Source organism: Patagioenas fasciata, chromosome 4 (assembly GCF_037038585.1).
Source record: "Patagioenas fasciata isolate bPatFas1 chromosome 4, bPatFas1.hap1, whole genome shotgun sequence".
Taxonomy (NCBI): Eukaryota; Metazoa; Chordata; class Aves; order Columbiformes; family Columbidae; genus Patagioenas; species Patagioenas fasciata.
In genome coordinates this window covers 3,512,970-4,550,029 of record NC_092523.1, presented here as the reverse complement: position 1 = coordinate 4,550,029, position 1,037,060 = coordinate 3,512,970, and the positions used below count along the sequence as shown (strand labels likewise).

Genomic DNA, 1,037,060 nt, shown 5'->3' with positions numbered 1-1,037,060 from the left:
AGCTCGACTGGTGCCCGTCTTTTGATACCGGACTAAGCACACTATCCCACACCCCGGCTTGGCTCCGTTTTTATGAACGCTGCTTACCGCAGTAATTTCGATCCGGAGCGATATGCTTTGCTAACGATCCATCTTTCTGCTACCATATGTAGATCCGAAGCGTGATGCTCTGCTAACGAACCATCCTCTGCTACCAAATGTGGCGGTAGCAAATTCGACGAATCCAGACGCCGGCATAAGCTCTTTGATCGAACGGGCGGGCCGGGCGAGAGTAAGGAGTCTAATTCAATGTGAATTTACCATCCGTACTCTTTAATGAACTCTTAAACAACACTGAATATCAATGTCCCCGAGACCACGTTTTTCCAAGCCTTATATACTCTATACCAAAAGGCCATGCGGCAAGTGCAGGCTACAATTGGTTACACTCACAGTCACTCATCCCCCCCACTATGGTGATTGGCTGCAGGGCACTGTTCACAGACTGTTCATGCGCAGCGGCAACGCCCCTCCTGCAGCCTGGGTCGAGAGCAGAGCGGCTTCTGTTTACATTCCTTTTGTCTCTGGTGTCTCAGGGAAATCCTTCCGTGTAGCACAGCTGGATCAAGCCCTGGCTTGTTCACAGCACACAGCCAGAGACTCTCCACAGTGGCCCCTCAGTTCCAGAAGGACAGGGAACTGCTGGAGAGAGTCCAGCGCAGCCACCAAGATGCTGAAGGGAGTGGAGCATCTCCCGTGTGAGGAAAGGCTGAGGGAGCTGGGGCTCTGGAGCTGGAGAAGAGGAGACTGAGAGGTGACCTCATTCATGGGGATCAATATGGAAAGGGTGAGTGTCAGGAGGATGGAGCCAGGCTCTTCTGGGTGACAACCAGCGGTAGGACAAGGGATAATGGGTTCAAACTGGAACACAAGAGGTTCCACTTAAATTTGAGAAGAAACTTCTTCATGGTGAGGGTGTCAGAGCCTGGCCCAGGCTGCCCAGGGAGGTTGTGGAGTCTCCTTCTGTGCAGACATTCAAACCCGCCTGGACACCTTCCTGTGGAACCTCAGCTGGGTGTTCCTGCTCCATGGGGGGATTGCACTGGATGAGCTTTTGAGGTCCCTTCCAACCCCTGACATTCTGGAATTCTGTGATTGTGTGAAAGTGGTTAAGCTCTTGAACTGAATTTTTGTAGGAATATGGTGTGCATGTAAATTATAAATACATCTCAAAAATTTACATCCATCACTTCGGCTTTTAGGTACAGTCTAGCCCATTCCCATTTGCGACATAGGAGATGGGAAGCAACTTTTCAATTCAGGTGTTTCTGTTACCTATTTTAATGTTATCCCCACCTAGAAAATTTCATAAGCTCTCATTTAAACACAGTGTCATTTTTTTCTGAATCCTTTCTATTTCCAGTTGGTTAATTACTTCTGAAGGGCAGTAACCACAATTGGTCATGATGTTCAAAGTGGCTGCACACCATTGACTTAGACCATGGCGTTATAACGCTTCCAGCCTTAAACCCTCACCGTCTCATCATACATCTTGACATCTTGTTTGCTTCTCAGTCACTGTAGATATTTTCATGAAGTTGTCTACACTGACAGGAAGACCTTTTTCCTGAGTGATTACAGCTAATTTATAAGTCAGCTACGCGTCTGAGCAGTTGAATTGTCCTTTCCAGCACGTATCACCTTGAATTCATCTGCAGTGAATTTTCTCTGTCATGAATGTTGTGCAGACAGTTTAGTGTGGCCATCTAGAATTCTCCAAAGTCTTATTTAGTCTTGGCTGATTTAAATTATGGCACAGAACATACATTTTTCCACGCCAAAAATGTTTTGCTGCTAAAGGCCTTCTTCCAGTTGTTAACAATATTTATTGCTATTTGTCTCTGCTACTGCATGGACTGTGCAAGATATTTTCCAAGTCTAAAAGAAACCAAGAGTGATCCTCAAAGGAGTTCTCCTATTAAACACAGTGTTGAAGCAAGAGATCCACAATGCAACCGGAATATTCAGGGGAATCATTAGCTACACTTTGTTAAAAAAGAAAATAAAATGAAACAACAACAAAACAGAAACAAAACAAAAAAGAAACCCCAAACTATAATTTTAATAACTTTTGCAAAATAAAAACCCCAACTGTTCTCAGATATTTTTCAGACTACTCAGTGTACAGAGCTGGTATCCCTGTAGGCAACATTGTGGATTTTCATGCCTGTTGTGGATTCCTGTGACAATTGTCTTCCTGTGATGAAATGCAACTATCAAGTCTGACCCTTTTTTATCTTTTTACCAGTTTTTAACCCCAGGCAGAACTTTACCCCATGATAGATTCGTTTTTTAAGCAGCTTTTTGTAAAGAATGCTGTTAAAAGCTTTTTAATAAATAATGTTAACTGCATCTCGTCTAACCACTATTTTAACAACATCCTCAGGCTCAGATTTAGCAGTCAATCCATATTTAGCAGAACACTTCATCACAAGAAAAAAGCTAAACACAAGCCACATTACTTTGTTGAAGAGAGTTGGACTTAAGCATGTTTTTGGTTTTGCTGAAGAGGGGACTTACTGAGTAGATTAAACAGAAGCTGAGCAGAGGCTTTCACATTCAATATATTATTTATATAGTTATCTGAGCCTTCATATTTTTATTATTATTATTAATATTATTATTATTTTCTATCACAGCCACACGGTATGTATGTAATACATTGATTATAAACCTCATGGGACATTGACTACTTTGACATCTAGCTCAAGAAAATACCATCCCCACTTGGGTTTTCTAGATGACACATAGAAATCTATAATACTACTGCTAGTAGCCTAGAAGCCAGTAGCTTTTCCAGTAATTCAGAAAGACACAGAACCCAGCTGTGTACTTTATTTGTATTTGTAACTGTAATACCATCATGGAATTGAGATTGCCACATTCCATCCTTGTATAGCCTCGGTGGAGCTGTGACTATCTATTTTGCCTGAAAGCAAGATGAAAAGTGTTTGTTCTTCTGTAGCTAATTCCCAAAGAGGGAAAGTTTCACTATGTCTAATAGTCATGGTAGCCCACAGACCACCCAAACAGCTTTCAGCTGTAGTTCTGTTTCCTCCTTCTTCCCCCAGTTTACGCCATATCAATATTCTGCAAATTTTTTCAATGTCTGGCAACACAGAAGATGAATGTAGATCAGGGTTCTCAATTTCCCCCATCATCAACTTGGCAACGATAACCAAACAGAAGAGCATTTACAGCACTGAATGAAGAATAAATCTATAAAAATTTAATTAACCTCTGCAAAGCTTATTGAATCCTAAGTGAGTTTGATCACAGTTTTTGTAAGTAAGGAAATGTTTGTCATATTTTTACTTTTGCACAATAGTTTGAATTGACTATATATACAAATCAAATTTATTAAATGAAATTAATAGATTCTGTTATTAGGATCTACCGGCATAAGTATGGCCAGCTACATGTACAAGCAAACCCCCATTTCTGCTATAAATACAGCTTTCATTTCTTCTCCTAAAATACAGCAAACTAAGAATCAAAAGGGAAACAAAACAGTAACATACATTATTTTCTACTGACTGAACTTAACATGACTTGTGTTCTTTTGGTCCCATAGATGTCATCTTGAGTTATGTCACTTCATACTGAGAGAGAGGATTAAAATCAGCTGGTATGGATTGATCCATTCCCCTGTTTCAAGAGGATTAAAATAAAACTTCTACTCCAGAACTAAAGACCTATTAAAGTTACCTTTGTCATTTGTAGGTTTTTTCTGGCTGTCACATCCCCATCTCAAGGTTGAAAGAAGTTCTTAGACCTGCTTTTCTTCCTTTACAATTAAATCCTTGTCCAAATGCTTTTCTCCTTTGACTAGAATTTTAAAAATCAAATAATGATATATGAAAGCTGTCATTTCCCCTCCATTTTAACCATTAAAAACACAACACTTTCTGTCTTTCTAAATGAACTCAGCTTTTTGACTTAGATTAATAATAAATCTTCTATTTGTCTAAAGAAAAATAAGACGTATTTGTTTTCCATCGATGAACTTACTTCTTAGCTTCAAGACCTAGGATGTAGGTTCAAAACGTCTAAAAGATGATGTAAATCTCCAGAGTAAATATCACGACAAGAGAATTCATTTCTTTCCCATACTATGACTTTCTTCAATATAGTGAAAGGTCAGGTATGCAGTAAATTCACTGAGGCTAAGAAATCTGTAAATCTGATCATCTTCATGTCAAAGAGCCAGATACTTGCTGGTTTTTTTTTTTCCTATTTTCTATTTTTTCAGACCTCTGTAAAAATAGATCAATTTACCAGAAGATACACAATCTCCATGTATCCTAATTAATGACATTCCAAAAAATAAAACCAAAAACCAACCCTGCAACCCTTTGAAAGAAAGATATGTCGCTGCACATGATTGTCTTGCTACAGAGACAGAAGAACAACAAATGTGACTAATAATATCATGTTATCCAATGTGGTATTTGAAAGACATTATAAAGGTAACGTCAGCATCTATTCAAAATACTCTAAAAATGGAAGAAAAGTTATTTTTGGGCTAGTCCCAAGATTTCAAGTGTACTCATGAAACTCAGATAACATTTTGCCCCATTCTAACTTAAAAATACTTATTTCAAGAGCTGCTGTTAACATCATGCAGTGACTATCTTTTCTGCCTAATAGGAAATAGAAGATTTTTCAATGCTGAAATACCTTATTTCAGATAATCAGCTGGCAAGAATCAGCCAATCTCCATTATATACCTATTTGCACCAGCTGAAGTTCTGACCACAGATGTTTTCCAGCCAGTGAGCAGAAACGAGCATTCATGGGAAGCAATAAGAATGAACTAAAAGGTAGAGAACCCTCTATAAACTATTTATGATCAGAAGAAAAGGAATGCTATATGTTTCTATTTTCAGAAGTTCTTAACTTTTGGGCAACTCTATAACAGGGGGAAGAGGGAAGCAGGACCATCCACATTACAGAATGAATATGGCTCAGAGGTTTTTGTGACTCATTTTTCATTCCATATGTGCAGCCATGTATTTAGTTACTGTTAGTCCAGCCAGGAAGGATGAAGAGACAGGAGAAATCTAAGCTAATGTTTGAAAACCCTTTAATGTAGAATAAACTAAAACATTGTTTTCTGTAATTGGAGGGCAACATCCTTTATATCATAGTTTGGGACCTAGGAGCAAATGCTGAACTTGTTGTGGAGCTGGAGGTCTTCATTTTGCAATGGCAAAATTCATCTACTTGCTTATAGACTGTGTGTTATAAAAGCCTTTATTTTCAACTTGCACAGAAACTCTATTGTTCTTTCTGCACCCAAGTGAGAGCACTCTAATCTCAGGCAAGAAAAATTCGACCTTTGGGCAAAATGGATAAAAAGCCCCAGAAGATTTACATGGTTATGTTTGAAATAATATAGTGGCTGCTTGAAGCCATTCAGAGATGTTGGAGAGAACTCAGAGAGAGAAATAGACTGAAGGGTACAGTGCAGGTGAGGAAGGCATAAAAATGCAATTTATCACCTGCTTATGAAGGTTGTTACGTGAATATCAATACCAGGTGGGTTTTAAAATGAGACATATGTATATTCCTCAGCCTTTCCAGCAAACCATCATCAGCCTTCACAGTAGTCTGGTGCTGGATGCAAGTGCATTAGAATACAAGATACCAGCACATCTCAGTATATCAAATATATATGCTCACATTTTGCAGTAATGGTCGTTACCATGGGCTATAGGACAAATAGGTTTCAATGGATCTTCTAAAATTCCATTTTAAATGTTGCCAGGAAATGACGAATGTGCTATCTAGTTGCAAGGGGAGCTTGGGAAAGGAAAATGTATTATCTAAATGTGTATTTAGCTCTGTAAAGGGCACTGAATACTCTTAACGTTTGTGAGCAATATGATGAGATTAGCTCACTACAGGCTGCAAAGCACTTGTCAATATATAATGTTTAATTATATATGTCTTATGTTATAATTACACCTCATTAGTAGCTTTGGTTGTTCTGTTGTCAAGGCATTTTAATGATTGTCAGTTCCAAATAAACCATAACCAAATAAAAATCACCTATTAAGATTATTATCTTTGCTAGTAGAAAACAATTTAGCCCAAATTCTTTTTAAAGGGCCACTAATTATTCTTTTCAGGTTGCTTTACCCAGTTTTTTTTCTGCTGAGAGTAAATGTGTTTTCTGTCCTGGCTCTTAGCCAAAGAAAGGAAAAAACCGGAGGGTAAAAGGAGAAAGAACCTTGATCGTCAATCTGTAGCCTTCGTGGACATAAAGGCATAACAGTTATCTATCGCTTTGTTCTGCACTGCCCAGGTAGGAGAAATGGCCATTAGGAAGAACAGGGGTTGCCATACCTGATCATACATATCCAGTATAACCATCGCTGTCAGTTGGCTCTCATTACTAAGAAAAAGAATCCTTTCCAAGCCAAATTTAATTCCACTTTTTTTTGTATGTTGGAACATTTCCCAATTTCCTCTTGTTACTCAAAGCACCATAACTTGGGCTTCATGGGTTACCTTCTATTGCTTCTTAGCCATTTTTTATGGAGAAAGGCACTTTTACTATTAGACGCTTTATTTAGGAATCAAGTGTTTAATCTTCATTCCACAAGTAAGTGATGGAGAGAGGCAGATACTTAGCTCAGATGCTCTGTCCTTTAGAGTCCCCATGGGCCATAAACTATGCATTAGTACTGAAGTTAAGAGGAGTAAATTTCTCTTGTATAAGGGCTTATCAAAAAGTTCCATTTAAGATCTGTCTTGCTAAACCATAGTGTGGTACAAACACACAGGAAGAGTTGAGCCTTGCTTACCCAAAGAATAAACAGAGCTACAGAAACCTAAAATGGCATTGTTAGTTTCTGACAAAACCTTTCATTTGGATCTTAAGACTGTCGTGGCTATTCTTTACAAGTCATTGTAGGGAAAACAAGAATAGAGTTGATAACCATACCCACTGGTACCAAGATGAGACTCCAAATCCCGCTCTGTGACTGCTAGAAACAAATTATCTTAGTTGAAAAGGAAAATCAAATCTTCCTTAGAAAAGTAGGATGTTATTAATCAGCACTCTTCGTTTATATTGTGGTCGTCCTTTAGATGTATTCAGCCCCATGCGAACACATAGAGACTCAGGTCCTTGGATAGTGGAAATTATCATAGCTTGCAGTGGTTCTTGGGTTTATTTAGCATTAGGTAAAATATAATGGGGTGTGATAGAGCAGGATAAGCCCTCAGAAAGCTGGAGACCAGCAGAGAATAGCGGGATAAAACTGGGCTCTGCTTTGCCAACAAGCAGCCACGACTTATGATACAGTCTTCTATTAAATAATGATGACTCACTCTCCAGACAGTAATTTATTTATATGCCTTCTTTAATATTTTGCAAATCACTGCTTTAAAAAAAAAAAATGCCCAGCTGGAAGACAGGAAGGCTTGGGAGACAGAGAATCAGCTTGATAGAGAATCAGATTAAATAAAAATGGCACGGAATTTGACAGCAAGTGCACATGGCTGGAAATAAAAACCATAACCATCCCCCAAGCAGAAATGCAGCCTCATTGCTGGGACTGGTTGCTGTAGTTTGAGAGATCAAGTTTTTACTGTACCTAGTGAAACAAAAAATTGAAAAATAGATGAAGAGGATAAGAGACATTGTCTTATATTTAGCGACAGCATTTCTTCCAGTCTGAAACACCAATGAGCTTACATTTTTTCAAGCCAGAAGGGACTACTTTGACATCATAGTCTGAATTTTGAAAAGTATGGCTATGTCTTGTAAGGACAGACCAGTGGAATCAGGAAGAAACTAAATAAACTTCCAAAGTGTAATTAACGTCACAGAAATGCGTATAGCTTAAGGATGTAAAACTATCGTTTGGATCACAGGGGAGGCCTCAGTGTATGTTGTAGCAGGTGTGACAGTCTGGGTTTGGTATCTGGATTGGAAACAAGGCAAGGACAAGTGAATGAGATGAGGCTGAAATTCCTATTTGATTTCTACTTCTGCCAGTGAGGATTTCCCATGCCTGTGTGCCTCGATTCTCATAAGAGCACATGGAGGGTAATGCCTTCCTTTGTAAAGTGCATTCAGATACATAGCTATAAAGTGCTTTATAAAGGGATAAAGGATTTCTATGGGACTGACTCTGTTTCAAACACAGTGGAGCTGAGCATCAACTGTACAATTAGTACTTCTGAAAATCTCCCCTAATTGCAATTAATATTAGAGCACTTCAGCTGATGTCCTCAGTCACTGCCCCAGGCAGGTCCCCTGGTCCCTTCATGCCCATGACTTGCTGGAAATTACTCCAGTTATTCCAGCAGCTCAGACTCCCTTTGCATTTTGCTTTGTTATTATTATTAACTTTAATATGTCCCGCTTTTGTTGACACTATTTCCATATCTATTCCACCTGCCTTTCTCTGTGCCTGGATGCAGAACCCACAGTCTGAGCTGATCTTGCTGTTCAGAGCTTAAAACCCTGAAAGGGATTTTATTGTTTGCTGGACAGCAAGAACTTGGCCAACTGCATTCACTCTCTTTATAGCTAAATTACAGTTGCTCTGACAACGTGGTGAAACAACAGAGCTGTCTATTATCACTCTTTGAAAAGGGTCAGATGCTTCACTACAGATTTAAATTCAACCAAGGTCATGCCTGCACGGGTGGTGCAGACAATCCCAGCCTCCTCTGGCCAAGCTCTTAGCTGGATGGGTATCACAGAATCCCAGAATGTGAGGTGTTGGAAGGGACCTGGAAAGCTCATCCAGTGCAATCCCCCCATGGAGCAGGAACACCCAGCTGAGGTTCCACAGGAAGGTGTCCAGGCGGGTTTGAATGTCTGCAGAGAAGGAGACTCCACAACCTCCCTGGGCAGCCTGGGCCAGGCTCTGACACCCTCACCATGAAGAAGTTTCTTCTTAAATTTAAGTGGAACCTCTTGTGTTCCAGTTTGAACCCATTATCTCTTGTCCTTGTCACCAAGAAGAGCCTGGCTCCATCCTCCTGACACTCCCGCTTTCCATATTGATCACCATGAACGAGTCACCCCTCAGTCTCCTCCAAGCTCCAGAGCCCCAGCTCCCTCAGCCTTTCCTCACACGGGAGATGCTCCACTCCCTTCAGCATCTTTGTTGCCCTGCGCTGGACTCTCTCCAGCAGTTCCCTGTCCTTCTGGAACTGAGCGGCCACAACTGGACACAATATTCCAAGTGTGATCTCCCCAGGGCAGAGCAGAGGGGCAGGAGAACCTCTCTGACCTACTGACCACCCCCTTCTAATCCACCCCAGGTACCATTGGCCTTCCTGGCCACAAGGGCCCAGTGCTGGCTCATGGTCACCCTGCTGTCCCCAGGACCCCCAGGTCCCTTTCCCCTACACTGCTATATGAGCCAGCTCCTGTCAGGAAACCATAAAGCTCATAAGTCTTCTCTGGTTAGTCTTTTCCAGAAGTACTAATGTGCTAATGTAGTTATGCAATTTCTGGATGGGAGTGCAATGAGAGAAACTCAGGTCTTGGTGCATGTTGATACAGTAATGCTTTCTCCTTAAATGTCTATGTACTGATGCTTCACTTAGTTTGTGCTTTTCAGAGAGCTACTGAGAAAGTCCAAATCCCTATATTTTATCTCCCTTCCTAGCCAGTGATGTATTGAGATCCCTGTTGCCTTGGTTCATGTCCTCTGTGCATATTTTAAAGGAGCTCATTTGAAGATTCAGATTTCCTTTGGTTGGAGGCCAAATGGAAGTAGAAAGAATAACTCATTATCTTTATAGTTGTCTTAATTCCAGGATATTTAAGAGGCATAGCCTACTGTGTTTTCATGTTAAATTAATATTTTTCATGTTATTTTAGTTGTCAGGAGGGCACAGTAACAAATCAGTTAAGAAACACTTTTGGATAAATCCAGAGATGCAAAATCAAATGACTTTAGATTTTGTCCAGCATTGATAATATTAGCTATTGGGCATAGACTTGACATGGGTCTCTGATTTGCCACTTGAATTCAGGCTTTTTTTTACTGTTGTTTATTTAAACACTTTTGTTTATTTAAACACTGTTGTTTGAAAAGTAAATTAACAGCATATTAACCAAAGTAAATTAGGAAGAAAACACACACTAGTCAATGATCTTCTCACATCAGTTCTTTGCTCCTGCGACTCTAAGATTGTTGTTATTTGTGCTGAGCTTTTGCTGTGAGCTTTGTTGATGGAGAAGTATTCACTGTGGTAACTGCTGCATAGAACTTGTAGCTCCTATTATGCACTGGGATAAAGTGAGACCTCTGCCAGGTCTGTGCTTTCTGCACACAGTGATCTATCCCAGACCGCAATATAATCCATTTAGTGCTGCATTTCTGTTTAATGTGTCCACCAGCAATTCACATCAATGCCATCAGTCAGTTGCAAAGTGCTCACCAATAAATCCTAGACTACTGGCTACTTTAAAAAGGAGAAGAACATCTGGATTTGGGGATCAGTTGTGTATTTAAGCCATCGCCTATGGAAGGCAAGGCACCATAAAGGCTGCATGTGCTGGGTCTCATGGTGAGACTCCCCAGGATAACGGATAACGGAGGTGACAGCATCCTTGGGACCTACAAGCACGGATAGAGATGTGGGCTATGGAGGGGGTGGTCCTACCATCTGACTCTTTATACAGATACCCACATCAAGGACCCACCTGAGATCCAAGTAAATGCGACCTTTCAAGGTGCAACTCAATTGCTCTCATTATGATTATTGAATCGGGTGTTGTTATCCTCAATTTGTCTGCTTTTTGCTTGTTACTATCTTTTTATTCTTTCCCCGCTGTTCTTTGCTTTGGCTAGATAGCTGTTGAGAGCATTCAGTTCCACTTAGTTTTGATTTCAGCGAAATACTTTTTGACTTACAGGAAAAGCTAGGTTGGGCATTTTATTCTCTGTCCTTTTTCTGAGCTAGGTGCATTTGCTGGTATACTACTGTGTGAACTATATACAGGCTTTGCTCCTCAAGGGAGAGGGAAGAATGATGTTTTTATCACCAGACACTTTACAACAACATAATCTCTTTGTGCAACACATTCAGAATTTAACAGTAAGAAAAATTAAGATATATGTAGGATGGACTACACACCACAACAGCAAGTCCTTGTAACTTTCCATCTATAATGTGACCTTCAGTATGACTTAATTTTTATTTTTCTTTTCCCTTCCCTTTGCTTTGGAAGTCATATCAGCATTGCGGCACTGTTCAATTCCTGCTTGCTGAGCCTGCTTTCATTTGGACCTGGAGACGGGATCCTGAATTTAGTGGAATTATCCCTGTGTAACACCACAATGAAGAGAGAATTGCAGCTCTTCAGCCTTCTTTTATTTTTCCTAAGCTCCCCTCTGGATGTTTTCTCAAGAAATGTAAACTCAAGGACTCTGGTGGATATCTGCTAATATGCTTATTCTTTGCACAAAATATAATGTAGATGAAAAAAACCCCAATGTAGGAACTTTTTAATAAATTAGCTGGTCTCTGGTGTCTTACCATTGGAATGAGCTGTTTGTAAAAAGGCAAAAATCACAATGTGGAACCTGTTGCAATAGAACATGGTCAACAAAAGACCTGAGTTATAAAAAGCACAGAATATCAGCTCAGACTACTCCTGTTGAAACAGTGTTCTTGACCTCATATCTGTAATTACTGCAACAATCAGTAGCAGCTTACCTTCCCTCATCTCCCTCCAAGCAAATAAAAAGTATTATCTCCATCTACACCTATGCAAGGGCATTTTATTGTTTTCCTTCTTACTTTGATAGAAACGTTTTCTGTTCGCTGGTCTTGGCCCTATTTAAATGAAATCTAATAAAACCCAGAATGGCACAGTAGATTCTTCTTTAATTTATCAAAATGCCATCTCACAAGCTTTAGGTCAGGTCACTTATTTGCTTTCAGTTCCTGCCTTAATCTCCAGCTTCCTCATTATTTACCTGGAGTCTTCTGTGTATAAAACTTGATTTTAAAAATATGCAACTCCAGCTGCAACTATGATGCCACTTTTATCAGCTGTTCTATCAGTCCAACCCTCATTTTGAGCACAGTGACACCACCAGCAACTTAGGACAGGTCATTTTCCTGATCTTTTTGTATACTCAGTTATCATTTACCCAGGAAGAACAGAAAACACTTTGGGAAAATGGAAAGGAAACCAGGAAATAAGACACAAGTCTTAGTGGGGTATGTCATTTTGATAACCTGGTGCTATTCAGAATTGTGGGATGTCTCTCCTTTAGCCCACCAATATGTTTTTGGCAAATGGCACATCAGTTGACACTCCATCAAGTTAATTATTCTCTCTTTGTGGTGTGACTGGTCCCACAAAGGGTCTTGCAGACTATCTGGAAGCATATTCCAGATCATTGTGTTCCCAGCATGTGCCGTGTTGCAAACCCAATGGTTTTTGGTGGTGAATCAGGTTCACTTGAACCTGTTGCTGCTGAGGAAAGAAAAAGTTCCTGCTTGTCATAATGACCTGAGCCGTCTCTTAACATCAGTTGAGCTTAGAGAAAAAAAACCCCACATTTTATTCTAAGAACACAAAGTTAGTTGTTTTTTATTTTATTTATTTGTTTTTTTTCCCATTAGAATATTGGTTGCATATGTAACATTTATAACAATGTTAAAGAAGGAAGCACCAATGAAGTTCAGTTTTAGATAATGTTTTCTTAGCTGCTCTAGTACATCAGAAATTCAAGGCCTGGTTGCCTGCTTCCCTCTAGTCCCAGTCTTCTTTAGTCTCATACTATATCATGATGCAAAGTGGAATCTCTCTTTATGTCTTGCATCTCATTGTAATTTCCTTCTTCTACCAAACAAGAATGTAATATTAAATGTTTAATATACTTATTGGTAAGGAGTGGCCAGAACTGTATGCACAGCTCCAGATGGGAAAAGGCTGTTGTTTTTGAAAGCGTAACTAATACTTCCTTGTGTCTATTTGGACTATTCAACCTGGTACCTCCTAGATCAACATTTGTCTTTTCTATGGCCCTACTATGTTGGTGGCTTACAGCCATATTCTGATTGACTAATATACGATGTTATTTTCCTATTAGCTGTTTGTACTCTAAAACTTGAAGCTTTACTAGATGATTTGTTTCCAGTCTCCCGGTGTGCGACCTTATAACTTCAAAGTGTTAAATCTCATCCAATTTCTGTTAATTCATTTGCCATTCAATTATTTCACTCCTCTGTGTCAGCGATGTCTCCCAGTTTTTGTCATCAGTTTAATTAACATACTCCTAATTTGTCCAAGTTTATTAGTGAAAGCATATAATGGGACTATTGCCAGCACCCAATACTTGAATGTTTCCTCAGAAAACATCTTTTCTTCTGCTTTGGTCCACTGACATCCTCTAACTGCTTCTCATCCTCTTCCTTACCTTGTAGCTACTGTTTTTCCCTTGTTCTTCCACCGAACCAAACACTTCCTTTGGAACATCTTATTAAAACATTCATTTATATTTAAATGAGCTAACCTAACATCTAACTCAGAAGTTTCCAGGGGATGAGTGCATGTGACAACAAAGAACGCTTTTCCATATCAGTGACAAAGGAGAAAATGCTTTTCCCTTTACAATATCAGAGTTCATAACTAATGACATATGCCATGTAGTGCTCTATCCCCTTGGAAAGATGACATATGCTTTGAGTATGAGGTTGGGCGACGTAAATCCCAGAGGTTCCCTTCAAAAGGAACTGTTTCTGTGATAGAAAAATCAGACTTGAGAAACAAGGAAAGGAGGATAACTCTACTGCTTGGCCATGAGAACAGGCTTCCCAGATGGGCTGCACAGTCTCCAGCCTTTCTCCAGGCTGGACAAAGCCACATGTATCTTTTTTTGACCTCAGACCTCGTCCTGCTTTTAATAGAGAATCATGATTATCCTTCCAACCTGAATTTTCCTGTGATCCTGTGAATCCACATGTTACTTTACTTCATCTATGCAAAAATGATATACTGAGGCTCCAGGCTGCCCACTTCATGGACAGAAAGATGTTTCTCCAAACGCAAGGCTAACTACATATACATTCTCAGCTGGAATGAATTGTCTATCACTCTTCACTAAGTCCATAGAGGAAGCTTATAAGAGCACAGCTTAAATGAGCTGTGACTTTACATGGTTAAAGTGGGTCAAATGAATCCTGCCTAAGTGTAGTTCACTGTACCATACATTTCACAAGATGCCAAGTTAAACATGATGCAAAAGACTGAATTTGGGTTATAGTTACGTCCATGTAAACATTCACTAAGGTGCCTTGATAGGTTTTTCTTTGGATGGATATTTGCTTTTACTTCCAGACCCAAGAATGTGAACAAAGGGAAAAGTCTCTGAATATCTTCTATTGTTTTTTTTTTTTTTTGGGGGTGTAGCTTGGTGGATTTTCCTCTTTTTGTTCCCCAATATAATTTGACATGAGTAACTCTTTCACCAGGCTGTCTAGAATTGTTATGAAAAAGCTTTCCACATGTACATGTTCAGAGAACACAAAATAAAGCTGCCTGAATTGATACGAACAAACCTCATGTTCCTCACATACACAGAAACCAAGCCACTATGTGCATATAACATACCACACTGTCTGCACTCCCAGCCTATAAATAATGACTGTAGAAGGAAAATGTGCTAAAATATGGCCTAGGGACAGAGGGTTACTGCGACTATGATGCAATGCCTGGAGCTAAAAGATGAAATTTCTTCATGTAACGCTGCAGCAGCTTTTTGTGTGTGTGTCCTGGGGGCAATATTTCACTCTACAGTTCCTCAAAACAAAAGGCCAAAGAAATATTATGACTACTCCCCTCTGTGACTTTTTTTGCCACACAAACATGTATAGCCCACATGGTTTTATTCCATTTCCTTTTAAACCCCAGCTACTAATGAATAATGTGGAGGTTGAATGTGTTTCATATATGTAATAGAAAATAACCAGAGGAACAAAAACCTCAGGCTATAAAGTCAAATAAATAAAATTCAGGAAATGCCGCAGTTAAGGTTGTTCATGCAACTTGACCTTGACTCTGTGGTGGCTTTGCCCCAGGTTATAGTCACTGCACGTTTTTTTCTAAAGGCACATGTTGCAATTATGCTATTTCAATTTGCTTCTTTGTACCCCCACTGAAAACTATCACATTTCCAAAAAGCTCTTACTCCACAGCGTGCTTATTTTCACTTTGAGTTTTCAAGTCTTCCACTCCTTTTGTCCTCTACTTCTGCCCTTCCCAAAAAATAGTATAAAACTAAATAACTGAATAACCAACCAATGAAAGTAGGACTAACATGTGCCTTGCAAAATTTGTTATGATGAAATTAGGAGAGTGAGGGGTGTCGCTTACTTTGTCATTAGTTTAGTCCTTGTGTGAGAAAACTCTGTTTAAAATTAAGTGGGAGGCGGCAGTAGAAATCTTTACACACTTCCACAGGTCCCGTTGAAAAGAGCAGTGTTTTCCATTGGAGTACTGGGGGCTGGATTGCTTTGAGATATTCAGAGCTCCAGTAATGAGTGTTGTTTCTATAGCCTATAGAAAAGTAACTCCCAAGGTTACAAAGAGTGCTAGAGATAGGAAAGGAACAAGGCATTGAATCACAGCTTAATCGCAGGATCATTCTGCCAATTTTCCCATCCTCTTTTCCTCCTTAATTCCTACATCAAACATGAGGATTACCCTAGGGATGAGCATGGCACAAATGCCCTGAAAAACATCTCACACTACTCGTAAGATAGTTCATGAATCTCTCGTGAAACTACCTCTCATAGATTTTTGAAAACTACATTTCTCTCTCTGTTAGTTTTCTTTCTTAGCCCTGTAAACACATATGGAGTGAATTAATTTTACACAGTTCTTGTCTGTCAGTTATTGCTTTATGTGTCATGAGGTTTATTTGGGAAAGAAAATTAGGGTGCTGCTCCTTCAAGCATTAAGCAGATGTTCCGTGCTAGCAGTGAAGGCGGCCCCCCTGAAATCAATTAAATTATTTGTATGTGGGAGGGTAAACAAACCTGCCTGCATTCACAGGAATGAGGACCTCTTAGCTAAAAATAATGTGTGTATTGGGTAAATGTCCAAGATTTCCAGTTAAGGCAGCTGGTGCAGCACTAGTCATAGAGATACTAGTGGTTTGGTTTTTTTTCCCCCCACTGTTCTCCTTAGTCAAGGAATACTGGAAAAAAGGCAGCAGATAGACCTAGACACAGAAATAGCAATGCTTTATCATATTTTTCTCTATATTTTCAGATATCACCAGCATATGGTGGCTCCCTCTTCACAGCCAACCTTTTCCTCCCCCATTCTAATTAAAATTGACTGAGAAGCGAGCTATGGATCTTCCTCTCTTTTCTTTTCTTTTCTTTTCTTTTCTTTTCTTTTCTTTTCTTTTCTTTTCTTTTCTTTTCTTTTCTTTTCTTTTCTTTTCTTTTCTTTTCTTTTCTTTTCTTTTCTTTTCTTTTCTTTTCTTTTCTTTTCTTTTCTTTTCTTTTCTTTTCTTTTCTCTTCTTTTCTCTTCTTTTCTCTTCTTTTCTCTTCTTTTCTCTTCTTTTCTCTTCTTTTCTCTTCTTTTCTTTTCTCTTCTTTTCTCTTCTTTTCTTCTTTTCTTTTTTCTCTTCTCTTCTCTTCTCTTCTCTTCTCTTCTCTTCTCTTCTCTTCTCTTCTCTTCTCTTCTCTTCTCTTCTCTTCTCTTCTCTTCTCTTCTCTTCTCTTCTCTTCTCTTCTCCTCTTCACTTCTCTTCTCTTCTCCTCTTTTCTCCTCTTTTCTCCTCTTTTCTCCTCTTTTCTCCTCTTTTCTCCTCTTTTCTTCTCCCCCTCCCCTCCCCTCCCCTCCCCTCCCCTCCCCTCCCCTCCCCTCCCCTCCCCTGCCCTTTCCCTTTCCCTTTCCCTTTCCCTTTCCCTTTCCCTTTCCCTTTCCCTTTCCCTTTCCTTTTCCTCCCCTTCCCCTTCTTTTTCCCCTTTCCCTTTCCCTTCTTCTTTTCCTTCTTTTTCTTCTTCTTCTTCTTCTTCTTCTTCTTCTTCTTCTTCTTCTTCTTCTTCTTCTTCTTCTTCTTTAGTGTCACATATTAAAAGGTGACAGATCTATTACACAACAGCATTGAACCTTTACCTAATGCCTGAGTCAGAGACACTTCTCTAGGCAGAGGGCCTTGTTATTATACTTCTACTTTGAACACATGACCACGTTGTTGCTGTAATATATTTAGGAATTTCTGCTTCCTGTACTTTTTTTTTTTTCAATGCAATTTTAGAGCTATTTCTGTGTTTAGTTCCATAGAATGAACCGTAGAACCATTTCACATGTTCATATTAATGCTTACCAGTAATTTTCAAATACCTAAAACATATAAATATTTACATTTATTTTTTCAGTAATTCTTGAAATAACAACAGAAAGAAAATTTATGCTGTTTTAAAATAACATATTTGATTCACTATTCTTTTAAGTTACATTTAATATAGCCTTTATTTTCTTTCTTATAGGAAACAGAGATGGAGTTGGAGCAGACTCCAAATTTCATCATGTGATGGGAAGTGGACCACATTATTTGCCACAAAAAGGAGAAAGAAAGACCATTGTTTTTTTCATGCATGTTTATAGACCTCTACCCAAGATAAAAAAACTACAGCGTAAGTGAATATTCTTAAATAGAGCAGAGTTTTCCTTAGGTGTTCATTTGCATGAGAATGCAGTATGAAACTGATGGTACAATTTGGCTCTTTAGGTTAAATTGTGTTTAATGCCTTTAAAACAAAGGAGATAGAGAAAGAAGGATTTTGGAAAGGAAGGGGTGAGAAAACAATGGAACAAAACCTGATTAATATGGTTGTGAATAAATAGCTTCCTTCAGGGGACAACAAACTGGGTTGATGTACTGTGAATACCAGAAGCTGAAAAGATTTGTGGAGCTTGGGAATTCTTTTGCTGCTTTTTCTAGAGTTATTTTAATTTCCTTCCTCTCTTCCACCCCTAGTCAGGAAAACAAGCTAGTCCAGGGGTTTGGAAACTGAGATGCTACGTGGTGAAGTAATTCCTGCAGCAATACGTGTTCAATTTTTGATGTGGAGGAAAAACATCTCACCTTCAATACCAAGCACATCTCTGCATATTTGCATTTATCTTAATCTGTTTCTTCACAGCTAGTCTACCAAAAATCAGAGGCCTGATTCTGTACAACATACAAACCAAGAAAATATGCGAGGTATTGCAAATTATGTGTCAAGGACTAAATATGAGGTTCAGTCGGTAGATGATCCTCCTTTGGAGACATCTGAACTCCTTCTTCAGAGATCTCAGTGTTCAAGCTCACACAGAAACAGGCCCAGTGAGCTGAATTAAAATGTTAAGGATAGGATAGCACCTTCAGTTTCTCTGGCTTCTTGGCCGTGTTGTCTCATTTCTTCCTTAACATATTGTAATTAGCTTTTATTAAGCGGCCCAGGCAATATCAGACCAGACTTCTTCCTTCTCTGCAATGACAAAACTCATGGCACTGAAAAAATGAATCATTTTCCTGCTTATACTCTTTTCCTTTTTCTCTTTTCGTATTTCCTTCTAAGTGACAAAGAGTGAAACTTCGAAATGAAACCAACTTCCTCCAAGCTAGGACACTGTAGAAACTGATGTACATCCTTAAGCAGATTAATGAACCACTGGGTCAAACTTTAAGCCTACTCTATGGTGTGGTGACCTCTCCAGATCCTCCACCTTGCAGTGTCTCATCCCAGACACGTCCTCCTCATACTTAAGGACTTTTATTCAAACCATTAGCCATTAAAGGTAAAAATAAAAAGGAAAAATCAAAGTGAAAAGGAAATGAAATATTTGGTCTTGTGAAGAGGCTAATATGATTAACTTTATTGTAAAGAGGTGGTGAAGCTGCATTTTTGATCTCTCTGTAGCTTGGGAGCTGTAGCTGTGTTGCACAGCAGGCTTTAAGATCTCAGTGCTGTGGGCAAGGGGACCAGCACTTTTAAGTGCCTCTTCCTTTTCTTTCTTTCTTTCTTTCTTTCTTTCTTTCTTTCTTTCTTTCTTTCTTTCTTTCTTTCTTTCTTTCTTTCTTTCTTTCTTTCTTTCTTTCTTCCTTCCTTCCTTCCTTCCTTCCTTCCTTCCTTCCTTTCTTTCTTCCGTCCTTCCTTTTCTTTCCGTCCTTCTTTCTTTCCGTCCTTCTTTCCTTCTTCCGTCCTTCCTTCTTTCTTTCCTTCTTCCGTCCTTCCTTCTTTCTTTCCTTCTTCCGTCCTTCTTTCCTTCTTCTGTCCTTCTTTCTTTCCTTCTTCCGTCCTTCCTTCTTTCTTCCTTCTTCCGTCCTTCTTTCCTTCTTCCGTCCTTCCTTCTTTCTTTCCTTCTTCCATCCTTCCTTTCTCTCTTTCTCTCTTTCTCTCTTTCTCTCTCTCTTTCTCTCTTTTCCTTCTTCTCCCTCATTTTTTTCTAGGCAGGACAGGAAAACTACAGAATAGATATTTTCACAGTCTGTAGCTGATCTCTGGATAGGGATATTCCTCGCGGTTTGCGCTGTGACCACAGCAATCAGGACTGTTTGTTTTGAGCTGTTGACTTTGCACTGTATATAGTGATAATAGTTCCTTAAGTTCCAAGACGTTTTATCAAGCTAAAAGGACAAGCCTTGTTTCACAAATGGGGTATTTGAGATACAGGGAATTTAAGAGACCTCTTCATTTACCGCGGCAAGTCAGTAATGGAGCCAGGAATATTCACCACGTCTCCAGGCTCCACTTATTTTGGAAAAGAATTACAAAAGTAGAAATACAGAAAGAAAACAATAGAATCATAAAATAGCCCCACCACCCCTATCACCAATATGTTAAGCAAAGTGCAAGTTTTCTTTAGGAGCTGGAGCAACTTCCACTGATCCTATTCTGTACAGAATAAAAACATTTTTTTTCATAGTGTTCCCTGGGGTGCTGTTCATCATCAATGTTGCTGAACTTTTCTCTCTGTTTCGCTCAGTGTAATCACAGTGGTTGCTGCTTTAAACTGGATTTGAAGGTCTAAAGTCTGCGCTTTGCCAGGAGGTTTGTGCATACGGCTTGAAGTCAGAAAAATTCTTGCAAAGAAATTTGATAAATTCAGCTTGTTATTAACTACTCAGTCAAGACTTCAGTTATTAGTAAGGTAATCTGTCTTCACCAAGGGCAGTGCAGGATGAAGTCTTACCATAATGTCCTTCTGCTCATGTACTGCCATTTAAACGACCAACTCAGATGTGGACACTATTACCTAAAGTAAAAAACTAGAATGAAAGTGAATGCCAGCAAAAATTACTTTACCTACACAACTTTTTTCTTAACTCTGTTTCTTGTCAGAAATATTGGGTTTTGCTGAAGTTTATGTAAATTCTATAGAGTCACCATCCCTGGAGGAGTTTAAAAGACATAGAGATGAGGCTCTTAGGGAAATAATTTAGTGTTAGATTTAGGTTGTGGTTGGACTTGATGATCTTAAAGGTCTCTTCCAAGCAAAATTGTTCAATGATTCTGTTCTATAGAATTGAATAGAGAAATAATTACAAGAAAACAAAGGCTGAGGAGCAGAAATGTATGCGCTGAGAAATCAGTGGATGGAATTTCCCAAGGAGTGAGAAGCTCTGGACACTAGTATGATCTGCAAGAGCTGCTAAATTCAGGAAACAAGAGGACTCTGATAAAACTGGAAAGCTACTTAGATGCAAAAATAAGCATATTCAGGTACGTGACTTATAGGAGACCACACCACTTGAAGGGACATGAAGGTGTTTGGACGGCTGGTGGGGAATGGTGCAGAATGCTGAATAGATCAGATGGATAATCCATGGGTGATGTGACATGGTGTACCTGCGCCCTTGACCTCTGCAAGGCAGAATGCCAGAGGCCATGAGATAATGGACCTCACCTTTAACTCAAATCATATTTTGAGGTAAAAGCTCTCAAGCGTTGTGTGAACTGTTGACAAGGAAATCAATAAGGCAGCATTACACGGTAGACCTGCTGTTTACAAACTTTTAATATTATTAACTCTCAAGAAAAAAATGATCGATGCAACTCAGTGATTACTAATTCTTCGTAAGACTGTTATCTCCTGTAGATCCTACACAGTGTTCACAGGGACAGGCCCTATCCACACTGACCGTAAGAAAGTCTGTACCTTGAAGACCTTATTCAACGTTATGCTAGAATGAGAAATGAGTGCAGAAACCACTTGGCCAACAGAAGACTAGAAACTGTCCTTCCACGCAAACAGTTTAATGACCTTTTTGCTGTTTGTTACTGTAAATGAGTTCCCACTGTTGAAGATAAGAGCTTGCTTCCTTGTGTATGCTTTATTTTGCTAACATGGTTTTCTCCTTGCATGTAACAAATGGCAAAATAGTCATAATTTTATAAGTTTCATGCAGTGTTTCAGCACTAAGATACAAGGAAAATATACCTTACAGAACCTCTCTGCAGATTAAAAGTTAAAAATAAGGCTATAACAGGGTAGGCTATTGGCATCTGCAGCTTGCAATTTCCACCATTATCCTCACTGTTTTATAGGATTTATAAATCAGCTTTGAAAATTTTCTCCAGGCTAAATTTTGGCATAGAAGGTCACAGCCAAGACTTGGTTTCAGTAAAACTCATTAAAAATGGTTTGATGTTTTAAATTACACTGAAGCAAGAGAGGAAAAATTCTATTTCTGTGGCTTTCAGCATTTCTTCCCCCGCAGTCCCATCCAATTTGAATTAAAATACATCTGAATAACTGTGTTGTGGTACCACTTTCTTTTTTTGTGGTGTTGCCATCCAGTCTTTCTGTGGGTAAGACAACCCCTTTCTAATCTCCAGAATGTGCAGCTCAGCTGTTGAACACGGTTGGAAAACATTTCTATTTCGGGAGTGGTTTTCCGCTTTGAAAATGTTGTAAAATCTATGGCAACATTATAACATCTGAGTTCAACCGAAAGCCTGTCTAATTCTCTCTGCTGATCTCTGTGGACATTGAAAGAAGCAGGGTAAAAACCAAATGTGACTCCTTTGGATATGTTTTTAGTTTAAGTTATGATATGGGTGGCTGCAAGAGGGAATGGCAGATGAAATTAAACATTGCTAAGCACAAAGTAATCCAAGTGGAAAGAAGCAACCATAAATATCCATTCCCAGTGAAAGGCTCTGCATTAATTATTGCCACTCAGAACAGGGATCTTGGAGACTCTACAGATTGGTACGGCCCTTAGAAGTTGTTTAGAGGCAGAAAGGATCTTAGAAATTGTTAGGATGGGAATTGAGACCCAAACCACCACCACGATTCGGTGTAAATCCACACCTGTAGTGTCTCCTGAGAATTACGTTTTCTCAGCATGGCTAATTCGCCTCAGAAGCAGGAGGAAAAAACACACAAAGATAGCAAATATGACCAAAGGTGTGTAACAATTTCTGCAATAAGAAAGAACTCTATAAAATAGTCTCTTTAGCTTGGAAATGACTGGGGTGGACATGATCAGTGAAGGACATGGAAAAAGTGAGCAGTTACTAGTTTTTCTTCCTTCCTTGAAATACACGGATTAGGGGACACACAATTCAATTATCAGACAACTGGTTCAAAACAAACAAAGTGAACTACTTTTTCATATGGAACGTAAGTAAATTGCCTTAGGAATTTGTGGGAATTTGAATGAATGTGCTCAAAAACTGACTTGACTTCTTCAATGAGAATATATCAAGCTAGGAGCTGTTAACTGCAGCGAGTCCTTACACCTCTTGTGGGATTTTCCAGGCGAAAGATTTCACTGTAAATGTCTTCTTAGTTATATTATCCAGTTTCCCTAAGGATCTGCCACTGGCCAGTATCAGAGGTAAGGAAGCAGCCTTGATAAATTTTGTATCTGGTTCTCTACAGCTGTTTTTAAGCTCTTTTCTTATTTTTATTTTGGGTTTTATAAATTCCAGCACTGGAAAAAATGTGTTTGGTTAATAAAGGTTTATAGCCCATGGGAAGGAAAGTCTGTTCTGAAGGGCTTAAAAACACACATTAAACTACCAAGGAATGTTCAGCTTGGAGAGACCATAGAGATGGGGAGGGTCAGTTTTGAGGAATAAATGTAATTGGATGAATCTAGTTATTTCTTCACTGAGCGAACATTTTGCATCAGTACAGGCAGCTTCTACATCCACACTGACATCTACAACCGTCCTTGCCATTAGATTGTTGGGATAATGAATATGAACAGATGGTGTATTCCTGTTACAAGCAATGCATACATTTAGGTCAACTTTGGAAGCAGGATGGGACCCAGGGTCACACATTTCATAACCAATTATTGCTCCTGAAAAAACATAACCAGTTTATTTATCAGGTATGACGAAGTACTAAATTGGCTTTGCCAGCTTTTGAGACGTTATCATTCTTCATGCTGCATCTCCAAAAGTCACGTCATTATGGGGAAAACTCAGTTTGCACTTCAGAAATGTACGGGTGAGACTGTGTGACTACACAGCTTATTATTGTTCTATGATGTAAACATTAATTTTAGTCAACCCAAAGCTGAAATGATGACAGGTAAACAGAATTAATGGTTTGTGAAAGTTTGCCCAGTTTTCACAATGTGTTAACATGAGATTCTTGTCCCATCACATGGGTTGTTCGATAGTTTCTTTATTGAAGCAAAAGCCTTACTGAGACCAGGTTATGAGTTATTTGTTGGGGTCCATTGTACCATTTACAACATCAGGTTATTGTTTTTTCTTAGAGCATCAAATTGTGGAATGTAATGAAGTTTTTGAAGTATCTCTGCTTTTGCCTAGAAAGGAACTGCTCTTCTCATAGTAGCTGGAGAAAAGCCTGAAGAGATAAGCCCGCAATAATATGAATGCTCAGGAAATAAATGAAAATAATATCAAACTTATCAGTTTTAGAAACTTCATGCTCTAGGGGCCATGTTTGGGTTAGTAATGACTTCAGAAACTTTATCTTTCTAAGCATCCATTCCTCGTTTATTCTTTTAAAAACTTTTAAGAGTTATGGTAGATAACGACAACTTCTGAAGATTTGGATGAAGTGTGGAGTCAAGTAAAGGAACATCAAAATCCTTACTGTGATTCAGGAGGTCTGACTGTTAAAATAATGTTTAAACCATCTATAATGCTTGAGAAGACCAAAGTAGATGTACTATACCAATACAGTATTATATCTGTGAAGAGTTAGCACTTGATTAACTAATGTACTGAGAGTAGCAAGCAGAGTTAATAAAGTTATTCTCCAAAGATAGTGAATTTTCATTCTGAAGATTATGCTTTTTCTTAAAATGAAGAATTTCTTCAAGAATAATTTTCTTGGTAATGATTTTTTTTTAAAACAATTTTCTTTGAGGAGAAATAGACACAAAATCTCCTTTGAGATCCTCAATGAAAATGTATCATAATTTGAAACTGGTCACCTGAATCCAAATCAGTGGCTGAATATAATTTTAAAACAAAAAATGGAGACTATTAACCCATCTGAAATGTTATGGTTTTCTTATCAATTGTATTTTAATTTAGGTGCCTTTTTTTTTTTTTTTTTTTGTTCTGATAAAAAAGCAGACAGTATGTATAAAACTCAAGAAACCTGTTTTTCATCAGAAATCCTCATTAGTTCAAAATTGGTTTAGATCAGTTCTAAGAAACATGTTCAAAAGATGAACACTTGTACAAGCTTGTTGCCATGGACTTGATTTCTTATTTAAGAGCACAAACTGATGTTGGTCTTGGAAAAAAAAAAGGAGCTTTTCAGCACATCAGCATTTCTAAACCTCTCTGTGAGAGTTTTAGGTAGACATTGTCAAAAATTATGCTGGTTAAATTTATTCTTAACATAGTGAAGAGATTTTGCATGGTGGTGACAACACTGGTTTAAGTCTATTTGCTTTTGTTCTAAGTAGTACTGGGATTTTTTGCCCTAAACCATAGCAAAGTCAAAGTAATGAATCGCTAGACATGAGCATTTTATGTCCTTTTGTTATTGCAGAGGAGAAAAATAATCAAAACAAAACCCAAAACTGTGTGTAATATGTTTAATAGTTGCTGTGCACCCAACCAATAATTATTAAAAGATGCAGACAAACACCAGTATGACCTGAAATACCTCGTGCATCTTGCTACACTACCTGGAGCTTTATAAACCACTTTCAGGAGGGTTTAAGTACTGAACCCAAGTAATGTTTGTGTGAGAGTGTTCTCCAGGGAAAACACAGACACTGCGGTGAGTGATGTTATCAGCTAGTTAGCAGCACTATTGATCACACCTGGTCAGGATAAACCACTCTTGTTACACAAAGTGTTGCCGCCTTGAAATTATTCTGGAAGCAGAGGGAATGACTAAGATTATGACTGGATGAATGAAGAGCTTGTCATATAAGAGCAAACTAAAAAAGCTTCATATGCCCAGAATGATTACATAGCGCTCTACTGCTTCATAGACACCTACATGTTTCCCAGTTGTGAATCCTGTGAAATTAATACATATCTATTGAGTCTTTGCAGACCAAAAGGCCTCTAGAAATTCTCTGTAGACTACCTAGTGTCTGCAGATCATGCGTTGAAAATGACATTTAAATACCAAACTTGGATAAATTCAGGATGGAAATCAAAACGAAGTTTATAACTGCAAGAAGACTGTGGTTGTGTGCCCAAGCCTTCCAAGAGAAGAAATGGCAGCATGCATCCTAATTGGCTTCCAAGCTTGACTGATTTATGGACAAGATGATAAAAGACCTAAGAATTTAATTTTAGGACTATTTTATAACCGTGTATTCTTGTACACGCCCTCAAAATCTTACTAGAAAAAAAAAACCTTTTTAAAATTTAGCTGGAATTTTTGAACATTTAGCAGTCCTAGAAATTATTTTAAGGCTGCTGAGCATTTTGCTGAGGGGCATTTTATATAAAACTAGAGAATATGTGCATTGTCACACATCTAGAGCTGCTTTATAGTTAAGATCTGTGGATAGATGACAGCAAGCTGGAGCTCCTATATACCTCCATGCTGAACATTTGAGCATACGCAATAATTCTGATTATTTTGGAAAACATCAGTCACTGCACACATTCTGCATGCTTATATGGACCTACCATGAACGAGTTGCTCAGTTTTTTCCATAGAGGCCTTCGCTATATCCAACACCACAGTAGCATTTACTAGTTTTATACCCTAAGATATATTAATATAGACCTCAGTTGATCTGGCTTAAATTATAAACTACTGACTTGAACAAAAGCAAGATATGTTTGGAAGATTAAGAGCAACAGAAGTAATGTTAATTGAGAAATCCCAACCTACTCAATGAAACAGAGTAGCTGAACATGGTCTGATTTTAGTATCATTTATATTTTGAGGTAAAACCAGTTTATCTTAAGTAATCCTCTGTGTGATTTACCTAACCCATTTTATCATACAAGTAAAGTGACTTGCGTATGGCTTGGCCATGTCACAACTATAACTTCCTCTAGATCCATTAAGAAAAAATGGAAATATGTTCTGATAGATTTGCAGTATGTTTTCGACACATTAATTGTTGAAACAACTGTTGAAGGACAATTTAGGTAGAGAAGCACATTTTTAAAACATGTAATCCACTCTTTCAGGCCATCCTTCTGTTGACTCGAACCCTGATGCATTTTTAAATTCCGGGAATGAGGCTTTTTGCCTGAATCCTTCATTTATTGAAGGCAACGGCAGAAGTCCACAGACTTCTGGGAGAAAAAGGTCTGGCACTAGTGAAGAAGCTTGAATAAAGTATGTTTGACTGAAAATTACTTGCCTGGGTTGTAATCCCTATTTTGCAGACAGTTTGGGTCACCTCTCAAGGATCTGTCTGCTTAGGTTCAACGCCCAAACTTCATATTTTTATGAGGCTAAATTGCTGATTATGACAGTTAAGTTAAGCTGTTGTTTTACAGACCTAACTTATTCTCTTCTTGTCTTATTCAATAGACTAAGATGGAGTTGAGGGACACAGAAATGTCACTGAAGGCCTGAGTGCCTGGAAAACATTTGGTACCTTTGAGACAGATTGGTGCAATGCGGTGCCTTGATTCACTTTAATATTGAGCCAGAAAGGGAGACTCATGTTTTTTTTAAATATCATATGCTCCTGTTTGGCCTCTAGGATAAATCCCTGCTTCACCATGGTCGGGTAATTCAGACAACTGTTTCTTCTTCTCTTCCTCCTCCTGTACTAAGCAGTAAGCAAAAAGGTTTTTCTTTAGATCAAAGGATCTCCCTTCTTCCTCGTGGTATTAACACTAAGAGGAAGGGGGAACTCGCATCCCTGCAAAATATCCTATAAACTGGTGCTTAAAGCCTGGCTGTGGAAACACACAGCTTTTTATTTCCTTGGACTGAGGTGGAAATTAAAGTTATGCTAGCTATCTCATGGGGTATCGATCGAAACACTGCTGCCGTTTGAAGGCTGCTGATGTGCACTTTTTGCATAGATGACCTTAGTGATAAATGTACTCAACCAGAGCCCCCTTGCAGCCAGCAAGACTTGCTTGATTCCCATGGACAGGAGCTGTGACTTTGTAGCCTGCTGGCAGGGGCATTTATGTAGGCATAAGGAAAGCAGGTTTGTTTTCTTTGATCTCTTTCTGCTCTTCTTGCTGCTTCTATAACCCAATAATTATCTAAGATAAAGTATGGACAGTTGTTGGAGAAAATAGGACTTCAGGAACTGAAACATTTTCCTTCTCTTTAGGTCTAAATTGCAATAATGCACAGCTCTTTAGGTGCAGCTGTCAGATATGTCCTCAGCCATGCAAGAGACAAGCTAAAATGCAGACAAAACACCTCTTGTTGAGATTCCTTCTTGGCTTAACATGTTGATGCCATCACTCTCAACCAGGATGACAATGGTGTCCCAGAGCTCACGCAGAAGCATAGGTGTTTTCCGCTGTGGTGTGATATGGTTATCTACCTTTAAACAGTAGCTGGTGCTGATGTTTGCAGTGCCAAATTCCTCTTGTAATTCAATGTCTACTGTCTAATAAGGGGAGGTATTTTTCTGTTCTCATGATATCTCACGAGGGACTGGCCAAATTAGATCATGTTGCTCAGGGCTTTATCCTGTTGAATTTTGAGTACCTTCAAGTAAATTACTCCACCTTTCTGGGCCCCCATGCTAATGCTTGTCAACCTTCATCATGGGAAAAGTTTCCTTTCAATTGGTTAAAAACTTGTGTCTGTTGTCTTTTGCCCTTGCACTGTGCACCCTTGAGAAGCATCTGTCTCTTTCTTGCTTAAATCCTCCCACTATGCAGTTGTGGACAATAACAACATCTGCTTCAAGACTTTTCTTCCAAAACCTGAGCAAATCCCTCATTCTCTCCTTGACAATCATATATGATAGATGCCCACCTGACTATGGGATACCGCATAAATACAGAAAAAGATTTGGTGTTCTAAAGGGCTCTAAACAGGAGGGATTTCCCCTGACCAGGACAACTATTTCTATAGCATTTCTGACACATTTAATCTGCTTTATGATAAAAAATAGCCCTGAAATGGCAGTTTAACTGTCTCTGTAAATGCTAGAGTACCATGATCACTCTTGGTCTCAGCCTCCTCTTCCTTTAGCTTAAGAATTCAGTCAACAACTCACTCCCAGTTCTCCTTTCTGGGTTCCCTCCAGCTGGACCATATTTTCCTTCAGCTATGGTATCCATAACTGGACACAGTGTTCACTGGAGCAGAAAGGCCTGTTTATGCCTCCCAGAGGGTGTTTGTCTCTGCAAGCGCCTTTCTCATTTCTAAGTCTTTCACCAATCCTGGGGCTCCAGCCAAGAGGAAAAGTGTTTGCTTAGGAAACACCAGGGTGCAATTGTGCAGCAAATCCTTGCTTTGGATAAAGGAAAATACGTGTCTTCAGGTTTTGAAGTTTTTTGGTGAATTGGAATGTCCAGGACAACTATATTGAGGGGTTAGTTAAGCTGGGATCACAGAATCCCGGAATGTCAGGGATTGGAAGGGACCTGGAAAGCTCATCCAGTGCAATCCCCCCGCTGGACAGGAACACCCAGCTGAGGTTCCACAGGAAGGTGTCCAGGCGGGTTTGAATGTCTGCAGAGAAGGAGACTCCACAACCTCCCTGGGCAGCCTGGGCCAGGCTCTGACACCCTCACTGAGAAGAAGTTTTTTCTCAAGTGGAATCTCCTGTGTACCAGTTCTCACCCATTACCCCTTGTCCTACATTGGTTGTCACTGAGAAGAGTCTGGCTCCATCCTCCTGACACTCCCCCTTTCCATATTGATCACCATGAATGAGGTCGCCCCTCAGTCTCCTCTTCTCCAGCTCCAGAGCCCCAGCTCCCTCAGCCTTTCCTCACATGGGAGATGCTCCACTCCCTTCAGCATCTTGGTGGCTGCGCTGGACTCTCTCCAGCAGTTCCCTGTCCTTCTGGAACTGAGGGGCCACAACTGGACACAAGATTCCAGGTGTGGTCTCCCCAGGGCAGAGCAGAGGGGCAGGAGAACCTCTCTGACCTACTGACCTTCTAATCCACCCCAGGTACCATTGGCCTTCCTGGCCACAAGGGCCCAGTGCTGGCTCATGCTCACCCTGCTGTCCCCAGGACCCCCAGGTCGCTTTCCCCTATGCTGCTTTCTAATAGGTCATTCCCCAGCTTATATTGGAACCTGGGGTTGTTCCTACCCAAATGCAAGACTCTACATTTGCCCTTGTTATATTTCATTAAATTTTTCCCAACCCAGCTCTCCAGCCTGTCCAGGTCTCACTGGATGAATCAGACTAGACTCCCATATCAACTCAGCCACTGCAAACTCGTCTCCATCTCTGTGTTCCTTCTCCTGGTAGGTACCAGGATGTGTTACCCACCCTTGATGTAAGGAGCTTTAACATCCTGAGGTGTGAAATGCGAGGCTGCCACTCAGAGATGGGCTCATCGCGTCGGAAGATCATAAGGTTGTATTTGTACTAATAACTTTAGAGGCCATTGGAGGATCTCATTGGAACAGTCCCTCACAGCAGCTCAACAACAGCCTGACAGAGGTTTACAGGTGTTTCTCTATCCATCCTCAACCCTTTTTTTTTTACTTTATTGCTTATTTATTATTTATAGTAGTAAAGTTTTATTTAAATCATAAGCTCTGACCAGAATTCAGCCTTACTTGCTACAAAAAAATACTATATTTAGTCAGAATTTTGAGACTTAATGCCTAAATAGAGGAAAAAATAGATTAAAATAATAAATCAAAAAAGAGAATTTTAGAGAGAAATTAATAGTCTTTTGTGGGGTTTTCCTTGAATTTTCCTGCAATATTTGAAATACAGTCTCTTTGTGATAGACACCTTGCATCTCTAATGTGTATAGTAGGCTGCAGGTTCTAAGCTGAATCATGTCTAAGAGTTTCAATTTCTGTACAGAATATGTGTGCTCACAACTGATGTAATCAATAACAGTTCATAGGACGCAAATGCTTGTTCACAGATAAAACTTTTTAACTTTGCATGAACAAGATTTTGTATTCTCGGAGCTTCCAGTGAGGCAATTTTTTTCAAGCATTTAAGGAAATGTCCTTGGTTTCAAGAACAATGGGGACTGCTTTTCTAGAAATGTTCTACAAACAAATGCTCTTTTTCTAGAAATGCTCTACAAACCCCTTGCTAATGAGTTATGGATTTGTGGGGAGTTAATATCAGGTAGATAAATATGAATAAGTTGTCTAAAATTATTTTTTTTGTTGTTTGAAAACTGGGGCTGATTTTACTTAAACCTTAAATTTAAACCTAGATTTGGTAAGACTGTCTTATGAGATACACACACATCCAGATCAGTTGACTGTATCTTGAAAAAGGACAGTTTCTTATCAAGGGAATTATTTAAAAGTCCTAGATCAGGAAAGCTTATGAGTTAGAATCATATTTTGAGAAGGTTGCCAAAGCTGTAACGCAAGCCTGACTTTTTAAAATCTCACTGAATTGCATTATTAACCCTGGAATAAAAAGAAATATAGGACCATTTACAAATCTTATTTTGATAATTAACATGCACAAGTGATAGAAAGCAAACAGCAACCTTCCCCTGGACACCTATTCCTCATTTGCAAATGCTAATTACTTACATTTCCATACATATATGAAAACACAGCGCTTTCCCCATTAGGACTGATCATGTTCCTCATTAAGTAAATAGCCCGAAATACAGACACAGTTGTAGCTAAATTTAACATTATTTTCTGTAGACTAACAATCAATGCATTCTTCAGGTATTTTGGCTACGCTGGATAGCAACTTTAACCTTAAACCCTGTTTAGCCCTTGCATCACTTCCAAATCAGCATGGACCCAACAAACCCCTCTGTTCTAAACATCAAGAGAGTTTGGAGAGGAGGGTGAGAATAAAGCTGTTCTGACTGGAAGTTAAGATGGACTTTGCATTATTACAGGTACTAGTTTGTGGGTGGGATTTTGGTGGGTCTGGTTAAGGAGCATGGAGATCTATTTTTAAAAAGTGTGATGTAGTGATTCAGGCTTCCCATCAAACCTCTCACCGATACAGAAATTCAGCTCAGGAGATCATGGATGAATAGCTCATCACACCAGGATGAGTATTTATCTTAAACCAACAGTTTACATTAAAAGGGTAATATCTGAGTATATTATATACTCTGAAAATAGCTCAGTTCTGGTATATTCTGAGTTTTCCAAAGATACAGGCTCTTCAGCAATCTTGTTGTTCTCTTACCCTGACTCAAGCCAGCCAGCTGAGCTGGGTTTACATCGGCACCAGGGCAATGCAAAGCAGTCACAGAAAATCAACATATCTGTCCTGATCTGTGAATGCGTTGCCGCTCCCAGGTATAGTTGGGCAAGCAGAATTGTTGACATCAAGATGGCAATTTGATAAAACTCTTCCGTATTTCATTGAGGAGTTAGGACGAGTTCATTTTTCCTCACGGTATGAAGCTGTCGATGGGGAAGCTGAAAGGTGCGCCTCCAAATAGGGTGGTGTTTAAAGAATGCTTTAATAATCTACAAGAGACACTGAGCAGGGAAAGAAGGGAATTTGCAGGAAACAGCTACTACGGTTTTCAAGGAAGGAGAAATCTAGGCAGAAGGGGCTTTACAAATTGTATAAGCAGCAGAGGAAATTCAGTGTTGAAATGCAAAAAATAATAGATGGTATTTTGAAATATATGTTCATTTTGTACAGCTGGCTGTGCAAATTCTACATTAACAGTTTCAGCTCCAGTAGGAGATCTGTGAATCATTATAAATGCCTTAATGAAAATATTTATTGTGAAGGGGAGGTCAATTGAACAATATAGCTAGTGTGCATGAAGACCATAACGGAGAGTAATAAAATGATATAAACCTGTATAAATCAAAATAACCTCTCACCTCGAATGCCATGTGCATTGGGCACAATAGAAATGAAAATGACTTGGTAATTTGTAGCAACAACTATTAAAAAGTTATACCGTTCACCTTAGAGAGGAAAAAAAATAGCCAGACTATGATAAATGTATATAAATATATAAGATATATGTATCTTATATATATCTTATATATATCTTATCAAGAAGCTGGAAAACTCTGCTTAGCCCTTTCTTAAAATGTTAGAACAAACAGTATTTCCTGAAAAACAAAGTCAGCAAATTTTGAACTGGAAAGCAAACCATTTTTTGCGGTAAGAACACAATTAGCCTTTGGAATGCATTTCTACATGAGATTGTGTTGATCATAAAGTTAGTAAGCTTAAAGATATTATTTAATGGAGGTAACTAACCTGGGTTTCCTACAGATGTGTATCGTAAATCACTTCTCTTTACTTGTCTCATTACCACCTCTACCACCTGTCGGATTAAGAAATTTGCCCGAGTGCTGGGCAGGATAGACATACTCATTACTTAATAGATATTTCTTCGAGAGATGACATTAACATGTTAACAAAACCTTCCCTCTCTCTTCTTTCTTTCTAAAAGGCTGGTGCAACTTGACAGTTCGGAGTCTGCTCTGGTTGAAACTGAGTAAGATGTTCAAAAGAGAAACAGGTTATGAGATGGAGAGAAAAGAGAATAAAAGAGTCCTGCTTGTCCCTAGAGAAATCTAATTTTCTGTAGGCTGCAGGTCAGTTTTCATCCTGCAGTATCTTCTAAGGTGACTGATCCCAGAATACCACCAGTTCTGGGATGTCACAAAAGATTTTGTGAACATTTCCAGTGTTGATTGAGGATTGAAGTAAGAGAATGCTCCAGAATTGGCTGGACAGGGAGCCAGGAAGATGACAGCGATGAGGATGACTCTCCTCTTGCCCCCTGCCCAGCTTCCAAGCCATCTGGAGGGGCACAGAATCACAGAATCCCAGAATGTCAGTGGTTGGAAGGGACCTGGAAAGCTCATCCAGTGCAATCCCCCCATGGAGCAGGAACACCCAGCTGAGGTTCCACAGGAAGGTGTCCAGGCGGGTTTGAATGTCTGCAGAGAAGGAGACTCCACAGCCTCCCTGGGCAGCCTGGTTCAGGCTCTGGCACCCTCACCATGAACAAGTTTCTTCTCAAATTCAAGTGGAACCTCCTGTGTTCCAGTTTGCACCCATTGCCCCTTGTCCTAGCATTGGTTGTCACCAAGAAGAGCCTGGCGAGGCTCAATGAGAGATGGAGAAATGGAGAGCCTTGCCTGATTGAATGCAGAGGCGGAGGATCAGTAGGTTTGCTGGGAGAAAGACAGGGCTGCAGCCCAAATTTGACATATGAGAACTTGAAAAATTTGCAGAGCAGCTAGATTATGAAATTCTGCCAATGTATTTCCGTTTGTTTGAAAGATCATGTTATCAAGCTAAGTTCGCTACTCCTTCCTAATTGCAAGAGTTATAATTCTCTAGTAGTTGTGGATATTTACTTTATATTCAGATACATCTTTTATTTCTCTCCCCATTTCTCTGGGAAATAAGGATGTTTTGTTTCTGATACCCTATTTTCAACTTGCAATACCGAAAGTGAACATGCTGTTTCAAAGGAGTGAAGAGTGTGTAGTTTCAGTCCAACATCGCTTACTCAGGATCATATAAAGCTATATGCAAGAAAAAGATGTCTCCAGGAGACATTTTGTTGCCTCTATACATCTCTTCTGTACAAACATGGAGCAGTTTGGAAAATAAAATGTCTTCTACCACCACATGTATAGGTTGAGATTCTTCAAAATCAGGAAATGCAATAAAGAGCAAAATTTTCTGAGCTGTGGAACATCTTGTGCAAATAACCTGGTTTTTGTCTTCACTCTGCTATTTCTTCCAGAGATAAATGTTGGAAGATATAAGTGGTGTGTTTTGATCTGGAGTACTCGAGTTTGCACAGAAAACATTTCCACTAGTGCTCCTTAAGCACATTGTGAAACAACTGTAGGAGCTGAGTCTGCAAGCCGTGTTGTATCTTCTTGATCTGCCTTTACTGTAGGGAGCCACTGATCGATTGAGTACTGTAATAAATTTTGAAAAGCAAGCATCGTGGAGATCCAGTGAGAACAGATTTCCATGAAAAAGTCTCATTTGTTACCATTGAAAAAAATCGGTGTTTTATAAATTTAAAGGTATCTGTACTCTTACTGGGTATCTGTAAACTTACTGAGACAGCCCTTTTGTGGGAATTACATGGGAAAAAACCATAGAAATGAATGAGTTTTACATAGAGGTCAGGCACATTTTTTGCAGCTTATTCAAGGGAGATTAAGTAGCAAGTCTTTGAAGTGGGAGGTGTAGAAATGCATCCCTGAAATTCTCATTTTTCTGTCATTTTAGGAAATGTATGTGTGTGCCAAAGTATCTCGTCGTGCTTCTGATGTTTTTATCAGATCCATGTGAAATGTGGTTGGTTCCAGCCTTGAAATGTAAATTTGTCTTACACCGCTCTTGTTGCCAGTAGGACGACTAAAAATACATATGTAATGATGTTCCTGGAACGCTTGCAAATGCCTTTAGATGATGATTCCAGGTTTTTTGCCACTATCCAAAATAGTGTTAAATTTACAGGCTCGCTTTGGCCAAAATGTATAGAGTTGTATTTAAATTAAAAATTCCTCTGAGGATAAAATGACTGAACTATTAGAAGAACTTTGCCAAGTAGGTAGGTCACCAAAAAGGAGCCTGACAAAAAATGAGGAGAATTATGTTTTGCCAATTTGTTCTGCTTACATCTGGTTTCATGATTTTCTTGTTACTTTAAACATTCTTTGCAGTATTACAATCCGAAAACAGCCCACAAGCCTGGTAATTCAGGAAGGCTTATAATTGAGGCAGATCTATCTAATTTTGTTGAAAAGAGAAAAATGAGAAAAGTAACAAAAAAGTTAGAAAAATAAGCATAATCCTCATAACCAAAGGCAGGCAGTTGTTACAAAGCCTTCTGACTAATACTAACAGGGATTTTGCAAGTGGGGACATTTTAAGTCTGGTGCCTAAAAACACGGATTTAGGAAAACATACAAAACCAACTATGTAATACTTGGAGTCAAAAATCTTTTTCTGCTAAAATGATATTTAAAAACTGGCGTGAGTGGAGGAAGAACTAGATTGATTTGAAGAGCCAAGAGACTGTTTTTCAAGAAGACTGTATGTCCCTGCATTTATTTTGGTGGGAACCAGGAGCACTCAGGCCTTCTGAAAAAGTAATTTTAAAGGTTTTGATCGCATAAACCTAGAAGGGCAAGACAGGACATATTTGGGTTGGACTCCATGTCATGGTTATTAATACAGTTGTCATTATGGAATTAATCTTGCTCAACTTCAAACACACAATGTGGATGTTTCTGTTAGACTTGGTTGTCCACTTTGCCTTCAGTGAATGGAAAGCAGGAGCGTGATAGAGAATGAACCATCTCATTCTTTCGTAGGTATCTAAAACTGGTGATATGAATCTTCCCCTACAAGGGCGTATTTCACTCCAAGCCACTCAAAGGAGCGCAAGATACGTGTCAACACCACAAATGTCTGAAATTTGAAGAGGTACATCTTGTCCTGGATACTAAAATCCAAGCACTAAGCAGTGAATATTTTACTTCTTTCTTTATTCTCACTTTCACCGCTTTCAATGTATGATATGATGATACCCCTTTAATGATTTCTTTTCCATGGTGTGGGAGAGATTTATGTTACTTGGTAAATTTAACTTCATACTTGGTGCAGTAAAGAAAGGGAAAGTGCACTTAAGAGTTATAAAAATCTTGGCTCTCAAACCATAAAATTTCTGCAGTGTGGGTATTTCAGGTGTTTTATTGCTGAAAGTGCTTAAACTAGTCTAAATGTTCATTGATAGGAAATCAGCATCAGTAGTATAGCAGTGAGAGGTTAAATACCATAAGCAATGATATCAGCTAATGGCACATACAGAGTTTTGAGAAATACCACTTACAAAGCTCTGGAGAAAGAGGCTTTAAGGTAAAGCAATGAAACAGATAATGTGCTTAACCTGGAGTGATTCAAGATGAAATTCAATTCCCAGAAAATTCTTGGTCCATTGGCAAGAGTACACTTTGCTATTGTAACTACAGTTTCTCAAAATACATCACTCGGACTGAAAACTAAAGATAGTTTGATAATTAGCTGCAGAAAAAGATTTGAAATTATATACAGTATCAACAACGAAAATAAGTAACTGAAATGTTTAACAAAATTATAGTTTTTTAATAAGAATCAACTTAGCTTCATTTCAAATTTCTGTAGACTGAAGGTCATTTCAGTCATCAGACAGTCATGATTTATTCCCTAGAAACTAATAGGCACACTGAAAACCTAACAGAAATGAAGGATTTGCAGCATATTACAGTATTAGATATTGGCACTTAGGAAAAAAGCTTCTTGCACGAAGGCAAATGATTTTTATTTTAGCTGAAGCACAGTAATTATCTGAAGAACAACAAAAACCCAGTAAGCTATTTCTGAAATATAATGCACCAACACAATGAGAAATACAATCGAGCTGAGGACAGAATGAGATGGGAGGGAGAATTTATAGCCCTGTGCTAATTTCATAATCTCAGACCCTGAGCTGGATAGAAGAATGACAGAAAAGAACTTTATGTAATAGATGTGACAGAAGTGATGAGATTGAAAGATGATAATCTTCATCTTAACTATTAAAGATTCATATTCATAGAGTTAAATGTTAAACTTTCTCATAAAAGTGAAGTGTTTGAACATAATATATTTAGAAATTAGAGCCAGGAAGAGCTTCTCCTTCTGTGTCATCCTCTATAGCTTTTGTCATAAACTAAATGTCTTAAATATGCAAGGGAAATCAGGTAAATAGACGCTGAGATTGTTTGCTCGTTCACTCACATTAACAAATTTGAAGACTTGTAAATGTGTTTATGTAAGTTTTAGGCTTATGAATTTGCTGTGCTGCAGAATTATGCAAGTCACATAGTCTTACACATTTACTGTTGCAGTATTTTCAAACAAGAACAGACATGGCTTCTAAGGGGACGGGAGGCCCGGTGGCTGAAGAGATATCAAGGTCAATAGCTGGCAATCTGCCCTTTAAAACAGTAGGCAACAGGGAATTAATCAGCTTCACCAGTATTTAAAACTCAGCTTTTTACTTAATTGCATAAGTGTGATTTGGTGTAAGTTTTGTTCAAGCTTCTGAAAAACCCAAGCAAGCTTCTAGGATGCGTGCAGCATGGCTTTGGGATCTCTTTTTCCCTCAAATCTTTGACTCTCTCTCTCATTGTAAGGTCAACCTAGCCAGTAGCAGCTCATCTTCAATATTTCCTAGCTTGATCTGTTGTGCTGTCCATCTGAAAATTCCTAGTGGACTTAAAATCAGTATATTCACAAGCAAATTTTAATCCTTCCTCTGCCAAACATCCACTCCCCTGTTTCTTCAGCCATGGGGAACTTGCGTGTTCCCCTCTGTTTCTCTGCTGGGTAGGTTTGGCTTGATCCTGACTCATCTCTGAGCTCATCTCCCAGCACAGCCAGATCTAAGGTATACCATTTTGGGGGATGCAAAGTCTTCAGGATTGGGCTGGTCTACTGAGGAAATCTCTCGTTAGGGTCATTCTCATCTCATACTCTCGTTTCCTCCTCTTACCCCTGACAACCTCTTCTTCATACATTTACATCCATTTATAAAAGTGAAGTAAGTGTTCCTGTAATCCATCATTTAGAGGAATAAGGTACCTTGTCGCTGTTTTTCATTCCTTCACTGTCTGTCTTCTGCACAACATTCAGCATGAAGCACTGAGATCTCCGCAGCCTTACCCAACCCTGCTGATGTTCTCCTACACCGAGAACTAGCCATGCAAGAACAGTCTACAGACTTGTAAACTGTCTGTTAAAAATATCAACTACTTGTTTTCTTCCTTCTCCTCAGTCCCGTAACTAGAGAACAAGGAGTAGGCTAGACGACCTCAGCTTCTTTCCAATCCCATTTTCTGTAACTCTGTAGGTAAAGCCCACAATCTATTCACAGAGCAAATTCACTATTCACCTTCACATTTTGCTTGAAAACACTTTGTGGAGCTGCTGATGAGAAAGGAGCCAACGTTGGTAATGATCAGGCAGATATTTTAATGCGGCTGCTGCTTTTCAGGCTAATTGAACTGTTTGATGGTTCTCTCTGCATCTCCTACATTCTACAAAGTCTCGTACCCGAACTTTCTGTTGCAGCAACTCTATCTCGGTCATATATTTGCACAGTGCACTGATGCTCTGGCTCCTTCATGCTGCTGGGTAAAGATAATAGTTCTGAGTGGACACAGTTTGAGGCTTCACACCAATTATGAGTAACGTTAAAAGACTCTGTGCTTTCCAGCACTGAGAAGTTCTCACTTACTGAACTGTAGCTTTTGTGGTTTATAATGAGTCACTAACCCAATCAAAAAATGTGTGAGTGTTGCATACAGTAACAGAAATGACATTGGTTAACAAAATTAATTCGGGAACTAAATTTCACCTTCAAATACTGATAGTCAAGACTGCAGAAAAAAGTACCTACTACTGCTCTTAGTGATGTCTGTGGTGATTGATAAGCCCATCTAACATCAAAATATTTACCATAAATAAAGAAAACCCTGCTAGCAATGTCTGAATGTGAGAATTGAACATTAACGTGTTACTTTTGATAGGTCAAGACTTAAATATAACCACAAAAACCACAATCAGACACAAGTCTGGAATCTGGGCCTGATGCAACCCTTTTTGGGTTATTAGTGTTAATTCCTAACACCATGTCTGTCAGGGCACAAAGAACTTCAGGTCAGGACTGAGCATGAGACTTGAGAGCAGAATTCACCTTCCTGTTCTCTCTTGCACAAATATAAATGCTGAGATTGATTATACAATATCCAGACTCTCCTGGCTCATTTCTCTCCTGGTGAGGAATCACACTCTCCAGAATTTCATCTTATACTTCTCAGAATATGGGACAACACATTATCTAATGGAGACTGCATACCTTCCGCATGTCTGAAACCATGAATAAAATCAATTTAGCTGCCCAAGATGTGTGATTACTTCTGCATAACCATATTGCTTGAGGCATCCCGCTGTCTCTATTGCAAACCAATCATCACACTTCTATGGATATCACACATTTATTTTGCAATGTGAATGTGACCAAGTTTTTTTTTTTGTCTTTTTTTTCCTGATCCGGAAGCAAAAAAGTAACAAATAAGTGGCTGTTTTGCCTCTGGTTGGCTGATGCCATGGTGGTGAGCAAAGGTATGAAACTGAGAAAAAAATACGTTGGCTCCAGGTAAAGGTTCAGAGTTGTGCAACCTGTTTAGCCTTTGACTGGTTAGAAGAGAGAAATACAGAGACTCCTGGCAAGGCAATGAAGCAGATGGATATCTTTGCCCGAACTAGAACTTCTTCTTCACAAAGAGAGAAATGCTGGAGAATCTGCGACGAAGGAGATATAAATAAACCAGTAAGATTTGGGCTGCGTCTTTATCTGGTGCAAACTGGAAGTTAATGGAGCAGTGAATTGGGGATTAGACATACTGTGCTCTACCCTAATTTTTCTCTGAATGAAGTGGTTGAGAAAAAAGCGGTGTTGACCATGGCCAGGTCTGTGAATAGTAAAATATATGCATGGTTATCAGATAAGTCAGTGGCAGAGCAAAGAAAACTTATTCCGTGATACACGGAGCATATGTGGCAGGACAAATCGAGACACTACATTATACTTTGCAAATGTATTCCTAGCCTTAAATAAAACATTTCCTACTAAAAGATCCATTTTAAGAAGGTAATTCAGATCCAGACTGTGGCTGCAGATCAGGAAGATGATCACATAGCAGGGTTGCCCATTAGAAATGTTGGGGTTCAAATTCAGCCCTCATGGAAGCTGGGTAATTCTTTTGCACTCCTACACTGGGTGTGCAGCTGGCAGCCAACCTTTGCACTTCCAATGCATCCAGGGCACACAGAAATGTTGCTTCTTATGCTGTACAACACTTTATTGCTCATGGGCTGCTAAAGGATTATCGGTAATTCAGGTGGTTTGCAGAGAAGTTCAATAACAGGCTTTCACTGAGCCCTGTGCATGAGATAATGACAAAAATGCATTTCAAGCTGGAAATATACCTCCTATCTCTTACCCAGTCAAAAGCAATTCTACAGCAATGAGGTAGTGTACTTTGAGATGGATTTTAATCTCCTTTACACCGGTGGAAATTAGAGAGACTTCAGGTAGAATCAGGAGAGTTGCAGCAACATAAATCGATTCTTTTTTCAGCTGTACATATAGGGAGAGAGGCTTTTTTTCCAAATGAAGAAGGACTGAATGGCAGAATTCTCTCTCCTTATATCTTCTTCCCTGTATATACTGATGAATTTCAGGTAGAATGATTCAAGACGGGGTGAAGCACAAAGGAGATCAAGTAATGTTGACGAGAATAAGTTGGTGACAACAGCAGTTAATACCAAGGAGGCTGAGAGAGGATTTAGTGGTTATGGCACAAGCACACGGAAGGAGATAAGGCAGAGACAGTCAGCAAAGAAGCTGTGGGAACAGAGTCAGCAAAAGACAAAAGGAATGAAAGGAGCAGCTCAGTGATTAGGAGAGCAAAAACCACTTAGGGATATTTGTCCCCATCGTCGTACGTGCTCAGCTGCCATTGCAGCACAAGAGTACTGTGCCTTGACAGGAGAATTCAGCCCTTGTAGCAGGAGAGAGATTTATTGTGATCTATATGGTCCCCATCACCACCATTTTTGATGGCAAAAGCGTTGTTAAAATTCAAATTGCTGTATGCGGCTGAGGTTACTGATTTTTCACGGTGAGTCAACAGAAGGAAGGTTTCACCCCACGTCTCTGCAGTGGGCTGGAACAGGGGCAGGTGAGCTGAGAGCCTGGCCTCGCGGCTCTATCATTGTGTTTCTACTACTACTACTATCATACGTGAACTTTGTACTATAATTTACTACTCTAGCCTGTGTCAGAAGACTGTTCTTCATAAGGTCAGTGGCATTTTTCAAAGAGCAAAGCAGCAATTTTTGCAGGAAACAGTTGCCATATCCTAAACATGCATTTAGACACTATCCCCAGCCAAGCAACGGGGTGCTCAGAGCATTTCCATACCAACATAAAGGAGAAAAAAAACAACATAAAAGAATTTCTGTGCTTTTGAACTACTTGGAGCATTCCTTCAGCCAACAAATTCAAAGAATTGGATACAACATGCACAAAACTGTACTGAATAAGGATAAAAGAAGGACAGGTTCAATGCTTTCACCCTATTGAATACGTCTTGCTGCAGATTTCTGACCACTCGCTGGTGCTATCAGTTAGTGACTATATAAAAAAGGTCTCAAAGCTTTTGGCTGTGCTGACCGGCACACGCTTGCAGAGAGAACAAGCTGCCAGCCCCAAGCATGTGTTCAGCCCAGAGGACAGATAGCTATAATATCTCTCTCACAGCACCTGGATGCCATGACCATGGTTCAAGAATCCCCTGAGTTAGGTGTCGATCCACCCCAGAGAGTAAAATTTTAGTTTTAATAAGACAAATCAGGTGGAAGCTGGCAAATTGTGGCTATTATCTAGCAGAACATCTTTTTTTAGCACTTACGTGTTTGCTTAAATGTGAGCATTTCTAGAGAACCAGAGGAGAGGCACTCAGCCACATGTACTCAGCTGTGTTTTGGACAAGGAACAATTTGAAAGAATTCACCTTACAAGACCAAATCCTCACTTCCCGTACCCAAATGAGAGTCCTCTTTTCCTCCATAACAAATAAATAGTTATTGACATGGAGATTTCAAATGTGCAATACTGAGAGCAACACCAAAAGAGGTTAAAGTGTGGACAATACCCCAGTTTAGAGAAGAGAGGGAAAAATTGATTTTTGTTCCTTTTAGCTTATGCCAGCTGCCCCAAAATGTGTTCTGGCAGCTGCACACCAGCTGGCCAGATCTGGGCACATGTATTTCCAGCAAATCCCTTGATCCTCAGTCGCATCTCTCCTCCTGGTCAAGGTGATACCATTATTCTGGCCATGCAGATTTTTAGGATTGTGGCCACAGTCCTGCACCTCTACGCCATTTGAAAGCCGGAATCACTACTATCTTGTTACAAGTTTGCATAAAGCCCACAAAATCTTAATAATTTTGTAGTTTCGTGCGGCAGTGATGCCTAAAAGGGCGGTAAACGTTCTGATGTGCAGTTAACATTTAGCTGGTATTGATTTCGTTTATTTTGAAAGGAGTAGAGAACTGTTTTGATTGGAAGATATATTATTTATTGAGGATGGCTTTGAAGTTTTGTCCAGCTGATAGCAATAATAATGAATAATTATTGCAAGCTTAATCAATTAACCACGACATTTATAAACCTGAAAACTAGGCAGGCAGCAGCTCATTCTGGGTATTAAGAGTTCCATGGAGCATGAGTTCTCCAGTTTAGCACAATAATGTAGTTGGATTTGAATAGTAAGTGCGGTCTTGAAAAGGTCTCTGACCTTTCTTGAAAATTTATAGTGCATTCTTAGCCAAATAATTTTTTCTCTTGCTCATAAGCAAGCATGCAATTATTTTACCTTCTGCTGATAACAGTCCTCCTGTGATCACAGCGACCTCGGGGCTATTTTGTACAGGCAACATTCTGTGAAATTCCTACATCACAGCTGAGGATAAAAAGCCCATGGAGTTGGTCAGTGTGATGATTCACATTTGGTACGAGCATCACCCAGCTCCAAGCAAAGCTGTGCCAGAGCAGTGGTGAAAGCTGCGCTGCATTTAAATTAGAACTTGAAAAACATTTTGAGCGGTTCAGATGGTGAAGACATCTGCATCACTATCCTCAGTCCATGTTTCACAGCGGCACGTTTCTCTAAGCACCAGCGCACAATTTGAAATTCACAAATGGCATTCAAAAATTAAGACAATACAATCTTGGCCACCGATCTGTTGAATCTGTTACCAAAAAGAGCCAAAATAAAAAGCACCCTAAGAAACCATTCAGCACAGATGACTTCAATGAGACTCGCCTGGTCTCCTGCAGCCGGTTAATATCCCACAGAAAATAATTGATGGAGAATGACAGTAGCAGCTCTTGCGTGAGAAAGAGGCTGTCTCTGTATCTCGAAGCATATTTTTATGAGATTCTGGAATGGAGCTGGTCTGGGGTAATTGTTGCTGGAGACACTGAAAGGCACTGAAAGCACCAGCAGGCATTTTTGACTGAGCTCAAGAAATTCTTAAAATGTGAAACACAGTGTGAAAAAGGAAAAAAAAAAAAAAGAAATAAAAAAGGGAAGGAAAAAAAAAATCCACTAACCTCCCCTAACCCAAACCCTGCAGTTGTAAAGCGAAAGGAGCCCTCTGAAGACAGACAGTAAAGTCAACTCCCTGTAACTGAGAGTTCTTGCAATCAGAGAAGACACAAGTGTGAATTTTTCTTTCTTCCTGCCCTGGAAAAAAAGTCTTTGATATTCTGGAGGGAAATAGAAAAAAAGAAAATGAAAGTGAGTGAACTCCACTAACAACCTTCTCCCCTTCCCTGCCCCTTGGCAGAAGTGTTGGTATTAATTTATGCGGTTGCTATATAGAGCTGGTCAGATATTTTCTGCCAGAATCCTTTCCTATTTGAAAATACTGCTTTGCCTGATAGTAATTATTTTTTCTGGAAGTTTCTTGTCTGTTTTTTAAAGCCTGATTGGTCTCATTGATTCGTATCTCTTAATGTCCAGAGTTTCACCTAATAGGTACCACCCAGGTTAATTGTGCAGCTGTGGAAGGGGTCTAAAATTATGAGATGCTGGGGTGGGAACGCCAAAGCATGCAGAAGACCTGTAACCATCTTTTGAAAGCAACAGCAGAAATTCGTAACACACTTGCCTCAGTTGCTTCAGGTATTTTATTAAGTAGCTAGAAAACTCCAGAGTAGGTTAAAACCTGAATAATTCACTTGCGTGGTACAAAGTTCAGTCATTAGATGTTTTTACCTGCCTCCGATAGCTACCAATGTCCCTATCTTTGAAAGCCTTCTTATTATATGAAATACAAGTAGATTTTAAGCCTTTCCTTTACAGCACTTAGCAAATGAGTCGTATGTGCAGTGTTGGGATCACAGAAGCTCTTTTCCTATTTTGGATAATGGTATGGAATAACATACAGGGTTTTCTTTTTTATCTTTTTAGTTCTTCCTCTCATACAGTTACTTTTGAGGTCACCTTTCAACCCCTGGCAGGGCATAAGACACCTTGAGAGTGGGAACTTCACCATGGGATGTGAGCAGTTCCCCTGCATGGCTGGTTTTTGGATCACACATGGAAACAATTAAAACTGACATCAGCTGCAAAAACAGCTGCGTTTTCCCACTAGAAGTGATTGTTTTCGTCTCCATTAAAACCAGAGAAGTATAAAGGATTTTGCGTTTGTTTTTGCATCTTGAGTCTGTAGAGTTAAGGCTCTTTTATGCACCTGTCAGTAACATAACGTTGCCTCAAGAACGAGATTTCCTCTAAGCATCTGTTTCAGCTGATTGAATATTCTCTTACTGTAAAAGTCTAGCCTATTGTCTGATGAATACATGTTATTTAATTTTCGAACAACGTGCCAGGGACTCCTACAGCTTATGTATGCAAATTCTTCAGGGCTATAAAAGACCCATCGTTCTTGCATCTTGATGGATCACTTTTAAGGGATAAGGTAGATAATTAATTGATCATATATATATTTTTTAAAAATATAAAAGTGTGATTTAACAAAGAGAACAACTAAGTAGATGTGAAAAGTTTACAGAATTAAGAGCACTGGCACTGCAGATCGGGCTCACTCACAAAGAGCCTTTGTTGTGGACACATTGATATTCTAGATAAGTCCAGACACTTCTAGTTTTTTGTTGTGTTTTTTTACTCCTGGTTTGCTTTATTTATTTTTTTTTTTTTTGAGGTCGTCTGAGGTTTTACAGTAGCAATTCTGAGATTTACAAATTACAGTGCTAAACACAAACTGAAGTGGAAATGGGAAATTAGTGGACTGCACAATAAAGTTTGGCTGATAGATTACTGCAGTTCACTTTAAGCTTGTCTAAGCTTGTGATCTGGCTTTCCTTTTCACTTAGGAAAGAAAAGGGAAAAGAAAAAGAGACTTGTTCTTAACTTGAATTAACTTGACATCATTAATTTGAGATAAAATTCTTGCAAAGACAAGGCAGTTTGGCACTTTTGCCCAGGTTGCCAATTGAAATTCAAGCCTTCCTGAAGAGACGGTTCCAGCCTGGTATAAATCAGGAGCAGCCAGCCCAGGGGTTGGGAGAACAAACTCTGATCCAGATGGCAAATGTGACTCTCATGACTATAGAGCACCGGAGGTTGCTGTGGCTAGAGCATAATGTGTGACTCTTCCAGGACTTTTCCCACAAATCACCAATGTCCAGCACTGGCAAATTTAACAAATGTGCTTCAAGCTGACAAATAAATATGAATGACTGAGCAGGAAGTGTGATATTCAAAAAGCCCTAACAAGCCCAGTTTATCTCGGATGCAATCTGTTGGCCTGCCTACCATCCAATACTTTATTGGTGATGGAGTTGAAATGTGGGCTATGATAGCCCTGAAATGGCCAAAGGCATAATTTCTCCATCACGGGTGAGCAATTCACAGAGCGGATGCTCCGTCTACGGTAAATATGCAGTATTACTGTAAATCTGATACAACCCTGCCCTCAGTGAGCCCTTTCCCAACTGGATAAGTAATTGTCTCTGTCAAGGCTGTTTGATAATGTGTTAGACCTGTCCTGCATGTCTATGAGGTGACACATTTTCAGTGAGATTAAAGAATAACTCTGCAGTGAAAGCAGCTAATAACAGTCCCTTGGGGCCCTTCAAAGACAGATTTTCCTTTCTTTTTCATTTTTTTTTCTTTTTAAAGTCAGTATCAGCTTTCCTACATTGACCTCATGCAATGCAGAATAATGCAAATATTTTCTTTCTCTTACAAGATTTACATATTTTGCACAGGTTATGTATTTGTGTTTTATTATAACAACAGAAATAATACAGAAAATGCCCACATCTTCCTATTTGTTGTATGGAAATAGATATGTTTTGTAGTCATTAAAGGGAATGTCCATCCTGGTCCTTTCTGACTTGCTCATTGTAATGGTAAAAATTGTAGCAAGACTCTTTTTTTCTCATGACTTAATTAATTTATGTAAGGTGTAAGTTACTGCCTGGACACTGACAAACTCTGCACAAACTCATTATTCATCTGCCAGGTCAGTGGTTGTTCGGATGAACGTGATCCTGCTATGGGGAGAGTCACCTGCTACTGTGTCACTGCTGTGTGCCCCCAACCTCTCCAGGGCACATATGCCCTACATACATAGAGTCTCCTCCTTTCTGTGTGATCCCTGTTCATTTTTTTGAATGTCTGTTTCCCTTATTTGATGCTTAAATAAAAAATGTGTTGGGGTGATGCTATTGTTTGACAAGCTTATGTTGTGCCTATGTTCCTTTCACAGAATCCCAGCCTGGTTGGGGTTGAAGGGACCTCTGGAGATCATCCAGTCCAACCCACCTGCTCACGCAGGGTCACCAGAGCAGATCACACAGGGTCGTGTCCAGGCGGGTTTGAATGTCTCAGAGAAGGAGACTCCACAACCTCTCCGGGCAGCCTGGACCAGGCTCTGACACCTCACAGGAAAGAAGCTTCTCCTCATGTTCAGCTGGAACCTCACCCTATCATTGAGCACCACTGAAAAGAGGCTGGTCCCATCCTCTTGACACCCACCCTGGAGATATTTATCAGCATTGAAGAGATCCCTCGCAGCTTCTCTTCTCCAGGCTGAACAGCCCCCGCTGTCTCAGTGTCTCCTCATCAGAAAGATGCTCCAGATCCCTCATCATCTTTGTAGCCCACTGCTGGACTCCCTCCAGTAATTCCTTGTCCTTCTTAAACTGGGGAGCCCAGAACTGGACACAGAACTCAAGATGTGGCTTCACTAGGGCAGAGCAGAGGGGGAGGAACAACCTCCCTCCACCTGCTGGTCACACCCTGCACTTGCCCTTGTTGAACTTCATCGGGTTCTTCTCTGCCCAGTCCAGCCTACCCAGGTCTCTTGAATGCAATGCAGCCTTTGGTGTATCAGCCCTTCCTCCCAGTTTGGCATCATCAGCAAACTTGCTGAGGGTGCCCTCAATCTCTTCCTCTAGGTCATTGATAAAGAGGTTGAACAGGACTGGACCTGAACAGGACTGGACCTAACACTGACCCCTAGGGAACTCCACTAACCACAGGCCTCCAACTAAGCTCTGCACCACTGTTCATAACCCTCTGATCTCTGCCATCCAGCCAGTTCTCAATCCATATCACTGTGCATTCATCCAACCCACACTTCTTGAGTTTACCTATGAGGATGTTGTGAGAGATGGTGTCAAAAGCCTTGCTGAAGTCAAGGTAGACGACATCCACTGCTTTCCCCTTGTCTACCCAGTCAGTCATACCATCATAGAAGGCTATCACGTTTGTCAAAGATTATTTCCCCTTGATGAACCCATGCTGACTACTCCTTTCTACCATATCAATGACAACAACAGTGACACCAGCACAAAATACTACACCAAAAACATTATAGAGAAGAAATGGAATTAAGTGTGAAACCAATGCTATCTGGGATGACCCTGAGTATATGAGATACCCAGTAGGACTGGCAGATACATCTATGTCCTACAGACAGCTGGAAACCAAGTCCCTCTCTCCAGGGTGTCTAAAGTAGCACAAGACACCTATATGTCTTTAGGCAGCTGAATGTCAATGTGAGTGACCTACCTCCAGTCACAGATGATAACCAAGTTATCCAAACCTATCATTTTAACCACATGATCCATCTTTCATCTCACTCCCCCCCTTGATGGAGACAAAAGGGATGCTCAGGTCCTTGCTGCCAAGTTACGTCTTCTAGAAATATACGCTGCCTCTCACTTGTGGTGTTCTGGAAGGTTCCAACCAATCTCCTGGTAAATGTAGCTGGGAAAATGAAGTAATGGCAGCAGATTGTTCTCACAAGTGTAGCTTATCATTGGATTTGACAAGGAGAGAGCTAGCAGGGAGTGCGTATCCACACGGGAGGTGAGGTAATGCAAGCAGAAGCATTAAGCTTCTGTGGGTCACATTTTCATAGCTGACGGTACAAAATGCAATTAGAGAGGGAAAAAAAATGAATTTAGTGACTTGCCATCTATAAACACCTGCAGTCAAGCTGCATTTTACACCAGCTGAATACAAAGTAATAAGTAACTGTTCAATTTGAGAGACCAGCTCTTGAAGTCTTAGGCCAAGATAAGAAAGGCCAGTTATCTCAATGTGGAGATTAAAGATTAGACATCTCTTATAAAATATTCATAAAGCACTTGAAGCATTCTGTGGGTATCAATGCCAAAAAAATAAAGCCGAACAAACAGTTCAATAGTCCTTGGATAAGATTTCATTCTGAACTATAGACTCATTGAAGATTTTATATTCTGACTTGATCAGGACATGAGAGGGAGGATGGTTCTTCTATTGTAGTGTAGATAGACCTATTTCTGTGTGAATAAGATGTTTTGTTTTGTTTGGTTGGCTGGGTTTTTTTCTGCAAACTTGTTCGATCATCCACTTCCTCAAATGCATTAGGACCTGCTTAACCATTTAATGTCCAGTACTCAAGTAGCATCTGGCTTTATTCTTCAGTTTAAATAGGAAATAAATTTTCAAATTTCTTATGTTTCAGATTTTGAGGAGCTGGGGTCTCCAGGTTGGTAGAGTAGTTTGCAAAATGAGGTTCTAATTTCTGCTAGAGCTTCTAGGAGTTACAGTAATGCTCTCTTCCTGATAATTGAGGATAAAAAGGTTTATTTTAGTCTGAAATTGTGTTCAAGGAAAGGCTAATTGGGTTATACTGATGCAATATTTATTTTTAGATAGCTCTATTTTCAAGTATTAGCACCATCATAATTTTAAAAAAATTGAAAAAAAATTAGAACATAAATGTAAAAGCCCATTAATATTTTTGTTTGTTTGTTCTTTTATATAACAGAAGAAGATTCTGTCAATATTTCGTTGGTTCTCTTGTTGGCTGCCACTGAGAAATGAATTGATATAATTTATTTCTAATATGATTTCAGTTATGTCTAGAACAATAATTATGAGTGCATTTGCATTATCTGAAAGGGGTTTGCGTGGGGAGAGATTGCTTTAATCCTCACATTGAGGATTTCTCACTGAATTTAGCCATGTAAGAGTTAAGTGTTTGATTTAGGTTGGTTGTCTGTAAGAACAGTAAAGTGAAGGATATTTTTACAAGGCTATCCATCTTGCCTTGAGATAGATAACCAAACCAGCAGCCTGGATCCCATCAGGAGAATCTAACTCTTTCCAGCGAAGGAGCTACTTAATGAGGTATGACGTAATTAGTTTGTATTTGATGTCTGGCTGTTGGATAAATCCTACCAAAGTGAGCACAAATATTCACATAGACAGGAAGACATACATAAATCAGACCACTTCTGCTCCTTCACAAACATCATCACTCACAAACCATTTTCTATGTGTCTTATAAAAATTATTAATGGCTCAATTATAACTTATTTTTTCCTGTAGTACTTCAGACACCTAATGTGTGTAGGCATGCTCAGAAAATCCCAGAAAGTATCTGTTTGCACCTGTAGATCTATGAAAATCTGGTCCTAAGGGCATTTGAAAATGCTACCCTGTGCTTTAACATTTATTACCTGAAATTTTCTGCTGTCATGTTCATCCCTTACACTAATGAAATGTAATGTAGTAGAAAGAGTGTTTTTTTCCAAATATGTTTGAAAGCTACACAACAGCACTTACTGATTTCTTTAGGACTGGAATTATTCAAAGACAGTGATTTGTTAACTCCAGTAATATCTGTACACATCTGCTTTGTTAAAGATTAGCTTTGCCAAACAAATCACAGGTTTCAACAGCTTGTGGTAACCTACTCAGCACACGTGTGTTGCAGGGATGCTAAAGCACAGAGTACTTAAGCAACGAAAAAAGTATGCTGATAAATCCCATAACATTGCTTTTGTCTTTAAATAAAATACGGTGTGAATTCAACATAAAACCAGACATCAAGCATGCTGCCTGATAATTTGGCTTGGATTCCAATCAACAGCATGTTTACTCAAGTGAAACATGGTGATAAATACCCTGAATCAGAGGCACATTGTGATTCTCTGCAAAATCCTCAGTGTTAAATTGGCTTTTTTTTTTCTTTACCCTAATTGAAGCTTTTTCATTACTTGAACAGAGACAACAGAAAACAATTTCTTCAAGGAACCTTGTCAGTCAAACTCTGGATTTATCAAAGTCTAGCCAATAAACCTGAAGCTTCTGTAATATTAGTTGCATGAAGAATTATTTAAAGATGACTCACACTGAAAATACTGGGTTTTTTGTTTGTTATTTTGGTTTGTTGTTGTTGGGTTTTGTTGTTGTTGTTTGGTTGGCTTGGGTTTTAATTTTTTTTTTTCCCTTAAAAAAAATAAAATATTTGTCTTCAAAAACATCTCTTACTTGTAATTTTTCTTAATTTCATTTACATGGCTGAGAGTGAGGAATGACATGGAGAAGTATGAAGGAAAGAAGTCTTCATGTGAAAGTTGTTTAGATTTATTTTGATAGTTGCAATGAAGATATGGAAGACTTATTTCAGAGCTGTCCATTTTATTGCTAAGTCCTCCAGGTAATCCAGCCTTCCTTCTTCCTTCCTTCCTTGCTTCCTTCCTTCCTTTCCCTCCTTCCCTCCTTTCCAACTGACCCATTCCCTTTAAATCCTATAAATACCTAAGGAATGAACACTTCTTACAGCAAACAAGCGAAAATACAAATCCTACTGAACATCCTTCACCCAGTAAGCACAACCTTTCTAATCAGTCGAGGATGAGGAAGATGAGCCCCCAATGAAAGCACCCAGCAAGTCACTGGGGTTGCTGTTCTGCAAGTAATAAGCCACAAATTCAGAAGAACTTGACCCAGTTCTTCCTGTGACATTTATGACGAGATTATCCAGCTTAGTTCACTGCCTCATACCCAGTGTCCTGAGGAAAACTGAGCTTTAAAGCCATTGTTTTTGCATGACTTTCACTCAAGTCCATATGTTAGTGGTCTCTGAAAGGCCTAGAGCCAGCCCAAAGGACATACCAGGCTGAGGGATGAAGACAAAAGCTAAACCAGAGGAATGTGGGCTTATTTCACTTCCTAAATGGTAGCTGAGTTCTTTGGAAAGCCTTGTATTTGATCTCAATTCTCCACCCGTATGAGGCAAAGAACCTTTCTTCTACTGTTTATACATCCTGTTTGCTTAGAGTATAAACTCTTTAAGGCAAGAATGGTCTTTAGTGAAGCACAATGGGACATTGATCCCACTGAAGTTCCTAGATGCTGCAGTAATACAGATAGTGCAGAATCACCTCAGTTCCCACAAATGAGTGTCACGCATATAATATATTGATTTGTTTCCTCTTAGTGAGTTCCCCTTTTCTCCTTTTTCTTCTGATCTTTTTGATGGATAAAGAAGACAGAGGTTTACAAGGTCAGAGGACTAACAGAGAGAGAGCAATTTAACGGTGCAACAGTGAAAGAAATCTGAGCAAAATATCAATCTGTAAAGGAAAAAAAAAATATCAAAAGATAAATAAGAGCTGAAGAAAGACCAAAATTGAAAGAAAACTCCTCTCTAAAGGAGATGGAAGATGAAAGGCAGGTGGTTTTTAATATTAAAAAGAACTACCCAAACAGAAGTCCAACATGATTTTGTTCTGAAGTAGTAAAGGGGAGAAACAATTAAATAGATTTAATAAGAAAGATGGAGAGAAGGATAGAGGGAATTATAAGTCAACAGAAAACAGTGATAGGAAAGAGAAAAGTAGGGCAAATAGGAATTAACAGAAAAGGAAGAGCCTTAAGAAGCCCACACAGCAGGATATTCTTTTAAACAGACAAACGTCTGCTTCCTCAAAGCTTGAAGGAAAAACTTGATATGAAAGTCTCAGCTGTTTTCTGCAATATCTGCTCTGCAATTTTAACTGACAGCCCTTTTCCCAGCAAAATTTTGTCCCCCTGCAGCCTTATCTTATTTATCGGACAAGAATTTGGGATGAGTGAATATCCATTACCACTGCCTTGCGTCCATCGAGTGTCTGCTGATACCCACCTGCCTCCTGCAGTAAAATAAGGGTGCTTGTAGAAACAGTAAACTCCGAGAAATTGTAACTTTATTACACTTCTCATTTTGTCTCAGTTTCAGAAATAAAGCAGGGAACCCCCCACTCTGCAATGTTTATGGAAAGTGGACTAAAAATCTTTCGCTGGTCATACTTCAGAACAATGATGAAGTAGCTTACTACTGCAAGGTAAGGATGAACTTTCTGATGTTGTTTTTCCCTAGCTAAAAAGTGATAATTCCAGTTGTATTTTCCGTTACAATGTCAAACCCTATATATGTTGGACTCTGAAGAAATAACTTGAGTTTTGTTATAATGCCAGGGAAGGCTGACGTGTGCTTGAATTCATTACTGAACAGATGAAAACAGCCTCTTGGTCCATTTTTTACCAAAGGAAACCTAGACAGCAACATCTGTGTAGAAAATGCATTTTTATGGCAGAGTTCATGCTAGTGGCGACCCTATGTGTGAATAGGTGCTTGGTAATATGCTAAAATCCAGTTAAAAATGCCAACTTGAAACCTCAGACAAAGGGAAGCTGGCCATAAACTCCTGAAAATATAGGCCAGAGGTAGCCAGGCAATTTTACTTTTTAGAATTCAAAAAGAGCAATCGTACTGACCTTCTAAATTAAACCTGTGTATGGCGCAATGCATGCTGCAAAATAAATGTTTTGAAATCACCCTCCCCTACACGCACACAAATATAGGATTTTTTGTATACATATAATTCTAAGCAATTTTCAAGGCAATTTTTTATCTTTTCTATCATTTGGAGTACAAGTAAATGTCCCAGCAGTGGGTAAATAATAATTCTTAGCTTTCCATGGCAAAAAAAAAAAAAAAAAAAATTCCCATTTTCTTTTGTAAAACGTTTGCTAGAGACCTTGATTTATTCTCATATAGACATGGAAAGTGAGGACCTGTCTGTAACCTGTGAAGCGCAAGAAATGAATGTTAAAGAATGCATGATGGGTCCCAGTTAGCATAAAATATTAATAACGCAAGTAAGGCTGTGTGGATATTGCAAGTCTGCTGCCATCTAATTGGACCACATTGTCTCCTAGCAAAGTCATAATATGAAAGTTTCTTCTGCATATTCCCAAACTCTCTGCTCGTCACTCTCAAAATGCCTGTGTAAATTTAGCATCCTTTGTCATTGTTTTATTATTATTTGTAAAGAAAAATAAAATAAAGTAAAATAAAATAAAAATAAGTCCTTTTGTTATCTACAAGGAGATCACCCTGTCTGGGAATTCAAAACACATCCCTCAGAGAGTTTCTTCTTCTTTCTGCTATAACCTACGATAAATGAAAATAAGTCTTCAAATACAGAAGAAAAAGGGGGTGTTTGTTAGAATTAGTGTCTTTCTAAGCATCTTATTTATTGAAAGCAAAACCGCTGGACATGCTAGCATATAGGTTACCAGCAAATCTATCCCAGGAACTTAGTCCTGCAGGATGCTCTAAATGTCAGGAAAGAGTTTGGGATTTGGGCTGATGCTTTCTCAGGTTCAAAACCATCTCAAGTTTCACTTGACACAGACAAGTACTTCTCTCATGGCTATTTATTAGTATATTTAAATGATCATAACAATTTTAGATCTTTAGACACTTTTCCTCGAAAAGGAGATTTAAGATTGTCTTGTAGTAGTCCACACCGTTCAAGTACCTCTTGATGGATGGATAAACCACAATCAATGGGTAAACAAAGGTCAGATAGTCTTTGAACATTGCTTTTACATCCTTTATTCCTACTGATTAAAGGAAAAGTTGCTTGGTATAGCCTGGCCTGGTCTCATCACATTGAACTCTTGGTGCCTAAAGCAGGAGCTGAGGTTAGGAACACAGATCCTTCTAAAATCTGAACTGTCACCAGAAGGTGCCCACCGTCTAAATAGAAGATTTTTTGTTTTGTGAAATTCTCCATTATAAATAAAAAAGTTAGGTGGGGTCTATGGCCATTCTTTCCAAGCTAAAGAACTGAATGCTCTGAACTAAGCCCAGGGTATGGGAGCATCTATAAAAAGTGTTTGTGGAAAAGGGAAGGACCTAAGCACTTGAAATCAAAGCTCACGCTTTCAGTATTGACAACAATTGGAGTTTAAAAGTCATGATTCAACCTCAAAGATATAACAAACGTGGCTTATAAATAATCTATTAAAACTAGACATTTTGTTTCTAGCTCTGCTACTGTATTTGGGTTACATTTGCAAGCTTTCTTATCGTAGTATTTTCCTCTTTTCCTCAGTGTCACACTTAACATGCCTTGATTTAGCTGGCTGGTATCCTACTATAAAAAGTGTCAACACCTCAACAGTGTGATCCTACACAGGGCAGCACGGGAGCCAGGATGAGAAATGCTTTATCAATGTAAAATCATAATTAATGCAGTCAAAGGTTCATACACATCTGTCAGTACAAATCTTGTACCAGAATCTCTTCCATAAGGTCGTTTTCCTTTCACCACCTCACACGAGCATTTTGCACTACACTGCCTTCTTCTTCACGAGGTACAGCAGGGGACATTTCAGGTCTTGCCAGATGGCCACCTCTACAGAACTTGGAATCCTTAGATAAAAGGTTCTTAATTAATTCTGGTTTTATATCAGCTCTTTTCAAGCACCACAGTCAGTGACTTTCTCCCTCTCTGACAGTAGTGTTCCATTACTTTGAAACAACAGACTAGACTCTGGCTTCACTACAAAGTCTGAGGGTGTGTAATAATAAATCACAAGCTTATTTTTGTTTGCATCTTCTGTTTAAGGATTCCAAAGAATTTCACAAGAAATTTTGTGTTTGAAGCAAAGCTCATGAAAGTGTTAACTGGAAAAAAAAAAGCAACCTTAAAAAAAGAACCTGCTGGGAATTTGCCTATGATGAATGTAGGGCAAGATCAGCCATTGAGATTTTACAGTATTTCTCACATGGTCTATGAAATGAGGTTGTCACGTCCCATCTGACATGATCTCATTTCTAACTTAGATTTTGTCAGTAGTAGTTAGGGCTTTTCATGTGAGTGAAGACAGTCTCAGCCCCTGGCACTGATTGTACCTTCTAGGAAAGCACCCAGTGTTTGACTGAAGATCCTATGTGAATCACACACTACTCTCCTCTGAGAAGGATTTTGTTGTATGAATGAGCAAGAACGTCCTGTTAACAGACTCAGATTATTAGATTTCTTTCTTCTAAGTAATGAAACAAACCACAAATGATCACTTAAGATGTGTAGCATGAAGCACTGAGACCCCAGCCCTTTCCCAGAGTGTCCCAAACCTTTTTGCACTTCCATATAATGAAAATACCCAAATATCTGTTCGCAGTTTTCATTTCTTGTGATCAGAGACTGTCTGATTCCTATGGTGACAAGTAACAGTTCAGCTCACTTGTTATCCAGCCTGATCTGGGAACACGTTGCAGCAAAATGTGTGACTTCTCTCATTAGCATCCCAGTCATAAGAGTCATCTTTCTAATTATCATCCCCAAAAGGACATTTGAACAGGTGTCTTCTCTGGGGGAACATGATGAATCTCTGTCCCTTATAGATACAATATTCATTAGACATTTCTTTTTCATTCAGTATTGCATTTACCTTCTGTCATGGACCAGCAGTTTTTAATTCTTTGTTTCTTACAGATCTTTAGCTTCTTAGAATATGTCGACATCACACATTGTAGAGGAGTGCAGCTCTCCCTGATCAAGCAAAAGCTGCTCTATCTAGTGAACTGTAAGAAATAAGGCTAAATCAGAATTCAGCTGAAAAGTTATTGCAACCATGTACTAATTTTTTGTATTATTGGGAAGACCTAAGGTGGTGTTTCAGTTTGGTGCTGCATTATTTTGTACAAGATGAAACAAAGCTGTTTCTTTACTACCTCTGCTTTCAGCTCAGTTGTTTGTGCACAACACATAAAAAGCATCTTTCCTCTTCCTAGAGGTGTCAAAATAACTATAGATCTTGATAGTCTGCTGGGAATGTGAATTTTACTTAAGCTGCTTCAGAAGATGACCCATGTTTTTTGGCAGAAGTCCTTCTTTCTTCTGACTGTAGGTAATGAAGTTCTTAATGTGAACACTTTTACAAGTGTCCATAGCCAAATGGCCTGAGCTGTGGTTGCCAGGGCACCCACCTTGCCTACTTTGGGCTATTCTAACCATTCATCTTAAGTGTCGTGCAGGGCACCAAAGATCAGAGACTGAGTTCCCATATGTAAAAACCATGGTAGGGAAAGGTAAATCTTTCAATCTGTGTGTGACTCTGAGTTTCTAATGGTGAAACCCATCCAAACCTGTTAGAATGATATAGTGGTGGGTGTAGAAACTAATCTGATGTACCTGATCTCAATGTCCCAGTCCTGCTTTGTTCTAAGATATTATTCTACACCGAGGAGCAGATTAATGCTAGTAAGAAATTAAACACACTTTTTAAGTTCATAAATACTTTTAAAATACTGTGAATCTGAATAGACAGGCAAAATATGGGAGTGAGATGCCCAAGTTGTAGAAGAGATGTCTGAAGCACATTAGAGATCATGCAGGAAAGGAGCCTGGTCTGCTTTTTTTCTTCATCATTGTCTACTTTCAGCAGGCAGTAAGAAAGTTGAGGATACAGATTCACTTATGTCTCTTTTCCTTTCACTGCAGTCTCAGAAAAGTATGTGCTCCTTGACTCCCTTCTGTGTGTGTGTGTCCATTTAACACCAGGCTTTTTCCTTTCTTTTCCTTTTTTAAAATGTGTTTTTACCTATGAAGATGAAAAACCACAACCCCCGAGGACAGAGCCTCTTGCAGGGGCCAGTGTCACCAAGGTGGAAGAAGATTCACCTCAAGCACATCTTTCATGATTGAAAAAAGGAAAAAAAAAAGCTGAAATCGCTATGCCACGTGGGAGAAATAAACTTTAATAAGAGCATAGATTCAAGTCTGCCAGTTCCCTGCCTGAATATCTTTCAGTGCCAGCGAAGCACATTCGCGTTGAACTTTTTCAATTGCCGTGAGTTCAGTGCGAGATTAGTCTGGCACTAATCTTTGAAATTTATAATGGCCTTAACATTTACTGCTAGATGAACTCAGACACAAATATGGGAATCATTTGACTGTCATACAATTACCTCCACTCTTCTGCGTGGGTGCATACGTATAAGTAAATAAACAAGGCCCTACTTTTTGTGCTGTTAAAGAGTCTGTGAAAGCTTTTTCCAGCGCTGAGCTGACAAATTGACTGTTTACTTTCCTACAGAGGCAATCAAAGTTTGCCTGCTTTTAATTCCCCCTCCTCATTTTCAGCTTCCTCTCCCTCACTTCACATTTCACAGCTGTCATGTAATTACCTGAGGTGTTTACAATTGCCTCCAAGTAAACAACAGATTTCTGTCTTCTGCATTAGATTATGCATATGATGCGTGTTGAAGCAGGAGAATGTAAAATATGTGAAGACTGAACAAAGAATTCAGTAAGCCTTTCCAGTCTCAAACTAACCAACCACCGGTTAATCTGTATCACAACCATACTGAGACCTTGTGTTAGCCAACAAACCGGTTCCCAAAAATGGGCCATCTATTAATGCAGAAAAACTTCAATTAAAAAATGACCCTTATCCTGACCCTTTCAGCTCTAGCACTTCTAGGCCTTCTCTGAGGCGCTGCAAATATTTCAGGATGTCTGCATTGATCCCATGACAAATTCAATGCCTTTCCTTGTTAGGAATTCCTAACACCAGTATGCTATTGCATAGTTCCAAAAGTGTCAGGAATATATCTGGTAAGTCAAATAACTTGACAATCAGTCACAAACTCCTCTGAGCATGTAAGTATATGCTAAATTTTTACTTCTGCCACAAAGCATTTAATCATATGCCTAACTTGAAGTCCCATCAAAGACAATTACAGTAAGTGTGTGCTTGGATACTTGACTGAAGACTCATGACCTTAAGAAATTAAGCCTAAGTTTTCATTTAAGGTATTTTTTGCTTTTTTGGGGTGAGAAATGTTTTGTGATGTGTAAATTAATGTCAACCATCGTAAATTAATTAGCTACAGGTGAATAAAAATAATTCATACTGCAAAAGAAAGTGAACATTCATTGAATCAGCAGCTCCATCCCCTCTTTTTTAAGCATTTTTTGAGTGCTTGTAAGTGTAGGGTAGAGTGTAGTGTAGGTATCTGAGCTCCTATTTCTTAAAACTCCTTCGTGAAATTTCCTTTTGGCCAAGTAATCACACTGAAGGGTCAAATTTTGGTTTCGTAAAACATCAACAACATAACATCCTGTTTCACTCAGGGTTGAATCATGAATATTGTTGGAAATTGAGTGAATTTTAAAACACATACTAAGGAAAGAGAGATTGGGGGGCGGAGCAGGAGAGTGGGAAAGCACAGTACAGAAATGACAGTGACCTCTGCTTGTTCCCTTTAGATTTGATTGTGACAAAACAGATTTGCCAAAGACAACTCAGTATAATTACCCTGGAAACTGGAGGAAAAGAAAGGGATTAGCATTGTTCAGTATGGAGGGACACAGTCTCAACAGGTCTTCCAAATTTTCAGAGGAAAGAAACTCATCTAGGAATACATTTACCCATCACAGCTACATTTACTCTGACAGCATCCTGTCTTTTTGTCTGTCTAAGGGGCAAGACAACATAGCCTGTGGAGGATTTCTCTCTCTCTTTACCTACTGCTCATAGAACTTAGATCACGAGCTTAAACTAGATGCTGGGCATGTCCAAATATACCTAACACAGTTAAAACGAGAGAAGATGAATTCCAAGTGATGGCAATTTGAATGAGAATTTTACCTCAAAGTCATGGAAAGGCTCTGTTCTTTCTGTTGTGTTTACTTTAAGGTATGTTAAGATAACTCTTCCCCACCTCCAACCAAGATTCCTTGCCTAAAGGATGATACAAGCAGAAATGCTGTCTGAATCCATAAATGAGCGCAAGAATTGCTATAGAGAATGAAGAGAGCTCAAAGGGATCAAAGGAAAGTATTATAAGCTCAGTTCTAACCTTACTGAGCCTGAACTGGTACATAATCACACTAAGAGAATGTTAGTTTGCCTAGAGGGAGATTCTGGAGTAGAGAGATCAATCTGTGAACTTCCTGCTTAGGAATGGTGAATATTGGTGTGAGATTTACCTACAAGTGAGTGACAGATCAGGGTGGACCAAGGAAAACAGCCTTGGGAAATCCAGGAAATATTTAGCAGATGGAAGAAGGAGGAACGGTAGAAACTGGAGTCAGAATTCATTGTCTGATTCTGAGCTTGCCTGATGACACCATGGCTACAGCTGAATTTACTCTGGTGTAAGTTATTGTTGTCTTTGTAGAGCAGTTCAGATGTGCTGTGATGCAGCTTCCAGCAGACAGATGCTGGGGGGTCTTCCTGAGAATTCAGGTGATTTCCAAAGGTTATGAAAGGTTAATCTCTTACTTACGCATTGGAAATAGGAGAAGATAGTCTGATTACTGTTGAGGAAAGTGTTTGCTTTCCTTCTTGGAGGTTATGTCTCTATTGTTAAATTAAATGGGAAATAAGGAACTTTCTGCCAACCTGAAGCGCCTTCATGAGATGCACTACAAGGTCATGCAGGCATTATTTTTTTTTTACTATGCAAAGCCTGCTGGGGTGGCTTTAGAAAACTGTACAAGGTGGGAAGACAAAATTCACACCACGAGCTCCACTGTTTTATTTCTGGGAGAGAGTCCTGTTTCTGGGAGACCACAAAGAAAGATCTTTCCCAAAGAGCATGTTGGTAATCAAACAGCTTGGACAGCCATGGGTCAGTACTGTAGCCAGTGCCCTGTTGTATTTGGTGCCATATAGTTTGAGAAACAGGAGTACCAGAGCTACCTGGCTTTCTTTGCTGTGCTGAAGAAGTGCCAGGGGAGGCTTAGGTTGGACATGAGGAATAGTTTCTTCACCCAGAGGTGCTGGACACTGGAACAGGATCCCCAGGGAGGTGTCACAGCCCCAAGCCTGACAGTGTTCAAGACTGGACAACATCCTCAGACACACGGTGTGAACTGCAGGGTGTCCTGTGCAGGGACAGGAGTTGGACTCCATGATCCTTGTGGGTCCCTTCCAACTCAGAACATCTTATGACTCTATAACTTAGTGCTCCTATGTAGCCTAAACAGCAGGTTGTGGTCACTTTGGCCAGAGGTTGCATCCAGATATGCTCATTCTGCTGTGCTTTATGAAATGCCTCATTCTTAACTCATTGGTCTGCTTATAGCATGTTTTTGGTACAGTAAACACGAGGAACAGGAAAAGCAAAATGCTCTCATGTAGGAAACTTGAAAGAGAAATAAAAAAACCAACCAGAACTAGTGTACATCAAATTATTCAGAAAGAGTCACATCTTGGCTTTCATCCATCCTTTCCACTTAAAGACTGAGAGGACTATACTAAGACCTAAGTGATCTTAGGTTTCACCCACGGTCAGAAGGAGAAAGGAAAAGAAATTCACTATTTAAAAGGTTTAAACTCACCCTTCCAGAAGTGCCATTTCCATCAAGTATTTTGTGTATTTTTTAAGTGTTTAATCAAACTGTAATGCAGTATATCATATCAACAACTTTGTTGCTTATTTCATCAGCAATTACTACTTTCCAATTGTTAACCAACATCCATTACAAAATATGGATTGTCAAATGTCTGAAGAATTGGAATAAAGACTGCCATGAGCTAAAGCTTAATGGCTTTCAGAAGCAAGAAATACAAGTTGTTTTTAACATTCACAGCCACTGCTAACATCCAAAAAAAAAAAACCACTAAGGAAAGAGAATTTGTTTTACGTAGGAGGTGTAGGATAAATGCTGGGAAAGTGAGTAAATATCTTATGCAGAAAGAGTACAAAGTGTTCATTTAGTTGTGGGTCATGGGACAGGAGCAAAAGCTTAAATAATGGTAATAATACCACAGCTAATGCATTTGTAATAAAGTTTGAATCAATATTCGCAGAGTTTGTTTGCAGAGAAATAGAATTTTACTACTATGGAAAATATTAAGAAAAAAATCAAAATCAATAGAGAAAACAAATAGGAACACAAGTGAACAAGGAGAGAAAGGAACTACCTGCTAAGGTGATTAAACTGCTGTTTTGCTCTTGGAGGAACCACTACTACCATAACCAGGGGGAAGGGGGTGGTTTGCCTTCCACTGCCCAGAAGGGAAGACATCTTTTCCACACAGCAGCAAATGAAGTGCCATATATTGTCTCTTCTACATCATCATAAAGGTGGTTGTCTTTTACCTGCAGAAAAAAAACAAAAAAAACCAAACCACAAAACACCAACACACCCCAGCTTAGTCACCATCCCTCTATGTATTTACCCCAGACCCTGTCCCTACATCATCAGAATTAAACACAGCTGCTGACACCACTTGTGTCCATCCCACCAGTAGCAGAATGGGCTGGGAAGCTGTGGCAGCTACAGCTCATTACTCCTGATTAGTTAAGCAGTGTTAATCACTGACTGACTGACGGATGTGTTGAGGTTTCCACCAAGCAGCACCTCCAGGGAGGTCAGGATTAATACCAGGTTGCTGGCCGTCTACTTGGGAAATGTCACCTTGCAGCTCCTTTAAAAGTCTCCTAATGGGATCTTTCAAGCTTTTCCTTAAGGATTTTATACCCTTCAGTGCTATGTAGAGAAAATAAATTATTTCTAGATTTTTGTTCATGTGTACCTGGAAATGAGCATCCACAAACACATGTGCAAAGGAACTGGGGCACTTTAGGTCACTCTACATCAGGTTTGCTGTCATTCTGCCCTCAATCCCATTCTCTTCCACATGGTATCATTCCCTGACTTACATTAATCAGTACAGGGTAATGACACGGCTCAGGAATACGACCTGGCCAAAAAACTAGCCTGACTGGCTTCTAACTGCATCAGCTCCCTAATCTAGCTCATTGCATTATATTGCATAAAATATTAACCTGTGCAACAAATCTGCTAGTGCCAGCTCAAAGTTGAAGGTGGAAACATGAGGCTGGGGCTGAAGTGGGGAGAGCAACCTTGGTAGCTTTGGTTGAGATTAGCTAAAGCACAGTGGGATTGCACTCTTATAGTGTAGTTAGGATTGTACAGTGATTTATGGGCATCTTAATGCATGCACATGCTCAGGACCGTGTGTGATAATAAATGTGGCAGAAAAGCTTGGACAGAAAGAAAAAGTGTTGTTAAAAAAGCTTTAGGAATAATGGTAACTAGTCTGTCTGCAAAGTATCTAGCACACAACAGCAGTCAGAAAAATAAAATAAAAACATGATCTCTAGAACGGAGGAGGTTGGCAAGGGAAATGTTCCCAGCCTCAGAAAGCTCAAAGCCTCTCCGTGTGGATATGAAGTGTGAGCCCTGACATCAATTTGAACTGTAGCATAGTTGATTGAATGCAGTGAACGTGCTCACGTTGAGGCAGCAGAGACAGAACCAGATGATTCACAGCCACATGGTTTTCATCCTATTAAATGGAAACGAAGCATCCTCAGCTGAGGCACCAGCTCAGGGGAGGATTGTGGCCGTAATGTAGTAATGGATGAGTGATTTTCCAATTATTCAAACAACACTGAGAAGAACTGTCTACCCGCTCACAGGTGCCATGCATGCTGTGGCCACAATCACGCTTCCAGAAGAGTTATTTACAAACCTTTATAAGCTCCCTCAGTTCAGCGTACGTTTAATCTGGAACCTTAGGGTGATGGGACATATATAGAATCACAGAGTCCCAGAATGTGAGGGGTTGGAAGGGACCTTGAAAGCTCATCCAGTGCAATCCCCCCATGGAGCAGGAACACCCAGCTGAGGTTCCACAGGAAGGTGTCCAGGCGGGTTTGAATGTCTGCAGAGGAGACTCCACAACCTCCTGTGGATCCTCCTGTGTTCCAGCTTGAACCCATTGCCCCTTGTCCTACCATTGGTTGTCACTGAGAAGAGCCTGGCTCCATCCTCCTGACACTCACCCTTTATACATTTGTAAACACTGAGGTCACCTCTCAGTCTCCTCTTCTCCAGCTCCAGAGCCCCAGCTCCCTCAGCCTTTCCTCCCACGGGAGATGCTCCACTCCCTTCAGCATCTTGGTGGCTGCGCTGGACTCTCTGCAGCAGTTCCCTGTCCTTCTGGAACTGAGGGGCCACAACTGGACACAATATTCCAGGTGTGGTCTCACCAGGGCACAGTTAGAGGGGCAGGAGAACCTCTCTGACCTACTGACCACCCCCTTCTAACCCACCCCAGGTACCATTGGCCTTCCTGGCCACAAGGGCCCAGTGATGTCTCATGGTCATAGAGAGACAGCTGGATCCACAACAACATCTTCCCTTCCCAAAGAAAATGAGATTACACTAGGGGAAATGCAGGAATCATAGATCTACTTCTTCAGCAGCATCACCTTGCCAGGTGCAGGGCAGCGTTAAGTCAGTTTTCTATGAGTTTTGATGCCTCTTCCTCAGGAAGTTGCAGCCAAAGCACATGTACCTTTAATCAAAACCTTGTACTGAAAGAGGAAAGCTGAGCAAAATCAAATCAAATGAGATCAAAACTATACAGAAACAAAACACCTCCCACAAAGCTTGACCATCCTCAGCTCCAGATTCATTTATAAGCAGGAGAAATATTGTGACTTCTTTTTCACAGCTTGTTCTATCCTTCTGTCTAGGTGTGGCAAACATAACTGCTGCTGTTTCCTTCTATGTGTTTTTTCCCTACTTTACTGATTGGATGACACATCAGATTTTATTTATTTTAATTTTTTTTCCAAATGGAAATGTTTCAATTTGTCGAGCTGAAGGCTTCAATCAAAACCAACAGGAGGCATTCAATGGGTGAAAAGATTTTCAGCTTTTTCTTTAAAACCACCTTCACAGACTAGACCAACAGACTGCCTATTACCTATGAAGGTACTGCACAGATACTGAAATATATATACTGAAATAGTATTATTGCAGCTTTTTGGGTTACACATAACATCTGCAGTCAATGAGAGAGACAACATCGTACCTATTGAAAATAATAGCTAAGGATGGGATGAATTATATTTCTAGAAGTACCAAAATCCTTTTCCGTTGACTACTAAGAGAACCCAGACAACTACCTTAGATCGGTCACTGCAATTTTAAATGCATCTACATAAATGAATGGACTTTTCTTTAATTTCCACAGCTTTCTGTTGCTTTCACTAGTCAAAAGAAAGCTTCCACTTCTTCTGATGGTCTCTGCAGGATAACCTGTGAATCGAGCCACAAACTGCTTCACAGAGATAAAGCGATAATGTGATTTTCTTCTGCATTTCTGGAGCAGGAGGGGCTGTAAATTCTGTCCTCTTTGCTTTATTTTCCTTGAAGCTGTAGCCAGTAAGGCAGTGAGATCTTAGCAAAGAGGAGCTGAGGTTCGGGAACACTCAGTAGAATGTGTTTGTCCAGTCATGTCATGTAGGAGTGATGCAAAGTTAAACTCTCCCCTGCGGTGGAGATAAAAACTTGTCAAATTGCTGCATGGACGTACATCCCTTTTACCAAGGGCATAGTTTCCAAATAATGTGTAGCTCTAGGTCATCCTTAAATCACACTGGCTGTTGAAATGACTAGGATATATAATATGATCTGAGAGACTCACAGATATTCTTACCCACAGCAAGAATATTACTTTTTTCTTTTTTTCACCACTAGTGGCTGAAAAATAAGTTAGGATTGCACTACAAAAATGTGAACTATGAGTTGGATTCCTCTTCTGATTCTTTTATGCTTACCTGGAGCAGTGCCTAAAGTGTCAGAAGATCTGTATGATTTCCACAGTTCCCCTTAACATGGCTAAAACACAGACAAAACGTGCAAGCTCATCACAGAGAAAAAAAAGAGATTTGGTGTCCCACTGAAGTGAATAAAGTGGAGTCTTATCCACTGCTGTAGATGGTTGTGAGAAAGCCCTTGAGCACTTAAATTCAGCAGCAGTCAGATCCCTTCCAGGCTCCTGTGTGAAGAAGGAAATATTTTTGTAGCCCTGTTGGTTAGAAAAGTGGAGGAAAGATTCTTAATGTGTTTTCACTGAATACTCAAACTTGACTCAAATTTGCACAAATCGTATCTGAGACCCTCTGTCCAGCCAGTATATTTCTGTTTATTGTGATCCTCTGTCATATCTTGGTTTCCATTGCTGTGCATCAGTCTTTAAAACTGATAATAAATGTAACAGTGCAAATAATGTTGTATTAAAGCCCCAAAAAATTCTCATAATTGACCCCTTACAGCTAACTTGAAAAGCATAACGAAGCTCCTATGCTTGCCAACAGTTAGCTGTGCAAATCCAGCTGGGATCTAAAGACAACAGATCAGAACCTGTTACTGAAATTAGTGGCACAACACCGACAGCAAACAGGCTGACCTAATTTTTATAGGTCATTTTAAACAATATTGATGGCCTGATCCTTCACCCTGGTATGATTCCTTTGCACATAGGTTGTGTTGCAAGTATGCTGGATGTTAGCCATGTGTTTCTATCTGATATAAACCCTCTGCTAGCAGCTAACTGGCATAGTTGGATGATATACCTCCTTCAACTGCTGGATGTGGCAGAAAGATGCATGAAGACATGCGAGATAAGGTCACAGGCAGAGCTCACTGGATAAATGAATAGTTCCTTGAGGACCTTTGCTGTCTGGTACAAGTCAGTTGTTCCAAGGGAGAAAGAGCATTTACAAAAGCCACAAACATAAGTACCTCGAGAATCAAACATCACACATAAAGGTTTTGATATGAAAGTGTTTACATCCCATGATTGGAGTCTGGGTTTTTAATTTCCTGGGCTTGGTCAGGTCAAACAGAGCTACTGGAAGTCTGCGTGCTTGCCAAGAGTCTCCCAGCCTTCCCCCAAATACATCCAAACATACTTATTGTGGCTTTTATCTAATGGTACGAGCTCTGCTAGTGATACTTTGACAACAGCTAATAGTAAATGTACAGATAGTGGGTCATTTAAGTCCCTAGTTGCATCAAGACATCAGAAAAGTCAAAGTGCCTTTTATCTATTTGCAATTCATGGCAAAGAAAACAAGATTAAAACCAAAAGGCACAACTGGTAAATTTTTTGTGTGTGCTGAAGCAAAATACGCCATAGTAAGGCAAGTAAATGTTCTGCACTGTATGTATGTTGAAAATTGTGAAAGTAGAGAGGGGATTTGGGTTGATTTTTGTTTAGTTTTAAAAGCATTTCAGGAGTTTATTCTTTGTGATAAGGACTATACTCAAGAGCCAGATGTGAACATTACTGTAATTTCCTTCTTCTATGGTTTAGCTGTTGTCAAGACATCAAAAGCTGGTGGAATAAGGTAACCTACTATGAACTATATAACCCAAAATCTCCAAAATATTAAGAAAACAGGACATCTTGAAAAGTATGTAACTTCTTGTCAAATATAATCATGGCTTAGTGGAAAGATTTAATTCATTGCTAAAGTAATATTGGACATTCTTAGAGGACATTTTGGGAATGCACTTCAACAATCCATGGAATACATTTAGAAACACAGCTGCAGTGGAGGAATAAAGCACTGGTGGTTATACTGAGGCTTCAAAACATACAAACAGGGTATATTGTATTAATATATTTGGAAAAAAGTCTCCATTTTCATCAATTTATTCACCATGCACTGGCAAGATGTTTCGAAAATAAAGAGAAATTATTTAAATGAGTGTTAAGGTATGGATTTAGGCAACAGGAATGAGGTATCTTAAAGCATCTATCTAAACATTGCATGGATTTTGGTTATAATGAGCATATGCAGATCTAGAAACAGCACTAAATTTTAAGGATTTGTTCAACACCTTTGAAAGGTCATTTTAACTGTGTGCTAAATATAGGAATGAGTGCCTGGCTTTGTGCATGGCTGTTGACAAATTTGGCCTTGGGTCGTAATTGCTGCTATAAAGTGCAATCCAATATTAAATACACCAAAACCAATGGGGTTTAATGGTAAAGATAACTGACTGACTTGATCTATTTTCACAGACACTCATCATTTCTAAAATACACTGACTTGGACACTTAACTATGAAAGGAGGTGCAATTAGGTCTGCATATTTTAAAATTGTACTCTTAATGAATGTAGGATTCAATATATAACTCTGTCTACAAGTGAGGGGAAAAGAGGGCAACATTTTACAAGTATTAAGCGACAGTTTTCTCTCTACTTTTTGAGGCTAGAAGATGGTGATAGAAGTGGAAGCTAGAGTGGAATGAAAAGAGAAAATCACAAGGGTTTATTAAATAAAACCGTTAAAACGAACACATCTGGCTGGTCAGCCTCTGAAGCACAGGATGGAGTGTAGGACAGAGCTTGCTTTGAAAGACAAAACACATGCTAAGAATTATGTTAAACTTTACACTTGGATAACGTTATTTGACATCCAGAATCTGTGTTGCATTGCTCTGCCCTTCCTAGACATTGTCCTTTATGTTGTGGAGAGTCAAATCTGACTATGTCATCATAAGGATTTTTCCCCAACTGCAGCCAACGGAGGCTGTCTTGCAGTAACAAGCAAATAAAAAGAAGTCTGAATAAAAAGCAGAAAGAACCAGGGTGCAGTGTGGGAAGAACAGATGAAATGAAAAAGAAGAGAAGGACTGAGGTGAGGAGTGGCCTTTTCCATGTCCCCAGGACTGCAACACTGCAGCATCCAGATCCTAAATTCTTATCAAACTAACAGAGGGAGACCCAAATTCAGCTTTTCATACTTCACAAGGATTCCCAGAGGTAGGATCCCTCTATAATTGGTGGAGCCCATCCCACAACTTAAATAACATGGAGATACCTGTAGAAGAAGAGGTACTTCTCTTCCTTTTCTAGTTTTGGGAACAGAGGTGTATTCATGCCACAGAGTTCAGCACTCATTTTTGAGGTATGGATCATGACTTTTTGCATATGGGCAGTGGTCAATATTGAGACAACCTGAAAGGATTCAGGGACTTTCAAGGCAGGGTTGAGGTCTCTTTTCTCATTACCAACTTGTGCACTGAGGGCTAAGGTCTCACAAGTAGTTACCAGAAGGTGACAATCATCTTTTTGGTGAGAGAAGGAAGAATACTCTTAACCTACAATGACTAGCAGACTCATTCCAACTAATAAGTGTAAGACAAGGACAATCTGATAAAGACCTTAAGATCCACTGAGCTGGGAGGAGGAGGCACTTTCAGGTGATGATTCAGAACGGAGGAGGCTGCTGCATGCTGGAGATGTCTGTCTCGTTCTCTGGCAGGAGAGGGTCCCAGGGTGATTTGCTTTCAGAATGATGTGCCACACAAAGTTAGATGGGAGCAGTCTCATACGCACCCTGTGGGGTTGCATGGGATCAGCTCGTCACTGCTACAGAGGCACAGAAATACAGAAAAAATCCACTGAAGCAGTGTTTGAGGCAATACTTGCTGTAAGGTTAAATAATCTAAATAAATAATACAGACAAAGGGGCTTTTTACCTTTTAGCTGAACTCACCCCAAAGGAGCTTAAAGATGACAGAGAGATGCTCAGTGGGCAGCAGAGATTGAGTTCCATGTTGCCATGACTACGCTGCTACCCAGGGGAGATGTCTGTATCAACACAAGGTGGATTTTTACTGCTGGGCACAGTATGGACAGACTTCACAGTCTTACAAAAACCTACATCTGGGAATGAGCCAGCTTGGTAGAACTTACCTTCCCCAACATGTTCCCAAATTGAGATCCAAGGTGGTAACCATCCTAGTTGAGTTTTAAGAAACAGTTTTTGGAAACAACTCATTAAAGATCTGTAAATTTGCCCTACTACCCCAGATTGGCTGAGACACTTAGGGAAACATCTGATAGTTATATGGATAACATTAGTGCTAACGCAGAAAGAAAACACAGATCCTTGAGGGATCAGGAACACCAAGAGAAGAAATCCAAACAAGCTCACATTCCCACCCTGAGCCTCTACGAAATCCCAGATCTCTTTGGCAAGAACTTTGATATTCCACTGTTTCCAGTTATGATGTCTTGCGACAACCACCCCGTGTGCAATGACAAAATTGAAACAGAGCAAGATAAGAGAGAAAATAAAATTTCCTTGAAGGTCTGATTTGTTGCTGGTTGACACTATGAAGAGCGAGATACACAAATGGCAACTAGGAGGACCCACACTACAAAAAGATATTTAGAAACAGTCTGGGAAAAAAAATAGGCTTATTGTTTTTCCATTGTTTTTGTCATGCATTTAATAGTTTCGTAAACTGATAATGTACAGATATTACATTTTGATGTGCCTTCTATTTGAAGGGTGTGGGGGGCATAGAAATAAATCCAAGAAGTTCAGTTTAGACTTTGAAATCCAAGTTAATTTCATATAAGTTCCCAAGTGGATTTCTCTTTCTTACCGTCAGGAAATTATGACAAATTGTTCGAGAAGGTAACTTAATATCAGGACAAAATGTAGGCACTCATAAGTCTTTCAAAATTATAGTGAGATTTTTCATAAATCTTGGATAAAACTTTCTTCAGAGTACAGTGCTTAGGAGAAGAAAATTGTATTGTGTATCTTGAAAGGGTACAGCAGTGTGTAATTAGGCTTATCTGAAATAAAAGGGACATGTATAAAAAATGCCAGTAGTCAAACAAATATATTGTCTGGCAGCGCATTGTGTGAAGATTGAGTGGTTAATTCTATAGGAGAAATACAATTTTGATGCCAACATGGGAATTAGACAGATCTACCCTGTTGGAACTGATCACAGATCTGTCAGAGATGGTTTTCTTTGACTGGAAAATGGATGGTTTAAAGGGAAAGCAAACACACTCAAATCCTTATAAAGGGATCAGAGCGACATTTGCATTTCAGCTTGCATTTTAACCAAAATGTTCCATGTTTGGATGTTTTAAATATTTCTGTTCAGTAGAATTAACGCTTAAACCAAAACATAATATAGATTTTTTGAAATGACCTTTTACTCCTGGTCTCTATAAAAATCCAAACCAGACAATTGTAGTGCAACAGATAAATAAAACCCGATCAGCTGATAAAATAAATCTATGGGAATTTAAGATTCAGTCCTTGTCAGAGAGCACCAGGAATGCTGAGATTTTTGGAAGCCACTAATTATATTCAAAGCATAACACATTCTGAAATTCAGCCTTCTTGAGGTGTCTCAAGCTGAGCACCTAATACCTGAAGCACCTCAAATAATTAATTGCTTTTCCAAAACCTGGACTAGGACCCAGATCCCAGTATTTGCTCAAAATCAGGACAGCAATACCTGGTCCTTTAATGAGATTTCTTTCTCATGCATGAGATGCATGAAGGTGATGTAACATGCACTTTTTTACAGGTTTTTACTGAAATGTATGTGGAGTTTGGAAACCTTCCAGTAGTATTTTAGATGCTATCACAGTACAAACAAATCCAACGGTAACAAACCTTGTTTGCTATTAGATATATTTTTTAGAATAAATGTGGAGGAAAAATTGTCAGCAAATTGGACCATCTGAGGCTTTTTACTTTCCTCCTGATTTATAGCTGTAACACCCTTGCAAATTTTAAGCTAGTATCAAATCCCTGCAGAATCTTTATCCATCTTAAACCAAATAATTGTCTTTTGCAGTAATACCAATTTTCCTGTGCCTCTAGGCTTGCAGGCTTTGATAGAAAGTTCTTTTGGATGCTAATTTATTTGGTTATACTACAGTGAGATAAACGTGCTTGCAGCCAGTTTCTGGTAGGGCAAAGGAATATAAAACCACATCAGCAGCGTATGTTCCAAAAACATTATGAAAACTAGAAACAGAAGGAGGAAATTGCAGTAAAATGGTCCTCTTGAATATATGGGATCTCCCCAGGTAATAGGATTATTCAGTCTATATGGCCATGCTAAGGATGATAAAAGACAGCAAAGATGAAAGGGTAGGGGATCAGATTTATATTTGAACAGTTGCAGTTCTCCAAAAATCTGGCATCTTGCAAGGTGGTTATCTGGACTCCCAATATCTGATGTAGAGAAAGAAGCCTCTGGAGGATTTCTTTTACATGCTAAGGCAGAGGCCCGTGACAGGTAGATAATTTTTCTTCAGGAAAAGATCCAGCTGACATTGTCCTCATTTCTAGCCTGTTTGTTATTCAGCTTCAACTTACATGTATTTTAAATATTCCTTTCCATGAAGAAGATAACAATGGACCAAAAATGCACTCTTAGCTCAGCTCTCGTGACACTTGGACTGGAACCAGAAGGACACCAGCCCCCATTTGTTTCCAGACCTTCATCTTCCCCCTGGATCCTCAGGTCCCTCTGCAGCTTTCAATGTCCAAATAGCAGAAACATCCTTCTTTCTTTTCCTTTTCCAGTCTCTTGGAGAACCAGTTTCATTGGTGGGGCTATGAGTTTTACAGCTTCAGTTGGCTTCTTTATGTTTCTATGTATGGATGTAAAGTTATCTGCGCTTTGCAGAAGCATTGGAGGATCAGTGCAAAACTAGGATATTCATTATCATGTCTCTAATCTTCTTCCAACATTTGTTCATGGCTAATAAATTGCAGATTGATATAGACATCCTTACTTGCATTGATTAGTAAACTAGTTTTTTGAGCTCGGATATTTGCTCACAGATGTAGACAGTTCCTACTTTTAAAAACCCATCTTCAAGCAACCTTAGTTCCACTGACATAGGGACTTAAACTCCAAATTCCCACAGACCTGCTGACAAAGGACAACTGAACCCATAAGTGAATTTAGACCAGGACAGTGACACTGACATTCTTTTTCTTGCTTGAATGGAAAAGGTATTTATCTAACCTCAAAACCACCAAAAAAACCCCAATTATTCCCTTATTGCGAGACAGTTATATTAGTATAAGCAGTAAAATATCCATATCAAGATGACTTGGGAGGCAAATCTTTAAAAGTAAGTAGGTGCCTGACTCATAGTGCTCCATTAAGAGATTGGTTCTTTGTTCCCTTTGGAAAATAAACTTATATTTTACAACATGTAGATTAAAAATTAAAAAAAAAAAATCCATCTGGTATTTACGTACCTTGTTCTGAATAAACAAAGGAGGCCCCGACTGTAAATCTTCAATCTACTGAGTTTTTTGTGTTGTTCTTTTAAAAGCCTTTGGATATAATTGTGACAGCTTCATTGTTCACTTGTAGGCATTTTGGAGACAACTCATTGTTTCTGGAACTGTGCAGGCTGTGGGAAATCATATTTCTGAAACTGTATTGGTCTCAGGGAACCAATATTTCAAATTCTTTATTAACCATGGGTAGCTGATGCTCCAGTAACCCGATTGAGTTCTCCTTCTCTTTTGCTAAGCAACGAGACAATTAACTTGACCTATGTCTTTGTAATTTTAAGTCAGATCTTCAGCAGTTAATTACAGCAAAATGACAGCAACATTACACTTAAGGCTGTGCAGTTTTCCTTTCAGTAGGGGTGATGTTTTCTGAAAACCTGTATGCACGGAATTATCACATTAATTTGAAATGGTTATTGTAATCTGTGAAATGATTAAAGTTTCTAGGACAATTTGAAGGTAGAAGAGAAACCTCAGCTGTAGTAAAGAAGAAAAATATTTAAATGAATAGTGTAGTTGACAGACAGGCAAATAGATTCTGGGCTATATTCTGTGCTGATTTGCTTCCAGTTTCAGGGGAGATTTTCTCACCATAGCTCCAGTTATAAGCAGTGTCCTTTTGGATAAAATGTAACGTGACACTAAAGGCATATTGCTTAAAATTCTCTGGCATTTTAAATTTGAAAATCATGTGATTCCATAGGTTCTCCCTTTTATCGATAAGTCACAAAGCAGGTTTTTGTCTTCTAGGTTTTCCTCTTGATGCACATCAAACAGCGTGGAATTTGTTGCTATTCTGATTTTGCAGCATGTCTACTTGAAAAATCCCACATTGTCTGTGAACCGAAAGCAGGAAGATTTTTGTTTGTTCATTTTTTTTAATAAAACCAGTTCTCAGCTGAGAACTCCGGTATATGTTCTCACTCATTTAAAAAGGAAATCAATATTTTGGACTGGTGGCATATTTATATATTAATATATTGTATTCATATTATATAATATATATATTTAATAGATTTATATATTGCATAGTTGGCTTGCTTTAAACAAATATTAATAAAGTATGCAATGACTGTTTCTCCTTGGTAAGTGCCTGTAAACCAATCTATGTGGCGAAGCGCTGCTGCAGTTATAGACCACTATATGCTGAAGGAATTTCCTGCCTATTTATTGAAATAATCTTGGGGTTGTTACCATTTGAATGGCTACTAATGCAGTTCAGCTTTGTGTGTTTGAGTTTTAGCTGTCCTTGATCCTTCAGAGACACAAATTGTGCGCCACTGAAAATTTAGCTTTCAAACAAAAATGCAGCTACACCCATGTGTTTCATTGCAAGCCCTCATTACTCTGGGGTATCAGAGGGAAACCACTTGGGGGTATTCAAGGGAAACCACTTTCTCACTGCTGCAGCACACCTATATAATATAGGTTTATACTTATGCAGTGTAGATTCAAGGAACACAGTTACATCAGTGAAGAAACGCAGAGGAAAACCTCTTTACGCTTGGAAGTAATTTTTCCTGGGAGAAAGTGATGTTATAAAATCATATAAGGGTTTCTATGTCCTCTGTTACAGTCAGCGCTTATTAGAGTTTAAATCTTCTTGAAGCATCCCGGAATAGGAGTTACCATAAATACAGCTGATAACATTTCTAATTTCTTTCTCTTAAACCAGCAGATATCTTAACCATGCTTTCAATAACCATGTTATTGAGAGTGTTGGATCACAGAGCAGTTCCCGATGGTCACAAGTTCAGTGCCATTATTGCAGACAAAAGACTGCCCCCAATTTTATCCCTATTTCCCCTATAGGTATTGGTCAATACTTTCAGCCAACACCAGCCTTGCAAAACTAACATGTCCCTTTCCAGAGAGAATCTTTTATAGAGATGCTGGAACTAGTTTTCCATCCTTGCATATGGACTTACTATCATATCTCCTCTCAGCCTCCTCCCTACCAGTTTCACAAGGCTTCTTATGGTTTAGACTTGACTATACCAGCAAAATAACTTTGTCTCTAGCTGAATACTTTCTGCCTGTGATTTCTTGGGCAAACACAGCTGTGTGGTCTCTCCTCCGTCTAAATGAAGTGTTAGTGCTTCTAACAATGCTACTGTGATGCTTGTGAAACCAGAATGTGGGGAGAAAAGCTGGTGTTTCACAGAGGAGGGCAAGAGGGAAATGAATCCACAGCTCTTAAAGGAGGGTTCATAATAAACACTGGAGCTTTGCAGTGGCTGATGCATCCAGTATAGAACTCAAAAATAAATGAAGATACATGACTGCTTTGGCAGCTTAAAACTAAGGCAATCACAATTCCCAAATACTTACCTAGAAAAAAATAAATTAAAAAAAAAAATCTACCTACTGGCTTTTTGATCTGTTGCTCAGCAAGGATTCACTCTTCATTTTATTGTATTGATATACATACATATAAATCTAATATGAGTAAGTTTATCTACTGTCCCTGGCTGAGGGTCAATATCAATGTCCCTTTGCTTGAGAATACAAGCTAATATAATAGAAAGTGTGTTGTTTTATTTTCCTTTCTACATTTTCCCCTAACCCCCCCGAGCCTGGAGAATAGAAATAAACATCATTCCATTAACTTAATTCATTCCTTCTTCAGCCATGTTTGCTTTCATTATTAACTTCCTAAGAAGACATAGTTATTTGATCTTATGTTGACAAAAACCAACTCTCCTCCTGTTCCTCCCCCTCTACCTTCATGGCTTTTGAAACTCATTAGTCCCTCTCAGTCAAATTTGAAGTAGAGGGGGTAGGAGATTTGGAGAGAATTCAATATCCACAAAGGTGGTGAAATCTGTTGTTGGGTGGAAGTTGTTGGTGCTGTGAAGACACAAACCTAAGAAAAAAAGAGTTTTCATTAGTTCCTCTGCTCACAGAACGACTTCTTTCAGCCTCTCTTTGTTACTGATCCAGGAACTGCATTAATTTTAATCGAACAGAAGTTACTGAACTTACTTGTGAGAAATCAGGTGAAATTTGGGAAACTTAAATTAGATGACCCCCGTAAAACCTCTGGCTTTAAATCTTGTGAAGTTATTAAAAATATACAGATCAAAAGTGATGTCTAAACTGAACTCCAAAGTGACCTGTGCCAGCGGATGGTAGAAATTGACTGCTTGTCTGGTCATGGTCATCCAGGTGGTGCATTGAGGCCATGCAACTTCTACAGCCAGTCATAAATATGGATTATGCTTTAATACTCCTGCTCAGTCTATGGTATCAAATTTCAGAAAATGTAGGTGTGAAGTACAGCAAATTCATTGAATAAGTCAGTAATCAATAACTCATCTGGTCAAGTCTCATAGTTTCCTTTCTCATTATGCATGCGATGGACAATTACGGGATTTCAGATGTAAAGAATGAAGATTTTACAATAGGGAGCACCTGGTAGAAGCACATAAGACAAGGTAGCTGATACACAGTTGTGCTTTAGCTTTTCACCTCTGGAGGCTTGATTTCCAATCTCTTTTAGATCACAACTGGAAAAAGGAAAGAGAAGAAAAAGGGGAAAGCTGGAGGTTGCTGTTAGAGTCGTATGATATGCATCCCTTGAGTAGTATTAATATTTGCTCTATGCCACTACTTGCACTCAAAGATCCGTCCCATCGGACACTCTGTGCTCGATGTCCCTGTCTCTTCCCAATAGAAACATTAGCCCTAATTGTCACTGGTGTGGAAGCGAGGAGAATCAGATGCTCTCTGCACACAGTCCCTTGTGAGATGCCAACAGGGGACAGAGTGTATCAAACAGGATTGTATCTGACACAACTCTTTTAAAGAGTCGTTTAATTTTGCAGAGAAGCAGGAAGCTTGCCTAATCCATAATGACCCAAATCATTTTGCAATGCACTCTTTTAAGTGAGTTTGGCCATGTAGTTTCTCACTGACAAAATCCCTTGATTTTCTAAGGGTATGGAGAAAGATTAGTGCATAAAAGACCATCTGTCTCCTTGCTGCTGACAGGCTAAAAGATGGTCTTTTTCTTCTCTATGGAGCAGGTTGCAACCCTCCCAGTCTGGAGACAGCGAGCATTCGTTATCTCTGTGAAGCAGTCGCCAGCAACAAGGGTTTCTTTTTCCCGCAACTCACTGTCATGGGATAATCACTTGGCCGCTTGATGGGCCAATTGTGTGTGAGTTCCTGGAGTCCCTCACACCCTAGAGACACAGATTCATATATCAGGTATTGATGGTTTGGTTTCAAGACTGGATATAATCGTGTCTTTCCACTGGGTAGACATGCTGGCCTTCCATCGGGAAAGCTTTCCTTCCTGATTACTGATGAAGTCTTTTGGGAAAGAAGTGGGATTTTTCCACCTGTCAGAGGTAGCAAACTGAACATTATTTCTTCTATTGTGGCCATTTCTGCACAATGAGAAGTAAATAACTGTTTCACTTTTATTATTGCTTACACTAGTGTGGCATTTGGAGCCTAGGGCCCTTCCATGCTATGCGGTTTGCAAACTCAAAATAATAACCATTTCACATGCTGGAGGACTTAGTGTGAATAGGTAAGTCAGGCAAAAGAAATAAAGACTTATAGTCCTGTTTCAGGGATGGAAAAGAGGCACGAAGAGACTGAGCAATCTGCCCAGAATTACACGGGCATATAAGGTCAGAGGTGAATGACACATTCGGGTCTTTTCCCAGTCCCTTTACTACCCTATTTCTCTGCAACTTTCCAGTTGGGGTTGTTCACAGCCTTCCACTCCAGGCATGTACTTGCAGTTCTGTCAAGATAATATAAATACATTTGATAGTCTTTAGCATTTATGACAGGTACAGGAAGCATACTCCACAATTGTGGGTTACTCTATCCTTGCTTTTGGGTGTCTCATAAAACATATAAACACTGGCACCTTTACACATCATACATGCAGTGGGCTAGTATGATATCAACTTAATATTTAATAGTTACAAAACGGTATGCTACCCTCAGGGAAAGATGCTTTCTAAATTTAAAGTGCAATCTCTTGTTTGGTGGATTTGAGCTTTGCACATGTCACTGGATCAGCTGCTGCTACTACCAGATAGGCTTATCTAGATACTTACAGAGCTAAAAAATTGCATATGTGGATCATTTGGATTGTGGTCTGCATATCCTATCAGCCACATTCAATTGCTTATTTCTGGGGATCGTTTTTTTATTTTTCTTGAAAAAAGGACTTGGTTTCTTGCATTCTCCCCTCCCTGCATGATTTTTAGCCATCGTGGTTATCAACATGCTCATTTTCCCATCCATGAAGTATGGATAATAAGATAGGAATGTGTATAGCGTGAAACTGAAATCCCCAACTTAATCATGATATCAAAACACAAGCCACTGTAGCATTGACATTCTTAGTAGGCCAGACAAGCCAAGAGAGTGTTTGTAACTTTTGGTCCGTGTATTTTAAGAATGAGGACAGCTTCAGTCATAAATTGGAAACAGAGGGGAATTTTTTCATCAGCAAAAAGAAGGCGAGTGCAAGAGAGAAGTGGAAAGCCAGGAGAAATGTTCAGCTCCTTATCAGGTGGAGAAGGGAAAGAGGCTCCAGTTCTGGGCTTTTCATCTGGGGGTTCACACAGATCATAAGAATGTACACGTCATATGGTAAATCCTCTTTCTAGGAGAAGGCAGCTCTATATTTCACCAACCAGACCTTCCATGCTCTTCAAGAGAGAGGTTTAGTAGTTGTTTTTTTTTTGTTTCCATCATGCATGCGACTTAATTCCATATCAGAGCTCCCTACACAGCAGCTGCCACAGCTCGGGGCCATGACATGTCTCTGACTTGCTTGGGAAAGCAGCAGAGTCACAATGCTGTGATCTTGATGCTTCACCACTTTTTCCTACAGCTGCTCAAGCTCAACCTTAGTGTAGCATTTTTTCAGCTCTCTGGCTGGCTATTTCTGCACAGTTTGCCATTTATAGGGGACTCTGAGAATGACTGTGTTGTGTCAGACTAAAAATCCTCCTAGCCCAGCATCCTATTTCAGACAATAATCAACTCTGGATGTCCAGGAAGAACACAAGAGCAGGCATGGATGTCATTCTGCTTCCTCAGAGGACTTGTTCAGTCTCCATCAGCTTGCGGCTCAGAACTGTGCTGAGAGGTGGTGTCTTCAGCTGAACTCAACATAGGACATCTTTGCCTATAAATCTCTTCAGTTTCTTTATGCACTGACATAAATAAGGGTCAGCCCATTGCGTCCCCTGCTCACTGGGAACTTCAAAATTACTCTTTAAATGTTTAGTCAAAACCTATGGGAGAGACTTTCTGCTGTGAGGAGGAGATAGATGAAGAAAAAAGCTCAGTTTTATGCTTGGAAAGCCATACTGCTTTACAGAGAATATAATCTCAGATTTTGCAGCCAGCAAGAAGATGCTGAATTTTAAATGCCCACTGACAAGTCTGAAAAATGAAGAGGTTTGATTTATATTTGAATCATTTGTGTCCTTCATAACCTCTTTGGTATTATAGAAAGAGTTCAAGCCCATTTCAGATACTTTTGCTGCTCATTGTATATCTACAAGTTTCTTACACCATCATATACTCCCCTCGCCAAGGGCTGTCACCCCCACTTTTATTTTAAACAGTAAAATTTGTTATTATTGTGGAGTTGGCAGAAACAGAGTTATGTATGTGCAAACTTGTGTCTCTACATCCATCCGAGAGGAACAGCTGTAGCTCTAATATGGTCTTTCTTTCTTTGCCAGCAGATTAGAAAAGGATTATGGAAAATACGGATACCAAGGGGAAGCAGCATTCCATGTCTGCACCGAGGCAATACTTCAGCTGGCATAAGTCACTATTTACTCTGTGTTTTACATGTGGGATCAACAAGAGAGATGCAAAAAGAGAGGCCAGGAAAGCCTGGAAGTTGAAAGCATATTGTCTGGCTGTTTTCATTCTTTTATATTTAGTGCAGTGCCAGCCTGCAAGACAACTACATTACACACAGGAAGGATGGATTAAGGACTTGGGCACTAGCCAACATTCCTGTTTCTGTTCTGCCACAGACGCTCCATGTAGCCTTGGGCAAGGTATTCAGGGGCAGATCTGAAACAATATGGTGTGACCACACCAAGCAGAGAAGCACTATGAGAGGGACCGTTAGGTGGGTTGCGATGTTTCCACAGATAGTACAGAACCACGTAGAGACACAGTGTGGGACTGGGCAAAGGGAAAGCTACTGTAGACTTCTCAAAGTCGGTTACTTTTAGTTATCATGGAAAAAATACAGATAATTTCACATCAGACTCCAATGCAAGGTACAAGAAACACCAGACAGATAGAAAGGGCAGAGACCTTTATTTCTCTCTACAACTACCTGAAAGGGGGTTGTAGCATGGAGGGTGTTGGTCTCTTCTCCCAAGTAATAAGCAACAGGATGAGAGAAAACAGCCTCAAGTTGTGCCAGGGGAAGTTTAGATTGGATATTAGGAACAATTTCTTCCCCAAAAGGCTGTGGGGCATTGGAACAGGCTGCCCAGGGCAGTGGTGGAGTCACCATCCCTGGAGGGTTGAACAGATGGAGATGAGGTTCTCAGGGACATGGGGCAGTGTCAGAGTCGGGTTATGGTTGAACTTGATGACCCTGAGGGTCTCTTCCAACCTAAATGATTCTGTAATTCCATGATTCTATAAAGCAGGGAAAGCAGGTTCTTAAATCCTAAACTATGATCATGAAAATTTCTGTTCTTCAGATTCCTAAATTCTAAAGATTTTGAATTGGTTCTAACTTAAAAAATCCTTAGGCATTGAAAAGTTACAGCTTTGCATTTGTCCCCAGATAAACCTGTCCTTGCTAGGCTGAGAGGCATGACACCCATTCTGTGCCTAAGTCTGGCTGGTACAGAATCCATCTCTAAGTCTCACCTGGGGAATCATTCTCAGACTGTACCTAACACAGACCAGTGGGACTGGGTTGCCCAACAAATGTAGCTATGACAACGGTTTGTTTGGAAACATGATTTAAAAATAACAAGCCCATATTAATGCAGGATGGAGCACTCACATGGGTTCCATCCCATGGCCCAGATCTAGTGCCACTCAGTCTCCATGTGTCCCACGTATGTAACTGACATCCTCACAACTAGGCTGTTCCACCGCACCTCTGGAAACCATATCAGCATTCAGGAAGAAATTCAAGATCCACTGGGCAGAAGAAAAAGTGTGTGTGACTAAATACGCTGCGAAGTATAAGATCTATGGAACCAGGGACTTACGGGCTATGAAGTTTCACACACATGTGAGAAAATTCCCACTAAAGTCCCAACTTAGATATCTGAGCTCATTTATTTTTTTTTTCACCTTGAAGTCTGTTGAAATCCTTGAGACTCATGCGCTTGTAAAGGCACTTGCCAATTGCTGCAGGTTTGTACTGAAATTTCTTTCCAAGAAACACAAGTCTTTGTGGAAGGAATGCTGTTGTGCCAGATAGCAGCAAGTGGTATATTTTAAAACCACTACACTGGGCCTGTTGAAATCAGGGAACTTGTTTGAGGATTAGAGTGAAAGACTAGTTCCACTGAATATGTTCTTACTGAGAAAAATCTTCCAGATGTAAGATAGTGAGTCATCTCCTAGGACAGTGGAGAAGTTGGATGTATGTCCAAGCATGGCCAGTAAAGGGCCACAAAGTTGACTAAGAGATTGGAGCATTTCTCAATGATGAAAGGCTGAGAGAGCTGGAATTGTTTCCATTTCAGAGATCTTCCTTATGGCAGATCTTTTCAATGTGTATAAACACCTGATGGGAGAGTTGAAGTTTGGGAACTTGTTGAAGTCAGGGAACCTGTTGAAGTCAGGGAACTTGTTCGAGGGTTAGAGTGAAAGACTAGTTCCACCGAATATGTTCTTACTGGGAAAAATCTTTCAGATATAAGATAGTGAGTCATCTCCTAGGACAGCGGAGAAGTACAAAGTAGTGTAACTCTTAAAACTTGTGAGAGAGCAGGACACCTGCACCAAGGAAGGCAGTACGCAAATGGACGAGACATGAGTTATTAAGTCCTTTATTCCTCCATTTGAAATATCTGATCTGGAAGATAATATGTAAATATCAGGGCCACCTGCTGCTACCCAGTTATTCAGAAAGGATAGAGCCCAGGCTCTGCCACAGAGAAGCACTCAGACTTTCTCATCAAAATATGGCTCTCTGGCAAAGTGAATACTCTGGGCAGTCAAATGCATTACCTCTCAGTGCAGTATCTCTTCCAACAGCCTGAATGAGGGATTAACGAAGATGACTTGACATTTACCTAGATTTGTGTGCAGCTAATAGGGTTGATAAAAGTGCTCTATGAATAATTTATATTGGGTAATTCACAAATGGGAAGATTCATCATCTTCCCATAAGCGGAAGGTAAGGGGGAAGGTGGGACATCAGGTAGGAAAGATTGGTCTCTAGCTCCATTATACCCTTGTCAGTAGAAAGCGAGGTCAAGATTTCCTGGGTTAGTATCATGGTTACTTCCATCAAGGAAGTAATTCTAATTACACAGAAGGCTACAGCCTATCAGCCCATCCTCTAATATTTATTTTTTTTCCTCTTGGGTAGGGAGGGGTGGTCTTTGGAGTAATGGGCAAAATATATTGCAGCTAAGGTCCTCATTATTGGTCTTTGGAGGAGATGAGCACAGTATCACAGAATCACAGAATAGTTGAGCTCAAAAGGGACATCTGGAGATTGTTTTCTCCAATATCCACGGTCAGAGAAACACCAGCTACAGCAAGTTGTTCAGGAAAGTGTCCAGCTGGGTTTGAAAATCTCTAGAGATGGAGACTCCACAACCTCTCTAGGCATTTTGTTCCAATTCAATCATCCTCGTAGTAAAAATGTTTTTGCTTGTATATGAATGGATTTTTTTTTATTATTATTTTTTATTTTTTTGTATTTTGATTTGTGACCATTGCTTTTTGTCCTGTTACTGGGCACCACTGAAAGAGTCTGGCTCCATCTTCTTTACTCTCCCATTAGGTGTTTATACACATTGAAAAGATCTGCCACGAGGAAGATCTCTGAAATGGAAACAATTCCAGCTCTCTTAGCCTTTCTTCACTGAGAAACGCTACAATCTCTTAGTCAACTTTGTGGCCCTTTGCTGGCCATGCTTGGACATACATCCAAGACTCTTTTGGACTGGGGAGCCCAAAACTGGACCCAGCATTTCACAGGTGTCCCATCAGTGATGATTAAAGATCATTAGCAACGATCTTCCTAACACAGCCCAGGACAATGTTGCCTTTTTATCTGTTGCTGGCTCATGGTCAACTTGGTGTCCACTAGGATCTCCAAGTACTCTTCTGAAAAGCTGCTTTACATTTGGAGAATCCCCAGCACGTACTGATTCATGGGGTTATTTCTCTGAAGTGCAGGACTTTGCATTTCCCCTTGTTAAACTTGATGAGGTTCCTGTCAGCCCATTTCTCTTGCCTGTCAAGGTCCCTTTAGACAGCGACATATCCAGACCAAGCAGTTCAGTCAGTATTCAGTTCTCCTCACTGTTTGCTCATCCAGCCCATACCTCATCAGTTTCTTTATGATCTTATGGGAAACAATGTTGAAAGCCTTGCCGAAATATAGATAGATGGTGCCCGCTGCTCTCCTCACATCTATCAGGTTGGTCATTTCATTGTAGAAGTTTATTAGGTTGCTCAAGCATGGCTTCCCCTTTGTGAAACCATGCTGACTGCTCCTGATGATTTCATGTGCTTTCATGTACCTTACTCCTCCTGAAGCCCTTCATGTACCTGGAAATGTTTTCCAGTGGCAGCTGCTCCATCACCTTCCCAGGGATCGAGGTGAGATTGGCTGACCTTCTTGTGTTTTCCTGGGTCCTCCTTCCTACCCTTTTTGTAGATAGGAGTAACATTTGCTTTCCTCCAGTCCTCAGGCACATCTTCCAATCATCCTAATCACTCAGAGATTATTGAGAGTGTCCTTGCAGTGACTTCAGCCACCTCAGGGCCCATGGAATTACACATGTCCAGGTTTCTTGAGTATTTTTCAATCTGTTCTTCCTCTGATGGAAGAGGTCCGTTGGTCTTTATCTCCATACACTTGAAGTGGGGGTCCTTTGATCCTGTATTGTTGATTAAAAAGTCCAAATCACCCTGCACTCTCCATGCGAACCTTGTCCATCATTTCCTCACTTGATTGCTGGCTGTCATTTCGCAGAAGGGGAAGACTGAATAAAGACGGAAGATATGGTAACCTGATCAAGCCAATCATATGTTGTGGTGGTGTTTGTACCATGGATGCAGTGAGCCCTTGAGTTCACAGGGAAAGGTGACTAGAAGCCTTTAGGTGAACACTTTCATGCTCCAGATTCCAGTTAACAGGAGCAACCATCCACTCCTGCAGTTCATGGAAGAGATGGGAACTACCTATCACTGTGTATGTGGTGTTCACAATTCTCACAGCCACTTGTAAGGGAGGATTAGAGAAAAAATGGCTTGCCTGGAGCCAGCATTCATGTGTTCGATTCCTACTTGTGGCCGTAGCATTCTGATTTAGTTTGTAAAGCATTGCTTTATGGTTTTGTTCACTACCATGATGGGACTACAAATCAAGCATAACTTTCAGAAGTATGTGTCTAGATAATTTAGTAATATCCCCATGAAGACCATGGTGCCCTTTAAACTCACAAAGCTGTGTTTTGCACAGACTAGAGTAATTACTCTTTTAATGAGGACAACTCAAAGCAATTAAGTAAAACAGAGCAGCTCTTTCAGTCTTGAAACCTTCTTGAGAAGGTCAATCTAGTCCCAAAAGAACAACTTCCTATTCCTCTGAAGATTTTAATCTGACCCACTCACTTTTTAAAGGCATGTGGCCTATGTTACAACTTAAACCAGAAACTCTATGCCATAACTGATCAGCTGAAAATGCTCTGTCCCATTGATGAAATATGGTGGCAAGCTGAGTTCCACTGGTGATTAAAATTCTCCTTTCCCCATAGCTGGGTCGATCTGAACTCCAACTCAGTGTAAGTATTCCAGTGCAGTGTCCTCGAACCAAGTGGCTCCATGTCTCCACTCTTCTTTACCTTAGAGCCAGATTTTAGTCTGAAGGTGTGTTTAAATGAATGGCAAAATTCCTCTTGCTTTCAACAGAAGCAAATTTTCTTTGCTTGAGTTGAATTTCACTCGGTCAAGAATTCACACTTGTCTTGGTAAATAGGAAAAGACATGACCCAGCTGGTGTGAAGGATTCTGACCAAACTCCCTGAGGCTGCACAGAAGGGTTAAGTCCTCAGGGACATGAAGTCAGGACATCTGTCTCCACCACTATAGAGTCTACTTCTAACTCAAGGCTTGGTCATACCTTGACTTTAGTGGCACAAAACACACACAGCTCTCATCCACATGGGTGAGACTGGCCCTTCCCTGCCACCAACACGGGACCTCAAAGAACAATGATACAACTTTTAAGGATGAAGCTCTTAGAGGTCCATAAAAGAGGTCACCACACCATGGGTTGTCTCCACAGACTCATCCTGAGCAGATAGTGCCAATAATTCTAAGAAAGGGTGGAAGCACCATGGCACAGCAAACACTGGTATGTTCTGCACAAAAAGTTCTGAATTATGTGGCTTCTAAAGCTTAATTTTATTCAGGGACTGGGCTCCATTTCTAGGGCAAACTGTTGGCAGTACAGAACCCTTCATGTGATGCTTCGTACCACTTCAGTCGGGTGAATCTCTGACCCTTTGTATATTCAGAAACTGTACTATACTGCATCTGCCTGCATGTGTGACAGTCACTGGCAGCTGCATCTCCTCAGGGACACATTTGTGGAATACCAGCTATTTAGTGCCATGTTGTTCGGTCAGTTGGCAAAATAGAAATCACTATAGAACAAACCCAAAATGAGCCTTTCCTCCCCTGAAGGATCTGATGGTAATGCACCTCTTTTATCTTGCTAGACCACCAACACGAGTGAGATGAAATGACTCGCTGAATATCCTCAGGAGACTGAACTTTCCTGCGCTCTGTTGAATGTGTGATATCCCAGGCAAGGTTTCCACACTGCTCTGATGCTGCGTGCAAGGCAAGGATTATTGCTTTTCTGTAAATTATGGCTGAATTTTAACGAGAGATAACTTCTAGTTCAAGACTGAATTGCTTCTGAGTGCGTAGGACTGAAGGTAAAGTGACGTGAGTTTCAGCTACCAGAGTGGAGAAATGACAGTGATATGGAAGATAAATTAATCAGCTTGGTGAAAACCGAAATAAATGAGACAACAGGAACATGTTCACTTTATGCCAAGTGAAAGATCCTCTTGCTGAATAGAAAAATTAAATAGTTCTAATTTAGAACACCAGCAAGAAAAACAAATAAGAAATGAAGTACAATATTCCCTAACTGTAAAAGAGATGTTTCCTTTGCCCCAACTGTCACTGACCCTAGATGTAGGAGGCACAGATTTTACCCCTGCTTTTGCTCTGATGTGTGGGAAAACCACACATTCTTTAGTCCTTCTTCTGTCAGGTATATGGGGCATAGTTGTTTCTGTTACTACTTTGCCCACTTGCTAGTATATTCTGAGTATAGATTTAGGAGACAGGTATCTTGCTTCATGTGTGAGTGTCCGATCTTATGCCTGGATTCAGGGAATATTGAACACAAGATAGGATCCCTTTGACAGGAGAATTTGAGGGAGAAAAAAATGCTACAATACTCACCTGAGGCTGCAGTCTCTGAAACAAGCAGCACGTAGATGTGAAGATAAGAGTCCAGCCTCCAGGGAATAAAGATGTGCCCATGGAGGTATCGACAAGTCTGAGCTGGGGCTTACTAAATCATCATTTCATCTTCACTGAGACAAGGAAGAAGAACGAATTTAGCAGTCAGGATGATTAAAAGTCAAATCTTATGTCAGGTGAAAGTTTAATTAGCTATGCCAGATGGAACTGCATCAACAGGAGGCACTGAATGCTCCCTGTCCCTCAGAGGAATATCCCACATGGCAGCCGCAGGGCTACTTCTCTGGGGGAGAGGGGCTGAAATCTCTCCAAGCAGAAGATGGAACTGCATTTAGATTTTAATCTACGGGCTGATGCCATAAGCCCAGGACCATTGGTTAACTCCTGCTGTGGCTATTTTGTAAGTGTAACACTCCTCTCTCTCCCCTTTGTTTTTCATTTATGCTGCAGCTATTTAAGTAGTTGTCTAAAATCCTGAATAGTTCTGGGGAAAACCTATACAATATTCGCTGTTGGTAAAGTAACTTCTTGCCCTTCTCTTTCTTACCCTGTTCTCAAGTATCTTCCATGCAGGAAACACCCAAGGTGTTGTAAAAGGTTTTTGTTTTTTCCTTAAAGCAACTCTTCAGTAAATAAACTGCATCACTCCAGGCTGCTCACTTCCATATTGAGGAGGTGGAACTCATCTAATAATCATTACAATACAATACTTCCCCTCGAAGCATTCCCAGGAGGCTCTCTTTATCTTGGAAAGAGTAATGGAATATTCACACCTAATTACCATGACACAGAAATACAGTTCTTTAAAGGGGAAAATCAATTTCCCCTTAATATTTAAAATACTATCAATGTACTTAACCAGATCTAAGCAGTTAGATGAGATTATACGTTCGCTGATGATGATCAGGAGCGTAGTGTCTGAAAGGGAAGTGAGCAGGAGATGTACTCTGAGGTTCAGTAATAAAAATGGTTTGCAATTAAAAAGTATTAAAAAAATAAAAGAGAAAATTAAAAAAAAGAGAGAAAAAATGAAAATAAAAAGAAGAAGAAAAAGAGGAAAAAGGAAGAGGAAGAGAAAGAGAAAGAGAAAGAGAAAGAGAAAGAAAGAGAAAGAGAAAGAGAAAGAGAAAGAGAAAGAGAAAGAGAAAGAGAAAGAGAAAGAGAAAGAGAAAGGGAAAGAGAAAGAAAAAGAAAAAAGAAAAAGAGAAAGAAAGAGAAAAAAGAGAAAGCGGAAAAGGAACAGATAAAGGAAGAGGAAGAAAAAAGAAAAAGAAAGAAAAAGAAAAAGAAAAAAAGAAGAAGAAAAAGAAAAAGAAAAAGAAAAAGAAAAAGAAAAAGAAAAAGAAAAAGAAAAAGAAAAAGAAAAAGAAAAAGAAAAAGAAAGAAAAAGAAAAAGAAAAAAAGAAAAAGAAAAAGAAAAAGAAAAAGAAAAAGAAAAAGAAAAAGAAAAAGAAAAAGAAAAAGAAAAAGAGAAAGAGAAAAAGAAAAAGAAAACAGGGAAAAGGATTAAAAAATAATAAAGAAAAAGAAAATAGTAAGATAATTCTGTCCTCAGTTCAGTTCCAGGCATATTTTCAATTTAAATTTTTTTCTCCCTTACCAGTGCAAAAACCCAAGAGTGTTGATCCTTCAGGTTAAAGGTCTGTTTTTCCATCATTTCTGACATTAACGGGGCTTTTATCAACCGGCGGTATCTGCTTGGATCTGTGACACACAGACAACTTCTCAGTGCTCACCTGGGATTCTGGTCTCTTTTTGCTTCGCCGTACCCCCACTGTTACTTTGTTTTGTGAGTCATGGCGGTGGCAGCAATTCTGTCCCTTGAGATCGTATTAGGGACTTCCACAGAAATCTATGTGATAGAAAAATGGATCGTCAGCTAAATGTTGTTTTTTTAATTAAAAGAATTTCTTTATGTCTGGAATTCAGAGTGTTTGTTTAAAAAAAACAAAACAAACAAACAAGCAAACAAAAGCAAAAAACAACCAAAAAAACCAAACCAAACCAACCAACCAACAAACAAACAAACAAAACCCCCGAAACCTGAACAAATTTCCATCTCAAATCTTTCATTTTCTTATGCGATGAAAATCTATAGGGTCTGTTTGATTGTTTCTTTGTCTGTCTGTTTAAGAAAAAAATCCATTATCCTAGTAAACAAGTCTATATATAGGGGATAGCTAAACAAATCCAACCCAGTTCTTCTGTGCAACATCATTGTCTCCTGAGAATTTCAGTTATGTCCCATTTGTTCCTGCAGTCACACCACAGTGCTTCCTTTCTTCATTTCTTTCTGTTTCTTCTTCTTCCTTCCTCTCACCCTCCTTTTTCAAGGTCAGTCTAAAAAATTCAGCCCTGGGGAAACATGGAAAAATCTAGCATTTAATATTATTGCAATCTTGGGCAGAAATAACATGAAGTTTAGTGATTCTGTGGATGCATACATGCAATAAGTATGTTTTATTGGATGTGTCAGGGATGCATTTTGTCTTTAAATGTCAAAAACATGAGGTGTAACTTGACGACTTCTTAAAAGAATATCTCACTACCTAAGAAGAGCGGTGCCATAAAATACTTAAACACACAACAGTTTTTGGAGAGGGTCTTTTCAGAACAATATCCCAGCGTACAATTTAATGGAAGGAAATAATTATTCACAGATTGTTAGTTTTGCTTTTTTGCAAGCAATGAGTACAATTAATATTGTCATATCACTTGCTTGTGTTTACAAGCTTCAATCAGTCCTTTAAAACAACCCAACCTTCCCAGGGCACATGGATAGAAAAGACATCATTTTAATGGGCTTGTAGCTAATTAAAAAGTGTGACATTCAGAATGTGGCTGGAACATGGCATAAAAAAGTAATTACAGAACAATACATCATGTCACAGACAAGGGGTGAAATGTGTGTCCTGGCAAATATTATGTAGGAAAATCCAGCTCAGACTAAACTCTTGTAGTCAGCCAGGACCCTGCATATCTCAACTGGACATGAGTGTTGGATGTGTTTTTGTTACAGATAAGATGCAAGACCTGTTTTGCAATCTCTGCCAGGTCCTGCCTTTGAGACTGTGGTGCAGATCGATCCCTGTCCTAGCACTGGGCAGACCTATGGCGAGCATGGCATGGCAAATACCTCCTGATTCCCAAGGGCAGCATTTTGTGCAGTGAGCAGCAGAGATTTTTCTTCTTTTCCTGATGTTCTGCATTACAGGCTGCTTGGCGTCCTTCATTGCACCTAATAACTAGATAAATACATTAGGTTTAACTAGTCTCCATTTGTGTAGGCTATGCAAAATGTGCTTTCCTGAGCTAACTAAGGGCTGCTGGGCACCACCAATGAGTATTTGGCCCCAAGGAACACCAGGTGCCTTTGCATAAGGCTTTTCGTGTAGAAGAGCAGTTTCAAACAGCAGCCTGGGTTTCAGCAGGGAGATCACCCACAAAAACCATTTTTTTCTGAAAGAGAAAGGCTACTGAGAAAGATCCGGAAATGATAATACCTTCCAGGATAAGGCCCTATGTATCATAGAATCATAGAATAATAGAATAATAGAATAATAGAATAATAGAATAATAGAATAATAGAATAATAGAATAATAGAATAATAGAATCATAGAATCATAAAATCAAAGAATCATAGAATAATAGACTAATAGAATCATAGAATCATTTCAGTTGGAAGAGACCCTCAGGATCATCGAGTCTAACCATAAGTTAACCTAACTCTAGCACTAAACCATGTCCCTAAGAACATCATCTAAACACCTTTAAAACACGTCCAGGGATGATGACTCCACCACTTCCCTGGCCAGCCTGTTCATGCTTTCCTATGGGAGTATCTGCAATCCAATAATTATGCTAATTTTGACCCATGCTCTCTCACCTGAGCTATCTGTATCATTATAGCTGTATACAGCTATTTATGTAGATCACTCTAACTATTTTTTACTTCACCATAACTCTGAGCCCGGAGACGGAGCAGAAATGTGGTACCTAGAGCTGGTGGCAAAGCTTACTGCAGAAAGAGGGAAGGTCAATGAAAGAACAACTTAGCTTGTTGGAAAGGAGACAGAACAAGGTTAGTTTTGTTTATTTCATTTCTAATGAATGCAACAAAAAAGAAGGATTTGAAGGAGGGATTTGTGGAAAAAGCTAGTAGTCAGGTGTGGATCATCATAATTGAGATCTCTAAATAGGTGATGAAAGGAAATATTGCTGTATGGGCTGATTAAGTTAAATATATTTGTGTGCTGACCTTCTTCTCTCCTGCTTTTTACACTGTTTCTATTTATTGCAGAGAATTAAATCTTTTTCTTTCTTAACTATGGATATTGGCTCACAACACCAGAAAGATTAAAGGGTTTTTGCTATTTCCATTTAAAATCTTGTTAGAATTAACCCCAGATTCATAACTTAGCTGTCAAAAAGGACTCCATGCTGAACTTAGCAATTCATTTTTTTAGAAAAAGAAAATTAAAGATATCTATTTGGCTGCTTTTCAAGGAGAGTAACGCAAGGAAAAAAAAGAAATAAAGAAAGAAAACAAAATGTACCAGTACTGTTAAATTTATTGCTTTTATTATAATTTCTTTGGCTTATGTTAATTTAAATGAAATTTTTCAGACCATTAATCCACAATATAGACCATAGTCCTCTTTGTACTTAATTAAAAATGGATAGATTGATACAAGAAGGATGAGATTTTTCGGAAGAACTCAATGCTGGCTGAACTCTGCTTTGACTGAAGTCAGTAGTGAAACTCCCCCAGAATTCATTAAGAAGGGAGAAAAGCTTGGCTGAGCGTTTCTGAGAATCCTACCCAAAAGGAGTGTGGTAAGGGATCACTTTCAAAACATTGTGAGGTGTTTAACACTGTGGTTTCAATCAAGGTCAGTTTATTTTTTTGTTCTTTAAAATACACATCATGGATAGGTGTTGTGTACTTTGAAGGATTCTCTTGAACTGTTGTGGCTGAATTGAAAAATTCGGTCTGGCTAGCAGCAGGTGGCATTAAAAGTGTACACAAAGAAACTGAGAGACATAGAAATAGTGATGTTTGAAGGCTGAAATGAGACAAATACCCAAGAATGGGTTTAGAAATTTTTAATGGATTTACTACTTACAACTGACACGAGTTTTTAAGGCCAGTAACCGCTTCCTCACCTATGACCACTTAAAATCCAGCGTGAAAACCAGAAACCATGGATGGACCAAGCATGACAGATGAGTCCTAGTGGAGAGCTGGGAGAGGGGAACTACATCACAGCAACAGAAAGCACAATCCAGCTGAAATTTTAAAAGCTCATAAAATTTACTGTGATTCACATGGTGTGAACTGTGGGATTGTCATATGCAGAGACAGGAGCTGGACTTGATGATCCTTGTGGGTCTCTTCCAACTCAGGATATTCTATGATTCAAAACATCAGGGCTGGTGGATCAAAATTTAAAGCCAAGCTGTGCTTTCTACTATAGGGGCTCCTTTCACAGAATCACAGAGTGTCCAGGCGGGTTTGAATGTCTGCAGAGAAGGAGACTCCACAACCTCCCTGGGCAGCCTGGGCCAGGCTCTGGCACCCTCACCAGGAACAAGTTTCTTCTCAAATTTAAGTGGAACCTCCTGTGTTCCAGTTTGTATCCATTGTCCCTTGTCCTACCGTTGGTTGTCACCGAGAAGAGCCTGGCTCCATCCTCCTGACACTCACCCTTTCTATATTTGTAAACATTAGTAAGGTCACCCCTCAATCTCCTCTTCTCCAAACTAAAGAGCCCCAGCTCCCTCAGCCTTTCCTCACACGGGAGATGCTCCACTCCCTTCAGCATCTTGGTGGCTGCGCTGGACTCTCTCCAGCAGTTCCCTGTCCTTCTGGAACTGAGGGGCCACAACTGGACACAATATTCCAGATGTGGTCTCCCCAGGGCAGAGCAGAGGGGCAGGAGAACCTCTCTGACCTACTGACCACCCCCTTCTAACCCACCCCAGGTACCATTGGCCTTCCTGGCCACAAGGGCCCAGTGCTGGCTCATGGTCACCCTGCTGTCCCCAGGACCCCCAGGTCCCTTTCCCCTACATTGCTCTCCAATAGGTCATTCCCCAACTTACACTGGAACCTGGGGTTGTTTCTGCCCAGATTCAAGACTCTGCACTTGCCCTTGTTCTATTTCATTAAATTTCTCCCCGCCCAACTCTCCAGCCTGTCCATGTCTCTGATGGCAGCACAGCTTCCAGTGTCAGCCACTCCTCCCAGCTTGGTGTCATCAGCAAACTTGCTGACAGTCACTCTATTCCCTCGTCCAAGTCATTGATGAATATATTGAACAATAACGGCCCCAGTACTGACCCCTGAGGCACTGCACTAGATACAGGCCTCCAACTGGACTCTGCCCCATTGACCACAACTCTCTGGCTTCTTTCTGTTAATCTGGTTTATATTTATCATTGGGGAAGACATATTATGTTACAGAGGATTCATTCGTAAGAGATCATGTTGAGAAGATATAAAGTAAAACAACTGACCTGGCAGTTGTATCCCTAACAGACCAAATGTCTGTGAAAACATATGGTCCCTTTGCCACCACAGAGGCCGTAGAAGAGACAGTTTAACGGGCTTCTGCACAGAAATTTTAGATCCTTTCATATCACACATACAAATGATACATTTCATCTTTATGCCACCCTTCTAAATCACAAAAAAAAGTAAATCCAGTTAATGCTGAAAGGCAGAAGCGCTGAGATGCTTCTGTGCTTTGCTATTTATAGTGCCAGGCCCAGCTCTAGCTTAATCATCCAGGTGTAGTTCAATATCTTTCTGACCCAACCAGGTAGAACAGATGCCTTGGCTACATTTCCAAGCTCTCAGAGGTTTTAAGACAATCCCACAACTTTCACTGGAAGTATTTTTCGCAGTATACTGATAAATAATCTCAGGGACAGTGTAATTGTCCATAAGAAAACATCAGCGGAGGAGCAGAAAAAAATTATAAAAATTATAAAAGGGATTAATTGACTTCATTTTTTCCGGCAGATGCCTTTGCTGAAGTCCCTCCCTTCCCTGGCTCCATTTCATCCATGTTAATTGTCATAACTATCCACTATAGTTCCTTGGTAGGAGAATTGTAACAATTAGCCCGTGACTTTACACCAGCTGTCTTGGCATGGACGAGACAATGTGCTTTGGACTCCAGACACCTGCAAACCCAGTACATGGTGGATGCTTGGATGCTGCACCCAACAGCTGTTGCGTTTCAGGCTCATTCTCTTGGAGAGGGTAAGGATGGGGGAGGAAGAGGGAAAAATGTCTATATGCCTGAATTTCATCATTTCTTCTTTTTGAGGTTTATTCTCTACCTTTCCTTCCAGCATGCTGTGCCCTAGCAGTTGTCTGGAGGTTATACAATCTGTAGGGTTCCATATGTTACAAGTCTTTGTGAGTAGCTCTGAATAGCTAAATATAGCTGGGGAGAGGGGTGGAGAAGCAACCCCGCATTTATTTTGATTTATTTCCAGTTACTCCCTTTTCAGAGCCCTTAAAGGACAGTTCAATTTGGTTTGTACACTTCTCGATTAGTGTAATCTGGAAGCTGGCAGTTACCACTTTGGCAGTTTTACCCCAGTGAGTTTAATAACCAAACGAGAATTGCCGAGAACAGCGGCATCAAATTCACAGAAAGAACCATGAATGCATTTCTTTTCCCCAGTAACTGTTCAGTGGGATTATTCAAGAGATTTAAATGTGGGTGGCATCAATTTGAAATGCAGATGGTGTATCTTATTAAACACCATTTTAGCTATTTGTAGTGCTCAGAACAGTATTTGCCCCGAATTTAAATAATGATGTACAGTATTTGTTAAAAAACATGCTTGGGCATGTTTTGTTTAATTAGTGGCTTGAAATTTCCTAGCATATGGCTTGTCATTTGGTAAAAAGATATGCAATTATCAACCTCCTTGAAGTTTTACTATTTTAATGCAAAATTAACTTACTATGTTCAGCAGTTAATGGCAGACCATTAAATAAAGTATTTACTAAACAAAAAAAATATAGGAGCAACTCAGTACGCCTATGCTATCTGTACCTGTAACACCATACATCTTTTGGTTCATAGGAAGTGGACTGGACCCAGTCCACTCCCATGGTTCATTACCGGAGTTTTTTGCACATCAGTGCAAACAGCATCGTGTCTGTTTATTATCTTTAAAGGCCTGGATGCTGCTTTAGAAACATCAATTTAATTTTTATTCTTCGGGAAAGCAAGCAAACCATCTGTTTAGATTTCCAGAACTTTTTGAAGTGCTGCAGGCTTTTTTTCCTTGTCAGATTTTGGATGGACTTTGAAAGTTCTTTGGAACTTTTAGTTGCTCGCCTGTTCATTTTTCATTAGGAAATGGAAATGAGAGTCTGGAAGACTGAAGGATGATGCGTATATTTTTTCCCATGACTTACCTGCTTAGTTTCTACTCATCATGACAGATGACTAATTCAGCACCTGACTCCCTTCCAGCAGCTAAAGCCATTTCCTCCATCCACCACCTTCATCACAGCCCAGTCCCAGCAGAGCTGACGAACAGACTTGCCTCAGGCCCCTCAGCCAAACGTCACCGCAAGCAATATTATACACCGAAATGACTCACAAATTGGAAGATTCTCCTTTTATACTCTTGAGAACGACTTATCTCAGAAAGCAAAGAGAGAAGCAATGAAGCCTGATGAAGTGGTGTGAAAGGAATGACCCCCAACCCGACACATTCATTTCCTTCACAAGTCTTATTTCATGGCTCTGTCACACACTGTACTTCTGACAGACAGCAGGATTCAGCTTAGTGTATTATAGACACATACATATGATCCAAGCCCGCCTAGGCTTAGTGTTTATTTATAGGAAAGAAATAGGCTTTTTCAGGGTTTTACCTCTTCTATACATTTCCCTCTGGAAGACATGAATGGCAGCCCTGAAATGCCTATTTCTCTTAATTAACTATGAAGAGAGGGTAGGATGTACACGTCTGCTCTTGGAAATACAGACTCCAAGGGTAAAGTTCACAAATCATTGCTGAAATCCTGGCTGCTGACATGAGAGACAAATTCCTATGGATTATGACAAAGTCATGTTTTCACTTTATTTGCTTTCTTATCGTGACTATATCTTGGTTAAGTAAAAGCAAGATGCTCGGCACCATCAGAGGAACAACCAAAGCCATAACCCTTTCCAGGATGAACCATCAGATGTTCATCATCATCATCATCATCATCTGAACATCATGAATCATCCCACCATCTCACTGACCTGCTTCACTCCTCCTTAACTGTGACTTCTTCAGATTTCTTTTTGTGATTTACATAGATGTGACCCCTTCCTTCTGTTCATTTTTCAGTTTGTTTGCTTTATTCCTTGTCCATAGAATCACAGAATCATAGAATCATTTTGTCTGGAAAAGAGCCTCAAAATCATCAAGTCCAACCATTAACCCAACTCTGGCACTAACCCATATCCCAAAGAACCTCATCTCCACATCTTTTAAACCCCTCCAGGGATGGTGACTCCACCACTTCCCTGGGCGGCCTGTGCCAATGCACAATAACCCTTTCCATGAAGAGATTTTTCCTCTTATCCAAATTTCTGAGAATTCTGTTGTTTTTCTGCACTGCCTCTGTTTCATGTTGTTTTTTTACATGACTCTGGTTTGAACTCCCTGTCTTACGAACAACTTCCTTGTCTCACAGCTTTCTGTTGATGAAGATGAAAGAAATAAGACATGTTTTGATTGTCCATTAAACAGTTGTGACTGGGAACAGGTATCACTGGGAATAGCCCACCTCAGGGAATATTTTTCAGAATCTAAATATTGTTATTAAAATATAGGAATAATTCACTGAACTTTGGAGAATATTTATGTTAGGTATTAATACAATATCATTGTAAATTTTGTGCTTCTTTTTTACTTATTTTGCCCTACAGAATACTTTGTTTTGTATTCAAACGTGATGAGTATTAAAATACCATTAAAATACCATTTTATTCCCTGTTCATATGCTCTTTGCTGGACAAAGGTCCACTTTTTTCTACAGACAAGAAATCAAAAGGAAGAAATCAAAAATGCATCAGGTCATACATGCCTTGTGGCTTTAAACCATCATTCCAGTAGCAAAATAAACCCATCTACATCAGAAGAAACCAATGAGGTTTGACAGCAAAACAACAGAGGCAGGGTGGAGGGACCAAATAATTCAAACTTAAAAAAACAGAAACACATTCTAAAAAAAATGGAAAATGTGACTTTTCATCCTTATCCTCCCACATCCAAATGGGATCCAAAGTGCTGCATTTTTGACCCAAAATCTAAGCAGTATTTATGTATCCACTCAAAAAATACAACCACTGTTAAAAAGAAATGGTTCCAATGATTCACCCTGGGAAGCTCTTTCCTCTGAGTTGTCGTGAAGTGATACTCAAGTGGGAAGTTGGGGTCACTGTGTTTCTGGACGTAATTTCTTAAAATGGAGACATAGAAGACACCTTGGCAAGTTGTCATTAAAGATTTCATGGCAATATCTGTAAGAGTAGGGATGCCTGCTCTGTTGCTGTGGCAAAATTCACATTTGGATGATTACATCTTGTCTACTTACACTCAGCCTGCATTTTCAATTCCATATGTCATTCTTCTTGTCTTCTCATCTTAAATTGCTATATAGTGCTGCTGTGCATTATTAAATAGTTGCCACTTCTCACCCCAGTGGATCTTGCATTTAAATGATGGATTTACAAAGCCTATACTGCTTTCTTAAGTTTGCTGGTACCGTTGGTTGACTTTTTCCAAGGAAAAAGTTTTTATTCAGAAACAGACTCGAAAAAATATTGGTTTTCATTAAAAGTTGTCAAAATCCTTGTATTTTTCTTTTTTCCCCGAAATTTCCATCTTTCTGAATTGAAAATGAAATTGAATTGATTTATATAAAAGAAAAAGTGTTAAAATCAATGTTATTCTTAACAAAAAATAAAAAGTTTTTCCAATTAAATACTGAAAATTATTCTAAAAGCATTTTAGACATCTGTTTTTTGGATTTTGCCATGATCTAAAAAAGAAAAAATAAAATAACAAGCCATTTCAAATAATTGAGAAAAAACAATGCCAGAACTGCAAATATCACAGCAAAAATCTTTCCATTATTTTCTAGCAAGTTATTTTTATGTGTCATCTTTTGAAAATTGCAAAGTATTATACCACTCGTAAAAAAACCCTGTCTGTAATTCTGTTTCTCAGTAGATGTATGCATAAAATGAAACCCAAGTGTAATTTGTTTTTTAGATCGGAAACTCAATGAGATGGGGATCACTGCTCCATAAAATTAAGCACATTGTACGTAGGCTAGAGAAGCGTTCTTAAAAAGATGAAGTATTAGAATCTGTCCCAAGGAGGATACAGCAGCTGTCTGGGGGGTTTGAAAAAATGGAGAACTCAGTTTTGGGCAATGAAATAAAAAATAGATCTGTTAGGGAGGTGGTTGAAATGAGATACTGATGAGAGGTATTACCTGGTGGTATCTGTTGTGCTTCAGCTCCTGCTCAGTCGTGGCAAATGAAGAGCTTTGATTAATTGGCCTACTCATGGAAACCTCACGGTGTGGGTGCGTTGTGTTATCTCAGGTATACAAGAATCCCCAAATGCAAAACTAGAGCAGCCAGTACCCTCCAAACAGAACTCTAGACTATTTAAAGACACATGGAAAGGTCCCTTAGGACACAGGTTCCCTAAAGGACTTTAAAAAGCTTTAAAGCTTCTCCTTTTATCTATAGACAGTTTTATAAAGTTGACTGTTAAAATGTGTTAAAATAGTCTGTGCTGTAAAGCCCTTTTAGAAACAATAGATTGCTCAGGATCAGGCTTCTAACCAGGGCTGAACATCTGCCTCAAAGATTAATACCCTCTATGGCTTGAAGTATTGACTGCAGAGGGAACCCAAGGCAGATGCTAGAGTAGAAAGAATGTAGGTAATTTGGCAAAACAAGAGGAAAACCAGTAAATATCATGCCTTTAAAGGATGTTGCTGTGTCCTACTTTGGAAAAAAAAAAGTTCCCTTTGTGAGACCATAGTCTCCTTGTCTTACCATAAATATTTCCCTTTAGGTCTGAGAATACACAGGATTCTGCCTTCTGGATTTCACGTAGGTTTGTTCTGCCTGTTAGTAAGATGTCAGGAACTGATGTTGATGCAGAATTGAGAGGTCTCCCATCACCATCTGTGGTGCATCCAACCTGTGCTCTAAAGGAAAGCTGAAATTGCCATCAAATAATCTGATTTAACGAGCTGGGGCTCCAAACAAAACATCTGGGACAAAATCAGGAGCGAACACATTGAAGTTGGAAGAAAGCATCACCCTACATCATACTTACAACACTGTGTAACTGGTCCATCAAATGACCCAAAAGAGAAATAAAGTTTTACCAATGACAGTGATTTCAGAAGGCAGGGCAGTCCCTGAAACATTCGTTCAAGTGAGGCACAAATAGTGGCTTGGGAATATGCTCTAAACTGCTTTTTTTTCATATCAAACTGGATTAAGAGAAGTTGTCTCACAAATGAAGGGCAGTCTCATAGATCAGGATGGCCAAGCAGCACATAGAAGGCTTCTGGATGGCTTTTGAGGGACTGATGCTTTTTGCATCCAAGTTCAGCATCAAGGCACTATCTGCACAAGCTACATCTTCAATGATTTTAAAGAACAGACATGCACAACAGTTTTGACTATGTTAGAGGTCACTAATGTGTGACTAAATGAGGCAAAATTCTAACTGTACAAGAATTGTATGGGTGAATTCCAACTATGTAGAATGTTTTATTTTCAAATCATTCCATCAACATTAACTAATGAATCTTAAAAACACCTTGGAGCAGAGAGCACAGAGGAGGGTTAAGTAGATGTGTCAGTAAATATTTAATTTATTCACTTTTTTATGGGCTGTTTTCATGGAGTAATTCCACAGATGGACTCATTGATACCAGCCCATTAAAAGAGGGAACAACTGTGACATGATAGATAAGGCATATTTTAATAAGAAAATCCTACAGGTGATGTAATGTTGCAAGCAGAAATCACTTATTTCAGTGGGACATTGCAAAGAACAAATGAAACCGAAATACACAGTGACACAGATGCTCAGGGGACTTGCTTCTGAGAATCCTGCTTTATCTTTAACTACAAAGGCAAGATTGTCCCTTATGTTCAGCAAAGATGTGCCAGGGGAGGGTTGCCATGGCAGAGGAAAACCACATTAAGCCTCCCAATCCCCAGAATGTCTGCTCTTACTTCCACCCACTCACCCATCTGGCCTGGTTGCAGTGAAGGTGCGATGCATCTGGACACGGCATAGAAACCCACCAGGGAATTCCTGTCTGGGCAATTTGTGGCTGGATTGCAACATTTCTCATCACCACCTGTGTTAAGACGTCCAGGCACACTCTGTGAATCCAGCCCAATAGATTTTCTACCCTGAATTATGCCCTGGCCGTGTTCCAGCTATGCCATTTGGAACTATGGTTTTGTTAAAGCTGATTCCCTTGGGTCAGGATTGATCAACACTGGACTTTCTTTTTTGGCAGCACAAAGGAATGTGTTATTTGGCCAAATCCTCTACCTACAAAAGATGAGAGTAAATCTCCTTTTTCCTTTGTAAAGGTCAGCTTTTCAAATTACCCTCGTACGTATATGGCATCAGAACATGTGAAAAGTTGATGAACACACTTATCACATTGCAAATAGGAAGTGTCATGGTTTAACCTGACCTAGCAATACAACCACGATAGTTGCTCACTCACCCCCTTTCCAACTTCACCCTCAAATAGGAGAGAGAATCAAAAGGGAACAGAGAAACTTGGATTGAGATAAACACAGTTTAATAAAATAATAAAATACTAATACACTGCTAATAAATACATATATAAACCAGAAATAGAATATGAAATAAAAGATAGTCAATGCAAATCCTCATGGACTGCATCCACACCAAGCAGCCAGTCCCAGGAAGCAGCACCTGGTCCCAAACAGCTGATCCCGAAGAGAGAAAAAAAGGAAAAAGAGGCAGAAAGGCTCTAAGGCCTCTGCAAAATGGCAAAAAGCCTAATTAAACCTCCCGAACAGAACTCCCCCGGCTCTGACAAAAAGAGCGAAGAAGAACGTGCACAAGAGAGAGAGACCAGAAGATCCCAACTATCCTTAAATATGAAGGATGACGCTAATGGGCTGGAATACTCTTATTGACTTGTCTGGATCAGCTCTGCCCCATGCATGCCCCCGTTCCTTGGTGCCTCACAGCTGGTCCTTGGCTCTCAGACCAGAGCAATTAAAAACATTAACTCTGTGCTGGGGTGTTATCTCTTGTTCTCAAACTAAGTGCAAATAATGGTCGTGCTAGCTATGAAAAAGAAAGGTTTCTAACCGCATGAAGAAAATTAACTAATTTTCAGTCAAACCAGCACAGGGAGGGATAGAGTTAACTAAGCACCTTTCAGGAGCAGTGCTTCGGGGCCATTTTATTTCACTTGATTGGGGGCTGAATCCACATCCTTCACTTCATGCTAGAAGGAATGTTGCCTATTTCTGGTGGCTTTGCTTCAGAAGAAATGTAAAACCAATCTGCTGGCTAAATTTCAGTTTGGATAACTACAGTTTTGAAGAGGGGAAATTACTCTCTGCTTACTCTTCTGAAGCAACTTGGAAGCGTTAGTAGGAGAGATGAAACAGGCCAACCCACCAGAGAGGTGGTTGGATTTTAAGGAGAGGTGAGATTCCCCCTCTGCAGTACATATTTTGTGCAGGAAACTTCGATCCACATCCAGCCTATGTGAAAGATGGAGGGCTATTAACATCTTTCTAAAACCTCACAGCCCTCAGCCTGTGATATATCTCCCTCAACCCTACTCTTATCTATTAGACTGTCTCTCTGACAGCTCTTCTGAGGTAGGTTAATAAAGACCTATTCCAGACTTCTCATTTTCCCAGTCTGCTGGTTTCCCCCTTTATTTCCTCCATCAGCAGCCTCCTTCCTTCAAGACCCACTGTGTCACCTGGGCACTTTTCTTCTGTTATCATTCATTCTCTGACATTCAGGCTATCTGCGGGACTGCTTGGCTCTTTATCCGTCTCATCTCAAGGAGCCAGGCTTTGGCAGAAAAGCTAAACCTCTTGTCGTTGACCTCGACACCCAGTTCTGCAAGCCAGTGTAGCACCATCCATCCTTGTCTCTGCTCACAGCAAACTGGAGTTCCCAAATTACTCCCTTCCTCTTTAAATGATCCTTCTAGAACCTGGCTGTGGAAATTATGCTTTTAGCTATCTTCATCCTTACATCTTTCTGATGTAAGCTGATTTTTCCCCTCTGTTCCCAATCCAGCTTTCTTACATTTTATCTTAGGCATCAAATCCATCACAAGTTCCCTTTTTCTTATTTGTTCTTGACCTTCTTAAATTTCTGCAGTGATCTCATCTATCACATCACTCATTCCAGCCCTGATATTTCCATTGCCATCACTTTGTGTGACATTCTCATGCCTAGAGTGTCCTAATTTTTCACACCCATTGAGTCTGCAACCCAAAATGACATTCTTCCTGAATCAGGGAATCAGATATATTATCTTCATGATTATTCATTAAACAGAACTTTTAGAACAGCTAATGCATATGCATAAACTTATTGTTCACAAAGTCTGATTGTTCATTCATTCTGTGAATTCATTACCACAAGATGAAATTCCTTCGGTGTATGAGGAACAGACCAAAAGACATGCATGCAGGATGGAAACATTTTGAAGAGCAATGCGCAAGATTTTCATGCAAAACACATGATATTTGAAGGCAAAGAGTATGTTTCTAAATGGTAGCACATGACCTTCTTTCCCAGCTGCTTCTTGCAGGGAAGCACGACAGGTGACACTGTGGTGGACTAGATGGATTATCCCAGAAATCTTGACATCCCTTCTCTTTCCCCTAACCTCCCTTGTGTCATTTGTTGAGTTTGTTCATTTGGTCAGATCTGACATTTATGTTCATCTGATTTCAACATTCACACAGTCACAGAATCACATAGAACGGGACTTCTGGAGATCACCCAGTCCAACACACCTGCTAAAGCAGGTTGACCTACAGTAGATTGCACAGGATTGTGTCCAGACAGGTTTGAATGTCTCCAGAGAAGGAGACTCCACAACCTCTCTGGGCAGCCTGGGCCAGGCTCTGGCATCTCAAAGGAAAGAAGTTTCTCCTCATATTCAGATGGAACCTCCTGTGCTTCAGTCTGTGCCCGTTGCCCCTCATCCTGTCATTGGGCACCACCGAAATGTTTATAAATATATAAAGGGTGAGTGCCACGAGGATGGAGTCAGGCTCTTCTCAGTGGCAAACAATGATAGGACAAGGGGCAATGGGATCAAGCTGGAACACAAGAGGTTCCACTTAAATTTGAGAAAGAACTTCTTCTCAGTGAGGGTAACAGAGCACTGGAACAGGCTACCCAGGGAGGTTGTGGAGTCTCCTTCCCTGGAGACATTCAAAGCCCGCCTGGACACCTTCCTGTGCGACCTCACCTAGGCGTTCCTGCTCCAGCAGGGGGATTGGACTGGATGATCTTTTGAGGTCCCTTCCAATCCCAAACATACTGTGATACTGTGATACTGTGAAAGGAGTCTGGTCCATCCTCTTGAAACCCATCCTGGAGATATTTATAACCACTCCTTGCCGTGTTTAAACTGGGGAGCCCAGACATGGATGCAGTGCTCCAGATGGTGCCAATAGTCTCACTGATGATGACTGATACTTGCAAGAGTACAGTGTTCATCTAAATCATCACATAGGCTAGACTGTCTTTCAGCAAGAATTGTAGGTAATTCTACTCACCAGCTGTGGATTGATCTTGTCTTAGGAGTCTAAAAAGATTATTTTATTGTTTTTAATCTTAGATGTTGCAAAGCAATCAGCATATTACTAGATGTTATAGCAGTTTTAATGGATCTGAGGGTTCTGACCTTCCACTGTAATTCATAGAGATGAACAGCCCAATGCTGAAGAAAAGCACAAATATATTCCCTGAATTTCCTTTTAAAGAAGAGAAAGAAATCAGTGAAACATTGTATAAAAATTCGCATAAAAATTTCCTGGGAAAAAAATGTTTTATTATGTCATTAAGTTAATTTTGAAAGTTGTGGATGTATTTCAGACAGTAAAAGATCTTTCTCACGAGTCACTGTTTTTATTAGCTACTAATGCACACAGCACCTGCTGTGTTCTTCTTTTGAATACTGCCATATCATTAATATTTTTTAATTCACTTTGTGCATCTTTTCTCCCCCAGTCCTCCCATGGGCTTAAGTGTTTTATTTGCAGATTTATGTAATATATGATTTGATGAAACACCAGGATGTACCATGGATGATGGACAGCCTACAAACAGAAATTCAAGACTTCTGCCATAAAATACAGCAGTGCTTTGGGCTGCTGTACTCCAAGAGAGCTTTGTTAAGGTCATCTATGTGTCATGCCATAGGCAAGAGCTACCTGGAAAATTCAAGTTCCATAGACAATTTTGAAGCCTTGGAAAATTTTAAATCTTAAATCAATGGCAAAAGAGAATGCACCTCTTCGTTTTTCCTCACTGCATTTTTTGTTCTCCAGAACTCAAATATGCCAACTTTTTATTCCAATTCCACCAAGGTAGTCTGATCACACCAAGACTATTCCTGTTTCTCCAAAATCAAAATGTGCTTCCCACTGTCCCCGCCTTTTTATTGGGAATTCACAGTCTTCTCTGTGGAAAAATGGTTGGACAGACGACCAGGGAACTGGGAGCTTGGAAACTGTCAAGGTTTGCTGCCAAATGCCTGATGGGTTGGGCAATTTCATTTTTTAATCAAAGAACTTGAAGTTCTGTGTAGCTCTCCTGTGAAAAGAGACCTTTTGAGACCTCACGACCCCAGAAAGCTTGGAAACATTTATCTTAAATTACCCACACTCAGAGTTTCTTGAAAATCTACGAGACGGTCAAGAAGCCCAAGTTCACTACTATTTGTACGCACAATTTTCACAGTCTTCACTGAAAATAGATCCTCTAACTGAAGCTTCAGCTCTGCACTTTCTAATGGAAAGGCATTCACTCTGAAAACTCCTAATTGTAGTTACAAAGAGTATCTCCAGAGATTTAGGGATATATTCCAAGTCACAATCTTTACTGGACTTTCAGAGAAGCAAGGTAAATATTAATGGCTTCAGCCACATTTTTTTGCACTAGGAAATTTCCCTTTTATAGATCACTGAGATCAAACTCATCACACTCTCAGAGCACAAGAGAAATGATTTCTTCCCTCCAAAAACTGCATTAAAGTCCTATAGCTTCTTATTAGAGTAAAAGCATATTTTGATATTACCTTTGCAGTGTCGTGATTCATATTTTAAGGAATATTACTTTGCCATCAGCTCATATCTGAGGAAATGCCAGATGAATATTGGAAGGCAGTGAAAAGGAGGGTGCCAAAGCATGGATGGAGGCTGATGAGATGACAGATGTTCAGAAGGACACTGAAGATGCTAACGTCTTTTAAGCAGCAGATATAAGCTCAGGTGTGGTAGAGAAAAGCGATGGGATGTGACAGTGTTACAGAGAATGTCAAGGCCAGATATCTGAGAAAATACAGCTAGCCAATGTGCCAGCAATGATTAGTCTTCATGTGACTTTTAGTATTGTCCTTGAACTAGAAGTTCTTAAATTACCTGCATTGCATAACAGCACTGTCAGTTATTAAGTGCGCCTTGTAATTGGTTAGAAAGTCATTAATGATAACTTGTTTCAAAACCAAACAGCTGGTTCTGTGAACTTCTAGGTGACAACAAATGTGAGAACAGAAGGAACACTAATAATTTAAATCCTCAATATATCCAGTTGCTGTCCTAGTTCCTAAGGAATTATTTTTTTATATATATTCCAATAATAAACTAATCTTGATGACACTTTTTCTGTTTAAAGTATACAGAAATTGAGTCTTCAAAAGGTGTGGTTTGTTTTAATTTTAGTTTATCAATGCAAAGCTGCTTTAATTTGATGTTTGAAATTACATAGCTCTCATTTGTGTCTTTTTAGTAAAACCTTTCAGAACATTTTGTGTTCTTAACAACTTCGTTATCATAGATCAGAGTAGCTTCACTGACTTCAGAAATTCTGCCATGATTTATATCAGTTGTAGCTCTGTGACTCCATTCTTTGATGCTGGGTGCCAGCACAACAGTTCTCTGCAGTTTGCTAGAATGTTTCTGATCAATATGAAAACAATCAAAACCTCCCAGTATCTTTTTTTGTTATGAGAATTTCTACTACTTTTTTAAGAGTCTGACCCTGCAACACACTTGATCCTTCATTTCCTGCTATTTGCAAAGGCCTCTCATTGAGTTCGGTGGGAAACTGGGGCTCTTGACCCTCTTCATGACAGGACCCTACAAGTTGGAAGGAAATTGCCTTGCATCTTGTAAAACGTGCTAATGTACTTGTGCATTCATGCACAGCAATTGATCTTACAAGCTTCTGAATGTTCACTGGACTTGCCATTATACCATGAATATTTTATAGCAGCAGCACTATAATAACAGTAATTACATTTGCCCTTTTACAGAACCTTTTATCTAAGGATTTCAAGGTGCTTTATAGATGTTAATTAAGCCCCACGGTCTTCTTGTGGAGTAAGAATTATTATAACTATTCTGCAAATAGGGAAGCTGAAGTACAGAAAATCTGAACTTGATCTTGCCCAAGGTCATATCGCAAATCCCTGCCAGGACTAGCAGATGAATTCAAGGGTCCAGATTCACTGTAGTTTTTTTACGTGATTTGGACGATACTGACAGCTGAACAAAAGTGTTTGAAGTTGAAACTTTGGCTATTTTCCTATTATTTGGAATATTGTGCAATTTTACTTCTCTGAAGAGTCACTATGCCCCTCAACATACTCATAAAATAATCTATTTGTCAGAAGACACACACTGAAATGAATCTGAGGTGTTACACCCAGAGGACCTGATCCTCTACCATAGATGCCAGTAGGGGCATTTTACTAAGTATTAGCCCAGTCTTGCAGGTACCAATACAAAACTATTAATGACATGATGAGCCATCAGTGAGCTTTAAACAAAGTCATACAATCATAGAATCACAGAATCGTTTGGGTTGGAAGGGACCTTAAAGATCATGTAGTTCCAATCCCCTGCCATGATCGGGGACACCTTCCACTAGACCTGGTTGCTCAAAGACATTTCCAACCTGGTGTTGAACACTGCCAGGGATGGGGCATCCACACCTCTCTGGACAACCTGTTCCAGTGCCTCACCACCCTCACAGTGAAGAATTTAAATCTAATTTAAATCTATCCTCTTTCTCTCAATCTCTTCACTAATAGTGAAAAGATGTCCCAAGGTGTATTCTATGTCAGCGCCTGTCATTTAGATGAATGAAAATGACTCACTGTGATTGCTCCTTTGATAAACTTGTTTACTATAAGAGTGCTAGCCCTTGATTGCTTTGTAAAAAAAAAAAAAAAAGTAAGTAATTATTATACAATGATTATACAGTTAGGTTTGTGTCTGAAATGACAAGAAAAACACTTATTCATTCAGAGAAAATGGGCACTTTTCCTGAGTGGAAATGTACCTTAATGAACCTTAATCCACATGCAGAGCAGAAACAAGCAGCAGTGTTTTTATCTCAGTCACAGCACTGAGGGAACTTGGAATGTCTCTGCATATCTGACTCCAGACTTAATGTGACCAAAACCACATGTGGGTTGTCCCTGCAGCTGGGGAACAGATGTATGCCAGGTTATGCAATGTGGAAAGTGAGCACAGTGGCCCCGTTCTCCCATCTGCTGCTCCCCATGGCACTCAGCTGGTTTGGGATAACAGAACCCACAGAAATATGTTTTTAAATATAAAACGCTCTCCACTTCTTAAAGTGGACAAAATCCTCACTTCACAAAAGTAACTGGGAAATCATCACTCGCTTGTGATAATGATGCAGGACGTCCTTCAGGGAGTTCAGAGATACCTTTACCAGTCAGGAAGACACTGTAATTACTGTAAATGATGAAAAATCCTTTAAGCTATAAGAGACTTGGCTGATCTAATCAATATCTTGCAATAACAAGGTTTTGCCTGGTAAGAACTACTGTGCAGTAATGACATTGTTTATGATTTATTCTGCTTATCTTCCAAGATTTTAGTCCAACCAAAACAGCAAAACAGTATCACAGTGCTAGTGGGTAGAGTCATTCGGATATTACTCCAAAAAAACAATATGCTCCTGGCTTGAGTGGAGGTTGAATGGGGATGAGTGGGGTGCCAGAACATCCAAGGTGAGCAGGAATAAAGCAAGACCACCCCTGCCATGGAGAAACGCCTGGTGCAGACAGCACACTTGTGAAAGGAGTTATTCTCTTACCACAAGCTTATTTTTGTTGGTTTTTGTTTTTTTGGGGGGGTTTGTTTTGCTTTGGTTTTTATTTCATTTCTTTCCTTTCCTTTTTTTCTTTTTTTTTTCTTCCTTGTGGGCTATGTGTATGGATCCCATCCTAAAAAGGGATGGAGTTTTCTGTCCATAGGAGGAATGTATGAGCAGCTTTCCCTTTCTTAATTGTAAGAAAGAGGATCGTTTATGAGAAAAACAATGAACGAAAACTCCTCGCTGTATTTTTGACTATAGCTACTCATCTGAAATAAAACATTGGACATAGCGACATAGTACGGAGTAATGTTCCACAGATTGCAAACAGAAACTCTCTGAACCGTGTGCTGTGAACAGAATTATATTTTAAGTTCAGGATTTGATTTGCAAGCACCTTAGTATAACCTGACAATATCTCCGTTGCCTTTTACTTATTCATTTCAGCTCTTCCGCCTTACCACCTCTCAGCTTTGATGCACTGAGAACCATTAGTTAGTAAAGCACATTTAGTCTATGCTGTAAGAGTATATCTTTCTGAACAGAAGCAAAAACTCATACCAATTAATTATTTACTGAAATGGAGACTTCTAAAATCTATCTCAAGGAAGTTCACAGATTTATTAATTTTGGTTCATCTTATTTGGAGTTTTGTTAATGGGATTTTCAGCAGGTGAATAGCTGTTTTATTTTTATATGCATCATACTCAGTTTAAATGCCATTTCATTAAAAGCTGTTTATGAGCAAAACACTTGAAAATAAATGTGAATTGCCCAAGGCATTTTTCCTCATTGCCTGTACTTAGGTTGTTCCCTGAAATAAAAGATTTGATGGATTTTTGTTTTGTTTGCATTACAGGTTTTCATTCCATACACGTAACAAATGAAAAGCATGAATTGGAGTGACCATTGCATTTTGAAAATCACAAAGCACTTGATTTATTCAAATTATGTTTACATAGAATTGATTTTGCCCATCAGTGAAATGCTGCTGCCTCTGGTTTGGAAGACAGTCTTTAAAAAGAAACATTGCTAAGTCAAAAAAACTTCATCTAACATATAACTTGAGGAGAAATGTAGGCTTGCAGAATGTAATTACTCATTTGGATCCTAGCCCAGACACCAAAGCCATCACTCCCTCTTTAGCAAAAGTAACTTGGTATCTTAAGTGGTTGCAGATAATGAAAGCTTTGATTCTGCAACCTTTCTGGAAAATAAAAATAGTATTATTAGTATAAACCTTCCCAAAAAATGTAGATGTAATTGTATTTAACATTTAAACAGCACTTTAATCAAGAAACCTCCAAGTGCTCTTTAAAAGTAAAGGTGTGTTTGATTTTCAGGGCAGCTCTATTCACTATTTTTGGTTCTCCACGTTTCAAAGCCTGAAATAGGTTGCAAGGCAAATAATTGACTGTGTTCTGGCCTCTGATTCATGCAGAACATCTCAGTGTTTCTGACAGGGAAGTTTTCTGCACGGATCATTGGCAGACGTAGCTACAAGGATGTGGTCACACAATGGTGACTATGACAGCCAGTGCTGGTTTGAAGGATTGATTCTCCTTCCAGCCTATTGATTTTGGGTTTTGTAGCAGCGTATTTAGCACTGGTGTCAAAGTCACGGATGGCTTTGTGATAAAGCTTCTGTGGTGTTTTAAAAGCCACAAGAGTGATATTCCAGAGTGGGCAGGCACATCCATTTTCTGTATGACGTGCAACATCTATGCAATCATTTCTATCCACAGCCAAATGTAACCCATCAGTTGGTGAGCATGTCTCAGCAATGGAGATGTTATCTCTTTCCTTCTATATCCTTGACATTTCCATCAGTTTCCCTAAAGGATTCTCTGTCTTTCCTTCCCAGATTTTGAGCTGTTGCCAGACTGTCATCTGAAGAACTGTGTTATTTTACATTGTCTTGGGAAAATATCTGTCGCATAATTGGAGAAGGGAAATATTATCCAAATGGTACTAAAATTCACACTTTATGTACTACGGCACTTTCATAAAGCCCAATGGGAAGATAGGAAGAGAGACTTTATGGAGAAAGAAGAGTGAAAGGTTGCAAGGAATGACACATAAATGAAAATAATGAGGGTGTGAGCATTTATTATTTTTAAAATGAGGAGTCTAAATATCCTTTAAATTTTTTGACAGTCTTACCAAATGAGATGTTAGAGAGTCTCTTATGTGAACTCTCTGTAACAATAATAATAATAAAAAGTAGTTCCACACGGTTTAAAATGCATCAGGTTGTGTTTATTTTAGTTTTTGTTTATTTTTTTGTTTTTTGTTTGTTTGTGGTGGTTTTTTTCTGTTTTGTTTTGTTTTCTGTGAAACTCTAAAACATGCTGCAACTGGTCTCATGGGAATTAGAGATACTGGGGGCCACCCAGCCCAAAGCAGCTTGGCAGAGAAGGACCTGGTGGTCCTGGTGGACACCAAGTTGGCCATAAGCCAGCAGTGTGTCCTTGCTGCAAAGACAGACAGAATCATCTTGGGCTGCATTAGGAAGAGTTTTTTCAGTAGGTTGAGGCAGGTGATTCTTTGATTCTTCACCTCTACTGGTGAAGCCACACCTGGAGTACTGTGTCCAGTTCTGGGCTCTGTCTATAGACATAGAGACACTAGAATGATGACGGGACTGGAGCATCTCTGCTATGAGGAAAAGGTGAGAGAGATGTGACTGATTAACCTAGAGGAGGGACTCCCATCAATGTATATAAATACCTGGAAGGAAGGTGCAAGGAGCCAGGTTCTTATCATTGATGCTGTTGGACCAGAGGCTTGTGGGCACTAAGACACAGGATGGTCCCTCTGAACATCAGGAAACACTTTTAACTGTGAGGGTGACCAAGAATTGGCACAGGTTGCCCAGGGATGTTGTGGAATCTCCATCCTTGGAGATTAAAAAGTCATCAGGGCATGGACCTGGACAAGTGCTCTAAGTGGTCCTGCTTGAGCAGGGGTATTGGACAACGTGTCTCCAGAGGTCCTTTCCAACCTCAGCCATTCTGTGATTTTGTGATACAGTAATTCTGTGACTCTGAGCCTAAATATCTTTCAGCTTTATGAAACTGGAGACCTTCAAAACAAGATCAGAGGTGTAAAACCATCTATCTTTACAGATGCCTCCTTGTCTGTTAAAAGAACATGTTCTCCTAAGTCTACTAGGTCATCTAAAAATCTCCTTTTAAATGTATCATATGTTTTATCATCTGATTTAAAATATCTTAAACCAAAAGGCTTCTAATTATACAATGTCCCAGGAAAGAAAAATGGCAGTTTTCTTGTGTCCTGCTGTTGAATTTCAGCCTGACCATCAGAGTCAGGGGGAAGAGATAGAAACTGGTCAGCATGTGGTGAAGCAGAGAGCAACATGCAAGAAAGGACGATAGAGGAGTGTGAGAAATTGCTGGTAATTGTGGTCCAGCCCTTGAAAAATTTCTCTCAAGAGACAACACTAAACACATGTTAGTTTTCAGTGGTGTGTGAGCTTCCCATGATAATGAGAAAAGCTTTATTCTTTATTTTTCTTTCCTTTGATCTGTATGCATGTGTTTGTGGCCACATTGCAGAGGTAGGAGGGAGCTATTCATTTCCTTACAAAATGATATTTGAAATCTTCCTTTCCTTTTAACAAACTCATCCATCTTCAGAGGACCTTTGCTACTAGGCAATTTCTACAAATCAAGCTGAACATTCGATCTGTGTTGTTTTTAATGATCTTTCTTGCCAATATTTATAATGTGCCTTGAAAGCTGAGGCAGAACATGAATTAGATATTTAGTATTAATTAATGTGTCACTCCGCAGAACATGAACACGCTGAGGAATCTAGTAGCCACGTTTAATGCTACCAGAGAGGCTGGAGGCACTTGTAAATTGCTAATAAATTTAAAAGGTGTCCCTCCCTGCCCTTCTTTGCAGATTGATTTCATTTCTTCATGCTTTCCTCTCCCTTTTAATTGTTGCAATCTCACTTCTCCAGCCTGAATTTCACCTCCCTCTTGTGCAGACCCCCATTACCTCTGACATTGGCTATATTAGCACTCTTTTTAGCACACTTGCTAGAACTTTTCAAAATCTCTATCAGCAATGTTACAGTAACACCCAATGGGGCATGTAGGTTATGAAGAGAAGGCTCTGGAGAAAATACAAACACGTAGAGGACACAGATGTGACTGTCATATCAAAAAATGCATATGTTATTTCTACACTAGTATTAATACATAAATATAGTAATATATAATAGACAATATTAATAATATTATATTTTGCTACATTATATTATATATTATTACATCATAATCTGTAATAATTATAATTATATTGTGATGAATCATCCTATTAATTATTAATAATATATTGTTACACTAATATGTTATTATAGATTATTATATTAGAATTGCATTATATTATTATATTAGATGTTATTATGTTATTTATATTGATTATATTGAGATATGAGGCAAAATGTGCTCTCACTGTGCTCAGTGTCATTCCAGAAAGACCAAGAAGTGTTTTTCCATTGATATTTTTGAGTTAACATTAAGAGATAGAATGTACAGATATTAACAGACCAAAAGACAATGCAAAGGAATCCCAATGAGACAGATCTGGTCAGCCTGGTAAGGAAACTATCAGTACTATGGACCCAAAGATGACCAGAAAATCTACCTTCCCTTCCCTTTTCTATAACGTAACTGATAGTTGATTTTCAGCCTAATGAACTGTGTTCTTCTTCTCTTTGTGCAAGTTTGCCCTGGTCAGCGAGGGGCCCTATTTACCTTTCAGCTCTGCACCTGACAGAATCTGCAGTGGTCAGGTATAGCTCAAGAGGTTTTTAGTCTGCAGTCAGAGCAGCTCAAGCTGAAGCATGATGGATTTCATGCAATGATATCCCAGGAGACAAGAGACCAAAGCACACATCTTCCCTGCCTCCTGTGTTTATTTTCTGTTTTCCTTTTCCAAAGCAAAATTCATGGTGGATGTGTCTCAGTGGAAATCAAATAATTCAAACAGAAGACAGGCGAGGTAATTTTTACCCCTCTTTTCCCCTGTCCAGCAGGTTGAGTTTGTTGGAAGCATTGTTGGTTGGATTTGTTATACCCTTGAATTTTCTCAAGCTCAGTTCCTGTGATTTTCTATGAGAGCAAGTTGAAGAATGTAAAAATGACATATTGGAATTGTTGGTTTGTACATTGAATGTCACACAAAAACCATTAGTCTGAATTAAATTCCTAATTTGGATTGACTCTGTTAGCCTTTATCTTTTTCTAGTAGATCACTATCTCCATGCAGTCTTAGACATTTCCTAATACTCTTCTTTGGGCCACAAATATACTTTCCTATATTCCGTCTTCTCTCCAGCTGCCTTATTCCTTCTTTATTCCTTCTTTATTTCTTTCCTTATCCTCTCAATGAAACATTGGTGTATTTCTAAGGTCTAGTTTCCCCTTTCTGGATCAGTGTGGGATTTATATACCTAATCATAGTTGCTGTTGAGAATAACATGATGTCATTGATGGCATTAATAGAAAAGGAAGACATAATAATATGTTTTCAAAGTCTATCCATCTCTGCCCTAGAAAGTCTTTCAAATGGGCATGAACTGAATGCACTGGGTTTAAGACATATTAAAAAAATCTCAGTAAAACAAGCTAGATTTCACAGAGCTCTGCATTTCCTGAGCTCACTGTTAACTTACCTCCAGTGTATTGGTGAAACGCCAGCAGATTGATTTGCAAAATTTGTGTCTGTCTTTATAACACATTATAAAGTACTTTATAGGACCAAAGATAGATATATCCCTGTCTTACAGAGCTTCCAAATTACAGCTTAATGAAAACACTGTGAGACACAAAGGGAAGACAAGGGCACAGGATAGAAAAGGGGGATATATTCTTGCACAATGGGTTCCCATTACCCTAAACAGAAACATACCAGGGAACATATGTCTCTCAGCAAGATATCTTTCATGACACTGTAAATACAGCCAGTAAATGCTACAATATTCATTCTGTTGGACAGGGAGAAGTGAAGGTCAGTCAGAAAAGGAGAAGGGAGACTTTGAGGTTGTCGAGGTTTTGATTGCGGGGTGACAATAAAGCCCTGGCAGATGTATTGTTAACCTCCTCTCCCCCCCGCTTCCCCCTTCAGCCCCTCCCTCTCCCCCCTTCCCACTCAGGACAGGCGACCGGGAGGGAAAGAAGGACAGAGAGAAGAGAGTTGGAAAGATTAAAAATGTTTTACTACTGCTACTAGTAAGAATAGAGAAAATAATACAAAATATACAAAACCAATCTTGAAAGTCCCAGCAACTGCAGAGCCAGCACCCGAAGTCCTGGACTGGACTCTGCAGCCAACCGGAGCTGGATTCAGTCTGTCAATAGTCCTCAGTTCACAGGGATGACTCGCAAGGTCCTCTCCTAATGTTGGCCATAAGGAAAAAAGAGACAAGATCCTCATGATCTCCCACTTTTATATGAAGTATTCATATGAATGGGATGTTATACTCTGTTGGTCAGTTTCTTGGTCACCTGTTTCCCATTGCCCCTCTCGCGAGATGTGCATGAATTCGTTATCAATAGCCTCGCATTCCATTGCTGTGTTTGCCAAAACTTGTATCTGATTTTCCAGGAAAATGCAGCTAATATGAAAGCTTTAGCTGACAGGCAAATTCTCTAAAAGAGAAACTTGTTTTTAACAAAACCAGGACAGAGGTGTAAAACGGTCCATGGCACAGCATGACAACGAGCATCTTTGGGTAGATTTCTGGTAAAAGGGCAGCAGAGATTGGTGATGGGAGTCAGATTAAGGCAATGAAAAGACAAGGGAAGAAATCTCTTTTTTTGCCAGTGGAAGGACTGAATTAATCTCCACAGTGCTGTGAATTCTGCATCACCTTCAGAGTCTCACTGCCATGTGAAGCAGCTCATGGTGTTGCTTTAACTCCTGCTCTGTTTATCTTTCTTCAGGTTTGGGCACTGGTGCAAAACCTATTACACAAAAAGTACATAGGGTAGAGAGGAGGATGATAAGCCATGCGATAAAAGCGTGTTTATGTCATTACATTTTGAAAATGTGATATTGCTTTTATCAAGGGAGCGACAGCCAAACTAGAGGCCTCTTGGAATCAATAACAAAACACCCGCTTCATTCAGCCTGACCCTGAACACATGAAAGAGATAAGAAACCTTCCCAAAATATATAGAAAAGCAGTATCTGGATACTCTTTAGTGACTCAATTGTGTTTAGGTGAATCTAAACTGCCAATAAATATTAAAGTTGTTAGGTTCCCTTATTCAGAACTGCAATGCAGGAAGATGAATAGCCCTGTCTTAGTTCAGGATGTCTGGGTGCCAGGAGGAGGTAGAACAAATGACACCCAGAAACAAGCATGAGAAATTATTGATTGAGGTGAAGGGACTGGTTTAAAAAGAAGGGAAAGGTGAACCTAAAGTGATGTAAGACGGGTTGCTTTAGAGTTTCTTCCGCACTGGAAATGTGTGAAGCTGGGGTCCAGCCTTGCAGGTCTTCTCTGTAACATTTAGTTCCAGACTAATACCCCGTATTTAATCACCCACATATAAGGATAGTGTTTGGGGTCCTCATGATTGCATAAATTCATACATTACATACCAAATACGCATATAAATTGTATCCTTGAGTGGGAAGTATGGGGTACTGACATTGTTCGGGTTGATCAGTTGGGATTTTCTACCACGAAATCTTAGACAAGTGAAGCAATACAGTTCTTTCAGAAAGTTACATCACACAAAGTCATCCTGAACAACGTGGCTTGATGGTTTAATTCACAGACTCATAATAATAGCTGGGTTATTCTTAACCAAACTGAATTATGTAGAAAAACCACCACCCAAAGCAGTTCAAGCCAGCATGTTTTATTTTGCAACTGAGACAAACTGAGAATCCCACTGGTGGTTGTCAGGGATCTGCTATTGAGTGATAATTCAGTGCTTTCAGTCATGTGTGCACATTATTTGGAAAACCAATGCAAATAAAAGCCAAGGACTTTTTGCTGAATTTTATTGAACTAAAAATGGAAGTAAGAAATGAGGTTGAACAGGCAATAAGATGTACACACAGGAAATATTTGGCTTCAATATGAGGATAATTGCAAACTGCCGAAGTTTAACATTAGCCTATTAGTGCTGGTTATGCTTTAATATTAGAGATCTAGACCAGAAAAAATGAAAGGCTTACATCCTTGTTGTGGTACATGTTACATTGCAAGAAAAGAGAGAAAATACCTAGAGCAACACATAATTAGTTAATATCAGAAAATAGTCCTTCTATGTTAAAGTCATCAGCTGGTGCTGAGATCCATATATGACTGCCCCCTGGGCATTGTTCTTTTAGCACTAATAGTTGTAGTTGATGGTATTAATTGCATTCTGCATTAGTGTATCAAGTGTGGTAAGAGCTATATTGCAAACGCAATCTCTTTCTGTTCTTCATTTTCAGAAATAATGTTGTGGAAGACTGAGGAGAAAAGGCTCAGAGACATACCAGCCCTGTCTGAGGAAAAGTCTCAAAAATCTCCCCAAGGAAACTTGTGGTATTCCTGTTCACACTTTATAACAGTGATGGGGTTTAGTTTAATATTTTATGGATGGATTTTTTTAATTGGATCAGAATTCTGCCTTAAGTCTTCATTAAAAAGACACTTCTCTCCCCCCCGGCCCCATGCCTAATTCTCCCTGTGGAGCTGTAGATGCTGCTGATTGTGTCTTACGGATAATAAAGCATCAGATGTGCTCATGGACAGCACTCATTTCACATGTATCAAAATAGCAGCCTGTGTCACTGTGTGAATGATGCTACGTCCATCCTATACAGCACTTAGCAGGGGAGCACAAGTTCCCATATTCAACCCCAGATGTAGCTGCATTTGATGGCGTATGTTACAGCACTTACAATCTAGTGCTGTAAACCCAGCCCATGGCATAAAGTCTGTTACAGGGCTGCGGACTGTGCCCCTGAAATATATGTTTTTATAGCTCAGGAGTCTATAAATGCAAAAGCCAAGAAGTCCTAGTGCAATCATTTTCTGTTATCTTTTTTACAGCCTGGGGAAGAAAAAAAACATAATGATTTATCATGGATCCTATAAACACAGAACCTGCCAAGGATCTACCTGAGGTCCCAACTGTAGCCACTCTTGCAGAAGACACAGGAGGAACATCACATAAACGCCTAAAGAAAATTGCATAGGTCATTGCTCAAGCCCCTCACTGTTTTGCAACTTGTGCTGTCGTTTATAGATACACAGATTAAGTCTCAAATGGGTTCCATGTGGGACCAAACAGGATACCCTACAAAAACCCTGGTGCACCTGAGCACACAAGGGGGAGAGGCAGACCCAACTCCTCTGGTCTATCTTTCACTTGCACTTGTCAATGTAGGAATTTATCCATGCAGATAGACAGACAGACAACAGCAGAGCAGCAAGCAGAGTCTGCAAATGTAAAACTTGTGTTTATGAAAATTAAAATCTATTGACTATCTTCACTCGCCTTTGTACTGGGCTTTTTGCTCCCTGGGTGAAAAGAAAAACCAACAGAGTTTATTGCCAAAGTCAGAACAAAAATCAGTGATTTCCAAGACCTAATTGGAATAGCTCAACTAGAAAAAATGAATATGATCACCCACCTTCCAAAAATGAGGTTTCCTCATGATGCCAGCTTAGAAATGAAGAACTGAGGAATCCTTAGGGATGCTGAAAGATCTGGGCAAACATAACTGCATCTTTATAGTCACGGGCTTTATTCTCTTAAAAAGTTTAGAGTTATTATATGGTAATGCAACTTTAAAAACTCATTGTATTCTCTTGAGTTCACTTTTTTCCTTGCTTTTAAGATTGTTGGTGGTGTCTCTGCAGGAATCGAAGACCCCAGGGAGACAATGGGTTTTCGGTGGCAATTTCAGGCTAAAACTTCAGCTGAAACTGCCACAATGGGCAAGGGAAACAAACACAGAAAGTCCAAGTAGTTTATTCTCAGATCACATAGAAACAGAGATACTAAAAAACTGAGCTGCGATAATACAGATACTTATCCAACCGGCAGCACAACTTGGAAATTAAAAACCTTGTCTCTATTTGTTGGAGTACTGATCCAGCAAGTGTTTTCTGTAGAAGGCCTGACATGAAAAATAGTTTTAATATATACTAAAGAGATGTGTTTCAAGATGTTCTAAGTTAAATTCTAAGCTGTGATAACTTGGTATAGAGAGAGAAAGGAAAAAAAAGAGAGGGGAAAAAAGTCAAAGCCAGAGAAATACAGAAAGGGAAGGAAGGAAGGAAGGAAGGAAGGAAGGAAGGAAGGAAGGAAGGAAGGAAGGAAGGAAGGAAGGAAGGAAGGAAGGAAGGAAGGAAGGAAGGAAGGAAGGAAGGGAGGGAGGGAGGGAGGGAGGGAGGGAGGGAGGGAGGAAGGAAGGAAGGAAGGAAGGAAGGAAGGAAGGAAGGAAGGAAGGAAGGAAGGAAGACCAAGTCTGAAGCAATGGTGGATAGAAAGATAAACTCAGATGTAGACTGTTAAACTTATTTAGCAGCCAAAGATATCAACTCTCTCTTATCATTGTGAGCTGTGCTTCAGGCAAAATTTCCTTGGCGCATTATTGACCTTTAAAATTGCATTCTACTCCCAAATATTGCTCCATGCTGCTATCTTTTATTATACTTGGCTTTCTTGCAACAATTGTTTATCAGTCTGCTCTTCTCTGTTTACCTTGAGCCTTTCAGAAGCAATTACATAGACGGTGGACATAACCCAAAATAACAGGTATAGCACAAAGCAGAAGAGAGACGCACAAAGCGGAAGAGAGACGCACAAAGCAGAAGAGAGACTAACAAAGCTCAGGATGAGGGGAAAAATGGTGAAGGGAATAAAGCTGAAAGAAGGGAAAAGTAAAATAAATAATGTAGAAGAATCCTTTCACTTCTCATTTGCTCACAGGCGAGTTAGGAGTTGACACTACTGTAGCATGAAACATAGAAAAGACACAAAAATGACCATCTTTGATCAGACCAGATGTCAGATAACACGATCTGTGAGTAAAATAATGCTGAGAAATGTTAATTCCACAAGACCAGAAATAATCCTTTGCTAGACTAAGACCCCAGACACTACTCTGCTTTCCAGGGTGCTTTGCGCTGCCTCATGAGGTAGAAAATCACTGTAAAGTAATGAAATAAAATGAAGAAAATTTGAAAGGCTTCAGAAAAAGAAAAAATGTAAACCTGTCCTTGAATCTTCCTTGTCTTGATATGGCAGCTTGCTGATTTGTCAAGTCTGATTTTGCTGTCGCCTTGCAGAGGGATGACACACGCAAAATGCATTTTCAGCAGGCTCATGTCAGCCAGCGGCGGCACGCTGGGCACACGACAGAGAGCTCTTCCTTTATTCCTTGTTGCTTATTCTAGATGAATTTCAGAATTATGCAAAATGTCAGATTGACAGCTGAGCAAGCATTGAACAAAGTCACCCAGACAAATGGACCGTTTCTACATATGTTGTGGCCACCATGTCTCTGCCTGGAAAATCAGTCCCTGTGATTTTCCTTTAAGAAACTTGGTTATATCCTTGGTGACCACTGGTGAGCTCCACATAGCTCAGTAGATGACAAAACCCAAGGAAAAAGTTGTGATGGTACTTAAGGAGCATCTATGCCCCGTATAACTCCTGCATATTTTCTACTTTGTATTATACAGAACTCATAGTTTAATATGATGGTGTTTCTCTCTTGTGTACAGGAAGAATTAGGCACAAGTTACCAAAGACTTAGATGCTGCATGATTGAATGCAAGAGCCCTTTACAGAGTCATCCCTGGATCTGTGGGGACCTATTTACATGAGCTATCTTCTCCATCTGTAAAGCAGGATCAAACAGCCCATCACTCTCACAGAAGTGTTATGCAGATAAACATAATAAAGTTTAGAAGGTGACTGCAAACCAAGAAGCTCTAAGCATTATTAGCAGATTATGATGTAGGAGTTGCACTGAGACCACTGTGCTCATTTTCATGTAGACCTAACAGTTATTTGTCAACAGCTAATGATTTTTTACATTCACCTGCACAGACTAAATTCTAAGTTGTGGTGTAGGGCTCATTTGCCATCATATCACAGTCAGGTTGACTCAGCTCATGGGTTACTCCACACTTGGGATGCTGTTTTCCCAATACATGTGTTCAAAGAGGGCAGGTTCAGATGGTAGAAATAATCAGACAAGTTGCATTTTCTAGTTTCGGACTGAGAGACTTTGAACTGCAATATTTTCCATGTGATCTTTGCTTTTTAAGGTGACTTCTTCCACTACACTGCTCAGTACTGCTTATGACTAATCTAGCTTTGGAAGGGGGAATATCTTTTTTTTTGTGCTTTTGTAATCAGATTTGTTCATGAACAAACAGGAAGGGTACTGAGTAGAATAGGAACATTTATATAGACTTTGATAGGCTTTGCGTTGGATCCATAGCTTTGTGAGATAAAAAAGTAAATTACCACTCCTTCCTGCAATAATCCCACGCAGAGATTGCTTTACAAACATTACATTGCTTTACAAGGGTAAAATTAGCTGTTTGATCAAATTAACCCCCATGCTAAATTATTCTGTCAATTATTCTGCAATTTTTTTTCTCTACATGGTGACTAGCATCATAAACACCATTTCCATTTATTTTCAAATATCTGTGCAAAATGTCTGGATTATACCAATCCTCTTTATCACATGCGACCACAATGGAAAATGTGCATGTGTTGATGTTTGTGTCTTTGTCTACTAGGAATTTAACTCATTTTGCTCTGATATCATCATGTATGTGTGTTTTAGGACTCAGAGAACTACATTTTTCCATGGTTTCATTAATCATGTCAGACCTTCAGTTAAATTTAATTGCAAGTGTCAGTCTGAAGAAATTAATTTTGTGGCTATTATCATTAGGCAGAACGATTAGCAGTTAAATACTGCCCTGTAGAGGAAACCCACAGAGCAAAACATCAGAGCGGTAATAGCTATTGCTTTCTCATTTTCAAGAAGGAATTACTTATCAGCTGATTTTCCTGCTTTAAGCATGCAAGGGAATTATAAATTTGGGGAAAGTGTATCTGAATAATCCTTCACCCTGCAAAGAATTAGACACAGCTTTTTACCCTGAAGATAACAGTGAATATGGCAGCATGCTGGTAATATACTTTAGACCTGGGGACAGACTTTTGGCTTAGGCTTTGGCTTAAATGGTTCTTGAGCAGCCAGATGCACAGCAGATGTTTCGATTGCGGTCCAAGGCAGAAGGCAGCCTTGCTGTGTTAGACATCTTCTCCAGAAAAGCTCTTCTTTCTTCACACATGGCACAAATCCCATGCATGCTAAGCTCATATTCACCGTTTTGGCTGTGTCAAGGAGCTTTAAATTTAGTGTAGATGAAAATAATGCCCTTCAGGCCAGACCCCAACCCCCAAAAGAAAAAGAGGCAGGACAAGTATTTCTTTTAACTGCAATTAAGAGACATTTTTGGGAGTGCAGTGGAATTATTGCTTGTGTCTTCAAAATGTATGAAAACTTTTCTACAGAAAAGTGTGTGTTGGGAGAAAAAGTCTTAATGTTTTCCCATGAGTACTTTTTCATTCTACATTCGTTTTGCTCTTATAATGGCAATGAGAATTATTACTCCTTTTTCATCACTTACCCACTGCTTCACCTTGGACAATTACATAGCTATCAAGTTTATTTCTCGTGTTATTATATCTCAGTGTATCACTTACTGAAGGCTGGGAAGTGGAGGGTAAACAAATGAAGATCAGCTGACGTTGCTTTCTTTAATTTTTTCACACTAGCTTCTGTGCCAAAATATCCTCCTACTTCTGATCTCAGACCTGGTTTCCCTCCACATCCTTTCCCTCTACAGTTCACCCAGATGGTTTCATCCTGCCTTCAAGTAGAGGGGTTTGCTCACAGGCTTCCTCCAAGGACTGATCACCACACCACATCCTTTCCCACTCCTCAGTAGCCTTCTTTACTTGCTCACTCTCATTTTATTATTTTGCTAATAAGGACAAAGAAAGGATGCTATTGCTATGTACAATTATCATAATTACAATGTACACAAAACATTTGTCAGCAAGGAACCTGTTGTTGGCTTTCGCTTAATCTTTTGTCTTTTGCTAAAGTTCAGCAGAAAAAAATGTCTTATCTTATGGCTGTCATGCTTAGAATCATAGAATGGTTTGGGTTGGAAGGGACCTTAAAGATCATCTAATTCCAACCTCTCTGCCATGGGCAGGGACACCTTCCACTACAGCAGGTTGTTCAAAGACATTTCCAACCTGGTGTTGAACACTTCCAGGGATGGGGCATCCACACTTCTCTGGACAACCTGTTCCAGTGCCTCACCACCCTCACAGTAAAGAATATAAATCTAATTTAAATCTACCCTCTTTCAGTTTAAAACCATTACCCCACATCCTGTGGCTACCAGATATTGGTGCTGGACGGGGCTAATGAATACTCGTGGTATTATAAACTTTCTTTCAGATCTCAAATTGTTTTGTGAGAACAGTTTCCTCTGGACCACAGGGCAGTTCAGCATCAAAAAATAATTTTAAACTCTTATAAATTCCACCCTGATAATTTTGGGCTATTTACTCAATGAAGACAATGTTGAATGAGGAGAATTATAAACACGTCCTTCCTTACTCTGCTGTGTTTCTCCATTTATAGCCTGGTGGTTTGCTTGTATATTCTCATGAGACATGAAAGTTTGAATCACTTCGTGAAGAGAACAAAATCAAACCTGAAGAAGTGCTGTAACAACTCAGTTTTGGGTTCAGTGGGTTGATTTGTAGAGTTCCTTTGTTTCTCCAGTGTTTTGATCTCACATTCATGCCACAAGCCTGTTAGATTGAGCTCTGGTTTCCTTCTCAAGAACAACTCCCGGATCTGGACTCACCACGCACTTGTGGGTGTTTTGCGTAAATGACTGAAGCTGTCAGGCAATGTCAGAAGAAGAATGGTGACAAGTAATTTGGCGATTCATATGGGAATTAGCAATGAAATAGGTGCTGGCAACCATTCTCTTCCATTCCAGCAAAAATAATGTACTTATGAACACAAACAGAGAATTAGATATTTGGAAAATTTTCAGATTATAAAATCCTAAATGTCTGTGGATTTGGGGTGTCCAGTGTTGTGACAGCACATGAATGGGAGTTTGATTCTAGCCCCCTAAATCATACAGTCCTCGATTTAATTCACATCCCTGATTTTCTGTGTTATGGGCTCCGGAATGTTGTGAAAGGCTCAAAGGTGAATGGAAAGTGGCAAACTAATCACAAAACCTGTTATTTCTCCATCCTTACCTTAACAAAGAACCACTTTACAGTAATTCACAGGCCAAGTTTCAAACCTTGACTACGACCTTTAATAAAAAAAAAAAAAGCAGACAGAATTTCTTTTTGAAATGGAAACATAACAAATGAAGCAATGGGCAAACGTGCCTCAAATATTACAACTGGGGTGCAGTCAGAGATTGAAGTGAAAGGAAATGTCTTACAGAAAATATGAGAAGTCTGAAGACAGCAGTGTCCAATCTAAACAGCTTTTTCAAGTGCACACTATTCTGATTAACATGCTCTGGGACTCTGTTCCTCCCCTGTGCTAGGATTACAGAAGGGGGCTGAAAATTTGCTATTGCTTCTAGCAAATGGACTTAATTCCTCATCTAAAGCTCACTGAAGTCAATGAAAAAAAAAGACTCTTGTTGAGTTCAGTAGACCTTGGCTCAACCTTTTTTGGCATTTAGCTGAGGTAGCTGAAACTTTTCCCCCTTGAGCTATCCAGGTTTTGTTGAACTGAGCTTTCTCTCACAGTGTGCGGTATAATAGGCTGTAGTTGAACACACTAGTGAAAAGGAAAGCCAGAAATATTGCTTCCTTTTCAGCACTGCTATATAAGACTAGAAATCTGTTAAACTCTCTAGAAGACTTGAAAGTTAAAGTGACAAATTAGTGGAGAATACATAAACATGAAAGGCAACATGCAATTGAAAGTACTTTGTCTGTTTTCTTGGTGATAAAAAGAGGAAAAAACAAACATGTAAAGATTTGCTTCTCTGTTGCTGTGAACATCTTTTGCAGACAAATAACACAGATACAGAGCAAGAGTCACTGCAGGAGATCAGCACCTGGCCTGGCAGAGCATCAGCCAAGGCTCTGAAATGGCCATGTGGTTTACTATGTGTAATACATGCCAGAGCAAGGTGTTTCAGAAACGAATCCTTAAAAAAACAGCATCCTGAGCCAAAATCCATCATATTCAAGGTTCTCTGCAGGGAGGGAAAGGTAGGAGGCAACAGTTTACCTTAATTTTCCCCTCTTAATTTGTAGGGAAACCCCCTCTTATTTAGGGCTGATAAACATTAACCCTTCAGAAAGCAGGAAATGAAGTCCTTTCTTGGCAGAGCTTGACAGAGTGTTATCCCACTATTTCACTGTACAGCGGGTTATTTCCACTATATACTTACAAAATAGCTCTGTTATCAGAGCACCTGGGGGAAACAGAGCAGATCAGAGTGCTGGTCTCTTCCCATCAGCTGGATTAAAACCCTGTGTTCAAGGACAGTGTCATATGCTGCAAGGCAAAAGAACAGCTCCTCATACATTTTACTTCAAATTTCCATCGTATAGATATGATCTGAGTGTATATTATCCAGAAAAGGTGAAAAAGGGAGATACTGTGTTGTGAAACCATTAGGACGCTCCCTAAGAGCAGGTTAGGGTTTGAGTTTAGGTTAGGGACGAAGATCTTAACCTCCTCTTCAAGGACTAATTATAAATAAATTTGAAATTGTATAACCTGAGAAAAAAACTGCAAGAGCAAGGTTACCCACTTTTCACATGATAGGAGTAACTGCTGCATCAGGCGGTTTTGTTTTTCTCCCTCCCTGTGGTCCCACACATCTCTGAAGTCAAAAGCCAATGCTTCACATCTTTCTTCTCCTTTTCACCCAGCTTATGTGATTTGGGTTTGAGATCATACAAGATAGGACAAGACATTAAACCTTATTCTCCCAGGTTCTCTCTGAGTGCTTCTGACCAAGTACAGGAAGGGCAATTTTTGCTGGACTCAGATCTCTGTGTCAGACATTTCTTACTGAAGATTTCTGTAGGTCATCTTTCCTAATAGAGCTAAACAGCCACATCTTATGTTAAAGATTGTTTTCCTGCGTGAAGCTGAAGGAAGGCTGTTACTACTACCTACAGGGCTTCCCCTACCTTAACAGCAATCTTGCCCTAGATATTTCTAACTCAAAGGCCTCGACTTCTTAATTTTTGAACGATGAAATAGAAGAATGTAGTGTTAAGTCTGAAAGCCTAATTTTTGTTCTATCACCTCTAGTTAGGGCACATAACATCATCTTCACTTACATAACACAGCATGAACCAAACAGAGGGGCAGGAAGCATAACGGAGCTGGTGTGATGTTTTGCACAAACCTGGCAAACTGTCCCTATCAGCTGAACCACTGCAGAAGGTGTTATTTTCACACATCCAAACAACTCGCAATTTCTCCCCTCTATCCTTTTTGCACAGAAAGAGCAATTATAAAGGTGTCTATCCCAGAGCAGAAGCTAGTTGGGTGAAGCCTTACTAAAGAAAAGCATCATCACATTATCACTAACTTGCTTGTGAAACTCTAATCAGGTTGTTGAGACAGAGACATTATCTCAAAACGCTTTCACTCTTTTGTAATTTAACATTCTGGGTCTGTGTTACCAGTTTTCCCATAAGCACCATTGCTATAAACATAATTGATTGAGTTAATTCTGTGTTCTGATATTTTCCTGAGTGTCTGTAGATCTAGACAATGGAAAATAGAGAACATACATCTTGCAAGAACCAGCTAGCTTCTTTCCTGGATCACTTATGGGTGATCTTCTTATCTTAAGAAATCACAGGCTTAACATATCTGCTTTGACAGTTTCATGATCTTTTGGGATATATAGCAATAAAGAAATATAGGAGCAAACGACAACATATTTTTGTTTCGTTTTGTTTACAAAGCTCACAAGTGAAAAGAGAAAGGATATTGGGTGAGTAATATAATTTCCAAAGTCTTAGAATGTGTAAAGCTGAGTAATAGACTACAGGACTGAGTTATTACACATTGTTAGCTTATACAAAGGGGAAAGAATGTGAAAATTTAGGAGACAGAGACACAGGTAAGGAGGCACTGGAACAAAATGAAAGCCTAGAAAGAAGAGAAAACAACAAAAAAAGAAGATACCACTCTAACAAGGCATAGGGCATAGGTATCCAAAGAAAGCACACTTACCAAAGTGTGGAGTCCATCTCTCTTCAAGATTTGCTCCTGCAACACATTCAGCACACTCCATACTGCAGTACATGGTAAGAATATAATAGTAACCTTTTAAGCTGTTTATGAGCAAACACTTATTTATGTCCACAGCTGTACCAGGGTGATTTTGCTGAATCATTTTTTTTTTATTGCAAAGGGAGAAAGATACATAACACCTGCTGTATCTGATCTAATTTTAAGTATGTTGAGCTATGGGATTCCTATCAGTTTCCTTAGGAGGCTATTCCGCAGTCTAACAGACTTCACTGTGTTAGAACATCTTTCTTGATACCTACTTCCTTCTTTTCTAAGTTCATCCCATTGCTTGTGAAAATCTGCACAGACCTTTTCATCATGAGAACAACCATTCCCAGGATAAATTTTCGTGTTCTACTCCTGACCAAAATTAAACAGCTTTATCTGTGCAAAGGGGAATTTCAGAGTTATGGAATCAATGTTTTGTTTTAGACTAGCTGGTGCTATTTATAGTCCTTCCCCTTGTTCTCTGGCACTTTTCCTTAAAGGTTTCTTAAATCCTTCTTAGCCTGCTAGAGATTTACAAATTCACCTATCTCTTAACCTTAATTTCCTTATAAATTCAGACATCAAAAACCTAATGATATAAGGGGAAGTGGGCTGGAAAATAGTTATAGAAATCTTACTTGGTGGGTGTTGCAACTCCTGTTTCACTCTGACTTGACAATCTACTCTGCAAGTGTACCACTAACAGAAATTTGATATGAGTAGATCGGTGACAAATGGTAGTCAATTAAGAATGCCTGAGAAGTCTCTATTGACTAACAGCCCACAGTATTACATGTTCTTCCTTTCTTAGCTCGCAAGACATGATTAATTACTCTCAAATCTCTGTAGGTTCAAGATACAAGATATCTACTGTAAATCTGCAAACTAAGTATTCGTTAGAGAGAATAAGAAGAGGAACACTTCAGCTGTTCTATTGAAGCCACAATCACATGTAAGGCTATCTGGCTCAATTGCTTTCCCTGAGGATTAATTTAAACCTCCTCTCTTTTTCTTTTCCCCCTCTCTATTTGTCCACTACTTTTTGTATTGCCCTAGACTACTGCATAGCAGATCCGTTGAAAAAATTACCTTGCACCTTTCTTCCACTCCTCTATGCCCTCCCTGGAGCACAGGCTTGAAACAGTATGTCAAATTTAGATGTCTGCTATTTGCAAAGCATGAAGACAAGCTGAAAAGGATTTGGAAAAGAACTCTGAGAGAAAAATCTGATAAAAAGCCTAACTGGAGAAAATCAGATACATTTTCAAAACCTGTGTAGACTATTCAAGTGAAGAAAGTAGCAAGCATATACCCTGAATATTGCTGAGAACTAAGTGTTCTGCGGCGTGGAAACATTGAAAAAATCAAACTTTGTGTCTAGCAGGTGTGTTTTGAGAAGTAATGTGTATGTTAATATTTAATAACTAATACCTGGGACACTTAACTATTGATGAAAGTAGTTCCATTTAAATTGGAGCCTTTCAGTCACAGGTGGGTAGTTTTTGTAGAATATAGAGAGTAGCCTAACCTCAATAGACACTTACTGCTGTCTTTTCTATCTCTCTTAAAAAACATGATGGACGATCCTCTCTTTGCCTTATAACTGACATCTCTCCAGCATTCTTCAGTTATCTATAGGCAAGGAGGTCCTTGAAGCCTTGTGCCTGGGCACAACTTCTTTTATGATACTCATTGTTGACCTAGGAGCTGCACCTCGTTTGATATAACTTACCCTGGAGCTGGGGAACACAAGGGACCCAAGACTTGTTCTTCTACTGCCAATGGTAGACAACCTAGAGATTATATGAAATGAATTGAAATATAAGTTTGCACAAATCAGTAGCAGCTTGCAACCAAGAGTCTTTGCCAATAGGAGAATGAGTACATATTTTTAAGAAAAATGAAGATCAAAGAGCCAACAATTATGAAGTAAAGAAGATGAATACCTATGAATTTTGAACTGCTAATTCAGTATTTCTTGTTGCTTTTCATTGAATAGGTTTTGAACAGAAAGGAAGTGTCCATCCTCATGTCTACATAGACAAAAAAGAAATGACAAAAGTACCAAAAAAAGGATGTATTCAGGTCAAGGACCATCTTGCAATTAAAGGTAGACAATTTGAGGGAAAAACAAGATTGTGATTGCAGTGGTGCTGCAACAATTTAATTGTTGGCAAGGCATGGTAGAGAATTATGATTGGAGGCTGATTGCTTCATTCAGTGGGGGGACAGCTAAATAGGTGTAATTCACCCCTTTACCTTCAGTCCTAAAAGGTTATGAAGCAAGGAACACTTTTTAATTGTGATGAGGGAGACCTGCTTTACAAGTCTAGCAGGAAAGGCGTAGCTTCAGAAAATCCTCTTTCCAAAAAAAAAGATGAAAGCAGAAAACCAAATATTGACTATTTAAATACTGAAATAGTAGTGAAGATAACCAGCTGTTTTCCCTGTAGCATAAAACAGCTGGATGTCTGCAGAAGGTAAAGCAATACCTCTTTAGCGCAATGCCATCAAGAAGTTCTGCATGAAGAGAAGTGTCTTTGAATCCAGAATTCACAAAGCAGGCCAGCTGTTTCAACAAGAGAAACCAACCAGTGCCTGTGCTTATTCCTTCCTGAACAACCTATCCCATTGTTGAAAATTAAAAAATCGTCGGGATAGGTTCAAGCTACAGTTAATAGATGAAGAAATAACAATGGCACTTGGAGCTCATTGCAAAGTGTCACCGCAACACTGGAAAAACTGATTTGACAGGATTTGTGTCTATCAGATTTGCACTTGCATAAATAGCACGTTGGGGAACTCCATTTTGATCTGGAACAGGTGTGTTGGGTGGAAGTTTGTAGTTTTGGCTTTTCTTCATGCTTACTGTTTATTTTTTGAGGAAAGCAGGTGAAAATTAGCAACAGTAAATTATCCAAGTTACAGGATCAGGGGATAAAACTAGAAAATGGAAGGAACGGAAGAGGTGAAATAACAGTGAAGGATGTTAAAATGAAGACCAGAAACATCAGATAAATGTTAACATTTTATTCCTACTCTTAATTGGCTCTTATTCGTTTACTTTTTATTTAATATTACATAGCAATGGCAAAGCTTTGAGGTATGAGTTCTTTGTTGGCAATGTAAAGCATGTATGTGTACTACTCTATTCCTAAACAAAGGAATATTTTCTGATTCCTATTAGGAAGCAAACATTCTGCTGATATTACACAGAGCCAAAGCAATGGCAATTATTATTTCATTCCTGTTACTTGGGCAATGTCTTATTTCTCAGTAAGTATCGGCCAAATCTAGAAATGAGAAACTTTTGCCTCTGTATAAATGGAAAGTTATACATTATCTGGGCTGGTCATATTACAAAATATTAAATCCACATTATGTCAAAACAGAGGAGGCAGATTTGTAATCACACTGATGCATGACACACAATAAAGAATGTTTGTGAATTTGCATTTATGAATAAAATTCAGATTTAAATGGATATTCAACAGACACTAATGAGTTTTTAAGGACACAGCTAAGGTATGTTCATACAACATAAATCAGTGAAGCGTGTGAGCTGAACAAATGTGAGCATGGATAACACATTTCTTGATGAAAAAGCCAGAAAAATACTGGCAGGTTTAGCACTTTCATCATCAGCCTTTATGTGCTTTTTAAAGGATTAAATCCTGGCAGCAGGACATAGTGTTGGATCACCTTGAGGGACAGTAAATACTGCTCTGCTCAGATGAATTATGAAAATGTGTACACGTTTCTCATAACTCTTCCCATGCCTGGTTCTCCCCAGCATGCAATCCTTAGCCATCCCTCACTGTTTACCAAATCAATTTGCTTTGAAATTGTGGGTGAAGAAGGGTATTAGAGGACAGCTGACATATGAATGTGTTGGAAAATGGTGGTAGCTTTTTTCTTGCTCTTTCCTTCTTCTAATTTGGTGACCCTCTAGTGTTTTCCCTTGCAATATTTCATATAGACAGGTTTGGCTTTATTACAGCCTCAGGCATCCACACGCGCAGATGTTCATAAGTAAAGTCTGGAAGTACCAAGTGTGTGTATTAAGTTTTTGCCTTAGGCGAATTAATTTGATGAATATATGAATTGGACAAGAAGAGATATTTTATTGTGCACAGTCACGTAAAGTATTCAGAAACTATGGACTATTAAAAGGTGGTGGAACATATACAGGATGCATGCTTTTTCAATCTATGCCTACAAATGAGCTACCTATAATTTTTCTAGAAACAAAAGAATTGCTAAACAGACCTTTGCCAATTTGAAATGTGTTTCAAGGAGATTGGTAAAGCAAAGAAACCTGAGCCAAAAATGGTAATTGCAGGAAAAACAGCAAAACCCAGCTATCTATGAAAGGTAGCCATTGCCACTGGCTTGCAATTTAACATTGCATTCACTTATTTGCAGCTCCTGCTCAGGCACATATTGATAAATTGGAGGGAAATCCAAGAAGAAGAATGGTTTGCAGGAAGAAGGGACTGACTTTTGAGAGAAGATCAGAAGAACTAATTAAGCAGAGCTTGGTGAAAGCAGAGCTCAGGAAAAGGGCATAAATCTACCTACGTCTGTAAATGGAACACCACGTCAATACCGACTCCAGGATTGTTTAAGTAGGTTCACAGAAAATTGGGTGATCTGGGAGAGAAAGTGGGCAAAACAGTTCAGTCACTAGAAAATGAATGTTGAGAGTGGAAATTAAGATTCTCACTAATTTTGGTTGAATCTGATCTAAATTAGAACCCCTGCTCCAAACTGCTATATTTGAAACGTTTCAGTTCAGTGTTTTTAAACGTCATGTTGTGACTTTCTCACATTTCAAATGGTGCTTTAAGGTGGCATATAGTTAAACATCATTGTTTATAACAATTAGAAAAAAGAAAATGAACCAAAACACCTTAGTTTAAATGAAGAGAACTAATTTCTTTGACCTGAAAAATGCCAGGGAAGGGGGCTTTTCTGTAGTGAGAAAAAACAAATGTTTTTAATTTCCAATCAACCTTGAATAATTCCCCTCCCCACCCCAAGTTTGGCAACAAAACCAAAAAAAGCAAAAATCAGTTAATCACAGAGCTCTACTCCTGAGGGCATAATTAAGAATAATTGGAAGAAATTAAGCGAGAGAGAATGGAGGCTTCAATAGTAGGACTGGCTTTTCTCCTAGTGCGAAATACAGGCTTGGTCCTGCTAAACGCTGAATGTTGCTTGTGAGATGCTCAGTCTCGTTACAACATCCCTTAGGAGACACCAGAACCATTGAGACACTGTTAAATGTCCTGAGAGCATAGTTCAAAATTACTCTGGTCAGAACTGCTTGGAAATACTTGGAAATACTCTTCAGACATTACGATTCAGCTTCAGATTATCCAAAAATGAAGATGACAACCCAAAAACATCTCACTTTCTGTCTCTTGTACCACACTGTAGGGTAGCAGCTGGCTTAACGCTATCTGTAGGGTTCTGATTTCTTTTTTTAGAGGATCTTTGCTGTAACAAGTCAGGCAGAATTTCTGGAGTTCCCTGCTGGGTGTTAGAGAATATCTCTATTTGTGGTGTGTAAGGCTAGATATAGTGCAGAAGGGACCACAGGTCAGTTTATAATTAAACCATGTACTCTGACCTCCACACATCATGGTCCCTTATGTTTCACTCCTATAATCAGCAGAGCAATTTGTGTTTATATCAATGATTTCATATTTGTTTCCCAAAGATGTGATTTCCTCGTAGACAAAAACCTGTTGGGTGGCAGAGTGTAATGTAGTTGGAAAGTTGTGCAATATGAACACGAGTGCTTTAGGAAAGTCTGCTACATTTACCAGTTTGTTTCCCAGCCAAAATAGTAATCTCTTTAAAGAATGAAATTGTGTTTGTTTGACAAGGCCCATTTTCCGGAGACAGTTTTGATTGGCATTAATTATATTCAGAGTCTTTAGCATGTGAATCTCATATAAACTTTTCCATTACTTTGCTTGAGAGTGATAGTTGTCAGATCTCCATCTCAATCTGTGCCTTAGACAATATTATCTCACATACAGTCTTTCCACACTTTGGACTTTCAGTGGAATGAAAAGATTTATTAACGTTCACAGCAATACATCAACCATCTACTCTGCCAATTCTGTCAGAGTCTTCTGAAAGTTGTCTGAACTGACTGGTCATAAAAATAGGTGGTTTTGGTGGGTTTGGTTATTTATTTCTTGGTTTACTGAAACACTTACAAACTGAGCTGTCACCACAGAAAATATGTAATATCCTCTTATGATTTTTCAGAATGGAAGTGTTTAGGGAGCATTTCTTGATATTCTGCAATATGATTCATAATGGGTGCCCCTGTCTAAGGAAAGGCTTATGCTACTGATAGGAATTCTTTTGCTCTTAATGTATATTAAAATTTCCATAACACTGCCTGCAATGACTTTTGCCCTCATGTCATCAGCTTCTCTTATCAATTATCTTCCTCTCATAATTGATAGCAACTGGCACTTATTTTCATTTCTTATAGTTTCAGGTTTTGCTCATGTTTGTTTTGCTTCTGTTTTTTTCAATGCCTGCTTTTCTTATTAAGATAAGAGTATTATTTTGGTAAATAGTTTCTTCTTATTTGATCCTGACCTGGTGGACTTTTTTGACTTTGAATCTAATTGTTAAAAGAAAATCTTCCTTTTCTCTCCTCCTTTTTATTCCCACTTTCTTTGGTTCATAATTTTTCTCAGCTTTAGGAAATGGTCCTTTTGAAGCACTAAGTGAAAACAATATTGCTTAGGACTCTCTTCTGTTTATTCTGTATATAATCAGGTCATGACCACTGGTGCCTTAGCAACCACCATCTTCTTGTCCAGTGATTAATTTTTAGTCATCATACCCAGATCCAAAATTGAGTTATCTTGCATTCTGCACGCTACCTTTTCATTGAAAATTAAATCTATTCTGGTGGAAGCAGCCTGAGGGATATTATTCTAACAGCAAAGGTGAAGGCAATAAGAAAACTCAGTTTATAGTTAAATAAGCATTTCACAGAGAAAAATAAAAATGTGGGAAAACTGAGACTTCTGAAGTTCTTAGAGAGGGTGCTAAGAATGGCCAAGAAACACAGCACCAATACAGCAGAAAGAAATCAAATCGTCTTCTCAACTGGCCCACACATCAGGTTGGGAAGGTGCATGAAAATACTTCAGCAAGCGAGACCTGGGTCATAAAGATGATCACTAAGAATATGGAACGCGTTTTTATTTGAGGAAGCCGTTGTGAGGTGTATGTGTATTTATTTGGTCTGCCTCCAAATACTTTCAAAAAGCAAATGCTCAAAAGTCCATTTTAAGACAAAATCCATCTGTTTCTCCAACGGTTTTAAGAAACAGTTTATTTTATCTAAAATTAACTTGTCTGACACATTGTCATGCTTGGTTACCACAGTAACAGTGGCAATAGCTATGCCATGTGACCTTCATTTTATCTGAGTTTAGCTGTGTAAAATTTTACTTATAAATATGTACATGTATATATGTATGTGTACATAATTCAGTTCTGCACCAAGCTCTCAGCTGAAAAAAACCTTGTTTAGCTGACAAGCTTTAACAATAAATATCCAAAACAATATTTCTATCTTGAGATTTACTTTTTTTTGGGTCATGTTGACACAACCAGGAGTTTTTCTGGTTTTCCATAAGCAAAATACATGAGGCTCTTTCCTGCTGAACTTCCAGTTTCATACCTCGATCCTGATATCCCCAGAGCACTTTGAGCAAGAGCATGGGGCTGAGGAGGTGGGAAAGCATGTGCGTGTCCCCAAAATTGTGTAAGCAACACAGAATAAAAATAAGGACGTTTTTTGCTAGGGTTTTCCCAACATATTCACTTGAAAATTCCAAAATGAGGCTAGTTCTAATAGGGTCCTAAAGTCACCTGTTTATAATGGGACCTCAGAGACTTCATCCCTATAACATCACCATTGGAACAGTGCAGAGAAACTGTGGATTTTAATAATCTGCCTTAAAAATGTGTGACATCTTTTCTTGTTTTCTGTTCCCCCTGTAATCTCACCATCTGCCATCAACATCCACAGCAACATAAACACAGACTAATTGTCTTACCTGCCATTCTATAGGACTGGAGCTTTGAATGCAGGCAAAGCAGGAAACAAATCTAGTATCATTTGAGAAACCTTGAAAAGGTAAGATCTAAATTTCATTTAATATGACAGAGAAGAAAAGGGTACGTTTGGCTTGGGTCCTTTAAAGCTGTCAGTCTGTTGGATGGCCCTAGAAAACCTCAGCCTGCAAGAACTTGGAGCTAGAAGGAAAAAATCAATAAAAATAAATTACACAGACAGTATTGGAATGCGTAATTATTTGCAGGATCTCTTCCTTGCCCAGGAGAAGTGCAGACCAAAGGAAGAGAGGGATTTGGGCAACCTGCCCACCACAGAAGCAGTGAGAAAGTCTGGAAAAGCTCTTTAGATCCCACACGCCATCCATCAAAGCTTAGAAAGCCTTTCTGCTAAGTGCCAGGCAAAGTGACTGTGAATTTAATTCTTTGTGCATAAGTTACACAGTGATATTAAAGAAATGCTTTTATTGCTTGTGTAGTCTAATGCATTCCTAGCTTATTTTTTGTGACTTGAATCAGTTATATCAAGGGCCATTATCTTAATGGATGCTAACAAAAATTATTAAAAAAATTATGCTGATTTTCTCCAGTTGTGGATCAAACTCGTCTTCTACAACATTACCGATAATCTCCATCCACAAAAAGTGGCTTACTGTCTTCTCCAGTCATTTGTGAGGCCCAGGAGGAAGATTGGCATGAGATGCCAACTGGGACATCATCAAAACGTGGAACAAGTGTGGAGTTGAATAAATCATGCATTTGCAGTGAACAAACACAAGAGGGTGCAATAAGCACATCCAGAAACCCTTCAGCTGTCATGGAAACCTCTTCGGTTCGGAAACTACAGCTTTAATGTATATCCATCGATTTGTATCTGTTATTGAGAGGCTGTTTGCGTCAGAGACCGTGCTGAGTAATTCATCAGCATTGCAGGTAGAAGATGAGGCACTTTGAATCTGGATTCATGAAACACATGTAAAGTAGTCTTGTTCTGCAAAGAACGTGTGATGTCTGCGAGGGGACAAGAGAGCAAACCAAACAGCATGCTAATGAATAAGAAGGAAAATAACAACAGACAGGGTATTGCAGAAAGGATAGATCACATGTGGAAACTCACTGTCTTCCTTAAGTAGGGGCCAACTTGCCTCCAGTCATGGACTAGTTAGCCAGGATGCTCCCTAGCATGCTCACCTATCACAGAATGACAACTGGGGTGCTCTCTGTCATTGAAGCTGACAAAATCCACACTTTTTGCTCAATGGTATTAAGTCAGACTCCTACTGAAATCAGATTGGACCAAGACCAAGAGTTTTAATGTCCCCAGTCACCCAGCTAGCTGGTACTATAGTGAAATCTCCCAAGTGCCCATCCTCTGCTCTAGAAACCAAGGAGAACTTGCTTTTTATTAACGTCTGGCTCAGCTATGTCCCAGCTGTGCTGAGAGCCTTGGAGCCGGATTTTTGAAATGTTTCCTAGTTTTGCTTGAAATCATCGGGCCTTTAATGTTGTCCTCTGAAATCCCGGTGGTGCTCACAAGACTTTTCCTGTGATGCAAATGGCGGGTCCCTTAGGTCAGCAAACTAATTCTTGCATGTCCCAAAGGACACCACATTGCCACTGGAGAAAGAATCATCATCATGAATTGCATGGAACTTCTGCATAACAGATAAGGCAGATGTCCAGTGCTGTGGATAAAGTCTGTAGCCAGTGACGATTTCCTAAAAACACAGATTTTGGTTTTATCCATTTGACCGAAGGCTGACCCTCGGCTGGCATAAGTGAACGCCATCCCACTACCGTTAGCTGAACTGACCTGCCCTGTGCAGCCGAGAATCCAGTCCATTAACCTCTCCTACATATGAAATAAGGCGAACATTTAAAAATGCAGTTGTAATTTTCTACTGGAGAACTTTCTCCAGCTGGGCGCCTGGCTCAGTAGTTTCCTATTCTTGACTTCAGCAGTACAAGAAGTGCAAATCGATTTTAGCAGGATTTAATTAAATTTGTGCTGTGACCTGCAATGCAGTCTGATTCACACCAGTAAAATCTCTGATTGCAATGAGGCTGAGCGTGGACTTAAGGGTTTGTTATTTAGACCTTCCTGCAATCAATAGGGCCCAGCACAAGCCTTTCTAGTTTATCCAGTATAGTGCTGGGTGAATGTAAATTACTTGTCTAGCTGCTCTCTGTCCACTTCAGCCTGAGCATATGAGGCAGATTAAATAATATATGCAGAAACCCAGATCTACACCAACCTCAGACTGGGATTTCCCAAGGGAAGCTCTTCAGCAGCAGGACAAATATCAACACTGCCATTCCCCGCGGCTACATCTACTTCCCACGTGGACAACTCATTGAGAAATCAATGGACTATTGGCAAATCAACTATGTGAATCCTCTGGAACTGAGATTTTGATTTTGCAATGCATGTCATTGACTCCTGGCTGTACGCAATGGTAATTATTTAAATTACCACCACTGTAGCATTAAGAAAGTACTTTGAATGCCAAAACAGAATGCCTTCTTTTTCCTTTTTTTTTAGTCGAACTGTATGTTATGGCTGCACACAGACACAATAGGTATTCAGTACAATTCACCTGAATGTGAAAGCAGCAATAAGTCTGCATTCACATTCTCAGTTCACTGAATTCACGTTCTTAAACTGGTTTTTTTTCACTTCATTTTTGGAACTCAGCCCATTGCACAAATGTCTATGCTTTCTTTTGGAGCAAGCATCATTTCTAGGGGAAAATAAATTTTCTAATCACTGTGCTCATCCTGGAGTGCAGAGGATTTTTGCAAACACATGAGCCACTGAAGGCTTGAAAAGCAGGATTGGTGCCCTTGGGCTGGTTCAATATTCTGCGGAAAGCTGAATAAGAAAGCCAAGAGCAAGTGACACCAAGCCGGGAGGAATAGCTGACACTGGAAGCTGTGCTGCCATCCAGAGACCTGGACGGGCTGGAGAGTTGGGCATGCTTCACATTAATAGTATCAACCAGTTCATCCTTCCTTCTCAGCGGAAAGACTCCTCACACTCCTCTCCTACTTTGGCATGGGGTTCTTCCACAGGAGACAGTTTTCCTGAATCCTTCCGATGGGGTTCAGAGCCCTCCACAGACTGTAGGTATGCAGTCTGTTCAACCACGAACCTCCATGGGCTGCGGGTGGAGATCTGTTCCACCGTGAACCTCCATGGGCTGCGGGTGGAGATCTGCTCCACCATGAACCTCCATGGGCTGCGGGTGGAGATCTGCTCCACCGTGAACCTCCATGGGCTGCGGGTGGAGATCTGCTCCACCGTGAACCTCCATGGGCTGCGGGTGGAGATCTGCTCCATCGTGAACCTCCATGGGCTGCGGGTGGAGATCTGCTCCACCGTGAACCTCCATGGGCTGCGGGTGGAGATCTGCTCCACCGTGAACCTCCATGGGCTGCGGGTGGAGATCTGCTCCACCGTGAACCTCCATGGGCTGCGGGTGGAGATCTGCTCCATCGTGAACCTCCATGGGCTGCGGGTGGAGATCTGTTCCACCGTGAACCTCCATGGGCTGCGGGTGGAGATCTGCTCCACCGTGAACCTCCATGGGCTGCGGGTGGAGATCTGCTCCACCGTGAACCTCCATGGGCTGCGGGTGGAGATCTGCTCCACCGTGAACCTCCATGGGCTGCGGGTGGAGATCTGCTCCACCTTGAACCTCCATGGGCTGCGGGTGGAGATCTGCTCCACCTTGAACCTCCATGGGCTGCGGGTGGAGATCTGCTCCACCTTGAACCTCCATGGGCTGCGGGTGGAGATCTGTTCCACCATGAACCTCCATGGGCTGCAGAGGGACAGTTGGCCTCACCATAGTCTACACCATGGGCTGTAGGAGAACCTCTTCCCCAGCACCTGGACCACCTCCTCCCCCTCCTTCTTCACTGATCTTGGTGTCTGTAGAGTTTTTCTTCTCACATATTTTCACTCCTTTCTCTGGCTGCAGTTCCACAGTTGGACTATTTATTTTTCTCCTTCTTACCTATGTTATCCCAGAGGTGTTGCCACCATCACTGATGTCTCAGCTTTGGTCAGCAGCGGGTCCATCTTGGAGTCAGCTGGCGTTGGCTCTATCAGACACAGAGGAAGCTTCTAGCAGGTTCTCACAGAAGCCACCCCTGTAGCCTCCAGTTACCAAAACCTTGCCACACAAACCTAGTGCAAAATTATAAACACTACAGATGACCATTAATACCTCTCTTGACTGAGTTAATAAATCAATAATTTATTAATAGCCATAACTATTTCAGAAAAAAAAAAATAGTATACACTTTTTCTCACATAGGTCATTATAATTGTTTTCAGTTTAATGTTTACAAAGTGTTTGAAGTTTCCACAGCATTCAAAGTGAAATATATACTATTGGAAACTCTAAAGATATTTTACAGCAAAGCTTTTACTCTTAGTCACTGATAACCAAAGAGAACCTGAGTTGGAAGGATGTCTATAACTGGAAACTGGGAATCTGCTTTATACGGTACCTAACGCCAACATTTTTGAAGTTTAGTGCTAAATTATCTGCTTCAATATGGACTTCATTGATCAACTTCAGGCATTTCACTTTGAAGGCATTTTATGAAATCTGGAAAACCCAGTCCCAAGAACGGTTGATCCTGAACAAAAAATTCCACTGAATAATTCACAAGCACTTTACATACAGAATAAGGAAAAACAGATCCAAGTTAAAAAAAAAAAAATATATATATATATATATGTATACAAAAATCTTATGTGAGAAGTCAACAAAAAAACTCAATATTTACCCACAAGCATTTCATTTAATAGATTTTGTGATCAAGTGAAACTGTTCTATAATTTTATATTTAAAGGCACCCAGAAATCAGCATCTTGCTGGGACAAATACCTGATCCTAGGGTGGGGGCATTTGTCATCTAATTTCACTTGTCCCTAAACCTTGACTGGCATTTAATGTCTTTGTGTTTTAGTGTCTCTAGCTATAGAATGAAGGTAATAATGTTCCTGACTTAGAAATTGTGTCTGACTCCTGAAAGATAGCTCCATATCAATCCATACCCCACTGCTATCTGTTTGTGGTTTGCAGAAATTATTACTGCATTCCATATACATCCCAGCAAAATAGTATTCCAATTGTTGGGAATTACTGGTGTTACCGGTGTGTGCTGGAGAAAGGCATGAGCCTGAGCACCAGTAATCAGAGCTACTGGGGGAGGCCAACTCAGGAGTTTTCTCAGCTTTTTGTGACAATTTTTCAGCCAAAATCTGCTCAGAGACTCTGCATCTGTCACCTATGAGACTGATTCAATAAAATTCAGTCCCTCAATTATCAAGGCCAGGTATGTAAGTTCACTTTCAGGGAATACCTTCTTCCCATATCACGCATACTTTGGGCTGGAGTATTTGTTTATTTAGCAGATGAAGTGCTTGTGTTAAAGCTGCTCTTCACATTAACTGTGTACTGTGGGTGATGGAGTGCCATTACAATCTGCTTTTTCTCATTTATTCATTAAACAAGAGCTGCACCATATTGGCCATAATAGTTTTAAATTTATTAATACTCTCAATGGCATTAATCTGCTGAGAAAGTGGTTTAGACAGGTGAGATAATGAATGTTTTGTTCCCACATAATTTTAAATCAGTGTTTTCTGTGGTGATTGCCCTCTATTTGGCACTTGAGAGGCTGCTTCTGGAGTCCTGTGCCCAGTTTGGGGCTCTCCAGTGCAATGGAGACACCATCATACCAGAGTGAGATCAGAAAGGCCACTGGGATTAAATGGAGGTGATGGAGAATAGAAAGCACAAGGGCAGGCAGACACAATATGATTTATCTAGCTTTAAAAAGAGCAGCAAGGGATAGAGTCAGAGAATCATAGAATTGTTTAGGTTGGAAGGGACCTTTAAGATCATTGAGTCCAACTGTTAACCTAGGACTGAAAGATGGGCCACTTAACCCACAGAGGTCTCATTCAATTCAACCTATTCTGTGATTCTGTGATTTTATTCACCACAGAAAAAAAAAAAAAAAAAAAAAATAAAAAGCCTGGGTTTAACTTTATCAAATAGGCTATCAGCTACACATTTTCATATAACTCCAGCTTCCTATATGACAATAAACCAGCCCTTTGTATGTGCCAATTTCCACAAATATAGTTTTCAAGTGAACCAGTCTCTGTATTGGCATGCCTCAGTTGTCCTCTTCCACCTCATGTTTGCCGACTGACCACCAAAGAATCTGGAATTTGGAGAATTAATCAAAGCAGAATGAAGGAAAGTTTACATACATACATTGTTATTTGCACTATGCTATTTTTAAAATATACAAGCTGGCTTGGCCAGATATAACAGTCCAGCCTCTGGTTTGCAGAGAAGCTCCAAGCATCACCACACTTTCTGTATGTCTGGTCCTTTCCAGCCCCAATAGCCTCATCTCCAGGTTTCACCAGCCTTCCATTGCTTATTTACAGTTCTTATACACCTCAACCAATGACTTCTAATCCCTCTTTGGAAGGTGTGTGCCACCATTAACCTCCCTGGCTAGCAGTGGCACTCCAGAGAGGATTTTTGGTGGGTAACTGAGAGGTGAGAGGCAAGAAAATATAAGTGGAAGGATAGAGTAGGGAATTTCTCTGCCAGGATACAACCTCTTTCACACCTTTTACTTTGAGAGAGGTGAATAAAGAAATACCTAAGCAGTCTTCTTGTGTCAACTTGAGTTGCAGAAGCAAATCAGTTTGTAACACTACACTCAGCGTGAAAAGCTCATTAAGAGAAACCAAGTAAATTAGCTCAGGCAGACCCCCTCACTGGCACAGCCACGCTCCCACTATTCTCACATCTCTGTACTGGTTATTCTATAGTACATATATAACCTGGTGTACTCCATGGTAATTGTTCCATTTCAATCCAAAGATCCCAAGCCCAGCAGTATGACCTGATTTCAAGACATATTTTTCCTCCACATGTTGTTTTTAGCATTATAGTAGGTTTTCACAGAAAGGATTTTTTTCGGGAAACACAGGTTCTGAACAAGACATTTAAAAGAAGTGGACTGACACTGAGAATTCAGATCAATAACGAGCTCTATGGACAACAATGGATAGGAAAAGGAAATTTCTCTCTATTCTGCTGCAGGTCACAGATGTAAGGTATTGATTTTTGTTCTCAGCACGGTATGACCTAAGAGTGAATCGTATTAGGTTACAGAGCTCAGGGGGTTCAGACCTCATTTTGGATGGGGTGCATTTCCCAGCAGGTTATGGAAGATGAGTAGGAAACAGAGCAATGACATCAGAAAAAAAATAATTAAATAAAATATCAGCAATGTAAACATGTCTCATAACAAATGCTGCTTCTCCACAGTGTTGCTCCTCCATCTGAGCAACATCCTTTTCCAGAACTAGTCCTACAATTACATGAATATTTGTTAACAAGTGGATCAGATAATTCCTTGATCATTCAGCAAAGATAATGTCGAGCAACTTGGCCAAGTGCAATAATCTTCTGATAGATACATTCAGCAAACAGTAGGTTTCTGCATAGTGTTTACCACCACCCTCAAGGGTACCAGCTCTGCAGAGCTGAGGCTTCAGGCTGCATCATTAAAACAAAATAAACTCAGGTGTGGCTTCTTACATTCATCGTCTTCTTTAATGTTTAAATACTAAGAGGAGTAGATAAACTGCTAAGAGGTGCTGCTGCTTTGAAGTTCTTCTAATGCCAGGAGGCCCCAAAAGACTGCAGGAGAAAAGACTTGCAGGTGGGGAAAAAAGAAACAGGTAATTCAACCTGTAATGAGACAGATCACAAAGAAGGAGCTAACATGTAACAGCAGAAAAAAAAATACTTATCTATTGTAATAGATTCATTATTCTTGCAACATAAAAGAGAGAAATAATTCTTCACTTTTTTTTTTTCTACAAGACTCAGTTGTGCTATGATTTTGAAATATCATTCCCATTCCTCCCCAAGGTTTGTGGCACATGATTTCCATTTTCCATTGAAAAATTTGGAAAAAATTCTACCCAAATTGGATTGGTCTGCATTTCGAAAATGCCACTTAAAATGTCACCAACCATAAAATAGATGCAAAAACCTGTTGTGTGAAACAGAAAAGAAAAAAGTCATCTGTTCCTTTTGGTTTGTGGAAATCTCATGAGAAGATGGAGCAGTCTGTGTATGAAATAAATGGGTGACCATCCTCTCTTGGGTAAGACCAGCTAGCCAGAGTTTTAACATTACATTTCCTTGGTTTCTTTCTAGGTGTAGAGTTTTTTTGCTTCATTGTGATGAGGTTCAAGTAGAAAGGTTTTGTTTGATATGTCTTTTATTTGTTCTTTAAGACATCTCCTGAGAACCTGAGATCTCAAGGCAGAGACTGTTTCTTGTGTTTGAGACAATGTGATTTAGGGACTCTCCACCTCAAATATAATACATTTGGCCTCCATCAGCCAGCATGTCTGTGCTTGCTTTGAGATCTGTATACTTTTCCTGGGTTTTGCCTATTTTGAGATTGTGCTACTAGTATCTCCTATCATGGGCAGAGGGACAAACTGTGGTTTTAGAGGGCTCTTCCTTCTTGGGTATTTATATGTCACTACTCCTTAAGAGAGCTGATCTTTAAAATCCCCCTCAAATAGTTGTTGCAGCCAGCCATGGGTAATTATTTCTAATCAAGCAAGATTAGCACATAAAATGGGCTATTGAGATTTTATAAGGCACCCACTCTGTGTTAGTATATCAGAAATACTGATTGGATCTGCTTAGAAATGAAGTTAGAATTTTTGCAGAGTTGACTGAAAGGATCAGGAAGATCCTTATGTAGTCCTTGTCTCAAGGACAGTCTATATACAATTCTGATTGCATATTGGGAACCTACAATAGTATAGATCTGACATATGGTCCTAATTCCAACTACCTTCAGTGAGAATTACTGAGAAGGGAAGAAGAAAGTCCCCTTTCACTAACAGTTCCTAAAACAACTACCTCAACAAATATGGTGACATCCTACATTACTCGACCTGAAGCAAATTCAGAAAGTCAGTTGTCCCACAAAGAACACCTCAATCTAATGAACATTAGAAATGTTACAGCTAATTCCTATCCATCATGTGGAGTTCTGATATAAAGTTATAGTAACTCTCCTCTTTTTCTTTTTATAGATGCAAGCTCTAATCAATGTAGACACTTATAGACTTATTTCTTCAATTATATGGAGGGGAAGTTTACAGTTGTGAGATGTGAACATGATATTCCCCGTACACTAATAAGGAAATCAGTCCTGTGGATGTTCCCCATGTAAGAAACAGTACGAAGCCACCTTTTTTTTTCACACTTATTTATTTCTATCTGAATATATTTGAGACAATGTCTGAAATAATCATGCTTGGAGAGTCTCAAATACTTTGTGAACGTGGGAAAAAATGCGTTTCAGTTTTGTATTTGTGAATAAGTGCCCAGTTCATTCCCTGCAGAACTTAACTTATATCATTTCATTCCCTCCCTAAACTAGCTAAAATAACTAAATCCAAGGAATTCGCAACACATTGATTTCTTCTTCACTGAGCTCTGCAAAATAACTTTTATTTTATTTTTTTTTTTTTAGACCAATGAGCAGAAAATGTGATGTCTCTGAAAAGTTTGGCACAGAGACAGCAAACATGCCACTTGACGATAAATAGGCCTGCTGGGAAAAAAAAAATATGTGTTTTCAGATGGTGTTTATGTATGGAAGCCTCACCATTATTGTGGATATTTCTCAGCATTTCTTCTGCAGGACTTAATGACTTAAGCTGAAGGAGCGATAATTTGGATCTGTTGATCCAAAAAATGACAATTTCCCATCGTCTATGACTCAGGCATAGAAACTTACTTGGTCTTCAGTCGAGATCTGTTCTGGAGTTTTAAACTCAGTTTAATAGATTCAGCCACAAGAACCTCCTTTGGGTTCCAGGTGGATTAGACTCCAGTGGTCCTCAAATTCTAGTCAGAAAAAACAAGATGTGTCATATTAAAATGAGCAGGTGAACCATCTTTATGGCAAAAAGTCCATACTGCAGCTGAGCTTTTATATGCTGTTTGTCTTTTTCATTCCCCACCTGCAAAAATCTGTCAGGTGAGCTTGACCTCAAGTGCCAGTCATAGACACAACATGCGCATTGCTTTTTATAGCAGCTTATTTTAAAGTACTTGGGTATTAAATTCCTGTGGAAATCTGAGACATGCCTCATAAAATGTTATACCAAGGTGCCAGTTACTATCTAATTTTCTTAGATGACAACCTCTTCCCAAAGGTGTTGTACAAGGAAAAGATAAACATGGGGCAGAAAAAGGTTCTTTAACAAAAAAATGTGTCACTTAAATGCAACTGTTGTTATTAATGTCGTAGTTTCCTAACTTCTCCTGCACTAAGCCACTAGTGATTATATAGACATTTTAAGGCATCTTGGTAACTCTGTAACATTATTTACAGAAATGTTCATAATTTTGTTAACAAATATTTCTTTTTTTTGAATTTTTATGCCGCTTAGTAATAGTTTCCTTTTTAAACTTCTACATCTTGGTGACTTGTTCCAGGTCTCCATATAAATCGTATTACCCAGTTTTGGTTAAAAACTTGTGTTTCATCAGAAAATTATCCTGACTTTTAGTACACTCTTTCCAGCTTCTCTGTCTTAACAACATCAAAAATCTGAAACACTGTTTAATATAGGAATCAGTTCATTACCTTAACCTGTCTCGCATAGTTCTTTGGTTTTAAAGGTGCCCTCATATTTCTCTTCTCAGCCTTTAGTTACCAAAGGAATCTCAAGACAGGAGTTCGCAGCAGTTTCAAGTAGGTAGCTGGGACATCTGAGGAAAACATATGGAGGGATTAATGAGGTCTGGGAGCTGTACACATTTTATCACATTTAATTTCAGCCCTAAGACTGAAGTTTTATAGGTTCATCTGGGTCCTACTTTGTGTTCCAGAATTAGGCCAATATGGTCTTTCAGCAAGTCCTTCACATCAACCCTCACATTAATTCCCTTTTTTCATTCCTCCAGCTGAAGCTCAACATGAGTAAGACACGGCCTGAAATAGAAGAAAAGCATTTTGAAAGTCTCAGATCCTGCTTTGAGCTTGTTTGTCTGTGATTTCGCAGTGATAAACTGCTTCCAGAAGATGCACGAGCACCATGTGCTACCAATTTACTGCTACTGTCCCCACCTTTAAGGACCGATACAGCTGGATGTTTTGATCCAAACAACAATGATTAAGATCCTGAAGTTAATTACTTTTTTTTTTTTTTTCCATTCAACAGATGCTGTATCAGGTCTTGATTTTTCCTGAATGAAATGAAGAACATAATGAAAACAGCCTTGTGCAAAGATATTGGAGTGGGAGGAGAGGGAAGAAAGGGGAGGAAAACCACCTCTTATTTAGTATGGTTAAGATACGAACTTTTGAAATGTTCCTGACTTCTCTCAATTTTTGTCAGAATCCTTGAAGATATGTGGCTGAATATGTTGCAGCTGAAAAATACTATTGCTAGGCCCCATCAAGACCTCTGCTGAGTTCTTGTCATGTTTTATTCTTCGAAATGTCCTTAATAACAAGCCTGATAGTATTTGGGAATAATTGGGCTGCATGTCACTTCTTATTTTTTTTTCTTAAAGTCAGCCTAGTTTTCTTCTTAGTTCACTTTTTATCAGTGTTGATTTTTGCTGTCCTGAATCACAGTGGAAACTCTCTCTGATACTACCCTCATATGAAATGCTTTTGTCAATAAGAAACTAGTCTATGAAAGAATCATTGCAGTAACCATCGGAGAGGCACATCAAATGTTATCCTGCGCATCTTCAGTGTTAACCTTGTTCCTTGACTAAGTTCAGGCCATCAAGAGTTTTGTTTTTCACGTGTAAAAGTGTCGCTTTTGATTAGGGAAATACTAAGAAGCAAGGTCTGAAGAAAAATGCTCCATGCAAAAGTTCTTAGTGCTGTGGGTAATGCTGAATATTGGCATTCCCAGGACTGTTTTCACTAAAAGTCAAGACAAAGGTGGATAAAGTTGTAACTGATGGGACAACCCTATAAAGAAGTAATTTCTGTAGGGGCCTTCCACCCTCAGTAGCTCATTCCCCACACACCTGTTCCCCATCAGTGACACCAGCATCCAGCCAGGTTTTCCAAGGCACTGGCGTATCTGAAGCTGATAGATACATGCTTCCCAATATGAAGATGTTTACTTTTCTTATAACTACAACCAGCCCTGTGAAATAGTAGCCCATAGCTTAACCCTGATATCCTAAAAGCAAAAACCTTCATAGAGTTGAGTGGGATTTGAGCTGACGTTATTTCTCTTCACAAGTCAGCTCTCAGCTGTTGTAAATTACCAGTCCCAGCAGTGGAGAACACCAGACTGAGAAACCAGTCTTTAGTTTTCCTTATTTCTCAAGTTGTTCCAGCGGTGTTTTTGCAAATGTTACGGGGAATTGTTTTCTCTTATCATTTTTCAGCAGAAATGACAGGCTGGTCTTTTTCCACATCATTACTATCATTCTCACCCATGGCACTTTGCAAAGTGAAAATTTTGTTAGTCTGGAGTTGGAGGCCGTATGTTTTCTCACATTTTATCCAGCAGAAGTGAGGCTGGGTTTCATCCAAACCCATTTGTAATGTCCCATATTCTTTCTCACAATATGCCTTGGCTTCATGGATCCTTTTCCAACTGCAGTTATCACAGTTCTCCATCGCCAACATGTCCTGCATGACTGGATCTAATATTGACAGGGAGATTTCACTGTGAAATGGGAGAATGATACATATACTCAAAATAGGCTTCATATTCTGATTCTATTTATTTCACTTTGCATATGTCTTGAATAGTTTTGTGAGGGGTTTTTTGTACTGCGATTGGATCCACAATGTGTAGGTGAATCGGGGATTCCTCAGGCTTGCTAGCAATGCTGAATGTTATTTAAATCCTATTAGAATTATGTAGGTTCTTCATTCTAAAAAATCAAATACCTCGTTTTCATTCTGAACGATATAAAAATTGTTTATAGCAAAGTTCAAGGTCATTTTGAGTTGGAAAATTGACACGGTTCCTATTTAAGTAAAATTAAAAATTGTTTTGAAATCTGTACCTTAATTTTATTGTTTTACAGTGGATGCTTTATCTTAAACAGTGGCAAAATTAAAAAAAAATGCTATTGCTTTTTCATTTGTAAGCAAATTATTTAGTAGAGTTGCAATTGTCTTGGGCAATGTTTCTGTACAGCTAAAGCTGTACTCTTAATTAAAATCAGTTGCCTTCATAAGATACTTTTTTTTTCTATTCTGTTTTAAGGACCCTAATATGCTGCATTCTGAGAACTCATAAAGCACGGTACCATCCCTATCCTTGAACAACAATATTTAAACAGGAAGATTTATTGTCCCAGTGTTTTATTATTGGGAGACTGAAATGAAGAAATTAAGAAATTGTGCAATAAAAGTCTTAGATGCTGTAAGTTTGAGGCTGCTGCACATAAATTTCAGAAGCATTGTCTGCAAAATGGATCCCAGAAGGAAGGCATGTTAGGTACGCACAGTTCCCACAGCAGATGGGGAAAGTTAAATCCTTCAGAATGAGGCCCAAAACAAACAAGCTGATCAGTTCAGAGAAGCCTAAAATAAAAACAGATGATGAGCAAGATAAAGATGTCTCAGATCCCTCAGGCAATTGAATGAGCGCATCTAGTAGCTATCTGTTCACTTGGGGATGTCCTCCTTCAGCCTTGAGATGAAAGAGTTCATTGCTACACTGATAGTACCAAGACCTGAACAAGCGGTCTATAATCAGTTGTTATCTGAAATGTAGAAGCCACCACGCAATGAACCTGGGATGTCCTTTCTCTGGAGAATTCACAAGGGTTTGGTGCATGGACCAATCTGGGTTAGAGACCCAGAAGGACATGGAGGGACCTGAGCCCCAGCTAGGATGAATAGGGTAATCAGATTTTCCGTAAATGTGGTGAACATACATTTCAAGGGAAAGTGAAAATACCTTTATACTTCAAGAAACGCTGGGTTCTGCCGGTGCATTGGTCATGCTCCAAGACCACCTCTGTTTTGATTGCTGCTCCAAAGACTTTTGTGAAGAAATATCTAATTTTGGGGTGCTTGGTAGTAAGAAGAAGACCACTGAGAGCCTGAAATCCTTTATATGGCCCAGGTGTCTTTCCATTTCACCCCTTCCTTACTTTGTGTTCATTCTTTCTGTCTTTATTTATTTTTCTTCTGGCTCAAAACCTTCACAATTTATGCAAACTTAGTGCTACTCACTACAGAAATTCATTTCAGGTGACTTATTCTATGTGGCTGGTTGAGCTTGCCAAGGATTTCTGGTGAGCAGATTTGTGTGTGTCTCTGTGCATGTGAGGAAAAGGGGAGGGAGAGTTTTGCATTGCAATCAGGGTAAGTGGGACCAAGCCAGACATCTGACTTGCACAAAAAAAAACCCCACATCATTAAGGAAAGATCTGATCTTCTGAGTGCAAAAATATAGTGAAGGAAATGAAAGGAGTTTCCCCCATTGTAAATGTTGAAGGCTTGGGACTATGGAAGAGGCTGGACGCCTTTCCTGTGCTCTACAGCTCAGTGAACTTCTAATTTATATATGTTACAGGAGTAATAAGATGTTTAATTAATCATCTTGTAGTTTCTCTGAGTAATTTTTGTGAACTAAATGATTTTAAAGCATCATGCCAGTTAGGATTTCCCAAAAACTTTACAACATTTCCATAACAGTTGAGATTCATCCACAGTTTTGTAATGAATAATCTGAGGTCTAAATATGCCTGATAACTTCTGCTAGTAAGACTTGCAAGGTAGAAGCAGGTCAGGGAATAAAACCCGATGAATGCCATGGCCCATGGAATAACCAGTAATTAAGATGATCAAGAGGGATAAAACAAACACTTTATCTCAGTGCATGGGCCTGTCTGTGTGTGCGCTGTAAATATTTATATCCATATAATTCCCTTTCCGTCAGGATAGGTCTTATTTAACAAAAGGAAGATGTTAAGATTAATGTTTATTCCCACATTCAATGAAGTAGGCCTTCACCATCTGTGAAGTTAATGTAACAAAACGACGTTTTCACATGTCATCTACTTTTAATTTCTTTTCTGTTCTTAAAAAATGTAGTCTAATTAAAGAAGGAATTGTGAAGGAGAAGAGCAGGAGGTGAAGAAATATAAATGCAGAGCTTGAAAGCACCATGTTGTAATTTAGGATTAGAAAAGGAAGAGATGAATTTGTTTGATGATGCCTCTCATATTTATTCAGTTAGAGAAGTGTTTATTGAATGCTTTAGGCAGAGAATAATGATTACAGACATGCTCAGAATCGCAGCCACTCAAAATAACCAGCTAAAATATACAGTCTCTTCAAATGGAGGAGGTTCAAAAGTTATAGGTCCCCTAGTGCTTTTCACAGATCATATGCTAAAGATGTCCCAAGAAGCACCAAAATCTGTCTTATAATCCTTCAAATGTTTATTTTCCAAAAAAACTTTAACACATAACCTTAATTAAATGTATTGAAGTTAAAAATCAATTAGTAGGTGTTGCTAAACCAAGCTTTGGTTTCTAAAATTCAGCATGGAAGACTGAATCAGAAAAAGGAAATCTGAAAGGTTCATATATAATATAAGGGAAAACTAGCTAGAGTCACAAAAATGTGATCTTGCAAACTGTAAGGTTCATTAGTAGCAAGTGAAAAACCAAGGAAAGTATTCATCCTGCTTTCAACAGAAAGTGGGAGTTGTCAACAGATAATGACAAGGGGTCATGATGCTTAATGAGTTTTTTGCCTCAGCCTTCACTAAAATAATTAGCCTTGGCCAGACAGACTAATAAAAGTTGCACAGAGCAGAAAGGCCAACCCAGCTAATGCAAGAGGTAACTAGGACTAGAAATTGAAAACCGATAAATGGTGGTAGTGGATATTATAAGTTCCCATCTAACTTTATATTGCTTTGTTACATTCATATAGAGAATTGGATGAAATAACTTCGAAATATCTGGTGATTTTTCTGGAGAATGGATACCTGAGGTCCCTATAGGTGGAAAATTAAAAAACAAAACATCCAAAAACATATTGACAATATTTTTAAAAGAGCTAATCACGACACCAAGGAATTATCATCATCCACCTTAATGCCCAACTGCTAAAGAATCAAAGAAGCTATAACAGAATAAACAATTGGCAGACACCTAGGAAAATAGGAGACAACAAGAAGACACCCAGAAAAAAATGTTTCAGACTAATCTATTTTCCTTTCAGGATAAAATAATAGTCCATAGGGAAGAAAAAAAACCCACAACAGTTGATGTTCTATCTCAACTTTAATAAAGCTTTTTCTGTCATCCTATAAAACATCCTCAACGGTAAGATCTGAAAACATTCGCTGCGTGTAGACAGGGTGCTACTTACTACAAATAAGTGCAAGTTTCTACATTTAGGCAGCGATAATCCTCTTTAGTAATGCAGAATAAGGACAAGTGGTTAAACAGCAAATCCACTGTAAAGAGTTTTACTGAACTTCAAATTGACAATCATTAAAGAAAACTCACAGTAAACTCACGTGTGTGGAGAAGGACAAACTATACTGGGCTGTATAAACATGAGTGCTATCTGTAAGACACAAGAAATTTCCCTTCTCTCCCTTTATAAAGCCTAATCTGGGATACTCTGACCTTGATTTGAACACGACACCTCTGTGTCCAGAGGAAAACAAAGAGAAAGATGAGAAGCTTGGAAAACACACACCAAAAGGAAAAAAATGAAGGAGCTGCAGTGATTGAGCCCAAAGAAAAGAATGGTAGGTGAGACCATGACGAGGATCTTCAGACACATTAGATGAAACTGCAAAATATTGTTTTCAATATACACAGAGATAAGACAAAACCCATTAAGAATAATTTCCAGCTAAGCAGATCCCTGAGTATAGGAGTGTAAATTATCGCTCAGATCTCTTAATATTTTTATTTCTGCCTCCTAGAATGGGATAGATTTGGGGGTAGGGAGTTAAACATATATATTATTTTTTCCCATTTTGATGGCTTTGGGGACCATTCTTGATGGAAATCTTGGTAATGTACAACAATGAACCAGTGTACTCTTCCTTTAGGAGTCCACATCACTTCTTTCAAATGTGCAGGAAGTTATTTTAGTAACTCTTTTGGACCAAACTATTGGTCAGTTGTTTTGGAAATTCTTTCACTTGCCTACTTCTTAAGTCGTGGTGGATTTCTCCAGGCCTTGCAATAAATCCGTAAATGATAGCAATTTGACACTGGGATGCATTGTTAAAACAGCACGAAACCTGGGGCGGTTACACAACCAACAGAATTTGTTCCACAGGCATCATACGGCACAAATAATGGACATTTTATTCTTAGCCAGATTGCAGATGCTTTACTTGCAATTTTGAATGCTTACTCCCATGAGCCAAGTCATTTAGAAATCTGGCGCTTTCATGCTAGTATGATTTTTCTACCAGGCTCCTCAGGAAATCTGACATTATGTTTTGTGACATATCTTGCAGATATCATTTTCTTTTCAATTGCTCACCCAAATGTTCGCTGTCTGCTATACACAATACAATTTAACATTGCAAGCTGCTTCTATACCCTGCTGTTAAGATGTAATTTGTTGTTTGTAGTTCTTTCATAAAGGGCTGGTGATGTTCATTTCTAATGCTCAAATTAGAGAAGAAACTCAGAAATAAGATTCACAATTAGACTAGAAATTTTATAAATATCACATAATTAGAAGCAGCCACTTTTTAAAATCAAAGAGCAAAAGAAATTCTAAAATGTTTATGGGCTTGAACAACTATTCTTGCATTCACAGTGAATGCTCCTGAAATGATAAACAGGAGAAATATCTACACCTCAGAAGAGTCTCAGTTACAGGAAAAATAAATATAATAACTATGTTAAAAAATTTAATCATATGGCAAATATTGCCAAATATAATCACCATGACAAGAATGGAAAGAAATTAAGATACATCCACTTCAATTTAGAAAACCACACAAAAGTATTTTCACATCTGAAAGGGAGTGAGTGAATGAATATTCACGAGAAATCGAGATAAAAACCCAATAATTGTATCCTTCAATATTACTGTGAGTCAAGAGGAACAGTTCACATAGCTTAAACCAAAGAAGCCTTAATAAAATTTCCATATTTGGAATTGCTCTGCTACTTTTTGTTTTAGCCACAGCAAAGTGATCCCTCTGTGAATTCCCTACGCTTTGAACAATAGATGTGAAATGAGAAAGTAAATGCATGAAACAAAGATTTGCTTATCAGGTGACAAAACTGTGTCTTTCGATACCATGTCATTAAGTCCTTTGGGTTTGCAGAATATAATAAGAGAAGCTGAGCATGATACATTAATTTGTGATTTATTACTTGTCCAGGTTTTCGCTGACACTGTAAAAGAAGCTACAGAAGACCATTTGAAGTTGATGAAGTTTTAAGGATAATTAGTTGAAGCTCTGCTTCCCCTCTTTGTGCTCATCCCCTTTCTTCACATGCAGGCTTTCAAGGAAATGAAGCTACAACTCCAAATTTTCAGGAGGGAATTGTGCTGCTGCTCAATGCCTTTGTACTCAGACATTCCTGGCTGGGTAGGCAAGTTATGTGTGATTTTAAGAGAGACAAAAATGGACAATGAATTACTGCAGCATACAAATAGCAAACCCCTCATCTGGTGCGTGTTGCACATATCCTACCGTGGCACAGCACTAAGTGGAGCCCAGGGGATACATAACAATGATTCTGCTGAGTTACAAAAATATGTAACTGTTGTGGCAGAAAGGTCAAACCCAAATGTGAAGTTTTCTGAGGATAAGCACATATCTGCTAAGCCTGTGCCTTCTCTGCAAGGTGGTGGGAGGAAGGAAAAGAAAGATTTACTCTTTACTCATGTTTTGTGGGGGGGGAAAATGTCTGTTTCAGAACAAAGCCAGATGCTGAACTCAACATCCTCCTCTCCTATTCTAGCTGATACATGATATTTATTTTGTTGCACATTTTCTTTTGTTGCTTCAGAAAACAAAACAAAACAACAACAACAACCAAAACATCATCAAAACCAAAACAAACCTAGGCGTTCCTGCTCCAGCAGGGGGATTGGACTGGATGATCTTTTGAGGTCCCTTCCAATCCCAAACATACTGTGATACTGTGATACTGTGAAACCAACCAAAAAAAACCCACAAAACAATGGCAAAAAAACCCACAAACAACAAACTCTAGTGATCACAGTAAAAAGTCCTGAATGGCAATGAGGGAGCAAGAGGCAGGGAATGGTGATTGTGCTGCCACTTATTTCACCAACATCTCGATCTTTGCAGAGATTTCCCATCACATGGCTTGGCACATGGGAGATGACAGAAGTAGAGCTGGCTTTGATGAGAACGGGCTGGGCCACATTGGCCGTCCATCCTCTTCAGGATGTTGAGGGTTTTTATTGCAGGGTGACAATAAAAACATGGCAGATGTACTGTTAACCCCCTCTCCACCCATTTCCCCATTCACCACCTCCCTCTCCCCCCTTCCCACTCAGGACAGGTGATCAGGAGGGAAAGAAGGACAGAGAGAAGGGAGCTGGAAAAATTAAAAATGTTTTACTAATGCTACTAATAAGAATAGAGAAAATAATATAAAATATACAAAACCAATCTTGAAAGTCCCAGCAACTGCAGAGCTGGCACCTGAAGTCCTGGACTGGACTCTGCAGCCAACTGGAGCTGGATTCAGTCTGTCACTGGCCTCAGTTTGCAGGGATGACCAGCAAGGTCCTCTCCTAATGTCAGCCATAAGGAAAGGAAAAGAAGGAAAAGGGACGAGATCCTCGTGATCCCCCACTTTTATATGAAGTATTCACGTGAATGGGATGTTACATTCCCTTGGTCAGCTCCTTGGTCACCTGTTTCTCATTGCCCCTCTTGCGAGAGGTGCATGAATTGTTATCATAACTTCGCATTCCATTGCTGTGTTTACCAAAACATGTATCTGGTTTTCCAGCAAAATGCAGGTAATATGAAAGCTGCAGCTGACAGGCAAATTCATTAAAAGATAAACTTATTTTTTTAACAAAACCAGGACACCGACCAACTGGAGCCATGATGGGGACCCTCAGGCTCATGATTTCACAGAAAATAGTGCAGAGATGTGCAAAGAATCATATTTTGTTCTTGCACAGCCACATACCCCAGATAATTCATCTGTCATGGACAGGGGTTGTACCACAGGTAAAGCTTCGCACTGCCCTCAGCCTGCATCCCATGGAGGTTCCAGTCCAGCCTCACAGGTCAGAGGGAGTTGTGAATTTTTCCCTTCCATTGCATCAAACAGTTAATTAAAACTTCAACACGGGGATCTCAGTTTGGCTTGAAAAAGGAACATACCCCTAGGTGTCTCACATATTCCTAATAACATTAGCTATTTACTAGGCCAAATCGAGACTGAGATTTGCTCTGCATCTCAGCTACAGATATTTCTTCTAGGCAGCAGAAGACTCCAGCACGAGTCCCTTTTCAAACTCACATTTAATCAGTTCTTACTGCAAGAGAAAAGACCAAAAGATCCCCCTTCCACAGTAACACACAACTCACAGGCTCAGGCACAGACCCAGCAGGTAGGAGGCATCAGCACCTTTATTTTTTTAAGCTACAGGACTTGAAAATGAACACAGATTTGTGCTAGCTTTTCAATTTGAAGTGCTGCCTCTCCCTACAAAATCTGGCAAGATGACAGCCAGGGAAATTTTGCTGACTTTTTAACGCAATCCCATTGTAGCAGTTTGACACCTGTTGCCTTCAACCCCCAGTGCTTTGTAGAAAGCTCAGATCTGCTGAATCTATCAGATAACTGGAGGCAGCGCTGAGTTTAAGTCTTCTTTGTGGATCTTCCCTTGGGAGAGCTCAGGAGCTCTTGTTACCAGTGCTTGTAGCAGCAAAGACAAGTCTGCAGGTTTCCTTAAACAGGGAAATAATGGTGAGATTCTTCCTTACTGCCTCTTCTTTCCTGAGACCCCTTCACCCACTAACCTGAGGATTCTGCCGAGTACATTAACATTACAATAGTTCTTAGGGTTACAGCCTGAGACCCACTGTACAGAGATGTAGAATAAGCATCCTGTTTCAAAGGTTTTATATTCCCAATAGGAAAGAGACAAAGGTGGTGCAGTTATATGTACACCATAGACACACAGGAGCCTTACATACACTAGAAAAAAAGAAGGGGTGATACACACTAGTATATACAGATTTCTTAGCAAAAACAGATTTCATAGTATATAGTATATATATATATATATATATATACACACTAGTATATACAGATTTCATAGCAAAAACATGTATATGCTCAGAATATTGATATGAGTATATAGAACAGAGAATAAAGGCACCAGAACAACAAACCACATGAAGCGTTGTTTTTTTGGGTTTTGTTTTGGTTGGTTGGTTGGGTTTTTTGAAGATATCAAAGAAACATTTTTCCAAGATTGTTGATGTCCAGCAATCTGGATGAATAATTTCCTCCTTTCACAACAGGACATGTGATGCACAGAAGGAACAACCTGCAACTGGAAATAGGCAAGTTGGGAGATAAGAGGAGTGGAAGATGGGAAGTACAAGCTTTCCTATAGCAGCATGAAAGAGGTTTGCAAAACCACTTCAGTGCTTTGGTGGTGAAAATCTCTAGTGTTCATAGGTGTTTCTACAGCTTCCTTAAGAAGTCATTTTGCTAAAGAAGCCAATGGACAGAACCTGGAGAAAGCTTCCAACTGAACAGACAATAAGTCAACCAGTAAGATGAATGCTTAAGGTCTCTTCTTGCTAAAACACCACAGTATAACTCAATATTGGAAGTATGTGTGTCCTTCGGAGTACACAGAGACTCTGAACTTCAGTTCCTTTATTTAGTTTGTGAGGGTAAGGATACAGAGAGAAAATTAAAAAAGGAACAGCTGGATTTTATTCTCTATTTTTTTCCTTTTTTCAAGTTGTTTTTAACACATTTTCACAGCTGGTAGCACGAAGTGGTGATTTTGTAACTATTACAAAGGACTCACAGGCAGAGGAAAAGTACAGAATTTTGAAGTAAGATTGCAGCCTGGCCAGCAGAACATGTGATGAAACTTCATTTAAAAAAAAAAACCTATTAGCTGGTCAATTTATGAGTAAATACATTATTTTTTCCACAAAACAGTCCTGGTCAAGGTACACGACAAGTGTATTCAATTTACCTTTCAGAGTAAATATAGGCATTTCAACCAAACTCGGACTATTCTAGGGTCCTTTATAGTGCTTTTCAGTGCTTATTTCACTGGAATTCTAATCTTTCACACTGTTAAATATAAATGGACATCTGATAATGAGAGCAACATAGAAACTGTAGATATTTGGAGCTTGTCTAGAGTTCACGAACTTAAGAATGACAAGGATGGTTTCGGTCCCATTTGCAAATAAAACATGTTTTCCAGAATCCAAATGAACCGAGGTGACTCGCAGTGACCAAGGGCCCCATACCCTTCCTAAAACACAGGACTGAGTTTAGAAAATCTCATCAGGGATGAAACATTGATCATTTCTCTAGTGTCTCCAGGAGAAGGAACATGGTGCAAGTGCATTATGTGAGCTGCAAAGTGTATTTTGGATCAGAACGCAAGTGTTGGGATTCTAGAAAAAGTCCTTTGGTTGGATAGGGCTGGAATTTGGGGCCAGCACTTTACAGATGTGAAAGTCAGTATTTCATGTAGTTCTCAGAAGAAAATTAATGATGAGAATGATCTAACTGTTGGAAGATGCTTACTTTCTGACTGTCCTCGTTTGATAACATCCTTAAAAAGTGATATTTTATAAAGGAGCACTTGACTCTTGGGAAGTATTATCCAGTTATTAGATTCTTCGCTTACCCTAATGTTTGGGTTTGTCATTGAATCCATGCTCACACAACAGAAAAGCTGCCTGAAGGAGAGGCTTCTGTGAGAAACTGATGGTAGCCTGAAGTGTCCAAATATGTTGGTATCCATTCTGTAAACACAAAAGGCAACATGGAGAAATAATCACTTTTCTAAGCCACTTGTTCAGAAAAGAAAAGGGACTAGTAATTTAAATTCACTACCTCGACAAGAGATTTTTATTATTTCTCATCACTAAGCCATTTAGATCAAGTAAAATAGAAGTAACCTTTATCATCTGGATCATACCTGAATCTTAGTCCCACAAAAGTCAAGGCTCTGAGGTATATCAATGGGAAAAGCTTTTCTGATAGATTAATTGTTCAAGGATGGAATATACCAGGAATTTTGAATTTATGGGTCTATTCTCCCTGGGGAGTTTAAAACAAACAAACCAAATCAAACCAAAACAAACAAGATGAAAGAAATTGAGGGAAGGATTGAACTTGCACAATATATCTCCAGATTTCATATACCCAAGCATTTGTCAAGGACATGGTTTTGATTGGATTCCTCTGAGACTCCCTGAGAGATACACAGGTTTGGATTTTAAATATAGAACATAGAAGACTGCAAGACAGAAGAAACTCTTTGTGTCAGAATCCAGTTCTTGGCCATCATTAGCAAATATCAATTTCTTCTTGTAGAAACGAAGTTGATCAGAAACATCTTCCAGAGTCATAGAAATGGTCAAAGATTCTGGAAACTGATCTGTTTTAATTTATTTGGCTCATCTCTAGTGGGAGCAATGCAATATAGACAGCGTATCCTCCTCCTACTCATGAACACAACTGGTGTTATATCTGAGCCAAAAGAGAAAATAGGAACAGACTCTGCTATTGCAGTATTTTGGCAAAATTAAAAATCTTCATATGACTATGGGAGAAGGTGTTGCAGTGGAGATATTAGGAATTTTCACAAGTAGTACAGCCTGTGCCTGCACAAAGCTGGACTTGGTTGACTGTTCTCTGTGACCAAGTTGCAAGAAGACTGGTAGCACTCTGAGCTGAAAGGTTTGCCTTGAGATAGAGGTTTCTCTTTCTTCCCAAGGGTTCTTAATCTGAACGTGGCAGTGATGTGAGTATCAAAGCTTGCTAAGACTCCTCGAATGGCTTTTCCTCAGCTGGTATCTATGAGATCTCATCCCATTTAGACTGGAAGTAGAGGGCAGTATGTCCTGAGCAGAGGAAATAGCTGAAGAATCCTTGACTGACATTCAGCAAAAATCGGTGTATTGGATGGAAATGTCTTTGTGAAAACTAATAGGATGCAAATGTCTAGATTAAGAAGAATTCACTTAAAAGCAAGCCAAGTCCAACATAACTTGGCAGATCTAAGAACCTGTACAAGGTCCACTGAAGAGCAAAGACATTCTGTCCCATTGGTTAATGGTTTGATCATGGGTCAGTTTTAGGCATATGTGGAGGTATGATTTACCCATTCCACTCTTAAAATAGTCCAGTTCAGGTTACCACATAGAGGATCCTCACTACTCAATACTGGTGAAACCTCATCTCTGTGTCCAGTTCTGGGCTTCGCTACACAAGAGGAAGATGGACATACAGGAGCAAATCTAGTGAAGGGTACTGAAGACGATTAAGGGCTTGGAGCAGCTGTCACATGAGGAGATGCTGAGAGAGCTACGGTTGTTCAACCTCAAGAGAAGGCTTGGTGGGAGGTGGATCTTATCAACATGTACAACATGTATGAGTACCTGATGGTGGGAGTCAGACTTGTCTCAGTGGTGCCCATTAAACAGACAAGAAACAATGGGTATAATTTGAAATTACAATAAGTTCCATTTAAATGGCCTCAAGTTGTGCCAGGGCAGGTTTAGATTGGATATTAGGAAAAGATTCTTCATGGAAAGGGCTGTCAGGCATTGGAATGGGCTGCCCAGGGCAGTGGTGGAGTCACCATCCCCGGACGTGTTTAAAAGGCGTTTAGATGAGGTTCTCAGGGACATGGGTTAGTGCTAGAGTTAGGTTATGGTTGGACTCAATGATCCTGAGGGTCTCTTCTAACCGAAATGATTCAATGATTCTAAATAAAAGAAAAAGCTTTCCTACTGTGAGGGTAATCAAATACTGCAACAGGTTTACCCAGGAAGGTTGTGGAGTCTCCAGCCATGGAGATATTGAAATTCCAACTGCACATGGTTCTGAGCAATCTGCCTGAAATGGCTCTACTTTGATTAAGAGGGTTGGACAAGACAATCTTTAGGGGTCCCTACCAACATCAACACTTCTGACATTCTGTGATTTTGTGTCCCACTAATGGTGTAGCTATTGAATGCTCAATTTAAGCTTTTATGCCAGAAGTACCCAAGCAACAGATGTCAACAATGAAACAAGGAACAAGCACTGACAGACAGCTGCACCAAGGAGTGGAAGCAGGGGAGCGCTTTCGTCTCTTAGGACTTCTGACAAACGCATTAAAACATGAAAGGTGACTTTTAGCTTAAGATGCCATCTGCAGGTGAATGCAACATAATCGTAAACTCGGCCTGTGAGTGGAATACAGCAAAAGCAGAAACTCAGATGCAATTCAGTTGATAGCACAGGAAAGTAAAAAATAAAATCTGGTCTTTTTATCCCTTGTAGAGCTTTTCATGAAATTCTCCACACTAGGCATAGTACTTGCTTAGATGAGTCCTATGGTCCTTAATACGCACAATAATAGCAGAAAACACATCCAAAAATCATATTCCAGCTTTTTGCAAAACAGTCTAGCTCTACTGAAATCAGTGAGGATGTAGTTAAAGTATTATAACAGTTCTCGTAGTTAGCAGGGGGCACATGCAATATGGTGGTATGAGTGAGAATGGAGTAGGAGAATTCGGGAGCTGACTTTTACCATGTAGACACTAGGAAAGAGGCTGCAAGATTTTCATCAGCTATGCTGCTTCGTATGTGCCATGCATGTCATTTGCTTATTTTGGGAACAGCTTATTACTGTGTCTGGTCTACTGTAAATGTTAATGGATGTAAATGCTAATCAAGGTTCTTGTTCTGGTTTACCACCTCACCTAATTGGATTGCATTAGAGCTTGTTTGATAGTTTGCATTCAGAATCACAAATGGGATTGGATCACATCTCCCTTGTCTCAGCAGGGTGGCAGGTGTGCAGCAGAGAAAGAGTGGAAGATAGCAGCAGGGCAAGTATCTCAGTGAAGCCAAATACCTTTTTCATGCAAATAAATATCCTGCAGAGTTACTTGGAAATGGTCACACACTTCAGAGTGTCTAGCAAAAATAAGTAACTCTATTATTTTACAACAAACAATGTAGGATTTGGAGTGACCAGATGATTCAGTGAATTTGGGAAATGCAGGACTCTGTGTATCAAAACATAGTGTATTATAAATACTGTGACCAGACTTAAGAAGGGGAGTAGTATGAGCTTCTTCCTCCTGCTATGAGTTTGGCTTCGCTGGTATTGAAACGTGAGGAGCAAGCCCATTAAGTGTCACGTTGTTCTTAGAGTAATATTTGGATTTAATTAAAGTAACCACTCCTGAAAGAGAAGAAAACAACAATAAAGTTTACCATGTAGCTAAATGTCTCCAAGTTTTAATGTGCAAGCATTGCTCCAATGGAACAGTTCTGCAGATGCTAGGGCTGACACACTACTTACATTTATTCACTTTTTTTTGTGTTTGTTTTCCCACTGGCTAAAATCTATATCCACAGAAACTTTACTTGGATGACGAATTTAATATTTTCTGAAAAGAAAAGTGAAGTGACAAGGTCCATTCTAGAAAAGACGTGTTTTTCATCTTAAAGGATTTCACAAGCTTTCCACACATGAATGTGATTGGAAAGAAATACACATGAAAAATACTCAGATATATTTCTGCTCCCTAGCAACTTTTCAATAACAATTAAGACAATTTATATAATATATATTATATGTAATATTTCATTTATAAAACTGGTTAGAAATTACTTAAGACATTGTAACCAAAGGCGAAATATTTCCATCAAACCTATGTTGAAAAACTGCCAATTTCCCAGTTGAAACCTGAATTTCTGACAGCTCTTGTGAAGGTCTAATTGGGAGATTAGCACATTTATTTCTTCCAAACCTTAATTGCCCATGTTTACTTGGTTAACCCTGGTAAGAGCTGAAAACAAGACACATGTAACTGTGTGGATTTGAAGTCCTCATTTAATTTTTGTTCAACAACCTTCTCAGTGTTTTTCTCCCCTCCACAGAGAATTTGAAAACATCATTTTTTCAATTTCTAAACAGAAACTCTAAGTGATGAGTGGTTTGTGCTTTCTTATTTGACAGAAGTGGAAATAGGAACTCAGATGTACTAAGAAATATAGCCTGGAAAGCATTTAAGTGCTGCTAAAACACATGGGATTTAGGAGCCTAAACATCAGTTCAGATTTGGCTCTTGGATATAACACCATGTTCGCTGTTGTTCACCAAATACTTAGCTAGATACCACGAGGGAAACCTGACATTTTATGTATGTTAACATTACTAGCTGAGGTTCTTTGTAAAACTGTCTGAGACAAAATGTTTTAGAATATTTATAATTTTATTATCAATGGAGCTCAGTAATGAGAAAGTATGTGAGTGCCAGGTATGGCTATATACGTTTTTTCTTCTAACACTCCAACTTACTGACATTTTATACTGCTGTTATTTTAAAATTTTCTTTACATCTTGAACTAGGGATAGGAAAGAAGCCTCAAGAGGACAGCAGCCTCTCCTCACTCCAAATCTTCTCACATAGTAAGACAATGAGAACTCTTAGTGAGAAATGAACCTCAGGAATGTCTCCAAAGAGCCAGTTTGAATGCATTTGTGTGTTGTGCAGAGATTCCTAACACACCAAGCTGATTTGGCATTGAATGAAGAAGTCTTGGAGTGAACTAATTTCATGTTCTGTCTACTAGATTCTAAGAGAAGGGGGAGCATTAGTGACACATAAAAGAAAAGAGGTACTGAAGGGGAGTATTTTTGCAGGAAGATAAAAGTGTAAAAACCCCAGTATGATAACTGCCATAGTCCTGTTTGTTGGTTGTATCTTAGAATTTTAAGTTCAGAAACTGCACAACAGAATGTCCTCCAGCTGTCTTATAAACCATCTCCCCTGTTTATTATAAACACAAGCTGACTTGGGAGCTAGCAATGACCATGATGAAAGAATTAGCTTTGCTCCTCTGAGGAACTTGGCTGCCTTCACGTTGCTAATACTTTCTCTTTGCAACCTCTAACAGTTCAGTCCTATTTGCTGCCATATATATTGTGGATGCTGAATACTCAGTGTCTGTAATATCTTTGCAAACCTGACATTGAGTAATAGCCTCCTAAAAATGCCTTGAAGGAATGAGGCAAAATGGGCCGTAAGAAAACAGGTAAATGCAAAAACCTTGTGGGATTTGTATAAAAATCCATTGAAAAAAAGGAAGGAAATTAATTGCTGTTTATGTTCAGCTGTTGTGTTAAAGTACCTTTTGCTTCAACACTTTTCCTGGATACAATACTAAGATCATTTTTCCAAGAGGTGTAGCTTTTCTCACAAGAATGTCCATCACCTTGAGGATAAGACATTATTCAGTTCAAGAAACTCTCCAGAAAAGAGCATCGCATATGGGAACAGTTGCAGGTACTTTATTATTTTCCCAGACATTGAAGCGCCTTGTGGAAGATCCTTCCACGTGTCAATCATCTTTACAGACCCACATTCTGACTGAGAGATGTAATGAAATCTCTGGGAAAGGTGGTAAACAACAAAAAAGAGACAAGAAAATACCTTTTATTATTGCAAATATGCCTGTCTACATAAACCTAACTATAATGTGTACGTGCTAGATTATACATTAAATTTTTTCCCACACTGAAGAGTGCTTGGGGTTGGTAGCCAGCTAGAACAGACGAAAGAAATAATAGGTTCTTAAATAACTGTTTCCTCAGTAACCAGCTTCCTGGAACCAGAAAGAAACAACTAAGAAAGAATGCTTTTAGAATGCAAAAACTACTGTATAAACAGTTGCCAAAGACTTTGTCTTTAGATTACCATCTTTTTCTGTCTCCACTGGAACAGAAGCAAAGTTGATAAGCGTCACTGTGATAGGAGAAGGGGTGATGGCTTTAAACTAAAAGAGGGGATATTTAGGCTAGATATTGAAAGATGTTTTTTACAACGAGGGTGGTGAAACACTATCATGGATCACCCATACAGGTAGTAGATGCCTCATCCCTGGAGACATCCCAGGCCAGGCTGGATGGGCCTCTGAGCAACCTGAGCTGGTGAAGATGTCCCTGCTTATGGCAGCGGTGGCACTGGATGAACTTTAAATGTCCTTTCCAAGCCAAACTATTCTATGATTCATTGAGACATGTTTTATGTTTTCTTGTGACCATGACACACAATCTCTTCATGCTGTTCAAATGCTTTATCAAGGTTGAGCAGAGATAAAGATGCCACAGAAGTTCTTGCCATAGGTAAAGAATAGTATAGTACCAACATGTTATGGTAATGGAGCTGTGCATGCGATGAAGAAGCAGCAACTTGGCAGCACCTTTGTATGCAAATACATCCATGATCCCGATATATGCTGTAAGTCACTCATTGTAGAAGCTGGAATTACATTACTGGTGGAAGCTGTGGTGACACAGGTGACTACAGAGCACAGAATCACAGCATCCCAGAATATCAGGGGTTGGAAAGTACCTGGAAAGCTCATCCAGTGCAATCCCCCCATGGAGCAGGAACACCCAGCTGAGGTTCCACAGGAAGGTGTCCAGGCGGGTTTGAATGTCTGCAGAGAAGGAGACTCCACAACCTCCCTGGGCAGCCTGGGCCAGGCTCTGCCACCCTCACCGGGAAGAAGTTTCTTCTCATGTTTAAGTGGAACCTCTTGTGTTCCAGTTTGCACTCGTTGCCCCTTGTCCTATCATTGGTTGTCACCGAGAAGAGCCTGGCTCCATCCTCCTGACACTCCCCCTTTCCATATTGATAACCACCTCTCAGTCTCCTCTTCTCCAAGCTCCAGAGCCCCAGCTCCCTCAGCCTTTCCTCACACGAGAGATGCTCCACTCCCTTCAGCATCTTGGTGGCTGCGCTGGACTCTTTCCAGCAGTTCCCTGTCCTTCTGGAACTGAAGGGCCACAACTGGACACTATATTCCAGGTGTGGTCTCCCCAGGGCAGAGCAGAGGGGCAGGAGAACCTCTCTGACCTACTGACCACCCCCTTCTAACCCACCCCAGGTACTGTTGGCCTTCCTGGCCACAAGGGCCCAGTGCTGGCTCATGGTCACCCTGCTGTCCCCAGGACCCCCAGGTCCCTTTCCCCGACACTGCTCTCTAATAGGTCATTCCCCAACTTATACTGGTAAGCAACAGTTAACATTGAAAGAATCGTCCAACACTATATTCTCTATCAAAATCGTCCTTGAAGCTACCAGCAAGGGAGCTGCTCACTTACATCCACATTTCTGGAGCTCCTGTGACTTCTTCCTGGCTTTAGTCACCACCAGCCACCATGCAGTGCACATCAGACAAAGTCCCGTCTGTCACTGGTCAGAACTCACAGGTATGGGCCAGCCACAAAATATCGCTGTATTCTTGAACCAGGGAATAAAAAAAGACATGAGCATGGACCACTCTCCCTACCACAGCGAAGAGTGCTTTAGAAATGCTTTTAGCAAATAAAACAAGTACAGAAAGAAAATCTGACACTCAAACTGGCACCTTTCACTCAAGTGAAACGATTATTTCAATCAGCCATATACTTACTCCGTTTTTTTCTAAAGTATAGAGTGCGGGGTGTAGCCTGAGATGTCCAGATTTCATTTCATAACCATTCTGCTTTATATTTCATTTGGTTTAGCTTTATTATTTTTACACTCTACCAAATGCACTGTAAAGGTATAACAACCATCTTCAATGTCTTCTGTTTATCCTTGAGGCAGTTCCCTCCTGCCTGTTGATAAACTTCTTTGAGTAATACAGTTATTGAAAAAATAAATACATTTCCATGAAATGCATCTAAATGTGATCCTCTCTGAAATGCTATTTAAATTCTATGCTACACCCTTTGCTCAGAGGTTTGGGGATATTTCTTTAATCCCTCTCCTTCTCTAGTCTTTCAGTCACAAATGAGCTTTCCAGGAACAAACCTTTCAAGAGTCTTATACATGATACGATGAAATTCTACAGCAGAAATGACACAAACTTTTATCCAACTGCTGGAGTCTGATTATTTCAGGAAATATATTCTGCTCAAAGTACCAGTCATGCTCCTCTGCTGTATGTGGTTCTGAAGTAGTCGCGGCTTTCATCACTTGGCATTTAAGAAGTCTTATGCTATTTCTCTGTATGTTGCAGTACAAGCAGTGAGGACCTGTCAGCCTGAATCACTTTCATTCTCAGAGTCATTATAGGAAGGGACTAGAAGAAAGTATTGTTAAGAAATAACATCCTTTGCCTCCCCCAGTAACTACCTTTATTATACATTAAAAAACAAAAAATCTTTGAAGACATTTGCTTTGAGAGACTTTCTGAAATTAGCAAAAAAGGACAGAGAAAGCAGAAGAAAGATCTTCAGAGTTTTCCGACTGCATCTACTATATTTCATCACCAAAATCTCTATTGATTTCAACCAGGGACATTAAAAAATAAAACAAAAAACAAGCATTGCTCATGCAGAGGAAAGACAGTGTCCCAAGGTAAAGATTTCAGTTGGCTCACTGCCCCCTTTTCATTCTCTTCCTACAGCCACTCATTTTGCTGTGACCACAACCTCTGCACACCACAGTTCAAACACCCTTCTCTGCAACCACTTGTAGTAAGTTTGGCTTCTGCACTCCCATGTTTCTAACAGTTTGTGGTGTTGGTGGTGCTGCAATATCCGCAGCAAGAAGACCTTGCACTCACCCCATGGTCCTGGAGCAGTCCAGCCAGTGGACATCACAAGGAGATGGCTCTGGGCCAGAAGAAAGAGTCTGTAGCTCAGCACCATCCTGCAAATACAGCAATGGTCTTGGTTTGGGTAGAAAAAGGGTGACATGCAGCAATGAGAGGACAGAAAGACATTTCTGAGAAGCGAATGAATGTTTTAGGTGATCTAACTCAGTAGTTCCTCAGTTTTACAACTCTACACATATAGGAGCTAAAACTGTTATACAGTGGAGGAGCAATGAATTAATTTCCAATGTGTTTTTTACAAATTTTTTAAGCTGTGTTGGAGAAAGCATGCAGAGGCACCAGCAGACATTTCCCAGAGCTATAGCATAGATGTTCAGCTGCTGAGGAAGTTGATTTTACCTACTAGAGGAGGGAAGCTGCTGATAGAAAAATATGTGTCCACTAGCAGTTTGCATTTCTTCAGTAACTTTCTGGCAGTCATTCCACGGGAAACCTTTTCCACTGTGGGATACTATCTGACAGAAAAGTGTAGTTAGTGATGGAGAAAATTGTATGTGCCCAACCAGAAAGGATTTAACCGTCTGCTGCCCACTACTAATAAAAATCTGATTATAATGGAGGTCTAAAAATATTCCTAAATTTTCAATTAAACTTTCCACTGCACAAGATATTCTTGGGAATCCTACTCAACCTTTTTTATTTTTTTTTCTAAATGTAGAGAGACATTTATTTTTAAAGTTATTAGCTGCCAGAATAGAAATAAAAAAGCAGATCGGATTATCAGAGGAAAAAGTTCATCTGTAATCCAATTGCAAACAACTCTTAACCCCTTATGACAAGAATGGGGAAAAAAAAAAATACTAGAGAAAAAAGCCATGAGGTTAATGAGAATGTTAATGTGAAATTTCAGCTTGAGATGCTGCTCCAGTGTTTAGAGACGGGTGAGCTGTGAACAGATATTTCTTTTGGCCCACAGAGTTAGAGCAATCACAGAATGAGAATGATCCCAGATAATCCAGCACAGATTTTTAATTGGCTCTATGAATAGCTGGAACCAGGCTCTGGGAATTTAGTCATTTCTGTATGATTAATAAACAGCAAGTTAATGGCCAGAAGGGACCAATAGATCAATCAGTCTGACATCTTGCAAAATAAAACTTGTGAGGTTTCACCCACTTGTCCTGCATTGCTTCCAGAAACACATCTAGTCTTCATCTGCAGATAGCCAAAGATGGAAAATCTGCTGCCTCATTTAGGAGCCTGTTTCACTGTTAAAAATATATGTCCTGCTGGAAATTTGAGCACTTCTAGTTTCATTTTTTCCATCTGTTGCTTCTCACTGATATTTTCCTTCCTGAATTAAAGGACTCTTTTGTATTTGGGGTTTTCTCCCAACCAAGCTGAGCAATACTGATAATCAAGGTTATTTTCCTTAGATTTCTTATTGATGAGAGAGTCTATTAGTGTAAGGTACTTCTTACAGCCCTCAAAAAACTTTTTGCAGCTCACTTTTTATTTCTCCGGCGTTGTCCCAGGAGACTCTCCATAATACAGAGAACAGCCTGGTTATGCCCTAAATGTTTGTATTTAGGTAGACAAATTGATCTAGTCGAAGATGTCCCAACTCATGGCAGTGGAGTTGGACAAAGTCCCTTCCAACCCAAACTATTCTATGGTTCTATGAAATTTCAGCTTCTTGTTTGAAGGGTTTCTTTATTATCTCAAGATATAATGATGATCTTTTTGCACAGTCAGTGTTATAATGTGTTGCATTGCACACTTTACAATCTCTTATCTTTCTGCCTTCCTGTGTCTAAGAGCTATATATCTGGCATTCAAAAGCTTAATAAAATTAAACAAAACTACTGCATTATTTCAACTCAGCTAGTGATTTTAAAGATATAATGGGACACATTTACTAATTTGCATTGCATTTGTGATGTTATACCAGGTAATTATTCTCAAGAACTTCAATTCTGATTTGGACCTCTGCCTTCCACCTTGGCTATTCAACTTGAATTTTCTGATCACTTCATCTTCCTCAAAAATAAGAGGCTTAACAGAAGCTGTAATTTCTGATTTAGAGATGACTTCTGACACTTCAATCACAGTTCTCGCTGTAAGAAGCAAACTGTGGCTTGCAGTGACACTGATGGTGAACTGAATCATGTTACCTTTTGTGCATACTCACACCAGAGTTTAGACACTCCCTAGCTATGACAGTGATTGATAGTCTAACCATAGATATCCCACAAAACCTCTTTCTTGGTCTGTTCTGATCTTCCAGAAATGACCTCAAATGCCAGAAGAAAAGCATTGTTCCCGCTATTGAATTGTCATGGTCTGGATAACAATTATGGGTAACATTTTACACGAATGTATTTTATCTGCCTGTATTTTGTGGAAATTAGGCAATTGGAATCTGATTCTTTCCTTTCTGAGATTTAGTCATGGGGTTCATCAAATCCCATTGTCTCCTCACTGAAGAGGACAATTTTCTATTAAGCACTGTGAGTGCATGCCAAAAAGGTGAAGATCAGGAGAGGATCAGAAAAAGCAACAACTACAACTGTCTATAGCGAGGAAAAAAATGAACAGGAGAAGTTTTATTGTATGAGAGTGACAGTTTTTCTATAGAAAACCATCTTGGAGACTTAAGGTGAAACTATTGAAATGGGCAGCTGGTTATCACCTCCCAGCTCAGTGTTTTCTTGTGTTTTTGACCCCAGTCTCTAGTTTAGACGTCTACCTCTAACATGCCAAAATCTAAGGTGGTTTCCTTACTTTCCTTAAAATCAAAAAGAAGAGGTAAACAATTCCATGGCAACTCACGTTAAGGTTGTCTCAAGGACAGGTGGTTTACTTTTAGAAATATGTATCTCCCTCCAGTAATTAGAAAGGGAGTCAGGTTAACCAGAGTGTACAAAAACTGTCAGTTGCTTCCTTTGAGATGTTCACTCCCTATCCATCCAACTCATGCCACTCATGACTCTACTTATCTATATCATACTCCATTTTAGCTGTCCCTGTGGTCAGAAAATTCCTATCTTATTCAACTGCACCTCATATGGAGGTTTCCTTTATTCTGCACAGTTGCCATCAATTCAAGAGAATGTGAAATCTGTTGTCTCCTTTTTATTCCATATCATTCTGTCATGGACAACCCAACACCCCTCAGGTGACTCTTGTTTGCATGTGTTGCTTGAGATTTTCTGAGCAGGCAAATGCTCCTCTGAAAATTTATAATAAAGTCTTAACACTGTTACATGAGCTGTCCTGCTGATGTACCTATCCATAGAATCACCACATAAAATTTTGGAAATACTTTTTTATGAAGAGTGATGAAGTAAAACATATTTGTCAAATTATGCATTTTTCCTTAGTAAAGTCACTCACATGGTAATAATGAAAAAAATCTATAATGTTTTCCTTTTTTAAATCATGACGAGGGGGTGGTTCATAATAGATTTTTTTATTGAGACGTTTTATGGTAAGAATTTCAAAAGTCATTGTGTGCACCCAAATTCATTGTGCCCTGAAGTCAGCGGTAGCACCTGGTAGATCCAGTGAGAACACAATGTGCTCAGTGCAAAGCAGTTTCAATACTGAGCTTTACATATTTACTTCTTTCATCTCTATATACTTTATTTGTCTTCTTGTTTTCTCACACATTTTGACCTAAAACCACTCAAAAGTATCCATGACTCAAAGCATTACTTGCACTGCAGGCACATTCATGCACATGATACTGTATCATGTGTCTGTATTAGACTAAATTAAAGTTTTTGGCACCAAACCTCTGCCCACAAGAATTCCCTGTATCTGCAACTTGTTACAGGCTGCATCCCATCCAAATGGCATGCTCAGCTCACCATTTCACAATCCCCTTAAGTAAGCACAGTGGAAAATAGTTATTTTGCAGAAGTTTGCTGTAAATCTGGAGAAAATTTTGCCCTTGGAGGCTTATTGATCTTTGAATCATAGACGATTGGTCACCCACATGTATAAAATGCATATTGTTCACCCAGAACTGTCCTGTTGAAACCATCATATTTTTTACACATTGCTGGTTTTTTTAATATAAAAATAATGTGTTTTTTTAGGTTTTTTTAATTTTTTTTTTTTTAATGGCAGAAGCATTTTATAAAGCAGATGAAAGTCTTGGAACCAAAGAGTGAGGTGATTTGAAACAAAATCGAAATTCTCATTTGGTACTACCTCCTGGTTATTTCAAGATTTACAAGTTCATCTGACACCTACATAGATGAAATTGTCCTTGTGCATGGCTTAAATCCCTGGTGGGGCAAAGGCGACCTAGCTGGCTTTTGTATTTTATGTGTTCAAAGGGTCTTTGTTAAGTATCTCATAAGGAGCTAGCTGGTTAATGAGGTCAAACCAACACATTTATCACTTAAAAGTAACCTTCTTGTCAAAGCATCATTTGGCAACTCAGATAATGTAGCCTCAGGTCTGATTCTGTCTTTCTGTGACCACGCTATTTAAAGCAGATCTGTTGAATTAGTGAGGTGTCCTAGAAGTCCATATTTTTATTCACTTTACACATTACTTGGGCCAAGATTGGCTTTCACTGCAAATCTCAACATTGGGCTTTGAGACTCAAATGGATCTTCAAAGCCAGACTTCTTCCAAAGGCAGCTTTTGGACTAGAAATGAGGTGTGAAGGACAACCTTGAAACTTCACTGGAAGACCATCTCATATAGCAGGTGACCTGTGGCACAGGGTGTGGCACTTGCATATCCCCCTGAGATCTGGAGCCTTCAATGGGGCAGTTAACGCCTCTTTTAGCACCTTGATGGGACCTTGAGTCAGTTGACAGGGTTGTTACCAGAGGAGGAGCAGAAGCTGAGAAGCTTCTGCACCATGTTGTAATGTCCACAGCCAGATCCGACCAGACTATAAATGGGGCTCCCACCGAAGGCCCCCTTTGAAGTGGTCTTCTCAGAACAGCGGGTCTGTGAAGTGGAGTCCTCCCCTTAGACTGGGATGTCATCTAACGAGACTTCCTGAGATTGGGAGCACCTCACCTCCTCATTTCGATGAGTGATAATTTACTGGATATATCCTTGAATAAGCCCTTGCCTAACCAGGCGAGTGCGAGTCCTTGCCTAACCCAGGTGAGTGATTATTTCTTGTGGGTAACCTGGAGTCAGAGAGCTCTGGTTTGTTTCTTCTGATTGCATGCATGCACACTGTGGATCCTCATTATTCTCATTTTGCTGCACCCCAATAATCTCCACAACTGATATCCTAACCCGTATTTTATGTTGCCAGAGTGCAAACTAATTGTATAAGCCCTGTTTTGGTCAGTTTATTGGCTACACTTTTCCGGCCATAAGAAAGTCCGTTTTGGAACTCGTTGTCTGCCTAAAACTGAATTTGGGGTGCCTCTGTGACACAGGGTTTCAAAGGAGCCTGAAGAGGCTGGTCAGACTCCTAAAGCCACCCAGCATTGTGCAAAGATAGTTCAGTAGAGGAGATCAGGGAAATGGAATCAAGAAGGATGCCAGGCCACTTTCTCCACCTCCTTCATCTACTCTCTTGTTAACAAAACTTCAGCAAACACACTTTTTCAAACTTTTTTTACCCCGCATTTTTTTGTTTTTTGTTTTTTTAATCTCTACAAAAAGTTATCTTTGAGCATTGAAATGCCTTCACGAAACCTTGTGAGAGGGAATATTTGCAGCCATCACTTTTTTAGATTGTAAGGAAATCGTAAATACCAAACAATGTTTGTGGTTTGTGTGGCTTTTCTCTCTCTTCCAATTATTTAACTCTTTGCTGAAGGGTAACGTGAGCATTGTTTTTACAGGAGGAGTAGAAGTCTATCACTTGCCTTGGCAAAATGAATAAAAGGGTGTCCTTCTATTACAAGGTGCTTTGAAAGTTCTTATGAATCAAAAGACTAAAATTTAATAAAAAATTCTGCCAAGAGAACACACTTTGATTATCTGATGGTTTTCTGTTCAGTACAGGACACTACTGGCAGAGGTAGTAAATATCTGTCAACGGACATCTGAGGACAGAATGATTCATATTTTCCACAACAGCAACAAAAAAAATAAAATAAAAATGAAAGGTGGATGTAAAATGGAGAATAAGCAGAGTTTTCTCCCTGTTAGAGTTTTAAGCTTTTACCTGAGGAGGCTGTAGCGATGCTTTCACTCAGAAAGGAGAAATGACAAGGACATTCATTTTTCAGGAGTAAGAGGATGTTTAGAGTTGGGGTGCATTACTGTCAAATCTAATCTCATTCTCAGTTTCAAAATTGCATTATATCATCCTCGGGCTACCAACATCAACAAAATAGTTTAACTGGAATTTGGGGTGATCACAGAAAGGGTAAAGCACTGAAATAGATAAGCTGAAACAGAAGGAGCATCTTCAGCCTCAGGGGTTTCTAAGCGCAGACACTGTCTGGGTTTACGCAAAGCTGAGTCCATCTGAATCAGGAAGATGAACAAGATGATCTTTCAAAGTCCTTTCTAGCCCTAACCTCCAGGTTAATGTTTCTTGCATCTAACGTAGGAATAGATTCATTTAAATACACTTACGAGAGTGTTTGAGCCAGAAGCAGGGAATCACAGGTCTGCCAGGCTTGCTGCAAGCCTGTTTCCTTTTCCCGCACAGCATTTTGGAGTGAAAGGGTTTAATCTGGCCATTAAACAAGAAAATCTTTGCGTATGCCATGTATCAGCTCAATGGGAAATGTCATCTTTAAAGTCTGCAGAAACACACACCAAGGTTAAGGGTCAACTGGAGGCGCTTCTTCCACTCTATCTTAAGGGTTTGGGACAACGTGGGGAAAGGTGAATGAATCAGACAGCCTCATCACAGGGTGTGAAAATAACTGATCTAATCATCTTCTAGAATCTCATTTTTCTCCTTGCTTAAAAAAAGAAAAAATCTAATATAATGAAATTCAACTTTCAAGGTCACATCTGAAAACCCCAAATAGCTGGTTTCATCTGCAACACACATTCGTTCTCTTGGTGTCAATCTCTTTTCCAATTATTACCCTCTAAATCCTTTTGCAAACAAAAATCGGCGTGTGCAAGTGGCTGTGAGACTCCTTGGTAACAATGAATACAATGAGGTCTCGATGAAAAGGTCAGTCCAAATCCATACATGACATCTTTCTCTCGCTGTTCTTAAGCTGCTGTGAAGGAAATAAAAGTAAGAAAGACAAACTCAAGTGTGAAGTCTGACCCTTTCTTTGGGTGATATAGGATGACAGGTAAGGAAAGGGGAAGAAATTAAAACCTTAGCTGTTTTTACCGTAACTTCATAAAAATTTGTTTGAGAACAGAATAACCTCAGCAGATTAACAGAAATACATTTATAACATCGTTATCCAGACACTCCTCCTGGGAACCTGAGACCTTCAGGAGGATATTTGGAAAGAAAAAAACCCAAAGATTAAAAATTCCTGAGAAATGAAAAGACCACTTTCTCTGACAAAGAATCATTGACAATTTTACTCCATAGGCAACAAATATCTTCACCCAGGGAAGAACTGTTCTTGCTTTCAGGACTCATCCTTCTTATAACTCCTGGTTTTCTGCTTGAAAGACAAGGCAAAGATAACAGAATACATATGACCCTCATTCACCAGAATAAGTCAGTGAAAATTACGGTGATGATCTATGTTTTCAAGAATGGAATGTCTACATGTGAGCTTTTATACTCTTTGCTACTTTGTGCAGTAAAGATAGTTCAGGCGGGAAGGTAAGCAATGGTTTTCAGTCAGAGAAACCACCACATGGACTTCACAAATGGACTGGATTGAGTCTGGAGCCCCAGGGAAAAGAATGGGAATGTAAGGTGGTTAAAATGCAGAATCAAGCAAATAAAGGGAGGCCAAATGTACAGAAAAGCAGGTGAAACTTCATATCAGAGAGGCAGTGGTACATGGGAGAGCCCAGGCCCACCTAATTTTTGAAGGAAATGTTGAGCCTCTGGAAAACCATAACTCAGGCACCTTCACCTTTCTTTCTTGAATGTTATATTCCTTTTAGGACATAAAAATAGTACTGTGTTTCAAAGGGGCTGCTCTGAGTCACTACAACAGATTATCTGAGCCGGTACATCTTCCTTTGGGTCACAGCTGCCAGAGGAAGAAGCTTCTGTAGGCTTCAAAACCTGCTGGAGCTGCTCAGAAAACATGTCCTATAAACTAGAGCTAAGCATCACAACAACATGCCACGAGAGCAAGAAAAACACTGGATTTGGGCCTGATAGGAGAGGAATGTCAGGGCTCAGTCACCAGAGAGGGTGCATCTCAGCGACTCTGAGGAGCTGAGGATGTGCTGATGCAAGGTGATCACGGAGCTCAGTAAAATATAACGAAAGGTAAGATCTATTTTGGCTCAGCACTCGGAATTATCTTTCCACAGATTTGTTTCTGCAAAGGGTGTAGAGTGTGGAAATACATATAATGCAGCGCTTATCATAAAACAGACCCCATCGGTCTTGTCCCTTCACTATGGGTCCATTTGCTTGCAGATCTCATCTTATTATTAATTGATATCACATGATGTACTCATCTACACAATAAAGAAAGGCACAGTCACTGTTTAATGGAGCATACGATTGAACGCAGACAAAATGAGAGGTTGGAAGGCCTGTTGTTGATGGTTTAAGCTCAGTGATATGAATTTTGATGCTCCTGGCAACATTTTCCTTTCAATATAGGCATTGTTTGTACAATTGGGCTTTGTTATAATGTTTCACAGAAACATCTAAACGTAGACCAGCTGGATGTTTTTGATGAGATTTATCTGCTTTCATTTTATCTATCTCTTTTGCATAGAAACCCGAAGAGTTGTGGACCTGAGCATGACTAAACTAGCTGCATCAAGGTCTTATACAAAATGGGGAAAAGCAGAATCCAAGGCAGGGTTTAAGGAAAAATGTAAGAGCAATGTATTAAATTTTGTGAACATCATTGGGTGAAGACCAGGCATTTAAACCACTCTTGAAAAGCCAACAAGCTTCGAAACATGGTCTTTCTAGGTTGGAGTAGGAATGAGATATATTGATATATCTTCATATTGAGACAATCACACAGCACCTCCAGGATGGACCAGGGATCAGACCCAGCCAGCATGGGTTTAGGAGGGGCAGGTCCTGTCTGACCAACCTGATTTCCTTTTATGATCAGGTGACCCACCTAGTGGATGAGGGGAAAGCTGTAGATGTGATCTATCTAGACTTCAGCAAAGCCTTTGACACTGTCTCCCATAATATACTCCTTCAAAAGCTGATAGCCCATGGCTTGGACAAGTGCACTCTCTGCTGGGTTAAGAACTGGCTGGAGGGCCGGGCCCAGAGAGTGCTGGTAAATGGGGCTGCATCTAGCTGGCGGCCAGTCACTAGTGGTGTCCCCCAGGGGTCAGTGTTGGGTCCAGTCCTGTTTAACATCTTTATTGATGATTTAGATGAGGGGATTGAGACCACCATCAGCAAATTTGCTGATGACACCAAGTTGGGGGGCAGTGTTGACCTGCTGGAAGGCAGGAGGGCTCTGCAAAGAGATCTGGATAGACTGGAAAAATGGGCTGATTCCAATGGGATGAAGTTCAACAAGGCCAAGTGCCGGGTCCTGCACTTTGGCCACAACAACCCCCTTCAGCGCTACAGGCTGGGCACAGAGTGGCTGGAGAGCAGCCAGACAGAAAGGGACCTGGGGGTACTGATTGACAGCAAGCTCAACATGAGCCAACAGTGTGCCCAGGTGGCCAAGAAGGCCAATGGTATCCTGGCCTGTATCAAAAATAGTGTGGTCAGCAGGACAAGGGCAGTGATCCTTCCCCTGTACTCTGCATTGGTGAGGCCACACCTGGAGTATTGTGTTCAGTTCTGGGCCCCTCAGTTCAGGAGGGATATTGAGGTGCTGGAGCGGGTCCAGAGAAGAGCAACAAGACTGGTGAAGGGACTTGAGCACATGACCTATGGGGAGAGGCTGAGGGAGCTGGGGTTGTTCAGCCTGGAGAGGAGGAGGCTTAGAGGTGACCTCATTGCTCTCTATAACTACCTGAAGGGAAGTTATAGTCAGGTGGGAACTGGTCTCTTCTCCCAGGCAGTTAGCAATAGGACAAGGGGACATGGGCTTAAACTCTGCCAGGGGAAGTTTAGGCTGGATATTAGGAAGAAGTTCTTTACGGAAAGAGTGATCAGGCATTGGAATGGCCTGCCTAGGGAGGTGGTGGACTCACCGTCCCTGGAGGTTTTTAAACTGAGATTGGACATGGCTCTTAGTGCCATGATCTAGTAAATGGGCTGAAGTTGGACCAAGGGTTGGACTTGATGATCTCTGAGGTCTTTTCCAACCTAGCCAATTCTGTGATTCTGTGATTCTGTGATGTTAACATGGCCTTTTGCCACTACACGGTTTTTCAAAAGAGATGCTCACAATAAAAATCCAGCTCCTAGAGGGATTGTGAACCAACCCCATTATCCAAAGAAACTTGATCATTTCAAAACAGAAGACATCGCTATTGCAGAATTGTAGGCTCCTGTACACAGCTTACAGAGTAGGGAACTACATGAAAACCTTCATAGATTTTGCTCATGTTTTCCCGTATTTGTGGTTAGAGGTATTTGATCTAAAAACTCCTGTTTGCCACAGTTTACTAACAGTAAATTAGATTCCCACAATGCATGAAGTGACTACCACAAATCCGAAATAAAAGGGACAAATAAGGAATAATTATAAGCACGTGGCTGTATTTGCAGCCTGTTTGGGAGTGTAACATTTAAGCAAATACGTGTTTTTTCCTGGTCTTCAAGAAGACATGCACAGAAATAAAACAGAGTTAATGTTTAAAAAAATAATGTAATAGAAAAAAAAAGAAAAAGACTCAATGAAAAATATAGATAGAAACAATTAAGGTTAAAAAGTTAAAAAGCACTTGAGAGGCATGGAGTTTTTATCTAGTTTAGCAAGGGGACATGCTGTTTATTTGCAAAACAGCATTAAGTGCAAAACCAGAAATATCTAAATGGAGATTCAGAAAAAAATAATAAAAGCAGACTTGCACGATATATTAGTCAAATTTAATAAGATTTCAACGTTGACATTCTTTTCCAGCTACATTTGTACCAGTTTCCATAAACTGATCTGAAGGGGAGCAGAAATCCAGATTTGCATGCAGAATAGACGCGGTGCTGTGTAATTCAATGCTCAGCCACGTGCACCAAGTTAAAACGCTCTCAGACCTCCAGCTTGCTTAGCATTTGTCCAAGGAAAGAAAAAATGCAGCTGGGGTGTGAAACACGATGGTCTGGGGGACAGCGTGGGACCCAGCCATGAAGGATGAGGTAGTATTATGGAGATATGAGGTCAGATCAGATAATTTGTCTTACACTAGTCAAAAACCCTTACACCAGAGACCATCCTGGGCAGCTTCCTAGGCAGTAGATATATTAATGGCTGTGAATAGCTAATTTGGAGTAAACATAGCTCAAAATACATCTCATAATTCCAGGTAAAGTGCAAATAAACCATAGCTTATTCTGAAAAGAGCTGTTCCAAATCCTGCTGAAGCTCACACATGGGCCGACCACACTGAACATAGGATTAAGTCAGTGCTTTGCATTTTGACATGATTTTGTTTGTTTGCTTTTAAATCATATCGCCACAGCCAGGAACTAGCAGGAGGTGAGGATGTAGCTCACTTACCATTCAAGGACAGTGCCTAATGTCCTGCAGCTCGTTGTTCTCACTGTGTGAAGATCTATCATTGCAGCTCTTTCCATAGCAATCTTGGACACTCAACATATACTGAAGTGTGGCTACACACACTCTTGTGACCCAATTAACTGTATTTTTCCCCAGAGATCTATTCTGAAGCTCCTGGCAATGAGGAAAGCACTGCCAGTCCTCTCTATCTGTGTTTTTAATGGGGTGTTGACTCCACTCCCCAGTGATGCTAAAAGGGGCAGAGGGCAGAAGTCACCAGTTTCCCTGCTGAGCTCAGATCTTGAGGCATCTAGAAAAAAAGCTCCCAAGAGCTTAGCATGTCTGTTACTGAAGATTTATGATTTGCAGAAATGTAAATGCCGTTCAAGAATTGTGACTTGGCTCTGCCGGCTGCAGATATTTGTGAGCTTTGCTTGTGGAGGGGGAGGCTGTTGACCTAGAAAAGACTAACTGGGAGCATCAGGGGAAAGCTATCAGTCAGACTTTCTACAAATATTATATGGAAAACCTCTTGACCTGTGTTTACGTAAGGGCTTTAGCTGTGATTATCACTGAGCTCAGACCATTCTTGCATGAACTGAAGGATAGAATCTTACTAGTGGCAGCTGCGATAGATGCACATCCTTAATCCCTGGACAGAGAGATGGATGTGAGCTGTTCACTAAACAACCATCCACTCCTCTGAGAGTCCCTAAATGCTAAAATGACCACATGGGATTTTACCTCCTGCAAGAACAGTTTGGGTTACTGGCAGCTCAGGGAAGAAAAAATAAACAGCTTAAGGTCCCTTTTCCCATCTTTAGCATCTATTGCTTTTCTTTCTTTGCATTGCAAAGAGAACTATTAAACTGCAGGATCAAGTTTCTGAAATGTGTTTTCAGCAACATCAGAGCGGGCACAGCCAGGCAGGGCCAAGGTTACTGTGGGATGTTAATTAGATGCCTGCTTGACCCGTCTGCAACACAGGCTGAGTTTGTGTTTTTAATTTATTTCACACATGACTTGCTCTTACAATCCTTTTCCCACAACACCAATCAGACTATACAGTAACCTTGGGCTCTGCTTCTGGTGTTAACATCTCTGCAGTGCGCTGAGGTCGGGATAAGAAATATGTGAGTGTGTGCACATGCATGGTGGGTGGGGTGGGGAGCATCCTTTGTTTTAGTGAAACAGCTCACGTTTCTGAGGCAAATTGTGTCTGGTTTATGGATTAACAGGCAGGAACTTGTCTTGTTCTGAGTCTTCTGGGTCTATCCATTTACAAATGAGGCATAACCACCATTCTGAGAGGCTAAGAGGGGATTTAATCCATATTTATAAATATCCCAAAGATGGGTGTCAAGAGGATGGACCAGACTTTGTTCAGTGGTGCCCAATGACAGGATGAGGGGCAATGAGCACAGACTGAAACACAGGAGGTTCCATCTGAATATGAGGAGAAAGTTCTTTACTGTGAGCTGAATAAGAGGAAACTGAGGGGTGACCTCATTCATGTTTACAGATATATAAAGGGTGAGTGTCAGGAGGATGGAGCCAGGCTCTTCTCAGTGACAACCAATGACAGGACAAGGGATAATGGGTTCAAACTGTAACACAAAAGGTTCCACTTAAATTTGAGAAGAAACTTCTTCATGGTGAGGATGCCAGAGCCTGGCCCAGGCTGCCCAGAGAGGCTGTGGAGTCTCCTTCTCTGAGACATTCAAACCCACCTGGACACGACCCTGTGTGATCTGCTCTGGTGACCCTGCGTGAGCAGCTGGGTTGGACTGGATGATCTACAGAGGTCCCTTCAACCCCAACCAGTCTGCGATTCCCTCTGTTAACCTTCAATAAATGCTGGCAAAACTAGAGCCAGTACCACATGCAGCTTGAAAGTGGATGCACTGAGCATCTCCTTTAAATATGTAGGAGCCATGGGAAGCAACACTTAAGGACCTTATTGTACAAATGGCTTGTGCTGTTGAATGGGGAGGAAAGCAGCAATTAGGGGCCACACAACAACCAGACAAACAGCAGCACATCATGTGGTGCAAGAGTGGGCATTTTCCCTGCTGGGATGGAGAAGTTGAGTGTATTTCTTCTGATCCTTGCAGGAAAATCCACAAGCATTAAATATTAATGATACTGCCAAAACTTAACCACTGATGGGCGTTAAAATATCTTTGCTGAACTGCGATACACGTGCATCATGTTGAACTATCCAGGAGAGATAACTGAGCATCTCGCAAGTCTCATGAAGCTTTTCTGCCCCCATTCCCTTGCAAGAGAAGCAGGAGGTGAGTCTTTGACTTGGATTATTTTAGAGCTTTGTAGTTTGTGGCTGTAGGCATAGTCCCACTGTGCTGAGCTGTATAAATACAGAACAAAAATATAATATATTTTTTTTCCAATTTAAGTACACAGTAATCAACAATAGGCAGGTTAAGGAGGAGGAAGCACTACAACAGTATTACTCGGCATGTAAGGGAAGACAAATGGCTTGTTTCATATTACAGTAAAGGGTAATAGGTGCAAATCAGAAGTGACATGCTCAGATGTTCTTCCCCCAAATCTAGCAAAGTGTGGGAGGGGAAAACTGTGCAGATGTGACAACCTGCAACCTTCTCACTTCGTAACAGTCAAGACATGAAATTATGAGTTTTAGCTTTTTTGCAGCAATGACAGAGTGATTTAGAGATAGTCTACCAAAAGTACCAACCAGCATGTTTCAGAAATGACCTGGATTGAGATCAAAGTCTAGATAAAAGAACACAAGTTTTTTCGACTGTTACTCTGATTACAGCATTCCCATACAGTAAGAAACAGATGTAAAAGAGTTAAAGCAGCACAAGGCTCATCACAGACTAACTCCCAGGTTTTTTGCCTTCCTTTATCCAGTCTGACTGCTGCAGACAGCCAAGCCATCTCATTTAAAGGTAGTTTGGATACATCTGTTGTTGGCTCCATGCTGCACCCAGTGACTGCTGAGCAGAGATGCCCTCAGGTAACAAGTGGAAGTTTCCAAGGATTAAGGAAAAAATTGAGTGAAGGGCTCCAAGGAGATTAACCATTGTGTGTTAAACATGTTTAGCATGAACTAATGATTAGACATACACAAAGAAAGCCACAAGTAAGAGGTAATTAAATGAGGTTCTTACAGCATATTGGCTGCTTCTCAACTCTGTGTCAAACGAGGCACATTATACTTTTAACAGGCAGCTATTTTTCTTCTAGACATAGTAACTAAACCTATCATTAAATACAGAGTGAAGAGCACTCTGCAGTGTGGATTATTAAAAAAAAAAATACTAAAAAAGGAGCTTAGATTTTGAAACCGATGCTATAAATCAATTAGAAAAAAAAAAGCCTAACAAGCTTCAATGGAAGTAAACAAGCACAATGTTTGCTGTTGGAATTCGTTTACTTGGTGTCACATGTCTTTTAGGTCACCATGTCTGCATAGGTAATTACAGTGAACTGCTCTCGTTAGCGGGATGCATCTGATATATATTGCCACAGATTGCCACCACTCCACCATGGAAATCTGAACAGCAGAAGGCTGGTTGTGTGGGTTTTTATAAGGATGACTGTGGAATAAAGACATCCATAAGTGTCACTGGGTCATTCAGAAAATTATTTGGGTCACATTTATGGAAAAGGCTGGTTCCTAACTACTGGAAACTCATACTGGCTGGTTGATGGAGTGCAATAGTGTATGAACAAGAAACACTAATGGTTTTAACCCTTGGGAGTGACTGGGGACAAACAAGACATAAAGATCTGCCTCACTAAGCTCATTCAAAGCCTCCAAATTAAACAAGAAATAGCAAAGGGAATCAGTTCTAAGGCATATTCTGGAGTCACACATTCCCACTGCCATTTATGTCCTTGAAAAAACCTCTTCCCAAGCCTTTAATTGCATCTTTAATGTTGCAGGATACATCTTCTAAACAGATAAAAATTAATCACGCAGAATTATTCAGGAAGACATCACTCCCAGACAACTCTGCTTGTCTCCTAAGTGCTTTGCAAACATCAAATGATGGTGAAGGTTTAAGCCTGACCTCTCTGGTCTGGAAAGCTGCTTTAGGAAGGCACGGTGGTGGTTGCGGTTTCCTAGCAGATCTATTTGTGCACCAGGTGTCAGCACAATACAATATTTCATTTCTGCTGGAATCAAGTCTGAATAATATGACTCTGGCTACTCAGTTGCTAAATTGCTTCCTGATGTGTGTTTAATGCAGCCTCTAACTGCCCTTTTTCTCTGTAATTTCTTTCATTAGTGCTCAGTTGTGTTTTTCTCTGTTGAATTGATTCAATGCCTTATTAGGGTATGCAACTGCTTGATTATTTTTTCCATCATTTTTTCAGAAAAAAAATATTTAATGTTGTGGTAAGAACTGAGTCTGAAAAGGAATTAATGCTGCACTATATAACTCAGAGTGATAAATGTCTTAAAGACATTAGGAACACGTTCCAGGTCTTGCATGATGTTTTAGTTATTGGTGTTCTAGTCCTTACAGTTTCAGCGCCAGATATAAAGGCATTTAGGCAGCGGATCGCCAGCAAAATAAAAACAATGTTTATGTAGTACCTATCTTTGATTAAGACTTTCATCTGTGCGCTTTTAGGTGGTGTTGGATGCTAAAGTCAGTCTTACCTTTAGCTCTGCAAGCAGCCAGGCAGGGTGAGAGGCAAAGACACTACTTGGAAGGCAGAAAGCATGCTCTCAAACCTCTGCTCTGCTCAACCTGGAAGATGCTTTTGTAAATCCCAGAAAAGAACTATGAGTCTCACACCTTTCTGTAAAGACACGTCTTAAAATCTCTGCCTGAAGCTCTTCCATTTTGTGTAAATAAATGTGCCCGAGCTTGTGTCCCCCCCAAAACACCAGAAAAATACTCTAATGACCAGACAGTAATTCATTTTTTTGTCTTGTTTACTCTTAGGTGCATTGAATATCGAATTATTTATGCAGAATAGAGTAACTTCCTATAGCATTATTTTTTTCCAAACTGACCCAGCAGCCTCATGATTACAGCAACCGCTTCAACTGCAGGAAACCTATAGTTAGTTCTCTGCTTCGCGTCAAACAGCAAGGGGGAACAAAAACAGGTTTTACAAATCCCAGATGAGTCCTCTTACTACTGAACAGTGGGCAAAATCAAATAAGGTCCCTGTTGAATGACGTTATCCCAGATTTCTCTGTACATACAATGATCTCTCAGCAATATGTTTGGGAAACCCTGGAAGATAAGATCTTCACAGGGCTGTTGGGAAGTCATTGAAGTTTTAGAGCAGTTTATACAGTTAGGTGATGGTGCCTGCCCACTGGCAGAGAGCAGTACTTGAAAAACACTGTCAACAGCAAATCAGGTAGTACAGGAATATAAGTGGGATTTCCAGATCTTCACTGCACCTGGACATCAGGCTTCAGCATCTAAGACAGTTGTTGGATATCTCTCTCCCTTTCCTACACCCATTCAGATCAGGCGCTGCTTTTTGTTGTGCTTGTATCAGCACATTTTGTGTCTTAGACCAACTTGACACCAAAATATGTGTGATTCTGGGCCTGGTGATTCAAACTAGTTTTCTGCATTTTATCTGAACAGTTTGTTTGTTCATAGTCAGCCTTGCTGTTCCCATTGCAAGGAGAACTTGACGTTGCCTTGGGCTTTTCTTTTGTTGCAAGGCTGCTTATTTACAGCCCTGTTTCTCTCCACTAAGGAGCGATTTCCTCTTCTTTCCTGTTTCTGAAGACCCCATACCAGTACTCTTCTGACAAATCTCCAAATTGTCTCACTGATCCTTCTGAAAGTATTTTCTGCTAATCCACTGCTTTCTGCTGTGTTTTACATTCAGTTGTGGGCTGTTTCTAGTTCTGCCTCTGTCATCCCATCATCTCTATAATTGCACTGGTGTGTTCAGCAATATTCACCTGTGATTTTGGCTGACGACTCCTGTTGCTCAAGATATTCAGCTCTGAAAGAAGTTAGTGCTTACATTTGTGTTAAAGGAAGGGTAGACGTGGCCAACAGCTTCAGGCATTTGCTACCCAACATTCATCGTAACAGTATTTGAAATAAAAATGACACCAGGATAAAGACAAAACAGATGAGTCTGCACCTTTATCTTTCAGTGCTGCTTACCATCGTTATTTAAGACATCTAACTATCTTGTCACGGGCTGGAAAGACAGAAAAATGGAAAGAACTCCCTCTTTTGGAAGCATTTTCCAAGTTTTATCAGGAAGGAGCTAGAACCATTCTCTTTAGTATGCTCGTGGCTATATGGATGCATTAAAATATCTTTTTGGTCAGCTGGAAACACAGTCTGGAACTGACCAGACTCAAAATCTAGTGAGTCATAGGGGACATTTTTATAGTTGTCACTGGACTCTGGGTAAGAATTTGAGGACTCATGTAGAAAATCCAAGCATCTGTAACGAATATCATTGAAGGAAATTCTACCAATGAATGCCACAGCTGGAAATGCTGTAAGGCATTTATTTTGACCTAGATATACTTTTTTTGCAAACCTATCGCTCCATGAAGTCACAAAAGATTTGCCAATATTGCCGCAAGTTTTGAAGGGTTTTCTTCTTCTTAAAATGTTCTAGTAAATGCTGGTTGGAGTCTGGAACAGCATTAAAGGGAACTGGATGTTCCTTTTTTATATTTCTTCCTCTTAGAACACTGCACTTTTTTTTTTTTTTTTGTAACTAGAAGGCAATGCAACATTGCATCTCCTTTAGAGGTGTATTTTTTCTTTATTTTTTAAGATTGTTGTCTTTTTCAGACACAGTGAAGGCTACAATGGAATTCCATTTTTGCACTGTGTTGATCTAAGATCCTGTGTAATGGACTAGGAAATCATGCATTCTGTTTCCATTAGGATACTTTCAGATACTCCCACATATAATCCTAAATGTGCCTAAAGCAGCTGATGTGCTAGGGTAATATCCTGATATATTACTTTACTACAGATGTCACTGGCTCTTTGCTGGCACTTACAGTCCCTCTGAGCAACAACCTTTCTGATGACTCTTGTTACAAATCCACTTAGACTGCAGGATTGAAGTGGCAGGGGCTTTCTTTTTGTTATATATTTCTACAACACCCACTACAGAGGAACTTTGATCCATTTTTGAGGTTTCCAGGCTTCACTGAACCAAAATCATTATGAATACAAAAAGATGATAATATAATGAGCAAAAGAATGAGGATGCACATGAAAGCATGTGCAAATCAAGAGAAAGCTAGTAATGCAGACACAGAAAAGCCCAAATATGAAGAGCATATAAATGACAAATATTCTGGCTTCCTGTGGTCTATTTTCCAGTAATGCAGGCAGTCATATGATTTAGACTTACTCACAAACACATCGTGCAGCATCTTAAGACCAAACATTTATTGTGCCAGCATTTAAGTTTCTCAGCTTTAACAATGAAAAATGATTAAGGCTGTTTTGCTGTATTTCTATCAGGTTGTGCAGGCTTTTTCTGTACGTCAACAGTCTCAAGCATTTGAAAGTGTTATGTTAGACGTTGTGAGGTTCTTTTAAACACTGTGCTTTTGCACTGCTCTGGCATGACGGTGTGAAGACCTATTCAATTCTATAAATTAGAGTTCATACAGGTACAGAAATTGCGATCAGGTGTTCCTCAAAGAGAAACAGAGCAGGGATATGGCCAGCAGTGAAAGGAGTTGGATCTGGCTTAGAGCCTCCTTGGTCTCCCTCTTCTGGCTCAGCTTGAAGGAGCACGCTTCATCTGGGATGAGCTGCAGCTCAACATCATCGCTACAGCCAGGTGATGATGTGGGCATTTGTGAAGTGGACATGTCCAGAAAATATTTTCCAGCACATGGCTGCAAGTACCATCATGGAGCACAGAGCAGGGGGCATTTTCAGTCTAGTTCTCAAGCCCTCCTCCTGTTTTTTTATGTACTGGCTTGAAACTTTGCGAAAATCAACAGATATCTCTTTAAAACACACAGAGCTGGGGGAAAAAAGAAGGGATGAAAGAGATCTGGAAATATGAGTGGGTAAATATATACAGGTTGTGACCCTGATGTAGCTGTTAATGCTCAGCTCTGGATAACTTGCACGTTTTACACGTTTGCCAGCACTAAGAGCTTAGAAAGTCTAAAGCTCAGTTACTAAGTTACCAGTCATTAAAATATCCACAAAGACTTTTCTGCACATTCCAACAGCAAAATCAGATGTGAATTTGAGTTTCCTCTAAAAGGGCTTTGACGTGAAAAGCACTTTTTGGATTATTCCTCTTTACATTCAGCTTTCTGAATCTTTCACCAAGAAACCTCTAATCAGTTTTATTTCTTTAAAAACAATAGACAAAGCTACAGCTGTTAACTACTGGTTTTAAAAATATGCCCCACAGTACCAAGTTTTTTTGTGTGTTGAAGTCAGGCATGAAACTGTGAGAAACAACATCACCCATTTGAATGAGCTTCCTTTTCCCAACACCTGACTTAAAAATTCGTGACACTCGGAAGGGAATTTCACAATAGACACAAAAATATTGGGTGTTAATAGGGAGTGTAAGCTCTGAACTAGAAAAAGATAGACCACTGGGGAAATGGTTTATCTGTATTTTGGGTTTGCTGCCTATGAAAGACAGGGACACATCACCCACTGTTTGGCTGCGGCTTGCACAAGTCTTTCTTTTGTAAAAAGTGATGTCTTTGTGACTTTTTGCTTGAAACGGTTTGTGAAGAACATCTACCTATATATAGTAGTATCAGAAGCAGTATCAGCAGTATCAGAAAAGCTGGGCTTGTTTTTGCTGTGCTTCCTGTTACTGCTTTTAAATTTTCTTCATTGTGAGTGTCTGGTGATTTATTAATGAAAGAAGAACACCATTCTGAAGTTTGGGATGGAGCCTGTTAGGAGGATGTTGTGGTTTTATGTCTTTGCACTAATATGTGATTTGCAGAGCTGTATGGCACATATGCAAGAGTCCTTCAAAAACCTGTGTTTGACAGAAACCACAGTCCAACTCAATATTTGCTGAAGCAGTTAAATCTTTTTATGCCATTATCGGGATTTTAGAATCTAAAGAAAAAAAAATAAAATAATCAGGATAAATAAGGGAAGACTATTCTCAGGTTAAATCTGACAAGGTATGAGCCACAATTTCCTGTGTGCATCTGCACACTAGTACCTAAAAATCGATGCCCCTTAGAATCATAAAATGTCCAGAGTTCAAAGAGACCCACAAGGATCACCGAGTCTTCTGTCCTTGCACAGGACAACCCCAAAATTCACACGGTGTGTCTGAGGGTGTTGCCCAGTCTCTTCTTGAACACTGTCAGGCTTGGGGCCGTGACACCTCCCTGGGGAGCCTGTTCCAGTGTCCAGCACCCTCTGGGTGAAGAACCTTTTCCTGATGTCCAACCTAAACCTCCTCTGGTACATCTTCCTGCCATTTCCCGTTGTTGTTCAACAGATAGGAGATCAGCACCTGCCCCTTCTCCTCCCCTTGTGATGAAGTTGTAACCACCATTAGGTCTCCTTTCTATCTCCTCTTCTCCAGGCTGAACAAACCAAGTGACTTCAGATGCTCCTCATACAGCTTCCCCTACAAACCCTTCATCAATTTTGTAACCTCTTCTGGACACTCTCCAGTAGCTTAATATCTTTTTAATCCTGTGTCCCCAGCCCTGAACACAGGGAATGCTCCAGGTGAGGCCACCCCAGTGCAGAGCAGGGCGGGACAATCCCCTCCCTGCCCATCTGGCCATGCTGTGCTGGATGCACCAGGACACGGGTCGCTCTTGGCTGCCAGGGACACTGTTGGCTCAAGTTCAACTTGCCATCAACCAGAATCCCCAGATCCTTCTCCACGCAGCTTCTTTCCAGTATCTCATTCCCCAGTCTGTATGTACAGCCATAGTTGCTGTGTCCCAGGTTCTCAAGACCCTACCTGCCTCACCAGGACAGAGGGATTCTTTTTTGCTACAGCCCAGATAAAATTTGGTAGCAAGATTTGAAATTAGAAAATTAGGGAAAAAAAACCAAACCTGTAGCAAGATTAAAAATGGGTTTTGCTTTATTAAAAAAGAGGAAAGTTGGCTTTTAGACAAAAAAAAAATATCTCTTTAAATTGGTGATTTAGGAGCACAGGGATGTAAATTGTGCCTTTTGCAGAAGCAGATTTCTAAGTGATTTTATCTATAGACAGAAGTGTCCATGTCCAGCCAGCCACCTGTGATGTGACATAGTTTTTATGCTGTTTCTTGAATTCTCTGAGGTCTAGTTAGAGCAACATTGAGTACATGAACTAACCCTAGAGGGCTCCAACAACTCAGAAACAGACTGTTCATTGACAAGAAAGGAGACGAGAGACTTTACCTCAAGCTGTAAATTTTCACCTTTGAAAAGAAAACACCTGTTATTATTCTAGGTATATCTTTATACTTTTATATATATATTAGCAAGAGGTTTGGTGCAAAATTTCTTGATTTCAAGCATAACTAGGATTGTTTTGGGGTTGTTTTTGTTTTGTTTTGTTTTGTTTTGTTTTTTATCGAAGGGGTGAATTGCATGAAACAGTAAACAGGAGTTTTGAATACATTTGGGAAATCTGTTGAGAATTTAATAATAAATTACTAAATGTCATTTGATGATCTTCAATTGTTGGAGGCTTTTGGGAGAATTATGAAAATAAGTATGAATTGGAAAATACGAAAGTAATACAACTTTCCTTCATTTGGATAATCTTGATGTTTAAAAAGGCAAATACAAATATAAGATCTGTGATAAAATGAGGACTGCTGACTTTGAGAAATAGCACATGATGTACAAATTAGACATTAAATTCTCCAATGCAGAGCAGGTAAGTAAAATTATTTTAGAGTTTTTAACATACAAAAGCTGTATGACTCCAGCTCTAACAACAGAAATGATGTTTATCTGTATGGGTCATGTATTTAGTAGGAAGATTTTCAGTCAGCTTATTTTTGAGCCAGTTTAACAGCTGTTGCCATTAAGTGAAGCACAGCATGTCCTCATTGCAAGGGGTTGTCTCAGAATATGATGATGTCGCATCCCATGGCGAGGATCTCAGCATTTATAGGAGCAGATACATCACTGGAGCACAATCGCTCCAAAATTTTGCCAGGAACTGTCGGTCAGTCAAAGACCTTTCTCATTTGAGCAAGCAGCTTCATTCAAAGGACACAAGGGCTGTGTTTTGCTGGTTTGCACCAAACCATTCCAAAATACAACATGTTGACAGGACTTCGTAGTAAATATAAAGCTTAAAAACAGCATTAAGTTTATTGGTTAAAACCATGGTTTACCAAGTAGTTATAGTTGTCAAGGTCATGGCAAACGAGAAAAAGACAACATGTGACCAACAAGGGGGGTAAAAGTTAAGGTTTGTGCAGCACCTCTGACAGTCCAATAAAACTTGGTGTGCCCCTGCCAGATAGTTCTCAGCTTTTATCTCACTCATTAAAATAGAATCATAGAATCATTTTAGTTGGAAAAAACCTGTAATGCCATTGAGTTGAACGGTAAACCTAACACCGCTAAGTACCCCTCTAAACCATGTCCCTAAGTGCCACATTTACATATCTTTTTTAAATACCTCCAGGGGTGGTGACTCAACCACTTCCCTTCAAACACCTTTAAAGTACAAATGCTATTTAATACATCCGTTCCTTTGTACTTATGGGGCTAAGGATAGGTGTCATTAATCATATTTATCTAATTGATAACGTTATCTTAGTACCATTTGTTGTGTTGGGCAATTTTTCCGTATCTTCTGGCTGTGTCTGCAATTAAACCCTTGACCTTAAAAGTCTTCTGCTTAGGGAAATAGCTCTGTAGCATTAAGAACACTTTACATTAAATATTTTCAAGTCAGTATCTATACACTAGTGATTATAATCTTAATAAAGATGTTATGTTCTTCTCCTCCAGAAGAGAAAACCCTGATCTCAACACTAATTATATATGAGAACAAAAACAAAAAAACACTCCTGGCACCTCAGATGGAAATTCTGCTCGTTCTTTAAAAGAAAAGGATAGCAAGAAACTGTTTGCATCCAAGCCAGAAAATCCCACATTATTATTCAGGATTTTTGTTTGTTTGTTTTAGAAAAAGCAAGGAAGTATTAATGCCAGGCATATTACCTTGATTCAGCTATATCATCTGATCAGAAGACATATTAGTGATATGACTATGACATTGAAAATAGCTTTTCTTGGATACCAGTGTACTAAACCAAAAGTGTAAAATAAAAATTAAAAAATATTATTCATAATAACAAACCTATAAAATTAATCTACCAGATGATTAGTATTTTTTTCCAGAAAGACAATAAATTACTCAGGAATAAGAGGCGCCTTATATTTTAGGGTGTGGAGTATAATACTCATAACCACCTTGCGTTTTGAGGTGTTACTATTCTCAGGCATCAGTTGTTGTGTAGAACTAGCTAGGGCAAAGAGGAAAACTTTTCGTCTCTGTAGCAATTTTCTCTATTTAAATCAAACAGTATCACACAGAAAGCAGTAGGAAAAAGTAGGTATTACCATCTCAAACTTAGCTGAACCAGACGAGAATGATGCTGTTGCTGCTGGAGGTTAGTGAGTTGAATCTTACTGTGGTATATCAGGGGTATACTGGGGCATATCAGAACACAAAACCAGAATTCCTATTAAAGAGGTCATTCCTGTAAAACATAAGGATTTAATCTGAAATAACAGCTGGGATAAGAAAGAACATGCAATCAGATTTTGTTCTCCTGAAAAAGAGAATGGAAATATTCTGACAAGGGATATTGTTTCGCAGCTTTGGAAGGTCTGCTTGGCAAAAATAGTTATGGTTTGAATATGCACTTCTGAAAGCACCAGTGTCTGCAAATACCATGCAGTGGAAAAGAGGAACAAAAATTAAGCTAGAAAACTTGCAAGTTGCAATCTTCAAACTAACTGCTCTTAAACAACAGAAGAGGGTCTATGGGACAGACAGTGCTTGGCCATTTATATATTTATTTTTCTTCTATTCCACTATACATCACCTTCCAGCCTCCAATCCTGCCCATCTTCCTGCAAGACAAATACCATGTAAGTACCACCATCTTCTAGTTAAAGTTATAAACAAACAAACAAAAAAAGGCGATTTGCAATGCAAAGACTCTTTTCTGAATGGCTTAAGTTAAGCATATTGTGCAAGTTTTAATTCAGTCCTGAAGAATTACAGTATTACTGTATTAATTATATAATCTCAAATTCATTTTTAGTGTTTTGTCAGGCTGAAATCAAGCTGTAGAGAAAATCTTCCTTCCTCCTTGTAACTCCAATATATGTCTAGTAGGTCTGTGCTGTACATATAAAATAACATGCAGATACAGGATACTCAGTGCAGTTTGCTGTACGGCATTGATAAAGTCAAACATATCTCTGTTGAACAGGAAAGAAATTCAAAATTTCAAGTCTTTGCTTCAAAGGATGAGATCAGTGACAATAAAACGGCTGTGGCTTTGGTGTTGATTTTGATTTTTTTAAAATATTGTTTCAGGTTAGGAAACGTAACTTCTTCAATATTTCCTCCCGAAGCATATAGAACGCTTTTAGAGAAAATTAAGGGAAAGAAAGAATCAACTGTCCCTTCCTCTTCTTACCCTTTTTCTACCCCTAAGAAAGCAAAATAGAACAGATCAAGGCTGCTGGAAAATGCCAGGCTGGGAAACTTCAGTTCAAATTATAGTTCTTATATTAGCTGGCCATTAATTTTTTACAACATACTTTCTGCATCTCTGTGTACTGACTGTATCAATCTTGCTGTGTTAATATCTTCCTATCTACACTGATTCTACCATTATTGGGAACTGGTGGTACTGCAGAATATGAATTAAAAATCAACGGACTCCTCTTGTTCTCTCTAAAACCAATTGTTCTGTTAGAGGGCTCTACTCAGGTACTATAACACTTTTTTTTTGGTGTTTGTACTCATTGTTAGTGATTTTAGGCATTGTCAAATTTCAGCCACAGCTGCGATAAATGAGTTTCTAGAACCAGGGTCACTTTTCTGCTTTCCTGCGATGGTTTTCACTGGATATCCCTTAATTTCATGCAAGTGCTCCAAGGTGAGGCAGAGCATGGCTGGGATCCTTTATAAAACCGAGTATTTTGGCCTGGAAAACATGGTAGATAACATTGCAGGGAAGGGGAGTAACTTCAGTAACACTGAATAATAATAAAAAAAAATCAAGGGAAGTTTTAAATTATATTATATTTTTATTTCATGAAAAAAGTGTGTCTTTAAAAATATAGAACAAAAAACCCCTAATCCCTGTTTCGATGTGCCTCTGCTTTAGCTACATCAAAGCTGGTGGCTTTCTTGACCCAGTAGGTCCACAAACTGCAGCAGACCTGGAGGATTGTTTCTAGTTTGTATTTCAAGGTCATATTGAGAAACACCTAATGCACAGGTCCTGGAAAGACGAGCGGATTATTTCTGGTCTTAAAGGAAAAGTAGAGTTAAGATGTACTCACTTATGCTTAGGACACTGAACTAATGTACAGAAGACTTGGGTTTCCTGCCTTGATTTACACTGAGTGGCCTGTGAACACTGTTTAATTTGGGTTTCCAAAATATTACCATGCAAAAAAATGTCGAGATGTAGTGTAAAATGGCTTGGACAAGATGGAAGGCAGAGAAAGTCCTGCAAACTGCTCCTGAAGAGACAGCATAAAAGATTATGATTAGCTCTTTATACTATTTCTCATTTGAGGCAAAATAATATATTGAGAGCCTTTTTCTGGTCACCCCCATCAGTCCTAGTAATAAATGGGAACAAAATTCAAATTCACTTAGTAAATCAGCTAGGGAGAGACTGACTGTTCTCCATATCAGAATCCACACAAAGTCTTGGTCGTTTTACCTGAAACTTCACCACATTTCTAAAATGCAATGTTTGATAAGAAAAATCTTTAGCAAAAACCTCAGATCAATATCTTCTCCAATGACCCCATCACTGTCTTTGTCATTCCCCTTTTGAAGTGATTGCGTTTCCTTTATGTACAAATCTGTATTTTATGCTCGCCTTTTATTTCATTGCACATAGCAGTATAGATAAGAGTGAAAAAGAATGAGCAAATACATGATGTAACGTGAAGCAGTTACAAAACAGTAGTTCAGGTACCCTTGGAATGGAAATAGAAAATACGTATTAAATGAATCAGAAGTGGCTTTGGTCAACAAGAATGAAAAACAAGTTACGTGGAGTGTGTCAGAGGCAGCAAAAAGAGCTCACGTGAATCACAGAAGCCTTCATGCCTGCAGTGTGAGCCACGCCAGTCAACACCACCCAAATATTTGGCCCAATAATTATGTTTTCTGAGGACAAGTAATCACATTTCAAAGCACTCTTTGGAAATTAATTTATTTTGGTCCCTTGCAATGCAAAAGTGTGCAGGTTCCTTTTCTTTCTCTCTCTTTCAACACAACAACAACAATCCTTGCCTTTGGCGACCCATTTTAATTAACAGCATTCTCTGGTTGCACATCAAATAGTTGGAGAAAGAAAATTAGTTAAAACCTGAGCTTTTATACCCTAGTATTTTCTGCATCTCACTAAAATTACAGGAAATAAAAGCTGTTTATTTCTTTTCCTTTTGTCCATTAAATATTCCAGAAGAATTCAGCTCAATGTAGTTTCTTGCTTCAGACAGGTCATTAAGAACTATTTAAAAAGTGCTTAAGAAGGTCATCAAGTACAAACAACCTTTCCCTGGCTGTCTCCTGTCATTTTCCAGTAAGTCACAATTTCGGAATATCCAGGAATATCTGCATTTCTACAGCTGCTGAAAGCAGGAGTAGGAGGACAAAAAGACTCAGTTTAGTGTTTCTCTGTAGCACATGAGCCAAGATCTGGCAGCCATGACCCTCTCTGAAAAATTCATTTTGATTGCAGTAATTTTATTTCCACTTCTGTAGATTTGAGGCTTTTTTTTTTAATTAGGAATAAGAGGGTTAATTTTTCTTCAGAACATAACTATTTCCTGATTCTTCCTTCTCCCTTTCCCAGTCTTAGACCCTAGAAGCATCCACCTCAGCCACCTGCTTCTCCAGGTCTTTTTGAGGAATTCAGCATATTTTGAAGGTCATAGAGGTTCCCACTACTCTTCCTCTGGCAACCTGAGACAGGGCCATGGCCAACAATTTCCCTCCATGCATTCACTAGCAGAGGGACTGTAATATTCAGAAACCCAACTGGGGATATTTGACGAAATTTGACAACTAGATTTACTTTTTAATGTTATTGTCATGCTCCCCTTCAAGCAACTTAATGTCTTGAACATCTTTCTGTGTGTTCTCTGACAGAGGACTTCTCATGCTGTCACTGATTTTTAACATGCTAGCCCTTCAAAAGCTGGAGCTTAATGTTAATAACACATTATACAAACCCTATCTGTACTACTGAAAGTCTTAATTCATTCCTGGGCAGAAGGAACTTTACATGATTAGAAAGAAGAGAATAAGGAAAATCCCTCCTGGCCTCAAATTCTGTGAAAATCTGCATTTTCTGTGACCATTTCTTTTTAACTTACAAACAAGATTGTCAAAGAAAACATATCACTGCAGTTTATAAATAGCTTAAAGCATGCAGCAAACACAGCGCTGTTATCAAGGCACAGGGAGAAGTCATACCCATCAAAGTAATACTTTCAGGATATTTTTAAGTGGTCACACTTCTAATTTACACCCTACAGGCATGAATTCTGTGAAACTGTGAGGAATTAAAGCCTTGCTTTCTTTTTCATACTGTGCAATCAACTGAAGTTCCTTCAGCTAAAACTGAGAAACTGATGAACAGACTACCAGGGTCTTTTTCATGTCGTTCCAAGAATTCAAGAGCTCATTGCATCTCTGGATTTGTCCAGAAATCTCACAGTTAAACACCTTTTCTTGTACAGTACAAATGTTTAGATTTGGGCCATTCACAGCCTGAAAGGTCAGGACATCAACTCTTTAGGGACATTTAAAGCATCAAACCCTCCTGCAAATCAATTACTAGTTCACATGAGTTTAAAGTCTCCAGAGAAACCTTTGTGCAATCTTGCTCCCAGTGTGCTGCAAAATCCAATGGATAATCTTTGTGTTGTCTACACACAAGATATCTGGTCTGAAACATTCATATGAGCAATTAATTTGCCAAATCTTATCTACCTGTATGTGTACAGATAGATGTAGGCGCATGTGTTTTATACATCAACACACAGTCACACTTCCAAAAATTCTGTAGTAGCTGCAGGTTGGAAGGAGATTGTAGAATTGCTTTGGATTTTAATGTTCTCAGGGTCCAGGACTGAATGATAAAACTAACAAAACAGATGTTTGTCTTCTTTGTTCAAAAGAACAAGACTATTTATTACACTAATTGCTTGATACAGTTTGTGCTACTGAGTAGATTACAAATGTCCAACCATTCATGTGTTCTCCCCCAAAACATGAACAAGACATTTTGCAGTTAATCTGCACATCAGGAGAGTACCTGCACGAGTAACACTGATTGAGGTGGTTTCTATCAGGAACAAAAGATTCTCATTCCAAGATGATCTTTCTTCCTTTCCTTTCCTTTCCTTTCCTTTCCTTTCCTTTCCTTTCCTTTCCTTTCCTTTCCTTTCCTTTCCTTTCCTTTCCTTTCCTTTCCTTTCCTTTCCTTTCCTTTCCTTTCCTTTCCTTTCCTTTCCTTTCCTTTCCTTTCCTTTCCTTTCCTTTCCTTTCCTTTCCTTTCCTTTCCTTTCCTTTCCTTTCCTTTCCTTTCCTTTCCTTTCCTTTCCTTTCCTCCTTTCCTTTCCTTTCCTTCATTTTACCCAATGAAACAGGATCCCAGTGTTGGCATTTTAAGGTTCTAATAACTTGAAAGTCGTTGAGAATACATTCAATTTCTTGAAAAATGTTAACAAGCATGTGACTATTTCTGGTTTATCACTATGATGTCTCACAGTGACACATTGCCAAAGAAGAAATGATGGTTACATATAAGGAAACCATTACTCTCCTGAGTAGTGTAGAAGCTTGACTTCCATATTTCACTCTCTCTCCCTGTTTTTCAGTCCTTTACTATTCTGGACTTCAGTTTATAAGAGAATGGAGAATAAATCACAGCTGGTCCACTCATCATGGCTCTAGAATTGTTTGTATATATATTAGGACCATATATTTTCCCTCATACAGATTGCTAGGTAAATAAATCTGTGTCATGATCACATAGTGACCAGTCATAGGCTCTGTATCAGTTCAATATCTCAAACAGACATGCGTTCTGTAGAAGTAGTTATCCATCACAAGTCAGAATTTTCCTTTTCCTTAACATTTGGTTTGAATTGTATTCAATTTGAAAGAACAACTGAAATCTTATGCACTGCAGTGGAGATCAATTGTAGTATATGATAACGTGGTTTGTATGTTGATATTTTTGTAACTTTCTCATTTGTAATCCATAGACGATTGAATTTGTCATCAACTTATCAATTGTGCAAGCTTAATGCCTTGCGTGAGTGAAACATGGTATAAACCAATGCAGAATGTGATTCCCTGAGTGCTGTTCATTATAATTATCATGCCCCTAGCAGCTTTGACAATTCTTGCAGAAATATTTCATGTTCCATTTTAGAACTCCAGCAACTTCTGGCTATTTATTGAATGAGATTCTGGGGAGGGAAGGGAAAGAAAAAGGAAAATTTCCTAGCTTGAGAGTTTCCTTAAAATCTCACAGCTTCCTAAAGGTTGAAAAGGATCTTTGAGGACTTGCATCCTAGTGACAAGAAATTAATTAAGAATATATGCAGTTTTCTGAAAATGTACCAAAAAGCCAAGCAGAATCTGTAGAATATGGTATTTTCTAGAGAGAAACTTTTCCAACTAATGTGTTAGCTTTAGTCTAGCTCCTGTTGTTACATTGTTTTCTAATGTTAAATAATATTTATTTCAGGAATGTGTTGGCCCTCCTCTATATATTACTGATTTTTCATTGATTCCACCATTTCAACTTCTAAATGTATAATTCTGTATGCTTTGTCTTTAACACTTTACATGGGTGTTTTAGTTTTGTTTTTCACAGTATATAAAAAATTCCCTCTTTTAAAGGTTTCTAGCCTCATTCAATCAAAATGAATGTGGTAACCAGCCTATATCTGCACACTCCCATTTGATTGCTATAATTTTGCTTAAGAGCAAGTGTCCTTGGTTGTGACAAAGTACCTATTTATTTTAATGAATGGGTCAGGAGTGTTGAAAAGTGCATTCAAAAAAAACCTCAAGATTTTCTCATTAATCAGGAAGTCTTGAGGTCAAGTAAAGTGCAAGATGTTTCCAGAGTTTGTCCAGTAGTTCAGTTTTCACCTTGGTCTTCTGCTGTTGGAAATCAACCTATGAGAAAAAACTAAATTGTTGGTTAAATAAGTATGAAATAAGATTATTGTAACTCATGTCCTCTTTCTCACATTCACCTACTGTATACTGTGGTCTCATTCTTCTTTTAAGTACAAAGTCTTATTGTCACCTTATGATTTTAAGTTTCCCTTGAAGAACAGCACAACCTCCTTGGGATACAACCATGTTTTCAGTGTGTTGTTTGGTTGTGTTTTTGTTTTGTTTTGTTTTGTTTTTTTCCCATCTATTAGAAGGTAAAACAAAGTAAATGGAAATGAGGAATAAGATACAGGTTTCACTTCAAGGATGACAGCTAAGAACAGTAGTGACTTCCCAATACCTTTGTGGAAGGTAAACGTCAGCCAGAAGCAATTCTACAGAAGAATGGGTGAGATTATCCAGGTAATGCTGTACCAGGGGTCCAGCAGGATGAACAATTTATTCCCTTCTGTTTTCCCTCTGACTTGCATCTATGAATTCTGCAAGGCTTACACAATGGTAGCAATCACCATCTACATAATCTTTATCATGTGTTCTGAAATTTTTTTCATCAGCAGATGGTTTTGTTTCACTGCTTGTCTACAGAGTTCACATGCAAATGTGTCACTTCTAGTATTGTCTGTGTCATCTAAGGTCGTTGGAATGACATAAATAATCGGTTTGTTAAATCATTCATCATCTTGTGGAAGCCTGCAGGATCTTTGCCTGATGAGTCTTAAGTTATGTTGAAATCAGGCTTTGGGATAGGAACAGACATAACATAAAATACTAGAGGAAATTGCTGAGAAGTTGTCTGAAATTTCCAGGGGTGGCATGAAAGAAAACAGTCTAGACCTTCATTTCCATTACACCAGCTCTACTGTATGCTTTATCAAGGGCATAGTTCAACCTTTCCTTTTGGCAGCACTATAAAGTGGTCCTTGGAGAGCTGCATCTGAAAATACACAGCGTTTTATTCTGTGTGCGTAGCAGTGGAGAGCACTTGTCTGAGGGGTGGTACAACTAATTAAGCTAAAGGAAAATTATTTTAGATGTTTGCTTCATTGGTTTTCACTGCTGAAATGAAGGATAAAATCAGCTTCTTTATGCATTTGTTAGAAAAAGAAAAACCTTCTTTTTCCTTGTATTAAATTAAATTCCTACTCCAGCTGAATAATGAAGTGGGTTGCCTTCATATGCTCCTTTACTCCCACTCTTCAATACTTGCATACCAAGGAAAGGTGTTTCCAGACAGGAAAAAAATGAGGTAACCACCACAGTTATTTCCCCATAACAAATCTCTTTTTCCCATGTCACTGGTTTTCTTCAAGGGGCATATGCTCATTGAAAAATAAACATGAGGACATTGAATATATATTTGCCTGTAATTTGATTTTCTACTAAAATAGAAACTTTTCTGAGAGACATTCAAACAGAATTGAAAGGGTTACCAAAAGTGCAGAAAACCAGTAGAAAGAAGACATTCCTTTCCTGAGTTCAGATTTTTTTGGGTTAGAACTACCTGCCTCAGGTCTAGAAAATGCACTAGATTATCTCTCAGAGTCTCTCTTTCTGCTGACTTTTAAAGCTTATGTGATTTTATTGAAGTAGCACTGCGATATGGCTTGAGGAAGCAGACCTGCTGAAGATTACATGAGCATTTGATTAAATCTGAAATAATGGTGGTCAGAATAAGATCTTTAGATAGATGCATTTGTTTTCTATATCCAATATATTTATCATGAAGAAACTACATGTCACCCTCGACAATGATACCCATGAAGTTACATTTCGGGTCTGGATTGTCCTCCTCATTCTATTTTAAATATTACTGATCTGTTGAACACAATGGCACAGATTGATGTCATCAATTTTAGGCAAATATACCTAAATACAGAGTTAAATACAGGCAAATTGGGGTCTAGGTGCTCTGGTTTGTGTCCATAGTCAATGCAGAGAAGTGGCAGAGGAAATGCCACATCTTAAGTGGGCTGTATTGCCCTGTATCCATATATTAATACCAACTATAGAGGAAACCTGTGACAACTGGGCTTTAATGTAATTGTATCTGTTAACTGCATAATATTAAACAAACCTTCTGCCTTAGGTTTTGAGATGGTGTTTGGCTATGTAGATTTTTTTTGTTTGTCGTTTTTTGTTTAATTTTTGTTGTTGTTATTTGTTGAGAGGGGCGTCGTGGGGTATTTTTGTGGGTTTTGTTTGTTTGTTTGTTTTTTTGTTTTTCTCACACTTCTTAAGCTGCTTTCAAAGTAATTTCTCTGTATAGAATAGACCGTCTGCTACTTCCCTCCTTTGGATAAATGTTGATTTTTTTTTGATAACTTGTCTGAGATTAACACCTAATTTTAGTCAAGATATGTGAGAGCTTAGAGGTGAAAGACAAATACAGAGAAAATCCTGAGAATTTCTTCAGTGTCTTGGAAAAGCCTTTGCTTTCAGTCTACTGAGCTATTTGCATTTTTTATGAATTTGTGAACCAAATTTATGAGAAAAATAATCTTAAAAATCAGAAAATAAATCTTGTTACAATTTGTGTTATTACAAACCCAAGAGCTTTGTGCTTTAGATTTAAACTCCATGTCTGAAAAAAAGGCATTACTTAAATGACAGTATTTAGCTATTCAAATAAAGATGCATTACTCCTTCACCTTCCAAAGGTATGAAAATATTGGTGACATTATCTAATGAAATATGTATTTTTGAGCTTTGTTTATAGGGCAAAAGATGCAAATTTTGTTAGGTTGTTAACTGTTTCTTTGCTGTGAAGTTTTTGGGGTTTGCAGCTGATGGAATCAGATACTTTGCTGTCCCCAAGCAGCATCCAAGGACTAGTGCAAAAGGGCTTTGATGTGGATGTAAGATCAGATCATGTGTTTTATCTGGACCTGCTATTCAAGCTATCAGTTGTCCTCAAACAGAGTTGTACAACCCAGCCTTCTATCTCCTACAACGCTTCAACAAGCAATTTCGTTAACATTGAATAATTCATGTAGTGCAGTTTAAAAACACAAGCCAAGAAATGCTTCGCATTTCTACAGCACGGTCTATCTAAAGAGTTCCCTGTTTTTTCATCAAATAACATCCACTAATTTTAGATACTGTACTTAGTGGGCCAGACGTGCTGTCAATCTGGTTTAGCATCAGCAAACCAAAGTTAAAAAGCATCAGGTTGATCACCCAGACAGATCTTTTTATCATGCAGACCAAGAGACATTAATACTTAATGTTTGGAAACTAAATTTAAGAAAATTTAGACCTATAAATAAGTCCGAATGTTTTTTGCATTTACTTCCAATAACCATGGGAACATCTTCATAAGGACTGTATGAAATTCCCTGTCACTTGAAGTTTTAGCTGATGCTTGTGGCCCCAAGTAAATCATATAATGTGGGCTTGTTGAAGGGAGCCACAGGATAAAACATTCTAGTTTGCGTTATTTAAACATCATATGGGATGATCTAATTTTATAATCTGAGAAACACACAATCAAAAAATTAAAATATCATTTAATTAATCGGTCTAATAAATCAATAACGAAACCTTGCCAAAATGATGTGTCTTACACCCTTTAGCCTGAAAAAAACCCGGAGTGTGTAAAACATATATTCAGGGCACCACAGAGCTTAAAATTGAATGTGTGTCCTCATATCTTTAATGTCTAGGCTTTTCCACAAAACCCCTAATTCCTCACTGTGTAATTACTCTTAAAATTAATGGCAACTGCCATTTTCTCAACTAACACCACTACCCATGACACCAATCCCCCTGCCCTGACACTCCAAAAAAACACCCAAATCTCCAGTGATTCTACACCTGTTAAAATTTCTCCTAGTTATTTCTAAAATAGAAGAGCAGATTGCAGGGATCGGATTGTACCTCTTCTCAAGTCACTGCAAATACCTGAAACCAAGGACACCAATTAACTTCTACTGCCATTTATTGACTTCCAGTGTCATCAGTCACCCATAATTTGAAGGTTTATGGCCCTATAAACCTCTGCTCAACTTTGCTGATCATGCTTTCATAAGTTCAATCAGAAAGTAACTATGGCAATCCTTTTTACTCTATTTTTCATCCTACCCTGTCATAATTCAAAGATCTTCCTACTATATAATTTTCCTGACCATAGACAGACCACAGAACATTAGTTTCGTGTTAAAAAGAATTTATCAATGACCCAATTAATTGGTACTGTTTGATTCAAGTAGTTCAATAGGGACTATTACATTTGGTCTCTAAAAAATGCAAAGTAACAACATTAGGTCATTAAACTGTTAGAACAATTATTTGCTAAAAGTTAAAATATACTTTTGTACCAAAACCAATATATTACTTTTCCTGAAGAAGGTAAGTGGGAGATGGGATGGGGAAGAAAATGAGGAGTAATATAGTTGATCTTATCTCAGAAAGTGATTCATTATCAAACACAGTGAAGAACCCTTCATTTCATGCCAAGTAGCTACAAACAAGGGCACTGCACAAAGAACTCTTCTAAATTAATAAAGGTATATTAAGAAAAAACGTTTTTAATAGATCCTTTGAAATGTCAATTACCATCAATAGCACTTGGAAAGTTGAGAGGAAAAGAGGCTTTAGTAGCAACATACTCTGAAAGACACTTTGAGTAGAAGACTATTCGTGAGCGGTGCCTTGGGTCTCAGAGATGCCTCATAACATACACACAGTAACCACTGGAAAAAAAAAAAAAGAATAAAGTCACACACTTGTAGTCTGTGCTCTCTGTTTTTCATCCATCTCTTCCAGTTTTGTTCCACTAAATGTAGATCTTTCTCACTGCTAGAATAAAATCCCAGCTTTCTTGTAGGTTGTGCTCACAGCCACACTACGAGCACATTCCTTTTGAAGATGCAGCAGATCTACAGAAAATGGTCTTATGGACATGTTTTTCACTTTTTCTGACAGTCAAGATGAAGTGAGTATCATGGAGGCCTGGGGACATTTTCCCAGGGAGTTTCAGGAGCTGGTTTGAAGGGGTAAAACCATTCCAGGTATGTCTTGGTCAGCGTACCAGTAGCGTGGGTGAAGAGGAAGTCCAGAAATGGAGAAAACCCTACTGCCAGAATACCTTCCAACACTAGAAGCTTTGGTTTAGATTGCCAGAATTTAAGCTTTGAAAGACACTCTTGGGAGAGCAAGTTGAAGATGTTTCCTGCCTCACGTAATAAAAAGGAAACATTTGGCTTTTCTCCACTACCTCCTCAGGCTCCCTGACGCCCACAGGCCAACCTGTGTGATCCTCAGCAGTGTGGATGTCATGGAAACATCATGGACTCTTCAGTTGGAGGCACCCTACATTATTCTTCTATTTTTGACAGGTTATCTCTTCTCTCCAATTTGCACCAGGAAGTAACTTTACCCTGAAGTAAGTGAAGCTTTACACCACTCCAGACCTGGATATATCGATAAAGACAATACGTGTTGTGATGGTATCACAACTGGGTATCAGAACTGTAGAAGCCTTCACACAATGTTCAAGGCCTCCAGCCTTTCATGTGTCCCAAAGGGCTTCCTTTCTTCTGGTAAATTGCTTTGACTATTGCAGGAAAAAAGGTGGAATAAAAATTAAAGTGAAAAGAACTGACTGCTCATTCATCGCTGCCTGACTTGCAGATTTACTGTGCTGTAAGGCTTGTTTGATCAGTGTTAACATTTTATAGAAAGAAAAAAAAAAAAACAACCAGCAAAAAAGAGTATTTTAGTGAAATTAGAGCATCTGTTTCTCCGATACTTTGGAGACATGTGGATAACAAATATAAAATACAAACAGGCGTAGATGGGATATCCTGACCAGTTTCCTGTGATTTTTTTTTGGCTGAGTACTGCCTGGTCTGTTGAAGATGTAACAGTGCAACTGAAGATGATGACAGAAATAGAAACAGTGGAGAAGAACAAACTGTGCTTGCACTTAGTGCTCATTTGCTTGGCAAACCTGTGTGGTCATGTTCTGAGGATTTAATATCACAGCTTTGGCTTTGGTATCGTAATTTTTTTAAGTAAATGTCAGACAGAGGTGTGAGGAGAGAAAAAAAGACATATTCAGAGAGTCATTAAAAAGCGTTCAACGGCTGTCTCTCAAATCATCCCTGTCATTCCTTCACATATATATATATTTATGCATATATTTTTCCAGCTCATGGAGTCAATCTGAAAGCTACATTGACATTATGCAGCTGGAACATCCCTGGGGCATTCTAAAGACCAGATCTCCTATGTGTCCACCACCTTGTTTAACTCATGAAGCTTTTTTGGTAAGCCCACAACACCACCATTCTAGATGGAGCATTGCATTGCCTGTTTCTCACACAGCCTCTTGGATCATCTGGTTGCCCCTGCGCCAACAATTCCATCTGGAGCTCCTGGGCCCATCTACCCAAAACAGTCCTCATGCTCTTGTGTCATGTGTCATGCCCCAGCTCTGTCATGTAGGACTTGTCTCTTAAAACACTCTGGATCAAATTACTGCCTTACAGAAAGTATGTTCCCTACCTTAGAAATATCCACCCCTTCTCCAGACTCACCTGAGCCCCTGCTGCAGTGGTCCTCAGCTATCTTTAGCCTGACCGAAGTGTAGATGCACTCATGGTCGAGGAGACACCAACTCACCGCAGCATGACAAGACTGCAGCTTAGAGGGCTGCTGCAGTTAGAGGGCTTTTGCACGCTGTTGAGCCCTTCAACCATTCCTAGAATAGCGCAGAAAGTCTTGCAATATGGCACTGAGGTTCAGCCCTTCCGAGTCTCAGGGTGAGTTCGGTTTTCAGGGTAAATTTTCCAGAAACAGCCACTTATTTGGATGATGCTATCATATTTGAACCCCAAACCCAGCTGGTTAGCTTGAGCTGTGTTAGTATCTTCTACTAGGCTTGAGAGGCACCTGATTAGATTTTAACTGATGACAGAAGACAGTGATAGGTTTCTGAAGCTGCTCAGATCTCACTTAAAGATTAGAAGTCAGGATGGCAGGAGGTAGAAAAAGCATTTCCCTGAATATTGCATTCAGTAAGTTTATAGTTCCATGGGAATTTACATTCACTGAACAAAATCAGAATTTAAAATTGGTACAACCCAAAAACCTTCCATGGAGTATGCTTTGGTATGAAAATGAGTTGATTATAGTCTCACGTCTCACCCCAAAAAAAGTGCCTAAATGCTTAAATTTTTAATGCAATTCAAATGGAACATTTTGACTATGCAGGAAATAAACATTTCAATGTTTTGCTTTACACTGACTCATTTCAGAAAATTATTTTATATTCTGTTTTATCCAAACAGAGATGCACATGTGTTTTTATATAAATAGATATGCACACATGTATATTATATGTATTATATCTAGATATTTAATAATTTTGGTTTGTGACAACGTTTTAAAAAAGAGCATCTTCCCACTCAGAGCGAGCCAAAGCAAATTTAAAACATGGAATGTAGTCAGATAGAACCAGATATTTCTCAGTTAGATATAAAACGTTCTCCTGCACAGCAGCATGATCCAGTTTAAAGATAAAACCATTGTCTTCCTGAAAATAAAACCAATTCACATGCCTTGAACACCACCTACCCTTCTTCAGTACAATGATCAGCTTGTTGAGCCCATTCTCTGTCCTAGTAAATAGGATGGACTGAAACCAGTTGTGAACTTGCTGAAAGCAGTTTCTTCATATTTATGCTGCAAGCTGAAAGGAGAAGATCTGTGAAAACTGGCATGATTTGGACTGTCAAGAAATATTTCTGGAGTGTTTGCTCATGTGCTTCCAGCAGGAAAAACACCAAGGGATATTAGAGTTAGATGTTGGCAGTCTCGGAAAGAGAGCTTCTCTAATACAGTTGAGGACTCCTAAGTCTCTATTTTGCATTGATAGTTAGGCTAGGTTAAAATTCTCCTCTCCCCTTTGCTTGTTCCTATGACATCTATAGGTAAGAATGATCACCCATAGATGAGTGAATGCTTCCCCTATCACATGTTCAGAAGCCAGGAGCTTCATGGGAAAAGATGCCCTCTGTGTTTGTTAGGAAGGCACTTAAGGCTCAAAGAAAGATGAGAAAGGAAGATGTGGCAACCAGTATGTTATGCCCTAGAACTTAAGTTTTAGCCTCTGCCTTGCTTGTTAAATTACAACATAGTTCAGTGAGGGCTGGATGTATCTCCAGACTTCAAAACTCACAGTTTCCTTTGCATCTGCAGCATTTTACTCTCACTATATAATTACAATGGGGCGATCTAAGCTAAGTTCTTTCAAAACAGTGGTCAGGACTCCTCTTTGTCATACCTTGTGGTGCTGGCTCTACAAGTCTTCTCCAGAGGAGCCTTAAGTAGTCTTCCAAGAAATGTAAGCTTGTGGTCCAATGTCACCCATGATGTCCAGTGTCCTCCAGCTTTGTTGGGGCATGTTGTGACTCCCAAGCAAAGAGCAATGCTGGGTTTGGGGTTGCTGCTGTTTTGGGAGCCACCTAACAACACAGAGATGGTGACTCAGAGACATTACCCATCATTAGGGAATCACAGAATGTCCTCAGTTGGAAAGGACCCACAAGGATCATTGAGTTAAACTCCAGTCCCTGAATAGGACAACCGCAAAATTCATACCATGTGCTTGAAGGCATTGTCTAGACTCCAATAGGATGGGGAGGATGCTGGATCTTGACCCCTTCTGGGGGCCAGTCCTTGTTTCATGGACCGGTTTACGAATGAGTGATGTAATTATTAAGTTCATATATTAAATGATTACAGGCATTTTTACTAGGCCTACAACAACAGAGCTCCTTTTTCTCCTGCCATATCTCTTGCTGAAGCTGGTGCTTCAAGGCTACGCTATACTCAGGATCTTCTAACCTTTAGGATCTTACCCCAATTACCCTTCCTTTGCAGAAGATGCAGAAGCTTGTAATTTGGCAGGGCCAACTGATATAAAGCTCAGCTCCTTTTCTAAAAGCCACTGCTGTCAGTTTGTGCAGCACAGTGGCAAATGTGATATCCTGGGTGGCCAGAGACAGATGACAGTGGACGTGGAATATGTGTTTGCTAGATGGATTTTTGGATTTTACTGGAGTACTCTGAACTTCAAAATCCAGCATCATGTGTAATGTCACTGGCACAATCCCCAACTGAGCTATGTCCCCAAAAAATGCTGCAGTCACTTTCCCACTATTTTGACATGTGCTTACTCCCGTAACTCCATTTTGCTAATACTTGACGGAACTATGGTGGAATATTTGATTTTCTACCCCTAGGGTGTGTTTTGCTGAGGGATCCAAAGCTGACTGACTCATCTTCTATAACAAATATTTTCTTCGTCCTTATTTTTTTCAGGTTTAGGTCATTTGTAAAGTGCATGTGCACTGACAGCATGGGTACAGAATGTCTTTAAGTTTCACTCCATGTTCACCACTTTCACAGATTTCAGAAGATGTAGTACTCAATGCCCACACTTCGCCTATGTCATTTTGTTATTTCTTGTCCATATCAACATAGGCTGCAGTCATACCTGATGTCAAAGCCTCTGTATGGGAAGATTGTCAGCATGCTTTGCCGAGCCACATCCAGTTCCCACTGAATCTCATTTCATTAGGAGACTTTAAAGAACTTTATATTTTCTGGCTCCCACTTTTTGCCATGTAGCTTTAGGCAGATAGAAAGTCCTGCCTGATGCTCTGTCATGTGGAAGTTTTGATACCCTCAACTCTCATGTCATTGATCTTTGTCTCTCTCTTGCTATATTGTTGTCTTTACCTGATTTTGGTTTGGATTATTCCATTATCTTCTCAAGCCACAGGAATACGTAATTTAAGATCTGAGCTGTAATAACTGAAAGGCCAGAGGTACTGCCTTCTCCACCTTGATTGATAGATGCAGAAGGTCAGGCTTCTTGGATCTCTGCTCTGTGATACTTGGGAAAACGACAGGTCCAGGACCACCATCTGCAGGGAACATTCAGTCCTAAAGGCAACAACAATTCTCGCTGCCTTCACTGCCATAAAAAGACAAGCAGAAAACTGGACAGCATGTTAGATACAGGTCATCCTTCTTGTGGCCTCAGCTCCTGGGAACTCCAGAGTTTTGCTGGGCTGCACCACTTTCTTCTGAAGACCTTCAGGTCTATACCTTTGCGAGATGGGTTTGCAAGAAAATACAAAACTGTTCTCCCTCATCCATTTGGACCTCTCGCACTCACTCTGAAATAATTTAAAATAGTACCTTGAAAGTCATCACTGCCATATGAATGCAAAGCAAGTTGAAGAGGGGGAGAATTTTGCAGTTGTCAGTTGGAGTTGGCTTGGTGCATGATGCTGCATCTCCCAGAAGCTACCTGCTACATCTTAAACTCTGGTCATTGGAAATGCGAAAAACTGGCTCACAAATGCTTTGTAGTTTCTATGTGCAATGTGCATGTAGTCTTTGCTTCTCTTTCTGTAGTAGGCACGCCATATAGGTTATTTCTCACCAGTTTTGGGCTTACATGGTAGCTCTTTGGCTCAACAAATAACGCATCTCAGAAATATTGAGCTTCAGCATTGGTACTGAAGAGGATGAGAAAGTTTCAGCCACAATATTAGTACTTACTGGCATGTTGCACACACCTGTATCGTTTGGCCAGGCAGGTGAGCAGACTGTCTTTTTTATTTGGAGTACAACTGTCCTGATTCAGCTGCAAAGTGTGGAGATTCAATCTTCACAGGAATAAGTCCAGATATTTTGCAGTGCCGCTGCGGGAAGAAAGAGCCTGGCATAATTTTACATCTGGCAGCACTATCACACACTAGTTCAGCATCAATTTGTGCTGTAAATAACACTATGATTCTAATAGAAGTTTCCAGGCTCCCTGATTTGTGAACCAGTTAATCTGATCTGTTACTTGCTGAAACATCTTTAGAGTGAAGACACCTGGTTGTAAGATAATGAAAAAAATAAGAATATTTTTGAGGTCTGGGAGTGACAGAATTGCCGATCCATTTTACATAAGGTGAGACCAGAGTTATCAGCCTTCACTCAGTAGTGGCAGAACCAGTTTGCTGTTTCTTCTGATCCTTACACCTTATGTTGGTTTTTTGGTTTTGTTTTGGTTTGGTTTTTTTAAGCTTTATGCTGATTTATGTTTGGTTTTGGTTGGGTTTTTGTTGTTGTTGTGTTGTTTCGTATTTTCTTTTTTTTGTTTGTTTGCTTTTCAAAGCTGTTTCTGTCCAAAATTTATCCTGAGTTATGTAGGAGTTTGTCAGCTTTATCATCCTTATATACACTGCAGATTGCTGCTCCTCCCCATAGTGTTCTTCTAGATAAACATTTCTAATGGACCTTAATGACTTTGATCACCCTTAGCTGCAATGAAGCTACAGCTTGGGAAAAAATGTGTGTTGGAATGGGGTGGTGAAGATTAAGAAGTTATTTAAAGCTTGCTGCTTGAGGCAGACGCTCATGGATACCAAAGGCCTGAGACCACTTTCTGAGGACACCATGAATGAATAAAAACAAATCTCTCTGTCTAAGGGCTGCCCTGTTCCCTGCTGAGTAAAATGTCTGAAGAATCTCTCATTTAAAATAAAATGCAAGAGTCTGCCTGTAGTAGGTGCTGAATTAAAAGTTACTTGTCCATTGTGTGCTGGTGCTGGTCACATACATTGGTATCATGATCCCAAAAGAGAAAAAAAGAATTGCAGTAATTTAAGTTCTATTTTCAGAAAAAAAAAAAAAAAAGAAAGGTGGTGGTAGCACTTGATCACAGCACTACTGAAATTAAAATAACTTCCTAAATGAATGTTTGATCTTTCAGAGAATTTAATTTACATAGACTCAAGTGAGAATTGCTGAAGTGACCCTACTTCTGACTGCAAGCCACTGTCTAAATGAGGCAGCTGGTTTCCCTGAAACTAGGCTGGCCATGATGAACCATTTACACAGCTGTGTGCCTTTGATCCGAGAGTCTCGAATGCTTTGGAACACAGCCATGAGGTGGGAAATACTCTGAAGGTCAGTAGTGTTTACTCTGTTAGATAAAAAAGGAGTGTTAGTCCTGGCAATAAAGCAGTCATATTTTCACAAGTACGTGGGATAAATCAGGTTCATTTGGAAAATTATTTATCTTTTTTAAAGAATCTGAAAGATGTTTATAAAATCTCTACAACTTGCCCATTTTTTATATACTTAAGGGTAGAATCATGAACAGAATCATTATGTGTGGCCTCCAGCAATGAGCTCAGTCCACCATTCTGTCCGAAAGGAAGGATCAGGTGTAATTTCTGACCTTATCAGGTATTTTGCTCAACTTGCTTTCAAAGGACTCCAATGGCAGTGATTGAGCAATATCCCAGACAATTAATTTCAACACTTCACTATCACTTCCTTTAGAAAGCTCTTATTAATGTATTTTGTTGTTGTTGTTGTTGCAGTTTATGCTTCTCACTTCTTTTTCCATATGCCACAAAATACAGAAACAGATTTCTGCCTTTTCTTTACCGGAACACTTTCCATATATGAAAATTCACATCTCATGACAGAGTGTTGAATGACATGGGGATGTCCGCTGTGGATGATCTTTCTTCTGTGACCCATTGCAGAGAGCTCCTGGTGTCCTAGCAGGACTAAATGGCTCATAATTGCATTGTGCAGCACTAGGTGGAAATTACCAGGAATGGGTACCTGTGTATGTTGCCTACGGTGGTTATAGTGAGGGGTTTTATTGCAGTTATGTCCTTGTGAGTGCGGTTGAATGCGAAGCTGGACAAAGGTGATGAAAAGAAGATAACAAAAGCACACACAGTACCCACTGAGGTGCAAGAAGGGATAAAAAAAGTAGACACAGATGACATGTAAAACCTCATAGACAGCATCTTTATCCTCTTGTGCTCTGTGAGGACCCATCTCTTAATACATTTAACTAGTTTAAGGTCAAGGTCAGCAGTAACGGAGCTGCTGAATCTACAGAGAGATACAAGCTGTTGTAATAAGGTTTGTTCCTGTAAGGCAGGAAAAGCTCGTGGTATAGTAGGAATTGCTCTTAGTGCTCATTAGATGGCACCCTTCCTTTATGTTATGGATGCAAGTAACAACTTGGCTGGTTTTGAATTTACTGTGGTCTCTCTAGCAAGCATTATAAAATAAATAATAAAGAAGAAATCCCACTTCTTGTCATTGGCAAGTTTTTATATCAGTTGCTACGTTGACCCACCACCCACACCCGAATTCAGCTCACCCACCCAAACTTTCCCTGCGATAGCAATGCAAAACCATTCCCCCTTCCAGCTCAAGTATGACTCACAGTGATGCTGTGAAAAGAGAAAGGGGCGAATATTCCTCTCTCTGAAGACACCTTCAAATCAGTAGTTTTTGAAGCAATTCCTAGACAGTTATATATAGTGTGCTCTCTGGAGTATTTCCAATGCAAGACACTCAATCAATGCATAATAATATTATGTAATTTAGCAGAATAATATGCCATGACTGAGAAGGGCTTCAGCAGTGGGAGGGAGCCCTGAATGGCAGTGAAACATATAGTGTCAGCAGAGAGGGTCAGTGTCATGTTCACAGAGCATCAAAATCATCTTAGTGACCTTGGTTTGATGTTTTTGTCATTAGACATCAAACTCTGCCTTCAAACACTTTATGAATTTTTTACTTTGCATTAGATAAATGCCTTTAGGATGACGATACTGATGGTTTTTTTAATCCTTTTTTAGCAATAGGAAACGTTCCCTTTTAATTAGCTAAAGATTTAAGCTCTACAGTAAGCTCTTTTAATTGATTCTGGCATTCATCATTCCTTTAACTGACTGCTTAACCAGTTCGTGATTTTAATGCCAAGTCTTTTTTATTTTTTTTATGGGATGTCCCTTCTATTGTCTGACTTTGAAAGGCAAGTCATTAGCTTGCAAATCCACTTTATTATTCTATATCTAAGAGAACAAAACTTTGTTAATAGAAAGAAAGCTAAAACAAAACAAGCACTGCAAACTATTAACTGTTAACACTTTTTTTCAAGACACTTGGAAATTGCGTTATAAATTGCTATGAAACTGATTAGGATGGGAGCAATTCACAACTAAAATACATCTCTAACTTCATGGCACTCACAAATGAAGCAGAATTAATGGTTTCTGAGGTTAGCAGTCCATGCTCATTAGAAACCCAAATGATGTGCTTTGTAAATTGCTTGGCGCACCTGATACGATGTTAAAACCAATAAAGCAGCTGACATTTACTAGTTGAAAACATAATGAAATATGATCTTTCAGTACCTGCATTCTAGCAATTCTCAAATTGATGCTCCTACAGCTGTAAATTGCTATGAATCATTTAATTCCTCTGAACACCTGCTCTGCGGTTTATTCGCAGATATTTTGCCACGTGAAAGCAGAGCTCTCATTCATCTGCGTTCCCATTTGTACTGGTGTGAACCTTCCAGCTCACAAAGATAAAAGGAAAAGGGGATCTGGCTGACCCACTCACTCCTTTATTGGTATTACTGCTTTTATTGTGTTTGTACTTAAAGAGTTAGAGGTCCCTGTTGTGCTTGGCATTGCAATAAGAGGAGCGGACAGTGCTGCTTCTAAGGAGATTATAATCTAAGTAGACAGGTTACAGCCAGGATGGAAGGAGAGTTAGAACACACAAACAGTGTGACAGCAGCTTACTTTCTCTCATTCCTCCCTGTTGTTTTTTAGAGTGAAGGTATTTTTACTGTGTGTGTGGACATGCAGACACTGAGAAACAGGAGGAGGCTAAAGGACCAGGCAGAGAAAAAAGGGAAAAACGGTGAATTGCAAAGAGAAGAAATGACAGAGGGATCAAAGGAAGAATTAGGAAAAAGAAAGAGAAGAAAAATTCAGTTGCATGCTTTAAATGACTCCTTGGATCCAGAGGACTCAATGCAGATGGATTCCAACTAATTAGTAAGTTCCCCCAGGCACCTTATTTAGGGACCCTGTTGCCTTGCATTTGCTATCATTAATGGATGGAGATGGATACCAAAAATGTCAATCTCGCTTCAGAATTATTTCTCTCCCCATTGATGATGGACCAGTTCCAGAAGGACTGCAGTCTGCCTGATGCACCTGCCTCAGAGGGATATCTGAAGTTAGACTGGATCAATCCAGGCCTTGGTGTTCCCAAAGGGTGTGTGTCTTGGCTAGAGATCTCCCCAATGTCATCCCACACCAAGTGGGTTGTTGGGAAGAAGGTTGACCTTTGCTAATCACTTTTACAACCTTTTTTTCCACTGAGTCTTTGCTTTGCCTGCTGCTATTTCTGGCAGATGGAGAATTTGGGGGTTTCTTTCCCTAGTCCCTTTTAATCCCCCAAGGGCACATGGTGGAGTCTGCTGGGGATGGTACAGTATCCTGGTGTAGCATGGTTAACCTGTTCTTCCTCCAGCATCAGCTCCAATTCAAAAGGGGCAGTCAGTTCCCAGAGAAATGAAACAAATCTCCCCATTAATGTTATTTGTCAAAAGTCCTTAATATCATACTTACCTTTTAGTCTTACTCATCAAAGTCTAGAGGGAAAAAAAAGCCCCAACAGAATCAGGAAACCTTCTGATGAAATGAGATTTGACAGAACTTTCCACAAGAACAATGAATTTAAAAACAGCTAGAAAAATGCTTCTATAAAAATAGACCAAATCTATCTGTTGCCTTTGAAAAAAAAAAAATCAATCTTAAGGTGAAAGACAAAATTCTATTATTCCCCTTCCATCTTCTTATAATTATTTTTGAACTCTGGGTTTCACCAAGAAAGCCATTTCAGTAAGTCTTTTTAAAATGAGTTAGAGATTTTCTCCATTCTTTTCTTTTACTTTTCTTTCCTTTTCTTCCCTTTCCCTTTCCTTCCCTTTCCCTTCCTTTCCTTTCCTTTCCTTTCCTTTCCTTTCCTTTCCTTTCCTTTCCTTTCCTTTCCTTTCCTTTCCTTTCCTTTCCTTTCCTTTCCTTTCCTTTCCTCTCCTTTCCTCTCCTTTCCTTTCCTCTCCTCTCCTCTCCTCTCCTCTCCTCTCCTCTCCTCTCCTCTCCTCTCCTCTCCTCTCCTCTCCTCTCCTCTCCTCTCCTCTCCTCTCCTCTCCTCTCCTCTCCTCTCCTCTCCTCTCCTCTCCTCTCCTCTCCTCTCCTCTCCTCTCCTCTCCTCTCCTCTCCTCTCCTTTCCTTTCCTTTCCTTTCCTTTCCTTTCCTTTCCTTTCCCCTCCTTTCCCCTCCTTTCCCCTCCTTTCCCCTCCTTTCCCCTCCTTTCCCCTCCTTTCCCCTCCTTTCCCCTCCTTTCCCCTCCTTTCCCTTCCTTTCCCCTCCTTTCCTTTCCTTTCCTTTCCTTTCCTTTCCTTTCCTTTCCTTTCCTTTCCTTTCCTTTCCTTTCCTTTCCTTTCCTTTCCTTTCCTTTCCTTTCCTTTCCTTTCCTTTCCTCTCCTTTCCTCTCCTTTCCTCTCCTTTCCTCTCCTTTCCTCTCCTTTCCTCTCCTTTCCTCTCCTTTCCTCTCCTTCCCTCTCCTTCCCTCTCCTTCCCTCTCCTTCCCTCTCCTTTCCTCTCCTTTCCTCTCCTTCCCTCTCCTTCCCTCTCCTTCCCTCTCCTTCCCTTCCCTCCCCTTCCCTCCCCTTCCCTCCCCTTCCCTCCCCTTCCCTCCCCTTCCCTCCCCTTCCCTCCCCTTCCCTCCCCTTCCCTCCCCTTCCCTTCCCTTCCCTTCCCTTCCCTTCCCTTCCCTTCCCTTCCCTTCCCTTCCCTTCCCTTCCCTTCCCTTCCCTTCCCTTCCCTTCCCTTCCCTTCCCTTCCCTTCCCTTCCCTTCCCTTCCCTTCCCTTCCCTTCCCTTCCCTTCCCTTCCCTTCCCTTCCCTTCCCTTCCCTTCCCTTTTCCCCTGGTGCAGCAGCATGGTACTCAGCACTTTTCATGTCTGTGCTGAAATACAGTATGTGAATCAAAGTTTCAAGACCAAGAAATCGTCATAAGGAAGAACCTGAAATAAAGTGTATTCCCACTGCTGCCCAAAAAATTATTCAATTTGCTTTCATTTGTTTACATATTCATTTATTTTTTGATCTCCCGCTGTCTAAATAAAATCAAATTGTGTAAAATATGTAAAGAAATTTCAGTTGGCAATCACTTCCATGTGAATCTTGTTAAGATCAAGGTAGATACATATCTCACTGGAAGTCCAAGATACTCTTAACAAGATATATATATATACACACATATATGCATATAAAGGTGTGTGTATGTATATATATATTTATATATATATACAGACTTTTTAATAATGCCTGTTGCAATAGGACAAGGCATGCTGGTTTTAAGCTAAAAGAGGGGAGATTTAGACTAGATATAAGGAAGAAATTGTTGCTCCTGAGGATGGTGAGAGCCTGGCCCAGGTTGGCCAGAGAGGTGGCGGATGAACCATTCCTGGGGACATCCCAGACCAGACTGGACAGGGCTCTGAGCAACCTGAGCTGGTGAAGATGTCCCTGCTCATGGCAGGGGTGGCACTGGATGAGCTTTAAAGTTTCCTTCTATCCCAAACCATATCATGATTCCGCAATTCTATTATTCTATGATTCCATGAATCCTGATAAGCTCAAGGTAGATATTTACATAACTGCAAGTCAAAAATACCCTCAATATGTTTTATATATCTATATATATAGAGAAAGATATATTTTGCACACCCAAACATTGGACCTAATGTTCACTCCAGTCTATGGAAAGATGGTTGTTGATTGTAACGGCCTTTGAATAAGTTTCATAATTGCAAGCTACTGCCAAATGTATCTGCCATCTCCTAAAACAGGCAAAGGATGATAAAAGAGGTTTCTTAGTCCACAGAGGCAAGCTTACAGGGAAATACAAGCATTATCTGCAAAGCTTTTGCAGGAAGCACACTGGCATGCACCGGTAGAATGCTACTAGAATCTTATTATTGTGTCCCAGCTCATTAGTTGCTCAGAAAAGGAACTAATAATCACTTGGTACCAAAGAGCCTTGATGTCTGACATCAAGCTCATGAATAATGTGGCTTTGCCACATTCCCAAGCTCAGCATTAGTGGCTTGCTTGGGGACCTTTCTGAACTGAAGCCTTGATGAAGCGTTGCAAACCAGATTGCAAGACTGGCCCAGGCCATTCACTCATTTTGTCTTTCAGCCTCGCAAATGGTCAGTCTATCTGTTTCACAGGACACTGCAGGAGAAAAATTCAGAGCAGAATTTTGCATGAGAAAAACCCAGAATACAGAAAGCCTATTCCTAGCCACAGTAGATGGAAGTTACTTTAAATCCTGAGTCATTCTGGGGATTTTTTTTTTTTTTTGCTGGCATAGCTCTAATTATTTGTTACCTGACTTCTTCAATCAAATGAATTTTAAGATACGTTTTTTCGGCGTTTGTTTACCTTATTTGACAGACTATGTAATAAGACCTCTATCATTTCACAATGTAATTATTACATTCATCACCAGGTGAATATATTAATCATCAAACGATTGCATGACGTAGAAGCCTTCCAGACAACACAGAAGTGTGATTTTCCTGTCTTCTGTGCTACTACAAGTTCTCACAGTTTGGGTTAGGATTTCTTAGCCTTTAAGATAATTTTTAGGCTCTTCCTGATTCTTTTTCCTTTTCCTCTTTTCCCAGTTCCTTTCCCCAGCGTTTATTGGTATACACATTAAAATCCCATCCCTAGCAACTTTTTTCTATGTCTCAGGAAAATAACAGAACACTAAATAAATCCTGGCTTTGAAGATTTCTAATTAGCAGGTGAAATTTATAGAGGGATGCAAACTACTGCATGTTTGTTCATCAGTATCCTTCATTTACATAACATCTTCTGCCTGTGAAACATTTTATTACATTGGCCCCTTCTTTTGTCACTTTGAATGTATACAAATACGTTTTCTTGAACACTGTTGTAAAAGCGACAGCTTACCCTTGGCAATGTCCTTTTAAATTTGTTACTTATTTAGCAGACATGGATTTATCCTGTGAATAGAAAAAGCTAGGAAGAGAGATAAGGATTTTAAGGTGGCTGATGTGACAAATCCACACCTGTAATTACCTCTAGTACACAGCTCCTCCTCTAGTATGGTGAACTGGAAAAATTTCAGTGTAAAATCAATCATGATTTGATGAACATAAATTCAAGCCTCTTGTTGAGGCTTGATGTATGTATGAATAGACTTACAGAAAAGGCAATATCTTCAGCAACTGGTAAATGGACAGTGATATTGGTTACAGATGGGATTCTCCATCAGAGGAGCTGTGTCACCTCCTAGTACCGGTTTCGCTTCCTGGAATACATACGTTTTACAGGGGGAAAGTCCTTGTCCCCCTGAGCGTATTAGGTGGAACTGATTTGGAAAAAGACTGAATTTCTTACAAGGGCCAACATTCGGTAGAACTATAGAAACCATGTCATAGAAAAGAGAAAATTGAGTGGAAACTTCTGGCATTTGTATGTATACGTGTGTGTGTGTTTTCCCAATCTTTCAATTTATCTACATCCTCCCAGGCTATTATTTAGGATGATGAGTTTGTTGACCCTAGCAATAGAAATAAAGGGATAATGGAAGAATTTTGCTACAGAATAGGTATATTTTCTTGCGATAACTCAACCATTGCATCCCCTGACTAAAAACCAAAATTGTTTGGTCATTAAGAGTGAGCAGGTGTGAACTGATGGATTCAAAGCACACACAGATTTTGATTTCTAGATGCAATCAGCCAGTTCTTTATGCACTTTACAGGATTTAAAAATGCAAATACTGAAGCTAGCTGAGAGCAGCTCACATTGATCAGTAGTATGAAAGGAAAAGGATTTAGCAACATTAACACGGTAATCTTATCTCCTTTGTGCTTAATTTCTAAGGACTCTTCAGGTAACAGTTTTTCAGACAGTGATAGCATTAGTCTTCAAATTGCAGAGGAATAAAAAAAACCCCACAGACTTTGAATGCTAAAGACTTCAAACACTTTGGATGTTATCATTGAGGATAATAGTTCAAACACACAAATATAATTGGAAATACAACCACCACACATTAAAAAAAAAAAAAAGACAAAAATACTGTATTTGCCAGTAAGACTCCTGAAATCATTGGGAAGCTTGCGTCTAGACATAATTTTTGGAGAATCCTGTATTATTATTCCAGTTTCATTTCATTGGTAGCCTTTAGTTCATATCACTTTGCTTCTTATAATGTTTTCAGTCTCACACTTCAGCCAAGGGCACAAAAAGTCACCACACTCCTATGAGCTCTCAGGAACGTGGTTGTCTGCTCTCGTTGTTACTTTCAGAGTGAAAATAAAACATAAAAGGGAAATGGCAGAACATAAGTCTTGGCGTTAGCTTCTGGAAAGAGATGTTTGAGTTTTTTGTTTTCCTACTTTCATCAGAAGAATTAGACTTTTCCAAATCAAAATGACTGTGCTGTCATCTTTGTCATTTTTGATCATTGGCTGTAACTGTCTCACATCTTCACATTGTAGCATCTTCTCTTCAAAATCATCAAAGTCTGATCTCACCATGTCCATGCAGATATTCTCCAAGAATCAATTTTATCTGGCATTATACAAATGTAAAGGACATTTATCCTTGGGGAAGGAAAAAGAGGAAAGTGGAGGATGACTGTGACCTTATTATTCCAGCATCTTAAAAATTCATCTTAAACTTTATGCATTATTGAGATTTTAATGCAGATTTTTCCAAAGAAATAACACTGTTTTCACTCGGGCTATGTTCAGTAATAACAATGTTCAGAGATTATGATTCCTTCTTTGATGGGAAAAAAAGTTCATCAAACATGCAATACAAATTTTTATGAACCACATATTTAATTGTGTGTATATAGTCTTGTAATTGCAAAGTAATATCACAGTTCAACATAAATTTCCTCCATTCTAATATTTAAGCGCAATTTAAAAAAAAATCAGGCAGAGTTTATGATGAATATTTGAAATATAAATATCATTTTAACCAGATGTGTTTCTTGCCAGCTCTAGTAAACATGTCATCTCAGGTAATATTTTAAACTGACTTAAATTAATGCAACGTGCCCAGTGGAATGTGAAGTACTAAATGAACCAGAAAGCCTTTTGGGAAGTTAACTTTACAGAAAGAACACAGGGAGACATGAAGACATTTTGTGTTGATTAATATCTCCTCTAACTCCACACCTCTGAAAATGATATTTTGTGCCCATTTTGTTGGTATAACAGTTCTGCCACTGAATCACAGATACAGTAAGAGATGGGTTTCACAAAAACCCTCTAGGCATTCTGTGAACAAATATTACAGAGCTATTCTTTGTCTGGATGAAAGATTGAGCAGAGAACTAATTTCCCTGTTGAGAATAAAGCAGAAGTTGTATTGAGATAAATGCAAAAGGAGTCAAGACAGCCCACACAAAATATCAGAAAAAAAAAATTAAAACCAAAACATGTAGGCCATGCTTCAAAGTAATTAATAAAAAAAGATTGGATAATTGTCTTGTAAGTTAAAGAGCATTAATTCTCATGCAGCGCATGCTGCATGGATAATAAAGACAGGTTTGCAACAGTGAAAAGCCAAGCAAGCTACCTAGATATTAAAATGTAATCCCAGGGAATATCCTCTGGGTTAAATTTGTAAAGTATAAAAGCTTCTTTTTGATATGTTAGGAAAAATGTGAGCAAGAAGATTAAGACAAAACAAATAACAGTATCAACCTGTGATAAATACCGTTCAAGCACAAAGAGAACATTTGTAGTTCCTACTTTAAAAAGATCACATTAGATTTCCACGTCTTTGCTTTAACCAATATTGGAACTGCTGATCATTGTAAAAACAAACAGAGCAAGTCAAGAAAAGAAAAATAGTCTTGACTAACTTGAATTTCTTTCTGTCTGTTCACTTTATTTGGTCTTATTCAAGCATTTTCTCTATCAGAAGGAGACTGAAGCTCAGGTCTGGGTGTAAGTGGAATCAATATGGCACAAACACGTGTTAAACAGAAGTGCAGAATTAAGTGTTTGCTGAATCAGTGTGTGGGTTTATTTCACCTTCTGTTTGTGGAATCAACCTCACTTTAGTAACTTAAAATTTAGGAAAGGCAGTTTCGTTCGGCTGAAATGGTAGATAATGGACAGAGAGAGGCACCTCCATGGTATTGTGAAACATATGTTGACATTGCCATCTAGAGAGCTTTGGTATTACTAGGTGCTTTCATGCAAATAAATATTGACAGTGCAGTGCAGTGTTGTGGCTGTTTTGTTTACCCTACCTGTTCTGTAGATTTTCAGAAAATGATATTCTGTTTCTGTCAGTTATTCTGCTATTTTTCTCTTACATAACTCTAGCCCAATTTTTTTTCTGACTCGGTACTCACAAACTCCATTTAATTTCATTTTATTCTTTGATAGATAAGATTTTCCATTTATTATTTCTGGGAAACAAGTACAGTTTGTAGGGCAGAGAAAAAGACACTCAGATTAGCCAGTTTTGTAGCCTTGTTATTTGTTATGCTCTACTGGTATGTAAAGAAATGATCCAGCAAAATGCAAAGCACCTTCATTTATTTTTTTTTTAATGACTTTTAGGAACCTGTCATGTTAACATGTGAGCATATAGCAACAGTTTAAATGAACAGTTAAATTAAAATGGGAAATACAGACCTGGGCTTCTGTTCTGTGAAACATTCAGGATCCCAGTCTTTTTTTTCAAAATTCCAACTCCAAATGAATAGAGGTCAAATGCATCCAACTCTCAAAATGTGTAGACATGAAGTATTAACTATTCCCCAGAACTGTCACTGTAAAACAAGGAATATTAACTAGTCCACAGAAACATGATCGTGAATCCCAGCTGTAGCTGTAGTCCATCAGATGACACAGCTCCCTTGAGTTGGTAGGAAGAGAAGCATCCAAGGAGGTAGGAAAATGTTCACCTTCAAAATCTGCCTCGGAGAATTGACTTTCAGGCTTATTCCTTCAAGTTCCTTTTTTTGGTTCTCAGATCAGCCCAATGCAAGGAAGGAATGTTACCATTGAATAGAATGTTACCATTGAATAGAATTTTAAGCATGCTTCCCACACCTTGCACTAATTTGGCCATAATAAACTGTATAGGTTAAAAGAAGACCATGGCCCTTTACAGGTCAAATCTATCCAAGACAAATCCGCAATATAGATAAAAGGTATCTCCTAGTTTAAAAGATGGAGAACGATCAACTCAGTACTCTCCAAATTTGATTTATTTTCTTTCCTATCAATTCCCAGTCCTTATATTCATATTTAATCCTTTATTGTTCCCCAAACTTTGGCATCTTTGATCTTTTTTCCTAGGCTGGTGGAAGTTCTGTGCAGTTTCTTTACTTCTAAATCTAGTTATTGTAATTACAGTCGGCTCTAAGGAAAACGAGACTACTCTGGTTGTATCTGTAAAGCAGTTCTCTACCTTCTGCAATTCTGATGTGTAAGCCATGACAGGTATCATGCCAACCTGAAGGTTCTGCAACCTTAGTATTAGAGTTCCGTCAAACTCTGGATTGAATACCACTTGGCATTGGAGTTTAATTGCTCTCCATTTCCTGTTATTTGGTCAGAGGTATAGAAGAGTTTCATTGTTTCTCCTGTTCAGTTCAGTGAGAGTTTTACAGAAGAGCAAAGTACGTCTGGTAGGAACATCAGGGTTTTCCATATTTATTCCTGCTACTAGTTCAGATTAGATGCCCTCAGAATGAGAATGGCATGCCAAGAAACAGTGACCTGCCTTGATGAATGTCTGGTATATGCAACTAAGACACAGTTTTTCTTATTGCATTGAGTTCTTTGCAACCTCTATACACGTATCATGATCAGACCATAAGCTCTTTAGATCATGTTTCTGTCAGTTGTTTGAATAACCCCAGCACTGCGAGGCCATTCTCCATGGGTGATGTTGCAAAGGTGAAACTTCATAGAAAATCATGTTGCAGTAACTCACCCATTTCATAGAGAGGAACTAAACCACCAAAATCAACATGAGTGCTCAACCTTACTTCATAATTTGGAAAAGAACAACAGAAATTCCTAGTGCAGTATCACACAAAATGTGTATCATAGACTAGATAGGAAGCCAAATCCTCAAAATTTCTGTGCATTCTTGGCTGCTGGGTATTTCTCTTGTCTCCTTCTGAGCTTCCCACATTGCAGTCAGTGGGCAACACTGGATTATTCTCCTTGACTCGTATTTATTTTATAAGATATTTTAAGGTCGTCTATATTTAATATTGTTGGTTGCTCGTTTTCAATATGCACATCTATTTAAATTTATTCATACTCCCTCACCTTTCAGTATAGTGACTGTCAGCTGTGTCTGCAAAACCTGCCAATTATTGTAACTTTGAGCACATTAGCAGCCTAATTGATAGGCAGAGTAAATGGAGGAGCAATGAAGAGATCATCAATGCTGGTAAGCTAGTCAACAGCATACAAAGCAGCCATCAGCTATTCTACATCAAGGATTTCCAAGCATCTAATAGAAATTAATATTAAAATGCATAGAAAAGAGAGTGTGTGATCCTGCCTTCTTCACTAAAGCTGGGGCAGAGTGTAGAACTTAAAATTATACATGATTTTAGAGCATAATTCACTTTAATTTGAGCTACCCTAAATTTTATGAGGGAGGACTTTGCAGAGAAGGATCTCTCACAAAAGTTCACTCAAGATATGTTGCTCTGTATTACTGTCCAGGGCAAACAATGTGCAAACAAGCATCACAGTCCTTAGTCTTCATGTAAATATATCTCTTTTCAATGTTTTGAGCCTCATTTCTGCATTTCTATGTAGTAGAAATTCTGTACCCAAATACTCCAAGTTATAGAATTATTTCTCTTATTCTTACAAAAGGCATGACATAAAAGAAAAGGTAATTCCCCAAAATGGGTCTCAGATGGCATAATGGATCTTTTCTTGTCTTCTGGGTGGTGAGCAGTTGATTTCTCCTTTCAGCACCATTTGCCTCCTACATTCTTGCTGTGCTGATGGGTTGATTTCATGGGCTGCAAGAGGGAGATAAAGCCCTGAGTCACAAGTAAATTCTAAAATTTGGGACAAAAAAATATCCTCAAGACTTCTTTTGGGATGTTAGAGAATTGTGGACACTAGAGCTTCTGGACCTATATCAGTTTGTCTAGGATGTCTCAAAAGTGTTTCATGTTACCAAGTAATACGGTTATACACATGCTGTCATCTTGTTTACTTCAATTACAGTTTAGGATTTTTCTTTTCCTCTTTTTCTTTCTCTTTTTCCTTTTATTTTTTTTTTATTTTTTCTTTCTTTTTCTTCTTCTTCTTTTCTTCTTCTTCTTTTCCTCCTTCTTCTTCTCCTCCTCCTCCTCCTTCTTCTTCTTCTTCTTCTCCTCCTTCTCCTCCTTCTTCTTCTTCCTCTTCTTCTTCTTCTTCTTCCTCTTCTTCTTTCTTATCCTTTTCGTCTTTTTCTCAATAGAAAGCCTATTAGGAAGATTTTAGGAGAGTTAAAAATTACTTTGTTGGTTTATTAGACAAGTTTGTAGGAGCTGATATTTCTCATAGGAAGCTGTGCCTGTCTCTCCCCCATGATGAACTCTATTCCACAATATGTATAACTATATAAATAAAGGAAGACACACTTGTAATATACTCAGACACTCCATCACTGATTTCAGGCTGAACCTTCCTGCCAATTTCCTGCTGTAAGGCAGTGCTAAGAGTCAGAAGAAGATGGTTTTAGAAGCGGAACAGAGTTTTCTGGGAGAAAAAGAACATAAATCTCTACTTCTTTCATGCCAAAAGACAGAAATCAAAGCACCCTAGAAGACCAGGGATATGAATCCTTAAGGCTATACAGATGTTTGGTTTACTGTTCTTAGTTACTGAAGTTCATTACAGGGGAAACATCACTTTAGTTGTATCTACAATCTCATCTTGTGGACTCCTCTGTACTGGGAGATGTTGTGCACCCAGCTGTGGCACGTGGAAATTCACTTAAAAACTACTTTACACTTGGATTTTTTCCCAGAGCTTTATCCCAATCAACACCCAGATTGATGAGTGGGGAAGACATCACCATTGAAGGCCAATCTATGGGCACCTCCCTCAGCAGCAGAACCAAAGCCAACACTGATGTGGGTAAGGCTACTCCAAACCTCAAGAAAAATAAATATATCCACATTGGAGCAAGAAAAGAGAAGTACTGACAATGACAGGGAATGGAGAGAGACAACTACCTCTTAAGTGGTTGCACTGAATCACATAAAATCAACGTAATAGAAAACACCTTGGAGAGAGAGAATAAAAACACTATGGCTTTCAAAAGTCATTAGCAGCCTTTGAGAAGCTATAATCTTGATTGTTTTCTAATGATCTTGTCCAGTCATAAAACGAGGTAAAAAACACAAGGAAGTTCAGCAGGAAAAACTCTTAGTTTGAGATTAGAAAACATGGATACTAATATATCAGAAATTTGCAGGCTGAAATGACAATTTTAGTAGCCATTGGATGTGCTCAATCCATATAGAATAAGACTAATAATTCTAAAATAATAGGAATAACAGTAATCTAGATCATCTATTCCCTTTCATCAGAAAATCGCTAAGCACTTTACAAAGGAGCTCAACACTATTATCACTATTTTAGTTTCTATAAAGAACACCTGAAATAGGATTTTAAGTGAAAATCCCTCAGTTACCTACTCTTGGAATTTGCTCATGATGCTAATCTCTTTTGTCCATCAGCAGTATTTGCAAGTCTAAGAAGCCTAGCAAAATTATACCAGGTGATCTTTTTCCCTTTTTAATATGCAAGTGACAGTTCTTTTCCTTTACTGTGACTCATCAGAGGAAAAACGAGGAAAACAACTTTGCTTTCACACATTTCTAGAGAGAGACAACAAGGTGCTTTAAGATTTTTCTTGGAGGCTTTTTACTTATAGAATGACACCATCCTGAAGTGTTTCCAGCTAACTCAGAATCATTCCTGGACCTTGTATCAGCCCTCTGCCCATGGTTTATTTACCTAGAAAGAAGCTGGAGTGTGATCACCCTAAGACAATGGCATCTGCAATTAAAAAAATGAAACCATGATGATTTCCAATTAGTTCCTTGTGGTCATTTCGATATTTTAGCAACAAAACAAAGCAAGCTGCTTTGCATGTGTGTGTGTTTATTTATTTTTGTGGGGTTTGTTTGTTTGTCTGTTTATTTGTTGTTTGGTTTGGTTTGGTTCGGTTCGGTTTGGTTTGGTTTTGTTTGGTTCGGTTCGGTTCGGTTCGGTTTGCTTTTCTTCCTAGTGTTGGTTGAACAAAACCGGATTAATTTCTCCACTCATCAAATAATTCTTGATCTCTTTTTCCTTCATAGCTTGGCAGAGCACTTGAAAAGACTGAGGGCTGCTGATGTGCACTTCAAGACATTTTTGAAGTGAATTTTTGTAAATATTGTAAAATAAAAAAATAAATATTGTAAAATAAAAAAACATTTTTGTAAATATTGTAAATACAGCAAATTACGTTCTAATGAAGAATCTATTTTTCACTGGCTAAAAATATCCCAATGTACACTTCAGCGTACACTTCCCATGTGGCCCTACGTGCTTCTGGGCAGAGAAGGGGAAACACTGAGAACGAGGAATTCTTTTTATTCTCTGTCAGACCACAATTTCAGTCAAAACCACTAAACTGTGAAATTTTGTATACGGCTACATAAAGAGAGGGGTGTTATCCCACTTTTGATTCAATATTTTACTGTTCAACCCAATTTCAGATCAAAAAGGAACAACCACATTTCCAACATGCCTTAAATTATGAGGAAGTCCTAGTGCTCCACAATTAAACAACAAACAAACAGACCACCAGACTAAACCCTTATTAATCTAATTTTGATTACATTAGTGCCCTAAGCCTCAATGAAATTAGATCTATGACTTTAAAACCAGAATATTTTGGAAAGCCTGAAAAATATTGTGGAAGAGATTTGGGAGCAAATCATTTTTCAAAGAACTGAAAAGATTTATTGTATTTTTCCCAAATTTTCTCCACGTATTACAGCATAATACAATTATGATTTGAAATTCGACATTCAGTTTTTGTCTCATTGTCATAGTAAAACTTACTGGGTCTCTGTGCCCAGTTTTCTGTACACACAACTATGCGTATGCAAACAATGATGCACATAGTTGCTTTTAAAGGTTTCAGTTTAAATATCAAACCCTGAAAGTACTTAAAACTCAAAACTTAATTTAGCAGTTTACAAACATCATTGTTTATTTTTTAAAACTCTTCCAACTTTTGAGTGCTTCTTAAAAAAAAAAAAAAAGAAAGAAATAATAAAATGAAAAAGCAAATAGAAACCATTTCACTGCACTATTGCCACTCGGCCTCAGCAGAAAGAGTTTGTGAATTTTAAGAGTTTTCTCTCATACAAGAAAGCATTCCCAGGAGGACTTATAAAATAGTACGAAGAGTAGAATGAACCCTTAATAGAAGCTCAACAGAAATACACAGAGATAAAGAATCCAGTGAATAACTTACATGTGTCTTCATCATGCAAAATGCTGCAGAACACAGAAAGAGACAAGCTACATTTGGACTTGTTTATTCAGGTATCAGAAAAAAACCCAAAGCACAGCAACAAGGACATAAAACTGGGTAAATCCACCCCACAAATCCCACATCGTGAATGTGAGCTGCTGTACTTGCCAGCAAGGTCTGGGTTTACATATTCAGGAATCTGCTGACCCCGAAGTGATTTGAGACACTATCAGGCAGTCCCCATGATACCTGAAATTACCACCTGTTGTTTTCATCAAATAACAGTATTTTCTTAAAATGGTCGAACTCTGGATATTTACTACTCCCTCCAACCTGTTTTAATTAGGATCTGGTGGAGAGGAGTGTTGCACGTTTGGGAGCTGGACCAGGGTTTGTTGGAAAGTAGCTGAGGATCCTCTAAGAAAACAAGGACTGTAAGATGGTATTAAACTTCTGGTCCAGGTAAAAGGCTCTTTCCCTGGTGAGAAATAGCACTTCAACGTGACTGCTTTAACACACAGGAAGGTGGGGTCATTGCTGTCACTCTTACTGGGAGAAAATGGTCTCATTGTTTTGTGGTTTGGTAAAAACTACTCTGAACACAACTTTTTTGTATCAGTGTGTTTGCAAGACTTATTGGCCTCACTGGTAGGGGATATGAATAAACCCCAGGGCTGACCACAGCTGGGACAACACAGGAAGGTTTCTGGTCTGCCTGGAGTCTCCAGCACATTCCTATTCTGCAAATAAGAGTTGCGTCCCTTGACTGGGATTCCTTTAACACATTACTTATAAAAGAACTGTACCTTAGGAAAAAAAAATCTTCTTAAACCTCATATCTGTAGCATAAGACAAGGTTGTACTTGTAAAAACAAAAAGATAATACCTGGGAAGAAAGGAGGCAATAGCACCTGAAACAGCATGTGTCACAAAAATTTTGTATATTTAGACATCAATTTGGCCACCATCTCCCTTCCCTGCAACACACAGTGCACATAGCATTGCCATCTGACTCCTGAAAAGCTGGGATTTGCAAGGCTGAGCCTCGGGCATGCAGGTGTTCAGACCATATAAACCTCTTCAGGATACCCTGAGATGCCTCTGCCTGTCTCAGCTTCCACACCAGCTCCAAATTCCAATTGTTTTGCTTGTCCATTGAAAGCAGAGTGTGGCAGAGGGTTCTGAGCAGGTAGATACAATAGAGCACAAATAAAATTCCTTGGTGAAATCAAACTCTCATTTCTTCATCGTTCGCTGCAGAGGGTGCTGTCTGCCCACATTCCTGTTCCTCAGGAAACAGGTGGGGAAAAGCAAAACAAAACAAAACAACAAACGGTTGTGAACTGTTTAAAAGTTGAAAAGGCAGGTCATAGGGTATTATCAAAATGCACTTAACATTTGCACAGTTAAAGACATAACCTTACATTCCAGAGTCAGGAGAGTGGAACGAAGCCACTGTGATTGCCTGGTTCATAATCTAAAGAGTATGAGGAAGTTAGCTGCGATTTATAATGCAAAGAAATTAAGCTTCCCCTCTACCTTTAATGCAGTTTAAATCTTTCTGAGGTCATCCATTTAGGCAGAAGGTAAATAACAGCAATTGTTCCCTGGAAAAATCACCATGCTTTGGAGATGTGGTTTCATATTGAGTTTTCACTCCAACCTCAGAAACCAGTTGAAACATCAGAATTCTTTTATGCAATGAGATATGCAGAAAAGTTATTTTATCAGTGTAGCTACAGGGTTTGGATTCAATAAGAGTGGAGTTTCATTCAGAAAATAGCACCCAGTACCGAAAGAAATGCAGTCAGGCATGTCCTGTGCATGTTTGTGGGGACGTCAGGGAAGGTCTTGCTTTCAGCATAAATCACTTATCTGGTACCACCAGAAATTAGGATTTTGGTCTATGTATCCAGAAGTGATTATGTATTATGTTTCATTTCATCTATAACAGTCTTACTTAAAATACAACATTCTGATCTTTGGTATGCACAGAATATGTCTCATTTCCATCAAGTATGGAAATAAGCATCTTTTGTGGAAACTGAATCTTGGAAAAAGGTGACAAGGTGGACACCACTCCTTCCCAGAGAAAACTCTCTGAGAAGACTCTTCATTTGTTGTTTTTCCTTTTTAATTAGTTTTACCACTTTTGTTTTTCAAGTTGCAGCTAGACACCTTAAAAGTTTTGGCCATTCTACAGTAAATCTGTTAGAATGCTTTGGCACTTATTAATAAATACCTTTACATATCAGGTCCTTTGTGAACACTCACTGCAGCCAGTAGATTGTAGAATCCTAAAATCAAAGACACTTCCAGGGACGGGACACCTACGACTTCTCTGGGCAGCCTGTTCCAGGGCCTCACCTCCCTCATGGTGAAGAATTTCTTCCTCATACCTAATCAAAATCTCTCTTTCAGTTTAAAGCCATTAGCCCTTGTCCTGTCACTACATACCCTTGTAGAAAGTCCCTGTCCTGCTTTCTTTTAGGTCCCCTTTAGGTACTGGAGGCTGCTATGAGTTTTTCCCAAAGCCTTCTCTTCTCCAGGCTGAACAACTCCAACTCTCTTGGCTTTTTTCACAGGAGAGGTTCTCCAGCCCTCTGATCATCTTCGTGGCCTCCTCTGGATGTGCTGCCACAAGTCTATGTCCTTTTTATGTTGGGGGTCTCAGACCTAAATGTAGTACTCCAGGTGGGGCCTCACCAGAGTGGAGCTGAGGGATGGAATCACCTACCTTGACCTCCTTGTCACACTTGTTTTGATGAAGTGCAGGACATGTTTGGCTTTCTGGCCTGCAAGTGCATGTAGCCAAGTCATGTTGAGCTTCTCATCAACGAACACCACCAAGTCCTTGTTCTCAGGCAGAATGCTTACACTGACTTAGAGTCTGACAGTTGCCTATCCAGGAGCAGAGGGAATAAATAAATCTGAACTCCAAGAAATCCATCAAGAAAGTCTGACCTGCATCATTAGAAGATCCTTTTGGTTAACAATTTAAAAGAAAGATGTAACACAAGAATAAACTGGCTGTACATAACACAACAGCTACAAAGAAGAAAAATAAACCAGCAGCACTCATGGCTCTAAAAAAGAGTGACCACACGAGTATTAACCATGAAGAACCAACTTAATAACACTGTATCTTACCACGTCAGTTTTGGTGACTTTGAACTAGAAGCTGAAGTCCAGAGGTGCATGGGATGGAATAATGTGTCAGCCTTTGGAGTCTTTCTGAGAAGCAAAGAAGAAAATGCTAAATAGAATGCAAGAGATGGAAACACAATGGGAACGACACCTTGTCAACCCTCCTCTGAATCAGAAAGAAGCAGGAAGGTCAGGGAGACAACAGGACAGATTTCAAGACAGAGACAGGGTACAGTGGATTCCTGGGAGGACAGGAGCTGTACCTTCATTAATAATCAGTAAGTATGACTGTTATATGTGACATGGAAACTTTTGCATGATTTGTCATTGGCATTTGTCATGTCCAAGTGAGCAGAGCTGAAACAAGCCCTCTTTACGTGACCAAACCAGTCACTGGGGTTCAGCAAACATTCCTGTGCTTTGCCTAACAGACATCTGTTCACTTTCTTATTTCTGTATCTGTGTTGTTAGAGGAAGATGTGTTGTCATGAAATGTTCTATCTCTATCTGGAAAATATAGGGCTGGAAGAGTTTTATAAATGAGATCCTTTCCTGCTATTTGATAACAGTTATGCAGGTTGAGTCATGGTGTAATTGTTCTCCATCACGGAGATACATAAACTTTAATGAAAATTCAGATTCTTTGTTCCCAAGTATGCAGCATTTCAAAGCTCCATCCTGTTACCAAGGCTAAGTGCTGTTGAAGTGGTGGTTTCCCTGTGTGAGAGGAGAGCAGCAAACACAATGAAGGAGGGTAAGGTTTAAAATCGAGAACAGCCTTAACAATCATGACAGCTAAATTAAGGACAGGAGGGAAAATGAGTAATTCTGACTGTCATTGTCCCTGGTCTTTGAGTCTTTTCTTAAGAAATACTTGGATCCTACCTGCGTGAATCTAAGGACAGAAAAAATCAAAGCTTGACTGAGAAAAATATTAACTCCTTGAGCATAGTATTAAAGTCAGTTATTTAGCTCACCTTCCATGTAAGAAATTTCACTGCATAAGCAAAGCCCATGAATCTTGAGTTCAACCTGGTGAAGACTCTCTGGCCTCCATACCAATTCATTTTTCATTGCATTAGGCTAGTAAAAGTGAAATCACAAAGGTTTTGAACCCTTGCCAGTTCAAATGAATATAAGTTATATATTCAATAATCAGTGGCAGTTCACTGAATTGTTTAACAGCCTTGCCTCAACTGAACATAGGTATAAATCAAATTAAATGAATTAATCTTTAATAAATGCAAATAAAAACCTCACGAAAGTCCACAGTTTTATTAATTACATATAGGAAATATTCCCTATGGAAAGAGAACCAATAGTATTTCCTTGGGGATTTGTCTTTCCAAATCCTTGGTAGCAAGAAGTTATTGAGCAGAGTGGGCACTTTGCTTGAGCAAAATTTCCAGATTTGAGTCAGGATCAACCCCAGAGAACCAGTCAAGCAAAATGATGGTAAACAAGTCATCATCATTACATTATGAATGCAGTGGTGCTGGCTTTTCTTAACAGTGCATGTGCTGATACTCTGTCTCTCAAAGAGGACATCAGGATTTTGGGGTGCTGATTGACAACCGGCTGAACGTGAGCCAAGAGTGTGCCCAGGTGGCCAAAAAGGTCAACAGCATTCTGGCTTGTATCGGGAATAGTGTGGCCAGCAGGACTAGTGATTGTGTCACTGTACTGAGCACTGGTGAGGCTGCACCTGATGAGGAGCGGTTGAGGGAACTGGGGTTGTTTAACCTGGAGAACAAGAGCTCATGAGAGACCTTCTTGCTTCTGTAACTACCTGAAAGGAGGTTGTAGCATGGAGGGTGTTGGTCTCTTCTCCCAAGTAGCAAGTAATAGGACAAGGGGAATGGCCTCAAGTTGCACCAGGGGAGGTTTAGATTGGATATTAGGAAAAAATTATTCACAGAAAGGGTTATCAGGCATTTTAACAGGCTCCCCAGTCAGTGCTGGAGTCACCATCCCTGGAGGGGTTTAAAAGGCATTTAGATGAGGTTCTTAGGGACATGGGTTAGTGCTAGAGTTGTGTTATGGTTGGACTTGATGATCCCGAGGGTCTCTTCCAACTGAAACGATTCTATGATTCTATGATTCTATCATAGTCTTTTAATTAACCTTTTGTATACAAGTCATTATTTGGACTGTCCACAAGCATTCATTCTGGAAATGTATTTTATTTTTCTTTTTGCGAAGACCACCCTGTTCTTTTTCGTTGTGTGTAGATGCTTAAACAGTGAGTGACTGAATCCCCTTTATAGCCAAGAATATTATGGGTGAAGATACTGTGCAGTGGAGTCAGCTGGATGTAGGGTGCATGAACTGTGTTTGGACTGTCCAGAGAAAGACACTAAAACCATCAAGGACCTCAGGAGAACAGGACTACTGGTTAAAGGCTATCAGAAGATAGCAGGATGCTCCACACTGTTAGACAGAGCCCTGTTGTCCAGCAGCACATCTGTGTTTTACAGAAAACTTTTGCCTAAGGAAACATCTGCATTCTCTCAGTAACACACTGATTCTTACCAGTTCACCATGACTAGAAAACAGACTGAACTTGCACTGAATACATTTATGCCTTTGAAATATTAGGTTTTTTACGTATCTGGAGGTACCTCTCATAAACCCAGAGTCAAAGGGAATATTTCTGAATACATAAAGCTGACACACACCGGGCATGTCATGGATCTTCAGTCCCATTGCCTGCTGAGCAACATGTCTAAGTATCCCCCTGAGAGATGCATCCCAGTTCGCTTAGAAAAGCCGTCTCAGAAGCAGCTGTGGTTGTGCAAACATAGACATGCAAAGCCATTAGAGATGCACCAGGATACTTCAGACATCAACACAGGCAAGCAGGTGACTCACACAGCCAGACAAGATGCTCCAGGGTGTCTATGATTTTAAATTAAGCGTGTAAAAATAAGATAGAATCCAGACAATGCTAGTCTTTTCATGTAAGCTGTTCCAAAGGTCAATTAACCTCAAATTTAAAGGATGTGTAATAGAACATTCAGGAAGATAAACTCTTAGAAAGTGATAACTCCAGGGAAATTTCGAGAAAATATCATAGAAGGTACAGTGATAATCTCAACTTTGGAGAGTTAAAAAAGAAATACATGGAAAAACTTACATTTTAGTGACACTGCTTTTCAAAAAATACCTTTTTGTAGACACTACGCACTCTACAATAGACATATAGTAAGTCATCTTCCTTATCACAGATTTATACTGTCTTTAACTTTGGCCTAGCTAATTTCATCAGTATTTAATACTTCTTGGTACACCAATAATAGCAACTTCAGTACCCTCTTTTTTCTTTTTACTTTTTTTTTTTCTTTCTGTGGAGGACAGAAATATTCTTCACTGAACCATTATCAAACACCCTCCCTTTGCCTTTTCTACCAACAAGACTCACCAATCTTAACTTATCAACAAAGACTTATTTATAAAAGTACTAAACTCATCAAAGTATTGAGATGAGGTCACATCAAGAACACACTGAGCGTAGCAGAGTGCTATAAATTTGTTACTGTGCTTCATATAAAGAAATTCAAGGTAAGTAGGTAATACAATGAAACATTCCTTTTCCAGCATTACATTTGTACAATTAATTGTAGAAATCAAGTCTGACAAGATCCTGGAAGATTTTTCTGGTCACTGGCTCATGCACCAAGATTCAACCTTGCTGAACTTGGTTGATCTTTAGCAAGTGTAAAGAAAATAAGTGAAATGTGAGGGTGGTCAGGCACTGGAACAGGCTGCCCAGAGAACCAGGATACCCCATCTCTGGAATTGTTCAAGGCCAGGATGGATGGGGCTTTGAGCAACCTAGTCTAGTGGAAGCTGTCCCTGCACACGGTAGGGCGTTGGAACTAGATGATATTTGAAGTTACTTCTAACCCAAAGCAATATGATTCTATGACTCTGTATCTGTTGTGACTCTCAGACATGCAATAGTTATGCTGGGCATTAAACTACATTTCTAATTTTGAAATATGCTAGTAACTGGGAAAAGGAAAAATGCCTATTTAACACTTCAGCATTTGTGCAGAGATTACTGAATCACAGAGCAGAAATTCAGGATGAAATGGAAACAACAAAGCTCTTTTGACCTCTTCACTCACTACACTACTTAGCTTACTTATGAAACCAAGGTGACACAAGTATTTATGGATGTTATTAACTGGATGGTACCCCACCATCACTTTATACCATCATGAATTCCTTTGTATTATTATAGCATTATCAGTTGCTATTTTCTTCACTTATGACCTTGAGCTGAGGTTCATATAGATAGCAAAGATCAACTGTAGACGGAAGGTGAAAATTTTGGAACTACAAGCATGACTGTCCTTCAGGATAAATTATCATTTTTTTCTGCATAACAATGGCAAACATAACCCAAAAGTGTATTGGAGAGGTTGTTTTTTTTTTTTAATATGAACTATTGCTGGAAACACATACTCATTATGAGAGTAGAAGCTAGTGAATGCTTGTAGCGCCTCTATCCTCCAGTCCTGTGGTTTAGAATTCAATATTAATTAACTCCGTGTACACATTGGGTTATTTTTGTAAGCTTCAGACCTGCTTCTGCACAGAGCTGACCATATTCACATTTATTACTTGGCTTTCACGACATTTCTGAAATACCATAATAAGGCAGAAAATTAGTTTCTGAACCACTACAGTGTCAGATCCAGATTCTTTTGGAATAAATGGAAAAAAGGTCCTTAAGACTTTACCTTGTTCTGGAGAACTGCATTAAGTGTCTCTCCCACCTTACAGTTCTTTTTCTTGTTTGCTGCATCACTTCTCAACTTCTCACAACACCTGACTGTGTTCATTTAAACATATCCTTGTTATTGGTGTATAAATAGCTTTTAGTTTTACTTCCTGTCAGATTTAATTACAGGCTTCATGTTTCCTTTACTACACATGTCTTTGCTGATGTTTAACCAATCTTTTTTTTTGAGTGAGAAGTAGGGTTTGTACAAAAGCTCTGATTACGTTAGAGATAATTGCATCGCAATTTTTGGAAGATTATGCTGCCAGGCATCTATGCCTACGTGCTTACATTCACTGCCACGATCCCAAACTGACAGCCAAAACAATGTGAATGAGTAAATAACAGTAAATCACCAATAATCTGATCCTCCAAAATGCAAAATGACCTTTTAATCCCTCCATTGGACCTGTTGAACATATGGTCTAACATATGGTCTGATCAGTAGTTCTGAGTAGCTTATCAGAGATTTGTTGTATTCTGCTTAAACATGTATACAGGAAGCAAATATCCTTTCTAAGATAAATTCTTTCATTCTTTAACCAAACTACATTTTATATTTCCTTTGAAAGAACTGCAGTGGCACTTCTAAGATGTTTGCCATCTTTTTCCAGCACATTGGAACTGAGGATCTTACTGTGTCCCTACTGAGCTGAGAAAGAGGTAATTAAATAATGCTGCAGTGTTTTGATGCTGCAGACTTCAGCTAGGCTTCAGTGGCTAAAACTGGCTTGCAGGGTAAGAAGGAAGGAGTAGTATGATCTGGTGACTATTTATTTTCTAAAAATGTCACATTCCAGAACAATCTAGTACAGTTTCTTCCAGAAAAAGGGTCATTGCCAGGGAATGATAAGGGGTATTTGCAGCACACGAATTTAACACACTGCTTGAATACATTTAGAAGAAATATGATATATCTGTAATATATGTAATATTTACATATATGTGGGGTTTTTTCCTTCTGAAGTGAGTTTGGTACTTTGCTATCCCTACCTGCACCACTATATTTCAAGAATTCTCCCAGATTCAGAGCTGCTTTATTTGATTCTTAGCTTATTTCAGAAGGACAAACAAAATGATGTGTTTTATTTGTCTTTTCTAATTTCCGTTGCAGAATGTGGAAATGTTACTTCACTGTATAAGATGAAAAGGAAGAGCAAGACAGTTCAAAACAAACCCTCTGTGGTTTCAGATTTTCAGATTTAATCTTCAAGCATATTGACCACATTTGTGTGTAATATATTTCAGCCTTTTTTTTTTTGTTGTCACTGTGAGTTTAAAATCACCTGCATGTAATTAAACACTAAGTTAAGTTAAGAAATTAAAGGAAAATAATGTAATCATCCTCCCCAGAACTATGAAAAAATAATACTTATCACACTATGTTAAAGATTGTTCAGGACAAAATTTTCATTCAGGCAGATTCAATTCTATAACGCTATAATGATCTGAGTTCTTTCTTTTCAGCCTCACTTCTGTGGATTGAAGGGAACTGACAATAGCATACTCTTGAGGACAAAATTTAACAGTAAAAAATTAAAGGCTTTGAATTTACAGGTTGAATGGCAATGATTTTTTATGCAAAACTGGAATTTTTTGGTTGGAAGTGACTGAGAAGACCAGTGTACACTGATTGATCATGGGACAGTTGTGGCAATGACTTTTTAAGCCCTCTACTCATAGTCTTCATGTGTTTTTTAAAAGTTGAAGGACAAAATGTTCTGAGAAAACTTTCAGGGACCTTTTTCCATCAAATAGTGTTTTCCTTTATTGGAGCATTGTAACATGCAGGAAAGATTCAGCCTCTGACAAGCAAGGGACTCAGCTGTTCTTTTGTACATTAAATGTCTTCAAATGGCCTAGGCTAAATTAGCTTCACTCTAGGACACTTACAGAACTAAGAGACATTAGAAGTTATTTCTGACTGCTTGTGGATGATGATTGAGCTTTCAAAGATGGTAAAAGCTGCCATAAAACTGGAGAGAATCATCAATGCATGTAAAATAATACCTGTTTCTACAAGAAGTAGCTCCTCTTTTTTTTCTTTAAAAAAACCCAACAACTTGGATTTGACTAAACTAATATCCATAGCTGCTGTTGTTGCTGACATGTCACTTGCTGCAGCTCAGATGCAATAGTAAAATAGTAAATTAAGTATTTGATATTTAGTCTTTGAAGTACCTAATGTAGTTGACTGGCACCTGTGATGCCTGAGTGCATCTGGCCCTCAGGGTCTCACAAAGTGAATTGAGGCCTCTCAGAAGCAAGAAACGATAAAATAAATTTTAAAAAATAATAATAATAATAATAAAAAACCACACAACAAAACAACAACAACAAAACACTGAAATCTATAATAGCAAGTTTCAGCTATGGAGTTGCTGCAGCAGCAGCAACCAACCCTGAATGGATTAGAATCCTTGCATGTACTTGGATATGAGACTTTTATCTTGTATTTCCTGCTAGAAATGCACACCATTGCTGCTGAGTCCCCTGATGAAAAGTGGGGATCTGCTCATAATCTTACAAAACAGTTGGTACTGTCATGTTGTGAGAATGACGCAGGTATTCGGAAAGAATAGAGTTTCTTTTATTTGCTTGGGTATGTATTTGTTATCTTCATTTAGAAACTCGATATGGACATCCACATATAGGCTGTTGAAAAGTATTATGAAGTTCTTTACTGCATGGACCACAATAATAGGAAGTTATTTCCCAAAGTAGTTGCTTGCTCACACCGATAAAGATGGAGCACAGCACAACTTCAAAAGCAGATAAGCTGCAGATCCATCTCACTTAGGCCAGAACTCTTTTAAAAGACTATAATTCATCAATGAACAGAACAATTTCCATGTCTAAAGCTCTTTTTCATTGTCTCTCTAAGTACTGCGCAATCAGTGGAGAATTGTCATTTTCCAACCCACATTTGTCATGAGCTAAGTGACTAACCTATTCAAAGTGTTTAGTGTACAGCTTGGAAAACACAGACAAAAAGAGAAAATTAGCATCATGAGGAGTATGAGAAGATCATGTAAAGCTGAAAATTCAAATAATCTCCATTCTAGTCTTCTGATGAATACCCAAAGATCTATAAGCAAGGATTTTCACTGAATTCGTCATTGATGATATATCTGACACTGAGTTCCCTAAACACCAAGTTTTATCATGCTAGAAAAGTTGGCTTTTAGATTGTGTGAAATCTTGGAGGAATCTTTGGAGCATTGTATGTAAAGAGATAGAAACAAATTAAAAACAAGATAAAATGCAAGCTGAATGTATTGTGGGTAGATAATGTCAAAATAACTTGATATCTTTCTCTGGAAATATAAGAGATTTTCCAGAAAAAGTGTTAAGTTTAATGCAGTTGAGTGTGGGTATAACGTCTGATGCAATGCCATGAAGAAACTGCTGGAACTCTGTGGTGAGAACATACCAGGTAAAGAGCAGATGGCAGCAGACAGCAGGTAAAGAAGTCACAGGTGGAGTTCTACAAGAACTAAATCTCAAGGATTGCTTCTTTTAATGGTTTCTTTTATAAGCTGGCACAAAATGAAACTATGCTAATTCAGTTTCCCAATGACATGAAGCCAGAGGGCATCTTCTATACAGAGAAAAATCAGGACTTTTTATCCTTAAGAATGGATGACCTTGAAGACTGAAATTAAAAGAAAACTCAAAGGAATTTAATATTAATTTAATAAAATGCAAGATTGCATACTTAGAGACTGACCATAGGCATTTCTTTTGCAAGCTGTGTATTTACTCATTGGAAATGAGTGAGAATGGAGAACAGTGGTGTCATATAACTGTCAGCAGGGTGCCCATGAAATGTTGATGTGATGCCAGCAACAAGGAAGCTGAATGCAATAGCCAAGAACTAATTCCAGTAGATTCAGGAGAAAGTAATGCCTTGGCATAAGAAAACAAACAGATCTCCTTTGAAACGTGGTATTCAAATTTGGCTATTCATGGTCAAGAAAGACTGACTCTTGAAGAGGTGTAAGACTGTCTTGATCAGGGAGACTGAGAACCCTCTTGTGGGATGAAGGAGTGAAGGAAAACCAGTAAGAGGAAGGCCGTGAAGGGATGCAATTGTCCTCTATCATTACCTCAGTGGAACAAATTCCAGGGAGAGAGAAGATCTTCTGAAGTTAAAAAGCAATCTTGGAACAGGAACAATTTGATTTAGCTGTCAACAAGTACCTTTGGTCTGATAACAAAAAGATTTCATACTATGAGACTGGTGAAGTTTTGAAGTAGTATTTTAATAAGAGAGAAAGAAAGAAAGAAAGTGGTTTTGTAACAACTGCCGTGTGGGATCCAACTGTAATTGTCTTCTCTCACAAGGACACAAGAAGGTCTTTCTAAGCAAAGTACTATTATATATTTTTAGAAACATTTGGCTAAGTACTTACCTCCGAAACTGAAGGGCAATGCAACAATGATTTCTGTTTTGGCAGACAATAGCATGGAAAAGAATGGCACTTCTGCAACTTTTCTTTTAACCTCTTATAGTAGAGCATGATGAGAAAAGCCTCTTCTCTCATGAGCCAAGGAGATGGTTGCACATGCTGACAAGTTCCTATGTTGCTCACCCTGATTGATGCTCCCTGATTGAGATCTCTCTAAACTGCTCAAGAGGTTCAGATGTTTATACCATTGACCAGCAGTAGTAATTCAAAAGTCCTACTCTACTGTTAGGATATTTCAATTTCAGACAGTTTTTCATTAAAAAATTATACTGGCTACATATGCCCTCTTAGCCACTGGGAACAAAACTACATATTATTTCACTTATGTTCAGCTCCTAGTTGTTTCTGAGTGGAAGCAGAGTGATTCCACAGCCTAATATTGCAGCTGGGCTTTATTTGTAAAATACACTGTTTGTTCATTTGTTCTTTTTCTTTTTTTTTTTTTCATTTCATTTAATTGAATTGAAATTAAATTAATGGAAAAAGGGAAAAGGATTTCTCTTTAAGTTAATCGCCTTAAATTTCTTTAGATGTTGCTCATTGTCTCTTATAATGCTACTCCACCTGTGACTCCTGCCTCTTCTCTGTTTAAATGAATATTATCACTTAGGGTTTTAGTGTCCAGTACAGCAAGGTGATTTGTGGTGTGACCTTGAAGTTCCACTTATGACAAGGAACAAAACATGGTCTTTTCCACATTCATTTGGGACAAATATTGGAGATTCTCATGTGGACTATGTGGTTGCCTTCTCTTTACTACTTTGAACATATACAACAAAAAATACATAACTAATCTAGACTCTTTTTCTTCCCAGTTGGAGAGAAGTTTGTAAATCTAATGCATTTTGACAGCTGTTCACTCAAAAGCTACTTTGCATCTTTTGCACCTCCTCCATTTTCCCAAAGTTGCTCGTGTTTTGTTACCTCTTTTTTAAGACGACACTTAGCATTGCAAGTGCCTCTGGAAAGTACAATGTACCCTTAACAGAGGTTGCTGGAGTGCTCTTCTTAAACTTTATCTCCTCTTTTTTCCATCATGATTTCCTTAATCGAAAAGCTCATAGCCCTGATCCCATACCTGTATCTCCTGATGATCAGCAATTGGAAAAATCAGAATCTTTAGAGGCAAGTTGAGAAAGTAAAAAAACCTCACCAAACACTATCCCGTTTCCATCTTTCTCTCTATATTTGGAGGACCACCTGACATGATTACTAATTAACTTTAACAAAGCAAGAACCCTTTCTTGTCACTGTTATTCCAGGTGAGGCCAACTTTCAGCTTACAGCTTTGTTTTAGCAGGATGACACTGAGAAGAGTGTTGTTTATGATCAGAATAAAATATGCAGGATCTGATTCGGGGTAAAGCCAGAATGATGGGTCTTATTTCATTGTTTTGCTTTGAAGGAAAGCTCATTTGGACTCAGTTTCAAAGGCAAGTTTTAATTAAAAGCACATTGTGCAGATTTATAAAAAAAGTGGCTAACTGTTAGGTCAGCTATCTTGTAAGCAGCAAGTCATGGGAAAATTGTTCTATTATGGGTTACATAAGCATAACAAAGCTTTCATCTCTAATTACTATTTAATTTGTCCTTTTTTAATAGATTGCATAGCTCTGTTGGCCTGCAGGACTTTAGTTAACAACATGGGTTTTGACTTTTTGCTAGTGAAAGATACTTCCCAATCAGAAAAGAATGTAATGAGACCTGTTCCTTCACTTTCAGTGGGCAGAAGAGAGAACACAGTACAAAGGCAAAAGAACACAAAGATAGTTGGAGCACAAATCGTACCAGATGTAGGTCAACTGGGATTCCAGGACAGACCAAATTTAAGCCTGAAATTCTTCGTTCATTTACGAAACACAGAAGAAGGGCATGTCCTGCAATGACTCCTAATGAAATAGAACATCACTTGTCATCCACGAAGAGTAGACAGGTCTTGGGTAATATGTCATAATCAGATGGAGGAAAATTATTACTTATCATAGATTTTCCAGAAACTATACCAAGCAATTGATCCATCCTCAGTTTCAAATCTTGGAAGCCAGAGGAGCACCGCAAAGACCAGTTATCAGCTGCAGAGAACAAGATCGGCCAAGCAGAAGGCTATAGTCAGGAAGTTGAAGCTAACATCACCATATATCTCTAGGTATATATCGTTGGATATTTTGCAAAATAGAAGAAAGGGTTAAATGGACTTTTTGCTATAGTTATTTTAATGATGTATTGTTACAATCAAGAGTAAGAGAGCTCCTCTACATATACATGACTGTATCTTTGATGTCCTTCACTGAGACGTTTTTGCTTAGGTTCTTCTCAATTCATTCAACTGTTTAAATGTCCACTGAGTAACACCTAGTGTGATGTATGCTTGATCATTGAGCATTGATGCTGAAGCCCTTCTTATACACTGTTGTTAATCGTTTTTCCTTTTAAACTCCTATTTCTCAAACTGTCAAGTAGACTAGAGATTCAGAGTCAAGTGGTTGAAACACGTTAAATCTGAAACACTCGATATGACCCATCCAAAATGAACTAAAAGTGTAGAAATTACCCTGCTGACTGGACAAGAAAGATGCGATCTAAGCTTTATTTAAAATGAGTTGCATTCAATGAAAACATCATTAACTCAAGTGTAGCACTATGCAAAGCAGCTTCACTGACAGAATAGAGACTTCTGGAGCAAAATTATTTATTCAACGTTATTAGTAAGTCCAAATCTAATATGGTAAGCTTCTGGGTAATTATTTTTTTATGGGTTGTAATAAAGTTATATCTTTTATTTTGCAGAGCAAGAGATTGAGATATTACTGCTTGTAATTGTTTTGACCTAGGACTAAGAGTCCATTAATTCTTCCTATTTTACCAGTTAGGATAGTGCAGGTGGGACTGTAAGTTTTGAAGAAAATGTTGCCTGAAGAACAGGAAGTCTTCTAAATATTGTCATTGGTACACAACCAGACAACTGCAACGATTGGACTATTATGATGCTGTCTGGCCCATAGTTGTTCTCTAGAGAAGATCACAACCCTTACCCTAAAGACACACTCAGTTTCTTCCTCCTGTATATCCTCTTTCAGACACGATTATGGTAATTTCTGTAGATATTTATTTTTACTGTAAGCTTCTTTATTTCCTTGGATATTTTTTATCTCTTGCCACAGAGGACAAGACAAATTATTTTACATTTTTCTTTATTAAGTAACAGAGCTAAAAATCCGCTTATCATACTTATTACGTGAATTGCAAAATTTTTAAAGATACATTTTTTCCCCTTAAATGTTTAAGTAGATAACGTAGACTAAGACACATATAAGTTCCTTTTCTGAAGAGACGCAGATGTGTGCTTAACTTCACAGATAACTGCAAGGGGATCACGAGTACACATGTTTTTGCAAGCCTGGAAATTTGCTGTGCCATAAACGAATAGCTGAAATAGCTGCCTTTCAAGGAACAAAACATGGAAGTGTGTCTTCCCAACAGGTCTATTTTCCTTAATGACTACTGTCATTTGCTTTGAAGAGTAAGAAATGACTCCTTGAAAATGCATTTTCAGACTGAAAAATTAATGACTAGGTCATGTTCCATATGCTCTTTCATCATATGAAAACAGCAAGAAAATACTGTTTTGTGCATAAACATCTGGGGAAACATATGCTGTGTTTCTTTAGAACGGACTCATGTATAAACACCCTCTTCCTGAGTTTTTCTATCCCAATTTCTACTACTTGAGCAAACAGACACTTTGTGGTTGACTATCAAAGCATGACATTTCATGCATCTTTCCCAGAAGTATTTTTTCCCTCAGTTACTCTTGGTCTTTTTCCACATTACAGTTGCAGTGTATACCTTTACCTGCAACTCAGTACTGACTACTAACATGCATAGTCTATTTTTTCATATCTTTGTCTCTTCCAAATAATATAAATTTCTCTCCCTCTGTTTGGCTTTTGGCTTTGGAAGCTTCTCCAGTGATTATTGGAAATTTATGGCATTTGAATGAGATTCTATTTTTCTGTCAAGTAGTCCAACAACAGGATTTCCAAGACATGTATTGCAACAAGCTGATATAGGAACTGGAAAAGAGAGTATATGGATCTTCAGTGCTTCTAATAATTGACTGTATTTCTGCCTTTGCTTCTCACACTTACAATATGTCTCAGGAAAAGAAAAATAGATATTTGTTTGAAGAGTATATTTATAAAAAGAGTATACTTACATTTTTAAAAATCTTGATAATTCCTGTCTTTCAATAAAACCTATATGTATATAAAACATATTTCTTAATGATGAAACTTGAAAATTCAGGCTAAAGTTGTGAAGGAACATCGCTTATTTCACAAGATTAAATGGCATCTATGTCAGTGATACAAGATATGTTGTAAATCCAAACTAAATATGTCTTTCTGAGCAAGTTTTTTAGATCAACACTTAGGAGCAGAAAGCAGCAGTTAGAATGTCCCCTGGCTTTCATTCATAGGCTACTTTGCTACTTATAATGCATTGAAAACAAGTGAACTGACAGAATTGTCTACTCTCCAAATTTTATTGGAGATGTCTTTGTCTTATAAACCATGCCTCAACTCTAAAGATTTCTGGTATCTTACAAGAAATGTCAATTTTCAACTGTAGAATGTCTTAAAGTTGGGAAGAAAAGTTAGTAAAACTCAGAATGATAATATTAATCCAATCCAGTTTGTAATGATTTCTGAAGATTTGCAGTTGACTGGACCGGAAAGATTAAATAAAATTGGAATAACGTTGCTGCTTTATATCTGCTTAAAATAATCCAGGATGCAAGCTTCATCAGGGTTAGAATTTTAGATGGGGTGTGTGTGTGTATGTTTGAGGCAAAAGAAGATTCTGGAACAGCAGTACCAAAGCTGCTTTGAGAGTGCACCCCTACTTTGCTACTATGTACATCTGGATGCACTACATATACAAACAAAATTCAGCTTCCACCTCCATTTTGAAGGGTTTTGTTTTTCTATTTCCTCCTTCTCTTCAGCTGAATAGCAGTTTTAATTTGCAAGGGCCAGCTTCCAGCCCAGAAAGACCACTAACTATCGTGAAACACAGATTTCACACCGGGAAACTCATTGAGCCCGGGAGTTGAATCCATATGTTTTGGTTAATGTTTAGGGTTAGAAATCACAGCTACATTTTGGTCAAGGGAAGCAGAACTGACATTGCCCTTCAGATACATTTTCATCAGGAACTCATGGCCAAACTGCAAACAGAATAAAGTAAGAACCACAATTTGGCTTAGTACAACCGAATCATTGCAAAATATCAGTACAAGAGAGGTACTTCATCCAACCAAATGTATATCTTCTTAGTAACTCTGACTTGGATCAGACTTATTTATGGGAATAACAAGTATTAATAATGAAGATCATGAACATGGCCAAAACATGAAGGATTTCAAACGACACGTGTGTTTGTTGTTAACATGTTTACACAATGAGCATTTCAAAACAACCATTTGATCATCTAGAGGTAGGTCAGCTTTGCAGTACTGAAATTTTCCTCTGACCATGAGACATATAACACATATTTCAGAGAGCTGAGGGGAAGGAGAGTGACCAGTAACCAGCGGGACTGGATTTACATTTACATTTTCATGGCTCCTCCTGGATTTACTCCTTCTCTTAGAAAGCAATTAGCAAAAAGCCACTTGTAAACATCGACCCACACACTCCTGGCACAGGGTCTTTGCTTCAATCCACTTAAAAGCCTCATGAAACATCATGAGATACCCCTTGGTACATAAAAATATCCCCTGATTTTACCCTTTTCTTCTGTATTGCTCTTGATTAATATTTATCTTCCTGGAACACAGCCAGTCTTCATCTGAAGTTCATATAGCTACTGTTTCCCTGAGTAGACAGTTCCAGTTGCTGTTACAACAGATTCTGTAATTTTTATTTTGAATCTGTCTATAGTTCACTCTGCTTAGATTTTCTCTGGTTAGTTGAAAAAATATTTTATTCCTTTGTGTTATATTTCTATGTAGGTCCTTAACACTTTAACCAAATCAAGTCTCCATCTTCTCCTCTGATAAATTTAAAGATCTGATCTTTTCTCCCTTCTCACCATGAGACCTTTCAAATCACTTTTGTGTCTCTTTTCTGAATCATCTGCCGTATTTTTTCCGAGACTTTCTGTTGCAGGAAAGCCACATATCACTGAAATGTCAAAGGCAGTACCAGCAAGAACGTCAATTCAGTGTTTAGAGACAAATTAAGAAAGTTGAAGTTGTTTTTAAACGAGAATCTACAAGACAGACTTCTGTAAATACAATACAGAAGTCCTCTTACTCAAAACAGATTTAACTCTGGGAAAAGCTGTTGGTTTTGCTGACAGCCAAGAGATTCCAAGTGAAACAAAGGAAATTATTATTATTGTTAATAATAATAACAACAATATTGCAGTGCTCCAAGCAATTTTTTTTTTTTTGTTAATGAAACAGCCAATTTAGACATGTGAAGAAATAAAAACTACAGAAGAAATGTTACCCAACAGCTAATGGAATCAAAATCCGAAGTGAAAAGAAGAAGCAAAAATAGAGGATCTTAAGGTTGAAAGCTGGCTTCAAACTGAAGTTGAAACTTCAGTTCAAAGTGGAAAATGTGGATTTATAGAGGCCAGAGATTAAGACCTGACACCTGCCCTGAAGGTTTTACACTCAAACCAAACCACAATGAGAGTCTCTCTGGGAATTGCTTAGTGCCCCTAGAAGGAGCCTTATGATTATAAAAAAATGCCTTGGGGCATTTTGAGTGAAATCCCAGTTTAGAAATAAATGATCCAAACTCTTGTTTTCTGTTATGCTGCAATAAATCCATCGTTAACTCTTCAGATAAAAACTTGGCTCATGCGTCTTCACCATATCTAAAATGTTAAGAAACTGTGGTGGTGTCAGATTGTAACAAAAGTCATAGAAAAATCCTCTCCTGGCACAGTAAATCCAGCAAGATTAGCTAGTAACTATTTAAATCATTGGCCCAATGATTTTGATTTCTGGACAATAAAACAACAAAACACAGAAATACAGAAATTAAGCCAAAATTTCCAGTTGAATGAGGTGAATTTGTGAGCCCTCTTCTTTCTCCACACAACAAAAAATAAAGACAATTTGAAGGCTTCTTTCCTTCTTTCTTTCTTTCTACATTAATGATTGTATAGCTGTCCTGAAAAGTCCTATATTGACAGCCGTGAACACTATCTATTTGCAGAGCACTTTGATGACTGACACTCATTTGTTTTTCATGGCTCAGTTCACAAGATACATGTAAATTTTGGGCTACTACTCTCACAATAGTGATGACAATGAGAAGAAGGGAGGGAGAATGAGAGAGTGTAAAAAAATTACCAAAAATCAATGTGTGTTTGGTTTTTTTTTTCCCAGTAATTTTGTCCAACCCCAAAATTTGCTTAAAACAATCCTTGGATGTGTGATCAAATCCTAACAAAACAGAGAAGCAATGAACAGGAAGGATGGGTTTTGACTTAAAGACACAAATAGATGAGTCCCAGCCTCATAGCCAACTTAAAAGCACTGGCTGAGGCTGGGACCTACATGGGAAGTATTTCCTCCTGATCAGGAACTACAGAAGGGTCAGACCGTGGTTTGGGATCTTGCAGTGCCCAGCAAGTCCTGAGCTCAGAGAAGAAACCAGCTCAAGCCAAAAGGAAGGGTGTGTAGACAAGTAGTCCTACGTGGAGCACTGTGTGCTGTTCTGGGTGTCGCATTATGTCACGGTCCATTTGGTGATAGATTCGTGACGGTTCGTTTACCTTGAAGTGCAAAATTAAGGTAACCAAAATGCCAAGGGTTTACAATTCAATCAAACAGTGTTACTCTATTATTTTGCCCATAAAGCGGCATGCGATAGCGAGAGAGTAGAGAATAAGGGAAAGAAAAAAGAAAAGAAAAGCAGGAAATGAGGATTTGGTTACCACCAAATGAGTCCCAAATGTGTCCCTCTGGTCTTCAGTCACATAGAGTCCTGCCAGTCCTGCATCATGATTCGGGATCCTCTGGTGGGAAGATCTTAACAATGTCCAGTTAGCATCCATCTTTTATGCTTCTTCACCCTCTCTCGCTCCCATTGTTTGAGGCCAATCTCCACCTTTGTTTCACAATCCAGGCTTAACTGTGCTGGCCTGAAAAGTCCCCACTTTGCTTGCCAGGACCAGTCTGTGCCTGCGTGGCCTCACGTTCAGGGCTCTCTTTCTGGTCCATTGGGTGACCTTAGGACCTTTGGCGAGCTTCTGGGCATGCTCTTCTTCATTGGCCTTTGTTTCAGGGAGGAGGTGGGGGTAGGTGTGACTGAGGTAGCAGGTGAGAATCCATATTCTGGACGGCAGCTGTTGTCCCCGGATCAGAGAGACCTGTAAAACTATACCCAAGCTGTAAAACCATGTCTACATGTGGTCAGTTTCCCATGGTTCAGCTGGCATGCGGTTAACTTGGTCTTCACAAGGCAACACCTCAGGGTCCACAAGCATGAGTTTGAGCTCCCAGCCCCACTTCAAGCTTTCTTGAATGGTTCACTGGGCTTTCATTTCCTATTTGTAAGATGGGGATAGCAAGACTTCCTTTCTAAAAATTAGTTTCAAATTTGTATAAAGACTGTCCCCAGAACACCAGTGCTATTGGTGCCTTTTCCCATCTTTCCCAGGGTCCTGCTGCAAGGACTAATAGAAGCAAGGAATATATAACATCAAAACTATCTTTACATTAATGAAGCCTCACAGCAAAATGCAACTGCCAAAAGGAAAAACAGAAGGAACAAGAAATCATCATGAAATGAGAAAACAAGAACAACAACAAAACCCCAATTAATTAAAAGAAAAGTCATCAGCAAAAATATAACTTATTTCCATAAGCAGTGCTGTGGCAAACAGGCACCTGAGTTAGTGACTACAACAAAAAGCAAGTGGTCAGGCTGCAGGAGAAAAGTGTTTCCCTTGAGATCTTTCAAAAGAAAGCTTACAATGATCTAAAGACCCCAAGACCTCTCTGAGGGACAGAACTCCAGAGTATTTTTTGCAAAAAAAAATTTTTCTTCCCATTCAAGAGGGCATACATATGTTTTTGGTTTTGTTTTTGTTTTTAATTTGGGGGGGAGTTTTAATTGATTATGTGAGAAAGATACAGATACCCAATGTCAGCAGGTGGCTTAGTCATACAATAATCTCTGTGGTATTAAGCCTGCAGATTAGAAAACCCATTTCCTGAAGTCTTATTTTGCACACAAGATTATATGCACTAGAGTATCATTAATTTTTTGGCAGACTAAGATGAGAGGGATCGAAGCAACTGGCAGAGATGCTCAACTGGTGCAGATCCAGGAGATGCTGCCAGAGATGTTGCTGCCGGTCTCACCATGTCCTCATCACCTCTCCAGAGAGAAGGAGGTTATTAGCAGGGGAATATGTGTTGGGGAATGGCTCACAAGAGATAAGAATACCACATTACAGTTTCCATACAAATCAAGAGGGAAAGATTCCGTATTTCTCAGAGGGAGCATATTTTCCTGGTCTGACATTTGTTTGCTTTGATGAGTTGCAGGTGGAATGTTTCATACAGACTAAGCTCTCCTTGTCCATTGAAGTACTATGATATCTACGGTGAGGAGTTCTCAACATTAATTCCCTTTGAAGAAAATTAAGAACAAACTCAGCAAGTTTTCAATAGATATTTTTTGCTTTAATCTCATATCTTATCTTGGACAAATGAAGTCTGTGCACCACTTTCATTTCCAAAGGATGCCGCTGTTCAGTTCTCCTGAAGAGTTTTGAGATATACAGGATAGCACAGGACAGTCTAAACACATTGACCAAAGTTCTTACCTACCTGTTTGTTATAAAGTATAAATTAGGGTTGAAAAGTGCCTCTCTGTAGTGTACTTTTCAAAGCCTCCAATGAACATGGTAAATGATAGGAAAAGATGCTACTCTGCTGTCACACCAGCACAGGTGGGAAGGGATGTGTGGAGGAGGTATGGGATGATGAGCCAGACATGTGGGAGATGCCACTCCTTCCGAGTTGGGAGTGTTTGAGTAGGTGATCCAAATAAAGAACAAGTATACGAAACTGAAACAAGTACTTTTCACATCGGCAACTTACGAGAATAAACGAGTGGCAATTTGTGTCAGTTTAAATATAACTTCAAATTATAAGACTGAAAACCTTAAACGCTTTTAAAATGAAGCTTAATCACATTACACTAAGGGTATAACGAGGTTACCTGGGCTGGAAGGAAGGAAGGAAGGAGGGAGGGAAGGAGGGAGGGAGGGAGGGAGGGAGGGAGGGAGGGAGGGAGGGAGGGAGGGAGGGAAGGAAGGAAGGAAGGAAGGAAGGAAGGAAGGAAGGAAGGAAGGAAGGAAGGAAGGAAGGAAGGAAGGAAGGAAGGAAGGAAGGAAGGAAGGAAGGAAGAAAGGAAAAGAAAATCTGCAAATTTAAACTGAAAAGTTGATTGTGCCCTTTTAAAATAACACACTGTTGGGTCTTTGTGTGACATGGATTTCAATTGGTTTGCAGCAGGGAATATCTGCTAAACAAACCAACATCTTTTCTGAATGTATTTGGATAAGTAAATTACACAGTTATTATGACTATAGTACCTGGAGTGTGTCCTCACTGTAGGATTTCATCCAGAAAGGCTGCATACAAAGCACTGAGAAATAGCTGCAGCCAGGTGAGAGCAAAACAGCAAAAAATTAAGGCTGACAAAATTGCAAGATGAAAGCTTCATGGCAAGATGACTGCCATTCTTCTCCATGCCTGCTTGTCTTCAAAGCAAAATGAAAGCAGATGAAGCGGGGAGCAGACTCCTGCTCAGGACTGTGGATCGTGAACCACCTTTCAAGCGAGATGGGAGAGAATGGATCCATCAACCTCCTTCTTCCTGGAAAGGACTTTCTCTTCTTCTCCCCTCAAGGCATTCGAAGGATTGAGACACACAGGACCTCTCCATGCCCCACAAGGCAGGTTTTTATTCTATGGCTGAGAAACAAAAGCATGGGGACGTCTGTTGACTCCTGACAGCAACATCCTTGCTCCTACAGAATGTAACTCTCTCTTCCAGCACTCTAAGTTCTGGAAAGTTAACCAGGAAGGTATAAAATTAAATATTTAAAGGAAGCAAATACTACTAGAAGAAGGAAGGTGTTGCCATCCTCACCAAGCAAAGAAACAACCCCCGACACAATGGTGAACTGAAAGCTGCAAACTTGTTATTTTTTTAGACACTTTGGAGACAGTTAATCTTTCACCATTTCATGTTTATGATCGTTTTTCAAACTTTCAATTGGGTTCTGAAAACATCTCAGAGAAAACAGCTAGTTAGCTGTCACTTACGTGACAGTGTCTGTAGTTATTTCTCTTTTATTCCCCTGAGAATTATCCTATAATTTTTGAAGTTGTAGGTTGGTGTCAATGAGCTATTTGTTCAGGGTTTTTCTATTCTCTAAACTTCTCCTGTGTTGTCACATACTCAGAGACAAACAAGGGCTGAAGTGTCCAATTCCATAAATTGCTCAGCTACAGTATTTCAACACTTTGTCCTGGATAATTGGATATTAGTCACCTTATGTTACGTTTCTATTCCCTGGACTTCTTCATGGTAACAAAACACAGTGAGTAGTCAGTAATGGACAAAGACTTTTCTTGCTTCCAGCTAAATCAGTCCATCCACAGCTGAACAAGAGTGTTTGTATGAAAAACAATCGTTCCTTAACCCCTTGACTTTAAAAAAATGCATCTACACAAAGAATTATAACAACAGAATACTGAGAACAAGCAAGTTTGACCTGAGCAGCTGTTAAGAATTGAGGTAGCATTAATTTTGGGTATTTGCAACCAAGGCACACAAACTTCTCCTTTTTATTCCAGATCTTGTATGATTTTTAGTGTGATTCAGTAGGCTACTGAATTGCATAAATGTGTGTTTATTAACTATTCTGGAGCGTTTCAGATCCCAATATGTGTGTATAGTCAAACATTGGTTTCACTTCTCTTGGACTCTGGGAAACTTCCCTGCATCTTCATGTATAAACTCTAAGTTTTTTCCACAAGGTCAGTATATTTTTTTTCCTATTTTTTTTTTTACAGTGTTGGGCACCCCCAGCTTCTGAGTAGGCTGGTGAAGTCCTACAACACTACAAACAATTGTTACCATCAGTCCCATTCCTGATTCAAAGGGGACTTTTGCAGGGACATTCCTCTTTCATTTCAGTGTGATCAGTTTGGAGAAACTGGGGTAGAAAGGATTTTAGAAAGCACACCAGAATCATCATACATGTGACAAATCAAGGATGACAGCCAATGCTCAAACCAGAAACTGAACTTGATTGTGCTCTGAAAAGTAGGACACTAGGGGGAGTGTCTGTCCTTTTACTGCCAAAGGCCTCTACCAAGACTAAAGGGAAATAATTTCCTGCAAGCAACGAGTTAAATGCAATTCCTATTTAATCAAACAGAATCACTTGATCTACATAAAACCAACACTGAGTCATCACACTGATATATCACCATGACCTCTGGTCTGCTCTGCAGTAGCTTCTCCCACATCCAGTGTGTGGTTCTCTTTTTTCCCCTGTTTTCCATCCCCAGGTAGCACTGTAACCTGACTGAGCAGACCTGCCCTGTTTTCACTCTTCTGTGCTGTACCAAACTCTTCTTTCTGCCTTAAATAATCACAATAAGAAGCTGAGACTCTGGTATATTCATCTGGTTGGCCAGGTTAGCTGATAATTCAAAATAAGTCTTTAAATCAATAGAAGGTCATAAGCTAGTAGAGAAGTAAAGCTCATATCATCCCTGTTACAGAGGCCATGTAACAATATTGCACATATTAAGGAAAGATTATTGTAATGCCTTTATTTAGACATGTTTTATAGACATATGTTTCTAAATCATATATATATATATATATATATATATATATATGCATTAATACAGAAAGTATCCAAATGGTATTCAAAGAAAAACAAACTATATTAGGTAAGACTAAGGATATGTTTCAGTACATGTTGCCTTTCTTAACCTGATACATGGCTAAAAGTCAGGGTGAAGCAGGTATTTATGTCAAAGTATCTAGATGCCCACCATGCCGTATAGCTCTTTGACCTCCTCTTCATGATCTTGGTCTGCAAACAATGTTCAGAGGGGAGCCCATTAATAGCAAGGGAGAACAGCAGTGCATGGACCATAATTTGCAAGTTCACTCGACTATCAAAGGGACCACAAACTCAACAGCTATGTGCATAGGAACTGAAAGATAAGAGGAAATTTCTTAACAAGCACATGCCAGTAATTTGAGAGGTTAATTGGTGTAGGAAGCAACATTCTGAAAGTTCTTGGAGACATTACATGGAAATTAATTAAATTGATTTAAAACACTTGGGAAAATCAGCTGTCATAAGTGACAGTCTTGGGTTGGACCATAAAATAACAGATTAAGTGGAAATAAATGCAATTGGATTTGGATAACTAAATCATAGACATCCAAAAGAGGGTGGATTAGAAAGTGATTAGACTAATCTTGAAGGGCAAATGAAATGAGAACAACTTTCTAGTCCTTAAATACTGTTATTATCTTTTTAATGTGGACAGTATTTGGTTTTGAGAGAAGTGAGGCATGAGAAGGAGGTACACAAACAAATAAATTATTTAGTAAATGAAGACAAGACATTCCTGTATACAGCCTTTCTTACAACAAGGAAAAGGAAGGAAAGTAAAGTAATCAGAAGAAAACAGGTAAGTGGAAATGTTTCTTTAGAAGACTTCACAATACCTTTAGCTTCCAAATCTTTGCAGAATTCCAAGAAGGATTAGACAATCTTACAGATGCTTCAAGCAGGAAAAATACTGCTACTTGGGGAAAAAAAGGTGTTAGAGGGGCCCTTAAAGGTTAGATAATCCATTCTGCAAAGTCATGATCAACTACATCTATCTCATCCTTCTAAATTGCCTTATCTCAGAAACTGATCCCTAGTTTCTGTCCAACAAAGAAGATAAACATGTTTTTCTGTTCCATGTTACAGATTTCACCATCCTTGGAAGAAATAAAAACTGGGTGATGCAGCACATTGTCCCTTGTTCTGTCCTATCTAGTGGTTCCTAGATCCTGAGACCAGATACTCATTTTACACGTGTACAGAAATGGAGATAACTTTCCTTTGGATATATAAGCTAGAAATACACAAGGTGAACATATTCAGATCTTCTGACATTTAGACTAAAAGTGGATAATAATATCCATAAAAGGTTTACAGTCTTTTCAAATAGAGTATAAAGAAATATTAGGGAGAGTGCAAAACTTACTGCAATAATTCAACCTGACACCCCACAACAGCTTTTGGATTCCGCCTTTGAAAATACACAAGCTTTCACAATATGTCTTATTGCCTCTTCTTTCCCTGAGGTTTGTGACTGTACAAAGCCACTGCAAGAGAAAATGCAGTAACTCGAGTGTCATTTGAGAGCTATTATTCACGGACCTGAATAGTCAAACCCATGAGAGTACTACAGACTTCAAAAGCCAGGAATACAGAGGGGAAAATAAAATAGTAACTGAAACATGATGCTCTTTGAAAAGGCTTCAAACTCATTATAAGATATGACTTAGGGGCCACTAAGTGGCTTCAGTCAGTGCCAGGATCTTCCTGTGCTCAAGCAAAGTGCAAATAGGCACACAGAGCCTTCCCCAAAGCTGCAAAAAAACAAGATGACAAGTCAAGCACACAGCATGTGGGGTCACTTAGAAAGAAGCCTACATGAAGTAAGCAACAGTTACTCTTTTAGTGTAAATATGTGATCTGCAATCTTGGTCACCATCTCTGGACCCGCTGTTAACTCTTAAAATCTCACAGCTATGTAATGTAGAGAGATACGATGAAAGGATTGGCCAGTGCTTTGAACATCATGAAGGAAGATGAGCCATCCTTGAGTTGCAGACCTTAATAAACCCACTCAATTAAACATTCACCACCCTCCTTCTGACTCTGCATCTCAATGTGTTACTTTAGAGGGCCATAGGGTGCCAGTTCTTGCATCACCCCTCCAACCTAACTGCCAGAATACCACTATGTTGCTACACACCTATTTAAAATGTTGAATGAACAGCATACTTCCACCACTTCACATGATGAAGGATCCAACCCTGAGCAGCTGATACTTTTGGAAGCACCGTTGCCTATATCGATGCAAAGAGAAAGGGCAGAGTTCTACAAAAAGCTAGCTCAATACTTTTTTCTGTCATGTTTGCATCAGCAAGGTCTTCACTAGGAAAAGTAAAATGGTCTTCACTCTAGTATCTAAGTCTGACTTACCCAAAAGTAGGGATTTCTGGGGAAGTAAAAGGAAAAGGTTTTGGTGTGTCATCAAAATTGAGATTAGGGATTCTGGGGAAGAAACCAAATTCATAGATGATAAGAAGGGATATATGCTCCCTTCATTATTCAGTCTGTTTTGACCTCACTCTTAGTGTTTGGGGGCATAAAAATACATAAGATTCTGAAGGAATAAGCTACATGTTTTTTCGAAGATTAAAGAAAAATGGAAACAATATGTTAAACAGTGATTTGTAAGTCTGATATGATTTTAACTACAAAAACAGTAGAAAACAGTGCTGGCAGTGATTCAGAAGATCATCTCAATCACTACCTGAAAACTGCCAACCTCATATCTAGCTGATCCTGAGAAAAACACTTTCACACTGTTCCCAAGGCTGCTTTTTGTTGGAAGTGGTGCGATTTCCCACAACACAGCTTACTCTAGGGCTTAACTTTCCTTAGTCTAAGAAAAGTCTCCTGGGTAGCTAATACAAATCACCCTAACTGCGATTTAAACTGTTTCTCTTTTCCCACACAGAATGAACAAGAAGAGCGTGTTTCTACATCTACTGACTTAAACTTAGTGGAAGACTCTTACCACATCTCTCAATCTTCATTAATGATCACAGTTTTAGGGTAATTTTCTAGAAACTTGCATTGATTTTTAAAATGCTTGAGAGTTGTGCAGTCCAAATGTAGCTCACGTCGTTCAACTACACAATAGCATCTGTATTTCAGCTAGTTATTTTGACCTTTCTTTGTAGTCAGGAGAGACAAATAAACGTATCTGGAGTTCTCTATTGACTACAAAGACAGCCATGAGGCAATTGCTCAGGTTGAGGTGTCTGCATTGGAGACGAGTGATACAGCTGTCAAACAAGTGTTTGGTTCTACTCAACATGTTTCAGAGTATATTGGTCATCTGCATGGAGCTGGTAATGTTCACAGAATATGGAATTCCTGTGCCATTCCAGACAATTAGTAAAATTTTCTAAATTCTTTTCACCCTCTTTATCTTGATTCTTCAATAAATTCTAACTCCTTCCCCTATGTGCATCTCTACTGAAATACAGGTGCTTTGTCACCCTATTGTCTTATAGAAAGACTCTTTCAGAATCCCAGAAATTTAGGAGCTATGAGCAGCCTTCTAATTTCTTCCCAGCTTTATGTAAGATCAGTTAGGTAATGTAAATTGCTATAGCCTTTTGCATTTATGCAAGCATGTTCTTTAGCACAAATAGTTCCTTTTATCTTGTCTGTTGTTGGTTGTCCTGACAAGTGTAGAGAGAGTAATCATATCTTCTCTCAGACATTGTTCTCAGATAAATAATGTAAGTTCTTTTAGTTCCTTCTCAAAAAGTTTTCTGTATTCATAGTACTTCTAAGCACAAAACCTTACAAATTTCCGTTATACCAGTTCTTCATTCTTTGTCCTATTTTAATGTCCTTGCTTTTCTTAGTCATGCTGCCCACTTCTTGATAATACAACTATCACATTAAAATGACATGCCTCACATATGTGGAGCATGTCACATTTTCCTTCTACCTTTGTTATGCCATTTTCTGTACTGTCATTCCTACTATCCATCCTTTCATTCCCTTATGTGTTTTTTTTTTTCTTTTTGCAAACTAAGGCAGATTATTTATTTTGTCTTCTAGACATATTCAACATAATTTGTGGGTCTATCTGCATAGCAACCTTTTTTACTCCTTCCTCACTTTATTTATAGGACTGAAGAACCTTTCCTAATTGTTTCATAAACATTCACTTGACTTTTGGCAATTTACATTACAATCTTATCCTTCTTGCCCCAAGAGCTTATATTTCTTTGCTGATTAGTCTTTTTTTTCTATTCCTTTTAAGCTCCCTGTTCAGTTTTTTAGAGCTAATTTTTTGGAGATAGAAGTTTGGAATTCTTCCTTACTGTTCTTCTTTTCACTTAACATACAAATTCCTTATTATTTTTCTATCTTTGACTTAAAGAAACTCTAGAAAGCTTCTATATGCAAGTTTTCAAACTTTTCAATTGAGTTAACACCACTAGGCACTTCTTCCAGCTATTGACAGTTATGCTTTGGAATTTTAAATCTCATTTGCTGTCTATTTATATCCTTGCATAAGTGTCCCAATGCTATCTTAACATCATTTCTTTTTCTAAATTATTTTTGCTGAATCAGACAACTGTCTAGCTTTCTACTCCCATGCCTTTACCAACAGTTTTTGCTAGCAACATATGTTATCCCTGTAGCTTTTGTTGTAGGTCTTAACCTGCAATTTGTATTCTCTTTTTGCTGCCTTAGTTTTCTGCATACAGTTTTTTTGAAGTGACCATCCCAAATGACATAAGTGAATCAAAGACATAGCCACCATTCTCATTAAAAATTTTCCTCTCTAACCATCAATCAGTGATTGTCTTTAGTTGACTGTGGTATCATTTGCCTGATTTTTCTTCTCTGAACCTATAGCAAACTTCTCCCATCCTTTATTATTCTAAAATTCTTTATCAGTCAAGTTACTCTCTTCCCAAGAAACATGCTATTGTAGGGCTGTATATGAGTTGAGAATATCCCTGTTTCCAGTGGTTACTGTCCCCAAACCTTCCTGAGAGCACCAGCTTTTCAACCATCTGTTGACTGCCATCACTTTTTTCTCCTCTGTGAAGTGCAAGATTGCCACAATAATGCCCTGAAACTCCAAATACTAGTGTTTATCCCAGACATGTATTCTGAGCCATTACTTGAGAACCCAGCAGCATAATTTGTGCCAGATGATGACGAGATTCTTCTTCTTTTAGGGTCTTTTCTAGCCTCAGGTTTGTGCTATTCCTCCTGAGACACTGCACACTGTTATTTTGAATGCACTCAGATGCTGCAAAACTTTTTAATGAGTGCCTGGATACCAGATTTGCTTCTTTCTCAATTTGACATCATCATTGCAGTTTTTGTTTTACTTCTATTTGTAGTTACTTTATTGGTTTTGTGCCTCTGGTTCTTTATTGTGCTCTAATATCTGTTTATCTCTATTTTCTTCTTTGTGTGTGAAGGCATCTCCTCTTCTTTGGCAACACCACATCTATCTGTTTTTCCAATGCACCTTATTCATGAGTTCTTCTTTCTCAGCCTTTTGCTTCCTTTGGCCTCACAATCCTATATTTTCCTAGGACACTACTGTCAAGAGTTTTCTCTAACCCAGCAAAATGCTTCAGCACTTTTAATTCCCTGTGCGATTGCCAGATGGCACTTCAGACATATGTGGCTTCTAACAACACTTATTCTTTTGGGTGCAATTTTGCAAGCCCCAAAACTTCTGCATCCAGTCATATTTCAAGAAGGGAACCCCATACTACTTTCATATTCTCAAATGCCTTAATTGCTGTGTAAAAACAGCAACATCATTTCAATGTGAAAAGTACAATTGAAATAAATGCTCTCACTGCACCCTTTGCCCTAAAAATGCCATGTAGAAATAAACATATTTCTGTATGCATAAGATTGAATCATGAACTTGAGCACTGCACCATATTGTTGGAAAGGGATATAAGTCATGATGTTCTCCAGGCAGAGTGTGGTTGATCTGTACAATCCAGCCAACGGTTTACTATGCAGAACAAGGTGCTTACAACATATCACTCCTAGTTATTCTCCTTTTCCTTGCTTGCAGCAGAAGCAAGCACTATGGCAGGCTGGTGAGGGATCTACACAAGAAATTCCCTATTTTCTTCTGAAAAAAATAATACTAAAAATATCAAAGTGATGGCCTAAGAGGATAAACCACCTACTGCATCTTCTCTTTTGCCTTCCTCATCCGAACATAGTAGGTTTCAACACAACCCAGAGGAATGTTGCTTTTCCAACAGAAGAACAAACAAGAACAGATGGGAGATAAAATCAATAATTAGAAAACTGGAACAATAATATGGTTAGCATGTACCTGCTGGTTACTTCCCAGCTTCACCAGAATGTGCATGGAAAAAGCAATGAATCTGCCAGCCAGGAACAAGTTCACGGAGTTTCAACACTGTTTGTGTTTGCAAGCTCTCTTAAGCCCAGCATTGACTGTTTCCTGGAATTCTTTATTACGTGTAAAGTTAAACGACACACTCCAGGAAAGCTATCTCAACTGATTTTTCAACTAGATTGAATCAGAAGTGCTTTCATCATTAATTCATATGAAAACATATCCATGGTTGCTTGATCATTGCAGGATAAATGTAGAGAAATTCCTGGAGTTCTTGAGATGCGAGCTGTCCAGTGCTCACTCAGAGCCTTCTGGTGTGGTTTCACAGATGAGTCTGAAAAGCAGAAAACACAGCTGGAGCATCTGTGTGATGCATCCTCTCACCCAGCGTAAGATCAGGTGTAATTCTGTCATTCCTGGTCAATCTTTGTCCAACCTGTTTTTAGAAACATAAAGTGATAAACATGACACAAGCTTTCTATGCAAGAGTCAATTCGACAGGTTTCTTCAGACTTGTGCCTTGGTCCAAATTAACCACTGTGTTGCAGCACGTGTCACCTTGTAATTAATTAGTGCCAATCTTTCTTTATAACATCTGAAATAAATTTCTGTCATACCACACCATGGCTGCATGGCACAGCTTGTTTGTGCTTAGTTAATACAACCTTCCACTAATCATAAGCATCACTTATTTTGTTCCCCATGACTTTAAACCCACAAATAACTTGGGTACAATCTCTTTGCTTCCAGATAAGTTTTCATTTTCACCACAAGGGATTTACAGGGTCTTATAATCCTGTTTGTAACACTTGCTCAAAACCTGCTGATGCTGCCCAGCCAGAGTGATGTCAACAACACACTACTTGAAACATAATGTAAGTAGGCTTCATTGTGAATATTCTTTTCTTTAAAAGTTTTTGGGTTTATACTGAAAGAGAAAATAAGAAAACCTTTCAAAAATTGCGTGTGCAAAGGAAGTTTCATAGTCATCTACACTTATGCCCCAAAGAAACCTCATCATTTTGAGTGAAAACAGAACACCATTGTCTCACAAATGTTTTGGTAAACCATTCAATTCAAACAGTATTTTGCTGAGAAAAAAATCTCTGCTTCACAAGGAATTGATTATACAGAGGGATAAGAACTTGTAACTCAAGTCTAGACTTCGACTATTTGAGCCAACATGTTAATCTTTTTTTTTTTTAATATCAGAAATGTTAAGTTCTTAATCTGCATGTAAACCAGTTGCTAGACCAAGTTCACATTATTTTTCAGCAATATTTATCAGGTAAGTATAGTTGGTTTCATCATTTTTTGTGAAAATTCTTAATCTCACCATTCACTTCAATATTTAGTTCATTCTAGTAGATGAGTAAAAAGCCCTTGTACATACTATAAACCTCTGTGTCCATCATAAATCAAAGATGATGAGATTGTTTTTATTTTTTTATTTACTAATCTAAGCAATGCTAGGAAATGAAAATACTAAACCGCTTTTTATATAAGTATAGAATACAGTCACAGAACTGTCTTGGATCTATTTGCTGAAACCTTTTTCTTCTACTTAAACTCTTACAGTATTTAACAAAAATAATTCTCCCTCTAAATTCCGAATGCCTTGAGGGAATATTACCAAATGTAACTACTTCCCAGTGCAATTTTGAGTTCCATGACACTTGTCAAATTTAATTATTTCCCCTACATTAACTTTCCTCAGCTTAAAATTCTATTACCGAGATATAAATCAGTCATTTATACTCAAGATATTAATTAAAAAGAATAAAAGAAAACCTTTTTGCTTGAACTGACTGAAATTTTGAAGATAAATATACAAGTATTTTATTCTAATAGATTTTTTTTCTTACAGCTGTAGTTAGTTCTCACTAAAGGTATCAAAATGTTTTCTGCATATTTGGATACTTTGCGTATTTGCATACTTTGAAGCCTTCCTAGAAAACGTAAGTCAAGATGTATTGCAGAAGAAGAAATGAAGCAATGAATCAAAGAAAAATAATGAATGCTCTTAGAACACTGAACACTTCCTAGAAAAAATAGTGGGTATCTTTCACCACCTGAGGTGGAACTCAATGGAACTTGTGAAAATTCTTAATATCTCAGTGGAACTTGATGACACTAAGCAGAGTGGTCCAGTTGAAACGCCTGAGGGATGGGATGCAGTCTGGAGGGACCTGGACAAGCTGGAGAAGTGGGCTCATGCGAACCTCATGAGGTTCAACAAGGCCAAGTGCAAAGTCCTGCACCCAACTTGGGGCAACTCCCAGTATCAACACAGGCTGGGGATGGAGGGATTTGGAGCAGCCCCCAGCAGAAGGACTTGGGGGTGTTGGAGGTGAAAGATGGGACATGAGCCACAATGTACGCTTGCAGCCCAGAAGCCAAATCATATCCTGGGCTGCATCCCCAGCAGCGTGGGCAGCAGGTGGAGGGAGGGGATTCTGCCCCTCTGCTCCGCTCTGCTGAGACCCCCCTGCAGTGCTGGTCCAGTTCTGGGTCCTCAGCACAGGACACACATGGACCTGCTGGAGAGGGGCCAGAGGAGCCACAGAAATGACCCGAGGCTGGAACAGCTCTGCTGGGAGGACAGGCTGAGAGAGTTGGGGTGTTCAGCTGGAGAACAGAAGCTCTGGGGAGACCTTATTGCATCCTTTCAGTGCTCAAAAGGACACACTAAGAAGGATAGGGTAATGGCTTTAAACTAAAAGAGGGAACGTTCAGGACAGACATGAGGAAGAAATTGTTGCCCCTGAGGGTGGTGAGAGCCTGGCCCAGGCTGACCAGAGAGGTGGTGGAGACATCCCAGGCCAGGCTGGATGGAGCTCTGAGCAACCTGAGCTGGTGAAGATGTTCCTGCTCATGACAGGGAATTGAACTAGATAACCTTTAAAGGTCCTTTCCAAGCAAAACTATTCTATCATTCTGTGATTCTGCATCTCTCACACATGATCTTTGGTAATGTACTACCAGCACAAGTCTTCCCTACTGTTGTTTGTACTATTTACACTTCACTCCTCCCTTACTCCAAATTATTTTTTTCAAGGTAAAGATGGTGATGGCATTTTCACCCACATGACTACCTGGGAAATTGTCCTCTTTTTATTCCTTTTGTCCTCTCAGCAACTCAAAGGGTATGCGTATATTGAGGACTGAGACAAAGCTTGGACTGGGGATGCCAGGATGAACTCTGGATGAAGGTTGGTCTTGGATGAATGAATAACTGAAGTTCTCCAGCAACATTAAGTTGGACTAGTTTTTCTGTGCACTTATAGACAAATGTTTCCTTAACTTCTTGTCATAAAGGTAGTTGCTATGCAAAAAAATCAAACTGTTTTTTGAGACTGAAAGAGAATGGAAGAGGTTAGGAGATCATGCCTGAGAAATTTTGGCAGATGTCTGGGAACCGTTCATCTGAGCAGGATAACAATAAGTGGAGACTCTGAATCAGACAAGATACATCTGCCTCCAGAAGTCACAATAGACATTTATTTATATTTATTTGCTCCTACAAACATATACAGCAAAGGTTTAAAGCAGGGTCGTGATGAAGCAATTCTTGGTTTAAAAATCTCATCTTGTATTCTGTCACTCATAGTACTCAAGGAGAAAAATCACAAGAAGCACGGAGTAGAACAAGTAGAACAAATCTGCACCACAAGCTTGGTTAAACTTTACAAAACCTGAGAGGAACCTTTCACATAAACCAAGGCAATATTTTGCTGTGAGGAAACTGAGCAGTGAAGATCATGGTGTGGAACTCAGAGCTGTTTGGATTCATTGTAGTCTTCCAACATGTTGCGGCCAGCATAGAAATGTGGTGTGAAAAATAAGACACATTGAACTGGGCCATTACTAAACATTTCAAATTCACCCAGTCCCACCTCTGTTTGGGCTTCTTTTGTGCGATTCTTGAAACTATAACCCAAGCCAGGGTAAAACAAAGATATAAATTGTGAAAGACTTGGAAACACCAGTCACACTGCTCGGGATGCAGGCAAATGGTCATGGAGGGTATAATATTAAATTTTGATGTTATTTTATTCTTCTTTGTCATTTTTGAATATTCTATTTTGATGTTCAGATCCTCTGGACTGTGCTGATTGTGTACAGTTGAGCAATAGACCCATTTTTATTGACAGCTTGAGTGTGTACAACAACAGAGTGATATAGTAGAAGACAACCAGGCTATAAATAGGGTACATGGATGGCTGGATTCTGCCATTGTTGTACTGCCAATCAAACCCCAAATTATTATACAAAAATGAGATGTTGCATCCACAGAAATAGAACTTGCCTGTCAATCTAAAACATTATACGTATACACAGCCTCAGACCAAGGTCTAAAAATGGTTTGACTGACAACTGTACTCTGAAGTGGGAGCAGAATTCTCTCCTCCCAGTTTTAATTACATGTCTCTTGTAAATACATATATTGAAAAATATCAACTAAGATGCAGATGTGTTTAACTATGACTTTTTCCTAATCTTCCAGAGAGTTCTTTAGTATTTGTGCAGGACTTTGAAGAACTGCATGACATGGTAAGTATTATTGTTAAGCTGTCTGCCTCCCATGAAAATTACAACATAGCTAAAAGCAGCAAGAGTTTCCAACACAACCCATGGCTGTTATACGCTGAAAACTTTCAAAAAACAAAAGGTCTTTTAAATGCGGAACTTTTCCTGTCACTCTTCAAGTCAAGTAATTTGAAAGGAAAATATGATCCACTTTTTTCACTTGACATTTCTGTTTCAACTCATTCTCCAACTTCCTCTCGTCTCAGGTTGACTTAAACTAACTTTCACAGCCTTTGGTGCAGCTGTAATGTCCTGACTCCAAAAGCCTGTGTCCATACTGGTAATTCAAAGATGATTTTGGTAGACTGGGAAACAGAAGAATTTCTGCTAACTGTAGCGTATATTGTTCTGTATTAGCCAATGAGTTATATTTGAAGGCTATTTTAACAAGCATATTTTATGAGGTTAAAGGACTTTTATACTAAGCCAGAAATTAAATTTTCATGATAATTTGTATCAAGAAGATTAGCTACATTTTGTAAGAACTTTTGCAAAAAAAAATCTGAAATTTTTAGCAATTTTTAATGAGTTCTTTGCTTTGAACTTTTTACATTTCTGCTTTTACAATTGCCATATGGATAGCAGTTATGATGGAGTTTAGATGAATTCTGTAGAGCTATAAACAAGTGGATACGAACCAGAGTGCGTGAAAGAGTGTGCTAAGCTTGCTCCATTTTGTTTGTTCAACTGCAAGAAGTTTCGTAAGTTATATTGGCATCACTGATTGCCGAATAATATTAGAAGGAACATAGCCAACCTATTGAGGTGCATTGTGCAAAAAAGCATTTACAGATGCAGAAGAGCCTGCTCTATAGAGGTTGCCTGGCAGAAATTATAAACAGAAAGGAATATGTTAATAATTAGACAAGAAAGGACAGAGAAAGCAAGGAGGCTCCAATAAATTTGACAGATTAGCCAAATCAACTATGTCTTCAACCTACAGATCCTGGTTTTTTGTTAACATTTCTGATGTGTTCATTGTGAAGATATTGTAAGTGACCAAAATATTTTACCTCCTTCCATAAGGAGCGCATGAAGTAGCAACCAGATGGAGATACTGAAAAAAAGCAGTGTCCAGAAAGACCTGCCTCGGATCAGATATGAGCAGAGGACACTTTATGCTGTGTCATTGTTTCTCTTCACCATTGGGGTCAGGCAGGAGTTGGCAGAGATGTCTTTGCTTTCAAAAGGAAGATGACAGTCAAAAGGATGAAGTTCTGATGTTGATTACCCATATGAGGATGATCTCTTTGGTTATGCTAGACACCTAGATCCTCTCAAGAAAACAAACAACATCATAGGACACAACCAATCTGCAGTTGCAAAGGAAATTCATGTCATGCCTCAATTGTGGCTTATATACTTTCATATACTGAGAAATGTTTTGTAGTCTGTGGCATAAGAAATCAGTGCTCTATGGATGTTGTAGGGCTTAATGTATGTTACCCTGTGACCAGAACCTACCAGACAATGGAGCTAATGACTCAGGGTGATTCCCTGTGATTTTGTCCCTCCAAGGGCTAGATGGGAGTATAGAGGAAACTGAGCCATGATGGGCTTCCAGGTCACTTGATGCATTCCTTTACCCACAGAGGCGTGGGGGACTCCTCAAGTGCAGCACACAGTGTCCCTCCTTCCCTTGTAGTTAGGTGCTGGTTGCCAGCTGAGGATTATAACAACACTCTGTGGACTCAAGAATTTCATACCCCAGCACTTTCCCTTCTTTCCTGCTTATTCATATTGGGAGAGTGGCCATCCTACCATGTGTCTGTACAGCACGTGATACAGCAGATGTAGTCCCGGTCAGGGACCCCAGGCAGTTCAGCTACATATAAACAAATGGTTATTTCAAGTACTTAAAACTGTTGGTGTGACTTACATCATTACCCTTTATCAAGTACTTACTAAATGCCATAGCCTTTTAACACAATTTCTTGTGCTCTTGTGTCAATTTTTGGAGTGTTTTAGGGCACTGAGATTCATTATAGATATGCCTGCAGTGACATTTAGTTAAATTAATTTCTCTATTATGTTACAGCTTGAATGAGAAGTAATCAGATATTATTTTAAAAATGAGAGCACTATGCTTATTTCATACTTCGGAAGAATCTTCAATTTGCTTATGAAACAACCTTGGAAGTTAAATGCATAAAAGAAAAGTAATTCTCCACTCCTGACCAGCATTGTTGGTATTTTTTATTTCATTTTCCTTATGGCAGAAGATGGTGTAAAGTCATAGTGGTGTTAGTGGCAGGGCCTCCTTGTTCTTGTTTGGAAAAGCACCAGGTACAGTGGGATTCCTGTCTTAAAATGGGGCTTCCTTGGAATTGCTGCTAAAGAAATATTGACTAATAATTAACAAAGTGGGATATTGAGTTCAGCTTCTTAGATGAATGACTTATCACATTTTCAAATCCAGGGTAAATATGAAAGTAATACTGTCTAATCCTAGCAGCACCTAAATCCAGAGCTCTCTTTCTTTTGCCCCTACGTTTTCTACACCAATGCATGTGCAGAATTGCTCTGGTTCAATGACCTACCCAAGCTAGCAACATAATCCAACTGAAGATGTCCCTGCTCATTGCATCGAGGTGGACTCAATGACCTTTGAAGGTCCCTTTCAACCCAAACTATTCTATGATTCTAGATAAGTCCCAATAGCCACAGTGACAGAGTTATGGCTTCGACTAGGGGCTACAAAGGCCATTAGTGGAAACAAGCCAGTAGAAGAAGGTTTCCCATCATGGTTGTTACTCCATCCTGCCAGTGACACTACTTAAGCCAGCTATAGCAATTTCTGGGCAGCTTCTAGAGTGCTAAGGCATTACCCAAAAACACAGCTACACTACAGCAAAACCAGGCTTCTTGCAAAATATAGTGGTGGTCATTATTTTCTTTTTGGGCAGGCACTTAGCTCACTTTTTTAGGCAATATGTGAGAATGTAGAATATGCGCCTAGGAAATGGGAAGCCTTCTGTGGCAGAATGCAAAACTCCCCTCTCCCCCTCCTCCTTCAGTATGGAAGGAGTAGGCACATCTCCCTCTCTCTCTGCTACTTGAGGCTGACAGCTTCTTTTGTTTGGTCGGAGAGCACCCTGGCCAGGGCCATTAGGAGAAGGGAGTGCTGAGGCGCCAGTGAGCCGCTGGGCACCTGCGGCCTGTGTGGGGGATGTTTGGAGGCTTCAGGGACGCCCCACAGCCGGTGTGGGGTGCAGAGAAGCTTCTGGAATGCCTACAGTCAGGTCTGATCAGCCTATAAAAAGCGGGACTCTCGTTGAGACTCCACCCATTGTCGCGGGTCTCTCGGAGCACGAGCGAGATGCTACCACTGAGGGCCCCCCTCCCCGGGATGCAGACTCCGCTTGCCTTGCCACCACAGGTGTGAGTAAACTTCTCGCAGTATTGCGAGTATATTTATACTTTCCATGCACATTTGCACGTGTAACTTCCTGCGCTTAATACAAGCACGAGTAACTTTCCGTGTTTAATACAAGCATGAGTAACTTTCCACGCACATTTACACACATACTTTAAATTATTTCCTCACACAATCACAAGTGTATTTTCCTCCCGTGCTTCCATATAAGTACATGTAGTATTCCGTGCACATTTGCATGTGTAAGTAAATTAACCTTCTCAGAATTGCGAGTGTATTATAAATTTACCCTCGCAGCAATCGCGAGCGTACACTTTCCATACTCACTACGAGTACCTGTATCTCTTTAAGAACAATCCCGCACCGTGTTCAGGCAAGTGTGTACTCCTCCGGGACTCAGAGATGGTTCCGGCATTGTTTTGGGGAAGCCACGTGCATGCACTCCGTGGACTGCCTGTTGTATTAGTTGCTGCCCCTTAATAATTTTCCTCAACTGTTATCCGAACCTATATTTAAGTCACTTTTGGAGTGCTAAAACCCTGTTTCTCACCGGTTTAATAAAAGTTGTTTTGGACCCTGTTGTCCTTTAAACTAATCTCAGGGTGCTTCCATGACACCTTCCTTCACATCTTTCTGTTACTGAAAAATCTCTAACCTGCAGGTTGGACTCTGGAGAGTGATTCATCAACCTAGGTGTACAAAATACAAAAAATAAAAATAGAGATTTACTGAGTCAGAGACCTGAGGCTTGTAGACATATCTCTGTGTTGCAAACACTGAAACTGAGTGTCCCCCAGCTCTCAGAGGAAACTTAGATGATGCTCCCAACATCTGTTTTACATTTTACTCAGTGGCTTTTTAACACAGCAGTCCAAACAGCAGTATTTCTTTTTCCTTGCCATAGGTTGGTATATTCCTTCTCCACAGTGATTCGTTTGACAGCAAAAATTAGCAGGTAGATTCAAGTAGAAAAGTTTTAAATCATAACGATAAATGGCAAATATTGCTTGGACAGGAAGGAATTAAGACTGTGATGATACGTTTAGCTCAGGAGGTGGGGAAAACAGAAATAACACCTAGTATTTGCAGTCATTAAACACTGAAGTATTTTGCCAATTAAAATCCTACAATGAAAGCAAAGCATAAAGTACTTGCAAGATGATGACTCATTTCTTGCTCAGACAAGCCTACTAACGAAACATTTTCAATGCTTTCACAGCCTGATTTCTTCTCACCTGAGCCGCATGTAATATCAGATTTGGTTTATGCTGATTTAAAATACCCTGGGGAAATAAACAATCCAAAACCCTTTCAAGACCACCTTTACCTGGAAAACTTTTTCAGTTGTCAATGTTAAGTTACGTCATCCCCTAAGCTGTTGATGGGTATTTTTAGGTGCTACATGAGTAGGTTTTAGTGTGGTTCAGACCATTTTACACCAAGAAGTGAGCAACATGAGACTTGATTTGACTCAAGACTGACACATATCTTAATTTCAGATTTTTTGATGGCTGTAAACACCTTTTCACACAGGAAAATGTTTCCCTGACTTAAAACTACCTATCTCAAGTTTGCTAATATTTTTGGAGACTCCTAAAAAGGCTTGCCTTTATGGTTTGTTTTCCCCCGCCTATAATGAAATTTAGATGGGGTTCCTAAGCAGTAATGCAAAAGTGAGAAAGATAAGTGTAGTAATTTGTATTTTAGACCTCTATTTTATTTTATTAGGATTTTTGTATAGGGTATCTTCGCACAGGGATCTTTGCTGAGGTTTTACATACAGCTGAGTGGTGGCCTTGTGTCCAGTCCCGCTTACACATTATTCATTGTTATTGGTTATCTTAAAAATCTATGCAAAAAAACCCCTCTTCTAAATATCTTAACTCTGTAGAAAGGACTGTGCTACGTGGCCATTTCTGCAACTGAGTTGTTTACAAATGTCTTTTCTATGTCAAGACAGTCAACTGCCTATTGACCTTTTACTAATGTATTATCTGCTGGCATTGCAGTGTCCCAGCCAAAGGGTAAAAGTGCATCAATGCAACCAACTGATTACACTTACCTGATCATCACTGAAGGCCAAAAGACTAAATACAATATAAGTGCTCTACTACTTGTTACTATAAATGTCTATACTAAGGAAAAAGAAGCGTTTTAGCCTGCTGAGGTTCTGCAGTAGTTAAGCAAAATGAGTGTAACATCTTTCACTGTCCTTGTTTGCAACACAGTTTTAGAGACTTAACCATCTGCCCTCTGTTTATTTTAAAATGAGATATAAGAAACAAATATTCTGCTTTTATCTGTGGTTTTAAAATGTAGAGAGAAAAAGAGAAAACAGCAAAAAAAATTACAAAATGTCTTGTAATCAACAGATAATCTGAAAAATTCCCTTAAACAGATTTTTAAGATAATGTAGCAATCTAAAGGTTATGTAAACTTCAGCAAAGCCTCTTAACATAGGTATGTAAGCATTATGGAAATTTGATTTTCAATTCAGTGAAGTATAAAAAGACCTTTGTCCTAGCAAATATATGAGTTAGATTTGAATGCTAAGATGAGATTATTGGTGATTAAAGCCACTGTAAAGCACAGAAAAATTGGTAGCTAACATGAGTCACCCAAACTGAACACTTTGGGCACTTTTCAAAATATCCATAAAAAATAAATTCAAAGCAGATTAGCATGTTCCTGTAATCAAAATTCAGGTAATGTAGAGTGCCATGGAGAAGAAGATATTACTGATTCTTCTCTGACCTACAGGGTTTAATCTTTCTTTATTAAAAAAAAAAGTCAATATATCATAGCCTCCCTGCTACCCACCATACTGCAAAGTCTTTGTGCAAAATTTGCTTTAAATAACAACCCACTAATATACTGGAAGTAAATATATCTCTTTCTGATTTCAAAGGAAAGAGCACATTGTAACCTGTTAGCAACAATCTGGTCAGGAAGACTAGATTTTAATCTTTTAAGTTACTAATTAGCAGAAGAAGAGTTTGGTTTTTTCTCATCAGTAATCAGCTCTTTAGAGGTATTCTTAGAGTTCACAACGCAACCATTATATGTCTTTAAAAAATATAATTTAAAAAAAAAAAAATAAAGGAAGCCAAAGCAAACTTCTTTCATGAGAAAACTAAAGTATATCAGAAGATATGAGATAACAAGGTCACTGGTTACCGTGCTGCAAGGCGACGTGTGATTTACTTTGACCACCTACTTTCCAGTCCTGGTCCTCCAAAAAGTGACAGACAATGAGGAGCATCAGGAGCTGAGGACTAAACTTTGGCCTTCCTGTTTTCACACATCTTCCCAATGTAATTTTCCTATTTAATCTTATTTAGACTCCATTCTCAGAGGGATTAATTATCTATGATCATTGCCAAATGAAAGCACTTAAAGCTGTTAACACTGAAAATGTATTTATTAACCTTTACAGTCCTTCCCAAGAAGATTCCATTTTCTATAACAATTGACCTGTAGGGAAAATAATAATTTTTAAAAACAGGATCTTTAATTCTGCTCTTGGTTTCTTTGAACTCTGTAATGCTCCTATCATGGAGATTTATGTCATTTAAAAGACCATCTACTTACATAAAGAACCAGATTTCACTCTTTGCCAGTTTAATGTTGCTATAAATGCTATTTGTCCCTTTCTGCAGAAATACTGTCTTGTACAAGTTGGGTAAACAATACATTTAATTGTCTTTGTGGTGCCAAGTGGAGCATAAAGTTAGTGTGGGGTAGCATTTGTAGCTATCAAAACATCTCCCTGGAAAAATTTCTATGTTATTATATGGTATATATCTTTCTTCAAAAAGTCATTTGGCTTTATGGGAATCCTGAACTGTAATTTCAGAGTAATGAATAAAGGACATGACTCATGTCTATTTTTTCTTTTTCTTTTTTTTTTTTGGTGGGAGGAGTTAATACAGTTGCTTGAAATACAATGTGTTTGAGAGAAGTTCCCTTAGTCCAGCAGGGACCTGGGCAGTAAATCAGTGTTAATCAGGTAATACATCCAGGGTAAATTGGAACCATTGTCACATTTGACACACTTATTCATTACATTTATGAGCTCACTCAGTTAGTTAATTATTATAAAACTCCAAGTATGTCAGAGTGATACCCTCTAAGGATTTTTCTCCTGTCTATGTTGCATCTAAAATGTTTCCCATTTCATAGCAAGGGTACAAAAGTCATGCAACGATAGGTCAGTATCTACACAAGATACTATTTCAAATAGGTATCATGAGATGGGGTTGAGCCATACAAACAAGTTATTACAAAGAAACTAAGTATGAAGTTTTCACCTGTTATTTACCATACACTATTTGTTCTCATGCATAGTTTTTCACCAAAACAAATGTGCCATGATTTGGAGTAGGTTACTAAGTTCTACAGGATCAAGACAAATTTAGTTTAAGTTTGCCTAAACACTAGAATAAGTGCAAAGGGAGCTAAAGAGCTGTAAAACCACACCCTATAGAATATACTTTGTGGGGAAAAAAAAAAAGGTTCTGCTAGATAAAACAAGATGAAACTGCAAGTCCAAGCACAATTCTGCCTGTATTCTAGGAAAGTCTGGACCTGGGTCAAACACCTCTAAAACACCCTTCTAAAGGCTACAAAACTGCATCCAAATAAAACCTTTTTATTCACAATTTGCTTAGGTTCATATAAGCTTCTAAACAACAGCTTGAATGATATTATCACCAGAGGATATAAACTATTTTGTTGCATGAAGATGCAGGTTTTTCTGAGTACTTACACTGGTGGCTGAATTTGGAGGATGCACAGTTAACCAGAAAATCCTGTTTCCAGTGCAACCAACCAATTAATAGCTTTTTTCTTTTTTTTCTTTTTTTTTTTAATTTTTCTACATTCATCATCACTAATTGCTCTGGGCTTTTACTGTGAGCAGCAGAATTTATTGTCTTGCGGCAAGAAAGATAATAAAACCCACTAAGTCTTCATACAGCCAAAGAAGATGGAAATATTTTGTATGATCGATTCTGAGTTATGTTGGATAACAAAGATTAGGAGCTGAAAAAGCAAAGAAAGACCAAATAGATAACACAGAAGTAGGCTAAATTATAGTTAGTATATTCATCTTTGAAGAATCTGCTGATGGGCTTCTTTAGAAAACAGCTTTAAGAAGCAGAAAGCAGGTCAGTCCTGACATGAGTCACAAGGTTCTCTCCAAGAAGTCCAGTGCAGAGATATTGGGGTAAAAGAGCTGGGTTACTAGCATCCCAAATACCCTTCCCCTCTTACCCAAAGAGCTGAAAATGGGTTGCATCAGGTTCAAAGAGCTACATGATGCAAAAGATTATAACATTTAATGAGATGAAAAGAAGCTCAGGAATGTCACTGCCAGAGCTCATGCTTCCACGTGCCATCACCTTCACCTTTGCTTATGGAGTGAAAGACTTCCAAAACTGCAAAGGTAGCTTTAAAGCTGTAGCTTTACAGCTATTGCAAACTAAAGTACCTAAAATCAAACCAAAACAATAGATTTTTCAAAAGCGTCCAAAACCTTAGATCTTCTGACATGCTATTGAATTCATTTCCAGTTTTATCTATTATATCTTCAGTCCCTTCTTCCTAAAAAGAAACAATAGGCTCTCCATAGTATTCTGTGCAGGAAAATTGTACATTCTGAGTTTTCACATGGTTGCTGCTGTCACCTGTTTTTTAACTCAGATTCCACGACCTTCTCTTTCATTTTAGCTTTTCCATTTTTTTTTCTGGACAAACTAGTCCTCAGTCCTAACTTTCTTAGTGCATTGGTAGTGTATCTTGCTTTAATCTACTACTTCTTTGATTTGGGTAAATAGTTCAGGGGAAGTTGTCTACAATGATGTGAAATAAGTTTTGGAAACAGTTGCAGTATTTAGAACAATAATTTGATTGGCCAGAGATGAGTCATAAGTAACAAAATGCAAGGAATAAAAATTTGATGCTATCTTGTTTGGCTGAAACAGAATTCTACCCCTTCAGGCCAAAGAGAGTCAATAATCATGTCTTGTACCTCTATTTTTATGGAGTTTTTTGCTATTTGTTTAATGTAATGGGATTATGTATCATAATAAAAGGAAAACAAGGTTGTTATAAGCTTGCTGTAAAAACATAGCTATTTTTGGTTATGACCTCAGAATTATTATTTTTCAAGTCAAAGCCAATTCGTTTCCTGTTTAACATTGTTACATTAATACTACCCATAAGATTTGTGGAAAATAGCAAGTAATAAGTATGACTCTTCTGATATCAATCAACCTTCACAAGTCATAATATAAGAAACATATCTGATTTTTACGAATGCATGAGCCAAAATGAGAAGTTTCAAAACCCAACTTAAGTATATGCAAGATTAAATAAATGGAGGGATAATCCCCAGCTCTGTATTACACATATATAAACATCAGGGGCTCAGGTGAAGAGTAGGAAAGATGTTTAGACTGTAAATAGAAGAGAATCATAGATACATGGTCTATTTTAACAACTCCTTTCCAATCTGCTATGACCAATTTCCTAGCCAGCAGATAGGAGTTTGCCAGGCACCAGGATTCGTAGAGCAAGATTGAGCGTCATCGTTCCTCATGGTACATGCTACATCTAGGCAACCTTTGCAGAAAGGCAGGGCAGTCCAAAACTTGCATGATGAGTCAGAAGCCACCTCTCGGTGGTTCTCCCACCTTTGCTGACTCAGAGCCCTTGGGATGGTCCATCAACCAAAAGATGTCTGCAGCATCATATGTCTCTTCAGCAATGCCAGGAGAACATCTCTTTTCATTACACGAGGTGATTGCAATCACTTGTCATGTTAATTACAGACATGGTCTTTATGATAAAACTCCAGCTTGTTGAATGTTAACAGTTACAAGCTGCAGGTAAGTTCAGTATGCAGATCATATTCTTCAATAATGCATTTCCACATCCACAGCTCAGTGCTGCCTCACAGTCCTCTCCATAAATTAATTAACAGTGTGACATTTATTGGGTACAGCCAGCTCTGTGGTCCATAGCCGGACTGTCTGTGTCACTGCTCAGTGTTCTGCAAACACAGCAGCCTTTTATGCACAGCCAGCCTCACGTCCAGAGGTTTTCACATGTCTCATGCCCTGAGGCCTTCAGCGCTCCCAGGTCTAAGCTGCCAGGAAAGGAACATGCTGGGCTGTACCCATCACAGAGACACCCAGGGTGCTGGGGCTATTCGTTTCCAGCCCACAATTCACTAAACTTGTTAATGTGAGCTCAACACCAGCCCTACCACGGCACACATTAGAACAGGGGCAGCAGCCCTGGACAGGAGGAAGTCTTGGTGTTTTTCCCTCCTTCCTGCAAATGCCACTACCTGTTGGGGTGTAACATGGTAAGCTAGTCAAGCAAGGCATATCAACATCAAATAATTCAGAGAAGAATATGAAAACTACATATTCAAACTGTCCCGTTATTTTGTTCTTTTTTTTTTTTTTTCTTTTAACAAATAAGTTTATCCTACTTACACTCTATTCAAGGAAAAAAACTGTTAAAGCCAGAAAGATGTTGAAGGGAGTGGAGCATCTCCTGTGTGAGGAAAGGCTGAGGGAACTGGGTCTGTTTAACTTGGAGGAGACTGAGGCGTGACCTCATTAATGTTTATAAATATGTAAAAGGTGAGTGTCAGGAGGATGGAGCCAGGCTCTTCTCGGTGACAACCAACAGTAGGACAAGGTGTAATGGGTTCAAACTGGAACACAGGAGGTTCCACTTAAATATGAGAAGAAACTTCTTCATGGTGAGGGTGTCAGAGCCTGGCCCAGGCTGCCCAGGGAGGTTGTGGAGTCTCCTTCTCTGCAGACATTCAAACCCGCCTGGACACCTTCCTGTGGAACCTCAGCTGGGTGTTCCTGCTCCATGGGGGGATTGCACTGGATGAGCTTTCCAGGGCCCTTCAACCCCTGACATTCTGGGATTCTGTGATGTTGGTGCTATCAAAGATTCATGGCATTTTAAGGACTTTGACAATAACACTTTAATATTTATAAGGCTACATCTTCCATATTATTTAACAATGTGTACCTGCTGTGGATTTACATGATAGGAAGTTATAGTGCTTAATGAATTGTCAGGTCTCATTGTAATACCTAGACAGCGTTTAGTGGCTGGCTGTTCAGCCCAAGTCTCTCTTTTTACTACAATACTCGGGAGCACAACAGTGTGAAGACATAATGCAGGGTGCCACCAGGTCAATGCTGAGCTATTCCCAGTATGTTCTCATCTTAATCCTTTGCCCTCTCCTACATATTTTCATTGTGAATATTTTATGACCAAAGCCTGCAAGATTTAAGCTCCTTACCCTTTTCTGTAACAATTAAGCTGTGCCTTTGCTGAGCTGCGTATCTCAGAGACACTAATTCAGAACAGATATTTTTGCCAAAGTCTCTCAAGATGAAGCCCAACAGATGCAGCAGTGATTTATTTTTCCTTTTTTAAAGAATGAAATATTTTCTTTTTTTTTTTTTTTGGTGGATCTCAAAAAGCAAACAACAGAAAATAAAAACATAACATTTCCAGTTAATAACATTATGCAAAAAAAGGTAAATTCAAGGTTTCTGCAGTCACTGCTCTGTACTTAAAATTATACTGTAGGCTAAGCTGATCGCACACAGGAACTTCAATGTGCAACAGCAGAAAATCTGCACAACAGATGACGTCTTCCACCTTCAAGCCGAAAAGAGATTAAATTAGAAATAAAGGAAAACTTTGTTTTCCTCGTGATGGAAGCATGTATTTATGCAACTGAGAAAACAGGTTGAGGTTTCAGCTTCACATGTGATATGCAGAGGTTTCTATTGCATTTACGTCCCTTGCTTGCAGGACATATGTTTAGGTGCAAGCTGGAGCTGTTGCATTACCATGTCCTGCATGGTGATTTCCTGTTACACATGAGCTTGCATCATTTTACACTTTGTGAAATTTGTATAATTCTTGGAACTTTTTAAACTTCATAGCCCTGGAAAAAGGTTATTAGAGCAAAACACAGTGATAAGGAAAGACTTATAGAGAGTCAGTGCTATCCCTCCTTTTTTCTACCATTAGAGGCCAAATACGCATATTCCGCTCATAAGAACTAGCACTGCCATATAGGGTAATTTAAATAATCATACAGGGGTGGTCTAACTTAATTTCCTATTGGACTACTGTCTAAATTTGCAGTAATTTCCAAAACCCCATGGTATTAATACACATGGAATTGTAAGACCTCACTATAGGCTAATTGGTTGTCCCAGGTGAACTTAAGGAGCATTAGATTGATAAGAATCTGCCAAAAGGGGTTCATGGTTTCGTTAATATATAGACAAGTACCTACCTGTTCCAAGCATGAACATGCACACACACAGCCACATACACACTCTCTCTTCAGAACCAAAGCCCCACTCTACTGGATGCTTTGAAGACAGAGTGATTTCACCTATTTGCAACATTTTTGAGAGATATTGCCTGACAATAGAGAGTTAAACCCTGCACTTCTCAAGCTTAATGCACAGCTTCTCTGGAAACGAATAGACAAAATGATTTTGTGAAAACAGTTTAGGAGAAGATTTGTATTAAGCAATTCTGGGCATGTTCAAGTAGTTTACTACTTGTAACATCAATTACAATGAAATGATCGTATATTGAAAAGCTTGGAAAAGTTTCCACATTTAAAGCATTTTGCAGAATTATTGTATGGACAGACAATATTTGGTTTTTGTCTTCCAGGAGACTGCAAGAGGCTTCATTTATCCTAACTGAAAATGTCAAGATTTGAGCCTTAGATCTAGGCTTCCTTTCTAACCACTGGGAAAGACTTGTATTACTAAGTCTTACCTTGAGAAGAAATGAATTGTGCCCTGGAAGTGTCCATTTATCTCCATGTTTTCATGACAATCTAAGCTCAGACACATACATATATGTTACAGACAAAAGAATTTGATGAGATGGATCACACCCCACAGAAAATAAGTTACTACAGCAACACTCACCCAATTCATCTCTTTGTACTACTATGTCAATAAGTATTTACTGCTCCAATTACTATTAATATTATTTCTTTTGCTCTTAAATTATGTATTATTATATTATTAATTACAATTCGTATTGCTGTTGTTATTGTTAATGCTAATTATTAATGTTTATTAACTCAATAAATATTTACTATTTAAGTAACACAAAATACTTGTGTGGGAACAGACCCTAGATCATCTTAGTTTCTTATCTCCTGAAGTTTCTTGCTCCGTAACTCCTGGAGTTATGGTCCAGCAAAAGTTTTTGCTAGCTATTTTACAGTATTCTGAGATCATAGATTAATTGCCCTGTCTCAGAACTATCCACAGCAGGAGTCACAACTTTGGTAGGAGGCCCAATGCATAAGTTGGAGGGATGATGAAACCAAAATTGCAGTGTTGGAATCTGTCATTCCAAACAGGAAAGCCAGGTTGCATAAGCTTCACAAAGAAAAAAGGGAAAAGAAGAAATTAATTTCATCCAGTTATAACCCATAGAAACAACATTTGGAAAAAGCATGATACTGATGTCAGATGATAAGCTCTGTGATGTGAACATCAACCAATGTGAGGATGATTTAAAATAGATGAACATAATAATTTGACTGGCAGCAGAATATAAGGCAAACTAGTCCAGATAAAGTGTTATATACTGATCAACATGACACTATAATAGGTCATACATTCTCAATTCCAATGTTCAAGAGTTGCTAAATATATACTAAATATTCAAGAACCTACTATTGTACCTGGCCATCTGCAGTATTATAAACATTAACTCCCCTCATTTTGCTGAAACAAATTAAAAGAGATTAGAGTAATTGGAAAGACATTTTTTATAACTTGGATTCTGGCACACTGAATGTTATCAAGATAAATACTCTGTTCGGATTTAGTTCTCGCTATTCCATCCAGATTGCCTTGAGCGAAGAGAAAACATTACAAGATATCCAAGTGGTAATTGGCAAATTTATCCGGAGTTCAAAGGAGAAATCAACCCCCAGTCCTTCCACCCTTACTCTTCTCAGTCCTCCCACAAATATCAAAGTGCAAATGAACACGAATCAATGCTGCCTGGGTGGGAGTGCTGCAGCAAAGTGCCAAGTTACATTGATTCTTTATGGGGTTAAGTAAAGTTGAAGGAGTTCAATATCTCTTGGTATTAACACCTTCAAATGTGAAACAAAGACCTTTATTTCCAGTCAATATCTCCAATGTATCTATTTTCAGATCCATTCTCTTGATTTCTGCAAAGAATTGCTACAATTAAGTACACAAATTGAGAAACTGCAGACAAAGACAGTTTCAAGATCTCAGTTGTATTTATACTTACCATTAAGATTGACTCTTCTTAAAAATGGAGGAACAACAAGATTAAAGAAATGCACACTATTTAAAGAAAAATATAGAGTTCACGTGATGCTTGCAAGAAGAAAGGATGTTGTTAATGCTTGGAATTTAGTACATAATTTAAGACTCACCTTGGAAAACAATAATAGGGTTTGTCTCTTCTTCTCTGTATCTGAAAGGAATTAACAAGTCTGGAGTATTTCTGCAGGGGAAAAATGAAGCTGGGGGTTTTCAAGCAGAAAGGAAACCTTGAAGGGGACAGTCTTATATATCTTCAGCTGCAGATCCTCTCCTGAGAAACTTTCTGTTAGCAGAGGCACCCACTACCATTAATCAGCACATGGTGATTATCCCTGCATCAAAACTCCTGCTTTTGGTTTTACTGACGGAAAACTTAACCAAACAATGGCTGAGAAGTCATCTCTAAATGTGACCACAAGGACAAGAGTCAGCTGTCAGCGTTCTTCACAAATTCTGCAAGATAAAAAACACCAAGGTTCCATTAAGATTACAGGGGGAAAAAGTAAACAATTCCTCTGGAAATTTTTATGACTGTTGACATTCCCATTAGGGGTCAGGGTGGGCATGAAGAGAAGGATGTCTTGGATGGATTCCTTAGACTGTTGATATCTAGGACTGTAGAGATTCTCCTTAAGAAAAACGATACCTGAGACCACCTGGCTGGCTACTGTTCTTTCTAGTGGGTATCAGGAAAACAGAACCTCAAAAGAAGCAAGAGGTCCAAAAGCAAACCTCAGAAATCTAGAAAACTTCATCAAATGGTGTTTGAGGGCATGCACTGACAAATTCATTCCACAAGAAGCAGTCCAATAGAGCTGTCCCTCAGTGCTATCCCTTCAGTCATGCTTCAGATTACTCCAGAAACTAATGTAATTTTCTCTACCTGCACAAAAACTGGAAGACCTACGAGTAGTGGAGCAAGGTCTTTCTGTTGGTACAAGCATAGGAGACCTGGCTGAAGAGATCATTTTCTTTTGTTTAGGGACTGCTGGAAATAAACTTGGCTGTAATGTCTCTGATTAATATAATATAAAACCTGATCATTTTTGAAAAAAGTGTGCATATTAAGATATCCAGTTCTGGACACACAGAAAGCTATAAATATGGAGGTAATTCTGGATATACAGCAAGAAATAGTTTACTTAAAGTGAACTCTACCAACATGTTCCTTTCACTGGCCCTGCATCCATAACTTCTCCAGTTAGCAGCAAGGAAACACGATATGGACTTGGAAAATATCATGGAGAGGACCAGCTGTTTAGTTGCTAGCATTCTATCCTGAAGGCATCGAAATGATGTCAGAAATAACTATTTTCTCTGAGAAAAATAAAGTAAGAGCCAAGTCATACCAGTAGGGCAGGCAAATGCAAATTATTGGGGACAGAACTGAAAACTAAACATTCACTGTAGGCTATTTATGCTATAAATAGGAATCTTTAATTGCTTTAGTCAGCACCAAAAATAAATTGTTTAATGGCTCATTATACTTTTTTTTTTTTAGAACAGAGACATAAATATGACATGGCAGATTTGCTCTTAAAATTCTGTGTTTAGGTAAGAGTTTCCTCACTGACCCTGAAGTTAAGGTTTATAAAACTAGGAAATATCTTTTTCCAGCAAAGACTGTTATTAAATGGGGAAACTTGGATGGCTGTACAAGGTTTGTACAAACAAATTATCTTGTTATTTGGCTGGTGGAAAAAATGATCCAGACTTAGAAGCAGGGTGGTCTCTTGTAAAAGGGGAACCTGGGCGCCAGGGTGTCCTTCAGACCTCTGAGCTCTGTTCCAGCAATCTGGCAAGACTTGAAGCATTTGAGATGGACACATCAGTGGTGGATCTTTAAAAGATCTCTCTTGGAGGCCTTGCAAAATTCCCATCTCACCTCTTGATGGTTTTAAGATTAATTTAGGAGCATACTTCATCCTGCAGCAACTCAAGTATATGATATATTGAGGGAACGAGGACACCACCATCGTTCTAGCCATGGAGGTTGCTGTTTTCTGTCATTGAGCTCTTAAGGCATTTATGCAGGTTTGTGCTGAACTTTCATAGCCTGCAGCAAGCTGCTTGTTGGTCTACTATACCACTAGATCTCTCATAACTAATGTGAAAGGTAGCACAGGGAGAGATGTTACAGAATCATGAAGTCATATTGGTTGGAAGAAACCCTTAAGATAATTGAGTCCAACCATAACCAAACTCTGGCACTAAACCGTGTTCCTAAGAACCTCGTCTATATGTCTTTTAAACCCGTCCAGGGATGGTGACTCCACCACTGCCCTGGGTAGGCTGTTAAATGGAAGAAATTTTTCCCAGTGAAGAAATTTTTGCCAATATCAAATCTGAACTTCCTCTGGTGCAATTTAAGACCATTTCCTCTCATCCTATCACTTGCTACTTGGGAGAATAGACCAACACCCTCCATACTACAACCTTCTGTCAGATAGTTGTGGAGAGCTATAAGGTCTCCCCTGAGACTCCATTTCTCTAGTCCATTTAATATATTTTCTCCGGTCTACATTAATAGAGATGAAGTTGCATCTTAATTGTCAGGTAAGGATTTGAATTCACAGGTGCGAAGCTGAGCTCTCTAATCCCTTGTCAGTGTTGAATTACTGCTGGGCTTCAGTCTGGAATGAGCCAGCTGGATATTCAGGTGGACAAACCACACCAGGGCACGAGTAATAAAGTTAATACAGCTGCAGACTAATGCTCTCTTCAGATCCAGCTTCATAAGATTGTCTTCCTTCACCCCTATTAGCTCTCATTAGAGGACTTCAACCCTTTCTTCTTCCTTTCTTCAGGTGTCAAACTAGAGCATCCCCACAGTGTCACTGAGCCCCTCCTGCACAAGTCCCAGAAGTGCAACCCTCATTGCATATGAAGTCTACACATTGTCTGCCAGCATTTCTGCTCAGTATGGTACAATTCAGAAGCAGATAGCAAGGTAATGAAGCAGATATTAAACACAACCTCATTTTGCACTGGAAGAAGATGGGCAACCAATAGTTCCTCACAGACCAGATTGAGTAAGAGCAGATAATTAACAGGTCAGTCTGTTAGCAAGAAGCAGATAAAAGAACTGTGCTAACCACACATTTGGTTTTTTTAGGTCTTCGTTGTGATTAAAGTGGAGGTATATGTTTTACAGAAGAATGCACAGATAGAAATCTATATTGTTCACAAGAATACTGTTTAATACCAAGGAGGTGCTATCACCTTTGAGGAGCACATTGCCATGGTTAGAACACTGTATCCAGTCAGGCATTCATATTTTAACATTCAAGAAAGTCATACAAATGATTCCAGCATGTCCTGCCCTGAGAACATGTTTAGTCCAGTAATTCAGTTGGTGGAGAGGTTAAGAGGGAATTAATTCCCTTTAAGCAACAAGGTGCCTGATGATAGAAAGTTTCTGAGTAGTCACAAGGCTCAGAATTTGGAGGTAGAGCCAGGGAACTGAATATGACATCAACATGTAAATATTTTAGGAAATTAGCTAACCACTTAAATCATTCACCCCATTCATTTGTGATCTTCAAGCTGAGATTGAATTAGGAGTAAAGGTCACTTAAAGTAATTGTTTTACATTGTGTTTGTGACCCTTCCAGCACACATCTTGATTTAAACCTAACACTGCCCAATCAATATAGTTGAATCAAGGACTGAATAATCAGTTCAATTCGTATTTTTAAATTATTCTTGGCTATAAATTAAGTTCTTTGGACTAGAGACAGAACAAAATATGCCTGCATTGCCCTCAAAATGCTCAGGATACTTTCTGCTGAGCATTAAGATAATGACAATAATGAATATTCATGTTTCAGAATTTTGTGTCTCCTGGGTGAGCTGAGCAGGATTTAAATTTCCCTTGGCACAGAACTGGGCAGACATATTTGCGTATCTGTGATTTGTTTTGGCTTGGTTTCATAGTCTGCAGCTTGAGACAGGGCAGAGAACAACTCAGAGAAGCGGACAGAGAAAATATCTTCTTAGAGACTTTACTCTCACCTGTGTTCAAAATATGCATCAGTCTGTGATTCAGGAAAAAAAATCACAGGGATTGCTGCCATCCAGCCTTTGCACCTTTTTTCTTTACTCAGATCCCACAGGTATCCCCCCTACTCCTTTTCAGCAGCAACCCTGGCATTCCATGTGCCCCCAGCATGTTACAGGTAAACCTTTTGAGAAATGAAAAGCATCTCATTCCAAAGCTACTGGACCAATAGGATGCTCAGAATCATAGTATACAGCAGGCAGATGCAAACTTGCTTCTTTCGGACTTGCTGGACGTGAGCAAACCTTAATCCCAAATGCACATGGCTTCCGTACTAAAATTAGCATAGTCTAAGTACATTGCTACACAGTCTGTTGTGGAGCTGGCTTGTATCTTTCTAACTCAAAAAATGATTTTGCATCTGCCTGAAATCTGTTCTCTGTACACAGAGTTATCCAGGTAGGATTTCATAACCAGCCTTTTCACAAAGTTCCAGGCCAGGGCAGATCACAACATTTATTCTGACCTCCCTTATATTAAAAGCCCTAAATTGAGGATGCTAAATTAGTAGATACATTTGACTTTCCTCTTCCTGTGTTTCAGTTTCTCATCTGCAAAACAAACCCAGTAATAAGGGAGCCTGTGTTCAGCCCAGTTAGGCATTGTGAAAATTAAATGCATTCATATTCAGAAGGCAGAGCATTGTATCAATGAGACTCACAGTAAAATTCAGGAGAAAGTTGGTGGCTTTGAACCATGTGTTGTACATAATGCAGGAGCATCGATTATGGTGGGGGACGGAAGATAAATAATTAATAGTTTCTCCTTTAGGAAGTGCTGTCCAACCAAGGATGCAAATGCAAAAAAGAAAAGCAAGATATGATTCTCTAATTTCAAAACAGATAAATAATAGTTTCCAAAATTATCTGACCAGGGAATCCTCCTTTTGTCTTTTACTGGTTGCAAACACCTACAATGGTGTTCTTTGAAAAGTAAGAGAAGGAGGGTGCTGTGTGCTTGTGCTGTTATACAAAGACAATTGTTATTTAATCAGGTTTCTTCCTTTTTCCCACAACTCTTGTGGTTGTGATCATTACGGTCTTTTCTAGAATTGTTTTCAATCCTCTTTTGACTTTCAGGTCCACTTTCACATTTCTTTCCTGTGCATATATAGAGCCGCACAGATTCTTAGCCATAAAGACCAAAATCAGGGAACACGAGTTTAAGTTGCATGAAATACTTGTTACAGATTATATTGAGATCAACACCAGCTTTTAGTTAGATCAACATCAGTAACATCATTATTAGGTTTTGCAGCTACATAAATGATTTACCCAATAGAGCTCATACTATGCAAAATAACTATTTCTACTGAATTTCAGTTAGTTTTGGCAATTCCGTAATAAAGCAAGAAAAGCAAAGTCCACCCCTGTGATCACTTCCGTGGTGCCTAAACATTTCAGCCTAGTAATGAATTAGTGGTTTTGCATGATAGCATTTTCTTGTCATTTTGCCTGATCTCTGAGACACCACAGAAGGTCTCGGGCAGTGGTTCTGGTGCTTTTCCAGTTCTTCTTGTTGGGATTTTGGCAAAAAAAAACCAGAAGTAGAGTCAGTATCCCCAAGGACTTTGCTTTCCCTCCAAGACCCTTCCCTTGCCTGGCTGGAACATATGTTACTGAACTGTGAGTGGGTTGCTAAAATCACATGTCATTGTTCCTTTAATTTACGCATAGCCACAATGCAGATGATTTTTAGAAAATACACCTCCTTCTAGGCTACAGATTTGGTATTTAATGCCTAGGTGAGTTAACTAATGGGCTAAAAACATTGGATGTGTTTGCTTATTTATTAGTAAAGCATTTAGACCAGACTAGCTGCAATAGTCACACAGCTACCATATTTATTGTCTTTGTAATAAATTTTCAAATAATATTCTTTTCTGTGAAGAAAAATAAACAAGGAAGTGACAATTAACTCCAAAGTAAATTTTTAATTTAATTCTATCCTTAGTCACTAGAGAACTTGATACAGCTTTAAATCCGCTAATCATTCAGTATTTGAGGGTACAGCCTTGAACCCCTTCAGATCAATCAATTATCAGCACAGCTTTGCTTTTTTTGACATTTTAAAAAACCTAAAAACTTATAGACTAATGAGAATTTCACTGTTATTTAAGTGCAAAAGGTGATGCATAGCTACCGTGGAAGTGAAACACCCATTGCAACAGAAGATGAAGACAGGGTGTGAAGACAAATATGTATAAGATACATAAATATATACTGGCTATATATGTCGGTAGATGAAATGCACAGAGATTCAACTTTGGATTTCCAGGTTGCAGGAAAGAACATTCCTATTGTCATCAGTTCTTTAATGAACACAAGAAGAAAGATACTTTGATTTCCTGTCATTTCTGAATAATAGCACTTTGTCCCAAAGCAATAGACTTCAAGTCTTAATCAACCTTAGCACAAATGGACACACTGGAGGGCAGAAGCATTTCCTCTCTGATACACAGAAGAAAATGTTCTTGCCAGTAGGATGTTAATCCAGGACATGGGAATCCTGCATTTAATTCACTTTTCAATCACTATGTTCCTGTAAAGCATCTGACAAGTTACTAAGCACCAGTCTTATTACTCTCTTGAAACCAATACAGAAAAACAATGCACTTCTGTCTTCAGGAGCTGTTGCCATGATAAATGTTTTTAAAGTTACCTTGCACTTTTGTAATAGATATTCACTACAGTGACTTCAGACAGATCTGCCAACTATGGGGGTTGCAGGAGAACAATTTGTAATAAATATTCTTGCTCCGCCAGAGTTCACTTTAAAAATTCTGCCACAAAACCAAAAGTCATCACAACTTATCCCTGAAATTTGTCTTTATAAAGAGGATAGGAGACACTCTCATAGTTCTTCAGACAGCCAAAAAATATTTAGTCCAGAAAGTTTCTTCCTTTCTATAGACCGAACTAAATGCTCAGAGGTATTGTTAATCTATTTTCATCTCCTTTATTTTCAATGATGAGTCTGATGTAATAGATGCAAAACATTAAAAAGTATATAGGTCTTTTTTTCCCCGAGTGTGCTTCAACGCCAAATTCTCACTTTTCTAATAAAATGAACATTTTCTCTCAAGTGCTCTTCAAATTCTTCTATTAACCAGAAAGTTTTTTCTGACTATGTTTATTTCCAACACAAAATCAATTGGAATTTCTTCACTAACTCCAAAAGTGAGCTTCTACGTGATGGGTGGCTTTTTTCCAAAATATAGCAATTCAGAGGTAGAAAAGATTAGAGACTACTTAGTCTAGAAAGAGAAGATTGAAGGAAGTCAGAATAAGTCTTCAAAATAAGTTAACTGCTTACACAAAAAGAAAATATGATTTTTTTTCTTTTTAGCTACTGCAGCTAAAATGAGCATAAATAACAGCTTGCTTGGCACAACATATTTAAGTCAGATTAAGGAGGAGAGCACATTTCAGACAAATACCATGGAATTATACAGACCTCATGATTGTGATATCAAGGAACACGGTTATGCAAAGAATTGAGCCCTTCACATACCCCATCTATGTTCTTCATCCATCCAATGGTAGATTTTGGTCAACCTATTGGAAAAGCTGGTCCTACTGCCTGTGGAATCAGCTGCTGTCCCAAGAAACAGCCTCCTAAAAACCAACATGAACTGTTGGGTTAGGCCACCCTGTGCATCTTATCTGTGCCAGGACGTGCACCCATTTTCAACCTTCTCCTGCAGGACTTGAGCATTTTCCCCATGTTTCATTAACCATTTGCTAATGTGACCTATAATGGTCCAGTTTTGGCTACATGCTGCTGCCCCAACTCACAGATGCTGTGACAGTAGCAAAATATGAGGGATAGATCCAGCAAGCAGCAGAGGGTTCTAGTGATTTTACTTTACCATCTTCTGTTTGGCACTAGGAACCTGAAAAGTTATTTTAATACATCTTCAAACACACTTGAGATATTTTATTCTCTTATTTGTGAAGTTTCCAGTGGCAAGTTACTGTCTTCCCGCAGAACTCACACAAATGGTTGAACTGTCTGTGAGGAGAATAATTGCTGATTAGAGAAGACGCTTCTGGGCACTGCCAGTTTTTTCCTTAAAGCGTCTGAGAACAATGGTCAGGGTTTACACAACATGTTTACCATGGAATTGACTGAGTCCTAACCTGAAATCAAGGACTTGCTCTACAAGGAAAGAGTAGCAAGAAGATCTTTGAATTTTAATCCTTGTGTCATAACCTGTTTTACCTTTATTTTTCAAGATTTTTTAAATTTTGGAAGACTCTTAATTGTTTATTTCATGTTCTAATAAAAGTGGTTGGCTTTTTTTTTTTTTTTGCTCTGCAGTCTTACTGATATTTGGGTGGGTTCCTCACAGTGAAGGAAAATGCCCAAGCAAGTCCCATTGCCAGGAGTTAAATGGTGGGAATAGATGTTGCATGAGGAGATCCTGACATTGCCAAGACAGTGGTCAAACACTGCCACAGATACCCAGTGAACCTTCATCCTTGAAGGTGCTCAAAATACAACTGGGCAAGGGCCTGAGCAGCCAGCTGTAAGTTTGAAATTCACCCTGCTTTGAGCAGGTTGAACTAAATACCTCCAGATGTACCTTCCACCCAAAATCATGCAATAATTCAGTATGAAGCTGAGCACATCTGGCCTCCAAGACAAGAACTGCACCAGCTCCTCTCTGAGAAGGACCATAAATTGCCTGATGAGCTGTTTTGTGGCTGTTTGTAGTGTCAGCATGGCAGCGGAGCAGAAAGCAGAGAGTGATGGACGTTGGACGTGCACAGCCCAGATGTCAGGAAAGCTTTCCCGAAATGCTGTGGGGCAGGACAGTTGTCGCTTTTGCAGCATCTCTCCAGGCACGAGAGTGTGATAGGAAGTTTTTCTGCTGCAGGAGGGTCCAGAGAGCCAAAACACATTAATCAAACCTCTAGAAAGCACATTATCTAAGCACCTTGTCATCTTTGTTCTCCATTGCCCCAAGCCTGTTGTTAATGTCACCTCCAGAATCCCATTAAAAACAGACCTCTTCAGGGCCTGGGCTATGTCTCCTTAGAGCTATATGTAGCATCAGCCACCCTTTGAATGTTATATAAATATCCCTATCAGAGCCTGAATGAAAAGTTAATAAATTGAATACATTGTCCTCTGTGTAAGAGAAGGGGACTAAGTGCAGCATCCATTTAAAGCAAATCATGATGAGCGATCAGAAAATATGCAACATTAAGCGTAGTCATATTTTAAATAGCAAGACTCACTTTCAGAGGACTAGAGAGGTTATAAATATTTCGGCTTGTATTGCAGGAGCCCTTACAAAGCTTTGTTTTGAAATCTTTATATTAACCTGTAAAATCAGCTCAGAAAAAGACATTGTCTTGTCATTGTCCTTCCAATGGTGGCACCTACTTGTCTGCCTCCGTGTTTTGTTCTGTTTATAGTAAGAAGCAAAGGTCCCAGGTGCTTTCTATTTACTCATTTTGCTGGCAGTGATTGAGTGCAGACCTGTCAAATGGGAACAACAATAGGTTTAAAAAAAAGTAAAAAGCTCTTGAAAAGACAAAACAAAACAAAAAAAGAAGAAAAAAGAAAACAAATAAAAAATCCAAACTAAACCAAGAATTTACCTCCAACAAAGCAGCTCCTCACACTGTCCCCAGTTCCCTCTCATCTGTGATGCCTTGCCTTGAATTCCACAAGCGAAGGCTTTTCAAGCATGTTCAATGTCAGCAAATTCTTGATACCTGCATAAGGATTATTCAGTGACTCTGAGCTTGAACATCTTTGTTTTTCTGTTGTTTGGGGTTTTTTGTTTTTCTTTTTTTTTTTTTTCAGTTGGTGGGTTTTATGTTTGGTTTTGGTTGGTTTGGTTTGGCTTTGGTTTTGTTTTGTTACATTTTGCTTTTAAATCAAAGTGTGCTGACAAAAAGCAGTTGACACATAACTGTGAAGCTGGCTATTTGTGATTGCCGGCAATGTAATTTGCTCCTGGATTCTTAAAATTTTAACCAACTGCAGCCTTTACATCTTATATATATATACATGATTTTTAGTTGATTCATGTGTTTTGATGCCACCTTAGTAAATTTTAAAGCCAAGGTCAAAGCTATTTTATTACGATTATGTTCAGCGTCCAATATCTTCCAAGTGCTCGGAGTTCTCATGGGAGAAAAAAAGTTAAAACATTCTTTGAAAAAATTCATAAAATTGCTTAAGAAAACAAACAGATTCATTCTTCGTATCGCAAAATATTTATTTTTATCCATTAGTGTCCTGGAGGACAGGAAGAGATTCCTGTAGGAGCTGTTGTCCTCACTGGGCACAGCTTGTGGGAACCATTTCAACCTTGATATGTAGAAAATACCCAAATCCATTCTAGTCAAGGTCATAGGACACAAATCCACTTATTCTTCACTTTCTCCTCCACAGTGTTAAGCTTTAAAAATTACATTAGTTCTATTTTCTATGTAGGTTTGCATTCTGGAAATTTAAAAAATCTCAACTCCCTTTCACCTTTGTGTTTTACCTATTGTGTTAGTCTATTAGTTCATAACCAAAAGTGTCAGTCTAGTTGGAATTAGGGATTAATGCCCACGTCTCCAGTAAAGCTGACATCAAGCCCAAGGGAGGGTTTAATGATGACCCAGCTGGTGCAGATAAGGGGACATGTGGATGTTTTCTGCACTTGAATGAGGTCCCCAAGCTGGCAGCCCTGGGACAAGGATGCTGCCAGTGTCAGCATTTTCAAAGTGCCAGCCCTTGGAGCTCGCACATCAGGTTGATCAGGCAGATCTGCAGGGTCCCATATCAACAGAGAAATCCTCTGCAATAGCAATGGCAGAAATATCTCCCACTCAGCACTGAGCATTACACTGGCCAAGAGAAACTGCTCTTAAGGGCAAAAGGAAATCTGGCAAATTTTCTGATTAAAAAAACATACATGCAAATAATTCGGGTTTATTGATTTATGCCTGAAAACTCTTAGTTTTGAACGAACATCATTATAATCTTCTTTTTTACTTTTCTCTCTCTTTCTTTTTTTTAAGTTGAAGAACTTTATATCTGAACGAATTTAGATTTTGTAGATGACTTTAGGCCTGGGCACTGGATATTTACAGCATTTAAACCTCCGGTTCCAGCACATGCCAGGTTGATGGTCACAGGAACGTGGACCTTCCCCTTCCCAAACCAGTTTAGCTGGCAAGATATGGCACTGAGGAAAGATAACCCTTAAGCAAATGAATGTTTTCCTAGTAACAGTAAAAGTCACTGCTCAACACTAGAGAAAAGTGTAGCACTTTAATAGGATCTCACATTGATATCAGAGTTTCAAATGAAGCTGGGCTGAGCCTGGAAGGAAACAGACTAAGCAGATTAAGGGTGAACCAGGTGGATTACTTTGTGTACATCCCCAGAGCAGGGGTTCTGTTATTTCCAAGAAAATTTCCTGGAGAATTTCAAATATTCCTGGGTTTTATCGTATGCAAATTTCTTTTAGGAAAAATTTCTCACTAGAAACTCTGCCTTCAGCTCCTAATTCACATACACCCCCCATGAAAGGCTGTGCTGTTTTATTAAAAGAACATGGGTATCCTGCTCACATAGAAGGGGACATCAGCTCTCTGTCCCCAAGCCATTCACCTTGACTATCGTCATCTTTTGCAATATAATAAAGCTACAGGTTGTAGTTCAAAGTTTGCTACTCTGGTAGAATGAAACTTGTCTATAGAGATGTAGACCCTGAAGTGCAATGGGCAATTATTAATGCTATCTTGTTGGCCTGCACCACATCAGGGACATTCTTGTGAGGAAAGCGGACTACTTCACAGCCCAAGAGACTCTTCTCTTTCCCCTGTAATTTCTGCAGCATCATAAAGGTTGAAGATCATGAAGCTTTCTGACTTTTGGATGAGCAGATATGCAGGCAGGACACATCTGTTTAAGCTACTGAAAGCTCTTGGGCTTTGCTGAAGGTTGCACAGGAAAGATCAGAAAGTAAACAATAGTAGTAGCACATTAAAGGAAAACCTCTGGTTACTGAAATGCTAGCAGTGCATGACAGTTCCCCAAATCTACACAGAGATACCTCTCACTGATGGACACATGCTCCTGATGCACTCTGGGGAGGACTACAGTGCCATTTCTTTAGTTGTGTCTATACCCAGGATGATGGAAAATGTATTCAAGGGACAGAATGAAGCTTCTTTAATTATTATTTTTCCCATTTATTTATTTATTTATCTATTTATTTTAAGGCTGAAAGATTGTTGCAGGTTTTTGAGCCAGATTCACCCAATCCATGCAGACAGTCTCAACAAGTCTCCATGGTAGGACAGCAGGACAGTGTACCGAGAAAGGTCCAAAGTTTCTCGCTGACCTTTTCCAACCTTCTTCTTCCCCATCTTTTAATCTCAGATTCCAAGTATCTTCCCATCTTCCCGTTTCTCCCTTAGATACACACCTTCTTCTGTGCTTGAGTATTACAGACATACTTTTTCAATATTATCTTGCTTAGAGTAAAATGCTTTCTTTTTTTTTTTTTTTTTTCCAGGCTTTCCTCATTGGGCATGTTTTTCTAGGAACTACTTTCTATCTTATAAAAGTAATTTTCTCTAAGATAAGGGTCTCTGAATGTGTATTTTCTCTGTAGACACCTAAATAGCAACACAGAACATAACCTGTTAATACTTCCTTTCAGAAACTGTTCTGTATAATTAGTGGTTCACCAGAGACCTTCCTAAGTCAGACATCCATCTGAGGAAAAATTGATTATGATTGCTATAGTAAGAAATCTCAGAAAGACACAAGAACAAAGAACATTTCCTGGCTAATAATGTTTTCTCACGAGACCAAGCTTAGCTCTATTCTTTGAAACCATGGAAAAGGCATTAAATTAAGCCTGAAAACTGAAGGCAGTGTACCTGGAAGTGACTGGAGGAGGAAAGAAAAAAGGTAGTGCTGATGGGCTGGTCAATTGATGTTTTTATGAAGACTTAAATAACCTCTTAAATCACAGTATATGATCTACTTAAGCTTCACAGTTCTAGAGGTGTACTGAAATTTGTCATCTTTACGCATAGTTAGCTGAATGCTGAACATTATCTTGATGATGCTGACATGACTCCACTGGACATGATTTCCAAAGGAGTTTCATGACTCTACAAGGCATTTGTTCTGAAATACAGAGAAGATGCTAGAAAGACAACACTACTGCTTACTACTGTCTAGTTTTGCTTTACTGATTTTCCACTGTGTTCTTTTTCCAATTGGAAAGCGACTAATAAGTCTGTCTTTTTAATGAGTATTCTTTGTACTCAACTTAAGAAAAGAAATATTGTTAGCCATGGCTTATCAGCTTTTTCTCTCCTGTCTGCTTCTCAGACTTGCTCTTATTTATTATCTTTTAACCTTTAACCCTGAGATAGGTTATGAATAATGCTTGTTGATTTATTTGTTTACAGGACATGAAAGATTTTTGAACCTGGTTTTGTAATGTCTGTGGTGAAAAAAGAGATTAGTATTAGCGTCCTTATAAAAAATCAGGTGATCTTCACAAGAAGAAAATACTTAGATTAGCAGCATTTCTTTACAGTGTAGAAGTGTCAGACTGCTGACCCATCCAGAGACCTGACAATGAGTCACATTGTCTTAATGGGCAGAAGTCACAGAAAATGGTATTGATTGACTTTAGCCACAATACATAATGCATTAGTAAGAGCATCACTAACAAGCGTTGCTCCTGGACAGCACATCAGTTGCTGCAGCAAGTACTCATATAACCTTAGAATTTGTTTTTTAAGAGCCTGAATATAGTTTAAGCCGATATGTGTTCCTTCCCATTCACAACAGGGCTGAGGACGTGGCCACAAGCGTTTACTGTTGCACAGATGAGGACAAGTGATCCATTAAACGGAAGTAATTTGAACGCTTATGGCCATAAATCCATGAAGTTAGATTGGAAAAAAAAGCAACAGTTTTGAATTTTTGTATGTAGCACAAATTTACACTGGCTTGACAATGTAAACTTAAGTAGTTGCGGGGATGTCTATATACACATATAACTCTTTTTTGCACTAATTTCAGGGAAAGAGTAACACTCACATTTTGCTCCATTTTGTCAAGAGAGAGCATGTTTCTTTACTGAAGAAGCCTGTAAAAAAAGGAGTAATTTTTTACAACTGCAGCTCAAGTTTATGTACTCAACTGAGAGATGGATGAGTTTACTAGGTTTCTCCATGCAATCACTGGAAGAACTCTGGCATCTCCAGAGACTCGAATCTTAGAAGGTTTTAATCAGCCCAGATTCCAAATATAGACATTCAGGTTTGGATTTGGAAATATGAAGGTGGAAATGCGTAATTTTCCTTGTTGGTTGGCCAGAGTAATTCATCACTCTGTAATAAGTTTCATAAATCTCTGCAGAGCACTGAAGTAGTTAAAGCTGAGGGCAGCTGCATGAAGATAAAAGGTCTGAATGCTGGGAATAAAAGAGAATGGAGATCTCAAAGTTGGGTATGAATGAAGATATTCAGGTCTTAATTACCCTTAAAGTGAGAAGTGCAATTCATGAAAGTGATAAGAATCTTCTTGCTTAACACCACCCTTCTCGTTGACCTGATTTTCTCAGATTTTTCCCAAAAAGTGAGAAGAAGCAATCAGAGTTCTTCAAGACACAGCGCAGATGCAGGACACAACCTCCAGTTTCACCAGTTCTGTTCCAACACACAGCGTCAGAGTCACAATTACATGTAAAGAATATTTATTTTAACATTGCTAGAGAGACTTCAAGGAGACAGAGAACCAGTATTACCTACACAAATAAGCTCAGACCCATGCCTCGGAGACTTGGTATTTGTCATCACAAATACTTCATTTTCTTCTTTCAGATCTATACCAAACATTATTGTAATGAAGGTGGTAATATTTCACATTCCTGCTCAAAAAAATAGATTAAAAAACTGCAGCTTTCCAACCAACAAGAACCTTTTTCAATATGCAAGTAGTACATAATATATGAAAAACAGGATATACGGTTTTGTGCCACTTTTTATCAGTTCAGAGTCTATGTGTTAGAAAAATTTCAAGTTTTCCAGCAATTTCAATAGCCTGTATTTGCTCCAAATGCCCATTCATGAAGGCTGTGCTTTAAACAGGAAACAAGAGTAATGAAGTGACACTACTAAATTTTTGCTGTGCCATAGTAAGGAAAACCCTCATTTCACACAGTATTGTCGACTTAGCCCACAGTAGCAGCAAAAGTAAGTTAGAACAAGCTTATCCAAGTAGATCGGTAATTTGACTTTGTGATTCTGCCTAAATCGATGCTCTTAACACAAAAGACTGTGGAATTGGCCATGGTTTATGCTGTCATGAAGCAATGTGTTGGGGGGTCATTTTCAGGGATGAGTTGCTCTTATGGACTTAATAGTGAGGTTATGTGACAGACAAAATAGATGCTGGCAAATGACAGCATGAAATCTCTGAAGCCTGTCAGCAAATTATGTATTTTGCCAATCATTTCCTACTTTGAAGGATGTTCTGTGTGTCTGTCTAATTATAACAAAACTGTACCGATTGTGTCAAAACTGCCCACTATTATCCAAACTGTGCCAGCTACAGCTGACAAAACATGCACATCTTATTGTGAACAATTTAAAACTGACTAATTAAAATTAAGAAAAGTTCCCAGCATTCACTTTTCAACAACTTACTCTGAGAATTTTGTAGCAGGAGGAGAAAGAGCAAGAATATTTTAGATTTCTTCCCTAATTTCTTAACTGTATAAAGCACTAAAATAAGTTGCAACATGCAAACAATATGTCAGAAAGAAAGCTTTGGCTTGACAGGCTGCAGGGCGCGGGATAAAATAAAATTGTGTTGTTCTGAAGATCTGAAGTACAGAATGTAACATGTTTTAAATACTTTGTTATTCTAAAGATCTCCAAATGTTTGGACATTTTAGATGAAGCCTTAATTCATTCATCCATTTAAGTTAATGGCATGTTTCTCTCGTTGACCTCTTGCGTGAGTGAGCAGAATGCGCCTTTCCTAACAGCACAGGAGGACTTCTAGCTTGGCTTTTCAAACTTGCAGTTTGTGCTGGAAATAATATGAATATAGGGAGCAATTCCCATTGTCTTCCTTTTCTAAATAGTGCAGTTAATTTTCATTTTGTGGTAACAAATGTACTTTGCAAGGTAGGTACCTTTCCAAGCACTTGCAATTTTGTTTTCCATCTCTAGTTAAGAAGTCCTCCTTTCCAATCGGCTCTAATTTGATGATGATGAAGGACGAAATTCTGCTTCCAAGAAGGCTTCAACTCAATCCCAGGTTACTTATGAGTGTTCTAATTCTCCAGGGCCATGCCAAATTTCCAATCAAAGGTTTAGTTTTCAGTGCTGAAGGATATCTTACACTGAGAAGCTGAAGCAGTGAGGGGTTTGACAGAAGCCAGGGGTGTATCTGACCTGAGATGACAAGCAGCTGTCCAAAGCTATGCTCGTATTGGCCTAAGCCATAAGATCTGAACTGCTTTGTCAGCTGTCATACCAATTCACATTTACAAGGCAGGTTTTTAGCTCAGGGAGTTCATATTCAAGTGGCTTAATGACAGTTTGGATCATCCTTTTTCGTTATGTTCTCTTTCACCGTACCAATACTAACTGGGGGTGTCAATCACGGATAAGTGATCTCTCCTGCTTAAACTTCAGCTAGGTTGCTAGTGGTGAAAGGTTGCAAAGAAGGATTTAGAGCAGGCACCACCACATCGTGAAAATAGCGAGACATTAGCCGTTGTAAAAATGGTTGGATATTTCTGTGGTAGATTTCATATTTCTTTGGATCCTGTAAAACTGCAAAACTGAATTCAGAGTCTAAATATAGAAATTGAGTCCCTCGTTGAGAGTGTTTTTGGAATCACTGACTCACAAATACAGGTAGACACAAGTTCAAATTACAAGCGTAGGGCTTCTAAATATTGTTGAAAACTCTTAAACATGAAAATGCTCGGTTCCTAGTATTTCTGACAAAACCTCATTGTTCAGCATGCTAAACAGGCAGTCTCTATGGAGAATTAGTTTGCAACCCTGTTATTTAAATTTGCAATATACCCAAGTAAATGCTATTTAAAAGGGTAGCTTAAAGTATCAGAGGCAAGCATGACAAATATTTCAGAAGAGCATTCACAGACTCTTCTATGATCACAGGCAATTGCCAGTTTATAACCGGTTGCTAACACAGATCCCTATGATCGTAATTGCTGGTTTTCAAGATCTGAGAATCCCAAACATATCCTAATTTGCCTAGTGCCTGCTTCCTATAATTATATTAATAGAAATTCAACGTCATAATGAGAAGATGCAGACTACAGTGGCAGGTTTCTTCTGAAATGTAAGATGCGTTAAATGGTTTCATGTTAAAAAAAAAAGGTGTTGTGTTAAGTCTAGAGTATATACAGTGGAGACAGTTGACTGCTCTTTCTGCCCAGCAACATGGAGCACTCTTTTTTTTGTGATTAGTGATTGTAATCTACTAAAAGTCTCATAAATTATGATTTTTTCATTTATAAAGATATTTTTGCTTTTCCTTTTCAATTATTTTTGCCTCAGTTAAGTGAATGCCACTTTAAACATGCGTGTAAAAATGAGTTTGTCTCTAACCTGTTATCATCATACATTGATCATTATGAAGTTACTGCAGGCAGAGAAACAGCTCAGCATCACAAATCTCTACTTAAATAACAAGGAAAAAATAAAAGGGTGTTCACCAGATAGAATTAATCTCATCCAACGTTTAATTTTTTGCTTTCCAGACAGTCATACATGCGCTAGTCACCCGTGGCTCTCTTAAACGTTAAAGGATAGAACCAGGCAATTTTAAATCATGAATCATCAGACCTACCTTACACACCTGCATCACGAGCTGACTCATCCTCCACATTCATTTGAGTATTTTCACTTGATTCCCACCAGCTACTAAAGAATCCTACAGTGATTAGCTCTGATGTAGATGTTTGCATTGCACATGTTCCCATATAACTTGACCGTTGTGTATTTCCTCTAGCAGGAGACTGATTGCAAAGCTGAGATTCCCACCACCCAAGTTTTGGTGTTCTGTGGAAAGGGCTGAATAAAAAGTAGGAGGTAGTTGTGAGACTACTGAGGAGGGAAAGCGTGTTGTTGATATTTGACTCTTCTGGTTACTGGTAAAGAAAAGCTTTTTCTTCCTGAAATGAAGCAGAAGTTCCTCTACAGAAACGTTCCTCTCACTCATGTGGAACCAGAACATTCAATGGTAAATCACTGTATTGTCTGCTCACGACATTCCCAGTGAAAGTATGGATAGGATGTGCCTTTCTCCTGTTTCAACCCCTCGGTGGTCAACATGGGTAGAATAAAATTCCCCAACTCAGAGAGGAAGAAGTAGGTTGTTATCAGAATCTTCAGTCTGTGTTGTATTAGCTTCAAACAGCAGTAGAAGAGATCTCACTATCCACTAACAATTACTCTCCACTGATTTAGGTTTACTCCAAGATTATCAATCATCTAGCTCTGCTGTCTATCTAAACCAAGCTTGTCCCAAGTTGGCCAATCAAATCTGATTATAAGAAATCAATACCAAAGATGTATAATAAATTAATAGCAAAGAGTTTGGGGCTCCCCAGTTTAAGAAGGACAAGGAATTACTGGAGGGAGTCCGGTGGTGGCTACAAAGATGATGAGGGGTCTAGAACATCTTTCTTATGAGGAGAGTCTGAGAGAGCTGGGTCTGTTCAACCTGGAGAAGAGAAGATGAGAGGGGATCTCATCAATGTTTATAAATATTTTTAGGGTGGGTGTCAAGAGGATTGACCAGGCTCTTCAGTGGTGCTAAACAATGGGATGAGGGGCAATAGGCACAAACTGAAATACAGGAGGTTCCATCTGAATATGAGGAGGAACTGGAACAGGTTGCCCTGCTGTGGAGAGGTTGTGGAGTCTCCTTCTCTGAGACATTCAAACCTGCCTGGATGTGATTCTGTGCGATCTGCTCTGGTGACCCTGTGTTAGCAGGTGGGTTGGACTGGATGATCTCCAGAGGTCCCTTCAACCACAACCACTTGGTGATTTTGTCAGTACCCAACACATCGTGGAGCTACCAGTCTGGGATTCTGTGAACAAAGGCTGCTTTGCAGACCAAGTAGCATGTAGAGAAAGAATCAATAATGTTTTCTTATTTCTTGGCTCAAGCTTGAAGCAGAAGGTTCAGGAAACTGTCCAGACTTGGTCTACTCACCAGAGTATGAAGTTTCTTAAATTAAACCTGGGCTTCTATACCATTATCAGCAAAGTGGATCAAGTTAGATTCAAACATTTCCAGATGATCAATGGATACTTGGTCCTAGAGATTCCAGTGCTATCTCTAGAAGGTTTAGAACTGAAATTTCAGGTGCTTCAATACACTTACATGTTTCCTGAGTTTTAATGGTGGGTGTGAGCTCCACCTTCATGGAGAAAACACTAGAACACACAAGGAAAATTGGGATCTTTTTTTTGTGTTGGATGGACAGTTCAGATCATAAGAGTAGCAAAAAATACAGGCAAGTCTGCCTCAGAAGAATTAATTTACTTACAACTCAGTTAATAAAATGGTATAATGAACACAGCTTTAACAAAACTTTTTAATCAGTAGTTATCTCCTGAATCATCTGTACTGACATTGAAGAGTTTTTCTACACTGCGAACATGTAAGATAGTGTCATTTCTTATTTTACACAAGTTTCTTTAATAAATGACAGCAAGATAGGCAGTTCTATCAAAGCACTGATTAGGCACTTGGATGTCCGAGATGTGAGAACAAAAAGTCCTTGGCATTTGTGACCAGAAATTTGGTGTGATACCAGCATATTCACACATTTACTGCTGATCTCAATTTCAACTTTTCCAGACTAAAAAAGCATCATATAATCTTCTTGACTCACTGCTAAAATTGCTAAACTGCTAAAATATCTTTTCCAAAGACATACGATATCCCATCATCTGATCAAAATCCAAGCAGATATTGAAATTCCAAATAAATTAGTTTACCAACACTATTTTACATCTCTCCTTCAGTTTTTACTGAAAGAATAAAATAATAAAGCAAGTGTAAAACTAACTAGGAGTATATTGAGAGCAATAATTCCCTCCCTTAGGCAAAAGATGTATTAGCTGACTGCCTTTTAAGCGGAGTGAGACTGCAGTAATATTGCAGCAAAGCATAGAGTTTCCCATGAATATTTGTTTGGCTCATAAAGAAACTATAAGACAACTCGTTTTTCCTTTGAATCAAGGCAGAAGTTTGGAGCACTGTGTATATTCGTGAAAAAATCTCTGTTCTTGAAAATTCTAATTTGGTAAATTTCTAAGGTCATATTTGCTTGGTTAGTTTAGAATGCAATGTAATTATTGATTTTATTCACTAAGCACATACAACGGAATGTTTTTCAAAACAAACTGCAGGTTTACAAAATTATGAGCTTTCTTCCCCAAAAATTCCTCATCAGTCATGCACTTCCTGCTACAATCAAAAATATATTAAATTTCTTCTTCATTAAAGTAGAGCCCACATTGTGTCTTTCAGAAAGCCCCATCATGGTCAGGTCTTATTCTTCATCTAGCACTAATGACCATTCATGAGGAAACAAGCAATAAAGGAGAAGCTTGATTTAATCGTCTTTCAGGAGTGTGAATGTAAAGAATAACTCTGGGAATCCTAAGGAAATATCTTGATGAGAGATTTTTCTCACATCCTACATGAAGAAGTCACATGTATTGGAAAAGAAAATATTGGTGAGATTGATAGTTCCCTGTTAGCAGCAATATACCCTAAACTATCAAGTATATCAACTTGTCATTCCCTTCCTCCATGTCTAGGTTTGACTTCTTAAGCCCCTCATTGGAGGAGTGAACATCTACAGATGAAAAGAGATGAAGGTTCAGGTGCTGAGAAAAGCTTTTCTCCAAGAACTTGACTTGTTCTTCCTTAAAACTGAGTTTTAGAAGATCAATCAGCATGGGTGGACTCTAGGCAGGAGGCTATCTGTTGAGTATGGTTTGTATCTGGTAAAGATATGGAGATCCAGCCACCAACAGGTGCACTCAGCACCTTCTCCTATCCAAAGATCCATAGCAACTTCAAGCCAGCAGTAATGCAGTTTTCTTCCTCTTGTACTATGTGACTTTTCTTCCAACATTTCAGTTATGGTCACAGTTTTAAAGGACATGCAAACCCCCCTCAGTTTCTACCTAAAGAGTAATGGGAGTGCTTCAGGGAGGAGACAGCCTTCAAAACCCAAATAGCCAAATGGCGTGGGGAACATGGACTGACCCTACCCTGCCTGTATGGTCTGCAGACCCTGCAGTGCTAGCTCAAAATGCGTAAGCTGGACTTTTGAAGAGGAAAATAGAGAGCTTCAACAGGAAAAGGTGCTGGAAATGGCAGGTTGTAAGAAGATGTAAAATTTGGTAAGTGTCACACATCTGAGAAAAACAGGTTACTTGTCAGTGTGTTTCTTGCACTTGGAACATGTTTAATTTTCCACCACTGGACTGAATTGTAAAGGAATTGCTGAATTTGCCTGAGGAGAGTTGTGTGTATACAGGGAAAAAAAAAAGATTATGTTACTTTCTGATTAAATAGGTGTTTTTGTCTAAGCTGAAGAAACAGAAGTCTGAAATTACAGCATGAGATAGTCTAAAGCTTTGGAAATCAGATAAACTATTAAAATTATTAGGTAGAATTTCAAAAGTGATTTTGTAGAAAGTAGACAGGAAAAAAAAAAGGAAGCAAGTGGTCAGACTTGTTGGGTAAGAACAAACCAGTGACAAGTCTGTATCAGCCCTCACTTTTAGATCTGATGAACAGTTTATTAATAGCGATGCCAATAAACACTGAGTGGCTCAAGGGTCAGCAGAAAAGAATCTTCATTTGGGAGAAACGAAGTTTGGTGCTTGGATACCAGGGCTTTTTTTGAGGTGAAATGATGCCATTATACCTGAGGCTGTGCAGCTCTTGAATTTATTAATCTTCCTTTGCTATTTCTGTATACAAGCACTTAGGAGAATTAAAGGTGTTATTTCTTGTAATAACCTGTAAGCCTGTGGATATCTCTGACTTAATTGTACCTGCGTATTGCCTATGTGTTTCCTAGGATGTAGAGACTTTGAAAAGCCTTAATAAAAGAAGCCAAAGCCTCCAATGAGTCACAGCTGATTAGTCATAGGTGGGATTGGCTTCTAAGGGTTGGCTGCCCTCTCGCAGACCTGCTCTTCAAACTCCTCAGCAGTTGTCATCCTTTCTCCCACGCTGCCCTCAAGAGTGGGAAGAACTCAGTAAATATCCACATAGTCACCTTGCTAGCCTCTAAATTCAGCTCTCAAAATGCCTTGAGAAGAAGGAAAAAACTCTATGGGGTGAGTCTGTTGCTGCGTTATAATCGTTATATTTTATTACAACAAAAGCATAAGTTATCTTATACTGTTGCTGTTGATAATTTTGCAACATATTCTGTTCTGTCTTCTGTGAGCTTTCCAGGACAAAGACAGTCATACAAATGCAAGTTTATATATTGCCCAACAGAATGGTTTCTAAGGTCCATCTTAGACATAAATAGCACCAGGCAAAGCACCATAATAGCATGACACTGTTAAGTTGTGAGCATATGTGAGGAGTATATACTTTAATTAAATCTGGATTATATATGGGAGCTGTATCAAATCTTGCAGTACATGAAGAATAAACCTTTTCCCCCTGATAATGGTCCAGGCAGCTGTTTGGAATTGAGCAAAGAATTCTGAATTCAAATAATTGTTCAAAAGAACATAGTTAGTTCAAAAACCATCTGCACACAGTACAAGAAAGGTTTTGCCAGTGTTGTCAGCTGTGACCAGTCAGATTGGAATGGAGGCAGCTGGGCCACTGAGACAAATAAGCATTTTTCACAGTATCTTCAGATAAAACTCTTCCTTCTTAAATTTCCTTCTAAGTTTAAAATTAAGAATGTTTACCTCTACCAAAGTACCTAATCTTTGAGAGGGGTGGAGCTCCTTTCAGCTGCAGGATCAGGTAAATTACTTGGGCATAAGGACACATCTAGTTTGGTTAAACATATTAACATTCTTTTTAAGAAATGAGACTGCTCGCACAGAAATGGTGTCCTCAGTGCCTATAGAAAATGACTTATTAATACCAAAACCACATGGTCATATATACTTCCCGAATTATACTACTGCTGCACCTCCACCAAGGAGACCAAAGATTCCCTTAGTGGTACTCTCCAATAATAATCCAGCTTATCCAATCTACTGAGTCTTGTTGAGCTCTGCCTTGGCCATGCACTCAGAAAAAAAGCCACGGTACTGGAGGTGTCCACTAAGTGGGATAACTGATGCTCTGATGTCTGTTATGTGGGACAACTGATAAAAACCTTTATAACTTCCTCTGTTACATTCCCAAATGTAAGGAAAGATCATCAAAAGGAGTCAACTGGTAGTTACGTGTAACTATCCAAGCCAAATTCATCATGTTCATGCCAAATATTGGAAAGAGTTTTCCCAAAGGAGGGCATATGTAACAACGCAGAAAGAAGACGGCTATGGATTTCCCAATACTAGAAATCAAATAAAGAATTCAATATAAATGTTTCTGAAAGGCTCAACTATATATTTATAATAAAATCACACAAAAAGGCACTGAAATATTGTTTGCACACAAGTGTTCTGATGTTCAGCAACTACATCTTTAATCATAAACACATCTATTGACATCTGATCTGATTTCCTTCATGAAGTTATGCAGAAAAGAGTTGGAAAAAATTCAAAATTTTACTTTTACTTGTTGAGATGTAAACAAAAAACAATGGAGAAGGTATACAGCAAATGTCATTGCCTCGGAAAGAGGTTTCTTCAGTATCAGATGTATAAAATTATGAAATTAAATTAAAAATTAAAGAAAAACATAACATTTCAAGGACTAAAATTGTTTTGAAGTGGCAATGTAGCTGACAATAGAGGTATTAATCCATAATTACAGCAAATTATGGGAGAAATGAGTAAAAATTCATGACAGAGCCATCTTTAAAAAAAATCTGTGTTAAGAGGACCCTAAAGGCAGTGTTAACATACTTATTTAGTATATACTGATCACAGTCATGATTCCTAACAGCATTAAAGGGTGTTAATCCCCAAGACAAAGGGTTCTCAAAAATGAAAATGTATTAATAACTAAAGGCCAATCACTACCAGATAGTGCTGCAAACAGTTGCATAGATACTTTCTAGTAAATTGGCAAAGACATGCCCCATTAACTGTTGCAAAGAGGGATTATATTGCTCTCCAGCTGCTCAGAAAATAAAGATCTTGCAGCTCACTGTGCAACATGCCAAGAAAAAATCAAAAGCTGTTGGCTGTGTTGTTTTTGACTTATTAACTTATGAATGTCTCTCCTGGGTGTTAGAAAGGAAAGGTTTTGACCAATATATAATCAACATTGGTGAAAATGTCTATCAAAATGTTATAACTGATTGAGAATGGTGATGGGAGTGTCCACAGGTATTACATCTCAAAGCTGGGTTCAAACAGGGAGACCCAGTGTCACTGTTTTTCCATCTGGCAATTGATCTGCAATCTTTAACAAGAAAATGGTAACACTGCCTATCGGTAAGGAAATCTAATTATTTGATTTTATTGAGCAAATCACTTGAAGGTTTGAATGACATCATTACAACTGTTGAGTCTTCTTGCTACTTGACTGACCAAGACCCATGGTAAGAGAGCTACAGGTTAATAAGCCCATTCACAAGTGATTTTCAACCAATGACTCTGAAGCCTGGAAGGTAGGCACTGAAGACATGAATGTGAGAGAGCCAGGCAAGTATGGAAAATACTTCAGTATCTGTTTGATCTTGAGTTGAAATAAGCACACTTGGAAAAAAACTGAGACCAGTAAGGTACTTTTGAGGCTACTGGGGAAGCTCTTGCTGTTTCATATGTTCACAAGCTCAAGATTCATCTAGCTGATCATTCACATGCAAGGGACACTCCTCTCCATTCTCATCATCAGTATTTGAAAAGCAGTAAAGACACCATTTCCTTGCTTGAGTACAAAACAATCTTCCATATGCCAGTAGTAGAGATGGAGAGCTGAGCGTGACAAGACCTCCTAAATTTACTCTTAATGTGAAAGCTGCTTGTCACATGCTCCTGCCCACTCTGGTGACACTATGATCCACTAGACTTCTTAGGGGAGAAACAAGATTCCAGGAAGACATAGAAAAGCTATTTCTGACTGCTGGAGACATAGAGAAGGAGAAATGTGGTATTTCTGGACTCAATGCACTAGTAGAAACATCCAAACCATCACTGTGTGCTAGCAGTTCTTTTGATTTAAACCAGCTTTCCCAGTGCCTGAAAATAAACAAATAGTTCATTCAAACAACAACTTGAAGATAAGGCTGCAAATGGGACATTTTGAAAATTTTCCAATTAGCATTGACTGGACTCCTAATCACAGCAGGATGCCTAAGTTCAAACTGTTGATAGCTGTTGAATTTTAGGTAACTTATATCTCACCAGGGATTTTTGGAGTTGGAGCAAGGACAATGCTAAAGTGATTCATAGACAGTAACTTTCACACCTGGCATATTTTAGGCATCTGCCCAGCTGTGAAGGATGCCTGTATTAAAACGACAACAATCTGTTCACCAAAAACTCGAGAAATACACATGGGTAGACTATCAAAACCCTCATCTCAAGGGTGAACACAAAGAACTCAAAGTCTGTCTTGATATTTGCGAAGGAAAAACTAATTCACTTGATGAGCTTTGCTGTCTATTTTGAGAAAAAACCTACAGCAGTCAGGGATGCAGCTGGAGTTTGGAAACACAGTATTTTGAAAGAAAAAGTGACACTAAGCAAAGGCCATCAAGATCACCACCAAGGTCAAGTATTATTTGCTTTCCTATCACAGCTAGAAACAGTATGTAACTAACCACCAGTCATTAATGACACACAGAATTTCAGGAAAAAAAGAAAGTGAAGCTGGGTCTAGAATTTAAACAAACTTTTGGGGGAAAACTCAAAATTCCACTGGGCAAGGCTAAAAGCAAATCAATCTTACTTTGCAGCTATCTTTGATTTGTGCAAGAGAAAATACTTGCGTAAGGATGTCCAGAGGTTCTTTCCAATCTGATATTTTAATTGTATCTATGAAATGCAATGTCATGGGGAGGGAATATAGACATGAAAACAAAATTGCTTTAGTTTCACAGTTATTACCTGATTCCACTGCAAGTCACTTTTAAGACATTTTTTATCTTAATTTCTCATATTTCTAAGTGTATTCTTAGCTGAACTTTCCTGGTTTTATTTTGCTTAATTTTGGATTTTAGCACATCCTTATTATCTTTTTACTGTTTTCTTAATTGCTGTTTATACTTTTAGCCTTAGTGTCATCTCAATTTTGTTTTCTTTGAGACCTAATGAAATTTAGTGAGTTAATCTTGGGGTTTTTTTATGTTTCAAGGTAGTAAAAAAAGATTAGATCATTAGAAAACGTGATTGATTCTCTACACACCTAAAACGCAACTATGAAGAAGCAAACCCAGGAATACTGTCACAGCTGAAAGGAATGTTGGACTACATCTGGATGTTGACAACTAACTTTTTGGTAGAAATAAGCTGCTTTTGTTTTTAAGAAACAAAAGTAAAGGGTCAAGGAAAAAAAGCAAGACATGAACTTTTGCAGTGGATGGTTCCCTCTTGCTCAAGAGGGTTTTGCATCCATGTATTTTAATTTTTCAACTTTTATACAGATTTCCTTTATGTGAAGTGGCTCTTCTCTCCCCCAACAGTTTTCCCAGAAAGGAAGGACCCAGACCTATCAGGATTTTTTTCACAAATTTTCTTTGTGTCAGTTTAAAACAGGAGCTTTGTAAGACTGGATTTTACAGCTTTGCTTCCTTTAAACTGCTTTATTTTCTCTGAATGAGAGTTATGGTAAGAAAAGAAAAAAGAGAACCGAGAATTTATGTTCAAGAATAGCAAAGGAGACGTGAAGAGGATCCTTCAAATTCCTTTTAAACTGGCCTATGCCACAAGAGAATTAACCAGAGCTGGAAATACAAGCCATATATCTCCATATATGAGATCCAGCAGTCAGTTTCATTCTGTTTCTGTCTCTCATTTAAAATGCAAGCTCCAAAGACAGTTTACCTGAACAAAGGAAAAGATCAATAAATAACAGCACTGAGACTGGATGGATGTTCAAAGAAGCCTTGAAATCATTAGTATTTCTTTTCCATTACTTTGACTACGGACAACCTGGAGGGAACTTGCCTAGATCAATATCCATGAAAGTAATAGTAGTTTTGAGCTGTTGGAGTCTTGTTCGGGAATTGCCTCTTATTTCTTTCAATTACTGAAGTTTGTAAGCCCACACACATAGGAGGATCAAAGCGTGTGAGAGGTCTGAGTGGAAAACAAAAAAATCTAATTTACCAAAACAGTTGCTCGGGGTTATGGTTGGAGTATGGGAAGTAAATGGACCAGACTCATCAGCACTGAAGAAAATGAGGTATCTAAAAAGAGAGGAAGGACTTCCAAGTCCTGAAGGCTTCACACACCTGGTGAAGATCAGACTTAGATATTCTAGAAAGGATGTGTGCAGTTATATTTCAGTGTTGACTGTAACTGAAAACACAGGAAGAAGCTGCTGGATTTCAGCAGTTGCTCTCTCAAGATCAAGAAAAATCAAGTCAACCTGGAGAAGGCTTGTAGAAGGGCTGGGAGGAGGGAAACAGAATGGAAAACCCACCATGGGAAGAAGCCAAAACAGTTTTGTTTATTGAGTCCATTAAAATGCCAAACTGAAAGGAAGGTCTGATTGCTATCCATTAATTCACTGGCTAAAATTGAAATCACTAGTACAATTAAGACAGTGTAGGAAGAAGAACAAACATGACCAGTAATATATTTGGGTTGGAAATGAGAAAGTTTTTTACCATTTTAGAGTGATGAAGCTCTGGAACAGCATCCCTTTAGGACTTGCAAAAACAATTAGTTTGCAAAATGATAATAAGCTAGTAGGTCTCACAGATCCCACAAGAACCGTAGAAGATAGGAAATACATTCAGAATGATCTGAACAAATTAAAGATATGGTCTGAAATAAATAGGATGTAGTTCAATGCAGGAAGATACTACTTTTAACTGAAATAATCAGCTGCATGAAAACAAAATCAAAGTTCCTTGCTGCAAAGTTCTGTAGAAAACGCACATGGAAAATAAAGTGGATAAAAGAAAGTATGAGTCAGCTTTACCAGAAGAACACACAGTTCTTACTGGGATGCCCACAACATTGCTGTCACTGTAAGGTATGTGAAGAAAAGCATCCTGCTTTTCTCAAGCTCTGTGAATGTCCCAGTCACCAGTTCAGACACTGTGACTGCAGAGGTACATGAATAATTCAAAGTCTCAAAAAAGGCAATAAGAATAATGAAAATTTTAGGAAACAGAGCTTTTGAATAAAAATCCAGAAGAAATCAGTGCAGTTTAGTTTTAGGGAAAACAGCGTCGTTTCAAATATATGTAGTCAATGGAGGGTTGAAAAATGTGATTAATCATTTTTTCTATTATTATTTCTCTGAGTATTAAGATAGGCATCCATTAGTTTATTTGGCATTCACACCAAGAAAATATTTCAAAAATTCTCAAAACAAAAGAGTAACGTTTCTTAACCAAACTGCACACATAGTGGGAATATATTTTAGACTGTGCTTATGATGCAAGTAAGACACACTGAAAGAGTTGTATCTGGAGTAATACATCAAACTCGATACATATCAAAACTAGCAAAAATGAATAGCTGATAGATTCCCAGAACTGAATAGTCATCATCAATGAAACCATTAGTTAGTATTGGTTATGCAACAAAACAAAAATAAAATAATTCCCCGTTTCTCAGGCTGGTCTACAAATAGAAGTAGCCCTAGAGCTCTTGTGAACATTTCTATACAGCAACAAGCAGCTATCTAGCTTCCTCTGTCATTTCTAATTAATAATATCATGAAATGTACTTTAGAGGTTCAATGGCATGATGATTAATTACCACAAAGTAAAAAATCCATGTGTAACTGATCTCTAAGTTCCTATGTTAATTGCAAACCTGCCACTTGAGGGTGTTACAAATGTTGATTTCTACTGTTTCAGCTTTTCCATTTGGATATTTCAGCATTACTCACTATCGTGGTATTCAAGTATACAAGGACATAAACTTATTTGACAAGAAAAGTTATTATACCATTAGGAGGGGAATTAGGCACTGAAATAGCCATGAAATGGCCCAACAGAAAACAATGTTGTTGTTAAAGAATCTCTTTCCAGCAATGGAAAAGCCTGGAAGTTAGGAATATAACAACAAGAGTGCTATTTTTTCAGTGAATATGTGGATCTTTTCACTGTTGCTCTTTCTGCTTTAATTTGTCAAGCAAGCAGGTCACAGGGAAGAAAAAAAAATCAAGTATTGTGGCAGAATGCAAACCCCCCCTCTCTCTCCCCCCCCCCCCCCCCCCCCCCCCCCCCCGCCTCCTTCAGTATGGAGGGAGTAGGCACATCTCCCTCTCTCTGCTACTTGAGGCTGACAGCTTCTTTTGTTTGGCCCAGAGCACCCTGGCCAGGGCCATTAGGAGAAGGGATTGCCGAGGCGCCAGTGAGCCGCTGGGCACCTGTGACCGGTGTGGGGGATGTTTGGAGGCTTCAGGGGCACCCCACACACGGTGTGGGGGTGCAGAGAAGCTTCTGGAATGCCTACAGTCAGGTCTGATCAGCCAGTATAAAAACGGGACTCTCGTCGAGACTGGGCCCATTGTCGCCAGTCTCTCGGAGCACGAGGAAGATGCTGCTGCTGAGAACCCCACTCCCCGGGATGGAGACCCCGCTTGCCTTGCCGCCACGGGTCGCGAGTGTAACTTTATATTCCGTGCACATTTGCACGCGTACTTTAAATTATTTCCTCGCACAATCGCGAGTGTAACTTTATTTCCCCGCACAATTGCGAGTATATTATACATTTATCCTCGCAGAATCGCGAGTGTATTTTCCTCCTGTGCTTCCACATAAGCACGTGTAGTATTCCATGCACATTCGCACGTGTAAGTAAATTAACCCTCGCAGAATTGCGAGTGTATTATAAATTTACTCTCGTGGAATCGCGAGCGTACGCTTTACCTGTATCTCTTTAAGAATAATCCCGCACCGTGTTCAGGCAAGTGTGTACTCCTCTGGGACTCGGGGGTGGTTCCGGCATAGTTTTGGGTGAAGCCACGTGCATGCACTCTGTGGACCGCCTGTTGTACGAGTTGCTGCCTCTTAATAATTTTCCTCAACTGATACCCGAACCTATATTTAAGTCACTTTTGGAGTGCTAAAACCCTGTTTAATAGAAGTTGTTTTGGACTCTGTTGTCCCTTAAATTAGCCTCGGGGTGCCTCCGTGACAAGTATTATAGTAAAACAGAACAAGGATGAGATCACCCAATGTGCAGATGATGTCATACCTTGCATCTTCCCCGGTCACCGCTTTATATTCATAATATAAGCATAACCTCAGCTGTGCCGGGAAGAGATGTGGTGGCCTCGGGAGTAATTCTGTCCCTATGAAAAGCACAGCAATTTGTGTTACGGTTGGCATTAGGGAGTGCAGAGCACCAGGACTATTACGTTGCTCTGCTCAGTGTGAAAGAAAAGGTAATTTGAGTGGGAAAATAAAATAAAAAAAATCAGTTCAACCTCTGAGAGCTAAGTATGTATACAGAATACCAAGAGGATTGACAGATAATAGGATTAGAATGACTCAGAATGGTAGACCTTATCATAACTTCATATTCCACCCACATAAATGGGCCAAACAGCTTTTTTGCTGGAAGCCCAGAACACTTGTACCATTAGAGATCAAACACCTTTTTGGTGTGTCTTCCGCAAAACTTTCAGTACTTACATCAAGATGCTCAAAAAGATGAAGTTTTCAGGTTTGTCTCTTGGCTTTGCTTTATTTATTTCCTATGTGCTTTTTTGACCTCATGAAAATAGTCTTCACTAGCCTGTATGAATATGCTCAAAGATATAAGAAGGTGGATGAGAAGAGTCCTTCCCAGTTTGCATTTGAGTCTGGCAAAGGTGTAGTAATTCAGAATTAAGCTGTAAGGAATAGATACCAATGACAAGGACCATGTTAAGACCAGAAGTTACCTTTATGCAGCTTTATACGATCTACAAAACACAACCAGAAAAATTCATCTTTGCACACTAAGCCCTGTCGTATTTCCATTTCCATTTGTCGTATTTCCATATAAGTCTTCCATGTAAGACTAAGAAGTTTAGTCTTGAAATCCTCATTACCAAGACAATCCATCACAACCTGTCACATTTTTTTTCCAATCGTTGTTCAACATTTGGCATTCAAATGTCTGGGGCTGGTTTTGGAGCAGACAGAAAACTAGAATCTTCCTCATCACAGGAATGAACACATTTTAAAGCACTCGGTATTTCCAAAATTAGAATAAAAATTCAGGAATGGGTGGGCATTACAGATTTTACAGTCTGAAAAATTACAGATTAAATTGTATTTTTTTTAACAATAATAAGTCCATTGCTGCAATTTGTAGGTTCTTTTTCAGGTCCTCAAACTTTTGCAATAGGTTTCATCATGCAAGGTGCAAATGTAGACACAGCCCACCAGTGGAAAAGTGCCTCATCCTACATGCAGGTAAGTAAAGAGACCAGAGGAGAACTAGGAAATAAAAGAACATAGTGCTCCTGGAAAACAGGTCCTGAGAGGCAATGATTCCCAAGAGATTACTGACAAGTCTTCAGCTGCCTTGCAACAAAAATCAGTTGTTCATTTCAAACTGAAATATTTCCGTGTCAGTCATGTTGACCTGAAATACGGAGTTTTAGCACTCAGTTTAGAATTCTGGTTAGAAACATGAATTTTCAGCAAAATATAATTTTGATGATATGTCATTGGGAGGAAAGGAAAAAAAAAAAAGGAAATCCCTCATCAGGCCTTCACTTTTTGACATAAGAATTGACTAGAATGAACCTTCCATTATTGGTTCTCGTCAAACGTTTCTCCTGTTGTAACAGGACCAAATACAGCTGTGTGCACTCACCCCAAGGCTTCTCAGGAACGTCTGCCCTGTTTTCTGCTATTATGCAGAAAAGGAAGAGAAATGCCAGCTCACTTCAGGAGACATTTTTTATGCACTTTGTCTCTCACCTGCGAAAAAAAGTGTGGTTGGGATCTAAACAGCTGTATATACCTTGTCTGTTAGCTTGTTATATGGCATTGTAAGATACTTTTTCTCTTTTTATTTTAATTTTTTTAATTTTTTTTTTTTTAGGAGGGAACAGTTCATAGAACACAAAAAGAAAAAAAAAAAAAGAAGTTTTTAAGTGTATTGTGCTCAAAATACACAGTTCTTGTGTCTATAACATTTTCCTTGCTGAGGGCTATAAAGGCCTTTCAAACATATTTGGTGGGTCGTATAAACATACACTTCAGTGTTATTTATAATAAAGAGGAAAAGTTCACATGGCTTCAGGCTATAAGAAGTGAAGTCTTAGATTTATCTAGACTCCTCTTACATGTTGATTCATAGTTGAAGTCTCCTAAGAAGGACACTATGTTAACCACATTTCTGCATTAAAGATGTATTTTTAATGGGGATTTTATTGCACTATTTAATTGTATAAGACACTTCTATATAAAATAAATACATAAGTTGGAAACAAAGTAATTCCTTTACTTTTAGAACAGACTTTGGTTTCAGCTCAAGTGTTTAAGATTTTGGGATGAAGACTCTAGTGATACTGATGAGTGTCACTGACAAAATTAACTATGTTTCAAGTCTAGCAAGTGTTTTCAGAACAAATAACACAGGAGTTAAATAGAAAATGTACCAAAATATGACTGCTACATATTATTATTTGACCTTGTTATTTACAGTAAGGACATTTGTAATCTAATAATGCTGAAAATCTTTGATAGACTGTCACTGCATCCTTCCAACACCAGTTAGTCATGAGAGGCATGTGAACTGACTTTCTGGAATAAACTTCATTTCTCCTGTCTTTATTCATCCATGTTTATTTCATGGTGTATTGTAGAGCTTGCCCAAGAAAAAGAAATCACATGAGAAACATTAACTTCAGTGAAACACAACTCCAAAGCAGAGCAACAGCTATTGCCTATAGACAAGCACTGAACAGAGAAACAGATGAAGAAATACAGTGCAGGTAAAGGTACGTTTCGTAGCTTCATTTAATTGAGGTCTTATTTATAATCCAACCTAAAGTCTGGATTATAGAAAGAAGGAGCAACTCTAGTACGTAACGTGCTCCATAAGGACATTTTCAATGGGGAGTACACAGTGCTCATCAGTTTATAACTGGGTGTGTTAAAACAGCAGCAATATTAACAAAGGCAAAGAAAAGCATCCAACACCCAGTGGAGAAAAACGGCAGTCTGGTTTCCTAGTTTGCAAAACCCACTTTCAGAAGGTCGTGTGAGGCGATTAATAATTTTTAGGACTTTTCTCCTCTGTGAAAGGAATAACATTTCTCACCGGTTGCCTTTAAATTATTGCCAGAAGTGTTCTGAGATAAGGGAAAGAGATGCAATTACACAGCTTTATTATTATTTATACCTTTTTTATGCTCTTTAATTTCAGCTCAAACTTCTCATGCATTTTATCTTCAGAAGTCTGAGTCACTTCAGCAGCTCCCTCCAAGATTTATACCTTTCCTGACACTAACAGCCTAATTTTACCTCCATGAGAAAGAAGACTTACATAGAAACTGATCTCCAAAAGCATATCTCAGGATTTAGACATATCGAGCTTTCAGAATCTCTTCTCACCCTGCCTTCAAGACACCATTTTATACAGATACTTAAGAAATCTGAGTCAGTGAAAACTATCCTTAAAAACTCATGGTTCATAGGAGTGAGGAACAGATTCAAGAGAACAGAAAATATATCAGTATGCATTAAAAAAGGAATCAGAAGTACCTGAAATGCCCTCAGCCTCAGTTTCTGGAAATAGTGGAATCATTAAACATTTCATAAGCACTTACATCATAGTAAGGTGATAAAAATATGGTCAATGTGTAACTGTCAAGAACAAATTGTGTTAAAGCAACCTCATTTCCCTCTCTGACTGATATTTTAGCCTACATAAATGAAGAGAAAGAAGAAAGGGTAACAGGTCATAAAAGTTCTTCATACTGCCCTGGTTTGAACTTCTCAAACAAGTTAGGGAATATGGCCTATATTTTACATCTATTATTCAGAAAAATCACTGCTTAAAACCTTGGAGGAGAAGAAAAGGACATCATTTTGGTTTTCTGTAAATGAGAGGATGTTTCAGGTGGAGGTCCTTGAGGATCTGTTCTGAATCTGGTTTTATCTACTATTTCCATTGATGTCTCGACCATGGAAACACTAAGTAATCTGAAAACGTTTGCAGCTTGCAAGTTAGGAAAAAACAAAAAACAAAACAAAACTCTTGAGAACAGAACCAGAATTTTCAGCCACTTTGGTAAACTTGACAGGAGTTCAAAAAACCTCAGGGTGACAGGCAATTAAAAAAAACCCACACTTGTTGCAAAAGTCAAGCAAGGGGAATCATGAGAAATCATGTCTTTATAGGTGTCCCCTCCCCAGCAGACTGGGCCTGAACACAGGCAAAATAGAACCAGAATGGAAGTCGGTGAAAAAAGTAAAATTCCAGTCCAGACTATGTTGGTATAAGGTAATTATTGTTCTCTGTTTGTACAGTGGGGGCTGCAGCTGGAACACTGCCTTCAGATTTAGACACTGCAGTTGAAAATTTACTCACACTTGAGAGATTTCAGAGAAACTTCTTAAAAATTAGAAGAGGTTTAAGAGCATGATTTGTGGAGTAAGATCGGGTAGAACCAAGTTTGTTTAGTCTAGAAAAGAGAGGGTGAAGAGCAAAGTTTCAGCTTTTTGATAAATGAGGTATTGTTATATGAATGAGACTCTTCAACATTCCTAAGGAGAAAGGGGGTGAGAATGAATTGGTTTAATCTACAAAGGCTGAGGTGGTAAAAGTAGCAGAAAAACACAAATGCAATGATAGTGAAGCAACTTCAACAGTCTGAGGAGGGTCAAAGTATCTCCTTTAGTGGAGAGTTTAAAACAGACCTTGGCAAACATGTCAAAAGTAGATCCAGCTCTTCTTGCTTCTGCCTCAGAGTTGACAGCAGGCCTAGATGACCACCCAATGTTCCTTCAATCTTTATGTGTCTTTGGAAAAAAAAGATACATGGGAATACTAAATAATAGATGCTGAATGACCTAATCCAGCATGTCATGTACTCATTGGTATGATGGTATCAGAGAGTTGAGCTGGGATCTCAGAGCACAGTACAGCCAATAATCCATTGAACTGAAAACTTCCAGAGGTTTCTGTTATTCTGAAGTCATCTTTTCAGGAAGGCAGTTTTGAATTTTTAGCACTTGTCCAAGCTCTCCATTTATCAGTTTCTTGGAAAGCAGCACATGTTCTTCTGTGCTGTGGGACCAAGATACTGCATGGATGCAAATGTCAGCTGTAGGGTCCTACACACCAAAAACCTTTGCTGCTTTGAGGAAGGTGGGTCCAGGTGACTTTCCCCTCTCTGATGGTCAAGTTGTAGAGGTGTATGAGGGAACAGTGTGTGCCCTCCTGAGTCAGCGAGCTCTGCACCTCTGCACATTACAGAGAGTGAAAAGTCCACAAATGCCTGATCGTCTACAACACAAGCTGAACAAAATCTGCCTTCCAAGGCAAAACATCACTCAGGATCACCACGGTCAATGCAAACCTCATAGGCTTTTGAAAAGCCCTTTAGTAAGAGCTCAAATATCTAATGTCAGGCACATTAACACCTCCAGAAATTATGCTCTTTTTTTTTCCCTGAGATTGACTTGCTTGATATGGAGTGAAATATTTGATGTGAGTCAAACCATTCACTTTGTAGTTCCAGCTCTTGAAATATCATCTTTTCTTGTTGCATGTTCAGCACAAGCCCATGCTTTTTTCTTCCCTAAAACCTCTTAGGACAACCATTATATAATCATTTTAAGTATGTAATCAACACACAATTCATCAGTGCTTCAACAACCTTAAAATATATTTGTAAAAGCTTCATCTTGTTTTGTTTAAGGTAGTACTTATTTATGTAAGAAATCCTAAATTTAAGAAACGGGAAGTAACAGAAACGTAAACCAAACATTCAATGGAGGTTTTATTAGGAAGATTCTTCTGTAACAAAATCTTTGCTCAGATATCCATATTCTGTACAAAGTTGACTGCTTGTCTGAGGCAGCAAGAACTAAGGCATGTCAAAATCCTGAAATCACTGCAGACACCCAGGGCATAACCAACATGCTTTTACTTGATATTTCTGCAAACTCCCACTTGCACACTCTCTGTTGATGTCTAGTAGAGAAACAGAAAAAGAAAATTATCTAGACAGGAGCTAATCCATGTTTGGGATGGCACAGAAAAAAATATTCAAAATTATGCAAACATATTGATAATTCCCCACATTCAATTTGCTTCTTGAACCTGCTGCTGTAGGGCTCTACTGGGATTGTTCCTGACCTCCTTCACTTTTCTGGCTATGGAAGCAATTGCAGCATTTTATGGTTCACCCTCAGAGAATTTGCTGTCCCTGAATGCTCTGCAGATCCTTCTCATATTTGCTCTTGCCAGCTCAACCTCTACACTAAGCAGAAAATCGCCATCATTTTAGCAGCACTTTTGCAAGTTCTTGCTTTTCTTTCACTCTGTGGTTTTTCTCTGGAAGAGAAGCATGTTGCTGGCTAGCAGATCAAGGGCTTCTGGATTTGTAAACCACTCATGTAGGCTGTTACCAAACCGTTACCTAATGCTGGGGTCAGGAAAGTAAAACAGACATCGGAGGAGGTGGGTGTTGAAGCGTGGGAGTTGAGACACCTGTTTAAGATTCAGCAGGAGGAAAGAGATGCTGCACCGAAATATGATGCCAAAGATAAGCTGTTGAGTATCAAGAGGCATCTAAACTCTGAAATGTAATATCTCTTGACCTGATTGGATTTCTACCAGCAAATTTCTAATTTAGAAAGAAAACTACCATCTGATACATATGTTTGAAAGGCTGTCAAATCCTTTAGTGTCAGTGACTCTCCAGCATCCTGTCAGTCATAATGACCTTGAGTTTTAAACTGCTTGGAGTTTCTTTTCTAATAACAAGAACATTTTATCTGATTTTGCCATTTCAACATATGCAGAGGGGTCTGTTGTGAAGAAATATGAGTTCCTCTTGCCAAGGAACAGTTATGTTGTCACATTTTGCCAGGGAAACAGAAAAAGGAGATGGAAAACAACCCTGTATTTGTTTGTTTAGATCAAACTACATAAATGAAATTATTAGGATGTATTTTGCCGTTATTTTTTCATCCCACAGAAATAGTTAATGCGTAGCCCAATTTATTCAAAAGTTATGAGAGCTATGGAGATTGATCCCATTTTTTTTTTACAGTTTGGGCTCTGCAGTTGTGCACACGCTTTTTGCTGTTTGTTTTTAAAAAGGAAAGAAGAAAAAATAAAACACTGTTTTACCTCAGAAGTAGTTCTGCAAAGAAAGGTTGGGAGGGTCTAGGTGGATAAAAGGTGAAAATAAGTCCTGCAAGTGTAACCTTGTAGCTGTAAATGCCCAACTGCATCCTTGGTTGTATCAGTAAAAAGGCAGCCAGCAGGTCCAGAGAAGCCATCCTTTTCCTCTAGTCCTGCACTTGTGATAGTTTGTCCGATTTCAGACCTTCAGGTAGAAGACAGATGTTGACAGACAGGAATGTTTCTGTATAAATTGTCTTCTGCATTTAGGTAAGATTGCATTTTGCAGAAATTAAGGAACTTTTAGCTCAATTTTCCCTCAGAACAAAAAGAGAATTTAAGCCAACATGAAAATTCCAGGTTTTTTGAATTCGTCTCTTGGAAAATTGCCTGTTTCAGTACCATGAAATGCATCAGTACAAATCCTCCACTCTTACAGGGACAGGTGCACTTGCTCTTTTAGAGCAGCACACAACTAGATCAAGCCTTCCTGACTTCTGATAGTGGGGCATCACTAAGTCCTATCCCCGAAATGTCTGTATTTCCTCCAAAGGACAAATGCCTCCTCAATTCGCAGTAGCACAACCTCTCTTTTATTTTAACTGAAAGTCGTCTCCTGACTTCTTCACACAGCCTGGAAAAGGGTCATACTTCATGGGTCACAAACACAGCTGTCCCTTGAAACTGTGTAGACTTTTAAGGAGACAAAAAGCTGTTGATGTTGCCATCACCTCTTGAGCTATGCCTGCACAGTGGAAAAACTCCAGAAGAATATGCAAGAGCTCTGGGGAACTACAAAGAAAATCCAAATTAAAACAAGGTTTTGGATCCACAGGCAGTGGGGTTGAGCAACCCTATTCACTCAGCAAGGATGTTCTGCTGGTTGGTCCAAAAACCCAGAGATTGTAGTCGCAACGTATTTTGCAGAAGAACAGCACCTCAAGTAGAGTGTTGAGCTGTTCAAACATGCCACAAGAGGAATAAGAAAGAATTTCATTAATTAAGTTCAGCAAAACATGTTTTCTGCAAAAACTGGAGCTACACCGTGCTCTGGGCAGATAATCCTTGTGTCAAGAAACTCTGCTTCCTAAACATAAGTGGTCTTTTGAGGGATCATTCTGGTGGTATTCTCAACCTATAAGTAGTGGTGCAAACAGTACTCTTGATAAGAGTTATTAGTGTATCTGCAGCTACATGGCTTCCAACTGTCAGACTAATTCTGACTTCTCATTCCATATCTACTTGTGAAATATTATTTGTTCCAAGATCCAAACTATTCCATTTTTAAAAATACACTAATATCTGCAATTAGTCTCATAAAATGTCATTGCAATCCAAAAATTTGCAAGGAAGATAGAGAAAATAAACAGACTGCAGTATTTTTTCATACATTCAACTTATTTTTTAAATATAAAGTCATATTTTTCCCTCTTCGATTAGTTGTAGATCACAAATGTAGACATTTTACCAACATTTATTTAAACTCTGGTTCAAAAGAATAATCACAGAATGACTGAGATTGGAAAGGACCAAACTCTCTGCTCAACCAGGGCTGCCTAGACCCTATTTGCCCAGGACTACACCCAGACAGATTTTTAGTATCTCCAAGGATGGAGACACCTTCCTAAAGTGATATTTCAAATTTTATGTAATCAAAGTTCAATCCCAAAGAGACATGAGTTAAAATTAGTACAATCTGCAGTAATTTTTTTTTTCTCCACTTTTATTCTTTTATTTGATCAGTGTCATTCTGAACAACACTGATATTTTTATTCTCTGTTTTCACCTTATTTCTTACTGCACACACACCATAATACCTTTTTTTGGCTTCTCAAGGAATGACATTTCTTGTACTTTTATTATTCTTCTCCTTATGTTTGTAAGTTCTTCAAGTTTTACAAGCCACCATAATTATTTTTCAATAATTCTTCATTTATGGAATCTGATTTTTTTACTTCAAAATCCCTCCCATCATGCAATGTCTTCCATTTATTACTAAGTTCCACTGGTTTTTGATTTTTTTTTTTGAGATATATTACTGATATTTCCAGAAACATTCCCTTTAAATAATTTATACTATGACAGGTTATAAATTATGTCCTAGGATCACTGCCTTCCCAACACCCTAGCAATCTATCTGCATTTCTAATGCACTCAGCACAATATCCAAATGCCAGCAAGGCATTTAACCTTGTCATTTTATCTGAAATCAGGTATTCAAATATTTTCTCTTTGTTTTTTATTATTTTGATTTATTAGTGAGACCTTCTGGTTGCAAGTTGCCATTTCCAGGATTGGTTCTGAAGGTGTTTTAAAGGCACTGGAGATGGAAAAGAGAATTTTCTACCCCAATACAAGTTTGCTGGAGATTATCCATGTGCCAAATTAATCGCTATTTGGGCCAGACCTGATTTAAAAGGTTCACTTCATTATTTTAGAGGTCCATTAAAAAGTCCCTCATTCATTTAATTCATTTTATTGCTTTACGATAAAGATCCATGACAGGCTATCTAACCCCTTGGCTAGTTCCATAAAGAGATATAATCATCTGTTACCACCTACAAAATCCTGACAGGCACAGGTTGGCAGGCATTCAGAGAACCTGTGATGAGTGTCTGTTAATCAAAGCAATCACAAGTTCATGAGTGACATAAGTAACAAGGAAAGGTCTTTTTCCTTTTATTTTCCTTTTTTTTTTTTTTTTATTTTGTGATCTCATATGCAAAGTCCTCTATTACAAACAAGGAGATATTTTCCCTTGACAAACAAGAGATCTGTAGACATTCTTTGAAGGCCTTCATAGGATGCTATTAATAAGCAATTGACCATATACTTGAAATTGTCACATCAGCTCCACTTCCCCATTGGTTACCAGTCTTCTCTACATTTCCTTATTCATTGGTATACTGCAAATTTTTGTACACTGTTCCTCTCACAGAAGACATTTCATAAGCCTGTTACAAGAGCAAGTCTTCCATTTAAAGAGAACATTTAATCTTTGCCACTGAAGAAAAGTCTCAAGAGATTTCTGTCTTACAGTGTTACATAGCTCTTTACAGCCTAACAAGATGATTGGCATCCTTATATTGACTTGTTCTAGATTCCTTCTAACTTGAAAAGTACATTGGGTCATCCTGTCTAAACCTTGAGTATCATTTTATGAAGTTCTCTTACTTACAGGGAGTAGCAAGTTTTGCCTTGTTTTCATGAGACTCCAGTATCTCTGGTGAACAACTTGAGCTCTGAAGGAATATAATTTCTACTACAGAAGAAAAAATATGACTGAAGGCATACACATTTACATGTTGCAGTGAACCATCTAAGCGTTCTTCTCCCCAGCCTTGAAAGGTTTGCTAAACCGTTTCTGACAACTCACGAGAATCAGATCCTAATCTCACTGAAGTGACATGAAGCCTGGCATGATCAAAGACCAAGGCTTCTCACTTCTACTTGGGAGAACTGACAAGTTTGATATTTTTTTTTATGCTTTGCTTTTTTATGTCCCTCAACCCCATACCGTGTCTATGAAGGTGCTCTCAGGCAAGGCATAACTTACAGAGATTTGAGTGGGATTTCCAAAAGCATTCATGAGGCCTGACTCTGCCTTCTTGAGAAGGCACTAAGATACACCAAAAAGTAGAGTCACATTCTGATTATATGCAGCATCCTTACCAAAAATTAACCAGTAGGTTATTTTGCCAAAGTAGCATCATTTTAATGAGTGGTCAGTATGAGACACAGTACAACGAAACCTTTGTTTATTAGTAGCACTCAGACCTTGACACATGAATATGGAGGTGAAAACACAGCAAAAGTCTGTATTTAGATTTATTTTACCCTGTATACCTTTGTTTTCCTAGTGCAGCAAAAGTTACTGTCAAATAAAACCGGGAGATTTAGACAGTAACATCCAACTTGTGCATTTTATAAAAACCTGACAGCTTTAGTGATTTTGGTTTTTATAATTGAGCCAAAACCAAGTCTATAGCACAGTTTGAGGCTATATGAGCCACATGGGATAAGCAGGCTTTTAAAACCATTTAAAAAGCAGGAAAAGTATGCATCCTTACTCTATTGCTTTTCCCAAAATCCAAGTGTACATCTTACTTATTTTCAGGACTGCTACCATCCTCCTTTCAAAGGATGCTTTGGTCTTAAGCTTTTATATTCCCTGACTACATTTTAGATAGGCCGTCACAAAGCCTAAGAAGGAAAATTTTGTCTCTTCTTTCACCACTGTACACAGACTTCTGACTGTTGGCACCTAGTCCTAGAGTAAATATATCCCAAACTGAGTTTTTACTAGGCTGGGTAGAACAAGCTGATCTGTGTCTTTCTATCCATCTTGTGCCAAAACAAATGAGAACTTTGGTTGGGTCCTTCATAATAATCTCTTTCTGCTAATCCCCCATGTGTGCAAACAAACCTACAGCACAGAGAAGCCTGAGTCTGGAATATCTGGTTAACATTCCCGTCCTCAGCGTTATGTCCCCTCTCAGGGTGAGAATGAAAAGCTTCATGAGCCTTCATCATTTGTTTTCACGCAGCAGCAGTGGCACCAGGATTCCATCCAAAGAATTGCTGCTGGAAAAATCAGTGAGCTTCTCCAACAAGTGCAAGACTTTGCAGGAGGGTCAGAGCTGAGTTAGGTCAGCTTCTGGGCTCTGTAAAGCTTTACACTACACCCTGCCAATTCTTCTTTGCTCTCAGCACATCCCCACATATCATTGCTGTTTTAAGTCTCACTACTTAAAATACTAAGCAAACACTCTTCACCAGCCAGGCATTTTTTGTGCCATGTGAGGCCACTGGGCTTCATTCCTGTTTTTCTCTAGTTCCTCCCCATTCAATATACTTGGTTTTATTCAGGTTTTTTTTTGTGGTTTTGCTGTTGTTGTGTTTTTTGGTGGTGATTGGTTTTTTTCCCCGAACATGGAATAGAAAGGGATGTCTTAGTTTTGATTTGGGCATTATTACATCCATCTAACGTTTTCTGTAATCTCCACACAGGCTCATCCTCACAAGTACATGCATACATGTTGTACATATAATTTACCCAGAGTATTTTCTTCTACCGTCATTCACAAAAGTCAAAGACCCTCAGTTGAGAACTAAATGTAGGCAAAGGCTCTGCCACAGAGACACAGGAACACCAGAGATATTAGATTAAAGGAGGACAAAGTTAGTGAATCTAAAAAACATTTGAAAGCATGGGCAGGATAAGTTTGTGAATAAAAGAACGATATGTATAGCGAACAGCATGCTCAGGACATTAGTTCTTAGTCACATCTACAGCAACATTTGCCAAAAAAAAAACCCCAAAAAAATCATATTTCTTCAAACTTTTTATCCTTCTTTAAATCCCAGTCACACACACTCTTGCTGTGCACTAAGATTCATCATTCACTGCATTGTCAATGCCTGTTGTTCACTGAATTCTGACCTTTCCTTTTAATTCAAAGAAATTCCTGCTGCAGACTAGAAAAAAAGTCCCTGTTCTAGCAGATGACTCATTTATTTGCTGCCACATCAGCTTCCACAGCATATTTAACTGCAAAATATTACTGGAACAAAAGAGAAAAGAGGTGAATCAAAAGGTCATTAGTAACTAGTGTTCTAGGAACAGGTGAAAGTCGTGAGACTTTAGACAAAAAACTGACATAAAAATGCTCACTGATGAAAATCGAAAAGGTTAGAAAAAATTACTGGTCATCTTTAGGGGAGATCACAAATCAGATAAAGTAAACAGAAAATTAATGTGTTTAATGGAGAGAACTAGTGATGTGACCTGCAGTAACAATGTTCTCCCAAGTCCCTTTAGACAGGGCAGATCTAAGTGATACTCAGGAGGAAGATTAAGAAACTCAATCTGAAGCCTAACATGAAATGTATCAAGAGCAGTGAAAACATGGACATCAACACTAAGAACTCTTGTTATACAAAGCCTTTCTGATACATGAGGAAGAAGTTTCTCCTCCCATTTTTAGCTGTTGACTATCTGACCATTATGGATCTTCATAAGAGATTATGAACTTCTGGAAGCAAGGAAATTATACTGGGTGTTAGAGCACTGATTGGCACTGAAGTGGAGAAGTCATTTTTGGTTCCTTGAACTATAATTGTATTTCTTATTTCCAAGAATTTGTATGTGCAGAAAGGAAGAAGCTTGCTTGTTGGATGTAGCCTCTATCCTACAAAACACACAAAACCAGAAAATCATAGATCAAAATCACAATACTGTATAATCTTTGAGTTTAGCTCTCATGTGTTGCATTCAATTGTTACTTCTGTTTCTGTTGATCTCCTTCCATCTCTGCCTTGTAGACTTCCCAGTTTCTACTGTTTCAAAAGAGTTCTGCTTAATTAACTAATGTTTACAAAGGAGAGTTTGTGGTAAGTGCTATTATAACTCTTTGGCAAAAATGTCTGATTAAGATTCAAAGCACAGTCAGAACAGCTGCCAGAAAAACCTCTTGTACTGTCAACATCTTAACAATGCAGACAGTGCCACTGGATACAAATTCATCAGCAATTTGTTCTTCCTTGAGCTCACAAAATAAATTGTAAAAACCGTCTCAATAAAATAATTTTCTGCATCTATTTTTTGTCACCATATTAATTCACTAAAGGCTGGTGTACAGCTTCCTTATATAGTTTTCATCCATTCAGGGCAAGCAGTTAGACAAAGCAAATGTAATCAGATAATTAAATCATTTTAACAGCTACTTCCTGCTGTAAATACTTTCCTGTTAGAACAATCATTCTGGGGCAGGCTTTTTCATTGGTATATAAAGAATCAGCTGGGCCAAACACTCAAGTTGATATAAAATCTTTGCCTCCCCTTGAGTTCAGACTCATATTGACTGACACCAGCAGAAGAACTGGTCCTTTTTTTTCCTCCAGTACCAATTAAGAAACAGGAAAACTTGCCTCAGTTTCTCACATCATAAAAATGTCAACTGGTTTCCTTTTTTTGACTCAACTTAAAATTTTATTAATTTGGTACATGATTAACACCATTTCAAATTGTTGAGGTTTTTTCAGTTGGTTGGTAGTTTTTGCTTGGGTTTTATTGTTTCATCCTTTTTATTGTTGTTGGTTTTTGGTTTTTTTCTCTGCAACTGAAATCCCAAAGTTCAGAAGCTTTGCCTGACATATTTTTACTTTGGTTTATTTTTAAATTGTCATGAACAGAAGAACAGGAGAACACAACTTGAAGAATCTGAACTGATACATGAACAAAGAAATAATAACTATCATTTCAACCCTTAAGGAATTTTAAGAAAAATTAATCTTTACAAGATGCAACCATTCCTTGTAACCTTGAATTAAACTAGTCCTGTTCCCATGGGAAGGTTATTCTTTAGGCTCACTCATTCCTGGCTGCCTTTACATTTATTCACAATAGCACCTGGAGTTTTCAACCAAGTCATATTATGTGTTTAAGCACTGTCACACCATATAGTAAAGAACATAAATACTTGAGATGTTGCAAAATAATTTCAGGATAATGCATTTAAGAATAATCAGCGGATTTCTATAAAGACAAATAGCTTTTATGAAGGTTGCGTGTAGACACATATTTAGGTACCCAACCAACATCACTGATGGGGCTCACCTTTCTCTTTAAAATAATTTTCCGACATTGTAATCGCAGTGTATTTCTTACCCCTTGCCATGCACACTTGAACCAAGCTATTTCTCTTTTCATTTAATTCCACCAAACAGAAGTAAATTTAACCCTTTGAATAATTCAGGAGCAGTCTTCTCCACTATAGATACAGAGTTGGAGTCTTTTTTTCATACAGGAAGATCTGAGAGCCATGGATCTGAAAGAAATTGGGTCCTGAGATTTTTACAGTTGCTTTCCATGCCACTATATTTCTATATTTCTATTGCTGCTGCTACCTGCATGGCAAGATTTGTAGTTAACTCCCTCTGGGACATAATTATCTTCACTCACTTTTTAAATATTGTAGTGACTCCTCTCTGGTCTTGTCCCCTGTCAGAGGGAAATAGCATGTATATATGCAAGAGTGAATAAATCCATCTGCAAGATAAAGAACACTAAATAATTAGAGAAAGAACCATAAACATTTGCACAGAAGCTCTCAAACCTGAACTTTTTCCATTGAACCCCAGTGAAGACAAGAACATTTTTCATGTTAGATGAAGGAAGGCTCTGGGGGTGCTGCAACCGGGTATGAGAGGAGCAACCTACTTTTACTTCTAGACAGGGTGGAAATACCTTCTCAATGGAATCTTCTCAAATACTGAGTGAAGAAAACACTGGGGTTTTCAAAGGTGGCATTGGAAATTAGCTATATTCTCCCCAAACTTGGTTCTAAGTTTCCCCATCTTGAGGACTGATCAGATAAATAAAGAAATAATCATTAAATCTCCTGGCGAATTCTGCTGTACACATTATTAATATTGTTTTACACATGACAATTTTCATGAAGCCATTAGCACAAACGTTGAGTTTAACAAAAACAGGAGGTTTGAGACAGTTCTAGTCACAATTTAAAAAAATATGTTCAATAATAATCTACTATTTAAGAAAAGCACATCAGATATGCAAGTAGTTTGCACAGACAAATGCAAAGCAATAAAACTCAAAAAACTACTATAAACTCTGCTCTTGGACAGGTTTAATGTCTTTTTGATGCAACTGAAACCAATGTAATTTGTTCTGGGATCTGTTATTCCTTTTCAGTTCTCAGTCACACCTTCCTAGATTTCCCCCTTCCAAGACATTATTTGGAGGTTTAGGTCTCCTCACTTGTGGTAGCGCAAGGAGAAGTCAGCCTGATGACACTTTCCTGTGTTCTTCCTACAGTCAGGTTTTGCTCTCAATTTTTAGGAAACAAGTCTTTGCTCAAGATCATCTTGAAGAACTGATTGATTTGCTTTCTGAGAGTATGAGATGACATGCCAGATGAGCTAGAAACTACCTATAAGGATTAATTTGTGGAACAGAAAGACTGAGAGATTGAAAGCATCCAAATTTCTGTGAGTCTTTGTGGCTGGAGGAAAATAATATGCCGATCTCAGTATTGGATATAAAGCTCCCAGGGAAAGCCTGGGTTCTCTATAGGCATTTCGCTGATGAAAAGTCCTGGGAAGTTACTCAGCTCTAATTTTGTCATGCTGTTTTAATGCTCTAGAAAGTTGGCAGATTCAAAAGGATGCTTTCACTGAAGATAAAATCTGAGGTTTTATCAGATTTACCCATATGATCTGCAGATTGTTTAGAAATGTGTCAAAAATCTAATTCTTCATAAGAGACAAATGACAAGGTATTGGGTGAGTTACTTTCCTTTTGGTCAGCTTTCCCGCTAATAAAATAGCAATAATTGTCCTTCCCACTTTGGGTTTGACCATTGAGCTCTACAGAAGAAAAACCTAGTGTTAGTGTCACACTGAAGCTGACAGCAGTGATCAAAGAAAACTTCATCTCCATACTTTCAGATTGTTGCACCATTTATCTTTCAGACATAGAAATTCACTCTAAAGTGAATGAACTTGTAATATAGTCAGTGTGGATGCTCCGTGCTGTTTTACCACTGTTCCTTTATTTAAATTTTAAATGTTCCTCATCATGGTCATAAACCCGCTTTTGCACTTTCAATATCTAGAATCCATCTGATGTAATAACATTATGAGATCTGAAAGCAGGTCAGTTCCTAAAGACATGCGATTAAAATTGTATATATAGGATCAAGTGAAAAAAGTAGTCAACATTTCATATGGGTACCACCACTGAAGAAATATTGTATCAGATACAATTGAGAAAGAACAGGGCAGGGAATAGCTGACCACATCTAATGTTTTCAAATATGCTGTATGTGAAAAAAATCCTAAGATTTTGGGTTTACCAGAACAATCACAGTGGTTTTGTTGACTTTCTTGGGACTGCAGAGCAGATGGGAGAGATTTCTGAAGGTTGGGAAAGAACCCAATATTTTCCTACGTTAAAACCAGGGAGAAGGAGGAAATTGAATCACAGAATGAGCTTTATTGGCTCCATTTCCAGTAACATGCTAGAAAAAACAAAACAATTCTCTCTAAATATCTGCAAGACAAACTTTAGAAACTAATGAATTGTATTTTATGAAGGGAATGTCAAGGCTCATTTCTTTCTGTAATGGGTTAATGTAGAGATACATAAAGTAATGCAACATTTGTTTTTAATTTTTGAAAGATTGCTGTCAACACAGAACTTGTGTAGCTATTGAGAACATTGCAAGAGGGAATGTAAAAAACGGAAAATGGGAGATTTGGTCAGATAACAGGTAAAAGGTTCCAAGTGAAGGTATCTAAGCAGAGAAAGTGGGCAAGTTGTGCCTTTATCATTGGAAGATTTTAATACCAAGCATCTAGGAAGTCATCTTCTAGAAAGTGATGTAAACAGAAGTGATCAAGTCTTGGAGCAGGAAAGAGGATTAATGGTCCCTAATGGATGCTTTTAATTACAAATTCTGCATGGCGATACTTGAAATTAAATATAAAATAAATCTTCGGAATGCTGATATTAAATCAGGCTATATTGAATATCTCAGATGGTTTTCTCCCACTCTTACCTGTCAATAGTTAAACAACAACAGCTCCTACTCTCCATTCTGCTTTCCCGATAATATATTCACTAAATATTTTTAATCTTAAGCTAAGCATCTGAGGCAATTCCAGAGGGCAAATCTATACAACCTACTCTGAATATGACAACAACTTAGATGGAAATGTCTAACTTTAAGATATCAGCAACAGTTGACACAAATCCTATCTTCTATTTAGAAATATAGAAGAGTACGTGTAGGGAAAAAGAGGAGTAAAATGTCAAGAGTAGGTAGTGAAGACTGAAAATGCTTTGAGGCTAGAAGGCAGATTAAATACAAATCACAGTTAAAGATGTTGTTATTCTACTTCTCAAAAAATACAGAAGAACTTCCTGAAGTATATTACAGAATCACAAGGGATTCAGAAATTGGTTATGAAATAGATCACAGTCCTGGAATAAAAATTTCATTAAAAGAGATTGAAAGATAGTATGAATGTTTACAGAAGAGATGAATACAAGGGTTTATGATGAAAATATATTACATTTCATGAAGTTAGAGGAAAAGGTTCTTATTCTTCACTTTACTACATCCAAAAACTCAGAAATTTCCATAAAATTCTCCAGCAGATAAATGTCATTAATGAAAATGCTGCTTCTTGACATATATAAGGTAGTTACAGAACCCATTGCCAAAGTGTGGTATGGAGAATATCTGAAAATAAATATTTGCAAGCTATAGTAATTATAGTTACATTAATTGTTGATTTGTTTTATATCTGAAAAACATCTTTTTTTCAAAGAGATAAGCCTAATTTTGCATCTCTGTTTAAGAATACTCATCCCATTTACAGTGGATTTCATAGGTATCCTCACATACAAATAATGCCGGCTGTGTGCAGATAAGCATAACAGACAAATTAAAATGTAGCTTGGTTTTCGCTTTTCCCCTATCATTACCACTGCATGAAACAATCTTGGCCAAGTTGAGCATCAGTTTCAACTGGCACAAAACCCTGCTTGCCACTCAAAGCAATATCTTACTTTGTAACACATTTTATGCCTGCAGGTCTCTCACAGAGTAGGAAAATATAATTTCATCTATTCATATTCTTCCTCTGATCACAAAGTAACCAGACAAAATTTGTTCAGGTACCCAAAACAAAAGTGAACTAAAATAAGCAGCTCCATTTGTCTCCTCCATCTTTAATGGGATGAAGATCTTTCTGAAGCTGCCTGTTACTCCCACCAGCTACCAAAGGGTCCCAGTGCCTTGCCTCTTCTAGTTGTCTCATATTGGGACTGATGAGTTTAGGTAAGTAAAAACTCAAATTAGATTAATTGAGCATAGTAGTACTAGTAGCCATTTTCTAAATGTGTACCTTCATAATAGTAAATATAATGATGATATACTGATTTGTTTCCTAACACCTTGACAGTCAAACTATGGGTATTCCTATCATCAATAGCTTGTTCCTGGCCTCTGGTAAACTTATTTTAATTTTTAAGCTTCATTGAGCCATCAGGATAACATATTAGGCAATAAAACAGAATATTTTTTTCTTTTCCTTCAACTGCAGCCAGTTTTCCTTGGAAAGCTGAGATGCAGTGCTCATTAGGAGCGCAGGTTTATCTGCCACCCCTGTATCATGAGCATCAACACAAGCATCCAAGAGCACCAGTGAGGAATGAGGGTGGGATACAGGTTCTGATGAGATAGACATCCTGTTGATATCAAGAAGTTTGAGCACATAAGCAAAAAGGAAGACTTCTCCATGGTGATACAAATCAAGAGATATCTGCCTAGTGTCTGAAAAACAGAATGGTCATGGGAAGTGAACAGTACCTATATTTCTAAAACCAGAAATATTTTTTTTAAAAAGAGGAACTCTGCTGTATCTGAACAGCAGTATCCAAGCAGGTGGCCACCCAAATGAGATCCTGGGGTACCAGGTCATGCCTTGCCATCCTTGTTTGAATAAGACATGCATTAAGCAAGAGCAATAAGTGATGTAATTACACATTGACGGTGTGGATTCAAGCCCTACAGCTCTCAGTACTGATTTTTAGTACATTGATTAAATTACATTGATCTACATGATTATGGAATGATTAATAACATTATTCAGTAAGTGAAGGAATTTAATACTCAAGGAGGCTTGTAGATGAATTACTAGAAACATTAAATTGAGTAATTGATGACAAATAAGATGATCATTACAAAGACTTATGTAAAGTGACAATGCTGGAGTGCTTAGAATAATTTTCTTAAAAGATCCAGTTACAAAGCCACCGGAGTTGGACTAAAGCTCTAACTGAAATTCTAAGAGCATGAACCCAGTTTAGAAAGAGTGTTTTCCTTAAGAATCAAATTGGTGAGATTGGTAGTGGTGTTCATTTTGATTGAGGAGTTTCAAACTTTACTGCTGAAAGACTCAGGTATATCTCTAGGAAAGAACAAAAACTAATTCAGAACAATAAATACTTCAGAAGCCAGTTGCCATTTCACCCTGAGAAGCTACTTCATCACAGGAAATCTGCAATTCTCCAAATGCATATGAGATAGATTATTAGAGAAGGTTATCCTTTATGAACTGGTAGAACGTAAATACAGAATTAGAGCTGGATATATCGTCAAATGCCATAGCAGAAAAGAAACAATCCATGAAGATTATGAATTGCGCTAAAACAACCCTCCCGAATGGCAATTTTAGTTAACACACCTCAGGTCATCATTGTCACTATTCACAGTTTTACTGCAAGGCTCAAAGTCTGATATTTGTCTTCAGACTTCAGCCCTTGCAGTAATATACACATGAAAGAGTCTTTCAGACAGTGAAGAAAAATATAAAATGACAAAAATACTTATGACAAAAGCTTGATGAAATTTTAATAATCGACTGTGGGTACCTTAAAACTAGAGCTGGACATCTTGCACTGGGTTAAATTCACCCCAGGGTTTCAATGGCAGTAACACTAAAAAAATTCATTCGGAAACCTAAATATACAAGAGCGTTTATTCTTATCTCCAGCATTACAGAGATCTTACTGCTGCATTTATACAAGGACAATTCCCTGGATATTTTTTTTTCCAAATACAGCCTGAGATTATCCAGACCCACACTGCACCCTTTAGTACAAGCTCATAACCCAACACATGGAGGCCAGATACAGTAGTGAGGAATGGGATCTGAGCTCCCCCAACTGCAAAGTTTTAAGTCCTCATGCTGTGCTGCTGCCACATGGGTTTGCTTTGCTCAGTCCTGAAGCCCTAAATTTTACTTATACAGTCACAACATGCTCAAGCATTAGATTATTAGTGTCTTTGAAGCAAAGAAGGACTGGAAATTTCACAAGAGCTTGCATGCCAGTACCCTTAAAAGTAATAGTTAAAAAAAAAAAAAAAAGGAAACTATGATAAAAATACAGATTTGCAATGTACAGTATGCCTAATTACACTAATTACATTATGCAAATACAATTTGTGTAATACAAGTGTAAATAATAAAACTTTCTTTCCAGCAATGTAGCAATTACTTGTATGCATTTGCCTGTACTTTCAAGGGACTGACTTCTAGGAATGAGCAAACCTACTGAGCTTTGTGTTTTCTTCCAGTGTTGTAGATTTTTGCAAGGTCCTACAGTACTAGAACTCAAGCATCTTTCCTGGTCAGATTAAATAATTCTGATTTGAAATAATTCCAGGGATGTTGTAGTCAACAGGTTATGTCAGTATCTGAACACCAGGTCTAAAACAATTACACAGGAACGCAGGACAGTCAGTTCTTACAAATACCTGTTCAGAAGCAACTACACATGAAAAGCTGGTAGTAATCAGGCACCAAGCTCTACTAGTATTTGATAAAGAACTTCAGACAAACTATGAAAAAGTAATGCTAGTATTTAACAATAAAACACTTAAAGTATTTCTGATAGGTTAAAAAGTTATGCCATGCAAAGATGTATTTATTTGTATGCAATATCTCTTTGTTACCAGACAAATAAGAGAAATGCATATTTTTAGAGAAAATTATGGCCAAGTTAAAAACCCTACCTTGAAAAGGAATTGAAAATATGGTAAGAACAAACCAAATTTCAGCTGCTCCTTCTTGCTTCTACTTCTATCCATTCATAGCCCATCCCAAATGCACACAAAAAACTCAAACGTATTACACAAAATCAATGGGAAGAGAAGAACCAATTTATAAAATAAAGCCATGGTGGGAGGAGCTCCACTAATTGCCAATTAGGTCATCTTATTGGAGAAAGAGAGGGAACACCTGTAGCTGACTGTGTTTTGCTTTGGTGACGATCTTTCAGCAATTTACTAAAGAAGGTGTCTGGGGTAAGCAGAAAAGCATTGTTATAGCTTTGTTCAATATTTTCTTAGAACTAAATAGTGTTCCTAAAAAACAATCAAGTTTTAGTAATTATTAGATTGTTATTTTTTTAGGATTTTTCAGAAATATGTGTTTATCTCTTACTTTTTTTTTTCAGACTAATCAAGGATAGGAGAAATGGGATGGTATCTATGATACAAGTAACATATTAGGACAGTTAATACTACTGCTTTTCTGTTAGTATATTACTCCTAATTTTATTTTGTTGGTCAACCGCATTTCTTTACTATAGATTATCTGAATTCTGATCTTGCAGTAAACCATGCGGAATTAAATGACTTGTAATTTATTATCATTCTTCACAAATAACATCCTGTGGCTGAGTGCTCCGCTCTTTGGGTATTCAGTTTCTCAGTCCTGAATCTCAGAGCATGACAAGCTTTCTCTGTTTACCAATGTATGACAGAGTACAATACTTGTGTAGGACTCTTCCACCTGGTACAGAATTCTTTGGGGACTTCTAGGTTTTACATTTCATAAGACCACCTTGGAAAATCACCTCTGAGTTATTAGCTTTTTTTTCTGATATGTATAGCGTCTCTTGTTCACAATGTCCTTTTCTTTTTAGTAGACAAAAGAGTATCTGTTAGTATCACAGGTTCCTAGCCCAGAAATAATGATTTTTAGGTTGGGAAGGAAATACCTTGCTATGTCTTTTTTTCACCTCCTATTAACAAGGTGAAAGACAAGCTTTAAAGCAATTTGCCCTTATAAGCATAAGAGAAAACACTGAATCTCAGGTTGTTTCAACCAGAGTTAAATCAAAAAGGTTATTTTTCATCATGTTGACTGCAGGTCTCTCCAGTAGTCACTTCAAAAGGTGTGCTCCATCCTCGAACATCTTATCTCAGGGTGCACCTAAGCAAAATTACAGACAGATGCATTTTGTTAATTCGGATTTTGAAATTCTTTGAAGCTGCAGTCTTTGTCCAGCACAGTTATTCTTTTCTTCTTTAGGAGATAAGAAAGCTGATCAGACTTAAAAATTCTGAATTACTTTTTGTAAATGCCACTGAACGCTATGGCTAGACTTCTCTTCAAACCATCTCCCAGCGTGGTTTAAGACTCTTGTATGAATTTGCATGTGCATTGTGTTGTCTACCTGTTCTTCTAGATTCTGAGGAAATTCCCCCAACCATCAGACTGGGGAACAAATTGAGCAGACTTTGGAGAAATTTAGATTTTTTTTTTTTTTTTTCTTTCATGGTTCAATTGAACAGTGCTAAGCACACTGGTGGTAACAACTAAACTAGACATTATCCTAAAATTTAACTTGGTTCTTCAAATTCCACCCTTAACTGACTGCAAAAGGGAAATACAGGAGACAAATTGTGAAGTACTTGGTTAGTAACAAAGATTTATATGAAATTCAGAAGCCCAAGTCCAACTTCAGCCATTGTTTCCAAGTCCTTTGCATGAGTGTTTTTTCCAGTAATAGCTGGAAAAACATCTGACCTGTCTTCTACTCAGACATCTTATGTTCCAGGGTGTACTTTTTATTCATGTTTATATTCAGCTTAATACTCTCTTGGGAGTCGAATACAGAGGTTAGAGTAAGGTTATTTCTTACTAAGGTTTTAATTGGTCACTGATTCATCTGAACAAAGTGATATATTCCCTGTGGGTTAGTGACTTGTTGAACTGCAAGCAGAAGAACTTGTTTTCTTAAATCCTTCAAGGAAGTCTGTGTGCGGTGTTACTGATTAGATTGCAGACACAACTGGTCACCTTGTGCTCTGGGGTCTTGCTAATTGCTGCATCTCCACAATGGTTAGAAACCTTGTTTGTTTGTCTGTCAACACATCTCCCAAAACGAGATTCAGTTGGCTGCATGTTTTTAGGAGAGGGGTGACAGAAACAGACGGTTTGTAGAAAGAAGCTGTTACCACTTGGGATTAGACAGGAGACCTGAAGTGCTCCTTTGCTAAATGGTCTCCCTAGACCTGAGATTCATTAACAGATCATGTCCAATTTCCTCTGCAGTCCTTTAGGAGAGGCAGACTGGATTTATGCTAACAATGTTTTCTTTATAAATAAAATATTTGCCTAATGTTCTTGAAATTGTTGCATATCTTTGTCTTGAGTCAGGGAGGAAAGGAGTGGGATATTCCTCTTTCTGTGACTGTTTTGTTTTGATGCCTACGTTCCATTCTGTATTTGATTACTTCCAACTTAAGCACCTAGCCCACTAGACTGGAGGAGACTAAGAGGAGACCAAATCACAGCATACAGCTTCCTCACGTGGGGAGGAGGAAGGGTAGGTACCGAACCCTCCTCTACAGTGACCAATGACAGAACTCAAGGGAATGACAGGAATATGTGCCAGGGGAGGTTTAGGTTGGATATGAGGAAAAGGTTCTTCACCCAGAGGTGCTGGACACTGGAACAGGTTCCCCAGGGAGGTGTCACGGCCCCAACCTGACAGTGTTCAAGAAGAGACTGGGCAATGTCCTCAAACACATGGTGTGAATTTTGGGTTTGTCTTGTGCAGAGACAGGAGCTGGACTCGATAATCCTTGTGGGTCCCTTCCAAGTCAGGACATTCTATGATTCTATGATTCACGGTCATAACTCCATCTGAGCATCAACTCTCTTCTAAGAGATGACAAGCGAGCTGCTTTCCCACAAGATGGTGGTTTGCTGATGGAGGCAAAAGCTCCTGTCAAGGCATGTGATGCTTTATAAGTGTCAGAGATGTTAATGCCTCGAAAAAGAAATATCTTCTCATGAGCAGGGTTCTGCTATCACACCATCTGCAGATCTTTCTCTCCCTTCCTCCTTATGTAGAAACCACAGAGGAGAGATGCCAAGAAGAACGTACACCAGATTCACAGTCGCTGCAATGTAAACACTTGTCAAACAGCATTGGGAAGTGAAATACAGTCAAGGGTTTTGTGTTCTGATTATTTACTCTGAGGCCACATGCCAAGCAGTTCAATAGCACTGAGGAACCCAAACCATCAGCTATATAAACCCTGCATGACCTATTGAAGGAAAGCTTGCTGGGCTTGCTCTTCCAAAGGTAGAAACAAGTTAAATTCCTGAATTCGTCTAAACAAACATGTTTTCTCTAATTTTAACTGGTTTTCCCATGGGCCAGGTTTATTTTTCTGGTTCAAAAGGAATATAGGAACAGCGCTTGAAATCATAGAATTTTTTTTAAGAGAAAATTACATCAGTGAATTTACCAGACTAGTGATGAAGTGCCTGAATTTTATAGATGGTCAAAAATGGACTGTTTGTCAGACTTCCAGCTGTACTCCATTAAATAGCAGGTTTTCAAGGGAACATCCACTTCTCTGGTAGAACAAAATGATGTGACAGTAGTTAATTCCTGGGTGCAAAAGGCGTAGATTTTTTTCTCTTTGCCTGACAATACTTTAATCAAGTGTCAAATATGGACATACTAGTTAATCACGTCCTCTCCTTTGTCCGAATTGCAGAGAATTCAAAAAATGTGGTTGTTTTTGTGATCTTGTAAGTGTTGTGACATCTGGGGTGCAAGTCTTGGCTTCAGTGATGTGACTTCAGCTCTAATGTTGGGTTGTTCCAAAATTCCATAGTGTGCAGTTAGTAGTCTACAATTAAATTTATGAGAAATAAGATACAATGAGGAACCTCAGGGTCAGAGGACAAGAGAAAAGAATCCCACATTTTTATCCCTTAATATCCTGTCACTAAAACTGAGACACTTAAAAATGTCACTTGTTTTTAATAAGAAAAGCTGGCAATAGCTTATCCTTCCCTTTGTCCCAAATCTTCCTTCACATATATTTTGAGATATCTCTCCCTAAATGTGAAGATTTGACTGATTTTGTTTTATTTTATTTTTCCCTTGCACCCTCTGGTGTCTGTAAGTACATTGTGGTTGTTGGCAGCTTGACAAGATGGTCCTCTGATATAGCTGATATTATCAGATCGCTGCCTTCCTACCTATAAACTTACACACTCCAGGGAGCTTTTGAACTAGAGCTAGAGTCAAGCGGACTCATTCAAGACTACATCCGCAGGCTTAAATTCCTTATGGCCTCATCTCCTCTAGAAACAGCTTTGGGAAGCCTGTGAATCAAAAAGTCCTAAAACATACGCAAGGGGTATCTTCCCCTCTCCAGCTACAGATCAACTGTATGGAAAAGACTGGGAAGTGCTGGGGCTTCGACAGCTGAGTTTGGTTGCACAGTGTTTGCTAAGCAGGAACTTTTTTCTGACTCCAGTGGGATATCATTTTTTCTTTCCTCTTAGAAAGGAATGTAATCGATTTGCAGCTTTAAACAAACACCACGCAGACATGCCAAGTGTAATTCACTGGATGTGAATCTTAGCTGTCTGTTGCTCTGCCAATACTTCAACAATGAATAAATATATACATCTTTTATGTAATGTTTTTGTGAAATAGTTTTAGTTTATGGAAGTGGCAATATGTAGTGAGTCCGCACATCATACAGCACTTAAACTTTCAATAGAAAATATTGGGCTAGAGCTAGGTAAAGCCTGTAAGGGTTAAAAGTCAGCTCAGCAGGGCTTAAATTCATCTGTTATTCAGAAGGATTTTGTAACCCAGCCTGGACTCCACTGCAGCCAAGCAGTCTGGGAGCCTCAGCTATTTTTTCTGTCATCGGCATTTGCTGCCAGTTTTGCTAATTGCTCTCAAGGACTCTGCGTGCAGGTTTCCATCGTTGCACGCACCAAACCAGCACCACTTTGGCCTTGGGTTCTCCTCACCAGTTGTGAACCCTCCTCAGACAACACCAAGAGGGATGACAAATGGGGAGAGTCTACCCAGTTTGTGGTGGAATGTCTATTTGGTTATGCTTATTAAAGTGATCGAGAGCAGCTTTGAATTCCTCCATTAAACTGTTTGACTTCCCTTGCAAAGGCAGTTTGTACATCTGCCTTTCTTGTTCTCACTTTTAGTTTCTTCTGATGTTCCTAGTAGAACTCCTACCAGAAGAACAGACATCAGACCTTGTCGAGGGTTTTGATTGCGGGATGACAATCAAACCCTGGCAGATGTATTGTTAACCTCCTCTCCTCTCCACTTTCACCTTTTGCCCCTTCCTCTCCTCCCTTCCCACTCAGGACAGGCGATCAGGAGGAAAAGAAGGACAGAGAGAAGAGAGTTGGAAAAATGTTTTACTAATGCTACTAATAAGAATAGAGAAAATAATACAAAATATACAAAACCAATCTTGAAAGTCTCAGCAACTGCAGAGCCAGCACCCAAAGTCCTGGACTGGACTCTGCAGCCAACTGGAGCTGGATTCAGTCTCTCACTAGGCCTCAGTTCACAGGGACAACTAGCAAGGCCCTCTCCTAATGTCGGTCATAAGGAAAAAAGGGACGAGATCCTCATGATCTCTCACTTTTCTATGAAGTATTCACGTGAATGGGATATTATACTCCGTTGGTCAGTTTCTTGGTCACCTGTTTCTCATTGCCCCTCTCGTGAGTCATGCATCAATTCCCTATCAATAACCTCACATTTCATTGCTGTGTTTACCAAAACATGTATCTGGTTCTCCAGGAAAATGCAGCTAATATAAAGGCTTTAGCGGACAGGCAAATTCACTAAAAGAGAAACTTGTTTTTTAACAAAACCAGGACAGACCTCCTTTCGCTCAAAGTTGAGAAACGCTTTATTTGCTCCTGGATAAACATCTCAGAAATAGAAGGATCTATTGCCCTCATTAAGGGAACAGGCAAAGTTGAAAGTTAAAAACATATGGAGTTTCTGTGTTACTGCAATAAAAATGCAATGAGCTGTGAATTTCTTTTCGCATGCGTGGGGGGATTTCTACTGTTCAGTTTTCAGCTTTATTTTGCCAGAATAAAATATTCAGAATTTTCTTTCCCTAGGAAAATACGGACAATGTCAGAAGGAGAAATTTAGCCATTTTTCTCCTTTCAGAGAAGTAGCTATGTAAAATAGGTGCAATATGTATGTAGTAGTATATAACCTTAAACATAGAGTTTATTGTACAGTCATCAAATACTAAAGGAAATCAGACTTCTGAGTTCAGGCTAAGTGTAGAAAACTATGTGGTTTTATATATGTGTATTTTATTTTCGTATCATTCTGTAACTGGGAAATCCATAGAAATGCTCATGGATATATGAGCATATTTGCATCAATTAAATGGGCTTACAGTTGTGTGAATGTGAAAAGCATTAGTGAGCTAAATCTGGCACGTGATAGGACAGAGAGATTCCTCCTTGACTGGGCTAGTAAGATAAGAGGTTGCCTCTTCCTTTAAACACCGCATAACTTTTATACACCTCCAAAATTCTCCATTCCAACCCCAAATTCTCTGCATCCCAAGATAAGCCCTACACCCCTGTAGGCAAGAACACCTGTTAGTTTGTACAGCATTCTGGAGAAAGTCAATTCGTGGGAGTCGTCAATTCGGTGTGGTCTATTCTTCCCCACGTCAGTGGGTGCCCTGACCCAGCATCCTTCCTCTGATCCTTGTGGAGCCTTTGTTTAGTCTGACTCACCTCTACTCAGATAGTACACAAAATAGCCTATGAATAAATAGCTATTCATTCAAGGACACATTTGTTCTGTGTGAAAGTTGTAAACGTCTTTAAAAACAATTTCCTAATGTGTGTGCAGAGGAGGGTGGAATAAAGGTTCCCTCGACAAACCTTAATGTTTCTTATTATTGATATTCTTTTCTATAACACCAATTATACAATAAAATTTTCTCCTGATGCTTAAACACATTAGCATGTCATCCAGGGCTCCTTATTATTTTCTTTACCTGTTTCATAAATACAAGCAATCTTTCCTTATTTCAAAAGCTTTAGTTAGCTCTCAGGGAGGGGAGGGATGTTATTTTGTGAGGCAGGAAGGAAACTGAAAGCCTATTAAATGAGAGGTATTCAAAGGAATTATTTTTAAAAAGCGAATAATCTGATATGTGCCTGAATCTTAAAAACAGAATTAAATTGTAATTCAACACTAGTTTTTCATTAAGCTTTGGCAATATAGTTTAATTCTAAGAAAGAAAAAAGAAGTCATTCTTGTTGCATGCATGACTATATCACTGAACTGGCAGGGGCATTGTGAGCAGTGGAAGAAATGGGCAAAAGATACAGAAAATACCTGTAAGATTTAACAATGAAGAAATGAAGTTGACAGCCTATCTGACTTTCAGCAGATGTTCTGCATCACTTTTTTGTCAGAAGGGGTCTTGAACCTTCTTTACACAGAGCTCTGTTCATGTCCTGTTGCACAGAAACAAATTTTCCCATAATTTATTTGTCAAAAAAAAAGAAAAGAAAAAAAAATCACCTTTTTTTTCCCAGTGGCCAAAAAGCAAGCATTTCAACGAGCCATAGAATCAATAAAACCGTAAATAGTTTGGCAAAACTATGTCTTCTATTAGACCAGCTGGAACACCATTCAGCCTTCCCTATTTTTGTACTTGTTTCTTTTTGTTTTGCTCGAATTATTGTAGTTATTTTTCCTTGGCTTCCCGTAAAAGTGCCTATGTTCTGCCTCCAAGGAGACAATAAGTTCCTCAGCTCTCAGTGGTGGCAATCTTTTTAATACTATGTAATGTCCAGTTCATAAAGTGTTAAGAGGGACTCCTGGGCACACAACTCTGTAGCTGAGTATTTAACAGTTGTGAGCACAGAAATGATTTAGACTTCACACGTTGTGTCCTTTTCACACATAGTTATTTGTGAGACCTCCTGATTGGGAGGAACATGCCTAAACTTTTACCGTTTCTTAATATTTTTTTTTCGCTGTTTATAGAGTTGAGCAAGTGGAACTGGAGCAGACAACAGTTCACAAGCTAAACTTTTATTTTCAGTCATGATAAATAGGACATTCAACCTTTTAGCATAAATGTGCTTCACCCTGAACATCCTTCCTTGGAATAGAGCTTCTGGGGTTTTGTTTGTTTGTTTGTTTTTCAAGTTGATTGAGGAAACATCATGTTATACAGTAATTTTTACCCTCTTCAGAAAAGCTTACTTGTCTGATCTTGATGTCAGAGCAGAGACCACAGGATAACTCAAGTTGGGAGGGACTTTAGGATAACACTGATCCAACCTGCTGCTCAAAGGAGGGTTAACATTCAATTTGCACCAGCCTGTTCAGGACTTTGTCCAGTGCGGTCTTGAAAGTTTCTAAAGTTGGAGATTGTACAACCCCGCTGAGAAATGACTTTTTTTTCCATTAATTTATGATTGCAAATACCATACAATGGTTATTAGCATGTTATAAATAGCCCTAGGGTCATACAGGTACATGCTGTTTCAATGCCATCAACTTTTAAACCACTGAGTCAATGATAAAGATAAATATAAATGGTTGTTCCTTTACTTCCTAAATGTTTATTCATTAAATATTTAAATAGCACTAACTTCTCTGGATTCCTAAAAAAAGATTATTTGTTCCTTTTACTCAGCACTGTTTTAGTACATTTATTTCTCTTCCTCCGGCATTTGTGTGTGAAACTGCTTGGATCAAAATAAAGGTTTTCTCAATAAAAAATGAAGGGTGGTACCTGGACTAGCAAGTAAATATTTAATATTAAAGGTAGTAGAACAAGATTATATTCTTGAATTTTGGAAAATGAGAGGACTTTTCATTAATTTAATTTTACCTCCAACTAGGTTTATAAATAGAAAGCTCTTCAGACAAATAAGCTGGTATAGGAAGCTTTAGCTATATTGAAAAATATCAGTGTGAGATCCTTGATTAGATGGCAAAAGATTCATTAAGTACATTCACAGCATAATTCTGAAAAGGCTAATTACTGCCCTACAGGAATTCTTTTTGTGTGAGCCAAGGAGCTTATTCAATAACTCAAAAGGATTCTTTTTTGTTATTGTGGTGGTGGTTTTAATTGATTTTTTTTTTGCATGTGTTTACTGGATATTGCACAGCATTTGGGCTTATTTATCTCTGCTACTTATTTAGGCATTGAGTTGCTCATGTCGGTATTGCAGAGTCACTTTCTTTACCCTACTTTTCACAGAGGGCAGGAAACAAAAGGTTTTGATATAAAGCTGATAAAAACCTCCCAGGTTATTGAGCCCTATCATTAACTTCTCTGGCGAACCCACGACGTGTAACCATGTCCATAAATACAGCAAACTTCCTCCTGATCTATCAAAATAGTTAATGTGTGTGTCCAAACTGTAGTTTCTTTTTGGGGTTGTTTTTGGTTTTTTATTATTATTATTTGGAGTCTTACTCTTTCAGCTGGCACAAAAGCTTTTAATTTCTGGGCCAGTTCACTTAGAACAATCATCTGCTCTTGTACCAACTTTCCCTTTAACTTTGTTTCTTCATTGCTGATATTTATTTAGTCACTGCATATTTCACAGGCAGCAATATATGTCATGTACTTAAAATTAATGGTAAGACATTTTGGCTCTCAGTATGTAAATTTTAGAGATTCAAATGTAATCTGGAGAGTGCTTTTTAAATTGTGTGGGATGAATTCTCGCTGGAATTTAGATCATATTCTCTTATTCTCTTGGCTTTATTGATGACAGAGGAGGCTTATGTTGATCAGATAACTTCAAACTGGATGTAAACATATAAAGACAAGTGAGAGGATCCTTGACCTTAAACCATACTCTTTTGGCTGAATTCTCTCCTGAATGCAAAGAACATCAAATAGTGTTCAGTGCTTCAGACCACATCTCATCATGGTCCCGCAAGATCTACACTTCTCTGAGGGTATTTCTACTAATCCACATTTCTGCAGCAGTGTGACTTGTTCAAAATATGCACCAGTTCTTCATCCCTTAGACTACACTTATGGAAACACCTTTCAAGAGTTTGTGAGCCTTCCCATGCCACCTCCAGTACAGAAAGATATTCAGATGCTCAATGATGAGGAGATAACTCACTGAAAACTCTTGCTAAGATAGACCGTGTGTGAGGTTGCTATAAACAATACTTTCCAGTGGGGCCACTGTAGGTTCAAAGTTAAAAATTTTCACTGTCCCCTTTCCTTTATACCTGTAGAGGCTTCTGAGAACCTACAACCTTATTTATAAAATACGGAAGTCCACACTGGACCGCGGGGTGCACACAGTTGTTGGCCTTCATGCAGCTTGAGAAACCACAAAAAGTAAAGGCCTGGATATGCTTAAAGTATGCCTCATGTATTATTTGAACAAACTTAAAAGGAGCCAAGAAGAATGATGGGGACAGACTTTTTAGAAGTGCGTGTTAAAACAGGACAAGTGGTGATGGTTTTAAACTAAAGGGAGATTCAGGCTGGACACGAGGAATAAATTTTTGACCCTGTGGGTGGTGAGAGCCTGGCCCAGGTTGGCCAGAGAGGTGGTGGATGAACCATCCCTGGAGACATCCCAGGCCAGGCTGGCCGGGGCTCTGAGCAACCTGAGCTGGTGAAGATGTCCCTGCTCATGGCAGGGGTGGCACTGGGGGAGCTGGGAAGGTCCCTTCAACCCAAACTGTTCATTGATTCTATGATTTAAGATTGGCCTTAAAGACCTTGATAATGACTTTGCCACATGCGTATTTTTTCTTGTCCCACTGTCCAGTTTCTTGGGAAGGTCATGAGAAATCCCAAGCAATAAGCATATTAAAACAGATCATCCAACACCATTAAAGACTATTTCACAATTGAAGGCTTTCACTGCCTCTTTCTGTACTCTGAAGTTTTGTGACCGGTGTTGACTGCCCAAACACAATGTGGTCCCACCATTGCAACCTCATTTTCTCAATACGGACCCTCCAGGTCGTCATGAGCAAAGCAGTCGCAACAGTGAAGGTTCCCACAAAGTCATTTTTCTTTCTGCTTCTTCCAAAAGCAATCCCCAAAACCGAAAACCATCACCACACTGCAGAGTGGCAATGAATGACAAATAGGCACTTGGAGGACATTTTCCAACGTTAGAATAGCCCTTTTCTTAGGAAATACTAACATTTTTATTTAGACAAAGATGCTTATGCCTTCTTCCAGCTTTACTCAAAGGAGAAGTCAATGCAAGCTGGAAATTCTCCTCCTAATTATTCTACCTTTACAAGAAAGGTGTGAAAAAATGAAAATGCTGATGTAAATGCAAAGAAATAAGACATATTCAAAACAAGGACTTTGGGTGATACTTTTGTGTTGGTCAGCAACAGTGTTTTAAAAAAGAAGTTTACTCACTGGGCTAAACTTTCAAATGACAAGAACTAGTAGATCCTCTTAAGTAAATAGCTGGTTGTATAAAAGCTAGAGCTTCAGTTGGTGATAACTCATTCCTTTAATAGCTTCACTGCTCAGAAGACCTGTATTTATGCTGAATAAACTCAGGTCTATGTTCAAGTATATTGAATTCTTAATGCAATTGAGTATAGCAGTGAATAGGAATTCATATTGGTGTAAAGCAAAATAGGCCAATTCCCCTTCTGAGAAGAGTTGACTGCTTTTATTTTCCTCTCTTGTGCATTATTAGAGTTTGGAGATCACTATTCCATTTATAACAGGGCTTAGACTAGGAATGTGATGCCCCTGAATAGTTGTCCTCAGGGTGGGAGTGCTGGCCATCTCACGCATCAGAGATGAGGAAAGAAGAGAAAAGTATCAGGAAATGTGAAAAATATTGGGAAAAATAATGGCTGATCATGTTCAGGCACATGACCATGTTGAAGGTTGAATGTGTCCAGGTTAAAAACACAAGGAGAGATGTGGCGTGAAAACTTAGAATTACTTAGCACCTCCTTAGCTTTTAAAATACTCAGGCAAGATACATTATTGTTTCACCAAAAGATTTTAAAAAACCCCACAGTTAATATCTGGACTATTCCCCCATATGCGATCAAAGAAATTTTTTTCACAAAATTATGGGAAAGTTTTTGAGAAGACTATCTAATTCTTTTATCTCACCATAACTGCAGTAATAAAATAACCTTGATCTCTAAAATCACGTTCTTTGATTCTTGCTGTCAGTGTGCTCTAACCACTCAGTATCTGCCCAGAAGACTGGGATATGAGGAACAATATGCTGGCCTTCCAATAAATGCATCATACATTCAAGTTTTTTTTCCTCTTCCGTCATTCCAGCTGCATTGTAGTGACCTACTTCCAGGCTTATGAGAAAGACAGGGTTTTCTACTACTTAGCCACACTATTAGTCAAGGCAACACATTATCATCATCTCTTCCAGCTTAGTGAATTCAACAACTTTTTCATAATCCATTAATGTTTCATCTTAATGTTAACTCTCTGAAATTAAGTGGCATTTTCTCTAAATTAAACTTCTAGCAATGTTCTGCCTTCAGAAAAAAGTAGGAGCAGCCACCTCTGGAGTGTCAAAACTACTTGTTTTTGTTAGGGGAGATATAATATATTCTTCTCCTTCTCAAAATATTAATAACATATCACAAACTCATTTTCCCAAATACTAGTCTTCAGTTGTTGCTACCACTGCAACCTTCACGGGCTCTTACTCATGCAAATGAGAAAGTGCATGTTAGCAGTACAAGAAATTGTCTTTGGAAAAAATTGAGTTCTTCAAGATAAAAATAGGAGGGAAATGCAAAGGCTGGTCTGAAATGCATCCTCAAGAAAGAAGAGGAAACCTTAGGTGGACCTCATATACGCAGATGTATATGAGTGTAGAAATATACAATTATTTATAGGAAAACAGATCACACTCATGGATGACTCCCCTCTGAACCCAACATTTGCTCTAACAATGTTCTTAACGGGGAAAGAGTTTATTTACTGTAGGAATTCATCACTGGAGAGAAAGCTCTTCCTCTCTGTCAGCTTCACCCATATTCCAGACATAGTGAGGATTGTTATTTTAACCTTCTTGACAAGAACTTCTGTTAACACCAGTAGTTTCAAGAGATCTTGGCTTGCCAGGAACTATGGAGATGTTACACTGGATGGTCCTGGAGTTCCCCTACACCCCTGAGGGTAGAGCCCTTAAACACTCATTTGTTTATTTTTTATTTCACATATAGAGACAATTCAGGAAAAAAACACTGTTACCAGAAACCTGAATCGTTTATGTGATTCCACATGAAAAAGATGTCAATAAATTCTAACTGCGTCCGATTATAAATTGGTCAATAAGCTGCTGGAAAACTCATCAAAGAAAAAGTGGGAAAAATTATTTAACAACAGCCTAGGGTGTGTGGTATGGAATATAAGCATGCTAAAAATATTCTGTCCTGTTCTTGTACTGCTCTAACTCGATGGAAAACTGTCACTGATTTGTTTTCTTATTGATACAGAATGACAAACTTTCAAAACATCTGTCAACACCTTTTAAAGGGTTGTGTAATTGCAAAGCTATATCGTATCTGGCATGTTCCTCAGCTGGGGACAGTCAGAAATAGGATGGAAAATGATTCTTCCTTGCTGTGTGTTTTGATTTTCATTAATAAAAGTTATTCTGCATGTGGCATACAGAAAGGTTGACCATCAAGAATAAAATATCTGATATTACAGTAAACAAAAAAAAAATCATCTTTTTTTCAGTGTTGTTTTAGAAAACCAGTGTTTTTTCCAATAGCTTTCACTTCTTATTCTGTTCATTATGATACATGATACAAAATTTCACATAAACTTAATCAGGTAGATGTGACTAATCTGCTTCTGCTAACATCAAACTCCTGGATCTGGAGGCTGGACTGAGCCAATGTCCACCTGCCGGGATTATATATCATGAGCGAAGGCAGCATAGCACTGAAGTGTTTCTCTGCAGTTTATACCTTTCCAAATGTGGCTACAATAGGCTATAGAATAGCAAGAGATAGAAAACTAGGAGGTGGGGCAAGAAGGATTTGTCTGTAGACTGTTTTTTAAGACTGAGAGCTGCACTGTAAGTCATCCTGCTCAATAGAAAATATGGGAATAAAAGTGGGAAAAAAGTTGGGTTTTTTCTCTTCGTCTAAGTCAGCGGTTGTTGAAATTAAACTTACAGGTAGATTTGTTTTCACAGAAGCAATCTGACTCATCTCCTCCTATTGAGATGTCTCCTACTGTCATATAGTTGCCATTGCTACAGGGGTGGAGTCTGTCTAGATGATATATATAATTGTTGCCTGCTTCAGTGGGAAAGAGAATAATACTTTTTCCAAGCACCTGCTGTCTCATTATTCCTTTCTGCTACACAAAAATCATAGAAATAAAGTGCTGAAAGAGACATCAAGAGGACATATTGTATGAGCATACCTAAGTCAACTTCAGGGGATGATTTTATTTTTTTAAATTAATTGGAGCCCATGGGCTTGTAGTCACTTCCACAGGACATGTCGGCAAGTACTTGGATATCTGAGCATGGGAGCAATCATGTACAGATAGACCCTTCCTATGCTTTTGGGACACGGAGGTCCTGAGGCTGCTAATGGGTCAAATTCTACATTGATCAGAAGTGTATGGTCAAACTCTTAAGTGACTTGCATGAGCTTTCAGAGGGAAGCTTTGGACTCTCTCTGCTTCTAATGGCAGATAATGTCATGCCAATGTACCTAATACCCTGTCTTCTCTAGCCAGCATCACCATGAGGTGAGATTTAGTGGAAGCTCACTAATCCTAGGACATTTCTTGCTGCATCTTGATGCTGTTGAGTTCCAGAGGTAACCTGCAGACTGGCTGCCTATGGGGACAGCACAAGTGCACAAGGTTGGGTGCAGAAAGCATCCCAGGCATTCCGAAAATCTCTCCACATGACTGGTCTGAGGTAGCATGCGGCTTGTCTTTGAGTTACATGTTGCTGAGTCAGGCTTTGGATAAACTATTATGAAAGGAAACAGCAATAATTGTGTTACACTCGCCTCAGAGCAGATGGATAAGAGGTGTTGCGAGCAGTGTGTTTATTCGATTGTCTGAAGTAACAAAAATATCCTGCAGTAAAACCAAATGTCTGCTGTTCAGGCATCCAAAACACTCATTTTGCAAATGACTTTTCTAAACTGTTTTGGTTTTGTTTTGGTTTGTTTTTTTCCAGTGGCTCCCAAAGGAAAAGTACCCTGCATTGTCTTTATAAACTGTTCCCACACGCATAACAACTGGCCAATGATTTCCTTTGCAAAGGGTGTAAGTGACCCTTCCTGGGACGAGTTAACTGCTGTTGAAAAGGGTTCAGGGGAATGATTAAAAATGTTCAGTTGAGAGCTTGTTCAAGGGGTAAATGGCTGCCTTGACAGCTGGAATGTGCAGGAAATTTGGTTTACCAAAAGGCATGCAAGCCCTTAGTGACCCTCTGAGAATTCACCGATAGCTCATCCAAGCATAGCTGCATTATTAAAAGAGCTCCCTTCCCCTTGCTCAACCAACTGGCAAAACTTGGAATACCACACCAGGAAGACATGTCAATGGTGAATAGTAGCAGAGGGAATTAAAATAAGAGTCTCTGTAACCAGGAAAGCCATTTTTTATGAGAAAGGGTATGGCGGAATCAGTCTGAATCAGTCCTGAATCAGCCTGATTATAACAGTTTGATAGGATAGAATGTGTCACATCTTCTGGGATAGAATAAGTCGATTTTATATCAGGAGCAAAGAACTGATAGACACTGATTGCAAAGGGAACCCCCCTTCACAGCCACCATTTTAAGGAACAGGAGGCGTCTTAATTCAGCCTTGTCTATACCACTAGCTGTCATTAAGAATGAAGTAAGTTGTCCAGAGGAATTGAAGTTCATGCAGGCTGTTGCATGCCCCTCCAAAAGAAGATTATCCACAAGAAGGACTATAACGTGGGTCTGCGGAGGAGGTGGCCAAATGCCAGTGTATTACACATGATGTAAACACGTATTCTCCTTCTGTAGAATGGGGAATCCTTGTCTTGTACTCATTCAATAAAGCCAGGTGATGTGTCTGCTGCACTACCACCTGGGATAGTGGACATTCTTTAGTACTGACAGGTTTACGTGACTTCCAACAACTCATATATTTTGAGAACAAAAAGAATACTCTCTATATTCAGTTTCAGTCATAAAATTGCATGTGATGAATTTAGTATTTCTGGCTAAAGGGTAGTTACACCACTTAAATTAGTTCAACCACTTACATGAAATGTGAAATATTTCCAATGTACTAGCCACAAATACTGTGTTTGAATTTCACGGTATACAAATAAGCACAATGGGTATTCTAGACCTGTGTTTAAATAGAGAGCTATGGCTGAGATTAATTTAGTAAAGTACTCTGAGAAAAACTTGTCTGCCTTAACTGCTATTTCAACCTGCTCATCTGCGCTTCTTCAAGCCTAGTAGAGACATATGAATGGAGAAGTTGTCACCCAATAATGTGAGTTATCCCAAGAGCAGGTGATATAACAGTAAATATTTAGCATGCTGTGTATGTGACTACTGCCTATGGCACTGTAGTGAGAAACGTGTTTCCTCTTGCTCGTTGGAAAATTACTGCTGCTTTACTTCTTGTTTTGTTGTGATTTTGTGATTCAAGAGTAAAAGGACATTCCAAGAAAGTGTCCAATTTGATGAGGTCCCTTTTGGTTGTTTTTCTTTTATTCAGAAAATTTACAGGCAAAATCTCTCTTCAATTCTAGGTTATCCTCCTCAATTAAGTTTTTATATAACCATTTTTTTTTCAGATGAGGTGGTCAAAATTATACACGGTATTTTAGAGTGTTAGTGTAGAAATTGTTGTATAACAATTAATGCGTTCTCCAATGAGTTTGTCAGCTGTGTTTGGGTTTAGATACACACAAAAGCAGTTCTCTATTCCTCAGAGCATGTCTAAACAGATACATGTAGACCTGGTAGGAAAAGTAATCTATTTGTGACTCTGGCTGCTTTAGGTGTGGTCTTTATAGATGAACATTCTTTAATGTATGGTCAAAAGGCCAGCAAAACTCTCTCACTGCTCACAGCTGTAGCAAACAGGATTGATTTCTTTAGGCTGATGGGGAAGTCAAAGGATGATTTGCTTCCAGAACACTTCTTGCTCAGTATTACTGGGGGCTAGTGATGGCTGAGGAGGCACCATTCACATGGCTCAACTATATACAAGTTCTTTGAAATGAGTTTTTGCTCAGCATTTTAACATGTTTCGAGGTCCAAGCACAGGAATTCAGTAATTAATCCTGGTCAAAGTTTGGCTGAGAGTAGGAGCAGAAATTTCCCTATACCTAGTTTCTCTTACCCTGCTGTAACTTCCCTTAATATGTATAAAATTAGTTTTTATATATCTGATGTTCACAGAACAAGCACGTTAAGGACACCTTGCTAGGAGACTTGCAGTTATTCTCCATGAGAGGTGTCGTCTTTTCCCCATGCTAAAGCAGAATAACTTCCTTGTATTTCTCCAAGGTGTAACTTTACCACTAATCATAAAATCATGCTATGTGATTATATTTCCATCCACTCTTGGTTTCTGTGAGAAAATTATTTTGACTGTGATTGTTTCTTAAAATGAGCACTTTATTGTTCAAAATACCATAAGTGACCTTCAGGATTAGTCAAACAGAAGAATGAGATCTGCTGTGTAGATCTCCAAACAAATTCTGTTTTAATCAACAATTAATTTGTGCCCAGAAAGTATGGGGATAAGTTTGCAGAAAACTTCTCAGAAAGCCTTTAAGAAAATGGAAATTTGAAGAGGCAGTATATGAAAACACTGGGCCAGGTAACAATCCTAAGTGTGTGAATATAAATTTGAAGTAAATATCCTAAAATTGATAGAGGGAATCTGAAGTAATTCTATACAACTGCAGGAAGAATATGATGATCCTAACTGTTAAAGATTTCCTGTCTGAGAAGGCAGTTCTTTCTGTTAACTCATTGGATCATATTCAGTGTAATTTACCATTCATTTTCCAGAGCGTGTTATCAAAAATTCAGATGTATGTACTTCTTGCTACTGAACTAGTTATGAATGAAGATAGATAATGTGTATAGAATCTCACCTTTACTTGCAAGGCACTTTCCTACTTCGGAAGTACAGTAAAGACCCTGTAGTAAGATTTGACTGATGGGAAAAAATGAAGATACAAGCTTTCCAGAAAGACACTTGAATTAGAATACCTGAAGATGCAATGAAAATACGTGGAGTTGCACACTAAGAGACACGAAACACATCCTTTATCTCCTTTGTGTCTACAAGATAGGTATATATTCTAAAAAAATGATAATATGCAGATCTCCATACAATGCTTTTATAGGCAAAACAGGGCAAGACAAGAAAATGCAATTGATTTTGGGGTTGTTTGAGTTCATATACTAATATCTATTCTCTTAGAAGTGTTTCATGCTTTGAACTCTTGATTCTCACATTGAAAACCAGGCAATGCAGCAGTCTAAACTCCTTTCTTACTTCATAAATGTTTTGTGGTCTTTTTTAACATCACTTTGGAGCCTGGAGTTAGCAGATGGGTTGGAGCTTTTTTGAGTTCAATGCTGGAGAATTACAGAATCAAAAAGGAGCCCCAGAGCTATTAATTTGCCGTCTAAGAGCTGGATCACATCTAGCTTTGAGGTACAATCCTTTACAGCTTTCCCAGAAAGGTTCCTAATTAAATTACAAACCAGAAAAATCAATACAGTCTTGGCAAGGCATTTGAAGGTATGGCAGACTGGTGGCTTGGAAAGACAAAATTAGGCAGCTTTGGTTTAGACCTACAGGATACTGAGAGAGTAGTGGGTCATTTATGCCAAGATTAGTTCTGAAAGTCACATTTCTCTGCTCATCCTTAAGTTCATTCCAACCACCACACAGGACAGAGATCCTTAGAAACTCATTGTCCTGTTGGGACAGTTGTGATTTGCCTATATGGAAGGATGGAACTAGATTGGCACCTTGAAGCGATTAGTGTTGAAGTAACTCAGATCTCTGATGTACTTGTTTTGGGTGACTTGGAGTGATTTGAAAGTAAATACCAGCCCACCCTAGTGCATAAAAGAGTTTATACAGTGTCCATGCCCTTCCTGCATTGTGACGGGCCATGAACACCCCAGAGAGCCCTTCAATGGGTTCTCACTTGTAAAATACTTCAGCCCTGGATAACGTCCCTGCCCTCGCACACCTGCAGAACTTAAAGGTCAAGCTCTCTGCATGGTACAAATGGCATGGCACACTGCCTGTACTGAGAACAAAACAGTCAGTGAGCTGGCATATGAATCCCCGAGAAAACTGAAAAGCAGGAGGGAACTGGCTGCTATGTGCATTTTGAGCTAGGTATCACTGCTTGTGCAGAACTGGTGTCGTTTAACCCCAGCTGGCAACTAAGCAGCACACAGCCACTTGCTCACCCCCACCCAGTGGGATGGGAAAGAGAATTGGAAGGATAAAATTGAGAAAACTCATGGATTGAGAGAAAAAAATATTTAATAGGAAAAGCAAAACTCACACATGCAAGCAAAGCAAAACAAGGAATTCATTCACCACTTTCCATTGTCAGGCAGGTGTTGCCATCTCCGGGCTCCCCATAACAGCGACTTGGGAAGACAAAGTCCATCACTCCCAATGTCCCCCCCATCTTCCTTCTTTTTCTCCCAGCTTTAGATGCTGAGCATGACATTGTATGGTGTGGAATATCCCTTTGGTCATCTGTCCCAGCTGTGTCCCCTCCCAAGCTCTCATGCACCCCCAGCCCACTCACTGGTGGGTGGTGTGAAGAGCAGAAAAAGCCTTGACTCTGTGTGAGCACTGCTCAGCAATGACTAAAACATCCCTGTACTATCAGTTCTCTTTCCAGAAAAAAAAAACAAAACAAAACATAGCCCCATACTAGCTACTATGAACAAAATTAATCGTGTTCTACACTTCAGGTTTCCTACAGTTTTCTATAACAGTCGTGCACCTATCTCACCAAGCACAGATCTTTTTTTTCTTGTCTCTGCAAAGAAAGCCTTCACTGCCTTGATGCAGTTTTGCTGTAAATAGTCCTTACATACCAGCAGACAAAACACTAGCAACCTCCTGCCACTACTGGTGTGCATTCGTGTCCCTGGGACTGGAGACCTCCAGAATCTTCTTCCAATGAATATTTATGTGATTCCATGCACTAAAGGCATACAAAAAACCCTAATCTTCTCATTACTTACCAGTGCTTGAGGATTTAACTTTAAAAGCAATCATTTCTCCAATTTCTTTTCCCATCTACCTCTTATAAGAGTGTAATCAAGAAGTAAAATTCTTTTTCACGCTATCCAATGCCTTCAGCTACTGGGTACAAGCCCTGTAGAGTAGCATGGTTAATGCCCAGTGTGATATTCATTGTGGCAAGGGACGGAGTGAGGCAAGGATCTGAGAAGGAAAGAGGTAATGCAGACACCAAAGAGAGCCAATATTCTCTTTGCAGGTGAGCTATCATGTCGTAGAAGCTGGCAATATAAAATGCTTTCAGTAAGAGGGAATGGTCCCTGAGATCTCATAACAGTTCAATAATCTCACTCATTTTTTCCTGCCATTTCCTAGCAAGAGTGGGATCCGCAATTAATTGGGCCACTGACAAATGACCGAGGCAAAAACAAGTTGATTTGAGGCCAATTATCAACCATGGGGTGCTCATGACTTTGGGTCATTGTATGAGCTTTTTTTAAACTGACAACAAATTCACAGGCAGGATGCTTTAAATAAAATTATAGGAAACTGGAAGAAGATTTTTCTGAGGGCACTTGGGATCTTGCCAGTAGGGTTGGTTTGTGAACTGTGACCAAAAAATTTGTGTAATCAGGCATCATAGCTGGTGGCCTCTGATCCAAGTTTGGAGAGAAACTGCATAGTTTAATACACTGATAACAACAAACAGGAAATGTGATTTTTATACATGCTTCTCAACCTTTCTAGAATAAGGGGTTTTGGGAACTTTTAAAGTATGTTTTTAATGAAATAGAGAATCTAGTGGTGAAATTATGTTTAAGTGTGGACAGGAAATCTATGTCATTAACATTTGTCCATCGCCATTTGGCTGTTGTAAATCTATCACGTTTTTCACTGGGTCGTTGTTCACTAGGGCAGTCTCTGAGTTTACCAGAGGTTCCTCAGGGGGTAAAATCCAGACTAGAGCTTCAGTGTGTGTTTTTCATTTGGAAATCAGTGACTTAGAGAAGACCTTAATGCTGCTGGAAAGAGTTGTCACTACATGCATAAGACTGTTGAGAAAACGGCTGATGTGGTGATGTGCAAACTGCGTGGCAGAGAGGAGGAACTGGAGGTACAAAAATGACCAATCTTGATGCAAACTGGGGATAACTCACTTAGAATGTACTCTATGCAGTTTCATTGAAATGGCTCTGCATCAACTGGCTTAAAGATAAGTTCTTGTATGACACATTCAGATTATGTAGCAGATACACCTTTTAATGAGAGTAACCATATGTGAGGATATACATTCAACAATACTTCATTGTCCTCTAAATGGGATTGCTCAATTGTTTTTACCAGCATATTCTTAAACAATGAGTGTTTGAGGGGTCATTTTGATCCTCTACCATGGGTAAAGACAGGTATATATTGAACAGTACGCAAATATAAAACTAGCCATTATAAATACTGTCTTCTAATAAGCTGTCAATTATATGGAATTAGAGAACATAAAAATGTAAATTGTTCTTTTGCTTCTACAGAGCTCATGATAAAAGAGGTATCACTTTATACACTAAAGCAAATTTCTGCTAAAGAAATAGATTATAAACACAATTTTTCTGAAGATATTAATTTTTACTTCATTTTTTCTGTAAGCCAAAATTGTGTGCCCTGTCCAGAGTTAACAGGCTAAAGCAAATGGTACACAATGAACAGTGCACATCGATATTCAAAGTCATGCTTTGAGGCCTGATTTCAAATGAGTCCTTTCATAAACTTTGGCGATGGATTTGTCCATCATCATCATCAATGGGCACATTGTCATCCATTGGCAATGCGCACAAATGAAAATGCAGGAGGTTCCATCTGAACATAAGGAAACACTTATTGACTGTGAGGGTGACTGAGCAGTGGCACAGGTTGACTGAAGAGGTTGTAGAGTCTCCATCCTTGGAGGTACTAACAAAAGCAACTAGACATGCACTTGGACAACTGGCTCAAGGTGGTCGTGTTTGAGCAGAGGGTTGGACCAGATGATCTCTAGAGGTCCTTTCCAAGCTCAACCATTCAGTGATTTCACGATTTTTCTTGAACATGGGAAAGTGATCAATCCTCCTCAATATTCTTCCTTCTCAAATTAAACCTTAGTAACACTACACATAAATACCTTAAGGGTTTGCAGGGTGTGAAAAGTATTTTGTTTGAAAAGTTGTTGTAGGTATTTTGTTCGCTACCCCCAAATGCGCATAACTCTGAACTTCAGCCTAACTTACAAGGGCAACGCATCATCTGCCAAGAATGAGCAGTCAAGTGTATAATTGCACCAATCTGCAGCTCCTGCAAGCTGTCCCACTCCTTTTCTATAGATGAGTGGTTCTTGGAGACTTATGAAGTCTTCCATACCCTTGTAAATGTCAGGGGGTGCCCCCAGAAGGAAACTTCACCAAAAAAAATCCAAATTTAGTTATTGCTATCAGGAATGAAATTTACTATCAGGATGAATCCATTTTTCTATTAAAATACTTTGGAATGATATTGAAATGGCTTCTCTGTGTAAACAACTTTAAAATGTCATGAAAGGCTTTTGAGGTGACAATTCTATGATTTATTCCACTCTTGCTTTTGCATTAATAAACTGCTTCATTGTTCTCAAATCATAGGAGTAGCTTCAAGTGAGATTTGGGGGGATGAAACTAATGAGGGCAATCAGCAATTAGAAACTTCATTAACAACTGTACTATAAAAGCAAGGAAAAGAGTGGAGGGTTTTAGAGCAAACGTTGAAAAATCACAGCTTCCCTCTTGGTTTGCTTTTTTACTTTTTTGTATTCTAGTAAAGGGTAAGTCCAGACTTTAATTGAGCAACACATAGCTCCCAGAAACACATTAAACACCCATCACATAATTGGTTTTCACCCTGTCTCTTCTTACAAAGGTAAAATAAGGACTCGGTGTTTGAACACTGGGTAGTCTAAGATAGCGATAACAGTGCTGAAGGCAGAGATGTAAAGAAATCAGGAACATATAATACAACAGTTCCCTGATGGAGAGGAAAAGGACCTTTGATCAAGGGGTCTTGGAGATATGGCTGAATAATAAATGAATGATTCTCACAGCCAGTTGGAGAAATATTATCACCCTTCAAATCACATCATGGCTGAATGTGAAGCTGAGAATGTGCTTTCTTATCTCAGAGTCCCCAGGGACAATATATTCCAGGTGCCTGATAAAGAGAGTTTCCTCTGCTGGAGAACTTTTGAAAGGCTACCTCACAATGAATGAATTTTATCATTAAATAATAGCCTTGGCCTTTTTCTTCGTTATTTTTGGAGCATGAGCATAGTTTTTCCCAGTAAAGGGTGCAGATCCATTATTTTCATAAACATTAATGGCCACCTGATTTTAATGGTGCAATAAGAAAAGGGTTTGGGGAAGTTATTTGGACACCTACAGCTATTTGACCTTCTACTCTTTATTCTTTAGCAACAGGACTGTTGAGGGAAGGAGGGAGAGAAATTGGCTTCAGGGGGTTGATCTGCCTCTTCTGATGTCAGCAGTGCTTTTGACACAGAAATAAAAAACTCTACAGGATGCCTGTAATGAATGAAAACAACAACTCATTAATTGCAAAACAGGATTCCAGGGATTCTTGATGTTTCATTGTTTTGTTAGTATTTTGATTGGTCCTATCAAATTTGATTCATTATTAGTGTTTCGTGTCCTTGCCCACGTTTCTAAGATTAATCAGCTGTTTAAGAGAACTGCACCTGAATGCTGAAGCTTACACTCCAAACATGTGGATATAAGCTGGGGATATAGGCTGGTTCATCCGTGCTTATGCTGATTTCTGCCCTTTTCCTACATAATCCACTTAGAGCAGAGAAGGTGGGACAAATGGCATTGCTGTAAATTTGTGTACCTCTTTCAAGGCAATATATCAACTTATGCATCAAAAGGAAGATGAGTAATTAACTGAAATAGTCTACATTGATGTAAACTTGTGTATTCTAATAGACAAACTGAGAATTTTACATACAGGTGAAACACTCAGGTGCAGATGGTTGCTTCTTTATACTTCTAGCAATTATGACTGACAAGATTAATAAAATATATCAACCTTTGAGATACTATGTATGCATCCCTTATTTGAAGGAAATGTTTCTTATTGATGAGACTTAATTTTGTGGTTTTATGACATCTATCTAAAAAAAAAAAAAAATCTCAATCATGCTAGAAATGATCAGGCCTTATTGGTCATAATGGTGCCCACTATCTTCAACAAGTTTTGTATCCCCTCCTTGGTTCAGAGAAAGGTGAAAGTTAACATCCATGAATTGAAACAACCTGCTTATCTAAAATAAAAGTGTGTATTTTCCCAGTAATGTTGCTGCTATTCCCTACGGTAAATATCAAGAGTTGAAAAAAAAGAAACTACTCAAGTCATGCCCAGCTAGTGAAGAGATTTATTGTCTACACTCCACAAGCACAAGTGAATTATGAAGTAGATTCGTGGTAGAAGGATGAATGGCTGGTCACGGACTTTGAAAAGACATGCTGGTGCATTTCAAGTCAAATACATAGACCCAGTAATCTAAAGAAGGACCATCTAATGCCTTCCCTAGGTTCTGGGTCATACTGGAGTAAATCCTGGTACAACCTACTCATTGGTTTGGAAAGGATAGAAGAATAAGTACAAATGTTCTGTGGTCAAGATGGTCCTAGGAAAGGATAGAGTTCATATGAATTTTTGCACTGATTTGATAGAATCCTCATGGCACACTCCAAAGACGTTCCAAAGATGTAAAGAGGAAACAGGTTCCGAAAGCTGCACAGCTGCAGGTACTCAGCACCTTACTGCAGGCTGAAGTGCTTTCTTGTGATACCTGGACAGCCTGATCACATGTGAAGTCATGAACGTTGCCAACCACAGCTTCTTAAACACTGTGCAGAAACTCTGAAGCCACAGGACAGCCCAGAAAAGTCTATGGAAAATACTTTGCTCATGAAACTCACATGTTTAAGCCTCCTCTTTTTTCGGAATGCAGGTACAACCAAGAGTACATCTTCATTTGAGTCCCTACTGGCAATTAACATTATGGCTGTCAAAGCTTTCAATACAAGAAGAAAGTAATAGCAGCATCTATCCTCCTTTCCTCTGTTCAATTCCAGTAGACGATTCCATGGAGCAGAGCGCTTCTTCCCCCTTGATAGCAAATCTGTCCCCCAAAGGGATCTCATGAGCCATCCTACCCAACACAAGCTTTCCCTGTGTTTTAAAACCTTTACCTGAGATTCATGCACAGCTCATTTACTTCCCCTGAAATCTTACAGCAAACTCTGTGACTACAGTGTGTTGAAATAGTGCATGCTGAGAATTGAGAAGGAAAAGAGGGATTGCATGCGCCACTTGCATTGATCTTGTAGAAGTATTACTTTGAGTAATACCAAAGAGTAGTAATCCTAGGAACGTGAAAGCTTATAATGTACAAAAATCAATATTTACTCCAGGAGTCATAATGGGGCTTTCCACTTGAGTAGCTGCAGTATCTGTCATGCTATATGTAATGCAAAATTACTCAAGAATCTCTATTAAACTAGAGAAAATTTGCTAGAAGGGACAATAAAATTAAGGATGACAACAAATTGGAGAATGAGTGATTTGAGGAAGTGGAAAAGACCTTTTGCACGAATCAGCAGCTGCAAAGGAAAGACATCAAAGACAAATAGGACAATAAAGATAGTAGCTCTGAGGAATGCTTCTATATCCAGCTTTTTGCAAAAAATAAAAGCCATTACACCACAAAAAATAGCACTCCAGATTTAGGCAAGGAAGTGGGAAATATGGATGCTTATTAGACTAATGGACCAAGATGAATGTCTGAGTGCAAGTGATGGCAGCTGCTGAGCTGGAGCGGAAACAACCTCCATGCTGAATACAGTGAAGCCATAATCACTGTACATGGTGATCATATTGTCTTCTTCAATTAACACCTCTGGGTTTTGGGGAAGTGCCCAAGAATTTTTGTAAGTAATGACATTATTATTTTTTTTTTTCCCCTGACACTCAGTCTTCTGGCTGTGTTACCTATTAATTATGGCTGATTACTTCTTATTTATTTATTTATTTACTTATTAGGCAGAGCTTTGGTCTTCAGCTAAGGAAATGGTCTTGCAGAAGATCATTGTCCAATATGTCCTTAGGGGGAATGGTGTATATATATAAATATCTTTCATTCCCTTTCAATTTATACTGCCAATTACAAACCTGTTTGAGTTTTAGAAAGACATAGGAAAAAAAAAAAAACAACACACACACACACACACAAAATCCACAACACGCAAAAAAAAACCCCACCAAATCTCAACAAGAAAATATTGTTGAAGATATTTCGTTGGCTTGTTTCTTCTGAAGATGGCACTCGCTCAGTTTTTTAGCCCTGTTCTTTCTGTCCCTTCTGATAGAGATCAAAAGAAACAAGAGATATTTAGATTCCAAACAGTATGCAGCAAATGGTAGGACTGTCTTGTCTGAACAGATTTGTCGGTAATGTTTTGGTTTTAACATACGACTCCATAATAATATGGTCCTATGCTATTGATATTTTGTTCTTCAGCTGCATCCTTGATTCTGCTTCTATAACACCTGCAGTATGGTTATTCCAGAATTAGGACTTTCTTATGTTTTGACAGAGCATGATCATCAAAACTGTTCTCCTGTGTCTGCTTTTGTTTCCTGAAAGTGAAAATGTTGGATCTTGGCTTGAAATTCCTGCAAATACAAGAGGTACTATGAGACGTCCTTCTAGGTTCTGTAGTAAAAAGACAGTTCCTACCCTAAATATGAAGGTTATTATGGTAGGATGTTTTGGTAATTCTCCACAGATATCTACCTTCCTATTTCCATCTCACAGTTCAGGAAGATTGACAAAGGTGGTACCTATACGGTTTATGGATTTCTGCTGTGTATGCTCAGTAGATGGGAGCCTTGGGCCAGCCATTATTAATTGGAACAGCTCCATTGACTTTGGTTGAATGCCAACAAGAGGGAGCTCAATCTTTTTGATTTCCAGAGCTGTTAGTTGCTCATGCTGAAGCTAGACTAATGTCTTGATTTCCATGGGTGTGTGTTAATGTGCTGGCTGTGTTTAATGACCCTGACAGCTCCTGAACCCACACAAAGAATCCCAAAAAAGGAATTCACATTGTCACTTTCTGAGGAGGTCTGTACCTCCTCTAATGATTATATCCTAATTAGCTTTCATAATTATAACCAAAGTTTTGACACTCCTGTGATGTATAACAAATTTTAAGTTGAGCCAAAAGTACATGGTGTTCTTTACTTGAATTTGGGAGTATCTGCAGATGCATTATTGATGAGGATTTCTATAACAGTCCAGACTGATTCTCCTTAGGACAGTTTTATATTTCTATGAAAAACAAAAGCTGATCTTATGAATACTAACTTGTATTTTCTACATAATTGAGAAATGTGCATATAATTTGTTGACAGGACACTGAAATATCTGCATTATGAGCGGCTATGTTGTTAAAAAATAACTCAAGACCTTCAGAGTTCCCTTTCAATCAGCGTTGTTTTGACTGTTATTTTGTAAAATGAATATGGAAGTTGTGGAATGACTGTGTTTAGAAAAGCCCATAGTTACATTTGATTATTTGACTCACACCACCTGAATGAGTCAAGGCTAACTCCATCTTTTGAGTCTTATACATAATTAGTATAATGCCAAATATTAGTCAGATAACACAAAAATGCTCTGTATATTCTCCTTAATACTTTAGTCAATAGAATTTGTTGCTTTATGAACTGAAACAGAATGTAGCATTTCTTTGTAATCTCACACAGCTGCTGTATTCTCCTGAGCACTGGCTGTTTCACAAAGGTGGGTAAAATATCTTTATTGCCAAGCTCAGCTCTGTTTCATGTAGATGCAATACCTGTGAAATCTTTGCTGCTCAATCTCGGCTCTTAATTTCATCCCATCCCATCTGTTCACCTGCTTTTATGAAATGCTTTTAATCTCAGAAGAATATGCTGCCTATGGCAACCCATTCCTTTCTTGGTAATTACTGCCCTTCAGGTATTGTATGGCAATATCCAGATCTTCTAGTGTCTCTCAGAAGTAAGTACCTTGTCAGAGAGTTATTCCACTGTTGGGAATCACTTTGGGGATGACAGTGCTCCCTCTCAATCAGAGCTCTCTGTGGTTACTCCAGCTGCCCATAATAACAATGAGCTGGAGAATCAGGACTAGAGCCAGCCAATGGAGACACTGCCAACCCTCCGGGAGCTTATTGTGATATTCATTTTATACACTGCATCCAGACAATAACCAGCAGGAGGAGATTACGGATCAGACGTGCTATTTATCTCATCACTAAAGGACAGACTGCACGAGGGTTTGGCAGTTTCCTTGTGAAGACTTCAGCCTGCTTGGTACACAGAAATGTCCACGCAGAGAAAAAGCAAAAGCATCTGACTACAAACACATGGTTTGGATGGAGCAATAACAAGACATTCTACACTGTCTTTAACAAAGGGAGGACAGTCTTCATCAAATGCAATGTAAGGTGAAAAGATCAGAACCCTTGCACAGTTATGGCAATTCATCCTCAAGCGGAGATTCAGGACTGAAATTCCTCTGATACAAGAAAGAAATTCCTTTCCTTTGCAAGTGACTGGATCTGAATCCCATGTGGTGCCAGCTCCCACAGACCCAATGTAGCAGTCAGAAGAGACTGAGGGATCAAAACCTCCTGGCTGAATTGCCCATCTTCTGGTCCTTTTATTTGGACTAATTCCATTTGTAAATAATTACATCCTTTTGCACTAAAGATGCTTAATGAATGTAATATTTTCTATTTTAAGAATTTAAGAAGTTTAAGAATTTAAGAACCTGGGAGAGGTTCTATCAGTCCATCACAGAACAAAGTTCCGTATTGTGGAGCTTCAGCATTCAACCACTGCAGTTGGATGCAGGCACTGTATCCACCTCCACAGCAAAAATAAACCAACTATAGCTTACCAAAACAGAAGTGATTTGGGATCTGCTTGAACAGATCCTAGAAGAGAGGGTTTCTTCCAGAATGAGCAAGGCTTTGAAGTCAACCTGATTGTTGTAACACAAGCTTCAGAAACCTATATAGTCATGCCAGAACTATCATCTCATTACAGGATTTGCTTCAGGTCTAAGCATGGCTAGAACCGGCTTTAATTCTATGTATTTCTGACTTTTCATGGAAACGCTCCAAGAACAATTGCACTATCATGTGAATCAAACCAGAGCAAGGCCTTTAAAAGAACAGCTATAAATTTACTGCCAGATTTCTGCAGACTACCAAAACTGTAACCCATGATAATACTTCATTGATTTTGTAAATATAACTGTGTGAAAGACTCCATGTGATAAGTGTCGTAGAATTAATTCCTATTGACTTGCACATTATTCATCTGAGGGGACAGATTCAGATCTCCCTTCATAACAGGTTGATTCTTTCCAATCGAGCTTCATTTCCTAACAGAAGGGTTGCATGAGACTTTTTTGTGATAGTTTGTTGTCTGCTAACTCAGTTGCTTGTATGAGGCGTTTTCTCCTGTCTTACTGGTTTTGAAATTTTTAAAGGTTTCTGTAAATGGTCTCTTGGTTTACTTGCCTCTCCTGACAGCACAATTCTGTATATTGAAGACGGGAGACAATATACCTCTCAAATCAGAAAGTTCTGCCAGAAGACCTGAAATGCAAAACTACTTCAACAAAACTGTACTATTATCAAAAAGGTTTACTGCACTAAAACCCTATATAGTTTGATCTTTTCTGGTTCGATCACAGCCTCATTGTCAGTTAAGCCAGTTGCCAAGATTATCCCTGAAATCAGTGCTGAGAGAAATAGCTTTTAAGATATCCCTTTGATCCCAAAATTGATGGAGTGAAAGAACTTTTTTTTTCTGCAGACCACAGAGAGAGCTTAGAAATGAAATCTAGACTAACTTGATCCAAGAAGAATATTGGCCTGGACGTGCTTTGACAGTGTAGCTGGCTGGTCATTGCTATATTGGAGAAATTTCTCTGGATACATAGGTTGTTGGAGTAAGAAACTTTCAAGACACAGACTGAGGCAAGAGAAGAACATGGCAAAATCCACCTCTAAACCATGAACTCTTTCCTCCCAAAACTCACAAGAGAATTGGTTATTTAAAGATTTCCTCAGGAGTTTAGCAAATTTAGCAAGGATAAAACTTCTTTTTTCTACCCAGCAGAATACACAAGCTAATGAACTATTCTAAAGGGCAATGGAAGCCATTTCAAATGTTTTTGGGGATAGTTCTGCCTGAAGAGTGCCAGGATAGATGGTCTTGATGTGGTTAAAATATAGGAACTGAAGGGTAGGAAGCAATAAATGACTGGCTTTCATAATGGAGGGAAGTAACAAAAAAGAATTCTTAGAAAACACATTAATTAGTGGCTAGAAAAAGTCATAACAGTGAGGTTGACAAAAATTTGCTCCTGATATAAAGCTATTTCAAAACAATAAGGGCAAAGACCAATTGTGAAGAACTGGCAAAACACTTTACAGGATTGAGTGAGAAATAAAAGCACAGAATAGATTGACTGTGGATAAATGTGAAGTGAAGGGAGAGACGAATGTAAAGGTGGATGCCTGAAAACAAATCTGATGGACTCTCATTGAACCATTATGACTCAAGTGAGAGCTTGATATTATGGCAACACTTTCATGAAAACATCAACACAGAGCTCAACAGTAATCACAAAATGCTAAATCAAATGCGAAGAATTGTTAGGAAATAAATAAAAAGCAAAGGTCATTATGACAATGTATCAAATGATGGTTCTTTCAGAGTCTGAATAATATGAACTATGCTGCTACTCAGTACGCAAAAGTGATACAATACAAATAGAAAAGGTACTGAGGAATACAATGACAACAATTAATGACATGGAGTCGATGCCATCCAAAGTGCAATTGCAATGACTGGGTGTCTTTACCCTTCAAAAAAAGATTAATTCAGGGATTGGACAGAGATCTGCAGAATCATGAGTACCATGACAAAGAGGAGTAGGGAATGACTTGTAAATCTAACAGGTGCTAGGGCAAGAAAGGCAGTTTTCCTACAGTATGTGGTAGATCTGGGAACTCATTACCAAAGGGTGTCTTGGGTGATAAAAGTTTGGACTCAAGGAGGAACACATCTATCACGAATTATTAAATTAGCTTAGTGAACCACTACTTCCATGAAGATATGGATTGGGTGGGTCAGCTAGATTTGTCTCCGTACAACCTTCTTTCGTGGCTTAGGTATTGCTAAATTGCTTCTAGGTCCTATCAGTTCAAAATCTGTCACTCAGGGCAGAACTTCTTGGTTACCAGTGGAGCTGCTTGTTGAATTACAGTGCTCAGAAGCAGCCAAGGAATGTTGCTCCTGATCGCTGTGAGCCTGATGGGGCCCAGTAAGCACCATATCCAGCATCCAGAGAGAGGACATCAGTGTAAGAAAGAGCTTTTGTTCTTGCTCACATCTGCTTTCCATTCAAATGTGCAAGCAGGTGGTGGATTTCTTGATACAATTTTTATGCATTAGGAATAGAAGAATCCTTTTCTGTTCCTCTGTAATTCACTGCAGAGGGATTGGTTGCCAAGCTGTGTGCAAGGCACCTCTCCAGGTTCCGCCCTGTGCTTCAGAAAAAAACATACTGGTTACATTGGAAATTATTTCTTATTGGAAATCTCTAATCCAACCTCCAACACGAATGAGAGTATTGGCAGCATTGGATCGGGTCAGATGTGGATTTTTCTAGCTGAGTGTTTGACGGACTACAGGAGTCTCTACTACACAACTCTGGACATCCCATCCCAAACGAAGAGTTAGTTTTCTCTTTAGCTTAACGAAGTTTGAATAAGTACGAGACCTTCTTTGACTGTTTGATGGGGTTTTCCTGGAAAAGATGGAACATGGGAAATGAAAACTTCAAGTTTGTGGGTCAAGCTTGGTAAGAGGACAGAGGAAGAAAGGAATGGGATGCTAAAGTAAGTTTTAACAGGATACCTGTTTGAGGTTGCTCCACAAAGCAAAATAATTCAATGTCTATCTCAGCCCAGTAGTTAGAAAACAAATTTCCTTGTTACAATGAAAAGAAGATAGAGGTGTATCCCTGAAGTTTTACTTCCACCACATTAAACACTGAACAATAGCCACCATGGACAGCTTCAGCCCAAATCCCCCATAATGTCAGTTTACATATACACATCCTTGGAAGCACTGCGAAGGGCATGCTGACATCTGGAAGGACTTTCCACTTCTTCAGCCAAGCAATTAAATTCTCTCCTCATTCTTGGTCTGTCTTACAAATAGCATGGGTGACCATGACCTGATTTTGAACACCTAATGATCCCACTAGCTTCAAGACTCAAGAGGCAACCCTTCACCATGAGTACAGAGGTTATCTGAGTGCACCACGAAAAACAGCAAGGCTTTTCTCAGTTCTGTGTGAGAAGATCAGCAAAGGAATGCTGCTTGTAAGCTGAGAGCTGTTCCAGCTACACGATACATGTGTTGTTCAAGGTTTTACTGTAATGCAGTTGGAGCAGGTCCTGGGTGAAGGAATTCTGTTCCAGGTCAAGTTCCAGATCTTCACACCAAGTGAGAAACTCCATATATGCAGGGGAAATTTGAGCTCCGCTCACTCATCACTTTGGCCAGTTCAGAAAAATCCTTCGGATCGTTTGTGCTGAGCTGTGTCTGCCCAGCTGGCCCTCTTGCTGGAGGGCAGGTTCTCCGTATCGCTCCAAGCTCTGGCTTTGACTACTGTTGTCTCTGGTGATGGCTGCAGGTTTTTAAGATGCTCTCTCACATCATGTAATTGTTACAGTCTTCTGGTTGACAGTTGATTCCATACAAAGCCAGCTTTTTCGTTTATGCTCATTCCCATAAATTTAGGCTGATGCATTCTGCTGTGAGTGGGAGCAGCTCCTGCAGAGGGTCCCGTTGTTTTCTGCAGGCTCAGGAGCAAAGGTTGTGATCAACTCTTCATTAAAAATTTCCAACAGTGGCCTTGGGCAGACACTTAGAGAAATGTACAGAAACAAGATAAACTTGGTTCTTCTTCCAGGAATCCTACCCCAGCCTTTGGTGATTCATGAATTTCAAACAAAATCTTGGTCTTTTTATTTAATAATCCTCAAAGACTTTCCCTTCTACAGACTTTTCACATTGAGCAAGCAGCTCTGCAGGTTACATACATGCAGGTGGGAAGACCAGCATTCACCCTCCCATTTCATTCCTGTTTTGAAATCCTAGATTTATTATTCATCATTTCCACTTCTGTCATTTTTTTTAACTTGAAAGACAAACTTATCCAACTTATTTATTCTTTATACGAAAGATGTCCTGCAGATATCATCTCTGTTTTTTGCTCCTGGACCATAGAGAATATGAGTTTGTGAAAGCTGACTTGTCTTTAACGATAGAGAGCTTAATTAACTAAATATTGCATATCAGCTGATCTATGTAATATAAATGGCAGCATGCCCACATTTGGCCTAAGGCAAGTGCAAGGCAAATTATCTCACATAAGTTGTTTAGCTTTGTTTTTCCTTAATGTTTATGAAATAGTGGGTTTGTTTGTTTGTTTGTTTTCATAGAATCACAGAATGTCCTGAGTTGGAAGGGACCCACAAGATCATCAAGTTCAACTCCTATCCCTGCATATGACAACCCCATAGTTCACACCATATGTCTGAGTTTTAAATTTAGGCTTGGAACTAAAGTCCATTTTGAAACTGGATCTTAGACCTTACTTTCCAGCACTGTATGACATTCCTCATTTTTCTCCTGGAATGCTCTTTCACCATATCAGAGACTGAAAATAGGGTTGCAATACTTTTTCTTTTAATTCATAAACACAGCTTAACTGTATTTCCAAGGTTATTTTACTGTCTGTGTACATTTTAATATTTATTTGCATTTCAAGACTAACAAATGGTTAGAAAGTTATGGTGGGGAGGAAAGGAAAAACCACTGAACCCTGTGACTACAGAAACAGAAATCCCATGGGCAGTGATTAGAACTATTTAAAATGACAAAACCAGTATCCATCTCGCATAGAAATTCTCCATTAAATTACGACTCAGAAATTTTTTAAGGCACACATATACAATAATACTAAACAGATATTTCTTAGGTTGTTCTTATCTGTCCATTTGTTTTTGTGTGTATCTGAGAAGAGTCTGGAAATGTTTGATTTCGAGGACGCTAATTCCACGCTAGTATTAATAACATACCAAATTAATTATATGCTAGAGATTTTGACACACTGTTTTATCTTATCTTTATTGGTCTAGCAGGAGATTGTTCTGACAGCCTCCATAAATATACATGTTTGGTGGGATAAAGTTTTTCACTAATTCTTGAGAAACAAAAAAGCTTAATAACATGGAGCTTGAGCCTTACCTGTGTGTATATCTTCAGGACACAGTAGCTTTTATCTGAGCATCTGTAGGGACTGAAGATCTGATCTTGAACTACACAGAGGAGAAGAAAAAAAACCCACTTTTTTCTAGAAGGTGAAGTGACAACAGGAGAGTCCTAAAAGTATCTCAAACCAAGCAACAGAATCAGTGGATATACAAGAAAATTCGTAGCAAGCAAAGCTGCCAAAACCTATGAAGAAAATGAATAACCAAACAGGGAAAAAGTCTGGGGAACAGCATAAAATACAATGACTGAGACATGAGCATTTGACCTTTTCCCCCGGCCAACCTACTTGTAGCAGCAGTTTTCGTGCCCACAGTGGAAAAGGACAGTCAAAAGAGTTTCCTCCTCTTGAACCAGCCCTCCACGGAGCAGGAAATGCGATTTAAATGATCTTGCCTAGTCTATAACAGAACCTGCTCGTGCTGCTGCTCTTGAACCTTCTCTCTGTGTGGCCACGCCAGTTGTGGCACTTGGAGTGAAAACAGAAGCAGTGCTTGAATATGGAGTGGTTTTATAACTGGAGGAGATAACTATGAACTGTAAGAGGGGTTTTGTAAATGTGAAAGGACAGACAGATCACCTTAGGTTAGCTCAAAGGTGAGGTTTGGTTTATTTTCCTTAAAAAGTGTGATTTATATTTTTTTAAATCTTCTCAATATTAACAACATGCATCCATCTCTGACCTTTTGCTTTTTCTTTCTGGTGGAATTTAATCCAACAGAAGAGAGATAGCATGGAGAAGAAAGGTGGTGTGGGGAACTGAGGCACAGGTTTTGTCGATCTTTAAGAAACACTGAAAAACCCTTATTCAGAAAACCTTTTGTATCCTAAAAATGAAGTTCAAGCTCATGCCACATTCAAAGAGACAGAGCAGATGAATTGAATCCCTTCGTTTTCATGTTCCATCAGCACGATCACAGTGTTCATTGGTCACTTTGGTGTTGTTCTTGATCTCATATAGAAAACACTTTGATCATCTACAACTCTAACATGGTTACTGAAGAGGCTGGTTACAGTTTTCTCCAAGGTTCAATAAAACAGCCTTTATTTGGAATGATGGCATTTGTTTTCCCCAGTAACTGTTACATGTGATGGAGCCCAGGTATCCCAGAGATGGCTGAACACCTGCCTGCCCGTGGGAAGTGCTGAATGATTTCCTTGTTTTGCTTTGCTTTGCTTTGCATGGCTTTTGCATTACCTATTAAACTGGATTTTATCTCAATCCATGAGTTTTCTCAAATTTACTCTTCCAATTCTCTCTTCCATCCCACCAGGCAAGACTAAGCGAGTGGCTGTGTGGTGCTTAGTTGCTGGCTGAAGTTAAACCATGACTATAATCTTGTATAAAACCTGCAATGAGTCATAAGAATAGATGAAAAAAAGCACAAATGTCTTGCACAGAGATGGTAGTTTTACTATCTGAAAGGTTTTCCTTTTGTCATACAACTTTTATACCATCTCTATCACTTCCAGTCCAGGATTTCTCTCTTGACTTTTCCATTGCCAAGTGAAAACTTCCCCATTTATTTGAAACAATGAAAATCTGGAGAAGAGAGACTATGGAAATCATGCATTCCCAGTTCATATGTTTCTTGTAGGTTTATTTTTTAAGCACTTCTTCCTGGGATTTCCCTGAATTTCATTGTTGAGATTTCCTACTAATTCCCAGTTATGGTTGCAGTTATTGAATGGGATAAGTATGATCCTTAGTTGTCAGAAATTGTCGTAGTCCACAAAACTTCGAAAATGAGCGATGTTTTTGTCAGCTTCAGGGACAGAGCATCATATCAATTAGTCAGTACAGCTTCTAAGGCCTGAGTTACCCAGAAATCCCATTCACTAATCTTTTCAATAAGCCAAATAGCCATTGGGTTTACAGAGATCCATGGCCTTACTTATGTGCTTTGCAATGCAAGTATTGTATTTACCAACACAGGAATTAGAGAGCTCATGACCAATTTTCACATTTGGAGGGGGTTCTCCAAAGGGAAGAAGGAAGAGTATTGATAACCCACATATTGGGCCATTTTATTGTGGGTCATGGAGGTACAGTAAACATGGAGCTTCCCGTACTGTCCTAGGCCATGTCATATAATAATTTTTTATTTCTCTCAGCCTTAATAATCTATTAATAACTTGCAGAAGACATAACAAAGAATCTCATCACTGGAAATCGCTTCCTGGCAATGGTCTGTCACTGCAAACCCACACCTACTCACCGGCAGCCTCTCACACCTTCATATAGTTTGGATGATCCACTCTCCAGTACAAGGGATGGATTTGCACTTAAATGACCCCTTTCCTCCTGAGAAGTGTCATAAAGCAGTTACCAGTCAAATTCCTTGTCACTGCTTGGGCATAACTTGGCTTGGTTCCCATCTGCCTTGCCACAGCTGTGTCAGAGGATGTCAGTCTGCAATACACAATTGATTCTGGTCTCTTTTTCTCTGGGTTAAATACTGCAAATGCTCAGCTTTCCCCTTGCCTGACTTGAGGGAATGTATTTTAGAACAAGTTGGCACAATCTCTGTTTAGTGGAAAAGTGAGTGACAGCTCTTCCAAATTTTGGACTGAACTTAACACTCATTGTGATTTAGGAGACAACCCTAATAAGCCTCAGGGCAACCCAAGGGAGGACTCACTCCCACGATCAGTTCAGGAATCCTTATCATTGTAATGAGAGGGAACAGCTTCATCCCACCCTCCGGGTTGATGCTACCTTGTCAAGATGTCCCAATTCCTTCCCCACAAACCCCTCCACAATGTCAAATTTAATGTAGACTTAGTTCTACTTTCAGTACTTATATGGTCCCTGTTGCCGAGAGATGGGTTCGTTGTTCTGAATCTGATGGAAATTTTTAGTACTCTTAGAAATGGTGCCAGCTGGAATATTCAGTCTCTGTGTGTCCAGCAAGCAGCGTTTTCCATTTCCTCGGTAAAATCCTCTTGGCTACAGCGAGTGCTGCAGAAACCCACACACTCATGCAAATGAGGAATGACGCAGGTTGGAATCTTGCAGATGGGAGTTGCAGATTTGAGGACAAGGGACAAAACTGGAGGCTTTAGGAGATGAGATTCATCTCCTCCAGGTGTCAGTCAGGTCACCATCTCTCACCTTGGTGACGTTATACAGCAACAATATATGTGATCCGTGCAGGCAGGCTTTGCACACAACACTGTTGCTTGTATCAGACAGCAGCTTTTCTTGATGCAGACTCATGGATTTCCTAAAATATCTATAGAAACAATCTTATTTTGAAAAAACTTCCAGAGTAATAGATTTGAGGCTTTCTGAATATAATACCCAGCCAATTCTCTGTTGTTGATAGAAATAACTAATCGCATCATTTGCACATATTTCTAATTCATGGTTTGGCATTTCCTGTTTCTTATTTTAGAAAATCAAAACTCCCTGATTGAGGGCCAGATTCTCATCCTTTTTGTTACTGAAGATACACTGATTTCCACTAGTTAAGAACACAAAATGTAGATTTTCTTTGGTTTGGAGGAGTTTTTTGTGCTTCTGCGTTACTGAGTAAAATATATTTTGTCAAAGAACAGCCTAGGAGTGAGACATATCTTTACTGAGAGTCATACTTAGGAATAATACGCCATCCAGCATTCTGAGCTGTGCACTCCCTGTGCTCTTGCACATGAGTGTGAAGAACCTGGAAAATGCCCAGTATGTTGAAGTTTGGTATTCACTGGTGGAGATGATGACCCACATAGACAAAACTGGAATCCAGGGCAATGACACTAATAACCAAGCTATTTTTTCAGTATAGTCTAGTTTTGACTGAGATAGACACTCTTCTAGTTCTTCAGAATAGATGACACTACGAAGGTCTAGGTCTCAATTTTTTATCAAGCTTTGCAAGATCCACAAGATACTGGAGGTCAAAGACAGCTTGAGCAAGACACTATAAACTCATCTGGTTGTCATGCAGATATGAAGTTTCTCAATTATCAGCTGCTATTAGAGTTTTACACTAACAGCTCTGGAGTATCCAAGAATTTTGTTTATGCCTCCTGGTGGGTGTGTGTCCTTAGTCTACCTCAGCTTCCCAGATGCAAACTCATGATATTAGCACACCTCTACTGTGCAACGATACCTTAGGGATCCCTTCAGTAATGTAGGATGGTGTAAGATGCTTGGAAAGAAAGGTGCAAAGGAGCAGTGCAACTAACATCCACTCCTACAGACCAAGATGACTGAAGGGTATCTCACAAAACCCAGTGTGAGCAAGGAAAGTCTGCTTAGATACCTGCTTAGCCATGATTGTTTATCAGCTGGGTAGTAGCCCCTAAAATGATGTGGTAGATATAAACTCGTACTCCAAAAACTAGAGAGAGTAACTTGATGTGCAATCTTGTCTCTGTTAGCAGCACTGACTATGCTCTGAACGCCAGCAAGGATGGTTCTCCAGGGCAGTCTTCGCTAAAGAAACACTCAGAGTGCTATTAATTTGTCTCACATTCTAGCAAAACTTCAAAGCCAGGAGGTTTTTCGAAAAAGGTCTGGACCTGATTCCTACCTGGTGACAGCTGCTATAGAGAGAACTCTGTTCACTTTATCCTGGCAAAGACTCTGACTCATCTGCTTCCCCCATCTCAGTCAAAATCAGCTCCAGGAACAGTTTGCAAGGGAATATTTGACACAGCTTTAGTGTTCTTGAGTGTTTTTTTAAATATAGAATTATAGGATAGTTTGGGTTGGAAGGCATCTTTAAAGGTCATCTACTTCAACTTCAAGGGACATCTTCAACCAGATCAGGTTGCTCAGAGCCCCATCCAGCCTGGTCTGAGATGTCTCCAGGGATGGTTCATCCACCACCTCTCTGGCCAACCTGGGCCAGTGTTTCACTAGTCTCAGCATAAAAAAAATTCTTCCTTATGTCTAGTCTAAATCTCCCCTCTTTTAGTTTAAAACCACTACCCCTTGCCCTATCCCAACAGGCCCTGCTAAACAGTCTGTCCCCATCTTTCTTTTCAGTCTGTTTTCAGTCCACAAAGACTGCAATAAGGTCTCCCCGGAGCTTCTCTTCTCCAGCTGAACACCCCAACTCTCTCAGCCTGTCCTCCCAGCAGAGCTGTTCCAGCCTCGGGTCATTTCTGTGGCTCCTCTGGCCCCTCTCCAACAGCTTCTTGTCTGTCCTGTGCTGAATATGAGCATTAACATTGGTATCTAATTGAAAACCAACCCAGTGAAGCCCCAGTTGCAGATTATGATCTACAAAAAAGTCAGACAGTTCCCCATACTCTGCCTACATCTCCAGAGAGCTGCAGGGAGCCCTGTGCATATCCTGGGACTTCTATTGGTGAAAAGTACTGGTGAAGCACAAGGTATTATTGTATTCTGTAGATGCATTTTGCCGGGCCTTGACCTTTCAGATTGCTGCTGAATGTGTCCTCCTTGCAAGCAAGAAAAAAGAGTTAACATTTCACTCCTGCTTTTCAACCTCCACAGAATAATTTTTAACGGGGTGTGAAAAGAATAAGCCTTGTCCTTTCCTTCCTTTAACCTTTAAAGGGTGTTTTGTCTTTCCGTGAACTCTGTTTCTGCTTTGTAATTTGAACTCACTATTAGGAAACTGGCATTTTAAAACCGATTCGGGTTTCTGATCAAAGATGCTGATGGTTGAAAGGAGCTATGTCACTAAGCCCTCTCCCTGGCTCAGCTGGTGTTATTTGCTGAGGTCCCAACAGATTATGCCTTCCTGGTTTCCTCATTGATCTGTCTCACTCTTTATTTCAGTTCCTTTCTCATTCAACGGTATATATATCATCTCTCTCTTTATCCCATAGAAAAAAAATCCTCTGAGTCCATACGCTCTGTACTCATCTCAGACCATTATATTCTTCTCTCATTTTCCACTCTGCACTCACACCTTACTGTAAAGCACTTAGGATGAGAGATGACAAACTCTCTCAGGAACATGGGAACAATTCTGTTGTCCAGCTCCATGTTTTCTTGTGGTACTTAACAAATTCTTACAGCATATGCTGCTTTCCTTGAGCAGTACTGCATGATTAAGGAGCTTGGGGACTTTTGAAAAACTTTGCCATTTACATTTCTAGATACCTAAGCGCTTCAGAAAACCTGATCTTTGCTTACATGTGTCACGCACTAAGATACTGTGCTTTAGCGTGATTATAGAAAATTGAAGTCCCTAATTTTTTCTTTGATTTGACTCGACTCAGATTTCAAACTTATTCATTTACTGTTGTAGTATTCCTCCTGATTTACAGTCATGGAAGTGAAACTTGAATTAGCTCCTCAAATGGTAGGTTCTCCTTAGTAATTAGATGGATTAGTCTGAAGTCTTCTCTCAGATATGTCCTTGTAAATGTGAGTTCACTAGCCAGATCCAAGTGGAGTTCATTTGGGCTTAGTCTAAAGCAGTTTGGAGAAGAGCCTACAGAGCCCTCCTATATGAATCTACACACCTATGGATGTGATCAGTCAAATTCCCCTTTACTGAGGCAGTCCAATGAAATGTTTCAGGAAACAGCAGGGATCAACGTGATCCTCAATGATTATAAATTGAAACTTGTCACAGATTTCAGTAACATTGCACATATGTATACCAAAATGGATATCTGTGCTTATTAATGTCTTTCAAAGAAGTTGAAAACATCATCTATTTACCTATAGTTCTCTGGAACTACTTTCTTTGGTGCCAGAAGGCTAATACTGACATTTCATGGTCTTCAAAGATGCTCCTGTGTCAGTTGTACATGATGTGCAAGCTGGTAGGAAGGTGTAATTAACTTTCTTTTGCTGCTAGTCTATTATGGACAGGCGTTAAGACAACACCTGTAACTGCTAGAACTCCTCAGATCCTCCCTCCCCTCAGCCATCAGCCTTTCTAGAAGTGGCAGAAGACACAGTAAGAGAAGATAGTTGGTTGAATGCTAAATGTTCCCTGCAAAAGGATAACAGTTCTGCTCACCAGCAACTCCAGGAGACAGTGGAGAGGAACCAGAGGTGGAGTCAGGTCTCTTCTGTCTCCTGCTTAGATGTTGTCTGTGAAAGCACAGTCTGAAGCATGAAATCTTCAGTACAAAGACCATGTATTTGACAGACTGCAGGGTGGTGGCTCTCCTAAATGAGTGATAGTATTTGAATGGAAGACACAAGAATAACCCAATTAGGAAAAAGCAGAGATTTTGGTGATTAATAGAAATAGCTGGGAGAGATGGAGTGAGGTGCTGAGGGAGTGAAATCTGGCAGAATGGCAGAGCAGCTGTGATGTGACTCTCAGAGGCAAGAAAAACACATAGCGACATAGTTCTCACCCGCCTGTTCTTTTCTAGAAGTTTATTATATTGAACAGGCCCCTTCTCAGACCAAACTGCTTTGGGATTCTTGGAAATCTGACAAAAATATCTCCTGAGAACTGGCCTGTTTCCTCTCTTTCCAAACTGACCTTTTAACGAGGGCTCATTTTGCTTCCATAAGCTGAGAACAGAGCGTACGAGACCAGCACAAGATGTACATTGTCTTTCCAGGATTTCACATCTGGTTCATTCTCCTGCACATCTCCACTTTCTAGCGGTCAAATTCCAGAACAGTTGCCTGCTCTTCAGGGAGAGGTGGTGTTCTTCAAGGAACCAACAGAATGGATGTACTTACCCTTAAAACCACTGCTGTTCTCAGGTTGGTTTTTTTTACAAGACAAGACCTAATTGCAGCATTATTCTGAAGATGCATCAGCAGATACTAGAAGGGAAGACTAAATCAAAGGCTACCAGTCTATGGGTATTTAGTGTCATATTAGGAGTGGACAAGAGGGCTTGTATTTAGTCTGCGTCATCCCAGTTGTTATAGACACAGCAAAAATAAAGTAGCAAAGTCCCTGGTCCAAAAACTTGACATCATAAATGGGATTGGTTGGGACGGAAAGTTAGCTAGACTCCTTGATGAAAGGATTTGGGACTGTCTTTCCTTCTCTGAGGACTGTTTAATCATGTAAGGAGACTATGATTAAGTAGTAATGGCACAGTGTAGCTTTTCTGTCCAAGACCTGGATAGAGAAATGAGGAAAGTCACCTTATGGTCAACCTGACCTTCTAAGGAAGGGAGAGCAGTGAAAAGATCTATGCTCACTCTCTTATCTCCATCCTGAACATGTTGTGGCTACTAAAGCATCCACCAGAGCTAGGAACTTGGTAGCAGAAGGAAGATTTTATACCCTATATCAAGCTCCTGACCAGAGACCATGATGTCAAGGGGTCTGGAAAAACCATTCTTCCTGAGGCACTTGCAAGCTGATGCAGTTATTCTTCCTTGTCACATTGCACACAACGGAGATTACTACACAGTTACCCCATCTTGTATGTAAACTACTACAAGATCGAATAGCTGGGATGAGGGAGAAGAAACAAAGTCACATATTTCAATGATGGGGATAGTTAAGGCAAGCAGTAGGTTCTTCCATTGCTGAAATGCTTAATTATATTAATACTTTTTCAAAATGAGATGTTCCAGCTATACTGGCAATTGATGTAAAATTTACTGAGTGGCCTGCATAAGAGTGGAAGGGGATGGACTTCAAATTGATAGCATGGTCACAGGGACCTTATTCAGTAGATTAACCATGCTGGGGGCGCATGTAGCAAACATCTAACAGAGGATCACAGCACAGTGCTGTGCGCTGCTGTGCTACAGCTGAAAATTCAGTCCTTATGCTGCTGGATGTTTAATCAAAAAACTCAGAGCCAACATGTGTATATTTTCTAGCAGTTACTTGCAGCTTTGCTCAAAAAGACAAGGAGTAGCAAATAACTGCTTGATGGGGGACAGGGATTCATGCTGATGCTCATCATGATAAGTGATACAAAGTGAAGTATTCATACTCCTGATAATCATGATTAAGCAGAGCTGGGAGCTTGTGATATTCTAGAAAAAAATGTAATTGATAGTATTTCGTAGGTGTGCTCACACACATATAATCCTTGTTATAGGACCGTTTCTTAAACAGTGTTTTGGTCTGTAGATCTCAGCAACAACTTTAACTGAAATAAATGCATTCACCCGTGGAAGCAAATAAGAAGTTTGGTACAACATGATGATGGTGTGTGGTATTGCAAGCTGAGACAGCAGACAACTCATTATTTCTTCCTATAACTCCTCGCAGTTTCTACCATTATAAAAAGATGTAGATTCAGCCTGACAGATCAAAGGAGGCGGGACATGCTAACAAAATCTGCACTAGCCTGGTGTGTTCCTAGGTTTGAAAGAGATCTTTACTATATAGATGTCATATTTGTAAGAGCAAACCAGAAAATGTCTTGGACAGAAAGGCGATGATGTTTGGAAGTCATGAGGCAGCCACCAAAGGCAAGATTTTTAGGGCTGCTCAAGCCAGGGATGGGGCTGCCTGAGGCTTTCCAAAGGCAGCTGGCACGTCTCGCTAGTTGGAAGAGAAAACAGTCCCCAGACAAACCAACAGTTCAGCTCTGGACAAATACAACTCCTGGGGAACTCTGCAAACTAGATTCTAGTGTTGTCTCATGTCAACAGTTAATTATTGTTCTGTATAAAGTCCCTGAGATGGTAAAATATGAGGGACTGAGACTATCCATCTTCTGGTTGCTCCAGATAAGGATCACAGGCTTAACAGAGTGTGTACTGAGTTACTATATTTAGAGATGCAAAACCTTACTCACTAAAGATATTTCTTGTACATATATTTTATTACTTTCATTATGAGCTTAAAATATAATGTTTATGATCAGTGTTTTTCTGTGGAAGAAAGAATTAAATTGCGTTTATAATGACTTCACTCCATCTTCCATGAACCTCTTACATGTTATTTGCTACAGGAGCAAGAGAGACTCATTTGATTTTATAAAGTATGTTTTTATAGGCTTTAATTTTCCTCTTTGCTTTTCTTCCTTCTGATGAATAAATGTGGCAATTTACATACAGGAAAACACTACCTCTTTAGTTTCTTCCTTTTTCAGTTAAGGGTAATTGATTTTCTCTAGACAGCTGCTCTGGGAGCTGCAGAGAGATCAATATTGAAGAAAATGTGGGGCATCCATAACATCACCAACTTTATCCGTAAGAAATAATTCAGTATTAACTCAGGGTTTTTTTGCACTTCATTGACACAAATGGACATTTTTAAAAGAAGTATTATTATTTTCAAACATAGGTTAAAAAGAAGAGGTAAATACTCAAAAGTATACCATGTTAACAAGATGACAAAATAAATTAAAGCGATGGCCACTGGGATAGACCTGTAGCTGTGTAAAGGAAAACTCCATTCAATTCAATACTCAAAAGTTCCATTTCAATTAATTCTTTTTTAATTAAGAGCATGTCTGGGTAGGCTGCTGCTACAGCCGTGGACATCAGATTGCCATCATTTTGGAAGCTGTGTGAGGTTAGAGGGTTGACTTTCTCTGGAGCTCAACTGTGAGAAAATAAATACAGTGCTTTATCATGGTCAGGGTCAGAAACAGGAAGAGGTGGAAGCAAAATGTCTTTGACACTTGTTGGATGTCCAAATTTTCTGCACTGAATGCAGGGGGTCACTCTAGCATGAGGAGGCTGACACTGAACTGATGATTTTTGTGCATGGATGAGTGAAATGAAAAGGGCTGGGGAAACCAAAGAATAACAGATCCTGAGGTGTGACCCCATGCCCTCAAGATCTGTTTCTCCCTTCTTTGATTTGTCTAGAAATTGGTAATAAATATTTAGGACATGGACCAGGCAACTCACAAATTTCTATTAGTTACTGACAGAAAGAAATAGAGGCACTGATTTAATCATCATTGCAAGGTCTCTTGTGATTCCACCCATGTTCCACCCTGATTGTGAATTGTCTAACAATTAGAGCCATTGCCTAAATGGTATAAACACTCTTGGTTTGGTTGCTGCGAGTTCATGCCTTGTTTCCCTACAGCCAGTCTCCCACTGTGAAGATACTATCTTATTTTAAAAATTGTATCTGCTGTGAATTTGACATAAAAATAGCTGGAAAAAGCTGCCTGGTGCATTGTGAACACAACCACAGGGATTAGAATAACTTGTGTTAGTAGTAAATTAACAACAATGAAAGAACCTGCTATGTTTTCCAGGTTTGACAATCAAAGTACTGGGCCAGTAAATATGATTTGGCCAAGACATAAGACCACATTTTCCCCTGCCCTCCAACACTCAGCACAGAAGGCAGGATACTGCTTTTTAATTAACAGTGCTAAAGACATAAGGAGAAGCTTCCTGGGAGACAGCAGCAAAGATACAGGATTTTCAAATAATAATATTCAGAGGTTTATCGAGGAGAGGGTTTGGGAGGGCAAAACTCACTGTACCTTTTTGTTGGCTGGCTGGTTGGTTATTTTTTGGGGTTTTTAATTTATGATATGCACGAGTACTGCTGAAAGGATTGCTGAGAGTTTGCCTGCTATCGCTTCCTGCCAGGGAGTGGTAGCCCTTCTACAAATATCCCAACATACCTTGTACAACTTATATTTAGTGACCTCTAACGATAAAGACTTTCTAAAGCCAACTAGGCTTAATTTTGAAGTCAAGGATTTGGCTTCTAGAATCTGCTTTCTGGACTCTTAGACTTCAGCTGGCATGATCCAGTCATTCTTTCTCCCATGAAATATTGAATATGTTAGTTTGAAATCTGATATTTAAAGAATAATATATATATATTTGAGCTGCTTAAACATATTTCAAAGGTTACCTTACGGTTTATGTAATTAGTGACATTTCATTCCACTATAATGTTGATCAAAGATCGCAAATTTATGAAAGGAAGGGGTCAAGAAGAAGTTTAACCTAGCAGAAAGGAGAAAAAAAAAGGTAAATTTTAAAAATGCAATAATATTATTTATTTTAGACAGAAAATTTAATATCCAGCCTGAAGAAGACAGCATTTTGCTGTCCAGCTAAAATTGATGTGTGCCTCAACAGAAATGCCAGCTATTCCCTCTTGACCTCTTGCCTTTTCTGACATACGACTATTGACTTAGAGCAAAAGAAAGGGCTAAGACTGACTTGCATTTCCGAAAGTGCCGTGTTGATTAATGCACACAATAATGTATGCCTTGCCAAGATGAGATTTTTTTAAATTCTTTTTCTGAATCGTGCAAAGAAAGAATATTCTAGTTTAGCCATATGACTCTTGTCCTGAAATATAAAGGTTTTATCCTCACCACTTTCCACCTGTATGCCATGGCTACTTCAACAAAATCCACATTCTTAGCAGTTTACCGGGTCAAAATTCTTCCCTACAGATGGACTGTTCACAGTCAGTGCAGCTAAATTATCTATTCTGAGCCATTTGCCCAGCAGAAGACATGAATGCATAAATTATTGGCACCACCTATTGGCGAAAAAGGCAAATGATATAGGATTTGTGGGTTAGCTTAAATATTTTTAGTAAAGATGGCTTCAAACTTTCCTCCTCTTATGATTTATCTTAAGGATACAATCCAGTAAGGCCACTCAAGCTTTGCATTTCCCTGTGCCTGAGACAGCTTAGAGGTTGATCACCTGGCTGGGGACACATCTGCCACAACAGGGTCACACAACAGAGGGAGGGCATGAAGCTACATGAGAAGCATGTCTCACTCACCTGAGTTTCAGGTGCAATCCTCTACAGGATTTTTTTCACTCCGTCACCAAAACACCGGCTCCAGCTGGTCAATGAATCATGGATCAGAGTGTCCTTAAATGACTTTGACCATTGTGACCAGGAAAGAAACTCTGTGAGGCAGAACTTGCTGAGGCAGATGAAAATCTGGGAGACTCACAAGCAAAGCCCAAAATGGCCTGGTATCTTTGCAAAAGATAATGGTGTGAAAATAACTACAAAGATCAAAATGATGATTTGGAGGCAGAAGCACCTGCACTTTTGGTGTTGTGTGCTCATCCTGATTTTGTGTCTGTGTAGTTATTGAATACCTATATGTGTGGTTTCTTGACTGTGAAACACAGCTGAGTCAAGTTTTTTGTGATGAACTCCATAGAGCACAAAGTAGTGGGAGGGATTTAAAACTTTTCAGGTGTTTTGAATCATTTCCTACCAAATCCTGACTTGAATTATTCATATTAGGCTATAAGAAAAGTAATAAAAAACCTCAGGGACATGGGACATGCTACTTCTTTGTGGCTACTGGTGAACAGGCTTATTCAAATGATTTGCATTTTCAGTGAATAAAAAAAGAGGGGAAAAAAGAGATGGCATTTTGCTTCAGGCCACTTTTGCTCCATCCGTAACAGTCAAATCCCAAAGACTTGTTTTGTGATTATATAAGCCCTGAGTTATCTACTGAGGGAAATTTTTAGCCATTTTCATAAACGTCACATTCAAGCAAGAACATCGACTTTCGGCTCAGCATGGATTAACTGAAATGTGGAAGTGGTCTGCTGGATATTTGAGCGCTATTGCAACTTAGCCTCTAAAGTTTCCTTTAGTTTTATTTCTTTTTGTCTCCCTAGACTTGGAAAAACACTGCTATTGGTAAACCCTCCTACCTTCTCTCTAAAATCTTCCAGCTGGAGGATATCTAGCTCGGTATTCTGGTTCCCTTGATGTTGCACATGAGTTGATCGTCTTATATCAGCATAGACAAAAGTTGTCCTTTGCCATTATTAGCTTGCCCACCAGAATGGGCTTCTGTGCTCCAGTTCTCAGTAGGAATAATTGAGGACACTTGAGAGACACAGAAGTCAGGCAGACTTTCTGACATGTATAAATCAATGCTTGGTCTGTCTAAAGCTGTATCCATATGCTGCCATGACTTAAATCATTACAATATCTTAGTATTTATACTCTGTGGAGAAGAACTGATTGTGATACAGAGCAAATAGCCAAGCTTATATACTTTTTGGAAGAGAATATTGCTCTATACCTTCTGAGATGAATAGTGATTGTGGTCAATTTTAGCAAAACTAGCACATGCATGAGGCAGTGCTAATGGCAGAGCAATTTTCATTTGCCAGTTGATTGTACTTACCCGACAGAAAGAACATTAATAAAGATGTCCTATGGTGTCTGATCTTCTGCCTTGAATAAGTGAGAGGGCAACTTTAGCTTTTAGAAGATCAGTTTCCACTTGAAAAGACATCTTTCTCTACGGGCTTTTGCTGAAAATAAAACCAACAAACAACCAGATTATTTATTTATAGTGAATGTCTGTTGTCCTTAGACAAGTTGAAGATAAAATAGAAAAGCTTTGAGACTGAATTTAGAAAGTGCCAACTTTTATTATTGTTATTTAGGTTTATAAACCAGCCAGTAACCTACAGATTATCACCGATTTGTGAATCCTGTTTAGATGAACTTAGAAGAGGGAAGCAGGCGTTTAGCCTGTTTACCAAGCCCTTTTCCTGACATCTCCCATGCTTGGGGAGACTTAGGGCATCCTACATAGTTTGCTGCCATGCAGTATGTATGGACCAGGGGATGATCATATCATGTGATTAAACATCTGGAAAAAAAAAAAAAAAAGAAAAAAGAAAAAAAAAAAGGATAACTGTATAGAGGTAAAAATGTCACTGAAATCTATTTCTTTAACTTGTGCTGCCATTCAGTGAGACCTGGACAAGCTGGAGGACAGGGCAGACAAGAACCTGATGAAGTTCAGCAAGGGTAAGTGTAGGGTCCTGCATGTGGGAAGGAATAACCCCAGGCACCAGCACAGGTGAGGGGTGGACCTGCTGGAAATCAACACTGCAGAGAAGGACGTGGGAGTTCTGGTTGACAACAGGTCGACCATCAGTCAACAAAGTGCCCTTGTAGCCAAGAAGGCAAATGGTATCATGGGGAGCATTAAGAAGAGTGTGACCAGCAGGTAGAGGGAGGTTGTTCCTCCCCCTCTACTCTGCCCTGGTGAGGCCACATCTGGAGTACTGGATGCAGTTCTGGGCTCCCAAGCTTAAAAAGGACAAGGAATTACTGGAAGGAGTCCAGCGACAGGCTATGAAGATGGTGAGGGATCTGGCGCATCTTCCTTATGAAGAAAGACTGAGAGAGCTGGGGCTGTTCAGCCTGGAGAAGAGAAGCTGAGAGGGGACCTTATTTATGCTGATAAACATCTCCAGGGTAGGTGTCAAGAGGATGGACCAGACTCTACTCAGTGGTGCCCAATGACAGGATGAGGGGCAGCGGGCACAGGCTGAAGCACAGGAGATTCCATCTACATATGAGGAGAAACTTATTTACTTTGAAGTGCCAGAGCCTGGCCCAGGCTGCCCAGAGAGGGTGTGGAGTCTCCTTCTCTGGAGACATTCAAACCTGCCTGGACACAATCCTGTGTGATCTGCTCTGGTGACCCTGCGTGAGCAGGTGGGTTGAACTGGATGATCTCCAGAGGTCCCTTCCAACCCCAACCAGGCTGGGATTCTCTGATTCTGAGTCTGGTGTGCAATGTGGATGTTTAGGTATAGGTGTGGTATAGATTATGATCTGTCCATAGCCTGACATCCTCCATGGGGAGAGAATGGACCTGCCATGCAGAAAGCGTCAATTGTTTGGGAACATGACATATCTGGTTGGGAGTGGCAGGGTCCATCTCAAAGGATATTGACTGTGGGCAGCCAGTTCTGAATATTTCTGATCAGATGATGACAGAGAAGTTGTATGGATGGCCTTTCCCAGGAGTCTGCAGCTGTTTAAATAGCCACCCTGCGGGAGTCGCAGCACATTCTTATACCTCAGCAGGGACAGGGAGAGCCGTGGGGACAAGGAGTCCTTCCCGCTTCCTGGCTTCGATAGATTACTTTAATTGGTAAAACTATGCTCCTGTCACTGGAGAGGACATGTCATAAAACAAAACCCGGAGCCTAAGAATTCATTTGCCCTGAGGCTCAACAAAACCCTCTTGGGTAAATCTCTGTCTGTGGGGAGTCAGAGCACCAGCAGTGAGAGGAATCCCTTGGAAAGGGGACAACACACTTGTCACACCTCTCAAAGGGGGACATAGTAAACAATCTCTATGGTTGTCTGGCACACTTTTTTTTCCCTAGTGATTTTTGTCTTTTCCATCTGAACAAGTACATGCATCCTCAGTGCAGAGTCATTATCTTTTTAGGGTGAGAGAAAATTCAAACAGTTTCTGTGTGTGCATCTGTATATATATGAAAGTAGATGACATTATTCTAATAAGGTACCTCTTCACTGCTTTCACATTGAATTTGGTTATGACAAGCATGAATGCACTATTGAAAGTGCTAGTTGGCAGCTCATACTTTCAAAGACTTTCTTTTTCTAAAGCTAACTGATAATTTTTTATAGGAACAAATAATTCTGATTTGTGTCTGAACTTTAACAAGTGCTATTAAGCAGGCTCCTTTTCTCTAAATCCGTTTATGCAAGCCTATTTTATTTGTGCAAGGGATGGACATTATACACTTTACACAAGAACAGAGAGAACTAGAATTTGAAGATAAACTGTATTCTCCATATAGCAAGCTAACAGTCGCCTAGGTACTGTTGCATACAGCCAATATTAATCCTGTAATAGATGTGAGATAAAAATAATCTTCAGATTCTCAAAAGATAAAGTAATTGTAAGTACAGTCTTGATATTTCCCACAGCTGTTCTAGAAATATTATTTAAGCTTACTCTCCAGCATCACTACTCTACACTATTCTGTATAAAATCAGTAAAGAAATTCAAATATTTTTACGTTTAAATTTGCTGCTGAATGGTAACTACTGTTCTCCTGAGTCTACTTGCCTGATTCCAAACCAGTTAATTTTCCTATCAAAAGGGCCTTTACAGTGTGTGCTGAGTTCTCGTTCCTCGAGCTTCAACACAGCCTGGGCAGGTCCCCGTTCTTCAAGCTTCACACTGAGTAGGGTGAGAGGGTTTCTTCCGCTTCAGTTTCCTTTCACAGTGTCCGGCCATTTCCCTTGCTTAGCAAAAAGGGAAATAACTTATTTTTCTGGTTTCTCCAAGAGTCTCTGAGATTCTTTCCCAGTCTCCCAAAGGTCTCTGCCCAGGACAGTAGGACAGTAGGGTAGAGCTTCCCTCCATTTATACACGCTGCTGATCTTGTGTGGAAGTTTCCAAGGACCTCAGGCAAGAACTTCTAACCTGAAATCAGAAAAAGTTCAATAACCAGTATGTTTTAAAGCCTGGCTTTGAGCTTGCTACTCACTTAAAATTAGCAGGAAAGCACATGTGTTGCAAACGTTTTATACCTGTTAAATTGTTAATAAAAGTTTTCCAGAAGTTGTTTTGGTTTGTTTGGTTTTTTCCCAATAAACAGAGTCCCAGAGATGAAGAAATGACCATAATTTATATTTCTTTAAGATTTTTTTTTTTTTAGTTTAACTTTCCTTAAAAACTTTAGGTATCTTCAAGATTAGTTCATTTAAAGCAAATTTGATCAACAGTTGTTCTGTTCAGTGTTGTTCTGATAAATTTGCTTGATGGGTATCTAACTTTCCTTATTGTAATAAAAAGAAAAACAAAAGAAACAGAATGGTCTTTAACATAAGTGGCAAATGGTGTATCTGACAGCCTTCAGAGCGCAGATCCATGTCACAAAGGCATGGGAGATGTCATTTCAACATCTCCATGTCTCCAACTCTATAAGAATTCACTGTATAAGAAGTTCCCATGACCGGAAACCCAAGTTTCATTCCATACGGGTTTACTTTGGAAAGAAATTTGTTCCTGCAGCTTGTGTCTGTGTGATCTCTTCCAGCTTCTAAGTGCAACTTGGTTTTAGTCCAGAAAATTGTGCTAGATTGAAAATCCAAGAGTGAGAGATTTCCTGCCCCTCTATCACATAATTACAGTCGGATGGAGACAGAATTGGTCTTTGATCTCCAAGCTGGCTCCAACTTTTCCCTCTCCAGCACGGACTGGCTGATATCTTAGCTCCAACCTATTTGTGGAGCGTATGAAGGACACCATGTAATCATAATCAATTCTTTAAAAGTTACTAGATAAAAAAGGTATAAATAGCCCTTAGAACAGGAACTGGAAACAGGCCTCCGCATTTCAGGTGACGGCCCTGTTGCTTTGGCTAGCAGATGGCCTTCCTGCTACCCCTCTTTGATCCAGAGGAGATTTAATCCCAGATCTGCTGCATAAAGGCTCGGTTTCAGCGTGATAGGCAAAGAATGCTCCCTCCTGTCTCCCCAACACGTAGGCTGTCTGCTGACAAAGCCATTAGTGGAGCCTCCTGGGAGAGTTTGAACCTCCACAAACGACAGGGGCTGGAAGGCTTTCCACTTTCCAAATACCTTTGAAAGGGGGCAGCAGCTACCTCCTCTTTCTGCAGCACCTGAAGAGAGTGGAAAGAGCCTGTTTTATACTATTGAAACCAAAAAGGTACACATTAGTGCAAGAAGACATGGCCTAATTAGTAAGGGTCTCCTGGTGTGTAAGACCCACACTCCAAACGTATGGAAAAGGAAGGGTTTCAGACACTTTGGAGTTTATTCTGATGTCTACCACCCTCATTCTGTCAGTCATTAAATATCCCTTTTGGAATCATCTCTTTTTCAAGCATATTAGGGCTCTGAGGAAGAAGGAACCAGCTCAAGATCTGGGGAACTCCAAGTTAGATGTCGTGACTGTTTGGCATTCATTTCACCTATTTAGTTCCTTTCAAAGTTCACTTTCTGTCAAAGACTTTCATCTAACCTAAAGTTTGTGTAGGAAGATGCTCTTCCAGGGTACAACTGGTTGTATCCTAAGTTAGGTGATGCGCTATTGTTGTCTAGATGTTTCCCTCTCTCTCTCCCCCCTCAAAGACTACATCAGACGCAGTGTCTTACGTCAAGAAGTGAGATAAATCCTTGTAAGAGCACTTAACTTCTGTTGGATTTAACCCTTTCATTTGTTGAGTAAGGCTTTTATAAAAATTGAAGAAGTTATTGAGCTCACACAGATATTTTTTGTCTGTTTTCTCTTTTTCAATGGCAAATTTCCCATGGTAGAGTCGCCTTTTAGATTGTGTGTGTCTTACTTGCTGGCACAATGACATCTGAATCTTAGAAATGTGACAGGCTGCAAGTCTGCATTTGTCACTTATAACCTTATAACTTTTTTAAAAAAAAAGGTTTTGCTTTTAGGTTTCCTATAGCCTCAGTTTTTCTCTAAAGTGATACATCCATAGTCTTTTGCAGTAGGCACTTTAATAAAATAAACGATACGTTATCCAATGAGCAATGTTCCCAAGTCTCCTCCCTTTCCATTATCTATTGGTTTGCTTTTTATTAAAGTTCCTGTTACAACTGAAAACCACAGAGTTCTTGTGGGTGAATTTTAAATGGGTGTATCAGATAGAAAATATTGATTTGCAGTCATTTCATTTTCAAAAAAAAAAACCCCAACAACCCAGCACACATTTTACAATGGAAAAGTTCACACAGGACACAGGAAATAAAGAAAAATGTTTCCTTCCCACTTCAGTGCAGGAGCTACACAGCATGTTCCAACTCAGAGAACATGCAAAAAACCTCCAGTCTTCAGGCAAGGTCAGCAAAGCAGATGTGACTTTAAGTTTACCACTTGTATAGCGTGAGAACAATCCCCAGATAATGGGAAGACCTCATGGGGAAGCCATGGAGCTCGCTAAACATCTTGGCTAAATGCACCATATGATTCACTGTGTGCCATTTCCACATTGCTCAATGCTCTTGGGGCCACTGAAACAGCAAAGATTAATAATAAATAAATAAGTAAATAAATAAGTAAATAAATAAGTAAATAAGAAAAAAAAAATAAATGAATAAATACTTTGAAATAAATATCTCTAAAGACAGGGGGGAAGGGAGAAGACAACATTAAGAGTCCAGGACTAGCACTGTAGTCTTCCATCTCTCTCCTTCATCCTCTCACTTTGAAGGATGCCATGCTCTCCACGAATGAGTTGCAATACTAAAGATTTGTGAAGATCATCCTAGGGTAAAATGCATCCTAGTTAACTCCCAAATTTTCAGCCACTCTTGGCTCTTCCCTTGGCAGCTGTAAGCTGAGACCTTTAGCATAAAAACTAAATGTATACATGGCCTTTATTTAAGAGATTTTAGGTTCAACATTTAGTGTATTGGAGTCTTGATCCTTGACAGAGATTTCTACATTGTATTTCAAAGAGGACAAGGAAATGAAAACATGAATAAATGTTAGAGAAAAAAAAAAGCTGGACATTTTCCTTGGAAACTTCTCACAGACATTTCAAAAAGTGAGACCTGTCTAAATAAACATGCAATTCACTGACAGCAGAAGATTATCCATTTGTAGTTCATAACTGGTTTATCATAATAAAAACATTAAGGAGACAATATTCCCTTTCAAATTTTTTGAAGGGGGAAGAGCGATAACATTGTCAAGTGATGTATGTGACAGAGTAAGTTAACCTTTGTAACTCTGAATAAAGTCAGGTGATTGAGGTTGGAAGATAAATTTAAATCATCCTCTGTTGTGTGGGTGTTAGGATTTGTTTGCTCTGGATCTCACTAGTACATAGACATGAATCAAGCTGTAGTTTTCTGCTAATCTGATATCCTATAAAGTAATAATGAATTGGAAGCTGAAGCTAACGAAACTTTAATAAGATATCACCTAACTATTGTGTGGGTTTTTTTCTCTAAGAATACTTAATCATTAGCGAAAACACCCACCAAATGCAGTTACATCCTCCTTCATGCTGGCATCTCTGAACTGGTTGTCCACATTTTCTTGGAAAGAAAAATACATTAGGCAGAATTGAAGAATCACTGTCTATCACTTTAAGTCTGCTGCCAGTCTAACTGGTTTAATGGTATTTATTCTACAACCGAGGAAAGCGATTGATTTAAATTAATTTACACCCCTTAGTGAAATGTGTATCTGTGCAAATTAGTACAGAAAATTAACCAGCCATGACTTCTTATCCAAGATCTATTTCACACTTTGCAAATTTAACCTTAGCCCAGGTTCTGGAGCACAGATATCCACTTTATGAGATAAATTATGTCAAATAACCTTTCTGATAACTTACCTGTTTTTCTTGCCTGGTCTTGTGTTGTACTTACCTTCTACCCTGAGCTGATTTTCCCAAGATGGAACTCTCAAGTAAGCTGGTAAGGTAAGGTGGAAAACTTGCTAGTTTGTGCATTGCAGTCAACTGTTCTGTGGAAAAATAAGCAATTAAAGTCTTATGGGACTGAAGAGCTTTCAATTACTTTTCTTTCTTCAGATACACAAATTTTAACAGAGGGAGCGGTGCTCAGTTGCCTTGCTCCAGAACATGGACCCACAGCTGCAGTGACTGAAAACTTCTTAAGCGTTTTTAAAACTTTTGAGATCAAAAATATGATCTGTGATTAACTCATAGTATTTCAGACAATGCAAAGAAGACAGATTTTTTTTTTTTTAAATTAAGTCTTTCTTTTACCTCCACTCCATGCTGGAACAGAAACAAACAGAAATATAGAATTGTTGGCTTTTAGAATTCATTTAATTTTTGCACATCATTATGAGGGTTCTTTTGCATTTAAGGAGTGAGATCCATTTTGACTTCAAGTTCACCAACTCCTTCAAACTTGAACTCCTGAAAAAATGCATCATCATTTCCATTTTCCATTCCAGAGAGATCACAAGAGTAAAATTGGAAAACACAGAACACTGAAAAGACTTTGCCTTCAGAGCAGTCAGGTGAGTTCAGAATTAGCTTTCCCATGTGTGTACTCAACCAAAAAAAGACATACCAGAGCAGCTGTTCCTCCTCCTGCTATTCTCCTGTTTTGAAGAATATAGGAGGGGAGGGTGGATTTTGACACTAAGCAATTATTTGTATAGCAGCAATAGTAATGCCTGGTTTTACGATTCCATTTTCACTGTGGATTGCTATATTGCTCTTTGCCCTGAGCACAACCATGGCTGTACCAGCAGCTCTGCATTGCAGCACTTTCCTTAGCGGCCTTAATTTAGTTGGTGCTGAATTTGTTGGTGAAAAAATTCTTCCCAGAAAGGGTTGTAAGGTATTGGAACAGGCTGCCCAGGGCAGTGGTGGAGTCACCATCCTTGGAGGTATTTATAAGATGTTTAGACAAGGTTTTTAGGGACATCATTTAGTGCTAGAGTTAGGTTATGGTTGGACTCGATCCTGAGGGTCTCTTCCAACTGAAGTGATTCTATGAAAAATTACTTCTCTGCAATGCAGATGAGACCGGTGTATCAGTGGATAGGGAACTGGGGAATATTTAAAAGTACAAGTCGGTGGTGGTAAAAGATAAGACAGGGGACTTCTTGCACATTGATGATCTGTGGGGACTTGACAGACTAAGTTTTAACTTTCTAAAGATAAATGGAAGGCAATCACACCTCTAGTGCAATGACCAAGAAAATAGGTCCATATTTTTCTCTTGATTTTCCTGTTCTCAAGTGTCATCATACCAATATTGCACAGTGGAACTACCAAGAGTCTATGCAACCTCATAGGGACTGTGTGTGTCTCATTTCAAGGGATTTTAATGCCCAACTTGGAGATATGATTCCTTTATGCCTGTGCTGTATGTAAAATTTCCAGTAGGAGTGAAGGTACAGTTACAGATCACCTTTGGATGGTTAGGATGCTGGGGAAAAAAAACTGGAAATAGCAATCATTTGGGGAAAATAGTTATGGTGGAATTAATGTTCTAGATGAGTTTTAATGTGCTGCAATAGCTATTCTTTCTCTGCATTTTTCTAAATGTTCAAACGACATTCAAGTTCATGGATATGAGAGGGTATAGATATTCAATTTAATTTATCTGGAAGAAAGTTAGAAGCCCTCTTGATACCAAGTCTTTGGCCAAGCTGAGTAAAGATTTCTGATACAACTGCATGCTTTCATTTATCAGGAAGATTCACAACAAGATTGAATATCTGCCAGGAAAGCTGAACAAATTCAGACGGAAGATCAAGACTTTCATTTTTGCCTTCCAAAGTAACTAAATATTGTGTTAGTTTACCACAGGACATAACAAAGTCACTTTTTCTTAAGTCTTTAAATCAAGGCAGGTTAGTCTTCTAAAACAACATAACATAGCCCAACCTTTAGTTCTCTTAAAACTCAGTGAAAATCCCCCTCCTGCTTTTGTTCTGCAAGAGATCAGTCAGTCCAGGTGACTCCTGACCTTAAATATAAAAATCTTTGAACGTTACAGAGATTAAATGCAAAAGGGGCAGAATCATGACATTTAAAGCACACACATGTATTTGCTGAAAACACATGTGTAGCAGTCATCCACTTGGATGACTGCTTCTCTGCATTGTTCTGTTCTCAGATAGAATGATCTTTCTGCCTTGTTTATAAAGAAATATATTGCATGTGATGATTATTGTATTTAAAACATCTAGGAAGACAGGATCTTTATGCAGTAATAAAAGAATAAATGCTCCTTTCTTCAGAAAACTACGTATGGGTTTTTACAGTTGAGTGTAGCAGTATTGGCTATCAGGAGGACTTTCTGTTATCACAGTGTCCTCACAAAGAAAGAAAGAATATTTCTACTGAAGCATCACGAGCCTCACGGGTCATATTACTAAGGAACACAAGAACAGATATAATGAGTCTGATATCCACATTAATACATACTTTATCATCCAGGTCAAGCCTACCAAAAAGTCAACCCTTGTTCTACCTCAAAATTGGAAAAAGGCAACTGTCCATGTAGGATGGGAAATGCTGGTCCTGGAGGCAACTGTCTCACACTCAGTCTCTGTCCTTGCAGGCAGTGTGGATATCACACAGCCAGGACACTTTATGTCCACAGGTAAAAAACCCCTGGCAACAACTGTGGATGAGATTCACAAGGAACAGCCCTCACTTTGCCTGAGCTTTTTTCCTGTGATTGTGGACAAAGGGTGCCTTGGATGCTTATACTACTCAAACAAGCTCAAGAGAAGGATTTTCCACCTCAAATCCCAGAGACACATTGCTGCATTTTCCACGATGGTTATATTATGAAGATGTAAAGAGGTGACAAGGGACAGAAGACATGCCTTTCCTGCAAGCACCTGTGTCTAGGGGTGTCTCAGAACAAGGAGTGATGGACTGTTTTCCACTCTGCACTCTCCTGCCTGTAGAGATAAGATCTGTTCATCCCAGTTCTTACAGATATTAAAAAAACCAAAATGAACAGAGTATGATGGCAAGATTGAGTAAAACTGGGAAGAAATAAGGGAAAGAAAAGATGAAAGTTCAGGAGAAGACATCCTAGCTTCTCCCTGCATCTCTTCTTTCCTGAACATTCACTTTCCCCCACCCCTTTCAGTATTTCAGTATCCACATATGAACCCTATGCCACTTGCACCTTTATCATACCTTGGTATCACTATTCTTGAAGAAGTGAGGAAAATTTATATTCGCAGATCTTCTGATGGCTCTTCATTTATGGTCAAAAGTGCCTCTTTACAAAGGTTTCTTTGTTCCCTCGTGAGTAGATCTGTCTGCACACCCCCTTCCTTGTTTAAAATTCTCTTTGAGTTTATAATTACATAGTAAGTCTTTCAGACTCCTTTTCTCCTGCTGTGCTTCATAGAGAACACTTTTTTATCGGTTTTGTTTTAATCTTTTCTATTTCCTCAGCAGATTGATGGCACATTTTTACAGTTTTGGCATTTACACAGGAAAAATGATGTTCTCACTCTGTCCATTTCTATAGATAATACTGTCTCCTGATGATTTTGCACCAGAAATGTTTTTTCACAGTATTTTCCAGACAGTCATAGTGATGACCGATCATCGGTGGGGATGTTGTTATACCCAGATCCAACTCTGACCCTTCTCAGGTGTAGAAAGGACCACTCAGAGCATAAAAAACATGTTCTGAAAACCATCCAGTGGTTTGGGGAATATCTTTTAGACATTTAACTCAAGCTACCTGAGGAAAAGTTTGGCTTCATTGAGTTGTTTGTCTAACTCAGAAATTTAGCAATTGTGTGAAACATCTGAAAATTAAGAGATAATACGTTAATTTGGTTTTGGTTTCGTTTTAATGCTGCTTAATGCAACATCAAACTAAGAGAAAGGTATAGCTGTGTTAGGGAAAACAAGTGTTTCACCTGATCCTGCATATCTCTGGAATAAATACTTTGGAGCTGTCAATGCTTCACTCATTGACACTAGGAAAAGGCTTGTGGAAGCCCAATGTGTGTGAAACAACACCAACATGTGTTCACCTTTTAACATGTTACTCTTGAACCTACAAGCCAACTTCAATAAAATGTCATGGATGAAGAGTAGTCTCAGATATATTAGGACTTCTTATACTTTTTAAGTGTGTGACTAGACAGAAGAGTTAAATGGTGTTTAATGTCCTGTCTGAAAGTAGAAGCCACTCAAGTGCTCACAAAAATCCACACATCAGCAAACCAAGCTCCACCATTCCTTTGCTCATGAAGTGATCTCTGCATCTCTTTGTAGTCTTTTCCTAGAGATACAGATTTCCTGTCACTCAACCATGGCTTGTGCTGGAGAAAGCTACCTCCAGTCCTGGAACTGTGTTCTACTTCATTTAGAGACTCTACTACATGTTTTAAGTTATTTTCTTCTAAAACAAAAAATGTCATCAGCAGGCTAGAGGGGAAGAGATGAGGCTGAGTCTCTGTCAGAAACAGAGCACAACAAAACTAGAGTCAAAACAAAAAATAAAGGTCTGTCGTGATGCAGTGATGTTTTTGAATACTCATGATTTAGATGAAGCAGGCCTGGAATCACACCACAGGACTCTTAACACTTTGTGGCAGGTGTAATGCTAAAAGGTGCCAGGCATATAATTTTCTCCAATTAAAATAATTACATGATTGGTGATCAATTACTGTTCTTCTGAAAAATAACTGGGAATCCCTCATCCATGGATATTTGGACAATTTATTAAGACTTTCTGACAGATATTATAATCACTGCTCTGTATGGAGTATCATATCCACAAGCTCTCTCATGCTCAGTTGTCTTTTGGCACGTTGTTGCTAGCTGTATTAAAGTGGCCTCAAAAATGTGAACAAAATTCCCTTCTCATTTTCTAACTACTTTCAGAAATCTGATAAGATCATGAGATTTCCAAGATGTAGAAATGGTAAAATGGGATAAATCCTCCCTTCCATATTGTTATGGTTTAACCCTGGGCTGGCACATAAGCAGTAAAAAGTCACTCTCTTTTGCCTTTCCTTCACCAGGGGGAAGGAAGAAAAAAGGTGGAAAGACTCTTGGGTTGAAATAATAAAATCATAGAATATTTTGGGTTGGAAAGGACCTTCAAACCTCATTCAGTCGAAGCCATGCCATGAGCAGGGATATCTTCAACCAGTCCAGGTTGCTCAGAGCCCCATCCAAGACTGGTCTTGAATGTCTCCAGGGATGGGGCATCCACCACCTCTCTGGAAACAGATTTAATAGAACAATAATAGAAGAAGAGTGAATAATAATGTGAATATTATAAAATATACAAAACTATACAAACATGCAGGGCACTACTTAGCCACTGGAACGCATGTTCCCAGCGACAAATGCCAGAGGCGGACAATGTGAGCACAGCAAGTCCAGTAAAACATGGAGGCCACATTGGGTGTAGCAAAGTCACGAGAATCAGGCACTGGGAGCAAGAGGAGGAGCAGGACTCCTCATGGACCACGACCATCAAAGAAGAATGACAGTCCTCAGCAACTTGTCACTTATATATGGAGCATGACGTTTATGTTACAGAATACTTCGTTGATCAACCTGGATGTCAGTCCAGGTGCTGTCCCATTATGTTTCCTCCCAGATTGCTATCTTGCATCTGCAGCTGGACAGTTGGTAAAGTCCTTAGTCCCCTTGACAACAATCAAGGTATCAGCAAATTCTTATCTTCTTTTCATACCAAATCTCAAACACTGGAAAGCTACTGGAGGAACACTTTAACTCTGTCCCAGAGTACTGTCTCACTATTTTCACACTAAATCCAAAATGAAAGGCTGTGCTAGCTACTAAGAATAAAAGATTCTAACTGCATGGAAAATTACCTCAATTTCAGCTAACCCAGCACACCTGTCTGTACATGTCTTCAAATATTCGATATGCAACCCTGAAATCAAGCACCAAAAGGTAGTCTGAACTTTACCGTATGCTCAGCCACCAGTAAACCTCTCCTCTGTCACTGTACAGTGACTTGTTGGAAAAATTTCCTCGTAGTCTTTTAGAAGTAGAAGAGAACAGTAAGGACCTTTATCCTCTCAGAAGGAAAGAGAAACCTTGTACAAGCTGGTGAAGGAAAAGCAGATTATCTCTGTCACAGGATTCCACTGATTTGCTACAAACACATTGCTTAGCCAAAGTGAAGCTGTCTGGGTTCAAGAGCATCCTGGGGTGGCACAAAAACACGACTCTTGTTAAGTAGGAACATGAACTCCTGAGGAAACCACAAACCATCCAAGGGCTGGGAATTCATCAAGCAATTGCCTGGACTGTATCCATGGCAGCAAATAAGTCCACAATTCATGGCTCCCCAAAATAAGATGAATGCAAAAATGTTGTGGGGACATAAAAACAGCTTCTCCAGCAGAACAACCCTTCTGGACATGAGCCTGTGAGACCTTCAAGGAAGGAGACTGGTAGAAGGACAAGTATCTCCCAGAGGATGTCCATTCATCTCCTAATCCAACAAAAAACATGCACAAGCTCAAAGCCTGGCCTGGGACACCAACTGCTGTGCTTATCTCATTTTCAGTCAGGAATAGCTCACAGCCAGGGCAGATTTCTTTTTCGGTAGTTTCTGTTAGGAAGTGGAACTCAAGGGTTAAATGCCCTGTTCATGAATGCTGCCAAGATTTTGCAGTGTTTCAAATACGTGGGGGTATTTTTAGACAGAGAATTCTAAAATTAACTATTTGGTCTTCCTAAAAATACGTGCCACACTTCAATAGTTCCTATTGACGAGATATGAATATAAAATACATTTTAATTCCCTAAAACTAAACAGAAGAAAAAGAAAATGTTTCTCTCTCTAAACATGGGGAGAGAAGTATTTGCTTGAAGCATCAAGTCTCAGTCTCAACCCTGCCATCTCTAAAAGGCTGTTTGGTGAATCATCAAGTTTATGGGGGAAGGAGAAATAACCCTGAAGACCTCTGTGCTAGAGATTTCAGGAGGAAGGCACATGTTTTGTTATTAAAACAGCATCTCAACATCAGATATAAAAGAGAACATATATATAATACTGGTTTCATAAAGTGCTACAGTTTTTCATGATAAAATCTGGGTTTTGCCTAGCTTATCAGAAGTAAAATCCTGTCTCCATGGAAGTCAGAAATTCAGGTGGTTTTCTAAACATTCAGAATTTCATCCATAGTCTTGTCCTTTCTGTTTCTTCTCCAACCTTTAGATAAAGGGTGCTGTGTAATAACAAACAAAACCTTCAGCTGCCTCAACAAACAGGCAGAGACAGCAAAAGGGTTTTTTTCGGGTACTGTGTTATGTTTTCAGAGCTTGATACTAATTGCAACCACCTTCTGAGCTCAGGCAGTGGAACTACTGTTGTTGATACTTGGGTTGAAAAAGGCTGGGGAAGACAGTTCAAATACCTCCAATTATCAAGCACCTTCCCCACTCGGGTTTCAGGAAACAATCTTGCAGGACACTGAGACTACCCTTAACCATATCTATCAAATAGATAAACACCTTGTATTGGCTTCAAAATCCCATATTTTTTCCTCTGTGAGATCAATTATAAAACTCTTATATATTCCTTGAAGACACTATTCCATCTGAATTTTGGAAATCTAAAATATTTCACTGATGATCTCTCATCTTGCTGAACAGAATAATAATCACCATCAGTTCTGTTCACATCCATTCCCATAACTGAAATTCTCGAATAATTTAAAAGTAGGCTTCATTTTTCTTGAAGGAAAATGTCTTCTTGAATACCAAAAATCAGCTTCTCCCCCACGCTAACCACTTTCTGACCTCCTACAATTTTATGATAATCAGGGACTTGTAAACCAACTACTTGCTCTTTTTAAAAGTAAGTATCATTTTGATGGCCAAACAGAGCACTGTGTACTGCAGTGGGGGATAAACACCATATCTCCTAATTACTTCACATGTTCAAATCAATTTTGCCATCAGGATAAAAACTTTCTGAATAAAAAACTTTCAGATGACGATCGTTAGCCTCCTTGGGTTTCTGAAGAGTTCCAGCGAGATCAGGTATAGAACTATTTTTACAATCTCTTTGAGAATACTTTAAATGGAAATAAACTGACTTTTAAATCTCCATCTCAAGGATGTCTTCTGTGACTATCACTTGTTTGTGCATGCATGATCCTACGCACTGGCTGATGAGTGAGTCATCCTCTCCGCCACCTTATCGCCACAATACTGTGCAATCTGGAGAGTGCGGTCACATCAGATTTTACTTCTCCTGGCTGCCCAGGCTAAAAGCTGAAGCACAAAAATGAGACTTTTTACTTGTGTGTTATGAAAGTTCAATACATTTTTTTTAATTGATTAATTTGATTTACGGTTAAAAACTACCAGGAAATAAACCTTCATTTTCTCTGTGGCTCTTTTGCTCCTTCTTGTTTTAGAACCTCATTCCTAAATTATTCTGGTAATCAATGTTTCTTCTCTCCAAAATAAAAGCTGTCTTTACACATTTGAAAGACAATGCAAAGTGGGTTTAATATTCTTACTTATGCAAATAAAATCAAGGCCAGGTTCCCACATGCCCTCAAGGTGAGGCAAAAACGAGCAAAGTGCTCAAGCCATGCAAACATCTTTGTTACTTTGCACATTACTGTTCATGGAGCACATAGCGCAATTTCTGACTATGCAGTCCCCCCTGTTTTAAAAACCTTTTATCTTTAATCAAGCCAACACTACCTGACCCATACCAGAAAAAACAGGCAGGTGACAAAATGCTTATAGTTTGCCTTTGAGTGAATGTATATCTTTAAAAAAAAAAAAAAAATTCCCGTGTGATTTATAGAAAGCAGCTGATGAAGAACCATGAGCTGTTTAGGCAAGTTGTTCCAGCGATTAATTTCTCTCACTATTAAAATATTTGTTCATTATTTCTAGTCTGAATTTCTCCAGCAATTCACTCTAGCCTGACCTCCACCTATCACAGTGTCTTTTTCTCTTAAGTTAAAGAGCTGAACCTCTCAGGAAGGGTAATTCTGTAGAGATACTTGCAGAAATGAGATCAAGCCAACTCTTTACTCTCATTGTGAAGCTGAAGAAAACAAGCTTTTAAATCTCTTTATTAAAGTTGTAATTTAAAAACCGCTTGTTGCTGCTTTTTAAAAAAAAATACTTTTTTTTTTCAGTATTCTCATTGAAATATAAATGTTGGGCTTGAGTAAATACATCTGTAATTATCTGATTAAGGTTGCATTCAAGATAATACAACCTCTCTGATAATTGTCTATCAGTATGTCAAAGCATGGCATTGGCCATATTTGTAACAGCTTCACATTACTCAACTGTTTGTCCACCATGGACTTGTTGTAGCCCTCCACAGATGTTATTGATCCCTTTAGTGCTTCACTTTTAAATTCTGAAAGGGAAATGGCTCATACAACCAGATAGACTCAGGAAAATACCTGTATTTATGTCCTATGTTGATTGGAAAATACTGTTTCGCACAAGGGCAAAATAAAGTAATAAATGCAGAAAATATCAGTTCTCTGTGGAAATGTGTGGAAGGTAAATTGGAAGAAGGTGCAAGCTTGACCCTCCTGCTTCTGAGCTCTTGTTAAATTTAAGGTTGCAATGACACTGAATTTGTTGATCATAGAATTATAGAATAGTTTGGGTTGGAAGGGACTTTCAAAGGTCACCTAGTCCAATCCTCCTGCAACAATGATGTTACTGTTCTTGTCTTTCCTTGTTCAGTTAAAGGAAAGTGGCTGCTCTGAAGCTGCCTGGAAAGGTAATTTGGCCTGGCCACACAAAACCTACTTATATTGGAATGCCACATCCATCAGCCTGATGATAGGTCACTTCAGTTTCTTAAAATCTGAAATTCTTTAATTTATAGCAGCAGAGACATTGCAGTGTTATTTCTTCATTGTGCTCTTGGTGACATGGTACTACACTGAGATGACAGTTGGACTTGATGATCTTAATGGGCTTTTCCAACCACGATGATTCTGTGATGCCTGACGTGGGAATTTGGGCACAGAAGTAGTCAGCCAGCAGGCTGTTTCCCTTTACCTTTGCTATTGCATTAGTTTTGTGGGCCCCCTTTTATTTTATATGTAATCTCCCAGACTGTTTTACTTCAAGGAATGGAAACCTAACACATGAATGAACAGTGAACCATGTCCACTTTCCCTTCTGATAGCCTAGTTCAGTCTGAAAATGCCTCCGGATCAGTATGCTAAAGTCAGGACCCTGGTACAGTTAAAAACCTTTATCTCAATTCTCTATTACATTTCTGTCTAAATAGGATCTATTTATACTCGGCTGTAGCACCTAATTCAGACAAATACATTTGTTTTGGTAGAAGTCAAGTCATAAATGACACAGGCATTGCTTTCTCTGGTCTTTAAACCTGAGTTATCTTACTATGTATCGAGGTTTCTGCAAATGAGAAATTTCCAAGCCAAGACAGATGGTACACTAATAAGAGGTGATTTAAAGTCACACAGCCCATCCACTGCATGCAAGATCACAAAGAAAATCTGTTTTCAGTGTAATTAATCTGTGGAGGCTCTCAGAAACCTCCTTCTTGTCTCCCCTCCAGACTCCTACCACTGTTGTTAAGCTTCATTCTCTGCTATCTACTTCAAAGGAAGATAAAAACCTAAAACGAGTCACACCTACTTGTACTGTCCTGTATCACGAGATTAATTTATTTTCATACCCATGTGATGGGTTAGCAAAAGCCCAGGTTGTATATGTCTTAGTAAACTGTTGATAGTCTTTGTCCTGATAAAAGACCAATGCTTTCTTAGGGAGCAGCTACTAAAGCTATTTTCTAATACCTTACGATAGCAGCACCTCTAATCCTTTCATGGCAGCCCCTCCAAAATGCTGATCAGCCCTAAAGGACCTGGGAAGAGCAAATGCTCAGCTATTTCAATGTGGTACAGGATGATTTGGGTAAATTTTATGATGTATACTATCTGTGAACAGAAATTAGGGAAGGAGGTGTGCCGAGACACATCTACTAGCTCTAAGATGGGCTTGCTGGTGGTGTTCATGTTGCACTGTTGAATTGGACCAGAAGCTATTTCTATTTAATTGCACAGAAAATGTTTCCATAGGGTCTCTTCCCACCCCAAACATTCTGTGACACCGTGAACCATGAGAGATGTAATTTGGAGGGGGCTGCAGAACTTCTATTCTCCATGTTGCTAAAATACTCTTCCCAGTAAATGTAGAGGAGGTTTGCTAGCTAAAACTGTCCTGGGCTGTTGAAAGCAAGGCTAGTAACTCACAGGTAGGAACAGATTGAAAGGAGCTCCTATTTAGCACTCTGTATTCAGAAATCCTGGATATATTAACAAGTTGAGGCGTTTTTTTAATATTTTCACTCTCCCGACTGTTTTTCTCCTAAAGTTTCCCCATCCCTCCATCCTCACCAGAACTAGATGTTGAACAATGTCTGTGATAAGGTGCAGTTGTCAATGACTTGATGGAAAAACATATTCATTTTTTGTCAAAGGTGGCTCACTATGGTGTGCTGGTAAGACAGGAAGAGGTCTTGTTCCTGCAGCTTCTTTTTCTCTCCTCTTCAGTCTTCCATGGCTAGTGGCCCACTCTAATGGATAGAAAGGATGACAATGACATTCCAGCCTATTGCCATCTGCTGTCCTGCACACTGTTTTTGGAGATGAAGAGTAAAAGCTGAAGGTTAAGAACATTCCCAGACAGGGTTGTTGCAAGGATACATGACACCTAAGTTCTGGTCATACCCAGCATAGAATCATAGTCATAGAATCATTTTGGTTGGAAGACACCCTCAAGGTCATCAAGTCCAACCATAACCTAACTCTAGCACTAAACCATGTTCCTCAGAACGTCATCTATGCATCTTTTAAACACCTCCAGGGATGGTGAGTCAACCACTTCCATGGGCAGCTCGTTCCACTGCTTTAGAACCCTTTCAACGAAGAAATTTTTCCTAATATCCAATCTGAACCTTCCCTGGCACAACTTCAGGGTATTTCCTCTTGTCCTGTCACTTGTTATTTGGGAGAAGAGACCAATACCCTCCACGCTACAACTTCCTTTAAGGCAGCTGCAGAGAGTGATCAGGTCTCCCTTCAGGCTCCTTTTCTTCAGGACGAACCCCCCAGGTCCCTCAGCCATTCCTCGTAAGACTTGTTTTCCAGACCCTTCACCAGCTTTGTCACCCTCCTCTGAACTCACTCCAGCGCCTCAATGTCTTTCCTATGGTGAGGTGCCCAAAAGTGAACACAGGTATCGAGGTGCAGCCTCAGCAGTGCCAAGTACAATGGGATGGTCACAAGCCATGATACTGGTGGCCTTTTTGGTCACCTGGGTACACTGCTGGCTCATGTTCAGCCCCTGTTGTTCATCACCCTTTCATGGTTTAACCTGAGCTAGTAATACAACCATGACAGCCACTCACTCACCCCTCTCCCCACCCACCAAGTAGGGGAGAGAATGGAAAGGAAAGGGAGAAACTTGGATTGAGATAAACACAGTTTAATAAAATAATGAAATACTAATACACTACTAGTAAATATATATATATATATATGCATATATATATAAAAAATAGAAATAGAATATAAAATACAAGATACTCAATGCAATTTGTCACAAACTCCGTCCACACCAAGCAGCCAGTCCCAGGAAGCAGCACCTGGTTGCAACAACCGAACCCAAAGAGAGTAAAGAGGAAAAAGACAGAAAAGGCCCAGAAGCCTCTGCAAAATGGCAGGATGGCTTAAGGCTGAACTAACAAAAGTCCCAAACAGAACACCCCTGAACAGGTCTCTTAGAGCAAAGAGAAGAACCAGAGAGAGAGAGACCAGAAGATCCTGATTCTCCTTAATTATGAAGGATGACGCTCATGGGATGGAATAGTCTTATTGATCAGTCTGGATGTCAGTCAAGCTCTGCTCCATCCATGCCCCTGTTCATCAATGCCTCACACCTGTGGGCAGAGCTCAGAATGTCCTTGGCTTTCAGACCAGAACAATTAAAAACATTAACTCTGTTCTGGGGTATTCTTGTTCTCAGACTAAGTCCAAATACTGACCGTGCTAGCTATGAATACAAAAGTTTTCTAACTGCATGAAGAAAATTAACTAATTTTCGGTCAAACCAGCACACACCCCCAGATCCTTTTCCACCAGGCAGCTTTACAACCATTCTTCCCTGAGCCTGTAGTGTTGCATGGGGTTGTTGTGACCCAAGTGTAGGACGCAGCACTTGGCCTTGTTGAACTCCAGACAATTGGCCTCAGACCAACAATCCAGTCCATCATGAGGACCCTGTCGATGCCAAGGATGGGTGAATGCCTTTTGAAGCAAGCCCAGAGACATGAAAGAGCAAGTCTCACAAAGCATGTCTTCTGTTAAGTTTCTCTTTTGACAAACTTTCCATTTTGGGAAGACATGAGGATGCAAATTGAATTTCTTGTGTTAAGAAAAACCATGAAAATGATTCAACTTGAGGCATTTAAGCAACCACATCAAAAGGTTCAAATTTAGCTAGTGTCAAAGTTCATCTTTCTCATTTTTATGGGGAAAAAAAAAATAAAAATAAAAAGTACCAGGCAATATACCAACTTTGAGCCATTTTTTGCAATATATGATGAAAATCCTTGAAGCTGTAGAAGAAGAAGAAGAAAAAAATCAAGTTACGGAGTAAAGAACTCCTGTCCAGTCATACCCTTGCTTGCCTGCTTATGTCTCACTTGCTCCACAAAGTCATTACACAAAATTGGGCATTTCCCTCTCTTCAGGTGAAGGCTTCATGATGGGACAGGGCCTGGAAGACCTATTACATGAGCAGAGACTGTCAGGAGATGTTTTGTGCTTAGTGTGTGTGTGCTGGGGGGTACTTCACTGGATGCCCAGCAGTTGAACCTCACCCAGACTAAAGTTCATTATAAAACTATTGCAACTAGAAAGGCATTTTTACATGAGATTAGTGTGAGATCTTTTTTGGTTTTTTGCCTTTTTTCTTGTCTTATGACTGCTCTATGAGCTTCCAAAAATTATATAGCAATCCTTATTCTGGGGTTGAATGAAGCAGCTGGTTTCCTCACTTCCCACAAATAGTAGGGAGGAGAATATGAGGAGAATAAGGAGCTTGCAAAAGCACAAAACTTACTGTGTGCAGAAGTCCAATTTTTTTTAAGTATCTTTTGTTAACCACCCTTTCTCTACAGCCTCTAATCATTACCCATATTACAGCTGCTTAGTGAGAGTAAGGGACCTTCTAGATACATTTGAGGGCCTGAAAGTAACACTGTCCATGTGCTGAGGAGTTTGGAGATCGAGTTATAACCACAGTCACCACTGTGGAAAGATGCATAACATGCAAAGAAGAAGGTGTCATAGGACATTTGCTGAAGAGACTTCCAGCTGCCCAAGAGGACAGTTACTGCAGCAAGGGTATTGTTCTCGCCTTGAAAACACTCCTGTTCTTTTCCATTTTTTTTTTCTTCCTAAATATTTCACCCAGTTCCTACATCCAACTTGTTCTCGTTATCTGAAGGGCACGTTATGAGTGTCAGAAGGCTCTCCAAACCTCACCAGACCTCTTCAACCTGCTTTTTGGGGGTGGCAGCAATGTGACTGTTGATCTGTCTGGTGTTGTCCTATTGGAAGTGTACTTACAAGTCTAGCAAAGCGTAAGTGAAGAAGGGTTGTGCTGCTGCACAGCCCCTTTCTGTCCACCCTTGCAATGTCTCTTTCCAGCCCTTACATTCATACAGGGCCTTTTCTGCACTGGGTGCTGGTTTGGTTTGGTTAGTGCCATCATGATAAACATAATAAAAAAATATCATTATCCAAAGTGTGTTCCTGTGCAACTTGTGCAGCCCCATGAAATAGTTTGGAGACCCTCCAAGAGGACTTCCTCTGGGAGAGGGCTCTGCAGCCAAGCAGTTTTCACTGCTGTGGAACATTTCCTGAAACACTGTGTGTTTGTCCCCAAGGGGACACCCTCACCATTTCCTTTCCTTCTGGTATCTGCCCCCTTCACACGCTTCAGGTAGGTCCCTAGGCATCCTCAGACCTGGCCATTTGGTGACATGTTTATGCCATGCGCAGTTTTGGAAGGATGGGTCCTAAGTTCATTTTTAGTTCGTTAAACAAAAAAAACTTTTGCTTTGTGATGATGCTGTGATTAAAGTTCCTCCTGACAGATGCAGTCACATACCCTACCACTAAATTCTGCGTTTCTGAGCCATGTATTTTTCTTCTCACAGAAACGTTAAGAGTCCCATAGCCACATTTTTCCCTTCTGACGCAATACTATGAGAGACAGAGAAGGGAGGCAGAGTGGACCTATCAAAAAACATAGAATCATAGAATTGTTTTGGTTGGAAAAGACCTTTAAAATCATTGAGTCCAACCATTAACCCAACACTGTCACTAAGCCATGTCCCTAAGAACCTCATCTACACATCTCTTAAGTCCCCCCCAGAGATAGTGACTCCACCAGTGCCCTGGGCAGCCAGTTCCAGGGTTTGACAACCCTTTCCAGGAAGGAATTTTTCCCAAAATCCAATCTAAACCGTTCCTAGTGCAACGTGATATAAAATTCCTTATACATTCTCCACAACTCCATGCAGTCTGTACTGTTGCTGAAAAACAGGATTTGCTTTTAACAACAACAAGGGGATGAAGTGTGCAAGGGTGGTATCATGGGATATCATTTAAGGAGAAAGTTTTGCATGGTCAGAACATGATAAACCAGAGCAGCGATGTACCTGCCTTGCCCAAGGGGCTGATATCCAGAATCCTGGTGGTAACAAGCCATTGCTTCTCTTTCCCATCAGTGGCAGATAAGAGATGTCATAAATCCCAGTCCATAGCACAACACACTATATTGCCTTTGCACATAGAGTTCAGTGAGCTCTTGCCCTCAATACACTAAGATTAGCAGGCTCTTTTTTTCTCCATTGTTGTGGGTTTTTTGTTTTTGTTCTTCTTTTTTTGTTTTTTTTTTGTCTTTATACTTTGTATTGTCAAATCAAAACAGAAAAACACTGAGAAATGATGAGAGAATGTAATATCATTTAGGCTAAAAGGTTCTCTCTAATTATCTTAATTCCTTTGAAAAGACAGGGAGGGGGTAAACATCGCTGAGACAATGTTATTTCCTGAAGAAGAATAAGATATTTCAAGAAATAACCATAACAAAAAGTGTGAGAAAGACCTGTTGCCATGGTAACATGTATCAAACTGATGTCAAACATTCTGTGAAATAATCTTACCAAGTTGTAAAATGCGATGATGAAGGAGGCTACAAAATGAGTCTGTCAGTGTTTTATTTATACTATTTTTGTATACCTATTTACCTGCGTGGTACGCATATATCACACCCACACTACCACCCACAGCACTCAGCTGTCCCTCTGAACTGTCTTAGCTCTACTCCAGAAAGTCAGGAGATGATGTGGGAGGAAGAACACGGAGAAGAAAAAAAAAAAAAAAAAAGGAAAACTTTCAGATTTGGAAAGAAAAAAATAAAACTGTCTTTTTAGCACCAGGTGGGCATTAGTCGAATGGGCTAGATTCGATTCTCACCTCAGTTATTTTCTGTACAGGTTTCAGTGGTTGTGGCAGGATGAAAACCCCTCTCTCTCCCCCTCCCTCCTTGCGTATGGAAGGAGTAGGCACATCTCCCTGTCCCTCCGTTTGAGGCTGACAGCTTCTTTTATCTGGCTCCAGAACCCCCTGGCCAGGGCCATTAGGAGAAGGGAGTGCGGAGGCGCCAGTGAGCCGCTGGGCACCTGTGACCAGTGTGGGGGATGTTTGGAGGCTTCAGGGGCACCCACAGCCAGTGTGGGGGTGCAGAGAAGCTTCTGGAATGCCCACAGTCAGGTCTGATCAGCCAGTATAAAAACGGGATTCTCGTTGAGACTCTGCCCACTGTCGCGGGTCTCTCGGAGCATGAGTGAGATGCTGTCGCCGAGAGCCCCTCTCCCCAGGATGGAGACTCCGCTTGCCTTGCCGCCACGGGTGTGAGTAAAATTTCTCCTTGCAGGATTGCGAGTGTATTTATCCTTTCCGTGCACATATACACGTGTAACTTCCCGTGCTCAATATGAGCACGTGTAAAATTAATCCTCGCATAATTGAGGATGTATTTTCCTCCCATGCTTCCACATAAGCACGTGTAACTTTCCGTGCACATTTGCATGCATAACTTTCCGTGCTCAATACAAGCATGTGTATAAATTATTTCCTCGCACAATCACAAGTGTATTTTCCTTCCGTGCTTCCACATAAGCACGTGTAATATTCCATGCACATTTGCACGTTTATTAATCCTCGCAGGATTGTGAGTGTATTATAGATTTTCCGTCACAGAATCGCAAGTGTACACTTTCCGTACTCACTACGAGTACGTCTATCTCTTTAAAATAATTCCACACCCTCTCACGTGCCCTTTCCGTTTTTCTGAGGGCACTTCTTGGGTTCATTAATGCAAACCCTTGGCTCTGATGAATGGTGGTCTCACTGTCACAAGACTATTAACCTCTTTCTGCCATAACCTCTTGACTCACCTTTGCTGTGGTCCTAGACATGTTCTTCTTTGTTCATACATCCCTTCTGCTTCCTTTTCCCCCTACCATCAGACCTCATTCAATGGAGCCTGGTACACCTAACCAACTTTCCCAACTTCCGCAAGCTTGTTGTGGTCCTTCTTGTCCCACCCATGTCCTCGCATGGACTATTCCTCTTCTACAACCTATGCCAACCTCCATCTCACAGACTACTCCCTGGCTGCCAGACAATATCTCAGTTCACCTCAAAACACATCTTACTAAGAGGCCTCTGCAAAGGTCAGACACCCATATTACACCACAAAGACATGTAAAAAAAAGCATAGACGGATGACGATGTAAATCCGTAAAGATAAGGACAAAAAATAAGCGTAAGAGCTGAACTAAAACATTGTATAGAATCATTCAGATTGGTTGTTTATTGCTGAAGTTCTACACAAAACTGACTAGATTTTTGTTTTGATCCTTTATTCCACATTTCAGTTGATCAATCTTTACCAAGGACAACAATCCCACTGCATAAAAGTAAGATTATTTTGGATTTCTTTTCAGGAGTACACCAGTTTTGTGCAATCAAAACTATTTACAGGAAGCACCTGATTTCAGTGAATTGCCTGTTTTTAAAACGGAAAAATAGCAACAAAACAGGAGGAAAACTGTGTGATATTATGCATTCCATCTTTGACACTTCCATAAGAAAAACTGATGTTTTTTTCACACAGAGTAAACATTCATGATAAAACAGCTGCCACTTCATAAAAGTATCTACTTTTAAAGGTTGAAACAAGAATAAATAGAGCCATCTTTCCTCCTTTTTTGCAGCTCACGTATGATTTACGAAGTTGATTTACAGCTTTGAACTATATGCAGAGAGTTGCACCAGTAAACCCCTAGCAGACCCATTCAGCACCCACCTTTGCTAGCAACCTTAATCCGACATGAAAACAAAAGTCACCATACTATGCTATATTTTGTTCCTCCATCCTAAATTTTAGAATTTACCTGGATTGTGGGTTTTTTTGTCATTTTCTTCTCTGGAATTCATAGCCCTAGAGCAGCTGCATTTCTGCACTGTTTATAGCTTGTAAAACCATTCAACAACCTTCAGGGTAGAAAGCATGATGTTCAACTTCTTAGCCCATCTTGCCTCCCCTGTCTCTCTAGGTCCTTCATGCCATGCTCACCAGTGAAGGAAAAGATGCTGTTCGTGAAAAGGCAATGCTAATCCAACAGTAAAGCTGTGGTGGACTTGGGTGGCAGGGCTGTATAAGCACCTGATCCCGGCTGATGGTCGGAGCTCTGCAAGAACCAGGAGAATGAGGAGCTCGAGGGAGTTTTAACCTTCTGATGATGTGTTCCAGTGTGGAGAAGGGCAAGTGGTCTTATTCCCTTCCAGACACCTCAGAGATATCAGTTTAATGAGCTGAAAATGACCACCTTCCTGGAGCTTTATGCTGTGTTTTTATTATCTGCCTACTGAACTCCATCTGGAGCAAAGAGAGAACCCATTACACCTTATACATAAACTTACTGGGAATCATGGAAAAGCGAAGAGTATTGGTGTCTGCTGGGTATGTATCTGCTGTATTTTAACATCTGCTAGAAAGTCTGGAGAAGAAGCCAGCACTGAAAATTTCAATGCCTGAAATTACAGAGAGGATGGGTGGAGCATTCTTTTTTTTATTATTATTCTTTTTTTTTTTTTTCTTTTGAAACATGCTGAAGTGATGAGCTATTATTAGAGCTGGCCCTTTGCCAGGCTGTGATTTCAGAACTACAAACAGCCTGAGGATTAAGCTCAGTAGAGAGTAAATCTTGTGCTTACACGCTTACCTGCTTACCCCCAAACAAATGAATGCCACTGCTGTTGCTTGAGTTTCTGGCTTTGAGAGGGGGACATTTAAATTGGATTGCTCCACAGTTCCAATAGAGTCAGTAAGATCATGTTTAAGTGAAGACTTCCACTCCTTCCACTGCCATAGTTCATATACCACGGCTTCAGAAGCAACAATCTCAAGGAATAAGATGAGTTTGCATGATTTAGAGCTTTAAAAAAGAATTTTCAAGTGATTCCAAAGGGAAAAAAAGAATTTAAAAAAATGTCATAGGTTATTCTGAGATGCTAAACCCTCAGGTCATTTTGGTGAAGAGCCCATGAATGGCAGTAAGATAATCTAGGTGGAGTTTAAGCCCTTTGAACGTAATCCTCTCACTTTATCCAGTCTCCCTCTCCAAGCTCAAACCTGGCAACAACAGTGACAATAGCATATGGACAGCTCTACTGCCTAACAGGGCATGTTCCTTGCCCTTCATTCTGAGATTTGATGAAGTCAGATCATGGGGGGAAAGTCCCCCTGGATCTGACATGTAGCACTTACTACACCTGGTCCGATGAATTTGCAAGTTGGAATATGTTAAAAATTTGAGATTGAGGGAATTAAAAGCTGTACCGCAGATATCATCTGTGATTGTGGTCATATCACATAATGTCTGCTTTTCATCTCTTTATAAACATTTATTTATAGATTTACTGCAGAATATCAAGCATACTTTAGCCCACTGGCCAGCAGCTTTTCCTGTGGTTTCTATAGACATTCCTGCTCTGTTCCCATGCATTCCCTTTTCTTCAGGTCCATGCAGACAGTTTTTCTCCCTCTTGCTTGTCAGGACTCTCAGATTTGAGGGGCACAATAAGATATGATCACCTCTGTATCCTACAGATCTTCTCTGATAATAAAATAAGGTAATAAAACCATGTCTGGACATGTAAGATTGGTATTTCAAGGAGGTGATATGTTAGATGGAGTAATGCCTAGGAAAATTTCTTTGGAGTCCTCACTTTGACAAATGTATTTAATTAAACATTCTGGATACATAAAAAGATCATCAACTGGACTAAAAATACTCTGTGAACAAAGAGCTGTAGAAAATAATGGTGTTTGGTGTCTCCCTTTGTTTACACCGGAAGAAACTAGAGCTCCTCCATTTGTTTGGATTGGTATTATTGTCAACGAAAGGAGAGAACCACTAGTCTCAACTCATCAGTGGTTTCCATAGACCTCTCCGGTGGGTGTGGGAAAGATCCTTCCCCATTGTAAGGCAGTTCAAATTCATAACACAGATGCCTCTAACTCCACTTTTGTAATTTTACAGCTGTGCAAGCTGGGGAAGGTTGGCAATCACAAGGTCCAGATGCTCAGCTGATGGAAGTTGATAGTACTCCATTTATACGTCAGCAGACTTGGCTGCCTCTCCTTGGCTGTATCAGGAAAGATCTCATCATTTGCCTTTGTGTAGTTCTTTGTACTCACGGCTATTCAACATGTTTAATCAAGAAGCCACATCTGCCAGGTAGACAAGACTCTGCTGCAGACCTACAGTGCATCTAGGGTCAATGTTCCCTGAGCAATGGTCAATAAATCAGGTGGTAAAGTTGTCAGGCGTGATTCTCACAGTATCAGTGAAGTCCATAGATTTGTGTACCCTTCAGTGTTCATATATCCAAAAGGCTGAATACAAAAAGTGTGTGATGAAGCCAAATGCTATGCCATTTTTTTTTTTTTTGGACAAAAAGTGGGTGAGAAGGAAGCTGGAGGGTGCTTGAGGATTTCTCCCTTAGGCTATCCTGAAGAACAGACTGAACAAATGAACAACCCTGCTCTGAACCAGCCAGACTACAGCACCTCCAACACACTGCATCATTGCTTCTGCCACAGGGGTTTCTACAACAGAAAAGTGTGTTTTAGTCAATTATTTTTTTGTTAGAACTTTATTTTTCAAAAAAAAAAAAATATTTCTGGTGAATAAACCCCCTTCTTGGAGATATTCTGCAGAGCCCACTGTAGGCAGTTAATGAATGCAGATAGTGGGTCCTTTGTCCCTCTGAATGAAGAATTTGGGAGGTCACAGTGTCTGATTCATCTGTCCTGAATCACCACCTGCAGCCCTTCAAGGCCCCTCCAAAGGAAGTCAATCTCCTAATTATAAACCTCACATGAAGCAACCCACAGGTACTGGGGTGCCACAAAACAAAATATGATCTCCAACCCTGTGCACAACTGGCCTCATTCTCTAAAGTATGAAGCAATACAGAAGAAAAATTGTCAAAGTACAAGTTATAGAGGAAAGACAAGGTTACATCCCAAGTGGGTTGTAATTGGCTGAGCAATGCTCACCTTACCCACCTTACACTGGGTGAGGCCATAGCTAGTGGATCAGTTCCTGCATCAACATCACCTTGGTTCAGGTTGCATCATCCCAGTACCTGCTGACATCCAAATACCCTTTCTCACATCCTTTGGATTTGAGGGCAGGGACACATATCTCCAAAAAGGTCTTTGCAGTGCAAACAGTACGGCAGGCTTCTTGGGCTAAAACCTCACTGGAAGATTTGCTGCACAGAAAGCTCATGGACAGTCATCCTGGGGAGGAAACAGCTTGTGAAAGGGATGATGTCAAATCGGGTATTGTGTTTGGATGGGAGACTGTGAGTACCTTCCAGTCCTCCAGCCTGATACAGCAGGGACCCTGGACCCCACCCAAACTGGCTACGGTCCCCAGGAAGATGTAGGAATGACATAGGATAATTAGAGCTTTGGGACCTAGTTAAACCAAAAGGGTTGTCAAGCATTGGAACAGGCTGCCCAGGGAAGTGGTTGTGTCACCAACCCTGGAGATGTTTAAAGGACATATAGACATGACACTTAAGGACATGGTTTAGTGGTAGAATTTGCAGTGTTATGTCAATGGTTGGACTTGATGATCTTAAGCATCTTTTTCAACTTAGGTGATTCTGTGATTCTATGTTTCTGTGAAAAGATCCGTGAAGGCTGCTCCTCTCATAAACCTTCCCTCCTCACCAACTTGGGATTGTCCCATAAAGGAGATGGAGATCAGGCATGAAAGTCTCCAGCCCACCTCACAGACTCTCAGCAGACTAACTGAAGCCCAGCTTCTAGAGCAACTGCTCACCTTACCATTTGCCTGTCCCTGAGAAATGCTATTTGATGAGGATGGTGCCTCTGGTTCACCTCTGAATTTCTGTCTTACCTGTAGGTGAAGTTGCTGCTTATAGGTCAAACAATGACTATTCATGATTTATGCCATTTGTCCTTATCAGAGAATGAAAACACACCACAAAAACTGGATCAGAGCCAGAATTTGATGCTGGTTCTTTGTAAAGGGGATCATCATATTTATGCCCAGACAGAGCAGAAAGTACCATGCTGTCAGAAACACAGAGACATTGCAATACCTTTTAGACACAAAGCTTTGGTGCAGATTAGCAAAAGCTTTAATTTATGAGTGGGTAAAGTTGGTTAAGGCTGTTTCTGATTTGGTTTTGGCTTAAAGAATAATATCAAGCAGCACTGAGCCATAAGAGCCAGAGTTTAGTAAAGAAGGGCAGGGTAAATATCTCTGTGTCAAGGAAGGGAAGGGGCTACTGAAAACTCTTTGTGGGAGCAGAAAAAGGAAATCTCTCTGTCTCCCCGCTCTGTCACAAAAACCCTGAGTCACCCAACACAGAACCATCACTGTGATGAGTTTTGCTCTGCTGTAAGGGGAGCTAAGGGAAAAGGACATAAGGGTGGGAGCGAGCAAATTTCTTATCTTGTCCCAGTTCCTTCTTCTTCCAGCTCTGAGGAGGTCTTCATTATATATTCAGCCTCCAGCTTCTTGAAGTGCTTTGGTTCTTTCCTGGAGCCACACCAATGGAATGATACTACCAGAAAATGAGCCAAAATGTACAAAGATCTCATCCCACAACCTCTAGAAAGGGCAGGAAGGACTGTGCTTCAAAGACCTTGCAATCTACCTGGGCAGAAAAGAGCCTGGAAACCTGGGAGTACCAGTTAGAAGAGAAACCTCGATTTTCTCCCTGGCTGATGCACCATGTCCTAGGGAGCTCAACTGACAAAGCTGATCTTCTCTTACCAGGCTTGGACAACTTGTCCCTTGCTCCAACCTAGCAACTGGCGGGAATCATTACACTCATATGGTATGAGAGGAATAGTCTGGGTCTTTGATTTTCATTCCAAGCTGGTGTTGGCATATTAACATTGAAATCTGCACTCAGTTTTAATTACTGCTAATCGAGTTAGACCCTGTGCACTAATGTCAAGTCTACTTGCCAGATCCTTATGTAAGAGCAGGATTTATATGACCTCATGTATGCCAGTTGTTTTTCTGCAGTGTAGAAAAGAAAAAAATAATAAAATACTTCTCCATCTACCGAAAGTACATGTTTTGTCCACCTCTGTTGAAAGGATTAATGAGTCCTCTTGAACTTGGTTTACTGTAACTTGGATTTGTAAATTACAAACATTCCTTTTTTTTTCCCAAATAGACAACAAATTAAAAAAAAAAAAAAGTAGAATTTTTAGAAATAATAAAAGTAAACAGCATAAAAGAGGAAACCTGGCTGAAAGTGAAAATCAAACTCAAAAGTTAACTTCTTAATAATCAAGAGTTTTATTCCAAGTCTCTCCAGGTTAATCTGTATTTTGATGTTCTCAGCATTTCCATTTGAAACACGCAAAAGTAGGGAAGGCCTATGAAACATTTTTCCGGCTGGAAAGATAAAAGGGAAACTTGCGTATCGGTTCACTTTTCCAGACACACTATTCAAACACTGTGTTCAGAGCCTCAATCATCCATGCGTGGATTGCAGCACTTCTTTCATTTCAACTCTTTGCCACTGAAGCCTTTCCAGCAAATAGAAATGTCTCTACTGGGCTTGATGATGTCCCAAACCTGACTCAAGCTTGAAGAGCATTGCCCTGTGCTGTTAAATTGTCCTCAAGTTCCTCTTTGCAGTGACTCCCAGTAGACTTCATTTAGATGCAGATGGAGTGAGTGGGAACTATTGAGGAGTAGATGTTAGTTATTTAAATTTCCACATGATTTGTCATCTTTGCACCATGCAACCTCTGCCTATTTAGTTGTGTCATCTCTGTGCCTTCATTCACTTTATCTCCTCTCTTGAGCTGTTCTAACTGGAAAGAAGGTGCAAGGTGCCCATAGCAAGGATTAAATTGTCTCTGTTTTCAAATGATCCAGATCTAAATGCCAAGGCAGGGACCAAGCAAGCACAGCAGTATGGACATCTCCCATCCCTGTGTATGAACACAAAGGGACGTAAAGACTTCTGGCATGAAGTCCAAACTAGTGGAATAGAAAGATCTGGTGAGAATCAATGGTAACTTCAGAAAGACACACCAGGAGCTGGAGGAAGGTTGCAAACAGTTATTTAGAAATTGGCTGTGATTGCGACCACATCAGACAAAATCCATTCTTCATTTTGCTACATCTACCTGTTTGGGTCTTTTTCATGTTCTTATAAGAAATCACCCATGAGGTCACAAGTGTGATGTAGCCATTCAGAAGTCCCTGGCACAAGTACAACTACACCCTATGCTAAGGGGAGGAGTAAGAACCTCCATGTCTGCATCTGTCAAGCCAACACATCCCACCAAGCAGAAGACAGGAAACATAAGGGAAGCGTGTTCCTGTTTCTCCTTCCAAGGTGACTAAATCCCTGCAGTGAGCCAAGCGAGTGTTTTGTCAAAGCTAGCAGTTCCTAGGTTTTGATTTAACATGAGAAGCTGTGTCAAATCTCAAAGTACAGCAGAATAATATCAGGTGGAGCACCAGTAAAACCAATGTAACACCAAAAAGAGTGCTAGCGCAGTGTTGCACCGACAGAACACAGAACTGCTCAGCCATGTAATAGCAGGAATTTTGTGTCAAAATAAGCTCTGTTTGTTGCAGTTTGACACAACACTTGAGACTACACAAATCCTTATTTCTCCATAGATCCACCGTTGTGTTCAGTCTAGTTTCTATTAACAAGATAAAATATAGCCATTGACTTGAGTCAGCCTGGAGCAGAGCCTGTCTCAAACCATCAAGCAGGCTGCTAAGTGCTGAGATGAAGCTGAGCAATGTTGAAAAATAAAATTAGGATCTGGGGGCTCTTAGATCTGTTCCAGACTCAGCAAGTGAGTCTGGGTGAGAATCATCAGTTTACATAGTGCAAGTTTTAAATTGCTTTAGCAGCCGTGAAAGCTATATAGACAGGGTAGAGGGTGATGCGTCTCCTAAACAGGGTTATCATCAGTCTATCAGGTGAATTTTCCCCTGGAGGTGCCGGTTTCTCATTTTTCATGCTAATGGAAGGTCATAGTGACTAACTTAGAGTGAGACATCTCATTTTAGATTTGTAAGAGTTAAGGGAGATAAATACTGCCATGTAACCTCTTCTTAGTGCCTTATCTGTAAAATGAGAATAATGATTCTGTGCAACTCAGGGAAGATTCAGCAGTGAATCCTTGAAGGCACTAACAAAGTCTCATGGCAGAATGTGAAATTCTTGATAATGATATATGTCACCACACATTTCAATAAAACCAGGTAAACCTTGGTTCATGAGATTTGATCTTCATCAGTAGATTTGGAAAGCAAGATACTCAAGACTGCAGTGAGCAGGAGTGCTTGGCCAGAATAGCAGGACTGCTGAAAAATCATCCTGTCATGTATCATTCAGAGGGACAGAAACTGGTTGTCAGATGAATCAGGGAACTTGCAAAGCTGGTCTTCTCCATCCAGTCTCTACCTCTGCTGCCACTGCTCCCTGGAGCCTGTCTTGAAAGGAGTCTTCAAGTCCTTCTGTAATTGTGACCTTGATTCAGGAGATAACTCAGCACGCAGTCTGCCCTTGTAGGAACATCAGCCTCCAATCTTGAACTGGTGGAGGACAACCACAGAAGCCCACCTGCCCCTTCACTAGTCTGCTCACTTACTCCTGTTGTTTCTGCCCCTCAGTTAGAGAACATTGCATATGCTGTATTATTTGGTGCATTTTGCCTGGAAAGCAGAGTGGAGCTTGCAGGACCTACTGAAGCTCGGTTGAGTTGCAGTGGGACAAGGAGACAGTCGTGCTCTTGGCCGGACCTGCCTTGCTTCAACTCCTTTTGTCCTCAACAAGCTGAAAGATGACTTCACTAACCTTTAGAAGATGCAGCTGCAAGATTTCTGACTTTAGAGCCATTCTTGTTTACTCCGTTGTCAATGCAGAGAGGCAGGGATGGCGTGGATGAAGCCCAAGGGAAACCCTCTGTTCATGTCCTACCCTGAAGTGATGGGAAGGTCAGAGCTAGTTCCTCTGCATCTGCCAGAGTCACCCCCCTTTCCCATCCCTCCCCCTGCTCTGGGGACAGACAAACCACCCATACCAGAGACAAGCTAGTCCCAGTGTTCATCAAAATGTTGCTGAAAAACAGCTTTTCTGCTGCAAGAAGCCAGATTGCACAAACAGGCAGATGTTTGCAAGCAAATGTCCCAAGGATGATTAAAATCCCAAGAGACATGTTTTTTCGTAGCTCACATCTCAACTGCTGTCAGGATGCTCAGCTTGTTCACTGGAGACAAAATATGTAGAAATGGCCAGCTGAGACAATAAGAGGTGGAAGTTTCAAAATGATGCTTTCCTTCACGATGACAGATGAGGATCGTTCCTTTGTTGTTGCCTATAAACAAACCTCATCCATCAGGAGCACAGCAGTGCTCTGAAATCCCACTAGAGACTGAGGCCTCGATATCTATGAAGCAATGAAAGTCTTAACCTGAGAATAGGTGTATAAAATACTGTCAACCAGAAAAATAAAGGACCTTGCTGTAGTCCTGCATGTGATTTGTGGCAGACAATGAGGACAACGCACCTTTACCGTCCAAGATAGCTACAGCCAGTTGTGCCCTTTTTTGATAACCCTCTTTTACTTTTGTCATACACCCTTATTCAAGACAGCACCTCAGCTTTTCTTTGCTCAAAGGGCATTCTAGGACACATTTCAAAACATTTATATGAACCAGCTCTTCCTGGTAACCTCCAACCCAAATAATTATCTGTCGATAAATCTCTGTAACCCAGCAGGCTGAAACACCTTTGAAGTCTCCAAGGTTTAGTTTCAGATTGGGCTTTGCAGCATGTCCTCACATCCGGGAAATAAAGGCTGGAATAAGTGGCTAAGGGCTTCCAAAGACCTGTAAGATCTTCATAAAATTCATAGCTCTCCTCTACAATGAGCCACAAAAGTGGGATTACTTTTACAGACAGATGAACAGGTAAGGAGATGCAGATTTGTTCATCCCTCCCCTTCTCCCAGAAAATAGTTCAGGTTTGTGCATGCAACTAATATACAGCCATCCTCAAATCTTTACACACACTGTAAACCCAGCTTTTTTGTTATTTGCAGATACACATGTGCAGTTAGGTGACTTCCTCCAGTTCCTCTGTCCCAGGAGCAAGAGTAGATTTTCCCACCAGCTGCATGGGTTGTCTGTGCAAATGGGAGTGTAGTAGTGTCATACAGATGTAGACCACATCCCTCTCACAAACAGAGGATGTTCTTTTCCAACATGAGCATGAAAATACAACTGCACAGTCCCCTTTTATCCCTTCTTCCCCCCCCCCAAGTATATTTGGGACACAGGTCCTTGTTTAGGGCCAGATTGGAGTTCTGGAGTTCCCTGGCTCTAAGTAGTTCCACATTAGCTGTCATGCTGATGGATGTGAGTATCAAGAACTCCTGAACTTGGCACAGTTGCTTTTGATTCTTCTGTGACAACCTCAATCTATACCCACAGGAAAAGGGGAAGATATGTGTGATGGGTTGATCCTGGCCCACCAAAGCTGCTTTATCACTCCTCCACAGCTGGACAGGGGAGAGAAAGTATAAGGGGTTATCTCATGGGTTGAGATAAGGACATGGAGAGATTATTTAGCAAATACCATCATGGGTGAAATAGTCTCAGCTGGGGGAAATTAATTTAAATTATTACAAATCATATCAGAGTAGGATAATGAGAAATAAAAACTACATCTTAAAACACCTTTCCCTCCCAACTCCTCCCTTTTTCCTGGGCTTAACTTTACTCCCAATTTTCTCTGCCTCTTCCCTCCCAGCAGCAGAGAAGTATGGGGAATGGGGGTTGTGGTCAGTTCATCACACATTGTCTCCTCCTCAGCAGAAGACTCTTCACATTCTTCCCCTCCTCCAGCGTGGGGTTTCTCCCATGAGAGAGAGTTCTCCACAAGCTCCTTCAATGTGAGTCGTTCCCATGGGCTGCAGTTCTTCACCAACTGCTCCAGCATGGGTCCTTTCCACAGGGTGCAGTCCCTCAAGAACAGATTGTTCCAGCCTGGGCCCTCCACGAGGTCACAAGTCCTACCAGCAATCCTGCTCCATCCTGGGCTCCTCTCTTTATAGGGTCACAGGTCTTGCCAGGAGTCTACTCCAGTATGAACTTCACATGGGGTCACAGCCTCCTTCAGGCATCTACCTATTCAGTCATGAGGCCCTTTGTAGGCTGCAGGTAGATGTCTGCTCCACCATCAACCTCCATGAAGTGCAGGTGGGTATCTTCTCCAACATTAGGCTCCACAGACTGCAGGTGGAGATCCATTCCACCATTAGACTCCATGGGCTGCAGGTGATCTGCTCCACCATTAACCTCCATAGGTTGCAGGTGGGTATCTGCTCCACCACGAACCTCCATGGGCTACATGGGGTCAACCTGCCTCACCACGGTCTTCACAATGGACTACAACGGAATCTCTGCTCTGGTGCCTGGAACTCCTCCACTGACCTTGGTGTCTGCAGAACTGTTCCTCTCACATATTCTTACTCCTTTCTTCAGCTTTCCATACTTGCAGGTGCTACAAACATTTCTTCTGCAGAAGCTCTCCGCTTCTGTCCTTTCCACAGGTTTTGGTGTTCTTCAGCTTCTGTGGATTTCTTTTTTGCACCAGTTGTTCCCATCCCTCCAGAACTGCAAAAGTTTCCCATGGCTTCAGGCAGAAGAAATTACAAAAATTTTTTATTCAGCCTCTGAGGGGACTGGCGAAAATCGTGTCCAACAAAGATGGCTTCATAAACAGGGTCAGAGAACAGTTGTACCCAGCAAGCTGGCCTTGGCATAACTATTTGTTTCGGCACATATGAGCCTGTGATTCTAGTTATGTTGTCATTATGCAAAGGACTGTGTGAGACCTTGATGACTCACGCTCAGTACTTTCAATCACCCCACAAGCTAATCTCTTGATACCATGGCTAAACAAAACTAGTTTTCATTTCACTGAGCATAATGCAATTCATTTATGTCACTAGACTACACATTGGCTGAGGAAACAGCTCCCTCGTGTTTTGCAAGGGACTCTAGACTGCAGTCCTCTGCTTCTCTGTCTACCTGTTGTCTTTCCAAACAAGCCTGGGATAAGACAACCCAGCAAAGCAATCAAGTGCCCAGTTACTGGGGTGAGACTGCCTGGAGCCCTACATGAAATATGCTTGGGAGGAGTCAGAAGCTCAAAGCCAAGGCTGGTTAGGCAAAAAAACGGTCCTATTTTGGGTGCTCTTGCTGAACATTTCACTTGAAGGAATTTCCTTGTTTTAAGAAGGAACGTGAAATGGTCAGACACCATTAGAGTGACAATTTTATATTTTGATTTTGTGCGTGGTCTATTTATAAACGTAATTCTGCATGATGGGTCAGGTGGTGAGAAATGTTCCTAAGGACCACTCTTAACCGTATGATCCTTGTACATTTTCTTGCTGAAGAAAACAAGGTCTCACAACCTTGCTAGGCATGGATGGAACTTTAGGTTTTTATTTTCTGTACCTATTATAACAACTTTCTTAGAAGTTTTCAAAGAGTAGGAAAGAAGAAAAGAAAAAAGAAAAGAAAAGAAAAGAATTATGCATACTTCCAGTTCTCCAGGACAATAGCAGCTCCTACGGCTGCAGATCATTATCTTCCTGGGATCAGCAGGCTCTCCTGAAGTGCTAAACTATATGTGGCTTAGATTTCACACAGCTGCTTTCAGCAGCATCACACCAGAATAGCTGAGTGACCACAAGACCTTTGCAAAGCCCTTGGTATTTCACCTTTCATAATAAATAAGAGAAAAACTAGTCTGAAAACCTACTACCTCAAAACAGCTCAGGTTTATACTTTTCCCCAGTTTTATATAGAAGACTCCTTGTTGGCATAGGCTGAAGATGTGCAAGGAAGCATATTAAAAATCAGACAGTTTAGTCAATCATAGGCCGTGTCCTGGCTCCGTTCAGTTTATTACTGGAGATGCAGCCACAGGATGATGTGAGAGTTTCTGATTTTTTCTGTGCGCACTAAAAAAATCAGCTCTTTTTGTCACCAAGATGACTTGCAGAGAGCAGTTTCAGTTACAAACTCAGCCATCAGCTGGGGACAGATATTTTTCTTAATCCTTTGCCTTCCCAGTCCACATCAATAAAGTGAAGGCAATGGTACTTCTTTGGATGTCTCAGGCTTTTAACACCTCAAAGCAACATATATCACGTGAGGGCATCCCTCAGAGCATGGGGTAATTCTCTCTGCTACTAACAGTCTTACCTTCTCCCTTCTTGCACCCTTTTTTTGGATGTCTGTCTCCTGAGGATTAGGAGTGTTCATTTTTCCCATGTTTGCACTGTGCTAAACACAGGTATCTTGATGTGACCATGTGTCACTGGAATGTCAATAACAACATCATGCTGGGGTATGACATTCAGAAGTGTTTGCTGCATGGAAGGACCTGATGCACTGGGAGAATGTGTCATGAGACATTGCAGAGAACGGTAAGATGATACAAGCAGCACCACAGTCAGAAGTGCCGTGTCCTGCCAAATCTGTCCTATGCTACAGAAGTCAGGCTTGGGTTTATGGTACCTTTTAATTTACAGTTCACTTTAACAGTCCTTCCACATCTGTGGGATAATGATCTCTGGGATCACAATCATCTCAGACATCATCTCTGGAACGATCTCTGGGTGATCAGTAAAATCCCTGAGCTTTGCCTCTCTTTGGACTATTTCATCCTCTTTCACCAGCCTGCTTCCTCTTTGTGTTCACATTGGGCTTTGCTGAAACTTTTAGCCATATCATTCACCAAGTGTTGTCAACATTTGTGAAAACACCTTTTTTTTCCTCACTTTCTTGGCTGCCCAGCTGATCCACATCCTTACTCCTTTTCTTTTCTAATATGGAAGCAAAGAAACCCTCGTTTCTTGCTTCTGCATCCTCTGCAGGGTCTAATTCCCCATGCAGGGAGAACTTTTCCATATCTTTTTATAACTACCAACTCTGCAACTCAGCATCACATCTTAATGTGTTCAAAATTGCACCTTTTTTCCTTTATAGAAGAAAATGCCAAATGGTCAGATTCTGTTCTGTTCCCCACTTTGAATAAGAAATTTCTCCTTGAGCAGCCCCCTCTAAGGAATCAGGGCTGAAAATAAGAGGAACACTTCCTAAGGGTCTGTTCCATGTGGGAAAATTAAACTCCACACAGGAATACCTGGCCTATCTCACCAGTTTTTGGGGAGCAGGTTGAACTCTGGCAGCCACACAAGGTTACCAAATGCTTGCGGATGTAGAGAAGTGGCTTCAGAGCCACAGCTTCAGAGGCTGTTTTGCTTTGGGAATCCAGAGCTGATATCTCTCTGATGGAGCCAGGTGGGTTGGTGACCACTGAAGCAACATCACATCCACTGTCCTGTGCTGTGTGCAGATATCCAAGGTTTTGGCCTTGTTTCCCATGGATGTTGTGCAAACCTCCTCTAAACTGCTTGACATCCTGATGAACAATGTTACTTACTCCATAAATACTCTTACGGCAGTGCATATCTGTATGCCAAAGGTTGAAGGTTCTCCATAAACGCGGATGTCGACAATGTTGGATTAAGGAAAGAGATCACCACTTTCTCAGAGTTGTTTCAGGGCTGCTCTGGGATCCTGTAAGTCCTTTTTATTGTAGCAGAACTGCTCTTATTACATCTGAAATGCAGCCATTGGTGTTCAAACAGTGGGATTCCAATCCAGAGCCCAGCCCAAGGCTGAGTACAGAACCAGCAATCCTTTCCCCAGGATCACCAATAAAATACTGATCTGTAATATGACCAAGAGAATATAAGAGAATATAACACAGGCAACACGGAGAAGATTCAGCATGGGTGAAACAGAGAAATAGGAAATCAACACAGACAACATCCGTCTGGTTTCCCGGTTACTAATGGGTTGTTTAGATCTGAAAATTAGCACAAAATGAAGTAGTGTGAGTAAAAATAATTCCTCAATATGTCCACATGTACACATTTTCACTCTCAAGCGAGTATGGCCCACTTCTAACACACAGCTTTTGCAGACTGGTACCTATGTAGACAAACATGCAATGCTCAGGGGTTCCTACAGACACAGCAGGTTTGTAGCTGCTGTCACCAGAAACTGCAGTACCTTATTGATCTACTGAAGCATCCAAGAAAGCATCCCATTTTTTCTTATGTAAACTACCACTTATGAATGCTTTCACACTGTTCTAACTTGTTTAACACCACACTGCACTGTCATCTTCTCAACCTACAACTCTTGAAAAATTTAGCTTACAAAACACAAACCAAAACAAACCCTGGAAACAAACTAGTGATAACTCAGTGTATGGGATGTGAGGCTAGCAACAGTGTGATGATCTTTGCAGTTCCATTAACTTTGATGGTCATATTTATTGAATCCCAGGCAGTATTTGTGAACAAGGAGAGTTCAAGGGACACCCACCAAAATTATTAGGCTTCCACACTAAGAAATAAGATATTTCACAATACAAAAAGTAAATAAAATAACAATGTAATAAAACTATGACAGAGCCGATACATACACTATGCTGTCATGAAATGTGCATGGGCACAAAATAAAAGTGAAGATAAGATAAATACTTAAAATCAAAAGGAAAAGTATTTCTAAGGATACTTCTAGATAATTTAGATACCAAGGTAAAAAATCCTAGTTTTGGTGGTGACTTTTGCAGCTACTCGTGTCAGAAGCAAAATACATTGTGGATAGTTGATACAAACAGACAAGCAGGTGGAAAATTCTGCATGCAGATTTCTCACCCGTCACAGAGTGTGCACTCCTCTTGGGCACAGATGGATTGTGGCAGCTTGTATTCTCACCTACCCTCTTGTCTCAGGTACTTTGACCAGAAGAGATAGAGAATATTCAGGCACTATCATGTTCTTCAACAGAATTCACATTGCTGTGCAGCATTGTTGTAAATCCCCATACTCTGGAGATCTACAGGGAAGTGCTACTTGTGGTGGAGATACCATCCTGTACACACTCAGCTCCTCTGCCTTTGTCGTGCAATAATCACCATTTCTCTCTGCAGAATCCCCATAAAAACACCCATTACCATCCAACTGTTACAACATAGATTGAGACTTCATGTCATCCCTTCATTCTTATCTATTGTTGAAGATGTCCCTGCTCATAGCAGTGGTTGGACTAGATGAGCTTTGAAGATCCCTTTCAACCCAAGCCATTCTGTGATTCTATGATTCTGTGTGCTCTCTCCAGGAACAGGCAATGCACCCTCAGCATTTATTCATGAAGCTTTGGACTGATTCTTCCCACTTGCTTGTTGGGTACTACTCTGTCTCTGTAGTCTAAGCATCCCATTTAAAGGAGCATCTCTACTCATCAGCTCCATGTTGTTGGCTGGATCGTACATCGCAGGTGAAGGGTTTGGAGAGGAAGGCGTATGAAGAACAGCTAAAGTCACTTGGTTTGTTCAACCTGGAGGAGACTGAGAGGAGACCTCATCATGCTCTACAGCTTCTTCACAAGGAGAGGAGAAGGGCCGAGTGCTGATCCCTTGTCTTTGGTGATCAATGACAGAACCCAAGGGAATGGCAGGAAGGTGAGCCAGGGGAGGTTTAGGTTGGACATCAGGAAAAGGTTCTTCACCCAGAGGGTGGTGGAGCACTGGAACAGGCTCCCCAGGGAGATGTCACGGCCCCAAGCCTGACAGTGTTCAAGAACAGACTGGACAACGTCCTCAGACACACGGTGTGAACTGTGGGGTGTCCTGTGCAGGGACAGGAGTTGGACTCCATGATCCTGGTGGGTCCCTTCCAACTCAGAACATTCTATGATTCTGTGATTCTACGTGCCTGGGCCAGATGGGAGAGTGAGTATTGTTGGGCAGAGGACTGGTTTGTGGGAAGGCTATTCCTCACGTCCTCTCTCATTTTCAATGTCCCTTTGATTTTGGGTGAGTATTCTGACTGGTTTCGGAAGGGTGGAGCGGAAATCAGAGCTATTCCTTATCCCCGGGGGACAGCCACTGCAGGTATTAAGGCTGGTCTGGTCTTTGCCTTTAAATCCAGATGGCTCTAGGAATTAATTACTAAGTTGTTTGTTTGTGGATTGTGGGTTTTTTCTTCCTCCATCTGAAAACCAAATCTACACCAACAATACAAGGCATGCATAAAAAATTGAATTTATGCAGTTGTAGGATATAATCAGCAACACAAATAGAAGCGGTGACCAGGAAAACAAACAAAAAACAAAACAAGTGGTGACAAAGTTTTCTCTCCACAAAGAATGATAGCTGCTGTTAGCAGGATTACCCTTGGATGATCAGAGTTCACCATGGCCCCTCTTTTGGGAAAGGATTACAACAGGAACCCTTCTAGCTCAGGGAAAGGAAAGCAGCAGATAAAGTATGTCTTTTAGCAGACAGAAGTGACAGATTCTTGTGATTAGATGCACTGTTAGGGTAATGCCAGCTTGTATACAAGCTTGATTTCAACTCTAGGTTGAACCAATTCCTAATGATCACACAAAGGACATCCTGTGTAGAAAAATCTGACGAGTTTTAGTAGGAAATGACTCTTCATTTTATTTTGAAACGCTTGGCAAATGCACCCAAGGCTAGCATTTGAACACCTCTTGTATATATATTATTCTCTATAGGCAAGGCCCTTTGCTTTCTAAAACATCCCTCTTTCTTTGCCTCCCCTTACTAAAAGAGAAGACTTTCTGCTCTTGAGGCTGTAGGACATAATGGGAGATGCAGTCTGATTGTGATGGCCAGAAAACATCAAGGAATTCAGACAGGAGTTACCAAATAATGGGTCCTGGGAGGTACTGGAACAGTTTGGGTGGATACAGAAGACAGTGGAAGCCACCAGAACAAAATTATTCACTATGATATAAACCAAGCTGTTTTGATTCAGGATAGCTTGAAGACTGTAGTATCCCAGAAACAAGCAACCTCATGATGATACTCAGCTCCTCTTTTCTATTTGGCCTAAGCAGAGAAAACACAGAGATAGGAGATCAACAAAACAGCAAAGAAAATGGCAACAATTTTAGTCCATACACAAGCATCTTCCTTTGAAAAATAAAAGCTGCCTTGAAGTTTAAAGCTTAGAGTTCAAAGGGTCCAGGCCAAATTCAGATCACCAGAGATGAGTAAGGATTTCTGTGGAAATTGGAAACACCAGGCTGTTGACATTCTTGCTTGATCTCCCTCTGCAGTGTGTATTCAAGAAGAGCAGATGTAAGTGGTGGGAGAGATTACCTCTGGTGATATTGCACCCCAGGTAAAGCAAAAAAATGATCCCAGGAAACATAATCCTGGCCTTGTTCTGGGAATCACTACATATTTCTTGAAAAATTTACAAGAAATGAGTATTTTCCCCTCAGATTGGGAGAGACACGATCAGTGGACAAAGCAGCACTACATCTGCCTGTAATTGCAATAGGGTTTAGGGACTGGTGTCTTTTGGGGGGATTTTTTACTGCTGATTGTGCTGTTGTATGTTTTGGAACACATTGACTGGAAACAGATGTGGGCTTATCAATGATCCAGAAATGCTTTCTTCCATTTTGTCTCTCCTGAAAATCAAGCAGTTTTGTTCCTCTTTCAGGCGTAACAGACCAGTTTTCCTTTTCAGTTGGAAATCTTACAAGCAGAAGTTTATTCTGAGGTGACAGAGGGAGGTTTTGGATCATAGACAGAGTCCTCGGGACTCCTACACTATAAGGAAACCTGAGATTTGCTCACCCTAAACAAAACCCCCCTCTTTCTACAGCTGCCACCCCAAATATGAATGGAAGTGGTACCTATTGGAGAAAGCGAAGAGGGCTGATAAAACAGAAACACTGCCACTCCAGCTGTAGGGAAGCAGTGAGACATTTCATTGAAAATTCACCCCTGTGCGTTTTCTGATATAAACCCAAAAGTTTGCCTGCTTTGGCTTCGAGAAGACTCTTCAGATAGTCCTGTCTCCCATTCAACACTAATGCTGGTTTTCAAAGGGGTTGGCTTAGAAGTAGGGAGGCAAAGAGGAGTTTTTCTTGAAATTTGTTTCAGAGTCTAAATGGCAGATGCACTTTTCTGAAGATCTTGCTTTGATGGTAGGTGACAAGAAGGTGAGTATTTGGCTGAGAGCTTTAGAAAAATCAAGCCTGTGATGCTGAATAATAGAATATATAGATGGGAAAGAGCTGATCTCTTATTGATATTCCCCCTGCCCAGCACTGCAAAATTGCTCTCAGCAACACATTTTCCAGAATCCATTTCTATGTCAGACAAAGGCTCGTGGTTTCAGTCTGTGCGGAGAAAGACGAGACAAGAAACTGTATCCTGCTTCTTAGGCAAAAGGCGTCTTAATGAACATAGTCTGAAATACTACAAGGATGGGAAAAGTCCAAGCTGAGAGATTCGTATGCTGGGCACTGCTCAGTGGTCCACCATAGGGTGGTGGTGGTGATATATTTGGCAAAGTGATGATAGAAGTGCAGGCAACAGCCACAGGACACAGAAAAGGCAAGGTTTGTAGGTGTTGGCATGTTTTTAATTAGGTTATCTAGTGCTGCTGAGAAAGAAACAGAAAAATCCAGCCCTGTGTTTGTGGCCAATAGCCCATTTTCCAGGTCCTGAAAGCTTCTTTCTCATTAAACTCTCCACTAATAGCTGAGACCGGGGAAAGATGTTATCTCTTGCACAAGCCACAGCCTAAGGAAATAAGATTCTCTGACCTCCTTTCAACTACAGTCCCCTGTACCCTTCATTTATTAAATTCTGTTATGAAACTTAATTGGGACAGAAATCCCCAAGTAGATATATTGCTTTGCAATTAGTGAGACTGGCTGAAGATTGTACCGGTAGAGGCACTGATGACTGAAATCCTAGGAGCCAGACCCACCATGCTTGGCTCCTTCTGTAGTTGTGCTGTAGCTGTTTATGCTTGTGCCAGCAAAGCAGGGGATGGTGCTACATCTGGACCAGCTTCTGCTCACAGCCTCTTTGGAAAAGAGCAGAGTAATGTCAGACCCACAAATGCAGCTGTTTTGCAGTGGTGTAAATGAGATTAGGATTTGCTCCAGGTGCAAAGCACTGGAGAATCAGACTCAGAGGGCAGACCCAGGGACATACATCCCCTCTCTTCCTCCATATTCACTCCTCATTACTTTGGCACACAGAGGTCAGCGCTGATTTATGCCATAAGGCACAAAAACAAGAGTGTAGGAGAAAAAGCATGCACCAGGTGCTCCTGAGAGAACAGAGCTCCTTTGCGACAGAGCAAATTATTTGCTTCATTGCAGGGTCTGAGTAATTCACCCCCTGGATCTGAAAGTACTTCTTAGTCCGATGAGGTTCAAAGTGAGAACGTTCAATGTGTTCCTTCACATCTCTTAGCAGAGAGAAGACACTGACCTTACCCTTTAGCTCTCCGCAGATGCATAATTAGGTGTTGAAGTCAAAACAAGAGTTTTTGAATGAGGACTAAGGCTCGGTTTCTTTTTTATAAACGCAGGAGTTAACGACAAGCTTTTAAGGGCTACAGCAAATAGCCTCTTCATTCCTGAAGTCTTACTATCACATCCGAACGATGTGTCTGAAAATACTTTCTTAAGAAAACAAATGACTGGACTCAGTTCAAAAGCCAACAGAGGAAGTCCTCTCTCTGCTGTTAGCTAGAGGTTCAGCTGGACACGATGTTGCCCCTTGTGATTAAATACTGCAAAATTGCCTGTGATGTTTGGGGTGAACAGTCACATACTTGCTCTGCCACTAGCCCAGGCTGATCAGGAATGAATCATCTACCTTCCCCAAGCTGTTCAGCTGCACTGGCACGAAATGATGCTCGTGCTGCGATGCCCCATCCTCTGCAGAGACACATGAACAGCCTCAGAGTCCCATCAGCTTTATACAAGAATAGATGGCGGGGGGCAGGGGGAGCAATTTCCTCCCCCTAAGCACATATGCAGTATCATTAGGCTGTTAATAGGAACTCCAGGTTTCCAAAGTAACAGCGGATACTTTAATAAACTTATCGGTTGCCTTCAGGCTGTTGCCTACAAATCCCAGGAGGAAACGTAGTCTCCGGACTGCCTCTGAGCCCATGAAAAGTAATTAAGAAATCAAAACTATTGTCAGCAAGGTTAAGTTTGCTCTTCAGGGATCTACTACTCAGCAGAAAACACTGAGATACCTGCAAACCAAAAATATGTTGAGAACTTCTGCACTACGGAAAGTGCCAAATTTACAAAAATCAGCATTACCCTATGTTGAGGTGTCAATCAAATATCCTCACTTAACCAGAGTATTTCAGGGCATGGTACACTTCCTCCTCCTAGACCCCCACAAACTCCACAGGACAGCTGCACTCCTGCAACTCTTGCCATCGATGGACAAGCTCTGGCTTTTACCACTGTGACATTCTGTGAAAAACACTGAGCACTTTGTTTTTCCCTTGGTGGCATGAAAACTTCCCAGCAGAAATCATAGAGCCATTGAGTGTTTTTCAATGTCATTTACAGCCTGTGCTGATTTTCATGGGCCACCTGCTGTCAGACGTGTTTGCTTCTTGCTCTCCCTGTTACTGTTTTGTCTTTACGATGTAACTGAAATGTCACCCCCTTTCATGCAGAAATGGTTTTCTTGCTCCCTTGTGCATCAGCTGTTTTGCTGCTGGAACAGTGAATTTCCCTCCACTGCCACCTCCCATAGTTTTCTTTCACTTGTGCAGACTTGGGTGTCTGTATGATACTAAAATAATCCCCTTTTATAAAAAACAGATAGAAATCATCTGGGGACAGTAGACTGAGAAGTATAGAATCATTTTGGTTGGAAGAGATCCTCAAGATCATCGAGTCCAACCATTAAATGGACCTTCCCAAATGATGACCTTGGCAGTGTTGGGTTAACAGTTGGACTCAATGATCTTAAAGATCGTTTCCAGCCTAAATGATTCTATGATTCTATTCTATGATTCTGTGGCTGACAGCGCACAAGGGGCAGATGACATTCTATAGACAAAATGGAAAGATACACACGGTTCCCAGATACTGAGAAAACTGAGCATATAAGACTTGTTGTGTTCATCACACCAGTGACCCAGTCACTTACTGTGATGACTCCAGAAATGGTAAGGAGCAGAGCCTTAAAAGAAATGCTGAAAGCAATGCTGGGAGGTTGAAGGAATGGCATACTTGAAGTGATGTCTTGGAGACAAGGTATTGTGACAAAACTTTTGCAGCACTCTGTGAAGTCTCCAGACCTGTGGAAGGCCAGATGTTCAGTAATTATTACAATGTCTTGCAGACATATGAATCAGAATAGCTCCAGTGAGGGTATAATTCATTTTCCAAAGGAACAAATAAATTGAGCTTCATTTTAAGGATATTGATTTGTGGTAGCCAGGGAGTTTTTGTTTATTGCTCTAGAAAAGAATGGAAATCTTATAGCATCCCGTTACAGTAGAGAAACTGAGGAATAAAGTACTATGAGCCAGATCTCTCAGTTTTTAGCCTACTGTTCTAAGGAAATAAGGTTGCACAGCCACACTGTGTATGTTGTCTCTTTTCCTGTGTCAGCCCTAAAACAGTTTTAGCCCTTTTTACAGTGTTAACCAAATCTGACAAGCAGAGTAAAGTCTGAAAGATATTATGTCATACTGGAGATAAATTTTTCATAAAAGTACTAAGGTGGAAATGATCCCCAGTGCCTCTGTGCTGTGACTGAGCGAGTCCATATCTTGTTTTATATCAGATATTTTCCATTCAGAAGAGTCGGACAATATCTGAGCTCCCTCTTTATGTCTCTCTTCCATCTGAGCAAGATGCTCTCTAACTACGTGATCACTATTGTTCTTTAAGGAAAAAGAGCTTTTATTTTCTGCTGATCTTTTTTAGCCCAGAATGACAAAATGCTACACACTATAATGTGAGCTAAAGGCTAATAAAAATTAAAGCGTATGCAGGAGGAGAGTGCGGCTTTAATCTTTGCCTTGTTATTCATGCTACTGTCTTTCTCAGCACTTCTGTCCCACTTGTCTGGCAAATTAAAAACATAAGGAGATAAAATAAAAGGTTTCATTCCCAAAAGTTCCTTTTTTTATTGTAAATGGTTTTCAAGCTCTCTCTGTTCTGCTGTGGATGGGACTCCTACAGTCATGCTTTCTTCCAAGCATGAAAGGACTTCAAACATTCAAAAGCTGCGCTAAACATTTGCCACATGATGCAGAAAATCAATAATGCCATTTTGGAACATCCCCAAAGCAGAACAATCCTGCTAATGGCCAGGTCAGCATGCACAGTCCTTTCACCCTGTGATTGTCTCTGTTTTACTTCTGGGTAAACTGAGGTGCAGAATCAGTCTGTGATTTTTTTTGCAGAACAAACCAATGCTGTTATAATAGGAAATGGATCTGTAACTGCCCTGATGGCTGACCTACCCTTTTTCAGAGCTGAGCTGCAATGTTTCCTTCCCTTGTTCTGTGCTGTCCTGCACACCTCTGCTTGGAGATGCCATAGGGCTTTCCTGGGAGGCCCCTGCCAATGAGCCGTGCAATCAGATGAACGGCTGAGCACCCTCATAGCCACAGGTGCTAATTACTGCAGCAGTGGTAAAGAAGGAATAAACACAATTTTTACATATCGTTTCCATATTTTCAACATGTGCATTGGAAAGTAAAGGAGCCGGGTTCTGTTCACATGTTTTTCGTCTCCAGATAGGATTGCTTTTTCTATCCTGCCTTTTGGGAATGGTTCTTGGCAGATGTCATCCCCTGAAATTGTGCCAGCTGGGAAAGCACCAGCACAGAGTAAAATTCCACCAAGTTGTACAGGATGGTGAGCCAGGGCTATAGGCTGTGTCCTGGGATAGTTTAGGGTCTCAGACGCATATAAGAGTTGAGAGAAGGGAACAGAGCTGGTGAGGGGCTGGAGCACAAGTGTGATGGGAGCAGCTGAGGGACCTGGGGGGTTCAGCTGGAGAACAGGAGCTGAGGGGAGACCTTCTGATCTCTGAACTGCCTGAAAGGAGCTTGGAGCCAGGGGGGTCGGGCTCTGCTCCCCAGGAACAAGCGCCAGGAGCAGAGGAAACGGCCTCAAGTTGCGCCAGGGGAGGTTGAGGTTGGATCTGGGGAACAATTTCTTCCCCAAAGGGCTGTGGGGCATTGGAACAGGCTGCCCAGGGCAGTGCTGGAGTCACCATCCCTGGAGGGTTGGACAGACGGACATGAGGTTCTCAGGGACATGGGGTGGTGCCAGGGGTGGGTTAATGGTTTGACTCGATGATCTTGAGGGTTTCTTCCAACCAAAATTATTCTATGATTCTATGATAATCTGGTGCATGATTGCACTCCTCAACCAGCCCTTTGCACAGTGCAGGGATGCATGGGCATGGACAAGCTGTGTCCTGGCGGCTGGGACACATCCTCGCTGTCTGCAGTGATGCACAACAGTCTTCAGCCTGCACTGGTGATGGACTCTTCAACAAGGAGATTTTCATTAACTCCACATTTGACCCCAAAAACTCTGACATAAAAAGATGACCAGCTGAAAATCACAAAGGCTGCGTTTGCCATTTAGTATTAATGATACCTTGGCAGGGAGCAGAACTTGTCCTGGGAATTTTATACATCTCTTGTCTACCTCTAGAGGCTACTGAAGTAATGGAGAAAAAAGGCGAATCAAAAACACATAGTGTTTTTATTTTCTTGTCGTGCACAAGAGAGGGGGAATAATGCAAATCACCAGTAAACCAAATGTCTCTTCTGGGAGAAAATCTATTGCATTTGTAAGAAGCTGTTGACAGATAACTGGGAGCACTGAAAGTGTTGTTTTGTTTGAGCTGCCCCTCTCTATTTTTAACCATCGACAATGCGGGGAAGTTGGAGGCAGATTAAATGGGAAGCACAGAAGTGACAAATGGAGTTTTAAAGCAAACAAAAGTGTGTTTAAGAAAGGGATGTGTTGTTCCCCATGTTCAGCTTTAAATGCCCTTGAATGCTTCTGTGAAGTTAAGCAAAGTGACCTTCTGTGCCTAATTTAAGTTTGATTTTCTTTCCTGCATCCTCCACGGCAGCTAAGTTGGGCAAGCATTGCCACAGTATGCAACAAGCAGAAAAGCCCCCCTCAGGTATCTGTCAGCAGTAGATTACAAATAAAACAAAGTAGACAACTATAGTGTTATGCCATACAGCCAAAAAGTAGTTAGCATCCGAATGCCAAAATTATTCTTTGCCCTGTGTTGCAGAGGAGCTCGTGGGAGAAATGTGCACCAGCCGCTCACAATCTTTATGGTTCATGAAATATTCATCGTGGCTACTTTGAACAAGCAGTCATCTCCCCCAGGGTCTGTGCATATGTGCAAAAGAAAACCAAATTTCAAGGTACCTTACCCAAATTCTGCTATTTCCAGGGTTGCAACTCTCCTTGATGAGCACCTGCTCATGGGCAGAACCTGGCAGGAGATGGAGATCGTTGCACCATGATGACACAAAGGTTTTTTGGATGCGACTATGGGACTGCTAATCTCCAAGTGCCAGAAGAGACTTTACAGTCTGGCAAATGACCGTTTTTATGGCAATGTGTTACGGAGCATTTATTTATGAAATATTCTGGGGGAATATTTTTTGCTTTCTCACACAGTGGAACAGAGTGGGCAGTGCATTGCGCAAGAGATGCGGTTCTATTTCCAGCTCTGACAGTAGCACAAAATACATGACTGGAGGCAATTCACTTCACCTACTGTTAAATGAGGCAAGGAATCTTGCTTTACTTACTTTAAAAAATGTTTTGCGATCTACTGATTAAAAAAAAGGAAAAATAGATCAACATAAAATACCCAATAGTATTACTAACTCAAGCCGCTTTAAAGCACTCTGTGGATGAATGCTCCTCAGAGGCAGCAAGAAAGAGCAAAAGAGGCAGTGACAGCTTTAAAAAACACATAAATGCCATCTCTAGCTTTTCCCCTGCTTTTCTTACTCAGACCTCTCCTAAGCTTTTGCTTTTCCCACAGAAAATTCCCAAGTTGTGACTTTGCTCACAAGCACGTATATTTATTTGAAACTAGGGACTAGAATTGCTCTGACTTTTGGAAAAGAAAACACAAGACTTTTGAGGAGGATCAAACAATAAATACATGAAGAGTGATCTCTCTCCAATTTTCTACAAGATGAGAGATGTGCTCGAAACACAGCTTAGCAAGAGGTAGGACCCATGGTAGGACCTGTGGCTGCATCTTCAGGTGATGGTAGACTCGGGCTGGGCTGAATTTTGGCAATTCTGTCTGTATAGACTGTGATGGAGGGGGAAGGGGATGATGGGGAAGTGGGAGAGGGAGGTCAGGATGTTCTCATAGGAACTCCAGGCAGGAAGGGACCTCTGGGGTCACGGAGCCTCGTCCTGGGTTTCACATCCCACCACATCCTCTAGACTCCATAGTCAACCCAGTAAGCTCCACATCATGCTCAGTTACCTTAGCCTAGGGGGATATTATAATGCAGACATCAGAAATAATGTGCTGTGATAGTGCCACTTTCCTGCAAAAGAGTAGATATGGAAAAGCTGAGGTAATTAAGCTCCCGGACTTGATGTGTTGTTTTTTGGGTTTTTTCTCCTACTTTTTGTCCTTTAGAAATTGTGTGCACAATACGCAGGCACATCACAAGAAGAGCCAGAGGCCACGGATGCATTTGCAAAGAGCAAGTTTTATTTTAGTTACCTCTCTACTGGGGGATCTCCGAAGCCACACCTGAGCTCCCAGGCAGAGGTGACACAAACGGGGACGCAGGCGCTGGTCAGTTCAGCCCTGCTGGAAGATCGCTGGGCCTGCTGAGCTCGCCTGTATTTCAAGGCTTCAGGCAGGCGCAGCCTCCCGCTCTTTCTCACAACAAAGCAGGAATCTCAGACACAGTGATAAGGTGCCCAGAGTTTCTCCCAGGTCTGTGTTATCTAACACAGAGCTTCTACTCATCAAGCACACAAGGTCAGTAAGACAATTAGTGTGATGTGTGTGCTTTTTCTACAGACAGGTGCAAGTCACTTGAGCGTATTTACATTTAACTAACCTCCTCGCCAAATCTTCCGCTATATCCCCATACAGAAATCCACCCAGAAGGTTCTACACTAATGAACATCAGTAAGGAGGCTCTTACCCACCAGGAAACGTTGGACTTGAACTTGTGTGGGAACACTGGAGCCTGAAACTGTAGATCGCATCATGTGTACACATCCCAGAACGGACTTACACGAGCTCATTAGTTTCTTTCTCTAGAATGATGCAGCGCAGCTTTCAAATTGATTTCCTGCAGGTTTTGGCTTTTTCTTTTTCATTTCAGAGTCTTACCCAAATGGATAATAAGGGACTATTCTGAGTATGCTTAAATAAAATTTAATGCAACAACTTTCCAAGCCTGTGTTTAGTTCAGGTACCATTTGGGGGGAACTTTTGTTGCCTGTCCATTTTACTGTTTTCTGTGAAAGATTAAGCTGCTGAAAGGACAAGTCATGGTTGCTGGTTGGATGGCTGATGGAAGGGACAAAGAGCTTTGGATACACGTTAAAGCTTTCAGAGGACCAGCTGATCAAAACTACTTCAGGGGTAATTATTATCAACATATCTGAATAATTAGTCTCATTTTCCAGCAGATAGCAGCTGCTAACTACAGCTTGGTGCTTTGTGGCACATAGCCATTTCTCTAGCTGTTTAACGTAACCTGTCATTAACCCTTCAGGGGTCTGCTCAGAACTGTCTGCAGCCCAGATAATTGGATCAAATCTCACTGCTCTGGACTCCTCTCAAGTTCTACATGGGTGAACCCCTCTGAAACAGATTCCGATGTGAATACCATGTTCTGATGTCCAGCTGCTTTATGATGTTGAATGTGTAAAAAGTTTAAAACAACCAAGTGAGTGCTGTGTGCTGTGTTGGTTTGAAGTGTACTTTTGCTAGGACAACAGCATTTTCATTGACAGGGATGGAGCTCGAGACATTATCCTCCACAAATGTAGAGCACAAAGGGATTGCTCTCTCATACAATGCTTGAACTTGAAGATTTGACCTAATTCAGCCATAATTCAGCGTCATGGTCTCAGACAACTCAAGGGTGGTCCACATCCCAGGGAACCAATGTCTCTTTCTCTAGTTCGGAGTCTGGCAGTGTGTCTCAAGCTGAGTTTTACCCATGTGCCTGAAGTGCCAAGGACTTGTAAAGCACAGGAGAGTTGTCAGGGCCTTTCCAGGTTCCACACTGCTTCCATAAACAGTCAGGTCACCTGCAGCTAGGTAATTAGGAAGGTGAGACTCTTCACAGGAGAATTTGGTCACCATCTTTTATGTGTTTCTTGCCATATGTTAAATGATGAAACACAGGCTTTGAGGATTAAAAAGTGATGTACCCAGAAAGATGTGAATATTTATGAATTAAAACTAGATTTGTGAACTGATATTTTCACCAATACATTCATCCATTCATCCAAGAAATTACCTTCTGCTCCAAAGTCAGAAGGCTCCAACATTGACTCCAGAGCTTCTCAAAGACCAGGAACTGATTTACTCAAAGCTCATCTTCAGAATTGCTAATTATAATGGTTGCTAGACTTATTAGTAACAAGAAGATAACTCATGAACAGAGGAAAGCAAGTCTTAATCATGGTACTGTCTTTCATGGGTTCTACATGGAGAACATCAGATTTCTCCTTCTGCTACATGGGCTGGAAGCCCAGAAAGATCCTTGTTTCTCCCTGTCTACTCTGCAATGAGAGGACTCTCTCGTCACCCTAAGAGCCCATGAGAGATACTGGAAATCTTACCTGTGTTTTAACCACATGCACATAATTTCTCCAAACAGGTTGCTACACCTTCTACTGAACTCATTCTGTTGTGCATCCTTTAAAGGGCTGCTTGAAGAGTTGTTTGAGATGAACTTACAAGTCAACAACCCATCTCTTAGGCATGTGGCTTTTGCCACAAGCCCTTTGGGTCTTTTTAAACCTGAAAGACTTCTGAAGTGTTCAAGCAGGAGTCCTGTTGTAACGCTACTACTATTATGTTGGTTGGCAGCTTGCTGTGGCTCTGCATTGCTCATGTGTGCTTTTTCTTACAGTTTTTCTATCTCAATCTGATTAATAGATGATGCTTTTTCCATCTCAACCTTGACATTGAGCTAGGTGGTCTGCGACCTGACACCTTTCACAACTATCTTTAGTTTCACCTTGTATGTGTTGAGACTCTTACTAATATATATAAGATCTTTTTTTCCTTCAAATTGTTCCTGTGTGTTTGACTATTTAATAGTTACTGGCTGTACACTGAAGTGCCTTTATAAGTCCTCTACTGTTCTTGACTGGACTGTGACACTCTCCAGCTCATCAGTCACTGTGAAATGGCACTATTTTGTATTATGTTAATAGCCATAAATGCAGGGTTCAATATCAATGACACTCCAAATTTCAGAGCTGGGCTCCCTCTATCAGGTTATTAGTAAAAGGCACAGACAGCTTTGCAATGGATTAGACGTAGCACCCTCTTTGGAGGACAGAATTGTGAGGGTTATCTCAAATCTGCTCAGGAAAGGATGTTCAAAAAACAAACATGGTTATCCCTTTGGACTAACCTAAGCACGATGTCACAAGATTCCTAAAATACTTCAGCTTATACCCTTATCTCATTTGTCTTTGGGGGAACTTTACATATCTCAAAGTCGGCAAATAATATAGTTTACTTAGAATAATTACTCTTTGATATAACAAACGTCTTTTCAGTACTGGTAGAGTCATCCACTTGATGTCGCACTGAAGGTTGAGAAACTCTGTGTTTTCAGACAAGTTTAACATTAATTGAAAAACATTGCGTGGTTGCGGTTCACAGTCATTTGCTTTGTTTAAATACAATCTGCTAAGTAGACATTGGTTATCATTTCTTCCCCTCCCAACACTGTAACCTCAGTTACTCTATCACCTTGACATGCTTGCTGAATGGATATAAATGACAAATGCTAACAAATTCCTGTGCCTTTCATACGGGTCAAGAAAACAAGCAAACATAAGATTAATACAAGTTAATTGGATACTGTTTACAGAATAACTAAAGTCTTGAAACACAACCTCTCTCTGGTTTTAAAAATGAAGACTTGCAAATCACTGTCGCCACATGAAATCATTCAGCATCTTTTCTGCCTTATAAGTTTCAGCCTAATTTTAATAATGATTGCCTTTTCAGTCTAACAATGTTCTTTAGATTTAAAGTTACCAGCTTAACATGCACATAAAAAATAAGCACATCATCTCTAATGTCTCCCCAGTGGTCAGGTTTTACTTTGCATGACTGACTCATTATAGATAGCTGATATTGCCATAATTATAGTTCAGCAAATTAAACCACTTGCCCATGGAGTAAAACCAGAATCACAGGAAACTTCTTTGCAAATGAGACAGATATATAAAATCTTGGTGACTTGCTTCTACCTGCCACAGCCTGTGTGTTCTGGAAGGCTGTTCTCCCTCCAGGTCATGTAGTTTTGGTGAGGTTTAACAAATAAGTGGTGTTGACGTCCCTCCTGCTGATCTGTGCCAAAGCTACCACATCGGCACAGGAATTAATCCCTCTCTGGCAAGCAGCAGGCTGCCAGCAGAGCTCTTGTAGTGCCGGACACTGGGTGAAACCTCATCACCCTAGGTAGATGACAGAATCACAGAATCATTTAGGTTGGGTAAAAACCTTTAAGATCACTGAGTCCAACTGTTAACCAAAAACAGGCACTCAAACATGTTCCTGAGAAGCTCACCTAGATATCCGTTCAACCCCTTCAAGGATGGTGACTCCATCACTTCCCTGAGCAGCCTGTTCCAATGCCTGACAACCTTTTTGTGAAGAATTCTTTTCCCAATATCCAAGCTAAACCTCCCCTGGGGCAACTTGAGGCCATTTACCCTTGACCTATCACTTTTTCCTTGGGAGAAGAGACCAACACCCTCCATGTTACAACCTCCTTTCAGGTGGTTGTAGAGAGTGAGGAGGTCTCCCCTCAGCCTCCTGTTCTCCAGATGTCCTCTGCAGTGCTATTCTACTTAGAAAAAACACAAGTTAAATAAATTTAGTGTATAATTTCTCAGGGCAGTGGCAACAAAGTTCAGCGGCAATACAAGAAATAGCCACAGATTTGATTCTGAGCAAAAGCCTTTGCAGCAACCTGTGCCTCAGTTTACACTCTGACCTTACTGACCCCAATTTATGACCTGAAAGGATTTTTTTAACATAACCTCATGCATTGGCACTTCATAGAAATTTCTTCCATGTATGGTTTGATAGTTTCTGATGGTCACGTTCATAAAACACAGCTCCGGTGCTTCAGACCTTTTGTATCCTGACCATTGCACATCCAATTTCTACAGCTGTAAGGGATTATTCAAATGATATGTCTTCCTTTCCATCTCTCCCGGTTTTCAGTTACACATAATGATATCTGCAAAGATGATAATTTTATATATAACTCAGAAGGGACCCAACAGCATAAGGCAGACTACACTACAGAAAGAAGCTTGTTCTCTCCTTTTTATTCTCCATCCTTTTGTGCGATGCAGGATCAAACAAGTTTTTGCAGCTCTCTTGAATTTTCAAGACTTTAACTGCCCACAATTGTATTTCCTGACTGCATCATGCGACTTTTTTATAAAAAACTCAACTATAACTCCTTTTGCATGTCCACAGACATTTTTGTTCTCACATAAAACATCCTAATTTGTGCAAAAATGGGAGGCCAGGTATAAGAGAGAGACTCCGTGACTGCCTTCCACTTTTCCTTTCCTAGCAAACAAGAAGTTGGTCTCATCTCCTCCTTCCTCCCATCTCTTTAAGTTATACCAATGTAACCATAGAATTAAGTTCTCCTGTGTTTGTTTTTCATACCCTCTGCCCTTCCCTGACACTCCCTATGTAGACAAAGAGGTGCTAAGATTTTTTGATGTTTTGAGAGTTCCTTCTTTTAACTGCTCATGTTCTTAAAAGCCTTATTTCCAGTATAGAAATCTAGACTGTCGCCTTTTATTTTTCTCCTTGGCTTCAGCTTCTACACCACCATCCCACTTCCTGTTTTCAGCAGAAACAAAGACAATATCTTCTGCAACCAGCACTAAAAGTTGCCCCCATGGCCAGATAGGAGGCAACGCATGAAATCTTCATGGGAAGCTGTATTTCGCTTTCTTGTTTGCTCTGACTTTAATGCTGTAAAGTGTTTCAGCGTGACCCATGTCTGGAAGGCATTTTACCAAGCAGAAGCATTTTGCTGCAGTAACTCAATCAGCTGGTTATTCCTGGTGCTATTGGGACTTCTATCTATGTCAGATCAGTGTGGCTTGTATTGGGTGATTACGCAAATATAATCCATAATTACCAAATTGTAATCACAGTGCAAATACTATTAGCACCTGATTCATCGATCACTACCTTATTAACCACTCTGATTAGTATGAGTTGTGAGAAAACCCTCTGGGTACCAATGCATTGATCTACATCTAAATATAGCCGTAATTTTGGCAGTCCAATATTGAAACCACCCAATCCAAACAATTACTTTGGTAACTACAAGAAAAAGGCAGCATGTCATCTCCTGCAACATCAGCCAACTTAGAGATATATCACAAAGCAAATGGCCTAAGATACCTGTTTTTACCACTGTTATTTTGAAGGAAGCTTTCCACTTCTATCAGATATATCTGCTGCAACTGTAAGCTGGGCAACATGTCCCAGAAATGAGCTGCTCTTTGTCTTGGGAATCTTTATTGTTTCCAAAATGCAATGTGGATGCCACAGTTCTTGGCTACAGTGAATGCTTTTCTGCCTTTTTTGCCCAGTTTCACAAAAGAAATATTTTGCTTGATGCAATCTGTTGTAAATCAGTCCAAAGAAAAATATATTTTTGCAATGCATACATACATAAATATATGTAGGTATGTACATAAATCTTCCTTATATGCTTTACAGGGATTTTCAACATAGTGGTGAAGAGCAGGAATAGTTTTTATTGAATTCAGGTTCTGCCAAGTTATTGTGATACTTTCTGGATTTCTGGATTAGAAGTGGTTGTTTGTACACCATTCTTGACAAGTTCTTTCTGAACAGCTTTGACGTATTCCAGCCACAAAGTTTTTGATAACTATGGAAAAACATGTACAACAGCAAGGAAAAAAATGTATTTCAAATATCTTTAAATTGTTTGTGGATTGAAAAACATCTTAGGTGACTCAGGTTACTTCTTCTCTTTAAAAAGCCAGAGAGTTTTTATTCATTTACACATAACATTCCTTTTTCCCTGCTAGACAGCTGATGTATATGATTTGTGTATCCAGGCTAAGCTGGTTTATCTGAGAATTTTAGAGGGAATCAAAGGGCAAAATGTGTTCTGACGTTTAATTTCACAAGTACATTTGTTCTGCCAAATAATTAATTCTTTGAATTCTTTCAAATGGGAAATCGTGCTTTCTGGCCCATAAGCAGACTTGTTATTCCTCACCACGAAGTATGAAAAATAACAGCCTTTTTGTGCAGATATCAGTCTTTGTGGCACCTAGAATTTACAACGTTTGTAAATACAAATGGAATGAATGCCAGGTAAGGTTTCCAAAGGGCCTGGGAATCAGATATGCTTTTGAAAGAGTGTTGACCAAGGATCACAGACGAATCTGTTTAAGGGATGTGTCTGGCATGCTGTCTTGAAAACTTCTTCACCAAAGTAGTGCTGTTGAACTCGGCAGTTTAACACATTTGGGTCAGCATTGGCGGGATTCACCATCCCTTGAATTTCTACGTTTTTACAGAGCTGTCTGGACATTTAAGAATAAGCCTTGGCTTATTTACATTGTTCATGCCAATCAAAGTGTTAGAGTACTTGAGACATTAACACCCCGTTATCTCTTTGTCTGTACATATTTGTAATGCATATAAAAGAGGAACTAAGTCCTTCTATCTTCTCTCCCACACTTTTTCTTTTTTTTTTTGCTTAAATAATTTTACACTTGTAACTGATTATTTTCAGCATCTTCAGCTTGTAGTATTTAAATTTTGGCTTTCAGGATTATCATAGGATCGAAACTACCTTAATTTTCACCCCTTCGGTCCCTCTAAGAAACACTGAAAAACCAGAGGTAGAGGTGACAAGAGCAATCTTCTGTCTTTGAAGATGTTTCAGAGTCAACTGGGCACAGTCCTGAACAACCTGATCTAGCGAAAACTGGTTTGAGCTTCTTTGATCTAAATGACCTCTGGATGCCCCTTCCAACCTAAAATTTGGTGCTGCAGTTCTATGGAATTACAGCTAAACTACATTTCCCATGATGGCCAATATCAGTATACAGGCCAAACAACCTCATTCCCATTAGAATGACTGGGACCCAAGGAATGTATTCATGTGAATGTGGCACAGTACCTAAGTTTTCTTATAAATCCCTGTTCAGCTTGAGCTATAATATTTGTGGAAATATCCAGAATTCAGGAGACCAGCTGACATTACTGAACTAAAGACAGCCCGTGTATCACCCATTACTATCAAAAGTTCTATGTTATCTCCTTTCTGAATTAACAGTAGAGCTCAACACAAGTCACAAACTTTCTGTAGACCAAATTTACCGGGATTTCAGTGCCAAAATCAGTCTTAACTCATTAGACAACCTTCCCATTGTCTCTCTTGGATCCTTTTTTAGTCAATATCCAAATTAAGAGTGTAATAAGAAGTAAACAGAATCTTGAAAAAAATCTTATAATTGGTAAAAATTATATTAATTTCTTCTAAATTTACAGGTATATGATTCCATGCACTTCAGGAGCATTACGACTTATTAGAATGGTTTAAGTGAGAAAAAGAGTTGCTGTGAACTTGATTGATTTTTACTTACATATCACCTGGTGTATTCCCATCTCAGCAGAGCAGTTTCCTTTTCTATAGCAATGTGAATTCCTGAAAAATGTTCCTTGTGTGACTGCAGCGGCCCCAATTCTCTTCTGCTGGCTGCTGCCACTCATCCACTCTTCCGTATCACACAGCTGATTATTTCTTCTGAGGGCTAGAATTTTACATTTGGCCTTATTGAATTGGACTTTATTTTTCCAGACAAATTTTCTGATCTGTCAAGTCAATTTTGGATTTCAGTCTTGTCCTCTTGCTTGTTCACATGGATTGCAAATGCCATCAGTCTGTAGAATCTCAAAGTCATTAATAAAATAATGTTGACTGGTACCAGTCCTACTCAGACTTATGCTTTTGTCTCTTAAGCCATCATCTTGGTCTAAAAATTGTCAGAGAATTCAGAATGCTTTGCTATTTTCCAGTCAAATTCCAGTACAATGTGTAGTAGCATTCTCTAATACTTGTTTCCTAGAGTTGCTTAGGAGACTATGTAGTGAAACAATATCCATACCTTTAGTCACAATATTTGACACGTATGGTTTCTTTCCTATCCTCCAAGCTTATTGCTTTGTCAAAAAAATTTATAAGTTGTCATCTTTTCCTAAGACTTATCCATACGATCTCAGTCTGATCCAAGATTTCTTCTACCTTCATGTTCTCAATCTGCCCCTACCTATTCTATCAAAAGTCCTAATAGCTCTTTTTTTTTTTTAGTTGCATTTTTTTTTTCAGTTGTTCATCAAAAATTTATGCTTGTTAGTGTCCGGAGTTTTCTGGGTTCTTTATATACCCTGCTGTCTTCTTCTTTCCAAGACATGTCTGGGTCAAGGAATTCCTTTCTCACATCCCCCATTTGCTACCAATGGGTATCACTGTGACTAATTCTGTTAATTTTCCAGAAATGGATTCAAAGCTGTAAAGTGAATCTTTCACACTGAGAGCTGGAAGATGCTTGTGGCACACAACCAAGATATAATCCATGTTTAACAAAGGAGTGAATTGTTGCTACACAAGAGACTTTGGTATAAGTGTATCAGTTCTGGCATCTCTCAGAGCACTAAAACCAAATCAAAACTCAAACAAAGCCAACTGGTGCATACAGCAGGGGACCACTGATTGAGTGTTGAGGTCATTCTCATCCTAGATTGATAGGAAACCCAAAGACTGTTCCAACTGTGGGCATCAACTCTGATTGCGGTTCTGAGATACAGAGTTTTGTTTAGCTCCACCGAGATGAGCTTTTTCCCAGTTTATTGGTGGGATTCTTTATATTCCTTGTGGGGTTTTTTTGTCCGCTCCATTAGTGCTTGAATCTCTGCCATGTATTTCCTCTAGAAGCTGATTCTAGAGTATTTTAATATCCTCTAGGAAATATATTATAATGCTTCATTTAGAAGCTTTCTCACACTTAGCTTATTTTAATTTAGGGATTTGCATTCAACTGACAGAGGAACAATAAAAGGAAAATTGCTTGGATCCTGCTATTTTGATAGTTTTAAAAGGTGAACATTACCAATTGCATGGCTTATCTCTTTTATTTCTTCTTCTGTCCTGCATGGTCATCTATATAATGTACACTGCCATTGTGTCTGAGCATCTCTGGTAGTGCATTAAGCTATGTAACTGATGCCCATTATTTATATGGTCTTTGCTGTTCTTTCCCCTTCTATGATATGCATGGAGTCTTCTCCTGATGTTTTGGTACTTATTTACTAAATACACCATTTGTATGAGACATATTGCTATGGACTGATACTTAAAAAGTCAGGATCATGGAAAAGGAAGATGGTCCTTAGATCAACAGCCTCACTAGCAGATTTTTGCTATGAACAACAGGAGCTTTATCCAGTTCAAGGAAAGTTCATTGTATCAGAAGGGTGAAATCACTACCCAGAATTTTCATTTGATGGATATTGTTGATCTCCGACGTATTTCAGAACTAATCCCTCTTCATCTCAGAATCCAATCACTTATTACCCTTTTGTATGGTATTATTAACAATAAACATAAACCTCCTTTTGAAGTTTCCAGTTTACTTTCTGTTAGGAAAATTGTTGCTGCCTGTGAATTTTTCTAAAATCTTGCAGCTTTATGAGTGTGTTAGGTGAGCCATGCTCATTTCTTTTCCTTGATCTGAATGCATCTAGTGGAAAAAAGTAGTTCGAGTGGGGTGTCTATGGTGATTTGTGGTTGTGATTACCAAGAGTTCGAGGCAAGAAAACAATGCAAATGTATGGAATAAATCAGCAACTATTGGGCTGGTCAGCTTGTTCAACATCATTTGGATGTATGTCCCAGAAAGCTGAATATGTATTGCCCCCGCACAGGACTTTCTTGGCATGCCCTGTTTTGGCTACACATCTCAATTAAATGACCATCACTGTGATTTGCTACTGTGGAGCTGACCTAGTTTCTGGAGAGAAGCTCCAATTAAGCAAATGTCTCAGCTGTGTAGCTTTTCTTAATAGGAACATGTTGCTTTGAGTACATTGTTTTGAAGGATATAACATTGCTTTGGGAAAGTCACCGCTGTGAAGAATCTACTCAAGCTGTCCCACAGATACTTAGGAATTAAGTATATCATATGAGAAGGAAACAACACATTTTCTAATCTTTGCCAGCCACATGGAGATTCATCTCTCTTACATTTCATGTCCTGAGATGATAACCATGATAAGAATTGACTTCAATCCCACAGACCTTGTTTTTCCTCACAAATTGGCTTAAGCTCATCTCCTAATCAGGTAGTTGAACCATTTATGTTTCTTGACTGAATTCCAGTTCGGGTTCATCTCTTATGAAATTGTTCCAGTTCATTAACCAGTCTGATGATCCTGAATCAGTCATCATGGGAAAATACAACACTTACAACCAGAAAAAGGGAAAACGACCAAGGCAGATTTCAGATAAGATCTTTAGACTTCTTGTCTTGTGACAGATCTTGAAGGTCGCTTCCCAGCAGAGTGTCCCAGATCCTCCCCACATCCCTCAGTTTCTCACGTAGAGCTGAGCATCCACTGAACCTATCATGGGGTCATGAGAGATGTCGATATGATGACAGGTCCATCTCTCTTCCTGCTGGTGCTGGCACCCAAAGCCTCGGAAGATGAAGCCCAGGACTGCTCTTCAGCGTAGATCGGAGGATGGATGGGGCAGCACAGGTTGGTGAGACACATAAACCCAAACAGGGCACTGCTGAGGGTAACAACACAGTTCTCCACTGCAACAGAGAGACATCAAAGGTGTGCTTTTGGTTGGGAAGGATTCTCTGTTGGTCACATTCCTGGATCTAGCTTTAAAATTGCCAAAGTAGCCCATTTTCTCTGTCAGCCTTGCACAGAGTCAGGAAGAGTCAGAATATCTCACAAAAACATGACTCTTCCCTTGCACATCCCCCCTGTCTACCATTACTTCTAGCTCAGATTTCCTGAATCTGGTGCAGTTTTCTCATTTTGTCATCTACTTCTTCAAGTACTCATGCAAACTCTCCCAGTAACATAAATGACCACCTCCTCTTGCTTTTTTTCTGTTTGGTTTTGTTTTTTAATCTGACATGTACCAGTTTCATACAGTGGCTCCTAGTTCTTCCTTTGGGAGAGAACAGGAATTGTTGATTCTTCTCCACACCTTCATTCCCCTGGATTTTTGAACCTCACCTTTAAGAATCTCTTTCCCAGACTGAGGCATCCTTACCTACTTAATCAGATTTTGTAGAAAAATTGTTGCTAATAGTTACTTAGATTTGCTCCCCTCCTCAGTCATTCTCCTGTGAGATAAGGGTAGGAAACTTACACATGGTATTCAAGATGTGGGGAGATCCAAATATTAATGATTTATGTATGTCATAATGTTGTGTATTCTTTTCCACTGATAACTTTTGTGGTGTTTTTTGTTTTACTCTATTGAACTGTGGACTGTTTTATAGAAATTCTAGGTATTTACAGAAGTATCTATCTTAACCCCAAGACCTCACTGCATTTTCAGGTGACCAGTATAAAATGAGATAATTTCTCTACTCCCTGCAGCAGAGACCTGAAGACATTGCTTCAGCTGAAAGTATCACACTATTCTCACCACATTCAGCTTCAGCTCTTTCAGCATGCTGTAAGAAATCTCAAAATTAGTTTTCCCTCCATGAAGCCAAGGAGGTTTTCTTAATTTGAATCCAGTTAGTTACTTGGAAATATTCAAAGAACAGTTACATGGGCTATGAACATGAAGGGTTGGGGTTTTTTTACACTAAATTCTGCCATCAGCTCACTTCGTTATCAGTCTCATATGTTTTAAGTTTCACTTGATCAATATAATGAAAAGAAGATGAAGTCTGTTGGAAACTCAGGACACCAGAAGTCTAATCTGAGTGTTACCAGAGTCCTGTTGCTTTATCTGCAGCAAGTTGTTGCATCTCTTGTTTCTCTCCAACTATTTCTTGATTCTGTTTTCACGGGAAATCCTTGGGGGGAAGAGGATGGCATATCTTCTCATTCAGTAACCTCACTCCTTCTCTTTCCCCACTATGAACACAAAAAGTGGTCTTGCTGGGAGAAGAAAAAGATCTCAAGTCTTTTCTCTGAAAGGAGCAACATGCCTAAAAAGAGCATAACAGCAGAGCAGATAGGTACTAATACACCTATGGACTGTCTAGAGTATATAGGTGTATTAATCTTCCTCCAACCCGAGGCAGAGGTGCTACCTCTGTGTTTGATACCCTTAGCAGCCTTTTTTCCTTCCTCTAGCTCAATTCTTACAAACTCTGGCTGCATTTTCCTTTAACAGCTAATCTGCAGCCTAGAGGATATCTGTCCTCAGATACTCATGATTTGGCAGTTGTGCCACAGTCGTCACTGTCAAGATGTAGCAATTGTGCAGGAAAATCCAGGATTTCTCACTAGTATGGTATTTCAGAAATTCAGAAGTGCTCAGGGGTGAGTCACTGTTGTACAAAGGGATTTTCATATATCGTGCTGAAAATACAGGAATGGATGCTGAGAGCTCTCCTAGGCAATCTTTTCTAGCATTCAACAAGCTATGAGCATCCATGCTAATTTTTCTCATGTTCCCTCTCCCCTGACCCTCACTGCCATGCTAAGGTACACCCATTACATGGAATTATTATTCAGCTGAGTACAAGCCAACAGAGTGCCCAGGTGATCACAAAGGCCACCAGCATCCTGGCTGGTACCAGCACTGGTGTGGCCAGGAGACCCAGGGCAGTGACCGTCCCTGTGCTGGACCTGGGGAGGCCCAACCTCAAATCCTGGGGTCAGTTTTGGGCCCCTCACACCAAGAAAGGCCTTGAGGTACTGGAGTGAGTTGAGCCAGGGGGGGTCGGGCTCTGCTCCCCAGGAACAAGTGCCAGGAGCAGAGGAAACGGCCTCAAGTTGCGCCAGGGGAGGTTGAGGTTGGATCTGGGGAACAATTTCTTCCCCAAAGGGCTGTGGGGCATTGGAACAGGCTGCCCAGGGCAGTGCTGGAGTCACCATCCCTGGAGGGTTGGACAGACGGACATGAGGTTCTCAGGACATGGTTTAGAGGTGGACTTGGTAAAGCTAGGTTTACAGTTGAACTCAATGATCTTAAAGGTCTTTTCCAATCTAATTGATTCTATGATTCTATTTGGATTTAGGAGACACCCCTGGATGGTGAGGACCTGAGTTCTGGTCTTTGCTGGCTCTCGCAATTGACTGTTTTATTCGTCATAAACAAATGTAACCTAAGGCAAACAATTGCTTCTCACACTTTCTTTAACAAACACGGCTTTAACCATAGGGGACAAAAACAAACTGTAAACCGCCTCTCAACTTTTAATAACTTCTGTATTCAGTTTTCATGTTTTATTTTCCCTCATCCTGGAAGGAAAGCAGAGCAGTAGAACGCATTAATCTCTAACCACAGCAATTTCCTGAATGCCAGAGAACTGCTGTCAAAACCAAGGATTCACTCACTGTTGAAACATCTGTATTAGATTACTGTAGTTTACTTTTTGCTCCTGCATCACAGCCCACAATCAGCCGCTGCTCCAAACCAGAAGCTGGAAACAGCTGCAGACTCCAAAACCATTCCAGGCTTCCCCTATCTAACAGTGTTGCAATGTAACTTCTACAGCAGGGCGTCTTTTTTGGATTTTATGGATGCTACTTTACCCAAACACCGTACGGTGAACAGAAAATTCTGTTTCCTTCCTGGAATAGAACTGGAAAATATCTGTGTTGGGTTCCTACCATGTTTTAATATGGCCTTACTAATTTCTCTCTGCCTCACTTTCCAGACTGTGGTTTATAATCTGTACCATTTTCTCCCACTGACTGTCGAGTTGCTCGTAACACACATTTTTCTGGAAATGTATGTTGCTTCTTTTCCTTTCTCTATATTTATATTCGAGTCCCTACTAAAAATGATGACGGTAGTTTTAATAATGACTGATCTGCCTTGACCTGATTTAGCTCTTTAGCTAGCTGACGCAAGAAGATTATTCATTGTCTTCTACAAAGTAATTTCCCTGAGTCTTTGGGAGTCATGTCTTCTGTCTGATTGACTCATTAGATTTCAAGATCCCTAATAGCCAAGTTCAGAAAGATTGATTTGGATAGTACCTTCTGGGAGTTTTCTCCTGACTTGCATGTCAGACCTGGATTTCTCTTGAGATGTATTAATAGTAACTTTAACAGACTGTGCAGATTCATCACCAGAAGAAAGCAGGAGCCCACCAATTGCCCTGAGACATTTGTTTTGACACCTGGTGTGTTACTGGCCAATGTCTCCACCACAAGGACTCTCTGACTTCCAAGGAAATGCTCAAAAAGGAAAAAGGGGGCAGGTGCGTGGGATAACCCCAAGAAAAGACATTCTCTGGAAAATGTTTGCACATTGAACATTGACAAATCCTCAGACTGAAGTTCAACTCTCTCTCAGCTTTTGCAACCTGCAAACTTGTGGGCCAACTGAGCCCTGCTCACCAGGGACTGTAGTGATCCAGGAAATCCAACAGTGGAGACAGAAAATTTGGCTCCTTTCCCTGAAGGATCTTGGTTAATACCTTTGTTTCTTTGTCTTTAACTAGGGGATAATATGTAAAATATTTCTGAAATTTATCTCTAACCCCTTCCTTCCAATTGGGATGTGTAATTTGAAAGATACACTCAGTAAATGAGACTAGCCCTTTGCCAGTGGGAACAGAATCTGATCCCACATTTGGGGTTGGGATCTCCCACCCTGATAGATCAGGAAATAAGGTTTATGCTACAGTTACCAGGTGGTTTCTCGAAAAGTTTCAGCTTCACAAATACATTGGTAAAACATTCACCCAACAGTGTCATCCAAAGCACCTTGGAGCAGCACAGAGAAAGAGGAGATGACTACCTCCCCTTGCCTACAGCAGCCAGGTGCCACAGCCACCAGTAAGCTGCTGAACTTCTATGGACTTTGAGAATCCAAACCCCATGGAAGTTCATTTTCAAAAACAAGGCTTGTAACAAGATACAAAGTCACGAGTGAAGAAATCTGGCAACTGAAGCTCCATAACATCTCCCATCTGAAGAGCCATCTTTACAGTGGACAACCACGAAGTCTGATTCAAGGCATCTCATTTAAGCCTTGTAAGGGCATCATACATGCTACACCCTTGGATGAGCATTAACCTGGTAAACACATCTGCGTATTTTCACTGGCTCCCAAAGCAGCTGCTCTTTCAAGTTCTGGAGTCCCAGTTCATCTCTCACTACCCGTTCTCCTCCCTGGCTCTGCTTGCTCTTAATTACAGAAAGCCCTGTCCTGGGAAGCCAAGTTCATTGACTGCAATGACAAAGCAACACAGAATCGCTTGGGAACAGCTAATAAGAAACCGATGCTGCCATCCAAATAGCCCAGCTCTTGCAGTAAGGTCGTTCCTTTAGCAAAACCTGTCTTAATGGGGCTACCTGGACCTATTTCACCTCCAAACTGGAGAGCTATCAGCAATGTTTTCTCGCTTTTACTAGCCAAGATGAAGCTGATGTTCCCTTCTGGACTCTAAGTCAGAATGCAGTCATGCAGTCACCTTAGAGGCAGAGGGACGAGAACAAGCCTATCCTACATGTGTCATGCTAAAAGTGAACATCTGGCTAATGTTTTTACATGCCCATTGCTAAATTCATTAACATTTTTATGCCTGTTGCTAAATTCATTACCACTTTTAACTCCGTGGGTTGCATCAGGTTGCAATATTTGGACCAACAGCTAAAGATATTATAGTCCTTTTAACAACTTTAGATATTTATAAATGTGCAACCTCTTTATTGGAAACAATATTCCCAGGCTAGGGCACTGTCAGGTTAACATCACTCATGGAGACACTTTTTGTTGGTTTAATGGAGGGATTTGCAGACGCCAAGCTGAACCAGGTGAGGGTTGAAGCAAAAGGACCCAGAAATGCATTTCTGACCTTTCATGGGAAGGTCAGGGAAGGCTGAGCTGATCAACAAGATGTTGAAACAGGGGTAAGGAGATGTCCCCCTACTGCTCTCAGTGCTGTCAGCTGGGCAGCATCTTGGTATATTGTGCCAGACTTCTCCAAAGGTGTAAACCAAGATGGAGCCGTTATTTCTATGGGGGTAAAGGTGTCAGAATTTGTTCCCAGAGGGCTGGTAAACGTCCTTATTTGTACTGTGAGAGACTACAGGAACAAGCCTCCATCAGGCATTTGCACTTGCTGTTGGCATTAAAAGCAAGAAAAAGAATGATGCGTTGAATTTTTTATCCCCAAACCTCCTTTGCTTTGAAAACATTTCATGGAGAGAAGACACTCGTGCTTTTATCTAAATACAATCTCAACTTCCACTGTTTAAAATCTGGCATCAGTAATATGCACGGCACTCAACTGGAAAGGAAACAGAAAACAACACCAACAGCAAATAGGAGACAAACAAATCTGGTGTCTGAAGATGCTGATGCAAGAGGGATTTTCTTCCAGGTGATGTTGTCACAGTGAGCTGTACCTACACCATGTGTCCATGTCCCACGGACAGCCAGCTTCAAGCACGTATTATATTTTATTGACTCCTACCTCGAGGTGGTCATTAGGTGAGGAAGCCAGTCAGGGGGTGAACTTGCTTAATGCCACAGAAATAAATTTGCCCAACATTTATTCCTCATCCTCTAATTTTTTTGATTGCTTATAAAAAAATATATATAAAAAAAAATTCTCACACACATTGGAACCAGACCTTTTTAATCTGTCACAAGGTAACTGCTAAAGTAACTTTGCTTATTTCTAGCTGAAGGCAAAGCTGAGGTACAGCACAGAGTTTGCAGAGATTAATTTTAGTCTGAGCCTATGCTACTCACTTCATATTTCTATTTATTCATATTTACTTGTACTAAATTAGAGGGTGGAGGCCTGAGAACTCCCTCTCGTCACCTAAGAAAGCAAACAAGCTGCTGGGAGAAATGGCAATATAACTTGAATTTATAGAAACAGTGTAGATGTAAATATAAATGAATTTGTATTTATAGGTATATGCGTATGTACACTTACACATATATATATAGTTACATATATATGTATTTGTATTTATAAATCACGCAAAGTGAATTACCAAAAGGTTTTAGGCTATTGGGCTTTACTGGAAGCAAGATCATGACCTTGCTTTCAAAGCACACCCCTGGTCTGGACTAACACACATCGGTGAACTCATTCTTTTGCCTCAGCTCTGCCAACAGAGCAGCCCCATGACCACCCAGTACCACCCTCTGCGCCGCGTGCTTTTGTCCTTGTGGCAACATCACTTCCACCCTCTTCTTTCCCTGCCGTCCCCTTTTTCCACATCCTTGCCCTGGTGTCCAAGATGACACATGGACATAGAATAGAATCTTAGAACAATTTTGATTGGAAAAGTCCTTTAAGATCAAGTCCAACCATTAACCCAACACTGTCACTAAACCATGTCCCTAAGAACCTCATCTATGCATCTTTTAAACCCCTCCAGGGATGGTGACTCCACCATGTTCCTGGGCAGCCTGTTCCAATGCCCGACAGCCCTTTCCATGAAGAAGCAGTCTATGGCAGAGAGGTCTATACCAGGACCATGATTGGTGGTACCTTCACATGCATGCAGCATGCTGGACACCATGTGGTCTCCAAACCCAAAGACCCACATGACAAGTATCCCCTGATCCTGATTGACAAAGGGAAGCCCTCAAGCCAAACACCCAGGATCCTCTTTTCTAACCCTCCCCTCATCCTTGTGCTCTTGACATCTCCATTTCTCTACCCAGCACCTATATTCCCTGTTTATTTAAACAGCAGTTGTTGAGACAACGACTTTCTGAAGTTTTATGTTTATCTTACAGTTGCTGGGATGGAAAGACGTCATGACAACTTTTCTTTGTGGATCAAGTCCTATCATAGTTTGTCATCCTTTTCCAAAAGCTGTTTCTCAGGACTTTTATTTATGAGCCAAAGAGTCAACCTTGAAAGGCAGGCTTTCACAAATCAAAGGATCTTTGGTTCAGGTCTATAACCAGACCTGCCATTTGAGGCACTAATGGTAAATAAACGCTGACGTTTGGAGGAAGTGAAATTCCTCAAAGAAACAAAACAGCCAACAAAAATATTTTTCTGTGATAATGGAGAAGCCCTTCATTGCAGTTTTGACCTTTTGTAGCATTTTTATTTAAATATTTGTTCATGCTGTGATTTATCTTTTATGCTATTATTTATTTCACTCTATACATCAGTGACTGCTCTTTTTACATCATCGTTAGTAAATTTTCTGTTAATTGTTAATTCTGTTAGTAATTTCTGAAGTAATTTGCCTTATGTTTTGCTCATTCTTACCCAGAAAAGAAAAGTGTTTTGAAACATGGATGTAAATATGCCCCTTAACAGAGTAATAATAAAAAGAACATCTCTGAGGAATGCTTCATTTTGAACACATCAACATTCCCCCTGAAATAACAAATATGTCCAACCAGCCCTATAAACCACAATTACCTGCTTGTTCTATCTACCCATCCCAGCAGCCTCAGCTGCCCAGATGTCAGGATGGCACTCAGAGATGTTCCTCTTGCACATTAAAAGAAAAATAAGAATCTGGCCTCTTTCCTTGGCTCCTGCACACTGCATTGGGCTTTGTCTGAGATCTGGGGTAGAGATTTGCTCCTCCTGAAGTGCCTGTAGCCCACACATGTCAATGGGCACTGATTGCTTCGCCACCTCATTTTATGCCAACTCTTCTTTTGAGTTCCAAGAGGCTCCTCTTAGCTTCTGCCTTTCTCCCCCACATGCTGGGTCAGCTATTGCACCCAGGGAGCCAAAATAATTTCTACTTCTGAGAGTATTCACAGCCAGGCTTTGTTAGAGCATTTTTATTGCAGTAGGACAGTCAGAAATAAGGACTCACTGTGCTTGGTAACCCCTTTCCTTTCCTTTCCTTTCCTTTCCTTTCCTTTCCTTTCCTTTCCTTTCCTTTCCTTTCCTTTCCTTTCCTTTCCTTTCCTTTCCTTTCCTTTCCTTTCCTTTCCTTCCCTTCCCTTCCCTTCCCTTCCCTTCCCTTCCCTTCCCTTCCCTTCCCTTCCCTTCCCTTCCCTTCCCTTCCCTTCCCTTCCCTTCCCTTCCCTTCCCTTCCCTCCCCTCCCCTCCCCTCCCCTCCCCTCCCCTCCCCTCCCCTCCCCTCCCCTTCCCTCCCCTTCCCTTTCCCTTTCCCTTTCCCTTTCCCTTTCCCTTTCCCTTTCCCTCTCCCTCTCCCTCTCCCTCTCCCTCTCCCTCTCCCTCTCCCTCTCCCTTTCCCTTTCCCTTTCCCTTCCCTTCCCTTCCCTTTCTTTTTTTAATTTTTCCATTTATTTTACTTTTTTTGTAATTCAGTTGCCCCAAAATTAAATTAAAATCTGCAAGAGGAAAGTAATGCATTAATCTCTGCACCAGCTGGCAACAAGCCATGAAATAAAGCTTTTGGCTAGACCAGAGGAGACTTTCTATCCAGGAAGACAGAGAGGCATTGGCATCCACTGCAGGAGGAGAAAGCCACCATGAAGGGTGGGTTTGGAAGAGGAAACTTCATCTTCAGTAAAAGGGCTTGGACCAGATCATCGCTGTCCCCACCATGTGTGGTTTGGGGACCACCGGTTGGCCACCAGACCTGCAGCAGGGTAACGAACAGTCAAAAACCGAACGAAACTCAAAGCAGACACGGTCACACGCACAGGAGAAAATTAGCAAATAGAGCAAATGTAGCAATGGTCTTAATGTGGTAGTGGTTGGGATGGTTTGACAGGGTGGGAAGGCAAGGGGAAAGTGAAGATATAACACATGTAATTTTAGGTAGGTGTCACAAGAGGATTGTCTGATTTTCTTTTCCCCCTGCCTTTATCAATCAGCTGATACAAGTTATTTACTCTCCTTATACTTCTTGCCTCATTAATTAAGACATAAACATGCAAAGTATATCCTGATTTTTCCTAGTCTTCAAATAAAATTGCAGCAATACAGCAACAGAATTAAAATATACATTCATCACATAATCTTCACAAATTTCACATACATTAAAAAAAAATACCCATAATAAAAGTTAAAATAACATTATCGCAACATGGACAAATTCATGTACACTCAGTCCCTTAATCACGATTTAAAGAAAAATTCCCCACAATTGTAATGTTTTCTGGTAATATCCAGTTTGTGTTTTGCCTGTTACCTCTCCTGGTTGCCATCTTTATCTGGAATTTCTCCAGAGCCCCGTGCTGGGCACTGCAAAGGACAGCAGCACAGCTTTCAATCCTCTCTTGCGATCACTTCTGGCCCAATTTTAATATGTTTGAAGACCTGGGGTCAGCTGGACACAGGAGCCAGCAGAGCAGGAACGTGCAGCAGGGACCAATCCCAGTTTCCCAAAGGACTGTTGAATCGCCTGCCCGTGGTAAGGCAAGCCCATATTTATAATCACTTAAATATTATGGTCACAGAACTATTCTGCACTGAATGTGAGCAGGATCCACCTCTCCCAGCTCTGCACCCTGGAGATGCTGCAGGCAGCTGCATCACAAAGGTGAATCCAGACCATGAACCCAGGGTCTGGAGTACATGCAAATACTGATCAAAATACCTTAAGCCATGGTCTTTTGCACTGAAAAATTGCCTTTGCTTTTCAAGACTCAAGTATAACATGTAAGTGCAGTCTGACAAACACTGTTCATCAAGTGTATGTCTCTTCTTGTTTAAAAAACACGGTTCACACCACTATATGGCACCACCCAAGTCCTAGGACAAACTCTGCCCCAAAAGGGTAAAAAAGAGGGAGGAAAGAGATGTAACACATCAAGAAGGGAAGGAGCTGTACCTCCTTCCAGCTCAAGCCCAACAGATTGGCAACGTCCCAGGAGCTCGAAGATCTCCATGTGTGTTTATTTTGACTTCTTCCATGCAGACCTACCCGAACACTTTTATTTGGGTTTAAGTGCATTAGTAATAAACCTGTTCCTCATTACTTTAAATTATCTGTAATAGCCCTGGTCTAGGCTGAAACAAGGGGACAGATGGAAAGCAACGAGATAACTAGGTCTTAATGAGTTGATGTTCGCTAGCCGACCTGCAGTAACGGCACGGGACGTGTTCTCCCCCTGCCTGATTCGGGAGGGAAAAGGCATCAGTGCAACCCTAAAGGTTTTAATCACGGTTGGGGCAGGTCCATCAGAGCAGCACACAGGGTGGCAGCCCCATCCTTACCCCCAAAATGCGCACCTTCATCTCAGCATCCCTGCAATCCATTTGAACCCTGCGGTCCACACCGGCTCCAGCCTTCAACCCAATGGCATTTCCTATCATGTCATTTGGGAAAAGCCTTTATTTTCTGATCAAAAAGGTGGTTAAAATCCCACTGTACATGAGAAGCTCAGTCCGGCCTTCACTTTGGTGAAACGCACAGGTTTTCTTTATCTCTGTATGTCACTGGGTAGATTAGATGAGATATATTTATCTAGTCAGCAATCTGTGTAGTTGCAATGACACAGCTACAAAATTCCAAGGGCTGAGATCATCCCAAACTGAGTTGAGCATCCCAGTAAGAAACGATGCTTCATTTTGGTGGTTGACATGTTTTCATCAAAGCATAAGGAAAATTATTAATTTGGCCTCAAGTGTTGGGTGTTTGGGCTTTATGCTTTTAATTCACATTTTAAAAAATTAAAGGATTTGCTTAGTGGTATTTTTTTTAAGAAAAACCACCCTTTTGAATGCTTTCTTTGTACAGCATTTGTTCCTGCTTGTTTGTGTTTTCTGGTTGCTCTACTTTGCTTGTTCCCAGCAGAGTCAAAAACCCTAGGAAGGAGGGCAAAATCTTAAGAAAGAGGAAAGTGCATGAGCAAAATAAGGAAGACCAAAAATGTGTCATTTCCTGTAATCACTGTCAAGGAAAATAAGGGAATAAATATGCTACTATATTTTTGTCCACTCTCATATCCAGTGAACTGACAGATCTCCCGTGCTCTGAGAGACGAGCAGTTAAATCACCTCACTTGGACTGCCCTTTAGAGTCATCTTTTTAAGAAAGAAAAGTTGAAAAATTATGAATAAACACACTCCAAGGAAATATTTCCTGTGTACAGTAGAAAGGAGCCAAGGGAGAGCCCCTGTTTGACACGGGGGTCAATCCCCATCGCAACGTATGGAGTAGGGTCACTGGGAGGAAACCACTGTAAACAGGATCTGCTTTTATCAGTGGGAAATAAAAACAATCCTGTTTAAATTAGCCAGAAATATGTGCCTATATGTTTTAATCACAAGCTGCCGTTTCCAAGTCTTGCATCAGGGTTAAGTCGCAGACACGGAGCTGCTGATCACAGGCTGTCCCTGAATGCAAGACACTGATTGTCCCTTCTGATTTGGGAATGGAACTAGTGAGGGACAGCAGCCTGAGCAGGGCTCCTGGGATGGAGCTGAAAGGAGGAGGAGCAGGGTGAGCATGGGAAGGATGTTTGCTGGAAGCCCTGGGTGCGGCACAAGAAAGGAGACCTGACAGCTTTCCAGAGCTCAAAATCACAGAATCATAGAATGGTTTGGGTTGGAAGGGACCGTCAAAGCTCCCCCAGTACCACCCCTGCCATGAGCAGGGACATCTTCACCAGCTCAGGTTGCTCAGAGCCCCGTCCAGCCTGGCCTGGGATGTCTCCAGGGATGGTTCATCCACCACCTCTCTGCCCAACCTGGCACAGGCTCTCACCACCCTCAGGGACAACAATATCTTCCTCATGTCCAGCCTGAATTTCCCGTCCTTTAGTTTAAAACCATCACCTGTTGTCCTATCACAACAGGTCCTGCTAAAAAGTCTGTCCCTATCTTTCTTCTCAGCACTTTTGACGTACTGAAAGGCCCCCATAAGGTCTCCCTGCAGCCTTCTCTTCTCCAGGCTGAGGTGGGATATGGGCACTGGGAGGGGGGACACCCACCAGCCTCGAAGAGCATCCCTCCTGCTGCGGTGCAGTGATTGGGGGGGGGGACCCGCCAGACTTGCGGGCCAATTTCCTGGCGGGATGCAGGGGCTGGAAGGACCTGCCGGCCTTGCAGAGCATCCCTCCTGGTGGGATGTGGGGCCCAGTGTTCAGTGAAGAGGTGCAGCCCCCCACAAGCGCAGCGACAGGACCCCCCCCCGGGGGCGGGGGGGCGCGGAACGGGGCCTCCGGTCAAACCCTGAGCTCTGCTGCCCCCTGGCGGCAGCGGGAGGCGCGGCGGCGAGACGGCTGCACCCCCGGGGTACTCGCCACCCCTTCGGGGTGTCTGCACCCCACTGCTGCGTGCCCACCCCACCTGCATGACCCCGGGGTGCCTTCTCCCAGGAAGTGGGTGCCTACTCCCCAAGTGCGTGCCTGCCCCTTCCGTCTGCTCCTGAGCCCACCAGCGGTGCCTGCCCCCCGCCAGGGGGTCTCTGCCCCCCAAGTGCGCGCTTGTGTCCCCCTCCCATATCGTGTCGCCTCCCCATGCTGGGTCTCCAAGAGCACGGCGCTGCTGCCGCCTTCACCCTGCCCCGGGCTCGCCTCGTCCCGCAGAGCAGCGCTGCCGCCTCCTCCTCCTCCTTCGCCTCCTCCTCCTCCTCCTCCTCCTCCGGCCGGCACCTGACGCGCGGGGCTCCCGACATCCCCCCCCCGGCCCGGCCCTCCCCTCCCTCCCTCCCCTCGCCTCTCCCGGAGCTCTCCCGTGCGAGCGGGAAGACGCGCGGAGCTGCCGAGCGCTGCCGGCGCTGCCCAGCGCAGCCCCCCGGAGCATGCGAGGGCAGCGGGGGGGCACCGACCTCGCTGCCCCCCCGGGGCTGAGCGTCGGCGAGAGCCGGTGGTGGGGAGGGGGGCAGAAGGACCGGACAGTGTGAAGAGGGCTGGTGGGGGGGGACGAGGAGCAGCGCATCCTCCATCCCTCCATCCCGGCTGGGGGGACCGAACCGTTCCCCGGGGCGGTGGTGCGGGGGAAAACGAGGTGCTGAGCGAGTTTTGGAGGGGGCTGCGGGGATCATGCCGAGGGGGCTGTGCCTCGGCATCGCTTTCTCCTCGCCCTCCATGGAGCCCGGACCTTTTCTACAATGACTTTCCCTGAGCTGAGCAATGGCAGCTTGAGTGGGAACCGGACGGGACAGGGAAGCCAGAGCGCTGCCAATCGGTCCTGGGGGCTGCAAGGTGAGGAGACCCCCGAGGGCAATGGCACCACGCTGACTTTCGCCTTGGACGTGCAGGCAGTGGGCGTCGGGGTCTTCCTGGCCATCTTCATCCTCTCAGCCATCGTGGGGAACATCCTCGTCATCCTCTCGGTGGCTTGCAACCGGCACCTGCAGACAGTCACCAACTACTTCATCGTCAACCTGGCCATTGCCGACCTGCTGCTCAGCACCACCGTGCTGCCCTTCTCAGCCACTTTGGAGGTGCTGGGCTTCTGGGTGTTTGGGCGCATCTTCTGCAACATCTGGGCAGCTGTGGATGTGCTGTGCTGCTCTGCCTCCATCATGAGCCTCTGTATCATCTCTGTGGACAGGTACATCGGCGTCAAGTACTCCATCAAGTACCCCACAATCATGACTGAGAGGAAGGCGGGGGTCATCCTCGTGGTGGTCTGGCTCTCGTCTATGGTCATCTCCATCGGGCCACTGCTGGGATGGAAGGAACCACCACCACCAGATGAGAGCATCTGTAGCATCACAGAGGAACCAGGCTATGCCCTGTTCTCCTCCCTCTTCTCCTTCTACTTGCCCCTCATGGTGATCCTGGTGATGTACTTCAGGATCTACGTGGTGGCCAGGCGGACCACCCAGAGCTTGGAGGCAGGGGTCAAGAAGGAGAGGAATAAATCCATGGAAGTGGTACTGCGTATCCACTGCCGCAGTGTGCTAGAGGACCCACTCTCCAGCACCCGGAGCAAGGGACACAACTTCAGGAGCTCCCTCTCCGTGAGGCTCCTCAAGTTCTCCCGTGAGAAAAAAGCAGCCAAGACTCTCGCCATTGTTGTAGGTGTTTTCATCCTCTGCTGGTTCCCCTTCTTCTTCGTCCTACCTTTTGGTAAGTGACCTTGTACTCCATCCCAGCCCCACCGAGCCCCTGGGGAATTGCTCTTTGGGACAAACTTCCAAGGCACAACTCATGTATGGAGGTGAGGGACAGGTAACTGATAGGTGAATAAACAAGCAATGAATTAATTCAATTAATTAACACTTATTCAATATTTATTAACCAGAGTCATATAATCAAAGTAAATAGCAAATGAATAAAATAGCAGCATAATAATTGGTTTAATTAATTCATTCTGTGTTCAGCACTTTAATTACTGAAGTTCAGGCTGAGGAGGAAGCAGTTCTGTTTCAAACAGGCTGCAGTTATGGCACAGTGGTCCCCCAAAAGCTTTGCTGGCCCTGTTCCCAGCCTCCCTTCCTCCCAGTTTGGGTGAGGCTACGCGGATCTGCCTCTGTGTGCCCAGGGCTCCCACTCCTGCTGTGAACTGGTGATGACACTGGAGATGAGCGAGGTTTGATCCCTCCAAGGTTAGTGTCAGGGTCTGAAGCACAAGTCCCACCAACTTTCTGAGATGTCAGTGTTGTGCAGGGACCTGGAGCAGGAGCAGGTCTTACCTCCAAGGCTGATGGTCCTGGAGGATTGATCCACCTCCCATAGGAGTATTGCCCTCAACTCCTGGCCTTGCCGTGATGCCCATGTCACCAGGTCCTCATTCGTGGTTGTCTGATGGATTTTGCTGTAAAGTTTTGGCAAGTTGTCTGCCTGAGTGAAAAGGACACAGCTCCCTGCATGCAGAGGAGGCTGAGCGGGCACAGAGCCCACCAGGGAGGGGGGCACACGATGTCCAAAGCAACGTTCCCCTCCAGCACCAATGCTACCCATGACCCGTAAAGTGCAGGAAAGCCAGAGCTCTTTGTCTCCACCTCATCTAACAACAGGCACCCATTTCAGGGGACCAGATTAACCCTCTGGAGTGATGTAGCTAAACCCAGGGGAAAAATTGAAACAAAATAAAATAGAATAACTTCTGAATATTGATGATGGCCTTTGCACAGAGGTCAGCAAAGCAGAGAGGTCTCTCACTCCAGCTGCTGAGTAGGACCCATGTGTCCCAGAACCCAGCAGGGACTTGTCTCCAAGTAACCCTGCAGCCAGATAAACGTTATAGCTAGTTACATGCTTTTTCTCAAGATTTTTCAAATCCTCTTGCTGGAGGCTGCCTCTCAAGTCAATGGACACAGAGTATGGTGACTACAGGACTCATTTTGACCCTCTAAGGTTTTGATCTCCCCCCAGCATTGTGGCTGTCCCCTTGGACACTTTATTGAGGACACTCGGTCCCTCTGCCCTCCAGTGGGATAGTTCACCACGACCAGTGGTGCCTCAGGAGCTGAGGTGTCCCCAGGGTGATGGATCAGGGTTGCGGGTGCCTGGTCTCACCATGCTGCTCTCTTGTACCTCCCTGCTTCGGTTTCTCTCCCTGAGTGAGGGTGATATTTGTTGAGTTTATCTCTGTAGGTGAAATTGCTGCTGTGAAGAGTTTTCACCCTATGTGAGCATGAGGGTTCATGGTATAACTCAGGCAGGGAGGAGAAAGGTTGCAGTGAACTTCTCCCACTGCAACAACCAAGATGAATTATCCTGTCTATTCGTGCCTCAGTTGCCCTTTTATTGATTGGGTGCATTAGTGGATTTTTGTAGCCTGCAAATAAACAGTTTGGGAATTGTGGGGCTCAGGGAGATTCTAGTACTTGATGGCTGAGCGTTATGGGCAGCCCCGGTTTGACATTTGCCTCCTTGTCGATCAGAAGGGCAGGAACTATCTCCAAACATCTACACCCTAGAGCTAATGAACTGGAAATCAGCATCCTGTTCCTCTGAGTTATTCCCCGTACTTGGAAATAGAGAACAAACATCAGGCAAATACTTTTCAGTAGAAGAAATATTTTATTTTGTTTTACCATATCTGTCCACCCTCAAAACTCTTGAAGCAGCTTCTCACTGATGTAAATCACTACCATCACACTGAAGACAAAGGAGACACTGATTTACACCAACTAAAAATCAAGACTTCATTCCTTAATTACCCTCTGTGAACCCATTTGCTTCCTCCAAGCACACAACTTGCCAAGTTCTTTATAAACACAGTTTTGGTCTTTACTTCCTGCTGTATTATACATATAATCTAAACACAGCTAAAGTTCATTTAATTTATGACAGCAAAATATGCTGCCTTTGATTTCACCCCCCTTTTACTAATTGCAATTTCCTATTCAAACCTAAGAATCATTCAATGCTATCTAGAAGGAGAACAGAAACTTGTGCGAGGTCTAATCTCTGATTTCACAGCTCAGGAGGCAGATCTGAAACTCGGAGAAATCAGCAAAGTCCACTTTAAATGCACAAGCTGAAACACGCTGGAGGCAATTCCCTTGAAAAGAAGATTGTAAGTGGTTAAGTAGAATGGCTGTTTTATTTGCTTGTTAGACAAACTTACATGAAACAATTTGAGGCCAACTGGAAGTGATATTGATACATATTTTAAATGAATTGAAGTACTGCTGAGAAACAAAAAACACTTTCAATTGAAGTGAAACGTATTGTTTCAATTTAAGAAAAAAGGTGAATGGAAGTTTATTAAAAAATGAGTACTCAGATGCATTTCAACATGAACTGTCATATTAAAATGAAATGAATAAGCCATATATTTTCTTCTGAAAATTTTGAAATGTTTTGACTTTTTCTTTTATTTGACATGAATTCGCAAGAAGTTGTCATTGAGTGACTCACAGTGTTGACTGCTTTCTCATTATACTTTTAAGACGAGTAGATTTTTTTCAACTAAAAAAAAGACTTCCGTCTCTACTTAGCACAGATTTAGCAATAAGAAACTTCTCTGTCGCCTCTGTCACCATTGTCTGTGTGAGTCTGCACACATCTTTGCATCCTTCTGCAGAATAGTTTCCATGTTAGTTAAAAAGGAGTAATATTTATCCCATCAGTGTTGGACAGCTGAAACAACCAATAATTTTAAGTAACAGGATCTATGTATGTGCCAAACATTGTCAGACATTTCTCCACGCTTGAATAATCTACAAAGGTTCTGCTTTAAATTGTCTCAAACTCCCCAATAGTCTATTTACACAGTCTATTTATCAGCTAAGTAATTTAGCTCACCCTTGGGTTTGTGTCCCTGAGCACAGGATGCCATCACCACGAGTTTTAACACAATTAACAGTTTCCATGACTAACAAGGCTCTTTAGGCAGCTGTTTTTTTGACAAGAGATGAAACCATAATTACCCCCACAAGTCTTGTGTGGGTTGAATATTTTGCTGGGTGTGTAGTAGAGCTCTACTGAGCTGCTTTGTCTGGGCATCCTGGGTGGTAGTTGTGTGTTTTATGTCAGGGTCCTTCTTCCTTTAACAAAGACCTGTCAAGAGGACATAACTGGAGGCTCCTCAGAGATGTGGGCCAGTTTGTAGTGTAGGATTCATCTCCCTTGGTTGTCTGTCCTCAGGCGTCTTGTGCCTTCAACTCAGCTAGGCACAGCATCATGGAGATGCTAGTTGGAAGGGACTTCTCTTGGATATCCTGAATTTTCTGAGTCATGGTGGAAGTGGCAGAATTGGCATGGAAAAAGGAACGGGCAACTGCTTTGGAATAATTTGCTATGGCCCAGAGGATCAGATCAAACTGGAACAAGAGCAATTGAAATGAACTCTTCCATCTGCCACACGTCCCCCATTGATCCTTGTCCACAGGAACCATACATTCATTAAAAATGCCAGCAAAGACACACACAGCCTCAAAAGCTGCTATTTAGTAGTCTCTAGTTTGATTTATTGAGCATCATCGAGGCAAGAGGCAAGATTCTTCTTGTCTGCTTTGCACCACAGGATGTTTCCATCAAATGGGCTCATGCCAAATTAGCATATTTCATTAAATCATAGGGGACAGATGGGTCTTCCAGCCCATCTCCCTTTCTCCTGGACAGATCACTTGACCCCAAACCATTCCTGACCTGGTTTTAAAGACTATTCTTAAAGCATTACAGCAAGGGCAAATCCCTTGCTTTATTTGGCAAATCATATTGTTGCTTAAGCAGCCCTCAAATGTGATTTCTGCTTCTATTTTTCCTAGGGCATGGCAGGAGGGATGCATGTGGTGGGCATGGGACAGGGACACATGGGGGTGTACAGCCCACTGGGATGACACTGGAGGGATAGTCCAGGCACGGGGGACTTGGCTGGAAGTCCTCTGTGTCAGTTGTGTCTATCTAGAGATAATCATAGAACCATAGAACAGTTTGGGTTGAAAGGACCTTCCAGTCTCCCCCAGTGCCACCCCTGCCATGAGCAGGGACATCTTCACCAGCTCAGGTTGCTCAGAGCCCCGTCCAGCCTGGCCTGGGATGTCTCCAGGGATGCTTCATCCACCACCTCTCTGCCCAACCTGGGCCAAGCTCTCACCACCCTCAGGGCCAACAATTTCTTCCTCATGTCTGACCTGAAATAATACTGTGGAAAAGCAACCTGTGAGATGGGTTTCTCTCCAGGGAGAACACTTTGATATCCTGCAGAAGGGCACAGGAGAGAATTATAAGTAGGCACATGGATAACCAGTCTGCAAATAAAGTATTTAGCTAAATCATTTTACAGTGTTGATACACTCCTTATGTCCTCCTGCAGAAACCACTAGAGTGAAGAACAACAGGGAAACAGTGAACGTGTGTTTAGAAATATCCAGGAAAAAAATATATTATTTGGAACCCCAAATGAGTGCGTGTGGTTCCCTTCCTACCCATTCCACTGTGTAGAAGGCCAGAGATTGAGAGGTTTTAGTACAGTTTTTGCTGGTGCAAGAGATGAAGCATTTTGGGCCTCAAATAATGATTTGGGCACCCAAGCCTGAGCATATGTTTTGCCTCTGTCTGGCCAAAGTGATTCATTGAAGTGACTGGGAATAGGACCCAGATCTCTCATGACCTGTGTATGGGATTACTCTGCTTCCAGTCCACCCACCACACCACCAAATGAAACTACTTAAAGCCAAATGTCTGGTTTTATACCACAGTGTCATGACACATCTGGAGGCAGTTGCTTTAATGGATGTACCATAAACAGGAAAATAATCCATCCTGAAAAATTTAAACCTACTGTGATTCAGTGGACAAAATGTTATCAAATCTCTCAACAGGAGTTTTGGAACCAATACTAAAATCCACTATATAATATTAGATGCATCTATGTTAAGCTGGATCTGATGGTTTTATTACAATTGCACACACAAAACCTTGTCCTGGATATTCTGGGAAGGAGTTTGTAATTAGCTTGATCTGATAATCTGTTTAATGAGATGTAACAAAGATTGAGCAGAAGGGTGGGGATGCCCTTTGGTATGATCATGCAAGGTGGGCATTTAATCTCTTGTGACCAGCTTGTTTTTAAAGGGTTTTGCCACAACCAACAGCGTGAACTGGGTGCTAGCAACTCCCTTTAGTGTGTATATACAGCGCTTGTGCTCAAGGCTCTTCAGAAAATGAGTATATTTCCTTGGGAAAGCAACATGAATTGTTTTCCAATTGATCAATCAGGACTTCTACTGTGCTGTATTCTAGGTAGTCCTGGTAGTCCCTATTAAAATCATGGCACTCTTGTGGAATAAAGTCCTGGTTTCTGGTGTTGAACATTATCTGTTAGGTGAAGTTTTCCATTCCACGTCTTTGTAACAGGGTGAATTTGTTTTGCCAAGTGTCAGACAAAATGAGATAGTCATATCTGACAAAGATGACAGGAGAAAAACACAACTTTCACTTCCTATAAGAAGTTTTATGGTGACAGCCCTGGCTTTAAAAAGTTCTGGCAGTACCCTATGTTAGAGCAGAAACTGGACATTTTATTCCATCGGGCTTGGGGGGTGATTTATGTCAGGACAGGGCAGGAATTAGGCAAAGCTGGCCCAATATGGCCAACTTCTGTGAAACAAAAATGCGTGTTTCTGAGGTGTTGGCAAGGATGGGCAGCTTAGCAAAACTGGAGTTTGCTGAGGAACGACTTTCAAGATCAATGACCTGATGGTGTCTGATGAGCTCCTCTGCAGTCCCTTGTACTGCTCATTTCTACACTGTTCCCACCTGCTCCGATGTCAAGACAGTCCCTAGCATTAGATGTTAAGAGTATACCATCTTCAGCCAATTGCTCTTCAGCTTTCTATATAACCAACAATAAAAAATACGTGTTTTGAGGCTGCAGTTTATCTCATCCTGATATTGCTATTAAAATGGGTCATCTGAATCACACCCCAAAAGCACTGGTGGCTCCTCAGTGTCTCTGAGGGAGGCTGGAGATCCCAAGCTCCAAGGTCCACAGTACATATCTAAACCAGCTGAGATGAATCTCGCTGTAAAACCAAACATGGGACCAGTTTTGCCAAAGTCTGACATACTTCCAGCTGGAGCTGATAGACATTCTGCTTTAAGGATGTGAAGTGTCCATAACACCAAGGGCTCAGGAATCCACACTCAAAAATATAGACATATCTTGGCATTGCTGTGTACATGGGATGGTAAAATATTTCTAAAGCATCTTTTTCTCCTTGGAGAGCTGAGAAAAGCAACATGTAGATATTTGCAAAAGTTTGGCCATAACTGAACTAAGTGTCTTCAGATATCATAGAATACCAGCTTGGAAGGCACCGGAAGGACCATCTGGTCCAGCTGTCCTTGGCAAGCAAATAGTTCTGTCATCGGAGTGGAGGTGAACAGGAGGAGTTTGTGAAGTGTGGAGCCACATACTGGCCAGTGAGGAGCTCAGCCAAGCTATTATTTAATTGAGTACCCACCTTATCTTGCAACTTGTGTGGCAGGGACACTGCAGAGACAATAGAGCATGATATTGGAATTAAATTCTTTAAATGTAAGAAACCAAAGTTTTCCATATGTAATTTTTCAGTTTGATCTTGTCAACCTTTTGAGTCATTACCTTTGAATTTCCTTAGTGCTCATTTATCAGTTCTATTATTTAGAGTAGAGTATAACTTGTCTGCAAGCTATAGCTTTGTGTGTTCGGTAAAAAACAGTGTTCAACAGAGTGGTAAACAAGACAATTTTTAACACATAACCCAATTTCAAAGCAAAAATGTTATAATATCTTAAAATATTTGCTCCCTGTATAAGAAAAAACACCTTTACAACAGCCAAAGCCCAGAATCAGCGGCTGCGAAGGCTGTGGTTTACGCACTATATTTTCAGTAGTCACCTTTGTATGGACACTGTTGGGATTTTGAGTGATGCCTGCAGCAACGTCCACTTTTTAACATAAACTCCTAAATTCAGGTGGTTGATAAGGACAGGAGCTGAGAAATGAGAGTTTTTACTTGAAATTTCTCTTTCCACATAAATTCAATTCAGGAAGATACAGTTCTACCTCTGGACATTTCTATATGGTGCATGGCACCATTTGGTATATATTTTTCCTGTCTCTTACCCTTATCGCCCTTTACATGGTGATCCTCCTAACTGGTTTATTTTTTCCTAATAAACCTCACTGTCGCCCACTTATCTAAGATACAAGTGTTAGCCCATCTTGCATCATGGGTTATACCATCCTCCAGACAAGTAGCAAAGGGAGAGCAACTGAACTGCAACTCTCAGAAGAATGACATTGTCATTTACAATAGCAAATATTTCAGGGTTTGTTTGTTTGGTGTTTGGGCAACACAAGGCTGTAAAGAGCTTCTGGCATGAAACGTACTGAGCGAAAAATCCAGTTTTCCATTTAATTGATGTTTAGATTTTTTTTGCCAACCTAAGTTGTTCCATCTCCTTATTCTTTTTACATACAAAATTTTGAAGTCCTCCTAAGGTACCTAGCCTTGAGGGTACAAAGCAGGTTTTTTCATCTGTCGTTTCTGCAAGATAACTTGAATCTTCTTGTGTTGAGGGGATTCCTTGGAGGTTGTAAATCAGCTTTGTTCTGAGCAGACCTTTTCCCAGGAAAGCCTAGTACTAACTACACTTTGCAAATGTGGTTTTCTGCTCTATGTTGTGAACTAATTACCTCCTTTCCTTGTCATGTCAAAATGAGCCAAGGCTAAGTGTGGTCTCATAACCCTGAGATTGTCATTTGCTTTCTCTTGGATTGTTATCAAGGCAGATCAGTTGCATGCATCAACCCAAAATAGCTCTTCTGAAGACAGCCAGTGTTTTATTCCTCTGTGCATTGGATGTTAAATGGTAGTGTGGGCATTGGTGACTTCTCCTGCTGGGCCAGGTCCTAGATGAGTGTGGCTGCTGTAAAGTTCAAGGTGTTGTTTTTTCTTTCTTCACAACATATGTCACATCGTGATTGTCACTATGGCTATATCCACTAGATAAATACACCCATTCCAGGAAGCAAACCCCACACTTTCTCCAGAAAAGTAGTGCCGCATGACTCACATTCACATTACTGAGGGTTAGTCCTCCCTGGAGGAGACTTGCACATCTACAGGAACACAGGGTCTTCTCCAGATTTCACAAGGTATCTCAGTGTGTCTAAGACTTAATCAATATTTTGAGCCATTTTTAAAGCAAGAAATACCAGTTGTTGGCAACCTGTCAAAGAAGGATTTAGGTAATCCAAGTGCCTTATCATTCAGGAGGATCTCTACAAATGAGGTCCATTTAACCCTCTCTCCCATCAGGTTAACATGTAGCACCTGTTGGGTGGTAACTCCCTGTGGGCAAGGTCTTCTCTGTGGAGTACATGAGAGCACTCACCCCTTCCTCATAAGGACCTCCTGAGTGTGGCCATGAGTCAGCCAACCATGTGTAGCTATGGTGGAACTTCTCATCTATTGTGACTTGTTTCCATGCAACATCTGTGACAGGAGACAAGGATTTGGAGATCTGGAAGGCACAGTAGGAGATGAGGAGGAAGAGCAGGAGGCTTGGAGTGCGGTGAGTCTAGCAAGGTGCTGGGAAGACTGGGATGGGAGCCCTTCTTGTCCCTGGCAGCCCTGAGGTGATGGAGCTTTGAGGTTTGTTGAGATGACCCAACAACGGGTGGTTTGCTGAGCACTGCGCCAGAATTGTGCCCTCCCTCACCTAATATTGAAATTCAAAACAGTGTTTTGAAGGGCCAAACATGCCCCCCTGTACTTGGCACTGGTGAGGCTGCACTTCAAATCGTGGGGTCAGTTTTGGGCCCCTCACACCAAGAAAGGCATTGAGGTGCTGGAGTGAGTTGAGAGAAGGGAACGGAGCTGGTGAGGGGCTGGAGCACAAGTGTGATGGGAGCGGCTGAGGGACCTGGGGGGTTCAGTTGGAGAACAGGAGCTGAGGGGAGACCTTCTGATCTCTGAACTGCCTGAAAGGAGCTTGGAGCCAGGGGGGTCGGGCTCTGCTCCCCAGGAACAAGCGCCAGGAGCAGAGGAAACGGCCTCAAGTTGCACCAGGGGAGGTTGAGGTTGGATCGGGGGAACAATTTCTTCCCCCAAGGGCTGTGGGGCATTGGAACAGGCTGCCCAGGGCAGTGCTGGAGTCACCATCCCTGGAGGGTTGGACAGACGGAGATGAGGTTCTCAGGGACATGGGGCAGTGCCAGGGGTGGCGTAACGAGTAGACTCAATGATCTTGAGGGTCTCTTCCAACCAAAATGATTCTATGGTTATGTGTTTTATGGTCTTGTTTTTGTTTACCCACCTGCTCTTAATTTGGTTGTGGCTGAAAGATTTTGGGGATTTGAGAATGAGGATAATTCATGAGGAGTAGCTTCAGTATTAAAGTTCAGCAGCTGGCTCTTTTCACAGGAGAGCTGCCTTCTGATTTGGCAGTTAATTGCCATTCTTGTTAGCTGTAAATATTTCTTTTAGAATGTCATTAGGAACACTGAGTGATGAGATCTTTCTTCTGAGGACTTTGCCTTTACAAGCACTTTCCATCCAGCAATCTCTCAGCCCTTTGCACCTGCACACACAATCCCAAATGTCTTCATCCTCCTCCTTCCTCCAAAGCAAATTCCAGCCATTGCAACACAAAAGTGAAGTCTCTGGTGGGTATTTATTTGTTGCATTGACTATCTGCTGTCTGGTCTGGTGAGGAAACCTGCCAGAGTGGTAGAGGTGGCATTCACATAGAATCATAGAACAGTTTGGGTTGGAAGGGACCTTCGAAGCTCATCTAGTCCAACCCCCCTGTAATGAGCATCTTCCCACACAACGCGTGCTGGGGACAGACTTATCCCAGAGGTGCCATCCCCCTAGTTCAAAGGACTAAAGAGGAAAAAGGGGAACACATGTAAATGTCATTGGGAAGGGAGACAACCCACCTGTTTCAACACTATTCATCCTTATTTTTGCTGAAGGAAACTGAGGCACCATTACATACCTGTGGTTGCTTGGCTAATCTTCATTATTGCTAACACATCAGCTGTGCCTATCCTGCTTTCTCTGTTTCGCTGCTGTACAAAACTTTCACATGGAAACAGAAAACTGCATTTCTCCCGGCACCACAATTTATGAGTGCGATTAGCCCAAGGATGGATTTACTGGAGTGGCTGGAACAGGACATGGCTTTTTAGTTACTTCTAATGAATAGCCTTTCTCTAAGAGGGCTCCTTAGCTAATGCTTTTGGAGCAGAACCAGAGAACCACCAGGTCTGGTGGCACAAAACCAACTGCCAGCTTGCTAAAAGAGGGCATTTCCTCCTCCCAGGAAGTTTCCAACCTGAGGCAATTCACAATTCAGTCATTAAGGCTCATGAAATGCAACTTTTATTTTTGCCTCCTCCAGTAATGTAAAAAATAAAATAATAAAATAAAAATTGCAAGGGTTTTCTGCTGGAAGAAATCCCTGCCTGAGACAAGTCTGAGCTGCTTTCCCATTGCTCACAACTGACGGATACACTGATGGCACTCAGTAAATCAGGACTGGCAGGAGATGGCAAGCACTGGAAGGGCCCCAACCAGCTCTCTCCAACACAAATCTGCCCAAGAAGTGTGCCTGGAGCAATATGAACATGAGATGGTTGGTGCCACTTGAGTCCAGGACCTGGAATGAGACCTGCTCCTCTTCTGTTCACCAGTTTGTTTATTTATCGCAGTTAATGGGATCTACATTTCCCCCAGTGAGATAAAGGCCAAAGAGCAAATCACGGGGGTTTACTCCTGAATTAAAGAACTCCTGGCTGCATTCCACTGCAAGACTGTTGCAAGTGCTGAAAAGCCTAAGACAAGAGCCAGGCTGCAAATCCTCCAAAACATCGTAGAATCATTTTTGGTTAGAAGAGACCCTCAGGATCATAGAGTCCAACCATAACCTAACCTAACCCTAGCACTAAACCATGTTGCTAAAAATCTTGTCTAAATGCCTTTTAAGCCCTTCCAGGGATGGTGACTCCACCACTGCCCTGGGCAGCCTGTTCCAATGACCAACAATCCTTTCTGTTATTTTTTTTTTTCCTAATATCCAATCTGAACCTTGTCTGGTGCAACTTGAGTCCATTTCCTCTCATCCTATCACTTGCTACTTGGGAGAAGAGACCAACACCCTCTGTGCTACAACCTCTGTTCAGGTAGTTGTAGACAGAAATTAGATGTCCATGATGGGGGCAAAAAAAATATCTCTATATGGATAGATAGATATAAGGAAGCCCTGCAAGAGATCTCCCATGCAAGAATCAATCAGGCCAGATGTGAGGAAGAAAATTTTTAACACTGAGGGTGGTGGGACCCTGGCCCAGGTTGGGCAGAGAGGTGGTGGAGGAACCATCCCTGGAGACATCCCAGGCCAGGCTGGACGGGGCTCTGAGCAACCTGAGCTGGTGAAGATGTCCCTGCTCATGGCAGGGGTGGGACTGGGGGAGATGGGAAGGTCCCTTCCAACCCAGACTATTCTATGAGTCTATGATTTCCTCAGACCAGCCTCACAGATCACTGAGGAACAGCCTGTGGGTAACAATAGGGATTGTGGAGAGCACTGGCCCAAAAATCCAGGGGCTCAGAGCCACTCCTGAACCCCTATGTCACCAGATGAAGCTGGCAATGGTGTTATTTCTTGCCCTAGGTGAAAACCCCTTCACCTCAGTCGCAGGCAGGGGAGGTGAAATGTGTCTTCCCACCCCAGATGTGTTTTCAGAAATGCAATTTGGAAGGGCATGGGGGAACACATACATGGACAATAAACAGTGGAGACACCATCAGCTGCTCACTGACCTAGTTTGAGCACAGAGAGCAGAGAAAGTGGGTTCAAAGCCGCTGCCAGTTCTTGAACCTCTGCTTTTAAAACCAAGTTATCTCGGAGACACTTGTCAAACTGCACCAGAAAAGTTTTTCAGCCATGGGCTATTTCTGTTCCCAGGGTCCCTGCCATAGGAATTATCTGGAAAGCTGTGAGGATGTGTTGTGAAGTTGAGCTGGCAGCCAGCCACGGGCTTGTCTGCTTCCCTCAGTATTGCGCTCAGGCTTGGGATTTGGGGAAACAAAACACAACAAAACAAACTTCGCATCACAGGGTTTGCTTTCCTTGCTCAGAGACTAACATGTGGAGACAGAAGATGAAGAAGAAAAGTTCAGTTTTCCAAATATTACATCGCCCTCTTTACTCTGCCTTGCAAAAGCAGAGTTATTTGGGATCAATCACACGGTGCTTCATTTCCAGTGCCACCACACGGTTACAGCACTTCAGGCCTCTCTGCAGACTGATCTGAGATCCTTAATGATGCACAAGCCCATTAGTCGTGTGCTTCAGCCCCTTTTGGGTCAGGTGCTGTACAAGCAGTAATATTATTTCTAGCCCAGAGGAACTCAAAGTAGTGTATCCAGATGGAGGTGGGAGGCAGGAGAGCACCCGGTGGTGCAGGCAGACTGCAGTTTTGCCAGTATTCTGGTAAAGGAGCAGGAAATAGTGGTGTAGCTATCAGTAGATAGTTTCTGCTATCCTAGGAAAGCAACCGAGGAAAAGGGACCAATTCCCATTGCATCTGATCACCTCCTTGGCCACCACCCTCCATCCCTGGATCCTCTTCCCTGAGTTCGGCCATAATGGTGCTTCCCCTCTCACCCATAGAATCACAGAATCATTTAGGTTGGAGAAGACCTTTAAGACTATCTGGTCCAGCTGTTACCATAACACTGCCAAGGCCACCACTAAACTATGTCCATAAGCACCACGTCTACTTGTCTGAAAAAAAAAAAATCATTATCATTTAATTAATTATCATATTAATTATTATATTAATTTATTGTATTATTAAAGCACGGTTATTTAATTTCATTTCTTTGTGGTACAAAATTTACATCTGTGATTCACAGTTACTGTGTACGGAATATGATTTCACTAAAACCAGCAGCTGGGATTTGGTCTACAAGCTTGCTCACTAGAAACACCATGACCTTAAAAAGATTAACAACTAATTAACAATTAACTCTTGTCAGGATACACAAGAGAATAAACTCAGAGGTGGTATCAGTATTCATTATAATTATATAAACTGGGATCTATCCATTCCTCTGATTAACAAGGTACGTAATTCTGGTTTGCGGTAGACAAAGAGATCAGAGGTAGGACCAGACTCACAGGTGAAGGCTTCTCCATATAGTTGTCTATGGGCAGGTGTCTGCATGTGAGCTTGATGTCTCAGCTCCCATTATTGTCCATGTCTAGAGAGCTAGAGTGCTAACCAAATTTGGATTGTGACTTACTTCCCCCAAATATACCCAGTGCTGTCCAAGATCCCCTAAGGTAAATGAAACAACCATGTGGGGTTTTTGGTTGCAAGACAGGACCTAGACAAGGTTCATGCTCTTCCAGAGACCAGGAGGGACATCCCAGGCCATTTATCTCCAGTGGTATGAGACATGTAGGCAAGCTAAGTATCTACTTTAGGATGATTTGGATTGTGGCCTGTATTGATTTCCTAACAAATTAAAAAGAAAACCAGACACTCTTGTGTAAAATACTTCCCGTAACCTGCCTACATAAACTTTGCTTTCTCTGTCCCATAAACTGGAATGTAGGTTGTGCCTTGAAGCTCAGTATTTTGGTAGGTCAGTACCTTTCCCTCAGATGCACCCTTTCGTAGGTTACTTCTGAAGCTGTGTCCTGAAAATAAAAACAAAGCGGTCACTGCTTCTTTCTCAGATGGCCTATTTGGAAGTCAGTCTGGCTCCCTTTACATCACTGTCAAGCATTAAAACACACACTTACCACTTCAATGCAGGAATAGCAGGAAATACATAGGAAGGTTTTGGAAGGAAGGGCTTAATCTTTGCTGACTGGCAGAAATAGAGAAAAAAAACTCATCTAAGTGTCTTTACTGATCTGACTTGGCTGTTTGTTCTGTAGACTCCATTACTTGGTATGATTATCATAGATTCATAGACTCATTTTGGTGGGAAGAGACTCTCAAGATCACTGAGTCCAACCTAACTCGACTCTGGCACTAAACCATGTCCCTGAGAACCTCATCTACACAAATTTTAAACACCTCCAGGTGTCCACTTCCTTGGACCCATCTGGCCAAACAGATGAAAAACATGGAGCTACCTGCCAGTGGTGGGTTTGGTCTCTCTAGATTGCCCAGAGAGGTGGTGGATGAACCATCCCTGGAGACATCCCAGGCCAGGCTGGATGGGGCTCTGAGCAACCTGAGCTGGTGAAGATGCCCTTGCTCATGGCAGGGATGGCACTGGATGAGCTTTGAAGGTCCCTTCCAACCCAAACCATTCTGTGATTTAGGACATGCAGTGATAGTAAGCCTGTTGGAGAGGGTGCTGGTGCACACGAAGCTTGTCCCATCACAGCTTTAAGTCATTGCCCATCTACTTAAGCTGATATGTGTGAACCAGCTCAGAAATAAACAACATGACACATGTGATGCACAGACTCTTCCTGGGCTTCATTAGCATCCCTTGATGACCCCAGCGGGAACCGTGGCTGCTGCTTTCCTATAGGATGAATCCATGAACTTTTCCTGAAGGTCAGGGGAACCAGGACGTGGGCAGTTTCATTTTCCTGCTGCGATGACAGGGCAAGGGAAAGTATTTACATTCAGAACAGAACTTCTCCAGTGTCTGAGGCTGTTTGAGTCAAAAGTAGCAAGGGTAGGGGGCTGAGTGGAGATTTTTTACATTGAATGTGACCATCAGCCTGTCAGGATTTATTCCCACGTTCAGCTGGAAAAGGTCTGTTCCTTCTCTCTGGGTACTCTCGCTGCACACCCTTCAGCATGCACTTAGAGAAACCGCAGGTGATTAAATTAGTAGCCTAATGTATGGAACAAAAATAATTTGCTCCAAAAACAGGCATTTGTCGCTCATAGTAGAATTGGGTGACTCACAGCAGAGTTCAGACAAGCCTTTGGAGAGCAACATAACCAGAAATGTGATCACATCTGCCATCCACCAAGTGCATTAGCAATCTCTCAAATGCCTTCTTCCTTCATCACTCTTCCTTTTCTTCTCCCTGCTCCCCCACCTATTTGTACCCCTCGGTGGCTCTGGTGTACAAATAGCACAGGCATCTGTCACCATCTTGAGAAAGGCATGGCTGCCACTGCAGATCACCATGTTGCATGATCCCATTCAGAGCCACTTGAGCTTCATGTGTGTCCCAGTCCTTGACTGTCTGCTGCCTGTGCCTTTGGGGAGGCCATTCTGGATCTTATTGCATCCAACTCTTAGAAACTTTTTCATAGTGGGAACATACCCTTGCCTCGCTTGCAATCATTTAGTTTTGTATCCATATCATCTTCTTCCTTATGCAGTTATATTCTCTCTTTGGCTTTCACCCTTCTGGAAGATGGGTTGTCAGTTGTCTTCTTCCCCCACAGCCTCTTTTTGCTGCATTGAACAAGTGAAAATTCATCCCACCTGATTAATTCCTTTTGCCTTTATCATCCATATTCCTCCACTGGTTCGTCTGGATTTACTCCCCTTTAGGAGAAGATCACTGATGGTTTGGATGATTTGGGAGGACAACCTTGTACTTTGCACTCAAACTCTTGAAGATGCACCAGACAAGTGGATACCTGGGCAAGCGGTCTTGTAATCCTGGTGTCCCTATTAGCAATGGCAGTAGCAGGTAACACCTCCCACCTAGAGAAGAGACAGACAAGGCAACCACTTGCACAGTGTTGGTGGATGTCCTCTGTGATTGCCACCATACAACCCATGCAGCTTGGTGCTCTAGCTAGTAAGTCAGCACTGGGTTTGGACTTTTCGGAGTCATTCCACAGAGATTTCCAAGGAAGAGTGTCTAAAGAAATAAATAGATGCTCCTTGCCATGTCCCAGTGCGTGCTCAGGGTTGTGCCAGAGGGTTTATTTCATAAGCCCATCTTTTTCGCTGCTGTTTTGCTCCATAGAGGACTTTCCAAAGTACCCTCCTTCCAAACTCAGCGGGAAAAGCTCCCCAGGTCATTGGAGGGGGCACACCTTGAAGGCATGACGTCTCCATCAGCCAGTGCTGAAATGTGGATTAAGAAATGCTGCTCCATTGCCAGATATGAGTCATCCTGCCTCTTGAACACTTACTGATGGTCACCATGGTGACTGGGTCAAGCACCTAAGAAAAATGATCTGGGAAAATCCATTTTTCTTTCTCGCTATTTCTTTCTTGTCACTTCCAAGTGCTTGCCTCTCACCCTTCTCCTTCTCCAGCCCACAAGTGACCTGCATTTCAAGGATAAAGCAGCTCTCAGGGAACCAAGGAGACTTTATTTTATTCCAAACTGCAACCATGAATGTGGCAATTCTACCACACACATTTGAAAAAGGTGTCACAGTCCATGAGAAATCACTTTGCTTGTGAAGAGAGAGACAGATGGAGTGGGCCAACCATTGGTGGTATCAAGACCTGGTTCCACCACTCTTTTCTCATCAAATACTCCATCACCACTGGAGTAACCACAGCTGACACTGCACAGATCCTTGTACCCGGGGCCTGTCTCCTTCCTTCACAAGGTTGAATCCTTCCTCATTTAGTGGCTGTTGGTCTCCATCCCACTCTGAATACATTTTTTAACCAACTCTGCTGGTTACTCAGAAAAGTTTCAGCATTAGCAAGTCTTCTCTTGATTTCATCCTCTCCTGGGTTATCATTATTGCATGTTGCTCCACTGCATTGGAGCACAAGTCTTATGAGGAGTGGCTGAGGGACCTGGGAGTTCAGCCTGGAGAGCAGGAGCTGAGGGGAGACCTTCTGATCTCTGAACTGCCTGAAAGGAGCTTGGAGCCAGGGGGTGTCAGGCTCTTCTCCCAAGGAACAAGCGCCAGGAGCAGAAGAAATGGCCTCAAGTTGCGCCAGGGGAGGTTGAGGTTGGATCTGGGGAACAATTTCTTCCCCAAAGGGCTGTGGGGCATTGGAACAGGCTGCCCAGGGCAGTGCTGGAGTCACCATCCCTGGAGGGTTGGACAGATAGACATGAGGTTCTCAGGGACATGGGGTAGTGCCAGGGGTGGGTTAACAATCAGACTCAATGATCTTGAGGGTCTCTTCCAGCCAATGATTCTATGATTCTATGTCCTGAGTTGGAAGGGACCCACAAGGATCACCAAGTTCAACTCCTGTCCCTGCACAGGACAACTCCGCAGGTCACACCATGTGTCTGAGAGCATTGTCCGGTCTGTTCTTGAACACTGTCAGGCTTGGGGCTGTGACACCTCCCTGGGGAGCCTGTTCCAGTGCTCCACCTACACAAAACAGAAACACCATTGCAGGTTTGACAGATAAACTGAAGTCTGGATCCTGCAGTTTTTGGCAGAAACCATCAAGGCTGACATCAGTGCTAACCAGTAGCTGTGTCTCTGTTACCCCAAACAGAGGTAAGGAGCAAAAAACATCCCACTCGACAGATGTTTCCATTAAATTTGGGAATGCCTGCAAAACCATGCAGAAAAGGCCCACAAATGAAAAGCAAAGTGAACTGTTTGTTCCCCTTAGCAAGAGGAAGGAAAACAAACAAACAAAAAAACATGCACACACAGAGTGCAAGAATGGGATCATTTGGGAGCAATTCATTATTTGTTATTCCTTCTAATTAAATCTAGTCATACTGCAGTTACATCCAGGACTGTGTGTGTAGGAGCTGGGACTCCCATAGCAACATGGTAATTCCTCGCTCACTTTATTGTCTTGGTTTTGTGAGCTTAACTGTGCAAATTGTTGACCTCTGGCCGCCATTAGATTGTGGGACTATCACAAGGGGTCTACAGCAGATGCACAGACTATCAAGCATTAAAATGTGTATGTTTTCAGTGAAAAGTTGGATAATGAGGTTGTTGAATCACCCAAGGGAGATCCAGAAGGGTGATAATGGTCCTTTATCAGGACATTTAGGGTCTAGTGAAGGAAGAGATAGAGTCGCTGTTTTTGCAAATTCACCCATAGCATCCTATTTCTTTTTATGTTTTGATTAGATTTGGTTTAGTTTGTAAATTTAAATGTAAATAAATGTTAATACAAAGTACTTTGGCATATCTGTTCCTCCCTACTCCAAAGAAAAGTTTTGCTTAGAAAAGTTTCAATATTGTTTTTCAAATACTCTCCACCACATCTTCTTTGACCAAAATAACTTGACAAGTTAGGACTACATGAAAATCTGTCTTTGTCTCCTTTAATCTGTATACTTTTTAGTGAATGAAAGCAGCAACCAATATATTTTTCCTTGATACTATCAGATGTCTTTTCTTCTGGCAGGCTGCATGAGAATAGTGTCAGGAGAGATATCCTGGTACAGCCTGGAAAGCTCTTGGGAATCTGTGTATAAAATGATTAAGAAGGTTGGATAATAAGGCAGACACATATTAATGCTATGAACAGCCATGACGTTTCTTGTTTGCACCCATTTTTCAGTTCCCCTTTGCAGAACAAGTCCCAGACTGAAATGCACCTTTTTGCTCTGTATATCCCAAAAACCATTTTAGGGGAGAAAGTGACCTCTTTAAAATGAAAGTCTTGGAAAGGATGTCACCCAGCCCTCAAATCACCCTTAAGCTGTCCAAAATCCAGGCAAGAGGGGTCAGTTTGACATTGTTGGCCTGAAAGCTGCCAGTGGACTTGGCCGTGGGAGAAGCACCAAGGGCCAGGCACCAAATCGGACTCAGACATGGAGCCAAATTCTTCCCAGTGTTACCTCAAAATTTTCTTGGGGTCTCTGGGCACAGAAAATATCACCCATACCTCCTCGTATTGTCCACAACTGGGACACCTGGGCCACAGGAGGTGAAGAATAAGGGCAGATTTGTATCTATGGAGGTTACCAGGTGAAGTACCAAGGGAGCCCTGACAGTCTGCAGAGCCAGCTCATAAATTGGACTGTTTCCTCTCTCTCGAGGGGAGCACCCAGGGACTTCTCCATGCCAGGATGTCAAAGAGGAGATTAAAACCATGTATCTCATACAGCTAATTTATACCAGGGCTCTTTATTCCTCAGGGAGGTGTCTGAGGGAACAAAGCCAAGGGAGGTCAAAAGGAATGAGCAAAGGAGCATGAATGTCCCAGAGCGTGAGAAGGGCAGAGACCATCTTCACCCCAGGGTCTCCTTGGGGGAGCAATCTCCCAGCCAGTCCAAGACCCCACCTCTTCCCCAAAGACAGAGTCCATTAATGGAATCTGGATTGATTTGTCACCCAGCATCCAGGGGAATGTCTCATGTCACCCAAATTCTGTCTCTTCTCATTTAAACAGCCTACTGCAAGGGCAGGGGAGGATATCAGGACAGACAAGAGGATGAAGGGATTGAGCAGCGCTGCAGAGAAGGACTTGAGGGTGCTGGGGGATGAAGAACTGGACATGAGCCGACAATGTGTGCTTGTAGTCCAGAAAGCCAACCACATCCTGGGATGCATCCCCAGAAGTGTGGGCAGCAGGTGGAAGGAGGGGATTCTGCCCCTCTGCTCCGCTCTGCTGAGACCCCCCTGCAGTGATGGTCCAGCTCTGGGTCCTCAGCACAGGACACACATGGACCTGCTGGAGAGGGGCCAGAGGAGCCACAGGAATGACCCGAGGCTGGAACAGCTCTGCTGGGAGGACAGGCTGAGAGACTTGGGGTGTTCAGCTGGAGAAGAGAAGCTCTGGGAAGACCATAGTGTGACCTTTCCAGACTTAAAAGCAGCTGATAAGAAAGATGGGGACAGACTTCTTAGCAGGGTCTGTTTTGATAGGACAAGGGGTGATGGTTTTAAACCAGAAGAGGATAGGTTGATAGTGGACCTAAAGACAAAATATTTTACAATGAGGGTGGTGAGGCACTGGAGAAGGCTGCCCAGAGAAGCTGTGGATGCGCCATCGCTGGAAGTGTTCAAGGCCAGGTTGGATGAGGCTTTGAACAACATGGTCTAGTGGAAGGTGTCCCTGCTTATGGCAGGAGTTGGACTAGATGGCGTTTCAGGTCCCTTCCAACTCAAACCATTCTGTGATCCTGTGATTCTATGTCAACTCAGTGACCAGGAGTCATCTGGAGACTGTGGCTGCAGGGCAACCGTGTTCCCTTCCCTGTCTCCTCCGCATGCTTGTCTGTAGGATATTCTGCAACTCAGCAGAACACCTCTGTTTTTGATTTTGCAGAGAGGCAAAAGTTACCTTATTAGAGAGCTGAAATGGGAAATTCCCCCCAGGACAATCTGAAAGTCAGTGTCCATTTGTCACAGCATGTTTTGATCTTCTCCAATAACTGGAAGGACTTTCTTCAAAGAGAAAGTGAAATTGTCTGAGCGGAAGCTTTTTGTCCTCCCTTGTCATCAGTGATCAAAAGAGTAGGAGACCTCCATTTCTCATAGCTTACATCACTTCTGTACTTCCAAATTGTGCCAAATCCAGCATGGCTGGGGATGACAGTGTTGGCTTTTACAGCAGTCAAGTGTGCAGAGCTCGAATGTCTGATGGTAACCATGCTGCTGCAAAACACAAGCAATGTGGTGCAGACCTATATATTTGCATTTACAAACCTGAATATTATTATTCTAGATTTAAAAATGGCAGTTAAACTGCTTACAGGTGATTGATTGGCATCTTTTGCGTCAAAGTGGGAAAATGGTGTAGGACATGAGTGAGGAAGAAGGAGATAGAAAGAAGAAAAGAAACCATTAGGCAGAGGATGAAATGGGGATGGAGATAAGATCTGTCTCTGCAACATCTCTCTCCTTTAACCATGCCAGAAGTCCCTGTGCTCTCTGGTGTCAGTTCAGAGTTAGAAGCAAATCTAAATCAATCTCATTTGACCTCCTCATTGCAATATTTAGGGCATGGATTCAGTCTCATGAACATCTGCAAAGCACTTGTCATTTCTCCTGGGTGCAAAGTGAAACATTTAAGCAGATGCTGAACTCAGGAGATTCCCAAGTAGCAGGTCTGGACACTGGCCAGTGAAGGAGGATTTCATTGGAAAACGCCAACTGGAAAACCAAGAGGAAATGTCCCAGGTTTAACAACCTCTACTTCAATCACTACTCATAGCTCTGGGGCAGCCCATTCATGCCAAGTTTCCATGGCTCTCTTACCATGCAACAAGCAGAGTGAAAACCTTGGCAGCTCTGTGCTAACCCAGGGTTGACTCCTGCATCCAGCACAAGTAATCTGGAAGCCTTGAGCCCCCTGGCTCTAGAAAGCGTTTTCTCATGCTTCAAGGCTTCATGCTACAAGTATGTTAATTTGGAGGACTTTAAGACACTCCAGATTCCCAGATTCATAAATTTCAAGGATCTGATGTCTGGTCCTCTGTGTTACTCAGGCCAAGGAAAGCCCAGAGAATGTAGCTGGCCAAGGACTTTCCATCTTCTGTACCCTGAGGCTGGGCAGACTTGAGAAGGAGGAGAAAAGGGAGACATCCTCATGGTGCAGATCTGTCTAGTAATGGTTGACTGTTGGCATGGCTGTCCCTATGGATTAACAAGTGTTTCCACTTTAGCTGATAGTTGTCAGGTTTCCAGAGATACATCCCTGTTAGACAACAGTGTGCACAGGAGGTTCTCAGAATTTGTTTTTTTTAAATTTATAGTTCATCGGAAATTTTCATCATTTTTTTATTGCATTCTGGGTTTTTTTTGAAATAAAATAAATATCAAACACTGGAATTTCCCACAAACTAGGCATCTGGATTTCCACATAGCTCTGTTCCCAAGCACAGATTGACACACTCTGCAAAAACTGAATCTGAACAATCCCATATTGTCATATTAAAATCATTGGGATTTGTGCCACTGGCTTTGTAGAAAAAGAAATTGTTCAGGCTGGAAATTGTCTTAAGAGATGATCTGGTCCATCACTTGACCTCACATCAGAGAAACTGCATCTGACCTGTGTTATGAGTATGTAGTAAAGTCTTTACATTACATGGAATTACTGTTTGACTGCATGCTATGAAACTGGTTCCAGTGTGCAAGTCTGATTTTGCTATTTAATGTATTTTAAGCAGTAATCTGCATCTCTACAAGCCTGTTTTGTGTGGGTTAACATGGAGGAAAAAGCCCTACCATCCAACAGCAGTGCAAGTTATACTGTGTGACATAAATTTGCCCTAAATCCAACTCCTGATTAACAGCTTCAGCCTTTGCAATACTTGCTTCTTCTTTCCTCTATTAGCTCAGTCTCTCGAAACTGGTTTTCTTTACCCTAGGACTCCCCTACATACAACATATATACCTGCACCCGTTCCCTAAAGTTGAGCTGATTGTCTTATGGTATGAGTTGGCTGAGAGGATGGTTTACCAGAAGGTGTTTCCAAGCAGCAGAACTTTCAAAGAAGTGCGGATTATCTCATGTGGAGCATAAATGCATGAAAACATGGTATCTGATATTCAGAAGTAATTATCTCTAAAAGGGATTAAAGTTTGACTTAATAATATCTTTTATATATATATATATATACACAACTAGTGAATATCATGAACTTGTTAAAAATATACTATCCTTCATGTGATGCTCAGCCATGGCATCCTCCGCTGTGCCTTGGTTGATTTAGTGACTCAGAAAAATCTCAACATTTCTGACCAGAACCCAGTGGAAGAGATGGGCATCAACGCCATGCTCTTTGTTGCTTCTCCCTTCCAGCTCAAAGTATTTTATGATTCTATGAAATGGATTCAAGTTCAGTCTAGGCTTAACTCCACGGCTAGGAGGGAGCTCTTTCTTTTCTTCTCAGACATGGACTTAATGGTACTAGTAATTGCAGTGTATAAATGTTTTGTAGCTACTTCTAAGAGGTATTAAAGAGGTTATCAGACCAGAGCAAGCACAGCTGAGCTAATCTGAGTTTTCAAGCCTGAAGGACAGCAGGAAAAAACAAAATATGCTTGTAAAGGCTCAGCCCTCAAAATTAGATACTGGGCAGTCACGTGATTGCGTGCGGTTTTGGGACCAAATAAGCCCCCCTTTAGTGTAAAATCAACAGAGGAGTGGAGTGACTTGGGTCTTCCAAGTGTAATGGGAAGACGTAAAAATACTTAGGGATGCTAGGGAAGGCATCACCTCCAGATATTCAAGGTTGAAGGCAGAAGTGTCAAGTCTCATATATTCTCTGTGTTTTGGGCCACATCTACGGGAACAACAGCTCAAACACGTTTTTCTTCATGCCTACACCCCAAAACAAACACACACACACACAATCCAGGGTTTTAAGTAAGAGTTTGGTTCAGTTAAAAAAGAATTTTATATTTTTTTCTGAACAACAATGGAGTTGCCTGGCTGCAGACAGTAATTACTGCCCCATTTCCCACTATCTCGGGTCATGTACTCTGCAAACCAGATGCATATACTGAAAAGACCAGGGTGTTCAAGCGATGCTGTGTGGCCTGATGCATAATTAGGAGATAGCATCCATCGGCATATACATCATTGGAAGAGCTGCAATCAGGGGATTTATCGACTTTCCTCTAGAGACAAATGCCAGGAGGTCACTCTGCATGTCATCAGGCTTAGCCCAGCAGAGATCTCAGCATCCAAGGTACACTTGGAATAAACTGTATTTATTAAGGCACTCATCAGCAGTGATTGCTTGGCAGGCAGTAGAGACACAAAGCCAGGCCAAGCTCTGCAAAGCCTCTTAGAGCTGCAGCTGGATCCTCAGCACAACAGTCTGCTCCTCCCAAAAAAGGGGCACAGGGGTAAGAAAAAGAGATTTGAGGAGTGTTGAGACGTGGGTATGATTTTTATAGCCTCATGTACCACCCTTTCCAGCCATCTGGGACAAGTCCAGCACTGCAGCTTCAGCTGGAGATGTAACAGCGAGGAAAATGTGTTTGTTGGCCCACAGCGTTTTTCAAAATGTCACTGAAAAAAAGTTACCCTCTTCTCTCCCAGCTTTCTGTTGACATTCTTCCCAGGGACATAAGAGTCTCACGTTCCAGACCATGCCCTTCCACTTTCACATTCAGGCTTTCAGCCTGTCTCTTCTGCACCCCAAAAAGCATCGTGGGCAATCTATCAGATAATTTTAATTTTTAATATTTTTTAGTTTTTTTCTATATTTTGTTTTTTCGTTTGTTTGGGTTTCTTTTATTTTAAATTCTCTTGATTCTCATTTAATTTCAAAAAGTGGACCAGCTCTAGCTGCCCAGTCTGACCCAGGAGAGTTGTTGGGTTCTGAAAGGATCGTCTCTCAAGGATTTCCCCAGCATCCTGCAGCGAGTGATCCAGGTAACATTCACTGAAGAGAACAGCCCCATCTCCTCTGGGCCAGCAGGAGGGAAAGGGACCTCTCCAAGGGACAGCAGCAAGGTGGTGATTACTGAAGTGTCAGATCTCAAACTTGCAGGGAGGAGAAAATAATATCCCAGATGATGCTCCTGTGCTACAGTCGTGGAATTTGAGATCTTTTTATGGCAAAGCCCATATCTCCTAACTGGAGTCAAAGGGCTCAGCTAAAGCGAAAAAAGCCACAGTAACAACCTTTTATTTTTGTATGGATTTACATGGGGAGGCAGGCAAGGGACAGATGCATTCACCCTGGGAGACATCTGAGGACAGCTTCCTTGCTTTCTCTCTGACCTACCTTCATGTGGCTAAGACATTCTCACTGAGAGAAAAGTAGTATATTCCTGGAAAAAATAATATGAAAGCAGCTGTGGTGCCATCCCACCACTTGCTTTTGTCCCCGTGGCTTACCTGGGAGATCAGGCTGGTTTCTGGCATGGTTAACTCCATTTCTGTGGCTCTCAGAAGATGTTGACCTCGCTCCTTAAGGGTGGCAGGGCTATGGCAAAGGCCACATGCAGTCAGCACTCAACAGCATATAAGGTGATCTCCTTGACACCTTAGGGAGAGCAATCAGGCAGAGAAAATGAGAAAGAAGGCAATCACCTACCCATCACCAAGAGGAGCAGCGATGCAGGATGATGAGAGCACCAGGACACAAACCTCCCCAGTCCTGGCACTGATGCTGTGCAAGGACTCCAGTGCCACCGAGTAACTGGCGGAGTTTGCCAAGTGCTTGCGGGCAGGGCTGCCCTGGGTTTGTTTTTTCTCATTTGGGCATGGCCAAGAACGAGCGCGTGTCCCTTGGCACCAGTCCCTGCAACAGTGAGATGCAACCACAGAAAGGAAAGCATGGAAGACAGTCACTGCCTGAGGCTGTTTGTTTGCCCTGACAGGAAACAGGGGATATTTTGATGGAGGCCTTAGTGCTTTCTCCAGAGAGAAAGCACTAGGTATAGGAAGGGAAAGGGAAATATTTTTTTTAATAAGCTATTTTGGTTGGTTGAGATTTTTTTCTTCTCTTGAACTTGTTTATACATTTTCTGCAGGAGTAGTCAGGATAAAAGGGTATTATTAGGAAAGCTCTTTTTTATGGAGTTGTACATCAATACATCTGCTCTTCCAGCTCCTCTGGGAGTCCTCAGAACCACTCCTAGGTGGGCTGTGGGTCCCATAAATACAAGGCAGGGCAGGTGGTCAGGCACCAAACAGCACACACAAGGACACTGCAGGCTGCTCCCACCACCTGCCTTGAGTCCCCAGCACTGCAAAGCTGTATTACCATGCCACGCATTGATTTTTTCAGCAGTGCCAAAAAATGCATCTTTAATGCTGCTGGGATCTGAACAACTGCTCAAAGTTGCCTCAGGGCTCTACTTGTGGCATCCACAGGTCCATGTGGACCTTGCCAGAAGTTCCAGCAAGAGGTAGCAGCTCATGTTGAGAGGAAGGACCCAGAAAGTGCTCTGCGATGCTTATTTCCCCCCAGCTTTGTTTGCTCTAGGTAACTCCTAGCACACCAGATTATATTAGCTCTAGACGTGAACATGTGGAGAGGCTAACTGGTTTCAAATACCAACACTGTAGCTCATTGTAATTAATTAAAACTTGACATGATCTTCAACAAGCAAAACCTTCATTAGACTCAATTAAACCCCTTGACACAGACGCTTGACTCATTGTCAGTTCCTCTAATTAAGAGCCAATGCACAGAAATGTAGACATTGCAGCATACGTGTGTCAAACACGAGGAAAGATCTTCCAGCAGGGAACAAAGGTCCACTGCTATTCCCAATTATAGCAGTTTCTTGAACAGACTAGCTGTTTCTCAAACAGTTCTTGTACTTATCATGTCTGCAGATCCTCTGTAAGACGAAGACTTTTACAACTCTTCTATATTCAGGACCTACCACATTTTGGAATATAATTTGCTAATCATAGTCAGTTTGCACGGCTAGAAGGGATTACTCTGACTGTCTACTGTGATTTACCGACAACTGCAACCCTAAGTGCCTCGTTCAATAATTTCTCCGACTCCCTCATTACTCAAAAACAGTTTTTTTTCCTTTGAAAGACAGCATTAACTCATGACTGTAAATAATGGAGAACCCATGTCTCTAGTTGTGTTTTTTCCAGTTGCTTTATATCCTTGCTATTAAAAATGACTGCTTTCTTTCCAAGGTAAATTTATTTAGCTATAACTTCAAGCCATTAAATTTTTCTACCATTCTTGGCTAGATTAAAGATACGTTTGCTATCAGAAACACTTTCCCCTGTGTTTCACTGCAATGCATGAGCAAGTCGCTCCAATTTCTCTTGGATAATGCCAATAGATCAGGATCCTTTAATCTCATGGTCTAAGTCAAGTTTTCCAGACCATTGCGTTGTCTTATAAAGCTCCTCAGAACATTTTCCATCTCCTTGGCTTCTTTTCTGCACTGCGGGCACAGAAATGGAACATGATTTTCCATACGAGCAACCTCCATTTTTCAGTCTTCCTTGGTCTGGTTCATCTGTTACAGCTCTTCTTATGATCTGAGCTTGTGTTATTATTATTAAGGCTCTGTGAAATGCTACAACTACATGGCTCACACACATCTTTTCACCAACAACCTTGACAGTCTTTCTGTGAGAGGAGTAGCTGTAAGAGCAAGTCATCAGCTGTCACTGGAAGGAAAGACAGCCATACATGTATTTAGAAGATGTATAGATGTGGCATCTAGGATATGGTTTCATGGTGGACTTGGCAGTGCTAGGTTAACCGCTGGAGTTTATGATCTTAGGGGTCTTTTCCAACCTAAATGATTCTACGGTTCTATGATATTCCTCTAGAGCATCATTCCATCAAAATGTTCCCACGTGTGACTATTCAGGGTGGACATGAATACTGATCCAGAACGGACAGTATTGCTAAAGTATGCAATACTGGGATTGATACTGGGAACCCTAATGTCCAGAAGATACATTCATGGTTAATATACATGAGTTTAATGAGAGTTCAATGTGTAGCTATCTTTAAAATCTGTGCCATAACATTCATGTTAGGGATCATTAGATGGCTTAGCTTAACCCAATATTACAAGATGTTTAGGTGCAAGCAAGTTGATAGTTTTGAAGAAAGCATATCACTGGTGTTGTCTGAGACAGATGGTTTCACTTGCCAGGGAAACTGCTCCTTTTAACATGTTGAATATCTGGAGGAAATTTGTAGGGGATTTGCATTGTAGGGAAGCTGGTTTCTGTCTCACAACAAATGTAGACTCTCTTTATTCAGCCATAGATTCATTACACAAGACCGAACACCTCTGCTTGCAGACCAAGACGTCCTGGGGACCCACTGGGAGCCCCCATTGTACCCCCAGAGTCCTCACCTTTAGACAACACTGCTGGTGGAAGTGCACAAGCAAAGCAAGTTATACATGGCATGTATTTTGTTCTCTTGACATGAGGAACCATCAAAGTCTCCTAAGAGGGAAGTGGCAAGTCAGAAACTATTTGATGATGATGGAAGAGGAGATAATAAGTACCTGGGATAGCACAAGTCTTGACAAGGGCTGTTCACAAAAGCAGCACTTTCCTAAGAAGGGGTGGAAAGTCCACTTAGGGTCACTTCCCTGGAACAAGAAGTGAATATGCAAAATTAGCATATCCAAAAGTTAATGAGGAGTCAAGGCCACATCAAGACAGGGAGTGCACCCCAGATCCCATGGCTGTTACTTCTGAGCAGTGACTGAAGAGCACAGGAGGCAAAAAGGCTTGTTTATCTAATGAAAAGGCGAGAGACAGGCAGGCAGATATCTCCTGGGATGTACTCAAATTGCCATGAAAATTGAATGCAAATTTCCATCCTTTCCCTTCAGAATCAGAGATTAAAAAATAAATAGAGATAGGGCAGAGCTGGAGCAGGAAGCGTGTCAGTGGAGAATGAGCCTCATCACTGTAATGAGGCACTTTGAGACACTTTTCTCAGCACAGATCCCGTTGCCCTGTGCAGGCATTTAAACCAGGCAATGCAGCCAGTTTCTGGCATTCTGAAATGTGTCCTTAAAAATCCATGTGTCTGTAAACCTTAAACAAGCCACTGTGATATGATGGTTGGTCTGCTGCTGCATTCGTTGGTCCTTCCCAGCATGACTTCATGCCTGTCCCAAGTCAGCTCCTGTGGTTAAGACAACCAGGAAGAGGTTTTTTGCCTTTTCTGTCATTTTACTTTTCTATTCAGCCATGACGTTCAGGTGGATTGCTCAGGTAACGAAAAATACCAACAGTTTGGATTTTCTGGGTTTGTCACTCCTTCCCACTGACAGGTCCTGACACCATTGTACATGGTTATATCGTGTCACTGGCTCTGCTGGAGACTGCTCTGGTCCGGATATTGCAAGATATCTCCTCCCTTGACATGGTGCAAACCGTGCAGTCTCTCCCATCCACGCTGCCAGACATATTTGGGGACAGGCTTTTTAGAAGACTGTGTTATGGTAGAACAAGGGGTGATGGTTTTGAACTAAAGGAGGAGAGATTCAGGCTGGACATGAGGAAGAAATTGTTGTCCCTGAGGGTGGTGAGAGCCTGGCCCAGGTTGGGCAGAGAGGTGGTGGATGAACCATCCCTGGAGACATCCCAGGCCAGGCTGGACGGGGCTCTGAGCAACCTGAGCTGGTGAAGATGTCCCTGCTCATGGCAGGGGTGGCACTGGGGGAGCTTTGAAGGTTTCCAACCCAAACCCTTCTGTGATACTATGGTTCTAATTCTGGATCACAAATCCTGCGATACAAACCTTGTGTGTGCTGCAGGCGTACAGGAATCCCCTGCTCAGCATTGGGTATCAAACATCACATTTAGGGGCTGGTTTTCCACCACTCTGTGTTTGTACATCACTTAGCACAAAGTGTGGTCCCCCCATCACTTCAGCATTAGCAAATAAAAGGCAACAGGGTCAATTTGTTGGCCATGTGCTTGGCATTGCCCCAATTAAACCCTCCCAAGCAGGGATCTGCATGCAGGTACACCCATTGGCTCTGCTACCCACTGCACCATGTCCACGCTGAAGTAATGCCAGGGTCTGTGCTAACAGCCTGGCTACCCCTCAGTCTAAATTCGGTCCCTTATCCTGTCTGTGTTCGCTGTACCCGTAGAGATACAGCTTAAGTGCATCACTGTCAAATAACCAGATAAGAGATGTACAGCTGGTCACATCAGACAGATGTCATGACCCTTCCCGTGGAGATGGGGAAAGGACTGAGCCGGAGGGATCTTTAGCAGGCGATCGATGTGGCATTGAACAGAAGACTTTATCTCTTCGAGGTAAAGGCTTCAGGAACTGTCGGGAGTGATGAGGATGTTCTTATCTCACCGTTCCTGTTATATTTTTGGAACCTTGCTATGCTGAAGCATTGTTTTCTGAGAAAGGGTAAAAGTCTCTTTTTGAAGTGCAATGTTTTTAGAGCTTGATATCAGCTGAAAGTTGGCTCTCAGGGCTGGGGAGAGACAGAGAAACTCTTTCCTATCTATTCTGAATAATTCCAGGTTGGGGAAAAAGAAGGAAATATTTTTTTTTTTTTTTTTAAGTTTCCCTTTTTGCTGGGGAAAAAAAAAAAGAAAGAAAGAAAGAGTAGGTGAGTGATGAGAAACTGCAGATTTTTCTGTGCAAGCTAACACAAGAAGGGCTGTGCCTTGGAGCCGAGTGCGGAAACACGACAGGCGTTGGAGGATTTTCCCCTTCAAGCCTGAAAAGAAACAAGAAATTGGCTGGCTGGTCTTGAATAGCCCCTCCTGATCCTGCACGGCTAGTCCCGGTTTTTCATCAGAGCTGAAAATATCAACTCCCCCAGCGTTTCTTCCCCACCCTTTCCTCTTCAACGTCATGGTGCCCGGGTGCCGTGGTCCAGTGTTCTGGAGGATGCTGTTCAGCATCCTTCACAGCTGGAAATGCCAGGAGGGGGGTACAGCCTGCTGGTGCCAGGCTCCATGACCGATGACGTGCTGTCTGCCCAGTTCTGATATAAACAGAATGTCCTTGGGACCCAGCACGGTGGAAACGCGCTGAGGAAGCTCCCACACCTCCCTTCATAGCGTGTTTTCCAAACGCTGGCGTCCCGCCACTAGTAAGTTCTCCAGACTCGGGGCCACCAACATTGCCAACAATCAGCTTATGCAAACCTTCCACTGTAGCATCCTTCTAGATCAATGGTCTTATCTCTGTTTGAGTTCTCATGATACCTACCCACCCAAGGTGAGTTCTGCCCACTCCATGCTGTAAACTAAAGTCAGACATTTTGCCCTGGGGAGACTTTTTTCCTGGGTTGGGCCCAATGAAAAACTGCTTTTTCCTTTGCGCAGCTTAGATCTGGCCTCACTGTACATAAAATGCCATGTGTTCCCAGCAGGATTCAGCCCTTCCAAGGCCTACCCTGCAGCCAAATCTGATCTACATATTTACAAGCTCATAAACAGGACAGGGTGGGTGAGTTCACATTCTTAGAAAACCAAGTGCAGAGAAAAGAACTTCTGAGTTGGAAAAACAAAGAGTAGTCTTGGGTCCGACCCAGCAAACACAGTGGGTTTTCCAAAGCTTGGATGACTTGCTTGAGAATCTTTGCCCTCCGCTCCTTTTCTGCAGGATTTCCCAAGCTTGTTCTTTAGTTGGAAAAAATGCATGTTCTTAATGTTTCTGACCAGAGCAGAGGAGACACCTTGATAGAAAGGAAGATTTTATCATGGAGAGGACTTGAAGCCAGGCTTCTGTTTGCAGTAGCCACAGAGGAACAGCACTTACTTTCAAAGGGAGCTTTAAGGAAGGTATTAATTGGAGTTGCACAGAAAAAGCCAGCTGGAGTGCTCATCACAAAGTGCCTTTCTGTCTGCCAATAAATGCAAGAACCAGTAGTCTAGAACAGTGGTTCCCAAACTGTGGTCTCCAGATCTTGATGGTCCATGAAGGCTTAGTACACAGTTCATGGAAAACCAGTTTATAAGGGAGCCAGTCAGTCTGCCAAAAGGCATTGTGAGGATTAACAGGTTTAGGTTCAGAAAAGTTGGAGAATAGCTGGTCTAAATCTCTGTACCATGTCCATTTGCTGGAAGCGGAGAGCTCTTTGTTGCAAGGGGTGAAGAAACATTTTTACAATTTCCATGCAAAAAAACCCAGAAAAGTTTTGATGGCATTCCATGAAATATGCGTCAAAGGAGTTATCACAAGCCTAAGTCACAGTAGTACTTCCACTAACTTGCCCATCTTGCTGAGAAGTTTGTCATTGCTCCTCTCATTAAAATACCCAGAGTTTTCTCAAGAACATTGTTGTGGTGAAGTCTCAGTGACCTCCCAGAGTCCTTTCTGGCATCTTTTTTCCTTGGTTATTGGGGATTATTCTTAGTTCAGTATGTATTTAGTTAAGTTCTCTGCCCTCTGTATACAATATTTTCGTCTCTCTAAATAACAATGCTGATCATTATAAGCATCTTGTTGACATTTTAGAGTAGTCCATGAAAGAAACATTGTCTTAACAATGAAGGTCATGCAATATTTCCTAATATCCATTAGACATTATGTTAGTGTGAGGTCTGTTGGGAATCTCTCCAATATTTGTCCCTTCCACAGTCTACAACCTCCACCCAACTGAGAGCATCAATTCTTCCCTTTGTTTATCACAAGTTCTGAAAGTTAAACCCTGTAAGATGGTTTCAAGGTATATTAGGATAGTGTCTCAGCTGGTTCATCAGTCATTGAGGTGCCTGGGCAAAAGACTGAAGCATAGACCCATTGGATTGCCAATGGAAGATGGCTGGGACCTCAAAGAAGTAAAAATTTCCTCGTAAACCATGCACCACCTTTTACAGGGGGATTTGGACAAACAGAAACTTGAAGGTTATATTCTTAACCAACCCCATGTTGAATTTTGCCTCCACTCCTGAGAAATCCCATGTGAGAATTTACATTCCTGACTAATCCTACAGCTCGTCATGAAGGGAGCAGAAACCCACAACAGATATTGATCATAGTGATGCCCTGTGTTGCTGGATATCTTCTGATTATATCTCCTAAAAACAGATCACTTGAGGCAATTCTTCATGTCACAGAGAGAGGAGAGAAAGATTATTGGGTTGTGGCAGAGGTGACTTACTCCATTTCCAAACCTCTTTGCACAAGACTCCAAAGCAAGGAGTTAATGGTAGCCAACCTCTCTTGCTTCTCTGTGCACAAAAGCACCAGATTTAAGGTCTTTGTGGTCCCGACACTGACTTGACACAGCACAGGTTTGATTGGGAAATGGATAGGTCAAAGTCCAGGGTAGTTTGGCACCAGTTGTATGAGATTCATTTCACTGAGCTGGACTTGGTGCCTGATCAAAAGCCAGACATCTGGGCCTCAATTCAGTAGCCTAAACATCAGTCTCTAGTGCGACCTGAACTACCCCAGGGTCCCTGAGGCACCTGCACAGATCAGGCTGATGTGCGGCAATTTGCAGAGGACTCAAACCCTTTTCAAACATTAGCAGTAGACTGAGGTAGATTGGGGTGTCTAAATTGATTGTGTCCTCCTATGTTTAACCAACTGAGTCACACCAGTGAGACATCAGTGCAAGCATCAGGAAGCAAAGGACATCATAACCTCCTACTGCGAAGGGTTATGGTCCACTGAGAGAGAGCATTATGCAAGCCATTAGCTAAGGACAAAGTTGTCGGTGGCAGAGAACTTACACTGTTTGCCATCATACGGTTTGAGTCACGGGGCTTGAATAAGCAGCATCTTTGCTTATTATTATTTGCAACATATGCCTATAGTTGGATTTTCGCCTGTGAGATGTTCTACCTAAGGCTTACTCCTGCTGCAGATGGCAGTCAGTCACCTTGTCTGTAGATGCTTCCCTTTCCCAAGGGCTGGTCATACTCGCTGCGCCACCCAGAAGTGTCCTGGAGATGCAGAGAACAGATGCCCAGGCGCAGATGCAGCAAGACATCAATGCTCAGGACGCTCCCACGTTTGCAGAATGGAGAGCCCGGGGAGTGCTTCTCTCTGAATGACACGTTGTTTTCTGCATTGCCCCGGAGGGAACCTAGCAACCCCGCACGGCCGCTTGTTCATTCACATCCTCAGCCAGATGGAAATTTTCTTTTCAAAGGCTGCCCCAAGCGTGTTTCCTCTGTTTAACCATCTGGGCAAGAATCTCACTGTGGTCTCTGCTGAGCTCACTCTAACATCAGCACACAGATTCCAGTCTTCTTCCTGCTCAGACAGCAAGACAAGAGCTCTTGACATGTGACTCAGTTGCCCTGACTTTTTCCTTCTCTCTGGGGACATATTTTTTTTCCTTCATTTGCATCTGGCAAATAAGAACCTTCCTGATATTTCCCTTCGGATTTGCCAGATTGGCCAATCTTCCAGACTTCTTTTTTTTTTTCCTGATTTTATTTACATCTTTTTGCTGAGTCTCATGATTTTAAGTTTTGTTTTAAAGTCCCCTTTGGGGCTGAAGTCAGAAAATTAGCTGTGAATGGTTAAGGAAGTTGTACACACATATATCTTTCCCAAGCATAAGAAACACTGCAAAAAATTTTACCTTTAAGGGAGTCTGTACTAGAAGAGAGATGAAAAAAGCTTTCATCTTTGTCTTCTTTTTAATCTTGTGGCCCATTTTCAAAGTCCGTCTTCCTGCTGACCCTGCCATGTTCAACATTGTCTGTGTCCCTGAATCTGCTCCCCAGCCCTTCTTGGAGGATGAACCAAGGAGTTGAAAAGGCTTCTCCTGGGCAGGGCAATGTTGAGGTTGTGTTGAGAGACAGCTTGGTTTCAGGGCGTGGAGAGGACAATATCTAACATCAAGCTTGGGGTTACCCTCTGTACAGTCCCTTTTCAACACTGAACCATCCACACTCTTCACCCCAGAGCAAGCAAAGTACTCATGATGATGAGCTCACCAGGTGGATTGATGTCCTCAGATCCCAGGTCCTGGTTTCATCACAGGCATGAGAAAGCTGATGGGCCAACATTGCCTCCCACAACATGCAAAGGAGATAGTTGGTCCTGGTCTTCATTCCCTCATGAAAGGATTGCCTTAACCATTTTAAAAGCTTTTTTATAAAGTGAACTTGGCTTGCAGTGTCCAAGTCCAGGTGTGATTTCAAAATCTCTCTTCCTTTCCTCTGTCTAGTCTTTCCCAAGCAGGGTCTACAGAGCTTCCCTTAAAATCAGGAAGCAGGGAAAATCCTCAGTCCTCATCCTGCTGGCACGTATACTTCAAAAGGATGGTTTTGTCATCATGCCACAGAGCTACGGAACTGGAAAACAAGATAATCCCTTCTTGACCCTCCTACAGACCCAGAGCTCTATGCATCTTTAGATCAACCTCTGTGCAGTGGCAGGTCACAATCCCTAGGGATAAATCGATTTTGCTTATATTATCTTGGGCAATACTTTCTTCTTTATAAATCCATAGTGAAAGATAGAAAGCAGTTTATGCAATGCAGCTTTGTGCATCTTGTTACTGTGGTACATCTAGGACCTTGGAAGGAAAATGCAATAAATGTATTGGATTTCAGAGGGGGGTTTGTGCTGCTGCTTTCAGCTATGTGTCCCCAAATGAAGGGTCAGTGCCCTCCCAAATAACTTGGCACATTGAACTTTGTTTGGGCCCTGTCACACATATTCCCAGTAGTATCCAGCAAATCACAAGTTCAGCTAGAACTTGCTCAGGAGCCAAGCTAACTACTAGGGGTCACCTATACTGCTAATACACGCACACACACATATATATATATATATATTAATTATTATATTTTTTAGCCAGATTATGGTTTCAAGCCCCCAGAGCAAGGGTTGTAGAGCAGACTAGAGCACACTAAATACTTTATGGTACCTGGCCAAAAGCCCTCTTGGGCCCCATACAGTGCCCCAGTGGTCCTACAACATAATTACTCTCTGGTGGAAGTTGTGAATCTCTGGAAGAGCAGAGGGTGTTGTGTGGAAGCCCACCAGAGTTGATCTTCAGTCTGAACAGATGTGTGTCCTGTGATGTGGTATGAGGGCATATGGAGGTAATTAAGGGTGCAGAGCCTGCAGGGACAACGTTGGAGGACTGCACAGTGAAGTCCTTATGGCCTTTTGGGAACAGCCTCTGGAGTGAACTGTTCCCTGAACCAAATTTATCTGGAGAGGTCTAGCAGGACCACGTTAAGCAAATTTTAGCACTGTGCGCAAACTTGAAATTGTTTGTTAGCTTTCTGTTAGGTAGCAAAGTAGATGTACCCATGGGGCTCTTCACTGTGTCATGCTTCACCGCTGTGGAAGGCTCACTGGTGAAATTCTTCCAGTGATGGAAGTCCTGTCCTGCGCAGGAAAGAAATTGATGTATGGGAAGTTTGGGCAACACCTCCCAAGAGAGGAGAAGACCACCAGGTACTGATGACATTAAGGGTGAAATCCAACAGGAGTAACCTTGGATCTATATTGTGGACACCCATGAGACAGGAGTCTGGGTCCATATCTGAGAACTGGTGTGATCCATCTGCCCAGTACAACTTCATACTCTAGGACAAGAGGGATCACTCCCTCCTCTGCTCAGAGTCTACTGACTAAACCATTGACTGTAAGAGGAGCCTAGGGACCTGCTCAGGTACCTAAATTCAGTTAGATGACTCGTAGCAGATACCCGAAATTTTGGGGAAATTTGATGACTTGGAAACATCCTCATATTAATGATTCCCATCAGTGGTCCAGATCATGGGGTTGCTTTGACAAAAGCACCAATATGAGATTTGAAGGGAGCAGAGGGCAATTTCAGCCAAAGTCCTGTGATTTAGAGGAAATCTACAGAGATATCACAAGGACCATACTGCCTAGAGATTAGGAGACAGGTTTGGCCACTGTGAATTAAACAAATTGTCAGGACAAGGGCCTGCTGCATTATCCTTCTCTTGCTGACAGGCAAACCACGCTCAATGTTTAAATTTGAGATCGTGCTCGGGAGCATTCATGTTTTTCAGAGTTCTGAGACCCCCAAGCTGATCTCTCCTACTCTTGAAACCTCCCCACCACCCCCAGCCTACACCATGCTTCCCTGAGCCCCACCACACTGCAGGCTGCCCTCCCTTCCTATGAGGATACCATGTGTCAGATATGCACACCCCACCATGGCATGGCCAAAGGGTCTCCAAGAGGCTTTCTCCAGCCATCAACGTGGGACAAGGTTTGCCTAGAAGGTCAGAAATGGGTAGGGGAGCGGTGGCTTCTCCTGCTTTTCTTCTCAGCCAGATCAGGGTGCAGAAGTTGGAGCAAGCAGACATGCCTATGTGCAGAGAGACACGCAGGCAGCTCGTCGGGGCTTTCATTGGCGTGACGGAAGCTGTCGCTTATCTGTGACATCGTTTATGGGGTCAACTGGAAGGCTCACAGGCCTGAGGAATTCCACTTGATATCCCCATGCCATCATCCCCCTGGGAAAATGCTGGAGTCACTGTGAACATGTTGTCCTCCTCCGCACGCCAAGCAGCTCTTGGGTTTGTCCTAGGAGGGCAGTGAACTCCTCCATCACTCTAAGACACCACCAGCTGCAAGGAGGTGTTAACCCTCTAGGGACGCTGAAATGCCTACAGATGCCCAGCAGAAGTGGTAAATAGCAGATGGAGAAGGTTGAGAACGACTCATCAGAAGCTGAGGCTCCCAGTGTCATGCAAAAAGCAGAAATCCTTGCTGATATGTAGCTCATTCTCCCAGAGCTTGGCAACCACATCAGGGAGGTTTTCTATCATGAGAGCCCAAGAAGGAGCTGGCAAGGAAAGATGCAAGCTGGGTAATGAGTAGAAAATAGCAGCTCATTATTTTTTTAGTCCAGATTTAATTAATTTGCTTTGTGAGAGCCAATAGGAAAAAAAAAAAATAAATAAAGACTGTTTCTTTGGCCATGAGAACCCACAGTGAGATTCAGCTGTTATAGTACATCCTATGTCAGGGTTTCTTCTAAACCAGCAGACAATTTTCAACCTGGAGAAGAGAAGGCTCCAGGAATACCTTATTGCAGCCTTTCCATATTTAAAAGGGGCTGATAAGAAAGATGGGAACAGACTTTTCAGCAGGGTCTGTTGTGATAGGACAAGGGGTGATGGTTTTAAACTAAAGGAGGGAGATTTGGGCTGAACATGAGGAAGGAATTGTTGTCCCTGAGGGTGGTGAGAGCCTGGCCCAGGTTGGGCAGAGAGGTGGTGGATGAACCATCCCTGGAGACATCCCAGGCCAGGCTGGACGGGGCTCTGAGCAACCTGAGCTGGTGAAGATGTCCCTGCTCATGGCAGGGGTGGCACTGGGGGAGCTGGGAAGGTCCCTTTCAACCCAATGATCCAACTCAAGCCTAGGATTCTATGATTCTCTTGACTTTCTGCTCTGACACATCCCAAGGGACTCCTCAGAACCCTCCTGACCTGTGAGGTCACATTCAGGAGAAACTCTCATGACAGGGCCCATGTCCCCACCACAGACCTAATCCTGTATGTTGATTTCTGGAGTTTTCTAGCTCAGGAACAGAGTGGTTTGCACCTTGGTAGAATTCTTCTATTCCATGAGTTTGGCCAGTAATTTTTTAGCATACACAACCTCCTGCTCCAGGGACATCCACAGCTGAGCAACATGCTGTGAGGTGAACCATCTACTCCTCTTTGTTTTTAACCTACCACCCACCATTCTTCATCTCCAGTAATGCCCCTTGTTGTGGAAAAGGCAGTGAACAATAGCTCACTATTTAGCCTCCCCATGGCATTCCACGAACACCCGCAAAGTCCAATTCTTCATACACTATTTTGGTCCAGGATCATTCTTCTTACAAAGCTCACATCAAACAACTGCAAGGCTCCTTGTCAGTGTGAACAACCCTGCTGGTCCTCACATTTCCCATTCATGGTGGGGTGGCATTGGGGCACAACTTTGGCACTTCGTTTTTCCCACCTGCTATTACATCTGCAGCACTTTTTTGCCGTTGACTATTCAGGACATGCTGTAAAGCAGGGACCTTTTAAAACAAAGATGCCCTTGCCAAGTGCAGCAGAAAGCAAGCCTGCTCACAGATTCTGGCTGCATACTGGGAGCAGGGGCCAGAATTTAGGTTGGACTGGGTCCATTTTCATTTTTGCATTTGTCTTTTTTCTTGTTTTGCTTTATTTTTCTGAGCCCTGAGCGCTGGGACCAACAGCTCTCCAAACAATCCAGTGATATCACCTTCGAGTGAGTCATGGGGAGGGCAGGGTGGAGAAGTGCAGACAAGGAAAGATCATGAGATTGTGCTTAAACCATCTAAAACAAAATGGGATATGTGTTTGGATATGTAAAGGGAAGACTGCATCCACTATCGACCCAACACAGAATGTCACAGTATGTGTACTTAACTGGTTTTTCCCCAGATATAAGCAGGGTGATATTACCTAGGAAAAAATAGTCACACACACAGTATACAAACAAATATGTATGTGCTGCACACACAAATACTCACACACACACACATTCCTTAAGAACACCAAATAAATTACTCTTTTGCTTTTACTTCAGAGCACGTATCTTATTGTCTCAATGTTGCAACACCGGAAAAAAATGAAATTCAATCTTCAGATCATGTTTAGACCAAGTTCAGTCACTCTGCACGGTGGGGACAACTTTTCCTGATGTCACCTGCAGCTCTCTTAATTTCTTAATGATCCTGAAGATAATTCTCTATGATTAAAACAGGACTTGCAGTCCTTGATCTGACCAAGCTCTATCACTAGGATGTAGACTCTGCAAGATATAGAATGACCTTTTATAAAATGCTGAAAGGAATAAAGCCCCGAAAGGAATTTCAAGACCTTCAGCAGTATTATTATAAAATCTTTATTTATGAAGACAAGACAAAATCCTCAGCAGGATCTCTATAAGCCAACATAGATCCTTCTCAACAAGACAGTAGGAAATATGAAGGATGAGGCTCTGCATCCAACCCTACCTGGGACGACCCTACGCTGAGATACAACCAGGATCCATGGACAAGCCAAATCTCCTTTGTCTTCTCCCTGTGAGGGCTCTGAGGTCCCAGATGCTCCAGCACAATAGGGGGTTCTTGGATCCCAGGACACACACAGTGTCACTGCTTACCACATCAAGACCACCCTGTGAGTGAATGTCCCCAAGGTGGGTGACAGCACCTCCTCCTTTCGAAACTACAGCAAGCTTTGCCATGCTGTGTTGAGTTGAATGCCCAAGAGAGGTGTCCAACAGGTTGATTTTGAGTGAATAGGAACAGCTCTGCTTTGAAACATGACCAGGCTTCACAAACTTGCATTGTGATACAAGTACTGGAACATTTGGCCTCCTTGTTCTTTCCTTGATATTGTCCTGTTTTGGCTTTGGTGCTTTTGGGGGAAAATCATTATAAAGGGCTCTTACACTGAGATGTCAGGCTAAAGTGCTGGTGCATAATTCTTTGTTGTTTTACCGGATGTTTTACTCCCATTTTCTATTTCTGGACATTGAACATATCTGAGTATGTTTCCTGAGCTCTTCAAGTGTCCGTTACTTAGTAATGTCTTTCACACATCCTAACAACATCTATACTGCAGAATAGAATAGAATAGAATAGAATAGAATAGAATAGAATAGAATAGAATAGAATAGAACAGAACAGAACAGAACAGAACAGAACAGAACAGAATAGAATAGAATAGAATAGAATAGAATAGAATAGAATAGAATAGAATAGAATAGAATAGAATAGAATCATCGTATAGTTTGGGTTGGAAGGGACCTTCCCAGCTCCCCAGTGCCACCCCTGCCATGAGCAGGGACATCTTCACCAGCTCAGGTTGCTCAGAGCCCCGTCCAGCCTGGCCTGGGATGTCTCCAGGGATGGTTCATCCACCACCTCTCTGGACAACCTGGGCCAGGCTCTCACCACCATCAGGGACAACAATTTCTTCCTCATGTCCAGCCTGAATCTCTCCTCCTTCAGTTTAAAACCATCACCCCTTGTTCTATCACAACAGGCCCTGCTCAAAAGTCTCTCCCCATCTTTCTTACAGGCCCCTTTTAAGTACTGAAAGGACTATAGTAACAGCGTAGTAACTGTACAACAACTATATAGTAACAGTTAGAAAGCCTAGTGCAAAAAACCTCCCTCTCTCAAAATGTTGTTACATTTTCATGCATATGAAAGCAGGAGCTAATTTCTTCCATTCTTTACTCATTCCCTAAATAAGACCCTGCAGCTCTTCCTTATGTGCAGCCTCCCAGTGCCTATCAAGAGAATCTGATGCTCCAGTGTGTACAAAGTTACCAGCCAAGGACCTGTTCTGGGGACTCCCTGCCTAGTTCTGTTCACCCCAGTGCGATCAAATGAGGAAACTATGGGTGTACTCAGGACACGTCTCTTCCAAGGGGCACTCTTATTTGCATGGTAATGAGCCCCTTGTCTTCGGATATACACAAGGTTCTAGCGAGTGAAACACAGCCAAAGTTGAAATTCAGAGAATTCATAGCTTTTTTTTTTCATTTCAATTTGTATTTTTTATCTGGATGAAAAGGGCAAAGCACGTAGTACAGAAACTACGTTGTGCAATAAACTGCTAAACGCTAGATATAAGTTATTATTTTAACAGCCATCAGGCTGTTTAAGAAAGCGCCAGTCTCTTAAGTAGCGTGGCTCAAGCAGTAATTATCAGCCTCATTTCTAAAGAGACCCTTCTTTTATTTGCTTTGTTACCATAGTTTTTCGTTTTCTTTTCCTCTCAAAGTTAAAAAAATGCTACATAAAGCTCTTCTGAGAACCCATTGCGCATCGCAAACAGGGTTCACAGCAACGCTGTGAAAGAGTTTATGGTAATTGGCCTCTTTCTTCAGAGGGGAAACTGAGGCATGAAAATTCTCCCTGGCCAGGGAATGAGCAAGATTACATGTTTAATGAAGTCTTTCACCTGACATGGCCCCAAACACTCACACTAAGCTATGGCAGGGTCAAGCTGGGACAACGCAATGTCTTTGGGCTGAAAGCAGGGATCACCTTGCAGAGAGGACAGGGCTGTAGGTATAGGCTGGTCCATGGGCAGGATGGAGAGAGGGGGAGCCTGGGCAGGAACACAGACTCACCCCCTACTGCCAAAACCTCATACTGAGGAGAGAAATTGATGCTGGGCTTGGAAAGCCACCGCTGGTCCACATTGCCCAAAACTTCAGATGGTGTATGTAAGTCCAGGGTGGTGGGTTGGGGGCAGTGCGAAAAGGGGGAAGGCTCAAAGGCATCATTGTATGAAGAACAGAGGAGACGCTACATGCAATGCAAAGAGGGATGGCTCCCAGCACCACTGAGATGTTTAGAAGCTCCTGGCTAAACATTTGGGGGTGGTGTTTCTGCTGTGGTTAGAAATGGATGTGGTGATTCAAGCAGCCTATAAGCAACCTACGAAGTTCACCGCTGTCCCAGAAAGAATCACAGAATCATAGGATTACAGAATGGTTTGAGCTGACAGGGACTGTAAAGATCATCTAATTCCAACCCCCCATGCGATGGGCAGGGACATCTTCCACTAGATCAGGTTGCTCAAAGCCTCATCCAACCTGGCCTTGACCACTTCCAGGGATGAGGCATCCACAACTTCCCTGGGCATCCTGTTCAGTGCCTCACCCTTTTAATCAAAAACAACTAAGGAGAAGCCATTCCTTCTACAAAACCCAACCCCCGTGTTATTGCTCTGTTCAAAACCACAGGCTATGACACCAGCGGCTGCTCATTAAACTGCAAATACCACTCATTTCCATGAAAGGCCCAGGTCTTTCCAGCACGGAGACCTTACTGTCCCCATTCAATGCCTCCTTCAGCACGTGTTGACAGCCAGCGTGTACTCCAGCCCTAAGACTTGGGTTGGCCTTCGGCAGATATTTAAATTGCACAGCTGCATCTCTGCTTTCCCTCCCTAACCATCAGAAAATGCTGAGATCTGTCTCTTTTTCCCACATGCCAGTGATGGAGTAGCCCACATACCTAATGCTGAGTCTGGCTGTAACTTCTGCACTTTTTAGGGATGAGTGTAAGCAACTTTGCTGGAACCAGTGTTCTGGGTTTCCTGGTTGATGGTTTTTTCCTCCAGCAAACAGCTTGCAAAGCTTTTATGTATTGTCAGTCCCAAATTTCTGTCTCCTGGCACCTGTTTTACTGTTTTGACACCAGGCTTTTGAGCACAGGGAAAATAATAATGATATCCAGAGCTAATGTTATTTACTAAAATACAAATTAGCACTCAGTCACATGGCGGCAGGATTTGTCATCCAGAGCTAAAATTAAAAGAAATTAAGGCTGAGTCAGAAAGTTATTTCGGATCCGAGCCGGGAAGGAGAAGTGATAGGGCCATGTGGGTGCAACACTGACATCTTCTGGCTGAAAAAAAAAAATCTCCAGCTTTTTCACCAAGAAAAACACTGGGAATCTCCAGCACAAAAGCATAAATAGGGTTGGGGTGGACAAAAGAGCTTTTTCAAGCAGCAGATACAAGCTTGGAGTGGTGGATATTATCTGAGCCCACTTTAAGAGTCCACATTAGCATCACCGCAAAATCTGAACAGCGGGTGTGTAACACTGATAACACAAAATACATGAGCGTAGGAGGTGAAGGGGTGTTGCTCTTCCATCAGTGCAGGTGACAGGGTTGTATCCATCCTTTTACGTCTCAGTGGTGAACTGTGCAATGGACCACGTAGGAAGAGGTAGGCACCAAGAACCGATCCCTGCAGAACATCCAAGCAACAGTTTCCTCCATCTGATCTGGAATGGGACAGGACCTGGCTGCCTTGGCTGATAAACCAGGGAGGCATGGGGACCACTGAACCTGTTCCCCAAAATGATGCCCTCAACCCCGCTACAGGATCTCAGGAAGCAGACAGGTCCCCAGGTGTGGAAGATAACTCTTAGGTGCGAGTGTCCTGCATCAATTCAGAGCAGGGTGGTTGAAACCACAGTGAGCAAAACAGGTTTGGCCATGTGGCTGTTGGATCCTGCACCAGGATTTTCTCCTCTGAAGTGCATGCTGGACTTCAAGGGTTTAGATGGATGGTGGTCTGGAGACATGTGTGAGAAAAATCCTCCAACCCCCAAGCCCTCATGCTCATGTAGCAGCTACAAAAATTAACAGCCTCCCTCCAAGCTGTAAGGGCTTGACTTGATGGCTCACGGCTGTATTTGAGGGTTCTGGTAACCCTTTTGCAGTGGAGTATGAGGTTCCTGCCAAAGACACGGTATTATCCATCATTATCACTTTAGGGTTGATGCCTTGCAGTCCTGCAGTGGCCAGATCTTCACTCTGGTGGCAGTGACATTGCTAGCCGAGGACCTGATAACAGAATCACACCTTTCTGCAGGTATCACCTTTTTCAGACTGAGCCAACCATCACCCTTGCTACCCTGTGCTGCCGTACCCTTCCCCTTCCTCTAACCATATTTCTTTAAATCTCTTCCAAGGTTCTTTCTTCCCATCTCTGAAGCCCTCTGAAATGGTCTTCAAGGTCATCTTCTGGCTGGGATACTTCAACAGCTGCGTGAACCCCATCATCTACCCGTGCTCCAGCAAAGAGTTCAAGAGAGCTTTCATCAGGCTGCTCAAGTGCCAATGCCACCGGAGAAGACGGCCCATCTGGCGTGTCTACGACCACCACTGGCGAGGGGCCTCTGTGAACAGCTCGATGCAAGACTCTGAGACAGATCTGAGGCCCAGGATTAACACCCTGAACAGCTCGTTCATATTTAACTCCTCCTTGCAGGAGAGGGCCAGTAAGAGGCGAACACTCAGCTTCAAGGGCTGGAAAATGCTCACTCCTTTCCAGAAACCAGCATCCACCCAGCTGAAGGAGAAGATGAACAGCCTTTCTAATAAAATCCGGGGTGGTTCCAGCAAAGGGGGGGCAACAGCCACCTACAAAACAGAGGTGGAGTCTGTTTCTATCGGGATCCCTCATGACTTCGTGGAAACCATTGACTATCAAACCCATGACTTAACAGACTGCTGCGGGCTGCGAGAAACAGATATTTGAAGCCATTGGGACAGCTGTCAATGGTTTCTTTAGAGGTATCATCTAGCAGAAACATGAAGGGATACCATCTGTGGGTCTGTCAGGCAGACTGGAAGCAGCAATTGGGTATAAAATGCAGTTGTCCAAAGGTTATAGAAGCATCCTCCATGCAGAGGTCAGCCCCTTCTCCGGGATTATGGGTTCCTCAAAAAAGAGCCAATGGCGTATCCCATTTCAATGAGCTGCAGCAAGAGGGGAAGGTGTGGGGTGGATATATGGATGTGGCCCAGTGAAAAGAGTTGTTTCCTCCAGTGGATGGTTATCTTTGACTTTGGAAGAATCCGTGCAATTAAGGGAAACCAGCATGTCTCCTTTGCCTTAAAAACACTGCAAAATCTAACGGAAAGATCAAACCCCGAAAGATGCCAACCCTGCCTTAGTCCATGTGATCATGTTTCCATCCAGAGGCAGCACCCAGAAAGGATGTTGCTGAGTAGTAACTGGCAGCTTATCCTTCAGATAATGGGTAGGGAGCTTGTAGGTCCACAGGGCTGGACGGGACCTCCGGCCAAGGCCTTTGCTTTGGAGGGCGAGCAGACTGCGGTATTCCCAAGCAGGGTGGTGGGATCCTGGCTCTCAGCCACCGTGTCTGCAGTGACCACAGCTCTGGCCCTTCCATGTAACCCAGTTTCAGGCCAGAGAAGCAGTTCAGGTGTATACGCTGATGCCAATGGGTGTGCAGGTCTCTCTTCTTTAATTCCAACCTGTGATGCATTTCTCATTTCACTTTCCAGTGAAACACTCGCGACCCACCTTGCTCTAGTGTGCAACCCTCTACAATAGAGAAAACAGATCCTTTTGGTGTCAGTCATCCCCAGCCTTTTCTGTCCCATTCTTGTTGTCTCTCTCAAACAACATGGAATAAAGACGCATCCTAGGAGCTTTGCTCAGGTCCACAGTCAACTTCCGCTGTGGTTCAGGAAAGGTGGCCCATTTCTACTACCCACAGAGTCAAAGCTAAAACCAATGTGAGGTTCAGTTGGAACCCCTTCATGCAGATGGATCTGCTCCCCAGTCAGGGTCATGCCCAGAACTCTTCTCCCAGGTGGTTTTCCACACACCTGATACATCAAAATCTTTGGTAGCTATAAACAATTGTCCTTGGTTATGTCTGCTAGCATAGTAAAGCAATGACAATAAGGGGTTTTTTTCCCCTTCTCACCACCCCAGAATGTGAGCTCCCCTCAGGAGAGCACTGTGGCCTCCTCTGGGGACTGCAGGGAGGTTGGCCATGTTTTTCAGACACTGGTTTATCAAAGTTCAGACAGAGAATGAAACACAGAGTGATATCATTAGATCAGTCGCTGGGCAGATCCAGGACACATGTAAACGATAGAGGCAAAGTCTGGATCTGAGATGCAGTATCTCAAGCTGGGTGAGTGAAGAACAGGAACAAGAAATCGAGGGGTGGAGACGTGACACTGAATATGTGTTGGATGGAAACTCATCCACATCAGCACCGTCCCTCAAACCCATTAGGAGCCATTCATTAATGTACCTCCAGCACATCCAACTTGTCCTCTAAAGAGCTGCAATCAAAGGAGACTAAAGGCTCCTAGGCACAGCAAAGAAAATGTCACCTTTCTTTCTACTGTTCAGTTACTTGAAAGGAAATCAAAACAGAGAAGTTGTACTTACTTTTTACTTTTTTTGTACCGTGCATACTGAGACACGATTTGTGTCCCATCTCAACACCCCTAACACCCTTCTGTCTTTTACCCAATGCAAGACCCTGAACTGGATGAATTACTGCACAAAGACCTCCAGATTTTGTCCAAAGATTTTTCTCCCAGCAGCAAACCCCACCAAGGCACATGGGTAGCATTGTGCTTGCATTGAACCCAGTCTCATTACTGCCTGCAAAATCAGCCAGACATTGCCAGCCTTAGAAGTTCAACCCTACCAAAGCAAGAGTCCAATACCCCATGGGAATCTCTATGGGGAAATGCATCCTTTTTTTCCCTATTTCTTGGCCTTGAAGGGAAGTCAGACCCTACAATGATGATGGGGTGACACAATAAGTCATTTTAAGGACTGCAGCTGCCACTTGTTTCCTGGGTGGTTTTGTGATCCCGATGGGAGAGCACACTGATGGCACTGGGGACGTAGTAGAGAAGGCATCAGGGAGAGGGCAGTCACTGAAGAACTAAGGTGTCCAGAAGGTCAAGGTGAAAGTATTACTACTCCTTCATCCCACCCACCTCTCAGGATGCATGTACGCACGTGCCACTGGCAAAGGGTCTAAATGCACCCAGTTGTGCATTTTTGGCCCCTGTTATGGTGATGTTGCTTTGCAGGTCTAACACATGCAAGTGCATAATTTAAGCGATTAGGGGGCACAGTTTGGGATGAGCTTGTACACATCAAAAGTGAAAGTCTAGTCCAGGGGGGAGATGGACATGTGCCATTAATTGTTCGCTGGTGCTCAGGAGTAGATTTATCTCATAACTCTCCACAGGCAGAGGCCCATAACACATGGTAATGTGTGCATCCACGACCATGCAAATACAAATACACATTTTACTACATTTATCTATATAAATGTCATCTCCAAAATGGCAGACATTCTCCTATAAACAGAGACTTTGCAGGGGCTTTTAGCAATTACTGGCAAGCAGTTTATTTCCATGAATGAGCAGACATTATTGCTTACACTTTTCCCTGATCATAGAATGGTTTGGACTAGAAGGGGTCTTGAAGAACATTTAGTTCCAACTCTCTGCCATGGACAGGGACACCTTCCACTAGACCAGGTTTCTCAAAACCTTGTCCAACCTGGCCTTGAACACTTCCAGGGATGGGGCATCCAGAAATTCTTCAAGCAACCTGTTCCTGTGTCCCACCACCCTCATGATGAAGAGTTTCTTCCTTATACCTAAACTAAATCTATACATCTTCTTTTATTCCAATTTTGAAACATTTACAGCCTCCAGCCCCTTGAAAGGATCCAGAAGGGAAAAAAAGGTTAGTGTGCAGATTTACTGCCTCTCTATCTCAATTCTTTACAGACCTGTGGGGAGAAAGTTAGGATAAAGTCTATTTAAGCACACATATGCATACAGAGAAATTCCTGAATTCTGACTCATTTACTTTCCTCCATTGCAGCTGCACCTGTGATTCATCAGACCCTGAGAAATACCCTAGAAGGGGATGGAGGGAAGTCTTGAGCTCTGCTGTGCTGTATTCAGGCAAAATATTTGCTTCTCACCTAAGCGAGGGCCCCTCTTTCATTTAGCATCTTGTATCACAAGAGGCAATGCCAGTCCTGGTCTCTGAAGATCTACCTGTAGAGCATCATTTAGAGTGGACAGGGATGTGTTTGCTGTCAGGGGAGGAAGGATAATGTTGTATGAAATATAACCTGAGTGTCCAAAATTTTGCATTTCTCTTTGATGCCCTTAATCTCCAAGCTCTCCCAAGTCTGGAAAAATGAGCTCAAGACCTTCAGGAGATAAATTTGATCTGATCCAAATGACTTCTCTAGACCCACAATGGTGTGACCAGCCAAGGATATGGTCCCCTTTCTCCAAATTTGCCAATCAGACCATTCTCCAGAGCACACATACTTTGGTTAAGCAGCATCTCTCAGCTCTTTGCACTGACTTTGTTTCACTATTGCACCATCAGACTTTGCTGCTTCCAGTGCAGGATGGTGAACAGCAGCTTTGACATCAGTCAACTCTCACAAGTCCTAATTAAGAGAGAAGGAAGGTCTCTGTCAGCCTGAGCTGGATTGCAGTTGGGTTGCATTACTATTGTTTACAGTGTGTATATAAGTGTACATTTTCTTTAGCAGACATTGAAATTTTTTATGTATAGATGTTTATTTTTCATCCCCAGATGTATTTATTAGCCGGAGTATTTCTGTTTTGTGATTCGAGTTCTGTCGGATTGGTGTAAGCTCTATGAAACAGAATGCACATATTTTTGTTTGTTTGTACCAAATACATGCACAAACCTGTCTAAAACATCGCTATAAATTGTTGTGTGTGGTTTTAAAACAGGGAGTGTAAGGGATGAGGGAGGGAGGAAAAGACCCTGCAAATTATCCAGTTGTTTTCTTCCATATACTTTTTCATAATTTCACAAGGATAATTGCTCCCAAATGCAAGAATTTATGACAAAAAACAGTCTGAAGACAACTCCCTCAGCTTTGTGCCGTGCAAGGACAACAGGGTTGCATTAGCTGTGTCTTCTTCAAGATGCCCCCTGGAGCAAGAGCAATCTGAATGCAGCCATGATCCATGGAGGGCAGGGGAGGGAGGGATGTTGTGTAGTTGGTGGTTAGGAATAAGGTCTGGTGAAAGAATTTCCATCAGAGTAGGGATTTTTAACAAAAACTAAAATTTCAGCTTATTGAAAATTTCTCTAGAAAATTCTGATTTTTCTTCTAAAGTTAAAATTCCAGTGACACCCACAAAAACACTACCTGTAGTGAAGTGGAAATAGCATTTCTTATGCTCTCCTCTAACTTCAGGTATTCCATTTCGCAAAATGCAGCATGATGGCACCTCTAGATAGTGGGTACTGGTGTCTCAGGGCTGGGTGCCATGGGAAGGACTCTGAGCTGGAGACCCCAAAGAGGAAAACAACAAAAAAAGGACAAAATAGCTGTCCTACCTCCAGGATGATAAAGCAACATCACATAGCAGAGTCTGAAATGTGGTGATGGGACAAAGAGAGCCCTGAAATCATCCAACAAGTATTCCAGAAATATTTTTTTCCAGAAGAACAGGGTTTCTTCCAACCAAGATGATTCTATGATTTCTTTACAGTGCAAATGACTAAACACAGCCCAAGACCCTCTGTCCTTCCAGGATTGCTCCATGCAGAGACAAAGCGAGCAGCACCAAATGCAACTCAACAGCTTCAGGGGAGAACTGACGTGATTTCACGACTTCATGACTTCGCTGTACATCTTGCCGATGCTCGTGTGTGGTTGAGTCCGACTGATGATGAGGAAGGAGGATGGTTGCTGTGTCCCATGGTGAACCCACAGCAAAGGATGCTCTTGACTGAGAGTGCTCATATTTTATTTTCAAAGGGACTTGTTTCCCTTCTGTGTGACTGTCAAGCCAGGGTGCTGCCCTGCTCAGGCGCCAGGAGGAAAGTATTAAGTGCTTTGCTGTTGACTTTCTCCAAGGGTGTGATAAGGAAGACCCTTGCCATGGTCACAGGGACTGAATGAGCCTTCGGAACCACAAGGCAATGCTGGGCATGTTGCTTTTGTCATCCTTCATTGCCCCAAGTTTAACCCACTGAGAACCTTGTGTGGCCTGAGCTATGCAGACAGTGTCAGGGACCAGGGCTACACAGTCCTGGTATCTGTCAGAGCTGGGGGTGATGTTGGTCTGGCTCAACAATCTCATCTCACAGCAGATACATCTACTAATGCAGCCTCACAGGGATCATCGAATCATAGAATGTCCTGAGTTGGAAGGGACCCACAAGGATCATCGAGTCCAACTCATGTCCCTGCACAGGACAACCCCAAAATTCACACCATATGTCTGAGGAGATTGTGTGTGACCTGTACAACTCCCAGTGCTGTTTTGGTATCTAAAGAAGACAGCCCAGAGACAGCAAAAAGCCAACCACTCCTTTAGAAAGCAAAGGACGTTGGTAGCACCTGTATAAATTTGATTATTCTGTTTCTGTATCCCTATTTTGGGGGATGTTTGGAAATTCCTAGGCAGCTTCTGCTTTCTCATCTCATCATGTCACATCATGTCATGTCATGTTATCTCACTTCATCTCAGTCTCTCTTTGCTTTCTCCAGTTGCTTTCTTTGGACCTGGGTGACCTCACAGTCGACAAGTCATCTCTCCGTATAAAGCCAGTGCTTTCTTTTCTCTATCCTGCCCAGCTGTTTTACCTATTTAAGTCCTACAGCTCCATTGCCCTGACCCCATCTAGGAAGCATTCACCCCAGGGTTGCTACACTGATGGTCAAACCCAGGTGGTCCTGTCCCAACACCCCCTCATGGGGTTTTCTGCAAACCCCAAGAGTGACACATTGCAAGATGGGAACTTCACCTGGAAAACCTGCCAGGGACAGCACAGAACTTGCAAGAATTTAACAAAAATGCAGCTGAGACTTTGTGGAGGATCAGATGTCCAGATATGTGAGACATAAATACGTGATGGATACCTGAGACAGGAAAGGCAAAGGGAAAATCAAAAGGAGATATAATATGAAAGCATTGGATCAATACTTGACAGCAGTAACAGAAAAAAAACTGCATGATAGGGAATTTTGGAAAAGAGATGGAGAATAACCTTGAAAATGTCTTTGCATCTCTGAATAAATCTATGATGTACCTGCAATTTGACTGCTGTCGGCTTTTCTGATTAGCTCAGCTGAGAAAGGATAGAATAGACTTAGAAAGGGTTCCAAAGAGGTTGACAAAGATGACCGAAGATACAGGATGTTTTTCATCCAAAGAAAAATTAAATCAAAGGGCCCTTTCCTGGAAAATAGAGAAGACCAACAAAGAACATAATGGAGGCGTATAAAATACAGAGTGTCAGGGAGAAGACGAATAGTGGATGATTGTTCACTGCTTCTCATAATAGAAGAACTAAATGATATCAAACCAAATTATGAAAATGAACAAAGCGATGTCATTCTTCACGTGGCACATACATAAATGGTGGAGCTCATCACCGTGAGATATTGCATCTGCCAAAAGTCTATAGGGGTTAGAATAGCAATTAGGTGACTTCATGACAAAAAGGTCCATCAAGGGCTGTTGGAAATGTTTATATAATCTCTGAGCTAAGTCCCTGAGGCAAAGATTGTTGTCAGCTGGGAGAATATTTCAAAGGATATTTCACTGTAGGCTTTTTCCCTCTATCCCTCCCAAATTTTCCATGAACAGAAAGCTCAGCTAGAAGGACCCAGGCTCCAAACTGGTCCAGCCATTTGTATGTCTCCTTCAGCAAGATGCTGGGTATACCATCAGTGCCACAGTTATATCGTTCATTCCTCTGTCAGTGGACTAAATGAGAAAATATGCGGAAAGCTCAAGGTTGGTCACCAATGCACATTAGATCAACAAGGTCACACCATTTTGCTATTGCTGTGTGCCAGTTCCCAGAAGGAAGTTTCCATCACTGAACACTGCTCAGAAATTGAAAACCATCTCCTGAATAGGTTGACTTTTAAGATCTTTCCACAAAGGACAGGTTTGTAGCTGGGGTGGGGAGCTGCCTGGAGATTTCTCAAGAAACTTCAGCCATCTGGTGGAAAGGTTTAAGTTTCTTTTCTGCTTTCAGGTCTCCCAATGTCCCTCCATGGAGACACACATCCTGCATAGTGTCATTAAGGTCACTGACAAGCCGGCTGGCTTTTCCTAAGTACCTTCACTGGGATTCAGCTCACACATTAAGACATCTCCACTGCAATCAGGTGTCCATGTAGGAGTCAGATGTTTAAATCAGGTGTCTATGTATGACCCAGATGTTTAAACTCCATCATGGAGATCTAGAAAGTATTTTTGCCTGAATACAGGTGGTTTATGCCATTTGAGGCATCCTAGGCTATCCAAGATATCTGTACATGGCCAGTAAACAGGACATGAAGCCTGTTGTGCAAAATTGACTCAGGAACATGGCAGAGGACCTGATTGGTAAAGTGGGAGGAAAAGTAAATGTTGGGTAAAGAACAGGCAGAAATTGAAGTTCTGGTGCCCACTTTTTCCCCAGAGAACAGAGTAATTACCGTGGTTTAACATATCATCTAAAGTCAGATCAACACTTGATTTACAGGATGGACCTCACCACCCGGTCCCTATGGCATCTTGGGAGACAGTCCTGCCAAGGGCGTGGGGAGGACAAGTAGTCCGAGATGGTAACCTATCTTGAAGTCCCCTGAGGCCAGAAAAGACAGGTTTATAACAAAATGTTTAGTTCTGTTCAGTTCCATAAACCAAACTTAACTGACTTTACAGTTTTCCCATGTGCAATATTGGTGGATAAAAGATGTCTTGTGGTTTGAAGAGTAGGATGCAGACATCAAAAATATTTTTAATGCATTTTTTGGAAAGATTATTTTGCATTTATTATGCCCAGCTCTCCAATTTAATTTTCAAAAAAGCCTCAAGCAGGACATTTCACATAGTTCGGAAATTGCTGAACTTCCTGCACTTCTCTTCTTTACCTTCAAAAAGACTGAAGCAAGGCAGGAGCTCTGCCTATAATAGGTCCATCTGACCAGTGCTAACAATCTCACTTAGACCTTAGAGAATATATTTGGGTATTTCGCAAAAAATCAAGGCCCATTCCAGCTCCTCTTCTCTCTTCTACAACTGCTTTTTTCTGGGTGGGAAAAAAAAATCTACCTAAAGGCTATAGTTGATTTTGAAATCTCATTGAAATCTGACCACAATTAAGTAGCAGCAGCTCTACTCAGAGATACATCATTTCTTGTTCAAATCCCACTGCTTCTCCTAGCAGATCTGTGGTTGTTGTAAAGCCTGATAGAATAAAACATGGATCAGAAAACTGAGTTCTATTGTGGCAAAAGGGTGGTTTTGGAAAGAGAAGGTCCCAAAGACCAGCACTGCCTGTGACCAGAAGGCTTCAGGTGGCACAGTTAGAAGACAAAGTCACATTTATCAAGGAATAAAGAAAGCTGTAGGTACAAGGAGTCTCATGCCCACCTTTCCATAGCATGTGATTTGACTACAAGCCAACCACTTTATTCCATAAATATCAGATCCTGGGTGAGCCTTCTTGGAGCTCTCCTTGCATGGCTCCATAGAGGTGATCTCCACTTGAGTTGGGTCACCTCTCAAGGTTGCTCCTCGAGGCAGAGAGACCTTTTACCAACGGTAGATCTTTGGTAACCAACCAATATCACACCTTATAGTATGGTAACTTTGATTTTGCCCTGGTAAGTTTGATTGCATGCTGAATTGGTACTAATGAAACATTACCAATCCATGTAGTCACTCAGTATTAATTATTATAAATTTTGTCTAGATAATTCCATTAGTCATAAACCATTGACCAAGTCTGGGATTAAGTTTGGACCTAGCCACACCTATGTCTCTAAGGAGATTAGAAAGCAAAAACGTCCACTCTGAACCTTGTAACTCAGTGGGAGACCCTTCCTCACCCTTTTGCATCTCCAGTCTACGTGTGAATAATTCTGACTCAATTTTCCTTTGTATGCATCTTCCATGAAGTAAGTAATAAGCAGAACCTTGCCATCAAACTTACTGAACCTTAGTAAACACCTGTTAAGCTTTGTTAAAGCCCATCTAATTCATTGAGTTCGGTCAAATTATTATTTTACCATAATAAAACATATTGCTGCTTCTCTTTCGAGTGAGATTAATTCCATCCATCTGTGATGGTAACCCTGTTTTTATCACAGCAAGGTACTTTGTCTGGGTTTAAAAGGCTTGCTACTGACAGCCATAATGCTAATCTGTGGGCAAGCTGCCTTTGTTTTATGTATGTTTATTACTACAGTCTTTAAGCAGATGATTCAGAGTACAAATCCAATTTAACTTTGATTTCTGTGGCACTCTCATTTGTAACCTGTTTTAAGCTTTTGAGTTTAAAGGTTGCTTCTCAAAGCTTTAGAGTATGGGGGTTTTGCCAGTGTATAAATATGTTTTTTATATAGACATATATATTAATATATGTGTATAAAAAGACATGGCTGCACAGATAGGCAGAGATGCACATATAAATATGTATAGATATTATCCTTCAAATACTTTTTAAAATTCTTTTGGCAAAAGGACTTGTCTGTCTGTGGTCAACTTCATACCCAGACCCAGAGGTCATCACGTTGAGTGCAGCTCCTGGACCACCATGTGGGTGACACAGAAATCAATAATGAGTTTCCTAATATTCCATTACTGAAATCAGTTGCCCAGGAAGGATGTGAATTCTCCATCACTAGAGTTCAAACAAATATTTGTCTTAGGTAGCATTTTAGACAGAATGTGTCCTAATGCAGGTGATCGGGCAATCTAAGCCTTTTGGGGTTCTTATAAGCTATATTATTCCATATTCTATACTGTTCCATATGTTCTCCCCCATAATCTACCCTGGAGAAGTAGAAAAAAGGTGTTTTATCAAGTTTTGTCCATTGGCCACCTATTGCTGATCGCACTATTGGTATTAACCCCACCTCCAGCTTCTCAAACTGAGCAAGGCACCACGCTAACAAACAGCCTGTTAAAAGGAATAAACAGCCCCCTGCTGATTAATTTACCAGTAGAGCTGGTTTAGCTTTTCTTTCTAGTCACCACTTGCTTTTATTATCCTCTACATGATCATTCTTCCTCTGGCACGGCGTTAATCCTGAGAATCACGCATGCTTTAGCCTAGCTCCTCTCTTCAGACCACATCTCCAGCAGTGAGACCTTGGGATCTGGATAAGCAGGATGGTTTCATTCAACAGGCAGAAGACCAGTAAATCCACCAACAGGCAGCTGAGCTTAGGGAAATTAAGATTAAAAACATAGCAAGCACAGGGAGTAATTAACAACTGGAACAAATTTTCTCGAAGATGTGAGAGGTTCTTGGAAAGCAAAACTTGGGAGAGAAGAAAAGAGAAAATTATTCTATAATGCAGGCTCTGACTCAGGGAGAAGTAATGGGCTTGATGTAAAAAGTTGCTCTCCTGCCCTCCTTATACAGGAGGCCAAGCTAAATTACCAAAATATGCTGGCTGGCCTTAAAAATAAGTGGTTTTCTGCCTGAATTGGCAAGCCTTGCTGAGCTTAACATATTGCTCGAAGATTGAACCTGTTTTGCTGAAAGGAGAAAATACACCGTGCTGAGGCATCTGCTGCTGAACCAAAGGGATTTGGGTAAAAACTTCTCCTCTTCCTCAGTAACTTGTTTCTTTCTTACTTTATTTTTAGCATCTATTTTCTTTGCATTACATTTTTTTCATCCAGCGCCTATATTTAGCTGGTGGAAAATGGCCATGCAAGCTACTTTTTTCTTCACTGTTTTCATTTAGGTGTTTATTTTGTGGGGATTTCTTAGCAGACAAAGGAACCTGACTGACAGCCTGAGAGGACTCTGAATCCCTCTGCCCTCTCTTTAAGCCAAGGAATTGGTTTTTGACACCCAGGGCAAGTAAAGTGGTTGGTCACCAATGGACCACATCAGTGAATTTTTCTAAGCCCCTTTTTATCCCACGTCTACTTTCAACCTCCAGTCTACCCTGTGGCAACAACTTCTGCCTGTTGCAGATGATCTGCTCAGTGCTTTCTCCTTTTGAACTCTGACATGAGATAAATGTCCCCTCTCTGTTATCTGTAGATGGGTATAATTAATTCACAGTTTATAGACCACCATGTCCATCCTCACCATCTCCTTCCCAGTGAAGGAGTCCTATCCTATTTAACCTGCCTGAACATGAAGTTTTCCCAGACCTCTTAATTCCTCTCCTTCACTTGACTTTTTCTAGGTCTATTGTATCCTTTCTGTGAGTATGTGGCCAAAGTTAACCTGTTTCATTTGTGGTCCCACCAGGGATATAATTAACTGAATAACGCCATCATTCACATGGCATAATGATACTTTTCTTTATTCTCCATTATTACAAACATTTTATCAGCCTTTTCGCCACCGTTGAGCACAGAGCTGAGGTTCCCATTTCAGCTATTTGTAAAGATTCATCATCTCTTTCCTGAATGTTAATGACTACTTTTGAGTGCACGACCACCTATGCATAGTTCTTTCCTCATCTACATTATTTTCCATTCATCAGTATTAAATCCACCACCTGCTAATCCAACATCATGACATCTCTTCCACAAATATTCACATTTAGCATTAGCGTTGACTACCCTGAATAATGAAGGATTGTCAGCAAACTGTCACCAACCTATTTACATCTTGTCCCAGATATTTTTGGAATACAGGGAGTATTATCAGACCCAGAACCGCCTTAGGAAAATTTCTAATAGCCTTCTTCCACTGTGAGAAATGACTGTTAAATGACACTTTTTTGCTTCTTTTCTGTTCTGTCAGTTATTAACCCAGAACACTTTTTGATCTGTCCCCTGATAGCTTAGAGAGAGCTAGGAAGTGTTTCAGGATAGAAAGCTGAATATTACACACAAGACTGTAAACACTATGAAACCTTCATAAAAGGCAATATTGACTATATGGGAAGGAGGAGAGGAAGAGTAACGGGTGATATCGCTTCAGAGGAATTTGCAAAGGCTGCTAATGTATCAATACTGTGTACAGCATGTGCCACATGCCAAATACAACAGCAAAAGCCAATGTGGCAGGCAACTGCAAAGCAAAAGGGCCATGCATTTATCTTAAACAAGAAAATGGTGCTTGTGTCAATGTATACCTAAAAATACTGTTAGCAGTACAGAAAAAATGGGAAGGGAACAGATAGAGCTCAGGCTTCGCAAGAATTAGCTTATTCCCATTAATAATTTAGCTAAACATGAAAAAATAAAATCCATAATTGCAGTAGGTTAGAAATACCTAGCGTAGCTTAAAAATATTCCAACTCTTATGTCTCTTCAAGATGTAATACCTAACGGAGGGATCAGGTACAAAAATAACTGAGAAAGGAGTTGGAAATATCTTCAAATGAAACTGGAATCTCTCAGCTGAATGCAGAACAAAGGAGGAAAATGCTTCCTGCCTGCAGCTCACTATGAGAGAGGTTGAAACAGGAGCTGGATGCCTTGAGAGTTTTAGATCAAACAGAGCAGCCAGAATACCAGCACTAGTTGAAAAGAAAGGGAAGAAAAAGTTAAAAGAAAAAAAATTGACATTTGCATAGGCTATGAATAATTAATCAAGGAAAAGAAAAGTTAAACAAGTATTCTGCTTCCCCATCAAGAAGAGACATCAGAGCATTGTTCCTGACGCATCTGCAGATCTCTAGGTGATGCCCCTGGGATTCACAGGCTTGGGGATGGCTGTTGGTTCACTGGAAGGATGGGTTGCCATGCAAAGGGTACTGGACAAGTGAGTCCAGAGAGGGTCACAGCAGTGGTCAGGGGTTTGGAGCATATGCGCAAGGAGGTGTCAAGGGAGCTGGGTTCATACGGCCTAGAGAAAATAAGACTTTAGGTGGCCATCTGGTTGATGGCTGGAAGAGTTAAGATACTAGAGAGTGTCCTGAGGAGGCTATGAAGCTGGTGAAGGATTTGGAGGGGAAGCTGTATGAGAAGCAGTTGAAATCACTTGGTTTGTTCAGCCTGGAGAAGAGGTGACTAAGGGACCTCATCGCAGTTACGTCTTCCTCACAAGGCACTGAACTCTTCTCTTTAGTGACCAATGACAGAACCCAAGGGAATGGCAGGAAGATGTGCCAGGGGAGGTTTAGGTTGGACATTAGGAAAAGGTTCTTCACCCAGAGGTGCTGGACACTGGAACAGGCTCCCCAGGGAGGTGTCACAGCCTCAAGCCTGACAGTGTTCAAGAACAGACTGGACAACGTCCTCAGACACACGGTGTGACCTGTGGGGTGTCCTGTGCAGGGACAGGAGTTGGACTCGATGATCCTCGTGGGTCCCTTCCAACTCAGGGCACTTTGACTCTGTGGTTTAGGTGGGCATCTACTCTAATGAGGTTGCACAGAAGACAGAGCCAGGCTCCCCTCAGAGGTGATGACCTCAACATTTAACAAGGGAAACTCCTCTTAGATAGAAAGAAAAAAGTATTTCGTCCGAGTACAGTGCAGCCCTGGACCAGGCATCCAAGAAAGGCTGTGCAGCCTCCATCTTTGGAGATACTTGAAACTAGACTGAACAAGACTGAGCAACCTTGTGGTTGGCCCAATATTGAGTAAGGGGCTGAAACAGAGACCTACAGCCTTGTTTATTCCTCATGCCTACAGCCCTGTGGAAAACAGATCAGATGTGTAAGGCTTCCAGCTCACCCCTTTAGACATTATTTTGTAGGCTACCATTTGTGTTGGGCTGAATTCCTCTGAGGATCCAGTGAGAAACGCCATTCTTTTTTCTCCATGACATGCAAAGCACAGAGCTTTAGAGGGGTCATTTTGTTCTGGAGAGAAGCAACAGAAGGACATGGCTAGAGGCTCTGAATAGTTTTAGAAGAAACAGCTTCTTTCAGGCTGCAAAGTCATACGGACGGTCCTCAAACAGCCACGGAGTTGGCTGGGCACAGCTTTTTTAAAGACACTTCATTGAGAAACCTTGGCTGCTGTCCAGAATATTAAAAACATTAATAATAATAATAATAATAATAATAATAATAATAATAATAATAATAATAATAATAATGATGATGAATGTAATAATAAATGTTTTTCTTCCCTGCTGGTTTTGCTTTGTTTATATCAAGGGGAAAACACAGTCCCTGTTGTTTCATTTCAGATGTCCTCTTAAGGTCGGCACACCCTGCACCCCGGCGTTGCTCATAAATCATTAATGATCTAAGTTTTCATCACTCGGCTTTGTTCTGACTGGTTGTAGCTCTTCATTACATCTGTCCTGTCATCAGAAGGGTTGGCGACAAAAATAGCACCGAGGTCAAGCAATGTACTTCTAAGGGAGAGACCTTCCCACCCTGACACCCCAATATTTACTGTCTGAGCCTCATCAAGGTGGGTACCAGAGAGAGGAGAGGAGTCAGCGCTGCACAGCAGGAGCTGGTTGTGACCCATTTCTCCAGGACACCCCACACAGGTGACAACCAACATCTCCCAGAACTCGTATTTCCAAGCTCAACAGTGTCTGGGAGCCATTTTGGGGCACAAGTAGCGTTTGTCCAGATAATGGGGAAAGTTAACCAAAAATGCCAGTCTTTTTGGATTGTTCTCAACTCATTCTGAAACAAAAGGTGTGTAGATACCATCAGCTAGAAAAAAAAATTGCTTATGACTGAAAGTGAAATTTGTCATTAAAAGTGGAAAATAAATGGGATGCACTCAGAAGAATCTAGAAGCAGAGAGACTGAGTCACTTTTATGCTAATATGTCTTCATCAGACTTCCCCAGTGAATACGTAAAATGGTCTATTTATTGTAATTTAAGTTTGTGATAGAAGCGCTTTCATATTTTCTGTTTATGTACACAGCTAGTCAGAAAAATTTGTTTTTCTCTCTCTTTTTCATTCTCCATAGCTTCTCCCCATTCTTTTCTCTTTGGGAAGTGTTGCTTTCAAGCAAAGGAAGCAGAGATACCTGCTCAGCTGTACAAAGGCAGAGGTTGGCTCACTTGGGTACCTCACCTCCATCTTCTTCATCCCTGGTCACCTGCGACTGGTGTGACACTGATTGCCTCTGGCTACTGAGGTGCACAACTTCATTTCTCATGGCCTTCGCCTTCTCTCCATCCTCCCTCTAATGACTCTGAGCTAGCAAGAAGAAAATTGTTACAATTCCTGAAAGGCTGTTGCTCTAATCTAAAATAGTTGTAGTTCAATAAATGCCTGTAAGCATTCCCCTATTAAATTCCACAGATCTTGCAGTTGATCTCTCCTATTGATTTGCATCTCCCAATTGAGACTGGCTCAAATCTCTTTTAGCCAAGTGTGTTATGAACCACATCAGCATCTCTTCTATCCCTCTCTACCATCTTTAAATATCTTGATCACAATCAGAATACACTTCATTCATACAAGGATTGAGAAAACCTCCCATTCCCAGCCCCATCACCCCAGCAGGCAATTTAACCCTCACCTCCACCATAGCAAGGACATTTGCTCCAAGTCACCATTCCTTCATCATACCCACACTAATGACCTGGAATTCTTTAAGTTTTGCAAGATTTAGAGTCCCCTTGCACCACAGCCCAAGCAACAACCCATGGAAAACTAGGGTGAGCAAGCATGGAGACAACCACCCTATCAAATCACAAGAGGGGTATGTGACATCCTGGTGGGTGTCATCACACTGGGACTGGTGAGGCCAGTGAACCCTCCTGCCTAATCAGGGACTTTCATAACATAGGCATCGATCTTGATGATGTGATCCCCAGTCCTTGGTCCCCATCATTTCCACACTACATTTTTCTCCAGCTCAAGAGTGAAGGCGACAGAGCTCCTCTGGTCTCATCCTGGCACAGAGATGGGATGAGGCCAGAGGATAAAGCAGTGTCAGAATGTGGAAAGATGTCTTGTGTCTCTACTGAACAGGCGTGGTACCTGCTGAAGACCTAACGTGACATGGACAACACAAAAGTGCACCAGATTAAACCAGAGACACCCAGTGGGTTATCTGCCAAGCATGAGAGGGGTTTCAATATTTGATTGTACCCACATGGAACCATAAAATCACAGAATCATAGAGTATCTCAAGGTGAAAGGACCCACAATGATCATCAAGTTCAACTGCCTGGTCAAACTCATCAATGAAGAAAGTTAAATAATCATACATGAGGGTCCAAAATTGAGAGCAGATCCACCAGTAACTGCCCACATCAGAAAAAGAGCCAGCAATGTGTGGCTTTGCCCCTCCGTGAATGACTCAAAATATGAAGAGAAGCTGTCAATTTTTTCATATGCCTGTTGCTACCAGAGGTTTTGACTTTCTGGAAAACGGCCAGTGCTTATGATCAAGCATCTGAAAATTGCATTTGGTCAGAGCAGCAGCACTTCACAGAATCACAGAATCACAGAATCACAGAATCACAGAATCACAGAATCACAGAATCACAGAATCACAGAATGGACTGGGTTGGAAAAGCCCTCAGAGATCATCCAGTCCAATCCCCGGTCCAACTCCAGTCCATTGACCAGATCATGGTACTAAGTGCCATGGCCAAGCTCAGTTTAAAAACCTCCAGGGCCGGTGAGTCCAGCACCTCCCTGGGCAGCCATTCCAATGCTGACCACTCTCTCTGCACAGAATTGCTTTCTCATCTCCAGCCTCAATTTCCCCTGGCAGAGTTGAAGCCCATGCCCCCTTGTCCTATTGCTGACTGCCTGGGAGAAGAGCCCAATCCCCCCTGGCTAGAACTGCCCTTCAGGTCGTTCTAGAGAGTGCTGAGCTCACCTCTAAGCCTCCTCTTCTCCAGACTGAACAAGCCCAGCTCCCTCAGCCTCTCCCCATAGGGCTTGTGTTCAAGTCCCTTCACCAGTCTTGTCACTTCAATGGCTTTGCAGCTCTCAGAAGCAAACAGTCTGTACCAGAGAGACAAGGCTCTCCGGAGGGGTTGCCACCATCAATGGCCATTTTTAGATGACAGGTGCTGAGAGGAAACGATGTGATAATTAAAAAAAATACTTTTTTTAATACTTTTTGATAGTGGGAGCAAGTCCTGCCATGTCCCAGTGAGGTGTTGTATTGATGGTCCTTGTTGATGCTCATGAGCCTTCTCTGGAAGGACAACTGGCCAGATAACTGGCCAGGAGTTGTTTTCATTTTGGATCTGCAGGACAGCAAGTCCCAGCACACCTGTGGTTTTCTGCATCCCGTGACATCCAATTATTTCATGTATTCAATGTATTATTTCATACGGTTTTGCAAAATAACCTCCTTACTTGTGTTGCAAATAACGCAAATGTTTTCTAGTCTGTCCCAGGGACACAGGGACCAGTGACAATGCTCCTGGATCCCAGATTCCACCATCTGAGTGACTTTGCCACTATTTTTTTGAGGAAACGCATTGATTTTTATGTGAAAGCCCCACCAGTATTAGTCAGCACCTCTGTATTCATAAAACATACTGTTTTGTTTGCTTTCTTGACTGCAATTATAGAGTGAAAAGAGGTTTGTATTGAACTGTCTGTCCTGACACAAAGGTGTGACTCTCAACCAGGCACAGGTTACCTGAAAATCCTGTCCAGCTCAGGATTTGCTTCATTTATCCTCTCTTCTGTATTACTTTGCATTTTATTGGTGCTTAATTTCCTCTGCTACAGTGATGCTAATTACCTTAGCTTGTTTAGATGTCTCTGAAGTTCCTCCCTGCTTTTGACTACCTGAATTAGTTCTGTGTCATCAGTGGCTTCATCTGCCTCTATTTCCAAGCCATGTATCACATTAAGCAGCACGGCACGCCTGGGACTAAGCACCGAGCTGTGACCTTCTGCCATAATTGACCATCTAATCCTCCTCTTTGTTTTCTCCTAGGACACCTGCAGACCCACAACAGTAGTTTCCCACTTACCCTTTGACCCATGAGCTCCCTCAGCAGGGTCTTTATCCTGATCTTGTTAAAGACCTTCTGGGTACTCAAATGCATCGTGTCTACAAAGCCTACTTCATCCACCATTTCCATGACATTGTCATTGAGTTGCAATCCCTCTGTGAGACTTTTCTTCTCCTCAAGCTGCTGGGTCCATGCTCTCTCTTTACAAGTTATCATTATCCTGCTTTTAAATATCATTTCAAACATATTTCCCCAGGACACATCTAAGGAGGGATGACTTGTGATTCCCCCAATCTCACTTGAAGGCTTTTCAAACACAAATGTAACCTTCCCTACAGCCCAGTCCTTGCTTCTTTTCCTTAGTAAATCTATCAAGTACTATTTAAATTGCTTTAAAATTACAATCTGGACCCACGGGAAAGGCTTCCTGAGACAATCTGTGAGACATTTGAGGTTCACGGTTGGGTTTCTCTCTGATAAAAGGTCTATCAAGCAGAGAAACCCAAGTGTGAGCCAGCTTATCTCTGGAAATCATGCTGAAATATTAGTACAGGGTGATGCTTCGGCTAATAATGCCTCAAAAGGAGATCAAAACAGGACTGTGGGCACCATTTTGAGTCATCTTCCTTCTCAGTCTCCTCCCTCTCTACTGAAGCCCAGGGAGGGACAGAGGAATCACAGTCCCTGCTAGTTTGATACCTCCCCTACTTCCAGCACACAAAGTGTTCAAGAAGAGACTGGACAATGTCCTCAGACACCTGGTGTGAACTGTGGGATTGTCCTTTGCAGCAACAGCAGTTGGACTCAATGAACCTTGTGGGCCCCTTCCTACTCAGGATATTCTATGAACTAGCATGTGTGGCACTGCCTTCCAACCACCTGTCTCTTGGAGATCTCTATTCCAAACTCACATCCTTTCCCCTTTCCCTCTCTACTATCTTGTTAGAATCACAGAATCATAGAATAGTTTGGGTTGGAAGAGACCTTCAAAGGTCATCCGGTCCAACCCCCTGCCATGAACAGGGACATCTTCAACTAGATTTTTATTAGCTCTCTTTCTCCTTACCCACTAAGGGGCTTGTTTCTGTGTCCCTTGGAAGGACTGGTCAATGGATTGGCCACATCCATCCTGACCCAAGTCCTCCAGCAAAAGAAACCTACCCCAACCCAGGATTAACTTAGGTCAAGAAGAATGTGTTTCAGCTGTCCAAAGAACAGGGGTGAGTGGTGATGAGCCTCGCTTGGCTCATCAAAGCTCCTTCTCTCCCATTTTTGCACTTCCCAGTGGAAATATTTGTCTTGGAGCAACAGGCGTGGCCGCAGTGATGCTACTGCATAGCAAGGACATGACACTGTGCAGAGGCTGAAGGAACAGGGAGGAGGGTGGAGGGTGCAGGGCTGGAGTTGCTTTTGGGAGGGGATCCTACTGGAAAACAAGTTCGGAGTTCGTCTGATGAGTTCAGGGTCATGCAGATACTTTATGAAGTCCACGGTATGAGCGGTCTCCACTTAGTACAGCTCTGGGACTGAGGATCGTTGCAATTTTATACATAAATATATAAATATTAAAATATAGAAATATATTTTAAAATATATACATTTTTAATACACACATATATTTACCGAGCGTTTGCACTTCAAGCAGATAAAACCATGACTCAGCTGCAATGACAACCACATACAGTTCCTGATAATTTAAAGGGCATTTTATCCGAATTCACCCTTTTCACCCACCTCTGACCTGTTGCTATCTATTCTGGCTCTTTCCCTACCCTGCTGCTTCTCATTTGTGTGGAGATTTTCTGAGGGGACAAGTTATCTGACAACGGAGATACCTTAGCACTTCTTTTAATGAAGTGCGGCTTTATGCAATATTTCAAATACAGCTTTTCCATCTGAAAATGTGGTCCTACGATGTGCAGGACAGAAGTGGGCTTTGCCAGAAGAGCTGTCCCTTGCTAAGGACACATGCAATACATCAACTGCATCGTCTCCAGACCTGATTCAGGCAGTAGACGGTTCTGCCTAAAATTAATCCTTGTCTGAAAAGGCATTACAGTAAAAAGCTGTCGTTCCTCCATCCTGATTGTGCTGAAAGCCTGGCCCATTTAGAGCCGATTGTGTCAGCAGGCAGCTTGATATTCTTATTCTTTGAGGATAGGTAAGTTTTTTTTACTGTTTAAAAGTCATAGCAGAAAGGTTTCTGTGCTCTCAGAAATGGCTGTGGAAAATCATCCAGCCCTTCCCAGCAGTCCCATCAGAAAGCTGCTACATGGGAATTAAATTGGTGTTTTAATTGAAAGGGCAGCAGAAATTAGAGGATCGAACCTTAGTTTGATGCTGGGTGGGGGGAAATTGTTATGATCCAAAAGGGATGCTCTGCTTGGGACGTGGGGTCATTGTGCACCAAATGTTCCTGTTTGTGTGCAGATGAGTCCCAAAGTCCTCCCATAACAAAGATGATGGACAAACACAGGCTCAGCAGAGGAGCTGTTGCATTTTTCAGATAAAATGAGATTAAAAAGGGTGCAGCGGTAGGTTTCTTTTCAAAATACAACAGAGCTGAACCTTCCCAGCAGGTTTTCCCTAATCCTGATCAAAGAAGGAAGGTATCACGATCCAACAGAGACCCGATGTGTGATGGACCAGCACTATGCCCAGCCCCATATGCAGGAACCAACATGCATGAGCATGTGTCCAGCTTGTGACAATGACGGCCGCGTGTCACATGTAGGCAGGCGATGGGACATTTCTAAAAGACGACCTCAGTACCACTCCTGTAGGCTACAGCTCCTTCCCTCTATATACTGGAGGGTCCTCAGGAGAGATGGTGCCAGGGAATGAGGTGTGCACCAGGTAACTGCTCTGACAGGCCAAAATCAGCCTCTGGGGTGGCCACCCCAAAATGGGCATCCTCAGAACAGGGGCCTGGGTCCATCCTTAAACCAACAGGTCCAGTTCAGACTCTGTCTCTGCTTGCAGAACAACCCAAGGGTCCATAGACCATCTTGGGAATGCATCAATAGAAGTTCACTGCCAAGCAAAGAAACAAACTCCTGGACCACGGGCCCTCAGCAGAAACTCCACTGAGAGCAGAAGGTGACCCAGGACTAGAGATCCCGGGATGAAGTGGATTCTCCTGCTCAGTCATGAGTGGTGGCACCCAACAAACGGATGGAAACCAGCAATAAAGAAGGAGGTCTGTCCAAAACAAGGTCCTTGCTCAAGGTCCTTTTCCTGACTGCAAAGTGAATCAAGATCCACTGCAGCCATATCTCTGCTGTGAGGCCAAAATACCCCTTGTACGATCCTACATGACAGATGTGAGGGTCAGCTGCTGCATTCCCCTTGAGCTTTGCAGTGTCCGGAAACACAAGCAGGGCACCACAAGGTCACTGACTCAATTAGGAGATGTCCCTCTGTGACTGCTGAAAGGTTCATATAGGCTCAGCTTAGCAAGGAGCAGGCAGGTCCAGATCAGACAGGGAAGAGGCGTGGGCCTGGACAGGAGACAGATCAGAGGGCTGATCCCAGGGCTGGAACAGCTCTGCTGGGAGGACAGGCTGAGAGAGTTGGGGTGTTCAGCTGGAGAAGAGAAGCTCCAGGGAGACCTTAGTGTGGCCTTTCCAGACTTAAAAGGGGCCAATAAGAAAGATGGGGACAGACTTTTCAGCAGGGCCTGTAGCGATAGGACAAGGTGTGATGGTTTTAAACTAAAGGAGGGAGATTCAGGCTGGACATGAGGAAGAAATTGTTGTCCCTGAGGGCGGTGAGAGCCTGGCCCAGGTTGGGCAGAGAGGTGGTGGATGAACCATCCCTGGAGACATCCCAGGCCAGGCTGGACGGGGCTCTGAGCAACCTGAGCTGGTGAAGATGTCCCTGCTCATGGCAGGGGTGGCACTGGGGGAGCTGGGAAGGTCACTTCAGCCCAAACGATTCTATGATTCTATAATTGTCCTGGCTTGTGGAAGTCTCTTCTCTTCATATCACACAACAGATGAATAGCTGCCGTGACAAAAGTGGGTAAAAATTCAATCAATTCTTCCAGGAAACCCCAGTATGACCAGGAATAAGCAATAATTTCTGGGCATATTCATGAGCACAAACCATTTCAAGTGTTATCAAGATGGTCTGAACATCGCCAGGTCAGGGAGAAAGCACCAGTTTGGCCTTCGAATCTTGCTTACCTGTAAGCAGATAAATTTACAGTTTCCACCTTAATTTTAAAATAAGTGAATCAGGACAGGGAAGGTTTTGCACTGATGTCCCTGGACCAAAGTTTCCTGGAGATTCAAGGCCCTCAGGTGGTGAGTCTCAGCACAGCACCACTGCCGATATCTGCACACCCACGTTCCCATGGGCAGGATGGTTTTGTGCCCTCTGTCCTTGCTCTGCTGTCACCCCCTGCACCCAACCATGCCACCCGTGATGGCCACAAATCCTCCACTGAGCCTCCGCCAAACGCTCCCATGTTCCTGGCATCCCACCAGCTCAGCCCTCGCCCACTGCCCAGCCAAACACCACATATTTTGCGCTGCTAATTTACTTTTTAAAAATGTTTCCTATTATAAATTGACTTCTCCAGTCCCTGAATCACTGTCTGTGCTGTTGCCTTTCCATTAGGTGATGCTCATTTGCCAAACATCTTGCAAATTACCCTCTGGCAGACACACTGGTCAGGGCCACATTGCCCATGAGAAAACTGACGCTGTCACTTCTCCTCTGAACATAATTGCTCATTTTATTGCTGCTCTCACACTATCTTATCTTAGAGATACACAAAGTAAACCACCCTGTCATGAAGCCACCAGGGTAACGGGGGTTAGGAAATCACAGAATCACAGAACAGTTTGGGTTGAAGGGACCTTCCCAGCTCCCCCAGTGCCACCCCTGCCATGAGCAGGGACATCTTCACCAGCTCAGGTTGCTCAGAGCCCCGTCCAGCCTGGCCTGGGATGTCTCCAGGGATGGTTCAGCCACCACCTCTCTGCCCAACCTGGGCCAGGCTCTCACCACCCTCAGTGTCAACAATTTCTTCCTCATGTCCAGCCTGAATCTCCCTCCTTTAGTTTAAAACCGTCACCCCTTGTCCTATCACAACAGGCCCTGCTCAAAAGTCTGTCCCCATCTTTCTTATAGTCCCATTTTAAGTACAGAAAAGCCACAGTAAGACCCCAAACAGCCCAGGACATCTCAGGTTACTGAGCTCTACAACCCCATTGACTAGAAATAAAACCCACCAATAAACCACCAGCTCCCTGGACCGTGTCTGCACGCACCGATCTGAGCTCCCACCTCTTTTACATCACTCATACGTGTGTGTGTGTGTGTGCAGATTTCTTAGAGCACACAATATTTCTAGACAAGATGTTTTATGCCACAAGATGGCAGCACAAAATCACCATTCCCGGGTTTGTGTTGCTTTTGCACAAGGTTCCCCAGACCCTGTTACATGAAGAATTCAGCGGTCTCACCCCAAAGATGACCACAGGAGGACAAAATATCCAACCCCACCAAGTGCAGAGCCAGGATCCACATTTCCCATCACTTAACCATGCACAGTTCAGCATCCACTCGTTGCAAGCACTTTTGTTTTGCTGAGTTTGTTCATCTTTCAGACACTCATAACTCCGAGGTGACTCTAAGCCTGGTTTGGACACTTGGAGCCTCTTGGCTTCACCCAACAGCACTGACGTGTATTTTTCTTCTTTTTTGTTTCCCAGCTTTGCAGCTCCACACAAGAAAAAGCCAGGTAAGAGGGGATGTTTGGGCTGAGAACGAGGAGACGGAGGCTGCAGGGAGCTCTGAGCAGCAGTAAAATCAGAGGAATATGCACAAGTCCAGGCCATGACATTACAGGGGCAGACACAGAGGTACAGCGCAAACTGCTGCTGTTCCCTCCTGTCCCCTCGCCTAATTCCCCCTGTCCTTGCTGTCTCTCAGAGGATCACAGTCTTCTTTTCCACTTTTCCGTGTTCGCTATGGCAAATAAATCAGCTCCAGGGAAATTTCCTGGGCACCAAACCCCATCCTTTGCACCGGTGCATAATGAGCATCCCCTGGTAGAGCCTGGCTTGTGCCCACTAGTACAGATTAGAAACCAGTGCAGGTCCTGGACTGTTCCCACAGGGCAAGGGGGAAAGAGGTAAATGCTGCAAATATCCACAGACCTGTGCCAGAAAATCGTGCTTGGAGCACTAAACACAGAATCATAGAATAGTTTGGGTGGAAAGGAACCTTCCCAGCTCCCCCCAGTGCCACCCCTGCCATGAGCAGGGACATCTTCACCAGCTCAGGTTGCTCAGAGCCCCGTCCAGCCTGGCCTGGGATGTCTCCAGGGATGCTTCATCCACCACCTCTCTGCCCAACCTGGGCCAGGCTCTCACCACCCTCAGGGACAACAATTTCTTCCTCCTGTCCAGCCTCAATCTCCCTCCTTTAGTTTAAAACCATCACCCCTTGTCCTATCACAACAGATCCTGCTGAAAATTCTGTCCCCATCTTTCTCGTTGGCCCCTTTTAAGTCCAGAAAGGCCACACTAAGGTCTCTCCAGAGCTTCTTTTCTCCAGGCTGAACACCCCAACTCTCTCAGCCTGATGCCGTGCAGTCTGGATGGTCCCCTCTGTTTCTGGGTCATGCAGTGTCCACCTAGTGCCACCAGTTCAGGTTTAACCACAGGGTGACACTGAAGGGGTTCTCTACTCACCACAGGTCCATAAGGAGGGATGCGAAGCTAAAAGCTGGACCTGGCCTGCAATACCACCACACTTTTGGTGCCAGAGAAGCTTTCAGCACTCCCAGCTGCTCAAATCACCCAATTTTCAAAGCATTTCTTGCCACTGAGTTCACGAATCAGCCAGGAATGAGGCAGCCAGAGTCAGACGTGCATGGTGTCCCCATGGCACCATCACACACGGAGCTTTGGAGACCCGCCTGTGCCAGCACCCTGTCTTCCCCACCCACCGAATTCCCAACCCAGCCAGTCAGGAGATGCTCTAATTACTTCTGGGTAGTTGGGTGCCTCTTACCCTTACATCAGCCGTATCTGCTTTCTACCAACCTCCATGGCACCGATGAGTGCGCAGCGGACACAGCAGGAGCGAGGACACTGCAGGTTTCGGAGAAGGGAGAGCAGGGTTGGGGGGGTCACACAGGTGGTCACAGAGCTCCGTGGTGATGCCAGGGCCACCTCTCCTTATCACATGCTCAGGGTGGCCTTCACTGCTGTGGAGGCTGCTAATTTTAAGCACTTCTAAGTATACGATTGCTAAATTTAGTGCCTCTGAGAGCAACATGAGCCCTGTGTGAAAGGCTGAGTTGCTGGTGACAGACACAGAGGAGTGAAAGGGTGAGGTGGGATTGTCCTGAAAGGTTGTTCTGATGGGAGAGAAGTGAATTTGAAGCCCCCATAGGAAGGGAGCATGAGAACCACCACCAAGAAGCAAGTTGAGAGAAGGGAATGGAGCTGGTGAGGGGCTGGAGCACAAGTGTGATGGGAGCGGCTGAGGGACCTGGGGGGTTCAGCTGGAGAACAGGAGCTGAGGGGAGACCTTCTGATCTCTGAACTGCCTGAAAGGAGCTTGGAGCCAGGGGGGTCGGGCTCTGCTCCCCAGGAACAAGCGCCAGGAGCAGGGGAAACGGCCTCAAGTTGCGCCAGGGGAGGCTGAGGTTGGATCTGGGGAACAATTTCTTCCCCAAAGGGCTGTTGGGCATTGGAACAGGCTGCCCAGGGCAGTGCTGGAGTCACCATCCCTGGAGGGTTGGACAGACGGAGATGAGGTTCTCAGTACATGGGGCAGTGCCAGGGGTGGGGGAACAGTTGCACTCAATGGTCTTGAGGGTCTTTTCCAACCAAAGTGATTCTGTGATTCAGTCCATCTGTCATTGCTGCTCCTCACCTCTCCTCCTCCACCCACCAGCCCTTGCATAGGTTTGCAGTTCACAGGCAAAGCAAAACCCCAGCAAAAAGGGGAATCGTGCCCCAACTTGCAGCATGACCATCCCTTCCCATGCCTTCCCATGACCATCCCTTCCCATGCCTTGGAGGGTTCCCAAACTTCTGCCTGCACACTTCTCTTCATCAGGAGGTGCCTGTTTACATGTCCAGCTGTTTGTGTCCAGTCTTGGGCTGCACAAGGGACTGCAACACCACAGCATGTTGCGCTAGCAGGAGGAACACTTCGGGTTTTGCTGAGAAACGCTCAACCTCTCTAGGCAAAGGCAGGTCCTGGAACTGGGTGGTAAGAGCAAGGTGACATCTCTTTCTCGTGGGGTGAACACCAGGATCCAAGGCACACAGAGAAAGAAGCCATGGAGAGAAGACCTTTTACTAATAGCTGGGGTCCTGGGACATTCAATTCTGAATGTGTTAGTACTGACATAGGTCTCTATTTGGCAAAAGGGTGTGAGAGCCTGGCCCAGGTTGGGCAGAGAGGTGGTGGATGAACCATCCCTGGAGACATCCCAGGCCAGGCTGGACGGGGCTCTGAGCAACCTGAGCTGGTGAAGATGTCCCTGCTCATGGCAGGGGTGGCACTGGGGGAGCTGGGAAGGTCCCTTCAACCCAAACTGTTCTATGATTGTATGAAATGGACTAATTAATAAAAGGGTACGCTGTGTACAAGTCCTCACGGAAGCTGTCAACCCAGGGAAGAAAAAAGCCAAACATTACCCAGGCTAAACACTGACCCCAGCAGCGAGGACAGTCTGAAGTAGGCTCCAAAAGCAAAAAGCTGAGCTTCAGACCCTCATGCTACAAAGCCTCCCAGCAAGAAAATATCCCTGAGGATCCAAGTGAGAATCCTACCCCACGCAGATCCAGGGATCACAAACCCCGATGATCTGTGAAGTCTTCAAGTTTCCTGACTTTGCACCCAACTGCTCGTCAGGACACACTGGAAGTTGGCATTGCTGTCCTTGGGCTTATGGTTGATCCAAGAAACATATGTCCGAGTAAATACTTGCCTACATAAGCAGGTAATTCTCCAAAGGAAACAAAGCACACACACACACACAAACACACACACACACACATATGCTTCAGTGACACAAACTAGAATCTGTTTTAAAAATAAACAAGTTTTTTAGCAGGAAGACTCTTTGGGTTAACAGAGAATCCTCTCACTAAACGAAGGGGCAGCCTGAACACAGCACACAGATGGATCCTCACTTACAATCACAGAAGAGTTTGGGTTGGAAGGGACATCCAAAGCCCATCCAGTGCCACCCCTGCCATGAGCAGGGACATCTTCACCAGCTCAGGTTGCTCAGAGCCCCGTCCAGCCTGGCCTGGGATGTCTCCAGGGATGGTTCATCCACCACCTCTCTGCCCAACCTGGGCCAGGCTCTCACCACCCTCAGGGCCAAGGATTTCTTCCTCATGTCCAGCCTTGATGTCCCCTCCTTCAGTTTAAAACACCTTTTATGGGATGTATTTCTGACAGTGTGCTATCAGAACTCCTGATTTCCACACGGATATCTATAGGCGATTACCCCACAGCTCCACTGAGAACCAGTTTGTTTCTACCCAGAAGGAAAGTTTAATCTCGGACACCTGCCCAAAGGTTTGTGTGGTGCACAGCAGGACAAGCTTGTTGCATTATCTTTATCCATTCACCCCAAGTTGATTTCCAAAGTTTTTTCTTGTTAATTTCCCCTTTTTCACCATTTTAATTTGTATCCGTTATTTTTTTTCAAGCGCATTGGAATGAATTTCTGAGCAGTTCTGCCCCATCATTGCAAGAGGCGTCACTCTCAGCTTTCCTTACCCTTGGCACTGGTGTTTGGTCTTCTCCTGGTTCATGAGCATCGCCCTCTCTGCCCAAAAAGTGAAGGAAAAAAACACTCCCACTGCAGAAAAAGGAGGGACACCTATTCAATCCACCTTCAAACCCTGACTGGCAGTCCCTAAAACAGAGTCTTCTGCTTTACTGCAGAAATGGTTTAATGTAAGAGAGAATCTTGCTGATAAACCAAATACATTTATATACAACTGGGCAAAATCTGAACATGAAGGGACATGGGGATACTCACGGTGCATCAGAGGCTCTGAGGTGCCACCTCCTCTCAGACAAAGGAAACATCATTTTGGTGTAAGACGCAGCATCCCCGCAGGGAAAATTCAGTTTTCCAAGCTGTATCCTACAGTCTCGGCTCTTCAGAGATGACCCAGGGCTGCCCAACTTTTATTTGGACTAAGCATAAGTCTCGGATAATTGCATTTAACAAGTTCTAATTGAAGCCCATGTCAGGAACTATAATACACATAGACTCCACAGAAAATACCTTTTTAATCCAGATGTAATATGATTGAGCCAAGTTGGAGGGAATGGCCTTGGTCTCCCTGAGGAAACTTTTCAACATCCGTCTGTCATCCAGACTTTTGCACCTTTTTTTCGGGGTCAGGGGATGAAATCCTCACTTGTTTTGGATACTGATGTCCCACCAAAGACGGAGTTTCATCACAGAGTAGCTAAAAAATGCTGCTTCCCATCATTCTTGTTGCTTACATTCCTACATAAGTCTGCATGTTTTTTCCACTGGGACCAGCTGCCCCAGTTACAGCTGTAAACTCAAGCTCTATCTGCATTACCAAGGTAGATTGGGGGCTTTACTTTGCACTTTAGGCTGGTGCACAAGCATGAAAGCTCCTTCCACAGTGTTGTTCAAGAACTTTTGAAGGACAAGTGATAGGTTAAACTTTGATGTTCCCTATACATGCTGCACCATACCTGGGCAGCTCCTGGAGAAATGCTCCTGGTTTAATTTCCTTCAATAACTCCCCACGGGCTGGCCGAGTGAAGCCAGAGGGAAGATACAATTCCCCTGGGAAATTATAGGCAGATTTCCCGAAGCACAAAGACCCGCACAAGCTGAAAGAAAGGTGACAAATGGAGTGAAATATGTACGGATACAGTGTGATTTCTGTGCTCATCTGGGCCAGACTCTGCCTCCAAGCTGTAATTCTTTGAACAAACAGGTAAAATCAACTGGTACATTGAGTATCCAGATCTATCCCAAGATCCTCCTACTTCTGCAGGAAGGCAGAAAAACCTTATTTTTATAACAATGAATAAAAAAGTCACAAGACAACGAGTGAAGTGTTCAGGAAGTACCAAAGCACCCAAGTCTTTTTATTACAACATTTATTTCAGTATAGAAGGCACTTACAATGCAGAAAGACAAAAAAACTGATAGGCACCAAAAGTGAAGTTAGAATTAAAATGACAGAGAAACAGTTTACCAGACAAAAGGAGCACCCTTCCCTGTTAACAATACAGCACGTGGAAATGAAGCTATTCGTGACTAACTTTTTAAACAGTTAGGGCTCTTTTTTTTTTTTAATAGAAAAAAGATAAAGGCTGCTCTACTGCGAACTGAAGTTAAGAAAAGAAAAGAACCCCTCCACACACCTGCACAAGGATTTGGGAGTTGGTGGTGTTCACAAACATGGGGCTTTTCAGTTCCGGCACTGCAGGAGGTCCTGGTACATCTCAATGAGGTGAGCGGCCTCTCTCTGCCCGGAAAGCACAGCACCGTGGGTCGTGGAATAATATTTCCTGTGAGTGGCCTCCCCTGAAAACATCACCTGCATGGGCTGGGGAGGAGGAGAAGAGCAGAACAATTCAGCAGCACTTACCAGAAAGCAGATAAAACTGTCTGTGCTCTCCCGCATCCCATGAGGTGACACAGATGTTTGAGAGCTCTGGTTCTCAAAATCCAAACGTGGTGCAGCATGGGAACAGGCAAGCACACGGTTGTCACCGTCACAGAATCACAGAACAGTTTGGGTTGAAGGGACCTTCCCAGCTCCCCCAGTGCCACCCCTGCCATGAGCAGGGACATCTTCACCAGCTCAGGTTGCTCAGAGCCCCGTCCAGCCTGGCCTGGGATGTCTCCAGGGATGCTTCATCCACCACCTCTCTGCCCAACCTGGGCCAGGCTCTCACCACCCTCAAGGACAACAATTTCTCCCTCATATCCAGCCTGAATCTCCCTCCTTTACTTTAAAACCATCACCCCTTGTTCTATCTCAACCAGCAAATGTCAAGCTCATCCTCATTGCTGTGACTTCACAGAGCTGTTTGCAGGGCTGAGTCACCATCGCAGAGCCAGACACCAGCTCTGATAACCTCAAACAAATCTAGAGAAATCACTGAGCACCACGGTTCCACCAATTCCTCTTTTTGTTCCCTCATATTATACTTCAGCCTTTTGCACATTAAGGATTTGTTTTCTAGACAGCAATTTCAGAAGGAAAAATGTCTTATCTGTGACTGACCCCCTGTTCTGGGCACTGGGGAGGCCAAACCTCAAATCCTGGGGTCAGTTTTGGGCCCCTCACCCCAAGAAAGGCATTGAGGTGCTGGAGCGAGTTGAGAGAAGGGAACGGAGCTGGTGAGGGGCTGGAGCACAAGTGTGATGGGAGCGGCTGAGGGACCTGGGGGGTTCAGCTGGAGAACAGGAGCTGAGGGGAGACCTTCTGATCTCTGAACTGCCTGAAAGGAGCTTGGAGCCAGGGGAGTCGGGCTCTGCTCCCCAGGAACAAGCACCAGGAGCAGAGGAAACGGCCTCAAGTTGCACCAGGGGAGGTTGAGGTTGGATCTGGGAACAATTTCTTCCCCAAAGGGCTGTGGGGCATTGGAACAGGCTGCCCAGGGCAGTGCTGGAGTCACCATCCCTGGAGGGCTGGACAGACGGACATGAGGTTCTCAGGGACACGCGTTAGTGGTGGACTTGGCAGTGTTAAATTAACGGTTGGACCTGACAATCTTAAATGTCTTTTCCAAAATGATTCTATGATCCAAAACCCACAGGGTGAGACACGGTATCTTATCTCTTACATCAATAGTTAGACACTGAATGCCAACACAGAAAGATTTCCTAATACGCACCTCCGACACATGGACGAGGTGAAATCCCGGATATATTATTTGTCCGCATGGGGAAAGAATAAAAATGTGGAAAACACACTACTGGAGGTCCAACAAGAGATTGTCTCTTTCAACCTTCCCCCCAAAAAACCCTGCCCAGCATCATATTAGTTTTCTTGCCATAGAACCGATTTGGGCCGTACTTACCGCAGTTTTGGAGCTTTCAGCATAAGGCAGTGGTTTAGCAAGTTTCTCTACATCAGCCCCACTAGACCCGACTTGGGTGTACGAGTAGGATCCACGGAAATGGGGATTGCTGCCCCAGGAGGACCGCAGGATCCGGCAAGGTTTCGGAATGTTTGGATTCCCTGGGTGGAAAGAAGAAGAAGACAAAACATCTGGCAGTGTCCAAGAGAAGACACGGCAATGCCTGTCCAAGGTGTGGGTTGGCATGAATTCAACCTGATTTATTGAAAATACATCCTAGCAGAGCCCACAGGCTACAGGGAAGAGGCCCTAAACCAGATCTATTTTTTATCACTAAGTATCTATATAAAGAAATAGCATTCCTTTTAATCTCAGCTGCAGTCTTCCATTTTGGGAAAGATCATTAAAATGTTTATGTTCCTTAAAGACTGAGGAGCCTCAGGGAACCCTGGTCACCCTCTGGTTGAAAATACAGAGCATCTCCTGGCCTCATTTGCCCCAGGGAGCCTGGTGGTGATCAAGCATATGACTGATCTCACATAATTTTAGGTATTTAATTGGGTGCTCAGTCTAAATTGGATGTTTAGGTAGTCATGTGAGAGAGGTGTGGGTAAGGATCACAGTATCACAGTATCACAGTATGTTTGGGATTGGAAGGGACCTCAAAAGATCATCTAGTCCAATCCCCCTGCTGGAGCAGGAACGCCTAGGTGAGGTCGCACAGGAATGTGTCCAGGCGGGTTTGAATGTCTCCAGGGAAGGAGACTCCACAACCTCCCTGGGTAGCCTGTTCCAGTGCTCTGTTACCCTCACTGAGGAGAAGTTCTTTCTCAAATTTAAGTGGAACCTCTTGTGTTCCAGCTTGATCCCATTGCCCCTTGTCCTATCATTGTTTGCCACTGAGAAGAGCCTGACTCCATCCTCGTGGCACTCACCCTTTATATATTTATAAACATTAATAAGGTCACCCCTCAGTCTCCTCTTCTCCAAACTAAAGAGCCCCAGCTCCCTCAGCCTTTCTTCATAAGGGAGATGCTCCACTCCCTTAATCATCTTTGTTGCCCTACGCTGGACCCTCTCCAGCAGTTCCCTGTCCTTCTTGAACTGAGGGGCCCAGAACTGGACACAATATTCCAGATGGGGTCTCACCAGGGCGGAGTAGAGGGGAAGGAGGACCTCTCTCGATCTACTGACCACCCCCCTTGTAATACACCCAAGGATGCCATTAGCCTTCCTGGCCACAAGGGCCCAGTGCTGGCTCATGGTCATCCTGTTGTCCACCAGGACCCCCAGGTCCCTTTCCCCTACACTGCTCTCTAATAGGTCATGCCCCAACCTATACTGGAACTTGGGATTGTTCCTGCCCAGATGCAGGACTCTACACTTTCCCTTGTTAAATTCCATCAGGTTATCCCCCGCCCAACTCTCCAGCCTGTCCAGGTCCCGCTGGATGGCGGCACAGCCTTCTGGCGTGTCAGCCACTCCTCCCAGCTTAGTGTCATCAGCAAACTTGCTGATAGTACACTCAATTCCCTCGTCTAAATCATTAATGAATATATTGAATAATATTGGCCCCAGTACTGACCCCTGAGGCACTCCACTAGATACTGGCCTCCAACTGGACTCCGCACCATTGACCACCACTCTCTGGCTTCTCTCTTTAAGCCAGTTTGCAACCCACCTCACTACTCTATTGTCGAGACCACACCTCCTCAATTTAGCTGTGAGGATGCTGTGAGGGACTGTGTCAAAGGCTTTACTGAAGTCAAGGATGTCAGAAGGCAAACCCTAATTAAGTGGGGGCATAGGAAAACCTGTCAAAAGTTCTCAAAACCTGTATTACTTGGTCCAACTGTTGACCAGTTGCCCCCAAAACAAACCTAAAATCCAATGGACCCATTTTTTGTGATGCACATGGCATGGAAAGAAGGATTTTGAGGCCAGAAGTAGGATTTTTAGATTGCTGGAGGATTTCCACTGCTAAGAGAATGTAGGACCTAGAGGTGGGGGGCACTTGAGTGAACCAACGGGGCCATCATCAGCCACTGTCCCCATCCCCAAGAGTACAGGAGCACACGGGATCCAGGACTGTGGCCAAGGCAGCTGGTGGCACAAGAGCCTCAGGGAGAACTGAAATAGGGACGGTCATTCTTTGGAGACCCTCTCGCTAGGCTGGTTTGAGACCACCTCAGTGTCATTGACCGCGATTTTGTTTTCCTCCTGTGGTCATATCTGGCCAAGAGAGGAACGGGGAGATGGGACATGGAAAATTGCAATGAAGATAAATTGTCTCTGCAGCAAAGTCAAAACGCACCCTTGAGGAAACCTCACATATCCAGGCAACGTTCAGCTATCTGGGTTGAGTCTAAGTCTTCACTGAGAAGGTTACCAAGCACTGGAACAGGCTGCCCAGGGCAGTGGTGGAGTCACCATCCCTGGAGGGGTTTAGAAGATGTGTAGATGTGGTGCTTAGGGACATGGTTTAGTGGTGAACTGAGCCATGTGAGGTTTACGGTTCTATATGATGACCTTTAAGGTCTTCCTAAATAATTCTATGTTTCTAAGAGACCATCAGCACAAGAAGGAAGAGTAATTTAGACATGTTTGCATCTTGCACAGCTTCTGTACCTGTTTCAGACCCTGAAGCACTTGAGCACGCTTAGGCTGCTATGAAGATGATCCAAATTCCCACTTTCTTCATCAAAGCTTAGAGAGGGAGACATCCAACTGTAAAGACTAGTTAGGTATGACTTTATTTAGTTCTACTAAACAGTTATTTAGTCGTGCTTTTAATTCCTCAAAACCAGGAGCAGGTTACACCCCTGGTTCAGCTACCACTTTTAGGACTATCGTGTGTCAACCAGAACTATGAAATACGAGGCCGAAAGAGAGCAAAGGGCCCTGGATGGTTTGCCAGATCACACTTTCTAACAACTAACTCCCAGATCAAAATATAGCACGGACTAGAAAACTAATATACCCTGCAAACAAAATACAGCCTACGCCTCAGTGTTGTTTCAGGAGTAATGATTTAGCATAACAAAGCCTCTAAAAAAAGCTTCTGCAAGAATCTTCAAAGCAGGAATGCCTGGGATGGAAGTGAAAAGCCCAAGGGAGGCTGAGAACAAGGAGCTCTCAGATGCGTCAAGGAAATAAGTTATCGTGTTTTATTTTTAAGGGCTGTGGGAAGGCCCAGGAGAACACACCATGAAAGCTGTTAGACAACAGGGCCAAAGCAGTCATCCACCGCTTCGTGTTACACAAAAACAATCGCAAAATGAATTGTCAAACAACACGAGTCTCTGCAGTGGGGTGGTGGTGCCTCTTCTGTAGCTGGTGCATGTTCTCTTGGTCTACTGTCAAGATACGGAGAAGATTTTCAATACAGGGATCAAGTAAGGTGTTGATAAAAGGATGATTAACATCAGGAACATGCAGTGTTGCAAGGGATGAGATGAGGGCTTGCCAGCCTGCAGATAAGACTGAAATTTGTCAACAAAAGGGTTTGTGGAGTCATCAGCTCAATCAACAATTGCATAAATCCATCGATATTTAATAGAGCAATTATTCAGACTGGTAAAAGCACCGGTTTTGTCTCTCTCTAGTGTTTCCCATGGATGACCTTGCGCTGTATACACAAGCAGGTGAACAGCAACCTTCCCACCGGGGAATTCTTCTTCACATAGCAACTTCATCACAAGGGAAACTGTAGCATAGTGACATGAAGCGTGTGACCTCGGGCAGATGGCAGAGATTCACACAGAGATGCCCGAGCCAGCTGACAGCATGGAGCGGGGCAAAGGAGCCTGGGCATGTGGGTAGTAGGAAAGAATTCTTCCCCAAAGGGCTGTGGGGCATTGGAACAGGCTGCCCAGGGCAGTGCTGGAGTCACCATCCCTGGAGGGGTTGAACAGTCACAGAGGTGAGGTTCTCAGGGACATGGGGCAATGCCAAGGGTGGAGGAATGGTTGGATTTGATGATCTTGAGGGTCTCTTCCAACCAAAATGATTCTGTGAAAACACAGCTGTACAGCTCCCAGAACCAAAGCCAATCTCCTTCTCCAGCACCACGCTGTGTGGTGCAGAGCCACCAGCTCTTGTGAGCTCCTTTAAGGTTCTCCAGCACATCCGAGCATGTTGAAGCCCCCATCACAGGATCAATACTACTTGCCACCCTACCCCTAGATGGGTAAACATGTGTCTTTGACCACACATAAAAGTAACAATACAGATGTGGAAACTTCTAAGTATCTACTGTCCAAAAAGAGATAAAAAGGCTAAAAAAGGACCTTCGCCTTCACTGAAATAGGAGGGCATCTATCCTTATGTCACAGATTCCCATTTATGAAGCTATGTTTGTCATCCCTGGGGACATCCCAGGCCAGGCTGGACGGGGCTCTGAGCAACCTGAGCTGGTGAAGATGTCCCTGCTCATGGCAGGGGAGACTGGGGAAGCTGGGAAGGTCCCTTCCAAACCAAACCATCCTGTGATTCTGTGAACTCCATGTGCCTCAAACAACCCTGTTTTTATTCAGCTACTGCAGACTGATTGGTTATGGGGCTGACTGTGAGACACAGGATTATCATGAAATCAACGCACAGATCTAAATGAAGACACCCAAATCTAGTTGTCTATCTGAGAGTGGGGTATCTACTACACACTCTTTAGTGTCTGCAGCCACCAGGGAGATACTGGAGCATCCCAGACATCCACAGGAGCTGGTAGATACGACGCAGAACCTAAAAGAGATCCATTCCCCTGTAGAGAAATAGCTGGAGGATGGGGAAGACAACTCAAGGCATCTCCAGCTGCAGCTTGACACATCAGTGAGTCCTTCAGAAGGGAACAGGTCTGCAATTCCTGCCTTCTGGCTTCCAACACTCCGAGCTGAGCCAACAAAGAAAGCAGAGCAAGACTTCTAATTGTCCCAAAGCATCCCATTCAATGCGAACAGCAGCAGTTGTCAATGGTTCTTAGGTTAGAACAATCCTCAGAACTTTGTACAGCAAAGTCAGATAATCCACAACACCAACCTGCATGTGAAATTTAGGGTCAGAGACAGATCATCTCCATCAGAGAGAAATTCTCAGTGTGAAATAACACCGAGTCTAAAAGAACAGATTTAACATAGGACTGGCCTAAGACCCTCTGAAGCCAATGCAAAGGCTTCCATGAGCAACAGACTGGGAAAACGCAGCTGAAGATGGGAATCCACTTGGCTAATGCATTAATTCTTGAATACAAGAATAAGAAATAAGAACATGGGGGGCTTTATACTCAGAACATTAAAGCTACAAAAGGCAAAGTGAACATTAAAAGGCTCATACTACCTACTCTCATTACTGAATATAAGGCTCTCCCTACACTCAGTAGATAAAAGCTTCTACAGAAGGTGTCACAGAGCACCAGGTGAGCTGTGGAAGATCTGAACTGCCTTGTGGGAGTCTTTGCACTGAGCCTAGGAACTTCAGAAGACTAAATTTCCCAACTCAGTTAGTTGACTTACATGAAGTTGGGTGGTGGGAAACGCTTTAAAAGCTAGGTTAGGTCACACTAACTGGACCAGAGCAGACCAGTCTTTTTCAGAAATGATCACAGTTAGAGAGAAGGCTGCTTCATCCCCCCACAACCAGTCCTTAACTGGTCTATCCCACTCTCACACTCCCAAGAAACGGATTAGTGGAGAAGATGGTAGGCACATGGAGAGCTGAACATGCTTCTCTGTTTCAATCCAGATTAGGCTTAAGATCTTGCTTCTTCTGTGAACCTGCGAGGGAAAACAAGGAAGCAAGAGTAACAGGATGAACCCAGCTACCTTAGCGAGGCCACCCTGAAACAGCTGTGAAAAGTTTTTCTACAAATTGACAAGATTTTGGGGCAGAAAGTGCAACAGGTCACGTTGCATAATGTTTGCTCCAAGGACAAGTTTTCTTCTCGCAGTTTTGAGCAGATGCATAAAACGTTCCCTTCAAGGCAAGGTAAATTCAGTGTGAAGTTCTCCAGGGTTAGATAAGCCAGGATTAGCAGAGGGCTGAGCTAGAGCTCGCACTGCTGAAGGGTCTGATGGGCAGGGACCAGGTGCAGTATCAGCTGGAACACCAACTGCAGCACATACCAATGACCCAGCGCCAACATATTTCCACCCTGGGAGGAAGAGAGGAACATCCAACTCATGTAAACAATAACAACAGCGTAGGAGCCCACGAAAGAAGAGGGAGAGTGTTCTCCCATCTGCCAAACTAAGACAGATCCAAAGACCCAAATTCCTACTAAGTAATCACAGTGTTTTAGAAAAAAAGAGGTCTTGTTGCAACAAAGACGGTTGTTTATATGCTCTGGGAGACGTCGGCACTGAAACAACTTGGCCTCAAAGAGAAGAGCCGCCTGCTACGCCTGTGTAGGGCAGCAGTTGGCCTTTTGAGGTCAGGAAGAAAGAAGTTGTGTATGTACTGACGTTGTAACATAACGGAGGGATACCCAACACCGCTGAAAACAAACGGCTGGGGAGGGAGAAGCTGCCCGGAGTCGAGCATTCACCAATTCATCCCACTTCTCCGCGGGCTGCTGGGGAGCCACAGGTTCATCTTCCAACATCAACACAACAGGAACAAGCTGAAACGAGGCTTCAGTTTTGGTTGCTGCATTTGGGTTTTTGAATCCAGTGCCTACTCTATGACTTCTGAAGAGAGCAGTAAAACCTATTATAAAGCCTCTTTTGGCAGTAGCCTGTTATGCGGGCAGTCCTGAGCTTCACAGAATCCCAGACTGGTTGGGGTTGAAGGGACCTCTGGAGATCACCCAGTCCAACCCAGCTGCTCACGCAGGGTCACCAGAGCAGATCACACAGGGTCGTGTCCAGGCGGGTTTGAATGTCTCAGAGAAGGAGACTCCACAGCCTCTCTGGGCAGCCTGGGCCAGGCTCTGGCACCTCACAGGAAAGAAGTTTCTCCTCATGTTCAGATGGAACCTCCTGTGTTTCAATCTGTGCCCGTTGCCCCTCATCCTGTCATTGGGCACCACTGAACAGAGTCTGGTCCATCCTCTGACACCCACCCTGGAGATATTTATAAACATTTATGAGATCCCTCTCAGCTGCTCTTCTCCAGGCTGAACAGCCCCAGCTCTCTCAGTCTCTCCTCATAAGAAAGATGTTCCAGACCCTTTATCTTTATAACCTGCCGCTGGACTCCCTCCAGTAAACCCTTGTCCTTCTTAAAACCCTTTCTCTAGATCTCCATGTTGTTGGTAGAAAATAATCTGAAAGCACAAGGGAAAGCTACATTTCTGAAGGCAAATTTCTTCGGTTAATTGGAGGTTCACAGACAAGAGGTGAGGCTGGAAACCCACTGGGTCCTGAGATTTGGCTAACAAGCTATCAGATATAAATAGCTCAATCATGGGGCCTATCTCTAGAAGAGCATAAAATACATCTAATTTTGGAGGATGCTGCTCTTATAATTGCTTATAATTATGTATAAATCCAAAATCCTTATTTCAAGACTGTCAGTGAGTCAATCATTATTTCTTTTAGTGTCACTACCTGAGAGTTGCACAGGAGATCTCAAAGAACTCTGTAGATGCAAAAGGGGCTTTCCTTGGGAAGGTGTGCAGGCTCTAGAGAAGTGACTGCAGACAAACTAAGGCTCAATGTTCAAGTATTACTACTTTTGGTGATTCTATAGTGGATTTTCTCAGCAAAATACACGTAAGATCTGTCTTGCTATGACCCTTTAATGTGATGTGTGCTCAGTATATGTGAAATATATGAAGTCCAGGACAGTTTAGGTGAAGCACCCAGAAAATGGAAATTCTCAAGATCACTTGGAAATTCAAGCCAATGGAAATTTCCACATTGCCTCATGTTGAGTGGAAGTCAGGGATGAGATTCAACCACCCCATCTCAGCTGATCTAAACAAGTTCAACTCCCCTGGCTCTAAAAGAGCTTTCCACAGCTGAGATCAGTCCCTAGGAGCACTGAGCTCCAGCTGCTAAAGAGTTATTTGTGATTAAATAAAGCAGAGGATGTGGAATCCTCAAGCACTTCTACCCACCACTTCCTGAGCCGGTTATCAGTGTCTCTGTATAAATAGCTTTCAGGCACACCCAAGCAGGAGGTACAGGCACAGCCCGTTCAAAAGGACATAAAATGCCAAAGAACTAAAAATTACTGTAGTGCATTTCCTTCCTAACAGTTACTCCACACCCCAGCCCCGCTCTCCCTCTCTTCGCCACTCACCAAAGGAACCAGAGCATGGCTGACCTGTAAATTTACGTAGCATCTCAGTACAGGTTTCCGCCACAGTTTCATCATCGCACTTCTCCATAATCAAAGCCTCTTCTCCACAGATCCAGCCGCTCAGGACATGGCCGTACCTCTCCGGTGGGTAGAGCACGTCAAAACTGCAGATCTTCTTGTACCACAGCTCCTCGGGATAAGTCAAGCTCTCACTCTCTGCCTCATCTTCCCAGACAAACTGGATGCTGTTGCACTCGGAGCTCCAGAAAGGCTCTTCGAACTCCAGGAAAATCTTGTCAGTCGTATTGATCCCTAGTTTCTCAATGGCCATCACCTTGTCCTCGGGCAAGCGAGGATGAAACAGGGTCTCGTGGCGTTTCTTCAAGACTCCCAGGGACACTGTCACGATGACGTGGTCGGCTGGGATGAACTCACAGTCTTCGCACTCCACGAAGACATCGGAGCCCTTGTCCTCCTCGGGGAGGTCACTGTTGTGGTCAGCCACCCTCTCAATCTCCTTGCTGACCGACTGGTTCCAGTGGATGCACTTGACCGGCTTGCGAAGCTGGATGACAGACTCGGGAATGGAGCGGGCCAAAATCTCCACGATTTTAATGAAACCGCAAGGGATGATGTGATGAGCCCCAGGGATTTCGGTCCATTCCCCAAATTCACTGAGCGAGACTTCATCCATGCTGTGGGAGCTGCTCTCACAACTCTCTACCTAAGGAAAAGAAACACAAAAGCAATGTCGCCACAGAGCAACTCATTTTGCCACAGAACAACATTGCAAGGGTACAGAGGAGCTGCGCAAGCTGGGAATCCTGAATCCCACTCTTAAACCACATTATTTTTGCTAGTAAAGAAGCCTTTAGTCACAGGATCTAACAAAAATCAATCCTTGGCCTTCCTGCCAACCAGAGAAGCCACTATGTCATGGTAAAAAGCTGCATCAGCTTGGGTTGCTTTGGCCACGGTTGCATCATCCAGAGCTTAGAAATGATGTCTTTGCTTCTGTGTGACTCTGAGTCACAGTTCTGACAGTTTTCTGTCACTTAAAAGCCACTTCACTTGCCAGGGACTGGTTGCTCGGTGCTCCTGCAACAGAAGCTGGAGCTATGTTAATCAGATGCTCTTTCCAATGTTAATAGATGTTCCCATGAGGAGCCAGGAGAAACTTTTGGCAGCAGTTTCTGCCGCCTGGAGCTTACAACGTGCTGTCAAACAGTCAGCAATCAGCAAGCGAACAACCTGCCAGAGGTGAGAGGAACCTACGCAGAAGGAACTGGAGGAGACAGAAAAGGGAAATGCCAAGACTGCGTCTGATTCGCTTTATGTGATTATCAAAGCTTTAGATTCGAAACCTGCTGGTTAATGTTTGCAGGATTATCAGGTGTAACTGTAGCTTCCAGCAATCCTGGAACAAAGGCAGGATGTTCAGCCTTGTGATAAGTTTCTAATGATAATACTGATGTAGGGGACACAGTGATCTTAAAATCTTCAAATCACCAGAGTCACAATGATTCGCATGCTGTAATTCTTTAACCACTTTAGGCAAAGGGAACATTACAATTCCTTGCCTCACCCTTTTGGTCATTTTTCCAGCTCTTTACACGCTGTAATGAACACGTCTGGAAACCTGGCAAGCTTTGACCTCCCCTGTGGAGCATCCTGGTGCAGGGCAGTAATCTCTGTGCCAGGCTAAGATATCAAGCAAACAAGTCAAAGTTGCACTAAGTAGTTCACAAACAGGTGTTTGCTCCATCCTGGTCATTGCCCAGTGACTCCAGTGAAGACTGAGGACAGGGCCAGGTCACCAGCAGCTAGGTCTTGAAGAAGACCTGTCCTCTGAGTGTGCTGTGGTTCCACCCCATCCGATGGCTTCAACACCCACCCAGGGTCAGTTCTGCTGGCCCACGATACCAACTCTGCACCTACACTTTGCCTGAGACACCCGTTAATCCTCACTCTCTCAGCAACAACCCTGATCTAATAGTCTTAAGTATCAGAAGCTTTGTTGTTCTCAGGTATTTACACATGAGAAGGGATTTGCAAGGGCTGGGGAAAAGTCTCTGGCTGCAGCAACCTGCAGCAACCACAGAATCACAGAATGGACTGGGTTGGAAAAGACCTCAGAGATCATCCAGTCCAACCCTTGGTCCAACTCCAGCCCATTGACCAGATCATGGCACTAAGTGCCATGGCCAATCTCAGTTTACAAACCTCCAGGGCCGGTAAGTCCAGCACCTCCCTGGGCAGCCATTCCAATGCTGACCACTCTCTCTGCACAGAATTGCTTTCTAATCTCCAGCCTCAATTGCCCCTGGCAGAGTTGAAGCCCATGGCCCCTTGTCCTATTGCTGACTGCCTGGGAGAAGAGACCAATCCCCACCTGGCTAGAACTTCCCAAGAAAACCAGAAAACCAAGAAAACCAGAGGTATACCATACAACTAACGTTGTGTACATGGGTGATGTTACATGGTTAATGCAATAAATAACGAGTCTTTACGTGGCAGCTGTGGAGACACCCTGTGCTACAAACTCTTGGGTTAGGACATGGAGATATCAGAACAGCGCCCAGGATGGCTTAGTTCAAATCTCAGCTTTATCACAGATCTCCCGTGAGGCTCTCTGGGGTTTTATTTCTCTTTCTTTGAGCTTCCCACCTGTAACTACTGAATACCATGCACTTACCCACATCACAAAGCACTGCTTGCGTCCCCTGCTTCATTTCATAAGACTTTATAAGTCATTATAATTGAAATAGGAACGACTGTTACACTTTACTTGAGGAATGCTTGATGCAGCATCAAGTCCTCATCCCACAGAGATCTCATTTAGGCCAAGGCATCAAGGAGATAAAAAGGACTTAGGGGAGCCATAAGGAAAGACGATCAGGACATGGGTTTATACAATCTACCTCTGATTTTATTGCTTTACCTTCAAAACACTTTCCAGAGATTTCTTCAGCAAATTACTACTATCAAAGTTACATTTCTTCTGGTTTCTGAGATGTGGACAGAGGCAGAAGAGGGTAAAAGATACTCAGGTAGGACCACAGGATCCGAGGTCTAAGGCACAAGACAAGACACAACTAAAAGAAGCTGATGATAGAGTAGCTTCAGGTGGTTAGAAAATGTTAAAACACACCAGAAAATTTAACAGGGCCTAGGAAGCCCCCTTCTAATTAGAAACATGGAAGTTTAAGGTAAGGAGGGGAAAAAATAAAAGAGTAAAGGCATTATTTCTTGCAGCCCACTCTTCAGATATGCCCCACAAGGAACAGTTGGCTATATGAACACAAACTGCCCCAGCTGAAAGACACCACAGAAACCAATTCCCCAGCGATAGGCAAGGCTTAGCCAGGCCTCTGAGGTTCAAGATTTGTCTGTCCTTAGCCAAAACAAACAAACGACGATGTGGGCACACACCTTTAGGTACTGCTGGATCATGGCCAGTTTCAGCCTCTTGACGGTCTCTGTGTCATCCGGATCGGCCTTGACACGTTTGCGCACGACGTCCCGTGTGAAGACGCCCACACTGTTCTGGCTCTCAGCGTTGACTGGTTTACCTCGTTGGAAGAACTCCTGAGTCAGGTTATAGACCTGCAAGAGACAGGACAGAAAGACGGACGATGTGATTCACAGCTCAATCCCAAGCCTCAAGCAGGATGCTTTTTTCTCCATCCAAAACCAGCATATTTATCGTGCACTTTGCTCAACCCCTGAGGGTGGTGAGAGCCTGGCCCAGGTTGGCCAGAGAGGGGGTGGATGAACCATCCCTGGAGACATCCCAGGCCAGGCTGGACGGGGCTCTGAGCAACCTGAGCTGGTGAAGATGTCCCTGCTCATGGCTGGCGGTTGAACTAGGACCCCATTATTGTCCCATTCCCACCCAAACTACTCTCTGATTCTACGATTCTACTCACCTGGAACGGTCTAGTTACTATTAAGTCATTAAGTTACTATTAACTTATTTATTTAACTTGAGCATGTCCATTCTATCACTTGCAGAATACCAAGTGAGGCAGTCCTGCCATTTTCAGGAGCTACAGCCTGTTCAACCAGCTGTTGAGATATTACAGCTGGATCAGTAAGTGCAGAGCACAGAACATTTCTACACAACACGTTTGCTACGTGTAATTTCTGGCTCTGCTGAGCGGTGTCACAGCCTGACTCGGTCCCAGTCTCCATCCATAATGTACTGGGAGTGAACTCAAGAAGCAGAACCTATATGTTTCACGGCATCTGACAAGAAATCACGGGCTCTTCTCCCACCTTAGGGCACATACATTTGGCTGCTCTAACCCAGAACCAGCCCTTTCTCCCCCTCTGTTATTGAGCCCAGGAATCCACCAGGCTGGGATAATTCAGTTCCATATTTATTTTTTCTGTTGTCCCCTGAAAAACAGGGAGCAACCAACACAGGCTTAGCAAACATATTTTGTATGTGCATGTTTTACTTGCTCAGCATAAGACAGGTACAGAACCACAGGAAAATAAGACATCCCCAGTCACCCTCCAGTAGGACCCACAAGAAAAATCCCTTTCTAACAAATCGTTCTTCTTCAAATGAGATTGTCCTGACCTCATTTTTTAACCCCACTTTTCCAGTGTACAATATACTTGAAAGCAAGAAAACAACCATCCACCTTGGCCATCTGCTGGTGGCTGTCTGCAGAAATCAGTATTTCTGTCCGTAACAGTGCCAGGAGAGCCTGCAGTTAAACCATGGCCTTTCATTTCCATGGAAAAACTCAGAGGAATCTTTTAACACAGGAAAGCTTTTAAAAGATGCCTCCCAGAAATGCAGCTCATCCCATTCATGACTGGTTCGGCCAGAATGAGTCACCCTCTCATTTTTATCGTGCCACAGGGATGCTCAGTACCCTTAAAATTAGAGAGGCAAGATCCCTGCTTGGTGAGTTTTTTGGGTTAAAGATGGATTGATCACAATTTACGATCCTTTTTTGCAGACAGATTATTTGGACACACTGAGAAGTTCAACTCCAAAGTAAATGCTTGGTAGGAAGTGACACAACTGTGGCAGCCTCTCCTTCAAAGGCTCCTGCAGCTTCTCATTCTCTGCTGATATCACAGAACCACAGAATGTGAGGGGTTGGAAGGGCCCTGGAAAGCTCATCCAGTGCAATCCCCCCATGGAGCAGGAACACCCAGCTGAGGTTCCACAGGAAGGTGTCCAGGCGGGTTTGAATGTCTGCAGAGAAGGAGACTCCACAACCTCCCTGGGCAGCCTGGGCCAGGCTCTGACACCCTCACCATGAAGAAGTTTCTTCTCAAATTTAAGTGGAACCCTTTGTGTTCCAGTTTGAACCCATTGCCCCTTGTCCTATCATTGGTTGTCACCAAGAAGAGCCTGGCTCCATCCTCCTGACACTCACCCTTTAGATATCTGTAAACATGAATGAGGTCACCCCTCAGTCTCCTCTTCTCCAGCTCCAGAGCCCCAGCTCCCTCAGCCTTTCCTCACACGGGAGATGCTCCACTCCCTTCAGCATCTTGGTGGCTGCGCTGGACTCTCTCCAGCAGTTCCCTGTCCTTCTGGAACTGAGGGGCCACAACTGGACACAATATTCCAGGTGTGGTGTCCCCAGGGCAGAGCAGAGGGGCAGGAGAACCTCTCTGACCTACTGACCACCCCCTTCTAACCCACCCCAGGTACCATTGGCCTTCCTGGCCACAAAGGCCCAGTGCTGGCTCATGGTCACTCTGCTGTCGCCAGGACCCTTTCCCCTACACTGCTCTCCAATAGGTCATTCCCCAACCTATACTGGAACCTGGGGCTGTTCCTACCCTGATACAAGACTCTACACTTGCCCTTGTTATATTTCATTAAATTTTTCCCACAAAGGAAATCACGTCTCCTCTGTCCCCAATGCCAAAAGCCCTTTGGCAGGTTCAACATCCCACGGTTCTCGAGTCCACCGATTTCTGAGGCCCAAACCTCTTCCAGCAAGTCCAAGCTGCAGAGACCTTGCGTCAGCACAATGCAGCTCAGCTTTCATAAGCCGATTGCACGTTAGAAGCAGATAACGCGCTCACAAGACAAGCAAAGCTGCGTTAAAACCCAGCTACCATTTGGCCAAAGGGATGAGCGAGCCATGGGTGTGTTTTTATTAACCTTTACATTCTTCATTGCCCAACAGAGAAAAGAGAAGGTGCAGTGGTCTGTGCTGTAAACATCAAGGCTTTCCTATGTATGTCAATCTCATCAGACAGCAGGTCAGTATAACAGCATCAAGATTTGCTATTTTCCCAGAATCCCTGTTATTTCCTTGCTTTTCTCTTCTTGGGGGTGCTGATCCAGTCAATAAAAAACAGAAGGCAAAGCTGTTGTAGGCAAGAAGCAACAGCAAGCCCTGCATTAAGATGGTATCAAAAGAATCAAAAAGTCGCTCAAAATGTGTTCCTAAAGTTACACACAAAACAAACAAGAAAAAAAAATTATAAGAAACTATGGAAAAGATTCACTAGAAGTCCCATTTAAGGTACTTTTCTAATGAGGCAGGAGGAGAATTGTACTGTCTGGAGTTGGAGTTACTTTGGCTTGCTCCCTCAGGTGGGAAACTGCTCATAATAATAGAAAGCATCTTCGTCTCTATGTGACCACCTCTGAAATTACTGGGAAAAGGCGTTTTTGAGATTTAAAAACGCATTCTCCTTTGATCATTTCATCATGTGATGACAGAAGGGTTCTTCAGAGAGCTCAAGCGGGCTTAATTACTAAGAGCCTGGTGAAAAGCAGCATCAAGAACCACCTGAAAGATGCTACTCATTTTCCAGTTAACCCTACAAAATACCCTTGCATCCGAACTGAGAGCAGAAAGAGCTGCACCATAAGCAGTCTTTTCTACTCACATCCCAGAACAATCCCCTCCTTATTTCCCACTCTAAAGCCCCTCTGGGTTTGGGCAGAACAACGGGTCTGGGATCCCATATGCAAGAACTATCAGCAGAAGCAAAAGACACAGAACATCTCAAGCAACTGCGGATTTCCATCCTCATCTCTGAGCGTTTACATCCAGCCTTGCAGGGAAATGAGTCTGAAGGTCAGAAATTAAAAGGAGTTAATTGAATGGCCATAATCCTAAAATAATGGCTTCGCTTCGGCTTGTATCTTCTGTCTTGTTTCTGACCAGCATCCCACAACTGGGGTCTCTGCAGAGAACGTGGGTCCCACCAGGGACGTCCTCTCTGTCACCTACAGGTCACCTACACGTGTCCACGACATACGTGCTCCTCCACCACGGGAAGAGGCTGTTTCTTAGGAAGAACAAATCTAAATAAAGAAGTTTCTCAGCGTCGAAGGAGGTCAGGAAAGCACATCCCCATCCCCGCTCCTTCCTGTCAGCACCGCTGACAGCCCGTCGCATTGTCTTTTTTCTCACTTGGCTTAAAAACTGCGGTGACTTAATCCCCGGTCAGTAAAAAAACCCCTGATGGAGATATGTCCGTGCTGTTCCCAGGTCAGACATCTGTGGGTGCAATAGAGGGACAGGGAGGGAACGGTGACTCTTGGTGGCCCTTTGGTCCTGCTTTCTACGATAACTGGAGTTTTAATTGAGGATGGCGTGAAGCCCAGCACAGGGTGGGGGTGAGAAGGGTGGAAAAGTTGGACATTCTTCAGCTGCATCCCTCCCCAAGAAGCTGTGCAGAACACAGGAGAAAGCGGACAGATAACAAGGCCATTAATTAGCTGATTGTTAAAGGGAGGGTTCCTGCGAAGCAGGTCTTTAGGGACCACATCCTTACTGAAAAGCCTAAGTGGAAATAGGCACTTTTTCTAAATCAGGATAGCTGATGGACTGTGAAACTCTCAGATGGACTGTGAAATTCTTGGGTGGGATTTTTCACCTGCATTTAACTTGCCCAGCTCATCACCGCCCTCCCACCCTTCACAAAAACCTGAGAGTTGGCATTAAATACCTGTTTGGAGAGGAAAATGAGAACTTAGCAGGGACAGAAGAGCAACTCTGAGATGGGTTGTCCCTATTCACATCTTCCCAAAAGTCACTGATACTGCAGTCATTGCTCTCAGAGGTCACACTCCTATCCCTTGTCTTTGAGAGTCACACAGATGTGGTATAAGCAGAGGCCAAAATCCATCCCCAAGCCCCAGGATTCCCCCATAAATCATTCAATCATAGAATGGTTTGGGTTGAAGGGACCTTCCAACCTCACCCAGTCCAACCCCAACATCTTCACCAGCTCAGGTTGCTCAGAGCCCCGTCCAGCCTGGCCTGGGATGTCTCCAGGGATGGTTCATCCACCACCTCCCTGGCCAACCTGGGATGTCCTTGGAAGGTCCCTTCCAAACCCAAACTACTATATGATCCACTGATTCTACAGTCCTAGGAGTGGAGAGGAAGGTGAGAAGATCACGAATACATGGCATGGCCCTCACACCCTGCAGAACCTTCCAGTGCTGGTCCCCCTACCTTTGAGAGACTGACCAAATGGAGTGACAATGACCCTAAGCAGCCCCACACAGTACAAGGTCTAAGAAGAATAAGAACCAACAGTGGTTGGAGAGCTGTCCTACCCACAGCTCGATGCCCTTTCTCATGGTGCATCGCTTGGCAATCATAGAATGGTTGGGGTTGGAAGAGACCTCTGGAGATCATCTAGTCCAACCCATGTACTAAAGCAGGTTCACCTAGAGTAGGTGAACAATGCAGGCTTGGAAATCCAGGTAGCTATTCTGCAGGACTGAAGATCTTCCTTGCAGGCATTGGTCTTTCCTATTGCTCTCATGGAGAAGGAATAGGGTCACCTTGGTCACAAGCTCCTGATAGATCTTCACTGACTTGGATGGAGTGCAACAGCTTCTCAGTTAAAACAGCCTCTCCTAAGGACCTTTCTGCTACAGGAATGAAGAGCTGAGCACTCCTACTGATGGCTGTGTTGTAACCAAATAAAGGTTTCTGCAAGGCATCCCTACAGCGATTAAAAATTCAGGCTACTGCAAACAAAAAGAAGCAAAACTTGAAGTAGAAGAAGCCAGCCAAAAAATACTGGATAAGTGCCCGGAAAAAGCGTAAGGACTTTCCAAATGAGCTAACGAGGCAAAGTTCTGTAGGTACTGGGGTGCTTGGCCTTTCACATCAGAAAAATTCAGCTCGCCTTGCTAGGCTGCAGCTCTGAGACTCCACAGACCCAAGTGAAATGTCAGGGAGACCCTCTGCGCTTTGCTTCTACTCAAATGTGGTGTCCAGATGAGAAGGTAACTGGGGCTGGAGGATGGAAAAGCAGAGCTGAAGGCACATGCTGGAGCCCGAGCCCACGGCAGCAGCTGCAGCGATGCGAGGGCATGGGAAGCAAGCCATGAAACTGTGATGGATTTAGCCCCGTTCATTCAGGACATTTTCCACTGCTCATGCCAGTGATCCATCCCTGATCAGGCTTTGCATCCATCATCGCGGCTGCTGGTTGGGCTGGGCTTTTTGTTTTGTTCTTCAAGTCAGAACACGGTGCGTCACGGGCTTTACTATCTCAGCCTCTTCTAAAGTGGAAAATGCGGCCTGAGAGATGAGATGACATAGAATCATTGAATAGTCTGTGTTGGAAAGGACCTTCAAAGGTCATCTAGTCCATGCTGGTGGGATTGCTAACAGTGAGTTGCTCCAAGACCCTGAGAAGAATCTGGGAGCTGCAATGAGGCAAGTGAGGAACCTGAGCTCAGGTGATCTGTAAAATGGCTTTATAACCTGGACAACTACAAGATGTTCTTAACAAAACCTCTCAAAAAACCTGCCTCACCAAACAAACAAACCAACCAAAAAACGCCCACAAAGATGCAAAACTGAAGATCAAATTCCTACTGTTCCTCCTCAGCACCCATTTCATCACCAGTTAAAATAAGGACATATTGGACAGCCATGATAATAAAAAGATGGAATGGACTATAGTGAAAATAAGCGAACAAAACCCACACACTAAATGCACCAGGTTGACTCAGCACACATAAACAGAAACCTTTTCTGCACTTTATGCCAAAGGGAAAGGTCCCCAAAGCCACACAGCACATGCATTTCATCCAGTCTTTTTTATCTGGAGATTTTCAGATTGGGTAGTTCACCTTAATTCCTGTTTTTCCCAAGCAGCACAGGGAAGAACCCCCAGTCTGAAATCACTAAAGACTGCCTGACCAACACCCCAAAAGGCTGGGACAACAAAACCCTGAGCTGCCCTGGCAAGAAGAAGAGGGAGAAAGCAGCAATTAGAGGTTGGCTGACGTCCTCTTCTTGGCTTAAGCCGTCCCTTACATATTTGTTAATGGCAGGGAGTAGCTGGAGACACTTTTACAATCCATAAATGTGGAAGCCGCTTCTGTCTCCTAGCGATAAAGATATCCTGCAGCAACGATAAGCTAATTACATGTTGCGTAAAGGAGATTAACTTTCAATGTGGCGTCGTCTCATGTCGCTGGCTGCCCCACTTTCTCTTGCTTTGAAAGAAAGGGGACGTTTAGCAAATTAATCATCCCAAAACCACTGGCACCTTGTTATAGACTTTATCTTATCGGTTGTATCTCAAAGCTAAGTAGCTCTCATCTTTGTATTCTCATTTCAGAGCCTGCCTGAGATGCCCTCCCTTTGCTGGAGATTTTCCTGTCATCTTTGAGATAGGATGACCAGGGTTGGCAATGTTCCCTTTCCATCAATAAGGTTGCTTACTGCAGAATTTTCCCTTCCTCTGTCTTATCTTAATTTTGCTCCGCACACATCTCACCTGTATTTTTTCCTGGCCGGCTCTGGTTCCGTTTTCAAGTCACTAATATGAAATGGTTGTTCTGATGAACCAACTCCACCCGTGTTTGTCGCAGAAGAATTCCCTCCCTGCCACAGGTTGCTAAATTCCTTCCATAATGGGGTTTATCTGCAATTACTACCCCTCTCTAAAATGATTTTGTGCCATCCCATCACAGGTTCCAGTTCAGAGCCCATCACAGGTTCCAGGACAGTGTCAAAAGTCCTTCCAAGCAAATGCCTGGAATGCTCCGCATTCAGTTCTGGATAATTCACAGGCTACAGTGACTTTTGCCCCTGTGGCTTTCTATGTGCTCAGGGACATATTTTTAACCATAAAATATGCACGAGTAACCTGAATCTAGTGTGTGTTTAGCCAAGAGTCAAATCCTGGTGACGTTCGCTGTCAGATGAAAATCCGAAGGTTTCAGGCATGGTTAAAGCCCAATGAAAATTACGTTTGGCTCTGGCTTATACAACCCACTGAGAGGTCAAATTACCTGGAGGACTAATTATTCTGCGTTGACCCCCCCCCGTGAATGTATGTCATAAGCAACATACAAAAGAATATGAGGAATAATTATAATTAACTCTGGCAAATCTCCTTTCACTTCACTCTACCTAAGGCCAAATCTTCCTACTGAATGCCGACATAACTAATCCACATTTTTCACAGGTGTTCAATGGATAAATCAGTAAGAAACACTATTTTCCCTCTGGAATAAACACCAGGATGACAGCAGCAGCGCCAAGTTACATGAAGATAAACTTGGCCCTTTTTGTCTAAGAGTCTAACAATGCGTTATTGCTTCTCTAGCAGAGGTTCATCTTTCCACTAAACGTGCATTTTCATTTCCATCTTCCAGGCTTCTATTTAGTACTTTTAGGTTCTGCATCTGTAGTTCTTTAGTTCCTTGGGGGTTTTTGGTTTCTTTGGGTTCTTTTGTGTGGGTTTGGTTTGGTTTTTTGTTTGTTTGTTTGATTTGGTTGGTTGCATTTTGCTGGTTTGGTTTCTTTCCTCTTTGGTTCTTCTGTCACATACCAAGGTCCCCACCGACACTAAGTGAAGAGGACATCACTGACCACTGAACAAAAGCAGCTAAAATAAACTTAAACTGAAGTCTGTGCTGGTCTGAATCTACTAGAAAATATGTTTCTTTCCTTCTGATACAAGAAAACTTGCAATTCCTACGATGCTGCACCAACTTTTGCGCTCTACACAGCACACTAAGGTATTTATAACATCAATAAAATGTCACAGAGCTACAACATTTAGCTGGTTGTTGCTAAGGTTTTGCATTCTACTTTGTTTAGTAAACTGATCCCTCCTTTATTCTTTTAATTAAGTAGCAACTTTCTAAAGCAAATGACTGGGTCTCCTCAGCAATAGTTGCTGGCAGTGATTAAATTGATGACAAATGTGGAAAGATCGTTCTTCCTAACAACAGTGAGTTAATCCCACATCAGGGACAAATGTGAGCAGATAAGAGCAAACTAATCATTGATTTTGTGCAAAGAAATTACTGCTTTTCTACCTTTGTCCAGTATCTGGAATGTTACAACTGTCAAGGGGTCCCAATGTTCCAGGCAAACCTGAAAAAGCAGCTGAACACCCACCTCGTTGTATAAATCACTGAATTCTTCAACCACATCTTTCGGGATCCTTTGCCCGTTGTTGGTGAGGTGATAGGCCACCCCATTCTTGGAGTAAAGGCTGATGCGGCCAACACTTCTCTCGCCATCAGTGGTCTCTTCAAGTAAACCATTGTCTTCTGCTAGATGATAGACTGGGTTTCCATGTGAACCATGAATCCACGTAGCTCCCAGTTCAAAAGTGGCGTGCCCTGCAGGGGAGTAAACCCAGAAAACCAGTTATCCAAGCCCATTTTCCTGTAAGCTCCCCACACTCGGCCCTAAATAAAAGGTACATGTGTAAAAGGAAAACAATTGCTCAACGACAAGAAGAGAAGCTGCCAAATTCATGTATACTGTGATTAAGTTATAAAAGACATACTCATGGTTAACCAATTGACATGGTCAATGCTTTTAACCACCTGCAAAACGAGGGGGTATTTTTCAAGTTTTAGATCCTTCTGCATGACAAGAGGGACAGAAGATGAGTGACACATTGTTTAGAAGCAGAGTGCTTAGTTTATAGATTAATTAATAGATATATTGTAAGTCAGAGACTAAACAATTATAACTAACATCATCAATTATTTCTTAGTATAGATGTACGGCAAAATTTTCCAAAATTGTAATGTATATGTAATAATTATGTGAATATACGCAATGCAAGAGCATCCAGTCATTGGAGCACTTATGGAGGATGATCCCCAGTGTTCCCCAGCACTGGTAAAACAAAGAATGCTGCTTAACAGTATAATTGACTCTGCTTATTTCATCAATTAAGTGAGTTTTCCCTGTTAGACAAGGGCAACACCGCTGTTCTTCAAACCAGTCCTTCCGGATTCAAGTTGGAATAGTGCTGGAACGATGGGATGTTTCCAATAAAGTTACATCCCAGCAACACACCTCTGATACTTAAAGCAAAATTCCCAATATTTTAGGTTCCCAGTTCTTATGGTTGTTTCCAGCTGCTCTGTTCTTGCTACTTGGCTTTTCTAACGCATCTTCTCTAAGCCTGGACTCAAGAACACGACCAGAAAACAGAGGAGCCATGAAGAGAGCGTGGGAAGGAAAAGAGCTGTAAGAAGCCACAGGTACTATGGCAAAAAGGACATATAACGACACTTACATCAATATTAAAGATGTGGGGAGTAAATAGAGTACCTACAGACTCCAAATATCCACTGTATTTGAGAGGAGGGGATGGACACCCTGACATAAGAAGGAAAGCACCTCCAGCAGGCAAATACAGCAAAAATACATTGTCCTGGGATGGCAACATACAGAACCTTGTTCTGTGATTAAAAATACAGCTTATTTACAAATACACCTCAGATTAACTGCAATACAATGCACTTCCATTCCCCATATGAGTAAATAGGTTATATATAATGCACTTCCATTCCCCATATGAGTAAATAGGCTATATTTTATTATTGATGCCTTTGAAAATTATTTTAAAAGATGCCCTGTTAGGTTAAACACCAAATGTGTTTAGTTTCCACCTATACACCTGCAAAACAGCCCCACTGCCTCCCTTCTCTATAACTAACAGGGTTTGCAACAAGGCTCTGATCCCCAATAAACCAGTCATCATATACTGTTTAACATTTAAATATACGTTCAGATAGTGCAGCACTATAACACAGGCAAGTTTAATGGGTGAAAGCTCCAAGAAACGCTGTTCTCCAGCTGAGAAACCACCTCCAGGGGAAGCTCTGTGCACCTTGTTTTTCAAGCAACCCCCTTGTCATTAAGGAGCGTGCTGATTGTCCTTCAAAATATACATTACAGGACCCCAGAGCACTAAATGTGTACCTAAAAACAAAGCATGTGCAGCATCAGGCTACAAACGTGCGAATATTTAGGGCTCCACAAGTTCCAACACAGTCCCAGAGTACTCGGCCTGGCAGGAAGGATGGCTCATAAATATTGCGTGTGGCCATCACCTCGTTAATGCAATCACCTCGTTAACACGATCCTCCCATGCCAGACCAGCAGCAGGAATACACACACTAATAATCCTCCTCCATAGAGCTCTTATTTACAGGGCACCTGATCTTTGGTGCTCGGTAACAATTGTGATGTGTTCCAGGTTCTTCTGTTTTTAGAAACTGTGTGGAATATAATCAGATACCAACCGATTGAAAATAGTCATTCTTGCCTGTAATACTTAGAAACTCACTATCATCACTACCAAGCAGATGTCAGTTGTTACCTAGCGTAAGTTATATGATAAATTATTTAAACACGTAAAATCAAATGACATCTTTTTAAACAGAGATAACTAATTTACAAGATTTTAGTTTCACAAACACAACATCCAACACAACAAAAAAACAGGAATAAAAATCTGCTTGCCATTCTGTGAATATAATTCCTGAGACACAAGCACCAGGCAAAAGAGGCCTATACACAACAATATACCACACCAGCAATTTTCCAGAGGAGTGCACAGATTGTGCATCAAACCTTCTGAATACACACAGCAACTTTCCTTTGCAGCCCTGACTATTCCCTGGGCATCCTGTCCTGAAATATCTGCAGAGGACACGGATGTTCTAGATCGTGCACAAGAAACAACGCAACCCATAAGCACAAAACCTCTCTGCTGCACCTGTGCTAGAAATGATGAACCCAGCCTCTGAATATTAAATTATTAGTCAAGTGTGCAGACAGGGCAGCGGACAGAGAAGTTTAACATTTAGATGCCAAGCACAAGTGGCTGTGTATTTAAAAAACCCCAAAGAACCACTTCTGTAGTGGTTTTTTGCAAGCTTAGGCCAGTTCTAAGAAACGAGCAGGTCTTGCACGCCCCAGGTACAATCTTCACCGCTTCAGGGGCTGCAGAAGGGAAAAACACAGCCCAGGATCACGCTGCCCTTTTGCTTGAATACCAGGGAACACGGAGGCTCTGAGTGGGTGCTGCTCCTGCAGATTTCACCACCCAGAGCTCCAAAATTGTTTGGTTGAATGGTACGAAGGGGCCAGAACATAAACTCACCTTGGGAAAGAACCGCAGTCGGTAGCCACGCGGTGTAACCTTGACGGTTTGCAGAAGATAAGAAAAGGCAGTTGATGGTTTTAAGAAAGGTATTAAAAGATCCAGACTTTGAATTCCAGTCCCCTGCTCTGCAAGTAACAAACTACAAACTGCAAGATCTCCACCAGACTGAGCTCCCATCTCATGTTAGTTAAGAAGTGTTAATGAACAGGAGGAAGATTCCCAGCAAAGATATGAATAACCAGTGGTGTCCAAAGGTGAGAGAAGTGGTCTCAATAGTAGTACCACAAAAGCATTTCACAGGTGTACTGAAAACATTATCTATTGCTTTCTGAAGCTTCCAGGTCTTTAACGCTTCCCTCCTCTCGCAGACACGATCCAGGATATTTTTAATACAGCGTATTGCGAGCAAAGGACACGCTTCCCATTCTAACCTCTGTGCCAAGTCACAGCAGAATGCAAAGTGCCCTATTCAAACCCTGGAGATTAGATTTATCCGACTGCCTTTTCATTCATTTCCCTTCTGAAAGTTCATAGGGCGTTGCTGTTTATTTACTGTGGTGAATTTATCGAGTAATATACACTAAATGATGTCAGCACCTGACAAATAGAAAGAAAAGAGGGCAGCAAGAGGCCACAGTTAATAAGTAGAGAGTGGGATCAGAAAAGAGAACTAGGTAATTGAAATCAGGAAGGCAATTTGGTAAAATGAGGAGCTTTTTGCCTCCTGTGGAGGAGAGACATCCCTTCTCCATACCAGGGAGAGTTTGGTTGACTGCTGTGCTGCAAAAGGTAACATTTGTTCCACTCGTTTTTCATTTAGGGATTTTACAAACCCTGCCAATTGACACGGGATTAAAACACCCGGTGTCTGCACCTTTGTGACACACAGAGAAAAGAAGCCACGGAGGTGGGAAAACTGCAAATCAGGATGAAAGGAGACATTGAAGAGGATTTTTTCCAGCAGCCTGATTCATGGTGGGTAGTGCCCTACACAGTCAATCAGTTCTAGGGAAATGAATGAGGCCGTTTGTGAAATGGAATTGCATAGAGCTCACCCCTGTGCAAGCGATGTGAGTCACAGAGAAATGGCCGTTCACCAGCCAGGAGATTTACCGACTGCTCCTAGTCCAGAGTCAAGCTTGAAAGTGTCTCAATACAGTTATTTAATCACAGAATGCTTTGTTACACAGAGCTCTTCCTGGACGAGTGGAAACAGCCATTAAGGTATTCATTTTATAGAAACACAGGTTTGGAGCAGCCCTCCCTCAGAAGAGAGGCACAAAACAACTCAGATTCACCCACCCACCCTGAAACATGATGGCTGATGGTGATGTTCCTGACAACATCACACCACCAACAATTCGCACACGCGAATTGACCGCAAAAGCACATTTACAAGGTCAAATTAACCTAATCACAGTATCACAGTATGTTTGGGATTGGAAGGGACCTCAGAAGATCATCCAGTGCAATCCCCCCATGCAGCAGGAACACCCAGCTGAGGTTCCACAGGAAGGTGTCCAGGCGGGTTTGAATGTCTGCAGAGAAGGAGACTCCACAACCTCCCTGGGCAGCCTGGGCCAGGCTCTGACACCCTCACCCCAAACAAGTTGCTTCTCATATTTAAGAGAAACCTCTTGTGTTCCAGCTTGATCCCATTACCCCTTGTCCTATTATCGTTTACCACCGAGAAGAGCCTGGCTCCATCCTCCTAACACTCCCCCTTTCCATATTGATCCCCATGAATGAGTCCCCCCTCAGTCTCCTCTTCTCCAAACAGCTCCAGAGCCCCAGCTCCCTCAGCCTTTCCTCACACGGGAGATGCTCCACTCCCTTCAGCATCTTGGTGGCTGCGCTGGACTCTCTCCAGCAGTTCCCTGTCCTTCTAGAACTGAGGGTCCCAGAACTGGACACAATACTCCAGATGGGGTCTCACCAGGGTGGAGTAGAGGGGAAGGAGAACCTCTCTCCCGATCTACTAACCACCCCCCTTCTAATCCACCCCAGGATGCAGCACAAAGCCTCTCCAGCTGTATTTTACTCCCCGAAACGCCGTTTCTTACCGAGTTTCACGCTCTGCACGCGGCCTCCGATGCGGTCGGTCGCCTCAAGGACAGTTACATCCGTGAACCCGCTTTCCAAGAGCGCTTTCGCTGCCGACAGGCCCGCGAGCCCAGCACCGATCACCACTATTCGAGGCTGTCGTTTTCTCCGTAGGCCACTACTAAGAGGATCATCCGTGCTGTCTGCAGATATTTCACAACTTTGCATGCCGTCCAAGCTCTCTTTCTAAGGAACCTACGGAAAAAAGGCAAAGAAGAGCGTTCAGGGAACCCGGCTCAACTCTGCAGTTAGAAAGCCTAAAGGAAGGCTATAAAATTAAAAAGTCCAGAGGGGAAGAAAGAAAACTCGTGCGCTACACCCAGCCTTCAAAATGGGATGCATAGGAAGGAAAACTGAGGTCAAATTGGGATGCAACAACTTTTTGGTCTAGAGCACCAGTGCTGGAAACTCCAGAAATCTCCACCCTCTCGTACCATGCAGACTATTTCCAGCGAAGTCAAAGGATTTTCAACCCCCCATCTCTTTATATAACCTTCAAAAGTGGCAATTTTGTGGCAAAGACTTGAAAAAAGAAAAGAAAAAAGAAAACCACACGCCAAGCGCCGACAAGCTGCACAACACAGCAACGCGGATTCACTTTGCCTCTGTGGCAACCACAAAGCATAAGCTTGAGATTATATAACTACGGGAGTAGGTAAGGAGGATTTAGCTCGAAGATCAGATATCAAACCGATCATTACAGAAACAGTACGGACGGAACAACGGTTTCAGCGGATGAAAGCCAACAAGGGCCAGCTCAACATCCACAGCTACACGATGCAGAGCCAGCACTGTCCTGCCACATCGCGATCAGCCTCGCTCTTTGATGTGAGAGGTTTAAACCCACGCTAGTCCTGACTAATCCAATCCTACCTCCACCCACCCAAGGCATCCAGCCTCTCCTCCAAGCAGTATCCTACTTTTCTTCACAAACTCCTAGAAACCATCTTTTTAACTGTCTCTACCATTGGGTCCTATCCCCTTATTTCACTACGCGGCCAGAGTTGATGGTTAAAGTTTAACCTTAACCAGGGACCACCAGTGTAGATGTCCTCATAGACAAATGTCATTGTCCAGTCATCTGATTCTGGACAGGTTCACACTTGTCCCTCAAGAACAGGGGAAGGAACAGGGTACAGAGACCCACAGTTCACCAGGCTGAAGAAGACCTCAATCTCGATTTGCAATGGACAAACCCAGCCCAAGATTCACCAGCCATTGAATCAGCTGGTGCTCAGTGACTTGGACAAAGCCCACACACAATTCCCAGCCTTACTGTCCTCCCTACCCAACACTTACAGAACACAGAGAAATCCAAGGGACTCGGATGCTGGCTCTACCTGTTGCCAAGCTGCTGGATACTCCCGAGCTCCTCCCCAGTTCCCCCAACACTTGGTGAGTGTCAAAGACTCCCGCTTCCCTCTTGCATCACCACAAGAGTCAAACCTTTGCCCTTAAGACATCACTGGACTATTACAGTATATAGTAATTTGTACTAATGAAGTACAAAGTGGCCTTTCTGTATGTAAAAGGGGCCAATAAGAAAGATAGGGACAGAGTTTTCAGCAGGGCCTGTTGTGAGAGGACAAGGGGTGATGGTTTTAAACTAAAGGAGGGAGATTCAGGCTGGACATGAGGAAGAAATTGTTGGCCCTGAGGGTGGTGAGAGCCTGGCCCAGGTTAGGCAGAGAGGTGGTGGATGAACCATCCCTGGAGACATCCCAGGCCAGGCTGGACGGGGCTCTGAGCAACCTGAGCTGGTGAAGATGTCCCTGCTCATGGCAGGGGTGGCACTGGGGGAGCTGGGAAGGTCCCTTCCAACCCAAATTATTCTGTGCTTTATAGTTTCATTTAGAGAGGCTCTTTTTCTCCAGGATCTGAAAGCATTTGTTTATATTGACCAAACATCTCCTGCTCTCTGTAACAGAGCTGATACCACAATGCTATCTGTAGCAATTTAAGCAGTGGAATAAAAAGTGGTCCCACCCCAGCTCTTGAGAACTGTTTTGATAGTGTTTAGTTTCACAACTGGAACAACTTCAACTCAGTCCACCCTACCTGGGCTCACCTGCAAAAGCGATTAGCACAGAGGCTGTAACAAACTCTGCTGCACCGGTACAGCTCGTTCCAACTGTCACTGAACAACGGAACAGGTGACATTGAGCCAGCTCTGCTGCAGCCACTTCAAAACCTTCTACCTATCATCTCACTGTTTTCATCTCCTCACCAACAGATTTCAGCTAGTAGATAGCTGTCACAGAGACATCGGAGAGTTATTTCCAAGCTGACGTCAAACATATCAAGTATCTAATGCTTTCTAGTCCACGGGGAAAGAGTCAGCTAACACGGTCATTTGACAAGCAGAAAAGCCACGAGCAGCCAAAACCAAGCCCTGGACTTACTCCTGAGCAAGCTGGGTTCACCAGCAGTACAAGAGTTTGAAGAAGCAGCAGTGACTGATTTCTTCCCTGGTTACACAAGAAACTGTGAAGCTCTGGAGCAGGCGGGGAAGAGAAGCATGAAAAACTCCTTCCCTACAGCAGCTGGTGAGATGGGTCAGGTTTCCAGTTCTAGAACTTAGAGCTTGTCTTTACTTGGCTTCCTCCTGTGGTCTTTCCTGATGTGGGGCAGGACTGTGGACCTCTGGAGATCATCCAGTCCAACCCCCCCTGCTCACGCAGGGTCACCAGAGCAGATCACACAGGGTCGTGTCCAGGCGGGTTTGAATGTCTCAGAGAAGGAGACTCCACAGCCTCTCTGGGCAGCCTGGGCCAGGCTCTGGCACCTCACAGGAAAGAAGTTTCTCCTCATGTTCAGATGGAACCTCCTGTGTTTCAGTCTGTGCCCGTTGCCCCTCATCCTGTCATTGGGCACCACTGAACAGAGTCTGGTCCATCCTCTGACACCCATCCTGGAGATATTTATCAGTATAAACAAGATCCCTCTCAGCTTCTCTTCCCCAGATGAAAAGCCCCAGCTCTCTCAGTCTCTCCTCATCAGAAAGATGCTCCAGACCCCTCAGCATCTTTGTGTCCCTCGCTGGACTCAACCAGCAATTCCTTGTCCTTCTTAAACAGGGGAGCCCAGAACTGGAGATTATTAAATCTCTTCAATATCTTAAAGGATAAGAAAGTTAGTCAGGAACTGCTCCATGATGTGCAAGTTAAATTCTCACCAGTCAGAGGCTGGCAGGAAAAATGAGACCATGTCTCAAAAGACTCACACAAACACACCACAGAGATGAGGAGCAACATCCTAGTTACAAACTAAACCAAAAAGGAAGCATCGCTTTTCTCTATATACGAGTGCAGGACAATGGGAAGGAGCCAGGTTTCCTATAAATAAGTGTTTTTTCCACCATCATTTTTATCTTTTCTTGCAGTTGAGCCACTACTTTTCTTGGATCCTTCCAGACTGCACAAGGTGCAGTGGATCAGTCACTGGTCCTTTACGTCCCCTCTCACGTGTGTCAACTTATTGACTTTTAATCTAACAAGAAGTTGATTTCCTCTGGGTTCTTTTATGATTGTCAAGATGGGCCCTGACCTGTGTACTCAGAGCTTCGGGAAAGTCCACCACTGGGATATGAAGGGAAAAGCAGCACAGCTACTAAAGGAGACACAAGAACTGTCACAACAAGTCATGCTGACAAGTTTGGGGTTGGTCAATGATCCTCTTCTGGGATTACCAGCTTTCAGCAATAAATCCAGTAAGGACATTGTGAGGTAGAGAACATGTCCAGACCCCTGGGGACCTCTCCTCCTTGCAACTGCCAACTTATTTCTGAATCCCTACCTACTTCTGGCTTTTGCAACAATTTAGTGGTGAGGAGCTGCATAGTCTATTAACCTTATGCAAATATTAATGTCCCTTTTGTGGTTTCAAAACCACTACCCAACGAAAACCGAGGATATCCCCCAAAACTATAAGAAACATTGAGCAGCCATTCCCTGTTCACATCTCCTCGGTGCTAAAGAGCTTCATATATGATCCCAGTCATCTCCTCTTCAAGAAGAAATAAATCTTGATGATCTTAAAGGTCTTTTCCAACCAAAATGATTCTTTGATTTTACACGGTAAAGAAACATCTTTTCTGCCCTCTACATCCTATAGAAGTCGAACTGTTTCAGCTCAGTTCTTTAAGCATAACTTTCCTAATCCTGGCTTCAGTAAACTCATGTGGATTCTTTACTTGAAAACTTCAAAAAAAAATGTTTTCCCCTCCTGCTTTAACATTTTAATGTTAATACTGGATTCGGTGACCTGTCTAGACAGATTAGAAAATAACAGGGTATTTTGTGTGTACAGAATCCTGATTCAGAAATCACCCTTAATTAGCCAACAACCTCTACCATATGATCAGCAGGGGAAGGCAATTAAAATTCAGCAAGAGTTTGGGCTTTCCAACCAGGATATACGCTCTATTGTGAAATGAAGAGATGATATAAATATATGAATCCCCACTACACTTTATGTCAGTATTAATTACACACTTTGTTAGGCACATAAGCAAGACAAGCACATAAATCACGGTCTTTTATTTGTAATTCTGTACCTTCGGCACTTGCCAAGCCACCAGCCAGGGCCTGAGCCAGCGAATATTACTAGGTCCTCTGACACAAAGACAGTTTGGCTTTTTACTTTCTCTTGATTGCCAAAAAGGGTTGATTCTTCTATTTCTTTTTAAATCACAGGGTAAAAAGTGTGTGAGCTGTTGTACTGGGACTCTGAGGCTGTGATTTTGTGTCCCTCTAAGAGCAAGGGTAGTACTAAATCACAGCTTCACTATAAGTAAAATTCCACCTACTTTGTGTTGCTTATAGCTTTCCTGCGAGACAGCTATCAGACTATGGTCACCCACAATAAGTTAAAAAAGTCCAAATACACATTTTCCTTCTGTCTTAAAAATACAGCTTTGATCCTCTTACCTCTCATGCATCCAACTGTCTCACTCGTTACATTTTAATCACTTCTTCCAGACCTGCTCCCTTTTCTTAGTTTCTACCACCACTATGTCCTTGCCTTCCCACTACTCTTCCTTCATCCCTTCTCGCTACTGTCCAACTGCTCAACTGCTGTTTCCCAGCAGACAAATCTATGCAAAAATACAATTTCAAAGATGGGCATCATTCTACCAATCATGGGTTTTCCATTCCTGGCATTTGTACCCTTCAATCTGGGGACAGACTTTCCAGCAGGGCCTGTTGTGAGAGGACAAGGGGTGATGGTTTTAAACTGGAGGAGGGGAGATTTGGGGTGCATGAGGAATTGTTGGCCCTGAGGGTGGTGAGAGCCTGGCCCAGGTTGCCCAGAGAGGTGGTGGATGAACCATCCCTGGAGACATCCCAGGCCAGGCTGGACGGGGCTCTGAGCAACCTGAGCTGGTGAAGATGTCCCTGCTCATGGCAGGGGTGGCACTGGGGGAGCTGGGAAGGTCCCTTCCAACCCAATATGTTCTATGATCTCCTCATCCCTCCATCTCTGCTGATGTCAGTTATACACCCAGCAAACTGCTCCCAGGGAAATGACTCTTCATCTGCACAGAGGAGCCTTGGTAGCTTCCAGCAGGACTTCACACCAGACCTACCCTAGCAAAGACTTAGAAATAATATTTCACAGATTCTTGTGCTTCATCCTTTTAATCAAGATACATTCTTTACATATTCCCTTCAACGCAGAGTGCCTCCTACTTAAGTTACAATGGCCCTGCGGACAATGGCAACCTAGAAATAGCATGAATGCAGACACCACGCCAGCCTGCTCCACCTTTAATCCAGCAGCAATAGCAACAAAGTTCAGACACGTGTCTACTTCATGGAGTTTTGTTTGTTCTTTTTCCCATTTTGCCACTAAAACCTTGCAGGTCACTAAGATGAAGCCACACAATTAAGGCAACTCACAACTGCCCTCCTTATTACAACAATACCCTCCGATCAGGCTGTTCTTCTAGGACCCTTAAGAAAAAGGTCAACAAAGGCTTCGACAACTTAAAAATACAAAACCAAAATAAACACAAGCATTTCTCAAGGAAATCTGCTATTCTTAGCTCAGCCAAATGCTCTCCTGCTAGTGCTGTCTTAGCTGCGACGACACAAAGGCTTAGGCGAGGTTTACACAAAGCTCGCGTGTTTAAAGTCTTGTCTGGTGGTTCATTGGGTTTTTTGGTTTCTTTTCCCCACCAGGATTTGTTACTCTTAAAAAAAAGTGACCTTCCTCTCCTATCTAACTTCATATCACACAGCAGGTTGTCTTATAGCCCCGAGCCATAGCTGTGGGCTCCCAGCATGCCATAGACAACAAATGTGGTCATCTCAGGCGGGATTTGTCTCACCTCGTTTCATCACTTGGGTGTCCAACTTGCATCTGCTGTCTGCAGCCTTTCAGGTGATGGAGAGATGGAGCAATCACAGAATTACTGAATAGTTTGGGTTGGAAGGGACCTTCCAAGCTCATCCAGTGCCCTCCGTGCCATGAGCAGGGACATCTTCACCGGCTCAGGTTGCTCAGAGCCCCGTCCAACCTTCCCCGTGGTTTCCTTCATGCTGTGCAATGGAATCGAAGCAGCCAAACAGCTTAATTCCTTCAGGATGAACCCAAATTAGATGATGAAGCCCAGGAGAGCCCAAATGCATCCCAGACATTCAGGGGCATCCATGGGGCCAGATTACAGCAAGTCCAACATGAAGCCTCCAGGGACACACACTCATGGACATGGGGACCTCGACATGTCACCTCACATCACCTACTGATCTAGAAACAGCTAGAAATGCATCATCAGTACAAATAAATTCCCTGCGGACAACACAGACCAACATAAACAGACTAAAATTTACCAGAATCACTTTATTCCCTCGTCATTTTAATTTATGGGTATTACACATCACCCTTAATCATAAACTTAAAGAACCGCATTGTGTTTGTTTGAAAGGAATTCAGATCAAAGCAACAAGACTTCATTTCAGTTGAAAGACTAAATGGAAGCACAAGAAATAAACACGCTACTATTTTGTTATTATTTTAAGCGCAACTATTCAAGATACTATCAACACATGAAGGGGCGCTACATACACATGTGTTTATAATGCAGCTTTGTCATCGCAGTCTGAAAGCGTTTACAAACAGAGAATATTTGACACCAGAGAATTAAATCCATCTAAGCAGAGACAAAGCAAGATTGAGCAACCACGAGCAGCAGCTAAAAACAATCCACAACAGCAAGAACATGTCTATTTTTAACAGTGACACTAATCAGCTGTTGAAACGCTTTTCACTGAAGACAAAAGAGGATATTGCTTGAAGCTTTTAAATCAGGATCCGATCTCTCATCGACATTTACACTCCATTCCCACCAGGAGAAGGTTGTGCTGGGAATGCTGCTGCATTGATGGAGATGGGCAGGATGGATCACAGACAAAATTCTCTGCCCTTTGCAGCTCAGGAATGATGCAGAAATGTGTGTCTGTGAGCACATGAATTATTAACAAACTGTTTTGGGGATGGAAATTCGCACAGACCACCCAGCACAGGGCATCTCCTGCACCTCACAAAACAATTAAAAAAACCAGGCAAACTTCTTGAGGCAGAGTTTCAAAAGCCTTTTTCCAATAGATGTAATAATCCCTATTATTTCACCAACTGCACACAGCGGAGTGGTGATCTGAAAGCGCTATCGGCAGAGCCCACATGGAAAAGCTCCACAAGAAAAAGGCAATTTATTGAACAGATTTAAAGATGGTTTGTTGTTAACTCATTAAACTAATTGTACTGAGCAACCGCATGGCTGGAGTGAGTAACCTTTACCTAAGTCACTGCAACAGCAACGTTTTCAATTTTCATCTCTAATGCACTTCATTTCCCCTAAACTGAGGGAGAAGCACTTGCAAGGATTATAAGAATAGAAGGATATAGCTACAGCAATTTTATCTCTTTTAACACCTTTCCAGGCATCAGACTCAGGCTCTCCACTGAGCGTGGGTCAGGATGGAGTGCATTGAACTCCGAGCAGACACAACAATGAAGTGGAAGGGGATTTCTGCTCTGCCGCCAGTGCCTCCCACGGCTGTTTGCTGTGGTTCACCACGGCTCCTGGAACAACAACCAGCCTTTTGTAACTTCACCCTCTTTCCCCCTTTCATCAGCCTTCTCAGCAGCAAGGACATTAATCCTTACTGCCTGGTGTTTCAAGATGCTCTTTCCAAGCTCTCCAGGCTGTAAACATGTCAAGTGGGAAGATATGTCTATTTTTGCTCCTCCGCATACCCCCCGCACTCCTTTTTATTCCAGCCAAACTCACAATCCCTTTGAGAATCACCATTTATACCACCACGGGTTAAGCACGGACAGCCTTCCAACATAAGGCAGGAGCGTTATTAATTGAACTTAAGCCCTCCGCGTCAGTTGGATACGCGGGCAAAACACATCTGCTGTTATAAACTACCTTTGTACAGGAGTTGTGCAAACACCGACTCGGTACAACGGGAGGTTTATTTCATCAGAAGCAGACACACCTCAGCTGCTCAGCGACCTGGAGAGCTGCAGGAATGGGATAATGGTCCATAGCCACCTACGTACATACCAGGGACCTTCCCAAACTTGTAAACCTGTGTCACTGACAGCATATGCACCACTGAGATCAAGGTGAACTCTGCAAAGCCACCTCCAGCTAGGCTGAAACCACACGGAGAGCGGTGGTGTTGGAATATTGTGTCCAGTTGTGGCCCCTCAGTTCCAGAAGGACAGGGAACTGCTGGAGAGAGTCCAGCGCAGCCACCAAGATGCTGAAGGGAGTGGAGCATCTCCCGTGGGAGGAAAGGCTGAGGGAGCTGGGGCTCTGGAGCTGGAGAAGAGGAGACTGAGGGGTGACCTCATTAACGTTTACAGATATATAAAGGGGGAGTGTCAGGAGGATGGAGCCAGGCTCTTCCCAGTGACAACCAATGATAGGACAAGAGGTAACGGGTTCAAACTGGAACACAGGAGGTTCCACTTAGATTTGAGAAGAAACTTCTTCATGGTGAGGGTGTCAGAGCCTGGCCCAGGCTGCCCAGGGAGGTTGTGGAGTCTCCTTCTCTGCAGACATTCAAACCCGCCTGGACACCTTCCTGTGGAACCTCAGCTGGGTGTTCCTGCTCCATGGGGGGATTGCACTGGATGAGCTTTCCACGTCCCTTCCAACCCCTGACATTCTGGGATTCTGTGATCATCATCCCCATGCTCAGACTTTATCTAACTCAGTATTTGAGTCTGAACGGATGGATGTGAGCAGCTGGAAGAATTGATCAGCATTGATGAGACCCCTCTCAGGTTCTCCACACTGAACAGCCCCAGCTGCCTTCCAGATGCTGCACGCAGACACATGAACCTGGGGGAGCAATCACCCCTGGACTCCAGTTTTGGAGTGGAGCTTCTCCATCATCTCTGCAGCACCCTCCCCGCTGCGTCCCACAGCACCAACACAACCCATTTACCCCATGTGCCTCACCTTTGCCCACCACCCGGGGTGATGGAGAGCTGACTACGCTCATCTTTCTCCCCACACTGGTACAAGGAAACCAGAGAGCTTTGCACAAAAACAAGGCAGCACTGCTGACAGACGGGTGACCCGTGCCCAGCCTTACGCTTCGGCAGCAGGAGCAAAAACAAAGTGGCTCCACCTCCAGAGAGCTGCTGGATTTTTTAGGGGAAGCTGTGCAAGAAAAGTAAGTCTGAAATGAGGACAACTGCTACCATCCACTATAATTTCTCCACGTAAAAGCCCAGGCTCAAGGCACTTAAAAGGCTGCAGTTCAGTAGTATTGATCTTACATATCTACAAGTCCCATTTACAAATTACTGACCCACCCCGATGACTGACTCACGGTGAATGCGGAGCTGGATCAGACATCAAGTGAGGAATCACATTAGTAACACAGCCCCTGTGCTCTTTGACAGCAGCATCAACAAAATTATTCCCATTTTACCCACACGCCAAACCCACAACCTTGTGCCCAAAACCTCAGCATCATTTTTTGAAGGCAGCAGAGACCTCGAGGCTGACTCTGTGTTCTTCTTCCTCTGGACACATCCCAATAGAGACGGAGGAAAATCACCGAATTAACCTTTGCCTGTCCAAACTCAGGTCTTCTCCAGCCTGAGATGACCTTAGCTGGGCTTCCTGGTCCCTACTCTAGTAACAAATCATTGCCATCCCCATCTTCATTTCCAGAAATATCACCTCCCCACACCTCAGAAGAGACAGAGATGGGGCCACACTAAATATGGTTTTGTCTCCCAAGCTGGGAAGAAGTTGTGCTCCTTCAATACAGACAACAAACAATGGACTCCCACTCCCAACGTGACCACTGGTGGTCTGTGGGACCTCAGGGAAGCCATTGCGTCTCTCTGTGCCACACAAGGGTGACCATGTAGAGCCACCTCTGCCAAACAACTCTGCTAGTTATGAATGAGAAGCAGCCCAAAGCTTCTAGATCTTAAAGCTGAGGCCATCAGATCTTATGCAGGCTCCAACAACAGCACCACTATGTGGTCCTACACCACTGGCCTAGAAAAAAAAGCATAAATGTTTTTAAGGTCAACAACAACATCATCATCTTTGGAGAAACAATATTTTTCATAAGCACGATCCAAGCCAGCTGTCCCCTTTTGCCTTTTCCCACAACACCATCCTCCAGGAAAAACGTGGAGGGGACAGAGAGAATAATCAAATGTCATCAAATCTGACATGTTCTAATTATCTCTGAATCAGCAAAGATGGTGGAAAAAGCTCCATGATAAGATCTCCTGATACTTCAGAGGCACTGGGCACCTAATTGCTGCCTAATTATCTAAGCAGCTCATCTGAAGCTGTGTAGCAAGAAAAGATACAGCTACCTAGTGTCCAAATCTTGGAGTGATCAGAGCAGCAGCTCACAGAGAGTGGGACATGTGGACAAACCAGCACCTGTCATAATTCAGTCTCCAAGACAAGGAGGGCTGGGGAGAACCGAAATGAGCCAGCGGCTCGCAGACCCACCCCATGCGGAGCAGCCCCTGCAGAGGTGACTGTCAGAGCTGCTGGGAGCCGGGCAGGGGAATTCAGACAAGCCAGGAAAGATGGAGCAGGCAGGGAGCACAGCTCACTTGGGAAAGGGGTGGCGTAGTTCTGGCTCTACAGATGAACCTGTTGAGGGACACACAAGTGTCAACATGGGATTTATACACCAGTGAAGAATCCACTGCTGTGGCCAGTAAACCCTATTGAATCATTTTGGTTGGAAAAGACCCTCAAGATCATCAATCCAACCATTCCCCAGCCCTGCCACTGCCCCATGTCCCTGAGAACCTCATGTCCGTCTGTCCAACCCTCCAGGGATGGTGACTCCAGCACTGCCCTGGGCAGCCTGTTCCAATGCCCCACAGCCCTTTGGGGAAGAAAGTGTTCCCAGATCCAACCTCAACCTCCCCTGGTGCAACTTGAGGCCGTTTCCTCTGCTCCTGGCGCTTGTTCCTGGGGAGCAGAGCCCGACCCCCCTGGCTCCAAGCTCCTTTCAGGCAGTTCAGAGATCAGAAGGTCTCCCCTCAGCTCCTGTTCTCCAGCTGAACCCCCCAGGTCCCTCAGCCGCTCCCATCACACTTGTGCTCCAGCCCCTCACCAGCTCTGTTCCCTTCTCTCAACTCGCTCCAGCACCTCAAGGGTTTTCTTGGGGTGACAATACTGACTTCAGGCAAAGAAGTGTCAGGATATTTTGTCCTGTTACACCCCAAACTCCTGCACATTGACACTCAATCTGCATCACCTGCTTCAAGTGCTCCACAAACACATCAAGTGGCTCCCAGAAACACCTGCCCTAGTAAAGCCTCCTCCACTCACCAGGAAAATCTCTATATTCTTGAATGCTTAAAGGAGATTAAAACATACAAAGGTCACTGGATGGTGCTTTTGGTCAGGAAACCACTGCACATTTTCACCACTGCGCTCAACTTGTTTTCATGCCTGCAAGTATCCCTCGAGTCAAATGAACTTGTTCAAAGCTGATTCACACCAAGGCTACTTTTTAAATTGGGTAGTTGTTGACAAGTACAACATATTAAACAAGCCCCAAGCATCTTGGCATGTGGTATAAAGACTTCCTATTATGAGCTGGGGTTTGTTTGGTTTTTTTTGGATGTTTTTTTCAAGCTGACATAGGGGCAGGGCAGGTTGTGCCACAGGGCACTTCCATACAGTGCTTGGCATCAACAGACCTGCCAGGATATCCAGAAAATAAACCAAAGAACATCATGCCAAGAATATAGGGGATGAATCACACCATTGAAAACGCAGTGATATAATGCACCATTATGCGTTTGTCACATCTTTCTCATCTGAGGGAAAAGGAAATAAATGAACACAACTGGCTGGTCCATGGCTGATTGTCCAGTGTGGTCCTCTGGCTGAAGGGCATTGTGAGGATTCAGGAGCCTCAGCCAGATCCGAGATGCTGGGATGGGAGCAGAGTATCTTGAATTATTCTTCAAAAGCCCCTCTGACAGGCTGCTGGATCACACCTTGGCCAGTGGGGCGGCATCATAATTGACAGTACATGGATGAAATTAAGAACTAGATTTCCTCCGCCATCAGAATCATAGAACAGTTTGGGTTGAAGAGACCGTCCCAGCTCCCCCAGTGCCCCCCCTGCCATGAGCAGGGACATCTTCACCAGCTCAGGTTGCTCAGAGCCCCGTCCAGCCTGGCCTGGGATGTCTCCAGGGATGGTTCAGCCACCACCTCTCTGCCCAACCCGGGCCAGGCTCTCACCACCATCATGGGCAACAATTTCTTTCTTCCTCATGTCCAGCCTAGAAGGTTTCGTGGAAGGGCTGGGAGGTGGTCACCATCACCACGTGATTCTCAGAGAAATGGGCTGAAAATGAAGTCAAAGTTCTTCAGGAACACACAGCAAGGGCACCCTGTGATGGTAAGATGGGCCAGCTATGGTCAGGCTGGCTGAGCTTTTGGAACTGTCTCAGAGGCGCCTCTTCCTTCCCCTTTTTATTGGGGTTTTTCTGGTCGCACAAAGCTGGTGAGCTTGTCTGCAGCTGAGACAATGACTTCCCTGTGCCACGGAGCTTCTCCTGCCCACGCAGCTGGTAAGATCAGAACACTGCAATGCTGCGGCTCATGTGCCAAAGGCTACAACACTACACAGGTCACAGCTAAAAGGAGTTTCACAGCAGTGACAAAAAGCACAGCTTCAGCATGTTCCTTGCACAACAGAGGAACAAATCCAGTAAATCTGCTACTTTACAAATCCCCCAAAGAGAGAACAAGCATGTGCTGTAGCTTTTGCATCAGCATCCCTTTATTTTGGAAGGTTGCAGAGATAGCTACAAGGGTCTACCTACCGAGGAGGCATCTCACAACACCTACTCCATCACCAGGGACACCTTGCACTGCCACACCATTGTCCTGCACCAGGAGAAGCTGGAGAGAACAGGGACACCAGAGGGGTATTCAGTCTGATGCAGTGAATGGGATATTCCTATCGTGGTGGCAGAAATCGTGATCTAGCCACAAATTCTAACACCTTCTCTTTCCACGTCCTATAGACCATCAGGGACCCATCGATTCTGTCAGCTGGCCAGAAGTTCAACCAGCACAGCCAGATGCAGGTGAACAGCCCAGGAACAGAGCTGTTGATCTTACCAGAATAATAACAACCAGACCCAAACTGACCTGTCTTTTCCCATGTTTTGCAAGCTCGCCAAACCATGGTTGAGCCTATGGTGGGAATCTTCCCCTTATTTCCAGCTTCTTGATCACTTTCATTATTAAGAAATATCTGCCACTGCTAAGCTTCTCATGAAAGCAAAGCTCGCTGTTTCCCAACTGTAAAAGGAAGGAGAGACAGAAAACTACAGGAAAACAAGACATTACAAACTAAAAATATTGGTGTAATGGATCAGAACAATGCTGCAAACAAGTTTCCTGCACAACCTGTACTCTGTCCCATCTTATCTTCACTATTCTCCTTCTCCCTCCAATTGTTAGAGTATCTTAATTGATAAAAACCAGCCTTAATTAAATAGGAAACTTGCCCGTGTTTGCACAACTCGGAGCACAATGGGAATCCAGTCAAATAAGCACTAGTGCCCGTATTACATTTGGGAATTCTCTGTGGTTTGGGGTTTTAAATTCATCACAGCAAGTCTGGGAGCAGCGCTTCAAGGGGAATCTTTTCTCCTCCCATCCTGCGTAATAGGAGGGTGAGACAGGGATTGAATCCACACACAGAGAGGCTCAGAACTGCTTCCAACTCCATGTGTACATGCGGATCATTTCAGGACACACCATACGAGACACGCAAGCCCAAAAGCAATTATTACTTTTTCTTACCACTTCTCAGAACTCAGACCAACCGAACTGCCCTGAAATAGCACCACAACTCCCTAAATAGCATCATTTCTTCCCTCTTTGAAAGCAACACCCACCCTGAATCTTTGATTTTAAGCTATCCCCGAGCAGCTACCACATCTTTACCATTCAAGCCTCGTGGAAAATCATTAAACGCAACAGAAACAGTAGGGGATGAGAAGCAAAATTAGATGGGCTGAACACCACACAGATTTAGTCCCAGAGTAACTGGATCCACTTCAGCCTGGACCAGACTAGACGTGACTCCAGAAAATAGGACGCCTTTCCAGATATTGTGGGGATTTCTCCTGGGTTCCCGTTTTGCTGGAACTTTAAATACCAACAGAAGCAACTTCATTCTGCTCAGTGATTTTCCTCCTGAGTGCTGAAACAGAGCAGAAACAGCTCATGAAAGAAAAGCAAAAGAAGGGCAGGAAAGAGATGAAAACACGACAGTGACACCATCGGCTTTGTTTCCAAACTTCAAAACAAAGCCCAAGGATGAAGTTTTCTCTGGAGACTCCAACAGCAAACCAGTTGTTGTGTTCTGAGGTTACAAAGAGCCCCACAGGCTGGAGTGCCAGGGGATGCATGTTAATAATGGGTTATAACTCCTGCAAGGTGCCTTCAGTTCCTCCCGACACACCTGAGCTCAAACAAAGGGGAGTTCACCTTCACTGAAACAAAGGGGAGTTCACTTTGCATGGCTCCTCTTCGGGCAACCGTGTCTCAAATTGCTTCAATAGAATTAAAATAAAACATTGCTCAGAGAAATTAAATAGCACAGGATGAGGGAAAAATAAGATTTTTAGATCTACGGGATTTTGCACAGCGCAGGAAAACTTGTTGTGCGGTAAATAGGAAAAACCAGGACACTTGTGATTTATCTGTTCTTCCACAGCCTTGCTATGCAACTGAGGGTTAAAGAATGACAATCCTATCCATAAATTGCTAAAAATAGAGCACAATTTCAATGTGTTTGGATGGGAGCTCACTTTATTCAGCACATCACGCTTTATCCTTTTGGTAATTCAGCTTTGCCGTATGTTAAACAGCACGAGCACCTTGCTGTGCCAAAATAAAGCGTTCTCATTAATGCCCTCAAATAAAAAGGGTTCGGTGTGAAGTATTAGGAGCCCACCCACCAGGACTGAGCTATGTGGATGATAACAAGCCAGTAAACTTCAAATCGCTGTTTGCATCCATCCCACAGCAACACACTGAAATGCACAGAGCCTACAGACAGGCTGGCACGTTGGCAAGAAGAGATTGTCATTTCTAAATTTAGCAAACACTTCAATTATTGTGCGATGCTTCAAAAGCAAGAGAGATATAAAGTGGAGTTTGTAAGGCGATGATTTAAACTTCAATGAGATCTCTGCTCGCTGAGCAAAGACTTTTCTTAATCCCTTCCTGTTTGGACAATTTGATCCCTTTTATTCCACCGCAAGCACAAGGGTCTGTCCTGCACTGAATGGATGGGGTTTATTTTCTGGGATAACTTCCAGGTTAAAGAGAAAGGATTTACACTTGAATGAAACATAGGCTCTGTATTTGGAAAATTTGTTTTGAAAACTTGGGAAGGAAGCAAAGGCTCCTTCATTTCAAAAGGGCCTCAATTAACATTCTCCAACAAGTCTTCCTAGCGAAAGGACAGCGCTTGCTGGGGGACATGTGATTGGGAACTTGTCCTCCTGGCTCACAATGTCCCTTTCTGAAACACGGGCCACGGTTTCTGCGAGACACGAGGATCTTTGCACAGCCTCCCAAAGGACAAGGCCTGCACTCCGCACATAAGATGCTCTACGACTTAGGCTCAGACTTAAAATAAGGCTTAAAGACTGTCGAGGGTTTTGATGGCGGGGTGACAATCAAACCCTGGCAGATGTATCGTTAACCTCCTCTTCCTCACCTTCCCCCTTTTGCCTCTCCCTCTCCCCCCTTCCCACTAAGGACAGGGGATCAGGAGGAAAAGAAGGACAGAGAGAAGAGAGTTGGAAAAATGTTTTACTAATGCTACTAATAAGAATAGCGAAAATAATACAAAATATACAAAACCAATCTTGAAAGTCTCAGCAACTGCAGAGCCGGCATCCAAAGTCCTGGACTGGACTCTGCAGCCAACCGGAGCTGGATTCAGTCTCTCACTGGGCCTCAGTTCGCAGGGATGACCAGCAAGGTCCTCTCCTAATGTCGGCCACAAGCAGAAGGGAAAAGAAGGCAAAACGGACAAGATCCTCGTGATCTCCCACTTTTATCTGAAGTATTCACGTGAATGGGATGTTATACACAGTTGGTCAGTTTCTTGGTCACCTGTTCCTCATTGCCCCTCTCGTGAGATGTCCATCCATGCTTATCAATAACTTCACATTCCATTGCTATGTTCACCACAACATGTATCTGGTTCTCCAGGAAAATGCAGCTAATATGAAGCTTTAGCTGACAGGCAAATTCACTAAAAGATAAACTTGTTTTTTAACAAAACCAGGGCAAAGACCCTAATGAAGGCCTAGAGTGACACGTTCACACCATGGATCCCTCTACGGGGTCAGTTCAACCATCCTCAGCCACAACCGCAAGATGAATCTTTCCCAAGAACTCAAATCTCACAATTCTCACCACCCTGTCTTCTTGAAAACACTGCTCATCTGCTTTTAAAATATTTTGTAAAGACTCTAATATCCAACCAAGTGCTCTGCTTTTGAATCACAAGTTACTGGGTGTGGGTTTGATCAGGGAAAAGCAGCACAATAGTTATCTCGGCTTTGAAAAACAACCCTCAAAGTGCTGAGCATGTCTAGATCTTGCCCACGCAGGAGAAGGAAAACAATCTATGCCGTTATTTTTTTGCCAAATAAAGCTAAAGGGGAAAAAAAGGGGTCACTGACAATATAATATCCACTTTTATTTCTGAATTCCCTTATCAACTGAAGCGTTCTTCACCCTTTAATAAGTATCAGTCAAAGTCTGGCCCAACTCAAAGCTGGCGATGGATTGAATATGGGAGTTTATTTCAATCCACAGCAGAGTGGGAGGGGATATAAAAGTATTATTAGTGCAAACTGTTATAGAAACCTTGCAGCCTTTACCTCATTCAACACTTTGGGGAAAACATCTATAACACACCACTCTAATTAATTTCTTCTGCAATCAAAATCTGACCCAGACAAGGCAAGAAGGGACCATTTACCTGTAGCACTGTCAATACTTCAGTTTGGAAGATAAGAACACAGACTCTCTGCAGAGTCTGTCCCAGTAATTTAGATGTTGAGCTGTGAAAACATGGTAAAAAAGATATTATTTTCCCTACTGACCACACTTTCAGTGCAGGCACTAAATCAAGTATGGATAACTATGAAAAAATATTCTGCATACAACTGCTATTCTCTAGTTTATCCAAAATAAATCAGCGGTTTGGGGGGTTGTCTACACTGAAATGGATCAAAATAGTTACCTTGCAATATCTTCCCTTCATCCCAAATAAAAGTGATTTAGGGGTTTTGTTATTTAATAAGATTTTCCATGGGAAAGTCGGCATGCTTTAAATTTACACCCCACTTTACAGGGGAACAGCTTCCTCATGTGGACGTGCACCTAATTCTGAACCCTTGCTGGCCACAAAAACACAGATGCACCAGAGAATCCTCCAAATTCCCCAAATAAATGAACCACAAGGTACTTTGCACAGCTCGTAAATGAGCTGCTCGGTGATAAACACACTTAACAGAGTTTACATTTGCTTAAGACACTTGAAGATTAAGAGGTCTACTACTGCCTTTTCTGCCTACTACAGGCAGATGTTGGACACAATGACGAGCTGAAGATACTTTTTAGATGAGGTAAGCAGGCTATAAATGAAAAGCCCAAGGCACCTCACCCAAGATACGCGGCCAAAAGTTGGGCTGAGCTTGAGTTTTGTGTCACAACCCTCCATTGATTCCAGGGGAATCCACAAAATGTTTGGACAGGGTACGTTTCACAGTCACTCTCCCCTTACCTTGCGCTAAAGATCCCCTTGGTAGATACCTCATTTGTACCCAGAAACATCCCTTGCAGATACTTTCTCCTGAGAATATAATAGGTGGTGACAATTAATGAAATATGCTCATATCCACACATCTTTCAATACATAAGCTAGCTGAGAAAACTGGGAAAATATAAACACATACCCTCGACAAGACGTCCCTACAAGACAAGACGTCCCTACAAGACAAGACGTCCCTACAAGACAAGACGTCCCTACTTGGTTTTTGTTGCACCTTTGAAAAGAGGCAATCCACTCCAAAAGTGTTGAAATGGGTAAATACAGTTACTGCATTCTCTCAGGAAATAAAGGAAGAGTTATTTCCATAACCAAATAGCTTCTCTCTTCCATGTAAAGAACTGGTCATGCCAACCCCCACCCCAGCTTTCTGATCCTGTCCACTCTGCACCATCTTCACGTTCTAGAAACAAGCTTTAGGACTGGGAAACTGCTCCAAAATCCAGGTTGTGACACACAGATATAGGATGCATAGCTCTGTTGTATCACATTGGATTTAAAAGCGGGGATGAAGTTATCCTGGCACATTTTATTAAAAGACACCTGTGAAAGGGATTTAACCACTAGAAAAATAGTGCTTTTAAAGGTGAAATTGCATGGTTAACATGGACGAATCTGAAAGTGTTGCAAGTCTCCGCTCTGGGACTTAAATATTGATGTAAATGCTACAGCCACCCAGAGCCTCTGGAAACGAAGCGATGGGGACATGGGATGATATTTTCTCCGCTGCTTCTTGCACCCGTTTGTCACCAAGCGCATCCTCCCCTCCCTGCTCCAAAGCAGATTAAGCTTAATACACTCATGTAGTTGTGAAGCGTACTGCCTATTATCCAATTAAACAGCTAACGAGATCTGAGTAACAGCACGTAGGCACAGATAACCGTCGGTTGATATCTGGTCCAGATTAGACACGTTCCTTATTTTTCCAGCCCTTGCAGAAAAAGGGTTGGGATTCGTTCAAAGGCTGCTCTGGAGACTGGATGCAGGTAATTGTTTAATTTCGTTTGGGACCCATAAACACATCATGGTTGTTTCCTCTTGATCTCCTGGAGCTGTCATATGGCAACCGCCCCGTTACAGAAGTCACAATAAATCTGGTGTGGCTTGTATATTTAAACTTTGAGTGTGGATGGGGCAGATCTCATCACCTTTAAGGTCCCTTTTAGCTTCAAAAAAATCTATGGAACAATAAGGAACCTATGCATCTGCAGGAAAAATAATGTATGTCTATGCAAAGGTGATAAGGATACTCAGAAATGCAATCTTTATTAGGTCTGACACTGTTCCTCATGATAATCCCATAACATCCAGCTAAGAAAACATGAAGTAGATATAATCATCACAAAAGGGCTGCTTGACAACGTAATTCTCAGGGTATAACTAACAAGGCTTTGCTATCTAATTGGGAGGGCACTGGGAAGCGGGTCCAGTCAGGTGTAAGAGCTGTGCAATATTTTCATTACCGATTCAGATGATAGACTGGAATGTATGGCCATAAACCCAACAGGTGATTCAGCCGGGAGGATTTGCAAGCGTTTATGGTGTGCAGGTTTAGATTTCCAAATCATCTTGGCACACCAGTCCAACATCAACAAGAGGAAATGGTTAAGAAAGAGAAGCCACAGGTACAAATGCAAAAATAAAGAGCAACTTCCTACAAATCAAGACTCCAGAAAAGGCTCTGGCGTTATAGAGAGTCACAGTATTATAAAACTGTGACGTTCAGGAATGTCCCACAGCTGCATAAAGGCAAATCTCAGCCTGCAGCGATAATCCATGGAAAGCCCCTTCAAAGTTTTACCCTCAGCTGTTAATATACTTTTTATAAATGCAGACTGGAGAGGATCCCGTGGAGAGCAACCAAATTGCAACATGCCAGCTACGAGATTAAGCTGGATCCATTTAAGCCAGACATGTTCCTAAGAACAGACTAGTCCAGGCGAGCAGGCAGGCCACAGCCTGAAGGAATCCTCCTTCTTCCAACATCCAGCAGGAAAAACTCCGAGTTCAGCTTTTTCTGAGTTTAATACCCTGGATTTAATCTCTCTTTAAAAACAAGTTAATGGCCATCCATGTGGATGCAAAAAATCAGAGTCCAATGGCTTATCAACACAGAAAGAGACTAGAAAGTACTTTTTAGAATCCCATGTGCATTTACTTCACATCCCTCTTATTTTATGGTTGGACTCAATGATCTTGAGGGTCTCTTCCAACTGAAATGATTCTATGATGCTTCTCCCATGGACAAGCCCCACATAAGTCAGTCTGAACACAACTTTCATACTGTTTTGAAGCAACTCCCTCATTAGCAAATCCATCCTAGACACGCTTAACCCATCCCCACAAATGGGGAGATACACACTGGATGCGTGGAACGCAAGGTGGCTAAAATTTGGTTGGATTGTTGAGCTCAAAGAGTAGCAGCCAACAGATTGAAGTCCCAACTGGTAGCATGATATGAATGATGGTCCTCAATGAACAGCCAGTACTGATGCTGTTCAACATCTTAATTAATGCCCTGGATAATGGCATGAAGAGCTTGTAAGAGTCGGTCTGAAGATTTGTCTGAACATCGCCATTCAAGAACAGATGGACAATGGCTTGGAGAGAGGCCTGAGGAGCAGAATTGTGTTGCACAGGTCTTTCCAACCTGGGGGGGCTACCGGTAACAATGGCTGTATGGACTTCACCTGCTGCCTCAACCAAACTTGCCCCCACCTCCTAAAAGAAATTGTGTTATTCGAGTCTCTCCAACCTGGGGACAACAGCTGCTGTCCAGAAGATGGATTCTCACCTGCTGCTTCAGCCAAACCTGCCCCCAAATCCTCCCTCAAACAAAGGCCGACGAAGAAGAGCGTGCCCAGAAGCTCCTCAAGGATCCTGAGGTCACCCAATGGACAAGAAAGAGACCCCTTAACACGAGGCCATGCAGGCACAGATGGGTCCTGCCAAGCAAAGCGGGGACTTTTCAGGCCTGTGCAGTTAAGCCTGGATTGCAAAGCAAAGGCGGAGATTGGCCTCAAACAATGGGAGCGAAAGGGGGTGAAGAAGCATAAAAGATGACTCCCAACTGGACATCATTGAGATCTTCCCACCAGAGGATCCCAGATCACGACACAGGACCGGCAGGACTCTATGGGACTGGAGACCAGAGGGACACCTTTGGAACTTGGTGGTGACAATTAAATCCTCTTTCGCCCTTTTTCTTTTTCTTTCCCTTTTTCTCTACTCTCTCGCTACCGCGTGCCGCTTTACGGGCAAAATAATAAAGCAACACTGTTTGACTGAATTATAACCCCTCGGCATTTTGGTTGCCTTAATTTTGCGCTTTGAGATCAAGGTAAACGGACCATCACGAGTCCATCACCGAATGAACCGTGACAGGGCTCCCTCAACAAGCTGAGAGCCAACACCATGCTGGGGTGAGCGGTTGATACACTGGAGGGCTGGACTGCCCAGCAAGCTGGAAGAACAGGTTGAAGGAAACCTCATGGGGTTGAGAAATCCTGCACCCGAGACAAAAAAATACCCATTGTCAGCACAAACTGGGGACTGACCGGCTGGGGAGAAGCTCTTCAGTAAAGCACCTGGGGTCCTGGTGGGCAATAAAGTGAACAGGAATCAACAGTGTGCCCTGCAGCTAAAAAAAACAGCCACATACTGAGTTGTACTGGGAAGGACAATAACCAAGAGCTCAGGGAAATGCATCTTTTATTCTCTTTTAGCTGGACTTCCCAGAAAAGACATTGCCAAACTCGACAGAGTTCAGTGGCGGTCTGGTCACTGGAATACAAGATGTAAGAGGAGAGGATGAGGGAACAGGGTTTGTTTAACCTTGAGAAAAAATGGTGATTAACGGGGGATCTAATTTCTGCTTTCAACTACCCAGCCGTGGGGTTACAGAGAAGACAGAGCTAGATCCTTCTTGATGAGCGTGAACAAAATGATAAGAAACAACGCACGCAACCTGCAGCAAGGAAAATATTCCTCACCATGAGAGCGCTAAGCATGGCATCAACCTGCCATGTTTGACTGGAAGAGGCCTGAAACCTGATCCGAAAACGTTCACAAGAGACCCACCTTGGAGCAGAAGGTCAGATGAGAGAGCTCCAGACGTCCTGTGCAAACTAAGTCACTGTTCGGTTCTAGGAAATCATTATGATGAAACACTGAACAAGGGATTTTGTCCAGTAGCCTACAGCACTCTCCACCTGTTCAGTGATAACAAGTACTTCAGACTCAAAAGCTGTCAATAAAATACCTTCCACATGACTAAAGATCCCTGTATCTGTAATTAAGGGAGAAAAAAAATTGAGTAAGAACGGAAACGCTAGCGCTTTCATGGTTGTTTGACACAGAACAAGAGAGAGTGGAGACTCACGTCGCACAAGTTATCATAGAAAGGCTCTGCAAGAAATCTGTGAGGAATTCAAAGGTGTATGGATAATTCAAACAAACAAAAAGCACGACGGCTCCTCCCTACCTGCTCTTCCCACCGCAATGAAGAGGAGCTGACGCCAAGAGCTGTTTCAGACCTGTCCAGACCAGCCTTCCTTTTGGTGTTACCTTCTCCAGCTGGCTCTGTGTGCAGACAAACCTTTCAAACACACAATCTCCTTTCTCCCACTGAAAGATATAAGAGGTGTTAATACATCTAAATAAAACACCTGCAACAACACACACAACAAGGTGTTTTTGTTTTGTTTTTCCTTTCCCCAAAAATAAAGTGAAGCACTTTACTTGGATACGGTTAGAATGAAACTGCCTCCTTCCTCTGAGTATCCTGTAAAACAAACCGCCCGCAACCTGATAAAACACACACAACTATGGTGTACAAGACAGTCAATCAATGCAAACTACAGTGTTTTGTGTAATGTGGACATCTGTCCACCTGGAAGTAGCAAGAAGCAAATTCACATCAGCCAGGTGGACAAGCCACCCTCAAATATCTGTCTCTGACACAGAATAGCCGTTTGGAATAGTTTTCCTAAAAGTATAAAGATCAAATAATAATCACCTTCAAGCAAAGGGCTAATTGTCCCTTTAATGCTGGCTGGCATGTTACCCAGTTCACCTTATTAAATAATGGTTTTGGTGCTTCTCTGCTGCATTTTCTGTCACGTTTTATGTTTGAGTGCTAACTCTTCTCTCAGAATAACCCTCACGGCCGCATTTTACTCGTGTTAGAAATGCACAAATAACTGTATCTTTCACTGAAACAGATAGTACGTGCAAAATCAGATGCACAAAGCGTAATCACTGCGGGGAGGGAGGACAGAAGGTCACTCGTGAACTACAGCTGGGAGGTCAGGTCACGAAAAGCACAATTGCCCACATTGCAACTGAGTTGCTCATGGGGAAAACCTTGAGAGCAGCTGGAAAGGACCTTCACCTTACACTGTGTTGATAGTGGGGGAAAACAAGAAATGCACCCATCAGTTTTGGGTCCCTCACACCAAGAAAGGCCTTGAGGTGCTGGAGCGAGTTGAGAGAAGGGAACGGAGCTGGTGAGGGGCTGGAGCACAAGTGTGATGGGAGCGGCTGAGGGACCTGGGGGGTTCAGCTGGAGAACAGGAGCTGAGGGGAGACCTTCTGATCTCTGAACTGCCTGAAAGGAGCTTGGAGCCAGGGGGGTCGGGCTCTGCTCCCCAGGAACAAGCGCCAGGAGCAGAGGAAACGGCCTCAAGTTGCACCAGGGGAGGTTGAGGTTGGATGTGGGGAACAATTTCTTCCCCAAAGGGCTGTGGGGCATTGGAACAGGCTGCCCAGGGCAGTGCTGGAGTCACCATCCCTGGAGGGTTGGACAGACAGAGATGAGGTTCTCAGTACATGGGGCAGTGCCAGGAGTGGGGTAACAATTGGACTCGATGATCTTGAGGGTCTTTTCCAACCAAACGATTCTAAGACCATACCCCAAAGTCTACATAGGAGAGTCATAAAATGGTGTGTCAGCCCAGTACAGGTGGGTACCAGACTGAGCTCTGCAGGCAAGTTCTGGACCCTGCAGCTCAAGAGAGACATGGTCCAGATATTTCCAAATCCTGCCGCAGAGGATGGAACAGCTCGCTCTGCACAGTAACAAAAGGCCAAGGGGTCAGCAATGTTCAACTGCAGCCCAAGAAATCGGAGTCAGAAACTAGGAAAATCTTGGTAATGATAAGAACAATGAAGGGCTTTAAAGGATCACCCAGGGAGGATGGGGAAAGCCCAACACTGGAGGCATTTAACAACTATGTTGGACAAATATCTGCTGGGAAAGTTTAGATAGATCTGACCTAGAAGGTCAGATTAGACAATCTATTAAGGTCCCTTCCAGTCCTGCTCTTCATTGCTTATAACAGAAATATGACAACAGAACATATCAGCAGCAGCCCCAGAGCACACGAGCTCCCTGATATTTCCATAATTCGGCAGAAAAACGCTGTAAGATCCCGTGTGCAGCAGTCGCCTGTTCCCACTTGGTAACTTCTCCCTCTGTTTCTGGAGGAGCAATACAGAGGTAACGCCAAAAAAATCGGTCTTACTGAACAAGGAAGAACAGGAGCTCAGGACTGAACCCCTTTCATGTTTTGGTTAAGCCCTGAGCAAAACATCTGTGCTTCTAAGGACAAAAAAGCTCACAGATTGTCTGCTTGGCCTCACAGACTCCCACCTGTCCCTCTGCTCAGGTGGGAGCATGAGAAATCCCACCTGCATCAACCCTTCAGGCAGAAACTCCTAGTTAGGGCTGGCCTTTGTTCATCCCCAAAATCTGTGACCTTCAGGGCTTCCTACAGCTTGCCCGTGGGCATGGAGCCCACCACAACATCCTGGAGGCCACCGCACGGTCCTGGAGGCCACCCCGAGGGAATCAAAAGGACAGAAAGTGTAATGACCCAGCGCTTAACCCTAAAGCCTGTGGTCACATCCAGCCCTTTGTCAAGTTGTCTTCCAAGTCCGAATAGAGGCAGCAGATGCTATTGTATCACCAGAGCAATGGTGTGAGCTCCCCACGACTATAAAAGGGATGTTTTATTTAGTCTGCTACATTATTGGAAGCACTGTGCTTCTGTAAGCATTAATTAATGGCACATCGTGTTCTGGGAGATCAGAGCAGCCAAGCAGCAAAGTGTAAACTGCAGAACCCAAAGTACTGACCTTTCTCTCAGGGTTAGAGCTTGAGTTATCAACTTCAGCAGCAAAGGGTTGGTTTTTTTAGGAGTTCTTGCTTCCTTACGTGTCCCCCACAGCTCCTCCCAGCTCCTTCTTGTCAATGCTGCAACCCTGGGAAACTTCACCCTAATTTTGCACTGTCCTTAAGAAGCCCTGACAGCAGCAGCCATAGGACAGGCCAGGGATGGGATCCAACTGAAAAATAACCTCATCAAAATTAGTAATAACCTGCTCCCAGGTGTGTGATCCCTCACCCACAGTCACAGCAGAACAGGCCCATGAACAGGCACGAACCTTTCAGTAGAAGTAGCACCTTCAATTTGCGTAAATCACCCGTAAAACTAAACTCTGATGGAGGTGGAGAAGTTACGCAAGAGAAGAACAACCAGTCAGAGATAGGAGAGCACAGTGAAAATACCTTAGAGCAGTTTCCCTGCTGAAAACAAGGCCTTGCAAAATGATGCTCCTTCCAGCTACCCAGGCTTTCCAAAAGGGTCTGTGATTTTTAGGGGTTCGAGGGAAAGGATCATCAGACACCCTAAGGATGCACATTTTCCTGGCAGAGCCCTCTGGGATCACAATTTGTTCCAAAACAGAAAATTCTGCTAGAAGAAGATGGGAGAATCAAAGCAGGAGGTCACACCTACATCCTTGAACACGCAGACTACATGTCTGTCCATCCAACAGAAACGTGAGGTTTGCACACTTGAATGTTACACCTGTAAAATGTCTTTGGGAGAAAAACCATTCCCCACCTGCCCTGCTGAATGAATCAAACTGAAGAGAGCTTGCATAAAGGAAAATAAACTGCTGCTTTTCACAGAATGGACTGGGTTGGAAAAGACCTCAGAGATCATCAAGTCCAACCCTTGGTCCAACTCCAGTCCATTGACCAGATCATGGCACTAAGTGCCATGGCCAAGCTCAGTTTACAAACCTCCAGGGCCGGTGAGTCCAGCACCTCCCTGGGCAGCCATTCCAATGCCTGACCACTCTCTCCGTAAAGAACTTCTTCCTAATATCCAGCCTAAACTTCCCCTGGCAGAGTTTAAGCCCATGCCCCCTTGTCCTATTGCTGACTGCCTGGGAGAAGAGACCAGTTCCCACTTGGCTCTAACTTCCCTTCAGGTAGTTATAGAGAGCCATGAGGTCACCTCTAAGCCTCCTCTTCTCCAGACTAAACAAGCCCAGCTCCCTCAGCCTCTCCCCATAGGGCTTGTGTTCAAGTCCCTTCCCCAGCCTTGTTGCTCTATTTGTGGCTTAGCGATAGGCCAGGACTACCTGCTTACCTTAGAACAGGTATTTTCTGGATACATTAACAGCTTGGGTGGGTACTTCGCACCAGAAACGATCAAGAATAAAGTGTCTTTTTTTTCCTCTCCTCAAAGTGCACAAACACCATCGTGTCCTGTCCAATATTTCAGCCATTCCAAGCATGCCAGCAACCTACGCTGTTAAATGCCATTCGGCTACATCGAGAGGGCACACTTAAGAAAAATCTGGCATTATGCAGAAATATGAACAACGAAGAAATGAACAAACAACTATCCATTCTTCAGAAATTAGCTACTATCCATTTTGTTTTCTACTTTGTCAGCCAGGAAAACAAGTATTTTGTCTTGTCTTACAAGGTAGTTGCTGCCTTTGAATTCAGTAGGTGCCAAAAAAAAAGTATTTTAATGACATTTTTAAGCCAGTATAAAGACCCTGCAGCCCTTTCAAGACCTATTGGATAAAAGAAATGCAAGTGATGAAAACTGAAGATTCCCTAAACGTTGAAATTGTCTTTATTTACACCAGTTCAGCTCTCTGGGATCCCACAGCTGATAATCTGCCTCGCTTACTGTGACATGCTTTCTGTCACTGTCCCTCCATCCTCCTGCTCTTAGAACTGAGATAACGTCTCTGAGGATGATGTGGAAAACAGCTCCGAAGGAAGAAGACGCGACACCCAAAGCCCTGTGTAAATCACAACTCCGGGGCTGCAAAATCCGCTTCCCTCAGACCCTCAGCTCCCACCCACCATCATTTTGAGTTATCCCAGAGCACTAATGAACGCCGGCTTGTTATATCCGGGCTTAAAGGATGGTCTGGGAGCAGACACTGACCCTGAATTAGCTGTGGGATCAAACTCCAGCGTGAACAGCAGGGAAGGGCTTTTTGACCGCTCTTGCGTTGCATTCCTGCCGGTGAAGTTATCTCGGTAGCTTCAGAGCAACCCAGGACAAACCCCCGCTGCACCCATCCTGACAACATCACGTCCCCAGCATCAAGATATCACCAAAAAGCCAAAAATAAAACCTCCAGGGGCAATAAAAAAAGAAAAAAAAATACCACCAAAATTGCACTTAAAACCAAGGATGGGGAAACTTGATCTGGGTGAAAATGACCCCGCTCATGGCACAAGTTGGACTGGATGAGCTGCAAATGTCCCTTCCCACCCAAACTGTTTTATAATACTATGACACAATTAAAATTCACTGAAGCAACAGCACTTTTTAAAAATCCACTGCATTTCAAGCTCTCTAGAGGAAAATGTCACCAGTGTATAGAGCACGTCTTGCAAAGCAAAGGTCTGTGTCCCGCTGCTGTCAGGTTGTTCTAAAGCCCCACGTGGTGTGTTACCCACAGCCCGGGTGGGCAGCGTGGGGTGCAGGTTGAATCCCCATCACCTGCACTTTTCCTCCAGCCTGAAGCTCGATCCCTATCCCAGGGTCCCTCATGGATGCTGCCTTGGGTACCCAAAGCTTTTTCTTTCCCTACAATGAATAAAGAACATGTTGGTGACATGATGGACACACTCTGGTCAGGTTAAGGTAAAGATCAGGTTAAGGTAAAGGTCAGGTCAGTGCCATGGAAGATTCAGACTAGACATGAAGAAATTTTTCTACACTGAGGGTGGTGAGAGCCTGGCCCAGGTTGGGCAGAGAGGTGGTGGCTGAACCATCCCTGGAGACATCCCAGGCCAGGCTGGACGGGGCTCTGAGCAACCTGAGCTGGTGAAGATGTCCCTGCTCATGGCAGGGGTGGCACTGGGTGAACTGGAAATGTCCCTTCAACCCAAACTACTCTATGATTCCATGAAGTTCATGCACCCTACACAGCCAAAGAGCACAACCACTGAAACACCAACTGGTGACATCCTCCTAAGATAGTTGCATGTGTCAAGATGGACCTCAGGAAGCTTTATTACAGGTTGTAGTGGACTCTCAGTAGGTACAGGGAGGAGCTGAACCCCACAGGCTTCCCAAATATGTTCACAAGTGTACACAGATACAAACACAGAACCTCAGACTCAGGTTCTACAAAGCCAACCTCCAGAGCAGAGCCACACATCATGTGAAACAGCTGCACCACATCAACCTGCTCCTCAAGTGCCACAACACACACGGTGCTAATGGAATCACCATAAAGTTTTATTTTCCAAGTAGTTTGAATTCCCACCCACGGTATTTCTGGAGTCTTTTCTTAAAATAAAAAGAAACCACAGAAACAATATTTTTTCTTTAAAAATAAAGCAAGAGATTTGTAACCAATTTCCACGGCGACTGATATAAACTCAAGTGACATTACTGCGCACACACTCACGTACCCTCTACACAGAGCATGGGATACCTGGACACACCAGAGCCAACGCAGCAACGAGAGCTGATAAAAACAGCGGTTGAAAATTGTCATTCACTTCTGCACCCAAGCAGGACAAATCCTCAAGCCAGATGATTTAGACACTCTCTTCAAACCCATTCTCCACTCACTTAATTTCCAAGAGGTAATATTTATATCTCTTTAGTTTCTTGTTTACCACTCTGGCACAACTCCTGGCGTACCAACAGAGCTAAAGAAAAATCAGTTATTTAATTTCCATAGACTTGACTTCATTAACTTCTGGAGAGGACTAAAGTCTGTGGCCACTGAGAAAGGGCATTTCTACATTTTTCCATTTTCTGGTCTGTTTATTACAGTTACTGAAAGAGACAGCAGTTACATTTGTGAAATACAACAGGCTGTGTTCAAATACTCATCAAAGGCACCAAGAAAATAATTTCTATTTCTTTTCCATATAATCAAATCATACACAGACAGTAAATCCACGTACTTCGGGAATCAGCATCACCATTCTCCTCAGACCCGCATTTGGGTCGGTGGGAAATTAGCTGGAGAATCTATGATTGCATGGGAAGGGACCACGGTCACGGAAAACATGAAGTGATATAAATGGGGTTGAGAGGATGGGCAGTTCTACTTCTGCAGGAATTAATTCCAGGCAGCAATACCCCTCCCAGCTTCTGAGGCAGAGATGGGCAAGAATCCACCACCTTTTGCAGATGGAAGGTTGTGAAAAACCCAAACCTTTGGCTAAGGTGGAGACCACTAAAGGCACCATCACACCTTCAGACCAAAGGCTTCTGTAGGGACCCCATAAACCAGGGGTGTCAGATACATTTTCACATCAGCCTCACGCTTGCATTCAAAGGGTCGAATGCAATTTTAGGACTGTATAACCATAACTACTCCTACATCTATACAGTCCTAAAATTACATTTGGTCCTCTCAAGGCAACCACAAGGCCGATGTAGCCCCCAGTGAAAATGAGCTTGACATCCCTGCCATGAACAACAGGTTTATGCTTGTGAGGAATGTTAGCAGTTTCACAGGGCTTTCCAAACTCTACCTCAACCTCTCCAACCCCACCAAGTCAACTGAGATTCCCCCATCCCAGGAAAAGATTGTGTTAATTTGTGACAGCACTCAGACACATTTTGGTGGAAAAGACACAGACAAGAAAGCCCTTTCAATGAAACGCAGAGAGGGCTATCCAGGAGTGCTTGCAGCCACGCTGAAGATGAGGAAAGGGGCTCCTGTGTGGGGCGTCCATGGTGTTCCAGCCACACGCTCCATCATCTCAAAAAAGCACAAAGCAGTAGAATCAAGAGTAGCTGCTCCCACGAGCAAAAGGAGAAAAATAAAAGGACCACAGCGCCTAACATCAACCAGCATTTTCAGGACCTGCGTATCAACACCTCTGCACCTATTTCCACATACGATTTGGCCAAAACACCAGCTAGATGCTTCTCTAAACCCCAAGATGCCCAGGGAAACATTTCAGCAGCTATGTGACGATTTGGATCCAGACCTAAGACCATCATTTTTTTTTTACCAACTCAGCAGTCATCTGAACCTGTTTCCCAGTCCAGCTCCACAACTGGGGTACAATGGAAAGGTGATACTTGTCTTTTTTAGAGGCAAAGCCAGCTGGAACTACAGACCTTGCTACTCACTGAATAACACCATACATCTGTTCCACAGCAGCGCTGTAAAAGATTAGTAAGCACTGGGCTAACAATCCGGAAAGGGAAAAGGACTTGTGAGAGCAGAATGTTATCACTAAGTCAATAAAGCAACACTTGTAAAAGACTGAAAGAAATCCAGCGTTCTCACACAAGGCACAGAAATGCTCCTCGGCTGATTTCTCATCCACCACTAAACCTGTCTGGTAACTCCGGGAACGGGACCGTGTCGTACGGGCTGAGGGAAAAGCGGATCGAGGGGGTGAGCTGAGGACAGAGCTCCGGACTCGACCCCGTTTGTGCAGGATCACAGAGTGGACGTGCGTTAGCTGATACATATGGTTTCACTTTTATGTAAAGCTTGCGCTTATATCTAATGTATCAGGGCAATTACAGCGCTGGGTTTGAGACAGCGTGCTTATACATCACACAAAGGATTTTTAGGGGTGATAAAAGAGCAAGGGTCCAGCGGAGCAGTTGTTCTTTCTGGGGCTGAGGATGTAAATAGCTAAAAAGCTTTGTTTTGAGGTCAGGTTCGCTAAGCGACAATTGGCTTGGTGCGTTTTGCGTCCGGGATTAACCCCTCGCCCATCGCGGCGATTTAAAAGCCGGAGCAATTCTGCAGAAGTCAATGGGTTTGACTGAAAACACGAGACCGGTGGGAACTGCCAAGCCCCCGGTATTGTCCCAGCTTCGTGTAAACAAGAGATACTGAAACGCAAAGCGAACTGCAAGCCTTTACAGCTCGTAATTTACATCCCGCCTCAAAGCATCAGATGACGGCGACTTCCCTACTTAACCTTTATTCTTCGTGTCACCGCCTGAAATGCTGAGGCAGAGAAAGCGGAGGCGCGATACGCTGGCATAAACACATGGGGGAAATAACAATAATAATAATAAAAAAATAAGAATAATTAAAAAAACAACGTGACGGCAAACATCGGTGGTTTCTCTACCCTTGGCCAAGCCCCGTGCACCCACACTGAGGTGTTTCTTGGTCCCACATCCCTCTCCAAAAACACGGGTTGGGATCAGACACCCACCCGGGCTCGGTGCTGCACCAGCCAGGGGAATTTGGGGGGCTGAGGAACGAGGGGGGGCACGTTTATACGGCCGTTTAGTGACTCTGGGCGCCTGGGATGGGGTGCAGGGGTAGGTCGCCCCAGCAAACACCCCCCCAGCTCTGCCCCACGGGAATGCCCCTTGGCCGTGTTTTCAGAAGGAGGGAGCAGGGCTGGGGGGCTCCGGCCGCGCTGCCAGGGGGCCGAGGGACGGGCGGGAGCGCGGCAGGTGCTGCGGGGGGAACGACGAAAGGGACGACCCCCCTGGGAAGCGGGACCCCCGGTAAGCGGGGAAGAGCCTCCCCCGCCTCCCCCCGCTTCGTCCCGTACCTCTCTCTGCGGTGGCCGGAGGGACGGGGTCTGGCCGCCCGCCCGGCTCGCACGGCGCCTCGCTGCCCTCCCCGCGGCTGGCGGCTCCCGGCGCGGCTGCGGCGGCTGCTGGGGCACTGCGGGCCCGGAACCAGCGCCGGCCTGTTTTCCAGCCACCTCCCCCTTGGGCCCGCCCCGGCTCCGCCTCAAGGCTCCCCCGCCTCCTCCAGCTCCTCCCCTGCGAGCACCGGCCTGAGGCGCCTGCGGGGACGCGGAGCCTCAACCCGCCCAGACGGCAGAGCCCCGGGGTTAGTAAATCCTGGTCTCCTTCTCTAAGACAGGCCCGGGAGAGGACGGCTCTGGGGACCGCGGCATGAGCCCCCAGACACACTGGAATGGGATATAATAATAAAGTCATTTTTTTTGTTGGAAAATCTCCTCAAAATCAGAGTCCAACCGTTCCCCCCCACACCCCAGTACTACCCCGTGGCCCTGAGAACCTCATCTCCGCCAGACATGGCAACTTCTTTCCCTTGAGGTGCCAGAGCCTGGCCCAGGCTGCCCAGAGAGGTGGTGGAGTCTCCTTCTCCGGAGACGTTCAAACCACGGTGCTGGAGTGGGATACAATTATAGAGCCATTTTTTGGTTGGAAAAGCCCCTCAAGATCATCGAGTCCAACCATAACCCACCCCTGGCGCTGCCCCATGTCCCTGAGAACCTCATGTCCGTCTGTCCAAGCCTCCAGGGATGGTGACTCCAGCACTGCCCTGGGCAGCCTGTTCCAATATCTGACTAAACACCCTGGGCATTAAGCCTCTGCAATGCAGACCTCTCCCGCTGGTAAAGCAAAAAGAAAAACCTCATTTCAGTGTAACAAACTGGCATTCAGAGCCCTAAAGCAGAGGGAACAGGGCTCTCCCAGCATCTGAGTTTGATGCCTTCCATGCAGCTGCAGGGTAGAAGTCTTGTCTCCAAGCTGCAGCTCGGTAAACACCCCGTTTTATTAAATTATAGTGTCTTTCCAAAGTAAGTTTGTCACAAGGCACGAGCAACATATAAAGCACGGGATAAGGATCCACCAGTGCAGCTGAAACGCTCAGAAAACCTCCAGCCAGCCCATTAAATGCTGACTGAAATTGTTTGGGGTTATCTAGATAAAAAGTTTGGAGAAAAGCCTGCGCCTTGGATGGAAATAGTGGTGTCTGCAAGTTGCCTTCGAGCAGTTTACGTTATTATAAAACCCGCTTATCTGCCTGCCAGAGGTTCGCACCTGCACGACTGGGGTGAGGCTGCTGAGCCGGCTCAAACATCTGGAGAAAGCGGCAAGAATAACGTGGGGATCAGATTTCCCAGCTTCAACCAGATATTAAATAATAGCTGTGCAAAATTTTCCATTGCATGCATACAGCGTTTGCAGGCCATTTTCTGCCAGACCTTGTACTCTTCTGACTGCCCTCTACTGCTGTTGTCACAGCTGGAATCGATACCTGCAAAGCAGCTTGAAGTCCCCAGAGGCTGAAGCCAGCGCAGGACAGTGTGCACCTCTTGGCCATACACTCTTTACCAGTGTTGGAAACGTGGTTCCTGAGCCTGCAAGCTGTAAGGATGGGTGTCCCCGTCCAGCACAGGAGCCAGATGGGGCTACTGGGCCAGACTGGGCATGGTGGGATGCTAACAGAGAAGAGGCACCAGCTCTGTCCACGCACACATACCCCACAGCTCCAGCACAGGGTCTCCAACAGCCTACAGATGGAAGTGGAGCTTTGTAAATTAAAGGGCTTCAGAGAAATGAGCCGTAAACCAGTTTTAACCAGGCATATCCCTGTTTTAACCAGTTACTGTGTACAGTTCTGGACTCCCCTGTTTAAGAAGGACAAGGAATTACTGGAGAGACTCCAGACAAGGGCTATGAAGAAGATGAGGGGTTTGGAGCACCTTTTTGGTGAGGAAAGACTGAGAGAGATGGGGCTGTTCAGCCTGGAGAAGAGAAGCTGAGAGGGGATCTTATAAATGCTGATAAATATCTCCAGGGTGGGTGTCAAGAGAACGGACCAGACTCTGTTCAGTGGTGCCCAGTGACAGGATGAGGGGCAACGGGCACAGACTGAAACACAGGAGGTTCCATCTGAACATGAGGAGAAACTTCTTTCCTGTGAGGTGCCAGAGCCTGGCCCAGGCTGCCCAGAGAGGTTGTGGAGTCTCCTTCTCTGAGACATTCAAACCCGCCTGGACACGACCCTGTGTGATCTGCTCTGGTGACCCTGCATTAGCAGGTGGGTTGGACTGGATGATCTCCAGAGGTCCCTTCAACCACAACCAGTCTGTGATTCTGTGATGTCTGGAAAGAGGATTTGCAATGAGATTGATTATGTTGGCTGGAAAGAACAAGCCTTTCCCACTGGAGCGGACAAAGTCCTGGATGATGAGGAAATAGGGTCAGTTTGATGGTCCAGCTTGGAGTGACCTACCTGGAGGAGATGGAGAGAAAGCTGGGATTTCCTGCTCGTGGTCCTCAGCATCTCACAGAGCAATATCTGCCCCTGGAGCTGCTTCTAATCGAGGCTGCCTCTGTTAGCAGCCAAAGAGGAGCCGTGGTGAAGAACAGATTGGTTCTCCCTGTTCCCACAGAGAAGCTGACCTGTGAGATATGCTCGTCATCCAGCAGCTGGGAAAGCTTGGGAGCCAATTCCTACTGAATGGCACTTCTATTTCCTCCATAGCAAATAAACAACCGTGTTCCAGGGCTGCACTAGCTCTCAGCTCCACTTGGCTGCAGTTTGAAGGATTTGAACTAAATCTAGAAAACTCTGAGTAGCTGGGCTCCCCTGGGCTCTGCCCTCTTTCTCCAGTTTAAATTTGGCAGCAAGAGCCCAGCCAACTCCAAAGCCTTGGACATGCTTGCGAGAGGCTTTGAGGGTACATAGAAATGCAGTTACCTGTGGGAAATTACAGCTAAAATGCATTGCAAGCACAGGTTTAATACACTGCTTCATGCATTAAGAAAGAGGAATTGACAGATCTGGGTGCCATACTTGGTCAGTAGCTCCAAAGAAATTGGATGAAATCCTAAAATAATCACTTTTTGTGCCTCTGACATTTGTTTTCTTAGCTTATGGTCTGTGAACAGCTGGTTTTCAAGATAAATCAAGCGCCCTTCCTGGGAAGAACCCATGAACCACAGATTTGTGAATGAAATGCAAAGTGAGTGATAAAAGTCCAGAGGGTGTAACCCACAAGCTGGGAAGAAAGATCTGCTTGTGCAGCACACCTGAGGAGACTGCCAAGGGCTGCGAGCCACAGACATAATCAGCATAAATAAAGAAAAGGGTATTATTGCCTGGAAGTTCACTTTCTGGGAGGGTTGTGGGGTTTTGGCACTACAGAAAATGTCCCAAGGATGGAGAGAAATAGCTCAGGTCTCATGTCCTTCTACACAAACAAATTCAGTTGGGGAGGGGAGTCTTGCAAACTAATCAGGAGAGCTCATGGTGGGTATAAGGGAAAGTGACCTTGACACTATATTAAGCTGTACTTCTGGGTTTGGGGTGTCTGAAGTCTTGTCAATGGGGTCTTTGGATGGATTGATTCTTTTTTTGTGCCAAGAAAAATAATGATTTCATACGATTAAGTGATTGTCTTCTAGATACCTATTGACCAACATAATGTTCCATTCCTAGAACTGCCAGGCGAGATGAGGATCAAGCCTCACATGAAGGTCTTTTTTAGGAAAATAAAGATGCCTGGAAAAGAGAGCAGGAGAGGAGATGAAAAATAAGCAGCATTCAGTATCCCTCCATACTCCCAAAACACCACGTTCTTGGCATTCAGTATTAAAAGGCTTTGCCTTTTACCATTCTCACTCAACGTTTTTCATCCTCAGATTTAAAAACGCTGGTAAAAGTGCCATTATCCACTCGAAGTCAGCAATTTTCCAATGCAAAGCCATCTGATACAAGCCACAGTGCTGTGCTTCACAATTACAGAATCACAGAATGGACTGGGTTGGAAAAGACCTCAGAGATCATCCAGTCCAACCCTTGGTCCAACTCCAGTCCATTGACCAGATCATGGCACTAAGTGCCATGGCCAATCTCAGTTTACAAACCTCCAGGGCCGGTGAGTCCAGCACCTCCCTGGGCAGCCATTCCAATGCTGACCACTCTCTCTGCGAAGAATTGCTTTCTAATCTCCAGCCTCAATTGCCCCTGGCAGAGTTGAAGCCCACTCTTGCTAAAATTCGGAGCTGGCATTAGGAGCAAAAAGCCTGATTGCGTGTCCCAAGTTTGGCATGTGCTCGTATCCCTTGGGGAATCCATTCGCACACTTGACACCTAACAGGACCCTGATAAGTTAAAATATAACTTAAAAAGCAAACACAGAATAAGTAGCTTAGAAACAGGGGTTTTTCCTGGTTTTCTAACTCAATAATTGTTATCATTAAGACACCTGAGCACTGATTTTGGTTCCTGCTCTGGGTGACACGCGACAGCAGAGCCACTTATGTTCCCCTAAGCAGTAAATTAAGTACAGTTTGGAAATGCCTGTGTTAAATAATTACAACAGCCCAGCTGACTTTTCCATCCTCTACACTGTGTTTACTAGAGAGAGACGAATCCATTTGTTACCTGCAAAGCAGACAAGGTAAACTCACCGTGAAAGGCTCAGATATAACGCTCTATTATCTTTCCACCCGTACGTAATACGGAATTTCCATGATTCATTCACCCACTTGAGGAACACTTGAATAGTCAAACAAAAACATACATTCCCAGGAGAAAAAGCCAAACCACATCCGGCGCAGGAGAGAGAAAACATTCGAACATAAATACAAGATCCCGCTACAAGTTTTGTCCAAAGCAAGACTTGCTGAGCATAAACACGACGGGAAAGGGCAAAGATCAAACGGTATCGCTTCTCGTTGATGTTTTTTCCCCTTTTCCTCACAATCCCCTGACGATAAGTCAATAAAAGGTTTTACCAGACTACAAAGGGAATCTGAAAGCCCAGCAGCCTCCCTTTGAAAGTATATTCAGGCTCCAGGCAGCTTCAAAAGTCACTTTAGAGAGTCTGCCCTTTGCTAAAAAGCCTTGTGACCTCCCGGTCATTCCAGCGTAGCTGCAGTAATTCATACAAATGAGTAATATATGACGTTTGCTATTCAGTCATCATTTGACAAGTTAAGTGACAAGGGAGATCTATCACAACTGTTTCCCTTTGATGATAAACCATCCAGCTCACCTTTATGGTTAGAAATAAAATAAGACCAGGTGAGAACTACTGAAGGTGATTTCCAGAATGATGCAGCTCAAAGAATAGTTAATTTTAATATCCTTAGAGCTATAGCCTTGAACACTTTCCTACGTGGATTTCTGGAAGGGTATAGCTGCTGAGAAAAGGATCAAATCTCAACAATGGAAATAAAGAATCTATGCGTGGAAGATCCATAGCAATCCTGGACACTGAATAGGCTCCCAGGGAGGTGTCACAGCCCCAAACCTGATAGTGTTCAATAAGAGACTGGACAACGTCCTCAGACACACGGTGTGACCTGTGGGGTGTCCTGTGCAGGGACAGGAGTTGGACTCCATGATCCTCGTGGGTCCCTTCGCACTCAGGACATTCTACGATTCTGTGGTTCTATAAATTGTTGTAGTGAACGTGTGTACCCTGAATGACTGAAACATATTGTTATTTCTAGCTTGTATCTGCCAAGCTTCGAGTCCAAAATACGTATTCCTATCACAACATTCTGCTAAATTTAAAAAACGTTGTTCCATTTCTGTGATTTATCATAGCTGAGGTATCCCTTTGGTTTCACTTGCCTTAGGAAAACTGGAAATACTTTCCGTCATGCACACACAGACACATCTGCCAGGGGCTGTCCCGTCCTACAGCTGCGATATCTCCGAATGCCTCGTTGTCCACAACATCTGGCTCATTTGGGAAGGAGCTCTGACAACTTCTCTGCCTTACATCAGCCGTATAAGTGCTGCGAGACTCCCTGGGATAGATGGGGACAACAACCTGCGTCAATACAGCCATGGCTGCTGTCTGCCCATACTGGTGACAAATCCTTCCTGGACCTTCAGTCCCCACCATCGCCAGGTGAGCAAGGCTGGTAGTGCAAAGATCATGGCTTTTATTACACACTTTTTTTTCCCTTTGCACCCTGCTACATCGCTCAGAAATCCTGGAGAAAGTCATCTTCAGGGGACAACAGGGAGGACGGCAATAGCCCAGCCACACCACAAGGTGAATGCCTTTGAAAATAGGTGAAAAAATTCAAAAAGAGGCAGAAAAATGGGCCTGACAAAGAACATGAGAACAACTGTCTTGGGTAAGAACAAAGATCTTTCTAGGCCAGTGTGCTGCCTCCACAAGTGGAAGAAGAAGATTTACCCCCCCTCAGCTCCCAGTTATTTTCTGCTCAGGGACTTTGTGAGACAGACATGGCTTCTCTCTATTCAGTAACCTTCTTTGAGTTTTGTTTTCGTGAGCTTGCCTGTTCTCCCCGTGGAAATAGTGATGATCCCAGCACCCTGCAGCAAGGAGTTCCACCAAGGAAACATATCAGTGACACTTTCTTTGGTTTGCTTGGAGCTTGCTCCATTTCATCACAGATTCATCACAGAACATCCTGAGTTGGAAGGGACCCACAAGGATCATGGAGTCCAACTCCTGTCCCTGCACAGGACACCCCACAGGTCACACCATGTGTCTGAGGACATTGTCCAGTCTCTTCTTGAACACTGTGAGGCTTGGGGCTGTGACACCTCCCTGGGGAGCCTGTTCCAGCATCCACCACCCTCTGTGTGAAGAACCTTTTGTTAATGTCCAACCTTGATGGCCTATTTGATGCCCCCATGTTCTTATATTGGAAGAGAGAGAGTGAACAGCTGACTTGTCTGCAAGTATCTCACTATTTTGTACAGCTCTAACATACCCTCCTTCAGTTATCCCAGGCAAGTCCTGCCTCACCTTGTGTGCCCTCTTATGAAAGCAGTTACGGACCTTTACCCCGCTTTGTCGCCAGTTCAGCATAGGTTGCGTGAAAATGCAATCACTTAAACTATTATGAACACGAAGAATTCAGGAAATGAAAATCTGGCAGGTACAAAGGGACAGGATTGAATGTGGAAATCTGGGAGGAGGCTTCAGCGCGGCTCCTGCCTTATCTCCCAGCAGGTAACCGAGAAAGCACAAGCGATGGCAAATGTAGCGAGAACAGTGGAAAAACAAAAATGATGCCAAAACACAAACAAGTCCTAGGAGTCTCGTTTTCCATCCCTAGCGCTGGCCAGGTGACAGCAGTACTTCCAGCCAATATACCCCTGTCCCAGCCAATATACCCCTGTCCCAGCCAATATACCCCTGTCCCAGCCAATATCTCGCTGTTTCAGATGTTGCCCCTCAAAGTGAACAATCCTAAGGGTTCTCCTGCCCCTGCCACCGTTTCCATCCCCATCTGGGCAGCCCCTGCATCCCGCCCTGTGCCCACAGGTGTCTGCTCGCAGGCTGCAGCCATTCTCACTGACCAAAACAACCCTTTTGTTCCCGTCCGTCCCGCTGTCTGTCCGTGCCTGTCTCTCAGCCCCTGACGACGCTGAGTTCACCAGCCAGCCAGTACAGAGGCCGCCTTTGTGTTCTGCACGCCTGTACGCTGCCAAGTGCTCTGAGCCACCCTGGTACCGCGTCTCCTAAAAATAGATTGCCCCATAGATGGCCTGCAGTCTTTAAAAGCTGTGGGTCTTGAAGATAAGCCCCTCGTATAACCTGCGCAAAACAAGAAGCGAAGGCGCTCCTGGGGTGAAGAGTAAAGCTCTGAAGAAATAGGCCAAGTATAATAGAGAATACGGCCTTGCTACATCCACAAGCAGCAGAAGAAACCAGTGCCAAGGGGCCCAGGGAGAACGTATTATGTATAACCAGCACACAGATTTAATACGACAACTGCTGAGCCACAAGGTTTTGTTTCTTTGCAACCAGCCCCTGGGTTCTGTGCATGAAGATACAGCACTGCTAGCAAAAGTAATCCAAAGGAATAACTACCTAAATTATCTGAAAAAAACACTCAAATTTATCTCCTCCTTTACATAAGGATACGTATTTTGGATATGAAATACATTCATATAGCATTTCACCCATCCGCAACTTGCAACACACTCATTTACTCTTTCACATTTTGTTTTAATAACAGGGGAGTCAGGCAAGCTCGACTGACGGGCCAGTTCCCAGGGAAACCCGGGCAACTTATTTCTCTTAAACAGCAGGCACAAATGTTCCCCGTGTCAAAACACGCAGCCTGCTGTGACATTCACATCTCTAGGATTTCATCGGAGAAGGACAAAATGCTTTTATTTGGCTCTGAGGTGGGGAAGGAGAAAGGTAGCAGCACAATTCAGGCAACAGGCACAGCGGGAATCTGGCACCCAAATCGCTTTTGTGGAAACAGGTCCCTTGGCCTCATCCCCAAAGGAAGGGCAAAACAAGACTTTAATAATAAAATCTGGTAAAATTAGCCAGTGTTCCTGGGAGAGAAATGGAAGAAGGGAATTGGTAATAGCAAGCCGTCAAAATCTCAGTCAAAATGTTGGGCTGGCTGCCTGGTGTTTTGGGGACACATTAAGAACATAAGAAACAGCCACACAGCTCTCCCCAGGGTCTGTCCAGCTCAGCACGCTGCTTTGGTGGGTACAGATAAAAAGGGAAGGGTCTTGAAAAAGAGAATGGAAGATGAAGCTGAACGTCCTCATACAGTGCTCTCCGGTAGCACTTGAGGCATCTCAAGACCTGAGATTACCCCCTCAGACAGCTGTGAAGAACATGGAATCACAGAATAGTCTGGGTTGGAAGGGACCTTCCCAGCTCCCCCAGTGCCACCCCTGCCATGAGCAGGGACATCTTCACCAGCTCAGGTTGCTCAGAGCCCCGTCCAGCCTGGCCTGGGATGTCTCCAGGGATGGTTCATCCACCACCTCTCTGGCCAGCCTGGGCCAGGCTCTCACTGCCTTCAGAGGCAACAATTTCTTCCTCATGTCCAGCCTGAATCCCCCTTCTTTTAGTTTAAAACCATCACCCCTTGTCCTGTCACAACGGGTCCTGCTCAAAAGTCTGTCCCCATCTTTTATATCGGTCCCTTTAAAGTCCAGAAAGGGCACAATAAGGTGCCCCCGGAGCTTCTCTTCTCCAGCTGAACACCCCAACTCTCTCAGCCTGTCCTCCCAGCAGAGCTGTTCCAGCCTCGGGTCATTCCTGTGGCTCCTCTGGCCCCTCTCCAGCAGGTCCATGTGTGTCCTGTGCTGAGGACCCAGAGCTGGACCAGCACTGCAGGGGGGTCTCAGCAGAGCGGGGCAGAGGGGCAGAATCCCCTCCCTCCACCTGCTGCCCACGGGGCTGGGGATGCAGCCCAGGATACGATTTGGGCTGCAAGCGACGTGCTCCTGCTGCACGTGCCAAGGATGCTGTTCCCAACTCCGATCACACGCCATGAGGTGCAGTGGTTTTGGTGACTAAAGCTCATTCTGCTTCCTGCTTTTTCAATTAACCAGATGAAATAAATAGATAAAACCAGCGGCCATGAGCAAGCACTCAAGGATGGGTCAAACACATGTGATACTTCTCCCCAAAACTGTCCCTGCCTCCTTTATTTTCAGCTCAGGGGGTATCCTGAGCCTGATGAGATGTTTATGCTTATTAAATCCCAGCAGGTCTCTCATCCATGTACTTTCCCATTTACCTCTTGAACCTTCTTGTATCCACAATATCCTGCAGCAAGAAGTTTAAGGCTCAGCTACCCGTTGCATGAGGACCCGTCTCCATTGGTTTGTTTGGAACCTGTACCCCACTAATTTAATTTGCCGACTCCTCATCCTGGTTCTGACCGAGACACCGGACAGCCATTCCCTCACCACCCTGTCCCTGGCACACAGAATTTGCCACATCTCTCCAATGTGCTCCATTACCTAGGACCATATTCTGCTTTCACTTATCTCCTCTGAGCCAATATTCAAGCGGCTTTTAAGTGAGCAGGTAACGATTTGCCCTTGGAACAATTTTTCCACACACGCAATTTTCTTTTTTGTTAAAAAGAAAAAAGAATATTTAAACATATATTTCTTTTTCCCTCAGAGGCTTTAAGATTTGCATGCCAGAGTTTCCAGGTACCCGATGTCCTGTAACCGAGACACTGAGCAAACAGCAGCAAACACGATCCCCGGCCTTTGTTCTGCCAGCTGGAAACCGCAGGTCGCTCTGCACCCGGACACCACCACGGTCCAGAGCCTTGGAAGGAGATGATGTTCGACTGAGCAACACCCTCCTTTCATCAGATATATTGAAAAGGGGCCTTCTATTTTTATATATTTTTACTGAATTGGTGGGTTTTTTGTTCACCTTTTCTATGAAAAGGTCTCTGTCCATGCAAGTGACTCAGCTCAGCAAACAGCACTAGTGATTCATTACTCCTGAATGTGCCAGCGGTGGCTGGTGACCTGCGTGGTACTGAGTCTCATCCCCACCAGGAAACAACCTTAATAAATGACACCAGCAGTGTCATCGAAGTGGTGCCCAGCGTGGTGGAAACTGGGCTGTAACACAAACTCCAACAACAGAATTAAAACCGTTCCCCTGAACTTTCCGTGAATACACATAAAAATAAAAGGTTAGCGAAAGGAAATGAAATGGGCCAACCATCAAAGGTAAAAGATGATCCTTTGTGGAATTACTTGCTCGCACATCCCAGATCATCCATCTCAATTCAGCTCCAACTGGAAACATCTTATCAGGTCGTTAAAAGAAATCAAAATAGGATACAAGGCAGTTTTCTAATGTAGTCTGAGAAATGGTGACAGCATATGAAAAAATCATTGCCCTTCTCTGCGCTCAGACCAAATATCCAAGTACCCAGCAGCTCTCCAAGCCTCGATGTTTTGGGTTGGTCTGAAAATTGCAGATAATTTCCACATAAACAGAGAAAACTTGTCTCAAATAAAATAACTTTGATCCTACACAACTTAAATCATCAAAAGAATGCTTTTTTTGACGAAACAAGCATGTTAATCCCAGTTGTCCTCCCAGTTGCAATTACCACCATATTTCAACTCTACTGTGTTATCCCTGCTACAGAGACATTGTACAAACCACTCAACAGACCCAACATGGAAAGGTGCTTTATACATGTACAATATTTTCCCATTCCTGTCCAGATAATGAAATTAATCACGTTAGACTCCATCCCACAGCTACAGCCCAGCCTATGGACCAGAAGACCACAACCCAACACAATCCTATCCAAACACTGTCAGGTTTTGTTATCTCCCAGCATCCGCTTTCCCCCTCACTCATATCAGTGTTTTTGCAGTTGCACAAGGCGGGGTGATATACATGAGAAAAATGCCGTCTAAACGCAAAAGCAGATGTAACTTTAAGCTTTCTTCTAACGTCAAGACCCCCAAAAACCAGCAGAGGATCAGCTCCCTCTTGTGCATATTTCAGCCTACAAACCACAGGCCTGCTGGTCTTAGTTACCTTGTGCAGAAACTTGCTGGCCGAGTAGGTGGGTCGAAGCTGAAGGTCCCTTTAAATCCTTTGTTGTGCTTGTACAAGTGGAAAACAGCTCCTGTTAAAAAAAAATCTCCTCTGTTTGCCAAGCCGTGTGTAGAGATTATGAATCACTAAATAGCAGCCACGTGTCAGCAAAAGTAGCAGGAAGTGTCTTGCGTTTGACCTTTATTTATAGTAGCAGGAGCACTTTGTACATATAGTTACAATGATTTAATTATCCTCGCTCACCAAGAAAGATCAGATCAATCGCCTGTATAATATATTTTTTCCATTAAAAAAATATATATGATATCTGATTAATAGTTATCGGTCTGGAGGAACTGTGAGAAAGCTCATTCTGTATGTTTGGAAGGCAGAGGACTTCTTTGGAGGTTTTCCTCTGGGATCCTAATGGAATGGGGGACTCGACATCAAGACCGCTTGACAAGCCTGTTGACTGATTTTTCAGCACACCTCTCTTCTTCAATAGACACCCTTGTTTCACAGAACCGAGCTGTGATGGTTCCAAGTTTGGGAAGCAATAAAGTCCTGAACCCCCTCATGGCTGTACACAGGTAATTTGAAACATGTGCCTATTTTTTAGTAAATCACACACATTGGAGAGTGTTGCTGGATCAAGACAAAGCACCTCTGGGCTGCTATCCAGAGCCTGGAGATGTGTTTGAATTACACAAGGGTGTAAGCGCCGTGCCTGGTTTTTTCTTGCATGCAAAAGAGCATTTTGGTACCTTTTCAGATTAAGAACCAAGTGAGATAAATCAATGGCTCATTGCCCTTAGAAGGGGGTTCTTTATTTCCCCCTGTCCTCTTTGCCTCTGGTGTTCTGCCATGTCTCCAAAGGGTCTGCTGTGGTGGAGGGAGGAGACCTGCAAGGCCATAGGCAAGGGTGAAGGTGAGAAACAAGGCTGAGATGATCTCCACCCAAGGTCCACGCAGCCTAAGCACTGGCCATTTTTCTATAGCATGGGCATCTGAGAGCTGCACATTGGGTCCCACAACAGGGTAGACATGCGTGTTGGGACACATTAGGAGCACCCCAGAACCACCAGCCACATGACAGAAAAGGGATCTGTTGCCCAGAAGGGATCCCATGAGCACAGATCCCTGCTAATAACAGAGCCACAGTGCCACTGCCTCCTTCTCACTTTGGGTCTAGTGATCAAGGTGACCTCTCGTGTCTGGCATATAGAAGAGAGCAGGAGGGCAAGTAGGGTGATGTATGGGAAAGGAGGGTGATGTAGGGTCTTGAAGGATAATGGTTCATCCCTTAGGCTCCCCAGATCCCCACACTGATGAGAAGGGGCAGTGATCACCTTGTGCTTCTAGCCTGAGCCAACATAGAACCAAGACTGAGCCAGGCTTTGGCCCGCATAACCAACTGAGCGCTGCAACCAGGTCCCCACAGGTCCCAGCTAGCAGGACTTAGAAGAACCAAACCCAAGCCAAACTGCCCTTGTAAGCTCTGCCAGCCATGGCAATATGATGTGCTACCTCTCTACAGACCTGTCACTGAGGGATCCAGCAAGGAGATTGCAGAGGATGGTCTAACCACTCTATGGATCACCATGTGCTGGCTTTGCCATGCCCAGCACCCTCTACATCTGGAAGTTGAAACCTCCCAGGACTGTGCCAGTCTCTGCTGCTCCATGGTCGTTCTCTGTTCTCCACTGAGGTCCTCTTCACTAGCCCCAAGGCAGAGGTAAGCCAGCATCCCTCACCTGTCCAGAACCCACAGTCCATCCTGTGGACCCCACTAACCAGCTCAGTGACACCATGTTGGGTAACTCTGCTTCTTCATCAGCCTTTTTTTAATTAAAGATCTTCTAATCATATAGTGGTCTCCATTCTGCTTTGGACCTGGGTCAGGGATGCAAGAACACCCTGTTGCCTTCCCTCCACCATTCGCTCTCTCCGTCCGGTCAAACCAACCTGGCAAGAAACTGACTGCCCAGTGGTCAAATACCAGTGACACCTGGGTTAGTTGGTGGCCACTCCCAGAGGTGGCATGTGTCCACAGGACCAGGCCTTTAATCATACTGTCCTTCATGGATTCCCCTTGTCCCCCTCAAATTCCTTTGTAGCTCTTTCCTACACTTCTCACTCTACTCTGTTTGGTTTAAAATTGTGCTGATCTCTTACTCAGGCTGGACACGAGGAAGAAATTGTTGCCCTGAGGGTGGTGAGAGCCTGGCCCAGGCTGGGCAGAGAGGTGGCAGATGAACCATCCCTGGAGACATCCCAGGCCAGGCTGGACGGGGCTCTGAGCAACCTGAGCTGGTGAAGATGTCCCTGCTCATGGCAAGGGTGGCACTGGGGGACCTGGGAAGGTCCTTTCCAACCCAAATTGTTCCATGATTCTGTGATTCTATATTTTGTTCTCCAGGACAAGGCTGGGCTGTTGTAGAGATCCAGTCACTGCCCCACATGCTCAGCTCTCCTCTGGAAGTCCTTTCCCTGGAGGGAGTCAGCCCGTATGACAGGCACACTGACATCTGTCTCCAAACAGCCCCAGCACCATCTGGATCTCACCCAGCTCGTCCAAGCACTCCAGCTCTGACTCCGTGTCACCACAACTGCATTCTTGGAAAGGGTGCACACACCCTGACGTTGGGTTGTTACAGCAACCGCGCTTGACATCATCACCTTTCCCCGCGTCCACCGCTGTCATGCAAGAGGTTGCGAAAGCCTCTTTGGCAGTCAGGCAGCTGGGGAGAGGACTCCCGTTCAAAACCAGGAGCGCAAGGAGCAGATGTGTTGTGTCTCCAGAAGAGCAGGGTCAGAGGGCAGCACGATCTGTCTAGCACAGCATGGAACGCGGAGCCACAAAGCAAAACAAACAAGGAAATGAAAGTCGTAGTCCCACAGGGACGGAGTCTGCTGCCTCCAGCAGCAAAATGGAGCAGGTGCAGAGCTGGCTCTGCAGTACCTGGTTATTCCCCAATGATTTCTGCACAGGGGCTTGCTGCTCTGCTACAAAATCCTATTTTGCTGCAGGACCCCTGGGACACAGCTGGGAGCAGAGTCACCGTCCAGTCCACGAACTCCCAGCAGAGTGGAGCCACCATATGGTCTCCATCCTCAAGTGACTTTGGCATCCCTGTGGGAGATGAGTCCTGGAGCTTCTTTCAAACCTCCTGTGCAGTTGCAGGCAACACATGACTCTTAATTTTGGTGGTAACCGTGGCCATTTTATAACCAGGGCAGAATCTGGATGCCAGAATTCAAAGCTTTTTATCAGATGCCAGAAAACCTGTAATTTATGTGTTGATGCCTTTTATCCAGCTGAGATGTTTCTAGGACAAGGGACATTGCCAGCTCACACCTTGTCATCAGGAGTGTCCTGATCTTCAGCATCCTTCCTAAAGCCCATCCTTGCAGTTGCTCAATTAGAGGAAAAACACAGGTTTTATGATTTCACATGCACACCTGAATACCTTGAATTTTCCAGCCTCCAGCCCGGTGGAGTTTGAAGGACTGACTTATGACTTTCATATGTATGAGCTGGAGCGTCCCTGCAATCCCTCAAGCAGCACGTGAATTTTCAAGCAGGAATGTTTGTTGTTTCCATAGTGCTGGCTTCTGGCTAGCGAAGCCAGGAGTGCTTCATCAGCATAAAACATTAACATCTGTTCAGCCTGCAGAAGAGAGAATCTCATCAACATTTATAAATATACCCAGGATGGCCCAGACTCTGTTCAGTGGTGCCCAATGACAGGGTGAGGGGCAACAGGCACAGACTGAAACACAGGAGGTTCCATCTGAATATGAGGAGAAACTTCTTTCCTGTGAGGTGCCAGAGCCTGGCCCAGGCTGCCCAGAGAGGCTGTGGAGTCTCCTTCTCTGAGACATTCAAACCCACCTGGACACGACCCTGTGTGATCTGCTCTGGTGACCCTGCGTGAGCAGGTGGGTTGGGCTGGGTGATCTCCAGAGGTCCCTTCAACCACAACCAGGCTGGGATTCTGTGATCTTCTTCTTTTGTTAAGCAGCAGAATCTCAGAGGGTTTTGGAGGCCAAGGCAGGGTCTGGCGAGCAGCTTCATGGGTAGTTATCACCAGGTCTCTGCTCCACTGAGCAACAGCCAGAGGGGAAAAAGAAGGGACTCACCCTGACTCTCAGTTGGGAAAAGGTACTACAGACCCCACAGTGGAGGCAAAAGAGAAACAACCCTGCAGATTCCTCTTCCCACCACGGAAAAAGACTGTTGACCTTCCCTAGCCCCTTCAGACTCACCCTGCATGGACAGAAAGAGAAGAAGAGCAAGAACAAGTAGTTCGACATGCAACAGAGCTGACAATGCCCATGAGTCCATGTGGATTTTTGCCTTGAGGTCCCACACTTGTACAAGTTGATTGCAAACTTGTAAAAGCTTTCTATCTATGACTCCTCTGCCATAAAATCTGGTGGATGTTGGTCAAACACTTCAAACTAAGTTGGAGAAGGTCACAGCCTTTCACATGCAAAGGATTCTCACAGACGTTATGTTTTCTTATGAGACAAAGATAAAGTTATCCCCATGGCAGACCATCCATGGAAACAAGCTCAGTAGAGACAAGGGAGCTGGGAGCAGGGACAGAAAGCCAGAGGTTTTAGCCAAGAGTGACAGGTTATTCAGGTCTGGGATGAGGTTACACCCAAGAGATGGGATGGACAGTGTGACGCAGTCGTATTTCTCAACGCCACTCCACTCCCAGTCCTGCTTCACACCACACAGATCCAATCAAGCTGCTTGGGAATTTTCCAGACAAACATTATGTGGATTTGTGGAACACTGAACGTTTCACAGAAAACACATCGCATCCAGCGAACCTCTGATGGAACACAGGCAGGGAGATGTTTCCACCAGACAAGATAAATTTCCATCAGGAACCTGACTGCCAGTTCACGTGATGGCATGAGGAGCTCCTTACAAATCAACTTCTCCACACTTCTAGGGAGCCAGACTTGTAGATTTGCAATCAAGATCCCAGGTTGATGACCTGATGAGCTCAAATCTTCGATAAAAGTCTCTCTTGTAGCTCCTAGTCAAATATTGGGATAAGCTTGGCTGTTCCCAGCTCTGGGGCAGCTCACTACAGGTGCCATCCCAGCTCACATCATCTCCAGGCTGTTGGGCTGTCCTTTGGGGAGCCCAACCAGCCATCCAGTCAAATAACCTAAGCAGACCTAAATCTGTTTGGATTGCTTGAGATAATTGCTCCTTCTTTCACCCTCCAGTACATCAGAGTCTTTATTTTACCAGGGAGACCAAAACAGGACACAACAGCTGGATGTGTCCCACAAGCACTGAACAGAAGGAATTGTCACTTCCCTCAGCCTTCATTCTTGCTATTACAGTGTTATTTGTGGCTCATCACTGCATGAGGCTAATGTCCAGCTTGGTGTCCACCATGATCCTCAGGGCATTTTAGGCAAGGTTTGGTGTTTTATTTTTAGCTTCCATTGCTCCCGTTGCAAGACAACACACAGAAACCCCCAACCAAAGCCAGGTCAGGCCAGCAAATTACCTTGTTTAAACCTCTGGCTGCAAACGAGGGTCTTACAAGTCAACTATCCATATGACCGGTCACGTTTGTTGAGCATAAATACTTTCTCAAGTGCTCAGACCTTCCCATTTTCCTCTGTAAAATGAAGCTATGGACTTTCTTATTACAAAAGGTCAAATAGATTCTTCACACTCCTTGAACAAACTGCAAATGATCTAATTAACTTGGGCTATCTCCATCCTGCCAAAGTTACCCTCTCCAGGAAGCAATTTCTGGTCTCCAGGCTAAATGCTCTGGGCTCTTGTCTGCACTGTCTGCCTGGAACAGATTAACAAGTTCCTTTTGGGTCTCCTGGTCCTTTTGTGCATATTTTTTAATTATTTTTTTAATTATTATTTTTCAGTTCAAAGACCTCGTGAGGGCTGTGTCACAACCCACCAGAGTGGCGTCTGGGTACGTGTTGAGTGCCCTTGGCAAAACTGTGGGCATATGGACACTGCAGATGGTGCCGGACATGCTGGGATAGTCGTGGAGGAGACCTTGTAGGTTGGCCAGAGCCAGTTTATAACTTGAGTACTTTAAGTCATGATGCCCTATCGAGGCAACAAGGCATATGGAATGAATTCACAGGCTGCGTGCAGCCCTCAACCACAGGTTCCTCAGCACCAGCATGAGGAACGTGCCAAACATGGGTCAAGCACTTCTCCATGATCAGGTTATTCTCTCAGTGCCCATCATAAGCTGCAGCTCACAGCTGTCACCATGCTCAGTGTCTTGCTGGTCTCACTCCAAGGACCAGTTCTCTACCCCAGGACACCCTCAATAGCTACATTTACTGCTGGGAGGTCCACCCCCAGCCTGGCTGTCCCAGAGGTCCTGGCAATGCACACATAGCATCATTGAATCATTTTGGTTGGAACAGACCCTCAGGATTATGAAGTCCAACCACAACCTAACTCTGGCACTAAACCATGTCCCTAAGAACCTCATCTGTGCATCTTTTAAACCCCTCTAGAGATGGTGACTCCACCACTGCCCTGGGCAGCCTGTTCCAATGCCTGACAGCCCTTTCTGGGAAGAAGGTTTTCCTAATATCCAATCTAAGCCTCCCTGGTGCAACTTGAGGCCACGACTTCCACTGCTGTCGGCACCTTGGCACCAGAATGCAAGCAGACTCCATCTTCTAGGATCTTTAAAGTCCAGCTTTGCAAATCTAAAAACATGTGGCACATACATGTTCTACAGGGCGCCGACACACCATTACCTGTCCTGTCACCATATGGAGTGTAGATACACCTGGTCTTCTAGGCTGCTGGGCATCTGCCCCTCACCTCTTCTACAAGCCAAACCATTCCCTCACGCAGTTGCCTTCCTACCCCCAAACACGGCATTTACTCTTCTCTTCAAGTTGGCGAGCCTGTGTTGCTCAAGGCCAGGCTGTTTAAACTGTTTGACTTGATCTTTTTTGTCAAGGAGACAGTTCCATCACGTACAGCACTTCCTCTTCTGGTGCATTTGAGGACTGAGCCTGTGACCTTTGGGGGCTCTTTAGGTTCAGCAGCACAGGCAGCAGCCCCAGGGTTGGGTGGGTTGAAGGAGGAAAAGCCTTTTTGCTCCCCCTCCTACCTCTTTATGGATGAACTCACGCCAAAGCAAGAAGGCAGCTGTGGGTGCAACACATGGTTTGGATGCTGCAAGGAAGACCTTCTCCATGAAGCCCATGGCTGAAGCAGCAAAGCGACCCAGCGCTGGGGTGAAGCCTCAGCCCATCCTCCTAGCCTGGGCAACATTTAGATTCCATACCTGACTTCCATATGGCTGAAAGGGAAATGAATCCTAACGGAAAATCTTTGCATGTTAAGTATGAAATCAACCTACCACAAAGCACCATTTCTACCAAAGCTTTTAGGGTATTCATCTGCTGCTGAAGCTTTTCTGCTGCCTTCTCTAGTAGGAGTTGTTGAGCTTTATATCAGGACAGCATAAGCCCAAAGGTTCAGGAGAAGGCTGTAAAGATGAGGAGGGAAAGCCCCATGTTTGGACTGACTTTGGCTCATTGGATCAGTAGCTGGGGAGGTTGAACGCTCCCAAAGACTTTCTGGGTCAGCTGAAGGAGCAGAATACACAGCCTGACAGATGTGTCCCCTTCCAGCAGCCAGCCCACCATGGACAAGAGAGTCATCACACAATGTAGGGCAGTCTCCAGGAGGCTTTTCCTGGCAGGTATCATAAAATGAAGCAAGATTCTGTCCTTTTTCCCAAAGATGTTTCTAAGCTGCTGATGCAAACGGAAGTGCCAAGTAGCACCATCTGCCATGGCAGAGCCTGACGTGGTGCAGTCTGGTTTCTGGCTAAGATGTGAAAACAAATCTTTCTCTGGTCTTTTGAAAGAAAAAAAAAAAAGAGGAAATTACCATCTTGAGAAGCGCATCTGTCTTTCAGTTCCACCTCACTTCAGTTGAATTTGTGAGGAACTCAACATTTTTGCAACCCTGGCCAGACACGTGTCACATGCACAATCACACACAGACGTCCACATCATCCCAAGAGTTCAGACCTCACTTAGGAACCAGAGTCAGCACAGATTTTGAGCACAACATGTAGCAAAGGTGAGAACAGCAAAGCATGACAGCCTTTGGACCACATTTTCAGAGCACATCAGAGTCCTTCCCACTCTACACAGACCTCCGTTGACAATCTGGCTACTTATTTTGATACCTAATAAGAAAATGTGGCCCCAGCAGAGGAAGTGGATTTTTTCAAACAATCCCCCCATGGAGCAGGAACACCCAGCTGAGGTTCCACAGGAAGGTGTCCAGGCGGGTTTGAATGTCTGCAGAGAAGGAGACTCCACAACCTCCCTGGGCAGCCTGGGCCAGGCTCTGCCACCCTCACCATGAACAAGTTTCTTCTCTAGTTTAAGTGGAACCTTTTGTGTTCCAGTTTGAACCCATTACCCCTTGTCCTACCAGTGGTTGTCACCCAGAAGAGCCTGGCTCCATCCTCCTGACACTCACCCATTCCATATTGATCCCCATGAATGAGTCCCCCCTCAGTGTCCTCTTCTCCAGCTCCAGAGCCCCAGCTCCCTCAGCCTTTCCTCCCACGGGAGATGCTCCACTCCCTTCAGCATCTTGGTGGCTGCGCTGGACTCTCTCCAGCAGTTCCCTGTCCTTCTGGAACTGAGGGGCCACAACTGGACCCAATATTCCAGGTGTGGTGTCCCCAGGGCAGAGCAGAGGGGCAGGAGAACCTCTCTGACCTACTGACCACCCCCTTCTAACCCACCCCAGGTACCATTGGCCTTCCTGGCCACAAGGGCCCAGTGCTGGCTCATGGTCACCCTGTTGTCCCCAGGACCCCCAGGTCCCTTTCCCCTCTGCTACTCCCTAGCAAGTCATTCCCCAACTTATACTGGAACCTGGGGTTGTTCCTATTCATGATGTCCCTCTCCTGATAAAGCAGAAAAGTCTCAAATATGAGAGTATTTTATGCTACCTGGTGAAAGTTGCACTTGAGCACATAAAAACCCAAATTTCTGCACACTAGGTCAGTCCAAAAGGGTCCTGATATCTCAACTTTAAAATAAATTACATGCAACACTTCCAGTCTACAGCTATTCCAAATTCCTGTTATTAGTCAGCTCAGTATGTGGCCCATGAAGTTCATGCCTCTGAATCCAAATAATATCCTTTAGCTCATAACAGGCTAATTGACCCTGCATTTGCAGCGAGCAGCTCCCACGCTAGGCCTGCCCCAAAGCTTAATGGGTTAGAAACTTGCAGGGGTTTCTGATCTGAGCAGTGGAAGAGAGGTCTTAGAGTTTTGAGGGGAAATGTTTCCTTTCAGCTCTTGAGAATGTAAGTGTTTCCTGGTCAGCCCGAGGGACAAGAGATCTCCGCTGATCTGAAGCTGGTGTGTCATGGACCTGCTGGAGAGGGGCCAGAGGAGCCACAGAAATGATCCGAGGCTGGAACAGCTCTGCTGGGAGGACAGGCTGAGAGAGTTGGGGTGTTCAGCTGGAGAAGAGAAGCTCTGGGGTGACCTTAGTGTGGCCTTTCCAGACTTAAAAGGCGTCGATAAGAAAGATAGGGACAGACTTTTCAGCAGAGCCTGTTGTGATAGGACAAGGGGTGATGGTTTTAAACCAAAGGAGAGGAGATTCAGGCTGGACATGAGGAAGAAATTGTTGGCCCTGAGGGTGGTGAGAGCCTGGCCCAGGTTGGGCAGAGAGGTGGTGGATGAACCATCCCTGGAGACATCCCAGGCCAGGCTGGACGGGGCTCTGAGCAACCTGAGCTGGTGAAGATGTCCCTGCTCATGGCAGGGGTGGCACTGGGGGAGCTGGGAAGGTCCCTTCAACACAAACTGTTCTATGGTTCTGTGTCCCACTGGAGTACTTGACACTGGCCTCTACATGTAAGAAACACCTTCAGCGCTGATCAGTTGTGGCTCCCTGATGATGCTCGAAGGCAGCACAGGAAGTCACTGCCCACAATGTGATGATGTTGCCCAGAGTGTGGACACCAACAACTGAGAAAAATTATTCTTCCCCTCCACATTTCAGCCTGTCTTTTGTACCCTCACCTCCAGCCTTCAGCTGCAAATTAGCCATAGCTGCTACAAGGACAACTAGCCAACTTTGTATTTTACCTTGTGGACAAAGTCATCTTTCACATCTGGCTCTCAATACGACTGGAGCTGCCAGTCATGTGAACACCTTTAGCCTGTCCCAACCTATCTCTGCCACCGAATGTCCTCCTTGGCCCCGTGGAGGGAATCCAGACAGGCAAGCTGATGTTAATTTGCAGCTGCAGCAAAAAGAGACTTATCAACCGTCAAAACAGTGAGTGCCAGCATCGTGACTTCCCTCTTCCCTCGTGATCTGTGGGAAATGAGAGGAGACCCAGGCTCTGCATGGAGAGACTCAAGAGCCTGGAGGTTCCTGGGCACAGGGGCCTCTTTCTTTGCCTCGATAGGTCACCCATGGGTAGCTGAAGTGAAAGTGCTAAGCCTTTAAATGTCACCAAGTTGAGCTGGACTAGCATGGACCACAGACAGCAGTTCATGGCCCAGCTCGCTTTGGTCTCATCCTTAAAGTAGGGTGGCAGTTTCCATCCCTGCTGATTCCCCTGTATTCATAGAATCATTTCAGCTGGAAGAGACCCTCAAGATCATTGAGTCCAACCATAACCTAACTCTGGCACTAAACCATGTGCCTAAGAACCTCATCTACAAATCTGTTAAACCCTCCAGAGATGGTGACTCCACCACTTCCCTGGACAGCCTGTTCCAATGCCCAACTATTCCCCACTGAGAAGCCAGTTTTACAAGGAAATGGAAAACCTGCCTCAATCCCCTAATCTTCTTGACCAAAGCACAAGTCCTATTAAAGACACCTGAAGCCAGAGATCACAACAACCTGCCTTAAAAACCAGGAGCTTGCTAATGGCATTGTGCAAACACCAACATGTTTTGAGTGTGTGGCTTCACAACACCAAGTCTTTGCAGAAAAACCTGCTAAAGGTGTTGCTGCCTTCTTCATCCTTCCCCACCCATCAGCTCACACTACTACTGCCTTGTGCTCTCAGTGGCAACCAGCACAGCTTTCAAATCAACCACACTTGCAGTTGTTATTGTTATCTGCCTATTTTTAGGTGGATCAGCTCCCATAACTGCATCTCTGCCTGATCGTACAGTTGACAGAGAGGAGATGGCCTGGCCACAACTGGGGATTACTCCCAGGAAGGGAGTACATAATTCTGTTTTACTGGTACTGCCATATAGAGTGTTTTCCTACTTAATTACCCACAGGGGATTTTTCTTCCATGAATTTATCCATTTGCTTTATGAGCTCCCATCAGTTTTCAACATCCACAACATCCTGTTGCAAGGAGTTCCACAGCTTAATTATACATTGGGAGAACAATCACCTCCTCTTGTTTGTTTTGGACTTGCAATTTCTGGTTTCCTGTAACTCTTGTACAGGTGAACATACTCTCCCTGTCCACCCATTCCCATACCACTCAGTTATTTACAGTCCTCTTTCTCAAATGTCTCCCTTCCAGCCCGATGAGTCCTCATCTGCTTGGTGATGACCACAGAGTTTTGAGCATCTTGGTGTCCTGAGTCTTTTCCAGCTTCACTTTGTGTTCACATGCCTTTTGAGGCCAGGGAACCATCTTTCAGATGATCCCTAAAAGAGACAGTGAGCAGCTGAGGCCCCTTCTCATGAGGGTGTGTGGATCCCATACAGGCTCAAGACAAAGGGGTTGCCAAACAAATGAACGTGGAAGCCCATCAGGCCAAAGCAGCCCTAACAACTCTAGTACCACATTCCTTAGCCTTTCAGTACTTAAAAGGGGCCGATAAAAAAGATGGGGACAGACTTTTCAGCAGGACCTGTTGCAACAGGAGAAGGGGTGATGGTTTTAAACTAAAAGAGGGAGATTCAGGCTGGACATGAGGAAGAAATTGTTGGCCCTGAGGGTGGTGAGAGCCTGGCCCAGGTTGGGCAGAGAGGTGGTGGATGAACCATCCCTGGAGACATCCCAGGCCAGGCTGGACAGGGCTCTGAGCAACCTGAGCTGGTGAAGATGTCCCTGCTCATGGCAGGGGTGGCACTGGGGGAGCTGGGAAGGTCCCTTCAACCCAAACTATTCTATGATTCTTGCTTCTCTGAGGTAACACTAGCAGAGAAAATTTGAGTTTCTCCAGGGTAACTTCTCTGAATGAAAGCCCAGAGGATGGCTGACATGACAGTGGAGAGACCTCTGAGCCATAGTGTCCTCTGTCAACCTTTCCTTATTCTGTTTCTACGTTAGCACAGGTTCTGGGCAACCCATCTCCAGCACCCACACTGCTGAGAAAGCAATGGCTTCCCTGCTCAGAGCAGAGCAGATCTCACACAACGTCTTCCCTGCTCAGAGCAGATCTCACTCATGCTTCGCTGGGCAAACATTCCTGTCTGCAAAGTCAGCAGAGAGAGGAACCAGCCCCAAAGGGAAAGGCTCATTTTACAAACAGCAACACACGAGGAACCTCTAACAGCCAAGGCAAGAGGCCCCTGGGCAGCACTGTTGGTCCCAATCCAAAGCCTGGGAAGGTGGGAAATTTAGGAGCACTTTATCAAGTATTTTCTGTCTCTGATCACAGAAATCACAAACTTGCAGAGCTTCAACCATTTCATCCCTCTCTCTGCTCCTTTGTTATTATCAGAGCACCTAAGGAGGTGATTGGAGCACAGAACCACAACGTGTTCAGGGGTGTACAAACAGCAACAGCCCTTCCTGAGAACACAGCTAAGCCTTTAAGAGGCTCAAACCGAACGACAAAATCACCAGCAGATCCTGTTTGGGACCAGCTGGTGTTGGCTGGCAATAACAGCCTGCCTGCCGTGCAAACATCCATCTGTTTCCCCAGCACCTACGTGTCCTTTCCAGGCAGCGTCCCACAGCTTTGGCTGTCTGGGACACCCCAGGGAGACAGATTCATTTCTGTTGATATCACAAGTCCAGCAAAAGAGATGCTTAAATTGGAGACACTTCATAATTCTAGGTTCTTTCCAATTCCTGTTCATTTAAAACCCAGTAAGTCCAGGAGTCAAGTAAATATGGTCAGAGACCATCAGTAGACACCACATGTATGAAATCAGGTACAAAGAAGAAAAAGAATGCTGGGTCATCCCAAACCTTCCATTTTGTAGTCATCACAGCACCATGGTGTTTTCAGAAGATACTTGCATCTGAGTAGGAACAAACCCAGGTTCCAGTATAAGTTGGGGAATGACCTATTAGAGAGCAGTGTAGGGGAAAGAGTCCTGGGGACAGCAGGGTGACCATGAGCCAGCACTGGGCCCTTGTGGCCAGGAAGGCCAATGGTACCTGGGGTGGGTTAGAAGGGGGTGGTCAGTAGGTCAGAGAGGTTCTCCTGCCCCTCTGCTCTGCCCTGGGGAGACCACACCTGGAATCTTGTGTCCAGTTGTGGCCCCTCAGCTCCAGAAGGACAGGGAACTGCTGGAGAGAGTCCAGCGCAGCCACCAAGATGCTGAAGGGAGTGGAGCATCTCCCGTGTGAGGAAAGGCTGAGGGAGCTGGGGCTCTGGAGCTGGAGAAGAGGACACTGAGGGGTGACCTCACTAATGTTTACAGATATAGAAAGGGTGAGTGTCAGGAGGATGGAGTCAGGCTCTTCTCGGTGAAAACCAAAGATAGGACACGGGGTAATGGGTTCAAACTGGAACACAAAAGGTTCCACTTAAATTTGAGAAGAAACTTCTTCATGGTGAGGGTGTCAGAGCCTGGCCCAGGCTGCCCAGGGAGGTTGTGGAGTCTCCTTCTCTGCAGACATTCAAACCCGCCTGGACACCTTCCTGTGGAACCTCAGCTGGGTGTTCCTGCTCCATGGGGGGATTGCACTGGATGAGCTTTCCAGGGCCCTTCCAACCCCTCACATTCTGGGATTCTGGGATTGTAGGAGAGCAAGGATGTTTAACAGAATTTCTCCCCACCTGTGCTCGAATAGGCAGTGCAGAAGCAAGGGTCAGCCATTCAGTACAGAAAGGCAGTTGTCGATAACAGAACATCCATGTGGTGATGAAGGTTCCAGTTGCCAAGGGCCATGGATGAGACCCGTAGCTGTGCAGACACCGCACAGAAAGCATCAGCGGGATTTTGACAGAGCACACTTTTCAGGGGCTGGGAAAACATGCATGCAAGGGGAAGGGACAAATTCACTGTATCATCAGAAACAGTGGTCCTCAGTCTTCAAGACAAGACACCAAGGCAGCACAGGAGGAATAAATTAGCTATGCTGGGCACAACCCGAAATCCATGAGGTCTTGTCAGACACAGGCCAAGGTTTTAGCCAACACATGAGCTGGGTCTTGGCATAGTGCATACACAGAAGTGGCAATCGGATCAAGCTGGAGAGCAAATCAGAGCCAAGGGAGAGTTGTTTCAGATGGGAAAGATTAAAATGTGTTTGGGCTGTGAGGAGGAGAACCAGCAGCTGGTGGAAGGGTAAGCAAAGAGAGCCAAAGCAGAAGGGAGCATCAGGTGACAGAGAAAAGAGGATGGGGGAGACAGGTCTGGGGCTGCTAAAGGAAGAAATGTGCTTTTCTGCCAAAGTCATCTTAGACTAGAACAGAGAGCTCCTGTTCAGAGCCAAAAGAGGGGGGCGGATGAATGAGGAAATCAGCTTTACCATGAGATAACCCATAGCAAGAGAGCAGGGGACGAGAAGGGACACTGGAAGGAGACCATGGCTGGTGGGATGGCCTGGGGTGAGCTGCAGAGAGCCGGGTGCTGAGGACAGAATTCATTTCATCCCCTTTCAGCAATAGTCCATACCATGCCCTAGCCTGGGGCCACTTCCAACTGAGGAGCTCTGTCCTTCAGGTTGTGCAATGTATTCACAGGTAGCAATACAAGTCCTACCAGCGGTGCCTGCAATAACGTGAGGGGTGGAGGACTCATTTTCTGACAGTATCGTGGCTTTCAAGAAATAACCCAGAAAACAATGTTTATGTTGGCTTGGGTGTGAAGTCATGTCATGATGCAAGCGAATTTAAAAGAAAAAATGGAGCTTAGAAAATTGGCATTGTAGTTCTGAGCCGATGGAAGAGTTGCATGGGTAGCCCTGGCTTAAGAGGATCAGGACACTCGTGGTGAGTAGTTGTGTTACTCATGGCTCTGTCTGGACAATGACCCAACTCATACCTTTCCTTTTCTTCCTTCAGTACTTCAAGGAGCCGATGAGAAGGATGGGGACACACATTTTAGAAGGGCATGTTATGGCAGGACAAGGGGTGATGGTTTAAAATGAGAAGAGGGGAGATTCAGGTTAGACATGAGGAAGAAAATGTTGTCCCTGAAAGTGGTGAGAGCCTGGCCCAGGTTGGGCAGAGAGGTGGTGGCTGAACCATCCTTGGAGACATCCCAGGCCAGGCTGGACAGGGCTCTGAGCAACCTGAGCTGGTGAAGATGTCCCTGCTCATGGCAGGGGTGGCACTGGATGAGCTCTGAATGTCCCTTCAACCCAAACCATTCTGTGATTCTATGATTCCATATTCTTCACAGCTCATATTCTTCCCAGATGTTCAAACACCTCTGCTCCTTCTCTGACACATGATGTGAAAACTACTTGCCCGTCTAGGAGCCATCAGAGCGTACCAAACCTCGTTCAGATCAGAAATGTTGTACCTGGGCAGGTCACATACCCAAAATAAGATGTAATTTTACCCTGATGAGATTCCCAACCCAAAGAGGTGCCCCAGGAAGGAAGACACTGTCCCTAAGGCCAGCACCAACTATGACATGGTCACCCTCTAGTGGCCACCACTCCTCTCAGAGACTCCTCATCTACATGAACATCCATTGCTTACTCCTCTTTAGTGAGAGGTTAACTCATGCGCACAAAGAAACCATTGTGGAAAGTCTTGCTCCCCCCAACAACCATTTCCAGCAGCATTGAGTAGGCTCACAGTGCAAGGGTTCACCAGCTGTGCATTAAAAATGCAGAAGAAACCATAGAAATGAAGATGCCCACAACCATCACATCAGTTCCTCCTGATTGCAGCACAGCTGCCCCTATAGCAGTCAGCCCGTATAGCACCAGCATCAAAAAGAGACCAGGTAGAGATCAAATGCTATTAGTAGGGGAAAAAATACAAGTTTTGTTTGGGTGCGCTTTCTATTTGTTTGGTGGGGTTTTTTTTAATGGAATATCCTAATCCTCCAACATATATTTTTTCTGTACTCTACATAGGCCAACCCATCTATATGTATATGGTGTTGTGTCAAATGAGGTGGGAATGAACACCCAAGGGAGAGTTTGCTGGGGTGGAAGGCGCAACACAGCTACTCAAGGACAAGAGCTCATGTCCTTCACTTCCTCAAGACAGCAGCCAGATTAAACATTCCACCCCTGAGAACAACATTTCTCCCCCTGGGGTCTGTGTGGGCATCTTGGGCAGCCCATAAAACCATACCTGTGGTTGCTGTGTTCACTTAAAAGCTCCCCCCACAATGCACATTGTTCCCCAGGACACTGAAGGTTGCCCTGGTGGGATGCAGTTTCCGAACTGCTGGCTTGTGACCAAAACTGAAGCTGTACCAAATAAACCAGGAAAACAAGCGTAAATGTTTTTAAACAAAATAGCCTGTGGTGACACTAAAAAACAAACACATGCTGCTTCTGTTCAGGCAAAGGAGAGTTGGAACCAAACGGGAAGGCAAAAAGGAAGCCAGTAACCCAACGGGTGGCAAGTAACTCAGATTCCTTGCATCACGCAGGATCCAGTCCTGTTGCAAAACCCAGTTTGATCCTTGCCTCACCAGCCATGAGTCATTTCAGAGGGCAAGAAGAGACTCTGAATTCATTGAGTCCTGCTCCAAATTCATACTAGGGGAGATGACTGAGGAGGAATGACTTAAGGCAGCGTATGCAATGACAACCAAGTCTTCTCCAGCCATCCTTGAGGACAGCATCAGAGCTACATTTGCCACTGGGAAGCACATTTCTACACCTGGTGAATGTTGTAGGGGATGCCTGTTGGCCATCACACTCCAATAGCTTAATGAGTAACTGAAACACAATCAAAGTAAGCAAGGTGAAGGAATCTGCTCTGGGATTTCCTGAGACTAAAGCTTAATTTGATGACCCCTGGTTGCTGAGCTTTATGAGAAAGAGACCAGCTAGTCCTTGCTCACCCTCTCCAGACCACCCATGAGTTTCTAAACCACTCGTATGTCCTCCCACAGTCATCTCTTCCAACCCCAGAAGTACTTACCCAGCTATTCCTCGCAGGAGTATCACTCCGATGCTTTGCTCTCCTTGCTGCCCTTCTCTGGACCTTTCCCAACTCCAGCTCCTCTGGATGTTGGAGGCCGTATCCATGGCGCAGCACTATTGTGACATGTCCCCTGTGTTCTTTATTCCTACATGAGAGTTCCTGACACCTCACCCGTGCTGGAGACAGCGTCACTCAAGAGTTCATCTATCTGAGCAGGAAAGGTACAGAGAAAGGGACTCAGAAGCAGGGAACGTGCCTCTGATGAGGACGGGGATGGAGAGGCTTGAACTGAACTCCCTCCTGCCACCGTAACTTGCATGGGAAGGAGTCAACAAACATGGCTTACATCTCTGTTGCAATGAGACAGGCATAAAGCAAGATCTCAAGAAGGTGAGCCAGGAGCTGGGAGAGCTACTGACAATGCAGGGGAGGGCAGGACAGTGCTTGGGCTCACATGGAGGTGCCCAGGGACACATGTGTGACCCTCCGGTGCTCTCCCTGCTACATGAGCTGTGTTGAGCACCAGCGGGAGCTTAAATCAGCAAGAACAGGTGGCTTCTGACAACCAATAACAGGACATGGGGCAATGGATACAAACTGGAACGCAGGAGGTTGCACTTAAATTTGAGAAGAAACTTGTTCCTGGTGAGGGTGTCAGAGCCTGGCCCAGGCTGCCCAGGGAGGTTGTGGAGTCTCCTTCTCTGCAGACATTCAAACCCGCCTGGACACCTTCCTGTGGAACCTCAGCTGGGTGTTCCTGCTCCATGGGGGGATTGCACTGGATGAGCTTTCCAGGGCCCTTCCAACCCCTGACATTCTGGGATTCTGCCAGAGGAACAGAAGGGCAAGAGAGGTCAATTCCTGTGTCCTTCTTCCTCGGGAAAAACCCTCTGCATATCAGCTCCCTCTGCACTGAGGTTGTGGTGCCTCCAGCTGTGTCTGTCTCTCTGCCCAAGCCAATGCCACATTCATGGTGGCTCACAAGCCAGAGGTGACAACACCAGACCCTGAGCCAGTGAGGAGGACGGGGGCCAGCACTGCCCATGGCAGGAGATCGCTGGGGACCAGTCCGCATGGAGGCCAGACCTGCACTCCTCCGTGACACTGAACTCGGGACAATCACAACCACAGCCAGCCCTTGGCTCTGTCCTCGCCCCCCTGATGGGTACACAGGGATGGTTTTGTCCCCATGGTGACCAGCGCTGTTTCTCTCCTCCACCCCTCTACCAGGTGTTTTCTGCCCATCTCCTTCACTCAGATCCGTTTTGTCTTTCCCTCCCCACAAGGCTGGGCTAATGAAGCTGATTTGGGATCACGTGTTGCCTAGCAACACTTATTATCCCTGATAACACACAAGTTTATTCTGGGTGCCAAAGGGAACCGCAATGAAATGAACCTCCCCCACCTCTGTCACCAAGAGCTTTTAACTACATTTGCATTTATTGCTACCCTCTCTGCATGCACACACTACAAGAGCACCCAGGGGTGCTCATCTTTCTCCTCCATCACTGTCCAAAGCCCTTTTGTGGGAGTGTGTCCCTACTAAGGCAGGTCCCAAATCTCTATTCTGGTTCAGCAAAACTGACAGAGATGTTACCAACACCAAGCTCTGCCAGTGGGACAGAAGGCAGCATCTCCTTTCTGAGCTGTTTCCATTTTACATGCAGCTGTGGGATGTTTACAACCACTGACTCCAGCAACACATCATACATGAACACATCTCATAGGGAGGACATTACCTGACATACCTTCTGTTGCCACTTGTTGCAGGACAGCAACATTGCATTCAGGTGTTGGCATCTCCTGGGCTGACACAGGTTACCAAAGGGATGCAGCTTGTGAATCATAGAATCAATGAACAGTTTGTGTTGAAGGGACCTTCCCAGCTCCCCCAGTGCCACCCCTGCCATGAGCAGGGACATCTTCACCAGCTCAGGTTGCTCAGAGCCCCGTCCAGCCTGGCCTGGGATGTCTCCAGGGATGGTTCATCCACCACCTCTCTGCCCAACCTGGGCCAGGCTCTCCTCACCCTCAGGGCCAACAATTTCTTCCTCTTGGGGACATGGCATAGGCTCTACAAGGATGGAGATGTCGCTACTGAACCAGTGGATGGAGGAAGGGATGTGCCATGCAGGAGATCCTGAGTATCTAAACCAGCGCTGAAAATGTGTATTTAGGCAACTGAATCATTCTCTATGTGTCTCTTTGAGTCCAGAGGTGTGTCTACCCCACAGAGAGCACAAAACAATTGGACCATGAGAAGTCTGGGCTGTGCCAGCTCTGGGCTGAGAGCACATTGGCACCCAGGATGCCAATTCAGCAGGTTTCTGAAAACGCCGGCTTCCCTTGCGAAATAACAAGCTTCACCCACGAAGGAAAGGAACCATGACAGCTCTGTTCTCCAGCAGCTGCAAGAAACAAAAGCTGTGTCAGAGCCCCTTCCAGCAAGGAGGCACAGAGCTACAAATTGCCCAAGAAAATGCAAAGAATTTCCTGGCATAGCCAGCACCTCCAACATGATCCATGCTCACAAGCTAGAAATTTGAATCCTTGCATTGTTAGATAAGATGGGATTTAAATCACATATAAGCAGCACTGGCACCAATTAGCCATCCTAATAAGCAGTGCTATAAAGTGGTGATGCCTGGAAGAGGCAGCAGATCAGACAGAAACACCTTCAGAGGACATGCGGGGTTTTCCGAGGGAATTTCCTTGGGATGAGTCAGGGCAATGGAGAAGGGAAGATGCTAAAGTGGTGAATTTGGGCTACAAGGAGCTTGCTTTGTAGTAGAGAACAGAGCAAAAGCCACAGAGCTGGGAGAAACACTGCTTCGGATGATACTGTGTAAACGCATCTATGAGAACAGCCCAGGCCTCTAGGAAGGTAAAACGAGTGTTGTAACCTCTGTTTCATAACAGAAGGGAAAGCGCAGAGACTGCATGGACAAGGGAGAGGAGGAACACGGATTGCAACCTGATGCTTTCTCCTTGACCTAGCCATGAGAACAAGCTCTTTCTCTTGTTGATATTCCTCGGACTAAAAATCAAAGCATTCAAGAAGGTTTTCTGGAGGTGCATCCAGGACTTCTGAAGGTTGCCAGAAAACATGGAGAAGGGCCCAAATCTTCTCTTTCTGAGCAGCAAATAAAACGCAGGCAATGCCTGAAATCCCTTTCTTACATCTCTTATGGCCCCAGATGTCCCAGGGGATATCATCCCCTGGCTTCATCCCTGCAGGGGATGGAGATGAGCTGAAAACTTCATGTGGTTTTGGAGCACATCAGCACATTGTTGTTGAGCCTTTGTCGTCCTTCCAGACCCTTGGGGCTGCTGCGTCCTGCATCCGAGCCACACCAGCTAACGTCCACCTCCTGGTCCTCATGGTTTGCTGAACTGATCATAGAATCACAGAATAGTTTGGGTTGGAAAGGACCTTCCAAGCTCCCCCAGTGCCACCCCTGCCATGAGCAGGGACATCTTCACCAGCTCAGGTTGCTCAGAGCCCCGTCCAGCCTGGCCTGGGATGTCTCCAGGGATGGTTCAGCCACCACCTCTCTGCCCAACCTGGGCCAGGCTCTCACCACCCTCAGTGTAAATTTCTTCCTCATGCCTTGCCTGAATTCGACCCTTGGTTGCAATTTGGCACAGAGAAGCAGCCTGGGGTGCATTTACTGGGTGCACATAAGGAAGGGATGAATGCACTGAGCTCCCCAGCACTCAGCATCTCTCTGGACTAAGGTTTGGATCAGGGCACCAGATGCATCATAGGACAGGAAAGAACCTAACTTTAGAGTTTCCTCCACTGGATCAATTAATGAAATATGCAGAACCTTAGTGAGGGAGCAATAAGATTGAGAGGAAACTGAGGCACAGCTAAGCTGTGCACCCCAAAGAGAGGATCCCAATCCCATGCCCTCATCTAAAGCAGCCATGGTCCCTGGCAGATGGAGACAGTGCATGTTGCAGTGGGTAGTTTCCAAACCAACAGTTGGGCTCTGGATCTACTTTAGATGAGCCCCCAGCCCATGTCCTATGGCTCAGATAAAAGATTCAGATGCTGTCTCTGCTCTTGCTGGAGCCGAACAAAGCTTTGACCTGTGAACTGAGCCAAATCCCAACAAGAAATCACAGGAGGAAGCTGAGCAGACTCCAGGATGTCCTCTCATCCATTTTTCCCCATTTGCTGCAGTTAAATGTAAAAGGGATGAGAGGGTTGAGATGTGTCCTGATTACCCTGCTCTGGAAAACACTTTGTTCCACCACTGATGTTTCCTGCCCACCTACAACCAGTGGCCTCAGTGTTTGTGCTTTTGGCACAGGCTGATGAACCCGGGAGCTCAGAAAACATTCAGAGGGCTGGAATAAGTAGCAGCCCTGTGTTTGGGCTGAATAGCAAAAGGAGCTTGTGTGGGTTTCCCTTTCAGAGACAGCTGAGAAAAAGTTTTGTTGCGACTCTCTGTCAGGCCAGAAGCACCAGGGAGTCTTGAATTCTGATCTCTGTGCTTGTTTGTGTCTATTTAATGCCATTATTTGTTCTTTAACTGCTATAAGGCTTGAAGCAGCTCAGTGCTTGTGGAGAGGACTCCTTCTGTCCCAGAGAAGTGAGGTTGGGCTCTGTCATTTGGCTTGGAGACCCAAGGAGCCCCCTCTGAGACCCAAACCCCTTCCCACACAAGACATCATTGCTGTGGGATTGACCCTCTGTCCTGGCCCAGACCCTCACCTTGGCAGGGTTCTCAGAGGGTTGTCTTGTACTCCAGCTCTCTTTTCCAGTCCAAACACAGTGAGAGGAAGAGAGGCAGAAACAGGAGTGTGGATGGAGCTGTAGCTGCTGGAGACCTTCCCCTTGTCCAAGACCTCTGCCCTCGCACCACCACGTCATCCCACAGCTTCTATGTCCTCTTCAACTCTCCCAAGCAGCCCAGAAGCTGTGATGGGAAAGATGTGCTCCCTCCCAGCCAGCTCTGACCTTAATCTGGCACCTCATCATCTCAGCCTTGGACCTGCCTGTGGTTTCCCACAGATCAGAGATCTCCAGTCTCAATGGTTTTTAACTTGCTCTGTTGTGGAATGAATCATAGAATCACAGAACAGTTTGGGTGGAAGGGACCTTCAGAGCTCATCCAGTGCCACCCCTGCCATGAGCAGGGACATCTTCACCAGCTCAGGTTGCTCAGAGCCCCATCCAGCCTGGCCTGGGATGTCTCCAGGGATGGTTCATCCACCACCTCTCTGGACAACCTCTCACCACCCTCAGGGGAAACAATTTCTCATGTCTAGCCTGAAATTGTCCACCTTGGCTCTACATTCCCCTCTTTATCATACAATGGGCCCCACGTAGATAGTTATAACTCTTCTTGAGAGCTCTGGACCCTATCTGCAGACATTACACAGCACATGAACACAGACATATTGTGCCACCCAAAGCACCTCTGAGGTGTTCTCAGGGCCTCCGAGAACAGCTGGAGGCCAAGCCAACTCTGCCCCCATCAGTGCCACTGCACCACCAGCACTCAGTGAGAACCTCAGGCAGTTCTCAGAACCAGAGAATCACAACACATTGCCTGAAAACACACTCATATCATGAAAATTCATCTCCTTGGGGGACCAGATCCATGGGAAGCCATAGCTGCACCAGCCCAGTGCTGGGTCTGTCAGATGTCTCTTGGTGTCTTCTGCATGCTGGTCCTCTACAGCCACCACTCAATGGCATGAGGCACACATGAAAGAGGGATTATCCTTAGCCATGCATGGTCTTCTACAACCCTATAGTGTCAGCCATAAGCTGAACCTGCAAGGTGGCCATCCTGGCTTGGAAACTGCAGTAGTCATGGTCCCCACCAAGAGAACATGATTTTGGTTGAGCCACCTCTGAGCTCATTCCTGCTATGCATCCAATTCTGACCATGCATTCCTCCCCCAGACATAAACCAACTGGGACAGCACCTTGATTTCTGCTACTGAAGTATATCAGGTGCCTTGAAATAGAGATATCAAGTTATTCCATGTAAGCTGCAAAGCAAAGAGTTCCAGGAAGGCTCCAGGTGATGGAGATGAGGTGGCCTCATCTTAAACTACTGAAAGAGAAGCAGCACAAAGTAAGGTGGGGAGTGGAATGGAAGAGAATAAGGGTATTACTTAATGAGTTTTAATATTTAGTATCCAGAATCTGTCCTTGGTTAGTCTGTGAATTTAGATCTGAAAGGGCTTGGAGGGATTTTTGTGCCTCCTATTCTCATAGGTGCCAGTTCATTAGATAAGCCAGCCTGAGACGGAAGACACTCAAGATGAAGCTGAATAACCAAAACCAGTCTATATGGAGAGGAAAAATAGAAAGAAAATAAAAAGAATAATTCAGAATGAACACAGAAGTCCCAATTAAGGGAGGGAAAGTTCAACTTCGAAGTTGCAAATATGAATTATAACTGCTGAAGTGCGCAAGTTATAACTGCTGGGCATCCTCCCTCACAGCCTTGTGCCTACATTACATGATCTGCACCTAAGGGTTGTGTTTTATAGACAGAAACGTTGATGCAGCCACGTCAGTAGGAAGCCATCCATCCGCTGGCTGCCGCCACCGCACGCACAGCACATCGGGTGTCTCTGGGGACGTTATTCTTCCTGCCCCTGGAAATCCGACCTCGGCCATGCAAGGCTCCAGCCAAGGGAATGTCCTGGCACTCACTCTGCGATCACCCGGGCTGACATCAGGATAATCCCCCTGCAGTGCAGGGAGGGCCTCCCGCTCTGCACGTGCATAACCAGGAGGGACATGACCCCACCGTGATCCTGGTCCTGGACATCTCCTCGGAGAGGGCTCAGCATCTCCTGCGCCAGGATGAGATTTGCTCCCTGCAACGCCTCACGTCAGCTCCTTTTGCTGAGCACGAAGACATGGAGGGAGATGTTCCTTGCCCTGGCAGAGAGAGGTGGTCTTTTCTGCACATAGACCAGTTAACACTTTGCATTTCATCACCTACTGAGCCCTATTGAACATGGCACTTCAGCCCACACCTTTAAGGCCAGGTGTCCCACTGAGTCATTTCTCTGCATCATAAAACCTCCCTTAGAATCACAGAATAGTTTGGGTTGGAAGGGACCTTCAAAGCTGCCCCAGTGCCACCCCTGCCATGAGCAGGGACATCTTCACCAGCTCAGGTTGCTCAGAGCCCCGTCCAGCCTGGCCTGGGATGTCTCCAGGGATGGTTCATCCACCACCTCTCTGCCCAACCTGGGCCAGGCTCTCACCACCCTCAGGGACAACAATTTCTTCCTCATGTCCAGCCTCAATCTCCCTCCTCCAGTTTAAAACCATCACCCCTTGTCCTACCACAACAGGTCCTGCTCAAAAGTCTGTCCCCATCTTTCTTATCAGCCTCTTTTAAGTTCCAGAAATGTCACACTAAGGTCTCCCCAGAGCTTCTCTTCTCCAGCTGAACACCCCAACTCTCTCAGCCTGTCCCACAGCAGAGCTGTTCCAGTCTCGGATCATTTCTGTGGCTCCTCTGGCCCCTCTCCAGCAGCTCCATGTGTGTCCTGTGCTGAGGACCCAGAGCTGGACCAGCACTGCAGGGGGCGGGACAGAGCTGGAGGAACTAGAATGTGTCCCATCCATTAGGAGAGCTCTTCGCCTGCTCTCAATCCAAGGTCTGGCATTACCCCAAGGAGCATCTCTGACAGCTCTCCCAGTGCTCTCTGGAGCTCACATAACCCTGGTGAAGCACAGATACTTCAGACAATGCAGATGAAAAGATGGGGGCCACCAGGCTTGTTGCAGGAACCTCTGTTTCCCAGCCCGCTCCTCCCCTCACTGTGTGGTACACCTCTCCTCTGGATGCTAAGCATCCTTCTTCCCCAGGAATGGGGAACTTGGCATCACTGGAGAAGCCTTAGGGACCTTCTGGATGAAGCCCAGAGTGGGAAAGTTTTCACAGTGTCTCAGAGACATCCCTTTCCTGTCTGCCCTATAATCACAATTTGCAATGATAGCCAGTGTCATAACAGCCAGTGCTTCAAAAAGAGCCATCACTACAGCAAGGGGAGGATGTCCCTGCCTCCCAGTCCCCTCCACACAGCCCCATCAGGCAAAATCTCCACCTTCTAGAAGCCTTCTACTCACTGCCTTAAGAAACAAGAAGGGGGAAGGGAAGCAAATCTCAACCCCAGGCTCATGCATTTTCACCCATCAGAAAACAATCTTACATGATTACAGAGCTTTCTATTCTGGTCTGAAATTGCAAGTTTATTAGTTAAGAGCACACCAGTACCTCAGAATTGTGACTGCATTAGGAGAAGCACTCAAACCTCATCATCTTGTGAATGAGACACTTAAGGAAACATCCACAGCAGTTATAATCTCTGCCTGTGGCAGGACTTGATGTGCTCATGGTGGGAATAAGGACAGCAGGGAGCAAGCGATAAAGCTTCCAGAACAGAAAACCTCAGTATAGCAGCAAATCACACTCATCTTTACAGAGCAGGTTCACATGATACAGATCTGCTTTCATTGTTTAAAACCCAAAAAGGGAATAGAGTTTAAGCAAACAAAAAGCACTCTTAAATTGCAGAAATTGTGAAAGATACGCAAGAAATACAGCCCAGACAGGAGCTGGCTGGAGATTTCCATAAACAGACACAGCAACACAAAATCATAGCATCATTTTGGTTGAAAGACACCCCCAAGATAGTTGAGTGCAACTGTTCCTCCACCCCTGGCACTGCCCCATGTCCCTGAGAACCTCATGTCCGTCTGTCCAGCCCTCCAGGGATGGTGACTCCAGCACTGCCCTGGGCAGCCTGTTCCAATGCCCCACAGCCCTTCGGGGAAGAAATTGTTCCCCACATCCAACCTCAACCTCCCCTGGTGCAACTTGAGGCCGTTTCCCAAACCACACATCTCCTTCCCTGCAAGATGGGGTAGCAGGGGTTCATCATGGGACAGGGAATAGCAGCCACATCAGGGGATGTGACCAAGGGGACACCCTTCACACAATGCCTTGCTGCCTAAATGGGAGTTCCAGTGACTGCTGAACATCCCCAGCAGACATGGACAAATCCTCCTAACTACTCCATCTCCCAGTGGGCTCTTATCCTCACTTCACAGCAACAGGGAATTATTACAAGCAAAAGCAAAGCAACAACAGATTTAGACCCAAATCCTAAGGTGCCTAAATTCCCCCTGACCAAATGGCTATTTATTCAAAGGAAATAAACCTTAACAGACTCCCAGTGGTTGATGTATTTAAAATTTACTGAGATCACTCAGATTTACAGCAGAATCAGGGGACTGATTTTTTTTCTGAGCCACAAACACCTTCCTAAATTGTGGAGTAATCGTTCCACTCTGTAATTTAAAACAAGCGATTAAAGAAACAGAATATAAATTAAATCAAAGCAAATTTCAATGATGTGAAATTAAGATTATTGCCAACATCTGCCATCTGAAAAAGAGATAATCATGAGAAAGACTTTGTTTGTAAAGGAGTTTGAATGTTAGCTTGAATGCTTTTTCAAATGAAGTAGGGAAAAAAAAGCCCAATATAGAGGAGTTTGGGCAACTCCCTCCTTCAGCAGAGACAAAATGCAACTTGTCGGGAAACCCAGCAAATTCAGACCTGTGTTCCCAGAGGATGCTCTCCCTGCAGGATCACACCCCTTCCAGGGGGCCTAAAATGTTATTTCACCCAGAGCTGCAAAGCTAAATCAGGCAGAGACGAAATCACCTCCCATGCCAGATGTGCCGTTCCCTCTAATGAAGATTGCCCATCAGTGGGACCGATGTGAGATGGGATTTATTCACCAAGTACCAGCCATGCTGATGAACTTGTACTCACAGAGTAAAGCCCGTGTGCCCTTCACACAGCTCCCAGGTCAGACTCTGCAATCCCACCACCACCTCCCAGGTTTGTTTGCAAGGACAACAGATCATTCTCCTGGTCAGCACACAGGATCCAGCCCAGTGACAGCAGCAGGGTGCAATATTTCCAGGCCAACTCCTGCTCAGTAAAACAAGAACACCTTTTAAGCAATAATTCTCAACCATCTACCAGCCGACCAGCTCCCTCTGCTGCTGCTTATTCCAACTTGACCCAAACTATTTTCAGAGATGAGAAGCCTCCAGAAGCAGCTGATGAACTTAGCCAGCCTGGGGGCACAGGCTACATCTTGGGCTGAATTTGAAGACACTTCTCTTATGGGGAGAGGCTGAGGGAGTTGGGCTTGTTTAGTCTGGAGAAGAGGAGGCTTAGAGGTGAGCTCAGCACTCTCTAGAACGACCTGAAGGGCAGTTCTAGCCAGGGGGGATTGGGCTCTTCTCCCAGGCAGTCAGCAATAGGACAAGGGGGCATGGGCTTCAACTCTGCCAGGGGCAATTGAGGCTGGAGATGATAAAGCAATTCTGTGCAGAGAGAGTGGTCAGCATTGGAATGGCTGCCCAGGGAGGTGCTGGACTCACCGGCCCTGGAGGTTTGTAAACTGAGATTGGCCATGGCACTTAGTGCCATGATCTGGTCAATGGACTGGAGTTGGACCAAGGGTTGGACTGGATGATCTCCGAGGGCTTTTCCAACCCAGTCCATTCTGTGATTCTGTGAGAGAAGAGAGGGAGGAGGTGGGTAAGACAAGGCAGCAGAAGTTGTGTAGCTATTCTGAACAAGGTGAAGCAATTCAGAAGAAGAAAGGAGGATGCAAACCCTTTGCAGAGCAACCTCCCCCTGCTTGCTTTCCCTCTTGGCAAGCCCAGCAAACAGGCTGCGATGACAGGAGGGCCACATTCCTCTGCCGGTCCCCCAGGCAGATGAACATTTGCTCTGCTGCTCACAGAGCGATTAAAGCCTCAAACCCTGCCTGCCCAGGTCTGCAAGATCTGCTCTCCCTCCATTTAAGGGCCAAAATAAGGATTAAAATGGCAAACGCAAGTAACTGCCAGCTGCAGGCACTGCAGACATTGTGCCTTGTATGGATGAGATTCCAGCCCAACCATGACCTGTTCCCACCTGGACACTGAAGGGAGGGAATCAGCAGAACGGAGAGGAGGAGGAGAGCCAAAAGAGCGGGAAACGAGATGCAATGACCAGATGGATATTTCCAAGGGTTTGTCCAAGCCAGATCCTGCCAGGGGTTTTCTGCAGCCCCCACCTCCTCTCTTCCCCCAACCTGGACAACCACTCAGATCAGTGACAGTGGCACAAAGACCTGCTTCAGAGGGTATTCAAGCTCCTGGGGGAACTGTTTTTGCAGAGGAGATGAAAGAGGAAAGGAAGAATGCTTGGAGCAAGGGCAAAAACACCAGAGCCCTGCCTACAAGACAGATTCATGGTCCTGAATGGGGCAGAAGACGCAGAGGAGCAGCAAGATTCAGGAGGATAAAAGAAAACCAGAAAGAAAAGCAATGCCAGTTCCTTGCTCATCCACAGCTGCAGCTGGGAAAATTCATGCCAGGACTCTGATCACAGCATTTCCTTGTAAGGGGTGCAGAGCCTAATGTGAATTAAGATAAACGGTGAAAAAATTTAGCCTAGCACAGGTCTATCAGCCATCTCATCAAGTTATAGAATCATAGAGTAGATGAGTTGGAAGGGACCTTCCCAGCTCCCCCAGTGCCACCCCTGCCATGAGCAGGGACATCTTCACCAGCTCAGGTTGCTCAGAGCCCCGTCCAGCCTGGCCTGGGATGTCTCCAGGGATGGTTCATCCACCACCTCTCTGCCCAACCTGGGCCAGGCTCTCACCACCCTCAGGGCCAACAATTCCTTCCTCCTGTCCAGCCTGAATCTCCCTCTTCCGGTTTAAAACCATCACCCCTTGTCCTATCACAACAGGATCTGCTGAAAAGTCTGTTTCCATCTTTCTTATAGGCCCCTCGAAGTTCTGTTTGAGGGGACATTGAAATAGCATTGCCACAGGCACACTGAGAGCTGCTAATGAGTCCATCTCTGCCTCGGGTAACAAGATCTGCTCTCAAGAGCAACCAGAGGCCCATTATCAGGGATGAGGAAGAGCCAATTTTAGGATGTTCCCCTTTTTGCTCATAGCCAGAGGGCTGCCAGCTGCTGGATACATCTAATCTTATCGGCAATTTATCTCCTGGCTTCTTGTCTTTATCTTTGCTTCCACTGGAAACTTCTGATGGAACTTCATGATTGTGGTGCACAAATTCACACTCCAACACCAGAGCTTGGACCATCACCACAGCAGGAGGAAGATATGGGTGAGAAAACTCATCATCTGCATTTCACACCATTGATATTTCAGAAAATCCTGCCTGGAATGGTAGCAACTAGTCAGGATTGCTTATCTGCTGGCTTTGCCTGCTTTGAAGTGGAGCAATTTGATGATGTAATCCCAATAATTCTGGCAATAGCTTAAGAGGAGTCATAAATCATTGACAATAAGTTAATCACTTGAGCTAATAGCTAAGACAAGGAAGACATTGTTCTAAAATGAAGCAAAATTTGCCAGTGACAAAAACCCAACATATTCCTCCTGATTGCTTTCTGCTGTTGCTGTTGACAGGAGAGCAATCGCAAGAGATTTGCGATGAAATCTGTTCCCCCTCTGATCAGGCAGGGGGAATGCTAAAGCAGCTTTTAAGGTAATACCCAATTTAAGATCTTATGTCACCAGGGCATTTAGGAGGAAGATTTTGCAAAAGAAAAGTCCTCATTTATCACATTACTTAACAGCCTTGAGTCAAATTCCACCTGTGGATGTGACAATGTTGTAAATGCAGCAGGATGCTGAACCTCCCGCTGCCCCTTCTCTCCTGGAGGAGCGTGGAGTTACCCCCTCCTCAAAGAATACAATAGGATGATTCTTTTCCAAGTATGTACTCGTACAAAAAAGTTCAATGAATTAGCTGTGCCTTCCTCCGTCTGCTTTGAAACCTGACTGGGTTGACAAAGAATTTGCTTCCTGGAAATGTATTTGAGGGTGTTTTCGGAAATCACCAGGTGGAAAGCTGAGCCAGAGGGTTACTTTGCTCCTGCACCAGCACATTTAGTCCTCTTCAGCAACACAAAATGCACGGCCACAGCTCTGGTGGAGGTGTCTGAGAATCGCCCCAGATTCTGGCCAGAAATTCCTCTGAGAATTCACTTCTCAATGAACAAAGAGTCATTTGCTCCCACCTCTCCACATCACGCTCACTTTGATAGATTTACTCTATTTCCCCAGTTCTTTTCCAAGCTGAAAAGTCCTGGCCTGCCTAATGCTCCTCTTCCAGAAGTCCTGCCAGACCTTTGCCTTGTTCACAGGGCCATGAGGATGCAGGATATCTGACTGTGGAGCTGCAGGAGGCCCGTGTCCTTCTGGACCAGCAACCAGAGGACAGAGAGGATATTTTAACCCTGAGGGTGGTGAGAGCCTGGCCCAGGTTGGGCAGAGAGGTGGTGGATGAACCATCCCTGGAGACATCCCAGGCCAGGCTGGACGGGGTTCTGAGCAACCTGAGCTGGTGAAGATGTCCCTGCTCATGGCAGGGGTGGCACTGGATGAGCTTGGAATGTCCCTTCCAACCCAAACTGTTCTATGACTCTATCCCCAGTCACAACAAACAGCACTCAGCACTTACACTTCAGCAGCTGAAATGATCTGGGTGGGATGGGGACCATCAAGAGAAAACAGAGGGCAAGGAAAAGCTGGGAAGGTGGTGGGAGAGTTGATGGGATACCTGGTTGTCTTGCAGGTGCTGTGATTTTGCTCCCTAAGAGCACAGAGTATTGGGTTATTTACTGATAGATTTGTTCAGAAATCTAGGTGAATGCCTCACCATAGTTCACATCTTCTCCTGCAAATAGCCATTCTTTCAAAGCAAAAGAAAATCAAGAACCACCTGACTTGGTGTATCAGGGCAACTGTACCTCCCTGAAGCCAGCAACCTTGTAAATAGGCGATCAGAAGTAAGGCAGATGGAGAGGTCCTTGTCACTCCCACCTGCCTCCATAGCTGCTTGGGCCATGACCAAACACCAATTTGCAGAAAGACAAAGAAAACCCATCACTGGGAGGGGCGGAAGGACGCCTGTCCTCACCCTGAGCTGTTTGCAGTGAAAAAATGTAGGAAAAACTCACAGAGCCCTAATTAACCACAAATGAATGGACCTCCCGAGCTAAACATGCCTGAAGTCAGTACAGGAGAGGGACCAGCATTCCCTATTCCCAGCCCTCAGCCAGAACCAGAGCAGGGGGCAGTCAAAAATAAAAGGTTTCATCATGTGAACTTCCCAGAGGAAGCAAGTTTTCTCCTGGAAAGAACAGGAATTGTGTGGGGCAGGAGCAAGTGGCTCCTTGGGGGCTGCCTGGGCAGGAAGGAAGATGTTTTGATTTATTCTAGGTGTGAAACTCGGCCAGGGAAACTTGCCAGGTGTTTATATTGGCTCCACTTCATCACCAGGCTGTGCTTCCAGTGGGAACTTGGCTTCTCAAAGCTGGATATCTACAAATCCATAACCAGGAGAAGAGCGGACAGCCAGCAACAAGGTCTGGCTTACCCAGGGGTAAGGTTGGTGGAGGGGCTCAGGTTAGGCTTAACTCAGCCTCCACCAGCATCTGGCAAGGATCTCACATGCTCAGCCTCACCACCACCCATCCCTGCCAGCTCCATAGTGCTGCAGAGAAAACCAAGAACCCAACTTGCCATCAGCACTTTGGTGCAATGAATTTTCCCAGCAAGGCAGATCACAGCAAAGACCTACAAACCAGGGTGTGAGAATCATAGAATCAAAGAATAGTTTGGGTTGCAAGGGACCTTCCGAGCTCCCCCAGTGCCACCCCTGCCATGAGCAGGGACATCTTCACCAGCTCAGGTTGCTCAGAGCCCCATCCAGCCTGGCCTGGGATGTCTCCAGGGATGGTTCATCCACCACCTCTCTGCCCAACCTGGGCCAGGCTCTCACCACCCTCAGGGACAACAATTTCTTCCTCATGTCCAGCCTCAATCTCCCTCCTTGTGTTTAAAACCATCACCCCTTGTCCTACCACAACAGGTCCTGCTCAAAAGTCTGTCCCCATCTTTCTTATCGGCCCCTTTTAAGTCTGGAAAAGCTGCACTAATGTCTCCCCGGAGTTTCTCTTCTCCAGCTGAACACCCCAGCTCTCTCAGCCTGTCCTCCCAGCAGAGCTGTTCCAGCCTCGGATCATTCCTGTGGCTCCTCTGGCCCCTCTCCAGCAGCTCCATGTGTGTCCTGTGCTGAGGACCCAGAGCTGGACCAGCACTGCAGGGGGGTCTCAGCAGAGCGGAGCAGAACCCAGATCTGTGTCAGCTCGAGGCATTGGGGTGACCGGCCTTTGGTCAGACCCAGTTCAACAACTTCCCACAGACAGGGCTAATTCTGATCAAGCCTTTGTGCTTCTGGATGGCATGAAATTGGGTCAGAGGACAGCCAACAGCCTTCCCATTCTGCAGGAACTGGAAGGTCCCAAGATAACCTGGCACAAGCTGAAAGCAAATAAAAGGAAACGCTATTTCACACCACTCACAAAGATGATGCAACTTGTTGCCAACAAATCTCTCCATGTTAGATCCACTGTAAGTGATGGGAAATCAAGGAGATTGTGTTCTGACTCCCATCTGGCTCAACACTCACACTTCTCTGAATGTAAAGGGTTTCCTTCCCCTCCCAGCCTGCAAAGGCACCACTTGTGCAGTTTTAACTCTTCCCTTTCCCCATCTCTTTTTGCATGCTCCCACAGAGGTGGGACACGCAGTAATATCACCTCCTCCCTCAACTTGTGTTGCTGTCTCGCCATGTCTTCTCATATGTGTGTTTCAAAGGGGCATGTGCAGGAATCTAGGGCTGCAACCTGGGATTTGGAAGGCTAGAGGACTGCAGAGGGTGCACATGTCTAGATCTAGACCAATTTCACCCATGCAGGCTCAAGTGGATGAGAGGAGGGGGTTTCTTTTGCAAACAATACCAAGAATCATGCTCTGGATCCTCTCGTAGGGGACACTGATTTACACCAAAAGCAACACGGGATTCTGCATGTCTCCCACTGCTTGTCCTCCTGTCACTCCAGCACCTCCTTCACCAAGGATCCCCTCCACCATTAAGGGTGAGGACCAAGGACAACCCCACCTTAGACTCACCCCTATACACAGAAGTTGTCCAAGCTCTCCTTCCTGCCTCCCTTGTCACTTCAGGCATGGTCACCCTCTGCACATCACTTCAGCATCCACATCTCTTCACCACTACAAGAGGTGACAAGTCGACAGAGCAAACGACTCGACTTTGCTCCAGACCAAGCACAGCGCTTTCCTTGGGATGAGACCAAGTGTGCTGAGTGTACAAAAAACATCCTGTATTTCCCTGACACCTGTGTCTAGTGAGACCTTCAAGAGGCAATTTAAGTACAGTCCTCAGCTATGAATGTTCTTGGTTTCATGGCTCAATGTCAGACCTTTATTGTCATGAAAAGGATACTGTGAGTACTGTCACTTCCACACACTGTTGGGAAATAGACCTTGCCATGAACTAGCTCTCACTTTCCCTGGAGTATTAACCCATGTATTGCTTTTAAGGCATTTAGAATTATAGAACCATTTTGGTTGGAAAAGACCCTCAAGATCATCAAGTCCAACCATTAACCCACCCTCAGCACTGCCCCATGTCCCTGAGAACCTCCTGTCCGTCTGTCCAACCCTCCAGGGATGGTGACTCCAGCACTGCCCTGGGCAGCCTGTTCCAATGCCCCACAGCCCTTTGGGGAAGAAATCGCTCCCCAGATCCAGCCTCAACCTCCCCTGGCGCAACTTGAGGCCGTTTCCTCTGCTCCTGGCGCTTGTTCCTGGGGAGCAGAGCCCGACCCCCCTGGCTCCAAGCTCCTTTCAGGCAGTTCAGAGATCAGAAGGTCTCCCCTCAGCTCCTGTTCTCCAGCTGAACCCCCCAGGTCCCTCAGCCGCTCCCATCACACTTGTGCTCCAGCCCCTCACCAGCTTCGTTCCCTTCTCTGAGCAGTCCTGCTTCTAAGCCACTACCTAACATAGCACTACAAAGACACGTGCTTTGACAGAGACCCAGGCCACCAAATCCACCTGCTTGGGTCCTGATGCCTCCTTCCAAGGCACACACAAGAAACTGCATGAGCAAAATAGACTCCATGGCTGAGATCCACATGCAGCTGAGCCAACATAGCTGCAGAGGGGAAGAGCCTCAGCTAATTCATCCCTCCCTTCTTCTCCCCAGCCATGTGGTCCTATCCCCACCCAGCAGCCACTCACACCCTGACACAGCACCAAGCACAAAGACAACCCAGTTCTTGTCTGTGTCATTACAGATCCCATCTCCTGGGGACATGGGAGGATGTTTTGTAAGGCCATGTGATATTATGGCTTATTGCAGAAAGCCTTTCCCTTCTCAGGGAGCTCATTTGCTGAAACATCCAGCCACATTGCCACACATCCCAGCACAACCCCCTCATATAACACCTGTCAAGCACCAGGATTGTCACTTCTTATAGGACAACACAACCTCAGGTTTCATGCTGTTGAACATATATCTTGCACAACCAGGCTGCTTTGCCTTTTTGAAGAGCTTCTCTAATTTGAGAAAAACAAAACAAAACTAATTTCTAACCCAATTCTTGAACCCTCCTGAGTATATGGTGGCTTCAGCATCCTTGATTAGGACCTACAGCCTGGCTCCAGGAATTGTTCACTATCTTATGTCAGGGGACCACCAGCAGCACAGGGCAAACCGCACAGGAGAAGAACTGCTGAAGAACCCATCCCAAAGGACTCATCATCAGGACAGGCACCAACGAAGCCTCAGCTCCCCAGGAAAGCACCTGGCAGCCCTCTCCCTGGAGAGAGGGGAGATGAAAGCGCCCAGGTGCACAAGCAGGCAGCTGCAAGGAGCCCCAGAGCTTGTCCTCACACAACATGCTCTGTTCCCAGAGCAGGCTAAGGGTGGTGTAATCCACTCCAAAAGCACACAGTACATCCTTAGCTCGTTGGTTCAGTCATATCTTGTCTGTCTGCCAGGCTGCCATGAATCCTCACCACACTGACTTGCACAAGCAGGTATCTGATCTGTTTGAGGGTGTCCCTGCTCATTGCACAGGGAGTGGAATAAATGACCTTTGAAGGTCCCTTCCAACCCAAACCATCCTATGATTCTACACCAAGAAATAGAGAGAAGCAGGATGAGCTGGTTTTGGAAATCCCTCAGGTGGCACTTCCCTTCAAATCGAGAGGCTGCATTTTCCTGATGAGTTCTCAGGAAAATGAGGAGTCTCTCAAAATAAGACTCTCAGGAGTCTTATTTTGCAATAAGACATTTCACAGCAGACCTCCTCATGGGGATCCCATTAGCAAAGGGTGCATCTGAGGGTGGTAAAAAACTGGAACAGATTGGCCAGAGAGGTGGTGGATGAACCATCCCTGGAGACATCCCAGGCCAGGCTGGACGGGGCTCTGAGCAACCTGAGCTGGTGAAGATGTCCCTGCTCATGGCAGGGGTGGCACTGGGGGAGCTGGGAAGGCCCCTTCCCACCCAAACTATTCTATGATCTGCCCCATCAGCCCACACATCACCTGCTGGAGCCAGAGCTTCTCCCTGGTCACCAGGTAAATCTCCAGGTGAGGAGCTTCCTGTCCACCCAGCTCTTCATCCCACCTCATCACCAAACCCAAGCTCCTGACCAGGTGCTTGAGCTCTCGTTCCAACAGGACCTGTCTGAGCACACTTTGCACGTGGCTCAGGGTGATGGCTGGTGTTTTGTAGGAATTAATCTCAAACACAGGCACAAAGTTTGAAAGAAAAGAAAAATGCAAGATTAAATATCAAAGTTAAACCTGGTAAAAACAGAACCCTGAAGGGACAAAATCCCCAGCCTCAAAGCTGTTTACACATCTCAAGTTCCTGGCATTTTTTTGACAAACTTCAGCTCAATCCTGCCCAGCTTTCCTCCCAGACACAGTACTTCCAAACATGTTGCTTCCTCACTGTGAAAGCCTTGCTCCCACCTTTGCTTTCCTGCTGCATCTCTCAGTTCTACCAAACACGCTTTTCCCCTGGACCACCTTCCCCAACAGCTAATCTAACTACATCCCCACGGTGCATCTTCACCATCTTCCTTGATGTTGGTCCCCAATGATCTGAACCCTCCAGGGTCTCTCCTGTCTGAAGGACTCACCCCAGATCCAGTGGGCATCTCTTTTAGTTACCCAAAGCCCTGAGACAACCACCAGCTCACCCAAGCAGGAAATATCATCATTCTTTATCCAGTACACACACATCTAGACAAAAATAACACTCTTGTGCATTTCACAGGCTGGTTGGGGTTGAAGGGACCTCTGGAGATCATCCAGTCCAACCCACCTGCTCACGCAGGGTCACCAGAGCAGATCACACAGGGTCGTGTCCAGGCGGGTTTGAATGTCTCAGAGAAGGAGACTCCACAGCCTCTCTGGGCAGCCTGGGCCAGGCTCTGGCACCTCACAGGAAAGAAGTTTCTCCTCATGTTCAGATGGAACCTCCTGTGTTTCAGTCTGTGCTCGTTGCCCCTCATCCTGTCATTGGGCACCACTGAACAGAGTCTGGTCCATCCTCTTAACACCCACCCTTATGTTATTTACAAGCATGAATAAGATTCCTCCAGCTCACCATGCATTGAATATCTTGTGGTTTTAAGGCAGAGCTCCCATAAGGTCTCCAGGACCCCCCTTCCCTTCACACAGCTCCTCTGCCCTGGCATGGGCTGGGTGACCCTTGCTCTCCCCTCAGCCCCTGGCCTCTGCAATCTCCTTGTCAGAGGTGGGATTCAGCTGCCAGATTATGACTCCTCAACATGTGCATCTAGATGTTGGACATTGATGAGAAGCAATGGAGGAGTCTCAAATGCCACCAGGTGCCTGGGTGACAACTTTTGGAGGAGCCTCTTCTCCAGTCACACCTCGCAGGTTCTTCACCTGATCTGCTGCTCCAGCTTGGATCATGCACTAGAATTGGGTATGAGCTACATTTTCTGTTTACCCAAACTGTCTGGATAATGGCTTATCCAAGATTAACACTCCCCAGAAACAGCCCCTGCACCAGGGGCAGGAACATCTCCCATAACATCCAGGTGACTTCCCCATGTTGGCCTTGTAGAGAAAGCAAGTGCCCCATGTTTAACATGGAGTTTGCAGACTGGTGAAGGCAGGTAATGAACCCCCAGTATGGGACAGACCTCAGATGCCACACACGGATCATGCCACAGCTCAGACAGTCAACGGAGAGACTTCCATGCAGGAACTGTTCCCATCTTTACTCCCTTTAGAATTGATTATGGCATTATCCACATTTCCTCTGCAAAGAGCAGTTCCCATCCCAAACACACCTGTCAAGGCAGGTAAGGGCTGTTCATCCTACAAGATACTTTTTTTCCACTTACATGCACTATCTTATACAAACAACCCATTGCAGTCCCCCACACTACAATGGTGTCATGGGTACCAGAGAAAACAGCTACATCCCTTCAAAAATTTCAACCAGGAATTATTCAGTTAGGAATTATTTCAATAGAAAAAGTAGGGGACAGAGGAAGTTCACAGAAGACAGGAGACCCCCCAGGGATGGCGTGGTCGGCATGCTGGGCTCTGTCCTTGTCACAACATAAGAGCTTTTAGAACATAGCAATGCTCACGGTTTATAACCCACTTCCACAAGGCACAGTATCAGGACTCCAAGAGCTCAAGGACCACAACTAGAGTCAGGTTTTCCAAGGATCTCCTCCTCATGGGAAGTTCATAGGCCACCTTGTCAGTGCCAAAAGTCAGATGGAGCATGCTGAGCTTTTTTACCAGAGATCATTCACTCAGGACACAAAGGGGCAGATCCAGACCCTACACTCAACACCAAGATCTACTGTGGCCTTTGTAGTTATTTTATACTGCATCCAGCTCCAGGTCCTCAGCACAGGACACACATGGAGCTGCTGGAGAGGGACCAGAGGAGCCACAGGAATGACCCGAGGCTGGAACAGCTCTGCTGGGAGGACAGGCTGAGAGAGTTGGGGTGTTCAGCTGGAGAAGAGAAGCTCCGGGGAGACCTTAGCGTGGCCTTTCTGGACTTAAAAGGGGCTGATAAGAAAGATGGGGACAGACTTCTCAGCAGATCCTGTTGTGATAGGACAATGGGTGATGGTTTTAAACTGAAGGAGGGAGATTCAGGCTGGACATGAGGAAGAAATTGTTGGCCCTGAGGGTGGTGAGAGCCTGGTCCAGGTTGAGCAGAGAGGTGGTGGATGAAGCATCCCTGGAGACATCCCAGGCCAGGCTGGATGGGGCTCTGAGCAACCTGAGCTGGTGCATTTTCAGAAACAGTCTTCATAGAAAGGGCTGCGGGGCATTGGAACAGGCTGCCCAGGGCAGTGGTGGAGTCACCATCCCTGCAGGTGTTTAAAAGGCGTTTAGACGAGGTTCTTCACAACATGGTTTGGTGCTAGAGTTACATTAGGTTATGGTTGGACTCTGTGAACCTGACGGTCTCTTCTAACTGAAATGATTCTAAGAGGCCCCTGCTCATGGCAGGGGGTCAGACTGGGTGAGCTTTGAAGGTCCTTTACACCCCAAACTATTGCATTATTGTCTCCATCATAGCTACAAAAAACCCTACTTCCAGCAGAGAAAAACTTAAAACTACCAAATGCCTCCACTTACCTAAAAAAGGAGTTTGGTAAAGATACAAGAGATGCTGGTGTAGCATCCTCATGCTTTCCAGGCCCCTTCCAGGGCACGCAAGGACCCTGTTGAAGAGGACAGCAGTTAAATCCAAGTCTGTATCCCTGAGAAAACTGGTTTTTGCAGTGTCTGCTCAGGCCAGGATGTTCTGGAATTAAAGCCCCCCCATGCAGGTACCGTTCAGCACAGTCTTGCTTCATGCCCAAATACAAAGCATTTGTCCAAGTGCTGCCAGCACACCTCATCCAGAGGAAATCATTTGGGGATTAAGCTGGCACATGTGTAGCAGGACATGATGAAACAAGCACCAGAAAAGCCACAGCCAACAAGGAGAGCCTTGAAGAATCCTCCAGCCTGGCAAGGAAATACAAGTTCAGACATAGGCAATCAATAAGGGAAAAAATCTCTATTGTATTTTAGGAGTCCTAAAATAAAAATCCCAGCAGAAAAAATTTGTACATCACATTCCAAACCCCAACACTGCTTTTTGTGGGAGCAGAGAGACAGTTTCTCTGCCAAGGGGAATGAGCAGGGCTCTGCCAGAGGCAGCAGAGCTACCGTGAGAAATACAGTGGCCCCTGACTTCCACCTGGTGACTTTCTTTTCACATCACAGCGCATTTCCAGAGATTAAAAGATGACTGTGCTTTGTTTGGTAATTATCCTCTGCTAGCAACTTCCCTTCAGCTCTGCTTATTATTCTGACAAGTTTATTGTGCTCTTTTGATCTCCACCTTTGCAATGACGCTGTGGATAATAGTTTCCAACAAAGGATTAAATATTTTGATGTCTCCACAAGTAGCATCTGTTGCCAATGTGGCTTGGAGGCAGCTGCAGCACCTCATAGCCCTTATGCTTGGCTTGGGATGTCGCCAGGGATGGGGCATCCACCACCTCTCTGGCCAACCCGGGCCAGGCTCTCATCACCCTCAGGGTGGTGATCATGGAATCACAGAACCACTTAGGTTGGAAAAGCCCCCCAAAATCATCAAGTCCAAGCATGAACCCACCCTCAGAACTACCCCATGTTCCTGAGAACCTCATGTCTGTCTGTCCAACCCTCCAGGGATGGTGACTCCAGCACTGCCCTGGGCAGCCTGTTCCAATGCCCCACAGCCCTTTGGGGAAGAAATTGTTCCCCACATCCAACCTCAACCTCACCTGGTGCAACTTGAGGCCGTTTCCTCTGCTCCTGGCGCTTGTTCCTGGGGAGCAGAGCCCGATCCCCCTGGCTCCAAGCTCCTTTCAGGCAGTTCAGAGATCAGAAGGTCTCCCCTCAGCTCCTGTTCTCCAGCTGAATCCCCCAGGTCCCTCAGCGGCTCCCATCACACTGGTGCTCCAGACCACTCACCAGATGCTGCAGGCTCTTATGCTTCAATCCAAGCTTGCACATGTGCATTCAAGAGAGACAGAAACCAAGTCCCAGCACAGCTAACAAGAAGTTAATGGGCAAGCTAGAGACCACCACTCTTCTAAGACACCTCAACAAGAAGGCTAAATGGCCCCAGGTTGAGCTTAAATAGAGCTCCAAGGCCCGTGGGTGGGGTGGAGACCACAGGTGAGGCTGATCATGGTCATTAAGGCTGATTAGTGCCCTCAGAGCCCTGATACCAAGGATGTCTCTGATGGCACAAGACATCTGTGTGTGGCAGCTGAACGGAGCCTCATTCCTGGGGAATTACAACTATTCATGCAGCTGAACTTCACCTCAGAAATGCTCAAATATCTTGTTTTCCCATATTTTAAACACCACCCTTCATTTCTGCTGTTTATCTCACTTATTTCAGCAGTGGTTTGCTTCAGCATCACCCCCTTTCCAACTCCAGGGTTCACATAGTGTCCGCTCAGTGAAGCATTGGAGACCCTGGACCAAGTGGTGCCATGTTAGTCCAGAAGACGTCTGTGGACCACAAGCCTGCGTCATCTTTCCATCACCCTTTGAAGTGTGGAAATCATCTAATTAGTGGGTAATTCAACTGGAAGTTAAGGAGCTTAGAAATCCTGACATTTTATGCTCAAAAATGCCTGTTTTTTACTGCAGCCCAGCAGGGAAACTATTCTGCTCTGACGCCAACTGGTGGCTTTGGGAATATTGTCTCTTCTGAACATTAATAGCCATGAGCAAATGAAGGCACGTGGCTGAAGGGGAAATAGTACCACCCAAGGAAGGAAGGCAGCCTTCTTTTTATGCGTTTACACTAAAAACTGATTCTAAATTGAGCTTAAGGAAGGGTCAGTTCCCATGCAAGCATCAACATGATGCATCCCTGTCTGCAGGAAGGTTCGTGGGTTGTGACATTACTGCTAAGGGGCTGGTCAGTTCTTGGGAAGACCATGATCATATAAGACGGCAATTGAGACCTTACAGTGAGCAGAAAGCAAAGGTCACAAAGCAAATGCCATGGCAGGGTGAGCTGTCCCAGAAGTCTTCACGGCATCGAGATAAGTTGTGACTTCACACCCCAAGGACACTGGGAAGGGACAGAACCAAGCCTCAGCTCCCCATCACCTAACCCAAGTCCTCTTTTGACCCATAAGGTGACAAACAAATATCTTAGGGACCCTGTGAGGCTTTGAAACCCAGTGAATGACTCTGCAAGGAAAAAAACAGCGTGTGACCCATGGTACCAGTTCACTTCTGGCCAGGAAGAAATTGTTGGCCCTGAGGGTGGTGAGAGCCTGGCCCAGGCTGGCCAGAGAGGTGGTGGATGAACCATCCCTGGAGACATCCCAGGCCAGGCTGGACAGGGCTCTGAGCAACCTGAGCTGGTGAAGATGTCCCTGCTCATGGCAGGGGTGGCACTGGGGGAGCTGGGAAGGTCCCTTCAACCCAAACTGTTCTATGATTCTAGGCTGATATCTGCTACCCTCCCTTGGCCTTCATTGATAAGATGAGATAGTAAAGCAGCAGCATGACACCAGCAGCAGGATACTCCCTTCTGTGGAGCAACACTTTACTCCTCACTCTTGAAGACCCACATAGAGTCACCCCCAGATGTGCAGACCTGGCCTGAAGCCCACTGGAGCACAAGGTGCCTCTTGTTTTCACAGACAATTGATGCGATACAGAGGGAAGGAGGAACCAGATCCCTTTCGGAGATGTTGGTGGAGGAGATGGTACTCCAGGTGTTGTCTGCCAGCACATGCAAAGGATGGGAGTGGTGCCGAACTCTTCATGGACATAAACACCCCATCTGGGCCAGCCTGTAGGCATCTCCCACCATCCTGCAGACTGCACCCGTTTGACTGGCAGAGACACAAACGAACCCTCCCCTTCCCCACGGCTGCATCTAACAGCGATCAGGACGGGGAATCCCTCTCCCTTCAGATCCCCTGCCTGCCGTTACAAGCCCTGGGTGAAGCTGGCTCATTGTGGGTTGTGGAGCATCTGCCAGCGGCCATAACAAACAGAAACACCAGCACCAAGGACCTCAGCAGTTGGAGTTACCCTTGACTCTGCAGATCAGGCTGGAACCTGCTGAAGAACAGGGGGCAGGAAGACCTGCAGGGTTCCTGCTTGAAAGACTTTACTTATGGTGTGGGTTTGGGACAAATGTGGCTGTCTATCACCCTCTAGAAACCCAAATCTCTGCTTTGTCCCAGCCAGAGATCAGCAATACCCAAAAGGCAGTGAGAAACCATCTGCCCTAGGATCCTCCTCTTTTTCCCTGAGGATCTGCAGACCTTCTCCTAGGGACTGCCTCCTGCTCCCCCAAACTAGTGAAGCCGAGACAGGATCACAGAATCTCAGAGTGGCTGAGGTTGGAAGGGACCTCTGGACATATCTGGTCCATCATCTCTGCTCCATCAGGGCCACCCAGAGCTGTTTGCCCAGGACTTTGGCCATATGGCTTTTGAAGGTCTCCAAGGCTGGAGACTCCGCCATGTCCCTGGTCAACTTGTGCCAGACATAACTACCCAATGTGGACTACATGCAGTAACACCTCTCGTGTTTTCAGAAGGACACATCGATGATGGTGAGACACCAGATTTTACCTGAAGAAGCTCAAGATGTGGTTGTTGCTGGTGTTTCTCCAGGAGATTTTCACCTCTAGGAGGGATAAAAGACCTACCGGGACACAAATTTCTGCTGGCAATGCAGGTGTGGGAAGATCATGTTTGCCCACAGCTACATGTGGCCATATCACCCTCTGCAGTGCTTTGTCACCTCTTTGCACAACCTCCTTCAGACACCTCCTGGTGTCTTCCCAGCCTGAACCTCCAGAAATTTGGCTGCAGCTTCTCTCCCTCAGCTTCTGAGTCCAGCTCAAGCTTCTTGGCTGGCTAGAAGCCAATGGGTGGCTGCTGGGTCCTGGGTGTTTTTTCAGTGCCAGTGGCTCCAGCTGGTCTGTCTGTGCTGGGGTGAGCTGGTAGGGGTGGGAATAGGAAAATAACATTGGAAAAAGATGTGACTGCAGCTCTGTTTTGTAATCCACAGGAGTTCTGGTTTTAATCTGGCTTGGGAAAACCCTGAGGGATGTCTCTGCAAGGAAAATAAAGAGAGAGGGCACTGAGTTGTCAAGGTCAACTGGCTCCTTGTGTTTTGAGAAGGGGCAGGACTTGGGGCAGGGTTGAGCCACAGACGAGGCTCTGCTGGAGCTGCAAGGCGAAAGCAAGCTCGAGATGGACTCCTGCAGACAAAAAGCACAACTCACGCTATTTCCACCATGCTGTGGGTGAACCGAGGTCAGGACAGCCCCTGCATCAGCTGCATCAGCTTCAACCTCTGCCCTCCAGCCGGGAGGAGCAAGACCTTGGACACCATGAATGTACCAAGGTCTGGAGGACCCGAAGCTTGACCAAATTTTGGCCCAGTGACACATTTACATGCCAGCAAGGGGGAAGATGGCAGAGTGTGGGCTTGAGCAAGATCCTCTTAACTACCAGCACAGGCAGGTTGAGAGGTGCATCAATTTAATGTTATGGTTCCCTTCGTGAAGAAGGGAGCAGCTTACACCAGTGCAGCGCATCCCTACCTAGGCAAGACACATGGAATCACAGAATCGTTTTGGTTGGAAAATACCCTCGATATCATCAAGTCCAACTGTTAAGCCAGTACTGGCAAGTCCACCACTAAATCATGTCACCAAGAACCTCATCTACACATCTTTTCAACCCCTCCAGGGATGGTGACTCCAGCACTGCCCTGGGCAGCCTGTTCCAATGCCCCACAGCCCTTTGGGGAAGAAATTGTTCTACGTATCCAAACTAAACCTCCCCAAGTACAACTTGAGGCCATTTCCTCTCATCCTCATCATCATGCTTATAGCAACACAATGGTCCCACAAGGATAAGTCACATAAGGAACAGGTTTGAAGGCAGTAAAACCTTTGAAATCAATCTCTGTACAGAAATTAAGGGAACTCAGAGCCCACCCAAGTCCCAGCCATCTCACTCCATGTCCAGGTAAGATTCAGGGTCACATCACCCCTTTCCCCACCATGCCATGCTTGCCATGCAAGTAAAGCCCTCCAGGACTTAAAACCAACTCAGTCTCGTGTCAGGGGTTGTGACGCTTCTCCCTCACCCAAAGGGAGTTTTCAAGCCACCCAGGAGCTTTCATCCCACTTGGTTTTGTCCCTTCACCACCCCAGTCTAGCCACAAGCCAAGGACATAACTGCATGTGTACTCATGCCTCTGCAACTCTTCCCAGCACAGGGCTCTGCCCATCGCCTCCAGGCTTCAACCAGCAGGAATATTTGGATAGACCTGTCTTTTTTACCACGTAAAAAACCAAACAGAATGTATCTCGATGGGATGCATTGGCTTTCCCAGCTCAGGGGATTTGAGGAAGGTTTGATGTTCTGCAAATGTCCCGTTTTGCATCCTCCTAAAATGCAACATGATGGGGGGAGGATGTATTTTGATTCCATTTTGCTGTTTTATTTCAGATTTCAGTGATTCTTGTCACATTTGCAGTAGTCATCGTATCAACAGTTTGGGGTGTTTTGCCTCTCTGGGAGAAGGATTCAAAGCTTAACCTTTCCTTTAGGACACGCAGACCGTTTCCTTCCCAGATCAGGGGTATTTGCAGGACCACCTCCATATCCCCATATAAATCCTTGGCAATGGGTGGCCAGGTTTCCTCCTCGGTCCCACAATCATCCACCTTCTCTCCAGCAACAGCAGAGGCTGGAGGCAGCTCATCAGATGCTAGAGATGCTCTCCATAGAGAGCAGACCCTCTCAAAAATCATGTCCTGAGCCAATTTTTTTAAGTTCCGAGTGTCTTTTCCTCCACCTCACGGCTTCAAACAGAGACAGAGAGGAAGGCAAAGTGTTAAAGAATTGAAGCACAAGACCTCTGGGACCTCCCACCTGCAGCTTAGAAGGAGAAAGAATGAAGGGGCTGAAATCAGACACTGGATCTTTCCAGAATGAAACCGCCTGATGCTGCCAAGAAGGTTTTTTCCACTCTACAGCTACTGTAGGGTTGATGACAGGAAAGCTAATTATATCAACATCCTGCTTACCCGGCAGCGTGGAACAAGAGCCCAGATGTATTTTGGGATGTGAGGGTAATACTCTGATCCGGTTGCATGAAAGAAAAAAATCTCAGCCATGTGTCTGGGTCATTTTCTTCTGCAAGTGAAGTTCTATCACCTCCCACTGCCCCAAACCCATGTTGTCTTGCCCAAGGACATCCTGGAAAGCAACTCATGGAACCTCTACCTTGTGCAGTTCCTGCTGAGGACAGCTCGCAGAGCTGGGAAACTGCTTACACTGTTCTTGCTGGAGTACATGGGGTTTATTTAAATCCCTGTGGGTTCCTACCAACTCCACAGCAAGCCCCAGCCCAAAGCCAGGGAGGATTTTCCCTGGGAACACCCTGACGGAGCGATACTTTGCAGAAGAAGCAAAACACCCACTAAAAACCACCCAGCAAGTCAGGACACCCTGCCTCAGTTTCCCTGTCTGTCAGAGCTATATCCAACAGACCGGTGCCTTTTCCCCATCCCCTCCTTGCCCCACACCTTAAATTTCTGGCCAGCAGGCAGCTGGGTGTGCTGGCAGGGTCCTCTCCAGACGTGCTTTTGGCTTTTCTGCCTTTCCACCAGGTTGCTTCACATCAACCATGGCTTCTCTGCTCATCTGTTGCTGTCCTCTTTTTCCACATTTCCCATCATCTTATTTCTCTTGCTAAGCCTGAAAAATCATGGGACAGCCCAGGGACAGCAGGACTGGGGAAACCACGGAACAGTTTGGGTTGAAGGGACCTTCCCAGCTCATCCAGTGCCACCCCTGCCATGAGCAGGGACATCTTCACCAGCTCAGGTTGCTCAGAGCCCCATCCAGCCTGGTCTGGGATGTCCCCAGGGATGAGGAGGCCACCAGCAATGGGCCTTCCCCATCTCCCTCCACTCCCTACCATTTTGCCCCCACATCCTCCACCTAAAGACCTTGAGCTTATTATGGTTTATGGTGGCCACCCACTGTCAGCAGAGCCAGTGCCATTCTGTTGTGTTTTCCCCTTCAGAGCACCTGTTAAAGGAAAACCCAGAGAACCCAAATAATTTGTACAGGCCTGGGGAGGCCATTCAGGACCAGAAAGTGTTCGCTTATTCTGTCCCAGCTGCTGGTTTGGAAAACAGCTAGATGAAGTGTCTTCTCCTACCATCTCCCAGCCAACCAAGCCGGTGGTGTGACATGGTATAGAGAAAGAGCTGAAAGACACAAATTCCTGCAGTAGGACTAGAGCTGCCAGCGGGCAGGGGATTTGGCACCTGAATGTGGCCCAGGGAAAGTGCTCAGACCTGCCTCCAGATGTCAGAAGCTGCCAGCACATTCCTACCTGGGTATCAGAAATGAATAGAATAGAATAGAATAGAATAGAATAGAATAGAATAGAATAGAATAGAATAGAATAGAATAGAATAGAATAGAATAGAATATTTCATTTGGAAGGGACCTACAATGAGCACCTGGTCCAACTGCCATATCGTATTGAAGCCAAGAGAGAAAGAGACAGAGATCCACATCTGGGCCTGACTTTACTCAAAGCTCCAGAGGACTCAGCAGAGGTTGGGCCACCCTACTGAGAGCCCATAGGATGGGCCATGGTCTTTGTAGCTACCCTTTAACGCCTTCTATGACCATCACAATCATTATTTTCAAAAAATAAAAGGCAATACCCAAGATCCTCCTCTCAGCCGAGTTTGAGTCAAGTCAAGTATGTTCTAAGGACTTTGTTCCTCTTGTCAAGGGAAGACCCATTCCTAATTAATGTTAGGCCATGGCTAAGACTTTAGGAGACCACTCTTGTTGCCAGATCCTCTTCCTTCCTTAATGTCAACTGCAGAAAACTGAAATAACTATGTTTTTTTCCAGACCTTATTAAAAATTAGCAAGGCTACTCAAGTGTACTCATTATCCTCCAACACAGAGATATCCTTGTAAAACACCATGGGCCACCATTTCAACCTTCTCCCATGTCGAGGGTTAAGATTGCGGGGTGACAATCAAACCCTGGCAGATGTATTGTTAACCTCCTCTCCCCCCCACTTCCCCCTTTTGCCCCTCCCTCTCCCCCCTTCCCACTCAGGACAGGCAATCGGGAGGGAAAGAAGGACAGAGAGAAGAGAGTTGGAAAAATTAAAGATGTTTTACTAATGCTACTAATAGGAATAGAGAAAATAATACAAAATATACAAAACCAATCTTGAAAGTCTCAGCAACTGCAGAGCCAGCACCCAAAGTCCTGGATTAGACTCTGTAGCCAACCGGAGCTGGATTCAGTCTGTCACTGGCCTCAGTTCGCAGGGACGACCAGCAAGGTCCTCTCCTAATGTCAGCCATGAGGAAAAAAAAAAGGGAAAAAGGGCAAAGGGACGCGATCCTCGTGATCTCCCACTTTTATATGAAGTATTCACGTGAATGGAATGTTATACACAGTTGGTCAGTCTCTCGATCACCAGTTTCTCGTTGCCCCTCTCGCGAGATGTCCATCCGTGCTTATCAATAAGTTTGCATTCCATTGCTAGGTTTAACCAAAACATGTGTTGGGTTCTCCAGGAAAATGCAGCTAACATGAAGGCTTTAGCTGACAGGCAAATTCACTAAAAGAGAAACTTGTTTTTAACAAAACCAGGACATCCCAAGTCCTCTTTCATCAAGGGGGAGGTTGTTCCTCAGGCCCTGTGACATGTGTCATCTCAGGGGGTACCAAAATAGGTTGAATGAAGAACATTAATTGCAAAGCCTGTCAGTCCCAGCAGGCGCTGGGGTGGGATACAACTGCCCACCAGGGACACCTGGGCCATGGAGAAGCTCAGGTCACCAGCTACAAGGGGATGGCTGATGTGACAGAGGACCAAAGGGACATGCACACCCTTCCAGAGCATCATCTGGAGACCAAGAGATAAGACTGTGCCTGCATGAGTGTCCTGCATGAGCCACTGTACCCTAACGTGTCAGGACTTGGCTCAGATTGCCTTTTCCACTGAAATATGTGGATTTAGGTGGCCAGAAGAATTCACGAATTTGGTAAATTGCTCTGGCCATGTAAAAAAAAAAAAACAAGAAGAAAAAATAAACCAAAGTTGAAGGGTTGTTCAGAAAAGTCAACATCTGCCACAGCTTATTCACACCAGCAGCAATAAATCACTACATCAAAACAGAGTTCAAGCTGGAAAGAAAAGCAAAACAACTCTTTTTGTTTGGGTCAGATTTCCATTTCCCCCCACCCCCAGTCTCTGTTTTCAGTGGAAGGGGCTCCTCTGCTTATTTACTTTGTTTGAGTCAGCCCCAAAATTCCCTTTGATATTTCAGTGCAAGCCGAAGGCAAAGCTCCGTTATTTGCACAGCTGCCTGCACACCCCACCAAAGAGCACGAGCCCCTTGGGATGGAGGACATGGGGACAGCCACTTAGGGTCAGAAGTGCCACACGAGATGTCCTGTGACAGAGGAGCAGGAGGGATGGCCACAGCATGTCTGAGCCTTTCCCTTGTCCTCCAGCATCCCTGTGCAACACACAGCACCATGCAAAGACAGGAACACGGTGAATTCATAGAATCGTGGCATGGTTTGGGTTGGAAGGGACCTTCCCAGGTCCCCCAGTGCCACCCCTGCCATGAGCAGGGACATCTTCACCAGATCAGGTTGCTCAGAGCCCCGTCCAGCCTGGCCTGGGATGTCTCCAGGGATGGTTCATCCACCACCTCTTTGGACAACCTGGGCCAATGTTCTCTGCACCTTCTCCTACATTCCACAAAAGCCATCAGGAACAGCTCTTCAGCTAAAAGAAAAGGCAAGGTTCACATCTGCAGAAATAAGGAATGAAACTAAATTAAGAGTTTTGTGAGCTATGTAGCAGCAGGATCCTGGTTCCCTCTGGCTAAGGTCTGGGAAGGCACAAGCCCCATCTAAGCACATTGGTAGAGAATGAGCACAAACAGCCCCAAACCTCACATCTGAGTATGAAGAGAGAGGAACAATTCCAGCTTTTCCTCTTCCAGCTCTCCATACAAATGTGGTCCCATCCTGTGGATGAGAGCATGGTAAGGAAGAATCATCGTCCTGTGGCGAAGCAATATTAAAGTCAAGATTGACACAGACATCTCTTTAGGAGTCCCATCTGCCTCTCAGCTCATGGTGAAGGAAGAGAAGGGAGTGGAGGGCTTATTGGTGACATCTCTGGTTTGCAATTTCTACCCTATCTCCACAAAAATAGTGGTGGGGGATTTGGGGGGTTTATGTTTTGGGGGGCAGTTCCAGCAAAGGAAGATCATGCCTCATTAATCTCTTAAAACGTGCCGGCTGAGTTGATGCCATCTCTTGGGAGAAGCAAGCTGGGCAATCACATGGAGATGTTCCATATGTACCAGAGGTGCAACCACGTGGCTGAGCAGTCCCAGCATGAGAAGCAAAATGTTTTTATGGAGTAAAAGAGGAGATAAAATGAAGACCCAGGTGCTCTAGTGGGGGTTACAGGCTCTTTCCTCAACCTGGCACAGCACGACAGCCCCAGTGCTACCCCTACAGAGATGGATTAGGACACCAGGGCTTAGTTGAATTGGGTAGGGGTCCAGTTGAGTAGGATTGGGACTTGAATATCCCACCTGCCTCCAGATGCTGTTCCAGAAGAGCCCCAGTCTCTTGGAGGTCCTCTGCTAAACCATAGCCCCACAGGGATGTCCCAGGTGCCCCAGGGCATTTCCACAAGGACAAATTTGGATTGACCCTTAGAGAGGGAGGCAGCACCGTGTCCATAGAACACAGATGTTACAAACTTCTCTGGGCCTGAACAGGAATTTCAGGAAGGTGTAAAGAATCACAGAATCACAGAATCACAGAATTGGCTAGGTTGGAAAAGACCTCAGAGATCATCAAGTCCAACCCTTGGTCCAACTTCAGCCCATTTACTAGATCATGGCACTAAGTGCCATGGCCAATCTCAGTTTCAAAACCTCCAGGGACAGTGAGTCCAGCACCTCCCTGGGCAGCCATTCCAATGCCTGACCACTCTCTCCGTAAAGAACTTCTTCCTAATATCCAGCCTAAACTTCCCCTGGCAGAGTTTAAGCCCATGCCCCCTTGTCCTATTGCTGACTGCCTGGGAGAAGAGCCCAATCCCCCTGGCTAGAACTGCCCTTCAGGTCGTTCTAGAGAGTGCTGAGCTCACCTCTAAGCCTCCTCTTCTCCAGACTGAACAACCCCAGCTCCCTCAGCCTCTCCCCATAGGTCATGTGCTCAAGTCCCTTCCCCAGTCTTGTTGCTCCAGGACAGATGCGTACGGCCCTTTCTCACTTTTCCCTGACGGGGCATTGCAGGAAGGAGCAGCTTTGCACGCCAGGAGGAGGTTGCAACGGGCATGTGGCCAATGGAGGCGAGTTTGCTGCCAGCCAAGGACGAGATCTGCTCAAGGACAGAACCTCATCCTTGGTGAGCACTGCTGGTGCAGTGAACACAGGGACCTTCCCTTCCTCTGTCTTCCAAGGCCCCCTCTGATGCACAAGGAACTAAACAGCTGCAAAAATCAGCTGGAGGCTTCCCTCCCACCCAACAGAGGCAAAACATTTGTCGTCTTTTTATTTGGTTTTTTCCTCCTAATCTTGTTTTTTTTCAAAATGCTGAATTATTTTAGCTGGAATTTTCCAAAAACATTCCAGCCTTGAGGCAGCCAGCCAGCCTGGAGGAAAAGTCGAGTCTGGTAAGTTATCAGTAGTTAAAGGCAAAGTTTTAGAATGATAGGAAACAAGGAGCTAATGACAGATCCCAGGTCTCCCTTTAGACCTGCAGCACCTCATCAGGCACAGGAATCGAGCTGCCGGGGGCACCAGAAGGGAGTGAGGGATGGATGGATGGATGGATGGATGGATGGATGGATGGATTGTGGGGGACTGTGGTGCGTCCTTAGATACCCTGACAGAGGGCATGTCAACAGAAATTAGCCTTGAAGATATTAAGGCCTATCCATGAGAAAGAGTAAAGGAGTATCCGGAGATATTAAGGTGTACCCGTGAGAGAAGGGAGTAAAAGAGTAACATTGATGATAGCAAAAATAGCCAATGAAATGTTACTGCTGTAACTTGTAACCAATAGTGAAGAGACACATGAATTGGTAAAACTGTATAAAAATGCACTTGTGGCAATAAATGGCATCTACTGCTTTCATTCTGGAAGAACTTGGTCTATGTCGTTTGGCCGTCTCAACCGCAACAATGGATGGATGGAGAAAAGTGGTAGGAAAACAGAGAAGCCCATTCCCTGCTGAGAACAAAGGGCAGGGTGCTCTTCACACCCTCCAGATAAAGCCCTACAAGCAGAAGTACAGTCAGAGGAGATCCTCTCAGCCCCTTCTCCATGGGCATCAGAAACACTTCAGGCTGTCCTTCACAGCTGCCCCATGGCCCATGGTGCCATCAGTTGTCATCTCACTGGGAGAAGGGCTGGGGATGCAAACTCATTTCAGAGTTTTCCACCGATATCTGCAGGAATCCTTGGTCTTCTCCAGACCATGAGCAGCTCCTGGAGCAACAGGCTGCCCAGTGGTGATGCTTTCTCTGAGCTGCACCTGGAATCCCAGGGAAATCATGCATGGCAAATGCTTGGAGCATGGAAGTTGGCATCTTCAGCAGAAGACAAGTCTCTTCTTGAAGTAAGAGTGATGCTTTGGGATCTAGCAAGGCGATAGTACTACTAAATTAATTCCATGTGCACAAGCAAAGCTCTGCCTGGGTAGTTGCTATAAAAGCACAAAGTAGTCCTCTTTGCCCTTGGGTAAAGCAGGCTCATGACCCACAAGCACCCAACATTTGTTTAGACAACCAAAAGCCTTCACCAAGATGCAGTCCCAAATGGCACAGACTGACCTGGGGGTTCCAGCCAGCTCAGAATCAGAGAATCACAGAATGGCCAGGTTGGAAGTGACCTCTGGAGATCATCCAGCCCAACCCCCCTGCTCACGCAGGGTCACCAGAGCAGATCACACAGGGTCGTGTCCAGGTGGGTTTGAATGTCTCAGAGAAGGAGACTCCACAGCCTCTCTGGCAGCCTGGGCCAGGCTCTGGCACCTCAAACTGAAGAAGTTTCTCCTTATGTTTAGATGGAACCTCCTGTGTTTCAGTCTGTGCTCGTTGCACCCTCATCCTGTCATTTGGCACCACTGAACAGAGTCTGGTCCATCCTCTTGACACCCACCCTTCAGATATTTATCAGCATTGATGAGATCCCTCTCAGCTTCTCTTCTCCAGACTGAACAGCCCCAGCTCTCTCAGTCTCTCCTCATAAGATGTTCCAGATCCCTCATCATCCTCACAGCCCCCGCTGGACTCTCTCCAGTAATTCTTTGTCCCTCTTAAACTGAGGAGCCCAGAACTGGACCCAGAACTCCAGATGCAGCCTCACCAGGGCAGAGCAGAAGGGAAGGACAACCTGCAGGCTACAATGCAGCCAGAGACTGTAATCCAGCGACAGACAGCTGGAGGGTAGCAGATTTCCATCATAACCACAAAATGTCAGAATTGCAGATACAGCAAAAGCTGTGAACAATATGAAAATCTGCCTTGGCCAAGAACATCTCATTTGGGATCAGCAGGACGGACAGACCAGCACATTCAGACCTCAGGAATACTGACTCAGGAATTCTTGGATCATTAAAGTATCTCATCTGGGCTTTTTTTGGTCTGTCTTCTTGATTTAGAACAATTAGGTTCTATCTTTTCAGCCTCCTCCGTGCAGCTGAATGGACCAGACATTTTTCTTGCATGAATATCTCCTCACACAGTGTTCCTGTGAACACTCACACAAGTCAGGGCCCTAATAAAAAGCACCAGAAATACCAGTCAGCAGCCAACATCGTCTATATCTGCCTCACTAAGCAACTCCTTGTCCCTGGAGCAGCTCCCAACACACTTTCTCCTGCTGGAAAAGAGGAACAAAAAGTCTTTTCTGCCCTCCCCAACACTACACAACCTCCCCACAGCTGTAGGTCCAAGTAGTACGTTCAAGTCAACAACACTTTGAAGATGGGTCTGAAATAATGGGAGGAGATGCCATGATCACAACCTACCAATGGCAAATATTTCCTAAAGACGGGGATCTCATATTCATATCTAACAAGGCTTCTCATTCCAGATAGGTTGCAGGAATTTATCTGGATGAATTGAGTGAGTAGCTGATCCCCAAATCCACAACTCCTTGAAGAACCAGATCCAGGACATGGAGCCCATGGAGGAGCTTGGTGTCGGCTGCAGACATCAGTCTGGACACGAGGACTCATACATGGACCAGCCCGTAGCAAAGCCTGGGTTTGGGTCTCTCTCTAGAGTCTGTGCAGGTGATGATGGGGTAAATATACCGCAAAACTCAGCTGGGTAGCGTTGTTGCCTCCACACTTATCAGGTAACGCAACAACCCCATTTGTCCTGTTGACAAGGACCAGGGCAAAGCATCAGTCTCTGAGCGAAGCATCGCCAAAAAAGCAGAGATTTAAATACAGGTTTCCATAGCCTACTTGCAGCGGACAAGAAAAGCTGCCCTCGACCTTCACTGCCGATGGAGGAAGAGGAAAAGGGACTATCCATGGTGGTCCACCCAACCCCACATGCTCATCTTCCCAGAGGAGAGCCACACACATTGAAAGGCTTGTGCAGCTCCGGAGACACCTCCGTCCCACCGCTGTGCTTCTGGATACAGCCACTAGAGGATGGCAATGTCCTAGGCCACCGTCGCATGCTGGGACTCACCGATATACATCTCTGGAAACTGGCTGCACAGGGGATCCCATCAGTTCCCAGGCCACCAAAAACATCCATCCTGTGTCACTTGAGTCCAAATCACCACCTGAAGATCCCAAGCCCTCAGCTCCACCTCACATCCCAAGCAAGGGCAGCCCCTTCAGAGACGGCTGATTGAGATTTTTCTAGGGATCAGCCCACACATGCTCCCTGGTCCCCTCAGGACATGGGTAGGGGGGTGTTTAGCTGAGGTACGTGGTGCATTTCCAGGTGTTACCATCCCCACCTTTACTGTCTGTGGCCATAGAGATGGTCAAAGCCCCATCATCAGGTGGGTTATGACCCTGACTGGACACCAGGTACCCACCAAAGCCACCCGATCACTCCCCTCCTCAGCTGGACAAGGGGCAAAACAGATAACAAAAGCCTCGGGGGTTGGGATTAGGACAGGGGGAATCACTCAGCAGTTACCATCATGGGCAAAACTGACTTGACTTGCGGAAATTAGTTTAATTTATTGATAATTGAATCAGAGTAGAGTAAGGAGAAACAAACCCAAACCTTAAAATACCTTCCCCCAACCCCTCCCTTCTTCCTGGGCTCAACTTCACTCCAAATTTCTCCACCTCCTCCCCCCAAGCAGCACAGAGAGATGGGGAATGGGGGTTGTGATCAGTTCATCAGACCTTGCCTCTACTGCTCCATCCTCCTCAGGGACAGAACTCATCACATTCCTCCCCTGCTCCAGTGTAGGGTCCTCCATGGGCTGCGAGTGGAGATCTGCTCCACCATGAACCTCCATGGGTTGCGGGTGGAGATCTGCTCCACCGTGAACGTCCATGGGCTGCGGGTGGAGATCTGCTCCACCGTGAACCTCCATGGGCTGCGGGTGGAGATCTGCTCCACCGTGAACCTCCATGGGCTGCGGGTGGAGATCTGCTCCACCGTGAACCTCCATGGACTGCGGGTGGAGATCTGCTCCACCGTGAACCTCCATGGGCTGCAGGTGGAGATCTGCTCCACCGTGAACGTCCATGGGCTGCGGGTGGAGATCTGCTCCACCGTGAACCTCCATGGGCTGCGGGTGGAGATCTGCTCCACTGTGAACCTCCAAGGGCTGCAGGAGCACAGTTGGCCTCACCATGTTCTTCACCACAGTCTGCAGGAGAATTTCTGCTCCAACACCTGGAGAACCTGCTCCTCATTCACCAACTTTGGTGTCTGCAGAGTTGTTCTTCTCACATTTTCTCACTCCTCTCTCTGGCTGCTGTTCCACAGTCAGTTATTTTTTTCCCCTTCTTAAATATGTTGTCACAGAGGTGCTGCCACCATCACTGATGTCTCAGACTTGGCCAGTGGTGGGTCCATTTTGGAGCCGGCTGCCGTTGGCTCTATCAGACATGGGGGAAGCTTCTAGCAGCTTCTCACAGAAGCCACCCCTGTAGCCCCCAGCTACCAAAACCTTGTCACACAACCCCAACACACAGGTCTTCTCACATCCACCATCACATGTTTGGACCAGAGCAACATCCCCCTGGGCTCTCCATGGGGACGTGATCTCCAGTAGAAAGTAGGGAGCCTGGTGAGCTGAGGATATGGAGACAGCACAGCACCTCGACCCAAGCACCCCCCCAACACACTTTGCAGGAGACTTTAATGACAAATATCTAGAAACAATAAATATCAAAGGGGAGACTGGTTATGCCAAAAATGTCCTTTCTGAGCCACAGCTCTAAGAAATATTCCTCCTCACGAGGAAGTGTAAGAGCCGAGCTGCAGAATGAAATGAGCTGTAGCACCTTTGAACAAGGACTTGCTGGGGAGTAGAACATCATCAGTTCTTTCTAAATAAGATCATAGTTATGAGTGCGATCAATCTTGAGGCTGCGTGTGCCTCATTCATGGGTGTGCATGGCCCTGCTGTGGCCACGGAGCAGGTGGTCCTGAATGATTGACTGAGACCAATCTTCACTCCTTCCTGGGAGTGAAATTCTGCCCAACGTTGCAAGTGTTTTGCTTCAATCAGAGAAGAAAATATTCAGCTCCTGGTGGGTTTGAGTAAAGCCACCAGGATAACCCTCCTAAGACATTCTGCCCCCCTACGCTGCCCTGCTGAGACCCCCCTGTAGTGCTGGTCCAGCTCTGGGTCCTCAGCACAGGACACACATGGACCTGCTGAGAGGGGCCAGAGGAGCCACAGAAATGACCCGAGGCTGGAACAGCTCTGCTGGGAGGACAGGCTGAGAGAGTTGGGGTGTTCAGCTGGAGAAGAGAAGCTCTGGGGAGACCTTAGTGTGACATTTCTGGAACTTAAAAGAGGCTGATAAGAAAGATGGGGACAGACTTTTGAGCAGGACCTGTTGTGGTAGGACAAGGGGTGATGGTTTTAAACTGAAGGAGGGAGATTGAGGCTGGACATGAGGAAGGAATTTTTGACACTGAAACATTGGCCCAGGTTGGGCAGAGAGGTGGTGGATGAACCATCCCTGGAGACATCCCAGGCCAGGCTGGACGGGGCTCTGAGCAACCTGAGCTGGTGAAGATGTCCCTGCTCATGGCAGGGGTGGCACTGGGGGAGCTGGGAAGGTCCCTTCCGACTGTTCTACAGTTCTATGATTGGGAAGAATTAATTATCTCAATATGCAAATAGATTTCAGTATGCAGGTAGACAGAATTTGCTCAGGTCTATCTTAGAATGAACACTAGCAGTGATGATGACTTCTTCTCCCAGCTGAGGTTGGCTCTGGCTTTCCCCTTCCCTCCCACTGGGAAGAAAGACCCAGCTATGCGGGGGGTTGGACTGGATGCCCTTTGAAGGTCACTTCAAACCCACACTGTGATTCTATGCTGAGCACAGTGGATCTGCTGTGCTGGCCCCAGTACACCGAGTCCCTCTGGGGCGGAGGAGCCCAAAATGGGACGTGGTCTCAAAATATGGTCTTGTGGTGGTCCCAGGTTGTGCTCTGCAGGCATCCAGCCTGGCCCTGCAATGTGACATTTGCCTTTGCTGAACTTCACGGGAATCCAGCGGCACAGGATCCACCGACAGCATCCCCGAAAGACTTTGCCGCTGCTAATTAAAGCCTCTGGCGTCGGTGGTTTCATGCCAGGCAGTTACATAACACCAGGGGGTGTCCAGGGCTCCATCCTGCATCAAGGGCAGAGATGGTAATAGATCCCCCAAATTCCAGCTCCCCTTTCTCGTGGCTGTGCCAGTGGCCTCCAGCCTGGCACAGGCACAGGAGGGACAGAGGGAGCTGCTGGCCCTGGGGAAGAGGTTGTTTCCCTCCAAAAGAGGGGTAGGTGATAGCAGAACCACAGCTGGTCTCCCACCCGGTGGTGCCTTCAGAGGGGGGCCCTCAGTTCATTGTCCCCTGCCTCCCTGATCCAGATCATCTAACCAAGCACCCTTTTCTCTCCAGTGGGGATTTTCACGCCCTGTCTCAGCTTTCTCCACCCAAACAGAGTTATAAAAAGATACAGCAAGACCTGAGGTTCATCCAGCAAATTCCTTCCAGCAAGAAGAGCAGGTTTTCAAAAGGGACCAGGCTGAAGTTACAGAGCTGGGGCCAAGTCCAGCTGACTCAAAGCTCCCAACTGGTTTGCCAGCTGGATGTGATGCACCCCGGTTTTACGGGAAAGGCATCCAGCCAAGAGGCGTATGAAGCATTGCCCAGGTCAAGTGCTCCTCACCCGTGCACAGAAACAGGGCCCTGACTACGTGAATGGAGGCAGGTGCCTCCTCCATGGGACCAGCCTTCTCCATCGATCGTAAAGAATCCCAAAGATGCTCAGCTTAAAAACTCCAGATACCCCATGTGAAAGCCATTGGCTGGAAGAGGACTATGAGCTCTTCTGGCTTTCCCTGGGGCTGGTGGGACAGCTGGCGAAGAGCATTTCTGTGGCCCCCCAAGGTGGCTCTGCCACAGCACCCAGGATGGACTTTGGCCAAATGCTGTTACTCAGTGTGACTGCCCAACACCAGCAGCAAATGTCTGAGGACACATCCCAAATTTTCAGGGTCAACCCAGCAAAACCGGCCTCTCCCAAGGCCTCAGGACAACTTTGAGTTGAGCTGCAGGTCTCCCAGCCCTGCTCTGCAGAGGTAATATTCTTCAAGCCAAACCTCTGACTTTCAGTTCTCCAATCCTGGGAGAGCTGCACTGTGTTTTCTGGGATTTCCTACTCTCTCTTCTCCATGCGATCGTGTGCCACACATTTCCCATGGGAGATGCTGATCTTTTCCCCCTCTGTTCCCAAGGACAACATGAAAGACCCTCACTCAGCGCCCTGAGAAGGACAACACCACAAAGCTGCATATCTCCGGGGAGAACACATCAGCCCAGTGGGCCGTGCCTCAGTTTCCCCAGTTATCAAAAGAGGATTAGTTCATTTCCAGGATGTCGTGAGGCTCAAAAATAAACACCACCGGCGCAGGACCGAGCATCACGCAAGCGACAGTTTATCTGGGCTGCTCCCAGTGCCACCCAGGAAGAGAAGATCCGGTGAATCTTTGCCTCCCCAATTAGCCCGATGACGGGCAGGGACATCACGGGGGTGGACGTGTGGCACGCTCTGGGTTTCCCTCCACCCAGAAATTACTGCAATTGCGGAGCCCCGGTTCTTCCAGTCTGCCCATTTATCCGGAGGGTAAATACAGAGGGTTGATGGGGAGTTTCCCGGGGCCACACCTGCCCTATGAGACCTGCCACATGCAAGTCAAGGTGGGAGGAGATGTGAAGCCCTTTCCTGGCATGACTTCCACTTTGAGAAGGTGCTTTTGGGCTGGGATTTCTTCTGCTGAAGAGGTGTTTGCAGGAGGATTTCATAGCACAGTGGAGAAAAACACCTGAAGCATCGTCCACATCACTCTATCTATGAAGCCCCAAGGCCACCCAAGAGCAAGGAAACCTACCTCAAGGGCTTTCACCCACATTTTACGCCTGGGGAAACAGAGGCACGAGTATGCAGCTTGGCCAGAGAGCTCTCAGCTGGCATTTCTCTGCAAGCATTGGGTGATCTCACGGTGCACCTTCCCTCATTTTCTCAGCCCAGCTGGTGCAGAGCAAGAGATGCTGACCTCCCCATCTACTCCTCAGGCAACCACCTTAATTACGGCTTCAGCGGAGGATCCCCCCTCTCCCTCCTCACCCTGGGTCATTGCACACTGATTTACCACCGTGCCAGAAGCCTTAATCTGAGCTAACCTTCTCCTGTTACAGGGCTGGGGTGGCTCAGAGGAGATAGTTTGGGATCGTTTCCTACAGGGGGATGGGGTAACAAGGCGTCTGAGTTTCTCTCCCTGGGTTTGTGTTGCAAACCCAGCTCTGCCACTTCTCACTGACATATAATTATAGAATCATTTTGGTTGGAAAAGACCCTCAAGATCATTGTATCCAACCGTTAACCCACCCCTGGCTCTGTCCCATGTCCCTGAGAACCTCATCTCCATCTGTCCAACCCTCCAGGGATGGTGACTCCAGCACTGCCCTGGGCAGCCTGTTCCAATGCCCCACAGCCCTTTGGGGAAGAAATTGTTCCCCACATCCAACCTCAACCTCCCCTGGTGCAACTTGAGGCCGTTTCCTCTGCTCCTGGCGCTTGTTCCTGGGGAGCAGAGCCCGACCCCCCTGGCTCCAAGCTCCTTTCAGGCAGTTCAGAGATCAGAAGGTCTCCCCTCAGCTCCTGTTCTCCAGCTGAACCCCCCAGGTCCCTCAGCCGCTCCCATCACACTTGTGCTCCAGCCCCTCACCAGCTCCGTTCCCTTCTCTCAACTCGCTCCAGCACCTCAAGGCCTTTCTTGAGGTGAGGTGCCCAGAACTGGCCCCAGGATTCGTGGTTTGGCCTCCCCAGGTCCCAGCACAGGGACGGTCACTGCCCTGAGCCTGCTGGCCACACCAGTGCTGGTACAACCAGGATGCTGGTGGATTTTTTGGTCACCTGGGCCAAAAATCCTGTGCTCAGTCCCAAAAATTTCCCTATGTGACTGTGATGCCAACCTCCCCCCAAAACATCCATTCCCCTCCACAGCTGGCCAGCGCCAGGGAGGCTGTACTGGAGCTTCATAGCTGTTTTCTTGCAGATTGCATGGGATGTCCCTTGTCACCCTGGTTTGGTTCCAGGAGATGATGATGGTGCTGGGAGAGGCAAACTTCCCTCGGGATGTAAAGACAGAGCCAGAAGCTCAGCTCAGAAGATCAGGGTGACCATCTCATCACGCTGCTGCCAGCGTAACGCTGTGTTTTCTGGTTGCTTGGGCATCTAGGTCCAAGGAGGAGGTTCAGCAGGAATAAAACTAATTAGAAATGTCCCATTGGTAGGATTCACTGACCCAGCAAGTCCCCAGCTCCCTCCTTGCACAGCAGGTAGGGGAGCAGCCAGAGTTGGAGGGTGCTCAGGGCAGGGACTGAATCTTCCTATAAACAGAGGCAAAATTTCCCATAACCACGAGGCAGACAAGTCTGAGAAAAGCCAAGACCCACAACCCCCCCAAAAAACCCCTTGGAAGCGTGAGTGTTGGAGGGAAGGTTGGAGAAGAGCCATTTCAGGTGGCCTCTGATGATGATGCATTCAGCATTTCCTTCTCGCTGCTCCCCAGACCAGGCTTGGCCGGCTCCCAGTGTTTACTGGTGTGTGATGGTATCAGGAGTCACAGCTCTGCCTCTACTTGCAGGGGGTAAATCTGCATTTTGTACGAAGGGTGGGGACTTTCCTCCCTCCCGACTTAAAGGCAACTTCAGAGGAGCAGCATCTGCCTCTCATCGGCGCACAACAAGAGCAGGCGTTTGATGACCACTTCTCCAGATCTTTTCAGACATGGAAGAGGCAAGTTAATTACCCCCCTTGCTTCTTGCAGAGGCTCCGGAAGATTTATTTTACCCTCTTTTTTTCTTTTTTTTAAATTTCAAAGAATAGTTTGGGTTGAAGGGACCTTCCCAGCTCCCCCAGTGCCACCCCTGCCATGAGCAGGGACATCTTCACCAGCTCAGGTTGCTCAGAGCCCCGTCCAGCCTGGCCTGGGATGTCTCCAGGGATGGTTCATCCACCACCTCTCTGCCCAACCTGGGCCAGGCTCTCACCACCCTCAGGGACAACAATTTCTTCCTTATATCCAATCTAAATCCACCATCTTTGAGTTTAAAACCATTAAATCATCCCCTGTCCAAAGCTGTCCCCAACTTTACCCAGAACCTCTCCTTGAGGACACTACTGCAAGGAATTTCCCAGCCTAACTTTAAACTAATCCTAGCTGATGAAGTGTGCTCCCAAACTGAAGCATTGCCACAAAGATCTAAGGAAGGGACACTATTTAATGAAGACGCTCAGGGCTCTCTGCTCCTCTCCTCCTGCTTTGATTGCAAGATCCCTATTTCTGCCCCCCCAAAAAATTCCAAAAGGCAAATTGCCCTCAAAATCCCCGGGGTGGTGAATGAATTTTTGCCCATTGCTCCATGGTGCAGTTAAATTAACATGTTAGAAGAAAGCAGCCGCTCCTGGGAAGGTGGGAATCACCTTCTCCTTCCAACAAAGCTGCTCGGGGGGGTGTAATATCCCCCAAATTGCTGCATCTAGGGGGGATGCCGGCGAGACAGAGCAGACAGCAGATCACAGGAGCTGCGAATTCCAGCTCCTGCACAGTCTTGTGACTGAATGAACCCTAAAATGTCCCTGGGATGGATCCTGTCTGCAAACCCCAAATGCTCCTGGATGGGATGCACCTATTGCCAAATCCCAGCTGAAGCCGGGGACCGTCTGGGTCTGCAAAGGGCAGTTTGGACCCGTTCCTAGTTTGGAGCATTCCTGTCTCTTTGTGGCTGATGTTCTCCAGATGTTTTCTATTGCAGCCTCATGTGGAAACCCGGGGCTGAATCCTACCCAGCTTTTCACGTTACACCCGGCAGAGAGGAGGAGGAGGGTGATTACATCGCTGTATGCATGGCATTTATTATATTTAAAGCATATTTAAAGCAACCCCAGGGCTGAGCCATGGCTGCATGAAACCACCTACTCCAGCGCTCAGTCTTTCTTCTGAACATTTCCCCAAGTAAACACAGTGGATATGATCTCCCCCCCTCCATCGAGTGCTGTTACACAGCAAGATACGGATACAACCTCTGGCTCAGGAAGTCCCGAAGCAGCAAATTGCCGGAAACTGAGAAAAAATAATGTGGAAAGCATTACCCTGGCTTGGCTCTCGCCTCGCATTCCTCCGGAGCAGCTCCCCTTGGGCCCAGCTAGCAGATGGATTCGAGCAGGGACCATGGCTCTGAGCCAGGAGGAGCTCTCATCCCACCTTGCATGAGTGTCCCATGTCCATATTGTCCCTTTTCCACGGATTCTGTTGAATGAGCAGAGGCTGTAACCAAAGACCTAGTCACTTTTGTTCTTGGCCTGTGTCTTCTAAGGGTGGGATGATGCACTTGGTGCACTCCTAAGGGATAAGACATGGACCTGCTGGAGAGGGGCCAGAGGAGCCACAGGAATGGTCCGAGGCTGGAACAGCTCTGCTGGGAGGACAGGCTGAGAGAGTTGGGGTGTTCAGCTGGAGAAGAGAAGCTCTGGGGAGACCTTAGTGTGGACTTTTCAGACTGAAAGGGGCCCATAAGAAAGATGGGGACAGACTTTTCAGCAAATCCTGTTGTGATAGGACAAGGGGTGATGGTTTTAGACTGAAGCAGGGAGATTCAGGCTGGACATGAGGAAGAAATTGTTGTCCCTGAGGGTGGTGAGAGCCTGGCCCAGGTTGTCCAGAGAGGTGGTGGATGAACCATCCCTGGAGACATCCCAGGCCAGGCTGGACGGGGCTCTGAGCAACCTGAGCTGGTGAAGATGTCCCTGCTCATGGCAGGGGTGGCACTGGATGAGCTTTGAAGGTCCGTTCCAACCCAAATTATTCTGTGATTCCATGATTCAATGATAAGTGAATATTTGTTTCCCCCCCTTCAGCTCTCAGCTCTGCTTTGGTCTCAGCAGGCAATGAGTTTGGTAGTTCTCAGCTTTGTCCCCTTTGGCAAATGCCCCTTCCCAAACTGGGACATGGTGGGTCCCTGGCTATGGGACACGGCCCGCAGTGTCCCCAGCAGCACTGATGCAGTGGGGCATCACATTTTCCGTGCATTAGTCACCATGCAGCCCATGCACATGGTGTCTCGGACAAACTGGTTTGACCTGCATTTAAAGAACTTTCTCATTTATAATTTACAGATTATTTTTTTATCTTTCCAAAGACATCCCTCCCCCCCATCCCTCCCAGTCCTCACCCCTCCTCTGTGATCCATACACCTCTGAGGTTGAGGAGCTGCACCGGACGCCTGGTTCTGGAGAAATGTGGTTGCGAAGGCTTGGTGGGCTTTGCTTTGTCCATCTGTCCTTGCACTGGTGCCAGATCCTGCACAGGACAAGGACACTCAGACCCGATGAGGGTCTTTTTCCCAGGGCAGGAGGGTGGGCACACCCTGTGGTGTTAACAGGGTGAGGGAAGGTCTGACGGGAAATCCCAAGCGCTTCCTTGCACCTCAGGAAACCACCTGCATCCACCAGCAAATGGTCCCTGCTACAGAAAAAAAGGCACTTGAAAAGTTTTCCTGAGTTCAGCAGCAGGAAAACACCTGTGGCAATGGGCTCTTCATCCTGAGTGGGCTGAGCCAGACACCCCAAACTGCCAGGGCTGGGCACCCCCAGCAGGATCACAGAATCATAGAATAGTTTGGCTTGAAGGGACCTTCCCAGCTCCCCCAGTGCCCCCCCTGCCATGAGCAGGGACATCTTCACCAGCTCAGGTTGCTCAGAGCCCCGTCCAGCCTGGCCTGGGATGTCTCCAGGGATGGTTCATCCACCACCTCTCTGCCCAACCTGGGCCAGGCTCTCACCACCCTCAGGGCAACAATTTCTTCCTCATGTCCAGCCTGAATCTCCCTCCTCTAGTTTAAAACCATCACCCCTTGTCCTATCACAACAGGTCCTTCTGAAAAGTCTGTCCCCATCTTTCTTCTCGGCCCCTTTTAAGTCCAGAAAGGCTGCACTAAAGTTTTCCTGGGGCTTCTCTTCTCCAGCTGAACACCCCAACTCTCTCAGCCTGTCCTCATAGGATCAATCAATCCCTGCTTGCAGCTCTGAGCCCCACAACCAAAGCTTTCAGCATTGCCCAGCAATGTCCAGGTTGTTCATTTTTCCCAGGTGCGTTTCTGGAGCAGAGCAGGAGGATAAGGATGGACCCAGGAGGATGCAGGCTGAGCCCCACGGCACGCTGACGGAGAGGAAGAGCCCTGGGGTTTGTGTTACCACCCGCGAGCGATAGCTGCTCTGCTTGTTAAACTGGACATGATGCTCAGCATGAGATCCCCCTGGGTGGGTGCAAGGACTGAGGAGGTGAGTCATGAGGAGCTGGGTCACCCTCCGGCAAGCCCTGCACAAGCAGCATTATTCCTTGAGTCACAAAGTCATTCAGGAGCCAAAGCACCCAGTTAATCCTGGCTACAAGGAAGAGGAAGAGTTTGCCCCGCTCCACCCTGCTTCACATCAGTCTGACAAGGTCAAATCAAAGTCCTGGTGACGCCATGAAAGAGGTGGAGGAGAGGTCTGAAAGGGCAATCCTGCAGCCCAAGAGTGGAGCAACGCCCGTGCTACCGAACAAACAACATCAGCACAGCAGGGATGGAGGGAGGTTCCCCACATCCCGCTTCAGAGGTGGAGATGGGTTGGGCACACTCTGCACGTGTCTGATGTTCACCAACAAGCGTCCTTTGCTGGCCATGCTCACTCTTGGATCAGCCACTGAGGTCACCCAATAGGCCCCGAATGAGCACAGGGAGGCGAGGAATAGAGAGACCAAACAGTCATGGTGGATGAACAAGGAAAAAAAAGCAGCAAAGTGAGGGAGATTTGTTTCCAGCAAAGAAGTTAGAGGAGGACACTTGAACCAAGAAGGTGTTCAGGACCTGATAGCTATGTCATGGGTGCTGGGACAGGGAAGGGGATGGTCTGCAGGAGCCCATCTGTTCCTCTGCCCACCAGGTCTCCCATCCACAACCTCTGCATGATTGTTTTGGCCACACTGGTGAGGATGAAAGTCCCTGTGACCAGCGGAGACACGATATGGGAATAGATGGTCCCAGTAGGCTGTTTTAAGGTCCTCTCTACCACTGACACATGCCAAGATGACCAAAGCTCATTTCTATTTGAGCCCACACCACATCTTCTGCCACTGGCAGTTGGGACAAGGGCTGAGATTTTGGGAGTGTGACCTCTGCAAAAGCCTGAGGGAAACAGCCAGAGGGTCTCGGTGGTGAGAAGGGAACATCAAACAGCAGTTCTGCTGTGAGACCCCCTAACATCTTCTTCTGCCTCATCTCATTGGGTCCTCAGCCAAGGATCAGCCCTTGGTGAGCCCTGTGAAACCCCTGCTGTGGCTGGGAAGGGCTTTGGGGGGGGCACATGTCACCAGGCAGTGACAACACTATGGATCTACACCTCCTACCATCTCCTCCCACATCCAGTTTAACTGTGGGGCATCTCTCCCCACAGACACCTCATCATTTTTCATCCAAACAAGGAAAATCACCCCCAAGTCCTGCTGAGGTCCGTGTTGTCCTGCCTGCAGGACAAATTTGGGGTTTTCTGGTCAAGTGAGGGCCGTTGGGCAAGTGACAAGTTGGGTATCAGCATTTCCTTTCAGAGGGCTTGAAAGCAACAAAAGTGCAGGTACCTCATTGGGTTCATCCAGCTCACTCCTCTGCCGGGACCACACTGGGTCCACCAGCCCCATGGAGCAGACCATGGCTTTCTTTCCTTGGGCCGCATGGCTGGATGTAGGTCTAACTCACCATGGGGAACCCAAAACCCTGCCACCACCCGCAAACAAGGCTGAAATGCCACCAGAAAAGAGCTTGTCCTTGTCCCCCAGCCCAAGTCATGAACGACCCAAGGCAATCTCAGAGGAGCAGGAGACCTTCAGAGGCTGCAGGAGGTGGTGAGTCAGGGATGTTCCCCAGCTGCTGTCACCCCACCAGCCTCCATAGGGACACAAAGGTCCCAACCCTGTGCTTGCCACCCCATTTGTCTTGGGATGACAACAGGTCTGAGGTGGCATTTGACGTCCAGCACCACCTGAACTCAAGACTGGGCTGGGAAGAGAACTTTGCAGTTGGCTTGGTTCTCATGCCACAAGAGGAGCACCCCAAAGATGAGCTGCTTCTAGAACAAGTCCTTAAACCCCTCTGCTTTCTCCCCCAAATTAGGATAAAGACTTTGGGGTATCTCAACCGGCTGGATCAGTGCAGAAGAGCATCATGTGCATTCTAAGAGGAGCAGGGGATCCCTGCCCAGGAGAAGACAGCCTCTGTTCCATCTGCTTCATGCATTTTGTCAACAGGGTCTATGGCTGAGCAGCACAGCTTTGCAATGGGATGGAAGGAGGCGATGGAGGTCCATCAACCAGCCTGTGAGCCCTTCTACAACTAGGGATAGGTGATTGTCACAAAGCAAAAACATCTCGGAGAGGAATGAGAGGAGAAAGGAGACATTTTCCACAATCCCAACAACACAGACCCACCCTCCCTTATCACCCATCTCTCTGCCGTGAGGCCCGGGCATGCAGCCGTGCCGGATCTCAGGTGCCTTTGCTAATCAAGGAGGAAAAACTGGATCTTCTCATACACAGAGCGGGGTATTATTAGCAGGAGTGCAGGGAGAAAGTGAACGGTGTGGTTTCCTCCGCAGTCAGGGCAGTGAATCAGAGCTTGGAGACGCGGCCCTGCTCCCCAGGATGAGCCGGTTTGGGGTTCTCCCGCCCCAAAAACCTCACACCACCAGCCTGCAGGCAGGACACCGCTAATCCCACCCTTCTCCTTCCACCAGGTGGACTTTCTCAGCCACGTTCCCACAGAGGCACCAGCATGTCCCAAAGGGGAAACTGAGGCAGGGAGGAAGGTACCTCGCAGGGAGCCGTTCGCTATAACCGCAGCAGGTGTCCTCCAAAGACATGGTGTCCTGTGCATCCTTGGACTGCGGTGACAGCGAGCGGGACCGTGCGGTGCGGCTGGTCCAAATCTGGTGAAAACCCGTGCCCATGTACCATCCATCTGTAGCATCCAAACCCCGCTGGTGAATTTGGGCAGGACCATTTTTCCCTCTCCAGCTTCTCCTGTGAAGTCCAGTGAGGCACTGGAGCCAGCAAAGCTCCCCGCAGCTCTGAGCTGGCTCCAGCAACCAGCTCAAGAGTAATTATTTATTAATAAGGGACAAACGCTTCCTTGAATATGGATCACAGAGGGGGTGGTGGGCATTCTCACAGCCTGCCATGTCCTAACACCACCTCAGCCATCACTAGGGCTAGGAACGGGAGATGTTTCCACCCATTTATGTGCCCTACAACAAAGATCATCATAGAATAGAATCATAGAATAGAAACATAGAATAGAATCATGGAACAGTTTGGGTTGGAAGGGACATTCCCAGCTCCCCCAGTGCCACCCCTGCCATGAGCAGGGACATCTTCACCAGCTCAGGTTGCTCAGAGCCCCATCCAGCCTGGCCTGGGATGTCTCCAGGGATGGTTCATCCACCACCTCTCTGCCCAACCTGGGCCAGGCTCTCACCACCCTCAGGGCCAACAATTTCTTCCTCATGTCCAGCCTGAATCTCCCTCCTTGTGTTTAAAACCATCACCCCTTGTCCTATCACAACAGGTCCTGCTGAAAAGTCTGTCCCCATCTTTCTTATCGGCCCCTTTTAAGTCTGGAAAGGCCACACTAAGGTCTCCCCGGAGCTTCTCTTCTCCAGCTGAACACCCCAACTCTCTCAGCCTGTCCTCCCAGCAGAGCTGTTCCAGCCTTGGGTCATTTCTGTGGCTTCTCTGGCCCCTCTCCAGCAGCTCCATGTCTGTGCTGAGGACCTCACAGCTGGACTCAGCACTCCATGATGACTTTCCTTCCAGGATGTGCCAAGGACAACGGCTGCAGCTCTGGGCTTTGCCCCAGGATGCCAAGGGCTGGTCAGCGTGGGAGGAACAGCAGAACCTGATCTCCGGGTGCATTTGCTTCCCAAACTTATCCCGTCAGCTGCTGGTGGCCCCCGCGGGGCCCTGGCTCCGCAGTCTCTTTGCCGACACCAGGACTCCCAGCTAAAAGCATCTCCAGCATGTTCAGGCAAATCCCTGCCGCGCAGAGTGGGGATTCCCACCGCGGGAAGAAGGCTTCGCTCCATGAAAACACCCAGCAAACTGGCTCCTGTCTCATCGCTCAGGCATCCCGAGGTCAGGGCCACAGCGTCATCTTCAAAGATGCTGCGAGTCTTCCCACGATGCCTCGTTAGGGCATCTTCCTCCTTCCTCCGCTGGCGAGGGAGAGGAGGTCGCAGCAGAAAGGAGAACAGCATCGCTCCCCGCTGATGGAAGAGTTTCCCACCAGCTGGCCAAGCCCATCCGATTTCATCGGGACGCGGGTGCTGCAGCGGCACAGCCTGATGTGTGGGACCAAGGGATGGAAACACCGCAGACAAACTGTATTAATGAGTTTCTCATTACAGGCTCACAGCTAATTACAGCTCTGTCTCCTCTCCCTGGCTTGCCCACCGCTGACTCCGGCCTTGCCAGGCTTTGCCTGCCTGAATGGGGAAGGAGAATGAAAATAAAACTCTCCTTGCACATTAATAATGTCCTCCAGACGAGTCTGAGGGCCTCAGACCTTGAGAGGAGCTTGGAGAAGATGGAGATGGAACACAAGGGTGATGGGAGCAGCTGAGGGACCTGGGGGGTTCAGCTGGAGAACAGGAGCTGAGGGGAGACCTTCTGATCTCTGAACTGCCTGAAAGGAGCTTGGAGCCAGGGGGGTCGGGCTCTGCTCCCCAGGAACAAGCGCCAGGAGCAGAGGAAACGGCCTCAAGTTGCACCAGGGGTTGGATCTGGGGAACAATTTCTTCCCCAAAGGGTTGTGGGGCATTGGAACAGGCTGCCCAGGGCAGTGCTGGAGTCACCATCCCTGGAGGGATTGAACAGATGGAGATGAGGTTCTCAGGGAACAGGATTAGTGCCAGGGGTGAGGGAACGGTTGGACTCCATGATCTTAAGGGGCTTTTCCAACCTAAATGAGCTCCTGAGTCTATGATTCTATGAATCACTGATATACCCAAGATCCTGAGCTCAATCGGTCGCTCTGACAGTTGACATACATGGAGATGGGCAGTGTCACACCACCATCGCACTGAACACCACTCTGTCCCTGCTGCACTGGGTGCAGACCCCCTGCTGTGTCGGTGCAAGGGGGTCTCTCTCCTCCTGCCTGCCCAGTTTGTCTTCATAGGGTTGGAAAAGAAAACTTGTCCTAAGGATAAGGAGAGATTGTCCCAACAAGGTGGCACCAGCTGGCTGATATCCCAGCACTGGTGGGTGATGTAATTTCTCTCAGAAGTGATGTCAGGTCCCTGGAGATGGAGACAGGGATGCGGACAGGTCCTTCCCCTTCATCTTCCTTGTCACCACCACAACCCCCTCCCCTCTGCCGTGCCTTCCCCCCATTTCCACCCATTGCCACCACATCCCTGTCCCTACTGCTACCTCCCATCCCCACTGCCACCTCGTGTCTCCAGTGTCACCCCTTGTCCCTACAGTCATGTCATGTCCCCACACCACTCCTCTCTCCCCACTGCCACCCTGATCCCAGTGCCCTTCTATCATTAGTGTCACCTCACGTCCCCACTACATAATACCCTTGTCCTCTGTGCCACCCTGTCCTCAGTGTCACCTCATGTCCCCACACCATCTTCCTGTCTCCAGTCGCTTCCTGTCCCCACTATATAATCACAAAATCCCAGAATGCCAGGGGTTGGAAGGGACCTGGAAAGCTCATCCAGTGCAATCCCCCCATGGAGCAGGAACACCCAGCTGAGGTTCCACAGGAAGGTGTCCAGGCGGGTTTGAATGTCTGCAGAGAAGGAGACTCCACAACCTCCCTGGGCAGCCTGGGCCAGGCTCTGCCACCCTCACCAGGAACAAGTTTCTTCTCAAATTTAAGTGGAACCTCCTGTGTTTCAGTTTGCACCCGTTGCCCCTTGTCCTATCGTCGGTTGTCACCGAGAAGAGCCTGGCTCCATCCTCCTGACACTCTCCCTTTGCATATTGATCCCCACGAATGAGGTCACCCCTCAGTCTCCTCTTCTCCAAGCTCCAGAGCCCCAGCTCCCTCAGCCTTTCCTCCCACGGGAGATGCTCCACTACACGTCGCCCTGTCCCCTCCGCATTGCCCCCGCGTCCCCGTGTCACCTCGTGTCCCCAGCACCCCCCACAACGGCGGCTCAGCCTCCCCTCAGCCCCTCCCACCCTGGACGCAGCCCCGCACATGCGCAGTGCGGCCGGCGAGGCCGAGGGGCGGTGCCCGGCGCCGGGCGGTGGGCGGGGCCGTAGGCGGGGCCGCCTTCATCCGGGTCCCTCCCCGCCGCCGGGCAGTGCGGGCGGCGCGAGCCTCGGCGGGACAGTGGCGGGTGAGTGCGGGGTGGGCGCGGGGCGGCGGGAGCCCCCTGGGGGGCCGGAGGACCGGATACCCCCTCCTCATGCACCGTTCTGTTGGGCTGAGACCTCCTCCCTTTGCCTTATTCTGAGGGGAAGGGCCCTTCCCTCAGCACCCCTGTGGGGCAGGGCCCCCTCTCTGTGCCTTGTTTCGTGGGGCAGGGACACCCGCACCTCAGCATCACCTGGCGGGGGGACAGGCCGCCCTCCCTCTCAGCCACACTGTCCCCTGTGGGGCAGGGAGCACCCTAGGGAAATGGGGCTGCCAAGGCCTGTCGCTACTGCCCCCCACCCAGAGCCCTGTGGGGCCGGCGTTCCCCTTTTTGGGGTGGCTGGTGACCCTGTGGGGGGACCCATAAGGTCCCCGCTTGGGGGGTAGTGGAGGCCTGGGACCTCATCGCCATGGGGTGACAGAGGAAGGGACAGGGGACATGTCCCCAGCCTGTACCCACCCCATGGGGACCCCCTGTGTCACAGGGAGCTCGTGGGCCACCCCGTACCCTGTGGCCGCTGGCTTGGGATCAGGCACATCCCTTCTCTTTCCTGGGGCCGAGACAGGACGCTGCGGGTTTCTTCGGCTTAAAAAAATACCCAGAAATGGGAAAAGCTGCTTTTTGGAGTTCTCCAGCGCTGCTCTTCCTGCCGTACAGGCACGTACGGAGCCCTCCCAGCATCCGCCGCTTCGCCTGCCATTGGCAAGGGATTCGTGTGGGTCCCGCCGGACTGAGAACCGACGGGTAAAAATGCACCTCATGAGGATTTGGGGTTTTTTTTTGGTTCAGTTTAGCCTGTCTGTGTTGTAGCCCATCTTTGTTGTAGCCCAGACACGCAGAGAACAGCTCCATGGCTCCCACTGCCCTGTGCACCTCCAAGCGGTGCCGGATCCTTCGGATGTGCCAGCGTGTGTGTCTGGGGGTTATTTCCCCCCTCCCTCACGCACCTTTGGCAGGAGGTTTGGATGACATCTTGCTCTGGCACGCTCCTCTCCTTTGATCTCGAGTTTCCTGCCATGTCTAACGTGTTCAGCAACACGCGAACCCGGCTCCGTGGCTTCTGGGGAGGGTGATGTGGGTGTCTCCTCGCCCCGGTTTTCCCCGACCGGCTCCTACCGACAGCTCCTGCTTTTCCTTTGTCTCGGCTGCTTCCAGGACCGGCTCTCGAAGCCTGAGGATGCTCTGAACAGAGCAAAGACAAGCACAAAAACCTCCCCCATCCCTTTGTTCCCAGCCATTCGCAGGCTCAGCTGATTTTATGCAGCGTTTTGTCTGCTCGGGCAGATAAACCGACTACTCACTTTTTTTTTTTTTTTTAAGTTTTTTCTGGGTTATTTTAGTTGATTTAGCTTGCAGAGAACGTATCCCAGGTGCAGGCTGTGCCAGAGGGATGCGGCAGCTTCCTAGAAACAGGGTGAATTAGCCAGAAATGTAACTGGAACATCTCGTGGTTGTCCTCTTATGTCCTCATTGAGTCTCTTACAGTGAGCGGGGCCATGAGCTCTCAGCAGCACATGCTGAAATCTGGGTTCCCCAGCCCTTCTCCTTGCTTGTAGAAGGAGAAGTTTGGCCCTGGTTTGCACAACCCGTGGCTGACAGTGGTTTTGAGGCCAGCAAGGATGAAGGAAAGGGAACAAAACCCAGGTCTGGGCTGCCTTGATGACTGAAACAAGCGTTATTTTTCTGCTTGACTTGTGAGAAAGCAAAATACAAGTTGTAATATTATTATCATTTTTTAGATTCCTATCGTTGTTTCAGGTTCGATAGTGAGTATTCATATTAATGCTTCTCTTTTATGCCAGATGTAAATAGAGCCACCTTGAACGTGTCAAACAGCCCCTGATAAATCAGGTTATTTGCTCTATTACTTTATTCAGACAGGTTAGATCCTCCAGCTGATGGATCTAGAGAGCTGTGCCATCTGGAGCAAAAATTAAATACCAATTTGGCCCTCGGCCCGGAAAAATAACGAGCCTCCAGTAACTGGCAGTGGAAGAATACAGCCTCTGACAGTAGAAATGCTTGGGGGCAATATGAAAGGAACCCAAAATGCATTAGTTGAGGTATTTTAAAAAGGAAAAAGAAAGAGGAAAATTAAATCCTTCCAGCCCTGTGTGCCATAAGCAGCCAGGAGGGGTGGTGTGATCCAGTTACAAGTTGCGGGGCTGATGACCGCAGGTGAAGGGTCCTGGTCCTTAGTGGGTGGTGGAGCTGCTGGAGGCGAGGCTGGTGGTGACCTCCTGGGTTTCCCAGTCTTGCTGTTGAAGGGAGTCCCCTCCACAAGCTCCCAAAGCTCCACCTGACCACCTGCTCAGCTCAAGTTCTCTTATTTTGTCCCTGCTCAGCCTGGTAAAAGTTTATGCCAGGGTTTACCTGCTGGTCAGGACCTTCCTTCTTATCTCCAGCTAGGTTTGGACACTCCAGCTCTGCTCGTTGGGTCACTGGTGGTGGCGTTTAGTCTCAGAGCTGTGGGGACAAGCTGTGGAGGTGGGTGAGCTGTGGTGACACCTCATATTTATACAGCCTAGGCTCTGGTCTGCTTGTCTTCAAGCTCAGCTGGAGATACCTGTTGTGATGGACCAGCTGTGAAGGACACCTTGGTCAACGTGCTCTGGACATTGTGGGATCTATTCTACCTTCTAATAAGCAAGACTGTATGTACAAATGGGAGATGAGATGATGATCAGTGGTTGATATCACCATTTTTGGGCAGAGGGTGGTCTTGGCCGTGCCCTGGGGGAGAGGTGAGTGATGGAGAGGAGGAGGTTGAGGGTTACGTGGCGAGGAAGCAGCAGAGCTGCTCGTGTTGTGTCTCCAGACCATGAGACTGAACCAAACCTGGAGATTTTACCCAATAAGGACTAATTTCCAGCTGATCTCCCAGGGGCCTAAATGACATGTGGGACAATACGAAGACACCCAACTTTTGTTGGGAGGGCTTGCATGTTCATGGACTTTATCTCCACATGTTCCCTCTTGGGTCGTCCCTCCCAGTGACCCAGCCATCACCTCCACCTTGGTGGCAGAAGATGTGTTGCGAGCAATCAGCTCGGAGCCATGAAGCACCACCTGGATGTTGAAAACAGGGAGAGAGGCACAGGCTGGACACGCTCATCTCCTCCTACTCCCACCACTGCGACCCAAAACGCTTCTGTGGTGGGATGGCAGGACTTGGCACAGCTGAGACAAGGTCCTGTCCCACCAGCTCAAAATCCTGCTGTCTCACTTGAGTGCACAGTAAACCCGGGCAATCCCATCCTGAGTAGGAGGTGCAGATGCTTCTTTGGCCTTCAGTCACCTTGGAACCATTGTTATCAAAGCCTGGAGGGTGATTTGGGGAGTTTGAAGCTTCTCCTGGTCTTCAGGCTTGAGTTGCAGCTGTGATTGGTGTCGCTGAGCTGGTTTTGTTTTTGTTTCCTGCGATCAGTCATCACAAAGCTGCGTGTTGTTGATGTGAGATAACATCCACCTTGGATAAACTTCCCTCCTACCGTCCCTTCCTGGCGACGTTGACCTGACTCACCGACAGCGCTTTAGAATGACATCACTGATGGTGTGATATGGGGCTTATCTTCAGAAGAACTCGGCTGTCGCTTGACCCTGGTGATGCCTCTCGCTTGGTTGAGAGATGCAGGTGACCCTATGGAAAATGTGGATATAAATCTCCTGCGGTTTCACAGCGCTGGGCAGAGGTAAGCTGCGTTGTTTCGGGATGCTTTTCCCTCCCAAGGTGTCATTTTGCACATTTAATTTTCATCAAATTGGAAAAAAAAAAAAAGGAAACCTAAACAGTTCAAGCCACGTGTCGAGGGCTCTTGTGTCCCGTTAATGAGCTGATTACAGTGCCAGAGGGATGTAGAAACAGCAGCCGTCCAAGGCATCTCAAAAGGATGCCAGAAATAGCATCGGCGGTGAGGACGGAGCAGCTGTGAAGTCCCCAAGGTCGGGGATGAGCGGTGGCAGGAGAGGAGAAGACACTCTCGAGGAGGACGAACAACCTCGCTGCTCCGAGAGACGCAAAAAACCTCAACGCTGACATGGGGATGAGCGGCAGGAGCCGAGTGCCAGAGCCCGACGGACCAAATTAGCTGCGAGCAGCTGCCTCGGCAGAGCCGAAAGCTGCGAGTTCTCGGGTTGCTCCGACGCTGGAGCTAAAACTGGATCGGTCTTCGGAAAAAATGGGCGAGATGCCGAGGGGGAGGAGAGCGAGGGCAGGGAAGTCCTTCGGCCGCTTGCCTTTTCTGCTCCAGCTCTGGGGCTGTGGATGTGAGAAGCAAGCAGGAATAACATATCATGGTTTATTTATTTCTTTTTATCCCCGTGGAGGATTGATCTTGCTGCTGCTACAGCTTTTAACTCGCAAAGCGCCTTAGAGGAAACTGCGTGTTTGCAATAGAGAAACTGAAAGTGCTGAGCCCCTTACTGCGACCATTGGCTGGTTTGGGGCTGTTCTCGGTGTCCCTGCCTGGAAATAACGGGGGATTTCCCGGCTTCTTGGCTTGGAGAAGTATTTAGGGGAAAATACAAGAGCTTTGGGGCCGTGCGGATTCTCATCCTTGGAGTCCACGAGTGTGGAGGGCAGGAGGTTTGAGCCCTTTGGTCAGTCTGATTGAAGGCAGGAGGAGCAGCCCAGCAGGTAAGAGGATGGGTGAAGCCAAATTACCCCTCAAAATTGGGTGGGAGGGAGCGCAGTCTCTCACTTGATGGCTTCCAACTAAAATAAATCCATCCGAGTGTCATGCTTCCCCCCAGCCAGGCTCTTCTTGCTTCCAGCCTGCATGAAATTAAATTGCTAGCGTACCGTAAGGATCGAATTAAACTTCTCTCCACGCAGAGCTTTGTCACGAGCCGGCAAATATTTCGCGGTGCTTTAGAGACTCTCATTTTTCTATTGTTCTGCATAAAAAACCCGTCGCCAGGCTGGGCTTCCCCTGGGGTGATTTCCTGGCTCGTTGGTTATTAACACAGCTGCAGGGTTGGTTTTTTTCCATTCGGTTTTGAGCTGAGAAGCGCTGGATTAAGACCCGGCCTCTCGCTCTCTTGGCGGCTGAAATAAAAGACGAGGCTTTTGGAGACTCTGCGCTGGTGGTGGCCGCCCAAAGTGGGACGGGTTTGCGTGGCGCTGGGTGGTTTTGTGGCTGAATAAGTAGCGATCATCTTGCCCAAGAGGTGCTGGAGCCCGTCTGCTGGTGCTCACATCACTCACCAGTCTATCAACTGAACCATCCACCCCAGTCTCGCTTTGCATTTGCACCAAAAAAAGTCACAGTTGTGCTGAGCGTCGTTTTTGGGCGGCGCTTTGGGAGTAAAAGGAGGAAAAATGGATTGTTTCCTCAGCTGCGGCTTTGCCTGGGAGATGCTGAGGTGTCATGTGCTCCAGATTTGGGGTTTCCCTCTTGTATCTTCACCCCCCTTGCATCTCCCGCAGCATCTTCCACTGATGCAGCAGGATGAGCACGTCATGGAGGTGATGGCGAAGGGCTGGGATGTGTTTTCCTGGCACTGAATGGTTTTCTGCGCCTAAGGATGAGAAGAAAAATATGGTACCCTATTAAAATGGGCTGGATTCTGCTGCCATCCCATCTAGCATCTTCGAAAGGGCGATTTTAAGACAAGCTCTGATGAGATTGAGTCCTGGTTTAAGCTGAGGTTGAAACTTAGATCTCTTTTGGTTTCTTTTTAGGATGGAATTTAAAAGAGGAAAGAAATAAGCACTAGAAAAAAAGTTTACTTTCTTTGTTAGAAAGCTTCTGTTTTCTAACAAAAGTGACTTTTCCTCACCAAAGAATCGCCTGAATCCTTTTTGCCTGAAGCCTCTTTTAGGTTTTGATTTATTTCAGCTATTAACGCATCCCTTAAGAACCAGAACATCAGACTTAGGAGGGAACTGTGGTTGGTATCGCAAACCAGGTTACACGTTGCCTGCATCTTCTAAAGCAAATAATATATTCTGTAATTTTATAAATGATTAATCACAAGCACGGCAGCAGGTGTGGGGCTGTTCACATGAGGATGCAGTGTTATGTTTTTCCACCTTAATAACATGAGTTTTTGCTGCAAAGTTGCGCAAAGGCTGCTGCAGAGCTGAACAAAACTCAGGTTGTGTGTTAATTGTCTAAATCGCCGCTTAGAAGTTCGCCCTCTTTTTTTGTTACCATTAAAATAATGTGTTCCTTGGTCAGCGCAGAACAAGTTGGGGGTTTGGAGGTGGGGTTTATTTCATCGTTCCTATAGAAGCGGGACCCCAAAAATGGGTTGCGATGCTTGTCTGGGATGGGATCCTGCAGCCAGGATCTCCTCAAACAACCCGGGGATAGAAATCCCCCTTTTTCCACCCCAAAACCAGCCCTGGTGAGGATTTCTTGTTGTGTGGCCGCCGTCTCCGTGCGCTACTCTCCGCTTTTGTTTACATCTGCTTGAAAACTTCTTAAATTTACTGACGAGGGAGTAATTCTAATCCTTTTCAATGAGATCAACGGATTAGCATCTCAGATGCTTATAAAATTGTGAGGATTAGCCGAGACTTTTTTCCTCCCCCGCTTCTTTTCTCTCTATGCCGTGTAACATCATCGCTGCGTTTTAAAAGGGAATCTCAGTGCCGTTACCAAGAGCTGAACCAATTTATAGGAGCCCTTGCGAATCAAAGCGTTTGGAAACAATATCTCCATCCTCTCCCCAACACGCTCCGGCTTTTTGTGCAATATTAGGGTTGTTTTCTCTTTCTTTTTTGCAGCGTCCCCGGCAGCAAACCACAGTAGCCGTTCAGCAGATACATTGGGTTTGCGTGGCCTGGCTGCGTTGCGGCACCCGTGCGGGTAAGTAGGGAGCTGAACTGAAAGCTTTCCTCAATGGACACTTGCAGAATCACACCTTTTAATGAGCAGATCCTGAAAATGATGTTACTTCACGACGTTGCCTCTTATTGCAAATAATTTGGGCTTTTGTGGCCCATCCCCAGAGGGGAACGATGCTTTTGGGTCAACGGGATGCGATGGGAGCGGGATGAGAATCCATGCGCTCCGCGTTCCTGCGCCTTCTTAATTATAACCTGGTCTTTCATTAGGATGCGATCTGCTTGCTATCGCAACGTTGCCCTGCGGGGTCTTTTTAAAATGCCTTTTCTCCCGGGTCGGTGGCTGCGTGGCCGCTTGACCTGCGTGAGTGATACAATCCTGAACCGTCGAGTGGTGGCAGCGCCAAGCCAGGAATTTCTGGCCCCGACCCAATATACTTTCACAGGCAAGCTCTTAAATGCATACAAAGACAAGCTCGTAATTTCCACTATACTAATGAGGCCACGGCGTTTTCATTGAAATGTGCCAATAGTCGCCGCGGTGGTATTTTCGCAGCTTTGTACCGTGAATCCAAATGTGATTTGACACGGCAGCCCCCGCAGAGCGGAGGAAAACCGACTTCTCCCGCTGAATTTCAATGATGCTTCTTGACGGTGCCACCTGAAAATCCTCACAGTGTGGGACGTTTCCTTACGTTTCGTCTCAACGCGGATTTTCCCCTCAAACGCCGTCGGTTTGGTGAAGGTGGTGGAGGGTAGGAATGAGTTGAAAAAGGGATAATGTTATTTCAGGGCAAGGAAAGTTATGGGTTTAAAAACTGATTTTAAAAGATGTGCAAAGGCGGTGATTTAATAACCGGACTCTCTGTAAGTATCTTTAGCTCGTAGTAAAAACCCAACATGAGGGCTTTCAGGCATCATGTGCTCTCTTGACCTCTCAAAAGCTGCTCCAAGTAGCTGCCTGCTCGTTGCTACGCCAACTCCTTAGTGCCACTCATCTATTTTCCCTTCTTTAGGTGGTTCAGCGCCTGGAAATCCGTAAAGATCCAACAACAAACCATTACGGCCCTAAAAACTGCATGGGTGTTTTTGAGCTTTGCTGCCCAAGGAGGCCTCGGTAGCCTTAGAGTGGTCAGAAATATATTTAGCAGGTTTTGGTTGGTTGGCTAAAAGAAAAATGCAAACTTTAAGTAACCCTCTCAAAAGTTGTGTGTTCTTTCTTTTAAATGCATCAGCCACACAGCTGTAACTTGGGGTTTTACTTATTTAGGGCTCAATTTATGAGAAAGCCCTGTAAGCGGTAACATCCTTGAGCAGAGGAGGGGTGCGGGTAGGTCGTGCTGAATGTTCATGTGTGATTATCCGTTGTCTCCTGGTTGCAGACCCCTGGGGTCCAAGTAACCCTGAATTTCAAGGTCCTTTGACTCTCTCCATCCCACTAAGGTCTGGCGATGATTTCGGTAGGAACGATGTCCCATGTCATCGTCTTAGGCACAGAGACTGTGCCACAGAGGAAGAAAACATGTATATTTGGTTTATGCATCTTTATCTTCATCAGCCACCTCACTTGGCCATGCGAGTCTGGGAGTTGAAAAGTTCAATATGTTGTTTCCAGCTGAATTTTGAAGGTTTTGCCATCCTTACATCCACCTTTGCTTGTGCTGATCAAAGTGAAGCGGTTTGTGTCTTGTATTTGGATGGCTCCAGAGAGGGTTGTTGTTTTTTTTTTTCTGGAATCAAAAGCATTGCAAAAATCTTCCCGGGCTGTGTTAGCAGAGCAGAAAAAATGATATATATATAAAAAAAATACAGAATCCCAGAATGTCAGGGATTGGAAGGGACGTGGAAAGCTCATCCAGTACAATCCCCCCATGGAGCAGGAACACCCAGCTGAGGTTCCACAGGAAGGTGTCCAGGCGGGTTTGAATGTCTGCAGAGAAGGAGACTCCACAACCTCCCTGGGCAGCCTGGGCCAGGCTCTGACAACCTCACCAGGAACAAGTTTCTTCTCAAATTTAAGTGGAACCTCCTGTGTTCCAGATTGTACCCATTACCCCTTGTCCTATAATTGGTTGTCACCGAGAAGAGCCTGGCTCCATTCTCCTGACACTCACCCTTTAGATATCTGTAACCATGAATGAGGTCACCCCTCAGTCTCCTCTTCTCCAGCTCCAGAGCCCCAGCTCCCTCAACCTTTCCTCACACGGGAGATGCTCCACTCCCTTCAGCATCTTGGTGGCTGCGCTGGACTCTCTCCAGCAGTTCCCTGTCCTTCTGGAACTGAGGGGCCACAACTGGACACAATATTCCAGGTGTGGTCTCCCCAGGGCAGAGCAGAGGGGCAGGAGAACCTCTCTCGACCTCCTCCAAAATCGAGTGCTTTTGTTAAAACAAGAGGGAGGGCGGGCTGACTGCACAGCTCATTTTTTCTGTAAGTATCAGGAAAACTAGCAAATGGCAGTGACGTGGCGTTAGCGTAAATTCCCAGCAGGCTGAGGTTTGGGTTTATTTGGGTTTTTCTGCAGCCTTTTTTGAATGCTGTCACCATCTCAAAATCCAAACCTCGCAGTGTCCGTGTGGGCTTGAGGGGGTGGCTCCCCCGTACGATTTGTTTTAGTGACTTTTTTCCGGTGTCCGATAGCAGCTTTTTTGCTCTTCTGAGTACAACTACCTCTTCTCCTTAATTCTGACCACAAATATCAATGGTGCAATTAAAAGACTCTGTGGAGAACATTCCTCAGGACTGAAATCCAAGACCCGGGAGCAGACGGCAGCGGCATAAAGAGGAATTCTTCCCTCTCTGGCCTCACGCTGCTTTTCCACTGCAAGGCTTTCCAGCCATCTGGAACCCCTTTCAGATTATGTGTCGTGTGTTCCCCCCCCCAAAAAAAAAGTATAATCCATAACCTAGCAACCTTATTTAGTGTAAACGAGAGCTTAATACCTTCCTACATCCCAAATTGTGCTTGGCTTCTCTTACTGCTTTTATAGGATGGCTGCTGGCAGCTGCGATTCCCATTGCCAGCATGGGGTGCCTACCTCCAGGAGGATTTTCTGGGGATTATTGATCCCTGATTTTTGTTTTTCCCATTAAAAGAGCTTAGGAAACAGAAGGAAAAGGGTTTCGGGAGGTCATTTAGTCCATCTGCTTCTTGATATAAAAGAGAGGAGAAGGCTGGTCGCTCTTCTGCTTTTGTTCAGCCTGTAGCTGACTTGATCAAAGTAAGATGTTTTGTTTTCCATCCGTGATATTTCGGGAGCTCCCGTTGCTTCCCCCAGCTCTCGGTGTCATCACCCAGGAATCTGCGAATTCCCCAGAGTGTTTAATACCAACATCTCCAATCTGACCCTTGGGCAGCGTAGACTGAGCTTTTCTCATGAAGTTTCTGATCCTCTTTCCCCGAGGAACCTCTTAATTGGGGAAAACTGCAAACGAGGAGAAGCGACCGCAAATGAAGGGCGGAAGGTTATTTCCACCAAATTAAGCAATAGGGTCGGGGGGGAAGCTGCTCACCCTGACTTCAACCCTGGCTTTTGGTGCTGTGCTTGGTCTAAAATACTGGCTTTTTTAATAACGTGTGCGTTATTAAACTTTTCAGCACCTGAGCTTTTTAGCACCTTCCCCACCACGATTTTGGGAGGAGGTTTGCGTTCCCAGTGACGCTGGGTGAAAGGCCTTGCCTTGAAACTTGGCAATAGGAGCTGCAGCTGACCTATTTTCTGCACGTTTCTCTGCCAAATACAGTTTCTCATTTAAATATACTCTTCGATATTAAGGTCGTGGGATCATTTGTCTGTTAAACTGTCCAAAATCAAAAGCACTTGCTGAAAATTGCCATGGTACCGCTTGCACTACTGGGTATTTATTCCATTACAAAGACTTTTCTATATTTTTCCAGCAACCTATTGCTTCGTTGTGTTGTCACATCCCTCTGTCCACGTCCCCCTGCCCAAAGACAGTGGAGAGGGTTAAAATGTTGTGCTCGGTGCCAGACAGACAGGAAACAAAGCCAAGAAATTTCCTGATTCCAGGTCAAAAAAAGCATCAGATTCACTCCTGGGGAGAAGGGATCAAAGGTTCAAAGTGCTGCTTGGTTGGAGGTCAGTTTGATTTCACAACTGTCTGGGCACACAATAAAAATCCGCTGCCATTCCCCAAACCTACACGTAGCTAAAATGGGTAAAATAAACAGGTTTTGTTCTGTTTGGCACCCAAAAGTTTCCTTTTTATTCCCAACCGCGGCGCAGCATCGCTTTGCTGGAGCTCAATACGACTCTGCCCTGTAGTATAACTCATCATCAGGGATGTTTTGGAATATTTGCCATGAAAACACCCCAGGCTGTCCATTCCCAGTGCGCTTTGCTGCACAGTCATTAATCCCACTAATCAATAACACCACCGAGCTGCACGTTTGCTCCTTTTTCATTTTAGAATCAATCAGTCGTTTGGTTGGAAAAAGACCTTTAAGATCACGGAGTGCAACCAAATTTTGCAGTGAAGGAGGTGGGTCTGGTTGGATGCTCGGAGCCAGCGCTGGATGCGGCTCTGTAGCATCATTGAGGTTTATTTCTTTTTCCTCAATCTCCATGCTGTTGTCCCCTTGGCAAAGGGCATCGCTCCCCCAGCTCCATCCCAGGGGCAAGTCAGCACTGGGCCCTTGTGGCCAGGAAGGCCAATGGTACCTGGGGTGGGTTAGAAGGGGGTGGTCAGTAGGTCAGAGAGGTTCTCCTGCCCCTCTGCTCTGCCCTGGTGAGACCACACCTGGAATATTGTGTCCAGTTCTGGGCTCCTCAGTTCCAGAAGGACAGGGAACTGCTGGAGAGAGTCCAGCGCAGCCACCAAGATGCTGAAGGGAGTGGAGCATCTCCCGTGTGAGGAAAGGCTGAGGGAGCTGGGGCTCTGGAGCTGGAGAAGAGGAGACTGAGGGATGACTCGTTCATGGGGATCAATATGGAAAGGGGGAGTGTCAGGAGGATGGAGCCAGGCACTTCTCAGTGACAACCAGTGACAGGACAAGGGATAACGGGTACAAACACAAACACAGGAGGTTCCACTTAAATTTGAGAAGAAACTTGTTCATGGTGAGGGTGGCAGAGCCTGGCCCAGACTGCCCAGGGAGGTTGTGGAGTCTCCTTCTCTGCAGACATTCAAACCCGCCTGGACACCTTCCTGTGGAACCTCAGCTGGGTGTTCCTGCTCCGTGGGGGGATTGCACTGGATGTGTTTTCCAGGGCCCTTCCAACCCCTGACATTCTGGGATTCTGTGGTGCTGGCGGTGCCAGGTTTGGCTTCACAGCTGCTCAGGATTTTCCCACCGCGGATCCACCAGAGGTGGAGCCAGAGGAAATTCCTTCCAGCTGCTTGAGGTCAGGGCTTTGCTTTTCTTCTGGGGCTCACAAAGGGGTATATAATCTTTTTTGCCTGCAAGTTGAACACAAGCATCTCTCGCTGCTGCTTTTTAAACACCCGGAAAAATCTTTTATTTTAAATAATTTTTAATTTTTTTTATATTATCCCATTATGTTGTGGATTTATTGCATGGAAGAACACCTCATTTCACAGTACAACTTTCAGCTGCTCACGGTTTAACTTTCAACCGAGTTAACAACCGTTTTGGTTCAACCTGTATCAAACCCTTTGCGGACTTACATAACAACACCTTTGAAACTCAAGATGCCCCTTGCACCCGCTTGAAACCTTTCCCGTTGATAAAATATCCCGGCTTGGAGTTTTGCCACAGTTTAGAGTTTTCTTTTCCCTGGTTTGTACCGGGTGACGGGAACCTGTGCATGTCTGGATCTGTTGAGGTTTTAACGCGGGATCTCGGACCCGCAGCTCCATCCAGCTCTACAGTGGATGGTTCATGAGGTTCAGACCAGCCTGGTTGTGATTTGAATCTCCATGGAGGAAGTGATTTATCTCATAAACATAAATGCCTTTGAAAATGGGTTTTTATTTAAGAGCAGCAGAGGTAGAACCCACCCCTCTACCCAACATATGGGCTGAATTTAGGGATGATGCACGGTGCTCACTTGGCCCCTTGATCTGCTGGTCTTATAAATAATAAAAGAAGCTCCCTTTAATAAGTAAAACCCAGAGACACAGTCCAAATCCATGTGGCAAAGGAGCGGGGAAGAAAATATTTGTAGCTCTCAACTCGTGAATGCTGCTCGTGCTGTCACCAACAGTGTCCCTGGTGTCACCCCCCGGCCTTGGGGACCGCAACCCTCCTGCCTCAGTTTCTCTGCCTGTAAGGAGATAATTGTCTGTTTTTTTAATCCCTCTGAGATGTCCTCATGAAAGCTCTGGGTAAGAGGTTGTCCCCGCTTATTAAGCGCATTAAGCATTCGCCGTGATTATAATAGGGATTAATTGCGCTTGGTGGCTTCTTTAGGTTTGTCTTTAACAGCCCGACTTGTAATCAAAGCGCTGCGAAGCCGGCGGGTTAACACTGACCTGACTTCTCCATACGCCATTCACTGTAACTTGGCTTTTAATTAAAGCTTGGTTTTGTAGTCGTCGACGAAACGCGGATGGGCTCGGCCTGGTTCATTGGAGGGTTTAAGGAAGGAGGAGGTACAGAGCTCAGCTCGTTCTACTTCTTGGCATTACCATCCCGGTTCTCTCTGCATCCCCATGTTTGGCCTTGTGGCGAGGACGCTGCTGATCCTTTTTATTTTTGCAAGCTGTTGTATCATTAAATAAATACCCTCCAGTTCCCTCCACACTGCAAACTTATTTCTCCTGTCCCAGCCGATTCTCTTTCCTCCGGACAGGTTGTGCCCCCCATCCTGGGGACAGTGGGTGTCCCAGGAACAGCATCTTCCTCCACCGAAACATCTCGGCTGGGCAGAGAGCAACAGGGAGGCTTTTGTTCCACACCAGAAACTTTTCATCCCTCTTTATGGCTCCTTTTTTATTTCTTTTGGCTGTGCTCTCCCGAATCTGAAGCAGATTAAAATACAGTTCCTCCCCCTGCTGAAAATCATCAGATTTCAGTGAAGCCTTTTAAAGTTAACGGTTTCCTGGATCTTGTGCAGACTCACTTGTTTTTTCCCTCTAACCTCCGTGCTTTTTGCCGTAATGTTTCTCAGCTGTTGCCGCAGGCGGGAGGGAGGACCAGGGTAGCTCCGGCGTGGAGAAGGTCATTTCATGCAGGCGTTGGATGGATCTGATGTGGGACTCTTGGACCTTCGCAGTATGGCCAGGCTGCATCAGTGATGCCTTTTTTGGGGCAAAATCTTCAGGAAATGGTACTGTTGGGAGAAAAGAGTAGGATGTTGTAGGTGGGATAGAGCTCTGTTCATACCGATGGTTGTTTTGATGGTGGCTGTGGTGGTTTGTAGCTGTGGTTGTGGGGATGGGTGGAAGAGGCACACAGCTCCGGCTGGATACGACCGTGAAGAGTTTTCCTGGCTGGATGGGGTTGAGCACCCTGAATCCACCCTGAACTCTTCCCTACCTGTCATCTCTGCTTTTGTGCTGTGTCTTCTGCAGCATCTCCAGGTGGGCGAGCTGAACCAAAGGCCCCAGAGCATCACAAGTTCACAGAGCTGTAAAGGGAAGAAAAACAACCGTCCGGTGCTCGTTGGTTTTGTTACCCCTTCTCCAAGAGTGATCTCTCCTCCTTTGCAAAAAAAATGACCTGAAGCCATCCCAGATGGGAGATCTTTAATGTTTCTCTTGGGCGGTTGAGGAGCTGGACCTGGCCAACCTTGGCCAAGGCCAGTGACTCAACACAAGCCCGAGGGTGAGCGGAGACAGTCGGAGCTTCGTCCTTCAGCCAAAACATCCTCTGTCACATGAGTGTGAATGAGGGGAACTATCTAAAATCCCTTTGACCCAGCAGAGATATAAACCAAACCCAACCCTACGCCGCCAAGCCAGGAACAAAGGTTTAGGGGCCGGTTTGTGCTTTTTTTTTGGAATTTATTTGCAAAGCAAAACAGCTCGGCTGAGCGGAGGGAGCGTTGGTGGAGGAGTGTGAGCTGCCGTGTTATAAAATCCCATCCTCGCAGCGGGGGAGCGGCGGCTCCCTGAGCTCTTGTAGCATTTCCACGTCGGCCGGGAGAGTTTCTGAACATGCGTGTTGGTCTCTGGAGGCTTTAATCAAATCCAGGCTTTCCCAGAAATTGCCTCGAAACTTCCAGCGAGTCGAGGGAACCGAAAGCGACCGGAGCGAGATGCTGGTGGTGCTGGTGAGGTAGCCGGGATGAGCGGTGAGTCTGCACAACAACTGGCGAACAACATATATACGAGCAATGTATTATCAATAATATATATGATGGGAGGGTGGAGGAAAGCCCAGCAGGTTCAGCAAAGAGGGGGAAAGGAGGTACAGGAGTGAGGATGCTGCTTGGAGAAGGAGCAGGACGTTCAGAAACGCTTTGGAATTGTAGCAGCGTCACTCCCCAGCGTGTTTGGGTTCAAATCCCGCCGCACAAAAATTGGAGCCGTGCAATTAATGCACCGTTGAAAACTCCCCGCTCCGGGGGAGGGTTTTGTTATCCCTCGGTAATTTTATTTGGGAAACAAAGAGTTCAGGCTTCAGGTACTTTCCCTGCTTGTTGTGAAATTTAATTGCATGTCCAGCCCTCTCCCATGGGCAGAAAGGAAAACAAGGCGTATTTTAAACTTCTTTTTCTAAACTGGGGGTGGGTGAACTTTGTGCCTGGCCAGGGATGGTTGTGATCTTTCAAGGGTGAATTTCTCAGAGAATGATTGCAATAGAAAGGAATAATAATAAGAATTAATAAATATGTGCTTTCTGGTTAAGGGTTTTGAGTATTAACATGGCATTATGGCAGCGAGGGGGGTTTTACGGTGATACAGAGACACGGGGCTGGTGTTCCACCTGACTTCTGAAAAACACTCCGTGAGGATTGCTGTAAAATATTAGTGTCCCGTGCGATAAAACTCAAATCGTATGCTGAAGTCGTTATCCCAGGCAGCTGCTCGGGGTTTAATTGGGTCTCTCTGAGGGGAGGGAGGGTCCAAGACGTGGTCCATCGATGGCCAAAATTGTTGCGTCTTCCTCTTGGCCGCCGCTCATGTGTTCTTTGGGGTTTTGCTGAGGGGAAGCAGCGTGGGGTGATACTGAGGAATTAACCTGAAACCTGCAAAAATACCGTTAAAGCCTGTGGCGTGGATCTCACGTGATAAAAACAAACCAAGTCTCTCTTATGATCCCTATAATTTCTCATTGGCGTGGCTGTGTGACATGGGGACATTCTCATCCTTCCCATCCCGCCTGCGTGTTGAACCCGCGACGGTTCATGTGCACGGTGGTTTTGGAGGGGGGATTTCTACAGAGTGAGGAATCAGTCTCGGGAGCTGTAAAAGGAGAAGGAAAACCTGCCTTGCTATAAGACTTTCTGGCTACTTGCAGTATTTTGGGCTGATGAATGAGTGGTTTGGGGGGCTTCGGCTACAGCCAGATGCAAATCCCCGCCGTCCATTTGATGCAGCATTTAACTTAAAAGGTGACGTGTGTAAGGAAGAGGGGAAAAGAGCTGAAGGAGAAGCTCACAGTGGGAGGAGAAGAATCCCAGCCGATCCAACCCTGCTTTGTTTTCAGGGTTGCTGAGCTGGGGGCTCAGTTTTGGGCAAGGACGCGAGACAGCAGTGGTGCCAACTGCTTTTTTCCCCCCATCTGCCATTGGAGGGGCCCGTGGTCTCCTCTGAACACGCCGCAGTGCTGCCAAGGTAGCCTGACATCCCTATGTTTCCTCCCTGTCTCCACAGCCTACCCATGAGCTCGGACTTTCAGCATTACAGTTTCAGGATGCCGAACATCGGGTTCCAGAACCTGCCGCTCAACATATACATCGTGGTTTTCGGCACAGCCATCTTCGTCTTCATCCTCAGTTTGCTCTTCTGCTGCTACTTGATCAGGTAAGGATTTTTTTCCCGGCTGCTTTCAGACCGAGGCCATTATCGATCCCTCCATCTCAAACCACGGGTGTCATCACCTTGTCTTTCCACGATGTGTCTCACGCCAACCTGATGTGATCTTTGAAGAGGTTTAATTTTCCCTCTTTGCCAAAGAATTTGCTCAACCCAACGTTCATCCCTAATAGAACCAACAAACCCAACGCGTACCCTGTGTTGTTCTCTGGAGACATTCAGACCCCCCTGGACACGACCCTGTGTGATCTGCTCTGGTGACCCTGCGTTAGCAGGTGGGTTGGGCTGGATGATCTCCAGAGGTCCCTTCAACCATAACCACTCAGTGATTTTGTCAGTACCCAACACATCGTGGAGCTACCAGTCCCGTGAGGCAATTCCGTTAAAAACAGGAGATATATTTTTATATACGTTCAAATAGGTGTGAAAACATGGTTGGTTTCCCAAAAAGACTGCGAAGAGATGTTTTATGGTTACTGTTCCCTGCTTAATGTTCCAGAATTTTCCCTTTTAATGAGTAACTTGTGTACTATGTGCTTAAGAAATGTTTAATACCTGCTCTGTTCGTTATTGGACACAAATTGCTCATTGAACAGCGCGGTTTAGAGATTAGTGATGCAGAGTTGACTTGTTAATCTGAACAATGAGGAATGGGATGGGGGTTTAAAGGTTGTTCCAATTTGGGGCTTGTTTTAATTATTTTATGGGCCACTAATTGAGAGAAACTCTTCTTACTGGAGAGAAGGCAAGAGGCAGGTAGGGAAAAATTGCCTGGCAGTCGAGGTGGTGACGGGGGCAAGTTGTGCTGATAACCCAGGACGCTGCCTGTAGAACAGGGAAACAAGATTTCAGTACTGCCTTCTAAATATTTGATAATTTCCACCTGTTTTCAACTCCATACGAAGCAAAGCCTTGTTAAACTTGCAGGTGAGCCCAAACCCAGGCTTACCCAGGGGTGGTTTGAGCTGCCTGGGCACCAGATCTGCATTTTTGTGACAATTATGCACAAGAAGAAGTTGTTTGAAGGTACAAACACGTCTTTTCACCCTGGCAGATCACAGGGTCATCCCCGACCAGGCGATTTGTATCTCGATGTTAACACGGTCTGCGCTGGGGTATTGTGTCTGCATCCAGTGTTAACATTTTAACTGGGACACCAGTGGGAGGGGAAGCAAAACAAAATAGACAAGTGGTGTCCAGAAAGCTCAAGGACATGTTTTGCCCAGATTGAGCTTGAATCTATATGGCTCACTTGCAAAATGAAGATGTGTTTGGACCTTCAGAGTATTTTCCTGGGCACTGGGTCTTGCTGGGTGTGTTCTCCCCCAAAGAAGAAATAACAACTAGTAATGTCTGGAAGATCAGGCCAGAAAAGCTTTAAATTTAGAAATTGGACACATGTTGTAAGAGAGAGGGTGAGTAATCATTGCAATGAGCCAGCAAGGGAAGTGGCAAGTCCTCCGTGTCTTCGTGTCTTTAAATCAAGACAGCCTGTCTTTCTGGATGAGACGTTTTGGCTCCCGTTCCCCAGAGTAACGAAGTGCTATTTAATGACCTGTGATAGATGGGAGGTTGGATTAGATCATCCAATGATCCCTAAACTCTATGGAGATTCTGTGAATCATTCTTCAAACCACCGCCCCCTGCTCTATTCTTGGCAAAATGAAGCCAAACAAGAATCTTCTGGCCCTCGCTGTGGAGGGTTCCTCTGTGCCCCAGGAGCATCCACCTCAATGAGTTTGCCGTGTAATCTCAGTTTGTGTGGGTTATAAAAGCTTGAGCTTCCACGTGGTTTGGAAATCCTTGGAGATGGACAGTGGGACAAGGACCACGCGCCAAGCATCCCAAACCATTGCTCCGGGAAGGGTTTGCCGTGTCGCTCCGCTTTGGCATTGGTTAACACCGAAGCGTTGCTGTGTAGCAAGCACATACCTGTAGCCCTGTACCGGGAGGATTTGGTATACAAATTAAGATATCGAATTTAAATTCAATTTTTCCCTCTCCTGAACCAGTTGCTAAAGCCTCCTGGATTACCCCACACATTTCTGACCCCTTTGGCAATGAGAGTGTTGGTCTCTTCTCCCAAGGAACAAGCTCCAGGAGCAGAGGAAACGGCCTCAAGTTGCACCAGGGGAGGTTGAGGTCGGATTTAGGAACAATTTCTTCCCCAAAGGGCTGTGGGGCATTGGAACAGGCTGCCCAGGGCAGTGCTGGAGTCACCATCCCTGCAGGGGTTGAACAGAGAGAGATGAGGTTCTCAGGACATGGGGCAGTGCCAGGGGTGGGGTAATGGTTGGACTTGATGATCTTGAGGGGCTTTTCCAACCAAAATGATTCTATGAGATGCATGGCTTTAATACAGAATTACATCTGGAGGCTGTATAAAAGAGAGGTGTTAATTTAACGAGCAGATGCAGCATGGATCAAACTGTGTTGTCACAGAGAAACTCCTTCTCTGAGACATTCAAACCCACCTGGATCCTGTGTGATCTGCTCTGGTGACCCTGCGTTAGCAGGTGTGTTGGACTGGATGATCTCCAGAGGTCCCTTCAACCCAACCAGTCTGGGATTCAGGGCTCCACTGGCACCCATGGGGATTATTTATGCATAACAGCATCTCATGGCTTCCCCCAGGCCCTGTTTAGGTTCAGAGATGACACAGCCCGTCCTCTTCCTCTTCTCCTGGCTCACACATCTGCAGTTATTTGGCAAATAAGGAGCAGAGCTCATGACACCAACCTCCAGGCCCTGCTTTTCATCTCCAGCTCAGAGCATCCCATGCAGCCTCGCTCCACATCCCTGGCTGGGGAGACATCTGGAGCATGAAAAAGCCAATATCTGGTGTATTTACCCTGAATCGCAGAGCTGATGGCATTAAACAAAGGATGTGTACGTGGGCTGTGCTTCGCAACTGTGTCAATACAGAGTGCACTGCCCACTCCGACGGGAGGAAGAAGCGATGTTTTCAATCGGGTTGGCTCAAAACAGAATCCGATAGGAATTTCAGCCAAAAACAAAGCAAAGATCGTCGCTGGCTCTGCGCAGTTCAGTGAAACTCAAGCTCTTCTGCTGCTTCACACTGCTCCAGTGTAAGGCTCAGGTCCCACCTTCACGGCTGGTGTGTCTGCTTGGAAAAATTTAAAAGAAAATGGGGAAGAAAAAGGAAATTAAATTTTGCAGGCAGCTGATAATGAAGGTAACAACTTCACATTTCCTTTGGTCCCCTAAAACCCAGGTCAGAAGGATGCTGAGCAATGCTGTGATTTCCATGCTCGCCCTGGGCGAACGCTGCCACGTCCTCTCTCCTGGCTCTTTGCAAGGGGCTCGTTGCTGCCTCAGAGTTTGCGGCAAGCGCAGGGCACGTAGCCCTTAGAAAAACCCCTTTTCATAGGGCTCTGTCCTTCTGTGTTCAAACCTGCCAGGATCAACCACAGCAGCTGGGTTTGCAAAACCCAAGGAGCCCAGGAGAGTGATCTGGCGATGGGGCAAAGAGCCAGCGCCAGCATCTTTCTACTCTTAACGCATCGGATACACAGATCTTGGAGATAAACCTGAAAAAAAAAGTCACTTATTTTGAATTTTACTCCCCAGGTCGTTCACTTGCTGTAGAAGATTCAGTCACCCAGGAAGGGAAGGTGCTCCCTTTCCTTTGGGAGCTGTGGAAAGCCTGGGAAAAGATGACAAGATCTGTCTGAGGTGGTTATTAAAATTCAGAGACGGGTGACAGGCGTGGTCTACAGCCACGTGCTGCCTTTCAAGATGTTGTGTGGTCCCTTATCTAAATCACCCATCTACCAGAAATTCTTCTGGAGTCATAGAGTCACAGAACAGTTTGGGTTGAAGGGACCTTCCCAGCCCCCCCAGTGCCACCCCTGCCATGAGCAGGGACATGTTCACCAGCTCAGGTTGCTCAGAGCCCCGTCCAGCCTGGCCTGGGATGTCTCCAGGGATGGTTCATCCACCACCTCTCTGCCCAACCTGGGCCAGGCTCTCACCACCCTCAGGGCCAACAATTCCTTCCTCATGTCCAGCTGAGACATGAGAGTCATAGTTCTTGACAGGAGATGGATGAAGCCTGGAGTCCAATGGGGTTCTGAGATCTCATTGTGACAGTTACGCTGGGTCCAACTGGGATCCATCTGGCCCAGGAATCAACATTTGGAAGGAAAGTATGGAGGAGCAGACAGAGCTTGCACGCTTTGGGACCAGATCTGCTCATGCCCTCCAATATAACCCTTGGATATTAGGAAAAATCTGAATTAGGAAAGGTCTGATGGGAGCAGCTGAGGGACCTGGGGGGTTCAGCTGGAGAACAGGAGCTGAGGGGAGACCTTCTGATCTCTGAACTGCCTGAAAGGAGCTTGGAGCCAGGGGGGTCGGGCTCTGCTCCCCAGGAACAAGCGCCAGGAGCAGAGAGAACGGCCTCAAGTTGCACCAGGGGAGGTTGAGGTTGGACTCGATGATCTTGAGGGTCTTTTCCAACCAGAAAGATTCTCTGATTCTATGATTCTAACCTTTAGGGATGGTGCTTTTTTTGAGCAAAAGCTCAGCACCAGTCCGTGGCATCATAGCATCCATGCTCCGATAACACGGAGCTGCTGGGACCCATGGCTAGGTGGCCACTTCTTTCCCATCACTGGTCCAGTTGCCACCACAGATGCTTGGGCTTGTTCTGCAGACCATGTTCCCTGCGGTGGGTTTATCTTTGGTTCGTCGCAGGAGCCGTTAGACAGATGCTGGGAGGGTTTTTCCCCTCGCACGCCGTCTCCAGCCGCTCATCTTGCATTTCCCCATCTGTATTTCATAACCGTTTCCCAGCCGCTGGGGATCCCTGCGGATCAGGCTGGTTTCATCCTGTTTTCTCTATTGTTCCTCCATCTTCTGCTCGTGTTCCTGCTGGGGTCGGTGGTGCAGGGATGCGACCCCAACCTTCTCCCTCCCGCCTGCTGCAGTTTTATCTGCGGCTCTGCAGGCGGGATCCCTGCATCGCTAGACGGGGGAAGGTGATTCCGCACTAAATTTGAGGCTCAGGAGCTGATTTACTGCATCTCTCAGCTCTTTTTGCAACATTAAAATGCATTTTTACCCATTCCTTGACTTTTAAGATCCACAATATTTTGGAGGAAGATTGTTTTTGCGCAAAAACCAACAGGTGTATATATAATTTTGCATCCTGTTTGTATAACTCACCCACTTCAGCCTTGCAGGACCAGAAAGCCTCCGAGAGCTCAGGACGGAACAGCCGGGGTTTGAAACAACCCCCAGAATATTTCAGAGAAGTGAAATTACAGGCAAGGGGGTTTTCCCATCTGAAATCACACCCGAGCCCAGCTGGGGAAAATATTTTTACGGCTGCTCAACAGACACACACTGACATCATGGTCAGGTCCTTGGCCAACTCGTTGGCCTTGATGACTTCCCTCTTGAGTTTTCAGAGCGCTTCACTGAATGTTATGTCTCGTAATGAGAAGGAGTATTATTTTATTTTAAGAAAAAATGTATTTATTTTAGAAGCATAATTGGCTTCTCCGGCCAGCTGATGCCTGCAAAGCGCTCTGCTGGGCTGTGGAAAATGCGCTGCTGCTTCTTGTGCCGTGGAAAGATGCTTTGTTAATAAGAGTTTGAACTGAAAACTCAGGAGGGATGTGATGCGGATTTGTTTTTGCTGTTCTGCTGGGTCCCCAGGAGAGGGGAGGCTCAGAGGGACGGGATGGGACGGGCTCTTTGCTCCTGATCTCAAATTCCTGCTGCCACTGGCTGGCGCTTTTGGAATAGATTCATCCCTTCTGTCACCATCCCTTGATTTTCTTCAAGGTTGGATGCTTGTGTGGACAAAAAAACCCACCCAAAAAGCCCAAAATTATGCTGAGCATAGTGGTTTGAAAGGTAGGTGGAGGGAAACAGCTTTATAATCTCGTTCCCTGAGGTGGGCAGAGCCCTGGGTCAGGGGCTGTGGGGCATTGGAACAGGCTGCCCAGGGCAGTGCTGGAGTCACCATTCCTGGAGGGTTGGACAAACGGAGATGAGGTTCTCAGGACATGGAGCAGTGCCAGGGGTTGGTTAGTGGGTGGACTCGATGATCCTGAAGGGCTTTTCCAACTGAAGTGATTCTATGATTCTGTCGCATGGGCTCGTCACCCTGTGCTGGAACACAGCACAGCCCACCTGCTCTCCTGATAAAAAACCCCAAAATCCCAAGGTAAAGGTTCATTCTCTTGTGATTGTTGGCAGCTCATTATAGAATCATGGACTCATAGAATCATTTTGGTTGGAAAAGCCCCTCAAGATCATCAAGTCCAACCATGACCCACCCCTGGCACTGCCCCATGTCCTGAGAACCTCATGTCCGTCTGTCCAACCCTCCAGGGATGGTGACTCCAGCACTGCCCTGGGCAGCCTGTTCCAATGCCCCACAGCCCTTTGGGGAAGAAATTGTTCCTAAATCCAACCTCAACCTCCCCTGGCGCAACTTGAGGCCGTTTCCTCTGCTCCTGGTGCTTGTTCCTGGGGAGCAGAGCCCGATCCCCCTGGCTCCAAGCTCCTTTCAGGCAGTTCAGAGATCAGAAGGTCTCCCCTCAGCTCCTGTTCTCCAGACTAATTATCTCTGGTTATTAAATTGCCCCCTGTGATGGGTGTGAGAGGTGGAACACATCCCACTGCTTCTCATCCAAAGCTTTCTGCTCCAGTGTTGTCTTGGGATAAATCACCGTCCTCTGCTTGCTCGGCCCAGCAGATGACCTCTGTTTAAATACTTCTTACTGATTGTTTGGGAGGCAAAAGCAGCACGATTGATATTATAACTGAAAATAAAGCCGTGTTTGAGGAACCCAACGTTGCCCAAGTGATGGGGACTTTGCTGTGAAAGCTGAGGGGGGAAATCTCTGTCCCCATCCCCGCTCGAACAGGAACGGAGCTCTGCCCAGGGCTGAATACCCACCACTTGGAGAAAAGGTGGTGTGTGCAGGCTGAAAACTGGTGGAAACTGGAGGTATTTGTGGCGGTACCTGATTTACTCCACAGCTCTTGTTGGTGTGATGGCGCAGGGGATGTCTCTGTGTGAAATGAGACGTCAGGAGAATGGGAGGATGTTGTGTGTTTCTGGTTGGAGATGTTACCTCCCCAGCCGCAGGGAATGCTGGCTGCTGCTTAACTGCATCATTTTGTGTGGCAATTCTTCTTTCTGAAATGAAAAATTAAAAAACAAATCATATTTATTCTGGAAAGGAGGCAAATGAAGTGTTTGGGTATTACCCTGATTTTTTGCCGGTCTTCACGTTTCTCCCTTGTTTCGATTGCAGGCTCAGACATCAAGCACACAAAGAACTTTACGCCTACAAACAGGTGAGATACGATGCCCAGTAAGTTGTCGTCTTCTGCCCTTCATCTTACCTCTAAATCCACATTGGAGCAGTCACTCCTGCAGGTTTCCTCACGCTGTTCTTCTCCTTGGGAGGCTTTTGGTCTTCAAAGAGAAGTTTCAATGCCCGAGCGAACCTGTGTCCTTGCCAGTTTATTCTTTGTCTGCCAGCTGGGCCCCCAAGCAGCATCTCTCACCCATTAATCTGCAATAATCTCCATTTTCTGACGAGGTCCCTGAGCAGTGGGGACATATGGGCAACCTCTCCAAACCCTCCCCTGATTTCCCCGCTGGGGAGCAGGAACGTGGTCGCATCCCCAGCAATCAAACCATGTTTTCTGGGGTCCAAATCTGCTCCCCAGCTTAGACCCAAGTGCTCCGGGCCACCCGTGGCCACGGGGCTCTCGTAGGGACCTCTCAACCTCCACGTCCCCTTGGCCAACCCAGCACCCACATTAAAATAAACATGGCCAAGAGGTTGGTGTCAGGTTGCTGCTTCAATGTCTTTGTGTAATTTTTTCTGCCTCTGATGTGTCGTTGGAGCAGGAATCTGAGTGGAGTTGGCCTGATAGGATCTGGTAGCACGTGGTCATCCTGGATTTATAGCTCTCTGCAGGTGTTTAGCCAGGATGGAGTGAGAATCAAGTGGCAGCAGGAGTTTGTTGCAGAGTGTGGGAGTCATTTGGGAAGAAACCTCTTGGATTTGGTCCATGTGTTAGTGATTATAGCTGTGCCAGCCCTGCCTTCCTCCAGTTCCTGCACAGAGCTGAAGACCTGATGCTGTGCTGAGTTTACTGGGAATTTCCAGTTCTACTGGGATGCTAAACGGGGTCTTTTCTTCCTGGAGATTTTTGCGGTGAACACTGATGGTGCAGACTGTGTCCTGACCCCAGCGCTTTGTTTTACAGGTTATACTCAAGGAGAAGGTGAAGGAGCTGAACCTACACGAGGTGAGTACACACCGTGGTCCAAAACCCCTCACCCTCCTCTTCCTCCAGCTGGGGAGGGGACAGGCCAAGGCCGGCACAGGTAGGAGGGTGCGAAAACTCAAATTTAGCTCCTTCAGCAGCAAAATAAACCATGAACAGCGGGTTTTGCTCCGTAGCCTCCTACCCTCTTACAGAGAACATGGCAGGGGCAGGTTAATGGCTGCACCAGCACCTCCATCACTCCACGATGCTGCTTTTCTCTTGCAGAAAGTCTTAATTGCTCGTTAACGCAGCCGGTAAAAGCACATCTGCAAAATGGGTCTGGATTAAACCATCTCCCTCCTCCCCCTGGGTCCCCCTTTGTTTTTGCTGCATTATTGTTATATATTGCATTATTGTTATATATTGCATTCTTTTTATTTATTGCATTCTTTTTATTTACTGCATCACCATCATCATTATTATTTTCCACATTATTATTTTTATTATTTACTACATTATTATTATCACTACAATAAAAAGTAGTGGCGACAAGATGAGGCAGACGCTGTGTATAAACTGTCCCTTGAGGGTGACGTCCCCTCCAGCCCCGCTCAGCGTTGTCACCGTCAGATTGTGACAATATCCAGCACGTCTCTACCAGCCATGGTGCTCGGGCAGAATAAACCCTGCTGTGGGATTTGATAGAAATCAAAACTAAACTCTCTCCCCAGCCTATTGCTCCTCACACTCCCCATTTGCAGCTTTGCAAAGAGCTGGTAGGAAGAGGCAGGCAAAGGGGAGTCTGCTTGGGCATATTACGAATTAAAAACCCTTTTTCCGACCCCAAAACCATTGAGGTTTCTTCTCAGATGCAGGAGGAGGGCAGAGCCTGTGGCAGAGTTAACTCGCAGCGCCCATGACTTTAAATGGACATTTTCAGGGGGAATTAAACCAGTGCCCGCAGGTGCAGAAGCGGCTCCTCGCTGGGTCCCTCTGTGTTAACGAGTTAAGAGGAGGCAGAAGGGTGGCTCAGACTAACGACGTTACCCTGATCCCCTCTGCCTACTGCCCCTTGCCCTTTCAAACCCATTAGCTGTTCCCTGCAGGTTTCCAAGCTGTTTTGGGGCCGTGTCCCTATTTCCAGCCCAATTTTTTTCCACCAAAGTTGATTTCTGATAGATTTATTTCCCCTAATGACAACAAAAATGCCCACCTGCATCCCAAGTCCAGTCATCTATTAATTACCAGCTCTATTTGTTTATAAGCTGCTATTTTTTAATTCCTCAAGCAGAACAACAACCCATCCCACGTTTCACCCTCTGCAGCCAACGAGCTTAATCCAAAGGGTGATGGAGGGAGGTCCCTATTTCTGATCTGCTCACATTAAATTAACTTACAGTGGGATGTTTTGGAGACACACGGTTTTAAAAGCACTTCCCAGGGTGAGAAGCTCATTGCAGGGAGGATTTGGGAGTTTGACAGAGCCGGTAATGGCAGCGATAACCCTCATAACCCTCTGTTCTCCGTCACCGCTGTTCCCGTCTCTCCAGCCCAAACGGGGGGGGATAGAGCAGCTCAAGCTCTTCCCTGAAATCTGGGAAAAGCTGGAAGGGTTTTACTCCATCTCCCTCCAAAACATCCCTTTTTGGGCGTTTAGATTTTGATATTTACAGTAAGCACCATGGGGGGATTTTGCAACATCCCGGGGCGGCTGCCAGGGCTTGCGGGGAAAGTCCCCGCTGAGCTCTTCAGCCTCGTGATTTTGGGTTGGATTTTCGTCTCCCTGGCTTTCCCGGGGCTCCAGATGTGTGTGTTCCTCGGGGGCTGACACCACCAGCTCCGCCAGCTCAATAAAGAAGTCTCTGATGAGCTTTGGGTGGCCAGAAAGAATCGACGGACTGTTCGAGACTCCCAGGCTGGGGGGGTCAGGGAAAAAAACAGCCAGGAATATCCCAAATCCCTGAGGAGTATCCACAACGGGTCAGGAAAAACGTGGGGGAAGGAGATTTTGGCTGGATCTCTTGCCTGCGGGGTGAAGAGCGTGTTTGGCAACGTCTGGGAAGGATTTAGTGGGGATTTCACCCCTCTGGGATGCAGAAACCTCCCAAACGTTTCTTCTGCAGCACGGGGGGGGTGGAAAAAAAGCAGCTTCTTGGTCGAAACTTCTAAAACTGCCTGAAAGGAGCTTGGAGCCAGGGGGGGTCGGGCTCTGCTCCCCAGGAACAAGCGCCAGGAGCAGAGGAAACGGCCTCAAGTTGCGCCAGGGGAGGTTGAGGTTGGATTTAGGAACAATTTCTTCCCCAAAGGGCTGTGGGGTATTGGAACAGGCTGCCCAGGGCAGTCCTGGAGTCACCATCCCTGGAGGGTTGGACAGACGGACATGAGGTTCTCAGGGACATGGGGCAGTGCCAGGGGTGGGGAAACAGTTGGACTCAATCATCTTGAGGGTCTTTTCCAACCAAAATGATTCTGTAACTGTGAAAACAGGGTTTATAGCAAAAGAGTTTGCTGTCCCCACCCCCAGTGTATCCTCACCTGCATAAGAAGCCAGATTGCCCTTTTTTTCCCCCAACCAAAGGCAGGGGGAGGCGAGTGCTGGGGGGAAGCTGGCAGCTGGCTCAAATCATCACTTTGGGGAAGGTTTGGTTTTGTTTGGTTGTATTTTTGCTGACCGCCTCCTCCCTTGTCTTTCAGATCTGCGCCGTGTGCTTGGAGGAGTTCAAGCCCAAGGACGAGCTGGGGATCTGTCCTTGCAAACATGCCTTCCACAGAAAGTGAGTTTGGGGGACAGGGGACCCCATCCTGCCCCGGGTGGGGGATCTGCAGGTTCCCCTGCACCTCGCTGGGGTTCCCTTCCACCCCAATTCCAGGGAATTGCGGCAAAATCCCCTTTATCAAGTGAACTTAAGCAGCAAAGGTCCTGGCATGACCTTGGCAAAACCACCTTCATTTTGAGATATATAGGTTTATATAGTCCAAAATTCATCTGTACATTTGCGTATGTGTATAGGGATATATCTACATATATATTATTGATATATCTTTATAAAATACATAGAACCGCTGGAACAGGCTCCCCAGGGAAGCGCTCACAGCCCCAGTGCTGTTGATGTTCAATGTCGATGTTTGAGCGACGCTTTGGGAGACGCGGTTTGGCTTGCAGGTCGCCCCGTGGCGATGCATAAGTTGCCCTTGGAAAATGTATTTATGTATATTTTATTTGTATATATTTTATAGAAATGTAGAACACTTTAATATGCATGATATATACACATATAGCATGTGTATATATATATTTTGTAGGTTATATATTTATGAAATGCGTCTATTCATCTACACCTTTTTTGTGTGTGTATGTGTTTTATATATTTTGCTGTATGTGTAGACGTTTATTTATCTGTTTTATAAATATATCTAATATATATATATAATATATGTACACAAAAATCTGTCTATATGTACACATCCACCAAAAAAATGTCTTAAAATATAAAGGCACCTAAATGGGGAATTAAAAATTGCGCAGCATCAGCGCTCCAGGGGGGGTGACAAGGGCTCAGAGCTTGCAGATGGTCCCCAAAGGTGGGGTTTATCCCCCACAGGGTGTCCAGGAAACCAAACTAAGGTTATTTTTCTTGCAGCATCACTGCAATGACCCCCCCCCCGTGTCTGTTTTTGCCCCCCCAGGTGCCTCATCAAGTGGCTGGAGGTGCGGAAAGTCTGTCCCCTCTGCAACATGCCGGTGCTGCAGCTGGCACAGCTGCACAGCAAGCAGGACCCCGGGCCCCCCCAGGGCCCCCTTCCCGGTGCCGAAAACATCGTATAGCTCAACCGCCCCCCCGGACTGCCCCGCCACCCGCCCCGGGGACTCGGGGACAACCAAAGCACTACGGCACCAGCACGGGGGGACGGGCGAGGACACAGCACTTTAAGGGGGGGACACATCCCTGCTGGTTGAAGCAAAAGAGCCCCAAAATCCTGCCCCTGCGGAGCCGCACCGGGGCGTAGGGGCTGGGGGCTTGGAGGGGGCTCGGTGACAACACGACGTCCTTCTTGCAGCGCATCCTCAGCCGGGACACAGCGTGGGGCACAAAGGAGCCACCCGGCAGCACCCGACGCCTCCTGTGACACCGCGACGTCCCCCTGAACGCCCGGTACGCTCCCCAGCCCCACTGCTCCCCGCCGCCCTCCGCCACCGTCACAAATCGCTGCCCAAAATACGGGGGGGACCTGGAACATCACAGCTCTTTGCCATTATTTTAATGGCTTTACCTTTTCACAACCCCCACCTGGAGAACGAGGTGCCCCGTTGGCACCCACTGCTCCTCCAAAAGGGCTCACCGGGGCGGGGAAGCCACTGTTGCCCCCCAGGGGACATCACGGTGACCGTGGTGTGGGGTCCCTAGGGCTTGGTTACCCCAAACCCTCCCCGGGGGTGGCTGCCCCCATGGGCTACCTCAGCGGGGCCATCGGTGCCCGTGATGGGCACGATCCGGGTGTCGTCCCCCCCTCCTGTAAATACCCTGCGACTCCCGAGACCGTTTATGGAGCGTGGAGCCTCATAGACGTGTTTATACACTACGAATTCTGCAGCAGAATATTTTTTAAAACATTCGCTGGTTTTTTTTCTTCTTTTTTTTTTTTTTCGTTTGGTTGGTTTATTTTTTTTGTAAGCTATATTTTTGTATATTTAATTGCTATTTTAAAATCCTAATAATGCGTCTTTTTTGCTAATCACACTATTCTTAAGGAAAAAAACGAGGAAAGAGAAAAAAAACCACAACAGCACCAACACGGTTTGCATGTGATTTGACTTGAAATGTAAATAAAAGCAGGTTTTGGAAGTTGGGGGTGTGTTTGCGGAGGGCGGTTACACCATGGGGAAGAGGATTGTCCCTTGTTGCTCATCCCCATGTCACCCCGGAGTGTCCCCAGTGGGGTTAGGACCTCGGTGCTGCTCTGGCCTCTTTTTTGAGAGGGGGAGGTTGGAAAATGGGCTGATTTGGGGCTGCAGGAACGTAGGGTGGAGGAAGCAGAGCTGTCACCTTGCCCTGTCCCCCTGTCCCGCTGTCCCCTGTGTGCTCAGCGCTGGGGGCTGCTGCCCTCTAGTGCTGGGTGTCCCCAGGTCCCACCTGGAGATGTTCTTCAAAAGACAACTCAAGGAACCATCTTCTTGCTGCCCTTCCTGTCATCCACCATCGTCACGGTCGTGTCCCGCTGGTGAGACGGAGCAGCAGAAGGTCCGGCCCAGCGCAGTCTGGATTTAGCACCAAAGCACACAAAACACGATGATTTTTGTTGCTTCCACCCCACGGGTCCTGCTCCGGAGAGATGCGTCGCTTCCACCTCCAACCCAACCCACAGCATCCATACATTAAACATCAAGAGGCCTCCAAATCACCGATGAGCGCCTGCCGACCACGTCATCTTTTGTCAAACCCAAAAAGCTGGATTTTGCCCACGAATGACACAGAAACGCCCTGGCTGGACATCCCAATGCCAGATGATGATACAACCTGATCCTGTTGTGCACAAACCCACCTTCTCAGCAGTGCAGCCCCACACTCAGGTTTTAGTTAAGCCTGGTTTAAGTGACCTGCTTAATGTTACAGCTTTGGGGAGTTGAGCATCGAGGAGGGATCCTCACTACCAGCAACAGACAAATATTGATATTTTTACTATGTATTTTTTTATCTCCATTAACATGCTTTGCAATGTGATTTCCAAAGACCACAACGTGCAGGGAGTGAAAAGTAATTGAGGATTGCGGAGAGTTACTTGTAATAAGCTTCTAAAAAGCAATTGCAAGGACTCGTTCACCCCCCATTTCACGGCGTGTTCTTGGTGTCTCTTCAGATCATTCATCCCTTTGCTCTGTTGTAGAGAGAACACACGACGCAAATGCGAGTTTCGCGTATATAAAAATAACTAATATTTTATTACAAGAATTAAAAAAATTGCCAAAAAATACACACAATACAGCGGGGACTTTGGTGTTGGCCAGCAGACCATGCAGGATCTCCTCAAAATCCACAGGAAAAACGGTTCACCAACCCAACGTCATCTGCATAAAACCCCCGGGACTCATTAAACCTGATCAGCCCACAAGCGCTTAAGTATGGCATGAGGAGCTAAGCCAGGCCTGGGCACAAGGACATCATTAAAGCCAACGTGTGTTTTTCTGTTTGTGTTCCAGGAGTCCAACCAGGGCGAGTTTTGATGGAGGGTGGGAAACGCGGCTGGAACGGCAGCTGGTTATGTGCAGTGCGTTACATTTTATATGGTGGAGAAAGAGTTAAGTTTAGAAACCTACAATCAGTGATTGAGAAGTGGTGCTTTTAGTACCTACTTGGGGGATCTTTTGTGTGATTTCACGAGGAATGAATATTTGAGGTCTCGGATGCAACAGATCCCAAACAGGTTGCCCAGAGAGGTGGTGGGTGAACCATCCCTGGAGACATCCCAGGCCAGGCTGGACGGGGCTCTGAGCAACCTGAGCTGGTGAAGATGTCCCTGCTCATGGCAGGGGTGGCACTGGGGGAGCTTTGACGGTCCCTTCAACCCAAACCACCCCACGACTCTGTTATCCTGCTCAAACCCCTTCCCTCTAAAAGCACCACGATACACAACACTCACCCAGCAGCGCTGGAAGAGAAATATCCCACAGGATCTCATCCAGCCAGAGTACGCCTTCTGAACTCATGGTTTATTCCCTTTTTGGGCCCAAAAGAGAGGCACGTGCTACATGAGGAGCTGTGGGGAACCTTGCATGTGGGTGGGTAGAGACCGAAGCGATTTGCTGAGATGCAACAGCAAAAAAACCAAACTGGGACAACCCAGCGCTGCCATCAGGTGTAAAACCCACACTGGATCAGCGAGCTGAACAATCAGATTTAAACCGGGCCTAAAAAGCTGTGTTGGAGTGAGGGTGAGAGTCACTTTGATGGCTCCGTTCACGGGACCCAAGCCTGGGAGGGATTTCTGCAAGGAGCCACTCAAAGCAGAGACACGGGGAAGAAAAGTTCAGATTCCCAACCCATCCACAGCCTCAGGTCTTTTGAGGTTCCGAACCGCAGCAGCTTGGAGATGGCACACAGAGAAAACAGAGGACAGGATGCGTACGGGAAGGTTTCCCCCAAAAACTACCAGTTTAACAGCACACATAGAAATAAAACACTACAGAGATCCCAAGTGGAAAAAAACATCTCTTTGGTATAATTATATGCAGCCAAGTTTTACAACAGAGAAAAAGAACACAACAATCAGGAAAAGAAATACTATTTCATCTTCAAACTTGCTTGTAGATCAAAAGGGCAGAGGTTGACGGACACTGGGACACCACGGCAGCCCCAAAGCATCGTGTGGTTGAAATCAGAGCCAGCGTGGGATTTGGGCTTTACCTTTCATCCCTAATAATGCGAACGACGTAGCGAAGAAATAGCGCCGAGGGGAATAAAGCATCGCTGCCGGGGCGGGCAGCAGGTTGGCAGACGTTCTCTTCTTTGAACAAACCCGCGTTGGAATTGAAGATCGATTTGAAGTGGTTACAGACAGAAACGCCACAGGCCTTGCCCATTCTGATCGGGTCACCCGCAATTCAACAGCGAATGGATGGTTCGAAGCGAAACGTGGGTTTGGTGACCGGGGAAGCGCCCCAACTCCATACGTCCAACATACAGAATCTGTAGGGACTCAAGCTGAATCCAGGAGTTCCAGCAGAGCACCGACAGCACCAAAATAACCCTGAGGAGCAGAGAGGAATATATTAAATATTGAAATAAATGCACACAACTGAGAGGAAAACAAGAATATTACGCATACATTGTAGTTTTAACAACTTAGTGGGAGGAAATAACTATAAGTAGGTACATAACCAAACAGATTTTAACAAGTGTAAGGTGGGAAAGCAGAGCTGCACAGAATCACCTACACCCTCAAAAGTCTTTAAGTTTGGTAGGAAACAATTCTATTATTAATTACTGGAAAAATATACGTTTTTGTGACCCTATGTAATAATACAGTGACCCACTGTAGTAACCTGCTGTGTGTCAACAGCTACGGGCTCCAGGCGGCTGTTTCACAAAGGGTTTGAATCTCGACACGGGACATAATGAATTAAACATTTCACCTCGTGTTCCAAGAAAAGTGCTTTTAACTGCCCCTTCGACCAGTAGTCCAAAGCGTACGCCAGCAGCCTCATGGAGATCGTGTTGATCCGAAGGAAGTTGCCAACGAACACCACGCGATTAATGTTCTGCGAGTATTAAGGAAAAAGAACCAATGGAGCGTTAAGGCTGAATTCAATTCTCTGTTTGCACTGATGATCCTTGTACTGGATAGAAACACTGATCACCAAGTGCCATCTCCTCTCCCCACAACTCTGGCCTTTAATTCATCACTAAATAAGCTGCATAGTTATGTAAAAAGAATATTTAGGAACACATAACCAACACAATTCTGAAAAGACCAACCAAGTGGTGATATTTTTGATTTATATCAGACTTCCAGCCACACTCTTCAATCCCAAAATCGTTCTGAGCCAAGCGATGAGCTCTGAAGCTTTTGATCTCCAACAAGAAAATCATTTTGGTTCCTCCTCGTCCCACAGAGTCAGGATTAAGTCCTTTCTGCCCCTTCACTCGCGTCCTATGGATTTTCCTTCCATCCCCACGTTCGTTAACACTTTCCTCTAATTACTGAGCATCCTTTTTGCATTCAGCAAGGACTCAGCAGATGGATTGTGGGTAGGGCTGTTCAGAAGGCCTCGCCTAATTTCAGCAGTAAATTAAGGTAATTAGCGCACGTTGGCTTCACCCCGTGCGCCGATCCCAGCGGAAGAGGCTGCGGAGGGAGCGGAGCGCTCGTCTCTGCTCTTTCATAGCCCTGTACAATGCTGCTTGACATGAACGCAACAAGGCAGCACTGTAAAGAAGCTGAAAGCACAAAGATCACCAGGAACGGCCGTGGAAACGGTGGGACCTGAGCGAGAAATTCGTCAACCCAGCGCAGGAACCGTATGTGAAAGAGGTTTCCCCGTGATACCTCGTTGAGCGCGCACATCCGTGCTATGGAGCCGATGTTGTTGGTGATGGTGATCAAAGTGGCCTTGGCCAGGTCCTCTTTGCTGACAGAGTCCCGCTTCTCCTTGCTCATCATGTTCCCAAAGCTGGAAAAGACAATTTCGGAGTTAAAAGTCCATCAGAATCCCGGGAGAAAACAGGAATTGCTAATTTAACCAAAGTGTTGATTTCTAACTGCAAAATCATTGCTCTCGGTAATTCAGATCTATTCAAACACAACAACAGAAGCAGTTGCTCTCCCAAGATGTGTACATGTAGTTTTTCACCCTTGTGCGATCTCAAATGAAATTATAAATTCAAAAACTCGATCCTTACCTGGAGGCCACAGCCCAACCGGGCAACCCGAACCGCTCGTAGTCCCCCCCGTAAATGTCCCGCACCAGCTTGTCCACTTTGGTGCTGTCCCCGTGCGACGCCATCTCCAGCGCCTCCTCAAACGTGGAGCAGCCGGTCAGGAGGCAGCAGAGCCCAAAAAACGTTCCCCCTCCCAGGCTGCAACGTAAAGAGAAACCAAAGTCACCCGGTTTGCTTCTAAAGAGACAGAAAACAGCTCGATTTGGTGAAATCTCGGTGAGTTCGGGTTGCCCCATTCCTTCTCTTTTCGGCGAGGAAAATGTCGGATGAGCAGCAGTTTTCTTGAAATCTGTTTTCATATAAAGGCATCCCAGGCCCTCATAGCCTTCTGCAGAGAGCATTGTCCTAAATAACAAATTCATTTTCTATTTTTGCAATATCCACCTTCTTCCCAGCGCTTGGAGAAGTCAATCTTAAAATAAATATTAGTCCTGAGGGATACCTGATGTATTAAGGGGAAAAAATGATGTCCTGTTCACTTTACTGAGCACACACGCCAATAATGGCGTATATAGTAAGAGTAAGATATGTACTGTGGGGTTATTATTATTATATTATTACTATTATTATTGCTAAATTCACAGAATCACAGAATGGTCTGGGTTGGAAAAGACCTCAGAGCTCATCCAGTCCAAGCCTTGGTCCAACTCCAGTCCATTGACCAGATCATGGCACTAAGTGCCATGGCCAATCTCAGTTTACAAACCTCCAGGGCCGGTGAGTCCAGCACCTCCCTGGGCAGCCATTCCAATGCTGACCACTCTCTCTGCACAGAATTGCTTTCTCATCTCCAGCCTCAATTTCCCCTGGCAGAGTTGAAGCCCATGCCCCCTTGTCCTATTGCTGACTGCCTGGGAGAAGAGCCCAATCCCCCCTGGCTAGAACTGCCCTCCAGGTCGTTCTAGAGAGTGCTGAGCTCACCTCTAAGCCTCCTCTGCTCCAGACTGAACAAGCCCAGCTCCCTCAGCCTCTCCCCATAGGGCTTGTGCTCAAGGGAAGCTCAAAGCCACAGAGCTCTTCGGGTTTGCAATGCAACAAGAGTCATAGAATCATAGAATAATTCTGGTTGGAATTGACCCTCAGGATCATCCGAGTCCAACCATAAGACAGTTGGAAAATTACTGGAGAATCGCGTTCCTGCCACCAAAATAAGGGAAATTTCCAAAGTGCAGAGGCAAATCTTTTCTGCAAAGCCAACGCTTGTGAATGGAATCATTGTATTTGGGTCAATCTGAAATTACGGGAACTCTGATGGCAAATAAACCACTAATTCCTACAGCAGGGCAACTGAAAAATAACTTGTTAAAGAGACCAAAGGGTGAAATTCAGATTCTCTCTTGGCAGCGAAAAGGGAAGAGCAGGAGCTCTGTCATTCAACTCACCACCTTTACTGCAGCTTGCTCCCTGAAAACGTCACTTTTTACTTAAAAATAAACTCAGTTGGTGCCCTTGCAGCGCTCACCTGGTGCCCGTGACCCGCTTGTAGTTTTCTTTGGAATACACGGCCAGGATGCTGACCCCCGAGCCGATGTTCACCAGGAGGAGAGGATACGGGTTCTCCAGGTTGAACGGGAGCTTCCGACACCGTTCGGCGTCCGTCGGGTTCTCAAAATAGTAGCACTCCGAATGCCCATTGAATCCGACTGAATCAATGTACAGAACTCCTTTAATAAGGCAATCGAGTTCATCGAGCTTACAAAGCTCAAGGTCACTCATCTGGGAGGAAAAAACAAGAGGAATATTCAAGAAGTAGCAAAGGAGCTGAAGGGTTTATGCTCAGGGTTAGAGAAATGCATTTGCTGCTGGATAAATTCAGCTGTTGCTCCCTGTGATCGTGAGAGAGCTCCGGCTTTCTCCACATGGACATTTAGTGACCCCGGTCCAGTTGGGAAATGGGGGGAAATGAACAACTGGATCCACGAATGGACACCAAGAGAATCCCGTCAGCTTCCAAGGGCCTGGTCTGGGTCCTGGCTCTGAGCGTTAGCAAGAAAAGCAAAGAGAAATGAGAAGGGATTGAAGTGTTTGGAGAAAAAATATAAAAATAAAACCACACAGAACAAAACCAACTCTAAAAGAACAGGGGAAATGGTGATGATGAGGTTGAGGTTGGATCTGGGGAACCATTTCTTCCCCAAAGGGCTGTGGGGCATTGGAACAGGCTGCCCAGGGCAGTGCTGGAGTCACCATCCCTGGAGGGTTGGACAGACGGACATGAGGTTCTCAGGACACGGGGCAGTGCCAGGGCTGGGTTATGGTTGGACTCAATGACCTTAAGGATCTCCAACCAAAATAATCCCATAAAATTGTTTTCCCCTCCCGTCACTGCCACGACTGCACAAAACGCTTCTTCACTTGGTGCGGTTTTTCAAGCCCTGGTTAAACAAAGTCTTTGTCACACACGTTTTTCACCTACGAACAAGAACCAAACTTACAACAAAGCCACAGGATGATGTCAAATCCCAAACGCCAACCTCCTTTCAGTTAATTTACCACCAAAGCAGCTCACTCACCGGCGGTTTAGAAACAAAACCACACGAGCAAAGGAACAATAAAGCAAATATTAAGCGTGTGTAAGACACCAAAGGGAAAAAAGACTGACTGAAATCGGCATAATTGGAGATTAATTATACAAAGAAAGCCGTGTAAGATCACAAGCCATGGGAGTTAGTGAATAATTTTACAGTTAAAGGGATGTCACATGCATTTTCAGGGAAGAATTTCGAGATGTGAACTTGGCTCCCCATGCTCCCCAAACCCGGTTTAATTTGAGTTAGGTACACCCTTCCAAAGCCGAGATTTAGAGAAGGTTTAAGAGCCTGCAGAGAAAGTTTTATATATATCCCCAATGGTATAGAAGCCAAAAATTGCATACTGTGCGAAAGTCCTGCTCAAATTTGTACGCTCCACCTCCCGTGGCACATAAAGTAGTATGGAGGCTTGAAAAGTGTTTTTCGCTTCCCATTTGAATAAAAGCGGGCATGTCATGAGTAGGAAAGCGTATAAAGTGCAGATTGCCTTTACGTCCACACAGGGTAAGGTCCTTTAGCTCGAGGTGCACGTCCCGAATGCCTGTGGAGCCGTAGGCCACGTTGGACGTCAGGTACTTGCGGATGCTTTTGAGGTTTTCCACTTCTTCCTCCTCCTCTTCGGCGGTGATGTCCTTTGGTTCAAAATAAACCAGTTTGACCAAGGTCCCTCCGATGTCCAAGCCAAACCAGGGAAAGACTAAAGAAAAGAAAGAAATAGGGTATGCTACTGTCATATCACCAGCAAAATACTTATCAATTGAATTAATTCACGCAGTTCTCTAAGGACTCCAAAATACAGGCATGTTTGGTTTCTAAAGTGGAAAACTTAAAGGAAAAAACATCACAAGTGTGGTCTGTTTTTCACAAGCGTGGCTGAGACTCCTGTGCGTGGACTTGACTCCGGTTTTGCTGCTAAACTGAGGGAGTGTGGTCTGAATGACCAGGTAGTGAGGTGGACTGTGAACTGGCTGAAGGGAAGAAGCCAGAGGGTCGTGGTCAATGGGGCAGAGTCCAGTTGAGGCCTGGATCTCGTGCAGTGACTCAGGGGTCAGTGCTGGGGCCGGTATTATTCAATATATTCATCAATGATTTGGACGAGGGAATAGTGACTGTCAGCAAGTTTGCTGGTGACACCAAGCTGGGAGGAGTGGTGACACTGGAAGCTGTGCTGCCATCCAGAGACCTGGACAGGCTGGAGAGCTGGGCGGGGAAAAAATTAATGAAATAGAACAACGGTAAGTGTAGAGTCTTGAATCTGGGCAGGAACAACCCCAGGTTCCAGTATAAGTTGGGGAATGAGCTATTAGAGAGCAGTGTAGGGGAAAGGGACCTGGGGGTCCTGGGGACAGCAGGGTGATCATGAGCCAGCACTGGGCCCTTGTGGCCAGGAAGGCCAATGGTACCTGGGGTGGGTTAGAAGGGGGTGGTCAGTAGGTCAGAGAGGTTCTCCTGCCCCTCTGCTCTGCCCTGGGGAGACCACACCTGGAATATTGTGTCCAGTTGTGGCCCCTCAGTTCCAGAAGGACAGGGAACTGCTGGAGAGAGTCCAGCGCAGCCACCAAGATGCTGAAGGGAGTGGAGCATCTCCCGTGGGAGGAAAGGCTGAGGGAGCTGGGGCTCTGGAGCTGGAGAAGAGGACACTGAGGGGTAGGTGACTCATTCATGGGGATCAATATGGAAAGGGGGAGTGTCAGGAGGATGGAGCCAGGCTCTTCTCGGTGACAACCAATGGTAGGACAAGGGGTAATGGGTTCAAACTGGAACACAGGAGGTTCCACTTAAATTTGAGAAGAAACTTGTTCGAGGTGAGGGTGTCAGAGCCTGGCCCAGGCTGCCCAGGGAGGTTGTGGAGTCTCCTTCTGTGCAGACATTCAAACCCGCCTGGACACCTTCCTGTGGAACCTCAGCTGGGTGTTCCTGCTCCATGGGGGGATTGCACTGGATGAGCTTTCCAGGGCCCTTCCAACCCCTCACATTCTGGGATTTTGTGATACATCGTGTTCCGGAGCTCCCAACCTTTGATTTTCAGTCCTCAAAGCCCTCACAGCCCCAGGCAGCACCGAAGATACCCCAGGCGGGTCTGACAGCACCGTGACACCCGCTCCATCCCCTGCGCTTTAGTTCTTTTATAAAGTTCTGATCCAAAGGCAGAGCCGAGGACAAGGCCGGTGCTTTTACATCAAAGGGATGTACAAACGCTACCTAATTACAACGCATAACTGAGGTAGACGAGTAATCTGAGATGCCCCAGGGAGATGAAAACAAATGTCTAATTGGATTATTTTATTAGTCAAATTCCCCCATGGTACAAAATATGCATTAGTGTCAGGCCCAGCAACATTTACAGCTGTATTGGATAATGAGCTGCTTGGAAGAGATCAAGAGAAAACCCCGATCAGATGGAACCTGCGATTAGAGCTGAGAACTGGAACAGATTAATATTACTATTAATGAGCTACAGGATAGGCTTGAGCTAACGAGATCCGCAGGCTCCAGAGCAAAGAGAAACACACAACCACATGTTACGGCTTACGGCAGTGGGATTAAACCACTCACGAAGAAGAGAAATAAAGCTGAATGGCAGTCCAAGGGAGAAAGAAAGCAGGAGCGATTCAAGGAGTTTTTTCATGCCAATAAAAATCGTTTTCATGAAAATTCCTCATTCTGCACCCCAGAATTCAGAATAAGGTCCCTTCTGACCCAAACTGTTCTATGAATCTGTGACCCACCTGCTCATCCCAACACCTTGAACCTAAACATCCCATACACGGGCTCACCTGGTGCGATATTAAAACCGTCTCCAACAATGTATAGACATCTGTAAGTCAGCCGTTCCCGTGTTAATGGCAGAATAGGACCCCCCCTCAAAGTATTTTGTCTTTCTCTGAATCAAAGCCCTCGAGTTCTCAATTAATTACCGCAGAAAAACGCTTTGAACACGGATCATGCGCCGCTGTTAGAGAAGTGATAAAAACACCACCAAGCACAGGTGAACAAGCAGCCAAACCAGCGGCTCCTGCTGCTGCGACTGGAACGGGGAAACACCCTCTGTTTAAACACCAGCTTAAATACCAGTTTAACCACTAAAACCAGTTTCCCCACATGCACTGGGCTTTTTGATACTCAATAAACCGCTGAAAAACCAGCGAGCTCTGCACAAGGAAAGGAAGAACAAGCAGCTTCTCCGCGTTCCTCAGCCAATTCCCCTCCGGTGTCGCGGTCAGTGACACCTGGACAACCCTCTTCACCCATTTCTCCCTATTAAAAGCTGCATCATCTCTGCTCTGACTACGGAACCAGTTCCAGAAACCTTCTGCAACATCACTTTGTGAAGCTACATAAGGGCAGAAACAGGGAGAAAGCAGAGAGGGGGATCTTGGATATGTCTAGCATCAGCAGAAAAACATCCAAAAATTAAGCCACGGAGCTGAAAATGCCACACGAGCTGCTTCATCACAAGCTAAAGGGGCTTCTGCTCCGGAGGAGACACTTGGCTGGCAGCACAAGCATTTGCTCAGTAGGTAACACTGGTTCATGTTAAAGCTGGTTGTGAAGGTCACAGAGCAAATTCAGGGACACAAACCTTCCAGATTTTAGGGCATGAGAATCACCACCTTGGTCCTTGTCAGCACAAAAGAGAGCAGCTCCGCAGAACTTCATCCCAGCTCATTCCCTGTGCTGGGACCTGGGGAGGCCAAACCTCAAATCCTGGGGTCAGTTTTGGGCCCCTCACGCCAAGAAAGGCCTTGAGGTGCTGGAGCGAGTTGAGAGAAGGGAACGGAGCTGGTGAGGGGCTGGAGCACAAGTGTGATGGGAGCGGCTGAGGGACCTGGGGGGTTCAGCTGGAGAACAGGAGCTGAGGGGAGACCTTCTGATCTCTGAACTGCCTGAAAGGAGCTTGGAGCCAGGGGGGTCGGGCTCTGCTCCCCAGGAACAAGCGGAGGAAACGGCCTCAAGTTGCACCAGGGGAGGCTGAGGTTGGATTTAGGAACAATTTCTTCCCCAAAGGGCTGTGGGGCATTGGAACAGGCTGCCCAGGGCAGTGCTGGAGTCACCATCCCTGGAGGGTTGGACAGACGGACATGAGGTTCTCAGGGACATGGGGCAGTGCCAGGGGTGGGGAATGGTTGGACTGGATGATCCTGAGGGTCTTTTCCAACCAAAGTGATTCTCTGATTCTCAGTCCCATCAAGATCTTCAATTTTTTAATATCTATAAATTTACCTTTTATTCAGGTGTTGTTACAGCTGCCACTGAACTCACAGAACATCAGGCATGGGGTTGAACATACCAGGTACCCACTGGCTAATGAGGAAATGGCAACAACACCTGCAGAGCCTGGTGTGAACCGTACTCAGGTTAGGCTCAGGCTTTACTAGTTCTCACTCTCGTTTTTTACCGGCCCCACTAAGCCCCAGCTGGCCCTAAAAAGAGCATCCAGCCCCCAACAAGCCTCAGCCATCCCTGCGGGCCCAGAAAAGCTCCGCACAGAGCAGCATCGTTCTCCATCTGCCAGCAGCTTGGCTGTGCCTTCAGTCACCAGGGACAAATCCTAAAAGATCGCCCATTAAGGTAATTAACTTAAACCAGATGATTCTTAATTATGGATCTCTCAGTATATACATCTCAGGAACAGGTTAGGAATCCGAGGAAGCAGCATGCTAGTTCAATATTAAGTATTTCTTTACCATACTCTAAGGGATTTTCTATGCAGTAAAACCCGCACAGAACACTCCAATAATCTGGGGCGTGGACAAAACATCCCCTATAAACCCATTTCTGCAGGAAAGGGCTGTGGCACATGAACAATGTGGCAAAGAACGATGGGGAGAACAAGAACACAGGAGGAACATTGTGGGGTGAACCTGTGGGGTCTCCTCCTGCCCAGCATCCTCCAAGAAGAGTTTTGTGTCGCTCTGGTGGTTTGGACGTTTACCAAAAAGGCAAGAAATCCTCTTCTCAAAGCCACAGCTGCTTTCCACCTGAAACCTTCTACAGTCTTCCTTAAAGACACTCTATTTCTTTCTTAGCATGATGACAGCAGCTAACCCGACAAACGTTGTATAAAAAAGTCAAGAAGAAATAAATGCAATGGTATTCGGAGCGAAAAGAAGCAGGGGTACAAAGAGGGTGATCTGAGGAACTGGGAAGATTGTGGCACCGCTCAGCAGAATCCCAGAATGTCAGGGGTTGGAAGGGCCCTGGAAAGCTCATCCAGTGCAATCCCCCCATGGAGCAGGAACACCCAGCTGAGGTTCCACAGGAAGGTGTCCAGGCGGGTTTGAATGTCTGCAGAGAAGGAGACTCCACAACCTCCCTGGGCAGCCTGGGCCAGTGTTCTGATACCCTTACTGATAAGAAGTTTCTTCTCAAATTTAAGTGGAACCTCTTGTGTTCCAGTTTGTACCTATTGCCCCTTGTCCTATCATTGTCACTGAGAAAAGCCTGGCTCCATCCTCCTGACACTCTCCCTTTATATATCTGTAAACATGAATCAGGTCACCCCTCAGTCTTCTCCAAGCTAAAGAGCCCCAGCTCCCTCAGCCTTTCCTCACACGGGAGATGCTCCACTCCCTTCAGCATCTTGGTGGCTGCGCTGGACTCTCTCCAGCAGTTCCCTGTCCTTCTGGAACTGAGGGGCCACAACTGGACACAATATTCCAGGTGTGGTCTCCCCAGGGCAGAGCAGAGGGGCAGGAGAACCTCTCTGACCTACTGACCACCCCCTTCTAACCCACCCCAGGTACCATTGGCTTCCTGGCCACAAGGGCCCAGTGCTGGCTCATGGTCACCCTGCTGTCCCCAGGACACCCAGGTCCCTTTCTCCTACACTAACCGTAAGCCTTATTTTCAGAGTCACAGAATCGTTTTGGTTGGAAAAGACCTCCAGGATTGAGTCCAACCATTAACCCACCCCATGTTCCTGAGAACCTCATGTCCGTCTGTCCAACCCTCCAGGGATGGTGACTCCAGCACTGCCCTGGGCAGCCTGTTCCAATGCCCCACAGCCCTTTGGGGAAGAAATTGTTCCCCAGATCCAACCTCAACCTCCCCTGGCACAACCTGAGGCCGTTTCATTTTCTCCCCTAACACACCCGCTGCCGGAGCAGTTATAAAGCATCTGGAAAGGGAATTTTTCTCCAAGAAGAAAACTCTTCATCTTTTGGCCTAACCAAGGATTGTCTTCCCTTAACATCAACGCTTTCCAGAAGCAGCTCTACGCATACATTTTCACACACACAATTTACACACAGCCTTAAAAGTAAGCTTTCTTCTATGGATAAGCAACAACAAACACAAATGTTTCTGCAAACAAAGTTCAGGGTTTGGGGCTATCACTAAATCACCATCTTCAAATCCCCTTCAGGGTCAGACCGCAAGCTCTCTGGGGCAAGAAGATATAATGCCTGTATTTGTTATGTAAATCGCTTTATAAAACTGGATGCTATAGAAATAAAAAACCCCTCAACAGACTGATTTTGAAAGCCGGAAGCGTCAAGATGAAAGCGAAGATATAATTCAAAATCCCCATGGTGGATTTTTCTTCATATGACAAGCGGCTCAAGTCATTTTTCAGATTGATCCTTAAATTATGAGCCAATTATACCAGAAGCTAAAACAATTACATCGAGACTGATGATTTAGTTGAGCATTTCGCAGCATCTCTACACTTCCTCTAAAATATTAAACATTATATTTTCATAGCATTACACCACTATGGAAATTTTACAGCTGGGAAAGAACAAATATTAACCAGCGTTTAATATAAAGCGACACTAATTCTACACATCCTCCCATCTCTACAAATAGGCTTCGCTTGAAATTCACACTTCACACCCAATCCCAAAACATAAAAAGGTATTTAAAAATATAAAGCAAAGCTTGAATGTCGTACTGCAAAGGAGCTGCCCAAGCAGTGTTTTATTCGTACCTCTAATTGCATACGGTCTGTATTGATAATTTAAAGCGATTTGCACATTATGATTCTGATAGGAGATACTAAAACTTTAAAAAGAAAAGGTATCATTGAAAGGATTACAGAATAGATGGGGACATGGGGTTTTTTAAACCACACAAGTGTATATATTTAGAAACCATTCGCAGGATGCTCTTCTTGATATTTTAGCTACAGGCTAATTCCTTTTGGAATTCATGAGCACCCCACAATACAAATCCACTTCATGCAACCTCTCCCCTTTTTAAAGCAATAAAACACCCTGGACAATGTCTCGCAAAAGCATCAAAACCAGGGTTTTTTTCAAGGAAATAACCTGAACTCATCTCTGCCGAGGAAATAATGGGGAAGGAGCAGAGAGAGCAGAAGGGGATGAACTGGATCACTGACCTATTTCTCTTATCAGAAGGAAGATTAATTACAACGAAATATCCCCCTGGTCGTCAGGAGTTCTACGCCTGGCACTCAACCGAACCCGCAGTTCCGTCAGGATAACCATAACGTGAATACACTCTTTACTATTCCGGGGTATTTCCAGTCCGGTTTTGAAGTATAGATTTCAATAATAGTTCTGAAAATTCATTAGCAGGAAGGAATTCTTCTGTATTGTCTCTGAAAAAGCTTTTTCGGTATTACCGTTATTACTAATAATCCTGTTGAGCTCCCGTTCACACCCCACCAACATCATCCTCCAAAGCAGCTCGGGACTCCAACACATCTCCGCTCCACGACATTTTCAGGGACAATCCTCACATCCTCGCTTTCTCCTTTAACCGAAAACCTGCGATAAAGCTCTTTAATTCCTACAAAGCGGAATATTTAAGAGCCCGAGCCGCACCAAGGAGCGGAGCTTGCATCAAGTTATTGCAGATAAATCCTATTTAATTCCCCTTGGTCTCAGATCTCCCCTGCGTTACAGCTCCGGAGGAAGGGAGATCACAAGCTTCAAGGGCAGCCCACTGAAATCCTTTCGTTCCTAAGAAAACAAGGCTCATCTGCCAGGGCCTCAAGGTCACGGCGCTCGATTGAACCTCCCAGCAGCAGCCGAGCGGGAGCTCAATTAGGACGTTTTGGATCAGACGCTCATTAAGCGGGTTTGCTCTTCTTCAGGCTTGCTTGATTCTTAAGGTGGGATCGAGCGTTTTAACTTCAAGACGTTAATCTGCGCCGACATCAGACCTTGCCCCTGTTATTGGATGGACTCGCTCGAGCGCGTTTCCCTTCCAATTATCAGGAGGATCGTTAACAAAGCCAGGCTGGGATCCCAGCTGGATCCAAACCCAGCTCCGAAACCTCCAGAACACCTGTGTTCCCACCAGGATCCCATGCCAGTCTCTGCACTGGACTTCACCGCAGCAAACAGCGACCTCAACGCCCAATTTCAATCTCGATTTTCCACACGAGACACTGAAACTGCCCCCGAGCAAAGCGGAAAAGTATCATCACCCAATATACCCAATTCCACCCTAATTTTCATACCAGAGATTGCTGGCTGCAACCTATCAACATGCACGCCTCTAATTAACAACCCCACAGGTCCCACTGGTGGGTTTTGCTGTGATTTCCTTACCACGACGGCCACAAAAGTGGATTTTCACATCTAAAGTTGGTTTTGCTGCATCTAAATCGCTGCCAATGCCGTTACGCCCCTCTAATAAATTCTCCTTTTATCCTACTAAATCTTGGGTAAGCAGAAAACCCCACAATCACCTCAGTTATTTAAAATTAACTTTGCAATCGCCTCCTGGTGCAGGATCACTCCTGTAATTCAGCGCAAGAAGGAACCCAGGTCAGCACAGCCTGACGCTCTATTAGCACTTGCCTGAAACCAGTAACACAAGCAGCATCCAGTTCAAGTCTCTGAATGTCTTTTGATACATCATTCCAATTTTTCACGCTCAAGGCAAAAAGAAGCTTCCTTTTTCCCAGCAATCAATAAAAAGGGAAAGAACAGCATTTAAAACTTCACATTAATAGCATAACAATAACATCTTGCCATTGCAAACCAACAGATGGAGTCTTGCTACAACACGCAGGATGATTTTGATTCCTGGATTAATTTGCTGGCGTCCCTTTAATAGCCGTGCAGGTAACGGGGAACTACGTGGCCGCTATTCAGGATACGGCAAATTCCTCCCAAGAGGAAGGACCGTGGCACAAGGAACAACCGCGCAGCTCCACGTCCAACGTGGCCGAGGCGACGTCCCCAGCACCTGCACAGCAGCGCCCAAAATGAAGGCTGCCATCCATTTTGCACTTAATTCCACACACCATTTCTGATATGGCGTTTAAAACCAGGCTTAGGGGACGTTTTTTACTTTCCAAAGCTCGGTTCAGTCTGTGCCCTGTCCCTACCAAACCCATGGGATTCTCCCCTCCCCAAATTTACACCTTTCTCTTCGCTCTCTGGTGCTTTTCTTCCAGCCCGGTCACGCAGCCTTCACCCCCCCAGCCTCTCTGTCTGTCCTTCTGTCACCTTTTCCCCACACTCCATCCCCACCAGTGACCTTCCCAGTCCCCCTCCAGTCCCATGTCCCTGATTTGGGCACCTCAGCCCCAACCCCACCAGATGCCACCTCCATGTCCCAGAGCAGCTCAGCCCATCCCACCCTCCACCGAGCCCATGGCCCAGTGTCACCGTGTCCTTGTCCTACCATGTCCCTATCCCACTGTGTCCCTGTGTCCCAATCCCACGATGTCCCTGTGTTCCCATCTCACTGTGTCCCTACGTCCCCATCCCGTGTCCCTACGTCCCCATGTCACCATGTCCCTGTGTTCCCACCTCACCGTGTCCCTACGTCCCCACCCTGTGTCTCCATGTCCCCATCTCACCGTGTCCCTACATCCTCATGCAAACAAGCCCCTACGTCCCCACACCCCTCGCCCCATTGAGAAGCCCCTCTCCCCAAGCCCCGCCCAGCTCCTGGACACGCCCCTCCATCCGCAGCACCGCCCACTCATTACCATAAACCACGCCCCCATCCGTTAGGCCCCGTCCACATCGCCCAAGCCCCGCCCCCGCCGCAGCCCCCGCGCCCCCCCCCGCCGCACTCACGCGGGCGGTTCTTGCGGACCGAGTCCCGGCGCTGCCGGCTCACGGAGCCGCCCCGTTCGCGGGGCTGCGGCCCGGCCGCGCTGTCAATGCCCGCCGAGGAGGAGCAGCCGCCGCCACCGCCGCCTCCGCTGCTGCTGCTCCGCCGCCGCGGGGGCCCGGCGTCCGCCCCCCCCACGCCGCGCCGCCGCGACTTCTCCTCCGTGGCGCCGCCGTTGCGCAGCGGCTCCATCCGCAGCGCGGCCCGGCCCCATGGGCCGCCCGCCCCGCCGCGCCGCGCTCCTCACAGCAGCCGCCGCCGCCGCCGCATCAGCCGCCCCCAGCGCGCCTGCGCCACACGGCCCCCCGCGCGCGCCCCCGTCCCCGGCGGGAAGGTGGGATTAGGCGCCTCCAATCCGCGCCTTCCGCCGCACGGAGCGACAGGAGGGTTCGCCAATGGGAGGCGGAGATTGGACGGCAGCGGGACGCTAGGCCCGCCCTCACCGCTCGGCCGCGGGTAGTGACAAGGGCGGCTGCCCAATCAACGCGCCAGCTCGGGACGGGGCGGGGATTAAGGCGCCCGCGGGGGCGGGCCAATATGCGGCAGCGTCGGCCTATGGCTTTCCTTCAGCAAGAGAATGACACAGCAGCTGTCCAATGGTGTGAGGCGGCCGCCCGGTCGGGGCGGGCGAAGGCCGGCTGATTCACAGGGCGGGTAACCATGGCAACGCAGACAGGGGCTGCAGGAAGACCGCAGTAGGACTGGTTGGGCCGGGGCTGCTTTGCATGCCATTTGCATATGCAGATAGCGAGGCCTCCATCACCCCCTTGCTGTGGGGCAGTTCTGTGGCCCCCGGGCCCCCATCGTGTCAGCCCTGTGCCCTTGGGCCTGCACCACCACCCCCGTGGGAGCACAGGCTGGGCTGAGCCATTTAGGCCTCAGGCCTAAAACTCCTCGGGCCTAAACCTACATCCCCACCCACAGCTACCCCGTCATCCAGCTCCAGTCATCAGCCTGGGGAGCTCAACATCGCTGCTGGCGCTGTCAGCGAGGCCACCTGTTTGACAATCTCAGCTCTGGGCCACATTAGTGGCTCTGAGGAAAAGTACAACGTGTTTCTGAGCTCGGCATGTCCTGGAGGATAATTAGTGCAGCTCTGGCCTTGTTGGGGAGAGCTGAGGTTTCCGTCTTACAGAGGAAGAGCCAGAAACAAGTCCTGTTTCCCCTCACGAGGCCGTGGAGATCACGCTGGATCCGAACACCCGGCGAGGGCAGCCGGAAACGCTCCGGTTCTCCAGACATCTGCAAGTTCAGAGCAAAGGACCGGAGAAAATGAAATGGGAACGAAGACAAGAGATTTAGGAGAGACAAAGAAACAAGAGTCAATGATTCTGGATACATTCTGCCCCAATCCTTGATTCCCCTATATATCACAACATAATTTAAATGCAGATAAGCCCTATTCTTTAATCTCAGACCCTACATTTATCAATGCTGAGCTCCCAACTACAGCAGCAGCCACGCAGTCAACACAAAAAACGAGGTGTCCGTAAAGCATGACACAAGCAACCATCAACAGGGTGACATTCGAGGAGGAAAACACTCTCAGACTGTTTTACACCATAACAGATCCAGTCGTAACACGCTGGAGGTTCCCAAGTGGAATGTTCAGTGATGTCTCGCACACCCAAGCGTGGAACTGCAACCCAGTGACCCCCGGTGCTCTTTACCTGCATCTCGTTAATCCCAGTTCACCGCAATCCTCAGGCATTAACTTGATACCGAAGGGATAAGCGACCGGCGTTCAAAGCAGGTGTAATAATTTCGGTAAGAATTGGCTGAATTCTGGCTGCCGTGGTGAAAACGAAGCAAAGGGATGGGTCAAATTTAGTTTGTATAATTTTAATATCACATATAAATGGTGTTGGTGCCCATGTGAGATAAAGCACAACCCCTCTGAAGAAAAATGATGCTGCTTAATAAAAGCACTGACTTCATTTTGTTAAGGAATTAACTCACTGAGCTTTGTCACCTGAAATTCACGGTATTGTCAGTACCGAGCCCTAAACGTGTTTTGTTTACCTGGCTGTACGTCCAGAGCTCCAGCTGGGAAAGCAGAAAGCGAGTGAACATGTAGCAGAGCCCTTGGGAGCCTCTTTGGTAAAAGGCAGCGTGGAGAGGGCACGGAACGCTACAGAAAAAGGGCTGGTTTTGTCATGCTACTCAAAACCTTCCTGCTCGTCCCCAAAAAGCAAATGCCGCAGGGTGACTCACCCCGGGGTGGCCTGGCCAGCAAGGGGTGAGCGGAGCTGGGTGCAGTGGTGGGTTTGGGGACGTTGGTCTCTTTTCTGCAGGTCAGAGCAGCGCCTGGGGTGGGAAAGGTGGCCCAGCTGCCTTTGTTGTGCAGGATCCAATTAAAACAGAGAATACGGGAGAATCTGGATCATGAAGAAGTGTGAGCAGCACCCTGGGCTGTGCGTGGCAGCACTCTCATGGAGTCATAGAATAGGAGAATCATTTTGGTTGGAAAAGACCCTCAAGATGATCGAGTCCAACTGTTCTCTCACCCCTGGCACTACCCCATGTCCTGAGAACCTCATGTCCGTCTGTCCAACCCTCCAGGGATGGTGACTCCAGCACTGCCCTGGGCAGCCTGTTCCAATGCCCCACAGCCCTTTGGGGAAGAAATTGTTCCCAGATCCAACCTCAACCTCCCTGGTGACACCGAGTCCCTTCCCAGCCTGTCACCTCTCACCAACAGCTGCCTATGACCCTGTTTCTCTCAAACGCTCTTCTACCTTGCAACAATTTGCAGCTCAGATCTCTGCTTAAAAACCTTTGGTGCATTTTTCTGAGGAACTTGCCCAGTTCCTCTTTAGCAACCACAACATCCTGAGGATACGACTTGTGCTCAGCTGTTTGCTGCACCAAGAAACACCCTCCCCGTCTTCACCCCCAGCCTACTCTGAGGTCCTAGGAAGCCCAACCTCTAGACCAGGATCTGTGCTTGCTCCAAAATAAGCACAGAAAACTGTCCCCAAATCATGTCCCACCTCTTATTCCTGATGTGGACTGCTGGCCTCGGTCTCACCATGGCAACTTGTGAAGCTGTAAGTGCCCTTCAGAGCATTTCCTCTGGTTTCATAAACCTCCCGCTCCTTGAGATGCTGACACAGCTCCAGCCACCGCTGTGAGCAGCCAAAAGTGGTTTTACCTGCCCCTTGCACCAGATTTGGTGGCTCTGGGCATTGTCTGAACCGCCCCCCAAGCCCTGGGAGGTCACCTCTCGTCTCTGGGATGCTGGAACGGGAGGTGTCACCCCGGCGTGCGCAACACACAACCCAAAATATCGAAGTGAGGGTTCTACCAGAGCTGGCGGGCTGAGGAAGAGGAAGAGACGAGTGTAAGAGTCAGTCTGAAGATGGAACAGTATTTGCCTGAAACATCAACATCAGGGACTAGGAGAACTGAACCCTGACAGAAAGAACAGATGGATAACGGCTTAGACAGAGGCCTGAGGAGCAGAATTGTGTTGCATAGGTCTCTCGGACCCAGGGGGCTACCGGTAACAATGGCTGCTGTGTGGACTTCACCTGCTGCCTCAGCCAAACTTGCCCCCACCTCCTAAAGGGATTGTGTTATACAGGTCTCTCCGACAACAGTTGCCATCCAGAAGATGGATTCTCACCTGCTGCTTCAGCCCAATGCGTCCTCCACCTCCTCCCTGAAACAAAGGCCAACGAAGAAGAGCGTGCCCAGAAGCTCACCAAGGGTCCTGAGGTCACCCAATGGACCAGGAAGAGACCCCTGACCATGAGGCCACGCAGGCGCAGATGGGTCCTGGCAAGCAAAGCAGGGACTTTTCAGGCCTGCGCAGTTAAGCCTGGATTGCGAAATGAAGGTGGGGATTTGCCTCAAACAATGGGAGCGAGAGGGGGTGAAGAAGCATAAAAGATGACTCTCGACTGGACATCATTGAGATCTTCCCACCAGAGGATCCCAGATCACGACACAGGACCAGCAGAACTCTATGGGACTGGAGACCAGAGGAACACCTTTGGAACTCGTCTGGTGGTAATTAAATCCTCTTTTCTCCCCTTCTTTTTCTTTCCCTTTTTCTCTACTCTGCTTTATAGGCAAAAATAATAAAGTAACACTGTTTGATTGAATTATAACCCCTTGGCATTTTGGTTGCCTTAATTTTGCACTTTGAGATCAAGGTAAATGAACCATCACGAGTCCATCACTGAATGGACCGTGACAGCGAGGAAGCCGAATTCCCAGCACACACTCAGGTAAAGGTTCTCCAAGAAATCCAAACGCAGCTCCACGGTGAGGAGAACGTTCCAAATCCCACAGAGTGGCTTCAAATCACGTATGGCAGAAGCTGTACCAACACCTTTGTCTGAACGCACCTGTCTTCTTAAATAGAACAACAAATTGCTGCCACCCTCCCAAAAAAAAGCAGAGGATGGATGTTTGGATCCCTCTTTGTGGCCTCCACTCCGTGAGTGGGTAAGTCTGGGATTTAATTCTCCAGCCAACTTGTAGGTGGAAACTTCCCTTGCTCCACAGAGGCTTCAAAAGCTGAAATCCTCTCCATCTTAAACACATGCACAACAACCTCATGAGTTGAGTGTCAAGTGGCAAATGATTTTATTATACATATTAGTAAAAAGCTTTTCTTTTAAAAGATGTGCAGGGATAGTTCCCTGCAGGCTCACCTGGCGATTACACTTTCAAAGTGCTACGTTACAACTCCGAAAACGCCGGCACTTCACAGCAGAAAACCGAATGTCTGTTTTTATCGAGTCTGAAGTGGCGATCAACCAGCTGTTTCACAAGAGCAATTCAATGTGAAAAGGCAAAACACACAAACCATTGCTAAAACGTAGTGGGAAAATACGTGATTAATTTTGCAGGCAAGTAAAGCATCAGAGAAATGGGCCTTGGTACAGATGCTGCTGGTTTGGGATCTCATGGATCACACAGAAAGCGTGTGGAGAAGGCACACATCCCCGCTCCTCAATGAAGTTTTGGATGGATTCTGGTGTGTGGTTATGCAGGCTCGTGTACTCTGCTTTACAATGTGTATTCAGCTTTACAATGTGTATTCTGCTTCATTTCGGTGCAATATTCAGTAGTAAGCATCAGCCTCTTAACAAGGTGAAAGGATTTGGCGAGATTTCCTTACTGCAAATAATAAAGTGCAATTCTTAGTGCTGAAAATATGCAGTTTTCACAGGGAGCTGACAGGTCCCTACAAAGCCTGGCAAAATTATGAAAAGGGAAAAAAAATAAACAGTTTACTGGGGACAGGGAATCCTGGGTCCTTCACCCCACTTGTGGGCAGGTGTTGGACAAGTCACCTCGTCTTCAAATGGGGAGAACAGCCCCCGTGTTCCCTTTGCTGGCAGAGGAGCTCAAGCGTGGGGCCCTCAGGAGCTGGAGCATGTTCAGAGAATGGAACAGAGCTGGTGAGGGGCTGGAGCACAAGTGTGATGGGAGCGGCTGAGGGACCTGGGGTTTCAGCTGGAGAACAGGAGCTGAGGGGAGACCTTCTGATCTCTGAACTGCCTGAAAGGAGCTTGGAGCCAGGGGGGGTCGGGCTCTGCTCCCCAGGACCAAGCGCCAGGAGCAGAGGAAACGGCCTCAAGTTGCACCAGGGGAGGTTGAGGTTGGATCTGGGGAACAATTTCTTCCCCAAAGGGCTGTGGGGCATTGGAACAGGCTGCCCAGGGCAGTGCTGGAGTCACCATCCCTGGAGGGCTGGACAGATGGAGATGAGGTTCTCAGGGACATGGGGCAGTGCCGGGGTGGGTTAACAGTTGGACTCGATGATCTTGAGGGTCTTTTCCAACCAAAAGGATTCTACAATTCTTTAAAAGCTCCATCCCTCCCTCTGACAGATAAAACACCATCGCAGAGCAAGCACTGAACATCTCCGGTTCACCTGGAGAGCAGTCCTGTCAGATCAAAATCAACCCCTCGCTATCACAGACAATTTCTCATCCTCATCCTTTACACAACAGCTGCACTTTGGAGCCGGGTCTTAGGGAGCTTATCTCCAGCAGGCAGGTCATATTTTGGGAAGCTGTTACCGAACAGCAGCAATCCGGGAGGAATAAATTACTGGCTACAGTAAAGCAGGGAAGAAGCCTGGACATCAGCACCAGGCCACTGCCACGGTTTGAAGCCCACGGCATCCTTGGCACTTGCTGGATTCAAATCATGCCAGCCCATGGCACAAGTTCTGTGCAAATTCAGCTCCCCTGTTGCCCCCTCAGGATATCACAGGAGGGTGGGAACACCCAAAAGTCTGTGCTGGCATCTTTAGAGCTCAGAAAAGAAAATCCTCTCGCTACAACAAACCTCTAAATACATGAAAATAGTTTTGCTACTTCTGTACCCCTGTGATTTCGGGGGGGAGTAGATCAGAAACAACCTGCAGCTGCAGAAGTGGGCAGCGTGGCTGGTGATCGCTAAACTCCGCCTAGAGCTAGAACTGGGGCTGCTTCTGCCCCCGAACGCTGCCATGGGCAGGGGGAAGCTGGGGATATTTATTTAGGTTTGAGGATTTTATCTTCGAAATCTTGCAGCCCCATCCCCTCGCGTTCCAAGCTGAACGCTGGGGGACAGCAGAGAAATGACAGACTGCGATTTTAAACACAATTTTAAACCTTCAGGATAACCCAGAGCATCTCGACCACCAGCTGTGGCCTCCCTGCATTGTACAGAGTCAATCCTATTTGTGTTGCAGCCTGGACACAAGTTTCTCATATTCCTATCACATATTCCTACCCCATAGCACCAGGTAGCGGGAAAAGCAAGAACTACATCCACCCTCCCAGCCAGGTGCTAAAAATACAGCCTAAAGATCAAAGACGCCAAATAATCCTGTGTGGGAGCAAGTCCACTTAACGCTGGCTTTGTGTGAAACGTTCCTCTTAAAGCCATAATCCCCCTTTCCCTGGCCAGAGGGGGAGGAAAAATCACAGAATCCCAGAATGTCAGGAGTTGGAAGGGACCTGGAAAGCTCATCCAGTGCAATCCCCCCATGGAGCAGGAACACCCAGCTGAGGTTCCACAGGAAGGTGTCCAGGCGGGTTTGAATGTCTGCAGAGAAGGAGACTCCACAACCTCCCTGGGCATTGATGAATATATTGAATAATACCGGGCCCAGCACTGACCCCTGAGGCACTGCACTGCACTGCACTAGATCCAGGCCTCAACTGGACTCTGCCCCATTGACCACGACCCTCTGGCTTCTTCCCTTCAGCCAGTTCACAGTCCACCTCACTACCCGATCATCCAGACCGCACTCCCTCAGTTCAGCTGTGAGGATGCTGTGGCAGACTGTGTCAAATGCCTTACTCAAGTCAAGGTAGATCACGTCCACAGCTCTGCCATCATCCATCCACCTTGTTATGTCCTCATAAAAGTCAATGAGCTTGGTCAAGCAGGACTTCCCCTTGGTGAAGCCATGTTGACTGCCTCTAATGACCCTCTTATCCTTGATATGCCTTGAGGTGGCACCAAAGAGAAGTCATTCCATCAGTTTCCCAGGGATGATTGGTCTATAGTTACCTGGGTCCTCCTTCTTGCCCTTTCTGAAGCCTGCAGTGACATTTGCTTTCCTCCAGTCCTCAGGCACCTCTCCCGTTTCCCAGGACTTGGCGAAGAAGATGGAGAGCGGTCCAGCAATGACCTCAGCCAGCTCCCTCAGCACCTGCGGGTGCATCCCATCTGGACCCATGGATTTATGGCTGTCCAGATTGCCTAATTGCTCCCTAACCCAGTCCTCATCAACCGAGGCAAACTCCTCCATTGTCCTGCCTTCCTCTGGGGCCTCAGCGGTACGGGGCTCCTCAGGACAGCCCCCGGCAGAGTAGACAGAGACAAAGAAGCATTCAGTAACTCTGCCTTGTCTGTATCTTCTGTCACCAGGGCACCCACCTCGTTCATCAGTGGGCCTACATTGCCTCTGGTGTTAGTTTTATCTGCCACATATTTGAAAAAGCTCTTTCTATTGTCCTTGACCCCTCTCGCCAGGTTTAATTCTAAGGAGGCCTTAGCTTTCCTAGTTGCCTCCCTACACCCTCTGACAATGGCTTTATATTCTCCCCAAGTGGCCAGCCCCTCCTTCCATGATCTATGAACTCTCCTCTTGCACTTGAGCACACCCAGCAGTTCCCTGTTTAACCACGCAGGTCTCCTGGCTCCCTTCCTTGACTTCCTACGTGTCGGGATGCTCTGATCTTGTGCCTGGCAGAAGCAGTCCCTGAACACTAACCAACTGTCTTGGGCCCCTTTACCTTCAAGCAACCTTGCCCATGGGATTTCCCTTAGCAATTACCAGAAAAGGCCAAAGTTTGCCCTGTTGAAGTCCAGGGTTGCAATTCTGCTTGTTATTCTGTTCCTGCCACATGAGATCCTGAACTCACCATTTTGTGGTTGCTGCAACCAAGGCAGCCCTCAATCTTTACCGCTTCAACCAGACTCTCCTTGTTAGTGAGGATGAGATCCAGCAGTGCACCTCTCCTGGTTGGCTCCTCCACCCTTTGCATCAGAAAGTTATCATCAAGGCACTGGAGGAACCTCCCGGACTGTGGCTGGCTGGCCAAGTAGTCCTTCCAGCAAACATCAGGGGAGTTAAAATCCCCCACCACAACCAGGGCCTGTGATTGTGAGGCTGCTCTCAGCTGTCTGTAGAGGCCTCATCAGCTTCCTCAAAGTTGAAATGAGGTTGATCCTTGAGAAAGATGGAGAGATGTGGATCTTTCCTGCTCTTCAGCTTCATCCTCAGGGTGTCAGTGCCCATCCTTGACCCTCGGAAGTGGGGAGGATGCTCCGAAGCAAAGCACCAAAGCAGGATGATGGTTCTTGGGAGAGGGGCAGCTCATGTGTGCTCTGGCCTGGCACTTTTTCATCACAGGGGTGTCTCTTTGTCACAAATGAGCGTCACTTGCTGCACGGGGTCCTGCCCGCACATCCAGCACCATGAAAAAGCAGCAGTAAAAGCAGACAAAGGTCCCAGCCGCAAAGTCAGAGACACCAAGTAATACAAATTCAACGTGAGGTGAAGGCTCCTGCACAGACCCTCGGGCAGGTTTTCAAGCCGAGATGAGCAGAGCCAACAAAATCAGCTCCCCCTTTACAGATCTGCAAAACCTCTCCTGGCTGTGCTGCCTGCAGGGACCCGGACGGTCACCCTTTGGACAACCAGGACATGTTTCCCTGGGGCCTCCTGGGACCAAACAAGGAAAACGTGGAGAATTGCCATGAGAACTTTGTTTTTTGACTCAAGGGATTGCTCCCAGAGCGAGATCCTCTCTGTGGGTGTAAAAGGAGAAGGCTACAGACAAGATGACGGTTGGGAAACGGTGGGAGAACAGACCCAAACCCAACAGCATCACACAACCAAGGCCCCTTCCAGCAAAACCTTCCAGAAAGAGATTTAACACCACCCATACCATCCCTGCCGCTGCTCAAACGTTGGCCAAATCCCTGCTCCGAAGAGGAATCACCGAGGCTGAGCGACAGTCGTGGCATCCCCTCCAATCCAGCACTATTTCCGCAACCGAGTGTACACCAGGAACGCCAGAGCTGAAATCGCAGCAATGCCCATGAGGTGTGACAGGGACGGTCTGATGCTGTACACACAGGGGACTATGACCTCAGACGAGTCAAAAACCGGAGGGTTTCCGAGAGGATTTTCTCCATCTTGGAGGTCGTTGCCCGCCCTGAGCTGGGTGCTGGGGTAATGGTCCACACGGACCTCATGGGTGCCCAGGGAGGTGCTGGCCCAGCTTGAAGGTGGAGAAGAGTCTCCGCTTGCTCCAGGTTTCTCCTTTTCCCTGGTGTTTTCACGGGCTGCTGGAGCAGAACATCCCGAGGAGACTCTGGAGAGCGTTTCTCCCGTGCTGGAGCTATCCGTACTCATCAAGAGCGGGTCGCTGCTGAAGGTGAGGCTACCAGATGATCTGGAATGGTGGCCACTGGGTCCCCGAGAGCTTGGGCACCTGCCAGCCGCTTCTGGGCTCTCCCCAGGCGTGGACAGGAGGACACCCGGCTTGCTGGGCTCCACATGCCCCTCCACGCTGCTGCAAGGCACCCAGATGGCAGAGCTCACCCGGGACGTCGTCCTCCCAGACGTGACTTCAGAGCTTCCTGTTACTGTCGGAATCGGGACCGTCGAGGCTGGGAGCACCTTTAGGAGACAACGAGAGGGGAGCACCCGCATCACACCACAAACCCACGTCAGCACTCAAGAACCACGTCTGCAGCTGCTAATAGCAAGTTCAGGTCACAGGTAACTGCCAGGGCCGGGAAAAAGAGCAGGGCAGGGAGGTGTTTGGGCTCTGAGAAGATACAGGAAGGAGAAAAGGGGAGACAAGCTGCAAGGAGAGGGGTGGAAAGAGGCACCTGGAAGCCAAGAGACTGACTGGCAAGTCGAGGAGGGGAAATATGTAGTCAAAGCCTTACAGACCTTGGCTCCCTTCTCCCGTGCTACAAAATACAGGATCCGCACAGGGGCGTGAACACAGTGGGGAAAAAAGGCCTTGAATAAACGACCACCAGCTCAAAATCTTATCAGTGCCGCAGAAAATCTTCTAGATAGGGGGAGTCTGCAAGGACCTGAATGAAATGCAATGGGAAACATCACCTACTTTCTCCTCCGTGGGCACGGAGCGGGAGCCGCTGGCCGTCTCCCCCGCCGGCAGATATTGCTCTTGCACAGGAGGCTTCAGGGAGGTGTCACAGGATAGGGAAGCATCTCTGGGCACCAGGGTAGCAACCAGGGTAGTTGTTTCCGTCGAACTGTCTGTCAGGGAGAAAACAAAATGTATTGTGTTAATCACAAGACCTAAAAGGTGAGTTTTGCTTTTCCTCAAGGATGCTGCAACAGGATCCTCCCAGAGCTGAGGAGGGTGCGTGGGGAGCAGGGCCCAGCGTGACTGGGTGCTGCCTGCATGGCCCTGGTTCTGCCATGGCACTCGAGCTCTCCCGGTAGGTGCAGCTAAACCAGATGGCACCAGCAAAACCAGTACACCCAGTCTGTTCCTCCCTTCGAGAGCAGGGTGTCCCCAGGCTGCTGAAATGAGGGGTGCAGACATTTAATTGGGGTGTTTTACATCAGAAACGAGGCAAGTGCCTCTGCCAAGCCTTGCGCACAACGTTGAGCCAAAAATACAGTGAGCAACAACAACTGGAGGAAAAACTTGGGGAAAACAAGCAACTGAGCTGGATTTCTGCACAACCCAACCTCACGCCCCTCCTGGGGTAGGTCACTGTGCCCAGGGATGGGTGACAAGAGCAGAGAGTGACTCTCTGCATCACCAGGAGTGCTCATGGGCCACCAAGGCAGACACAACCTCAGGTTGTCCTGTACCAACAACTGCAGCTGCCACCGTTCTTTGGCAGGCCCCCCACGGCCTCCAGTGGGGCTCTACCCCACACCTGCACCTTCTCTGCCACTCTCCACCCTCATTATCAAGCAGGACGGGCACCGAGCAGCACCTACAACCCCGCTCCCCATCAGGACAGCAGATACACAGCTCTGTGGGGAGCAAACCCACCTCTGTCTGCTTCGTGCTCTTGCAGCATCTCAACCCGCTTCTGCTCCGCGTCGAACTGCTGCTTTATGAGCAGAGGGCTGCGCACATCCACGAAGCTGCTCGGGGGCCCGTCGCGCTCAGAACTGGGCACAGCCTGTTGTTTTGGCGGTGAGGCTGGGGGCTGTGCCCCCCTGCTGCGAGCAGATTCCTCCGGCCTCGAGGGCGACTCGGTGGACATATAGAAATTCTCTTCGGGCTCATTCCTGGGCTGCTGGGGGCTGCCAGCAGCACCCACAGGCCTGGGCAGCAGAGAGCTGCCCAGACCCAAGCCCAGTGCACCGCGGTGCAGGTGGTTGGCATTCCCAAAACACCCGTTATCCACACACACCGGGTGCTGCTGGCGGCTCAGCCAGTCCCGGCCCTGATCGGAGGTGGTGGCCGATGGCACAGCCATGGTGCCTGTCTTGAGGGGTCCTGCTGCCACCTGCACAGCCTCAGTGGGGTGCGGGAGATGCCCCTCTCCATCGTGCCCGTCACTCGATGCGTCATGGACTGTGCTCCCAGGTGGAGGTGGCTGGAGACTCTCTTGCTCCAGCTTTTTGGGGAGCTGGAAAGAAATTAGCTGCGTTAAATCACTTTAAATACTCTGCTCCGGTGAGAGACCCCTGCAGTGCTGGATCTACTCTGGGGACCTCAGCACAGGACACACATGGAGCTGCTGGAGAGGGGCCAGAGGAGCCACAGGAATGACCCGAGGCTGGAACAGCTCTGCTGGGGGACAGGCTGAGAGAGTTGAGGTGTTCAGCTGGAGAAGAGAAGCTCCGGGGAGACCTTAGTGCGGCCTTTCCGGACTTAAAAGGGGCTGATAAGAAAGATGGGGACAGACTTTTGAGCAGGGCCTGTTGGGATAGGACAAGGGGTGACGGTTTTAAACTAAAGGAGGGAGATTCAGGCTGGACATGAGGAAGGAATTGTTGGCCCTGAGGGTGGTGAGAGCCTGGCCCAGGTTGGGCAGAGAGGTGGTGGATGAACCATCCCTGGAGACATCCCAGGCCAGGCTGGATGGGGCTCTGAGCAACCTGAGCTGGTGAAGATGTCCCTGCTCATGGCAGGGGTGGCACTGGGGGAGCTGGGAAGGTCCCTTCCAACCCAAACTCTTCTGTGACTCTTCGATTTGATGAAATCGCTGTGCCAGGATAAGGTGATCTGGGATCTCTGGCGTGTCCCAAACCCCAAGCCAGTGCTACACATGAGTCTGGCGATGAGGGGTGCCTCCTTGGCCCAGCTCACAGGAGCTCCACATGGGATCAGGGAGCCCAGACTCACAGAGCAGACCCTCCACTCCCACCTGTGGAGGGGAAGCAGGAGAGGGGAGCAGCTATAGGGCCTTATGTACGCTATGGGTGACCAGATGCAGCAAACATGCAGCAGGGATCACCAGCAAAAGACTGCTTGGGGTGTCCCTCAACAGTTACCCTATCACAGGCTCCCCATGCACCAACCCAAAAGGGACCTTTGTGTTCCCATCTGACACATACCCCGCTCACCAATTCCTGCACCGGGGCCCTGGCATCCAGGTCTGTACTCGTGGTGGCGGTGGCATCGGGCAGGAGAGGCGAGTGGCCACTGACGGGCAAGTCTCGGCACGGCTGCTCCGCCAATAGGGCGCCCAGAAGGGGGTTTGGCCCTGGGGATGGCGTCTGGGCAGTGATGGAGAGAGCGGGACGGGCAGCACTGGCCGCAGGAGGGACGGAGGCAGTGGTGGGAGCTGCGGAGGCAGCGGCAGGAGCTGCGGGACCTGGAGGAGCCAAGGAGAGTTGTGAGTGGGTACACTGGGGAAAAAGCTGAGGAGGCAGAGGATGGGTGTGGGGCCAAGGCAGCCCCTCATGTGCCCTCACTCTGTCCCCACAGCAGCTTCCATTCATCCCACTGCCTGGGGCAGTGCCGGAGTCACCATCCCTGGAGGGGTTGAACAGATGCAGAGATGAGATTCTCAGGTAGTGCCTGGGGTGGGGTAATGCTTATGTTTCTAAATATTTTTTTTGTTCTTTTCAGATTAACAGTAGAGAGCTATTCAGCGTATTTAGTGATGAGTTAAAGGCTGGATTTGCGGGGAGAGAGAGGAGACAGCACTTGGTGATCAGTGTTTCTAGCCACCATAAGGACATCATAGCCAGAAATCAACAGTTCTAACCAAATTCCTAAGCTAGAAAGGCTGTAGTTACACCTGGGTAGTGTGGAAGAGTCTGAAAAAGAGCCCGTCCTAATGTGACCTGGCTGGTGCTGCTTTCTGACAGAACTGTGGGTGCTCCTAATGTTCTGCAGACCCTGCTTGCACACCTGCACCTGTCACTTAATTCACAGAATCATTTTGGTTGGAAAAGACCCTCAAGATGATTGTTTCTAACCATTAACCCACCCCTGGCACTACCCCGTGCCCCTGAGAACCTCATGTCCGTCTGTCCAACCCTCCAGGGATGGTGACTCCAGCACTGCCCTGGGCAGCCTGTTCCAATGCCCCACAGCCCTTTGGGGAAGAAATTGTTCCCCAGATCCAACCTCAGCCTCCCCTGATGCAACCTGAGGCCTTTTCCTCTCATCCTGAGAGTCTCTTCCACCCAAAATGATTCTATGATTTCATCATCTTTCTGTCTCCCCTCCAGGTGACAAACCAAACCGCCTACCAACAATGACCCCACCATCCCCAGGCCAGGGACACAGCCACAAACACCCCCAGGGTCATCAGGCCACCGTGGACACCACGTTTGTGTCCCCATCTCCACCAGCCCCCCAGGACAGCACCCGGTGACGCCAAAACCACCTACGGGGTTGCCAGGAGTCGTACACATGCTGCAGCTCATCGGCCAGATCCCCGGCGTTGTTGTGGCGCAGCGCGGCGATCAAGTCCTGCACCCAGCCCTGCCGGCACCGCAGGTATTGGTAGAACCTATAGGCGGTCGCTTGGCTCCCTCGCGTCTCCTCCCGTGTGTGAAGTTCGTCCTAAAAGAAAACACAGAGCGGGTCTAAGAGGTCTGGCTTAGAAATAAGGCTTAGCATACATAGGTTGCTTAAGATATAGATGATGGAAGGAGCGCGGCAGGGCTTGGGAAAGCGGGGGATTACTCTGTCGGCGTCAGTCAGGCAGCTGAGGGAATCGGCCAGCGAGGCCACACGGATGTTCTTGAAGCTCCCGAGGTTCTGGATAATGTATTTGTAGACTTTGTCCTCGGCAAAACCCATCTCGCTTCAGCACCTGCCGAGACTTGACGTGAGCAGCAACGCTGGGCTTTTCTTTAGGAGCTTGGGCTTTTCTACAGGAGCCTGGCCTTCTCTAGAGGGGGATTCCTGGGCGGAAACAGCGCAAATTAAAAACACTCGGGTTAAAGTTCAACCCGCGACTCTCCGCTTTCAGAAATCCAAATTTCCTTCCGCGATTGCGCCGGGGAACGCGCTGAGCCCGCCCCACGCTGCGCGTCGCCGCCGCTGATTGGTTGCTGCCTACGCCCGTCGCGGTGATAGACAGGTGTTGTGAGGGGGGGCGCTGCCCGCCTTCTCCTCCCCGTTACCTCATGGCGGCGGGACGGAGGCCGGGCCCTCCCCTCCAAAAGGGCTCCGCCGCAGGGGGCAGGCACGGAGGGGACGCCCCACTCCGGTACCGGCAGTGGGACAGGGAACAGAGCCCCCTCCGGTACCGGCAGGTGGCAGCACCGTAACGGCAACGTCCCCGTCCCGGGTACCTGGCGGAGGGATCCCGCTGTGGCCCCGCCCCTCGCCCCGCCCCTCGCCCCGCCCCCTGCCCCGCCCGCCCTGTCAGCGCAGCGCGCCCTGCATGCAGCCGCACCATGGCGGCGGCGGCGGGACCCGCGGGCGGGCGGCGGGGGCGCCGCTGAGGGCCGGCAGCCCCGCGGCGGGGTGCTGAGGGGCGGCGGTGCCTCCCGAGCCCCCTTCCCTCCCTTCCCCACCACCACCACCGCCTCCCACTCCCGACCCTTTCCATGGTCGCGGCCGCCCCGCCGCGCCGTCGTACCGGAGCCTTTAGGGCGGCGGCGGGAGCAGCGAGGGAGGAGCAGCGGGCCCGGCCCGGCCCCGCAGGTGAGCGAGCGGCCCCGCGAGGGGGAGGCGGCGGGGACGGGTCCGGGGTTGTTATGGCGACGCGGGGGCGCCTGAGGAGGGGGGGGAGCGCCGGGCGGGGCCTCTCCGGGCGGCGCCCACGCGTGTCCGCGGCCTCGCGTCCCTAAAGCGGCTCCTCGGCGGCTCTTGGCCTAGACCGGGAGTTTAAGGCTGGTTCTCGGGAGGGTGCGCCAGCCTCGGGGCTCATGGCCTGCGCTGACCCTTGGGAGGTGCCCCCACGCCGGAGCTGTGTCCCCTCCGTGGTGCCAGGGCTGTATCTCTTCCATATCCTCAGGGTTGTGTCGCCTCTGTATCCCCAGGGCTGTGTCCCTTCCGTGGTCCCAGGGCTGTGTCCCCTCTGTATCCCCAGGGCTGTGTCACCTCCTCAGCGGTGTCACCGACACCCCAACTGGGAACCCATGCACTCCCGTGCTCTCCCACACTGGGGAAGCCGCATCCTCCTCGCTTATTCCTGATCTTGGATGTCATCGAGGCTTGGAAAATGTGACAGGAAGGAAGGGAGGCTTTTTTCCCCCCCCACTTTTTGCTAAATATGGCCTGACGTTCAAATCCAAATACTGCCGTGAAAAAGGAATCCCGGCCTCTGTTTGTCAGAGGAGGGAAAAATGATGTTTTCTGGCTTTTGGGCTGCGAGGTTCCAGCTGGGAAGTTTCGCAAGGAGCAGCGGGGTCCTCGCCGAGAGCCTCAGGAATTTACTTTGCTTGTTCACAGGACGCTCCCCGCAGCATTTTATGCTAAAAAAAAATTAGTCATCCCTTCTCTGCTTGTCCGTAGCTGGAGCTTGGTGCGAACACGCGGGATGCTTTGAAAATATTTAGGGATTTTTCCTCTCCTGTGCAAGGAGAAACAAACGGGACGCAGGCAAATAGATCTGCATCCCCAGCAGGACTTTTTCACCTTTCTTTATTTTAATTCCTGTTGCTGCAGTGGCCGGGGGCAGGGAAGGAGGTGCCCGGGGTGGCTGCAGCCGATCCAGGGAGCTGCCGGGTGTGCAAGGAGGATTTATGGCTCTCCCTGTCAAGAATCGGATGCAAACTCATGCCATTATTCCCACTGTGAGGTTGGGAAAGCAGCTTAATGATGAGAAAAGGGACTCTGGGGACAGTCAGGGCGCTGCCAGCTGCCTCATTGACTTCTGCCGTGGCCAAGGTGGAGAGGCAGGAATTTTTAGGGGGGTGCAGACCACAGCTTTGAGAGCTGGGGGAGCTGTGTGGGAGAGACTTGGTGTCTGTGCTGGGCAGAAAATTGGCACTGGCACCTTCCCCATCTGTGCGTTGAAGAGGTTTTTGGGGAGTTTTCTCTAGGAAGCTTCAGGGCTTTTGCCTGATCTTTATAAAAACAGTTTGTTAAAGCCAGGAGTGGGAGGGGGGGATGCTGGGAGGTGCTGAAAATAGATGTTTCCCGTTTCCAGGAGCATTGCTGCCCTGGCGTTGGTGCGGCTGTATTGTTTGCGAGCTAATAGGACACATAGCTCTGCTTTGCTGAAATGTCACTCTTGAATAACTGATGCTTTGTGTGGAGCTGTGATACTGGTCCAACTCCAACATCAACATCCTTGTGGAAGAGCAGTTTGAATTCCCTCTCTCCCTGTCTCCTCCAGATGACGACTGACATCTATTTTCCTCAAATCCTCTGTGTTTGCGGCAGGATGGCAGATCCCGATCCGGCGGGAAGGGTGCAGGTTGCGTGACCTCTGCCGTAACCGCTTTGGGTAAGGCTGTGCTGAGCCACGGTTGCGTGGTCGTGGTCTGTGTGATGCCTCGAAACCCTGCACAGCATGGGGCGGGTGATTTCAGGTTGAACAGAGCGCCTGTATGCTCCTATAGCGTCAGGAGTAGTTTAGCAGACACACAAACTGCTGGCTGGTGCGTTACTCTTGGCGTTACACGGGAACAAGCTCAGCCCTCACGGCTGCTTTCTGGTTTCATTCACAAATTGCGTTTTCCTCTTGAAATAAACCAAATCCCCCAGCTTTCCTGTTGCGGTGAAAATCACTTGAACACAACCAGGTCTGCAGGCATCTCCTGCGGACAGGAAGAAACCCTAGAGCGGAGAGGTAGGAAATGTCCGTGTTTTATCGCAGTGGGCTGATTCATCTCTCTGCTCTTAACTCTTTCCCTCCTGCTTTTGGGGAGATCCAGTTGGTTTGCTTTCAGGCTCAGAGGTGGAGGCAAATATCACCAGCTCGTTCTCTAACTGGATTGCAAAGTGCTGCTGCTCCGTGCTGGGTTTTGTACGTTGTGTTGATGTGGTTTGGGGTGGAAAAGGACTGGGCTGTTAGGGGTGTGTGGTTATCTGAATCGGATAACCGGAACATCGGCACTCACATTAGGAAGGATTAATATTTAATATATGGGGTATGAACCATTGTGCATGATCACTATCTGAAGGGTTTAGGCAGAGATTTACCGATAAGCAAGCAATTCCCAAACTGTCCAGAATGATTTCTTGCGTCTTCCTTGAGAGCAGCTGGTCCTGGATATTGCTAGAAACTGGTCTGAGCCTGTTCTTCCTGTGTCTATCAGGTTTACAAGTGGGTAGAGTGGCTTTCATCACGAGTGCTTTCTTCTCATTAAACTTACAAAAAATGCTGGAAACACTTTTCTCAGATACAACTCACATGCATTTCCCATAAACAGTGCTTGAAACTTCTGTGTGCAGCCAAAGCTCGTGGGGAAACCTGTCTTGGGTTCGGTGGACGCTGTCACTGTCACATCTGCTCAGCCAGGAGTGTGAAGCTGGTTCATTCCCACCGTTCTCTGAGTACTGTCTTCAGGAGGCCTTGAATTCCACCTGTGTCCCCAGCCTGGCTCTGGAAACTCTTGTGACAGTGATGCTGCTCCCCACGTTGACCCACGTGTGGTTTTTTGCAGCGTAAGGTACGTGTTAATGTCCCCCTTCCCACTCTGCCGCGAGTCAAAACTCACCCAACTGAAAGCGTCAGCCGTGGCCATCAAACCCGCTTTTGCTGTGGTTATATTAATACATGTGGTACCATGGTGTTTATGGTGGCTGCAGGTTTGATGGTGGAAATCAAAACAACTGAGTGTGGGTTGAGTTTTGGCGCGTTGGTCACATGGGAAATTCTGGTGGCTACTGCGACAGGCGTGGAGGTTAGAAATCTTTTAAAAAATGGACTGAGAACTGCTTTTTTTTTTTTTCCCAAAATGCATGTGGGAGAACACCCTTTTTATTCCATGTGATCAAGATCACTTGCTTAGGCAGCGAGTCCTCTTTAGTCCAGAATAATTTGTTGTCCTAATTCCTTCCTGTTGAAGCAACTGCGTTTTGCATGGAATAATTAGTACTAATTTGGGCCTGGGATGGAAAACAAGAGTTCTCTGCCTTCAGAAGAGGAGGCGAGAGCATAACCTCTGCCTCTGCTGTGTGAGTCAGGTTGTGCTTTGCCATCCCTCCTCTAAAGTGAAATTAAAACCTGTCCATGAGATCAAAGGTCCCAGGTGGGTAGGAGGGAGCAGGAGATGTAGGTGTCACTGGTTTGAAGGGAACCGAGGACTTCTGCAGTGAGGGGGAACGGATCATCGTCCGAGGAACAAATCAACACGGATGTTCCCAACTACGCTGATGCGAAAAGCCGTTTTGGAGCCAGTCTGGTGTGTCGGTGGATTCCTGGTGCCCCAGCCAAGTACTTGAGACCTTTTTATTGCCGTAACGAGGACTTCCACATCCTGCCCCGCAGCCTTACTCGAGCTGTGGCTATTTTCTGGTCCTTCCGGGAAGACGTCCCTGTCCTCCCTTCCTTTGTGTAGCAAAGGGAAGCCGGTCAAATTCCTTCCCTCCCGCAAATCCCCGCGTGTTTGAAGCAGGGGAGGTGCAGGGATCCTTCCTGCCTTTACCTGGGAAGCACAAGCTGAATTACAACGTGAAGGTGCCCGTCTCACAGACGGTAGGTTCATCGTTTCTGCTGGCCGGGGTGGTGAGCACCAAGGCCTCGTTTTGCAGAGCGCTGCATGAACGTCTTTCCAGGCTGAGCCCTGGAGGTGGAGGAGACAGGGGATGTCTCTCCTGGAAATCCCAGGAGCCGCTGTGCGGGCGAGACGGGCTTCCCTGTGTCTGGATACTGCAGCTGACGGATGCTACAGGGTTAGATGGGGAGTTTTAAAACCTGCGTTCATAACCTAGGGGTCCAAAATACTGTTTGATGCTCCACGTTAGATGGATAAAAGCATGTTAGAGGTGCTGCAGCAGCGTACCGGTCTTAAAAACAGAGTTTGGCGTGTTCAAGCTTGTAGGTTTTGTGTATCCGAGTTAAGTAATAGGTGACAGGAAACCTTGGTTCAAGTATGAATCAATCAATGCTGGATTGCTCTGCGGTGGAACCAGCCCCCCTTGGGCCGACTGCCTGTTCCTGTCACGCCTGATGTTTCGAAATAACCCCTCCAAGTTCTGATTGTTCAGATGATCTAAAATCCAGGATTTAGCTTGCTTTGGTCTCCACCCTGTTGGTGGTGACCTTTCTCTGGGTTTGCAGAGAGCTGCAAACATTCTGGTTTAACTTCTGAAGGTGGGATGGTTACCAGGTCTGTGCTCAGGTACTCTCTCTCCTCCAAGAGGCTGGGGATCTTCTGACCAACCGGCAACTTGTGGAGCGTTCCCCAAAACTGATACCGAACCATCCTCGCTTGTCTTCTGCACATCCAACGCATCTTTTTCTGTATCTCTTGTTTTTAGTGCACGATCTGGTGGGCTCACAGAAGTTCTTCTTTAACTTTGGTCGACCAGGTGGTAGGAAGAGCAGTGAGCAGAGGTGATGGGAATGGGATAGACTAAGTAGCTCTGGGTTTTTTCTGGAGCGTTGCTGTTCCTGGGAACACTGATAATATCTGTAAGTAAGTGTTTTGGCCATAGTGGTGAAATTCGTGGTACTTGCAAACCAAGAGGCAGATCCTCCTTTAATCCCAGGCACTGTGTGGGGTCCATCCCTTGCTCGCGACCCCACGCTTTCAGAGTTGGTGTCTCAATTCATACCCTGGGGATTTCAAACACTTCATTCACAAACTGCGGCTGGCTAAGGCCCGATATTACTAATTTGTGTTAGCAAATTACGTCATGGTACATGTCAGAGATTGTTCCGCAGCCAGGGAATAAATCTGTTCTTGGCCTCAACGTGTGTTGCAACCAGCTTGTAGTTCTGCTGGCTCCCAGCTGGGCATCTCCTACTTCACCACGGACAGGAGGAGACTGGAGAAGGAGGAAGAACAACCTGCACAGACAATGGAATATGTTATTGAAAGAAAAGCCAGGAAGGCAACTGGGGTCTGGCTGCTGGTGGCCTGAGAGCCTCAGCTAAACACGGGGGCAGAAGGGACAGATTTTATGCTCATGATGCTGTTAAAAGCTTCTAAAAGGCAAAAGCCCTCAAATAAGTAAATCTTGCTGGGTAAGAGAAGAAATACGTACAACAGGATTTGCCTTTTTGTTTTATTTTGTTTTTAAAGGCATTTTAGTGGTTTATGAAGCTACCAGCAGCGCTCTGGGGAAGGGCAGCCTCTCATCCCACACTGCACAGGGCTATCCTGGCTCTCAGCCTGAAGGTTTTGAGGTACCATAACTTTTTATTGCAATAGGAACAGGACAGCACGCAAAACTTCCCTGCTGCTTAAAAATTCAAATAATGTATTTATCATGCCAGCAGATTATCACCTCACTTTTGTTCCGAAAGTGAAGCTTCTATGAATATCTTGGAGAAGCCTTAAAATAAGTATGTTCGCAAGTGTTTCCCAGTGTTGTTTAACACGTGGTAGATGTCAGGGCCTCTGGATTTCACTTTCTTGCAAAGTGGCCACTCTGGAGAATGAAGACTCAGAAGTATAACTTTAGGTACACTCTCAGCTGTATATATTTAGTTAGTCTCTAAGTGGAAATATAGACTTAGTCTGCCCTTGTCCCTCCGCATTGCTGGGTCGGAAGGTCAGTCTGTCTGTCTGTGGCAGCTCACGTCCGTCTCCTAGAAGACACTAATGTCATCTGTGCTAGACCTGAATGATGAATTAGAGATGAACGGAGATGAGTTAGAAATGAATAATAAATTGGAAAGCATGGATAATCCTCGAGGTTTTCTCCCGAGGAGACCTTAAACCTATTTGGCTACAGACAGAGAGATGTTTTTAATCCTGGTCGCCGTGTAGAATTTGCATTCTTATTCCAGTGGCAGGGTGAGAATGCCGGGGGGATCTTTGGGTGATTCAGTGGCAGTGGCTTGTTTTCAGACACTCAGCTGTAACTGGAAGACTGTGACTGGGATTAGAGAGGTTAAATTGTTTTCGAAGGTTATGTAGGAGTATAAGGGAAAGAAATGAGAAGACGATTTTCATGGCTAGTGTGGTTCTACTTTGCAGTTTCACAAATGAAGCTTTACTGCTTTTTGGTCTTTCAAAATCTTTCTACTGGGCAGTGGCCTCCAACAGCTTAATTTGTGGATCCCTATTCTTTTTTCCACCGTTTTAACCCTTGGAGTAACTCAGTGTATGCAGATTGCTGTGGGTTTGTGTTTCAGTCTTCGGTGAGCTCATCTGGAGCAGGATACAGGTATTTCCCGTGGCGCTATAGGAGAATCTGTTACGTAGCACTGCTTTTTAGAAAAAATATTTAGCCAACTCATCTGTCATATTTTTTTTATACCTATCTTGATTTGCAGTGGTTATGTATGAGTTATTTTTTTACTCCAGTAGATAGCTGGGGATAAAATGTGTGACCTGGCCATTGCAGCAGTGCCTGGGGCTGCACTTCAGCTTTTGCTGGGCTGAGCAGGCAGGAATCCAACATCCAAACCAAGAAAATGCACAACAGAGGTATTGTTACAAGGGGAAACTGAGGCATGGGCTAGCCGATGTGCAAAAGCAGCTTTGGAAGCACTGTTGATCTCTGCAGCCCAGTCTCTGAGCACCTCTGGCTTCTCTCCTCTAGCATGCAGAGGAATAGCAGATCTCCAGTGCCGCCTTTGGCTCCAGAGAGGCTCCCAAACACGGTGGCTGCTTGGGCTTTATCCACCCTGGGTCCATCAGCCTGTTAAGATGACTTGGAGCGTCACCAAAGCGTCTCCACCCCCCTGGGTTGCTGGTGAGAGGGTCCCTGTGGGAGATCATGTCCCCAGGTCAGGAGCTCAGGGAACAATTAGTGATACAGGTGCAAAACAGGAGCGTGTTCACAAAGGTGAGAAGTTCTGCAGACATCTGAGTATCTGATGTTGCTTCTTGTGTCCGTGTCTTATCCCCTGCATGCCAGAGGATTTATTTGTTAAACTCAGTGCAGTGCCTATGCAGAGGTAGTTGTTTGTTCTTTCTTTTTCCAGGATGCAGTGTATTCTGCGGGGGGTGTTTGAGTTTACATAACTTCCCATATGTTGCCCTGTTGATGTAGAAACTTGAAGATAAATTGTGAAATTCAAGAAGTTGCTTTAAAAGGATATACCCTCAGCTGGATCTTGGCTTATTTGTGACAAGAAAAGAGGAACCCGGAGAGCTCTCCGTCCTTATTTTGTCTCCTGTCCAGCTGAGTGAGCAGCGTGGGATGGAGCACCTGATGCTGCCTTGTTGCCCAATGCTGTGATGCTGCTTGTGGCAGAGGCTGTGGGGAGCTGTCGGCAGGCTCGTGCTGTTAGAATGGTGGTGGGTTCTCCATGGAGGTGCTGCAGCTCCAGCATTGTTCCCTGCAAACCCTCTCCCCATTTCCAAAGCCACTGCATTCCTGTGCCACTGCCCAGCACAGGTTGGTGTTTTCCACGGAGCCTTAAGCCAGCGTTAGTCGAACTAGTTGGCTGGACCTGATCTTGCCAGGTGCTGCTCGGTTTCTGTTCCCGTGTAGATGAAGTGAGGACACTTGGCATTGATCAGAAGAAGATCCTTTGGCACAAGCCCGGCAACTGGTAGAAGATTCATGGTTCTTGTTCACTGCAAACTTGAAAGAAGCTGTTCACCCATCTGCCTGGCTTGTTTCTCACAGAATGACAAAATGGCTGGGATTGGAAGGCACCTCTGGAGGTCATCCAGTCCAACCCACCGCCTAACGCAGGGTCACCAGAGCAGATCACACAGGGTCGTGTCCAGACGGGTTTGAATGTCTCAGAGAAGGAGACTCCACAACCTCTCTGGGCAGCCTGGGCCAGGCTCTGGCACCTCACAGGAAAGAAGTTTCTCCTCATATTCAGGTGGAACCTCCTGTGTTTCAGTCTGTACCCGTTGCCCCTCACCCTGGCGTTTGGCACCACTGAACTTGTCCATCCTCTCATGCCCACCCTGGAGTTATTTATCAGCATAAATAAGATCAATCTCAGCTTCTCTTCTCCAGGCTGAACAGCCTCAGCTCTCTCAGTCTCTCCTCATCAGAAAGATGCTCCAGACCACTCATCATCCTCATAGCCCACCGTTGGACTCCCTCCAGTAATTCCTTGTCCTTCTTAAACTGAGAAGCCCAGAACTGGACACAGAACTCCAGATGCAGCCTCACCAGGGCAGAGCAGAAGAGGAGAAACAACCTCCCTTGACCTGCTGGTCACACTTTTCCTAATGCACCCCAGGTACCGATGGCCTTCTTGGCCACAGGGCACGTTTTTGGTTCATGGTCAGCTTGTCAGCCAGAACTCCCAGGTCCTTCTCTGCAGTGCTGCTTTCCAGCAGGTCAGCCCCTGACCTGCTCATTATTTTTGAGAATGGCTCAGTCACAAGTGTAAGAGCACTTGTAGGTGTGATGCTGCGGGGGTTTGCAGCCTGCCTCTACTGAATAATTACTTCATATATAATGAGGGCATCTTAAAACATCCATATCTATTCCCTGTTCAGGCCCCCAGAGCGAAGCCAAGAAGCTCAACCCCCAAACAACCTCCCCTTTTGAACATTAAACTGAATTTTCACTTTGAAAACTCTGCTGCTTTGACTGGTGGATGGAGGATGAGGAAGCCTGCGCACAAGTGTATGAGAGAGGTGGAAAATCCTGGGGGGGAAAAAGTGCTTCAGAGCTCAGCCACGCAGGTCTGGTGATCGTTGGATGGAAACTCCGGCCGGGGCTCCTGGGCGGCGAAGCAGCCTCAGCGGTGCCGGGAAAGCTGAGCTCCCCAGCATCCAAGCCCAGGAATTGACCTATTTAATGTTTTTTTTCTTTCTTTTAAAGTTACTGCAAGATCATGAGTGTTTTTAGGAAGCCAAGGACTTTGCAGTTGCTCAATACTTGCTCAGCTGCTTTCGTGTGGATTAGTTGGAATGATCTGATTTTTGCGGGGTCAGATTTAGAGCTGTCAATGTGGGATCTTTGGAGATCGGTGTGTTTAGCTGCTGTGGGGTGGGGAGCAGCAGTGCCAGCCTGTCCTGGAGGTCCCAGCAAGGTGACGCCAAGCTTGGAGATCGTGGTTTCGTTCAAGGTGACTGATCCCTGGATATGGACTGAAAAACCAAACCTGTCTGTTTAAGCTGGTATTACTGCCCAAAGCAAGTTCCTGCCTGTCGCTGCCAGTGGTCTGAGATGCTCAGATGCAGAGGAGGGAGATCTCACCCGCTTACAGTTTGGGAAAGAGTCTTTAAAATTGCGTTTTGTGGCATTTAAGGGTTCCTTCCCTAATGGGACTCACGGTGCGGCTCCTTGTGCAGCTGTTAGTGCAGGGTGGGTGTTGCGGTGTGCATAGGGGGATTTAATTCTGTGCCCTTCGTTTGGGCTGAGAAATGTAACACAGTTTTAAGGGAATTTAGGTTCCTGGAGTCCTGTCTGCTGAAATACCATCCGCTTGTGTCAGAGAAGGTATTGCTGGCCACCTGAGATTGCTGCTTTATTTTCAGTGTCGGATTTTTCTTCTTCTGCTGGTTCATTAAGGTGATGTAGTTACAGAAATGTGAGTAATTAACTACCAAAGGCTGGTTGCTGTAGTAGTTACAGATCTTTTCAAGCACTGCTTGATCTTTCTCTTTGCTAACAGGACTGGCGTTCGCAGGAGGATTGTTTTGCTGTTTAGGTGCCGAATTGCAGCTCCTTTGAGATGCTTTGACTTGGCCATTGAAGAAATTTGCTTCTCGAGTGAGTGCCCAGCATCCAGAGCCCAGTTCTTCATATCCCTCCTGCAGTTTGAGACCAGGATAGGGCAGCTTAAAAGATTTTGGAAAATCCTCTATTCAGTTCTGCTGCAGCCCGGGACATTCCTGCTTCTTTATCTCTCTGTGCCAGCATTCCCAATGGGGAGAATCTGTGATGTGGTAAATCCTCTGGCACAGGGGAGATGAGCGTTAGGCTGTTGCAGTGTTAGAGGGTTTTTCTCCTGTCCTTTCATCCAAAGGACTGGCAGCAGTTTGCCCCTGGCATCTAGGTGCCAGTTACCAGCACGAGAAACAGCCTGCAGGGCTGTTTCACATGGGGAGAGGACACGTTTCCTCGAGATCTTGTTCGAGCGGTGCCATCGCTGCCTCTTCCCAAGGGCCAAGGACCTGCTCCCCATCCCAGCCCTCAGGAACACAGATGCTGGAGGGCTGGAGACCAGAGCAGACGCTGAGCTGTGCTTGTGGGTTTGCTTTCACCTGTAATTCTTCATCCTTGTGTTTCTGTGCAGCGTGGCAAGGAGCTGGAGAATTATTATTGTTTGGTTTTTTTAACGTGACAGTGCCAAACCTGCATCTTTCTGATGAGGAGAGACTGAGAGAGCTGGGGCTGTTCAGGCTGGAGAAGAGAAGCTGAGAGGGATCTCATCAATGCTGATAAATATCTCAGGGTGGGTGTCAGAGGATGGACCAGACTCTTTTCAGTGGTGCTGATAAATAACTCCAGAGTGGGCATGAGAGGATGGACAGGTTCAGTGGTGCCCAACGCCAGGGTGAGGGGCAACGGGCACAGATTGAAACACAGGAGGTTCCATCTGAATATGAGGAGAAACTTTTTTCCTGTGAGGTGCCAGAGCCTGGCCCAGGCTGCCCAGAGAGGCTGTGGAGTCTCCTTCTCTGAGACATTCAAACCCGTCTGGACACGACCCTGTGTGATCTGCTCTGGTGACCCTGCATTAGCAGGTGGGTTGGACTGGATGATCTCCAGAGGTCCCTTCAACCACAACCAGTCTTTGATTCTGGAATTTGTGAAGCCTGGTTTCCAGGGGCTGAGCAGATGCCCCATGAGCAGCAGGGACACAGACGTCCCTTCTGGTGCCCCGCCAAGATGCTGCAGCCTCTGGTCAGTAGGGAAACAAAGTTCAACTGCTGGGTTCTGTCAGTTTTCGTGGTGTTTTTTGGACGTTTTTGGAGAGCTAAGACTGCGTTGAGCCTTGGGAGGCAGCGTGGCCTCTGACACCTGCTGTGGCACGAACCCATCATTTGGACTTGGGCTACCAACTTCCATTTTTGGGCCAGCTCTCAGATAGCAGTGAATTTTGTAAAGGACGTGGAGGTGTTTTATGTCCCTATTGAATGAAGCTCTTCCAGTGACCCCTTTGTAGCCCTTCAGTGTTCTTCAGCCAGTTCTCAAGCATCTCTGACTGCCCCAGTTTATCTGTGGTCACTTGATGTGCAGTTACACAGTCAAACTGTAGCATCGGATGTTACGTTAGAATCAATTTTTTGCATTGCTGGTGGTTTTACTTCATATATTTTTGGAAGCTGGGACTGAATTTTGCTTTGAAGCAGTCAAACCATTTAATAAATCTCTCCAAAGTTTTCCCTTCAGATATTCTCAGAGTCATTTCCATCCAGCTCTGAGCTGTGCCCGGTTACAGAGACACTTGGATCTACCTCTGGGGAGAAGCGAGCGGCCTGAGGAGCATCAGTAAATGATGTTATGGGGGAAAGGAGCTGAATATTTATGTGGTGCTTAAATCTGTTCTTCCAAATAAGAGCCACTTGAATTTATTTCTGAGCTCGAGTTTGGTCCATCCTGTTCTGGACCTAAATTCATGGCTTGGTTTTTTGGATTGTCTCCTCCTTCCCTTCTGGCCCAGGTGCCAAACCCTCCTGTCTCCACTGTACCCTGGCACGCAGCATCGCGGCATCTCCAACTCCAGGACCGCAGATGTGCTGGCTGGAGACACTGAGCTTCTCTACAGGTAGAAATTTTGAAAGCAATGCAAAAATTATGACTTCAGAGCAGCCCAAAGCACGTGTGGAAGCAGAGCCCAGCGCAGGCGGTGGTGGGATGTCCACCCTGTCCTCCGTTTTGCCCGCAGCAACCGGCCAAGAGCTGTCGAGACCAGCAGTACCGGGTCACACCGAAATCTCACTGCAAACTCATCCTGCGCTACAGGAGGGAGACGCTTGAGAAGCCGTTTTCATCTCCCCACTGTGAACTGTTCTTGGATCCTGCGCCTCCATCTCTACGGCCAAGAGCCAAAAGACGATCTTGGAATAAGGTGCCCGCAGGCAGAAAGCCTGGCAGTACCCACGCTGCCCTTTTTTTCCCCCGTCCTCCTTTCCTTTTATGAACCTGTTCCATAAATTGCCTCTGTTGACAGCATCACACTTATGTCAAGCACTTGCCCACTTAATTCTTCCACTTGTAGTTTTTCTTTCCTCTGGGCAGGGTTATTTCTTAGCAGCTTCAAGTGCAAAGATGCCTATTTGTTCAATCTTTCCTGGCTTCCGAGTTGAAACTTTAATATTCCTGTCTGCTGTGAGCTCCATGAACTTTCCTTCGCTCGCCATCCTACTCTCATTTATTGTCACCTTGCTTGTGGGTTTTTGGGAGGAGGGAGGGAGTGGGATATTCCTGTTGTGTCACACTGGGCTGCCCGCTGTCACCAGGGAAAGGGAAGAGATGTGACATGAAAGGAGGAGCTGGTGCTTCAGTGTCCTTGAGAAACACCAGCTTTTGAAATAGTCTGAGCCTTAAGTCTCTTGCTTGGGGCATAGATACGTGTCTAACGATGACACCCACCGCCTGAGCCAAAAGGGCTTGTTCCCCGTAAAGTTGGGGCTCGTTCAGCTCACTTCAGGTAATGTGCAACTGAAAAAGCAACACTTTTGCTTTTCCCCGGCAGAAAACATCCTGCAGAGGATTCATTATTAATAATAAGCTGCTAAACCTTGTCATCATTGATATGCAGGCAGCTGAACTCGGTGGTTTAGTCCTGTCCTATAACCGTCCTTTAACCTCGGTGCAACCTGTGCCCATTTCACCTTTAATATTTGCTTGTAATATTCCCATTTGCTGCTTAATAAGTGGAGGTCAAGCCCTGTCTTGTCAAAATTAGGTGTTCACCGGGGCTTGGGCACAGCAGCGTTGCCTTGTTAGTACTTGGTTGAGCAGGGAGGGCTATCGCCCCGGTGGCAAAAGGAAATTAAGAGTTGATGAGCTGTTACATGGCTGAGGTGAGCTGATGTAAGATGTAGGAGAGTTTATTTTTCTGTTCCCGTCTCTTTGCACGTGTTGGCCCACGTCTGAGCACGGGTGAGGCAGCTCAGCTTGCTTACCTTGGCCTGAAAGCATCCCTGTCCCGGCTGACGTTTTGGCAGGGGAACCGGGGAGATTGGCTCGGTGCGGTTGCCGCAGAGCCTGGGAATGCCCAGGGTGGGGAGGAGCAGGACAAGGGACCTCTCGCCTGGTGGCAGTGGCCTTTGTGATCATCCAGCTTGGAAAGACCCATGATAACCCACCGCAGAACTTCTCCAGACGGTGCCTGACGCTGATCTTCGGATAGGCTGAAATGAAAATGTGGAAAACAGATGTGACCTGAAGATACTATCTTGTTTAACTATCTCTATCCAGATGTTTCCAGCTTGTAGTGCTAATTTCCACTTACAGTTGTCCAAGAACTGAATCCAAGATGCTCCCTGCCCTCACGTCTGGGAAGAGGGGTCAAACAAACCTTAACATTAGTCCTGCGATGGTGACTTTGCTCAGTCCTGCATCTTTTGCATCCAGGTGGGGCAAGACCATCCATACCCAAACTGCCACATGCATCCAAAAATCATCATCTTTGTTGTCAAGATTTTTCTTCTTGGATTGAAAAGCAAGAGGAATGAATATTTTGAAAATAGTATGTGTTTCAGGGTAAGTACTTTTCAAGGGCTTTTCATCACGTCCACTTTTGGAGACAGCGTGAGTAGCTTTCTCTAAGGGATGCTCTTCCCTCAGGACTGCCCATGTTTTTCTTCAATTTCATCGGTACGTGACCACGGAGCACTGAAGGATTCATATGAATTTTTATAACTACGTCTGAAAGGCAAGCTGTTCTTTCAAGCCTCTCACAGAATCTGTGTGACAGGAGATGCTGTAACCAGGCTGCAGCGATAATTGCGTTTGTAATGTGAAAGACAGAACAGAGTCGAAAATTCTCATCGTTGACTGGCTCTGTGGGGCCACAAGGTAGCTTAAAAAATAACCCACCACACACAAACCCAACCAACCCAACCATTGCTTTTGACATTTAAAATCGGTCTGGGCAAAACATTAGGAAACAACATACTCTAGGGGACGAGATGATCTAATACATCTGACTTTAAAGAAACATGCTCCCATGGAAACTCGTTTCTGTGCATATTCCAAAGCGCTGGCTGCTGCTCCAGTTTCCCCTGCCCCCCCAAACCATCTCGGCATAGTCAGCAAATTCCATTTAAACTTCGCTTCTGCCTTTTGTGCATGTACCTGAGTTATCTCCATTCCCAAGTAACCAGTTCCTTGTCAGAAGAAAGGCTTTCAGGATGCTATTGGACACATACTGTCTGTTTTTGGAGGAAAACTTCTTGATTTTAAGTATTTTGCTGGAGATCCTGACTGCTCTGCGTTGGGTGGCCTCCTTGGGACGAAGTTCCAGCCGCCCACGTGCACCGTCTGTGTTGAGCATTAGAGAGGGCAATCTGGAGAACCCATCTGTGCCGTAGGATTTCGCCATCGCTGTTCATTGTTCCTTTGACATTGCAGTTGTGATGTACGATGATCCTTGATGTAGCAACTCCGTTTTGCAAGCAGAAGCTCTCTGCTGTTTCGCGCTGTTGAATTTCGAGGGGTGTGGGGACTCTGCTTGGCTTAGGGATGCTTCTGTGGTCACAGAGCCTCCCCTGTCCTTCCTCCAGCCAACCCTGACTGCAGATCAGACCTTGCTGAAACCACCACTTAGTATGAAGATATCAAAAGGGATTTGACATCCCAGGTGGTTATGGGGTTGTTTACTCGAGGTTTTTCTTCAGTAAAGGTTTGGCATTCCCTGGCTTGAATACTAGGCTGATTTCTTTGTTGTATGTAATTGTAGGTGTGGTGGGGACTTTCTCAATAGGACGTTGCGTGTTCAGTCTCATTCCTTTTCCCTTGTACTACATAAAGGATATATTAGATTATCTTTTCAGGATCTGATTCTTGCAGGGTTGGTCAGGAGCAGGTGCCAACAGCCGCTCTGGGTGTATGTGAAGTAACAGCAGCAGCTTGTCTGGGACTGACCGTCACCTCCTCTCTGCTCAGGACGATTTCACCTCCCTGCAAGGTTTCCATTTTCAGGAAAACCGCCCATAGCAATGAAACTTGAAAAAAAAATCAGCCATCACATCCAGCAGATTGACCTGTGTTGGTGTTTGGGTTTTTAACCAGGGTGAATGAGTCAGCCTGTCCTCAATGGAGCGGTGGAGCAGGGAAAGCACCAGGACCATCAATACCGCTTGATGCCTCCCTCTTGCTGTATTTCCACCGTGCCTAAATTACGGAGAAAGAGGAAAAACCACTCTGTGCAGTTGCCTCGGTTTGAGGGGGGCAAGTTTTTTGCTTCTTCTGTTCTCAGCTGGTTGGCACCAGCTGCGAAGTCTCAAAACTTCTGACAGATTTAAAACCTTTGGAGAAATCCTCTTAAAAAGCAGATATGGAATAGAACCATCTTCCCATCTCCCGTGTCTCATCCTTGGCTTTGCAGAACGATGAAGGTGCTCCTGTTGATTTGGTTTTTACTCACCTTTTCCTTTCCTTGAAGATCTTAGGGCCAGGGTGCATGCTTGCGAGAGTGTCTGGATGTTTCTCATTACTGGGACTCCAAGGTACGTGTCTTCTCTGCTTGTTGTTCCCAAAAAGGGCACCAGAAACATGGAGAGACCGAGACCTTGTGTGAACCTGAACTTCTAGTATCACGACTCTAAGCAATGACCTTAGGGAGCTATATCAAGTCACTCCACAAATAAATCTCTATAAATCAGCATTTACACTGTAGAACTTCAGGCAAGTCGGCTGCAAATCACTTAAGGTGCAAGAGAATAAAATATGTAGCTGTTATGAGGTTAAGGCTGTAGAGGTAGATAAGTACTGATCTAGAGGCCGTGGAGGACTGGTGACTACCAAGTTATGGCAAACTTATACCAAATTCTTGTGTTTAGTCCTTGGGATATGGCCTTGGTGTCTTGGGACTGTCGTTTGCATGCTGGACACTTGTATTTTTTGCTGTTCATCCTTTCTTCCTAAGAGCAGAATGCAAAGGTGTGTGAGAGCTTATGTGCCCGAGTGCTGGGGTCACATCTTTCACCCATCAGCACACGGAAATATCTATAAGAAAACTGGTGCTGGTGGAGATGGGAACCATCCCGAGTGTAGTCAGGGCAGATGGGACACGCAGACTGAACCAGCCCATCTAGTTTAGGCTTTATTAATTAGACGTGTTATCGGAGTCATCTGTATTTTCTTTCCTTTTCTCTTTCCAAACCAGTTCTTCTGCTTCGTTACCCGCAGAAGAGCACAGTCTGAATCCTCAAGGCTCGCACGACAATGTTTGTTTCCCGTGATCTGTAGTAATGCTGTAATGTTGTAACAACTTTGAGAACTCAGTGGAGCTTTGTGAGATGTGGGTATCAGAATTTTTGGAGGTGCCAGTTCTGTCCAAGTGTCATTGTAATTTTGGGAGTTGATGGTACAACATGTCCACCCCAGCATGCTGTCGGTGTTTCTAAACACTTCCACCCCATGCATAATTCTTTGCTTGCTGTAGGATGGTTGAAAACTTAAATGGATTGGAAAGGAGACTGGATAAACTCGTGGGAGTGCAGTGCAAAGATCCCTGAACAGTCTGTGCTGGAGACTGGGAAGTGTTGTAGGGAAAAAATGATACGGGTGGTGCGGGTCTGCCCTTGCATCCCAGACCTGCTGCTGGTTGCTGTTGGAGGTGTTGAATTATATGTATATGAGATGTGGTGTGTCATGTCAAAGCCCTAGAGGTGCTGGAGCAAGCTGAGAGAGGGGAGCGGAGCTGGTGAGGGGCTGGAGCACAAGTGTGATGGGAGCGGCTGAGGGACCTGGGGGGTTCAGCTGGAGAACAGGAGCTGAGGGGAGACCTTCTGATCTCTGAACTGCCTGAAAGGAGCTTGGAGCCAGGGGGGTCGGGCTCTGCTCCCCAGGAACAAGCGCCAGGAGCAGAGGAAACGGCCTCAAGTTGCGCCAGGGGAGGTTGAGGTCGGATTTAGGAACAATTTCTTCCCCAAAGGGCTGTGGGGCATTGGAACAGGCTGCCCAGGGCAGTGCTGGAGTCACCATCCCTGGAGGGTTGGACAGACGGACATGAGGTTCTCAGGGACATGGGGCAGTGCAAGGGGTGAGTTAATGGTGTCTGTGCCCGTAGGGCGGAGGGCGAGATTGTAAAACCCTCCAAGTGTGATGTGCCCACATCTGATGTGAGAGACGGGGGTGCCTTGTCAGGTCCCCCTGTGCCTGCATATCCACATTTCAGCCCCGTGGGTCTGTTTTCCAGCCGCCGTTTGACGGGGTGAAGGGCAGCTTTGCGTGTTGGCTTCATGTGTAATGCTCTTCCAGGGAAAATCCTCATTCATGAAATGAGCCGCCGGATCATCCCTGCATAAATGGGGGGAAATGACTGTTAACGATGGATTTGTCAGCCGACTTGGATATTGCCCAGATCCCTTCCAGGACAAGATGATGACCGTACACACGCACAGCGTGTTATCCATGAAGTCCTTTTCCCAGGTGCGGAGCATCTTTGTGTATGCACAGCATCTGCCACGTTAATAGGCTGCTGCTGTCTTAAATTAGCCAATTAATTGGGATATTTCCTGCCCCTGCATCCCCTTTCTGAAGCTATGAATCTGCCGTGTTGCTGATGAAGATCCGCGATGTTGAGATATGTGGAGGTTAAATCGCAGATAAACCTTTGGGTCGCGGCGGGGGGATGCACACGCTGTGCTTCCTCCTCAACTTGTGTCCAGCTTGAACGATTTTGTAACACGATTTTGTATTGTGATTCCTCCTCCCGAACGCAAGCGGCCCCGTTGCTAGGGGAGGGGGGAAAAAACCTCAGGAACACTAATGTTCAGTGATCCAACACTGGAGATAACATTGACTCACTGCTGAAAGCCTCAAAGCGAAACAGATGTTCAGTTAATAGTGACTAAGTTAAAGGTACCAGATGAGCAAAGTTTTAACTAAACTATTTAATGTGCGGTTGCTAGCTCAGGCCGAGCGTGAGCAAACAAGGTGCAATGCAAAAATCGGCTTCTTTTCTGTCTTAAAGCTCCTGCATGTTTTTATTAAAACTTTTTTCCATTTTTTTCCCTTTTTTTAGATAGGTCTTTCCGGCTTGACTCATTCTGACTGTAATTGTAACCTTTAGTCCTGGGAAGGTAATTATTTCTTAAGGCATGAGAGCAGTAGGGTGATGGGCTTTTGTTGCTGCCTCTGTCACCTCATTGCCTGACAAGTCACTTCTCTAGGAGTGTCCTGTGTCTGTGAGCTTGGACTCGACGATCCTTGTGGGCCCCTCCAACTCAGGACATGCTGTGTAGTTGGGGATAATGACGCTTGCTCTCAAAACTAAGGAAAGTGGACTTCATGGTGCGTCTGCTTAGCCTTGTTTTTGCCTTTGTGAACGAGTAGAAAACTTTGAATCTGAATGTGACTGTCATACAGCTGTTAGGTTTTGAGTAGGAGACCGTTTTTGAAGATATTATGTTCTTAATAAATAAAATGAAGATCGGAACTGTGATTCCAGGAACTCTTTGAGCAGCCAACACTGGAAGGACCTCGAGATGCTTCTGGTGTAGGTATAAGATTCCTGTTCCTTTGATCATTGCTGAGAAACCTGCAGTATTTTCTGACTGTTGGGAGCACAAGTGCCACTCGAATTGGAGCACAGGATTTAATGCTCAAAAAACATCATTGCTCTCTATAACTACCTGAAGGGAAGTTATAGTCAGGTGGGAACTGGTCTCTTCTCCCAGGCAGTTAGCAATAGGACAAGGGGACATGGGCTTAAACTCTGCCAGGGGAAGTTTAGGCTGGATATTAGGAAGAAGTTCTTTACGGAAAGAGTGATCAGGCATTGGAATGGCCTGCCTAGGGAGGTGGTGGACTCACCGTCCCTGGAGGTTTTTAAACTGAGATTGGACATGGCTCTTAGTGCCATGATCTAGTAAATGGGCTGAAGTTGGACCAAGGGTTGGACTTGATGATCTCTGAGGTCTTTTCCAACCTAGCCAATTCTGTGATTCTGTGATTCTGTGAAGGAATTACGTCCCGGTCCCTCTTCTCAGCAGCACGTGCTGTGTGAGCAACTCTGGGCTTCTCAAGTCCAGTGAATATCTGATATGTCTGAAAAAGGACCATGGCCAGAACTTCCCTTCAGGCTAAGTCCCGTAATCGCTCCACTCTGTATTTTTGGGTGCAGTAACTCGTGTATTTGGCTGCTGAGCATCGTGGCATCATCAGCAAAGGACAGAGAAGCCCGTGGGCTGCCCAGGCTGCTCTCCCTGGTGCGCTGAGCCCAAGCAGGAGCTGAAGCCAGGGCTCCGTCTTTTTTCTTCTTGACAAGTTCTGGATGGTTTCTATTAAGGAAAAAAAAGCTTTTTGGATCTTGTCTGCGGGTGCCTCCCTTTGCAGGCTTTTTTTTCAAGAGCCTGGATGCTGAGCACTTAACCCTCCATCCTGCTTACGGGAAGAGGGACAGACAGCAAACCTTGTTGGCACCTTATTTCACTTAATTCCTGTGTTTAATCATGCTTTTGCTTTTAAGAGAGTCTCTGCCAAAATCAAGAAGCTAAGAATTAAGATCATTATTGTGGCAATGGAAACAGTCGTGTTCCCGGTCTATGTGCAGTGGAGGAAAGGAGCAGCCTGGGTTTGATGGGGTCTCTTGGGACACACTGGCCTCCAGGAGTTAATTTTGCCCCCGGCTTCTCTGTCCATGAGCAATCCATTTGTGCTGGAAGTAAATGGCAATTTCTTGCAGCGAGGATCAGCTTCACTGCTGGAGAAAGGGATGTATCTTTATCATCCATATAGCTGCTGCTCTCTGTGCCTTTTTTATTTGTTGTTCATCTAAACTAAACTCTTTGCTGATGACCTTGCCTGTATGATATCAGATTTCATGGGGACCTATGAGCGTTTTTCTTGCTTGCTTGTGCTATTTCCCTGCAATTTCCATCACTGCAGTAATCAAGCAGTAGCCATCGAGAGGGCTGAGTAGATAAATGTGCAGATTCTCCAGACAAAGCTGTAAGTACAGGAAGGAGATGGAGCAGCTCATCCCAGAAACCGTGTCCAGGCAGCTCATTGATGAGAAAATCATCAGGAGTGGTCAGTGAGGGCAAGTCCTGCCTGACCAACTGGAGAAACTTCTATGATGAAGTCACTGGGCTGGTAAACGGGAGGAGATCGGTGGACATTGTCCACCTGGGCTTCAGTAAGGCTTTAGACCTTGTCTTCCATGAGATCCTCATGGAGAAACTGTCGATGTATGGATTGGGTGAAGAGACAGTGATTTGGGTTGAAAACTGGTTGGATGGCTGGACCTGGAGGGTGGTGACCAGTGGCACAAAGTCTACTGGGAGGCCAGTGACTCACCATGTACCCCCCAGGTCAATACTGGGGCCAGTCCTGTGTAACATCTTCATTAAGGATCTGGATGATGGGGCTGAGAGCACCCTCAGCCAGCTTACTGGTGACACCAAACTGGTTTCAGACTGAGAAGAGCGGCTGATACTCTAGAGGGTTGTGCTGCCATCCAGTGGGACCTCAGCAGGCTGGAGAAATGGGCCAATAGGGACCTCCTGATGTTCAACAAGGAGAAGGTTGAAGTCCTGGCCCTGAGGAGGAACAACCCAGGCACCAGGACATGCTGGGGGCACCCAGCTGGAGAACAGCTTGGCAGGAAAGGACCTGGGGGTGCTGGTGGACACCGAGGTGACCAGGAGCCAGCAATGTGGCCTCGTCACAAAGAGGCACAGTGGTGTCCTGGGCTGCATTAGACAAAACGTCACCAGCAGGTTGAGGGAGGTTGATCCTTCCCTCTGCCCAGCACTGGTGAGGCCACACCTGGAGCACTGGGTCCAGTGCTGGGCTCCCCAGTACAGGAGAGACATGGACAGACTGGAGAGAGTCCAGCCAAGGGCCATGGAGATGATTCAGGGCCTGGAGCTTCTCTGCTGTGAGGAGAGGCTGAGAGAACTGGGACTGGTCAGCCTGGAGAAGGCTCAGGGGATCTCACCAACATTCATAAACACCTGACGGAAGGCTGCAGAGAGGACAAGGCCTCTTTCTAGTGGTGCCCAGTGACAGGACAAGGGGCAACGGGCACAAACTGAGACACGAGAGGGTCCTCATGAACATGAGGAAACACTTTTTGACTGTGAGGGTGACCAAGCACTGACGCAGGTTGACCCAAGAGGTTGTAGAGTCTCCATCCTTGGAGATCTTCAAAAGCCGTCTGGATGTGATCACGGGCAACAAGCTCTGGGTGGCCCTGGTTGATCAGGGGGTTGGACCCCATGATCTCCAAAGGTCCTGTCCCACCTCAACCACTCTGGGATTCTGAGCCAGGGAGGTTGAGGTTCTCAGGAGATCCAGGATGGGCTGAGCCCTCTGTAGGGCTCTGACTGTATATAAACACAGCTGGATTTTGGATCGTATAACACTGTAGGATCACATCTGCTTTACTATATAGATCTGAAATGGCTTAATAATTCTTCTCTTGCTGCCTTGGATTAATTTCTATCTTTATGCCGCGTGTTTTCTTTCACTTGCTTCCTCCTTTCACCTTCCCAGATGTCTCCTCAGAGCAAACTTCCGTGACTCTTATTGTTCTACTTGTTTTCATTCTCCTTCTTGGGTAAATGTATTATATTTTGGTTTAAGTGTGGTTCCCTAGAGCTCTACAAAATGCTCTTTCCCTGCTGCATTTTGAAGTATTAGTTGCAAAAGAAAGGGGAGGGAGTCCCAATTCAGGTGCATTTCTCTTCCTGTCTCTCTTTTGTCTTCTAAAAGCGACCAAAGCCACAAATAAATAACGCTAATTTTTGCAGCCATCTGTGATCGCAGGACCAAGCTGTTTCAGCTCTATCTGTTAAGGGGGGAAGAGAAAAAGCTCTTTGCATTAGCAGCAACCCCCCGTCTCCCACAAATCGCAGTCTGTGCTCCCATCTACCACGAAAACCCAAAGCAAACAAAGATCCGAGCAAAGGCAGGAAACGTTTTGGGTGTAATTGCCGGTAGATCTTTGCTTTCGTGATTACTGTTTTCACCCCAAAAGACAACCCAGCAGCGCTGTGGTTTGCTTGGGTGGATTTATTTATTATGAGCTCTCGCTGGGTGCTTAATTTGACCTTTTTGGCAGCTCCATGTGTTCTAAAACGTCCTGAATGAGCGTCTCCTGGATAAAAACAGCCCATGGAGGGAGGGAAGGGGCTGGTGCTGGTGTCAGAACCTGGGTTTGGAGCTATTTTGGGGGGCTGGAAAAACGAAACATCAAAATCAAACCTTGAATAATGGTCCAGAAAACTGTGATTTAGCATCAGCAGCTCGTCACGGCCACGTGTAGCAGCGGAATAAAACCATAACTGCTTATCTTTAATGTGTCCAAATTACCCACTTAAAATACCATATTGCTGATATGAGGGTCTAGAAGATAAATAGGACTTGTAGTATGGGGAGGGAATATTGAGTAATCGACCCACATCTGTATTGGGGGGGAAAGATCTTCCATTTCTGATCTGAGGAACTGGTTTTTCTACCCCATCTGTTGCATTTGTTGGTCTGTCAGAAATCAGGATTGATGTGAAACACTCGGATACTCAGCAATCTGTACATTCTGCAAGTTGTATTATATATAAATTGCTGAAATATTGATCCTGTTTCTGTAATGCTTTTTAAATTAAGCTGCTTAAAAAGCTTCAGCATTTCTGGTCTTGTAGGCTCCTATAGCATGAAGTGCGCAGGTATTTTTCCCCTGTACCCCAGTCTGTAAGTAAATGATACTTCTCTGAGCTTCCTTCACATATTCTCCAATTCTTACGTGTAATATTCCTGTTATAAATAACTCTTTTATTGAATCCTTGAGGCAGATGCCGCCTACATTTGTATATTATATCCAAGTTGAGGTCTGACAGCTTGGTGCACAGTCCTGCCCTTCTGGGAGCGAGAAATTGAGATGACAACAAGGAAAATATCCATGCCCCTATAGGTAACCCCCATTTCCCTATAGCTAATCCCCCTATAGCTAACCCATTTTCCCTATACCTAATCTCCTTTTCTGAATATAGAGCGACCGTGTGTGTCTCCTCGCGAGCTGCAGGAGGCCGGAGAAGTGGCAGACAGACGCGCAAAGGATTATTATATTTGATCAGGCTTTGAAATGGGCTGGAGATAAAGCCCTTGGTGTTTACTGGGCCATTAAACATTTATTAGCCTCTCTTGGTAACACTGTAAATAAGAGCTCTGATTAGAGGGGAGGGATTTAGCTGTTGATTTTTGCACTGATTTGTGGAGCTGGAGAAGCAGGTTGTGGAGTTTTTAAGAGATTGATTCGGGGGAACATCTGCCCAGCTGTTTTGGAGGGAGGGGGCAGAGTAGCTGGCCCAGCCTTGCTCGTCTTTATCGGGAGGAAATGCTGAAATCTTGGGAAGTGGGAGAATTCAAACAACAATGAAAAAACAAAAAGATTAGGGCATGACTTGGGAGTTAATCTATCCCTACCCTTCCGAACAAAAATCCTTCCTGCCCTCAGGTCAGAATGGCTTTTGGGTCTGGCTTTAATTAGATTTGAAAGAGGTTTCTTGCCTGTTCCCCCCCAATACCCCCGCACGCACGCCAGGCTCGCCGAGACTCTGTTTTTTCCTTCTTATTTCCTTTACACCCCCTCCCCAAACTTTAATGGGAGATGAACGGCATCACCACAAGGCTCAGGCTTTTCAGCGGGGTCTTGGCTGCAGCACCTGGTTTGCGATGGGGGTTTTGAAAGGCGGAATACGACGGGATTACTGCATCGCTGGGAGGCCGCAACCCGGCCATCCACACCGCAGGCAGTCCCTCTGAAGTCAATGAGATTGCAAAGCGTGTAAATCAGGCTGGAATTTGGCATTTTCCTCAAAAAGCGGGGGATATTTGTTTTACTTGCATATAAATGGCTTCTAATAAGACTCTCTAGACACGACCGATCCTTCTCATCACACCGTCGCTCCTTGCAGCCCCGAAGTTACTCTTGGCATCCTTTCATGGGGAATATCGGTGTTTGCTGCTGGGCTTGCTGGGAATGACTCAGGAGGGAGCGCGTCCCCGGGACCCGCGGTGTGAACAGAAAAAGGAGACGGGCTTGTTTTCACACTTGAGCCTCTGCCGTGTTCCTGTTCCACCGTTTCGACCTCGTCAGGCTGTGGGATAATTAGAAGGAGCCTGTTTGGCTACAAAGCTGGGTTGCCGCGAGCAAGCCCGGCTTATTTCTTGGGGAATGCAAAGCGATGGAGTGGGCGACCAAGGAGCGTTGCTGCACCACGGGGGAGAAGATGCTCTGCTGCTCCTTCCCCGTGTCTGCAGAATATATCTCATTTCTACAATGTAAAATAAATAGGATCTATTCTGCTACCTGGGTGGTTTGGGTGCTGTGCACAGTTTACTCCGCATGTGTGAGGGCTTGAGTGCTCTGATAAAGCATTATAATAAAGAAATTGGCTTTTCACTTGCTACAATTGAAGGGATTGTTAATTTTGGCTGCGCTGTTCTAACAGCATAGGTGGTTTTAGCTATTCCAGACTTGCTTTATGAAAATGCATCTTGCCCGTTTATGTGCTGTGCAGCATGTGGGGAGCGCAGCGAGCGTTGGTTGAAAATGGAATCCGAAAACTGGAAGGAGTCCTACAGAAAGTAACCGAGAAACTGAATATATTTAATTGAATAATTGAGAAAATAACCGGGTCCCATTGAGCTGGTTGCCAAGGCAGTAATTCACTCATCTCTCCCCTAGCCTGATGAAATAGTTATTGTTTTCCTCTCCTCTTTACCAACGTACCCACAGCTCCGGAAGAGCCGCTCTGCGCTCCCGCCAATGCTCCGACTGATCCGACCCTAATTCCAGCTCGGAGCCGTTTTTGGGAGGGGTACAGAGCTTTAGAAGCACCTTTCACTGGCTCAGGATGTAAAACCTGGCACAGCCAGAGAACTCTCCAGCTTTAGGCCAAGTTATAGATGTTCTTTGTTGTCCTCTCTGCAAAACGCAGCAGTTTAAGACTATTTTTCTTGTTTATTTTGTATTAGCAGACTGTGTAGCTTTGGATTACTCTTATGCTATGATCTTATCTCTTCTCAACCACCTCCATGCCTTCTGCAGGCTGCGGTACCTCCAGCTCTGCCTGGAATACCTTGATAAACTCATTTCATATACATTACCGGCTGGGATAATCTCAGTTATATGGGTCAGTCCAATTCATCCACAACAAAATTCAAGCAGCTGGAGCAATAAAATGTTTTACTTCATAGGGGTGATCTGTGAATAATGGCACAAGCCGTTAACTGGGTGGTTTTTATCTCTTACAGGGCGCATAGAGAATAATCGTCAGCCTTAATAAGGATTGATTGTGTGCTGCCCATCATCGTCCTGGTTTGGTATTAATCGGAAGAAGCTTCGACCATCACGTTGGGGAGGTGAAGAGTTGCATGAGCGGCCCTTTTAAGGTATAGTAGAAACATAAATTAGATCTTAATGAACATGGTCATCCTGGGCTGGAGGTTTGCCTTTGTTTTGGTGCAAACTTTCAGGAATCTACTGTTGTCTTTTTATTCACTTGAAAGAATCTTTTATTTTTGAAACTTGTGTTGCGAGACGTGTAGAGTTTGGGTATCAATATTTGCACTATTTTGAAGAGGGGTTTTACTAAGGCAGTTTTTTAATTAGTTGTACAAACCAGTGTTAGACTGAAATACACTGATCTCTGCTGTTACCTTGGCACAGATGGGCTTGTAACTCTGGTGTGAGTGATTTATTAAGAAGGAGGAAAGAAAAAACAGAGTCTTTTTGAGGAAAGGAAGGTCGCGGAGTGAGAATGAAGGTTATGGAGTAAGAAAGAACGTTACTGAGGATGTCAATGAATTAAAAACCAACATCCAGCAGGGAGTTTGTGGGATGTTGTTCTGGTCAAAGTTCTTCCCCTGGTCTGACTTGAGGAAAAGATTGTAAGATGTCTTGTTCTGTATTTCAAAGGAGTCATTCCAACCAAAATGCGTTTGGTGCTAGGGTGGTATTGCTAGAACAGCAAACTGAGACGTGTGCGTGAAACCTGGTGACTTTCACAAACGAGCTCTTCTTTTAAAGCACTTCTTGTGGCTGTGGCTTGCACAGGTTCCCTCTGCCTGGAGATGAAATTTGTGTGTGTGGTTTGCTCTTTCCCCCGAGCTCGCACGCAGGGTCCTGCTGACACTGCAGACGCTTCAGGCTGCACCAGTTTATGGTTTCCTGCAAAAACTCTTTGAACTCTTTGCAAACCCGGTGCGACACCTCCGTGCCAAACCGAAGCCGCTCGTAACTTTTACGGGTGGCTAAATGCTTCCCTTTGAATTGGTGAGATACTTAGCAGTGAGTTTCAGGTCTGTGCATGGGCTTAACTCAGTTTCACGTTGGGTTTTGCTGGATGAGTTATTTAGTCTGCTTGGCTCGCTTTTGGATTTGACCTCTTTTTGAGGACAAGAGCTGAATGAACCCCACTAATTCACTGAGAAGAGGCCAACTGTCCTAGAAGGACTTTGTCCTTGGTCCATGCTGATCTCAGGAAAGGTTTAAGTTCAATCAAGCAATAGTCGGAGATACAGAAGAAATTTCCCTATGATACACACTGTAAACATGAATAACATAAACTCTGTTTAATATTCAGGTTTTGCTGGTATAAGAAAAGCCATTTCAGAAATTGAATATATTCAAATATCTACCAAAATAACCCAAGTCCTATCGTAATCCAGTGTGTATGTAGGACAAAAATGCTACTGCACGCTGAGTAGCATTCAAAAAACACCTGTAGTCTGGATGCGCCTATCAAGGCTTCTTGGCAATTTGGGTTGGGAACTGTCAATTCAGCGGCCACTTGGGATCCTAAATCCGCTGGGATCCATGGGACGTGTGAACTCACGTGAACAGGAGCGGCCGCTGCGCAGTGTAAACGATCTCGACTAAATTACTTCTGTCCGAGTGGTTGGTTTTGCATGATGTAGCCAGATGTGGATGTGATGCTGACAGCTGGAGCAAAACAGCCCAACGATGCTTTCCTTCTGCAGCAAAATCCCTTTGGAATGAGACAGCCAGGTCCACAGCTGAGGTCATGGGACTTGTTTTGTCATAGAATAGTTTGGGTTGAAAGGACCTTCAAAGCTCATCCAGTCCAACCCCTGCAATGAACAGGGACATCTTCACCCAGATCAGGTGGCTTTTGTGGGCAACAGGAAAGGCGTTCTGGGCTGAGTGTGTTTTTCTCTCTAAAACTGTGGTTATGAAATAGCCAATGCAAGCTTGAGCACCCTTTGATGCTTTTATGGGTTTCTTGTTAAAGTGTTTCATTCTCCATCACCGATTGATTCATTTTAGAGCTCAAAAGCATTCAGATTTGGATTATGTGGGAGAAAATGAACGCGTGAAGTCTGTACAAAGCCACCCACTCAGCTGGATCACCAGATTGCTGGGCTTTGTTTTCTCTGGTCACATTCACTTGTCACAAGTTGCCGTCCCCTTTTTGTCAGCTGTTTCAGCAATGTCACACGTTTGTTCCAGCTCAGCCTTAGTAGGGGGTACGATGCCAGCAGACCAGGGAGCTGGTGTCTGCAGAACACAGGTAAGAAGACATCAAAGGTTAGATGTAAAACCCCAATTACTGCTGAAAAGGTTCTGTTTGTGTAACTGGAACCCTTGGGATCGCAGACATCGTAGCGCTCCCAGGTCTGGTGGCTCCTGTGAGAAGAAGTTGCAATGGTCAGAAATCAAACTGGCTGAACTGGAAACACAACACAGGGGAAAGAGGGTGAGAGGTAGAAAAAGCATAGAATGGTTTGGGATGGAAGGGACCGTCAAAGCTCCCCCAGTGCCACCCCTGCCTTGAGCAGGGACATCTTCACCAGCTCAGGTTGCTCAGAGCCCCGTCCAGCCTGGCCTGGGATGTCTCCAGGGATGGTTCATCCACCACCTCTCTGGACAACCTGGGCCAGGCTCTCACCACCCTCATGGCCAACAATTCCTTCCTCATGTCCAACCTGAATCTCCCTCTTTTAGTTTAAAACCATCACCTCTTGTCCTATCACAACAGGCCCTGCTGAAAAGTCTGTCCCTATCTTTCTATGGGTCCTGTTTAAGTCCGGAAAGGTCGCACTGAGGTCTCCCCGTAGCTTCTCTTCTCCAGCTGAACAGCCCAACTCTCTCAGCCTGTCCTCCCAGCAGAGGGGTCCCACAAAAGCTCCACTAACACCACTCACCGCCTCTCCCAAAGAGCAGGAGTGGAAATCCAGCCTGTCCTCCCCAGGGATGGTTGCACTGGCTCATTCCTGCCTGATCTTCCAGGGCTTTGGTGTCTGGCCCAGCTTCCCGTACCGGACAGGACAGTATCACCGACCCACGGTTGGGTCAGCCCAGGTTTTTCCACTGTCATTATTTTCACAATCCCAACCGGTTTACAGGAGGTGTAGTGGGGAAGTGTCCTCGTTGAGGTGCAAAGCTTGCAATGAGAACAAGGATGAGCTCTTTCTCCCCAAGCCTTAGGCCACCAGACCTGCCTTAGGCCAGGCATTAAGAACACCCTACTGTTTCAGCGCTATGCTAGCAGTGAAGGATGTGCCGTGAGGGCGGCTTCGTAGGAAATTCAGCTTTTTCAGATCTGCCGAGATCCGCCGCTGTGTGCAGCGGGTCGGAAGCTGCGCCGTCGGGATTCCTGCCAGGAGACGTTTCTTGGAAACTCTTCAGCATACAGTGCGAGCAGCAGGACGGGAGGTCTCGGTCTGAACTCGAGATGATCAAACCACGGAGGTTTTGGCAGGGCTGGATGTTAGGATGCCTTTGCTTGGCCTTTCTTGTGGGGGTGTAAAGGTGAAGCCCTGCCTGGGCTGGCTCAGAAACTTCCATCTGACTTTGTAGGAAGCTGAAGTTTCCGCTGAATAGGAAACTTTTTGGGGAGTGTAACAACTGTGTGTTATTGGATGGAATTCTCCAACCCTTTGGCTACACCCAGCCTATTTTTCTGAATCAAACTAATGCTGAAACAACCCTGCAGGGTCATTAATTCTTTTTAAAGCTGACTTTCTTCTTCCATGTTCGTCTTCCCTGACGTCTGGTCTTGCTGCTCACGTTACCTCTTGGTCTGTAAGAGGAAAGGGTAGTGGAGGTCATTTGTGACTCATTAAGACCCTTGATTGACTTCAGTAGGAATCCATATGCACTGCTGCAGTGGAAGTAACACCGATCTTTATTATTTGCTGTAAAATTCACCCAAAATACTCTCAGTTCTCCATCATGTAGGGATTTAGGGGCTCACAGCGCAGGACGAGACACAGAGGGAGGAGGGAGAACTCTCTCGCCGCAGTTCCTGGAGGCAAGATAAGTGCTCACATTTTGGGGTGTATGATCACACACATGGCAGAAATGTTGGGGTTTGGTTTCTGCTGCTCCAAGAGGTGGGGAGGAATTCCAGAATCATAGAATCACAAAATCATTTCAGTTGGAAGAGACCCTCAGGATCATCGAGTCCAACCATAACCCAACTCCAGCACTAACCCATGTCCATGAGAACCTCGTTTAAATGCCTTTTAAACCCCTCCAGGGATGGTGACTCCAGCACTGCCTGGGCAGCCTGTTCCAATGCCCCACAGCCCTTTCCAGGAAATAATTCCTTTCCTAATATCCAATCTAAACCTCCCGTGGTGCAACATGAGGCCGTTTCCTCTCATCCTATCACTTGGGAGAAGAGTCCAACCCCCTCCACACTCCAACCTCCTTTCAGGCAGTTGTAGACAGTGATAAGGTCTCCACTCACCCTCCTGTTCTGAAAGCTGAACAGCCCCAATAAATTGAAAATGAAGAATAAATGGAAAATGTCGGAGCTGTGACTGGAGCCTGGAATGGCCATTATTCTTTAACCCGGGTCAGATTTTCCTCAGTCTTTTCTGTATAGTTTCCCTAACAGAGCCAAGCTGAACTTGAATGCTCCCTTGCTTTAAGCTCATCTGTATCAGCAAGGTACGGTCGGAGCAGAAATCCTTTTATTGGTGATAAGGATAAGGAGAATTTCCCAAAACTCAGGCTTCCTCCCTGTGTTTTTTCTCCAAGGAGGCCCTGAGAAAAGCAGATAGGCTGGGAAGCTGGAAACTCCAGACAAGCCCATGCACGCAGGGGTGTGCGTACCAACATGCAGGTACACGGAGCGCTCTCCCAAGTAGCCCAAACCTGAGAAAACCGAGATAAAATCAAGAGACAATTGAAGTTAATTATACTTCCAGGGCAATTGGAGATGGGTTGGAATCTTGTGGGGTTTGTGAGCCCTCCCGCTGCAATTTGGGGCTGAGCATGGAGAGGGAGGTTTGGTTGCTGTGGTCACTGGGGGCTTGGTTGGGACTGTTTGCTGGTGTCAGACCGTGGTGGCTTTTGGGCTGTGGATGGCACAGATGTCACCACCCAAACCCAATTATCTTCTCATTGCAAATTCTTCTTTATGTCACTTGGCTCCTTTCACGGTGGAGGGAGCCGACCCTTGTTCTTCAAACTGCACAGCACAAGTTTGGATTCAACAGAAGTTTTGGCTGTGGATTAAAAAACAACAACAAAAAAAGCATTTTGACATGTGACTGAACTTGTTTGTTCTTTTTCCACCCACATAGTTTCGCTTTCTTTGCATCCTCACCAAACTCTGGCCTGAGTTTTGTGTTTCGGGCAATGGTGAGGTCGCTATCCTGGCTTTGAACTTCATGAGCTTCTCCAAAGAGCCTTCAAAAAAAGCCACATTCCAAGAAGTCTTGGATATCTCTGATTTACAAAGGAATTGGGATATGACTGAACTCTTAGAAATACCAGATACTGGACATTTGTGTGTTTATAGGTGAGCTGGTGTGGAGCAGCTGAATTACAAATCCATTGTGAGGGTTAAAAGCCTGAGAAACAAAAGGAAGAGCTTTGCTTTAGCTGTAGAAGAACCAAAGTCTTTAGGGATCAAGCAATGGGAGCTCACAAAATACACAAAACTGTGTGGAACGGTATTTCTTGCCATCCCGTTTTCCCCATCCTGTGAATTTAGGCCAAGAAGTGCTCCACTGACTTCAGAATTTTGCCTGGTGTAACCTTTGGGTCCACAAGCACATCGTAGCAAAGCACCATCAAGCACTTAATTATGGGACATGGCGCTTCGTTTTGTTTGGTACGTTCGCGTGTTTGTCCAGAATTGTTCTCCACCAGCAGAAGGACGTGGTACGGTTAACAAAATAACACATCCTTATTTTTATTCACTTAAGATGTAAGATCTTTCTTCAAAGAATCGTGCATAAAACAAGAGTAAGGAAATAAAGGAAATAATAATAATAATAATAATGATAATAATAATAATAATAAGTCATCTTTGGAATGGTCTTTCCCTCTGGCATCTTCACCCAGGTCAGTAATTCGAAGGAGGTTTTGTGGGAAGGGGAGATGAGATACAAGAGTTGTTATGACTCCCCCAAGGGTGAGAACTTCTAAAGCCAGGACCCGACCACTAATCTTTTTAATTCTGGCTCAGCACTTCACTGTGAGATCATTATTCTGTTTAATTAATCTGCGCGATGCCTCTGAAGCCTCCAAAGCCATAATGCTACATATGCCTTAAAAAATCCTGCTGCAAGTCCTCGTTTGAGTCTCTAGGAACCATTTGCTGTCCCCAACACCTTTTTGCTTGAACTTTGCCTATAAGGAACTATCCCCAAACCTTGGGTGGTCGTACTCTGATCTGGGTACACTGGTGTATCACTCATGTTCATTGGGGAATGTTGTTTTCAATAGAGTTCTTGGTGCAAAAATTGGCTAAAATGCTAATGTTTGGTAGGTATTGGTACAGCGGTAGCGTTGACAATGTCATTCATAGTTTTCATTTAACGGTGAGTAAAGCGTGTTCTTAAGTTTAATGTTCTAAAGACAGGAGGGCAGTGATAGGTCCCACTCTGCATTTATCAGCCCCTCCACCCCAAGAAACCTTTTGCACCAACTGAGCAATTTCAACCGCATTTGGGAAACTTCAGAGTCTCCAAATCTTGCAAATGCCGTGAAAACTGAGCAGCAAGGAGGTTGACTGGAGAGCTGATAAGACTTCCAGGCTTGATGAAAAGTCTCGCCGCGTAAATTTGCTTCTTAGCTAATCCGGATTTGATTTGTAGGGTGATGCCAACTCCCCAGTTGACGTCATGGTGTTACCAAAGCCTCGTGCGTGACAGTCGCTTCACCCCTCTGCCGCATTAACCTCTGTTTCACGTACGGGTGACTTCATCTCTCACGCCGCCTCTTTCACAGGCATTAGCAGATTTACCGGCAGCACCTCGCGCATCTGAACGCCGTCAGTGCCCGGAGACCGCGACTTATCTAACGCGTCACGTCGGAAACTGTGAAACTGGAGATTCAGCCCCGCTTTAAAGTGCCGTAAGCAGCAGAACTAGTGCAGCTCAGCATACTAATGAGGGAGGTGTTTATCGTTAAGTGTTGAGTCGTGTTCAGCTTCATCCTTGAAACTGAGCTTTGCAGGGTCCTTGGGAAACAACCAGCTGAAGGACAACTGGGAGCAGCAGGAGAAGAAAGCCCAACTCGCTGATTACCAGGGAAACGGCTCAGAAAATGAAATCCTCCGTATAATTTATAGAAGACCTTCAGTAAGGAAGGGGAAGGGATTGATATAGAAATGATTGTTCTGGGGAGAACTGGAAGATGAAACCTAAGAAGAGATGTAAGCCGGCAGGATACCATGAGGATAAAAGTGAGATGCTAACAGCTTACGGTATCGGTTGGGGACATCCAAAACCTTGGTATTTTCATTTTGGAGAACCCCTTCTCGCTGTCTGTTTGGGTCACTGTCATCTCTGAACTCAGGCTGGACATGAGGAAGAAATTATTGGCCCTGAGGGTGGTGAGAGCCTGGCCCAGGTTGGGCAGAGAGGTGGTGGATGAACCATCCCTGGAGACATCCCAGGCCAGGCTGGACGGGGCTCTGAGCAACCTGAGCTGGTGAAGATGTCCCTGCTCATGGCAGGGGTGGCACTGGGGGAGCTGGGAAGGTCCCTTCAACCCAAACCGTGCCACGATTGTATGAATTTTAACTGGAAAATATCAATATGAGTGACAGTGTCACTTTTAACCTTCTCTATGCTCAGTCAAAAAGCATTTAGAGCTAAAGCTGGTTTTGGTGTTACCTGGAGACATGGAATAGAGATTGAGATGAAAGGCTGTTTTGTAACGAAAGGGCTTCAAAAACCGGCGGGTTTCTGAGGTACCACATCATCAGGGGCTCATTGGAAGGGACGTATCACTTACTCCTCAAATTTGTAACCCGGCAAGTTTAAATTCTCTGCCTAGAATGGGCTGGGTCTCTTCAGCTTGGAGAAGAGGAGACTGAGGGGTGACCTCATTCATGTTTACAGATATCTAAAGGGTGAGTGTCAGGAGGATGGAGCCAGGCTCTTCTCGGTGACAACCAATGGTAGGACAAGGGGTAATGGGTGCAAACTGGAACACAAAAGGTTCCACTTAAATTTGAGAAGAAACTTCTTATCAGTAAGGGTATCAGAACACTGGCCCAGGCTGCCCAAGGAGGTTGTGGAGTCTCCTTCTCTGCAGACATTCAAACCCGCCTGGACACCTTCCTGTGGAACCTCAGCTGGGTGTTCCTGCTCCATGGGGGGATTGCACTGCATGAGCTTTCCAGGTCCCTTCCAACCGCTGGCATTCTGGGATTCTGTGAGGATGGATTGAACCAGGAGGGGAAAACGCCGCCCATCTAAGCGGGTGTGGTGGTTTCTGTGAATTTGAGTAATTTCACCCCAGCCCCTGGAGACTGACTGGGTTTGGATTGCAAACCTCCGAATTATGTGTGATGTAATAGCCGAATTACTTAAAACCAAAACGATCTCCTGAATATCTATCCTCTTGACTTGGATGGAAAACCTCCAAGAGCAAAGATGGTTTTAGTTTAGATGCCCCGAAATTCGCATCAAAAACCCCAAACGCGCAAATTCGACTCTAATTACTTGACATCTCCACATCTAAATTGCAATATCCCCGGGATGATCTCCATTTGTTTCCACCGCAAACGTGAAATTCCTGCTGAACCGCACGGTGCAGAACTGGTGTCAACTGGGAACCCCAAGAATTTTTAAAGGGAAATTACAGCAATCAAGGGAAACCAACTTCCAAATCTAAATCCTCTGCGAGCACAATACAATTATAGCAGCTTTCCCGGGTCAGGAAACAAACTCTGCGACTGCTGTATTCCTGTGTGTGATATTTCTGACACACAATGTTATCTCTGTAATTGTTACGCGTGCTTTTATGTAGCGCAATTAGGGTGGGGCTGGGGTTAATGGGGATGTTAATCGTTTTCACGTTCCTAATTTAGGCTCTGAATGCTGTCGTTTCGGTACAGAATGAGTAACAAAAATTATTCATGCTATTGTGCTGCTGTCACATCTGTGGCGTAGGGAGATGGCTTCTGCTCAGCCTAAATCAGCCAAGATCGCCCAGGCCTTGGATTTGCCCTATGAAAAGCTCAGTTGATTGAGCTTTGGTGTCTTCTCCTGCTTGTACCACGTTGCAAAGTCCTGCTGGAAGGCAGGAGGGCTCTGCAAAGGGATCTGGATAGACTGGAAAAATGGACTGATTCCAATGGGATGAAGTTCAACAAGGCCAAGTGGCAGGTCCTGCACTTTGGCCACAAGAACCCCCTGCAGCGCTCCAGGCTGGCACAGAGTGGCTGGAGAGCAGTCAGGGAGAAAGGGACCTGGGGGTGCTAATGGACAGGAAACTCAACATGAGCCAACAGTGTGCCCAGGTGACCAAGAAGGCCAATGGTGTCCTGTCCTGTATCCAAACCAGTGTGGTCAGCAGGACAAGGGCAGTGATCCTTCCCCTGTGCTCTGCACTGGGGAGGCCACACCTGGAGTGTTGTGTTCAGTTCTGGGCCCCTCAGGTCAGGAAAGAGATTGAAGTGCTGGAGCGGGTCCAGAGAAGAGCAACAAGACTGGGGAAGGGACTGGAACACAAACCCTATGGGGAGAGGCTGAGGGAGCTGGGCTTGTTCAGTCTGGAGCAGAGGAGGCTTAGAGGTGAGCTCAGCACTCTCTAGAACGACCTGAAGGGCAGTTCTAGCCAGGGGGGATTGGGCTCTTCTCCCAGGCAGTCAGCAATAGGACAAGGGGGCATGGGCTTCAACTCTGCCAGGGGAAATTGAGGCTGGAGATGAGAAAGCAATTCTGTGCAGAGAGAGTGGTCAGCATTGGAATGGCTGCCCAGGGAGGTGCTGGACTCACCGGCCCTGGGAGTTTTTAAACTGAGATTGGCCATGGCACTTAGTGCCGTGATCTGGTCAGTGGACTGGAGTTGGACCAAGGGTTGGACTTGATGATCTCTGTGGTCTTTTCCAACTCAGTCCATTCTGTGTGTGATTCTGTGTGAAGATCTTCATGGATGGAAAAACCAAACCCTGCTCTCCAAGAGCATCTGTTTGTATCGCCATCCACCCAGTCGAGCTTCTGCTGAGGCACAGGAACCGTTTACCACGTATTTGTTCAGAGAAGCTCGCCTCTGACATAATGACTTCAGTTCACCCCGAATTTCTCATTTCTCAAATGGATTCTGGAAATGCAGGTGTGCGGTTATAGGGCTTTTTTTCTTCCCCGCTAACTTCCACGAATTGCGATGCATCTACCTACAGGTTTTATACAAAGTACAGACCTCAAAATACGTTAAAAAGTAATAAAAAAATCCCACTATGACCCCCAAAACCCGTCAACTTGTTTTGTTTAGAGACAGCTCCTAAATTACTTTTGCTCACCAGAGCTGTGGAATAGGCTCCCCGTACATTCTGAGTATCGCTTGAGGGTTACAGCTGAGTGAAAGATGCAAAAAATAGAGGAGATTTGCTTTAAAAAAATAAAGTCTGCAGTGTCTAGTGAGAGGTGAGGAGAATTCCTGCATCTCCAGGGTCGGGTCCTGCTCTGTGCTGGATCCCATGGGACCTGTAACATATATCGGAGGGCACATTAAAATCCTGGGCTCCTCAGCTTCCTAACAGGTTGAAATGCACCAGTTTTAAATGAAAAAGATATTAAGTGCCGGTTTCTTTTTCTAGAAACTGCAATGTCGACACCATCCTCAGGTGGTTACAGAAGAAACACACGCAACCATTTTGCCAAGGAGCAAACTTCTTTTTTATTATGGTTTATTATCACAGTTCACAAATAAAAATCTTCTTTGCTAAAGCCCATTTGATTTTCACAGAATCCCAGAATGTCAGGGATTGGAAGGGACCTGGAAAGCTCATCCAGTGCAATCCCCCCATGGAGCAGGAACACCCAGCTGAGTTTCCACAAGAAGGTGTCCAGGCGGGTTTGAATGTCTGCAGAGAAGGAGACTCCACAACCTCCCTGGGCAGCCTGGGCCAGGCTCTGACACCCTCACCTCGAACAAGTTTCTTCTCAAATTTAAGTGAAACCTCTTGTGTTTCAGTTTGTACCCATTACCCCTTGTCCTGTCATTGGTTGTCACCGAGAAGAGCCTGGCTCCATCCTCCTGACACTCACCCTTTCCATATTGATCCCCATGAATGAGTCCCCCCTCAGTGTCCTCTTCTCCAGCTCCAGAACCCCAGCTCCCTCAGCCTTTCCTCCCACGGGAGATGCTCCACTCCCTTCAGCATCTTGGTGGCTGCGCTGGACTCTCTCCAGCAGTTCCCTGTCCTTCTGGAGCTGAGGGGCCACAACTGGACACAATATTCCAGGTGTGGTCTCCCCAGGGCAGAGCAGAGGGGCAGGAGAACCTCTCTGACCTACTGACCACCCCCTTCTAACCCACCCCAGGTACCATTGGCCTTCCTGGCCACAAGGGCCCAGTGCTGGCTCATGGTCACCCTGCTGTCCCCAGGACCCCCAGGTCCCTTTCCCCTACACTGCTCTCTTTTGCTGCAACGAGCCCAAAGGAAGCACAAGGCTGGCTTAATTTTATATGAAAAAGAACCTTCTGCGAGTGCTCATCGTGTTTTATTTCCTTAGTTCAGGACTCCAAGTCTTTCACAAAACTGAGAAGCATCCCATGGGGCCGCAGCCGTCCTGCGCTGCTGGATTGAATGACTTAAGTGTCTTTTTTTGGTCTGATTTGTGACTGTAGCTTGAATTTATTGCGTCCTCTGTAAACCACAGATATGTTTGTTATTCTCAATTACATGGTAGGAAAAAAAAAAAGGAGCTTTATTTGGATTTTTAAGTCATTCTTTCTCTTCGCCTCGGCGTTTATTACAAGGAAATCTTTTTGTGAGGATGCGCGATGGGCAGCGGGGCCGTAAGGCCAAGGAAATAAAAGAATTAAGTTTCGAGATATTTAGCAAGTGGTTTCTTGTGTTGGTTTCTCATCTGTCAACCTCTTAGAGAAGCAAAAAGCTCCGTGTTACCTGGGTGGTTTCCATAAGCTTCGATAAAAGGTTATTCCGTGTCCAAAAAGTCTCAGAGTTGTGAGTTTTTTTACCCAAGAAGCTTTGTTCTTGTAGAATTCTGTCCTGAAGATCTTAGCTAATGACCACAGCCTCGTTAATGTTTTCATGAATATTTTATCGCATTTAAATACATAGCCCCGTGGTTGTTTTCCTATAATACCTGCGTGAAAATAACATGTGCTGACATGAACCACAGTGGCAATGGGGAAGGCTTGAGTGGGAGAAAATGAACTTATCTCTTCATCAGTATTATATCAGCTCAATCACAATATTTTGATTAGGAAAATGATTGCACTGTGCTCCCAAAGAGCTGCCGTGCGCTTTCTGTGTTCCCGTCAGCTGGACTTGTTTGGGGAAGGGTGAACGCGGCATGGCTTGGAAATACAAAACCTTTAAGACTTCATGAGGAATGGATCATCTTTTAAAAACTTCGTCATCTGCTTTAAATCCTTTTTATTTCTCCAACCTGAGTGCCAGGGAGGAAGACGGGAGCTCTTTGCTTTGCAGTGGCACGGGGACCTGGGGCTTGTTCGGCCGCTTTTCCTGTAGGAGAGGACAAGTTGTAAGCAGGGTCCACGGGATCAGAAAGTCCAGGCTGGGATCATAGAATTGTAGAACAGTTTGGGTTGAAGGGACCGTCAAAGCTCCCCCAGTGCCACCCCTGCCATGAGCAGGGACATCTTCACCAGCTCAGGTTGTTCAGAGCCCCGTCCAGCCTGGCCTGGGATGTCTCCAGGGATGGTTCATCCACCACCTCTCTGGCCAACCTGGGCCAGGCTCTCACCACCCTCAGGGACAACAATTTCTTCCTCATGTCCAGCCTGCATCTCCCTCCTTTAGTTTAAAACCATCACCTCTTGTCCTATCACACCAGGCCCTGCTGAAAAGTCTGTCCCCATCTTTCTTATCAACCCTTTTAAGTCCAGAAAGGCCGCACTAAGGTCTCCCTGGAGCTTCTCTTCTCCAGCTGAACACCCCAACTCTCTCAGCCTGTCCTCCCAGCAGAGCTGTTCCAGCCTCGGGTCATTCCTGTGTCTCCTCTGGCCCCTCTCCAGCAGCTCCATGTGTGTCCTGTGCTGAGGACCCAGAGCTGGACCAGCACCACAGGGGATTCTCAGCAGAACGGGGCAGAGGGGCAGAATCCCCGTGGTCACACTTCTCATGGGGCTTCCCAGCCCTCCCTGTGTGTCCTCACTGCATCTTCTTCCTCATGGGAGCACCTGTCCAGCTCTGCTCTGAGCAGCACATGGTTGAAATTAGAGAAGAAGTTTCTCCAATCCCTGGAGATGGAGATGGTGACATCTGATGTGCACAGCGGATCATGGCACTGTTCCCCCGGCCTTGCTGGTGACCGCAGACAGGTCCGTCTCTGTGCTGATGCTGTTTAAAATCAAGTTTATTCTTGATTGAGCTGTCTGTACTCCCGATGCCCTTAGATGTTCTCGCCCTCTGAAGCCTGAAGGCTTTTGTGCAGTGTTTAGCGAAGGACTGATCAGCTGAAGGAAAAGAGAAACCCTTTGCTCATCAAATGAGTGGAAAAGGAATCGGGTTTTGCATAAATTGAGAGATTTATACAGTGGCGTGGTGGCGTCGTTGGGAAAATTCAAAGATAACGGGAAGAGGAGTGCTGAGAAGCAGCAGAAGGGTTGTATTGAAGAAAAACGTTGCCTTTTTTTGGGGATATTAGAGAAAATTGTGTGGGCAGAAGTAGTGGTGGAGTCTATGTGCCTGTATCCGGAAGGCTTCTAATAGGTTTCACCAAATATTTTCACAGCAGATCGAGATAGCAGGGCAGATAAAACAATAGAGCTCGCAAAATACCCGGAGGTTCCCTCGCAAAGGGCGATAAACTGGATTTCTGAGCAGCCGCGGGGGAGTTATCAGGGAGCCGAAGCGATAAATCCAGGATTAGTGCTCGGATGTTTGCCGATGGTGAACAGAGATGCGCAGCGGCAGCTGGAAAAGCTGCGAGCACCGTCGCTGGATACGGCGCAAATATCCATAAATTGCTTAAATAAATTAAGACAAACAAACCTTCGGCGCTTGAACTAGTTCTGCAGGCAGAAGAGGTGGAGATGCCAAAACTGGGAGGAGCTTTGATACCCGGCGATGAAAAGCTGTTTCCTGAGTCGGAGACTGGGAAGACGGATCGTGTAGGTCGGAGTGACCTGGGGCCGCTGGTGTTCCCGCTGCCAACCGCGTTCTCCCTTTTTGCTGGGTGATATTTATTGTTTCGCTGGGTCATAATTTCCTCGCAGGCACACAGGGGTGGGAGGGGGAAGGAAATGCCACTTGGTTTCTTCGCAGGACGTTCCGAAGATGTGCAGATGAAAAGCTCGGCTGTAAAAGGCCAGGTGTTACCGGAGATGGTAGAAATAGAGAAACAAAATCACCCTTGCAGGTAGGTGAGGCGCAGTAACCTGAAACCCGGCACTCGGGGTGCGGCACAGCAAGATTGCAACCCGGCCAGTTCTGCTTTGGAACGTAACACACGGTAAAAAAGGGCCTGTTAACGTGTTCTGCGCGCTCCCGAGCTCTGCGTGGTGTCGAAGGTAACTCCGCTTTGTTTGCACCGTTCCCTCCAGAGCCTTATTTCCCTTCACACAGTTGTAATCAGGCAGGAAACGGGGTGGTTTTTTGTCTGCCGAACCAGGCTGTGTTTCTCAGCGAAACCTCCCTCCTTGTTTTCTCCCCGGGCCCTGCTGGGAAGGTCTCCAGCTCCACTCCCCCCACACTTGCCCATAAAATTCCTCCGGAGCTCTATCGAGACGAAGCTTTTGATCACCGAGCATCACTTGGCTCACATGATGCTCCTTGGAGTTTTTCTACCTCACACCCCCCAAAAAACCAAGCGCCCTCGCCTGCTTTTTTTTCATATCATTGTACAAAATGTGGCTCGTCACACCCACCAGCTTCCTTTTAATTTTTACCAAGCGCTGGACTCTGGGTGCTTTGAATAAAGCATTTTCTGCCGGGCCGTGGCAGCGACAGCCTTTCCTCCTGGCATGACCGGACTCTCAATGTGACATTCAGAGCCGTAAAACCCTCCCTGACAATAGCTGGTGTTGTCCACATAGCAGCATAAATAACTGAGATTTCTTTTTTTTACAAGAAGAATAACATCTCCCCAGGCTGGCTGGGGAGGCAATGGGCTGTTTGTGGTGAGAGGGGAACCTCAGAAAAGGGGTGACATGAAAAGTAGGGGTTTTGGGTTGTTATCCAGAAGGCTTTCAACATCGTAGCACTAGGATGTCTCTTAAACGAGGTGTTGGGATGTCTGTTCTCTTGTATACCCATTTGTATACAGAATAAAATAATTCCATCATGCGTTTTTTGGTGTTTGTAGCACAACAGGTTGACCTTGTGACAGATGCTTTAAATGCTGATGGGATACCTGGGATACCTTGGAGAAGTGGAGACTGAGGGGTGACCTCATTAATGTTTACAGATATATAAAGGGTGAGTGTCAGGAGGATGGAGCCAGGCTCTTCTCAGTGACAACCAATGATTGGACAAGGGGTAATGGGTTCAAACTGGAACACAGGAGGTTCCACTCAAATATGAGAAGAAACTTGTTCCCGGTGAGGGTGTCAGAGCCTGGCCCAGGCTGCCCAGGGAGGTTGTGGAGTCTCCTTCTCTGCAGACATTCAAACCCGCCTGGACACCTTCCTGTGGAACCTCAGCTGGGTGTTCCTGCTCCATGGGGGGATTGCACTGGATGAGCTTTCCAGGTCCCTTCCAGCCCCTGACATTCTGGGATTCTGTGAAGACGAACTCATGGGGTGGTTTGAGTGTTGAGATGAGATCTCAGGAGGTCTCCAGTCCAACCTTCTGCTCCGAGCAGGGTCACCTGGGAGACTGGACCAGGCTCCTGAGGGCTTGATCACACAATCCCAGAATGTGAGGGGTTGGAAGGGACCTGGAAAGCTCATCCAGTGCAATCCCCCCATGGAGCAGGAACACCCAGCTGAGGTTCCACAGGAAGGTGTCCAGGCGGGTTTGAATGTCTGCAGAGAAGGAGACTCCACAACCTCCCTGGGCAGCCTGGGCCAGGCTCTGGCATCCTCACTGGGAAGAAGTTTCTTCTCAAATTTAAGTGGAACCTTTTGTGTTCCAGTTTGCACCCATTACCCCTTGTCCTACCATTGGTTGTCACCGAGAAGAGCCTGGCTCCATCCTCCTGACACTCCCCCTTTAGATATCTGTAAACATTAATGAGGTCCCCCCTCAGTGTCCTCTTCGCCAGCTCCGGAGCCCCAGCTCCCTCAGCCTTTCCTCACACGGGAGATGCTCCACTCCCTTCAGCATCTTTGAGGCTCTTTTGATCCACTTGGGTCTTGAAAAACCTCCAAGGATGAACATCACACAACCCCTCCTTGGTGGAAAACCTTCTCCCTACAGTTTATGTAATAGTTTGAACGTTTCTTTCATCTTCTGCCCACTGTCTCGTGTCCTCCTACTGTGTGGTCTTGTGGAGAACCTGGTTCTCTCTTCTGCCCGACCTCGGAGATGCTGGGAAGCTGCTGCGTCCCCTTTCTTGCCTGGTGCTGATAGCTGGATGTGTCCAGAGAGAAAAAGGGGCAAATATATCAGGATTTGTGCAGCTACCGCACACCTCAAGGTTTTCCTTGTCTTTTTGTGGGTCCGTCCCACCTCTGTTGTATTCACAGATCAGTATCAGGGAGGAGATAACTTTTCTGTCTTCATTTAATCTTTGGCTTTTGCTGCTTAGAAGCAGCTAAATTAGAAGTAAAAACAAAAATCTGGCAAGTTTATATTTCTTTAAGAAGCTCCCAAAACGCTGCAATAGCAATTCAGTGAAATTTGGTCCCATGTATCAATGTTTCTAAGACTTTATTATTTTACTTCCAGTCTTTACATTCATTGCTGCCAATACACCCAATAGGTGATGCGATACTGGCATTATTTTGGCAATTAGGTGGCTTTTCGGTGCTGTCACCCCAATATGGGGTAAAGCAACTGCTGATTTCATCCTTTTCAACCCATTTTTTCTATTCTTTCTTGTGGTTCTTTCAAAAAATCAGGAGTATCAGCAATAAAGCAGCTTCTTTCTTGGTAATTTCTCTAATGCTATGGAAATAAAGCATTGAAATAAATGTATTTTGCACAGTGAAAAAGCTTTTGTGCGTCCTTTAGGCTGAAGCCGACCCCGACCTCATCTATTAAAACTGCGGTTTTGTGAAAAATTATTTACATACGCTTATTTTAAAAACGAAAAATGTTCTAAGACTGGGCTTAAAGTGAAGAAAAGAATAAACCGCGGTGCTGTTGGCCGCGTACAAACTGTGCTGGGTGCGTGAGCTGGGTACGAATGAGCCCGCAGTGTTGTCCCTGGGCTGGATTAGCCGCAGTTGCCACTGGTTACTGCTCGTCGGGGCTGGGGGACCCAGGGGGGCAAGGACATTCCTTGAGACGGGATTTTGGGGTTCAGCCGAGGGGTTACTGCTCGTCGGCGCTGGGGAACCCAGGAGGGACAAGGATGTGCCTTGAGACGGGATTTTGGGGTTCAACCGAGGGGTTACTGCTCATCGGGGCTGGGGAACCCCGGGTAGGGGGGGCAAGGACGTGCCTTGAGACGGGATTTTGAGGTTCAGCCGAGGGATTACTGCTGGTCGGGGCTGGCAAACCCCAGCGTGGGGGGCAAGGACGTGCCTTGAGATGGGATTTTGGGGTTCAGCCGAGGGGGTTACTGCTCGTCGGGGCTGGGGAACCCTGGGAGGACAAGGACGTGCCTTGAGACAGGATTTTGGGGTTCAGCGAAGGGGCTACTGCTCATCGGGGTTGGGGAACCCGGGGGGACAAGGACATGCCTTGAGATGGGATTTTGGGGTTCAGCCGAGAGGTTACTGCTCGTTGGGGCTGGCGAACCCCGGGGGGGGGCAAGGACGTGCCTTGAGATGGGATTTTGGGGTTCAGCCAAGATCTCCCCAGCCCGCACCCATCCCTTAATGTCCCTTAATGTCACCCACTGACTTTGGAGACACTCACTAGTGCTCTGACCTCCAGCAGCATCCACGGGAGGCTGTTGCTTCTGGGATTTGCTTTGCGTTGATACGTTCTTACCTTTATTTTTGTTGTTGTTTTTAAGCCTCTTTACAGATCAAAATCCCCTCAAGTCTGGTTTTTAGCAACGCTGCAATTTGGTTTTCAGCGCCGCTGCTTGTATGGGTGGTTCTCAGCCCCGGAGCCGAGCGATGGCGGATTATTTTCTCTTTATTTGAGATGTTAAAACAAAAGCAGCTCCCGGTTGGTGTATTGCTGCTTTCAGCCTTGTTCCCAGCCCTCCATTCAACCAGCTCCTGTCAATCAATGATGCTTTTAAACCAACGCGTGGGATAAAGCTGCAGAATGGTTCCAGTGTCGGCTCCGGAGCGGTGACCGATGTGCAGATGTACCCACGCACCATCATTTTCACACAATTGTTTTGGTGTGGCGGTAGATGTGGCAAAATAAAAGCGCCAGTGACCGAGATATGGAATCATAGAGTCGTAGAATCACAGAATCATTTCAGTTGGAAGAGACCCTCAGAATCATTGAGTCCAACCATAACCCAACTCTAGCACTAAACCATGTCCCTAAGAACCTCGTCTAAACGCCTTTTAAACCCCTCCAGGGATGGTGACTCCTGGGCAGCCTGTTCCAATGCCATTCAGTCCCAGAATCCCAGAATGTCAGGGGTTGGAAGGGACCTGGAAAGCTCATCCAGTGCAATCCCCCCATGGAGCAGGAACACCCAGCTGAGGTTCCACAGGAAGGTGTCCAGGCGGGTTTGAATGTCTGCAGAGAAGGAGACTCCACAACCTCCCTGGGCAGCCTGGGCCAGGCTCTGCCACCCTCACCATGAAGAAGTTTCTTCTCAAGTTTAAGTGGAACCTCCTGTGTTCCAGTTTGAACCCATTGCCCCTTGTCCTGTCATTGGTTGTCACCGAGAAGAGCCTGGCTCCATCCTCCTGACACTCACCCTTTATATATTTGTAAACATTAATAAGGTCACCCCTCAGTCTCCTCTTCTCCAAACTTAAGAGACCCAGCTCCCTCATTCAATGATTCCATCAGTGACAGCGAAAGGCAGAACGGCGCCAGGCGTCTCACATCTCAGAGCTGGGATCTGCGGCAGCGCTCGGGTTTATTTTCATCAATCTGGGTGTTTCTGAATCCCATACACACTTTCTAGACTAAGTCGGATAAAACCAGCTTTAAAGCACAGCCGTGCTTCATGGAGATGGGACACAGTGGTGTGTCATCCCTTCCAGAAGTAATAACTGTGTATGGTGTGTTTAGATGTTCATCTAAGAAAATAGAAGGTGTCGAATCAGCAGCGATGATGGGAAGTGTTAGAGCAGCATGGGGGAAACACAAGGATACGGAAATAATAAGAGGTGGCTTTTGGACAGCAATGTGTTTCACAGAACACTCAGTGAACTGGGAACATGTTGATGAAATGAGACATTTGGAAGGAGTCCTTGAAGGTGAGTTGACCTTGTCATGGGCTGCATGGACACAAAATGTGGGGACAGCTTCTCGCCTCCGAGTCCACTCCTCGGATAAGGCCCAAAAGTAATGCCTGGGAAAGGATAATAAGGGTTTGGTCGTATGGACCGCAGAGCTGCTTGTGTTGTTCTCAGATATTTGCTGGTATTTATTTATCATCCAGTGCTGTACTTGAGCAAAACCTCCCATGACCTTGCACCAGGAGATGCCACCGCTCTGGGTACCGCTCAAGGCAGCTTTGCCACCAAAGCCCAGGCTCCTCTTCCTTCTCTGTTGCCGGTGAAACCTGTGATTCTATGTGATTCTGTGATTCTATGGGATCCTCAGCGATGACCTCCAGTTTATACCCATAGACCCGCAATTATTCCTCAAGCCGTGTTGTGCAACAGGGAATGCGATCTCACGTGTGTTCTCCAAAAGCAGAAGAGGATTTCGGGTGTCGCGCTGGAAAATCAAAGCCCTACTTGGGGGAGCTTGTGGTCTGACAATCCAGTTGGACAAGCTCAGCTTTCCCTGCAATTTAAATATACTCGCCCAGAATTTTAATCACGGCGGTCTCCATAAATACATTTTAACTCTTTAGCGTGCGGGGTTGCCCAGCCACCATCGCTCTCCTGTTTAAACAATTCAGCTTTAGAGGAAAAAACCAGGTTTGAATATGTGCGTGCATCACCTTCTTACTCCCATAGAAAGCTTTTACAGCTGCTGTGTGTCATTTGGGGTAATCCAGAATATCTCTGCACAACTCCAGGGGGATTTTCCCTCCCCACCTGCCTTCTCAGAGCTTCCCCGTCCTGTGTGGGAGTGAGAATGTCCATCTGAGCACCGTTTTTACCCTTATTCGGCCCAGAAATTCGCTGCATCTTTAAGGTTGGCTGTGTGGTATCTGTAACATCTTGGCATTCAGATTCTGTTTTCTTGTTCTCAGCTTTTGCTGGCACTTATGTGCCTGGAAGTACAGCGGTTTCCTAACTACATTCAACCAGAATAAACAGTGTATATAGAGAGAGCTGCCAGTTTGTTGCGTGTATCAACAGCTTTGGAGAAACACTTGTTCAGATCAAGGAAAAAGTCCCTGAAAATCATTCTCTCATTAGATAAAATAAATAATCTGCTAATGCTTCGAGTATTGAAGATAGAGGAGGGGTTATCTCGATTTTGTTGGGTTATGGTATTGCGAGAAGCGCTGGAACTGCAGCAAAACCTCCCCCCTGGAAATGCTGGACGCTTTGCTGTTGGTTTACATGGATGCGGAGTCAACCCCCCTGTGTGCACTTGCGTTTGAATAGCCAAGGTTTAGGATGGTGAGGGAAACAGAGGTTAGGGGAAAACAATTTGGTTTTGTTAACGCTGCAGGCCAGTGGTGGAAATAGAAAAAGAAAATGAATCTTTTTCCCAGATGTCTCACCTGCAGCACATCCCTTCCCCAAGAGGCAGTGGATGGATTTCTTTGTTCTTCCTTAGGCTGATGGAAAGTCTGGGATTTGGGAAAGAGCAACCACGTGTCCTGAGGGTTTGATCAACATGTTTCATTGTAGCCCGTCTTACTAATTCCTGTCGCAGCTGATGTTCCTGCTAGATTGGACCCATCACCACGCAGGGGGTCCTGACGCTGCCCTGGACCCTGTGCAGCCGGAGAAGTGTCGCGGCTCCAGAGTCTCCATCACACGTGGTGCTGGGACTGCACCGTGGCTGGGAGGCGAAGTCAAGTTCCTGCTCTTGCTTCTGCGGCCGAGCCTGGAAGATCAGCTCGGGCACCAAGGTGATCTGCAGAAACAGGTTTCACTTCCTTAGTGCTTAATGCAGCAAAGAGCGTGATCTGCGCTGCCCACACGCCCTCCCACCGTGGATTTGTCTGGCGGATGGGGCAGGAGCTGCTGAGTTGGCTTCCTACAGAAGGAACCACAGAGGAGACCAGCAAGGTGATCCGAGGCTGGAACAGCTCTGCTAGGAGACAGGCTGAGAGAGCTGGGGTGTTCAGCTGGAGAAGAGAAGCTCCGGGGAGACCTTAGTGTGGCCTTTCTGCACTTAAAAGGGTTGATAAGAAAGATGGGGACAGGGCCTGTTGTGATAGGACAAGCAGTGATGGTTTTAAACTAAAGGAGGGAGATTCAGGCTGGACATGAGGAAGAAATTGTTGGCCCTGAGGGTGGTGAGAGCCTGGCCCAGGTTGGGCAGAGAGGTGGTGGATGAACCATCCCTGGAGACATCCCAGGCCAGGCTGGACGGGGCTCTGAGCAACCTGAGCTGGTGAAGATGTCCCTGCTCACGGCAGGGGTGGCACTGGGGGAGCTTTGACGGTCCCTTCAACCCAAACCATTCTGTGATTCTGTGATCCCAGCCCGGCGGGTGCGATGCCAAGAGCTGCACCAGCTGCCTTAAGCCATAGCTGCTCCAGCACTTGATGGAGCAGCTGCAAATCTTCCAACTTAGACATCTCCAAATTTATCTGCACTGGGTTCCCGTGTCTGCAATATTAATGCTGAGGGGATTGGTAGGGGGCTGAGGACTTGGCACGTTCACTGCTAATCAATTTTTCTAAAGCTTTTAGTTAATGAATCGTATCAGACAAATCACAGTAGCTGAGGTGGGAAGGTGATATTGGCATGAGCGGCAGTCCTGGTTGGAGGCTTTTTTTTGTTTGGGTGAAGGACTTGAGCAAATTTGAACTGAAAATGTGTGGTTTTAAATACAAAAAAACCTCAGTCATTTAAAACAGCGTTTTGTATTTTTAAACAAAAAATAATGGTGGCACAGAGAGGACTTCCAGAGAACCAAACACCTTTTTTGACTGCTGGTGCAGGGTCTCCGCTAAGCAAAGAAACCAGAAAGACCTGAAGAAAGTCGAGTCCTCTCGCGTTCTGAAGACTCAGGAGATCACTGATAGATTGAAGTGAAACCGCACAGCTGCACGCAACATCTGGCGCCGTAGCTCGCTCCAAGCTTTTCCATCCATGAGGAGGTCTCGGCCGTGACTTTTGGCTCCAGTTTCCATCTCCGATATGTCCAAAGGTTACAAAATTCCCGTGGTAGGACTCCTCACAGGGACCCTGCCAGGAGCATGATGAGTCCCACGGGTTTGTCCTGCTGTCCGCTGTGTCCGTCCGACAGAAACATTCAAAAACTCTTGCAGAAAATAAAAACAGGTCCTGAGTCTTTGACTATTTGAGGAATTGGGGTGGTGTGGACCAGGAGGTGGCTCCCCCAGAGCTGCATCTCCAGGAATCTGCCCTATAACCCCTTTGCAATGTGATACCTCCCCTAACAAGATGCTTAATGCTTTCAGACCTGATGCACATGAAGATTTGTGCCCTAATGTTCCCAGTCCTTAGGTCCATTGAGTCCCCATGGACCTCAGTGAGGTTTGGGGGTGTTTCTGTCAAAACTCTGAATTTCATCCAGCCTGAAACTACAGGATTTTTTGGTGCAAAGTGTTTAACAATCCACAAGAAACCAAAGCTTCATTTTGCATCGTGCAAAGGGTTGGTCCTTTGCCGTTTCGGAGTTAGTGCTGGGACAGCCCCTGTCCTCCGTGGGGGTGTGTTGCTTCAAACCGTTTATAAATAGAATCATAGAATAATTTTGGTTGGAAGAGACACTCAGGATCATCAAGTCCAACCATAAGTTAATCTAACACTAAACCGTGTCCCTGAGAACCTCGTCTAAATGCCTTTTAAACCCCTCCAGGGATGGTGACTCCAGCACTGCCCTGAGCCTCCTGTTCCAATACCCCACAACCCTTTGGGGAAGAATTTTTTCCTAATATCCAAATAAATACAAGAAAAAGAAAAAAGTTGACGGTAATAATAAATCCACTCTGTGTAACTGAGTGGATTTATTCACAAACTTTGTTTTGACAGTGAATCTGAGCTCAGAGCCGGATGGCCAAACCTGAAGGCGAAACTCTTCCAGGACCGCACTGAAGTGATGTGGTGTCAGTGCCAGAAGTGAAAACCCTTTTTCCTTTGGTCTCTGCTGTTGTGGCTTATTTTGTTCCCCCATGTTCAGCCTTCACTTTTATTAAAAGCCCTATTCTGCTCTATTGGCCACCGAGGGTTCGGTTGACGTTCAGCTGGGATGGGTTGAGGTTCCTCAGAGGTGTGTAACAAGGTGTCCTGATGAGCACTGATAAAAGATCTTGAGATGCTGACAATCGACCCTCAGAAAGTAGCCAGGACTGTTGTATTATATTAACCATGAGCCCCAAAGAAAGATGCTGGGGAATCCAAGCGTTCATGATGGACATAACGATGTTGCTTTCTGAGCACCTTGACTTGCTGTAGCTCTCAACTTGTGACCCGGAGGAGAAAAGCACGATATCCTGGCTACAACAGTGTGATATTTCTATCTGAAACCCAGAAACTGATACATGTGGATGAATGGAGAACAATCCTATTGCTGTCCCGTGCTAGAACCATTTTTGAAATCCAGCTGGAGCTTCTTTCTTGGGTTGTTTCCCGATGGGACTCTTGGTGTCCCTGCCCCAGCTCCACCACCTGTGTGCACAGAAATCACACCGAAACTGCTGCCTGACCCCACTAAGCTGCATCCCGTGGATCTCCCATAAAAACAGCTCTTTGTTGCCTTGATCAGACATAGGAATTCGCAAATTTGAGGTCTGACAAGCGAACAGCATCATGGGGATGCGGGATTTTTCTCCAAAACCTTTGGGGAAGCACAAATACCACCTCGCTGCCTTCGTTCGCTCCCAAAACATACAGGATGCCCTGGGCTGCACAGGGGACGACCGAGTTGTGCGAATGGGGCTTTTTCCACCCTTCAGAAGTGTGTTTATTCACTAAGGAAATCAGAAGAGGAATAAAATGGATGCAAATGTTTTGCTGGGCTAGAAATGAAACCTCAGCGATTGGGCTGCGTGTTGTCCTGCGTCCGACGTGTTCGGCAGCTCTGCCATCCAGGAGGTGTCCAGGTAGGGTCACAGCTTGTTTATGCATCTCCTTATATCCATATCAACCCGCATACCAATATTTGACTATCAAATCATCGCTGATGAACACCTCTCGCGTAGCATTTTGCAACCACCGGCTTCCCAGGACGTGACTCTTGGAGTCAGTGACCACATTTACACACCTCTTTTCCCCAATAGCATCACTTTGGTTTGTAGGGGCCTCTTTTCAAACAGCTTCGCCCCATCTCTTTGCATCTCCCGGTGGTTTTAAGAACATTTTGCAAGCACAGGAGAAGATCAACAGGCGCCGTTGGGCGGAAAACGCGAGGGAACAATTTCCACGCAGCTACGGCAAGGAAAAGAACCCAGAAAAAATTGCCAAGGGGAATGGTCTCGTTGCACACGACGTGTTTTCTTTATGTATTTGTTTCCCCCCGCCGCTTTTAGGATGCAAAACGGGGTTTTGAAGATCTGGAGCCGGCTGGTTTATCTCTGGGTGCGACGTTGCCGTGGGCTCTTATCAGGTGTGCGTTGGCGAGCAAAACCCTTCAAACAAACCCTTTCACGTAAGTGTGTGTGCGTTAGGCTGGGCTCAGGTGATTAGGCAGGGTTTGGTGTCTGCACTGTTTTAATTCAGGGTGGAACAAGTCTAATTAATGCGGCTACAGGCAAACTGATTATTTTTTTGGTCTTTAATAAATTCTTTTGGGGGATGGAAACCCTAGGGTGGTTTAGTACAGATGAGGGAAGGTTAGATCTGTTAGTGAGAATGTATAGAACCACTAACACCAAAACTAAATTAGCTTCCTCTTAGAATCGTTTAGGTCGGAAAACACCTCTAAGATCATCAAGTCCCACCATAAAATTAGTTAGAAGCATAGGAAAGCTTTACCTGCTGAAAACTGCCGGCTTGTTCAGTTGTCAGGGCATCAACCGGATGCTTTTATTGCACTTAATTGCCCATTTAGCTCTGATGCGCTTTTAGCTGGGATGAAAAGAGAAACATCAACAGGCAGAACTGCGAGAGCTGTCGGCGTTCATTGCCTACACGGTGGGAACCGCCAGCAAGGTAAATAGGTAAAGTAAATAGGTAAAGTAAATAGGCTGGGGTTTTTAATTGTTATTTTTTTTTACAATAAAGGAGATAACGATGCTGTCCCGTTTTCAGACTGGGAATTGTTCACCGGGCTTGGATTACAGGAATTACTGTTCGAAGCGACGGTGCCGCCAGCTCCTGTTTTGTATTTTCCGTTGTTTTAACTAATTCATTGCGGAGAGTCTTCAGACAAACCTGGTTTTCGATATCTTTGGCTTAATTGCAATCCCAAACCAATCTGCTGGTGACAGACTTCAACTAATTATCACTGAAAGGTGGAGAGGTGGGTTTGTAAAACACCAGCTGTGCCAAGGGATTGGGTGTTCAGAAGAAATTGGGGATTCATGGGTGCTAAGGCACTGATGCTGCCCCTGCCAGTATCCGTCTGACTTCTTAGGGAGTGAGAGATGAGTTTCCTTTCACTGCTGAAATACTGATGGGGGGCTCTGCTTAAAGAAGGGGGGAAAACCCCACAACCCAGCCACCTGTGGGTTTTTTTGCTTTATGCTTTGCTAATTCCTTTGGCTCAGTTTTGCCGCCCATTCTTGCTCGTTATGGAGTATCCCCCAATTCCCACATTTCCATGCCACATTTCACCCTTTCACCCTCGTTTTCCCTTTTCCTGCGCTAACTCATTTGGATCCATTTCCTTTGCCGTGGGTTGAGTTTGGGGTGCTCACTGTCTATTTGGAAACGGGGTTTGTGGCTTTGATCCTCCAGGTACCTCCGCAGGATTGAGGAGTATTTTCAGGTCTATGGGATGTGATGTGACCCCAGCCGGGCAGCTTCTGGGTGCTACTGCAAAACCCATCTCTTTATATTTATAAGGTCAAAGCAGCAGAGAAATGCAAAAATTCAGGAACGCTGAGGTCGAACGCATTGAAAACTTTTCACTGGGACACCTGCGCCTGGGATGGTTTGGTATTTAAGCACCGCTATTCTAAGAAAGTTGATTATTTTGACTTTGCGCTGTACAGAGCGTCTTGTGTTTGCTCTCACCTGTGGCGCAGTGAGTGTTACCAGATGGTTTGCCCAAAGCTGATTTTTTCCTTTAACGCTTTTAGCGGTAGGTTAGCGCTTGGTGCTCTTCTGCTGTGTGTTTTGTAGGCAGGCAAAGTGCCAGCGCGTCTGTCAGAGGAAAAACTCCCGGCTGGTTCCTGGAGCTCAATTGAGCTCAAATTCCGTCTGATTTGAGACAGCTCTAGTCCCGAAGGTAGGATTTTTCATCATAATGATCCCATTTGGCAGCTAAATTAGGGACCAATTTTGGAAGGAAAGCAGGACTGGTCTATGGGCAACACAGCTGGTGAGGGGCTGGAGCACAAGTGTGATGGGAGCGGCTGAGGGACCTGAGGGGTTCAGCTGGAGAACAGGAGCTGAGGGGAGACCTTCTGATCTCTGAACTGCCTGAAAGGAGCTTGGAGCCAGGGGGGGTCGGGCTCTGCTCCCCAGGAACAAGCGCCAGGAGCAGAGGAAACGGCCTCAAGTTGCGCCAGGGGAGGTTGAGGTTGGATCTGGGAACAATTTCTTCCCCAAAGGGCTGTGGGGCATTGGAACAGGCTGCCCAGGGCAGTGCTGGAGTCACCATCCCTGGGGGGTTGGACAGACGGACATGAGGTTCTCAGGACATGGGGTGGTGCCAGGGTTGGGTTAATGGTTGGACTCCATGATCTTGATCTTCCAACCAAAATTATTCTTTGGTTCTGTTTACTGTGTCCAGTTCTGGGCTCCACAGTTTAAGAAGAACAAGGAATTACTGGAGGGAGTCCAGCGGTGGCTACAACGATGATGAGGGATCTGAAGCATCTTTCTTATCAGGAAAGGCTGAGAGAGCTGGGGCTGTTCAGGCTGGAGAAGAGAAGCTGAGAGGGATCTTATCAATGCTGATAAATATCTCCAGGGTGGGTGTCAGAGGATGGCCCAGACTCTGTTCAGTGGTGCCCAATGACAGGATGAGGGGCAACGGGCACAGACTGAAACACAGGAGGTTCCATCTGAACATGAGGAGAAACTTCTTTCCTGTGAGGTGCCAGAGCCTGGCCCAGGCTGCCCAGAGAGGCTGTGGAGTCTCCTTCTCTGAGACATTCAAACCCGCCTGGACACGACCCTGTGTGATCTGCTCTGGTGACACTGTGTGAGCAGAGAGGTTGGACTGGGTGATATCCAGAGGTCCCTTCAACCACAACCAGGCTGGGATTCTGGGATTGTATCCCGGTGAGCCTCCTGAACTCTGTTGCAAGTGAGGTGTAAATTGGAAGGGATAACGTGCAATGATGTTTAGGAAGGAGAGTTATTTTGGGGGATAGCAAAGAAAATAGACCAGCATTTCAGATGAAGCAAATCTCAGCCCTTCTCCTCCATTATTTGGATTTGGTTTGGGTCGCCGTGCAGCCGTACCTGCAGCAGCGGATGCCAGCGGAGCTCCAGCCTTTTCAGATGCAGCAGCTCAGACCCAGTGCTTTCCCAGAGGATTGTGGCAGATTGCAAACACGCTCAGCACAATCACACCATCCCAATCAGCATAATGACGCTGCCTGATTTATGTGCAAATTGCCCTAATTTATGTATGTTGATACAGAATCCCAGAGTGGCTGGAGTTGAAGGGACCTCTGGAGATCACCCAGTCCAACCCCCCTGCTCACGCAGGGTCACCAGAGCAGATCACACAGGGTCGTGTCCAGGCGGGTTTGAATGTCTCAGAGAAGGAGACTCCACAACCTCTCTGGGCAGCCTGGGCCAGGCTCTGGCACCTCACAGGGAAGAAGTTTCTCCTCATGTTCAGATGGAACCTCCTGTGTTTCAGTCTGTGCCCGTTGCCCCTCACCCTGTCACTGGGCACCACTGAACAGAGTCTGGTCCATCCTCTTGACACCCACCCTGGAGATATTTATCAGCATTGATAAGATCCCTCTCAGCTTCTCTTCTCCAGGCTGAACAGCCCCAGCTCTCTCAGTCTCTCCTCATAAGAAAGATTCTCCATATGTGGAACAGGCTTCAGTCTCAACGCAACCACAGAAACATAGACCTGCATCCACTCTCAAAATATGCGGAAAGTCCAAAATTTGTTCTCCACGTTACTAAAATATGGAGTTTTTGTGTTGTTTCCCCCCTGCGGCTCTGGCAGCCCCACAGGGTGCGGGACAGGACTGAACTCGCGGCAGGAGGGAAGAGAATAAAAGATTCCTGCGCCGAGATTTGCGTGGATTAAGGCGGCTTTAATTCGCCTTGATACACTCGGCTTTCAGGTGGATTACGCAGGCGGAGGGATTTGGGGCTGTCTAGCCAACTAATACCTGCCTTTCTTTCATTTTAATTATTTTAATGAGAGACGAAGGAGGCCTGTAACTGCAGGCCACATTTTCCAGCCCCAGATCTTGGACATTTTTGCATGTAGCGTTTTATACCATTAACATTCTTGACTAACAGACGCACTGATGTTGTCTGAAGTCCCACCTAGCGTGGTCATTCCCCAAGCACTTCTCAACACGTTTCTTCCAAAAACAGCCTCTTAGTTTTTGAGCGTGTATTCCTCATTTTTATAAAATAAATGTTGTTGCACCATAAAATTGTTCATAGGGAGCGGGATGATCCCGCTTAGAAATGTTTGACTTGAGTGAAGTTCTCGGCCTTGATGTCTGCAGGTCCACCATGCCCACCATGTCCACCACGATGTTCGTTCCCATGACTTTGGTGTGAATTTTTGCTTTGAAGCGAGGCACAAGCTGACTGCAAAGGTTTGGTGGGTAAAACATAGTACCAAGATTATGAAATTAGGTTTGGGCTCTACTACCTGTGTGGTCACCGACCTTCTGCTTGAGCTGTTCTGTGAGAGAAACACCAAGGAATGGGCCGTTTCTCCTGATCCCATCCATCATTCTGTTGGTGTGGTTTGCAAATGTAATGATATTTTCGGGAAGGGAACATCCTACAGTTCTTTATAGCTCATGGTAAGGCTCTGACCAAGGTGTCAGGACACCACTGAATTTATCGGAGCTCTTCACTCCCACCTCACCGCCCGCAGCATTTTCCAGTGAGATGATGAACCAGCAATCGAGGTGCGGTTTTGGGCTCCCGAGCTCTGTGAGATAAGCTGCTTCTGTTGTTTGTTGAGGCACGAGCGTGGTTGAGCTCTCTCCTGGGATGAACTTGCGCTCTGCCAGTTGCTGGATCATCCCTCAGACCAGTTTGTCTTCAGGAGATGGAGCTTGTGGTGAATTTGTGAGCATGCAGCTCTGAAAAAATCCACAAACACAACCGATTCACCTGACTTCTTACTGATAAAACTGCTTTATCTCATGAATCTTAAATACGAGAGCACATGGTAGACCTTCCCCTTCACCAGTTCTTGTGGTTTGCAAAGGAGTCTCTAATCTTTTAACACAACGTCGGACTGGAAGATGTTTGGCCATTGAGTCCCAAGGGCTCTTTCATAACTGGAGTTATGAACCAAAGTGCTTTTGTGTTACAATATTGTCCATAAGCTCCTGGATCAGGTCAGGGTTAGGTTTGGGCCCCTCACGCCAAGAAAGGCCTTGAGGTGCTGGAGCGAGTTGAGAGAAGGGAACGGAGCTGGTGAGGGGCTGGAGCACAAGTGTGATGGGAGCGGCTGAGGGACCTGGGGGGTTCAGCTGGAGAACAGGAGCTGAGGGGAGACCTTCTGATCTCTGAACTGCCTGAAAGGAGCTTGGAGCCAGGGGGGTCGGGCTCTGCTCCCCAGGAACAAGCGCCAGGAGCAGAGGAAACGGCCTCAAGTTGCGCCAGGGGAGGTTGAGGTTGGATGTGGGGAACAATTTCTTCCCCAAAGGGCTGTGGGGCATTGGAACAGGCTGCCCAGGGCAGTGCTGGAGTCACCATCCCTGGAGGGCTGGACAGATGGAGATGAGGTTCTCAGGGACATGGGGCAGTGCCAGGGGTGGGGGAACGCTTGAACTTGATGATCTTGAGGGGCTTTTCCAACCAAAGTGATTCTACGATTCTATTCCCAACACTGCTGGTCTTAGAAAACTGGATTTTGATTGCAGAGAATGGAAGCTCCGTCCTATAGCAAACACGCTTTCCTCACTGTTGATGTTCTATAGCAGTGTATGATATTTACCTGGTTAAATCACTTTAATCGAGACATATACAACTAACACATACAAATAGTAATTAGAAATAGTAATGATACTATTCCCATGTCCGGTGGGCTGCAGCCACCGCTTACCGCAGTCAGCTGCTGCACCGGGCCCTTGGGACCCCACATTTTTGGAGGATTATCTGGCAAGCGGATCACAGCGGTGTCACATTGGGGCCCGGCGTGGTCGGGACACGGCAGACGAGTGACCCAATGTGGCACACGCCACCTCCTTTCAGTTCTGTCACACGTTTGCCCTTTGGCGATCGGTTTCCTGTCCACGTGGGCTGTGTGACTGATTTCTAAGAACAGCTGTGGAGGTGAGATATCCCCGTAGGTATGTACGACATGAAGTGTTTCTGCTCTTACGTTCCCGAGCGACTCCGGTGCCTGCCTGCCCGCGCTCCCTACCTGTCATGAGGAATGAGCTTTGTGAGTCACCGCAAGTCATGCATCATGAATTACTCTCCTTTCCTGATCTGTTTTTACAACACAGCCTGCCTTAAAACCCATTCAAACGTGTTGCGTTGACTTTTATAAAAGCTTTCACAAGCTCTTTTGTTTTCATTCTGCCTTTGCATTTGCTTTCTTTCGTTATCTCCCAGCGTACTTCTTTTCCTTCAGCAAGACGCTGTCGTTGTCCTTGCACATGGTGCATTTGCCTTGCTCCGAGCTTTGTGAAAACTCAACCTCATTACTGATTCCCTTTTAACTCTCAAATGATGCTAATAAGGGTGGAAAAGGGGAGTTCTTTGTTCCATCAATGCCCTATAAAACCAGAGGCAAATGCAAAGTCTTCCACCTTCCCTTGAGCTTCTTGGCACTGTCTGAGGTTGCAGCTTGGTGAACAGAGAAATAAATTGCCCGTGAAAATATCAACGTGTTGGACTCGATGATCTTGAGGGTCTCTTCCAACCAAAACAATTCTATAATTCCATGATTCTTTGCTTACGCCAATTTGGTCCCGTAAAATTCCCCCGTTTATTTTAAACACATGTAGCTAACTGAAGGGTGAAGGGACCTCATCCCCATCGCATGGGGAGGAGGCTGAACTGCATTTCTGAAGCCCCGAGACTGCTCTGCCCCGGGCCAGCAGTGTTGCTGGGAAGTATTGGGTCATAAGAAAGAAAATGCAGGTGGATCTGGAATATTGTGTCCAGTTGTGGCCCCTCAGTTCCAGAAGGACAGGGAACTGCTGGGGAGAGTCCAGTGCAGCCACCAAGATGCTGAAGGGAGTGGAGCATCTCCCGTGGGAGGAAAGGCTGAGGGAGCTGGGGCTCTGGAGCTGGAGAAGAGGAGACTGAGGGGGGACTCATTCATGGGGATCAATATGGAAAGGGTGAGTGTCAGGAGGATGGAGCCAGGCTCTTCTCGGTGACAACCAATGGTAGGACAAGGGGCAATGGGTGCAAACTGGAACACAGGAGGTTCCACTTAAATTTGAGAAGAAACTTGTTCATGGTGAGGGTGTCAGAGCCTGGCCCAGGCTGCCCAGGGAGGTTGTGGAGTCTCCTTCTCTGCAGACATTCAAACCCGCCTGGACACCTTCCTGTGGAACCTCAGCTGGGTGTTCCTGCTCCATGGGGGGATTGCACTGGATGAGCTTTCCAGGGCCCTTCCAACCCCTCACATTCTGGGATTGTGTGACCAGCAGGTTCGGCACATCTATGGTTTGCTCCCTTTGAGCTAGAGACAAGAAAGATAAAGCAGACACCTCAACCCAGTTCTCTTTAAAAAGAAATATTGGAAAAGTAGCCCAGCTCTCCTCCTCCCACCACATCCAATGTCTTTTTAATCTGCTCTCTCTCAACTTCTCATAAAATGGAAGCTGAGGTGGGCTGCAGTGATTTCTGACGGACTTCAGAGCCGGCGCGATCTCCAGGTCTCGGTGCTTTGAAGCTCCTGCTTCTCTCACACTTGACTAAATGCGCCTTTTTCTTCTCCGTGGAGGTAAAAATCAGCCTCGCGCGCCCATCTGATTGAAGTGCCGAGACTTGTCTGATTGAACAAGCGCTCGAGTCAACACTTGAGTAGGATGAAAAGCAGCGAGCGGATCACCCGGGGATCACATCTGAGCTCCGCGGCCGCTTGGCAGATGGCTGGGTCGCATCCTGCCCACGACTCGGGAGAAGAGATGGCGAGAGGAAAGAAATATTAATTTGGTTAAATAGATTCCGTTCTACATCTAGAAGTGCCTTGGGTCTCTTAATTTCATCCTTTGGAGGAGATGGGGTTAGTGGAGGGAGGGGTTGGTTCTATGAGGAGCCGCTGCTGCCTCAGAGCTGATGGGGGTGAAAAATCCAGAGCGGGAGCGATTTGGCTTATTGTGTAAAAATGGGGATCAGCCAGGAACAATCTCAACTTTGTGAGTAAAGCGTGAGCCCCTGTGATGCGATTTTGCTGATGGAGTGAGGAACCCACATCTGAGAGCTGGTAGGGAGGAAGGTGTTTTGTGCAGAGGTGTGAGCACATCACAGATGTCACCGCGGGTCACCCGAACCCCAGGGACAAGCTTCAGCCCGGTCCCTTTAGGACTGAACTTATCTTACAGCCGGAATCTGCATCCAGAGAGATTTGGGCTTGGGGAAATCTGCTGGTGGCCGTCTCAGTGCTACGGGGACATCAGAAATCCTGGTGACCACCATGTGGCTTCCTGTCCCCTTCCCTTGGGCTGGAAAGAGTACAAATACGCTTTTTGCAGTGCCCCAATCACTTGTGTTGGGGTAAATACACATTTGGAGGAGCTCAAGGTGAATACGATGCCTTCACAGTAACTACTTCTGTGGACCCTCCTAAACTTTACTTTGCTTTACTTTAATTTTACTCTACTCTGACCTGCAGTGCCCGTATGGAGTGAACAGCAAGAGTCTCCTTCTCATCCGGACCCGCAATCACCTGCTGCCTCTGCCCCAAAGAGCAATTTTAACCTGGAAACTCCCATTATTTTGCCTCCTGCGCTTAAAACCTATTTCCATTTTTTCAAGCTTGTCTCTAGCTTGAGCAATAAGGAAAAGCTGCATTTTGCATACGGGTAAAACGAAGCAGAAAAGAAGTAAAAATACCGTTTTCCGAAGATGTTGCTGAATTTTCACTCTTTGGTTTTAAAGGCTTTTTTTGCTTGTTTGTTTGCAGGGGGCAGCACTGGAAGAACCTTTATGGGCTCCTAGTGACATGCAGGTGGACGATTCACTGATGATAATTAAGGTAGGAAGAAGCGTTTGTTAATTTTGGCATCTTGGCATTTGTCGTCTCCTTGAAATAAAACTGCGCTCGCTGGTGGCATTTGAGGGTTCGGTTCACAGCGACGGCCCAGGCATCGACTCGTTGTGTTCAAGTGTCCCTTTAAACACAGGGGGAAGGGAAATCTTATTTAAGAACTACCTGGGAACGTAACTAAGTGGAAAAATTCCGACTTCCTCCCCCAAAGGATAAAAAGGTCTCTGTTGGTGCGGAGGTGGAAGGGCCGTGACTCTTATTTGAGAGCACTCAAGCACAGGGATTTTTTTGTTCTGCTGAAACGTAGCGGTTGGGTTGGAATTCAGGTTCTAACTTGCCATCTCAAAAAAAAATACAACACCACCACACTAAAAATACGTTTGATTCGTTTATTTGAATCATCTGGAGTTTCTGTGGAAAACTGGGCTGTCTCCAAATGTGGCAAGACAGTGCTCAATTCTTGATTAATGGAGCGGAGGAAAATCCCTGATATTAAAAGCATTAAACTATTGGCCAAGCTTGGAAAAGAAAGTGCAATGTGTGTGGAGTTAAATGTATTTATAAGTAGTTTTTATGATACGTTAACATCTGGATTCTCGCCTTGCTGGGTTGTTTCTGCTACAATTATGCTCAGAAGCATCATTGGGATCACTGCTGGTCTCTGCCTCCTCTTGCTGGGGGAAAGATCTTCACCGTAGGCACCGTATTGACTCCTAAATGTGAATTGATCTTTCCCCTTGCAGTCAAAAAACCTTAAAAAGCCAACTTGACTTTACTCAGGCAAGAGCACCCTACACATTTCCATTCTACACACTCATAACATTCTGATTTACGAGCTGGAAAAGGTAGTAAAGCTGCCTCTGAGTTCCCACTGATACCCAAAATATTGTAAAGCTGGATGCTTTGGAACCTGGGGAGATGTTTGGTGAGAGCAACATTACCAACAGGATTTACTTCTTGCATTTATTCGGACTATAAAGGTGTATGAAATATCAGTGGTGAACGTGGGGTATGTTGTGTCTATCCTACTTTGCTTTGTATCGCAATTATTTACACTTCTTATTAGCACGTGTGGAATTAGGGCTTTGGTTGTTGTTTGGTGTCGGTGGATGGTTTATTGGCTGAGTCGTCGGAGGGAGAGGAGGAAATTCAAGCTGTAACAAGAGCAAATTCCTTCAACACAGGCTTACAGCTCTCAAATGTATTTGTACTTTTTGTCTGGCTTGCGATAAGATGCGCTACTGTGGAATTTGCTCGGAGCGAGGATTTGCATGAATTATTGTTTCTTACAAAATGAACAGCTGTGCAAACTCCCCCCGTGCTCCACGGAGCCGCAGCGCCCGCTAGAACCAGGATTTGTGTGCCTGGATGGGGCGGTCAGCAAAAGCCAAGCGCTTGGGGGAAGGAAAGGGAATAATGGGAACAAAACCGCTGAAATCAAGGGGGGAAACTCATTCTGGGCTGTGCGATGGTGTTAGGCTGTGTGTGCGTTCGTTTTATGTGCTGACTTCTTCCCTTCCCATCCCAGCGTGATTTTGTCAAAAGCAACATCACAGAATCCCAGAATGTCAGGGGTTGGAAGGGACCTGGAAAGCTCATCCAGTGCAATCCCCCCGTGGAGCAGGAACACCCAGCTGAGGTTCCACAGGAAGGTGTCCAGGCGGGTTTGAATGTCTGCAGAGAAGGAGACTCCACAACCCCCCTGGGCAGCCTGGGCCAGTGTTCTGATACCCTTACTGATAAGAAGTTTCTTCTCAAATTTAAGTGGAATCTCTTGTGTTCCAGTTTGTACCTATTGCCCCTTGTCCTATCATTGGTTGTCACTGAGAAGAGCCTGGCTCCATCCTCCTGACACTCACCCTTTATATATCTGTAAACATGAATCAGGTCACCCCTCAGTCTTCTCCAAGCTAAAGAGCCCCAGCTCCCTCAGCCTTTCCTCCCACGGGAGATGCTCCACTCCCTTCAGCATCTTGGTGGCTGCGCTGGACTCTCTCCAGCAGTTCCCTGTCCTTCTGGAACTGAGGGGCCACAACTGGACACAATATTCCAGGTGTGGTCTCCCCAGGGCAGAGCAGAGGGGCAGGAGAACCTCTCTGACCTACTGACCACCCCCTTCTAACCCACCCCAGGTACCATTGGCCTTCCTGGCCACAAGGGCCCAGTGCTGGCTCATGGTCACCCTGCTGTCCCCAGGACCCCCAGCTCCCTTTCCCCTACACTGCTCTCTACTAGGTCATTCCCCAACTTATACCAGAACCTGGGTTTTTTTCTACTCAGATGAAATACTCTACACTTTCCCGTGTTATATTTCATTAAATCATCCTCCCGTTATGGAAAACTCGGGACAGCTACACTTGCGGAGTTCAGTTTTGTATTTAGGGTCGATCACAGGAGCTGCTGATTGAAATAGTGTGGCCCAAAAAATGCATCAAAAATGTGAATAAACAATCATTACCGATGATCTGTTGATTCTGCACTTAAGGCGTTTCATTTGAAGGGTTTCCCGTTCTCATAGAGAGATCTTTCTGTAAATCACTAATTAAGCAAATTAGCTACAGTGTCATCAGTCTGCCTGCAAAAAGCAAGAAGCTGATGTTTGGAAGAAACCTTCCAGCTGCAGACTCAAAATTATCTAATACTTCAAATTATGGTCTCATAGGAATAGGAAGAGCGCTGATAGAATCGCTTGAAGTTTGGGTAACTTAAAGCCAGGTAGAAGGCAGGCTTTTGATTTTACTCAAAAATTCTACATGGATATTAAACCCGTCATCTTCACTTAAAATTTCACTAAATCTCATAACATTAAATAATTTGCTTGCAATCCTTTATTTTCTTTTCGTAAACAGTAGAAAAGGCCAAGGAAAATACATTGGGATGTTCATCTAAAATACTTTGTGTAATGTGCTTATTTTCTCAGAAGTTGGTTTTGATAGAGGAGGACGAGGAGAAGAAATTCTTTGTTTCCCGAAATAAATCCCCATGGCACAGAGAGGTGTAGGTGTGAGCACTGAGACTGGTGGGTCATTGCTGGTCCCACCATTCGTGTGAATGAATGGGAGAGCACTGGTTTGTGTTGAAGGCAACAGGAGCGAGACGTGTGATGTGGTGGAGACACGATATTGTGTCGAGACAACTGTGTTCATGGAGGCAAATCATCGCCAGATATGCTCATTAATAATTAACTGCCAGCTGATGCACATACTGGTTGGGCTGTGTGTGTCCTGGCACCAGTTGGCGTTGTGAGTGTTTTATGGTGTGTATGGTTGGGGGTAAGTGCCGGCTCACAGGGACGCACTGCAAGGGGCAGAAAGACCATCCCAGCCTGGAGGTGACGGTCGCATCAATACAGTGCTGAGCGGAGGGACATGTTTTGTTGAGAGGCTGAGTGCTAAAACCTCACATCTCAGAATCACAGAATCATAGGAGCAACCTGTGCCAGGCTCTCAGCACCCTCAGGGGCAACAATTTTCCTCCTTATCTTCCGAGTGGGGGCAAAAGCACCTCTTGGCGTGGTCACCATCTGATGCAAAAGCCACCAAGGTGAACCATTGCATGACTGGGATGGGTCATAACACGTCACCTCCTCTTCGCTTCTGCGGTTTCCTCACAACTACGTGTGCCCAGTGAGAAGACCAGACTATGGCACCAATGTAATTTGTTGAAGAGCAACCCTTAGGAGAGAGGGTGCAGGATCCACCCCCTGTGGCTCCTGGTGCCTCCGTGCAGCCTCCCCTGCCCGCTCCGCAGGGGACGGAGCCCCGCAGCGTTAGCAACACTCCAACGACAAATTAAACTGCAAGTTAATACGGGAACACATACCAGAGGAACAAGCCAACCACAATTACAGACTCTTATCTCGCAGGAAAGATCTTTCAGTTATTGTGGGTAGCGCTGAAAACATCAGCTCGGCGATCGGCACTGCTGGAACGGGTGAGAAGAAAACCACATGTGTCAAGCTCTTCTGCAAATCCACGTTGGCTTGGGTCCCACCTCCCAAAGGATGTTGGCAACGCAGCTGGAAAAGGCACAGGGAAGGACATGGATGGTTTGAAGGCAACAAATGGATTTGGGTGGGCTGCATCCGCAGCCCCGTGGGCAGCAGGTGGAGGGAGGGGATTCTGCCCCTCTGCTCCGCTCTGCTGAGTCCCCCCTGCAGTGCTGGTCCAGCTCTGGGTCCTCAGCACAGGACACACATGGAGCTGCTGGAGAGGGGCCAGAGGAGCCACAGGAATGACCCGAGGCTGGAACAGCTCTGCTGGGAGGACAGGCTGAGAGAGTTGGGGTGTTCAGCTGGAGAAGAGAAACTCCAGGAGACCTTATTGTGTCCTTTCTGGTCTTAAAAAGAGGCCGATAAGAAAGATGGGGACAGACTTTTGAGCAGGGCCTGTTGTGATAGGACAAGGGGTGATGGTTTTAAACTAAAGGAGGGAGATTCAGGCTGGACATGAGGAAGAAATTGTTGTCCCTGAGGGTGGTGAGAGCCTGGCCCAGGTTGGGCAGAGAGGTGGTGGATGAAGCATCCCTGGAGACATCCCAGGCCAGGCTGGACAGGGCTCTGAGCAACCTGAGCTGGTGAAGATGTCCCTGCTCATGGCAGGGGTGGCACTGGGGCGAGCTGGGAATTTCCCTTCCAACCCAAACTATTCTGTGATTTCCTCCTGTAGTTTTGGTCAAAGTCACCAACAGCTTTAGTCCTTCTCAGACCTTTTGCTGTCAGATTCTGCATTGTTGGTGTGCAGGCTGACCCTTGGAGAGCTTTTTGGAAATGCAGAAGTTGGGACCAGAAATCACAGATTACTGGTGCTCCTAAATCCCAGAGGCGCTTCTCCCCACCTCCCCCCTATGAACTTCAAACTCCTACATGGAATTTGACATCCCAGATGGGAGCTGACCTGGCTGGCCGCATGGTCCAAACACCCTGGGACTGGTATGAGCTGTTGCACCAGCCGTCGGTCCCAAGCACACGCTCCAGCGCTCGCTGTGGGCTGGGGATATGGAGACATCTGCTTCCAGAAACCACCCTGGGCCGCGTGTTGGGACCTGTAGCCCCGACCTGGAGCTGCTGTGTGTAAATACACACATCCACCCTCCGTCTTATTTCTTACAACTGCCTCCCTGAATAGTAATTCTGATATTTTTTCAGTTCTGCAAGCAGCTTTTCCTTTTGCAGGTGTGTAGGAAGACCTCAGGTTTGTGTTGATGCAGCAGAACTATCAGTGCACAGACAGCATCTGCTCTTGCGCCCGAGATGTGTGATTTTTAGTGAAATTCGGTCCTGAAAAACTGACACCAACAACCGGTGTATCTGTTACCTGAGTCACACAGGAAACTGCACCGGAGTGGTGGTTGCTTCAAAAACATGTTGTTGTGCAGGGTGGAGCAACCACAGCCTCAGCGTGCGGGACGGTGGCAGCTCCGCTCTGCTCCCAGCGTTCAGGATTTAATGCTGTTTGCTAGCTAAGGTGAAGGGCTTCCTCAGCATCAGGGCTCCGCTGAGATCAAGCGGTGCTAATTACAGCTAAACACAGTTACTGCTGATCCTGGTGGGCCTGAATCAATGGGAGCAAGTTTTTTCGTGTCGATGGCCTCAGACACATCTCTGCGTTGATTATATTTGGTCCCGTGAAAAGGTTGGATTGGTCCACATCTCGTTCAGTGAAACAGATCCTTCAAATCAGGGGGATCATAGAATCATTTTGGTTGGAAAAGACCTTTAAGATCATGGAGCTGAACTGTTCCCCCACCCCTGGCACTGCCCCATGTCCCTGAGAACCTCATGTCCGTCTGTCCAACCCTCCAGGGATGGTGACTCCAGCACTGCCCTGGGGAGCCTGTTCCAATGCCCCACAGCCCTTTGGGGAAGAAATTGTCCCCCAGATCCAGCCTCAACCTCCCCTGGCACAACTTGAGGCCATTTCCTCTCGTCCTAACATATTAGGTGATTTAAATGACTTATTTTTACAGCTCAGAATGGATCGTTTTCAGGGCAAGTCGTGTTTCCTAGCTCCAGCCAAGCCTGCTTTGCTCTGATTGATCAATATTCTCTAACAAGATGTGAAGGCAAGTTCCTCGTTGCTGGACAGTTTATCTGTTCCTGGTCAGAACAACCAGAGGTGACAAGTTGAAGTGAAGATGTGGAAGGGACGGTGTTCGTGCTCATTCATCAGGAGGTCCCTCTGAAGGATGGAGTGGCTCTGGGTTGCCTCTATTTTCAATCAGCGGTGCCCGTTCCTGATTTTTCAGGGTGTCCTTCATGCTGACGTTAGCTCCTCATCCCCCCCATCCTCACTGTTTTGGGAGAGTGTGTTAGCAGAGAAGATCCCTGCTAACTGATGGTGGAACATAATGAAGAGCAGATGAAGGGTCTTCTGCAACCCCAGCCTTGGGTGGCAGTGTTATAGTAGCACAGGAGGCTCCATCAGCAGTGGTTGCAGAGGTTGATCAGAACCTCGGGTGGAAATGCCCGTTAGTAAAATGAGAAGAGGAAATTCAATCAGCCGGGCTTTGGGTTTGTTGATAATGACACGAGCGCAATGGCTTTAGTGACAGGTTTGGGGTGCGTTTCAGATGATTTTTTTGTGGTACCGAATATAGAGGACACTTAGGCTGGTGGGGCTGGAGGAGAACATCCTATCCTAGTCAATATAAACCAAACCCCATGAAATTATGGAATTGCACCCAATAGATTTCCTGTGTGCCATAGACCACAGGTTTCAGGAATACGTTCGGTCAGCTGGATGCAGGTCAGCGATGGGATGGGACAGGTCAGCAATTAATAACACCATTAACTTCTTGTTTCTCCTTTCCCAGAACTCAGTTCTCACTGCGTTAAGTGTTTTGTAGTCCAAATACTTGAAGTTCCCTGCTGAAAGTTAAAACAAATATATCAATCCTATCAGTGTGGAAATCTCTTCCTCGGGCTGGCACCGTCACCGGTATTTTCCTCTCTCCTTTGACCAATAACTTTTCCTTTAATATTGCTGTCTAAATCTTCTGTGGCTTATACAGTGATTAAAAAGAAAGATATATATATATATATATATATATGCTACAGGATTTTGGCAAGCGTTACGTGGCCCTCTCGCAGTTCCAGTCGGTGGTTAGACGGATTTGTCACACTTATAGACGTTTATGATTTATTTGTGGTGAGGAACTGCCGGTGCTTGGTCAGGGACCTGTTCCCTTTTCACACGGAGCCGTTCAGAGGACAAGCAGATATTTGGGTTGCTATTTTTTGTCGGTGGGGATAAGACAGGCTGGAATAATGAATTATTTCCTGGGAGAGCGGAATGTTTGCGAGTGATGCTTTACCCGTGGTGCTCTAAGGTAGGTGCGTTTTAGGCGAAATAATATCTGGTAGCAGATAAAGTACCGCAGCTGGGGAGAGGCAGAGAAGCTTTTGATGCGTAAATCCTCCAGCTCTGAGACAAAAAGTCATTATTGAGCTTACAAGTTCAGCCGGTTGCTCTGAGCTTTGTCTAAATATAATAACACTTGGAGCAAGAGAGAAGACATTTGGTACCCACAGAGCCAAGGGATGCACTCGCGGGACAAGGAGGTAAATTATTTCTTGGGGAACATGGAAGGGTTATCTGGGCACAAAGATGAGGGACAGTAAATGAGGGGAAACTAGCTGGCAGTGAATTTAATTCCCAAACTAGCTTCTTAAAGCTGTTTTATTGCTACCCATCAAGTTCAATGTGTTTTCAAGACTAATGCCCGTCCTTGCTGTTGCCCTGGTGCCTCTGCCCAGGGCAGGAGTTGGCTCCGATGTAGGGCAGGATAAGGGTGGTTACTGGGAGAAGCAGAAGAAATTTGGGGAAACAAGTGCTGTATTACATGGGGTTTTGCTGCCGCAAAGAGCATTTGTGGGGATGGGGGCCGCGAGCAAACGCTGCAGCTCAGCTGGTTCTGCTCCCATTTGATGGGCCTTGGTGAGCGATTTGCCAAGGTCAAGGAGCTCTTCGAAGAGCTGGAGGGTGGGGAAAAGCTCTTCGGAGTAAAATACTTCGGTTTTTGATGGGTTTATGCTACAATGAAGCTGTGTGTTGCTTCTGTGTGGCTCTTTCCCCGCCGCGACATGGCCCCGCGTCCTGGCGCGACTGCGTCTCGCTCCACAGATGTTCTTGGCAACCTTGGCTCTTACCTTGGGTTGAGCTTTGAGGAAGCAGAAGGTCAAGCTGCGGTGGTTGTTGAGGAAGTTTGTAGGGTATAAATTCAGCTAGACCCGGGTCCTTAAAAAAAATTAAAAGAAAAGAAAGAATTTAATGTGGACTGTCTTGTACATGGGGTTGGAGAAGCCAACAAGATTGTGTGAACAAGACCAAGCTGCTAAGGAAACCATATACCCAAGTGCCTTAGCTTTTGAAAAAGAAAAGGGTTTATATTTGAGACAAGCCAGTTGTGAGGATTGATTGCTGCTGTGGAATGAGTGGGTATTACGGCATCTAAACTGACATCTGAGCTTCTGAGATACAGGTGTGCCTGAGCAGGAAGGTCCCTGCACCTGCAATCCATTTGGGTTTAATTATTACATCGCACTGCGTGCTGGATTCCTCCTCATAGAGAAGAGTTGAGGGCAAACTGCTCTGAAGATGAAGCAGCAGGAAGCTCAGAGAATCATAGAATCACAGAATGGTTTGTGTTGAAGGGACCATCAAAGCTCCCCCAGTGCCACCCCTGCCATGAGCAGGGACATCTTCACCAGCTCAGGTTGCTCAGAGCCCCGTCCAGCCTGGCCTGGGATGTCTCCAGGGATGGTTCATCCACCACCTCTAGAGTAACTGCTAAAGTTGGGTTGAGGTGTTTGGGAGAGAAGTTAATCAGGATCTACTTTGTGTTGGTGCATTTTAATCTCTGCAAGAAGACTGGGGAAGATGTGCTCGAGGTGCACGGAAGGAAGAAGCGATGGGTGTTGAGCAGGTGCTTGCTGGAGTGTCCAGCTTCTCGCTTCCTTCACCCCAGAGATGAACACTGAGTTATAGATTTGGTAGAGCACATGGTGGGGCTGCATAATCAAGACCAGTGTGAGCTTGAAGGGCAGTGGTGGAGTCACCATCGCTGGAGGGGTTGAACAGACGGACATGAGGTTCTCGGGACATGGGGTAATGCCAGAGTTAGGTTATGGTTGCACTCAGTGATCCTGAGGGTCTCTTCCAACCCAAATATGATCTGGAGGGAAAGAGTTAAATCTGAGCAAAACCCAAATTATCTAGCAGGGGTGGAGCTCTTCCATGCTTCCCAAAGCAAGAGGTGCAGGTTAGGAACCCCAGGAATGGCTCCTGCACCTGGGGGTCCCCATGGAGGGCTGTGTCGGGGCTGGTGGCATCGCCTGGGTGTTTTCTTCTGAGTCTGCATCTCCAAATGAACACACAGCCCGAGCCACCCAGGCAGGACGGGGACTTTGCTTGTGCACTCTCCTCCCACTGCTGAACCAGGTGTCACCTCAACGACACCAGTTACAGTCAAATAACAGTGTGAAACTCGAGTTGTGATGGTTCACCGCCTTCAGCTGCAGGGGCACTCGTGTACCACAGGACATTTGCTGCCTTGTCACCGTTTTTAAAACGCTGTTTAGAAAAGGCAGAGCCCGGCTCCTGCAGCACCCTGGGGTGCAAGGAGACCCCGACACCCACCCTGCGGGTGCTCCTGCCAGCGCTGCCATAAAACAGAGTAATAGAATCATTTCATTTGGAAAAGACCTTTAAGATTGTGGAGTCCAAGCGTTCCCCCACCCAGGCACTGACTCAGACTGATTGGGGTTGAAGGGACCTCTGGATATCACCCAGTGCAACCCATCTGCTAACACAGGGTCACCAGAGCAGATCACACAGGGTCGTGTCCAGGTGGGTTTGAATGTCTCAGAGAAGGAGACTCCACAGCCTCTCTGGGCAGCCTGGGCCAGGCTCCGGCACCTCACAGGAAAGAAGTTTCTCCTCATATTCAGATGGAACCTCCTGTGTTTCAGTCTGTGCCCGTTGCCCCTCATCCTGTCATTGGACACCACTGAACAGAGTCTGGTCCATCCTCTGACACCCACCCTGGAGATATTCATAAACATTGATGAGATCCCTCTCAGCTTCTCTTCTCCAGGCTGAACAGCCCCAGCTCTCTCAGTCTCTCCTCATCAGAAAGATGCTCCAGACTCCTCATCATCTTTGTAGCCACCGCTGGACTCCCTCCAGTAATTCCTTGTTCTTCTTAAACTGGGGAGCCCAGAACTGGACACAGTTAACAGAACCAAAGAATAATTTGGTTGGAAGATCAAGATCATGGAGTCCAACCATTAACCCACCCCTGGCACCACCCCATGTCCTGAGAACCTCATGTCCGTCTGTCCAACCCTCCAGGGATGGTGACTCCAGCACTGCCCTGGGCAGCCTGTTCCAATGCCCCACAGCCCTTTGGGGAAGAAATTGTTCCCCACATCCAACCTCAACCTCCCCTGGTGCAACTTGAGGCCGTTTCCTCTGCTCCTGGTGCTTGTTCCTGGGGAGCAGAGCCCGACCCCCCTGGCTCCAAGCTCCTTTCAGGCAGTTCAGAGATCAGAAGGTCTCCCCTCAGCTCCTGTTCTCCAGCTGAACCCCCAGCTCCCTCAGCCGCTCCCATCACACTTGTGCTCCAGCCCCTCACCAGCTCCGTTCCCTGCTATCACGGGGTCAGCTCTGCTGTCTCACAACCCTGACACACGTTGTGCATCATCAAGATTTGTTTCTTCAAGCGACTGATCGCAGGAAATGAATTTTCTACTCCTCCGCTGCCACCCCCGGCTCCCACTGCCGGGCTCGGGTTCCATCAGCAGCGCCGAAACCACCCTCGGCTCTTACAGTGGGGACACCAACAGGTATCCAAGGCACAGATGTGAACTGGGAAGCCCAGTTTACCACTGGTTTTGAGCTGGCTTCGCTGGAGAATGCTGCCGCCTTCTCTTGGTGGCTTCTTGATTATGCTGTTTTGCTTCAGACACAAATCTACTCAGTCCTTGTCCTGAGCACCAGCCAGAGGCTCAATTGAAACCTATTTAACAGCAATTCCTCTATTTTTACATGCTTTAGTAGGGCCTGGGATGTATCATTTGGGAAGATGCTTTATTGAGATGTTGGATGGCAACTCGCTTTCTCCTCTGCATTAACTGTTTTATAACATCGACTCCCTGGTTCGATTTTATTTGCCCTTTAATAAAAAAAGATAATATCTGCTAGAGACGAGTTTTTTCCTCCCTCGGGCAGGTGTTTAAGAGTTCTCATTGTTTTTAAAGCAGCTGTTTCTGTGCTTTTTGAGCGGCTGTCAGCTTGCTGAAGACGATGATTAATTATCAAGCACTTAATTGAAAACGCCGTTGAAGTGATGTGGTGCAGATCATCGCTGGGATGCTCTGGATCACTTTTGGTCCATGTACGGTGCTTGGAGCATCACTGCACAAAAGCATCCCTGTATTTTGAGCGTTAGCAGGGGGAGATGCTCTTCCTCAGTGGTTCATGTCTTGCTTGCAATGAAATGACTTTTCATGTGCATAATTTTAATCAACTTTTCTCAATCACAGAAAGGAAGAAATATCATGAACTTGCTGCTTCTCTTCACCATGAGCCAGGTTTAAAAGTACCTTTGAAATCCTGTCCTCTGCCTTTCAGCAGATTGAATTATATCCTCCGCACACCTCTTCTTATTAACAGATTGAGAAAGAAAACCAAGGCTTTTCCGTAGGCATCGCTACTTTCTTCGCTCCGAGCTCATCTCAAGTGCAAAATGCCTTCTGTGCAAACAACACAAAGCAAAAGTAACGAAGGCAAAAGCCTTTTTATGGGACAGAAAACAAATTGACTTTGGGAAAATGGGAATGTGGCGTTGGTTGGAGCGAGAGCGGTGGGGACGGCTCCATGTGGCCTCAATAGACATCTGCAGAACCCGACGTCAACGTGAATTCCCCTTTGCCGTGACTCTGCTTTTAATTAAGAAGTCAGGACTCTAGAGGACCCACTGGAGAGCTTTGGTCGATTTTATGCTGAAATGTTGGTAGTTCTGATTCCTTCCTTGTATCTGATTCTTTCATTCGCATGCTGAATGTGATTTACTCAAATCCAGGGACGCGCACGGGATGGGGGGATGAGTGGAAATGCCAGGCTCCCAGCAGGACAAATTTCAGACCTTCCCCACTGCTCATCTGCAAAAATATGGAAGAATTTTCTGTTATATAATTTTAAACATATATTTGGAGGGTCTCATACCACAAGTTTTAGGGTTTTGTTTTCTAATCAGGCTTTCATGTCTGTATTTGGTAAAATATGCTACTTTTTAAGCATTTATACTTGTGACTTTTATTTCGTGCCTGAACCAGTTCCGATGTGAATTTTCCGACTTCTGGTTTTGGGGAGGAGCAAAGTGATTTTTTCTCACCAGGATACACACCATTTAATCCAACTGGAGCACGGGGCTGCTTTTATACAGAAAACAACACTCTGTCTTTGACCAACTCTGCCCTGTGCGACTTGAGGAGTTCAAGCCGATTGCAGAGCTTGGCTCAGATCTCCTGACGGGGACTCCAGGGCTGTGAGCTAAAAGCTGTTTGTGCTCAAAGATGCTGCTTCTATTTTGGTAGGAAAGTGTCCATCATCTGCAAAGTGTTTCTTCCCACGAGCTGCACTCTCATCGCAGAGTGCGTCTTGATCATAAAATTATGGAATCACGGCATGGTTTGGGTTGAAGGGATGTTCACAGGTCACCCAGTGCCACCCCTGCCATGAGCAGGGACATCTTCACCAGCTCAGGTTGCTCAGAGCCCCGTCCAGCCTGGCCTGGGATGTCTCCAGGGATGCTTCATCCACCACCTCTCTGGCCAACCTGGGCCAGGCTCTCACCACCCTCAGGGACAACGATTTCTTCCTCATGTCCTGCCTGAATCTCCTTTCTTTAGTTTAAAACCATCACCCCTTGTCCTGTTGTAACACACCCTTCTAAAAAGTCTGTCCCCATCTTCCGTATTGACCCTTTTAAGTCCAGAAAGGCCACACTAAGGTCTCCCTGGAGCTTCTCTTCTCCAGCTGAACACCCCAACTCTCTCAGCCTGTCCCCCAGCAGAGCTGTTCCAGTCTCGGGTCATTCCTGTGGCTCCTCTGACCCCTCTCCGGCAGGTCCATGTGTGTCCTGTGCTGAGGACACAGCACTACAAGTATCTCATCAGTCAAAAAACGCCAGGGATGTATTTGTTTGATTTCAATAGGCTGGGGTGCAGTGAGGCCCCGCGTTAGCAGGGGCAGGGTGCTGCTGGTTAATTAACCATCAGACACGTGCGGATACGCGAGGGTGTCACTGGGAAAGCACCGAACACACAGCCAGGGATGTGCTCATGAACCGAAGTGCAGGAGTTCGTGGTGCTGTGAAGAATGAATCAATTTCTCCATTGAAAAATAATATAAAAGGAGTGGGGAGGTAGGCAGGGGCTGAAGAAACACCCGTACGGTTACGTTTCCATCACTGTCATTATCTTCCATCACTGTCATTATCTTCCATCACTGTCGTTATCTTCCTCACGCGGATCAAGATGAGTTGAGGGGGAAGGACAGAAACCCAGGTGGGTGGTTGGGTGACCCATCTCCACCAGCCGAGAACCTTGATGATCCTGTTTCCCTTATCTCAGCATCATACACACTGTCCCTACCGCTATTTCTAGGCGGATTTACGAAGCCACTGAAGTGCTTTAAGCAGCATTTGAATATTCCAGTGAGTATTTATCTGCAATTAAGATCTTTTGAAAACACGCTGAAACGTGAGCCATCGGCTGAGTCCTGCTTCCCTTTCTGACAGGCTGGCAAAAAAACATGGTTTCAAAGTCTTTTGTCCCTATGGATTAGGACCACGTCCATTTTCATTGCACAGGGGATGCACCAAAGCATCTGGGATGGTGCAAAAGCCATCGCAGCCCCGGACAAGCAGCAGCAAGTCCCATCTCTGCAAATTTCCAGCCTCTCCAGTGCCTTTTGTGAGATGGCACCAGCTTTAATACTTCAAAGAAAGATGTCAGAAATGCAAAAATGAGCAATTAAGGATTAATCTGCTTGTGGGGATGGGTATCTGCCTCCCCCTCCTGATTGCGCTCTAAATTAGTGCTTGACTGGAGCCCTGTCGTGTAGCTATTTATACCTCGAAGGTTTGAATTATAGCTCTGTAGATTGTATCGTCCCTTTGTTTAATCCCTTTTCCTTTCTTCAGTCACGCTTTTGACCTCGGTGATTTTCAAAGCCGTCAGATTCGCTTCCTATGGTTTTCTTGTGATGGTATTTGGATCCAGGAAAGGGGAGGAGAATTAAATGGCTTTTTCTGTACCATTTTCTTTTCCCTAGCGCTCTCCTTTACTCATTTCCTCATTTGACCGCCCAGCCCTTTTTTTTTAAACTTTTCAGAGGTTTTCATCTCCCAACCTTTCTAGGGCTTTATATTTTCCAGGGCTAGGGGTGAATATTGCCCATTATGGGCTTGAATTTTTCGCTAAAACCTCTCACCTTCCCACGCATTGGACCTGTGTTATCCCCCACCGAGGAACCAGCGATGCGAGGGAGGTATTGTTGCTGTTGGGTTTATTGGCTGCGATTTTGCAAATAAGCGCTTTATAATGACTTCCTCGCCGCTCCTCGTGGCCAAGAAAGGGGGACGCGCGGCCAAGGAAGGGCCGGTGCTCCGGCTTTCCCTTCGGGTTTGCGTTTCCTATTTCCCAGGCTCCTTTCTTTTAGACTTGTTGGAGGATGTAGGATATATATTTAGTCTTACAGATCTCTATAAGTCGCATTTTAAAGCAATAAAAAAGCCAGAATTGGCCCCAGAGTGGTGACTGCAGCCGTTCCTGGCTCTTTGCTCGATCGCCGCGATTTGGATGTTCCCGGACTTCCCGTCCAGGAGAAGCCGTCAGAAAAATAAAGGGCACAGGAGATGCGGACACGCTGAGGTCAGCTAAATATTTTAAACCATTAGGCGCTGCTGTACAAGGGTGGGAAATGAACTTTGCTGTGAATGCAAGCGGGTAGTCCCTCCGCACCTCGAGCTTCCCTCCCGTCCCTCTCGATGGGGATTCCTACCTTGAGCAGCCCTCCCACCAAAAACGCGCCCTTTGGCTTTCAGGCCCTTATATAGCAAGGGTTTTTATATTTGGCAAAGCACTGGAAGGAGTTTTGCACATGGTTAAATGTTTTAAACGAGAAGGAATGACGACAGCTCTTGAACACAAGCGTTGACCTTTGAAGCTTGAAGTTGAGCTGAGCTGGACATGGGCTACAATGAGGATGGAAGCAACAAGAACACCTGCTTGATGGGAAAAGCCTTTAATTATTTATCATTAATCAAGGCTGAATGCATAACCTCTAAAAGAGAGGCCATTGCTCGTTAACATCCAAACATTAGCACATCAAACCACGTCAAGTCGTGTAGGTGTACCCAAGAGAGCAATTCCAACCATTTGCCATCACCTTTCCCCGTCATTTTTTTTGATCTTTACCACAAAACACTTGTATTTAAGTTTAAGTTGATAATGAAGAGAAACCTTAAAAGTGTAAGCTGAGAAAGTATCGAGTCTTAATTGTGATACTCAATTACTAGTGTGTGTGATACTCATTAATAGCGTGGTCAGCAGGACAAGGGTGGTGATCCTTCCCCTGTGCTCTGTACTGCGGAGGCCACAGCTGGAGTATTGTGTTCAGTTCTGGACCCCTCAGGTCAGGAAAGAGATTGAAGTGCTGGAGCGGGTCCAGAGAAGAGCAACAAGACTGGGGAAGGGACTTGAGCACAAGCCCTATGGGGAGAGGCTGAGGGAGCTGGGCTTGTTCAGTCTGGAGAAGAGGAGGCTTAGAGGTGAGCTCAGCACTCTCTAGAACGACCTGAAGGGCAGTTCTAGCCAGGGGGGATTGGGCTCTTCTCCCAGGCAGTCAGCAATAGGACAAGGGGGCATGGGCTTCAACTCTGCCAGGGGAAATTGAGGCTGGAGATTAGAAAGCAATTCTGTGCAGAGAGAGTGGTCAGCATTGGAATGGCTGCCCAGGGAGGTGCTGGACTCACCGGCCCTGGAGGCTTTTAAACTGAGATTGGCCATGGCAGTTAGTGCCATGATCTGGTCAATGGACTGGAGTTGAACCAAGGGTTGGACTGGATGATCTCTGAGGGCTTTTCCAACCCAGTCCATTCTGTGGTACTGTGATTTACTTTCTGTTTGTGTTGGTTGGACAACTCAGAGGCAGGAGCCTAAAGTAGCGACACAGCTCTTAGATCCTGTGGGTAATTCTTTTACTAAAGTGTAAGAATTTCCATTAGGATTAAACCCCAAAATAACCAAACCAATGTAACATAGTTAGTGCCAAGAACAGGCCGTCAGACAGGTGTATCTGGGTGTCAAATCCTATATTGAAAATTATGGTGAAAAGGCACTGGCAGATTGGAGTTGATTTTTCCAATTAAGGCTTTAATTAGGATATTTTCAGTCAAAGCCATTGCATTTATTAGGCCCATTACTGGTATATACCATAACCATAACCTGGTGGATATTTGAGAGCTTGTTTGTCTCTTACAACTGTTCCAATTTTGGGGGAAAAAATCCTATTTTTATTGGAGCAGCATTTCAGACCCTGGTCCTTTTTCCAACCTGCTCCTGCAATTTTCACAGAGTTCAGCCTTTCTCTTTCTCGGTGTATATTCAGTGTATTTGTGGGAAGAAGTGTATTTGTGCCTGTTAGGATTTAAGGCAAGGCGGCAATAAACTGTGGCAAATGCTCCCTGTTATCCCCTTTACCTCCCACCACCCCTTCCTGCTGAGCGGAAAAATGATTGCAGAGATAAGAGGAAAGGAAGAGAGACTTAGACTTCAAGTTGGAGAGTTTTAAAGGGTTTTGCTAATGCTACTAATAAATAGAGAATATCTATACAAAATACACAAAGCCAATGTCAAGTGCTGGCTGTGGAGCTGGCGTCACTCAGCAGCAGAGCTGGGTGTGCGGAGCCGGCGGCTCCAGCAGCTGCAGCTCAGGGCCCGGGAGTCACGGGCGGGACTGCACAGCAACCGGAACCTGGGTGCAGGATGCAAGGCCTGAGGCCTGTGGGTCACAGACAGACAGACAGACAGGGGCCTCTCCAGATGGTCGAAGAGAGCGTGACCCTCGTGATCACCCTCTTATATAGGGGTGTGACGATTATGGGATCACCTGTTCCATCCACCCCTCCTCAAACACGCCCCCTCACAATGGAACGTGGGAAAACTTATCAGTCTTTCTTGGCTTCCATAGTAATAAATCTAAACACGAGGTTCTTCAGCATCCCGTTGGTCTCTGATCAGCACCGAGTGCAGCATCCGAGCAGAAATATGCAGCTAAAACTCAGAGAAGTGCAGCCACCTAGGAGAACTGAGCTGGAAGAAAAATCACTAAAAGAGAACCAGTCTTTTTTTTTAACAAAACCAGGACAGTGCCCGCTGCAGAAAAGCCAATTATTGGGTGAACCCCAATCCAGAGTTAAGAATACTCATCGAGCCAAGCTGATGTCGTAACCTGCGTTTTCATCCGCCAGCAATTATGCTGCTCTATGGGATGGGTCCCCCTATCCCACCCTTCCTCCTTTTTTTCTCTGCTTTCCTCCCCAAAAAAATGAGGGGGGGAAGGAAAGCAAAGTAACTTGTGCAGATAAAAGGGAGGTGTAATTATGAGCAGTGGGACCAATTTAAAAACGGAAGATTTCAGAGGGACTCAGCCTTTCTTTGACACGTTGGGCTTTTTTTTTTCATAGAGGAGAAAAGAAACATAATTTATTCCTAAATTGTAATGCCTTTTTGGTATGAATCTGTTTAATTAGTGTAGTTCATAAATGCACAGACGCAGGGGAGAAAGGGGGGGCTGCAAATTAAAATGGAGAAGGTTTCCAAAGGAACATCTTGCTGGCTGTGAGATGTTTTAGGCTGCGGGGAGATATAATATCCCAGGAGAAAAGGTGGAAACTCCAACGCTTTGGACTTTCATAAGAGTGGATGAAGGAATTTGGGACGTTTCTCATAGGGAAGAGGCTTTTTCAGCGTGGTGGGTAGGACACAATGATCTAATCGATCGCTCGCCTCTCCAGTTCATATGGTTTTCATTTCCTTCTGCCGAGAGGTGGGGATGGGGTGGGAGGTGGTATCAGAGATTGCTCATTTGTTGCAGAGTTAATATGTTTTTTCTGGGCTTTGATTGTGCTACTCCAAAATATTTTCAATGAGAAAGGACTTTTTAGCCGTTGCTCCGAGCATTTCGAGATGTAGAAGGGTGTAACCATCTGAGCGATTATTGCTCCTCAGCTTCCCTGAAACCACAATTGAGCCAAGTCCTGAAACTGTCTTGTATCAACAGGGTGGCAGCGCAGGAGCTTAGTAACCAAATACTCTTTCACTGAGATTTTAGTTGCTTTTTCGTTGCTTTCACATACAAGAAATCCTATTTCCTATGTGGTCTGTACTCCAGAGCTCTGAGAATGGGTCAGAAATCATAGAGTCACAGACTGGTTGGGGTTGAAGGGACCTCTGGAGATCACCCAGCCCAACCCATCTGCTCACGCAGGGTCACCAGAGCAGATCACACAGGGTCGTGTCCAGGGGGATTTGAATGTCTCAGAGAAGGAGACTCCACAGCCTCTCTGGGCAGCCTGGGCCAGGCTCTGGCACCTCACAGGAAAGAAGTTTCTCCTCATATTCAGATGGAACCTCCTGTGTTTCAGTCTGTGCCTGTTGCCCCTCACCCTGTCATTGGGCACCACTGAACAGAGTCTGGTCCATCCTCTTGACACCCCCCCTGGAGATATTTATAGACATTGATCAAGTTGAGTCAGAACATAGCTGGCCAAGAACACTTTATTCACCTTCTCTTCAAACCTTGGTTGTTCATGCAGGTTGGTGTTGAGAAAACCTTCTGAAGCTTGTTGGGATTTAACCTGCTCATAACGGTAAATTATGTGGTTAAAGCCTCTTGATGTGTTGCGGCTGAATCGTGGCTTGAAGGTCACAACTGTTCTACCACCAGCCTTATTTATCTACCGATGTGGTTGTTCTTCCTGTTAATGGGAAGAAAAACAAGAATATGTGATTGTGCGTGGATTTCCAAGGAAAAACTGAGAGATCTGAGGACAAGTTCTTTCCTTTGCCACCAAGACTGACATGTCATGGTGGAGGAGATGGTTGTAGGACCTGGGAGGAGGGAACAGGTGGGAGAGGAGGCTGTGTGCAGCTTTTGGGAAGAAGATGGATTAAAGTTTGGGTTGGTGATAAACGTCGAGGTTGTTCTTGGGGCAAAGATAGTTGGAGCAGGGAGGATGAGGACTGTAGGGCCTCAGATGAAGGAGAAACTAAATCTACAGTGTGGTCCAGCAGTAGGATGTTGGGTTGGGTGTTCAACCTAAGCCCAGCAGGGCTCGTGTGTAAAACCCATACAAGGAAACCTTTTGTTTTATCCCAAACAGAAGAGAAACTATTCATTACACCCCTGAAGAGGAGCAATATCTGTGTGCGGTTCATGGTTACGTTCGCCCTTGAGACATGGGTGCGTGTAAACACAGTTCCCACTATGTGTGTTTTTGAGGCCGTGTAACCATCATATCCATCTTTATTGGATTCTGTGCTACAGGGCTTGTATTCCCTCATTTCAAATGTGGGAACCACCGAGTGTTGACGCGACCACCTCTGGAGCAGGATGCACTCAGAGCATCTTCATCCCCTTCCATAGTGCAAGCTCAGGTTCCTCCTGGATCGTTTTTTTTTCCCTTGTATCAAATTTTGCTCCCGGTTTAAGATTTATATTAAAGATAACAACACCACCAGTGGAAATGCTGCTTCGGTGCTTTCCTCTTAAATTACTTATTCACTTACAGACCAGGAGCTGCAGCTTTGCCACCACTTGAGACCCAAAATGCAAATACAACTGAGATCCCATGGAAATCAGCCCATCTGCTTTCTGATCAATGTGCGGAGAAGGCGTACAAAGGGAAAACCATCATCAAATATACTGAAATATAAAACTTGGCAGAAAATAATGAAGCAGTTGCAGGCTGCTCTCACATTGATGGTTTGAGTGAGTCGGTGTGATTTCTTTGGTGCGTTGCTTCCATTTAGTTAACGCTTCTCAGCATAATGGTAATTTCTTTAAAGTTATATCAGTTAGTATCAAAACTCCAACACAATAAAGACAGATTTTTTCCCCTGATAACACTTTTCACCAAGGTTTCCTTTTATCCTGCAACTTTTAAATAACTGGCCCGCTGGTTCTTTGCTTTTATTGTACTTGAGATATCATAAACGTAGATTGTTTTGTAAACCGCTAATTTTAGACACATCTCCATGCTTATTGTTCCCTTTATTGCGTTTTATTTTAATACCATGGCAAAACCTCTGCAGGAGAAGCGGAAATCATCTGTGTCCTGAGGCTTTTACGTCGCCACTGGATGGAGGGCAAGAAGGAATCGCCCACCAGGATGGTTTAGAATCACTTTACTTTCCTATAGCAAAAATTCAGAACTCATTCCCTTGGCCATAATATGAAGTGGCAGAAATTGGACAAAAATCATAAATGTACCTATATTAAATGAGAAGCAGCTTTCCAAACCAGTAGGTATAGATAATAGCCGACGCGGGCATTACAGATACAATTGAGTTGCTAAGGCAGGGCTTTCCAATAGCGCCTTGTATAGCCCCGTATCGTCTAATTATTCCGCTTCGGTGTAAGTTAACAATGAAGAGAAGAGAAAAGCTTGGCAACCCGTTTGCTTAGAGGGGTCGATTTATCCCGGCTTTTTGTGGAACGGTGTAATTTCAGGCTTTTACAGGGCGGGTAACACCATCCCGCCCGCAGGAACGCATCCGAAAATAGGTCAGGAGGAGATGGAGCGTGGAGAACGGTGCCACAATCCTACCTTACTCAATGGGAATTCATTTTTTCTCGAAGGAAATAAGATGGTTTTGTCCTTATTCACCCAGTTTGTAATAAAAATAAGTGGGTCAGTCGGACAACAGCTCATGATAGCAGCGTGTTTCGGTGTGATGCGTTGGGGATGGGAAGGTTCACAGAGCCTGGGATTAGCGTTACTTCAGCAACAGCAAGGACTAATGTATTTTTTCCCCCAACAGAAGCTTCTGACAATTTATAGCAGGTTTTTCACCTCTCTGAAGATTATTTTGATATACTGGGCTTGTTTGGCGTGGATTATAAACCGCCTGTGGGGCTGTTTTTCGGCTCCAGCATTTCTGGGTGACCTTAGATCTCGTCTTTGGAAGCAGTTTAATCCCCGTAAGATCTAAAAAGAAGGATCTCAGTTTTCTTTCCTTCCGTATTTTCCAGTGAGGAACTTCAGCTGTGGGGCACGGTCAAGGGTTTGGCACCCAATAATGGGGTGAAATTGCTCGTTCCTCCTCTTCCCACCAACAGGCTACTAATTACCAATGTGAACATAGGAGGGCTCTGGAAGACGGAGCGTTGGCAATCAGGTGCCAAGGTAAATATAACCTTGGCCCTGCCTTTGTCTACCTCAAGGCCACCATCATTACATGAGGAGTCCTGCTTGAATAAGATTAGATGGCCCAAAGTTGAGAGATGTGTTCGAACACCCGTGAGCGAGCGATGCAAAACCTTGGTACAGGAGCAAACAGAACTGGGGACTGTCCTCCCAGAGCTGATAAAGAGTATTGAGGATCCAAAGGATCCCTAAAAAAGGAATAAAAATCCACTTCTCTGCCTTAACGTGTAGCTCCCAAAACCACATGGGAGATAGACGGACATGTGGGGAGGGTAAGGAGTTGCATTGGAAACCTTTAGTTTGCCTTCCACCCAAACCACAGACGTTGTTGATGGGCATGGGGACAGCCAAATGCCGGAGGTGCTTTTCATTTTGCAGACTTAGTGGGGAAAAGGAAGGGTAAAAGCGGCCGATTGTGTTAGTCGGGACTCGGCTCAGCGGGGACTTTGCTCCTCATGGTTGCTTCGCTTCCCCAGTAGAGTTTCTTTTCATCAAATGCAACCAAAGGGCTTCCAGGGTATGACCTGAAATCAAATTTTCCTCTTCCAGTAAAACATGAGGGTCAATTGAGGACGACTGGTGCAACAACTTGTAAGTAGAAGCGGGAGGAGCTCACACTTGCATTTTTCACCCAGTTCTTTCATTAATCCAAACTTAGGTCTTTTTATCTCTCTTTCCTCTGCCTCTCAGCATCTTCTGCCCTGGTGCTTGGGTCCCACGGCCAGAGGCTCCAGCGCAAAGGAGCGACCCCTCAATTTGCTCAGCCCCTGTACCTGTTAACACGTCTCTTTGCAGCCACCTCTCCGCTTGCTGCCCTTTCGCATCAGGCCCAGGAGCCTCCTTGATCCTTGTGCTGGTTTCCTCAATAAAACGGGGTGGAAAGACACTGAACAACTCTATGGGGTCAGGAGGGCGACGGTGGGTACACAGCAAGACACACATGAAAAAAAGTGGAAGCAATAGCTGAATCCAAAGCTTCCGTGCAGTGAGGAAGGATGGAGATGCCGGTTAAGACCCAAGGCTGGGACTCGGGACACCTCGCTGTCCTTGGCTGCCCAGCTTGTCACCGGCTTCCCAGCCAGCTCCCTGGTTCCCATCACAGTGCTGAGAAGCTCCTCCTGCTGCAGGGCTGGTTTGGGGAATACTTTGCCCTGGGGACTCGGTTGGTGTGAACAAGAGGAGCCAGATTTCCCTTCTCCTGCCCCTCCGAGTCCTCTGGTTGCCGTGGGGCTTGTGCAATTACATGGTTCCATGTGTTCCTGGACTTGTGTAACTCACCTCATTACCTGCCGAGCTGTGAACCCCACAATTTTGGTGCGCTGCGTCGCAGCTCTTGTAATATCTCAAGTCTTTTGAAATGGAAAAGAGGCAAAAAATGCCCCGCGTGCAGATGCTGTTGGACCATGAGGACCTTGTGTGACCCAGGGACGGTGCTGGGCGATGGGGACAGAGCCTGCTCCAGGTTGGGCTGTGGGGATTCTCCGAGGAGCTGGGGATCACACCGTGGTGGATGCCAGGAGCCAGCAGTGGGACCTCTTGACAAGCTGCTTAATGTTTCTGTCACTGAGTGTGGCATCTGTGTGGAATCATAGAATGGTTTGGGTTGAAGGGACCTTCCCAGCTCCCCCAGTGCCACCCCTGCCATGAGCAGGGACATCTTCACCAGCTCAGGTTGCTCAGAGCCCCGTCCAGCCTGGCCTGGGATGTCTCCAGGGATGGAAGATGGTGATGATTTGACGTACCTTCTCTACTTGGATTGTGGGTGCTGATCATTACCACACCTTCATCAGAGAGATCCAAAATAGCTGGAAATGGTGCCTGAGCCCACCAATGATTTTTGTTAGATCTACCTTCTGCTGCTCGACGTTGTAGCTAGTGAGGGTCATCTTGGAGGTACGACATGCCAGAAAGGCAGCATGGAGATATTGTGGTGCTAATTCACAGAATCACGGAGTGAAGGGACATCTGGAGATCATCTGGTCCAACCCCTCTTCTCAAGCAAAGCCACCAAGAGCCGGGGGCCCAGGACCATGTCCACATGTGTGCTGAAGATTTTCAAGGATGAAGACTCATTCCACAGCTTCTGTCCATGTTAAAAGTTCCCCAGCACCACAGTGAGACCTAAGTAGGGAAACTGAATGAGAAAAGAGAGAACAAAGATGCTGAGGGACATGAAATGACCCTGATGGTGGGGCGTTGGTTGCCCCTTTGTTTGGGGATCATACCAGAGGTTTAAACCATGTTCACTGATCATCTGGGAAGCTCCTCCTTGGTGGCTGAGCTGGTTCCACCCTCATGCCTGGACCTACCAAAGGAGCAGCGTGTGCAACCCTTTGATGTGATGGAGTACAAAACTTACCCAGGTCACACTGAGTCTGCCTGGGAGGTCTTCTTTTCATACACCTACAGAGCAGTAACCCGTGAGGACACTTGTGGCTTGAGGGGTTTCTCTGCTACTTTCTCAGAGTGTTTTCCATTGGTGTAACCAGTCATAGCTCGAAAAATGAAATTATCTCAGAGCACTAAGCCATTTCTTGTTGCATGGATCCATCCGTTTGCTCCACACTTTACTGGCACAACTAAAGGCTTTGGGCTCTTTATCCCTGGAGGGGTTTAAAGGACGTATAGATGAGGTTCTTATGGATATGGTTTAGTGCTAGAGCCAGGTTATGGTTGGACTCGATGATCTTGAAGGTCTCTTCCAACCAAAATGATTCTATGATTCTTTGCTGGAGATGACCTCTCTGTCTTCAGCCTTCCTACCGACCTTCCCAATGAGGAATCCAGCTCTCCAAGGCTGAGCAGGGAAGATCTGGTTGGGTTTGGATCCGATGTGGTTGAAGGATGACGGTTGATCCCAGGGCTGGCTGCTTGGGGGTGGGACCATCCGCCTGGTCCTCAAACCCAAGATCCCAAATCGGGTACTTCCCTGCGACGATGAGGCAGGAGGGGAAGATTCCCACTTCACGCTGTGGTTTTGGTAGCTTCTCTCTGACTTAATAGGAAAACACTGACTGCAGGAAACGTACATTATGTTTTTCTCTGCATTTTCCTGATACCTGTGGAGCCGCTTTGCCTGTAGAGGGAGGAGAGAAATGGGGGATGGGAGGAAGAAATAATGGTGTCTCTGTTCAATGAAATTCCCTTAACAGTTCATGTTGGTTTTTCTTCCCCCCTCCAAACACTTAGATCCGAGCTGAAAATCCAGGGCTTAAGAGCCCAGATGTTTAGTCCGACACACAACCGTGGCATCTTTCCAGCAAGTGAAGCAGCTTTGCCGCTGGTAGGTTCCAAGGAGCTAATCCGGGATGAGAGGAGTTAAAGCTGCTCAGCAACAGCTGCATCCTTGAACCAGGTCACCCCAAACTTCCCTTCCCTTCAGGTGAGGGATCTTTCCCTCTGTACCAAAGCAACTTTCAGAGATGTTGCTGCTTCTTCTGTCCCTCAAAGTGTCCTCTGGGGCATGGGGAGAAGCGATCAATGGTGGTGGCACCGTGTCGGATCGTTGCGAGCTGGTTTTTGTGGGGCTTGTCTCCATCCCCAAGTAGGTCAGGGGGAAAATAGTGTTGGATTAATTCAGTCTATACATAAATCTCATAGTCAGAGACTCATTGGGGTGCCGGTTGGGACGGCGAGCCATTTTTTTCAAACTCATTAATTTTAATTCCAGTCCCCGCCAGCAAGGATTACAAGTCACCCCACTGCTGATTTTCCTCGCTTGACTCTTAATAAGTATCTCAGCATCTGCCATTTATAACTGGTTCCTCCGGCTGGTTTAAGAGCATCCCACACCTGAAATGCCCTTCTGCTGTTGGGAAAGACCACATGGAGAGACCAAAGGCGGCTCCGATTCCATCTGCGCTTGCCCTTTCCAGAGCTTTTTATTGCAAATGCTGCAGAATCTTGCTTTTAGGGGTCGAGCTGTGGCCACTGTCCTCACCACCAGCGCTGGAGCTGAGAGGTGGTCACAGTGGTCACGAGGACACTGGCAGCCTCTGCAAGGTGATGGTGGTTGAAATGTGGGGGTTTTCCTTCAGCTCAACAACCAGCGGGCACTTCAAAGCTAAACTATTTCACCAAAGGACTGGACATGACGGGATTGGATTTGGTTTGGACTAAGAGAAACGGGGGGAATTTGGGGCAGGTTGGCCCCTGGTCTTCAGCAGGTGGTGTTCCATGGAGTCAGAACTGCTGCCACCAAGCTGAGCGCTGCAGGTGACACATCTGAGGGACAGGATTCATCTAGAAGGACCTGGACAAGCTCGAGAAGTGGGGCCATGAGAACCTCATGAGGTTCAACGAGGCCAAGTGCAAGGTCCTGCACCTGGGTCGGGACAACCCCCGGTATCAACACAGGCTGGGGATGGAGGGATTTGGAGCAACCCCCAGGAGAAGGACTTGGGGGTGCTGGGGGTGAAAGATGGGACATGAGCCACAACGTGCGCTTGCAGCCCAGAAGCCAAATCATATCCTGGGCTGCATCCCCAGCAGCGTGGGCAGCAGGTGGAGGGAGGGGATTCTGCCCCTCTGCTCCGCTCTGCTGAGACCCCCATGCAGTGCTGGTCCAGCTCTGGGTCCTCAGCACAGGACACACATGGAGCTGCTGGAGAGGGGCCAGAGGAGACACAGGAATGATCCGAGACTGGAACAGCTCTGCTGGGAGGACAGGCTGAGAGAGTTGGGGTGTTCAGCTGGAGAAGAGAAGCTCCGGGGAGTCCTTAGTGCAGCCTTTCTGGACTTAAAAGGGGCCGATAAGAAAGATGGGGACAGACTTTTGAGCAGGGCCTGTTGTGATAGGACAAGGGGTGATAGTTTTAAACTAAAGGAGGGAGATGCAGGCTGGACATGAGGAAGAAATTGTTGTCCCTGAGGGTGGTGAGAGCCTGGCCCAGGTTGGGCAGAGAGGTGGTGGATGAACCATCCCTGGAGACATCCCAGGCCAGGCTGGACGGGGCTCTGAGCAACCTGAGCTGGTGAAGATGTCCCTGCTCATGGCAGGGGTGGCACTGGATGAGCTTTAGAGATCCCTTCTAACCCAAACCATGCTATGATGCTATGAAAACAGGATGAATTTTTGAGGTTCGGCCACAGCGCCACCAAATACACGCTTGGTCTTCAGCAACAGACTTTGTCTTGTATCTGTGCAGCCTCGAGCTGCCACAGAAAGCTGTGTTGTGGCGTGCGAGCTCCTGTACCATTGAACGCCTGGTCAGGGGGTCTCTCATTTAACAGCGATACTGAGGAGCCTTCTGTGTATTATGCTCCTCGCCTGGACGGGATGGAAATGGCTGTTTTTGTGGGAATGCTGCTTTTCAAAGCCTTTTGAAAAGGCTGGGACAGCAACGACTTTGAAAGACGGGGACGTCGCCGTTGCTACCCAGCGCTTTGCTATTGAAATGAAAATAGCCAAGAAATGACACTTCACTGCTGCTTATGCGTGTGCAAAAATATTTATGGTCCTGGTGCAAATAACATCTCTGATTGTTTCAGAGAAGTCATTTCTTGTGGCCACCACTGCTGCTGCCTGGTCCCATTGGGCCTGATGGCAGCAGCTCTTCTAGGCTTCTGAGTGGTTTTTGGGCTGAGAACTGACCTGCCGAAGGAGGGGAAAATTGTTCTGGGGGGCTCTGTTCCTTGAGGATGATCTGGTGGGATGGGCATCCAGGGTGTTTTACTGCTGTATTGCGGGAGGGGATAATTAATCGGATGATTTGTTGTGTTTTACAACATTACTGTGGCAAACGTGTCTTTTCTAGCACCAAGCTGCAGGTCAGGAGATGCGTGGAGATCATGGAGATCACAGAAGAGTTTGGGTTGAAGGGACCTTCCCAGCTCCCCCAGTGCCACCCCTGCCATGAGCAGGGACATCTTCACCAGCTCAGGTTGCTCAGAGCCCCGTCCAGCCTGGCCTGGGATGTCTCCAGGTATGGTTCATCCACCACCTCTCTGGCCAACCTGGGCCAGGCTCTCACCACCCTCAGGGACAACAATTTCTTCCTCATGTCTCGTCTGAGATGATGGGGTGCGCCCACCTTTGCTTTTGGGAGAGACCTCAGGCTTCTGCTGGAGCTCCATCTAGAGGGGTGGACAACAGGCTGGTTATGGAGACTGGTGGCTTCTTTGGGCCACCGTGGCTCTGGTGTCCCCTTACCTGACCTTCTGCACTGTGGCACCTTGCTGGGGCTGTCACCATGGCTTTCCTGGTCCTGTGGTCACTCTTGACCGCTGTTCTGCTGGAAACCCTTGCTGCAAAGCCAACATCTGTGTTTAGCAAGGAGGACACCATGACCAAGCCCAGTTCTTTCCATATGACTACTGAGGAAGGGGATTTCTCCACCAAACCCCAAAAGCAAGTGCCGATCCCTTGGCTAAGGATGTAGAAATCATACCCAGCCCTGCAGTTGCTTTTGGGTTGATTTCACAAGAGAAATCTTTGCGATTTGGGCTGGGGCTTTCCTTGAGAGGACACCCCAGCTGAACGTTCCCAACATCTGCACCACAGCTGCATGGGCGAGGTGGCCAGCATCTCCATGGACCTCTTTCCTCTGGCAGAGCTTGCTCGTCCATCTTCTCCAGCTTTCCTCTTGCCGTGCTGAGAGCAGCACCATCCAGTCCTGTGCACGCATCATTCCCAGCAGCCGAGCTTGTGAACGTCTTCACCGTCAGCGCTGAGATAACCTGGAGGTTTCACCATGGAGGCCTTTGGTCACAGTTCACCTCCTGCCCTTGCTGGAGCAAGACGTCAAAATTCACTGCAGTTCAGTATCTTGACTTTACATGAGAGAACTGGTGACATCTTGAATAATTGATCCTAAGGAGCGCTTGTCTTGGTCTCCTCTACCATTTTAAAGTTCTTTGTGTAGGAAGCCATGCATATGATCCACTATGGTCTTCTACACCTAGAAAGAAAAGTCAGGGTTGATTTGTCCATCCAAATGAGACTTTGCAGCAGGGCCTGTTGTGACAGGACAAGGGGTGATGGTTTTAAACTAAAGGAGGGAGATTCAGTCTGGATATAAGGAAATTGTTGCTCCTGAGGGTGGTGAGAGCCTGGCCCAGGTTGGGCAGAGAGGTGGTGGATGAACCATCCCTGGAGACATCCCAGGCCAGGCTGGACGGGGCTCTGAGCAACCTGAGCTGGTGAAGATGTCCCTGCTCATGGCAGGGGTGGCACTGGGGGAGCTTTAAGGTCCCTTCAACCCAAATTATTCTATAATTGTGTGATCCCAGGACTGTAGAGGTTGGAGCATCACCTGCTGCAAACATGAGTGCGCTCCAGCTGTTGCCTTTGGTTTGAGGTCCCCTACATGATATTCAGATTAAAGTCCTCTATGTGATATTCAGATTTTAAATGCTACGCCTGTGGGAAAACCACACCAGGGCTGGGTGTCACATTATTTTCCTCTATACGAGTCCTAATTCTTCCCTGTTTTTTCGCATAGGGTGGCACCGGGGCTGTGTCCCCAAAAAAAGGGCTGATTTCAACCTTAGCAACAGGGTAGTTTTGTTTAGCCTGTATTTGTTCTCCTGTGAGAGTCATTGTTCTCTCCCGTGCCTTGACCATTTTGAAGGCTGGTGATAAAAGCCCTCGCTGACGATAATACGGTTGAGTTCAGCCTTTTGTTGGAGAGATTAAAATAGAGAATGAATAGTGAATAACATGGGAGGGCTAAAAGTTAATCATCCCAGGCTGTTCAGTCACTTTAAGGATAAGAAAATGCATTTTATTTTACTTTTTTTTTCAGAACTACTGAGCATTATTCTATATATTATATATATTCTATATATTCTATTAGGTTTTGTGTTGGTATATGGGGGAGCTGCAGGGGCTCATGCCCCCCCTGTTGTTTAAGACTGGGCTCAATTCAATTTGTGTAAAGTTGTGTCAGCAGGAAAATAGGTTTATTATGGTAACATTAGGTTTATGATAGCTTTTTAATAGCAATACTATATATAAAATATAATTGTTTCGTGATATTAGGTTTATAATAAGTTTATGGCTATACATATAATAATATATAAATGTATTTCACAAGTTTATAGCAATAGCAATGATAGGAGACGCCCTTCTTGTTGGTCTGACTCTCAGACTTGTGCCTACAGCATCACTTTGTCTTGAGTGGGGACACCCTTGTTGGAAAATAGGTGGAAATGGGTGGAAAATTCTAGATGGAAACCAAAGATGGAAAGTGGAAATCGAGCCACCAGAGGCACAATTGGATCCTTTTTCAGGAGAGTGGGAGGATGAGAAGAAATATTTGGGAGCCTGATCTGCTGGAAATGCCAAGAGCGTGAATGATAACGGGGATCACCCCAAAACCACTGGGATATTTATGGTCCTGGTGAAGTTCCCGCTCGCATCGGTGTCTTGAAAAGCTTCACATCCCTCCTCTCAGACAGTCTGTGCAGCGCTCGTACCTGCAGTCCCTGTAATTGGCAATAATTTTCCTTAATTGCTCACAAAAGCAGATGTTCTCTCTGTGGCTGCACCGAACCAGCTTATGCTGTACTACATACATGAGCACACGGCATTAAAGGACTAATTCCTGTAAATAAGCCTATTAAGAGGTTTGAATTAATGCCTCCAACTAAACCGTTGATGGCAGCTGCATCCCACTGGTTTTATTCATTTGCTATTTGTGACACGACAATCCCCGTCTGCTCGGGACTGTGATGCCCTCGCGCTCAGCCCGTTGATCTTGCATTGTGGTGGGTGGATGTCTTAGCGAACAAGATCAGCCCTTTGTGGTGTTTCCGCTTAATAAATCACATTAAAAAGGTAATTAACACTACACCTAACATATCGGGCTGTGCTTGGCTGGTGGGTGCTGGGGATGTCAAGGGACATGGAGGCAGGGAGAGCACGGCCCTACAGCGTGCACAGGCTTCTTATAGAGATAGAGATAGAGATAGAGGTAGAGGTAGAGGTAGAGGTAGAGGTAGAGGTAGAGGTAGAGGTAGAGGTAGAGGTAGAGGTAGACGTAGAGGTAGAGGTAGAGGTAGACATAGATAGACAGATAGATAGATAGATAGATAGATAGATAGATAGATAGAATTTTTTTCCTCTGGTTATTTTTACTAATTTAAGAAGTAGGGGCTGGGATACTTTCTATAAATTGGGATGGCCTAAGAGTGGTTGTTCCTTTGTTTTCTGGTAGGTCACATATGATTGTAGAATCATCTTGGTTGGAAAAGACCTTCAAGATCATGGAGTTCAACCATTCCCCCACCCCTGGCACTGCCCCATGTCCCTGAGAACCTCATGTCCGTCTGTCCAACCCTCCAGGGATGGTGACTCCAGCACTGCCCTGGGCAGCCTGTTCCAATGCCCCACAGCCCTTTGGGGAAGAAATTGTTCCCCAGATCCAACCTCAACCTCCCCTGGTGCAACTTGAGGCCGTTTCCTCTGCTCCTGGCGCTTGTTCCTGGGGAGCAGAGCCCGACCCCCCCTGGCTCCAAGCTCCTTTCAGTCAGTTCAGAGATCAGAAGGTCTCCCCTCAGCTCCTGTTCTCCAGTCTGAACATTTTACGTGCTGCTTTCAGGGGAGAGCTCTTCTCCCTCTTTTTGGACCAAGAGCTTTAGCTCGTTGTCCCGCAATCCCACGCACTGACACAAAGGGTTTAATGTCGCAACCCAGAAGTTCAGCTGTGGGTCTGGGTTGGGGCATCACAATCCAACTCCTGCCCTTCCCCAGGATGACCCTGAGGCCGTTCCTGAGCCCAGGGCACGGGTTTCACCAGCAATTTGGTTTGCACTGGGAATTTCAGCCTTTGCATCCCCTCGGGAGGTGGCAGCTCCTCATCCTCACCTGATGTCGCACAACTGGGCTGTGCCTTATGCAGTGGCCCTGGATGACGGACAAATGCAGAGTCTGCCAGTATATAATGAATATTATCAGCTATTAACTCAGTTTTGCTCCTTGACACCGCTTATTTCTCACCATTTTATCCTATCAATATATTCATTGTCAATGAGAATGGAATAATTAAGGCATTTGGATAATCTGACTCTTTAAAGCAGCATCACTCTGGGTCTGCAGCTCCAGAAGTACCTGTCAGACCATTTTCTTTTCGCCTGGAAATACGCTCCGGTATCTTATTTGTAGGTTATGTTGAAAAACATTTGTGTCTGGCAGCACAACTGCTCCCAGTCAGACTTTTCAGCACAAGACGTGCCTCAAAATGCTTTTGGCACTGGAATAACAGAATCAGAGAGGAAAACGCTTGCGACTCCAGTTCCCCTCATTTGCAAACCTGGTTTATAGACCCTCGTGGCCACTGGTTAAACTGGGCTTTTGGTTTCATTCTGGCAAACTGCAACAAAAACACAGTTAATGCGAGATGCAGGGGATGCATCTCCAGCCCCGTTTGGGGTAGCACCGTTTGTACATCGTCCTCAACCCTTTTTTTCCATTCTAATACATGCAAATATATGTAAAGAGTAAAGCCTGTTCCACCGAGTCTTGCACATTTGTTTAAAGAGAAGGAAAACAAGCTGAATTTACAGGGAATTTGCAAGCTGAATTTTAAAACCCATATCTCAAAAGACCCAAAGAGCGGCTGGTGGTTGCCAATGCTGACCGAGGTGATGGTTTTTGGCATCTTTATTTTCGCTCGCAATCATCATGTCGTTAATACGGAGCTTTTGGAGAACTGGAGTGTATCCTAATTAGCAGCCTCTGATTTATTTATTTAATTTTTTCCCCTAGTTTCATAATCAGTGATCTCGGCTACACCACAAGTGTTACTGTGGCAACAGGGCTGAACTGAGCAGAGGTGCAGATTTACCGCAGGTAAAGCGGGGATTTGACGGATCCGCGAGCCCCGGGGCTGCTCCGTGGGACGGGCTGGCTGCTCCCCACACCCCACGAGTGGCGCGGGTGGATTTCAGGGTAAGCACAACCAGCGATTCAAGCTGCATGACCGAACGCATGCCTTTTAATTGGAGCTTAGCCCCTGTAATGAGCTTTTAAGGCTGTCATGCTAATGATCCCCGCCGACACCTTTGTTTTAAGTAGGATGCTCTGAGCGCTCGCTGCCCCAACGCTCCGGCTCCTCGGCTCGGTCTCAGCTTAGAGCTGGGAGTTCAGCTCAGTCCTGCAGAAAAACTCAGCTTTATTTTTCTGTGGGTTTGTTTTGGTTCGCTCGCTCTCCAAAAAGCATCTCGTTAGGTAGGGATGTTGTTATGTTAAATAATGGCCATGCTTCATCCTGACTCCTCAATCACATGCAACCGGTCCTTTCTGTAGATGGTGTACGAACTGCACTCATGTTTTCTTTGTACATGTTACAAACGATGCTTGGGACAAAGAAGAATCGTTTTGGTTGCAAGAGACCCTTGAGATCATAGAGTCCAGCCATAAAATGGAATATTTAAAGAGATATATTCCTGTATGACTTCACTTTAAAAGAAAATACATATTAATTTGTTATTTTGAATAATGAGATGAAGCAGCTCACTCAAGCCTTTTGGGCGATCGCTCTCTGCTTCCCAGCACACGTCATAGCCGCGATGCCCAACCCGCAGGGGAACGCACCCCGGGATGGGTCAGAGAATCAGCCATAGAATCACAGAACACCAGGTTGGAAGGGACCACAAGGATCATTTTAGTTTTAGTTTCCTCAGGAAGAGGTTTCACCTCGCTCTCCCTTTGCAATGCAGCTCTGGCTGCCCCACCAACCCTCACCAGCCCCACTGCAGCAAAATGCTCCATTCCCAACATCTTCCTCATGGTCATGGCTCAAAGTCCATCCTTCGTCCTCATCCTCCCTTGGGCTTAGCTCACCGCTCTCCTTTTCCTTGGCACTTCACCTTCTCTTGGCTTTTGCTTGTCTCACCTTGATGCTCCTTTAGGAAACCTTCTCCAGCTGGTTGTTCTCCATCACTACAAATCAAAAAACCTCTTCATCCCTTTCTTTCTCATAGAATCATAGAATAATTTGAGTTGAAGGGACCTTAAAGCTCCGCCAGTGCCACCCCTGCCATGAGCAGGGACATCTTCACCAGCTCAGGTTGCTCAGAGCCCCGTCCAGCCTGGCCTGGGATGTCTCCAGGGATGGTTCATCCACCACCTCTCTGCCCAACCTGGACCAGGCTCTCACCACCCTCAGTGTCAATAATTAAACCCGTCCTAATTGTGAGGGTTATTAGCAAAATTATTATTAGGAAAATCATTGGACGTATTTGTAGCTCTTCCCCTCCAAGGCTCTTGGGTGGCTTCCAGATGGTGACTCTGCTCGCGGTGTGGCCAGGAGACCCTGTCCCTGCGGCTCGGTGGGCGAGGACTGGAGATCATCGCGTGTCTCATTCTTAGATGTGGCACCGATCTGCCCTCGGCATATCAGGGATGCAACCCGCGTCTCCTGGTATTCGTTATATACCCAGTAAGTTATTCTTAACTCTGGTCTTAAAGGTTCTTTTATATATTTCTGAATGAATTAAACCCGTAATTCACCTAGGGAGTAAACAAAACATTTTGGGAGCCTTTTTATGGTCGGTCAGGCTAAGGTGTGAGGATTTCCAGTGTTTGGCAGCAGAGGTAGGAAAGGAACACGGGGAACCTTCTTCCAAAGTCTGTCTGGGGAACACCTGATCCTCTCTACATCCCCTCGCAATGGTTTCACACACGTTACCGCTCCCAGTGTGTGACTGAGAGCCTGTGTGATTGGCATGGGATAGACTTACATCTCGCTAAAGTTGACCTCCGGGAGAGAGACTGATCCTGGTTCAGGATGGCAGATTTTCTCATCATCCTAACAGTGGTGCCTATTTCTGGACACCCAGAACAGCAGGTGGAGGTAGGGTCGGGTTCCTTCCATGCACGTACGATGATCTTGCTCTTTGAAAGGGGACCGTGCGTTCCTCTGTTGGACTGAGGGCCACGAAAATGATCCGAGGCTGGAACAGCTCTGCTGGGAGGACAGGCTGAGAGAGTTGGGGTGTTCAGCTGGAGAAGAGAAGCTCCGCAGAGACCTTATTGCGGCCTTTCCGGACTTAAAAGGGGCCGATAAGAAAGATGGGGACAGACTTTTGAACAGGGCCTGTAGTGATAGGACAAGGGGTGATGGTTTTAAACTAAAAGAGGGAGATTCAGGCTGGACATGAGGAGGGAATTGTTGTCCCTGAGGGTGGTGAGAGCCTGGCCCAGGTTGGGCAGAGAGGTGGTGGATGAACCATCCCTGGAGACATCCCAGGCCAGGCTGGACGGGGCTCTGAGCAACTTGAGCTGGTGAAGATGTCCCTGCTCATGGCAGGGGTGGCACTGGGGGAGCTTTGAGGCCCCTTCAAGCCAAACCATGCCGTGAGTAAATATCGAGGTGCAGGAAAACAGTGATTGGTTGAAGGTTGGGCAGATGGAGAGAGCAAAACCCTGAGCCCACAGGCTCGTCCTCCTCCTCGTGCTCCATTCGTTACCGCGGCTGCCACTTGTGCGGAAGCCGCCTGTTTATGTGAAAGAGACAAAAAAAATGAAGTGGATTTTCAGAAAGATTGAATGGTGGTTGTGATTCATCTTCTCTGTTGAAAGGTGGAAAAGCAGAGGGCGGGGTGGGGGGATAACATTCAGTGACACATCAAGGCCTCGTTTCAGCTTCGGAGACACATGCAAGGAATTAGTCACTGCAACACAACCCTTTTCCTTCCCTGAACTCAACGACTCCTCTCCCTGCGATGTCCAGAGACAACCTGCACCCAAATAGCCACCCCAACGCGATTCGGAGCCGAAGCAGCACCTTGCAGGGTGTTAATGAAGCGAATAAATGGCTCAGGAACCCACTGCATGACGCTTGATCCCCGGGGGATTTCCCATAGGGGACCAGGCTTTGCTTTTCATCCTCATCGTTACTTTTACATCCACACGAGCAAGGAGAACCCGGTGCCGGCAAAATAGTTGTGCCATGGGACGAGCTCCCCTCCACCACGGATCACAGCTCCAGTGAGAGGCTGGAATAACCACAAACGGGATTTAAAAGGAGCCGGGAGCGGGGAGAGGAGACGACAGGTTTGTTTTGCAGGGCGACCGAGCCATGCCGGTGGCTTGCTGCCACCCAAATTTAAAAAAAACAGACCTTTTTCCCCTTTCTTTATGCTCATGCACGCTCTCTTCCTACTGTGAGCTGCTTCAAAGCGCTAAGCGGTGCAAACACCAACCTTACTCCTATTTATGCCAAAAAACAAGAGGAAAACTGAACAATTTTCTATTATTCACTGCAGTTGGGGCCAGCACAAGGTAGTCGGGTGGTCTCGGTCGAGCTGCTGTGTTTTAGCATCCCTCTCAACAGCAGCAGCGCTTTCTGGGGTCCCAGAAAACCAGGTGGAATTAAGGTCGTGTCTCCCCCTTACACACAGAAAAGAGGTTGTCTCATTTTCCAGGAGTTAGGAGCATGTCGGATGTGGGGTAAATCCTGCTTCCGATTGTGGACGCCGGGTGAGATCAGGGCAGTTTGTGCAGCAATAACAATAATAATCATAATCATAATAATTGGTTGCTTTCTGGAAACACAGGGAGGTGGTCCCGCAGCCAAACCCCCCTCCAGCAGCACACACAAGGACCATTTTTAAGCCACTTATTATTTTATAAAGAGATTATTTCCTTCCCCCGCTCCTCCTCCAACAGCATTGATCATCTTGCCAAAATCCACTTATTTTAAAACATGCATCCCGGAGCCTAAAATCCAGCCTTTCCTATAGGAAGCTCCCGAGCAGCGTATGGGGTAGCTCAATGCATATATACCATGTATGTATAAATATCTATATCTATTATTCAGGTTTCTAACTCTGATTTTTGAAAAGGAAGGTTGAAAATGAAGATGCGATGCCGAGCGTCCCAACGCGCCGGGGCAGCGGTGCCGAATCCGGCTCCTTTTCTCGTCGGCGGAGCCGGCGCCGTGACGTCAGGCTGTTTTTCTGCAGAGCTCGCAGGATGTCGCAGCCGGCCAAGAGCTGTGTTTATGTTGATAACATTACAAGTATTTCCTCTCCGTTTCCGAAACCAGCGGGGCGAGAGCCGAGGGGGAAGGGAGACTCGGGTTTCTCCGGCTTCGGGGTAGGACTCTGGAGGCCTTTTTATGTTCAGAAGCGGGTAACGCCGGAGCGCTGGCATTTATTTATTCTGCGTTTGGGAATCGGGAGTGTTTAATAGCCGCGAGCTGAGGCTTTTGCGTTTGCTCTCTCTGCTCCGGATCTGGATTTTGAAAGGTGATAAAGCGGCGCTGGCAGCTGGTCACAGGAGCAGCTCCCGCGATGCTCTCGGGCCTGCCCGGCATCCTGGTGCTTTTGATATTCACAGTAATAAAGCCATAAAAACTAAGGATCTGCATAGAGCTCCTTCACCACGAAAACGGGGCAAGCCTTGGGGAAATTTGGTATTCTCTCCCCTTGCGATCCAGTCAAGGATCAATGAACTTATTAAACGTAATATCAAGGGGGTTTTAAGGGCAGGCAGCCACTGGTGTAATCCCTGCCGGCCCAGCGAAGGAGGGACCTGCACCCATAGTCGGACTCACCGGTCTTAAGGGTCTTTTCCAACCTAAATGATTCTACAATCATCCCACCATCCCAAAGGGGTTTTCCAGCTGATACCCATGGCCAGTCCAGGAATTGCCTTCAGCTCTCATCCATACGGTGGTCATGGTCGTGGAAATAAAACCAAGCTCGTTTATTATTGTACATGGGTTATTTCCCTGTAACAGAGGGTGGAAAGAAAGGGGATTCACAGTTTTTACTTATTTCCACCCACTGCTTTTGGTACCAAGGGAAAAATGTTTTGAGGATGAGGGACAAGACCTTTGGAGGCCAATGGGACATCCAGCTGTTGGACTTAGAGAGGGCGTGCGGAGTCAGTCTGTGTTAACCCATCTGTCTGTCCTTCCTTAACTTCTCAAAAGGGCTCCAGGGACCACAGATGGCAGAGGAACCGGGTCCCCTGGTTCTGTCCCCGCTTTGCTGAGTGACCATGAGCAAATTGTCGCTCCCCTGGGATCTGATGCAAGAGCAGGAGCAGCCAGCTCGGAAAGATCCTTCAAGGCATTAAGAAAGGCTTGGAAGAGATTAAGAGCTATGTGGTTCTAGTTTCTTAGGGACATCATTTAGAGGTGGACTTGGCAGTGGTAGCTTAATGGTTGGACTCAATCTTGAAGGTCTTTTCCAACCAAACCAATTCTGTGATTCTATGTGGTTTTCCAATGATCACTGAATTATGAGCCAGATGGTGAGGAGCAAGATCTCCAGGTGAGGAGCGAGTAGGATGTCAGTGTAGTGGGAGCATCCCAGTTAGCGACTGGTTTGTCTGCTCTGGGGGCAAACTGCTGCCGATTGAGTGGGATTCCGAATGAATGGGAATCCCAAATGAATGGGATCCCAGATGAACGTGATCCCAAATGAATGGGATCCCAAGTGAAAGGGAAACCCAAATCAATGGGATGCCAAATCGATGGGAGTCCCAAGTGAATGGGATCCCAAATGGACAGGATCACAAATAAATGAGGATCCCAAATGAACAGGTTGCCCAAGGAATAGGAACTCTTGTTTGGAGAAACGAGTTGGGAAAGAGGAAAGGAGCCACATCCAACCATGAGAATGGTGTTTCTGTGCAAATATTCATCAAAACACAGCGAACAGTCACTTTTTCTCCTAATAATGTTTGCAGAAGGGCCAGGTCTTGGTCTTGTTGTTATTCCCAGCGAGGGAAGCTGTTGTGATGTTGAGACCTTGGCAACTTCATCAGCCCTGTGAGATTTTAGGAGCAAATCAGTGCCGCCGTGACCTTCCTTGGACATCCAGCGTGGGCTTGGGGACCTTCTGCCTTTGCACGTGGGTCACATCGGAATGAGCACCCAACTCCTGTGGGTTTTTGCAGCGGGATGCTCGGACCATCTGTGCCTTGCAGTGAGGTGCTTTCATTCTCACCGGTGGTTCAGCTGCATGTACTTCCCAGTTGCAATTAAACATGGGGAGAACACGAGGTTCTGGTATAAGTTGGGGAACAACCTATTAGAGAGCAGTGTAGGGGAAAGGGACCTGGGGGTCCTGGGGACAGCAGGGTGAGCATGAGCCAGCACTGGGCCCTTGTGGCCAGGAAGGCCAATGGTACCTGGGGTGGGTTAGAAGGGGGTGGTCAGTAGGTCAGAGAGGTTCTCCTGCCCCTCTGCTCTGCCCTGGGGAGACCACACCTGGAATATTGTGTCCAGTTGTGGCCCCTCAGTTCCAGAAGGACAGGGAACTGCTGGAGAGAGTCCAGCGCAGCCACCAAGATGCTGAAGGGAGTGGAGCATCTCCCGTGTGAAGAAAGGCTGAGGGAGCTGGGGCTCTGGAGCTGGAGAAGAGGAGACTGAGGGGGGACTCATTAATGTTTACAGATATAGAAAGGGGGAGTGTCAGGAGGATGGAGCCAGGCTCTTCTCAGTGACAACCAATGATAGGACAAGGGGTAATGGGTTCAAACTGGAACACAGGAGGTTCCACTTAAATTGGAGAAGAAACTTGTTCATGGTGAGGGTGTCAGAGCCTGGCCCAGGCTGCCCAGGGAGGTTGTGGAGTCTCCTTCTCTGCAGACATTCAAACCCGCCTGGACACCTTCCTGTGGAACCTCAGCTGGGTGTTCCTGCTCCATGGGGGGATTGCACTGGATGAGCTTTCCAGGTCTCTTCCGACCCCTGACATTCTGGGATTCTGTGAGCTCCCTTTCTCATGCTGCGGTGGGGGGTGGAAAGCTCTTTGGATTAGGACCTTCTCAGGTCCTCAGCTTGGTGAGAGGCCTCAACAAGCTCCAGGAGTGGAGTGAGCCATCCAAACCCCACCAGTTACGGGATTCCCAGACATCCCACCCTGGAGCAGAGCCGCGGGGAGGCATCGTGGGACTAGGCCCCACTCTCACCAGCGATGGGAGTACTGAATTGGTTCAGATTCATCCAGACAGATGTTTTATTAGTAATCCACTGGAAAGTTGGCTGCTCACACCAGTGGAACCCCTTGGAGAAAGCCCTGCCCGACTCGTGGAAAGAACCAAGGGAAAGCTCTTATCTCTGGAGCTTGGTTTCCTTCTGGTTCAGGGTTTGTCTGACCTTTTGGACACTGAGTAGGTTCAATTTTTGCCAGGTTTTCTTTTGGAGAGGAGGAAAAACATGTAAGCGGGTGGTGCTGGTGGGAGGATACTCCTGGGTGGGGTGGGGAGGATCTTGTATTTCTGATACTGTTTGATGACTTCAGTACTGTCCTTCTGCCTGGAGTTTGGGATGGGTCTAGACTGAAGCAGATTTAAATAAAATAGAATGAGAACAAACAACACAAGATGTATGTAAGAGTGGGAGAGACTTAGACCGCGTAGCGGGGAATAAAACCCTTTCTTGGCAGCGTGACGAGTTGACTTGGTGGTGAGATCTCGCAGCCTCCTCCCAGGTGATGCTGAAGGTGCAGCTGGACGCGTGACAGAAGCCTGAAGGACAGGAGAGAGTCGGACGGCAGCTGCCGGCCGCTGGCACGGAGCGAAGCCGCCCCCGAGCCCTCTCTGGGCTCGTAGCAGATGCGAGATGCTGGCCCGACCTCAGGAGGCCCCGGGCGCTGGGACTTGGCAGCTTTGGGCTTTCTCTTGGCCAGGACGGTGACGTCTGACATCTCGCTGTCATTTGCCTCAGCCTCTGGACCGGTGTCTGTTTGGGAGGAGATAACTGCGCTCATTTCTCAGGAGCGTTTTTGAGGGCTACAGAGGAAAGAAATCACCATAAAAACTTGGTATTTAATAGGGCTGGGGCAGAAAGCCTGGGGGAGACAACTTCACTGAGGTCATTGGGCTGTAATTTTGTAGGATGTTTCCTGGGAGGAAGCGTACGGTACAACGCACGTGCAGCCTGCGCTTGCAGATGATCTCGGGTTATTATTCATGGGGATTTATGGCCATTTTGGATTAAGGCTCCTTGCCGTGGTCTTCACATCTTTTGCATTTCAGTTGGCTCAAAGTAGACTCATTTGCAGAGCGTTTTATGAACACGTTATTCATTTCCTTTAAGAAATTATCCTAATTAGTTAACTTCGGTTCTCAGCTTCATAGCTTGTTTCTCTCATGCTCTCTCACGGTTTGCTAATTCCCTGTTTCATTTCTGGTCACTTTGCTGCTCCACCAACCTGGGATCTCTTTGTGCACCCTCCACAGAATCACAGAACAGTTTGGGTTGAAGGGACCTTCCCAGCTCCCCCAGTGCCACCCCTGCCATGAGCAGGGACATCTTCACCAGCTCAGGTTGCTCAGAGCCCCGTCCAGCCTGGCCTGGGATGTCTCCAGGGATGGTTCATCCACCACCTCTCTGCCCAACCTGGGCCAGGCTCTCACCACCCTCCAGTCGGGAACACCTGGACATTTGTCCCCTGCAGGGACTCCAGCGCCACGTCCACTCCTCCCTTCCAGCTCCACACACCCCAGATGCGCAGCGGTGTCCCCGGTTTGTGATGACGTTGCATGAGGGTTTCAATAACTCTTCTCTGCTCTCTTCCCCAGGTCAACATGGATTTGTGGTTCTTTCTCCTTTTGCTCGGAAGTGGCCTGATAAGCATAGGTGCTAACAACGTGACGACAGGTAAACTATGCTCATTATCTCTTTTGTCCCTAAACCATTGTTAGGATCACAGGAGTAAGTGCTCACGTGCTCACTGGGTTATTGCTTCTGCCCTGTGCTTCATTGTAATAGAAAGTGTCAAAAAGAGAACGATGGGCTGGAGGTGCTTATAAATCAATCTAAACATTGTTCCTCTCTTACAGGGTCTTTAATCTTTGTAGCTCCTTGATATCATAATATATATTCAACCAACTGTTTTTATAAGGTGTGCAGCACCGTGCTGTGCAAAGCATTCCCAAAATTTCACATTTTTTGGCTGTTTTTAGTTACAGTTTCACGAATCTCCAGCATCTAAGCCCTCCAGTGCTGAAGGAAATTATCTCATGGAGGTTCCCTTGTGTTTTCTCCTCCTGCAGAGCCACCCAGGACAGCACCCACCTCCCCCAGGAGCCCCACCAAAGCTCCCACAGCACGTCCTGAGGATGGGACGGCAACCGCGAGCTCCAGCATCACCCTCAACATTAGCACCCCAGTGACTGTCGCTACCCTGGCACCAAAGCCACCCGCAACCACAGCCACCGGGATGTCCCCCAACGCCACCACCCTCAGCCTCAACACCTCCACCCTGGGGACAACTGTCTCCGTGCCACCAGCCACCTCCCCGCTCCCCAGCCTGACGTCCCCTGCTCCCCGCACCGCTCTCCCCAGCACGGAAGCGGAGACGACGGAGAGGAATTTCAGCGCGACGGTGACCACGCAGGAGACCTCGTCCGCTGCCCACAACGGTAGGCATCTCCTCCACCTTCTTCTTCTCCTGCCCATGGGTTTGTTTCTTTGCTCTTCTTTTGTTTTGTTGAACAAAAGGGAATGAGAAGACACTCGGGGGCAAATTCCACAGTGATAACGAAATAATATAACTCCCCAAAGAGACCAGATCAGAAGAGATTTATCCTGCTGAAGGTTTGGGCTTCTTGCCAAGACGCTGGGGCACCAGAAACCCTCGGATCTCCTTCCACTATTGTCACAGATGAATTTCATCGCTTTTTGTGGTTTCCGGAACATGAAACAGGGCTGGTGCTGTGCAGCTCTCAGGTGCTGGCTGAAAAGTTGATCTGTAACGGGTTTGTGCGGACAATAAATCACTTGGGATTGCCGCTCAGCTGCAGAGCTTGGCTTAGCCAGAGTGTTTCTGCATTTATTTGTATTTTGGTAGCCACTGTCGTGCTTTTTGGCACTGCACAAGCACATGCACACCAAGGCAGGCCCGGTCCCAAAGGATTTAAGGCTTAGACTAGAGCTGGCCAACCAAGGGGTGAGATCCAGCTCCTGGGAAAAGCTCCTAATTTGGTTCATTATCCAAAATTAGCCAAGCTGCGGATGAAGGACGATGTGGCAGGACAGTGCTGGCCCATATGGTGGGGTAATCTGTGCCCTCCAGATGATGGCTTCCAAACTGCCTGCAGACACAAGCTGCACGTGGTTTGATAACCATCTGAGGGTGCTTTCGCTCCACTGTGGTGAGCACCAAGAGCAACGTGGTGAGACCTTATTGAGCAGAGTATTCCATGCGCTGGATGTCTCGGTTTGGCATATACCGATGCATCTGGTGTTGGGATGGATGAACCATCCCTGGAGACATCCCAGGCCAGGCTGGACGGGGCTCTGAGCAACCTGAGCTGGTGAAGATGTCCCTGCTCATGGCAGGGGTGGCACTGGGGGAGCTGGGAAGGTCCCTTCAACCCAAACCATTCTGCAGCTCTATGCTCACATTATCAGTTTTTTCCCTGTTACTTGGGCTACTTTCATCTTTGAAAGATCTGGATGAACAGGAGTTACCTCCCTTGCCATCCTGCTCTCATTCCCTTCTTGGCACATCATAAAACTGCCCCTAAGGATGTAGTTTGGCTGCTCAGCATTGCTTAAGAGCAAAAATCAGACAAAAAGAAGCCAAGGTGACCAAAAATCCGAGCTGATCTGTGATTCTTCAGCCATGGTTCGCCCATTGCTGGTTGAGACCCAGATTTGGTGCTCTGTGCCTCTGAGTTGCAACAATTACATAGCAGTGCCTGCTAGAGGTCATAGAATCACAGAACAGTTTGGGTTGAAGGGACCTTCCCAGCTCCCCCAGTGCCACCCCTGCCATGAGCAGGGACATCTTCACCAGCTCAGGTTGCTCAGAGCCCCGTCCAGCCTGGTAGTGCAGGATTTAGTGGAAAAACCAGAATGGGAAACTTGGTGGTAGCGTAGAAAAGACTGAAAGAGGATAATACTGGAGTTAACACGGGGAGATGTCAAGTGTACCTTCCTTGAGAGCAAATTTCTAAGAGGCATTGGGTGCTGGGGGTCTCTTCGCTGGGCATGTTTGGAAACTGCAGCCCCTGAAGCTGCAGTGAAGTTGTTTTTACCATCAGCATAGGAAGGGATGTGGCCAAAGGAAGTTTGCAACCCAGCTTCCTTAGCATCCTGCCATCCCCGAGCTCATCCAGCTTCCCCTCAAACACAAACCCTCAAGGCTTTTGTGCAGAAAGAGTCCGGAGTAACCTCAGTAATGTGGTGCAAGTTTAGAATAAACATCACCTCCAGTGGGAGCGATGGAGGCAAAAGCCTTAATTACTGTGAAGATCTGGATTTTGTAATATGATGTCTGCTGGTAGGGGCCTGAATTCATCATTTTTGTGTCTTTCCTACTTCTTTTTGTGACTCGAGTCCCTGTTTTGGGTGAATCCCTTGGTGTGCGCTGTGACTCGTTGGCCATTGCACCATCGGGGCCAGATGTGGCTTCTCACTCAGTGTCAGTTCCAAGAACAAATGACCAAACCTGATTCTTTCTTTATTTCAAGTCATTTGTCAAGGAGCAAAATTAGTTTTAGGACTTCCCTTGCTGTTAATGGGAAATTTGGATCTCGGTCATGGAAGAATTAAGTGATGCTCAGGAGAGGGACAGAGGCAGAAGGCGCCGTATGAATTACACGTTGTACAAGCAGTTCCTGCTTCTCCAAACCTCCGAAGATTGTCTTCAACCCTGTTCTATAGCTCTTCACATGTAAAACAGCACATGGAGGCTCTCCTGGGATGCTCGTGGTCCCATCCCTCAACCCACCTGCTCTTAATTGAACTCTTGGCTCAGCCACTCTTTTAAAATCATGCACAAGTGTCACCTCTTAATATTTAAGTGCTAATGAATTACACCAGTGACTTGCTGGTTATAGGCTCAAACAGAGTGTGTGAGCAATTGAGAGCAATAGGTTTTGTTTCTTGATGTTATAACTCCCTGCTCTGCTGATAAAAAGTTGCTTTTTATTCGTTAACATCCTGGCTTTGTAGCTGGTGTTTTAAAGGGAAGATTTACATAAAGATGATGAGAGTTACTAAATTGGTTACTGTCTTGTTCTTTGATCCTCCCTGACTTATTAAAATGTATATTTCTTTGTTGCTAAGAGACTTTTGTTTTCTTTTTCTGCAGGTAACTCTGACAGAAGAGGTAAGAATTTTATGTTTCATTGCTCTTTGGTCAAGCCCTCAGTAAAGACATTTCCAGAAGTATTCTGCTATTAGATACCTCTCCTTATGACAATTCTAAACTTGCTTTTACAAAGCCAATCAGGCTCTTTAGAAGAGCTGGTGACACACTGATGTCTTAATTTGTGTTGGGCTCTACGTACTAATTCATACAGGTCCTATAAGATACAACAGGTTCCTGCTGAACGCTCTGAATATACCAGCATTACCACCCCTAGACTTGGATGACCAGAGTCTAAGAAGCCATTCAGGAAATGTCTTTCTTTTTTTGCTTATGAATTGTGTTTATTGACTGTGACCTACCCTGTTTGATCCGGACCCGTTCTGCAAATGATGTGAATAATTATTATTCTCCTTAATTCTGTTGGCAAACAGTAGCATAAGTCCATTTCTTGTCATATAAAACCACTTAGGTGCTTTTTTCCATCTCTTAGTTCTGAGAACTGACATTTCTACCAGAATATCTAAAATTACTCATTGCTTCAGCGGGGTGGGAACAGGGAGAGCGGAGCTGCAGCTGCTCTGGTTGCTACCTATAGAAATAAGCTTCCATTGTGTGTTCCCATCATCGCTCTCATGGGTGTTTCACCTTTGTAAACTCCACAGCAGTTGGCTTCCTGCTGCCCAGTGTACTGAACATGCACTGGAGAGTTATAGAATAGAATTGTGTCATGGTTTGGGTGGAAGGGGCCTTCCCAGCTCCCCCAGTGCCACCCCTGCCATGAGCAGGGACATCTTCACCAGCTCAGGTTGCTCAGAGCCCCGTCCAGCCTGGCCTGGGATGTCTCCAGGGATGGTTCATCCACCACCTCTCTGCCCAACCTGGGCCAGGCTCTCACCACCCTCAGGGCAAACAATTTCTTCCTCATGTCCAGCCTGAATCTCCCTCCTTTAGTTTAAAACCATCACCTCTTGTCCTATCACAACAGGCCCTGCTCAAAAGTCTGTCCCTATCTTTCTTATCAACTCTTTTAAGTCCAGAAAGGCTGCACTAAGGTCCCCCCGGAGCTTCTCCTCTCCAGCTGAACACCCCAACTCTCTCAGCCTGTCCTCCCAGCAGAGCTGTTCCAGCCTCGGGTCATTCCTGTGGCTCCTCTGCCCCCTCTCCAGCAGCTCCATGTGTGTCCTGTGCTGAGGACCCAGAGCTGGACCAGCACTGCAGGGGGGTCTCAGCAGAGCGGAGCAGAGGGGCAGAATCCCCTCCCTCCACCTGCTGCCCACGCTGCTGGGGATGCAGCCCAGGATACGATTTGGCTTCTGGGCTGCAAGCGCACGTTGTGGCTCATGTCCCATCTTTCACCCCCAGCACCCCCAAGTCCTTCTCCTGGGGGCTGCTCTGCATCCCTCCATCCCCAGCCTGTGTTGATACCGGGGGTTGTCCCGACCCAGGTGCAGGACCTTGCACTTGGCCCTGTTGAACCTCATGAGACTATAGTGGAGCTCTGGCCTTTTTCAAGCAAAATATGTACATGTGGGTGACACAGTCCTGAGGGAATGATTAAAGGAGTTTTGTGAACACGCTGGTGTATCCTGAGCTGCGGTGTCTGGGGTGTCTTCTTCTTCCACCTCCTGAACACAACTGGGAAGGAAATACAGCGGGGAAAAAAAGCAAGGATTAAATCAGGGATCTGCTTCTACGGGATCTTTGTGATGTTTGCAAGGAACGCAGCTGGCATGTGGTTTAAACCTCAGAGATTTAAGCTCTTGCTGCTACTCTGCTCTCCCTCTGCAACCATTTTCACAGAATCACAGAATGGACTGGGTTGGAAAAGCCCTCAGAGATCATCCAGTCCAACCCTTGGTCCAACTCCAGTCCATTGACCAGATCATGGCACTAAGTGCTGTGGCCAAGCTCAGTTTAAAAACCTCCAGGGCCGGTGAGTCCAGCACCTCCCTGGGCAGCCATTCCAATGCCTTACAGGATTTGCTTTGCCAGGAGCTCCATATCTCATATCCTGGGGGGTTTATTTAAGAAATACTGACCTTAAATCTTTCCTTCCATTCTTTTTGCCCCCATTTTTTTGCTTGTGGTCGCACAGTTTCTTGTCTGCTGGATTTGTGTCCTGTTTAGTGGGCAGGAGCTGACAGTGATGAGTGAGGAGGGCTCCTCAGCCCTGTCCCTCTGCCAGGTGGCTGCACCCAGGTCTGTGTAATGTATAGGAGACAGCCTATAGACTGCTATATAGCACCTCTACCTACAGTGGAGGCATATCTGGAGACCAGAAGGTGGTTTGCTGGCTCCTCAGAGGTGCCAAGATAAGATTTCAGCATCCTGATGCCTCCCAGGCTCTGGACCGTGGTGGATGCTCCCAGGGAAGCCAAGGGCTGAGTTCTTCTCCCTTTTCCAAGTGAATTACGTGTGTAAAACCCCCAGGGCCGATCTTGAGCAGGACGGGAGCTGGGCGGGGGTTGGCACCGCTCATCGGGGATGGAGGGACCGGCCAGGGACCCTCCAGCTTGTTTCCTGCCTGGGTTTAGCTGGGTGGGCCGGCAGCACGGCGGTTACTGCCCGCGGTGGAAAAGCTCTAACTCATCCCGCCACATGTGTCGAAAGAACGGCTGCAATAAAAAATAACAACCCCCCGGGCTCCCTGCATCCTGCTGCCAGAGGCACCCCTGCCAAAACCCTGCCCGTAAATCACATCTCGTGCCAACCGATGCTACCGCAGCGGCCCCAGCCCAGCTCAGCACCGGTTAGGCTGAGCTTAACTCCAGCCAAGGCAGGAAAAATGGTTCAGCAGTGCATAGTGGGGATATAGCGCCGTGGGCTTTGGCAAAGCAACTCTGCGTCCTCTCCTACAGCCAGAATGATGGTGATGGTTACGGTCGGAGGTGTCAATGAGAAGCACCTCAGAGGAGACACAAGGTTGAGCTAAGATGCTCCGTGGTCGCTTTGCCTTCCCTGTCTTGCTTTTGGGCCCCTCCGTTCCAGAAGGACAGGGAACTGCTGGAGAGAGTCCAGTGTAGGGCAACAAAGATGCTGAAGGGAGTGGAGCATCTCCCGTGTGAGGAAAGGCTGAGGGAGCTGGGGCTCTGGAGCTGGAGAAGAGGAGACTGAGGGGGGACTCATTAATGTTTACAGATATAGAAAGGGGGAGTGTCAGGAGGATGGAGCCAGGCTCTTCTCGGTGACAATCAGTGATAGGACAAGGGGTCATGGGTACAAACTGGAACACAAAAGGTTCCACTTAAATTGGAGAAGAAACTTGTTGGGGGTGAGGGTGTCAGAGCCTGGCCCAGGCTGCCCAGGGAGGTTGTGGAGTCTCCTTCTCTGCAGACATTCAAACCCGCCTGGACACCTTCCTGTGGAACCTCAGCTGGGTGTTCCTGCTCCATGGGGGGATTGCACTGGATGAGCTTTCCAGGGCCCTTCCGATCCCTGACATTCTGGGATTCTGTGATTCGTGGTGGGTGATACCAAAGCTCACGCAGTTACCAAGCATAGATGGAAAGAACTAAGACATGCAAGACCAGGAGGGTTTCATGTTTTTATTTGCCACAGCAGGTCCTTGCATTCAAATAATTTTTGCACCTTTTAGTACTTAAAAGGGGCTGATAAGAAAGATGGGGGCAGACTTCTCAGCAGGGCCTGTTGTGATAGGACAAGGGGTGATGGTTTTAACCTAAAGGAGGGAGATTCAGGCTGGACATGAGGAAGAAATTGTTGGCCCTGAGGGTGGTGAGAGCCTGGCCCAGGTTGGGCAGAGAGGTGGTGGATGAACCATCCCTGGAGACATCCCAGGCCAGGCTGGACAAAAATCTTATACTTGGGTCAGAAGAACATTTCTCGACCTCACAACCACAGAGGAACAAATGCGGAAACTCAACCAGAGTGTCTCTCGATAGCTCCATCATCAGAGATGGACAAGATTAAATCCCACCTAAGAAAATCTGCTGGCTGAGACGTGGAGTGGGGATCTGCCCTGGCAGGGAAATGGATGCGCAGAAGGTGGAAAGGGGGTCTTTCCCTATAGTCTGTGGGGGGCTGAGGCTTTTAGACACAGCACCATGGCCCAGACAGACTGCGCAAGCTGGACAATGGAAATACCCCCAGCTGGCCTCTCTGCGTCCTCATTTATCTGGAAAAAGTGCCCTTCAGGGTCGTTTTCTGATCTGGATAGCATTGCTTGGCTTCCAACCCCATCTGGATAATTTGCTTGCACCAAACACTGTTTCATTGACCTCCAGGGCAAGTTACAAATAGCTTATTAATATAATAGTTTCTTGTGGGTCTCAGAGTATGGGAACATCTCAGATGTGCCTAATCTAAGGGTGTTTGCAAGGGAGTTGTGCAGCACCTGCCCTTGAGAAGTGTCGCGATGGGTCCTCTGATGTCACCTCCTCCCGAACTCAATATTTCCAAGGGGAAAGAGCAGCAAAATCGGGACTATTTTTATAATGTAGGGTCTGTGGGATCTTCCAAGTGCCACAGTTCTCACCTCTTGTTACAAAAGGATCCTTATAGTGTTTGGCCAAACTCATGGACCTATTAGAAACTGCTCATGTGGATCCTTATGTCTCAGGCAGACACTTTGTAGATCCCCAGGTGACAGAGCAAACTTCTAATGGTGGCTGGTGAACCACCACTGGAGAAACAGAACCTTACTTAATACTATTAATAATATTAATATTAATAATATATTTTGCAAGCAGCAGTTGTAGAGCTCTGCCCTGTTAAATGTTGGCACTTGATTTTCGCTGTTGATAACCCCACTTCTCTTTTCCTATTGCAGATGAGACTCCGATTATAGCTGTGATGGTGGCCCTGTCTTCCCTTCTAGTCATAGTATTTATTATTATTGTGCTGTACATGTTAAGGTAAGAAATGCTTTAATGCCGACTTCCCTTAATTGGCAGTAATTAATTACCGAGTGAACAGGAATAAACCTTTTGTGCTGTTTCCTAAGCTAAATGCTGACACAGCTGGTGTTTGCGAAAGAAACCTGTAAGGATAATGAAAATTATGTTTGTGATTATTTAGTAAATGATGCTTATTCCTTTGTCTATAAAGCTGATCCTTGTGTGGGGTGATGCCTGTTCTGCTACTGAAAATGTCATGTTTGGTAGGATGGATTAAACCAAAGCCCCACAAGTGCTGTTAAAAAGCAGGTGCGGTCTCCTTGCAAGGCTGAGGGTGAACTGAAGTCCCTGAATCCAGGGACTTGAACATGGCACCAGAAAGTCCTTTGTGTGCTATTCTTGGATTCCCACCTGGATATTGAACGTGATCCAGCATCCAGAGCCGAGCTCTGCCTGAGGTACCAGACTTATGTACAACCAGAGCTTGTTGGGAGCATTAGCTGATGCTGTAGCAGGAATTATAACTAAAAAAATAGCCTTTTTAGGTCCATTTTCCAAAAAATCCAAACATCTGGGCTGTTCAAAATGTACTATTCCCTGATCCTGAGTGTGTATCTGCTCAGCTAAGAAAGCTCACCCACACTAAACATCTTAATTTACTCAACAATTTGCTGATTAAATAAGTAAGAACAAAATTAAAGAAAGAGATAAAACTCTCTGCTTAGCGATGGAAAAATTCCTCTCGTCTCCTGGCCTTGCAGGGGGAACCCGCTGAGAGTTTTGCCTCAGGATTTGGGCAGCAGCAGAATTCGAGTCCTCCCCACCTGGCTCCCAGCCCTTAATAAAGTAAAAAAATAAGCCTTTCTGTTCACAGCTGCCTACCCGGTGATTCAGCAAAACCCTGAATTTTGGGCAAACGGAGCATAAGCATCTGCTTCCCGTTAAAAGCACGTGGAGATGGGTTTTGCTGCAGGAGGACAGATCAGCCCGGGGTTTATTTGCTTTACTGAATCAGCCCGTGGAGCAGGAACTCCGTGGGGTGTCCCCTATAAAACACAGCCTTAAAGCTTCTCCACGTGGTTTTCACCTCGCTCTGGTCTCCTGCGGCCTTTCACTTAAAGTTTACACCCATGGGGGGGATTTTAGAGATCCCAGAACATCTCGGAGCTGGTTCCTCAAGCCATAAAGTGAGGAAAACCCTTCGTGGCTGCATCTCTTATCCAGAAGGTGCTTCTTGGTGGTATAGGGCAACAAAGATGCTGAAGGGAGTGGAGCATCTCCCGTGTGAGGAAAGGCTGAGGGAGCTGGGGCTCTGGAGCTGGAGAAGAGGAGACTGAGGATCACGGGGATCAATATGGAAAGGGGCAGTGTCAGGAGGATGGAGCCAGGCTCTTCTTGGTGACAACCAATGGTAGGACAAGGGGTCATGGGTTCACACTGGAACACAAAAGGTTCCACTTAAATTGGAGAAGAAAGTTCTTCATGGTGAGGGTGTCAGAGCCTGGCCCAGACTGCCCAGGGAGGTTGTGGAGTCTCCTTCTCTGCAGACATTCAAACCCGCCTGGACACCTTCCTGTGGAACCTCAGCTGGGTGTTCCTGCTCCATGGGGGGATTGCACTGGATGAGCTTTCCAGGTCCCTTCCGATCCCTGACATTCTGGGATTCTGGGATTCTGTGTATCTACTGATGTTCTCCATTCCCTTGTCGTTGGTAGGTTCAAGAAGTACAAGCAAGCAGGGAGTCACTCCAACTCCTTTCGCTTGACCAATGGCCGGACGGATGATGCAGGTGAGACCCACATGGGCGCGAAATGGGGAGTAAAAACCTCATCTTGTAGGAGGAATAAGCTTTGTTCGGATCGAAACGGGTCAACGCAAATGTTCTTCAGGGTAACAATGGAATATCTTCACCTTTTGTTTTTACCCTGCTTGGAACCAACTGAAATCACCTAGTGAAATAATGAGAAATTCTCCTAAAAACCGTTAAAAATTATGAAAATGACATAAAACCCTTGAAGTGGCAGAAGCGAGGTTGGTTTGTGCCCCTTCTGAGCTGCCCACACAGGGTCTTCCCCCTTCTGACACAGCAATAAGACACTTGTTGGGCATGTGGCCAACATCGTGACATCTTTTACTGGGCAGCTCAAATGGAACTGGGAACACACCGAGTACTGGTTTGCAGGAAATGTGCAAAAAGGAAAATAAAGATTGTGTTCCCCAAGTCTCATCTTGGGAAGGCATGTGAAGATTGTCCTGAATAAGTTAAATATAAATAAATTTAAAAATATATATAAATAGTCCGGAATAATATAAATACTATACACCAGAAGACTAGGAAAGCCTGTGGATGCAATGACAGCGCCTGGGGACTCAGTGAACTGGATGCCACAGCTTTGTCCTCCCACCTTATATTTTTATAGGAAAGTAGGGTTTTTTCATCTACGTTTTTATTTCTTTCTTGTTCTGAACTTGCCCCGTTTTCCATGATTTTGGGAAAACTTTTATAGCATGAAAATCCCGCTTCCCAGCTCATTTCAGAGACAAAATGTTTGCCCGCACGTGGTGAATATTAAGAGGGGTGATCACTTCCAACACCAAACTATTCACTGTTCCTCTTGAGTTTTCACAATATCTCTTTGCCCCAAGAAACTTTTTATTGAAAAATTACGTATTTGAGGAATAATTAAATATCCTTGTACCCTTTCAGATTAGGATTAAAACCCCCATGCAGATCTTCACGCTAACTGTAGGCACCAAACTAACATTTCTGAGAGAAAACAGGGAATACGTTGTTTTTTTCTTTATAAAAACCTTTTTGAACCTTCTTAAGATGTATAAATGCAATTGTAAAGCCTTGTGCAAGCTTGCTATAATGTAGGCACCAAAGTAAGAGCTGAACAAGATCCACCACCCCTTAGAAACAGTTCAGATCCTTCTCTTGAGCTCCCTCCACATAAACCAAACACCTTTGGAGCGAGCACTAACTGAAAATCAGCACCTTTTTCTAATGTTGGCAGCTAAAAGCTTCCCTACCTGTTTTACATTTTTGTGAGTAAAGGTGTGAACTTCATAAACTGTGGGGTGTGTTGGTGTAACCTGCCATGGGCTTTCTTGGCTTTGCTGAGGACCCACAAGCAGCAGCTGCCTTTGCTGTGTCTGCCTGGGAGTCACGTCAGGGTGATGGGGCCAAACCTTGCGTGTGAGTGAGGGTGGAATCTGAATTCACAGCAAGGGGATCTTCACCCCCCAGTGTTGACGACTTAGAATCATAGTTTTGGTTGGAAAAGACCCTCAAGATCATCAAGTCTGACCATAAACCACCCCTGGCACTACCCCATGTCCTGAGAACTTCATGTCCGTCTGTCCAGTCCTCCAGGGATGGTGACTCCAGCACTGCCCTGGGCAGCCTGTTCCAAAGCCCCACAGCCCTTTGGGGAAGAAATTGTTCCCAGATCCAACCTCAGCCTCCCCTGGCACAACTTGAGGCCGTTTCCTCTGCTCCTGGCGCTTGTTCCTGGGGAGCAGAGCCCGACCCCCCTGGCTCCAAGCTCCTTTCAGGCAGTTCAGAGATCAGAAGGTCTCCCCTCAGCTCCTGTTCTCCAGCTGAACCCCCCAGGTCCCTCAGCCGCTCCCATCACACTTGTGCTCCAGCCCCTCACCAGCTTCGTTCCCTTCTCTCAACTCGCTCCAGCACCTCAAGGCCTTTCTTGGTGTGAGGGGCCCAAAACTGACCCCAGGATTTGAGGTTTGGCCTCCCCAGATCCCAACACAGGGACGGTCACTGTTCTGGGCCTGCTGGCCACACCAGTGCTGGTACCAGCCAGGATGCTCGTGGTCTTTTTGGCCACCTGGGCACACACTGTCTCATGTTCAACCACTGTCACCAACACCCCCAGGGACTTTTCTGCCAGGTAGCTTTCAAACCGCTCTTCCCCAAGCCTGTAGCATTAAGTGGGGTTGTTAAACTTGATCCTCATTGTCCTGTCCTGCCTCTCCAACAGCATAATGCTCAGCCACAGTGTACTGAAAACTTTTCATTGTATTCTGTGCACTGTCCATGGGAAGAGCAAAAGACCAGGTGGTGTTCAACACCAGGCTGGACAAGGCTCTGAGCAACCTGAGCTGGTGAAGATGTCCCTGCTCATAGCAGTGGTGGCACTGGGGGAGCTGGGAAGGTCCCTTCAACCCAAACTGTTCTATGAAAATACAGGGCAGTGAGGATGCGAGCTGGCCCTAAAAGTGAACATTGTGGGGTGTGCGAGGTCCCTGTGCCCAGCCGGGTGTGGTGAGCTCTGGGCTGGGTGGGCAGCTCTGATGTTGGGGGTGTCATTGCAGAGCCGCAGAGCATGCCGCTGCTCGCCCGCTCCCCCAGCACCAACCGCAAGTACCCGCCTCTGCCCGTCGACAAGCTGGAGGAGGAGATCAACCGCCGCATGGCCGACGACAACAAGCTCTTTCGGGAGGAGTTCAACGTGAGTGCCTTCACTTCTCGCTCTTAAATCCCACAGGCTGCTCTCGGTGTCGGGCTTAAGATGGAGAACAGGGAAAATTCTGGTCTCGCTTCGTAGAGCAGGAACAGAATTTTGGATACATCAGAGCTGTGGTGCGCTGTGGTACCTGGCTTGGGAAACCGAATCGACCAAATAACAGTGCTGCTGCTGGATGCCGTGCTTCAAAAGAGCTTCTCTGAGAGCGTCACAGAGGGACTGATGGTCTGCTTGGTCCTCAGGGGTTTCTCAAAGGGCTGCGAGGTGGGAGGATTCTGTCCATGAATCTGCTGGGAGGGTGGAAAAGCCGCTACCCCTCACATGCGCTACAGAGAGCAGAGGTTTGTTAGCAAGCAGCACTATGAGGTTACACTTTTTGGGTTCAGGACGTGTCCTGGAGATGTTGGGATCATCCAGAGCTTCCCTGCTGGCTGCTTTCCTCCCAGGAGCTGCCTCCATCCTCCTGCTCCTCATGGCTACGAGGGAAACATCGCCAATGTGAATGGCCTGTCATCATCTTAAATCCACAAAGAACCAAAACAAGAGCTCTGACAGAGAAACAGAAATGACCCCATGTGTTTCAATGAGCTGTTAACCCTGAAGCAGAATGATGGCAATTTATCGGACAAGAGAGTGAGGAATAATTCAGGTATTGTGGTTATCCCACCATGCTGGAGCGTCTCTTCTGAGCCACAACCTCTTCCTGACGTTGCTGAGCTCTGCAACTTCTTGTGGCGATAAACCTGTTTCACCTTGGCGTGACAAAAGTAGGCAGGGGACAGAGTTAAATAACTGGTGTATCCCAGCACATAATGTAGGAGATGCTGAACTCCCTGAACTCTCCAGCAGCCTAATTAAAGCAAATCTGTTAATCCGGTTGTCTGCACTGCAGAGGTGTCATCTGCAAATACCTAAAACCTGAGGTCCAAGGTGTGATGTGACAATATGAGGATGATGAGAAGATCAAAACAGAAAAAGCCACTTGAGTTTCTCCAGCTGCTGCACAACTTGATACTGTTCCTGGCCACACTCCGATGAAACTAGATAGGTGGAATGAAACCCCGGGGAGATGAGGTTTTCAGGTTATAAATAATACCAATAAAGCCTCAAAGACTTCCGCTGCTGAAACACGTCTGTCCTGTCAGCTGGAAAGGATGGTGAATCCCTCCAATAACTTTTCATCCCCTTCTCTGTTCGAAGAGATCGTGGAATAACCATTCTGGGGAGGCACATCCTCTGCTCGAACCCAAAACGTGACCAACACAGCATCGCCCATGACCCCAGCACCCCCAACCTACCAGTTCCTGACGCTGCTGGATGGAAAATAACTCCCTGCATGGATGCTCCTTCCCATCACGGGGTGTGCTTGGGCCATGGGGGTACATCGCAGGGGTTTAATTAGTTTTAGCATTGTTGTTAATGGAGGAAATCTCAGCAGGAGCCTCTATGGGCAGAATCGAGCTCCTGCGTCCCTGTACTGGTAGGTTTGGTGTTGGAGGCTTTGCTGCCACCTTGTGTCAGTGGGTCCTGATGTTCCAGATGTCACATTTTTCGAAGCGATTTGCTCTCTCTGGTCCATCATGAATGGTCTCCTTGAGCGTGGTGGGAACAAGGAACTGTTGTTGGGGTGGAGGTAAGGGCTGTGGGTGGTGGGAACACGACTGAAGGGGATGCTGAGATACAGCATGCGCCGATGTGCCAGCTGTGTTGTGGATACTGCTGTGCCATGAGTACAAACATCACAGAAAAACCCCTTTTCTGCTGTTTCAGGCTCTCCCAGCGTGTCCTATCCAGGCCACGTGCGAAGCTGCTTCCAAGGAGGAGAACAAGGAGAAGAACAGATACGTCAACATTTTGCCCTGTAGGTAGCAGAGCTGGTTGGGCTGGGTTGAGGGGAACACATCTTGAGATCCCCATTCCTTTTTCTGGGATGGGTGAGGATGTAGTTGAGGTCATTTCCCATCCCAGATGCGTGGCTGCATCTCCTTTAGCTTTAGATATCTACAAGGAGGAGCTCCCTGGAGCCACCAGCAGCAGGAGGTTGTGGCAAACAAAGCGGTTGGGAAATGCTGAAATGGGTGGTGTGGGGCAGCAGGCTGGCTTGGGGCTTCCTCAAATGTGAGTGCTCTGCAGGTGAAGAACTTCTTGGGTGAGGTTTAGCACCTCTCCAGGCTTAAGGGAGAAGGATTTGGGGGCATAAAGGTGTTTGTGTCTGCCCAGGCCCCACTCCAACACCCGGCTTTCTCGTTACACCAGATACCGGCTGCGTGGAGGGAGTTGTTTTTAATGCAGAGTTTTAATTTGCTTCCAGATGATCATTCCAGGGTTCACCTGACTCCTGTTGAAGGAGTTCCTGACTCCGACTACATCAACGCCTCCTTCATTAACGTGAGTTTTGTCATTTGAAGGGGAAATCTCCACCAGCTGAGCCCCAGCCAACAATGCCTGGTACCCCCAGGATTGTGGAGCTTTTATGGGATGTGATTTGTGCTACCACCTACATTAACATCTCCCCAGCACCTCCAGAGCAATAAATTACACTGATTTTTGATCTCGTAACCTTTGTGTGGCCATGACAGAGCTCACTGTGCTCCACTTCATGTTGTAAACCCAGACAAAAGTGGTTGGAATAAGAGGCCGGGAGCTGGGACTCATAGATCCTGGCTGTATCTCTGCCATCGCTCGGTGGTTTTGCCACAGTCACATCTCTTCCCACCTCTCTTTTCCACACTTACACTCCTCAGAGTGCTGCAAAACCGAGCTGGTTGGTTTGGAAGGGGTTTGGAAACTCTTCCTGCAGGAATTGGGGATTTCTCATTACCGCTGATGAGTGGTGTGGCTGGTTAATCATCGGTACTTCCCAGCTCACAGGCCTGGACCTGGGAAGGGCATGAAAAAGAAATCAAGTGATGCAGCTGAAATCAAAGCAACATTGCCCTGCTCTGCTCCTAGGAGGAGATGAGTCCGATATGATTATCAACATATAGCTCAAATAAATCATACTTTGAGAGAGAAGGAGGCATGTGAAGAAAAGCAAGACCCAAAAGAGCTTTATCCTTTGCTCAGCAGTAAATAAATATCCATTAGGAAGTACACAAAATCAATTCTCAGGAGTTCAACAGCCCGATCTCCTTAAGATTAATCCTGATTTTCGTGGGATGCTCTGGATGCAGGGTCTGGTCCCAGTGGAAGGGCTGTTGGGCACTGCCGCATTAGTGCCCTGTGCCAAAAAATGGGGTGATTCCCCCATTACCTGAGCATGGGAAGCATTTCCTTGGGACAAGGACCCTTTGCACAGGGATTTTCCACTATTTCTGCCCCCCCATCAGTCCTGTTTCTCGCCTTGGAGGCTGCAGGGAGTGAGCAACAGAGCAGGCAATGGCTCAGTTTGTTAATGATGGAGATGCATTTCACGACTCATTAGAAAAATCCTTATATTTTCATTTGTCTCTCTTTTTCTCTACAGGGGTACCAAGAGAAAAACAAGTTCATTGCTGCACAAGGTAAATGCTCAGTTATTCCCACAGCTCTGGCTGGTGGAGGTTGGGCTGGGGTCCTTCTGCTCTGCAAAGTTGTGCTGGTTTAACCACAGCACAACACCCTGTGGGCTCCCCTGGTCCAAAGGAACATGGCTGGTTAAAGCACAAAGCTCAGGGACAGCGCTTCTGCGACGACGGACACAATTTCCCTGGGTGACCTTGGGCAAGTGGTTTCCATGCTCCATTTGTCTGATTTCCCCTTCTTGAGCTAAAAATTACATCATAAAACATACCCAAAAAGCTCAGCTCTTGTGTGATAGGATCGTTCCTTGGCTTAGTGGCCATTCCTGGACACCAAAACACCTCCTGTGCTGACATCTATTGGCCAAATTGTGTTGCATCATCCAACGACGTGTGACTTCGCACATTTGGGTTTCAGTCCCAACACTTGAAGGGTTGATCCCAAAGACAACATTTCTTTTTTTACCTCCCTCTTAGGACCAAAGGAAGAAACCGTGAATGATTTTTGGAGGATGATTTGGGAGCAAAACACAGCGACAATTGTCATGGTGACCAACCTGAAAGAGAGGAAAGAGGTAGGTGCCAGGAGGCTTCGTGGGCTGGTATCTAACCCAGCTTCATCCCAGCCTGGCACATCTCATGTCCATGGGCATGTCTTGGAGCCGATCCCAAGGGACCGGAGCTCACCTGCTCCTGTTTTCTCTCCCCGCAGTGTAAATGTGCTCAGTACTGGCCGGATCAGGGCTGCTGGACCTACGGGAACATCCGAGTGTCCGTGGAGGACGTGACGGTCCTGGTGGATTACACCGTGCGCAAGTTCTGCATCCAGCAGGTGCCAGGGCTCATGTCTCCTGTCCCATCCCACCCCACCCCATCCCATCCCTTCCCTCTCCACACTGGGCATCCAACAGCTTTTCCTCAACTCCTCTGAGGTGCCGTGAGAGCAGAGCTGGGATGAAATGACCCAAACACCCATTTTTAACCAGAACTATTAAGAATTTACTGACCTGGGAGCCCATTCCCAGCAGTTACTGTGTGGCTGTACTGAGAGCGGAGGTGCTGGAGTACCCAAGGGCTGAAATTCAGTCGACTTGCTGTTCATAGAATCACAGAACAGTTTGTGTTGAAGGGACCTTCCCAGCTCCCCCAGTACCACCCCTGCCATGAGCAGGGACATCTTCACCAGCTCAGGTTGCTCAGAGCCCCGTCCAGCTTGGCCTGGGATGTCTCCAGGGATGGTTCATCCACCACCTCTCTGGCCAACCTGGGCCAGGCTCTCACCACCCTCAGGGCCAACAATTTCTTCCTCATTACTGTTTTCTACCTCATTATTGTTACCAGTATCAGTTCCTCCTCTCCCCCACAGATACACAATGCCTGCAAATAATCAGATACAGAGACAAAATCCAGCACCGCATGCATTGGTTCTGATTGTTTTCCCATCTGTTGCTACATTTTCTCATCCTCTGAGGAGGCTCTGGGTGCTTTAGTCACTCTGTTTATTTTCTTGCTGATCTCAGAGGCCAGCAAGGAAGAGCTGGTGGTTGAAAACCCATGTGGACCCTGAGCGGGGTTCTCCTGAGCCTCACCCCTCTCTCTGATGGCCCAGACATGGGGTGGTTTCCTCCGCTGCCTTTAATTGAGGGCCTTGTGGACAGAGGAATGGGAAGGATGAAGCAGCAGCTTCTGTTTGAGCTCACTGAGAATGAAACAGCAGCTTCTGGCAGGTCGGAGCCACAGCCAAGGCCAGGATGGCACCTCTCACCCCCAGGAGGTGGGATGTGATGCCGGGTGATTAAAATGTCATGTTTTTGGAGATTAATTTGGGTCTGGAGCCTGGGTCTGTGCCCTTTCAGCTAGTTCTTCTTAAGCCATCCAGCTCTAGTCTTGGGACTGCAGCTCCCTGTCTACCCTCGCTTTTGGGGGAAAAAAGGAAAATCTGAGTATAGGCACATTTTCCCTTCAGGTTGGCGATGTCACGAACAAGAAGCCTCAGCGCCTGGTGACTCAGTTCCACTTCACCAGCTGGCCCGATTTTGGGGTCCCCTTCACCCCCATCGGGATGCTGAAGTTCTTGAAGAAGGTGAAGACGTGTAACCCCCAATATGCAGGAGCGATCGTCGTGCACTGCAGGTACGTCCTGCTCTTTTTTATTTAACTTTCCTGTGTTAAATGGGAATGCTCCACACAGGAACGTTAAAAAAATGCATATGAATTGAAGGAACTTGTTGGAATCACTGATGTGATGGTGTGAACAGCTCATGCTGGGTTTGGGTCAGATGGGTGCTGAGTGAGCCAAGCTTGACACCACAGCTGGACGTTGGTGGCATCTCCCTTGGATTTCCACTGCCCTGGGCATGTGAGGGCAACATCCCTTGTTGTGAGAACGCAGAACTCAGCTGACAGCGGGACTGAGAGCAGGGACTATGGTGTTTGACCTCCTGTGGGATGGGTTCAGGCACAGCAGCAAGGCTGGGGGAGCCACAGAGCCTCCTGTCCGTGTTTTGGTAAGGGAAAGCCCCACAGTTGAAGGCAGGGATGATCACAGAATCACAAGATCACAGACTGGTTTGGGTTGAAGGGACCTCTGGAGATCACCCAGTCCAACCCCCCTGCTCACGCAGGGTCACCAGAGCAGATCACACAGGGTCGTGTCCAGGTGGGTTTGAATGTCTCCAGAGAAGGAGACTCCACAGCCTCTCTGGGCAGCCTGGGCCAGGCTCTGGCACCTCACAGGAAAGAAGTTTCTCCTCATATTCAGACGGAACCTCCCGTGTTTCAGTCTGTACCCATTGTCCCTCACCCTGTCATTGGGCACCACTGAACAGAGTCTGGTCCATCCTCTGACACCCACCCTGGAGCTATATATCAGCATTGATAAGGTCCCTCTCTTTCTCTTCTCCAGAAGACCAAGCTCTCTCAGTCTTTTGTCATAAGAAAGAAGCTCCAGGCCCAAAGATGCTCCATCTTTGTAGCGTCTGGTGGAGTCCCGCCAGTAATTCCTTGTCCTTCTTAAACTGGAGAGCCCAGAACTGGTCCCAGATGCAGCCTCACCAGGCAGAGGAGAGGGGCAGGATAACCTACCTCGACCTGCTGGTCACACTCTTCCTAATCATAGAGTCACAGAATCATAGAATGGTTTGGGTTGAAGGGACCTTCCCAGCTCCCCCTGTGCCAGCCCTGCCATGAGCAGGGACATCTTCACCAGCTCAGGTTGCTCAGAGCCCCGTCCAGCCTGGCCTGGGATGTCTCCAGGGATGGTTCATCCACCACCTCTCTGCCCAACCTGGGCCAGGCTCTCACCACCCTCAGCGCCAACAATTCCTTCCTCATATCCAGCCTGAATCTCCCTCCTTTAAAACCATCACCCCTTGTCCTATCACAACAGACCCTGCTGAAAAGTCTGTCCCCACCTTTCTTATCGGCCCCTTTGAAGCACTGACAGGGGCTCACTCTGCTTGGTGTCCTCATGCACTCTGGCCACAGCGGTTGCTGGAGATTCTCTGTGCCTCTCTCTGCAAAACCCAGGCAACGCCGAACACCAGGCTGAGAACCCCTCTCGTCTCCGAAACAGATGTTGCTATTTACTCACTGCTGGGAAGCGTCTGGCTCACTCCCGGGCACTCCACAAGGGACCTCAACACCAACACTGCTGCACTGACCACTTGTCCCCTCTGCTCTTTCAGTGCCGGGGTGGGACGCACAGGCACTTTTATCGTCATCGATGCCATGCTGGACATGATGCACGCGGAGAGGAAGGTGGACGTTTATGGCTTCGTGAGCCGGATCCGGGCTCAGCGCTGCCAGATGGTACAGACAGATGTAAGTGAGCTGCTACCGCACTTTTATTTCGACTTCGGAGGTCTGCACTGTCAGTGCCGGCCTGCAGCGAAGCCCACGCGAGGGTTGAGTGTCATCCCTCGGTTTGGAAGGATGCAGCATGATGTGAGCCTTTTGCTGGATCCTGCTTTTTTTAATCCTCTTCATAGAATCACAGAATCATTTTGGTTGGAAAAAACCTTTAACATCAAGTCAAACCATAACCCACCCCTGGCACTGCCCCATGTCCTGAGAACCTCATCTCCATCTGTCCAACCCTCCAGGGATGGTGACTCCAGCACTGCCCTGGGCAGCCTGTTCCAATGCCCCACAGCCCTTTGGGGAAGAAATTGTTCCCCACATCCAACCTCAACCTCCCCTGGCACAACTTGAGGCTGTTTCCTCTACTCCTGGCGCTTGTTCCTGGGGAGCAGAGCCCGACCCCCCTGGCTCCAAGCTCCTTTCAGGCAGTTCAGAGATCAGAAGGTCTCCTCTCAGCTCCTGTTCTCCAGACTTGGAGAAAGTTTTGTGTCATGTCAGTTTTGTGTGATGTAGCAAATACGTTCCCACTCCCCATACAGCAGCAGAAAGGTTGTCACCCACTTTTCTGGGGTCTCAGGGGTGGCCACTTGCCCAGCGGACACAGGTGGACAGTGGGGAGGTGGGTTTGCAGCCAGCATGTGTGCAGAGACTCACGGCTTCTCCCTGCAACCCTTGCAGATGCAGTATGTATTCATATACCAAGCACTTCTGGAGCACTATCTCTACGGTGACACGGAGCTGGAGGTGACCTCGTTAGAGATTCACCTCCAGAAGATCTACAACAAAGTGCCAGGGACCAGCAGCAACGGGCTGGAAGAGGAGTTTAAGGTGAGCATGGCTGTTGTCCTTGTGGATCTGCTCAGATGGTGCTCCCAGAACCACCATGTCCTCGCCTGGTGCTGGGTGGCTCTGAAAGGTCCCTCTGCTTTCTCTCTCTCCTCTGCAGAAGCTCACTTCAATCAAAATTCAGAATGACAAGATGAGAACAGGCAACTTGCCAGCAAACATGAAGAAGAACAGAGTGCTTCAGATAATTCCATGTAAGATGTGTTCGTCTGCCTGGGGAAAGTGTTCCCGGTGGGTGTGGGGACCGTTTGGGTGGGTGTGGGGACAGGAGTCAGGCTGGAGAAATGGACCAACAGGGCCCTCCTGATGTTCAGCAAGGAGAAGGGCAAAGTCCTGGCCCTGGGGAGGAACAACCCAGGCACCAGTATGTGCTGGGGCCACCCAGCTGGAGAACAGCTTGGCAGGAAAGGACTTGGGGGTCCTGGTAGACACCAAGGTGACCAGGAGCCAGCAGTGTGGCTTTGTCACAAAGGGGGACAGTGGTGTCCTGGGCTGCATTAGACAAAGCCTCACCAGCAGGTTGAGGGAGGTTGATCCTTCCCTCTGCCCAGCACTGGTGAGGCCACACCTGGAGCACTGGGTCCAGTGCTGAGCTCCCCAGTGCAGGAGAGACACGGACAGACTGGAGAGAGTCCAGCCAAGGGCCATGGAGATGATTCAGGGCCCGGAGCTTCCCTGCCGTGAGGAGAGGCTGAGAGAACTGGGACTGTTCAACCTGGAGAGGGCTCAGGGGCTCTCACCAGCGTCCATAAACACCTGACGGGAGGGTGCAGAGAGGATGGGGCCTCTTTCCATTGGTGCCCAGTGACAGGACAAGGGGCAACGGGCACAAACTGAGACACGGGAGGGTCCACATGAACATGAGGAAACACTTTTTGACTGTGTGGGTGACCAAGCACTGATGCAGGTTGACCCAAGAGGTTGTGGAGTCTCCATCCTTGGAGATCTTCAAAAGCCGTCTGGACATGGTCATGGGCAACAAGCTCTGGGTGGCCCTGGTTGATCAGGGGATTGGACCCAATGATCTCCAAAGGTCCTGTCCCACCTCAACCACTCCTTGCTATGACTTTCTTCTCAGTAGGGTGATGCTGCCGAGGGTTTGTGTCTCAAGGGAGAAGGGAGTCCCTGTGCCGAGCAGGTCCTGGACTTCTCAGCGTCCCCTCCTCCCTTCGCAAACCAGGGCATGGCAGAAGCAGAACTAAAACTCCTTATCCCAAACGGGTGCTGTCAACACAGGACTCTCCTTCCCACATCTCTGTCCTCTCACCCAGGGCTTGGTGACTTCCCAGCTAAAGGCCACGTGTAGTTATCAAGGAATCCTGCTTTGAAGATGTTTCCCAAAACTCACATCATTTTGTTTCTGTTTCAGATGAGTTTAACCGGGTAATCATTCCAGTGAAGAGAGGGGAAGAGAACACAGACTACGTAAACGCGTCCTTCATTGACGTGAGTCTTCTTTAATCTTCTTTCTATCTTCTCCCAGTACAAACTCATCACCTCACTCTGCTTTCTGCAGAAAGGATTTGCCCCAAAGATCTCTGGATTTCACAAAGCTCTTTCCACTTGGCTTTGTGTTGTGTCACTGGGTGGTGCTGGTTTCTTCTCCAAGAAACCCCTGTTTATACACAGTTTCTTTGTGACCCACGGATGGTGGGAGTGAAGAGCTGGAGCTTGAGCAAAGCCTTCAAATTCTGATCTTACTTCTGCAACTCCAGGCTCTGATGTTGGCTTTGGAGAAGCAGCTGCATGTAGCCATGGAAATGCTTGTTCCACGGCACCGTTCATTTGGTCAGAAAATATCTGCTAGATTGGGTCACGGAGCGATACACAGATCCCAAACCCCTGGAGAAAAACCAGGTCAATCCCATTTCACCTGTCTGGGTGACAGCGGGTGGCGAGGCAGCGAGGTTAAGTGCTTTCCTCCTCCTGAGGAGGAGCCAAGTGATCGCACATTCTATTCTCATCAGAAACCATATTAACTTCAGGGACACGTTTCATACGAGTATTTGTTTTCGTGCAGTGATGCCAGTGCTGGAGAAGTGACAGAGCCCTGCTCTTTTCCAGTCCAATTTCTCTCTTCATCTCCTAATGGCACTTTTTTCCCCCCCACAAAGGGTGATTACTTCCATGGGTTGAACCAGTAAAACCAACTTGTTCCCAGTTACAACCTCCCAAATTAATTGCTCCCTGAAATCTCCTTTGCTGGGTCCCCACGGGTTCCTCTGCCTTGTTCTGCATTGAGATCAGAAAGCTTAAATGTCACATAAGCAATTTTTGGTGAGGATTCAATTTCCTGCCTCTGCTGAACTTTGCCTAAATGACAAACTCCAAATGACGAAGTGTCTTTAGTCACGGTCTGCAGCCAGGGCACAGGGCAACGTCAGAGGTTTTTCTGGAAACAGAAGCACTTTGTGGTTGTGGAAGAGCCAGAGCCACCCAGACTTATTACTGTTTTTCACAGAATGGGACCTGAAAGTTCATCTAGATACATCTAATTTTGCTTACTTCCTTCCAAAAATCCCTAGTAAAAATCATACCTAAAGTATTTGGAGCTTAAGCAAGGCTCTGCTACAACACTTGGACTTTGCGACATCTCGTAGGAGCACTGGAAACCCAAATCTTTCTTCACTAAGTGGATGAGGCTGTGAATATAGGGGATATGATCCTCCTCCAGCTGTTTTGCTTTAAAAACTAAGGTCTTACCCCGATAAAGCGCTGCCTGATGGCACCTTGGCTGCCAAGCAATGGTGCGGAGTGATGTAGCCCGCCATGAGAGCAGGTTTCTCTGCCCAGGCTGTGGTTATTCACACGGACAGCCATGGTGTTCCCAAAAATTCCCTGAGCTTGGTAACGAACCGTGTGTCCAGGAGCGTTTCTGCCTCCGCTCCCGGCACCGTTTCACTAACACTGGTTTTAAATCGCAGGGTTATCGCCAGAAGGATTCCTACATCGCCAGCCAAGGGCCGCTGCAGCACACGATAGAGGATTTCTGGAGGATGATCTGGGAGTGGAAATCGTGCTCCATAGTGATGCTGACGGAGCTGGAGGAGAGAGGCCAGGTGAGAACCTGGGGACTTTGCACTACTTCAAAGGGGTCGATGAGAAAGATGGGGACAGACTTTTCAGCAGGGCCTGTTGAGATAGGACAAGGGGTGATGGTTTTAAACTGAAAGAGGGGAGGTTCAGGCTGGACATGAGGAAGAAATTGTTGGCCCTGAGGGTGGTGAGAGCCTGGCCCAGGTTGGGCAGAGAGGTGGTGGATGAACCATCCCTGGAGACACCCCAGGCCAGACTGGATGGGGCTCTGAGCAACCTGAGCTGATGAAGATGTCCCTGCTCATGGCAGGGGCTGGAACTAGATGAGCTTTAAGGTCACATCCAACCCAACCCACTCTATGAGATCCCAGGTGGCTTTGGGCAGCCGCCAGCCCCAGCAGAAGACTCGTTCCATTCAAGCCCATGGGAAAAGTACAGGATCTTCACCCTGTCTCCTGTCCTGCTTTCTCAGGAGAAGTGTGCCCAGTACTGGCCGTCTGACGGCTCCGTGTCCTATGGAGACATCACTGTGGAGCTGAAAAAAGAGGAGGAGTGTGAGAGCTACACGGTGCGGGACCTGCTGGTAACCAACACCAGGGTAAGAGTCTGGAACTCCAGGTGTTTTTGGGTTTGGGCATCCTCAAGCCCCACTGGTATTTATGGTGCTTTGCGGTTCCTCTTGCAGGTGCTTTGGCATCTTCAGCTCCACCTTCTCTGTCATCCCAAAATAGTGTCTGTCCCCTTCTTCCCTACTGTTTAACTCCCACCTCAGGGGGTTCTTGTCCTTCTGATGGCTCTTCATGCATCCACCTGCCTTGTCCCTGTGCCCACCGCCAGCATCCCTCCTGCTCCCCATTCCCCACATCCTGCCCTGCTCCGTGCCACAGGAATGTCCCCCCTCCACAAGCAGCTTTCCTCAGTGGTTGGTTTCCCCAAAGCCTCGAGCTGGTGGGTTTCTTGATACAGATCTCAAGCCAACTTATTGACCTCAAACTCTCCTCTTCCACCAGGAAAACAAGAGCCGACAGATTCGGCAGTTTCATTTCCACGGTTGGCCAGAAGTTGGGATCCCCGGGGATGGGAAGGGAATGATCAACATCATCGCAGCTGTACAGAAGCAGCAGCAACAGTCTGGCAACCACCCCATCACTGTGCACTGCAGGTAAAGCCTGGTTTGGTCACCCCTCCAAGGCGATCTGCTCTGCAAGGAGCTTTTGGTCCTTCAGAAGACGTGGGCTGAGCAGGAGCAGCCTGGGCAAACGTGATATGAGGTTTTCCTGCTCAGCTAAGCAAGACTTCAGTCTTGTAGAGCGTGTCCTAGCTAAACTAGGAGAGACTTGGACAGGAACGTTGGTTCCTCCATTTCTCTGGTGGTTCCCGTATGGATTGTCCCCGGGACAAAGCCAACACGGTCAGGATGGATGGTTTCCTTTACCTTCTGGTTTCTCTTTGGCAGTGCCGGAGCAGGAAGAACAGGCACCTTCTGTGCGCTGAGCACTGTCCTGGAAAGGGTGAAGGCAGAAGGGATTCTCGACGTCTTTCAGACAGTGAAGAGTTTAAGACTACAGAGGCCACATATGGTGCAGACACTGGTAAGTGTAGCTGAGCTCCTCCTGCCACCCTGAACTTCAGCAGGAATGGGCTGGGGACTCAACACTGAGCAGAAACTTCCTCAGTTGAAGGTTTTATCTCTCCATGAAAGATTAAGGGTTGGAGGTGGGTCAGGAGATATCTCCTCTTCCTGCTACAAGGGCAACTGGAAGAGTGGAGCTTGGCTGGCTGAAGGCATCAAGCCCCTTTGGAGCATTGACACAAGCTGTAGGAACCTCCTTGGAGACAACTCAGCCACAGTCCATGTATCTATGGGCTCCAAGAGCCTTGAAACCTCTCCTGGGGTGGCTTTGGCATGGGCGTGGGTGGGCAGGGAGCGGAGGAGCAGGTGGGACTGGAGCACAAGTGTGGTGGGAGCGGCTGAGGGACCTGGGGGGTTCAGCTGGAGAACAGGAGCTGAGGGGAGACCTTCTGATCTCTGAACTGCCTGAAAGGAGCTTGGAGCCAGGGGGGTCGGGCTCTGCTCCCCAGGAACAAGCGCCAGGAGCAGAGGAAACGGCCTCAAGTTGCGCCAGGGGAGGTTGAGGTTGGATGTGGGGAACAATTTCTTCCCCAAAGGGCTGTGGGGCGTTGGAACAGGCTGCCCAGGGCAGTGCTGGAGTCACCATCCCTGGAGGGTTGGACAGACGGACGTGACGTTCTCAGGACATGGGGCAGTGCCAGGGGTGGGGGAATGCTTGGACTCCATGATCTTGAAGGTCTTCTCCAACCAAAATGATCTGTGGGTCTCTGACTAGATGAAATCTTGTGAGAGGGATTCGCAAGGATGCTCAGGGATTTTTTAGAAGGTCTTCTTGGGGTCAAACTAGGACCTCAGCGGGAAGGGCAAAGCAGTTTCCTTTGTTGGTGGCACCATCTGGTTCCTGCCCTCGCTCTGGGCTGAGGACACCAGACCACGGTGAGTCCCAGCAGGTACAGACCACAAAGCGTCTGATTATATCTCAGGTGTGAATTTTCTCCATCTAACGCCACGTTGTCCCCTGAATCCCGCAGGAACAGTACGAATTCTGCTACAAGGTGGTGCAGGAATATATCGACGCCTTCTCAGACTACGCCAACTTCAAGTGAAGAGAAACCAACACAAAACAAAAATCCACTCCGAGAAACAAATGACAGAAGAGTTGCCTTCTTTAATATTTTGTAATATTCTGTTTGTTAATATACCCCCCCCCCAAAAAAAAAATATGTGTATATATCTTAACTGTTTTAGAGGTTGGTACCATAAGCTTCGTATTAGCTGGAGATTTTATATGTAGCAAAGTGTTAGTGCAGATACTGTTGGCTCCTTTTTTTTTCCAATGTTTTATTGGGGAATTAAATAGCGTGATGTTTGGATTAATATTGTCCTACCATCTCTCTTCTGGAGAGTTGATACAGGCTGTTATTTTGTTTGTAAATCTTTTTATTTTGTTTTTTCTTGAGGGAGTAAAGCCTTTTAAAAAAAGAAAAGAAGAAGAAAATGATATCCTGGATCTTACCTGAAAACCAATACAACCCACAGCCCCACAAGCACAAGCGTTTCCGAACCTGCAGGGAAATGGTTTCACATTTTTCCGCTGGTCAGCTCTTTAACAAAAAAACAAGGAGAAAAAAAGAAAAGGCTTATTCTGTGTGTGTGTATATATATAAATATCCTCATTTTTATATAAAAAGCAAAAAAGGTTTCCTCCTTGAGGGTTTGGAAATTGTAGTGACCAGAGCAGCTACTGCAGGAATTTCACCCAAAAAACAAGAAACCAACAAAACAAACAGAATAACAAAAGGGTTTTTGCTCCCTGAAGGAAATGTCCATGTTTGGTGCCAGATTTCAGAGCCACCATGGAATGCACGGTTGTCACCACGGATGGTCGAAGTGGCCCCGTTGTCCCTCTGGTCCCTTCCAGGAGGGACCTGCAGCTTCTGCGGGGGGTTTGGGGGAGAACGTGGCTCCCCGTGGTCCCAGCTCCATCTTCTCACCACTTGTGTCTCCTCCCAAGTGCCACCCGGTCCCTTCCCTCCTCCTGGTCTGTACCAGCAGCAAACGAGAAGTTTTGGAGCCACCTCGGGCTGTGTCCGTTTTCCACCCTGTGACCTTGTGCCCACGTCCTCCTTCCCCAGCTCTAAAATGAAGCTGGGAGACCAACTTCCACCCAACCCACCAGGAGAAAAGCGTTGGAGAAACCCAGGAGATCTTCCAACAGCCAAGGTCCAGAGAACAAACCAGTTGGAGAAATTCTGTTCAATTTATTTTATTCTATTTTTTCTTCTCTGTACCCTCAGTACTCCTGGGAAGTGTGGCTGAAAGTGAGGGAGAAGAGCCCCGTGTCCCAGAGGAGACAACAGGCTTTCTCCAGCCGTAGCAATGAGGAGAAGGGACCTCTGGGCTCCACCACACACACCCAACCTCCTGCAGGTCTTTGCCTCCATCCTTGGACCAGGAGACCTCCAGCCCTAGATCCTGGAGGGGATTTTAGATCTGAGCAACCTGAGCTGGTGAAGATGTCCCTGCTCATGGCAGGGGTTGGTCTGGATGAGCTTTGAAGGTCACTTCTAACCCAAACTATTCTGTGATTCTATGATCATGTCTTCTACTATCTCCAGAGCTGCTGAAGTCTTTATGTGGGCACATTCAAAACTTCAAGCACCTTGATCCATCAGGGATTGGATTAGATGACCTTCAAAGGTCCCTTCCCACCTAAAGCATTCGATGATTCTATGATCTAACCTGGGTGTTGGTCCTGCCAACAATGTCTCCGTGTTTCTGCTTCTCAGGAAGGATGCGAATGGTCCTATACCTTGGAAGTGCAGGAGCAGAACTTGAACAACAGGCCAGAAATTCAGTGTCATCGAGGTGACTTCACACCCTTGGGTGGGTGACATTCCACAAAAGCAGCTGCAAATGCAAATCATAGAATTATGGAAAAGTCTGGGTTGAAGGGACCTTAAAGCTCCCCCAGTGCCACCCCTGCCATGAGCAGGGACATCTTCACCAGCTCAGGTTGCTCAGAGCCCCGTCCAGCCTGGCCTGGGATGTCTCCAGGGATGGTTCAGCCACCACCTCTCTGCCCAACCTGGGTCAGGGTCCCACCAACCTCAGGGCCAAAACAATTTAAGACCGTACAATCTTTTCACCCTCCAGACACGTTAAGGGGTTTTTTCTTCCCAATGGAGGCTCCATCACAGAGAAGAATTTGAATTATCAGAGAAAGGGGCAAAAAATACCTGCTGATTTTTATCATTCCCCACCCAAAAGAATCAAAACAGAAGGAAACCCTGATGCTGGTGATGGGCCGGGACACACGGAGAGTCCTAATGGCCAACAAAGACCTAAGGATGCAGAAGAGTCCTGAGGACCCAGGGGTGCAGCACCCTGTGTTTTAAAAACAGCTTTATTGTGGTTTATTTTCATATTGGTTTGGTCACAAAGAGGTGTCTGATCGAACACCCTCCTTGTTCCCCTGTGGCTGGGGTGACCGTGCCCTGGTTACTGGGGGAGCTCTGCAGGCACTGAGAGAACTGGGACTGGAGGTTTCACCCCCAGGATTCACCTGGGTCCCCCCCCGGGATCACTGCGGGAGGTGACAGCGCTTGGGGACAGTGAAACCCCCCCCAGCCAAGGGGGTACTGGGGGAACATGGGGCTGGAATCTCAGGAATCCTGGGAAAATCCACCCTGTGAGTTGAGTTACTGAGTTTTCCAGCAGGAATTTTCCAGCTGGGGGAATTTTCTGGTGGGGGAGGTGATATTGTGGGGACAAGGAGACACCCCCAGCAAGCCCAGAACACCCCCAAAAATGACTTCACTTCTGCCACCATCACCTGGCACCCAACATCACCATTAATAAATGTTAATTCTTGAATTGGGGATTTTGGCCAAAGCTCTAAATCACACTCAGAAATAAACCCTTCTGGAATGGGGGGGCTGCGCTTGGCCACTGTGGGGGCTCCCCCTAGGGACACGGACCCCCCAAGAACCTCTTGTGCCCCCCCACAACCAGGCACTGGCTGCTCAACTGGGAGCTGGCGCTGGGTGGGGAAACTGAGGCACGGAGAATTTACTCCCTCATTCAGCAAGAGCATCCCAGGGTAGAACACCCCCCCCAAAAAAGGGGGTGTCAGGGCACTGCCGAGGGGATTTGGGGGGGAAGGACGTGACGGGCACTGGCACCAGGACACCGATGCCACCGATGCCACCGGCGAGGTCACGGTCCCCCATGGGAGCGATGGCAGGGCCGACGTCACCATGTCCAGCCCTACAAATAGCGGAGCTGTTTGTCATCAGTGCCACTGTCACCACTGCCACTGTCACCGCTGTCACCCACCGGACAGGTGAGGCTGATGGGAGTGGGGGGCTGAGGGGGTGCTGGTGGCATGTGGGGACCCTGGGGTGGGGGGTCGTGCTCACCCCAAATCTGACCCAAATGGTGCTCTGGGGGGGCTGTCCAGGCTGGATACAAAGCCCAGCAGCACCCATGAGCGCTCATACCCTCCACATCTTCATGCCCACCCCAAAGAGCACCCATGGGTGCTGAGCCCCTCTGCATCTCCATCCCAAACCCACCCCAAATGGGACCTGTGGGTGCTGAGCCCCTCTACATCTCCATCCCAAACCCACCCCAGCAGCACCCATGGGTGCTGATCCCCTCTGCATCTCCATCCCCAGACCACCCCAAAGAGCACCCACAGGTGCTGAACCCCTCTGGATCTCCATCCCAAACCTGCTGCAGCACCACCCATGGGTGCTGATCCCCTCTGCATCTCCATCCCCAGACCACCCCAAATGGGGCCCATGGGTGCTCAGATCCTCTGCGTCTCCATCCCAACCCACCCCAGCAGCACCCATGGGTGCTCATCACCCCCACATCTCCATCCCCACCTCACCCCAAACAGGACCCCTGGGTGCCCATCTTTGCAGGACCCACCCCAAGCATCACCCATGGGTGCTCATCCTCCCCAGCATCTGCACCCCCAGCAGCCCCCCTGGGTGTCCCCTGGGTGGGTGCTGGTGTCACAGTGTCCCCCATGTCCCCACAGCCCCCCGGCCATGTCCCCACGCGGGTCCCTGGTGCTGCTGGCGCTGCTGCTGCTCCTGGCCGCCCCCTGCCCGGGCCAGCACTGGTCCCACGGCTGGTACCCGGGGGGCAAGCGGGACCTGGGGCCCCCCCCGGCCCGGCAGGTAGGGCCCTGCACCCCCGGGGTGACCCCCCCAGGGTAAAACCCCCCGATCCCGGCGTTATAACCCGTTTGGTTCATCCCCTTCCCTGGGTTATTATGTGTGTTTCCCCCGTGGTCATTTTACCCCCGAGTTTCACCCCCCGCGGATTTATACCCCTCCCGATCCCCACCCCCTCGGGTTACCCCCCCCCCCCATTATACTCCGTGGACTATCCCCCTCCCCACAATTAACCCCCGTTGTTATATTCCCCACTGAGTTCGCCCCCCCGGAGTTATAACCCCCCAAGAGTTTCCCACCCCCAAATTATCCCCCCCGCCGATTCACCCCCCCCAAGATTTATATCCCCCCAGATTACAACCCCCTCGCCGTGTTATCCTCCCCAGATTAACCCCCGGATTAAACCCTGGGTTTAAATCCCCCCCCCCCGGTGTTATGTGTCCCCCCCCGGGCTGCGTGTCCCCCCGTGGGCTCTGTGTGTGTCTCCGGGTTTAAATCCCCCCCCGCGGTGTTATGTGTGTCCGCCCCGGGCTGTGTGTCCCCCCGTGGGCTGTGTGTGTGTCCCCGGGTTTATATCCCCCCCACGGTGTTATGTTTCCCCCCCCCGGGCTGTGTGTCCCCCCGTGGGTTGTTTGTGTGTCCCCGGGTTTATATCCCCCACCCGGCTTTATGTGTCCCCAGCCCCGGGCTGTGTGTCCCCCCACCCGGAATTGCGTGTGTCCCCCCCCCCACGGCAGCCCCTGTCCCGCAGGTCTCGGTCCCGCTCTGGCGCTGCCGCCCCCACGCGTGTCCCCCGCGGCGGGAGGAGCCGCTGCCGGTGAGTGGGGACGGGAGGGGACACCGTGGCGAGGGGGGGTCGCGGCGGGTCCGGTCCCGGCCCCCACAACTCCGCTCCCCGCAGGGCGCTGCGCTGCGCTGACCGACCCCACGCGGGACCGACCCCACGCGGGACCGATTCAGGAGCGGCCGCGGGGCCCCGCGGGAAATAAAGGGGCTCGGGGGGAGCCTGTGCGGCTTGGTGGCAGCTGCCGGGGAGGGGGGTGTGTGTGTGTGTCCCGCGTGGGTGTGTGCGGGGGTGGCGTGTCCCGTGGGGGCTGTGCCGTAGGGGGACGTTTTTCACGGGGGGCTCCGTCCTCTGCTGGGCAGTGCCCGTGTCCCACGGGGGTCCGTGTCCCATGGGGGTTCCCGTGGGGCAGTGCCGTGTCCTGTGGGGTTCCGTGGAGGTTCTGTGTCCCGTGGGTTCCCGTGCCCATTGGGTCCCGTATCCCGTGGGGGGTTCTGTATCCCGTGGGGTCCCGTGGGGCAGTTCCGTGTCCTCCGGGGTTCTGCATCGCATGGAGGTTCCGTGTCCCCTTAACTCCGTGTCCTATGGCATTCTGTGCCCCGTGGGTTTCATGTCCCATGGGGTCCCGTGTCCCTTGGGGGTTCCCGTGTATCGTGGTTCCCCGTGTCCCGTGGTTTCCGTGTCCCGTGGTCCCGTGTGGTTCTGTCCCCTGTGGGGTCCCGTGTCCCGTGGGGGTTCCCGTGTCTCGTGCCCCCTGGTTCCCCTGTCCCCCGTGGGTCCCCATGCCCCTTGGTTCCCGAGTCCCGTGGGTCCATATCCCATGGTTCCATATCCCAAGGTTCCCGTGTTCCTTGGTTCCCATGTCAATTCCCATGTCCCGTGTCCCGTAGTTCCCGTGTCCCGTGGGGTTCCCGTATCAGTTCCCGTGTCCCGTGGGTCCACATCTCATGGTTCCCGTGTCCCGTGTGGTTCCCGTGTCAGTTCCCGTGTCCCGTGGGTCCACATCTCATGGTTCCCGTGTCCCGTGTGGTTCCCGTGTCAGTTCCCGTGTCCCGTGGGTCCACATCTCATGGTTCCCGTGTCCCGTGGGGTTCCCGTGTCAGTTCCCGTGTCCCGTGGGTCCACATCTCATGGTTCCCGTGTCCCCGTGGATTCCCGTGTCCCCGTGGATTCCCGTGTCCCTCACTCCATTTCCCATCAGACCCCTCTACCGCTCCCACTCTCCCCGCGGGCGGGTCGGCCATACGTCACTTCCGGCCGCCATGCTGCCGCTGCTGAGGCGGCTCCGGCCGGGCCCGTTGGCCGCGCTGGGGCCCCCGTTCCCCGGCCCCTGCCCCGCCTGGGGCCCGCGGCTGGTCCCGGCACGGAGCCGCAAAACGCGGTACGATCCCCCCGCCAAGTCCAAGGCGTCGCGGTTGAAGGTGCCACCGCCCGTGGACCCCGAGGAGCTGCTGGTGGTGCTGGAGCGGTACCGGCTGCACCGGCTGGTGCTCAGCGCCCTGCGGTACCGGCGGGGGCTGCGGGGTTGGGGGGCTGGTTGTGGTTCTAGTTATGGGGCAGGGGCTCTGCATATAGGGTTGTGGGGCTGCTGTGGGGCAGGGGAGGGTTGGGGGCTGGTTGTGGTTTTAGTTATGGGGCTGGGTGCTGGGTATAGGGCTGTGGGGTAGGATTGTGTTTGGGGGACTGGTTGTGGTTCTAGTTATGGGGCTGGGTGCTGCATATGGGGCTGTGAAGCAGATGTGGGGCAGTGGAGGGTTGGGAAGCTGGTTGTGGTTCTAGTTATGGGCAGGGGCTCTGCATATAGGGTTGTGGAGCTGCTGTGGGGTAGGGGATGGTTGGGGGGCTGGTTGTGGTTCTAGTTATGGGGCAGGGGCTCTGCATATAGGGTTGTGGGGCTGCTGTGGGGCAGGGGAGGGTTGGGGGGCTGATTGTGGTTCTAGTTATGGGGTTGGGTGCTGCATGTGGTGCTGTGGGGTTGCTGTGGGGTAGGGGTGGGTTTGGAGGGCTGGTTGTGGTTCTGGTTGTGGGGCTGGGTATAGGGCTGTGGGGTTACTATGGGGCAGGGAAGCGTTAACCTTGTGGTGCAGAACTGGTTTGGGGAGCTGATTGTGGGGCTCCTGTGGGGCAGGGGGCTGGCTATAGGGCAGGCGAGTGGCTGGGGGGCTGGGCGTGGGCCTGGTTATGGGGCACAGGGCTGGTTATGGGGCTATAGGGTTGCTGTGGGGTGGGGAGGGTTAGCTTGTGCAGAAGAGGGTTGGGGGGCTCGTTGTGGGTCTGCTGTGAGGGACAGGTCTGGCTATAGAACTGTGGGGCTGGGTAAAGGGCTGTGGGGTTACTGGTTGGGCTTGTGCAGAAGTGGGTTGTGGGGCTGACTGCGGTCTGTGGGGCTGCTGTGAGGGAGGAGGCTGGGTATGGAGCTGGGGGGCTGGATGTGGGACTGCTGTGGGGCAGGGGGCTGGTTATGGGGCAGGGGAGTGGCTATAGGGCTGTGGAGGTGCTGTGAGGCAGGAGAGGGTTTGCCTTGTGGAGAAGTGGGTTGGGGGGCTGTTTGTGGGGCTGGCTGTGGCTCTATGGGGCTTCTCTGAGAGACAGGGCTGGGTGTGGGACTGGATATGGGGCTGCTGTGGACAGGGGGCTGGTTATGGGGCAAGGGGCTGCATATAGGCTTATGGAGCTGCTATGGGGCAGGGCAGGGTTGGTTGTGCTCTGTGGGGCAGGGGGCTGAGTATAGGTCTGTGGGGCAGGAAAGGGGCAGGTGGGGTTGGTTGTGGTCTGGCTGGGGGCTGGGCAGAGGACCGTGGGGTTGCCGTGGGGCAGGGGAGGGTTTACCTTGTGGTCAGGACTGGGCTGGGGCTGCTGTGCAGGACAGAGCAGGTTTGTGAGAAGCCCCCGGGCTCCCAGCCCCAGGCAGGAGCTCACCGGCCCCGACCCCTCCCCGGCAGGGCCGAGTTCAAGGCTGAGGTTGTGCAGCGCAAGCGGGAGGCGACGCTGTGCGGGGAGGACTCGGCGGAGCAGGCGGAGGAGCACCAGAGGCTGATGGCCTGGAACGAGGAGGAGAACGCCCGGCAGCGGCTGCGCAGGTCAGCCCGGCCCCACAGCCAGCGGGGTCACTGCACAGGGTGATTTGGGTGGGAAAGGACCTCCCCCAGTGCCACCCCTGCCATGAGCAGGGACATCTTCACCAGCTCAGGTTGCTCAGAGCCCCGTCCAGCCTGGCCTGGGATGTCTCCAGGGATGGTTCATCCACCACCTCTCTGCCCAACCTGGCACAGGCTCTCACCACCCTCAGGGCAACAATTTCTTCCTCATGTCCAGCCTCAATCTCCCTCCTTTAGTTTAAAACCAGCTTTGATTTTAACTTGTGCACATCTAAATTCAACACTGTTCAGTTAGACCTGACACCTAGCCCATGTCCCTGAGAACCTCATGTCCACCTGTCCAACCCTCCAGGGATGGTGACTCCAGCACTGCCCTGGGCAGCCTGTTCCAATGCCCCACAGCCCTTTGGGGAAGAAATTGTTCCCAGATCCAACCTCAACCTCCCCTGGTGCAACTTGAGGCCGTTTCCTCTGCTCCTGGCGCTTGTTCCTGGGGAGCAGAGCCCGACCCCCCCTGGCTCCAAGCTCCTTTCAGGCAGTTCAGAGATCAGAAGGTCTCCCCTCAGCTCCTGTTCTCCAGCTGAACCCCCCAGGTCCCTCAGCCGCTCCCATCACACTTGTGCTCCAGCCCCTCACCAGCTCCGTTCCCTTCTCTCAACTCGCTCCAGCACCTCAATTTAGCACCTTTGCATCACAAGGGATTAGGGTGTCTCACTGAAGTGCATAAACATTAAGCAAAGCCTTTTCTTTTCTATATGGCAGGGAGGAAAGAATTAGGAAAGAACAGGAGGAACAGAAGAGGCAGAAGCTCCAGGCTGTGGAGAACCAGGCCAGGAAACTGGAGGCTTTCCTGAAAGAGAAGGAGCAGGAGGTTCTGCAGCTGCAGGTGAGAGCAGCTGGTGCCCCTGAGGGGTTTGATAGCCTGTGGGATCCGTGTGGAAGCCGTGGGCTTGTTTTCCAAGAGATTTTTATGTTGGTTGCTGGGAAGTTTTAGCACCTTCCAGGAGCATTGACAGCACGTGGGTGGGATGGAGGCGAAGTGAGAGCTCTGAAAACAGAGGGAGGAATAATCCCGAGGGAGAGAATCCAGGTCTCCTTGTTCTGGAATGATGCTGGTGGCATCTTGGGGTCTTGCAGAGATCTGTGAGCTCGGAGGGCACCAGCAGCTCATGCGTTACGAACTGGTCCTTGTCCTTCCTTCAGGAGGAAGCCAAGTCCTTCATCACCCCCGAGAACCTGGAGGCGCGGATCGAGGAGTGCCTGGACAACCCGCGCAACTACAACTTCGCCATCGACAAGGACGGGCGGATTGTCAAACGGACGGTGTTGTCTTAGGCCCAGCTTCTGCCTAGAGACTCCGTTTACAGAGCTTGTTTATTCCTTTTAATGTATAAATCGCCCACGGAATTGTTGGAAAAAGCCCACGGGGTCTGGCTGTGGTTCTTCTGAAGGGTGAATGCCTGCGGGAGGGAGGGAGAGGGAGAAATTGGGGGTTGAAGGGTTACAGGGAGCGGCAGAGGCTCCAGCGGTTCATCGGAGCTGCTGGCGTTTGTGTTCCCGTCGCTCCGACACCACGATTCCGCCCCCACGTCCCTGGATCCTGCTTTGGACTCCTCCCATGTCCACACTAAGCACGTGGGGTGAAGAGTGGAGCTGCCCAAGGCAGATCCTGATTCTGAGCTCCCCCCGTTTGCCTGGCGACCCCTCCAGATGCTTTTGGGAGGAAACAAGGTCAGAATGGCTTTGCAGGAACCACCACCCTCTGCTGTTTGTTGTTGGGGAGGGAAGAATTAATTCTGTGTCCTGTTTCTGCTGTGGTGGGCAGACGTGTCCTTCTGCTCATCCTTTCATCCCTCCTTTCCGCATCTGTTGGTGCAACTATGTGTAAAAATCCTGCAGAGGATGTCTCATTGATACCAGTTTTTACATATTTTCTCTTTCTCCCTCTTGAGCATTATTTTAGTCATCACCAGGGCGTTAAGTTACAAATAATATTGTAATTGCTCTGCGTCCTCTTTGGCAGTTTTATTGTGGTCTCTCAGACCACACCACGCTCACTTTGGTGCTCCCCAAGCTCACCAGAGGTCCAGTTTGCCCCCAAACCCCCGTTTTTTTGGGCTGACACCAGCCTGTGGTTCAGGTGGACTGACCGTGGGTCCCTGTGTTCTCCCTCACTTGCTTTTTATCTAAACTTTCCTAAAAATGGATATTTCCCTCCAGTTTGAATCTGCACCTAAACGAGGCAAACGCACAAAAAACACGGACCTTTTGTTTTCCTGTACAAGTTTTATTTCTAATCAAGCTCACAAGTTGCAGACCTTGGTTCGTCTGTTCTCAGCCTGGGCTGGCGCGACTATAGATCCGAGATCCTGCAGGTTCTTCCTCCCGTTCTCTACGCAAAGGGCGTTTCTTGGTCGCAGGATGAGTCGAGCACACAACCCTCTGCACGGGGAGAGAGGGGAGAGCGCGGTGAGGAGCCGAACGGCACAAACCAGCCTGCACGGGCACCCCAGCGCAGGTTTCAGTTGTATCGAGTGAGGTTGTGTCCTGTACCCTCCCAAATTACCCCTGGGATTTGTATGACAGCAGCGTCTCCGGTGGTGACTGACTTGGGGAGGAGGCTGGGATTTTGGGAATGGAAGGAGGATTCTTGGGAGATGGAAAGAGCATTCTTGGAAATGGAAGGAGGATTTTTTGGGAGGTAAAAGTAGGATATTTTTGGGAGATGGAAGGAGGATTTTTGGAAATGAAAGGGGGATTTTTTGGGAGAAGGAAGGAGGATTTTTTGGGAAGGGAAGGAGGATTTTTTGAGAGATGGAAAGAGCATTCTTGGAAGGAGGACTTCTTGGGAGATGAAAGGAGGATTTTTGGGGAGTGGAAGGAGGATTTTTGGAAATGGAGGATTTTTGGGGCATGGAAGGAGGATTTTTGGGCATGGAAGGAGGATTTTTTGGGGAATGAAAGGGGGATTTTTGGGGAGTGGAAGGAGGATTTTTGGAAATGAAGGATTTTTTGGGCATGGAAGGAGGATTTTTGGGAGATGGAAGGAGGGTTTTTTGGCAAATGAAAGGAGGATTTTTTGGAAATGGAGGATTATTTGGGAATGGAAGGAGGATTTTTTGGGAAGTAGAAGGATTTTTGGGAGAATGGAAGGAGGGTGTTTTTGGGAGAATGGAAGGAGGGTGTTTTTGGGAGAATGGAAGGAGGGTGTTTTTGGGAGAATGGAAGCAGGATTTTTGGCAATGAAAGCAGGACAAGGCACAGACCACCCTACTTGGCTCCTGCTGCTTGCTCAGCCCCCTAATTTGCTTCTTTTCCACTTTCCCCCCTTCCTCCAAACCTCTCAGGTTGTTATCACCTTCTCCAGCATCAGGATCGATCTGCCCTGTGCTAGGTGCTGCGGGACAGACGGACATGACAGACACCATCCCTTGGGCAGCGTCCCCTCTCCCACTTCCATACCACGACCCCAATCCCTTGGTGTCCCCTCACCGCTGCCGCAGCAGAGCCCGGGGGCGGCGCAGCTCCCCCCGCTGCCGCAGGGTTTGCGTCCGGACTCGCAGGGGGTGGGCAAGAAGTTCTCCTCCTGGCACCGCAGCGTCTCGGCCGTTCCCAGGTAGCAACCCAGCTCTTCCCCACAGCAGATGTTGGGACCGAAGCAGCGACCCTTGTTCCTGGGACCGCAGGGCAGGCACTGAGCGGGAACAGGGGAGAGAGATGGGGGGGTTATTTAGGAAAGCGCTGAGGGTTGGGGTAGTATGGGGTTGGGCTTTTCAGCAGTTGCTATAGGACAAGGGGTGATGGTTTGAAACTAAAGGAGGGAGATTCAGGCTGGACATGAGGAAGGAATTGTTGTCCCTGAGGGTGGTGAGAGCCTGGCCCAGGTTGGCCAGAGAGGTGGTGGATGAACCATCCCTGGAGACATCCCAGGCCAGGCTGGACAGGGCTCTGAGCAACCTGAGCTGGTGAAGATGTCCCTGCTCATGGCAGGGGTGGCACTGGGGGAGCTGGGAAGGTCCCTTCAACCCAAACTACTCCATGATTCTTTACCTCGGTCTTTTCCTCCCACCAGCACCTTGGGGCAGTTTGGGGAAGGGAAGGAGGGGTTCAGGGATCTCCCAGCCCCCCAGGACGTACCTTCCTGATGTCCATGTCCAGGACAGCGCGTTTGCCCCCGATGGGGCAGTTCTGGATGTAGCAAGCAGAGGACAGAGCCAGGAGCCCCAGCAGGCAGAGGGCCAGCGCTTTGCCAACCATGGCCACGGGCTTCGGGGAGCTTTTCGGCTTCTCATCCCAGCTGGTGGGTCGTGTTTATATAGCGCCAGCTCCTACTTACACATTCCAGCACCGGCGTCACCCGTTTTATCCTTAAAAACCACAAGGCATTGATCTCCACACCGAAGGACTCGACTAATAATGGAGGTCGAGGACGTGAGGTCAGGGCCAGGGTGCTGGTTTTTCTCTTCGGCGATGAGTCCAACAGCAGCGGGGGGGACGTGCGGGGGCTGGTTTTGGGTTTGTGTCCCTTCTGCGCTTGCCTGCTGCGCGTCCTGTCCCATAGCGATGAAATTGGGCATCTCCAGAGCCTGGTGGGACGTGTTACTCCAGGAGTGGGGTGAGCAGGGGCTTTGTGCACCCCTTGACTTCAAATTCCTTCTGGTATGGGGGAGATAAATCTGAATCTTCCTCTGGGGGCATCAGTGGAATCTGGGGTGGGAAATGTTTTGGTCCTTTCCACCCCTCCATGTATTTTTGGGGATGTCCTGCTCTGGGATGATGGTGACACCAAGCCCATCCCTGCCTGCATTCACCCTTTTTAGCTTAAAAACACCAAACCTCATCAGCAAAAGCCTAAAAACCCCCAAATCCCCATATTTTCTGCCTTGGGGCTTGGATGTGCTGCCCCAGCCCCACAACGTCAGCAGGTGAAGGACCTGGAGCACCGTCCCCGAAGGCTGATGCAATCACTGCGACCCCTCGCCTTCGTTACCGCAATTAAGAGCTTCCCGGCTTGAATAAATTCCTCCGCTGCGGACAAACCTCGTGTCTATCGAGACCGTGACCCCGGTCCCTCCCTGCGCCTGTTTAATTGGGAATTAGGCAGCTTGGAGAGTGAAAACCGTGACCTCTCATCGTCCCCTCTGCCTCGATTCCAAATGTGTCACTTAGAGCAGCCGGTGACGAGGTGAGTCCTGGTCCCTGGGGACACACCAGGCGCCAGGGTTTGTGTTAATGGTTTGGAAACGGGGCTCAGGACCTGCCTGTGACGCCCTGGCAGCTCAGCCAGTTTGGGGGTGTCCCCACCCCCGTGGGATGTGTTTTGGGGGGACAAATGAGGAAATAACCCACCCAATTATCAGCTCTGATGGTGTTTTTGGGGTGTTGACACCCTGATGCTGAGGCTCCTATAGGTCTGGAGCATCATCCTGCTCAGGGATGTGTCTGAGATGTTGGGGTTCACATCCTGCACCCCAGGATGGGCTGAATACCCATGCTGGCCTCAACACCCCCCGTTCTTCACCCAGCGCGGGGTCACCCACCCACATCAACGCTGCCCCTTTCCCAGTGATTTATTTGGGGTGATTTTGGGGTCCCTCCCCTCCCCAGGGCTGGGATGAGATGCTGGTGGTGGGGAGCAGGTGCTGGGTGGATCGGGAGGTGCTGAGGGCAGGATGGGTCCCACCAGCGTGACCGAGCTCCACCTCCACCGAGGTGCCACCTCCCGCGGGGATGATATAAAGGACGAATGTCCCTTGCGCCGCTGTCACATCCAAGCCCAGAGCCAGGACCCCGCCAGGGTAAGAGAGCTGGGGAGGACTGGGGTGGCAGTTCCCCAAATTTGGGGGGTGATGGTGGGATAACTGGGGGGGCCCATCCTGCCCATCGGTGTCTGGTGGGGACCAGATTGTGTGGCAATGGTGGGAAAGACCAGCCCAGCCCTTGGGGGGGTGTATGGAGCTGGGGACCTTAATCTTTCCACTTTTGGGGTTTCTTTAGGTGCTTTTCCTTATTTTTTATCATTTTTAGTAGATGTGGCTTGAAGGCTCCTGATGTGCTGGTTCCTGAAGGCAACGGGGCCCCGAGTCTGCCCCCAAAAGGGGTCTTGGATGGGAGGTAATGAGATGGTGGCGCATTTCAGCTATTCCTGGTCTTAGGGGACACCCAGCACCCATGGGTGCTGCCCTGGGGTGGGACTGGGTGGCTGGATCCTAAATCCTGAGCTTATATCTCTTTGTGCTGTAAGGATGGGACCAAATCCTGCACCCAAGCCCAGCAAAACCACCATGGGTGGGAGCTGAACTGCGTGGGGCTGGGTGGGGATTTGGGGAGGGGGGGGGATGTATAAAGACAAACCAACCTCCACCCCACCATCCCCAAGCCCCAAATGTGTCCCCAACAGCCCCCCATGACCCGTTCCCAGCGCCCTGCACGAAGCCACCACAGTGCACAAGGACTTTTATTGGGTCTCAAATTTACAAGTGCGGTTCGGGGGGCTCGGTGCCGGAGGGGGGGGACGCTCAGAGGAGGGGGTGCTTGCCCTGCTGCTGCCGGTTGGCCAAGTGCATCAGCCTGAGGAGCAAATCTCCAGCAGAACCGTCCAGCACCGTCAGGTTCTTCTCCGCCGTGTCCTGAGCCCCATCGCTGCCCTCGTCCAGGCAGCCGGCGTCCATCGCACAGGTTTCTTCAATAGAAAGCGAAACGTCGGGAGGGGAACGGGGTTATTTGGGACCCACGAGTGGTTTCTTTTCGGGTGGGGAAAGGGTTGGTGGCAGCCGGGGGTGTGCATGCAGCTTTGTCCCTCGTGTTAGCCGGGGAATGGGGTTGGACGGGGGTTTTTGGCACAATGGGAAGAAAATTTGTGCCTGGTTGGGAAATATCTCATGGTGGTGGCTTGGGAAAGAGCTCCCAGCCCAGCCATAGAATCATGGAGTAGTTTGGGTTGAAGGGACCGTCCCAGCTCCCCCAGTGCCACCCCTGCCATGAGCAGGGACATCTTCACCAGCTCAGGTTGCTCAGAGCCCCGTCCAGCCTGGCCTGGGATGTCTCCAGGGATGGTTCATCCACCACCTCTCTGCCCAACCTGGGCCAGGCTCTCACCACCCTCAGGGCCAACAATTCCTTCCTCATGTCCAGCCTGAATCTGACTATCCCAAAATCACCCCCATGCTCCATGCCTCAGTTTCCCCATCACAAGGAAGGAGTCCCCCACGCCATCCCTACTCCCCCATGGTCCCAAGACCCCCCCCAAACTCCCCTCTCCGGCGTCCCCCGCGTTACCGGCGCTGCAGCAGATGCCGGGAGCGGCGCAGCGGCCCCCGGAGCCGCAGGGCTGCCCGCCGGCCTGGCAGGGCGAAGGCAGGTAGTCTTCCTCGGTGCAGCGGCGCGTCTCGGCCGTGCCCAGGTAACAGCCCAGCTCGGGGCCGCAGCAGATGCCGGGGCCGAAGCAGTTGCCTCTGTTCCCGGGGCCACAGGGCATGCACTGCGGGGAGGAGCTGCTTGAGTCCCCCATACCCCCCCCAAAAAAAGGGGGGAGGGCACCCTGCTTGTAGCCCTTTGTATTTGAAAGTAGCCCCCCCCATTTCACCAGCCCGCGGGGTGTCACGCTGGTATGGGGTGGCTTGTCCCCACCATTAGCAGTGTGGCCCTGCTTTGGGGGGATCCCTGCTTTGGTGGCTCTCACTGCCCCCCATATCATAGGATAGAGTCATAGAATCATTTTGGTTGGAAAAGATCCTCAGGATCATGGGTCCAACCATAACCCAACTCCAGCACTAACCCATGTCCCTGAGAACCTCATCTAAGCGACTTTAAAACCCCTCCAGGGATGGTGACTCCAGCACGGCCCTGGGCAGCCTGTTCCAATGCCCCACAGCCCTAATCCCCAGTGTCCCCATCCCCACTGTCTGAGGGTGCCCTGTCCCTGCATAGGGATGCTCGGCTGCGGTCCCCTCCTTGAAGGTGACACCCGCATCTCAAGCTGCTCACTCCTCCGCCACTGCCCCACCACATGCCCTTGGGCATGTCCCCCAACCTCCCCCAAAAGTGATGCACCACACTGCCTGGAGGAGGGCAGCACAGTCAAGGGTGCCCATGGGTGGCAGGGACCCTCTGCACCCCACATGCCCCCCAAAAGCCCCATCCCGTCCCCCCAGACACCCGTACCTGTCGGAGGGCTGTGTCGGCCAGCGCCCGCTTCCCGCCGCGGGGACAGTTCTGGATGTAGCAGGCGGAGGACAGGGCGAGGAGGCAGAGGAAGGAGAGGGGCAGCGAAGGCTCTGCCATGGCGCAGGGTGCCCGCAGCCGTACCACGCGTGCCAGGGGAAGCTGCTGCTTCTGCATCTGGCCCTGGGCTGCACCGGCCGCTATTTATGCTGCTGTCACCCCTTCCCAGGGGAGGAGGAGGAGGAAGAAGAGGGCTGGGTTGGGGTTTTTTGTTGTTGTTGTGTGTTTTTTCTTTTCTTTTTTTTTTTTCTTTTCCCAAATCGCATCCAAGAGGCTGTAATTGAAGTGATTCAGTGCAAGCGGCAGCGCTCAGGGCTGGTGAATCCCCCCCTCCCCGAGCTGTGGCTGCTCTCAGGGACACCCCAGGGATCGGGGGGTGTGGGTTTGGGGTGGGGTGCTCAGGTAGAAGGTGCTGGTTCAGGGAGGGGTGTTGGTTTGGAGGATGCTGCTTTGGGAAGGGATGCAGGCTTGGGAGGGATGCTGGCTTAGAAGATGCTTCTTTGGGAAGGGATGCAGGCTTGGGAGGGATGCTGGTTTAGAAGATGCTGCTTTGGGAAGGGATGCAGGTTTGGGAGGGATGCAGGCTTAGAAGATACCACTTTGGGAAGGGATGCAGGTTTGGGAAGGGATACAGGTTTGGGAGGGATGTTGGCTTAGAAGATGCTGCTTTGGGAAGGGATGCAGGCTTGGGAGGGATGCTGGCTTAGAAGATGCTGCCTCGGGTAGGGATGCAGCTTTAGGAGGGATGCTGGCTTAGAAGATGCTGCTTTGGGGAGGGATGCTCAGAAGATGCTGGTTTAGGGAAGCTTTTTGGTTTGGAGGATGCTGGTTTGCGGAAGGGAGCTGGTTTGAGAGGGGTGGGAGTTCAGAAGGTGCTGGTCCAGGGGTGATGCTGGTTTGGGGAGGGATGCCCAGTCACATGATGCTGGTTCAGAGAAGGTTGTTGGTTTGGAGGGTGCTGGTTTGGGGAGGGATGCTGGCTTAGATGATGCTGGTCTGGGTTGGATGCTAGTTTAGAACATATTGGTTCAGGGAGGTGTACTGGTTTGTGGAGGGGAGCTGGTTTGAGAGGATGCTGGTTTAGAAGATGCTGGCCTGGGGTGATACTGGTTTGGGAAAGGATGCTCATTCAGAGGATGTTTTTTGGGGGATTGTTGGTTTGGAGGGTGCTGGTTTGGGAAGGGATGCGGGTTTGGGAGGGAAGCTGGTTTAGAACATGCTGGTTTGGGGTGGGATGCAGGTTTGGGGAGGGGAGCTGGTTTGAGAGGGATGCAGCTTTAGAAGATCCTGGTTTGGGGAGGGATGCTAATTCAGAAGATGCTGGTGTGGGAGGGATGCTGGTTTGGGAGGGTGTCGGCTGGGGAGGGTGCGGGTGTGAGGAGAGATGCTCAGTCAGAAATATTGGTTCAGAGAAGGCTGTTGATTCGGCAGATGCTGCTTTGGGGAGGGATGTGGCTTTGGGAGGGATGCGGGTTTAGAAGATGCTGGTTTGGGGAAGCTTCTTGGTTTGGAAGATGCTGTTTTGGGCTGGGGTGATGATTTGGGAGGGATGTGGGTTTACAAGATGCTGGTTTTGGGGGGATGCTCGGTCAGAAGATGCTGGTTTTGGGGGGATTGTTGGAGAATGTTGTTTTGGGGAGAGATGCAGGTTTGGGAGGGATGCTGGTTTAGAAGATGCTGGTTTGGGGTGGGATGCTCAGTTGGAAGATGCTGGTTCAGTGAAGCTTCTTGGTTTGGAGGATGTGGATTTAGAAGATGCTGATCTGGGGGTGATGCTGGTTAGGGGAGGGTTGCTCAGCCAGAAGATGCTGGTTTGGGGGAGTGATGGTTTAGAAGATGCTGATTTGGGGGTGATGCTGGTTTGGGGAGGGATGCTCAGTCAGAAGATGCTGTCAGAAGGTGCTGTTTTGGGGACCAGTGCCCACCTGGGAGGGATACTGGTTTGAACACTGCTGCTCGGGGGGGATGCTGTGGGGCAGTGATGGGGAGAACTCGGGTGCAGAGCAGGACCTGCCATCACCACGCACCGCTCACCCACCTTGGCCACCTCTTTTTCCTCCTAGAAACCAGGGGCAGAGGGAGAGAGACGGGAAAAATGCAGCTTTGGGGCCGGCACTGACCCTCCTGTTGGCAACAGTAAGTCCCAGCCAGGATGAGACCCGGCACACTCATGTCACCCGTGGGCTGTCGGAAACATCGATACGGGGCACATGGCAGCAAAAATCCCTCCACCAATATTCCTGCTGGTCCCAGATCCCCCTTGCAACAAAACTGAGCCCGACCTTGGCAATGACAATTTAATGTGCAGAGGGGAATCAGGTGCCTAATGAGCATCCCCTACCCCCGAGCACTCAGGGTGAATAACAGGGGCTCGTTTGGGGGTGCTGGGTGGGCAGTGGGGTTGGGGGGTGTCACCAGCTGTGATCCAGCCTCTGGGGTGGTTTCCTACCCCTCATCTTTGTCAAAGATGGGGAATTGAGGCAGAGAACTATCAAAAACATCAGCCTGGCTTTTCCCCACCCTCCTTAGCATCCCTCGTTTTCTCACCCTCATTTTCATCCCTTTTCTGCCTTTCTGGGCTTCGGAGGCCCCAGCGAGGGATGTTGGAAGGGGATGAAGCCCAGAGCATCGCTTTGCCACCAGGGGGAAACTGAGGCATGCAGGGGTAAGGCCAAACATCTATTTTTGGGTGATATTTGCGGTGCTGGGGGTCCCATCCTCCTTTGCTCTCCTTCCCTGGTTTTGGGGGGCCTCCTGGCTTTTTTAATGGGTAAAACAGCACTGGGTGTAGGTAACCGCAGCCCCTGACTCAGGTCTCCCTAGGACCAGGGGAGCAGCGAGTTCCCAAATTCGCTCTGCACCCACCTCTAGAGACGCTGAATCACACACGGGGCAGCCGTGGGCAGCTTTAATGACCAACATCATTAGCACCGGCCACGTTTCCCCGTCCTAATTCATCCCTTCACAGCAGGAGCCGGAACCCACTTGCATTGCAAAGCCGGGGACGATGCAAAAGCCCTCGGCTGGGAAAACTTCTCTTTAAAAGAACCCCAAATGTCAGCGCTAAATTGGGCGTTAGGCGCTCGTGCTCCGTCTCTTCATTACTGTATCGTAAAATTACATTAGCCGGGAACGATCTGCATTCAAATGACTCTGTGTCTGGAATGATAACGCAGGAATATGAGATTAAAATGTAATTATGCTCTTTAAAGTCAAGGAAGGTTAATAAAATGTGGGGTTTTTTTTACAAGTTGCAGAGGCGACGCAGAATCACTTACAGAAATCAAGGGGAGGATGAGGTGGGAAGGGTGGAGGCAAAATAATGTGTGGAAAATGGAAAAAGGGGGAGGTTTGGGGGATGAAAATATTGGGGTCACCGAGGGGGTGATGTTGGGATGATGGGGTTCCGTGGCACTTGGGCACTGGTGCTCCCCGGTCCCTGTGGTGATGCCGGGACCCCAAACCCGCATCCCGCTGCTGCTCGATGCTTTGGGGCCACTCAATTCCCCCCCATCACACATGGGGGGTCCCTTCTGTGTGTCCCCAGCACCGGATTTGCTGTGCCATGTCCCTGCTCTTCCCCAGGCCCTAGAGGATCCTCCCTTCGTTAGCGCTGATCTCCTAACGACATGCGCGGCGGGCGAGCGGCGGCGGCGGCATTAATCGGCGGCGTTAGTGGTTTGCTCTCCATAACCCAGCTCGGCTGGCGTAGGAAAACCCCAAAGACCTGCCATGGGGTGGGGATGGGGGGGAACAGCATCAAATCCACCCCCCAGCCCCCCTGCTTGGCCAAAATCCGGCCCAGAGGTGCCCAAACACCTGCGGAGGGGCTGGTGGGAGGGTTGGATGGGGACATCAGTGCTTGTGCCCTTCCCAAAAACTGATCACGGCAGGGAATGAGGTGGGTGATGGAAACGTGGTAGAGATCCATGGAGGAGAGGAAACGGCCTCAAGTTGCACCAGGGGAGGTTGAGGTTGGATGTGGGGAACAATTTCTTCCCCAAAGGGCTGTGGGGCATTGGAACAGGCTGCCCAGGGCAGTGCTGGAGTCACCATCCCTGGAGGGTTGGACAGACGGACATGAGGTTCTCAGGACATGGGGCAGCGCCAGAGGTGGGTTAATGGTTGGACTCAATGATCTTGAGGGTCTTTTCCAACCTAAATGATTCCGTAATTCTATGCTCCTGCACATAAAACACCCTTTGGCTACACCCACAGCTTCAAAGCATCATCGGTGCACAGAAACTACAACCATTTTCCAGTCCTGGAGTGATCGCACCCTTGCACACAGTCAGTGCAAACCACACGTATTTACCGCCCATCCTTCATTAACAGCGGGAGCTTCGTTAGCAGTGATGTTTTTGCAAAGCCCCTCCAGAGGCCGGATTGAGGATGGAGGTCGCAGTACCTGATGCTGAGCTCAAAGAAACAAAGTTTAATCAGAATGAATTAATGGATGTTGGGTAATATGTGGAAAATTGGATTATTTTCCACCCATTTCTGCGTTTTTCTGCAGCGAGAGAAGGAAAAACTTCTTTAATTTAACTTGTGTTTTAACTTAGCAGGTCAGGCTGGCCAAGGAGAGCTCCCAGCTCCTGGTGGGTGAACTAATGCTCCTCAAATGGACTCGTCTGCGCAAAATATGGCAGCAGCCGCTTCTCCCCCCACCGGTCACCGCGACCTCAGGGCTTGATGGGGGATAATGGCCGGGGTTGACAGATCCTGCACCTCCCGGCTGAGCACAGCACCTTGTTTTTCGTGTCGTGGCTGAAGATGCTCCTCTGCTTCCATGAGATGATGGAAAAATAGCTCTGATGCTGCTTTAAAGCGCAGCCAACGTCAGGCTTTGCTGGGCGCCGCTTTTATGGCTCAACTGTCCAAATCCGTCCTGTGGGGACGCAGACGTCACATCGGGAGGTCACCAACCAACGAGGGATGGATTTGTCCTCCTAAAACGCACTTGGAGGAAAAAGCGTCAGAGGAAATTGCTCAGGCTTTCAATCAAAGGTTGTTGTGCGCAGCCCGAAGAGAACGACGGAGGAGATAAATCTACTGGTGGCATCTGAGACAAGAGCTGAAGGGGAACTGCTGTGCATCTGGACAGAATGGTCCATGGGAAGCCCTGGCTGTGCCAGTCAGCCCCCCCAAACCCAAATTTTTGGGGTCGCCGAGGCTCTCTGCTCCCCATGGGGGTCTCAGTGCCTGGCAATCAGGACTCAAACCCAGCTGGGGGTTGGATGGGATGAACTTCGAAGGTCCCAACCCAAACTCTTCTCCGATTCTGTGGTCCCTCCCTAAGTGATGAGAGGTGGGTACAGAGGGAAGTTCACCCCTCCGCCCTCCCTGTAGCAGCAGGAGGGGGCGCACGCCGTGAAACTTGCTGCCAAAAGGTCCTACCGGGTTAAGGAGGAGGAGCAGGGTGGATGAAGGCTCTGAGAAACCTGGTGTAACATGGAGAGGAGCAGGAGATCGCAGGAAACTTCTGGGCAGGAGATGCTTGGCTGAGCTGGCGGCTTCAGGTTTGGTCAGAGGCACCGGGGCTTTGTTAGCGGCAGAAAATAACGAGGAGGCTGCACATTTGGGGATCTCCTCCAGAGACATGGGACGGAGGAGGCACAAGAGCGGAACCATGTCGGGATGGGTCTCTGCAAACACAACCAGTGATAACAGGAGTTGGCTGCCTTTGAATTGTGGGATTTTTAGGATTTTTCTAACCGTTTATTATTTAAAGATGGGGGACTTCTTATTTTTTGCTATAAATGGATGAGAAACTCCCACTGACGCAGACAAAGATCAGTTGGTGGTGATAGAAGATGAGACCATTTCCCGTGACCAGAAAGCCACGAACATTCCGGGTTGCTCAGAAAGTAGGTGACTTTTGAAGAGAATAAAGGTATTTATTACACGCAAAGGTGAGTTGAGTCAGCTGGAAGCTCATTACCCCAGAGAAACCGGCACAGAACGTCTGCTCCGCGGAGAGAAATTACCAATTAAGTGGCAGCAGCAGGGGGTTACGGAGGTGACAAAACCCTCCGCTGTCACCTCACCCTCAGCACATCCAGGACACGCTGGAGATGGAGTGATTTGCCTTCTGGCTTTTTTTCCAAATAGCTCTTTGAAGATCAGAGCTCCTCTGGTTTAGGGAGCTGAGTCTCAACCCAGTGACATCCCCTGGGACACCCACGGGTCTGCCGAGCCTTTGTGCTGACTTTTCCCAGCTCATTCAGCCCTCTGCAAAGAGATTCACCCCACGGAATCATTAAGACGCACGCCAGCTAGGACTCAGAAAGAGAACCTGACTTTAAACATCATTTTATTAAGGCTTAAATGTTTTTATCAGCCAGACGGGAGCTGGTCCAGTCACACGACATAAAACCGAGAGAGTGACGTTCGGTGTGACACGATGGCTTTCCTAGCGGAGCTGGCACGAGTAGCATGAGGTCGCTGCTGGTTACTCACGTTCACCACGGGCTCTCTCGGTCCCTCGTCGCGGCGCGGGATGAACGGGACGTCCCGCAGCACCGCGAGGAAGGGGAGAAGTCAGGGAGCTTGTACGTTTGTCAAGCACAAGCACTTTCGCCTGGTTCCACGACCGAACGGCTGCTCGTCAAATACGTAAATGGTTTTTTAAACTGGGGGCTGGGGGGAAGCTAAACTCACAGTCCGAAAGGCACCTATGCTAAACCACGGGGCCACGGGGATGGCGGGAGAGGGCGGGCGTGAGAGGTGGAAATCAGTTCTGTATAAATACATATTCCTCGTTAAAGAAGCTATGGCTTTTATTATCCTCTGGTCGCTTGGCTCTAACCCCCCACTACTCGGGAAGCAGAAGAGCAAAGTCCTCTCCATCTCAAGCTCTCCAAGGCCTTTGTCCTCCTGCAGATCAAAACAGACACCGGGAACAGCGGCGGCTCCGTGTTCTCAGGGGTCAGAAGTGAACCCTCCGGACATCGTGCGTGGCCGCTGATCTTTTACAGCTCCCGCACAGGACGGACGAGAGGGATTTCTGCTTCTCAGCCAAGCAGGGGCGACACATGAGGTGACTGCAGGGGAGCTGGTAAATGGGCTCCGTTTTGAAATAAGAGGAGAAGGTTTTGCCGCAGGAAGCGCATCCTTGGGTCTGGCCGCTCCTGCCGTGCTCTGCAAAGGAGAGAGGAGAAGTGGTTCGGTCAAGAGGGGGGACAAGTCCACTCTGTGTCACCCCTTGTGTGCCCAAACCTGCCCAGGAGCCGAGGGACCCACTTTCTGGTGACATACAGCTCAGGACTGTGTCCTGTTTCCTTTGTCACCACCATAAGGAAAGGGAAGGGTCGGGCTTCTGGGGCAGTTTGTACTCAGACGGGGCTGGATCACGTCAGCATTTGCACCATCAGGCTTTTAATTGAGGACAGATGACTGTAAAGGGCTTTTCATTTATTTCTGAGACTAAATTTGCCTCCCTTCCGTTTTTCAAACCGATTAAAATCACCAGTTCCCCAGAGAAACGCTTTAGGTATCGCTTTGCATTCCCATCACACACTCCCCATCCAGGGCTACTCAGTCAACTCTTAAATAGCAGCAATTTGAAAGGGGGCAGGAAAAAGCTTAATAGCTTAATGTGGCTGCGAAACAGAACAAGCTATTCAGAGAGAGACACGGCCACTGGGAGCTGTGAACCCCCAGCCCTTTCTGAGGTCCTGCTGAACCTTTCTCTGCCACGAGCAGGCGCATCTGCGCTCGGGTGAAGAGCGAGGCAGCAGGAAGGACACGGGCTGGTGGAGGAGACAGGAAGGTTTAATGCTTCCCTGCACCATGAAGCATCAGAAAATCATTTTGGTTGGAAAAGTCCCTCAAGATCACAGAGTTCAACCACTAACCAACCCCTGGCACTGCCCCATGTCCTGAGAACCTCATGTCCGTCTGTCCAACCCTCCAGGGATGGTGACTCCAGCACTGCCCTGGGCAGCCTGTTCCAATGCCCCACAGCCCTTTGGGGAAGAAATTGTTCCTAAATCCAACCTCAACCTCCCCTGGCGCAACTTGAGGCCGTTTCCTCTGCTCCTGGCGCTTGTTCCTGGGGAGCAGAGCCCGACCCCCCCCCGGCTCCAAGCTCCTTTCAGGCAGTTCAGAGATCAGAAGGTCTCCCCTCAGCTCCTGTTCTCCAGCTGAACCCCCCAGGTCCCTCAGCCGCTCCCATCACACTTGTGCTCCAGCTCCTCACCAGCTCCGTTCCCTTCTCTCAACTCGCTCCAGCACCTCAAGGCCTTTCTTGGCCTGAGGGGCCCAAAACTGACCCCAGGATTTGAGGTTTGGTCACACCAGTGCTGGTACAACCAGGATGCTGGTGGCCTCTTGGCCACTTGGCCACATGCTGGCTAATGTTCAGCCACTGTCGACCAACACCCCCAGATCCTTTTCTGACAGGCAGCTTTCCAGCCACTCTTCCCCCAATAAATCACGTTGGGAACGCACACATAACTGGATCGGTGTGTCTAGCTAGCCAGTGCAGTGAAAACTGCAAGGACTCAACAGCCTGGGCTACAAATACTCAAACCCGATGGGATTCTGGACACACACTCAGGCAGTGATGTCGCTGCTGTTACTCATCCCTGGTATTTGCTGGATTTACCCCTCACCACTGCATCGCTGTGGGCAGGGAGGTCCATGCTCCAGTCTGCTCTCCATCCCTGGAGGGGTTGAACAGACGGAGACGAGGTTCTCAGCGACATGGGGCAGTGCCAGGGGGAGAAATGGTTGGACTCCGATGATCTTGAGGGGCTTTTCCAACCAAAATGATTCTTGGGACAACATATCTCACTTCCTGGGGGTCAACAAGGTCTAATCTGCCTTATTGGGAGAATAAAACATTGAATATATAACATTTTGGGGTTTGAAGGGGCACAAAAATATGCCGAGCAGCAGCACAATCCTCCCTGTTAACCCAGACCCAGTTCTCCTCTCTTCCCTCGCTCCCAAAAAGTGAACCAGAGGCGCTTGTCGCTTACCAAGGACGGTGCCTGCACCCCAGGAGCTGCTGCAGCCTCCCTCGCTCTGCGCCTGCTGCTGGCTTTTCATCAGCTTGGCCGTAAACGAGGGCATGGAGCTGAGCGCCGAGGTCAGGGCCGTGTCCAAGCTCTCCGAGAGTTTTTGTTCGTGAGAGACCAGATCTGCAAAGAGAAGCACAAGCTCATGAAGTGGATTTTGGGGAAAAAATACCAAAAAATGGTGTTGATGAGCAACAGAAACGTTGCTGCGCCTTGGAACCTTCCCAGGGGACAACATGGGGATTTTAGGAGCTCTGACACTTGTTCTCTTGAGAGGTCGCTTTTCCCCACCGAGATGAGGTTGCAGTGCCTCTCTAGAACAAGAGGAAACGGCCTCAAGTTGCGCCAGGGGAGGTTGAGGTTGGATCTGGGAACACTTTCTTCCCCAAAGGGCTGTGGGGCATTGGAACAGGCTGCCCAGGGCAGTGCTGGAGTCACCATCCCTGCAGGGTTGGACAGACAGACATGAGGTTCTCAGGACATTGGGCAGTGCCAGGGGTGGGTTAAAGGTTGGACTCAATCTTGAGGGGCTTTTCCCACCAAAATGATTCTATGGTCCCATCTCCTTTGGCTCCTACAGACAGAAAGCCCTAAGGATTTATGTCAGACATCCACATCATGCCCCAGTGCCAACAAACATTCAGCTGCTGCCTTATATCTGCAGGTCTGAATGAGGCCAAAATGCCAAATAATTCAGAAACCCAGGCAGCTCCCTCTGAGCTCCAAGGAGGCTCCCAGCAGCTCACTGGGAACGTGATTTAAGGCACTAACAAAATCTGGGGGACTTTTCCTCTCTGTCCCAGTTCTGAGTCAAGGGATGAAGCCGAGGGCACAGAGCTGGCCCCTTCCCTGCAGCGTTTTGTCCTGTGCTACGCCGAAGGCGTTAATGAAGACATTGCGTTTATGAGGATGGTGTCTGCATCACTAATTCTGTTAAATCCATCTCCCAGAGGAAGACCTTTGAATTAGGGCTGCACATTTGCTACAGCAATCAAGGCTGATGAAATACTGAAGCATGAGCTTGCTGGGTTTTTATGCTTTTACTTCATAGAATCATTTTGGTTGGAAGAGACCCTTAAGATCATCGAGTCCAACCATAACCTAAGTCTAGCACTAATCCATGTTCCTAAACCATGGGGACAGGGCTCCCCTGCTGAGACTGGGGCACATCCCCAGTGGCAGCTGTTACACACTTCTGTAGGGAAAAATAACTAATGCTTTCTCCTAAACCATGGGTTAAGCTCTAAACTGAGAGATCAGAGCAAAAACGTGCAGCCTGACTTCTTCCTACTCTTTCTGGTACCATCAAACATGGAGTATTTTTCTACCAAGTCTTTAAATAAGTTCTTTAAAATCAAAGAGCCACCAAAGCTTTTGTTGAAACATTTTTGGGTAATTTTGGGAAAAAGACAATGTGAGTGATGGGTACCAGCGGGCATTAACAGCAATCAGAAGCCATGGGCCAGCTTTCGAGGCGTTATAGACCTCTAGTTTGGAAAACACAAGGGAACTGGACTTACCTGCCCAGAAACAGCCGCTCCGTGAGCAGAGGACACGTGTGCACCGTGTATTTATATCACCCTGCTCCAACCAGAGCACTCGCAACACGCGGTCTCACAGACGCAGCTGCTCTCAAAGAACAGAATCGTTTTGGTTGGAAAAGCCCCTCAAGTTCATCAAGTCCAACTGTTAACCCACCTCTGGCACTGCCCCATGATGTCCTGAGAACCTCATGTCAGTCTGTCCAACCCTCCAGGGATGGTGACTCCAGCACTGCCCTGGGCAGCCTGTTCCAATGCCCCACAGCCCTTTGGGGAAGAAATTGTTCCCAGATCCAACCTCAACCTCCCCTGGCGCAACTTGAGGCCGTTTCCTCTGCTCCTGGTGCTGTTCCTGGGAAGCAGAGCCCAACATCCCCTCACTACAACCTTCTCCAACCTCTCTTCAAGCTCCTCTAAACCTGAGATCGCTAAAGACATCTCTCTCCCTCCTCTCAGCTTAAGTTCACCTTCCTCCTCCAGTAGGACCATTTCCCAAAGCAATAACTCAAGATACATAAGTGATATAAGTGTTGCTGTATGAAGCACGGTTATATCCACGTAACATTTACACTGATAGCAACTCCAATATGTTTCAGGAATTCCTGTGCCAACAAGGGAGGAAGCAAACACGGCAAAACTTATGTGGATCCAGGTGAAAGATCTTATGTGGAGTCGAGAGGAGCAACTCCCTTTGTCACCACGGACTGAAGGCTGAAGGTACTAAGTCATTAGAGAATAAATCACAAGAGCGAACAGATTTTGGGGAGAGAGGTGTGAATCTCCTTGGTGTATAAACCACGGATTTGCTTTCTAAGGACTGTTGCCTCCTCACCAGTCCAGTCCCTGCTCGGTGGGAGCTGCTGGACCTACACAGAGCATCTTCCACACCAGAGCTCAGGGGATCCCAGCTCAGTCTGGTGAGATGTTGTGCATGGCTGGGGACACAGCTGGGTGAAAGCGCTCGGCTTCACAGGGAATTTGTCTCAGGGTTGCAGATCTGGAGTGTTTTTTTGCCTCTCAGAGCTTACGCCCAGTGGTGCTGCTGGGAGATTGCTGAGAAAAGGAAGGCTGAAAGGAAACCAGAGCCCTTTTCCTTCCCCTGTGGACATGAATTGCACCCCTTGTCTTACATCTCTACCTGTTTTTTTGCTTTAATGAGCTAAAAACCCCAGGCAAGCCTTCCCAGCCTGTGCTGTCCTCTCCTCCCTTCCCTGAATCACAGAACAGTTTGGGTTGAAGGGACCTTCCCAGCTCCCCCAGTGCCGCCCCTGCCATGAGCAGGGACATCTTCACCAGCTCAGGTTGCTCAGAGCCCCGTCCAGCCTGGCCTGGGATGTCTCCAGGGATGGTTCATCCACCACCTCTCTGGACAACCTGGGCCAGGCTCTCACCACCCTCACTGTAAAACATTTCTTCCTTATGTCCAGCCTGAATCTCCCTCCTTTAGTTTAAAACCATCACCCCTTGTCCTGTCGCAGCAGGCCCTGCTGAAAAGTCTGTCCCCACAGAAGAGACACAATCTGTGTGATGACGCTGAGAGTGCAGGGAACAAGCTGCACCAAGAGCCTGGGCTGTCAGAGCCTGGGCAGGGAAATGCAGAAGCAGGATTAGTGCCCCATTCCTGCCTCCTCCCCTGCTCACTCCTCCTGAGAAGATCCACACCGAGGCAAGAAACAGCCTCAAGTTGCACCAGGGGAGGTTGAGGTTGGATCTGGGGAACAATTTCTTCCCCAAAGGGCTGTGGGGCATTGGAACAGGCTGCCCAGGGCAGTGCTGGAGTCACCATCCCTGGAGGGTTGGACAGACGGACATGAGGTTCTCAGGGACATGGGGAAGTGCCGGGGGGGGGGAAATGGCTGGACTTGGTGATCTTGAGGAGCTTTTCTAAGCAAAATGATTCTGTGATTCTATAACACATTGGATGTCTTAGATAATAAATCACCCATGCTAAAGAAACAACAAACTACCATGCTGTGAGAAAAATCTCATCTCCATGTGGCCAGCAACTTGAAAGCAAGGAGAACAGAAATACAAAATAAAATGAAGCACAGTGGTGTGAGTGGACAAGAGGAATGAGTAGCACAAGGAGAATGGTGAGCCTGGAGACAAGACAAAGTAACACAGAACGGGAATAAAACCACCCAGGGATGGCAAGTTGTGCTGAGGAGGTGGAGATGATGACCTGACATCCACAGCATCTATCAACGGCAAAATGCAACAGCCCTAAAGCTTTCTGGAGTATGATGGGAATCTCTACTGGAGCCTCCTGACTTGAAAACCTGGCCCCAGGCTGTGAAGACAAGAAACACAAGTGACGTAGGGAGCCACGATACCTGTTGAACAGTCCATGTGGATCAAATGCGAGTCATTGTCCGTTTTCATTTTTTTAGCACTGTTCTCTGAGGTAGACGTGACAAGCAAGTTTGTAGAAGAAAAATAAGGTGGCTGCATGGAGCTCTGATCCATACAGTCCATTTTCCTTTTCAGAGAAGACATCGTCACGGAAGAAGGTACGAGCATTTCGGAGGCGTGAGCCCTCCCGAGGAGGTTGGTGCCGGGGATGCTGTGCTGCAAGAGGAAATGGTCTATCCTGGCCTTGAGCGTGGGGTGAGGCAGGGGCTGCGAGTGCTGGCTGAAAGCCACCCCCGTGAAAGGATCGCTGGGTACCCTGCCCCAAGACGCTTCACTCCTGTTGCATTTTTCCAAGGTGGTTTGGTCAATCACCTTCCCGGAGGGCAGTAGCATGGGGAAAGTCATGATTTCCAGAGTGATGGGATCCAAAAATTCTTCGGGGATGTCTTGGACGACGTCCACCAGCTTGCGGAGGGTCTGCTGCTCGCTGTCGTTGGCGCTGAAGGGCACGCAGTCGCTCTCCATCGGCGTCCAGAGCTCCGGCTTGACGTTGCCCATGTCCTGGGTGAAGAACTGGGAGGCCACCTGATAAACACCCTCAATCACCTCCTGCGGGCACGACTTGGCGGGTTGTCCCCACACCTCCAGCCTCTTAATGCAGGGCAGGCCGCCTCCGGCCACGTGCGTGATGCAGATTTTTAAGTGCGACACGTTGCTCAGCGAAGCGGGTCCTTTGTTCCAGAGGTCTTGAGATACAGAGCCAGGGTAGGAGAAGACGTTTTCCATCTGATGGAAGGGAGGTCTCGGCTTGAAGCCCCTGTGGCCAAATGTCACTTTGCTTTGATTTTTTAAGACAGCTTTGCCCACCAGTGTGAAAGTGTCTTTGTCCGACACAGGTTGACCGGCCAGACCTGAGAACTGACCCTCAGGGCTTTTATTGCATGAGGTAGAGGTGTAGACTTCGAGCCCGGAGAAGGTTTGGTATCCCCCGGATGAGATGTCAATATTAATCCTGCAGATCTCAATGTTGAAGGGAAAAGAGATGGTGACGTGGACTGGAGGTTTGATGAAGTATTCGCTGCGGAAACCACGATTTCTCCTGGCAAGGTCTTCGGAAATCAGGTTCTCCACTTCGTAACCATCAGCAGAAATCTGTGTTTCAAGAGAAAACCGGATTTATTTTGAAGCAAGAAAACAAAACTCATTTCCAAGCACCCTCTGCTCTACTTCTGGACAGGCTGACTCGACCGATTCCCTTTCCTGGAAGCCTCGCGGCTCAAAAAGTCTCCAGCACTTGCTAAATGAATAGATAAAAGCAAGGAATATTCTATTTATTCCAGCTATGGTCACTCTGCACTGTCCTGATCACATAATACCAAGGCCAAGAAGCATGGCCAGGTCTCTCCGCTCACCACCTGTGCTGTTATTTTTACAGCACAATACTGAAAAACCCAAGGTTGTCTTGGATTTCGGTGTGTGAGCCGGTGGGGAGACTCATAATTAAAAACTGGCTTTGAATGGAAACTCTTCTTAGAGATTCTGATGACGCTGAGTGAAAAAGTAACTACTTGTAGAGTTACTTCAGCAAACCTGGTCAAGAGCCGCATATTCTACCATACAAAGCTGTAATATTGCAGGGAAAAGGGTATCTCAGGTCAAAGCAGGCGCACCTGCAAGTATATAACGTTGTCTTGTTATGAGATCCTACAAAATTAAGGATTTTCCCCTCAAAATGTAGCACGTGCCACATCAGAGCAGTCACATGAGCTCACAATGTTCTAACGCTACCTGAGAACGACCCAGCACAGACAGGACAACCCAAATTTTGAAGAGTAACTTGTGGAAGATCTCTCAGCATTGATTTTTCAAAGTATTGAGCCTTCAGCTCCACTTGATCTTCAGGTGAGCCGCAGATCCTGAGCACCCAGACACGGGTTCTCTTAGTGTTTGCACATCAGACACTCTCTCAAGATCAAAGGACAAATGGGGAAGGTGATCCAGGAGCCCAAATTCCCAACATCGGTTCGGAAAACCTCGCTGGGAATGATTGGGGAACTTGGAAAAAGAAGCCACTTCCATCTAACCCATCTATCCCTCCAGCTCCCCAAACGCCCCACATCGTTATTTTACCTTGTTGCAGTGAATTCTTGGCTTGAACTGCGGCAGACAGATGTTTATGACCATCTTGGCAGATGGAGTGAAGTCACTTTCTGAGCATCGGATTCAGCTGGTAAAAAAAGACGACAAAATAAAGTGAACATCAGTGAACAGCAAAAGGGTCTTGTGTTTTAGAGCCTGTAGGAATTACATGCTCAGTAGTTCCTAAAATGCAGCTCAGAACTGAGTCCAGGAGGTGAAGTCAATATAAACCCAAATGACTGTGGTGTTAATTAGCAAATCCCTGGAGAAACAAACAGAAAATGGCTACTTTAACTAAAAATGCCTTATCTATGGATAGACTCGCAATTAGATCTGAAAGTTTATCGAAGATACAGGTTTTGTAGGTACAGTAAAGCATCAGATTATCACGGGAGGTTGTCAAGGGGATCGGTGCGAGTTCCCAGCAGAAAGAGCCGGTGCCCATTCCCACCAGCTGGCCTGGAACTGGGTGATTTGCCCTGATTCCCAGTTCCCCCAGCACCATCCCGTCGATCCGCCGCCTCCAGCAGATGGAGACAGGACCTGCCCGTGCTCTCGGACAACACGAGGAGGGAAACACCAGCTGGCGCTGCCGCAGAGAAAAATGTTTCTCAAGGGCTTGGGGAGCCTCAGATGTAAGCTGAGATTAAAGACAAAATATTAATAATTGGTATTTAATAGCTCCGAGGGAGCAGAGGGCATTTAATAGCTCTGAGGGAGATGATCTGTGCTCTGAACACTGACCAAGCTGATTCTTTTGACAATGTTCATTAAATAAACTCAAGCGAACGCACCTTCTTTTCCATTGAAAAAAATGTGACTCGAATTGGTTATATCACATCCCTTTTCAGAAAGAAATTATCCGCGAGGTAAGAGCTTTAACCTTATGTTAACCTTAGTTTTAATATGTCACTGCCTGGGGCAACCTCGCAAATCAGAAACCCGCTGCTCCCTTCAAGAACAAGCAGCCCTTTAATGATTTTCAACTGCAGCCGGTAGTTCAGCCAAAAATGAAACTGGTCTTCTGGGGGCAGGCGGGTCCGGCTGCTGGGACGCAGAGTGTTAATGAGCTGCTAGGAAGCACGTTCTGAATTTACGAATACTTTAAAAATACCAAACTGCATTACTGAAGTCATTACTTGTTGAAACAAACGGCTCAGAGATCACAGAGGACTCAAAGACTATGAAGTGCTGCCAGGAGATCAGACAACTGTCCCAACTCTCCTGGCGATTCACCTTCCGTGAGGTGAACAAAGATCTTTCAACTGAGGTGATGAAAGGCAGACCTGCAGGGTGGTACTCTGCCCTTTTCTACACCAGCAAGATACTCTGTGGTGTTGGGCAAGAGATTTAAAACCAGGATGTTTGGAGCTGGTCACCAAGTGTCTTCCTGGTGTTCTGCATATGATGGAGAGCTGCTGCAATAAGGAATATAGAATCACAAAACAGTTTGGGTTGAAGGGACCTTCCCAGCTCCCCCAGTGCCACCCCTGCCATGAGCAGGGACATCTTCACCAGCTCAGGTTGCTCAGAGCCCCGTCCAGCCTGGCCTGGGATGTCTCCAGGGATGGTTCATCCACCACCTCTCTGCCCAACCTGGGCCAGGCTCTCATCACCCTCAGGGCCAACAATTCCTTCCTCATGTCCAGCCTGAATCTCTCTCCTTTAGTTTAAAACCATCACCCCTTGTCCTATCACAACAGGCCCTGCTGAAAAGTCTGTCCCCATCTTTCTTATCAGCCCCTTTTAAGTCCAGAAAGGCCGCACTAAGTCTCCTGGAATGTGCACAGTGGTCACTGAAGGTGCTCTGTAACACTGAGAATTTGAGGGAGATGATAAACAAACCAGCCAAGGTATTTAAAAGCAGCAGCTAAAATGAGCTGGATCAGGCTTGGGACAGCAACCTGCTCACAGCCACGTCTCTCCCCGTCCTCCAGCTCAGAAAGCCTTGAAATGTCGCACGGCGAAACAGCCAGAACAGCTTGGATGGCTTTGCATTGGAAATGGAAGCGTCATCTGCTGTTCCATGTGAAATAACCCCTGCAGCTCCGGTCTGAGGCAGAGCCTGCCCTGTGCACCTCAGAAAACGCCCCTCCTCTCAGAGAAAAACACCAGCTGAAAGCTCAGGAAGATGCCAGCAGCCCTGTCCTCAGAACGGCGTGAAGGAATCAGACACCGGGCCACATCCTGAGCAAGAAAATAACACGATGAGCCACATGAGCACAAAATTACGGTCTCAGGGTCAGAGCAGCTCAACTCACAGCCCCAGGTTCCACCTCACCGCGCAGCTTTCACGCCCCGTCCTGCCCATGTGCAGCTCCCAAAGGAGAAACTCGGACTGCGTGCCCTCCAGCCACTGCTCAACAGTGGTGGAAACAGTAAGGAAATACAAATGCGTGTTTCCTGGAAAGCCAGGTCAGCTTCATGACTAAAAATCACCCCAATTCTGTCCCCATTATCACTGTTCTGCTCTCATAGAGTCACCAAATCCATCTACTTTCATTTAGGGCGGAGGAAAAAAGTAATCGTGGAGAAAAAAGAATGGGACAGTAGTTTTTATTTAGCATCTGAGGATCTATGTACAAAGGGAGAGCGTAGGACACACGACTGTCAGCAGAGCAGAATTGCATAATGTAGCAAGGCAGCCTGAGCACACAAAGCACCTGCCAAAAACTTAACAAACCCTCAGAGACTGTTCGTTTTAATCAGTAATTAAGAGAGATGCATCGGGGAGGCTGTGTCAGGCCCAACCAGCCCTGCGGAGCAGCGCCGGGTCGAACACTTTGTAATGGAGGTAGCTGAGCTTCTCCAGCCGCGTGCGTTTGAGGAGGGGGAACCATTCCCAGAAGGGAAGCTCCACCACCACGTAGCCCAGCTGCCGCAGCTGCCGCCGTTTCAGGCAGTGCAGCCCCAGGAGCCGCTTGGAGCCGTAGCAGTAGTGGTTGCGGTTGGACACCTGGATGGCCAGTTTCACCTCCCAAGGGTGATGACTCAAGGCGAGAGAAGGTGGGGGTTCAAGAGAGTGCCCTGATTTAGGCTCGACTCGCAACGTGGCATCTGTGTGAAGAGCCTGACCTAAAAGCGCAGCACTTGGTGCTCGTGCTTCTTCCCCCCTCATCCCAGCTTCGTTTTCCACTTCCGCAGGAGGCTGGATATTAGACCTCCCTTTTATAAGCTGAGTCATTAACTCATCTGTTAGGCTCACTCCGACGCCTTCTAATTTCTTATCTGCAACAGGCTGTTTTGAGTTGAAAGGGATGGGATGTCCATCCATGGCCAAGTGAACCTCCAGATCACTGGATCTCGTGTGAGGCAGGATCATGTGGTTCCTCACGTACTCGGGGCCACCCAACACGCTCTCGAGAAGAGAGGTGGCTTCCACGATTTCAGGCCTGACATAGATTTCCTGCTCCGCAAAATTCAAAATCATCTCGGTGATCTCCTGATCGAGCTGAGGTGGAAGGCGGCTGCCTCGGTAGCTCGGGCACTCGATTTCAACGCTCCTACTAAGGGTGAACAGGTCCTTTTTGAGCTCGTATTTACTATCTCTTGTTTTCTGGACAAACTCATCCCCCAAAGCGTAGTCTATGAGCTCCTCTGGGAAGCGTTTGACAAATGCCAGGCCAAGTAAACCAGTAAGGAGATGCTCTGGAAACTTCCTAAATTCATGGAGTTTTCTGTGCATCTGCTCTATCAGGCTGGAGTAAAACTCCTCCTCGTTCGGAGGTTCATAATCCAGGCACCCGAACGACCACAAGAACTTGGCAGCATCTTTGCTTCGGCAATAAGTCACCTTAGAAGGCAAAGACGCAGCTACAGCGGCCATAATGCCTTCGTCAAAGTAGTGTAGGGATGAACAGGTAAGACTGACGTGCATGACGCCCTGGATGTTTATAGTAGGAATCCGAGCGGGAATAACCTTCCCAAGTTCCTTCAAGAGGGGTAAGTGGTCTATGCGAGAGTAGCGGAGCATTTTGAGGACATTCACCAAAGCATAGGTGCTCATGTCTTCCATCTGCAGGGACACTCTGTCCGCAATTTTTCTCATGACATGGTCAGAGATGCCGCTGAGGGACTTGAAGAGCCCTAAGCAGATCGCACCCACCTCCTCCAACGTGAAAGCGTCCAAGTACTTCAAAATCGCGCTCTCCACCTTCTGTGCCAAGTCGGTGGGTGACCTCCGGCCTTCACCTATGATGTAAACGAGCTGAACAAACTGGGGCAAAGTGAGGTCTTTCCAGTGCATGTTGGTGTAGCTGAACAAAATGCTCAGGTAGGAAGGGACGCTGCGGTCCAGGCAGCGCCAGCAATCGGCCACCAGCAGCACCTGGTCCAGCTTCATGTCCCACACCCGCCGGCAGAATTCGTTCTCGCACGCGTTGAGCAGAGGGTGGGCGGGCGGAACGACCAAACGAACGCAAGACTTTAAAATATCGATGAGGTCTGAGGTACTGAACAACCTGATGTTTTTGGCAGTGCAGGAACACAGTGTATTAAACCGGGGTTCGGACATCAACGCCGCGTGTTGTTCCACCGGCAAACGACTCAGTTTGCGAAAATAATCTGCAAGAGTTGCTGGGCTCTGGTTGCCCTCGCATATGGCCACACTGTGCAAAATCGAGTCACCTTCTTCTAAAGGAAGGGTCTCCAGCGGCTCAGACTTGTCATAGCTGACAGATCTGTATTCAGGCCGCCCCTTCTGAAACATGCGGGGGTCCTCCTTGGAGTCGTGCGTCTCCATTTTTACCTTTTCTGCCTCTTCCTTGGTTTGTGCTGTGGAGAGACTCGCTGAGATGGTCTCCTCAAGGAGAGGTTTGGACTTGGGTTTTGGTAGGGCATTTCGGAGGGGTGGCAAAGCTTGAGATGAGGAGGTATCGAATGTATGGTGAACCTGTGAAGTGCCAGGGCTGGTGAAAGTGTCACCAAGAGCCTGGTCACCGCTCCCAGCAGCGTGCTGCTGGGACACAGCTCTGCTTTTGGCGTAGGCAGCTGGATTGTACAACACTCTGTAGTCCAGGGGATTCAGCAAGTGGATCGTGGCCGCAGATTTGGTGCTGGTGTTGGCTGCTTCTGGGATCTCTTCCTTATCCTGCTCACTTTCGCTGCTTCTGCTCTCGGCCTTGCGCTTGGCTGTGGTCGAAAATGTCGTCACCCTGCTCAGCCTTGGAAATCTTCGGCACAATAGCACTGTAGCCATGGATCACAATTTACTGGGGTCAGAATTGCTTCCAGGTACTGAAAAAAGGGCAGACGAAGAATGAGTGGTTTCCACCTAACATGATGTACTTTTTAATCTAGCCTTTATGCTACCGAAAGTGAGGCGATGCCGGTGTTTTCCCCGAGCTGGGGTGGCGATTTCCCTGCAAAGCCGTGAGGCAGCTGCTACTGAACGTCACTTCATGCAAAGGCAGCTCAGGACGAGCACCAAGACCTGACATACCCAAAATCGGGGAACAGGGCACTCAGGGATCATGTGCTACTCAGCAGCTACAGGTAACCTGGCAGACGCTGTGAGAGTTAAGAAAAAACCTCAAGACTTTTTCATTTTTAAGAGACCCAACCTGCTTTTCTTTCATTCTAAACAATAAAATCACATTTCTGCAGGAGAGCTGTAGATTCAAGAGACTTTATGAATTCAAACATTCTGCTACTTTGCTCGCCACAGTCTGAAACACGAACCACTATCCAAGAACTTGTTGGAATATCCACGGTGCCGCACGGCTCTTTGCACCTGGAGACAGTGGAGGTTGGGAGAAAAGCCTCCACAAAAATCAGTCCAGAGAGTGAAACCCACCCCGTAACCTGCAGATAAAGATGAGCAGAAAGGAGAAATGTGGTCCCAGAACAAAGCTGGGGAAAGGTATGGGAGAAGTAACACAAATCATGATGAGGTGTTACATTCTGAGTTGAGAACCAGAGGAAACAAGTGCTTCATGCTTCAGATTTGGGAGTGTTTCCCATAGTTTTAGGGGACAGAAGGCTTAAAAATGTCAAGTGCCTCCCTAAGTCCTGCCCAAAGCAGCTACAGCACAGAAGGTGAGGATGAGAAATTCGTCAGGAGTTAAGCTGTGTGCTGCCAGCCTGCACGAGCTGCCAAATGAGCCTGTTTATGATCATTTAGATGCTGATTAAAAAAAAAACAACCCACCGTGTCAGTGCCCTGTGTAATACACCCTCATCCCACCGGTGGCCAACCCCAAAGATGCATTAAATGGGGCGTTTTCAACTTTCAAATCACTTGGGCTCTCTCAGAGCAATCAGGAAAACCACAGCCCAGCAGAGATGCTGCAACAGCGAGATGCATCAGCTCCAAACAGGGAAATGAATCCTTTATGGGCATTGCTCTGAGCAATGCTTATACACACAGCTTCCCGATTAGGGCTGGATCAAGATGCTCAATCAGTGAAAACCTTGGGGGAAGAAGAGGGAAGAAAAGGTAGGGTGAACGCTGTAGCTTTGGGGTGTCTGAGTAGGACAGGGGATCATGTGCAGCTGTGGCTGAATATAAACTGGATTTTTTTGAGTACAAGAATCCTGTCATTTCCCAAAGAATCACAGAATCATTTTCGTTGGAAAAGCCCCTCAAGATCACTGAGTCCAACCGTTCCCTCACCTCTGGCACTGCCCCATGTCCCTGAGAACCTCATCTCCGTCTGTCCAGCCCTCCAGGGGCGGTGATTGCACCACTGCCCTGGGCAGCCTGTTCCAATGCCCCACAGCCCTTTGGGGAAGAATTTGTTCCCAAGATCCAATCTCAACCTCCCCTGGCGCAACTTGAAGTCATTTCCTCTCATCCTAAACAACCCATTAGATGATCTATTCCTGCATTGCAACGGCAAAGCATCAGCTTCTCCCAAGGAAGGGTGAGATGGGCAGGAAGGGTAAGGGGAGACAGTGGGAGGGAGGATGGGGGTGGGGACTCAAAGTGACCGTCTCTGCTCCCTCTTGGTGCCGTTTTTTCACCAGGCAGCTTCACCTCCACAATGACGGGGCTTGGGTTCTGTCTGAGAACAGGATCCCTGCACAGAATTGGCACAGGAGCACTCCCAGTCTACTCTAGTGCAACGTCAAGTGGCTCAGTTCAGACCTTGGGGATCAACTGGTGCTGAGGTAGCCGAGGAGACCTCCTGCCCTCTGCTGCACGGGCAGAAACCGCTGCTGAGGACAATCTGCTGCAGCTGTGACCATCTCAGCCACCCCAGCAGGAGAGGTGAAAGAAAACAACCAGAGTGGAGAACAGGGAGCTCTGGGGGGAAAAAAGAGGGACAGCAAGATAAAATGAAGATTTCTGGAGACAGACAAGCAGGGAGGAGGGTATAAGAGGCCAAAGCATTTTGAAAATGACTAATAAATGGCTGATAAATATTGTGAGATACTCATAAGCTTGCCAGGCACTTTGTATCTCAGAGGGCAGCCCCTGGTGTAGATCCGTGCTCCAGACTCCAGGCACAACTGAGCCTTATGCCTGTGCTAACCCCCAGCCAGGCAGCTGCAAGGCCAGAACCATCCCCTTCCCATGTGAGAAATCAAACTGTGCAGGTAGGAGAGACTCTGCCCCTTCCCTACCACTGACTGGTTGGCGAGCAAGGGAAAGGAAAAGTTCTCTCAGAACCTGGACAGCAACACCTGCACTGGGAGCTGTGATGCTGCGGCACAGCTCAGACTTGGCAAAGTTGTCAGCAGCAGTAGCAGGAGCTGGATCTTAAAGCTCTCCTGTTTTGCACAAAGAAATGTGTGATAAAAATACAGTTTCTGGCTTTACTGGCTGTGATCTAGAGCCTGAACTGGTTGCAAGCGGCAGCCATGAGGTGGGTAAAGCTCAGAGCTGGGGGAAGGAGACCCCACCCCCACCAGCATTGCAGAACCACAAAACAGTTTGGGTTGAAGGGACCTTCCCAGCTCCTCCAGTGCCACCCCTGCCATGAGCAGGGACATCTTCACCAGCTCAGGTTGCTCAGAGCCCCGTCCAGCCTGGCCTGGGATGTCTCCAGGGATGGTTCATCCACCACCTCTCTGCCCAACCTGGGCCAGGTTCTCACCACCCTCAGGGCCAACAATTTCTTCCTCATGTCCAGCCTGAATCTCCTTCCTTTAGTTTAAAATCATCACCCCATGTCCTATCACAACAGGCCCTGCTGAAAAGTCTGTCCCCATATTTCTTACGAGCCCCTTTTAAGCCCGGAAAGGCTGCAATAAGGTCTCCCCAGAGCTTCTCTTTTGTTGCTGTTGAATACTGACACTACCTACGACATCCAGCGCTCGCTGTTACCAGAAACACCCCTCTCTGCAACGACAGCCACACTTCACAGAGAATCCAAGTCACAGCATTCACACACTGCAGGCTCCAGAAGCAAATAACACGTGCTGCTAAGGATACCATAGTTCAGGGTTAAGCTGTGACGCATTTGGGAAGCAATTCAGTAAAGAGAATATTTCTCTCCTCCCTTGCTCCAAATCCAGCAAAAATAGAGAAGACCACACACAGGGGGACAAGGCCGGGTTGGGTCAAGATACTTCAAGCACCTTTGAAAGAAACAGCCTGGATCCCAGTGGCCTTTTGCCCAGGATTTTCATCCACCCCTACCCTAAATCTTTGTGATCTTTTCAGTTTCTACAGCATTTCTCTTTCAACTCAACTTACACCTCTCCTCAATTTTCCTCTCTTCCTCTTACCCTGAGAAATCAGCCTTCTTTCCACCTCCCACTGCACTTCTCTTCTTCATATACAGCCAAACTCCTTCCCACCTCTGGGCAAGTCTCTCCAGCAATTTCACTTCCACTGAGTCCAAGAAGACAGTTGGAAAAAAGCAAATTTTGGGAGTGGGGCCCTGCACGCTTCAAATAAACTCTGCGTAGGTTCTTTGGGATGGAAACATCTTTGTGTGTGTGTCTGTGTGTCACACTTACAGCTGAGATCTTGGCCAAAAGTGCAACTGCGCAGCTGAGTGTTACCTGAACACCGGAGAAAACAACATTCCTGCAGGGATCACAGAATAGTTTGGGTGGGAAAGGACCTTTAAAGCCCCCCCAAGTGCCACCCCTGCCATGAGCAGGGACATCTTCACCAGCTCAGGTTGCTCAGAGCCCCGTCCAGCCTGGCCTGGGATGTCTCCAGGGATGGTTCATCCACCACCTCTCTGCCCAACCTGGGCCAGGCTCTCACCACCCTCAGGGCTAACAATTTCTTCCTCATGTCCAGCCTGAATCTCCCTCCTTTACTTTAAAACCATCACCCCTTGTCCTATCACAACAGGTCCTGCTGAAAAGTCTGTCCCCGTCTTTCTTATCGGCCCCTTTTAAGTCTGGAAAGGCCGCACTAAGGACTCCCCGGAGCTTCTCTTCTCCAGTTGAACACCCCAACTCTCTCAGCCTGTCCTCCCCACAGAGCTATTCCAGCCTACAACACCACCCACCTCAGATTATCAGCTCTGTGCAAGGGGATACAGCTGCACCCTGGATTGCTGCTGGTGCTTTTCATCCATTTGAAACCCTCAATGGGACTTCCTGTAGCTCAGGGCCCCTCTATGAGCCCAATGTCTTGTCCCCTCCTCCTCCCTGCCCAGCCCCACAGGGCAGGTAGCACCTCTTCGGTTACACGGGAGGAACTTCAGCTCTTAGCAGTGAAATGCTGGGCTGAAACACCTCGTTTTGGCCAAGGGCCCACAGTCAACGCCTGGGCTGAAGAGAAAAATCACAGGAATTTTTTCCCCCCGCCACTAGATTATGACATCAGAGTGCAAAACCGTCACATTCTTTTTGTTTGTGCTTTTTTCCCCTGTCAATTTTAAGTCCCTGACAGCACTACAGGGCAGAAAGACAAAGGGTCACATTTAAGTGGAACCGCCTGTGTTCCATTTTATACCCATTGCCCCTTGTCCTACCACTGGTTGTCACCGAGAAGAGCCTGGCTACATCCTCCTGACACTCACCCTTTCTATATCTGTAAACATTAATGAGGTCACCCCTCAGTGTCCTCTCCCCCAGCTCCAGAGCCCCAGCTCCCTCAGCCTTTCCTCACACGGGAGATGCTCCACTCCCTTCAGCATCTTGGTGGCTGCGCTGGACCCTCTCCAGCAGTTCCCTGTCCTTCTGGAACTGAGGGGCCACAGCTGGACACAATATTCCAGATGTGGTCTCCCCAGGGCAGAGCAGAGGGGCAGGAAAACCTCTCTGACCTACTGACCACCCCCTTCTAACCCACCCCAGGTACCATTGGCTTCCTGGCCAGGCTCTGGCACCTCATAGGAGAGAAGTTTCTCCTCATATTTTGATGGAGCCTCCTGTGTTTCAGTCTGTGCCCGTTGCCCCTCACCCTGTCACTGGGCACCACTGGGAAGAGTCTGGTCCATCCTCTGACACCCACCCCTGAACCGCTGCAACCCGAGCCTCGCTACTTACCCATGTGCCTGTACCTACATATATATTATATATACATATATATACGCATATAGGGGCAGTGCAGGCCCCGGGCGGGGGGCGCTCGGTGCATTCCCGTGTGCCGCTCCCCGGACCCGCTGCGGGAGCGGCGCTGCCGAGGGGCCGGTCGGGGGTTGGGGGGGAGGGGAGGGGTCGTTGGCCGCGCTCCCGCCGCACTCACCGGGCCCGGCGCCTCCGCCGGCGCTGCCGCTGCCGCCCGACCCCTCCGCCCACCGCCGCTTCCGGCCACCTGACAATGACGCACTTCCGGGCGCTGAGCGTGGCCCCGCACATAGGGGCGGGAGGAGCGGCGGAGCGCGGCCGGCAGGTGGCGCCAGCGCCGCGCCGCCCGACACCACGTGATGCGGGAGAAGGGTCATGTGACACGGGGGTTGCCGTGCCAACGGGGCTTGTTATGGCGGCGCGGCCCGAAGGCTTCGGGTGCTCATTCGGTTCCTCGGTGCCTCTTACCTGCGACACACGGCTGCTGCAGGCCCGGTCAGTGCCCTGAGAGCGCCCCATGGCTGCCCCGGGGAGCTGGGCCGCAGCTACAGGAACCACCCCCAGTGTCACCACATAGGCCAAAAGACCTGACAGTGAGGCCTACTGGAAATTTAATATTAGACGAATAATAAATGAGATAAATAGATGAACCGCCCCCCAATGTCACCACATGGGCCAGAAGACCTGACAGTGAGGCCTACTGTAACTTTAATATTAGATGAATAGTAAATGAGATGTCTAGCGGCATTTAACTTCTGATTGTAGAACAAAACCTATCCTGGAATTTAGAAGTGAACCATAGAGAGCTGATTATCTAGTGATTATTGCCAAATATGGGGATATGCTTGACTTAAAGTAAACTTTCCTCGTTATAATATCATTTTAATACAGAAACACAACTTGCAAAATATATGCCTTAATGATGAGTACGTGTTAAAGTGATTGGACACCTTTGTTTTATTTCAATACATATTCCTTGAAACTTACGAAGAAGCTTCCAGGAGAAGGCCCCTAACTCACTCAGCGTGCGTAGTAACAATAGTGTTTTTATATAGAACTTGTATGCAAATATTGCCACCAGCCAGCCCTCCAGGTCTGCCCTGAGGGGGTGTGTGCAGTGATCAGACATCACAGACTGGTTGAGTTGAAGGGACCTCTGCAGATCACCCAATCCAACCCACCTGCTCACGCAGGGTCACCAGAGCAGATCACACAGGGTCGTGTCCAGGCGGGTTTGAATGTCTCAGAGAAGGAGACTCCACAACCTCTCTGGGCAGCCTGGGCCAGGCTCTGGCACCCTCAGAGTGAAGATCTTGTATAAATTATCAATACTACTATTGCTGGGATGCCAGTTCGATCAAGCATCCAGATTTGCACAACTCTGTAATAAAATCGATATCTCCTCTCTGTGTGCAGAATTTGGCTCGTTTTCATGTGTGCTGGGTAAAGAACGTGTTTAGGGACAACACCAGGAGCTGGTCCCTGTGCCCCTCCATAGAATCATAGAACAGTTTGGGTTGGAGGGACCTTCCAAAGTCATCTAATCCAACGCCTGCCATGAGCAGATCTAAACGCTGGCCCAGGTTGGCCAGAGAGGTGGTGGATGAACCATCCCTGGAGACATCCCAGGCCAGGCTGGACGGGGCTCCGAGCAACCTGAGCTGGTGAAGATGTCCCTGCTCATGGCAGGGGTGGCACTGGGGGAGCTGGGAAGGTTCCTTCAACCCAAACTCTTCTGCGACTCTGAGATTCTGGTGGTCTGAGCATAGCTTCTCTGCACCGGTGTGGACTTGGGTCGTGAACAGCGTGTAGTGGAGGCACATGTCACAGCTGACGCCCCTCACTGCAGCCTTACCCACAGAACCGGGGTGACTGAGGTGGGAAAGCACCTCCAGCGGTCATCTGCTGCAACCCCCTCCTCAAACAAGGCCACCAAAAGCCCATTGACCAGTGCCCTCTCAAGGCAGCTTTGGAATATCTCAAGTATTCACAGCTCCCCTGTGCCCAGACACCTTTCTTCTTTTCGCTGCATTGGCAAACTATGATTAGACAAAGTTTTGCACATGGAAATGCATTAAATGGGGCTTGGCATATAGACTGACTTAATATTTATATCCTTTCCTAATAGTTAGACCAGGTGAATTTCCTTTTCTCCTCTTAGTTCCCATCAGTCTTCTATCAGCTGGCAGGTGAGGAATTCACACATTTAAGAGACTAAATGTAGTTGGAGGAGAACCATGCTCGTAGTGGTGAACTGAAATAAAAATCTCTTGTCACTGATGTCACCTCAGACCTCAAACCTGGTCTGAGGAGAAGCATCGAATCCCTGACATGCTTGGCTTTGACCTGAGAGGCATCAGCTTTCTCATGGGAGGACAGGAAACCTCTCTGCCAAAGCTGGTGTTGGGAAAAGTGTTGGATTTGTTGCTTTTTTAAGAAAAATAACGTTGATATGACTGTTGTTTTAATGTAACACTGGCGAAGCAGGTGGGGTAGGATTCATTTGAGTAAAAGCCTGCAGTTTGGCAGGAGATTTTGGACATCATGAACTCCATGCTTGGGAGGGAAGGCAAAGTGGACCTTGCCCTGGGGTCAGCCTCCAAAACTCGCAACACTCTCCTCCCCACCCCAACCATCCGGGGATCCAACGTGAATTTGATGCTTTTTGACTGTGTTTTCTGCTCCTTTAGCCACATGAAGGGCTCGTGCAGAGGAAGCATCCCAGTTATCCCATCTAGCACCAGGATGGACTTCCCCAACCTCCCCGCCATGTTCCTTTCAGCCCAAACAACCGCTCCTCCAAACCATCTCCCTCCCTGGCCTCGCACCCTCAGCACAGCATGGGGTTCTCTGGGGGTGGCAGCCTCCAAGCCCCAGAGATGGGGAAACCCCACAGAGACGCTGCAGCGGGAGATGCGGCTGCTCTGAGCAAGCTCTTGGCATGGGAGGGTCAGGGAATTTGCTCATAGAATCACAGAATAGTTTGGGATGGACCTTCCCAGCTCCCCCAGTGCCACCCCTGCCATGAGCAGGGACATCTTCACCAGCTCAGGTTGCTCAGAGCCCCGTCCAGCCTGGCCTGGGATGTCTCCAGGGATGGTTCATCCACCACCTCTCTGCCCAACCTGGGCCAGGCTCTCACCACCCTCAGGGCCAACAATTTCTTCCTCATGTCTAACCTGAAGCTCTCGACTGGAGGATGCTGGTATGTCCAAGGCAAGATCTTCCCTGCAGCTCCCTCCCCAAATCCCCCATGGGTCTTGCCGCTTCTTCTACCCACAACACAACCAGACAAACCACACAGTCAGGTTTTTAAAACGGGGCCTTTCTCCATTTTATTTTGCCCAATAAAAATCCTTCACAGTTAGGCAGAGATAGGAGAGTGAGAGATACGTATACATATAGATCTTCATATATATTTATATATATACATACCTCTGTACAGATATATATATATTCACCGTAGAAAATCGCAAAGGCAGTAGCTCTTCACATCTTGGAAACATACAACAGACGAGCAGTAGATTGGGAAGTGTGGTATAGTTTTAACGAGAATTTCCGAAACATTACACCTTTGCTGTACAAAAAGATCCCAGAATGCTGCATTTTATCTCTTGTCTGTAAATACACTGACCAGAGGCAAAGTCAAGACAATGGTGTTTGGAAGTGACCGGTGAACAGGAGAGACACTCAACTTTATGGAGTTCTTTTTTAAATATTTTATTTTTTAAGTATATATATATATATATATAAGTCTTTAAATTTTTTGATTTTTTTTTTCAAACTCTCATTAAACGCAGTTCAGAGAACCAGCAACAGTCAACGCAGAAACAAAACAGTAACGGAGTCGAGTTCAGAACACTTCTGGTTTGAATTCACAGTAAGACCAGAGAGAGACCGAGGCATCAAGAACCGAACAAGAGGAGGGAAAGCACAAGGCCGGGACTGAATTTACAGTTGGGTATGTCCAAAATATTGGACGGAGGGTCTAATGCAAAAGTCCTACACACAGACACAGCTCACCCGGCGGTGGAGCACCACCGGGGAGCTCCAGCCGCTTCTCCACGGGGCTTTTATTGCTGGTGAAATCAGACAGCAGGTTTGCTGGGCCAACCTGATGTTCTCCCATCGGGGAGGTGTTTTTTTTGGGGGGTGAGGGACGGGACACATCTCTTGATCTGCTGGAGGACGAGACGCAGAAGACGGGGCGACTAAGCAACATGCATCGGTTTTAGGACGAGGAAACCCTCACAAGCGTACTGCCCAGTGCAAGGCAAAGACTGAGAGGGGATTCCTCTCGGCTCACAGCGTTTATTAGGTCCGAGTGAGTGCAAACAAAGACACCTTGGAGGAGCTCCAGCCCTGGGCTGGGCTCTGCGGGGACGCCGCTGTGTGGAAAGGGACTGCATAGACACATTGGCTGGTTGTGCAGCATTTGTTATTTTTTTGCACCGGTGATGGAGCTCTGCCCATGCACGGTTTGCTCCCTTCGGCCACTGGAAGGGAACCCATGTGCCAGCCATGAAGGAAACAGGACCTTCTCATCTGAGAGGGCTCCTAGGACAGCCTGACTCTCAGGGATGGCAAAGCCAGTGTTGTGGTGACCCACTGCTGTCTGGTTGTCACCAAACGTGACTCTGTGAGCTCAGATACCCCTGGAGACACAGTGACTCCCATGTGGGTGAGCTGATGGAGAAGACCTGCTGCAGGGACCCAGTAACAGCCATGAGATGGGCACCACAGGGGGATGGACCACACCTCCCAGGGACCGCAACTGGTGGCCTGCTGGATATGGGCAGCTTTGGGCTCTCCAGACCAGTGGGAACCACCAAACTTAAACCATTGGTGGCTTTTGGGACCCAGGCTGGACCCTGCATCCCTTTCCCAAGGAGGAGAGCCCAGGGCTGGAGCCGTGAAGGTATTCAAGGGAACACTGGCTTCCCTGCAGGTATCAGAGTTGGGAATAGTCAATAGTCTCTTTTAAATCTCTCTAGAAAAACCTATTGCTTTGTGACAGAAAGCTGAGACTTTCTGCCTGAGAAAACAGATCCATAAAAGAGCCGCAAAACCACAACCCTGCGTGTCAGAGGTTGTCCCAGGCTCCATATCTAATTGATCCCCTTCATTGGGAGAACCAGGCTTATCATGGAAATGCAGAAGCTCGTTTCTGGTGTTGCCAGCAGTGGCACTGCCGGCATGGAATACCCTATTGGGAAGCCAACATCTGCAAACAGCTGGATGTGATCCCAGCCCCTCGATACACTAGGGACTAGGTGGCATGGGAAGCCCCAGAGCTGGCTGGTTGAGGTGTTGCAATGGTGTGAAGCACCATGCAGCCATCTCAAGTGTCATGGGGATGTCTTCCAGCAAGAAGCAAGATTGCTTTTGGAGGTAAAGCAAGGCTGGTCCAGCTGAGGTGGGAATGATGGAGAGAAGAGGATCAGTAGTTTAAAAAGCTCCTCTGAGGGTAGGGTTGGACGTGCCACTCTCAGTGGGGGCTTTGGGCTTCAGCTCCGGCTTGTTTAGACATACCTGGGAGAGTACTGGGAGAGGCACTGGCTGCTCCTGGGACAGTGGGGATGGTGATGATCTAAAAAGAGACAGGGGAATCTGGAGGGCTGGGGCAGGGGAGTAGCAGGGCACAGGCAACATGATGAGCAGATCTTTAGCAATGGGTCTTGGTGAAAAGTGACTCTATAAAGTGGGCTTCAAGGTTTAGGCTGAAGGGTTGAGTTAGAATAGTGGCCAGCTGGACCTGCTCCCATCCAGGACAGAAGTGAGAGCTGTCACTGCACATCAGCAGGATTTCATGGTCTTGGTAGGAACGGAGCAGAGAAGGCTTAGCATGGCCATGGAGCAGAGATATGGTGAAGAGGCACGTGCCCGAGGCGCAGGGCCACTCAAGCACCTATTCACAGAAGCACAGGTCTCCCACTGGCCTACACTCCATGTGCCAAGGCTGGGAGCAGTACCAGGGACCTCCATGGGGTGATGATGGCCACAGATACCATCAGCACCCCAAGCAGGAAAAGCAACGACCATGGTGCCTTCACCTTGGAGGAAGGTTCCCTGGTAAGGAGGGTGCTAAGGATGTCCTGGGGTGAGCTGGAGAGATGACACGAAGGGGGCAACCAGCAGGACCACCAGCTCCCAGGATACACATTTTCCTGGCCAATACAACTGGACCCTGTAGCAATGTCTGCTGCTCAAGCAGAGGAGACCTGTGGTCATGGAGACAAGTGTAATGGCTTAGTATGCAGCCTCTCTTCTCTCCAAGGAAAAAGGGGCGTTGCACCCATGCATTCTACCTCCTGGAACAGCTCCTGGTCCACAATCTCCCTGGGCATTGCATCGAAGTAATTGGCACAACCACGGAGGATATTGGTGTAATCAACTGGGGACAATCAGCTCACCCAGGAACTCCTTTCTACCCAGTCCTGTCTAGCGCAGGAAAGGCCTCTTGTGGCCATGCAGATGTTCCCAGGTGGGACACAGAGAAACCCAAGCCCTCTCCTGTCCCCTGCCAGCTCTCATTCCCACTTCCGAGCCCCCACCAGCCTCATCCCTCCCCAGGAAAGTCAGGAGGCAGCTCCAAGTGTGCAGTCCAATGCCCTCCAGAGATCTTTGGTCATGTTGCTTGTGAGCTTGCTGTCTTGAGCAAGCTATAAAGTGCCACTGCGAGGGGCAGGAGTGGGGTGGGTTGGTCCTTTGCATGGGCAGAGCTCAGGGCTCCAGGAGGTCACTGCTGGGAGCCACTGTCTGCAAGGAGGTTTGGAGGGACAGGAGGTTGCCCTGATGAGGCCGCATCTGGAGTACTTGGTCCAGCTCTGGGCTTCCCAGTTTAAGAAGGACAAGGAATTACTGGGGGGAGTCCAGTGGTGGCTACGAAGATGATGAGGGGCCTAGAGCATCTTTCTTGTGAGGAAAGACAGAGAGCTGGGTCTGTTTAGCCTGGAGAAAAGAAGCTAAGAGGGGACCTTATTTATGCTGATAAATATTTCAAGGGTGGATGTCAAGAGGATGGACCAGACTCTTTTCAGTGGTGCCCAATGACAGGATGAGGGGCAACGGGCACAGACTGAAACACAGGAGGTTCCATCTGAACATGAGGAGAAACTTCTTTCCTGTGAGGTGCCAGAGCCTGGCCCAGGCTGCCCAGAGAGGCTGTGGAGTCTCCTTCTCTGAGACATTCAAACCCGCCTGGACACGACCCTGTGTGATCTGCTCTGGTGACCCTGCGTGAGCAGGTGGGTTGGGCTGGATGATCTCCAGAGGTCCCTTCAACCCAACCAGTCTGTGATGGGCAGAGGGGACTTCAGCCTTAACCAGGGGACGATTGCAAATCCTGGCTGAGGATGACAGCAAGCATTGAAGCAGGACAGTGTCACCAGGGAGTCCATCCCAAGTGGATTGCCTTCCTGAGAGGTGCTGAGACCCCATTTCCACTGCAACCAGCAGCAGCTCAGGGGGTGCTGAGCACCCTCCATGTAGCGCTCAGCGCTCGAACGCAGCCTTGGCTGCTGCTTTCGATCCCATTCACCGATATAGAAGCCACAGATCTTTCTTGTCTCTTCATTTAATCATTGTATATACAGAGCTGGGCTGTTATTTACATCCAAGTACACTTCTCTCCATATAACGTAGCAGTGTAAGAGCAACAATTCGATTCCTCTCTTGAGTGCGAAAACCCGGAGGTGATCTCCCACCGGCACGATGCCAGCGACAGCAGGAACAGTGCAGCCGGCTGCCACGAGACAGTGCAGAAGCTCAGTGGGACTGTGTGAAGCACAACAACGTGCGATGGTTGTGGCGTTCGCACCCAGGGTGAGACGGAAGTGTTGGCTGCACGAGGGGAACCAGCTCAGCTGGGTTGGCATCTTATAGCGACCTTGAAATGATGGTGGAGCAAAGCAACCCCACTCGCAGCAGGTGGGAAGAGGGGCCGCTTTGACCTTTGGTGGCACCAGGAGGGCCTGCTCAGCCCAAATCCTCATGGATGGAAACTGCTGGAGCTGATCAGTGCCCCTGTTTGTTCACATAACAGCCATGTGGGTATGCTTGGAGCATGATTCAGTTGCCCACGCGTGGGTGATGTGTCACTAGAGATGCTCCAGGTCTTCCACCACTGGCTTGGCTGTTGTATCATCTTGGCCAGCCCCGTGTATCAGGTGTCTCAGAGCGTCTTTAATGTGTCTGGACCCCATGTGTGGGCAGCTGACCTGAGACCCTCATGACCACGGATTTTGCTGATGGCCAACGACAAGTTAAATATGACCTGTTGTTTCAGTAGAGACACTGACCACATGCAAGATATTGATGGCAGAACTTGGAGAATTACACATGAGCAATTGCATCACACTGAATCCCATCAGCTCCAGAACTGGGTGTGCAAAGGTGGAGGTGGTAGATGGGTTATGATCAAGACTGAACTCTGAGTTGAATTTCATGGGACAGAAGCATTTTATCAGCCCTGCCTGAGCCTCCAAGAGACAATATGTCAGCCTCCTTGGCCGTTCCCAGAATATGTCATGAAAACACCAGTCTGGCACCCTGTACTATCTTGCTCCAAGGTTAAAACCCCAGGGCCTCAATGGAGACCAAGCTTATGATGGGAGACTTTGTCCAGTCAGTGGGTAAAAGTGTTAAGGTCTAGAAAGAGCTAGGTGAGCTCCCATCTGGGTCCAGATGGGCACAAACAACAGGAACCCAGGTGTCCCACCATCATTTTGATCCATCTCTGCTGAGCAAAGGACAGTCACCTCCAAGAGACACTGGTTACCAGCTTGTGGCCACAGTGGTAGCACATGGGAGAGGACGTGATGGGGAGCAGCATGTCCAGTTGTAGGGAGGATTCCTGAAGAGCAACAATTTTTCATAGCAGTTTGGCTGGGAGCACTTGCCAAAAATATGTATTTCATGTCACAGTAGCATAGCGGGGTGGTTTCTACAGGACAGCTGAGTGTTTGGGGATGCTGCGTGAATCCCAAGAGAGGGAAAACCACCATCAGCAGCACAGTGTCTTTAATAGGTGTCTGCAATGGTCTCATGTCATCCAGGGAATGTCCACAACCAAGGTTGCTCAGATCTGGGTGGAAACTCTAGATCGAAGTGATGCAGTGAAGAAAAAGGTGAAAGGAGTGTACTTTTCCTCCTCCAAGGTGGAAAATCTCACCTTGCTGTTCCTGCTCCATCCCAAGGAGCTCTGCAATCCCTGGTGGATGCACTGTGAGGCCGTCCAGAACCTGTGTGCCTCTAAGTTTCACTGGGTCCATCAAAATACACTCATTCCTGGCACCACTGCAAAAAAATACGTAGGAAAAAGATGATAGAGCAAACCTGGCATGCTGGAGGACTTGGCTGACTGCTGCTGACTGGAACCAGGAATTTGAGCAGGTCAGACAAGCTCCTCCTGCCTGTGGATTAGCAAGGAGCTCTGGTAGAAGCTGTCCCACATGGTGATGCCGATGTCCGTTCCTCCTGAGCGTTAACGCAGCGCGAAATTGTGGTGTACAACCTCCTCAACAGCAGCTACTCGAAACTCAGTCACTCTGGGTGTCCTTGATCTACCAACTGAAACGCTGTTTTCTGTGATGGTGAGCAGGAAACCAACCTCAACATCAGCAGAGCCAAGAGGAGCAAAGTTGGAGGTGACCCTCCAGGTTATTGGACCCATCTTGTGGTTAGGGTACTTGCCGTTTGGTTTGCTTTTCATGTGGTAGCTTCAAAAACACCATATGACCATCTGAGACTGAGCCTCTTGCAGTTTCTCAGTGCTTTTCCATTTTGCCCAAGGACTGCAAAGCCCTTCACAGACACAGGTGCCTCACAAGTCCTTTGGGAAGGAAGACAGTGTGGGTTTATCTGATGTGGAAAGAGAGGCAGAGAAAGCTGAGATGACACAAGGCACCAGGTCTCCAACCACAACATTGTGGGATGTTTGACTCCATCTTGAAGGCCCAGTGTATGAAGTGGAGAGAGCTTCAGATTTGCTTGGCCAAGTGTGAGTTTGCAGAGCACATGTAGATGTCTCCTTTGGCTTGGCAAAGTCTGACTGTTGGGTTGTGTCTTCCTCCAGTTCCAAAGACACAGGCAGAAGCAGTGAGAAAAGCCAGGTGCCTTCAACCAGCGCCTTGAAATGCCCTGGTCTCATCACATATCTCCATTTTCTATGGCTCCAGGGATCACTGCCAGCCATCAACAGCTTCTGCTCAGTAATATTGTCTGTTGACCTTGGCTGGAGATTGGTGGGAGTAACTGGAGTCTCCTCTCTCCTGCTCAGCCTCTTTGCTCAGTCTGGAGCTCACCAAACCATGTTTGATGCCAGCTTGAAGGTCAGACCTGGTGATGGGGAAGGAGAAGCTTTCTGGGAAGGGAATGTGGAAAATGAATAGCTTCAGGGATTTTGTTTGGAGAGTCTTCAGCCCCTCAACGCCCTGAGGTTCTTCCTTGGTATGCAGGTGAAATGTGATCTGATCAAACTCCATGGGCACACAGACATCCCATGACGTCCCAGGGCTGATTCTAGTTTTGTTCTTCTGGCTGCTCCCAAGGACAAAGAGCTGAAATTCCCACTTGCATTTGTCCTTTGGCCACTGTCCAGTCGGAGCCAACTCCACTTTGCAATATTTTTTACACTTTGCTGTGGGTCATGCTGAAAAAGTATCCACAAAAGGGAGAGCCAGACCCGCCTTGCCCACCTTTTAAAGCTGAATGCTGGTTTTTGGTGCCTGCACCCTTCTCAGTGACTGTGCCTATAGGATTTGATTATTATTCTGCCAGGGCATAAGCACTTGCATCACCTTAAGCATTTTCCCTTCTTACAACCGCTTTCCTGCTCAGAGTTAGTAGCTGAATATTTTCTTAAGCTAGGTCTGTATTATCTCTGTCCCTGGAATGTGTGATGCCAGATGGGATGGCTATGGGTGCTGTACTGAAGGTGATGTAGCGATAATGCTGATATGTGCTCACTGCAACTCCTGAGTGAGGCTCAGATGACAATTTTTAAGTAGAATGTGCCAAAGCATCACTCGTGTGGGAATGGGGTAGCACAGTTGCCCCTTGTTGAGGCAAATTGCTAAAGCTTCAGTTTGCATAAACATCCCGCAGTTTGGAGGCTTCTCCAAACCTTGATTCCATTAACTTTGGGAAGAAAAAGGGCTCTTGGGAAGGGACACTAGCTTGGATTTCCAAGTTTTTTCCTTGCTGTAGCCAACTTGAGTGTATGGTAAGAATAGGGGGCAAAGGCAGAGGTGGGAGGGTGTTTCTGCTCCCAGAGTTGGTCACAACCCAGGAGAGAAGTGGAACTGCAGAAGGAAATCACAACGGAATGAAAATGCAGCAGATGTCCAGTTCTGCTGAACCTCCGAAGAGGCTCCTGCTGGGTGATCATTCCTTGTTGGCTAATGTTACAGGCTCATCCAAGGATGTCCTAACCTCTTGCAACCACGGTAGCCATGGGCTGGCAAGAGGGAGTCGTCTGGTAGAGATATGTCTGGTTTCACTGAAATCAGTGGCCAACCTCCCACTGACTTCACTAAGACCACCGTCTAGACATGATACTTGATGCAGAGCAGTGAGTTTGCTCATGATCGCGAGAGCTTTACTCCATTAGCCAATGTGGCTAAAAATACCCTAAAAAAACAAAACAAAAACCAAACCAACCTGCCACTTCAAACTGTTTCGCTGCACATATAAATGCTTGGAAAACCAAAGAAACCAAATATAACCCTCCAAAACAACCAACCGAAGAGGGGTGAATTGTAGGAGAGGGGATGGCAGCCTCTAGCAAAGTAACAGTCACGGCAGATTACAAAAGAGCCAAGTGACCCTCACCAGCTGTACTAGGAAGAAGAAACCAAAAGAGATCTGGTATTATCGATAGAAAAACAACGCACATCCACAGTTATTTTACCTACAAAGCACAGAAGTATAGAGTAAGGGTGGTGGAGATCGGTGTGAGCAGGCTCACACAGGTCCTACAGTAGCGTATTATCCTTCGGAAGATCACTGGCTTGAGTAGTCGGTACATGCACAGCAATTAAAAAAAATATGTTGTATTGTCTTGGTCCCACCTCAGATCTCGGTGGATTCTATCCGCTCGAGTCTGGAGGGAGTCCATGGTTTCTTCTCCTCAGTGTGTGGGGGGCTGGTGGCCTTTGTGTTCATCTCATTCACCTTGTGCTCCAGGAGCTGGTTCTTCTGGTACATCTCCACGTAGTTCAGCTGTAGTTGCTTCTGGTACTTGATGACTTTCTCCTTCTCTTCCTGCCATGTGCGCCGTTCCTCCTCAAAGTCCATCACCTGCTGCTCCCGCTGCTGCCGCTCCAGCTTCAGCTCCGTCTGGAGCCTCTCCACTTCCTTCCTCAGCGTGTTGACGCTGTCCTCGCTCTGCCGCTGCATCTTGGCTTCGTCGCTCTCGCAAGCCAGCGGGTCCCGCAGCTTCTCGCCAAGGTCCCCACCAAAAGGCCCCGGAGGTCCCATGCTGGCAAGTGTCCGTTTGAGGCCGGAGACCTCCAGCTCACAGTGGTTCAGTTTTTCCCTCAGCACCTGGACCTCGCTCATTTTCCGCTGCAGCTCACCCTCGCAGATCTCCAGGTTGACGCTCTTGGAGCTGTAGGAGTCCTTCAGGGTGAGGATCTGCTCTTCCTTCTCCCGTAGGAAGTTCTTACCTTCCTTAAGCTGTGTCCGCAGTCCCACGATCTCATTCAGCTTCTGGGAGACATCTGCTTGGGAGTCCTTCAGCTGCTGCTTGAGCAGGGAGATCTCACCTGCCTTCTGGCACACCTGCAAGGAGATCACCCATGAGGCAGGAGGAAGGCAGTGATGACCCGCCACCGCTGCTTGTCCCCCATGCTGCCCATGAAACGTCTCCATGGCCTTGCATTGGCAGGAGGCTCAGGGAAGAGAGGGGACAGCCAAGGACAGTTCTCAAGGCCTGAGCTCCAGCCTTCACCAGGACACAGACCTAGAGGTTGTCCCCACATTTGTGGGGGACATTTGGTGTTTCTTCCTGGCTCTCAGGGAGCTGATGCTGTTCCCATCTGGTGTTGTGTCTTCCTCCAGTTCCAAAGACACAGGCAGAAGCAGTGAGAAAAGCCAGGTGCCCTCAACCAGCGCCTTGAAATGCCCTGGTCTCATCACATATCTCCATTTTCTATGGCTCCAGGGATCACTGCCAGCCATCAACAGCTTCTGCTCAGTAATATTGTCTGTTGACCTTGGCTGGAGATTGGTGGGACTAACTGGAGTCTCCTCTCTCCTGCTCAGCCTCTTTGCTCAGTCTGGAACTCATCACAACAGCTAAGTGTTGTGGTCCTCACCACTGGCGCTTTCCTCCCTGCATTCATGTTACTCACATAACCACAACCCCAAATCCTCTGCTCTCAGTAGGAGTTCTCCCACTGACCTCAGTGGGATCTGGACCTTGAACAAACCTGAAACAGGAACATCTCAGACCCAGAGACCACCCGGGCTCTCTTCAAGCACTGGGAATGTAGGACAGGGCACAGAGACAGTATATATTACTTACTTGTCTTATGACACTTCCCAAAGGCTCCTGAAGAACCCAGTTGACTAAATTTTAGGGTTCGCTTCACTGGGCACAGTCCAGGGACTGGTTACTATTTCATTCTTTTTGGGAAAGGGCATGAAAACTGACAGCCCCTGTGCCAAAGATCAAGGAGAGAGCTGCAACCTTTGTAGAAATGGGGCTATAATACGCTGTCTTTGGACACTGCAGTGTCAGGTTTTGTCATGCCTGGCTCAAGTCTCATCCATGTGGGAGGGTACACAAACCCAGTGGAAATTCCCTTGCTGTGATGGGTATTTGCTTTACATAGGTGTCACAATTCAATGTGACACTCCTCTGCATCTGCGTACTCCACGAAAGGTGATAGTTCCAACTGTGGGTGTAGGAAGTAAAGGGTAAAAATGACAAAAACCTTGTTTTCCCATGAACTCTGTGTTTTTCAGGGCAGATGTGATCTGTCTGCTGTGGACGACTGTAGAGACAAACGGTCCCTACCTGCTCCAAGGAGCCATCAGGGATCAGAGAGGATAGGCATAATGAAAAATAGACTTGGTAGCCACCTCCAGACCGGGGTGTCCTGTCCTCCTGAAGCTCCTGTCTCTTGTCACATGTGAAATGCTTGACCTTTCCTCCCTCCTGTGGTGCCTGCAAGATCCCTTGCTGCTCTGCTTCTGTTGGGTCAATGCTCCTCAAACTCTCCTCTCCACTGCCTTCATTGCAACCTCCACCTTTGCCCTGGAGGACTTGCCTGGTGCATAATGTTGAGTAAGATTTCAAAGCTCATCTATCAGGATAATCCAGTGGTCACTACAAATGGCTGAAGACCTGGGAGATGTACCCAGTCACTTCCTTCTGGTAGCAGCTTTCAATGAAGCTGGCAACTGTGGTGGTTCCCCATGCAGACCTAAATCTGTGACTACCCACATCCACACCAGCACTTGTCCGTAGCAGATGCAGAGCTGCGTCACACTGGTTTAGCTTTAGTTAGAGTGGAGTAATTACTACCTTAGCTAAAAAATTGCACAATTTGCTGAAAGTGCTCTCTCTGGGCTATTTTTCTCCCAAAAGGTGGAGAAATACATGACGAAGAACTGCTTGGATAGGAAAAGATCTAGGAAACACAGTCCATGGAACCTGGAGAGCAAGTCAACAAGTCAACCTGTGTAGGTGTCTACAAATTCTAGGTGTCTCGATCCATAAGCTGAATCCTTACATTGACATCGACATCCCTGGGTTAGCTGTTGCAGACAGAACTATAGAAGTGAAGCGAATAATCAAAAACCCATCTGCAGTTTTACTGGTGCAAAATCAGGGAATTTTCCAGACCTAACTTGTTGGAAGAAACAAAAGACCTGGGCAAGAGCAGCTGGCATCATGTGGGACAATGCAGCCGGCTTGGTCTGGGCTGTAACTTGCAGAGTATTTTACAGCGAGCCTCTAATGAGCTCTGCTGAACATCTGCAAATAGCACATTTCAGAGCCTAATTAATCCCAGCTTCATTGACTTTCCATCAGGATTAGCAGAATAGGGTCTTCTGGATTCTAGAGCTACGTGTCGCCTCTACACTCTTAATAAATTTAAAGTTTCTAGCCAGTCCATGGAAGGATTAAAATTCTTCACATGATCAAGCTGGAAAAAAAATGTTAGTACTGGCTATACAAACAGACTTTGATAAAATGTTCTAAAAATAGGAACAGTAGAAAAAGAATTGAAAGACTCAAAAGCAGAACTAGAAAGAGGAATTTGCCTTTCAGCCTTTTAAGAGAGATAAACTTATTAGCAACTGAAAACAGTGGGTTACAATGGAAAGCATGAGGTAGACTTGGCTATCAGTATTGTTCTTAGCTCACTTGCTTTATATCTTAAATAAAAAAGAAAACCAAATGTTTGAGAAGCAGTTTCAAGGTCTGCCCAAATGCAGATGTTAGAAGAATTTAATTAAAGTAGACTTAAACCAGTTTTGAGTAGACACAAATACCTGTATGGAAAGACCTGTGTTCACTGAAACTGGTTTCAAATGTCACACGTTGGCGTGACCTGACTGGGAAGCCTAATTATTAACCAGCACAGGGGGTTTACACAAAAAATTGTGCTCATTTTAGTTTAATTCAAAACTACAGGCTCGGGACCCAAAGAAATGAAAAGGTGACTGAAGTGTCATCTGTTACCTGGAGGCCACCAACCCATAGCCATTGCCTGTGGTGTCCACTTAGGGCAAGTAGGAGGTGTTTTGGCCTATCAGGGCCCTCAGTGAAAACCTCACTCAAGGTCTGTTACAACACGGCTCTTACCTCCCACTTGGTCTCTTCAATCTTTGGGAGAAACTCAGCCTGTTCCTTCTTGAAAGCCACAAATTTCTTCTCCAGCTCCTCTCGTTGCTGCAGGAGTTGTCCCATATCATCTTGGAGTTTTTTTTTCTCTTGCTGGAGCTTGAAGATCTGGAGCTGCAATGCTTGCTGAGCCCGCTGCGCCTTTTTGGAGACCTGTTGCAATTTGTTGGCGTAGTTTTGCCTCAGGTCCTCCATTTCCCTCTCCCAGATCTTCTGCTTCTCCTCAAACACTTGGAAGATGGCTGCCTCACTTTTGTCCAAGTTCCTTCGCATCTGGAGGACCTCCTGCTCCTTCTCCCACAACCGATCTTCCAGGTCTTGGATGATGTCGTCGGTTGAAGGCGAGTGGAAAGGCATCGTTTCGTTGAGATGGTTCAGTCTGTTGAATGAAGAGGTGCTCTTGCTCGAAGACCGCCCGCTGTCTGAGGTAGATATCCCGTTGTATCCCACCATGTTCTTGTCCACGTAGGTTGTACCGATGCGGTTGATGTGGCTGGTGGAGGCGCTCATTGGACCCACGTGCTGGCTGTAACCTGTCCCGTACGTGGGCAAGCTCGTTAACGAGTTACGGCCTGAATCTGAAAGGCCTCCGACCTGGTTTGTAGTCCTGTTAAGGCTGCTCTTGTCGAGTCCGCTTTTGGGCGCCGACGGGCTATTGCTGTTGGCATGGTTCAAGCTCTTTCTGTTCTCTGTCACCCCGTTGCTCTGCGGCGGGCAGAGGTTCTGCATGGAATGGAAGTTTTTAGGAACTACTGGTTTAAAGGCTGAGGGTCTAACTAAGGGCTCATTGCTCTGCAAAAAGGAAAAAGGACCACGCATCAAACATAGCAGGAAGCTTGGTAACAACACACAAAAGAGACACATCAGCAGAGGCTGGGGCTGGTGGAGCTAAGGCGTCTTGGGTGAGCTCCATGTTTCTCAGCTTTACTACACCCAGGACCGTTTGGGATTTAACATGAGGGATCTGTGGTCACTCATAGGGCAACACTTTGTCTTTCCCCACTGAAAAAAAAAAAAGAAATCTCAAGTCACCCCAAATCTGCGTGATTATTCCCTAAAATAATCCTTGGTTCCTGTTAGTGCTCTTTGCAAGAAGGAGGGCTGCCACCTGCCTACCAGACCTGATCAAAACAACTCTTTGATTTTGGCAGATTATAGAACCATAAAATCATTTTGGTTGGAAAGGACCCTCAAGGGCATTGAATCCGACCATAACCCACCCCTGGCACTACCCCGTGTCCCTGAGAACCTCATGTCCGTCTGTCCAACCCTCCAGGGATGGTGACTCTAGCACTGCCCTGGGCAGCCTGTTCCAGTGCCCCACAGCCCTTTTTGTGAAAAAAAAATTCCCAATATCCAATTTGACCTCCCCTGGTGCAATCTGAGGCCATTGCCTCTTGTCCTGTTGCTTCCTACTTAGGGGATACTATGAAGGACCTCTAGCACTGAGGGTGCGTTTCCTTTTTGCAAAAACTGAATTGAACCTTAGATTAGCAGCAATTCTGCCCCAGGGGTATCACATTTCCCTCCTGCTGGCACCAATTCCTTGCCCTGTGTAGGCATCATGTTCTGCTTATGCTTGGACGGGAATAGGTAGGAGCTGTGACCCCAGGAGCAACCCTGGGTGAGTAACATGCTGAACCTGCTCTTCATGTGAATGTTTGTGTTTTCTGCATCCATAAGCAATGCTGAAGGGAGAATGGACTGCAGCTGTAAAGGATTTACAAAGAATTTTAAAACCTTGCACATTCCTTGACCCGTGAATGCACCTAGAGAAACAAAATTTTCCTCAAAATGGGATTGAGTCTCCATTATCGTGGGTTGGGCTTCAGGTGAAAATTAACCCAGAGGAAACCACTTTGCATTAGCAAAGATGTTTTGAAAGTGCCTTTCAGGAGAAACAGAATGAGCCCTGGTGAGCAGGAGAGATTGGAGACTAAAAACCTGCTGCCTGGCATGTGGGACTGAGATGGACTACAGGGGCCGTTGGATTAATGACCCAGGAGACAAGGCCGCCAAATGCTGCAGAAATTATACTGCATAAGGCAGCGTCCCCAGGACACAAATTATGGGAGTCACTGAAGCAGAGCAGCAGGATGGATAAACACCTTTGGCTCCGGGACTTTGCTTCTCCAAGCCTGGGAGATGTTTGCTCCCCAAAGCCAATATGAGCCATAAGGACTGGACTTGGATGGGCTTACAGGGGTAGTTTTCCAGCCTTGTCCTTCACAAGGGGCACTGGGATTTTGAACAGATGCTCATAGCTGCTTTCAAGCAACAGCTTTTGGTTGCAGTGGGTTGTTGGAGATTGCCTGTAAATGGCACAAAATATAAGAGTGGGGCTCAGATGCTGGACCTACCAAAATGAGAACTGACTCCAGCTCCCTCTCCATCAAATGGGGAGGCAGGCACAGTCTTGGGTAGGCTGGAATAGCCAGTGACTTAAATACAGGCTCAAATGAGCTGGAAACTTTGTAGAATCATTGAATGGTTTGGGTTGGAAGGGACCTTCCAATCTCCCCCAGTGCCACCCCTGCCATGAGCAGGGACATCTTCACCAGCTCAGGTTGCTCAGAGCCCCGTCCAGCCTGGCCTGGGATGTCTCCAGGGATGGTTCATCCACCACCTCTCTGCCCAACCTGGGCCAGGTTCTCACCACCCTCAGTGTAAAAAACTTTTTCCTCATGTCCAGCCTGAATCTCCCTCCTTGAGTTTAAAACCATCACCCCTTGTCCTATCACAACAGGTCCTGCTGAAAAGTCTGTCCCCATCTTTCTTATCAGCCCCTTTTAAGTCTGAAAAGGCCACAATACGGTCTTCCCGGAGCTTTCTCTTCTCCAGGTTGAACACCCCAACTCTCTCAACCCTTCCACTTAGCTGTGGAAGACTTGTTATCACACTTTTGGGTTCCTCAAGAACTAACATTTTCCTTTGCTCAACCCCCTGAAAGCAATAGGAATTATATTATCTACATGTCAAAATGATGCCATCTACATAGTAAGAATTAGACTATCTGTCATGATTGCACCATTGCCCAAGGCTTCTTGTTTTTTTAGAGATGTGCTACGGTCATCACGCCGCTTCGGGAGGTGGGGGTTCTCACCTGGTCGAGTTTGCCGGAGATTGGCAATATCTTTGGTGGGTTACTGGGCTCTCGGTATTGGGGAGGAGGCGGCATGTTCTTCTCGTTGTTGGTGGTCACATTCCCACAGATGTCCATCTTTACCTTCTCACTCTTGCGCAGGTCACCGTTGATGTAAAGGGAATTGGAGACCTTCTCCGACTTGTACGTCTTCTCCTCGCCGGAGTAGCGGTTGGAGATCTCCCGCGTGGAGTACCCATTGCGAGAGCCCTCTGTTTGCCGGCCGGTGCTCTGCGTCCGCGTCCCCACGCTCTTCATGGCGAACTCTTGGTCGTTGGCAACCCCACTGCCCACGCTCCCCATGGTGCTCTGGCAGGTGGGTTGGGATCGCCGGGGAGCAAAACTGTGGAAGTTCTCCGGGCTGGGGTAGGTTGGGTCACTAAGAACGGGCAGGGTCTCTAGCGTGGCCATGGCAGCGCAGAGCTGAGATGGAGGCACAGGTCAGTGGCACTGGGAGAAGGAGGAGAAGGAAAAGACTGTTAAAGAGATGGGTTTTAGAATAATAGAATCATTTTGGTTGGAAGAGACTCTCAAGATCATAGAATCCAAATGTTAACCTAACGCTGTCACAAACCCACATCCCTGAGAACCTCATCTCTGTGTCTGTTCAATACTTCCCGGGATGGTGACTCCACCACTGCCCTGGGCAGCCTGTTCCAATGCCCGACAGCCCTTTGGGGAAGAAATTTTTCCTATTATCCAATCATGCAATGGGGAAGCTGCTCCATGTTCTACTGAGCTGGAGCAATGGAGATCTCCTTACAGAGGGTGACTGCATTCCCCACGGTTCCTATTCCCTCTACTTAGGAATTAACTCGATCCTCTGTAATGCAGTCAGCCCCACAAAGGTGTAAAATCTTATTTAAGGAAATAAAAAGACTCACAACAATTTTTTTTGGGTTGCCTCGTTGAAAAACGGAGAATTTGAACCCGTACCAGCTAAGGATCTTGTTACCTGAGGAAGGGAGAAGATGCATTGCAAAGTTTGGGTGACTGCAATGAATCCTGCTGTCTTTGTATTTGGGGGATATGTATTTGTATTTCCAAGGATAAATCATCCTGGCAGCATGTGGACTATAACAGGATTTAGGGGCAGTGGGAGGTGCAGGTTTCCCCCTGGATAAAAAAGGGATAATAACAGTGATACCCTTTGGAGAGAAGTGATCGTGGCTCAGGCAGGGCCAGCAGGTGGGGGAAACATGAAAAATCCTCATTTCAGTGAGATTTTCCCTCTCTTGGGACAGGGTTGTTAAACCATCCCTCCCCAAGTAAAACAAGAAAGCTGGGTTTATTTCCCTGGAGAGCCAGCTTAGGTCTAGAGCTCGGCTCTGATGTGGTGTCTCACAGAATCCTGCTATTTGCACTAATAATGGAGTGGAGAAGAAAAATTAAAAAGGTTAAAGCAGGGTCTGTGCCGCTCGACTTCACTTTTATTAAATTGTGTTTCTGGAGGCTTCTGCCAGGCGTGCTGCCTGTAGCATCCTCCCTTTTGCCAGGGTCCTGATCTTCTCATAGAAAACTGTCCTGTTCAAAATACGTCCTGAGTGTTGTGGAGACAGCAGACAGATGTGGCAAAATGCTGTTCCAGAGGGAGAGGACACAGAGCTGATACCTACAATGAGCTGAGAGAGCTCCTCTGGGGCAGAGCAGGGTATGGAGGTGGTCATAGAGCGCAAAAGTGGTTTAAGGAGGTGCTCTGGTGAGAGCCACCATCCCATTTGAACTCCTGTGGAGGTGTGAAGGAGCCTCTGTGATCTGAGACACACCAGATGTGCCCCATCATGGACGGGGGACAAGGAAGCTGTGGGGCAAAGGGGGACATGCCTGGTGGTGTAACCTTCTCCATCCTCTTGTACATCACCCCACCCAAGGTGAGTGCCCAGGGGACTCGCCCAGCTGAACGACCAGCAATTGAAGTGATAGGCATTGGGTGAATGTTTTATAGTCACAGAATCGCAGAATTGCAGAATGGTTGGGGTTGAAGGGACCTCTGGAGATCACCCAGTCCAACCCACCTGCTCACGCAGGGTCACCAGAGCAGATCACACAGGGTCGTGTCCAGGCGGGTTTGGATGTCTCAGAGAAGGAGACTCCACAGCCTCTCTGGGCAGCCTGGGCCAGGCTCTGGCAGCTCACAGGAAAGAAGTTTCTCCTCATGTTCAGACAGAACCTCCTGTGTTTCAGTCTGTGCCCGTTGCCCCTCACCCTGTCATTGGACACCACTGAACAGAGTCTGGTCCATCCTCTTGACATAGGTGCTTGAGATATTTATAAACATTGATGAGATCCCCCCTCAGCTTCTCTTCTCCAGGCTGAACAGCCCCAGCTCTCTCAGTCTCTCCTCATCAGAAAGATGCTCCAGAACCCTCATCATCTTTGTAGCCACCACTGGACTCTCTCCAGTAATTCCTTGTTCTTCTTAAACTGGGCAGCCCAGAAATGGACACAGTACTCCTAATGTCCTTCACTGCTAATGACCTTCCTGCAGCTTGCACCTTTGTCCCCTAACAGAGATGTTTCTGTGTCCATCACTGGTTGAGATCTAAAGATCAAGCAGCAAACGAATAGCACAAAAGCATCACACAGTGCAGCATGGGAACCCACTGTAATGAAAACCTGTAAATGTTTATCAGTCATAAGTAACAAAACCTCCACCAGCAGAGAGAAGTGTCCAGGTCTGGTCACACTTCAGTGTATGACATTTGGACGTCTCTTTCCAATGTACTGAGCAGGAATCAAAGGCTCATGACCCTATTGGACCCTAAAGGCACCTTCCAATGGACCCCACCATAGATAGTTAATGGGTGCATGGTGCCCAGGGATTAGTCTGTGTGTCTGTTGGGCACCTGGAGACTTGGTTGGGCTGTGGAGCACCGAGGAGGGATGGAGAACATCCATCTGAAGCCACACTCAACCCATGGTGCCTTTGGATTTCATTAGTCAAGGAAAGACTTTTCGTTCTCCTAATTTAGGAATAACCCTCCTTCCAGTGACTTTGAGATTTCCATAGGCCTTGTCTTTTTTATGGGACACTGACCACCATGGGAGGGATGTGCTGGAAGATCTCAGCTCCACACAAGGGAAAGGCAGCGGTGCTGTTGCCTCAGCACAGTCCTCTCTGGTCCTGTTCAACTGGTGGAGCAGAAATTCAAGTTACCTTCTCCTTTTCCTCACTGGGTAAATTCCACAGTGACATTTGCACAGCTATGTTGACTTGGAAAGTTTGATCCTTTCAAAAACCACGAAAAGTCAACACAACAACAAGCAGTATAGGCTTCAGAAGAAGGTGCCTGCCCAGCCCCATAGCATCCCCATCAGTGGTTGTCACCAGCAAAGTGTCACAGCCTTTCGCTGCCCTTGGGGACCCCATGGGGTCACGTCTCAAGCCCATTGGGACGTTGTTCCTATTCAATGACAGTGACCCAGAATCAGGGGGAACTTCAGGCTGCTTTCTTGGGGTGTGGGACCAAAGCTGCACCACAGGGACACAGTCTGAAAATGGACCTTTTTCCATTTTAACTAGAAAACATCCAAAAATATTTTGAAAAAAAAAATGGTTAACTTATGTTTACTGTAAACCTGGGATCTGATAAACAGGACATACGGAAAAACATTACAAATATGTTATTAAGGGGATTCCAGAAGTGCTAACAGATCCCTGACGGTACAACTTTATTTGCCAAAAAAAGGGCCATTTTTTTTGAGAACAATAGCTCTCGCTTTTGTATCTTCTGGCCAGCTCCAGTTCCCGGTCAGGTTTTACCGGGGTTGTTCCTTAGGTGCACTGTCAAATAGAGTTTTGAGCACACTGAGGTAAGGAACAACACTGCCAGGCTCCAGCATGGAGCTGGGTTTGTTTTTTCTCCTTCCAGGTTTAGAGGAATGCATGATTAAAAACTTCCCTAGGACATTTCTCCTCCTTAAATCTCATAACTGCCTCTCTCTCATGGGAACATGAACTAAAACTGGGTTTTCAGGTGATTCCCAATGAGAGAAACAAGGATGCTGAGCCTGAACCTGGCAGTCCATGAGCACAAGGAGGCTGAGGGAAATTAAACCAACTTGCCTTTACCAGCATGTCACTCCCCAGTCCATGCTTCAGAAGGAATGAGGAGTCACCTCTGAGCATGGCTGGGCTTGGAAGAGACCCCTGAGCCACAGCAGAGGGGTGAAAGTGGCTTCCCCTGCCCATGGTGCTGTGGAGAAGCTCCAGACAGGTGGAAAACCAAAGCAGGAGTTCTAAGCAACCTGCCAGTCACTGCCCTTCCCAGATGTTTTATATATCCAGGTGTTACATACTGTCTGCAGCCGGGAGGAGGCACCAGGACCACCTCACGCTTCATGCACACAAGTTTCTCAAGAAGAAACTGGGTCCATCCCACCTCCCAAGGAAGAGCACCTCTATCCAAATCGCTCCCAAGTGATGTCCGTCTGTCCATCCATCACAGCAGCCACCAGCTCCGAGAGCTGACAGCCAACCCTTGCTGAGCTCTTGCCCCAGAGCCCCGTGGTTCCTGCAGGAGCCTAAGCAAAGGGACTTTCTGCAGACACAAAGGAGGAGACGGGAACCCTTCCAGAACAAACGCTGAGCTCATTTCCCATTTCCCAGCATTACTGTGGTAATAAAAACTCAAAAGGGTTTCTGTGTCTGCCTGGATCAACTCAAAGCACCCTTCCTGGTAGGGTTCTCCACACCAGAACCTTACCTAGGAGAGTTATTATGTCTCATTGGTGCAGCCAGCCTCCTATCTGACTGGGGACACTGGGACTTCATAGAATCATTTTGGTTGGAAAAGACCCTCAATATCATTGAGTCCAACCATTAACCCACCCCCGGCACTAAACCATGTCCTGAGAACCTCATCTCCATCTGTCCAACCCTCCAGGGATGGTGACTCCAGCACTGCCCTGGGCAGCCTGTTCCAATGCCCCACAGCCCTTTGGGGAAGAAATTGTTCTTAATATCCAATCATGCAATGGTCCACCTCCCCAGTATCTCCATGGTGCATGACCTCCCTGGCCCATCCAACTGTGGTGGCCCTGGACCTTTCCCCCAGCAGCCCTGCCTTGGAGACAGCAGTGTTTTTATACCCAATGCAGAAAATCTAGGGGGGAGATCTTATTTTCCCCAGCTATGGTGGGTCAACTCTTCATGGCCACCTCCTACCAAGGTTTCCTGCAGCTCTGGGGGACCCCTGGATGCTGTTGTAAATATAATAATCTATAAAATAACTCCTGCGTCTTCACACTTGCTTTACCCAAATGAGTTAGCAAATGCCTTCCAGTTAGACGGAAGAAAAATTGCTTTCAGATAAGCAGCTGAATGGTTAACTAAGCTGAGATTATGAAGGCCTGGCTCTGTTTCTGCCTGAGTAGGTTAATTGTTAACACTCTAGTAACAAAGGCCTTTGGGAGACATACCTGGGCACTGTGCCATGCGAGAGGGAAATCAATCACTGGTCTTGGGCAGAGAAAGCTCCAGCAAACAGCCCGAAAACCAGGCAGTGCCTTGGCACACGCTCCATCCTGGGCATGTGGTTGGGCTAGGACGGGCAGCAAAAGCATCTGAAGGTCACAAATTCCACCCCCCGCCGCCGATTGCGGCAACAGGTGTGTCCATGACCTTCAATAATCGGGTTTGTTTGTGTCTGTTTTAATGAGCGTGCAATTACTGACACAATGAAAAAATGCAGGGTTTGGTTTTTTGGGGGGTAGAACGTACACCTGCACCGTATTTAGGGCTCTGGTTGCTCTCCAGTTTGTTGACAGCAGTGCCAGAGAGCTGGTATGGCTGGTGGAAAAAAGTCATCACCTCCTGGGGTGGTGGAGCTGGTTAGAAATGGTGTAAAAGAGGCAAAAAACAAGTTTTCTGTGATAATTTCAGCTTCTTACAGAAAGATAAATGGAAAGGGAAGGGAAAGCCTGTAACAGGGAGACCTTATTGCAGCCTTTCCATACTAAAAAGGGGCTGATAAGAAAGATGGGGACAGACTTTTGAGCAGGGCCTGTTGTGATAGGACAAGGGGTGATGGTTTTAAACTCAAGGAGAGAGATTCAGGCTGGACATGAGAAAGAAATTGTTGGCCCTGAGGGTGGTGAGAGCCTGGCCCAGGTTGGGCAGAGAGGTGGTGGATGAACCATCCCTGGAGACATCCCAGGCCAGGCTGGACGGGGCTCTGAGCAACCTGAGCTGGTGAAGATGTCCCTGCTCATGGCAGGGGTGGCACTGGGGAAGCTGGGAAGGTCACTTCAACCCAAACCATTCTGTGATTCCATGAACGGGTTAGCAACGAGGAGACAGCAGACCCTGTAGGGAGCAAAACCACCTGGGTCTGGAGCAGCATTAATAAGCCCTGGAGAAAAACCACCATTGAAACCTGCAATCAGGCTGGGGCAGCATATCCATGGGAGGTTGAGTTTGAGTCTCAGCAAAGCTACTGGCACCTCAGAGATTGTTGCTTGGGTTGGTGTGGACACTGTATTCCCATGAGATGGCTCCAGCAGCAATGGTGAGATGGGAACTCACCTCCTGCTCCCTGCCTGGGCTGGGGATGGCAATCGTTGGCACAGGGGATGCCCACTGCATTCTGGAGAGGGTGGAATGGACCTGCCTCACTTCTTAACACTCCCATCCTCCCCTGCAAAATGCACTGCTTGCCTTAGTTGTACCAGCATGCACCTCCAAGAAGGTTTTTCTCTTCCCACCGGGTAGTTGCAGACACATGTTGCAGTCACATCCCTCTTCTCCAGGCTGAGCAAACAGCCCTCAGCCTCTCCTTGCACATCAAGTCCTCCAGAAAGACCATTCAGCTACTGCTGTGTGTCCTGGGCCATCATGAGTTACCGCTTTTTGACCCAAACCTGGCTGAGATCACCTCCACTTGGGCTGATTCAACAGACCCTCCTCCCACACGGCTCCAGTGTGTCGGCACCTCCTTTTCTCCTGCACCCTTCTCAAGTTGCCGTGGTCTGAAGAGAGGAACGGAATGAGCTTTTCCTGTCTCTCACAGGCATTTTTTCCAGCCCTCAAGTAATTCTTGTGGCTCTGTTCTGCACCTCCTCCAACTTCTTTCCACCTCCCCGAGTCTGACATCCTGGCTTGGTGACTGCCAGGTTTTCCTCCACCACTGGAATATGGCACTAAAACACTTGAACCTGTCTGCAAAAACATGCACATCTCAGATCTTCAACCACAAGATTTTTCCACAACCAAAAGCCAGACAATGTCAGATGAATGGCTCCTTTTGCTTTCCCAGAACCTGGACCTCTCTTTTCCCATTTATCCATGCCAAAGGAAATGGGACCTTCGCAATGGGGAGTTCTTTCCTCTCATTGAGGGCCAAAGAGCAAATTTGGGAAGGCAGATTGGAGGGTCACAAACTCATGTAGTTATCTTCAGATATCTCTTTGGCCATGGGGTTGCTGCTTATCTGCACAACTTGCATGCACCTGTGGGGACCTTCATCCAGTGCCACCCCTGCCACGAGCAGGGACATCTTCACCAGCTCAGGTTGCTCAGAGCCCCGTCCAGCCTGGCCTGGGATGTCTCCAGGGATGGTTCATCCACCACCTCTCTGCCCAACCTGGGCCAGGCTCTCACCACCCTCAGGCCAACAATTCCTTCCTCATGTCCAGCCTGAATCTCCCTCCTTTAGTTTAAAACCATCACCCCTTGTCCTATCACAACAGGCCCTGCTGAAAATCTGTCCCCATCTTTTTTATCAACCCCTTTTAAGTCCGGAAAGGCTGCAAAGTCTCCCTTATCTATCCTGAAGTTCTGTGCTACAATCCTGTCTCAGAAGTTTTGCCGGGGAACATTCAATATGAGAAGATGGGGACCATCCTGTCAGTCTGTGACCTCCTGCTTTCCAACGACACCTCTTGTCCCAGCAGCTGAGAGCACTGGGAGATCGGCACAGGGACCTGCAGCATCCTCAGCATCACAGGGCCCAGTTAAAAGCTGTCAGCACCCCCAGTACAAGGCTGTTTCTGAGATGTGAGGACCAGGCTTTGCTTTTCTCTCCTGCAAATACAGCGCCATCAGGTCAGGGTGGCAGGATTCAGGGCAGGGACGTCCCCATTTTGGGAGGCTGCACTTTCTTGGGCTGTTGTGTGAAATAAAAGCAAGTGGCTTTGAAACGTTTCCTTTTCCTTTCTGCCTGCTAATGAGATAATTACAGCCTTTTGTATTCAGGGAAACTACTTTCTCATTACGGGGGTGCATCAGCTATTTACATAATAAGCCTGAAACAAAAGAGACGAGATGAAAAGACCCAGGCGGCTCTTTGGGAGAGCCCGTGTTGTGCTGCTGAAGAAGAGCACACGGAATGGTGCTTTTCTCCATCCCTGAGATCCCTCTGTTGGGGTCTGGAGTGCGTGACAGCACTCGATCCAGGATATCCGGAGCATGGGATGCTCCTTCTCTCAGTTGCAAGAATCCCCTGTGTACCCAGAACCAGCCTGACACACTCTCATAAACCATCTGCTGTGATTCCCATTGCCGAAGGATTTTGGAGCAGTGGCTGTGGAACGAGACCTGTATGTGGGTGTTGGGGAGAGCCGTGGCAGCTCTGTCCTGATGTGGTCAGCACTGTATGTCGGGTCACAGTGACACGATGGAACGAGTCCCACCACCTGAGGATGTGTTGGGTACCAAACTGGCCCATCCCCTGTCCCATGTCCTATGGCCCAGTATCCCCATCCCCCCAGCTGGCCATGGATTATGCTGGGTACCAGACTGTCCCACATCCCAGTTCCCCGTCCCTCCAGCTGGCCAAGGGACACATTGGGTACCAGACTGTTCCATTCCATGTCCCACATCCCAGTTTCCTTTTCCTGCAGCTGGCCAAGGGACACGCTGGGTACCAACCTGTCCCATCCCATGTTCCCTGTCCCATTTTCATGTCCCATTTCCATGTCCTCCCAGATGACCAAGTGACACATTAAGTACCAGTCTGTCCCATCCCACATCCCATGTCCCATTTCCATGTCCCTCCAGCTGACCAAGGGACACTCTGGGTACCACCCTGTCCCATTCCATGTCCTATTTCCATGTCCCCCCAGCTGACTAAGGGACACACTGGGTACCAACCTGTCCCATCCCATGTCCCAGTTCCCTACCCCTACATCTGGCTAAGGGACACCATGTACCAAACTGTCCCATCCCACATCTCGGTGCCCTGTCCCCAGAGCTGGCCAAGGGACACTCTGTGTACCAAATTGTCCCCGCCAGCCTGCCAGCCCGCCACCTCCCTTCCTCAATAAAGGCTCCATTGTTCAGCCCCGACAAAGCCTGAATAGTGCAGCCTGCTCCACCTACCCCCTGCTAATCCTCCTGCTTCGCTATCAGTTTTACTCCTTGTTCGGTGGCTGTGTTTAAGGGACATGCTCCACTGCCACCCCTCCCCTAGGAAGTGGCAGGAGGGGGAATCACAGCAAAACATGGCTGAAAACGGCACCGCTGAGCTCCTGGCCTTGGCCCTGTGCCCTCCTGCCTGTTCCCCTTCCCTCTCTGCTCCCCAGGGCTGATGATGGGGAGGATGATGAAGAGCAACAGAGATTTGTGCTGGGTCCATTCTTGTGGACCACGCTGCTGCCCCAGAGCATCTCTCTGCAAGCACAAGGCTCAGAGAGCCCAGCAGCTACTTGGAAACCCCTTATTGACAGGAAACAAAAAAATCAATAAATTAATCTGGGCATTACTATTGCTCCTCCAGAATGAGCTGCTCCACCTGTCTCAATCCCAATCCCACCACAGCTCGTTTCGGGGTGTTCCCAGGTTTACTCCACAGGATTTTCTGGGTGCAAAAGAACAAAGGTGTGGAATAAAATCATAGAATCATACGATCATTTCAGTTGGAAGAGACCCTCAGGATCGTTGAATCCAACCATAACATAACTCTAACACTAAACCATATCCCTAAGAACCTGGTCTAAACACCTTTTAAGCACCTCCAGGGATGGTGACTCCACCACTGCCCTGGGCAGCCTGTTCAGTGCCCCACAGCCCTTTCCATGAAGAATTCTTTCCTAAAAGCAAGAATTCCTAAAGGAAGAATTCCTAAAAGGAAGAATTTTTTCCTAAAAGGTCAGGCACCTGGTCTTGAGCTCCTCTGATAAGGAAAGAAACCAAAATTGCTTCAAAGGCTGTGGCAAGGTGGGCAAAACCCCAGAGAAACCTCAAGGGGTGACGTGGATGTGACACGGTCCTCTGTGATTTGTATGGCGACCCAAGGAGGTTTTGTAATCTCCATCTTTGGGGATTTTCAAGCCCTGAATGGACCTAGGCAGGTCTGACCTTGTAGATGAGCCTGACTCAAGCACCAAGATGGCCTGAAGACCCCTGAGGTTCCTTCCACCATGAATTGTCCTGCCATGGAGGATGGGGTTTTGGCAAGGTGTTGGCATTGCTATGGACCACATTGCTGGCACAGTTCTCATCCTCAGGAGCATTTTCCCCCTTTTCCTGGGCTGCTGTCAGACCTCAGACCCAGCATGGCATCCTCCAGGATTCACCCAGGGACAGACAGGAGGGATTTTCCATTACATGGCATGTCTGTCCCCGTTGTCCTCAGGAACAGAGAGTGCCAGTGGGACAGGATGGTTTCAAGCACAGCCCAAACTGCCAACCCACATCCCATGTGTCCCTCGGGAAGGGTTTGGACATGGTCTCATCCATGCCCACCTACCCTTGCGGCTGCCCCCAGAAGATGCTCAGCACCAGCTGTGGGCTGGTCATTGTCCCCAGTGCAGTCACAGTGACAACTGCTGCCAGGAAGATGCCAGGCTTGGTGGCACAAGGAAAACTCCTTGAATTCACTTGGTACAGGGAAAAAGGTGGTTTGATGGAGCAGCCTCAGCACTGGTTGGGGGTCTGGGATGCTCCACACTGCAGGCTGGGCCACTTGAAGTCATCCCAGCCCTCTGTGCCTCAGTTTCCCCTTATTAAGGACCTGCCTCCTCAGCAAGGTGGCTGGAGATGAGCTGCTGCTGGTTGAATCCGTGGTGCTCCCTGATGCAGATTATTGCAGCAGAGGGCACCAGGGACCTCCTGCCCATCTCAGTGTGCTGGTACAGTGCTGCTGTCCCCTGGAAGTCCCCAGACGGGGAGTTACATCCCTTGCCTGGCACCCCTGAGCATCTTCATCTGGCCCCACATCCCAAATCTTGGGGGGATCCCAATGTGATCCCATGCTACAAATGTGCTCCTTGTCCCCAAATGCCTCGTGGTGGGAGCTGGAGGACCCCATTCAGCACCAGACCTCCATCATGGATGATTTAGACCCCTACCCTGGCCTGTGTGTTGCCAGCGGGGGGGACGGGATGGATCCTGCCCTTGGGGATGAGCCATCACCACCGGAGAGGTACCAAGCAGCTGTCCCCATGGCTCCAGCCTGGCTCTGCCGTCCCCAGACCTTCCCCAAACCTCCATGTCGGCAGGAAGGACACCAAGGGGACACGCCACCAGCTCCCACCCGCTGCCCACGCCACCAGCCCGGATGCGATTTATCATTAACTCTCCCTGAGGAATTTCAAGGGCGCAGAGCCAGCCTGGGACGTGCTCGCTCCTCCCTGGACACCACGCTCCAAGCAAGTTCCTACGGTGGTGTTGCCCCTTGGTGGCTTTTCCCCATGGTGGCTTGTCCCCCACTACCAGGGTGATGCCCCAAAACCCACTGGGGTGCAAGGTGCTGCTGCTGGTGATGCCAACTGGATGCAGCGTGAGCTTGGTGGGGGTGGAAATAGCTCTCTTGGCCCTGAGCAACCCACCTCCATGCACCCCATCTCTGCTACGACCAGCGGGTACGTCCCCCCCCAAAATGCACCTGCAGCACGTCCCACAAAATCCACCAAAACCCCTCGTGTTCCCCTTCCTGGCCCCTTTCTGGGCTCAAACAAAGACACTCAGCGACAGGAGGGAAGGAGAGGAAAGGAAAGACCCCCCCCAAAAAAAGTCCAGCACCCATCGGGATTTACCTGGGGTGCATCCTCCAGCTCCCCGTCCTCCGTGGGTCTCGACGTTCATCGTCTCCCTGCTTGATACCCCGGGAAAAACCCGAAAATAATACCTGCAAGAGCAACCTGCGGCTGGGCTGGGGCCAAGGGCCGCGCTGGGCTCGGCCGGATTGGCCACCCACAGCCAACGTCTTAACTCATCTTAACTCTTTGTGCCCATTGGGGCAGGATGAGCCTCAAACGGGGACGCCGGGGTCCCACCGCTCGGTTTTGCTGAATTAAGGGACTTTGGAGGAGTCTGATGACTTGTTTTTTGCTCAAATAGGGATTTTGAGGTCTTATAAATAGGGTTCTTTTCGAAAGGGAGTTTTTGAGTACAACAGCTGTTTGGTTTTTGTTTGTTTGTTTGTTTTAAATAGGAGATTTGGGATCTGACTTGCTTGTGCTCAAACAGAGATTTTGGGGTCTGATGACTTGTTCTCTTTCAAAAGGGAATTTTGGGGTCTCTTGGCTTGTTTTTGCTCAGATGGGGATTTTGGGGTCCAGCAGCTGCGCTGGTGGGGGGGTTGTTTTTGTTTGTTTTTCTCCCAAATAGGAGTTTTTGGATCTTACAGCCTGTTTTTCTCAAATAGGGATTTTGAGGTCTGATGGCTTGTTGGTTTTATTTTTCTAAAGGGCATTTTGGGATCTGACTGCTTGGTTTTGGTCAAATAGGGATTTTGGGGTGGAATTAATCGGTTCTTCTCAAATAGAGATTTTCGGGTCTAATGGATTGGTTTTGCTAAATTGAGGATTTTGGGGTTCAATAATTTGTTGGGGTTTTTTTCCCAATGAGGATTTTGGGGTCTGACAGTTTATTTTTGCTCCAATGGGGATTTGGGGTTCCAACAGCTGGGTTTATTTCAAATAGGGATTTTGGAGTCTGATGACTTGGTTTTCCCAAAGAGGGATTTAGGGGCCCAACAGTTGGGTTTTGCTCAAACAGGGATTTTGGATTTGACTGCCCGTTTGCTTTCAAATTGAGATTTTGGGGTCTGACTGCTTGTTTTTGCTCAAATGCAGATTTTGGGGTCCAATGGCTTGGGGTTTTTTTTGTTTCCAATGAGCATTTTGAGATCAGTTTATTTTTGCTCAAATAGGGATTTTGAGGTCCAAAGTCTTTTGGGGTCTGACTGCCTGTTTGTTTTCAAATGAGGATTTTTGGGGTCCAATGGCTTGTTTTTGCTCAAACAGGGATTTAGGGGTCTAGTTATCTTTTTCAAATGGGGATTTTGGGAGATGACCGCTTGGTTTTGCTCACATGGTTATTTTGGGTTCTTCCCAGCACAGGACCCAGCTCCTCAACTTGGAACAGCCTCAGCTTTAGTTTCTTAAGTGATGTGGGTTAATTGATACCCTAAATCTCACCGGAGCGCACAAGAGATGCAGGCTGACACCTGGAAAGGCCACATCTATGCACCAACACTGAACCGTCTCAACCCCAAATTCTCTGATAAAGCCGTGCACGTATTAAACAACAACAAAATAAAGTTATGGATGGTTTTGATCTTGCTGTAGTGCCTTGGAAGGTTTCATCACAGAGAAAATGGAAAGAGGCATCAATTTTCTCCCCTGGTTATTGCAGATGAGGAAGCGAGTGTTAAATGGTCCATCTTTCCCCCTCTAACTTTGGCATTTTCTGTCCGGTTTCAGCCCATTTGGACAAATGATGCCCACCACCCCGCAGAAGCTGGACCTGGCTCCTGCCCTCTCTCCTTTACCATCACTATTTACCATCTGAACCCTGCTCTATCTTTCAGAGAAGGTTCTGGTGATACGGGGTGATCCAGAGCTCCTTCTCCTCCATCCCTGGCTGCCAGCGCTGCAGTGGGAGAGCAATCCAGCTTCCTATGGGGGCTGGCCGGCCTCAGCGCTTATATTGGCTCATTTGCAGTCATAAAGGGAATGCAATGGGGGAAATAAAGCTGCACAAAGCTGTCGCTAATTTAGACTTATTTGCTCAAGTGAATTTTCTATTGGCAGGATGTCTGCGTATCAAAGGAGTTGCTGTTCGCAGCCTCGCAAACACAGCATTGTCACCAGTGGGCTAAGAACGGCAAGAACAGTAAAACAGCAATAATGCGAACAATAATCAAGTATGGGTTATGCCCGCATTTAAACCACGGCAAAATGCACCACTGGGGTGCATGGGGAAGGTGCAAATTATACCAAAATGGATTCCTGCAGAGACTCAAGCTCTTAATTTTGCCCTTTGACTTCAGAAGCAAAGACTTCCAAGAAATGTAGGCTGGTTTATACATTGCAAGAAGAGATTCCCAGGAGCAGGATGCACAGTGTGCACCTTGGAAATAGCCATGTATATAGAAAACCCTTTCCACCCCAGGGAAATCTCTTGCAATAGCCAGAGCTAACCCACGAGCTTCATGGACCATTTCCACAAGGGGGATTTGGTGAAGCTGCTTGAGCAGAGGAGCCCATAGCCGCACAGTGTGGAGCTGCAGAATCCCCCTGGCTTGGAGATCTTGTAGGGGGAAGATGGTTTCCTGACGTTACAGCTGGTTAAGGTTGTGCTCGTTCTCTCTTTGGGAGTTGTGTTATGTCTAAGTGCTTCCCATAGATGAATAAATCATGATGGGAGAGGCTTTGGAGAATGCTAGAAACTCTGGGATAATCTATGCTCTGAGCGGTCTCAGGCAAATCATAAACTTTTGAACCCTGAACTCTCATTTCTTACCCAGGTCTCCAGTCCCTGAGACATAAAACTTTCTACCCACTGAGTTCACCTCCACCAAAGCCCCTACACCACCTCTGAGAGCCAACAGAGATCACCCGGCTTGCAGCCAGCACCCCATCATGGAATCATAGAATCATTTTGGTTGGAAGAGACCCTCAAGATCATCGAATCCAACCGTAATCATGCAGGGGCTCCTATGCAGTCAGTTTCATCCAGGTCCTCATGTTTCCCTGTCCCCAGGGGACAGAACCACCAAGACTTGTTCTCATCTCTTTGGAGTGTTTTATTCGTCTCTGTGCTTCTCTTTTTGGGCAGCTGTGCACCCAGATCTGACCACCTGCGGTCCCTCCAGGTGATGGTCCTCATTCCCCACCATGGCAGACTCTGGCTGGAGAACCACGAGTCGGATGACAGGTCCTTAATTGTCATTTAAATTAGACAAGATCATTGTTATCAACACAATTTGCAAGGGATTTTCTTTCCAAGACACATTCATCTTCATGGCTGGTGTTGAGGCAGTCCTGGGTAGCTGATGGGGAGTGATGCATCCATCAGACCATCTCTGACAGCTGGACTTTCAGCCTCATGAAAGGGCTGTCCAGATGAGGGGAGGGGACCTGGAAAATTTGGCTGAGAGCGTGAGGTCCAGCTCACTCATTTCGGGGAAGTCTGGGGGCTGGAGTTGTGTGTATGGAGCCACGAGTGGGAAGCAGAAACCAGTTGGAAGCTGGAGACAGAACTCAGCCTCAAATACAGCAAGCGTGCTATGGAGACACTCAAACACTACAACCTCCAGCCTTGTACTACAGGGTTTGGAGATACCGACCTAAAAAGTCATCCCTACCCAGCCACAACAGACTGGCCTCCTTCTGTGTGCGGAAAGAGGCTTTGAATATCCACAAAGGAGACCACAGAAATGACCGAGGCTGGACCAGCTCTGCTGTGGGACAGGCTGAGAGAGTTGGGGTGTTCACCTGGAGAAGAGAAGCTCCAAGGAGACCTTAGTGCAGCCTTTCCAGACTTAAAAGAGGCTGATAAGAAAGATGGGGACAGACTTTTTCAGCAGGGCCTGTTGTGATAGGACAAGGGGTGATGGTTTTAAACTAAAGGAGGGAGATTCAGGCTGAACATGAGGAAGGAATTGTTGTGCCTGAGGGTGGTGAGAGCCTGGCCCAGGTTGGGCAGAGAGGTGGTGGATGAACCATCCCTGGAGACATCCCAGGCCAGGCTGGACGGGGCTCTGAGCAACCTGAGCTGGTGAAGATGTCCCTGCTCATGGCAGGGGTGGCACTGGGGGAGCTGGGAAGGTCCCTTCCAACCCAAACCATTATGTGATTCTGTAATCCAGACAGACCCCAAACTACATCCATCAAAGAATCCTTGAAGCTGGTGACTTCCTTGCTCCTTTCTCCCTCAGTTCAGCAGCCGGGAAGGCTGTGGGTGCATATTGCTCATGTTGAGGGCCTGCATAGCACCCATCACTTCCAGCTCCCAGTTTAGTCCTTTTGGGTGAGAAATTCTGGCCATGGTCTTCACCATTCAGCCCTGGCAGGTGGCTGGGGATCAGACCTCTATCCAGTAAAATGTAGTGTGTCCCAATCCATTTTCACCCATGAGGCCACAGCAACAGTTCCAATTTTTGCCCTGAAACTGCCGAGAGAAACACAGCAGCCCCCAAGCAGCACCCCTAGATGTTGGAGGCTCCCCCGTGTCCAGGAGGATGGCACCAGCTCTCCCATTCCATCCACATCCCCTCCCTTGGTGGGGGGAAGGTCTACCCTGACTTCCCCAGCTCCAGCAGCTCCCACCGGGGCAGCAGCTCCTCTCCAAACCTCCCTTTCCCCACTAGGCTGAAGCTGTTCATAACCACCATGCCCATGACAAGCAAGTGATGGATGGATCTTCGAGCGCATGTCCTGAGGCTGAAAAGTGTTTAGCAACACAGAAGAGATTAAAGTTACAGTCTGCAGCTTCAGGTAGGAGCCACAACAAAATAAGACCTGGAGCTTAACAAAAACCCCAACAAACAAACAAACAACAAACCAAACAAAACCAAGCAAAAAGGAAAGAAGGAGATCCTTTTTCTCTACTCAATGGATCCCCTGGACTGGCTGCTGTCAAATGGGACCCCAGGGACGCCTGTTCAGTTTTTCTCTTCTGCAGAAAAATTCTCTTGGGAAATATTTCTGTAGAAATGCTCTTTTTTATTCCCCCTTTCCTTTTTGCTTTTGATTTTTTTTGGTTTGCTTGTTCTTCGGTGATTTTTTGTTCCTTCAATGCCCTCTCCTTCCCCTGAATAAAACAAAATTCAATTTTCAGAAAGAAAAATACTACCTTTTTTCCCCCCCTATTCCTTCCCCTCCCGCCCCTCAAGCTTTCTTCTTCTTCAAGAAAGGAAAAATAAACTTTACAAAAACACCCCCCCTTTGTTCCTGAGATCCTTTGTTTTCTTTTTCCTTTCTCTTTCAGAATTGGCTGCTCTGAGCAGCTCCCCTGGCAGGCTGATTTCACTCCTGTTGACTCTCTTTCATTTCAAGATCCCAAAGCTCTTTGAGGTCCCTGGGCTGCGGCTGCAGAAGTGGTTAAGTGTTTTCTGCACTGATCAGAGAAGGAGTGAAATGTCAGCTGCAGTGAGGCTGGAGGAACGTCACTGGCCCAGGACTTTCCCTGGGGAATGAATGGTGGGCAGAAACATCAAGACTCCTGTCTCACTGCATTGAGATTTCTTTTTTGAAAGCTCTGAGGAACAAATGCTGGGTGCAAAATACCCCGATCTGAGCAAGAGCCTTCCTTCTCCCTCCCCCTCAGACTCTTTTATTTATGGAGAAGATCATTTTCAAAGCCTTGAGGAACAGAGAAACCTTCCTCTGGCTTATAGCACATGCTTTCAGGTCATGAACGAGGTGGAGGTGCCTCAATCCTGGGATGCCTTCATGCCTTGGCTGGGCACTGCCAAGGCCAACCTGGTCTGGTGATGATGATAGTCTTACTTGGACTGTGGAGTTGGGCTGGAGAGCTCCAGAGCTTTCCAACCAGCATCACAACAACTTCAGACTTAGCTGTGAGCTGGTTGCACTTGTAATAAGTGCTTGGCATCTAGCAGGTTGCATGCTGTACCTCCAAATCAGCCTCTCTTTGAAGCTCTTTCCGGTATCGGTTATTGGAGCAGATGTTTCCAGCCCCGTCTTTGGAGGAAGGACCTGAGCCGGCTTTCTGTGATTGTCAATGGATGTTGAACATCCAAGGGTTTCCTTATGTTTCTGGAGAGATCCTGCTTTGTTTCATCATTCTGGGTGTCTTGCAGGGATCATAGGGACCACAGCCAAATGGGCACCATGCTACTGGTAGAGTGGTGTGGCCAGAAAAATTCATCCTTACTGGTAGGAAAGCTGATATAATCACTATTGCAGTCTATACATCCTGGGCAAGCTCTGTGGCTGAGCTCCCAGGAAAAAAATGTCACATGAACACCCAACATTTATTTACACAGGAAGAAACAGTTGATTGCTTATGTGGTGTAAAAGTCTCCTCTGTACCTGGAGGTTCACCTCTGCCAGAACTTGCTCAGTGAGATCCCACAATTGCCCTGGTCTGGAAGTTAAAATGCTGAGGGCAGTTGTTCCCGCTCGTTAAATGTAGTAATTTGAGCACATATGAGGAAAATTCATAGCCACACAAAGCAGTGGATGGGAAAGAATCTTCCCCAAGCTGCCGCAGGGGACTGGCGGGGGGTCCCAAGTCTGGGCTGGCACTGCGAAGCTGGGTTGGTGCCATCTGCTATGATGGGGGACATCTCCTATCTCCAATCCCTGCCAACATCTGCCTGCTCAGCTTGAGGCAACATGAACAAGCCAGAAGACTCTGGTTTATGTCATCCAGAGAGATGGTTTCCTATTCTGGCAAAACCATCCCTGCTGGTATAAGCTGTCTTCGCCTGTATTGACACAGGGCAGACAAGGCCTCTGCAGCGCTGGCAAGTCCCAACCTGCTGCATCACACAGGTCTTGTCGTAAATCAGGGGAAGCTCTTGCATTTCCAGCTGTGGGTGCTGAAAGCCCAGTATGTGTGCTGGGATGCTCTGGAGTGGTGGTTCGGCCATGCTACGTAGAATCACAGAATCATAGAATAGTTTGGGTTGGAAGGGACCTTCAAAGCTTGTCTAGTCCAAGCTCCTGCCATGAGCAGGGACATCTTCACCAGCTCAGGTTGCTCAGAGCCCTGTCCAGCCTGGCCTGGGATGTCTCCAGGGATGCTTCATCCACCACCTCTCTGCCCAACCTGGGCCAGGCTCTCACCACCCTCAGGGCCAACAATTTCTTCCTCATGTCCAGCCTGAATCTCCCTCCTTTAGTTTAAAACCATCACCCCTTGCCCCATCACAACAGGCCCTGCTGAAAAGTCTGTCCCCATCTTTCTTATGGGCCTCTTTTAAGTACAGAAAGGCCACACTAAGGTGTCCCCGGAGTTTCTCTTCTCCAGCTGAACACCCCAACTCTCTCAGCCTGTCCCCCAGCAGAGCTGTTCCAGCCTCGGATCATTCCTGTGGCTCCTCTGGCCCCTCTCCAGCAGCTCCATGTGTGTCCTGTGCTGAGGACCCAGAGCTGGATGCAGTAAGTAGGTCAGGTCTGAGCTGCATGGGGGAAACACATGATGCTCTCTAAAAGCTGGTGCTAACTGCTCTCTAAAAGCTGGTGCTAACCATGTGGCACTCCTGTCCTCTGCCTGCTCATCAGAACTAAAGAAATGCACATTAAATGACCACCTTCCCTCATGCAGGTAACAACAGGAATGCATAGAGTGGGCTTTTGTTCAGCAACTCTTGAAACCACACATCCTCCACAGTGGAGGAGGGAGTCTGTTTCGCTTGAAACGCATTAATGCTGGCTGAGACCTTCATCTAAAACTTATGAGCTGAAAAAAAAAGGGGAGGATGAGCAATGTTGTCCTTTCCCCCCCCCCCATCATACAGTCTTAGCATCCCCAGCCCCTCCTCTGCGTGCAGGTGCTCCTCCATGGCATGCTGGATGGAGCAGATGGTTGCCTGGTGTCCACTGACGTCCAAGCCACAGTAGATGCCAGGTCTGGGGGGAGACCTGGCTCCAACATGACCCCCTTGCAGTCCATCAGGTGGAAAGGTAGACAGAGGCTTTTTCCTGTCCTCACTGAAGCCAACGCAGCAGATGCAAAGCCAAAGCCATTAACTCCTTTTGCTCCTTCATTGATGATGTCGATGGGGAAACCCAGGAACGGGCTTTCTCTGAAACCGTTCTTCTGGTTACTGTCCATTTGACCTACTGACCTCACTCCATTGCCTTCTGAATAAATCATAGAGACGTTGGGGTGCAAAACAAAAATAAGGAGTTGAGGGGGAAGTAGGGGATTGGCCAGAGAGGGAAAATTTCCGTAACTGCACAGTAAAAGCTGATTACATAAGGGCATCTTGCGTCATCTGTGGCTGGCATCTCCGGAGAAGTAATTACATCTGCACCACACTTCTAAGGAAAATATTATCACGTTAGCTTCCAAATCCTATAATTAGCTCTTGTAAGATATGTGCCAGGGGCTTTATAATTTCGTATACATAGGCTATAGAGCTAGACACAGATATATATGTTTTTTATATTTGCCAGCTAGGAAAATATTTGGAGTTTAGTTGACTAAACGGCAGCTGACCCAGTTCCCCGTGATTCAGCCCCCATCACATGGGGAGAATCACAGAATCCCAGAATGTCAGGGGTTGGAAGGGACCTGGAAAGCTCATCCAGTGCAATCCCCCCATGGAGCAGGAACACCCAGCTGAGGTTCCACAGGAAGGGGTCCAGGCGGGTTTGAATGTCTGCAGAGAAGGAGACTCCACAACCTCCCTGGGCAGCCTGGGCCAGGCTCTGCCACCCTCACCATGAAGAAGTTTCTTCTCAAATTTAAGTGGAACCTCCCGTGTTCCAGTTTGTACCCATTGCCCCTTGTCCTATCGTTGGTTGTCACTGAGAAGAGCCTGGCTCCATCCTCCTGACACTCCCCCTTTCTATATCTGTAAACATTAATGAGTCCCCCCTCAGTCTCCTCTTCTCCAGCTCCAGAGCCCCAGCTCCCTCAGCCTTTCCTCCCACGGGAGATGCTCCACTCCCTTCAGCATCTTGGTGGCTGCGCTGGACTCTCTCCAGCAGTTCCCTGTCCTTCTGGAACTGAGGGGCCACAACTGGACACAATATTCCAGGTGTGGTCTCCCCAGGGCAGAGCAGAGGGGCAGGAGAACCTCTCTGACCTACTGACCACCCCCTTCTAACCCACCCCAGGTATCATTGGCCTTCCTGGCCACAAGGGCCCAGTGCTGGCTCATGGTCACCCTGCTGTCCCCAGGACCCCCAGGTCCCTTTCCCCTACACTGCTCTCTAATAGGTCATTTCCCAACTTACACTGGAACCTGGGGTTGTTCCTGCCCAGATTCAAGACTCTACACTTGCCCTTGTTCTATTTCATTAAATTTTTCCCTGCCCAACTCTCCAGCCTGTCCAGGTCTCACAGAATCACACAGAATCACAGTCTGGCATGTCAGCCACTCCTCTCAGTTTTGTATCATCAGCAAGACCATGGTGACCACCCCATCTCCCACCACCATGCTTTGTGCTGTTCATCCAACCCAACTCAATGCAGCATCTATGGCCCAAAGCCAGGCAAAGGTTCCAGGTGCTTGGTGCTGGTACGAGGCAAAGATGTGCGAAGGGAGAAGGCAGCTGCCTGGGGTTGAACCACCACCTGGTCTCACCACTCCTGTATTGTTTTGTGTTTCAGCTCTACCTTGAGCTCAGGACAGCAGGATGCCTCAGATGTGCGTGTAAAATGAAAAGCACTTGTGAAACAAGCTCCAGAGGAGTCTGGCACATGTTACCAGCTTGCACTTCGTGTATTTGGGGCAGAATTCATCCCGGCACAACATCCTTATTAATTTGTCTAGGCTGTGAGCAGTCCCACGCCGTTCGTCTCACCTGTGCTGCTGACAGGGACTGCCAAGGGATCTGCCTGTGCAATTACCAGGAGTATTTTCAGCAGATTTCCTCTGTAATTTTTAAAAAATGAATCCGTGCAGATGAATTCCTCAGACATCCCCAGGAGGCTTTACAAGAGCATTGGTGGCTTTGGGGCAACGCTTCAGACAGCTTGTAGTTCGGAACAGGACCACAGACATGGCCAAGTGACACACAGGTGTCAATCTCTGTCTTTTCAGCATGGAAAGGAGCAACACTCAACCAAAAACTGTCAGGAGGCAGGTAAAGGAAGAAATCAGGAAGAAAAAGAAGAAAAGGAAGAAACTCCCTCCTCACGCATGGGCAGCAGGGCTGGGGAGCTCCCTGCTGTGGGATGCAGCTGATGTTCAAGGGGAAACTCAACAAATTCGTGGACCAGAAATCCATCACAAGCCAGTGCAACATGCACAAAAGTTGAATTTGGGAGTGTATTGGGGGAACATAAAGCAGACTGTCAAACTGACTCCTTTTCCTTCCTTCCTTCCTTCCTTCCTTCCTTCCTTCCTTCCTTCCTTCCTTCCTTCCTTCCTTCCTTCCTTCCTTCCTTCCTTCCTCCCTCCCTCCCTCCCTCCCTCCCTCCCTCCCTCCCTCCCTCCCTCCCTCCCTTCCTTCCTTCCTTCCTTCCTTCCTCCCTCCCTCCCTCCCTCCCTCCCTCCCTCCCTCCTTCCCTTCCCTTCCCTTCCCTTCCCTTCCCTTCCCTTCCCTTCCCTTCCCTTCCCTTCCCTTCCCTTCCCTTCCCTTCCCTTCCCTTCCCTTCCCTTCCCTTCCCTTCCCTTCCCTTCCCTTCCCTTCCCTTCCCTTCCCTTCCCCATCGTTTGTATTTATTTTCCCTGCTGTTTGTCCCTAAAACACTAAGTGCCCCCACCACATCCCAGGAAGGCAACAGGTTGGAGAAAGATCTGGGAAAACCCAAATGATCATAATCCAGAGGGTCTTGTCTGCATGATACTAAACAAAACCAAAACCAAACCCAAACCATAGAACACCTTAATGTTTTACTGAAAAAAAATAAACCAGGAAATTTTCTAAACTGAGGATAGATTACCTGCCATGAAAGCAGCTAAATTTGTATCACTTGCCTGGCTTAATTGCTTACATGTTGAAAATGCAGAGTGCACTTTTCAGCAGGACCATCCTGCATGCAGGCTCCACAAAACTAATTTTCATTGCTGGGGAGACCTTAACTTTCTTGTTTCAGTCCCAGGCAGCCAGGGCTCATTGTGAGCAGGATGGGAAGAAGGGGACATAGCTTTGGAGAGGATCTGGGCAGACATGAGGACAAGATAGGATGAGAAACTCATCTCCAGCAGGAAGGTGGGATGGTGGGGAAGGGGAGATGGTCGTTGATGTTTTGGGCAGGCTGGGGGAAGGAAGAGCATCCTTGCGAAAATGCAGTTTGGCCCCTGAGGAGGAGTTAAGGACCCAGATCTTCTGGTAAGGACAGGTGCAACACTGTGGTGGATCACGGGCCACCCAAACCATGGTTGCCCTGGGGCAAGCACAAGGAGTGGTTTGGCTCAGAGACAACACTGTCCCGGAGTCCAGCTGGATGCTGGACAAGTCCCGTGATGCCACGTTAGCAGGTAGATAAGCTGGAGGAGTCAGCGGGCTGTGTTGTGTTGACTCCCAGGGAGGGGATGCCAAGAAATGCAGGACCTGGTGTCTCACCAGCACACAAACTGGGGAGTGACACCAGGTGGGACAGCACAGGTGACACAAAGACACTGAGCTTCAGAGGAAGACACAGCCATGTGAACATGGCTATGCTATGCCTTGATGGCAAATGGGTCCTAGTCACAGGAGAAAACTCTGGAGGAGCTCTCCATGACTTGGTGAGGAGCTTTTTAACTTGGTACAGGCAGATTCTTAGTAGGGAAATACCCTGGTGCAGATAGACCTCTGAGCACTAGAAGAAGATCTATTCCTGCCTCATCTCCATGGCTCCTAACAGCCTCTTGCCGGTCATCTTGATTCTGCATCCTTCATCTTCCCTTCCTGGCCACTCTGACCCTGAATCCTTCATCCTCTCTTCTCGGTCACCCCAACCCCTGCCTCCTCTTCCTAGGAGGCACCACTCTGTCAGATCGGTACCTGTTTGCTTTGGGAAGGGTCTATTTTTGCCTCCTAGTCTGGTGCTACCTCTGAAGAACCGTTTTGCTTATGTCAGCATTGATGGTGGATGTTGACCTATGCCTTTGACTTCACCCAGCATCTGAGGTGGCTGCACCACAAGCAAGGCACTGCTGAGATGCTGGCGGTGGGAGGAGGGAGAGGGGTTAAACACTCCCAAATGTCTTAAAAATAGCCGCATTTTTCCCCGCTCTTGTTGACTCACCCGTCACAGACCACAAATTCCTGAGACACGTCATGGGCTGTGGGGAAACGGCCTTTCTGCTCCAAACAGACCATGGGTTTGTCTCCAGAGTGACCCTTGGTCATCCTCCAAGCATCCAGGGGTGTTGGGATGGAAGATGATGCCACCAGGGGAGATGCGTCAGCATCCCAGCAGAGGTGGGCTGGAAGGGAGGGTGGGCTGAGAACCCTTACTTTCTTTTCCTTCTCCAGGCATTTGCTGGGGTCCCTTTTGGGGTTCACCTCTACCACTGCGGCTTCCTATGCCTGCAAGTACCCTCCTACACCACGATAAGACAGCCAGCAGAAAATAGAACTTTGTGTGTGTCCATTCCCATCAAACAAGGTTTCAGTTGTCTCTGGTTTCAATTCACTCTCCTCTAGCTTTAAGTCCTCCCCATCTCTTGCCAGGTGCCAGGGCTCTAACTCCACATGGGAATGGCTCTAAGGTCCCTTATCAAAAAGCCACACTTAGTGGTTCCAGCTAAAGAACAGAAAGGCAGGAGAGACATAACCCAGATTATTTTGGAGATGCAGGGCCCAGGGGTCTGTCCATCTGCCTCCAGCTGTCTCAGCTGGGATCACAGCCAGGGGCAACACAGCCTCCAAAAGCCACCAGGAGACACCAGGTCCTCACACAGCCGTGGGGTCCTTGTGACCAGAGAGGCGGTGGCCACAGGAGATGAGGTAGAGGAGATGGTCCATATGTTTAAGGATATTTAAACCAGATGCAAACAGCTTTGTGAGCTTTGGGGCCAACCAACCCCATTGTCCCTGCAGGAGCCCCTCCTCTCCTACTGAGCTCATCTCACTAAGAGATGTAGATCATGTAGATGAGGTTCTTAAGGACATGGCTTAGTGACAGTGTTAGTTTAATGGTTGGACTTGATGATCTTGAGGGTCTCTTCCAACAAAAATGATTCTATCATTCTATGTCCCCTCTCCAGCACCCAGATCCTCATGGTCCTAACCCAACCTGCCCGAAGCTCTGTGGTTGGATCACTGGAGCCTTCTCCCACCAAGAGAAAGGTGCAGAATGATGTGCTCACATCTTCTGCCCCGCTGGGTCCCACTGGTGTAGAGACGCCCAACCCACAGCTGCAGCTGGGCTTAAAGGAAAGGTTGTCATTGATATTTTGGGAGCCGCTTCCTTCCCCTCCTCTCCTTCAGAATAGCTTTTTGTCTTTGGGCTTGTTTTCTTTCTTGCGTTAAAAAGGTTTGACCCTGACGTGTTTTGAATGGATTCAAACGCGGCATTGAATGCCTCTTGGGAGGTGGCTTTTTCTGAGTAAGAGGGGGAGGAGGGAATTTAATTGTGTCCAACCTTGCAAACCTTCAGCAAAGAAAAGCAGTGGCTTCTCCTGCTGCTGTTGCTCTCTGCCTGGCTCTGTTTCTCTCTATTGAGTCCCACGTCCTCACCCAACTCCTCCCTTAGACCAAACGAGCCACCAACCCCTTGTGCATGTTGCTCATCCTTCGCAGGGCTGTTCAGTGACAGCCCCACCAGCAAAACCCCTCTGCAGTGGTAAAAATGGATTGTCCACCTCTTGGCCAGCTCCTACCTGGCTGGGTCTGATGCAGTCTGTTTATGAGCTGCTGGTCTTCAATCCTCTGCTGCAGCAAACACAAATCATCACAAAGCCCCAACATGCTCCTTGTGCTGCTCATGGATGGGTCCAGTGGCTTCTTAAGTGTTTGGAGACTCAACCACCAGGTAAATTGGAGCACAAGTGTGATGGGAGCAGCTGAGGGACCTGGGGGGTTCAGCTGGAGAACAGGAGCTGAGGGGAGACCTTCTGATCTCTGAACTGCCTGAAAGGAGCTTGGAGCCAGGGGGGGGTCGGGCTCTGCTCCCCAGGAACAAGCGCCAGGAGCAGAGGAAACGGCCTCAAGTTGCACCAGGGGAGGTTGAGGTTGGATCTGGGGAACAATTTCTTCCCCAAAGGGCTGTGGGGCATTGGAACAAACAGTACAAACCCAGGATTTCCCTTAGCACCCACTGCCCACTTCCTACCTTTGCCAGGTCCTCAGAAAGCATCAGAGATGGTGACAGAGCCTCAGGTAATGCTGACCTGCAAACCTGGCTGCAGACATGGGTTGCATCTGCTGTGACCATGACATTTGGCCCCGGGACCCCCCGTGGACCCACTGTGTGACTTCAGAGGAGGACAAGTGACTCACACAGATGGCGAGGTGACAACTCTCTGCAGCTGGGGCCACTGGCAGTGACTGATGGTATTACATGTGGTTGAGACCTGCTTATGGTGTTTATTCAGCCTGCGGATGCCCAGCTAATAATGACACCCTCTCAAAATAAAGAATAAAAGGTCTGGCTAACAATCTGGCCTTTTGGCAGCACTGGCAGAGAGTCAAAGGGTCTTGGGGCCCCCACTTCCATTTGAGCTGTTTTTTCTTCACCCGAAGTACAGAAGAACCAACACTGGCTACCAGAATAAGAGCCTGCTGATATTCTAGCTCAAGAAAGTTAGGTCATTTACTCTTCAATTAAGTTTGCAATGAATTAATCCCATTCCCAAGCATTGCTCATGTCAGATCTCTCCTGGAGGTTCATGGACAACCAGGAGGAAGCAGATTTTGTTTTGGTTTTGCTAAACGAAGAACAGTGAAATAACTGAGCTGCAGCAACGTTCCCTGTCCCCAGGCTGGAGATCAGAAAATTGCTGATAACAATGGAGAAAAGGCAGCAACGCTCAATAATTTCGCTTCTGGTTTTGGCAAAAGCAGGCTGATGTTCTCATATTGCACAGGGGTAACAAAGTGCTTTCTAGTCCATTAGTAACCTAGGAAGACACTAAATGGCATGGCCTAGGGATAAACATTTATAAACAGTGATCTCAGATTAATTTGCTCCCAAGAGTCCCTTAGAAGCAGGGCGAGGAGTGGTGTGTCCTGCTGCTCATCGCCTCTAAGAAGTCCAGGGATTTCTCTCTGATCCCAGAAGATTGGAAAGACGATAATTGCAGGGCAATATTCAAGAAAAGTGGGAAGAAGAAGAGCTGGGGTGATGCAGCTTAGCCTGGCAGAAAGTGATGCAGGACTGGAGGGATGGAGCGTGGGAAGCTGTCAATATAAATAGATGGCTCATGCAAAATAAGATTTTGAAGATTCATTCAGCTTCGTTTGGGGCAGGATGCATTAGATGGAAATATGCTCATATGAGGTGCTTTGGTTTGGAGTAACATGGTTATTCTGGTTAAAAAATGAGTGTGATTTATCATTCAAAGTATATGATGGGGAGTGATGAAGTGATGGGTCTTGACTGGATGCCAAGGGGTGGGAGAGGGGTGTTTCTCATTGGGTTCGATGGAGGTCCTCCCAGCCTCCATCCTCCCTGTGCAGCTGGTGCTTAGAGGAAAAAGGACTAGGAAGAGGAAAAACTCACTGATCCTTTCTCATATCTCCCCTGCCACAAAGGTTTTTGGGGATATCTCACAACCGAGGGTGCCTTTGGACCCCTCAAATGGTTCGATGCCATCAGAGGGTATCAGGACACTAACTGGTCCCTCCTCAGTCAACCCAATGCCGTTTTGTCCTCCTTGAATTTTTGGCAGTGAATTTTTGTGAGGGAATGATGGCCTCTGAGGAAAACTACCTCATTTGGTTTATTTTTAGCCCAATATTTGAATCATCTCCAGTTGCATTTTGAGGAAGAGCGAAGAGTCGCATCCACTCATCACTTCATGCCATAAACAGGTACTTCAATCCATTTGAGGCTTGACAGTAGTTATTTTGAATATGCTTGAAGTTCTGCTGCCTCTCGGGCACTCTGGGAATTAAAAATCACTGTACCAGGCTATGGTTCCCATCTCGTAATTTCTCTGCATCTGTACAAGTCCCAGGGGTACCTGTAAGAGGTGGCCCTGGAGCAGAAACCATCTCACTGCTGCCATTCCAACCTCTCACATGTGACACACCGGCCACTGCCGACCGCCGAGGAGGCAGAATCCCCAGGGTAATTCCTGCCAATTACTGCAATCAGCTAATTAGCAAACAAGATCGATTCAAATGACGGTAGTGGTGTCAACAGCTATTATGCAGGCTTGCCTGTGCTGGAGCAAAGCCATCCCGGGAGGGTCAGCGGTGGTCAAAAAGCCCTTGGGGATGGGAAATTTGAAGAGTTAGAGGGGATGTGGTGGGTGGAAGTGAAGCTAAGGGGAAAAAAAATCATTGAGACAAATTAAGGAGGAAAAGTGTAAAAAACTAAAGCAATCCAGGTACTTGCTTGCAAATAGGAAGGGGATGACAGCGAGGGATGATGTCAACCAGCCAGGTTGGGATGAGAGGGGGAAGTCAGCTCTTAATCTGCGAATCATAGAATAGTTTGGGTTGAAGGGACCTTCCCAGCTCCCCCAGTGCCACCCCTGCCCTGAGCAGGGACATCTTCACCAGCTCAGGTTGCTCAGAGCCCCGTCCAGCCTGGCCTGGGATGTCTCCAGGGATGGTTCATCCACCACCTCTCTGGACAACCTGGGCCAGGCTCTCACCACCATCAATGTGAAAAGGAGGGGAACAGGGGATTTCTCCCCACCCTGGGGTCAAACAGCCTAGGAAGAGCTTTCTCCTCCCCGGCCACAGGCAGGGTACAGGCAGAGGGCAGGAGATAATGCTCAGCCACATCCTCAACCCGCACCAGAACCAGCTCTGCAAATAATAATAATTGCCACTTTTGGAAGAAAATTGCCAGCCTGGGCTTGCTTGGGATGCAACAGTCTCCTGACAGGACTTAGAGCCAGCCAGACTTGCTCTGTTTTTGTCTGAAAATTATCTTCTTTGGGAAATGCAACCCTGAAGCTGGATGGGGTGACCAGGGTGGGATGCTGGACTCCAGGATCAGCTCCAAGCCAGAGTCAGAGGTTGATGTAAAGCCTGTAGAGGCTTTAAATCCTCCCCTAAGTCCTGCTGTGATGGATTTAAAGGGTGTTTGTATCACTCACCTCCAGGATCAAGATCCTTAGAGGATAAGTGTTTGAAGGAAATGAAGGGATTCTCCTTCCCATGGCATGAAATGGAGATGCGGCCCTCCCTGGGACATAGTGGGGAGCTGGTGTTCTCCCTAGGAGGAGAGGGATTCCTGCTGTCATCTTGCTCCGGACTTTCGGGCAGGGAGTTTTGCTGCCCAGCTCTGGAGCTGGCAGATGCCCTGTTTTTTTCACAGCAGCTGACCCAGAATCATAGAATCAGAGAATCATTTTGGTTGGAAATGACCCTCCAGATCATGGAGTCCAATTATTCCCCACCCCTGGCACTGCCCCATGTCCCTGAGAACCTCATGTCCGTCTGTCCAACCCTCCAGGGATGGGGACTCCAGCACTGCCCTGGGCAGCCTGTTCCAATGCCCCACAGCCCTTTGGGGAAGAAATTGTTCCCCACATCCAACCTCAACCTCCCCTGGTGCAACTTGAGGCCATTGAGAGAGAAAGACTATCCAGCAGCCCAAGTCTCTGCTTGCCTTTAAAACCCTGGAAGGATGCAAAATTGCTTTTCACCCCCCAGCCAAGGGTGGGGAGCTGAAGCAAAAGGGTTTTCCCTGGCTCCTGTCTTGGCTGAAGCCTGGGCTGGAGCTATAACCATGGTTGTCCTACCTCTCCTTGACTTCTCTGCTAAGGAGGAGGGGAAAAGGCATCAACAGATTGATGGGAAAGTTCATCAAAGAGGGAACAATTAATTTTTCCAGCTTTGAGGAATAACCTTCTGGTGGTGGATACATCTGCACAACTTGATGCTGAGAAAGCTGTGCAGGCTATGTGGGCATCCACAGCAGAGAGGCGACTTGGGTAACTTGTAGGACTTGTTTTTAAAATAAACATCTGAAACCCCACACCTCCAACAGGAGAAAATATATTTAAACAAGAAACGCCACCTTTGGAGCTTGAAGCTTTGCTCAGGGACCTTTTTCCAAAGCCACGTACCCACCTCCCATGATGCTGGGCACACCCCAGCCCTGCTTGGAGCCAGGGTGGCTGGTACCCAGCACATTGCTGGGAGAAGGAAATAATCCCTCCTTTCTTTTAGAGCTATCAGGAATGCACCACACCTGGTGCCTCTCCAGGAGTGTTTGCACTCCTGGGCTGGATTGTTTACCCAGGGATTTTTTTGGTGTGTGTATTATTATTATTAAAAGCTAATTTGGTCCCCTGAGAGCATGGAGGGGGAAAGACAAAGCCCTTGGCTGGCACTGAGGAATGTCAACAGGCCGTGGGTTGGTTTGGCTGGTGTTGCGCTGCCCTCCTGAGCCACAGGTCACAGGTGAGGTGAGTTTGGGCTTTGCTGGGAAACGGGTTGGTCATTGCATGCAGGGGATTACCCACCCCAAACATATGCAGGTCACACGTTCACCAATTTAGCCACGAGATCGGGTTTTAAAATATCTCACCATAGTCCCCATTTTAGTTCCACTCAGTCCATTGCTGCCCTGGGCTTGGGAGACTGCACTACATCCTATCAGAGGGAAATGGAGGTCTGCAGGTTAAGGAACATGACAAGGGGCACACAAAATGCCAGTAGCAGAGCACAAAACACAGAACAAATGTTCCACTTGGGATTCAACACCACTAAAACCAGTCCTGACTATTGCGTATGTCCTGATCCCCAAAGAGATCAACCCCTGGGGTCTGCAAATGCAGATGTGACTGCATCCCATATCAGAAAAACAGCGGGAGGGAGGAAGAGCGCGGCAGCTCGGAGGAAGAGTGCAGCAGCCCGCAGGTCGAAGGAAGGAGGAGAACAAACTCCGGCTGCTCAATGGCTGGCCAAGGACCAGCTCGGCAGCAGTGATTTATTATTTGCATTATAGGAGGAGCTGGAAGCCATGGAGGACATCAGTTCTCCCTGAGACCTGCAGGAGAGCCATGCTTTATGGGCTGCATTCAGCTTGCTCCTAGAGACGGGTATTTATGCCCATGTTGAGGTGAAATTAGGTGGAGTTGTGGCTTCTCCTAGAGGGCTTTTGAGAAATGTAATTGTTTGAGGAGGGAGAAATTTGAGCCAGGAACAGGCCCTGGTCCTTCCCAGAGCATCCCTGACGTGTGCTGGGAGAGCAGGACCCCGGTGTGCGGTGCAGGGGACATGGGGTGCAGCTCTGCCCACCTCAGCCCAGCATCCCAGATGGATTTTTACACTGAAGGCAGTAAAACACTGGACCAGGTTGACCAGAGAGGTGGTGCATGCCCCATCCCTGGAGACATCCCAGGCCAGGCTGGATGGAGCAACCTGAGTTGGTGAAGATGCCCCTGCTCATGGCATGGAGTTGGACTAGATGAGCTCTGAAGTTCCCTTCCGACCCAAATTATTCTATGATTCTATGTTTTTTGGGCTGTTTTAATGCTCTCCTTTCTCTCCTGGCCTCTCTGAGCTGCCCTGAGAAGCCATTACAGGGACAGCTCTCTTTGGCTTTCACTCCACTGCTGAGAGGAATCACCCTGTGGGTGGACAACACCAGGGCAAGATGCATGGTCTGGCCAAAACCAACAACATGCCCCTGTCCCCTTGCAGTTCCCTGTATTGCTGGAGGCAGAAGACCCTGCTGCAGGGAAATGTCTGAGGTGGGATGGCTGGTCCTGCCATCCCCAACATCTCAGGTGGGATGGCTCAGCTGTTACTCCAAGTGCTTGCCAAGGGCAGAGCTGGGGATGTGATGAAGGAATGGTCCATGGGGAGCGGAACGAGCTTGTACTAGATCAACTGATATAATTAGAAAGCAAGGACAAGGAGATGAGTTCCTGTGCCTGAAAGCTGCTCTGTTTCTTTTCCAGCTGGGCGAATAAAAACTCTGACCTCCCCTTGTGCAAAATGTCCAGCATATGTCTGCAGGGCTCTGCGATGGCTGTGAGCTTGGGCAGGAGCTCCCATCCTTGACTAGTTCTAGGCATGGAGCATCTGCAACCTTTCTGGGCAACATCCACCACCATTGCTTTGGCCGCTCTGTCTCCTCTTGCCCCCTTGCCCTGGGCAGGCCGAGGGTGGGCAGTGTCCATCCTGCCCAAAACCACACAGCTGGGGATGCTCACCCAGTTGACTTTGCCTACCAGTTTCATGCCCAGGGAGCCTCTGTTCATAGAATCATAGAATCATTTTGGTTGGAAAAGACCCTCAAGATCATCGAGTCCAACCATTCCCCCACCCCTGGCACTACCCCATGTCCCTGAGAACCTCATGTCCGTCTGTCCAACCCTCCAGGGATGGTGACTCCAGCACTGCCCTGGGCAGCCTGTTCCAATGCCCCACAGCCCTTTGGGAAGAAATTGTTCTGAATATCCAACCTCAACCTCCCCTGGTGCAACTTGAGGTGATCTCCTCTCATCCTATCCCTTGTTACTTGGGAGCATACTTTGGTTCAGGCAAGAGCCCCGAAGTGGCCCCAAAATGACAACCCTCTTACTAAACCCTCACCTATACTCTCCAGTGATGGTGGGGAAGAAATGATGGACTTCTAATGGGAACATCTCCACCAAATCCCACTCCCACAAGCCAGGGTTTCCCCATGGAAGGATGAACTGGGTAAGAGATCTCCATTCATCTGCAAACCCACCTCATCTCCAGCACTTACTCCCCAAATAACCTTCCAAAACTTGCAAACTGTCCTCACAGCAAGGATGTAGTGACAGGGAAACTGGAAAACCCTGATCATCTGGAGAACACAGATTGTGTCCGGGCAGGCTGCAGCAAGCAATAGTCCCACTGGACTTATGGGATGTAACCACCTGGTTTGGAGAGGAAGAGGTCCAGTGTGTCCTCCTGCTTGGCCCTGGGGCTGGATGGAAGTGATGGGCTGTTTTATGATATAGGATGGGCATAGGTGAAGAAAATGTGCAAAACCACTGAGTGATGTAGGGTCTGCAACAAGGTACCTTGAATACCTGAGCCTATAGAAGGAACAAGTTCACTCTGGGATTCACTCAGTCCTGGACACATGGTCAGAAATTGCTTATCAGAGGTATTTTTTCCTGGCTAGGATCATTATCATCATTTCTGGTGCTTTGCTTCCAGAGAAAAACATATCTTTGGGCCACGTACCAAGGGACTGGTTTAATTTGTCACCAACAGGCACACATATATTTATTTGAAAGTGCCTCTTGTTATGTTACTTGGCAACTTCCGAGCCCGCGTATTTCTCCAGCTGATAAATATTTGTGAGGTTGTTTGCGTGAAGAGCGGCATGTGTTAACAATATGATCTGCTTTCTTCTGAGCTTCCTACAAAAAGAACGGGCTCTGTGACATCTGTCTAAGCCTGGAGCATCTTGCTGGCTGGTGACCAGGATCTGGTCCCAGAGGAAGGAGAGAGTTGTGTGTCTTCATATTAGTGTGAGGATGAGGTGTGCGAGTTCATTTTGCACCCATCAATGCTGCAGTTCAGACTCCAGCAGCACCCACCAGGACCAGTCGAGGACCAAAAGGCTGGAGGTGACTGTTCGGTGGGTGATGGTAGTGGTGAGGATGCCAGAGGATGCTAAAGGGTACACAGGGGCTCAGAAAGCAACCAGAAAAAAATGATAGAGCAAAAGGGAAAGCTCAACTCATTGAATAAATCCCATAACTACCAACTGCTGGAGGCCAGAAGAGTTTCTCTGATGTCTGAGCCAGCCCAGGCTGCTGTGGGTGTAGCCAACCTGGCTCCTTCTGTTGAAGGATCTCCACTGAGATGAAGCAGGAGCTTCTGCAGTTCCTCCACCAGGTCAAGGGGACTTTCAGCTCCCTCTGCCAGGAGAGCTCTTGGCTCCAGCCAACCCTGGATTATAATTCATAAACGATCTCTCTCTTTCCTGATAGCTTCTTTAACATGTGTTTTATTTTCTTGCTGTTTAAGGAACTACATGAACCTTCTTGTTCCCCTGGGAAAATGAACCTCCTCCTGGCTGTGCTCCCCCTGTCTGGTCCCCTCTTGTTCTGGGACTGTGTGAGGGTCTCAGAAGAGATGACCTTCTCATCCACCACCCCAGCAAGATGCGTTCCCACAGGAATAGCTGGAAAAGGCAAAAGTCCATCCTCTGACTTCCAAAGAATAGGGGGTGTCAGAGTGGTCGTTTCCCTCCACAATGGTGCCTGGGGCCATGGGGCAATGTGAGAGCTGAGCTTTGGGTGCAGGTTGCTCCCTGCTGGCAACCACCCAGCTTATTATCATAGAATCATAGAATCATTTTGGTTGGAAGAGGCCCTCAGGGTCATTGAGTCCAACCATTAACCCACCCCTGGCACTGCCCCATGTCCTGAGAACCTCATGTCCATCTGTCCAGCCCTCCAGGGATGGTGACTCCAGCACTGCCCTGGGCAGCCTGTTCCAATGCCCCACAGCCCTTTGGGGAATAAATTGTTCCCCAGATCCAACCTCAACCTCCCCTGGCGCAACTTGAGGCCGTTTCCTCTGCTCCTGGCACTTGCTACTTGCAGAGTCTCAAAGCCCTTGGGCCACCACCACCAGGATGGACCATCGCAGCCTCCCTGTGGCTCCTGGTGTCACCGTGTCCTGCATGAAAAGGCTGTGGAAAACACAACCAGAGGAGGAATCCAGTGACACAACGTAGGGTATAAAGTCTTTACCCATGGAGGAAACATGTGGGTGAGCAGAGGGTTTGGGGGGTCCCTGGCTGCTCCCCCTGGCAAGATGGGCAGGGACGTCTGGGATCCTGGACATCTGCCTCCATTTCACTTTCAGATCCCTCAAATAATAACCGTGTTTGCCAGCTCCTGTGACAAGAATGACTAATGGGGAAAGATCCTCAGCGAAGGGAAACAAGAAATCTCCTCATTTCACCCTTTGTTTGCTGGATTGACGGCCCCGGGCACAGCCGGGCTTTCCTTGGTGTGCTCAACCCCTCTTCATGAGAAAGCAGATTTTAAGCCCTGTGACAGCTCTAGCAACACCCTCTTAACTCTTAAGCATCCCTGTTGAGACAGGACTCCCTTTAGAAACTTTTCACAGCCCCGTTTATCCAGGTTTCTGCTCCACACTGAGTTACCGTGCAGTGAACGCCTGTGACTGCTGATGCAACGTGATTTTCACTGTGCATTTGGAAATCAGCCTCCCCACTTGCCTTTGTTTTATGTTTTTGCTGTAAGTTAGGGGACTATCTTTCCTCCTCTAGGGAGGGATGGACGACCAAGAGATGCCCTCAACATGCACCGTGATGTGATGATACCCCTACGATGGATCCGGCAGTGGGTGCCTAGGGCTAAGGCTGCAGCCCCCATGGAGGCTGGGGCTGTCTCAGTCCCAACTCTGGTAGGACAAGCTGTCTGCCAAATATTCAGGATCCTGCAACCAGATGTTGGTCTTTCAGATGTTTTCTGCCTCCTCATTGAAAGTCTGGGGACTGGGGGTTAGTCCCTAAAACATCAGCCCGGTGACCCAGTACAGAAGAGTTCAAAGAGGAGGGAGTCTCGTTCCTTTATGGATCCCACACACACCCCTGCACCGCTTTTTAAATGCCCACCCCTGCAGTAGAGAGTGAACGGGGGGGAGATTTCAGCCCCTCCACACATTCCTCCTCTGCCCCATCGTTATCGCGAGGACAACGCTCAGGACAAGGCGCCCGGTTCCCTCGGGGGAGGCCGGACCCCGCGGACGGGGAATCACGCCACTCTGACATTTCCACGCCTGTTTTTCAGACCATTCGCCTCCCAACCTTTGCAGAAAATAAATTCCCCAGCCAGGCTGAACTCGGATGACAGCATCGCATGCTATATATAGCCACGGCAGATCGCCGCTCGAACCAGGGCCACACATAAACAAACCGCGCGGTTCCCTGCGTGGAGAGGGGACGGGCGAACGAACCGCACGTGATGGAGGAGCCTCCCACCCCTGGCTGCTCGAGACCAGGGGTGCTTTGCAATCCTGCACCCTCTTTTAACACCAGCACCTCCCTCAAGGGCTCAGCTGCTGGCATAATCCGCTGCCCAAGGGGGTTTGCAGAGGAAGGATGTGCTGGAGGGTGTTGAAAGCAGAGCATGGAAGAGCTAAGGGAGTTGCCAAAGGTTATCCCGTGGGGCGAGTTGGCATCCCCTGGCTTGAATTGCACCCGCTGATTCCCAGTGTGAATTAAAGAAGCTGTTGGTATCACTCAGGCCACGTACTGTGATGTGGGGCAGAAAATGCCAGCACAGCCCCACCACAGCATCTGCCCATCTCTGCTGCCTTCAGCCCATACCTCCCTACAGTCCCACTTGCATCTGCCCGCTCCTCTCCCTGACTGACCCTCTGACACGGTGCATGGGGCTGCACGGTGCTACAGGAGGCTGCGTGGGGCTGCACAGGGCTGCACGGAGCTGCATAGAGCTGCATGGGGCTGCACAGAACTGCATGGGACTGCATGGTGCTGCATGGGGTTGCATGGGGCTGCATGGGGTTGCATGGTGCTGCATGGGGTTGCATGGGACTGCACAGAGCTGCACGGGGCTACATGGAGCTGCATGGGCTTGCATGGGGCTGCACGGAGCTGCACAGGGCTACATGGAGCTGCATGGGGCTGCATGGGGTTGCATGGGGCTGCACGGAGCCGCACGGTGTGCGGAGCAGAGGGAGGCGATGTGCAGCGGGGACCACGCCTGGCTCAGCTGGCAGGCCTTGCCCTCCTTCCCCAGCTCCCCACACACATGAGGAAGAGACAGGGGATGCTCAGGGGGATGCTCAGGAGGCTGTGGAGCATCCATTCAACCGATGGTCTCCTCCGGAGCACAGAGACCAGCCAGCCTGGGGGGCCACTCACAGCCACAGGTCCCCAGGCTCTCGCCTTGGCTCTGAGGAGTGGCTGGGGGTGGCAAAGGGGGTCCCTGCCCTCCGCTCTGGGCAAACTGCATCCCCACATCTCTCTGCTGCAGTGCCGCAGCTCCAGCCCTGCTCTCTCCTGGGGAGCTAGCAGAGAGGATGCCTTCATCCTTCCATCATCACCCTCTCCGGCTGCTCCAAACCCGGGCCAGCGAGCAGGACGAGCCATCGGGAACAGCCTCAACTCTTTCCTCTCCTTGCACAGGGATGGAGCCCGTGGGCCTGGGCACCCAGGGGAGCTGAGGGCAGGGGGTGGGTTTGCACCCACACCCCTACTGGCGTGCACCCAAGACTCGGGAGTTGCGGTGGGTGTGGGGGGAACACGCGATGCCCGTGTCCTCGCAGAGCCAGGGCGAAGTCCCAAGCGGGGAGCCCCGTGTTGTGACGTGCCCCCCTCAGCGTCCTCCCTCCCTCCCCGCCGCTGTTGGGCGAGGGCCACCCAGCACCGAGGCAGATGACATAATTCCCAGCAACTGCACGTTAATCACTCGGCCGCCAGCAACCTCCTTCCCTCGAATCCAAGCCCCATCCCCAGCCACCGCTCCCCTCCCTGACATCGCGGCGCAAGAAATAAATAAATAAAAGAAGCTGAGGGAGGGGTGGGGGGAGGAATAACCTGATCCTGCTGGGCACTGGCAAACAGGTCTGCGCCCCCCCCCCCCCGCCCCTCCCTGCTTCTCACTCTATTTTTGGGTGCTGTCATCTCCGAACGGCCCCCCGGGGCCAAATCCAGGCAGCTGCGACTTTCCGCACAAACAAGCCACCCTCCCCTCCATCACACCCCAAATCGGCGCTGCCAGCCCATCCTCCACTCTCCCCCCCCTTCCCCAAAATCTTCCCCTCCTCCTTACCCCCCGCCCCAAATTATATTTGGGTGGGTGGTTTCAGCTCCAGCATCAGGTCCCCTACCCCCGCCTCTTCTTCTCTGTGCACCCCACATGTCTCCTTGTCACCTCCCCACACCCTGTCCCGTGCCCCCCCCACCTCCCAGTACCGCTCCCCAGTTCCTCCCAGTTTCTGCTCTTACTCTTGGCGGGGATGCTCGGGGCTCGGGCTGGTCCCCGGTGGGCAGCGCAGCGGGCAGGGAATCAAGCGGCGCTGGCTGCGCAGCCGGGTGGCCGCTCCCGTCCGAGGGGTCTCATCTCATTTTGTCATATGTCACCAACACACACACACACACTCGCAGCCACGTTTCCCCCCCCTTCTTGCGGCAAACGGCGGCCGGCCCCGACCCCACCCCCTGTCAAAGCAGCAGCCTAACAGCGAGGGAGGGAAGGATGGAGGGAGGATCTGCTGCCTTCCCTTTAACTCTTCCCTCGCCACCCCCCCGCCCAGGACAGGGCTCCCCCGGGCTGGGCATGGTGGGATGCTGACTGGACCCCCAACCCCCGGCATCTTCCCCACAGGGCTCTGGGATAGGGGATGTTGGGGTTTGAGCAACCCCTGTGGGGCACTGGCTCTGTCCCCCACAGCCTCACTGTGTCTTATCACCCCAAAAGCAAGACCCCCTCAGTAGAGCTCAGTCCCGACATAGGATCATAGAATAGTTTGGGTTGATGGGACCGTCCCAGCTCCCCCAGTGCCACCCCTGCCATGAGCAGGGACATCTTCACCAGCTCAGGTTGCTCAGAGCCCCGTCCAGCCTGGCCTGGGATGTCTCCAGGGATGGTTCATCCACCACCTCTCTGCCCAACCTGGGCCAGGCTCTCACCACCCTCAGGGACAACAATTTCTTCCTTATATCCAGTGTGACATAACCCCATTCAGTGGGTCAGGGGGGATGTGGGGTGTTTTGGGGCCATGGTTGGAGTTTGAGGGCGACAGGCAGTCTCATGCCATGTGGCTGGGGGTGGGAAATGTGTCTGTCTGCCTGTGTCCACTTTGAGACCATGAAAAATCCATCTGGGGCCTTGGCTTCTCCCAATCTCCAGGAGCAGAGCCCTTTGGGGTGACACAGCCTGAATAACAAAATCATAGAGTCACAGAATAGTCTGATTTGAAGGGACATTCCAAGCTCATCCAGTGCCACCCCTGCCATGAGCAGGGACGTCTTCACCAGCTCAGGTTGCTCAGAGCCCTGTCCACCCTGGCCTGGGATGTCTCCAGGGATGGGGCATCTGCACTGCAGTTGTTGCAGGAGAGTCAGGTCCTGCCATACACACTGTCAGGCTCCAGTTCTCCCCTTGGTCTCTCCCATGGATGTGCATACATTGTTGGTGGCAGAGCTCCAGGGGCTGTGTGTGATCCTCCTTGGATCGAAAGCGCAGCTGAGGCCCTCTGACTTACTTACAGTCATCTTTGTGGACCGGGACTAGAGCCTGGGACAAAGCCATCTCTTTGGTGAGTGGAACTGCACTGCTTCCCACCAGCACTGCCAAGCAACGGAGCAGTTCAGGTCCTGCATGGACAACTAGGGGCTCCTTCTGGCTGTTAAATCTAGCAAGGCAAAGGGAGAGAGCAGGACTGCCGATGAGGGATGGAGAAGGTCCAGTCAGACGTGTCTGCTGGGACTGTCCCACCAGAAATGAAGACATTCCCAGGAGCCAGCAGGATTACAACTGTCCATGCAATGCAGCCCCTGCTCACGGGCAGCCTGGTCTCCTCTGAGCATGGTGGTGCAGCCTCTTTTAGGGAATATGGAAGGACATGGGATGTCTCAGACATGAGCTGCCAGCCTCAGATGAACCCCTCTCTGATTGTGACCCAGCCACATGCCTCCAGGATCGAGCACCAACACTGAGACAGAAGCACCTGAAGGGAGATGGGCTGCAGCTCGCCTCTCCAACATTTTGAAGATCATTTGGGTGTTCCTGGACACCCTGAGGGGATGAAAGGGGAACCCATATGTGTCCTCTAGTCCCACACATGGCACACACTCATGCTGGGGCAGGGCCGGTTGCGTAGCTCAGGAGATGTTCTGATGATGCTGCAGCTCCACCAGCTCAGCCCAGCATCCCATGGCCAGCAGCAGTTGTGTGTACACTCCCAAGGAACACTCTCCACCCCAAACACTCTCCAACCATTTCAGTTCAGCAGGTTTCCTGCTGGTGAGGTCTCTACCAAGACACCCAAAAAGATAAAAGCCCCAATGGATGTATCCACTGTGGCCAGATCAGCAGCGTTTTCCAACTCTTCTTCCTCACTGCTGGAAACAAGAGGTATTTGCAGGGTCCAGACCTCCATGAGGGCTGAGATCCCTTCATGTGCTGTGTGTGTCCCCACTTTGTCCATCTTCACTGCAAAGGTGTTGCCTCCTTCAGCCTGGGTTGAAGGCCAGAGCCTGTAGGCACTATCCTCCTCTCTGCTTTCAATTGCCAAGTCTTTTTATAAGGATTATCCTGGGACTAGCACTGGGACAGCAGGTTTTCTGTTCTCCTCTCCTCTTCTGCACCATTCTTGATCCCTCTCCAAGAAGTTCTTGCAGATGTCGTCGTTTTCAGTGCCAGGCCAGGATGAGCGCTTTCTCCAGAGGACATTTCTCTGCTCCTTGTCCTCATTGCGGCCCCACTAACGTCTCGAGTGGACTTTGTTTTCCCTTATTTGCTGAGTGTTTTGTGCATCTTGATGTGGTTATCATGCTCCAGCCGTCAGATTGTAGCGAGTCCCAGGGAGAAGGTGCCAACTTTAACATATGCCTGAACAGTTCTTTTCAGACATATACAAACTGGAACAATGCCTCGCTGAGAATATGCTTGTTGATGCAATTTGCCAACTGTGGTTTCAGATCTGCTCTTTTCAGCAAGTACCAACTATTTGTAGACTATGCACAATCTTGCATAGCTGGGGATTGATGGGGTCTCTGGAAGTCTCTCTCTCCAGGCTTGGAGGAAACAGTGGGGAAGACAACCTCAGGCTGAGTAAAGACCTCCAGGAGTACCACAAATAATGTTCAGATCAAACACTTTGCCTCCCAGAACCCCGGTCCTTTCCCTCTTCACTTTAGGAAGCAGCCAGCAGTGAGCAATCACTGGTTTCTCTACCACACAAACGGTGAACATGTTCTCACCTTGTGTAAGCAGGACTTGGCTCCACTCCTCACATCTCCTGGGTTGAAAAATCTTGCAGTCCTTCCTCCATCAACGGTGCTCATCATTCAGGTAGGACATAATCAGGATGTGGCTTTAGTGTACCTGGACCTAAGGCTGCCCAGCACAGAGCCAGCGGGGGTGTCTTTACTCCAGCACGTCCTTGGAAACAAGACTGATAAACCTTGGATGGTAGGTGGACTCTCCTTCTTCCTATGGGTTTGCAGACAGCATGGCAACACTTTAAGGAAGGGTTGGAACATGATGACAAGGTGGGTTTTGCAGTTGTGTCTAAGGAATCATAGAATGTCCTGAGTTGGAAGTGATCCGCAAGGATCATCAAGTCCAACTTATGCCCCTGAATAGGACAACCCCAAAATTCAAGGAGATGGGCATGAGGTGTTTTCTCACCACCATCCATTAGGACGTGGCTCTGCCCTTCCCCACGTGTTTGCCTTCAGCTTGCAAACTCCCAGGGCAGGGCTCAGGTCCTGTTCTCTGCTGATGAAACACTCTGTCAGCTGGTGGCATTGGATGAGGAAATGTTGATGAGTTGGTCCAAGAGCAGGACGGTCAGCGCTTGAGCTGCCTGTTCTCCATGGAGGACTGCCAAAGGCATATGTGTTTAACACAGCGAATAATCAAGAGACCATTGTTCATAGCAACCTCGGTGGAAATATTTTTGTGTGTGTGTGTGTGTGTGTATGTGCTGGCATCCAATTTGGCAATGGTTACTCAGCACAAGTGGGCGGCCTGTCCCTTTCTCTCAGCTGGAGTCTCCTCCTCCTCACAGGACCCAGAAGAGGGATGAAACTAGAGCAGATGGTTTGTGGGGTGCTCAGAAATACCAATGCCAAGCGCTGTCTCATCACCCGATAGAGCTTCATGACATGATGAACATGCTCAAGACCAAAGAGGTCTCTTCAAGGAAAGGGGGACTTGGGGGGCTGCGAGAAACTCTTGGAGATATTGATGGTTTCTGCTTTTGGTTGGATTTTGAGAAGGAGCAGAAGCAGAGATCTTGGGATGTCATGCAAACTACGGGGTTCTGTGTCAAGTATTCCCTCCCCAAGTCCAAGGGAATTTGAAATACTGATGCTGAAGGCACACTGAGAGAGGCCATGCTGGTTTTGCCAGAAAAAGGTCCTAGGGCTTTCTCCAAGCGAGAACCCAAGGTTGCAACCCTGGAGACCTAACCAAGGCAGATGTGCTCCAGACTATCTCCTCTTCAGATGCCACATAAAATCTGCCACATTCCTCCAGCAAAGAAAGTCCAAGGCTCCCATTGAAAACTTTGCTGCTGCTCTCATCCCCTCAGAAGTGAATGGAGAGATTTGTCCTCACCTCCATCCCCCCGCGCAGCTCCCAGCACTTTGTTCTCTCTGAAGCAACACGCTGTTGCTCGAATCAGTTGAGATGAAACCGAGCTGGCTCCTACACACCTTGGGAGCTCAGGCAGGGTTGCTGCCCACACAGTGTCTTTCACCCAAATTAAACAGCTCTCAGCTGAGCTCTGCCATCCATCATGCCAGCCTCGCAGGCAGAGCTCAGTTTTGGCAGCTTTTGACACCCTTGGGTTCATGTTTTGCAGGGAAAGAGTGGGGACCTTTTTTTGTGTGTGTGAATACACTGCAAGGGGTGCACAGTCAAGGAGGCTACAGGGCCGTCCTTGAGATCATGCTGGAATTGGTAGGAGGCTGATAGTTGTTAAAAATAGTAAAGACCTGGGCACTGAGGGCTCTTTTCAGACTGCCTACTGCAGTGTTAGGTATCCAAAGGGGCAAGGATGGATGTGGACTCACTGCTTCCCAGGGCTGTGTCACTCCACGAGGAGGTATCACTGGGTTTCTGCAGTAAAAATAGCCTGTAGACCTTGATGGAGCATCAAAGGGAAAAACAGCTGATGTTACAAGGACTTTGCTGGCCTGGGACTGAGCTGCATGAGGACTCTCAGCTTCAGGTGACTCGCTCTTTGTCAGTGGTGTCTGGGTGTCATTCAGCTGCTCGGACCTTGGTGTCCACATCAACACCAGGTTATTGGCTCCTCAAGCTGCATTGCCTGTATTGATTTGAGCTCAGTTCAGCTACTCATGTCTAATAGCACTGCAGATGTCCCGGAGTATTTGAAGCACCGACACAGAGCAGGTAGAGGTGGCATAGGGTCTCTGTTAGCATCGCCAATGGAGAAGATCCTTGGTGGAGACCAAATACTGTTTGTTTTCTACTAAGGTATCAGACCCTGTGAGCTGGCAGCTGTGTTGGCAAGTGTCAGATCCACAGGTTCACATCCAGCTATTTGAGGTGGGAAACAGGGGAGCTTTGGCTATCTCAGCTCCCTGTGCTGGAGGCATCTGTACTGTGCAAGCCCATGTGTTGGTCTCTCCCCCAAGTAACAAGTGATAAGACAAGAGGAAACAGCCTCAAATTGTGACGGGGAGGTTTGGATTGGGTCTTGAGAACAGTTTCTTCCCCAAAGGGCTATGGGGCATTGGAACAGGCTGCCCAGGGCAGTGCTGGAGTCACCATCCCTGGAGGGTTGAACAGACGCAGATGAGGTTCTTAGGGACATGGGGCAGTGCCAGGGGTGGGTTATGGTTGGAGTCGATGATCTTGAGAGTCTCTTCCATGTGAAATTATTCTATGCTTCTATGTCCATAAATTTCAGATATCCGCAGCCAGCTTTTGTAATCAAACCTGGTCCACAGAAGACTGATTTCTGGGGTGATTTTATCTGCCCTTCTCCCACTCCACCAGGTCTCTGGGTGGCAAACAAACATCTTGCAGCTCTTCGTTGTGTAGCCTTCGCCCTGAGCTCACCATATCAGCCACTTCAGCAAGGTGGAAATCTCTGTCTCTTTGCCACTGAAAGGCTTTTGGAAGAAATCATCATTAACTCACTTTCTAACTTGCTTTTCAGATCCCCTTTCAGGAAGGGTAGCTTTGGCTAGCAGATCCTCCAGCCTCTCTCTGTTTACTTGCCGGAGAGCAGCCTGGGGCAATGACCTTAGACTCAAATTGCATTAAGACAGGTCCTCGTTAAACAAAGCTGTTCTCAGAGCCAGAGTTTACAGCCATCCTAGGCAACCGCCTTGGGCTTTTTCCAGTCCTCCAGGGAGAAGCACAGTCCCCAGAAATCAATAACTGAGTTCTTTTGAAAGTCGGCAGGACTTTGGCTTGATCTAAGCCACTCACTTCAGTGATTTCACTCTGCTGAAAGCAAATGAGGGTTCCTAAGTGAGATTCAAGGGTTCAGAAGAGGATCAGCCCTGACCCCTCTGTCCCATTGCAGGGGGCTGGGTTGCTTCATGCCCCCATCCTTCTGGCCAGCTTCCCCCTATACAGAGACAGGCAATGTTTTGACTGAAAATACTTGGTTTTTTAGGTGGAAATAGCACCCTGAGGCATCACTGAAGCAGGGAGAGCCAATCCTTCCTTCTCACATAGCGCTCAGCCCCCAAAACTCATTTAATCTTCAGATGTTCTCTCTCGTTCTCTTTAAACCCAGCATTTTGTTCCTGACTGCATCACCCCAAAGGCTTCAAATTTCACATGCACCCCAATAAACACCCTGCCCCCTCCCCTGTCTATCTTTTCCCTTCCCCAAAACACCCAAAATAGCGAACACAGATCGCTCTTATACTAATTCCTCTCCCAACAGACCTTGGTCTCTCTACATATCTGGACTACAAGTGCCAGACTCCCCTCAGGCTTAAATTAATGGACTTAGAAGGTCTTATTCACCCATCTCATCCCCCTCCTGCATCTCTCCCAAAGCAAGTTGCCATAAAACAGCATCTTTCCCAGCTCTTAGGGGAGACATCCTGCTATAATCCCTCCTCCCAGCTCAGCTCAGAGCTGGGTCATGTAAAACCCACCAAGGCTCACTTCTGAAGCTGGAGCACCACAGAGTCAAAGCAAGTCTGCTATGTGCTCCTCCCCATGGACAAGAGCTGGATTTTGAGCCCAGTTTAACAGAGAAGATGCTGAACACCCATTCATGTGATGAATTCATACATAATTCTCTACAACTACTTGAAAGGAGGTTGTAGCATGAAGGGTGTTGGTCTCTTCTCCCAGGAGTGACGAGATGAGAAGAAACAGCTTCAAGTTGCACCAGGGGAGGTTGAGGTTGGATGTGGGGAACAATTTCTTCCCCAAAGGGCTGTGGGGCATTGGAACAGGCTGCCCAGGGCAGTGCTGGAGTCACCATCCCTGGAGGGTTGGACAGATGGAGATGAGGTTCTCAGGGACATGGGGTGAGTGCTGGTGTGTTAACAGTTGGACTCGATGATCTTGAGGCCCCTTTCCAATCAAAATGATTCTATAACTCTATAATTGTATGTATATTATGCTTTATGAGGAAAGGTAACTGAGAGGCGGGGGGAAGCATCAGCCAAAGAGCTCCATGTCCCACCAAGGGTCAATCTTGCATCCTGATCGTGTGCCTGCGGTTCAAAGGGAACAAAGAAAAATTGAAGGAAGTTCAGGAAAGAACCACATTTATAATGGCCTGAGAAACCTGTTTCATGGCCAGAGATGTAAAGAGGTCAGCTGGGTTTGTGCAAGATGAGGCTAATAGGTGAGTGGGTGACAGACCGACACCATTTGGACTGTGAAGACCTTTCTGGGGGTTCATGGCTCACTAGGGTAGCTGGGAAAAGGCCCAGTGAAAAGCAATGATGGGAAGATGTAGCTGCCTGAATTCCCAAGTTCACCCATTTTTCAACAGTGAGGGTGTTTTACCAGCTGGACAACTTACAATTGGATCCTCTCCCAGTCTTTAAACTGAGCCCATCTGTGTTTTTAAGTACTAAGTTTAACCCCACAAATTATGATCCGTATAGAAAAAAATTAAGTCGTTAGCCACATTCTGGAAAGGTTCAGAGCAGATGCATCTAACGACCCCTTGGAAAACATAATGAACCTATGCACCTTTCAGAAACAAACTCCAGGATGTTTTAAAATATGTTTGTGCTACATCTAGCGTGATGTAGCAACAGCTGAAGGTCATAGGCACTGTATAAATAGAAAGGAGGTTTTTATTGTGACATGTCCATCCAGAGCCGTTGCTCTTGGCTATGCCATCTGGGATGGGAACAGGAGCCTGCGCATTCCTACTATAACAACGAAAAAGAGATCCTTGTCCTTGCGAGGAGCGTAAGGCGATACCATGTTGGGGGTTGGCGATGAGGTTGTAACTTTGCTCCTAATTTTACCGATTCTCAAGAAAAATCGGATGTGTGATGGTGACCTTCGGAGTGCAAATCCTCCTGTGGGGATTAAATCAGATGCCCAAGTAGAGAGAAGATTTTCACACATAAAGAGCATTTTCTACCTGCTGGAGTGTGGCTTATAATGATTGTGCTTCTAATTCAGGTACCTCAGTGTCTCCACCACTAGAGGCTCTTTGATGCCCTTTAGCTTGTGCTGATAGGATTTTATACTGGTGTCAACTTCTCTGTGCCATCCATTATCTCCCTGCACCCAGCCTTTTGTCTTCCTCATGTATTTGGGTGATTAAGTCTTCAGAGTCTGCAGCAGTGGATGCTGGATTCTTGGTCCATGCCAGAACAACAGCTTCAGGAGGCTGCCTGCAACAACTGGAGATGATCACTCCAGCAACAACCTGTGGATGTCCTGAAAGAAGCGGAGCACAGGGAGACATGGGGGAGGAAACACTGAAGTCATTTAGCAAAACCAGAGATGATGGAACACTGAGATGTCAGAGCTTGACCCAAGGAACCTGGCTGAAGAACGGATGGAGGGCTTTGCTGGTGCAGCGTGCTGCAGTTGCTGCTGCTCCTGAAGTGACGAGTCGAGGTAGCCACTGAGAGAAGACAAGACCTTCATGTTCATCACTTGGTGTCAAAGATAACTCATGGTGTTTAAATAAGGAAAGCAATTTGAGAGGGACACAGGCTGTAAATCTTCAGATGTCATTGCGGGACAAGAGCCAAAGAGTCTCTCAGCTCTGCCTGTGCAAGGTCCCAATTTATCTAATGGGCCACCTGCTTCATGGATGAAGGGAACAATGTCATGTCCTGTTCCATGATGGGGTGAACCCCAGAGAGACCCAGGACTGGGTAAGGGACCAGACAGCTTTGAGTGCTGGGTGAGGACCCTTGCTTTGGAGACCTGACCTTCACCTCGGAGCAGGTCTTCTGGTAGCTGCTCAACACTGCCTCCTCCTCCTCCTCCATGATCCCACGCTCAGCAGATGCATTTGCACCACAAATACAGATCAGAACAGCATCCTGTCTGCCCACCTCCCTTTTGCAAGACACAGGTTATCTGTACCTGTTTGGGCAGGAAAATGTGGATAACTCCCCAAATGACAATTGTCTGTGGTCTGGAAGGAACTTGCTGATCCAGGTGACATGCTAAGGAAGGCCTGGAGGTGAGGGATGCTGTAGCTACAGCAGGATAATCATAGAATCCCAGAATGTCAGGGATTGAAGGGACCTGGGAAGCTCATCCAGTGCAATCCCCCCATGGAGCAGGAACACCCAGCTGAGGTTCCACAGGAAGGTGTCCAGGCGGGTTTGAATGTCTGCAGAGAAGGAGACTCCACAACCTCCCTGGGCAGCCTGGGCCAGGCTCTGACACCCTCACCATGAAGAAGTTTCTTCTCATATTTAAATGGAACCTCTTGTGTTCCAGTTTATCCCCATTGCCCCTTGTCCTATCATTGGTTGTCACTGAGAAGAGCCTGGCTCCATCCTCCTGACACTCACCCTTTACATATTTATAAACATTAATGAGGTCACCCCTCAGTCTCAGTGGGGCATCCACCACCTCTCTGGGCAGCCTGTAATCAGGAGCTTCAGTAGCACAGGTAGTGCTAGATATGCTCCTGCTGGGTCTTGCTGCTTCTGTTTCATTACAGGCTTGCTGGGTTTATTTGTTATTTGTCCCTGGAGTTATTTTTAGCAGGTGACCAGGATGGGGTCTGTGAGACTCAGGCTGGACATGAGGAAGAAATTGTTGGTCCTGAGGGTGGTGAGAGCCTGGCCCAGGTTGGGCAGAGAGGTGGTGGATGAACCATCCCTGGAGACATCCCAGGCCAGGCTGGACGGGGCTCTGAGCAACCTGAGCTGGTGAAGATGTCCCTGCTCATGGCAGGGGTGCTACTGGGGGAGCTGGGAAGGTCCCTTCAACCCAGACTGTTCTGTGATTCTATGAAACACTGAAGCATGTAGCAGTGGCCTGTGAGAAACCCACAGGAATAAAAGGAGGAAGGTACCAGCACTTTTCTGCAGCATGGGGGAGCGACCCTTTCTTCCCCTCCTCAGAGGAGAGTTGGGTGCGCGGCATTATAACTGCAGAGAGGAAAGTCTTTGCTCTCCTGCTATCATTGCTGATATGGTATTGGTTTGTGCGATGGGTCACACCTATTGATCACAGCAGGCTAAAAAAGAAACAACCCATAAATAACTCCTGACATCCCCAGCTGTGCCAGAAACCCTGAACAAAGGACTCTTGGGAAAGCTGTTGTTGGTATTTCTCTGTCCTCCTCTGGAAAATGCTTGGGACAGGTTTGGTTTGGTTCAAGCTGGATAATTGGGGCTCACAAAATGTTTTTGCGGGTGTTTTCTTCAGAGGGCTGAGTTATCTGGAGGTGTTTAAAAGACGCGTAGATGAGGTTCTTAGTGATATGGTTTAGAGCCAGTGCTGGGTTAATAGTTGGACTAGATGATTTTCAGGTTCTCTTCCAAACAAAATGATTCTGTGCCTCTATGGCTCTACAATCTCATTCCTTAATCCAGCCCTTCCTGGAAGAGCATCAAATTGGGATGTGGCATTGCTACTGGTGTTGAGCCCTGTGCTGTTCCCATGTCTGAACTCGCTAACACTGAAACTTGTGCATGAGCAGATGGTTAATACAAGGAGGCAAAGATGACTCTCCTGTTCCTTCACTGAAGCTAGTCATTTCTTGTGCTGAATCTGGCCTTTGAATTTATGAAACTGCATGATTTTGGCAAAAAATAACTGTAATAAATGCATGCCAGGAAGGCTAAGGGAGGATAATTTCTTAGATTGTGTTTTCTTAAGGAAACTCAGCCGCAGATGGTGCCAGGGTGGAGGAGAAAAACATGGTCCCTGCAGAGCACCAGGGACCCATCCAGAGCTTCTGCCGGGAGGCAGCAATGGGAAGGGTCAAGAGTCTGTAAGAGATGCTGTGGGGAGCAGCGATGTGTGCGATGCTGCGGGGTGCACACTGCGGGAAAGGGACAGACAGACAGACAGACAGTCTCCTCCATAAAGCACTTACTGATACTCCACCGGATCCCATGTGCTCTCTGTGGACAGGAGAGAAGAGGAGACAGCCAGGCACCATGCCTCTCCTCCCCCCGCCGCTTTCTTTCTCTCTCCCTCCCCCTCTTTCCAGTTTTTACACTGCGGAAAAAAAAGAAGTGTGTTCCCCACATAATGATGATTCGGTCAACAGGTCAAGTCAAGCATGATAGATTTCATTTTCGAGCTGGGGTCAGGCAGTAAATTGCCTTAATGCTGCTGGCATGGAGATTCTTGTGCCGAGGGGCTCTTGCAAACGAGGTCCCCCGGCATTGCTCAGACCTTCCCTTTCTGCAAAAGCAAAGCCTTGGGGTGTTGAGGGGCTGGGGGGACCAGCCACAAGCAAAAGAGGCTTTGAGACCAGCTTGTAACACATGGCCTGGGGTCATTTCTCACTTTTTAAGGGGCCACAGCAACATGCTTGATTGATAAATGAGTTATCTCTGCTGCCAAAAGCTCTGCACCGTAACACAGGGCACACCAGGTCCTGCATTCCCATGGCAGGAGGGAGAAGGCAGCAAATGACTTTGCTAGAGCAAGAGAGGTCCAAAGGGAGCAAGGGGCTGTGGGTCTCATGCAGGGAGTGAATCTGGCGCTGAGAAAGCTCCAGGAGACACCCAGGCCCTGATACGAACCCAAGAAATAAATCCATCCCGCTGCAGAGAGCTGGAGAGTCAGCCAGGGAGGGGAAGGTTTATTTAGAGAAACAAGCGTGGGCTGTCTGCCCACATCAGGCTTTTAGCTGATGATCTGCACGTGCCGGATTTGGGGGTGGCTGGGGGAAGGAGACCACTATTCTCAGCCTCACAGCATCTCTACCGAAGCCCGGACCTGATCCAGCAGGATCCCACCTCTCGTGTCACCTCGTCTGACCTTGGCCAAATCAGAGACAACCCCGCGGGAGGTCGCTGATGGCAAACACCAGCAACTCCTGAGAAACTGGCTCCTTTAAGGAGTACTCAGTATTTCAAATGTGCCCAGAGAACCGCATATGCCGTGAGCATCCTCTGCCAGGGCAGGCAAGGAAAAGGTGGGAAAAGGGAAGGATGATCTGGAGAGGGTGGAGATCTGCAGATTGTCCCACTCCTGAGCAGGGTGCAGTCTGAAATATCAGTGATCCTTGGGACTATGGGTGATTCGGGCACTGAATCCATTCCCTTTATGCTTCTCACCCCTCCAGACATGGCCAGCACCTGACAGCGATATGAATCAGCACAGGATAATCCATCTCTTTCCTTCTCCATTTCTGCCTCAGTTAAACATCCCCTGCTCTGGGGAAGGCTCTGTCTGCAGTAATTAAGGTGGATAGATCTCCTGTAGCAAAGGGCACTTGCTGGCTCGTTAACACAGAGGAGGACTCAGCAAGGGCATCTCTTCCTTGCCTTGGGGAAGGAGGACATGGAGAAAATGGTACTGGCTATCCCAGGAGGTCCTGCTGCTGTGGGGTGCCAGGCATTCAAATGAATGGATGGAGACATCTGGCCAACATGCTTGGAGCCCTTGGGGTCCCAGGCTCAGCTGTGCTCTGGGGGTCAACCACATAGGAGCTGTGGGGAAGAGTTGGTGCAAACCTGTGCTTGCATGGGGAATGGATCTCTTTGTCCTCATCATTAGACCTTCCTCTGAGGGGTTATTTGGTCTGTCTAGTTGGAGCTCAAGTGTACTTTACCATCCCAGCTAGCTGCAGCTCTTCTCAGCATCCCATGGTCCTTGCTAGCTGGGCTGATAATCATTGCATCTTAGAATCACAGGAGCAAGATCATAGAATCATATAATGATTTGGGTTGGAATGGATCTTGAAGCTCATCTATTTCCAACTTCCCTGCCATGAAAAGGGGCACCTTCAACCAGATCAGGTTGCTCAAAGCCCTGCCCAACCTGGCCTTGAACACTTCCAGGGATGGGGCAGATGTGAGGGCTGAGCAGGGCCAGAAGTTGTGCTGCAGCAGGGTTGTGGAACACAGGGACCAGGAGCCCACCTGAGCGCACGAATGTCCCCTGGAAGACACCATTTTTGACACAGCTCGTTCTTGCCCATGTTCATCTCTCATATACCTGGCTTGTGCAGAAACAGGGACTCCTGCTGCTACAGGGAAGGGGCAGGTCCAGTGCTGTGGCTCAATGGCTGTGGGAGGTGCTTCTCCTTTCTCCTCTCAGCCTTGCAGCCCCAGGAGCTGGAGGAAGGATGCCGAAGGACCTGCCAGTCTCACTCCATGAGGCTCTCTTGAACCCAGCAAGAAAGCCTTAAAAATAGAATCACAGAATCATTTTGCTTGGAAGACACCCTCAAGATCACAGAATCCAACCGTTCCCCCACCCCTGGCACTGCCCCATGTCCTGAGAACCTCATGTCCATCTGTCCAACCCTCCAGGGATGGTGACTCCAGCACTGCCCTGGGCAGCCTGTTCCAATGCCCCACAGCCCTTTGGGGAAGAAATTGTTCCCCAGATCCAACCTCAACCTCCCCTGGCGCAACTTGAAGCCGTTTCCTCTGCTCCTGGCGCTTGTTCCTGGGGAGCAGAGCCCAACCCCCCTGGCTCCAAGCTCCTTTCAGGCAGTTCAGAGAGCAATAAGGAGCAATACATTAACTTCAAGGGCTCATTTGCTGCAGCCTCTTCATCTCATATGAGAGTAAAGATGCTTTTCCTCCCTGCAGCTTACCTGCAGGAGGTGGCAAAAAAAGAAAGAAACCCTTATTTTCAATGTTTTCCCTGAAAACATGTGCCCTGGTGCAAAGTCAGCTGCGGAGACATGCCCTGGGTAAACCTCCCAGGAACCAGCTGGGAGGCAGGGAGGGAGACCAGGGTCATTAGTGCAAAGAGCAATGAGTCCAAGAGGGTTTTCATGCCTCAGCATCTTAATTGAAATGGGTTTCCCATCCTGCCCGTGGCCACCAACTCGCTCAGGCTCCTTCAAGGACAACCGGCTAATGTATCTGCTGGCCCAGTGCTGTACACTCTGCATCCCCGATGAACCGCACACATCTCTTTAATTAAATGTCAAGATATGCAGGTTTGTTGTGTTTTTTTTTTTTTTTCTTTTCAAGAGCCTTGTACTCGGAAAGATTCATGGAGAGCTCAATTACCGTGTGGTGAGGAGGTGGGGAGGAGGGAAAGCTTCAGGTAGAAAAACTGCAGAGAAAATGGGGATTCCAGACACGTGGGATCAGGGCACTGCCTTCAATTTGCCTTGGCTGTGTCCAGACCTGAGCTGTGCTTCCCACCTCATTAGGCTGTGGTAACGGATTAATACCATGATGTTTCTTGGCTGCAGAAGAAAACCCATCTCTCATCTTATTCTTGCAATGAAATTATTAAGCCCTATAGATGAGATTGGAAATCAGCATGATTAAAACTCATAAGTGCTTACAGCCAGCCTGCGTCTGCTGGAAATACTTTGGGTTGTTTATTTGCAAAGATCAACTAAAACCGGCCACCTCCATGCTTGAGGTGCAGCTCCTTTGTCTCCAAAGTGATGACCAGCCCTGGGACATCACTCCCAGCGGAATCCAGACCCATCCTGCACCAGTGAGGGATGTCCTAAAGGACCAAAACCACTTTCATGCAGCAAAGGGCTGGCTGGCACAGCCCTTCAGAGATTTGGGTAGGTGCTACCAGCCTTTTTTCTTCTCAATACTGTCCTCTGAAGTCACCTCCTTCTCTGTGTGCTTCCCTATTAAAGATGCCCTGTAAAAGGCGCCGTGACCGATATGGAGAGATGCCAGATGAGCTTTCTTGCAGCTGATGGAAGGCTGGATACCGAGTGCTGGCACTCCCAAGGGAGGCATTTGGATGTTTCTGTACAATTTGTCCTTGCAAGGAGGCTTGGAGGTGAAGCAGGAGAGGACACAGCACAGGAGGAAGCAGCAGGCAGGATGGAGGCATGGAGCAGGACACATTCGTCACCTCCATCTTCCCGTGGCCCAGTGCCAACCATGAATGCACACAGCTCCTGCTCCAGGCCACCACCTTGGGTCAGCTTCGCCTGCTCTCTGGCTTGCTGTTCCAGCCTCAGACCTGGTCAGAGTCAGCGCTGCACCTGAGAAAAGGCTTTTTTAATCTTGATAAACTTTCAAATCTACAACGTAAATCTTGCAGTGATGGCAAGGGGAGCTTGGAGTTGCCCTGGTAGGATGGAATGCATTTTTGACAGTTTGTGGGGACCCCACAGCATGAGACAACTTGGAAGACAGGGAAATTTAGTGTTCCAAAATAACCATAATTTGTTCTGGAAAGCACTTAGCAGGATTTCTCAGATGGAAATATGAGCTGGCAACTGGGTCCAGCCTTGGACGCCCCTCCATCTCCCTGGGCTACAGCAGGTGCTGACACACTCCATGTGCACATAGACCAATATTCAGGTAAGGTGATCTCGACCAGATCCCACTCTGACCATCCCAGCACTCCAAGCATGGCCCAATGATCCTAGCATGAACCTGAGGATGGGAGATCATGGACTGTATGTTGTGTACAGCAATGGGCACATTCTATATAGAATCCCAGACTGGTTGGGGTTGAAGTGACCTCTGGAGATCATCCAGCCCAACCCAGCTGCTCACGCAGGGTCACCAGAGCAGACCACACAGGTGTGTCCAGGTGGGTTTGAATGTCTCAGAGAAGGAGACTCCACACCCTCTCTGGGCAGCCTGGGCCAGGCTCTGGCACCTCAGAGGAAAGAAGTTTCTCCTCATATTCTGATGGAACCTCCTGTGTTTCAGCCTGTGCCCGCTGCTTCTCATTCTGTCACTGGGCACCACTGAACAGAGTCTGGTCCATCCTCTGACACCCACCCTGGAGATATTCATCAGCATAAATAAGGTCCCCCCTCAGCTTCTCTTCTCCAGGCTGAACAGCCCCAGCTCTTTCAGCCTTTCCTGATAAGAAAGATGCTCCAGATCCCTCAGCATCTTTGTAGCCACTGCTGGACTCTCTCATGTTGGATCACAGCTCCAGGGTTGTGATGCTGGTGCTTCCCACCCTCCATCCCATTGCTCTGCAATGCAATTGTTTTTGTTTTGATGCCTGAAATGGAGTGAGGCAGGAGGCAGGAGAATGGTGGAGCAGTCAGTCCCTCCACTGAATGGACCTGAGGGAATGGCAGGAAGATGTGCCAGGGGAGGTTTAGGTTGGACATGAGGAAAAGGTTCTTCACCCAGAGAGTGCTGGAGCACTGGAGCAGGCTCCTCAGGGAGGTGTCACAGCCCCAACCTGACAGTGTTCAAGAACAGACTGGACAACATCCTCAGACACACGGTGTGAACTGTGGGGTGTCCTGTGCAGGGACAGGAGTTGGAGTCAATGATCCTTATGGGTCCCTTCCAACTCAGGACATTCTATGATTCTATGAATAAGGAGAACGGTGACTCTATCTCAACAGAAGGCCCATGGCACAGGGAAAGAAGCACATCAGAGCTTTGCCGAAACCCTTCAAAATTTCTCTGCTTTAAGATAAAACTTGCAGATTTTAGAAAACAGCTGGGTGGGATGCCAGAAGGACCTGGGAAGCTGACCAGACTCCTAACACCAGTGTGTTGATCTTACCTTGGTGGAAAGGCATGATCTCCCCATCTCAGTGGTTCTCCTCTTCACTCTCCCAGGGTACTCAGACTTGCGTGGCTTTGATGAAACTGCTCCTTCTCCTCAGTACATTTTGGGGGCCTTGACTGTCTGGGAGGCATCATGATATGGTTCCTCTGGTGGGATCTCATTATGTGATGAACTGAACATCTGGATTAAAATAGATCAAATAGTCACTAAATCCTAAATAAGCCTGAGAGCTCAGCAGCAGCCATATGCTTCCTACTGACAAGCTCAAAAAAATATCTGTCCTTGCCATTAGCTCACGCTGCACGCAGTGCTTTATCCTCCTCCAGCCCAGCTCTGAAAACAAACCCTCCTGCTCTTCATGCTTGGCTCATACAGGGCTTCAGATCGCAAAAATCCTGTAGCAACATGACAAATACTACTGGTTTCTTGCCTCTAGCATTTTGGGGCGAAGAGGAAGGTGGAGGCCTAATGGGCTCCAAGACCAGCTTCTTCTTGGTTGGGGAAGATGGAGGGTGGGATGGACCAGTCTCAGCCCCACGGCTGGGTTTAGCTGGCTCTGATGGTGCCACATGTGGGCACAAGCATCATAGAATCATAGAATAGCTTGTGTTGAAGGGACCTTCCCAGCTCCCCCAGTGCCACCCCTGCCATGAGCAGGGACATCTTCACCAGCTCAGGTTGCTCAGAGCCCCGTCCAGCCTGGCCTGGGATGTCTCCAGGGATGGTTCATCCACCATCTCTCTGCCCAACCTGGGCCAGGCTCTCACCACCCTCAGGGCCAACAATTTCTTCCTCATGTCCAGCCTGAATCTCCCTCCTTTGGTTTAAAACCATCACCCCTTGTCCTATCACAACAGGCCCTGCTGAAAAGTCTGTTTCCATCTTTCTTATCAGCCCCTTTTAAGTCCAGAAAGGCCACACTAAGGTCTCCCCAGAGCTTCTCTTCTCCAGCTGAACACCCCAGCTCTCTCAGCCTGTCCTCCCAGCAGAGCTGTTCCAGCCTTGGGTCATTTCTGTGGCTCCTCTGGCCCCTCTCCAGCAGCTCCATGTGTGTCCTGTGCTGAGGACCCAGAGCTGGACCAGCACTGCAGGGGGGTCTCACCAGAGGGATTCGACTTTTCAATGCTGCTTTCATGGCCTGGTAGTGCAGAAGATAAGCTGTGGCCATTGTCTGTAGGTCACGAGCCTTATTTAGCTTAGCAGGACAAGGGCTAAGGTCTTGTGAGGCCTTGGCGGACTTGTCTTGGTCGGAGCTGTTTTTAGCCGGTTTTAGCCGTAACAGCCTATTGCCCAACGGTCAGATGAGCGTTGCTGGCTGTGACAGCCAATCTGCCCCGTGGACAGGCGACAAGCATCGAGCTTTAGCTAAGCTTTTTTTTGCAATTGCGTGGTTTCACCCTAAAAACATTCAACCAGTCAGCGAAGGTCTAAACAAACAAAAATAAGGGATCCTTATATAACCCGATCTGCTGACTGGTAAGACAGAAACGCCGGCAGCAGGCTGCTCGGCAAGGTATGAAAATAGCACCATGTCCCCCAGGACCACACAGGGCACCCTCAGCACCTCCGGCAAAAAATTTGGGGTGCTGGTGACTTGCCATGATGACTCTGAGGAGGAATGAGCAGGACACTAAAGATGGTGGGAAGTCTGTGTATAAAAATCATATTATAATGCATTATTAATGGGAATTAACAGTAATTGGATGATCTGGACGGAGGCTCACAAAAATGACTTGATTTATTGTGATTCCATCATTAATGAGACTAACGATAAATTCCATGATCTGCGCACCAGGTCTTCTCCCTTTTTGCCTGCTGCTAAATTTCGAGCGTTAACACTTCAAAGATAATAATCTGGAAATGGCATCGGCTGCTGCACACAGAAAAATCAGGACAGCCCATGACCTACGTTGGCTGGAGAAATTCTCCCTCCTTCTCTGCCTCCTTCACCGTGCTGGAACCAGTTTGAGGGAGACGAGGATGGTGGTGGCTGAGCCATGATGGATCAACCCTTTATCATTTATTAATAATGTGACAAATGGGAGCACAGAGTGTCCCCCCCACTCCAGCACCCGTGGGCACAGAGGCCCCAGGACACAACTGAAGGTGAAGGATGCACATGGCTGCCCATGTGCAATAATTCACGGGGGCCAAATCCTGCTGGGGGAAGTCTGAAGACCCAATTCAAGTTCTTTGATGCCTCTCAGCAGAGGAAAGGACCAGATATTTGTAGAATCATAGAAGGTCCTGAGTTGGAAGGGATCCACAAGGATCTTTGAGTCCAGCTCCTGTCCCTGCACAGAACAACCCCACAGTTCACACCATGTGTCTGAGGCCGTTGTCCAAATGTTTCTTGAATATTATCACTTTTTAGGCTGTGACACCTCCCTGGGGAGCCTGTTCCAGTGCTTCACCACCTTCTGGGTGAAGAACCTTTTCCTAATGGCCAACCTAAACCCCTCCTGGCACATCTTGCTGCCATTTCCTTGAGTCTTGTTCACCTCAGGGATGCACAGCCTGAAGGAACCAGCTCTCTGTTTGCCGAGGTGTCTCTCCAGCCTGCCTTAGCTTCCCATTTTTTTTGCAGAAAAGCGTTTTTTTTTGCTGTGGAAGGGGCTGGTTGTGCTGTGATGACATGGGATTCACACACTCCTTTTTCCTTCTGGGTGAGATCTCATGATTTTGCAGGCTGATCTCCCAGTTCTTTCTGAAGGGAAACAAAAGGGCAAGAAGGAAATGACATACCCCAGGAGGGGAACTGCAAACCGAGGAGTCCCCCCAGGCTTTGTTTCAGCTGACAAATGCCTTCCTCCCCCCTGCCCTGTTAGCCTTTCTTTTTGCATCCTGGGAAAAGGTCTGAATTTCGGGCCAGGGAAAGCGCTGGGGGAAGGACGGGGGTGGTGGGGGAAGGGATGCTCTCCCTGCATCGCCTCTCCTGCCTCCGGTCCTGTCTGCTTGTGGCCGATCCCTTCGCTGCGCAGGGTGATGGTGATGTGGAGCGACACTGACTGTGCGGAGCGGGGACACGGCAGCCCCCCCGCCAGCCGCTCCCCCTCCCGCAGCGCCAGGACGAGCCGACATCGCCCGGGGAGCTGCTCTTGGGGTGATGATCAGCACCCCAAGCCCCATCTCCAGCCCTCCTGCTCGAGGTGAGGTGGTTCGAGGGGTCCCGGAAATCTGGGGTGTGATGGAAAAGGTGGTAAATGGGACTTGGTGTGGCGGGGCTAGAAAAAAGCCTGCAGCTACTTGCTGGTGAAGAATCATCTCTTGGATAACTCGGGAGTATTTCTGGGACAGGGACTCACGTGGCTTGCAAATTGGGGTGATGGGCTGGGGGTGATATACCCAAGAACTGAGGGTGAAAGTTGTCTGTTCAGCCTGGCTTCACCTCCGCAGGGCTCAAATACAAGCAAGGCTGTCCCTTCTCCATCCCCAACCTCCCATTCTCCATCCCCAACCTCCCATCATCCATCCCCATCATCCCCCTCTCCATCCCCAGTATCTTCTTCTCCATCTCCAGCCTCCTTTCCTCCATCCCCAGCTTCTCCTCCTCCATCCGCAGCCTCCCCGCTCCTTCTGCATAGGAAAGTCTTGCTGTTGGCTATGGGGCCATGGATTTGTCTTGGCTCCATAAAACCCAGCCCCAGATGATACCCAGCTCTGTGCTCTGGTGTTTCATTCAGGAGCAAACCTCTGCTTCAAAGCCTTGGAGCCAGGAGGAGAGAGATGGAAGCTTCCTTGTCAGCCCTTCATCATCAAGGTCAGGGCAAGAGGAACCTGAAAACAACATCTGTAGAAAATAGACCTGACTCGTCACCCCTGGACCAAGAAGGCACAGTGGAAGGGACAAGGCTTCAGGGAGAGCTTATTGTGGCCTTTCGGTAATAAAAAGGGGCCAATAACAAAGATGGGGACAGATTTTTCAGCAGGGCCTGTTGTGATAGGACAAGGGGTGATGGTTTTAAAGTAAAGGAGGGAGATTCAGGCTGGACATGAGGAAGAAATTGTTGGCCCTGAGGGTGATGAGAGCCTGGCCCAGGTTGGGCAGAGAGGTGGTGGATGAACCATCCCTGGAGACATCCCAGGCCAGGCTGGACGGGGCTCTGAGCAACCTGAGCTGGTGAAGATGTCCCTGCTCATGGCAGGGGTGGCACTGGGGGAGCTGGGAAGGTCCTTCCAACCCAAACTATTCTATGATTCTATGACCTAGTTTTGATGGCAGCATTTAATATTTCCCCTGTAAGGCGAGCCAGCCCAGCTTCCTCTCCCTCCCTCTCAGCCAAGCAGCCAGACTGGGCTTCAGCCTTGCCTCCCTGGAGCTTAAGAGCTCATCGGCATGGGACGGAGGGGAAAATGTGACTGTGCAGCCTCATCAGGCACCCAGATGTGCTGCTGATTCATCTGCTAGTTGCGTAAGCCCCGTCAGCGGGACGTGCTCACAGTCGGAGCTGCACGGGGAAGCAGCTGTTTCCTACTTGTGCACCAGCATGGGGGCTGCATGGGCGGACCAACCTCCATACTGGGGGGAGAAGGACCACCCATCGCTCAGGACACAACATGGACCAGGGCAGAGGGATCAGGATCATAGAATCGTAGAATAGTTTGGGTTGGAAGGGACCTTCAGAGCTCATCCAGTGCCACCCCTGCCATGAGCAGGGACATCTTCACCAGCTCAGGTTGCTCAGAGCCCCGTCCAGCCTGGCCTGGGATGTCTCCAGGGATGGTTCATCCACCACCTCTCTGCACAACCTGGGCCAGGCTCTCACCACCCTCAGGGCCAACAACAATTTCTTCCTCATGTCCAGCCTGAATGGGGTACAGCACCTAAAAACCACCACAGCAAGAGATGAAGGACCTGGAAAAGACAGAACCATCATGCTATGGCTGGTGGGAACCAGGTGAGCAGATCCAGAAGCACTCAAGAAAAGAAGCCACAGGTGACCAAACCAGTCCTCCCATCTCCGTGTTCAAAACCCAGAAGGGCATTTTGCCAGCTTGAGTGATCCAGTGGCCCTTGCAAAGGGACAAGGGACAAATCTCCATGGGATGCTTCATGCACTTGCTCATGTAATCGTGTGGATATAATTTGATTATTCCTTCCTAGATGTTTAGCGTCACGAAGGGAAAATCCACCTCCAAGCTGAGCCACTGCTCTGGGAATGGTCTGCGGGAGGAAGGGTCGGAAACTGGGCTGGAGAGGCTGCAGCACAGTTTATGGCATTAAAAATATCCTGTTTAATTGGAATTACCTGGATGTGAAATATTCTCCCAGCAGCAAACAGGCTGGGCCCTTCTGGAGCAGATACAAACCCAGATACTGCTTTTGCCCCAGGGCACATGGAAGTTCATTTACTTTCTAGTAAAGACACAGGCATCAACAAAGAAGACCAGGATAGTCTTCTGCCAGGGCTGAAAATTCATCTTGTGGAGTTAAGAGGTTTCAGTGAGACCCCAAAACTCCTGATCTGGTTTAGCAAGAGCAAATCATAAGCAAAAGCTGTGATTTTAGCAGGTCAGGCCAAATTTCAGCAGCAGATTTGGTAGTAGACATTCATGTGCATCTGTCGAGCCTGGAAGCACGAATGTAACACAATGGAGGGTTTAGAAGACAACACTGTACAAAGCAATATATTAGCAAGTAACACTAGCTAGATGAGTACATTTGGATGCTATACATTAGAAAACAGCTGTTAGTTTATAGAGGATTTTCTCCTGCACACCCATTTTCATGCTCAGTCTGAGCTGCCACATGCCTCTGTCTGCAAGCTGGGGCTTCTGGATTTTGCAGGCTGGTGTTCATGAGGATGAACATGACCATGGCCAACCCTTTGAGGAGGCCACTTGGCCATCTCATGGGCAGCAGGTCTCAAATTAGAGTTACCAGGCAGGGGAGAAGCTGCACAAATGTTGAATCTAGACCTAGCAAGAGGGGAAAAATAAACCTTCTGGGTTGGAGCTGGTGGATGCACATGCAGAGAAGGGGGTGATGGAGCCAGTTGTGTCCTTCTGGGCTGCTGGAGGGAGGGAAGAAGCTTTTTCTTGCGAAGGGAGTGAAGGAAACAGCTCAGTGGGTCATCCAGGATCCAGAGTGATGTTTGGCTAAGCCGAGGGTTTAGCACGATTATAAGCGGCTTTAAGAGCAGTGAATGCGTGAGTCATACACACAGGAAGAAGAAAAGGCAGGAATTAAAAACAAATAGTGTCAGTGGTTGTGTAAGGGATCAGGGAGTCGCCTGAGTGTCGCTGGCTGCCGTGTGCTCCCCAGGGTCTTCACCGCACTGGTTGCACACGGATGGTCTTTTGGTCCAGCCTTATCACATCTCATTTCACTAAGGATTTTGGGGAAAAATTCACAGAATCACAGAATCCCAGAATGTCAGGGATTGGAAGGGACCTGGAAAGCTCATCCAGTGCAATCCCCCCATGGAGCAGGAACACCCAGCTGAGGTTCCACAGGAAGGTGTCCAGGCGGGTTTGAATGTCTGCAGAGAAGGAGACTCCACAACCTCCCTGGGAAGCCTGGGCCAGGCTTTGCCACCCTCACCATGAAGAAGTTTCTTCTCATATTTAAATGGAACCTCCTGTGTTCCCGTTTGTACCCATTACCCCTTGTCCTACCATCGGTTGTCACCGAGAAGAGCCTGGCTCCATCCTCCTGACACTCACCCTTTAGATATCTGTAAACATTAATGAGTCCCCCCTCAGTGTCCTCTTCTCCAGCTCCAGAGCCCCAGCTCCCTCAGCCTTTCCTCCCACGGGAGATGCTCCACTCCCTTCAGCATCTTGGTGGCTGCGCTGGACTCTCTCCAGCAGTTCCCTGTCCTTCTGGAACTGAGGGGCCACAACTGGACACAATATTCCAGGTGTGGTCTCCCCAGGGCAGAGCAGAGGGGCAGGAGAACCTCTCTGACCTACTGACCACCCCCTTCTAACCCACCCCAGGTACCATTGGCCTTCCTGGCCACAAGGGCCCAGTGCTGGCTCATGGTCACCCTGCTGTCCCCAGGACCCCCAGGTCCCTTTCCCCTACACTGCTCTCTAATAGCTCATTCCCCAACTTATACTGGAACCTGGGGCTGTTCCTGCCCAGATTCCAGACTCTACACTTGCCCTTCTTCTATTTCATTAAATTTCTCCCCGCCCAGCTCTCCAGCCTGTCCAGGTCTCTGATGGCAGCACAGCTTCCAGTGTCACCACTCCTCCCAGCTTGGTGTCATCAGCAAACTTGCTGACAGTCACTCTATTCCCTCATCCAAGTCATTGATGAATATATTGAACAATACCGGCCCCAGCACTGACCCCTGAGGCACTGCACTGGATCCAGGCCTCAACTGGACTCTGCCCCATTGACCACGACTCGGAGAGGAGTGAAAGAAGGTTCAAAGATAAGTGAAGCTCCCATTAGAGAGACAACAGAGGAGGGTTTGAATGGAGCTGAAACATTAAGAGTGGCTGGAGAGGGAACAAGGGACAACTCTTCAGTGTCGCTTTTATCAGGACACCAGAGCTAGGGATACAATGAGCCACAAGACAGCAGTGTAAGGCAGGTTCAGACAGAAAAAGGAGTTAAACCAGGGGATAATTGCTGCAGGATGTTGAAAATACAAAAAGATTACATGGATCCCAAAACTTCAGCACGTAATTTCCAAAAAAAGGTTCTTCCACCCACAGATCCCACTGCTGCCTTAGGAAGTGTTGGAATTTCAAGTTGTTGGAGGCTGGGAGGGAATTGATCGATGATGGCTTGATTTTCTGTCTTGTTCTTCCCTGCTCTCGGATGTGGGATAGTGTACTAGATCAGCTGGATGGTCCAGTGGATGGATGGTCCATGGGATGGATGGTCTATAGAATGAATCAGCCATCAGTCAGCCCCAGTTTGACCACTCTTGTGTTGTAGGACACAGAGAGCACATGGTTACATATCTAGCTGTAGTATTAGAGATTTTAGACCTTTTTGGGGGGTAACGTTCCCCCAGGATCTTTCCCACTCCAGTGCCAAGAAGAGCTGCCCACCCGGCTGATCCTCTCCCGCTCCTCCCAGTCAAGAGTGGTACCTGTGGATCTGCTGGATCTGGAGAAGGAAAGGGGAGAGGACTGGATCAAGGTTATCCCGGAGACTGACCACTGGGCTTGGGGCAGCGCTGTCCTTATCAATGCACCCATGAGGAACCAGATCCTCAAGGCTGGAGCCTGCAGAGAAGGAACCAATCAACTTTTCAGCAGGGCCTGTTGCGATAGGACAAGGGGTGATGGTTTTAAACTGAAGGAGGGAGATTCAGGCTGGACATGAGGAAGAAATTGTTGTCCCTGAGGGTGGTGAGAGCCTGGCCCAGGTTGGGCAGAGAGGTGGTGGATGAACCATCCCTGGAGACATCCCAGGCCAGGCTGGACGGGGCTCTGAGCAACCTGAGCTGGTGAAGATGTCCCTGCTCATGGCAGGGGGTGCACTGGGGGAGCTGGGATGGTCCCTTAAACCCAAACTATTCTATAATTCTAACCCAAGCACATCCACAGCAAATACCGGTATGAGATGTCAGCAAAGTTCACTGAAAGGAGCCAGAACAACACGTCTCGCAGACACTCGCTCCAAGAAAGACGCCCTGAGCCTGCCCTCTGTGCTTACTGATTTTTTTTCCATATTTCTATTTAAAAGATTAATTCCTCTGGCTGGAAAGTTTGTGCAACCCTCAGCCGCGGCTGTTGCATCACACCGCTGTTGAATCTGGCCAGCACAGCAGAACAGCAACCAGCCTCCTGACTTCATCTGGATCGCTTGCCTCCCGGTGACTCCCATAAATAGGAGCAGGCTGGGGAGCGCTGGGGACATCTGTGTGGAAACCCAGCACAGCTGGGCCAGGAAACATCTCTGGCTTCCTTGTGCTGGGCTCAGCCCTGGGCTGCAAGTCCTGCCGCTTGTTCAGAGAGTGGTTAATTATAAACAGAGGTGATAAATAAGAGCTGAGGTATGTTGTTTTTTCCTTCTGCCCTCCAGCCCAGAAATCTTTCCTAAAAGGGAAACGCAGCTCCAGGAGGTTTGGCATCAAGAAATCGAGCAGCCAGCACCTTTTATAGGAGGTGGAGAACAGAGACTTGTCCTTGCATGGTCAGCAGAGAGCCTGCAGAGCCACAAGGATGGAAAATCAGTTGCAATGTTGTACATGTACCTTAATTTCCCCTTCGGGGCTGGCTCAGCACAGGGCGGGTTGTCCTGGGAAGGTCTCACCACCGTGTCAGTGTGTTTGTCGGATCTTTACAGGTTGTGCTCTGTGCCTCAGTTTCCCCTGCTCCGGAGTAGGGCAGAGACACACTGAGCCTGTGCTGAAAAACCTCCAAAACCAGCTTGGGTGGAAAGTGACGGAGTTTGCTCCACAGAATTAAAATAAATCCTTGGGAGGAGATGTTTGCATGGAGATTCAGCTTTTCGTCAAAGCAGAACCACAAAAAGCCTCTTTCAGACGAGGCCATGAAGAGAGGTTTCCACTTCTCCAGCTAAACATGAAGGTTTGTGTCCTTAAGCTTCCAAAATTCTCCCATAACTGCTGATGGTGTCTGTGGAGGAGAGGGCACCTCTGACCATCCCACCACCCACCCCATCATCCACTCCCAGGGGCTCCTCCAGGAGGTCAGGGACGACCTTGTCTGAACAGGAACCAGCAGAACAAATTGTCCCTTAACAATGGGACAAATACAATAACACGACAATAATCCCTTAACGATGCTAAAAGACCTGCTGGGCTAATTATGTTCTCCAGGTGGCCACTTTGCCCTCACCAGCTGCTCCTGTCTTGTCACATAATGCTGCCCAACTTCTACCCTTCGCTCACGTTAATGTCCTCAAACGGATGTTTTCTTCCCTTGGAGAAGATGAGTTGTATCCGTGCCGCTGTCACATCTGCTCTCTGCTTTGGAACGTCTTTCTGGAACCAGGATGATAAATGGTCACCTGCCTGCTTGTTGGGTGGAGGGAATGGACTCAGGGCTTGCTTCAGCATCAGTTTTTCCCTCAAAAGCTGGAAATACCATCCTCACCAAACCCTATACAAGGCTGAGCTAACCCACTCCCAGGGTGCGTTGTCCCTTGGAAAAAATGGGACGATAGTGTCAAAAAAACTAGTTGATCCAGTTTTGGTTAAATATCATCCCCAGCTCATTTGAAAAGGGTGGATCTCTGTCTCCTCTGCAGTGTCCCAGGCCTCTTCAAGACATCCACATTTATTTCATCTCCAAGCCACCAGCTGCTTTGGAGTGTCCATTGAAATCTGGTCTCATTCCTCATCCCCTTTTGCTGCTTTATTACCAGATCCCATTTTCACGCGGAGGTTTCTCATGACCTTCTGGATGTCCCCATGCACGTTCTTGGCCTTGGTGCCTGGTGAGTATGAGCCAAATGGTTCCTGCCTTTTGTTTCCTGGATGGAGGAAGAATCAGGAGTGGGAATCAGGTCCAGCTTGGTGGAACACAAGCTTATCCTCCAAAACAAAAGACCTCAGAGGAGTCAGTCAGGTGGCAGCAACCACCTCTTGGGTGGTGAGAGGAGATGCGGGAGAGGGTCCAGGCTGGCAGGTCAAGGAGCAGAAGCTCCTGTAGCTGGTTTTATCCTTCCCGGAGCCTGTTGAAGAGGGATTTTATTAATTCTAAGAGCAGCTTGGCTGCGTGCGTGTGGAGCTGGCACCCATCTGCTAACACCTGGCCTGGGATGAAATCATCGTCCTGCCGCGGGGGGCGGGGGGAGGCTGATTCACTTTGTCACGAGTCCTAATTAGACACAACATGCTGATTAGCGCTCGTGTTTGGGAGCAAACACTCAGCTGGTTAGTGGCCCACAGAGGGATGATGGATGGAGCAGAAGAAAGGTCCCATCCCTCCTTGGCCACGGGGGCCAAATCCAGTCCAGGTGGCGGGATTGAACCTGGACACCATCAGGCATGGACCATCACATCTGCTGGGATGCCCGACATTTCGCCTGGCCCTGTTTAGTAGAGTCATAGCATCGTAGAATCATTTGGGTTGGTAAAGACCCTCAAGATCATCGAGTCCAACCATAGCCAATCCCTGGCACTGCCCCATGTCCCTGAGAACCTCATGTCCGTCTGTCCAACTCTCCAGGGATGGTGACTCCAGCACTGCCCTGGGCAGCCTGTTCCAATGCCCCACAGCCCTTTGGGGAAGAAATGTTTCCTAATATCCAATCTGAACCTTTCCATGCCTTTCACATTCAACCTCAGTCATCTTCTTTCCATCCCATCCCATCCCATCCCATCCCATCCCATCCCATCCCATCCCATCCCATCCCATCCCATCCCATCCCACCCAGGGGGGTATGGCTGCATCCAGCAGGGGTTAAAGCTCATTTTTCATGCCCTGGCTGTTGCTGGTCCCTGTTTCCCTGCCACAAACCACAAAGTGAAGTTTTCAGGGCATTTTTAGCCGGCTGAAGACAGACAGTGTTTTGCTTTCCATTATTTTTAGCCCAGTTCCCAAGGAGTGCTCTTCGTGGCACCCCTGCCCGGTCACAGCCGGGTTGGTGCCCTGAGCTCGGCCTTTCCCTGGGGTCGTGGCCAGGACGAGGGACACAAGCGGAGGTGCTGAGCGCTGGGTGATCGCTGTCCTCACAGTCACCATCATTGCAGAAGAAGCTTTCCCAGAAACTACAATTTAGGCTGAAACCCCACAATTGTTGTCATAAAAGAAATGTCAGGCTATGGGGTTGGGTCCAATAGCATCAAACCCTCCTAAAATTGATTGTTATCAATACTCTCTGCAGCTTTATTAAAAAAACACCCTCAAACAACAAAATATTTTGATATTAGAGGGAAATGGAGTGGATTTTTCTTTTTCTTTCCCTGTTTCTTTTCCTTTTTCTTTTCTCTCCTTTTCCTTTTTCTTCTTTTTTCCTTTTCCTTCTTTTTCTTTTTCTTTTTCCTTTTCCTTTTCTTTTTTATTTTTCCTTTTCTTTTTCTTTTCTATTTTTTCTATTTTTCCTTTTTCTTATTTTTTCCTTTTTCCTTTTCTCTTTTTCTTTTTATTTTCCGTTTTCTTTTCCTTTCTTTTTTCCTTTTCCTTTTCCCTTTCCCTTTCCTTCTCCCTTTCTTTTTCCTTTTCCCCTTCCCTTTTTCCTTTTTCCCTTTTCCTTTTTCTTTTTTTCTTTTTCCTTTTTTTCTTTATTCACACATTTATTTATTTACTTATTTACTTTACATTTTCGAATGAGAGGCTCCCCTATAATATTCAGGAAGCATTGCAGCTGGCTCCGTTCATTCATATCCCCCATATTCCGAACCGTGCAGATGCGAACAAGTGCATCTCAATTCAGTAGAGAGGGGAACCACTGCAGCCCATTGGGACAACAGCATCTGCGACCCGCACAATACCTGGTGGGGGTTTCGCCATGACCCGAATTTGCCCTCAATTCCCATTAACCACAGCAGCATCACCAGCTGGGACCACGCTCTCCGCCACGTGGGCTGCTCCTTTCCCAGACTCACAGGGACACCGAGTCCCTCAGATGGCAAATATTGGCTGCCGGAGGGAGCAGAGCATCGTACCCTGGCAGGTGGGACAGTGTGGGGACACACAGACCACTGGTTTCTATGAGAACCAGTTCAGGTGTCACCGATGGGGGGGATACAGGTGAGGATGCAGTGGACCAGAGGATGGGGATGCAGCAGCGAACCAGAGGATGGGGATGCGGCATCGCCACGGATTTGCATTTTCGCAGTGCAGGGGGGGAGATGGCAGCTCTGGCGCTTGAAATCTCCTCTGGCAAACGTCAAAGCGAAGCTGGGAATGGTCTTACGCAGCTTGTTTTGTTTGGCCGGTCTCAGCAAGTGAGCTCACGTCTCCTGCAAACCTAAGGAGATGTTGTGACAGCAGCCGGCAGAGCCGGAGGACAGAGCCGGACGGGCACAGGGGGATGAGCTGACATTGTCCTGCTTGCTGGGAAGACCCTGTTTGTTCCCAGGGCCTGGTGGCACCACACGGCCTTTCCACAGTGCCAGTGCCAGCTCGCTGATCCACGCAGCCTCCAGGAGCCTCCAGCTCCTGCTGGGACTGCGGCTCTTCAGAGGCTGCCTGAACCTGGGCCAAAATGTTTTGCTTACTGTGAATGACCCCAGATGCCCTCCAGCGAAGGTGGAGAGGGGGGAGGAGTGAAGCAGAGACAATTTCAGACTCCGGCGGAGCCTGGTTTCTTCTGCCGTCCTCCTCCTTCTCAGAGAGGTTGGCCAGAGAGACAGTGGATGAACCATCCCTGGAGACATCCCAGGCCAGGCTGGACGGGGCTCTGAGCAACCTGAGCTGGTGAAGATGTCCCTGCTCATGGCAGGGGTGGCACTGGATGAGCTCTGAAGGCCCCTTCAACCCAAACCGTTCTATGAATCTATGATTCCCCCTTGGTCTCCCTTGGATCTGCCCTGCTGGTGTCCCATCTTGACTCTGCTCCTGCAGACACTGAAGGATCCCTCCGCTAGCTGAGGGATCTCTCAGACTTTGTGGTGGCACAGGTCATTCCCATCCCGATGGACCATAATTTTTTCAGCATCCCTGTCCCCTGAATCTTAAATAATACAGTTTCTATTTAAAGTTATGAGGTGTTTGCAGAAGGAAGAGCCATGGGATACCGTCTGCAATGATACCACCCACTGTAGTTTGTTCCTCATGTAAGGTATATATGCTTAAGAACACACCATCTTCAACACACAGGATTGGAGAGGAGGGATGAGGTTCCCAGCAGCCAGTGTTAAGTCCTTCAGAGGAAAAAAAGCTCCTTGTGCTCCCTTCCTCTGGACTGGGCTCAGCTCAAGATCAAGCTCAAGATTGGACAGTCCCAGTTTAGCTGCAGGTAACTGCCTCCTGGTTGGGAGAGCGAGAGGACTCCTTGCATGAGTAAAGTCCTCTGGATAAGGTCTATCTGCCTTGGTTTCATGTTCTGCTGTGTCCAGGATCAGTGTCTGGACCAGACTAGACCAGGATCTGGGCTCGGAAGGAAGGTTTGGGAAGTGCAGGTTGGTGGGGAATCCTAGTTCCCATGGTCTGTAAGGAGCCATTGGTCCTTGCTGTAGGTGATCCCTTGGTACATGAGATGTGGAATGTCCCACCACATTCTCATTACAGAACTTTATGAGATTTCCAGGTGCTCAACTTGTCTGGGTCCTGTGGATCTGGGCACCAACTACTGACATCCCTGCCCTGTCACCATGCCATCCCACTCATCTCCTGGCTCTCCATCCCTTGGACATGCAGCCCAGCACAGTGTGCATTCAGTTGTTGAGCTGATAAAAGCTGTAACTCACAGAATCGCAGAATCCCAGAATGTGAGGGGTTGGAAGGGACCTGGAAAGCTCATCCAGTGCAATCCCCCATGGAGCAGGAACACCCAGCTGAGGTTCCACAGGAAGGTGTCCAGGCGGGTTTGAATGTCTGCAGAGAAGGAGACTCCACAACCTCCCTGGGCAGCCTGGGCCAGGCTCTGACACCCTCACCAGGAACAAGTTTCTCCTCAAATTTAAGTGGAACCTCCTGTGTTCCAGTTTGAACCCATTGCCCCTTGTCCTGTCACTGGTTGTCACCGAGAAGAGCCTGGCTCCATCCTCCTGACACTCACCCTTTACATATTGATCCCCATGAATGAGGTCCCCCCTCAGTCTCCTCTTCTCCAGCTCCAGAGCCCCAGCTCCCTCAGCCTTTCCTCCCACGGGAGATGCTCCACTCCCTTCAGCATCTTGGTGGCTGCGCTGGACTCTCTCCAGCAGTTCCCTGTCCTTCTGGAACTGAGGGGCCACAACTGGACACAATATTCCAGGTGTGGTCTCCCCAGGGCAGAGTAGAGCTGTTATAATTATGAAATTAAATAAGGTGGGATCTGCCTGGTGCTTGAAGGTGAGAAAAAGTGGACGTAATCCTTACAGTGAAAGAAACTGAAGCTATAGAAGAGTAGGAGACATCTCGCAGATACCTAAGGAACCTGATGGCCCAACAATGTGTTTTGTTTTGTTTTTTCTACAGAGCCGTATGTGCTGTGTCAGTCCATAGCTGGAACTTGAAACCACAGCAGTTTATCGGCCAGAGTCAGGGCTTGGAACAACACAGGAGAAATGTCTGGTTGTGCTGTGTCAGGTCCGAGGTGACACCAGCATGGTCAGCACCTCTCGTTGGAGCTACGGCCCCAAATGAAAACATCCAGCAATGACAGAGCAGCCTGGGACAGGATCAACTTCACCCCTGCTCTCTGCTGGAAGGAGGAGGATGAACCAGCTCCAGGGCTCAGCTTAAAACTCTACAAACAAGGTGGAGAACAAGTCACGGTTGCTGGATTAACCTCACCAGCACCGAGGGGACTGAATCGAACTTGTAAAGGGGCTTTGAAAGCATCAGATCAAGTGGCCTAATGTAAAGCATCAAGACAGAAAAGCAACCTTTAAACCTTACTACAAATCACTCTCCAAACCTCTCCCTGCTCACCTCAGACAACTTTCTGAGCTCTGCCCTGACTCCAAGGAGCAATTCCACATTTATGCCAAAAACCCCATCCTTGTAGCTTTTCAGAGCAGGTCAGAGCTAGATCCCAATAGCTCTGCTGTGTGACCTGCCCGTAATTCACCCGTGTGCGTGGCATCAGCCACAGATGGAGGGACAGGTCCCCAGTGGCGATTCAACGTTACGTGGTGCCTAACTGCAAAAAATTCAGCGTGCAAATTAAACAGCAACAACCGTAATGATTTTCCTGCTGCAGGAGCAAGATTTTGTTAACGTGCATATTAGTGCATGCTAATTAGCTCCCACTGCTGCTCCTGCCACCAGCCTGAAGATGGATTATACCACACGTGCTAAGCAGCTGAGTTTGGGTGGCAGCACACGGGTGAGCAGGGAGCTGCGAGGGAGCAGCCAGGATTCTGAACGTGGGAGATGAACCATTTCTGAGCAGCAGGGAGGGATCTGAACTCACAAACGTTCCCCTGCTCTGGCTGCTCCCTGTCGAGGGCCGTTAGACTCAATAGATGCTGCTGTAAACATTTTGCTGTCAATTCCGCTGTTTTCCCCCCTCGGTCCATCCAGGTGATGTGCAAGTTTTGCAGTAGCTTTTCCCTCCTGCTAAAAGAATCATAGAATCATTTTGATTAGAAAAAACCTTTAAGGTCATGGACTCAAACTGTTCCCCACCCCTGGCACTGCCCCATGTCCCTGAGAACCTCATCCCTGTGTATTTTAAACCCCTCCAGGGATGGTGACTCCAGCGCTGCCCTGGGCAGTCTGTTCCAATGCCCCACAGCCCTTTGGGGAAGAAATTGTTCCCAGATCCAACCTCCCCTGGTGCAACTTGAGGCCGTTTCCTCTGCTCCTGGCGCTTGTTCCTGGGGAGCAGAGCCCGACCCCCCTGGCTCCAAGCTCCTTTCAGGCAGTTCAGAGATCAGAAGGTCTCCCCTCAGCTCCCGTTCTCCAGGCTAAAGTTACTAAGAAGTAAAAGAAAACTCAGTAGCCGTGGCTGATTCAGCTGCAACACTCAGGTTGTCACCTCGATGTGACGCTGGGTGAGGAGCAAAGCACCAGGCAGCCTCTTTCCACCTGTCCCTGGCCCAGCAGAGCTGGGAGCGATGGGCTGTTCGCTGGGCAGCGATGGTTTCCCAACCTTGTGCTCGTCCTCCAGGCTCGGGGGATGCTTGGCTCCCGTTGCCATGGAAACGCTGCACAGGGGGGGATGCGAGATCTGCTGCTGCCACCTCCTGGAGGAGCCCTGGATGGCGGGGGTGGTTTGGGGAAAGCACAGGCAGGAGGGGAGAGGTTTCAAGCAGGGCTCAGCCCAAATCCATAGAACCATAGAACCATTTCGGTTGGAAGAGACCCTCAGCATCATCCAGTCCAACCATAACCTGACTCTAGCACTAAAGCATGTCCCTAAGAACCTCGTCTAAACTCCTTTTAAACAGGGATGGTGACTCCACCACACCAGACCAAGGCACATGGGTACATTTGGAGCCAAGCAGCACTCACCTGTTGCCACCTCTTACGGGCAGAAGCTTGCAGAGCATCACCAAAAATCAGTGGACTGTCTGCCAAACAAATTCAAATGGTCATGACCCTGAATCCTGCCCAAATTGGCTCACATAGTATTTCGGCCAAAGGTTTTTCTGTGGTTAGCTTCACCCTAGGGAGTTTTGGGCATGTCTTCTGCTGGATTGGGCTCTCTGGGAGGACCCTGAAGGGATGGTGAGGCCAGCTCAAGGATGGAGAAGGATATGAGGAAGAAATTGTTGTCCCTGAGGGTGGTGAGAGCCTGGCCCAGGTTGGCCAGAGAGGTGGTGGATGAACCATCCCTGGAGACACCCCAGGCCAGGCTGGACGGGGCTCTGAGCAACCTGAGCTGGTGAAGATGTCCCTGCTCATGGCAGGGGTGGCACTGGGGGAGTTGGGAAGGTCCCTTCAACCCAAACTAATCCATCATTCTGTGATTCTGTGGCATGTGCGACTGTTCAGAGGTATCAGCACAACCAGGACACCCGTGTCCTGGGCCATGCAGTGCCAACGTGACTGCGGTACCTGCATTCCTGCACAACCTGCAGATCCCCTTGCCAGGTTGAAATGAGGCCATTGTTCTGCTCTGTCCCCTGACCTTGATTTGCTGCTGGCAGAAATTTTCCATGGAGATAGACCAGAAATATCTGTCATCGGTGGTGACCCTGGGTCCACCTGACTAGGAGGTGTTGTAGGAGGAGAAGCCAGACCCTCCTATGGATCATGTCCAATTTGCCTCCGAGCATACAACATGATCCTCTCTGCAACCTGCTTTTAGGTCATCTTAACTAAATATTAGGCCACAAAAATGGTCTGACAGATATACCAAAGGTATTGTGTCTCTGCTGCATCAGGCTGCATCCCACAGCGTAGGTCTGCGTAGGAAACGGGGTTTAGAGACAAAACATATCAGCTGGGTCTATTGCTCTGCAGAAGATGCCCAACAATCAGGTTATAGCTGTAAAAGTCCATTCTCTGGTCTCCAGAGCAGACAGTCATGAGCCTTGGCTGCCACCTCTGCATGCACCCTTTGCCTGAAGAAGCCTCCGAATTCACTCCATCCCCCAATTACACTGGGACAAGAGTTAAGGAGAGCTTGTCCACCTGAACATCAGCTGGCTGGGGGCACCATGTGCAGCTGAGCTGGGCATCTGTGGCCCAGGAAGGAGGATTTGGACTCCATCTTTTGTGCCTTTCAATTGTCCATCTCCATGGGATACACCAGAAGACCAAGGAATGGGTCCAGGAGTGTCCACCCTTTGAAGGGTTGGGAGCATCTCTTATCCACAGGGAGCCATGCAGGAGAAAGGCTCTGAGCCCTGGATCTGCATCACATCATCTACCAGCGGCCAAGCTCAGATGCCACCTGGGAAACAGGAGGATTCCCACCACCAGTCTGTCTACTGGTTCATGGAATCACAGAGTCCCAGACTGGATGGGGTTGAAGGGACCTCTGGAGATCATCCAGTCCAACCCACCTGCTAAAGCAGGGTCACCAGAGCAGATCACACAGGGTCATGTCCAGGCGGGTTTGAATGTCTCAGAGAAGGAGACTCCACAACCTCCCTGGGCAGCCTGGGCCAGGCTCTGGCACCTCACAGGAAAGAAGTTTCTCCTCATATTCAGACGGAACCTCCTGTGTTTCAGTCTGTGCCCACTGCCCCTCATCCTGTCGTTGGGCACCACTGAAAGGAGCCTGGTCCATCCTCTGACACCCACCCTGGAGATATTTATCAGCATAAATAAGGTCCCCTCTCAGCTTCTCTTCTCCAGGCTGAACAGCCCCAGCTCGCTCGGTCTCTCCTCACCTGTGACAGTGGTCACTTTCACCCTGAGATTCACCAGCTGCAGTCATGCAAGGAAAACCAGCCCTGGGGGTTTCATTGAGGCAGATAGGAATTAAAACACACAATAAGGGCAAAATGCCCTTTTTGTACAGGTGATAAAAAGAGGAAAAAGCTTCACCACATCCAGACCTATCTGCCAAAAGTAGGTGGGAGGACAAGAGGAAATGGCCTCAGGTTGCACCAGGGGAGGTTGAGGTTGGGTCTGGGGAACAATTTCTTCCCCAAAGGGCTGTGGGGCATTGGAACAGGCTGCCCAGGGCAGTGCTGGAGTCACCATCCCTGGAGGGTTGGACAGACGGACATGAGGTTCTCAGGGACACGGGGTAGTGCCAGGGTTGAGTTAATGGTTGGACTCGATGGTCTTGAGGGGCTTTTCCAACCAAAATGATTCTATAATTCTACTCTATATAAGTGGCCAGCTGCTCAGTTCACATGCAGTGAAGATCACAAAGCACCAAAACAATAAAATGAGTTTTCCTAAATGCTGATGCGATGCAATTGGGTGCAAAGAAGAGGAATGGAAATGGTGGAAGAGGATTACAGACAGACCAGCAGCTACATAGTCACATCTTATCCAGCCAGATGACGTTAGCTCTTCCCAATACCGTGTTTCTACACAATAATTCCACAGCCTTAGGACCAAAACGGCCAGGGCCAGGTCCAAAAATGCAATACTGGAGATTCCCACTAGGGAATCCCAAATAAAGCAAGCACAGACCCCCAAACAGGCTGCCCAGAGAGGTGGTGGATGAACCATCCCTGGAGACACCCCAGGCCAGGCTGGACGGGGCTCTGAGCAACCTGAGCTGGTGAAGATGTCCCTGCTCATGGCAGGGGTGGCACTGGAGGAGCTGGGAAGGTCCCTTCAACCCATTCTATGATTCTCTGAAACCCCAGTATTAGTTATGAGCTCAGCAAGGGGAGAGATCCACAGGTTCCATCTCGTCTCCCACAAGGATGGACAGATAACACATAGACAGACATACAAAACCTGTTTGGTAACACAAACCCTCCGAAAGCGCTCGCTCCAGCTCCCTTGCTCACCTCACTGAATATGGAAATGCTCCTTCTAAGCTCAGAACAGGAGCTCAGGCAAGTGGCGCTTCCAAACCAGTTGTTACCGTGAAAATTTAGCTCATAAATACTTTGCTGTCGCGTCGTTCTGCCCTGGCACCTCCTTTAAACTGCAGCTTATCATCAGCCCTTCGGGGACCTGCCAACTTGGCTTTGGCGCAGCCCTGCGAAACTCCCAAACGCAATGCAAAAACAATTCAGGGCATTTCAAGACGCAAAATCTTGATAGAGATAGAGAGACGTCCCACTCTCGGCAGACAGCTGGTGGTTTCGCTGGTGCAGCTGGACGGGCTGAGCACAAACAAGCTGTCACTGGGCAGTGAATGCGGCGTCATCGGTTACCTTCACAGAAATTGAGGGTGCTTTGGGGTGATTTCAGTGGATTTAAGGGACCCCTGGTGTTTGGCACGCTGGAATCTTTGGTATTGCTGACTGGCTCCTTTATCTCATAGAATCCTTAAAATAAAAAAGGCACCTTGAATACAAGTATCTGCAATTCTTTTGGTACGGTTTCTTTAATTAAAATAATAGTTCAGGACAAAACAAATCATGGCAAAATCAAATTTGGAATAATTAAAAGACTTTACAAGCCTCAAATCTCAAGTAGTTTCTCTGCTGGTGGTGGTTGTGCAGCACAGTAAGGACGTACCGATCTTTCACATTGCCGTAACTCCACAGCCTTGCAGAGCGTCACGTTCAGCACTGATGCCGAGATTTAGAAGGAAATATTCTGCCTTCCTTTATTTTATTGCTCCCTCACCTCACTGACAGCACCGCTTTTCGTCTACTCGAGTTACCTCTAAGTTTGGCAGAGACAAAACCAGCCCCTCTTGCCCTCTTCAATTAGCGTATAACCACATGGATTCTGTTGATTTCAGAGAGGAGAATGAACAAAGCATCAATTAGGCTATAAAAAAATATAAATATTCCTATGCAGGAAACATACTGACCCTCCAATTAATATATTAATAATCATTTACTTGGAACACTAATTGCATGAATCACAGTGCTTGAATTTTGTTTTGTAAAACAAAACCATCCAAAGCACAAAGGCCACAGGGTGGGGGTGTCTGAGGCCTTCAGACACACTCAGCTGGCTCTGACTTCAAAGGATGAATCATCAGAATGTGGTTGTTATCAGCAGAACTGGCCTGCACAACAACCGAGGTGACTTCGCCTTTCCCTGGAGGTGTTTCTGTCTCTTCGCTACACAAAAATAACGCAGCTTGGCCGTGAGCAAACTTTACAATCTATAAACCAAGCGAAACTATTTATATAGCAAAGCTTTTCTAAAATAACCCCTGGAAGTTCTCTCATTTCTAGAGTTTCAGTAGGTATTTCAGTAAGAACAGAGACACACAAAGTGTGTTTTCTTTTTACTCCATCCTTCCAATGTTGATACAGCAGAAAAACTCTGCAAACCTCACCCCTACACAACTATTATTCTGGGCTGTATTTGTCATTGCCACAAAATTATGCAGCTCCATAAGTGCAGAGCAGGCCTGGAGAGTTCTGAGTGCAATCAACCCCAAATATATTTGAGACAGGCATCAGAATCTGGAAACAATGAAAAGTCTGGGTATAGTCACATGAGAATAAATGCCAAGATAAATTAACCATGTAAAAATTACTGATACTGCTGTGCAGAGTGCCCCAAATTCTTGGCCAGTGTCTGTTGTACAAACAACTATTCCATTTTATATCATCTTTAACAGAATAAAAAGCAAAATTTTTGATCAAATCTTGCAGCTGATGCAGCTTCAAGCACCCTGAATGGCTGAGAGGGGCTCCCGTTTTGGTTTAAATTATGCAGCTTATTCATTAAAAGGTTCAACTCCTGCTGTGTTTTTCTCACGCCATGGTTGGAGCAAGAGCTCGGCTGTCAGGCTGGAGGTTGATGAGGGAATTGCTCGCTTGGGCCAGCTCCGCGATGGAGACTCGTCCCCTCTGTTTGATGTACTGAGCCACGGCAGCCATCTCCTCCGGAGTGATGTAGATGAACTTCCCTCTGTCATCAATCACACCTACAGAGAGGAAAGAAAGGACCTTGAAGTCAGCACTTTGGCTCCTCTCACTTCCCGACACACATCAGTCACTTCTTTTGGAAGGGCCGTTCAAACTGCTGAGGCTGCGTTTCATATCTAGGGCAGGCAGAACGATGTGCGAGCAGCCGGGCTTTGATCTCCTTGCTGCTGCTGGGGCTTTGAGCCGGGCTACGACAACAGCCGAGTGCCGCCGTAAAACTGATTTTGTTCCAAGTAACACGTCCTTTTTGCTGTGTGTCACTAGCTGGGACCACTGCTACTTCAGGCTGTGTAGTTTTGGTGCTGAGGTTCTGCTGGAGCAGCAGGAGAGCCCAGGAGGCCAGAGCCCCACAGGGCCCAGCTCAGCCATTCCAACTTACCCTCTGAAAGGGAATGAAGCTCAGTTTCTATATTTCAGTTGCTCCACCAAGATCAATAACAGACCTCTCTGTTCTTAACACAGAACTCCAGACTGGCTGGGGTTGAAGGGACCTCTGGAGATCATCCAGTCCAACCCAGCTGCTCACGCAGGGTCACCAGAGCAGATCACACAGGGTCATGTCCAGGCGGGTTTGAATGTCTCAGAGAAGGAGACTCCACAGCCTCTCTGGGCAGCCTGGGCCAGGCTCTGGCACCTCACAGGAAAGAAGTTTCTCCTCATATTCAGATGGACCCTCCTGTGTTTCAGTCTGTGCCTGCTGCCCCTCATCCCATCATTGGGCACCACTGAAAGGAGCTTGGTCCATCCTCTGACACCTACCCTGGAGATATTAATCAGCATATATAAGATCCCTCTCAGCTTCTCTTCTCCAGGTTGAACAGCCCCAGCTCTCTTGGTCTTTCCTCATAAGAAAGATGCTCCAGACCCCTCAGCATCTTTATAGCTCTCTGCCGGACTCCCTCCAGTAATTCCTTGTTCAAACAAGGAATTTCAGGATCAAACAGAAGGCAAGGCCTCACTGACATGCCCTTCACAGACCAAGCCAGGCCGTACACATCCTGATGCTTTCACCTCTTTTAGGTCATTCGAATGAGCAGCCACATGTACCCACCATGGGAGCTCCTTCCCAGCCATGACCATGACACCAGGTCAGTAAATGTTTGCACTGGCGCCTTCCTCTACTTCATCCTTGGAAAGAAACAGACTGCCCAGCAATAAAAACAGACTTGTTCAGACATGCTCAGGCTCTGCATATGTTCCAACTCCGATTGCACGGGTACATGGCCAGGAATGAGCACCTAACTCACCTTGTGCTGGTCCTGAGCTGTTGGGGACGTTCCCCCTTAACCTCTGTATAATGTATCATAGTAACAACCACGTCCCATAGTGCTTTAAACCGTAGTTTCACGGCAGTTGAGGTAGGGATAATAAAAATAACTATTTATCAAGTCCTACTATGATCTTCTACAGTTTAAAACAGAAATGACACAGAAATCTCTCTCTACCATAGCGAAGGCATTTTCTGCACCACCTATTCAGCAGCTGAACTAAAGTGCTGTCTGTGTTTTGGCTGTCACCTGTCAGCGTGCCATCTGCCATCAGGTCCTGGATTCTGTTAATTGCATCCTGTTCAGAAGGGAAAACGGAAAAAAAACAGATCAAAAGTGAGGCAAAAAACATTTCACACGTTCAGATACACTACAGGTTTACGTTCAATTCCTCAGTGAAGGACACACATCAGCATTTCCACACAGGCGGATGCAGTAAACACGTTGGTTTTAGAAGGATGAAACGAGCTTCTGCATTTTGGGGTGTTCAAATAATTTCCCTATCCCCAAAAGAGACTTTCATTGCTAAGTGGGCTGTCAGTTTTACAAAAGGGGGGTGTTTATATACATCTTCTTGAGGAAATGCTGTGTAGTGCCAATGCAACACCCAAGTTCCATGAAGTACACTTACGTGCTTCTCCAGAACCTGGTTACACTTAATCCATTCCAGAGCTTTTCCATTTAAGAGGAAACCTCTTTTACCAAGCCAAAGAACAACTTGTTGAATTTATTGCCAGGTTAACTCTGTAGTTACTCCAAACATGCTGTTCCACACATCAAGTATCTAAGTTCTGTTTTCCACAGTTCCACCTCCCTCCTTTTCTTGCCTTTATGTGACTGCAGGAGCAAGTTTATATATTAGATTTCAACCAGATAAATTCCCTTAACTGGCTCACTGCATGCTTAAATCAAGTCCTGGCTTAAAAAAGTAAGGCAGGGGCATTGAAACCTGGATTTACAGCAGCATAAGCTGCTGTGAAGGGGCATCTCGAGATCAGATTAGGTACTTAAAATGAAACATAAAGCTGTGACTATTCTTCAGAGTCAAAACATAAAATGTTTAGTGAACAGAAAGAGGACGGAAGGAAAAAAGAAAGGACAGATAAGAGATATCACACTGCTTTGACAAGCTCATATGGGGCTGAGGTTCAATACTCCTCAGTAATGCACGAGAAGATGCAAGTTCTTTAATGTTGTAAGAATACATAAGCAATTGGAGCAAACCGGCTCATCTATCATCTGCAAACATAACAACATCGTCCAATTATGCAGCCAGCCTCTGAATTTGCTTCTAGCTCTGCTTTGATTCCCAAGCACCCCAAATGCTGTTACTGGGTTTGCAAACCCTATATGATCTGTTAGCCAACAAGCTGCTGTGCAAGCGGCAGATTGAGCACTTTTCCCCAAAAACAACCTTGCAAACCAACAACGCTTCACTGCCTGGATTATACTTTGAAAAATGGTCACATTTTTAGGGCTGGCTTTGCTGATCTTCACAAAAAAAGTAGTTTCAGTAGTGCTGAAACACTTGCATAGGTGTTACCCTTATTCACCCACTTTTACCCCGTTCTTTTTAAACTCATGGCTTGTACTTGCACCCCAAACGGGAGCGCTTACCTGTGTTCTCAAACCCAAATGCGAAGCCAAGTCCTCCAGCTGGATTACCTTTGTTTTCTACGGAAATAAAAGGAGAGTTACATGCAGCTGATGAATTAGAGGGTTAGCACATTTCCTTTCAAATTGAAAGTGCATTTAATGGACAAAGTAGAACCTGTCATTCTAACTCATTTTTCCTAGTTAGTGCTTTTCTTTGATGAAAAACTCTAAGTTACTGAAGCCAGCGTCCTCTGTGGAAAGGGTGGATGCTCTGACCCACCTGGGTGAAGACTCAAATGAATTTGTCAGAGTTTATTCTGCACGTTACGGGACAGGATGAGCACAAGCACAACTAACAGGCCCAGATCCCCCTGTCGCCCCAGTTCCTCAGCTGCTATCTCTAATTTCCAGGACACTTTTTGTCTGAGAGATGTTGCAAAGCGCATTTTAAAATGATCACTGGGTTGTATCAGTGCATCCATAAAAATCCAGACAAGACTGGCAGCTTTAAGCGCTTCAGTCTGTTTTTCTAATGTAATGCGTATTAGTGGCATAATAATCTTCCTAAGCAAGCATTCCAGTATAAGTTTCTAAGCAAGGTTCCAGTGTAAGTTGGGGAACGACCTATTAGAGAGCAGTGTAGGGGAAAGGGACCTGGGGGTCCTGGGGACAGCAGGGTGACCATGAGCCAGCACTGGGCCCTTGTGGCCAGGAAGGCTAATGGTACCTGGGGTGGGTTAGAAGGGGGTGGTCAGTAGGTCAGAGAGGTTCTCCTGCCCCTCTGCTCTGCCCTGGGGAGACCACACCTGGAATATTGTGTCCAGTTGTGGCCCCTCAGCTCCAGAAGGACAGGGAACTGCTGGAGAGAGTCCAGCGCAGCCACCAAGATGCTGAAGGGAGTGGAGCATCTCCCGTGTGAGGAAAGGCTGAGGGAGCTGGGGCTCTGGAGCTGGAGAAGAGGACACTGAGGGGTGACCTCATTCATGTTTACAGATATAGAAAGTGGGAGTGTCAGGAGGATGGAGCCAGGCTCTTCTGGGTGACAACCAGTGACAGGACAAGGGGTAATGGGTGCAAACTGGAACACAGGAGGTTCCACTTAAATTTGAGAAGAAACTTGTTCCTGGTGAGGGTGTCAGAGCCTGGCCCAGGCTGCCCAGGGAGGTTGTGGAGTCTCCTTCTGTGCAGACATTCAAACCCGCCTGGACACCTTCCTGTGGAACCTCAGCTGGGTGTTCCTGCTCCATGGGGGGATTGCACTGGATGAGCTTTCCGGGTCCCTTCCAACCCCTCACATTCTGGGATTCTGTGAAGCGAACAGCTTATTAAAGGTGTCAGTGCTGGAACTGCAGATGTTCATTTTGCTTTTGAAAGAGGTTCTTCCTGCAGCCTTTCTCACTCAGGACAGAGTCACCAGCGCTCACATCTGGTTTTATGCTCCTCTGGAGCTGCAGAGTTACAGAGAAAACACCTGGTGTGCTCAGCTGGAGCTGCTCGGTTCCTGTTTTCTTCTCTGCTAAAGTTTTAGAAACTCTTTTGTTTGGATGCAGTAAATGATGCGCTGTTTATAAGGAATTGGGAATTTTTTATAAACTTTTGAAAACAGTTAATATTCTGACTACATTCCTAAGAGCCATATGTGTATGGCCACATTTACATTACAGATGCAATACTTCAAATAATAAATAAATACATTTGTTGCTGTACGCTGGAAGGACACTGAAGAAAGCAAGCGAGGCTGAAATAGATGAATCTTTTTCATTAATAAAATCAGACCAAAAATAACAAAGCCACACACGGACTTAGCAGTCGTGAAGTTCGATGCAGCCAAGCTAGAGAACTGAATACCATGGACTGAACGTATGGAACTGGAACCAGTCCATGGAATTCAGTTCTCAGAGCTGGGAACTGCCAAGATTCGTCACATCTTCTTTTAAAAGAATGGAGGAGGGGGGTTTGCAAAGCCACATAAACAAGGAAAACAGGGTTTAAACCTTCACTTTGAGATATTCACCCTCCATGACCAAGTTTACTGCAAGTTTTCCAATAAGAGCCCAGAGGGTGGGGTGGAATTAGGCTGCGCTCCCCACACACTGAAATAAACGACATCGTGAGGTCCCGAGCCAGCAAAACACATCCCACCTACTTCATGTTTTAGGGACAGGCTTAACTTTCATCGAGCCACATATACATGTCTATACTTTACTGAATTCATTTAATTTTAGGTATGATTCTGCTGCTGAAATGGGATGAAACAGAGCAAGAACTCCCAGGATTCAGACAAGTCGGACTTTTCCTTCTCTTGCGTCATTTTCCTTAAATAAAATAAACCAGGAAGAGCTAAAGCCTCCGAATCCTTCACTATCCCTTCCAACCTTAATGAAAACTGAGTTTGCTGTTTCAATTCACGAGCTGTAATTCAGAAGCGTCCAACTATACACTGAACAGTTTGATGGAAACATTCCAGGCTCCTATTTCCCTGGGCTTTGGAGAAAATTCCCATTTCAAACAACCCCATGAGGCAAAGCTGCAGAAAAGAGGCTGCGTTTTATTTCTCACACCCTTAGGAATGAGCTCCCCCCAACCAAATATACCGGTAACATCAGTTATTCAACACAAGAGGTAAATTCAATTTCAGTTTTATAAAATGCCGTTTCTCCTTTAATGTGTTTTTCAGACAGCTACTAGAAGCTTAGCACTGCTTCTTGATATAAGTCAGTGGATTTCTGTGAATAGAACAGAAGATGAGGGCTATATGTAATCTATACATTAAGCATACTTTCAAGATTAAAATAAAAATACTAAAACTTGTAAAAGAAAGCAATGCCCCAGTTCTGCAACTCATCTTTACATAGGAAATCAGGTGTTGAAGCGCTTTGGAATCAGGTCTTCAGCCTGTGCTTAATTTCCCTGATGTCAAGTTGAAGCGACTATATATAAAACTATACGTATGTGCTTAAACACTGAACGGAGAGTTTGTGGTTAATCTGTTGGGTCCATCGCAGCCACCGGGGTGACGTGCAGAACCAGCCCCTATTGCGTTATCCCTTGGAAACCCTTCCAATTTTAGCGGAGGATCCCAAGAGACATCGAAATATCCTATTGTTCTACCTACTGCTGGTCTTAAGAGATGTGACCACTTCAAAGTTCCCCTCCCTCGCAAAGAAATCCCTCTGGTTTCTGTGGAAAACACGATATTGAAATTGCCGCACAGGGGCAAAATTAATTTTGCTTGCTAATGAAGCCTTTCACTCCCATGCTATACATTGTCAGACAAAAATCCAGTTTCCAGTAAAGGAGGAAAGGGGATTAATTAGGACAAAAGATTTTCATCCAGCAAGACCTGGACAGGCTGGAGAGCTGGGCAGGGAAAAATTTAATGAAATAGAACAAGGGCAAGTGTAGAGTCTGGAATGTGGGCAGGAACAACCCCAGGTTCCAGTATAAGTTGGGGAATGACCTATTAGAGAGCAGTGTAGGGGAAAGGGACCTGGGGGTCCTGGGGACAGCAGGGTGACCATGAGCCAGCACTGGGCCCTTATGGCCAGGAAGGCCAATGGTACCTGGGGTGGGTTAGAAGGGGGTGGTCAGTAGGTCAGAGAGGTTCTCCTGCCCCTCTGCTCTGCCCTGGGGAGACCACACCTGGAATATTGTGTCCAGTTGTGGCCCCTCAGTTCCAGAAGGACAGGGAACTGCTGGAGAGAGTCCAGCGCAGCCACCAAGATGCTGAAGGGAGTGGAGCATCTCCCGTGGGAGGAAAGGCTGAGGGAGCTGGGGCTCTGGAGCTGGAGAAGAGGAGACTGAGGGGGGACTCATTCATGGGGATCAATATGGAAAGGGTGAGTGTCAGGAGGATGGAGCCAGGCTCTTCTCAGTGACAACCAATGATAAGACAAGGGGCAATGGGTACAAACGGGAACACAGGAGGTTCCACTTAAATTTGAGAAGAAACTTGTTGGGGGTGAGGGTGTCAGAGCCTGGCCCAGGCTGCCCAGGGAGGTTGTGGAGTCTCCTTCTCTGCAGACATTCAAACCCGCCTGGACACCTTCCTGTGGAACCTCAGCTGGGTGTTCCTGCTCCATGGGGGGATTGCACTGGATGAGCTCTCCAGGTCCCTTCCAACCCCTGACATTCTGGGATTCTGTGCAATGTATTTGATTTCTGACATACTGTTAGTGCAGAAAGAAACAGATCAAAAGTGGAAATCCTCACAAACACACGGCAGTTTTAAATAACCAACCACACAACAGCATGATAGGGCGACTAACACACCCCATTAAAAACAAGCGATCTTCTTAAACATCCATCCCAAACATTACGACAACACTGGGAATTGCAGGGATGAAAACGGGAAAATAAACTGTAGGAAAAGTCTGTAGGAAAATGCCTGCTGAACTGCGATGCAGAGATTGGTTTTCTAAGTCAGTAACTGATGTTCACAAACAAAAAAGCCTGAAAATCCTAAATCCCCATCACCAGCAAACATCGCTGTTCAGAAACAGAGGGTGATCCCCCCGGCGCAGAGTTTGTAACGTCCACCCTTAGGAAAGAGGAGAAGAGCTACAATCCTGCCCCAAAAAGCCAAGACGCAGCTGTAATTACAAGCCATTTTAACAATGACATGCTCATGCATGGTTAATTAAATAATGCAGACTTTTTCTACGGTATCACTTTTGTTACTTGTTGAATATTTGAGTAAATCAAAGAGAAAGCGAAGATTTCCCTTCTTTCTGCAACTCAGCTTTTTGACAAAGATGTTTTACAAGTATGGAAGGAGGAGAGAGACCCCCGGTCGCTTACCTTCACGTATTCCAGAAATTCCTGCAGAAAGCTGCGAGACTGGATACAACAAGGAAAACCATTGTTATTTTAAAGTCATTAAATGCATCACGAACTTGCTGAGTACAAATATTATTTACGATAGATATTTTCTAAGAAAGAATATAGCTCAAGCACAGCTTGTGTTCAGGTGTTTTCTGAAAGGATGTCTTTGAATGTTTTATTCTCTCATCAAACACACCCTGAAATAAGCACATCTGGGTGAGTTTGTGCGTTGTGTGTTAAGTTACATGTGCACACGAGGGGCATTTTGTCCAGAGGTGAAGTGCAATTCAGGTGAAATCTGCTGCAGATGGCCAAGGGCACACGCAGCTGCGCGACACGGGTGGGGGCTCAGGCCATTTTCAGAGCTACGCACCCCAAATCCGGCATTTTAATATCAGCAGCTCCATTCTCAAATGAAACACAAACTATGTATGCTGAAGTGAACAGGAGATCAAGTTTCTCTGCAACCCTGGCAATCAATCAGCCTTAATTAAACGCTTAATTCTGCACTCAGGATGTTAATTTTCAGCAGGAGTCTGGGCACGCCAGCCTCAACGACACAAGGAACCAGGATACTAAAATGCTTCTGTCTCCAAATAACAATGTACCTGGGATTGCTTCTGAAGACGACTTTCAAATCATCTGTTACTAAAGTATTATCTCTCTATTCCTACCACAAATATGTTTTGTTGAGATCCAGGCATCGTCAACTGCCTGCCAGGCTTTTTTTTGTATGAGGAACACCCTTCTCTGTTCCTACTTATAGAAAGATCAATTTTTTCCTTGACAGACAGCTGCAGGAACGTAGAAAATAAACATTCTAGCTTTAAAGACATTCTAAAGTGGAATAATTCAATCTGATCTTTTAACAGGCCAGGCACACATTTTTGAAGGTACTTCCAATATTAAGCATGCATTTCGCTGTTCTTAGGAAATTCCCCATCACCAGACAGAGCTTCTCTTGGTGTTAATCCTGGTGCGATGGAGGGATTTCTCTCAGTGGGAACGGTCCATAGCGAGAACTTGTGATTAATGCCAAGCGGTGTTGACTCACTACAAGCTCCCCAGCCCAAAACCACTCTCAGTCACACTAAGGACAAATCCATTCTATTCAACAGGGTCATTTTAGCTGAGGAGTAAACGCAGACTGAAAAAATACTTATTGTGGAATGCACCGGACAGCTCAAATTTGGCAGCTACGACCCGAGAGTAATTTCTGCATTTGACAGCAATTAAAATGAGTCTCACAGGTTTACAGCAGCCAGAATCAGAACGCTGCCTCCCACAACAGTGGAACTTGTTTGCGTTTGCTGTGATATTACATCAAGCAGGACATTTCAAGCAGCATCCCCAGCAGTGTGTCTGCAGGCAGCCCCAGGAGCAGTGTGTTATGCAGAGTTTTAAATACTATCGCCCGTAGAAATAATTTGCAACACTGAATGTACAGTTTTCCAGTTCACAAGAACCTCTTGTTGTGTCCTGTGAGTTCTCCTAACTAAAGCCTTTTAAGAGAAGAGCTTGGTTTTTCATTTGATTTCACAGCAGCTCCGTTTGTCTAGAAAATAAAACCAAAACCAAGCAATTTTTGCACTAGCAAACTCCAAATTTAGGTTTGCTTTCCTCCGGCCCATTGTACATGGGTTGGGCAGAGCTGATGACAGCAAAAGATTATCTGAATTCCAGAGTTTTATTTCAGTCCTTAGATGAAGGGATAATTAATTTCCAGCAATATGCAGATGACTCTGCACTCTTGTAGGAGTCTGGGATGAGGAACTGTAGCGTTCCCCAGGAAATACTCCAGGTTAACCTGTGCCATGGACACAATTTAGCCTTTACAAGCAAGAATATTTGGCTGACTCCTGCTTTCAAGTTTATTTTACATGGGACAGAATGCGATGAGGGCAACTTGAGCCTAACAAAGAGAAAGGAAGCTGCAGCACCAGCCCAGCACACGTACCTCTTCCTCTGTCATTGATTCTTCAACCCCTTCCTCTTCAACTACAAAACTCTCCTTCAGCTTCAGGTATTCTTCATACTCTCTCTTCTCCTCTTCTTCCTTTGCCTTCCTTTTTTCCTCTTCCTGGACAGAAAAGATGACAAGGGTCAGTTTGCTCCTCTCCTACATCAGGGTTCGTCAGGTTTTACTAGGACAGGCAGCAGATAAAACGGTTCTAAAAATGAGTCTAAGTTCTCCCTTGATGGCATCATTAATTTCACAAGGCAGTAACCACCTCACACGGTAGCGTGAGCCTGCACACAACGCACCAAGTTGGTTCTTAGCAGATCTGACCCAGGGGAGAAAACCTCTCTTATATAGCAACCTGCTCTCTGAATTTGCATGAATATGTTGCTCCTGTGGGTCCCATGACAGGAAGTCCCTGCTTCAAACTGCACTTTGATGCAACGGCCACATTTTGGGTAAGTGGCCCCAGTTCTGGTCTGCCACACGCTGGTGTGCACTGGGAGTGATCATGAATACTGGAGTTTAACTGGTGTCCATCTGTGCGTGGCCTGTAAAAGAGTTCAGTAAAAATCCCTTTCTTATGACATACAAACTACGTCTACATGGAATGTAAAGAACTGTATGAAGTATTTTAGGCACAGAAGACAAGGTATGACTGTATTAAAAATGGTTTTTTACACGTTTGATTGTTAACTAAAATTTCCAGGCTCTGCTTTAGTTATTTGCAATAAAAATTAAATGTTACCTACTGGAATGTTAGTCTTAAAAAAATAATAGTGCCAATCCAGAAGACTCCAAGCACAACATGAGTGGAATGAGAGAATCATTTCAGTTGGAAGAGATGCTCAGGATCATCAAATTCAACCATAACCCAACTCTAGCACTGAACCACGTCCCTAAGAACCTTGTCTAAACACCTTTTCAACCCCTCCAGGGATGGTGACTCCAGCACTGCCCTGGGCAGCCTGTTCCAATGCCCAAAAACCCTCTCCGGAAAGAACTTTGTCCTAATAAATGGTGATGCACACGAAGTGATGTAGAATCGCCACACATTCACAAAGCAAAACTGTGATTAAAGGTTTTGGAATGTGACAGATTATTTAAAAAAACATTTCAAACGAGCCCAGGTTTTTACTGGGAGCTCATCAATTTGCAGCTTTCCAGGATTTGCTTTTAAAATCTGTTTAGCTCTTTCCAAACGACTTTACACGTGTAACTTCACCCAGAAGAAAAATGTTTCCTTACACAACGGTTTCTCCTGCAGATAAATTTGTGTCGGTACAATGAGATTCCAATCTGATTGGCCTCTGGTTGCTGTCACATTGCAAAGGCTTGATTAAAAATTAGAAAGATGAGCTCTTCAAATTGCGGTGACAATCTCCGGGCATTCCTTTACTATTAGCACAGGAACTGATCTCTTAAAGACCAATTATATTGATTTCTAAACGCTTGCCATGCTACATCTTTGACACTAATATGGTAATTGTTTCCTTAAATGGCTGCAAAGCAAACATTTGTCCATTAAAACAGGACGAGATGGCAAGAGGGCATTAAGTATATTGAAAAATGTCCATATTAAAAGAAATGCCATGTAAGGTCAAAACCAGCAAGATACCAGAAGTGGTTGTGGGAGGGTTGCTCTTCAATAAAAACTAACAGAAAGTGTCTTTGGTTCCAATTCTATTTAATCAAACTCCTATAAAGTCACAACAAGAAAGTCCGAGGAAAACAGGATTGGAAGGATCTTACTGTATGTGCAAAGTCAAAACTGCTTTTTAAAACACTATTGCCTGAAAACACCAGAGATCTGAGGAAGCTCTTGAGACAAAACGAGACCATGTTCTAGGTCATTCAGCACTGTAATGATCATTAGCAACAGCCCAACAGCAGATTTTTTCCTTAGAAGAGCTACAGGTGCCAAGAACAACTCAACCCTATTTCATTTGGAAGCGGCAGCACTTGTTCCTTTCTTGTAAAGGCATTACATTTAACCATGTTGGAAACACAAGACTGAGGTCTATTACAGAGGTTGAAATGCAAAAGGATTTGAAATGAGGAAAAAATAATAACCACAAAACCTGGAAATTGCAGATGATTCTAAACAAAAAAATAATCACAAGACGGTGTCCCATTTATAACCGAGAGCAACAATAACCAAGAAATGTTTTCCTGTTTCTGGAACGTCTAACAACAAATGGACAAGCCTGGTTCCTGTCCTCCTTACCTACTCAAAGAACAGGACCTTCAATTTTATTAAAGCCCAGCAGCTTGTTACTATCAGTACTTCTATTTCCAACACGTGCAGAAAAGCATCTCTGCTGTGAGACTGGCAAAGCACTCGCTACCCATCCCTCTTTTGTGGTCTCCTTAAATCAGGAGTTAATTTGCCAGATCCTAACCTTTGATGCTATGATCAGCAGAGCATTTCCAAGCGGTCTGGGCTGTTGCTTTGGTAGTTAAAGCGCATCAGCACTCAAAGCCTCATGTTTTATGGTGGTTGTAGCCTCTTCCATAATAATAAGTATTTCCAGATGTTTTTTCATCCTATAAGTAAAAATCCCAGCCCCTTCCTGCACAGTCTCACAGGCTTTACTACCCCAACTCACCTACAATTCAATCTGTAGAATAAAGAAGGTTTTCGCCAAACTGTAAACCGGTTCAAAGCCAAGAGGAGAGATCAATGAAACTGAGCGCAGCGTTTGCTTTGTGCAAGTCACACCAGGGGCACTCAGCTCAAATATAGATGTAAAAAGCCTCACATTTTGGTTAGCCAGGCTTCTTAGCCCTCCCCCCACACTGATGTCATTAACTGCTGTGGAGTTCAGTGGTAAAACATGTGGCTCGGAGGAGCGATACCAGCTGGGCCACCTCCCTTCATGGGTGGGGTGGTGGGGAAATCCCAGCAGGGTGGAAATTTGGCAACTGCAGATGCTCACCTTCAGCCGCTTGCCTTTTTTTCCTTTTTCATCTTTTTTGAAGCAGGTTTGCTTCTCTCCTCGCCCACCTAAACGTTACCCAAACTGATGGCTTGCTACAGTGTAAAGGATTTTTTAAAATCAGCTTACTATTCTGCGTGTGAGGATAAACTCTCCCACTTGGATCATGTCTTTAATGGGGGGAAAAAAACCTCAACAAACTTATCACTCAGACCTTTCTTCCTTCACTTCTTTTTCTGACAAAATGTCCACATTATCACAGCTGGATGAGTCTCATGTGGCGCCTTGTGTAGCAGACAAGAGATTCCAGAGCTCTGTGCAGCCTGGGGGTCTCCAGCACTCTGGGAGCCACTTTCCAACACCCTTACTTACCCCTACCTATTAATTACAGAATCACTTTGGTTCCAAGAGACCCTCAGGATCATCGAGTCCAACCACAACTTCACTCTGGCACTACCCCATGTCCCTGAGATCCTCATCTCTGTGTATTTTAAACCCCTCCAGGGATGGTGACTCCACCACTGCCCTGGGCAGCCTGTTCCAATGTCCGATAACCCTTTCCATTAAGAATTTTTTCCTAATATCCAATCTGAACCCCCCTGGTGAAACTTGAGGCCATTTCCCCTCATCCTATCACTTGCTACTTGGGAAAAGAGACCAACACCCTCCATACTGCCACCTTCTTTCACGTAGTTGTGGACAGCAAGAAGGTTCAGCCTCCTGTTCTCCAGGTTAAACAGCCCCAATTTCCTCAACTGCTCCTCATAAGATCTGGTCAGCACCCCCATCCCACTGCACCCAGTCCTACCACTGCTCTCCAGGCTCCCCCTGTCCCACCTGCCCATCGAGGCCCTGGATTTGCTCTGAGGCCCCTTCAGCTCATCACCTTCTGTTTTGGCCTCTTCCCTTGATCCCAACAATTATTTCCACGACATTAAAAACATCCGTTGTGCCAACCGCGCAAAAGCTCAATCTTTGCCCAGTGAAACCCACAGCGTCTTGAACGCTCCCAGGCTTCCAGCTGAAAGCAAAGCTTGACTCTTGGGATCATAAATCCTTCTGGAGTTTGGGACGCTGCTTGAGGAACTGCACCATTCTGGTTGACAGATTACAGCCTTTGAAGGTTTATTTTAGCAAATGGTGAGGACTGTATCGTCCAGCAAGAAGATATTGAGCTACCGTTTGTAGCTTTCGCTGCAGTAACCCATTTAAGGTGACACTGAGTCTAAGTGATATTGGCCTGCAGAGTAAGTAGCTTTTCTGAAAGCTTTGCCTAAGCAGCTTTCTCCAAGAGGAAAGTGCTCGTTGTGCGCTGGGCCAACTCTCCTCCAAATCGGATAAAAAACCAACTTGCTGACAAACAAATCGTTTCCAGGTGGCTTAATCCGAGTGCTAAGTGGAAGAGATCTCATTGCTAGGGAGGGAGGCAGAGCAAACACTGGACTCTCTTCAGCCGTCACCTCCGACCAGTCCTTCCTGGTTTGTGGCTGTTTCCTTAATGTGCAGAATGAGGATGAACAAACTGGTTCCTACGCCAAATGCTTTGAGGTTCACGGACCAAATAAGCCTTGGATAACATCCAGTTTTCATGCTGTTAGTGCTGGCACAGAGCAGATGGATCTGTAGGATTCCTCCCCAGTACCTCGGGGTTTAGACACAAAATTTAAAGAAATACCTTTAGAAAGAGAGAAAACGTGTTTCTTGCCAGTCCTTATCCCCTCAAAACCAGAGTTGAAGGAGTACACTTGAAGGTTGATGCTTAAACTGAAACTATAATATGTAGCAGCCGCCATCAGGCTCCAGAAACGCACTGTTTATGTGTAACTAGTGGATATAAATGTCAAACAGATCATGAAATGTTCTGCTGAGGGGCACAAAAATCATAACATTCACATAACGCTACAAGTAATGCAATAACTCCATGATCAAATATTAAATCAAAGCGCCAGAACTTCAGGGTCTTAGTTCTCAAAAGCTTCAACAGGGATCACAAGCAGATCCTCCATTTCTATAGCGCTGAACATCCAGACCATTTTTATTTAAGCACTTAAATGCAAAACTGAAAGCCTAAAGGAAATTGCCCTGGTTTGGAAAATTCGAGGACAGCTGTAGTTGAGCAATATACCTCTTGTTTTAACGTGAAAGTGAATAAACAGCAGTCTGCACTCCTTTTATTTCTGGAGCAATCTGCAAGGTTCTGTATGAAGACGCTGTCTTGCAACATCAGAGGAAGTTCGCTCTCATTGATAAGGTGGCGGTTGGTAAACCATCTCACCACTAAAAATCTCCAAGAGTTAAAGGGAAATCCCCGGGGTAAAGCGAAGCTCAAGCAAATGCCAGTTCTAAAGGAGCTTCCTCACCCGCAGAGCCAATCAGGTCAGCACAACGCTGCAAAGGAAACTTCAATTTAAAAATACATGAGCTGGTTTGCAACACTGGAGCCAAGGGGCAACCACGTTTTATTTGTATGCACATACAAATCTATTTAAATAGAACCAGAGGGTTATTTTGCACAAGAATATGCAAGATTTTAGCCCCAATAACTCCCCTGAAGGTAAAGTTCGCACTTGTACTACAGCGCTGGGTATACTTGCCCCAAAATAATTGGAGAGAAATATCCATTTGCCTATAAAACAAGGTGGGTTTTCATCTGATTGAGAATTCAATATTTCCACTAGACTCCATATCTCAGGATGTGAAAAGGTTAACAGTCCTTATCAAAGATCAACACCAGGGAATTTCTAGAAGATCTGCACACTGCAACTTGTTGTTTCTTTCCTCCTGAATTTCTTTGGTTTCCTTCATCATCCGACAAAACTTTCAGATGGTTTTAATGGTGCAGGAATCGCCTGTTGCTGTTGACTGGGATGGAGAAATTAGTTTAGCTGAAGCTCTGAAAGGAAACTCCACACAAAGTCCATCCCAACGTTCACAATTTTGGTGGCACTTCTTGGGAGAGCCACTGAAAACAAAGTTCAACTGAAATGTGGCCAACAAAGCTGGTTGTGCTTGTTTGGAGACATCGCTGTATCTGCAGAAATACTCTGATGTACTGGAAAAGGAAGGGAAAAATGAAGCTGACAACCATAGTGTTTCTCAGACAAACTTTAGTGATAAACTCTAAAATCCTTGTGCTTTACGGGATATTATGGAGGACAGTTATCAAATTGTCTCCAAAAATCATACAACCAGCTACCCTCTGGTTTTTATGTCATGACTATCAGTCACTTCTCGAGTTACCATTTGGCATTTTGCATCTCAATCTCGTAACTTATACGGGGGGACAATATCATCACGTGCAGTCCACAAGGGCTTATTCATGACAAAGTGCTGCTTGTGGAAATAAAGAGTCTTTTCTCTAGAGGAACATATAAATGCCATTTTATCCTATGTGAGCTATAAACACACAATATATTTAATGATCCCTTTATCGCTTACAGGGACCCAGAAGAGAGAGGCAGCACCTTTTACAGCAGACAATCAGTCTGTAACAAGATTGAAAGATAAGCTGTTGTGATCATAAAGACACGCAGAGTAATCAAGTCTCTATTAATTCTATTTATTTCCCCTCCTATCACCCAGTCAAGACTAAACCACCAAAGTCTTGTTATTACCAAGTTCCCTGTAATAGTTTTCTCTGCTGACTGAAGCAGGAACTCAGGCAACGCTGCCTAAACATGTACAATTTGTTGAATTGTTCTGCTTCCACTTGAAGAATTGGATGAAGACAGACTTAAAATTACTAGCAAACAGCCTAGGATGGACATTAAATATTGTCAGGGACATTTACTGCAACCCACGCTCAAAATGTTCAGTGGCTACTGGGTTATTGACTTGTCTTAGACACAAGGAAAATATAAAATATTGGAAATACCTTCCCCTGAGTAGCAGAATAATGTTTGTGATGTAGCTGGGTTTGCTGCCCTGATAAAGACTACTGGAAAGAACAAAGAAATGAACCAAACAAAGGTTAAAATTACAGAATTTCAATAGCCAAGGAAGTTATTGCCGAAAGTGAATAGCAAACTAGATTTAGGCATCGGAGCAATTTTCAAAATTCTAGTAAGCACCCCTTGGGACTGTTGAGCACAACATTTAAAACATTATAAAGACACCAAAGCCTTTTGTTTATATTCCTCTTTTATCACCGAGCTTTCTGACAAAATGTCCACATTATCACAGCTGGATGAGTCTCATGTGGCACCTTGTGTAGCAGACAAGAGATTCCAGAGCTCTGTGCAGCCTGGGGGTCTCCAGCACTCTGGGAGACACTTTCCAACACCCTTACTTACCCCTTCCTATTAATTACAGAATCACTTTGGTTCCAAGAGACCCTGAGGATCATCGAGTCCAACCATAACCTAACTTTCCTCATTCAACCAAAATACTCAGGATTAAAAAGAGCTCAACATGTGAATAAGCACCTTCTGTGTGAAGAGACCCCCTAGTTAGAATTTCACCCTTATTTCCTCCTCAACTTTTCAACCGTGCCTGACGGATCCCAATTATTCAGCCAGTCAGACCTGTAGGCATTTAACGGGATAACATCTCTGTCCTCTACAGCCTGTTTCGAGCAGGTTGGCTGAGCTCAGCTGCAATTTATTTAGCAATTCAGCTACCGCAGTGGAAGGAACGGAAAGTTTGTTCATTAGCCTCCTCTAAAGGAAGTGACACTTAAAACAGTCATCGAGCCAGTGTGCCCTCCTAATTCCCCATGGGTATTGGAGTCATTTGGTTCACTTTGACCAGGTTTCAAGGATATAAAATTCCCAGAAATCTAGAAAACAATCTATTTAAAATAAAAAGAAATCAAAGGACTGAGTGGAAAAAAACCACTGGTAAGAATCTACCACTGGAAGGAAACTTGCGGTCTGAGTTACCTGTTGTGCCAAGCCCCACGGAGAGCAGGATGGGCAATAGATGCGTGATTTAGAGCTCATCCTGCCTCCTTCTGAACTGGGAGAAATGGGAAATACTCAGGAGAAAAGCAGAGTGGTCACAGGGACCAGCAGCTGATGCTACTGAAGTGTGTGGGCAGGGGAAAAGCATCAGACGCCAGAGGACGCCAGGGCTGAGAGGTGTGCTGGTAGGAAACACCTTGGCCAAGCACGAGAGGGACTCAGATTAACCGAGATCCCTTGTCCAGCCTCAGGATTTACTCTTTGCCTACTACCAGGTGTAATTCTCACTTTGTACACTTCTCTCAGAAGGGCAGCTGTAGAATAACTGGTCCCCTGGAAGTTCGTTCAAGTTGCTTTACAAGTTAAAGTCTCAGATCATGCTACACATCCTGATGTTGTAGTACTGACATTCTCCTCATCCATTTTGATTTCTGAAATTCAAGGGCCTTCTATTGATGAAAAGGAAACGAGAGAATGTTCAGAAGATATAGGATTTAGGATGGATAAACCCAGAAGTAAACGTACATTCTACAATAAGATCTCATGGATACAATCGACGTGTGTAACGTATGGAAAAAATTAAAATCACTTTATCCTGCTTTTGTGCCCCCAACAGAGGAAAGGAAAAATTGCCTTTTCCTCTTTCAAAATGTTATCAGCAACACACTCCACTTATACAACCTACACTTAATTAAAATAAATCTGCTCATTACAAACCAGACACACACATTTCCACGCACGTTTAAGTATCCCAGAAAATCCACGCTGAAAGCTGGGGGCTCCGCTCCCCTGGGATGGCAATTATCCAGCATAGGATTGTGCAGAACACCTTGGTTCTTGCCTCCAGAAGCACATTGCAAAGTCACCACACAACTTGCTCAAGCAGCAGAGAGCGTGACGCTTGTTCTCGGTTCTTCACCAGCAGCACTGATGCCCGAAATACCCAAAAGCAGCTCTGAAATAAGTTTGGCTCCCTCACTGTATTCAACAAAAGCATTCCAGTTGCAAAGTACCTGTTTTTCTGGGTCGTTCCTGCTAACACACACCTTTGTATGCATAGTTTAGAAATCTTAAATTGTGAAGCACGTCTATGTTTGTATAATTAGAATGAAATAATATAACTTTACCCAACAGTTGCAAAATCAGTTGCTGATGTGTCTCACTTTCTGCCCTGCTGGTTGCAGCTGTCAGGAGCAGCTCAAATGAGCGTGATGGAACAGGGGCCTGGTTAAGCTGCAAAATCATCTTCCTTAAGCCACACTCGAAGGCAAAGTCCTGAGCAAGCTGCTCTACCCGGACACAGTTTGAGCAGAATAGAGCAGACCGTCGCCTTTCAATCTACATTATTCTACAATTCTGTGATAACCAAACTCTTCTTATCAGCCACCAAGCAAGCAACCCCCAAAGCTTCTCTTGCGACAACTCTTTCCTTCACGTACGTGCACTTCAACACCTCCCAGACAAATTTATGGCCAACTTTATCAGCTACGTTTGTCAACATAACAAATTAAGCAAACAAGCTGTCACCCTGGCTCACAGCAGTAGCAAATTTGCTATCAGGAGACTGGGTTTCATTTTGCCCTGGACTCGGCCGTGAGTGGGTGTTCACTGCTGCGTGTGCATTGATGTTTGGAGCAGTTTTCACTTCTGCCAAGCACTGGAAGGAAAAAAGTTGGGACGTACGGTTGAAATAACTGAGCGTTGCTGTCATTCAAACAAAATGAAGCACCAAAAAAGAGCCAAATTAAAAAATGTAGAAATAGAAATGAAAGGCAAAGGGAGTTCTGCTGATCAGAGAATGTACGTAGATCGATCTCTAAGGCAAATCGGTACAAAATTTCCATCTACAAATACAACCAATCCCACCTGCCGTTCTTCCTCCAGACGTATTCTCTCCTCTTCTTTCCGCCTTTCCTCCTCTCTTTTTGACTCAAGTTTTTTCCGTTCTTCTCGCTCTGCTTCTTCAGCCTAAAAAAACAAACCCAAACCAGACCCATTACTCTTCCTGAACAGACATTTTCAAACTTCATATTGTGATATGATAGGGGGTTTCTTATTGTCTTCCTAGATGCACGTTCAGAAAGAAACAGTAAAGACAACAAGAAAAAATCATTATAATTTAACTCCCCCCACCCTGATCTGCAGCACACTTAACATTGTGGTTTAGAAATTACCCTTCTCACTGGCATTATCTGCATCTCAATGAGGGTTTAAGCCTTGAATGTGCATATGAGTTTATTATTATAGTGATATTATGTAATAAAGTGTTGTGACATTCCATTTCTCCACATTTAAAATTTAGTTAGAATGGACTCTAAGGAGAGAGGTACATTCAAATCTATCATTAACCTGGGCTGGATCTATTAAACAAAAAGCTCTCTTCAAATCATTTTATCATTTGTTCATAAACCAAATCTATCAAAGAGATTGTTGCAAGATGGGGAAAAAATAGAAAAGGGTGTTTAGTGTATTGTTTAGATATTTTTTAGATTCAGTCTCTTCAGGATACTTTAATTTGAAAATATAGTAAGAGAACAAGCAGAAAACATTCAAATGGAGGATTTGTGGCTTTAAGTGTGTCAGAGCAAAGGCCCTAACCGAGGAATTTATCTGTCTACACGGGAAAATAAACATCAGCATGTTTTAAAATGAAACAAAAGATTCCTCGCTCTGCCAGCCGCTACTTATCTAACTTCATTCGACTTTGCTCAAATTTTCCACAACAAAAAAGAGCCTAATTAAACAGAATGAATATGGAAAGTAATGACAAAATGGTTAAAGCGTAGAATGAGTGAGAAAAGGATCGTAATGGAAGTTTATATATAACATAATAATCAAGTTTATTATCAACTGTCTTATCTGTTCTGGAAAGCAGAAACTGGATTTAAACCTCTCAAAATTGGATTTCACAAGCTTTGTTTGGAGGCTCCACGCATTAGAAATGTCAGTACTTTCCTAAAACCTCTCTTTTTGTAAGACGTGTCAAGTCCACCCTGCACTCCAGTCTCTGTTAAGCAAAGGCCGTGTAAGTTTTATTTACCTCTTGCAACCCCACGTTCCAAGTTACAGAACAATACAGGACTTGCAAAAAAATATATAGAACAACTAAAAGGAATTAATGTATAACCTGCTGCCATCCATGAGCACATCTGAGAAATTAAGATTCAAAAGCTCTGCTGCTTCCCTGGAATTAAAAGCAAAATGCAAAAAGTGCAACAGGATTTAAGTACTTTTACACACAGATTTATGCAACAACAACCAAAAAGTTACAGTGTGTTTGCTCTGTTTAAGGGCCAAACTTCCAGCAAAATCTGTCTGCACCACAGATTTCAGTGGATTATAGGGTCTACTTTTCATCTCCCCCAATCCATAAACACAATAAACACTGCTAAACACAGAAAAAGCCACACAAAGTTTTTGCGCTCTGAGAGCACATGAAAAACACCGCTCAGAACCGGCCACGGTTTTGGTCACAGCCCCAGCGATACAACAATGCAATGTGGGCTTGAGTTTATCTCTAAGGGGAGACAGCACTGCAAAGCAGTGGAAACATGCAGTAAAAAGCCCACGAGAATGCCAGAGAACCTCAGGGAAAGAAAACGAGACACCACTTTCCACAGTCCTCTTGGGATACGACATAAAAAGCTCAATTTAAATTTTTAAGACAAAACCACAACCCTTGTAGTGATGACACTGTCTTTACCTTTCTGGGGTGTCTGTCATCACCAGCTCTTTGCTGAGAGCTGCTATTCAAGCTCTGCTCTGGGCTCTAGACGTGGCAGGAAATTCTTACCTCTCTCTGTGCTTTTCTGGCTTGTTTCTCTTCTAATTTCCTCTGCTTCTTCGCTCCAATTTTCCCAGACACCTGAAATTCTGGCACCTCCTCAGCATCATCTTCCTCTGCAATGTGACATAAGTGACAAATCTTACATCGCCTGTAAAACATCCCTTCGAGAAACTTCGCTGCTTGCTAGGAAAGCAGCAGCAGATGAAAAGGAGACACATATACATTTCAGACAAGACTTATTAGATGGAAAAAAGCAAAAAAGTAATCGCACGAGACTGCCAAAGCCACGAAGTAACAAGGCAAACACACACTCAAGTGAAGCCAGAGGTGAAAATTTACATGATCATTTGGAGTAAAGCTTTTCATAAACTTTTCCTGCTTTCCACAATTCAAAGTAGACTTTCTTTCATACACAAAATGTGCTAACGGTTGTTGTTAACACCCATCTGCGGAGAATTTCTTCCCAGTTATGTCTAAGCTCAGCACAACAGGCATGAGTTCAAAAGTGGGATTCAGGTGCACGCTACTCATCCACTAGTTCTAGCTTGATATGATAAAATATAACCAGCCTTTAGGGAGGAGGAAACAAATAAAAATCCCTGCAATGCAAATCTTGGGCTTGACTGCAACAAAACTACATGTAAATAGCTCCCTCTTGTACGACAGCTGGTGGTTTTTAAAGATGATTTCTGCAACTGTGGAATGGGAAAGCGTCACGCCCAAACGGTGTGCAAATACATTATATTTCTGCTCACCCAGCTAAGTCTAAGACTCAATAGTTTTTTAAAGATTGCTGTTTCCTCCCCTTCACCCTAGACCATGAACATTTGGCCACTTTATTTGCTGATCTAAATCCTTGATCCTACAACATAAGAGCTGTGGATTGACCTGAACACTCAAAGAGAAACCACCGGTTCACTTCATGAAATGCTGCACAATATGTAGAGATTCACGCATCTGAATTGGATAACGGAATCAAAACGAAACATCTTTAATGCACAGATCCCTTTTTGGCTGAAATAATTTCCACTTTCAGCACCCACTGTGCTGTTACGCTCAAAGCTGAATTCAGATGCACGCACTTGAGTCTGCTGGGTAACCTGACGAACCAGCTCCTGCTGTATTCCTGAAATGCAGCATTGGTTTAGGGAGGAGAAGGGGAAAACTGTGCAGGGGAAGCTCTTCTACAATTACGTTTTATTCATCATCACTGGGGGAGAAAAAGCAAACAAAACAAACCATTCCCCACTCACACAACCCCCGAGTCCTTGGTTTCTACAACCGGGCTAACAAGAGGAAATCAGAAGAGAAACAAGCCCGTCATGTTTGATAACCAGAGAGCTTGGTCTCCTTTTTTTGGGAACCCAAAAAGCTGCTGTTAAAGGAGCACATGGATGAATAAGACCCACCCTTCTTTTCTATGTAGAATTAGGTTTGAAACACTCCTGCTTTACTAATTCCAGTACAGAGTATGGTACTATGGTTAAGCCACTGAGACACATCATCAGAAATAAATGTAACTGAGAGCTGTGTAGGTGGCTCTCAAATAACGGAGCTGTTTGCAGAATATGGAAGTTAATTTGAGGCAGCCTCGGTGAATTGGGCTTCAGAGAATTACTGGTATCTGACTACTGGGATGATCAAAAGGGTTCCCCCTTCCTACACAGCAAACAAACAGAGCAAAAGGGGCCACTCACACTTGACATAGTTGCTTCTACAATTTTGCTGAAGCATAAAATAACTTTGTTTATATTTTAAATACCAGGCCGAGGGGAGTTCCAAACACAACGGGCGAGCAACCCAGCTTTAGCAGTTATTACTCCAAAATTAACGGTTCAAAGCTAGTATTATTCTCTAGAAAATTATTTCAGGAAAACATCGCAAGTATAAAACACCATCCATGAAGTAATTCAAGCTGAGGCTCGGAGCGCTTCTCAGATTTCATCTATATTAAGAGCACCTGAGGCAGAGGTCAGGCAGAAGTCTAGCAAAGCTTTTCAAGTCTTTTTCCAGTCCCGGATCAAACATTCCTTTGTTCAGCAGCATTTACTTTCCTCCCCTTTGAAGCATCTGATGTGATCCCTTAAGTCCCACTTCCTCCACGCTTTTTCTAGCGCATGGAGTTAACATCCAACAAAAGGCAGAGGCAGCGGTGCAGCCGCAGCCCGTGATTCAGCAAAGCTTTAAAGGTCAACAGCGCACTAAACCTGGCTGCAATAAATATGAGCTAAATAAACCTGAACATGCTGACGAGAATATAAGCACGTGGTAAAAGGATTTACGGAATCAACTGGTTATTAGAGCGGAATAGATGCATCAAAAGCAGAGTGGATGGTGCACACAGCCAGCAAGACTTAATTTATTTTTTTAACATAAAGAAGCTATAGTTTCAGCAGCTTTTAACAATCACTTTTCACATATTTATAGTTGCCAACACAAGCTGACCTAACAGGGGGTCAGTCCCTGGGAACACGTGCTCCATCAGCTTCCGTGCTTCAAATGTGATGCAAGATGTTCAGTTAATTGTGCTCACTTGTGAGGGCAGTTTGTCATCGCCTAAAGCACTGGGGTTGGCCAGTCTGTATAAATACTCGGTTGGGAAACCCAATGACATCAGACATCATCGTGTAGCTGAAGCTCAAAAAGTACTTTGGTTTGAATGAGAGACCTTATTATGGCCTTTCTGTACTTAAAAGGGTCGATAAGAAAGATGGGGACAGACTTTTCAGCAGGGCCTGTTGTGATAGAACAAGGGGTGATGGTTTTAAACACAAGGAGGTAGATTCAGGCTGGACATGAGAAAGAAATTGTTGGCCCTGAGGGTGGTGAGAGCCTGGCCCAGGTTGGGCAGAGAGGTGGTGGATGAACCATCCCTGGAGACATCCCAGGCCAGGCTGGACGGGGCTCTGAGCAACCTGAGCTGGTGAAGATGTCCCTGCTCATGGCAGGGGTGGCACTGGGGGAGCTTTGACAGTCCCTTCCAACCCAAACTATTCTACAATTCTATAGCTGCTCTGCACAATTTGTCTGATGTCTCAAAGCGTGGCAGTTCTGGAACGCATGTAGCGTGACAGGAAAAGAAGTTCAGTGCTCCAAACTTGACACAAGCAGTTTTTAAGCAGCGATTTTCCCCCGGCAGGACAAGAAAGTCCTGTTCTCACTTCATGATATGGTGCTGATGAAGAACATCAAACCTCAAGGTGCACAGGACCCTCTTCACCTCAACTGCTTGGATGTGACACAATGGGGCTACTTTCAACCACAGTCACAATTCCACTAACGTGTCCTGGTCCACGTTTACAGAGTCCAACATAATTACATCAACATTTCCAGAGCTTGCAAAGCATTCCCACCAGCTCTAAGAGACAGAAAGCAGAAATAATCTGACTTACAGTGATGCTTTCACGCCACTTTACATATTTTGCTTTACACAAATATGGGTTTTGCTCAGCTAGACAGCTGAGTAGTTTCAGACAACTTTAGCTTTTCCTTAATGTTTTGAACATATTGAGAGGCAGAACAACAAGAAACAGCTAATAGGCACACAGATGTTTGAATCTCTTGAAATTTACAGAGTACTTTTTAAAAATAGTTCCCAATACCATTGGAAAGTGTGCTGGAGTGCGGATGTTCTCTATCAGGACTGGAATTTACCAGCTACTGTGTGCAGAATATGCAAAACCTCCAAATGAAAAAAGCCACATCGTATATTTTAGTTGCTGTTGCCATCTACATCAAAGGGTCCGTCTTGCCTCCCGTTAAGTTTTGGAAATGACACAAATGGATTCCCATCCATGAAAAAGGATGCAAGCTGCACATGTGGCTACTCACAAAAAGTCCTCTAGGCATGGCTAGCTGCTTCATTTACTATTTATGTGGTACCTAACAAAAAGAATGAGAGAAGAGGGGAAAAGATGGCAGGCAAAACAAACAGTTCATCCTGAAGGCAGAAGACATGAGTGTTATTAACAAGGAATGCATGTGTGACACCAGCCACTGCAAAGGAATCAGTCTGCCTTATCTCAAAGTGTGGACATTCATGATTAACTCGGCTCTGTGCTGGTACAGTTATAACAAATTTTAATATATATTTTTAATTTGGTAGCTATCTGGTTTAGGAACCGAATGAGACATTGGCTTATTAATCTGAAGGCACAAAACCAGCCTACGCTCAGGACAGAAAAAGGCCAAACAAAGGCCATTAGTCCTTTTGAGCAGAACTCAAACGACACGAAGTTTTTTCTCGCCTAAAGCCATATGGCGTAACGGAGAAACCACACACCCACCTCTGCCACACACCATCTGCGCTCCAAATGTCTCAAGGGCACATCCACATCGTGGATACTTTGATAACACCAAAGGCACTTTCTATATGAGTAGCAACAAGTCAAAATTAACTTTTGATTCAGTACTTAGTATATTAGTAGTTCAAGTTTAACTGTACTAGAAAGGTTTTCCTACTGATTAAGCATTATCTCGATTGCTACATCAATTAATATAGCTCTATTACCAATTGTTTCACAAGAACAGGATGGGACCACATCAGCGTTTCTAAGTTTACACATTTTGCAGATGTTTTGGCACAGCACAGTATGGGGAGGTGCAATGTTACATGAGAGATGGGTGGTCTGCTCAGAAAAAGCGTTTCTTGTTTTGGGACATTTCAGCACAAACACCACCTTCTCTAAGTCATGCCCAGTATCCATCACCGAATGGGGATTAAAAAACATTTTTTATCTTATTTCTTGTTAAAATTATCAGAAACACCCATGCAAAAGCTTTTTAGATGCAAGATTTGAATGCTGGACTTGGATGCTACACAAAGCAATAACAGGAATTTTAAAATGTCCAAATATTATGTTTCTTTAAACTTCTAAACCCCTTTTTTATTTGTTTTGTGCTTTCTGCCTCAGTAGTGATTAATGCTTAAAAAGGGAAACATGAGATTCTGATCTCTAAGTCTTGCCAAGCAAAAGAAGAGAGGAACTATGATTTAATTTATGTTGGAACTGCTAAGTTCTTGTTATCGTTTTCCTAGAGCACTGAAACTGTCAAAAGCTGTTGGCTTTATCAATTCTGCAGAAGTAAATTTAACCCAGTGTTCACTATACTGGATGTTCCTACACCTGTGCTCAGATGTACAGGGCTAAAAGCCTGCAGATGTTGGAATATTTAACCTTTTGGAGTTATGTGCTGCTATCAAAAGCAAAGAGCCAGTAGTTTGTTCCAGTCATGAATATTGGCTGTTGAGGGAACTTTCTGTTTGTTACAGAACAAAACAAACAAAATAATCCACACAAAGTACCATTTTGGCAACACTTTTTGCAACAAGTCAGAGAGGTCAGTTGTTTGCAGGATGTGGAACTGAGCACCTTAGAAAATTAAACCCTTGAAAATATTCTCTGGAAACATATTGGGGTTACTTTGGAAATTCCTAACACTCCTTAGAGAAACCTATTTCTTTGTAACTACCCCAAAATCATGGTGTGGTGACACACACCAGTTTCAGCCAACAAAAATGCAACGTCCCCCCAGATCAACAGCAGCAAGTTCTGGTCCAAGACACCATTCCAAGTGACAGAAAAACCTGGATTGCAAAACCTGCGTCCTGCTCATCGACCGAACCACCCTGGCGACGCCTCCATCTCTCCACAAACTCTTTGTATTGCATGCTGAGGCAAACAGGTTTTCTCGCTACATGTTTGTACAAAGCCACTGTGGGAAATAAGGTATAACAGTTCTCCAAGCGAGCAGACGTTTGCCTTGGATCATCATCCTCGTTATTTCTAGCACAGCGGGATCAAGACAACATCCCCACAAGTTTCTTGTTGCTTCGTTGGAAATTACAGAACTAAAACTTTTATGCAAACATCAAATAGGCCGGGTCGCTTTCTGCTCCAAGAAGCAAAATACGTAGTGTCAAGAGAAGTACCAACTTCCCTGCAGTGTGCAAGGCACAATGAGCAGGTGTGGAAGCACAAGCTCGACTCAAGAATTGGACGCCTGCTTTTTCTGCACACGATCAGCAACCAAATAAAAACTCTCAACAGAACATCTTTGCGTGTACCCAAAGGTGATCAAAGTCCAAGTGGATGCAGTCAGGGCATCAATCAGGCAAAAATAAGAGCCACAGACATCCTCTTGGGTCAATAAAAATAGGATCTGAGATTGGAAAATGGTTAATGCTATTTATTCACACTATTTCATGCCCCAAACAACCTCGACCAGACTCCAGTTTACCCCCTTTCCCTCGCTTAGCTTGCCTGCCGTAAATGATTAACACACAGAGAGTTTATTTGCATCTTGGCTGCAGCCAGCCCCACAAAGCCACTTCTGTCTGGGTTCAATTGAAATTGAAATGCAACCAAGCTAATTAAGTCTGCTAGCTGGGTTATCAGAAGCAACGTAACCACATGAATACAGAACTCTCCTTCCAGACTCGTTTTCCACAGGGAAAGGCATGGGCACGCTGCTATGACATGCAGAGCAGATGTCCTCTGAGACACACAGAATTTAACAAGTCGCCTAGATTGTGCTGCATAAAAGACTATGACTAGAATTAAGTTGGGCAATATAAACCAACCAAACCCATTTTTCTAAAGCCAGCCTGGAAGTGACACTGATAGAACACAGCTCAGGGGGTCTCAAGGCATTTTGAGAATTACTTTGTCACCAATAAAAAACCATCTCCCCAGCAAATCTTTGGTCATCGGAGGATATTAATAGATGCTGATATTCTCATAAGAGATGACCTCCTTTGAGTACTCAACTAACCACTGAAAAACATTAGTCAGGCAAATCGAGCCAGTGTAGGCACCCGGCTGGTGGGGCTGCCCACTCAGCACAGCCCACGTGGAACGCGTGAATAAGGAACCTACCTATGCCATGTGGGTTACAATTCTGGTAGGAAAGTTGAGGCATTTAGTGCTTCACCATTTATTTTCTGTCTGTGACAATCTGCAAGTAATTTAGATGCCTTACCCCACTGAGCTAAAGGAAGAATTATAACCTGGTTTAGCTCTGCTGGCAATGGGTGTAGATCTGAGCATTCAAAACAATCATTTACCATCTTTGTCTGTATTAAATGACTCCTTGCAAGTAAATAAGATTAAGATTTCAACCACAGAAGGGACAATCAAAAGTTTTCAAGGTTCTGATCCTTGTGCCACAATTTGTTTTTGTTCCTTCCCCATTACTCTGCGAGAGATTTGAGTACTGGCATAACACAAAAACCAAGCTTAGGCAGCAGAAACCGTGGGCTACTATTTTACCCTTGAAGCTTTCTTTGTCATTCTGGAATTGAAATCTGATTGTCAGATGGAAAACAGAAAACCCTCATGCAAACCACAACTCCAAAGCCTGCAAGTGGTGCTTTGAGACATTTCCTAGAGTCAGCAGAACCAGCTCCCGATGGGCAGAATACTTTGGTGATAACAGAAGTTCCTACCTGACTCTGCTTCTATGTTTGTAACGGTAACACAGATACAGCCAGGGAATCTTTCCCAAGTGCAGAGCTAGAAATCTTGCAGTGATAGGTTGGTGTGATCCACCTCCACCGACCTGTGGTACAAGTCAGAGTGACACAGAGCAGGATCAAATAACTTTCCCAAAGCTAAACACAGGCCCAGAGTGGAAATTCCACACACAGAACAGAAACTTGCAAGTAAAACATTTCAGCAAATTTAACAATATTTTAACAATGAAAAAAAAATCCACTTCAGTCGCAGATGTTCAGAAGCCTTCTGAAGCAACAAGAACATTTACAAGTCAAGGCTGAAGAAACCAGCCTGGCTTGTTCTCAGTGTTGCTGTCTACGTTGCCAAATCACTTTGTTCTTCAGCCCCAGGTGCCCCAACTGGTCCTGCATTGCCTGGGACTGTGCATCACTCCAGGCATTTTGGGCTCTCCTTCCATGGGAGCCAACTGGTTTTTATAACACAAAACTCTGCTGTAGGGATAACTTGTTATTTCAACAGGTTCAAATGGAGTAATTAGACAATACCGGTCTATCTTGCAATGACAAAGAGAAAATGCACGTCCCCCACATAAAGGAGACAATTACAAGGGTGACTGCAGACCTATGCTGTATGTCCAGCGAGTGGGCTTCAAAATATGTAACACATCCTTTTTTAAGGGGAAAAAACCCGTCTTAGAACAGCTCAGGGCCAGGCTAAAGGCTTTGCAACACAGACACAGCCAGTCCATGGCAAAGCTGGGGGTCTAATCCCAAGTATTATTAATAATAATATGGCCACTGGTCACTCCACACCTCAACGCTGCTCAAGGCTACGCTCAGTCTCCAAAGGCTCTGGTGTTACTGCTGTGCAGTGGTGCTCAGGCACTTGGAAAGAGCATCCCAGAATAAGAATTAAAAGCCACACAGAAGCACAAAACAGAAGCAAAGAGCAAAAAGTTGGTTTAATTTGAGAAAGAAATTTAAAAAGGTAAATAAAACAGGGATGACATTTCAAAGAAAACTTAATGCAAGAGCCTCAGCTCTTGGATCTGATGTATTGTAAGCTGCAAAAGAATTATTTATAAAGCTCAACAACACAGCTTCTTTTATTGCTAAGGTGATAAAGAGACAGAAGTTGTTTGTTTTGACAGCTTCACTGTTGTCCTTCAGCATTCAAACTTCGCCTGTCTGGAGTTTAAGGCAAAAGATTTTCAGATTCCATTTTCTTTACAGGATGTTTTCACATGAAAAAGAAATAATCAAGTTGAAAAGTTCAGGCCTGTCAGTGTTTCGTTTGTGAAACCATTGAATGCAATTAGCTCAAACAGCACATTTACAGGCCAACGTGAGTGCAAGATGCTTTCTACAAACTGCAAGACGAGAAAAGCTGAAGAAAATGCAACTAGGCCCTCATTAAGGCATCACACAGACATATTCCCACTGTTTCTCACCTTCTGCAGACCAAAAGGACATCCTGATCTCCACTGCAAACTCAAGTAAAGCAAAGCCCACTTTTATCAATACTTAAGCAGAAACCTTAACACTTAACCCACAATTTGAAAGTAGAAGGAATCCAGTTAGGTGAATCATGGTGATGTGGCCTCTTTGGTTAAAGATAACAATGTGTGAAGTTTCACCAGAAAAGGGAGTGAGGCTTACGGGGTGTAGAAAGATGTTATTTATCACCATATTCTTGTCTACAAGCACAGCACAGATGTACTAACTAACTGTAGATCCAGCACAGAACAGAGGACTTGTCAACACCTGCAGGCAGTAAGACAAAATGCTGCAGTCCATGGTGAGCCCCAGCAAATCAGCTTGATTCTGATCACCACCTGGATGGCTTCTCAGAAAGAAAACTTCAGATTTTCCAGAGATTACATCAGGGAATTAACACTTCCCAACAATTTGCAAGAAACCAATACTTTACTATAGCTTGTTATTGTATTCCACGATGCAGATTCTGGTTACCCAAATTTAACCTGCATGGCGAAGCAGGAAATGCAAAAGGCAGCTTTTAAGGAGCAAGTGAAGAATATGTTGCGACGCACTGTTGGCACAGCAAACTGCCACAATTCACCACAGAATCAGCTACATACTTCAGCTAAAGCTAAGCGGTGTCTAGAGATAAGTGATGAAGTATGGAAAGAAGGTGGACAGCGAGCAAGATGACAGCCAAGTTGTAAATGATTCAGTCAGCAACACTGAAAACTTTTCTTCAGGAGCCAACCGCACTCCTTCACCAACCTTTGTGTCTGTTTTCAAGGTACGTTTCAATGTTTGCAAGATGAACTGAACCAAACGTTACCTTCCACCCAGTCTTCCGCCTGCTGCGCTCTCCTCTGGGCCATCATCCGGGTCCCCATGTTCCTCCGGCGCCTCGGCATCCCGTCTCCCCGTTCCTCATGGGGCCGAGGTCTGGCCACCGCCGCCGCCACATTTTGCTGGTGTTCCTTATCGGCTGGAAAAGAGAAACAGAAGTGATGAGAGATTTGCCATCTCTTCTTGCTGCAGTTATCTTTTTTGCCAGTCAACTTTTTTGTGTGTGGTAGGAGATAAGTGCAAAGTTGCTTTGCCATGATTAAGTGGAATCATGCACTGGAACCTTCTTATCTCTGCACAGTGCTCTGTGCAATGGAAATTTTATCCTGACAGCAGTCTCTTTTGCAATAGTGTAGAGATCATTGTAAAGAAAAACATATAGCTGGGTGCTGGTAATGTTATTTGATCTCACAGAGCCCACACAAAAACCCCGAAAAAAATCACCATACCACAAAGACACCGCTCTCCAAGTGCTCAAAAAACATTGTTCTTTAATCTAAACTGATAATCTGTTGTTCCCTTCTGCCAGGAAACAATTCCCTTCACCTGGTAGGACTAGCAGTCTAATCATTTCTGAGTTACCAAAAGGCAAGAACACAGAGGTGCTTCTTTTTCCCTTCTGAAGGATTCTGATTTTTATTTTGTACTTGTGTAACTCAGAAGTAGATTCATCTGAATCCAAACCTCAGAGCATACATGTTTCAGAATGGAATATGTCAATTATTATACTTGAAACAAACCCCGAACAGCAAAGAAGGATTACAAATTCCAGCTGCAACTTCATTTTACCACACTGATTTAAACTGCAGGCTTCCCAACAAACACATGGAGGGGAAGACAGAACACCAAAGGTCACTGCAGCTCCTGCTACCATCCTCTCTGCATCTGCCGCAGTTACTAATTAAGATTTGACAAATGAGGAATATCATAACAGAGGAGCAGCTGAGATACAGCATGGGGGGAAGCGACCGGTGGGCTCATTTCAGAAGTTCTCCATAGAAAACCCTCCCCTAGGTTTTTCTTTGAGACCTCCATGATCTTGTTGCTATCAAATACCATAGTCATGCCAAAACAATCAGATAATGGTAAAATATCACCATCCTTGATACCTGCTTTGCATATTCTGTTGATAAGCATAACTGATATTTCTGTATGTTGATACTTGCTCATTCCTGCAAAGTATTGCCTACTATGTTTAAATTCAGGTAAATATTCAAATGGTCTCACAGAAAGCTGCAAAACTACTCATTTACTTAAACTCCAGACACATTTTGCCTTGCTGGACTATAAGGTGTCCCAGCAGGAGCACAAAATGCTCTCCGCACTCTGCCAAGTCTCCAGAAAGCTCTGATCCAAACAATGTCTTCCTAAAAAAACCCTCCTATTAGCATATCTGTGATCAGAAAATAAGATTCATTATGAATACATCTACAGGACGATCAAAGGTGTGCTCGCAGCTCATCTCAGCATATCTCAACTAGCTTCAAAGCAGCTAATGTTAGTACTGATAACAATACAGCTGCAGCAGCACTGAGCTCACCAGAAGCTGCAACACAGAATAATCTGGGGAAGTGTTTGGCCAACAAAGCCACCACGAATTCAGGATTGCTGCAACAACCCTATCAGCAGTCCCCCAGCAAAACCCAGCGCTAACACGCACCGTGACATTTTGAGCTGAGTCACTGCACTATCATACTGCTGTCACCCACTTGTTCTCATACACCCCTTTTATCTGTAGACCAGACCAGGTCTATAATGAATCACAGGGTATAGGCTCCAGGGATCTGAAAATTGTGCTTCAAGGCTTGCCCGGTCTTATTTATATTCCCATTGGTGAGGCCAAACCTCAAATCCTGGGGTCAGTTTTGGGCCCATAAGGACAAGAAAGCTCTTGAGGTGCTGGAGCAAGTTGAGAGAAGGGAACAGAGCTGGTGAGGGGCTGGAGCACAAGTGTGATGGGAGCGGCTGAGGGACCTGGGGGGTTCAGCTGGAGAACAGGAGCTGAGGGGAGACCTTCTGATCTCTGAACTGCCCGAAAGGAGCTTGGAGCCACGGGGGTCGGGCTCTGCTCCCCAGGAACAAGCGCCAGGAGCAGAGGAAACGGCCTCAAGTTGCGCCAGGGGAGGCTGAGGTTGGATGTGGGGAACAATTTCTTCCCCAAAGGGCTGTGGGGCACTGGAACAGGCTGCCCAGGGCAGTGGTGGAGCCACCATCCCTGAAGGGGTTGAACAGACGCAGAGATGAGGTTCTCAGGAACATGGGATAGTGGCGGACTTGCCAGTGCCAGGTTTGCAGTTAGACACAATGATCTAAAGGTCTTTTGCAACCTAAACAATTCTGTGATAATGCTTATTTTGAATGCTGTAAAACGTGCTATAGGAAAGCATTACACTGCAAAGGCAGAACAGCCAATCACTTATTGGGACACTGCTAAATGCCAGAAATAGTTTGCAAAAATATTTTCTATACAAATGCAATATTCCTCCTTAACACTGTAGTTCAAATCTCAGCACCGTTCCATGTGAAAGCTTCAGAGTGTCTATCTCAGCAGCTTGCAAAGGTGGTCCTGCACAGCGGATCAGCTGTGCAGCTCTAGCACTCATTCATTCTGGGGCTTGTTTTTGGTTCTCGTTGTCCTGCTTAACAGATACTGTTTTGCATTTTGTGAAAGAGGAATCTATTTATAAGCCATGTATTCACTTCAAACCGAGGTGCTTAACCCGCACAGAGACAAACGTGTGAACTAAGCTGTCCTGTTCTCTCAATTTAATTCTCTACAGGAGACATGGTAATTCCCCAAAGCTGACTAGTGTTGACAGGGCTCAGAAAGTAGTAAAAGTTCCACTGAACCTGACCCATATCATGGTCAAACACACAGGTTGTTGGACAAGACTTGTCAGATCGCCAAAACATCAGACAAACAACAGAAGATACCTAGAGACTATGGATTATCATTTAGTAGGAAGAGAGATGCTTTAGTACAGCTTTTTTCTTCCTTTCTCCCCTACAGCTTCCGTTTGCAAGATATTCAGCTGGATAGTCATCTGAAAATTATCCATGTTGGTCCTCGCATTTCTTTCATCCTTCATGACGGGGAGGAGAAAAGGATCATTTACTCTGCCTGTAACACTTACACCTGGTCAATGATTAGTTTATTTATTCCAGCATCTAGAAATGTAGCCACGCTCTCTCCCCTCTGATCTGGAAGCATCATAGACTGATCAGAACTGCACACGGAGGGGTGTGACTGGTGGTTTCACAGAATATGGAGGATATACTTAAAAACTCTCTTGCTCTTCCTCTTGGAACTGGATTGATTGTCAGATTTGAGGTCAAGAGTGATTTTCTGTGGGGTCTAGCTCTGTGTTTTTTTCACCTCCTGCTGCAGTACAGGGTGTGGTTTGGCCACTGCACTTATCTGAATACATCTCTTCATTTTCCTGTAGAGATCTCAGACAAAAGTGGCACCCAAGGCTAGCCAGTTCAAGCAGAGATTAGTCACACAAGGACTAATTAGACTTGGTATAAAGCCATCTGAGTGAAACTTAGTGACAAACATTATATAGGTAAGACAAGTTGATCCAAGAGTTGCTCGATGGTTTGCAGAATGGCAGGCCAGATGAAATTAATTAGATAAAGCCCTCAAATTAACAGGAAATGCAAATAAAAAATTAAACAGATGTCTGGATAACAGACAGAGGTTTAGGTTGTATTTTAAGTTGTGCATTCTCTAGTTTCCAACTCAGCCTTTCAAAAACCAGTCAATCCCTCTCTCCTGGGGCCAGCAGGTTTATTGTTGTGCTGAGACAGCAGCTCTGCCTTTTCAGAAATATCAGCACAGTGCAGAAGCAGCAACGGGGATTATTTCATCTGACTTCTCAGCCAGTGCACAGCAGCAACTCTGAGACTCTGGTTGTACCACCTCCTTCCCAAAGAGAAACAGCAGGGCTCTGAGAGAAGAGCTCTTTCCTAAATTGGATGTGGAGAGCAGTTGTTATACCATTACAAAATCTTTCAGAGCCCAGACTTCTTAGGACCTAATTTTACATCCCCCAGGTTGAAATCTGCTCCTTTGCAACTTTTCACTTGCTCAGAGCAAAGATATTTTTTCTCAAGAAGCCTTATCACATCACATTAGCTTCAGTTATATCAGATAACCAAGTTCATCAGGGTAACACCTGGCCTGGCAAGTTCTGAGGCAGTCCAACCAGACACAGCTACTAGTTTGTGAGCACTGATATGGGGAGAGCTCCACCTACCACGCTCTCACACAGTGGTGGTGCTTCCCACCACACTGGCAGCATCCAGCAGCTTCTACCTTCACGCTGACCTAACCTGTGAAATTCAAGGAGAAAGGGATTGAACACGCAACAAGCAGAAAGGCACTGGGCTTACCCGAGGAGCTGCTTTTGCCTAGCACAGCTTATCACATCAGGGCTTGTTCACAAATAGATATGCCAACCATCTGTAAAAGTTGGTAACGTTATGTTTTTCTCAGCAGAACAAGTCCAGGCATGATCTTGATGGAAACACTGTGTTGCTCCAAATGACCTTTCAAAGGAAATCCAAAGCTACAGGATTTACCTCTTGTGATCCTTCATCAGCTAAAGTGGGCAAGTCTTGAACATTTTTAAAATTCCCCAAAAGAGAGCATAAAGAGAAGCTGCTGCCCAAATCCCCAGACATTAAAAAAAAAATGAAAGGTCAGTGTGACCAAGCAGTTCTTTAGGTCAGAGACCCTGGTTTCAAATCCTTTCCATGACACAAGATTTCCTTGCAGAATTGTAGCAGCTTCCATTTTCCACAAAAGAAAAGGAAAGCAAATTCCCATCTACGATTGAATTTTGACAATAATACACCACAGCCCAAATGGTTTTAAACAACAATTTCTGCTGTATAAGGACAACAAAGTCATTCCCCCAATCTGAAATGCTGTAAAGGGGTTTATAATGACAGAAATCAGCATATTAAGGTAGGAATTGTCTTAAAATCACAATAAGAAAAAGCAAGACTAATGTGGAAGTGTCAAAAAGATGCCACTGAAAGAGATGCTTCAAAGTAATTTAATTATCCTGAATGTAAACTAAATTTAACCAAGCTGCTCATAAACAGTATCAAAGCTTTTTGAGAACTCAGACCATTTAAAACAAATGTTTGGGCTTCAAGTTATTTGGAATTTTGTACACTTAAAAGAAAAAGAAAAATAAATCCTCCCAAGCCCCATAGCCCCTTTTTTACCTACGTCATGATACAAGTCAAGCTCAGGAAATTATGTATTTCCAGTAGTCTCATTTCTCTAGGACACGCACCACTCACTTTTACCAAAAGCACAGCTGTAACTAACTAGAAATCTGACAAAATGTCATCAGTTTCCAGGCTGGTGAAAAAGGAAGATTTAGACCAAGTCTATACAAGGAAAAGCATAAGAAAAACATGTTGGAAAACTTAAAAGCAATTTTTGCTGATAATAATTAACACAAAGTCCTTACCAGTACACACTTGTGAACTGGCAGGACTGTGTTTAGACTACAGAGTTTTGTTCTGCCTTAAAACAAAAGTCAAAGCCACCTTCCCCTCAAATACAGACAAACAAAACAATAAAAGCTGAGCCCCCGAAACCTAGAACTGCTGTTGTTTTACTGACAAAGGCTTCAGTGACTGTCCTGGCTAAACATCTGAATGTGAGACCCCTGGAAAACAGAAGAAGGCTGAGAAGCTCAGAGCCACATCTGACTTCTTCCCCTAACATTCAACTTGCACCCACACAAGGTCAATTCCATAACGGTTTGATGCTTCCATACCCGCTGGTCAGCAATAAAACAGAGAGAGGCTGAAAGACACAAGTGCTGGATCATCCCCCTGCTCCCAGAATGGGGCTGCGCAACACCCCACCTCAACCTGGCCCAGTTCACAACCTCTTCCAGCATCAGGCGAGGTGGAAACGGAGCAAAAGTGGGAGATTTTTTGGGAAATTAAGGTAAAACAGGCCTCATGTGTGACAGGAGCATTAACCAGGGAGGCCCAGGGGTCCTGTCAGCCCGGCTGGGCCGGGCCCTCCCGCGGGGGGCTTCACTCCCCGTTGGCAGGAGGAACCCCAGGGACACGTTCCCTGCACCCGGCCGGACACCAACCCCCCGGCTGCTTCCCACCCTGGGGCCCCCTCGGGGAACCAGGCCCCGGCCGGCTGCTGGAGGCCTCCCCGCCGCCCGGCGGGAAGGGCAGAACGCCAGGGATCCCCGGGGAACCAGCGGGACCCCCTACCATGGCGGGTCCCTCATCAGGGAAAGGCCTGAGGCGGTGCACCCCCCACCCCGTTTCCATGGAGATGCCCCCGCAGGCCACCGCCGAGGGCAGCGGCGTGACGGGGAGCAACCCCGGCCGGGCCGTGACCCACCTTCCTTCGCCTGGCCGCGGAGGCGAGTGGCGAAGAAGAGAAGAACGGCGAGAATGGCGGCGGCAACAGCGAGCAGCACGGCGTCCATGGCCCGCGACTCCCGCAGCGCCGGCCCGGGCACGCCCGCACCGGCCGGCACCCTCCGCCCCACCGCAAGGCCCCCGAGCGCGGGCTGCCCTCCTTGTGCCTGTAGCGGGGCGACGCGGCCGGGCCGGCGCAGCGCTGGGCAGCCCGCGTGGGAAGGGGCCCTAGCGGCAAGGAGAAGCTATGAGGGAGCGCGGAGTCGGGTTCCAGCCGGTGCTGAACCCGGAGGGAGACATTTAAAACTGCGAGGAAAACTGGCCCCACGCAGGGCCTGGCCGTCGGGCACGGTGGTCTACAGGTCCAGGGAACACAGGACAGTCATGGACCGGCTGGAGAGGAGCCAGAGGAACTACAGAAATGATCCGAGGCTGGAACAGCTCTGCTGGGAGGACAAGCTGAGAGAGTTGGGGTGTTCAGCTGGAGAAGAGAAGCTCCAAGGAGACCTCAGTGCGGCCTTTCCGGACTTAAAAGGGTCGATAAAAAAGATGGGGACAGACTTCTGAGCAGGGCCTGTTGTGATAGAACAAGGGGTGAATGTTTTAAACTAAAAGAGGGAGATTCAGGCTGGACATGAGGAAGAAATTGTTGGCCCTGAGGGTGGTGAGAGCCTGGCCCAGGTTGGGCAGAGAGGTGGTGGATGAACCATCCCTGGAGACATCCCAGGCCAGGCTGGACGGGGCTCTGAGCAACCT

The 1,037,060-nt window shown here is 44.9% G+C and overlaps 13 protein-coding genes and 2 long non-coding RNA genes across 33 annotated transcripts; 6 read left to right on the top strand and 9 right to left on the bottom strand.

Annotated features, from left to right (window-relative positions):
- Nucleotides 1–63,443: 63,443 nt before the first annotated feature.
- MAVS (mitochondrial antiviral signaling protein) lies at nt 63,444–733,650 on the bottom strand. 2 transcript variants are annotated; one of them, XR_010651328.2, is made up of 7 exons: nt 733,059–733,650; nt 732,761–732,935; nt 731,474–731,733; nt 729,957–730,542; nt 729,048–729,202; nt 725,518–728,587; nt 63,444–63,572 (listed from the first exon to the last, which is right to left on the bottom strand). XR_010651328.2 is itself a non-coding variant. In XM_065837289.2 (6 exons), the coding sequence occupies exons 1-6, from the start codon at nt 733,173–733,175 to the stop codon at nt 727,946–727,948; spliced, it is 1,935 nt and encodes a 644-aa protein (XP_065693361.1). In that variant the 5' UTR covers nt 733,176–733,650; the 3' UTR covers nt 723,010–727,945. The 2 variants fall into 2 exon arrangements, 1 of the variants encoding a protein (XP_065693361.1); XM_065837289.2 differs by lacking the exon at nt 63,444–63,572 and having other exon boundaries at nt 723,010–728,587.
- LOC139827888 (uncharacterized) lies at nt 308,864–311,706 on the top strand. The gene is made up of 3 exons (XR_011739011.1): nt 308,864–308,914; nt 310,318–310,452; nt 310,881–311,706. It is a non-coding gene; the product is annotated as an uncharacterized lncRNA (long non-coding RNA).
- Nucleotides 454,128–504,150, top strand: ADRA1D (adrenoceptor alpha 1D). 3 transcript variants are annotated; one of them, XR_011739107.1, is made up of 3 exons: nt 454,128–455,488; nt 499,563–503,134; nt 503,276–504,150. XR_011739107.1 is itself a non-coding variant. In XM_065837538.2 (3 exons), the coding sequence occupies exons 1-2, from the start codon at nt 454,522–454,524 to the stop codon at nt 500,129–500,131; spliced, it is 1,536 nt and encodes a 511-aa protein (XP_065693610.1). In that variant the 5' UTR covers nt 454,128–454,521; the 3' UTR covers nt 500,132–500,166; nt 503,276–504,150. The 3 variants fall into 3 exon arrangements, 2 of the variants coding, with proteins under 2 accessions (XP_065693610.1, XP_065693609.1); XM_065837538.2 differs by having other exon boundaries at nt 499,563–500,166; XM_065837537.2 differs by having other exon boundaries at nt 499,563–504,150.
- On the bottom strand, nt 529,369–589,463 carry SMOX (spermine oxidase). 2 transcript variants are annotated; one of them, XM_065837939.2, is made up of 7 exons: nt 589,311–589,463; nt 557,027–557,261; nt 551,945–552,171; nt 542,991–543,164; nt 539,583–540,282; nt 531,321–531,481; nt 529,369–529,837 (listed from the first exon to the last, which is right to left on the bottom strand). In XM_065837939.2, the coding sequence occupies exons 2-7, from the start codon at nt 557,232–557,234 to the stop codon at nt 529,700–529,702; spliced, it is 1,608 nt and encodes a 535-aa protein (XP_065694011.1). In that variant the 5' UTR covers nt 557,235–557,261; nt 589,311–589,463; the 3' UTR covers nt 529,369–529,699. The 2 variants fall into 2 exon arrangements, with proteins under 2 accessions (XP_065694011.1, XP_071664547.1); XM_071808446.1 differs by lacking the exon at nt 589,311–589,463 and adding an exon at nt 579,963–580,054.
- Nucleotides 671,378–701,273, top strand: RNF24 (ring finger protein 24). 6 transcript variants are annotated; one of them, XM_065836873.2, is made up of 7 exons: nt 671,378–671,439; nt 678,191–678,272; nt 687,996–688,145; nt 695,456–695,498; nt 696,423–696,464; nt 699,120–699,199; nt 700,113–701,273. In XM_065836873.2, exons 3-7 carry the CDS (start codon nt 688,003–688,005, stop codon nt 700,249–700,251), a joined length of 447 nt encoding a protein of 148 aa, XP_065692945.1. In that variant the 5' UTR covers nt 671,378–671,439; nt 678,191–678,272; nt 687,996–688,002; the 3' UTR covers nt 700,252–701,273. The 6 variants fall into 6 exon arrangements, with proteins under 6 accessions (XP_065692945.1, XP_065692947.1, XP_065692944.1 ...); XM_065836872.2 differs by lacking the exon at nt 678,191–678,272 and adding an exon at nt 674,885–675,149 and having other exon boundaries at nt 671,396–671,439; XM_071808450.1 differs by lacking the exon at nt 671,378–671,439 and adding an exon at nt 675,094–675,149.
- PANK2 (pantothenate kinase 2) lies at nt 703,618–718,708 on the bottom strand. Of its 2 annotated transcripts, XM_065837049.2 has the most exons (7): nt 718,401–718,708; nt 708,735–709,087; nt 707,322–707,575; nt 705,821–705,997; nt 705,468–705,591; nt 704,554–704,679; nt 703,618–704,168 (listed from the first exon to the last, which is right to left on the bottom strand). In XM_065837049.2, exons 1-7 carry the CDS (start codon nt 718,627–718,629, stop codon nt 704,118–704,120), a joined length of 1,314 nt encoding a protein of 437 aa, XP_065693121.1. In that variant the 5' UTR covers nt 718,630–718,708; the 3' UTR covers nt 703,618–704,117. The 2 variants fall into 2 exon arrangements, with proteins under 2 accessions (XP_065693121.1, XP_065693123.1); XM_065837051.2 differs by lacking the exon at nt 718,401–718,708 and having other exon boundaries at nt 708,878–709,017.
- Nucleotides 733,651–733,791: 141 nt separating the features above from the next.
- On the top strand, nt 733,792–861,779 carry PTPRA (protein tyrosine phosphatase receptor type A). Of its 4 annotated transcripts, XM_065836770.2 has the most exons (25): nt 735,724–735,777; nt 759,756–759,893; nt 793,655–793,726; nt 825,945–826,127; nt 834,723–834,801; nt 835,197–835,565; nt 838,244–838,261; nt 843,033–843,117; nt 844,815–844,888; nt 847,435–847,571; nt 849,357–849,447; nt 849,898–849,974; nt 851,053–851,089; nt 851,564–851,661; nt 851,799–851,918; nt 853,053–853,219; nt 854,773–854,908; nt 855,626–855,775; nt 855,894–855,987; nt 857,163–857,239; nt 858,718–858,852; nt 859,302–859,427; nt 859,840–859,991; nt 860,286–860,421; nt 861,434–861,779. In XM_065836770.2, the coding sequence occupies exons 5-25, from the start codon at nt 834,729–834,731 to the stop codon at nt 861,506–861,508; spliced, it is 2,427 nt and encodes an 808-aa protein (XP_065692842.1). In that variant the 5' UTR covers nt 735,724–735,777; nt 759,756–759,893; nt 793,655–793,726; nt 825,945–826,127; nt 834,723–834,728; the 3' UTR covers nt 861,509–861,779. The 4 variants fall into 4 exon arrangements, with proteins under 4 accessions (XP_065692839.1, XP_071664549.1, XP_071664548.1 ...); XM_065836767.2 differs by lacking the exons at nt 735,724–735,777; nt 825,945–826,127 and adding an exon at nt 733,792–734,027; XM_071808447.1 differs by lacking the exon at nt 825,945–826,127 and having other exon boundaries at nt 735,708–735,777.
- Nucleotides 861,780–867,625: 5,846 nt separating this feature from the next.
- MRPS26 (mitochondrial ribosomal protein S26) lies at nt 867,626–870,895 on the top strand. The gene is made up of 4 exons (XM_065837147.2): nt 867,626–867,879; nt 869,318–869,455; nt 870,236–870,359; nt 870,677–870,895. Exons 1-4 carry the CDS (start codon nt 867,638–867,640, stop codon nt 870,806–870,808), a joined length of 636 nt encoding a protein of 211 aa, XP_065693219.1. The 5' UTR covers nt 867,626–867,637; the 3' UTR covers nt 870,809–870,895.
- A 970-nt stretch (nt 870,896–871,865) lies between these two features.
- LOC136101486 (neurophysin 1-like) lies at nt 871,866–873,730 on the bottom strand. The gene is made up of 3 exons (XM_065837652.1): nt 873,611–873,730; nt 872,966–873,167; nt 871,866–871,915 (listed from the first exon to the last, which is right to left on the bottom strand). Exons 1-3 carry the CDS (start codon nt 873,728–873,730, stop codon nt 871,866–871,868), a joined length of 372 nt encoding a protein of 123 aa, XP_065693724.1.
- Nucleotides 873,731–874,417: 687 nt separating this feature from the next.
- Nucleotides 874,418–880,047, top strand: LOC139827887 (uncharacterized). The gene is made up of 3 exons (XR_011739010.1): nt 874,418–874,658; nt 875,504–875,587; nt 879,760–880,047. It is a non-coding gene; the product is annotated as an uncharacterized lncRNA (long non-coding RNA).
- Nucleotides 875,992–877,911, bottom strand: LOC136101484 (vasotocin-neurophysin VT). The gene is made up of 3 exons (XM_065837648.2): nt 877,637–877,911; nt 876,752–876,953; nt 875,992–876,155 (listed from the first exon to the last, which is right to left on the bottom strand). The coding sequence occupies exons 1-3, from the start codon at nt 877,811–877,813 to the stop codon at nt 875,992–875,994; spliced, it is 543 nt and encodes a 180-aa protein (XP_065693720.1). The 5' UTR covers nt 877,814–877,911.
- Nucleotides 880,048–883,992: 3,945 nt separating the features above from the next.
- Nucleotides 883,993–903,421, bottom strand: UBOX5 (U-box domain containing 5). Of its 2 annotated transcripts, none has more exons than XM_065837488.2 (5): nt 903,349–903,421; nt 892,743–892,839; nt 890,594–891,764; nt 886,681–886,842; nt 883,993–884,836 (listed from the first exon to the last, which is right to left on the bottom strand). In XM_065837488.2, exons 2-5 carry the CDS (start codon nt 892,794–892,796, stop codon nt 884,625–884,627), a joined length of 1,599 nt encoding a protein of 532 aa, XP_065693560.1. In that variant the 5' UTR covers nt 892,797–892,839; nt 903,349–903,421; the 3' UTR covers nt 883,993–884,624. The 2 variants fall into 2 exon arrangements, with proteins under 2 accessions (XP_065693560.1, XP_071664545.1); XM_071808444.1 differs by lacking the exon at nt 903,349–903,421 and adding an exon at nt 903,150–903,236.
- Nucleotides 895,291–903,418, bottom strand: FASTKD5 (FAST kinase domains 5). 2 transcript variants are annotated; one of them, XM_065837487.2, is made up of 2 exons: nt 903,349–903,418; nt 895,291–897,986 (listed from the first exon to the last, which is right to left on the bottom strand). In XM_065837487.2, exon 2 carries the CDS (start codon nt 897,946–897,948, stop codon nt 895,492–895,494), a length of 2,457 nt encoding a protein of 818 aa, XP_065693559.1. In that variant the 5' UTR covers nt 897,949–897,986; nt 903,349–903,418; the 3' UTR covers nt 895,291–895,491. The 2 variants fall into 2 exon arrangements, with proteins under 2 accessions (XP_065693559.1, XP_071664544.1); XM_071808443.1 differs by lacking the exon at nt 903,349–903,418 and adding an exon at nt 903,150–903,229.
- Nucleotides 903,422–914,180: 10,759 nt separating the features above from the next.
- LZTS3 (leucine zipper tumor suppressor family member 3) lies at nt 914,181–960,213 on the bottom strand. 4 transcript variants are annotated; one of them, XM_065836460.2, is made up of 4 exons: nt 960,045–960,213; nt 922,133–922,621; nt 918,991–919,821; nt 914,181–915,953 (listed from the first exon to the last, which is right to left on the bottom strand). In XM_065836460.2, exons 2-4 carry the CDS (start codon nt 922,580–922,582, stop codon nt 915,243–915,245), a joined length of 1,992 nt encoding a protein of 663 aa, XP_065692532.1. In that variant the 5' UTR covers nt 922,583–922,621; nt 960,045–960,213; the 3' UTR covers nt 914,181–915,242. The 4 variants fall into 4 exon arrangements, with proteins under 4 accessions (XP_065692532.1, XP_065692531.1, XP_065692533.1 ...); XM_065836459.2 differs by lacking the exon at nt 960,045–960,213 and adding an exon at nt 934,148–934,274; XM_065836461.2 differs by lacking the exon at nt 960,045–960,213 and adding an exon at nt 934,148–934,274 and having other exon boundaries at nt 918,991–919,752.
- Nucleotides 960,214–997,303: 37,090 nt separating this feature from the next.
- DDRGK1 (DDRGK domain containing 1) lies at nt 997,304–1,036,441 on the bottom strand. Its single transcript, XM_065837408.2, has 9 exons — nt 1,036,285–1,036,441; nt 1,029,877–1,030,029; nt 1,020,119–1,020,225; nt 1,018,192–1,018,293; nt 1,008,483–1,008,605; nt 1,006,502–1,006,540; nt 1,001,723–1,001,779; nt 1,000,355–1,000,403; nt 997,304–998,836 (listed from the first exon to the last, which is right to left on the bottom strand). Exons 1-9 carry the CDS (start codon nt 1,036,370–1,036,372, stop codon nt 998,664–998,666), a joined length of 891 nt encoding a protein of 296 aa, XP_065693480.1. The 5' UTR covers nt 1,036,373–1,036,441; the 3' UTR covers nt 997,304–998,663.
- Between the last annotated feature and the right edge of the window lie 619 nt (nt 1,036,442–1,037,060).

Excerpts from the sequence above, each read along its gene's own strand:
- LOC136101486 (XM_065837652.1), bottom strand. The coding sequence starts at position 873,730 with ATGGTTGGCAAAGCGCTGGCCCTCTGCCTGCTGGGGCTCCTGGCTCTG. Across the intron at positions 873,168-873,610 it reads TGGACATGGACATCAGGAAG|TGCCTGCCCTGCGGTCCCAG; the intron begins GTACGTCCTGGG and ends GTTCCCGCTCAG. Across the intron at positions 871,916-872,965 it reads CGGGCTCTGCTGCGGCAGCG|AGGGTTGTGTGCTCGACTCA; the intron begins GTGAGGGGACAC and ends CTCCCCGTGCAG.
- LZTS3 (XM_065836460.2), bottom strand. The coding sequence starts at position 922,582 with ATGGCCACGCTAGAGACCCTGCCCGTTCTTAGTGACCCAACCTACCCC. Across the intron at positions 919,822-922,132 it reads TCTCCGGCAAACTCGACCAG|AGCAATGAGCCCTTAGTTAG; the intron begins GTGAGAACCCCC and ends TCCTTTTTGCAG. Across the intron at positions 915,954-918,990 it reads TTGAAGAGACCAAGTGGGAG|GTGTGCCAGAAGGCAGGTGA; the intron begins GTAAGAGCCGTG and ends ATCTCCTTGCAG.
- SMOX (XM_065837939.2), bottom strand. The coding sequence starts at position 557,234 with ATGCAAAGTTGTGAAATATCTGCAGACAGCACGGATGATCCTCTTAGT. Across the intron at positions 543,165-551,944 it reads TCAGTGATTTATACAACGAG|GTCTATAACCTGACTCAGGA; the intron begins GTGGGTGTTCAG and ends TGTCTCTTGCAG. Across the intron at positions 529,838-531,320 it reads CTGAAAGCTCCAAAACTGCG|CCCATGCAGGTGATGTTTTC; the intron begins GTAAGTACGGCC and ends CCTCCTCCCCAG.
- UBOX5 (XM_065837488.2), bottom strand. The coding sequence starts at position 892,796 with ATGGTCATAAACATCTGTCTGCCGCAGTTCAAGCCAAGAATTCACTGC. Across the intron at positions 891,765-892,742 it reads CAAGAATTCACTGCAACAAG|ATTTCTGCTGATGGTTACGA; the intron begins GTAAAATAACGA and ends CTTGAAACACAG. Across the intron at positions 884,837-886,680 it reads GGGTGCAGGCACCGTCCTTG|AGCACGGCAGGAGCGGCCAG; the intron begins GTAAGCGACAAG and ends TCTCCTTTGCAG.
- FASTKD5 (XM_065837487.2), bottom strand. The coding sequence starts at position 897,948 with ATGGCTACAGTGCTATTGTGCCGAAGATTTCCAAGGCTGAGCAGGGTG.
- MRPS26 (XM_065837147.2), top strand. The coding sequence starts at position 867,638 with ATGCTGCCGCTGCTGAGGCGGCTCCGGCCGGGCCCGTTGGCCGCGCTG. Across the intron at positions 867,880-869,317 it reads CTGGTGCTCAGCGCCCTGCG|GGCCGAGTTCAAGGCTGAGG; the intron begins GTACCGGCGGGG and ends CCTCCCCGGCAG. Across the intron at positions 870,360-870,676 it reads AGGAGGTTCTGCAGCTGCAG|GAGGAAGCCAAGTCCTTCAT; the intron begins GTGAGAGCAGCT and ends TCCTTCCTTCAG.
- PTPRA (XM_065836767.2), top strand. Across the intron at positions 834,802-835,196 it reads TGCTAACAACGTGACGACAG|AGCCACCCAGGACAGCACCC; the intron begins GTAAACTATGCT and ends CTCCTCCTGCAG. Across the intron at positions 843,118-844,814 it reads ATTGTGCTGTACATGTTAAG|GTTCAAGAAGTACAAGCAAG; the intron begins GTAAGAAATGCT and ends TGTCGTTGGTAG.
- RNF24 (XM_065836872.2), top strand. The coding sequence starts at position 675,064 with ATGCCTCTCGCTTGGTTGAGAGATGCAGGTGACCCTATGGAAAATGTG. Across the intron at positions 695,499-696,422 it reads AACTTTACGCCTACAAACAG|GTTATACTCAAGGAGAAGGT; the intron begins GTGAGATACGAT and ends TTTGTTTTACAG. Across the intron at positions 696,465-699,119 it reads AGGAGCTGAACCTACACGAG|ATCTGCGCCGTGTGCTTGGA; the intron begins GTGAGTACACAC and ends CTTGTCTTTCAG.
- MAVS (XM_065837289.2), bottom strand. The coding sequence starts at position 733,175 with ATGGGTTTTGCCGAGGACAAAGTCTACAAATACATTATCCAGAACCTC. Across the intron at positions 731,734-732,760 it reads GTACGACTCCTGGCAACCCC|GTCCCGCAGCTCCTGCCGCT; the intron begins GTAGGTGGTTTT and ends TGGCTCCTCCAG. Across the intron at positions 730,543-731,473 it reads TGCAGGAATTGGTGAGCGGG|CTCCCCAAAAAGCTGGAGCA; the intron begins GTATGTGTCAGA and ends ATTTCTTTCCAG.
- ADRA1D (XM_065837538.2), top strand. The coding sequence starts at position 454,522 with ATGACTTTCCCTGAGCTGAGCAATGGCAGCTTGAGTGGGAACCGGACG. Across the intron at positions 455,489-499,562 it reads CTTCTTCGTCCTACCTTTTG|GTTCTTTCTTCCCATCTCTG; the intron begins GTAAGTGACCTT and ends ATCTCTTCCAAG.
- LOC136101484 (XM_065837648.2), bottom strand. The coding sequence starts at position 877,813 with ATGCAGAAGCAGCAGCTTCCCCTGGCACGCGTGGTACGGCTGCGGGCA. Across the intron at positions 876,954-877,636 it reads CCGACACAGCCCTCCGACAG|TGCATGCCCTGTGGCCCCGG; the intron begins GTACGGGTGTCT and ends TCCTCCCCGCAG. Across the intron at positions 876,156-876,751 it reads CGGCATCTGCTGCAGCGCCG|AAACCTGTGCGATGGACGCC; the intron begins GTAACGCGGGGG and ends TTTCTATTGAAG.
- PANK2 (XM_065837049.2), bottom strand. The coding sequence starts at position 718,629 with ATGGAGCCGCTGCGCAACGGCGGCGCCACGGAGGAGAAGTCGCGGCGG. Across the intron at positions 709,088-718,400 it reads GGTCCGCAAGAACCGCCCGC|TCTTTCCCTGGTTTGGCTTG; the intron begins GTGAGTGCGGCG and ends TCTTTTCTTTAG. Across the intron at positions 704,680-705,467 it reads GGATGTGCGCGCTCAACGAG|AACATTAATCGCGTGGTGTT; the intron begins GTATCACGGGGA and ends TAATACTCGCAG.
- DDRGK1 (XM_065837408.2), bottom strand. The coding sequence starts at position 1,036,372 with ATGGACGCCGTGCTGCTCGCTGTTGCCGCCGCCATTCTCGCCGTTCTT. Across the intron at positions 1,000,404-1,001,722 it reads ATTTGGGTTTGAGAACACAG|GATGCAATTAACAGAATCCA; the intron begins GTAAGCGCTCCC and ends CCTTCTGAACAG. Across the intron at positions 998,837-1,000,354 it reads GGCAGATGGCACGCTGACAG|GTGTGATTGATGACAGAGGG; the intron begins GTGACAGCCAAA and ends TCCTCTCTGTAG.